Source organism: Berkeleyomyces rouxiae (assembly GCF_048999995.1).
Source record: "Berkeleyomyces rouxiae strain 22BRR77 chromosome Unknown BrBRR77_ptg000008l, whole genome shotgun sequence".
Classification (NCBI taxonomy): domain Eukaryota; kingdom Fungi; phylum Ascomycota; class Sordariomycetes; order Microascales; family Ceratocystidaceae; genus Berkeleyomyces; species Berkeleyomyces rouxiae.
Window position 1 is genome coordinate 14,247 of NW_027396498.1, and position 1,082,058 is coordinate 1,096,304.

A 1,082,058-nucleotide genomic window follows, 5' to 3' on the forward strand; every position below is an offset into this window, starting at 1 on the left:
TCCACTTTGCCAGTATGCTTGGCTTTCCCAGTTTAAATCGCCTGATTTCTTTAACTTGGTTATTAGAATCACAGGCCCGATCACCACCACACGTCCGACGTCACTGCACCTCAACCGCTTGTTCCCTGCAGAATCCAATTATACCAATAGCCAGATCTTGCTCGGACCATTCCCTAGGTCTGTTTTTATTTTCGTGGTGCAGTGTCGTCATGTCGTCAAATCAATTTCGGCGTCTCCACCCCGTGCATACCCCGGGTCATCCCACCACGTTCGCCTTCACAGCACATGAGTTACTTTTCGCCTCTACATTTCAACTATACTGATAGTTTTCTCTCATTCCGTTGATTTCCCGAGTCTAGTTTACTTTTCTTCTTGCAATGTCTCCGTCTTTCGAAATGGATTTTGGCATCACCACCACGTACACACCTCCGAACACCACCACACGTGTACCGTCACAGCTCAACTAACTCTTGTCCCCTCTGCAATCCAATTGGTTTTTCGTGTGTATTTCAGTTGGTTCATCCTCCGCGCCTGTTTTTATTTTCAACCTGCACACTCCCTGCTCCGCTAAACCAAACTTCGCATCTCAACGCCGCGCACACCTCCGAACATCACAACACGTTTGTCGTCACAGCTCAGCCGCCTCTTGTCCCCTCTGCAATTCAATTGTATTTCCGTCTGCACTTTAGTTTGTTCATCCTCGGAGCATAGACTTTCTTTCGTCGTGCATTCTCCCCGTCTTGTCAAGTCAATTTTCGTATCACCACCGCGTTCACTGCTTCGAACATCACGACACGTTTACCGTCACAGCACATCGACCACTTGTCGCCTAGAAAATCCAATTATACCGGCGTGTGTGTATCAAGCAGTTCATGCTCTGTGCCTAGCCTTTCTTTTGTAATTTCAATCCTGTGTTGATCGCAACTTGACTTCCGCATCACCACCCCGCTCACTACCCCGATCACCACAACATGTCTGCCTTCACTGCATCCCAACCACTTGTCACCTGCACAATCAAATTATACCGATATGCTCCCCCAAACTAGCTCATTCTCCGAGTATACTTTGCCCTCTTGCCTTATCACTCGTCATAATTGTCACTTGCCTTGATCTCACATCCGTTGCTCAAAGGAGATATTGAATTCCGGCCACCACCCAACTCTCGCCTGTGACACTTCACCAGCACCAATCTCAATCTCCAGCCTATACTCAATGTCCCTTTTGTATCTTGCGTCACATCTTGCTCTGTCTCTGTAACTATGTCTGCTCAAACTCGGTGTTGTGATCTACCAATTGTCTTGTGTGCACTCCCATTTATGTGATGTTCATTATGCCAGCCTTGTTCTCTTAACCCTACCCAATATTTGTCAATGTGCAATGGCTACCAACAAGCCAAGCAAAAAACGAAGTCAGCCAGTCTTCTAACTTTTCAAACAACCACCACACCTGCACCACACCTGCACCACGTCGTTCAAAAAGCTATAAATGCCTTAGTAATCAGTCCAGTGGTTTATCTTCACTTTGAAATACCTTTTATTCATTTTAATGCAGTTCTCGTGAGTGCATCGAGCTGTGAAGACAGCCAATTGCCTCGATCACTTCCAATACGAGTATGCTATTCTCTGATTCAGCGGATCCCTGTTACTTCCCCACTGTTTCCTGAGTTGCACAGCAGTTTTGTTCGTCGAATTCTTTTTTCAAACAACTTGGACTTTTTCTTGACCGACCACCCCGTCCCGAATACTTTGTCACATTTTGTCGCAGTTGAACTTTCTTTGAAATCTTCAAACAGCCACCACAACTGCAAATATACTTCAAAAAAATCATGGTCTGTAATGTTTTGTCTCTTCAAGCCTCAGCTTCACTCTAATTCTCTTGTTTTCTTTTTTAATGTAGATCTCACCAGTGCATCCCAGTGCAAAGACACTCAATAGTTGCGACAGCTTCCAGGCCATGTCCACTAAAGAAACCACTGTAGCCACTGTAAATCGCTGTCGTGCCAGTCACATACAACTGATTTGGATTTTTTTTGCCAGCTTCAAAATGCATGTCTCAACAGGCTCTCACGATGCAGCCATTTCTGAGTCGTGAAATTTAGCAACTGGACGTGTGTGAAGAGTAAAAGGCGATTGTGTTGCACATCTCTTGCTATCAAGTTTTCTTATTTTAGTAAACATATAATTAATGGCGAATGCAAATACATGAAATAGCAGATGTATGGTTGATTGCGTTGGTGTTGAACACCAAGTTGTTCAATCGTGATGTCGCAAAGTTAGTGTGTGCGTCAAGTAAATATGTGTGTGTAAGTGTAAGTGTGTCGTTGGGACTTGGACATCGTCAAGGGCACTTGCAAAAAAAAAAAAAGAATGCTGTACCAAGATATGGATGAATGGGATGAATTGTACATGGGTACATGTCAATTGCCAGGTCTGCTCAGCAACAGGACCAGGATACAAGATTTGTTTTTTTTCTGCAGGCAAATAGCCGAGCATAAACAAGCGGATCCAACCAATCAGAGCTAGGCAGTCTTTAGCAAAAGTTGGGTTTAAAAAAAAAAGAATATTTGAAGTACCTTTAGTATGTAGTAGTGGGGTAAAAGGTACATGAATTAAAAAAAAAAGATTAGTATGTGAAAAAGCAGTTTTGTGTCAAAACTGGGCCAGGGCGGGTATATATATAGTGCAGTTTTTCCTGTGCTGCTTCGTATCTCAAGACCGAGGTTGGGTAGTTGTAGTTGTGGTTGTGGTATGTAGATTTTCACGTCTATAACTACATACGTATTTTTTTTAGTTCATTTAGTCAGATGCCTAACGTCGCCGGCTCTTTTTTTGCCTGACCACGCAGCCCGGCTCATTATCTTAACCTTAACCATCCCACGACCAGAGCACATTTTGATAAGTCATCAGTTGTTGATGTATTGCGAGTGCAAACCCTTGAGTCCACCACGCTGAGGGTTGCCTCACAATTCCATCTCAGTTGTCTCCAACATGGTGACAAAACTTCAACCCACGTCTGACACGGGACAATGAATGCGCCATCATAATCTCCTTGTAAGTTTTCCCCTCCACTTCCATCGTGACATGACCATGGACATCACCTGTCATCAGCATGAAAGTATCAGCAGTTATCTTTTATGCTAGCAATGGAACTTTGCCTTCCGCAGCGGAAGACCTATGGGCTACCTCATATGGACTGAGGTCTGACCGCGAGGATTTGTACATAAAGAATGGCTCTTTTTCCATGCGAGTAATGAAAAAAAAAATGGCTCTTTCTCTCTATCTGGTGTATGTAGCTAAGGGCAATTCTCAGTTCAAAATCCCGAAACAGTCTCTCTTGTTTGCACATAACTGGCTGCAAATACGACTTAGTAAATCTCGATATTGGTGTGTCACGGTAGGCTTATTGATATGAAGATATATCTATTTGCATAAATAATTTGTAACTAGTTACTTGATAAATGATGTATGTGTGTTTGTAATGACAAATGGTGATACTATGGGCAGTTGAAAAGAAATAAAGGTGGGCAACACGATATGAGAATATGTTATCGTTGCTGGCTTCAGCCCAGTAGAGGTGTAGGCTCGTACTTGGCAGGTGTAATGTCGATTGAACCGTCCCAGCAGTACTCCTTGAAGCAGTTGACACAGTCCTGAGGCACTGTTGTCCCAGTGCGCGTGAAAGATCTAGATAGCGCAGCACATGCAAGACATGTGCCCCAAGAAGTACTGTTGCCCTGGGTACCAACATTGTAGCCGTTAAGAATGAGATTGTCGCGCTCCTCCAGCTCATAGGCCATGGTAAATGTACTGACATTAGACATGTGAGACATGGGAGCGTTAGGCAGATACACAATCAGCGGCGGCAGACCAGCCGTAAAGTTGCTTGCCTCACAACCAAAAAATGACGGACGCTGGTTGAGCTTGAGGTTCACAAATGTGTTGTCGTCTGGAACTGGGGGAAAGGGAATCTCGACTCTGAATCCATCAATAGTCCTCTCCCAAGTAGACCGGAGCGAAGTTCCGTTTGGCCAGTAGTACTCGGTGTCGCCGCCAGAGTCGATCGAGTAGATGACATCAACAGCACGAGACGGCTGTATCAAAGACCATAGTGGCAGCATCTGTCCATCCATGGCACCATCGACAAGATCGAGCTCAGTAGCTTTGGCAAGTTTGTTGGTCGACTCCTGGAAGTTGTAGAAAGGGTTCGGTTTGTACACGGCAACATCCTTCTTTGTGATATGAAGTTGGTTGGCCAAAGTTTGGAGCACCTTGTCTTCGGCGGGTGACAGGTTCATCTTGGGCAGCAACTTGTTTGCTGTAACGGCGTTGAATAAAGAAGAGGAAGCACCGACGACAAAACTGACCGAGTCGTAACCGCGAACGCACTTTTCACTCTCTGGCAGAATTCCACCATCAAAACTACTGCCCAGGTAGCGAATGGGGACAAAAGCCGATGGCGAGTCGTCCCACGAGCCAAACTCAAAAGGGCTGGTTTCGAAAACAGTTGAGTTAAGATTAACCTCAACGGTGTCCGGCTCGCGGCCAACTGCTACAATGATTGGCATGGGCATGTCGGCTTCGGTGAACGACGGCGTGTTGGCAATCGACGAGTAGGTGTACTGCTCACCGCCCCCTTCAACCATCTGATACATCAGAGCCCGTCCCCAGTAGTCTGCAAGCCCGACTTCAAAGCCGGCCTTGTACTTGTCATTAACCTCGGCCTTTAGTTTCGAAATGTAGCCAAATGATTGGAATGGCTTGCCGGTGCTCGGGGGGCCTTTGATGACATTGTTCTGCAACTGCCATACATTATGGTTGTTCTGCAGATCGTGGACGCCAGTGAAGTTGTTGAAAAACATGGACCCCGTCATCCACGAGCCACCTGACAAACTCGCCACGTACGTCATTGATTGCAACAGGCCGCCAATGCCACCGGCCTCGAGAGAGCCGGGTGTACGATCATCAGCAGCCTTGAGTATCCCAGCACTATGGAAGAATGAGCGGTAGCCACCACCAGAAATGGCTGCGGCGAGGCGGGGTTGGGCGTTTTCTTGAGACAAGTAGCTTTCGATATCGAAGTCATTGATTTTTACGCGTTTGACGAATTCTAAAAAGGCGGGTCCTGTCTTCTTGTCGCGGCGCTTCAGCCATTCGGTTTCTTCGTTCAAGATACCGTCCGAGGCATCGCGAATAGCGGGTCTTTCCGACGGGCAATCTTCTCTAACAGGGGCGTAGCCGCCAGAAGGAGAGTCTGGCAAAGCACGTCCGGAAATCTTGGTAGTCTGAGGAATAGCAAAAGAAACCACCGTGGTAGCGTGAAAAAGAGTCGACAGAAGTTTCATTTTGCACGAGTTTCGAGGCGATGCAGTTGTACTGGTATGCTGAGATGCTTGGGATGAAGTGCGGTCCTGGGATCGAGAGAAAAGTGAAGGCGGAGATTGCGGAGATCTAGAAGCAAAGAAGAGGTGCGAGTCTTTGTACAACGTGAGATCAAGTATCGAGAATGAAGTGAAGATGCAGAAAGAAATAAATGCAAAAGAATGAATGAATGAAAATGCAAAGAAAGAAAATGCTGAAAAACGAGCAAAAGGCAAAAGAACGAAGGTGAATGAACGAATGCAAGGTAGAGTGCCGAGAACAAGGCCATCATCACGAAAAACAAGCGGCGACGAGTGCGACTAAATACTTCTACGCGAAAGAAATCGAACGGAGATAGATTCCCGGAGAGCCGCCATGCCGCAAGTGCACAATTTCCCTCTGGCGGGACTCCATCGTTTTTTAATCCGGTTGTAGGGATCCAAAAAGTTATTAAAAGCTTTGAAACTCGGCGACAATGACAAGTCCTCCGTGGCCCCTTTTATTCAAATTCAATAACGACGTAGCTACGAACTAAAAAAAGTTGCTTTCAGATGAGATGTAACTAACTAACTAGTAGTTAAGTACATAGGTGCAGGGTCTTGAGCCTTTCACAATGCCAGGGACTGCGCAAACCAGAAAACCACGGACTACAATTAACTATATATCCGTGCATGTAGTTACTACTCGCATACATCTGATACTCTCCAAAGCCCGAGTCAGCATCTACGAATAGTTATGCCGTCGCGCGTATTCCGGTGATCGCTTACAAGTGATGTGTTTTTGCTTTGATACTTATTAGGCCAGTCTCATACTATTTCCCACTGCGTACTATTGAGTCGGAGGCGGGCACAATTCTTTTCCGTGGCACTTCAGACCTTGGTCCGACGCCAGGATAACTACCTCTATTCACTATAGACGCATGACATTGCATCAACTTTAAACAAAGATGCAGTAGTTCGTTTATATTCAAATGACTGCTAACTCGACCGTCGCCCATTAGATGATAAATACCTTTAACCATAGAGGACCTCGAAATCACATTGACACGAGGCTCCAAGTAAGTTCTACTGCCATCATGAAAAGGCATATTTGCCTACAGAAAAGTCCGACACGTCCCTATCTACAGTGAGAGCCGAAGCATCACTCTATACATACAAGCGCAATAGTCGTTTCACTTCCTAGTAGCAAGTTATCTTAGAGATAGTATTACTGTTGAATAGGAGGACTTACTGTTTTCCTTTCACAGAAGGTATGTTCTGGGGCATCACAAGTTCAAAGAAACAGAGGAATGAAGAAAACCAATTATCAGAGAAGAAGAGAACGATGCTCGGCTTATTTCCAAATCTAAACAGCTCGCCGTTTCAGTCCTCTATCGAAGAGCGATATCTAGATAAATCTCTAGTTCTGAAGAACAGAAAGTCGTGGGCGATTATACCGACTTCCTTCTCGATATCAATATGGCGATTTTTCTACTGTGCAGCAGAGGAGGTTTGCATTTCAATCATCCATGGGGCACCGAGCGTGTGCTTTAGGTGTGTTACATAGCACGATTGCGACACAGTCGTGATAGAGTAAACAAAAACAGAAAGGTTCAAGGGAAGATAACGCCAAACTATAAGAGGCAACTCAGAAATGTAGTCATCGATCATACTCTAACAAAGCCGATGTCAGGGTTGTCACATGTATTGGACTTTTGACTGCGTCAAGAAACATGAATTAAGTAGAACAGAACATGAGTTGATTTATTCTTCTATCTTCAATTTCTACCACGAAGAAGGCAGGAGCTCCTGTTCACTATATGCCCGCCATATTCACTGTGGTGATGACTATATCTGCCACGGGTGAAAGTATTGTTCTTTCGCGTGGCCTGAACTCGGAGTGCCGGAGCCTGGAGTTCGGAATTGACACTTAAGTTCGACGCCTGGAACATCCCCGCAACTCTATAGCGGTGACCCCCTTCCAGCAACATGTAGTACATCAACAGTATCCAGACCATCATTTCCCAACCATGATATAATTTAATAGTAAAAGCCTTCACGAGATAGTTAAAATGAAATGCGGTTGAGTATTTGTGACGGGAGAGCTGCAAGATCTCCTCCAATTCGAGTACTGTGTTGGCCTCTTCAATATCTTGATCGCAAGAAGTGTAACTACTGCGATTTTAACTAACTGTTTTTGGGAATTTCAGTATCGACCTCTTCGTTGTAAATTTCCCATGAACCTTGAGCGATAGTATCTGCGAGGGTTCTCTCATAAGCTGCTTCGCGAAAAGCATAATATCCTTTCCCAGTGCCTGGCCGCGTAGATTTAGGTAGTGCATACATAAATCTTCTCAATATCGTGTATCTCCCAAGTCCAGATCGCAAGAACCACTCTCAGTATTTGGGAGCAAGACTCCAATCGAGCTAAAATGAGTAAACAAGGTCGAAACTTTGAGGTCGCAGGCCCCCGAATACAAGATATGGTAATCTGGATAGTGACAGTCATAGGCAACATCACCAACAAATTATTTTTCAGCTCCAGACATACAATAGTTATACCATTCGAAAACACAGAATCATGGCCGAATAAAATGCCGATCTCTTCTCACACTCCACACACGGAATTGTCTTATCCATGTGGACTTTCTAGCGGTGGATGATAAATTCAACACAGGTATTATTCCAAATTTGTAGTGAGAACCCCCCTTTCTTTTCTCAGACCTGTCTGAGAAACAGTCTATTCGGCACATATAGTGCGTCTCTTTAACACAACTGTTGAGTTCATGAGTCTCATGGACCAATGCCCAGAGTGAATATTTGTAGTGCATGGCACAACAGTAGTTAATGCAATGCAATGTTCGGATTGATGAGAACAAAGAGTAGTGACTTGGTTATATGCCGCATCTTGGCTTTGTGCTGAACATTATGGCAATCGATCCAGTATCCACACCTGCGCAATTGACGCCCGTTGCAAAATTATTGAGACTGGTCTTGGCGCCCAAAGCATCATTTGCACCGTTCATAGTGGGTCATGTGTTTCGAGAATTGGTTCTCTAGCCTTGGAAACTCATGGGTTTGTAAAGCAATGTATGGACGGTTTCACGGCTGTGGCGTGGGAGTGAGTCTGAGCGAATACCATGAGGTTGAAATTGATGCCTGTATCGAGGGAGAGCTTCAAGAACCAAACCATAACTATGTATCAAAACCCTTGATTAAAGATATTCACAAGTCGAGGAGATCTAACAAGGTTAACTCCTTCTATAACTCTATATTCTAGGGTGTCCCTGCATCTCTGTGACAGATCTCAGAACCAGGGGTCATTATCAGCCACATATGTGGTCCATTTATGATCTGACCGCCGTTCTCAACGCCACGAGAATACCCGTGTGTAAAGGTACATGGGACAATGTACATTTGTGTGTAAATATGTACCCGGCGGTACTTAGTTACATGTGGCTAGCTATAGTATGCTGTCAAAGTGGGCAAATTACCAATGCGCCAAAAGCAAACATACCCGTTCTTCGTGGTCATAACTGCACTTGTTAGTTACTGGAAGTTCCTGCTACTCGGGGCTGTGACTACAGTGGTAACTTGTGCGAGCTTCATGCTGCACCAAAAAAACGATCGTCCTTAGACTTGATAACTGACGAGGCTTCTATCTCCCTCCAGGTATACCAGCCATTTTTGGTGCATTGTTAAAGTTCAGTCTCTGCATCTGATCCAAAGAGATGATAGAAAGAAGAGGGAAGAGAACGATGGCCAATTTTTCTCCAAGTCTAAGTGTATGTATTTACATACTGAAGAGACGAAATTATGTTGTGTATCTAAACGTCTAGCCTTTTTGATCCTTAAATGGAGCAGCTTCCAATTGGGCCTCCGGTTCGGAGACACAAGAACGTTCTGAATGATTATTCAGACTCCTAGTTAGAGAGAAATCCGGCGGTTTTCGTGCTGAATAGCAGAGGCGATTTGCAGTTGAATATCCATGGTGCACAGAATGAGCCCTTTGCATGACTTGCATAGTAGGAGTGTGTCGAATTTGTGATGGAGTAGTCGCATACAAAAAAGTCTCAGGGGAGGATGACGCCAAACTTTTGGAGTCAAGTCAGATGTAGTCAGACCCTAACATAGATGACGATGATAGAATGGAATAGAATGGAAGGGCTGTCATGTGCGGTACATTCATACACATCCCCGCTAGGGTTCTACCTCATCCGCAAGCCGTAACATGACCCCATTACTTTGGTTACACAGGCGCTTCTATACCTGATTCACCTGACATGAGCCTTGTGCTCTTTGCTGCTTGGACCATTTCTTTTTCGCCTGTTGCAGTGTTCGAGACATGTTTTATTGTTTCCTACCCCTGAGTTCTTGGCATCAGTCTCATCTTCAACTTGAGATGAATAACTATGTAACCATGTAGTTACATAACTAGCTACATGTGCATATGTATGGACAAACATGTGAAAATCCTGAATAACCGCCGACGGACATGTGTGATATGTGACCCCCACAACTGCCCTGCAGCTGAGATTCACGGCGTGACACGGGGGAATGTCTCGACTTGTTCGTTGTCAGCTTCCCCTTTGCGCCGACTTTCATGCAGTGCTCCCCCTTAGTCTTCCGGCCGCTAACGCGGCTTAATATTTGTTCTTTCCGTCTAATGTGTATTATTTCTCCGAAGAAAGGAATCCATGCACATTTGCACGAGTACGAGTAACTATACCCATACATAACCATGGTCTTGTGTTGAGAAACCCCTCGTTTCCTTGTCCTCGTTAGGCATACATTCCGCTCATGTTGACTTCTCGCTTGGCTGGCCAAGCCTGTCTATTGCCTCGCTTGCACAGATTGCATATGTGGGCAAGTAACTACACACACTTGCCACATGGATGTCCTTGCTTCTTAGTACGTCTCCTGTCTACGCGCGGTTTACGCGCATGCTGTAGGTGAGGACCAGTGCTAGGGCTGTATGATCCTACGTCTAGGTGGCTACGAGGATACGCTGTAGGGTTAGACTTTACCAACCCCAGAATTTCACAGACTCAACTTCCTGGTGCTTCTGGATCAAGACAACCTCCTGACTCTACAGCAGCCGGCAGTTCGAGAGCCGCAAAGGTCTAGCGAGCCCCAAAGTCACTGACTTTTGAGTTTTAAGCTATACGACTGTTTGGATACTTTACATCGACGTCAGTCCCATGGTCCCATGGCGTTTGGCAAACCCTCGACTAACCCTAACATGCTGGATGATGCCAAGACTTTCAGTACATGCTTTGACCCTTTAATATAACGTCTGCCCGGCCCGACCAACCCACTCACACAACTTGAAAAGTCTTGGCAGTACTAGTAGCAGCACTGGCTATGGCTCTGTAACTGGCTGCTCGTATGTGTTTATGTCCCAGTCCAGATGTCAACCTGCAACTAGGACCCTGGTCACGTCAAGCTGCACACAACAAGCGTTCCACCGGTTTGCGAATCTTCTTAGCCCCAAGTCCTCCTGTTTCAAGGCTAGCCCGTCCCAAACTACGGCGTGTGAACGGATGAACATAATCCACGAATCGACGTCTAAGAGCCATAGCGCAGCTTGGATCGACGAATTATAGAAGATCTATACACTAAGAATAATCGATGCTCAGGCACTTGGGGGCAAGAACAGACGAATGGAAAACCAAGTTTCTTGCCATGGTTACTTGCAGAGCGAACTACACTAGTGTAGGGGTGGTCCTTTTCAACAGGCGAGGGAATCGTTGTTGTAACATTTGGGGGCGAGCAGAAGTAAGGGTATCGGAAGCAAACCCCTTCTCACCTCCCCCTCCCCCCACAAACGTACAGACTATACATGGTTCTACTCACACTAAGGCTGGAACAACTGGCAAGCCTCCTAGCCTACGCACCAGGAGACACCTACTCAGACAATCTCGTATGGTCTGGGTCACTTCTTGTTTGGAAAGTGGTGCCGGGGAATGCGGAGTTCCAGACGAGAGCAGTCAGCTCGGCGAGCAAGTTTAACGGCCAGTCATGGCCACCACGCACTTCACAAATCCTATAAGAGAGCAGCCGATTCTCGTCCCATCATCAGTTTCCCTCTTGTTCCTCATCCAACCTTTCACTCACTGTCCTTGTTGATCACTCACTCTTTTCCTTCCTTTACTTCCCGAGCTCTGGTAGCCATTCGTTATTACACTTACTACAATCGTTGAACCGACATTCACTTAGTATTCTACATTCTTTATCTTTTACATCTATTCCAGACTTCTTTTTTTTCAATCTACAATCCCCTAATACATCTTCAAAATGCACTCCCGTGTCTTCGTCTCTATGCTGGCTGGTGCCATCGCCACCGTGGCTGCTGCTGATAGCTACGCTGCTGACAACGTCGCCGCCAGATCTGTCTCTGGAAGCTATGGCGCTGCCGCTACTGGCAACTGTCCCGCCATTGGCTCTGGTGGCAAGAAGAAGGCCACCAGCACCTACAACCCTGCCGGTAGCTACCCCACTGGTGGCGCCGCTGCCAGCACTCTTCGTACTAGCACCCGCCGTGCTTCTTCTTCCGCAGCTGCCCCTACTTCCAACACTGGTGTTGAGACCGAGGCTGCGGATGATGACGATGACAACACTGAGGACAAGGACGATGATGCCGAGACCACTGAGGACAAGGATGATGATGCCGAGGCCACTGACGATGAGGACGACTATGCCAACACCTCCTCCGGTGTTCCCACCAGCACTCGCAAGTCGGGCTCTTCCGCTACTAGCACCCGCAAGGCCGGCTCTACGGGAACCGGTAGTGCCGCCATTCCTTCTTCCACTGGCACCTCCCCTGTCAACGGTGGCTACGGATCAGGCTCAGGCGCTAGCTCTGGCACTATTGTCGGCTACGGTGCCGGAACCACCGGTGGTGGTTCGGGTGCTGGCACCACTGTCACCTCTTGCACTGAGCTGAGCTCTGCTGCTGCTGCTGGCGGTGTTATCCGCATCAGCGGTACCCTCAAGGGATGTGGCGTCGTGAAGCTGACTTCCGACACTTCCGTCATTGGTGTCGGTGCCGATTCTGGTATGGAAGATGGTGGTCTTCAAGTCAAGAACGTCAACAACGTCATCATCCAGAACCTGAACATGCACAACCCTCCCCAGGGCAAGGACATCATCGCTGTCGACAAGGCCAACCAGGTCTGGATCGACCACGTTGCCCTGACCTCTATGGGAACTGACACTGGTGACAAGGACTTCTACGATGGTCTGCTGGACATTACCCACGCTGCCGATCTGGTCACTGTGTCCTACAGTAGCTTCCAGAACCACTACAAGGCGTCGCTCATTGGCCACTCTGACAGCAACTCTGCCGAAGACACTGGTTTCCTCCACGTTACCTACCACAACAACTACTGGAACAACATTGGCTCGCGTTGCCCCTCTGTCCGTTTCGGTACTGCTCACATCTTCAACAACTGCTACGAGGATATCCACACTTCTGGTGTCAACTCCCGCATGGGTGCCCAGGTTCTGGTTGAGGCCAATGAGTTCATTAACGTCAAGAACGCCGTCATGACCAACCTGGACTCCGAGCAGCCCGGATTTGCCATTGACAAGGACAACGTCTACACCAACTCTCCCACCGACATTACCCAGACCTGCCAGTACACTCCCCCTTACCAGTACTCTGCTGCTGCTGGTGCGGGTATCTGCGCCAGTGTCAAGGCTGCCGCTGGCCCTTCTGCTTCTCTGTAAATAAAACGGGCGAGTTATGAGAGATAACTAGCGACTTACAAGGAAAGTTGATTCTTTGAGACTCCATGCATGCAACAGATAATTGCGACATGGAGCTTGGCGGTTTTATTAGTATATACTTTTTTTTTTCTCTTCTCTATTTTCTTTTTCCCCTGGAGGTTCTTCTAGGACTTTCATTTCACTTCTTAATAATACATGGGCAGATTGAATCACCACATTTGATACATTTTGATACTACGTGATGAGTGTGTAGCAAAACAAAACTGTTATTGTAGAAGACAACCATTCTAGCCTGACTTGGCTTCTATAACCGAACTTTGGTTTTAGTGCCTAAGTCATGTTGATGTATCTGTCGTATGTCGAGAATACCTCGCGAGTAGACAGGTAAAATAAAGACAATCAAATCAAACCATGTTTGTGTCTGTTCAAAAAAGAAGAAAAAAAACTTGCGTTAGACACAAACGCATAATAAGTGGTTGTACATTCTTGGCTATGTAGATCATCGATTCACACATCAACTCACATGTTGTTAAAGTTACACATAACCAACTAGTTATGCTTTGCTACCCTCGGAGGAACTGTCCCGCTTTAACCCTACATATTCAAGGTTGAAGCTCCAAAAAAGAAACAGTCCATGTAGTTGTGTACACTTGTATAGTGACAGACGCATTTTTTTGTCAGACTCCTGTGTTGCCGTCGGGTTCACCCCTCGCTAGTCCAAAAGAAGCTTATTCTGCGAGGGACTTAAGATTGCTTCCCTTGGCATGTCTTAGCTCCACAGCACCCATGCTTCCCCCTTCTAGAAAATGGCGCCTCATCTCATGTTCCTTGTTTTCCAGAATAGGACAAGTACCAGGGGTTGTCAAGCAACAGGCGATTTGCAGATTTCCTTGTCAAGTTGACTGAGAAGTGGATAGTTATAGATAGAATAAAGCTGACAGAGGATGATGGTTTGCTACTGTAACTAGTTATACATACTACATTGGCGTTAGGCGGGCCTACCATTTCGCTTGGCTGGTCTGTCTCATGTTTGTATGTACTTGTCCCAATACGTACCCAATACGTACATGTGAGCGAGACTTGCGATAGTGCACATCTAGTTCCGATGTAAATGTGTGCTAGTTGGCCCAACGTTGAGTTGGCCCTCGTGTTTCAGGAAAGAGGACAGGAGATATTTCGAAGTACGATACCATGATAGAGTGACTTGGTTAGCGAGATGCCGAGAAACAAAACATTTTGAAGGTTGGGATGGTGAAAGCCCAACCTTGAGAGGTACCTGACTGAAGAGGTGATTTTGCCCAAAGTTGGTGAACTTTGTAGTAGCTAGTTACAAGCATATAACTTGCTAACTAGAACTATCTATTGTATAGACACACATATGTAAAGTACATGGAATAGATTGACGGACATGAAGATGAAGACTTACACCGACTCGCACGACATGTGGATATATATTTGTAGCCCTGATGGAAATATATGGATATAGTTGGTTACAGATGTGTGTCTGCAGATATGGCATTCCATAATCCACAGCCGATTGCACCCAATACACAGATTCAAGTACATGAGGTGATTTGTTCTGTTACAAGTGATAGTTACTTGTATTTGCATCTAGTTAGTCCCTGTGCGGCCTTTGTCCCCAGAGTGTAGGAAAATGCCAAGCAAATCTGACAGGGGCTTGTGTTATATTCAAAAAGTACATAAGTCTATGCTAATAGCCCCACGAGACGGTGTAACTTCTTGGCGTTACAACTTGATACTTCCAAATTATCCCGCAACTCGGGTCCAGAAGCCAGCCACTCCTATATCTGCAGGCCAAACCAAGCCCACTCGTCTCTTTTAGATCTGGCTTGGATGCCAAATATTCAAGGTAAGAAAAAGGGGAAATCATCTTTGTCAAACACGCCAAGAGCCCAGAGGAAGGCCTGTGGCGCGCTCGCAGAACTGGAATTGCCCAAGCGAGGAAAGGCGAGATTCTCCGCTAAATAAGCACCTGCTTGACGAGTTCGGAATAGTTAATGATTTGTAGACAAGTGTTTTGAAGTCGGGGGCTTCGTAGTCCTGTCTGTTGGGATTCTTGTCATATAAGCTGCCTATTGTTCCTGGAGCGTAGGCAGGCCAGGAAAGCGAGCGGAAAAAAGATGTACTGGAAGGCCGATGTCTGATGTCTGAGCTCCAGACAGCGTGTGAACCGATGTCGATTGCATCAAGCTTAATCTTTTCTTGGCGCAGCAGTTTTTAGAAACATACCAAACATCCTGCCAGGCCAGCCACATTTTGAATTTGTATAGTTATGTGCACTTATACTAGCTACACATGGCATTTCTGCAGTATCAGTATCTCCATGACTACATGCGTATAGCTCTTATGTACTTGTACAAGTAATAAGGAAAGCGTTGCGGCACATGCTGTTCAAGCTTAGCAACGAGCTAGTGTGGCGTGTCTATGCGCACAAAGCGTCAGGTGGTCCCTAGTTTCCTCAAGCATTCTTTGACGAGCCATAATTACAAGCACCACCCGTACACATATGAAAATGGACCCCGTTCAATTTATAAGTTGACATCACCCACAATCGCTTTTGTACTTGTTGTATTTGAGGTACTTGTGTTATAAAGCAGGATATTTGCGTCTTCTGAAGACGTTTGAACTAGACAAGAAAGCGCTAACTAACCAACTACACACGTATCAAACATGGTGGCAATATGTAACTTGGTGGGTCGTCTGAATGAGTCTACTTGTGCGAATATCGGACGAAACTTGGCGAAATGAACCGTTCTATACAAGCAGGCATACCGGAGTTTACAAGTGCAGCATATACACGTACAATAGGGGAATAAGGGATGAAGAGGAGGAGCTCCTAGGAAGCCCAAAGAGAAGCCAAGAACCAACACAGACACCACACCTGAAGCCACAGGGGCTGCTGCTTGTCTCAAGTAAGAGCTTACTCTGGGAGGGAGGGCAAAGGCTGACGAGTTGGATGTCAAGCTTTCCACCCATAGGCTTAGCACATAGACGTACAGGCATAGACTTGACCACACACCCCCGCCCCCGCCTCCCGATCACGCCGTTGGATGTGTGGCTCGAAGGGTATAAAGCGGCAGCCGTTTCCTCTCTGAGAAACTACTATTCTTTCTCTTATCCTCATCGGCTCGACGTCGCGTTTTCACACCACTCTCATTTCACAATCTCTTTCTACCACTTTGGCTGGTCCGCTCTCTTCTCAGAATTTGACATTCTACCCACACTCTCTGACCCCATTATCATCACTCGTTATCCAACTGTGACCGCTTCTCTCTCACCTTTTGAGCCCCTCTTTCATTCTCAACTTTCAAAATGCACTTCACCAAGTCCTCCGTCTTCTCTGCCATCTCTATGGCCTCGGTCGTTTCGGCCCACACCACTCTGTTCAGCGCGTGGATCAACGATGTTGACCAGGGCGATGGCCGCAACGTGTACATCCGTTCGCCCCCCAACAACAACCCCGTTAAGGACCTGACCTCCCCTGACCTGGTTTGCAATGTCAACGGAGGCAAAGCTGGCACTGGTTTCGTCTCGGCTGCCGCTGGTGACAAGGTCACCTTCGAATGGTACCACGATAACCGTGGCGATGATATCCTGGCTGCCTCGCACAAGGGTCCCATTGTTACTTACATTGCCGAGTACACCGAGACCAACGGCGCTTCCGCCATCTGGTCCAAGATTGCTGAGGATGGCTACGATGGCAGCACCTGGGCCACTGACACTCTGATCAGCAACAAGGGCAAGTACGACTTCACTCTTCCCACCAGCCTGAAGGCCGGCAAGTACTTGATCCGCCAGGAGATCATCGCCCTGCACGAGGGTGATGCCTCCTACAAGGACAACAGCGCCCGTGGTGCCCAGTTCTACCCTACCTGTGCCCAGTTTGACATCAGCGGTACTGGCAGCGCTGTGCCTGACACCAACTTCGACTTCAACACTGGCTACACCTACAGTGATCCTGGTATCGTGTTCAACGTCTACGGCACTGTGACTAGCTACACCATTCCTGGACCCGAGATCTGGTCCGGTGCTGGTGGCTCGGGCTCTACCACCCCTACTACCCCTACCACTCCCAAGGAGGACACCTCGTCTTCCGCTGCTCCCTCTTCTGCTACCAGCGCCCCGGCCGTCAACACTCCGGCTGCCAACCCCCCCGCTGTTAACACTCCCGCCGCCAACCCCACTGGCTCCGCCACCTCTTCGGCTTCGCCCGCTGGCCCTACTAAGGCTCCTTCCACCTGCAGCTACCGCCGCCGTGCCCGTGCTGCTCGCCGTGCTGCCCTGGCCCGCGAGAACACCGCTGAGTACTAAGCGTGGACTTGACGCATTTACTTTTTCATTTCTTCTCTGAACCCCTATTCATAAACATTTCCTTCTGCAGTGGTAGAAACGCTGCTCTAGCAGTTCTCTAATACAAATCGTGACTAATGTGAGTGCGAGCACTATCTTTTAGGCTCATACCATCACATAGCGCCTCTGGAATATAAACTGTTTGACTTGACAATTGACTGTGCCCAAAGTGAACGAATCCTCATGAATTTAACTATATCAATGGCGTTTCCTTTTGTAGAACTTGAACGTTTATCAGAATTTGGCAACGTGCAAGGCTAACGATGCTCATGTATATGTTCCTAGGGGAAATATAATCCGGACGTTAAAGAGCCTCCATGACAGCAGACTGGAGCCCCTGAACAAGGTCATGTTAACCTGCATGTTGCAAAAGTGGCCATGTACCAATGCATAGTTAAACATCTAGTTGGCTATTTAAACTTTGGAATATGAAAACCAGTTTCAACGATGTCTTCCACCTCTATCTATATCCTCCACTCCACAACAACCTGTTCAGTTATAACTTGGGTTTGGTCAACCTGGAGTTTTCTTTCGCTTCGGATTCATCTGCACTTGCAAAATGAGGAACTATGGATTCCGAGTCAACAGCCATATAGGACCCAAAATAGTCACTATCGTCAATGTCCCGGACGTGAGTCATTGGAAACACCCTGTTCAGGCATACATATGTTCCAATGGTCACGATACATCCCAATGGCCAAGCCATATAGTAAAGATGAGACCACCCCTTGAGTTCAGCTTCGGGGTTCACTACCTTTCCATAAAACCCTGGAAGTAAGGCCGAGGTTCCAATGGCCCAGGCCGCTCCTGCACGCCAGTTGATGCCACCATTATACCAATATGTACTCGCTGGAGTCATATCATAAAGACTCGACAGTTTCAGACGCTGATTTCTAACTATGTAGTAGTCCGCAATCATGACACCGGTCAGAGACCCCAAGAATACACCGTACGCCCCCATAATCACAAGGAACTTGCTGGCCCCGTTCAAAAGTTTCCATGGTTGTATCGCGAATGCTGCCATAGCTGTAAGATACGCGCCCCGACGCAAGTTGAAATAACGTGGCAGAAGACCGGCTAGGTCCATACCATTAGATAGTGCGTTACCAGCAACTGCAATTCCAAACTGTGCTAGAATAAAGGCTATACTCACTATTGCGACACCGAATCGAATTGACAAGGAGTTGCCATAATGTTCCTGGGCAGCGTCGAGAAAACGGAAAGGCTCCCAGAGAAGTGTATCCTGGTGCTTGGGGAAGAGTTCAACAGCACATGAAGTGCAAATGATTCCAATCAATGCGACCACAATAGTATTGAGTGGCACGAAAACCAGCTGACTGATGATCTGGTCTTGTGGCTGACGGGCAAAGCGCGTGTAATCTGACTGGCTAAAGATATGTGCCGAGATACCACCAATGTTGGTGCATACACCAAACACAAGCATCCAAGCCAGCCGGGCACCCTCAGCTGGAACAATACCTACAACGCGGATGTCACGAACAAGTGGTCCTAAAGAGCCGGTCGTGTGGATAGACCATGCAACGAGGGATAGGATAACTGGAATCACTGTGAACCCGGCAATGGCGAAAGGGATCTTGTACCGCTCCGGTCTGATCCAGATCAATGGTAAGCACATGACTGAAAAGCTAACAAAGCCAATTAGGTCTGCTGCAGTCATGGTACCCCCAGCCAATGGAGCAGTCAGGCTGCCAAACGCCGGCCAAATGGCTGTTAGTAGGGTCCGTACACACTGGCCTCCCCAGTAGACCTGTGTTGCATACCACACAAAACTCAGCATGACACGCTGGGCCAGTGGCACGATTGCGCCGCGCATGCCCCACGGGGCCCGTTGTAAAATAGGAAATCCAATGTGCCATTTTGCTCCGGGCGCGCCTGTAAGCACACAGACGATGCCGACAATTACATGACCAATAACGACCGTGGCCATAGCCTGTTGTACGTTGAGGCCTAGGGCAATCAATGACGACCCCGTGATCCAGCCCCCGATGTTGAAGGAGCCGGTTACAGTCCATAGGCCAATGAAGTGCCATGGACCATATGTCCGTCGTGATACTGGCAATGGCCGAGTGTCTTCATTCATGGCTGAGGATGTGAGGAGGTCATTGTCAGATGGTATTTCGAGGTGTTTTAACGCACGTTTTGCGAGAGCGGTCAGAGGGTGTCGAGGTGGAAGTGATAGTCCAAGCTCGGGAGCTAGACTTAGAAGCGGCGTATGTTCATTGTTTGAAAGCCTTGTAGGCTCGGAAAGCCCAGCTATTGAGTAGGTTTGGAGTGTGTCGCGATAGTTTGGCATTGGTAATGCGTGTGATGAAGAAAGTTGCTTTTGTACAGCCACCGCCATACGGTCTCAAAATCCCGTTCAGCCATAGTATTTGTATAGCTCATGTTCCAGGAATAGCTTATCTACAGGTATCTACACATGTAACTAACACTAGAGATTGTGCGGCTTTGGGCTTATCGCGTGGGCATGCGAAAGGATCAGCTGAGCTGCAGTTGTGTAGAACAGATAGTGTGGGAGTGGGGGATCATGGTTCATTATTCCCTACTTACACACATGTAGATAGATAACGGCACAACCAATCTAGTGACGCAACAAGAGGAGCATTTTTTTTCGCCCACTCATCACTCTCTTGCATAAAAGTGCACATGGCATGTGGATGACGCAATGGAGTCTGGCTATGTCTCACAGCATCTGTTGTCTGACCATCTATAATCCTGATCTGGGTGTTACTTGCCTATTTAAAGCTGAGCAATTAGATGCACTATCTGTATCTCAAGCGAGCCCTAGGCTCTTGACTTTTGCCGTGCGGCGGGAAATCAATCGCCCTGGGGGTTGTCTAGTCCAGACTCAGAACTCAAAACTTGAGACTCGCCATCGAACCCTCAGGATGGGGTAAATCCGCCATTGTCCCGCTCTTGATCTCGTCTTGCCAAGTAGAACTAGCGAACTACACTTGCCCTGAACTGGTAGCATTGACAATGTCGCGTTACTAGGGTTGGTTGTGGATGTACTAGCCAGGGTTAATTGTACTATTGCTCAAGAATTTCAACCACAAGATATTTATATGGTGTTTCCTGCTGTTGAAATTAATAATCTGGGTTGTTATGTTGGTTCTTTCTTTTTGCTAACTAACTAACTAGTCAACTGCTTCTACTTTGAAACTCCCAAGACTCCCTGCATAGTCTTATTTACCCCCAAAGAACTCGTGGAACAAATAATCCCAACTACACTAGTTACTTTTTGCCGAACTCTACGGCGCACAGTCCGTATTGTGAAACCGCAGCTTATTACAAACACAGCTACCAGGCTCCAGGATGGCATTACTAGCACGATATTCACAGTCAGAATTTCGCACATCCGGAGCATTTGTATATCACAAATTTCACAAGTTAGCTGTTTCAACAGTCTAGCTTAGCCTCATCAGAAAAAGGGAGTCCTAATTTATATTATAGTAGGCAATATATACAAGAAAAGGTACGCCAATCTATCCACAGTGATCGGCCATGCGATACCCGGTTGACCAGGCACGTCTCTATTCCCACCGTGTCTCTCATACTACCTACTTAGACGCGGGCAGCACGGGCAGCAGCGGCAGCAGCGGCAGCACGGCGAGCGCGGCGGCGGCGAGCGCAAGTGGAGGGGGTCTTGGTGGAGCTAGAAGGAGAGGCCGAAGAAGTGCTGCTGGGCTTGGCGTAATCGTCGCCAGCAGGGGCAGAGCTAGGGGTGGGGTTATCGACAGCGGGGGTAGGAGTGGTGACGGAACCGGTGCCAGCAGGGGCGGTGGCAGGGCTGGTACCAGTAGGGTAGGGGGCGGAGCTAGTACCACTGCCGGCGGGAGCAGATGAGCCACCGGAGGAAGAAGAGCCGTCATCACCGTTGCAGTTACCATCGGTAGCCTGGCCGTTGAGGTTGATAGTGTGGTCGATGCAGCTGCCGGGCCAGGTGACAGGGCCAGGGGCCTCGTACGAAGTAGGGGCGGGGTAGTAAAGGTTGATCACAATACCGGGCTCGTTACCAGTGTAGACACCGGGGATCTTGGTGGTGGGCGCGGGAGTGCCAGAGCCAGAGCCAGAAACGGATAGCTGGGCGCAGCCAATGTAGAACTGAGCACCGCCAACGCTGCCAGCGCCGTGAAGAGCGATGTGCTCGGCACGGAACAGGTAGTCACCAGCAGGCATGGTGTCGGGCAGGGTGAAGGTGAAGTTCTTAGCACCACCGCCGTTGAAGGTAGCCCACTGCAGGCCCTCGGCGGTGATGGAGCTAGTGGTCAGCTCGTACACCTTGAACCAGTCACCGTCACCCTTGTAAGCGGCAGCAGTTGTGCCCTCGGGGGCCTTAGACATCCAAAGAGACAGAGGACCGGGGTGGCCCAGCTCGCTGTTGATAGTGAAGCCAAGCTCGTCACCGGGGGCCACGGTCTTAGTCTGGGTCTTGGCCATGATGGCGTCGTCAGAACCACCAGCGTTGCAGACCATGTCGGGGGAAGTGACATCAGTAATGGGCGAGTTGGCGTTGGTGGTCTGGCGCACAAATTCATAAGGCTGGCTGACCTCGCCGTTGACAATCAACGCCTCAAAGTTGTAGTGGGCCATGGCAGAAGGGAGGGAGGCAACAACGGCCATGAGGGTAGCGGTAGAGAAGTGCATCTTGGAAGATTGGTGCAAGGGGTATCCCTGAAGAAAATAGAGGAGTAGAATAGAGAGTCTCGCGAAGAAGAATAGAAAACGAAGTGAGCAACAAAGAGTGAGTGAATGTAATTACGGCTAGCGCAATGTAGTGAATGAGTGTAAGGACGCTGAAGGTCAAAAAAAGGAAAGAAAGAGGCAGGCTGGCTGCACGAAGAAAAGAGAGTATTGGATAGACGTGAGAATGAGAGACGAGACTGAAGAGTAAAGGAAAGATGTATTCGTTTAAGATACGAGAAAGTCTCGTTTATAAGGCCGTGGATGTGCTAGTGATCGGAAGCATCTTCATCTCAAGTTCGGCCCTATGCCCATGGAACACCCGCGGAGTTCCCCCTCTGTTCCAAGTTCATACACTCACGAGGGACAAGAAACAACAAGAGGAAAAACTCCGAGCAGGGCTAGCAGGCTCTGTGACGTCTCGCCTGCGCTGGCCAAGCCGGCCTGAAACACAAGCGAGAAAGTGGCCGGTAAGGATAAGCAGTGGACAAAACAAGATGTCGTCGACGAACTAACTAGTGTCTCAATAAAAGATTAGACGGATTCAGCGGTGCAGAAAGACTCGCATGTATATGCAAGTCGTCACGGGTCCTAGTTAAGTTGCCATACTTTCCAGAGAAGTAGTGCGAGTTACTTGCACACAAGCTTGGCGTTGAATTCATGAGACTCCTGGTCACTGACGGACCTTACGAGTGATGATGCAAATCAAAGTAAGTGAGTATAGATATAAACATTTGCACGGCCAGCTGTCCCCATTACTTGACCGTGAGACAAACTCACACCCAAGCCAGTAATTATGCCTGGAAAAGAATACAGACCAACTCAAAACCAAGCATACCGCTGATGTGTGCAAAGTTGCACTGACCCAGACTTAGGAGTATTCAGACCTTAAGACACAAGTAACTAGTCAGTCACAGGGGTTCTATTTCAGGTCCTTGTCTGAACTTCTGTTCGGATGCGAAGGCTTGGCACGCAGCACCAGCTTTGGAGTAGAAACACACCCAAGCTGCAGCCAAGAGCTTTGGGTCAGCCAAGCACGGTTTGGGATTGACAGCTGCGGAAGCTTTAGAATAACCCAGGCATCGAAGTTCAGAAGGCGGAGATTGACGGGCGAGCTGTGTTCTCGCCGTTACGTACGAGCTTGGGTTCTTTGTTGTAGCCGAGGCTCTTGACTGAACGGTGTTAGGCACAGACTTGTGTGTGGGTGCGTGTATGTTAACTAGTAGTATTTGCAGTTAATAAGTATAGTGTATTTAATTAGTTAGTTAGCAACAGCAATAACTACACGTTGTGTAGGTATGCAACTATCTACACTGACTGATTCCACTTGGCTCGGCCTTTCTTCTCCTCGCGTGCACTGTTCTCATAACAGGCAATCTGAATCCGCCAGAAGGGAAATCATTACATACTAACTAGCGCTTAACCTCACCGATTTCGCCGAATCATTGTTCATCCCCCCCTTACTTGCATCCGATTGCCTGCTGCCGCCCGGATAGCTCTTCCATTATACCCTGCATTACTGAAAAGTCCACCAGCCCTCGGCCAAGCAAAGAATACCTAACTGCTAACTATAGCAGTAGGTGGCCGTGTCTTCAGATGGACTTGCACAAGTGCTACATAGACGCAACGCCCCCACCGTTGGCGGCTCCTGGCAGTTCTCCAGCGGCTGCTCATCATTAGACTCCGCCGTTGAAACCCCCAAGCCCAGGCCTGGTTGTAGTTAGTAGGAGCAGCCACAGCTTCGTACAAGCCTGTATGCACAACTAGCTAACTAGTTCCTTATCCACGCTTGGCTCTCGCCTGGTTGGGTTTCGGGAATTTGGTGAGAGCCCCTGTGCTCGGCGGGCCACATGATCCTCAAATTAGGCGTATCGGCGTGCCAATATCAATCCAACAGGACACGAGCGGGTGGCTCATGCTAGTGTGTGAGGACATCAGTAACTTTCGTTTTATTGTCGCAGACGTAAAGTTCGGACGACCCTGCGCTTCAGGTTCCGACATTACATGAGTGCGCATGACCTGAACCCTAACCCTGCCTCGGTAATAATGGCACTTGATCTACACATTTGTTACAAAATTGATTCTGACGAACTAACCTGGCTTACGAATGCAAATCTACAGCCATAATCGCACAAGCTTCTGTTACATGATCACCGAGAGATATTTATAGAACGATAAACAAACAATTATATATTAGAGAGTTAGTGTAATGAGCCCGAACCGCTGTACCGTGGAAAACGGTCATTGTACGTGAAGCGTTATTCTATGTCCACTTGCAAGCGGGCAAAAGGGTCTTTCAACCACAGAGACAACGGGGTAAGCAAGATAAGAAATTAGACTAACAAGATACCTGCGAAATGAGCGACTGCTTTTGTGCACAAATGAAATGAAAAGAAAGAGGTTAAGGAGTAAGGCGCTCCGAATCATACCCTTGTTGCGAGTAGGGGGTTTCATGCTGGAGAGATAAAACATCTGTCTATTAGGCCGGTAAAGAACCCCCACCTGCATGTAAAGAAATTCTTCCTTACAGTAGAGCAGCAACCAGCAGGGGAAGAGCAACCGCAATGATGCTGGACTTGACAGTCACAGCACCGGCGGTGACAACAGTGCTGGGGCTGGATGTGGCCGCCCCAGTAGTAGCAACGGGGATGGGTTCGGTAGCAGAGGTCTCGACAGCAGAAGGGACAACGGGAGTCTCAACAGCAGGAGGGACAACGGGAGTCTCAACGGCGGGAGGGACAACGGGAGTCTCAACAGCAGGAGGGACAACGGGAGTCTCAACGGCGGGAGGGACAACGGGAGTCTCAACGGCGGGAGGGACAACGGGAGTCTCAACGGCGGGAGGGACAACGGGAGTCTCAACGGCGGGAGGGACAACGGGAGTCTCAACGGCGGGAGGGACAACGGGAGTCTCAACGGCGGGAGGGACAACGGGAGTCTCAACGGCGGGAGGGACAACGGGTGTCTCAACGGCGGGAGGGACAACGGGTGTCTCAACGGCGGGAGGGACAACGGGAGTCTCAACAGCAGGAGGGACAACGGGAGTCTCAACGGCGGGAGGGACAATGACGGGAGTGGTCTTCTTGGGGGGAACAACCACAGTGCTGAAGCTCTGAGGGGGAACAACGGTCGTGGGCTTCACAGTAGGCTTCACGTAAGTGGGGATGGTACCGTTGTGGGTGGGGACAATGATGGTGGTTGAAGCAACCGGGGGGATCTCAGGAGGGCAGACAGTGGTGCTGATAGGGATGTACTGAGTGCTCACACTGGTAGAATGAGCAGGGCAGTGCTTGACCTCAGGAGGGCAGCCAGTGACAGTGTAGACATGAGTGCTGTAGATAGTCGAGGTGACCAGGCTCTTGGGAGGCACGGGAACAGGGGCGGTGGTGGTTTCAACCTCAGTCACAGGGCAGATGGTGGTAGAGACGGGGACAACCTCTGTGGTCACAGTAGTCGAGTGGGCAGGGCAGTGCTTGACGTCAGGAGGGCAAGCAGTGATGGTGTAGACGTGTGTGCTGTAGATGGTAGAGGTGACGAGCTTGGTGGTCTGGGGCTTGGGGACCCAAGTGGTAGGCTTAGGAACCCAGGTAGACGGCTTGGGAGCCCAAGTAGTAGTAGGCTTAGGAGCCCAAGTAGTAGTAGGCTGAGGAACCCAGGTAGACGGCTTGGGAGCCCAGGTAGTGGTGGGCTTGGGGCCCCAGGAGGTCGGAGTCACGGTCTCGGTGACGGGGCAGACAGTAGTCGAAATGGGGATGGTAGTGGTCACGGTGACAGTGCTCTCAGCAGGGCAGTGCTTGACCTCGGGTCCACAAGAAGTGATAGTGTGGACAAGAGTGCTGCAGATAGTCGAGGTGGTGGTGTACACTGTAGTGTAGGGAGGCAGTTTGGTGGGCCACGAGCCAGAAGGCGAAGAGGCCGATGAGCTCGAAGGAAGGGGCAGGGGAGGGTATGTGCTGGCCGACAACGAAGAAGTGGTGGAGGCGGTCAGCGACGTCGGCGGGTAGTAAGTCAGCGAAGACGTAGGCACCGGAGCCGACGAGGTAACACAGCCGCAAGCAGAGCTGACAGCAGCAGCATCGTTGTTGCAGGCGGCAGCATAGGCCTCAGGAACTGCAGGGGTCGAGTTGTATGAACCCTTGAGGAAATTGGCACAGAGCCCGCCATTGCCTACAACAGTATCGTGGCAGGCGTTGGGAGTCTGGAGGTGGGAAATGCAGGGTTAATATTATGTTGCTTGGGATCAAAGTGACAAGGAATGACTTACACAATCAGCCATGACGTTGGCGGCACCAAGGGCCACGCCCAGAACAAGGTTGCGTAGGACAGCCATTATGTTAACAGAGATGGGTCCGTTTCACAAGAATAAAGATTAAATGCTGAGCTGGAAGTTCCAAAGCAAAGAGTAGGAAGAGCAAGAAACAGTGCAGAATTCAGGCGATTAGCGAGAGCGAAAGCGAGTGAAGCGAATGAGTGCAGAAGAGAGGTGGTGAGTAAAAAGACCAGGAGAGCTAGAAGAGGTCAGAGTCAGAGCCGTTATATAGGAAAAGTTTGCAGGTGACCCTCTACTCTATACGAACCTTTGCTCATGATGCATCCCACGACCTTTTGCCGTGTCCGGCCCTGCTCCCTCGTCTACCAGCCAAGATCTTGACTAAGGACGATGGCTGCATGCACTAATCGGCACTCGGTGTTTGCGGGATGGCAAGCAGTGAGCGGGTGTGTAAGAGGGGTGTGGGTGTAAGTATGGACATACATCTATAGGACAACGCCGGAAAGAGGTCATCAACAGTCCAATTGAATCATGGCACCTACACAACATGTCTTAGATTTTGAAAAGTCTGTAGTTAGTTTCAAGCTTATGGACAAGTATGTACACTGCCGAAATGAAGACTTCTTCAAGGGCTTCACAACAGTTGACGCAGGTACCTTGCCTTTCTGGTCCCTCCAGACCTGAGTGCGGCCTCAAGGGACAAGAGGGTTGAAAGCGGAAGCCCGTAAGCAGAGCTGGGCAGAGACACTGAGAGAGTTTGGCTGCCATGTCTCTTCTCTTGCTCCCTTTCTGGTCTCAGTGGCCCTTTGTTGGCACGGGTTGGTATTTCCTGGGCTGTGTGCGTCTGTGATGCAATCAATGATCAGTCGACTTCGATAGGTAGTGGTTGGTTAGACGTAGTTGGAAGTAGTAGTCAGTACTAACTTTGTATGCATGTCGATTGTACAAGCAGTCGATCCCACGAGACTTGGCTCACTACATCAGGCAGGCTTCAGATACGGTATCCTTCTTGATTCCTGCCTATCATGCTGTCACGTCCTGCTGGTTTTTACGAGCCTGTCTGCAGGTCTGCAGCTAGTTGCATGGGGCATGCAACCTTTCTGGAACTGGCAGCTTGGGCAGGGAAGAGAGCTCTTCGTATACTTTGACACTTGACAGGCCTATGTTCATGATTCTTCAAGTAACTAACTACTGGTAGTTAGCTATAATTGTATAGTTGGTCATGTAGAAGCAAAATCGACGTGTGCTGTTGTGAGGAGTATGTAGCTGCGCCTGATGCTGCCGGCGTCTGTTCTTCTCCCTACAGCGCATCTCTTGACGAAATCAGATTTGACTCCTGTGTTTGGTCATGGCCGAGATGGCCGAACTACAGAAAAATAAGGCACCGCATGAGGGACTTGTTCCTGGATCTTTGCGTAGCGCGCTGGCCAGACTATCCTAATAGTCTAATAAAAGTACTTAGACATCCAATTGCAGACTTACAGTCCATTGAGGCTTTCTATGGGACGAGTTTAGTACAAGAAAGCCATCTCTTAGTGGGCGTCTAGCTAGGAACACGATGAAGCTGGTTGAGCTGGTCGTTCAGCTTATCCCTTCCGGCAATCTCTAGGGAGCGGCCATTCTGCTCCGAGGCACGCCTAGCGTTCCCGCGATTCGAGTGTGTCTGTACAGGTACAAGCCAGGCACAAGAGTTATAGAGCTGGCGGGCTGTTTTCATGTACCTGTACTTGTACTTGTACTTGTAGTCCTAGGGCCTTTTGGCCGTAGACACCATCGGGGTTTTTTTTTCAGTGGCAAGGAAATTTTTTTAGCAACACCTTTAGCTCTGGGATTTAACAGCTTGTCTAATGGACCGGGTATCTTTTCTCGTGGCCGTCAATCCTATCTATCGCATACATACATGCATGTGATAGCTGTTGGCCTCCCCAAAAGCACGAGTTCCGGCTTGCAACCACGTCCATTTTGACTCATGTACAGCGGATGTGAAAATCCTACCGACTGAGCCGGAATTCTCGTACCGTTGATTTGCGGGCAGGGATTGGGTTCTCGAATACGGTAGGCGTCGAGCCGAGGTGAGACATTTACTTTTAGCGGCCGAGAAGAGTAAAGAGAAAATTGTAGAATTGATCTTGTAAGGTTGTCCGCAGATGGGTCGTATTATTTGGCGGCATCACTTGTTCCTAATTAGCTGTAGCTACTCGGAAGTCTAACTAGGAATACGGGATCTGACGTTGGTGATCGGAAGATTATGGCGTGTGAGTGGTTGGCTCGCAAGTCAGGTCAGACTTGTCTTGGATATGGGTAAGACCTAGAAGGCTTTGGTGAAAGTTCACGTTGCATCGAGGTCGAAGAAGATTTTATTGTAGACAGTCGAGCTATAGGGTTTAATGTGTGACTCGGGATACAGCATCTGTGGGCTGTGTGTATGAGTCTTTTGAGTCTTTTCTGTTTTTTTTTTCCGACTAGACAGTCTGATATCGTCAAGAATTTCTAAAAATATCATCAGCATTTGAGACAAGGATGGGCTTCAGTTGGAACACGGAGCCAAGCCAAGCCTTGGTTGCGGTTGTTAGCTGACTAACTCGATGTGTTGGCGGAAGAAGGACGGAAAAGTGCAGCAGTAGTAATGGCTGACATAAGCACGTTGCACACCGTACCCTAGTCTCTAGTCATGTTCAAGGGACGCTAACCCTATTAAATTGGAATCGAGCGCACTTACCCCACCTTCTCCAACAACCCCACGCTGATCAGTCCCCTTCTCTTCCTTCAGTCCGCGCTCGGTCGGCTGACTTTGTCAAAAGCACAAGTAGACAAATAAGTGATAGAAGTAGCCAGTCTGCAGCAGTACCAGGAGATGAGTTTTCTTGGTGTTTACTCTGGCGACTAGTGGGTGTAACTACCCAATATCTCGTTGGCATTCAGAAACAAGCTCGAAATGTGTAGAGGCCAACCAAGTAAGGGGGGCGGGTAGGGTTATGAGGGGAATTCTGTCCTCCAGCAATTGCGTGCCGTGTCTGTCCCTTGGTTACAAGTTACAAAGAACTAGCGAGTGAATCTAAGGAGTTCCGTCCTCGTAATGTGCATCTGCCTGTGGGTGAATGCACGTGAAGCCTTGTGAGACTGAGGCTGAGAATGAGTTCTCACTCCAACTCTCATACACTCTCATCTCACCAGCAAATGAGTGGGCGGGGTTCGTTGGTTTTTTTTCTTTCTTTTTTCTTTCTTTTCTTTTGACGTCCTTCTCCAGAGCCTTGATTCTGGCCGTGCTAACATCAGGCCCTCTTCTCATGGTTAACCAAGTGATCTCATAGCAAAACCCAAAACCTACTAGTCAAACCCGGCCTGGCGGCTCACGTGAAACCCCCCCAGCTCAGTCTGAGTAAAAAAACAAGACCACGCCAGACGAACGCGGTGTTCGAGGCCAGCCTCAGCCTTGCTTGCCATCTTCTCCTACATCGAATTTCCATGGCAGGCTTCCAGTTCATCGTCACCGATAATCGCGGCCAAACCCGCCGCGATGACCGCCGCACCATCCGTAGCCAGTGTATGAAGGGCAAGAATAAGAAGCACAAGCCCGATGACGTCTCTGCGGCTGCTGTGGCTGCCGCCGCCACCCACGACTCTCCCGCTGCCGCCACCGCCTCTACGGGTACCAGTCCCGGCCAGAACAAGCCCCAGACCCGGCTCAAGCCCAAGTCCAAGCCGCGAGCACGGGTCGGCCGCCGCCGCATCATGGCCGGTCGACGGTCTCCCATGCCGACGCTTCCGGTCGCTGCAAGTGACAGCGCCGGCTCCCCGACCAGCCAGCCACCTCGCCACAGCCCCTCGTCGTCGCTGACCTTCCATGTCTCGCCCGCACGCTCGCGCGGCTTTTCGCCCCGCGCCTTTTCGCCCCGCGCCTTTTCCCCGCGCCGGTCACCCTCGCGCGCGTTTCTCTCGCGCTTTTCTCTCGCGCGCAACTCTCTCTCGCGCTCGTCCCCGCTTCACAGCCTGCCAACCGCCGGCTCACCAACGGACACTGACTCGTCGGCTGGATCCGACACGGTGCTCACCATCCGTACGCGCACAGCCCTATCGCCCAGCAGCCCTACCAGCCTGACAGACCGCGAGTACACGGCTTATCGTGCGCATTCGCCGCAGCTTGAGGCTGCCGTAATAGCTGCCGTGTCGGCACAAGGTCCGCGGGGTGCCTTGGGACAAGACGTCCAACTGGCGCATTTTGCCGACATTCTCGATGCCGGAGGCCACGAGACGATCCACACCTGTAAGTCTCCCATGATTTGCATGTTCTATGGTCTCGGTCTCTGTTTACTCGCTACGTCGCATCTTCCGAGGCCACTGTCTAAATAATAATGCGTTCCTAGTCTTCTCTGTCGCCCACCAGATCGTCTACCCAGCTAGCATATTCGTCGACTTCTCCCCTAGCAACCACGTTTGGTTCAGCTGGCTGTTTGAAGACGCCGCATACCTTCACGCCACACTGGCCCTGATGATTGGTGTCCGCAATGTACTCAACGGCCGCCAACACGGCCGCAACGTCGTTGCACACGTGACCAAGTCACTGCGTGCTCTCCACGCCCGCATAGCCCACGACAGTGCTACGGGCGACAGCCTGTCAACCAGCAACTCGTCCGTGGCTGTGGTGTTGTCGCTGATCGTCGTGGCCGACATGTTGCAAGACGACCAGAGCGCAAAGTCGCACTTTGACGGGCTACGCCGCATGGTGAGCCTTCGAGGAGGTCTCGACGGCTTCCTGCAGAACGCCAAGATGCACATCAAGATTAGCCGGCAAGAAAAATCCCCCCATCCAGCAGATAGTGCCCCTTCACATGCTAACCATCCATCTATCGTCCAGCTTCGATCTCAACTTTGCCCTCGACCACGGCACCAAGTCCCAGTTCACCAGCAATCCAGTGTCCTTTGCTAGCATGACGCCCCGACCACTGCTTCCGAACTCGCCGCTCATATTCAACCCATCACCACTTTTCGCCACGGCTGACCGCCCACCGTCGGCTTCCATCGGCATCACTGACGGTCGACTAACCACAATCTTTGAAGACATGTTCTTGCTCTCAACACGCGTCAATCTCGTCCACGACTCACTGGCACCAAAGCTCACAGACAACGAGTTCCAGCAATATCTCAGCTCCGTACAGTATCGGCTTCTCCAGCTCGATGATCAGTCGCTTTGCACTCACGACGAGTGTCTGCGACTGTGTCTGCTTGCCGTGCTGGCCACAACCTACCCGCTGCCAAACACGCGCCTGCGTTACCCGTTTCTTGCGCGCTCCTTGCGCGTTACGCTTGACGCCATCCTCCCGCCAGCCGCGACACCCGAATCCATGGCTTCACAACTACAAGCTGACACGGATCGTCGGGAGCTCCTGCTCTGGGCATTACTGATTGGTGCACTGGCAGTCTTCGATGTTGACGGCCGAACCTGGATGCATTCGTTGTGGCGTAGCCTTGAGCCCCCGCACGACTGGGATCAGATGCGCTTTATTCTCGAGCGCTTTGTGTGGTTCCGCCCTTTGCATGATGATGTTGGTCGCAAATGCTTCCACAGTCTATGGGCTGCAGCTGATATGCTCGGTACCTTTAGCCTTCAGTACCAGTACTACGACGATATCCGACCTAGCATCGAGACAGATGGCTACGAAGTAGTCAACGAATAACCGGGGTTATGGGAATAACGGATGCCTCTCTAATCTAGAAATGGTATAGTGGAGGGGCTGTAGTGGGGTTTTTATTTGAAATCCATATTGTGGGGATCTTGCCATGGCGCATAAACCCTCACTGCAATTTGACGGACGGAGTAGGCCCTCTTTTGTCCTTCTCCTCCCCCACGCCGAAAGTCATAATGTCCAGCCCAGCTAGCCTCGCTTCTCTCCTCGGCCTTGCGCCGGTGCCGGGTGATCGACAAGAGCTGTTCACCTCCGTACTTCCTACTATTATATCAAGTATCGGCTCGGTGGCCGCTGTGCTCGCTAACGCACACCACGTCGCTTTAGCTGGCGGCACAAACACGTTTGGTGACGACCAGCTCAACGTTGATGTTGCTGCCGAAAAGGCCATTCGCTCGGCGTTGTCCAAGTGTCCATCTATTGTCACAGTCTCGAGCGAAGAAGACCCAATTGAGCGACCTCAGCCAGCTGCCTCCTCAACGGCAACACCCCAGACAGGCGAGCAATACACTATTGCCTTTGATCCTCTCGATGGCTCGTCCATAATTGCCCCCAACTGGACGGTAGGGGCTATCTTTGGCATTTGGGATGGTCCGACAGCCGTAGGCGCCGACCCTACGACAAAGCAGATTGCGGCTGTTCTTGGTGTGTTTGGCCCGCGGACCACAGCTTTGGTGGCTGTGCGCGTTCCAGGGATGGCACCGCTCTGCTTTGAGATTGGACTCACAGGTGTTGCGGCATCGTTATTGCCATCTCCTGCTCCCCCATGCATTGAACTGCTTCGGCCGGCGATTACGCTACTGGAGCCGCCGTTCAAGACGCGCTACTTCTCACCTGCCAATCTGCGATGCGCTGCCCAGCTTCCAACCTATGCAGCCCTAATTAATCACTACATTACTTCAAACTACACGCTGCGCTACATCGGTGGATTGGTCCCTGATGTGATACACATATTGGTCAAAGGCCACGGCGTCTACGTCAACCCCGTGATTCCGGGTGCCAAAGCAAAGCTGCGTGCTCTGTATGAACTTTTCCCCGTGGCATTGATTCTCGAGTGTGCGGGCGGTAAAGCTGTCAACCCGATGGATGGCCGGCGTATGCTGGAGACACCGGCAGCGACATGTGGCGATAAGGGCGCTTTCTTGTTTGGAACCGGAGAAGAGGTCGACTTTGCTGTGGGGCATCTGAAGGAATGATGGGCGAAGAAAAACAACTGCGATCTCAAGGAAATTGTGCATGTAGAAGTTTGAATGTTGGGACCAAGTAGTTAGTTGCTTGTATATTAGTGCGTTATCTGTGACTATCATTAGGTCTTGTACTAACGAGTCATATTAGTAGAGAAGGCAATCACTCATGTTAGAACGCATATTAGGGCTCTATACCCTAATGTACAATGACGTTGGCACGCTCTCATCATTGAAATATACACGCTTATCATGCCTCTAACACAGACTCTACATACCATTCCGTTATGACGTGAACCTTGTCACTTGAATGACGCGCGCAATTCTTCAGAGGATTTGAGACATTTAGTCCGCTCATCGCTTATTCACCGCAGCTACAAGCTTTCTTCTTCTTCAACCACCGCCCTCCTTTGTTGATGCTCTACTTTCGCAGCTTTCATTTCCCTCCGTTGCCATCCTCGTCGACCCCTCTGATGGCGTTACCGATAATCAATGGCTTCGCATGCAGATCATGCCGCCGCTACGGACCGGCAGCCTTCACAGCCGTCCACCGATAATGCATCGGTGAGATTGTTTGTGCCTAAAAACCGCGATCTTATCATGCCCAGGTTAGATATCCCCAATCCCTCTTCTATGTATGGGCCTGGTGTTAACTCTATCATACTAGCCGCTGGTGGTTCGCATCGTCAGCTTTTCCTATGATTGCCGGCACGATTGGCCCGGTAGCATCAGCCTTTTCGATTCTTGCATTATCACGGCCATGGCGGCAGCACCGGGTGCCCGGAACTTCCATTGCAACGGCTCAGTTTATTGCCGACCCCGTATGGCTGACAGCCATAAACGCCGTGCAATTGGCCATGGCCCTTATTTCTAACGCTTTTCTTCTGCTCAACATGGCGCGCCGCGTGCGCTTTGTAGTAGCCCAGCCTGTGACAATTTCCGGCTGGTTCATCTCATCATTTTGTCTCATTGGACTGAGTGCTACGGCTTCTGGTCCGTTGGTAACATCCGCGCCTGTTCCAGCATCTGAAATTATGTGGAGCCAAGCCTTTTACTATGGGGTGTTTGCCGCAATACTGTACTTTGTGGTGGCTGCGTTGATGTGCATTACGGTCCACGGCGCTACCATGAACCACTACCCCAAGGACTTTAACCTGACGGCCAGCCAGCGGACGCTAATGCTGCAGACAATTTTGATCCTTGTGTATCTACTGCTCGGTGCGCTCCTGTTCAGTCGGCTCGAAGGCTGGTCATATCTGGATGGTGTGTATTGGGCGACTGTAACACTATTCACCATTGGCTTTGGTGACATGGTAGTGACACAGACGGTAGCACGTGCATTGCTGATTCCTTACGCTCTGATCGGTATCATCAGTGTAGGTCTGGTCATCAGCAGTATCCGCAGCCTTGTACTAGAACGCGGCCAAAGCCGCATCGACTCACGCGTACTGGAAAAAAAGCGCCGAAAAATGCTACGGACACTCCGCCGCAATGGCCAGGGCGGGATTCTGATGCCCATTATGGATTCCGAGCTGGCGCTAGACGATCTGAGAGAAGACGAGCTATCATTCGCCCGCGGTTCGAATCACCCATCTTCCGTCACGGCTGCAGCTCCCATGTCTGAGCTCCAACGTCGCCATGCCGAGTTTGATCTCATGCGAACTATCCAACACCAAGCTTCTATCCGCCACAAGTGGATGGGCATGGCCACATCATTTTCGCTGTGGCTTGTGCTTTGGCTTGTTGGCGCCAAGATCTTCCAGGTCATCGAGAAGGACTCGCAAGATTGGACATACTTTGATGGCTTCTACTTTACTTTTGTGTCACTGACTACACTCGGATACGGCGACCGCACGCCCCACTCCAATGCTGGCAAAGCCTTTTTTGTTTTTTGGAGTTTGATGGCTCTACCAACTATGACTATTATGGTATCTAATGCGAGTGATACCGTTGTGCGCGTTGTGCGCGACGTAACTATTAGCGTGGGCAACATCACTATTCTGCCGGGCGAGCGAAGCTTCCAGGCCGAGTTCAAATGGTTTGTTAGTCGTGCCACATGCGGAGCAATATGGCCCAATGTCTACGAGCGCACGTATCTTGAAAGCCAACTACCAGATGATGGACCTATCGGCGGCTACACCGAATACAAACGGCCAATTCCACCCATCCAAGACCCACTACAAGACGCAGAAGACGTGATACGACAACAGGCCTCAGATGCTGTTGGAATTCCAGCGCACACACACTTGCGGCCGCGTGAAACCGTGGCCGCTAATATCCGTACTTCGTTTTCATCTCTGCGCCACCCGTCTGCGCCGCTGCCCCATGGACGAGACTTGCACTTTTTGCTTTCTGCGGAAATTGCCACCGTTGCTCAGCACGTGCAGTCCAAACGCGAAAGAAAATATTCATACGAGGAATGGACTTGGTACCTCAAACTAATGGGCGAAGACGAGACTAATCCACAAACGCACGCAATGGCACGACGCCGGGCGCCTGTGATAGGAGGTCCACCACAACCCTCTATTCCAAAATTCAAGCAGGGCACTCGGCCACACGATTCCTTGAAAGCCCGACGGCGACATAGGGTCCGGGGCAGGCATGATGAAAAAGAAGACGATCATCCAGAGGACTGGTCGGGCTGGAGCTGGGTTGGTATCAACAGCCCTCTGTTGTCCAACAAAAGCGAGAGCCAGTGGATCCTGGAAAACCTAGTTGAACGGTTGCGGCGGGAATTATACCAAGAGCTTTTGGCCAGGGAGGATAGGAGATCTGGCATGAATCCGTAACACTAAGAAAGGCTGAGAAGTTCCCATTGAGATATGTCAAGGTCAAGCAGGCATTTGCTCTCGTGTAGTTGTATGGCATGGTCTGTGTAACGTGTAGATGCGGTTTAGGAAGTTACGGAGCACTTGCAGTTAGTTATTTCCCCATACGCAGGCTCCTGATTATGTCAGCCAGGTCCACATATGACAGCATTACATGTGCCAGTGAAAGCTTGACGGACCTTTGCTATTCTCTTCTGCCCTGTAAAGTCGTCCTTCTCATTCAAGTTACGGTAGCCGACAGCTTATCCTTAACATGTTGGTTCATGCTCCGTAGTTGAGAACACTGAATCGCCTGGCCAGCTTACCCCCTCTCCGGACATCCCCCAACAAGATACCGAGTGGGTTTATTTATTCCCCCCCCCCCCCCCCCCCCACCCCCCACGTCACTTTCACCCTTTTCTCTGATTTCTGTAATCACCTCTATTTCACTTGCATTTCTTTGGCACCTTGGACGTCCCTCAAACAGCATGCCTACCCTTCATGTCTCCTTCGCCGCTCCCGCCAACCCCCCAGGCGTGACCCCGGCCCTGAGCATTGACCAGCTTTGGAACGCCATGTGCACCAAAGTGACATCGCCATCGCTATTTGTACCGGCCATAACCAAGTGTGTGATCCACTCGTCGGAGCCGGGCCTAGTTCGGCGGTCAATAACGCTTAAGACGCCCGATGGTGAAAAGCCTCTCGACGAAGACTGCCGCTTCTTTGAACGCACCAAAATTGTGTTTACACGCCCGGATGGATCGTCTGTGACAAACCTCTTGAGCCCCGGGCCAGATGGCCAGATCTACGTGGTATTTATTTTTGAACTGCTGGAGACAGCGGCTGAGGGTTCTGAAGAACTTGGAACGAAGCGGGCGATACACCAACAGGCAAGTCATAGAGAGATTGACAATCAGGCCCTGGCCCGAGAGAAAACAAGACCTGTAAACACGTCAAAATGATGGGGGAAACGCTCGAAAGCCGGCCAAAAAAAAAGAATAAAAAAAGGGGAACACGAAACTTCAAATACGAGCAGAGGAAATGAAAGATATATACTGACTCTCCTATTGTCCCATCTCTAGGTAGCCCAAAATGCAGTCGAGAAAAGCATCAAGACCGCGCGCGACCTGCTCATCCAAGGCAAGCTCGACACCTAAGATCCATGAAAACGCGGAGGCGGCAAAGCCAAGGGCAACAAACATGTTTTGTATGAAGAGAAAACGGGTGTTAAAATAGGACCCTGTGCGAGATGGGGGGGACAGAGGGGGAGGAAACAAGGGCCAGTAGCAACAATACGATTAGTTACTTCATACAGCATGAAAAGAATATTCGAGATCTGCGGCCTTTTTTTTTCATATGTTTGGATGCGAGACTCAAAAGACTGGTACGCCCATGTTGCTCAGGGCCCGACTACTAGTGATGCCACACCCATAAGACCGAGATCGTTTGTCCGCGCTGTCAAAGCCCTGGTGCATCGATCTGAATCTCGAATGGGGGCCAGGAAAATCGTGCCAGGCTGGCGTATGTATGTACATACATATGTATGAACACAACTTCTTCCTGTGTCATGGAGCTCTAAAAAAGGCATTGTGGTGTCTGCAGATCTCACTGCGAATGGACTAACACGTCATGGAAATGGCAACACCTTACATACATAATACATTATACACATGTAACTACATACACACACATATACATACGCATATGCCCATCATGCTCATGCATTTCTAAAAGAGCCGATGGTCCTCTCGGGATATGTGACACGGAAAGGCGGCGGCCTTGATGCCGGAGTCGAGCCGCTCTGATTGTTTCCGGGGACCACCCCTTTGGAGTTTGTACTAACCCATTAGATGAAATCTTCCGAGCTCCGTCACAATCAACCAAATACTCAAGTTTGTCGGCATAATTACACTTGTCCAGAAAGCGACCACTACTAATACGCGGGCCTTCTTAGGGTTAAGCACACCTGCACAGGGTTGGTAAAATATCCGTGTCCGTGTTTTATCTTTTTTCTCCCCGAGCTTGCCTGTCCCTTCATTCTGTAACTTAAAGACCCCCCAAGTAGGACATTTTGTTTTCTCCTTTGCCCTCCCCTGCTCATGGCACTAAGGCCTGTGCCAAGTGATGCTATAAAAAGATAACCTTTTGGACGGGAGAACGGACATACTGACCAGTTGAGAAAGTGATTGTCGGAAGAGTGTCTTGGAATCTGCCAAGTGCACAGAAGGTGGCAGACAAGAAGAGTGAGATGCAGCATTTAACCACATTTACTCGTAGTTGTGTAGTACACATGATACATGTTGTACTATGACCAGCAGGACTGACCGTCTTTCTTTTCTCCTCTCCGTGCTTGTCTTGAGTGGGCTCCCCTTCTCTTCTCCCCCGTTCCCAAGAAGACCCCGGTCTGCTTCATCCTGGCTGGTCTTATTTAGGTCTTTTTTTTTCTTCTTTTTTACAAAGTTCTTTTGTTGAGTGTCTGTTGTTGTTCCTGGCTCTGTGCATGTGTTTGAACAACAATAAGAATAGAAACACTTGCTGACTCCTACCACCACTATCTTGCCCTAAGCTTTCTTGCTGCCGCTTTCTTCATTCCTTTTCTTCCCCTCTCTCCATTGTGTTCTTATTCACGTTTCTCTCTCTTGCTATTAACTTAAATCTACACACAAATATCCGCTTCCACTTGAGCATCATGTCAGAGTTAAGAGCTCCTAAGCCACCGCTCCTCAAGCCGCGGTTCTACCTTCATGTCGACTTTGGCATTGACTGGGTGCAAAAGGAGGCTACACCATCAAGCTCCGGCCATGATGCCGACCACAGCCAGGCCTCCAAGTCCAGGGCCCATGGATTCTTTTCGTCACGTACCCGCAAAAACCGCAAGCCCGAATTCCTCCAACGCCGCACCCGCTCGCTGGACGAGATGTACCCCGATCTATCTACCCAGCCTGCGCTACTGGACCTCACAGCAACAGCCCCTCCTCCGCCCACCATCTTTCCGTACGCCGTGCTGCCGCTAACCCCCGGTGACTTGAATGCTCGTGATCCGTTAACGGGGTATTACGCCCCTGACGAGTCTGTAACATCGGCGGGGCTTGCTGGGGGGTACTCCGAACCGCCGACGATTCCACTATCGCAAGAACGGAGGCTACATCCTCACTACCAGACGACACAACAGCACCAGCAGCAACACCAGCGTACGCCCTGCACTGGGAACCAATACCGCTGCCAAGCTCACACCCGTCGCCAACATCAACAGCGCTCTTCATCTGCCTCAGGGTCTCCTCGCCATTTACCCAGCACTTCACAAGAACCCTCTTCACGCATCGATACCGTCTCCGATTTTACTCACCCATCCAATCTTGTCCCTGGGGGCCAGCCTCATGGTGCTCTCCATCTGCCCCCAGACCCGTTCCAGGAACTATTTCTCTCCCCCTTCTTCTCAACGTCGGCCTCTTCTTCTGCGCTCGAGTCGGCATCCAAAGATGGTCCACAATCGCCTCCCCACCTCTCAAAACAAAGGCCACCGCCGCGGGCAGATAAGAAGCTGCCTGAACCGCCACTGTCTGGCCATGGCCGCAATCACAACCACCACCACCATCACCATCACCAAAACCACCGCCATCTCAGCGCATTGATTTCACCACTCTCTGAGTATATGCCTAGTCCGATATCCGACCGTGGCACTGATTGCGAGTCAAACTTTGGGTCAACCTGCTCGTCGCCAGTCATTTCACCATTGGTCCAGTCCGCTATGCCGGTGCATAGCCGCGACAACTCCGGGTCGTTCCCAGCCAATGTCACAAGTGGCGCCACAGGTTACACACCATTTACGCCACATGGCCAACCTCACCTGCACATCCGTCCTATCAGGGCCAACACGTACCCTGAGGACCACAGCATCACCAAGGCCGCTGCTCTTGATGAGCAGCAGCAGCAGAGTCCGCTGGTGCCGGTAGCTTCCAATGCGGCCGAGATGATGGCGTTGAGCTCCGCCATGATGACGGTGGATAGCGGCTTCGAGGACCAGCGATGGAACTGGGCCTCGGGCCCTTGAGAGGGGGGATTGATTAGTGCGTGTTGTGGCTCGACACTGTGTGTTAGCACTGCGCCCATCGTCTCCTGAAATTCTCCCGTCTACAAGTAGTTCAAGCATGTATCTATGTACATACATACATACTGACTACCTTTTTGCTTCGCTTCTTTGCCTTACTTATACTTGCATCTAATTTTGACGATACCCATCTCGTAATAATTCTCCCCCTCTCTCTGGCTTGGTTCTCTGTATAGAGTGTCTTATTCTTGCCACGTAACCCTCCTTTGTTTCTTTTCCTGTTCTCTTTTGTTTCCACGGCTTTCATCGCTATGCTTGACATAGCCTTAGCTAGTACATATATCTCAACATCTTTAAGCAAACTTAACTAGAAATAATACCAAGTTGCCACCTCTCCACATGTGTTCACAGCGCCGTTGTGCCCCGTATCTTGTTTTCTCAGTTTGTCTCGCACTTTGTGCTGTGTATATTTTTAAGAATCATGAGCACGAGATGGTGGAATCATGAGCTGAAATGTTGTATGTAGTTAACTACATTGGAAGACCTGAATACCGATGTGAACTTCAGTGTGGAGAATACACAACACCACCTAGCCAATCAGAGCATCACATGGCAGCAAGACCCTTAACCAATAGGAAAACCGGGAGCACCACAAGCAAACCTCCCCTAAATGTTCGTTAAATCTTGGAACACACGTGACCTTATATTATGGGAGTTTGGTGACAGGGGGGCTGAACATCACGAAAAACGTCTAAGTCAAAATCAATTCAATTCCCAAAAGTTCAACTCAAGGCCAATTAAATTCAAAGAAAAACCACAAGTGAGCACTCAAGTTAGCTTTGGATCGAGTGTCGTGTAGCTGTATTGCCATGAGTGGTGACGTACAAAAAGGCCAAGTTAGGTCGCGATAACTTGGCAGGCCTTTTTTTATATGTGGGGAAATGGTCACGTGTGCTCCAAAATTCAACGGAGCAGTGCACTACGATCCAAAAGCACGCAACTGTATATCCTCAACCAGGCAGAGAGATGGATTCCTTTTTAGAGTCCAGGATCAAACAAACAGAGCTGGCGAAATGTATCACTAACCCTAACCATGCCTCAGAGGCCCAATCACAACCAACCCTGCCTTACCCCACCATCAACCCTCTAGTTGTCTCAGCTTACAGATAACTCCTCAGCAGGCTCACCGAGTGGCAAGTCACGATAATTTGTTCACGAGAGCAACTGCCTCTTCTGGTGATCTTGTATAAACTGCCCGTACCCCGCTCTTCCTAGTCACAAAAACTTTGTTTTCCCTCCACATGTTCTTTTCCCGCTTCAATCTGTGCATCACATTTCTCGTTTTCTGCTGATTATAGTCGCTTCGTTTTTTCCTTCCGTTCCATCCTCTAGCCTGGCATCTGGCCCATTTCCGAAGGATTTTTGGCCCACTTCTTCGGCTTGTCATGTCCAGGGACTATCAACTAGGGTTGCATAGGGTTGATCATTCATCTTCTTATGAATCAGAATCGCCCCTCCAAATGTCATCCAACGCGCCCATTTTCCCGCTTTGCTCAGGCTCCTGTTGGGTGACCTTATGTGCGTTGACTTGAGTCTCCTTTCTCCTCTGCAGCCCGCTCCGCACATATCGTTGCGCTTCCTTTAAGTCTAGCTCTCTATTTCCGTCGCTTTTACATTGCCCCCTCACCGTGGCCCCCTCCTCCCTTTGGAACCACCTCCAAGTTCGTCTCGTTTCTTGCAAATCCCGCACTGGATCTAAAACTTGGCGGGATTCTTGCTTTGCTCATACTTGTTCCCTTTCTCTTTTTGCCTTTAACTCTACCTGAATCTCGATTCCTCGCCGATACCTAATTTGGCTTCACACTGGGAAGCTTGGACTTCTCTGCCTGCGCCTCCTTCTTCTCGCATGCTAAATATCTTCTTCTCTCCCTCTCTTCCTTTTGGATTACCTTGCAACTACTACTATCCTTTGCCTTACTAACTCTGGAACTGTGAAATTGGTTGACCCTGTCACTAAACCCGTCACCGACCCTCCCGAATCCTATCAACGACTTTCTAGTCACCGCCGAGATAATCCTCACCATCTATCGTTTGTGAACCAGCCTTCATTCGCCACTTAGAACGCCCCGAACCGACTCAATAATGCCCGTGGGCAAAACTACAGATCGCAACATCCGCTCTGGATCTTCAGCTGCCGCCAACGTGTCTACAAAGGCCGAGAAATCAGTTTCATCTGCTACATCACCCATGGCATCTGCTAGCCACCGTAGCATCAACATGGCTACCGGTAGTTCCAGAGGTGGCAATGGGAACTCCCAGTCGGCCGACGGAGGTCAGACTGGAAACAACCGTGCCGATGGGCCTCGTAGTCCTCCTAGTATGTCTTGTCTACCCTCTCTTTTCTGCAAATGCTTGCGTTCCTTTTCTCCCGGGAAAAGAAAAACGAGCTTCTCAACGGTGTCGGGTTGATGGAACTTTTAAACCTGTTGCTAAACATTGAACTTACACAATCTCTTTACCTACAGATACTTCTCATGTTCCGTGCAAGTTCTTCCGCCAGGGTGCTTGTCAGGCGGGTAATGCCTGTCCCTTCAGCCACGACATTGGTGCTGCTGCCGAAAATGTTTGCAAGTACTTTGCCAAGGTAAGCTGTCCAGGGAAACCGATCAACTGTCGTCTACAACATCCTAGTTTTGTGTGGATTTACCGTTTCCTTTCGACCACCTCACTGCTACGACCATTGCAAATTGGTCCATGGCGAGCTGGGGAGGGGAGAGGGGCGGCTCTGATATTGTAGGATGGAGTTTGGAGGGCCAGGGTTCCATAAAATTCACATGCAAGCAGGCATTTACGCAGTCATTCACACATATCCAAACATACACACAATCCCGCAAATCTACATACACTAACCATATCCCCTTTCATCTTCCTTAGGGAAACTGCAAGTTCGGTCCCAAGTGCGCCAATATACATGTTCTGCCTGATGGCCGACGGGTCAATTACGGAAAACACGGGCTCACTCTTGGCAATCCCTCTCTAGCCATTGGACGCCAGCACCATAACCCGACTGCCTACAATCAGACCAACACGGTCAGTGCTCTGACCTTTAGTCTCAATGGCGAGTTCAGTTCCGATTTCAACTTCGAGGAGCACTCAGCAAGCCAGCAGGGCGGTGGAACTCCCGTTCAAAAAACCATCAACACTGACATCCCGGCTATCGATGTTCCCTACCCGACCGATGCCTTTGGCTCTCCCCGTGATGAGCCCAGCTCTGCCCGCTTCGGCCCCGGCCTATCGCCTATTGGAACTGGGTTCAATGTACTCGATGCACCTCTTCCGGCTTCGTTCGATTCCACCGGCGTGAGCAATGCCGCATTGTTTCCTTCGGGTCCCTGGCCAGCCTCAGTGCCTTCAAAGTTTGGAATGGAGTCTCCCCTTCCGAGTTATGCATCTCTCGACCCGCGCGGATCTGACGCTTTAAAGATGCTCCATACTAGTGCTTTTGGTGGTGGTGGTGACAAGTATCTCTCGACTTCGAATGTCATGCTTGGTGGCAGTCCGTCGACGAACCTGCTAGCTGTGGGCGAAGAACAATTTGGAAGACGCGCTATGCATTCTAGCCGTTTTTCCAAGCCCAAGGTCCTGAGCTCCAGTGTCCCGAAAGGACCTGCAACTGTTGACCGCGACTGGGATCCCGAGTTTGCTTTCCTGGAGGAGGACTACGTTCCGCAAAACCTGCAGGATCTTCTCACGCCTGCAGAAAAGGCACGCCGTGGATCTCTGCGTGCAGTTGATGCTGAGGAGCCTACTGGTCTTTCGGGAAGCTACAAGTACGGCAGCCCTATACTTAGTGCCAGTCCTAGTCGTTGGGGACCGTTGTTCCAGCGCCAAAAAGAAGAGGAGGAAGCAGCTGCAGCAGCCGCGGCGGCCCGCGTCAATAGGGTATCCGCATTCGGCGTCGTTGGTTCGCCTCTGCGCAACTCTAGTTTGGCCTCTGAAGTGCGGACATCAGCGCTTAGTGCTGGGCTGGCTTCGAGTCTGGGTGGCAAGCCCATTGGCGGAAGCTTTACCAACAGCTTTGGCGGTGGTGGTGATGGCTTCTCGATGCTCTCGCAACAGCTGAGACAAACGCGGCTAAACGACGATGCATCTAGATTATCTGGTTCACCTCTGGGTTCTAGCAGCTTGGCTGGTCTTCCTGCTCTTTCAGTCCTCTCGGGACCATCTACTATTTCTGGTCTTTCTGGCCTTGCTAGCTCTCCGGGACTGTCTGGCCTCAAGGAGCGTCACATCAACATCCCTACAACAACAGCACCGACCAGCCGACTTACCACGACGATTGACGAAGAAGATCCATCAATGCTGTTCGATATGGAAGAACATGAACACGAGAATGAATCCAACCACAAGGTCAAGACAAGCGGGCATTCCACAGCATCGGAAAGCAACGCTGAAGAGAAGAAGGCCCCTGCGGCGTCAAAGCCAGCGACAACGACTGCAGGATTTAGTTACTCGGCAGCTCTCAAGTCCAAGGCAGCCCCGGCTGTGCCCGTGGTTGTGAAGAAGTCTGCAGCCTCGAGCTCGTGAGGTGGACGATTTTGTTTTCTCTAACCCTCCAAGCTCGATGCATCACTCCAAAATGTTATTCTCACATGTTGTCCTTCTCCTCTGTTGTCGAAAATCTTGCCCCCGGACAGTCTTGTCGAATTCTAAACACCCCAACATCCACACCCCAAAACCAAAACCAAAACAGATCGACGGAAAAAAAAAGCCTTTTTTGCATTCACCTGTTATAAACTATCTACCTTTGTCATTTTACTTTCTCTTCCTTGTGAGGTTTCGCTTTATTATTATTTCGCTTAATTTATCTAGACTTTATGTGCGCGCCTACAGCCACTGACCCCATGACATCTGTCGATGGACTTTTGAAAATATCTGACGCGAGTGAAGCATTCAATTACAGTAATAACCGTATTACACCTCACTTCTCCAAAGTGCACTCCAATTATGTTTTCGTCCATCCCTAAAAATGGCATTCCCTAGTCTAGCGCCCTTACCACTTTAAAGCATCATTTTCAAAAAAAAAAAAAAACATCACGACTTACACATCGGATGCTTCATCGCGTCGCAACTGTTCATGTTTCTCCCAAACCTAAAGAACTTGACATCATTAAGGATTAGTTGAAAGCACAGTAACATCATTAGCGCTATAACTAGACCTCGGGAATCTCGAAAGTGCATCTGCCGCTGGGGAAATTTGCCCTCTCTATGTCGTCTTCAAAGGGCGGAACATCTCGCCAACTGGTACAACGTCTCGGACCTGCACCCCTCTACGCGGATCTCTGTTTCCGGCTCCGGCCATAACAATGACAGAATCAAACTAGACTGGATCAACTTTTTCCAACTCCACACAGAGGAATACCAAGTTGGTGACCATTGCCTTTTGCTCCTCGATGGCTTTGGGTCCCATCATACCGAAGAGTTTGTCGACAAGTGCGAAGAATATCCTAAGTTTTACTCCTTATTTTTATATAACTATATGATTATACAAAAGACTAACAATTCAAATATTGTTCCATTTATCTTTCCCTCTCACTTGACACACCTTCTCCAACCGCTTGATGTCGGCGTGTTTCAACCGTTGAAGCATGAATACTCAAAGCTCCTGCTCGCCGCACACCGCGACGGCTTCACCGATAGGGTGAAGGAGACCCTTCTTTCAAGCATCACGAAGGCGAGAAAGAAAGCACTTCGGTCCGAAGTCGTCAAATCGGCCTTCAGAAAATCAGGGATTGTTCCTCTAAATCCCTTGGTCGTTTTGTCAAAGCTCCCCACAAGATCACCATCTCCGGAAAGACCAAGCACGCCACCTTCGCAAGCTGCGCACGACAGCCCCCATTCACCTTTCACTACACCTCGGACGAAACGTCAATTTACGGTCTTATCCGACAAAATGAAGGATGAAATGAAAGATACAATTGTAACTCCTTTTTTCTTCGACATGTTTGCTCAGGTTGAAAAAGGGTCCGTCAATCCAGCCCTCTACGCCAAACGGGTTGAGCATGATTTCAAGAAGAGGGAAGCGACCAAAGTCCGGCGTAATCTTGACCATTTGGCTCATAACTACCATCTGAGGTCAGGAGATGCTCTAAATATCGAAGATGCGCGTAGCATGGTCAACAACCTCGAGCTGGAGGAAGCAGAGCGCGCGGCCAAGGCTCATGAGAGAGTCTTGAAGAGAGCGGAGAGACTGGCAAGTAGAGAGGCCAAGTTGCAACAAAGACAGGCTCGTTGGGAAGCTAGAGAGCAGGCGCAGAGCGTCCGAGAAGAATAAAATGTCTAAAGTTGTTTGTTGTTGATATATTGCCAAAAAACGGTGTCTTCATGTTTTTGTAGATGTTTTATGAAAGTGGTGCATTAAAGTGGTAAGGGCGCTAGACTAGGGAATACCATCCTTAGGGATGGACGAAAACATAATTGGAGTGCACTTTGGAGAAGTGAGGTGTAATACGGTTAGATGATATTCAAAGGATGGATTTGAGTTGGAGATCAATGCTATTAGCGCCTAGCTGTCCGCGGTCGTCAGACTTCTTCTTGGTCAGTGTCGACTCAGACAAGCTAGGCCTATTTGATTATTTTGAATAAGTATGAAAAGGGGATATTCTATAAAACAAAAAAGAGTAACAATGCAAGCCAAACACGCAAACAACTTGTGCAGACTACAAACAGAAACGACGCCAGAGTACTGATCAGAACAGGTACTTCTGGCCTAGGGCCAGCGCTGGTAGCCCGTACACCGTCTAGAACACCCAAGACACGTACTTTGAGTAGAACTTGGACATGCCAGTCGGCGGGTTGGCAGCCTCGTGAGCCTCCTGATTGGCCAGGAACTCCTCCTCCTCTTTGTCAATGATATCCTTGCCAGTGTAGAAGTCAACCTGGTCGTACGGGATGAACTTGCTCTTGGTGTAGTAGCGGTGGCCAAAGAAGCCGATGATGTAGATGGGAATGCCAATGTATCCGGTGATGAAGTTGACCTTGTCAAAACCGCCGATGAAAGCAGTGAAGTTCTTGGTGATGGCGACCAGAATGCACATGAACAGAGCAATGTATGAGCCCCACAGGCCAAAGGGCGCGACATACGGCATCTGGTCGTCGGTCAGGCTCTGAGCCCTGCGGCCCTTGATGAAGCAGATGTGGGTGATTAGGATGGAGATCCAGGTCAGCAGGCCGAAGATGGTGACTAGGTTGACGAGGTAGTTGAAGATCTTCTTGCTGTCGTCGCTGACGTTCATGAAGGCCAGGCAGGCAATGAAGGCACTGAGGCCCAGGGCGTAGATGGGCACGCCCGACTTGTCGGTGCGCTTGAAGATGGCGGGAGCGTTGCCGTCGGAGGCCAGAGCGTACAGGGTACGGGAGGCAATGTACAAGTCGGAGTTGGAGGCCGAGAAGACAAAGACCAGAATGCAGCCGTTGATGATGTCGGGTAGGATGTCGATGCCAGCCAGCTTGATAGCGACGACAAAGGGCGAGGCGGCGGCCGAGGACGACGACTTATTGGCAAAGGCCAGCTCGGGCGAGTTGTAGGGAACCAGGCAGCCAATCAGCAGAACCGACAGGACATAGAAGACGACGATACGCCAGAAGGTCAGGCGGATGGCGCGGGGGATGGTGCGGCGGGGGTTCTGGGCCTCACCGACCGTCACACCGACCAGCTCAGTGCCGAGGTAGGCGAAGACGGCGTTGATCATGGTCGACCAAAAGGCAACGAAGCGGCCGGTGTTGCCGGGAATGTCCTTGTAGGTGGCGAACGCACCGGGGTCCTTCCAGTAGCGGAAGCCCTTGCGGTCGTGGTCGGGGCCACCGCCCAGCACCAGGATCACCGACATCATGATCAGACTAAGGATGGTGATGACCTTGAAGGAGGACAGCCAGAACTCAAATTCACCGAAGAAGCGGATGCCAAAGTAGTTGATGCAGATGATGACGACCAGGAAGAGCGCAATGAAGACACCCGGGTTGATCTTGTCACGGTCAACCCAGTACTGGATGACGAGCGACGCGGCTGTTAGCTGATTGGGTGTAACGATGATGTACCTAGAAACGGCTTGGTTAGCGAGGTGCGCATAAGACTTGGCATGGCTGGTTGTGTGTGTGAAAATAAAGAAAATCGACACGCAAGAAAGCTTATTCAGCTGTCAATGCATAACCTTAATTTCTATTCCTTTTCCGGCAAGTAAGATCTCAACATGGGGTTGGGGCTTCCACATTTTGAAATTTCGAGTCGAGCTGCAGGAATTCAGACGAAGAGGGATGTCATCGGTATACTCACTTGAACCAGTAGCACCAACCAAGAGCAAAACCGAGAGAGGGGTGGCAGAAACGAGAGGCGTAACCAGTGAAACCGGCAGACATTGGCAGCCAAGCGGCCATTTCACCGAGGCCGCACATGACAGTGTAGACAAGCACACCCATCATGGTGTACGAAATGAAGATGGCACCAGGGCCGGCGGTGGCCAGCGAGCGGCCGGTACCGATAATCAGACCTGTGCCGACCGCACCACCAATGGCAATCATGGTAATGTGGCGGGCCTTGAGGCCACGCTCCAGCTTGGTGTCGTCGCTGGTCTCGATACCGCGGATGTTGGCGGCGGGCGCGCCCTTTTCGCCGCTAAAGGACGGGGCCTGCGCCGCGGAGGTGTGGATTTCACCCATTGCTGCGTGTGTGAATGTGTGTGTAGAGAGATGGCAAAAGTAGGAGGTCAAAAAGGAAACAATAAAAAACAATAGACTCCTTTGGCTCGCAGAAACCGGCAAATAGGGCTCTTCTCTTGTTTGATCGTAGTCAGCCCTGAACAAAGGAGGCAGAAGAGACAACCACAAGAAAGGGATGATGATGCAGAGACAGCAAGAGAAAAACGGATTGTTAGGGCCGGGGAGCGGGGATGTCTTTATACTCGGTCCTCGCTCCTCATGTTCCCTGGACCTCTTCGCTCTTGCTTGCCCGGATCTGTCTATCTCTGATTCCAAGGTCGCGCGCCAAGACCGCACACTAGGTCATGGACCAATCTAAGATTGACTCCCACGCCAGTGCAAGGCGGAGCCGTTGGCTCTGCACTTCGCCGTTAGGGCGATACAGATTTCCGCTGGCCTTCTCTGCTTCCTGGACGTGGCCCCTGCTTTGGCTTTGCTCCGATGACCTTGTTCTCCATTGGAAGGCGAAATCCTATCTGCACTTGTGTATTTTCACGGCCGGGACAGGTCACATTGCCTGCTGTGTGGCTTGTGTATTTTATGTTTTATTTTTCTCGTTTTGGGGGGCTTTTTGGAGATCTTTTCCGGTTTCTTGCTTCTGCTGCATGTCGGGCAAGATGCAAGTAGTACCAGGGCAAAAGCTTTTCTAGCCGCCGGTATCGTTGTATAGTGTCGTTACATGATAATAGCAAAGAGAGGGCAAGAGAGACAACATCGAAAGGCAAGATCGAGTTCCTATAGGCTTGTGTCGTTAGTCTATGCAGCTCTCAGCTTGTCTCCCTCCCCTCAGATCGCTCTGGCTGCCTGCCTCTCGACCATCTTCTCTAAGGTAATAAGCCCAAGTAACAAAATAAACGGCCTCCTAGATAGTGTCAGGACTCCCTTCCATGGACCTTCTTTTTGGGCGCTTGAATCAATGGGCTCACAAAGCTCCCACCTACTACAACTTACAGATAACTTGTAATAAAAAATAGCCCAGAGATAAGAGACTCCCATTGACGTGGATTTGCTGGCGTGTGCACTGATAGGCCAACCAGTGCTGCACACGAGCAACCAGTAAGGGCAAGGGTGTTGACAAGGGATGAGGGCGTATCCGTCTGGAAAAAAAAAGCACAAGTAATACGGTACATCCTAGTCGTACTAGCCTATCTTGTCTCTTTTTTTTGCCGTGCGTGCAGAGAAGAGCCGTGCTTTGTTTGCTGCAGTGCTGCGGGAGCGAAAAAGGGCAACAAGAATCGACCAATGCCGCTGTCTTGTCCTTGAATTGGGGGCATATATTTTTGTCGCCTTCAAAGCCGGCTAAGCGGACCTCTTGCGGGCGTTTTTGGACACAATAAGAACTTCTGGAAGGCCGGTAAATAGACACACAACAAGAGTGGCAACAATTGCAGCCACGCACAACTATACGACTGCAGTGCATACATGAATATCTGGATACAAAGATGGCAAGTACAAACATGTCTTGAGATATGCATCTACAGAGTATCTGTAGCTAGCTGATTTGATTTGATTTGATTTCGTCAACTGTAGCTGTACAGGCTGAATCAAGAGGTCACAGAGACTCCTGGTCGATTTTCCTTTTTGCCTTCCTCATTATTCATGCGTCTGCCAAGAAAACTCCACCCAAGGCCTCGAAGACTCGAGACGAGACTCGAGATCCTACTGCTCGCCTCAAGGAAGTAGCTGCCTTGGGCTTGTTAGAGTTTAGGTTAGTCCAGGTTCTTGTGGTACTTGCCATAATCATAATCCATCTTCAACCCCCCTCTCGCCCCCCCCCCCCCCCCCCCCCCCTTCCCCTCCCCTCCCCTCCTCCTCCTCCCCGCCCACTCTAGCCATTCTACCACTCTTGATCGGCGAAATTCAAGTCTGCCTCGGGCAAATACGTATCTTGTCTTGGCTTGGCTGTGACTGGATGTACGGGTGGGAAGAAGCACTTGTCCGAGTACAACTGCACTGGGAATACCACAGCATCCTATCTACTTCAATCATGCGAGACATGCATACAGACATGCTGGAAGGCACTACATTGTGCCCGGCGAAAAGAACAAGGTGCAAAAGTTCATCTTTCCAGCGCCTCGCTCTTGTCAACCTCGCTGTCGTTCAATCGTCAGCCATGACTTGGTGTTTCTGCATCTCAATGTACTCCATGCAACTAACTACACTAACTGTAACTAGCTAACTAAGCAGTGATGTACACTTGACTCGTTAGGGTTCGTGCTTCCCGGGCAGTCCCTGGATCCAACCTGGTCCTAGTCTTGCTGTCAAGGAAGCCCACAAAGAACGAGTTCCTATCAGTGACGGGCCTGCCAACCTTTTTTGCCTAGATGCCAACAAGCGTCCGAGTGCACATGTGTGCAGAATGCCGGCGGATGAGGGAGCAGCAATAGGGGTGCCAGTGAAGCAGGCTTATAGTCTAGCGTAGTGCAATTGGAAGGATGAAGATCCATCGACATCTCTGTTTCAACTCGTAGCTCGCTAACCATACACATATTGTGCGACAAGTAGATAGTTGTCCTCTTTAGCCTAAATCTCGCGTCACAATCAAGCAAGCTTCACACTACCTTCTCACTACAAGTCTGCTCGCACTTGTCAGTCCGCCCAGATCGGGCTCTCCCCGCCTTTTATATCTGATACACAGATCATCTCCACGCATGCTACCCCTTCCCGGCCTTTTCTTCATCTGCGCTGTATTCGCGGGGTCGTAAATTGCCTGCTTGGATGGATTTTGATGCAGCTGCCAAGACAAACGCAATGTACAATATCGTTGCTTTTCCAGCTCCTCTTGACCCCGGTGTTAGTCCTTTGAATCCCGCTGTGCTCATAGATACGTGTCTGTATACTCGCATATACATACTTGGATGCATAGCTGCTGATGGTAGGCGGCGGCTAAAAGGACTCTGCTTGTTTTATTTTTGCAGTGGTGAGTTGTCTTCAACTGTACATGTGCTGCCAGTACTGACATATCGCTACGAGCACTAAATATGTATTTATATACGTATATAACTACATCTAGAGAGGCCTCATACAATTTTCATGGTCTAGGTGGGCGAGAGCTTATAACCCTTAGGGTCTTGTGAGTCTTTTTCCATTCAGCACAATCCTTCACTTGCAATAGTCCCGGACCCCGAGCCTGGCTTCGAAACTAGACAGGCATTATGTTGCGACTAGCACCATCCTATCTGCACATAAAACGTCTATTGTTTTTGAAGACCAAGTTGTCGTGAGGGCAGAGGCTTTGACGACACATAAGCTGTTGTCAATATTTTGGATTTATCTCACCAAGCCTGAAATTAAAGCTCAATTATTGCTAGCTCGCCTGGCTGTCGCCCGAACCTTGATAACCCCGTGCTGAAGAGCGGATTCCTGCTTTCAACCGCCTTCGTCGGATTGAGGGCCATGGACCTGCTTTACTTGTTCAATGCCCTGCAGCTTTGTCCCTCCCTGACATTTAGAGATGCATAATTTACCGGCCAAGCGTTGGTCTCTTCTGGCCGTCCAGTTCCCTGTGCCCGTGCCGCCCAGAGTCGAGTTTCCCGCGGCATCACGAGCGATCCCCCACTCTGCTGTTATTTTCTCTCTCCAACACCGTGTGCCTCCGTTCTATTCTTTTTCTCGCTCACGTCAACATTCAGCACAGCTCAGCTTCCAATAATGCTGCGTTGCTTAACGAGTGGCCTGTGCTGGCCCTGTCGATAGATAAGAAGATCCAGTGGACCCTGCAATGACGTCTTTGGTGGGTGTGTTGTAACCAGGCTCAGGGTTGTGGAATAGTCACTTACTTTCTTTTCTTTTTGTTTGGTTGGTTGATCTCATTTTTTTGATGTTCTATTGTCACTAGCCACCTCAACAACGTGGTGGTTTGTTTGTCTACTGGTCCAGGCGCACCTTTTTTTTTCTTTCCTTTTTATTTACTTTTTTTTTTCTCTGCACTTCCAAACTGTTATCAGTGTCAAAACACTCTGCTGTTGTTCGTAGATCAACCTAACAATACAAGAGTTTCTTATTATTGTGGGCTTGTGATATCGCATCACATCGATGCCTTATCGTTGTGCTTCATACTGTGTGTCGTGGTCCTCTCTAATGACACGACGTCTCGAGTCCAAATGTGAGAATTCCAGTTACGCGTCATGTATCGTATGTGTTTGTACTACTTGTGCAAGCCCATATTCATCCTATTCCCTTTAGGGAACTGGCTAAACCCTGCCCGGCTTTCTTCTTTTTGGTTCTCCTGTGTCTTTAGTCTTCATTTGCCTTTACTTGGACGTTCCTTCGTCCTACTGCTTCTCTTCTTGGTCTAGCCCAACCTGCCAAGACCCAAAGGAACAGTCCAAGGAAGCCTCTACGGAATAAGACTGTCTCTCTATTTTGGCATGGCACCGGAGATTGCGCTTGCACCCCTGCTTTGTTTCCTGCTCTCTTTTCTCGATCCACAAAAGATAACAACCCACACAACGGCCGCTCGTTCTTTCGCCGCTGGTCGGCCTTCCTGGATTGCGTTTACTTGACTTTCTGGCCAATCCTTTGTCATGATGTAGTGCCACCGGGCGAGGCCTAGTCCTATGGAGGCGACACTCACTCAATAGGCACTGAGATACAATCATTTCTTCCATTTCCCACGGGGGACCTCCCGCGGTCCTGTATGAAAGTCGATCTCGCATAGTATAAAAACACGTGAAATAGGGTATGGATGCTGTAGGCGTGTAGTAGTAGATGCAGGTAGTCAAACAACAAGATCTCTGACCAACTACAAGGCACAATAACTTCTTTGTTTTCCATTGTTGTCCCCTCGATCTAACCTAATCCTCTTGATATCGGTAGGGTTTCTGGCAGTAAGGAGCCCAAAAGTGAGAGCAGAGAACTCCATGGGGCTTCCTGCCAATCAACCCCACACCCAGTCCACATCATCTTTACTGTTGAGCCATAGTCGTTTAGGTGTTATTCATCATCTTCCTGAGATTCGCCATGTCAGGATTGTTATTCTGGCTCTATGTCTTACCAGCACATGCATGTGTAACTACTACATGTCTACTTCCATTGTTCAGATGACAACTCGATACACCCCAACATCTGCCGTTACTATCTTTGGCCTCATATACAAGAACAAGTGCATCATCCCAGTTCAAACTACTGTACAGCTGTACCACCCCGCTCGCAATCTACAAGCACTTGTATCAAGAAGAACCCATATATAACACAGAATGGGGTCTAGTTAGCCATGTAGTTACATACATGGCCTTGCTCCTCTCCGCCAGATTCAGCACCCATATTCTTATCATCTTATCTCGCCCTCCACCATGCAAAAGAGGCGCCGCATGCACTGTCCATGACAACTTGCTGATGTTGCTGGCTCTTGCGTCCTTCTGTGCGTGTTCTTTGCTTCCTGTTTACCTGTTCTTGGATTCCCCAGATCCCCCAGTGTCCCGTACACCAATGGTCCATGCCTTGCATATAGGGCCCAAGCCACTGTTCCTCTTGCTTATTGCCTTTGCGCGACATCCTTCATTTGTTTCTTGTTCTTTTTTTCCATGTAGTTATACTTTCGTTGTTGTCTCCTTGCTCTCTTCACATCAGTGTACTCCCATCGCACCCTTTGACACGATCTTACTTACAACTCCTCTTCATTCCCTCTTCCTTCTCCTGCAGGTATGCAGCTGGGTATTACTGCTTTCCTCGTGCTTCGGAAACTCTTCCCCCGCTCCCCAGACTTTTTGTCATCATGTCAGGCATCCTAGTCCCCAGACTTTCGTCCTCATCAACCCCAATCACAGCTTTCGCCTTTCAGTGGATTCTCCTCCAAAAAGTCAAACCGTTAGTCATGATATTGGTCTCCAAGCAGATTCTCTCCACCTAGAAAAGTGGGCAGATGAATGAAAAAGAAGTCCGTTATCGGACCCGAAGTTGGGCTTTTATTTCCCCGGCTCAAGCCTATAAATTGGTTGGCGTCGGCATCGCTTAAGCCGTGATCGAAATGGATCGTATAGACGGTTGGTATAAAAGGCGACCGATTATACGGATGGTAATATATGTGTAACAGTAACTCCTTGAGGAAGAAAGTCAACATGCTGGACCAGTTGAACGTGAGGTAGGGTTGTAATCTATACATGCTAGGGTTAAGAAGACAGTATGCATGCATCACTTCACTTCACATCAATATTGAATCACGTGAAGGATAGTTCATAAGCTTCAACATCACCAAGGAAAAAGAGCAAACAATCAGACCAAGAAGGAGAAGTGAACTGAATCAACCAATATTGTACATAAGGCGAGAAGAGATAAGGAGAGCCCAAGGGTGGAGAGACACAACGATGATGTGTTGGGAAGAGAGTAGGATAAGGGCAGGGAGGAGTAGGAAAAAGCAAAACAAGAAACAAGGCCACTGCCGCACAGAGCGGGTCATAGAGGAAAGCACAAGAGAAGTCATTAGACAGAGCTGTGGTCGTTCAGCTAGTCCGGTGGTCGCTTGGATAGGGACTTGCGATGGCCTGGTCCGTTGGTTCGGCGCCGCGCGGGTCGCTCGTTTATTTGGCATCAGGGTGCTTCAGGATGTAGTCAACAGCCTTGTCCACTGAAGAAGGAAGCAATAGAGAGTCAGTATAGTTGAAGACACGAGACAAGTGCGGTTAGGACCATGCTTACCAGAGTGAATGCTGTCGGCCTCCTTGTCGGGGATCTCAATGCTGAACTCCTGTGTCTTGTTAGTCTACGTCATGACAGCACAAAGGCGAATTTTCTTTAGAGCTTACCTCCTCGATGGCCATGACAACCTCGACGGTATCTAAGCTGTCCAGGCCCAGATCATTGGCGAAGTGGGCGGTAGCCTTGATCTACACGAGAGAGCCCAGGCGGTCAGTATTATTGCTCTAGCATATTTGAAGCCTCAATTGAAGCTCCAGTGGACATCGCAAGCGACATTTCAACGTACATGCTCAGGGTTTGTGACCTAAAGGGAAGAATGAATGATTAGCAACAGCTTCTTTGTCTTTCCTTTTGAGAAAACAAAAAGTTGCTCACCTTGTCGAAGCCCTGCAGCAGCGACATGATACGACCCTCGACCTCCTCCTTTGCCAGACCAGCAGCAGCGGAGTAGCTGCGGATAGCCACAGGTGCGACACGGACGGCACGCACCACCGAGTGGGACGGGGCGGCTGCAAGAATGCGGGGAGACGCAACGGCGCGGGTGGCCGTAACGGCGCGAGCGGCAGCGACAATGGCGGAGCGGAACATGGTCGGCGTGGAGCAAGGCGGATGGTACTGGGATCAGCAGAGTACGAAGCAAGCGGGGGAGCCTAGATCTGGCGGTTAGATTGGTTCTTTGGGGCGGTGGGGAGGCCGCTGAGCCAGAGCCGGCTGGCTGAGGTAGAGCCGGCAGCCCCTCCTCTGTTGCTTGCTCTACCGAGCAGAAAGCTGGGCGTGGAGTGGCATCACATTCAGAGGTGGCGGGCCAGCCAAACAAGGCGGGACAATCCAACCAAAGAGAAACACTCACAGTTGGGCAGACAAAGATGGGCAATTGACGAGCGGGCAGCTTCACAGCAAGCAGGGGAACTTTGTGGGATGGAATCGAATCGAGCGATGCACTTTTTCTCGTCAAGCCGCCCGCCACAGCAATTGGGATTTTCAGAGCAACCCCATTGGGCGGCCTTGTCTACGGGTCACGTGATTGAAATTTGTCAGCGGGGAGGACAGCCAACCATGAAGGCGTTCCAAGACCCGAAAACAGACGATGACTGAGGAAGGCCATGAGGAGCAAAGTAAGTAGAACAGAGCGAACAATATCTAGCAGCTTCTTTTAAAGTGCTGGTGAGGTTTTGGACATACAATATCCGCATGTTTCTGGCTATGGTGTGTGAACGATTGACCTCAACTAGCCGCCATTTAGTGCAACGATAGTTACATAAACCCTAAAGGTTACCTACACAAGGCCATTCATTGCTTCACTTCACTTCATGGTTTTCCTGTGCCATTCACTCTCAATCTTTATTGCGAAACAAATGGGCAAAAAAGTTTTGTTAAGGGGTGAACTGTGTTCATATTTCTCTCTGTAGTACTAATCCAAATCATGTTTGAATCTTTGCTGGGGAAGTATTGACCAGAGAAGCACGACAAATAAGTGAGATTAGTGCAGTTGGAGTGCTCATTGATCTTGTCTTGTTCGCCTTGCCCTTCCGTTCCGTAGTGTGGACATGACAAAAATACTCTTTAGCGGTAGGGCGCATCGGCGCGGATGGCTGCCGCGAGCTCGGGCTCCCACTTGTCGCCGTTGGCCAGCAGCTTCTCCTTGTTGTACAGCAGCTCCTCGCGCGTCTCTGTGGCATATTCGGCATTGGGGCCTTCGACAATGGCATCGACGGGGCACGACTCCTGGCAGAATCCGCAGTAGATGCACTTGGTCATGTCGATATCGTAGCGCGTGGTACGGCGAGAGCCATCGGCACGCTCCTCGGCTTCAATCGTGATGGCCTGGGCTGGGCAAGCCGCCTCGCAAAGCTTGCAGGCAATGCAGCGCTCTTCGCCCGTGGGATAGCGCCGGAGGGCGTGCTCGCCGCGGAAACGGGGGGATATGGGACCCTTTTCAAACGGGTAGTAGATGGTGTACCTAGAGTAGCAAAACATGAGCCAACGGGTCCATACAAACGTGTAGACTAACACAAACTGCATTGAGATCACACTTACGGCGGCCGGAAGAACTGCTCCATCAGCAAATACATGCCGCGTGCCATCTCCGTTAGCAAGAAGAACTTGCCCGTCTTGTCCAGCGTTGATTCTGGGTCCTGGTCCCATGTTCTCTTGGGCTTGACACGGAATCGCGAGATGGGTGTGCCGACTGGCGTGGCATATGTCCGCGAGCCAATGGCAGGCCGCAGAATCGCAGCTCTGCTGAACGCGGCGGCCGGGAAGGCCGAGGCAGCCGACAAGCCTCGCATGGCGCCCACCGAGCGAACCAGCGGTTGGTTGGCGAACATTGTGAAGGGCTTCTAGCTGTTGTAGTTGATCGGAGTTTTGAGGTGGTTTGTTGCTACCTTGAGGAGCGGAGTGAAAAAAGACAACGGTAACACCCGCGTCAGATGTATAGCGGCCGTCAATGGAGAGCGAGGCTGTCGTGATGTTCGGGAGGAAGAGGGGCTTCTTGGAACGTGGCTGAACAGGTCGCGAGCGAATTTTGCAGGTCTGCTCGTGAAAACAAACAAAAGAAATTGAGGCCAATGGGCTTAAAAAGACCGAAACCAAACGTTTCACCACACGATTTTCGCAGGAAATGCGCAAGGTCGAAGAGTGGGAGCAGCTAAGCTGGTGATGGGTGTGAGATTGGACTCGTACCCCAGGCTTCGGCACGGGAGCTCCATGATACGCTAATCGCACAGCAGAAAGAATAGCATAAATCTGATTGGTTGAAGCGTGGTGGATAGTGGATCACGTGGAATGAGACACAGACCCTCTCTAACCCTAAATACATGGTGATGATTGTTGAAGCTTCAAGAAATGGTTGGCATGACATGTCGTTGCTAATGGTACAGGAGTCTTTATTTCATACGTGTTATCGTTATCCACCACATTAATCTTTTTGTCATTAAGAACCCATCCACCTCTTGCGCCTTGAATAAAAAGCCAATCATCATTATGGCCTGTGTAACCAAAGTATGGGTCTCAGTCAGATAGCAGCGTGTGTCCTGCTCCATCAAGACGATGGAGGGAGCTAAATGCCTTTACCATACAAACTCTATGAAGCCTCTATCATCTCAGATATATGGCTTCATATTGCTCTAGTGAGTGACATTCCATGATCGCCACCAAATTCCAACATTGGCCGCTACTACCAGATCGACCATGTCCTTACCGCCCTCGAGGATGATGAGCTTTCCCATCTTGGCGTGATCCCCATGACGGCCACCGCCAGCTTTTTCCTTGCCGAGCCAGTTTGGCACATCCCAGGCAGTTGTACCGTGGCCTTGACCCTCGTTCGGCGAGTTCCCAAATAGACTCATGCCTGGCAAATTGAAGCGCAGTTCGCTGACAGGGATTTCACGGAAGCGCTTCTTCTCTTCCTTTTCGGGACTGGAAAAGCCCGATGCCATCGAGTTGCGTGAGTGCGAGTGCGAGTGCGGGTGTGAGTGCGACGAGCGTGATCTTGATCGTGCCCTACTTTGTTGCACAGGAACAGAGTGGTAGCACACCAGACTTGCACCAGCTTTGCCAGTACGGAAAAAGCAGCGAGTTCCCCAGGGCGTTACAAAGGTGTAGCCTTCTTTTTTTAAACCTGGACCAGCGGCTAGGTTGATACTGGCATCTTCGTCACTACTGGTGCTACGGCTATGGCTACCACGACCGAACGCAGATGCGATGCCGCCATTGCCACCTTCGCTCTTTTTGCCTCGCGAGTGCTGCAGGAGCCTCTTGGTCCAACTCTTCTCGTATGCCATGTCAACGTCGCGTACGAGCATAGGTAAGCTGGTGTTCTCATCGCGTTGATGGAAGACTTGACCGGGTGTGTCGGCGAAGGCGACATAGCCCGGGTTTTCAAGAATAATGCGCACTGGTGGAATAGGGGCGGAGATGGTGGCAGCGGCGAAGCTCCTGCGACGCATTTCCTTGGTTGAAGCAGGCAAAGGCGCTGAAATGAGGTGTGCAACAGGCCAGGTCTGCGATGTGGAATGATGCCAACGCACAATACGCAGCGCCATATCGATGGGCTTTGGCAGGGTGACAGTGCCGGCAACATTGGTATTGATGGGTGGAAGTATTGAGTTGCGTGGTGAGGCAGACGGCGAGGGTGTGGGTCGTGGTGTCGGGTAGCCCGAGGAAGACAGGTGGACATGTGGCGATGACGGGCGGCCGCTGGACCGGGGTCGTGAGGCGGGCAGATTCAGGCGTGCAGAAGACATCAACGGTAGGCTTTCGGTTTGTGGTGGGCTCGGCAAGCGGGACATGTTGCTGTGTGATGCTGCGGCGTTGCTGGTGGTGCCCTTGCGTAGTGCACCGGCCTCCATGATTTCTCGCAGGTAGGGACTGACAGACGGGCGGACATCAGGCTCAGGGTCGGGCTTCTTTGTGGCGGGAGGGTGGTCTAGCGTAGATAGAGCCGAGAGGCGGCGAGTCTCGAGATCGGGCGGCACAGGTTTGCGTCTGATGCCTCCAACGATGGGAGGAGGGAGGGAGGATGGAGGAGCCGGGACGGATGCCGATGGCAGCGATTCGGGGACATGGCTGGCAGATTGCGAAGTATGGCGGAAGATGGGATGTTCCTGGAGTGGCGGTGGTGGCAGGAAGGTTGTCTTTACGGGAGAGTCCTTGAGATCTCGCGCGCTGACAGCGTTGCTCATGATCGACTCGGTGTCCGTTGGAGAGGCTGCAAACAGAGGCTCAGCCGGATCTAGCTGCTGCACGAAGTATAGCGAGTTCTCGACATCTGTGCGCGTGACGCTGTTTTGGCCGGGCTTAAGGTTTGACAGAATAATGTCTAATGCGGAGGAGATGGCGTGTTAGTGAGGCCGGAGCGGGCCACGGGAGACTGGGAAGGCTTACTATTGGACCCGGCGACACGAGCGATGTAGAGCACCAGAGGATATAGAGACTCTTTAGGTTCGGGATCCTGCTTGAGCGCTGTCTCGAGTAGGATGGGCGGGTTTTGGGCGGCCTCGTGGAAGGGCAGAATGGAACGGGTGACGATGGCGCCATTGACGACTTCGGCGCCGGGGAAAACCTTCATGCGGCGGTCGTCGGGGTCTGAGTGAGTCATGGTGGGGGAGACAGGCGTCGAGGGAGAAGGCGATGAGGAAGAACTGGAGGAAGGGAGCTGGACTTGACTGGCTTGACGATTGTCTAGGGCGGCGGTCTATATGCAGGCTGGAGCAGCTGGGGGCCTGATGAGGAATATCAGCGGCCACACTATAGGTAGGCACTTGGATATAGCATGAGAGAGCAGAGCAGCTGGGCTACCAAGCAATGCGGGCACAAAATAGCAAGCGTGAGCAGTGCTGGCTGTCTGTCTGTCGATCGAAGTGGCGCAGCGGGCGGGTGGCTTTTGGGGGGGCGAGACATGGTGAGAGAAAAAAGGAGAAAGAAAAGAAAGCAACAGAGGCAGAGAAACGGCCAAGACACAGCGAACAGGCACGTCGCGGTCACGGTCACAGCGCGCTCACGAAGCCAATTCAGTGGCTTGTTACCAGGCGATGTTTTGGAGACGCTGCTATGTAGGTATTTTCGGAGCGTCAAGCGAGTGCCAGGGCAACCAGCGGCCTTTGCATTCTTGGACGGACGGTACCCGTGTACAAGCATCACAGAACAGCACGAGTGAGTGCATGTGGGAGGATTGGGCATGGGCGAGCGAGGGGGCGGCAAGCATGGACAAGCAAGAAAGCGAGCGGGACATGGCCGTGACAAGCCGGCGTAAAGAAGCTTAATTTTATTTATTTAAACATGTGCCTAGTCACATACAATTTGTGCGTGGCTGCCGTCGTCTTTTCTTGCGTCTGAAATTTCACCCAAGCTCGCGTACCTGCATTATTAAACAAGTTACAGGTTACAGGTTCCAGAGTACAAGAAGGGAGAGACGAAATAAGCTGGCAAAATAGGCGCAGTACGGTGGTATGTGGCATGTGGCGCGGCACGGGACACAGTTCCAGTAGCGAGCGCAAGTTGCGCCTGGGACATTGTCAATCTGGGCCTGATGTCAGTTGCACGTGATAGTACGGTAGACTTCTTATCGATACCCGTTATCAGATCTCCGCCTCCGTTTTTCGGCTTTGGTGGGCCCAACGACCATGCTGGGCTCCACCTTGAACTTCGCTGCTAACGTCAACGCCAGAAGCGCCAAAACCAGGAAGCCAACACCAGGAGTCGGGACGCCGGCGACGAATTCTGATCTTGCTGCGAGTGCGATCGCTTCTTCTTTGATTTTGCCCTCTTTGCTCCAAAATGTCTGCCGCCGCTTCGGCTACTTCCACTGCCTCGGGCTCAGGCCCGGCCGCCGACCAGAAGAAGAAGCCCAGTGCTCTGCGTTCCGTGCTGGCTGGCGCAACAGCCGGCGCTGTTGAAATTTGTGCGCTTTTGATTCCCCGCCGCTTGTATATTTGCCTCTCTAACTGTCGCCATGTCTCTAGCCATCACATATCCCGCCGAGTGTATGTGACCCTTTCGATTCCGTGCCTCCTCCGACCTACAACTGACTTTCTCCATGTCTGGAAACAGTCGCCAAGACCCGCACACAGCTTAATCGCAGGCTCGCCGACGGCCAGAAGCTGCCATGGCCGCCGTTTGGCAAACAGTGGTACGCCGGCTGTACGACATTGATTATCGGCAACAGCGCCAAGGCCGGCATTCGTACGTGCTTTACCAATGTTTGTTCGGCCTAAGCGGGCTGCCGAATACAGGCTAACTCGTTGGAACTAGGATTTGTCGCCTTTGACCAGTTCAAGAGCCTGCTGGCGGACGAGAACGGCAAATTGAGCGGTCCGCGCACCGTGATTGCTGGCTTTGGTGCCGGTGTGACTGAGTCTCTACTGGCTGTGACACCGACTGAGAGTATCAAGACAACACTGTAGGTGTCTCTAATTCTCTCTTGTTGCCATTTGGATTCGCTAATATTCCTGGTAATTTGCCAGAATCGATGACCGCAAGCGCACAAAACCCCGCATGAGCGGCTTCCTCAGTGCCGTGCCCATAATCGCACGCGAACGCGGCGTTGCTGGCTTCTTTGCTGGCTTTGCACCTACCACAGCACGCCAGGCAGCCAACAGCGCAGTGCGTTTTACGGCCTACACATCTCTGAAGCAAATGGCCGAGTCGTACACCGCACCGGGCGAAAAGCTGGGCGCCGTGGGCACATTTGCAATGGGAGGACTGGCAGGACTGATTACAGTCTATGCCACACAACCACTGGACACAATCAAAACGCGGATGCAAAGTATCGAGGCGCGAAGTATGTACTCCAACTCGTTCCGCTGTGCTGCAATTATCTTCAAGCAAGAGGGCATCTTGACATTCTGGAGCGGAGCGGTACCCCGATTGGCTCGGTTGGTTATGAGCGGCGGTATTGTGTTTACCATGTACGAGAAGGCGATGGATCTGATGAACAAGGTAGACCCTGAGATGAAGTACTTGTAAACTAAAAGCCAAAAGCAAAAGCAAAAGCGCGAGTATATCGCTGGTGATTCTGATAGACAAAACAGGGGTTTTTGTTTTTTTGCTAGCAAGATTGATCAATGTTGTGGACTATGTTGTATTATACAGATGGTGATGTACAGGGTGAAAACGTGCTACTTTTGTAACTCTCCAGGCTTCACGACAACTTTTTTAGTTCTGCCCCCTTCGGCCTTATATGTAGCCTCCTACTGCAGCCTAAATGCGCCAGCCCAGCGCGTTACAAAGCGTGTAAACCAGCTTCGTGTTGGCACCTCGTCAATCTCACGAAGTAGGTCCGCATAGTATGTGGGCTGGCTGCGCGGCTCTAGTATCCGGCCAACCAACGGGTACCTCACACGATACCGGTCTTCCAGTAATGAATACAGAGCATTGACCTGCTTCATTTCAGTGGCCTCATCAATAACACCAGAAGACACGGCAGCTTCAAACCGCTTATCAATGCTGCGCTTCATGACGTCTTGGAATTGGCACTCAGGTCGCAACACGTCCTTGGGCCAGAGGCCAAGGGCGCGGCTGTAATGGCGCAGAGCACGCTGGGCAATATCGTTAGCATGAGTCCGAGGATCTGGTTGTATGTAGTTGGCAAAGGCTTACACTGGAGGTTGCGGCCATTGTGTGATTGATTGATGATTGGCTGGCAACACCACCGGAGTTTGTCTATTGTATCCACGGAAGGGCAGCCCTTGACGGAAAAAATGACAATGTGACTAAGAACTGACTAAGCACAACCACCACGTCATCATGTGACTAAAACAGGCAGCCAGCCTCGCCTCGTTCTCTCGGCCATGGGCGCCAAGCCGCCAGTCGCCTTCCCTGCTCTCAATATGTGAGCGACAAATAATTTGCCCCGTCTCCTTGGTGCTCTAGTCGCTTTTTACCCCTGCCACTCTACCTCCAAGGCCCTGCTTTGTCATCTGCCTCCAGGCCCAGGCAAGCCGGCCAAGATACACTCTTGAGACTGAATGTGTTTTGAGTTGTGTGGTACATGCTCTGGCTGCAGCCTTGCCTTTGAACACCGAACATCGTGAAGTCTGCCCCAAGAACGTTTTGCCTGCAATACGTCTTTGGGCTGTTTTGACCCACAGCCTCACCTCTGCCGCACAGGCATACACAGACGCCCATCTTCTTACCGCCTCCTATTCGTCTACAGCGCTTCGCAGTTCCTGACCTTCCAAAAACGACTCATTCCTTTGCCGCCATGGCGCCCCAACAATATCAGCCAGTGAGTCCATTTGCTAGCCTCTCTCGCCGTGCCTTCTCCTCTGCTATGATCGGATGTCACTAACCTGCGATGTACTCCTTTCCTCAGGTTCTCGCTCATGACGATGAATCCATGCGCAACTCCACCCGTAGCACGCGCCTCTCGCGCCGCTCCACCACAACCTCCTCATCACCACCTTCCTTTCACTCACGACCATCTTCGCCCGAGCGCAATCGCACAGTTGATCCCGATCTTGCCGACGCCTTTGGCAGCGATAGCGACAGCGATGGTGACAGTGCGGACGAGGCCGACGATCGCCAGCGCCTAGTGCGCCGCGCCCCGACCACCACGTCCATATCTGGTCCCAACGACAATGACTCGCCTACTACCGGACTGTCTCAGACTTCTATACCAGAAACACGCCTACCTTCTACTACCACAACCGCTACACATGCCACCACAACAGCTACCTCGGCCCAGCCCAGCGGACGAGTGTACGGCGGTGGCATGGCGTCAGATGGCGTGTTCTCGAATCTATCAGCAAAGCCCGATACGGGGGAGGAGAAGGAGGAGTTACCACCGGTGAGCACAGTTCTGTCCATGAACATGATGGATATTGGAAACAACACATTCTGGAACCCATGCTAACCCCGAGCTTCAGACCTACGAACAAGCAGCTGCTGACCAGGCCCCACCTTACTGGGAAACCACCATCATCGCTCCTGGATATGGTGGGGATAATGAAGTATACATTGACGGCATGCCTGTCGGTAACATTTTTGGCTTTCTCTGGAATGCCATGGTCTCATGGTCGTTCCAAATTGTTGGTTTCCTGTTGACCTATCTCCTCCACTCGACCCATGCTGCCAAAAATGGCTCCCGCGCCGGCCTCGGTGTCACGCTCATTCAGTACGGCTTCTCCATGAAGGCTGCTGCCATCCCACCCACTCCCGAGGACGGCAACAGCGGTAACTCGGAATTCCCCACACCGCCGGACCCGAACGCCCACGATTTCAACCCCAATGACATTAGCAGTAGCAGTAGTGGCTGGGGGGATCTCACGGGCACAGAGTGGTTTGCCTACATTCTTATGGTTGGTGGTTGGTTCATGCTGGTGCGCAGTGTAGTTGAGTTCCTACAAGCGCGCCGCCATGAAAGTCTAGTATTACAGAGCCCAGATCGCGGGTTGTCTGTTCCAGTGGTAGCGACCGGCGAGACACCGGATCGTGTTGTTTGAGGCCCTTGTGATGTCCTTTTTTGTGTTGTGTTTTGAGAGTTACTCCTCTTATATCATATTTCTTCAGCATTTAATATTTCCTTTGTTCCATGGCGCCAGCGTCTAATGCTGGTACAGGTTCTACCAACTAGTTGACCATCTATCTGTTTGCACCATGATGTCCCTCTAACCCTAGTCTAGTCGCTGACGTCGTTAGCCCCGCTTCTTTGTCGCCGCTCCATAAAGTGGGTCTATGACGGAGCTCGATATACAAGGACCAACTCCAAGCTCCAATCTGCCCTTCGTGCTGCCGTGTTAGCTTTGATGCAGTTATACACCCTTTTTTATTACAACTTCAACGTATCTGCACCATAGTACTATCTACACGGGTGCTATTCATCTTGACATTATCTGGGCGATGCAACTTTGGAGCTTGCTGGGAACCTGCTCCTGCTTACCGGCTCCTAAAGTCCACAACTTAGCTTTACTGTCCCCGACCCGCCTGTTCCATACAGCTTCATACCGCCAACACCAACTCAAAGACTTGACTATGGCGTGGCGCAGTTCAGGTCACTCCAACAGAGAGCTTATTGAAAACATGCGGCGAAATGGCTTGATCACCAATGATGAAGTCGCCAATGTTCTTCTACAGGTAACACCTACATTCTTCCTTTTTGTAGTTCATGCACGCAGGGCGTCCTCTGTAATGGCACTGCACTAATACTTCCCCTTGGAAGATTGACCGCGCCAACTATGCTCCTCGAGCACCCTACAACGACTCCCCACAGACGCTCTCGCATGGCGCCACCATTTCCGCGCCACATATGCATGCCATTGCGCTCCTACACCTCTTGCCCTTTGCAACGCCGACAGACACACGACCCGCCCCACGCGTGTTAGACATTGGCTCAGGCTCCGGCTACCTTACTCATGCGCTGGCGCTCCTTGCAGGTAGAGCGGGCCGAGTGACTGGTGTCGAGCATCTGGAAGTCTTGCGCGCGATAGGTGAATCCAACATGTGCAAGAGCGCAGAGGGTAGAGACATGGTGGAGAGCGGTAGAGTGGCTTTTGTATATGGTGATGGCCGCAGAGGCTGGCGCGAGGTTGATGCAGACGGCCGACAGGAACTTTGGGATGCGATTCACGTTGGTGCATGCGCAGAGACACTGCACGCCGAACTGATTGACCAGCTCCGCGCACCAGGCCGGTAAGCAAGAGTGGGCAAGACTAAACGGACCATGCTAACGACAAGCCATGTAGGCTTTTCATTCCTCTGAGCGATGGTGAGGGCGATGGTGCACAGAGTGTCTGGACTATAACCAAGAACGCCGACGGAAGCATCTGCAAGGAGCGGCTCTTTGGCGTCCGCTACGTCAAGCTTACCGATCCAGCAACGCAGACTGGACAGGAATAAGAGGAGGATGGACGGCAATATACAGGGACACAAAGCCCCGTGAGCCAACCAGGGAATTCCAAATACTAATACTTCTGTACGAGGGCCTTGGCAACGGCAGTGAGCATGGAAGGGCATAGAAAGAACTCCTAGGCTATAGCAGCTGGTCTTTTATGTACTTGTCCACTATGAGCTGGGCAGGAAAGTTTCAGCAAAAGGAAAGGGAAAAAAAACTCTGCGCAGTGTAATTTATGCATTACAAATTTCGTAGCTATCAAAACAAACAAAAGAAAAAAGTCAGCGTTGGTGCAACTTACACGGCCCCTGCGGCATTGCCGACGTTTGGTAATATACGTGCTATAATTGGCCAGAATTTTTATCTGACCCAGTTTTATATTAACGACAAGTTATGTTTTAGATGGAATTCGGTGCGACTTAGTCATTTGTAGGGTAGAAAATAGAGAAAGACATGGGTATTGCTTTGGGCGAGTGTAATTGCAGATGGGAGAGCAGGAAAGATGATATAAAGAGGACGACGGTGTCAGAAGCCGTCAATGAAGTTGCCAATGGTGTTAGGAGGTCTTTTCCTTGAAAGAATAGCTGCACAAACTTTCACATCCCACTCAAAACCTTTGCGTTCTTATATTTACCAACTTTACACTTGGCTATATTCACACTCACACCCACACTCACACTCACATTCACATTCACACTTACACATACACGTAAACTTACACTTACACCCTCATACCTTCACTCCAACCACACGCGCCTCAGTCTACTAGACAACTACAATGTCTTCCGAACAAACTCCCCTTTTGGGCTCGGCATCACCTCATGGGGACATTGAGAGCGGTTCCTATCCTGCTCCCCCCATGCTCACTCGCACTTCGTCCTCACTCATCGCGCCTTCAGAAACCAGTACTCTCAACTCGGGATCCTCATCTTCCTCTCAGAGCGATGTCCTACGTGACATCATCATCGGCTTCAGCGACGGCCTGACGGTCCCCTTTTCACTCACTGCTGGTTTATCGTCTCTGGGCAGCACTAAGCTAGTCATCATGGGCGGTCTGGCCGAGCTCTTCAGCGGCATGATTTCAATGGGCCTCGGCGCATACTTGGCGGCCAGCACCGAACGCGACCACTACGTTTCCGAGGAGCGCCGTGAGTACTGGGAGGTGCAGCATAAGCCGGGCGAGGAGCGCGAAGAGATCTTTGAAATCCTTGGCAGCTACGGCGTCGGCCGCGAGGCAGCCGCCCCCATGGTCGACGCGCTATGCCGTGACCACCACGCGTGGGTGCGCTTTATGATGGACTATGAGCTGAAGATGTCCCGACCCGATGCCAGCCGCGCGTGGCTATCCGGTCTGACGATGGGATTCAGCTATTTCGTCGGCGGCCTCATCCCCATGCTGCCCTATTTCTTCATGACCAAGGCACAGGACGCTCTCTGGCTGTCAGTGGCAATTACAGTTGTGGTTCTGCTGGTGTTTGGCTACGTCAAGAACATCATGACGATCAAGTCGGTCCGTGCTGGAATCGAGGGCGCGCTGCAGACTCTAGCAATTGGCATAGCAGCGGCCGGTGCCAGTTACATTATTGTGCGGTTCCTGGACTACAGCGGCGATGACACGGGGGTCAGCGCAACGGCCATGTGGTAGGCTTGGATTTATATGGGCAGGCATGGAGATTGATGCGATTATGGTGATGAAGGCTCAGATTCGGAGCTGTCAAAAGGCCACATGAACGGCGGCGTACGGCGTTTTTGTTTGTTCTGACATGGACTTGGATTAAGATACCTCTAATGTTTTACTTGGCAATGGAATGATCTCGACTCAGTTGAAAGTTGACGATGAAATGAACCCTGTATATAACCCTAGTGACCACTTTGAGTTTACACTTGACTCATTTTGGAAGCTCGGATTTATAGATCCTGATATACCATGATTTTGACCTCACGTGATGCATAATCGCTCCATGTCGTCCAAGCATCTCACGACGTTTTGTTGCCTTCAAGTCTTACCGTCTTTTGCGTCATTCCTTTGGGGATTCACACGCCCAGCATTCTACTCAAAATCAGTTTCAAAACCAATGTCCTTCTTGACTATTTCCTGTTCAGTCCTCCATCCTGTTTTTCTTTCGTTGTTTACAATTCATTCCACACACGCCGTTCGAACGCTTCAGAAGACCAAAAGTATCCATACACTACGCAACCAGACCTCTTCTCCACGAACTTTGTTGGGATTCTCTCATCCTGTCGCGACCAGCAAAGCTTCGCTGCAGATTGTATTCGCTGGGGTTAGCTGGAGTCGCGCTAGCCCATATTGTTTTCGGCGCCACGTAAGTTCATACTGACCAATGCGATGGCCTCGCGCGCATTGCGCTGCCACCACGCCCCCCCGGCTGCGCGCGCCCGATGGGCTCCCGGTGGGAGACACGGCCGCCGGTCGCGTGCAAACTGAGTCATCGCCGAGTGGCGCGGCCTGGGCGCGGCAAGTGTAGCTATAGCTGGTACACTAGCTACAGCTGCCTAGGCTGCAGCGGCGGGGATGCTAGGCAGAATGCCCCCTCTCTTGGATGTGTACTGACTTGACTTTCTTGTCGACCTTAGATCCATACAGATTCTTCTGGATCTGTCACAGCACCGGCTTGACACACGATTTTAGCGGCCAAGGCCGTGCCGAAGCATCGGCAACTTTTTTTACATCCACATATCCACGCATCAGCACATAAGTCACAGATTACCAATCGACTGCCAACCATGACGAAAACAGTCCCTCTTGGCCACCGCTTGCGCTACCCTATTACCGTCCGCAAGCTGCTTAAACGTGCCGGCGATGAGATTCATAAGCGCCAGGTTCTCTTCCAGTACACATACATTACTACCAAAGAGTCTGGCGACATTGTGCGTGATGCTGTCATAACAGAACACACGGCCTATGCCGAATGGGAGAGCCCTGTCGATGGCCGGCTGAAGCATTGGCGCATTCGCGAAGGTGCTGTGATCAACCGCGACCAGCCGGCCTTTGAGATTGAGGAACAGTGCGGCCACGAGGTACAGTTTGGTGGCCTATGCGCTATATGTGGCCGCGATCTCACTGAAATGGACTTTTCACAAGAACGCGCTGATACTGAGCGTGCCACCATCTCCATGATCCACGACCAGAATTCGCTCAAGGTCAGCGTTGATTTGGCCCAGCAGGAGGAGAAGCGCATGCAAGAGCGTCTTCTCCAACAGCGCAAGCTTGTTCTGGTTGTTGATCTGGACCAGACCATCATCCACGCCTGCATCGACCCAACCGTCGGTGAGTGGTACAACGACCCATCAAACCCAAATCACGCAAGTCTGCGCGATATTGGTTGTTTCCAGCTCGATGATACGGCTAGCTCGAAAAACCTTTCGGGATGCTGGTATTACATCAAGAAACGCCCAGGGCTTGATGGGTTTCTGGAGCGCATGTCCAAGCTCTTTGAGATGCATGTTTACACCATGGGCACGCGGCCATACGCAGTATCTGTAGCCGGGGTTGTAGATCCTGGTAAGAAGCTGTTTAGTAATCGTGTCATCAGTCGCGACGAAGCCGGCAGTGTGCAAAAGGAGTTGCAGCGTTTGTTTCCGCACAATACCGACATGGTAGTCATCATCGACGACAGATCTGATGTGTGGCCCAACGACCGTGAAAACCTCATTCGCGTTGTACCATTTGATTTTTTTAAGGGAATTGGCGACATCAACTCGAGCTTCCTTCCCGCGCGAACCGACATCTTACCCGGTACCAATGGAAGTGCCACTGCTGAAACTGCCGTTTCTTCTTCACCAACAACCCCTTCGACAGCCGCCACAACGTCTGCAGCTACGTCAGAACAAGAAAAAGAACTTACGAAGCAAATCCAGGACCGGCCACTTGCGCATATGCAAGAAGACCTGGAAAAAGTCGATACAAATTCCCAGTCGTCAACCCCCGATGCTGCTACTGTCACGGCGCCTAATCCCGATGTCAACTCTATTGGGACAAATAGCAACGAAGAATCCCGGCAACATGTCCTACGGGATGATGACGAGGAGCTTGTTTACATTGAGCGCCATCTTACTGCCGTACACGAGAAATTCTACAAAGCCTACGACGAACAACTACGCAGGAATAAGACGTATAGTGATAAGACCAACCTAGACGCTGTTCCCGATGTCGGCCAACTCCTTAAGACTGAGAAAAGCCAAGTCTTGTGTGGTACTTCTGTCGTGCTTTCGGGTCTGGTACATATGAACGTTAATGTGCATCAGACTGAGCTCGGGATGCAACTGCAGAGCTTCGGAGCTACTGTGCACACCAAGATATCTGATAAAGTCACCCACCTTGTTATCAATCCAACGCGGACGCGCACTCAAAAATTGCGACAAGCTTGCCGCATCCCACGCATTCAAATAGTCAGTCCCGATTGGCTGACGGCCTGTTTCAGTCGCTGGGAACACATAGACGAGTACCCGTATCTCATTAGCATCAACCCAGCCGACCGTGTGGCTCAGACTGATCCGAATGTCAGTGGCGGCGGAACCGAGGGCGATACTCGTATGACCGGTGTCGGGACGGGCGAAGGCGATGATGAGAATGATGTGTCGGGCATTAGTAGTGAAGGTGAAAGCGATGACAACGATGTGCCATCGGCGACTGAGCAGGAGGAGAAGCAGGCCCTGAATGACCTCAAAGGCTTTGATTGGGGCGCTGCTGATGACGAGCTGGAAGACTTTCTCAATTCCGACGACGACGAAGAAGATGATGCTGGTGGCGCGGAAGAACATACAAATGACCAAGACGGCACATCTCGGAAAAATGGCGATCAGAATTCCATCAATGGCACGTCATTACCTACAGAACCGCTGTCCCCGTCACTGAAACGCAAGGCTCATGACGACGCCCCCGAAAACAGCGCCTCACAACCCCGGTCTACTCCATCAGCTGCGCATACGGCATCAACGCCGGCTGTCGAACATCCAATGTTCAAGCGACTGCGACTTGGCGCGCCACGCAAGAGCAGCGCCCTGCGCAACGTGACGTCGTCTAATGTGCCTGGTGGAGAGGGTGCAGTAGGAGGGAGCGAGGGGGATAGCCCGCTGAGCGGAAGATCAGTATCAGTCGATCCAGCGGCAAGTATTACGACACAAGACTTGGAGGACGACTTGGATGCCGCTCTGGCTGCGGAGCTTGAAGCCGGACTCGCAGACGAGTTTCTGTAGGGGGGAGTTGAGGTTGCAAAAAGGGCAGTGGGTAATTAATCATCTTGGCTCAGCATAAAAGGCCAGGCTACTGGATGGTTGTGCGAGGGCGGCAGGCGGCTTGTACTTTGATAACCATGATAATATCACTACAGCAAACTATAAGATAACCCAACAAACAAACACTGATAAATGGCGAAAGCATGAGAATAGGGCAACTCCAAGGCGGAAGCTTGGTTTCTGCTATTTGAACAATGATCCAATTGCTACAAATGGACTTTGAGAGATATGGATAAGAAAAGACATTGGTAACTACCCGAATAGGCGGTGTCACATGGACTCCACTTTCCACGACATGCAAATCAGTTGCTTTACGGCCGGGTTTCGTGAAAGGATAACCTGGCAAGGCTGCGAAGGAAGACAGAGAGACCGACTGACTCGTAGCATCAAAGCGAGGACAAATGAGCAAGAAGGAGAGAGTCAGCCAGGCCGGACAGGTGATAAAGCTCGGGCCACAAGTTTATATTGTTTAATCCCACTTCCATGTCTTAGAGCGGAAACATGTTTTGTGCGACGTTGCGTATACATGTTTCTGTGCTTGCGCCACACTCTTCTGCGCAATTCTCCACGCCTTCATGACACGAAGAGTCGTGGAACAAGAAGGGGAGATGAACGGACGTACAGGAAAGGAACGTGGGCGCTAAGCAGGAATCCGGGTTGGGATTGGTGGGGTTCCGAAAGAGGGTAGGATGGTGTAGCTAAGCCGGAAGGATCAAATCGCGTCATTGTAGGGGAAGAGGGGAAGAGCGAAGCATGCTTCAAGGCCTAAGTGTGCGGCAGGGCATTCTAGTTACGAGTATCAGTAACTAGGTATCTTTGCATATAAAAAGAGAGTCAAATCTGGCGTCCATGACGTGCTTATCCAACCAGGGCGCGGATAACCTGCTTGTACTTCAGCAGGTGAGATGAACCAGCTACAGCGGAAAGGAATTAGAGAGAGCAAGAAAGAGATTGGCTAAGCGTAGGCTATGATGGTGAGATTCAGCACGCAAAACATCAACAAGTTGGCATAGATGACGAGATTGAGCCCCCAAAGGGCGGAATGGGAGAGAGCGGTGGGGCACACTTGGGAGGTGGTGGCTATTGTTGTTTTCATTTACGATTTACGTTGATGTGTTGTCACGATCATGGGCATCGTGCATGGTGAGGTGGGGGGCAGAGAGACACATCTACATCTCTGGCTTGGGCTTTGGAATTGGATCAAGTTGGCAGAGGCAGATCACATCATTTTCTACTGTGGAGCATAACAATCGATTATTAAGCAAAAACTAAGCAAACGGGCCCACGGGGAGACAGCGGTGGTAGCACTGGAGATGTGGAATAAGACAGGCTAAAGCGACGCTCGAAACGGCAGGCGAACTGTGCCGATATGAATCGTAATAGTTCTTGCGGATGGTGTGCTTTGGAAGGGGGGGGGGGGAAGGAAGGGGAAATAAATACACTTGCATGTAGTAATATGCACTTTTTTTTTACATATTTTATGTCTTGCTTCGACAGCACCTTTCACTTCCTTTGACTTGTCGTGCCTACAGATGTATTAACTATCGAATAGTTTGCCTGTTTTCCTAAACTCAAAACTCGGCTCCTCCTTGCCGGGCCCGACAGCCAGGACACACAATCACAACAGCAGCATATCCATACATAAATTAGACAATTAAAAAAAGTGGTGGTAGAGTAGCATGATTGCTTGTCTGTGCTAGTGGTTGCAAAGGTATAATAAAGGGCTTTACCAGCCCTAGGCCTCGCCACTACTCGCAGCTATCGATCTCTGCCTCGTCCGCTAGGACTGCACCGCAAACGCGCTCATACTCACGGCTCTCGTGAGCGCAGCCTCTGCCGCTCTAATTCAACATCCCACACAAGAAATATTCAACGTGTTCTTGAGTCCGCCGACCTGCTTTTGTCGTCGTTATCGCCATGTGGGACCCTTACGCCTCCACCACCCAAACATCACAATACGACCCGGCCCTTGCTGGCGCCGACCTCTACTCGTCACTGGGACCTTCAGAGTCTGGGGCTGCTGCTAGCAGTAGCAGTAGTACTAGTACTGGCGGAGTACCGGCGCTGGTGCCGCTGGAAGCACAAACACAGACACACGCATACCCACATCCACAAACACATACGCATACGCATACACATACACACGGCCAGGCTCTCCCGCCAATACATGACTACTCCGCCCGACACACGCCCGCCCGAAGCTATTCGCCCAGCCCCAATATGGCTGCCGGCACCGGCAGCAGCAGTAGAGGCAACGACAATAACCTAGACCCGGTCACCGGCGATCGGCTGACGGCCGAAGAGAAGCGCCTGCGCAATAACTCTGCGAGCGCACGCTTCCGCGTGAAGAAGAAAATGCAGGAGAAACAGCTGGTGCAGAACACGATTGAGTCGGCCGAGAAGCTGACACAGTTGCAGGGAAAGGCCCAGGAACTAGAACGCGAGAACAAGTGGCTGAAGAATCTAGTGCTCGAAAAGAGCAAGGTCGAAAGGCGGGAGTGAGTGAAACTGGCGGAGACGGGGTATAGGTGATTGATTACTGGAGAGTAACGGATGGCTTGTGGGTGATAGCGTCAGGCTCGGCGTGGGTTTGTCAAGCATTCTGATTTATTCCATCTCTGCATCGATTTGATTGTACCATGAATGTAATACTAGCACTAGTACAACACTGATTTGTTGACTATGAACTCGGGATAGGGTTGATGATATCTGGGGCAATGATACCTGCTTCAAGGAACAATCTCTATTATTAGTAGTTTTACACACACCACATGCTATCGTACACTCTTCTCAGGCCAACCGCGGCAACACCATCATATGCGCACTGTCTCGTGTTCGGCCTCATCATGGGCCGTATTCACAGCCGCTTCAATGAGTGTATACTGGCGCATGAGTGCCTTGCGGGCCTGGACATCAAACATGGGCAGGCCCAACACGGGCTCGGCAAAATTGTTTGTTGCGTCCTTGACTTCTGTCATCTGCACAGCAATCTCATCAACGGCTCGTAGGGTGGCTACACTGTAGGCCAGACCATCATCGCGCATGCGCTGCACCAGCTCAATGATTTCGGGGATGCTGCCGTGCAAGACCCACGAAACGCGCAGTAATTCATCGTACAACGGCGTTGAAGCTCCGAGCACATAGGCAGCGAGGCCGAGTTGTTTGAGCCGCGGAAGAATTGCTAGGGCTAGGGCCGATGGTTGGGCAAAGTCGTAGGCGAGGCGCTGTGCGGCCGTCAGGATATGTTGCGAGAATATGGGACCATGGACTTCGAGAGACGCAGTGGTATTGCTATCGGGAGATGTACTGGGAGGCGCGTTTGCCGACTGGCCAGGCGAGAGGCCAAGAGTTTGCACTTGAGGAAACACTTGGTCCTCAAGCACTGCCCAGACAGCCTGGTCGGTGGTACAGGCGTCTAGCAGGCCCTTGATGCGCTGGACCTCAGTCACTCGTTGGGCGTCCAAGTCGGCCAGGCGCTGCTTCTCAGCAGGCGTGAGCTCAATCTCCTGTACCTCATCTTCGCGTGTGCGGTGTTCCTCGAGGAAGCTGCCCTCGACGGCGCGGCGCAGCGACGGAGGGTACATCTGAAGGATTTCTTCGCGGCTCCATGGGTTACGGCGACGGCGCCGCGGTGATTTTTCAAACAGTGACGATACTTTGACCTGCTTGGCCGCGGCCAGAGAGTCGAATATTTCGCCGAACACGCGCTTCTCCGTTGGTGTAATGGTGGATATGGTGCGTTCGGGCTCGGGCAACATGTCTGCTAGGGTGGAGACAGGTTCGGCGTCGCTGTTGCTTTCGTTGCTGGCAACAGGAGCCTCGGCGCTAGAACCCGTGTGATTGTCACTCGGGGACAGGCCCTGGGCATTGTGCTTGGCGAGCTCCTCGGTGGGGTCATTCTGGCGGCTGGCCGAGCCGGTGAACGGTCTGGCCGGGACTAGCGTAGCCGGCTGCGATGCGAGTCGGTACACCTGTGTGGCTCGAAGTGACAGCCTGAGAAGTCTAGACATGATGGTAAGATAAAGGAGAATAGAAGTCGTTGGTTCGAGAGTAGCGACGACATTGACAGTCTACGCCGGTGAGGTCGGCCTGGCCTAGGTGGGTAGGGAAAAAAAATAGCGGCGGCTATCTTATCGTAGATGGGGTAGATAGGCGCGATAGACGCGAGTGCCACGAGTATACGCCACATCCACTTTACACGCGCCCATGTTAGTTGCTGAGACGCCACACTTAACGCGGTCGCTTCCCCCAGTTAGTTTAAATATACCAACGCGTACTAGCCAACCTCAACTTCATCAGCTTTCTTTGCTGACACGCTTTATCGTCCATTGTTTACACGACCTTTCTAGGAATTATAGGCTCCACCAGCACCTTTGTTCACGCTCTTGTTTAGAATACGCTACAATGCCACCCAAAGATGCGCCCATAAGCGCCTTTGAGCGCCGGCGCCTTGAAAACATGGCCGCCAACACCGCCATGCTCAAGGACATATCCATTACTGCCCAGAAGATTGCGCCTGCCAAGTCTAAACCCAAGCCGGTTGCCACCGCCACGCGCTCTAGCACCTTGCGCAAACGCACGCGGGCCGAAACCACATCCGATGCACCCCCCGATGTAGCCCCGGCGCCGAAGCGCGTTACGCGACAGAGCTCACGACTTGCAGGTCGCGGCGCGGACGACGGCGAAGCGCAGGCGGCGCTGGCAGCGCAGACCGAGGCCGATGCGCAGGCAGCGCGCGCCAAGCGACTGCGCGTCAACGGCGATCTGCAGCTGGATGCGCTGGTGGTTGACGGGCGCAAATGGAGCGGTAGTAGCGCCGTGGGACTGCGGGACTTGGTGCGGGGCGCGCAACCCGGCGTGCGTACCTTTACCGAGGCTGATGTGGCGGAGACAACAGATGATGGACTGCGGGAGCTGAGGAAGGAGTTGGGGCAGCTGCAGTTGTATGATACGTGGGCTCCGGGAGGTGGGTGTTACTCTTCGGGTGTTATCTCGTGCTACATTATTACATACTACATACATACCTCTCCGTATGACGTAAACCCTCGTGCTAACATCAATGCCGCGCAGATATCAAAATCACGCCTCAACGTATATATGCCCTTGGCTTCCATCCGACAGAAGACAAGCCCCTGGTATTTGCTGGCGATAAAGAGGGTGCCCTCGGCGTATTTGACGCCTCACAAGAACCTGTCAAAGTCGAGAATGGCGATGATGACGAGGAAGCCGAGGATGTCTACGAAAGTCCGAATATTCTTGCCTTCAAGACACACACGCGCACCATCTCGGCATTTTGCTTTTCTCCCTCTGACAGCAATGCAGTCTTTTCATCATCTTACGATAGCAGCATTCGCAAGCTAGACCTAGCAAAGGGGGTTTCAGTTGAGATCTACTCCCCAGCCACAACTGACATTGACATGCCTATCTCGGCGCTGGAAATTGTGTCGGACAGCCCTGCGGTGCTTCTGTTTTCCACACTGTCTGGGTCTGTATGTCGCGTTGACACGCGCACTCGCGGTGTAGTTGACGAATGGGTGCTCAGTGATCAAAAGATTGGCGGCTTCTCGGTGCATCCGTTGCAGCCTCACCTCCTAGCCACGGCTTCCCTGGACCGGACGATGAAGATCTGGGACTTGCGCAAGATGACGCGCAGCGAGGATGATGACGATGTCGAGGTGCCGGCATTACTCGGCTCGCATTCCTCGCGGCTTTCAGTGTCACACGCGGCGTGGAGTGCAGGCGGTCACGTGGCTACGTCGTCGTATGATGATACCATCAAGATCTACGACTTTGGGCAGGCGTGCGGCGGATGGGCGCCCGGGAAGGCACTGGATGCAGATGCGCTGGAGCCAACGCATGTCATTCGCCATAACAACCAGACCGGGCGGTGGGTGACCATTCTCAAGCCGCAGTGGCAGCGCACGCCGCGTGATGGAATTCAGAAGATGGTCATTGGTAACATGAACCGCTTTGTCGACGTGTTTGCTGCTGATGGCAGCCAGTTGGCACAGCTCGACGGCGATGGGATCTCAGCAGTGCCGGCTGTCGCTCAATTCCACACAACTATGAATTGGGTGGCCGGCGGAACGGCAAGCGGCAAGCTGTGTTTGTGGCAGGATAGCAGAGATTCAGAAAAGAAGGAGGAGGAAGCTGATGAAGAGACCAAGAAGGAGAGCGAGGACGAGGCGTAGCATAAGTCTCTGCCTGTTAGTGTAAGCCGTACTCGGACTAAGACGCTTTGACACGCCAGAATGTGGCGTTGTGTACATGCAGATCTGGTGGAGTAGGCTCACCACCACGAAATGTGGTGATACTGGCAGCAGGGAAGCATCCACAGCGTGCCAGAAGTGGGAGATGTGACACTGCTTGGGTAAAAACCACGACTTCTTTCTTTGCAACTATACAGAAACCTCCTTGTCATATCTACACCAATTCAAGTCAGACCGCTCTTGGTTATCTCGCCTCCAGCTTTAGTCTTCATTTCTCTTCTAGTGTTTTTTATAAAGCATAGGCTCATTCCATATAGGTACAGCTATGGGCTGTTGTATAGGTACTTGTATGGAAGCACATAACCTGAACAATAGAGGGCTCTCCCTCTGAGGCTTCGCCCGCCTTGACCAAAGCTTCTCTTGGTGGCTCAGACTCCCTCTTCTCTTCGGGCTGGCGTGCATCTATCCCGCTTGTATCCGCGGATTTGAGATTTGCAGCTCTAGCACAGCACAGCACAGCCCTCGCTGGCTGCATGGCCAGGCTGCATCTCTGGCTCTTCAGGGCGTTGTACACATGTCTGGTGGTCCGTGGTCCGCCGTTCTGGCCCGGACATCTGCCAGCTGCCCGCCAGCTGTCACTTCGGGCGGTCACATGCAACACCCTCCGCAGCCCACAGGGTCGAATGGTCTTCCTCCTCGCCAATAGTCCCGCTACCCCTGCCACCGACCTCCCCCCTGCCGCGTTTCTGGCCTCTTATTGGTCTGTCTGCTGTTGACTTGGCTGGCTGACTGCATCTTGTGTCTCTGCTATCAAAGTTGGCCGCCCGTTGCCTGTTTCTGTGCAGCCGCCAGCGGTCCAGCGTGATTGAGCAGTCCTTCTCTTATCGTCCACACTCTCACGAGGACTATCTTTCCTTCTTGCTGCGATTATTGCCTGTCACGCGTATTGTTTCTTTGTTACTCCAGGGCTTCCTCTCCCCAGTCCGCCCATTGGCTATTGATAGGGTCCCTCCATACCGGCTTCCCCTGGCACGACGTCACCGCCGCCTGGACTCCAGAAACAATCACGCCGCACAGTTGACTACTACAGGTCGGAATCCCATCTTTGCGTAGGCATTCCCACGAGCTAGTTCGTGTTGCTATTTTTACTCATTTCTGGTCTTAATATTTTTCTTGACTTCGCCTCGTCCGCTCTTGACGTGCCGATATCCTCTCCTCTCCTTTCTTTATTTCTTTTCTCTCTCAACCCACCGTTTCCTCGTCTACAAACAATGTCCTCCCCGCTGCCGCCATCCGACAAACCCCCCTCATTAAGCCCCCCTCCCTCCATTTCTCGCAAGAGCCTTCCCCGCAAACGACCCGACAGCATGGGCCCGTCTCCTATCCCCGAACTGCCCGAAAAGCTCAAGGAGGCCGACTCCTCGGATGAGGAGGATGTCGTCGCCGCCAACAAAGGCATGGTCAACATGAACCAGTCGCTGTTTGGCCTTCTTGCTGCTGCGGGATCCAACGTCGACTTCAACCAGCGCTTCCAAGACCACAGCAGCGACGACGACGATCACGCCGATGCCGATGCCGAGTCTGATAATGAGAACCATGGCCGTATTGCCCAGCGACGCTTGCCCAAGCCTGCTGCCCTCAAGCACCGCGCTGCCCTAGCCCGAGGCGAAAGCGATAGCCATGTATCCAAGTTGGCCTCTCACCGCCGCCGCATCAGTGAGAGTCGCCTGCTCAAGTCGTTCGCCAATCTGCCGCGCTTGAGAAAACTGAGCTCGTCCAAGTCTTCTTCAAAAGCCGGCGACGACAAAGGCTCTCGCTCCCATTCGCATTCGCACTCCCGCTCTCACTCTCGCTCCCACTCCCGCTCGTATTCATCCGTGCCAGCACCCCTTTCCAGCCCGTCCGACGAAGACAACTCCCCCGAAGCTGATGTCGATGCGAACGATGCTGCGCTTGCCCCTGTAATGAGCCGCATAATAGTTGGCCAAGCTGAAATGGCTGCGCGGCCAAGCTTTGACCTAGAAGGCATCATGAGAGATCAGATGGCCATGTCGCCGTCGTCGTCCGGAATTCTTAAACTCCCACCCACTGCTATCCAGGAGGGCACCACTTCAGCCGCTACATCGACTCTAGCGCAAAAGCTAAAGGCTATTTTCGAGTTTGACGAGCCGGAGGATGTTATCAGAGGTGGGTCAAGTTTACTGACGTCATATTGACCGAACATGCCTACATACTGACTTTGGTTTTTTTTTTTCTTTTTTTAGAATATCCGTGCTGGCTCTTACAAAGCGTTTTGCTTCAGGGCTTCATGTATATAACCTCGCGGCACATTTGCTTCTATGCCTATCTGCCCAAAAAGACAGTAAGCTCCCTACACCATCCCTGCCCCCCCACCGCCTAATTTCTCCGCTAACATGCCCTTGTAGGACAAAATCGTCAAGGCCGGCTTCCTCGGCAAGGCCGGTCGTCGCAGTCCGAAGTACAATCGCTATCACTTTCGTCTAAAGGGCGACCAGCTCACCTACCATGAAGCCTCCACCGATCTCTATTTCCAGACTGGCCAGATTGACCTGCGCTACGGCATGTCTGCCATGGTTGTTGACAAGGAGAAAGACGGCACCCACTTCAACCTGGTCACACATGAACGAACGTACCACTTCAAGGCAGACAGCCCAGCCAGTGCGCGAGACTGGGTACGGAGCCTGCAGCGCGTGATTTTCCGCTCCCATAACGATGGTGACAGCGTCAAGATATCGCTACCCATTGAAAATGTCATCGATGTTGAGGACACACAAATGCTGGACTTTGCCGAAACAATCAAGATCCGCGTGATTGACAATGACGATACATTTGCCATAGATGAGGTACGTGAAGCTAGTACAATACGCTGCCAGAACAAAATACTAGCTCCATTTCTCCTAGTTTCCACGCTAACATGTCTTGATTCTCCATTTAGTACTTCTTCTCCTTCTTCAGTAACAGCCAAGAAGCTATGGCCTTGCTCAAGCTGTTCTGCGAAAAGGCCCAGGGTAACAAGCACAAGGGCAAGATGCAAAAATCCTCTTTGTCGTCTCCCGCAGCCTTAGCTGGTGCCTCTGCCCCTATCTCGGGTTCTCATACTCCAGAGCACGATGGTCATCGAGCACATCCACCAACTGCTTTGAGCATCCGGGCGCCCAAGCTTCCCGAGGGTGTTAGAGCCACCCTCTCGCCCATGTCACCGCATGCTGCCCATAGTCCTAGCCCCCGAGCCAGTATCGACGGACACCGTCCCAGCTTCGATACTTTCTGTCCGTTTGGTCGCCGCAGTATGGATCACCAAAGTACAACGACTGTCGATGCGCCAGGTAGACGAAGTTTTAGTCAAACCCGACGCTCAGTTAGTGGACAGCGCGTTTCCGACAAGTCGCTGAGCTCTGGCATCTCGGCGTCAGGCTTCACCGACATGAAGGACTCGGTGGCCGAGTCTTGCGTGCAGTCGGTTTCAGTCGATGACTATAGCATGGCTATGATCTCATCTATGGAAGATCACTCGGCTGCTGGTAGCCAAATCTTGCATGGAGGCAGCGAAGTCTTCAGAGCACCCCAAACAACCAAGACCCCCACCTTGGAATCTGACCTACCTGAACAAAAGGATGGGCCAGCCTCAAGTACCCCGGGTCGCAAAGAAAGCCCAATCGCTGTCAACATTGATTCACGTAGCGCCCATAATGGGGAAGGAAGCGACGGTCAACCTCAAACTCTCCAAGGCATCGCCAAAATGGGCGCTCTACCTCTACAGCGAGCTGGAGCTTGGGCTGGCTATCTCAACCGCACAAGTCGTAAAATGAGCTCGTTGTTGGCCACCGAGTCCATGGGGTACGTTGAAAAGGTATCAGGCATGTGGAAGGGTGGTCGCAAGCACTACCATTCCGAGTCCTCAGCGGCGCGACGTGACAAGGATGACAATATAGCCTATGGTTTGCACGAGATTGATGGTGACAAGATTGGCACATCCAATGAACGTTTCCGCAGTCACTTTGGCTTACCCGAGACCGAGTCTCTCAAGGCCACGTACTTTTGTTACATTATGCGTGTGCTGCCCCTGTACGGAAAGATCTACCTCAGCGACCGCATGTTTTGCTTCCGCAGTCTGCTCCCAGGTACCCGCACCAAGCTTATTCTACCACTTAGAGATATTGAGACGGCCGACAAAGAAAAAGGCTTCCGCTTTGGTTACTCAGGCCTGGTTCTGGTGATCCGTGGCCATGAGGAGCTCTTCTTTGAATTCAGCCAGTCCGAGATCCGTGATGACTGTCACAACATGGTTGAGGGGTGCTTGGAAGCATCACGGCTACTCCGGTCATCGGGCTTCGCTAGTGATGACGATGATGAGGAAAAGGAGCTGGCACGCAATGCCTTTGCCGAGCACGATGCACTACAGTCGGAGCGGTTGCTCAAGGAAAAGCTCATGGAGACGACAGCAGCAACAGGTATGGCGGCAAATCTAACCGACTCGACGCCAGTGTTGTTTGACGAAACCAAGGCACCCATATCTATAGCGAACCTTAAGCCAGCGACCTCCCTGCGCATTACATGTCTAACAATTGGCTCGCGAGGCGATGTTCAGCCGTATATTGCACTTTGCAAAGGCCTGCTGGCTGAAGGTCATAAGCCCAAGATTGTCACACACGCTGAATTTGGCGACTGGGTGAAGAGCCACGGCATCGAGTTTGCGGCCATCTCTGGCGATCCGGCCGAGCTCATGCGGCTGTGTATCGACAATGGCATGTTCACATGGACGTTCCTGCGCGAGGCTACGAGTATGTTCCGCGGCTGGTTGGATGATCTTTTCCTGACAGCATGGAAGGGGTGTCAAGACTCCGACGTGCTGATTGAGTCGCCTAGTGCCATGGCCGGCATTCACATTGCCGAGGCGCTGGGAATCCCATACTTCCGGGCCTTTACTATGCCGTGGACGCGGACCCGGGCATACCCGCACGCATTTGCCGTGCCGGAGCACAAGATGGGTGGCGCCTACAACTATATGACATACGTCATGTTTGACAATCTCTTCTGGAAGGCCATTGCGCACCAGGTCAACCGCTGGCGCAATACTGTGCTCAAACTACCAAGCACAACGTTGGAAAAGCTGCAGCCCAACAAGGTGCCATTCTTGTACAATTTCTCGCCTAGCGTAGTGGCACCCCCGCTAGATTATAGCGATTGGATCCGTGTCTCGGGTTACTGGTTTCTGAATGAGGGCGCGGGCGAAAGTTGGCAGCCACCGGCTGATCTACAAGCTTTTATCGACAAGGCTCGTGCCGACAAAAAGAAGCTCGTATACGTGGGCTTTGGCAGTATCCTCGTCAACGACCCGGGAAAGATGACACAAGAGGTGATTGACGCTGTACTCAACGCTGATGTACGTTGCATCCTCTCCAAAGGCTGGTCGGAACGAAAGACCAGCACTCAGGCAAACAGCGGCAAGACGGCTGCTGTAACGCCTGAACCGGAAATCCCCAGCGAGATCTTTGTCATCAAGTCGGCGCCACATGATTGGCTCTTTGCGCAGATGGATGCTGCAGCTCATCACGGTGGCTCTGGCACGACGGGCGCTTCATTGCGCGCTGGCATCCCAACCATCATCCGGCCCTTTTTCGGAGACCAGTTCTTTTTCGGATCACGTGTGCAAGACATTGGAGTCGGCATCTGCCTGAAGAAATGGGGATCCAACTCGTTTGGACGTGCGCTGTGGACTGCCACACACAGCGAGCGCATGATCCGCAAGGCACGCAAGCTTGGCGAGAGCATTCGTGCTGAGAACGGTGTGGCGTCGGCTATTCAGAGTCTCTACCGCGATATGGAATATGCGCGTGGCCTCATTCAGAGCAAGACGGGTAAGAATGGTGTTGAGCCAACTGAGGAGGCCGAGGCCGAGGAGTGGACGTTTATCGGTGGGGACGAGCCGGACCCGGAGGTTGTGACACAACGCCTGTCAGAGATATAGAGAGATAGGGTCTGTTAGGGTTACTGTGACGAAAGCGTTCATAGCTTGCCCCCCTTGTTCTGGGAGCTAAGGAATGGATGTCGAGAGAGTTGAGGTGATTTAGATGTGTGGAGAACGACCGTCCTCCATCGAGTGGCAAGTCTGGTTGAAAGGAATAGAGACGACCGATAGCTACCATAATAGCAGCGAAACTGACAAGTTCAACTGTACAGTAGTGACGGTCGCCACGATAACTAGACCTCATTACGATACCTTCGTTTCACCTTGTGCCATGTCTGCAGACTTTTGGGCAGGCTACATCTCTGGCGCCGTGGGCATTGTGATTGGGAACCCACTGGACATCTTGAAGGTGCGGAGACAGACTGCAGGGAGGTCATCTGCACCAGAGCCTGTCTCTGGGTCCCTACCCAGCGGCGGGCCTGTGTCAACCCACCGACATGCCCTGCGCAATCTTGCAACCGGGACTGCTGCTCCTATCCTGGGCTACGGGGCGCTGAACGCCCTGCTCTTTGTGGCTTACAACCGCAGCGAAAGCGCACTCGCCAGCATGCACCCGTTTCTCGCGCGGCCTACCGATCCGCATTCCGCCGCGTCTTGGCCAAACCTGTACACAACCTGGATCGCCGGCGCCCTCGGCGGCCTCGCCACATGGTTCGTCAGCACGCCAACTGAACTCATCAAGTGCCGCGTGCAGCTCTCCCCGCTGTCGGCGCCGTCTACGAGCTTCGGCGTGCTGCGCGACGTCTTCCGCGTCGCAGGCCTGCGTGGGCTCTACGCCGGCGGCGGCGTGACGGCCCTGCGCGACGCGGTGGGCTACGGCTTCTATTTCTGGGCGTACGAGCTGGGCCAGCGGTGCATGGCGCGCAGCGCCGTGCTGTCCGCGCCTGACTCGCCGGCCGCCGCGGGCACGAGCGCTGCGCGCACGCTGCTCTGCGGCGGCGTCGCGGGCGTGGTCACATGGGCGAGCATCTTCCCGCTCGACGTGGTCAAGACGCGAGTGCAGGCGCATCCGGCGCTGTTTGCGGCGGCTGCTGCTGGTGGCGGCAGGGGGGAGACGGCGCGGTTGCTGGGCGGCGCGCGGCGGCGGGGGCGGCGGAATCCCGAGGTCGGCGCCGTGCGTGCGGCGAGGGAGGCGTATGCGCAGGGCGGCTGGCGGGCGTTTTTCCGCGGTCTGGGCGTGTGTAGCGTGCGTGCGTTTGTGGTGAATGCCGTGCAGTGGGCTGTGTACGAGTGGGTGATGGTGGAGTTGGGCGGGGGGCGGGCCGGGAGTCTGTGAGTGCCTGGTGGAGGACGTGCGTTGTGGACAGGCGTTGCTTTTGGTTGGGTATCTTGTTAGACGTATCAAACACTTGCTTCATGCTTGTTTCACGCGGGACTACACGAGCCCGTACTCACGTTACTGGAGGTTGTTTCGATTGGTCGGTGGTGAAAGTAGGCTGTGTTTCATGATAGTGTCGAAAGCATAATGTGGATGGTCTCATAATGTACGACAGCCGCAAGGCTTCTCACGTATGTTTCGTGTCGATTATAGTTGCACAGGGAATGTGGTGTTACGCCAAATGACTCGCTTGGGTAGTTGCACGATACGATACGCCGGATTTCTAGGATTTTGGTAATTGCTATTTTGTAGTTTGATATTCAACAAAGTCTCGTTTCAGTCATTTCACGTCTGGCCCAACAGGCAACTACCTGCCTTTCCATCCAGCCTACGTCATAAGCGCAATATCTCTCAGCTCCTCCTGGACCAGATCGCCGACCCTCATGGGCTTGTATTCCGGCAGCTCTGCCGCGCCGTCTTTGCACATTTCACGCGCTCTTGCGGCGCATTCGGGCAGTGGCGTGAGATCAACATCGCTGCCGAGGTGGTAGAAAAAAGTCGACGAGATGCGAATCAGCGGCCGGTTCGGGGCCTCTTGGCGCCGCCGCGCCACCGCCGCCTGCGTTGCCGGCGTCACAGCCACCTCGTGGAAGCCGGCCTGCACCAGGCCGCCAGTCAAATGCTCCATCTGCTTGCCAGCCTGCACGAGCAGGTGGTTGCCGGGCGGGATGGCAACGGCGATGCGGCGGCCCGAGTTGCGCGCCCAGATATTCAGCCCCGGGAAGCGCGAGCGGCCGTGGATCGTCAGGAAGTTGAGGTCCGTGTGGAAGCCGGCCAGCACCGTGTCGAGTGCCCCGTGCGCCGCCAGGTCCGACGCCGTCGGCGCCAGCAGGTGCGGGCCGTAGCGCGCGCGGCGCGTGAAGGCGTCCGGCGGCAGCCCGAGCCCGCGCGCAGCCATCTGCGCCACGCCCTCGACGGCCGTATGCATGGCCGCGCCCCAGCGCTGCATGGCCGGCTCCCAGCGGTCGGCCACGGCCGGGTGCTGCGGGCGCACGTTGGCGAGGTTCAGCACAGGGAAGGCGGTCGGCGCGTCGGGCGGCGGCGCATCGCCCATGCGCCAGAAGAAGCGGCACTTGGGGTCCGGATGGTGGCTGGCGACGTCTAGCGGACGCTCGGACGGCTGCAGGCGCGCGATGACGTCGAGGCAGGGGGCGTGCACGGCGCACTTGGGGCGCTCGGTGTGGGCGAGCGTGACGCCGACTTGGTATGCGAGGGCGGGGCGGGTGTCGCGCTCGAGCGCGGCGGGCGGCAGAGCGAAGTAGTCTTCCATGAGGTCGAGGAAGGCGGCGTTGTCGGCGCCCGAGACGCGCGAGTCGTGCACAATCAGCGCTCCGTAGGTTATCAGGGCCGAGGCGGCCTTGAGGCACTCGGCCTGGACGGCGGGCGAGTCTGGCGCGTGGGCGCGGAAGAGGTCAAGGTCGATTATGGGGAGGTCCATTGCGGCGGAGAGACGAGCGGGGAGAAGACTCTGGAACGAGGGCAGCAAAAAAATACAGAGAGTCAAATGGAACAAAAAAAAAACAGAATCTTGATACAGAATAAGACCGATGTTGTAGTTATCGGAAGCCGGCCCTTCTGCCTTTTATTAATCCATTTTATCATCTCCTCCCAGCCAACCAGACAGCGACGCATTTGCAACCGCCTTTACACAGACAAGGCAACTACCCTGTCGCCTTTTTTTTTCCCCTTGTTTTCTTTTTTTTTTTTTTTTCCACTTGCCATCCTTATCCTTCGCCCCTCGCCCCTCTTTCCTCTTTTGTAAAGCTCCTTCCACTGATCCAGCCCCATAGTTATTCCGGCTAGCGAGCACAAAGTCCGAAGATAACCGCATCAGAAACTCGGCTCCCGCTTGCCGGCCGGACTCCGGCGGGACCAGGCGGTGGGGCAGAACCGGGGCGCAGAAGGCGGACGGACGGGGAGGGAGAGGCCAGGACTCAGAGTCGGATAACTTGATTAACAGTCTGATCTGATCCTACATGCTTTGGACCTATGCCGGCCTTGTGACAAAGACCAAAGACGAACTACCAACAAGGCTTACATAATAGCTTACATAACACCCTCCGGATCTCTCCCCCCCCCCCCCCCCGCGGCTACTCAGCTGGCTTCTCCTTTTCCAGCAAGGCGTCTAGCTTGCCCATGGGCAGACTGAGAAACTTTTGCTTATTGCGCCAAATTATTTGATTCTCGGCAAAGCCCTCAGCCTCGGGACCGCGCGGGAGCGGCGGCGGATCCGTGATTTTCGTGACGAGGTAGGCGGCACTCGCCTCCGCAATGCCGTACATCAGCACGCCGACCAGCGGCACGCGCACCAGCGTCCAAAAGCCGACGCCAAAGCCAAAGAGCAGGCCCTCGCGCGCGCGGAACCACTTGCGCTTCTGGCGCGCGTCGAAGCGCACGCGCGCAAAGTACGGCTCGAGCAGCTCGCGCACTAGGCTGCGCGAGCCGTAGTAGGTCTGCAGGAAGACGACGGCCCAGGCGCGCGGGGCCACGAGGCCCAGCGCGCCCAGCGCAGCGGCCGGGCCGAGCCCGACGGCCTTGCGGAAGGTGTGGAAGCTGAGTGCCGGGAGCACGAAGCGGCCGACGACGGGCAGGAAGGTGGCGGCGTAGAGAGCGAGGCTGAGGAATGCCTTGCGGGCGTGGCGCGCGAGGGTCTGCGCCAGGGAGTCGGCGGTGCGCGTGCTGTGCGTGCGCGAGTCGCGGGTGGAATATTGCTTGAGGTTCGGGTAGTACATGGCGCGGAGATGGGCGGGGTCGTCGTTCTGGTGCATGCGGGCGTAGGTGGTGTCAACCCATCGCAGAGAGTCCATGAAGCTTTGGGGCTTAGGTTAGCATGCGTGCGGCATGTAGTGGGAGTATAGACCAGGTGGAAGCTCACAGATTGTCCAGCGTTGGGGTTATAAAGCGCATCAACGACATGACCAAAAACGGGACCTGCAGAACCGACTTCTGCACAAAGTCCAAGCCCTTGGTGACATCATCGTCCCAGCGCACCGTGTCCAACGAGACGACCCACGACGCAAACCACAGCATGATTCGAATAGCATATGACTAGGAGCGCAGCAATTTACGTTAGCGATCTCGGCCTCGGGCGCAGCAGCGGGGAGAAGACGTCATCGCACCGGGATCAAAACGGCAACATGGATGGCCACACCGACGGCCACGGCAATCGCGGCCTGCCTGTAATGCTGGTTGTTAAAGATGGCGGGGTTCTGCATGGCCCGATTGGCTGGGGAGGACGTTAGCAACGCAGCGGCTCCGGCACAGACGGCCCTCGACTCAGGCGCCAACAGCGCAGCACACACTCACCACCCACCAGCGCCACCTGGCCGCCTCGGATAAAGGCGTTGAGGTCAAAGTTGGACGTGTCGAACTTGGCCCTGATCTTGTCCGTGTCAAGGTGGCCGTGGCCGTCAGTCACGTCGAGCTGACGCCGCAGCTTGGCCTTGTCGAAGAGAGGATCGCTCGTCATGGCGGCTGTGAAACGATGCGGCAGGAAGTCTTGTGCGAATATATCTCAGAGCTGGAAACGCCAAGGCTGGCTTGGTGGTTCTCGAGACTCGCAGCGACAAAGGCAATTTTTGTCGTGGAAGAGCTTCCAGCAAGCTCCGCTTAAAACACACCGAGAGGCCCCGCTTTTCCAACCCAGCCAGCTCGTTCCTTTCCGCAGCGGCAGCGGCGGTATGACGCAAGCGGGCGGGAAGAGTGGAGCGCGCCACAAGCCAGAGACGAGGAATGGGCAGTCTCAGCCACAGCCTGCGCCACACATGTGCATGCAGTATCTGGACAGTATGCAGAGAACAGCAATGTCTCAGCGCAAGATTAACAAATAGGATTAATTATGACTATAAAACGGATGGCTGGTCACATAGAAGCCGGAGTGAGCCTAGATAAGAAAAAAAAACAGCAGGGAGAAAAGCGCAAGGCAAAAGAGGGTATAGCTATGTATGGAGCACGCCAGCATGATGGGCACGGGCGTGATGCAGGTGACATGGAGAAACAATGAGGGCGAGCCGAAAGGAGATAAAGTAAGACAAGCAAGAAAAAGAAAAGGGAATCTAAGGAGGAAGCCAAAACGTGCAGCAAAAAAAACAAGTCTCGTTCACAAGGGAAGAAGAACCAAGAAAAGACCCAAGGCAGCGCCCGCCTAAACAGCGACCGCCGAGCCTGGGCTCGGGCTGGGGTCGCCTTTTGGCACGCCACCAACCAAGACGGCACCACCATGCTCGGCCACGGACCCTTCGACGCCGGCACTGACAGACGGTGTTGCCGAGGACGTGGTGTAAATGCTGCCCTGGGCTTGAGACCCCGACCACGCCACTGTCGACGGGGCGCTTGCACTCTGGCTTGCGCTCGGACTTGCACCCGGCACCCTATACCGCTTCTTGAGCTGCTCAACCAGGGCCCCGACGGGATACTCGGCATCGAGTTCGTCGTGGCGCGTGCACGGCGGCAAGTGCAGCGGCAGCAGCCACTCCAGCAGCTCGGTGCCCATGACCTGTTGCCAGTTGCGCTTCCAGCCAAGATCCCAGGGATTCTCGCCGGGCTCGGTACGAAGAATAGCAAAGGTTCGCGGGGCAGGCAGCGCCTCCGCGCGGCCCTCGGCGCCGGGATAAAGATCGCGGGTGGCATCCAACGGGTACGTCTTGGTGAAGAAGCCGTGATGCGCGCTTGGCTGGCTTCCCGTCGCCGGAAACTGACTTGGGGACGGGATAGGATCCATCAAAACAGCAAGGTAAACGCTCATGCCCCGTTTCATCATGTCAATGTTAGTCTGATTCATGAGGATGTAGCGTATAGACGTGCAGGACATGAGGAAGCAAAAGATGCCAAAGAAGCCCGACACTACAATACACGCGACCGAAACCCCATCGGCGCTTTCGCCCAGCTGCATACGCAGAGCGAGGCCGTATGCATTGCACGCCAACACAACGGCACAAAAGGCAAAGCAGTAGATGGTGAACTGTGTGAAGAACTTGAACGCTGCAGCGGGCAGAGGCGTTAGCAACACAACTAGAGCGCGGGGCAGCCGGGAATTTCATGGAGCACTTACAGGTTTCCGAGACCACGCCGCCTACCCACGGACAAAAATGGTCCATCTTGTAGACACAGCGGCCGAGATCCGACGAGTGGTGCGCGCGGTCGGGCTTGCGCTGGCGACACTCGGAGCACCAGCGCGGGAGCCCGTCGCTCTCGCACACAAAGACCCTTCTCGTCGAGAACCATGCTTCGGCGTCGTTGGCGCGCTCAAGCTCCGTCACGCCGGCATCTCGAGGCGCGGTGCCCTGGCGCTGGCTGCGGGGCCGCATGCGCCGTGTCTTCTCTGACGTCACGGGCTCGGTGGCGTCGGTAAGAAGCGGGACAATCGCGGGGTTAGTCTTAACAATGTACAAAGTGCGCAGATAGCAGACGGCGGCCAGCAGGAAGAAGACGAAGAGCAGGGCGAGTAGCACGGCAGCGGGCGCATGCTTGTGGCGTTTGCGGATCAAGTAGTCGACTGTAGGGCGCGGGTTAGCATTGAGCACAAAGCCACGGACTTCTGAGTCGAGACACGCCGGGACAAGAGAGACACGGCACACGGGCGTCTCCGCTCCAGACTCACCGCAGTTGTGGACGGCCGCAGCGTAGATGCCAAAGCCCACCAGGCCAGCAATAACAAGCGGCACTATGCGCGTCAGCCACTTGACTTGGCATGGCGCGCCGGGCGAGCGAGAGTCACGATCAGGCTTCGTCTTCATGGTTGTGTAATCGGCATTCTGCAGCAGCTTGTATTCAGTCGATAGAATCATGAACCAGCCGGCCGAGGGGGGTCCGAGGGGGGCGGAGAGCAAATGGTAGCTGAGGGATGAGACACAGCCTTGTAGGGATTCCAGGAGGATGCGCCGGTCACGTCAAGGCTGAGGGCCAAAAACGAGGCTGCGTAGATGTCGTCGACGTCGTCGTAGTCAGCTGAGCCTGAGGGCTGCTCGGAGTCGTGGGTTGGTTGGTGATTAGTGATTAGCAATTAGTTCTTGATTACATAAGCAGCCGTCGCACACAAACCCGCCGACAGCCAGAACGGGGAAGGAGAAGGAGAAAGGCCAGGACAGCAGGAACGGCACAACAACAACAACAAAAAATCGGGAAAGAGGTCAGATGGAAAAGAAGGCAGGCACAAGATGGAAATAGAAAGAGAGCAGACCAACCTGCAGGATGAATCTGATTGGACCAGGGAAGCACGGCCGCGTGGGAAAGAAGGGAAGGAACAAAGGAGCGAGCAGGAAGGAAACAGAAAAAAAAAGGTTCTTGTCCAACCAAACACAGCAATCAAAACAAGCAAAAAAAAAAAAAAAAAAAAAAAAAAAGAGACCATGAGTCTCACTCGCGCGCGCATAAGAGACATCAAAAAGAAAGAGAAAAAAAAAAAAAAGAGCCTCTGCAACTGGTCATAGTTCGCCTGCAATGCAATGCCAAAATGCGACAGGGGGTCAAATCTTGCTGCATGCGCTTTGTCGCCGTCGCTCATTTCCCGTCATTTAAGCCCTGCTCGCTCCACTCCGCTCCGGTTGCATGACTAAGCACTGAGGTAAGCCGGGCGCGATCCGACCGTCTCTTTCTTTCTTCTTAGTCGTCTTACGGAGCTAGGCCGCTGCTTAATGTTCCTTGGTCTCCAAGACCACAAAGTCGACTCAACCGCCACGACCTCGCACAAAACAACTCTTGAATGCGTCGCAAAAATAGTAAATAAACACTGGCTTGGTAAAGTAATAGTCCCGAAAAAAAGGGAAAAGAAGAAATATATCCCGGTCTCTGCACTCCATGGTGACATGTTCCACATCACAACCTTCGCTCCCGCGAAAAAAAAAACAAGAAATTAAGAAAACAAAAACCAAAGAGAAAGCTAATACAGACGCCTTCTCTTCCCGTCTACTCCTCCTCCGCCTCCGCCCTCCCCCCGCTCCGCCCCCGGCCCAATCCCCTAGATCGACCCGAGCGCCTTCCGCGCTTCACACGCCTGCACCATCAGCGCCTCCTGCGACAACGGCGGCGGCCGCTGGCCCGCATGCCTCATGACGGGGCTGACGCCATGCGGCGCCGAGGCCAAGCCCGGCGGCGGCGGCGGTGGAGCCGGCGATGCTGCCGAGTCGAGCAGGCCGGCTGGCATGCCGCCGACGACAAGCATGCTGCCCTTGGAGACGGACACGGGCTCGTGGAGCAAAAAGGGCGCGCGTGGTTGCTGGCGCGGGCGCTGCGTTGATGCATTAAACATGGACGGGGATGAGCCCGCGGGACCCATTGTGGCGTGGACTTCGGGCGAGAGGAGCGGCGGTGGTCGGTTGAGCATTGCCAGCTTAACGCTGGGGAAGGGCGTCTGCGGCGATGATGCGGCGGTGACGACGGCTTTGACTGGTAGAGCACAGCTACGATTGAGCAGCCAGTCGCTTCCTTCTGCCAGAGACGTGCGGCGAGTCTCGCTGGGCTCCTCGGGCGTCTTGCCCTCGTGCACGTTGAACCACTCTTGATTTGCGCTGTGCCACTGCATATGCGATCTAGCACCGCCAACACCAACGCCGCCAACTCCACCCACAGGATGTGGCCGTTTCTTGTGGACACGGGAGCTGGCAGCCTCGGCCGCACGCTTGGACGCCTCCTCGTTCGCCTTGGCCTCAGCCGCAAGACTCTTTGGATTGCGAGCCACCACCTTCCACTTCTTGTTGACGGCAATCTCTCCGTTGGGCAGTCGTCGTATCCGGGAGCGTTGTGGCGCGCGCTTGCGGACTGTCGCACAAGCCGTCATTCCAATGTCCTTTTCGTTGCGCGGCTTTTCCTTGGACGAGGGATCGTTCTTGACCGCCTTCTTGGAGCCGCGCGGCCGACCGGGTTTGTTGTGTTTGCTCTGCACCGGTGTTGTGGGAACAATGTAGCTATCGCTGTGATCAACGAGATAAGGGTCACTGGTCGTCGTGGCTGGTGGTTCCGTCGTTTCGACTTCAACTTGCTCGGGTTCCGAAGATGCACTGGCGTCGTCGGACTTTTGGGCTTTGTCGGATAAGAGCTGGGCCTCGATTTCTTCAAAATCGGACAAATCAACATCACTGAGCGAGGACAGCGAATCGTTGTCTGACATGTCAACATCTGGGCTAATAGTGTCCGGTTTCTCCGCCTCGGATACGCGCACAGTCTTTGAGCCCACGAGACCCTCATCAGGCTTTGATGGCGCATCAGCACTTTTGCTAGGAGCTGTCCGAGACGACAACCGTGTCGAACCGCGACGGCGTTTTGATTCGGGCTCAGTTGATGCTGTCGTCGGCGGGTCTGAGTCTGTTGATGGCGAGTCCAAGTGTCGCCTAGACCGCCGTTTCGAAGATGAGCTCGGTTGGGCACGTGTTCGCTTGGGCGCTGGCTTAATTTCATCGTCGGTAGTTTCAACTCCCCGCTTGCGCTTTATTGCCGCCGAGGCTACCGGTTTCACTGGCGCAGCGACTTTGCGTCGGGGCCCGGACGAGGCCAAGGGTGCGTTGCTCTTGACAGCAACGCCCCTCACCAGCGTTGCCTTTCTGGCAGCAGCAGTGCCAAGGATGATTTTGCGCGACTTCTTGGCCAAGGCCCGTTTTGCATCTTCGGCTGCGGCGGTGGCTGCTGCCTTTTGATTCTTGGCCTCCTTTTGTTGCGGTGCCTCCTTTGATGTTAACCAGCCGCGGCAGTTTTCGGAGCCACAGAGACACTTTTGCATGTTTTTGCTGGAAAAGGGGTCGAACTTGTAGTCGTAAGTCAGCTCATCGCCTGTCATGATGGGGTCATCTCCGGCGAAGAGAGCCATGCGAGGCTGGCCATGAACTACCCACTTGACCATGCGGCAATTGGGCTTGCACGAGTGGTTGACAAAGCGGGCAATGCTACCCGTAGTAGCATCGAGAATCATGTTTTGGTCAAACGACATGAGATAGAAGCACTCGTTATCCTTGTACTTTTCCTCCATGCGGCGCTGGCATTCTTCCTCGGTAATGATCTCTCCGGTATACTCGACAATGATTTGGTTGGCATCGAAACACCGGTTGGCGCGTACGCCATAGCCACGATTCTCGGTTTTGATGACCTCAACGCCCATGGAATACTTGTTGCCCTGAGTCTTGCGCTCAGCCAGGTTCTGAAAGGCGCGATTCGTGCAGTGTTCCTTGCCAATGTTGCAGTTTTCCTCGTCACATTCATAGAGCATTATTCTGTTCTGACATGACTCGCCACAGGCATCGTCGGTTGTGCACACGCACTTGGACTGCCATTCTTCTCCGTGTGTGTTTTTCCAATAGTCTCGGGAGTCGCCAATAAAACGGTCTAGTACGTGACAAAATGAAGGGTTTAGCTAGGGGCCGGAGCAAAAGCAGAATGTGCAAAAACTTGGAGGGGCAGACTTACTCTTGGCCATCTTGCGCCAATCACCCGGTTTTGACTGGCCCGGTGGCAGAGGGTTAAAGACGTCGTATGGGAGCTTGAAATCGCGGCCTTTGAGCAGCAGCCGGAGACCATTGAAAATAGGCGATGGGAGAACACGATTGTCCTTGTCGGAGCTCTTTGGAGCAAGTTCTTTGTGGCGAGAAACCTCGCGACGTTCTTCGGCACTCAGCGACCGGGTGATGTCATTAACGGAAAACCGCTGGCCGGCATAAAGTCCGTGTTCCATGTAGCGCTTCACGGGCCGCTTCTTGGGCACGGGTGGGAGGCTTTCGACATCCTCTGTCCTGTCTTTTTCGCTGCGATCATCAGCAGGCGAGGCGTGCTTTTTTGTGCGAGTGGCTAGGCCGTGTTTGGAAGTAGTGCTGGTAGATGCGGACGAAGCTAATGTATCCGCAGGTGATACTGCTTTACAATTGGGTTGGGCTTGGGTAGCGGAGTTGGTGTTTTTGCCAGTGCGGCCGCTGGATCTGGCCGGCAAGACTACCATTTTTCCGTTGCTCCAGACGGTGTGTACGACGGGCCTGTTGTCAATGTGAGCGAATTCGTCGGTATCGCGTAGTCGGCGAAGCTCCCGCGACATCAGGCCATTGGCTTTTGGCGTGAGCTTGGTGGTGTTTGCCGCCGGGTTCTGTGGGAGGGGGTCCGAGATGACGGCTCGTCTATTCTGTAGAGCAGAGACAGGCTCACTCCGGCGGCGCCTTGCCATGGAAGCGCTAGAGACGGGCGGTGTAGACGACGGGGCGCATGTCGAGCGGTGAATGGAGACAGGCTTTTTCGTGGGGGCAGCAGAAGCGGCAGCTCCAGGGTGCTGATGTCGTGATTGTGATGAAGTCGCTACTCTAACTCCTCTCCTTGGTGGTGGGGGCAAAGATTCTGACGGCAATGGATCTTCGGCCTCTTCTAGGGCCTGCACACTGGATGAAGCGAGCGACGGATCTGGAGCCGATTCAAAGTCGGAGACGGAGGCTGTAGTAGACTCGCTGGTGGGTAGCTTGGCGGCGGCGCTTTTGCGGCGGATGCGGCCACTAACAACATCGCCCTTGGCGGCTCTCTTGCCATGGACATCGGTGCCACTGAGCTTGCACAGATTATATACGGCCGAGGCACGGGCGGCGCGACGCGGGCGGTCGATAACGGGGGCTGTGGCCGACAGGCGACTCTTGCGCGACTTGGTCGACGGGCCGAGGGACAGGCGGCCGGTCTTGGAGTGTAAGGAGGACGGCGAAAGGGGGGTGGTGGCAGCAGTGGTGTAGTCGGTCGAGGCGGTGTCGTGATGCATGTCTGTGTCACATTGTGACTCGTCAGGCCGAGCAGCCGAGTCACGAGCAGCGGGCGTCACGAGCGGCGACGAGGGCTCGGCGGCGAGCGCGATGGGCTCGCTCGGCGGCGTGATGGTAGCGATGGCGGCGGGCGGAGCGGATATGGGGGTCGTAGCAGTTGTGGCGGCAGGCGCGGACACGGGACCGGCGTCGCGTCGATTATTGTTGGGTGACGGCGGGCGTGTGTCCACGGCTGCGGCGGTGTCCAGGTCCAGGTCCAGGTGCATGTGGCTGTAGTGGCGGTCGAAATGGGGGTCTGTCAGGCTGGTGGGCGGTGTGGAGGGATGCAGGTCGCGGGCCTTGTCGGCGTCGATGCTAAACGGGTGCAGAGGCGGCTGGTCGTCGGCCAAGACGCTGGCGGGTGGCGATTCAATAGCAGTCGGGCCGGCAGCAGCAGAGGCGGCGGTTGCAAGAGGCGGCAGCGACATGGCGGACAAGGACGAAGACGCGGATGTGGATGTGGACGCGGTAGACTCTGAAAGGGGAGAAGAAGGCCGCGCCGTTCTGGTCAACAGGCGACGGACGTGCTCCATAATCAGCCGTCACGCGTCTAGGGGCGGAGTGAGAGAGAGCGTGTGTGTTGGGGCCTTTTATGCGAGCCAAAGGGAAAAAAAATTAAGAGGGCCCTCAGAGAAACGGGCAGAGGCCTCTGTAAGTATGCGGATACAACGGTATTTTTTTTCGTCTCTAGTGACATATAAAGGGGGGGAACGTCAGTGGAGGCACAGGCTGAGAAAGCCAAGGAACCGCGGCAGAGACTGGACGAAAGCAAGGCCAGCAAAGGACGGGCGGGCCGAGAGCAAGACCACAAGACGTAGCGCAGAGCGAGCGAGGGTGGGAGCGCAGCGTGGAGCGTGGAGCGTGGAGCGTGGAGCGTGGAGCATGGAACACAGAACCCAGAAATATGCAGCAGGGGGTGGACGGCCAGCAAAACAACCACGACAAGGCGACGCGGTGGGGAGAGGCGAGCAAGCAGCGCTGGAGGAGACCGAGATACGGAGGTGAAGAAAGGAAGAAGCCTTCGGGGAGAGGAGGGGGAGGGAGACGCGAAAAAAAAAAATCTAAATAGGGCACGGTGGGAGCGGTGACGGGGAAAAGAGAAAGAAAGAAAAAAAAAATGTAGATTTTGTTCTTTTTTTTTCCACGCCGTCACAACGGAACAAGCGAGGGAGATAGTAGTTGGCCAGGTGGGAAATTCCAAGAAATTTCGCAAAAGAACTGAATCGAAGAGACCGCTTTGTCAAGTGGGGGACCGCCTGGGAGTTCTGCCACCTGCCACGAGCAACCACAACTCCAAGATAACACCCTCTCTGCTCTCCCCTCTTCTTGACCGCCCTTCATTCTACAGACTCTCCTCTCCTGGACCTTCTTGCGTAGATAGACCCTTACCACCACCAGACCCTGACCCTGACCTGACGATGCTACACCATCTACAACTACACGACGACTGAAGTGCACACACTCCCTTGTCTCATCTTCACCTGGCCCCCGTGTCATGACAATATTCGCATTACCCATTTACTTCTACTTCACCTCGTCTTGCCTCGCCCCAATACATTCTTCTACCTAGGAAACTCAAGAGGGGGGTATTAACAGTATTCGAGAAATACAGAAAAAACAGGGACACAAGCACAAAGAGCAACAACAGTAACAAGGCCGAGGCATCCGCTCCGGCTCTTCACTTGGAAGAGACAGGCGCAACATGGCAGAAAATACTCGCCTACGAGGACTTTTCCGTAACCTGCTTGTCCTCCTTCTGCTCTGTCGCTGCCGTGGCCACGGCCGGAGCCTCGGCGTCGATTGCCGTCTCTGTTGTGGCAATGGCAACAGGGGTGGCATCGACATCTTGCTGCTGAGCAGCAGGAACAATGGCAGGCGCAGCCTCGGATGCTACAGCCTCAGCTTCCTCGGAACCCACAACACTCTTGTCAACTGCAGCCAACTTGACCGTGAATCCGTCTGTGACCGAAGGGCCCGAGCCGCCGTATTCCTTGGGCAGGTTGATACCCTTGACCTCGGCAGCCAGAGTAGCGCCCGATGACATTGGGTGGAACTTGCGCACAGTAGCAGGAGAGACAATGCGCTTGACAATGGAGAAGACAAAACCCTAGAACTGGAGTTAGATGGAGTCCGTAGTGCTCAGAAAAGTCGACAAAGACTCACCATGATGCTAGGAACATTGACAAAGTACTTGTGTGACAACAGCTCTGGGTAGGCCGTCGATAGAACCTTGATAGTCTCGGCTGTGGCCGCCTTGGTATCAGAGTCCATTCTGAGGAAGGAGACGCCCTTGTAGTCGTGAACCTGTATCATCTGGTAGGGGTCCTCGCCGCCGTCAGGGATGATTTCAGTAGCCTGGTCAATCTTGAGCTTGCGAAGACTGAGCTCCATAAAGGCCGAACGCCAGATGATGAACCTACACTATTGTTAGCACGATAGTTGACAGGACCGCCAAAGGTCTGAGATGGGTGCCTCACTCCTCAACGTTGCCAAATGTGGCCTTCTTGTCCTTGACAGCACCGTAAATGTTCCAAGCAATCACCTGCTCCTTGCCTTCGGGCGCCTCATGTACTGTCACATAGCCTAGGCTAGCAAACTTTTCTTCAAAAACCTTGGATTCCAGCTGGTGGATAGGATTGATCTCCCGACGCCACTTGAGAGCCTCAGTCAGCTGGGCTTCGGCCTTGTCCACATTTCCCTCGTTGGCACGCAAGAACTTCTGCAGCACAATCGTAGTAGGAACAGACTCCTTCTTGAGATCGATGCCCCACATCTCGGCGTACTGCGCCTGGGCAATAATGGAGGGCAGAGCCTTGGTCAGTTGCTCGAGAGGAGTGGCTAGCTTTTCGGCTTCGGGCTCAGAGGCAGGTTCGGCATCAGCAGCCCGAGTGGCAGTGGTGGTTTCGGTGGTGGCTGGTGTCTCGGTAGCAGCCACAGCTACAGGAGCCTCAACAGTAGGCTCGGGCTGGGCAGCAGCATCATTATCGGCAACGGCTTCAGGTTTGGTGGCGGTTTCAGACTCAACAGGACTAGGAGCCGTGACCTTGTTGTCCTGCTCGTGCTTTGGAGGGACAACTTCAGAGGGGGCCGTAACGGCGACAGCAGCAACGACAACGGGCTCAGGGTTATCGGTAGTTATGGCAGTAGCCACAGCAGGGTTAGAATCAGACTTGTTGGAATCAGCCTCTTCAGATTCAGGCTTCGTCTCGGCAGCAGTCCCTACGGCGGGCTTCTTGATAGTTTCGGTCTCCTTAGTGTCTTGGGTCTCCTTGATTTCCTTGGTCTCATGAGCACCGGCATCAGAGGCAGTCACAAAGGAAACTTCCTCGTCGACAACAGGGACAATGGGGTTGGTGTCGGTCGGAATGGCGGCCATCGTGACGGTGGAAAGAATCAAGACACTGGCGATTGATGTTGTTGTTGTTTTCCTTGGCGGAAAGCCGATAAGAGCTAAAAAAGGATGGAAGGCTACAAAAAATAGAGCGTAGCTAAAAAAAAAAAAACACACAAAGATGAAAGAGTCTCACGTTTCAATGTGTGGCGATCCGAGGCTAAAATTGATGATGAAAGCGACAGTCACAAAAAAGATCGCGAGATGGGGAGCAAAGAAGGAGAGAATTTTTTTCTTCTTCTTCAGCAGTAGAATCCAAAAGAACAGCTTCGAATTTTTCGAGCACGAATGGTGAGGCAGCAAGAATAGCAACGGCAAGCGTGGCAGGAAACAGGAAGGAGGAAAAGAAAAAGAGGAAGGCACACGTCAATCAAAAAGGAAGGAGACGAAGGGTATAAACAAGATGGAGGGGGAAGACAAGAACCACAAGTGGAAGGCTGTTACCAGGCAGGTGCCCTTTTAGCTAGCTAGTTGTCCAATTCAAAATACAACCATACAAGCAGCCATACAAGACAGCACCGACCTCAAACTCCAGCCGGGCGGGCAATCAGTCCATCGGCCAGCAAGGCCAGTCTGTCTCCTCCTCGTCTACTTGTACATACACACAAATATTCAAGCTCACCCCGACAAGAAACTCCCCACTTTCACCCAGTCCCCGGCATCTAGAACGGCAGGATGCAGGTACATGCCTACCTAGCTAGCAGCTACTTGTATCAACCTTCCTTCCTTCCCTTTCACGCTGCCCCCCCCCCTGGTTTAATTCCTGAAGCTAACAAAGCACAGCAAACCGCAACATTGCTGTGGCAACTGCACAACGAAAATCTAGCAACTGTAGTGAGTGTAGAACAGGCTCTCCTCATGTTATGTTACTTCCAGTGCAGCCACAAGGTACCCTGTACAAGCACAAACACGTACTTTATATGTGTACGCCAGGTCTCGTTGACTTTTGGCAATGGAAAAAAAAGCAAGCATTCTTAGGTAGTTAGCTAGTTGGGGGGTTAAGCTTCATAACCCTAGCCACTTGCACCTCGATGTCTGGCCTCTCCTAACCCTAGTCAATCTTGTTACCACCACCCTAGACCCTATTGAAATTGTGTTGTTTCAAGTTGACAAGGTCGGACGTTGTTCCGTGAGCGCAAGGGCAAGGGAGATATTAAATGATTTCTTTTATCTTCTCATAGCTAACTGCTCTTCTTTCAACAAGATCAAGTTGCAACAGGCGTGACTTGACCGCCGGCCCCTCCCCCCTGGACCCTAGATCTACCCGGACTCTCATCCCAGCGCATCTATCAGTATCTTCTTCACTATATCAAGTTCCTCCTGCATCACACTCTGGAGATTCCGCTCCTCGAAGCCGGCGTCCCCGAGCCTGTCCGGAAAGTAGCTCCAGAAATGGCCCCAGTAGTAGCAGCTATCCGTTCCATGTTCGGCGCAACAGCGCGTGTCGACGCCGGCATCTGTCACCGATGGCTGTTTTGAAGCTATACCTGCAGAGCTGCGAGTGTGCCTGCGAATTACCTGAATATACCACTAATCAGACAAATAGAAGAACATGTTAGATGGAATAGACTGCGGCGCACATACACACTTTCCGAGATACCACTCCGACGACCTGCTTGGAACCGACTCACCTCGATCAAGTCATCCGGCATCCGTGGCTTGACCACGAGCCCATACTGGTGTCGCCACTCGCTCGCATTCGGCGGCAGGTTGTACTCACGGAGCTGACTGGCGTCCAGGGCCACAATCTGCGCCATGTTTGTCTTCATAAACGGCGTGAATCCGGGGCACCGCAACGCCGCGTCGACCACGCGCTGGAGCAGTCTTGGTGTTAGCCGGCCGGGATAGCTGTGGGTCTGGATCCGGTCTTCAAGCGTATCGAGTAGCTGGAATGTCAGCCTGAACAGCTTGAATCGCTCGCCAATGGTGATGAGCCGGGTATAGCGCCATGGGTACTTGTGCAAGGTGCTGATGAGATATTCGAATGCCCGTTCGGGACAGTTGCGGGAGAAGGGCGACTAGTTGTGACAGGGTTTAGTAGTTGGTGAGTGAACTGAAGTGGCACGGAACAAAGGCTTCAACGCACACAGCACAACTCACCTTGAGTGGGTATTCAACATGGCGCACCACCATTGTCATCTCCTCCTCGCTGATGAACCCACGAAACTTGTGGCCTGGTAGCCCCATCAGACCTCTTGTCCTCTTCAGAGCCGGACGCTGGCCCTTCCATGCAATGCCACTCGCCGTTGGGAAAATCCTATGCATCAACTCCTCTTGCGACGATGGCGAGACCGTGACGGCGCGGTCCCCCATTTTGATAGGCTGGTTGGTCCTCTTGCCCTCTTCATAGCGCATACAAAGAGCAACCACATCGCTGTCGGATAAGAGCTCGATAAACACTTCCATCGTCTTGCCCGTGTTGCGACACATGATGATGTGGATGGGCTCAAAGCTATCAGGGGCGCGGTGGTGGCAGCCAAGAAAAAGGACAACTTGCTCACGAGACACGCTGAACGGTATCTTTGACGCCAATGGCAAGTTAGCCGCCGCTGCCTGGGCTGCATAAACGTTGGGACTGGCTTACATTTGTGAGCTTGACCACTGGTAGGTTCAGTGGCTCCGAGACTTCTGCAGATGCGATAGAGAACGGGAAGAATCTCGAGTGCAATGCCCTGTTGCCGGTCGGTCGTCCAAATTGCAGTAGTTCCAGCAGCAATGGCGATTGAGAAAGGGGTCTATGATTGAAGGCTGCAAGTGGGTGTAAAGGGGGAATCAAAGGTGAGAGATAACGGAAATGAGGGATCTAAAGTTTGGGTTAGTTGTGCTCTATGGCTCTGGGGGCCATTGTACCTACGAGGCCGAGCTCATATACTTTCTTAGACTCACAGGCAGCTAGAACTGCTACACCGACTCTACCTCTACACCCTCTCTCAGGCTGTCCGAAAGACTCATCTTCATTCCCGCTGTGATTCCGCGCCTCACACTCCCGAAACACAGAACCCTCGTCCCTGTCCAGACTCCCCGACGACGCAGACGAGACATTGCGGCGCGGCGAACTCTCCGACTCTGTTAGAAGCCGTGTCCAAGACGACGACGACGACGGGCTGGGCCGGCTCGCAAGGCCGCGGGGGACGGCATAGTCCTCTGGCGTGAACGACGTGACCGAGTCGAGATCCCACGGCACGTCCTGGTTCTCCTCTTCGCGCGCCTCGGCGATTGCATCCAGCAGTGGCGGTAGCAGCAACGAGCGGCTCATGTGCTGCACACATCGTTGTTCGTTAGCTCAGCTCATCGTCTCCCAGGACCCCATACTGACGCTTTTGTAGATGCTTGGATGCAGCGGCATCCTCGGCGCTGGGCTCGCTCCAACATCTAGCACGTGCAACGACGGACCGCTGTGGTTCTCACTGGCCTCCATCATATAGGTCATGGTTCATCAAGGCCATGGTGGTGTAGGGTGGGCATGCATTTCTATATGAATGCAACTAAGAGACTGCAGTAAACAAGCAACCTGGCAGAACACCAGCTTGGATGTAGCCGATGGGCTGTAGACAGCCACAGACTTTGCCTGGTATGTGGAATCGACATGACTCAGCAGTAGATTGATCAGATAAAACGCTGGCACGATTGCTCTGCATGCAGGATATAATGCCAATGTTGTCACGACTCAAAAAAAATCAGGTTTGTCTAGCAAGCAAAGCAAACAAGCGCGCGGGACGCTGGTACTTGTACATGTGTAGTAGGGAGGAGGTCGTTGTTCGCAGACCCTTAGTTATCTAGGGTTAACCAACAGCTTGTATCACCATCGCCTCTGTGCACTGTTACACGGGACTCCTTCACATCTACGCTTTGCTAAACTTGATCAGAAAGATTTTACCTTTTATGTAGTGTTGCCCTGAGTTTACGGTCCAACCAAAGCTTAAGTGTAACAAGCGTGAACAAGTATTCGAACCAGAATCCAAAGAGAAATGAAGATGAAATATGAAATATGAAACAAAAGAAATGGAAGAAAAAGAATATTGTCACCAACTCCAACCCCTACTCCCGCTCCATGCCTTCTGTTGGCTTACTGCTTCTCCAAGAGGAGGGTTTCCTTCTCAATGTACACTGGCGGGGGCGCAACGTTGTCCAGTAGACTGCTTGTCTCCTTGGCCCCGCTACTCTGATCAAGCTTAGGCTCGCCTGATGTAGGTGGCGTGACTAGGATGATGGAAGCAGGGGCAGAGCGTCTAGCCATGTACGATGAAATGTAACTGTCACAAGTATTAGCTATCTATAAAACGAAGAAGAAAAAAAACACAGGAAGGGGAACACATACTTAGCGGCTAGTCGCATGGTGAAAACAAAACCAACAGATGAGAAGAAGGCGTTGATGATGAACAGCGCAAACGGCGGACGGGGGTGAGGGTGAGGGTGGGGGTGGGGGTGGGGATGATGATGGTGGTGAGGCGGAGGGCCATGAGGAGGCGGAGGCGGGGGCGGCAGCTCATCGTTGTCTTCAGCCACAGTCTCGGGCTTGCCATGGTGCATTCCATGGCCGCGGAAGCCGCCAGGGTACATTCCAATACCCGGCTCACCGGGCGGGCCATGGTGCATGTGCGGGCTAGGGCTATCAACATCAAAAGCCTCGTATTCAGCATCGGGCGGGCCTCCGGCAGAAAAGGGGCTGAAGGCGCGGAAGAAGTCGGCCACACGGCAGCGCAGGTCGTCGCACGAGTTCGGCGGTGGCGGCGGCGGCGGGTGATGGTGGTGGTGGCCATGGTGATGGGGGTGGTGGTCAAACTCGGGGTGGTGGTGGTGGGGGTGGTGGCCATGGTCGTGGTCATCCTCATCATCATCCTCGGGCGGGGATGGCGGGCCATCGGATAGGAAGATTAGAGAGCCGCTCTTGGCGCCATCAAAGGCGAACTGGGCGTACATGGGGGGCTCGACGCGTTTGTTATCCAAGCGTGCCAGACGCAGCGTAAACACAGTAACGGGGTGGTTCTCGGGGCCCAAGACGGCACGAGCCGCCTCGATTTCGATCTCCGACGACTTCTTGGCGCAGGGCGTGGCATCGTCGTGATCGGCGGCCGAGTCAGCAGCCGAAGCCGAGCATAGGCCGTCGAGCATGGGCGCAATAGTCTTGCGGATTGGCGCCACGGCACCAACCTTTTCGTCGGCGAAGTTGACGACGATGCCCTGGTCGCCTACGTTCAACTGGGCGGCCCGGTAGTCGCCGCGCGAGCCGGCAATGCCGAGGTCGACGGCAGACAGACTAATCGGCCCGGTAATGCTGATGCGGTTCGTAGCGGCGTCTTCGGGAGTGCTGGTGGCGGCCGCATCGGGAATGAGCGTCAGGTCGATGCCAATGTGGTGCACGGCCGAGGGCAGCGCCACGGCAGCCTGGACGCCAAGCGCCGCGGCGGCAGCCAAGACGAGGGCCGGCGTCATGGCGAAGATGAAGAATGGCGGGTAGATGGGCTCGTGAAAGGAGTGTGTGGATTCCGGGAGATCAGAGGCCAGGCGGAGGGGTCTATGCAAATCAGAGCGAGAGAGAAAGAGCGGCAAGGCGGCAGTAGTAGAAAGAAGAGAAAGAAGAAGAAAGCAGGATGAGCAACATGAAGATAAAGCCCGAGTCTAATAAGTTGTCGCAGAGAATGACGATAAAATAGCGATAAAATAAAACCCTCGAACTAAGTCGGCCGGGAAAGAGGGACAAAGGGACAACGGGCAAGAGCCAAAAGGAGACTGTGCAAAAATAAGGATGACGACAGCGGCCGGGAGGGTAACTGCCCTCAATTCTTTCTGCAGGGGGAGCTATGTCCTATTCTACAGTTTTTTTTTTTTAGTTCTTTGAATCTCTAGCACTTGTTGATCTTCTTACGCAGCCCTGAGGGGAGCCCCGAGAAATGATGCTAGGGACGCAATTAACCGCGTTGGCGGGACTTCGTAATCGCCGTCTAGTTGGCAAAAAAACAGAGCCTTAGACAACAGGATTGGCATGTCTTGGAAAGAAGAAAAGGGAGTTCCACGTAACTACCCTACTAACTACGAGCTAGCACCAGGTTAATTACCAGGCAAAGCCGGGCAGGAACGCATCCCGCTCAGGCAACCCCGAGGGGAAGAGGGAAGGAGAGACAAACGGCCGAAAAGAGGCTATTTCCTTCTCAAACTCTCGAAAGAGAGAAAAAAAAAAAAGGTCAGTTTGGTCCGTAGACTAGACCAAAAAAAACATGCATTTCTCTCTTCAAACTCATCCAAGCCCCAAACATGATCAAACACAACGAGACAACATTTTTTTTTCCTTCTCTCTCTGTCTCTAAAATGTCACTCTCCCTAAACGAAAAACCCGCCATCCCTGTCCTCTTCTTCTTCGCTCTTCTAGGCCGCGTATGCATCTCGCTGTCAAAAACCCACATTTTATCAACATACACGTCCCGTTTAGGAAAGCTGACGACGACGACTTGACTTGGGCTATTGCCTCCCCCCGGTGGACTTCCTTCCCTGTCTAATGCTTGGTTCCTTCTCTCTGTTTCTCCGCGGCCCCCCTGTGGCGTTCCTCAAAATCGGTGTGGCGCTCGTGTCGGGCAACGTCTCCCTCGGTGTGGCTGACTCATCTTGCATATCTTCTTGTCTTGATTGAATGCTCAGACTCGCAAGCAGAGCTAGACAATAAAAAGAACCACGAGCGTCATCGCTGCGACTCCGCCCATGTGCAACCTCCCCTCGCTTATTCCTCTGGCCTCTCGCAACGAATCCCTGCGGCCGCTGCCACCGCTCTCGTTCGTCACCTTTATATCTGAGGACTGAGGACTGCGCCGCAGTGCAGGACACCTGGTCCCACGGTCTTGTTTTCAAAGACTCTTGCGCAGCTTATCCCAAGCACCTGGCCACCACACCGTAGTTTCCTACAACGACTTGACCGACAAGCAGTCAAAACCTAAATTGAAACGCTGTTCCCAGCGCCGGTGGCAACAACAACCCACGAACCTCGCCAAAACGCCCGAGAGACAAGTACAGTACTCATCACCCGCGTCAAACGACTACGACGCCGCGCTGCGTCGTACGTAACGTCCAATTCTATTCCGTCCGTGTATGGATGCTGTCTCCGCGAACTAGATCTAAAAAGTTCATGTTTGTTTCCCGGGGATATCGCAACGAGCGTCGACCCCGGCGAGGACCTGCCCAGAGGGCTTTGCCAGCGAAATCGTGCATCAGAACAGATCATGGCATCTTTGGCGCTCTGGCGATGCAATGGCCGCCCGTGTTCGGAAGTGGTTTACAGCCTGTGGCATGGTGAATTTTAGCCAATTATCACGGTAGGATCAACAACCACGAAAGATACGCTCAAGGCAGTGGTTCGTGACATGGATAAAGCAAAAGTCGATGCTCTCAAGCTGTGGCAAATGCTGGCTTGCTTTGCTGGCACATTGGATTCCCTCGTCTTCTCCCGATGTCTGTGGCTATGCTTGTCCTTCCTAGTTCGAGGGTCGAGAGCACCCCCGTTTCACCCCATGATCTCGTGCTCCCAGCTAGAACTGGCTATCATGGTCCCCGTGTCGCCAACGGGAGCCCCGAGCCGCCTGTGAAAATGGCCAACTGTGGTTGCTCGTAGCCCGTAAAGCAGACCTGGGTCGTTAACTGATGTGGTGCCTTGTGGGCCGGCCTCAAGTATACGCCGGCAATCTTAAGACTTCATGTCTGGTCTGGAGCGTCGCATTAAATTCTCTGTTCAATCAACCCTCGCGGCTCGTGATTGGTTAACAAGCGGCCTTGACCTTGTCTTTGCTTATGCTGATTCACCAACTCACAGTATCAATCTAATTATTGTCACCGTCAAACACGCTGTTAGGGTTTCCAAGGCTGACTAGCTATTAAACTACGATAATCCCTGAATCTCCATTTCACTAAGAGTAGAACAAAGCCATACACATGTTCCACTGCACGCTGTTTTCAAGCTAAACAAAAGACATGCCGTCGACCGCTCGATAAAAAGATCTTGACACAACCTCAGTGCATTAGTAGGCCGGCACAAAACGCGGCCCAAATTAACCAAATACTAATCTATTCTATACTAGAACGCCGTTTTCATTTTCCGTCCTTTACCCCCATGAAAGAAAGTCGACTAAATAGGCGATGTTTAGTGGTGGGGACGAGTGACAGTCAGCAGAGTAGTGGTGCCCACGGTGCCAGTGGGGAGCACACTGGAGGCAGTGGCATTGTGCAGGGGGAAGGCGGGAGTGCTGGTGAGGCAGGGCTCGGTGCCATTGACAAAGTGGCTGCCAGAGCGGCGGCGGAGGGCAGCACCAGTGGGGATGGTGTAGCCAGTTCCAACGAAGGCGCTGGCGGTGGTGGTGGTGCTAGCAGACTCCGTCGAGGTGGTGTTGGCGTAGGCAGTAGCAGCAACGGAAGAGCTGCAGTTGGTAGAAGAGGAGATGGTGGGAGCAGACGAAGTGCTGTAGAAGGTGGGGACAACCGTCTGAGACACCGAGGAAGTGGTCTCGTGCTTGTAGTGGTGGCCGTGGTTGGGGACACTGAGAGTCGAGTTCAGGGTCGAGCAGCCAGTGCTAGCAACGCCAGTACCAGAGACGGCAGTGCCGGTAGGGCCAGCAGTAACAGTGCCATTACCAGCAATGAGGCCCGAGGCAGAGGAGGCCACGATGGCCAGAGAGGAGAAAACGCCGACAGCCTTCATCTGTGGGAGGGTGGAGTGGTTAGTGGTGGTGGACGAGCAGAGGAAGAGGGAGGGAAGAGGGCCCAACACACCTTGAATTAAGAGATGGATATATTATTGTTGGATAGAAAAAAGGCGGCGATAACTGCTGACAGAGTAAAGAAAGAGTAGAAGAAACAGTTGGCTAGGGAGAAAGAAAGTCAAGATCACAAACTGGACGGAGCGGCGGACGTGTCCTTATTTATACCGGTTCGCTCTAGGCGGGCCGTGGCAGCTTGGGGTAGTTGCCGGCCACGGACGGTCAGCAACGCGGATGCGGCAACTGGCATCACAGCAGCTCTGCCACAAGTCGCAACTGCGCTGTTTGGCTGTGTGGGGCAATAGTGCAGGCAGTTGCTGATACTAGCGACGGAGCTACCCGGAGCTGCTGCGGGGCTCTTGCCATCCGCGAGCGAGCCGGGCCCCACCTAGACTTGTTCTCGTCGGGCTTTTCCTCAATAATCTCTGTACACACACGTCTAGCCTCTGTCTGCACGTGATGCTGCGAATACTTTGCTAAGCTCTAATCTCTTTCGCATAAAACTGGACTTTGATTGGGTCTGCAACTGCATGTTGCCAAACTCTGCTAATCTGTCATCTCCTTCACATAAAACTCGCCTTTGATTGGGTCTGCAACCTGATGCTGCCAGCACTAAAGCTCGTCTAGAGATAAGCAATGGCAGCTCTTCCACCGCGAGGCAAACTACAAAACGGATACCTGTGCTGTCCAGAAGGTCTCTGTCCGTAGCATGCCGCTAGACGCTTGGCCGATGTAAGCACAGAACCCACATAGCTGAGGATGCTTAGTCGACGTCAACCTCGGGCAGGACCATGTGGACCTTGTCCTGCTCGATATCTGCAGCCCAGAGTGCAGCCCCAACTAGTGTGGCCGCAATAAACACCGTTAGCAAGATAGCCAACAGCTGCGGGAGCTAAGCCGTAAGCTCCCGTTCGAAAGAGAACATGTCAGATCTTCTTCGGCGTGGCAAGGGGCTCTGCAGGCGCTGTTTATGGAGATGGACGCCAGTAGTTGCCACAGAGATACCCCTTCCAGCACGTCGATGATGAAATGTACGTACCGGTCGTTGTGTAGCGGAACATGATGGAAGCAAATGGAATTATGGATAGCAGGCTGTCCACCAGCGCGAACCTAATGCGTAGAGCCAGTCAGCGGCACTTTCTTTTGGCGTCAAAGCCCACAGTGTAGTTACTTACATGCCGTAAGACCCGCCGTTGAGTCTAATATAGGCGTTGGTGTACTCGTGGCGCCAGCCCTTAAGTTGAAAGTACTTTGATTAAGGTTGGTTAGCACAAAGGATAGCTACTTGTGTGGTCAAGTCAAGCCTTGTTGCCTATGCTGCTTGTAGACGATAGCTCGCGGCTCGTGACTCGGCGCTCGGGTCTGGAAGCTGAATTTGAGGCTCAAGCTAAGCTCCAAGCTGAGGCTCAAGCTGAAGTCAAGACTTGACAACTTACCCGATCGTGGCATTCTCCTCCGCCGGAACGTGCTGTATGGGAATACAAATGCATTGTTAGCCAAAGTATTTGCACAGGTGCCACTGCAAACCACGCAATATTGCTGGGCCATTCAACTAACCTTGCATGATGACCGAGAGGCCGGGGCCAGCAAGCGGGATCATGTTGAGGGGCAGATACACTAGTTTCCGGAACACTGCATCAAATCTAAACGCATTCAGCGGCCGTCTCCACACTGTTCCCATACGGCCGAGAACATTTCTGCCATCTGCCCGCACTGCCGGCCGAACTTCTCGGCCTACTTTGACCAGGTCGACATGGCCCTTGAGCACTAGTGTAGCATCAAACACGTCCACCAGCGACATGGGCAAGATATATGTCACGGCAATGCTCTGGATGATGGTGGCACTCAATGAAAGCGTCGAGATGGTGGCCGATATGATGGCGAGTGGGCCAGTGAGGAAAAAGGCCACCGCCATGGTCGGTACCCAGACCACCGTAAAGGTAAAGGCGAGCACTACACTGGAAACCAGAATAAGCGAAGGTAGGTTGCGCACAAACGGGCCCCAGAGCGTTTTGTGGCAGACAAAGTAGCCAATGCCCTAGTTGCGTGGTTTTGTGAGTAGCCCAAAAACGATAGACGCTGGCGCCGGAAGTCTGTAATACGCACCTTGAAAGGATACAGCCACGACCACGACTTTTGGCTCTGCTTAAGGGCGTAGACAGTCGAGTCGACATCATTTTTGCTAGAGTTGGATGTTAGTGGCACCGTGACATCTTAATCTTCGCCCTCTCCATCATGCTCACATAATCTCAGAGACGCGGGACGTCGCGGCGTTGACCATCCGTCTCCGGAATCCCGGGCGCTTCTCCAGACCTTCGTCACGCGTAGCCGGAGACACGGCAGCGCCTGAAGCATCAGCGGTACTCATTGTAATGGCAAAGAAATTCTGAATAATTCAAAATGGGATCGGGTAATACTCGTATGCTTCAAGAAACGTGAATCTCTATCGGCGAGATTAAAATGTCAAGACTTGATTGCTTTATGATTCTGGAGGTCCAGAAATGCCGGCGAGAGATGCAAGGGATCCGCTTTTTCTGCCAAACGAGGGAAGACGGAAAGCCCCACTTTCCTGCCGCATCCGTCCGCGGGAGCCTGTAAACACGCTTACGTAAGCACCGAATCCGGTGCAGGTGACGTGTGCAAAAATGACTTTACTCGACTTGACCACAAAGTCAAGTCAAGTCAAGTCAACTTCTCCGATTGCCCCCACTCGGAGTCGAACCGAGGACCTTGTCATTACGAGTGACACGCGCTACCACTGCGCTATAAGGGCTGCTTCAAGCTGCTTGTAGCATGTGGCAGCAGATGCGTATTAAGAGGAAAAGTTAGAACTTGGCGAATTTTTTTTTTTTTTTACCTAGAACACCATGGCTATCACAACAACACCCTAGAAGCCGTGTAACAAACAACTTCAAACGTCTCTAAGACTATGAAACTCAATATCATTCATCATACAACTATAGACTTTGAAAGCCGCCATCAGATTTTAATCTTGCAAAGCAGGTTCGCGCTCTACGGTATCTACATCGTTTATCTTTCTTTTTGTTTACGCCGCATCCTCCACAGGAACCACAACATTCGACTTCTTCTCTTCGGGAGCCACAGCAACATCAGCACCATCAGCTCCCTCGCCATCAGCAGCAGCAGCCGGGCGCTCGCCACGAGGTTTCTTCTGTTTCTTCTCCTTCTTCACTTTGACAGGCACAACAGGCTCGGGGTAGGCGGCCGCAGCAATCTCCTGCCACTTGGGATCCGCAGAGAACTCGGCGCGGATCGACTCGGTAAGCTTTGTCAAGCCCTCCTCGACGATGCGCTTGGCCAACTGGGGCGTCAAGGTGTCTTCAGCGTAGGCAGCAGCAAGATCGGCAAAGTTGGTAAAGACGGTCGGCTCAGTGGCGTCCTTGAGAGTGACAGTGACAGAGCCCACGCCGTTCTCAGACTGCAGCTGTGAGTAGGGGAAGATGACATGCTCAATAAAAGACAGCACGCCATTACCGGCAACCTCCCGCGGTGCGCAGACAGCCTTGGATATCTTCTTCTTGATAGACGCGGCGTCCTCTAGCAGATCGATCTTGCTCTTGGGGTCGGATGAGCTCATCTTGCCGCCCGAGAGACCTGGCACCATGGGGTTCATCAGGTGGCAGCGGTTCTTGAAACCCAGCTTGGGCATAGCGTCATGCGACAGGCCAAAGATCTTGCGCTGGTCGAGACCGCCAAACTCGGCATCAACGTTCAGGTACTCCTCATCCAGAAGCTGCATCAGGGGGTAGAGGCCATCGGCCATGCACGGCTCGCCCATGATCTTGACAATCTCACTCGACGCACGCAGAGCATCGTGCACGGAAACTTTTTTGCTCAGCCGCAGCAGGTCGCGCATGTAGTCGGGCTTGAGCTGGTACGAGCTGCCACGCACAAACTCGAGACGCGCAAGATCGACGCCCACGGCCGTCAGTAGCGAGCGGATCACGCGCTCGTAGTACTGCGCGCGGTTCTCCAGCACGCCCTCGGGCGCCTTGTCGGCATCCAGGAAGGCGTGCAGATCAGCCAGGAGAATCTTGACTGTGCAGCCGGCCTTGAGGAACTGGGCAACCTTGATGGCCGGCACCAGGTAGGCGGCATGCGGGCGACCGGTGGTGGCCGTGCCCCAGTAGATGCTAATGTCGCGCTCGGGCAGAATCTTCTTGATGATGTCACCGCTGATGACCTCCTGTAGGTTGGAGGTAATCAGGGCGTATTTCTCGTCGGCAGAGAGGGCGCGATTGGCCATGGTGGGCGATATGGCGGGCTGGGAGAAGGGCACGGTTTGGATGCGGAGCGGAGGCGGTGTCGAGGCTGAAGGCTGCGGTTTCGAACCAACAGTTGTGGACTCAATCAAGGCTGTCTGTGTTGGCGGCTTTTATTGCTGCTGAAAATATCTGAATCCTGTATGAGGCCGGTGGTTGCGAATGACTCAAGCCGCTTAATCAGTCAAGGCCAATGGCGGGGGAGGGGTCACAGTGCAGGTTACAGTGCTGGTCCCAGTGCTATGGAGCTAACCCTTGGATAACAGGCACTGTGTTTGTGCTAGGGTCTGTGCTATCGATAGCGCTAGCAAGCAAAGGACCCTAAGACCGCATCCAACCTAGGGTCTCCAGATCTTGGGCCGCCAAGCATCCAGTTCACGTAGACGACCGTCGACATCATAGTTGCCAAGTTATCGCCATCGATAAACTGATATTGCAATACTTGCACAATAATTGCCAACGTTACACTGGCACTCTGCCTGTTTTCAGCCCAGCTTGCCCGTGAAGATTGGTCGCTCGGTTCGACTCTCGTCTCCGAGCATTCGACTCTCGATGTTTGCATAGGGAGACACACTAGGATGAGGTCATGCAGATGTAGACTCCCCTCGGCCTTCTTTTCTGTCGGCCAGCCAGCCAGCCAGCCAATCCGAAGGCGCATTATACGTGAAACAAAGACAAATACTAGCCAGCCATGAGGTTTTAAGTCAAGCGAGCTCCAACCCACCATTCAACGCCCACTTAAATGGCCAAGGCCGGGGTCGTTATATGGCGTCTTCGTTTTGGCGAGCACGTCATCCCAAAGCTAAGCCGAGAGACCACATTTTTCATCCCTCTGTTCTGGATTTTCGGGGAGGCTTTGGCTCCAAAGCAACGCTGAATATCTCTGCACGCAACATACAGAAATACAGATTACACATCAAGAAAAGCCTACGGCGAGGGAATAGCCAACTACGCGATTGTCAAGCACAGGTACACTTTTGGCGGGATGCAATACAAAAAGTACAAGCCGCCCTTGCGGATGTGGGGGGAAGAAAACATGCCTGGACTGGCAATTGCGGCTTCTGGTCTGTGTCAGTGGGGGAGGGGCAGAAAATGGAAACTTGTCAAGAACCTTCCTAAACGGGAGGCAGGAACTCGAGAAAGCTTAGACCGTGAGGCAGCTGCTGTTCTAAGCTCCGGCCGGGCAGATGAGGCGATATTGGGGGACGAGAATCAAGGAGACAGAGAGCAGACAGCATGCAACTATGCGCGCCGGAGGAACAAGAAACTCTCAGAAACAAGGCGTCCACTTGAGAAAAAAGGCGTCCACAGGCGCTGCACCAGGCGACAAAACTCTCCGTGCCCTATCGGTCGTCCGCCGCCCGGAAGCTGCAGACTCCAAGTACAAAGGGAGGGGAAAAAAGAAAAAGCCGCCCGGAAACTACCTCAGTTTCGGCAGCTGTGTTTGGTGGGCAGATGCAGATATTTGCTGAGGCGAGGTAACTGATCAATTGGCGTAGCGTGCAGTTGCGACTTTGAACAACAAGTCTGGATATAACCATGCACAATGTACCCTATGTACTGAATAGTTAGTCCGAGCTATGAAGGCACGCCAAGTTGGCGAGGAAGCTACGGGTACGCAGGTACTTGTGCGTAGGGGGGCACATATTATTTGAACACTTCATCGGCGAACATCATCTCCAAGTGCCACCACCAACAACAAGCACAAAGACCGGCCGCGAGAGAGTCTGTTATTCATGGCGCTGGGCCTTCTGTGCTGGCATTGGTGCATTCTTGGCTGGGCTCTGCCATTTCTCCCTAGCCCTCGCTCTTGTGTCACTGGCGCCGTGGCCAGGGCCCTTGCTCGTGTCTAACGGACATCCGGTTGCATGGCAAAGCAGATGCGACCCAGAAATCCCTTTCTGAGCGGCCTCCATGGGCCCTGCCCGCTCGCTGGCTCGCCATCACGTCAACGTCCAGCCCATCGGCGGGCTTCCTTGCTCCTCCCTTGGCTCGACGCTAACTCTGTGTACATGCATATATAAAACTACAGGCCCTGAGGATGGCCTCGAGTCCGGTTCGTTCCTCGCTCCTCGTTCCTGCCACAGACTAAGCCTCGAGTCCCACGGGATTGAAATACCGAGTACCTCCTCGTCTTTTATTTTCCTTCCCACTTGCTCTTTCTCTTTCCTTGTTCTCTCTGTTCCCCTCACACTCCCAGCTCCACTCGTCATACTTCACATAATATCGCAATGGCTACTCCTGCCCCCCACGGTGGTGTCCTGAAGGACCTGTTTTCCCGCGATGCTCCCCGCCATGCTGAGCTCGCTGCCGAGGCCGAGACTCTGCCCGCGCTGGTCCTCACCGAGCGCCACCTCTGTGATCTGGAGCTGATCCTCAATGGTGGCTTCTCTCCTCTCGAAGGCAAGTTCAAAATGCCCCATTTTACATGTGTGCCCCCATTGGACGACGAAACTAACTCGGTCTATCTGCAGGTTTCATGACCGAGGCCGACTTCAACGGGTAAGTTCATGTCCGCTACAGCTCCCCCAATCGCTACCGCTCTCCCCTACACAACCACCGCTTCAATGCTAACCCCGCCGCCACCATAGCGTCGTCGCTGAGAACCGCCTTGCCAGCGGTGTCCTATTCTCCATGCCCATTACACTTGACGCTAGCAAAGCAACTATTGAGTCTCTGGGCCTCAAGGCCGGCTCCCGCGTCGTCCTGCGCGACTTCCGTGACGACGCCAACCTGGCGATTCTGACAATCGAAGACGTCTACAAGCCCGACAAGTGAGTCAGCTCCGCCCCATTTCCTCGACCGGTGCTCGGCTTCTTTACGCTGTGCCAGCGGTGTCGCAATCGCACATCTCGCGCAATACTTAGACTGAATCCTGCGATGGCATCATCAAGAGGCCAAATTCGGAAGTATCAAACTTGGGGGTTATCCAACCCTAGTGTGACCAATGCCTGATTACTAATGGACAAATAGGGTTAACGAGGCCATCAAGGTCTTTGGCAGCGACGACGACACTCACCCCGGTGTCAAGCATCTCTTTGACGTTGCTCAAGAGTTTTACATTGGTGGCAAGGTTGAGGCCGTTAACCGTCTTGCCCACTATGACTTCCTGGATCTGCGCTGTACGCATCGCCCCCATTCCTCCTCTGCCTGACTCGCTTGATGCTAACACCATTCCAGACACTCCTGCGGAACTACGCTCACACTTCGAGAAGCTTGGCTGGCAGCGTGTCGTCGCCTTCCAGACTCGCAATCCCATGCACCGTGCCCACCGTGAGTTGACGGTGCGTGCGGCCCGCTCACAGCAGGCCAACGTTCTGATCCACCCTGTCGTCGGCCTGACCAAGCCTGGCGACATTGACCACTTCACGCGTGTGCGTGTCTACAAGGCGTTACTGCCTCGCTACCCCAATGGCATGGCTACCCTTGCACTTCTTCCCCTGGCCATGCGTATGGGCGGCCCCCGTGAAGCCATCTGGCACGCCATCATCCGCAAGAACCACGGCTGTACCCATTTCATCGTCGGCCGCGACCACGCTGGTCCCGGTAAGAACAAGAACGGAAAGGACCACTATGGCCCATACGACGCCCAGGAGGCTGTCAAGCAGTATGCCGATGAGCTCGGCATTCAGATGGTCGAGTTCCAAGCCATGATCTACCTGCCCGACTCGGATGAGTACAAGCCTGTCGACCAGATTGCCGAGGGCACGCGCACAGCCAACATTTCGGGAACCGAACTGCGTCACCGTCTGCGTACAGGCAAGGAAATCCCCGAGTGGTTCTCGTACCCCGAGGTGGTCAAGGTTCTGCGCGAGGAGAACCCGCTGCCGTCGGCCAAGGGCTTTACTATCCTGCTTTCTGGCTACCAAAACTGTGGCAAAGACTCGATTGCGCGTGCGCTGCAGGTGACGTTGATGCAGGGAGGTGGCCGGCCGGTTTCCATGCTGCTAGGAGACACTGTGCGTCACGAACTGTCGGCCGAGCTGGGCTTCAGCCGGGAGGACCGCGACAAGAACATTTCGCGCATTGCGTTTGTGGCGTCGGAGCTGAGCCGGGCTGGCGCGGCCGTCATCGCCACGCCCATTGCGCCGTTTGATGAGGCGCGTGAGCAGGCGCGCGAGCAGGTCGAGAAGAACGGCGGTCTGTTTTTCCTAGTCCACGTAGCCACGCCGCTCGAGTACTGCGAAAAGACAGACCGCCGCGGCATCTACAAGCGCGCACGGGCTGGCGAGATCAAGGGTTTCACTGGCGTCGACGACCCGTACGAGGTTCCCAAGAATGCCGACCTGGTTGTCGACTGCTCCAAGCAGACGACGCGCGCTGCCGTGCACCAAATCATCCTGATGCTCGAGAGTCGCGGTCTTCTGGACAGAGTATAAGTGGCATGCCCGTGCTCCGCCTTGCCTTGTCCCTTTTTGTTCAAAAAGCAGCCAGAAGGGCAGTTTGTTTTGTTAGAAATTAATGCACCATGATACCAGTTTGTGAAACCAGTGCCTGGAGGCGGAGGCCTTTGTGAGAGTGTGTGTGTTTAGGACGCATATATGTCTGTGTTCAATTAGGAGGCGTGCCAGGCGAACTGGTAATAGTAGCACAGGACTTCAACGTATATGCCAACAAGAGGCTGTCGCTGTGGGATCTTTTTCTTCGCTGGCAGAGGGGTGTGTTGTCCTGTCTTGTGTCTAAGGCATGGGATGTGGAACGGGACGAGGGCAGGTTTGTCTCACTCGAAACATATCGGAGCGAATAACTGGAGTTGTGCACATGCACAGTGAAAGTTATGCACCGAGGTAATGCACAAAACAAAGACGCAGTCGTACCCGCTTTTCCATCCGTAACCCCAAGCCAGGGTTTTCATTGGTCAACACCGCATGTGCTCCTTGTGCGGTGTGCGACTTGGTTATAAGTCTGTTCATATAGCGATGTACATGTACATATGCGCGAACCAACCTCCTCTCACAGCACGTCTTGCAACAAGGGCCTGAAGGAGAGCCGTCCGTTGTGCATTTTTGGAAGCTTGACTTCATGTGCATGGAGCCGGACGAGTATATGTACATGGACTTGTACATATGCACAAGTACAGTCAGCATCCAGCCTGCCATACGCCGCCGGTGAGGCCGTGGGAAGGGTGAACAAGATGGGCAGACTCAGCGGCACGTGTTTATGCACATGTGCGGTTGTGTGCGTGTATGCAGTCAAGTTGATCGGCTGTGTAGAGTCGAGTACTGGTACAAGCATGCTGGATTCTAGGGAGTGGGAAAGGGATGAGCCATGAGGATGAGGATTTGGTTGGGCAGCGAGACACAGATAATTATAGCCAAGTATGCATCTGTATGACATTGCGTGTCTGTCGACGAACAGTTGGAAAAACGGACAACCGTAGGCCTGTGTGTAAGTACCAATGCCGTCATGGGGATTCTCTGCAAGCCCAAGAATGTGCATGTCGCCATGCTGACGAGCAAAAGCCTCCAGCCCGTAGCTGTAGTCACACGTCCGTCTCTATCAAAAGCACCTCCAGTCCCCAGTGTCCTTGTCCTTTGGCCGTCCTGTCGTTATGTAACACCACCACTCGCTCGCTTCCCCCCTGCGCGCAAAAAGAAGGATGGCCTGTTGAGCTGGCCACCCCGCCAAGATGCATTCCTTCAGCCCGTGGCACAAGTAGCCAAGTACCATTGATGTATCCAGCCGGAGAACCAATGCCGCAGAAGCTGCGAAGCAGTCATCTTCACTGCATATCGTTACGTGTTTTGCAAGACATTCTGAGTTGGGGCACAACAGCAACGTCTTGGATGTTGATGCTAGTTAGGGTTACCTGACCCTAAGGCTGACTGTCTTGCACATCAAGTTAGTGTCTTTGGGCAACTACTCAAACACCACGACAACTCCTGAGATGTTCTTGCCGTAGGCTGCGAGCGCACAAAAAGAAAATTGCGATAATGGCTTGAAGCCCTAATTTTCGACTGTGCATTTCAGACTCGATTTTTTACTATCACGACTCCAGCAAAAAATTGTCGCTGCATCACCACGAGACTGCCAGCGCTCCCACGACCGACTTGCCCAACACGCCGCTAAAAAGACCAAAAAAAGGACCCTGGCACGGACAAAATCGACACAAAGCCCATTTTTCTCACCCTTACCCTTGTTTTCTTTGCTTTGTTGGTTGTTCTTGTGCTAGTCCAGTCCAGTCCGCCAAATAGTGATTTGATTGAGGAATTAACTGTTGGTGATCCCTCTCCTCTCCTCGTTTTCTCTCGCTGTTCGATGGAATTGGGCTCTAACTCCATCACCGCTCTTCCGTCTTCTTCTGCCTCGCGACCTGGCGTGCTACACACGACGACACTGGCCATTTTTGTGCTATTTGTGCTGCACCGCGCACTGCAGCTTGCAGATGAACCATGCCACTGTAATTTCTCAGAGCATCTCTGCCACGCTACTCGATTGAGCCGATTCTTCTGACCTCCGGCAAACCATTGATCGTTCTGTTCATCTCTTGAGACACACAGAAACCGACTGGCACCACTCGCTCAGATCGGACTGACCAAATCCCAACCAGCCCGCTGCCACCCCACCCAGTACACAACTATACCTACAGCACACTCCAGCCCTGGCTTGACGTGTGATGGCGGTGCGGCCCTGCTGTGCTGTTCTTTGTACCCCGGCTTTCTTCTTGCTAGTCAGTCTATTGTCTAGGTCAGGCAGGCCCAAGCCCAAGCCAACGCCCAAGCCTCCCAGGTTCTGGTTGATCTGATCTGTTCCAATCCTGGTCCTTGCTTTCTCCTACTCTACCTACTTGTCCTTGACTTGCTTGTACTTGTACATTCTTGCTTGGCTTGCTTGTTTGTTTGCTGGCGGATCTGTGTTTCGCCTTTTCCCGTCATCTCCTTCCCTTTTCCTTCTTTTCTTTCTCTTTCTCCTCTTTTGACATTTCCATTTTTCTGCCTGGATTGCCCGCAGTCCATTGTGCGTGTTCATATCAGTTCCGAGCTCTTGAACCTTCTTGCGGCCTTCTTCTATGGCTTCCATTTTTATTCTGGATTTTACTCTTTCATTTTCTCTTATTTAATTCTGCACTTTTTTTTCTAGTCTTCGTTTTTTGCATCGCTCCTTGTTCAACACCTCTATTCTGATTTTCCTATCCCCGCCTTCACGCTGCTCAAATCTTGCTGTTCAACTCCGACCCTCTTACTCTTTTGCCTTCCAGCTGGGCCAAAATCTTCATAGGAGCTTCACTTGTCAATTATAGGAAAACTGCTATTTGCATCAAACAACTTGCCCTATTCTGCCGGTCATATACATTTTCCTCTCGCGTTTCCCTTGGCCGGCTTTGTTCCACTGTTGCCTGAGCTATTCAAGCTCCCCAGCCCCAGCCTTCGACTCACTCTCCCTTTCTCATCGACCTCGAGCTGAGCTAGGACTGCACCCCGTGGTAATCCCGTTGTAGTATAGCTTGGTGCTCCTTAGGTAGCGTCAGACATCGCGCAGTCCAAGCAACCGTCCTTTTTTAACACGGCCTGCATCTTGGAATCCAGAAGGAAAGAAGGGACATCTAAATTTCCTGCGACCGCCTTTTTGTCCCTTGATTCGACTAATCACTAAACTACGGCCTGTTTCAATTCGCATAGAAGACGCCCGAATTTTCGCCTTGTACTTTTTCTTTTCTCCATACCACTCTTCATGCGCATGGTTGTACTACCAGCAAACCAACCGTCATCATGTCATCTAAAAGTGAAGTAGCCGATGATACTGTCACTGCTGTTGATGCCAACACTGATATCACTGCCACGTCACCGAAACTCAAGACCGAAAAGCGAGAATCCTTACGAGACAAAGACAAGGAAAAGTCCAAACGATCCCGACCTGAGATGGAGCGGAGCAAGTCACACCGGGAACGCGATTCCAAGAAAGATCGCGATCGTGAACGGGACCGTCGCTCCCCCAAGTCTACCACCTCATCCTTCATATACCCTACTTCTAAACTTCGCCCTACCGATAGTGAAGCGAGCCGTTCTTCAGTCCGCCGCGCAAATAGTCATCACCAACACAGATCTAAAACCGAGGAAAAGTCAACAGTCAGCGAAATGAAATCCGACCTCAGCAGACTTTTGAGCTTTGTCGCCGGTGGTTCTGACCGCGGATCCATGGCAGATTCTAGTTTTAGCAAGAGCCACGGTAAAGAGGGCACTGGAAGCCGTGAGAACATGTCTACATCTCAAGTGCGCAAGAGCAGCAGCGGTGCCTCTGCTGCCATCAAAGCCAACGGCGACCCCCTGACACCTGATGCCACTGATTTGGGCTCCTCGGCTACACGTAAAAAACGTAGCAGCCATCACCGTTCCAAGTCAGTCGACTCTGTTACTGGCCATCGCTCCTCAACAAAGTCACACGGAGATGCCCGTCCGCCGAGCCCTCCCGAAACAGATGTGACGCCGCCTAAACCATCATCATCTTCCCTACGCCCTTCCCGAAGCCACCGCATTGCAAGCAGTGAGGCTGATACCATCACCGATGACCGTCCCAAGTCTCGTGTTTCAGAGTTGTCACGCGCCGAGTCTAAGCTGAGCCGTCGCAAGAGCTCCAGTTCATCCCGTCTATCCTCGCATTCGACCGCTGTTCCCAGAGGATCGAGTTCTAGAGACACATTGCGGGTCAAGGAATCCGACCGACTTTCCCGCACAGGGTCCAAGAGTAGTAAACTCAGCACTTCTCATAGCGTCAGCCGCCGCAGTGTCAGCGGCAGCAAGAAGAAGTCTGAACATGACGATCGTCATCACTCACGCCGTCACACTTCTTCACCCGAAAGCGCCAAAGAGTCGTCGCCAAAAACGCCCACCCAACCTGCAATTTTGAGCTTTGCCGAAAGCCCTACCGTCGAAGGTGAGAAGAGTTCCGCGTCCACAACAAAATCAAGATCATCAGCCCGATCGTCACCAGCCTTGTCAGATGTCAGCGCTCCGAATGCCTCGTCTCCCACCATCCGGAGCGCTGGCTTGACTGCTGCATCATCTCCTGTTCATCCCACACAATCATCATTACCATCAACCCCCCATAGCTTTTCCGCTCCCCCTCCTCCACCGCCACCCATGCTGAGAATCCAAGAAATCCCCCGAGTCGACTATTTGATGCAACACGGTGGTCTACCGCACACCATCTCCAAGCAGTTCCTTTCGGTACTGTCCCAGAACCGTGTGGCTCGGACAGCCAAGAACGTGCCAGTTTTGACTGGCGCCGAGACGTTCTTCACACCTTTTTTCAACCTCCTTGACCAATACAACGCCGTCCTCACCAAGAATGGCTCAGTTGCCGTGGCAACTGGCCATCGTTCTGTTGCACGTAGGCTACTAGACCGCTTGGAACACGTTTTTTCTCGTGACCTGCCGACAGAGGGATGCTCCTGCGTAGTGTGCGAGCGTTCCGATGTATCGCATCATGGATTGAACTGGGGTGAAGTGTTGGAGCAAGTCAGTGGCCGTGCAAGCCTGCCTTCCTGGCCCCCCTTTGACATGGGATCTCTCGGAATCAAGGCAGTGGGCAGCCACATTGACCCCGATGCGCCACCGCGGCCCTCGTCTCCCATAAATTTGGATCCGGATCTAAACGAGGAGTTCCGTGAACACTACCTCCGGCAGACGCAAAAGGTACGACAGTCTGTAGACCGGTGGATGACCAAGTGCGCGGACGCGCCGGCACCGCCGCCAACGGACGTTGATGATGAGACGCTCACGTTTGCTATTCTTACCAATCTGAGTGCCGAGGACAAGCCGTACTTCAATGCATTGCTCATAGGTTCTAAAGAGCTACAGCCTGCTCTTCGAGCACCCACTCCTTTCCGCAAGAACCGCACGGAATTCATTGTCAACACTGGAACTGCCCTGCAGCGACTGTACAACCTTGCTACCCCACCGCGTGATGCAGAGACGGCACTGTACCTGCTCAAGCATCCTGATACACATGATCTGTTGACAACCATTGCGGCCATCAACTTGTCAGAGTGGGAGATTCTGACCTCGGGCCGTTTTGACGGCTTCCTTTGGTCTGGAGCCGATGCTGGCGACATGTCTCCGGGGGGTCTTCCCACCAGTCCCGATCGGGCCGATGGTGTAAACTCACGCATGAGCTTTGGCGGATCCCATTCGGCCACTCCGCTACAGCGGCCATACTCGAGATCAGCCACAGCTACCCCTTCATCATTTGTTTCTAGTGGCACAACTGGTGCGGGCGGAAACAAACAGGCAATCTCAGTTGACGAGGAGGCAGAAATTGCAGCACTCAACGAGCTGGAGCTCGAGATCTTCAACGGCATGGAAGCTCTAGAGAACGCATTCGAGACGCTCCACCTACACGCGCAATCGGTGCGCAACGCGCTGCGGCAACGATCGGCGGGACTGACGCAGTCGCGTAAGCGGCCTGAAGTCCTGCTGGGCTCGGGCAACAGCCTCGCATCCAACTACGAGCGGCCAATGTGGGCGCAAGGCGCAGATGGCGAAGACAGCGACGATGACTGGGCGGACGACTGCGACATGATTGCACCGGACGACTCGGCGAGCAACGTGGCGAGCAACCGGCGGCACCAGCATAAGCGCCGACAGGAGCGGCGGACGCCTGCTCCGATTGAGGAAGAGGAAGAGGACTACTAGTGGGTGTGTCCAAGGCAGTTGAATGACTGCGTTGTTTGCCGCCCATTTGTGTAGTTGACGTAGTGCCGCCGGCCATCGGTGTCATTCCCCCCAGAACGACTTCCCATTTGATGATACCATTTGAAACTCTCCCCTTTTCTTTTGAGGATATTCCCCTTGCTTTTTTTTCTTTCTTGTTTGTCGTTTGTTGTTTCTTTTTACACATTTGACGAAGTCATGATTTGGTTTTGCAGTTTTTTTTCTTTTCTGTTTTAAATTGTCTAGCCAGTTAGCACTTCGCTACTCTAGCTATAGGAGGAGGAGGAGGATAAGGTCAAGTCCGGCGGGGAGAAAAAAGAAAATGGTCTTATTGTAGACGGGTGGAAACGAAGTTACTTTTCAGTAACTACGAACCTAGCTTTGACATAACTAATTGAGGTTGCTTTTTTCAAGGCTTCTTGTCTTGGGTGTCTGTTGGTTGGATGTTGCTTGCCATGATGCCGGCGTTCCGGGCATGCGTGAGCGATTATGGAGAGGGGAGGGGGCGTTGCTGAATCAGCAGGGGGCATTGGGGTTATTCGGGGCCACCAAGACATGTGTGTCTTGCTTGTTCAGGCACCAACTTGATACAATGGTTTTTAGCCTCACGCAATAAAAAAGAACCCCAGCAAGTATCTGACTCGCTTCTCCTTTTCTCGCTCACGACAGTCCCATCTCGGAGCTCGAGCGTGTGTAGTTGGACCTCGACCCGTACCCTAACCCTGGGGGATAAACCCAGTGGCGGCCCCCTATCCTGCTGGCGTGGCCAGCCCTCTCTCGCGGCCCCCCTTCTCAGCCCCTAAAAGCGGTTCCCTTTATCGTTATCTGCTGCTCCTTCCACTGCCCAACACCTACTGGCACCTAGAAGCATTACTACGAGCTCAACAAGTGAAGCAGGCAGACCAGCACGACCGGGCTGGGTATTCTTTTTTTCTTCTTTTTTCTCTCTACTTCCTTGTTATTTTTGTGTTTCAACTTCTTTGTTCTCCTTTCCACCAGCGCAGTTTTGATTCCTCGCTTCCGAGCCAGAAGCCTCGAACCCCGCACGCACATCCACATCCACCAGCCCAGCACGCCCGACCGAGAAGAGACACCCTGCGGCCTCGTCTCCCTCGCCCTCTTTTTTTTTTTTTCTTCTCCAATGGCCGCCTCGGACGAACATGAAGGCGCCTCCGTCCAGGAGCAGCTGGTCGAGGCCTGCCGCCGCAACAACACCGAGCTGCTCGAGGAGCTGCTTGAGACGATTGGCAGCGAGGCCGAGATCTCGCGCCTGCTGAATGACACCACCACCGTCATGGGCGACCACCTGTACCACGTGGCTGCGGCCCAGGGCCACTGTGCGTTTCTTCCTTTCCCCCCCCCTCTACCTACCTAATCCCGCCTCGCTAACTAAGCCCGCCCGCATAGACGACGTCATCGACATGCTCCTCGACCAGCCCAACTTCGAATGCGACCCGCTCAACCGCACGGGCGACACGCCGCTGCACGTCGCCATCCACTGGCTTAACAGCGAGCCGCCCGCCCAGCGGCCCTTTGGCGCCGAGCTGGTTAAGATGATGCTCGAGGCCGGCAGCAACTCGCGCCTGCGCAACGCCGCCGGCCTGACGGCCGTGCAGCTCGTCGACCCGGCCAACGCGCCGCTGCGCGACCTTATTCGCGAGCACGAGTACACCGAGCTGAACCAGGGCGATTTCGTCGCCGTCGACAACGACCCGTCGCCGCCGCCGGGCGCGGACAAGAGCGCGCGGAAAAACAAGACCGCCAAGGACGAGAGGCCGCGCGCGCCCCAGGATAATGACGCGGATGAGTTTAGTGGAAGCGATGAAGAGGAGCGGGCCGAGTGGGTGCGTAGAAAGGCTCAGCGGTAGGGCTGCCGGCGGCGGTGGGAGGGGGAAAGAGGGGCCGACTGTGTATCTACCACGCGGGAGATCTAGCTCCACAGTCTCTGTTTCTGTCATGTAAGCTGTTTTTTTAACGCATATTTTCCTTGTTGCACTCTGGACAAGCCACAGACAAAACAGGTCTCTCGGGGGCGGGGGCGGGGGCACGTAGAGCAGTTTGAAGCAATGAAGAACAGGGGACGAATAGACAGTGTAGAGACCGGGCCGGCGAGCAAAAGCCGGGAGAAAGAAAGGGCCTGACGACATGTACCTGATGCGAACTAACTGAACTGGTTTGGGCTGGGCGTGACTTGGCCGTCAGCCGGCTAGCGGGCAGGCGAGTTTGTAGAAGAAGAGGCAAGAAAAAAAGAAAAAAAAATATAGTCATATATGAAAGAAGAAAAAGGGAAAATAACAAAGTTAATAAACAATGTAAAATAACATAAAGCCAAAGATATATATCAACAAAGAGCACAAGAAAAAAGAAAGAAGAAATTCAAAACATCAGAAAAAAATAAACGCCCAAGAAAATAGAACAAGAAAAAGAAAAAAACAACCACAGAATGCAAACATAAAATAAGCTTCGCTGAGAGAGAGGGAGAGGACGGACGACAACAACAACAGCGCCAGAGAACAAGGCACCTGAAACGACCGAGAAGACCGGAGTGTCGTTGCGAGTGGGGTCGGGGTCGGCGGCCGGCAGCCGGCGGTGCGGTGGCAGCGCGGGCGGGAGGAGCCGAGGCAGAAACAGCCGTCATGGAGAGCAAGTGCTCGAGAGACGAGAACAACTGCCCGCGCAGGCCCAAAGCCACCCACGGCCCTTGCAGATCAGCCACAGCCTGGAAAGCCTAGCCACAGCCGCCTGCCATTTCTCCGCCCCCGAACCCCGATCTCCGATCCCCCATGTCTCCGGCCCGATCGCCCTACTCTCTTCCTCCTCCCCTGGATTCCATTCCGCCCTCTACCGGAAGCGCGCACGGCAGCGGCCCATGACTTCGCCCTGGCACACCAGCTCGGCACTAAACTCGGAGCCGTCCAGCGTGAGGTAAATGTCAAAGTACACGCGGTAAAACGTGCCCTGTGCTGTGTCCATGCGCTCAAAGTCCTTTTCGAGATTCTTGCGAGACAGGTCCGACGTGAGCGTGACCAGCTCCTTGATGCCTGTGGGGATAGAGAAAGAGACTGCGTTAGCTGGGGTCAAGCGGGGGATCAGAAGTCATAGAAATGCTTACGTGGGTCCTTGGTGTACTCGGGGCACACATCTTCGTCGCAGGCATACAAAACGTCCTCGTACATCAGCGTGGCGCCCGGTGCTACTTGGCGGAAGAACGACACCTTGACGGGCTCGCCAATCTTGACCTTTTGGCCCTTTTGCACAAAGATCTGCCGAGTAAACTTGCAGCGGTCCTTGCCATCCAGTGAAGGCACACGGTATGCCTCTGGGTGGTAGCCCTCCTTGAACGGCTGCAGCGTGGCCATTAGGTAGTGGCGACGCGCCACACGGTGGGTGATTACACGCTCGCTGAGACCGGCGGTCACGGCACCCTTGACAATGGCTGCCACCGAGTCCATCGGCCGCACCACTTTGCTCTGGAACTGTGGCGGCACGTGCAACTTGATTTGCTGGAACAGGTACTCCGACGCACCAAAACCACCAACAACAAGAATGTTCTGCAGCGGCCGGTTTTGCGCCTGGATGGCAATGATCTGGTTGCGCACTAGCTCGAGAATGCGGTTGACGACAGGCTCGAAGCACTGGAGGATTTCTTCGTTGGTAAAGGTCATGTAGCCCTCCTCGATGCCAGCCTCGGGGAACTCGGCCTCGATGCCCACATCCACAGCCCACTTCTGGCCGTTGTTGCGGAAGTCGGCCTTGATGCGGTTTTCAAAGTCCATGATGCACTTGGCGTACACACGACCGGCCGTCTTGCTGCCGTCGGGCAGCTTCATCTTGCGGATCTTGGTGCGCAGGATGTTGCTGAAGTTGCGGTTGAGTGCCGTCGAGCCGCACGAGTCTCCAGATCCAGCGGTACACTCGGCGACGGTGAAGGGGTTCTCGTCTTCGACTTCGTAGGCAATCAGATCGACCGTGCCACCACCACAATCGACAATCAGCACGGCATCGTTGACCTTGAGGTTGAGCAGACCGGCCTTGGAGCAGAAGAGCGCGGCAGCCTCGGGCTCAGACACAAGCGTCAGACGGTTGTCGTTTTCGTCGCGCAAGAAGCCAGCCTGGATGGCGGCAGCACGGGTGGCGGCCTTGCCGGCGTCATTCCAGATAGCTGGCACGGTCAGGTAGTACCGGATGTTGCGTTCCTCGCGGTTGAAAACCTCGCCCAGTGTCTTTTGCAGGGCAGCGCGCATGGCTTGACGCAGCTTGAACAGGTAATCGGCGGCCACGTCAATCTCGGACTTGCCAGGGGGCAGAGGGGGCAGGTTGATGGGGTCAATATAGGTGTTGCCACTCAGCATCAGCTGCAGCTTGAACCACTCGACCTTTTGCACGCCAGGCTTGGGATAGCCGGTGGGAGCCAGGGCATCGGCAATGTCGGGACCCCATCCAACGACCTTTTGGTACTGGTCGTAGTAGAGGACCGTGGGGATCTGGGCAGGTTAGCATGGGGGCCTGGAGCAGAGGTAAGGAGGATAGAACATGGGGATTGATCAACCTTTTGCTTTGTGTAAGATCCGGCTCCCGGCCATTCGGTAATGATGTCCTCCTTGGCCTCGTTGTTGGTGGCAAAGGCAAAGGCGACGCCGGAGAAGGTGGTGCCCTGGTAGGGAGAGAGCGGTGGCGGTTAGCATTAAAAGAAGGCAAAGTAGGGGGGCCAGCCGGCAAAGAGGACACGAGACTGGCGTCGTGTGGCCTCGCGGGCACTTGGGCAACGTACAAAATCAATGCCCACAATGAGCTGCGACTTAGTGCGGTTGTTTCCCTCGACCTCGGCGTGGCTGCCGACGGGCCGGTAGCCACCCATGGGCGGCGGGCCTCCCATGGGGGGCGGGCCGCCGGGCTGCTGCTGGTAGCCGGCAGCGGCGCCCGGGTATGCAGGCGGGCCGCCGGCACCCATGGGGTTCATGTTGGGCGGGTAGCCGGCAACAGGGGCGCCCGTGTTGATGGGGGCAGGGCCGCCCGTCATTTGCGAGGGCGGCAGGCGGGGGCCGGGGCCGCCGGGAAGCGGGCTGTTGCGGCCCATCTGGCCCTGCGGGGGCGGGCCGTTGCCGTACTGCGAGGGATAGCTCTGGCGCTGCATGATGGCGGCGGGATTGGGCGGCGGGCCGGCGAGGAGCACGTGGCCGTGGCCGTGGGCGGGCGGCGGAACGAGCGGATTGGGCGAGGGCGAGCGGCCGTCGTAGAGCAGCTGCTGGTGGTGCTGCTGGGACACGGGGATCTGGGGGAGCGAAAAGCGGCCTGAGGCCTGGGCTTGGGCGGCGGACGGAGGCGTCGACGTGGCCGGGAGCCCGTTGACCAGGGTGGGAGTTGGGTTGGAGCTGTGGACGGGCGACGAGGCGGCGGCGGCGGCGGCGGCACCGGGCAGGCTGAGGCTGAGGTTGGCCGGCGACGACGAATGGGGGAGCACGGGAGGCTGGGGGGCGGCCGACGACGGAACACCGGGAACTCCAGGCGGCGGAGGGGGGGCACCAAGAGAAAGGCCGGCGGGCGACGCTGACGGCGGGGCTTGCGACGAATTAGGCGTGGAAGAAGGCTGGAAGGTCGATGCAGATTTGCGTTTCCCAAAGCCAAACGTGGACTTGAACCGGAGACTCATGAGCAACGGAGGAGGAGGAGGAAGGGGAAGGGGAGGAGGAGAGAAGCAAAAAAAAGAATTAAAAAGAGAAAAATAGTCGCAAAATACACAGAAAATCGAGAGGGGAAGCCTGTGTTCTGTTGGGAGACAGAAAGGAGAGGGGGAATTAGGCTGCTAAGTGGGCAGGGCGGGCCGGGCGAGAGGGTGCGGGCGACGGTTACAGGCGGTCAGGGCGGGAGCTACAGGCGGCTAGGGCCTGAGCTGACGGGCCTGAGCTGGAGGTTACAGGCTCTAGGCTGGGGGCTACAAGCCCTGGGCTGGAGGTTACAGGCCCTAAACCACTAGCCAGACAGCCTACACCAACAGCCGCATGCCCTCTTTTTACAGTGTCTTACAGCGCCTTACAGCGCCCACGCCAATCTACAGCCTCTACACTGGGCTCCCTCCTACTCCCTTTGTTTTTCTTCTCTCTCTCTCAAACACTCCCAGTCGCACCTAAAACAACTCGAAACCGTGGCACAGAACAAAGAAATTTCTTAAAAATAACCACTTTCGCTTCCCAGAAAACCTCTCCGCCTCTCTCCGCCTCTCGCTGCCCGCCTCAACCCGCCCAGCCAGTCGGGCGAAGCTCTGATTTTACCGCCCGGCTATACAGCCCAGCCACGGAAAACCGAGCTTCGTATCCGTCATCTGCCAGCAGCTGACAGTCCAACCCTAGATCACAACCCTAATGCCCACCTCGCAACCCTTGTATTCAGTGTCATCAGCCATGTTACACACACTCAACTCAACCTTTTGACGTGAAAGGCCCCACGATCGTCGCCTGCCAACCAATTGTTCCCGTAAACATGCTTCTCCTCGTTTCTGCTATCTACTCTCCGCATCTTCTCCAGTCTTCCTTCTCCTTCTTCTCCCTCTCTCCGCACTTTCTGCCCAGCCTAGGTCCAATGAGCCCAATGAAATGAGGAGCCGCTTCCACCAGAGCTTCACCCAAAGGGTCTACATACACATCGGGAGCACACACGAATGTCATTTTCCATACAGCCGTACTTTGTACTTGACATATCCACATTGAGTGCCAAAGTTCCCCATAGAATCCCCATGACGATCACTAAACGTGATCCTTGGGCTTAGCACGACCAACTAGCAGCAGGATTTGTGGGGAGGCACAACAAGAGGCCAAAATGAAAGCCAGAAAGAGGCCGGAGGAAGACTGCCATATAAGCCTCAAGGAGACAAGTAGAGCATGGGGTGGATCCGCAGTCTACAAGTGTCCAAGTACACACGCCTTTAGTTTATGTCTCCCCACAAACCATGGCAGTAGAGTAGTCAACGGCTAGAAAAACAGACCCAGGCCCAGATATGGACATGTGCATGCATGTACCTACTGGTATAGCAGTCAACAGAGTGCCCGCAAATCCTGCAGAGCCCCATTACATCACTGCCCATCTGGAGCCCAAACACCGGCCCATCCGACTGACCCGACTGACGAGCCAGGAACATCATCATACGCGGTACGTATATACTTGTCCCTGTAAACAAATGGGAGCCAGAAGAGATACACACCATCTCTCCCCACGATGTGGACTTGCATATTCCCAGCCCCCATACCAGGCCCACGCCAAGCAAATAGCACACATACACAGTCAACCAAGTATACATGGCTACATAACAAGTATGTGTGTAGCTATGTCACTGTGTATGTGTGTGTGTGTGTGTGTATTTGCAGGTGTATGCTTTCACACACACACCACCATGTACCCAAACCCGCCAACGCCCCTCTAGTCACGGCCACCCTCGGGCCTTAGCGTCGTTCACATGTCCAACGCGCAGAGCCTCTCTTTTCTCATCTTCCCGGGGGGCTGTAGAACGTCTCGTTCTTCTTTCCTTCTTGGCTTTGCATTTGGCCGAGCGTTTCTGGGGTACCGGATGGGCACAGCACCAGCGACCAGGGCTGGCAAAGTCTGGGGATGCGAGAAGCAGCCCGGCGAGGGAACAAGGGAACAGCAGGCTTGATTGTCGCCTGAGGCCCTGGCACTTTTTGTAAAAGCACGTAGCTGTGTCTGTACCTACGCTTATACATGCATTTGTGGACAAAAGCGGCAATTCTGCACAAGCTGGATGATCTTATCTACACATGTAACTATGCTTACTTGTAGCAGAGCCGCAGGCGGCCACAGAGCTAGTGTCCCTGCGGTTGTGCCATTCCGGGACCTTTGGCAGCAGCAAGATCGGCCGTCAATCGCTCGTCTTGTTCTACGTCTCTTTTTACTTTTGGTTACTTGTGTCCAACATTACACGTGGTAACGTCATAACGGAAAAAAAAAAAAAAAAAAAAAAAACAGAAAAAAGCCCGGCCGGCCTTGCTTCTCCACAAAAACGCGTCCCGCTAAAATGCCACCCCGGAATCCCTGTCGCTTGGTCTTTTGTGGGGCCCGTGTCAATATCCCGGCGAGATACTCGGTGCCTTTTTTTGCAATGCCAAAACGACAAATAGCACAGGATAAAACGGCAAATGCATTGAGGTCGAATAGAAAAGCGGCATGAAATACATGCAGGCAAGTCCAGGGCAGGAGTGTGGAGAAGGAATGGCAACGTGACCACATCGTGATGGTAACGATGACGTTTTCCGAGGACGATGGTGTGTAGGGTTACACAGACACCGCTAGGGTTGACACATCGCCAGCCTCAAGGAGGCTGGATCAGTCATGAGACGACAACAGCCATCACATCATGGATCAAAGTGACGGGAATACTGGACACCGGCCAGGCTCTGCGTTCTTTTCTCTCCCCGAGCAACAGCGCGGCCGAACAAACAAACACGCCACAAGTCACCTTATCTCAGCCTCGGGCTCTCTTCTTTCTCGTTCCATTGCCGCAAATGGCCCCTGGAAAAGTGCCGCAGCAGAGCCATGTCTGCAATGGGCGGAAGGCGAGGGACTCGGGCGTGGATTCAACCTTGACCTCGACCTCGACCTCGACCTCGTCCTCGATCTCATCATCGAGAGCCGGCCTCAAATATGGCTGGAAGGCCTACGGCGGCTTCTCGGTTCTGCTTGGGCTGGGTATATTGAGTGTGGTAAGTTGGTTTCTTGGTATTTTTTCCTTCTTTTTTTGCCCATTTCTCTCCGCCCCTCATTCTTCCCTTCGCATGTGGCCCACCCAATTCCTCCCTCTCCTTTCTCCAGAAATAATGTGCAGATATCAAGCTCTCGTCTCCCCCAAGATTAAATCCATCTCAGGATTGCCCGCGGCCCGGCTCCATCTTTTTTTCAATTAGCCCGAAACCAAGTTGGGAAGCCGCGAGACAAGAATGGAAGCATGCAAGAATGGAAGAATGTACTTGCCCTCTTGATTGTGGGAAGTTGCCCGGCTGGTCTAGAGTGAGCCCCAGAAAAAAGTTGTCACTGGGACAGTCTGATAGAAACCGCCAAGTAGCTGCGTTTCTTGGTAGAGCAACTGCCTCAGTCTTCTTGCTGCCAGTGATATATGCAACTTGCACGAGAAACACGTAACTGCGGTATAGAGAAAAGTCGTAGACTGAGGCACCAAGGCATCCATTATAATTCTGCCAAAGAAAAATTTTCATTCACTTTTTCCAACACCAAAGTTTGTCTCCTCCTCCATCACCAACTATCACCAACTATTGCCATCGATGGATTCTGCCACCCAAAATCTGCTGCCTCAGGAATGCGAGCCATCCACGCAGATGCTACAGCTACAAAAATACACACAAACCCACTCGCAGGCAGAATGCGACCACGTTCACGCTTAGCTGCTATTTTTGCGCCCCCCCTTGTCCTCATTGTTCGCTCTCGCTGGCCATCTGCGTGCTTGTTTCCCCGCATAAACAACAATGACGCCAATTTTGTCATCTGCTCGCTCTGTCTTCGCCTTGGCCGCCATCGCTGCTGCCGCCTCCACCGACCGGCCGTCCTCCAGATTTTCGCTCCCGCATTTGGCTTCCTCGCTTGCTCGCCTCCTCCCATCTCCCCCTCGTTTTCGGGCGGCCTTGGGCTCTGGCTGATATATATGCCGCTCTTGTTGTCTGCCATGCTCCATAACAGAGGAAGAAACGCTCATGCCGCCGCCTTGACAGTGCCCTTCCTGCTCATTCCCCCAGAATGACCATGGCCGGGGCAGACACACAACCCACACTACAGCAGAAGAAAAAAAAGCCGCGCTGCATTGACTGGGTATTGCAAGTATCCCCCATCCCGAAATTGACACTTCCGCTACAACTTGCTACAAGTAACTATACAAGCATCCAAGTATCCAAGTATGTGTCTGGGTCTCCGGGTGTCTGGGTACCTCCTCCCATCATCATAATGGGCTTGCCGGACAAACCTGAATCTCCACATCCCCATTTCTCCAGTGCTGCACGGCTCACCAAGGGTCCTGCCCACGGGTCTTGCTTGTTCTTGTCGCTGACCTGGCCCTGGCCTTGCACCTTGGCAGGCCGTGTCACCGATCCCATAATAGCCCCGGCTTGGGATCCTTGTTTTCTCCAGTCAAGCTTTGTTGCAATCGGCCCTGTTTGCTGCTGGCTGGCGTCTAGCTCTGTTGTGGCTGTCTGTCTGCTGGTCGGTCTGTCGGCGAACAGGATGAAAGCTTCGGTTTCTGCATCTGCCTCTCTGTCTCTTTGGCGCACTAGTTAGATATACTCTGGCTCGGTCGTGTGCTCATAGAGCGCTGGTTGACTGTCAGCTTAGCTTCCAGCTCCTCCAACCGTCTCTCCCGACCGACCACACTAAGCCCCTGTAGTTATAGGGCTTGTTTTCTGCAAGAGAAGCAGAAGCAGAAGCACCACCAGAAGCAGAAGCACCACCAGAAGCAGAACAATATTTCCACCACACCCCTCCCCTGGCCATATCCCCTCACCCCTCCCCTGGCCATATCCCCTCACCCCCTCCTCTTGTTTTCCCATCTCGGAGCCGTCGTCGACTATTCTCGTTATACACCCACCGAGTTTGGGTGTGCGTGTCGTCCGACTCCTACTCAGGCGTTGGCTCGGCGGTTATATTGCTCGTCTATTATTATTCTTCTATTTTATTCTACAACTACACACACACGCACACTTTCCCTGGCGCCGGGCTTGTCATCAGTAGAAATCAGCTTTCCCATCAATCAGTCTTCAAAGTTGAAGCTAAGGACAAGCTACAAGTAAGCTACTCCGAATCCACACATACATATATTGCCACGAGTCTCGTCATTCTGTCTTTTCCATCATTCTTTCCTCCCTTCTTATTCCTGCGTGTTATCCTATCCCTCTTGTCCTCTGTTGCTTCTGTCATTCTTGTTGTTTGCTCGTCTACATTGTCAGTATCACGTGTAGCGCAGACTCTTTCCTAGCAATACTCAGCATCTTGACTTTTTCTTTTATACTATTGCTCTTTCCCATCTTTCTCTCTGCTTTGCTCTCCCTCTTATTTGGCCTTTTCTCCGCCAAATTTCTTACTAACAGCTCGCGCTCCACATCTGCTTGCTCCGCCCTACCTTCAGGTTCTTGTCTCGGCCGTCGTCAACTTGCACGCCAAGCTCCATCTAGCATCCGACGTCTTCTCCGCTCATATATTAGCCTGTCTGCCCCTCTTCAGGCCCCTGGCACTTTTATTTTCTTCCTCTTCTCCTTATAATTTCTACCACACCCCGAACGACCAGTCTGTGTCTTCTCCCGTTTGTCGGAATAGCAATCTTCACGCAGCAGCAGCAGCAGCTCATTATTTCCCCATCTATCCTCCTACTTCAACAAGATTGCACACCATGTCTCTGGAAGCCGCCACCACCAAGATTGTGGACCAGTTTGAGGTTTCGGACGAAAGTCTGAACAAGTCGGTCCTGGAGTTCCTGCAGCAGATGGGTGAGTTTTTTTTTTTTCTTTTCTTCAAATTTTTCCCAAATAACACAACTCTCCCACTTCCTGCTTCAGTCACCTCCCCCTCCAACCCTTACATAAAACAGTGGCTAATAAAAATATTCTCTCCCCACCATAGAGGATGGTCTCGCCTCCGACAACACCAGTCTTGCTCAGATCCCGACCTACGTAACTGGCATTCCCAATGGCTCTGAAAAGGTTTGTATATTACCACATTCCCCCACACGACAGAGTAAAAGGTACAAAAGTTAACAATACCTTGCTTTTGATATTTAGGGTCTCTACCTCGCCGTTGACCTCGGCGGTACCAACTTCCGCGTCTGCTCCATCCAGCTCAATGGTGACAGCACTTTCAACCTAAACTTCAACAAGGTCGCGATCCCCAAGGAGCTCATGGTCGCCAAAACCGCCCGCGAGCTTTTCTCCTTCCTGGCGAAACAGATCGACATCTTCCTCAAGGAGCACCACGCCGACCACTTCACAAGCAAGGACCGGACTCGCCGTGGCTTCTTTGGTGACTCGGAGCAAAAGGTTTTCCAGCTTGGTTTCACCTTCTCCTTCCCCGTACAGCAGCTTAGCGTCAACAGCGGCAAGCTCATCCGCTGGACCAAGGGCTTTGACATTCCTGATGCCATTGGCAAGGATGTATGCGCCCTGTTGCAAACCGAGATTGACCGTCTTGACCTTCCGGTCAATGTCGCTGCCTTGGTCAACGACACTGTTGGCACGCTTATGGCTCGCGCTTACACTTCAGTCGGCAAGGCCAAGTGCATTCTTGGTGGTATCTTTGGCACTGGCACCAACGGCGCTTACCTTGAGAAGCTCTCCAACATCAAGAAGCCTATTGCTGGCGAGTACAGCAAGGCCACGGGCGAGATGGTAGTCAACACTGAATGGGGCTCCTTTGACAACCAGCTGAATGTGCTTCCCAACACGCCGTGGGATCAAAGTCTGGACCAGATGTCGGTTAACCCCGGAATGCAGCTGTTTGAAAAGAGAGTCTCGGGTATGTTCTTGGGAGAGATTGTGCGTCTGGCCGTGGTTGACCTGCTCAAGGACCCCGAAGTGCACTTCTTCAAAGACACCAACAGCAGCTCCAACGACTGGAAGTCGACTACTTCGATTGGCGCTCAGTCAGGCTTCTTCACGCAGTGGGGCGTGGACAGTTCTATCATGAGTGTGGCGGCGGCTGACAACACGCCTGAGCTGTCGACTCTGCGCCAGTCCCTCGAGGGTAACCTGGAGGTGTACACACCGTCTCTCGAGGACGCACATGTGTTCAAAGCGATTGCTCATGCTGTGGGCCGCCGTGCGGCACGCCTTTCAGCGGTCGCCATTGCGGCCATTGCCATCAAGTCGGGCAAGCTGGATGACCCCAGCGAGGAGATTATCGACATTGGTGTCGACGGCAGTCTGGTTGAGCACTACCCGTTCTTCCGCGACATGATCTTTGAGGCGCTTCGCGGCATTGACAGCATTGGCCCCAAGGGTGCCGAGAAGATTCGCATTGGCATTGCCAAGGACGGTTCTGGTGTTGGAGCGGCGCTAATTGCGCTGGTTGCGGCCAAGGCCAACCGGAGAAACAGCCTGGCGGCGCCGGCTATTAGACGTGAGTTTCTCTGAGTGCCTTGACTACACACACCTGTGAACTGTACCTTTACTAACTTTTTCTTCTTGTTTCTTTTGCATAGTGACCAACGACTACCGTTCCAACCAGATCATCACTGCTGCTAGCGTGTTGGGCGTGGTAGCACTGGGCGGCTACTACCTATCCAAGTTCTGGAGAAGATGAGGTGGTTTCTCTTGCGAGCTGTAACTATACAACAAAGGGAAGCTACATGTAGGCATGGCTTCGTGTCATCCGGTACTCGGTTCATTGCGTGAGACGACATGAAAACGGCGTTTTCTTTGCGATTTTTCTTTTCCTTTGTCGTCTTGCTTGTACTATTTCTGATTTTTGGGGAAATTCTTTTTTTTTTTTGTTTCTGCTTGTAACAAGTCAACAGCGATGGTTCTTTTGTTCTTTCTTCATTTTTTTTTTTCATCTTATTACTGATCTGGAATTTCTTATATAAGTAGCTATGCATAAGTGGTTGTTATCTACAGGCTGTTGTTAGTTTCTTTTGTGGGAGGAGTTGAATAGTCATGTTGGGATCGCTTTATTAATGTGGTCTAAGGATTTGTATCTGTGAGTGAGTGCTCTAGTGTATAGGTTTAATCGTCTCGTCCTTCTACGCAATGGCTAGTAGTTGGCTCTAACTTCTTTCTGACGCTGCTAATAGGTTGGGACGGGATATGACCGATCGCGTTTCTTGCGGCCTCCAGTCGCCGGTTTGGTCTGGGGGCCGCTGCGCGAGCTGGCGGCCATGTCATCGGGCAAATCATTCCACGAAGTTGCGGGCGCGGTGTTTTGGAACGACTGGCCACGTGGGGGGCCCGGAGGAGGGGCCTGGAGCGACTTTGGCGGCGGGGGCGGGGGCGGGGGGACTGATGAGAGCGAAGTAGCCGATGAAGATGCAGCCGAGGACGGAAACGGCGTCAGCTGGGCAGCAGCTGCAACAACACTAACCGGGCGCGAAGCCTCGTCGGCGCCCGTCTCCGGCTCCACCGGGCGGCTGACGATCCAGGCCGTCGCCGGCTCCAGCTTGAGATAATATCCGTCGACGGGGGCCGGGGAGCGGGCGAAGCCGCGGCGCGCATACCAGGCCAGGGCGTCGTGGCTGGCGGTCCACACGTGCGCATCGACGACGCGCACCGCGTCGTGCAGCGCGGCAGCGCGCACGGCCGCGTCCAGCGCGGCGCTCATCAGACCCAGCCCATGGTACGGCGAGAGCAGGCACAGGGCCTGGAGGTAGAGCGCGGGGGCGGCGGGGCGGGGCTCGACGCGGCACACGAGGACGCCGACGACGGCGGGCTGGCGGGCGGGCGTTGCGGGGTCGGACCAGGTGATTAGGCGCGAGTGGCGCGCGGGGCCGGCGGGGCCGGCGGCCAGCGGCTTGTAGAAGGCGTCGCCGTAGTGCACGGCGAGCATCAGCGAGAGCACGCGGCGCACGGCGGGGATGTCGGCGGGCGTGATGGGGCGGAGCACGGCGTTGGGGTGGATCTGGACGGGCGCGGTGGCGGCGGCAGCGGCGGCTGTTGTTGTGGACGGGGGCGCGGCGTAGGTGCTGGGTGCGGGCGGCGGGGGGGCCGGAGGCGGCGGGGAGCAGGCGGGTGGTCGTGGCGCGGCGGGGGCGGCTGTGGAGGTGGGCGAGACGGCGGCTTTGAGCCACGAGGTGATGCTGGTCTGCGACATTGTTTGGGGGCGGAGGTAGTAGCAATGCTTGGAGGGGAGGACGGGGGACGGGGGACGGGGTGCTTTGTGTTGTTTGTTTCGAGGACGCGCAGCCAGGTGGTTTGCTCTGCAGTGGGTGCTGGAGATGCGGTAGCGTGAATGGTTGGTTTGTTTCAGGGGGTGGGCGGCGGTTCTTAGGCGGTCTAGATAGCGCAGAATAGTGGGAGTAGCCCCGGGAGACGTGGTCGCACGGATGCATATAGCACGTAGTCCATTGATGCTGAGCAGGCGGTGAGCGCGGCGGTGAGGCCAGCAGCAGGATTGGGCCGGCAGAACACAGCAGGCCTGGACACAAGGTACTTGGGTACTTCCGTCTCTCTGCCCCAGACAAAATGAAGCCCTGAAAACGCAGCTTCACAGGCCCTACTTCGCGATTTCGAGCTTCACCTTCTGCAACGCCCAGAACACCAGAAAGCCGGCGACAAGCACCTCGGCCGAGATCCGACGAATCTGCCGCCTCGGAGGGCGCAATTTCAGCTAAGCCCAGCTCCGGCATCTTTTGTTTACTGTGTGAATTTTCCCGTGTGCTGCCTTTTTTTTGTTGTAGTTTATTTTTTCTTGCCTGTGCTGTCTTAGTCAGCCGCTGCCGCGAATCAAATCTCCAGCATCTGACCGTTTTGCCCCTTCGCATCATCGCCGCATCGATCGTCTGTCTTTTTACCTTCACCAAATTTGCCTCAATCGCAGCCGCCGCTGCCCATCTCGCACTCTGCCGTCGTCTGCTCTCCACGCCTCAGCCACAATGCCCGGCCACGCGGCAATTCTGCATGCCGCAGAGAACGCGCCGGACCTCGATGTCCTCGTAAGTCCGCCCTGCCCGGCCTGGCCCGGCCGTCTGCCCCGGGACCACTGCTGACTCCAGATGCGCCTCGCCGCAGGCCACCGAGATCCTCGATGACGCGCTCTACAACATCCTGCACGACCTCGTCATGAAGACGCACCGCGACGAGAAAATGGCACGCGCCGTGACCGCCGCCATCCGCGTCGAGAAACAGGCCGCCGACGCCACCGACGGCTCGCTCGAGATGCACCCCGAAGTCCGCGCCGAGACCGACGCCGCCGTCTACGAAGAGGGCCGCGTGACGCTTAAGAGCAACCCGCTCAAGACCATCCGCGACGTCGTCTGCCCCAAGTGCCACCTGCCCCGGCTGCACCACCCGGTCGACGGCAAGGGCGCGCAGAAGCCGGACCCCAGCGTCATCTACTGCAAGCGCATGCCGTTCATCGACAAGCCCAACCACGACATCTACGGCCAGACGTGGGTGCCGCTGGGCCCGGGCCGCGGCAAGAAGAAGAAGGACATGGAGAAGCGCATCGACATCCCCGCCGACCAGAAGCCGGCCAACCTGCTGTCGTATCCGTCGGCCACGTGCAGCAAGTGCAAGCGCTGCATCCTCGTCACGCGCCTCAACAACCACATGGGCTCATGCATCGGCAACAGCGGCCGCGTGGCCGGCCGCGCTGCCGCCCAGAAAATCAGCAGCGCCACCGCCAGCGGCGCCAACAGCCAGCACGAGCCGACGCCGCCGCTGAGCCGCCGGGGCACGCCCGTGCCGCCGCCCGCGACTGCTGCGGGTGCCGCGGCCGGCGCGGCGGCTACCGAAGCCACGCGCAAGCGCGACTTGGCTGAGATGAACACGGCGGCGGACAAGGACTCGGACACCCACGCCGACTCGGACACGGTGCCTGACGCGGGGCCCAAGAAGAAGAAGATGAAGGTGACGGCTGTGCCGGCACCCAAGATCAAGATCAAAGCCAAGTCCATGACGCCAGTGCCCATCCCGACCACAGGCGCTGGGTCAACGTCGACGTCTCTCTCCGCCGCTGCTGCCGCGGCCGCGGCCGCCGGCAACGGCAACGGCACCAGCAAAAAGGACAAAGACCGCGACGAGAAGCCGCGCCGCACCGTCTCGGAGAGCCCCATCATGCCGCCCAAGGCGCTGTCGCCGTCCAAGGCGTCGACAGCCATGAGCATCAAGAAGCAAAAGACCAAGGCGGCGCCGTCGCCGCTCAAGAAAATGACAAAAGTCAAGCCGCCGGCCCCGCCGGCCGCTGGCGGCGCCGGCACGGGGGGCAAGAAGGCGCGCGTGATGGACAAGGCGGGCCTGGCATCGTCGCCGGCGCGGTGAGCCTGGACAGGTGGGGTTTTCGGTTTAGAGGGAGGGCAGTCTTTTACGGCGTTGGCTACATGCTTTGTTTTTTGTTCTTGGATTGTAGGTTCAGGCGTTTGGGGGTTTTTGATGATTGTGTATATTATAGGTCTGGCATGGTATAGTACCGGTGCTGGAGCGCCGCTAAATCAAGAGTGTATTTCCCCAGTCTCTCTCCTCTCCACCATGTCGGCTCTAGTACTCCTTCTCATCTCCGTCCTGGCTCCCCACACGCGCGCGGATGATCTTGACCTCTTCGACCGGCCGGTCGTCGGCGCCCGTCTTGACCAAGCCCATGCGGCGCACGACGGCCAAGCCGCTGCGCACGCGGCCAAAGATGGTATGCTTGCCGTCCAGCCACGGCGTCGGGGCCAGCGTGATGAAGAACTGCGAGCCGTTGGAGTCGGGCCCGGCATTGGCCATGCTGACGACGCCGGCGCCCGTGTGCTTGAGCGCCGGCGCAAGCTCGTCGGCAAACGTGCCGCCCCACATGCTGACGCCGCCGCGCCCCGTGCCCGTCGGGTCGCCCGTCTGCACCATGAAGTCGGCGATGATGCGGTGCACCACCACGCCGTCGTAGTAGCCGCGCTGCGCCAGCGTGCGGAAGTTCTCGCATGTCTTGGGCGCGTGGGCGGAGTAGAGCTCGATGACGATGGCGCCCTGGAGGAGCGCGGGAGAGAGTGTGTTAGCCGGGGCCGAGACGGGGGCCGGAGCGGCGCCGGAGCGGGGGGCATGGAGGGGGGCGCACCATCGAGGTATCGAGCGTCACGGTTGACGTCATGCTGGGCTGAGAGAGAGACTGAGAGTCTGGCGTGGCTGTGGGTGTTCTGATGTGGTGATGCTCGCTGGCAGCTGGAAGCGAGGCTGGAACGACGCAAGAGATGTCAGTTGTGGAGACGCCCAGAATGTCTAAAGTGCAACTATACAGCGGGCCATGCCTATCGCCATCTCGCCCCAGCCCGGTCTTGCTGGCCCGGCATTTTATACTCCACAAATTCCCCCGCAAAGCCAGCTGCCACAAGCTCGGCATTTCTCTTTCTTCACGTTCTGGCAGGCTCCCTCCCCCTCGTTTCGTCATTCTCTCGCCGCCATGCCTGCGCCCGCTGACGTCACCGAAATCGCCGACCTGCTCGTCCAGCTGGTGGGCGGCGCCTCGCTCTGCATCTTCATCGGCGCGCACTCGTCGCTTGCGCGGCCGCCCTCTGCCGCTCCGGCCAACCAGCGCCGGCGCCGCACAGCGTCCGCGGCGGCGTCGTCCTCATCCGACTCCGACTCGGCCTCCGACTCTGACGAATACGACCCCGCCCTGCAAGCCGGCCTCGACTCCAGCGACGCCATCCTGCTCCCGCTTGTCTCGGCCCTCGTGCTGTACGGCATGTACTGCCTCATCACGTACCTCGACAACCCCGACCTGCTCAGCCGCCTTGTGCGCGGGTACATTAGCATTCTGTCGCTGGTGTCCGTGGCGGGCAGCATGGCCCAGGCACTGCAGCTCGCCACGACTCTCGTGTTCCCACAGACCTGGCGCACGCTCAGCGGCGCCGTGTACACCGTCTGTCCGGCGCAGCGGGGCCACGCACTGCTGACTGCCAGCGGGCACGGGGCCGTCAAGCGCGGCGTGCTGGGCCCGTTGCCATGGGGCGTAGTGGACAGCGACCCGGCGTCCGGCGAGAGCGCCTTGTCGCGCGGTCTCTGGGCGGTGCGCGCGGCGATGCTGCAAAAGTGGCGCGTGCAGATTCGCGTGGGCCGCGGCGTCTTGGTGCGCGAGCAGGCGACGTTCCAGCTGCAACACCTGGCCGGGGTGGTGCTCGCGGTGGCGGTCGTGGCGGGATACCATTTTACGAATGCGACGGCGCTGGCGAATACGATTGCGGTCTGCTTGTGTCAAATGACGTTTAGCATCTTGTCGCCGACAACCTTTGTCACGGGCTCGCTTGTGCTGGTGGGCTTGTTTGTGTATGATATCGTCATGGTGTTTTATACGTGAGTGTCCGGATTCTATGTCTACGTCTCGGTCTGCAGTTCTCTTACTAACATGTTTGATCCAAAAAGCCCTCTCATGGTCACAGTCGCCACAAAGCTGGATGCGCCCATCAAGCTCGTGGCCAGCTCGGCAAGCCGCAAAAGCAGCATGCTCGGCCTAGGCGACATCGTGGTGCCCGGAATCGTGATTGCCATGGCTCTGCGCTTCGACCTCTGGAGACACTACGCCAACAAAATCAAGTACGACACAGTCGAGCTCAAGACCACAGCGCCGCCCGCTTTGAAGAGCGATGCTTCCCCAGGCGACTCCCAGACCGGCGTCGTCGTCGCTACACACCTGCGCATCATGGCCACCAAGGCGCGCTACATTAGCGTAGCGAACAAATGGGGCGACTGGCTCTGGACCCTCCGCCTCCCCGGGCGCAGCTCGCACCCCGGCGCCGCGCCACTGCCCGTCAGCCTCGCCGGCGCAAGCTTCTCCAAGACATACTTTGCTGCGGCCATGGCCGGCTACGTCGCCGGCCTGCTGGCCGCCATGGGCTGCATGCTGGTCTTCCGCCACGGCCAGCCGGCGCTGCTGTACCTCGTGCCGGCGGTGCTGACGGCCGTCTGGGGCACGGGCCTGGCGCGCGGCGAGATCGGGCTCATGCTGCGGTACACCGAGGACGGCAGCCTGGACACGCGTGAGGTTATCGCCGAGGTCGATGCGGAGGGGAAGCCGGTTGTGAGCGAGGCGGAGAAGGCGCGCGTGGAGAGGCGGCGGAGGCGCCGTGAGGAGCGGTTGAAGAGCTTTCGAGCGAGTCGCGATGTGGTTGTGCTCCGGGTTCAAGAGGTGGTGCGTAAGGAGCGGGCGAATTGATGACGTCACAGGAGTTGCACCGTGCACGAGACGCGGGAACTAGAGTGATGCAAATTTATAGCTGGGACATTCACGAAATCAAAACTAAACACTACAGACACACACAAAAGAAACATAGTTTAAAGAAAAAAAGATTGCTTGTATTAATTATTGAATTGAGACCTCACATTTGTCAGAGCGCCACAGCATGTATATAAAACAAGCCAGCCAGCCGGCAGCAACACGCGGCAACGCTCCTTGTCCCTTGCACCGCGTAAAGGTTCAAGGTCTCATAAGCAAGGGGCCCTCCGCATGGTTTACGTGTCTAGGGCCGGGCACTTTGGCACAAGCAGGGCCAGAAGCACGAGGCTGGGAAGACACTCCCCCATGCTTCAACGGGGTGTCCAACAGTCGGCGTTAAGATGGACGGCATTGCAAGCGAAAATTGCAATTTTGAAAAAGTAAAAAAGAGTAAAGAATAAAAAGGTTTAGCCAAAAAAGGGAGGCTGCAAGGAGAGAAAAATGAAGATTGAAGAAGGGAGGTGGTGAAAATGCCGGTCGGGAGCACGAAAGATGTACAAGACGGCTGTTGAAGAGAAGAAGAAAAAAAAGCCAAATGGCAAAAGGTTGAGAAGAAGAAAAAAACACCAAAGGTGTAGAATAAAGAAGAAGAAGAAAGTTTTAAAACTAGAGCGACACGGTTTCCCCGGACGTGGAAAGGTTATCAGAAACTGGATGAGGCTCTCTTCACCCTAAAGGCGGGCGGCACAAGAAGAGGGTAAAAAAAAGTTGAAGAAGAAAAAGAATAAAAAGAAAAAAGTAAGAATATCTCTGCAAAAGAGAAAATTAACGAGCCTAAAAAGGCTCGTGAAATAGAAATTAAAGTAAAGAAAAAAGATAATAAAATATAAGAGGCTTCTATGCACAATCAAGAAGTATGTACTGAGGATCAAGGACGCCCGCGGCGGCGAGGCGGCCTACATCAGCGGGATGGGTGGATAAGAAAAGGAAAATGATGATGTGGTGTAGCCAAAGGAAAGACGGAATACACCAAAGAAGCAGAATAGCGGGTGGGCGGGGGTCAGCGAGCAAGAGAAGAAAAAAGAGTTCACGAGCTTCCAGAGCCGTTCGCTATTCGCGCAGAATAGAGGCAGAAGAAAGAGAAAAAGAAGTAAGAAAAGAATAATATAAACGAGAGAATATCTGCAGCACGTGTGCGAGCGCCGCTGGGCAGCTAGGAAGCAGAGTTGAAGCGCAGGCAAAGCAGATGCAGAGCAGAAACCGGGAGAGCAGCAAAAGGGCGGGGAGGCCGTGGGCTTCTTATAGCACGAGCGAGATTCTCTGGGGGAGAGAGAGGGGGGAGAGAGAGGGGGGAGAGAGAGGGGGGAGAGAGAGGGGGGAGAGAGAGGGGGGAGAGAGAGAGAGGAGAGAGAGAGGGGAGAGAGGGGGCGTTGAGAGTGGAGCCGTTCTGGGGGGGTACAAGGCAGCAGAGAAGGCAGGCGTGGAGGAGCGTGGAGGGCAGCTACCAAGACGAGACGACAGGACAGAATTGCAGAATTGACATCCAGTGTCAGAGACTCTGGCACCACACAGACCAAGATCGCCAAACAAAACAAAACAAAAACACCCGAAGCCTGGCTCTGGCTCTGGCTGTTTGCGGCGCCGGAATGCTCGTCTCATCTGCATTCCATTCCTTTGGGGCCTTTTTGTTGTTTTGGCTCGCCCCGTTCCACTGCTGAGAGGTCAGCCCGGTGTTTAGCCGCGTGGGTGGCATGGGCGCGGATTCCAGCGCGGGAATTTCGCCGTCTTTGTGGTGGGAATAGTTGGATGTGTGCATAGTTGGCGATGGGGTGGTGGGCAGTGGTGGGGTGTCAGCAGATTCGGGGAGCATTGGACACGAGACTGTGTTTTTTTTTTCTTTTCTTTTTTTTTTCTTCTTGCCCTGTCGCTGCCGCCAACCCTCGTTTGATCGCGGCTTCACAACCGCCACGCGACCTCGGAACCTCCGCAGCCGCCTGGGGCCGTTTGTTCGTCTGTCGATGATGCGCCAGAAACGGAGAGATCAAACGCCCCGGCGACAAGTGAAGCTAGAAGGGGAGGGGGGGCCTGCTTCCATCCTTGGCTACATTAGGGTTACAACCACAGGGTTAGCTCGCCGCTTGCGTCATAGCGGCCCGGCTTAGGGTCATTTCCCGTCCAGGGTTAGCGCCCCCGTATGCGTCTTAGGCACGCTACACAACGTGGCCAATCAATGCGCTTTGTCTGCCTGACTCACCCACTTTTTTTTTTCTTTTCCCGCTAGTCCTAGCCCCGATTTCCGGCGCCCTGTGTCACCTCAACTTCCGCCCCCCGCGCCCCGCCTCCGCCCCACTCAGTCCGATTTGTGGCCCCGCCGTCGTCGCCACCGGCGCGGACTGTCTCTCTGCTTCATTTCGCCGCCTCTGGCTGTGGCCGGCCAGTCGGCGCGTGGCCCAGAGCGTGCGCGGTGGAAGTGCGAAAAGTATTTAAGCGGCGCGAGGCTCGCCATGGAGGGACTCGTCGTTTCTTTTCTTCTTTACCCGCTCCCCCCATCATCCCCGTCTGCTTACTCCTCGTCGTATTTCCACTCGTCCTCTGCCTGTCTCGTATCTCTAGTCTTGTCTTCTCTTCTTCCGTCTTCCTGTTTGCATCGCCTGTCTTGCTTTGCTCCTGCTGACAAAGCCAAATCCTGCTTCCTCATCCTCATCCTCATCCTCGCTTCACTTGATCGCAGTCTGGAAACTGTTTGACCAGCGCTCGCCCAGAAGCCGCTGCCACCGCCCTTGGCGCTTGATTCGGCCAGACCCCCCCGCCCCCACTTCTCGTCTCGTGTCCAGCCCATCCTCATCTCATTCCCACCCTTCCCTTTCTCTCGAGCACACCATGACTGTCCCCGTCTCCGCCAGCCAGCCCTCCAGCGCCCCAAAGACCACCCGCAAGGTTTCCGTCGTCCAGTGGGTCGTTGACACACGCAAACTCTGGACCTCCGCCGATCGCACAACCGATCTGCTCCATGTTGTGAGTCGCTCATCTCATCCCAACCCCGACCCAGCCCCGCCGCCTTTTGCGCTGCCTGCAGACGTGACGTTTTCATCTGACATTCTGACTCCTCCCACACAGGCCAAACACCCCCTCTCGCTCCTGTCTGACTCGGAGCGACAAAAGGCCCTCGGCTTCGTCTTCGTCCGTGATGCCAAACTAAGCCTGGTGTCCAGCCTACTAAAGCGCCTGCTAATCTCGCGCTATGCCGACGTTTGCTGGGCCGATGCCCAAGCCCAACCCGACCATCACAAGAAGCCCGTCTTCCGCTGTCCCACCACGGGCGCCGAGCCCGTGGCCTTCAACGTGAGCCACCAGGACGGGCTGGTAGTGCTGGCTGCCGTCTGCGGCTACCCCGCCGCCACCAGCCACGATCCGCATGCCGGCGCCGTCGAGGTCGGCGTCGATGTGGTCAGCACGCGCGAGCGCCACCACCGCGACATGGACGCGCTGGTCAAGCCGACGCGCGCCGCCGTCACCGCCGCCTGGAACGACCACGTCGACGTCTACACGGAAATCTTTTCGCCCGGGGAGCTGCACTACCTCAAGACCCTGCCCACGCCCGCCTACATCGCCCCCGCCGGCGAGGCCGAGGCCGCCTTCCGCCTGCGCTACTTTTACGCGCTGTGGTGCCTGCGCGAGGCCTACGTCAAGATGGACGGCCAGGCCCTGACGGCCCCGTGGATCAGCGCGCTCGAGTTCCGCAGCTTCCACCCGCCCGTCGCCGGCCAGGGCATCGTGGACGGCTTTGACATTTGCCTGCACGGTATCCCCGTGCACGATGCCCGTCTCGAGCTGCGCAGCCTCGGCTCCGACTACATGGTTGCCACGGCAATCCGTACGCCGGCCGCGACGCAGGCCGCCATGGACTTTGCGCTCGGCCCGTACGTCGAGATTGACCTCGAGGCCGAGCTGCGCGCCGTGACCGGGCCGGCGGTTTGAGGAACCCGGCGTCGTCAGAAGAGGCGGGGGCAAGGAGAGCCAAGCCTCGGAGCATCCGTGGCGAAGGCGACCGAGAACAAACATGTGCGTAAAGACACATCGGATGAAAATTGAAGGAGTTGAAATAGAGGCCGGTCCGGTGTGTATAGATTTTAATGACGTTATGACCCTTTCATTTCACCCCAAGTCTCCCTGTGGCGTCGACGCCTCTCGTAACACGTAGTACAATTTGAAAATGTGGCGCAGAGGCCCCCAGTAAACCAGCTTGGCTTAGATTGGCATCCATGGAGCATTGGAAGGGTTATTGCCTCTCTCTTTGTGTCTTTTCCTTCCCCCTTTGAACACCGACCTAAACCTATTGTTAGCTTCTTTTTTTTTTTTTCTTTCTTTTTTTCTTTTATTCTTTTCCTCTCGCTCCTTCCTTTCTCGACAACCCGTGACCCCGTGACCCCGTGACTGGCCCGTGTCTTTTCCGGCCGCCGAAAAACAATCCACAACAACTTCCAAACGTCCGCCCGCCCGCGCGTGTCTGTGATTCTCCGACGCTCTCCTCTTGTCTTCTCGCGCGCAATCGACCTCCCGACGACTCTTGTGCCCGGTCCCGACTCCCGCACGCCTCCGACTACCTCCCCTCCCCCGCCCGCCCGCACCCATGGCCGTCTCCTCGGTTCAAGACCGCACCGGCGAGTTCCGCCAGGTGCTCGCCCAGGCCCAGCGCCGCCAGACACACGGCAAAGCCGGCGCCCAACGCCAGTCGCTCCTCTCCGACGCCCAGAAGCGCGCGGCCGCCGACTCCTCGGCCGGCGCCAGCCCGCAGCAGCAAAAGACGGACTTTGCGCGCAAGGCCGCCACCATCGGCCGCGGCATTGCCGGCACCATGGCCAAGCTCGAGAAGCTGGCCCAGCTGGCCAAGCGCCGCACGCTGTTTGACGACCGGCCCGTCGAGGTCAACGAGCTGACGTTTGTCATCAAGCAGGACCTCTCGGCCCTCAACCGCGACATCTCGGCCCTGCAGGCCCTCAGCAAGGCGCAGCACCCGCGCGCCGGCGCCGCCGGCGCCGCCGACCAGGAGGGCGAGCACAACCGCAACGTGGCCATCCTGCTGCAGCAGCGGCTGACAGACGTCGGCGCCAACTTCCAGGGCGTGCTGGAGGCGCGCACCAAGAACATTGCCGCGAGCAAGTCGCGCACCGAGAACTTTATCAGCTCCGTGTCCGCCGCCGCGACCCACCAGCAGCAGCACCCGCAGCAGCCGCATGCGCCGGCCGCCGGCGTGTCGCCGCTGTACGCCACGCCCAGCCGCGCGTCGCCGGTGCCCGCGCTCGGCCGCGGTCTCGGCGTCGAGGCCGCCGACACCCTCTCGCTCAACCCCATGGTCAGCGACCAGCAGCTGCTCGTCATGGAAGAGGGCGCGTCGGCCGGCAGCAGCGCGTACCTGAACCAGCGGTCCGACGCCATCCTCAACATTGAGCAGACCATCAGCGAGCTGGGCGGCATCTTTGGGCAGCTGGCGCAGATGGTGCAGGAGCAGGGCAACATGATTGAGCGCATCGATGCCAACACCGAGGACATTGTGGACAATGTCGAGGGCGCCCAGCGCGAGCTGATCAAGTACTGGACACGTGTGTCGAGCAACCGCTGGCTGCTGGCCAAGATGTTTGGTAAGTTGCAAGCCACGTTCTTTGCTGCGTGGAACGCCTCTCTACATTTTCGGGCCCATATGGAACCCCTCGCTAACAAGCCTCTACAGGCGTCCTCATGATCTTCTTCCTGCTTTGGGTGCTGATTGCTGGCTAAAGCTTTGACACCACCTCTCTGTCTGTACACTAACCCTAAACCTCACACTCTACCTCTCCCTCGCCATCGCCCTCGCCCTGTCTCTATCTCTTCCTCATCCCCCCCGTCCCCTTTGTCCTTTCGATAGCGCTTTGTTGCATTCAGTCCGTTGCCTTCTGCTCTTCTTTTTCTGTCTCTTGGTGTTGCATGGGCGGCTTTTAACGGCACTTGGTCATTGTCATCTTCCTGTCTGTTCTTATTTCTTTCGTCGCGTCTTGTCTTATTGGGCTCTGTGTGCAGTCATAGGATTAATCTAGTTACACGTGCTCTTCTGGAAAGAGTTGTTGTTGTTGTTGTTTCGCCTTATAGATTCCCAACCCTAGACCTTTGTCCCATAATCTCAATCTCATCATACACTTCTAAGCCACCTGCAGCGTCTCGCTCTGAATAACCTGCTCGATCCACGGGAAGATGTACTTGTTGGCCTCCGGGTAGCCCATGTGGACGCGGCCGGGGATGAGCCGGGCTTCCTTGGGCGAGCCATACTCGAACAGCATTGTGGCGTCCTCGATGGGCACGAGGCCGTCCATGGTGCCCTGGGGCCGCGAGACGTACGTTAGAATCCGCGCTTACAATATACTCAAAGGCAGATACTCACATTGACAAGCAACAGACGCGTCGACTCCTGGTGGAGGATGCCGTGCTCGAGAAGCGAGTACTTTTTCTGGACGTTTGCCTTGTACTCGTCGACATCCTTGAAGCCATGCTTGCGCACCATGGCCGGAGCCAGCCTAAGCAGCCAGTTAGTCAGCCACACAGCACATCAAATGCACGTCAGCATGTGCGTTCCGCCACTTACGGGAAGGGGAATTCGTGACCGTCGGCGCGCTCCGCCCACTCCGGGTCGTAAAAGTAGTGGCACCCGGCGCCGTGGGCCACTGAGCCCAGCAGGCGGTCGCGGTGCGTGTGGGCGATGCGGATGGCGTAGTATCCGCCGGCGCTGCCGCCCCAGACCACCAGCCGGCTCATGTCGAAGCGGCCGTCCTTTTCCATCCACATGAGCAGACTGGTCCACAGGCGGTCGGGGCTGGTCGGGTCCTGGACGTCGGCCGGGCACTCGCCCGTGCCCGGCGTCTCGGCCACAATCACGGCCCAGCCACGCTCCAGCATCTTGTTGCTGCGGCCCGTGTTGTCGGGCCGGTACAGGTCGAGGCCCATCATCAGGATGACGGTGGGCACGGGCTGCGTGTCCGCGGCGGCCGGCGTGCGCACGTACACGGGGATCTCCTTGCGGTCGTTGGCGGCCGCCAGCACATGCGGCACCCTGACGTCCTCAAACGGCCGGTCCCACAGCGCGTTGGCCTTGAGGTACACGGCCTTTTGCTTCTGGAACACGGCAAACTTGTGCTCGCAGCTGGGCTCCGGGAAGCTCGTCAGGTGCGGCATGCGCGCGATGCGCAGCATGGCGCACGCGCGCAGGTACAGGTTGCTGGCAGCCTCGGGGTCCGTGGCGCGCAGGGCGTCGGCTTCGCGCTCGAGGCGCTCTGCGCCGGGGAGAAAGGCGCGCGTGTACTCGGGCGAGTAGCCGTCGTTGATGTTGTTCTGCGGGCTTTTTGGTTAGACTGGCACGTGTTGGCGCTGGCTTGGTGGCTGAGGGGGGAGGGGGGGGGGACTTGCATCAATCAAGTACTGGAAGACCGGCTCAAAGTCTTCGTATTTGCCTTCGTGGAAGGGGTAAACCGCTTTAAGGCACTGCAGGAGAAGGTTGTGTCAGGTTAGCAAAGCTATGGAAAGCCATCACATGGAATAGAAGGAGCGCAAGCAATTGGCCGACTTACCACTTCCTTCCACTTGGTCTCCCAGAGAGCCTTCATGCCCTCATGGTGAGGCATGGTGGCCTCGAAGGCTTCTTTGCCCATCAACCAGTTCTTCATTGTGGCAATGGATTTGGAGTATAGTCAACTTGTAAAGACGAGAGAAGTGTTGTTTGGTAGAGTCAAGCAGAGGAAACTTGTGATATTGAAGAGAGAGGAAATCCAGAGTCGAGACAAGCCGGAGGGACGAGACCATCTTTATAGACGGGAGCAAGACTGCTGGCCACAACGACGCAGACCGGCTTTGGACAGACTCGGCCTGAGTACACGAAGAAGCCTTGGGCCGCCTTTACACAGACAGCACCCCCCCCCCCCCCCAGTGCCCTCAAACCCGCACCCATGGCCGCATGTAGCCGCGAGAACGATCTAGACCACGGCGCCACATTGTACCCTCCGCCCGAGGACCGAGGCAGCGAGCACACGAGACTCGGAAATCCGATGGCTCAATGGGATCTGCATTGCAACAATCATCTATCGAGCACAGCCTCCAGCTGGACCATCATCATCATCACGGCTTATCTATCATGCAACTCACACCAGCAATAGCGCCGCCCAGCTCCGCCCACCCGCGGCCGCCCCCCTCGCTTTACGTGATTGATAGACCCTCTGCGTATGGGGGAGAGGAGATCTGGCGCTGGCCCCACGACATACAACTACAACGGGCCAAGGCGAATGCCAGCACAGCGCAAGCGGCCAGCGACGTCCCCTCACGACACCACGCGGATGATGCGCTGCTTAGCAAAGGCAGGTTGCTGCAGCCGAGAGCCGCCCTGCACGAGCATGACTCGATGTCTCTGTCGGCGGACGGGATTGGCCCTTGGCTGAACCAGGCGGCCTGGCTTGGACAGAACGCTGCAGCGCACGAGTCAGGTCACAGGCGTCAGCTGGCGTCCGGGCGTGTGATTGGGTCGGTAAGCCGGGCAGGAGGGGCGATGGAGAAGACACTTACTGTGACTGCAACGAGGCAATGCGCAAACGCGCAAAAGTCGAGTGGAGGTCGTCGAACATGGTCTGGGTGCTGGGCGTTGTGCTTTCTTTTGGGCGGCGGCCTGCGTGAGCGTCCAGGCTCGCGGCGGAGTGAAGTTGAAAGTGGATATCAAGCGGCGTGGAGAACAGTGGGAGAGGAAGCAAGCAGCAGAGGCAGAACATACACAAACACAGGTTTACAGCTTCCAGGAGCTGGACAGGCAGTCCCAGAAGCAAAGTCAGGCCGCGTCTGCCGTGGCCTCTTGCTCTTATATACACCCAACAAGTCACCGGCGGGAAGATGCCCCCGCGCCTCATGCAATTGGCCGTGGCTCGTTTGTTTGACCTTGGCCGCGCCCTGGTCCAATATATTTGCTGATGGCAGCCGTGCGCACCATTTGTCTTGTGTTGCTCCTGTGGGCTGCAGTCTTTGTGCTGTGGGCGCTCCCCTCCCCGGAGACGTGAAACACCCACTTGCGTTTCAAGGGATGCATGGCTGTCGTTATCTACAAGAACATGGACGCCACCGACGGCACATGCTGGTGGCTTATCGAGCTGGACTTGGTGAGACATGTTGGCCCGTGCCTGGTTCAAGGGATCGATCTCTGTGGCTTCAGCTGGCCATATATGTACAAGCAACGAGAGGCTTGTGTCTGTCTTATCGACGTGCATTGACGCCCGTTCAGGGCAGCGGGAAAGACAGATGGAGAATTCAAAGGCTAGTTATTGGTTGTAGTTACTGGGTTTATGTCTAGATAGTTACTTGCATAGGGAACCGTCGTCTTATATGTGCCAAGCTGTGATTTCAGCTGCGGAACTGTGTCTCTGCAGGCAGTGTCCGGTGGGAGAGGGGGGGGCCAACCCTGCCAGGACTGCCAAAACTATATCTGCGCCGGGTGAATGTGCTCAGGAGGACGCCAAAACTATATCTGCGTAGGGTGAATGTGCTGGGGTGTTTTGTTTTCAGGACTCGCTTCTTCGCTTAGTGGTAGCCCAGGGTATATACGGCAAAGTCCGGCGCTGAATACCGGGGCCCGCCTGTGCTGAGGACTGCTCGTGTTATAGCGTCACCAGCAGCAGAGCACAGGCCGAGTCCACTGCGCCCTTGTCTGCGGAGCTCTGGTGTGCCCGAACATCCGCCGCGTCCTACTGCGACTTGGTCTTGTCCTCGTAGTAATGGGCCATCTCCAGACCGGCTCTGCGGAAGCCACACTTGATGTAGAAGCCCTCGTTGGCCTCGCTGCAGTCCAGAATGCTCTTGTAGCAGCCAACCTTGGCAGCAATAAAGTCAAGAGCCTGGATAATGCGGAGGCCCAGCTTCTTGCCCTGCTGGTCCTTGGCAACCGCGATGTCTTCAATGTGGCCAACAAGGCCGAGATTGTGGATGCTGGCGACAGGAGAGAAGGAGTTAGCAGAGGCTCCAATTGAGAGATAGGCAGGCGTGGCCAGGCCCTCGCCCGGGTTCCGGTCGGAGGACGGAGACATGCTCCGGCCCGGTGCCAACGGCCAGAGGCCAACGGCAAGCAGCCAGAGGGCCCCGGTCATGCCCTCCTCGCGTCAACTTACAACTTGCGCTCAACAATCAGCGCGCCGGTGCCGACAATCTTGCCAGTGGCCGTGTCCTCGATCGCCAGCACATAGTAGCCATCCTGCTTGGTCATCCACTCGAAGCGCTCGTGAAAGGCCGCCTCGGTAATGTCGCCGACCGTGGTCAGCACGCGGAGGCAGTCCAGGAAGCCGGTCGCGTAGTCGGACGGCCGCAGCGCACGCGCAATGTAGCCCTCGGGCAGCTGGGCGGCCACCTCGGGGGAGATCAGATCGCGGGAGAAGAGCTCGGCGGAAGACATGGTGGCGGGCGGGTCCGGGGCGGCGGGGTAGGAGATGGGAAGAGGCAAGAGGGACAATGAAAAGAGAGTGGGCGAGCGGATAGCACGAAACAAAAGCGAGAGCAGGATGCAGAGAGGAGACCAGGCCAAAGTTATAAAAGACACGAAGCCCGACGGAGAGAAAACAAAGTACGTACCACTTCGTTCAAGCCACCACTGTCCAAACCCTAGCGGGGCCCAGGGTTGGAGAGCGATGCAAGGGAAGGAAGGAACCGGCCGTGGGAGCTGGCGACCCACCCGGCAAACGGCGTCGGCTTTGGCCGTGGGCGGCGCGGGAGAGGGAAGGAACTCCAGAAGGCCCTGGGCCCAGAGGGAAAGAACCTCCGCCTAAACCCAGGGACAACTGCGAGGGCAGAAACCCCCAACGCGGCTTTTCTTTCGGGGAATCACGAGATGAAAATTTCTTCCTCGTTTTCATCTCGCATCCATAGCCTCAAAATCCACGGCTCGACCCTCGCTTTCGCCTTCGACCGCGCCACATCCCTCGACGCAATTCATCAGCAACCCTTTCAGTCAGCTCCCCTCCCGCTTTTGCTAGTCCCAATCCGCACTCGCGAAGCACGCTGGCCTGCCACAAAGAATGTCTTTGTCCCGGTGTCTCAAGGGTTACGGACCCTAATCCCAACGCCATTGTCACATGTCAGCCCAACACCTCCGCCGCTCACCCACCACGGAGCGAGCGTCCCCAGCCTCGCCCGCGCTGACCCTGTCTTGTCGACGTGCATGTCTCGTCTCGCCCAGAACCACAAGGTCGTCCAAGTCTGGCGTCACTGGCACGCCCACACTCGCACTCATAGGACCTGCACGCTTGGTCCAATAAACCTGTCCGTCTCAAATTGCACATGCATCTATGCATGCATACACGCAATGCACGTCTGTCCTGCTTGCATGGCTGGGCCGGGTGGACCTCTCCTCTAGCACTAGCAAGTCCTTGGCCTTGGGCATACTTACTTGTACAATCTGACCATCTTGGTTGCCTTAACCGCCTCGGCTTGAGGCTTTCCTCATGTCGCCTTGCATCTAGTTATCCCTTGACTAGATTGCGGCTTTCTTTGCTTTCCTCCCATCTTCTTTCCCCGTCAACATCCATTTTCTGCGTTCCTGGCTTTGCCTCACCGACTTCTCGATTTTTCGCCAACTAACGAAACGATAACTTACCCTTGCTGCGGCTCCACTGTCAACCTCGTGGCTTTTTTTTTGTTTTTTGTTTTTTCCTTTCTTCTTTTTCCTCCTTCTCGCCAGAAACCCCTCGGCCTTTTGTACACAAACACCGGCCTACTACACCCTCCACCCCGACTGCAGGCCGCCTGACTTGCTACCTCAATCTCAGCATGTCTTCGGCCGTGGAAAAACGCTCCGATGCCTCGTCTTTGGGTGCCGTTCCCCACGGCCCCACCCTCCTCCCCGGCCCGTTGGCCTTTGCCGTGTCTGCCATGACCCAGACCACCGGCAGTTTGATACGTGCCAGCTCAAAAGTCACCACCTGGGGCATCGATGTAGCCCGCACTACCACCATCTCTAGCCTGGGTGTCGGCATGTCTGTCATCGAAACCGCCATGTACTTTGCCGGTCGGGATGTCCAGCAAATAGCAGGCCTTCCATTGTCCATGGGCCATGTCGAGCCTGTCGTCGAGGCGAGTCTGGATGCCCTGTACAGAGGAATGACTTGTTTGGTGTTTGTCGTCGCCGCAAGCTTTAGACTGTCTTCTACCGTGGTCGAGAATACCTCGCATAGTAGCCTTGTTTTCTTGACCGTGCTCAACCAGTTCTTCGGCTCAACAGACTCTTCCCGGGCCATGGCTGGCATCATTGCTCTCATCCGCCGGGAATTTCAAAACCCCGCGACTGGGATTCAGGGAGAGACTGTTGGTGTCAAGGACCTGTTGATATCCATGGCTGCTTTTGCATACCTCCAAAATGCCTGCCAACGCCTCACCGAAGAAGAGGATCACAAGAACGGAGTCGACGAGATTATCTGGGACGTTGTTGTCCTCGACGACGGTGTGCGGATTGACGTCCACGATGTTCACGACATCAGCTTGTACGGAACCCACCGCGGCAAATACGACCATAGCTCGAGACAATCGCGAGGCATGAACCCAAGCCTCGTCAATGTGCCATCCTCGCTGATCACCACCATGGACCATATTCCCATGGCCACCCAGAGTCACGTCGAAGATGCTGAAACTGCCCTACACAACCAGATTGCAGCCCAACTACCGGCAAATGCCAAGGTGCTTGTGTCTACAAATACCGTCACCACAAAGACCATCACGGTTGACGTCCCCATGAATACAGGCTCCAATCTGCACCTGACACCCCCTCCCGGTGCCGTCATTGTACACCAGCAGTCTATGCCCGGCCCTGGATCTCATATGCACCGTGTCGTGTACCGCATTCAACGAAATGAAACCAACAGCGCAACCACAGAAAATGTCAACAACGCTGCACTAGATGCAGAAACGACAGTGACTGATTTTGGAAGCATGGAGAACGAGTTCGAACCTATAATTCTGCCACAAACACCACCATCGCCGGTCCCCGTCTCTCCGCCCTTGGTGAGACCTATAATGGAAGTCCTTAGTCGCCCGTCAAGCGCTGTCGATACTGCATCCACTGTTACAGTCTCACCACCGCGAGCTATTGCTAGCCCCGTTGATTCCAGTCCTGGCTCGACTCCAATCAAGTTAGATACAGAAGAATCTTCATTTGCCTCGACCAAATCCCAACTTTCTGCGTCTTCTCCTATTAGTATTACCAGGTCTATCGAATCTTGCACTTCTCACCATCAACCAGAGCCCCCACAGACCCCACAACTAAAGCCCAAACACTCATCCAAGCCCTCCATCAAATCCTTTCCTCAAAAGTCGTTTCTCCGGCCTTCTCGCCGCTCTGAAGATTCTCTTAGAGAGCGTAGCAAGCAGCAAATCAGACGCACAAGCCCAGAGCCGTTCACACGGCCAACTACGAGCAGCAGCAACAAGCAAAAACCCCCCTCAACGTGGAAGTTCCCCGAAAAGCGTCACAGCTTTAGGAATGCTCTAAAAATTGGCGCCGGCTCGGGTCTTTCCTCTCTTTGGAGCCGGGATTCTCATCATCATCACGGCAAAACAAGCAACAAGAGCCTGAAGCAGTCAAAAATACCGGTTCTGAACAAGGATGCGCCTTTGGGTTCTTCTGCTCCGCATGAAAATGACGATGAACAACCTCAAAAACAAGTTTTGGGCAACAAGGAAAACGAGGAAAACGCGAGATCGGCTCCGGAAACTGCTACTGCAAATGTTGCTTCATCCTCCAGTCCCCCGGCGTCTCCCGAGCGTGGGAGTAACGCATGGCAGTCGTCATCTCTGCCGGATGGTCCTGCCCCGCCTGCTCCTAGAGACAACAGTGCGACACTGACTGTGCGCCCCCGACAAAATATCACCAGGATTTCACCACACAACAGAACCTATTCCACAATGCGTTCCCTGTCTCCCTCGCCCTCGCCGTCACGCTCACCGCTGGCTCTCAGGGCCCATCAAAAGTCCATATCTCTTGGTAGTCGCCATGGTCCATCAATGGCAGGCAACGTCAGTCCTATGCACAGACATCCGCAACTTTTCAACTCGAGTGTATACAGCCTAGATGCTACGAATGACTCGGAATCTTCGCTAGTATTTTCTTCGTTGTCCCCATATAATCAGCGCAGTGCATACAACACAGAGGCTCTCATATCTTTGCGTCGAACTGGCATGATTGATACCACATTCCCCCGGTTTCATATTCTCCGCAACATCACCCGGTACATCCTGTTCTCTTCAGCCTCGTATGGTTCTCACTTTCTTCGTTATCTTGGGCTCTCGACCGAAGAGAGGCCGCGTTTCGAGCCGGCGGCCCACAAGACACATCGTGACGTCCGTGCTTTTGCCCAACATACAAATATCCCGCCCGAGAGTGTCATTCTCGCGTCTTTTGTAGACGCTGAGGGAGGCTCAAACTCGGAGGGAAATGTTGGTACTGGCTCTGGCGTACCCTTGGTGCATTACATTGCGTTGGATCATGAGTCGAAAGCCGTTGTTCTGGCTTGTAGAGGCACGCTTGGATTTGAAGATGTTCTTACTGATCTAACGTGCGAGTACGACGAGATGCAGTGGCGCGGCCAGAAATTCCAGGTGCACAAGGGCATTCATGCTTCAGCACGCCGCCTGCTGTATGGTGAAGATGGTAAGGTCTTGGCGACTCTCAAGGCAACTCTAGATGAATTCCCCGAGTATGGCCTTGTTCTCACTGGCCATTCCCTGGGAGGATCAGTGACAGCTTTACTGGGAGTAATGTTGGCGGAGCCCAACCCGGACCCCCACAGCCTGGGCTTTGTAACGGCATCGATCACTAAACGAGGCGATGCACATGCTCATTTGAGGCCCCCAGCCGGACGGCCCATTCATGTGTATGCCTACGGAGCGCCGAGCACAATGTGTCGCAGGATGCAGAAAGCAACTCGAGGGCTGATCACGTCGGTAGTGCAGGGCAACGACATTGTTCCGTATCTGTCTTTGGGTGTGCTCCATGATTTCCAAGCGCTCTCAGCAGCCTTCAAGAGCGAGGGGAGCTCTGCCCGTGCAGCGCTCAGCAAATACGTGACCGACCAATTGCAGAATGAATTCCTGCAGCGATGGTATGGATCTCCAGCCACAAGTATCAGTGAGACGCAGGGGGCCTTGGTGACCAGCGGCGACCGTTCGCAGTGGGCCATTTCTCTCCTAAAGACGCTTCGGGCGTCGATGCAGAGCGACAAGCTCTTGCCGCCAGGCGAGGTGTTTGTCGTAGACTGCACGAGCGTGATGAGGAGGAATTTCATGGGTCAACAGACGGTCCAGGGGTTTCTGGGGCTGCCGGCCAAACGCATCGTCCTGCGCTATGTGCGCGATGTCCCGGCGCGATTCAAGGAAATGCGCTTCCGGCCGAGCATGCTGATGGACCACAGCCCGAGTCGCTATGAAGAAAGCTTGAACCGCCTCCGGGTTGGGGTCGAGCAGGTTTGGATGTAAGAGAAGGGTAGACCTTGATGATGACGACTCTCGTCTTGTGTTTGAGAAAAACGACTTGTGATGCCAGCACTATTTTAGCCACTCTATTCGATATACAAATGACCATTTTCCCCTCACTTGTTTAAAAGTCCTGAATGCCCGTCTCTCCACGCCGCCTTCGATCCGCGTCTGTTGCGCGGCCGTCATCGTCTCCATCAGACACAAACCCAGGCTCCTCGTCATCAAACCACGCATCCTCGGCGTCTTGCCGTGCCAAATCGTCCAGTGCCTCGTCGGCGTCCACCTGTGCATAGTCAAAGTCGGTGTCGTGGCCGTGGACGAAGCGCGTGCGGAGAAAGTCGTGCCAGAGGTGCAGTGCGCGGTCTTTGGGCAGAACGGAGGCGGAGGTGGAGGCGGAGATAGACTGCAGATCAATGTCGTTGTCCAGAGCCCATTGCTCTGCAGACCAGGCACGCTCGCTGGACGTGGGAATCAGGCTACCCCCCTCCGCGTCCTCGTCCTTGTCTGCGTTTGCGTCTGCTTCGCGCAGCGACGCCAGCTTTGCTTCAGAGCGCACAAGATGGCCCTCGAGAGCGCGCGCATAGCCCCGTTCTTTTCCGTAGGCCTCGCGCTCGGCGGCAGAAAGGTGTCTGCGCACGAGGATGTCGTAGAGAAGAGGGTCTGGCAGGCATCGGGGGGTGGGGGGGAGAACAGTCAGTTCAGTCTCTAGCGGGGGGGAGGGTTCCTCATGGAAGAATCGCTTAAACGCAGGGGAGAGACACACGACTGAACTCGTGCTCGGCGCTGGCCAAGTACTCGGCGTGCCGGACGAGGTACTCGCGCCGTCGGTTGTGCACTTGGATCTGGCGCGCTTGTGAGGCTGAGCGCAGCCGGGGGTGCGGCCGCGGCGGACTAGGCGCAGGCGGAGATGGCGCGGGTGGGCGTGGGGGCCCTCGTGTCCGTGTGGGCAGGGCGGTAGACATTGGATTTGTCGCGGTCGGGTTGTGTGGGTGGAGGCGGAAGGGGAGGTGGAAGATTGAAAAGTACGGGAATTGTTGGATTGGTGTGACGTCAAGTGGGATTGTGAGTTAGGGTTTGGAGCCGGAGTAGGGTTTACACATGTCAGTCTGCAGTCTCAAGTCTCAGTCCTGTAGGCCCTTTGCTCCCAGGCACACTGGACTCTAAGAGAATCTCTTTGGCTATCTTCCCAGGCACAGACTATGCCCGCTCCCCCCTTCCCGTTATCTATTGGCTAAACATGTGTGGATTCATGCACATAAATCGCCGCTTGCTGAATGCCCGAAGGAAGCTTGAAGGAGCTCGAGGCCGAGGATGACAGCTCTCTCGTGGGAAGGAGAGAACAGGGCAGTTGCCTGGTGCGGCGTGGGCAGCCGTTAGCTTGGACTGAACAACGGCAAGAGCGATGGCGAGCAAGGCAACTGTGTCCTCGAGTTGTGGAGGTGTCGAGTCCTCGAGTCTTTAGGGTTAGTTGACATCATCATCATCTAGTTGTTTTTCAAAATTCTTTTTTTTTTTCGCACTCACTTCACAAAGAGCATGTTTTCTTTTCTCTTTCTTTCTTTGTTTTCCTTTGTAGTCTTCCTAAAATAAAAAGCGGGAAGCAAACAATGGCCAAGGCCCACCCGCCCGCCTCGAATCCCAAGTTTATGCACTGATTAACTGGCTATCAAGACAATTAGAGTAGAGGGTCTGCGTGGGAACTGATTCTTGCCTCGCTGGGACTGTAGCGAGTTACATGGACAATACATAGTTGCAGCATATTCCTGCAGCTCGCATCCATCTATATCCCCATCCATTTATGTACGTGCAAGACAAGGCAAGGCCAAGCTGAAGCAAATCTGGCGACTGAGAAGCCGCCGTGCGGCTGCATTGCATTATCCAGACGAATATAGCACCAGGACAGAGAGTCTCGGTCCCGGCCTTACTCGCGTATACTTGTGCCCTGGGCCCCCTCTCGCATCGCTTGGTTCTTGTTTCCGCCCATTGTTCTTTTTTTTTTTTTTTTTTTTTTTCTTCTTGTTTCCCCGGACCCAGTACACGACCGGGCCGCTGCCTTTTCCACGCCACTGCTCTTTTTTTTTTTTTTGTTTCTCTTGCAGACATGGCCCGCCGTTTCCTCACGCGCTTTCGCAGCTGGACCTCGGCCACCTCGAGCAAGAGCACTGGCGACGGCGACGCCGGCGACGCTACCGCCGCCGAGCCCAGCCTCGATCCACCACAGCCCGGCGCCGGCGCCGACGCCGGCGCGCCAGTGGCCAGCAGCCAGGCCAGCCAGCAGAGCTCCGCGTCGGCCCGGTCCCGGCGCAACAGCCTGCGGCCGAACTGGGCCAGCCACCACCGGCCGCACGCCAGAGTGCAGGACCCGGCGCCGGCGCCCGCTGCCGGCCCGCTGCCGGCGCCTCGGCCAAAGTCCCAGCCGGCCGGAGACGGATGGGTCGTGGCGGCGGAGAGCGTATTCGGCGGCAGCGGCGGCAGCGGCGGCGGCGGCGGCGCGCAAACGACGGCGGAGGCCGTACCTGGTAATTAGCGCCCGGGGAGAGACGGAGACGGAGTTGGGACACAGCCCTATATCTTGAGTGTCTGCTTGTTCCCATGGACGCTGCTGCTGCTGACTCAGGAATGCATGACTAATCTAGGGCGACTCGTGAATGCCGGCCGGGCAGCCGAGACCGAGACCGAGTAAGTGCGGCGGGTGGCTGGAACTCGGTGTTCTCTGTTGGCAGTCTTTTTCTTTTTTTCTTTTTTCTTTTTTTCGTCCACGCGCTTCTCCCACGTCGACCCCCCCCCCAGTTTCTCTTCCTTCAGGTACCATCAAGTCAAGCCAGTCCCAAGAGTCCAGGCTCTCTGGCTTCTGCCCCAGGCAAGTCTGCCACGGTTTCTCTCTCTCTCTCTCCCTCAGCCAAATAATGCACCTCGCCCCCTCCTCGGCGTCCATGTCGCTGCTGGCCTCGCGGCTTCTCTGCTGCGACGTTTTGGGCCACTCAAACACACCAAGGTCGATTTATTTTTCCTTTTTTTTTCTCCCTGCCTGAACGTTGAGTTGTTGCGTGTGCTCTTTTCTTTTTTTTTTTTTTTTTTTGCTGCCCCAAATTTGCCGCCCCCCCTTCCCTTCCCTCCTAATTCATGCCTGACCCGCTAATAAAAATAATACCCTGGATAGACCCAGACCCCCCTACGACACGCCGCCTCCGCCTTCTCCGCCCACAGACTCTCACCCGCCGACGCAGCCCAACTGCAATCACGGCCCCACGCCGCCGTCACCGTCACCGCCGCCGCCGCCACAGCTACCGCCGCCCGACTCCGCCGCTTCTGCTCGTGCTGCCACCCCCGCCACCGCCACCGCCACCGCCATCGCTGCCTCACCACTGCCACCCGTCGGCTCCCCCGCGCCCGTCTCTGCTGCGTTGGAGACACCCGCTGTTGCATCTCTACCCCCGCCCCCGCTTGCGGCTCCGGCTCCGGCTCCGGCCCAGTCCACGACACCGCCCCAACAACCCGCATCTGCCTCCCCGCCCCCGCCGGCTCATCCTGCCCCGCCCGCCAGTCCCACCCGCCACGCGCCGCCCGCCTCGCCAAAGCCGCCCCGAACTGCTGCGGCACGCCAGAGCATCTTCCAGGGCCAGAGCTATCTGGCTTCCTCCAGCTCTGCACAACACGCCGCCGCCGCACAGGGCCGCTCGGAAGCTGACAACCACAGCCCCAATCTCAAGGCCGACCCTAAGCCCGCCTCCGCACCCGGCCCCCCGTGCCCTGCCGCCATGCCGCCTGCTCCTGACCCCGGTGTCCACAAGGTCTGGGTCAAAAAGACCGACTCCTCTGCCACCCAGGTCGTTGTCCACGAGGACGATCTCGTCGACAGCGTCCGCGATGTCATCCTGCGCAAGTTTGCCAACTCGCTCGGCCGCCACTTCGACTCGGCCGACATCATGCTCCGGCTGCACGAGCGCGCCCCCAACCAGGTGCGCACGCTCGGCCCCGAAGAGCTGCTGTGGGACGTCATCCAGGACGCCTACCCCAACGGGCAGCACGTCAACGAGGCGCTCGTCATCTCCGACGTCTCGCGGCGGCTGCCCAAAATGTCGCCGCGCTACGTCGAGCGGCCCAACGAAGACTCGGACGGCTACTTCCCCTCGGCCCACGGCGGGCCCATTGTGTCGCCGCGCAGTCTGTCCGTGCATGCCGCGTCGCCCAGCGGCTCGTCTTCGCGCCGCTGGAACAAGCAGCGCGACGAGCAGCGGATGCGGCGCCACATGCAGGCCGCCTCGCCCCCTGCGAATAAGATGGCCCCGGGGCCCGAGGCCGTCCCGCCCATGACGCCGTCGGGGCTGCCTCCAGGGCCACAGCTGACCGGCATTGCCGCCGCCGCCGCTGCCGCCGCCGCCACGGCCACGCCGAGCGTCTCTCGCTCGCGATCTTCCTTTTCCAAGTCGGCGGCCACCCCGCCGATTCCCATTTCTTCCAAGGTCGCCGGTGCCGCCATCCCCGCCTTGTCCTCGTCATCACCTGCGGCATCCTCCGTCTCTCTCTCCATCTCCGCCCCGGCCTCGGCGCCCATCCCCGGTGCCTGTGCCTCATTATCAACCCCAACCATCATTACCACCACAGCCCCTAATACTTCGGCCGGCACGTCGGCGCCCTCCAACCTGCCCGATTCCCCCGCAGCTGGCTCCTCTGGCGTGTCTTCTTCGGCTTCGGCTGGCCTGGCTTCCGGCGGCAAGGAGGCGCTGACGTTAAAAAAGTCCATCCTGAAGACGGGCCTCGAGAAGAAGACCGAGGCACTAGCTAATGACAGCACTGCGTCAGATGCCAGCAAACCAAACGATCGTGAGTGATGCAAAAGATTACAATACGATGCTTGAATGTCTATTAACCTGTGACTTGGAACTAGGCTCGGCCGACAGCAAAGCCATTGCCTCAAACTCGGCCTCTGGCGGCGCTGCTTCTTCGTCTTCTTCTCCCGCGGTCGTGGCCAAGCCGGGCCCAGTTCCCGGCCCGGCGGCACGCAAGCCAGGCCCCCGCCGCGACCGAGCAGACGCGCCCACACAGCAGTTCATCCCGCCCATCCGCGTGCTCATCGTCGAGGACAACCCCATCAACATGCGGCTGATCCACACGCTCATTGGCCGGCTCAAAGTGAGGCGCGAAAAGGCCACCAACGGCGCCGAGGCCGTCAAGAAGTGGCGCGAGGGCGGCTATCACCTGATTCTCATGGACCTTCAGCTGCCAATCATGAGCGGCCTCGAGGCCACGCAGGAGATCCGCCGGCTCGAGCGCGTCAACAAAATCACCAAGCACGGCATTGACTTTGGCGGCGGCGACCACAGCCACGACGAAGAGCCCCGCAAGCCCGGCGACATCCTCGAGAACCCCGAGATGCACAAGGGCCAGGTCATTATTGTCGCTCTGACGGCCAGCTCGCTGCCCAGCGACAGGCGGCGCGCGCTGGCCGCCGGGTGCAACGACTTTCTCACAAAGGTACGTCTCGCCAGACTTCCGGTATCCGCATGTTTCTGCTGCCCATGCTAACCTCCGTCTCCCCCGGGCCAGCCCGTCAACATGCCCTACCTCCAGCAAAAGATCACCGAGTGGGGCTGCATGCAGGCGCTCATCGACTTTGACAACTGGGCCAAGTGGAAGGAAATGGCCATTGTCGAGGAGGAGCGCGAGCGCGTCAATTCGGAAAAGGCCGCGTCGGCGCCGAAGCAGCGCAAGAAGAAGAAGGAGCTTGCGGCCGCGGCGGACTAAGCCGGGGATGGCTCCGGAGGAGCGGGGAGTCCGGAGGAAGAGAGAGTCCGGGGTCGGAGTAAAGCCTGGCCCTGCCCTCTTCCCCCGTCTCGCCTAAATCTTTTACGTACTTATGAACCTCGCTTATGTTGATTTGTCTCCGACTACACTGTCTCTATCAAATAGTTACCTGCCCGTCAAAGACTCTAGGTTACACCGCTTATGTAATCACCCGACAGCCCCCACTCCATCCACTTTCACGTGACCCGCTGACTAACACGCCCAACTCCATCCTTCTCGTGCCTTGCAAGTTTTTCATCTTCATTTCTATATCAACCCACCGGCCCAGCCCTCTTCTCTTCCTCTTTCTCTTCCTTTCTTTTTCCCTTTAGCTTTGCTCTAAAGCTCCGCTGTTCCCCAACAGCGCTGTTGTAGAGGCGCGAATCAACCACGCCATCGAGGCTGTAAACGCAAGCCCTCTCTCTGCCTTCTCCTTCCCCTCCCCTCTCTCTACTCCCGGCCGCCGGCGTTCGACATGTCCGTCAGGCTCTGTGCTCCCGGCCTGAAATCTACGGTCCGGGCTGGCCCGACTCTCCCCGTCAGCGCCGCAGCCAGAGGCTTCTCCACGACGTCCACCTGCGCCGGCCGCATCGACCCGGAGCTGCGGAAACGCGGCCTGCGGACCCTGGGCCGCCAGGACATGAAGCAGTTCCTGGACCGGCTGGACACGCGGTGGCGCGAGCGCCAGAACAAGGGCGGCGACTCGGCGACCGGCTTCTACCTCGGACCCCATGCCGACCAGCCGTTTCCGCTCAATCCGCAGTTCCGCAGCCAGCCGGTGCTGAGCGAGCCGGCGCGCGAGTGGATCTGGCGCCGCGTCGTGGAGAATGGCGAGGCGTTGAAGATTGTCTCGGCAGACATGGGCGTGGATATCAGAAGAGTGGCTGCTATTGTGCGGTTGAAGGAGGTTGAGAAACGGTGGCTGCAGAATGTAAGTTGTCCAACCACCAACAAGCCTTTGTCCTTCCCCAGCTTCAATGATGAGATGCAAAAAAATTCGATTAGTCTTTAAGACGTAACACATGGTTACAAAAGTCATTGCAGTTTCCTGAACGAAGCACCCCCCTCCCCCTCTGGATTGGCGACTGTTGCATGCAGCAGTTTTCGTTTTCTTTGATTCGCCATGCTAACACGACCCCTCCAAACCTCCAGGGCAAGAAACTCGCCACGCCCTACCGCGAAGCCATCATGTCCATGCTCCCGCAGACGCGCTACCTGATCCCGCGGGCCGGCGAGCCGCAAACCGAGCCGCACGAGCCGCACGAGCCCATCAACGAGATCCACACGCACGGCCACACGCTGCAGCAGCTCTTCTGGCCCGTCGCCGAGTCGCGCGCCTTTACGCGCTCCGACGCCGCGCGCGCCTTCAGCCCCATCATGCTGACGCCCGAGCGCCGCTCGCCGCACGCCGAGCTGATTGACGCCGAAAAGGCCATCGCGCGCCGCAAGCTCTCGCGCGCCGACGCCATGGCGTCCTGGCGCCACGAGACGGCCGCCAACGAGGCTGCGGACCACAAGCGCCTCGAGGCGCAGCTGGCGGCCGAGCGCGCCCGCGTGACTAGCGTGCATACGGACCGCTTCGAGTTCCGCTTCCAGGACTTTAACGCGGAGAATGTCGGCAAGCTAGGCCGCAAGCGCGATGCCGTTGGCCACAAGTACGGTGTGCCCAACTACGACCGCAAGAGAGGCACCGTCAAGATCCCGACCAGCGTGCCTTGAAAGAGAATGCAGCGCCTGGGCAGATGGTTTGGATCAAGGCCGTCGGGAGATGAGATGGGATGGACGGTGTGTTTTTTGCCGTGCTGAGATGACCCTAGTGTCTCGTTGTATTATTGTACCACCAACTACTTGTTTATTATTACGCATAACTAACTATTTGATGATTTACTACAAACGTCAAGTCGCAGCGTGACGGATGCAAGCAGCGAGGCAGTATTGCAGGAGGATTAACATTGTATCTTGTAGAACATATCATAATCTGCATTCTGTAGAGAGAGGTTCCTGGGGACGAAGGCGGCCGGCGAGACCACGAAGACAAGACCTGATCGTGAGAGGAGCTGGCATCAAGTCTTCAGTAAGATGGAGCATCAGTCGGCACGGCGTGGCTAGCCCTTGACTCCGTGTCCCGCAAATCTCGCGCGCCTCTCGCGGTTAATGGCCTTGTAGACGAGCACTGCAATGGCGTCGACAGTCCACAGGGCCAAGCCCACCATATCCATGTAGACCGACCAACGCAGGCGGACATAGTCCGGGCCGGGCCTGCGTGGCTCGGGGCCGAGATAGCTCTGGGCGAAGCGGGCCGTCAGCACCAGCCACAGAATCACAAGCACCGAGTCCCAGGCTACTTCGAGAGTGCTGCGGGGGACGTGGGGGATGAGATAGACCAGGGCGGTGAGACAGGACAGGCCGGCAACAACCTCGGCGAAAATCTGGGGAGGGGGATGGCCGTGTCAGCCGGTGAAGCAGGGGGGCGAGTTTCTGTCGGCCGGAGCCTACATAACGCACCTATTCAATGCCCGGAAGCGCCTTTTTGGCCGCCATTGCCGCGCTGATGTCGACAGCATATACGCCGGCCACGACAACAGCCGACGCAAACAGCATCAGGCGCAGAACCACAAACGACGTCGAGCCACAGCGCGTGATGGCCAGGCGGCAGATGCCCTGTCGCAACATGATTGGATGCAGCGATGGCGGCGAGCGACCGCGGCCGGGGGGGCAGGACTGCGTCTAGCCACAACGAGACCACAAGGGAACAAGGGCGGGTCGGAGGCCGTGGTGACACAGGCTGCAACCAGGCGAGGCGAGGCTAGAGCACAGCTGTCTGATGGCGGAGACACGTGGGCGGTGGAGTGACTAGGGCCCGGCGGCGAGTAAGCGGCGATAGAAGCTACAGACAAAGACGTAAGACGAGACTAGGACAGATGCGTCAGTGGGTGAGTGGCCGTGGAGATGGAGATGGACGCGGACACGCACATGGATAAGACAATGGACAATGGCAAAAAGATTGGAGTAGCAAGCAGCCAGTCATGCGTGGGTGGGAGCAGAAGAAGCCGAGGCCGGCGGATCCCAGCGACGGCAGCACTGGAGCTGCCCGCAGAAGCCCAAAACACACACGCACACACATACAGGCTCCGTGGCCCCAGGGCAGCTGCGTCATGGCGTCCTGCCTCGCGCCCAGCTTCGGTGTCCGGTGGGCGTCTGTTGTGGTCAGCTGTATGCGGCCCGGGACGCACGCTGATTGGCAGCGGCGGCTCGGTGAGCACGGTGTGTCTTGGGCTGCATGAGCGCAGGCTTCTTTTTTTCGTGGCCTTGGCCTTGGGCTCCGGCTCGTGCTGCTGCGCCTGTGGCGTGCCTCTCTAGCCTGGCCAACTCTGAGCAGACGACGAGTTCCATGCGCCATCACGGGGACTCAACCACTGTATGCCTTTTTGTAGCCCTACACACCCAGCTCTGTGTCCGCCCGAGAGACCTGCAATATCTCACAAACTAAGCCATGGCTCACGGAAAAAAAGTCTCAGATGAGGCCGGTCCCAAAGCAAGATTTTTCTTCCACACTGTCAACAGCCCACATGCAACCAACCTCGCCCCGTTCTGATTGAGGCCCTCTTGATGGGCGACGAGGGCGAGCGCTGGTGCATGAGGCCTGCCCGTGCTCTGGCTCGGCAGAACTGCCTGTGGACGCCGGGGGAGAGACTTGAGGCGCGCGAGTTGACTGCTGGGACTTGAGCCGGGAAAAGGGCACGATATCCTCCCCGGCGGCGAGATCACGACCCGCGTGTTACACAGCCAGTGGCACCTGGGCGATGTGCTCTCTAGGGTTAGGGTCACCCGCCGCAGACAAGAGGCAATAAACATCGTCCACGGACAGCGAGACGGCCCGGAACTGCGCTGTCGTTTCCTGGACGTCTGGCCGTCTGGAATGACAGATTCCTGGCGCAAAATATAAATATGGCGGGAGGAGAGGGGGCGGGCTGGGCGCAGGAGGCAGAGAGCGGCGCCGGCTGACGAGAAGAGATGGAGAGACCTGATGGGCAGGCAGGTGGCGGCAGCTGTCTACGGCTGCAAGGTCTTACCTGTGGGCGCTCTTTCGAAGCTTTGAGTGCCCCACCTTCGCTCTTCCCCTCCTCAACTGGGCAATTAGCAGTTCTGGAGTCAGTGTCAGCCAGTAGCCAGTGCGGGGCACTGTGTCCCCGGCCCAAAAAGTACTCGATGGCCGCGGCAAGCACAGACGCAGCTGCTTGTACCCAGTGCGCCGTGGACCCAGTGCGTCCCCTCCCCCACTAGTTGGTTAGTTTTGGCGGCTCCTCTTTCTGTTTGGCGCCTTGCCGGAAAAAGGCCAGGCCCCACTTTTGAGTCAATTGAGCACATCGTCATCTGTGGATAAAAAATAAAATAAAAAATAATTGTTTTCTTGTTCTACGTCACAATGTCAAACCAGAGAGAAGAGAGCCGAAACCCTGAGCGGATCGCAGCTTGAGAAAAAAAAAATAATACATGCGCACACAGAAGTACATACATGTGTACATATGTACCTAAAGATGACATGCTATAGTTGTTGGTTTGGCTTGTTTTTTTCTTTTTTTTCTGCGTTTGCTCACCTCCAAGCCAAGCTGCCAACAACAGCAACTGCCAGAAAATCTTCACTCTTGCACCTTCCGCCGGTAACACACACTCAAATTCTGAAAAACTATAAGAAGCCGTGGGCCCCCTCTTTCTCTCACCGAATAATTTCTCTGCTTCTGTTTCCTGCTGCTTCTCTTCTTTTCTTGGTCGTTCATCTTATCCACGGTTTCTGGCAAACTAGTCTGTCCCCTGCCATGCAATTACTTGTTGTCTGATCTTCGGCGTCACTGGTTTTTTTTTCTTTTTTCCTTCTTCTTTTCTCGTCTGTATACCAGCCAACTGCCCAAGGCCCACGCCTGTGCCTCGCCTTTCCGCTTCCCGCTGCATGCCGCCATCGCCTCGTGTCGCCCGTCGTCTGTGACGATTGCCTCGCTGCAAGGCCGACCAGCCAATCCATCGACCCACCAAACCTCCTCCCACCCGTCCGGACCATGTCCTGCGACCCGGCTTACTGGGATGATCTGGGCTCCGAAGAGCTCTCTTCAACCAGCCGATCTCGTGATGTTTACGCCCGCGGCACTGGCCCCAGGCCCGCGGCGCCCTTTGGCCAGTCCTTTGCTCCGCATTCGTACATGACCCAGCACTGCCAGAATACTCAGCCAGCTGCTCGTATTGACCGCCGGCACTCGCATGCCATTGGCTCTTACCAGCCCGCCCGCCACGGCCATGACCACACTGCCAGTGAAAAAGACGAACGAGACCCCAAAACTATGCGTCGACCCAAGGCACAGCGACGCCGCCGGTCGGAATACGACGAGGATGCCCATTTCTCCCAAGAGTCGCAGTCTGACGATTCTGCCGAGGACGACGAAGACTACGACTGCGACTCAAATAGCGATTCGGCGTCTGCGTACGGCGGTCGGCGACATACCACCGGTGGCCGTCATGGACGGTCATCACGGTCGCAAGAATTGACAGCAGGTAAGACGACGCAAAGTTTGACCATGTCTGTGATTTTTTTTTTTTTTTTTCTTTTTCTTTTTCTCCTTCAACACACCCCTGTTCTGTTTTTCATGTTTGCTTTTTCTTCTTTTTTTTCCCCATCATTTCACTTGCCCTCTGTCCAAAATAATCTCCTCAATGTCCCATGTCGTCATAATTCCGTTTCTTCCCCCTCACCACTGACAAGGAACGGACCCTTTCTTGCAACTTCGACCAAACTTAAACACAAGGGAAAAATATGCCCCAAGCAGGGTCTATGGCTGTAAACCCCGCGCTTTAGTGTGCCGCCAAGTGCTAAAGTTGGTGGGGAAATCCCAGGCCAAAAAAGAAAAATGACAAAAAAAGGACACCATACATCCTGAAACCACACCACCGCCAAAATCTAGGCGAGAGACAGTCTAGAAGGAAAGAAGACTGGAAAATCACCGTCTCTGTGCATACGACATGCCACATGACCTGCCAGTCGCCATCCTCTTGCCCCGACCCTGACCCCGACCCCGACTCCCCCGTCCGCCCCCGGCTCCGAACTCCTTTACCCCAGCCATTGTGACGTACCAGGACTCCATCTCCAAATTGCATCGCCCACTACATATTGCGAATTGCCCCGTTCCCATTCTCGGCCGCTCTTCTTCTACACTCATCTTGCTAACAGCCACGTCCTAGACGACCTCAACGCAACATACGATCCACACCGCTCGAACCCCATTGCCATTGCGCCTCCTCCCCGCAGGGAATCCTATCTAGAAGAACAAGCCCTCTCTGCGCGCGGTGACCGTCTTGGGTGAGTCTATTTCTACAGCTACAACTAGTTACACCAAATCGGGACGCAACCCAGACTGCGCGCTAACACTGCTCCTCGGATTCCTTTTGCCTTAGTGGCTATTTCCCACTGCATGAAGACCCAAGCCTTCGCATCCAACGCTCCCACCCTTTTCACTCTGCCAGTGCCAAGGCGCGCAAACAGTCCATTACGCTTGCCCAGTCCGCTGCAGCCCAGCACTCGGCAGCACTTGCATCTCGCCGGCCGTCTGTGTCTTCTCGACTCGACCCAGGGAGCTCTCTTTCTGCCTCCATATCACACACGAGGCCCGATTCCTACGCCTCCACGCCTAGCCAGCGCCACGACTACCTGTCTTCATCCACACGACACGCCGACCCTGTAGCCGGCTCAAGCCACTCAAGTACCAACCCGGCCATTCCGTGGAGAACGATTCACGGCTTCAATACATCGAAAGCCAGTCGAAAGCCCGGAATATCAAGCATGGCGAGTGTTAGCGGTCTCGATAAGCTTACTGGCCGTATGGCTACATCCAGCCATCGCAACTATGACGAAGTTGATCCTCTTGACCACGCATCGGAGCCGCGGCCTCGGACCCAGCCCCCAATGGCCAACCACAGACCCCCTCCACCACTGTCTCCGTCCCGTGAATCCCCAGAGCAACATTACGAAGAGGCCTTTTCCTCCCCACCCATTCCCGTGTCAATGGGAAAATACTACCCTTCAGTGTACGAAAAAAGCCAGCAAAGTCGCAGACAGTATGCTGAGAGTAGGGGTATGAACCCTGACGAGGTATCGTACTACTCGTCAGACGAACATGATGATGACCAGTCACTGCCGCCTGGCGACCCCATGAACCCATCATCTGAAAGGCAGTACCGCCATAGCCGATCAGCCTCGAAGAGCCAGAGCCAGCAGAGCTATGACAGGCACGCACACCACCAAAGAACTGGCTCATCGGTGGCGTACCAGGACCGGGGCTACCACACTCCGTCGCGGTCCATGGGGCCCGAATCGCCCAGACTGAACCCTCTCGGCAGTCCGGGCCCAGTGACTCCGATGGATCTTGAAGCCCATGCACTTGCAGCTGGAGGTCCCAACTCTTACTTTGACCGCAGTCTCGGCGGAGTGGTGAACCCAAAGTTGCCTCGCGATCCCAGAACAAGAGGCTAAAATGATGTTTTTTTTAAGCTCTTGCATTGGCTTTGTTGATGATTTATAAAGGCATTGTATTGTGTATAATTTCTGCCACCATTTCTGTTGTTGCCCGTGGGTAACACTTGAACTCGTACATTTGATCCATGAGCCATGTCAATGAAACGATTTTTTTACTTTTTTTTTTTTTACCCAGCCAACCTGTGTGACATGTGCGAGGACGAGTCAGTCTATGTAACATTTATTAACTAGTTAGAGGCAAGAAAAAAAAGAAAAGAATCACGACAAGAGCATAAATAGAAAGCCAACACATGATACACGCAGCAAAAGCAAATATACTTGCAACTCCAGAGCCTCCTCCCGACGCCTACGCCTGCGCCTCCTCTATCTAGGCCGGCTTGCAGTAGTTTGCCGGGAACGAGCCCCTGGCACCGCCAACCTCGCCCTCCCACCAGTCCTGGTCAGTGCCCGTCTTCTTGATAATCTTGATGCGGTCGCCGGCACGGAACGGCAGATCACCGGAGCCCTGGCCAGCAAAGTCGAACTGGGCCACGACATACTCGTCGGCCTTCTTGAGCACTGGCTTCTTGGGCGGCGGCGGCGGCGGCTTCTTCTTGGCGGCCAGCGCGGACGCAGCGCCGGGCGCCGAGGCGGTCTGCGGCATGCCGGGCCGCGTGCGGTGCGCCTGCGACGTCGACTGGTGGCCAAAGTGCTCGACGGACGCGGCGCGCGTCACGGGCGTGCGTATGGCGGCGGAGCCCAGGCGCGCGGCGGCCGTGAAGTCGGTCGGCGCCAGGGTGTGCGGGCCCTCTCTGAGCGACGACTGTGGCGGCGGCGGCGGCGGGGTCGAGCCCTGGCGCAGGAGCGCGGTGGTGGATGCGCGCGTGCCGAGCGCGGGGCGCGGCGGGGCGTCGTCGAGGTCGAGCGCGGCGAGGCGGCCGCGGCCGGTGGAGATGAAGCTGATGGCTTCGAATTGGCGCTGCACGGGCTTGAAGGACACGGTCCAGTCGGCAAGGATGTCGTCCATGGCGGGGGCGGGCGAGGGAAAGTCGTTGTCCTGGCAGTAGTTGTGCAGGGCTGTGTAGGACATGCCGAGCAGGCGGATCTGGGTCGACGCCAGGGACGACACGAGGGGGACGACGAGCTGCATGGTCGATGCGACGACCTTGGAGAGGGTGTCTTCGAGGTATTCGTCCATGATGGAGAGTTCCTACGCGGGGTCAGTACGGGGGCTTTCGGGGGCTTTCGGGGCAGCGGCGGCCGGCAGAGCAGTACGCACCTCTTTGGCGTGGTCCAGGTCCTGTTCGGCCCTGCTCAGGAGGACCTCTTCCTTGGGCGTGAGGGCGGTCGTCTTCTTCTGGATCTTGGTGACCTTGTCCTGGCACTTGTCAAACTCGACGCGCTTCGCCTCGCGCTTCTTGATGGTCTTGCGGAAGCCGGCAATCAGCTCGCGGGCGCGGGTGGCCGGGTTGATCACGCCGGCGTCAAACATGGAGACCTCGTTGACAATGTCGGCCTTGAGCTCGTGGTAGACAACCTCGAGCGCGGCGGCCTGGCTCATCTGCAGCTCGGGCGGCGGCTCGGGCAGGCGCGTGGTCGGCTCGGGCGACGGGTTGTCGTCGACGTACGGCCGGTACATGGCCAGCATCTCGGACGCGGTGTTGAGCGAGGCGATGCCCATGTGCACCCACGAGTCGCGCAGGCTGCGGGCGTCGTCGACGAGCCGCGCCAGCAGCCGGTCAATATCTTCGTATTCGCGGATGACGACCGAGGCGTGGCTGGTCTCGGCCTGCTCGCGGTTCATGAGCTTGCCGATCTGGCGGCGGGTGGCTTGCATTGTGGCGACGGGGCAGAGGGGCCGGCGGGCCGCGAGATTCGGGGGATGGTGGACGCACGACTTGAGGGTCGGTCAGGCAGAGGGTCGAGGCGGTTTAAAGCGGCAGAGTCGGGGGTGGGGAGAGGTCCCGACAGCTCCGAGGGAAGAGGGGGGCAGCAAGGCAAAAGGGGGGCAGCCGGGAAGACAGAGACAGCAGGAGGAGGGGCTTGGGGGGTCCAGGAACGGCAAAGCGAGGAGAGAAAGGCGACAGTCGGCGTAGAAGAAGAAGAGAAGAAGAAGACGGCGGAGTGGACTGAGTGAAACACAGCAATGTGGTCACTTTGGAGGGCCTGGGATTTATGCTTCGTTGGATCCAGTCCAGACAGGCATTGACTCTTAGTTCAAGGAGCCATTAGTTAAGCTGGCTGGCTGGCCCACGGCTTAAAAAAGAAACAAACCAAGCTGCCCCCCCTCTCCTCCTCTTTGCCGGAGCCAGCGAGCAGAGGCCACACTACACAGACACAGACAGAGACTTGGACCTGGACACAGCCTCACTGCAAATCAGGCCCGAGGAGCCAGGGAACAGATGGCATGCGAGCGGTGGAGGCGGCGTTTGTTTCAGTGGCAGGGCCTGGATCCATGGAACTAACACCAACTGTGAGTTCGCTGTTAGTTAGTGGGCTGCTCCCATTGTTCAGGTCTGTGCCGTGGATGCGTGGATCTGGCCCGAGCCAAGTGGCCTCTTTTCTTCTGCTTGCACATCGGCGAGTGGCTTTTCTCTGTCTCGATCTCTCTGTCTCTCTGTCTGTGGTTTCTCTCTCTCTCTCCCCGGCATGCCCTCAAGCAAGGAGTTGGCAACCGGCATTCAACAGAGAGAGTCCAGACTCGCTAGGGTCCACGGTCTAGGGTTGCCCCATACCCTATCCTCCACCACCTTTGAGCCTGACATTCTACACACCGTGGCCTGTTTCTGCGCTGCACGGCTGCCGGGCTTCTAGGGCCCATCATGGCCTGTGGCCTGCAGCGATCAATAAAGTGGACAATGCGCTGTTTCAAGTTCTCAACTTTTCTCCTCTCGGCTTTATATTATCCGTCTGATCTGATCGAGACGCCAGATCACGTGATCGGGCGTCAACGGCCAAAGTGGATCTAGCCCAAACACGCCTCTTCCCCCAAAACACGCGGCAAGAGCTCGCCGAACAAACACAAACGGCAACTGCCCTTTCACCCCCCCCCCCCCGCATTTGCATCGCGGATCTTTTTCTTTTTCTTCCTTTGCCTCCCCTTTCTTTTCGTCTTCCTCACTCTCTCCATCCACACCAACTGTTATCACCACCTCCTCGCATGTCTCAACCACCCGCTTCGCCGCCCCCGCCCTCGCCGCCGCCATGAACCGGACCCCTCGCCCCGCCGACCGCCCCGCCGACTCCAGCCCCGCCCGCCCCGTCTCGGCCCCCGTCATCGAGTTCCTGTGTCTCTTCTCGCACGATCTGAAGCGCAAGCAAAAGCGCTGGAAAGATGGCCGCCTCAAGTTCCACACCTTCAACAAGCGCGTCATGGTCTACGACGACCGCGGAAACTCCATTGGCGACATGCACTGGCAGGAGAGCTTCCCGTTCCAGGAGGGCGAGGAAATCAACCTCGACAGGGGAGGCGTTGTCGTCCAGGTTTGCGAGTGCAAGGGCCACCAGGAACAGGATCTCACCGAGCTCCTCTCCAGGAGACCCCGCCCCGCGCCTCCGCCGCCCGAGAATGCCGCTGCTACGCCGCTCCACAACAGACTCCCCCGCCGCACGCCGGCCACCGGCTTCAACCCCCCGCGCCCGGCCGCCCAGGCCCCGAACGCCGCGGCTTCCCCGAGTCTGCTGAGTCGCGCGAGAATCTCCTCCTTCCAGACTCCCTCGGGGGGGCCCATCGGACGTGCCGTCCTGCCCCGCTCACCCTTCGAGGAGCGACAAGCCCAGCTCCAAGATCTGTCGGCTGCTCCAGCAGAGTCTCCGGCTCCCAAGCGCCGTCGATACGAGCAAAGAGAACAAAAGTCCGCATATGCAACAAGCTTGTTTGGCGCGGCCCTCAACTTGTCGGCTACCTCCACGCCCCCCGCTTCGGTCCGCCAAAAGCCTATTCCCCGCTTGCACTCGGTTAATCCAAGCGCCCAAGTCTCTTCCTCTGTGACTTCTCTCAGGGCGTCATATCGGGATACAAGGCCCCGAAGCGACTCCAACAGAGCGTCGACGAGAGAACGATTGCCGGATTTCGTACAAACTCCGGCTCCAGCCCGTGAACCAATCTCTATCAACCGTGAAAATGACACCAGGGCTCGGGCTGAAAGTGTCTCGAGAGAGCCTCTTCTGTCTGTTGAGGCCTCTGTGGCTCCTCCTACGCCCAAGACAACGGTTCCAAAGTCTACACTGGCTCCAGCTCCGTCGCGTCCTCAAGCGAGATCAAGCTCAGAGACTTCATCCATCGAGATATTACACGTCGGACCAAGACAAGAGCCTCAGAAAAAGCCCAAAAGAAAACAACCCAAAGCCACCACCGGCGCCGCTCCCAAACGGACCCGCGACCCTTCTCCAGACATCACCCCAGCACGGCCCGAGAAAAGAGCCAAGGAAAGAGCGGATGCAACGCCGGAGGAATCCCAAGGCAAATCTACTACATTCAGCAAGTCGCGCAGCAATAATCGTGTGCCTCCGTCTGAAAGTGTACATACTCTGCTACCTCCGGCGTCTCAGCCCCGCGTTGAGCTTCGGTTGCAGTCGCGCAGGAAACGAAAGGGACTGATGATTTCTGCTGCGCCGGCTGTGGTCGTGGCGCCGCTTCGAAGTCCGAGTCTAATGGATCTTGCAGTTGATGAAGCTCTGATGTCAAAAGAAGTGAATGCGGTCACCAAAAAAGATGAACAAGCTCCGAAAAAACCGCCGGCAAGAAAGTCGACCGTTCCGCCATCTCCAAATATGCTGCCGTCGTCTGTGGCCGTGGCACCACTTCAAAGTCCGAGTCCGGTGGATCTTGCAGTTGACGAAGCTCCGATATTAGAAGAAGTGAATACGCCCACTCGCAAAGATAGACCAGTTCCGAAAAAGCCGCCGGCAAAAAAATCGGCTGTCCCTCCATCTATAGACAAGCCGCCGCCCCAGGTTCATATCATTCTCTCGTCATCTCCCGAATCCTCACCGTCAGCGCTTTCAGACCATACCCCCCACGATATACCCTTGGCTGCTGATTTACCTTCTCGCCCGGCTTCAGAATCATGCCCACAACCTCATAGACCACTTGCTTCTCCTGTCCCAGAACCTCAAAGACCACCTGCTTCCCCTGTTCCAGCCGCAGATGCACTGGAGATACCACAGTCACCACTCCCGCCTTCGGACCACTCCCATCCCTCGTCACCTACTTCGCCACTCTCACCGCCAACTGTTCTCCCACCAGACGCATTCAGCCGCCGTAACTACCCATCCAGCCTGCTCCGGTCCGAGTCGCCGGTGTCTGAAGGCCTTGATGAGGATGATGTCGTGGGCATCAGCGCGCAAATGCCAGTGCCTACGCATTCATCGCCAAATTCACCGAATCCAGATTGTACGGATGATCTGGATAGCCCTAGCTTGGACTTGGGCGTCAGTCTAGAACCTACATCGATACCTACGACTTCCGAAGCTGTACCGAAGACTGTGGAACTCCCTAAGACCAAGACTACCGAATCAAGTTTAGAGCCCTCTACTATAACCAAAACCAAGCCTACAGCAAAGCCCCCTATTATAACCAAAACCACCCCAGCAACCCGAACCGTATCCGAGATGGACGCCATAGCAGAGCCACAGCCACCTAGGCTCCCTGGCTTCAGAGTGCCCTCATTCCGCAACCCATCCAACACGACCACGCCAGCCTCCCGGCCCGCCATCGTCAGCGCAGCATCTCTGTCGCGCATGCCAGGCTTCTTGCGGCCCGAGGTTACATCGGCAGACCAATCCGACGTGCACCGTGATAATCTGGACAGAGGCCAGCATGGCAACGGGGATGGCCACCAGGCTGCGAAACACGTGCTTCCCCCCGTGCGACGGTTCCCTGGGTTTACTCGTGCCAGCGGCGATCCGTGGAGCCGAGAGGCGTATGATTTATTTGAGTGGAGCAAACCGTGTGCGTGAGAGGATGGCTCTTGGGGGGGGAACTTTGTTGTACAAGCCATAGATGCATGTGTTGGCTTGGTTGTAACCCTGGACCCTAACTCGGGCCTGTTGCTGTTGTCTCACATTTTCTCGGTCGGATTTAATACAAAGCATCCTTCTAGACAAATCAACCAGGCAGTGCATCTGGAGCTGTCGCTTTGTTTGTTGCTGACTCATTTCGGCGAGCTCTTTTGGGCAGTTGACAGTGCGAGAGACCTTTACCTTACGGTGCGCCCCTGCAAACCCGGGCAATCAGCCGCGAGTTTTGGCGGCAGCGCCCCCCGGACTGGACAGTGCCGGCACAGTGTACACAAGGAGCAGCCCCCCACTTTGCATGGCCCGCGGCTGGCCAATCAGCGGGCTCCGTGGCCTCTGCCGAGCCCAAAACGGCATAGCCTCGTATTTCTGGCAGACTTTGGCAGACTTCCCCCCGGGCCTGTCCTGCTTCTACAAGAGATGGGATGGGATACCATGGCATGGCTTGGCCTCTCTGGCGCGGCCGCTGTTGCGGCTGGGCGGCTTTATATTCGCAGGCCTCCCGCACTCTGGCCGGCTGAGGTGCTGCTCTCTTGGAATTCTTGGTCCGACTGATTGCCTTATATTTGCTCTGTTGGCCAGCCTTTGTTGAACCGTCTCGCCGTGATATCGCCATTGGTGTGATTCGCTATATACCGCCCTCGTTTATCCTCGAGGTGAGTCTCTGCCTATTTCATCCTGCACTGTGTGTATCGTCCTCCCGCTAATATCTTGCCCCATCAGTCTTTGACTCAGCTCGCCCTCCGCTCTCCCGCTTGACTTGCCGGCGCCCTCGTCTGGCCGTCCGTTGCTCTTCTGCCTGGTCTGGTCCGTTTTTCCGGCTTCAGTCCTCGCTCCCCGTCTCTCTGCTTCGCTCGCCCTGCTCTGTTAGAATGTCTGGATCTATGGATTTTCCCGTGCCCACCTCGGGAACCATTCAGATTGGCTTCCATGTCTTCCAGGCCTCGCTTGGCTCTCCGCTGGAGTTCCACCCGGCCCAGGGAACCGCTCTCCTCAGCGAGATGATTGATGCCTATGTGCCTGGAAATGGCTCCATTGGCGAAAAGACCAGCATTGTGTCTATTGATTTCTTCCTGCATGCCCAGGCCACTGGGGAACTTCTGAAGTTCTATGCCCTTCCCGCTGGAGCCCTCATGAATAGCCCCAGTCTGACTTCTACCCCGTCCTCGTCCTCCTCGGTCGTCTCTCCCGCGCAGCCCACTTGGAACTGGCCCTCATCCATGTCCAAGACAGCCACCGCCAGAATATCCAAGCCCTCGCCGCGTACTCTTGCTCGTAAATATAAGCCCCTCGCATCTGCGTCCGCCTTCCCCGCCTCGGCCCGCTCCACCACCACCGACCTGAGCCAGATCCCAGGCATGAAGATTCTGACCAAGGATGGCGTCGACGTCACCAACTCGGCGTCGCGCGGCAGCAAGACCCAAGAGCAGCGGGACCACGCCCACATGATGCGCCGAGTCGGCGCCTGCGATGCCTGCCGCCGGAAAAAGGTCCGCTGCGACCCCGCCCACCGCACTTCCCTTCCTGCGGCCAACGGAGCGGCGCCAGGCGCCCCGTCGCACGCGCGCAAGCCTTCGTCGCGCCAAAAGTCTGCTGCTGCTGCCGGGGCTGCCAGCCAGACACCCGTCCAGCCAAACTCGGAGCTGCAGCAGCCAGCTTGGTCACAGTTCCCGCCGCCAAAGTCCACAGACGCCGTTCCTCCTCTCGACCACTCTTCTGCCAACCCTAGCGAGGTGTTTTTCGACGGCAAGTACGAATGGTTTAACCCTATGGATTGGGATCCTGTCTTTATGCCCTCTGAGCTACACGCCAACTACGACTTGTTAGGGGAGAACACTCATTTCCCAACGCTTGGATTCTCTGCCGGTTCTGCTGGCTTGGAGTGTGTTCCTGAAACTTTGAGCGCCTCTGATGTCGTGGATATAAGCTCTGCTGCTATGACCACCATTGATTTTACCGAAGGCGAACAGCCGCGGGGCATTGTGTCACCGTTTCATCTCCATGCTCCGGATGATGCTGCTTCATCTGTTGCTGGTGTACCGGAATTGCATGCTGCTACCAACTACGCCGATTTCTCGCTGTACTCGCCATCAAACACTTCTTCGGCCGCAGACGAGCAGGCTCACTCCAGTGGCTCAGACTTGGCTTCGTGTGTAGAGTATGGTGGTATAAACATGCCATTGTCACACACCGACTCTTCAGAACAGGCCTTGTTCGTTAGTCATAGCCAGACAGTTCCCTGGACTAGTGTCTTAAACGAAGATTCTGTGGTGCACTCAGCACCTAGGATACTCTGCCAAACCAGCGCTGACACAAGTTTTGTTACGGGTCTGCTTTGCTCTAATGACAATAGCGATAGTGTTATTGAAAGTAGCGTGAGACCGTCACTTCCTGTGCGACATCTACCGCCACTTGAAAGGCCACTCGAATTACTTGATTCTGTGGGATTATCTGATTCTGTGGGATTACTTGATTCTGTGGCCTGTCGGAGTAGGCATAGTAGACGCTCTGCACGTACTGCACGCGATGGCGTGGTTGACGCCGGACTTCAATCCAGCTCTACTCGGCCTCACATCCCGCATGTCGACATTGCTCACACGGCTCCCAATGCGACTAGCACTGCTCTTGCAACTACACACAAACACCTGCCTGCGTCTCTGGACTGCACATACATCAAACACACAAAGACTTCTTGCCAAGATTTCCATCACCCCACACAGAGCTGTAACCCAGACATGCAGCCCGAGTCATACTTGTTGGTCTTCATCGCTGCGCGTCAGCTTCCAGCTCTGGTGGCTATGGCCCGCTTGCTTGAATCCGCGATGGCGTTGTGTGTCGCAGCCTGTATGGCAATTCTGCGTCGTCTCTGCAGCCTGGTGGTCCTTGTAGTTGGGCATATTTTGCGCAGCGCCGCTTTGGCAAAGGACGGTATAGCGCAAGAGACTAAGTCGCGGCTCCTCGTGGTTCGCTCGAGATGTTTTGAAACGAGAAGAATGAAGAGTCCACTCGAGTCGATATGTCGAAGCTCGTGGCCTGCGAGGATAGTCAACTGAGTCGGGCCCTCGGCTGCAGCTCTGCGGATTCTTCCTTACTAGCTCTCCGAATTTCTTTCTTGTCGGGTCTATGAACTTTTGCTTTGGTTTTGTTTCCCTCGTTCTTTCGAGCTTCGTTCTCCTTGTGTAACCCCCCACACACTTGCGGCATTTCCGTGGTGATGGTCCCCAGTGCGCTTCTTTTTTTTTAGAGCCGACTTGTTTTCTTTTTAACGTCATTTCATTTGTCTTTTTTTTTCTTACGTCACAGCTGAATAAAGTTTCTGGTTTCTCGAGTTGACCCTCGTAGCATCTCCGTTTCCCGCCCGTGAACGAACAAAATCCATGTGTGAAGCAAAGCCTACGACAGCCCTACATTGTTGAGGCGTTGTTACACACGGGTTGAGCTGAAACTGTACAACAAGGGTTGGGCTGTTATTGCGGTACCTTTGCTTACTGCTGTGCTAATGCGGACGTCAAAGTACCGCTCTACTAGGGGCGATCCTGTGCTACACAACCCTCATCACGTGACCAGAATTGACAAAAATCTTCCGCGGTACTTCCAGAAGAAGAAGAAGAAAGACGGAGGTGAATTGAATCAAACTAGAACTTGATCTAGTTGACATTCTTGATTTTATTTTAATCCAGGCCCAGACATCGGAATCGTGTAGTCATCGCGATAGATTGAAGAAGAGCGAAGAAACTGTTTTTTTTTTTTTTCTGTTTTGGGGTGCCACAAAAAAAGCCTGTTTGCCTGTTTGCACCAGCCAGCGGGCGGTTTCCTTTGCCGTCTGAAAGTACCAGAAGTCACTCGGTATTCTACTTTGTGCCCCAAACCCAAGATGGCAGCTTCCACTTCATCTCATGATGAGATTGTAACAGAAGGAGGCTCGGCGGCGACAGAAGTTTCCCGCAATGAATCAAAACAATCCGCGGGCCAGCAAGAGAAACGGCAAGAGCGCCGCCAAACACAGCAGGAGCCGGCACAGCAACAAGTCCAAAATGGGCAACTGCCTTGTGCCTCTGCTGCCGGCCCCATCTCAGCTTCTTCGCCTTCTTCTCCTCCTCCTCCTCCTCATTCTTCTTCTTCTTCTTTTTCTCCATCTTCGTCTCCGTCGCCATCTTCGTCCCGCTCGCACCAAATAAAAACCCGCGCCCTCCTCGCGTATCCCGCGCGCATAATTCAAAAGGCCTCCCGCAAGGTCATTTCCGTCTTCAGCTCCGGCAAGCCCGACGCCGCATCCGCCCCGCAGAATTCTCCGCCGCCCGGCGACTCTGACGTTCAACCTGCAGAAACCATGGCCAGCACTGGAGGACTGACAAATGTCACCAACAGCCCAATGGCAGTGTCGCGACTGGCCAACGGCGTGCAGGCGCTGGGCCTCCAGGAAAACAGCCCGCCGCTTGCTGCTGACGTAAGCGACGCCAACGACATGGCGGCTGCTGCTGCTGCTGGAGGCGCCGCTTGCTCTGACGATGCGCTGGAGACGCAGTCGGCACGACTCTCGTTTGCGGGTAGCGCCCACTCGTTTGCTCCGCTGCGGCCTCTGGTGCCTCTCGGAGAAGCCGGCCGTCCCACGCGCACGCCCGAGGAAGATGCGGTGCATGAAGGCTTTACACAAGCAGCCCTGGAAATGGTAAGATCTCGACGTGGCCAACACTATTGCAACGCGAGGACCTGTGTCGGCTAACCACGGTATTTGCTGCCTCCCCTATTTGCTAGGCCCGGCTTGCTCTGCGCACCAATGAAACCCCGGTCGGCTGCGTGCTTGTTCACGACGGCAAGGTCATTGCCAAGGGCATGAATGCGACCAACGTGACGCGCAATGGAACTCGCCATGCTGAATTCATGGCAGTTTGCTCGCTCCTCGGCCAGCCCAGCCAACCTGGCGCCGATGTCTCGTTTGCTTCTGCTGCAAAGACTGCGCGTGCCTTTCACGAGACCAACCAGGCGCGCAAGGCGTCTGAAGCCGCAGCCGTGGCTGCAGCGATTCTTGCAGCCGACACCAACTACGATGCACGGTCAGTAACTAGCACGACGCCAAGCATCTCAAGCGTGTCGCCCAGTGTCGCCTCCTCCAGCGGCCAGACGGCCGCAGGAGCAACAGCCAGAGTCAAGGTTGAGCATGAGGGCGTTTCAGAGGACGTGGTCTCCAAGAGCTACCTGTACCCCTACGGGCAGAAGTGGTGGCCCGAGGCCAAGTTCAATCCCGACATTTTCCACGAGTGCACTCTCTATGTCACGGTCGAGCCGTGCGTCATGTGCGCGTCTTTTCTGCGGCAGCTGGGCATCCGCAAGGTGTTTTTTGGCGCGGTCAATGACAAGTTTGGCGGAACCGGGGGTGTTTTCAACATTCATAAGAACTGCCAGAAGCTCGATGCAGCCCAGCTAGCCCAGGGAACCGACGGCGGACCAGTTGGCCGAGGCTTTGACGTGGAGGGTGGATGGGGACGCGACGAAGCGGTAGCGCTGCTGCGGCGGTTTTATGTGCAGGAGAATGGACGCGGTAAGTGGGCGGCGAGATCCGTGGCCCCCTGTTTTTGCACGCCACCCGAGACTAACACTGCGTTTTCTATAGCACCGGTGCCGCGCAAGAAGGAAGGCAGAGCCGCGCGGCTCGCTACACTGGAGCAGGTCAATGGGATTACTGTGGGCGAGATGGATGCCGGTATGATATCGTCGCTTGACGAAAACGCGAGCGGCGGCGGTCCAATGATGACGATGACGTCTTCTGCATGATGAATGGGGAAGAAACGAGAGAAGAAAAGATTAATGACAGGCGCCTGATGATTGTAAGCAAGATGTGTAGTTGTTGTATTCTTGTGCTGTTGGCTGCAAGATGCGCAGTGATGGTGGGATGACGTCTGAAGAGATGACACGCCACATACGCCACCTGTGGCTGAAATACGTGTTATGGACAAAGTGAGGCAGGATTCAGCAGGACAAGATTCCAGGAAAGGGGGTGTGCATAAAATGGGAAAGGACCCTGGACGTGTGACCGATCCTTCACATGCGGCAGGCGCCTCGCTTGGGAGAGGAGAGAAAGAGGCAGGCACCAGACCAGATGGCAGCGAGCATGGAAGGAGGCAGCCAAAGCAGAAGGAGGGAGAGGGAGACAGGGAAGGGGCAGGCTGAGCGAGAGGCAGGAGCTACTTGGGGACAAGATACAAGATACTTCTGAGTCAAGCCCCGGTCTGAGTCTCTGTGATTCTCTCTGATTGGAGCTGGAGCTGGAGCCGGAAAAGTTTGACCAGTACAAAGAGACAGCGACGCAAGAATTGCCGCCCTCAGTTTCTCTTTCTTTCTTTTCCTGCACGCTCACCATCTTCTCTCTTCTACGCTCAGATGACCTACCACCAACGATCTCACCGGCCTCAGCGCCGAGACCACGACCGAGACCACGACCGAGACTACGAGCACGGCGGCTCGTCTCGCCGGCGCCACCACAGCCCCGAGCGACACGGCCGCCCGCTGCGCCGGTCGCACTCGACGCGCGCCCGGGCGCCGGACTACTACGACCAGGTGTATGCGTGGGACGACGGGCGGCGGCGCGAGGAGTACGGCGGCCAGGGGGGGCATGGGCGGGCGTACTTTGATGGGCGGGAGCACTTTGATGGCCCCGGGTACTTTGACGAGCGCGGCCCCGAGCACCACCGCGTGAGAGACGACGGGCGCTATGAGAGGCGGCCCGAGTACCACCACAGTCGGTCGTCGCGCCCCGAGTACCATCAGAGCCGGCCCCCGCGCCCCGAGTACCACCACGCGCGAACACAAAGCTACCACGACCACGACCGCGACCACCACTACCGCCACCAGAGCCGCGGCCGTCGCTCGCTCGACCACTCCCCCCCGCCAGAATACGAGTACGAGCACACAGCCCGGCACGCGGGCCCCGGCCCCGGCATCGGCACCGGCCCCGGCGCCACCAAGTCGCGCAACACCGAGATGTGGCAGGCGGCAGCCAAGACGGCGCTGCAGGCGGGCGCGCAGGCGGCGATGCGGCTGCGCAAGAACAAGGGCGAGTGGATGGGCGAGAAGGGCCTCCAGGTCGGGGCGGCGGCGGTGAGTGCCGGGCTGCGGGATGTGTTTTCGGCCAAGAGCGAGGAGGCGGCGAGGGCGCGCGGCGAGAGTGGGAGTGGGAGTGGGAGTGGGAGTGCGGAGAGGGGAGGACGGGGCGGGGGCACGGAGAGGGGAGGACCAGGCGGCGGTGAGGGCGGCGGCGGCGAGTCGGTGCGGTCGTCGCTTGTGCAGCTGCAGGAGGTTGCGATGAAGGCGTTCCACAAGGTGGCGAAGAGTCGGTAGGGGGACTGGCTGGATTAGACTAGTGGTTAGTTAGTCAGAAGGATGAATACACGGTCTATGACAAGAGCTTTGGTGTCTCAGGAGCAGAGACTAGCGTCCAAGCTTCCGAGCTCGTGCGGGAGGGGAGGAGACCAAGGGGGAGGGGAATAGGAGAGGGGGGTTTAGTGGCAGTGGGTTCACTGGCTTCAGTGGGCCTAGGGGTGCTGTAGCGGTGGCTCCAGTGGCTCCAGCGGGCAGCTCCAGCGGATTTAGTGGCTCCAGCAGGCCCAGGCCCCTCAAAGACCTGCGCTGACGGGCCCTCGTATTTCTCTCCTTCTATTTTTGCCATGACATGAGCCTCGCCTCTGGCCAAAGTGGTGAAACACTGACCAAAAAAAAAAGAAAAAAAAAAAAAAAAACACAGCCAGCTTCTCACTCCGTCTTGGGCTGTTATTTATTGTCGCTCGTTCAGGCTCCCGTTTTCACGTGGGAGCTGAGGTTATTCAATCGGACCCGCGTCTTATTTCAGGGTGTGTCTCTTTATTGATACCATCGCCGCCAGAGTCACCACCAGAATCATCATCACCAGAATCACCACCAGAATCATCATCACCAGAATCACTACCCCCCTCCCCCCCATTCTCTGTGAGTAGCCCCCCCCCCCCCTCTCCGCCCTCCCTGGCGCAAGCCTCACGTCCACCGCTGCTGACGACATCTCGCAGCCTCCTCTCCTGACGCCACCGGCCCGGCCTCCCTTACGACGACGCGACCGTGACGTGACCCCGTGTCTCAGCCCTTCCACCATGGCCTCCTCCTCGGGCGCCTTCCAGACCAACGTCCACCGCCAGAAAACCCGCAAGTGGGTTGAGGCCAAGGTTGCCAACTACGACGGCGACGACTGGGGCGACGATGGCGACGAGGACGGTGAAGACGAGGACGCCGGCCCGGGGGCTCCGCCTCCGCCGTTGCCGTTGCCGCGACAGGCCACGATGCCCGCGTTGCCGCGGCTGCAGCACCACCAGCAGCTGCACCAGCAGCGGCAGCAGCAGCAGGAGAAGCAGCAGGAGAAGCCCCCCTCTCCGCCCGCCAAAGCCATGACGGCCCCGCCGGATGCCGCCTCCCGCCTGTCTGCCGCCTCCCCGCACGACCGCCAAACAACAACACAAACACAAACACGCTCACCGCCAGACGACCGCCCGCCACAGCCCCAGAGCCGGCCTTTATATGCTGAGCCCGCCCTGCCCCCTCACCACCGCCAGCCCCGCTCCTCCTCGACAAGCCCGATACCCCACGCCTCCTCCACAAGCCCCATGCCCCACGCCGCCCGGCCGCCCCTGCGCTCCGCGTCGACGAGTCCCGCCGTGCCTCCATCTACCGATCCGCCGCACTCTTCGTCCCGACCGCCCTCGGCCAGCGCTTCTTCTCCGCCCGCCGCTCCTCCGCCCGGGCCTCCGCCCGCCGCCGCCTTGCCCCCGCGCTCCGTTTCCATCAACGCTCCCGTCAAGTCCCACGCCCTGCCCATACACCCCAACACCGCCGCCGCCGCCCAGGACGACCCCCGGTCCGCGCCCGAGCCGTCGCCGCTGCATCTGGCCGCTCCAGTGCCCTCCAAGCCCCTGTCCTCCATGGCCCTGCGAAGCGACCATTCCGGCCCGCTGGCCAGCTTCGAGGTCCACGCAAACCAAGGCCCGGCCCAGCAGCGCGGCAGCTCCACGAGCCCGCGGCTTCCCGACGTGGCGCGCATGTCCATGTTCACGGTCGACTTCAACAAGTCGTACACCAGCGATGCCGCATCAGCTCCGCCCATGCCCGCACTGCCTCCGTTGGCCGTCAACAAGGACGAAAGGCCCGCCCCAGCCGACTTGCCCCGGGACCCAGCAGCCGCGGACCGCAACTCCGACGCCTCCTCGTCCGTGGCTCCGCCGTCGCTTGCCCCGCCCCTCGGCCCGACTGCCGCCAACGCCTCTCCTGCCACTTCAAGCATCCTCACGGCTTCGCCCACTAAGGAAAGCGACCGTCTGCGCGAAGAAATCCTGCAGAGCCTTGGCCCCCCAAAACATAGAAACACTGCCTCGTCTGTGAGCGAGCAATCTTCGCTGCGCCAGAGCACCCGCGACAGCAAGTACCTGTCCAACATCTACGGCGAGTACTGGCCGGCAGCCGGCGAAGACGGCGGCGACTCTGGCACAGTGTCTGCGTCAATCGGACTCGGCATCAACAACGGCCCGCCCGACTCAATTGTCGTGGCGCCCCTGTCCAACAGAAAGTCGCAGCTGCTGGACATGATGATGAGCACAGAAAAGATTAGTGTTGCCCATGAAGCCAGCCACGTGCAGGCAGAGCAGACGCAGCGCGAGTCTGACAGCAATAAAGAAGTTGTCACTGACCAGCCAAACCTGGGTGGCCCGCGGCGCTTTTCGTGGGAGGCGCCCATGCCCGCCGCACAGCCGGCCGAGACTTCGGCGTCGGCGTCTCTGCCGAGAGACTCGAGTGCGCCCATGCCCGTGCCATTGGAAGGCTTTTCTGATGAAAAGGAAACCGACTTTGGCGTATCGAGTGCTCTGTCAGTACCGCCCTTGGCTACCCCTCGCGCATCGTCCGACTCTCTCCCGCAGGTTGTGTCCGACCAGCCTCGATCCGAAGGCGACCCGCGGAGCCTGAAAGAGGCTGTCACCAGCGACACCGGGACCACAGCTGCCGCTGAGACTGCGTCCAGGGACGCTTCGCTGCGGTCCGAGCCCGACGCGCCGTTGCCGGCGATACCAGAGTCTGCATCCCCCACAGAGGCTGTGACCACGCCGCCTACACAAACTGCCTCGGACGCCTTTGACTCGCTGCCGACAACGGCCGCGGCAGCTCTAGACTCGCCGCCGCCGCCGCCGCGTGTCGTCGAGCCGATAGCGCTAAAGGACATGGTCCACATGTCGTCCGTGTCCGACCGCATTGCGAGCATGAACGACGCCCGCAAGTACTACTTCGAGACCACCACGGGGCTGTCGTCGTGGCTGGCCACCATGCAGGCCGACTATCCCGAGTACAAGCTCGAGACGTCGACATTCAGCAAGTCGATTCTGCCCTACATTCCCGCCTCGCGCCCGCCCGGCCCGCAGGCTGACTTGTCCACGGCCACCAGCCCCATGCCGGCCACCACGTCCTTTGGCCACAGCCACAGCCACGCCGACTCGGCCACGCCCGCGGCACTGTCGCAGACGGCCAGCTCATCGTACTCGGCGACGGCAACGGGCGGCGGCGGCGGCGGCTCGGCCTCGGGGGTGCATCGGCCGACGCTTGGGCTCGGCGCCGGCGGCCTGGCGTCGTCGTTCCATCTGCCGACTACTACGAGCGACCTGAAGCACTCGGGTGCCAAGGGCAAGGAGCTCTTGCTGGCGGCTGGCAAGGCCGGCAAGGGCCTGCTGAGCAAGGGAAAGTCCAAGTTCCGTGGAACTGGGGAAAAGGTATTTCCATACTGAGGAGCGACGCTTGCACGTGTGTTTTTTGTGCTTTTTTCTTCTGGCCTGCTTGTTGTTGTTGTCTTTGGTTTTTTGTTTGGCTGTCTCACGGCCCAGTTTGTGCTTCAAAGTCGTGGTGTTTGGCTGTGTATAATCATGTCCATGTGTCTCTTCTTTCATCCTCAGTAATGCTCTCACATTCCATTCCAGAACAACATAATTAATGCAATAACGAACTACCGAATATACTCCTTGCTGACTAACTCGCTAGGACCATGATGGGTCTGTACACAAGGAGCCCGCAGACCCTAGTGCGGGAGCGGGACTAGGAGAGCCAGGGCCAGCCAGACTAGAGCTAGGGCCAGCACCTCGTCCAGGGCCAGCGCCTCGTCCAGACCCAGGCGGGCTCCAGCCAGCAAGACTAGCACAGGGGCCACGTTCACCTCGAGCCCTGCTGTCTGTCTCTTGGCCCGCGTCGCAGGCTCTCTGTCCAGTCCTCCCACTGCCTGCCACCGTGTCGCAGGCCACAGCCTCTCGAAACACGACCACGGCCACCACCCCCTCGCCGGCTCAAAGGGGACTTCAAAGGGCCCGTGCGCGTGGGCGATCGACGTCAGAATCAGGATGTAGTCTAGCTCCGAGGTCCCACTGCCTTGACCAGGGGGACCCCAGACGCAGCGAGGACGAGGAGGACGAGGACCAGGCCCAGGAAAAGGGGCCACGGCCGCCTGGGATGGTGGTCACGACAGTGGCCACCCGTGCTTCAGCCATCACAACACCAACAATAACATCATCACCATCCGCCTCGTCTACAGGAACGACTGGGCGACGACGACGACGACGAAAAAGAAAACGACAATCGCCCCCGGCTGCCGGTCCCCTCACTCTTGTCGGCCCAGGAGCCAGAGCCGCTGCTTCTGCCGTCTCTACTGCCTCTGCCTCTGCCTCGCCGCCCGAGCCTTTGACACGTGCGCCATCTCGTGCCGGCACTCGCCTTCCCGCCGCCGCCGCCGCCATCCCGCACCCGCCCTCGTCCTCTCCCCATGCGCCATCCCCGGCCATGGGTCGAATCGGAGCCAACACGCTGTCTAACCGCGTGCAGCCATCTGCATCGCCGCCGACCCTGCACAGCGTGCCGGCCGGATGGATCGAGGTTTCATCGCAGGTTGATCTGCCCGATATCCGACCCGTGGTGCGCCGGACCACGTCGTCCCGCTCCCGCGCCCGCACAGCCGACGCCGAAGACGCCCGCTTCGACAGGCCGCGCGGCCGCACCGGCGCCTCCCGGACGCGAACCGAGTCGCCGTCGCCCGCGCACATCCTGTCGCCCTGTCTGCCGCCCTCGACCCCCCCGCCCCGCCCAGTATCCCCCCAGGAGTCTCCGGTCCTGGGCGCACAGGCTCCCGCCATCATCCCCCGCCTCAGCAGAACACAGTCGCTAAACACTCCCCAACTGCACCGCTCCATCTCCAAGATCACCGCCAACGGCCGATCAGCCTCAAACCAGCGCTTCCGCGACACCCAACGGCCGCTCGACCCCGCTCTGCAAAAGAAGATTCAGCGCATCCGGATATTCGACGGCGATACCATCTCAGACGCTGGTGACCACCATTTACCGCCCGCACAACGGCCCGGAGCCTCAAAGCCAACGCCAGATCCCGCTGCCCAAGTGCCCAACCTCGACCCGACCCTGCAAAAGAAGATACAGCGTATTCGCATCTTTGACGGCGACACTATTGCTGATAGCGACCATGACGATACTCAACCCACACGTCAATCTGGCGCCTCCAACCCTGCGCCGAATCCACAGGCTTCAAATCCCGACCCGACCCTCCAAAAGAAGATGGACCGCATCCGGATATTCGACGGCGACACCATCACAGACCATGACGTCCAGCCTATACCAGACACCCACAAACCCGCCTCCCCTCCCCTTGCTTCAAATCCTGACCCGACCCTTGAAGAGAAGATACAGCGCATCCGCATATTTGACGGCGATACAATCGCCGATGACGACCTTGTCCGGCAACCATCTACAGCCCTAGCTCCAGCGCCCGTCCTTGCTTCAGACCCACGCCTGGAATCGGCCCCTTCCTCAGATCGAGGCCGCTCAAGGCGGCCAGGCGCGCGCATATCCATCCGCACCGATCTTGCCGCTTCGATGCAACAGTCTGTCTCTACCGCCCCCCCTCCTTTGCTGGACAACTCGGCTCTTCCACACCTAAAGTCCGCCGCCATGCAACACCTCTATCACGGCCAGTGGAATCTTCAAGAGTCCCATCTATCCGAGCCCTTGATATCCCAGGGCCGCAACAGATCCGTTAGCCCCGGCCCCCGCACCGACCGCCGTGTTTCGAGCCCCGTAAAGCAACAACCACCCATAGGGCCTGCCGTGATCCAACTCGGGAGTAGCGACACGGCCTCCTCGGATTCCGACGACGGCCACGACTACGACAAAGAGCTCGAAGCTAACTTTGCTACCAATAGTCGCGTGCCTGCAACCAGAGCACCAGTCTCTCCCGCCCCGCCGTATTTTGCTGATGGCGCTGGCCCGTCTTTGCAAAACCAGCATCGCCGCTCGATTTCTCGCATGGCACCGCCTCCGCTCGACACTCGCGTCAACATCAACGACTGGGATGCCAACGAAGCTAGTCCTGCCGGCCCGAGCCGCCCCTCGCCCTCCGCAGCGCCCAAGAGTCGCCGGTCCTCTCTGTTCCGTGGCCTAGGCATAAAGCTGCCTGGTCGAGACCACGACCACGACCACGGGGTCTCACCCAAAGGCTCTTCCGAAGAGCTGCGCCAAGCCCGCCGAAAGTCTAACTCCTTTTTCAAGCTGCGCAACTCCAGTCCCGCCGGCCTGACGCCGTCACCAAGCGCCCAGTCCTTCCCGCGCTCGGCTCTCTCGGCTGGCTCCAGCAACGCGCCCTTGTCGGCCACTCTGGGACGCGGCAACCTTGGCCGTCCGTTGTCGGCACACTCGCCGCTGAGTGCAGGCCACTCTGCGCCTCAATCGGCAAGCTCTCCGCTAGGAACCGATATGATGAGTTCAGATAGTATTCCGTCGTCGGCCAACAAGTCGCGCTTCTCTGGCATCGCCAACATCTTCCGCCAGTCGTTCTCTGGCCCTTCATCTGGCTCTGGCGCCAAAACGACCGTGTCTCATGGTAATCTCCGAGAGGCGTCTCGGTTGCAGGCCTCGGGTAATAAATCGGCCTTTGCGCCTGGCCATTCGTACCGGCGGAGTAATACCGGGCCCTTGCCCCGGCCGGCGTCTCAAGTCTTGTCGCCTTCAGACTGGGACACTGATGAATGGAATGGTCCCAAGTCTGCCGGCTTGGTTTCCCACTTTGGACAGCCTCACTCGGATCTTCAACCAGCAAACTCGCGATTACCCTCACGGCCAGACGATTCCCAGCTCCTCGGCGGCGTTGCTCTGCAGCACCAACGTCGCAACTCTCCATACCGCATGGCTCACGGCGACTGGTCTGAGCTCCTCAACAACCCGTCCAAGTCGTCGCTGCCCAGCAATCCGCCAGCCAGTGTCACCCGCAGCCACAACACACTGCACGCCTCGTCCAGCCTGACTGGAACTGCCGCGCGCCGCGCGGGCATCATTGAGCGCGAGCCGCGGTTCTTGCGAGCGCACAAATCGGCAAACAGTCTGGCTTCTGCCGCGTCGGCTGGCAATAGGTCGCCGCAGCTGATGCTTCAGGATCTCGCGCCCCAGCAGGGCCGTGCTGTCAGCAGCGGGTCTGACCGTCTGGGAAACGCGCAGCATGGTGTTGAGGGGAGTCCTCGATCGGTTCTCGGCCACACGGTCCCAATGCGCTCGTCGCCGCTTGTCGAGCCTCCTGCTTTGCCGGTGCTTACCAGCTCGCATCATACCGAGTCTCCGTCTACCGTGACGACGCCACACGCTGGCACCTGGGCGGGGCCGTCGATCCCCAGGTCTTATCCCCAACTGCCGTCTGGATATCAAGCTGCGGGCTTCCCGCCCTCGGGCACCATGGCCTCTCAGTCCAGTCAGCATTTTTCTCAGATACTACAACAGGAGCCACAGCAACAAGGGACACTTTCCAAATGGATAGGCACTACAAAGTCTTCGCAAATGCCGTCATCCAAGGGCCAAGCTGTGCAGCAAACACCGCCACAGCAGCAGCAGCAGCAGCAGCAACAACAGCAACATACAAAGGGCATTGCGAAGAGTTTCTTTGGCGTCTTCAAGAAAATGGCTTTCAAAAGCAGCGACTCGCCACCGTCGCAGCCGCAGCCTGATCAAAATACTTATAATACAGCCTTCCAACAACCCGCGTTTCCCCCGACCCAACAGCTCTATAACCCCGCACACTCCGAAACGCGCAGTCTGCCATCGCACATGAGCACTGCCACCCAGAGCTCGATTTCATCCCACTACACAAGCTACCAGTCGGTATCTCACGCTCACCCCACTTCTTATACCCAACCATACAGTCGCCCACTGCACGAAGGCTCGAGCCATCAACCAGTCTACGCCCAGCCACCCACTGTCCCCGGATACGCACCCGCGCACGCCAGCCAACCGCCCTTCGACCCGCCAGTCCTCCCCGGCGTCTCGCACCCGGTCTCCGCCGAGACGCCACCGCACCTGCACCACACCATGCCGCCCTACGCATCCCCGTCTGTAGCCTCCACGAGCGGAAGCTACTACGCCGAGCAACCCCGGGGCAGCGGCACATTCGACGAGCCACACCACCGGTTTGCCGGCACGCCGACGTCCCACACGCCCGTGGCTGGCACGCCGTCGAGCCTGTCGCGCGGCGACGCGCCGCGCTCCGTCGGCGTCAATTCGCCTCATTACCACACGCTCTACGCGAAAAATAGCCGCGCCACCCTCGACGAGGCGCAGTCTCATGCTGGCGCCGCGCGCTTCCAGCGCCAGGGCGCTGGCGGGTACGCACAGGATAAAGACGACGAGCCGACCATGTCGGCGACGGCGTACCCCGGCCAGGAATGGAATCCGTATGCGATGGCGTCGTTTGAGGATTCTGATTGAGGGCGGGTGTGGGTGCGCTAGCAAGGTTTTTGTTTTTGTTCTTCTTTTAGCGATGCCAGTATTTTTCTTTTGGATTTAGTAGAGGACATGTATAGAGTCAAGTTTATAGATTATCGGAGTGGTTTCGGTGAACTGATTTCTGTAATATGGTAATGTATGTTAGGAATGAGTTTGGAGAATAATCTCACAATAGGAAATATATTAAAGATGGAATGTGTAGAACAAACGTATATCAAGATAGGTATCTCTCAAAACGCAAACTTCAACTTGAGTTCTAAAGGAAATCAAGTTTCGTTAAGTCACTGTAAGGGGCCAAGTCGTAAAAGGACGTAGAAGGGCAGAAACAGATATTGTCATGAATAGCCATCCTGACACTGCTCATGCTAAGGGTTATGCATGAGACCTACCCCACTCTTCTTTTCCACAACGCCGAAGGTCGGCGACCTATGAAGATGCGCTTATGGCACAGGTTGGTCTGTGTAGATCGTGAGTTGATCAACGGATATGAGGTTGTCGTGGGATGTGCTGAGCACGGGTGCTCTGATAGACGTTGTTCTGCTGCTGCGGAGTTTTCTTGTTGCAATTGCCATTGCGTGCTTAGGTGGGGGTTGTTATCTGGTTCGATTGTTACGAACCTGTTACGTCTTGTTTACACGAGACTTATCTTTTGTTCATAGTTAGATGTTGATTGTTTCTAGCTTGGGAAGACAGAGTTTTGTCAGGAGCGCCGACAACATAAATATCGTCGTCTCCTGCCCTGAGTTGATCAGGTTTACTCTTGTTCTCCAAGCTTAACAATCACATGCACTTGCTTACCTTCTTCTTCTTCTTTATACCATTCTGTTCTTGCTTTCTTTGCAGTTCAACCTTTCTTCTTCTTTGAAGTGTGTGATTGTTCCTCCTCCTTCCTCTTTGTGCCGCTCTATTCTCAGAATAGCCATCTAAGTTGTGTGTTGCCTCTTCATCTCAACCGACCATACGTCTTAGCACTCTGTCTAACTGACGTCTTCCTCCACAGGCCCGACTGTCCACCTCAGGAACCTATCATTGTCCCGAGTCGTTGGCTGTACCCGGAACCCTAATCCTTTCTTCGGGCCCTATCCGTAATATTTTGTTAAGCTTCATTTGAAGACCCGACGCTATTACAACTTTGGCTCTCTTTGGCACTTTTTTCTCTCCTCATTTATTTTTCCCTCTCTATTACGTTTCAACTCGCAATGGCCCTCACTCGCGAAATGATCGAGCATCTCAATACGTTCCTCCTGTCGATTCCTGACCGAACTCCTGAGAACTGGCATCTCGGTGCCCTTCCTAGGGAGTTCAGTGCTGAGATCAAAATGGCTATTGTGGCGGCTTACATGTCTGGTCTGCGCACCGACGATGGTGCCCCGCCCATCCCCGTTGGCTCTGTTCCTGATGCGGCTCAGGTTTACTGGGCTGCGTTCCAGGCTGGCGCTGAAGCCCGCTTCAACTCCCTTGAGTCTCTTCCCCGAGTCAAACGGGAAGAGGATGCCGATCCGTTGAAAGAGGCCGACAAGCATCTTGATGTCGTGCCCTATGATGGCAATCAGCAAGGCTTCCAGGCGTTCCAGAGGCAACTTGCGGTCAAATTTGCTGCTGCACCCAAGCACCACCGCACGGAGCAGCGCAAGCTGATGACTGCCTTCTCCTACCTTAGAGATGGCGCTCTGGATTGGGCCATGCCTCGGATGGACCCGGCCACTGGACACATGAACTTTGAAACGTACGACGATTTTATGAAATCGTTAGCTGAGGCTTTCGATGACCCTGACTGGCGCATGACTGCGACCCAGCAGATCTTCGACTTAAAGCAGACAGGTACTTGTACTGCCTATCACTCTGCTTTTACAACGCTGTTGAAGAAACTCGGTTGGGCCGACGCTGATTTCACCATTGCACTATTTCAGCGAGGCCTCAAGCCCCACATACAGGACGCTCTGGCTTGGAACACCTATCCTGCCCCTAAGGGAACGCTTGATCAGTTCGCTAATTTCTGCAACACGCTGGACAATACGATCAACAACCGAACCCGGGGAAACAACGGGAAAATCCAACCGCCTCCTGGTGTGGTCCCCTTTCAGCAAGATTCTCGTTCGAGAAATGCTGGCGCCCAAAAAGCTGTCCCCAACACCAAGCCAGCTAAGGGTACCTCTGCAGGTCCCGATGCCAACGGTCTACCCTTCCGTAAGACTGCTGACGGCAAAATGGCAAAGGGTGTTTGTTGGAAGTGTGGCGCAAAGGACCACATGCTAAAGGCTTGCCCCAAAAACAACCTTGCTCTTCGCGCAGCTACTGTCCCTTCTCCCTCCACTTCTACCCGGGCTCCCTCGACGGCCCCTGCGCCTGATGCGTCAAAAAACTAGAAGGGCTACCGACCCATTCCCCTCTGGTCCTGGCTAGCCCTGACGCTGCTGATGAGGGTCTCTTGAGAATCAGCACTTGTTCTCTTGATAATGCTATCGATTATGGTAACTCTCCCCCTCTGGTTATTCCTGTGACAGTGAATAATTCCATTGAGGCCTACGCTATGGTGGATTCGGGATCAACAACTTGTTTTGTGGATTCTGAATTTATAGCAAGGCATCAGATTCCTACTGTTCTCAAGGCCAGAGCCGAGTCGCTCCATGTTGTTGATGGTAGTGAAACTGCTGCGGGTAAAGTGACCCACCAAGTTCCTTTGTCCCTCTCTTTTCCTAATTATTCAGAAACTTTGGTTTTTCAAATCACGAAGCTTGGGGGCTACCACATCATCCTGGGGAAATGCTGGCTCGACGCCCATAACCCGGAAATTTCTTGGCCTTCCAATACGCTCAAGATATCGGTTACTTCTACCGCCGATGGCAATGCTGTGGCAGCTTCTGATTCTTCTTCTTCTTCTTCTTCTGTTTCGACTGCTTCTACTGATTCTGGCGCTTCGTTTGATTTTTCTTATACAAAAAACGACAAAAATATTGCTTCTACCGCTGGCAGTCAGATTGAGGGATCTGCTCCTGCTTCAGCCACTTCACCCCTTCCTTCTTTTATTGCACAATCGTCAGCTGTGTCTTGTTCCTGTGTGACGGTGTCGTCTCAGGCTTTGCATCGCTTTGCCAAAGCTGAGAAACTACAGATTTATCGTGTCACCGCTCAGGAAGTCCTGGATTATCTCAATCAGGAGGACCTAACTCCGGAACAAGAGCATGCACGGCTCCTTGAACGCATCCCGAAGAAATACCATGACCTACTTCCTCTGTTCTCTCGAGAAGGTGCTGATCAACTACCACCTCACCGGGACATTGATCATGCGATTAACTTCGTTCCCGATGCGAAATACCCCAAGGCCCCGCTGTACGATATGACTCCACTCGAGTTGCAGGCTGTCAAAAAATATCTAGATGGCATGCTTGCTAAAGGCTTTATTTCCTCTTCCTCTTCGCCGCTGGCTTCCCCGATTCTTTTTGCTAGGAAGCCAGGCAGTTTACGATTCTGTGTTGATTTCCGAGCCGTCAATGATATCACCATCAAAGACGTAACTCCTCTGCCTCGGATCAATGAATCACTGCGCACGGCGGCTACGGGAAACATTTTTACAAAGCTGGATCTGAGAGCTGCGTACCACTTGATTCGCATCAAGAAAGGTGATGAATACAAGACAGCTTTCAGAACTCGATATGGCATTTTTGAGTACAATGTGATGCCGTTTGGGCTCACCAATGCTCCTGCCACGTGTCAGAAATATGTCAGCGAGGTCTTGTCGGAGTATTTGGACATATTCTGTGTCTGTTACTTGGATGATATCCTGGTGTTCTCTCTGAACCAAGAGGAACATGATGTTCATGTGCGCAAAGTCCTGCTAAAATTAGCGCAGGCCAGTCTGTTTGTCAAGGGTGAAAAATGCGAATTCGACAAGACTGAAACTACCTTTGTTGGCTTTGTTATTTCAGCCGATGCTCTGAAGATGGACCCCGCTAAAGTTGCGGCTGTCCGTGAGTGGGAGGCTCCCCGAACTGTTAAGGGAGTCCAGTCCTTTTTGGGTTTTGCCAATTTCTATAGGAGGTTCATCCGTGACTTCTCTAGAATCTGCACACCTCTCTTCGAGTTGACTAAAAAGACGCAATCTTTTGTCTGGTCCTCTGAATGTGAGGCAGCATTTCACACCCTGAAGGACCTTTTCTGCTCTGAACCTATCCTCAAGCACTTTGATTACCTGTTGGACACTGTTATTGAAACAGACGCGTCTGACCGTGTAATATCTGCCGTCATGTCTCAATACCACCCGACTGACAAGGGGCTTCTACTACACCCCGTGGCCTATTTCTCTCAAAAAATGAATCCTGCCCAGTGTAACTACGGCGTAGGTGACAAGGAGTTGTTAGCCATTGTGGAGTCTCTAAAGTCGTGGCGATTCATGGTTGAAAGTCTGGAAAAACCTGTTCTGGTATTGACGGACCATCGGAATTTAGCCGTTCTTAAGCAAATTCCGGCCATGAACAGACGGCAAGCGAGGTGGGCTATGGAACTGAGCGAGTACCGTTATGTCATCACTTATAGGCCTGGCTCCTTGAATTCTAGAGCTGATGCCCTGACCAGACGCTACGAAGACCTCGTTTCTTCTTCTTCTGAGGAGGATAAAGAGCTGTGTGCTCCTATTATTCCCCCTGAAAATTTTATTGGTACCATGTCTTTGGTAGACGAGGTAAAAATCGCGCTATCCACGGACAAGTGGGCTCTTGATGTTATTTCTGCTCTTCGAGGCCAGTCGACCAAACCTCCAGATGTGGACCTCAGTGTCTGCAGGCTTGACAATGACGGTCTTTTGTTTGTCAACGACCTTCTATATTTGCCGAACGAGGATCTACGAGTTCGTGCATTGAAGAATTGTCATGATATTATGCCTAGCGGACACCCTGGACAAAAGAACACTTTTGAACTTCTTGTTCGGGAATACTGGTGGCCCGGGATGCGTCGTGATGTCATCCGGTACATCCGAAATTGTGAGGTCTGCCAACGGATCAAGTCCGCGCGACATAGTCCCTACGGTCTACTGAAACCTCTGACCATTCCGCAAGCTCGGTGGACATCTGTGTCCCTTGATTTTATCACCGGCTTGCCGGTCTCCAATTCTTTTGACATGATTCTCGTTGTCATCGATAGGCTTAGCAAAATGGCTCACTTTATACCTTGCGATTCCTCGCTGGATGCTGCAGGTTTTGCTAAGCTCTATTTGTCAGCAGTGTATAGGCTCCACGGTCTGCCATTGGACATTGTGTCCGACAGGGGTAGTCTGTTTACGTCGGCTTTTTCCAAGGCTTTAGCCAAACTGTTGGGCATAAAGCAAAATCTGAGTACTGCGTTCCACCCTCAGACCGATGGTCAGACTGAGCGTGTGAACTCTATTTTGGAGCAATACCTGCGGGGTTACACCAACTATAGACAGGACAATTGGGCTGATCTTTTGCCCTTGGCGGAGTTCTCTTACAATGACTCCGAGTCCAGTTCTACTATGCTGACGCCCTTCTTTGCGAACCACGGGTTTCACCCCAGAAGTGGGCGTGAGTCGCTCCCAGTCTCTGTGGAAAAAGGCCCGTTGCGGAACTTTGTTAAAGAGCTTGACAACATTTGTCAGTTTTTAAAGACTGAAATTACGTGGAGCCGTGAGCGGATGACCGAGTACGCGAATCGACACAAATCTTCCGCCCCTCTCCTTCGAGAAGGGGACTTAGTGTGGCTTTTGAGTAGAAATATTCGAACTACTCGTCCTTCAAAGAAGTTGGACTTCAAGAAGCTTGGCCCATTTAAGATTCTACGGAAGGTGTCTTCGCATGCCTACGAGTTGGCACTCCCTGCCACTATGAAGGTTCATCCCGTCTTCCACGTTTGTCTGCTGGAACCATGTGCGTCGGATCCTCTTCCTGGCCAGAAAAACCCTCCTCCTCCTCCCGTCATAGTAGATGGCGAGGAAGAATTTGTGGTCAAGGAAATTATAGGCGTGTCTTCGCGTGGCCCTCTGCAATATCAAGTAGTTTGGGAGGGCTATGAACATGATGGACCCTCCTGGGAACCTCTGGACCATTTAGCCAATGCACCTGAGAAGGTTGCAGAATTCTACAAGAGGATGCCTAACGCCAGACGATCTTAGTACTGCTGTGGAAATCAGTCATAAAAAGGGGGGCTACTGTCATGAATAGCCATCCTGACACTGCTCATGCTAAGGGTTATGCATGAGACCTACCCCACTCTTCTTTTCCACAACGCCGAAGGTCGGCGACCTATGAAGATGCGCTTATGGCACAGGTTGGTCTGTGTAGATCGTGAGTTGATCAACGGATATGAGGTTGTCGTGGGATGTGCTGAGCACGGGTGCTCTGATAGACGTTGTTCTGCTGCTGCGGAGTTTTCTTGTTGCAATTGCCATTGCGTGCTTAGGTGGGGGTTGTTATCTGGTTCGATTGTTACGAACCTGTTACGTCTTGTTTACACGAGACTTATCTTTTGTTCATAGTTAGATGTTGATTGTTTCTAGCTTGGGAAGACAGAGTTTTGTCAGGAGCGCCGACAACATAAATATCGTCGTCTCCTGCCCTGAGTTGATCAGGTTTACTCTTGTTCTCCAAGCTTAACAATCACATGCACTTGCTTACCTTCTTCTTCTTCTTTATACCATTCTGTTCTTGCTTTCTTTGCAGTTCAACCTTTCTTCTTCTTTGAAGTGTGTGATTGTTCCTCCTCCTTCCTCTTTGTGCCGCTCTATTCTCAGAATAGCCATCTAAGTTGTGTGTTGCCTCTTCATCTCAACCGACCATACGTCTTAGCACTCTGTCTAACTGACGTCTTCCTCCACAGGCCCGACTGTCCACCTCAGGAACCTATCATTGTCCCGAGTCGTTGGCTGTACCCGGAACCCTAATCCTTTCTTCGGGCCCTATCCGTAATAGATATATTGCGATGGAGAGAAGAAGAAAGAACTAACTAAAACTAGGAGAGAGCAGCAGCTCTTTATACTGCCTGGGTAGAACAACTGAGGCCTACCTGATTGACCCAAACGTGGTGAGTCATCGGGCGTTCGGATCAAGGCCGGTTGGGCCACTTGTATTCGGACCGTCAGTAGTCGGGCCTTTGCGGACTCGGACCACCGACACTCGAACCACCGTTGCTCAAGCCACACCGGCTTCAACTCGGGCAATCAGGCAAAGCCTTGACCCGGGTCTCCCAGACCCTAACATCAGCCTCCTTCTCTTTCTTCCCATCCTCCCATGGCCGTGTAATGTAAGGCTTTACGGTCTAAAGGAGAACGCTTTTAGAACAGCAGAAATAAATTAAGAAACAGATAAAGAGAAAAGACTAATGTACAAGAAAACGGGCGGAAACAACACTATCTATATACGCGCGGTAGAGGTATGACGCGTACCCTTGACAACGACGGTGTGCACACGGGTTTGGCAGGCGGTGAGTAACGGCGGTGTGCAAGGCGGTGTGGACGGCGGTGTAAACGGCGGTGAGGGCGGAGCCTGAGCCTACCTCGATCCATAGATCGTTACAATCGCCTCCTCCTCCCTCTCCTCCGGGGGACTACTGGCAACTTCCAGGGGCACTCGTGGGTCTGCTCGTATTTCTCAAGGGCTGCTGTGTCTCGGACGTGTGACAAGGGTTCCCACGTTGGCTCTGCCCATCCAGTCCACTGGACGAGTACTTGGTGACGGTTGTTGGCGGTCTTGTGTTGCAGGATCTCATCCACCAAGTGTTCACCGGCGACTAGGTCTTCAGAGGCTTCTTCGGGTGCGATCGCCGGTGGTTCATGGTGTAACAGGACTTGGGAGGGCAGAGGGTCATCACGGGCACGGCGGACAAGGCTGACATGGAAGACAGGGTGAATACCGGTGGGCGTGTCGAGTTTTACGGCGTGTGTGCCAACGATTTGGATAACTCGGTACGGCAAGGCAAGCCAGTCGAGTGTCTTCGAGGGGCGGATGGTGCGCACGTTGCGCAGACGCAGGTAGACTCGGTCGCCGACTTTGAAAGCTTCCGCTGCCTGGCGTCCCCGGTTGGCATGTCGTTCCTGTGTTTCGAGGGCGAATGCCATGGAGGCCTGGGCGAACGCGGTTGCGTCGCGGTGCTTGGCGAGCCAGTTGTGGCCGGCAGTGGCGGGGGAAACGGTGGAGCCTGGTTCGTGGTCGGTAGTCATGTCAAGGGGGTCAATGTTTTTTTTTTTTTTTTTATTCATTACTCGCATGGAACCTGATAGGGTTATGGCGAGGTGCAGTAAATCTACACATAGCAAGGTACAATAAAACAACATCCAAACTCCAGCAAAAATCAACGACAAAGGAAATACGTCGTGGTCGACACAGTAATTTGTCCAAAGACACAAGCACCAACTCCTCCTCACTCCTCAACTTCCTCCACTCTCCTCCCACCACTACTTTCTCTTCTCCCCACACCTTCTACCCAGGCCTTCGTGCAAAAACCCGTCTTGCGAACAAACTTCAGCAGCACCTCGGTTCCGTTATTCGTATTGAAGAGCGTCGGGAGATCTAGCGACTTAGGACTCAATGCCATGGCCATCTCTTGACGCTCTGCAGAAAATGCGGCGCAGTGCAGCAGCACATGCTCAACGCTCTCGCTTTCATGTTCTTGACAACGGCGGCACCGGTCCGAGTCCGTCTTCTTGATGAGCAGCAGGTAGGGCAACAAGTTGCCTTTACCCACCTTCATCTGGAAGTACGCCGAGGTTAGCCATCTTGGTCCGGAAACCTTGGGCGCCTTAGCACGGAGAACTGGATCACCACCGATGGTACGCAGGTAGTGCGAGCCGTGGGAGGGACCAGCGGCGGTGTCTCGCTCAAAAGCCCAGAGAGTCTCCCACTTGTCCATGGTAAACCTCCTAACCCTAGCGAAGACACTGCCCAGTGAGCTGAACTTGCGTTCATCATCACTCTCGAGAGCCTGGCGTGCAACCGCGTCTGCAATCTCGTTTCCCGCTATGCCCATGTGCCCGGGACACCACATCACCGTGACTGGCGACGTGAATGTACCGAGGACGCGGCGGGCCTGCCACGCGAAGTGGCCGTGCTTGCGGAGCCGCGCAATGGCAGCTTGGCTGTCGACAAACACATAGCAGGGGCGAGCTTGCTTTGTTATTTTTTCTGTTTTGGCGAGGAGCGTGAGTGCCTCCACGATGGCGGCGCTCTCGCAGTCTGCAACCTCCACATCTTGCAGTCGATGACTGACTTTCGTTTTCATTTCACCGGTTTTGGTATCGACCACGCACGCTGCAAGCGAGCACCTGGAGCCTTCTTTGGAGCCGTCCGTATACACGGTGACGGCATCGTTCGGAAGTCTTGACAAGAACTGGGCATGCCTGACGGCAGCGTCCTCCTTGGGTCCAGGGTCGACGACGATGGAGATGCGGTCGGTCAGTGGCGGCTGCCAGGGACTATCCCACTCCTGTCGGCGACGTTCTCGTCTCCACATGCCTGCCACCAATGGCTTCAACTCGCGCATGATGCAGCCGAGTCGAGTCTTGACACTCATGTTATGCCCCAGGAGAGGCAGGTCTGAGTCATCGGGGGCAAGCTCGTCCTTGTCGGGTTGGGACGCAACACGGACGGGATGGTTGCGTTGGAGGCGGAGAGTGCGAGCGGCGTAGGCCATGCGTGCTTTGGCGAATCGAATAGAGGGGGGCGGGAGGCCGGCCTCGACTTCGACGGCGCGTGTTGGTGAACCGCGGAATGTACCTAGGATACGGGCGGCAGCTTGGCTTTGCAGTTTCTGGTATACCCTTTGCAGACTGAGCTGGGGTTTTGACGGGTCATACCAGAGAATTGATCCGTAATCAGCGACGGTACCCACACAGGAGATGTAGAGCTGACGGAGTGCCGCGATGGACAGTCCACGCGTGTTCGAAGCGAGCCGAAGCAAGCCGCGGAACGCGATCTCAGCCTTTTGGGTCCGTGCCTGGACGTGCTGTTTAAACGAAAGTCTGTTGTCGAAATGGAAACCTAGCCACTTGACCATCTTTTGGGGACGCACAGTGACATCACCTACTCGGACAGTTTGGGAGGCCCATTTTGCAGCATCGGTGTAGTGGATCAGCTCAGTTTTGCTCTCTTCAAACTCAATGCCGTAGTCGCGAGCCTTGGCCCGCAGCTCCGTCACGAGTTCTTCGAGAAGCGCCGCCGAACGCCTCGGGCTTTTGGACGCCACGGTTACGCTGAAGTCGTCTATATACGACAGCTGAAGTTGTGGTGTGTCGCCGGCCACCCGAGCCACTATATGCCGAGCATACAACAGGAAGAGTAGAGGACTGATGGGGGAACCTTGGGGGATGCCGATGTTAACCGGGGTCATCGGAAACGGCTGACCCTCGATGTGTAGGCCGACAGTACGGTCCTGGAGGAACGAAGCAACCCATTTTCGGAACACCAGGGGAAGACCGAGCTCACGTAAGCTGCGCATCAAGCAGGGCTTTGACACGTGGTCGAAAGCGCCCTTGACGTCAAGGAAGAGAGTGCTTGGAACGAGCTTCATCTCCTTGACCTTCTGCAGGTGGCTGACGTATACGAGAGCGGCGTCCATGGCTGAACGCTGTTTGCGGCCTCCGAGTTGAGTGTCGTCTAGAAGCGAGCTGTCATGGCAATTGGCGAGGTACCCTAAGCGGGTCGCAAAGACTTTCTCGAGCACTTTGCCTAGACAGTTGAGCAGTGAGATGATGCGGTAGGACTTTACGACTGAATAATCAGCCTTTCCGTCTTTCGCGAGCACAATCCCAGTAGCTTGCTTCCAGAGTGTGGGGTGTATTCCGAGGCGAGACAGGGCTTTGTAGACGGAGAGAAAGGGCGCGGGATGGGCCTCAAAGGCGATCTGGATGATCTTGGCGTTCATGCCGTCGGGCCCGGGGGCCTTCTTGGCGTTGGCGGACATGATTGCCTCCTTGATCTCGTGGTCTGTAAGGTCAGGCCAGGGGTGTTACGGGTCGTGGACCCGATGTTGGATCATCTTTGGGCTGATCCATGTTGACCCACTTTTTGTGTGATTTGAAGTTGGGTCCACTTTCGGGTTAGGGTTTGTGGACCCACTTTTAGTCGACCAGGGTGCGACCCACTTTTTGTGTCACAAGGGTCGGGACCCACTTTTATGTGCACGGATGTTGCTCCACTTTTATTGTACAGGGGTCATAGGGCTGGTTGCCCTGGTGGGGCGCACACAACTGGATTGTCGAACGCCTATAAAGCAGAGCCAGTTCCCCCATCTTTAGTTTAGATTTTCTTCTTCCTTTTCTTTCTTTTCTTCCCTATGTTAAAGATAATAAACAGCATTTGGTCATAACTATGAGATTCTCTCATACTTAGTGAAACCCGTCACATATTATCTTTAACATCTTCTTGAGTTTTCTCACGATCCCCTGGAGTTACGGGATCCGTTCAAGAAGTTTTATATACAGTTTTCATCCCTCTATTTGGATATGTTCCTATCCCTGTTCTACCTGTTTGTTTTTATCCTATTTGGGCAAGTGCAATCTTATGCCATGTTGAGCCCTAGGACCCCCAGTTTTCCGCCTTTCCTCCCCGCCACGTTGCCACCCCAGGTCGCCACCATGCCCCAGCAGACCGAAGTCAACCCGCAGCCTGATGTTACCACGTTCCAGTTGTTACAGTCAGTGCATCAGCTGTTATCGAGCCAACAATGTTCCCCCTCTCCCACACACAATATCTCATGGCCCCAGTGGGATGGTCAGCCCTCTTCGTTCAAGCGTTTCTTCAATCAACTGAAGCTTAGAGCCCGGATCAGCCATCGCCACCGCCTCACTCCCAGCGAAATATGTTTCGAAATCTTTATGAGTATTCCCCAAAGCCAGCAGCCACGTTTGGATCTTTGGCTCGATCAAGGGGAAGCTCACGACTGGGACTGGGAGAAGCTTTTAGAACACATCAACGACCAGTTCACCGACAAGCAAGCTGTGATGAAGGCAGGTCAGAAGTTGATGACCATGAGAATGGGAGAAGCGCAGACTTTCAACGCGTTTCTGCAAGACTACGAATATTCGCTGAGCGCCTGTGGAGGTTGGCATTGGCCCGACAGATGCAAGATCCTATTCATAGATGCGGCCCTCAACGACACATTACAGTACCACCTCACTCCGAAGAAGTTACCCGACGACGATTACAACAAGTGGGTGACGAAAGTACGGACTATAGCTGGAAGAGTTGAGTGCTTGCCGCAATACGAAGCAAGATATAGAGAAGGATCTAGCAGCACGTGGTATGTGCAACAGCCAGTCGACCAAGAGGAGTTCCCGATCCCTGAAGCCGCGGAAGAATCGACAGACGAAGAAGACACCGAAGACGGACCCGAAGTACAGGTCCGGAAAGTACAGTTTCAGCAGAAGTCAGAAGTAGCAGCGTTGATCTCCCAGTTGGAGACCGCTGCCAAGATTATAGAAAAGAAGAGCCAGCAGAAGTTTGCTGAACCCCCGAAGCCACGAGCGCCATGGAGAGCGCAATCTGATATCGAAAAGGCACGACTACGACAAGCCTGTTTCCGTTGTTTAGAGCAGGGCCATCGTTCGTTTAGGTGCCCGAAGTTTCGCCCAGCAGAATCGCCCGCAGAAGTACATGCAACGACAACCCCGGAGAACCACAGTATCGACAAGAAGGTTACCAGGAGAGAATCCCCCACGAAGGACCGGCATGAACCTATTTCGCCACGAAAGACAAAGATTACGGATGCCCCCAAACAAGCGATTTCCCAGATGCATTCGTCCCCGTTCCTGATCGAAGCTTTTATCGACAACTCCTTCTACTGTGACGCCTTGTTCGATAGCGGATGCCTAGTAACGTCAGCCTTCAACGAATCGTTGGTGAAAAAGAAAGGCTTGCAACGGATGCCGATAACGAAGCGTGAGCTACGGTTAGCCGAGAATGACGAAAAGAAGAGATGGATTTCGGAAATTGCCTTTTGTGAGCTCGACATCGACGGACGCAAAGAAACAGTCTATGGTTACGTTATCCCCAATCTAGCTTACGACATGATTTTGGGAAAGCCATGGATGGAGCGCAACGATGTCGTTTATTTGGCCAAGGAACGAGTTATTCGTCTAGGTTCCGGAGCTGACGCCCTTATGGTTCGAGAGAAAGGTTGGCTCGACGCGCATGTTCCAGGCGCAAAGGCAAACATGGTTATGGCCTCTGTTTTCGCCGCTGAGATTCGCCATAGCAAGAAAAAGAAGGAAGAGATCCAGGTTTTCGCCGCCACGATCCACGACATCAACAAGGCTCTTGAAGTTAAGCGTCGCATGACCCTAGGAGAGATTACTGTCATGAATAGCCATTCTTGCCATTGCCATTGCATAGGGTTATGCCTGGCACCTTACCCCGCTTCCGTTGTGTCACGCTAATGTTCCAAGGACGTATGATGATACGGTTATACCACTTGGTGGTCTGTGTAACCTTGAGGTGTCACTCCGGTTTATCTACTCGGGTGTGGCCGGCTTGCACACTATAGATCATCGCTATTAGGTAACTCGGTACTCTGCAGTTGATGCAGCTTATTCTGAGTTGACTGCTATTCTCGTTCCTTTTGTGTCAACAGCGTTTGAGCGTGGGGCCCACACCTGTTAGGCCGATATCGCTGTAACGCGACATATCGTTGCCTGGGTGTCTTGAGGGATTTTCAGTTCTGCTGCTGCCGTGTTGGTTTATCTCGTGAACTAACATCCGGTTTGATAGTAGCGTCTGGTAACGTTGAGTTACGTATGTCCCCACTTTCGGTTATCTGTGATTTGGTTCTAGCTTGGGAAGATCTCTGTTGTCAGAATCTGCAACGCCTTAAATAGCGTTGCCTTCTGCCCTGTGTGATCAGGTTAACTCTTGCTCCCCAAGCTTAACAATCACATACACCCCTTTTGCCATTCTTCTTTGTATACTAGTTTATAGTATCACTTCTTCGATAGTACCTTCTTCTTTAGTACTATATCTTTAATTATCACTTGTTTCTTGATAGCCTTCATTGCATCAGTACCTTCTGTCGTCTTCGTTACCTCAGTGTTCCTGTGATTGTTTATTCCCTTCCGTGTGTTATAAGATCAATTAGTTGAGTGTGCCTCTTTACCTCAAACCGACCATACGACCTAGAGAGTTCTATCCTCTCCTCCCGGCCGTATATCCGCGCAGGCCTGACTGTCCACCTCTGGAACCTATCATTGTCCTGAGTCGTTGGCTTTCTAGAACCCTAATGGTTTCCTTGGGCCCTATCCGTAATATTTTGTTAAGCTTCATTTAAAGACTCACACATTCTTCCAACTCTTTGTTATTCTTTAGCACACCTTATTCTTCTTTTCGTTCCGGCTCTCGACTACGGCCGATATCCCGTCTTCCTATGATCATACTAGCGCTGCTGTTGTTACACAACCTTCTTCGTCCGCTAGTCATAACTCGGCTCTTTCTGGTTCTTAGTTGATTCCATTTCTCAATCTACTTCTCTTCTTCTGTGGACAGTCAGTTGATGGCACTGTCTCTGTCCCAGCTCCTTTAATTTCGTTGAAGCACTTTGTTCCTCTAGGCTAATGTCGTCTCAAGCTTTGCGTTCCACTGCAAGCAATGAGAACCGGCGGGCTCACCGCACTACCGCTGAGCAGGTTCTCGATCCTGTTGATCAGGATGACCTACGGCTAGAACAAGTGCACAAGCGATATCCCGAATGCAGTTCGGACAGTTATTATGATTTGCGTCCGGTGTTCTTGCGGGATGGTGTACCTTCAACCACCTCTTGTCAAGACGCAGGTCATGCTGTTAATCTTGTCTCGACTGCCGAACATATCAATACTCTTCCGTCTGATGATGCACATCTAAATTTGCAACTTGTCAAGCAAAACCTGGATGGCATGCTCACACGTGGCTTCATTGCCCCTACTTCTTCAGTGTTGGCTTCTCCGATTCTTTGTCCTCGGGAACCAGGCAGTGTACGATCTTCTGTTGATTTACGGGCGGTCAACTACCTTATTTTATAAGCTGTTCATTTGGTCCCGCATCAACCAGTCGTTACAACTTGCCACATCTGAACGGGGGTTTCCAGAAAGCCATGTCTACCAGCTATGCACCTTTTGGCTTGCAGCAATGATGTTGCCAACTCCCAGATTACTTTGAGTTACAACATGGTACCTGAGTGTATAAAGTGTTGTTGTTGAGTTTACTCACACACCTGCCATTGTGCCAAAGCATGTTATTGAGTTCTTGTGGGATTTCTTGGACAGTTTATGTCTGTTTTTAGACCTCTGTGTCTGTATTTCTTGGCCTTTGTCTTGCCTAATTGTTTTGACTCCTGTTGGGTCTATTTATATGATATCAGCAGCTAGTGTCTGTTCTTTGCTGAGCTCGTTGGTTCTACGAACAGCTCGTGTCTGTTCTTTGGGTTGACACCTCTTAATGCCTCTTCCTTGTGACACCGTGTGTCCATCGGCGACTGCTTTTTTTGTGTCTCTTCTTTGACCACTATGGTGCTTGCGTTTGACCCCTGCTGGGTTATAATTGCCGACAGCTCGTGTCTGTCCGGGTATTGATAGTTTATATCTACTCGCTTTGCTGACAGCCCGTGTCTGTCTGGGTATTGACAGTTGCTGTCTACTCGCTTTGTTAACAGCTCGCTTCTGTCCCACTTCTTGACAGTTATGTCTAGTCTTCGTGCCACAGTTGTGTCTAATGCGTTAGGCCACTGTTCGGACTATTTTCTTTCGGCTGTTGTTGTGTCTACTTACGACCACTATACGTCTACTTCTTGTGACATGTTCTGTGTCCTCTACTTTGGACAGCTCTCTTGCCTGTTACTTTCTTCGACTCTGTTACGTCTACTTGCGACTACTCTATGTCTCCTTTCTGCGACCTCTTTGTGTCTTCACTTGGGCCTACTCTCTGCCTCTCTCTTTTGGACAATATCTTGTTGTTTTTCTTCTCGTTAAAAGAAACACGATGTCCCTCTTCGAAGTCCTGCCTATGGTGGTGCAGGCCAGTCTTGTATCTTGTGCTGAAATACTGCCAAGTTTGACAAGCTGACTTTACCAATTTCTTGTTTTCCCCTTTCACCAATACTCTTTACGGATCCTGCACGTCTTTGTTTCCATGCTGTCTGTTGTCATATACCAATTACCCGATCGATGATGAGTCCCCATTACACATGTTAGTCTATTCTCCCACAACCGGAATCGTGTTCGTTTACATCCATCGAACCATGTCCCAGGGGGTTCTTAGCTATTGTGGAGGCGATTATGTCGCGGCGATTGATGATTGTGCCAACTGAGTAGCCACTCTGGTGTACACTTGTTACCAGAACTTGGTAGTTCTCAGGGGACCTTCTGCATCTTGCAGGCAACAGATTTATGGGCTATGGAACTGAGCGATTGTTGTTTGTTATAACCTACAGGCCTGGCTCTTACTTCTATGACCAATGCCATAACTAGGGAGGACAACAAGGTTGAAAAACCTTTGCCTTTGCGGGTACTGAGCTGCGTTCTCAACTTATTCCCACTTAAGATCCTTGGTGCTGCCCCTCGGTTGATGAGGTTGCCTTTCGTTATTCCCATTCTTTTTTACCTTCCTCTTGTCTGTGGACACGAGGCCCTTACGAAGTTGTCGTTGCACTTCAAGGCCTTGTTTTATGTTGATCAGATGTACAAGCTTTCATGCTAGGGATTCCGTTGATCCCCTATACGTCACGATGTTGTTGGTGCATCGAGATCTACAATTCTTGCCTGCGGAGTCATGCTGTGTCTAGACCCGTATGGTTGGCTTATTCCTTCTGTTCCGATTCTGCAAAGCCCGGTGGACTTCCGTGTCCCTAGATGCCCGGCTTCCTTTTGCGAATTCTCCGACTTGATTCTAGTCTAGGATGTGGCGATCTTAGTACTGCTGTGGAAATCAGTCATTTAAAAGGAGCATACTGTCATGAATAGCCATTCTTGCCATTGCCATTGCATAGGGTTATGCCTGGCACCTTACCCCGCTTCCGTTGTGTCACGCTAATGTTCCAAGGACGTATGATGATACGGTTATACCACTTGGTGGTCTGTGTAACCTTGAGGTGTCACTCCGGTTTATCTACTCGGGTGTGGCCGGCTTGCACACTATAGATCATCGCTATTAGGTAACTCGGTACTCTGCAGTTGATGCAGCTTATTCTGAGTTGACTGCTATTCTCGTTCCTTTTGTGTCAACAGCGTTTGAGCGTGGGGCCCACACCTGTTAGGCCGATATCGCTGTAACGCGACATATCGTTGCCTGGGTGTCTTGAGGGATTTTCAGTTCTGCTGCTGCCGTGTTGGTTTATCTCGTGAACTAACATCCGGTTTGATAGTAGCGTCTGGTAACGTTGAGTTACGTATGTCCCCACTTTCGGTTATCTGTGATTTGGTTCTAGCTTGGGAAGATCTCTGTTGTCAGAATCTGCAACGCCTTAAATAGCGTTGCCTTCTGCCCTGTGTGATCAGGTTAACTCTTGCTCCCCAAGCTTAACAATCACATACACCCCTTTTGCCATTCTTCTTTGTATACTAGTTTATAGTATCACTTCTTCGATAGTACCTTCTTCTTTAGTACTATATCTTTAATTATCACTTGTTTCTTGATAGCCTTCATTGCATCAGTACCTTCTGTCGTCTTCGTTACCTCAGTGTTCCTGTGATTGTTTATTCCCTTCCGTGTGTTATAAGATCAATTAGTTGAGTGTGCCTCTTTACCTCAAACCGACCATACGACCTAGAGAGTTCTATCCTCTCCTCCCGGCCGTATATCCGCGCAGGCCTGACTGTCCACCTCTGGAACCTATCATTGTCCTGAGTCGTTGGCTTTCTAGAACCCTAATGGTTTCCTTGGGCCCTATCCGTAATAATTACCGAGCAGCTTCCCGAAGAACTGAAGCACCTCGGCCACGTGTTTTTAGACGATGAGAAACGAGATTTGCCGCCCAACCGCCCCGGTATCGACCACGCTATCAAGTTAACCAAGGACAACAACGGCAAAGAGAAAGAAGTCCCGTGGGGCCCGCTGTACGGTATGTCTCGAGATGAACTCTTGGTCCTGCGTAAAACACTTTCGGATCACTTGGACAAGAATTGGATCCGAGCCAGCAGTTCGCCCGGTGGTGCGCCAGTCCTGTTTGTACGAAAGCCCGGGGGTGGCCTACGATTCTGTGTCGACTACCGTGGTATCAACGCCATCACGGAGAAAGACCGCTACCCCCTGCCCCTCATTAGCGAGACGCTGCGTTCGTTAGCCAAGGCCCGTTACTTCACCAAGGTTGACGTCCGCGCTGCGTTTCACAAGATTCGTGTCAAAGAGGGCGATGAATGGAAGACGGCTTTCCGGACAAGATTTGGACTATACGAGTGGCTTGTTACGCCTTTTGGACTTACTGGAGCACCAGCGACCTTCCAAAGATACATCAACAGCACTCTGCGTGAACATTTGGACGATTTCTGTTCCGCCTACCTCGACGATGTGTTGATTTATACCGATGGTAGTCGCAAGGAGCACATGGAAAAGGTCGAGCTCGTGCTGAAGAAGTTGGGAGATGCGGGTCTGTGTTTGGACCTTAACAAGTGCGAGTTCGCAGTTACGGAAACGAAGTATTTGGGTTTCATCATTCAGGCCGGCCAAGGAGTCAAGGTTGACCCAGCGAAGGTTGCCGCTATACGAGAATGGGTTCCGCCGACCAACGTCAAAGGGGTCCGCAGTTTTATCGGATTCGCCAATTTTTATCGTCAGTTCATCGACTCGTTTAGCGAAGTGGCGGCCCCTTTGGTCAGTTTAACGAAGAAGGGTGTCCCGTGGAAATGGGGCCAAGCCGAAGAGAGCGCGTTCGAGACGCTCAAGAATTTGTTCATCACGGCACCAGTTTTAGCAATGTGGGACGAAGACCGAACGACGGTGGTGGAGTGCGACTGCTCTGGTTGGGCACTTGGAGGCACTCTATCCCAGGTTGATGATGACGGCAAGTTGCGTCCGGTTGCGTTTTTCTCCAAGAAGTTGAGTCCTGCCGAAGTTAACTACGAGATTCATGACAAGGAGCTTTTGGCAGTGGTTAAGTGCCTTGAGGAATGGCGAGGCGAACTTAAGAGTTTGGGAGCGCCTTTCAAGATTTTGTCCGACCACAAAAACCTACAGTATTTCATGACGACTCGCAAACTTTCGGAGCGCCAGGTTCGGTGGTCGCAGATGCTTTCGGAGTTCGATTTTAAGCTGGAGTTTCGGTCAGGCAGCAAGAGTGGAAAGCCCGACGCCCTCAGTCGACGACAGCAAGATGTTCCGCAAGGCGAAGATGACGACCGCCTGAAGTCTCGGATCATGAAGCTCATCAAGGACCAATGGATTCCCCACACAGCAACGGTGCCTGTGGCAGCTGGTGACATCGCAGAAAGCCCCGACAATGTCCCGGACGGATCACGACTGTTTGTGCAACCGCACCTCCAAGAGCTTTGGGACCAAGCGAAGGACCACGACTCGGATATGCAGGAAATGTACCAAGCTTTGGCAGCAGGCGAACGAAGTTTTCCCCCGTCGCTGACCAAGAAGATAACGATATCCATAGCCGAGTGCGAATTCGACCAACGTGGAGCACTGTTATATCGCCACAAGTTGTTTGTTCCAGAATGGGAACCCCTACGGACGGCACTGATTCAGAAGACGCACGACTCACACATCACAGGCCACCCCGGACGCGACGGCACGCTTGCCATTCTGTCCCGCGAGTTTTTCTGGCCAGGTATATCGCGAGATGTGAGACGTTTTTGTGCGAACTGCAATGTTTGTGGGCGGTCGAAAGTGTGGCGCGAGCGTAAGAAGGGATTACTGTTGCCGCTTCCGATCCCGCAGCGACCCCACTCGGAGCTGGGTATAGACTTCATGACTGAGCTCCCCGCGAAGAAATCGGGAGATCCCCGCTACCTGATGGTGATTGTTGACCGTCTAACGGGAGGTGTTGCCTTGGAAGCCATGAACACGATGAAGGCCGAACAATGTGCAGAGAGTTTTCTGCAGTGTTACTGGAAGCACCATGGTTTCCCGCGCGCGCTGGTCTCTGATCGAGGCACTAACTGGACGAGCGAGTTTTGGACTCATCTTTGCAAGCTTACTGGTATCGAACAACGGTTGTCGACAGGTTTCCACCCACAGACTGACGGCGCAACGGAACGGATGAATCAAGAAGTTTTGACATACTTGCGATCGTTCATCACCTATTCGCAGTATGATTGGCCAGACTTGCTCCCCTCGGCCATGTTGGCGATCAACAACCGGAATACCTCGATGGGAATGAGTCCGTTTTTCCTGACGCACGGTTATCACGTCAGCCCAATCGAGCAAGTTACAGCAGAAGAGTCCGTTCCGCGAAGGCTAGAACACCGAGACGCCGAGAAGTTCATTCAGAGACTCCACGAAGGCTGGGAGCTAGCACAGGCAGCCATGGCAGCGCGACAACAGGACATGGAAGATCAGGCCAACCGATCGAGAGGCCCCCAGGTTCGGTTCGAAGTCGGAGACACCGTGTGGCTAAAGCTCAAGAATATTTCGACGCCGCAGCTATCAAAGAAGCTTTCCTGGACGAACGCGATGTACAAAGTCAGGAAGATTGTCTCTCCCCACGTTGTTGAGTTGGACGTGCCGACAAATGTTCACCCGAGATTCCACGTCGATTTGCTCAAGCCCGCCAGCCAGAACCCGTTCCCGTCGCAAGAAACGGACGACACGCAGCCGCCGCCAATTGAAGAAAACGAATACGGCGAACCCGAGTACCTTGTTGAACGAATCCTGAGAAGCCGCCAGAGACGCGTTGGAAGAGGCTACCGCAGAGAAGTTCTTGTCAAATGGGCCGGATACGCAGAGCCAGATTGGAGACCGCGCGTTGATTTCGAGGACACCGAAGCGCTTGAGATGTTTTTTTTTTTTTTTTTTTTTTTATTCATTACTCGCATGGAACCTGACAGGGTTATGGCGAGGTGTATATTAATACTATACACGAATCAAGGTTTAACGGAATCTCAAACAAGCTAGCTACTATACATAATATACTCCAATCCCCTGGCAGGGAGGCAGTTACATCTAAGATCCCACAAATATAATCCCCAAGTTATGACAGAAAGGAAATACATGAATAGCTTTTGGTATGAATTTCCAACGAGCAGCACTAACCCCAAGTGCCCCAGTTAAGGTTGACTGCTCGTAGAAAATTGGCGTCACTGGTAGGAATCGAACCTACGACTTCTCGGTAGCCAACCGAAAAGCCTTGCCAGGTGCTATACCACTGCACCACAGCGACTCTTGAGATGTTTGAAGCCGAGTTTGGAACAGAAGACGATGTGGGCGTACCAGAAGCTGACGCCCGGACAGGCCCCCGCACACGGACGAGAGGAGGGGGGTAATGTTACGGGTCGTGGACCCGATGTTGGATCATCTTTGGGCTGATCCATGTTGACCCACTTTTTGTGTGATTTGAAGTTGGGTCCACTTTCGGGTTAGGGTTTGTGGACCCACTTTTAGTCGACCAGGGTGCGACCCACTTTTTGTGTCACAAGGGTCGGGACCCACTTTTATGTGCACGGATGTTGCTCCACTTTTATTGTACAGGGGTCATAGGGCTGGTTGCCCTGGTGGGGCGCACACAACTGGATTGTCGAACGCCTATAAAGCAGAGCCAGTTCCCCCATCTTTAGTTTAGATTTTCTTCTTCCTTTTCTTTCTTTTCTTCCCTATGTTAAAGATAATAAACAGCATTTGGTCATAACTATGAGATTCTCTCATACTTAGTGAAACCCGTCACAAGGGGTATATGCTTCGGTCGGTGTCGTTCGGGGGGGTGTCGTGATGGGGGTCGTGATGGGGGTCGTGTGTATCGGCAACGTCAGGTCGGGGGTCGACACCTGCGCTAGACGTAGCACCCAGTAGCGTCAGGAAAGCCTTTTCCTTCTCCTCGGGGGTATTGGCTAACCCGTCTGGCCCCTGGATGGGGGGGAAGTAACTCGCCGTAGCTGGCTTGGTGTATTTCCAGGCTGTGTAGACCTTTTCGTTGTCAGCGTCAGAAAGAAAGGTAGTCCAGTGAGTAGACTTAGCATCTTCGACAGCATGGGTGTACTTGTTGCGAATCGAATGAAACTCAACCAGCGACAGCCTGCCTCGTCTGTATCTTCTCTCTGCGCGCGATGCGGCCTGACGTTGTGATTGTAGCTCGGGCGTCCACCATGGCTTTGCGCGGGCACTGTGCCTCTTCACTGACATGCACCTCTGACAAGCAGATTGCAGGGCCTCGGAAAGCAGTCGCGCCATTGCGTCACCGTCTGCAGAAATCTCTGCCAGGGACAGCTGAAGCTCAAGGTCAGCCTGGCCAGCCAGCCATTCCTTGCGAAACAGCGACCAGTCGGCCGTCTTGGTGTTGAACGCCGGGTTACGTGTTAGGGTTTTGGGTGTGGTGGTGCTGACGTAATCAAAACTGATGGCCCGGTGATCGGAGCCCGTCTCCTGAAGATACCTCCAGTTCGTAAACAGGCCCGGTCGAGACCGCAGGGAAAATGCGAGGTCGATCACCGAGGTCGTGCTGCTGTTGACGTATGTGCCGCCGTTGCGTTCAACGTAGTCGTCGTCGACAATCAGGGTGTATTACGGATAGGGCCCGAAGAAAGGATTAGGGTTCCGGGTACAGCCAACGACTCGGGACAATGATAGGTTCCTGAGGTGGACAGTCGGGCCTGTGGAGGAAGACGTCAGTTAGACAGAGTGCTAAGACGTATGGTCGGTTGAGATGAAGAGGCAACACACAACTTAGATGGCTATTCTGAGAATAGAGCGGCACAAAGAGGAAGGAGGAGGAACAATCACACACTTCAAAGAAGAAGAAAGGTTGAACTGCAAAGAAAGCAAGAACAGAATGGTATAAAGAAGAAGAAGAAGGTAAGCAAGTGCATGTGATTGTTAAGCTTGGAGAACAAGAGTAAACCTGATCAACTCAGGGCAGGAGACGACGATATTTATGTTGTCGGCGCTCCTGACAAAACTCTGTCTTCCCAAGCTAGAAACAATCAACATCTAACTACGAACAAAAGATAAGTCTCGTGTAAACAAGACGTAACAGGTTCGTAACAATCGAACCAGATAACAACCCCCACCTAAGCACGCAATGGCAATTGCAACAAGAAAACTCTGCAGCAGCAGAACAACGTCTATCAGAGCACCCGTGCTCAGCACATCCCACGACAACCTCATATCCGTTGATCAACTCACGATCTACACAGACCAACCTGTGCCATAAGCGCATCTTCATAGGTCGCCGACCTTCGGCGTTGTGGAAAAGAAGAGTGGGGTAGGTCTCATGCATAACCCTTAGCATGAGCAGTGTCAGGATAGCTATTCATGACAGTAGCCCCCCTTTTTATGACTGATTTCCACAGCAGTACTAAGATCGTCTGGCGTTAGGCATCCTCTTGTAGAATTCTGCAACCTTCTCAGGTGCATTGGCTAAATGGTCCAGAGGTTCCCAGGAGGGTCCATCATGTTCATAGCCCTCCCAAACTACTTGATATTGCAGAGGGCCACGCGAAGACACGCCTATAATTTCCTTGACCACAAATTCTTCCTCGCCATCTACTATGACGGGAGGAGGAGGAGGGTTTTTCTGGCCAGGAAGAGGATCCGACGCACATGGTTCCAGCAGACAAACGTGGAAGACGGGATGAACCTTCATAGTGGCAGGGAGTGCCAACTCGTAGGCATGCGAAGACACCTTCCGTAGAATCTTAAATGGGCCAAGCTTCTTGAAGTCCAACTTCTTTGAAGGACGAGTAGTTCGAATATTTCTACTCAAAAGCCACACTAAGTCCCCTTCTCGAAGGAGAGGGGCGGAAGATTTGTGTCGATTCGCGTACTCGGTCATCCGCTCACGGCTCCACGTAATTTCAGTCTTTAAAAACTGACAAATGTTGTCAAGCTCTTTAACAAAGTTCCGCAACGGGCCTTTTTCCACAGAGACTGGGAGCGACTCACGCCCACTTCTGGGGTGAAACCCGTGGTTCGCAAAGAAGGGCGTCAGCATAGTAGAACTGGACTCGGAGTCATTGTAAGAGAACTCCGCCAAGGGCAAAAGATCAGCCCAATTGTCCTGTCTATAGTTGGTGTAACCCCGCAGGTATTGCTCCAAAATAGAGTTCACACGCTCAGTCTGACCATCGGTCTGAGGGTGGAACGCAGTACTCAGATTTTGCTTTATGCCCAACAGTTTGGCTAAAGCCTTGGAAAAAGCCGACGTAAACAGACTACCCCTGTCGGACACAATGTCCAATGGCAGACCGTGGAGCCTATACACTGCTGACAAATAGAGCTTAGCAAAACCTGCAGCATCCAGCGAGGAATCGCAAGGTATAAAGTGAGCCATTTTGCTAAGCCTATCGATGACAACGAGAATCATGTCAAAAGAATTGGAGACCGGCAAGCCGGTGATAAAATCAAGGGACACAGATGTCCACCGAGCTTGCGGAATGGTCAGAGGTTTCAGTAGACCGTAGGGACTATGTCGCGCGGACTTGATCCGTTGGCAGACCTCACAATTTCGGATGTACCGGATGACATCACGACGCATCCCGGGCCACCAGTATTCCCGAACAAGAAGTTCAAAAGTGTTCTTTTGTCCAGGGTGTCCGCTAGGCATAATATCATGACAATTCTTCAATGCACGAACTCGTAGATCCTCGTTCGGCAAATATAGAAGGTCGTTGACAAACAAAAGACCGTCATTGTCAAGCCTGCAGACACTGAGGTCCACATCTGGAGGTTTGGTCGACTGGCCTCGAAGAGCAGAAATAACATCAAGAGCCCACTTGTCCGTGGATAGCGCGATTTTTACCTCGTCTACCAAAGACATGGTACCAATAAAATTTTCAGGGGGAATAATAGGAGCACACAGCTCTTTATCCTCCTCAGAAGAAGAAGAAACGAGGTCTTCGTAGCGTCTGGTCAGGGCATCAGCTCTAGAATTCAAGGAGCCAGGCCTATAAGTGATGACATAACGGTACTCGCTCAGTTCCATAGCCCACCTCGCTTGCCGTCTGTTCATGGCCGGAATTTGCTTAAGAACGGCTAAATTCCGATGGTCCGTCAATACCAGAACAGGTTTTTCCAGACTTTCAACCATGAATCGCCACGACTTTAGAGACTCCACAATGGCTAACAACTCCTTGTCACCTACGCCGTAGTTACACTGGGCAGGATTCATTTTTTGAGAGAAATAGGCCACGGGGTGTAGTAGAAGCCCCTTGTCAGTCGGGTGGTATTGAGACATGACGGCAGATATTACACGGTCAGACGCGTCTGTTTCAATAACAGTGTCCAACAGGTAATCAAAGTGCTTGAGGATAGGTTCGGAGCAGAAAAGGTCCTTCAGGGTGTGAAATGCTGCCTCACATTCAGAGGACCAGACAAAAGATTGCGTCTTTTTAGTCAACTCGAAGAGAGGTGTGCAGATTCTAGAGAAGTCACGGATGAACCTCCTATAGAAATTGGCAAAACCCAAAAAGGACTGGACTCCCTTAACAGTTCGGGGAGCCTCCCACTCACGGACAGCCGCAACTTTAGCGGGGTCCATCTTCAGAGCATCGGCTGAAATAACAAAGCCAACAAAGGTAGTTTCAGTCTTGTCGAATTCGCATTTTTCACCCTTGACAAACAGACTGGCCTGCGCTAATTTTAGCAGGACTTTGCGCACATGAACATCATGTTCCTCTTGGTTCAGAGAGAACACCAGGATATCATCCAAGTAACAGACACAGAATATGTCCAAATACTCCGACAAGACCTCGCTGACATATTTCTGACACGTGGCAGGAGCATTGGTGAGCCCAAACGGCATCACATTGTACTCAAAAATGCCATATCGAGTTCTGAAAGCTGTCTTGTATTCATCACCTTTCTTGATGCGAATCAAGTGGTACGCAGCTCTCAGATCCAGCTTTGTAAAAATGTTTCCCGTAGCCGCCGTGCGCAGTGATTCATTGATCCGAGGCAGAGGAGTTACGTCTTTGATGGTGATATCATTGACGGCTCGGAAATCAACACAGAATCGTAAACTGCCTGGCTTCCTAGCAAAAAGAATCGGGGAAGCCAGCGGCGAAGAGGAAGAGGAAATAAAGCCTTTAGCAAGCATGCCATCTAGATATTTTTTGACAGCCTGCAACTCGAGTGGAGTCATATCGTACAGCGGGGCCTTGGGGTATTTCGCATCGGGAACGAAGTTAATCGCATGATCAATGTCCCGGTGAGGTGGTAGTTGATCAGCACCTTCTCGAGAGAACAGAGGAAGTAGGTCATGGTATTTCTTCGGGATGCGTTCAAGGAGCCGTGCATGCTCTTGTTCCGGAGTTAGGTCCTCCTGATTGAGATAATCCAGGACTTCCTGAGCGGTGACACGATAAATCTGTAGTTTCTCAGCTTTGGCAAAGCGATGCAAAGCCTGAGACGACACCGTCACACAGGAACAAGACACAGCTGACGATTGTGCAATAAAAGAAGGAAGGGGTGAAGTGGCTGAAGCAGGAGCAGATCCCTCAATCTGACTGCCAGCGGTAGAAGCAATATTTTTGTCGTTTTTTGTATAAGAAAAATCAAACGAAGCGCCAGAATCAGTAGAAGCAGTCGAAACAGAAGAAGAAGAAGAAGAAGAATCAGAAGCTGCCACAGCATTGCCATCGGCGGTAGAAGTAACCGATATCTTGAGCGTATTGGAAGGCCAAGAAATTTCCGGGTTATGGGCGTCGAGCCAGCATTTCCCCAGGATGATGTGGTAGCCCCCAAGCTTCGTGATTTGAAAAACCAAAGTTTCTGAATAATTAGGAAAAGAGAGGGACAAAGGAACTTGGTGGGTCACTTTACCCGCAGCAGTTTCACTACCATCAACAACATGGAGCGACTCGGCTCTGGCCTTGAGAACAGTAGGAATCTGATGCCTTGCTATAAATTCAGAATCCACAAAACAAGTTGTTGATCCCGAATCCACCATAGCGTAGGCCTCAATGGAATTATTCACTGTCACAGGAATAACCAGAGGGGGAGAGTTACCATAATCGATAGCATTATCAAGAGAACAAGTGCTGATTCTCAAGAGACCCTCATCAGCAGCGTCAGGGCTAGCCAGGACCAGAGGGGAATGGGTCGGTAGCCCTTCTAGTTTTTTGACGCATCAGGCGCAGGGGCCGTCGAGGGAGCCCGGGTAGAAGTGGAGGGAGAAGGGACAGTAACTGCGCGAAGAGCAAGGTTGTTTTTGGGGCAAGCCTTTAGCATGTGGTCCTTTGCGCCACACTTCCAACAAACACCCTTTGCCATTTTGCCGTCAGCAGTCTTACGGAAGGGTAGACCGTTGGCATCGGGACCTGCAGAGGTACCCTTAGCTGGCTTGGTGTTGGGGACAGCTTTTTGGGCGCCAGCATTTCTCGAACGAGAATCTTGCTGAAAGGGGACCACACCAGGAGGCGGTTGGATTTTCCCGTTGTTTCCCCGGGTTCGGTTGTTGATCGTATTGTCCAGCGTGTTGCAGAAATTAGCGAACTGATCAAGCGTTCCCTTAGGGGCAGGATAGGTGTTCCAAGCCAGAGCGTCCTGTATGTGGGGCTTGAGGCCTCGCTGAAATAGTGCAATGGTGAAATCAGCGTCGGCCCAACCGAGTTTCTTCAACAGCGTTGTAAAAGCAGAGTGATAGGCAGTACAAGTACCTGTCTGCTTTAAGTCGAAGATCTGCTGGGTCGCAGTCATGCGCCAGTCAGGGTCATCGAAAGCCTCAGCTAACGATTTCATAAAATCGTCGTACGTTTCAAAGTTCATGTGTCCAGTGGCCGGGTCCATCCGAGGCATGGCCCAATCCAGAGCGCCATCTCTAAGGTAGGAGAAGGCAGTCATCAGCTTGCGCTGCTCCGTGCGGTGGTGCTTGGGTGCAGCAGCAAATTTGACCGCAAGTTGCCTCTGGAACGCCTGGAAGCCTTGCTGATTGCCATCATAGGGCACGACATCAAGATGCTTGTCGGCCTCTTTTGTAACGATCTATGGATCGAGGTAGGCTCAGGCTCCGCCCTCACCGCCGTTTACACCGCCGTCCACACCGCCTTGCATACCGCCGTTACTCACCGCCTGCCAAACCCGTGTGCACACCGCCGTTGTCAAGGGTACGCGTCATGCCTCTACCGCGTGTATATAGATAGTGTTGTTTCCGCCCGTTTTCTTGTACATTAGTCTTTTCTCTTTATCTGTTTCTTAATTTATTTCTGCTGTTCTAAAAGCGTTCTCCTTTAGACCGTAAAGCCTTACAATAGAAACAGATCTTTCTTCGTCCTCTCGACCCCGTTCCCTGTCCTCGTTCCTCGACCTCGTTTCTTGTCCTCGTCCCTCGACTACGTTCCTTGAACCAGACCCTGTTCCCACCTTGTCCCCTCGTCCAACGCCAATTACCTCCGTTCCCAACGTTCCTGTGACCGTCACATGTCCTACCGCGTCCCCCCTCAAGACCCTGATTCTGACTCTGACGCTGCTTCTCAAAACTCTGTCTTCTTTGACCCCGCCTCGCCTCCCGCAACAATGTCCAACCCCACTGTCCCCGGCCCGAGCAACGCAGGCCCCTCCATGCAAGACTTGTTCCAAGCCCTCCAGACCATGCGTGAGGAAAATGAACGTGCGCAGCAACAACTGCGCGCAGACAACGAACGCGCACAGCTACAACTGCGCGAAGAGTTCTCCCGCGCGCAACAACAGCGGGACCAGGAGATCGCCAATCTCCAGGCCTTTGCCCGCGCTGCCACTGCCTCCCCTGCTCCCCCCGTTCTTGCTACTCCGTCCGTCCCCGTTGCCACAGCTGACGCCTTTGTCAAACGCCCCAAGCCCAAGATTCCCGACATTCCCCTGTTCAGCGGCAAGAGAGCCGAGTACCGCGTTTGGGCCATGTACGCCCGCCAAAAGATCGCGCGTGACGGTCCCTCCATCGGTGACGATGGGGATCAGTACACATATCTTTTTGCCCGTATGTCCACCGAAGCCCAGAACCTTGTTGCTGTTTACTTTGCCCGTGGCCTTGAGATGGGCTACACCGCTGCCACTTTCCTCGCATACCTGGACAGAATGTTCATCGACCCGTATGCTGCCGAGCGCGCCTCCACGCAACTCCAGAACCTCCGCCAGCGGGATAACGAGCCGTTCGCTCTTTTCCTGCCCAAGTTCGAGAAGTTGCTCGGCGAAGCTGGTACTGACTCCGACCGTGCCAGCATCTCTATCCTGCGCACCGCCCTCTGTCCAGAACTGCGTCGGGCCATGGCGAACCCGAGGACGGATTACACCTACGAGGATTACAAGTCCGAGTTGTTTACCGTCTCTTCCAAGCTGGAGGAATGCAACGTCCTCGAGCGTTCTTCCAGCAGGATAACCCCGTCCTTCCCTGCCAACCCTGCACCTGTCCGCCACCCCGACGCCATGGACTGGACCCCCACCATCACCACCACGGCCCTGAAGCCATTGACCGACGAGGAGCGCGAGCGCCTTCGCCGCAACCGCGCCTGCTTCCGCTGCCGGCAGACTGGCCATCTGCGCCAGAACTGCCCGCTAAACTTTGCTCCTACTACCACTGTCCCTGTCCGCTCCGCCAACCTTTACCAGCCTGCTATGCCGACCCCGGCTCTGCCTCTGCCTCTGCCCGCGCCTGCGCCCACGCCCGTGCCCCGCGACATGTCGGGAAATGGAGAGCTCTAGGCGAACGTCGCCGTCTAGAGCCCCAAGGAGAGAAGATCGCTCGGGAGGAAATGGGGGCTAGGGGTACTTATATAGATGTTGTTCTAAATAAAACTTGTTCTACCTCTGCCTTCGTCGACTCCGGTTGCCTGTGTCTTGCCACTGTCTCTCCGCGCACCGCTACCCGCGCCCACGCTGCCATCCTGCCCATCTGCCCTCGTCCAATTGCTCAAGTAGTTGATGACCGAAATCCACCCGTCATAGACCAAGTTGCTGTCTTCGATCTTGGTCTCGGAGGATTGGACGAGAAACTCTACGCCTACATCGTCCCCGGTCAGTCTGAAGACCTTATCCTCGGTCAAGGATGGATTGCCAAACACGATGCTTCCCTTCGCCCCGCGCAAAACGAAGTATTCATCCGCCTGCCCACGCCTCTTCGCCTGACTACAACCACCGCTGACCCCAACGTTCTCCCCGTCTCCGCCCGCGCCATCCGTGCCTTCCAGTTGAGAGCCCGACGCTCTCCCAATGTCCGCATTTTCTCCGCCACGCTCCATGACATTGAGAAAGCTCTCAAAGCCAAGATCTACACCGACCCCCGTGCCAACTGTCCCGAGTGGCTTCTTCCCGTCATCGACGCCTTCGATAGGAAGAAAGCTTCTGAGCTTCCCCCGAACCGCCCTGGAATTGATACAGAGATCCGCCTTAAACCAGGCTTGTCCCCGCCCTCGTGTCCTCTGTACTCAATGAGCCGAGAAGAACTGCTGCTCCTCCGGAAAACCCTCTACGACCTGCTGGACGCTGGCTTTATCCGAGCTAGTAGTGCTGAAGGCGGTGCCCCCGTCATCTTCGTGAAGAAACCTGGTGGTGGTCTTCGTTTTTGCGTAGACTACCGTGCCCTGAACAGCGTCACGGAGAAGGATGGTTACCCGTTACCACTGATCAACGACACCCTCCGTGATATTGCTGCTGCCAAGTACGTTTCCAAAGTTGACGTCATCTCTGCTTTCCATCGCCTCCGTCTTAAAGAAGGCAGTGAAGCCTACACGGCCTTCCGCACCCACCTCGGCGCGTATGAATGGCTGGTCACCCCTTTCGGTCTCACTGGTGCTCCTGCTGCGTTCCAACGTTTCATCAACCATGTTCTCTCCCGCTGGCTTGGAATATCCTGCTCCGCTTACCTCGATGATGTAGTGATTTACAGCTCTGACTCCCACGAACACCACCGTGACCTTGTCCGTCAGATCATCCGCGCTCTTGGAGATGCTGGCCTGCAACTTGATTGGGACAAAAGTGAATTCGAATCCCCGTCCATCAAGTACCTCGGCTTCATTGTTGAACCCGGCTCCGGCATCCGTGCAGACCCAGACAAAGTCAAAGCCATCCAGGAATGGGAGGCTCCCACGTCTGTCCGCGGAGTCCGTAGTTTTCTTGGGTTTGCCAACTTCTACCGCTGTTTTGTCCCCGAATACTCCACCGTCGCTGCTCCCCTGACTCTGCTGACCAAGAAGGACCAACCCTTCAAGTGGGAAGACGAACAACTCCGTTCGTTTGAAGCTTTGAAGAAGGCCCTTGTCTCTGCCCCGCTCCTTGCCACCTTTGACCCTGACCTCCCCACCATCGTTGAAGCCGATGCTTCCGGCTGGGCCCTGGGAGGTTCCCTCAGACAGCAAGGTGCTGATTCTCTTTGGCGTCCTGTTGCTTACTTCTCGCGAAAGCTCAGCCCAGCGGAAGTCAACTACCCTATCCACGATAAGGAAATGTTGGCCATCCACTCCTGCCTCCGCGCTTGGCGCTCCTACCTCGCTGGCATCCCGTTCGAAGTACACACCGACCACCAGAACCTTTTGTACTTCCAGAAGCAAAGAACCCTGTCAGAACGCCAACGCCGCTGGGCCCATGAATTGTCCGAGTTCGACTTTCGGTTAATTCATCGACCCGGCGTTACTCAAGTGACCTCCGATGCCCTTTCCCGCCGCGACCAAGACCTGCCCCAAGACCTCTCCGATGAACGCCTCCAGTCCCGTGTCCACCAAGTTCTGCGCCCTGACGGGCCCGACTTCGTCATTGCCGCCGCCGTTTGGGCTAAAGAGCCTGACAAAGACCCTGAAGGAACCCTGACCCTCGACCACGCTGCCCTAGATGCCCCTTTTGCTGACCCGGAACTCCAGACCCTCTGGCACTCGGCACTTACCCGTAACGAACGTTATTGGCAAGCGCGACAAGCTGTCCAAGAACAAGCCCGCTCGTTCCCCAACGAGTGGGGCCTTCCTTGGCAGATCAGCGAGTGTACCCTCGACTCCGCCACCCGTCTCCTCTGGCGTGACCGCCTGTGGATCCCGTACTACGAGCCCCTCCGCACTCGTATCATCCAGCAAGTCCATGACTCCACGCTTACCGGTCACCCTGGAGGATCAGCAACCCGTGATCTAGTCAGCCGCTCCTACGCTTGGCCTGGCCTCTCTGACGATGTCCGCCGCTTCGTTGGTAATTGCGACACTTGCGGTAAAAGCAAGATTTGGCGCGACCAGAAGCGTGGCCTCCTGAAGCCCCTGCCCGTCCCGGACCGTGCCTGGCAAGAACTCGCCATGGATTTCATCGTCGGTCTCCCTGAGTCCGAAGGCTGCACTACAATTTTGGGAATCACCGATCGGCTGTCGAAGAGTAAAATCTTGATACCGATGCAATCTTACACTGCCCCAGATGTTGCCAGAGCCTTTATAACCCATGTCTTTGCTCACCACGGCCTACCTCGCGCCATCACTTCCGACCGAGGCCCTCAGTTCACCGGTTTATTCTGGACAGAAGTCTGTCGCCAACTCTCCATCACCCGCCGCCTCTCCACCGCGTTTCACCCCGAGACCGACGGCGCCCAAGAGCGTTCCAACCAAGAGATCGAGACTTACCTTCGTGCCTTCACCGCTTTCCTGCAAGACGACTGGGCTGCACTTCTCCCCCAAGCCCAGGTCGCCCTGAACAATCGCACCGCTACTGCCACTGGCCTTTCCCCGTTTTTCTTTACCCACGGTTACAACATTGACCCCCTCGACTTGACTACCGACCACGAACCAGGCTCCACCGTCTCCCCCGCCACTGCCGGCCACAACTGGCTCGCCAAGCACCGCGACGCAACCGCGTTCGCCCAAGCCTCCATGGCTGTCGCCCTCGAAACACAGGAACGACATGCCAACCGGGGACGCCAGGCAGCGGAAGCTTTCAAAGTCGGCGACCGAGTCTACCTGCGTCTGCGCAACGTGCGCACCATCCGCCCCTCCAAGACACTCGACTGGCTTGCCTTGCCGTACCGCGTGATCCAAATCGTTGGCACACACGCCGTAAAACTCGACACGCCCACCGGTATCCACCCCGTCTTCCACGTGAGTCTTGTCCGCCGCGCCCGTGATGACCCTCTGCCTTCCCAAGTCCTAGCCAACCCGGAACCACCTGCAATCGCGCCCGAAGAAGCCTCCGGCGATTTAGTGGCTGGCGAGTATCTTGTCGACGAGATCCTACGACACAAGGTCGTCGACAAACGTCACAAAGTGCTCGTCCAGTGGACTGGATGGGCAGAGCCAACGTGGGAACCCTTGTCACACGTCAAAGACACAGCAGCCCTTGAGAGATACGAGCAGACCCACGAGTGCCCCTGGAAGTTGCCAGTAGTCCCCCGGAGGAGAGGGAGGAGGAGGCGATTGTAACGATCTATGGATCGAGGTAGGCTCAGGCTCCGCCCTCACCGCCGTTTACACCGCCGTCCACACCGCCTTGCATACCGCCGTTACTCACCGCCTGCCAAACCCGTGTGCACACCGCCGTTGTCAAGGGTACGCGTCATGCCTCTACCGCGTGTATATAGATAGTGTTGTTTCCGCCCGTTTTCTTGTACATTAGTCTTTTCTCTTTATCTGTTTCTTAATTTATTTCTGCTGTTCTAAAAGCGTTCTCCTTTAGACCGTAAAGCCTTACATCTTTCAACGGATCGGCATCCTCTTCCCGTTTGACTCGGGGAAGGGACTCAAGGGAGTTGAAGCGGGCTTCAGCGCCAGCCTGGAACGCAGCCCAGTAAACCTGAGCCGCATCAGGAACAGAGCCAACGGGGATGGGCGGGGCACCATCGTCGGTGCGCAGACCAGACATGTAAGCCGCCACAATAGCCATTTTGATCTCAGCACTGAACTCCCTAGGAAGGGCACCGAGATGCCAGTTCTCAGGAGTTCGGTCAGGAATCGACAGGAGGAACGTATTGAGATGCTCGATCATTTCGCGAGTGAGGGCCATTGCGAGTTGAAACGTAATAGAGAGGGAAAAATAAATGAGGAGAGAAAAAAGTGCCAAAGAGAGCCAAAGTTGTAATAGCGTCGGGTCTTCAAATGAAGCTTAACAAAATATTACGGATAGGGCCCGAAGAAAGGATTAGGGTTCCGGGTACAGCCAACGACTCGGGACAATGATAGGTTCCTGAGGTGGACAGTCGGGCCTGTGGAGGAAGACGTCAGTTAGACAGAGTGCTAAGACGTATGGTCGGTTGAGATGAAGAGGCAACACACAACTTAGATGGCTATTCTGAGAATAGAGCGGCACAAAGAGGAAGGAGGAGGAACAATCACACACTTCAAAGAAGAAGAAAGGTTGAACTGCAAAGAAAGCAAGAACAGAATGGTATAAAGAAGAAGAAGAAGGTAAGCAAGTGCATGTGATTGTTAAGCTTGGAGAACAAGAGTAAACCTGATCAACTCAGGGCAGGAGACGACGATATTTATGTTGTCGGCGCTCCTGACAAAACTCTGTCTTCCCAAGCTAGAAACAATCAACATCTAACTACGAACAAAAGATAAGTCTCGTGTAAACAAGACGTAACAGGTTCGTAACAATCGAACCAGATAACAACCCCCACCTAAGCACGCAATGGCAATTGCAACAAGAAAACTCTGCAGCAGCAGAACAACGTCTATCAGAGCACCCGTGCTCAGCACATCCCACGACAACCTCATATCCGTTGATCAACTCACGATCTACACAGACCAACCTGTGCCATAAGCGCATCTTCATAGGTCGCCGACCTTCGGCGTTGTGGAAAAGAAGAGTGGGGTAGGTCTCATGCATAACCCTTAGCATGAGCAGTGTCAGGATAGCTATTCATGACAGGGTGGCATTCTGCGACATCAGCCAGTTAGCAAAAGAGTCAGCTCGTGGTTCGTGGGGATGCTCTCGCTGGGAATTCCACCAATGGTGATGGAGATTGAAGTCGCCGAGAAGCAAAGTACTGGTGTCAATATTGCGCGATAAAAGATTGGTGCGCTCAATGGTATAGGGGCGGGGTTGGGTCTCGGGGACAGGCTGCACAGTCAGCTGGCGTTCGTTGTAGACATTGAGAAGCGAAAACGGCTCCGACGCAAGGATGCGCAGGGTCTGAATATCACTCTCAGCATCGCCAAACTCGAACAGCACAGAAAACGGCAGGCCTTGGCGGACGTAGGTCAGGACCCGCGGGCGCAAAGGCATGGCCTCGAGATTCCTAACATTAAACGGCACAACCAGGGTGAAGCCCGGCTGCGTCAATGTTCTTGTCATGAATAGCTATCCTGACACTGCTCATGCTAAGGGTTATGCATGAGACCTACCCCACTCTTCTTTTCCACAACGCCGAAGGTCGGCGACCTATGAAGATGCGCTTATGGCACAGGTTGGTCTGTGTAGATCGTGAGTTGATCAACGGATATGAGGTTGTCGTGGGATGTGCTGAGCACGGGTGCTCTGATAGACGTTGTTCTGCTGCTGCGGAGTTTTCTTGTTGCAATTGCCATTGCGTGCTTAGGTGGGGGTTGTTATCTGGTTCGATTGTTACGAACCTGTTACGTCTTGTTTACACGAGACTTATCTTTTGTTCGTAGTTAGATGTTGATTGTTTCTAGCTTGGGAAGACAGAGTTTTGTCAGGAGCGCCGACAACATAAATATCGTCGTCTCCTGCCCTGAGTTGATCAGGTTTACTCTTGTTCTCCAAGCTTAACAATCACATGCACTTGCTTACCTTCTTCTTCTTCTTTATACCCTTCTGTTCTTGCTTTCTTTGCAGTTCAACCTTTCTTCTTCTTTGAAGTGTGTGATTGTTCCTCCTCCTTCCTCTTTGTGCCGCTCTATTCTCAGAATAGCCATCTAAGTTGTGTGTTGCCTCTTCATCTCAACCGACCATACGTCTTAGCACTCTGTCTAACTGACGTCTTCCTCCACAGGCCCGACTGTCCACCTCAGGAACCTATCATTGTCCCGAGTCGTTGGCTGTACCCGGAACCCTAATCCTTTCTTCGGGCCCTATCCGTAATAGTTCTATACCCAGCTTTGAGTTTTATGGTATAAGGCTCCTGGATGCAGACAATGTCCGCCTTTCCGGTTGCAGCAGCCTCAAGTATTGTCTCATGAACAGCCTTCATTTTGTGCACGTTGTGCTGAAGGATGCGTAGACGTTGTCCGGCCGTAGGGCCCTCTTTCATAGGCGAGGGGGGCCGTCTGTCGTAGATTTGCGGTCAACGTAGGGCACTGCTGGGACAATAGCGCCGCCGACGTTGACGTTTTTGCCGACACACTTGTCGTAGTCAGCCTGGGTCAGGGCCTCGACGACCACCGAGCCAGCCTGCTTACCCTTGGCAGGGACCACAAGCCAGCGCAGCGAGTCGGAGATCTTGACGCCGTTGAAGTCCGCCATGTCCTTGGGCAGCTCCTTGAGACTGTCGAAACCGTCTTCAATCGGCACACCGTGGATGACAAAGCAGAGCTTTGACGACTTGTGTGTTCTGGAGCCGGGAGATGTGGCGCGCGTGAACTCGCAGGCGCCAAAGCAGGACAGCTCCTTGACCACGCGCTGCAGATTGGAGGTCATCAATCTGACGGCCTCACTGTCCACAGCGTGCAGCAAGATGTTGCCCGCCTTGGTGCGCTGGACCGCAGACACTGCAGTCTTGCCAAGAAGGCGGTTCACCGCGTCGCGCACGCGTCGCTGGGGCAGCGCGCTGGCTCTCGACTCGGGTGTGGTGACAATAACGACGGCCGTTTTCTCGCGAGGGGCAGTCGTGGTGGTCGTGGTGGTGGTCGTGTTGGGGGCGGGGGTCGTGGTTTTGTCGGCAGCCTTCTTCTGGGCGCGCTTGGCGACTACGGTCCACGTGTCGGGGGACTCAGTGGGCGCGTCGGCATCAGCCATAGCCGTGTCCGGGGCGGGAGGCGAGGCGGCGTCATCGGTAGTAGTAGTGGCGGTCGAGGTGGTGGTCGAGGTAGTGGTGTCGGGTGTGCTGGACTGGTCGCCAGCGGTGTCGATGACCATAGCATCAGCCTGGTCAGTGGCGGCGGTTGCGGCGGTTGCGGCGGTCGCAGCATTTTTTTTGGCCTTTTTGCCGCGGCGTTTGCGCTTATTGGCCTTAGGCGCAGGGGTGGCGTTTTTTTTGCTGGCACAGGGCTCACTGCCCAGGACAGAAGGCGCGGCTGGCACCTCAGGTGTCTGTGTCGCAGCCTCGCTGTACGCAGCCACGGCTGCAGCCTCGTGTGCTGGCTTGGGGCGGGCAGCCTTTGAGACTTCCATCTCAACCAGCGTTTTGTGGTCGTGGCGCGACATTACGACGAGCCCGCACTCGTTGCCAAACTGGCGCAGGATGCGCATCAGCTGGGCCTCGGAGGCTGACTCCTTGAGTCGTTCTAGAACAAGGAAGACCTCGTTCATGATGGCGGCGTTCTGCTCGTCGCGCCGGCGCTTGCGCTCCAACATGAGAGCAATCTCTCGGGCGCGCTTCGCCGGAATCGTCTGGTCGTTGTTGTTGTTGTTGGTGTTGTTGGTGTTGTTGGTGTCGTTCTCATCGCGCTGAGCCTGGCTGAACACGAACAGGTTCCCATCCAGTGCATTAGGCGTCGGCGTTGTCGCGTCCGAGTCGCGCGAGTCGGGTGTCGAGGGAATCTCAACAACCGGCGCATCTTCAACGCCTGCATCGACTTTCATCGATGAGGTGACGGGCGCATGCTGCGACGGTGAACGCAGCAGCTCGTCGTCGTCGGAACGCGGTTCCTGGCTCGCCATCTGGGCGAAACTCAGCCCCAGGCGCGTCGTGCGGCGCGTTTCATCGCGCGCGGTCGGTTTCTTGTCTATTTTGTTCGATACACTGCTCGAACTAGTCTTAGAATCAATTGAGCTGTTGCTCAGAGTCGTTTTGGTGAGTTTTTCTGTCGATTTGGCCATTTTTGCAAAAGTTTTTTTTTCGGGTTGGCATGTCGTTCCTGTGTTTCAAGGGCGAATGCCATGGAGGCCTGGGCGAACGCGGTTGCGTCGCGGTGCTTGGCGAGCCAGTTGTGGCCGGCAGTGGCGGGGGAAACGGTGGAGCCTGGTTCGTGGTCGGTAGTCATGTCAAGGGGGTCAATGTTGTAACCATGGGTGAAGAAAAAAGGGGAAAGGCCAGTGGCAGTAGCGGTGCGATTGTTCAGGGCGACCTGGGCTTGGGGGAGAAGTGCAGCCCAGTCGTCTTGCAGGAAAACAGTGAAGGCACGGAGGTAGGTCTCGATCTCCTGGTTGGAGCGCTCTTGGGCGCCGTCGGTCTCGGGATGGAACGCAGTGGAGAGGCGGCGGGTGATGGAGAGCTGGCGACAGACTTCTGTCCAGAATAAACCGGTGAACTGGGGACCTCGGTCGGACGTGATGGCGCGGGGTAGACCATGGTGGGCAAAGACGTGTGTGATGAAGGCTCTGGCTACGTCAGAGGCAGTATACGATTTCAGCGGTATCAAGATTTTACTCTTTGACAGCCGGTCTGTAATACCTAAGATAGTAGTGCAGCCTTCGGACTCAGGGAGACCGACGATGAAATCCATGGCGAGTTCTTGCCAGGCACGGTCCGGGACGGGCAGGGGCTTCAGGAGGCCACGCTTCTGGTCGCGCCAAATCTTGCTTTTACCGCAAGTGTCGCAATTACCAACGAAGCGGCGGACATCGTCAGAGAGGCCAGGCCAAGCGTAGGAGCGGCTGACTAGATCACGGGTTGCTGATCCTCCAGGGTGACCGGTGAGCGTGGAGTCGTGGACTTGCTGGATGATACGAGTGCGGAGGGGCTCGTAGTACGGGATCCACAGGCGGTCACGCCAGAGGAGACGGGTGGCGGAGTCGAGGGTACACTCGCTGATCTGCCAAGGAAGGCCCCACTCGTTGGGGAACGAGCGGGCTTGTTCTTGGACAGCTTGTCGCGCTTGCCAATAACGTTCGTTATGGGTAAGTGCCGAGTGCCAGAGGGTCTGGAGTTCCGGGTCAGCAAAAGGGGCATCTAGGGCAGCGTGGTCGAGGGTCAGGGTTCCTTCAGGGTCTTTGTCAGGCTCTTTAGCCCAAACGGCGGCGGCAATGACGAAGTCGGGCCCGTCAGGGCGCAGAACTTGGTGGACACGGGACTGGAGGCGTTCATCGGAGAGGTCTTGGGGCAGGTCTTGGTCGCGGCGGGAAAGGGCATCGGAGGTCACTTGAGTAACGCCGGGTCGATGAATTAACCGAAAGTCGAACTCGGACAATTCATGGGCCCAGCGGCGTTGGCGTTCTGACAGGGTTCTTTGCTTCTGGAAGTACAAAAGGTTCTGGTGGTCGGTGTGTACTTCGAACGGGATGCCAGCGAGGTAGGAGCGCCAAGCGCGGAGGCAGGAGTGGATGGCCAACATTTCCTTATCGTGGATAGGATAGTTGACTTCCGCTGGGCTGAGCTTTCGCGAGAAGTAAGCAACAGGACGCCAAAGAGAATCAGCACCTTGCTGTCTGAGGGAACCTCCCAGGGCCCAGCCGGAAGCATCGGCTTCAACGATGGTGGGGAGGTCAGGGTCAAAGGTGGCAAGGAGCGGGGCAGAGACAAGGGCCTTCTTCAAAGCTTCAAACGAACGGAGTTGTTCGTCTTCCCACTTGAAGGGTTGATCCTTCTTGGTCAGCAGAGTCAGGGGAGCAGCGACGGTGGAGTATTCGGGGACAAAACAGCGGTAGAAGTTGGCAAACCCAAGAAAACTACGGACTCCGCGGACAGACGTGGGAGCCTCCCATTCCTGGATAGCCTTGACTTTGTCTGGGTCTGCACGGATGCCGGAGCCGGGTTCAACGATGAAACCAAGGTACTTGATGGACGGGGACTCAAATTCACTTTTATCCCAGTCAAGCTGTAAGCCAGCATCTCCGAGAGCGCGGATGATCTGACAGACAAGGTTACGGTGTTCTTTGCGGGAGTCAGAGCTGTAGATCACTACATCGTCGAGGTAAGCAGAGCAGGAGATACCGAGCCAGCGGGAGAGCACATGATTTTTTTTTTTTTTTTTTTATTCATTACTCGCATGGAACCTGACAGGGTTATGGCGAGGTGTATATTAATACTATACACGAATCAAGGTTTAACGGAATCTCAAACAAGCTAGCTACTATACATAATATACTCCAATCCCCTGGCAGGGAGGCAGTTACATCTAAGATCCCACAAATATAATCCCCAAGTTATGGCAGAAAGGAAATACATGAATAGCTTTTGGTATGAATTTCCAACGAGCAGCACTAACCCCAAGTGCCCCAGTTAAGGTTGACTGCTCGTAGAAAATTGGCGTCACTGGTAGGAATCGAACCTACGACTTCTCGGTAGCCAACCGAAAAGCCTTGCCAGGTGCTATACCACTGCACCACAGCGACGAGCACATGATTGATAAAACGTTGGAAAGCAGCAGGAGCACCAGTGAGGCCGAAAGGGGTGACTAGCCATTCATACGCTCCGAGATGGGTGCGGAAGGCCGTGTAGGCTTCACTACCTTCTTTCAGGCGGAGACGGTGGAACGCGGAGATTACATCGACCTTGGAGACGTACTTGGCGGCAGCGATGTCACGGAGGGTGTCGTTGATCAGTGGTAACGGGTAACCATCCTTCTCTGTGACGCTGTTCAGGGCACGGTAGTCTACGCAAAAACGAAGACCACCACCAGGTTTCTTCACGAAGATGACAGGAGCACCTCCCTCAGCACTACTGGCTCGGATAAAGCCAGCGTCGAGCAAGTCGTAGAGAGTTTTCCGGAGCAGCAGCAGTTCTTCTCGGCTCATTGAGTACAGAGGGCACGAGGGCGGGGACAAGCCTGGTTTAAGGCGGATCTCTGTATCAATGCCAGGGCGGTTCGGGGGGAGCTCGGAAGCTTTCTTCCTGTCGAAAGCGTCGATGACAGGAAGGAGCCACTCGGGACAGTTGGCGCGGGGGTCGGTGTAAATTTTGGCCTTGAGGGCCTTCTCAATGTCGTGAAGAGTGGCGGAGAAGATGCGGACATTGTGAGAACGGCGGGCTCTGAGGTGAAAGGCGCGGACGGCGTGGGCAGTAACAGGGAGGACATCGGGATTGGCAGTACAGTTGGTAAGACGAAGGGGAGTGGGCAAGCGGATGAAGACTTCGTTCTGGGCAGGGCGGAGGGAAGCGTCGTGCTTGGCAATCCAGCCTTGACCCAGGATGAGGTCCTCAGTCTGACCAGGGACGATGTAAGCGTAGAGTTTCTCGTCCAATCCTCCGAGACCAAGGTCAAAAACGGCGACTTGATCGATGACGGGTGGGTTTTGGTCATTAACTACTTGAGCAATTGGACGAGGGCAGATGGGCAGGATAGTAGCGTGGGCGCGGGTGGCGGTGCGCGGAGAGACGGTGGCAAGACACAGGCAACCGGAGTCGACGAAGGCAGAGGTAGAACAAGTTTTATTGAGAACAACATCTATATAGGTACCTCTAGCCCCCATTTCCTCCCGAGCGATCTTCTCTCCTTGGGGCTCTAGACGGCGACGTTCGCCTAGAGCTCTCCATTTCCCGACATGTCGCGGGACGCGGGCGTGGGCACAGGCAGGGGCAGAGCTGGGGTCGGCGCAGCAAGCTGGGGAAGGTTGGTGGAGCGGACAGGGACGGTAGTAGTGGGGACAAAGTTCAGTGGACAGTTCTGGCGCAGATGGCCAGTCTGGCGGCAGCGGAAGCAGGCGCGGTTGCGGCGGAGGCGCTCGCGCTCCTCGTCGGTCAGGGGCTGAAGGGCCGTGGCAGTGACAGTGGGAGTCCAATCCATAGCATCGGGGTGACGAGCAGCAGCCGACGGGGGAACGGAGGAAACAAAAGGGCCAGCACGTCGCTGTGGTGCAGTGGTATAGCACCTGGCAAGGCTTTTCGGTTAGCTACCGAGAAGTCGTAGGTTCGATTCCTACCAGTGACGCCAATTTTCTACGAGCAGTCAACCTTGACTGGGGCACTTGGGGTTAGTGCTGCTCGTTGGAAATTCATACCAAAAGCTATTCATGTATTTCCTTTCTGTCATAACTTGGGGATTATATTTGTGGGATCTTAGATGTAACTGCCTCCCTGCCAGGGGTTTGGAGTATATTATGTGTAGTAGCTAGCTTGTTTGAGATTCCGTTAAACCTTGATTCGTGTATAGTATTAATATACACCTCGCCATAACCCTGTCAGGTTCCATGCGAGTAATTGTTAAGGTGTGATTACGCTAAGCTGGATCTTCACAGAAAGGGACACAGAAGGACAAAGATCTCGAATTGAAGAACAAAACCTAAACTCTCTAAATGGTGTAGAAACAATGCGACTATTTATCCTGTTGGAAAGGGAGGCAACCGACGATCGGCGGCGACGACAACTAGTTCCTCTAGGAAGTGCCGTTAGTCTTGGTTCTGGTCTGGCATTAGTTTTGCCGTACCAGCGCCGGACTAGTCCTTAGAGGATACGCCGTTAGTGTTGGTGTCGGGCTTCCGTCGGTCCTTAAGGGTGCAACCCCAACATCAGCCTCTCTTCCTCCTTTTGCGCGTCGTTTTGGTTCCTTTTTGGCTGAGCCATAGTTTGTAGGCGTCGGTATCGACCAGAAGGTCGACTGGTTCCCAGCCAGGTCTGACGTAGCCTTTCCATTTGACTTTGACTTGCTTGACACCGTTAGAAGTGCGTTCGCCTAGGATCTTTTCGACCTCCCAGTATTCTTCACCATTGATGACTTCCATAGGTGCTGGTCGATCGTCGTGAGTCTTTTGGGAAGGGAAAGCGTCGTTGGCAGCTGAGCGAAGGCGATCGGCATGGTAGACGTCGTGAGCAGTTGTACCCGGTACTTCAAGACGATAAGTGTGAGGGGTAACTTGTTCCAACACTTTGCAGTATTGGTATTTTGCTCTAAGTTTCCTGCCGAGGCCTGAGCCTTGTTGTTCAGGGCGTAGGGTGAGCCAAACGTATGAGCCTGTAGGAAAATCTGGTGCAGGACGTCGGTGTTCATTCTCGCGTTGCTCCATCTCCGCTCGTGACAGAGAAAGGTTGGCGTGGGCCCATTTCTGGGCGTCTCTCAGGCGTTGGATGACCCTCTCAGCCTGTCCGAGTGGACCGTTATTGTCGGGTTCGACAGGCAATGGTGGTGCGGCGAAGACTCGTGGGTGGTAGCCGTGAGACAAGAAGAAAGGTGAAACATTAGTGGCAGAAGATGGGGTGGCATTGATGCTGAACTCGACCATGGGCAGTAGATTGAGCCAGGCGGGGCCTTCAGCGCTGAGTTTGGCAAGTTTGACTTTGATCTCAGCGTTCATCCTCTCTGCAGCTCCATTGGTAGCCGGATGGTAAGCTGTTGTGGTTAGCCTTTCGATCTCTAGGCGTTTGCAGAGGTGTCGCCAAGCTGCGTTGACAAATTCGCGGTCGGACAAAATAGATTTTGGCATGCCGTGGTGTCGGTAAAAGTGGTGGAAGAACATATCTGCAACAGATTCCATGTCGAGGGCGTCGGCGGGAATAAGAATGACGCCCTTGGATAGACGGTCTATAACAGTTAGGACGTGGGTGTAGGTGATGCCGCCTTTCTGTGCTGGTTCCAAAGGTCCGATAAAGTCGATGGCAATCTCGGCCCAAGGCTGGTCGGGAATTGGCAAGGCTTTGAGGGTGGTGTCCTTGTTGTCGCGACGAATGTTAGAACTACCACAAATTTGACAGTTGCGGCAGAAACGGCGGATATCTTCGACGTAGCGGGGCCAGAAAAACTCTCTAGACAGCTCGACTTGCATGACGTTCTTTCCGGGGTGCAGCATCATGGGCGAGTCATGAATGTTCTGTAGGATGGCGGTTCTCAATGGCTCGTTAGTAGGTACCCATAGTTTATTCCGGAATCGAATAGCGGATTTGGCGTCCAAAGAGCAGTCGGAAATGTTGACTCTCAACTTGTGTCTGATTGTTTCGGGCCACTGTGACAGTCCATCTGTCAACGCTTTATGAATAATGGCGTATTTATCATCGGCAGCACAGGCATCAGACCAGAGTTCCCGTAAGGCAGGCGGAAGTTCGGGGGTAGAAGGGGCTTCTGGCGTGTTGGTGGTTTGTGTCGAGAAAACTTTCAGGCCGTTACCGTCGTGGTGCAAGATAGTGGCTAGTCGGTCGTTGTAGCGCGCGTCATTCGTGTTGTCTGGGGTGTCGCGGCGAGAGAGAGCATCTGTGACGGGTTGTCTAAGTACGGAGAAAACTCATAGTTAGGTCCAATGCTGTTTATTATCTTTAACATAGGGAAGAAAAGAAAGAAAAGGAAGAAGAAAATCTAAACTAAAGATGGGGGAACTGGCTCTGCTTTATAGGCATTCAGGAATCCAGTTGTGTGGGCCCCACCAGGGCAACCAGCCCTATGACCCCTGTACAATAAAAGTGGGGCATCATCCCTGTACACAAAAGTGTGTCCCGACCCACTTGACACAAAAAGTGGGTCGCACCCTGGTCGACTAAAAGTGGGTCCACAAACCCTAACCCGAAAGTGGACCCAACTTCAAATCACACAAAAAGTGGGTCAACATGGATCAGCCCAAAGATGATCCAACATCGGGTGTTACGGGTTGAGAACCCGTGGTTGGATCAGACAGAGCTGATCCAGTGCTTTCGAATGCAGGTCGTTTCACCGAATTTGGACAAGGTTTCGGATGAACTTCGGCAACTCTTCGGAGGCTTCGGAGAGCTCGGACCGGGTCGGACTTGAGGTCCGTGGGTAGGATTCGCCTAATCCGGCAGGATGCAAAAAGGTCCGAAGTGTTCCGAGGGAAACTGAGGGATTCCGACGGGATCGGAGTTAACCTCGAGTTATCGCCGAAAACTCGGACATAAGGAGCTCACGGAGGGATATTGAGCCGATCGGGAACTTGCATTTGTAAGCACAAAAATGTCTATATAGTAGACCCAAATCCGCTGTTTAGTTTAGTCTTTCTTCTACCTTTTTCTCTCCATCAAAAGATAATAAACAGCATTCTGGTCATAACTGCAAGACTCTCTTGTACTTAGTGAACCGCTCACATATTATCTTTTGATCCTTTATTGTTTCTTAGAAGTTTGTGAGGAAACTTCATTGCCCCCTATTGTTTCTTAGAAGTTTGTGAGGAAACTTCATTGCCCCCTATTGTTTCTTAGAAGTTTGTGAGGAAACTTCATCACCCCCTATTGTTTCTTAGAAGTTTGTGAGGAAACTTCATCACCCTCCTACCGTGCCATACTTGACGAATGAAGTACGGCATCACATCAAGCCCCCGCAGTACAAGCCCCGTACAGCCACCCTCGCCCTCATTCTGGTCCGCATCCGAAGACAACGCGTCCCCTATACGCCGTCGAGCCAGAATGAGTAACGACAAGATGGAAGATGTTCTGGCTGGACTTGCGCTTGACCAGCCTGGCCCCTCCCGGCAACAAGCCGAGGCGCCCCCACAGCAGAGTTCAGACACCCCAGGATTGGAGGTGTTCACCCCGGAGCAACTAAGAGTGATCCAGATGTTGCTACGAAGCCAAGTCCTGTTACAGGCAACCGCCCCCCCGGCACCTGCACCTGCCCCGGTAGCCCCTACCCCGGCGCCAGTACGTACCCCGGGCCCCTTCGCCCCGATGATCGACCATCGGTACAACGCAAAATGGCCGGAGTGGGACGGAAAGACAGCGTCGTTCCCGCGATTCTTCAAACAGTTGAAGGCCCGAGCTCAGATCGAATCACAAGTCGTTGGCTCCTCCCAGGCAATTTGCCTAAGTGTTTTCATGGCCATTCCCACAGAGCAACAGGCCAGAGTTGAACAGTGGTTCACTGACGGAGCCACTCATGGTTGGGATTGGGACGCCTACCTTGGCCATATCCATGACCAATTCGAAGACAAGGAGGCTATTCAGAAGGCGGGTCAAAAGCTTTTGACCATGCAGATGGGAAACCATCAGAGTTTTATATCGTTCTTGCAGGATTTCGAGCATCAAGTTGGCCTTTGTGGAGGTTTAGATTGGCCAGACCGTGTGAAGATCATGTACCTGAATTCCGCTATCAACCAAACGTTACAGGTACACCTCACGGCAAAAAACCTCCCCAACGATGATTACCCGCGTTGGGTTGAGAAGGTGAAGACGGTGGCTGGCCGAGTGGAAGCGTTGCCAGGATACCGGTCGAAGGACACGTCCAAGACCTCGACGTGGTACGCGAAAACTAGAGGTGGAGCAAGGTTCGCCGAAGTGGTGACCCCAAGTGTCGCAAATCAGCAGACGCGAATCGACAACGACGGAGACACCATGATGACAGGTGTCAACGCCCTCCAAGGCCGCGCCTCGAACAACTATGGACAACGCCCCCGAAAGTCCCGCGCCCCTTGGAGAACCCCGGCGGAGATAGAAACCGCTAGATCCAGCAACGCTTGTTTCCGCTGTCTTGCCAAGGGCCACCGATCCTTCGAATGCCCCAAGTTTGCCCCGGCCCGTGCGCCCGCAAGAGTGAACCGCACGACAATCCAACAAGCCCCCGAATCGATGGATGATGTGGCCGATGACCTTTCCGACGACGAGGAAAAAGAGTAGACTCTGGGAAAAGTCGCCCCCAGGGTCATAAGAAGAAGAGCCCCAACAATTGCGATGTTCCGCTCGATGTATTTAAAGATTTACACTCCACTCCGTTCCTAATTGAAGCATTTATTAACAATTCCTTTTACTGTGATGCTTTATTTGACAGTGGATGCCTTGTAACATCGGCGTTCAACGAGACTTTGGTGAGAAAGAAAGGGCTCCAGCGCATCCCGATAAGAAGACGGGAACTCAAGTTAGCCGAAAACGACGAAAAAAAAAGATGGATCTCAGAGATGGCGTTCTGCGATCTAGATATTGACGGCCGGACAGAAAGAATTTTCGGGTACGTCATCCCGAACCTAGCATACGACATGATTTTGGGAAAACCCTGGATGGAAAGGAATGACGTTGTCTACCTGGCGAAAGAACGAGTCATACGCCTCGGAAGCGAAGAAGATGCCCAAGTTGTGAGAGAAAAAGGATGGCTCGACGCCCATATAACAACCACAAAAGCGAGCATGGTGATGGCATCCGTCTTTGCTGCAGAAATCCGGCGCAGCAAGAAAAAGAATGAAGACATAGAGGTTTTTGCTGCCACCATCGAAGACATCAACAAGGCATTGCAAGTAAAACCTCGTGTTACCCTACAAGAGATCGACAAACGACTGCCTAGCGAACTCAAACACTTGGCAGAAGTGTTTTTAGACGACGAAAAGGACGACCAACCCCCGAACCGCCCCGGAATAGACCACGCTATCAACCTGACGAAAGACAAACAAGGGCGAGAGAACGAAGTCCCGTGGGGTCCCTTGTACAGCATGTCCCGCGACGAGCTGTTAGTCTTACGGAAAACCCTCTCGGACCATCTGGACAGGAATTGGATTCGAGCCAGCAGCTCTCCCGGCGGCGCGCCTGTTCTTTTCGCACGTAAGCCTGGAGGAGGGTTGCGCTTTTGCGTTGACTACCGCGGCATTAACGCCATTACTGAAAAAGACCGATACCCGCTTCCTTTGATCAGTGAGACACTACGAGCGTTGTCTAAGGCGAAGTACTTCACAAAGGTCGATGTTCGTGCCGCTTTCCACAAGATTCGCATAAAAGAGGGAGATGAATGGAAAACGGCCTTCCGCACACGTTTTGGACTTTTTGAATGGCTGGTGACGCCTTTTGGACTCACCGGAGCCCCTGCAACCTTTCAACGGTATATCAATTCAACCCTGCAAGAATATTTGGACGACTTCTGCTCCGCGTATATTGACGACGTCCTGATTTACACCGACGGCACCTACGCAGACCACATGGAAAAAGTTAACCTCGTCATCAAGAAATTGGGAAATGCAGGTCTCCGTTTAGACATCGACAAGTGCGAATTCGCAGTTTTTGAAACAAAGTACCTAGGTTTCATCATCCAAGCAGGCAAAGGTGTCAAAGTCGACCCAGCAAAGGTCGCTGCCATACGAGAATGGACACCACCCACCAATGTCAAGGGCGTTCGAAGTTTTATAGGATTCGCAAATTTTTACCGCCAGTTTATCGATTCCTTCAGCGACGTGGCGGCTCCACTAGTCAGGCTAACGAAGAAAGGCACCGCATGGACCTGGGGCCCAGTCGAAGAACGAGCTTTCGAGACGCTGAAGAACCTTTTTATTACCGCCCCGGTTCTGGCGATGTGGGACGAAGACAGGAAGACGATCGTGGAATGCGACTGTTCTGGATGGGCCCTGGGAGGAACTCTATCCCAAGTGGACGACGAAGGCGAACTGCGCCCAGTAGCATTCTTTTCCAAGAAGCTGTCCCCTGCCGAGGTCAACTATGAGATTCACGACAAAGAGCTCCTGGCAGTTGTGAAGTGCTTGGAAGAGTGGAGGGGCGAATTGAAGAGTCTTGGCGCCCCCTTCAAAATATTGACCGACCACAAGAACCTGCAATACTTTATGACGACACGGAAACTTTCAGAGCGGCAGGTTCGGTGGTCCCAGAAGCTTTCAGAATACGACTTCCAGCTTGAGTTCCGATCAGGAAGCAAAAGTGGTAAACCCGACGCCCTGAGCAGACGAGAACAAGACATTCCTCAAGGCGAAGACGACGACAGGTTAAAATCTCGGATCATGAGACTTGTCAAGGACCATTGGGTGTCACCAGATGCAGCAGTAATGATGACCCCGGCCCACGTTACCCAACCCGCGGACCGGATCCCTAACGGTGCGCAGCTTTTCGCGCAACTCCACCTGCAGGAACTATGGGATACAGCTAAGACGAAGGATTCGGATATTGCACTCATGTACCAAGCGTTGGCCAGTGGCGAACGAAGTTTTCCTCCTACCATCTCGAGAAAAGTCACGATCTCTATAGCGGAATGCGAGTTCGACGAGCGCGGCGCTCTAGTATATCGGCACAAACTGTTCGTGCCTGACTGGGAACCATTGCGAACTGCGCTGATCCAGAAAACACACGACTCACATGTCACAGGACACCCAGGTCGAGACGGCACGCTTGCGATTCTGTCCCGGGAATTCTTTTGGCCTGGCATTTCAAGAGAGGTGCGCCAATTCTGCGCCAATTGTGACGTGTGTGGACGATCCAAAGTATGGCGAGAAAGAAAGAAGGGACTCTTACGACCACTGCCTATCCCTGAACGACCACACTCGGAACTCGGTATCGATTTTATGACGGAACTACCTGCACGAAAGACTGGCGACCCACGATACTTGATGGTCATTGTGGACCGACTTACTGGAGCTGTCAGCTTGGAGGCCATGACAACTATGGCAGCCGAAAAGTGTGCAGAGCGGTTCGTACACTGCCACTGGAAACACCACGGCTTCCCTCACGCCTTAACATCAGACCGTGGAAGCAATTGGACGAGCGAATTTTGGACCAAGTTGTGCGAACTGACAGGGATCGAACAGAGACTGTCAACTGCCTTCCACCCAGAAACCGACGGAGCGACAGAAAGGATGAACCAGGAAGTGTTGGCCTACCTACGAGCATTCATTACTTATTCACAATACGACTGGCCCGACCTGCTACCATCCGCTATGTTAGCAATCAACAACCGAAACACTTCGACAGGAATGAGCCCCTTTTTCCTCACGCACGGCTACCATGTCAGTCCAATTCAGCAGGTCATCGCCGATCAGGCTCTTCACGGAGTTTTGGAGGCCACAGATGCGGAGAAGTTCGTTCAAAAGCTACGCGAAGGTTGGGAACTGGCACAAGCAGCAATGGCCACCCGTCAACAGGAAATGGAAGACCAGGCAAACAGATCACGTGGTGCCCAGGAACGCTTCGAAGTGGGTGACCTTGTATGGTTAAAACTCAAAAATATCAGCACTCCGCAACTGTTGAAGAAGCTTGCTTGGGCCAATGCCAAGTACCGCGTCACGAAAGTGGTTTCTCCCCATGTGGTCGAGCTTGATGTACCAACAAACATCCATCCCCGCTTCCATGTCGACCTCCTTAAACGAGCACCGAACAACCCGTTGCCCTCCCAAGAAACAGACGATGCCCAGCCTCCACACATTGAAGAGAACGACTACGGCGAGCCTGAATTTTTAGTCGAACAAATCCTGAGAAGTCGACGAAGACGCATTGGAAGGGGATTTCGAAGAGAACTACTCGTTAAATGGGTTGGATACGCAGAGCCCGATTGGAGACCACGAGCCGATTTTGAGGAGACTGAAGCACTGGACGCCTTTGAAGCGAAGTTTGGAGACGACGATGACGTTGGTGAACCAGAAGCCGGTGCGAGGACAGGGCCGCCCACACAGAGGAGAAGAGGGGGGTAATGTTACGGGTTGAGAACCCGTGGTTGGATCAGACAGAGCTGATCCAGTGCTTTCGAATGCAGGTCGTTTCACCGAATTTGGACAAGGTTTCGGATGAACTTCGGCAACTCTTCGGAGGCTTCGGAGAGCTCGGACCGGGTCGGACTTGAGGTCCGTGGGTAGGATTCGCCTAATCCGGCAGGATGCAAAAAGGTCCGAAGTGTTCCGAGGGAAACTGAGGGATTCCGACGGGATCGGAGTTAACCTCGAGTTATCGCCGAAAACTCGGACATAAGGAGCTCACGGAGGGATATTGAGCCGATCGGGAACTTGCATTTGTAAGCACAAAAATGTCTATATAGTAGACCCAAATCCGCTGTTTAGTTTAGTCTTTCTTCTACCTTTTTCTCTCCATCAAAAGATAATAAACAGCATTCTGGTCATAACTGCAAGACTCTCTTGTACTTAGTGAACCGCTCACATCGGGTCCACGACCCGTAACATTACCCCCCTCCTCTCATCCGTGTGCGGGGGCCTGTCATAGCGCCAGTCTGTGGCTCTCCAACGTCATCCTCATCTCCAAACTCGGCTTCGAAAGTCTCCAGTGCTTCCGTCTCCTCAAAGTCGGCTCGCGGTCTCCAGTCTGGCTCTGCATACCCTGCCCATTTGACAAGTACCTCTCTGCGGTAGCCTCTTCCTACGCGTCTCCGGCGGCTTCTCAAGATTCGCTCGACCAAGTATTCAGGCTCTCCATATTCGTTCTCTTCGAGCGCGGGGGGTTGCGTGTCGTCGGTCTTTTGGGAGGGGAGTGGATTCCCGGCTGCTCTCTTGATCAGGTCGACATGGAACTTCGGGTAGATATTCGTAGGCACATCAAGCTCGACAACGTGGGGAGATACGACTTTCGTCACTCGGTATTTGGCGTTGACCCACGACATTTTCTTGGAAATCTGGGGTGTCGAAATGTTCTTTAGCTTGAGCCACACTAGGTCGCCTACTTCGAAACGTTCTTGGCTGCTGCGTGACTTGTTGGCCTGATTCTCCATTTCTTGCTGTCGTGACGCCATGGCGGCTTGTGCCAACTCCCAGCCTTCACGGAATCTCTCAACGAATCTCTCGGCGTCTTGCTGTTCCAGTGTCTTCGGCGACTCTTCCGGTTGGACTTGCTCGATCGTGTCCACATGGTAGCCGTGGGTGAGGAAAAACGGGCTCACCCCCATGGACGTATTGCGGTTGTTGATGGCTAACATTGCGGCAGGCAACAGTTCCGGCCAGTCGTACTGGGAATAGGTAACGAACGCTCTCATGTACGCCAACACTTCCTGGTTCATCCGTTCCGTGGCTCCGTCTGTCTGGGGATGGAATCCCGTGGATAGTCTTCTCTCGATGCTGGTTAAACGACATAGGCTGCTCCAAAATTCGCTCGTCCAGTTGGTTCCTCTGTCTGACGTGAGGGCGTGTGGGAAGCCGTGATACTTCCAGTGACATTGCAAGAATCTCTCGGCGCAATGTGTCGCGGTCATTGTTGTCATCGCTTCAAGGGTCACAGCTCCTGTCAATCTGTCGACAATCACCATCAGGTATCTCGGGTCGCCGGGCTTCCGTGCCGGCAGTTCAGTCATGAAATCGATTCCCAGCTCTGAATGTGGTCTTTCCGGTATCGGCAGTGGTCGTAGTAGTCCTTTCTTCCGTTCTCGCCAAACTTTGGATCTTCCGCACACGTCGCAGTTCGCACAGAAGCGACGTACATCTCTCGAAATACCGGGCCAGAAGAAGTCGCGTGATAGAATGGCAAGCGTGCCGTCTCGTCCCGGGTGGCCAGTAACGTGTGAATCATGTGTACTCTGAATCAACGCTGTCCGTAGGGGCTCCCAGTCTGGTATAAAAAGCTTCTGTCGATATACAAGGGCGCCTCGGTTGTCGAATTCACATTCGGCTATGGATATAGCCACCTTCTTGGTCAGTGTCGGGGGAAAACTTCTCTCTGCGGTCGCTAGAGCCTTGTACATTTCGTGGAAATCGCTGTCCTTCGTCTTTGCTTCGTCCCACAGGCGCTGTAAATCTTGCTGCGAAAATATCTGGTCTCCGTGGGGGACAATGTCGGTTCTCTGAACGATCTCCGCCGGGGACAGAGCTACTGTCGTTGCTTCGGGAAGCCAGTGATCCTTGACTAGCTTCATGATTCGAGATTTGAGTCGCTCATCATCCTCGCCCTGGGGGGTGTCCTGCTCTCGTCGACTCAACGCATCGGGCTTTCCGTTCTTGACTCCTGCTCGAAACTCCAGTTGGAAATCATACTCTGAAAGTGTCTGTGACCACCGAACCTGTCTCTCCGATAGCTTGCGCGTTGTCATGAAATATTGAAGATTCCTGTGGTCGGTAAGAATCTTAAACGGGGCTCCAAGACTCTTTAGTTCGCCTCTCCATTCTTCAAGACACTTTATGACAGCCAACAACTCTTTATCATGGATCTCGTAGTTGACTTCGGCGGGGCTCAGCTTCTTTGAGAAAAATGCAACGGGGCGGAGGCTTCCAGTCTCGTCGACCTGCGACAGCGTACCTCCCAGTGCCCATCCTGAGCAGTCGCACTCTACTATTGTAGGCCGTTCTTCATCCCACATTGCTAGCACGGGGGCTCTCATGAAGTCGTTCTTCAGCTTCTCAAAGGCTTGATTTTCTGTCTTGCTCCACTTCCACGGCTCTTCTTTCTTCGTAAGTCGAACTAGCGGCGCTGCAACTTCGCTGAATAACGGGATAAATTGGCGGTAAAAATTCGCAAAGCCAAGAAAACTGCGGACGCTTTTCACATTCGTCGGAGGCTGCCACTCGCGGATTGCAGCCACTTTAGCGGGATCAACTTTTATCCCCTCTCCGGCCTGGATGATAAAGCCCAGGTACTTCGTCTCGGTCACTGCAAACTCGCACTTGTTCAGGTCTAAACGTAGACCAGCATCGCCCAATCTCTCCAACACAAGGTTCACTTTTCTCATGTGGTCCTTGTGACTTCCGTCGGTGTAAATTAGTACATCGTCAAGGTACGCGGAACAAAAGTCGTCCAAATAGTCGCGGAGCGTGCTGTTGATGTATCGTTGAAACGTGGCGGGTGCTCCGGATAGTCCAAAGGGCGTAACTAGCCACTCGTATAGGCCGAACCTGGTCCGGAAAGCGGTTTTCCATTCGTCGCCTTCTGTGATTCGTATCTTGTGAAACGCGGCGCGGACATCGACCTTGGTAAAATAGCGTGCCTTGGCTAGCGCTCTCAGAGTTTCACTGATTAGCGGCAGCGGGTAACGATCTTTCTCGGTTATGTCGTTCAGTGCTCGATAGTCCACGCAGAATCGCAGACCGCCTCCGGGTTTCCGAACAAACAGGACAGGGGCGCCTCCGGGGGAGCTGCTAGCGCGAATCCATCCCTTGTCTAAGTGGTCTGCGAGCGTCTTGCGCAGAACCAATAATTCATCTCTCGACATGTTGTACAGGGGGCCCCATGGGACCTCTTTGTCTCGTCCTTGTTCGTCTTTCTTCATCTTTATAGCGTGGTCGATGCCTGGTCGGTTGGGCGGTAAATCTCCTTCGCCATCGTCTAGGAAGATCGGTGCTAAATGCTTGAGTTCCTGCGGGAGTCTCTCGGAAATCTGTTCTCTTGTGAGGCGGGCTTTCACTTCGAGGGCCTTGTTGATGTCTTGAATGGAGGCCGAAAACACTTGTAGCTTCTGTTTGCTCTTCCTTCCTCGTCGAATCTCTGCGGCAAAAACTGCTGCCATCACCATGCTTGCTTTGGGGGCGCCAGCGTGCGCTTCACGCCAGCCTTTCTCTCGGACAATAAGTCGGTCTCCTTGATCCTTGAAGGTAATCATTCGCTCTTTCGCGGAGTACACGACGTCGTTCTTCTCCATCCAGGGCTTTCCCAGGATCATGTCGTAGGCTAAATTCGGTATCACGTAACCGTAGACTCTCTCTTTGCGACCGTCGATATCAATGTCGCACACTGCAATTTCTGAAATCCATCTCTTCTTCGTGTCGTTTTCTGCAAGTAGTAGCTCTCTTCTCTTCACGGGGATACGCTGGAGACCCCGTCGCTTGACTAAACCTTCGTCAAATGCTGATGTTACCAAGCATCCAGTGTCGAGCAGTGCGTCACAATAAAAGAAGTTGTTGACGAAAGTCTCGATCAAAAACGGTGTGGAATGCATGTGGTTGACTGCATCAGCATGGACGATGTTGGTGCCGGTTCTCTTCTTGCGTCTTCTCTTCTTTAAACTCAGGGGCCGAAATTCGTCTGGGTCTACTCTTGTGTCCGCATCGTGTGGAACACTCTCGATAATCTCGTCCATCGGCTCTGAAACTTCTGGAATCATTGCATGGTTCATTCTCGCTGGTCGACGACTCGGGGCAAACTTCGGGCAGTCAAGAGACCGGTGGCCCGTGGCAAGGCAACGGAAACAGGCGTTGCCAGACTTTGCTTTCTCTTTTTCATCTGCAGATCTCCAAGGTGCACGGGGTTTGACGGGACGGGTGCGTTGGCATTCATTGCTCGGGAGCGGCGTGTGGAAGGCGTTGACACTCATTGTCACGTGTTCTTCATCATTGTCGGGGTGCGGTTGCTGGTCCACGACGCTCGGGGTTACAACTTTGGCGGACATTGTTTCTGCTTTCGTCTGGCTGTACCACGTCAAAGTCTTCGACGGGTCCTTGGAACTATATCCTGGTAGCGCTTCCACTCGTCCCGCTACTCTCTTTACTTTCTCAACCCATCTTGGGTAGTCGTCGTTGGGGAGGTTTTTGACTGTGAGGTATACCTGAAGTGTCGAGTTTATGGCGGAGTTCAGGTGTAAAATCTTAACGCGGTCGGGCCAGTCCAAACCTCCACATAAGCCAACTTGGTGCTCGAAATCTTGTAGGAAAGACACAAAACTCTGGTGACTTCCCATCTGTATAGCGCAGAGCTTCTGGCCTGCCTTCTGGATCGCGTCCTTGTCTTCAAACTGGTCGTTGATGTGCTGAAGAAAACTCTTCCAATCCCAATTGTGTATGGCGCCATCGGTGAACCATTGTTCTACTCTCGCTTGTTGCTCAGCGTGAATACTCATGAAAATGCTGAGACAAATTGCTTGGGAAGACCCGATGACGTGAGCTGCGATTTGCGCGCGGACCTTCAACTGTTTAAAATATCTGGGGAAGGACAAAAGCTTTCCATCCCACTCTGGCCACGGTGCGTTGTAGCGGTGGTTAATCATCGGTTGTGAAGGTGGTAGGGCAAGTGCAGGCGCGGGAGGAGCCGGGGCTTGTAGTTTCGCGTGGTTCTGTAGTATCATCTGGACTATTGCGAGTTGCTGAGGCGTAAATACCTCTAATCCTGGGGTATTGGTGGGCTGCTCCTGTTGGGAGTCGCGGGGTAGCCCGGACAGAACATCTTCTGACTTGTCGTTCATCGTTAAAGTATGCTATCTCACGGCCTGAATGCGAGTCTTAGCTTCTTTCGTCACGTGCGGAACGTGGTATTCTTCGCTTAAGAACCTTGACACTTATGCAAGGTCGGCGGACTTCGTGTGGTGGGGGGACGGGAAGCTTCCTCACAGGCTTCTAAGAGAACATAAGGGGTAATGAAGCTTCCTCACAAGCTTCTAAGACAACAAGGGGTCATGAAGCTTCCTAACAAGCTTCTAAGATAACAAGGGGTAGTGAAGCTTCCTCACAAGCTTCTAAGATAAAAAAAATGTGATGTTAAAGATAATATGTGACGGGTTGTCTAAGTACGGAGAAAACTCATAGTTAGGTCCAATGCTGTTTATTATCTTTAACATAGGGAAGAAAAGAAAGAAAAGGAAGAAGAAAATCTAAACTAAAGATGGGGGAACTGGCTCTGCTTTATAGGCATTCAGGAATCCAGTTGTGTGGGCCCCACCAGGGCAACCAGCCCTATGACCCCTGTACAATAAAAGTGGGGCATCATCCCTGTACACAAAAGTGTGTCCCGACCCACTTGACACAAAAAGTGGGTCGCACCCTGGTCGACTAAAAGTGGGTCCACAAACCCTAACCCGAAAGTGGACCCAACTTCAAATCACACAAAAAGTGGGTCAACATGGATCAGCCCAAAGATGATCCAACATCGGGTCCACGACCCGTAACAGCATCTGGGAGAGGGGAGAGTTTACCAGGACGGTGGACGATGGTGCAGTTGTATTCGCTCAAGGTCAGGTACCATCTAGCTTGGCGTTCGGACAAGTGCTGCAACTTGGTAAAATGCAGCAAGTTTTTATGATCTGAGACGATGGTAAACGTCTCCTTCAGGCCCTTGAGTTCGCCACGCCATTCCTTCAGGGCACAGACAACAGCCAACAGCTCTTTGTCGTGGATCGGGTAGTTGCATTCGGCGGCAGTCATTTTGCGGCTGAAATAAGCACAAGGCCTAGTTGATCTATCGGGCTGCGTCTGTAGAAGCGCTGCACCGAGACAGTAGCCAGACGCGTCTGTTTCAACAACAGTTGGCAGATCTGGATTGTGCGTGCAGAGGACAGGGGTCGAGGTGAATGCTTCTTTTAGAGCCTGGAAGGACTCTTCTTCCTTTTCGCCCCACTGGAAGGCCTGGTCTTTCTTTGTCAACTGTAGCAAGGGAGTCGCTAGAGTAGTGAAATTTCTGACAAAGGTGCGGTAGAAATTGCATAGACCGAGGAAGGCTCGAACGTCCCTGACCTTCTTGGGCGTTGGCCAGTCCGACACTGCAGAGACTTTGGTTGGGTCGGTTGAAATCTTGCCGGGCTCAAGGATGTATCCCAGGTACTTCACTTTCGATACCGCGAACTCACATTTATCAATGTCGATTGTCAGCTGGCCCTCCAGAACCTTTGCTAAAGCCAAGTTGACCTTCTCGTAGTGGTCCTCTAACGTGCCGTCGGTATAAATCAAGATGTCATCGACGTAGGCAGAGCACCACACATCCAAGTATGGGCGTAGCAGACTGTTCACAAAACTTTGGAACTCTGCAGGCGCGTTGGCCAGACCAAAAGGCATGACGTTCCACTCAAAAAGGCCTTGTCGCGTTCGAAAAGCGGTCTTCCACTCATCTCCCTCGGCGATTCTGATGTTATGAAACGCGGAAACAACGTCGAGTTTCGTAAACCACTTAGCTTTGGAAGCATTAGCTAGGGTCTCGCTGATGTTTGGGAGTGGGTACCGATTCTTTTTCATAGTCGCGTTTAGTGCACGATAATCTACACAGAAGCGGAGGCCGCCACCAGGCTTTTTCACGAATAGGATGGGAGCAGCAGCAGTGGACTGGCTGTGGCGAATGTAGCCTTTTTCCAGCAATGAAAGAAGCGTCTGGCGAAGAACCACGAGTTCTTCTCTGGTCATGCTATAAAGGGGGCCCCATGGAGCTTCTTCGTCGGGCACGGTCAACTCGATCCTATGATCCTGGCCAGGCCGGCGGGGAGGCATCTTTTTAGCAAATTGTGCGTCTGGATCAAACACCTTGACCTTGTCGTGCTCGATCCAAGCTGGGATCTTCTTTTTCCACTCTCTGGGGTTGGCTGGTACTCTATCTTTCTCCAAACGGGCCAAGGCTTTATTGATATCTTCGATTGAAGCTGCAAAAACCCGCAGCTTATCTCTCTTGGCGGCGCGGAAGAAGGTGCTCGCTCTGTTTATTCGTACCATGGTAGAGCGGAAGGTATGGTTTGTCGTCGCCTTTCCTCGAGCGACAATGCCGGATTTAAATCTAACTGTGTCGGCTTCACAGTCTATCCTTGCCCCTTGTTTCTTGAGCCATGGGTATCCGATCAGGATGTCTTCGGCTAATTTTGGTACTACCCACGCCACATGTTTTTCTATGTGGCCCGATATGTCAATTTTAAACACGGCTAGTCGGTCAACCGTGACGGTACTCTTTGAATTAAATGGTACCAGCGTTCTGGGACGCGAACTGAAAAGCGTATCAAGTTTCCATTTCTTTACAAGGTCACTGCTGATCATAGAGGGGGAAGCGCTACCGGTGTCAATCAATGCAATCACGGGACAAGTGTTGTTGATCACTGCATCTAATTGAATTGATGTGTTGGTAATAGATCTATTCAACTCTTCCCATTCCTTCACAGCAGCCTTGTCGTCTTTGAAAACCTGCTTGGGCCTCTGACCACGACTTGGGGCAGAGGCGATCAGTTTCCCGAGTCCTCCTCGGCGGTCTCGTAATATTCTTCGCCCTCTTCTTCGAGTACAGGAGGAGGGAGGTTCGTGGCTGCGCGAACACTCTGTTGTACCGGGGGGCGGGCACGCTCGAATGGGCAGTTAGGGGACATGTGGCCACCAGCGCCACAACGGAGGCACAGTCCTCTGGCTCTTTATTACGGATAGGGCCCGAAGAAAGGATTAGGGTTCCGGGTACAGCCAACGACTCGGGACAATGATAGGTTCCTGAGGTGGACAGTCGGGCCTGTGGAGGAAGACGTCAGTTAGACAGAGTGCTAAGACGTATGGTCGGTTGAGATGAAGAGGCAACACACAACTTAGATGGCTATTCTGAGAATAGAGCGGCACAAAGAGGAAGGAGGAGGAACAATCACACACTTCAAAGAAGAAGAAAGGTTGAACTGCAAAGAAAGCAAGAACAGAATGGTATAAAGAAGAAGAAGAAGGTAAGCAAGTGCATGTGATTGTTAAGCTTGGAGAACAAGAGTAAACCTGATCAACTCAGGGCAGGAGACGACGATATTTATGTTGTCGGCGCTCCTGACAAAACTCTGTCTTCCCAAGCTAGAAACAATCAACATCTAACTATGAACAAAAGATAAGTCTCGTGTAAACAAGACGTAACAGGTTCGTAACAATCGAACCAGATAACAACCCCCACCTAAGCACGCAATGGCAATTGCAACAAGAAAACTCCGCAGCAGCAGAACAACGTCTATCAGAGCACCCGTGCTCAGCACATCCCACGACAACCTCATATCCGTTGATCAACTCACGATCTACACAGACCAACCTGTGCCATAAGCGCATCTTCATAGGTCGCCGACCTTCGGCGTTGTGGAAAAGAAGAGTGGGGTAGGTCTCATGCATAACCCTTAGCATGAGCAGTGTCAGGATGGCTATTCATGACAGTAGCCCCCCTTTTTATGACTGATTTCCACAGCAGTACTAAGATCGTCTGGCGTTAGGCATCCTCTTGTAGAATTCTGCAACCTTCTCAGGTGCATTGGCTAAATGGTCCAGAGGTTCCCAGGAGGGTCCATCATGTTCATAGCCCTCCCAAACTACTTGATATTGCAGAGGGCCACGCGAAGACACGCCTATAATTTCCTTGACCACAAATTCTTCCTCGCCATCTACTATGACGGGAGGAGGAGGAGGGTTTTTCTGGCCAGGAAGAGGATCCGACGCACATGGTTCCAGCAGACAAACGTGGAAGACGGGATGAACCTTCATAGTGGCAGGGAGTGCCAACTCGTAGGCATGCGAAGACACCTTCCGTAGAATCTTAAATGGGCCAAGCTTCTTGAAGTCCAACTTCTTTGAAGGACGAGTAGTTCGAATATTTCTACTCAAAAGCCACACTAAGTCCCCTTCTCGAAGGAGAGGGGCGGAAGATTTGTGTCGATTCGCGTACTCGGTCATCCGCTCACGGCTCCACGTAATTTCTGTGACGGGTTTCACTAAGTATGAGAGAATCTCATAGTTATGACCAAATGCTGTTTATTATCTTTAACATAGGGAAGAAAAGAAAGAAAAGGAAGAAGAAAATCTAAACTAAAGATGGGGGAACTGGCTCTGCTTTATAGGCGTTCGACAATCCAGTTGTGTGCGCCCCACCAGGGCAACCAGCCCTATGACCCCTGTACAATAAAAGTGGAGCAACATCCGTGCACATAAAAGTGGGTCCCGACCCTTGTGACACAAAAAGTGGGTCGCACCCTGGTCGACTAAAAGTGGGTCCACAAACCCTAACCCGAAAGTGGACCCAACTTCAAATCACACAAAAAGTGGGTCAACATGGATCAGCCCAAAGATGATCCAACATCGGGTCCACGACCCGTAACATTACCCCCCTCCTCTCGTCCGTGTGCGGGGGCCTGTCCGGGCGTCAGCTTCTGGTACGCCCACATCGTCTTCTGTTCCAAACTCGGCTTCAAACATCTCAAGCGCTTCGGTGTCCTCGAAATCAACGCGCGGTCTCCAATCTGGCTCTGCGTATCCGGCCCATTTGACAAGAACTTCTCTGCGGTAGCCTCTTCCAACGCGTCTCTGGCGGCTTCTCAGGATTCGTTCAACAAGGTACTCGGGTTCGCCGTATTCGTTTTCTTCAATTGGCGGCGGTTGCGTGTCGTCCGTTTCTTGCGACGGGAACGGGTTCTGGCTGGCGGGCTTGAGCAAATCGACGTGGAATCTCGGGTGAACATTTGTCGGCACGTCCAACTCAACAACGTGGGGAGAGACAATCTTCCTGACTTTGTACATCGCGTTCGTCCAGGAAAGCTTCTTTGATAGCTGCGGCGTCGAAATATTCTTGAGCTTTAGCCACACGGTGTCTCCGACTTCGAACCGAACCTGGGGGCCTCTCGATCGGTTGGCCTGATCTTCCATGTCCTGTTGTCGCGCTGCCATGGCTGCCTGTGCTAGCTCCCAGCCTTCGTGGAGTCTCTGAATGAACTTCTCGGCGTCTCGGTGTTCTAGCCTTCGCGGAACGGACTCTTCTGCTGTAACTTGCTCGATTGGGCTGACGTGATAACCGTGCGTCAGGAAAAACGGACTCATTCCCATCGAGGTATTCCGGTTGTTGATCGCCAACATGGCCGAGGGGAGCAAGTCTGGCCAATCATACTGCGAATAGGTGATGAACGATCGCAAGTATGTCAAAACTTCTTGATTCATCCGTTCCGTTGCGCCGTCAGTCTGTGGGTGGAAACCTGTCGACAACCGTTGTTCGATACCAGTAAGCTTGCAAAGATGAGTCCAAAACTCGCTCGTCCAGTTAGTGCCTCGATCAGAGACCAGCGCGCGCGGGAAACCATGGTGCTTCCAGTAACACTGCAGAAAACTCTCTGCACATTGTTCGGCCTTCATCGTGTTCATGGCTTCCAAGGCAACACCTCCCGTTAGACGGTCAACAATCACCATCAGGTAGCGGGGATCTCCCGATTTCTTCGCGGGGAGCTCAGTCATGAAGTCTATACCCAGCTCCGAGTGGGGTCGCTGCGGGATCGGAAGCGGCAACAGTAATCCCTTCTTACGCTCGCGCCACACTTTCGACCGCCCACAAACATTGCAGTTCGCACAAAAACGTCTCACATCTCGCGATATACCTGGCCAGAAAAACTCGCGGGACAGAATGGCAAGCGTGCCGTCGCGTCCGGGGTGGCCTGTGATGTGTGAGTCGTGCGTCTTCTGAATCAGTGCCGTCCGTAGGGGTTCCCATTCTGGAACAAACAACTTGTGGCGATATAACAGTGCTCCACGTTGGTCGAATTCGCACTCGGCTATGGATATCGTTATCTTCTTGGTCAGCGACGGGGGAAAACTTCGTTCGCCTGCTGCCAAAGCTTGGTACATTTCCTGCATATCCGAGTCGTGGTCCTTCGCTTGGTCCCAAAGCTCTTGGAGGTGCGGTTGCACAAACAGTCGTGATCCGTCCGGGACATTGTCGGGGCTTTCTGCGATGTCACCAGCTGCCACAGGCACCGTTGCTGTGTGGGGAATCCATTGGTCCTTGATGAGCTTCATGATCCGAGACTTCAGGCGGTCGTCATCTTCGCCTTGCGGAACATCTTGCTGTCGTCGACTGAGGGCGTCGGGCTTTCCACTCTTGCTGCCTGACCGAAACTCCAGCTTAAAATCGAACTCCGAAAGCATCTGCGACCACCGAACCTGGCGCTCCGAAAGTTTGCGAGTCGTCATGAAATACTGTAGGTTCTTGTGGTCGGACAAAATCTTGAAAGGCGCTCCCAAACTCTTAAGTTCGCCTCGCCATTCCTCAAGGCACTTAACCACTGCCAAAAGCTCCTTGTCATGAATCTCGTAGTTAACTTCGGCAGGACTCAACTTCTTGGAGAAAAACGCAACCGGACGCAACTTGCCGTCATCATCAACCTGGGATAGAGTGCCTCCAAGTGCCCAACCAGAGCAGTCGCACTCCACCACCGTCGTTCGGTCTTCGTCCCACATTGCTAAAACTGGTGCCGTGATGAACAAATTCTTGAGCGTCTCGAACGCGCTCTCTTCGGCTTGGCCCCATTTCCACGGGACACCCTTCTTCGTTAAACTGACCAAAGGGGCCGCCACTTCGCTAAACGAGTCGATGAACTGACGATAAAAATTGGCGAATCCGATAAAACTGCGGACCCCTTTGACGTTGGTCGGCGGAACCCATTCTCGTATAGCGGCAACCTTCGCTGGGTCAACCTTGACTCCTTGGCCGGCCTGAATGATGAAACCCAAATACTTCGTTTCCGTAACTGCGAACTCGCACTTGTTAAGGTCCAAACACAGACCCGCATCTCCCAACTTCTTCAGCACGAGCTCGACCTTTTCCATGTGCTCCTTGCGACTACCATCGGTATAAATCAACACATCGTCGAGGTAGGCGGAACAGAAATCGTCCAAATGTTCACGCAGAGTGCTGTTGATGTATCTTTGGAAGGTCGCTGGTGCTCCAGTAAGTCCAAAAGGCGTAACAAGCCACTCGTATAGTCCAAATCTTGTCCGGAAAGCCGTCTTCCATTCATCGCCCTCTTTGACACGAATCTTGTGAAACGCAGCGCGGACGTCAACCTTGGTGAAGTAACGGGCCTTGGCTAACGAACGCAGCGTCTCGCTAATGAGGGGCAGGGGGTAGCGGTCTTTCTCCGTGATGGCGTTGATACCACGGTAGTCGACACAGAATCGTAGGCCACCCCCGGGCTTTCGTACAAACAGGACTGGCGCACCACCGGGCGAACTGCTGGCTCGGATCCAATTCTTGTCCAAGTGATCCGAAAGTGTTTTACGCAGGACCAAGAGTTCATCTCGAGACATACCGTACAGCGGGCCCCACGGGACTTCTTTCTCTTTGCCGTTGTTGTCCTTGGTTAACTTGATAGCGTGGTCGATACCGGGGCGGTTGGGCGGCAAATCTCGTTTCTCATCGTCTAAAAACACGTGGCCGAGGTGCTTCAGTTCTTCGGGAAGCTGCTCGGTAATCTCTCCTAGGGTCATGCGACGCTTAACTTCAAGAGCCTTGTTGATGTCGTGGATCGTGGCGGCGAAAACCTGGATCTCTTCCTTCTTTTTCTTGCTATGGCGAATCTCAGCGGCGAAAACAGAGGCCATAACCATGTTTGCCTTTGCGCCTGGAACATGCGCGTCGAGCCAACCTTTCTCTCGAACCATAAGGGCGTCAGCTCCGGAACCTAGACGAATAACTCGTTCCTTGGCCAAATAAACGACATCGTTGCGCTCCATCCATGGCTTTCCCAAAATCATGTCGTAAGCTAGATTGGGGATAACGTAACCATAGACTGTTTCTTTGCGTCCGTCGATGTCGAGCTCACAAAAGGCAATTTCCGAAATCCATCTCTTCTTTTCGTCATTCTCGGCTAACCGTAGCTCACGCTTCGTTATCGGCATCCGTTGCAAGCCTTTCTTTTTCACCAACGATTCGTTGAAGGCTGACGTTACTAGGCATCCGCTATCGAACAAGGCGTCACAGTAGAAGGAGTTGTCGATAAAAGCTTCGATCAGGAACGGGGACGAATGCATCTGGGAAATCGCTTGTTTGGGGGCATCCGTAATCTTTGTCTTTCGTGGCGAAATAGGTTCATGCCGGTCCTTCGTGGGGGATTCTCTCCTGGTAACCTTCTTGTCGATACTGTGGTTCTCCGGGGTTGTCGTTGCATGTACTTCTGCGGGCGATTCTGCTGGGCGAAACTTCGGGCACCTAAACGAACGATGGCCCTGCTCTAAACAACGGAAACAGGCTTGTCGTAGTCGTGCCTTTTCGATATCAGATTGCGCTCTCCATGGCGCTCGTGGCTTCGGGGGTTCAGCAAACTTCTGCTGGCTCTTCTTTTCTATAATCTTGGCAGCGGTCTCCAACTGGGAGATCAACGCTGCTACTTCTGACTTCTGCTGAAACTGTACTTTCCGGACCTGTACTTCGGGTCCGTCTTCGGTGTCTTCTTCGTCTGTCGATTCTTCCGCGGCTTCAGGGATCGGGAACTCCTCTTGGTCGACTGGCTGTTGCACATACCACGTGCTGCTAGATCCTTCTCTATATCTTGCTTCGTATTGCGGCAAGCACTCAACTCTTCCAGCTATAGTCCGTACTTTCGTCACCCACTTGTTGTAATCGTCGTCGGGTAACTTCTTCGGAGTGAGGTGGTACTGTAATGTGTCGTTGAGGGCCGCATCTATGAATAGGATCTTGCATCTGTCGGGCCAATGCCAACCTCCACAGGCGCTCAGCGAATATTCGTAGTCTTGCAGAAACGCGTTGAAAGTCTGCGCTTCTCCCATTCTCATGGTCATCAACTTCTGACCTGCCTTCATCACAGCTTGCTTGTCGGTGAACTGGTCGTTGATGTGTTCTAAAAGCTTCTCCCAGTCCCAGTCGTGAGCTTCCCCTTGATCGAGCCAAAGATCCAAACGTGGCTGCTGGCTTTGGGGAATACTCATAAAGATTTCGAAACATATTTCGCTGGGAGTGAGGCGGTGGCGATGGCTGATCCGGGCTCTAAGCTTCAGTTGATTGAAGAAACGCTTGAACGAAGAGGGCTGACCATCCCACTGGGGCCATGAGATATTGTGTGTGGGAGAGGGGGAACATTGTTGGCTCGATAACAGCTGATGCACTGACTGTAACAACTGGAACGTGGTAACATCAGGCTGCGGGTTGACTTCGGTCTGCTGGGGCATGGTGGCGACCTGGGGTGGCAACGTGGCGGGGAGGAAAGGCGGAAAACTGGGGGTCCTAGGGCTCAACATGGCATAAGATTGCACTTGCCCAAATAGGATAAAAACAAACAGGTAGAACAGGGATAGGAACATATCCAAATAGAGGGATGAAAACTGTATATAAAACTTCTTGAACGGATCCCGTAACTCCAGGGGATCGTGAGAAAACTCAAGAAGATGTTAAAGATAATATGTGACGGGTTTCACTAAGTATGAGAGAATCTCATAGTTATGACCAAATGCTGTTTATTATCTTTAACATAGGGAAGAAAAGAAAGAAAAGGAAGAAGAAAATCTAAACTAAAGATGGGGGAACTGGCTCTGCTTTATAGGCGTTCGACAATCCAGTTGTGTGCGCCCCACCAGGGCAACCAGCCCTATGACCCCTGTACAATAAAAGTGGAGCAACATCCGTGCACATAAAAGTGGGTCCCGACCCTTGTGACACAAAAAGTGGGTCGCACCCTGGTCGACTAAAAGTGGGTCCACAAACCCTAACCCGAAAGTGGACCCAACTTCAAATCACACAAAAAGTGGGTCAACATGGATCAGCCCAAAGATGATCCAACATCGGGTCCACGACCCGTAACAATTTCAGTCTTTAAAAACTGACAAATGTTGTCAAGCTCTTTAACAAAGTTCCGCAACGGGCCTTTTTCCACAGAGACTGGGAGCGACTCACGCCCACTTCTGGGGTGAAACCCGTGGTTCGCAAAGAAGGGCGTCAGCATAGTAGAACTGGACTCGGAGTCATTGTAAGAGAACTCCGCCAAGGGCAAAAGATCAGCCCAATTGTCCTGTCTATAGTTGGTGTAACCCCGCAGGTATTGCTCCAAAATAGAGTTCACACGCTCAGTCTGACCATCGGTCTGAGGGTGGAACGCAGTACTCAGATTTTGCTTTATGCCCAACAGTTTGGCTAAAGCCTTGGAAAAAGCCGACGTAAACAGACTACCCCTGTCGGACACAATGTCCAATGGCAGACCGTGGAGCCTATACACTGCTGACAAATAGAGCTTAGCAAAACCTGCAGCATCCAGCGAGGAATCGCAAGGTATAAAGTGAGCCATTTTGCTAAGCCTATCGATGACAACGAGAATCATGTCAAAAGAATTGGAGACCGGCAAGCCGGTGATAAAATCAAGGGACACAGATGTCCACCGAGCTTGCGGAATGGTCAGAGGTTTCAGTAGACCGTAGGGACTATGTCGCGCGGACTTGATCCGTTGGCAGACCTCACAATTTCGGATGTACCGGATGACATCACGACGCATCCCGGGCCACCAGTATTCCCGAACAAGAAGTTCAAAAGTGTTCTTTTGTCCAGGGTGTCCGCTAGGCATAATATCATGACAATTCTTCAATGCACGAACTCGTAGATCCTCGTTCGGCAAATATAGAAGGTCGTTGACAAACAAAAGACCGTCATTGTCAAGCCTGCAGACACTGAGGTCCACATCTGGAGGTTTGGTCGACTGGCCTCGAAGAGCAGAAATAACATCAAGAGCCCACTTGTCCGTGGATAGCGCGATTTTTACCTCGTCTACCAAAGACATGGTACCAATAAAATTTTCAGGGGGAATAATAGGAGCACACAGCTCTTTATCCTCCTCAGAAGAAGAAGAAACGAGGTCTTCGTAGCGTCTGGTCAGGGCATCAGCTCTAGAATTCAAGGAGCCAGGCCTATAAGTGATGACATAACGGTACTCGCTCAGTTCCATAGCCCACCTCGCTTGCCGTCTGTTCATGGCCGGAATTTGCTTAAGAACGGCTAAATTCCGATGGTCCGTCAATACCAGAACAGGTTTTTCCAGACTTTCAACCATGAATCGCCACGACTTTAGAGACTCCACAATGGCTAACAACTCCTTGTCACCTACGCCGTAGTTACACTGGGCAGGATTCATTTTTTGAGAGAAATAGGCCACGGGGTGTAGTAGAAGCCCCTTGTCAGTCGGGTGGTATTGAGACATGACGGCAGATATTACACGGTCAGACGCGTCTGTTTCAATAACAGTGTCCAACAGGTAATCAAAGTGCTTGAGGATAGGTTCAGAGCAGAAAAGGTCCTTCAGGGTGTGAAATGCTGCCTCACATTCAGAGGACCAGACAAAAGATTGCGTCTTTTTAGTCAACTCGAAGAGAGGTGTGCAGATTCTAGAGAAGTCACGGATGAACCTCCTATAGAAATTGGCAAAACCCAAAAAGGACTGGACTCCCTTAACAGTTCGGGGAGCCTCCCACTCACGGACAGCCGCAACTTTAGCGGGGTCCATCTTCAGAGCATCGGCTGAAATAACAAAGCCAACAAAGGTAGTTTCAGTCTTGTCGAATTCGCATTTTTCACCCTTGACAAACAGACTGGCCTGCGCTAATTTTAGCAGGACTTTGCGCACATGAACATCATGTTCCTCTTGGTTCAGAGAGAACACCAGGATATCATCCAAGTAACAGACACAGAATATGTCCAAATACTCCGACAAGACCTCGCTGACATATTTCTGACACGTGGCAGGAGCATTGGTGAGCCCAAACGGCATCACATTGTACTCAAAAATGCCATATCGAGTTCTGAAAGCTGTCTTGTATTCATCACCTTTCTTGATGCGAATCAAGTGGTACGCAGCTCTCAGATCCAGCTTTGTAAAAATGTTTCCCGTAGCCGCCGTGCGCAGTGATTCATTGATCCGAGGCAGAGGAGTTACGTCTTTGATGGTGATATCATTGACGGCTCGGAAATCAACACAGAATCGTAAACTGCCTGGCTTCCTAGCAAAAAGAATCGGGGAAGCCAGCGGCGAAGAGGAAGAGGAAATAAAGCCTTTAGCAAGCATGCCATCTAGATATTTTTTGACAGCCTGCAACTCGAGTGGAGTCATATCGTACAGCGGGGCCTTGGGGTATTTCGCATCGGGAACGAAGTTAATCGCATGATCAATGTCCCGGTGAGGTGGTAGTTGATCAGCACCTTCTCGAGAGAACAGAGGAAGTAGGTCATGGTATTTCTTCGGGATGCGTTCAAGGAGCCGTGCATGCTCTTGTTCCGGAGTTAGGTCCTCCTGATTGAGATAATCCAGGACTTCCTGAGCGGTGACACGATAAATCTGTAGTTTCTCAGCTTTGGCAAAGCGATGCAAAGCCTGAGACGACACCGTCACACAGGAACAAGACACAGCTGACGATTGTGCAATAAAAGAAGGAAGGGGTGAAGTGGCTGAAGCAGGAGCAGATCCCTCAATCTGACTGCCAGCGGTAGAAGCAATATTTTTGTCGTTTTTTGTATAAGAAAAATCAAACGAAGCGCCAGAATCAGTAGAAGCAGTCGAAACAGAAGAAGAAGAAGAAGAAGAATCAGAAGCTGCCACAGCATTGCCATCGGCGGTAGAAGTAACCGATATCTTGAGCGTATTGGAAGGCCAAGAAATTTCCGGGTTATGGGCGTCGAGCCAGCATTTCCCCAGGATGATGTGGTAGCCCCCAAGCTTCGTGATTTGAAAAACCAAAGTTTCTGAATAATTAGGAAAAGAGAGGGACAAAGGAACTTGGTGGGTCACTTTACCCGCAGCAGTTTCACTACCATCAACAACATGGAGCGACTCGGCTCTGGCCTTGAGAACAGTAGGAATCTGATGCCTTGCTATAAATTCAGAATCCACAAAACAAGTTGTTGATCCCGAATCCACCATAGCGTAGGCCTCAATGGAATTATTCACTGTCACAGGAATAACCAGAGGGGGAGAGTTACCATAATCGATAGCATTATCAAGAGAACAAGTGCTGATTCTCAAGAGACCCTCATCAGCAGCGTCAGGGCTAGCCAGGACCAGAGGGGAATGGGTCGGTAGCCCTTCTAGTTTTTTGACGCATCAGGCGCAGGGGCCGTCGAGGGAGCCCGGGTAGAAGTGGAGGGAGAAGGGACAGTAGCTGCGCGAAGAGCAAGGTTGTTTTTGGGGCAAGCCTTTAGCATGTGGTCCTTTGCGCCACACTTCCAACAAACACCCTTTGCCATTTTGCCGTCAGCAGTCTTACGGAAGGGTAGACCGTTGGCATCGGGACCTGCAGAGGTACCCTTAGCTGGCTTGGTGTTGGGGACAGCTTTTTGGGCGCCAGCATTTCTCGAACGAGAATCTTGCTGAAAGGGGACCACACCAGGAGGCGGTTGGATTTTCCCGTTGTTTCCCCGGGTTCGGTTGTTGATCGTATTGTCCAGCGTGTTGCAGAAATTAGCGAACTGATCAAGCGTTCCCTTAGGGGCAGGATAGGTGTTCCAAGCCAGAGCGTCCTGTATGTGGGGCTTGAGGCCTCGCTGAAATAGTGCAATGGTGAAATCAGCGTCGGCCCAACCGAGTTTCTTCAACAGCGTTGTAAAAGCAGAGTGATAGGCAGTACAAGTACCTGTCTGCTTTAAGTCGAAGATCTGCTGGGTCGCAGTCATGCGCCAGTCAGGGTCATCGAAAGCCTCAGCTAACGATTTCATAAAATCGTCGTACGTTTCAAAGTTCATGTGTCCAGTGGCCGGGTCCATCCGAGGCATGGCCCAATCCAGAGCGCCATCTCTAAGGTAGGAGAAGGCAGTCATCAGCTTGCGCTGCTCCGTGCGGTGGTGCTTGGGTGCAGCAGCAAATTTGACCGCAAGTTGCCTCTGGAACGCCTGGAAGCCTTGCTGATTGCCATCATAGGGCACGACATCAAGATGCTTGTCGGCCTCTTTCAACGGATCGGCATCCTCTTCCCGTTTGACTCGGGGAAGAGACTCAAGGGAGTTGAAGCGGGCTTCAGCGCCAGCCTGGAACGCAGCCCAGTAAACCTGAGCCGCATCAGGAACAGAGCCAACGGGGATGGGCGGGGCACCATCGTCGGTGCGCAGACCAGACATGTAAGCCGCCACAATAGCCATTTTGATCTCAGCACTGAACTCCCTAGGAAGGGCACCGAGATGCCAGTTCTCAGGAGTTCGGTCAGGAATCGACAGGAGGAACGTATTGAGATGCTCGATCATTTCGCGAGTGAGGGCCATTGCGAGTTGAAACGTAATAGAGAGGGAAAAATAAATGAGGAGAGAAAAAAGTGCCAAAGAGAGCCAAAGTTGTAATAGCGTCGGGTCTTCAAATGAAGCTTAACAAAATATTACGGATAGGGCCCGAAGAAAGGATTAGGGTTCCGGGTACAGCCAACGACTCGGGACAATGATAGGTTCCTGAGGTGGACAGTCGGGCCTGTGGAGGAAGACGTCAGTTAGACAGAGTGCTAAGACGTATGGTCGGTTGAGATGAAGAGGCAACACACAACTTAGATGGCTATTCTGAGAATAGAGCGGCACAAAGAGGAAGGAGGAGGAACAATCACACACTTCAAAGAAGAAGAAAGGTTGAACTGCAAAGAAAGCAAGAACAGAATGGTATAAAGAAGAAGAAGAAGGTAAGCAAGTGCATGTGATTGTTAAGCTTGGAGAACAAGAGTAAACCTGATCAACTCAGGGCAGGAGACGACGATATTTATGTTGTCGGCGCTCCTGACAAAACTCTGTCTTCCCAAGCTAGAAACAATCAACATCTAACTATGAACAAAAGATAAGTCTCGTGTAAACAAGACGTAACAGGTTCGTAACAATCGAACCAGATAACAACCCCCACCTAAGCACGCAATGGCAATTGCAACAAGAAAACTCCGCAGCAGCAGAACAACGTCTATCAGAGCACCCGTGCTCAGCACATCCCACGACAACCTCATATCCGTTGATCAACTCACGATCTACACAGACCAACCTGTGCCATAAGCGCATCTTCATAGGTCGCCGACCTTCGGCGTTGTGGAAAAGAAGAGTGGGGTAGGTCTCATGCATAACCCTTAGCATGAGCAGTGTCAGGATGGCTATTCATGACACTCTTCGTGACTGGAGTTCTTCCTTGGAGACCCACTTGGCACGACGGGGGGCACTGTTATGGGTGGGCGCCCAGTCCATGGCATCAGGGGAGTGTTGTGCCGGGACATTGCGGAACTGGGACGGCCGGGCAGGGTTCCTCGGAGGGTGGGCATGCCGACACTCGTCGAGTTTTTGCCAGGCATTAAGCACCTGTTGTGCGTATTGTTCGTAGGTTGGGGGGTCTGGGAAACCAGCCAGGGCAGACATCACTTGCCCGGGGAGGGTGCTGTTGGGGTTGCACCCTTAAGGACCGACGGAAGCCCGACACCAACACTAACGGCGTATCCTCGAAGGACTAGTCCGGCGCTGGTACGGCAAAACTAATGCCAGACCAGAACCAAGACTAACGGCACTTCCTAGAGGAACTAGTTGTCGTCGCCGCCGATCGTCGGTTGCCTCCCTTTCCAACAGGATAAATAGTCGCATTGTTTCTACACCATTTAGAGAGTTTAGTTTTGTTCTTCAATTCGAGATCTTTGTCCCTCTGTGTCCCTTTCTGTGAAGATCCAGCTTAGCGTAATCACACCTTAACATCATCTCGAATTCTCAAACCCCCCTTTCCCTTTTCCTTTTTTTTTTTTTTTTTTATTTTTCCTTAAGTCACTCTTATCTTTCCTTTTTTTTTTACTTTACCGCCGACCCGACGAGGGATCGAGATATATTTTTACTTTTCTTTTACTTTGCCATTTGAATATCCACAGCGGCCAAACCCTATGGCCCCAAACTATTTTGCACCCTCTGACGACGATTCTTCCTTCCACCACAGCTTCCGAGAAGACAGCATACTACCAGAAGTCCCCGGTGAGCCAGAGGTTTTCCACGAAGCAACAATGGCTCACAATAACGAAATGCAGGGACTCCCCAACTCCGCCCCCGCGACCCCAGTGGTTGTGCGAAACACCTCCTCCGACCTCCGCCCGGTCCGTTATGACCATACGCGGCCTGATCTCTACCCAACGTACCGGTCATACGTGGAGATGAAGTACCGCTACGACCACAGTCACTTCAACGGCGCAGGAGGGTTCATTCTGCACTGTTACGGTCTGTTAGCCGACAATGCCTTGCTCCAGGCACAGACCTACATTGCCCGCATGAGCCGCGATCCATCGTTGGAGAACGTGGATAAGTTCCTGGAATTCTTGGACAGCTGCTTCGAGGACACCTCAGCTTCCCGTCGTGCACTCTTGGAGCTGCACACCCTCAAATGCCGAGGTGCCTCTGCTCCGGAACATTTGGCTCGGGTCAGTCGGTTGATGCAGATCGCTGGCTGCTATAGACTGAGCCACGAAGAGCGCATAATGAATCTGAGGCGCACCCTCCCCGGGCAAGTGATGTCTGCCCTGGCTGGTTTCCCAGACCCCCCAACCTACGAACAATACGCACAACAGGTGCTTAATGCCTGGCAAAAACTCGACGAGTGTCGGCATGCCCACCCTCCGAGGAACCCTGCCCGGACGTCCCAGTTCCGCAATGTCCCGGCACAACACTCCCCTGATGCCATGGACTGGGCGCCCACCCATAACAGTGCCCCCCGTCGTGCCAAGTGGGTCTCCAAGGAAGAACTCCAGTCACGAAGAGCCAGAGGACTGTGCCTCCGTTGTGGCGCTGGTGGCCACATGTCCCCTAACTGCCCATTCGAGCGTGCCCGCCCCCCGGTACAACAGAGTGTTCGCGCAGCCACGAACCTCCCTCCTCCTGTACTCGAAGAAGAGGGCGAAGAATATTACGAGACCGCCGAGGAGGACTCGGGAAACTGATCGCCTCTGCCCCAAGTCGTGGTCAGAGGCCCAAGCAGGTTTTCAAAGACGACAAGGCTGCTGTGAAGGAATGGGAAGAGTTGAATAGATCTATTACCAACACATCAATTCAATTAGATGCAGTGATCAACAACACTTGTCCCGTGATTGCATTGATTGACACCGGTAGCGCTTCCCCCTCTATGATCAGCAGTGACCTTGTAAAGAAATGGAAACTTGATACGCTTTTCAGTTCGCGTCCCAGAACGCTGGTACCATTTAATTCAAAGAGTACCGTCACGGTTGACCGACTAGCCGTGTTTAAAATTGACATATCGGGCCACATAGAAAAACATGTGGCGTGGGTAGTACCAAAATTAGCCGAAGACATCCTGATCGGATACCCATGGCTCAAGAAACAAGGGGCAAGGATAGACTGTGAAGCCGACACAGTTAGATTTAAATCCGGCATTGTCGCTCGAGGAAAGGCGACGACAAACCATACCTTCCGCTCTACCATGGTACGAATAAACAGAGCGAGCACCTTCTTCCGCGCCGCCAAGAGAGATAAGCTGCGGGTTTTTGCAGCTTCAATCGAAGATATCAATAAAGCCTTGGCCCGTTTGGAGAAAGATAGAGTACCAGCCAACCCCAGAGAGTGGAAAAAGAAGATCCCAGCTTGGATCGAGCACGACAAGGTCAAGGTGTTTGATCCAGACGCACAATTTGCTAAAAAGATGCCTCCCCGCCGGCCTGGCCAGGATCATAGGATCGAGTTGACCGTGCCCGACGAAGAAGCTCCATGGGGCCCCCTTTATAGCATGACCAGAGAAGAACTCGTGGTTCTTCGCCAGACGCTTCTTTCATTGCTGGAAAAAGGCTACATTCGCCACAGCCAGTCCACTGCTGCTGCTCCCATCCTATTCGTGAAAAAGCCTGGTGGCGGCCTCCGCTTCTGTGTAGATTATCGTGCACTAAACGCGACTATGAAAAAGAATCGGTACCCACTCCCAAACATCAGCGAGACCCTAGCTAATGCTTCCAAAGCTAAGTGGTTTACGAAACTCGACGTTGTTTCCGCGTTTCATAACATCAGAATCGCCGAGGGAGATGAGTGGAAGACCGCTTTTCGAACGCGACAAGGCCTTTTTGAGTGGAACGTCATGCCTTTTGGTCTGGCCAACGCGCCTGCAGAGTTCCAAAGTTTTGTGAACAGTCTGCTACGCCCATACTTGGATGTGTGGTGCTCTGCCTACGTCGATGACATCTTGATTTATACCGACGGCACGTTAGAGGACCACTACGAGAAGGTCAACTTGGCTTTAGCAAAGGTTCTGGAGGGCCAACTGACAATCGACATTGATAAATGTGAGTTCGCGGTATCGAAAGTGAAGTACCTGGGATACATCCTTGAGCCCGGCAAGATTTCAACCGACCCAACCAAAGTCTCTGCAGTGTCGGACTGGCCAACGCCCAAGAAGGTCAGGGACGTTCGAGCCTTCCTCGGTCTATGCAATTTCTACCGCACCTTTGTCAGAAATTTCACTACTCTAGCGACTCCCTTGCTACAGTTGACAAAGAAAGACCAGGCCTTCCAGTGGGGCGAAAAGGAAGAAGAGTCCTTCCAGGCTCTAAAAGAAGCATTCACCTCGACCCCTGTCCTCTGCACGCACAATCCAGATCTGCCAACTGTTGTTGAGACAGACGCGTCTGGCTACTGTCTCGGTGCAGCGCTTCTACAGACGCAGCCCGATAGATCAACTAGGCCTTGTGCTTATTTCAGCCGCAAAATGACTGCCGCCGAATGCAACTACCCGATCCACGACAAAGAGCTGTTGGCTGTTGTCTGTGCCCTGAAGGAATGGCGTGGCGAACTCAAGGGCCTGAAGGAGACGTTTACCATCGTCTCAGATCATAAAAACTTGCTGCATTTTACCAAGTTGCAGCACTTGTCCGAACGCCAAGCTAGATGGTACCTGACCTTGAGCGAATACAACTGCACCATCGTCCACCGTCCTGGTAAACTCTCCCCTCTCCCAGATGCTCTCTCTCGCCGCGACACCCCAGACAACACGAATGACGCGCGCTACAACGACCGACTAGCCACTATCTTGCACCACGACGGTAACGGCCTGAAAGTTTTCTCGACACAAACCACCAACACGCCAGAAGCCCCTTCTACCCCCGAACTTCCGCCTGCCTTACGGGAACTCTGGTCTGATGCCTGTGCTGCCGATGATGAATACGCCATTATCCATAAAGCGTTGACAGATGGACTGTCACAGTGGCCCGAAACAATCAGACACAAGTTGAGAGTCAACATTTCCGACTGCTCTTTGGACGCCAAATCCGCTATTCGATTTCGGAATAAACTATGGGTACCTACTAACGAGCCATTGAGAACCGCCATCCTACAGAACATTCATGACTCGCCCATGATGCTGCACCCCGGAAAGAACGTCATGCAAGTCGAGCTGTCTAGAGAGTTTTTCTGGCCCCGCTACGTCGAAGATATCCGCCGTTTCTGCCGCAACTGTCAAATTTGTGGTAGTTCTAACATTCGTCGCGACAACAAGGACACCACCCTCAAAGCCTTGCCAATTCCCGACCAGCCTTGGGCCGAGATTGCCATCGACTTTATCGGACCTTTGGAACCAGCACAGAAAGGCGGCATCACCTACACCCACGTCCTAACTGTTATAGACCGTCTATCCAAGGGCGTCATCCTTATTCCCGCCGACGCCCTCGACATGGAATCTGTTGCAGATATGTTCTTCCACCACTTTTACCGACACCACGGCATGCCAAAATCTATTTTGTCTGACCGCGAATTTGTCAACGCAGCTTGGCGACACCTCTGCAAACGCCTAGAGATCGAAAGGCTAACCACAACAGCTTACCATCCGGCTACCAATGGAGCTGCAGAGAGGATGAACGCTGAGATCAAAGTCAAACTTGCCAAACTCAGCGCTGAAGGCCCCGCCTGGCTCAATCTACTGCCCATGGTCGAGTTCAGCATCAATGCCACCCCATCTTCTGCCACTAATGTTTCACCTTTCTTCTTGTCTCACGGCTACCACCCACGAGTCTTCGCCGCACCACCATTGCCTGTCGAACCCGACAATAACGGTCCACTCGGACAGGCTGAGAGGGTCATCCAACGCCTGAGAGACGCCCAGAAATGGGCCCACGCCAACCTTTCTCTGTCACGAGCGGAGATGGAGCAACGCGAGAATGAACACCGACGTCCTGCACCAGATTTTCCTACAGGCTCATACGTTTGGCTCACCCTACGCCCTGAACAACAAGGCTCAGGCCTCGGCAGGAAACTTAGAGCAAAATACCAATACTGCAAAGTGTTGGAACAAGTTACCCCTCACACTTATCGTCTTGAAGTACCGGGTACAACTGCTCACGACGTCTACCATGCCGATCGCCTTCGCTCAGCTGCCAACGACGCTTTCCCTTCCCAAAAGACTCACGACGATCGACCAGCACCTATGGAAGTCATCAATGGTGAAGAATACTGGGAGGTCGAAAAGATCCTAGGCGAACGCACTTCTAACGGTGTCAAGCAAGTCAAAGTCAAATGGAAAGGCTACGTCAGACCTGGCTGGGAACCAGTCGACCTTCTGGTCGATACCGACGCCTACAAACTATGGCTCAGCCAAAAAGGAACCAAAACGACGCGCAAAAGGAGGAAGAGAGGCTGATGTTGGGGTTGCACCCTTAAGGACCGACGGAAGCCCGACACCAACACTAACGGCGTATCCTCGAAGGACTAGTCCGGCGCTGGTACGGCAAAACTAATGCCAGACCAGAACCAAGACTAACGGCACTTCCTAGAGGAACTAGTTGTCGTCGCCGCCGATCGTCGGTTGCCTCCCTTTCCAACAGGATAAATAGTCGCATTGTTTCTACACCATTTAGAGAGTTTAGTTTTGTTCTTCAATTCGAGATCTTTGTCCCTCTGTGTCCCTTTCTGTGAAGATCCAGCTTAGCGTAATCACACCTTAACAGGTGCGCCTCAGATTCATTATGCGCTCTTCGTGGCTCAGTCTATAGCAGCCAGCGATCTGCATCAACCGACTGACCCGAGCCAAATGTTCCGGAGCAGAGGCTGTTAGGGTCTGGGAGACCCGGGTCAAGGCTTTGCCTGATTGCCCGAGTTGAAGCCGGTGTGGCTTGAGCAACGGTGGTTCGAGTGTCGGTGGTCCGAGTCCGCAAAGGCCCGACTACTGACGGTCCGAATACAAGTGGCCCAACCGGCCTTGATCCGAACGCCCGATGACTCACCACGTTTGGGTCAATCAGGTAGGCCTCAGTTGTTCTACCCAGGCAGTATAAAGAGCTGCTGCTCTCTCCTAGTTTTAGTTAGTTCTTTCTTCTTCTCTCCATCGCAATATATCTGTTTCTGCCCTTCTACGTCCTTTTACGACTTGGCCCCTTACACATTGACCCCCTTGACATGACTACCGACCACGAACCAGGCTCCACCGTTTCCCCCGCCACTGCCGGCCACAACTGGCTCGCCAAGCACCGCGACGCAACCGCGTTCGCCCAGGCCTCCATGGCATTCGCCCTCGAAACACAGGAACGACATGCCAACCGGGGACGCCAGGCAGCGGAAGCTTTCAAAGTCGGCGACCGAGTCTACCTGCGTCTGCGCAACGTGCGCACCATCCGCCCCTCGAAGACACTCGACTGGCTTGCCTTGCCGTACCGAGTTATCCAAATCGTTGGCACACACGCCGTAAAACTCGACACGCCCACCGGTATTCACCCTGTCTTCCATGTCAGCCTTGTCCGCCGTGCCCGTGATGACCCTCTGCCCTCCCAAGTCCTGTTACACCATGAACCACCGGCGATCGCACCCGAAGAAGCCTCTGAAGACCTAGTCGCCGGTGAACACTTGGTGGATGAGATCCTGCAACACAAGACCGCCAACAACCGTCACCAAGTACTCGTCCAGTGGACTGGATGGGCAGAGCCAACGTGGGAACCCTTGTCACACGTCCGAGACACAGCAGCCCTTGAGAAATACGAGCAGACCCACGAGTGCCCCTGGAAGTTGCCAGTAGTCCCCCGGAGGAGAGGGAGGAGGAGGCGATTGTAACGATCTATGGATCGAGGTAGGCTCAGGCTCCGCCCTCACCGCCGTTTACACCGCCGTCCACACCGCCTTGCACACCGCCGTTACTCACCGCCTGCCAAACCCGTTTGCACACCGCCGTTGTCAAGGGTACGCGTCATACCTCTACCGCGCGTATATAGATAGTGTTGTTTCCGCCCGTTTTCTTGTACATTAGTCTTTTCTCTTTATCTGTTTCTTAATTTATTTCTGCTGTTCTAAAAGCGTTCTCCTTTAGACCGTAAAGCCTTACAGGACAGCTCCAGTGCTGTAGCCTGAAGAGTCAGCTTCGACAGTTGTTGGCAGAGAGTGGTCGAAGAGGCGCAAGACGGGCGAAGCACAGAAGAGATCTTTGAGTGACGAGAAGGCAGCTTGGCATTCTGGAGACCAGACGAAGGGAACTAGGTGACCAGTCAGTGAAGTGAGAGGGACGGCTACTTCGGCAAAGTTCTTGATGAACGGGCGGTAAAAATTGGCAAATCCTAGGAAGCCACGGAGCTCTTTCTTGGAACTGGGTACGGGTGTTACGGGTCGTGGACCCGATGTTGGATCATCTTTGGGCTGATCCATGTTGACCCACTTTTTGTGTGATTTGAAGTTGGGTCCACTTTCGGGTTAGGGTTTGTGGACCCACTTTTAGTCGACCAGGGTGCGACCCACTTTTTGTGTCAAGTGGGTCGGGACACACTTTTGTGTACAGGGATGATGCCCCACTTTTCTTGGACAGGGGTCATAGGGCCGATTGCCCCGATGGGGCCCACACAACTGGATTCTTGAACGCCTATAAAGCATGGCCAGTTCCCCCATCTTTAGTTTAGATTTTCTTCTTCCTTTTCTTTCTTTTCTTCCCTATGTTAAAGATAATAAACAGCATTTGGTCATAACTATGAGATTTTCTCATAATTAGTGAAACCCGTCACAACGGGCCAGTCTTTCACTGCTTGCACCTTGGCAGGATCCATTGTTGCTTTTCCAGGCTTGATGATGTAGCCCAGGTACTTGACTTCTTGTACACCGAACTCGCACTTGTCGATGTCAACCGTCAGTCCGGCCTTCACGAGCTTGGCTAGGACGTGGTTAACTTGTTCCTTGTGCTCGTCGAGGGAGCCATCGGTGTACACTAGGATGTCATCAACGTAAGCAGAACAAAACAGGTCGAGGTACTCTTGCAATACGAAATTCAGGAAGCGTTGGAATTGGGCAGGAGCATTGGACAAACCAAACGGCATCACGTTCCATTCAAAGGAGCCCAGGCGCGTACGGAAAGCGGTCTTCCATTCGTGGCCTGGCTCGATACGGATATTATGGAACGCTGCAACGACGTCAAGCTTAGTGAACCACTTTGAACGGCTGATTTGGCGTAGTGTTTCCTTGAAGTTGGGTAACGGGTATCTATCCTTCTTCATCAGCTTGTTCAACAGACGGTAGTCCACGCAGAATCTAAGTCCACCGCCAGGTTTCTTGACGAACAGGATGGGGGCAGCAGCAGTGGAACTACTCATTCGAATGAACTTCTTGTTCAGTAGGTTCAGTAACGTTTGGCGCAGTACTATCAACTCATCGTGGGAAAGGCTGTACAGTGGTCCCCAGGGAGCTTCCGAGTCAGGGACAGTTAGATGAATCTCGTGGTTCATCCCGGGACGCAGCGGCGGGAGGCGGCGCGTGTAGAGTGCTTCTGGGTCAAAAGCAACAACATTCTGTGGGTCTATCCAACTGGGAACCTTTTCCTTCCAGTCATCTGTAACAGGCTCGTTCTCTCGGGCCAACTTTTCCAATGCTTTGTTGATATCCTGTATGCTCGCAGCAAAGACCTTCAAGTCCTGGTGCAAGATCTTGCTGACACGTGCAGCTTTCAATTCCGTAGGGGTGTCTAAGTTCCGAATGGTCGAAACAGAGCGAGGGACGGAGAAGTGGGGGAGCACCAAACGGTGCCGGTTGCAGTCTATTAGGGCGTTGTGGTGGCTCAGCCACGGGTATCCAATAAGAAGTTCGTCATCATAAATGTCGGGTACGACAAGGGCAAGGACTTCTTCCCGGAGGCCGCCGAGATCCAGCTCGAAGCGGGCAGCCTGAGTGGCCATGTGACGGGTTGTCTAAGTACGGAGAAAACTCATAGTTAGGTCCAATGCTGTTTATTATCTTTAACATAGGGAAGAAAAGAAAGAAAAGGAAGAAGAAAATCTAAACTAAAGATGGGGGAACTGGCTCTGCTTTATAGGCATTCAGGAATCCAGTTGTGTGGGCCCCACCAGGGCAACCAGCCCTATGACCCCTGTACAATAAAAGTGGGGCATCATCCCTGTACACAAAAGTGTGTCCCGACCCACTTGACACAAAAAGTGGGTCGCACCCTGGTCGACTAAAAGTGGGTCCACAAACCCTAACCCGAAAGTGGACCCAACTTCAAATCACACAAAAAGTGGGTCAACATGGATCAGCCCAAAGATGATCCAACATCGGGTCCACGACCCGTAACATTACCCCCCTCCTCTCATCCGTGTGCGGGGGCCTGTCATAGCGCCAGTCTGTGGCTCTCCAACGTCATCCTCATCTCCAAACTCGGCTTCGAAAGTCTCCAGTGCTTCCGTCTCCTCAAAGTCGGCTCGCGGTCTCCAGTCTGGCTCTGCATACCCTGCCCATTTGACAAGTACCTCTCTGCGGTAGCCTCTTCCTACGCGTCTCCGGCGGCTTCTCAAGATTCGCTCGACCAAGTATTCAGGCTCTCCATATTCGTTCTCTTCGAGCGCGGGGGGTTGCGTGTCGTCGGTCTTTTGGGAGGGGAGTGGATTCCCGGCTGCTCTCTTGATCAGGTCGACATGGAACTTCGGGTAGATATTCGTAGGCACATCAAGCTCGACAACGTGGGGAGATACGACTTTCGTCACTCGGTATTTGGCGTTGACCCACGACATTTTCTTGGAAATCTGGGGTGTCGAAATGTTCTTTAGCTTGAGCCACACTAGGTCGCCTACTTCGAAACGTTCTTGGCTGCTGCGTGACTTGTTGGCCTGATTCTCCATTTCTTGCTGTCGTGACGCCATGGCGGCTTGTGCCAACTCCCAGCCTTCACGGAATCTCTCAATGAATCTCTCGGCGTCTTGCTGTTCCAGTGTCTTCGGCGACTCTTCCGGTTGGACTTGCTCGATCGTGTCCACATGGTAGCCGTGGGTGAGGAAAAACGGGCTCACCCCCATGGACGTATTGCGGTTGTTGATGGCTAACATTGCGGCAGGCAACAGTTCCGGCCAGTCGTACTGGGAATAGGTAACGAACGCTCTCATGTACGCCAACACTTCCTGGTTCATCCGTTCCGTGGCTCCGTCTGTCTGGGGATGGAATCCCGTGGATAGTCTTCTCTCGATGCTGGTTAAACGACATAGGCTGCTCCAAAATTCGCTCGTCCAGTTGGTTCCTCTGTCTGACGTGAGGGCGTGTGGGAAGCCGTGATACTTCCAGTGACATTGCAAGAATCTCTCGGCGCAATGTGTCGCGGTCATTGTTGTCATCGCTTCAAGGGTCACAGCTCCTGTCAATCTGTCGACAATCACCATCAGGTATCTCGGGTCGCCGGGCTTCCGTGCCGGCAGTTCAGTCATGAAATCGATTCCCAGCTCTGAATGTGGTCTTTCCGGTATCGGCAGTGGTCGCAGTAGTCCTTTCTTCCGTTCTCGCCAAACTTTGGATCTTCCGCACACGTCGCAGTTCGCACAGAAGCGACGTACATCTCTCGAAATACCGGGCCAGAAGAAGTCGCGTGATAGAATGGCAAGCGTGCCGTCTCGTCCCGGGTGGCCAGTAACGTGTGAATCATGTGTACTCTGAATCAACGCTGTCCGTAGGGGCTCCCAGTCTGGTATAAAAAGCTTCTGTCGATATACAAGGGCGCCTCGGTTGTCGAATTCACATTCGGCTATGGATATAGCCACCTTCTTGGTCAGTGTCGGGGGAAAACTTCTCTCTGCGGTCGCTAGAGCCTTGTACATTTCGTGGAAATCGCTGTCCTTCGTCTTTGCTTCGTCCCACAGGCGCTGTAAATCTTGCTGCGAAAATATCTGGTCTCCGTGGGGGACAATGTCGGTTCTCTGAACGATCTCCGCCGGGGACAGAGCTACTGTCGTTGCTTCGGGAAGCCAGTGATCCTTGACTAGCTTCATGATTCGAGATTTGAGTCGCTCATCATCCTCGCCCTGGGGGGTGTCCTGCTCTCGTCGACTCAACGCATCGGGCTTTCCGTTCTTGACTCCTGCTCGAAACTCCAGTTGGAAATCATACTCTGAAAGTGTCTGTGACCACCGAACCTGTCTCTCCGATAGCTTGCGCGTTGTCATGAAATATTGAAGATTCCTGTGGTCGGTAAGAATCTTAAACGGGGCTCCAAGACTCTTTAGTTCGCCTCTCCATTCTTCAAGACACTTTATGACAGCCAACAACTCTTTATCATGGATCTCGTAGTTGACTTCGGCGGGGCTCAGCTTCTTTGAGAAAAATGCAACGGGGCGGAGGCTTCCAGTCTCGTCGACCTGCGACAGCGTACCTCCCAGTGCCCATCCTGAGCAGTCGCACTCTACTATTGTAGGCCGTTCTTCATCCCACATTGCTAGCACGGGGGCTCTCATGAAGTCGTTCTTCAGCTTCTCAAAGGCTTGATCTTCTGTCTTGCTCCACTTCCACGGCTCTTCTTTCTTCGTAAGTCGAACTAGCGGCGCTGCAACTTCGCTGAATAACGGGATAAATTGGCGGTAAAAATTCGCAAAGCCAAGAAAACTGCGGACGCTTTTCACATTCGTCGGAGGCTGCCACTCGCGGATTGCAGCCACTTTAGCGGGATCAACTTTTATCCCCTCTCCGGCCTGGATGATAAAGCCCAGGTACTTCGTCTCGGTCACTGCAAACTCGCACTTGTTCAGGTCTAAACGTAGACCAGCATCGCCCAATCTCTCCAACACAAGGTTCACTTTTCTCATGTGGTCCTTGTGACTTCCGTCGGTGTAAATTAGTACATCGTCAAGGTACGCGGAACAAAAGTCGTCCAAATAGTCGCGGAGCGTGCTGTTGATGTATCGTTGAAACGTGGCGGGTGCTCCGGATAGTCCAAAGGGCGTAACTAGCCACTCGTATAGGCCGAACCTGGTCCGGAAAGCGGTTTTCCATTCGTCGCCTTCTGTGATTCGTATCTTGTGAAACGCGGCGCGGACATCGACCTTGGTAAAATAGCGTGCCTTGGCTAGCGCTCTCAGAGTTTCACTGATTAGCGGCAGCGGGTAACGATCTTTCTCGGTTATGTCGTTCAGTGCTCGATAGTCCACGCAGAATCGCAGACCGCCTCCGGGTTTCCGAACAAACAGGACAGGGGCGCCTCCGGGGGAGCTGCTAGCGCGAATCCATCCCTTGTCTAAGTGGTCTGCGAGCGTCTTGCGCAGAACCAATAATTCATCTCTCGACATGTTGTACAGGGGGCCCCATGGGACCTCTTTGTCTCGTCCTTGTTCGTCTTTCTTCATCTTTATAGCGTGGTCGATGCCTGGTCGGTTGGGCGGTAAATCTCCTTCGCCATCGTCTAGGAAAATCGGTGCTAAATGCTTGAGTTCCTGCGGGAGTCTCTCGGAAATCTGTTCTCTTGTGAGGCGGGCTTTCACTTCGAGGGCCTTGTTGATGTCTTGAATGGAGGCCGAAAACACTTGTAGCTTCTGTTTGCTCTTCCTTCCTCGTCGAATCTCTGCGGCAAAAACTGCTGCCATCACCATGCTTGCTTTGGGGGCGCCAGCGTGCGCTTCACGCCAGCCTTTCTCTCGGACAATAAGTCGGTCTCCTTGATCCTTGAAGGTAATCATTCGCTCTTTCGCGGAGTACACGACGTCGTTCTTCTCCATCCAGGGCTTTCCCAGGATCATGTCGTAGGCTAAATTCGGTATCACGTAACCGTAGACTCTCTCTTTGCGACCGTCGATATCAATGTCGCACACTGCAATTTCTGAAATCCATCTCTTCTTCGTGTCGTTTTCTGCAAGTAGTAGCTCTCTTCTCTTCACGGGGATACGCTGGAGACCCCGTCGCTTGACTAAACCTTCGTCAAATGCTGATGTTACCAAGCATCCAGTGTCGAGCAGTGCGTCACAATAAAAGAAGTTGTTGACGAAAGTCTCGATCAAAAACGGTGTGGAATGCATGTGGTTGACTGCATCAGCATGGACGATGTTGGTGCCGGTTCTCTTCTTGCGTCTTCTCTTCTTTAAACTCAGGGGCCGAAATTCGTCTGGGTCTACTCTTGTGTCCGCATCGTGTGGAACACTCTCGATAATCTCGTCCATCGGCTCTGAAACTTCTGGAATCGTTGTATGGTTCACTCTCGCTGGTCGACGACTCGGGGCAAACTTCGGGCAGTCAAGAGACCGGTGGCCCGTGGCAAGGCAACGGAAACAGGCGTTGCCAGACTTTGCTTTCTCTTTTTCATCTGCAGATCTCCAAGGTGCACGGGGTTTGACGGGACGGGTGCGTTGGCATTCATTGCTCGGGAGCGGCGTGTGGAAGGCGTTGACACTCATTGTCACGTGTTCTTCATCATTGTCGGGGTGCGGTTGCTGGTCCACGACGCTCGGGGTTACAACTTTGGCGGACATTGTTTCTGCTTTCCTCTGGCTGTACCACGTCAAAGTCTTCGACGGGTCCTTGGAACTATATCCTGATAGCGCTTCCACTCGTCCCGCTACTCTCTTTACTTTCTCAACCCATCTTGGGTAGTCGTCGTTGGGGAGGTTTTTGACTGTGAGGTATACCTGAAGTGTCGAGTTTATGGCGGAGTTCAGGTGTAAAATCTTAACGCGGTCGGGCCAGTCCAAACCTCCACATAAGCCAACTTGGTTGTCATGAATAGCCATTCTTGCCATTGCCATTGCATAGGTGTTAAGGTGTGATTACGCTAAGCTGGATCTTCACAGAAAGGGACACAGAGGGACAAAGATCTCGAATTGAAGAACAAAACTAAACTCTCTAAATGGTGTAGAAACAATGCGACTATTTATCCTGTTGGAAAGGGAGGCAACCGACGATCGGCGGCGACGACAACTAGTTCCTCTAGGAAGTGCCGTTAGTCTTGGTTCTTATTACGGATAGGGCCCAAGGAAACCATTAGGGTTCTAGAAAGCCAACGACTCAGGACAATGATAGGTTCCAGAGGTGGACAGTCAGGCCTGCGCGGATATACGGCCGGGAGGAGAGGATAGAACTCTCTAGGTCGTATGGTCGGTTTGAGGTAAAGAGGCACACTCAACTAATTGATCTTATAACACACGGAAGGGAATAAACAATCACAGGAACACTGAGGTAACGAAGACGACAGAAGGTACTGATGCAATGAAGGCTATCAAGAAACAAGTGATAATTAAAGATATAGTACTAAAGAAGAAGGTACTATCGAAGAAGTGATACTATAAACTAGTATACAAAGAAGAATGGCAAAAGGGGTGTATGTGATTGTTAAGCTTGGGGAGCAAGAGTTAACCTGATCACACAGGGCAGAAGGCAACGCTATTTAAGGCGTTGCAGATTCTGACAACAGAGATCTTCCCAAGCTAGAACCAAATCACAGATAACCGAAAGTGGGGACATACGTAACTCAACGTTACCAGACGCTACTATCAAACCGGATGTTAGTTCACGAGATAAACCAACACGGCAGCAGCAGAACTGAAAATCCCTCAAGACACCCAGGCAACGATATGTCGCGTTACAGCGATATCGGCCTAACAGGTGTGGGCCCCACGCTCAAACGCTGTTGACACAAAAGGAACGAGAATAGCAGTCAACTCAGAATAAGCTGCATCAACTGCAGAGTACCGAGTTACCTAATAGCGATGATCTATAGTGTGCAAGCCGGCCACACCCGAGTAGATAAACCGGAGTGACACCTCAAGGTTACACAGACCACCAAGTGGTATAACCGTATCATCATACGTCCTTGGAACATTAGCGTGACACAACGGAAGCGGGGTAAGGTGCCAGGCATAACCCTATGCAATGGCAATGGCAAGAATGGCTATTCATGACAGTATGCTCCTTTTAAATGACTGATTTCCACAGCAGTACTAAGATCGCCACATCCTAGACTAGAATCAAGTCGGAGAATTCGCAAAAGGAAGCCGGGCATCTAGGGACACGGAAGTCCACCGGGCTTTGCAGAATCGGAACAGAAGGAATAAGCCAACCATACGGGTCTAGACACAGCATGACTCCGCAGGCAAGAATTGTAGATCTCGATGCACCAACAACATCGTGACGTATAGGGGATCAACGGAATCCCTAGCATGAAAGCTTGTACATCTGATCAACATAAAACAAGGCCTTGAAGTGCAACGACAACTTCGTAAGGGCCTCGTGTCCACAGACAAGAGGAAGGTAAAAAAGAATGGGAATAACGAAAGGCAACCTCATCAACCGAGGGGCAGCACCAAGGATCTTAAGTGGGAATAAGTTGAGAACGCAGCTCAGTACCCGCAAAGGCAAAGGTTTTTCAACCTTGTTGTCCTCCCTAGTTATGGCATTGGTCATAGAAGTAAGAGCCAGGCCTGTAGGTTATAACAAACAACAATCGCTCAGTTCCATAGCCCATAAATCTGTTGCCTGCAAGATGCAGAAGGTCCCCTGAGAACTACCAAGTTCTGGTAACAAGTGTACACCAGAGTGGCTACTCAGTTGGCACAATCATCAATCGCCGCGACATAATCGCCTCCACAATAGCTAAGAACCCCCTGGGACATGGTTCGATGGATGTAAACGAACACGATTCCGGTTGTGGGAGAATAGACTAACATGTGTAATGGGGACTCATCATCGATCGGGTAATTGGTATATGACAACAGACAGCATGGAAACAAAGACGTGCAGGATCCGTAAAGAGTATTGGTGAAAGGGGAAAACAAGAAATTGGTAATGTCAGCTTGTCAAACTTGGCAGTATTTCAGCACAAGATACAAGACTGGCCTGCACCACCATAGGCAGGACTTCGAAGAGGGACATCGTGTTTCTTTTAACGAGAAGAAAAACAACAAGATATTGTCCAAAAGAGAGAGGCAGAGAGTAGGCCCAAGTGAAGACACAAAGAGGTCGCAGAAAGGAGACATAGAGTAGTCGCAAGTAGACGTAACAGAGTCGAAGAAAGTAACAGGCAAGAGAGCTGTCCAAAGTAGAGGACACAGAACATGTCACAAGAAGTAGACGTATAGTGGTCGTAAGTAGACACAACAACAGCCGAAAGAAAATAGTCCGAACAGTGGCCTAACGCATTAGACACAACTGTGGCACGAAGACTAGACATAACTGTCAAGAAGTGGGACAGAAGCGAGCTGTTAACAAAGCGAGTAGACAGCAACTGTCAATACCCAGACAGACACGGGCTGTCAGCAAAGCGAGTAGATATAAACTATCAATACCCGGACAGACACGAGCTGTCGGCAATTATAACCCAGCAGGGGTCAAACGCAAGCACCATAGTGGTCAAAGAAGAGACACAAAAAAAGCAGTCGCCGATGGACACACGGTGTCACAAGGAAGAGGCATTAAGAGGTGTCAACCCAAAGAACAGACACGAGCTGTTCGTAGAACCAACGAGCTCAGCAAAGAACAGACACTAGCTGCTGATATCATATAAATAGACCCAACAGGAGTCAAAACAATTAGGCAAGACAAAGGCCAAGAAATACAGACACAGAGGTCTAAAAACAGACATAAACTGTCCAAGAAATCCCACAAGAACTCAATAACATGCTTTGGCACAATGGCAGGTGTGTGAGTAAACTCAACAACAACACTTTATACACTCAGGTACCATGTTGTAACTCAAAGTAATCTGGGAGTTGGCAACATCATTGCTGCAAGCCAAAAGGTGCATAGCTGGTAGACATGGCTTTCTGGAAACCCCCGTTCAGATGTGGCAAGTTGTAACGACTGGTTGATGCGGGACCAAATGAACAGCTTATAAAATAAGGTAGTTGACCGCCCGTAAATCAACAGAAGATCGTACACTGCCTGGTTCCCGAGGACAAAGAATCGGAGAAGCCAACACTGAAGAAGTAGGGGCAATGAAGCCACGTGTGAGCATGCCATCCAGGTTTTGCTTGACAAGTTGCAAATTTAGATGTGCATCATCAGACGGAAGAGTATTGATATGTTCGGCAGTCGAGACAAGATTAACAGCATGACCTGCGTCTTGACAAGAGGTGGTTGAAGGTACACCATCCCGCAAGAACACCGGACGCAAATCATAATAACTGTCCGAACTGCATTCGGGATATCGCTTGTGCACTTGTTCTAGCCGTAGGTCATCCTGATCAACAGGATCGAGAACCTGCTCAGCGGTAGTGCGGTGAGCCCGCCGGTTCTCATTGCTTGCAGTGGAACGCAAAGCTTGAGACGACATTAGCCTAGAGGAACAAAGTGCTTCAACGAAATTAAAGGAGCTGGGACAGAGACAGTGCCATCAACTGACTGTCCACAGAAGAAGAGAAGTAGATTGAGAAATGGAATCAACTAAGAACCAGAAAGAGCCGAGTTATGACTAGCGGACGAAGAAGGTTGTGTAACAACAGCAGCGCTAGTATGATCATAGGAAGACGGGATATCGGCCGTAGTCGAGAGCCGGAACGAAAAGAAGAATAAGGTGTGCTAAAGAATAACAAAGAGTTGGAAGAATGTGTGAGTCTTTAAATGAAGCTTAACAAAATATTACGGATAGGGCCCAAGGAAACCATTAGGGTTCTAGAAAGCCAACGACTCAGGACAATGATAGGTTCCAGAGGTGGACAGTCAGGCCTGCGCGGATATACGGCCGGGAGGAGAGGATAGAACTCTCTAGGTCGTATGGTCGGTTTGAGGTAAAGAGGCACACTCAACTAATTGATCTTATAACACACGGAAGGGAATAAACAATCACAGGAACACTGAGGTAACGAAGACGACAGAAGGTACTGATGCAATGAAGGCTATCAAGAAACAAGTGATAATTAAAGATATAGTACTAAAGAAGAAGGTACTATCGAAGAAGTGATACTATAAACTAGTATACAAAGAAGAATGGCAAAAGGGGTGTATGTGATTGTTAAGCTTGGGGAGCAAGAGTTAACCTGATCACACAGGGCAGAAGGCAACGCTATTTAAGGCGTTGCAGATTCTGACAACAGAGATCTTCCCAAGCTAGAACCAAATCACAGATAACCGAAAGTGGGGACATACGTAACTCAACGTTACCAGACGCTACTATCAAACCGGATGTTAGTTCACGAGATAAACCAACACGGCAGCAGCAGAACTGAAAATCCCTCAAGACACCCAGGCAACGATATGTCGCGTTACAGCGATATCGGCCTAACAGGTGTGGGCCCCACGCTCAAACGCTGTTGACACAAAAGGAACGAGAATAGCAGTCAACTCAGAATAAGCTGCATCAACTGCAGAGTACCGAGTTACCTAATAGCGATGATCTATAGTGTGCAAGCCGGCCACACCCGAGTAGATAAACCGGAGTGACACCTCAAGGTTACACAGACCACCAAGTGGTATAACCGTATCATCATACGTCCTTGGAACATTAGCGTGACACAACGGAAGCGGGGTAAGGTGCCAGGCATAACCCTATGCAATGGCAATGGCAAGAATGGCTATTCATGACAGTTCTGGTCTGGCATTAGTTTTGCCGTACCAGCGCCGGACTAGTCCTTCGAGGATACGCCGTTAGTGTTGGTGTCGGGCTTCCGTCGGTCCTTAAGGGTGCAACCCCAACATCAGCCTCTCTTCCTCCTTTTGCGCGTCGTTTTGGTTCCTTTTTGGCTGAGCCATAGTTTGTAGGCGTCGGTATCGACCAGAAGGTCGACTGGTTCCCAGCCAGGTCTGACGTAGCCTTTCCATTTGACTTTGACTTGCTTGACACCGTTAGAAGTGCGTTCGCCTAGGATCTTTTCGACCTCCCAGTATTCTTCACCATTGATGACTTCCATAGGTGCTGGTCGATCGTCGTGAGTCTTTTGGGAAGGGAAAGCGTCGTTGGCAGCTGAGCGAAGGCGATCGGCATGGTAGACGTCGTGAGCAGTTGTACCCGGTACTTCAAGACGATAAGTGTGAGGGGTAACTTGTTCCAACACTTTGCAGTATTGGTATTTTGCTCTAAGTTTCCTGCCGAGGCCTGAGCCTTGTTGTTCAGGGCGTAGGGTGAGCCAAACGTATGAGCCTGTAGGAAAATCTGGTGCAGGACGTCGGTGTTCATTCTCGCGTTGCTCCATCTCCGCTCGTGACAGAGAAAGGTTGGCGTGGGCCCATTTCTGGGCGTCTCTCAGGCGTTGGATGACCCTCTCAGCCTGTCCGAGTGGACCGTTATTGTCGGGTTCGACAGGCAATGGTGGTGCGGCGAAGACTCGTGGGTGGTAGCCGTGAGACAAGAAGAAAGGTGAAACATTAGTGGCAGAAGATGGGGTGGCATTGATGCTGAACTCGACCATGGGCAGTAGATTGAGCCAGGCGGGGCCTTCAGCGCTGAGTTTGGCAAGTTTGACTTTGATCTCAGCGTTCATCCTCTCTGCAGCTCCATTGGTAGCCGGATGGTAAGCTGTTGTGGTTAGCCTTTCGATCTCTAGGCGTTTGCAGAGGTGTCGCCAAGCTGCGTTGACAAATTCGCGGTCAGACAAAATAGATTTTGGCATGCCGTGGTGTCGGTAAAAGTGGTGGAAGAACATATCTGCAACAGATTCCATGTCGAGGGCGTCGGCGGGAATAAGGATGACGCCCTTGGATAGACGGTCTATAACAGTTAGGACGTGGGTGTAGGTGATGCCGCCTTTCTGTGCTGGTTCCAAAGGTCCGATAAAGTCGATGGCAATCTCGGCCCAAGGCTGGTCGGGAATTGGCAAGGCTTTGAGGGTGGTGTCCTTGTTGTCGCGACGAATGTTAGAACTACCACAAATTTGACAGTTGCGGCAGAAACGGCGGATATCTTCGACGTAGCGGGGCCAGAAAAACTCTCTAGACAGCTCGACTTGCATGACGTTCTTTCCGGGGTGCAGCATCATGGGCGAGTCATGAATGTTCTGTAGGATGGCGGTTCTCAATGGCTCGTTAGTAGGTACCCATAGTTTATTCCGAAATCGAATAGCGGATTTGGCGTCCAAAGAGCAGTCGGAAATGTTGACTCTCAACTTGTGTCTGATTGTTTCGGGCCACTGTGACAGTCCATCTGTCAACGCTTTATGGATAATGGCGTATTCATCATCGGCAGCACAGGCATCAGACCAGAGTTCCCGTAAGGCAGGCGGAAGTTCGGGGGTAGAAGGGGCTTCTGGCGTGTTGGTGGTTTGTGTCGAGAAAACTTTCAGGCCGTTACCGTCGTGGTGCAAGATAGTGGCTAGTCGGTCGTTGTAGCGCGCGTCATTCGTGTTGTCTGGGGTGTCGCGGCGAGAGAGAGCATCTGGGAGAGGGGAGAGTTTACCAGGACGGTGGACGATGGTGCAGTTGTATTCGCTCAAGGTCAGGTACCATCTAGCTTGGCGTTCGGACAAGTGCTGCAACTTGGTAAAATGCAGCAAGTTTTTATGATCTGAGACGATGGTAAACGTCTCCTTCAGGCCCTTGAGTTCGCCACGCCATTCCTTCAGGGCACAGACAACAGCCAACAGCTCTTTGTCGTGGATCGGGTAGTTGCATTCGGCGGCAGTCATTTTGCGGCTGAAATAAGCACAAGGCCTAGTTGATCTATCGGGCTGCGTCTGTAGAAGCGCTGCACCGAGACAGTAGCCAGACGCGTCTGTCTCAACAACAGTTGGCAGATCTGGATTGTGCGTGCAGAGGACAGGGGTCGAGGTGAATGCTTCTTTTAGAGCCTGGAAGGACTCTTCTTCCTTTTCGCCCCACTGGAAGGCCTGGTCTTTCTTTGTCAACTGTAGCAAGGGAGTCGCTAGAGTAGTGAAATTTCTGACAAAGGTGCGGTAGAAATTGCATAGACCGAGGAAGGCTCGAACGTCCCTGACCTTCTTGGGCGTTGGCCAGTCCGACACTGCAGAGACTTTGGTTGGGTCGGTTGAAATCTTGCCGGGCTCAAGGATGTATCCCAGGTACTTCACTTTCGATACCGCGAACTCACATTTATCAATGTCGATTGTCAGTTGGCCCTCCAGAACCTTTGCTAAAGCCAAGTTGACCTTCTCGTAGTGGTCCTCTAACGTGCCGTCGGTATAAATCAAGATGTCATCGACGTAGGCAGAGCACCACACATCCAAGTATGGGCGTAGCAGACTGTTCACAAAACTTTGGAACTCTGCAGGCGCGTTGGCCAGACCAAAAGGCATGACGTTCCACTCAAAAAGGCCTTGTCGCGTTCGAAAAGCGGTCTTCCACTCATCTCCCTCGGCGATTCTGATGTTATGAAACGCGGAAACAACGTCGAGTTTCGTAAACCACTTAGCTTTGGAAGCATTAGCTAGGGTCTCGCTGATGTTTGGGAGTGGGTACCGATTCTTTTTCATAGTCGCGTTTAGTGCACGATAATCTACACAGAAGCGGAGGCCGCCACCAGGCTTTTTCACGAATAGGATGGGAGCAGCAGCAGTGGACTGGCTGTGGCGAATGTAGCCTTTTTCCAGCAATGAAAGAAGCGTCTGGCGAAGAACCACGAGTTCTTCTCTGGTCATGCTATAAAGGGGGCCCCATGGAGCTTCTTCGTCGGGCACGGTCAACTCGATCCTATGATCCTGGCCAGGCCGGCGGGGAGGCATCTTTTTAGCAAATTGTGCGTCTGGATCAAACACCTTGACCTTGTCGTGCTCGATCCAAGCTGGGATCTTCTTTTTCCACTCTCTGGGGTTGGCTGGTACTCTATCTTTCTCCAAACGGGCCAAGGCTTTATTGATATCTTCGATTGAAGCTGCAAAAACCCGCAGCTTATCTCTCTTGGCGGCGCGGAAGAAGGTGCTCGCTCTGTTTATTCGTACCATGGTAGAGCGGAAGGTATGGTTTGTCGTCGCCTTTCCTCGAGCGACAATGCCGGATTTAAATCTAACTGTGTCGGCTTCACAGTCTATCCTTGCCCCTTGTTTCTTGAGCCATGGGTATCCGATCAGGATGTCTTCGGCTAATTTTGGTACTACCCACGCCACATGTTTTTCTATGTGGCCCGATATGTCAATTTTAAACACGGCTAGTCGGTCAACCGTGACGGTACTCTTTGAATTAAATGGTACCAGCGTTCTGGGACGCGAACTGAAAAGCGTATCAAGTTTCCATTTCTTTACAAGGTCACTGCTGATCATAGAGGGGGAAGCGCTACCGGTGTCAATCAATGCAATCACGGGACAAGTGTTGTTGATCACTGCATCTAATTGAATTGATGTGTTGGTAATAGATCTATTCAACTCTTCCCATTCCTTCACAGCAGCCTTGTCGTCTTTGAAAACCTGCTTGGGCCTCTGACCACGACTTGGGGCAGAGGCGATCAGTTTCCCGAGTCCTCCTCGGCGGTCTCGTAATATTCTTCGCCCTCTTCTTCGAGTACAGGAGGAGGGAGGTTCGTGGCTGCGCGAACACTCTGTTGTACCGGGGGGCGGGCACGCTCGAATGGGCAGTTAGGGGACATGTGGCCACCAGCGCCACAACGGAGGCACAGTCCTCTGGCTCTTCGTGACTGGAGTTCTTCCTTGGAGACCCACTTGGCACGACGGGGGGCACTGTTATGGGTGGGCGCCCAGTCCATGGCATCAGGGGAGTGTTGTGCCGGGACATTGCGGAACTGGGACGTCCGGGCAGGGTTCCTCGGAGGGTGGGCATGCCGACACTCGTCGAGTTTTTGCCAGGCATTAAGCACCTGTTGTGCGTATTGTTCGTAGGTTGGGGGGTCTGGGAAACCAGCCAGGGCAGACATCACTTGCCCGGGGAGGGTGCGCCTCAGATTCATTATGCGCTCTTCGTGGCTCAGTCTATAGCAGCCAGCGATCTGCATCAACCGACTGACCCGAGCCAAATGTTCCGGAGCAGAGGCACCTCGGCATTTGAGGGTGTGCAGCTCCAAGAGTGCACGACGGGAAGCTGAGGTGTCCTCGAAGCAGCTGTCCAAGAATTCCAGGAACTTATCCACGTTCTCCAACGATGGATCGCGGCTCATGCGGGCAATGTAGGTCTGTGCCTGGAGCAAGGCATTGTCGGCTAACAGACCGTAACAGTGCAGAATGAACCCTCCTGCGCCGTTGAAGTGACTGTGGTCGTAGCGGTACTTCATCTCCACGTATGACCGGTACGTTGGGTAGAGATCAGGCCGCGTATGGTCATAACGGACCGGGCGGAGGTCGGAGGAGGTGTTTCGCACAACCACTGGGGTCGCGGGGGCGGAGTTGGGGAGTCCCTGCATTTCGTTATTGTGAGCCATTGTTGCTTCGTGGAAAACCTCTGGCTCACCGGGGACTTCTGGTAGTATGCTGTCTTCTCGGAAGCTGTGGTGGAAGGAAGAATCGTCGTCAGAGGGTGCAAAATAGTTTGGGGCCATAGGGTTTGGCCGCTGTGGATATTCAAATGGCAAAGTAAAAGAAAAGTAAAAATATATCTCGATCCCTCGTCGGGTCGGCGGTAAAGTAAAAAAAAAGGAAAGATAAGAGTGACTTAAGGAAAAATAAAAAAAAAAAAAAAAAAAGGAAAAGGGAAAGGGGGGTTTGAGAATTCGAGATGATGTTAAGGTGTGATTACGCTAAGCTGGATCTTCACAGAAAGGGACACAGAGGGACAAAGATCTCGAATTGAAGAACAAAACTAAACTCTCTAAATGGTGTAGAAACAATGCGACTATTTATCCTGTTGGAAAGGGAGGCAACCGACGATCGGCGGCGACGACAACTAGTTCCTCTAGGAAGTGCCGTTAGTCTTGGTTCTGGTCTGGCATTAGTTTTGCCGTACCAGCGCCGGACTAGTCCTTCGAGGATACGCCGTTAGTGTTGGTGTCGGGCTTCCGTCGGTCCTTAAGGGTGCAACCCCAACAATAGGGTTATGCCTGGCACCTTACCCCGCTTCCATTTGTCACGCTAATGTTCCAAGGACGTATGATGATACGGTTATACCACTTGGTGGTCTGTGTAACCTTGAGGTGTCACTCCGGTTTATCTACTCGGGTGTGGCCGGCTTGCACACTTTAGATCATCGCTATTAGGTAACTCGATACTCTGCAGTTGATGCAGCTTATTCTGAGTTGACTGCTATTCTCGTTCCTTTTGTGTCAACAGCGTTTGAGCGTGGGGTCCACACCTGTTAGGCCGATATCGCTGTAACGCGACATATCGTTGCCTGGGTGTCTTGAGGGATTTTCAGTTCTGCTGCTGCCGTGTTGGTTTATCTCGTGAACTAACATCCGGTTCGATAGTAGCGTCTGGTAACGTTGAGTTACGTATGTCCCCACTTTCGGTTATCTGTGATTTGGTTCTAGCTTGGGAAGATCTTTGTTGTCAGAATCTACAACGCCTTAAATAGCGTTGCCTTCTACCCTGTATGATCAGGTTAGCTCTTGCTCCCCAAGCTTAACAATCACATACACCCCTTTTGCCATTCTTGTTTGTATACTAGTATTACGGATAGGGCCCGAAGAAAGGATTAGGGTTCCGGGTACAGCCAACGACTCGGGACAATGATAGGTTCCTGAGGTGGACAGTCGGGCCTGTGGAGGAAGACGTCAGTTAGACAGAGTGCTAAGACGTATGGTCGGTTGAGATGAAGAGGCAACACACAACTTAGATGGCTATTCTGAGAATAGAGCGGCACAAAGAGGAAGGAGGAGGAACAATCACACACTTCAAAGAAGAAGAAAGGTTGAACTGCAAAGAAAGCAAGAACAGAATGGTATAAAGAAGAAGAAGAAGGTAAGCAAGTGCATGTGATTGTTAAGCTTGGAGAACAAGAGTAAACCTGATCAACTCAGGGCAGGAGACGACGATATTTATGTTGTCGGCGCTCCTGACAAAACTCTGTCTTCCCAAGCTAGAAACAATCAACATCTAACTATGAACAAAAGATAAGTCTCGTGTAAACAAGACGTAACAGGTTCGTAACAATCGAACCAGATAACAACCCCCACCTAAGCACGCAATGGCAATTGCAACAAGAAAACTCCGCAGCAGCAGAACAACGTCTATCAGAGCACCCGTGCTCAGCACATCCCACGACAACCTCATATCCGTTGATCAACTCACGATCTACACAGACCAACCTGTGCCATAAGCGCATCTTCATAGGTCGCCGACCTTCGGCGTTGTGGAAAAGAAGAGTGGGGTAGGTCTCATGCATAACCCTTAGCATGAGCAGTGTCAGGATGGCTATTCATGACAGTAGCCCCCCTTTTTATGACTGATTTCCACAGCAGTACTAAGATCGTCTGGCGTTAGGCATCCTCTTGTAGAATTCTGCAACCTTCTCAGGTGCATTGGCTAAATGGTCCAGAGGTTCCCAGGAGGGTCCATCATGTTCATAGCCCTCCCAAACTACTTGATATTGCAGAGGGCCACGCGAAGACACGCCTATAATTTCCTTGACCACAAATTCTTCCTCGCCATCTACTATGACGGGAGGAGGAGGAGGGTTTTTCTGGCCAGGAAGAGGATCCGACGCACATGGTTCCAGCAGACAAACGTGGAAGACGGGATGAACCTTCATAGTGGCAGGGAGTGCCAACTCGTAGGCATGCGAAGACACCTTCCGTAGAATCTTAAATGGGCCAAGCTTCTTGAAGTCCAACTTCTTTGAAGGACGAGTAGTTCGAATATTTCTACTCAAAAGCCACACTAAGTCCCCTTCTCGAAGGAGAGGGGCGGAAGATTTGTGTCGATTCGCGTACTCGGTCATCCGCTCACGGCTCCACGTAATTTCAGTCTTTAAAAACTGACAAATGTTGTCAAGCTCTTTAACAAAGTTCCGCAACGGGCCTTTTTCCACAGAGACTGGGAGCGACTCACGCCCACTTCTGGGGTGAAACCCGTGGTTCGCAAAGAAGGGCGTCAGCATAGTAGAACTGGACTCGGAGTCATTGTAAGAGAACTCCGCCAAGGGCAAAAGATCAGCCCAATTGTCCTGTCTATAGTTGGTGTAACCCCGCAGGTATTGCTCCAAAATAGAGTTCACACGCTCAGTCTGACCATCGGTCTGAGGGTGGAACGCAGTACTCAGATTTTGCTTTATGCCCAACAGTTTGGCTAAAGCCTTGGAAAAAGCCGACGTAAACAGACTACCCCTGTCGGACACAATGTCCAATGGCAGACCGTGGAGCCTATACACTGCTGACAAATAGAGCTTAGCAAAACCTGCAGCATCCAGCGAGGAATCGCAAGGTATAAAGTGAGCCATTTTGCTAAGCCTATCGATGACAACGAGAATCATGTCAAAAGAATTGGAGACCGGCAAGCCGGTGATAAAATCAAGGGACACAGATGTCCACCGAGCTTGCGGAATGGTCAGAGGTTTCAGTAGACCGTAGGGACTATGTCGCGCGGACTTGATCCGTTGGCAGACCTCACAATTTCGGATGTACCGGATGACATCACGACGCATCCCGGGCCACCAGTATTCCCGAACAAGAAGTTCAAAAGTGTTCTTTTGTCCAGGGTGTCCGCTAGGCATAATATCATGACAATTCTTCAATGCACGAACTCGTAGATCCTCGTTCGGCAAATATAGAAGGTCGTTGACAAACAAAAGACCGTCATTGTCAAGCCTGCAGACACTGAGGTCCACATCTGGAGGTTTGGTCGACTGGCCTCGAAGAGCAGAAATAACATCAAGAGCCCACTTGTCCGTGGATAGCGCGATTTTTACCTCGTCTACCAAAGACATGGTACCAATAAAATTTTCAGGGGGAATAATAGGAGCACACAGCTCTTTATCCTCCTCAGAAGAAGAAGAAACGAGGTCTTCGTAGCGTCTGGTCAGGGCATCAGCTCTAGAATTCAAGGAGCCAGGCCTATAAGTGATGACATAACGGTACTCGCTCAGTTCCATAGCCCACCTCGCTTGCCGTCTGTTCATGGCCGGAATTTGCTTAAGAACGGCTAAATTCCGATGGTCCGTCAATACCAGAACAGGTTTTTCCAGACTTTCAACCATGAATCGCCACGACTTTAGAGACTCCACAATGGCTAACAACTCCTTGTCACCTACGCCGTAGTTACACTGGGCAGGATTCATTTTTTGAGAGAAATAGGCCACGGGGTGTAGTAGAAGCCCCTTGTCAGTCGGGTGGTATTGAGACATGACGGCAGATATTACACGGTCAGACGCGTCTGTTTCAATAACAGTGTCCAACAGGTAATCAAAGTGCTTGAGGATAGGTTCAGAGCAGAAAAGGTCCTTCAGGGTGTGAAATGCTGCCTCACATTCAGAGGACCAGACAAAAGATTGCGTCTTTTTAGTCAACTCGAAGAGAGGTGTGCAGATTCTAGAGAAGTCACGGATGAACCTCCTATAGAAATTGGCAAAACCCAAAAAGGACTGGACTCCCTTAACAGTTCGGGGAGCCTCCCACTCACGGACAGCCGCAACTTTAGCGGGGTCCATCTTCAGAGCATCGGCTGAAATAACAAAGCCAACAAAGGTAGTTTCAGTCTTGTCGAATTCGCATTTTTCACCCTTGACAAACAGACTGGCCTGCGCTAATTTTAGCAGGACTTTGCGCACATGAACATCATGTTCCTCTTGGTTCAGAGAGAACACCAGGATATCATCCAAGTAACAGACACAGAATATGTCCAAATACTCCGACAAGACCTCGCTGACATATTTCTGACACGTGGCAGGAGCATTGGTGAGCCCAAACGGCATCACATTGTACTCAAAAATGCCATATCGAGTTCTGAAAGCTGTCTTGTATTCATCACCTTTCTTGATGCGAATCAAGTGGTACGCAGCTCTCAGATCCAGCTTTGTAAAAATGTTTCCCGTAGCCGCCGTGCGCAGTGATTCATTGATCCGAGGCAGAGGAGTTACGTCTTTGATGGTGATATCATTGACGGCTCGGAAATCAACACAGAATCGTAAACTGCCTGGCTTCCTAGCAAAAAGAATCGGGGAAGCCAGCGGCGAAGAGGAAGAGGAAATAAAGCCTTTAGCAAGCATGCCATCTAGATATTTTTTGACAGCCTGCAACTCGAGTGGAGTCATATCGTACAGCGGGGCCTTGGGGTATTTCGCATCGGGAACGAAGTTAATCGCATGATCAATGTCCCGGTGAGGTGGTAGTTGATCAGCACCTTCTCGAGAGAACAGAGGAAGTAGGTCATGGTATTTCTTCGGGATGCGTTCAAGGAGCCGTGCATGCTCTTGTTCCGGAGTTAGGTCCTCCTGATTGAGATAATCCAGGACTTCCTGAGCGGTGACACGATAAATCTGTAGTTTCTCAGCTTTGGCAAAGCGATGCAAAGCCTGAGACGACACCGTCACACAGGAACAAGACACAGCTGACGATTGTGCAATAAAAGAAGGAAGGGGTGAAGTGGCTGAAGCAGGAGCAGATCCCTCAATCTGACTGCCAGCGGTAGAAGCAATATTTTTGTCGTTTTTTGTATAAGAAAAATCAAACGAAGCGCCAGAATCAGTAGAAGCAGTCGAAACAGAAGAAGAAGAAGAAGAAGAATCAGAAGCTGCCACAGCATTGCCATCGGCGGTAGAAGTAACCGATATCTTGAGCGTATTGGAAGGCCAAGAAATTTCCGGGTTATGGGCGTCGAGCCAGCATTTCCCCAGGATGATGTGGTAGCCCCCAAGCTTCGTGATTTGAAAAACCAAAGTTTCTGAATAATTAGGAAAAGAGAGGGACAAAGGAACTTGGTGGGTCACTTTACCCGCAGCAGTTTCACTACCATCAACAACATGGAGCGACTCGGCTCTGGCCTTGAGAACAGTAGGAATCTGATGCCTTGCTATAAATTCAGAATCCACAAAACAAGTTGTTGATCCCGAATCCACCATAGCGTAGGCCTCAATGGAATTATTCACTGTCACAGGAATAACCAGAGGGGGAGAGTTACCATAATCGATAGCATTATCAAGAGAACAAGTGCTGATTCTCAAGAGACCCTCATCAGCAGCGTCAGGGCTAGCCAGGACCAGAGGGGAATGGGTCGGTAGCCCTTCTAGTTTTTTGACGCATCAGGCGCAGGGGCCGTCGAGGGAGCCCGGGTAGAAGTGGAGGGAGAAGGGACAGTAGCTGCGCGAAGAGCAAGGTTGTTTTTGGGGCAAGCCTTTAGCATGTGGTCCTTTGCGCCACACTTCCAACAAACACCCTTTGCCATTTTGCCGTCAGCAGTCTTACGGAAGGGTAGACCGTTGGCATCGGGACCTGCAGAGGTACCCTTAGCTGGCTTGGTGTTGGGGACAGCTTTTTGGGCGCCAGCATTTCTCGAACGAGAATCTTGCTGAAAGGGGACCACACCAGGAGGCGGTTGGATTTTCCCGTTGTTTCCCCGGGTTCGGTTGTTGATCGTATTGTCCAGCGTGTTGCAGAAATTAGCGAACTGATCAAGCGTTCCCTTAGGGGCAGGATAGGTGTTCCAAGCCAGAGCGTCCTGTATGTGGGGCTTGAGGCCTCGCTGAAATAGTGCAATGGTGAAATCAGCGTCGGCCCAACCGAGTTTCTTCAACAGCGTTGTAAAAGCAGAGTGATAGGCAGTACAAGTACCTGTCTGCTTTAAGTCGAAGATCTGCTGGGTCGCAGTCATGCGCCAGTCAGGGTCATCGAAAGCCTCAGCTAACGATTTCATAAAATCGTCGTACGTTTCAAAGTTCATGTGTCCAGTGGCCGGGTCCATCCGAGGCATGGCCCAATCCAGAGCGCCATCTCTAAGGTAGGAGAAGGCAGTCATCAGCTTGCGCTGCTCCGTGCGGTGGTGCTTGGGTGCAGCAGCAAATTTGACCGCAAGTTGCCTCTGGAACGCCTGGAAGCCTTGCTGATTGCCATCATAGGGCACGACATCAAGATGCTTGTCGGCCTCTTTCAACGGATCGGCATCCTCTTCCCGTTTGACTCGGGGAAGAGACTCAAGGGAGTTGAAGCGGGCTTCAGCGCCAGCCTGGAACGCAGCCCAGTAAACCTGAGCCGCATCAGGAACAGAGCCAACGGGGATGGGCGGGGCACCATCGTCGGTGCGCAGACCAGACATGTAAGCCGCCACAATAGCCATTTTGATCTCAGCACTGAACTCCCTAGGAAGGGCACCGAGATGCCAGTTCTCAGGAGTTCGGTCAGGAATCGACAGGAGGAACGTATTGAGATGCTCGATCATTTCGCGAGTGAGGGCCATTGCGAGTTGAAACGTAATAGAGAGGGAAAAATAAATGAGGAGAGAAAAAAGTGCCAAAGAGAGCCAAAGTTGTAATAGCGTCGGGTCTTCAAATGAAGCTTAACAAAATATTACGGATAGGGCCCGAAGAAAGGATTAGGGTTCCGGGTACAGCCAACGACTCGGGACAATGATAGGTTCCTGAGGTGGACAGTCGGGCCTGTGGAGGAAGACGTCAGTTAGACAGAGTGCTAAGACGTATGGTCGGTTGAGATGAAGAGGCAACACACAACTTAGATGGCTATTCTGAGAATAGAGCGGCACAAAGAGGAAGGAGGAGGAACAATCACACACTTCAAAGAAGAAGAAAGGTTGAACTGCAAAGAAAGCAAGAACAGAATGGTATAAAGAAGAAGAAGAAGGTAAGCAAGTGCATGTGATTGTTAAGCTTGGAGAACAAGAGTAAACCTGATCAACTCAGGGCAGGAGACGACGATATTTATGTTGTCGGCGCTCCTGACAAAACTCTGTCTTCCCAAGCTAGAAACAATCAACATCTAACTATGAACAAAAGATAAGTCTCGTGTAAACAAGACGTAACTGTTACGGGTTGAGAACCCGTGGTTGGATCAGACAGAGCTGATCCAGTGCTTTCGAATGCAGGTCGTTTCACCGAATTTGGACAAGGTTTCGGATGAACTTCGGCAACTCTTCGGAGGCTTCGGAGAGCTCGGACCGGGTCGGACTTGAGGTCCGTGGGTAGGATTCGCCTAATCCGGCAGGATGCAAAAAAGGTCCGAAGTGTTCCGAGGGAAACTGAGGGATTCCGACGGGATCGGAGTTAACCTCGAGTTATCGCCGAAAACTCGGACATAAGGAGCTCACGGAGGGATATTGAGCCGATCGGGAACTTGCATTTGTAAGCACAAAAATGTCTATATAGTAGACCCAAATCCGCTGTTTAGTTTAGTCTTTCTTCTTCCTTTTTCTCTCCATCAAAAGATAATAAACAGCATTCTGGTCATAACTGCAAGACTCTCTTGTACTTAGTGAACCGCTCACATATTATCTTTTGATCCTTTATTGTTTCTTAGAAGTTTGTGAGGAAACTTCATTGCCCCCTATTGTTTCTTAGAAGTTTGTGAGGAAACTTCATTGCCCCCTATTGTTTCTTAGAAGTTTGTGAGGAAACTTCATCACCCCCTATTGTTTCTTAGAAGTTTGTGAGGAAACTTCATCACCCCCTATTGTTTCTTAGAAGTTTGTGAGGAAACTTCATCACCCCCTATTGTTTCTTAGAAGTTTGTGAGGAAACTTCATCACCCCCTATTGTTTCTTAGAAGTTTGTGAGGAAACTTCATCGCCCTCCTACCGCGCCATACTTGACGAATGAAGTACGGCATCACATCAAGCCCCCGCAGTACAAGCCCCGTACAGCCACCCTCGCCCTCATTCTGGTCCGCATCCGAAGACAACGCGTCCCCTATACGCCGTCGAGCCAGAATGAGTAACGACAAGATGGAAGATGTTCTGGCTGGACTTGCGCTTGACCAGCCTGGCCCCTCCCGGCAACAAGCCGAGGCGCCCCCACAGCAGAGTTCAGACACCCCAGGATTGGAGGTGTTCACTCCGGAGCAACTGAGAGTGATCCAGATGTTGCTACGAAGCCAAGTCCTGTTACAGGCAACCGCCCCCCCGGCACCTGCACCTGCCCCGGTAGCCCCTACCCCGGCGCCAGTACGTACCCCGGGCCCCTTCGCCCCGATGATCGACCATCGGTACAACGCAAAATGGCCGGAGTGGGACGGAAAGACAGCGTCGTTCCCGCGATTCTTCAAACAGTTGAAGGCCCGAGCTCAGATCGAATCACAAGTCGTTGGCTCCTCCCAGGCAATTTGCCTAAGTGTTTTCATGGCCATTCCCACAGAGCAACAGGCCAGAGTTGAACAGTGGTTCACTGACGGAGCCACTCATGGTTGGGATTGGGACGCCTACCTTGGCCATATCCATGACCAATTCGAAGACAAGGAGGCTATTCAGAAGGCGGGTCAAAAGCTTTTGACCATGCAGATGGGAAACCATCAGAGTTTTATATCGTTCTTGCAGGATTTCGAGCATCAAGTTGGCCTTTGTGGAGGTTTAGATTGGCCAGACCGTGTGAAGATCATGTACCTGAATTCCGCTATCAACCAAACGTTACAGGTACACCTCACGGCAAAAAACCTCCCCAACGATGATTACCCGCGTTGGGTTGAGAAGGTGAAGACGGTGGCTGGCCGAGTGGAAGCGTTGCCAGGATACCGGTCGAAGGACACGTCCAAGACCTCGACGTGGTACGCGAAAACTAGAGGTGGAGCAAGGTTCGCCGAAGTGGTGACCCCAAGTGTCGCAAATCAGCAGACGCGAATCGACAACGACGGAGACACCATGATGACAGGTGTCAACGCCCTCCAAGGCCGCGCCTCGAACAACTATGGACAACGCCCCCGAAAATCCCGCGCCCCTTGGAGAACCCCGGCGGAGATAGAAACCGCTAGATCCAGCAACGCTTGTTTCCGCTGTCTTGCCAAGGGCCACCGATCCTTCGAATGCCCCAAGTTTGCCCCGGCCCGTGCGCCCGCAAGAGTGAACCGCACGACAATCCAACAAGCCCCCGAATCGATGGATGATGTGGCCGATGACCTTTCCGACGACGAGGAAAAAGAGTAGACTCTGGGAAAAGTCGCCCCCAGGGTCATAAGAAGAAGAGCCCCAACAATTGCGATGTTCCGCTCGATGTATTTAAAGATTTACACTCCACTCCGTTCCTAATTGAAGCATTTATTAACAATTCCTTTTACTGTGATGCTTTATTTGACAGTGGATGCCTTGTAACATCGGCGTTCAACGAGACTTTGGTGAGAAAGAAAGGGCTCCAGCGCATCCCGATAAGAAGACGGGAACTCAAGTTAGCCGAAAACGACGAAAAAAAAAGATGGATCTCAGAGATGGCGTTCTGCGATCTAGATATTGACGGCCGGACAGAAAGAATTTTCGGGTACGTCATCCCGAACCTAGCATACGACATGATTTTGGGAAAACCCTGGATGGAAAGGAATGACGTTGTCTACCTGGCGAAAGAACGAGTCATACGCCTCGGAAGCGAAGAAGATGCCCAAGTTGTGAGAGAAAAAGGATGGCTCGACGCCCATATAACAACCACAAAAGCGAGCATGGTGATGGCATCCGTCTTTGCTGCAGAAATCCGGCGCAGCAAGAAAAAGAATGAAGACATAGAGGTTTTTGCTGCCACCATCGAAGACATCAACAAGGCATTGCAAGTAAAACCTCGTGTTACCCTACAAGAGATCGACAAACGACTGCCTAGCGAACTCAAACACTTGGCAGAAGTGTTTTTAGACGACGAAAAGGACGACCAACCCCCGAACCGCCCCGGAATAGACCACGCTATCAACCTGACGAAAGACAAACAAGGGCGAGAGAACGAAGTCCCGTGGGGTCCCTTGTACAGCATGTCCCGCGACGAGCTGTTAGTCTTACGGAAAACCCTCTCGGACCATCTGGACAGGAATTGGATTCGAGCCAGCAGCTCTCCCGGCGGCGCGCCTGTTCTTTTCGTACGTAAGCCTGGAGGAGGGTTGCGCTTTTGCGTTGACTACCGCGGCATTAACGCCATTACTGAAAAAGACCGATACCCGCTTCCTTTGATCAGTGAGACACTACGAGCGTTGTCTAAGGCGAAGTACTTCACAAAGGTCGATGTTCGTGCCGCTTTCCACAAGATTCGCATAAAAGAGGGAGATGAATGGAAAACGGCCTTCCGCACACGTTTTGGACTTTTTGAATGGCTGGTGACGCCTTTTGGACTCACCGGAGCCCCTGCAACCTTTCAACGGTATATCAATTCAACCCTGCAAGAATATTTGGACGACTTCTGCTCCGCGTATATTGACGACGTCCTGATTTACACCGACGGCACCTACGCAGACCACATGGAAAAAGTTAACCTCGTCATCAAGAAATTGGGAAATGCAGGTCTCCGTTTAGACATCGACAAGTGCGAATTCGCAGTTTTTGAAACAAAGTACCTAGGTTTCATCATCCAAGCAGGCAAAGGTGTCAAAGTCGACCCAGCAAAGGTCGCTGCCATACGAGAATGGACACCACCCACCAATGTCAAGGGCGTTCGAAGTTTTATAGGATTCGCAAATTTTTACCGCCAGTTTATCGATTCCTTCAGCGACGTGGCGGCTCCACTAGTCAGGCTAACGAAGAAAGGCACCGCATGGACCTGGGGCCCAGTCGAAGAACGAGCTTTCGAGACGCTGAAGAACCTTTTTATTACCGCCCCGGTTCTAGCGATGTGGGACGAAGACAGGAAGACGATCGTGGAATGCGACTGTTCTGGATGGGCCCTGGGAGGAACTCTATCCCAAGTGGACGACGAAGGCGAACTGCGCCCAGTAGCATTCTTTTCCAAGAAGCTGTCCCCTGCCGAGGTCAACTATGAGATTCACGACAAAGAGCTCCTGGCAGTTGTGAAGTGCTTGGAAGAGTGGAGGGGCGAATTGAAGAGTCTTGGCGCCCCCTTCAAAATATTGACCGACCACAAGAACCTGCAATACTTTATGACGACACGGAAACTTTCAGAGCGGCAGGTTCGGTGGTCCCAGAAGCTTTCAGAATACGACTTCCAGCTTGAGTTCCGATCAGGAAGCAAAAGTGGTAAACCCGACGCCCTGAGCAGACGAGAACAAGACATTCCTCAAGGCGAAGACGACGACAGGTTAAAATCTCGGATCATGAGACTTGTCAAGGACCATTGGGTGTCACCAGATGCAGCAGTAATGATGACCCCGGCCCACGTTACCCAACCCGCGGACCGGATCCCTAACGGTGCGCAGCTTTTCGCGCAACTCCACCTGCAGGAACTATGGGATACAGCTAAGACGAAGGATTCGGATATTGCACTCATGTACCAAGCGTTGGCCAGTGGCGAACGAAGTTTTCCTCCTACCATCTCGAGAAAAGTCACGATCTCTATAGCGGAATGCGAGTTCGACGAGCGCGGCGCTCTAGTATATCGGCACAAACTGTTCGTGCCTGACTGGGAACCATTGCGAACTGCGCTGATCCAGAAAACACACGACTCACATGTCACAGGACACCCAGGTCGAGACGGCACGCTTGCGATTCTGTCCCGGGAATTCTTTTGGCCTGGCATTTCAAGAGAGGTGCGCCAATTCTGCGCCAATTGTGACGTGTGTGGACGATCCAAAGTATGGCGAGAAAGAAAGAAGGGACTCTTACGACCACTGCCTATCCCTGAACGACCACACTCGGAACTCGGTATCGATTTTATGACGGAACTACCTGCACGAAAGACTGGCGACCCACGATACTTGATGGTCATTGTGGACCGACTTACTGGAGCTGTCAGCTTGGAGGCCATGACAACTATGGCAGCCGAAAAGTGTGCAGAGCGGTTCGTACACTGCCACTGGAAACACCACGGCTTCCCTCACGCCTTAACATCAGACCGTGGAAGCAATTGGACGAGCGAATTTTGGACCAAGTTGTGCGAACTGACAGGGATCGAACAGAGACTGTCAACTGTCTTCCACCCAGAAACCGACGGAGCGACAGAAAGGATGAACCAGGAAGTGTTGGCCTACCTACGAGCATTCATTACTTATTCACAATACGACTGGCCCGACCTGCTACCATCCGCTATGTTAGCAATCAACAACCGAAACACTTCGACAGGAATGAGCCCCTTTTTCCTCACGCACGGCTACCATGTCAGTCCAATTCAGCAGGTCATCGCCGATCAGGCTCTTCACGGAGTTTTGGAGGCCACAGATGCGGAGAAGTTCGTTCAAAAGCTACGCGAAGGTTGGGAACTGGCACAAGCAGCAATGGCCACCCGTCAACAGGAAATGGAAGACCAGGCAAACAGATCACGTGGTGCCCAGGAACGCTTCGAAGTGGGTGACCTTGTATGGTTAAAACTCAAAAATATCAGCACTCCGCAACTGTTGAAGAAGCTTGCTTGGGCCAATGCCAAGTACCGCGTCACGAAAGTGGTTTCTCCCCATGTGGTCGAGCTTGATGTACCAACAAACATCCATCCCCGCTTCCATGTCGACCTCCTTAAACGAGCACCGAACAACCCGTTGCCCTCCCAAGAAACAGACGATGCCCAGCCTCCACACATTGAAGAGAACGACTACGGCGAGCCTGAATTTTTAGTCGAACAAATCCTGAGAAGTCGACGAAGACGCATTGGAAGGGGATTTCGAAGAGAACTACTCGTTAAATGGGTTGGATACGCAGAGCCCGATTGGAGACCACGAGCCGATTTTGAGGAGACTGAAGCACTGGACGCCTTTGAAGCGAAGTTTGGAGACGACGATGACGTTGGTGAACCAGAAGCCGGTGCGAGGACAGGGCCGCCCACACAGAGGAGAAGAGGGGGGTAATGTTACGGGTTGAGAACCCGTGGTTGGATCAGACAGAGCTGATCCAGTGCTTTCGAATGCAGGTCGTTTCACCGAATTTGGACAAGGTTTCGGATGAACTTCGGCAACTCTTCGGAGGCTTCGGAGAGCTCGGACCGGGTCGGACTTGAGGTCCGTGGGTAGGATTCGCCTAATCCGGCAGGATGCAAAAAGGTCCGAAGTGTTCCGAGGGAAACTGAGGGATTCTGACGGGATCGGAGCTAACCTCGAGTTATCGCCGAAAACTCGGACATAAGGAGCTCACGGAGGGATATTGAGCCGATCGGGAACTTGCATTTGTAAGCACAAAAATGTCTATATAGTAGACCCAAATCCGCTGTTTAGTTTAGTCTTTCTTCTTCCTTTTTCTCTCCATCAAAAGATAATAAACAGCATTCTGGTCATAACTGCAAGACTCTCTTGTACTTAGTGAACCGCTCACACCCGTGCACATAAAAGTGGGTCCCGACCCCTGTGACACAAAAAGTGGGTCGCACCCTGGTCGACTAAAAGTGGGTCCACAAACCCTAACCCGAAAGTGGACCCAACTTCAAATCACACAAAAAGTGGGTCAACATGGATCAGCCCAAAGATGATCCAACGTCGGGTCCACGACCCGTAACACTCAGCCTTTTGGGTCCGTGCCTGGACGTGCTGTTTAAACGAAAGTCTGTTGTCGAAATGGAAACCTAGCCACTTGACCATCTTTTGGGGACGCACAGTGACATCACCTACTCGGACAGTTTGGGAGGCCCATTTTGCAGCATCGGTGTAGTGGATCAGCTCAGTTTTGCTCTCTTCAAACTCAATGCCGTAGTCGCGAGCCTTGGCCCGCAGCTCCGTCACGAGTTCTTCGAGAAGCGCCGCTGAACGCCTCGGGCTTTTGGACGCCACGGTTACGCTGAAGTCGTCTATATACGACAGCTGAAGTTGTGGTGTGTCGCCGGCCACCCGAGCCACTATATGCCGAGCATACAACAGGAAGAGTAGAGGACTGATGGGGGAACCTTGGGGGATGCCGATGTTAACCGGGGTCATCGGGAACGGCTGACCCTCGATGTGCAGGCCGACAGTACGGTCCTGGAGGAACGAAGCAACCCATTTTCGGAACACCAGGGGAAGACCGAGCTCACGTAAGCTGCGCATCAAGCAGGGCTTTGACACGTGGTCGAAAGCGCCCTTGACGTCAAGGAAGAGAGTGCTTGGAACGAGCTTCATCTCCTTGACCTTCTGCAGGTGGCTGACGTATACGAGAGCGGCGTCCATGGCTGAACGCTGTTTGCGGCCTCCCAGTTGAGTGTCGTCTAGAAGCGAGCTGTCATGGCAATTGGCGAGGTACCCTAAGCGGGTCGCAAAGACTTTCTCGAGCACTTTGCCTAGACAGTTGAGCAGTGAGATGATGCGGTAGGACTTTACGACTGAATAATCAGCCTTTCCGTCTTTCGCGAGCACAATCCCAGTAGCTTGCTTCCAGAGTGTGGGGTGTATTCCGAGGCGAGACAGGGCTTTGTAGACGGAGAGAAAGGGCGCGGGATGGGCCTCAAAGGCGATCTGGATGATCTTGGCGTTCATGCCGTCGGGCCCGGGGGCCTTCTTGGCGTTGGCGGACATGATTGCCTCCTTGATCTCGTGGTCTGTAAGGTCAGGCCAGGGGTATATGCTTCGGTCGGTGTCGTTCTTTTTTTTTTTTTTTTATTCATTACTCGCATGGAACCTGACAGGGTTATGGCGAGGTGTATATTAATACTATACACGAATCAAGGTTTAACGGAATCTCAAACAAGCTAGCTACTACACATAATATACTCCAAACCCCTGGCAGGGAGGCAGTTACATCTAAGATCCCACAAATATAATCCCCAAGTTATGACAGAAAGGAAATACATGAATAGCTTTTGGTATGAATTTCCAACGAGCAGCACTAACCCCAAGTGCCCCAGTCAAGGTTGACTGCTCGTAGAAAATTGGCGTCATGTTAGGGTCTGGGAGACCCGGGTCAAGGCTTTGCCTGATTGCCCGAGTTGAAGCCGATGTGGCTTGAGCAACGGTGGTTCGAGTGTCGGTGGTCCGAGTCCGCAAAGGCCCGACTACTGACGGTCCGAATACAAGTGGCCCAACCGGCCTTGATCCGAACGCCCGATGACTCACCACGTTTGGGTCAATCAGGTAGGCCTCAGTTGTTCTACCCAGGCAGTATAAAGAGCTGCTGCTCTCTCCTAGTTTTAGTTAGTTCTTTCTTCTTCTCTCCATCGCAATATATCTGTTTCTGCCCTTCTACGTCCTTTTACGACTTGGCCCCTTACATCATATTGCGATCTTCTTTTTCGCTACAGCCCTACAGTTCTACAGTTCTACAGTTCTTTACAGCCACAGGTACAGATACAGCTTTTACAGATTGCATTGCCCCTACAGTTCTCAACAGTCTTATCGTTTATTTTCCCCAAACCCGTTATCAATCTTCATCACACATTATTTTTTACTGTTACACAAACTCTCAACATGAGTGGCCGCACCACCGACGACATGCGGGCCGCTTACGCAAGCTCCCCTGTCCCCAGTGTCGACAGCACTGAGGACAAATATGCTCAACGGTTCGCCAAGCTGGAGAGCAAGTTTGCCAAGATGCTGGCTATGCTGGAGAACCAGAGCGAAGCCGCCCAGCAGGCAGCCGCCCAAACCCAAGCCTCCCAAGCAGCGCTTGCTACCGCCACCGCTGCTGCTGCCGCCGCCGCCTCAGCGGCTGGTAACGAGAATGGTCGCGCAAAACTGCGCTACAAGATTCCCTCGCTGAGTTCCACCGAGCCCGAGGAATTTGACGCCTGGTTCGACCAGGTCCTGGAAATATGGCACTGCGAGCGTGGCCATGTGGCCGACCGAGACTTCATCGTCTCGATCTATGCCCAGGCCGAGGGTTTGGCCCGCAGCCGCATGCGGTCAATCAAGACCCGACTAACAGACGACGGCCCCGTTTCCTGCGACCAGTTCCTTCAAGAGCTGCAGAGAGCGTTTGAGGACAAAGTTGCCGTAGATAAGGCACAAGACCAGCTCTCGCGGTTAAAGCAGAGAGGCAGAAGGATCGAGGTCCATCTGCAGGAGTTTGAGGACCTGCTGACCCGCGCCAAAGCTCTGGACGCGGCGGACTCACAGAAGATTAGGTGGCTGAAGGACAGCCTCGACACGCCCATTCGGGAATACGTGGCGAACTCGTTCCCTCCCCGGGTCTTCTCGGAGTACTTAGACCGGGTCGTGTTAGCTGCCGAGGAACTGCGGCAGCGTAAGCTCGATGCCGAGTCGACTTCTGGCCGCCGCTCCGGTTATTACCCGTCCGCCCCCGCTGCCCACCGCCATCCCGACGCCATGGACTGGGAACGAACCCGTCGCGTTGCCCCCCAGCCTACTCGTGCGCCTGCTGCCCGCCGCACTGCCCGCTGGGCGAGTGAAGAGGAACGAGAGAGACGTCGTCGCGCTGGCCTCTGCATCCGCTGTGGCGCCTCAGGTCACTTTGTACGGGAATGCCCCTACGATGTGCCTCCCAACCGGAACGCGCCTCCTGCCCGTGTCCGCGGTGTACACGTGCCCACGCCGCCGCAGCTAGACGATGACCTGGATGCCGATTTCGGTGTCGTACAGTTGCCCACTGCTCAGTCGGAAAACTGAGACCCTCCGGTGACAGTCGCCCCCGGAGGGGTAAGAACAAGAAGGGAACGTCCCCTTTGCTTGTGAGAGGCTCCTTATCTGTTGACGTTGTAATCAACGGCTCTCACAACTCAGTAGCTTTAGTCGATACCGGAAATACAGTCTCCTTGATCATATCCCAGGCCCTCGTGAAACGATTGAAACTGTAAGGCTTTACGGTCTAAAGGAGAACGCTTTTAGAACAGCAGAAATAAATTAAGAAACAGATAAAGAGAAAAGACTAATGTACAAGAAAACGGGCGGAAACAACACTATCTATATACACGCGGTAGAGGCATGACGCGTACCCTTGACAACGGCGGTGTGCACACGGGTTTGGCAGGCGGTGAGTAACGGCGGTATGCAAGGCGGTGTGGACGGCGGTGTAAACGGCGGTGAGGGCGGAGCCTGAGCCTACCTCGATCCATAGATCGTTACAATCGCCTCCTCCTCCCTCTCCTCCGGGGGACTACTGGCAACTTCCAGGGGCACTCGTGGGTCTGCTCGTATCTCTCAAGGGCTGCTGTGTCTTTGACGTGTGACAAGGGTTCCCACGTTGGCTCTGCCCATCCAGTCCACTGGACGAGCACTTTGTGACGTTTGTCGACGACCTTGTGTCGTAGGATCTCGTCGACAAGATACTCGCCAGCCACTAAATCGCCGGAGGCTTCTTCGGGCGCGATTGCAGGTGGTTCCGGGTTGGCTAGGACTTGGGAAGGCAGAGGGTCATCACGGGCGCGGCGGACAAGACTCACGTGGAAGACGGGGTGGATACCGGTGGGCGTGTCGAGTTTTACGGCGTGTGTGCCAACGATTTGGATCACGCGGTACGGCAAGGCAAGCCAGTCGAGTGTCTTGGAGGGGCGGATGGTGCGCACGTTGCGCAGACGCAGGTAGACTCGGTCGCCGACTTTGAAAGCTTCCGCTGCCTGGCGTCCCCGGTTGGCATGTCGTTCCTGTGTTTCGAGGGCGACAGCCATGGAGGCTTGGGCGAACGCGGTTGCGTCGCGGTGCTTGGCGAGCCAGTTGTGGCCGGCAGTGGCGGGGGAGACGGTGGAGCCTGGTTCGTGGTCGGTAGTCAAGTCGAGGGGGTCAATGTTGTAACCGTGGGTAAAGAAAAACGGGGAAAGGCCAGTGGCAGTAGCGGTGCGATTGTTCAGGGCGACCTGGGCTTGGGGGAGAAGTGCAGCCCAGTCGTCTTGCAGGAAAGCGGTGAAGGCACGAAGGTAAGTCTCGATCTCTTGGTTGGAACGCTCTTGGGCGCCGTCGGTCTCGGGGTGAAACGCGGTGGAGAGGCGGCGGGTGATGGAGAGTTGGCGACAGACTTCTGTCCAGAATAAACCGGTGAACTGAGGGCCTCGGTCGGAAGTGATGGCGCGAGGTAGGCCGTGGTGAGCAAAGACATGGGTTATAAAGGCTCTGGCAACATCTGGGGCAGTGTAAGATTGCATCGGTATCAAGATTTTACTCTTCGACAGCCGATCGGTGATTCCCAAAATTGTAGTGCAGCCTTCGGACTCAGGGAGACCGACGATGAAATCCATGGCGAGTTCTTGCCAGGCACGGTCCGGGACGGGCAGGGGCTTCAGGAGGCCACGCTTCTGGTCGCGCCAAATCTTGCTTTTACCGCAAGTGTCGCAATTACCAACGAAGCGGCGGACATCGTCAGAGAGGCCAGGCCAAGCGTAGGAGCGGCTGACTAGATCACGGGTTGCTGATCCTCCAGGGTGACCGGTAAGCGTGGAGTCATGGACTTGCTGGATGATACGAGTGCGGAGGGGCTCGTAGTACGGGATCCACAGGCGGTCACGCCAGAGGAGACGGGTGGCGGAGTCGAGGGTACACTCGCTGATCTGCCAAGGAAGGCCCCACTCGTTGGGGAACGAGCGGGCTTGTTCTTGGACAGCTTGTCGCGCTTGCCAATAACGTTCGTTACGGGTAAGTGCCGAGTGCCAGAGGGTCTGGAGTTCCGGGTCAGCAAAAGGGGCATCTAGGGCAGCGTGGTCGAGGGTCAGGGTTCCTTCAGGGTCTTTGTCAGGCTCTTTAGCCCAAACGGCGGCGGCAATGACGAAGTCGGGCCCGTCAGGGCGCAGAACTTGGTGGACACGGGACTGGAGGCGTTCATCGGAGAGGTCTTGGGGCAGGTCTTGGTCGCGGCGGGAAAGGGCATCGGAGGTCACTTGAGTAACGCCGGGTCGATGAATTAACCGAAAGTCGAACTCGGACAATTCATGGGCCCAGCGGCGTTGGCGTTCTGACAGGGTTCTTTGCTTCTGGAAGTACAAAAGGTTCTGGTGGTCGGTGTGTACTTCGAACGGGATGCCAGCGAGGTAGGAGCGCCAAGCGCGGAGGCAGGAGTGGATGGCCAACATTTCCTTATCGTGGATAGGGTAGTTGACTTCCGCTGGGCTGAGCTTTCGCGAGAAGTAAGCAACAGGACGCCAAAGAGAATCAGCACCTTGCTGTCTGAGGGAACCTCCCAGGGCCCAGCCGGAAGCATCGGCTTCAACGATGGTGGGGAGGTCAGGGTCAAAGGTGGCAAGGAGCGGGGCAGAGACAAGGGCCTTCTTCAAAGCTTCAAACGAACGGAGTTGTTCGTCTTCCCACTTGAAGGGTTGGTCCTTCTTGGTCAGCAGAGTCAGGGGAGCAGCGACGGTGGAGTATTCGGGGACAAAACAGCGGTAGAAGTTGGCAAACCCAAGAAAACTACGGACTCCGCGGACAGACGTGGGAGCCTCCCATTCCTGGATGGCTTTGACTTTGTCTGGGTCTGCACGGATGCCGGAGCCGGGTTCAACAATGAAGCCGAGGTACTTGATGGACGGGGATTCGAATTCACTTTTGTCCCAATCAAGTTGCAGGCCAGCATCTCCAAGAGCGCGGATGATCTGACGGACAAGGTCACGGTGGTGTTCGTGGGAGTCAGAGCTGTAAATCACTACATCATCGAGGTAAGCGGAGCAGGATATTCCAAGCCAGCGGGAGAGAACATGGTTGATGAAACGTTGGAACGCAGCAGGAGCACCAGTGAGACCGAAAGGGGTGACCAGCCATTCATACGCGCCGAGGTGGGTGCGGAAGGCCGTGTAGGCTTCACTGCCTTCTTTAAGACGGAGGCGATGGAAAGCAGAGATGACGTCAACTTTGGAAACGTACTTGGCAGCAGCAATATCACGGAGGGTGTCGTTGATCAGTGGTAACGGGTAACCATCCTTCTCCGTGACGCTGTTCAGGGCACGGTAGTCTACGCAAAAACGAAGACCACCACCAGGTTTCTTCACGAAGATGACGGGGGCACCGCCTTCAGCACTACTAGCTCGGATAAAGCCAGCGTCCAGCAGGTCGTAGAGGGTTTTCCGGAGGAGCAGCAGTTCTTCTCGGCTCATTGAGTACAGAGGACACGAGGGCGGGGACAAGCCTGGTTTAAGGCGGATCTCTGTATCAATTCCAGGGCGGTTCGGGGGAAGCTCAGAAGCTTTCTTCCTATCGAAGGCGTCGATGACGGGAAGAAGCCACTCGGGACAGTTGGCACGGGGGTCGGTGTAGATCTTGGCTTTGAGAGCTTTCTCAATGTCATGGAGCGTGGCGGAGAAAATGCGGACATTGGGAGAGCGTCGGGCTCTCAACTGGAAGGCACGGATGGCGCGGGCGGAGACGGGGAGAACGTTGGGGTCAGCGGTGGTTGTAGTCAGGCGAAGAGGCGTGGGCAGGCGGATGAATACTTCGTTTTGCGCGGGGCGAAGGGAAGCATCGTGTTTGGCAATCCATCCTTGACCGAGGATAAGGTCTTCAGACTGACCGGGGACGATGTAGGCGTAGAGTTTCTCGTCCAATCCTCCGAGACCAAGATCGAAGACAGCAACTTGGTCTATGACGGGTGGATTTCGGTCATCAACTACTTGAGCAATTGGACGAGGGCAGATGGGCAGGATGGCAGCGTGGGCGCGGGTAGCGGTGCGCGGAGAGACAGTGGCAAGACACAGGCAACCGGAGTCGACGAAGGCAGAGGTAGAACAAGTTTTATTTAGAACAACATCTATATAAGTACCCCTAGCCCCCATTTCCTCCCGAGCGATCTTCTCTCCTTGGGGCTCTAGACGGCGACGTTCGCCTAGAGCTCTCCATTTCCCGACATGTCGCGGGGCACGGGCGTGGGCGCAGGCGCGGGCAGAGGCAGAGGCAGAGCCGGGGTCGGCATAGCAGGCTGGTAAAGGTTGGCGGAGCGGACAGGGACAGTGGTAGTAGGAGCAAAGTTTAGCGGGCAGTTCTGGCGCAGATGGCCAGTCTGCCGGCAGCGGAAGCAGGCGCGGTTGCGGCGAAGGCGCTCGCGCTCCTCGTCGGTCAATGGCTTCAGGGCCGTGGTGGTGATGGTGGGGGTCCAGTCCATGGCGTCGGGGTGGCGGACAGGTGCAGGGTTGGCAGGGAAGGACGGGGTTATCCTGCTGGAAGAACGCTCGAGGACGTTGCATTCCTCCAGCTTGGAAGAGACGGTAAACAACTCGGACTTGTAATCCTCGTAGGTGTAATCCGTCCTCGGGTTCGCCATGGCCCGACGCAGTTCTGGACAGAGGGCGGTGCGCAGGATAGAGATGCTGGCACGGTCGGAGTCAGTACCAGCTTCGCCGAGCAACTTCTCGAACTTGGGCAGGAAAAGAGCGAACGGCTCGTTATCCCGCTGGCGGAGGTTCTGGAGTTGCGTGGAGGCGCGCTCGGCAGCATACGGGTCGATGAACATTCTGTCCAGGTATGCGAGGAAAGTGGCAGCGGTGTAGCCCATCTCAAGGCCACGGGCAAAGTAAACAGCAACAAGGTTCTGGGCTTCGGTGGACATACGGGCAAAAAGATATGTGTACTGATCCCCATCGTCACCGATGGAGGGACCGTCACGCGCGATCTTTTGGCGGGCGTACATGGCCCAAACGCGGTACTCGGCTCTCTTGCCGCTGAACAGGGGAATGTCGGGAATCTTGGGCTTGGGGCGTTTGACAAAGGCGTCAGCTGTGGCAACGGGGACGGACGGAGTAGCAAGAACGGGGGGAGCAGGGGAGGCAGTGGCAGCGCGGGCAAAGGCCTGGAGATTGGCGATCTCCTGGTCCCGCTGTTGTTGCGCGCGGGAGAACTCTTCGCGCAGTTGTAGCTGTGCGCGTTCGTTGTCTGCGCGCAGTTGTTGCTGCGCACGTTCATTTTCCTCACGCATGGTCTGGAGGGCTTGGAACAAGTCTTGCATGGAGGGGCCTGCGTTGCTCGGGCCGGGGACAGTGGGGTTGGACATTGTTGCGGGAGGCGAGGCGGGGTCAAAGAAGACAGAGTTTTGAGAAGCAGCGTCAGAGTCAGAATCAGGGTCTTGAGGGGGGACGCGGTAGGACATGTGACGGTCACAGGAACGTTGGGAACGGAGGTAATTGGCGTTGGACGAGGGGACAAGGTGGGAACAGGGTCTGGTTCAAGGAACGTAGTCGAGGGACGAGGACAAGAAACGAGGTCGAGGAACGAGGACAGGGAACGGGGTCGAGAGGACGAAGAAAGATCTGTTTCTATTGTAAGGCTTTACGGTCTAAAGGAGAACGCTTTTAGAACAGCAGAAATAAATTAAGAAACAGATAAAGAGAAAAGACTAATGTACAAGAAAACGGGCGGAAACAACACTATCTATATACACGCGGTAGAGGCATGACGCGTACCCTTGACAACGGCGGTGTGCACACGGGTTTGGCAGGCGGTGAGTAACGGCGGTATGCAAGGCGGTGTGGACGGCGGTGTAAACGGCGGTGAGGGCGGAGCCTGAGCCTACCTCGATCCATAGATCGTTACAGAAACTACCTTGTTCTGCGCTGCAAACTTCCCTTTCCCTAAAACCTTTTAATGACCAACCTTCTTCTGTGGCCACTCAGGCTGCCCGCTTCGAGCTGGATCTCGGCGGCCTCCGGGAAGAAGTCCTTGCCCTTGTCGTACCCGACATTTATGATGACGAACTTCTTATTGGATACCCGTGGCTGAGCCACCACAACGCCCTAATAGACTGCAACCGGCACCGTTTGGTGCTCCCCCACTTCTCCGTCCCTCGCTCTGTTTCGACCATTCGGAACTTGGACACCCCTACGGAATTGAAAGCTGCACGTGTCAGCAAGATCTTGCACCAGGACTTGAAGGTCTTTGCTGCGAGCATACAGGATATCAACAAAGCATTGGAAAAGTTGGCCCGAGAGAACGAGCCTGTTACAGATGACTGGAAGGAAAAGGTTCCCAGTTGGATAGACCCACAGAATGTTGTTGCTTTTGACCCAGAAGCACTCTACACGCGCCGCCTCCCGCCGCTGCGTCCCGGGATGAACCACGAGATTCATCTAACTGTCCCTGACTCGGAAGCTCCCTGGGGACCACTGTACAGCCTTTCCCACGATGAGTTGATAGTACTGCGCCAAACGTTACTGAACCTACTGAACAAGAAGTTCATTCGAATGAGTAGTTCCACTGCTGCTGCCCCCATCCTGTTCGTCAAGAAACCTGGCGGTGGACTTAGATTCTGCGTGGACTACCGTCTGTTGAACAAGCTGATGAAGAAGGATAGATACCCGTTACCCAACTTCAAGGAAACACTACGCCAAATCAGCCGTTCAAAGTGGTTCACTAAGCTTGACGTCGTTGCAGCGTTCCATAATATCCGTATCGAGCCAGGCCACGAATGGAAGACCGCTTTCCGTACGCGCCTGGGCTCCTTTGAATGGAACGTGATGCCGTTTGGTTTGTCCAATGCTCCTGCCCAATTCCAACGCTTCCTGAATTCCGTATTGCAAGAGTACCTCGACCTGTTTTGTTCTGCTTACGTTGATGACATCCTAGTGTACACCGATGGCTCCCTCGACGAGCACAAGGAACAAGTTAACCACGTCCTAGCCAAGCTCGTGAAGGCCGGACTGACGGTTGACATCGACAAGTGCGAGTTCGGTGTACAAGAAGTCAAGTACCTGGGCTACATCATCAAGCCTGGAAAAGCAACAATGGATCCTGCCAAGGTGCAAGCAGTGAAAGACTGGCCCGTACCCAGTTCCAAGAAAGAGCTCCGTGGCTTCCTAGGATTTGCCAATTTTTACCGCCCGTTCATCAAGAACTTTGCCGAAGTAGCCGTCCCTCTCACTTCACTGACTGGTCACCTAGTTCCCTTCGTCTGGTCTCCAGAATGCCAAGCTGCCTTCTCGTCACTCAAAGATCTCTTCTGTGCTTCGCCCGTCTTGCGCCTCTTCGACCACTCTCTGCCAACAACTGTCGAAGCTGACTCTTCAGGCTACAGCACTGGAGCTGTCCTATTGCAGCAGCATCCAGATGGCCTGTTTCCATGTGCCTACATCAGCCAGAAGCTGTCTCCTGCCGAGTCCAACTATGAGATCCATGACAAAGAAATGTTGGCAATTGTCCGAGCCCTGAAAGAGTGGAGAGGAGAGTTACGTGGCGCCCAGGGACCCATCCGAGTGTTAACAGACCACAAGAACTTGTTGCATTTTACCTCTGCGCAACAGTTAACAGAGAGGCAAGCTCGTTGGGCTAACCTGCTAAGCGAGTTTGACCTAACACTGGAACACCGTCCCGGGAAACTGTCCCCACTGCCCGATGCTCTCTCCCGTCTTCACATGCCTTCAGGTCCCGATGATCCCCGCCTACAAGCTCGCAACCAACAGCTCCTCCAGTGTTTGCCCGACGGTGCCCTGAAAGTCAGATCTGCTCGCGTTACACTGCCATCCCCGTTCCGTAAGGAAGCCCTCAGTACACTGTGGGAACAAGCATTGTCAGCCGACTCTGACTATGCGGCAGCATGCGCAGTGGTTGCCTCTCAGGCGCCCAAATGGCCAGACAGCTTGAAGACTAATTGGCGAGTGTCACTGTCCGAATGCTCATTGGACTCCGAAGGTCGACTGCGATACAGATCAAGATTGTGGGTACCCCAGTGGGAACCTCTGAGGACAGCCTTGCTACAAGAGATTCACGATTCCGTGACACTAGTCCACCCCGGCCAAAGAATCATGTGTCAGGAAGTTTCCAAGACTTACTTCTGGCCGCACTACACAGCGGATGTCAAACGGTTCTGCCGCAACTGCGAAATCTGCGGTAGCACGAACGTCATGCGCCAGCTCAAGCAAGGTCTCCTGAAGCCCCTTCCGGTACCTGACCGCATCTGGCGTGACATTGGCATAGATCTGATTGGCCCTCTCCCGCCGTGCAAGAAGGAAGGAAAAGTCTACAAGCACGTCATGACGGTGGTGGACCATCTGTCCAAGGGTGTCATCCTTATAGCCTGCCGCAGCCTGGATATCGAGTATCTTGCCAGCCGTTTCTTGGAAGTCTACTACCCTCGCCATGGTCTTCCTAACAGCATTGCTTCTGACCGCCAATTTGCCAACATGTTCTGGAAACGACTCTGTACCACCCTGAAGATCGATCGTCGTCTGTCCACCGCTTACCACCCACAGACCAACGGGGCCACTGAGAGGACAAATGCTGAGGTGAAGACAAAGATGGCCAAACTCCTACACGACCGCTCAGACTGGCTAGACTGCCTGCCAATTGTGGAGTTTGCCCTGAACGCAGCCCCAGCGGCTTCAACAGAGACGTCCCCGTTCACGTTGTCCCACGGCTATAGTCCTGACTTGGTTGAGCTGCAGCCCGACGCCATTGCCCCCCTAGCAGCCCCCGTTGCAGCCAACACGAGTCCCATAGCTCAAGCAACAAGAATCCTGAAGAGCTTGGCAGACCACACGGATTGGGCCAAAGCCTCTCTCAGCGCCGCCAAGTCTGCTATGGAGGAACAGTCGAACAGACACAGACAACCACATCGACGTTTCCAGCCCGGCGACTGGGTTTGGTTGGCAAAAAGCTCCCATACTGTGCAGCAAGAAGGCCCAGGCAAGCGACTCCGGCCAAGATACCAGAAGCTCCAGGTCTTAGAGGCTGTAGGCTCCCACAGCTACCGTCTTGACCTGAAGGGTGCCAGAGGACACGACGTGTTTCATGCCGACAGATTGAAATACCACCCGAACGACCCTTGGCCCTCACAAGACCCGCACGTATCGAGCCCCGGACCAGTCGAGATCGATGGCTTTGAGGAATACGAAGTCGAGAAGATCCTGGAACACCGGCCAGCCACGAGAGACGAACCAGCCCAGTACTTGGTGAAATGGGTTGGTTGGCGAGATCCCACTTGGGAACCTACAGAGGCGCTGGAAGAAACGGCTGCTTTAGAAGAATTCTTGCGAGCGCAGGAGACTGCCGACGTTGAGGTGTGAGTGCCGTGGCGAGAGGACTGCTTGAGTCCGAAGTTTGATTGAAGGAGCTGCGAGTTCCACGGTTGTTGCACAGGGTCTATTTCCCTTTCCTTTGACATTTTTTTTGTTTCTCCACTGTCTGTTCCACTCCTTGTTCGTTCTGTTGTCGTTTACCGATGATTAGTTGCTTGTTGTTTGCTATTCCCTTTGTTGTTTTCAGTTGGTGTCCACCTTCCTGTTGTTTTCTTTTTTTGTGTTACACGGCCATGGGAGGATGGGAAGAAAGAGAAGGAGGCTGATGTTAGGGTCTGGGAGACCCGGGTCAAGGCTTTGCCTGATTGCCCGAGTTGAAGCCGGTGTGGCTTGAGCAACGGTGGTTCGAGTGTCGGTGGTCCGAGTCCGCAAAGGCCCGACTACTGACGGTCCGAATACAAGTGGCCCAACCGGCCTTGATCCGAACGCCCGATGACTCACCACGTTTGGGTCAATCAGGTAGGCCTCAGTTGTTCTACCCAGGCAGTATAAAGAGCTGCTGCTCTCTCCTAGTTTTAGTTAGTTCTTTCTTCTTCTCTCCATCGCAATATATCTGTTTCTGCCCTTCTACGTCCTTTTACGACTTGGCCCCTTACACGTCACTGGTAGGAATCGAACCTACGACTTCTCGGTAGCTAACCGAAAAGCCTTGCCAGGTGCTATACCACTGCACCACAGCGACCGGTGTCGTTCGGGGGGGTGTCGTGGGGGGTGTCGTGATGGGGGTCGTGATGGGGGTCGTGATGGGGGTCGTGTGTATCCGCAACGTCAGGTCGGGGGTCGACACCTGCGCTAGACGTAGCACCCAGTAGCGTCAGGAAAGCCTTTTCCTTCTCCTCGGGGGTATTGGCTAACCCGTCTGGCCCCTGGATGGGGGGGAAGTAACTCGCCGTAGCTGGCTTGGTGTATTTCCAGGCTGTGTAGACCTTTTCGTTGTCAGCGTCAGAAAGAAAGGTAGTCCAGTGAGTAGACTTAGCATCTTCGACAGCATGGGTGTACTTGTTGCGAATCGAATGAAACTCAACCGATGCAGGTGTTGAAGATGCGCCGGTGGTTGAGATTCCCTCGACACCCGACTCGCGCGACTCGGACGCGACAACGCCGACGCCTAATGCACTGGATGGGAACCTGTTCGTGTTCAGCCAGGCTCAGCGCGATGAGAACGACACCAACAACACCAACAACACCAACAACAACAACAACGACCAGACGATTCCGGCGAAGCGCGCCCGAGAGATTGCTCTCATGTTGGAGCGCAAGCGCCGGCGCGACGAGCAGAACGCCGCCATCATGAACGAGGTCTTCCTTGTTCTAGAACGACTCAAGGAGTCAGCCTCCGAGGCCCAGCTGATGCGCATCCTGCGCCAGTTTGGCAACGAGTGCGGGCTCGTCGTAATGTCGCGCCACGACCACAAAACGCTGGTTGAGATGGAAGTCTCAAAGGCTGCCCGCCCCAAGCCAGCACACGAGGCTGCAGCCGTGGCTGCGTACAGCGAGGCTGCGACACAGACACCTGAGGTGCCAGCCGCGCCTTCTGTCCTGGGCAGTGAGCCCTGTGCCAGCAAAAAAAACGCCACCCCTGCGCCTAAGGCCAATAAGCGCAGACGCCGCGGCAAAAAGGCCAAAAAAAATGCTGCGACCGCCGCAACCGCCGCAACCGCCGCCACTGACCAGGCTGATGCTATGGTCATCGACACCGCTGGCGACCAGTCCAGCACACCCGACACTACTACCTCGACCACCACCTCGACCGCCACTACTACTACCGATGACGCCGCCGCGCCTCCCGCCCCGGACACGGCTATGGCTGATGCCGACGCGCCCACTGAGTCCCCCGACACGTGGACCGTAGTCGCCAAGCGCGCCCAGAAGAAGGCTGCCGACAAAACCACGACCCCCGCCCCCAACACGACCACCACCACGACCACCACGACTGCCCCTCGCGAGAAAACGGCCGTCGTTATTGTCACCACACCCGAGTCGAGAGCCAGCGCGCTGCCCCAGCGACGCGTGCGCGACGCGGTGAACCGCCTTCTTGGCAAGACTGCAGTGTCTGCGGTCCAGCGCACCAAGGCGGGCAACATCTTGCTGCACGCTGTGGACAGTGAGGCCGTCAGATTGATGACCTCCAATCTGCAGCGCGTGGTCAAGGAGCTGTCCTGCTTTGGCGCCTGCGAGTTCACGCGCGCCACATCTCCCGGCTCCAGAACACACAAGTCGTCAAAGCTCTGCTTTGTCATCCACGGTGTGCCGATTGAAGACGGTTTCGACAGTCTCAAGGAGCTGCCCAAGGACATGGCGGACTTCAACGGCGTCAAGATCTCCGACTCGCTGCGCTGGCTTGTGGTCCCTGCCAAGGGTAAGCAGGCTGGCTCGGTGGTCGTCGAGGCCCTGACCCAGGCTGACTACGACAAGTGTGTCGGCAAAAACGTCAACGTCGGCGGCGCTATTGTCCCAGCAGTGCCCTACGTTGACCGCAAATCTACGACAGACGGCCCCCCTCGCCTATGAAAGAGGGCCCTACGGCCGGACAACGTCTACGCATCCTTCAGCACAACGTGCACAAAATGAAGGCTGTTCATGAGACAATACTTGAGGCTGCTGCAACCGGAAAGGCGGACATTGTCTGCATCCAGGAGCCTTATACCATAAAACTCAAAGCTGGGTATAGAACATTGACGCAGCCGGGCTTCACCCTGGTTGTGCCGTTTAATGTTAGGAATCTCGAGGCCATGCCTTTGCGCCCGCGGGTCCTGACCTACGTCCGCCAAGGCCTGCCGTTTTCTGTGCTGTTCGAGTTTGGCGATGCTGAGAGTGATATTCAGACCCTGCGCATCCTTGCGTCGGAGCCGTTTTCGCTTCTCAATGTCTACAACGAACGCCAGCTGACTGTGCAGCCTGTCCCCGAGACCCAACCCCGCCCCTATACCATTGAGCGCACCAATCTTTTATCGCGCAATATTGACACCAGTACTTTGCTTCTCGGCGACTTCAATCTCCATCACCATTGGTGGAATTCCCAGCGAGAGCATCCCCACGAACCACGAGCTGACTCTCTTGCTAACTGGCTGATGTCGCAGAATGCCACCCTGATTGTCGACGACGACTACGTTGAACGCAACGGCGGCACATACGTCAACAGCAGCACGACCTCGGTGATCGACCTCGCATTTTCCCTGCGGTCTCGACCGGGCCTGTTTACGAACTGGAGGTATCTTCAGGAGACGGGTTCCGATCACCGGGCCATCAGTTTTGATTACGTCAGCACCACCACACCCAAAACCCTAACACGTAACCCGGCGTTCAACACCAAGACGGCCGACTGGTCGCTGTTTCGCAAGGAATGGCTGGCTGGCCAGGCTGACCTTGAGCTTCAGCTGTCCCTGGCAGAGATTTCTGCAGACGGTGACGCAATGGCGCGACTGCTTTCCGAGGCCCTGCAATCTGCTTGTCAGAGGTGCATGTCAGTGAAGAGGCACAGTGCCCGCGCAAAGCCATGGTGGACGCCCGAGCTACAATCACAACGTCAGGCCGCATCGCGCGCAGAGAGAAGATACAGACGAGGCAGGCTGTCGCTGGTTGAGTTTCATTCGACTCGCAACAAGTACACCCATGCTGTCGAAGATGCTAAGTCTACTCACTGGACTACCTTTCTTTCTGACGCTGACAACGAAAAGGTCTACACAGCCTGGAAATACACCAAGCCAGCTACGGCGAGTTACTTCCCCCCCATCCAGGGGCCAGACGGGTTAGCCAATACCCCCGAGGAGAAGGAAAAGGCTTTCCTGACGCTACTGGGTGCTACGTCTAGCGCAGGTGTCGACCCCCGACCTGACGTTGCGGATACACACGACCCCCATCACGACCCCCATCACGACCCCCATCACGACACCCCCCACGACACCCCCCCGAACGACACCGACCGAAGCATATACCCCTGGCCTGACCTTACAGACCACGAGATCAAGGAGGCAATCATGTCCGCCAACGCCAAGAAGGCCCCCGGGCCCGACGGCATGAACGCCAAGATCATCCAGATCGCCTTTGAGGCCCATCCCGCGCCCTTTCTCTCCGTCTACAAAGCCCTGTCTCGCCTCGGAATACACCCCACACTCTGGAAGCAAGCTACTGGGATTGTGCTCGCGAAAGACGGAAAGGCTGATTATTCAGTCGTAAAGTCCTACCGCATCATCTCACTGCTCAACTGTCTAGGCAAAGTGCTCGAGAAAGTCTTTGCGACCCGCTTAGGGTACCTCGCTAATTGCCATGACAGCTCGCTTCTAGACGACACTCAACTGGGAGGCCGCAAACAGCGTTCAGCCATGGACGCCGCTCTCGTATACGTCAGCCACCTGCAGAAGGTCAAGGAGATGAAGCTCGTTCCAAGCACTCTCTTCCTTGACGTCAAGGGCGCTTTCGACCACGTGTCAAAGCCCTGCTTGATGCGCAGCTTACGTGAGGTCGGTCTTCCCCTGGTGTTCCGAAAATGGGTCGCTTCGTTCCTCCAGGACCGTACTGTCGGCCTGCACATCGAGGGTCAGCCGTTTCCGATGACCCCGGTTAACATCGGCATCCCCCAAGGTTCCCCCATCAGTCCTCTACTCTTCCTGTTGTATGCTCGGCATATAGTGGCTCGGGTGGCCGGCGACACACCACAACTTCAGCTGTCGTATATAGACGACTTCAGCGTAACCGTGGCGTCCAAAAGCCCGAGGCGTTCAGCGGCGCTTCTCGAAGAACTCGTGACGGAGCTGCGGGCCAAGGCTCGCGACTACGGCATTGAGTTTGAAGAGAGCAAAACTGAGCTGATCCACTACACCGATGCTGCAAAATGGGCCTCCCAAACTGTCCGAGTAGGTGATGTCACTGTGCGTCCCCAAAAGATGGTCAAGTGGCTAGGTTTCCATTTCGACAACAGACTTTCGTTTAAACAGCACGTCCAGGCACGGACCCAAAAGGCTGAGTGTTACGGGTCGTGGACCCGACGTTGGATCATCTTTGGGCTGATCCATGTTGACCCACTTTTTGTGTGATTTGAAGTTGGGTCCACTTTCGGGTTAGGGTTTGTGGACCCACTTTTTGTGTCACAGGGGTCGGGACCCACTTTTATGTGCACGGGTGTTGCTCCACTTTTATTGTACAGGGGTCATAGGGCTGGTTGCCCTGGTGGGGCGCACACAACTGGATTGTCGAACGCCTATAAAGCAGAGCCAGTTTGTCATGAATAGCTATCCTGACACTGCTCATGCTAAGGGTTATGCATGAGACCTACCCCACTCTTCTTTTCCACAACGCCGAAGGTCGGCGACCTATGAAGATGCGCTTATGGCACAGGTTGGTCTGTGTAGATCGTGAGTTGATCAACGGATATGAGGTTGTCGTGGGATGTGCTGAGCACGGGTGCTCTGATAGACGTTGTTCTGCTGCTGCGGAGTTTTCTTGTTGCAATTGCCATTGCGTGCTTAGGTGGGGGTTGTTATCTGGTTCGATTGTTACGAACCTGTTACGTCTTGTTTACACGAGACTTATCTTTTGTTCGTAGTTAGATGTTGATTGTTTCTAGCTTGGGAAGACAGAGTTTTGTCAGGAGCGCCGACAACATAAATATCGTCGTCTCCTGCCCTGAGTTGATCAGGTTTACTCTTGTTCTCCAAGCTTAACAATCACATGCACTTGCTTACCTTCTTCTTCTTCTTTATACCATTCTGTTCTTGCTTTCTTTGCAGTTCAACCTTTCTTCTTCTTTGAAGTGTGTGATTGTTCCTCCTCCTTCCTCTTTGTGCCGCTCTATTCTCAGAATAGCCATCTAAGTTGTGTGTTGCCTCTTCATCTCAACCGACCATACGTCTTAGCACTCTGTCTAACTGACGTCTTCCTCCACAGGCCCGACTGTCCACCTCAGGAACCTATCATTGTCCCGAGTCGTTGGCTGTACCCGGAACCCTAATCCTTTCTTCGGGCCCTATCCGTAATATTTTGTTAAGCTTCATTTGAAGACCCGACGCTATTACAACTTTGGCTCTCTTTGGCACTTTTTTCTCTCCTCATTTATTTTTCCCTCTCTATTACGTTTCAACTCGCAATGGCCCTCACTCGCGAAATGATCGAGCATCTCAATACGTTCCTCCTGTCGATTCCTGACCGAACTCCTGAGAACTGGCATCTCGGTGCCCTTCCTAGGGAGTTCAGTGCTGAGATCAAAATGGCTATTGTGGCGGCTTACATGTCTGGTCTGCGCACCGACGATGGTGCCCCGCCCATCCCCGTTGGCTCTGTTCCTGATGCGGCTCAGGTTTACTGGGCTGCGTTCCAGGCTGGCGCTGAAGCCCGCTTCAACTCCCTTGAGTCTCTTCCCCGAGTCAAACGGGAAGAGGATGCCGATCCGTTGAAAGAGGCCGACAAGCATCTTGATGTCGTGCCCTATGATGGCAATCAGCAAGGCTTCCAGGCGTTCCAGAGGCAACTTGCGGTCAAATTTGCTGCTGCACCCAAGCACCACCGCACGGAGCAGCGCAAGCTGATGACTGCCTTCTCCTACCTTAGAGATGGCGCTCTGGATTGGGCCATGCCTCGGATGGACCCGGCCACTGGACACATGAACTTTGAAACGTACGACGATTTTATGAAATCGTTAGCTGAGGCTTTCGATGACCCTGACTGGCGCATGACTGCGACCCAGCAGATCTTCGACTTAAAGCAGACAGGTACTTGTACTGCCTATCACTCTGCTTTTACAACGCTGTTGAAGAAACTCGGTTGGGCCGACGCTGATTTCACCATTGCACTATTTCAGCGAGGCCTCAAGCCCCACATACAGGACGCTCTGGCTTGGAACACCTATCCTGCCCCTAAGGGAACGCTTGATCAGTTCGCTAATTTCTGCAACACGCTGGACAATACGATCAACAACCGAACCCGGGGAAACAACGGGAAAATCCAACCGCCTCCTGGTGTGGTCCCCTTTCAGCAAGATTCTCGTTCGAGAAATGCTGGCGCCCAAAAAGCTGTCCCCAACACCAAGCCAGCTAAGGGTACCTCTGCAGGTCCCGATGCCAACGGTCTACCCTTCCGTAAGACTGCTGACGGCAAAATGGCAAAGGGTGTTTGTTGGAAGTGTGGCGCAAAGGACCACATGCTAAAGGCTTGCCCCAAAAACAACCTTGCTCTTCGCGCAGCTACTGTCCCTTCTCCCTCCACTTCTACCCGGGCTCCCTCGACGGCCCCTGCGCCTGATGCGTCAAAAAACTAGAAGGGCTACCGACCCATTCCCCTCTGGTCCTGGCTAGCCCTGACGCTGCTGATGAGGGTCTCTTGAGAATCAGCACTTGTTCTCTTGATAATGCTATCGATTATGGTAACTCTCCCCCTCTGGTTATTCCTGTGACAGTGAATAATTCCATTGAGGCCTACGCTATGGTGGATTCGGGATCAACAACTTGTTTTGTGGATTCTGAATTTATAGCAAGGCATCAGATTCCTACTGTTCTCAAGGCCAGAGCCGAGTCGCTCCATGTTGTTGATGGTAGTGAAACTGCTGCGGGTAAAGTGACCCACCAAGTTCCTTTGTCCCTCTCTTTTCCTAATTATTCAGAAACTTTGGTTTTTCAAATCACGAAGCTTGGGGGCTACCACATCATCCTGGGGAAATGCTGGCTCGACGCCCATAACCCGGAAATTTCTTGGCCTTCCAATACGCTCAAGATATCGGTTACTTCTACCGCCGATGGCAATGCTGTGGCAGCTTCTGATTCTTCTTCTTCTTCTTCTTCTGTTTCGACTGCTTCTACTGATTCTGGCGCTTCGTTTGATTTTTCTTATACAAAAAACGACAAAAATATTGCTTCTACCGCTGGCAGTCAGATTGAGGGATCTGCTCCTGCTTCAGCCACTTCACCCCTTCCTTCTTTTATTGCACAATCGTCAGCTGTGTCTTGTTCCTGTGTGACGGTGTCGTCTCAGGCTTTGCATCGCTTTGCCAAAGCTGAGAAACTACAGATTTATCGTGTCACCGCTCAGGAAGTCCTGGATTATCTCAATCAGGAGGACCTAACTCCGGAACAAGAGCATGCACGGCTCCTTGAACGCATCCCGAAGAAATACCATGACCTACTTCCTCTGTTCTCTCGAGAAGGTGCTGATCAACTACCACCTCACCGGGACATTGATCATGCGATTAACTTCGTTCCCGATGCGAAATACCCCAAGGCCCCGCTGTACGATATGACTCCACTCGAGTTACAGGCTGTCAAAAAATATCTAGATGGCATGCTTGCTAAAGGCTTTATTTCCTCTTCCTCTTCGCCGCTGGCTTCCCCGATTCTTTTTGCTAGGAAGCCAGGCAGTTTACGATTCTGTGTTGATTTCCGAGCCGTCAATGATATCACCATCAAAGACGTAACTCCTCTGCCTCGGATCAATGAATCACTGCGCACGGCGGCTACGGGAAACATTTTTACAAAGCTGGATCTGAGAGCCGCGTACCACTTGATTCGCATCAAGAAAGGTGATGAATACAAGACAGCTTTCAGAACTCGATATGGCATTTTTGAGTACAATGTGATGCCGTTTGGGCTCACCAATGCTCCTGCCACGTGTCAGAAATATGTCAGCGAGGTCTTGTCGGAGTATTTGGACATATTCTGTGTCTGTTACTTGGATGATATCCTGGTGTTCTCTCTGAACCAAGAGGAACATGATGTTCATGTGCGCAAAGTCCTGCTAAAATTAGCGCAGGCCAGTCTGTTTGTCAAGGGTGAAAAATGCGAATTCGACAAGACTGAAACTACCTTTGTTGGCTTTGTTATTTCAGCCGATGCTCTGAAGATGGACCCCGCTAAAGTTGCGGCTGTCCGTGAGTGGGAGGCTCCCCGAACTGTTAAGGGAGTCCAGTCCTTTTTGGGTTTTGCCAATTTCTATAGGAGGTTCATCCGTGACTTCTCTAGAATCTGCACACCTCTCTTCGAGTTGACTAAAAAGACGCAATCTTTTGTCTGGTCCTCTGAATGTGAGGCAGCATTTCACACCCTGAAGGACCTTTTCTGCTCTGAACCTATCCTCAAGCACTTTGATTACCTGTTGGACACTGTTATTGAAACAGACGCGTCTGACCGTGTAATATCTGCCGTCATGTCTCAATACCACCCGACTGACAAGGGGCTTCTACTACACCCCGTGGCCTATTTCTCTCAAAAAATGAATCCTGCCCAGTGTAACTACGGCGTAGGTGACAAGGAGTTGTTAGCCATTGTGGAGTCTCTAAAGTCGTGGCGATTCATGGTTGAAAGTCTGGAAAAACCTGTTCTGGTATTGACGGACCATCGGAATTTAGCCGTTCTTAAGCAAATTCCGGCCATGAACAGACGGCAAGCGAGGTGGGCTATGGAACTGAGCGAGTACCGTTATGTCATCACTTATAGGCCTGGCTCCTTGAATTCTAGAGCTGATGCCCTGACCAGACGCTACGAAGACCTCGTTTCTTCTTCTTCTGAGGAGGATAAAGAGCTGTGTGCTCCTATTATTCCCCCTGAAAATTTTATTGGTACCATGTCTTTGGTAGACGAGGTAAAAATCGCGCTATCCACGGACAAGTGGGCTCTTGATGTTATTTCTGCTCTTCGAGGCCAGTCGACCAAACCTCCAGATGTGGACCTCAGTGTCTGCAGGCTTGACAATGACGGTCTTTTGTTTGTCAACGACCTTCTATATTTGCCGAACGAGGATCTACGAGTTCGTGCATTGAAGAATTGTCATGATATTATGCCTAGCGGACACCCTGGACAAAAGAACACTTTTGAACTTCTTGTTCGGGAATACTGGTGGCCCGGGATGCGTCGTGATGTCATCCGGTACATCCGAAATTGTGAGGTCTGCCAACGGATCAAGTCCGCGCGACATAGTCCCTACGGTCTACTGAAACCTCTGACCATTCCGCAAGCTCGGTGGACATCTGTGTCCCTTGATTTTATCACCGGCTTGCCGGTCTCCAATTCTTTTGACATGATTCTCGTTGTCGTCGATAGGCTTAGCAAAATGGCTCACTTTATACCTTGCGATTCCTCGCTGGATGCTGCAGGTTTTGCTAAGCTCTATTTGTCAGCAGTGTATAGGCTCCACGGTCTGCCATTGGACATTGTGTCCGACAGGGGTAGTCTGTTTACGTCGGCTTTTTCCAAGGCTTTAGCCAAACTGTTGGGCATAAAGCAAAATCTGAGTACTGCGTTCCACCCTCAGACCGATGGTCAGACTGAGCGTGTGAACTCTATTTTGGAGCAATACCTGCGGGGTTACACCAACTATAGACAGGACAATTGGGCTGATCTTTTGCCCTTGGCGGAGTTCTCTTACAATGACTCCGAGTCCAGTTCTACTATGCTGACGCCCTTCTTTGCGAACCACGGGTTTCACCCCAGAAGTGGGCGTGAGTCGCTCCCAGTCTCTGTGGAAAAAGGCCCGTTGCGGAACTTTGTTAAAGAGCTTGACAACATTTGTCAGTTTTTAAAGACTGAAATTACGTGGAGCCGTGAGCGGATGACCGAGTACGCGAATCGACACAAATCTTCCGCCCCTCTCCTTCGAGAAGGGGACTTAGTGTGGCTTTTGAGTAGAAATATTCGAACTACTCGTCCTTCAAAGAAGTTGGACTTCAAGAAGCTTGGCCCATTTAAGATTCTACGGAAGGTGTCTTCGCATGCCTACGAGTTGGCACTCCCTGCCACTATGAAGGTTCATCCCGTCTTCCACGTTTGTCTGCTGGAACCATGTGCGTCGGATCCTCTTCCTGGCCAGAAAAACCCTCCTCCTCCTCCCGTCATAGTAGATGGCGAGGAAGAATTTGTGGTCAAGGAAATTATAGGCGTGTCTTCGCGTGGCCCTCTGCAATATCAAGTAGTTTGGGAGGGCTATGAACATGATGGACCCTCCTGGGAACCTCTGGACCATTTAGCCAATTGTTGGGGTTGCACCCTTAAGGACCGACGGAAGCCCGACACCAACACTAACGGCGTATCCTCGAAGGACTAGTCCGGCGCTGGTACGGCAAAACTAATGCCAGACCAGAACCAAGACTAACGGCACTTCCTAGAGGAACTAGTTGTCGTCGCCGCCGATCGTCGGTTGCCTCCCTTTCCAACAGGATAAATAGTCGCATTGTTTCTACACCATTTAGAGAGTTTAGTTTTGTTCTTCAATTCGAGATCTTTGTCCCTCTGTGTCCCTTTCTGTGAAGATCCAGCTTAGCGTAATCACACCTTAACATCATCTCGAATTCTCAAACCCCCCTTTCCCTTTTCCTTTTTTTTTTTTTTTTATTTTTCCTTAAGTCACTCTTATCTTTCCTTTTTTTTTTACTTTACCGCCGACCCGACGAGGGATCGAGATATATTTTTACTTTTCTTTTACTTTGCCATTTGAATATCCACAGCGGCCAAACCCTATGGCCCCAAACTATTTTGCACCCTCTGACGACGATTCTTCCTTCCACCACAGCTTCCGAGAAGACAGCATACTACCAGAAGTCCCCGGTGAGCCAGAGGTTTTCCACGAAGCAACAATGGCTCACAATAACGAAATGCAGGGACTCCCCAACTCCGCCCCCGCGACCCCAGTGGTTGTGCGAAACACCTCCTCCGACCTCCGCCCGGTCCGTTATGACCATACGCGGCCTGATCTCTACCCAACGTACCGGTCATACGTGGAGATGAAGTACCGCTACGACCACAGTCACTTCAACGGCGCAGGAGGGTTCATTCTGCACTGTTACGGTCTGTTAGCCGACAATGCCTTGCTCCAGGCACAGACCTACATTGCCCGCATGAGCCGCGATCCATCGTTGGAGAACGTGGATAAGTTCCTGGAATTCTTGGACAGCTGCTTCGAGGACACCTCAGCTTCCCGTCGTGCACTCTTGGAGCTGCACACCCTCAAATGCCGAGGTGCCTCTGCTCCGGAACATTTGGCTCGGGTCAGTCGGTTGATGCAGATCGCTGGCTGCTATAGACTGAGCCACGAAGAGCGCATAATGAATCTGAGGCGCACCCTCCCCGGGCAAGTGATGTCTGCCCTGGCTGGTTTCCCAGACCCCCCAACCTACGAACAATACGCACAACAGGTGCTTAATGCCTGGCAAAAACTCGACGAGTGTCGGCATGCCCACCCTCCGAGGAACCCTGCCCGGACGTCCCAGTTCCGCAATGTCCCGGCACAACACTCCCCTGATGCCATGGACTGGGCGCCCACCCATAACAGTGCCCCCCGTCGTGCCAAGTGGGTCTCCAAGGAAGAACTCCAGTCACGAAGAGCCAGAGGACTGTGCCTCCGTTGTGGCGCTGGTGGCCACATGTCCCCTAACTGCCCATTCGAGCGTGCCCGCCCCCCGGTACAACAGAGTGTTCGCGCAGCCACGAACCTCCCTCCTCCTGTACTCGAAGAAGAGGGCGAAGAATATTACGAGACCGCCGAGGAGGACTCGGGAAACTGATCGCCTCTGCCCCAAGTCGTGGTCAGAGGCCCAAGCAGGTTTTCAAAGACGACAAGGCTGCTGTGAAGGAATGGGAAGAGTTGAATAGATCTATTACCAACACATCAATTCAATTAGATGCAGTGATCAACAACACTTGTCCCGTGATTGCATTGATTGACACCGGTAGCGCTTCCCCCTCTATGATCAGCAGTGACCTTGTAAAGAAATGGAAACTTGATACGCTTTTCAGTTCGCGTCCCAGAACGCTGGTACCATTTAATTCAAAGAGTACCGTCACGGTTGACCGACTAGCCGTGTTTAAAATTGACATATCGGGCCACATAGAAAAACATGTGGCGTGGGTAGTACCAAAATTAGCCGAAGACATCCTGATCGGATACCCATGGCTCAAGAAACAAGGGGCAAGGATAGACTGTGAAGCCGACACAGTTAGATTTAAATCCGGCATTGTCGCTCGAGGAAAGGCGACGACAAACCATACCTTCCGCTCTACCATGGTACGAATAAACAGAGCGAGCACCTTCTTCCGCGCCGCCAAGAGAGATAAGCTGCGGGTTTTTGCAGCTTCAATCGAAGATATCAATAAAGCCTTGGCCCGTTTGGAGAAAGATAGAGTACCAGCCAACCCCAGAGAGTGGAAAAAGAAGATCCCAGCTTGGATCGAGCACGACAAGGTCAAGGTGTTTGATCCAGACGCACAATTTGCTAAAAAGATGCCTCCCCGCCGGCCTGGCCAGGATCATAGGATCGAGTTGACCGTGCCCGACGAAGAAGCTCCATGGGGCCCCCTTTATAGCATGACCAGAGAAGAACTCGTGGTTCTTCGCCAGACGCTTCTTTCATTGCTGGAAAAAGGCTACATTCGCCACAGCCAGTCCACTGCTGCTGCTCCCATCCTATTCGTGAAAAAGCCTGGTGGCGGCCTCCGCTTCTGTGTAGATTATCGTGCACTAAACGCGACTATGAAAAAGAATCGGTACCCACTCCCAAACATCAGCGAGACCCTAGCTAATGCTTCCAAAGCTAAGTGGTTTACGAAACTCGACGTTGTTTCCGCGTTTCATAACATCAGAATCGCCGAGGGAGATGAGTGGAAGACCGCTTTTCGAACGCGACAAGGCCTTTTTGAGTGGAACGTCATGCCTTTTGGTCTGGCCAACGCGCCTGCAGAGTTCCAAAGTTTTGTGAACAGTCTGCTACGCCCATACTTGGATGTGTGGTGCTCTGCCTACGTCGATGACATCTTGATTTATACCGACGGCACGTTAGAGGACCACTACGAGAAGGTCAACTTGGCTTTAGCAAAGGTTCTGGAGGGCCAACTGACAATCGACATTGATAAATGTGAGTTCGCGGTATCGAAAGTGAAGTACCTGGGATACATCCTTGAGCCCGGCAAGATTTCAACCGACCCAACCAAAGTCTCTGCAGTGTCGGACTGGCCAACGCCCAAGAAGGTCAGGGACGTTCGAGCCTTCCTCGGTCTATGCAATTTCTACCGCACCTTTGTCAGAAATTTCACTACTCTAGCGACTCCCTTGCTACAGTTGACAAAGAAAGACCAGGCCTTCCAGTGGGGCGAAAAGGAAGAAGAGTCCTTCCAGGCTCTAAAAGAAGCATTCACCTCGACCCCTGTCCTCTGCACGCACAATCCAGATCTGCCAACTGTTGTTGAGACAGACGCGTCTGGCTACTGTCTCGGTGCAGCGCTTCTACAGACGCAGCCCGATAGATCAACTAGGCCTTGTGCTTATTTCAGCCGCAAAATGACTGCCGCCGAATGCAACTACCCGATCCACGACAAAGAGCTGTTGGCTGTTGTCTGTGCCCTGAAGGAATGGCGTGGCGAACTCAAGGGCCTGAAGGAGACGTTTACCATCGTCTCAGATCATAAAAACTTGCTGCATTTTACCAAGTTGCAGCACTTGTCCGAACGCCAAGCTAGATGGTACCTGACCTTGAGCGAATACAACTGCACCATCGTCCACCGTCCTGGTAAACTCTCCCCTCTCCCAGATGCTCTCTCTCGCCGCGACACCCCAGACAACACGAATGACGCGCGCTACAACGACCGACTAGCCACTATCTTGCACCACGACGGTAACGGCCTGAAAGTTTTCTCGACACAAACCACCAACACGCCAGAAGCCCCTTCTACCCCCGAACTTCCGCCTGCCTTACGGGAACTCTGGTCTGATGCCTGTGCTGCCGATGATGAATACGCCATTATCCATAAAGCGTTGACAGATGGACTGTCACAGTGGCCCGAAACAATCAGACACAAGTTGAGAGTCAACATTTCCGACTGCTCTTTGGACGCCAAATCCGCTATTCGATTTCGGAATAAACTATGGGTACCTACTAACGAGCCATTGAGAACCGCCATCCTACAGAACATTCATGACTCGCCCATGATGCTGCACCCCGGAAAGAACGTCATGCAAGTCGAGCTGTCTAGAGAGTTTTTCTGGCCCCGCTACGTCGAAGATATCCGCCGTTTCTGCCGCAACTGTCAAATTTGTGGTAGTTCTAACATTCGTCGCGACAACAAGGACACCACCCTCAAAGCCTTGCCAATTCCCGACCAGCCTTGGGCCGAGATTGCCATCGACTTTATCGGACCTTTGGAACCAGCACAGAAAGGCGGCATCACCTACACCCACGTCCTAACTGTTATAGACCGTCTATCCAAGGGCGTCATCCTTATTCCCGCCGACGCCCTCGACATGGAATCTGTTGCAGATATGTTCTTCCACCACTTTTACCGACACCACGGCATGCCAAAATCTATTTTGTCTGACCGCGAATTTGTCAACGCAGCTTGGCGACACCTCTGCAAACGCCTAGAGATCGAAAGGCTAACCACAACAGCTTACCATCCGGCTACCAATGGAGCTGCAGAGAGGATGAACGCTGAGATCAAAGTCAAACTTGCCAAACTCAGCGCTGAAGGCCCCGCCTGGCTCAATCTACTGCCCATGGTCGAGTTCAGCATCAATGCCACCCCATCTTCTGCCACTAATGTTTCACCTTTCTTCTTGTCTCACGGCTACCACCCACGAGTCTTCGCCGCACCACCATTGCCTGTCGAACCCGACAATAACGGTCCACTCGGACAGGCTGAGAGGGTCATCCAACGCCTGAGAGACGCCCAGAAATGGGCCCACGCCAACCTTTCTCTGTCACGAGCGGAGATGGAGCAACGCGAGAATGAACACCGACGTCCTGCACCAGATTTTCCTACAGGCTCATACGTTTGGCTCACCCTACGCCCTGAACAACAAGGCTCAGGCCTCGGCAGGAAACTTAGAGCAAAATACCAATACTGCAAAGTGTTGGAACAAGTTACCCCTCACACTTATCGTCTTGAAGTACCGGGTACAACTGCTCACGACGTCTACCATGCCGATCGCCTTCGCTCAGCTGCCAACGACGCTTTCCCTTCCCAAAAGACTCACGACGATCGACCAGCACCTATGGAAGTCATCAATGGTGAAGAATACTGGGAGGTCGAAAAGATCCTAGGCGAACGCACTTCTAACGGTGTCAAGCAAGTCAAAGTCAAATGGAAAGGCTACGTCAGACCTGGCTGGGAACCAGTCGACCTTCTGGTCGATACCGACGCCTACAAACTATGGCTCAGCCAAAAAGGAACCAAAACGACGCGCAAAAGGAGGAAGAGAGGCTGATGTTGGGGTTGCACCCTTAAGGACCGACGGAAGCCCGACACCAACACTAACGGCGTATCCTCGAAGGACTAGTCCGGCGCTGGTACGGCAAAACTAATGCCAGACCAGAACCAAGACTAACGGCACTTCCTAGAGGAACTAGTTGTCGTCGCCGCCGATCGTCGGTTGCCTCCCTTTCCAACAGGATAAATAGTCGCATTGTTTCTACACCATTTAGAGAGTTTAGTTTTGTTCTTCAATTCGAGATCTTTGTCCCTCTGTGTCCCTTTCTGTGAAGATCCAGCTTAGCGTAATCACACCTTAACACCAATGCACCTGAGAAGGTTGCAGAATTCTACAAGAGGATGCCTAACGCCAGACGATCTTAGTACTGCTGTGGAAATCAGTCATAAAAAGGGGGGCTACTGTCATGAATAGCTATCCTGACACTGCTCATGCTAAGGGTTATGCATGAGACCTACCCCACTCTTCTTTTCCACAACGCCGAAGGTCGGCGACCTATGAAGATGCGCTTATGGCACAGGTTGGTCTGTGTAGATCGTGAGTTGATCAACGGATATGAGGTTGTCGTGGGATGTGCTGAGCACGGGTGCTCTGATAGACGTTGTTCTGCTGCTGCGGAGTTTTCTTGTTGCAATTGCCATTGCGTGCTTAGGTGGGGGTTGTTATCTGGTTCGATTGTTACGAACCTGTTACGTCTTGTTTACACGAGACTTATCTTTTGTTCGTAGTTAGATGTTGATTGTTTCTAGCTTGGGAAGACAGAGTTTTGTCAGGAGCGCCGACAACATAAATATCGTCGTCTCCTGCCCTGAGTTGATCAGGTTTACTCTTGTTCTCCAAGCTTAACAATCACATGCACTTGCTTACCTTCTTCTTCTTCTTTATACCATTCTGTTCTTGCTTTCTTTGCAGTTCAACCTTTCTTCTTCTTTGAAGTGTGTGATTGTTCCTCCTCCTTCCTCTTTGTGCCGCTCTATTCTCAGAATAGCCATCTAAGTTGTGTGTTGCCTCTTCATCTCAACCGACCATACGTCTTAGCACTCTGTCTAACTGACGTCTTCCTCCACAGGCCCGACTGTCCACCTCAGGAACCTATCATTGTCCCGAGTCGTTGGCTGTACCCGGAACCCTAATCCTTTCTTCGGGCCCTATCCGTAATACTATACCATTGAGCGCACCAATCTTTTATCGCGCAATATTGACACCAGTACTTTGCTTCTCGGCGACTTCAATCTCCATCACCATTGGTGGAATTCCCAGCGAGAGCATCCCCACGAACCACGAGCTGACTCTCTTGCTAACTGGCTGATGTCGCAGAATGCCACCCTGATTGTCGACGACGACTACGTTGAACGCAACGGCGGCACATACGTCAACAGCAGCACGACCTCGGTGATCGACCTCGCATTTTCCCTGCGGTCTCGACCGGGCCTGTTTACGAACTGGAGGTATCTTCAGGAGACGGGTTCCGATCACCGGGCCATCAGTTTTGATTACGTCAGCACCACCACACCCAAAACCCTAACACGTAACCCGGCGTTCAACACCAAGACGGCCGACTGGTCGCTGTTTCGCAAGGAATGGCTGGCTGGCCAGGCTGACCTTGAGCTTCAGCTGTCCCTGGCAGAGATTTCTGCAGACGGTGACGCAATGGCGCGACTGCTTTCCGAGGCCCTGCAATCTGCTTGTCAGAGGTGCATGTCAGTGAAGAGGCACAGTGCCCGCGCAAAGCCATGGTGGACGCCCGAGCTACAATCACAACGTCAGGCCGCATCGCGCGCAGAGAGAAGATACAGACGAGGCAGGCTGTCGCTGGTTGAGTTTCATTCGACTCGCAACAAGTACACCCATGCTGTCGAAGATGCTAAGTCTACTCACTGGACTACCTTTCTTTCTGACGCTGACAACGAAAAGGTCTACACAGCCTGGAAATACACCAAGCCAGCTACGGCGAGTTACTTCCCCCCCATCCAGGGGCCAGACGGGTTAGCCAATACCCCCGAGGAGAAGGAAAAGGCTTTCCTGACGCTACTGGGTGCTACGTCTAGCGCAGGTGTCGACCCCCGACCTGACGTTGCGGATACACACGACCCCCATCACGACCCCCATCACGACCCCCATCACGACACCCCCCACGACACCCCCCCGAACGACACCGACCGAAGCATATACCCCTGGCCTGACCTTACAGACCACGAGATCAAGGAGGCAATCATGTCCGCCAACGCCAAGAAGGCCCCCGGGCCCGACGGCATGAACGCCAAGATCATCCAGATCGCCTTTGAGGCCCATCCCGCGCCCTTTCTCTCCGTCTACAAAGCCCTGTCTCGCCTCGGAATACACCCCACACTCTGGAAGCAAGCTACTGGGATTGTGCTCGCGAAAGACGGAAAGGCTGATTATTCAGTCGTAAAGTCCTACCGCATCATCTCACTGCTCAACTGTCTAGGCAAAGTGCTCGAGAAAGTCTTTGCGACCCGCTTAGGGTACCTCGCTAATTGCCATGACAGCTCGCTTCTAGACGACACTCAACTGGGAGGCCGCAAACAGCGTTCAGCCATGGACGCCGCTCTCGTATACGTCAGCCACCTGCAGAAGGTCAAGGAGATGAAGCTCGTTCCAAGCACTCTCTTCCTTGACGTCAAGGGCGCTTTCGACCACGTGTCAAAGCCCTGCTTGATGCGCAGCTTACGTGAGGTCGGTCTTCCCCTGGTGTTCCGAAAATGGGTCGCTTCGTTCCTCCAGGACCGTACTGTCGGCCTGCACATCGAGGGTCAGCCGTTTCCGATGACCCCGGTTAACATCGGCATCCCCCAAGGTTCCCCCATCAGTCCTCTACTCTTCCTGTTGTATGCTCGGCATATAGTGGCTCGGGTGGCCGGCGACACACCACAACTTCAGCTGTCGTATATAGACGACTTCAGCGTAACCGTGGCGTCCAAAAGCCCGAGGCGTTCAGCGGCGCTTCTCGAAGAACTCGTGACGGAGCTGCGGGCCAAGGCTCGCGACTACGGCATTGAGTTTGAAGAGAGCAAAACTGAGCTGATCCACTACACCGATGCTGCAAAATGGGCCTCCCAAACTGTCCGAGTAGGTGATGTCACTGTGCGTCCCCAAAAGATGGTCAAGTGGCTAGGTTTCCATTTCGACAACAGACTTTCGTTTAAACAGCACGTCCAGGCACGGACCCAAAAGGCTGAGTGTTACGGGTCGTGGACCCGACGTTGGATCATCTTTGGGCTGATCCATGTTGACCCACTTTTTGTGTGATTTGAAGTTGGGTCCACTTTCGGGTTAGGGTTTGTGGACCCACTTTTTGTGTCACAGGGGTCGGGACCCACTTTTATGTGCACGGGTGTTGCTCCACTTTTATTGTACAGGGGTCATAGGGCTGGTTGCCCTGGTGGGGCGCACACAACTGGATTGTCGAACGCCTATAAAGCAGAGCCAGTTTGTCATGAATAGCTATCCTGACACTGCTCATGCTAAGGGTTATGCATGAGACCTACCCCACTCTTCTTTTCCACAACGCCGAAGGTCGGCGACCTATGAAGATGCGCTTATGGCACAGGTTGGTCTGTGTAGATCGTGAGTTGATCAACGGATATGAGGTTGTCGTGGGATGTGCTGAGCACGGGTGCTCTGATAGACGTTGTTCTGCTGCTGCGGAGTTTTCTTGTTGCAATTGCCATTGCGTGCTTAGGTGGGGGTTGTTATCTGGTTCGATTGTTACGAACCTGTTACGTCTTGTTTACACGAGACTTATCTTTTGTTCGTAGTTAGATGTTGATTGTTTCTAGCTTGGGAAGACAGAGTTTTGTCAGGAGCGCCGACAACATAAATATCGTCGTCTCCTGCCCTGAGTTGATCAGGTTTACTCTTGTTCTCCAAGCTTAACAATCACATGCACTTGCTTACCTTCTTCTTCTTCTTTATACCATTCTGTTCTTGCTTTCTTTGCAGTTCAACCTTTCTTCTTCTTTGAAGTGTGTGATTGTTCCTCCTCCTTCCTCTTTGTGCCGCTCTATTCTCAGAATAGCCATCTAAGTTGTGTGTTGCCTCTTCATCTCAACCGACCATACGTCTTAGCACTCTGTCTAACTGACGTCTTCCTCCACAGGCCCGACTGTCCACCTCAGGAACCTATCATTGTCCCGAGTCGTTGGCTGTACCCGGAACCCTAATCCTTTCTTCGGGCCCTATCCGTAATATTTTGTTAAGCTTCATTTGAAGACCCGACGCTATTACAACTTTGGCTCTCTTTGGCACTTTTTTCTCTCCTCATTTATTTTTCCCTCTCTATTACGTTTCAACTCGCAATGGCCCTCACTCGCGAAATGATCGAGCATCTCAATACGTTCCTCCTGTCGATTCCTGACCGAACTCCTGAGAACTGGCATCTCGGTGCCCTTCCTAGGGAGTTCAGTGCTGAGATCAAAATGGCTATTGTGGCGGCTTACATGTCTGGTCTGCGCACCGACGATGGTGCCCCGCCCATCCCCGTTGGCTCTGTTCCTGATGCGGCTCAGGTTTACTGGGCTGCGTTCCAGGCTGGCGCTGAAGCCCGCTTCAACTCCCTTGAGTCTCTTCCCCGAGTCAAACGGGAAGAGGATGCCGATCCGTTGAAAGAGGCCGACAAGCATCTTGATGTCGTGCCCTATGATGGCAATCAGCAAGGCTTCCAGGCGTTCCAGAGGCAACTTGCGGTCAAATTTGCTGCTGCACCCAAGCACCACCGCACGGAGCAGCGCAAGCTGATGACTGCCTTCTCCTACCTTAGAGATGGCGCTCTGGATTGGGCCATGCCTCGGATGGACCCGGCCACTGGACACATGAACTTTGAAACGTACGACGATTTTATGAAATCGTTAGCTGAGGCTTTCGATGACCCTGACTGGCGCATGACTGCGACCCAGCAGATCTTCGACTTAAAGCAGACAGGTACTTGTACTGCCTATCACTCTGCTTTTACAACGCTGTTGAAGAAACTCGGTTGGGCCGACGCTGATTTCACCATTGCACTATTTCAGCGAGGCCTCAAGCCCCACATACAGGACGCTCTGGCTTGGAACACCTATCCTGCCCCTAAGGGAACGCTTGATCAGTTCGCTAATTTCTGCAACACGCTGGACAATACGATCAACAACCGAACCCGGGGAAACAACGGGAAAATCCAACCGCCTCCTGGTGTGGTCCCCTTTCAGCAAGATTCTCGTTCGAGAAATGCTGGCGCCCAAAAAGCTGTCCCCAACACCAAGCCAGCTAAGGGTACCTCTGCAGGTCCCGATGCCAACGGTCTACCCTTCCGTAAGACTGCTGACGGCAAAATGGCAAAGGGTGTTTGTTGGAAGTGTGGCGCAAAGGACCACATGCTAAAGGCTTGCCCCAAAAACAACCTTGCTCTTCGCGCAGCTACTGTCCCTTCTCCCTCCACGTCTACCCGGGCTCCCTCGACGGCCCCTGCGCCTGATGCGTCAAAAAACTAGAAGGGCTACCGACCCATTCCCCTCTGGTCCTGGCTAGCCCTGACGCTGCTGATGAGGGTCTCTTGAGAATCAGCACTTGTTCTCTTGATAATGCTATCGATTATGGTAACTCTCCCCCTCTGGTTATTCCTGTGACAGTGAATAATTCCATTGAGGCCTACGCTATGGTGGATTCGGGATCAACAACTTGTTTTGTGGATTCTGAATTTATAGCAAGGCATCAGATTCCTACTGTTCTCAAGGCCAGAGCCGAGTCGCTCCATGTTGTTGATGGTAGTGAAACTGCTGCGGGTAAAGTGACCCACCAAGTTCCTTTGTCCCTCTCTTTTCCTAATTATTCAGAAACTTTGGTTTTTCAAATCACGAAGCTTGGGGGCTACCACATCATCCTGGGGAAATGCTGGCTCGACGCCCATAACCCGGAAATTTCTTGGCCTTCCAATACGCTCAAGATATCGGTTACTTCTACCGCCGATGGCAATGCTGTGGCAGCTTCTGATTCTTCTTCTTCTTCTTCTTCTGTTTCGACTGCTTCTACTGATTCTGGCGCTTCGTTTGATTTTTCTTATACAAAAAACGACAAAAATATTGCTTCTACCGCTGGCAGTCAGATTGAGGGATCTGCTCCTGCTTCAGCCACTTCACCCCTTCCTTCTTTTATTGCACAATCGTCAGCTGTGTCTTGTTCCTGTGTGACGGTGTCGTCTCAGGCTTTGCATCGCTTTGCCAAAGCTGAGAAACTACAGATTTATCGTGTCACCGCTCAGGAAGTCCTGGATTATCTCAATCAGGAGGACCTAACTCCGGAACAAGAGCATGCACGGCTCCTTGAACGCATCCCGAAGAAATACCATGACCTACTTCCTCTGTTCTCTCGAGAAGGTGCTGATCAACTACCACCTCACCGGGACATTGATCATGCGATTAACTTCGTTCCCGATGCGAAATACCCCAAGGCCCCGCTGTACGATATGACTCCACTCGAGTTACAGGCTGTCAAAAAATATCTAGATGGCATGCTTGCTAAAGGCTTTATTTCCTCTTCCTCTTCGCCGCTGGCTTCCCCGATTCTTTTTGCTAGGAAGCCAGGCAGTTTACGATTCTGTGTTGATTTCCGAGCCGTCAATGATATCACCATCAAAGACGTAACTCCTCTGCCTCGGATCAATGAATCACTGCGCACGGCGGCTACGGGAAACATTTTTACAAAGCTGGATCTGAGAGCTGCGTACCACTTGATTCGCATCAAGAAAGGTGATGAATACAAGACAGCTTTCAGAACTCGATATGGCATTTTTGAGTACAATGTGATGCCGTTTGGGCTCACCAATGCTCCTGCCACGTGTCAGAAATATGTCAGCGAGGTCTTGTCGGAGTATTTGGACATATTCTGTGTCTGTTACTTGGATGATATCCTGGTGTTCTCTCTGAACCAAGAGGAACATGATGTTCATGTGCGCAAAGTCCTGCTAAAATTAGCGCAGGCCAGTCTGTTTGTCAAGGGTGAAAAATGCGAATTCGACAAGACTGAAACTACCTTTGTTGGCTTTGTTATTTCAGCCGATGCTCTGAAGATGGACCCCGCTAAAGTTGCGGCTGTCCGTGAGTGGGAGGCTCCCCGAACTGTTAAGGGAGTCCAGTCCTTTTTGGGTTTTGCCAATTTCTATAGGAGGTTCATCCGTGACTTCTCTAGAATCTGCACACCTCTCTTCGAGTTGACTAAAAAGACGCAATCTTTTGTCTGGTCCTCTGAATGTGAGGCAGCATTTCACACCCTGAAGGACCTTTTCTGCTCTGAACCTATCCTCAAGCACTTTGATTACCTGTTGGACACTGTTATTGAAACAGACGCGTCTGACCGTGTAATATCTGCCGTCATGTCTCAATACCACCCGACTGACAAGGGGCTTCTACTACACCCCGTGGCCTATTTCTCTCAAAAAATGAATCCTGCCCAGTGTAACTACGGCGTAGGTGACAAGGAGTTGTTAGCCATTGTGGAGTCTCTAAAGTCGTGGCGATTCATGGTTGAAAGTCTGGAAAAACCTGTTCTGGTATTGACGGACCATCGGAATTTAGCCGTTCTTAAGCAAATTCCGGCCATGAACAGACGGCAAGCGAGGTGGGCTATGGAACTGAGCGAGTACCGTTATGTCATCACTTATAGGCCTGGCTCCTTGAATTCTAGAGCTGATGCCCTGACCAGACGCTACGAAGACCTCGTTTCTTCTTCTTCTGAGGAGGATAAAGAGCTGTGTGCTCCTATTATTCCCCCTGAAAATTTTATTGGTACCATGTCTTTGGTAGACGAGGTAAAAATCGCGCTATCCACGGACAAGTGGGCTCTTGATGTTATTTCTGCTCTTCGAGGCCAGTCGACCAAACCTCCAGATGTGGACCTCAGTGTCTGCAGGCTTGACAATGACGGTCTTTTGTTTGTCAACGACCTTCTATATTTGCCGAACGAGGATCTACGAGTTCGTGCATTGAAGAATTGTCATGATATTATGCCTAGCGGACACCCTGGACAAAAGAACACTTTTGAACTTCTTGTTCGGGAATACTGGTGGCCCGGGATGCGTCGTGATGTCATCCGGTACATCCGAAATTGTGAGGTCTGCCAACGGATCAAGTCCGCGCGACATAGTCCCTACGGTCTACTGAAACCTCTGACCATTCCGCAAGCTCGGTGGACATCTGTGTCCCTTGATTTTATCACCGGCTTGCCGGTCTCCAATTCTTTTGACATGATTCTCGTTGTCGTCGATAGGCTTAGCAAAATGGCTCACTTTATACCTTGCGATTCCTCGCTGGATGCTGCAGGTTTTGCTAAGCTCTATTTGTCAGCAGTGTATAGGCTCCACGGTCTGCCATTGGACATTGTGTCCGACAGGGGTAGTCTGTTTACGTCGGCTTTTTCCAAGGCTTTAGCCAAACTGTTGGGCATAAAGCAAAATCTGAGTACTGCGTTCCACCCTCAGACCGATGGTCAGACTGAGCGTGTGAACTCTATTTTGGAGCAATACCTGCGGGGTTACACCAACTATAGACAGGACAATTGGGCTGATCTTTTGCCCTTGGCGGAGTTCTCTTACAATGACTCCGAGTCCAGTTCTACTATGCTGACGCCCTTCTTTGCGAACCACGGGTTTCACCCCAGAAGTGGGCGTGAGTCGCTCCCAGTCTCTGTGGAAAAAGGCCCGTTGCGGAACTTTGTTAAAGAGCTTGACAACATTTGTCAGTTTTTAAAGACTGAAATTACGTGGAGCCGTGAGCGGATGACCGAGTACGCGAATCGACACAAATCTTCCGCCCCTCTCCTTCGAGAAGGGGACTTAGTGTGGCTTTTGAGTAGAAATATTCGAACTACTCGTCCTTCAAAGAAGTTGGACTTCAAGAAGCTTGGCCCATTTAAGATTCTACGGAAGGTGTCTTCGCATGCCTACGAGTTGGCACTCCCTGCCACTATGAAGGTTCATCCCGTCTTCCACGTTTGTCTGCTGGAACCATGTGCGTCGGATCCTCTTCCTGGCCAGAAAAACCCTCCTCCTCCTCCCGTCATAGTAGATGGCGAGGAAGAATTTGTGGTCAAGGAAATTATAGGCGTGTCTTCGCGTGGCCCTCTGCAATATCAAGTAGTTTGGGAGGGCTATGAACATGATGGACCCTCCTGGGAACCTCTGGACCATTTAGCCAATGCACCTGAGAAGGTTGCAGAATTCTACAAGAGGATGCCTAACGCCAGACGATCTTAGTACTGCTGTGGAAATCAGTCATAAAAAGGGGGGCTACTGTCATGAATAGCTATCCTGACACTGCTCATGCTAAGGGTTATGCATGAGACCTACCCCACTCTTCTTTTCCACAACGCCGAAGGTCGGCGACCTATGAAGATGCGCTTATGGCACAGGTTGGTCTGTGTAGATCGTGAGTTGATCAACGGATATGAGGTTGTCGTGGGATGTGCTGAGCACGGGTGCTCTGATAGACGTTGTTCTGCTGCTGCGGAGTTTTCTTGTTGCAATTGCCATTGCGTGCTTAGGTGGGGGTTGTTATCTGGTTCGATTGTTACGAACCTGTTACGTCTTGTTTACACGAGACTTATCTTTTGTTCGTAGTTAGATGTTGATTGTTTCTAGCTTGGGAAGACAGAGTTTTGTCAGGAGCGCCGACAACATAAATATCGTCGTCTCCTGCCCTGAGTTGATCAGGTTTACTCTTGTTCTCCAAGCTTAACAATCACATGCACTTGCTTACCTTCTTCTTCTTCTTTATACCATTCTGTTCTTGCTTTCTTTGCAGTTCAACCTTTCTTCTTCTTTGAAGTGTGTGATTGTTCCTCCTCCTTCCTCTTTGTGCCGCTCTATTCTCAGAATAGCCATCTAAGTTGTGTGTTGCCTCTTCATCTCAACCGACCATACGTCTTAGCACTCTGTCTAACTGACGTCTTCCTCCACAGGCCCGACTGTCCACCTCAGGAACCTATCATTGTCCCGAGTCGTTGGCTGTACCCGGAACCCTAATCCTTTCTTCGGGCCCTATCCGTAATATTTTGTTAAGCTTCATTTGAAGACCCGACGCTATTACAACTTTGGCTCTCTTTGGCACTTTTTTCTCTCCTCATTTATTTTTCCCTCTCTATTACGTTTCAACTCGCAATGGCCCTCACTCGCGAAATGATCGAGCATCTCAATACGTTCCTCCTGTCGATTCCTGACCGAACTCCTGAGAACTGGCATCTCGGTGCCCTTCCTAGGGAGTTCAGTGCTGAGATCAAAATGGCTATTGTGGCGGCTTACATGTCTGGTCTGCGCACCGACGATGGTGCCCCGCCCATCCCCGTTGGCTCTGTTCCTGATGCGGCTCAGGTTTACTGGGCTGCGTTCCAGGCTGGCGCTGAAGCCCGCTTCAACTCCCTTGAGTCTCTTCCCCGAGTCAAACGGGAAGAGGATGCCGATCCGTTGAAAGAGGCCGACAAGCATCTTGATGTCGTGCCCTATGATGGCAATCAGCAAGGCTTCCAGGCGTTCCAGAGGCAACTTGCGGTCAAATTTGCTGCTGCACCCAAGCACCACCGCACGGAGCAGCGCAAGCTGATGACTGCCTTCTCCTACCTTAGAGATGGCGCTCTGGATTGGGCCATGCCTCGGATGGACCCGGCCACTGGACACATGAACTTTGAAACGTACGACGATTTTATGAAATCGTTAGCTGAGGCTTTCGATGACCCTGACTGGCGCATGACTGCGACCCAGCAGATCTTCGACTTAAAGCAGACAGGTACTTGTACTGCCTATCACTCTGCTTTTACAACGCTGTTGAAGAAACTCGGTTGGGCCGACGCTGATTTCACCATTGCACTATTTCAGCGAGGCCTCAAGCCCCACATACAGGACGCTCTGGCTTGGAACACCTATCCTGCCCCTAAGGGAACGCTTGATCAGTTCGCTAATTTCTGCAACACGCTGGACAATACGATCAACAACCGAACCCGGGGAAACAACGGGAAAATCCAACCGCCTCCTGGTGTGGTCCCCTTTCAGCAAGATTCTCGTTCGAGAAATGCTGGCGCCCAAAAAGCTGTCCCCAACACCAAGCCAGCTAAGGGTACCTCTGCAGGTCCCGATGCCAACGGTCTACCCTTCCGTAAGACTGCTGACGGCAAAATGGCAAAGGGTGTTTGTTGGAAGTGTGGCGCAAAGGACCACATGCTAAAGGCTTGCCCCAAAAACAACCTTGCTCTTCGCGCAGCTACTGTCCCTTCTCCCTCCACTTCTACCCGGGCTCCCTCGACGGCCCCTGCGCCTGATGCGTCAAAAAACTAGAAGGGCTACCGACCCATTCCCCTCTGGTCCTGGCTAGCCCTGACGCTGCTGATGAGGGTCTCTTGAGAATCAGCACTTGTTCTCTTGATAATGCTATCGATTATGGTAACTCTCCCCCTCTGGTTATTCCTGTGACAGTGAATAATTCCATTGAGGCCTACGCTATGGTGGATTCGGGATCAACAACTTGTTTTGTGGATTCTGAATTTATAGCAAGGCATCAGATTCCTACTGTTCTCAAGGCCAGAGCCGAGTCGCTCCATGTTGTTGATGGTAGTGAAACTGCTGCGGGTAAAGTGACCCACCAAGTTCCTTTGTCCCTCTCTTTTCCTAATTATTCAGAAACTTTGGTTTTTCAAATCACGAAGCTTGGGGGCTACCACATCATCCTGGGGAAATGCTGGCTCGACGCCCATAACCCGGAAATTTCTTGGCCTTCCAATACGCTCAAGATATCGGTTACTTCTACCGCCGATGGCAATGCTGTGGCAGCTTCTGATTCTTCTTCTTCTTCTTCTTCTGTTTCGACTGCTTCTACTGATTCTGGCGCTTCGTTTGATTTTTCTTATACAAAAAACGACAAAAATATTGCTTCTACCGCTGGCAGTCAGATTGAGGGATCTGCTCCTGCTTCAGCCACTTCACCCCTTCCTTCTTTTATTGCACAATCGTCAGCTGTGTCTTGTTCCTGTGTGACGGTGTCGTCTCAGGCTTTGCATCGCTTTGCCAAAGCTGAGAAACTACAGATTTATCGTGTCACCGCTCAGGAAGTCCTGGATTATCTCAATCAGGAGGACCTAACTCCGGAACAAGAGCATGCACGGCTCCTTGAACGCATCCCGAAGAAATACCATGACCTACTTCCTCTGTTCTCTCGAGAAGGTGCTGATCAACTACCACCTCACCGGGACATTGATCATGCGATTAACTTCGTTCCCGATGCGAAATACCCCAAGGCCCCGCTGTACGATATGACTCCACTCGAGTTACAGGCTGTCAAAAAATATCTAGATGGCATGCTTGCTAAAGGCTTTATTTCCTCTTCCTCTTCGCCGCTGGCTTCCCCGATTCTTTTTGCTAGGAAGCCAGGCAGTTTACGATTCTGTGTTGATTTCCGAGCCGTCAATGATATCACCATCAAAGACGTAACTCCTCTGCCTCGGATCAATGAATCACTGCGCACGGCGGCTACGGGAAACATTTTTACAAAGCTGGATCTGAGAGCCGCGTACCACTTGATTCGCATCAAGAAAGGTGATGAATACAAGACAGCTTTCAGAACTCGATATGGCATTTTTGAGTACAATGTGATGCCGTTTGGGCTCACCAATGCTCCTGCCACGTGTCAGAAATATGTCAGCGAGGTCTTGTCGGAGTATTTGGACATATTCTGTGTCTGTTACTTGGATGATATCCTGGTGTTCTCTCTGAACCAAGAGGAACATGATGTTCATGTGCGCAAAGTCCTGCTAAAATTAGCGCAGGCCAGTCTGTTTGTCAAGGGTGAAAAATGCGAATTCGACAAGACTGAAACTACCTTTGTTGGCTTTGTTATTTCAGCCGATGCTCTGAAGATGGACCCCGCTAAAGTTGCGGCTGTCCGTGAGTGGGAGGCTCCCCGAACTGTTAAGGGAGTCCAGTCCTTTTTGGGTTTTGCCAATTTCTATAGGAGGTTCATCCGTGACTTCTCTAGAATCTGCACACCTCTCTTCGAGTTGACTAAAAAGACGCAATCTTTTGTCTGGTCCTCTGAATGTGAGGCAGCATTTCACACCCTGAAGGACCTTTTCTGCTCTGAACCTATCCTCAAGCACTTTGATTACCTGTTGGACACTGTTATTGAAACAGACGCGTCTGACCGTGTAATATCTGCCGTCATGTCTCAATACCACCCGACTGACAAGGGGCTTCTACTACACCCCGTGGCCTATTTCTCTCAAAAAATGAATCCTGCCCAGTGTAACTACGGCGTAGGTGACAAGGAGTTGTTAGCCATTGTGGAGTCTCTAAAGTCGTGGCGATTCATGGTTGAAAGTCTGGAAAAACCTGTTCTGGTATTGACGGACCATCGGAATTTAGCCGTTCTTAAGCAAATTCCGGCCATGAACAGACGGCAAGCGAGGTGGGCTATGGAACTGAGCGAGTACCGTTATGTCATCACTTATAGGCCTGGCTCCTTGAATTCTAGAGCTGATGCCCTGACCAGACGCTACGAAGACCTCGTTTCTTCTTCTTCTGAGGAGGATAAAGAGCTGTGTGCTCCTATTATTCCCCCTGAAAATTTTATTGGTACCATGTCTTTGGTAGACGAGGTAAAAATCGCGCTATCCACGGACAAGTGGGCTCTTGATGTTATTTCTGCTCTTCGAGGCCAGTCGACCAAACCTCCAGATGTGGACCTCAGTGTCTGCAGGCTTGACAATGACGGTCTTTTGTTTGTCAACGACCTTCTATATTTGCCGAACGAGGATCTACGAGTTCGTGCATTGAAGAATTGTCATGATATTATGCCTAGCGGACACCCTGGACAAAAGAACACTTTTGAACTTCTTGTTCGGGAATACTGGTGGCCCGGGATGCGTCGTGATGTCATCCGGTACATCCGAAATTGTGAGGTCTGCCAACGGATCAAGTCCGCGCGACATAGTCCCTACGGTCTACTGAAACCTCTGACCATTCCGCAAGCTCGGTGGACATCTGTGTCCCTTGATTTTATCACCGGCTTGCCGGTCTCCAATTCTTTTGACATGATTCTCGTTGTCGTCGATAGGCTTAGCAAAATGGCTCACTTTATACCTTGCGATTCCTCGCTGGATGCTGCAGGTTTTGCTAAGCTCTATTTGTCAGCAGTGTATAGGCTCCACGGTCTGCCATTGGACATTGTGTCCGACAGGGGTAGTCTGTTTACGTCGGCTTTTTCCAAGGCTTTAGCCAAACTGTTGGGCATAAAGCAAAATCTGAGTACTGCGTTCCACCCTCAGACCGATGGTCAGACTGAGCGTGTGAACTCTATTTTGGAGCAATACCTGCGGGGTTACACCAACTATAGACAGGACAATTGGGCTGATCTTTTGCCCTTGGCGGAGTTCTCTTACAATGACTCCGAGTCCAGTTCTACTATGCTGACGCCCTTCTTTGCGAACCACGGGTTTCACCCCAGAAGTGGGCGTGAGTCGCTCCCAGTCTCTGTGGAAAAAGGCCCGTTGCGGAACTTTGTTAAAGAGCTTGACAACATTTGTCAGTTTTTAAAGACTGAAATTACGTGGAGCCGTGAGCGGATGACCGAGTACGCGAATCGACACAAATCTTCCGCCCCTCTCCTTCGAGAAGGGGACTTAGTGTGGCTTTTGAGTAGAAATATTCGAACTACTCGTCCTTCAAAGAAGTTGGACTTCAAGAAGCTTGGCCCATTTAAGATTCTACGGAAGGTGTCTTCGCATGCCTACGAGTTGGCACTCCCTGCCACTATGAAGGTTCATCCCGTCTTCCACGTTTGTCTGCTGGAACCATGTGCGTCGGATCCTCTTCCTGGCCAGAAAAACCCTCCTCCTCCTCCCGTCATAGTAGATGGCGAGGAAGAATTTGTGGTCAAGGAAATTATAGGCGTGTCTTCGCGTGGCCCTCTGCAATATCAAGTAGTTTGGGAGGGCTATGAACATGATGGACCCTCCTGGGAACCTCTGGACCATTTAGCCAATGCACCTGAGAAGGTTGCAGAATTCTACAAGAGGATGCCTAACGCCAGACGATCTTAGTACTGCTGTGGAAATCAGTCATAAAAAGGGGGGCTACTGTCATGAATAGCTATCCTGACACTGCTCATGCTAAGGGTTATGCATGAGACCTACCCCACTCTTCTTTTCCACAACGCCGAAGGTCGGCGACCTATGAAGATGCGCTTATGGCACAGGTTGGTCTGTGTAGATCGTGAGTTGATCAACGGATATGAGGTTGTCGTGGGATGTGCTGAGCACGGGTGCTCTGATAGACGTTGTTCTGCTGCTGCGGAGTTTTCTTGTTGCAATTGCCATTGCGTGCTTAGGTGGGGGTTGTTATCTGGTTCGATTGTTACGAACCTGTTACGTCTTGTTTACACGAGACTTATCTTTTGTTCGTAGTTAGATGTTGATTGTTTCTAGCTTGGGAAGACAGAGTTTTGTCAGGAGCGCCGACAACATAAATATCGTCGTCTCCTGCCCTGAGTTGATCAGGTTTACTCTTGTTCTCCAAGCTTAACAATCACATGCACTTGCTTACCTTCTTCTTCTTCTTTATACCATTCTGTTCTTGCTTTCTTTGCAGTTCAACCTTTCTTCTTCTTTGAAGTGTGTGATTGTTCCTCCTCCTTCCTCTTTGTGCCGCTCTATTCTCAGAATAGCCATCTAAGTTGTGTGTTGCCTCTTCATCTCAACCGACCATACGTCTTAGCACTCTGTCTAACTGACGTCTTCCTCCACAGGCCCGACTGTCCACCTCAGGAACCTATCATTGTCCCGAGTCGTTGGCTGTACCCGGAACCCTAATCCTTTCTTCGGGCCCTATCCGTAATATTTTGTTAAGCTTCATTTGAAGACCCGACGCTATTACAACTTTGGCTCTCTTTGGCACTTTTTTCTCTCCTCATTTATTTTTCCCTCTCTATTACGTTTCAACTCGCAATGGCCCTCACTCGCGAAATGATCGAGCATCTCAATACGTTCCTCCTGTCGATTCCTGACCGAACTCCTGAGAACTGGCATCTCGGTGCCCTTCCTAGGGAGTTCAGTGCTGAGATCAAAATGGCTATTGTGGCGGCTTACATGTCTGGTCTGCGCACCGACGATGGTGCCCCGCCCATCCCCGTTGGCTCTGTTCCTGATGCGGCTCAGGTTTACTGGGCTGCGTTCCAGGCTGGCGCTGAAGCCCGCTTCAACTCCCTTGAGTCTCTTCCCCGAGTCAAACGGGAAGAGGATGCCGATCCGTTGAAAGAGGCCGACAAGCATCTTGATGTCGTGCCCTATGATGGCAATCAGCAAGGCTTCCAGGCGTTCCAGAGGCAACTTGCGGTCAAATTTGCTGCTGCACCCAAGCACCACCGCACGGAGCAGCGCAAGCTGATGACTGCCTTCTCCTACCTTAGAGATGGCGCTCTGGATTGGGCCATGCCTCGGATGGACCCGGCCACTGGACACATGAACTTTGAAACGTACGACGATTTTATGAAATCGTTAGCTGAGGCTTTCGATGACCCTGACTGGCGCATGACTGCGACCCAGCAGATCTTCGACTTAAAGCAGACAGGTACTTGTACTGCCTATCACTCTGCTTTTACAACGCTGTTGAAGAAACTCGGTTGGGCCGACGCTGATTTCACCATTGCACTATTTCAGCGAGGCCTCAAGCCCCACATACAGGACGCTCTGGCTTGGAACACCTATCCTGCCCCTAAGGGAACGCTTGATCAGTTCGCTAATTTCTGCAACACGCTGGACAATACGATCAACAACCGAACCCGGGGAAACAACGGGAAAATCCAACCGCCTCCTGGTGTGGTCCCCTTTCAGCAAGATTCTCGTTCGAGAAATGCTGGCGCCCAAAAAGCTGTCCCCAACACCAAGCCAGCTAAGGGTACCTCTGCAGGTCCCGATGCCAACGGTCTACCCTTCCGTAAGACTGCTGACGGCAAAATGGCAAAGGGTGTTTGTTGGAAGTGTGGCGCAAAGGACCACATGCTAAAGGCTTGCCCCAAAAACAACCTTGCTCTTCGCGCAGCTACTGTCCCTTCTCCCTCCACTTCTACCCGGGCTCCCTCGACGGCCCCTGCGCCTGATGCGTCAAAAAACTAGAAGGGCTACCGACCCATTCCCCTCTGGTCCTGGCTAGCCCTGACGCTGCTGATGAGGGTCTCTTGAGAATCAGCACTTGTTCTCTTGATAATGCTATCGATTATGGTAACTCTCCCCCTCTGGTTATTCCTGTGACAGTGAATAATTCCATTGAGGCCTACGCTATGGTGGATTCGGGATCAACAACTTGTTTTGTGGATTCTGAATTTATAGCAAGGCATCAGATTCCTACTGTTCTCAAGGCCAGAGCCGAGTCGCTCCATGTTGTTGATGGTAGTGAAACTGCTGCGGGTAAAGTGACCCACCAAGTTCCTTTGTCCCTCTCTTTTCCTAATTATTCAGAAACTTTGGTTTTTCAAATCACGAAGCTTGGGGGCTACCACATCATCCTGGGGAAATGCTGGCTCGACGCCCATAACCCGGAAATTTCTTGGCCTTCCAATACGCTCAAGATATCGGTTACTTCTACCGCCGATGGCAATGCTGTGGCAGCTTCTGATTCTTCTTCTTCTTCTTCTTCTGTTTCGACTGCTTCTACTGATTCTGGCGCTTCGTTTGATTTTTCTTATACAAAAAACGACAAAAATATTGCTTCTACCGCTGGCAGTCAGATTGAGGGATCTGCTCCTGCTTCAGCCACTTCACCCCTTCCTTCTTTTATTGCACAATCGTCAGCTGTGTCTTGTTCCTGTGTGACGGTGTCGTCTCAGGCTTTGCATCGCTTTGCCAAAGCTGAGAAACTACAGATTTATCGTGTCACCGCTCAGGAAGTCCTGGATTATCTCAATCAGGAGGACCTAACTCCGGAACAAGAGCATGCACGGCTCCTTGAACGCATCCCGAAGAAATACCATGACCTACTTCCTCTGTTCTCTCGAGAAGGTGCTGATCAACTACCACCTCACCGGGACATTGATCATGCGATTAACTTCGTTCCCGATGCGAAATACCCCAAGGCCCCGCTGTACGATATGACTCCACTCGAGTTACAGGCTGTCAAAAAATATCTAGATGGCATGCTTGCTAAAGGCTTTATTTCCTCTTCCTCTTCGCCGCTGGCTTCCCCGATTCTTTTTGCTAGGAAGCCAGGCAGTTTACGATTCTGTGTTGATTTCCGAGCCGTCAATGATATCACCATCAAAGACGTAACTCCTCTGCCTCGGATCAATGAATCACTGCGCACGGCGGCTACGGGAAACATTTTTACAAAGCTGGATCTGAGAGCTGCGTACCACTTGATTCGCATCAAGAAAGGTGATGAATACAAGACAGCTTTCAGAACTCGATATGGCATTTTTGAGTACAATGTGATGCCGTTTGGGCTCACCAATGCTCCTGCCACGTGTCAGAAATATGTCAGCGAGGTCTTGTCGGAGTATTTGGACATATTCTGTGTCTGTTACTTGGATGATATCCTGGTGTTCTCTCTGAACCAAGAGGAACATGATGTTCATGTGCGCAAAGTCCTGCTAAAATTAGCGCAGGCCAGTCTGTTTGTCAAGGGTGAAAAATGCGAATTCGACAAGACTGAAACTACCTTTGTTGGCTTTGTTATTTCAGCCGATGCTCTGAAGATGGACCCCGCTAAAGTTGCGGCTGTCCGTGAGTGGGAGGCTCCCCGAACTGTTAAGGGAGTCCAGTCCTTTTTGGGTTTTGCCAATTTCTATAGGAGGTTCATCCGTGACTTCTCTAGAATCTGCACACCTCTCTTCGAGTTGACTAAAAAGACGCAATCTTTTGTCTGGTCCTCTGAATGTGAGGCAGCATTTCACACCCTGAAGGACCTTTTCTGCTCTGAACCTATCCTCAAGCACTTTGATTACCTGTTGGACACTGTTATTGAAACAGACGCGTCTGACCGTGTAATATCTGCCGTCATGTCTCAATACCACCCGACTGACAAGGGGCTTCTACTACACCCCGTGGCCTATTTCTCTCAAAAAATGAATCCTGCCCAGTGTAACTACGGCGTAGGTGACAAGGAGTTGTTAGCCATTGTGGAGTCTCTAAAGTCGTGGCGATTCATGGTTGAAAGTCTGGAAAAACCTGTTCTGGTATTGACGGACCATCGGAATTTAGCCGTTCTTAAGCAAATTCCGGCCATGAACAGACGGCAAGCGAGGTGGGCTATGGAACTGAGCGAGTACCGTTATGTCATCACTTATAGGCCTGGCTCCTTGAATTCTAGAGCTGATGCCCTGACCAGACGCTACGAAGACCTCGTTTCTTCTTCTTCTGAGGAGGATAAAGAGCTGTGTGCTCCTATTATTCCCCCTGAAAATTTTATTGGTACCATGTCTTTGGTAGACGAGGTAAAAATCGCGCTATCCACGGACAAGTGGGCTCTTGATGTTATTTCTGCTCTTCGAGGCCAGTCGACCAAACCTCCAGATGTGGACCTCAGTGTCTGCAGGCTTGACAATGACGGTCTTTTGTTTGTCAACGACCTTCTATATTTGCCGAACGAGGATCTACGAGTTCGTGCATTGAAGAATTGTCATGATATTATGCCTAGCGGACACCCTGGACAAAAGAACACTTTTGAACTTCTTGTTCGGGAATACTGGTGGCCCGGGATGCGTCGTGATGTCATCCGGTACATCCGAAATTGTGAGGTCTGCCAACGGATCAAGTCCGCGCGACATAGTCCCTACGGTCTACTGAAACCTCTGACCATTCCGCAAGCTCGGTGGACATCTGTGTCCCTTGATTTTATCACCGGCTTGCCGGTCTCCAATTCTTTTGACATGATTCTCGTTGTCGTCGATAGGCTTAGCAAAATGGCTCACTTTATACCTTGCGATTCCTCGCTGGATGCTGCAGGTTTTGCTAAGCTCTATTTGTCAGCAGTGTATAGGCTCCACGGTCTGCCATTGGACATTGTGTCCGACAGGGGTAGTCTGTTTACGTCGGCTTTTTCCAAGGCTTTAGCCAAACTGTTGGGCATAAAGCAAAATCTGAGTACTGCGTTCCACCCTCAGACCGATGGTCAGACTGAGCGTGTGAACTCTATTTTGGAGCAATACCTGCGGGGTTACACCAACTATAGACAGGACAATTGGGCTGATCTTTTGCCCTTGGCGGAGTTCTCTTACAATGACTCCGAGTCCAGTTCTACTATGCTGACGCCCTTCTTTGCGAACCACGGGTTTCACCCCAGAAGTGGGCGTGAGTCGCTCCCAGTCTCTGTGGAAAAAGGCCCGTTGCGGAACTTTGTTAAAGAGCTTGACAACATTTGTCAGTTTTTAAAGACTGAAATTACGTGGAGCCGTGAGCGGATGACCGAGTACGCGAATCGACACAAATCTTCCGCCCCTCTCCTTCGAGAAGGGGACTTAGTGTGGCTTTTGAGTAGAAATATTCGAACTACTCGTCCTTCAAAGAAGTTGGACTTCAAGAAGCTTGGCCCATTTAAGATTCTACGGAAGGTGTCTTCGCATGCCTACGAGTTGGCACTCCCTGCCACTATGAAGGTTCATCCCGTCTTCCACGTTTGTCTGCTGGAACCATGTGCGTCGGATCCTCTTCCTGGCCAGAAAAACCCTCCTCCTCCTCCCGTCATAGTAGATGGCGAGGAAGAATTTGTGGTCAAGGAAATTATAGGCGTGTCTTCGCGTGGCCCTCTGCAATATCAAGTAGTTTGGGAGGGCTATGAACATGATGGACCCTCCTGGGAACCTCTGGACCATTTAGCCAATGCACCTGAGAAGGTTGCAGAATTCTACAAGAGGATGCCTAACGCCAGACGATCTTAGTACTGCTGTGGAAATCAGTCATAAAAAGGGGGGCTACTGTCATGAATAGCTATCCTGACACTGCTCATGCTAAGGGTTATGCATGAGACCTACCCCACTCTTCTTTTCCACAACGCCGAAGGTCGGCGACCTATGAAGATGCGCTTATGGCACAGGTTGGTCTGTGTAGATCGTGAGTTGATCAACGGATATGAGGTTGTCGTGGGATGTGCTGAGCACGGGTGCTCTGATAGACGTTGTTCTGCTGCTGCGGAGTTTTCTTGTTGCAATTGCCATTGCGTGCTTAGGTGGGGGTTGTTATCTGGTTCGATTGTTACGAACCTGTTACGTCTTGTTTACACGAGACTTATCTTTTGTTCGTAGTTAGATGTTGATTGTTTCTAGCTTGGGAAGACAGAGTTTTGTCAGGAGCGCCGACAACATAAATATCGTCGTCTCCTGCCCTGAGTTGATCAGGTTTACTCTTGTTCTCCAAGCTTAACAATCACATGCACTTGCTTACCTTCTTCTTCTTCTTTATACCATTCTGTTCTTGCTTTCTTTGCAGTTCAACCTTTCTTCTTCTTTGAAGTGTGTGATTGTTCCTCCTCCTTCCTCTTTGTGCCGCTCTATTCTCAGAATAGCCATCTAAGTTGTGTGTTGCCTCTTCATCTCAACCGACCATACGTCTTAGCACTCTGTCTAACTGACGTCTTCCTCCACAGGCCCGACTGTCCACCTCAGGAACCTATCATTGTCCCGAGTCGTTGGCTGTACCCGGAACCCTAATCCTTTCTTCGGGCCCTATCCGTAATACAGTTCCCCCATCTTTAGTTTGGATTTTCTTCTTCCTTTTCTTTCTTTTCTTCCCTATGTTAAAGATAATAAACAGCATTGGACCTAACTATGAGTTTTCTCCGTACTTAGACAACCCGTCACAAGGTTTTAGGGAAAGGGAAGTTTGCAGCGCAGAACAAGGTAGTTTCAATCGTTTCACGAGGGCCTGGGATATGATCAAGGAGACTGTATTTCCGGTGTCGACTAAAGCTACTGAGTTGTGAGAGCCGTTGATTACAACGTCAACAGATAAGGAGCCTCTCACAAGCAAAGGGGACGTTCCCTTCTTGTTCTTACCCCTCCGGGGGCGACTGTCACCGGAGGGTCTCAGTTTTCCGACTGAGCAGTGGGCAACTGAACGACACCGAAATCGGCATCCAGGTCATCGTCTAGCTGCGGCGGCGTGGGCACGTGTACACCGCGGACACGGGCAGGAGGCGCGTTCCGGTTGGGAGGCACATCGTAGGGGCATTCCCGTACAAAGTGACCTGAGGCGCCACAGCGGATGCAGAGGCCAGCGCGACGACGTCTCTCTCGTTCCTCTTCACTCGCCCAGCGGGCAGTGCGGCGGGCAGCAGGCGCACGGGTAGGCTGGGGGGCAACGCGACGGGTTCGTTCCCAGTCCATGGCGTCGGGATGGCGGTGGGCAGCGGGGGCGGACGGGTAATAACCGGAGCGGCGGCCAGAAGTCGACTCGGCATCGAGCTTACGCTGCCGCAGTTCCTCGGCAGCTAACACGACCCGGTCTAAGTACTCCGAGAAGACCCGGGGAGGGAACGAGTTCGCCACGTATTCCCGAATGGGCGTGTCGAGGCTGTCCTTCAGCCACCTAATCTTCTGTGAGTCCGCCGCGTCCAGAGCTTTGGCGCGGGTCAGTAGGTCCTCAAACTCCTGCAGATGGACCTCGATCCTTCTGCCTCTCTGCTTTAACCGTGAGAGCTGGTCTTGTGCCTTATCTACGGCAACTTTGTCCTCAAACGCTCTCTGCAGCTCTTGAAGGAACTGGTCGCAGGAAACGGGGCCGTCGTCTGTTAGTCGGGTCTTGATTGACCGTGTAACGATCTATGGATCGAGGTAGGCTCAGGCTCCGCCCTCACCGCCGTTTACACCGCCGTCCACACCGCCTTGCACACCGCCGTTACTCACCGCCTGCCAAACCCGTGTGCACACCGTCGTTGTCAAGGGTACGCGTCATACCTCTACCGCGCGTATATAGATAGTGTTGTTTCCGCCCGTTTTCTTGTACATTAGTCTTTTCTCTTTATCTGTTTCTTAATTTATTTCTGCTGTTCTAAAAGCGTTCTCCTTTAGACCGTAAAGCCTTACAATAGAAACAGATCTACCCTTGTTTACACTGTCCTCGTTTCTTTTACCCTGTCTTCGTACCTTTTCCTCGTTACCACCCGCCACCTGTACATCGTTTCTCTCTGTTCCTCTTTTGTTCCACCGTCACATGCCCTACTGTGCACCTACCACCGACCCCGACTCTGACACCACTTCCAACAACACCGTCTTCTTCGACTCTGAGCCTCCTCCGACAGCCATGTCCGATCCTACTGTCCCTGTTCCAGCCCCGGCGGCCCCGTCGCTTCAAGATCTGCTGCAAGCCATCCAGCAGCTCAACGAGAAGCACGACCACGCGCAACAACAATTGCGCGACGAGTTCAACAGTGGCCAACAAAAACGAGATCAGGCCATCGCCGATCTCCAAGCTTTTGCCCGTGCTGCCACCGCTACTTCCGCTCCCGCCGTCGTCCCTGCGTCCCCTGTCCCCACTGCTGTCCCCGCTGCTCCCGTGCCCGTTGCAACTACGGAAAGAAACCTCGAACCGAGGAAGCGTGCCCTCCCGGATATCGCCTTGTTTTCCGGCCAACGCTCTGCCTACCGCGTCTGGGCCCTGAGTGCCCGCTCCAAGCTTGCACTGGACAGCGAGTCAATCGGTGACCACCGCAAGCAATACGCGTACCTTTTTGCGCGTATGACGGTAGAAGCCCAGAACCTCGTCGTGGCGTACTTCGAGCAGGGCTTGCTGAACGACACCGGGCCCCACCAGTTCCTGGAGTACTTGGACTCCATATTCATCGACCCCTTTGCTGCTGACCGTGCTCTCTTCCACCTGGACAACATGCGCCAGGGACCCTCTGAACCCTTCGCCTTGTTCCTGCCCCGCTTCGAAAAAGTCCTCCAGGACGCCAACATCATTGGCGACCGCAACCGCATTTCGAAGTTGCAAACCGCCATGGCGCCTGCCCTCAGACAAGCGATGGTCTATGTCAACGTCCCCGCGACGTACCCTGAATTTACCAACTGCATGCAAAACGTCGCTTCCAAGGCTGAGCAATTCCTACCTCGTCCCCGCCGCGGCCACTACTCCGCTTTCACTGATAACACGACCTACTCTCCGTACGCTGCCCACCCTGTTTCCCCTGCTCCTGCTGGCCCTTTTGTTTCCTCCGTTCCCCCGTCGGCTGCTGCTCGTCACCCCGATGCTATGGATTGGACTCCCACTGTCACTGCCACGGCCCTTCAGCCCCTGACCGACGAGGAGCGCGAGCGCCTCCGCCGCAACCGCGCCTGCTTCCGCTGCCGCCAGACTGGCCATCTGCGCCAGAACTGTCCACTGAACTTTGTCCCCACTACTACCGTCCCTGTCCGCTCCACCAACCTTCCCCAGCTTGCTGCGCCGACCCCAGCTCTGCCCCTGCCTGTGCCCACGCCCGCGTCCCGCGACATGTCGGGAAATGGAGAGCTCTAGGCGAACGTCGCCGTCTAGAGCCCCAAGGAGAGAAGATCGCTCGGGAGGAAATGGGGGCTAGAGGTACCTATATAGATGTTGTTCTCAATAAAACTTGTTCTACCTCTGCCTTCGTCGACTCCGGTTGCCTGTGTCTTGCCACCGTCTCTCCGCGCACCGCCACCCGCGCCCACGCTACTATCCTGCCCATCTGCCCTCGTCCAATTGCTCAAGTAGTTAATGACCAAAACCCACCCGTCATCGATCAAGTCGCCGTTTTTGACCTTGGTCTCGGAGGATTGGACGAGAAACTCTACGCTTACATCGTCCCTGGTCAGACTGAGGACCTCATCCTGGGTCAAGGCTGGATTGCCAAGCACGACGCTTCCCTCCGCCCTGCCCAGAACGAAGTCTTCATCCGCTTGCCCACTCCCCTTCGTCTTACCAACTGTACTGCCGTCGCTGTGGTGCAGTGGTATAGCACCTGGCAAGGCTTTTCAGTTAGCTACCGAGAAGTCGTAGGTTCGATTCCTACCAGTGACGCCAATTTTCTACGAGCAGTCAACCTTGACTGGGGCACTTGGGGTTAGTGCTGCTCGTTGGAAATTCATACCAAAAACTATTCATGTATTTCCTTTCTGTCATAACTTGGGGATTATATTTGTGGGATCTTAGATGTAACTGCCTCCCTGCCAGGGGTTTGGAGTATATTATGTGTAGTAGCTAGCTTGTTTGAGATTCCGTTAAACCTTGATTCGTGTATAGTATTAATATACACCTCGCCATAACCCTGTCAGGTTCCATGCGAGTAATGAATTAAAAAAAAAAAAAACTGTACTGCCAATCCCGATGTCCTCCCTGTTACTGCCCACGCCGTCCGCGCCTTTCACCTCAGAGCCCGCCGTTCTCACAATGTCCGCATCTTCTCCGCCACTCTTCACGACATTGAGAAGGCCCTCAAGGCCAAAATTTACACCGACCCCCGCGCCAACTGTCCCGAGTGGCTCCTTCCTGTCATCGACGCTTTCGACAGGAAGAAAGCTTCCGAGCTCCCCCCGAACCGCCCTGGCATTGATACAGAGATCCGCCTTAAACCAGGCTTGTCCCCGCCCTCGTGCCCTCTGTACTCAATGAGCCGAGAAGAACTGCTGTTGCTCCGGAAAACTCTCTACGACTTGCTCGACGCTGGCTTTATCCGAGCCAGTAGTGCTGAGGGAGGTGCTCCTGTCATCTTCGTGAAGAAACCTGGTGGTGGTCTTCGTTTTTGCGTAGACTACCGTGCCCTGAACAGCGTCACAGAGAAGGATGGTTACCCGTTACCACTGATCAACGACACCCTCCGTGACATCGCTGCCGCCAAGTACGTCTCCAAGGTCGATGTAATCTCCGCGTTCCACCGTCTCCGCCTGAAAGAAGGTAGTGAAGCCTACACGGCCTTCCGCACCCATCTCGGCGCGTATGAATGGCTAGTCACCCCTTTCGGCCTCACTGGTGCTCCTGCTGCTTTCCAACGTTTTATCAATCATGTGCTCTCCCGCTGGCTCGGTATCTCCTGCTCTGCTTACCTCGACGATGTAGTGATCTACAGCTCTGTGTTACGGGTCGTGGACCCGATGTTGGATCATCTTTGGGCTGATCCATGTTGACCCACTTTTTGTGTGATTTGAAGTTGGGTCCACTTTCGGGTTAGGGTTTGTGGACCCACTTTTAGTCGACCAGGGTGCGACCCACTTTTTGTGTCACATGGGTCGGGACCCACTTTTATGTTCAGGGGGTATGGACCCATTTTTATTGTACAGGGGTCATAGGGCTGGTTGCCCTGGTGGGGCGCACACAACTGGATTCTCAAACGCCTATAAAGCATGGCCAGTTCCCCCACCTTTAGTTTAGATTTTCTTCTTCCTTTTCTTTCTTTTCTTCCCTATGTTAAAGATAATAAACAGCATTTGGTCATAACTATGAGATTCTCTCATACTTAGTGAAACCCGTCACATATTATCTTTAACATCTTCTTGAGTTTTCTCACGATCCCCTGGAGTTACGGGATCCGTTCAAGAAGTTTTACACACAGTTTTCATCCCTCTATTTGGATATGTTCCTATCCCTGTTCTACCTGTTTGTTTTTATCCTATTTGGGCAAGTGCAATCTTATGCCATGTCGAGCCCTAGGACCCCCAGTTTTCCGCCTTTCCTCCCCGCCACGTTGCCACCCCAGGTCGCCACCATGCCCCAGCAGACCGAAGTCAACCCGCAGCCTGATGTCACTACGTTCCAGTTGTTACAGTCAGTCCATCAGCTGTTATCGAGCCAACAATGTTCCCCCTCTCCCGCACACAATATCTCATGGCCCCAGTGGGATGGTCAGCCCTCTTCGTTCAAGCGTTTCTTCAATCAACTGAAGCTTAGAGCCCGGATCAGCCATCGCCACCGCCTCACTCCCAGCGAAATATGTTTCGAAATCTTTATGAGTATTCCCCAAAGCCAGCAGCCACGTTTGGATCTTTGGCTCGATCAAGGGGAAGCTCACGACTGGGACTGGGAGAAGCTTTTAGAACACATCAACGACCAGTTCACCGACAAGCAAGCTGTGATGAAGGCAGGTCAGAAGTTGATGACCATGAGAATGGGAGAAGCGCAGACTTTCAACGCGTTTCTGCAAGACTACGAATATTCGCTGAGCGCCTGTGGAGGTTGGCATTGGCCCGACAGATGCAAGATCCTATTCATAGATGCGGCCCTCAACGACACATTACAGTACCACCTCACTCCGAAGAAGTTACCCGACGACGATTACAACAAGTGGGTGACGAAAGTACGAACTATAGCTGGAAGAGTCGAGTGCTTGCCGCAATACGAAGCAAGATATAGAGATGGATCTAGCAGCACGTGGTATATGCAACAGCCAGTCGACCAAGAGGAGTTCCCGATCCCTGAAGCCGCGGAAGAATCGACAGACGAAGAAGACACCGAAGACGGACCCGAAGTACAGGTCCGGAAAGTACAGTTCCAGCAGAAGTCAGAAGTAGCAGCGTTGATCTCCCAGTTGGAGACCGCTGCCAAGATTATAGAAAAGAAGAGCCAGCAGAAGTTTGCTGAACCCCCGAAGCCACGAGCGCCATGGAGAGCGCAATCTGATATCGAAAAGGCACGACTACGACAAGCCTGTTTCCGTTGTTTAGAGCAGGGCCATCGTTCGTTTAGGTGCCCGAAGTTTCGCCCAGCAGAATCGCCCGCAGAAGTACATGCAACGACAACACCGGAGAACCACGGTACGGACAAGAAGGGTACCAGGAGAGAGTCCGCCACGAAGGACCGGCATGAACCTATTTCGTCACGGAAGACAAAGATTACGGATGCCCCCAAACAAGCGATTTCCCAAATGCATTCGTCCCCGTTCCTGATCGAAGCCTTCATTGATAACTCCTTCTACTGTGACGCCTTATTCGATAGCGGGTGCCTAGTGACGTCAGCCTTCAACGAATCGTTGGTGAAAAAGAAAGGCTTGCAACGGATGCCGATAACGAAGCGTGAGCTACGGTTAGCCGAGAATGACGACAAGAAGAGATGGATTTCGGAAATTGCCTTTTGTGAGCTCGACATCGACGGACGCAAAGAAACAGTCTATGGTTACGTTATCCCCAATCTAGCTTACGACATGATTTTGGGAAAGCCATGGATGGAGCGCAACGATGTCGTTTATTTGGCCAAGGAACGAGTTATTCGTCTAGGTTCCGGAGCTGACGCCCTTATGGTTCGAGAGAAAGGTTGGCTCGACGCGCATGTTCCAGGCGCAAAGGCAAACATGGTTATGGCATCTGTTTTCGCCGCTGAGATTCGGCATAGCAAGAAGAAAAACGAAGAGATCCAGGTTTTCGCCGCCACGATTCACGACATCAACAAGGCTCTTGAAGTCAAGCGTCGCATGACCCTAGGAGAGATTACCGAGCAGCTTCCCGAAGAACTGAAGCACCTCGGCCACGTGTTCTTAGACGACGAGAAAAGAGACTTACCTCCCAACCGCCCCGGTATCGACCACGCTATCAAGTTAACCAAGGACAACAACGGCAAAGAGAAAGAAGTCCCGTGGGGCCCGCTGTACGGTATGTCTCGAGATGAACTCTTGGTCCTGCGTAAAACACTTTCGGATCACTTGGACAAGAATTGGATCCGAGCCAGCAGTTCGCCCGGTGGTGCGCCAGTCCTGTTTGTACGGAAGCCCGGGGGTGGCCTACGATTCTGCGTCGACTACCGTGGTATCAACGCCATCACGGAGAAAGACCGCTACCCCCTGCCCCTCATTAGCGAGACGCTGCGTTCGTTAGCCAAGGCCCGTTACTTCACCAAGGTTGACGTGCGCGCTGCGTTTCACAAGATTCGTGTTAAAGAGGGCGATGAATGGAAGACGGCTTTCCGGACAAGATTTGGCCTTTACGAGTGGCTTGTTACGCCTTTTGGACTTACTGGAGCACCGGCGACCTTCCAAAGATATATCAACAGCACCCTGCGCGAACATTTGGACGATTTCTGTTCCGCCTACCTCGACGATGTGTTGATTTATACCGATGGTAGTCGCAAGGAGCACATGGAAAAGGTCGAGCTCGTGCTGAAGAAGTTGGGAGATGCGGGTCTGTGTTTGGACCTTAACAAGTGCGAGTTCGCAGTTACGGAAACGAAGTATTTGGGTTTCATCATTCAGGCCGGCCAAGGAGTCAAGGTTGACCCAGCGAAGGTCGCGGCTATACGAGAGTGGGTTCCGCCAACCAACGTCAAAGGGGTCCGCAGTTTTATCGGATTCGCCAATTTTTATCGCCAGTTCATCGACTCGTTTAGCGAAGTGGCGGCCCCTTTGGTCAGTTTAACGAAGAAGGGTGTCCCGTGGAAGTGGGGCAAGACAGAAGATCAAGCCTTTGAGAAGCTGAAGAACGACTTCATGAGAGCCCCCGTGCTAGCAATGTGGGATGAAGACCGAACGACGGTGGTGGAGTGCGACTGCTCAGGTTGGGCACTTGGAGGCACTCTATCCCAGGTCGATGATGACGGCAAGTTACGCCCGGTTGCGTTTTTCTCAAAGAAGCTGAGCCCCGCCGAAGTCAACTACGAGATCCATGATAAAGAGTTGTTAGCTGTCATCAAGTGTCTTGAAGAATGGAGAGGTGAACTAAAGAGTCTTGGAGCCCCGTTTAAGATTCTTACCGACCACAGGAATCTTAAATATTTTATGACAACGCGCAAGCTATCGGAGAGACAGGTTCGGTGGTCACAGACCCTTTCAGAGTATGATTTCCAACTGGAGTTTCGAGCAGGAATAAAGAACGGTAAACCGGATGCACTGAGTCGACGAGAGCAGGACACCCCCCAGGGCGAGGATGATGAGCGACTCAAATCTCGAATCATGAAGCTAGTCAAGGATCACTGGCTTCCCGAAGCAACGGCAGTAGCTCTGTCCCCGGCGGAGATCGTTCAGAGAACCGACATTGTCCCCCACGGAGATCAGATATTTTCGCAGCAAGATTTACAGCGCCTGTGGGACGAAGCCAAGACGAAGGACAGCGATTTCCACGAGATGTACAAGGCCCTAGCGGCCGCAGAGAGAAGTTTTCCCCCGACACTGACCAATAAGGTAGCTATATCCATAGCCGAATGTGAATTCGACAACCGAGGCGCCCTTGTATATCGACAGAAGCTTTTTATACCAGACTGGGAGCCCCTACGGACAGCGTTGATTCAGAGTACACATGATTCACACGTTACTGGCCACCCGGGACGAGACGGCACGCTTGCCATTCTATCACGCGACTTCTTCTGGCCCGGTATTTCGAGAGATGTACGTCGCTTCTGTGCGAACTGCGACGTGTGCGGAAGATCCAAAGTTTGGCGAGAACGGAAGAAAGGACTACTGCGACCACTGCCGATACCGGAAAGACCACATTCAGAGCTGGGAATCGATTTCATGACTGAACTGCCGGCACGGAAGCCCGGCGACCCGAGATACCTGATGGTGATTGTCGACAGATTGACAGGAGCTGTGACCCTTGAAGCGATGACAACAATGACCGCGACACATTGCGCCGAGAGATTCTTGCAATGTCACTGGAAGTATCACGGCTTCCCACACGCCCTCACGTCAGACAGAGGAACCAACTGGACAAGCGAATTTTGGAGCAGCCTATGTCGTTTAACCAGCATCGAGAGAAGACTATCCACGGGATTCCATCCCCAGACAGACGGAGCCACGGAACGGATGAACCAGGAAGTGTTGGCGTACATGAGAGCGTTCGTTACCTATTCCCAGTACGACTGGCCGGAACTGTTGCCTGCCGCAATGTTAGCCATCAACAACCGCAATACGTCCATGGGGGTGAGCCCGTTTTTCCTCACCCACGGCTACCATGTGGACACGATCGAGCAAGTCCAACCGGAAGAGTCGCCGAAGACACTGGAACAGCAAGACGCCGAGAGATTCGTTGAGAGATTCCGTGAAGGCTGGGAGTTGGCACAAGCCGCCATGGCGTCACGACAGCAAGAAATGGAGAATCAGGCCAACAAGTCACGCAGCAGCCAAGAGCGTTTCGAAGTAGGCGACCTAGTGTGGCTCAAGCTATGTTAGGGTCTGGGAGACCCGGGTCAAGGCTTTGCCTGATTGTCCGAGTCGAAGCCGGTGTGGCTTGAGCAACGGTGGTTCGAGTGTCGGTGGTCCGAGTCCGCAAAGGCCCGACTACTGACGGTCCGAATACAAGTGGCCCAACCGGCCTTGATCCAAACGCCCGATGACTCACCACGTTTGGGTCAATCAGGTAGGCCTCAGTTGTTCTACCCAGGCAGTATAAAGAGCTGCTGCTCTCTCCTAGTTTTAGTTAGTTCTTTCTTCTTCTCTCCATCGCAATATATCTGTTTCTGCCCTTCTACGTCCTTTTACGACTTGGCCCCTTACATCATATTGCGATCTTCTTTTTCGCTACAGCCCTACAGTTCTACAGTTCTACAGTTCTTTACAGCCACAGGTACAGATACAGCTTTTACAGATTGCATTGCCCCTACAGTTCTCAACAGTCTTATCGTTTATTTTCCCCAAACCCGTTATCAATCTTCATCACACATTATTTTTTACTGTTACACAAACTCTCAACATGAGTGGCCGCACCACCGACGACATGCGGGCCGCTTACGCAAGCTCCCCTGTCCCCAGTGTCGACAGCACTGAGGACAAATATGCTCAACGGTTCGCCAAGCTGGAGAGCAAGTTTGCCAAGATGCTGGCTATGCTGGAGAACCAGAGCGAAGCCGCCCAGCAGGCAGCCGCCCAAACCCAAGCCTCCCAAGCAGCGCTTGCTACCGCCACCGCTGCTGCTGCCGCCGCCGCCTCAGCGGCTGGTAACGAGAATGGTCGCGCAAAACTGCGCTACAAGATTCCCTCGCTGAGTTCCACCGAGCCCGAGGAATTTGACGCCTGGTTCGACCAGGTCCTGGAAATATGGCACTGCGAGCGTGGCCATGTGGCCGACCGAGACTTCATCGTCTCGATCTATGCCCAGGCCGAGGGTTTGGCCCGCAGCCGCATGCGGTCAATCAAGACCCGACTAACAGACGACGGCCCCGTTTCCTGCGACCGGTTCCTTCAAGAGCTGCAGGGAGCGTTTGAGGACAAAGTTGCCGTAGATAAGGCACAAGACCAGCTCTCACGGTTAAAGCAGAGAGGCAGAAGGATCGAGGTCCATCTGCAGGAGTTTGAGGACCTACTGACCCGCGCCAAAGCTCTGGACGCGGCGGACTCACAGAAGATTAGGTGGCTGAAGGACAGCCTCGACACGCCCATTCGGGAATACGTGGCGAACTCGTTCCCTCCCCGGGTCTTCTCAGAGTACTTAGACCGGGTCGTGTTAGCTGCCGAGGAACTGCGGCAGCGTAAGCTCGATGCCGAGTCGACTTCTGGCCGCCGCTCCGGTTATTACCCGTCCGCCCCCGCTGCCCACCGCCATCCCGACGCCATGGACTGGGAACGAACCCGTCGCGTTGCCCCCCAGCCTACTCGTGCGCCTGCTGCCCGCCGCACTGCCCGCTGGGCGAGTGAAGAGGAACGAGAGAGACGTCGTCGCGCTGGCCTCTGCATCCGCTGTGGCGCCTCAGGTCACTTTGTACGGGAATGCCCCTACGATGTGCCTCCCAACCGGAACGCGCCTCCTGCCCGTGTCCGCGGTGTACACGTGCCCACGCCGCCGCAGCTAGACGATGACCTGGATGCCGATTTCGGTGTCGTACAGTTGCCCACTGCTCAGTCGGAAAACTGAGACCCTCCGGTGACAGTCGCCCCCGGAGGGGTAAGAACAAGAAGGGAACGTCCCCTTTGCTTGTGAGAGGCTCCTTATCTGTTGACGTTGTAATCAACGGCTCTCACAACTCAGTAGCTTTAGTCGACACCGGAAATACAGTCTCCTTGATCATATCCCAGGCCCTCGTGAAACGATTGAAACTACCTTGTTCTGCGCTGCAAACTTCCCTTTCCCTAAAACCTTGTGACGGGTTGTCTAAGTACGGAGAAAACTCATAGTTAGGTCCAATGCTGTTTATTATCTTTAACATAGGGAAGAAAAGAAAGAAAAGGAAGAAGAAAATCCAAACTAAAGATGGGGGAACTGGCTCTGCTTTATAGGCGTTCGACAATCCAGTTGTGTGCGCCCCACCAGGGCAACCAGCCCTATGACCCCTGTACAATAAAAGTGGAGCAACACCCGTGCACATAAAAGTGGGTCCCGACCCCTGTGACACAAAAAGTGGGTCGCACCCTGGTCGACTAAAAGTGGGTCCACAAACCCTAACCCGAAAGTGGACCCAACTTCAAATCACACAAAAAGTGGGTCAACATGGATCAGCCCAAAGATGATCCAACATCGGGTCCACGACCCGTAACATTACCCCCCTCCTCTCATCCGTGTGCGGGGGCCTGTCATAGCGCCAGTCTGTGGCTCTCCAACGTCATCCTCATCTCCAAACTCGGCTTCGAAAGTCTCCAGTGCTTCCGTCTCCTCAAAGTCGGCTCGCGGTCTCCAGTCTGGCTCTGCATACCCTGCCCATTTGACAAGTACCTCTCTGCGGTAGCCTCTTCCTACGCGTCTCCGGCGGCTTCTCAAGATTCGCTCGACCAAGTATTCAGGCTCTCCATATTCGTTCTCTTCGAGCGCGGGGGGTTGCGTGTCGTCGGTCTTTTGGGAGGGGAGTGGATTCCCGGCTGCTCTCTTGATCAGGTCGACATGGAACTTCGGGTAGATATTCGTAGGCACATCAAGCTCGACAACGTGGGGAGATACGACTTTCGTCACTCGGTATTTGGCGTTGACCCACGACATTTTCTTGGAAATCTGGGGTGTCGAAATGTTCTTTAGCTTGAGCCACACTAGGTCGCCTACTTCGAAACGTTCTTGGCTGCTGCGTGACTTGTTGGCCTGATTCTCCATTTCTTGCTGTCGTGACGCCATGGCGGCTTGTGCCAACTCCCAGCCTTCACGGAATCTCTCAATGAATCTCTCGGCGTCTTGCTGTTCCAGTGTCTTCGGCGACTCTTCCGGTTGGACTTGCTCGATCGTGTCCACATGGTAGCCGTGGGTGAGGAAAAACGGGCTCACCCCCATGGACGTATTGCGGTTGTTGATGGCTAACATTGCGGCAGGCAACAGTTCCGGCCAGTCGTACTGGGAATAGGTAACGAACGCTCTCATGTACGCCAACACTTCCTGGTTCATCCGTTCCGTGGCTCCGTCTGTCTGGGGATGGAATCCCGTGGATAGTCTTCTCTCGATGCTGGTTAAACGACATAGGCTGCTCCAAAATTCGCTCGTCCAGTTGGTTCCTCTGTCTGACGTGAGGGCGTGTGGGAAGCCGTGATACTTCCAGTGACATTGCAAGAATCTCTCGGCGCAATGTGTCGCGGTCATTGTTGTCATCGCTTCAAGGGTCACAGCTCCTGTCAATCTGTCGACAATCACCATCAGGTATCTCGGGTCGCCGGGCTTCCGTGCCGGCAGTTCAGTCATGAAATCGATTCCCAGCTCTGAATGTGGTCTTTCCGGTATCGGCAGTGGTCGCAGTAGTCCTTTCTTCCGTTCTCGCCAAACTTTGGATCTTCCGCACACGTCGCAGTTCGCACAGAAGCGACGTACATCTCTCGAAATACCGGGCCAGAAGAAGTCGCGTGATAGAATGGCAAGCGTGCCGTCTCGTCCCGGGTGGCCAGTAACGTGTGAATCATGTGTACTCTGAATCAACCCTGTCCGTAGGGGCTCCCAGTCTGGTATAAAAAGCTTCTGTCGATATACAAGGGCGCCTCGGTTGTCGAATTCACATTCGGCTATGGATATAGCCACCTTCTTGGTCAGTGTCGGGGGAAAACTTCTCTCTGCGGTCGCTAGAGCCTTGTACATTTCGTGGAAATCGCTGTCCTTCGTCTTTGCTTCGTCCCACAGGCGCTGTAAATCTTGCTGCGAAAATATCTGGTCTCCGTGGGGGACAATGTCGGTTCTCTGAACGATCTCCGCCGGGGACAGAGCTACTGTCGTTGCTTCGGGAAGCCAGTGATCCTTGACTAGCTTCATGATTCGAGATTTGAGTCGCTCATCATCCTCGCCCTGGGGGGTGTCCTGCTCTCGTCGACTCAACGCATCGGGCTTTCCGTTCTTGACTCCTGCTCGAAACTCCAGTTGGAAATCATACTCTGAAAGTGTCTGTGACCACCGAACCTGTCTCTCCGATAGCTTGCGCGTTGTCATGAAATATTGAAGATTCCTGTGGTCGGTAAGAATCTTAAACGGGGCTCCAAGACTCTTTAGTTCGCCTCTCCATTCTTCAAGACACTTTATGACAGCCAACAACTCTTTATCATGGATCTCGTAGTTGACTTCGGCGGGGCTCAGCTTCTTTGAGAAAAATGCAACGGGGCGGAGGCTTCCAGTCTCGTCGACCTGCGACAGCGTACCTCCCAGTGCCCATCCTGAGCAGTCGCACTCTACTATTGTAGGCCGTTCTTCATCCCACATTGCTAGCACGGGGGCTCTCATGAAGTCGTTCTTCAGCTTCTCAAAGGCTTGATCTTCTGTCTTGCTCCACTTCCACGGCTCTTCTTTCTTCGTAAGTCGAACTAGCGGCGCTGCAACTTCGCTGAATAACGGGATAAATTGGCGGTAAAAATTCGCAAAGCCAAGAAAACTGCGGACGCTTTTCACATTCGTCGGAGGCTGCCACTCGCGGATTGCAGCCACTTTAGCGGGATCAACTTTTATCCCCTCTCCGGCCTGGATGATAAAGCCCAGGTACTTCGTCTCGGTCACTGCAAACTCGCACTTGTTCAGGTCTAAACGTAGACCAGCATCGCCCAATCTCTCCAACACAAGGTTCACTTTTCTCATGTGGTCCTTGTGACTTCCGTCGGTGTAAATTAGTACATCGTCAAGGTACGCGGAACAAAAGTCGTCCAAATAGTCGCGGAGCGTGCTGTTGATGTATCGTTGAAACGTGGCGGGTGCTCCGGATAGTCCAAAGGGCGTAACTAGCCACTCGTATAGGCCGAACCTGGTCCGGAAAGCGGTTTTCCATTCGTCGCCTTCTGTGATTCGTATCTTGTGAAACGCGGCGCGGACATCGACCTTGGTAAAATAGCGTGCCTTGGCTAGCGCTCTCAGAGTTTCACTGATTAGCGGCAGCGGGTAACGATCTTTCTCGGTTATGTCGTTCAGTGCTCGATAGTCCACGCAGAATCGCAGACCGCCTCCGGGTTTCCGAACAAACAGGACAGGGGCGCCTCCGGGGGAGCTGCTAGCGCGAATCCATCCCTTTTTTTTTTTTTTTTTATTCATTACTCGCATGGAACCTGACAGGGTTATGGCGAGGTGTATATTAATACTATACACGAATCAAGGTTTAACGGAATCTCAAACAAGCTAGCTACTACACATAATATACTCCAATCCCCTGGCAGGGAGGCAGTTACATCTAAGATCCCACAAATATAATCCCCAAGTTATGACAGAAAGGAAATACATGAATCGCTTTTGGTATGAATTTCCAACGAGCAGCACTAACCCCAAGTGCCCCAGTTAAGGTTGACTGCTCGTAGAAAATTGGCGTCACTGGTAGGAATCGAACCTACGACTTCTCGGTAGCCAACCGAAAAGCCTTGCCAGGTGCTATACCACTGCACCACAGCGACGAATCCATCCCTTGTCTAAGTGGTCTGCGAGCGTCTTGCGCAGAACCAATAATTCATCTCTCGACATGTTGTACAGGGGGCCCCATGGGACCTCTTTGTCTCGTCCTTGTTCGTCTTTCTTCATCTTTATAGCGTGGTCGATGCCTGGTCGGTTGGGCGGTAAATCTCCTTCGCCATCGTCTAGGAAAATCGGTGCTAAATGCTTGAGTTCCTGCGGGAGTCTCTCGGAAATCTGTTCTCTTGTGAGGCGGGCTTTCACTTCGAGGGCCTTGTTGATGTCTTGAATGGAGGCCGAAAACACTTGTAGCTTCTGTTTGCTCTTCCTTCCTCGTCGAATCTCTGCGGCAAAAACTGCTGCCATCACCATGCTTGCTTTGGGGGCGCCAGCGTGCGCTTCACGCCAGCCTTTCTCTCGGACAATAAGTCGGTCTCCTTGATCCTTGAAGGTAATCATTCGCTCTTTCGCGGAGTACACGACGTCGTTCTTCTCCATCCAGGGCTTTCCCAGGATCATGTCGTAGGCTAAATTCGGTATCACGTAACCGTAGACTCTCTCTTTGCGACCGTCGATATCAATGTCGCACACTGCAATTTCTGAAATCCATCTCTTCTTCGTGTCGTTTTCTGCAAGTAGTAGCTCTCTTCTCTTCACGGGGATACGCTGGAGACCCCGTCGCTTGACTAAACCTTCGTCAAATGCTGATGTTACCAAGCATCCAGTGTCGAGCAGTGCGTCACAATAAAAGAAGTTGTTGACGAAAGTCTCGATCAAAAACGGTGTGGAATGCATGTGGTTGACTGCATCAGCATGGACGATGTTGGTGCCGGTTCTCTTCTTGCGTCTTCTCTTCTTTAAACTCAGGGGCCGAAATTCGTCTGGGTCTACTCTTGTGTCCGCATCGTGTGGAACACTCTCGATAATCTCGTCCATCGGCTCTGAAACTTCTGGAATCGTTGTATGGTTCACTCTCGCTGGTCGACGACTCGGGGCAAACTTCGGGCAGTCAAGAGACCGGTGGCCCGTGGCAAGGCAACGGAAACAGGCGTTGCCAGACTTTGCTTTCTCTTTTTCATCTGCAGATCTCCAAGGTGCACGGGGTTTGACGGGACGGGTGCGTTGGCATTCATTGCTCGGGAGCGGCGTGTGGAAGGCGTTGACACTCATTGTCACGTGTTCTTCATCATTGTCGGGGTGCGGTTGCTGGTCCACGACGCTCGGGGTTACAACTTTGGCGGACATTGTTTCTGCTTTCCTCTGGCTGTACCACGTCAAAGTCTTCGACGGGTCCTTGGAACTATATCCTGATAGCGCTTCCACTCGTCCCGCTACTCTCTTTACTTTCTCAACCCATCTTGGGTAGTCGTCGTTGGGGAGGTTTTTGACTGTGAGGTATACCTGAAGTGTCGAGTTTATGGCGGAGTTCAGGTGTAAAATCTTAACGCGGTCGGGCCAGTCCAAACCTCCACATAAGCCAACTTGGTTGTCATGAATAGCCATTCTTGCCATTGCCATTGCATAGGGTTATGCCTGGCACCTTACCCCGCTTCCATTTGTCACGCTAATGTTCCAAGGACGTATGATGATACGGTTATACCACTTGGTGGTCTGTGTAACCTTGAGGTGTCACTCCGGTTTATCTACTCGGGTGTGGCCGGCTTGCACACTTTAGATCATCGCTATTAGGTAACTCGATACTCTGCAGTTGATGCAGCTTATTCTGAGTTGACTGCTATTCTCGTTCCTTTTGTGTCAACAGCGTTTGAGCGTGGGGTCCACACCTGTTAGGCCGATATCGCTGTAACGCGACATATCGTTGCCTGGGTGTCTTGAGGGATTTTCAGTTCTGCTGCTGCCGTGTTGGTTTATCTCGTGAACTAACATCCGGTTCGATAGTAGCGTCTGGTAACGTTGAGTTACGTATGTCCCCACTTTCGGTTATCTGTGATTTGGTTCTAGCTTGGGAAGATCTTTGTTGTCAGAATCTACAACGCCTTAAATAGCGTTGCCTTCTACCCTGTATGATCAGGTTAGCTCTTGCTCCCCAAGCTTAACAATCACATACACCCCTTTTGCCATTCTTGTTTGTATACTAGTTATAGTATCACTTCTTCGATAGTACCTTCTTCTTTAGTACTATATCTTTAATCATCACTTGTTTCTTGATAGCCTTCATTGCATCAGTACCTTCTGTCGTCTTCGTTACCTCAGTGTTCCTGTGATTGTTTATTCCCTTCCGTGTGTTATAAGATCAATTAGTTGAGTGTGCCTCTTTACCTCAAACCGACCATACGACCTAGAGAGTTCTATCCTCTCCTCCCGGCCGTATATCCGCGCAGGCCTGACTGTCCACCTCTGGAACCTATCATTGTCCCGAGTCGTTGGCTTTCTAGAACCCTAATGGTTTCCTTGGGCCCTATCCGTAATATTGGTGCTCGAAATCTTGTAGGAAAGACACAAAACTCTGGTGACTTCCCATCTGTATAGCGCAGAGCTTCTGGCCTGCCTTCTGGATCGCGTCCTTGTCTTCAAACTGGTCGTTGATGTGCTGAAGAAAACTCTTCCAATCCCAATTGTGTATGGCGCCATCGGTGAACCATTGTTCTACTCTCGCTTGTTGCTCAGCGTGAATACTCATGAAAATGCTGAAACAAATTGCTTGGGAAGACCCGATGACGTGAGCTGCGATTTGCGCGCGGACCTTCAACTGTTTAAAATATCTGGGGAAGGACAAAAGCTTTCCATCCCACTCTGGCCACGGTGCGTTGTAGCGGTGGTTAATCATCGGTTGTGAAGGTGGTAGGGCAAGTGCAGGCGCGGGAGGAGCCGGGGCTTGTAGTTTCGCGTGGTTCTGTAGTATCATCTGGACTATTGCGAGTTGCTGAGGCGTAAATACTTCTAATCCTGGGGTATTGGTGGGCTGCTCCTGTTGGGAGTCGCGGGGTAGCCCGGACAGAACATCTTCTGTTTTGTCGTTCATCGTTAAAGTATGCTATCTCACGGCAGGCTTCTAAGAGAACATAAGGGGTAATGAAGCTTCCTCACAAGCTTCTAAGACAACAAGGGGTCATGAAGCTTCCTAACAAGCTTCTAAGACAACAAGGGGTAGTGAAGCTTCCTCACAAGCTTCTAAGACAACAAGGGGTAGTGAAGCTTCCTCACAAGCTTCTAAGATAAAAAAAATGTGATGTTAAAGATAATATGTGACGGGTTGTCTAAGTACGGAGAAAACTCATAGTTAGGTCCAATGCTGTTTATTATCTTTAACATAGGGAAGAAAAGAAAGAAAAGGAAGAAGAAAATCCAAACTAAAGATGGGGGAACTGGCTCTGCTTTATAGGCGTTCGACAATCCAGTTGTGTGCGCCCCACCAGGGCAACCAGCCCTATGACCCCTGTACAATAAAAGTGGAGCAACACCCGTTGTTACGGGTTGAGAACCCGTGGTTGGATCAGACAGAGCTGATCCAGTGCTTTCGAATGCAGGTCGTTTCACCGAATTTGGACAAGGTTTCGGATGAACTTCGGCAACTCTTCGGAGGCTTCGGAGAGCTCGGACCGGGTCGGACTTGAGGTCCGTGGGTAGGATTCGCCTAATCCGGCAGGATGCAAAAAGGTCCGAAGTGTTCCGAGGGAAACTGAGGGATTCTGACGGGATCGGAGCTAACCTCGAGTTATCGCCGAAAACTCGGACATAAGGAGCTCACGGAGGGATATTGAGCCGATCGGGAACTTGCATTTGTAAGCACAAAAATGTCTATATAGTAGACCCAAATCCGCTGTTTAGTTTAGTCTTTCTTCTTCCTTTTTCTCTCCATCAAAAGATAATAAACAGCATTCTGGTCATAACTGCAAGACTCTCTTGTACTTAGTGAACCGCTCACATATTATCTTTTGATCCTTTATTGTTTCTTAGAAGTTTGTGAGGAAACTTCATTGCCCCCTATTGTTTCTTAGAAGTTTGTGAGGAAACTTCATTGCCCCCTATTGTTTCTTAGAAGTTTGTGAGGAAACTTCATTGCCCCCTATTGTTTCTTAGAAGTTTGTGAGGAAACTTCATCACCCCCTATTGTTTCTTAGAAGTTTGTGAGGAAACTTCATCACCCTCCTACCGTGCCATACTTGACGAATGAAGTACGGCATCACATCAAGCCCCCGCAGTACAAGCCCCGTACAGCCACCCTCGCCCTCATTCTGGTCCGCATCCGAAGACAACGCGTCCCCTATACGCCGTCGAGCCAGAATGAGTAACGACAAGATGGAAGATGTTCTGGCTGGACTTGCGCTTGACCAGCCTGGCCCCTCCCGGCAACAAGCCGAGGCGCCCCCACAGCAGAGTTCAGACACCCCAGGATTGGAGGTGTTCACCCCGGAGCAACTAAGAGTGATCCAGATGTTGCTACGAAGCCAAGTCCTGTTACAGGCAACCGCCCCCCCGGCACCTGCACCTGCCCCGGTAGCCCCTACCCCGGCGCCAGTACGTACCCCGGGCCCCTTCGCCCCGATGATCGACCATCGGTACAACGCAAAATGGCCGGAGTGGGACGGAAAGACAGCGTCGTTCCCGCGATTCTTCAAACAGTTGAAGGCCCGAGCTCAGATCGAATCACAAGTCGTTGGCTCCTCCCAGGCAATTTGCCTAAGTGTTTTCATGGCCATTCCCACAGAGCAACAGGCCAGAGTTGAACAGTGGTTCACTGACGGAGCCACTCATGGTTGGGATTGGGACGCCTACCTTGGCCATATCCATGACCAATTCGAAGACAAGGAGGCTATTCAGAAGGCGGGTCAAAAGCTTTTGACCATGCAGATGGGAAACCATCAGAGTTTTATATCGTTCTTGCAGGATTTCGAGCATCAAGTTGGCCTTTGTGGAGGTTTAGATTGGCCAGACCGTGTGAAGATCATGTACCTGAATTCCGCTATCAACCAAACGTTACAGGTACACCTCACGGCAAAAAACCTCCCCAACGATGATTACCCGCGTTGGGTTGAGAAGGTGAAGACGGTGGCTGGCCGAGTGGAAGCGTTGCCAGGATACCGGTCGAAGGACACGTCCAAGACCTCGACGTGGTACGCGAAAACTAGAGGTGGAGCAAGGTTCGCCGAAGTGGTGACCCCAAGTGTCGCAAATCAGCAGACGCGAATCGACAACGACGGAGACACCATGATGACAGGTGTCAACGCCCTCCAAGGCCGCGCCTCGAACAACTATGGACAACGCCCCCGAAAATCCCGCGCCCCTTGGAGAACCCCGGCGGAGATAGAAACCGCTAGATCCAGCAACGCTTGTTTCCGCTGTCTTGCCAAGGGCCACCGATCCTTCGAATGCCCCAAGTTTGCCCCGGCCCGTGCGCCCGCAAGAGTGAACCGCACGACAATCCAACAAGCCCCCGAATCGATGGATGATGTGGCCGATGACCTTTCCGACGACGAGGAAAAAGAGTAGACTCTGGGAAAAGTCGCCCCCAGGGTCATAAGAAGAAGAGCCCCAACAATTGCGATGTTCCGCTCGATGTATTTAAAGATTTACACTCCACTCCGTTCCTAATTGAAGCATTTATTAACAATTCCTTTTACTGTGATGCTTTATTTGACAGTGGATGCCTTGTAACATCGGCGTTCAACGAGACTTTGGTGAGAAAGAAAGGGCTCCAGCGCATCCCGATAAGAAGACGGGAACTCAAGTTAGCCGAAAACGACGAAAAAAAAAGATGGATCTCAGAGATGGCGTTCTGCGATCTAGATATTGACGGCCGGACAGAAAGAATTTTCGGGTACGTCATCCCGAACCTAGCATACGACATGATTTTGGGAAAACCCTGGATGGAAAGGAATGACGTTGTCTACCTGGCGAAAGAACGAGTCATACGCCTCGGAAGCGAAGAAGATGCCCAAGTTGTGAGAGAAAAAGGATGGCTCGACGCCCATATAACAACCACAAAAGCGAGCATGGTGATGGCATCCGTCTTTGCTGCAGAAATCCGGCGCAGCAAGAAAAAGAATGAAGACATAGAGGTTTTTGCTGCCACCATCGAAGACATCAACAAGGCATTGCAAGTAAAACCTCGTGTTACCCTACAAGAGATCGACAAACGACTGCCTAGCGAACTCAAACACTTGGCAGAAGTGTTTTTAGACGACGAAAAGGACGACCAACCCCCGAACCGCCCCGGAATAGACCACGCTATCAACCTGACGAAAGACAAACAAGGGCGAGAGAACGAAGTCCCGTGGGGTCCCTTGTACAGCATGTCCCGCGACGAGCTGTTAGTCTTACGGAAAACCCTCTCGGACCATCTGGACAGGAATTGGATTCGAGCCAGCAGCTCTCCCGGCGGCGCGCCTGTTCTTTTCGTACGTAAGCCTGGAGGAGGGTTGCGCTTTTGCGTTGACTACCGCGGCATTAACGCCATTACTGAAAAAGACCGATACCCGCTTCCTTTGATCAGTGAGACACTACGAGCGTTGTCTAAGGCGAAGTACTTCACAAAGGTCGATGTTCGTGCCGCTTTCCACAAGATTCGCATAAAAGAGGGAGATGAATGGAAAACGGCCTTCCGCACACGTTTTGGACTTTTTGAATGGCTGGTGACGCCTTTTGGACTCACCGGAGCCCCTGCAACCTTTCAACGGTATATCAATTCAACCCTGCAAGAATATTTGGACGACTTCTGCTCCGCGTATATTGACGACGTCCTGATTTACACCGACGGCACCTACGCAGACCACATGGAAAAAGTTAACCTCGTCATCAAGAAATTGGGAAATGCAGGTCTCCGTTTAGACATCGACAAGTGCGAATTCGCAGTTTTTGAAACAAAGTACCTAGGTTTCATCATCCAAGCAGGCAAAGGTGTCAAAGTCGACCCAGCAAAGGTCGCTGCCATACGAGAATGGACGCCACCCACCAATGTCAAGGGCGTTCGAAGTTTTATAGGATTCGCAAATTTTTACCGCCAGTTTATCGATTCCTTCAGCGACGTGGCGGCTCCACTAGTCAGGCTAACGAAGAAAGGCACCGCATGGATATTACGGATAGGGCCCGAAGAAAGGATTAGGGTTCCGGGTACAGCCAACGACTCGGGACAATGATAGGTTTTTTTTTTTTTTTTTTATTCATTACTCGCATGGAACCTGATAGGGTTATGGCGAGGTGCAGTAAATCTACACATAGCAAGGTACAATAAAACAACATCCAAACTCCAGCAAAAATCAACGACAAAGGAAATACGTCGTGGTCGACACCGTAATTTGTCCAAAGACACAAGCACCAATTCCTCCTCACTCCTCAACTTCCTCCACTCTCCTCCCACCACTACTTTCTCTTCTTGTCATGAATAGCCATCCTGACACTGCTCATGCTAAGGGTTATGCATGAGACCTACCCCACTCTTCTTTTCCACAACGCCGAAGGTCGGCGACCTATGAAGATGCGCTTATGGCACAGGTTGGTCTGTGTAGATCGTGAGTTGATCAACGGATATGAGGTTGTCGTGGGATGTGCTGAGCACGGGTGCTCTGATAGACGTTGTTCTGCTGCTGCGGAGTTTTCTTGTTGCAATTGCCATTGCGTGCTTAGGTGGGGGTTGTTATCTGGTTCGATTGTTACGAACCTGTTACGTCTTGTTTACACGAGACTTATCTTTTGTTCATAGTTAGATGTTGATTGTTTCTAGCTTGGGAAGACAGAGTTTTGTCAGGAGCGCCGACAACATAAATATCGTCGTCTCCTGCCCTGAGTTGATCAGGTTTACTCTTGTTCTCCAAGCTTAACAATCACATGCACTTGCTTACCTTCTTCTTCTTCTTTATACCATTCTGTTCTTGCTTTCTTTGCAGTTCAACCTTTCTTCTTCTTTGAAGTGTGTGATTGTTCCTCCTCCTTCCTCTTTGTGCCGCTCTATTCTCAGAATAGCCATCTAAGTTGTGTGTTGCCTCTTCATCTCAACCGACCATACGTCTTAGCACTCTGTCTAACTGACGTCTTCCTCCACAGGCCCGACTGTCCACCTCAGGAACCTATCATTGTCCCGAGTCGTTGGCTGTACCCGGAACCCTAATCCTTTCTTCGGGCCCTATCCGTAATATTTTGTTAAGCTTCATTTGAAGACCCGACGCTATTACAACTTTGGCTCTCTTTGGCACTTTTTTCTCTCCTCATTTATTTTTCCCTCTCTATTACGTTTCAACTCGCAATGGCCCTCACTCGCGAAATGATCGAGCATCTCAATACGTTCCTCCTGTCGATTCCTGACCGAACTCCTGAGAACTGGCATCTCGGTGCCCTTCCTAGGGAGTTCAGTGCTGAGATCAAAATGGCTATTGTGGCGGCTTACATGTCTGGTCTGCGCACCGACGATGGTGCCCCGCCCATCCCCGTTGGCTCTGTTCCTGATGCGGCTCAGGTTTACTGGGCTGCGTTCCAGGCTGGCGCTGAAGCCCGCTTCAACTCCCTTGAGTCTCTTCCCCGAGTCAAACGGGAAGAGGATGCCGATCCGTTGAAAGAGGCCGACAAGCATCTTGATGTCGTGCCCTATGATGGCAATCAGCAAGGCTTCCAGGCGTTCCAGAGGCAACTTGCGGTCAAATTTGCTGCTGCACCCAAGCACCACCGCACGGAGCAGCGCAAGCTGATGACTGCCTTCTCCTACCTTAGAGATGGCGCTCTGGATTGGGCCATGCCTCGGATGGACCCGGCCACTGGACACATGAACTTTGAAACGTACGACGATTTTATGAAATCGTTAGCTGAGGCTTTCGATGACCCTGACTGGCGCATGACTGCGACCCAGCAGATCTTCGACTTAAAGCAGACAGGTACTTGTACTGCCTATCACTCTGCTTTTACAACGCTGTTGAAGAAACTCGGTTGGGCCGACGCTGATTTCACCATTGCACTATTTCAGCGAGGCCTCAAGCCCCACATACAGGACGCTCTGGCTTGGAACACCTATCCTGCCCCTAAGGGAACGCTTGATCAGTTCGCTAATTTCTGCAACACGCTGGACAATACGATCAACAACCGAACCCGGGGAAACAACGGGAAAATCCAACCGCCTCCTGGTGTGGTCCCCTTTCAGCAAGATTCTCGTTCGAGAAATGCTGGCGCCCAAAAAGCTGTCCCCAACACCAAGCCAGCTAAGGGTACCTCTGCAGGTCCCGATGCCAACGGTCTACCCTTCCGTAAGACTGCTGACGGCAAAATGGCAAAGGGTGTTTGTTGGAAGTGTGGCGCAAAGGACCACATGCTAAAGGCTTGCCCCAAAAACAACCTTGCTCTTCGCGCAGCTACTGTCCCTTCTCCCTCCACTTCTACCCGGGCTCCCTCGACGGCCCCTGCGCCTGATGCGTCAAAAAACTAGAAGGGCTACCGACCCATTCCCCTCTGGTCCTGGCTAGCCCTGACGCTGCTGATGAGGGTCTCTTGAGAATCAGCACTTGTTCTCTTGATAATGCTATCGATTATGGTAACTCTCCCCCTCTGGTTATTCCTGTGACAGTGAATAATTCCATTGAGGCCTACGCTATGGTGGATTCGGGATCAACAACTTGTTTTGTGGATTCTGAATTTATAGCAAGGCATCAGATTCCTACTGTTCTCAAGGCCAGAGCCGAGTCGCTCCATGTTGTTGATGGTAGTGAAACTGCTGCGGGTAAAGTGACCCACCAAGTTCCTTTGTCCCTCTCTTTTCCTAATTATTCAGAAACTTTGGTTTTTCAAATCACGAAGCTTGGGGGCTACCACATCATCCTGGGGAAATGCTGGCTCGACGCCCATAACCCGGAAATTTCTTGGCCTTCCAATACGCTCAAGATATCGGTTACTTCTACCGCCGATGGCAATGCTGTGGCAGCTTCTGATTCTTCTTCTTCTTCTTCTTCTGTTTCGACTGCTTCTACTGATTCTGGCGCTTCGTTTGATTTTTCTTATACAAAAAACGACAAAAATATTGCTTCTACCGCTGGCAGTCAGATTGAGGGATCTGCTCCTGCTTCAGCCACTTCACCCCTTCCTTCTTTTATTGCACAATCGTCAGCTGTGTCTTGTTCCTGTGTGACGGTGTCGTCTCAGGCTTTGCATCGCGTTGCCAAAGCTGAGAAACTACAGATTTATCGTGTCACCGCTCAGGAAGTCCTGGATTATCTCAATCAGGAGGACCTAACTCCGGAACAAGAGCATGCACGGCTCCTTGAACGCATCCCGAAGAAATACCATGACCTACTTCCTCTGTTCTCTCGAGAAGGTGCTGATCAACTACCACCTCACCGGGACATTGATCATGCGATTAACTTCGTTCCCGATGCGAAATACCCCAAGGCCCCGCTGTACGATATGACTCCACTCGAGTTGCAGGCTGTCAAAAAATATCTAGATGGCATGCTTGCTAAAGGCTTTATTTCCTCTTCCTCTTCGCCGCTGGCTTCCCCGATTCTTTTTGCTAGGAAGCCAGGCAGTTTACGATTCTGTGTTGATTTCCGAGCCGTCAATGATATCACCATCAAAGACGTAACTCCTCTGCCTCGGATCAATGAATCACTGCGCACGGCGGCTACGGGAAACATTTTTACAAAGCTGGATCTGAGAGCTGCGTACCACTTGATTCGCATCAAGAAAGGTGATGAATACAAGACAGCTTTCAGAACTCGATATGGCATTTTTGAGTACAATGTGATGCCGTTTGGGCTCACCAATGCTCCTGCCACGTGTCAGAAATATGTCAGCGAGGTCTTGTCGGAGTATTTGGACATATTCTGTGTCTGTTACTTGGATGATATCCTGGTGTTCTCTCTGAACCAAGAGGAACATGATGTTCATGTGCGCAAAGTCCTGCTAAAATTAGCGCAGGCCAGTCTGTTTGTCAAGGGTGAAAAATGCGAATTCGACAAGACTGAAACTACCTTTGTTGGCTTTGTTATTTCAGCCGATGCTCTGAAGATGGACCCCGCTAAAGTTGCGGCTGTCCGTGAGTGGGAGGCTCCCCGAACTGTTAAGGGAGTCCAGTCCTTTTTGGGTTTTGCCAATTTCTATAGGAGGTTCATCCGTGACTTCTCTAGAATCTGCACACCTCTCTTCGAGTTGACTAAAAAGACGCAATCTTTTGTCTGGTCCTCTGAATGTGAGGCAGCATTTCACACCCTGAAGGACCTTTTCTGCTCTGAACCTATCCTCAAGCACTTTGATTACCTGTTGGACACTGTTATTGAAACAGACGCGTCTGACCGTGTAATATCTGCCGTCATGTCTCAATACCACCCGACTGACAAGGGGCTTCTACTACACCCCGTGGCCTATTTCTCTCAAAAAATGAATCCTGCCCAGTGTAACTACGGCGTAGGTGACAAGGAGTTGTTAGCCATTGTGGAGTCTCTAAAGTCGTGGCGATTCATGGTTGAAAGTCTGGAAAAACCTGTTCTGGTATTGACGGACCATCGGAATTTAGCCGTTCTTAAGCAAATTCCGGCCATGAACAGACGGCAAGCGAGGTGGGCTATGGAACTGAGCGAGTACCGTTATGTCATCACTTATAGGCCTGGCTCCTTGAATTCTAGAGCTGATGCCCTGACCAGACGCTACGAAGACCTCGTTTCTTCTTCTTCTGAGGAGGATAAAGAGCTGTGTGCTCCTATTATTCCCCCTGAAAATTTTATTGGTACCATGTCTTTGGTAGACGAGGTAAAAATCGCGCTATCCACGGACAAGTGGGCTCTTGATGTTATTTCTGCTCTTCGAGGCCAGTCGACCAAACCTCCAGATGTGGACCTCAGTGTCTGCAGGCTTGACAATGACGGTCTTTTGTTTGTCAACGACCTTCTATATTTGCCGAACGAGGATCTACGAGTTCGTGCATTGAAGAATTGTCATGATATTATGCCTAGCGGACACCCTGGACAAAAGAACACTTTTGAACTTCTTGTTCGGGAATACTGGTGGCCCGGGATGCGTCGTGATGTCATCCGGTACATCCGAAATTGTGAGGTCTGCCAACGGATCAAGTCCGCGCGACATAGTCCCTACGGTCTACTGAAACCTCTGACCATTCCGCAAGCTCGGTGGACATCTGTGTCCCTTGATTTTATCACCGGCTTGCCGGTCTCCAATTCTTTTGACATGATTCTCGTTGTCATCGATAGGCTTAGCAAAATGGCTCACTTTATACCTTGCGATTCCTCGCTGGATGCTGCAGGTTTTGCTAAGCTCTATTTGTCAGCAGTGTATAGGCTCCACGGTCTGCCATTGGACATTGTGTCCGACAGGGGTAGTCTGTTTACGTCGGCTTTTTCCAAGGCTTTAGCCAAACTGTTGGGCATAAAGCAAAATCTGAGTACTGCGTTCCACCCTCAGACCGATGGTCAGACTGAGCGTGTGAACTCTATTTTGGAGCAATACCTGCGGGGTTACACCAACTATAGACAGGACAATTGGGCTGATCTTTTGCCCTTGGCGGAGTTCTCTTACAATGACTCCGAGTCCAGTTCTACTATGCTGACGCCCTTCTTTGCGAACCACGGGTTTCACCCCAGAAGTGGGCGTGAGTCGCTCCCAGTCTCTGTGGAAAAAGGCCCGTTGCGGAACTTTGTTAAAGAGCTTGACAACATTTGTCAGTTTTTAAAGACTGAAATTACGTGGAGCCGTGAGCGGATGACCGAGTACGCGAATCGACACAAATCTTCCGCCCCTCTCCTTCGAGAAGGGGACTTAGTGTGGCTTTTGAGTAGAAATATTCGAACTACTCGTCCTTCAAAGAAGTTGGACTTCAAGAAGCTTGGCCCATTTAAGATTCTACGGAAGGTGTCTTCGCATGCCTACGAGTTGGCACTCCCTGCCACTATGAAGGTTCATCCCGTCTTCCACGTTTGTCTGCTGGAACCATGTGCGTCGGATCCTCTTCCTGGCCAGAAAAACCCTCCTCCTCCTCCCGTCATAGTAGATGGCGAGGAAGAATTTGTGGTCAAGGAAATTATAGGCGTGTCTTCGCGTGGCCCTCTGCAATATCAAGTAGTTTGGGAGGGCTATGAACATGATGGACCCTCCTGGGAACCTCTGGACCATTTAGCCAATGCACCTGAGAAGGTTGCAGAATTCTACAAGAGGATGCCTAACGCCAGACGATCTTAGTACTGCTGTGGAAATCAGTCATAAAAAGGGGGGCTACTGTCATGAATAGCCATCCTGACACTGCTCATGCTAAGGGTTATGCATGAGACCTACCCCACTCTTCTTTTCCACAACGCCGAAGGTCGGCGACCTATGAAGATGCGCTTATGGCACAGGTTGGTCTGTGTAGATCGTGAGTTGATCAACGGATATGAGGTTGTCGTGGGATGTGCTGAGCACGGGTGCTCTGATAGACGTTGTTCTGCTGCTGCGGAGTTTTCTTGTTGCAATTGCCATTGCGTGCTTAGGTGGGGGTTGTTATCTGGTTCGATTGTTACGAACCTGTTACGTCTTGTTTACACGAGACTTATCTTTTGTTCATAGTTAGATGTTGATTGTTTCTAGCTTGGGAAGACAGAGTTTTGTCAGGAGCGCCGACAACATAAATATCGTCGTCTCCTGCCCTGAGTTGATCAGGTTTACTCTTGTTCTCCAAGCTTAACAATCACATGCACTTGCTTACCTTCTTCTTCTTCTTTATACCATTCTGTTCTTGCTTTCTTTGCAGTTCAACCTTTCTTCTTCTTTGAAGTGTGTGATTGTTCCTCCTCCTTCCTCTTTGTGCCGCTCTATTCTCAGAATAGCCATCTAAGTTGTGTGTTGCCTCTTCATCTCAACCGACCATACGTCTTAGCACTCTGTCTAACTGACGTCTTCCTCCACAGGCCCGACTGTCCACCTCAGGAACCTATCATTGTCCCGAGTCGTTGGCTGTACCCGGAACCCTAATCCTTTCTTCGGGCCCTATCCGTAATACTTCTCCCCACACCTTCTACCCAGGCCTTTGTGCAAAAACCCGTCTTGCGAACAAACTTCAGCAGCACCTCGGTTCCGTTATTCGTGTTGAAAAGCGTCGGAAGATCTAGCGACTTAGGACTCAATGCCATGGCCATCTCTTGACGCTCTGCAGAAAATGCGGCGCAGTGCAGCAGCACATGCTCAACGCTCTCGCTTTCATGTTCTTGACAACGGCGGCACCGGTCCGAGTCCGTCTTCTTGATAAGCAGCAGGTAGGGCAACAAGTTGCCTTTACCCACCTTCATCTGGAAGTACGCCGAGGTGAGCCATCTTGGTCCGGAAACCTTGGGCGCCTTAGCACGGAGAACTGGATCACCACCGATGGTACGCAGGTAGTGCGAGCCATGGGAGGGACCAGCGGCGGTGTCTCGCTCAAAAGCCCAGAGAGTCTCCCACTTGTCCATGGTAAACCTCCTAACCCTGGCGAAGACACTGCCCAGTGAGCTGAACTTGCGTTCATCATCACTCTCGAGAGCCTGGCGTGCAACCGCGTCTGCAATCTCGTTCCCCACTATGCCCATGTGCCCGGGACACCACATCACCGTGACTGGCGACGTGAATGTACCGAGGACGCGGCGGGCCTGCCACGCGAAGTGGCCGTGCTTGCGGAGCCGCGCAATGGCAGCTTGGCTGTCGACAAACACATAGCAGGGGCGAGCTTGCTTTGTTTTCTTTTCTGTTTTGGCGAGGAGCGTGAGTGCCTCCACGATGGCGGCGCTCTCGCAGTCTGCAACCTCCACATCTTGCAGTCGATGACTGACTTTCGTTTTGACTTCACCGGTTTTGGTATCGACCACGCACGCTGCAAGTGAGCACCTGGAGCCTTCTTTGGAGCCGTCCGTATACACGGTGACGGCATCGTTCGGAAGTCTTGACAAGAACTGGGCATGCCTGACGGCAGCGTCCTCCTTGGGTCCAGGGTCGACGACGATGGAGATGCGGTCGGTCAGTGGCGGCTGCCAGGGACTATCCCACTCCTGTCGGCGACGTTCTCGTCTCCACATGCCTGCCACCAATGGCTTCAACTCGCGCATGATGCAGCCGAGTCGAGTCTTGACACTCATGTTATGCCCCAGGAGAGGCAGGTCTGAGTCATCGGGGGCAAGCTCGTCCTTGTCGGGTTGGGACGCAACACGGACGGGATGGTTGCGTTGGAGGCGGAGAGTGCGAGCGGCGTAGGCCATGCGTGCTTTGGCGAATCGAATAGAGGGGGGCGGGAGGCCGGCCTCGACTTCGACAGCGCGTGTTGGTGAACCGCGGAATGTACCCAGGATACGGGCGGCAGCTTGGCTTTGCAGTTTCTGGTATACCCTTTGCAGACTGAGCTGGGGTTTTGACGGGTCATACCAGAGAATTGATCCGTAATCGGCGACGGTACCCACACAGGAGATGTAGAGCTGACGGAGTGCCGCGATGGACAGTCCACGCGTGTTCGAAGCGAGCCGAAGCAAGCCGCGGAACGCGATCTCAGCCTTTTGGGTCCGTGCCTGGACGTGCTGTTTAAACGAAAGTCTGTTGTCGAAATGGAAACCTAGCCACTTGACCATCTTTTGGGGACGCACAGTGACATCACCTACTCGGACAGTTTGGGAGGCCCACTTTGCAGCATCGGTGTAGTGGATGAGCTCAGTTTTGCTCTCTTCAAACTCAATGCCGTAGTCACGAGCCTTGGCCCGCAGCTCCGTCACGAGTTCTTCGAGAAGCGCCGCTGAACGCCTCGGGCTTTTGGACGCCACGGTTACGCTGAAGTCGTCTATATACGACAGCTGAAGTTGTGGTGTGTCGCCGGCCACCCGAGCCACTATATGCCGAGCATACAACAGGAAGAGTAGAGGACTGATGGGGGAACCTTGGGGGATGCCGATGTTAACCGGGGTCATCGGAAACGGCTGACCCTCGATGTGCAGGCCGACAGTACGGTCCTGGAGGAACGAAGCAACCCATTTTCGGAACACCAGGGGAAGACCGAGCTCACGTAAGCTGCGCATCAAGCAGGGCTTTGACACGTGGTCGAAAGCGCCCTTGACGTCAAGGAAGAGAGTGCTTGGAACGAGCTTCATCTCCTTGACCTTCTGCAGGTGGCTGACGTATACGAGAGCGGCGTCCATGGCTGAACGCTGTTTGCGGCCTCCCAGTTGAGTGTCGTCTAGAAGCGAGCTGTCATGGCAATTAGCGAGGTACCCTAAGCGGGTCGCAAAGACTTTCTCGAGCACTTTGCCTAGACAGTTGAGCAGTGAGATGATGCGGTAGGACTTTACGACTGAATAATCAGCCTTTCCGTCTTTCGCGAGCACAATCCCAGTAGCTTGCTTCCAGAGTGTGGGGTGTATTCCGAGGCGAGACAGGGCTTTGTAGACGGAGAGAAAGGGCGCGGGATGGGCCTCAAAGGCGATCTGGATGATCTTGGCGTTCATGCCGTCGGGCCCGGGGGCCTTCTTGGCGTTGGCGGACATGATTGCCTCCTTGATCTCGTGGTCTGTAAGGTCAGGCCAGGGGTATATGCTTCGGTCGGTGTCGTTCGGGGGGGTGTCGTGATGGGGGTCGTGATGGGGGTCGTGATGGGGGTCGTGTGTATCGGCAACGTCAGGTCGGGGGTCGACACCTGCGCTAGACGTAGCACCCAGTAGCGTCAGGAAAGCCTTTTCCTTCTCCTCGGGGGTATTGGCTAACCCGTCTGGCCCCTGGATGGGGGGGAAGTAACTCGCCGTAGCTGGCTTGGTGTATTTCCAGGCTGTGTAGACCTTTTCGTTGTCAGCGTCAGAAAGAAAGGTAGTCCAGTGAGTAGACTTAGCATCTTCGACAGCATGGGTGTACTTGTTGCGAATCGAATGAAACTCAACCAGCGACAGCCTGCCTCGTCTGTATCTTCTCTCTGCGCGCGATGCGGCCTGACGTTGTGATTGCAGCTCGGGCGTCCACCATGGCTTTGCGCGGGCACTGTGTCTCTTCACTGACATGCACCTCTGACAAGCAGATTGCAGGGCCTCGGAAAGCAGTCGCGCCATTGCGTCACCGTCTGCAGAAATCTCTGCCAGGGACAGCTGAAGCTCAAGGTCGGCCTGGCCAGCCAGCCATTCCTTGCGAAACAGCGACCAGTCGGCCGTCTTGGTGTTGAACGCCGGGTTACGTGTTAGGGTTTTGGGTGTGGTGGTGCTGACGTAATCAAAACTGATGGCCCGGTGATCGGAGCCCGTCTCCTGAAGATACCTCCAGTTCGTAAACAGGCCCGGTCGAGACCGCAGGGAAAATGCGAGGTCGATCACCGAGGTCGTGCTGCTGTTGACGTATGTGCCGCCGTTGCGTTCAACGTAGTCGTCGTCGACAATCAGGGTGGCATTCTGCGACATCAGCCAGTTAGCAAAAGAGTCAGCTCGTGGTTCGTGGGGATGCTCTCGCTGGGAATTCCACCAATGGTGATGGAGATTGAAGTCGCCGAGAAGCAAAGTACTGGTGTCAATATTGCGCGATAAAAGATTGGTGCGCTCAATGGTATAGGGGCGGGGTTGGGTCTCGGGGACAGGCTGCACAGTCAGCTGGCGTTCGTTGTAGACATTGAGAAGCGAAAAAGGCTCCGACGCAAGGATGCGCAGGGTCTGAATATCACTCTCAGTATCGCCAAACTCGAACAGCACAGAAAACGGCAGGCCTTGGCGGACGTAGGTCAAGACCCGCGGGCGCAAAGGCATAGCCTCAAGATTCCTAACATTAAACGGCACAACCAGGGTGAAGCCCGGCTGCGTCAATGTTCTATACCCAGCTTTGAGTTTTATGGTGTAAGGCTCCTGGATGCAGACAATGTCCGCCTTTCCGGTTGCAGCAGCCTCAAGTATTGTCTCATGAACAGCCTTCATTTTGTGCACGTTGTGCTGAAGGATGCGTAGACGTTGTCCGGCCGTAGGGCCCTCTTTCATAGGCGAGGGGGGCCGTCTGTCGTAGATTTGCGGTCAACGTAGGGCACTGCTGGGACAATAGCGCCGCCGACGTTGACGTTTTTGCCGACACACTTGTCGTAGTCAGCCTGGGTCAGGGCCTCGACGACCACCGAGCCAGCCTGCTTACCCTTGGCAGGGACCACAAGCCAGCGCAGCGAGTCGGAGATCTTGACGCCGTTGAAGTCCGCCATGTCCTTGGGCAGCTCCTTGAGACTGTCGAAACCGTCTTCAATCGGCACACCGTGGATGACAAAGCAGAGCTTTGACGACTTGTGGGTTCTGGAGCCGGGAGATGTGGCGCGCGTGAACTCGCAGGCGCCAAAGCAGGACAGCTCCTTGACCACGCGCTGCAGATTGGAGGTCATCAATCTGACGGCCTCACTGTCCACAGCGTGCAGCAAGATGTTGCCCGCCTTGGTGCGCTGGACCGCAGACACTGCAGTCTTGCCAAGAAGGCGGTTCACCGCGTCGCGCACGCGTCGCTGGGGCAGCGCGCTGGCTCTCGACTCGGGTGTGGTGACAATAACGACGGCCGTTTTCTCGCGAGGGGCAGTCGTGGTGGTCGTGGTGGTGGTCGTGTTGGGGGCGGGGGTCGTGGTTTTGTCGGCAGCCTTCTTCTGGGCGCGCTTGGCGACTACGGTCCACGTGTCGGGGGACTCAGTGGGCGCGTCGGCATCAGCCATAGCTGTGTCCGGGGCGGGAGGCGCGGCGGCGTCATCGGTAGTAGTAGTGGCGGTCGAGGTGGTGGTCGAGGTGGTGGTCGAGGTAGTGGTGTCGGGTGTGCTGGACTGGTCGCCAGCGGTGTCGATGACCATAGCATCAGCCTGGTCAGTGGCGGCGGTTGCGGCGGTTGCAGCATTTTTTTTGGCCTTTTTGCCGCGGCGTCTGCGCTTATTGGCCTTAGGCGCAGGGGTGGCGATTTTTTTGCAGGGGGGTTCTAAAACCGGCTCCCCAGTGGTTCTGGTACAGGGCTCACTGCCCAGGACAGAAGGCGCGGCTGGCACCTCAGGTGTCTGCGTCGCAGCCTCGCTGTACGCAGCCACGGCTGCAGCCTCGTGTGCCGGCTTGGGGCGGGCAGCCTTCGAGACTTCCATCTCAACCAGCGTTTTGTGGTCGTGGCGCGACATTACGACGAGCCCGCACTCGTTGCCAAACTGGCGCAGGATGCGCATCAGCTGGGCCTCAGAAGCTGACTCCTTGAGGCGTTCCAGGACGAGGAAGACCTCGTTCATGATGGCGGCGTTCTGCTCGTCGCGCCGGCGCTTGCGCTCCAACATGAGAGCAATCTCTCGGGCGCGCTTCGCCGGAATGGTCTGGTCGTTGTTGTTGTTGTTGGTGTTGTTGGTGTTGTTGGTGTCGTTCTCATCGCGCTGAGCCTGGCTGAACACGAACGGGTTCCCATCCAGTGCCTTAGGCGTCGGCGTTGTCGCGTCCGAGTCGCGCGAGTCGGGTGTCGAGGGAATCTCAACAACCGGCGCATCTTCAACGCCTGCATCGACTTTCATCGATGAGGTGACGGGCGCATGCTGCGACGGTGAACGCAGCAGCTCGTCTTCGTCGGAACGCGGTTCCTGGCTCGCCATCTGGGCGAAACTCAGCCCCAGGCGCGTCGTGCGGCGCGTTTCATCGCGCGCGGTCGGTTTCTTGTCTATTTTGTTCGATGCACTGCTCGAACTAGTCTTAGAATCAATTGAGCTGTTGCTCAGAGTCGTTTTGGTGAGTTTTTCTGTCGATTTGGCCATTTTTGCAAAAGTTTTTCCTTCCTCAATGATAGGTTCCTGAGGTGGACAGTCGGGCCTGTGGAGGAAGACGTCAGTTAGACAGAGTGTTAAGACGTATGGTCGGTTGAGATGAAGAGGCAACACACAACTTAGATGGCTATTCTGAGAATAGAGCGGCACAAAGAGGAAGGAGGAGGAACAATCACACACTTCAAAGAAGAAGAAAGGTTGAACTGCAAAGAAAGCAAGAACAGAATGGTATAAAGAAGAAGAAGAAGGTAAGCAAGTGCATGTGATTGTTAAGCTTGGAGAACAAGAGTAAACCTGATCAACTCAGGGCAGGAGACGACGATATTTATGTTGTCGGCGCTCCTGACAAAACTCTGTCTTCCCAAGCTAGAAACAATCAACATCTAACTACGAACAAAAGATAAGTCTCGTGTAAACAAGACGTAACAGGTTCGTAACAATCGAACCAGATAACAACCCCCACCTAAGCACGCAATGGCAATTGCAACAAGAAAACTCTGCAGCAGCAGAACAACGTCTATCAGAGCACCCGTGCTCAGCACATCCCACGACAACCTCATATCCGTTGATCAACTCACGATCTACACAGACCAACCTGTGCCATAAGCGCATCTTCATAGGTCGCCGACCTTCGGCGTTGTGGAAAAGAAGAGTGGGGTAGGTCTCATGCATAACCCTTAGCATGAGCAGTGTCAGGATAGCTATTCATGACAGTAGCCCCCCTTTTTATGACTGATTTCCACAGCAGTACTAAGATCGTCTGGCGTTAGGCATCCTCTTGTAGAATTCTGCAACCTTCTCAGGTGCATTGGCTAAATGGTCCAGAGGTTCCCAGGAGGGTCCATCATGTTCATAGCCCTCCCAAACTACTTGATATTGCAGAGGGCCACGCGAAGACACGCCTATAATTTCCTTGACCACAAATTCTTCCTCGCCATCTACTATGACGGGAGGAGGAGGAGGGTTTTTCTGGCCAGGAAGAGGATCCGACGCACATGGTTCCAGCAGACAAACGTGGAAGACGGGATGAACCTTCATAGTGGCAGGGAGTGCCAACTCGTAGGCATGCGAAGACACCTTCCGTAGAATCTTAAATGGGCCAAGCTTCTTGAAGTCCAACTTCTTTGAAGGACGAGTAGTTCGAATATTTCTACTCAAAAGCCACACTAAGTCCCCTTCTCGAAGGAGAGGGGCGGAAGATTTGTGTCGATTCGCGTACTCGGTCATCCGCTCACGGCTCCACGTAATTTCAGTCTTTAAAAACTGACAAATGTTGTCAAGCTCTTTAACAAAGTTCCGCAACGGGCCTTTTTCCACAGAGACTGGGAGCGACTCACGCCCACTTCTGGGGTGAAACCCGTGGTTCGCAAAGAAGGGCGTCAGCATAGTAGAACTGGACTCGGAGTCATTGTAAGAGAACTCCGCCAAGGGCAAAAGATCAGCCCAATTGTCCTGTCTATAGTTGGTGTAACCCCGCAGGTATTGCTCCAAAATAGAGTTCACACGCTCAGTCTGACCATCGGTCTGAGGGTGGAACTGTCATGAATAGCTATCCTGACACTGCTCATGCTAAGGGTTATGCATGAGACCTACCCCACTCTTCTTTTCCACAACGCCGAAGGTCGGCGACCTATGAAGATGCGCTTATGGCACAGGTTGGTCTGTGTAGATCGTGAGTTGATCAACGGATATGAGGTTGTCGTGGGATGTGCTGAGCACGGGTGCTCTGATAGACGTTGTTCTGCTGCTGCGGAGTTTTCTTGTTGCAATTGCCATTGCGTGCTTAGGTGGGGGTTGTTATCTGGTTCGATTGTTACGAACCTGTTACGTCTTGTTTACACGAGACTTATCTTTTGTTCGTAGTTAGATGTTGATTGTTTCTAGCTTGGGAAGACAGAGTTTTGTCAGGAGCGCCGACAACATAAATATCGTCGTCTCCTGCCCTGAGTTGATCAGGTTTACTCTTGTTCTCCAAGCTTAACAATCACATGCACTTGCTTACCTTCTTCTTCTTCTTTATACCATTCTGTTCTTGCTTTCTTTGCAGTTCAACCTTTCTTCTTCTTTGAAGTGTGTGATTGTTCCTCCTCCTTCCTCTTTGTGCCGCTCTATTCTCAGAATAGCCATCTAAGTTGTGTGTTGCCTCTTCATCTCAACCGACCATACGTCTTAGCACTCTGTCTAACTGACGTCTTCCTCCACAGGCCCGACTGTCCACCTCAGGAACCTATCATTGTCCCGAGTCGTTGGCTGTACCCGGAACCCTAATCCTTTCTTCGGGCCCTATCCGTAATATTTTGTTAAGCTTCATTTGAAGACCCGACGCTATTACAACTTTGGCTCTCTTTGGCACTTTTTTCTCTCCTCATTTATTTTTCCCTCTCTATTACGTTTCAACTCGCAATGGCCCTCACTCGCGAAATGATCGAGCATCTCAATACGTTCCTCCTGTCGATTCCTGACCGAACTCCTGAGAACTGGCATCTCGGTGCCCTTCCTAGGGAGTTCAGTGCTGAGATCAAAATGGCTATTGTGGCGGCTTACATGTCTGGTCTGCGCACCGACGATGGTGCCCCGCCCATCCCCGTTGGCTCTGTTCCTGATGCGGCTCAGGTTTACTGGGCTGCGTTCCAGGCTGGCGCTGAAGCCCGCTTCAACTCCCTTGAGTCTCTTCCCCGAGTCAAACGGGAAGAGGATGCCGATCCGTTGAAAGAGGCCGACAAGCATCTTGATGTCGTGCCCTATGATGGCAATCAGCAAGGCTTCCAGGCGTTCCAGAGGCAACTTGCGGTCAAATTTGCTGCTGCACCCAAGCACCACCGCACGGAGCAGCGCAAGCTGATGACTGCCTTCTCCTACCTTAGAGATGGCGCTCTGGATTGGGCCATGCCTCGGATGGACCCGGCCACTGGACACATGAACTTTGAAACGTACGACGATTTTATGAAATCGTTAGCTGAGGCTTTCGATGACCCTGACTGGCGCATGACTGCGACCCAGCAGATCTTCGACTTAAAGCAGACAGGTACTTTATTACGGATAGGGCCCAAGGAAACCATTAGGGTTCTAGAAAGCCAACGACTCAGGACAATGATAGGTTCCAGAGGTGGACAGTCAGGCCTGCGCGGATATACGGCCGGGAGGAGAGGATAGAACTCTCTAGGTCGTATGGTCGGTTTGAGGTAAAGAGGCACACTCAACTAATTGATCTTATAACACACGGAAGGGAATAAACAATCACAGGAACACTGAGGTAACGAAGACGACAGAAGGTACTGATGCAATGAAGGCTATCAAGAAACAAGTGATAATTAAAGATATAGTACTAAAGAAGAAGGTACTATCGAAGAAGTGATACTATAAACTAGTATACAAAGAAGAATGGCAAAAGGGGTGTATGTGATTGTTAAGCTTGGGGAGCAAGAGTTAACCTGATCACACAGGGCAGAAGGCAACGCTATTTAAGGCGTTGCAGATTCTGACAACAGAGATCTTCCCAAGCTAGAACCAAATCACAGATAACCGAAAGTGGGGACATACGTAACTCAACGTTACCAGACGCTACTATCAAACCGGATGTTAGTTCACGAGATAAACCAACACGGCAGCAGCAGAACTGAAAATCCCTCAAGACACCCAGGCAACGATATGTCGCGTTACAGCGATATCGGCCTAACAGGTGTGGGCCCCACGCTCAAACGCTGTTGACACAAAAGGAACGAGAATAGCAGTCAACTCAGAATAAGCTGCATCAACTGCAGAGTACCGAGTTACCTAATAGCGATGATCTATAGTGTGCAAGCCGGCCACACCCGAGTAGATAAACCGGAGTGACACCTCAAGGTTACACAGACCACCAAGTGGTATAACCGTATCATCATACGTCCTTGGAACATTAGCGTGACACAACGGAAGCGGGGTAAGGTGCCAGGCATAACCCTATGCAATGGCAATGGCAAGAATGGCTATTCATGACAGTATGCTCCTTTTAAATGACTGATTTCCACAGCAGTACTAAGATCGCCACATCCTAGACTAGAATCAAGTCGGAGAATTCGCAAAAGGAAGCCGGGCATCTAGGGACACGGAAGTCCACCGGGCTTTGCAGAATCGGAACAGAAGGAATAAGCCAACCATACGGGTCTAGACACAGCATGACTCCGCAGGCAAGAATTGTAGATCTCGATGCACCAACAACATCGTGACGTATAGGGGATCAACGGAATCCCTAGCATGAAAGCTTGTACATCTGATCAACATAAAACAAGGCCTTGAAGTGCAACGACAACTTCGTAAGGGCCTCGTGTCCACAGACAAGAGGAAGGTAAAAAAGAATGGGAATAACGAAAGGCAACCTCATCAACCGAGGGGCAGCACCAAGGATCTTAAGTGGGAATAAGTTGAGAACGCAGCTCAGTACCCGCAAAGGCAAAGGTTTTTCAACCTTGTTGTCCTCCCTAGTTATGGCATTGGTCATAGAAGTAAGAGCCAGGCCTGTAGGTTATAACAAACAACAATCGCTCAGTTCCATAGCCCATAAATCTGTTGCCTGCAAGATGCAGAAGGTCCCCTGAGAACTACCAAGTTCTGGTAACAAGTGTACACCAGAGTGGCTACTCAGTTGGCACAATCATCAATCGCCGCGACATAATCGCCTCCACAATAGCTAAGAACCCCCTGGGACATGGTTCGATGGATGTAAACGAACACGATTCCGGTTGTGGGAGAATAGACTAACATGTGTAATGGGGACTCATCATCGATCGGGTAATTGGTATATGACAACAGACAGCATGGAAACAAAGACGTGCAGGTCGCTGTGGTGCAGTGGTATAGCACCTGGCAAGGCTTTTCGGTTGGCTACCGAGAAGTCGTAGGTTCGATTCCTACCAGTGACGCCAATTTTCTACGAGCAGTCAACCTTAACTGGGGCACTTGGGGTTAGTGCTGCTCGTTGGAAATTCATACCAAAAGCTATTCATGTATTTCCTTTCTGTCATAACTTGGGGATTATATTTGTGGGATCTTAGATGTAACTGCCTCCCTGCCAGGGGATTGGAGTATATTATGTGTAGTAGCTAGCTTGTTTGAGATTCCGTTAAACCTTGATTCGTGTATAGTATTAATATACACCTCGCCATAACCCTGTCAGGTTCCATGCGAGTAATGAATAAAAAAAAAAAAAAAGACGTGCAGGATCCGTAAAGAGTATTGGTGAAAGGGGAAAACAAGAAATTGGTAAAGTCAGCTTGTCAAACTTGGCAGTATTTCAGCACAAGATACAAGACTGGCCTGCACCACCATAGGCAGGACTTCGAAGAGGGACATCGTGTTTCTTTTAACGAGAAGAAAAACAACAAGATATTGTCCAAAAGAGAGAGGCAGAGAGTAGGCCCAAGTGAAGACACAAAGAGGTCGCAGAAAGGAGACATAGAGTAGTCGCAAGTAGACGTAACAGAGTCGAAGAAAGTAACAGGCAAGAGAGCTGTCCAAAGTAGAGGACACAGAACATGTCACAAGAAGTAGACGTATAGTGGTCGTAAGTAGACACAACAACAGCCGAAAGAAAATAGTCCGAACAGTGGCCTAACGCATTAGACACAACTGTGGCACGAAGACTAGACATAACTGTCAAGAAGTGGGACAGAAGCGAGCTGTTAACAACGCGAGTAGACAGCAACTGTCAATACCCAGACAGACACGGGCTGTCAGCAAAGCGAGTAGATATAAACTATCAATACCCGGACAGACACGAGCTGTCGGCAATTATAACCCAGCAGGGGTCAAACGCAAGCACCATAGTGGTCAAAGAAGAGACACAAAAAAAGCAGTCGCCGATGGACACACGGTGTCACAAGGAAGAGGCATTAAGAGGTGTCAACCCAAAGAACAGACACGAGCTGTTCGTAGAACCAACGAGCTCAGCAAAGAACAGACACTAGCTGCTGATATCATATAAATAGACCCAACAGGAGTCAAAACAATTAGGCAAGACAAAGGCCAAGAAATACAGACACAGAGGTCTAAAAACAGACATAAACTGTCCAAGAAATCCCACAAGAACTCAATAACATGCTTTGGCACAATGGCAGGTGTGTGAGTAAACTCAACAACAACACTTTATACACTCAGGTACCATGTTGTAACTCAAAGTAATCTGGGAGTTGGCAACATCATTGCTGCAAGCCAAAAGGTGCATAGCTGGTAGACATGGCTTTCTGGAAACCCCCGTTCAGATGTGGCAAGTTGTAACGACTGGTTGATGCGGGACCAAATGAACAGCTTATAAAATAAGGTAGTTGACCGCCCGTAAATCAACAGAAGATCGTACACTGCCTGGTTCCCGAGGACAAAGAATCGGAGAAGCCAACACTGAAGAAGTAGGGGCAATGAAGCCACGTGTGAGCATGCCATCCAGGTTTTGCTTGACAAGTTGCAAATTTAGATGTGCATCATCAGACGGAAGAGTATTGATATGTTCGGCAGTCGAGACAAGATTAACAGCATGACCTGCGTCTTGACAAGAGGTGGTTGAAGGTACACCATCCCGCAAGAACACCGGACGCAAATCATAATAACTGTCCGAACTGCATTCGGGATATCGCTTGTGCACTTGTTCTAGCCGTAGGTCATCCTGATCAACAGGATCGAGAACCTGCTCAGCGGTAGTGCGGTGAGCCCGCCGGTTCTCATTGCTTGCAGTGGAACGCAAAGCTTGAGACGACATTAGCCTAGAGGAACAAAGTGCTTCAACGAAATTAAAGGAGCTGGGACAGAGACAGTGCCATCAACTGACTGTCCACAGAAGAAGAGAAGTAGATTGAGAAATGGAATCAACTAAGAACCAGAAAGAGCCGAGTTATGACTAGCGGACGAAGAAGGTTGTGTAACAACAGCAGCGCTAGTATGATCATAGGAAGACGGGATATCGGCCGTAGTCGAGAGCCGGAACGAAAAGAAGAATAAGGTGTGCTAAAGAATAACAAAGAGTTGGAAGAATGTGTGAGTCTTTAAATGAAGCTTAACAAAATATTACGGATAGGGCCCAAGGAAACCATTAGGGTTCTAGAAAGCCAACGACTCAGGACAATGATAGGTTCCAGAGGTGGACAGTCAGGCCTGCGCGGATATACGGCCGGGAGGAGAGGATAGAACTCTCTAGGTCGTATGGTCGGTTTGAGGTAAAGAGGCACACTCAACTAATTGATCTTATAACACACGGAAGGGAATAAACAATCACAGGAACACTGAGGTAACGAAGACGACAGAAGGTACTGATGCAATGAAGGCTATCAAGAAACAAGTGATAATTAAAGATATAGTACTAAAGAAGAAGGTACTATCGAAGAAGTGATACTATAAACTAGTATACAAAGAAGAATGGCAAAAGGGGTGTATGTGATTGTTAAGCTTGGGGAGCAAGAGTTAACCTGATCACACAGGGCAGAAGGCAACGCTATTTAAGGCGTTGCAGATTCTGACAACAGAGATCTTCCCAAGCTAGAACCAAATCACAGATAACCGAAAGTGGGGACATACGTAACTCAACGTTACCAGACGCTACTATCAAACCGGATGTTAGTTCACGAGATAAACCAACACGGCAGCAGCAGAACTGAAAATCCCTCAAGACACCCAGGCAACGATATGTCGCGTTACAGCGATATCGGCCTAACAGGTGTGGGCCCCACGCTCAAACGCTGTTGACACAAAAGGAACGAGAATAGCAGTCAACTCAGAATAAGCTGCATCAACTGCAGAGTACCGAGTTACCTAATAGCGATGATCTATAGTGTGCAAGCCGGCCACACCCGAGTAGATAAACCGGAGTGACACCTCAAGGTTACACAGACCACCAAGTGGTATAACCGTATCATCATACGTCCTTGGAACATTAGCGTGACACAACGGAAGCGGGGTAAGGTGCCAGGCATAACCCTATGCAATGGCAATGGCAAGAATGGCTATTCATGACATACTTGTACTGCCTATCACTCTGCTTTTACAACGCTGTTGAAGAAACTCGGTTGGGCCGACGCTGATTTCACCATTGCACTATTTCAGCGAGGCCTCAAGCCCCACATACAGGACGCTCTGGCTTGGAACACCTATCCTGCCCCTAAGGGAACGCTTGATCAGTTCGCTAATTTCTGCAACACGCTGGACAATACGATCAACAACCGAACCCGGGGAAACAACGGGAAAATCCAACCGCCTCCTGGTGTGGTCCCCTTTCAGCAAGATTCTCGTTCGAGAAATGCTGGCGCCCAAAAAGCTGTCCCCAACACCAAGCCAGCTAAGGGTACCTCTGCAGGTCCCGATGCCAACGGTCTACCCTTCCGTAAGACTGCTGACGGCAAAATGGCAAAGGGTGTTTGTTGGAAGTGTGGCGCAAAGGACCACATGCTAAAGGCTTGCCCCAAAAACAACCTTGCTCTTCGCGCAGTTACTGTCCCTTCTCCCTCCACTTCTACCCGGGCTCCCTCGACGGCCCCTGCGCCTGATGCGTCAAAAAACTAGAAGGGCTACCGACCCATTCCCCTCTGGTCCTGGCTAGCCCTGACGCTGCTGATGAGGGTCTCTTGAGAATCAGCACTTGTTCTCTTGATAATGCTATCGATTATGGTAACTCTCCCCCTCTGGTTATTCCTGTGACAGTGAATAATTCCATTGAGGCCTACGCTATGGTGGATTCGGGATCAACAACTTGTTTTGTGGATTCTGAATTTATAGCAAGGCATCAGATTCCTACTGTTCTCAAGGCCAGAGCCGAGTCGCTCCATGTTGTTGATGGTAGTGAAACTGCTGCGGGTAAAGTGACCCACCAAGTTCCTTTGTCCCTCTCTTTTCCTAATTATTCAGAAACTTTGGTTTTTCAAATCACGAAGCTTGGGGGCTACCACATCATCCTGGGGAAATGCTGGCTCGACGCCCATAACCCGGAAATTTCTTGGCCTTCCAATACGCTCAAGATATCGGTTACTTCTACCGCCGATGGCAATGCTGTGGCAGCTTCTGATTCTTCTTCTTCTTCTTCTTCTGTTTCGACTGCTTCTACTGATTCTGGCGCTTCGTTTGATTTTTCTTATACAAAAAACGACAAAAATATTGCTTCTACCGCTGGCAGTCAGATTGAGGGATCTGCTCCTGCTTCAGCCACTTCACCCCTTCCTTCTTTTATTGCACAATCGTCAGCTGTGTCTTGTTCCTGTGTGACGGTGTCGTCTCAGGCTTTGCATCGCTTTGCCAAAGCTGAGAAACTACAGATTTATCGTGTCACCGCTCAGGAAGTCCTGGATTATCTCAATCAGGAGGACCTAACTCCGGAACAAGAGCATGCACGGCTCCTTGAACGCATCCCGAAGAAATACCATGACCTACTTCCTCTGTTCTCTCGAGAAGGTGCTGATCAACTACCACCTCACCGGGACATTGATCATGCGATTAACTTCGTTCCCGATGCGAAATACCCCAAGGCCCCGCTGTACGATATGACTCCACTCGAGTTGCAGGCTGTCAAAAAATATCTAGATGGCATGCTTGCTAAAGGCTTTATTTCCTCTTCCTCTTCGCCGCTGGCTTCCCCGATTCTTTTTGCTAGGAAGCCAGGCAGTTTACGATTCTGTGTTGATTTCCGAGCCGTCAATGATATCACCATCAAAGACGTAACTCCTCTGCCTCGGATCAATGAATCACTGCGCACGGCGGCTACGGGAAACATTTTTACAAAGCTGGATCTGAGAGCCGCGTACCACTTGATTCGCATCAAGAAAGGTGATGAATACAAGACAGCTTTCAGAACTCGATATGGCATTTTTGAGTACAATGTGATGCCGTTTGGGCTCACCAATGCTCCTGCCACGTGTCAGAAATATGTCAGCGAGGTCTTGTCGGAGTATTTGGACATATTCTGTGTCTGTTACTTGGATGATATCCTGGTGTTCTCTCTGAACCAAGAGGAACATGATGTTCATGTGCGCAAAGTCCTGCTAAAATTAGCGCAGGCCAGTCTGTTTGTCAAGGGTGAAAAATGCGAATTCGACAAGACTGAAACTACCTTTGTTGGCTTTGTTATTTCAGCCGATGCTCTGAAGATGGACCCCGCTAAAGTTGCGGCTGTCCGTGAGTGGGAGGCTCCCCGAACTGTTAAGGGAGTCCAGTCCTTTTTGGGTTTTGCCAATTTCTATAGGAGGTTCATCCGTGACTTCTCTAGAATCTGCACACCTCTCTTCGAGTTGACTAAAAAGACGCAATCTTTTGTCTGGTCCTCTGAATGTGAGGCAGCATTTCACACCCTGAAGGACCTTTTCTGCTCTGAACCTATCCTCAAGCACTTTGATTACCTGTTGGACACTGTTATTGAAACAGACGCGTCTGACCGTGTAATATCTGCCGTCATGTCTCAATACCACCCGACTGACAAGGGGCTTCTACTACACCCCGTGGCCTATTTCTCTCAAAAAATGAATCCTGCCCAGTGTAACTACGGCGTAGGTGACAAGGAGTTGTTAGCCATTGTGGAGTCTCTAAAGTCGTGGCGATTCATGGTTGAAAGTCTGGAAAAACCTGTTCTGGTATTGACGGACCATCGGAATTTAGCCGTTCTTAAGCAAATTCCGGCCATGAACAGACGGCAAGCGAGGTGGGCTATGGAACTGAGCGAGTACCGTTATGTCATCACTTATAGGCCTGGCTCCTTGAATTCTAGAGCTGATGCCCTGACCAGACGCTACGAAGACCTCGTTTCTTCTTCTTCTGAGGAGGATAAAGAGCTGTGTGCTCCTATTATTCCCCCTGAAAATTTTATTGGTACCATGTCTTTGGTAGACGAGGTAAAAATCGCGCTATCCACGGACAAGTGGGCTCTTGATGTTATTTCTGCTCTTCGAGGCCAGTTGTCATGAATAGCCATTCTTGCCATTGCCATTGCATAGGGTTATGCCTGGCACCTTACCCCGCTTCCGTTGTGTCACGCTAATGTTCCAAGGACGTATGATGATACGGTTATACCACTTGGTGGTCTGTGTAACCTTGAGGTGTCACTCCGGTTTATCTACTCGGGTGTGGCCGGCTTGCACACTATAGATCATCGCTATTAGGTAACTCGGTACTCTGCAGTTGATGCAGCTTATTCTGAGTTGACTGCTATTCTCGTTCCTTTTGTGTCAACAGCGTTTGAGCGTGGGGCCCACACCTGTTAGGCCGATATCGCTGTAACGCGACATATCGTTGCCTGGGTGTCTTGAGGGATTTTCAGTTCTGCTGCTGCCGTGTTGGTTTATCTCGTGAACTAACATCCGGTTTGATAGTAGCGTCTGGTAACGTTGAGTTACGTATGTCCCCACTTTCGGTTATCTGTGATTTGGTTCTAGCTTGGGAAGATCTCTGTTGTCAGAATCTGCAACGCCTTAAATAGCGTTGCCTTCTGCCCTGTGTGATCAGGTTAACTCTTGCTCCCCAAGCTTAACAATCACATACACCCCTTTTGCCATTCTTCTTTGTATACTAGTTTATAGTATCACTTCTTCGATAGTACCTTCTTCTTTAGTACTATATCTTTAATTATCACTTGTTTCTTGATAGCCTTCATTGCATCAGTACCTTCTGTCGTCTTCGTTACCTCAGTGTTCCTGTGATTGTTTATTCCCTTCCGTGTGTTATAAGATCAATTAGTTGAGTGTGCCTCTTTACCTCAAACCGACCATACGACCTAGAGAGTTCTATCCTCTCCTCCCGGCCGTATATCCGCGCAGGCCTGACTGTCCACCTCTGGAACCTATCATTGTCCTGAGTCGTTGGCTTTCTAGAACCCTAATGGTTTCCTTGGGCCCTATCCGTAATATTTTGTTAAGCTTCATTTAAAGACTCACACATTCTTCCAACTCTTTGTTATTCTTTAGCACACCTTATTCTTCTTTTCGTTCCGGCTCTCGACTACGGCCGATATCCCGTCTTCCTATGATCATACTAGCGCTGCTGTTGTTACACAACCTTCTTCGTCCGCTAGTCATAACTCGGCTCTTTCTGGTTCTTAGTTGATTCCATTTCTCAATCTACTTCTCTTCTTCTGTGGACAGTCAGTTGATGGCACTGTCTCTGTCCCAGCTCCTTTAATTTCGTTGAAGCACTTTGTTCCTCTAGGCTAATGTCGTCTCAAGCTTTGCGTTCCACTGCAAGCAATGAGAACCGGCGGGCTCACCGCACTACCGCTGAGCAGGTTCTCGATCCTGTTGATCAGGATGACCTACGGCTAGAACAAGTGCACAAGCGATATCCCGAATGCAGTTCGGACAGTTATTATGATTTGCGTCCGGTGTTCTTGCGGGATGGTGTACCTTCAACCACCTCTTGTCAAGACGCAGGTCATGCTGTTAATCTTGTCTCGACTGCCGAACATATCAATACTCTTCCGTCTGATGATGCACATCTAAATTTGCAACTTGTCAAGCAAAACCTGGATGGCATGCTCACACGTGGCTTCATTGCCCCTACTTCTTCAGTGTTGGCTTCTCCGATTCTTTGTCCTCGGGAACCAGGCAGTGTACGATCTTCTGTTGATTTACGGGCGGTCAACTACCTTATTTTATAAGCTGTTCATTTGGTCCCGCATCAACCAGTCGTTACAACTTGCCACATCTGAACGGGGGTTTCCAGAAAGCCATGTCTACCAGCTATGCACCTTTTGGCTTGCAGCAATGATGTTGCCAACTCCCAGATTACTTTGAGTTACAACATGGTACCTGAGTGTATAAAGTGTTGTTGTTGAGTTTACTCACACACCTGCCATTGTGCCAAAGCATGTTATTGAGTTCTTGTGGGATTTCTTGGACAGTTTATGTCTGTTTTTAGACCTCTGTGTCTGTATTTCTTGGCCTTTGTCTTGCCTAATTGTTTTGACTCCTGTTGGGTCTATTTATATGATATCAGCAGCTAGTGTCTGTTCTTTGCTGAGCTCGTTGGTTCTACGAACAGCTCGTGTCTGTTCTTTGGGTTGACACCTCTTAATGCCTCTTCCTTGTGACACCGTGTGTCCATCGGCGACTGCTTTTTTTGTGTCTCTTCTTTGACCACTATGGTGCTTGCGTTTGACCCCTGCTGGGTTATAATTGCCGACAGCTCGTGTCTGTCCGGGTATTGATAGTTTATATCTACTCGCTTTGCTGACAGCCCGTGTCTGTCTGGGTATTGACAGTTGCTGTCTACTCGCTTTGTTAACAGCTCGCTTCTGTCCCACTTCTTGACAGTTATGTCTAGTCTTCGTGCCACAGTTGTGTCTAATGCGTTAGGCCACTGTTCGGACTATTTTCTTTCGGCTGTTGTTGTGTCTACTTACGACCACTATACGTCTACTTCTTGTGACATGTTCTGTGTCCTCTACTTTGGACAGCTCTCTTGCCTGTTACTTTCTTCGACTCTGTTACGTCTACTTGCGACTACTCTATGTCTCCTTTCTTCGACCTCTTTGTGTCTTCACTTGGGCCTACTCTCTGCCTCTCTCTTTTGGACAATATCTTGTTGTTTTTCTTCTCGTTAAAAGAAACACGATGTCCCTCTTCGAAGTCCTGCCTATGGTGGTGCAGGCCAGTCTTGTATCTTGTGCTGAAATACTGCCAAGTTTGACAAGCTGACTTTACCAATTTCTTGTTTTCCCCTTTCACCAATACTCTTTACGGATCCTGCACGTCTTTGTTTCCATGCTGTCTGTTGTCATATACCAATTACCCGATCGATGATGAGTCCCCATTACACATGTTAGTCTATTCTCCCACAACCGGAATCGTGTTCGTTTACATCCATCGAACCATGTCCCAGGGGGTTCTTAGCTATTGTGGAGGCGATTATGTCGCGGCGATTGATGATTGTGCCAACTGAGTAGCCACTCTGGTGTACACTTGTTACCAGAACTTGGTAGTTCTCAGGGGACCTTCTGCATCTTGCAGGCAACAGATTTATGGGCTATGGAACTGAGCGATTGTTGTTTGTTATAACCTACAGGCCTGGCTCTTACTTCTATGACCAATGCCATAACTAGGGAGGACAACAAGGTTGAAAAACCTTTGCCTTTGCGGGTACTGAGCTGCGTTCTCAACTTATTCCCACTTAAGATCCTTGGTGCTGCCCCTCGGTTGATGAGGTTGCCTTTCGTTATTCCCATTCTTTTTTACCTTCCTCTTGTCTGTGGACACGAGGCCCTTACGAAGTTGTCGTTGCACTTCAAGGCCTTGTTTTATGTTGATCAGATGTACAAGCTTTCATGCTAGGGATTCCGTTGATCCCCTATACGTCACGATGTTGTTGGTGCATCGAGATCTACAATTCTTGCCTGCGGAGTCATGCTGTGTCTAGACCCGTATGGTTGGCTTATTCCTTCTGTTCCGATTCTGCAAAGCCCGGTGGACTTCCGTGTCCCTAGATGCCCGGCTTCCTTTTGCGAATTCTCCGACTTGATTCTAGTCTAGGATGTGGCGATCTTAGTACTGCTGTGGAAATCAGTCATTTAAAAGGAGCATACTGTCATGAATAGCCATTCTTGCCATTGCCATTGCATAGGGTTATGCCTGGCACCTTACCCCGCTTCCGTTGTGTCACGCTAATGTTCCAAGGACGTATGATGATACGGTTATACCACTTGGTGGTCTGTGTAACCTTGAGGTGTCACTCCGGTTTATCTACTCGGGTGTGGCCGGCTTGCACACTATAGATCATCGCTATTAGGTAACTCGGTACTCTGCAGTTGATGCAGCTTATTCTGAGTTGACTGCTATTCTCGTTCCTTTTGTGTCAACAGCGTTTGAGCGTGGGGCCCACACCTGTTAGGCCGATATCGCTGTAACGCGACATATCGTTGCCTGGGTGTCTTGAGGGATTTTCAGTTCTGCTGCTGCCGTGTTGGTTTATCTCGTGAACTAACATCCGGTTTGATAGTAGCGTCTGGTAACGTTGAGTTACGTATGTCCCCACTTTCGGTTATCTGTGATTTGGTTCTAGCTTGGGAAGATCTCTGTTGTCAGAATCTGCAACGCCTTAAATAGCGTTGCCTTCTGCCCTGTGTGATCAGGTTAACTCTTGCTCCCCAAGCTTAACAATCACATACACCCCTTTTGCCATTCTTCTTTGTATACTAGTTTATAGTATCACTTCTTCGATAGTACCTTCTTCTTTAGTACTATATCTTTAATTATCACTTGTTTCTTGATAGCCTTCATTGCATCAGTACCTTCTGTCGTCTTCGTTACCTCAGTGTTCCTGTGATTGTTTATTCCCTTCCGTGTGTTATAAGATCAATTAGTTGAGTGTGCCTCTTTACCTCAAACCGACCATACGACCTAGAGAGTTCTATCCTCTCCTCCCGGCCGTATATCCGCGCAGGCCTGACTGTCCACCTCTGGAACCTATCATTGTCCTGAGTCGTTGGCTTTCTAGAACCCTAATGGTTTCCTTGGGCCCTATCCGTAATACCAGTCGACCAAACCTCCAGATGTGGACCTCAGTGTCTGCAGGCTTGACAATGACGGTCTTTTGTTTGTCAACGACCTTCTATATTTGCCGAACGAGGATCTACGAGTTCGTGCATTGAAGAATTGTCATGATATTATGCCTAGCGGACACCCTGGACAAAAGAACACTTTTGAACTTCTTGTTCGGGAATACTGGTGGCCCGGGATGCGTCGTGATGTCATCCGGTACATCCGAAATTGTGAGGTCTGCCAACGGATCAAGTCCGCGCGACATAGTCCCTACGGTCTACTGAAACCTCTGACCATTCCGCAAGCTCGGTGGACATCTGTGTCCCTTGATTTTATCACCGGCTTGCCGGTCTCCAATTCTTTTGACATGATTCTCGTTGTCGTCGATAGGCTTAGCAAAATGGCTCACTTTATACCTTGCGATTCCTCGCTGGATGCTGCAGGTTTTGCTAAGCTCTATTTGTCAGCAGTGTATAGGCTCCACGGTCTGCCATTGGACATTGTGTCCGACAGGGGTAGTCTGTTTACGTCGGCTTTTTCCAAGGCTTTAGCCAAACTGTTGGGCATAAAGCAAAATCTGAGTACTGCGTTCCTATTACGGATAGGGCCCGAAGAAAGGATTAGGGTTCCGGGTACAGCCAACGACTCGGGACAATGATAGGTTCCTGAGGTGGACAGTCGGGCCTGTGGAGGAAGACGTCAGTTAGACAGAGTGCTAAGACGTATGGTCGGTTGAGATGAAGAGGCAACACACAACTTAGATGGCTATTCTGAGAATAGAGCGGCACAAAGAGGAAGGAGGAGGGACAATCACACACTTCAAAGAAGAAGAAAGGTTGAACTGCAAAGAAAGCAAGAACAGAATGGTATAAAGAAGAAGAAGAAGGTAAGCAAGTGCATGTGATTGTTAAGCTTGGAGAACAAGAGTAAACCTGATCAACTCAGGGCAGGAGACGACGATATTTATGTTGTCGGCGCTCCTGACAAAACTCTGTCTTCCCAAGCTAGAAACAATCAACATCTAACTACGAACAAAAGATAAGTCTCGTGTAAACAAGACGTAACAGGTTCGTAACAATCGAACCAGATAACAACCCCCACCTAAGCACGCAATGGCAATTGCAACAAGAAAACTCTGCAGCAGCAGAACAACGTCTATCAGAGCACCCGTGCTCAGCACATCCCACGACAACCTCATATCCGTTGATCAACTCACGATCTAAGCACAAGGCCAACAGATATACACCTGCATCAAAAATGGCCAAATCGACAGAAAAACTCACCAAAACGACTCTGAGCAACAGCTCAATTGATTCTAAGACTAGTTCGAGCAGTGCATCGAACAAAATAGACAAGAAACCGACCGCGCGCGATGAAACGCGCCGCACGACGCGCCTGGGGCTGAGTTTTGCCCAGATGGCGAGCCAGGAACCGCGTTCCGACGACGACGAGCTGCTGCGTTCACCGTCGCAGCCTGCGCCCGTCACCTCATCGATGAAAGTCGATGCAGGTGTTGAAGATGCGCCGGTGGTTGAGATTCCCTCGACACCCGACTCGCGCGACTCGGACGCGACAACGCCGACGCCTAATGCACTGGATGGGAACCTGTTCGTGTTCAGCCAGGCTCAGCGCGATGAGAACGACACCAACAACACCAACAACACCAACAACAACAACAACGACCAGACGATTCCGGCGAAGCGCGCCCGAGAGATTGCTCTCATGTTGGAGCGCAAGCGCCGGCGCGACGAGCAGAACGCCGCCATCATGAACGAGGTCTTCCTTGTTCTAGAACGACTCAAGGAGTCAGCCTCCGAGGCCCAGCTGATGCGCATCCTGCGCCAGTTTGGCAACGAGTGCGGGCTCGTCGTAATGTCGCGCCACGACCACAAGACGCTGGTTGAGATGGAAGTCTCAAAGGCTGCCCGCCCCAAGCCAGCACACGAGGCTGAAGCCGTGGCTGCGTACAGCGAGGCTGCGACGCAGACACCTGAGGTGCCAGCCGCGCCTTCTGTCCTGGGCAGTGAGCCCTGTGCCAGCAAAAAAAACGCCACCCCTGCGCCTAAGGCCAATAAGCGCAGACGCCGCGGCAAAAAGGCCAAAAAAAATGCTGCGACCGCCGCAACCGCCGCAACCGCCGCCACTGACCAGGCTGATGCTATGGTCATCGACACCGCTGGCGACCAGTCCAGCACACCCGACACCACTACCTCGACCACCACCTCGACCGCCACTACTACTACCGATGACGCCGCCGCGCCTCCCGCCCCGGACACGGCTATGGCTGATGCCGACGCGCCCACTGAGTCCCCCGACACGTGGACCGTAGTCGCCAAGCGCGCCCAGAAGAAGGCTGCCGACAAAACCACGACCCCCGCCCCCAACACGACCACCACCACGACCACCACGACGTCGCTGTGGTGCAGTGGTATAGCACCTGGCAAGGCTTTTCGGTTGGCTACCGAGAAGTCGTAGGTTCGATTCCTACCAGTGACGCCAATTTTCTACGAGCAGTCAACCTTAACTGGGGCACTTGGGGTTAGTGCTGCTCGTTGGAAATTCATACCAAAAACTATTCATGTATTTCCTTTCTGTCATAACTTGGGGATTATATTTGTGGGATCTTAGATGTAACTGCCTCCCTGCCAGGGGATTGGAGTATATTATGTGTAGTAGCTAGCTTGTTTGAGATTCCGTTAAACCTTGATTCGTGTATAGTATTAATATACACCTCGCCATAACCCTGTCAGGTTCCATGCGAGTAATGAATAAAAAAAAAAAAAAAAAAGACCACCACGACTGCCCCTCGCGAGAAAACGGCCGTCGTTATTGTCACCACACCCGAGTCGAGAGCCAGCGCGCTGCCCCAGCGACGCGTGCGCGACGCGGTGAACCGCCTTCTTGGCAAGACTGCAGTGTCTGCGGTCCAGCGCACCAAGGCGGGCAACATCTTGCTGCACGCTGTGGACAGTGAGGCCGTCAGATTGATGACCTCCAATCTGCAGCGCGTGGTCAAGGAGCTGTCCTGCTTTGGCGCCTGCGAGTTCACGCGCGCCACATCTCCCGGCTCCAGAACCCACAAGTCGTCAAAGCTCTGCTTTGTCATCCACGGTGTGCCGATTGAAGACGGTTTCGACAGTCTCAAGGAGCTGCCCAAGGACATGGCGGACTTCAACGGCGTCAAGATCTCCGACTCGCTGCGCTGGCTTGTGGTCCCTGCCAAGGGTAAGCAGGCTGGCTCGGTGGTCGTCGAGGCCCTGACCCAGGCTGACTACGACAAGTGTGTCGGCAAAAACGTCAACGTCGGCGGCGCTATTGTCCCAGCAGTGCCCTACGTTGACCGCAAATCTACGACAGACGGCCCCCCTCGCCTATGAAAGAGGGCCCTACGGCCGGACAACGTCTACGCATCCTTCAGCACAACGTGCACAAAATGAAGGCTGTTCATGAGACAATACTTGAGGCTGCTGCAACCGGAAAGGCGGACATTGTCTGCATCCAGGAGCCTTATACCATAAAACTCAAAGCTGGGTATAGAACATTGACGCAGCCGGGCTTCACCCTGGTTGTGCCGTTTAATGTTAGGAATCTCGAGGCCATGCCTTTGCGCCCGCGGGTCCTGACCTACGTCCGCCAAGGCCTGCCGTTTTCTGTGCTGTTCGAGTTTGGCGATGCTGAGAGTGATATTCAGACCCTGCGCATCCTTGCGTCGGAGCCGTTTTCGCTTCTCAATGTCTACAACGAACGCCAGCTGACTGTGCAGCCTGTCCCCGAGACCCAACCCCGCCCCTATACCATTGAGCGCACCAATCTTTTATCGCGCAATATTGACACCAGTACTTTGCTTCTCGGCGACTTCAATCTCCATCACCATTGGTGGAATTCCCAGCGAGAGCATCCCCACGAACCACGAGCTGACTCTTTTGCTAACTGGCTGATGTCGCAGAATGCCACCCTGATTGTCGACGACGACTACGTTGAACGCAACGGCGGCACATACGTCAACAGCAGCACGACCTCGGTGATCGACCTCGCATTTTCCCTGCGGTCTCGACCGGGCCTGTTTACGAACTGGAGGTATCTTCAGGAGACGGGCTCCGATCACCGGGCCATCAGTTTTGATTACGTCAGCACCACCACACCCAAAACCCTAACACGTAACCCGGCGTTCAACACCAAGACGGCCGACTGGTCGCTGTTTCGCAAGGAATGGCTGGCTGGCCAGGCTGACCTTGAGCTTCAGCTGTCCCTGGCAGAGATTTCTGCAGACGGTGACGCAATGGCGCGACTGCTTTCCGAGGCCCTGCAATCTGCTTGTCAGAGGTGCATGTCAGTGAAGAGGCACAGTGCCCGCGCAAAGCCATGGTGGACGCCCGAGCTACAATCACAACGTCAGGCCGCATCGCGCGCAGAGAGAAGATACAGACGAGGCAGGCTGTCGCTGGTTGAGTTTCATTCGATTCGCAACAAGTACACCCATGCTGTCGAAGATGCTAAGTCTACTCACTGGACTACCTTTCTTTCTGACGCTGACAACGAAAAGGTCTACACAGCCTGGAAATACACCAAGCCAGCTACGGCGAGTTACTTCCCCCCCATCCAGGGGCCAGACGGGTTAGCCAATACCCCCGAGGAGAAGGAAAAGGCTTTCCTGACGCTACTGGGTGCTACGTCTAGCGCAGGTGTCGACCCCCGACCTGACATTGCGGATACACACGACCCCCATCACGACCCCCATCACGACACCCCCCACGACACCCCCCCGAACGACACCGACCGAAGCATATACCCCTGGCCTGACCTTACAGACCACGAGATCAAGGAGGCAATCATGTCCGCCAACGCCAAGAAGGCCCCCGGGCCCGACGGCATGAACGCCAAGATCATCCAGATCGCCTTTGAGGCCCATCCCGCGCCCTTTCTCTCCGTCTACAAAGCCCTGTCTCGCCTCGGAATACACCCCACACTCTGGAAGCAAGCTACTGGGATTGTGCTCGCGAAAGACGGAAAGGCTGATTATTCAGTCGTAAAGTCCTACCGCATCATCTCACTGCTCAACTGTCTAGGCAAAGTGCTCGAGAAAGTCTTTGCGACCCGCTTAGGGTACCTCGCTAATTGCCATGACAGCTCGCTTCTAGACGACACTCAACTGGGAGGCCGCAAACAGCGTTCAGCCATGGACGCCGCTCTCGTATACGTCAGCCACCTGCAGAAGGTCAAGGAGATGAAGCTCGTTCCAAGCACTCTCTTCCTTGACGTCAAGGGCGCTTTCGACCACGTGTCAAAGCCCTGCTTGATGCGCAGCTTACGTGAGCTCGGTCTTCCCCTGGTGTTCCGAAAATGGGTTGCTTCGTTCCTCCAGGACCGTACTGTCGGCCTGCACATCGAGGGTCAGCCGTTTCCGATGACCCCGGTTAACATCGGCATCCCCCAAGGTTCCCCCATCAGTCCTCTACTCTTCCTGTTGTATGCTCGGCATATAGTGGCTCGGGTGGCCGGCGACACACCACAACTTCAGCTGTCGTATATAGACGACTTCAGCGTAACCGTGGCGTCCAAAAGCCCGAGGCGTTCAGCGGCGCTTCTCGAAGAACTCGTGACGGAGCTGCGGGCCAAGGCTCGTGACTACGGCATTGAGTTTGAAGAGAGCAAAACTGAGCTCATCCACTACACCGATGCTGCAAAGTGGGCCTCCCAAACTGTCCGAGTAGGTGATGTCACTGTGCGTCCCCAAAAGATGGTCAAGTGGCTAGGTTTCCATTTCGACAACAGACTTTCGTTTAAACAGCACGTCCAGGCACGGACCCAAAAGGCTGAGATCGCGTTCCGCGGCTTGCTTCGGCTCGCTTCGAACACGCGTGGACTGTCCATCGCGGCACTCCGTCAGCTCTACATCTCCTGTGTGGGTACCGTCGCCGATTACGGATCAATTCTCTGGTATGACCCGTCAAAACCCCAGCTCAGTCTGCAAAGGGTATACCAGAAACTGCAAAGCCAAGCTGCCGCCCGTATCCTAGGTACATTCCGCGGTTCACCAACACGCGCCGTCGAAGTCGAGGCCGGCCTCCCGCCCCCCTCTATTCGATTCGCCAAAGCACGCATGGCCTACGCCGCTCGCACTCTCCGCCTCCAACGCAACCATCCCGTCCGTGTTGCGTCCCAACCCGACAAGGACGAGCTTGCCCCCGATGACTCAGACCTGCCTCTCCTGGGGCATAACATGAGTGTCAAGACTCGACTCGGCTGCATCATGCGCGAGTTGAAGCCATTGGTGGCAGGCATGTGGAGACGAGAACGTCGCCGACAGGAGTGGGATAGTCCCTGGCAGCCGCCACTGACCGACCGCATCTCCATCGTCGTCGACCCTGGACCCAAGGAGGACGCTGCCGTCAGGCATGCCCAGTTCTTGTCAAGACTTCCGAACGATGCCGTCACCGTGTATACGGACGGCTCCAAAGAAGGCTCCAGGTGCTCGCTTGCAGCGTGCGTGGTCGATACCAAAACCGGTGAAATCAAAACGAAAGTCAGTCATCGACTGCAAGATGTGGAGGTTGCAGACTGCGAGAGCGCCGCCATCGTGGAGGCACTCACGCTCCTCGCCAAAACAGAAAAAATAACAAAGCAAGCTCGCCCCTGCTATGTGTTTGTCGACAGCCAAGCTGCCATTGCGCGGCTCCGCAAGCACGGCCACTTCGCGTGGCAGGCCCGCCGCGTCCTAGGTACATTCACGTCGCCAGTCACGGTGATGTGGTGTCCCGGGCACATGGGCATAGTGGGGAACGAGATTGCAGACGCGGTTGCACGCCAGGCTCTCGAGAGTGATGATGAACGCAAGTTCAGCTCACTGGGCAGTGTCTTCGCCAGGGTTAGGAGGTTTACCATGGACAAGTGGGAGACTCTCTGGGCTTTTGAGCGAGACACCGCCGCTGGTCCCTCCCACGGCTCGCACTACCTGCGTACCATCGGTGGTGATCCAGTTCTCCGTGCTAAGGCGCCCAAGGTTTCCGGACCAAGATGGCTAACCTCGGCGTACTTCCAGATGAAGGTGGGTAAAGGCAACTTGTTGCCCTACCTGCTGCTCATCAAGAAGACGGACTCGGACCGGTGCCGCCGTTGTCAAGAACATGAAAGCGAGAGCGTTGAGCATGTGCTGCTGCACTGCGCCGCATTTTCTGCAGAGCGTCAAGAGATGGCCATGGCATTGAGTCCTAAGTCGCTAGATCTCCCGACGCTCTTCAATACGAATAACGGAACCGAGGTGCTGCTGAAGTTTGTTCGCAAGACGGGTTTTTGCACGAAGGCCTGGGTAGAAGGTGTGGGGAGAAGAGAAAGTAGTGGTGGGAGGAGAGTGGAGGAAGTTGAGGAGTGAGGAGGAGTTGGTGCTTGTGTCTTTGGACAAATTACTGTGTCGACCACGACGTATTTCCTTTGTCGTTGATTTTTGCTGGAGTTTGGATGTTGTTTTATTGTACCTTGCTATGTGTAGATTTACTGCACCTCGCCATAACCCTATCAGGTTCCATGCGAGTAATGAATAAAAAAAAAAAAAAAAAAAAACTCACGATCTACACAGACCAACCTGTGCCATAAGCGCATCTTCATAGGTCGCCGACCTTCGGCGTTGTGGAAAAGAAGAGTGGGGTAGGTCTCATGCATAACCCTTAGCATGAGCAGTGTCAGGATAGCTATTCATGACAATGGACCTGGGGCCCAGTCGAAGAACGAGCTTTCGAGACGCTGAAGAACCTTTTTATTACCGCCCCGGTTCTAGCGATGTGGGACGAAGACAGGAAGACGATCGTGGAATGCGACTGTTCTGGATGGGCCCTGGGAGGAACTCTATCCCAAGTGGACGACGAAGGCGAACTGCGCCCAGTAGCATTCTTTTCCAAGAAGCTGTCCCCTGCCGAGGTCAACTATGAGATTCACGACAAAGAGCTCCTGGCAGTTGTGAAGTGCTTGGAAGAGTGGAGGGGCGAATTGAAGAGTCTTGGCGCCCCCTTCAAAATATTGACCGACCACAAGAACCTGCAATACTTTATGACGACACGGAAACTTTCAGAGCGGCAGGTTCGGTGGTCCCAGAAGCTTTCAGAATACGACTTCCAGCTTGAGTTCCGATCAGGAAGCAAAAGTGGTAAACCCGACGCCCTTAGCAGACGAGAACAAGACATTCCTCAAGGCGAAGACGACGACAGGTTAAAATCTCGGATCATGAGACTTGTCAAGGACCATTGGGTGTCACCAGATGCAGCAGTAACTGTAACGATCTATGGATCGAGGTAGGCTCAGGCTCCGCCCTCACCGCCGTTTACACCGCCGTCCACACCGCCTTGCACACCGCCGTTACTCACCGCCTGCCAAACCCGTGTGCACACCGTCGTTGTCAAGGGTACGCGTCATACCTCTACCGCGCGTATATAGATAGTGTTGTTTCCGCCCGTTTTCTTGTACATTAGTCTTTTCTCTTTATCTGTTTCTTAATTTATTTCTGCTGTTCTAAAAGCGTTCTCCTTTAGACCGTAAAGCCTTACAATAGAAACAGATCTACCCTTGTTTACACTGTCCTCGTTTCTTTTACCCTGTCTTCGTACCTTTTCCTCGTTACCACCCGCCACCTGTACATCGTTTCTCTCTGTTCCTCTTTTGTTCCACCGTCACATGCCCTACTGTGCACCTACCACCGACCCCGACTCTGACACCACTTCCAACAACACCGTCTTCTTCGACTCTGAGCCTCCTCCGACAGCCATGTCCGATCCTACTGTCCCTGTTCCAGCCCCGGCGGCCCCGTCGCTTCAAGATCTGCTGCAAGCCATCCAGCAGCTCAACGAGAAGCACGACCACGCGCAACAACAATTGCGCGACGAGTTCAACAGTGGCCAACAAAAACGAGATCAGGCCATCGCCGATCTCCAAGCTTTTGCCCGTGCTGCCACCGCTACTTCCGCTCCCGCCGTCGTCCCTGCGTCCCCTGTCCCCACTGCTGTCCCCGCTGCTCCCGTGCCCGTTGCAACTACGGAAAGAAACCTCGAACCGAGGAAGCGTGCCCTCCCGGATATCGCCTTGTTTTCCGGCCAACGCTCTGCCTACCGCGTCTGGGCCCTGAGTGCCCGCTCCAAGCTTGCACTGGACAGCGAGTCAATCGGTGACCACCGCAAGCAATACGCGTACCTTTTTGCGCGTATGACGGTAGAAGCCCAGAACCTCGTCGTGGCGTACTTCGAGCAGGGCTTGCTGAACGACACCGGGCCCCACCAGTTCCTGGAGTACTTGGACTCCATATTCATCGACCCCTTTGCTGCTGACCGTGCTCTCTTCCACCTGGACAACATGCGCCAGGGACCCTCTGAACCCTTCGCCTTGTTCCTGCCCCGCTTCGAAAAAGTCCTCCAGGACGCCAACATCATTGGCGACCGCAACCGCATTTCGAAGTTGCAAACCGCCATGGCGCCTGCCCTCCGACAAGCGATGGTCTATGTCAACGTCCCCGCGACGTACCCTGAATTTACCAACTGCATGCAAAACGTCGCTTCCAAGGCTGAGCAATTCCTACCTCGTCCCCGCCGCGGCCACTACTCCGCTTTCACTGATAACACGACCTACTCTCCGTACGCTGCCCACCCTGTTTCCCCTGCTCCTGCTGGCCCTTTTGTTTCCTCCGTTCCCCCGTCGGCTGCTGCTCGTCACCCCGATGCTATGGATTGGACTCCCACTGTCACTGCCACGGCCCTTCAGCCCCTGACCGACGAGGAGCGCGAGCGCCTCCGCCGCAACCGCGCCTGCTTCCGCTGCCGCCAGACTGGCCATCTGCGCCAGAACTGTCCACTGAACTTTGTCCCCACTACTACCGTCCCTGTCCGCTCCACCAACCTTCCCCAGCTTGCTGCGCCGACCCCAGCTCTGCCCCTGCCTGTGCCCACGCCCGCGTCCCGCGACATGTCGGGAAATGGAGAGCTCTAGGCGAACGTCGCCGTCTAGAGCCCCAAGGAGAGAAGATCGCTCGGGAGGAAATGGGGGCTAGAGGTACCTATATAGATGTTGTTCTCAATAAAACTTGTTCTACCTCTGCCTTCGTCGACTCCGGTTGCCTGTGTCTTGCCACCGTCTCTCCGCGCACCGCCACCCGCGCCCACGCTACTATCCTGCCCATCTGCCCTCGTCCAATTTTTTTTTTTTTTTTTTTATTCATTACTCGCATGGAACCTGGCAGGGTTATGGCGAGGTGTATATTAATACTATACACGAATCAAGGTTTAACGGAATCTCAAACAAGCTAGCTACTATACATAATATACTCCAATCCCCTGGCAGGGAGGCAGTTACATCTAAGATCCCACAAATATAATCCCCAAGTTATGACAGAAAGGAAATACATGAATAGCTTTTGGTATGAATTTCCAACGAGCAGCACTAACCCCAAGTGCCCCAGTTAAGGTTGACTGCTCGTAGAAAATTGGCGTCACTGGTAGGAATCGAACCTACGACTTCTCGGTAGCCAACCGAAAAGCCTTGCCAGGTGCTATACCACTGCACCACAGCGACGAATCCATCCCTTGTCTAAGTGGTCTGCGAGCGTCTTGCGCAGAACCAATAATTCATCTCTCGACATGTTGTACAGGGGGCCCCATGGGACCTCTTTGTCTCGTCCTTGTTCGTCTTTCTTCATCTTTATAGCGTGGTCGATGCCTGGTCGGTTGGGCGGTAAATCTCCTTCGCCATCGTCTAGGAAAATCGGTGCTAAATGCTTGAGTTCCTGCGGGAGTCTCTCGGAAATCTGTTCTCTTGTGAGGCGGGCTTTCACTTCGAGGGCCTTGTTGATGTCTTGAATGGAGGCCGAAAACACTTGTAGCTTCTGTTTGCTCTTCCTTCCTCGTCGAATCTCTGCGGCAAAAACTGCTGCCATCACCATGCTTGCTTTGGGGGCGCCAGCGTGCGCTTCACGCCAGCCTTTCTCTCGGACAATAAGTCGGTCTCCTTGATCCTTGAAGGTAATCATTCGCTCTTTCGCGGAGTACACGACGTCGTTCTTCTCCATCCAGGGCTTTCCCAGGATCATGTCGTAGGCTAAATTCGGTATCACGTAACCGTAGACTCTCTCTTTGCGACCGTCGATATCAATGTCGCACACTGCAATTTCTGAAATCCATCTCTTCTTCGTGTCGTTTTCTGCAAGTAGTAGCTCTCTTCTCTTCACGGGGATACGCTGGAGACCCCGTCGCTTGACTAAACCTTCGTCAAATGCTGATGTTACCAAGCATCCAGTGTCGAGCAGTGCGTCACAATAAAAGAAGTTGTTGACGAAAGTCTCGATCAAAAACGGTGTGGAATGCATGTGGTTGACTGCATCAGCATGGACGATGTTGGTGCCGGTTCTCTTCTTGCGTCTTCTCTTCTTTAAACTCAGGGGCCGAAATTCGTCTGGGTCTACTCTTGTGTCCGCATCGTGTGGAACACTCTCGATAATCTCGTCCATCGGCTCTGAAACTTCTGGAATCGTTGTATGGTTCACTCTCGCTGGTCGACGACTCGGGGCAAACTTCGGGCAGTCAAGAGACCGGTGGCCCGTGGCAAGGCAACGGAAACAGGCGTTGCCAGACTTTGCTTTCTCTTTTTCATCTGCAGATCTCCAAGGTGCACGGGGTTTGACGGGACGGGTGCGTTGGCATTCATTGCTCGGGAGCGGCGTGTGGAAGGCGTTGACACTCATTGTCACGTGTTCTTCATCATTGTCGGGGTGCGGTTGCTGGTCCACGACGCTCGGGGTTACAACTTTGGCGGACATTGTTTCTGCTTTCCTCTGGCTGTACCACGTCAAAGTCTTCGACGGGTCCTTGGAACTATATCCTGATAGCGCTTCCACTCGTCCCGCTACTCTCTTTACTTTCTCAACCCATCTTGGGTAGTCGTCGTTGGGGAGGTTTTTGACTGTGAGGTATACCTGAAGTGTCGAGTTTATGGCGGAGTTCAGGTGTAAAATCTTAACGCGGTCGGGCCAGTCCAAACCTCCACATAAGCCAACTTGGTTGTCATGAATAGCCATTCTTGCCATTGCCATTGCATAGGGTTATGCCTGGCACCTTACCCCGCTTCCATTTGTCACGCTAATGTTCCAAGGACGTATGATGATACGGTTATTGTCATGAATAGCCATCCTGACACTGCTCATGCTAAGGGTTATGCATGAGACCTACCCCACTCTTCTTTTCCACAACGCCGAAGGTCGGCGACCTATGAAGATGCGCTTATGGCACAGGTTGGTCTGTGTAGATCGTGAGTTGATCAACGGATATGAGGTTGTCGTGGGATGTGCTGAGCACGGGTGCTCTGATAGACGTTGTTCTGCTGCTGCGGAGTTTTCTTGTTGCAATTGCCATTGCGTGCTTAGGTGGGGGTTGTTATCTGGTTCGATTGTTACGAACCTGTTACGTCTTGTTTACACGAGACTTATCTTTTGTTCATAGTTAGATGTTGATTGTTTCTAGCTTGGGAAGACAGAGTTTTGTCAGGAGCGCCGACAACATAAATATCGTCGTCTCCTGCCCTGAGTTGATCAGGTTTACTCTTGTTCTCCAAGCTTAACAATCACATGCACTTGCTTACCTTCTTCTTCTTCTTTATACCATTCTGTTCTTGCTTTCTTTGCAGTTCAACCTTTCTTCTTCTTTGAAGTGTGTGATTGTTCCTCCTCCTTCCTCTTTGTGCCGCTCTATTCTCAGAATAGCCATCTAAGTTGTGTGTTGCCTCTTCATCTCAACCGACCATACGTCTTAGCACTCTGTCTAACTGACGTCTTCCTCCACAGGCCCGACTGTCCACCTCAGGAACCTATCATTGTCCCGAGTCGTTGGCTGTACCCGGAACCCTAATCCTTTCTTCGGGCCCTATCCGTAATATTTTGTTAAGCTTCATTTGAAGACCCGACGCTATTACAACTTTGGCTCTCTTTGGCACTTTTTTCTCTCCTCATTTATTTTTCCCTCTCTATTACGTTTCAACTCGCAATGGCCCTCACTCGCGAAATGATCGAGCATCTCAATACGTTCCTCCTGTCGATTCCTGACCGAACTCCTGAGAACTGGCATCTCGGTGCCCTTCCTAGGGAGTTCAGTGCTGAGATCAAAATGGCTATTGTGGCGGCTTACATGTCTGGTCTGCGCACCGACGATGGTGCCCCGCCCATCCCCGTTGGCTCTGTTCCTGATGCGGCTCAGGTTTACTGGGCTGCGTTCCAGGCTGGCGCTGAAGCCCGCTTCAACTCCCTTGAGTCTCTTCCCCGAGTCAAACGGGAAGAGGATGCCGATCCGTTGAAAGAGGCCGACAAGCATCTTGATGTCGTGCCCTATGATGGCAATCAGCAAGGCTTCCAGGCGTTCCAGAGGCAACTTGCGGTCAAATTTGCTGCTGCACCCAAGCACCACCGCACGGAGCAGCGCAAGCTGATGACTGCCTTCTCCTACCTTAGAGATGGCGCTCTGGATTGGGCCATGCCTCGGATGGACCCGGCCACTGGACACATGAACTTTGAAACGTACGACGATTTTATGAAATCGTTAGCTGAGGCTTTCGATGACCCTGACTGGCGCATGACTGCGACCCAGCAGATCTTCGACTTAAAGCAGACAGGTACTTGTACTGCCTATCACTCTGCTTTTACAACGCTGTTGAAGAAACTCGGTTGGGCCGACGCTGATTTCACCATTGCACTATTTCAGCGAGGCCTCAAGCCCCACATACAGGACGCTCTGGCTTGGAACACCTATCCTGCCCCTAAGGGAACGCTTGATCAGTTCGCTAATTTCTGCAACACGCTGGACAATACGATCAACAACCGAACCCGGGGAAACAACGGGAAAATCCAACCGCCTCCTGGTGTGGTCCCCTTTCAGCAAGATTCTCGTTCGAGAAATGCTGGCGCCCAAAAAGCTGTCCCCAACACCAAGCCAGCTAAGGGTACCTCTGCAGGTCCCGATGCCAACGGTCTACCCTTCCGTAAGACTGCTGACGGCAAAATGGCAAAGGGTGTTTGTTGGAAGTGTGGCGCAAAGGACCACATGCTAAAGGCTTGCCCCAAAAACAACCTTGCTCTTCGCGCAGCTACTGTCCCTTCTCCCTCCACTTCTACCCGGGCTCCCTCGACGGCCCCTGCGCCTGATGCGTCAAAAAACTAGAAGGGCTACCGACCCATTCCCCTCTGGTCCTGGCTAGCCCTGACGCTGCTGATGAGGGTCTCTTGAGAATCAGCACTTGTTCTCTTGATAATGCTATCGATTATGGTAACTCTCCCCCTCTGGTTATTCCTGTGACAGTGAATAATTCTATTGAGGCCTACGCTATGGTGGATTCGGGATCAACAACTTGTTTTGTGGATTCTGAATTTATAGCAAGGCATCAGATTCCTACTGTTCTCAAGGCCAGAGCCGAGTCGCTCCATGTTGTTGATGGTAGTGAAACTGCTGCGGGTAAAGTGACCCACCAAGTTCCTTTGTCCCTCTCTTTTCCTAATTATTCAGAAACTTTGGTTTTTCAAATCACGAAGCTTGGGGGCTACCACATCATCCTGGGGAAATGCTGGCTCGACGCCCATAACCCGGAAATTTCTTGGCCTTCCAATACGCTCAAGATATCGGTTACTTCTACCGCCGATGGCAATGCTGTGGCAGCTTCTGATTCTTCTTCTTCTTCTTCTTCTGTTTCGACTGCTTCTACTGATTCTGGCGCTTCGTTTGATTTTTCTTATACAAAAAACGACAAAAATATTGCTTCTACCGCTGGCAGTCAGATTGAGGGATCTGCTCCTGCTTCAGCCACTTCACCCCTTCCTTCTTTTATTGCACAATCGTCAGCTGTGTCTTGTTCCTGTGTGACGGTGTCGTCTCAGGCTTTGCATCGCTTTGCCAAAGCTGAGAAACTACAGATTTATCGTGTCACCGCTCAGGAAGTCCTGGATTATCTCAATCAGGAGGACCTAACTCCGGAACAAGAGCATGCACGGCTCCTTGAACGCATCCCGAAGAAATACCATGACCTACTTCCTCTGTTCTCTCGAGAAGGTGCTGATCAACTACCACCTCACCGGGACATTGATCATGCGATTAACTTCGTTCCCGATGCGAAATACCCCAAGGCCCCGCTGTACGATATGACTCCACTCGAGTTGCAGGCTGTCAAAAAATATCTAGATGGCATGCTTGCTAAAGGCTTTATTTCCTCTTCCTCTTCGCCGCTGGCTTCCCCGATTCTTTTTGCTAGGAAGCCAGGCAGTTTACGATTCTGTGTTGATTTCCGAGCCGTCAATGATATCACCATCAAAGACGTAACTCCTCTGCCTCGGATCAATGAATCACTGCGCACGGCGGCTACGGGAAACATTTTTACAAAGCTGGATCTGAGAGCTGCGTACCACTTGATTCGCATCAAGAAAGGTGATGAATACAAGACAGCTTTCAGAACTCGATATGGCATTTTTGAGTACAATGTGATGCCGTTTGGGCTCACCAATGCTCCTGCCACGTGTCAGAAATATGTCAGCGAGGTCTTGTCGGAGTATTTGGACATATTCTGTGTCTGTTACTTGGATGATATCCTGGTGTTCTCTCTGAACCAAGAGGAACATGATGTTCATGTGCGCAAAGTCCTGCTAAAATTAGCGCAGGCCAGTCTGTTTGTCAAGGGTGAAAAATGCGAATTCGACAAGACTGAAACTACCTTTGTTGGCTTTGTTATTTCAGCCGATGCTCTGAAGATGGACCCCGCTAAAGTTGCGGCTGTCCGTGAGTGGGAGGCTCCCCGAACTGTTAAGGGAGTCCAGTCCTTTTTGGGTTTTGCCAATTTCTATAGGAGGTTCATCCGTGACTTCTCTAGAATCTGCACACCTCTCTTCGAGTTGACTAAAAAGACGCAATCTTTTGTCTGGTCCTCTGAATGTGAGGCAGCATTTCACACCCTGAAGGACCTTTTCTGCTCTGAACCTATCCTCAAGCACTTTGATTACCTGTTGGACACTGTTATTGAAACAGACGCGTCTGACCGTGTAATATCTGCCGTCATGTCTCAATACCACCCGACTGACAAGGGGCTTCTACTACACCCCGTGGCCTATTTCTCTCAAAAAATGAATCCTGCCCAGTGTAACTACGGCGTAGGTGACAAGGAGTTGTTAGCCATTGTGGAGTCTCTAAAGTCGTGGCGATTCATGGTTGAAAGTCTGGAAAAACCTGTTCTGGTATTGACGGACCATCGGAATTTAGCCGTTCTTAAGCAAATTCCGGCCATGAACAGACGGCAAGCGAGGTGGGCTATGGAACTGAGCGAGTACCGTTATGTCATCACTTATAGGCCTGGCTCCTTGAATTCTAGAGCTGATGCCCTGACCAGACGCTACGAAGACCTCGTTTCTTCTTCTTCTGAGGAGGATAAAGAGCTGTGTGCTCCTATTATTCCCCCTGAAAATTTTATTGGTACCATGTCTTTGGTAGACGAGGTAAAAATCGCGCTATCCACGGACAAGTGGGCTCTTGATGTTATTTCTGCTCTTCGAGGCCAGTCGACCAAACCTCCAGATGTGGACCTCAGTGTCTGCAGGCTTGACAATGACGGTCTTTTGTTTGTCAACGACCTTCTATATTTGCCGAACGAGGATCTACGAGTTCGTGCATTGAAGAATTGTCATGATATTATGCCTAGCGGACACCCTGGACAAAAGAACACTTTTGAACTTCTTGTTCGGGAATACTGGTGGCCCGGGATGCGTCGTGATGTCATCCGGTACATCCGAAATTGTGAGGTCTGCCAACGGATCAAGTCCGCGCGACATAGTCCCTACGGTCTACTGAAACCTCTGACCATTCCGCAAGCTCGGTGGACATCTGTGTCCCTTGATTTTATCACCGGCTTGCCGGTCTCCAATTCTTTTGACATGATTCTCGTTGTCATCGATAGGCTTAGCAAAATGGCTCACTTTATACCTTGCGATTCCTCGCTGGATGCTGCAGGTTTTGCTAAGCTCTATTTGTCAGCAGTGTATAGGCTCCACGGTCTGCCATTGGACATTGTGTCCGACAGGGGTAGTCTGTTTACGTCGGCTTTTTCCAAGGCTTTAGCCAAACTGTTGGGCATAAAGCAAAATCTGAGTACTGCGTTCCACCCTCAGACCGATGGTCAGACTGAGCGTGTGAACTCTATTTTGGAGCAATACCTGCGGGGTTACACCAACTATAGACAGGACAATTGGGCTGATCTTTTGCCCTTGGCGGAGTTCTCTTACAATGACTCCGAGTCCAGTTCTACTATGCTGACGCCCTTCTTTGCGAACCACGGGTTTCACCCCAGAAGTGGGCGTGAGTCGCTCCCAGTCTCTGTGGAAAAAGGCCCGTTGCGGAACTTTGTTAAAGAGCTTGACAACATTTGTCAGTTTTTAAAGACTGAAATTACGTGGAGCCGTGAGCGGATGACCGAGTACGCGAATCGACACAAATCTTCCGCCCCTCTCCTTCGAGAAGGGGACTTAGTGTGGCTTTTGAGTAGAAATATTCGAACTACTCGTCCTTCAAAGAAGTTGGACTTCAAGAAGCTTGGCCCATTTAAGATTCTACGGAAGGTGTCTTCGCATGCCTACGAGTTGGCACTCCCTGCCACTATGAAGGTTCATCCCGTCTTCCACGTTTGTCTGCTGGAACCATGTGCGTCGGATCCTCTTCCTGGCCAGAAAAACCCTCCTCCTCCTCCCGTCATAGTAGATGGCGAGGAAGAATTTGTGGTCAAGGAAATTATAGGCGTGTCTTCGCGTGGCCCTCTGCAATATCAAGTAGTTTGGGAGGGCTATGAACATGATGGACCCTCCTGGGAACCTCTGGACCATTTAGCCAATGCACCTGAGAAGGTTGCAGAATTCTACAAGAGGATGCCTAACGCCAGACGATCTTAGTACTGCTGTGGAAATCAGTCATAAAAAGGGGGGCTACTGTCATGAATAGCCATCCTGACACTGCTCATGCTAAGGGTTATGCATGAGACCTACCCCACTCTTCTTTTCCACAACGCCGAAGGTCGGCGACCTATGAAGATGCGCTTATGGCACAGGTTGGTCTGTGTATGTAAGGCTTTACGGTCTAAAGGAGAACGCTTTTAGAACAGCAGAAATAAATTAAGAAACAGATAAAGAGAAAAGACTAATGTACAAGAAAACGGGCGGAAACAACACTATCTATATACACGCGGTAGAGGCATGACGCGTACCCTTGACAACGGCGGTGTGCACACGGGTTTGGCAGGCGGTGAGTAACGGCGGTATGCAAGGCGGTGTGGACGGCGGTGTAAACGGCGGTGAGGGCGGAGCCTGAGCCTACCTCGATCCATAGATCGTTACAATCGCCTCCTCCTCCCTCTCCTCCGGGGGACTACTGGCAACTTCCAGGGGCACTCGTGGGTCTGCTCGTATCTCTCAAGGGCTGCTGTGTCTTTGACGTGTGACAAGGGTTCCCACGTTGGCTCTGCCCATCCAGTCCACTGGACGAGCACTTTGTGACGTTTGTCGACGACCTTGTGTCGTAGGATCTCGTCGACAAGATACTCGCCAGCCACTAAATCGCCGGAGGCTTCTTCGGGCGCGATTGCAGGTGGTTCCGGGTTGGCTAGGACTTGGGAAGGCAGAGGGTCATCACGGGCGCGGCGGACAAGACTCACGTGGAAGACGGGGTGGATACCGGTGGGCGTGTCGAGTTTTACGGCGTGTGTGCCAACGATTTGGATCACGCGGTACGGCAAGGCAAGCCAGTCGAGTGTCTTGGAGGGGCGGATGGTGCGCACGTTGCGCAGACGCAGGTAGACTCGGTCGCCGACTTTGAAAGCTTCCGCTGCCTGGCGTCCCCGGTTGGCATGTCGTTCCTGTGTTTCGAGGGCGACAGCCATGGAGGCTTGGGCGAACGCGGTTGCGTCGCGGTGCTTGGCGAGCCAGTTGTGGCCGGCAGTGGCGGGGGAGACGGTGGAGCCTGGTTCGTGGTCGGTAGTCAAGTCGAGGGGGTCAATGTTGTAACCGTGGGTAAAGAAAAACGGGGAAAGGCCAGTGGCAGTAGCGGTGCGATTGTTCAGGGCGACCTGGGCTTGGGGGAGAAGTGCAGCCCAGTCGTCTTGCAGGAAAGCGGTGAAGGCACGAAGGTAAGTCTCGATCTCTTGGTTGGAACGCTCTTGGGCGCCGTCGGTCTCGGGGTGAAACGCGGTGGAGAGGCGGCGGGTGATGGAGAGTTGGCGACAGACTTCTGTCCAGAATAAACCGGTGAACTGAGGGCCTCGGTCGGAAGTGATGGCGCGAGGTAGGCCGTGGTGAGCAAAGACATGGGTTATAAAGGCTCTGGCAACATCTGGGGCAGTGTAAGATTGCATCGGTATCAAGATTTTACTCTTCGACAGCCGATCGGTGATTCCCAAAATTGTAGTGCAGCCTTCGGACTCAGGGAGACCGACGATGAAATCCATGGCGAGTTCTTGCCAGGCACGGTCCGGGACGGGCAGGGGCTTCAGGAGGCCACGCTTCTGGTCGCGCCAAATCTTGCTTTTACCGCAAGTGTCGCAATTACCAACGAAGCGGCGGACATCGTCAGAGAGGCCAGGCCAAGCGTAGGAGCGGCTGACTAGATCACGGGTTGCTGATCCTCCAGGGTGACCGGTAAGCGTGGAGTCATGGACTTGCTGGATGATACGAGTGCGGAGGGGCTCGTAGTACGGGATCCACAGGCGGTCACGCCAGAGGAGACGGGTGGCGGAGTCGAGGGTACACTCGCTGATCTGCCAAGGAAGGCCCCACTCGTTGGGGAACGAGCGGGCTTGTTCTTGGACAGCTTGTCGCGCTTGCCAATAACGTTCGTTACGGGTAAGTGCCGAGTGCCAGAGGGTCTGGAGTTCCGGGTCAGCAAAAGGGGCATCTAGGGCAGCGTGGTCGAGGGTCAGGGTTCCTTCAGGGTCTTTGTCAGGCTCTTTAGCCCAAACGGCGGCGGCAATGACGAAGTCGGGCCCGTCAGGGCGCAGAACTTGGTGGACACGGGACTGGAGGCGTTCATCGGAGAGGTCTTGGGGCAGGTCTTGGTCGCGGCGGGAAAGGGCATCGGAGGTCACTTGAGTAACGCCGGGTCGATGAATTAACCGAAAGTCGAACTCGGACAATTCATGGGCCCAGCGGCGTTGGCGTTCTGACAGGGTTCTTTGCTTCTGGAAGTACAAAAGGTTCTGGTGGTCGGTGTGTACTTCGAACGGGATGCCAGCGAGGTAGGAGCGCCAAGCGCGGAGGCAGGAGTGGATGGCCAACATTTCCTTATCGTGGATAGGGTAGTTGACTTCCGCTGGGCTGAGCTTTCGCGAGAAGTAAGCAACAGGACGCCAAAGAGAATCAGCACCTTGCTGTCTGAGGGAACCTCCCAGGGCCCAGCCGGAAGCATCGGCTTCAACGATGGTGGGGAGGTCAGGGTCAAAGGTGGCAAGGAGCGGGGCAGAGACAAGGGCCTTCTTCAAAGCTTCAAACGAACGGAGTTGTTCGTCTTCCCACTTGAAGGGTTGGTCCTTCTTGGTCAGCAGAGTCAGGGGAGCAGCGACGGTGGAGTATTCGGGGACAAAACAGCGGTAGAAGTTGGCAAACCCAAGAAAACTACGGACTCCGCGGACAGACGTGGGAGCCTCCCATTCCTGGATGGCTTTGACTTTGTCTGGGTCTGCACGGATGCCGGAGCCGGGTTCAACAATGAAGCCGAGGTACTTGATGGACGGGGATTCGAATTCACTTTTGTCCCAATCAAGTTGCAGGCCAGCATCTCCAAGAGCGCGGATGATCTGACGGACAAGGTCACGGTGGTGTTCGTGGGAGTCAGAGCTGTAAATCACTACATCATCGAGGTAAGCGGAGCAGGATATTCCAAGCCAGCGGGAGAGAACATGGTTGATGAAACGTTGGAACGCAGCAGGAGCACCAGTGAGACCGAAAGGGGTGACCAGCCATTCATACGCGCCGAGGTGGGTGCGGAAGGCCGTGTAGGCTTCACTGCCTTCTTTAAGACGGAGGCGATGGAAAGCAGAGATGACGTCAACTTTGGAAACGTACTTGGCAGCAGCAATATCACGGAGGGTGTCGTTGATCAGTGGTAACGGGTAACCATCCTTCTCCGTGACGCTGTTCAGGGCACGGTAGTCTACGCAAAAACGAAGACCACCACCAGGTTTCTTCACGAAGATGACGGGGGCACCGCCTTCAGCACTACTAGCTCGGATAAAGCCAGCGTCCAGCAGGTCGTAGAGGGTTTTCCGGAGGAGCAGCAGTTCTTCTCGGCTCATTGAGTACAGAGGACACGAGGGCGGGGACAAGCCTGGTTTAAGGCGGATCTCTGTATCAATTCCAGGGCGGTTCGGGGGAAGCTCAGAAGCTTTCTTCCTATCGAAGGCGTCGATGACGGGAAGAAGCCACTCGGGACAGTTGGCACGGGGGTCGGTGTAGATCTTGGCTTTGAGAGCTTTCTCAATGTCATGGAGCGTGGCGGAGAAAATGCGGACATTGGGAGAGCGTCGGGCTCTCAACTGGAAGGCACGGATGGCGCGGGCGGAGACGGGGAGAACGTTGGGGTCAGCGGTGGTTGTAGTCAGGCGAAGAGGCGTGGGCAGGCGGATGAATACTTCGTTTTGCGCGGGGCGAAGGGAAGCATCGTGTTTGGCAATCCATCCTTGACCGAGGATAAGGTCTTCAGACTGACCGGGGACGATGTAGGCGTAGAGTTTCTCGTCCAATCCTCCGAGACCAAGATCGAAGACAGCAACTTGGTCTATGACGGGTGGATTTCGGTCATCAACTACTTGAGCAATTGGACGAGGGCAGATGGGCAGGATGGCAGCGTGGGCGCGGGTAGCGGTGCGCGGAGAGACAGTGGCAAGACACAGGCAACCGGAGTCGACGAAGGCAGAGGTAGAACAAGTTTTATTTAGAACAACATCTATATAAGTACCCCTAGCCCCCATTTCCTCCCGAGCGATCTTCTCTCCTTGGGGCTCTAGACGGCGACGTTCGCCTAGAGCTCTCCATTTCCCGACATGTCGCGGGGCACGGGCGTGGGCGCAGGCGCGGGCAGAGGCAGAGGCAGAGCCGGGGTCGGCATAGCAGGCTGGTAAAGGTTGGCGGAGCGGACAGGGACAGTGGTAGTAGGAGCAAAGTTTAGCGGGCAGTTCTGGCGCAGATGGCCAGTCTGCCGGCAGCGGAAGCAGGCGCGGTTGCGGCGAAGGCGCTCGCGCTCCTCGTCGGTCAATGGCTTCAGGGCCGTGGTGGTGATGGTGGGGGTCCAGTCCATGGCGTCGGGGTGGCGGACAGGTGCAGGGTTGGCAGGGAAGGACGGGGTTATCCTGCTGGAAGAACGCTCGAGGACGTTGCATTCCTCCAGCTTGGAAGAGACGGTAAACAACTCGGACTTGTAATCCTCGTAGGTGTAATCCGTCCTCGGGTTCGCCATGGCCCGACGCAGTTCTGGACAGAGGGCGGTGCGCAGGATAGAGATGCTGGCACGGTCGGAGTCAGTACCAGCTTCGCCGAGCAACTTCTCGAACTTGGGCAGGAAAAGAGCGAACGGCTCGTTATCCCGCTGGCGGAGGTTCTGGAGTTGCGTGGAGGCGCGCTCGGCAGCATACGGGTCGATGAACATTCTGTCCAGGTATGCGAGGAAAGTGGCAGCGGTGTAGCCCATCTCAAGGCCACGGGCAAAGTAAACAGCAACAAGGTTCTGGGCTTCGGTGGACATACGGGCAAAAAGATATGTGTACTGATCCCCATCGTCACCGATGGAGGGACCGTCACGCGCGATCTTTTGGCGGGCGTACATGGCCCAAACGCGGTACTCGGCTCTCTTGCCGCTGAACAGGGGAATGTCGGGAATCTTGGGCTTGGGGCGTTTGACAAAGGCGTCAGCTGTGGCAACGGGGACGGACGGAGTAGCAAGAACGGGGGGAGCAGGGGAGGCAGTGGCAGCGCGGGCAAAGGCCTGGAGATTGGCGATCTCCTGGTCCCGCTGTTGTTGCGCGCGGGAGAACTCTTCGCGCAGTTGTAGCTGTGCGCGTTCGTTGTCTGCGCGCAGTTGTTGCTGCGCACGTTCATTTTCCTCACGCATGGTCTGGAGGGCTTGGAACAAGTCTTGCATGGAGGGGCCTGCGTTGCTCGGGCCGGGGACAGTGGGGTTGGACATTGTTGCGGGAGGCGAGGCGGGGTCAAAGAAGACAGAGTTTTGAGAAGCAGCGTCAGAGTCAGAATCAGGGTCTTGAGGGGGGACGCGGTAGGACATGTGACGGTCACAGGAACGTTGGGAACGGAGGTAATTGGCGTTGGACGAGGGGACAAGGTGGGAACAGGGTCTGGTTCAAGGAACGTAGTCGAGGGACGAGGACAAGAAACGAGGTCGAGGAACGAGGACAGGGAACGGGGTCGAGAGGACGAAGAAAGATCTGTTTCTATTGTAAGGCTTTACGGTCTAAAGGAGAACGCTTTTAGAACAGCAGAAATAAATTAAGAAACAGATAAAGAGAAAAGACTAATGTACAAGAAAACGGGCGGAAACAACACTATCTATATACACGCGGTAGAGGCATGACGCGTACCCTTGACAACGGCGGTGTGCACACGGGTTTGGCAGGCGGTGAGTAACGGCGGTATGCAAGGCGGTGTGGACGGCGGTGTAAACGGCGGTGAGGGCGGAGCCTGAGCCTACCTCGATCCATAGATCGTTACAGTGTAGATCGTGAGTTGATCAACGGATATGAGGTTGTCGTGGGATGTGCTGAGCACGGGTGCTCTGATAGACGTTGTTCTGCTGCTGCGGAGTTTTCTTGTTGCAATTGCCATTGCGTGCTTAGGTGGGGGTTGTTATCTGGTTCGATTGTTACGAACCTGTTACGTCTTGTTTACACGAGACTTATCTTTTGTTCATAGTTAGATGTTGATTGTTTCTAGCTTGGGAAGACAGAGTTTTGTCAGGAGCGCCGACAACATAAATATCGTCGTCTCCTGCCCTGAGTTGATCAGGTTTACTCTTGTTCTCCAAGCTTAACAATCACATGCACTTGCTTACCTTCTTCTTCTTCTTTATACCATTCTGTTCTTGCTTTCTTTGCAGTTCAACCTTTCTTCTTCTTTGAAGTGTGTGATTGTTCCTCCTCCTTCCTCTTTGTGCCGCTCTATTCTCAGAATAGCCATCTAAGTTGTGTGTTGCCTCTTCATCTCAACCGACCATACGTCTTAGCACTCTGTCTAACTGACGTCTTCCTCCACAGGCCCGACTGTCCACCTCAGGAACCTATCATTGTCCCGAGTCGTTGGCTGTACCCGGAACCCTAATCCTTTCTTCGGGCCCTATCCGTAATAGTTATACCACTTGGTGGTCTGTGTAACCTTGAGGTGTCACTCCGGTTTATCTACTCGGGTGTGGCCGGCTTGCACACTTTAGATCATCGCTATTAGGTAACTCGATACTCTGCAGTTGATGCAGCTTATTCTGAGTTGACTGCTATTCTCGTTCCTTTTGTGTCAACAGCGTTTGAGCGTGGGGTCCACACCTGTTAGGCCGATATCGCTGTAACGCGACATATCGTTGCCTGGGTGTCTTGAGGGATTTTCAGTTCTGCTGCTGCCGTGTTGGTTTATCTCGTGAACTAACATCCGGTTCGATAGTAGCGTCTGGTAACGTTGAGTTACGTATGTCCCCACTTTCGGTTATCTGTGATTTGGTTCTAGCTTGGGAAGATCTTTGTTGTCAGAATCTACAACGCCTTAAATAGCGTTGCCTTCTACCCTGTATGATCAGGTTAGCTCTTGCTCCCCAAGCTTAACAATCACATACACCCCTTTTGCCATTCTTGTTTGTATACTAGTTATAGTATCACTTCTTCGATAGTACCTTCTTCTTTAGTACTATATCTTTAATCATCACTTGTTTCTTGATAGCCTTCATTGCATCAGTACCTTCTGTCGTCTTCGTTACCTCAGTGTTCCTGTGATTGTTTATTCCCTTCCGTGTGTTATAAGATCAATTAGTTGAGTGTGCCTCTTTACCTCAAACCGACCATACGACCTAGAGAGTTCTATCCTCTCCTCCCGGCCGTATATCCGCGCAGGCCTGACTGTCCACCTCTGGAACCTATCATTGTCCCGAGTCGTTGGCTTTCTAGAACCCTAATGGTTTCCTTGGGCCCTATCCGTAATATTGGTGCTCGAAATCTTGTAGGAAAGACACAAAACTCTGGTGACTTCCCATCTGTATAGCGCAGAGCTTCTGGCCTGCCTTCTGGATCGCGTCCTTGTCTTCAAACTGGTCGTTGATGTGCTGAAGAAAACTCTTCCAATCCCAATTGTGTATGGCGCCATCGGTGAACCATTGTTCTACTCTCGCTTGTTGCTCAGCGTGAATACTCATGAAAATGCTGAAACAAATTGCTTGGGAAGACCCGATGACGTGAGCTGCGATTTGCGCGCGGACCTTCAACTGTTTAAAATATCTGGGGAAGGACAAAAGCTTTCCATCCCACTCTGGCCACGGTGCGTTGTAGCGGTGGTTAATCATCGGTTGTGAAGGTGGTAGGGCAAGTGCAGGCGCGGGAGGAGCCGGGGCTTGTAGTTTCGCGTGGTTCTGTAGTATCATCTGGACTATTGCGAGTTGCTGAGGCGTAAATACTTCTAATCCTGGGGTATTGGTGGGCTGCTCCTGTTGGGAGTCGCGGGGTAGCCCGGACAGAACATCTTCTGTTTTGTCGTTCATCGTTAAAGTATGCTATCTCACGGCAGGCTTCTAAGAGAACATAAGGGGTAATGAAGCTTCCTCACAAGCTTCTAAGACAACAAGGGGTCATGAAGCTTCCTAACAAGCTTCTAAGACAACAAGGGGTAGTGAAGCTTCCTCACAAGCTTCTAAGACAACAAGGGGTAGTGAAGCTTCCTCACAAGCTTCTAAGATAAAAAAAATGTGATGTTAAAGATAATATGTGACGGGTTGTCTAAGTACGGAGAAAACTCATAGTTAGGTCCAATGCTGTTTATTATCTTTAACATAGGGAAGAAAAGAAAGAAAAGGAAGAAGAAAATCCAAACTAAAGATGGGGGAACTGGCTCTGCTTTATAGGCGTTCGACAATCCAGTTGTGTGCGCCCCACCAGGGCAACCAGCCCTATGACCCCTGTACAATAAAAGTGGAGCAACACCCGTTGTTACGGGTTGAGAACCCGTGGTTGGATCAGACAGAGCTGATCCAGTGCTTTCGAATGCAGGTCGTTTCACCGAATTTGGACAAGGTTTCGGATGAACTTCGGCAACTCTTCGGAGGCTTCGGAGAGCTCGGACCGGGTCGGACTTGAGGTCCGTGGGTAGGATTCGCCTAATCCGGCAGGATGCAAAAAGGTCCGAAGTGTTCCGAGGGAAACTGAGGGATTCTGACGGGATCGGAGCTAACCTCGAGTTATCGCCGAAAACTCGGACATAAGGAGCTCACGGAGGGATATTGAGCCGATCGGGAACTTGCATTTGTAAGCACAAAAATGTCTATATAGTAGACCCAAATCCGCTGTTTAGTTTAGTCTTTCTTCTTCCTTTTTCTCTCCATCAAAAGATAATAAACAGCATTCTGGTCATAACTGCAAGACTCTCTTGTACTTAGTGAACCGCTCACATATTATCTTTTGATCCTTTATTGTTTCTTAGAAGTTTGTGAGGAAACTTCATTGCCCCCTATTGTTTCTTAGAAGTTTGTGAGGAAACTTCATCACCCCCTATTGTTTCTTAGAAGTTTGTGAGGAAACTTCATCACCCTCCTACCGTGCCATACTTGACGAATGAAGTACGGCATCACATCAAGCCCCCGCAGTACAAGCCCCGTACAGCCACCCTCGCCCTCATTCTGGTCCGCATCCGAAGACAACGCGTCCCCTATACGCCGTCGAGCCAGAATGAGTAACGACAAGATGGAAGATGTTCTGGCTGGACTTGCGCTTGACCAGCCTGGCCCCTCCCGGCAACAAGCCGAGGCGCCCCCACAGCAGAGTTCAGACACCCCAGGATTGGAGGTGTTCACCCCGGAGCAACTAAGAGTGATCCAGATGTTGCTACGAAGCCAAGTCCTGTTACAGGCAACCGCCCCCCCGGCACCTGCACCTGCCCCGGTAGCCCCTACCCCGGCGCCAGTACGTACCCCGGGCCCCTTCGCCCCGATGATCGACCATCGGTACAACGCAAAATGGCCGGAGTGGGACGGAAAGACAGCGTCGTTCCCGCGATTCTTCAAACAGTTGAAGGCCCGAGCTCAGATCGAATCACAAGTCGTTGGCTCCTCCCAGGCAATTTGCCTAAGTGTTTTCATGGCCATTCCCACAGAGCAACAGGCCAGAGTTGAACAGTGGTTCACTGACGGAGCCACTCATGGTTGGGATTGGGACGCCTACCTTGGCCATATCCATGACCAATTCGAAGACAAGGAGGCTATTCAGAAGGCGGGTCAAAAGCTTTTGACCATGCAGATGGGAAACCATCAGAGTTTTATATCGTTCTTGCAGGATTTCGAGCATCAAGTTGGCCTTTGTGGAGGTTTAGATTGGCCAGACCGTGTGAAGATCATGTACCTGAATTCCGCTATCAACCAAACGTTACAGGTACACCTCACGGCAAAAAACCTCCCCAACGATGATTACCCGCGTTGGGTTGAGAAGGTGAAGACGGTGGCTGGCCGAGTGGAAGCGTTGCCAGGATACCGGTCGAAGGACACGTCCAAGACCTCGACGTGGTACGCGAAAACTAGAGGTGGAGCAAGGTTCGCCGAAGTGGTGACCCCAAGTGTCGCAAATCAGCAGACGCGAATCGACAACGACGGAGACACCATGATGACAGGTGTCAACGCCCTCCAAGGCCGCGCCTCGAACAACTATGGACAACGCCCCCGAAAATCCCGCGCCCCTTGGAGAACCCCGGCGGAGATAGAAACCGCTAGATCCAGCAACGCTTGTTTCCGCTGTCTTGCCAAGGGCCACCGATCCTTCGAATGCCCCAAGTTTGCCCCGGCCCGTGCGCCCGCAAGAGTGAACCGCACGACAATCCAACAAGCCCCCGAATCGATGGATGATGTGGCCGATGACCTTTCCGACGACGAGGAAAAAGAGTAGACTCTGGGAAAAGTCGCCCCCAGGGTCATAAGAAGAAGAGCCCCAACAATTGCGATGTTCCGCTCGATGTATTTAAAGATTTACACTCCACTCCGTTCCTAATTGAAGCATTTATTAACAATTCCTTTTACTGTGATGCTTTATTTGACAGTGGATGCCTTGTAACATCGGCGTTCAACGAGACTTTGGTGAGAAAGAAAGGGCTCCAGCGCATCCCGATAAGAAGACGGGAACTCAAGTTAGCCGAAAACGACGAAAAAAAAAGATGGATCTCAGAGATGGCGTTCTGCGATCTAGATATTGACGGCCGGACAGAAAGAATTTTCGGGTACGTCATCCCGAACCTAGCATACGACATGATTTTGGGAAAACCCTGGATGGAAAGGAATGACGTTGTCTACCTGGCGAAAGAACGAGTCATACGCCTCGGAAGCGAAGAAGATGCCCAAGTTGTGAGAGAAAAAGGATGGCTCGACGCCCATATAACAACCACAAAAGCGAGCATGGTGATGGCATCCGTCTTTGCTGCAGAAATCCGGCGCAGCAAGAAAAAGAATGAAGACATAGAGGTTTTTGCTGCCACCATCGAAGACATCAACAAGGCATTGCAAGTAAAACCTCGTGTTACCCTACAAGAGATCGACAAACGACTGCCTAGCGAACTCAAACACTTGGCAGAAGTGTTTTTAGACGACGAAAAGGACGACCAACCCCCGAACCGCCCCGGAATAGACCACGCTATCAACCTGACGAAAGACAAACAAGGGCGAGAGAACGAAGTCCCGTGGGGTCCCTTGTACAGCATGTCCCGCGACGAGCTGTTAGTCTTACGGAAAACCCTCTCGGACCATCTGGACAGGAATTGGATTCGAGCCAGCAGCTCTCCCGGCGGCGCGCCTGTTCTTTTCGTACGTAAGCCTGGAGGAGGGTTGCGCTTTTGCGTTGACTACCGCGGCATTAACGCCATTACTGAAAAAGACCGATACCCGCTTCCTTTGATCAGTGAGACACTACGAGCGTTGTCTAAGGCGAAGTACTTCACAAAGGTCGATGTTCGTGCCGCTTTCCACAAGATTCGCATAAAAGAGGGAGATGAATGGAAAACGGCCTTCCGCACACGTTTTGGACTTTTTGAATGGCTGGTGACGCCTTTTGGACTCACCGGAGCCCCTGCAACCTTTCAACGGTATATCAATTCAACCCTGCAAGAATATTTGGACGACTTCTGCTCCGCGTATATTGACGACGTCCTGATTTACACCGACGGCACCTACGCAGACCACATGGAAAAAGTTAACCTCGTCATCAAGAAATTGGGAAATGCAGGTCTCCGTTTAGACATCGACAAGTGCGAATTCGCAGTTTTTGAAACAAAGTACCTAGGTTTCATCATCCAAGCAGGCAAAGGTGTCAAAGTCGACCCAGCAAAGGTCGCTGCCATACGAGAATGGACGCCACCCACCAATGTCAAGGGCGTTCGAAGTTTTATAGGATTCGCAAATTTTTACCGCCAGTTTATCGATTCCTTCAGCGACGTGGCGGCTCCACTAGTCAGGCTAACGAAGAAAGGCACCGCATGGATATTACGGATAGGGCCCGAAGAAAGGATTAGGGTTCCGGGTACAGCCAACGACTCGGGACAATGATAGGTTTTTTTTTTTTTTTTTTATTCATTACTCGCATGGAACCTGATAGGGTTATGGCGAGGTGCAGTAAATCTACACATAGCAAGGTACAATAAAACAACATCCAAACTCCAGCAAAAATCAACGACAAAGGAAATACGTCGTGGTCGACACCGTAATTTGTCCAAAGACACAAGCACCAATTCCTCCTCACTCCTCAACTTCCTCCACTCTCCTCCCACCACTACTTTCTCTTCTTGTCATGAATAGCCATCCTGACACTGCTCATGCTAAGGGTTATGCATGAGACCTACCCCACTCTTCTTTTCCACAACGCCGAAGGTCGGCGACCTATGAAGATGCGCTTATGGCACAGGTTGGTCTGTGTAGATCGTGAGTTGATCAACGGATATGAGGTTGTCGTGGGATGTGCTGAGCACGGGTGCTCTGATAGACGTTGTTCTGCTGCTGCGGAGTTTTCTTGTTGCAATTGCCATTGCGTGCTTAGGTGGGGGTTGTTATCTGGTTCGATTGTTACGAACCTGTTACGTCTTGTTTACACGAGACTTATCTTTTGTTCATAGTTAGATGTTGATTGTTTCTAGCTTGGGAAGACAGAGTTTTGTCAGGAGCGCCGACAACATAAATATCGTCGTCTCCTGCCCTGAGTTGATCAGGTTTACTCTTGTTCTCCAAGCTTAACAATCACATGCACTTGCTTACCTTCTTCTTCTTCTTTATACCATTCTGTTCTTGCTTTCTTTGCAGTTCAACCTTTCTTCTTCTTTGAAGTGTGTGATTGTTCCTCCTCCTTCCTCTTTGTGCCGCTCTATTCTCAGAATAGCCATCTAAGTTGTGTGTTGCCTCTTCATCTCAACCGACCATACGTCTTAGCACTCTGTCTAACTGACGTCTTCCTCCACAGGCCCGACTGTCCACCTCAGGAACCTATCATTGTCCCGAGTCGTTGGCTGTACCCGGAACCCTAATCCTTTCTTCGGGCCCTATCCGTAATATTTTGTTAAGCTTCATTTGAAGACCCGACGCTATTACAACTTTGGCTCTCTTTGGCACTTTTTTCTCTCCTCATTTATTTTTCCCTCTCTATTACGTTTCAACTCGCAATGGCCCTCACTCGCGAAATGATCGAGCATCTCAATACGTTCCTCCTGTCGATTCCTGACCGAACTCCTGAGAACTGGCATCTCGGTGCCCTTCCTAGGGAGTTCAGTGCTGAGATCAAAATGGCTATTGTGGCGGCTTACATGTCTGGTCTGCGCACCGACGATGGTGCCCCGCCCATCCCCGTTGGCTCTGTTCCTGATGCGGCTCAGGTTTACTGGGCTGCGTTCCAGGCTGGCGCTGAAGCCCGCTTCAACTCCCTTGAGTCTCTTCCCCGAGTCAAACGGGAAGAGGATGCCGATCCGTTGAAAGAGGCCGACAAGCATCTTGATGTCGTGCCCTATGATGGCAATCAGCAAGGCTTCCAGGCGTTCCAGAGGCAACTTGCGGTCAAATTTGCTGCTGCACCCAAGCACCACCGCACGGAGCAGCGCAAGCTGATGACTGCCTTCTCCTACCTTAGAGATGGCGCTCTGGATTGGGCCATGCCTCGGATGGACCCGGCCACTGGACACATGAACTTTGAAACGTACGACGATTTTATGAAATCGTTAGCTGAGGCTTTCGATGACCCTGACTGGCGCATGACTGCGACCCAGCAGATCTTCGACTTAAAGCAGACAGGTACTTGTACTGCCTATCACTCTGCTTTTACAACGCTGTTGAAGAAACTCGGTTGGGCCGACGCTGATTTCACCATTGCACTATTTCAGCGAGGCCTCAAGCCCCACATACAGGACGCTCTGGCTTGGAACACCTATCCTGCCCCTAAGGGAACGCTTGATCAGTTCGCTAATTTCTGCAACACGCTGGACAATACGATCAACAACCGAACCCGGGGAAACAACGGGAAAATCCAACCGCCTCCTGGTGTGGTCCCCTTTCAGCAAGATTCTCGTTCGAGAAATGCTGGCGCCCAAAAAGCTGTCCCCAACACCAAGCCAGCTAAGGGTACCTCTGCAGGTCCCGATGCCAACGGTCTACCCTTCCGTAAGACTGCTGACGGCAAAATGGCAAAGGGTGTTTGTTGGAAGTGTGGCGCAAAGGACCACATGCTAAAGGCTTGCCCCAAAAACAACCTTGCTCTTCGCGCAGCTACTGTCCCTTCTCCCTCCACTTCTACCCGGGCTCCCTCGACGGCCCCTGCGCCTGATGCGTCAAAAAACTAGAAGGGCTACCGACCCATTCCCCTCTGGTCCTGGCTAGCCCTGACGCTGCTGATGAGGGTCTCTTGAGAATCAGCACTTGTTCTCTTGATAATGCTATCGATTATGGTAACTCTCCCCCTCTGGTTATTCCTGTGACAGTGAATAATTCCATTGAGGCCTACGCTATGGTGGATTCGGGATCAACAACTTGTTTTGTGGATTCTGAATTTATAGCAAGGCATCAGATTCCTACTGTTCTCAAGGCCAGAGCCGAGTCGCTCCATGTTGTTGATGGTAGTGAAACTGCTGCGGGTAAAGTGACCCACCAAGTTCCTTTGTCCCTCTCTTTTCCTAATTATTCAGAAACTTTGGTTTTTCAAATCACGAAGCTTGGGGGCTACCACATCATCCTGGGGAAATGCTGGCTCGACGCCCATAACCCGGAAATTTCTTGGCCTTCCAATACGCTCAAGATATCGGTTACTTCTACCGCCGATGGCAATGCTGTGGCAGCTTCTGATTCTTCTTCTTCTTCTTCTTCTGTTTCGACTGCTTCTACTGATTCTGGCGCTTCGTTTGATTTTTCTTATACAAAAAACGACAAAAATATTGCTTCTACCGCTGGCAGTCAGATTGAGGGATCTGCTCCTGCTTCAGCCACTTCACCCCTTCCTTCTTTTATTGCACAATCGTCAGCTGTGTCTTGTTCCTGTGTGACGGTGTCGTCTCAGGCTTTGCATCGCGTTGCCAAAGCTGAGAAACTACAGATTTATCGTGTCACCGCTCAGGAAGTCCTGGATTATCTCAATCAGGAGGACCTAACTCCGGAACAAGAGCATGCACGGCTCCTTGAACGCATCCCGAAGAAATACCATGACCTACTTCCTCTGTTCTCTCGAGAAGGTGCTGATCAACTACCACCTCACCGGGACATTGATCATGCGATTAACTTCGTTCCCGATGCGAAATACCCCAAGGCCCCGCTGTACGATATGACTCCACTCGAGTTGCAGGCTGTCAAAAAATATCTAGATGGCATGCTTGCTAAAGGCTTTATTTCCTCTTCCTCTTCGCCGCTGGCTTCCCCGATTCTTTTTGCTAGGAAGCCAGGCAGTTTACGATTCTGTGTTGATTTCCGAGCCGTCAATGATATCACCATCAAAGACGTAACTCCTCTGCCTCGGATCAATGAATCACTGCGCACGGCGGCTACGGGAAACATTTTTACAAAGCTGGATCTGAGAGCTGCGTACCACTTGATTCGCATCAAGAAAGGTGATGAATACAAGACAGCTTTCAGAACTCGATATGGCATTTTTGAGTACAATGTGATGCCGTTTGGGCTCACCAATGCTCCTGCCACGTGTCAGAAATATGTCAGCGAGGTCTTGTCGGAGTATTTGGACATATTCTGTGTCTGTTACTTGGATGATATCCTGGTGTTCTCTCTGAACCAAGAGGAACATGATGTTCATGTGCGCAAAGTCCTGCTAAAATTAGCGCAGGCCAGTCTGTTTGTCAAGGGTGAAAAATGCGAATTCGACAAGACTGAAACTACCTTTGTTGGCTTTGTTATTTCAGCCGATGCTCTGAAGATGGACCCCGCTAAAGTTGCGGCTGTCCGTGAGTGGGAGGCTCCCCGAACTGTTAAGGGAGTCCAGTCCTTTTTGGGTTTTGCCAATTTCTATAGGAGGTTCATCCGTGACTTCTCTAGAATCTGCACACCTCTCTTCGAGTTGACTAAAAAGACGCAATCTTTTGTCTGGTCCTCTGAATGTGAGGCAGCATTTCACACCCTGAAGGACCTTTTCTGCTCTGAACCTATCCTCAAGCACTTTGATTACCTGTTGGACACTGTTATTGAAACAGACGCGTCTGACCGTGTAATATCTGCCGTCATGTCTCAATACCACCCGACTGACAAGGGGCTTCTACTACACCCCGTGGCCTATTTCTCTCAAAAAATGAATCCTGCCCAGTGTAACTACGGCGTAGGTGACAAGGAGTTGTTAGCCATTGTGGAGTCTCTAAAGTCGTGGCGATTCATGGTTGAAAGTCTGGAAAAACCTGTTCTGGTATTGACGGACCATCGGAATTTAGCCGTTCTTAAGCAAATTCCGGCCATGAACAGACGGCAAGCGAGGTGGGCTATGGAACTGAGCGAGTACCGTTATGTCATCACTTATAGGCCTGGCTCCTTGAATTCTAGAGCTGATGCCCTGACCAGACGCTACGAAGACCTCGTTTCTTCTTCTTCTGAGGAGGATAAAGAGCTGTGTGCTCCTATTATTCCCCCTGAAAATTTTATTGGTACCATGTCTTTGGTAGACGAGGTAAAAATCGCGCTATCCACGGACAAGTGGGCTCTTGATGTTATTTCTGCTCTTCGAGGCCAGTCGACCAAACCTCCAGATGTGGACCTCAGTGTCTGCAGGCTTGACAATGACGGTCTTTTGTTTGTCAACGACCTTCTATATTTGCCGAACGAGGATCTACGAGTTCGTGCATTGAAGAATTGTCATGATATTATGCCTAGCGGACACCCTGGACAAAAGAACACTTTTGAACTTCTTGTTCGGGAATACTGGTGGCCCGGGATGCGTCGTGATGTCATCCGGTACATCCGAAATTGTGAGGTCTGCCAACGGATCAAGTCCGCGCGACATAGTCCCTACGGTCTACTGAAACCTCTGACCATTCCGCAAGCTCGGTGGACATCTGTGTCCCTTGATTTTATCACCGGCTTGCCGGTCTCCAATTCTTTTGACATGATTCTCGTTGTCATCGATAGGCTTAGCAAAATGGCTCACTTTATACCTTGCGATTCCTCGCTGGATGCTGCAGGTTTTGCTAAGCTCTATTTGTCAGCAGTGTATAGGCTCCACGGTCTGCCATTGGACATTGTGTCCGACAGGGGTAGTCTGTTTACGTCGGCTTTTTCCAAGGCTTTAGCCAAACTGTTGGGCATAAAGCAAAATCTGAGTACTGCGTTCCACCCTCAGACCGATGGTCAGACTGAGCGTGTGAACTCTATTTTGGAGCAATACCTGCGGGGTTACACCAACTATAGACAGGACAATTGGGCTGATCTTTTGCCCTTGGCGGAGTTCTCTTACAATGACTCCGAGTCCAGTTCTACTATGCTGACGCCCTTCTTTGCGAACCACGGGTTTCACCCCAGAAGTGGGCGTGAGTCGCTCCCAGTCTCTGTGGAAAAAGGCCCGTTGCGGAACTTTGTTAAAGAGCTTGACAACATTTGTCAGTTTTTAAAGACTGAAATTACGTGGAGCCGTGAGCGGATGACCGAGTACGCGAATCGACACAAATCTTCCGCCCCTCTCCTTCGAGAAGGGGACTTAGTGTGGCTTTTGAGTAGAAATATTCGAACTACTCGTCCTTCAAAGAAGTTGGACTTCAAGAAGCTTGGCCCATTTAAGATTCTACGGAAGGTGTCTTCGCATGCCTACGAGTTGGCACTCCCTGCCACTATGAAGGTTCATCCCGTCTTCCACGTTTGTCTGCTGGAACCATGTGCGTCGGATCCTCTTCCTGGCCAGAAAAACCCTCCTCCTCCTCCCGTCATAGTAGATGGCGAGGAAGAATTTGTGGTCAAGGAAATTATAGGCGTGTCTTCGCGTGGCCCTCTGCAATATCAAGTAGTTTGGGAGGGCTATGAACATGATGGACCCTCCTGGGAACCTCTGGACCATTTAGCCAATGCACCTGAGAAGGTTGCAGAATTCTACAAGAGGATGCCTAACGCCAGACGATCTTAGTACTGCTGTGGAAATCAGTCATAAAAAGGGGGGCTACTGTCATGAATAGCCATCCTGACACTGCTCATGCTAAGGGTTATGCATGAGACCTACCCCACTCTTCTTTTCCACAACGCCGAAGGTCGGCGACCTATGAAGATGCGCTTATGGCACAGGTTGGTCTGTGTAGATCGTGAGTTGATCAACGGATATGAGGTTGTCGTGGGATGTGCTGAGCACGGGTGCTCTGATAGACGTTGTTCTGCTGCTGCGGAGTTTTCTTGTTGCAATTGCCATTGCGTGCTTAGGTGGGGGTTGTTATCTGGTTCGATTGTTACGAACCTGTTACGTCTTGTTTACACGAGACTTATCTTTTGTTCATAGTTAGATGTTGATTGTTTCTAGCTTGGGAAGACAGAGTTTTGTCAGGAGCGCCGACAACATAAATATCGTCGTCTCCTGCCCTGAGTTGATCAGGTTTACTCTTGTTCTCCAAGCTTAACAATCACATGCACTTGCTTACCTTCTTCTTCTTCTTTATACCATTCTGTTCTTGCTTTCTTTGCAGTTCAACCTTTCTTCTTCTTTGAAGTGTGTGATTGTTCCTCCTCCTTCCTCTTTGTGCCGCTCTATTCTCAGAATAGCCATCTAAGTTGTGTGTTGCCTCTTCATCTCAACCGACCATACGTCTTAGCACTCTGTCTAACTGACGTCTTCCTCCACAGGCCCGACTGTCCACCTCAGGAACCTATCATTGTCCCGAGTCGTTGGCTGTACCCGGAACCCTAATCCTTTCTTCGGGCCCTATCCGTAATACTTCTCCCCACACCTTCTACCCAGGCCTTTGTGCAAAAACCCGTCTTGCGAACAAACTTCAGCAGCACCTCGGTTCCGTTATTCGTGTTGAAAAGCGTCGGAAGATCTAGCGACTTAGGACTCAATGCCATGGCCATCTCTTGACGCTCTGCAGAAAATGCGGCGCAGTGCAGCAGCACATGCTCAACGCTCTCGCTTTCATGTTCTTGACAACGGCGGCACCGGTCCGAGTCCGTCTTCTTGATAAGCAGCAGGTAGGGCAACAAGTTGCCTTTACCCACCTTCATCTGGAAGTACGCCGAGGTGAGCCATCTTGGTCCGGAAACCTTGGGCGCCTTAGCACGGAGAACTGGATCACCACCGATGGTACGCAGGTAGTGCGAGCCATGGGAGGGACCAGCGGCGGTGTCTCGCTCAAAAGCCCAGAGAGTCTCCCACTTGTCCATGGTAAACCTCCTAACCCTAGCGAAGACACTGCCCAGTGAGCTGAACTTGCGTTCATCATCACTCTCGAGAGCCTGGCGTGCAACCGCGTCTGCAATCTCGTTCCCCACTATGCCCATGTGCCCGGGACACCACATCACCGTGACTGGCGACGTGAATGTACCGAGGACGCGGCGGGCCTGCCACGCGAAGTGGCCGTGCTTGCGGAGCCGCGCAATGGCAGCTTGGCTGTCGACAAACACATAGCAGGGGCGAGCTTGCTTTGTTTTCTTTTCTGTTTTGGCGAGGAGCGTGAGTGCCTCCACGATGGCGGCGCTCTCGCAGTCTGCAACCTCCACATCTTGCAGTCGATGACTGACTTTCGTTTTGACTTCACCGGTTTTGGTATCGACCACGCACGCTGCAAGTGAGCACCTGGAGCCTTCTTTGGAGCCGTCCGTATACACGGTGACGGCATCGTTCGGAAGTCTTGACAAGAACTGGGCATGCCTGACGGCAGCGTCCTCCTTGGGTCCAGGGTCGACGACGATGGAGATGCGGTCGGTCAGTGGCGGCTGCCAGGGACTATCCCACTCCTGTCGGCGACGTTCTCGTCTCCACATGCCTGCCACCAATGGCTTCAACTCGCGCATGATGCAGCCGAGTCGAGTCTTGACACTCATGTTATGCCCCAGGAGAGGCAGGTCTGAGTCATCGGGGGCAAGCTCGTCCTTGTCGGGTTGGGACGCAACACGGACGGGATGGTTGCGTTGGAGGCGGAGAGTGCGAGCGGCGTAGGCCATGCGTGCTTTGGCGAATCGAATAGAGGGGGGCGGGAGGCCGGCCTCGACTTCGACAGCGCGTGTTGGTGAACCGCGGAATGTACCCAGGATACGGGCGGCAGCTTGGCTTTGCAGTTTCTGGTATACCCTTTGCAGACTGAGCTGGGGTTTTGACGGGTCATACCAGAGAATTGATCCGTAATCGGCGACGGTACCCACACAGGAGATGTAGAGCTGACGGAGTGCCGCGATGGACAGTCCACGCGTGTTCGAAGCGAGCCGAAGCAAGCCGCGGAACGCGATCTCAGCCTTTTGGGTCCGTGCCTGGACGTGCTGTTTAAACGAAAGTCTGTTGTCGAAATGGAAACCTAGCCACTTGACCATCTTTTGGGGACGCACAGTGACATCACCTACTCGGACAGTTTGGGAGGCCCACTTTGCAGCATCGGTGTAGTGGATGAGCTCAGTTTTGCTCTCTTCAAACTCAATGCCGTAGTCACGAGCCTTGGCCCGCAGCTCCGTCACGAGTTCTTCGAGAAGCGCCGCTGAACGCCTCGGGCTTTTGGACGCCACGGTTACGCTGAAGTCGTCTATATACGACAGCTGAAGTTGTGGTGTGTCGCCGGCCACCCGAGCCACTATATGCCGAGCATACAACAGGAAGAGTAGAGGACTGATGGGGGAACCTTGGGGGATGCCGATGTTAACCGGGGTCATCGGAAACGGCTGACCCTCGATGTGCAGGCCGACAGTACGGTCCTGGAGGAACGAAGCAACCCATTTTCGGAACACCAGGGGAAGACCGAGCTCACGTAAGCTGCGCATCAAGCAGGGCTTTGACACGTGGTCGAAAGCGCCCTTGACGTCAAGGAAGAGAGTGCTTGGAACGAGCTTCATCTCCTTGACCTTCTGCAGGTGGCTGACGTATACGAGAGCGGCGTCCATGGCTGAACGCTGTTTGCGGCCTCCCAGTTGAGTGTCGTCTAGAAGCGAGCTGTCATGGCAATTAGCGAGGTACCCTAAGCGGGTCGCAAAGACTTTCTCGAGCACTTTGCCTAGACAGTTGAGCAGTGAGATGATGCGGTAGGACTTTACGACTGAATAATCAGCCTTTCCGTCTTTCGCGAGCACAATCCCAGTAGCTTGCTTCCAGAGTGTGGGGTGTATTCCGAGGCGAGACAGGGCTTTGTAGACGGAGAGAAAGGGCGCGGGATGGGCCTCAAAGGCGATCTGGATGATCTTGGCGTTCATGCCGTCGGGCCCGGGGGCCTTCTTGGCGTTGGCGGACATGATTGCCTCCTTGATCTCGTGGTCTGTAAGGTCAGGCCAGGGGTATATGCTTCGGTCGGTGTCGTTCGGGGGGGTGTCGTGATGGGGGTCGTGATGGGGGTCGTGATGGGGGTCGTGTGTATCGGCAACGTCAGGTCGGGGGTCGACACCTGCGCTAGACGTAGCACCCAGTAGCGTCAGGAAAGCCTTTTCCTTCTCCTCGGGGGTATTGGCTAACCCGTCTGGCCCCTGGATGGGGGGGAAGTAACTCGCCGTAGCTGGCTTGGTGTATTTCCAGGCTGTGTAGACCTTTTCGTTGTCAGCGTCAGAAAGAAAGGTAGTCCAGTGAGTAGACTTAGCATCTTCGACAGCATGGGTGTACTTGTTGCGAATCGAATGAAACTCAACCAGCGACAGCCTGCCTCGTCTGTATCTTCTCTCTGCGCGCGATGCGGCCTGACGTTGTGATTGCAGCTCGGGCGTCCACCATGGCTTTGCGCGGGCACTGTGTCTCTTCACTGACATGCACCTCTGACAAGCAGATTGCAGGGCCTCGGAAAGCAGTCGCGCCATTGCGTCACCGTCTGCAGAAATCTCTGCCAGGGACAGCTGAAGCTCAAGGTCGGCCTGGCCAGCCAGCCATTCCTTGCGAAACAGCGACCAGTCGGCCGTCTTGGTGTTGAACGCCGGGTTACGTGTTAGGGTTTTGGGTGTGGTGGTGCTGACGTAATCAAAACTGATGGCCCGGTGATCGGAGCCCGTCTCCTGAAGATACCTCCAGTTCGTAAACAGGCCCGGTCGAGACCGCAGGGAAAATGCGAGGTCGATCACCGAGGTCGTGCTGCTGTTGACGTATGTGCCGCCGTTGCGTTCAACGTAGTCGTCGTCGACAATCAGGGTGGCATTCTGCGACATCAGCCAGTTAGCAAAAGAGTCAGCTCGTGGTTCGTGGGGATGCTCTCGCTGGGAATTCCACCAATGGTGATGGAGATTGAAGTCGCCGAGAAGCAAAGTACTGGTGTCAATATTGCGCGATAAAAGATTGGTGCGCTCAATGGTATAGGGGCGGGGTTGGGTCTCGGGGACAGGCTGCACAGTCAGCTGGCGTTCGTTGTAGACATTGAGAAGCGAAAAAGGCTCCGACGCAAGGATGCGCAGGGTCTGAATATCACTCTCAGTATCGCCAAACTCGAACAGCACAGAAAACGGCAGGCCTTGGCGGACGTAGGTCAAGACCCGCGGGCGCAAAGGCATAGCCTCAAGATTCCTAACATTAAACGGCACAACCAGGGTGAAGCCCGGCTGCGTCAATGTTCTATACCCAGCTTTGAGTTTTATGGTGTAAGGCTCCTGGATGCAGACAATGTCCGCCTTTCCGGTTGCAGCAGCCTCAAGTATTGTCTCATGAACAGCCTTCATTTTGTGCACGTTGTGCTGAAGGATGCGTAGACGTTGTCCGGCCGTAGGGCCCTCTTTCATAGGCGAGGGGGGCCGTCTGTCGTAGATTTGCGGTCAACGTAGGGCACTGCTGGGACAATAGCGCCGCCGACGTTGACGTTTTTGCCGACACACTTGTCGTAGTCAGCCTGGGTCAGGGCCTCGACGACCACCGAGCCAGCCTGCTTACCCTTGGCAGGGACCACAAGCCAGCGCAGCGAGTCGGAGATCTTGACGCCGTTGAAGTCCGCCATGTCCTTGGGCAGCTCCTTGAGACTGTCGAAACCGTCTTCAATCGGCACACCGTGGATGACAAAGCAGAGCTTTGACGACTTGTGGGTTCTGGAGCCGGGAGATGTGGCGCGCGTGAACTCGCAGGCGCCAAAGCAGGACAGCTCCTTGACCACGCGCTGCAGATTGGAGGTCATCAATCTGACGGCCTCACTGTCCACAGCGTGCAGCAAGATGTTGCCCGCCTTGGTGCGCTGGACCGCAGACACTGCAGTCTTGCCAAGAAGGCGGTTCACCGCGTCGCGCACGCGTCGCTGGGGCAGCGCGCTGGCTCTCGACTCGGGTGTGGTGACAATAACGACGGCCGTTTTCTCGCGAGGGGCAGTCGTGGTGGTCGTGGTGGTGGTCGTGTTGGGGGCGGGGGTCGTGGTTTTGTCGGCAGCCTTCTTCTGGGCGCGCTTGGCGACTACGGTCCACGTGTCGGGGGACTCAGTGGGCGCGTCGGCATCAGCCATAGCTGTGTCCGGGGCGGGAGGCGCGGCGGCGTCATCGGTAGTAGTAGTGGCGGTCGAGGTGGTGGTCGAGGTGGTGGTCTTTTTTTTTTTTTTTTATTCATTACTCGCATGGAACCTGACAGGGTTATGGCGAGGTGTATATTAATACTATACACGAATCAAGGTTTAACGGAATCTCAAACAAGCTAGCTACTACACATAATATACTCCAATCCCCTGGCAGGGAGGCAGTTACATCTAAGATCCCACAAATATAATCCCCAAGTTATGACAGAAAGGAAATACATGAATAGTTTTTGGTATGAATTTCCAACGAGCAGCACTAACCCCAAGTGCCCCAGTTAAGGTTGACTGCTCGTAGAAAATTGGCGTCACTGGTAGGAATCGAACCTACGACTTCTCGGTAGCCAACCGAAAAGCCTTGCCAGGTGCTATACCACTGCACCACAGCGACTAGAGGTGGTGGTCGAGGTAGTGGTGTCGGGTGTGCTGGACTGGTCGCCAGCGGTGTCGATGACCATAGCATCAGCCTGGTCAGTGGCGGCGGTTGCGGCGGTTGCAGCATTTTTTTTGGCCTTTTTGCCGCGGCGTCTGCGCTTATTGGCCTTAGGCGCAGGGGTGGCGATTTTTTTGCAGGGGGGTTCTAAAACCGGCTCCCCAGTGGTTCTGGTACAGGGCTCACTGCCCAGGACAGAAGGCGCGGCTGGCACCTCAGGTGTCTGCGTCGCAGCCTCGCTGTACGCAGCCACGGCTGCAGCCTCGTGTGCCGGCTTGGGGCGGGCAGCCTTCGAGACTTCCATCTCAACCAGCGTTTTGTGGTCGTGGCGCGACATTACGACGAGCCCGCACTCGTTGCCAAACTGGCGCAGGATGCGCATCAGCTGGGCCTCAGAAGCTGACTCCTTGAGGCGTTCCAGGACGAGGAAGACCTCGTTCATGATGGCGGCGTTCTGCTCGTCGCGCCGGCGCTTGCGCTCCAACATGAGAGCAATCTCTCGGGCGCGCTTCGCCGGAATGGTCTGGTCGTTGTTGTTGTTGTTGGTGTTGTTGGTGTTGTTGGTGTCGTTCTCATCGCGCTGAGCCTGGCTGAACACGAACGGGTTCCCATCCAGTGCCTTAGGCGTCGGCGTTGTCGCGTCCGAGTCGCGCGAGTCGGGTGTCGAGGGAATCTCAACAACCGGCGCATCTTCAACGCCTGCATCGACTTTCATCGATGAGGTGACGGGCGCATGCTGCGACGGTGAACGCAGCAGCTCGTCTTCGTCGGAACGCGGTTCCTGGCTCGCCATCTGGGCGAAACTCAGCCCCAGGCGCGTCGTGCGGCGCGTTTCATCGCGCGCGGTCGGTTTCTTGTCTATTTTGTTCGATGCACTGCTCGAACTAGTCTTAGAATCAATTGAGCTGTTGCTCAGAGTCGTTTTGGTGAGTTTTTCTGTCGATTTGGCCATTTTTGCAAAAGTTTTTCCTTCCTCAATGATAGGTTCCTGAGGTGGACAGTCGGGCCTGTGGAGGAAGACGTCAGTTAGACAGAGTGTTAAGACGTATGGTCGGTTGAGATGAAGAGGCAACACACAACTTAGATGGCTATTCTGAGAATAGAGCGGCACAAAGAGGAAGGAGGAGGAACAATCACACACTTCAAAGAAGAAGAAAGGTTGAACTGCAAAGAAAGCAAGAACAGAATGGTATAAAGAAGAAGAAGAAGGTAAGCAAGTGCATGTGATTGTTAAGCTTGGAGAACAAGAGTAAACCTGATCAACTCAGGGCAGGAGACGACGATATTTATGTTGTCGGCGCTCCTGACAAAACTCTGTCTTCCCAAGCTAGAAACAATCAACATCTAACTACGAACAAAAGATAAGTCTCGTGTAAACAAGACGTAACAGGTTCGTAACAATCGAACCAGATAACAACCCCCACCTAAGCACGCAATGGCAATTGCAACAAGAAAACTCTGCAGCAGCAGAACAACGTCTATCAGAGCACCCGTGCTCAGCACATCCCACGACAACCTCATATCCGTTGATCAACTCACGATCTACACAGACCAACCTGTGCCATAAGCGCATCTTCATAGGTCGCCGACCTTCGGCGTTGTGGAAAAGAAGAGTGGGGTAGGTCTCATGCATAACCCTTAGCATGAGCAGTGTCAGGATAGCTATTCATGACAGTAGCCCCCCTTTTTATGACTGATTTCCACAGCAGTACTAAGATCGTCTGGCGTTAGGCATCCTCTTGTAGAATTCTGCAACCTTCTCAGGTGCATTGGCTAAATGGTCCAGAGGTTCCCAGGAGGGTCCATCATGTTCATAGCCCTCCCAAACTACTTGATATTGCAGAGGGCCACGCGAAGACACGCCTATAATTTCCTTGACCACAAATTCTTCCTCGCCATCTACTATGACGGGAGGAGGAGGAGGGTTTTTCTGGCCAGGAAGAGGATCCGACGCACATGGTTCCAGCAGACAAACGTGGAAGACGGGATGAACCTTCATAGTGGCAGGGAGTGCCAACTCGTAGGCATGCGAAGACACCTTCCGTAGAATCTTAAATGGGCCAAGCTTCTTGAAGTCCAACTTCTTTGAAGGACGAGTAGTTCGAATATTTCTACTCAAAAGCCACACTAAGTCCCCTTCTCGAAGGAGAGGGGCGGAAGATTTGTGTCGATTCGCGTACTCGGTCATCCGCTCACGGCTCCACGTAATTTCAGTCTTTAAAAACTGACAAATGTTGTCAAGCTCTTTAACAAAGTTCCGCAACGGGCCTTTTTCCACAGAGACTGGGAGCGACTCACGCCCACTTCTGGGGTGAAACCCGTGGTTCGCAAAGAAGGGCGTCAGCATAGTAGAACTGGACTCGGAGTCATTGTAAGAGAACTCCGCCAAGGGCAAAAGATCAGCCCAATTGTCCTGTCTATAGTTGGTGTAACCCCGCAGGTATTGCTCCAAAATAGAGTTCACACGCTCAGTCTGACCATCGGTCTGAGGGTGGAACTGTCATGAATAGCTATCCTGACACTGCTCATGCTAAGGGTTATGCATGAGACCTACCCCACTCTTCTTTTCCACAACGCCGAAGGTCGGCGACCTATGAAGATGCGCTTATGGCACAGGTTGGTCTGTGTAGATCGTGAGTTGATCAACGGATATGAGGTTGTCGTGGGATGTGCTGAGCACGGGTGCTCTGATAGACGTTGTTCTGCTGCTGCGGAGTTTTCTTGTTGCAATTGCCATTGCGTGCTTAGGTGGGGGTTGTTATCTGGTTCGATTGTTACGAACCTGTTACGTCTTGTTTACACGAGACTTATCTTTTGTTCGTAGTTAGATGTTGATTGTTTCTAGCTTGGGAAGACAGAGTTTTGTCAGGAGCGCCGACAACATAAATATCGTCGTCTCCTGCCCTGAGTTGATCAGGTTTACTCTTGTTCTCCAAGCTTAACAATCACATGCACTTGCTTACCTTCTTCTTCTTCTTTATACCATTCTGTTCTTGCTTTCTTTGCAGTTCAACCTTTCTTCTTCTTTGAAGTGTGTGATTGTTCCTCCTCCTTCCTCTTTGTGCCGCTCTATTCTCAGAATAGCCATCTAAGTTGTGTGTTGCCTCTTCATCTCAACCGACCATACGTCTTAGCACTCTGTCTAACTGACGTCTTCCTCCACAGGCCCGACTGTCCACCTCAGGAACCTATCATTGTCCCGAGTCGTTGGCTGTACCCGGAACCCTAATCCTTTCTTCGGGCCCTATCCGTAATATTTTGTTAAGCTTCATTTGAAGACCCGACGCTATTACAACTTTGGCTCTCTTTGGCACTTTTTTCTCTCCTCATTTATTTTTCCCTCTCTATTACGTTTCAACTCGCAATGGCCCTCACTCGCGAAATGATCGAGCATCTCAATACGTTCCTCCTGTCGATTCCTGACCGAACTCCTGAGAACTGGCATCTCGGTGCCCTTCCTAGGGAGTTCAGTGCTGAGATCAAAATGGCTATTGTGGCGGCTTACATGTCTGGTCTGCGCACCGACGATGGTGCCCCGCCCATCCCCGTTGGCTCTGTTCCTGATGCGGCTCAGGTTTACTGGGCTGCGTTCCAGGCTGGCGCTGAAGCCCGCTTCAACTCCCTTGAGTCTCTTCCCCGAGTCAAACGGGAAGAGGATGCCGATCCGTTGAAAGAGGCCGACAAGCATCTTGATGTCGTGCCCTATGATGGCAATCAGCAAGGCTTCCAGGCGTTCCAGAGGCAACTTGCGGTCAAATTTGCTGCTGCACCCAAGCACCACCGCACGGAGCAGCGCAAGCTGATGACTGCCTTCTCCTACCTTAGAGATGGCGCTCTGGATTGGGCCATGCCTCGGATGGACCCGGCCACTGGACACATGAACTTTGAAACGTACGACGATTTTATGAAATCGTTAGCTGAGGCTTTCGATGACCCTGACTGGCGCATGACTGCGACCCAGCAGATCTTCGACTTAAAGCAGACAGGTACTTTATTACGGATAGGGCCCAAGGAAACCATTAGGGTTCTAGAAAGCCAACGACTCAGGACAATGATAGGTTCCAGAGGTGGACAGTCAGGCCTGCGCGGATATACGGCCGGGAGGAGAGGATAGAACTCTCTAGGTCGTATGGTCGGTTTGAGGTAAAGAGGCACACTCAACTAATTGATCTTATAACACACGGAAGGGAATAAACAATCACAGGAACACTGAGGTAACGAAGACGACAGAAGGTACTGATGCAATGAAGGCTATCAAGAAACAAGTGATAATTAAAGATATAGTACTAAAGAAGAAGGTACTATCGAAGAAGTGATACTATAAACTAGTATACAAAGAAGAATGGCAAAAGGGGTGTATGTGATTGTTAAGCTTGGGGAGCAAGAGTTAACCTGATCACACAGGGCAGAAGGCAACGCTATTTAAGGCGTTGCAGATTCTGACAACAGAGATCTTCCCAAGCTAGAACCAAATCACAGATAACCGAAAGTGGGGACATACGTAACTCAACGTTACCAGACGCTACTATCAAACCGGATGTTAGTTCACGAGATAAACCAACACGGCAGCAGCAGAACTGAAAATCCCTCAAGACACCCAGGCAACGATATGTCGCGTTACAGCGATATCGGCCTAACAGGTGTGGGCCCCACGCTCAAACGCTGTTGACACAAAAGGAACGAGAATAGCAGTCAACTCAGAATAAGCTGCATCAACTGCAGAGTACCGAGTTACCTAATAGCGATGATCTATAGTGTGCAAGCCGGCCACACCCGAGTAGATAAACCGGAGTGACACCTCAAGGTTACACAGACCACCAAGTGGTATAACCGTATCATCATACGTCCTTGGAACATTAGCGTGACACAACGGAAGCGGGGTAAGGTGCCAGGCATAACCCTATGCAATGGCAATGGCAAGAATGGCTATTCATGACAGTATGCTCCTTTTAAATGACTGATTTCCACAGCAGTACTAAGATCGCCACATCCTAGACTAGAATCAAGTCGGAGAATTCGCAAAAGGAAGCCGGGCATCTAGGGACACGGAAGTCCACCGGGCTTTGCAGAATCGGAACAGAAGGAATAAGCCAACCATACGGGTCTAGACACAGCATGACTCCGCAGGCAAGAATTGTAGATCTCGATGCACCAACAACATCGTGACGTATAGGGGATCAACGGAATCCCTAGCATGAAAGCTTGTACATCTGATCAACATAAAACAAGGCCTTGAAGTGCAACGACAACTTCGTAAGGGCCTCGTGTCCACAGACAAGAGGAAGGTAAAAAAGAATGGGAATAACGAAAGGCAACCTCATCAACCGAGGGGCAGCACCAAGGATCTTAAGTGGGAATAAGTTGAGAACGCAGCTCAGTACCCGCAAAGGCAAAGGTTTTTCAACCTTGTTGTCCTCCCTAGTTATGGCATTGGTCATAGAAGTAAGAGCCAGGCCTGTAGGTTATAACAAACAACAATCGCTCAGTTCCATAGCCCATAAATCTGTTGCCTGCAAGATGCAGAAGGTCCCCTGAGAACTACCAAGTTCTGGTAACAAGTGTACACCAGAGTGGCTACTCAGTTGGCACAATCATCAATCGCCGCGACATAATCGCCTCCACAATAGCTAAGAACCCCCTGGGACATGGTTCGATGGATGTAAACGAACACGATTCCGGTTGTGGGAGAATAGACTAACATGTGTAATGGGGACTCATCATCGATCGGGTAATTGGTATATGACAACAGACAGCATGGAAACAAAGACGTGCAGGATCCGTAAAGAGTATTGGTGAAAGGGGAAAACAAGAAATTGGTAAAGTCAGCTTGTCAAACTTGGCAGTATTTCAGCACAAGATACAAGACTGGCCTGCACCACCATAGGCAGGACTTCGAAGAGGGACATCGTGTTTCTTTTAACGAGAAGAAAAACAACAAGATATTGTCCAAAAGAGAGAGGCAGAGAGTAGGCCCAAGTGAAGACACAAAGAGGTCGCAGAAAGGAGACATAGAGTAGTCGCAAGTAGACGTAACAGAGTCGAAGAAAGTAACAGGCAAGAGAGCTGTCCAAAGTAGAGGACACAGAACATGTCACAAGAAGTAGACGTATAGTGGTCGTAAGTAGACACAACAACAGCCGAAAGAAAATAGTCCGAACAGTGGCCTAACGCATTAGACACAACTGTGGCACGAAGACTAGACATAACTGTCAAGAAGTGGGACAGAAGCGAGCTGTTAACAACGCGAGTAGACAGCAACTGTCAATACCCAGACAGACACGGGCTGTCAGCAAAGCGAGTAGATATAAACTATCAATACCCGGACAGACACGAGCTGTCGGCAATTATAACCCAGCAGGGGTCAAACGCAAGCACCATAGTGGTCAAAGAAGAGACACAAAAAAAGCAGTCGCCGATGGACACACGGTGTCACAAGGAAGAGGCATTAAGAGGTGTCAACCCAAAGAACAGACACGAGCTGTTCGTAGAACCAACGAGCTCAGCAAAGAACAGACACTAGCTGCTGATATCATATAAATAGACCCAACAGGAGTCAAAACAATTAGGCAAGACAAAGGCCAAGAAATACAGACACAGAGGTCTAAAAACAGACATAAACTGTCCAAGAAATCCCACAAGAACTCAATAACATGCTTTGGCACAATGGCAGGTGTGTGAGTAAACTCAACAACAACACTTTATACACTCAGGTACCATGTTGTAACTCAAAGTAATCTGGGAGTTGGCAACATCATTGCTGCAAGCCAAAAGGTGCATAGCTGGTAGACATGGCTTTCTGGAAACCCCCGTTCAGATGTGGCAAGTTGTAACGACTGGTTGATGCGGGACCAAATGAACAGCTTATAAAATAAGGTAGTTGACCGCCCGTAAATCAACAGAAGATCGTACACTGCCTGGTTCCCGAGGACAAAGAATCGGAGAAGCCAACACTGAAGAAGTAGGGGCAATGAAGCCACGTGTGAGCATGCCATCCAGGTTTTGCTTGACAAGTTGCAAATTTAGATGTGCATCATCAGACGGAAGAGTATTGATATGTTCGGCAGTCGAGACAAGATTAACAGCATGACCTGCGTCTTGACAAGAGGTGGTTGAAGGTACACCATCCCGCAAGAACACCGGACGCAAATCATAATAACTGTCCGAACTGCATTCGGGATATCGCTTGTGCACTTGTTCTAGCCGTAGGTCATCCTGATCAACAGGATCGAGAACCTGCTCAGCGGTAGTGCGGTGAGCCCGCCGGTTCTCATTGCTTGCAGTGGAACGCAAAGCTTGAGACGACATTAGCCTAGAGGAACAAAGTGCTTCAACGAAATTAAAGGAGCTGGGACAGAGACAGTGCCATCAACTGACTGTCCACAGAAGAAGAGAAGTAGATTGAGAAATGGAATCAACTAAGAACCAGAAAGAGCCGAGTTATGACTAGCGGACGAAGAAGGTTGTGTAACAACAGCAGCGCTAGTATGATCATAGGAAGACGGGATATCGGCCGTAGTCGAGAGCCGGAACGAAAAGAAGAATAAGGTGTGCTAAAGAATAACAAAGAGTTGGAAGAATGTGTGAGTCTTTAAATGAAGCTTAACAAAATATTACGGATAGGGCCCAAGGAAACCATTAGGGTTCTAGAAAGCCAACGACTCAGGACAATGATAGGTTCCAGAGGTGGACAGTCAGGCCTGCGCGGATATACGGCCGGGAGGAGAGGATAGAACTCTCTAGGTCGTATGGTCGGTTTGAGGTAAAGAGGCACACTCAACTAATTGATCTTATAACACACGGAAGGGAATAAACAATCACAGGAACACTGAGGTAACGAAGACGACAGAAGGTACTGATGCAATGAAGGCTATCAAGAAACAAGTGATAATTAAAGATATAGTACTAAAGAAGAAGGTACTATCGAAGAAGTGATACTATAAACTAGTATACAAAGAAGAATGGCAAAAGGGGTGTATGTGATTGTTAAGCTTGGGGAGCAAGAGTTAACCTGATCACACAGGGCAGAAGGCAACGCTATTTAAGGCGTTGCAGATTCTGACAACAGAGATCTTCCCAAGCTAGAACCAAATCACAGATAACCGAAAGTGGGGACATACGTAACTCAACGTTACCAGACGCTACTATCAAACCGGATGTTAGTTCACGAGATAAACCAACACGGCAGCAGCAGAACTGAAAATCCCTCAAGACACCCAGGCAACGATATGTCGCGTTACAGCGATATCGGCCTAACAGGTGTGGGCCCCACGCTCAAACGCTGTTGACACAAAAGGAACGAGAATAGCAGTCAACTCAGAATAAGCTGCATCAACTGCAGAGTACCGAGTTACCTAATAGCGATGATCTATAGTGTGCAAGCCGGCCACACCCGAGTAGATAAACCGGAGTGACACCTCAAGGTTACACAGACCACCAAGTGGTATAACCGTATCATCATACGTCCTTGGAACATTAGCGTGACACAACGGAAGCGGGGTAAGGTGCCAGGCATAACCCTATGCAATGGCAATGGCAAGAATGGCTATTCATGACATACTTGTACTGCCTATCACTCTGCTTTTACAACGCTGTTGAAGAAACTCGGTTGGGCCGACGCTGATTTCACCATTGCACTATTTCAGCGAGGCCTCAAGCCCCACATACAGGACGCTCTGGCTTGGAACACCTATCCTGCCCCTAAGGGAACGCTTGATCAGTTCGCTAATTTCTGCAACACGCTGGACAATACGATCAACAACCGAACCCGGGGAAACAACGGGAAAATCCAACCGCCTCCTGGTGTGGTCCCCTTTCAGCAAGATTCTCGTTCGAGAAATGCTGGCGCCCAAAAAGCTGTCCCCAACACCAAGCCAGCTAAGGGTACCTCTGCAGGTCCCGATGCCAACGGTCTACCCTTCCGTAAGACTGCTGACGGCAAAATGGCAAAGGGTGTTTGTTGGAAGTGTGGCGCAAAGGACCACATGCTAAAGGCTTGCCCCAAAAACAACCTTGCTCTTCGCGCAGTTACTGTCCCTTCTCCCTCCACTTCTACCCGGGCTCCCTCGACGGCCCCTGCGCCTGATGCGTCAAAAAACTAGAAGGGCTACCGACCCATTCCCCTCTGGTCCTGGCTAGCCCTGACGCTGCTGATGAGGGTCTCTTGAGAATCAGCACTTGTTCTCTTGATAATGCTATCGATTATGGTAACTCTCCCCCTCTGGTTATTCCTGTGACAGTGAATAATTCCATTGAGGCCTACGCTATGGTGGATTCGGGATCAACAACTTGTTTTGTGGATTCTGAATTTATAGCAAGGCATCAGATTCCTACTGTTCTCAAGGCCAGAGCCGAGTCGCTCCATGTTGTTGATGGTAGTGAAACTGCTGCGGGTAAAGTGACCCACCAAGTTCCTTTGTCCCTCTCTTTTCCTAATTATTCAGAAACTTTGGTTTTTCAAATCACGAAGCTTGGGGGCTACCACATCATCCTGGGGAAATGCTGGCTCGACGCCCATAACCCGGAAATTTCTTGGCCTTCCAATACGCTCAAGATATCGGTTACTTCTACCGCCGATGGCAATGCTGTGGCAGCTTCTGATTCTTCTTCTTCTTCTTCTTCTGTTTCGACTGCTTCTACTGATTCTGGCGCTTCGTTTGATTTTTCTTATACAAAAAACGACAAAAATATTGCTTCTACCGCTGGCAGTCAGATTGAGGGATCTGCTCCTGCTTCAGCCACTTCACCCCTTCCTTCTTTTATTGCACAATCGTCAGCTGTGTCTTGTTCCTGTGTGACGGTGTCGTCTCAGGCTTTTTTTTTTTTTTTTTTTTTATTCATTACTCGCATGGAACCTGACAGGGTTATGGCGAGGTGTATATTAATACTATACACGAATCAAGGTTTAACGGAATCTCAAACAAGCTAGCTACTACACATAATATACTCCAATCCCCTGGCAGGGAGGCAGTTACATCTAAGATCCCACAAATATAATCCCCAAGTTATGACAGAAAGGAAATACATGAATAGTTTTTGGTATGAATTTCCAACGAGCAGCACTAACCCCAAGTGCCCCAGTTAAGGTTGACTGCTCGTAGAAAATTGGCGTCACTGGTAGGAATCGAACCTACGACTTCTCGGTAGCCAACCGAAAAGCCTTGCCAGGTGCTATACCACTGCACCACAGCGACGTCTCAGGCTTTGCATCGCTTTGCCAAAGCTGAGAAACTACAGATTTATCGTGTCACCGCTCAGGAAGTCCTGGATTATCTCAATCAGGAGGACCTAACTCCGGAACAAGAGCATGCACGGCTCCTTGAACGCATCCCGAAGAAATACCATGACCTACTTCCTCTGTTCTCTCGAGAAGGTGCTGATCAACTACCACCTCACCGGGACATTGATCATGCGATTAACTTCGTTCCCGATGCGAAATACCCCAAGGCCCCGCTGTACGATATGACTCCACTCGAGTTGCAGGCTGTCAAAAAATATCTAGATGGCATGCTTGCTAAAGGCTTTATTTCCTCTTCCTCTTCGCCGCTGGCTTCCCCGATTCTTTTTGCTAGGAAGCCAGGCAGTTTACGATTCTGTGTTGATTTCCGAGCCGTCAATGATATCACCATCAAAGACGTAACTCCTCTGCCTCGGATCAATGAATCACTGCGCACGGCGGCTACGGGAAACATTTTTACAAAGCTGGATCTGAGAGCCGCGTACCACTTGATTCGCATCAAGAAAGGTGATGAATACAAGACAGCTTTCAGAACTCGATATGGCATTTTTGAGTACAATGTGATGCCGTTTGGGCTCACCAATGCTCCTGCCACGTGTCAGAAATATGTCAGCGAGGTCTTGTCGGAGTATTTGGACATATTCTGTGTCTGTTACTTGGATGATATCCTGGTGTTCTCTCTGAACCAAGAGGAACATGATGTTCATGTGCGCAAAGTCCTGCTAAAATTAGCGCAGGCCAGTCTGTTTGTCAAGGGTGAAAAATGCGAATTCGACAAGACTGAAACTACCTTTGTTGGCTTTGTTATTTCAGCCGATGCTCTGAAGATGGACCCCGCTAAAGTTGCGGCTGTCCGTGAGTGGGAGGCTCCCCGAACTGTTAAGGGAGTCCAGTCCTTTTTGGGTTTTGCCAATTTCTATAGGAGGTTCATCCGTGACTTCTCTAGAATCTGCACACCTCTCTTCGAGTTGACTAAAAAGACGCAATCTTTTGTCTGGTCCTCTGAATGTGAGGCAGCATTTCACACCCTGAAGGACCTTTTCTGCTCTGAACCTATCCTCAAGCACTTTGATTACCTGTTGGACACTGTTATTGAAACAGACGCGTCTGACCGTGTAATATCTGCCGTCATGTCTCAATACCACCCGACTGACAAGGGGCTTCTACTACACCCCGTGGCCTATTTCTCTCAAAAAATGAATCCTGCCCAGTGTAACTACGGCGTAGGTGACAAGGAGTTGTTAGCCATTGTGGAGTCTCTAAAGTCGTGGCGATTCATGGTTGAAAGTCTGGAAAAACCTGTTCTGGTATTGACGGACCATCGGAATTTAGCCGTTCTTAAGCAAATTCCGGCCATGAACAGACGGCAAGCGAGGTGGGCTATGGAACTGAGCGAGTACCGTTATGTCATCACTTATAGGCCTGGCTCCTTGAATTCTAGAGCTGATGCCCTGACCAGACGCTACGAAGACCTCGTTTCTTCTTCTTCTGAGGAGGATAAAGAGCTGTGTGCTCCTATTATTCCCCCTGAAAATTTTATTGGTACCATGTCTTTGGTAGACGAGGTAAAAATCGCGCTATCCACGGACAAGTGGGCTCTTGATGTTATTTCTGCTCTTCGAGGCCAGTCGACCAAACCTCCAGATGTGGACCTCAGTGTCTGCAGGCTTGACAATGACGGTCTTTTGTTTGTCAACGACCTTCTATATTTGCCGAACGAGGATCTACGAGTTCGTGCATTGAAGAATTGTCATGATATTATGCCTAGCGGACACCCTGGACAAAAGAACACTTTTGAACTTCTTGTTCGGGAATACTGGTGGCCCGGGATGCGTCGTGATGTCATCCGGTACATCCGAAATTGTGAGGTCTGCCAACGGATCAAGTCCGCGCGACATAGTCCCTACGGTCTACTGAAACCTCTGACCATTCCGCAAGCTCGGTGGACATCTGTGTCCCTTGATTTTATCACCGGCTTGCCGGTCTCCAATTCTTTTGACATGATTCTCGTTGTCGTCGATAGGCTTAGCAAAATGGCTCACTTTATACCTTGCGATTCCTCGCTGGATGCTGCAGGTTTTGCTAAGCTCTATTTGTCAGCAGTGTATAGGCTCCACGGTCTGCCATTGGACATTGTGTCCGACAGGGGTAGTCTGTTTACGTCGGCTTTTTCCAAGGCTTTAGCCAAACTGTTGGGCATAAAGCAAAATCTGAGTACTGCGTTCCTATTACGGATAGGGCCCGAAGAAAGGATTAGGGTTCCGGGTACAGCCAACGACTCGGGACAATGATAGGTTCCTGAGGTGGACAGTCGGGCCTGTGGAGGAAGACGTCAGTTAGACAGAGTGCTAAGACGTATGGTCGGTTGAGATGAAGAGGCAACACACAACTTAGATGGCTATTCTGAGAATAGAGCGGCACAAAGAGGAAGGAGGAGGGACAATCACACACTTCAAAGAAGAAGAAAGGTTGAACTGCAAAGAAAGCAAGAACAGAATGGTATAAAGAAGAAGAAGAAGGTAAGCAAGTGCATGTGATTGTTAAGCTTGGAGAACAAGAGTAAACCTGATCAACTCAGGGCAGGAGACGACGATATTTATGTTGTCGGCGCTCCTGACAAAACTCTGTCTTCCCAAGCTAGAAACAATCAACATCTAACTACGAACAAAAGATAAGTCTCGTGTAAACAAGACGTAACAGGTTCGTAACAATCGAACCAGATAACAACCCCCACCTAAGCACGCAATGGCAATTGCAACAAGAAAACTCTGCAGCAGCAGAACAACGTCTATCAGAGCACCCGTGCTCAGCACATCCCACGACAACCTCATATCCGTTGATCAACTCACGATCTAAGCACAAGGCCAACAGATATACACCTGCATCAAAAATGGCCAAATCGACAGAAAAACTCACCAAAACGACTCTGAGCAACAGCTCAATTGATTCTAAGACTAGTTCGAGCAGTGCATCGAACAAAATAGACAAGAAACCGACCGCGCGCGATGAAACGCGCCGCACGACGCGCCTGGGGCTGAGTTTTGCCCAGATGGCGAGCCAGGAACCGCGTTCCGACGACGACGAGCTGCTGCGTTCACCGTCGCAGCCTGCGCCCGTCACCTCATCGATGAAAGTCGATGCAGGTGTTGAAGATGCGCCGGTGGTTGAGATTCCCTCGACACCCGACTCGCGCGACTCGGACGCGACAACGCCGACGCCTAATGCACTGGATGGGAACCTGTTCGTGTTCAGCCAGGCTCAGCGCGATGAGAACGACACCAACAACACCAACAACACCAACAACAACAACAACGACCAGACGATTCCGGCGAAGCGCGCCCGAGAGATTGCTCTCATGTTGGAGCGCAAGCGCCGGCGCGACGAGCAGAACGCCGCCATCATGAACGAGGTCTTCCTTGTTCTAGAACGACTCAAGGAGTCAGCCTCCGAGGCCCAGCTGATGCGCATCCTGCGCCAGTTTGGCAACGAGTGCGGGCTCGTCGTAATGTCGCGCCACGACCACAAGACGCTGGTTGAGATGGAAGTCTCAAAGGCTGCCCGCCCCAAGCCAGCACACGAGGCTGAAGCCGTGGCTGCGTACAGCGAGGCTGCGACGCAGACACCTGAGGTGCCAGCCGCGCCTTCTGTCCTGGGCAGTGAGCCCTGTGCCAGCAAAAAAAACGCCACCCCTGCGCCTAAGGCCAATAAGCGCAGACGCCGCGGCAAAAAGGCCAAAAAAAATGCTGCGACCGCCGCAACCGCCGCAACCGCCGCCACTGACCAGGCTGATGCTATGGTCATCGACACCGCTGGCGACCAGTCCAGCACACCCGACACCACTACCTCGACCACCACCTCGACCGCCACTACTACTACCGATGACGCCGCCGCGCCTCCCGCCCCGGACACGGCTATGGCTGATGCCGACGCGCCCACTGAGTCCCCCGACACGTGGACCGTAGTCGCCAAGCGCGCCCAGAAGAAGGCTGCCGACAAAACCACGACCCCCGCCCCCAACACGACCACCACCACGACCACCACGACTGCCCCTCGCGAGAAAACGGCCGTCGTTATTGTCACCACACCCGAGTCGAGAGCCAGCGCGCTGCCCCAGCGACGCGTGCGCGACGCGGTGAACCGCCTTCTTGGCAAGACTGCAGTGTCTGCGGTCCAGCGCACCAAGGCGGGCAACATCTTGCTGCACGCTGTGGACAGTGAGGCCGTCAGATTGATGACCTCCAATCTGCAGCGCGTGGTCAAGGAGCTGTCCTGCTTTGGCGCCTGCGAGTTCACGCGCGCCACATCTCCCGGCTCCAGAACCCACAAGTCGTCAAAGCTCTGCTTTGTCATCCACGGTGTGCCGATTGAAGACGGTTTCGACAGTCTCAAGGAGCTGCCCAAGGACATGGCGGACTTCAACGGCGTCAAGATCTCCGACTCGCTGCGCTGGCTTGTGGTCCCTGCCAAGGGTAAGCAGGCTGGCTCGGTGGTCGTCGAGGCCCTGACCCAGGCTGACTACGACAAGTGTGTCGGCAAAAACGTCAACGTCGGCGGCGCTATTGTCCCAGCAGTGCCCTACGTTGACCGCAAATCTACGACAGACGGCCCCCCTCGCCTATGAAAGAGGGCCCTACGGCCGGACAACGTCTACGCATCCTTCAGCACAACGTGCACAAAATGAAGGCTGTTCATGAGACAATACTTGAGGCTGCTGCAACCGGAAAGGCGGACATTGTCTGCATCCAGGAGCCTTATACCATAAAACTCAAAGCTGGGTATAGAACATTGACGCAGCCGGGCTTCACCCTGGTTGTGCCGTTTAATGTTAGGAATCTCGAGGCCATGCCTTTGCGCCCGCGGGTCCTGACCTACGTCCGCCAAGGCCTGCCGTTTTCTGTGCTGTTCGAGTTTGGCGATGCTGAGAGTGATATTCAGACCCTGCGCATCCTTGCGTCGGAGCCGTTTTCGCTTCTCAATGTCTACAACGAACGCCAGCTGACTGTGCAGCCTGTCCCCGAGACCCAACCCCGCCCCTATACCATTGAGCGCACCAATCTTTTATCGCGCAATATTGACACCAGTACTTTGCTTCTCGGCGACTTCAATCTCCATCACCATTGGTGGAATTCCCAGCGAGAGCATCCCCACGAACCACGAGCTGACTCTTTTGCTAACTGGCTGATGTCGCAGAATGCCACCCTGATTGTCGACGACGACTACGTTGAACGCAACGGCGGCACATACGTCAACAGCAGCACGACCTCGGTGATCGACCTCGCATTTTCCCTGCGGTCTCGACCGGGCCTGTTTACGAACTGGAGGTATCTTCAGGAGACGGGCTCCGATCACCGGGCCATCAGTTTTGATTACGTCAGCACCACCACACCCAAAACCCTAACACGTAACCCGGCGTTCAACACCAAGACGGCCGACTGGTCGCTGTTTCGCAAGGAATGGCTGGCTGGCCAGGCTGACCTTGAGCTTCAGCTGTCCCTGGCAGAGATTTCTGCAGACGGTGACGCAATGGCGCGACTGCTTTCCGAGGCCCTGCAATCTGCTTGTCAGAGGTGCATGTCAGTGAAGAGGCACAGTGCCCGCGCAAAGCCATGGTGGACGCCCGAGCTACAATCACAACGTCAGGCCGCATCGCGCGCAGAGAGAAGATACAGACGAGGCAGGCTGTCGCTGGTTGAGTTTCATTCGATTCGCAACAAGTACACCCATGCTGTCGAAGATGCTAAGTCTACTCACTGGACTACCTTTCTTTCTGACGCTGACAACGAAAAGGTCTACACAGCCTGGAAATACACCAAGCCAGCTACGGCGAGTTACTTCCCCCCCATCCAGGGGCCAGACGGGTTAGCCAATACCCCCGAGGAGAAGGAAAAGGCTTTCCTGACGCTACTGGGTGCTACGTCTAGCGCAGGTGTCGACCCCCGACCTGACATTGCGGATACACACGACCCCCATCACGACCCCCATCACGACACCCCCCACGACACCCCCCCGAACGACACCGACCGAAGCATATACCCCTGGCCTGACCTTACAGACCACGAGATCAAGGAGGCAATCATGTCCGCCAACGCCAAGAAGGCCCCCGGGCCCGACGGCATGAACGCCAAGATCATCCAGATCGCCTTTGAGGCCCATCCCGCGCCCTTTCTCTCCGTCTACAAAGCCCTGTCTCGCCTCGGAATACACCCCACACTCTGGAAGCAAGCTACTGGGATTGTGCTCGCGAAAGACGGAAAGGCTGATTATTCAGTCGTAAAGTCCTACCGCATCATCTCACTGCTCAACTGTCTAGGCAAAGTGCTCGAGAAAGTCTTTGCGACCCGCTTAGGGTACCTCGCTAATTGCCATGACAGCTCGCTTCTAGACGACACTCAACTGGGAGGCCGCAAACAGCGTTCAGCCATGGACGCCGCTCTCGTATACGTCAGCCACCTGCAGAAGGTCAAGGAGATGAAGCTCGTTCCAAGCACTCTCTTCCTTGACGTCAAGGGCGCTTTCGACCACGTGTCAAAGCCCTGCTTGATGCGCAGCTTACGTGAGCTCGGTCTTCCCCTGGTGTTCCGAAAATGGGTTGCTTCGTTCCTCCAGGACCGTACTGTCGGCCTGCACATCGAGGGTCAGCCGTTTCCGATGACCCCGGTTAACATCGGCATCCCCCAAGGTTCCCCCATCAGTCCTCTACTCTTCCTGTTGTATGCTCGGCATATAGTGGCTCGGGTGGCCGGCGACACACCACAACTTCAGCTGTCGTATATAGACGACTTCAGCGTAACCGTGGCGTCCAAAAGCCCGAGGCGTTCAGCGGCGCTTCTCGAAGAACTCGTGACGGAGCTGCGGGCCAAGGCTCGTGACTACGGCATTGAGTTTGAAGAGAGCAAAACTGAGCTCATCCACTACACCGATGCTGCAAAGTGGGCCTCCCAAACTGTCCGAGTAGGTGATGTCACTGTGCGTCCCCAAAAGATGGTCAAGTGGCTAGGTTTCCATTTCGACAACAGACTTTCGTTTAAACAGCACGTCCAGGCACGGACCCAAAAGGCTGAGATCGCGTTCCGCGGCTTGCTTCGGCTCGCTTCGAACACGCGTGGACTGTCCATCGCGGCACTCCGTCAGCTCTACATCTCCTGTGTGGGTACCGTCGCCGATTACGGATCAATTCTCTGGTATGACCCGTCAAAACCCCAGCTCAGTCTGCAAAGGGTATACCAGAAACTGCAAAGCCAAGCTGCCGCCCGTATCCTAGGTACATTCCGCGGTTCACCAACACGCGCCGTCGAAGTCGAGGCCGGCCTCCCGCCCCCCTCTATTCGATTCGCCAAAGCACGCATGGCCTACGCCGCTCGCACTCTCCGCCTCCAACGCAACCATCCCGTCCGTGTTGCGTCCCAACCCGACAAGGACGAGCTTGCCCCCGATGACTCAGACCTGCCTCTCCTGGGGCATAACATGAGTGTCAAGACTCGACTCGGCTGCATCATGCGCGAGTTGAAGCCATTGGTGGCAGGCATGTGGAGACGAGAACGTCGCCGACAGGAGTGGGATAGTCCCTGGCAGCCGCCACTGACCGACCGCATCTCCATCGTCGTCGACCCTGGACCCAAGGAGGACGCTGCCGTCAGGCATGCCCAGTTCTTGTCAAGACTTCCGAACGATGCCGTCACCGTGTATACGGACGGCTCCAAAGAAGGCTCCAGGTGCTCGCTTGCAGCGTGCGTGGTCGATACCAAAACCGGTGAAATCAAAACGAAAGTCAGTCATCGACTGCAAGATGTGGAGGTTGCAGACTGCGAGAGCGCCGCCATCGTGGAGGCACTCACGCTCCTCGCCAAAACAGAAAAAATAACAAAGCAAGCTCGCCCCTGCTATGTGTTTGTCGACAGCCAAGCTGCCATTGCGCGGCTCCGCAAGCACGGCCACTTCGCGTGGCAGGCCCGCCGCGTCCTAGGTACATTCACGTCGCCAGTCACGGTGATGTGGTGTCCCGGGCACATGGGCATAGTGGGGAACGAGATTGCAGACGCGGTTGCACGCCAGGCTCTCGAGAGTGATGATGAACGCAAGTTCAGCTCACTGGGCAGTGTCTTCGCCAGGGTTAGGAGGTTTACCATGGACAAGTGGGAGACTCTCTGGGCTTTTGAGCGAGACACCGCCGCTGGTCCCTCCCACGGCTCGCACTACCTGCGTACCATCGGTGGTGATCCAGTTCTCCGTGCTAAGGCGCCCAAGGTTTCCGGACCAAGATGGCTAACCTCGGCGTACTTCCAGATGAAGGTGGGTAAAGGCAACTTGTTGCCCTACCTGCTGCTCATCAAGAAGACGGACTCGGACCGGTGCCGCCGTTGTCAAGAACATGAAAGCGAGAGCGTTGAGCATGTGCTGCTGCACTGCGCCGCATTTTCTGCAGAGCGTCAAGAGATGGCCATGGCATTGAGTCCTAAGTCGCTAGATCTCCCGACGCTCTTCAATACGAATAACGGAACCGAGGTGCTGCTGAAGTTTGTTCGCAAGACGGGTTTTTGCACGAAGGCCTGGGTAGAAGGTGTGGGGAGAAGAGAAAGTAGTGGTGGGAGGAGAGTGGAGGAAGTTGAGGAGTGAGGAGGAGTTGGTGCTTGTGTCTTTGGACAAATTACTGTGTCGACCACGACGTATTTCCTTTGTCGTTGATTTTTGCTGGAGTTTGGATGTTGTTTTATTGTACCTTGCTATGTGTAGATTTACTGCACCTCGCCATAACCCTATCAGGTTCCATGCGAGTAATGAATAAAAAAAAAAAAAAAAAAGACATTCCTCAAGGCGAAGACGACGACAGGTTAAAATCTCGGATCATGAGACTTGTCAAGGACCATTGGGTGTCACCAGATGCAGCAGTAACTGTAACGATCTATGGATCGAGGTAGGCTCAGGCTCCGCCCTCACCGCCGTTTACACCGCCGTCCACACCGCCTTGCACACCGCCGTTACTCACCGCCTGCCAAACCCGTGTGCACACCGTCGTTGTCAAGGGTACGCGTCATACCTCTACCGCGCGTATATAGATAGTGTTGTTTCCGCCCGTTTTCTTGTACATTAGTCTTTTCTCTTTATCTGTTTCTTAATTTATTTCTGCTGTTCTAAAAGCGTTCTCCTTTAGACCGTAAAGCCTTACAATAGAAACAGATCTACCCTTGTTTACACTGTCCTCGTTTCTTTTACCCTGTCTTCGTACCTTTTCCTCGTTACCACCCGCCACCTGTACATCGTTTCTCTCTGTTCCTCTTTTGTTCCACCGTCACATGCCCTACTGTGCACCTACCACCGACCCCGACTCTGACACCACTTCCAACAACACCGTCTTCTTCGACTCTGAGCCTCCTCCGACAGCCATGTCCGATCCTACTGTCCCTGTTCCAGCCCCGGCGGCCCCGTCGCTTCAAGATCTGCTGCAAGCCATCCAGCAGCTCAACGAGAAGCACGACCACGCGCAACAACAATTGCGCGACGAGTTCAACAGTGGCCAACAAAAACGAGATCAGGCCATCGCCGATCTCCAAGCTTTTGCCCGTGCTGCCACCGCTACTTCCGCTCCCGCCGTCGTCCCTGCGTCCCCTGTCCCCACTGCTGTCCCCGCTGCTCCCGTGCCCGTTGCAACTACGGAAAGAAACCTCGAACCGAGGAAGCGTGCCCTCCCGGATATCGCCTTGTTTTCCGGCCAACGCTCTGCCTACCGCGTCTGGGCCCTGAGTGCCCGCTCCAAGCTTGCACTGGACAGCGAGTCAATCGGTGACCACCGCAAGCAATACGCGTACCTTTTTGCGCGTATGACGGTAGAAGCCCAGAACCTCGTCGTGGCGTACTTCGAGCAGGGCTTGCTGAACGACACCGGGCCCCACCAGTTCCTGGAGTACTTGGACTCCATATTCATCGACCCCTTTGCTGCTGACCGTGCTCTCTTCCACCTGGACAACATGCGCCAGGGACCCTCTGAACCCTTCGCCTTGTTCCTGCCCCGCTTCGAAAAAGTCCTCCAGGACGCCAACATCATTGGCGACCGCAACCGCATTTCGAAGTTGCAAACCGCCATGGCGCCTGCCCTCCGACAAGCGATGGTCTATGTCAACGTCCCCGCGACGTACCCTGAATTTACCAACTGCATGCAAAACGTCGCTTCCAAGGCTGAGCAATTCCTACCTCGTCCCCGCCGCGGCCACTACTCCGCTTTCACTGATAACACGACCTACTCTCCGTACGCTGCCCACCCTGTTTCCCCTGCTCCTGCTGGCCCTTTTGTTTCCTCCGTTCCCCCGTCGGCTGCTGCTCGTCACCCCGATGCTATGGATTGGACTCCCACTGTCACTGCCACGGCCCTTCAGCCCCTGACCGACGAGGAGCGCGAGCGCCTCCGCCGCAACCGCGCCTGCTTCCGCTGCCGCCAGACTGGCCATCTGCGCCAGAACTGTCCACTGAACTTTGTCCCCACTACTACCGTCCCTGTCCGCTCCACCAACCTTCCCCAGCTTGCTGCGCCGACCCCAGCTCTGCCCCTGCCTGTGCCCACGCCCGCGTCCCGCGACATGTCGGGAAATGGAGAGCTCTAGGCGAACGTCGCCGTCTAGAGCCCCAAGGAGAGAAGATCGCTCGGGAGGAAATGGGGGCTAGAGGTACCTATATAGATGTTGTTCTCAATAAAACTTGTTCTACCTCTGCCTTCGTCGACTCCGGTTGCCTGTGTCTTGCCACCGTCTCTCCGCGCACCGCCACCCGCGCCCACGCTACTATCCTGCCCATCTGCCCTCGTCCAATTTTTTTTTTTTTTTTTTTATTCATTACTCGCATGGAACCTGGCAGGGTTATGGCGAGGTGTATATTAATACTATACACGAATCAAGGTTTAACGGAATCTCAAACAAGCTAGCTACTATACATAATATACTCCAATCCCCTGGCAGGGAGGCAGTTACATCTAAGATCCCACAAATATAATCCCCAAGTTATGACAGAAAGGAAATACATGAATAGCTTTTGGTATGAATTTCCAACGAGCAGCACTAACCCCAAGTGCCCCAGTTAAGGTTGACTGCTCGTAGAAAATTGGCGTCACTGGTAGGAATCGAACCTACGACTTCTCGGTAGCCAACCGAAAAGCCTTGCCAGGTGCTATACCACTGCACCACAGCGACGAATCCATCCCTTGTCTAAGTGGTCTGCGAGCGTCTTGCGCAGAACCAATAATTCATCTCTCGACATGTTGTACAGGGGGCCCCATGGGACCTCTTTGTCTCGTCCTTGTTCGTCTTTCTTCATCTTTATAGCGTGGTCGATGCCTGGTCGGTTGGGCGGTAAATCTCCTTCGCCATCGTCTAGGAAAATCGGTGCTAAATGCTTGAGTTCCTGCGGGAGTCTCTCGGAAATCTGTTCTCTTGTGAGGCGGGCTTTCACTTCGAGGGCCTTGTTGATGTCTTGAATGGAGGCCGAAAACACTTGTAGCTTCTGTTTGCTCTTCCTTCCTCGTCGAATCTCTGCGGCAAAAACTGCTGCCATCACCATGCTTGCTTTGGGGGCGCCAGCGTGCGCTTCACGCCAGCCTTTCTCTCGGACAATAAGTCGGTCTCCTTGATCCTTGAAGGTAATCATTCGCTCTTTCGCGGAGTACACGACGTCGTTCTTCTCCATCCAGGGCTTTCCCAGGATCATGTCGTAGGCTAAATTCGGTATCACGTAACCGTAGACTCTCTCTTTGCGACCGTCGATATCAATGTCGCACACTGCAATTTCTGAAATCCATCTCTTCTTCGTGTCGTTTTCTGCAAGTAGTAGCTCTCTTCTCTTCACGGGGATACGCTGGAGACCCCGTCGCTTGACTAAACCTTCGTCAAATGCTGATGTTACCAAGCATCCAGTGTCGAGCAGTGCGTCACAATAAAAGAAGTTGTTGACGAAAGTCTCGATCAAAAACGGTGTGGAATGCATGTGGTTGACTGCATCAGCATGGACGATGTTGGTGCCGGTTCTCTTCTTGCGTCTTCTCTTCTTTAAACTCAGGGGCCGAAATTCGTCTGGGTCTACTCTTGTGTCCGCATCGTGTGGAACACTCTCGATAATCTCGTCCATCGGCTCTGAAACTTCTGGAATCGTTGTATGGTTCACTCTCGCTGGTCGACGACTCGGGGCAAACTTCGGGCAGTCAAGAGACCGGTGGCCCGTGGCAAGGCAACGGAAACAGGCGTTGCCAGACTTTGCTTTCTCTTTTTCATCTGCAGATCTCCAAGGTGCACGGGGTTTGACGGGACGGGTGCGTTGGCATTCATTGCTCGGGAGCGGCGTGTGGAAGGCGTTGACACTCATTGTCACGTGTTCTTCATCATTGTCGGGGTGCGGTTGCTGGTCCACGACGCTCGGGGTTACAACTTTGGCGGACATTGTTTCTGCTTTCCTCTGGCTGTACCACGTCAAAGTCTTCGACGGGTCCTTGGAACTATATCCTGATAGCGCTTCCACTCGTCCCGCTACTCTCTTTACTTTCTCAACCCATCTTGGGTAGTCGTCGTTGGGGAGGTTTTTGACTGTGAGGTATACCTGAAGTGTCGAGTTTATGGCGGAGTTCAGGTGTAAAATCTTAACGCGGTCGGGCCAGTCCAAACCTCCACATAAGCCAACTTGGTTGTCATGAATAGCCATTCTTGCCATTGCCATTGCATAGGGTTATGCCTGGCACCTTACCCCGCTTCCATTTGTCACGCTAATGTTCCAAGGACGTATGATGATACGGTTATTGTCATGAATAGCCATCCTGACACTGCTCATGCTAAGGGTTATGCATGAGACCTACCCCACTCTTCTTTTCCACAACGCCGAAGGTCGGCGACCTATGAAGATGCGCTTATGGCACAGGTTGGTCTGTGTAGATCGTGAGTTGATCAACGGATATGAGGTTGTCGTGGGATGTGCTGAGCACGGGTGCTCTGATAGACGTTGTTCTGCTGCTGCGGAGTTTTCTTGTTGCAATTGCCATTGCGTGCTTAGGTGGGGGTTGTTATCTGGTTCGATTGTTACGAACCTGTTACGTCTTGTTTACACGAGACTTATCTTTTGTTCATAGTTAGATGTTGATTGTTTCTAGCTTGGGAAGACAGAGTTTTGTCAGGAGCGCCGACAACATAAATATCGTCGTCTCCTGCCCTGAGTTGATCAGGTTTACTCTTGTTCTCCAAGCTTAACAATCACATGCACTTGCTTACCTTCTTCTTCTTCTTTATACCATTCTGTTCTTGCTTTCTTTGCAGTTCAACCTTTCTTCTTCTTTGAAGTGTGTGATTGTTCCTCCTCCTTCCTCTTTGTGCCGCTCTATTCTCAGAATAGCCATCTAAGTTGTGTGTTGCCTCTTCATCTCAACCGACCATACGTCTTAGCACTCTGTCTAACTGACGTCTTCCTCCACAGGCCCGACTGTCCACCTCAGGAACCTATCATTGTCCCGAGTCGTTGGCTGTACCCGGAACCCTAATCCTTTCTTCGGGCCCTATCCGTAATATTTTGTTAAGCTTCATTTGAAGACCCGACGCTATTACAACTTTGGCTCTCTTTGGCACTTTTTTCTCTCCTCATTTATTTTTCCCTCTCTATTACGTTTCAACTCGCAATGGCCCTCACTCGCGAAATGATCGAGCATCTCAATACGTTCCTCCTGTCGATTCCTGACCGAACTCCTGAGAACTGGCATCTCGGTGCCCTTCCTAGGGAGTTCAGTGCTGAGATCAAAATGGCTATTGTGGCGGCTTACATGTCTGGTCTGCGCACCGACGATGGTGCCCCGCCCATCCCCGTTGGCTCTGTTCCTGATGCGGCTCAGGTTTACTGGGCTGCGTTCCAGGCTGGCGCTGAAGCCCGCTTCAACTCCCTTGAGTCTCTTCCCCGAGTCAAACGGGAAGAGGATGCCGATCCGTTGAAAGAGGCCGACAAGCATCTTGATGTCGTGCCCTATGATGGCAATCAGCAAGGCTTCCAGGCGTTCCAGAGGCAACTTGCGGTCAAATTTGCTGCTGCACCCAAGCACCACCGCACGGAGCAGCGCAAGCTGATGACTGCCTTCTCCTACCTTAGAGATGGCGCTCTGGATTGGGCCATGCCTCGGATGGACCCGGCCACTGGACACATGAACTTTGAAACGTACGACGATTTTATGAAATCGTTAGCTGAGGCTTTCGATGACCCTGACTGGCGCATGACTGCGACCCAGCAGATCTTCGACTTAAAGCAGACAGGTACTTGTACTGCCTATCACTCTGCTTTTACAACGCTGTTGAAGAAACTCGGTTGGGCCGACGCTGATTTCACCATTGCACTATTTCAGCGAGGCCTCAAGCCCCACATACAGGACGCTCTGGCTTGGAACACCTATCCTGCCCCTAAGGGAACGCTTGATCAGTTCGCTAATTTCTGCAACACGCTGGACAATACGATCAACAACCGAACCCGGGGAAACAACGGGAAAATCCAACCGCCTCCTGGTGTGGTCCCCTTTCAGCAAGATTCTCGTTCGAGAAATGCTGGCGCCCAAAAAGCTGTCCCCAACACCAAGCCAGCTAAGGGTACCTCTGCAGGTCCCGATGCCAACGGTCTACCCTTCCGTAAGACTGCTGACGGCAAAATGGCAAAGGGTGTTTGTTGGAAGTGTGGCGCAAAGGACCACATGCTAAAGGCTTGCCCCAAAAACAACCTTGCTCTTCGCGCAGCTACTGTCCCTTCTCCCTCCACTTCTACCCGGGCTCCCTCGACGGCCCCTGCGCCTGATGCGTCAAAAAACTAGAAGGGCTACCGACCCATTCCCCTCTGGTCCTGGCTAGCCCTGACGCTGCTGATGAGGGTCTCTTGAGAATCAGCACTTGTTCTCTTGATAATGCTATCGATTATGGTAACTCTCCCCCTCTGGTTATTCCTGTGACAGTGAATAATTCTATTGAGGCCTACGCTATGGTGGATTCGGGATCAACAACTTGTTTTGTGGATTCTGAATTTATAGCAAGGCATCAGATTCCTACTGTTCTCAAGGCCAGAGCCGAGTCGCTCCATGTTGTTGATGGTAGTGAAACTGCTGCGGGTAAAGTGACCCACCAAGTTCCTTTGTCCCTCTCTTTTCCTAATTATTCAGAAACTTTGGTTTTTCAAATCACGAAGCTTGGGGGCTACCACATCATCCTGGGGAAATGCTGGCTCGACGCCCATAACCCGGAAATTTCTTGGCCTTCCAATACGCTCAAGATATCGGTTACTTCTACCGCCGATGGCAATGCTGTGGCAGCTTCTGATTCTTCTTCTTCTTCTTCTTCTGTTTCGACTGCTTCTACTGATTCTGGCGCTTCGTTTGATTTTTCTTATACAAAAAACGACAAAAATATTGCTTCTACCGCTGGCAGTCAGATTGAGGGATCTGCTCCTGCTTCAGCCACTTCACCCCTTCCTTCTTTTATTGCACAATCGTCAGCTGTGTCTTGTTCCTGTGTGACGGTGTCGTCTCAGGCTTTGCATCGCTTTGCCAAAGCTGAGAAACTACAGATTTATCGTGTCACCGCTCAGGAAGTCCTGGATTATCTCAATCAGGAGGACCTAACTCCGGAACAAGAGCATGCACGGCTCCTTGAACGCATCCCGAAGAAATACCATGACCTACTTCCTCTGTTCTCTCGAGAAGGTGCTGATCAACTACCACCTCACCGGGACATTGATCATGCGATTAACTTCGTTCCCGATGCGAAATACCCCAAGGCCCCGCTGTACGATATGACTCCACTCGAGTTGCAGGCTGTCAAAAAATATCTAGATGGCATGCTTGCTAAAGGCTTTATTTCCTCTTCCTCTTCGCCGCTGGCTTCCCCGATTCTTTTTGCTAGGAAGCCAGGCAGTTTACGATTCTGTGTTGATTTCCGAGCCGTCAATGATATCACCATCAAAGACGTAACTCCTCTGCCTCGGATCAATGAATCACTGCGCACGGCGGCTACGGGAAACATTTTTACAAAGCTGGATCTGAGAGCTGCGTACCACTTGATTCGCATCAAGAAAGGTGATGAATACAAGACAGCTTTCAGAACTCGATATGGCATTTTTGAGTACAATGTGATGCCGTTTGGGCTCACCAATGCTCCTGCCACGTGTCAGAAATATGTCAGCGAGGTCTTGTCGGAGTATTTGGACATATTCTGTGTCTGTTACTTGGATGATATCCTGGTGTTCTCTCTGAACCAAGAGGAACATGATGTTCATGTGCGCAAAGTCCTGCTAAAATTAGCGCAGGCCAGTCTGTTTGTCAAGGGTGAAAAATGCGAATTCGACAAGACTGAAACTACCTTTGTTGGCTTTGTTATTTCAGCCGATGCTCTGAAGATGGACCCCGCTAAAGTTGCGGCTGTCCGTGAGTGGGAGGCTCCCCGAACTGTTAAGGGAGTCCAGTCCTTTTTGGGTTTTGCCAATTTCTATAGGAGGTTCATCCGTGACTTCTCTAGAATCTGCACACCTCTCTTCGAGTTGACTAAAAAGACGCAATCTTTTGTCTGGTCCTCTGAATGTGAGGCAGCATTTCACACCCTGAAGGACCTTTTCTGCTCTGAACCTATCCTCAAGCACTTTGATTACCTGTTGGACACTGTTATTGAAACAGACGCGTCTGACCGTGTAATATCTGCCGTCATGTCTCAATACCACCCGACTGACAAGGGGCTTCTACTACACCCCGTGGCCTATTTCTCTCAAAAAATGAATCCTGCCCAGTGTAACTACGGCGTAGGTGACAAGGAGTTGTTAGCCATTGTGGAGTCTCTAAAGTCGTGGCGATTCATGGTTGAAAGTCTGGAAAAACCTGTTCTGGTATTGACGGACCATCGGAATTTAGCCGTTCTTAAGCAAATTCCGGCCATGAACAGACGGCAAGCGAGGTGGGCTATGGAACTGAGCGAGTACCGTTATGTCATCACTTATAGGCCTGGCTCCTTGAATTCTAGAGCTGATGCCCTGACCAGACGCTACGAAGACCTCGTTTCTTCTTCTTCTGAGGAGGATAAAGAGCTGTGTGCTCCTATTATTCCCCCTGAAAATTTTATTGGTACCATGTCTTTGGTAGACGAGGTAAAAATCGCGCTATCCACGGACAAGTGGGCTCTTGATGTTATTTCTGCTCTTCGAGGCCAGTCGACCAAACCTCCAGATGTGGACCTCAGTGTCTGCAGGCTTGACAATGACGGTCTTTTGTTTGTCAACGACCTTCTATATTTGCCGAACGAGGATCTACGAGTTCGTGCATTGAAGAATTGTCATGATATTATGCCTAGCGGACACCCTGGACAAAAGAACACTTTTGAACTTCTTGTTCGGGAATACTGGTGGCCCGGGATGCGTCGTGATGTCATCCGGTACATCCGAAATTGTGAGGTCTGCCAACGGATCAAGTCCGCGCGACATAGTCCCTACGGTCTACTGAAACCTCTGACCATTCCGCAAGCTCGGTGGACATCTGTGTCCCTTGATTTTATCACCGGCTTGCCGGTCTCCAATTCTTTTGACATGATTCTCGTTGTCATCGATAGGCTTAGCAAAATGGCTCACTTTATACCTTGCGATTCCTCGCTGGATGCTGCAGGTTTTGCTAAGCTCTATTTGTCAGCAGTGTATAGGCTCCACGGTCTGCCATTGGACATTGTGTCCGACAGGGGTAGTCTGTTTACGTCGGCTTTTTCCAAGGCTTTAGCCAAACTGTTGGGCATAAAGCAAAATCTGAGTACTGCGTTCCACCCTCAGACCGATGGTCAGACTGAGCGTGTGAACTCTATTTTGGAGCAATACCTGCGGGGTTACACCAACTATAGACAGGACAATTGGGCTGATCTTTTGCCCTTGGCGGAGTTCTCTTACAATGACTCCGAGTCCAGTTCTACTATGCTGACGCCCTTCTTTGCGAACCACGGGTTTCACCCCAGAAGTGGGCGTGAGTCGCTCCCAGTCTCTGTGGAAAAAGGCCCGTTGCGGAACTTTGTTAAAGAGCTTGACAACATTTGTCAGTTTTTAAAGACTGAAATTACGTGGAGCCGTGAGCGGATGACCGAGTACGCGAATCGACACAAATCTTCCGCCCCTCTCCTTCGAGAAGGGGACTTAGTGTGGCTTTTGAGTAGAAATATTCGAACTACTCGTCCTTCAAAGAAGTTGGACTTCAAGAAGCTTGGCCCATTTAAGATTCTACGGAAGGTGTCTTCGCATGCCTACGAGTTGGCACTCCCTGCCACTATGAAGGTTCATCCCGTCTTCCACGTTTGTCTGCTGGAACCATGTGCGTCGGATCCTCTTCCTGGCCAGAAAAACCCTCCTCCTCCTCCCGTCATAGTAGATGGCGAGGAAGAATTTGTGGTCAAGGAAATTATAGGCGTGTCTTCGCGTGGCCCTCTGCAATATCAAGTAGTTTGGGAGGGCTATGAACATGATGGACCCTCCTGGGAACCTCTGGACCATTTAGCCAATGCACCTGAGAAGGTTGCAGAATTCTACAAGAGGATGCCTAACGCCAGACGATCTTAGTACTGCTGTGGAAATCAGTCATAAAAAGGGGGGCTACTGTCATGAATAGCCATCCTGACACTGCTCATGCTAAGGGTTATGCATGAGACCTACCCCACTCTTCTTTTCCACAACGCCGAAGGTCGGCGACCTATGAAGATGCGCTTATGGCACAGGTTGGTCTGTGTAGATCGTGAGTTGATCAACGGATATGAGGTTGTCGTGGGATGTGCTGAGCACGGGTGCTCTGATAGACGTTGTTCTGCTGCTGCGGAGTTTTCTTGTTGCAATTGCCATTGCGTGCTTAGGTGGGGGTTGTTATCTGGTTCGATTGTTACGAACCTGTTACGTCTTGTTTACACGAGACTTATCTTTTGTTCATAGTTAGATGTTGATTGTTTCTAGCTTGGGAAGACAGAGTTTTGTCAGGAGCGCCGACAACATAAATATCGTCGTCTCCTGCCCTGAGTTGATCAGGTTTACTCTTGTTCTCCAAGCTTAACAATCACATGCACTTGCTTACCTTCTTCTTCTTCTTTATACCATTCTGTTCTTGCTTTCTTTGCAGTTCAACCTTTCTTCTTCTTTGAAGTGTGTGATTGTTCCTCCTCCTTCCTCTTTGTGCCGCTCTATTCTCAGAATAGCCATCTAAGTTGTGTGTTGCCTCTTCATCTCAACCGACCATACGTCTTAGCACTCTGTCTAACTGACGTCTTCCTCCACAGGCCCGACTGTCCACCTCAGGAACCTATCATTGTCCCGAGTCGTTGGCTGTACCCGGAACCCTAATCCTTTCTTCGGGCCCTATCCGTAATAGTTATACCACTTGGTGGTCTGTGTAACCTTGAGGTGTCACTCCGGTTTATCTACTCGGGTGTGGCCGGCTTGCACACTTTAGATCATCGCTATTAGGTAACTCGATACTCTGCAGTTGATGCAGCTTATTCTGAGTTGACTGCTATTCTCGTTCCTTTTGTGTCAACAGCGTTTGAGCGTGGGGTCCACACCTGTTAGGCCGATATCGCTGTAACGCGACATATCGTTGCCTGGGTGTCTTGAGGGATTTTCAGTTCTGCTGCTGCCGTGTTGGTTTATCTCGTGAACTAACATCCGGTTCGATAGTAGCGTCTGGTAACGTTGAGTTACGTATGTCCCCACTTTCGGTTATCTGTGATTTGGTTCTAGCTTGGGAAGATCTTTGTTGTCAGAATCTACAACGCCTTAAATAGCGTTGCCTTCTACCCTGTATGATCAGGTTAGCTCTTGCTCCCCAAGCTTAACAATCACATACACCCCTTTTGCCATTCTTGTTTGTATACTAGTTATAGTATCACTTCTTCGATAGTACCTTCTTCTTTAGTACTATATCTTTAATCATCACTTGTTTCTTGATAGCCTTCATTGCATCAGTACCTTCTGTCGTCTTCGTTACCTCAGTGTTCCTGTGATTGTTTATTCCCTTCCGTGTGTTATAAGATCAATTAGTTGAGTGTGCCTCTTTACCTCAAACCGACCATACGACCTAGAGAGTTCTATCCTCTCCTCCCGGCCGTATATCCGCGCAGGCCTGACTGTCCACCTCTGGAACCTATCATTGTCCCGAGTCGTTGGCTTTCTAGAACCCTAATGGTTTCCTTGGGCCCTATCCGTAATATTGGTGCTCGAAATCTTGTAGGAAAGACACAAAACTCTGGTGACTTCCCATCTGTATAGCGCAGAGCTTCTGGCCTGCCTTCTGGATCGCGTCCTTGTCTTCAAACTGGTCGTTGATGTGCTGAAGAAAACTCTTCCAATCCCAATTGTGTATGGCGCCATCGGTGAACCATTGTTCTACTCTCGCTTGTTGCTCAGCGTGAATACTCATGAAAATGCTGAAACAAATTGCTTGGGAAGACCCGATGACGTGAGCTGCGATTTGCGCGCGGACCTTCAACTGTTTAAAATATCTGGGGAAGGACAAAAGCTTTCCATCCCACTCTGGCCACGGTGCGTTGTAGCGGTGGTTAATCATCGGTTGTGAAGGTGGTAGGGCAAGTGCAGGCGCGGGAGGAGCCGGGGCTTGTAGTTTCGCGTGGTTCTGTAGTATCATCTGGACTATTGCGAGTTGCTGAGGCGTAAATACTTCTAATCCTGGGGTATTGGTGGGCTGCTCCTGTTGGGAGTCGCGGGGTAGCCCGGACAGAACATCTTCTGTTTTGTCGTTCATCGTTAAAGTATGCTATCTCACGGCAGGCTTCTAAGAGAACATAAGGGGTAATGAAGCTTCCTCACAAGCTTCTAAGACAACAAGGGGTCATGAAGCTTCCTAACAAGCTTCTAAGACAACAAGGGGTAGTGAAGCTTCCTCACAAGCTTCTAAGACAACAAGGGGTAGTGAAGCTTCCTCACAAGCTTCTAAGATAAAAAAAATGTGATGTTAAAGATAATATGTGACGGGTTGTCTAAGTACGGAGAAAACTCATAGTTAGGTCCAATGCTGTTTATTATCTTTAACATAGGGAAGAAAAGAAAGAAAAGGAAGAAGAAAATCCAAACTAAAGATGGGGGAACTGGCTCTGCTTTATAGGCGTTCGACAATCCAGTTGTGTGCGCCCCACCAGGGCAACCAGCCCTATGACCCCTGTACAATAAAAGTGGAGCAACACCCGTTGTTACGGGTTGAGAACCCGTGGTTGGATCAGACAGAGCTGATCCAGTGCTTTCGAATGCAGGTCGTTTCACCGAATTTGGACAAGGTTTCGGATGAACTTCGGCAACTCTTCGGAGGCTTCGGAGAGCTCGGACCGGGTCGGACTTGAGGTCCGTGGGTAGGATTCGCCTAATCCGGCAGGATGCAAAAAGGTCCGAAGTGTTCCGAGGGAAACTGAGGGATTCTGACGGGATCGGAGCTAACCTCGAGTTATCGCCGAAAACTCGGACATAAGGAGCTCACGGAGGGATATTGAGCCGATCGGGAACTTGCATTTGTAAGCACAAAAATGTCTATATAGTAGACCCAAATCCGCTGTTTAGTTTAGTCTTTCTTCTTCCTTTTTCTCTCCATCAAAAGATAATAAACAGCATTCTGGTCATAACTGCAAGACTCTCTTGTACTTAGTGAACCGCTCACATATTATCTTTTGATCCTTTATTGTTTCTTAGAAGTTTGTGAGGAAACTTCATTGCCCCCTATTGTTTCTTAGAAGTTTGTGAGGAAACTTCATCACCCCCTATTGTTTCTTAGAAGTTTGTGAGGAAACTTCATCACCCTCCTACCGTGCCATACTTGACGAATGAAGTACGGCATCACATCAAGCCCCCGCAGTACAAGCCCCGTACAGCCACCCTCGCCCTCATTCTGGTCCGCATCCGAAGACAACGCGTCCCCTATACGCCGTCGAGCCAGAATGAGTAACGACAAGATGGAAGATGTTCTGGCTGGACTTGCGCTTGACCAGCCTGGCCCCTCCCGGCAACAAGCCGAGGCGCCCCCACAGCAGAGTTCAGACACCCCAGGATTGGAGGTGTTCACTCCGGAGCAACTGAGAGTGATCCAGATGTTGCTACGAAGCCAAGTCCTGTTACAGGCAACCGCCCCCCCGGCACCTGCACCTGCCCCGGTAGCCCCTACCCCGGCGCCAGTACGTACCCCGGGCCCCTTCGCCCCGATGATCGACCATCGGTACAACGCAAAATGGCCGGAGTGGGACGGAAAGACAGCGTCGTTCCCGCGATTCTTCAAACAGTTGAAGGCCCGAGCTCAGATCGAATCACAAGTCGTTGGCTCCTCCCAGGCAATTTGCCTAAGTGTTTTCATGGCCATTCCCACAGAGCAACAGGCCAGAGTTGAACAGTGGTTCACTGACGGAGCCACTCATGGTTGGGATTGGGACGCCTACCTTGGCCATATCCATGACCAATTCGAAGACAAGGAGGCTATTCAGAAGGCGGGTCAAAAGCTTTTGACCATGCAGATGGGAAACCATCAGAGTTTTATATCGTTCTTGCAGGATTTCGAGCATCAAGTTGGCCTTTGTGGAGGTTTAGATTGGCCAGACCGTGTGAAGATCATGTACCTGAATTCCGCTATCAACCAAACGTTACAGGTACACCTCACGGCAAAAAACCTCCCCAACGATGATTACCCGCGTTGGGTTGAGAAGGTGAAGACGGTGGCTGGCCGAGTGGAAGCGTTGCCAGGATACCGGTCGAAGGACACGTCCAAGACCTCGACGTGGTACGCGAAAACTAGAGGTGGAGCAAGGTTCGCCGAAGTGGTGACCCCAAGTGTCGCAAATCAGCAGACGCGAATCGACAACGACGGAGACACCATGATGACAGGTGTCAACGCCCTCCAAGGCCGCGCCTCGAACAACTATGGACAACGCCCCCGAAAGTCCCGCGCCCCTTGGAGAACCCCGGCGGAGATAGAAACCGCTAGATCCAGCAACGCTTGTTTCCGCTGTCTTGCCAAGGGCCACCGATCCTTCGAATGCCCCAAGTTTGCCCCGGCCCGTGCGCCCGCAAGAGTGAACCGCACGACAATCCAACAAGCCCCCGAATCGATGGATGATGTGGCCGATGACCTTTCCGACGACGAGGAAAAAGAGTAGACTCTGGGAAAAGTCGCCCCCAGGGTCATAAGAAGAAGAGCCCCAACAATTGCGATGTTCCGCTCGATGTATTTAAAGATTTACACTCCACTCCGTTCCTAATTGAAGCATTTATTAACAATTCCTTTTACTGTGATGCTTTATTTGACAGTGGATGCCTTGTAACATCGGCGTTCAACGAGACTTTGGTGAGAAAGAAAGGGCTCCAGCGCATCCCGATAAGAAGACGGGAACTCAAGTTAGCCGAAAACGACGAAAAAAAAAGATGGATCTCAGAGATGGCGTTCTGCGATCTAGATATTGACGGCCGGACAGAAAGAATTTTCGGGTACGTCATCCCGAACCTAGCATACGACATGATTTTGGGAAAACCCTGGATGGAAAGGAATGACGTTGTCTACCTGGCGAAAGAACGAGTCATACGCCTCGGAAGCGAAGAAGATGCCCAAGTTGTGAGAGAAAAAGGATGGCTCGACGCCCATATAACAACCACAAAAGCGAGCATGGTGATGGCATCCGTCTTTGCTGCAGAAATCCGGCGCAGCAAGAAAAAGAATGAAGACATAGAGGTTTTTGCTGCCACCATCGAAGACATCAACAAGGCATTGCAAGTAAAACCTCGTGTTACCCTACAAGAGATCGACAAACGACTGCCTAGCGAACTCAAACACTTGGCAGAAGTGTTTTTAGACGACGAAAAGGACGACCAACCCCCGAACCGCCCCGGAATAGACCACGCTATCAACCTGACGAAAGACAAACAAGGGCGAGAGAACGAAGTCCCGTGGGGTCCCTTGTACAGCATGTCCCGCGACGAGCTGTTAAGGTGTGATTACGCTAAGCTGGATCTTCACAGAAAGGGACACAGAGGGACAAAGATCTCGAATTGAAGAATCAAAACTAAACTCTCTAAATGGTGTAGAAACAATGCGACTATTTATCCTGTTGGAAAGGGAGGCAACCGACGATCGGCGGCGACGACAACTAGTTCCTCTAGGAAGTGCCGTTAGTCTTGGTTCTGGTCTGGCATTAGTTTTGCCGTACCAGCGCCGGACTAGTCCTTCGAGGATACGCCGTTAGTGTTGGTGTCGGGCTTCCGTCGGTCCTTAAGGGTGCAACCCCAACATCAGCCTCTCTTCCTCCTTTTGCGCGTCGTTTTGGTTCCTTTTTGGCTGAGCCATAGTTTGTAGGCGTCGGTATCGACCAGAAGGTCGACTGGTTCCCAGCCAGGTCTGACGTAGCCTTTCCATTTGACTTTGACTTGCTTGACACCGTTAGAAGTGCGTTCGCCTAGGATCTTTTCGACCTCCCAGTATTCTTCACCATTGATGACTTCCATAGGTGCTGGTCGATCGTCGTGAGTCTTTTGGGAAGGGAAAGCGTCGTTGGCAGCTGAGCGAAGGCGATCGGCATGGTAGACGTCGTGAGCAGTTGTACCCGGTACTTCAAGACGATAAGTGTGAGGGGTAACTTGTTCCAACACTTTGCAGTATTGGTATTTTGCTCTAAGTTTCCTGCCGAGGCCTGAGCCTTGTTGTTCAGGGCGTAGGGTGAGCCAAACGTATGAGCCTGTAGGAAAATCTGGTGCAGGACGTCGGTGTTCATTCTCGCGTTGCTCCATCTCCGCTCGTGACAGAGAAAGGTTGGCGTGGGCCCATTTCTGGGCGTCTCTCAGGCGTTGGATGACCCTCTCAGCCTGTCCGAGTGGACCGTTATTGTCGGGTTCGACAGGCAATGGTGGTGCGGCGAAGACTCGTGGGTGGTAGCCGTGAGACAAGAAGAAAGGTGAAACATTAGTGGCAGAAGATGGGGTGGCATTGATGCTGAACTCGACCATGGGCAGTAGATTGAGCCAGGCGGGGCCTTCAGCGCTGAGTTTGGCAAGTTTGACTTTGATCTCAGCGTTCATCCTCTCTGCAGCTCCATTGGTAGCCGGATGGTAAGCTGTTGTGGTTAGCCTTTCGATCTCTAGGCGTTTGCAGAGGTGTCGCCAAGCTGCGTTGACAAATTCGCGGTCAGACAAAATAGATTTTGGCATGCCGTGGTGTCGGTAAAAGTGGTGGAAGAACATATCTGCAACAGATTCCATGTCGAGGGCGTCGGCGGGAATAAGGATGACGCCCTTGGATAGACGGTCTATAACAGTTAGGACGTGGGTGTAGGTGATGCCGCCTTTCTGTGCTGGTTCCAAAGGTCCGATAAAGTCGATGGCAATCTCGGCCCAAGGCTGGTCGGGAATTGGCAAGGCTTTGAGGGTGGTGTCCTTGTTGTCGCGACGAATGTTAGAACTACCACAAATTTGACAGTTGCGGCAGAAACGGCGGATATCTTCGACGTAGCGGGGCCAGAAAAACTCTCTAGACAGCTCGACTTGCATGACGTTCTTTCCGGGGTGCAGCATCATGGGCGAGTCATGAATGTTCTGTAGGATGGCGGTTCTCAATGGCTCGTTAGTAGGTACCCATAGTTTATTCCGAAATCGAATAGCGGATTTGGCGTCCAAAGAGCAGTCGGAAATGTTGACTCTCAACTTGTGTCTGATTGTTTCGGGCCACTGTGACAGTCCATCTGTCAACGCTTTATGGATAATGGCGTATTCATCATCGGCAGCACAGGCATCAGACCAGAGTTCCCGTAAGGCAGGCGGAAGTTCGGGGGTAGAAGGGGCTTCTGGCGTGTTGGTGGTTTGTGTCGAGAAAACTTTCAGGCCGTTACCGTCGTGGTGCAAGATAGTGGCTAGTCGGTCGTTGTAGCGCGCGTCATTCGTGTTGTCTGGGGTGTCGCGGCGAGAGAGAGCATCTGGGAGAGGGGAGAGTTTACCAGGACGGTGGACGATGGTGCAGTTGTATTCGCTCAAGGTCAGGTACCATCTAGCTTGGCGTTCGGACAAGTGCTGCAACTTGGTAAAATGCAGCAAGTTTTTATGATCTGAGACGATGGTAAACGTCTCCTTCAGGCCCTTGAGTTCGCCACGCCATTCCTTCAGGGCACAGACAACAGCCAACAGCTCTTTGTCGTGGATCGGGTAGTTGCATTCGGCGGCAGTCATTTTGCGGCTGAAATAAGCACAAGGCCTAGTTGATCTATCGGGCTGCGTCTGTAGAAGCGCTGCACCGAGACAGTAGCCAGACGCGTCTGTCTCAACAACAGTTGGCAGATCTGGATTGTGCGTGCAGAGGACAGGGGTCGAGGTGAATGCTTCTTTTAGAGCCTGGAAGGACTCTTCTTCCTTTTCGCCCCACTGGAAGGCCTGGTCTTTCTTTGTCAACTGTAGCAAGGGAGTCGCTAGAGTAGTGAAATTTCTGACAAAGGTGCGGTAGAAATTGCATAGACCGAGGAAGGCTCGAACGTCCCTGACCTTCTTGGGCGTTGGCCAGTCCGACACTGCAGAGACTTTGGTTGGGTCGGTTGAAATCTTGCCGGGCTCAAGGATGTATCCCAGGTACTTCACTTTCGATACCGCGAACTCACATTTATCAATGTCGATTGTCAGTTGGCCCTCCAGAACCTTTGCTAAAGCCAAGTTGACCTTCTCGTAGTGGTCCTCTAACGTGCCGTCGGTATAAATCAAGATGTCATCGACGTAGGCAGAGCACCACACATCCAAGTATGGGCGTAGCAGACTGTTCACAAAACTTTGGAACTCTGCAGGCGCGTTGGCCAGACCAAAAGGCATGACGTTCCACTCAAAAAGGCCTTGTCGCGTTCGAAAAGCGGTCTTCCACTCATCTCCCTCGGCGATTCTGATGTTATGAAACGCGGAAACAACGTCGAGTTTCGTAAACCACTTAGCTTTGGAAGCATTAGCTAGGGTCTCGCTGATGTTTGGGAGTGGGTACCGATTCTTTTTCATAGTCGCGTTTAGTGCACGATAATCTACACAGAAGCGGAGGCCGCCACCAGGCTTTTTCACGAATAGGATGGGAGCAGCAGCAGTGGACTGGCTGTGGCGAATGTAGCCTTTTTCCAGCAATGAAAGAAGCGTCTGGCGAAGAACCACGAGTTCTTCTCTGGTCATGCTATAAAGGGGGCCCCATGGAGCTTCTTCGTCGGGCACGGTCAACTCGATCCTATGATCCTGGCCAGGCCGGCGGGGAGGCATCTTTTTAGCAAATTGTGCGTCTGGATCAAACACCTTGACCTTGTCGTGCTCGATCCAAGCTGGGATCTTCTTTTTCCACTCTCTGGGGTTGGCTGGTACTCTATCTTTCTCCAAACGGGCCAAGGCTTTATTGATATCTTCGATTGAAGCTGCAAAAACCCGCAGCTTATCTCTCTTGGCGGCGCGGAAGAAGGTGCTCGCTCTGTTTATTCGTACCATGGTAGAGCGGAAGGTATGGTTTGTCGTCGCCTTTCCTCGAGCGACAATGCCGGATTTAAATCTAACTGTGTCGGCTTCACAGTCTATCCTTGCCCCTTGTTTCTTGAGCCATGGGTATCCGATCAGGATGTCTTCGGCTAATTTTGGTACTACCCACGCCACATGTTTTTCTATGTGGCCCGATATGTCAATTTTAAACACGGCTAGTCGGTCAACCGTGACGGTACTCTTTGAATTAAATGGTACCAGCGTTCTGGGACGCGAACTGAAAAGCGTATCAAGTTTCCATTTCTTTACAAGGTCACTGCTGATCATAGAGGGGGAAGCGCTACCGGTGTCAATCAATGCAATCACGGGACAAGTGTTGTTGATCACTGCATCTAATTGAATTGATGTGTTGGTAATAGATCTATTCAACTCTTCCCATTCCTTCACAGCAGCCTTGTCGTCTTTGAAAACCTGCTTGGGCCTCTGACCACGACTTGGGGCAGAGGCGATCAGTTTCCCGAGTCCTCCTCGGCGGTCTCGTAATATTCTTCGCCCTCTTCTTCGAGTACAGGAGGAGGGAGGTTCGTGGCTGCGCGAACACTCTGTTGTACCGGGGGGCGGGCACGCTCGAATGGGCAGTTAGGGGACATGTGGCCACCAGCGCCACAACGGAGGCACAGTCCTCTGGCTCTTCGTGACTGGAGTTCTTCCTTGGAGACCCACTTGGCACGACGGGGGGCACTGTTATGGGTGGGCGCCCAGTCCATGGCATCAGGGGAGTGTTGTGCCGGGACATTGCGGAACTGGGACGTCCGGGCAGGGTTCCTCGGAGGGTGGGCATGCCGACACTCGTCGAGTTTTTGCCAGGCATTAAGCACCTGTTGTGCGTATTGTTCGTAGGTTGGGGGGTCTGGGAAACCAGCCAGGGCAGACATCACTTGCCCGGGGAGGGTGCGCCTCAGATTCATTATGCGCTCTTCGTGGCTCAGTCTATAGCAGCCAGCGATCTGCATCAACCGACTGACCCGAGCCAAATGTTCCGGAGCAGAGGCACCTCGGCATTTGAGGGTGTGCAGCTCCAAGAGTGCACGACGGGAAGCTGAGGTGTCCTCGAAGCAGCTGTCCAAGAATTCCAGGAACTTATCCACGTTCTCCAACGATGGATCGCGGCTCATGCGGGCAATGTAGGTCTGTGCCTGGAGCAAGGCATTGTCGGCTAACAGACCGTAACAGTGCAGAATGAACCCTCCTGCGCCGTTGAAGTGACTGTGGTCGTAGCGGTACTTCATCTCCACGTATGACCGGTACGTTGGGTAGAGATCAGGCCGCGTATGGTCATAACGGACCGGGCGGAGGTCGGAGGAGGTGTTTCGCACAACCACTGGGGTCGCGGGGGCGGAGTTGGGGAGTCCCTGCATTTCGTTATTGTGAGCCATTGTTGCTTCGTGGAAAACCTCTGGCTCACCGGGGACTTCTGGTAGTATGCTGTCTTCTCGGAAGCTGTGGTGGAAGGAAGAATCGTCGTCAGAGGGTGTTAGGGTCTGGGAGACCCGGGTCAAGGCTTTGCCTGATTGCCCGAGTTGAAGCCGGTGTGGCTTGAGCAACGGTGGTTCGAGTGTCGGTGGTCCGAGTCCGCAAAGGCCCGACTACTGACGGTCCGAATACAAGTGGCCCAACCGGCCTTGATCCGAACGCCCGATGACTCACCACGTTTGGGTCAATCAGGTAGGCCTCAGTTGTTCTACCCAGGCAGTATAAAGAGCTGCTGCTCTCTCCTAGTTTTAGTTAGTTCTTTCTTCTTCTCTCCATCGCAATATATCTGTTTCTGCCCTTCTACGTCCTTTTACGACTTGGCCCCTTACATCATATTGCGATCTTCTTTTTCGCTACAGCCCTACAGTTCTACAGTTCTACAGTTCTTTACAGCCACAGGTACAGATACAGCTTTTACAGATTGCATTGCCCCTACAGTTCTCAACAGTCTTATCGTTTATTTTCCCCAAACCCGTTATCAATCTTCATCACACATTATTTTTTACTGTTACACAAACTCTCAACATGAGTGGCCGCACCACCGACGACATGCGGGCCGCTTACGCAAGCTCCCCTGTCCCCAGTGTCGACAGCACTGAGGACAAATATGCTCAACGGTTCGCCAAGCTGGAGAGCAAGTTTGCCAAGATGCTGGCTATGCTGGAGAACCAGAGCGAAGCCGCCCAGCAGGCAGCCGCCCAAACCCAAGCCTCCCAAGCAGCGCTTGCTACCGCCACCGCTGCTGCTGCCGCCGCCGCCTCAGCGGCTGGTAACGAGAATGGTCGCGCAAAACTGCGCTACAAGATTCCCTCGCTGAGTTCCACCGAGCCCGAGGAATTTGACGCCTGGTTCGACCAGGTCCTGGAAATATGGCACTGCGAGCGTGGCCATGTGGCCGACCGAGACTTCATCGTCTCGATCTATGCCCAGGCCGAGGGTTTGGCCCGCAGCCGCATGCGGTCAATCAAGACCCGACTAACAGACGACGGCCCCGTTTCCTGCGACCGGTTCCTTCAAGAGCTGCAGGGAGCGTTTGAGGACAAAGTTGCCGTAGATAAGGCACAAGACCAGCTCTCGCGGTTAAAGCAGAGAGGCAGAAGGATCGAGGTCCATCTGCAGGAGTTTGAGGACCTGCTGACCCGCGCCAAAGCTCTGGACGCGGCGGACTCACAGAAGATTAGGTGGCTGAAGGACAGCCTCGACACGCCCATTCGGGAATACGTGGCGAACTCGTTCCCTCCCCGGGTCTTCTCGGAGTACTTAGACCGGGTCGTGTTAGCTGCCGAGGAACTGCGGCAGCGTAAGCTCGATGCCGAGTCGACTTCTGGCCGCCGCTCCGGTTATTACCCGTCCGCCCCCGCTGCCCACCGCCATCCCGACGCCATGGACTGGGAACGAACCCGTCGCGTTGCCCCCCAGCCTACTCGTGCGCCTGCTGCCCGCCGCACTGCCCGCTGGGCGAGTGAAGAGGAACGAGAGAGACGTCGTCGCGCTGGCCTCTGCATCCGCTGTGGCGCCTCAGGTCACTTTGTACGGGAATGCCCCTACGATGTGCCTCCCAACCGGAACGCGCCTCCTGCCCGTGTCCGCGGTGTACACGTGCCCACGCCGCCGCAGCTAGACGATGACCTGGATGCCGATTTCGGTGTCGTACAGTTGCCCACTGCTCAGTCGGAAAACTGAGACCCTCCGGTGACAGTCGCCCCCGGAGGGGTAAGAACAAGAAGGGAACGTCCCCTTTGCTTGTGAGAGGCTCCTTATCTGTTGACGTTGTAATCAACGGCTCTCACAACTCAGTAGCTTTAGTCGATACCGGAAATACAGTCTCCTTGATCATATCCCAGGCCCTCGTGAAACGATTGAAACTACCTTGTTCTGCGCTGCAAACTTCCCTTTCCCTAAAACCTTTTAATGACCAACCTTCTTCTGTGGCCACTCAGGCTGCCCGCTTCGAGCTGGATCTCGGCGGCCTCCGGGAAGAAGTCCTTGCCCTTGTCGTACCCGACATTTATGATGACGAACTTCTTATTGGATACCCGTGGCTGAGCCACCACAACGCCCTAATAGACTGCAACCGGCACCGTTTGGTGCTCCCCCACTTCTCCGTCCCTCGCTCTGTTTCGACCATTCGGAACTTGGACACCCCTACGGAATTGAAAGCTGCACGTGTCAGCAAGATCTTGCACCAGGACTTGAAGGTCTTTGCTGCGAGCATACAGGATATCAACAAAGCATTGGAAAAGTTGGCCCGAGAGAACGAGCCTGTTACAGATGACTGGAAGGAAAAGGTTCCCAGTTGGATAGACCCACAGAATGTTGTTGCTTTTGACCCAGAAGCACTCTACACGCGCCGCCTCCCGCCGCTGCGTCCCGGGATGAACCACGAGATTCATCTAACTGTCCCTGACTCGGAAGCTCCCTGGGGACCACTGTACAGCCTTTCCCACGATGAGTTGATAGTACTGCGCCAAACGTTACTGAACCTACTGAACAAGAAGTTCATTCGAATGAGTAGTTCCACTGCTGCTGCCCCCATCCTGTTCGTCAAGAAACCTGGCGGTGGACTTAGATTCTGCGTGGACTACCGTCTGTTGAACAAGCTGATGAAGAAGGATAGATACCCGTTACCCAACTTCAAGGAAACACTACGCCAAATCAGCCGTTCAAAGTGGTTCACTAAGCTTGACGTCGTTGCAGCGTTCCATAATATCCGTATCGAGCCAGGCCACGAATGGAAGACCGCTTTCCGTACGCGCCTGGGCTCCTTTGAATGGAACGTGATGCCGTTTGGTTTGTCCAATGCTCCTGCCCAATTCCAACGCTTCCTGAATTCCGTATTGCAAGAGTACCTCGACCTGTTTTGTTCTGCTTACGTTGATGACATCCTAGTGTACACCGATGGCTCCCTCGACGAGCACAAGGAACAAGTTAACCACGTCCTAGCCAAGCTCGTGAAGGCCGGACTGACGGTTGACATCGACAAGTGCGAGTTCGGTGTACAAGAAGTCAAGTACCTGGGCTACATCATCAAGCCTGGAAAAGCAACAATGGATCCTGCCAAGGTGCAAGCAGTGAAAGACTGGCCCGTACCCAGTTCCAAGAAAGAGCTCCGTGGCTTCCTAGGATTTGCCAATTTTTACCGCCCGTTCATCAAGAACTTTGCCGAAGTAGCCGTCCCTCTCACTTCACTGACTGGTCACCTAGTTCCCTTCGTCTGGTCTCCAGAATGCCAAGCTGCCTTCTCGTCACTCAAAGATCTCTTCTGTGCTTCGCCCGTCTTGCGCCTCTTCGACCACTCTCTGCCAACAACTGTCGAAGCTGACTCTTCAGGCTACAGCACTGGAGCTGTCCTATTGCAGCAGCATCCAGATGGCCTGTTTCCATGTGCCTACATCAGCCAGAAGCTGTCTCCTGCCGAGTCCAACTATGAGATCCATGACAAAGAAATGTTGGCAATTGTCCGAGCCCTGAAAGAGTGGAGAGGAGAGTTACGTGGCGCCCAGGGACCCATCCGAGTGTTAACAGACCACAAGAACTTGTTGCATTTTACCTCTGCGCAACAGTTAACAGAGAGGCAAGCTCGTTGGGCTAACCTGCTAAGCGAGTTTGACCTAACACTGGAACACCGTCCCGGGAAACTGTCCCCACTGCCCGATGCTCTCTCCCGTCTTCACATGCCTTCAGGTCCCGATGATCCCCGCCTACAAGCTCGCAACCAACAGCTCCTCCAGTGTTTGCCCGACGGTGCCCTGAAAGTCAGATCTGCTCGCGTTACACTGCCATCCCCGTTCCGTAAGGAAGCCCTCAGTACACTGTGGGAACAAGCATTGTCAGCCGACTCTGACTATGCGGCAGCATGCGCAGTGGTTGCCTCTCAGGCGCCCAAATGGCCAGACAGCTTGAAGACTAATTGGCGAGTGTCACTGTCCGAATGCTCATTGGACTCCGAAGGTCGACTGCGATACAGATCAAGATTGTGGGTACCCCAGTGGGAACCTCTGAGGACAGCCTTGCTACAAGAGATTCACGATTCCGTGACACTAGTCCACCCCGGCCAAAGAATCATGTGTCAGGAAGTTTCCAAGACTTACTTCTGGCCGCACTACACAGCGGATGTCAAACGGTTCTGCCGCAACTGCGAAATCTGCGGTAGCACGAACGTCATGCGCCAGCTCAAGCAAGGTCTCCTGAAGCCCCTTCCGGTACCTGACCGCATCTGGCGTGACATTGGCATAGATCTGATTGGCCCTCTCCCGCCGTGCAAGAAGGAAGGAAAAGTCTACAAGCACGTCATGACGGTGGTGGACCATCTGTCCAAGGGTGTCATCCTTATAGCCTGCCGCAGCCTGGATATCGAGTATCTTGCCAGCCGTTTCTTGGAAGTCTACTACCCTCGCCATGGTCTTCCTAACAGCATTGCTTCTGACCGCCAATTTGCCAACATGTTCTGGAAACGACTCTGTACCACCCTGAAGATCGATCGTCGTCTGTCCACCGCTTACCACCCACAGACCAACGGGGCCACTGAGAGGACAAATGCTGAGGTGAAGACAAAGATGGCCAAACTCCTACACGACCGCTCAGACTGGCTAGACTGCCTGCCAATTGTGGAGTTTGCCCTGAACGCAGCCCCAGCGGCTTCAACAGAGACGTCCCCGTTCACGTTGTCCCACGGCTATAGTCCTGACTTGGTTGAGCTGCAGCCCGACGCCATTGCCCCCCTAGCAGCCCCCGTTGCAGCCAACACGAGTCCCATAGCTCAAGCAACAAGAATCCTGAAGAGCTTGGCAGACCACACGGATTGGGCCAAAGCCTCTCTCAGCGCCGCCAAGTCTGCTATGGAGGAACAGTCGAACAGACACAGACAACCACATCGACGTTTCCAGCCCGGCGACTGGGTTTGGTTGGCAAAAAGCTCCCATACTGTGCAGCAAGAAGGCCCAGGCAAGCGACTCCGGCCAAGATACCAGAAGCTCCAGGTCTTAGAGGCTGTAGGCTCCCACAGCTACCGTCTTGACCTGAAGGGTGCCAGAGGACACGACGTGTTTCATGCCGACAGATTGAAATACCACCCGAACGACCCTTGGCCCTCACAAGACCCGCACGTATCGAGCCCCGGACCAGTCGAGATCGATGGCTTTGAGGAATACGAAGTCGAGAAGATCCTGGAACACCGGCCAGCCACGAGAGACGAACCAGCCCAGTACTTGGTGAAATGGGTTGGTTGGCGAGATCCCACTTGGGAACCTACAGAGGCGCTGGAAGAAACGGCTGCTTTAGAAGAATTCTTGCGAGCGCAGGAGACTGCCGACGTTGAGGTGTGAGTGCCGTGGCGAGAGGACTGCTTGAGTCCGAAGTTTGATTGAAGGAGCTGCGAGTTCCACGGTTGTTGCACAGGGTCTATTTCCCTTTCCTTTGACATTTTTTTTGTTTCTCCACTGTCTGTTCCACTCCTTGTTCGTTCTGTTGTCGTTTACCGATGATTAGTTGCTTGTTGTTTGCTATTCCCTTTGTTGTTTTCAGTTGGTGTCCACCTTCCTGTTGTTTTCTTTTTTTGTGTTACACGGCCATGGGAGGATGGGAAGAAAGAGAAGGAGGCTGATGTTAGGGTCTGGGAGACCCGGGTCAAGGCTTTGCCTGATTGCCCGAGTTGAAGCCGGTGTGGCTTGAGCAACGGTGGTTCGAGTGTCGGTGGTCCGAGTCCGCAAAGGCCCGACTACTGACGGTCCGAATACAAGTGGCCCAACCGGCCTTGATCCGAACGCCCGATGACTCACCACGTTTGGGTCAATCAGGTAGGCCTCAGTTGTTCTACCCAGGCAGTATAAAGAGCTGCTGCTCTCTCCTAGTTTTAGTTAGTTCTTTCTTCTTCTCTCCATCGCAATATATCTGTTTCTGCCCTTCTACGTCCTTTTACGACTTGGCCCCTTACATAGGGTCTGGGAGACCCGGGTCAAGGCTTTGCCTGATTGCCCGAGTTGAAGCCGATGTGGCTTGAGCAACGGTGGTTCGAGTGTCGGTGGTCCGAGTCCGCAAAGGCCCGACTACTGACGGTCCGAATACAAGTGGCCCAACCGGCCTTGATCCGAACGCCCGATGACTCACCACGTTTGGGTCAATCAGGTAGGCCTCAGTTGTTCTACCCAGGCAGTATAAAGAGCTGCTGCTCTCTCCTAGTTTTAGTTAGTTCTTTCTTCTTCTCTCCATCGCAATATATCTGTTTCTGCCCTTCTACGTCCTTTTACGACTTGGCCCCTTACATAGGGTCTGGGAGACCCGGGTCAAGGCTTTGCCTGATTGCCCGAGTTGAAGCCGATGTGGCTTGAGCAACGGTGGTTCGAGTGTCGGTGGTCCGAGTCCGCAAAGGCCCGACTACTGACGGTCCGAATACAAGTGGCCCAACCGGCCTTGATCCGAACGCCCGATGACTCACCACGTTTGGGTCAATCAGGTAGGCCTCAGTTGTTCTACCCAGGCAGTATAAAGAGCTGCTGCTCTCTCCTAGTTTTAGTTAGTTCTTTCTTCTTCTCTCCATCGCAATATATCTGTTTCTGCCCTTCTACGTCCTTTTACGACTTGGCCCCTTACATCATATTGCGATCTTCTTTTTCGCTACAGCCCTACAGTTCTACAGTTCTACAGTTCTTTTTTTTTTTTTTTATTCATTACTCGCATGGAACCTGACAGGGTTATGGCGAGGTGTATATTAATACTATACACGAATCAAGGTTTAACGGAATCTCAAACAAGCTAGCTACTACACATAATATACTCCAATCCCCTGGCAGGGAGGCAGTTACATCTAAGATCCCACAAATATAATCCCCAAGTTATGACAGAAAGGAAATACATGAATAGCTTTTGGTATGAATTTCCAACGAGCAGCACTAACCCCAAGTGCCCCAGTTAAGGTTGACTGCTCGTAGAAAATTGGCGTCACTGGTAGGAATCGAACCTACGACTTCTCGGTAGCCAACCGAAAAGCCTTGCCAGGTGCTATACCACTGCACCACAGCGACTTTCTACAGTTCTTTACAGCCACAGGTACAGATACAGCTTTTACAGATTGCATTGCCCCTACAGTTCTCAACAGTCTTATCGTTTATTTTCCCCAAACCCGTTATCAATCTTCATCACACATTATTTTTTACTGTTACACAAACTCTCAACATGAGTGGCCGCACCACCGACGACATGCGGGCCGCTTACGCAAGCTCCCCTGTCCCCAGTGTCGACAGCACTGAGGACAAATATGCTCAACGGTTCGCCAAGCTGGAGAGCAAGTTTGCCAAGATGCTGGCTATGCTGGAGAACCAGAGCGAAGCCGCCCAGCAGGCAGCCGCCCAAACCCAAGCCTCCCAAGCAGCGCTTGCTACCGCCACCGCTGCTGCTGCCGCCGCCGCCTCAGCGGCTGGTAACGAGAATGGTCGCGCAAAACTGCGCTACAAGATTCCCTCGCTGAGTTCCACCGAGCCCGAGGAATTTGACGCCTGGTTCGACCAGGTCCTGGAAATATGGCACTGCGAGCGTGGCCATGTGGCCGACCGAGACTTCATCGTCTCGATCTATGCCCAGGCCGAGGGTTTGGCCCGCAGCCGCATGCGGTCAATCAAGACCCGACTAACAGACGACGGCCCCGTTTCCTGCGACCGGTTCCTTCAAGAGCTGCAGGGAGCGTTTGAGGACAAAGTTGCCGTAGATAAGGCACAAGACCAGCTCTCGCGGTTAAAGCAGAGAGGCAGAAGGATCGAGGTCCATCTGCAGGAGTTTGAGGACCTGCTGACCCGCGCCAAAGCTCTGGACGCGGCGGACTCACAGAAGATTAGGTGGCTGAAGGACAGCCTCGACACGCCCATTCGGGAATACGTGGCGAACTCGTTCCCTCCCCGGGTCTTCTCGGAGTACTTAGACCGGGTCGTGTTAGCTGCCGAGGAACTGCGGCAGCGTAAGCTCGATGCCGAGTCGACTTCTGGCCGCCGCTCCGGTTATTACCCGTCCGCCCCCGCTGCCCACCGCCATCCCGACGCCATGGACTGGGAACGAACCCGTCGCGTTGCCCCCCAGCCTACTCGTGCGCCTGCTGCCCGCCGCACTGCCCGCTGGGCGAGTGAAGAGGAACGAGAGAGACGTCGTCGCGCTGGCCTCTGCATCCGCTGTGGCGCCTCAGGTCACTTTGTACGGGAATGCCCCTACGATGTGCCTCCCAACCGGAACGCGCCTCCTGCCCGTGTCCGCGGTGTACACGTGCCCACGCCGCCGCAGCTAGACGATGACCTGGATGCCGATTTCGGTGTCGTTCAGTTGCCCACTGCTCAGTCGGAAAACTGAGACCCTCCGGTGACAGTCGCCCCCGGAGGGGTAAGAACAAGAAGGGAACGTCCCCTTTGCTTGTGAGAGGCTCCTTATCTGTTGACGTTGTAATCAACGGCTCTCACAACTCAGTAGCTTTAGTCGACACCGGAAATACAGTCTCCTTGATCATATCCCAGGCCCTCGTGAAACGATTGAAACTACCTTGTTCTGCGCTGCAAACTTCCCTTTCCCTAAAACCTTGTGACGGGTTGTCTAAGTACGGAGAAAACTCATAGTTAGGTCCAATGCTGTTTATTATCTTTAACATAGGGAAGAAAAGAAAGAAAAGGAAGAAGAAAATCCAAACTAAAGATGGGGGAACTGTATTACGGATAGGGCCCGAAGAAAGGATTAGGGTTCCGGGTACAGCCAACGACTCGGGACAATGATAGGTTCCTGAGGTGGACAGTCGGGCCTGTGGAGGAAGACGTCAGTTAGACAGAGTGCTAAGACGTATGGTCGGTTGAGATGAAGAGGCAACACACAACTTAGATGGCTATTCTGAGAATAGAGCGGCACAAAGAGGAAGGAGGAGGAACAATCACACACTTCAAAGAAGAAGAAAGGTTGAACTGCAAAGAAAGCAAGAACAGAATGGTATAAAGAAGAAGAAGAAGGTAAGCAAGTGCATGTGATTGTTAAGCTTGGAGAACAAGAGTAAACCTGATCAACTCAGGGCAGGAGACGACGATATTTATGTTGTCGGCGCTCCTGACAAAACTCTGTCTTCCCAAGCTAGAAACAATCAACATCTAACTACGAACAAAAGATAAGTCTCGTGTAAACAAGACGTAACAGGTTCGTAACAATCGAACCAGATAACAACCCCCACCTAAGCACGCAATGGCAATTGCAACAAGAAAACTCCCGGTCGCTGTGGTGCAGTGGTATAGCACCTGGCAAGGCTTTTCGGTTGGCTACCGAGAAGTCGTAGGTTCGATTCCTACCAGTGACGCCAATTTTCTACGAGCAGTCAACCTTAACTGGGGCACTTGGGGTTAGTGCTGCTCGTTGGAAATTCATACCAAAAGCTATTCATGTATTTCCTTTCTGTCATAACTTGGGGATTATATTTGTGGGATCTTAGATGTAACTGCCTCCCTGCCAGGGGATTGGAGTATATTATGTGTAGTAGCTAGCTTGTTTGAGATTCCGTTAAACCTTGATTCGTGTATAGTATTAATATACACCTCGCCATAACCCTGTCAGGTTCCATGCGAGTAATGAATAAAAAAAAAAAAAAAAAAGAAAACTCCGCAGCAGCAGAACAACGTCTATCAGAGCACCCGTGCTCAGCACATCCCACGACAACCTCATATCCGTTGATCAACTCACGATCTACACAGACCAACCTGTGCCATAAGCGCATCTTCATAGGTCGCCGACCTTCGGCGTTGTGGAAAAGAAGAGTGGGGTAGGTCTCATGCATAACCCTTAGCATGAGCAGTGTCAGGATAGCTATTCATGACAGTAGCCCCCCTTTTTATGACTGATTTCCACAGCAGTACTAAGATCGTCTGGCGTTAGGCATCCTCTTGTAGAATTCTGCAACCTTCTCAGGTGCATTGGCTAAATGGTCCAGAGGTTCCCAGGAGGGTCCATCATGTTCATAGTCCTCCCAAACTACTTGATATTGCAGAGGGCCACGCGAAGACACGCCTATAATTTCCTTGACCACAAATTCTTCCTCGCCATCTACTATGACGGGAGGAGGAGGAGGGTTTTTCTGGCCAGGAAGAGGATCCGACGCACATGGTTCCAGCAGACAAACGTGGAAGACGGGATGAACCTTCATAGTGGCAGGGAGTGCCAACTCGTAGGCATGCGAAGACACCTTCCGTAGAATCTTAAATGGGCCAAGCTTCTTGAAGTCCAACTTCTTTGAAGGACGAGTAGTTCGAATATTTCTACTCAAAAGCCACACTAAGTCCCCTTCTCGAAGGAGAGGGGCGGAAGATTTGTGTCGATTCGCGTACTCGGTCATCCGCTCACGGCTCCACGTAATTTCAGTTTTTAAAAACTGACAAATGTTGTCAAGCTCTTTAACAAAGTTCCGCAACGGGCCTTTTTCCACAGAGACTGGGAGCGACTCACGCCCACTTCTGGGGTGAAACCCGTGGTTCGCAAAGAAGGGCGTCAGCATAGTAGAACTGGACTCGGAGTCATTGTAAGAGAACTCCGCCAAGGGCAAAAGATCAGCCCAATTGTCCTGTCTATAGTTGGTGTAACCCCGCAGGTATTGCTCCAAAATAGAGTTCACACGCTCAGTCTGACCATCGGTCTGAGGGTGGAACGCAGTACTCAGATTTTGCTTTATGCCCAACAGTTTGGCTAAAGCCTTGGAAAAAGCCGACGTAAACAGACTACCCCTGTCGGACACAATGTCCAATGGCAGACCGTGGAGCCTATACACTGCTGACAAATAGAGCTTAGCAAAACCTGCAGCATCCAGCGAGGAATCGCAAGGTATAAAGTGAGCCATTTTGCTAAGCCTATCGACGACAACGAGAATCATGTCAAAAGAATTGGAGACCGGCAAGCCGGTGATAAAATCAAGGGACACAGATGTCCACCGAGCTTGCGGAATGGTCAGAGGTTTCAGTAGACCGTAGGGACTATGTCGCGCGGACTTGATCCGTTGGCAGACCTCACAATTTCGGATGTACCGGATGACATCACGACGCATCCCGGGCCACCAGTATTCCCGAACAAGAAGTTCAAAAGTGTTCTTTTGTCCAGGGTGTCCGCTAGGCATAATATCATGACAATTCTTCAATGCACGAACTCGTAGATCCTCGTTCGGCAAATATAGAAGGTCGTTGACAAACAAAAGACCGTCATTGTCAAGCCTGCAGACACTGAGGTCCACATCTGGAGGTTTGGTCGACTGGCCTCGAAGAGCAGAAATAACATCAAGAGCCCACTTGTCCGTGGATAGCGCGATTTTTACCTCGTCTACCAAAGACATGGTACCAATAAAATTTTCAGGGGGAATAATAGGAGCACACAGCTCTTTATCCTCCTCAGAAGAAGAAGAAACGAGGTCTTCGTAGCGTCTGGTCAGGGCATCAGCTCTAGAATTCAAGGAGCCAGGCCTATAAGTGATGACATAACGGTACTCGCTCAGTTCCATAGCCCACCTCGCTTGCCGTCTGTTCATGGCCGGAATTTGCTTAAGAACGGCTAAATTCCGATGGTCCGTCAATACCAGAACAGGTTTTTCCAGACTTTCAACCATGAATCGCCACGACTTTAGAGACTCCACAATGGCTAACAACTCCTTGTCACCTACGCCGTAGTTACACTGGGCAGGATTCATTTTTTGAGAGAAATAGGCCACGGGGTGTAGTAGAAGCCCCTTGTCAGTCGGGTGGTATTGAGACATGACGGCAGATATTACACGGTCAGACGCGTCTGTTTCAATAACAGTGTCCAACAGGTAATCAAAGTGCTTGAGGATAGGTTCAGAGCAGAAAAGGTCCTTCAGGGTGTGAAATGCTGCCTCACATTCAGAGGACCAGACAAAAGATTGCGTCTTTTTAGTCAACTCGAAGAGAGGTGTGCAGATTCTAGAGAAGTCACGGATGAACCTCCTATAGAAATTGGCAAAACCCAAAAAGGACTGGACTCCCTTAACAGTTCGGGGAGCCTCCCACTCACGGACAGCCGCAACTTTAGCGGGGTCCATCTTCAGAGCATCGGCTGAAATAACAAAGCCAACAAAGGTAGTTTCAGTCTTGTCGAATTCGCATTTTTCACCCTTGACAAACAGACTGGCCTGCGCTAATTTTAGCAGGACTTTGCGCACATGAACATCATGTTCCTCTTGGTTCAGAGAGAACACCAGGATATCATCCAAGTAACAGACACAGAATATGTCCAAATACTCCGACAAGACCTCGCTGACATATTTCTGACACGTGGCAGGAGCATTGGTGAGCCCAAACGGCATCACATTGTACTCAAAAATGCCATATCGAGTTCTGAAAGCTGTCTTGTATTCATCACCTTTCTTGATGCGAATCAAGTGGTACGCAGCTCTCAGATCCAGCTTTGTAAAAATGTTTCCCGTAGCCGCCGTGCGCAGTGATTCATTGATCCGAGGCAGAGGAGTTACGTCTTTGATGGTGATATCATTGACGGCTCGGAAATCAACACAGAATCGTAAACTGCCTGGCTTCCTAGCAAAAAGAATCGGGGAAGCCAGCGGCGAAGAGGAAGAGGAAATAAAGCCTTTAGCAAGCATGCCATCTAGATATTTTTTGACAGCCTGCAACTCGAGTGGAGTCATATCGTACAGCGGGGCCTTGGGGTATTTCGCATCGGGAACGAAGTTAATCGCATGATCAATGTCCCGGTGAGGTGGTAGTTGATCAGCACCTTCTCGAGAGAACAGAGGAAGTAGGTCATGGTATTTCTTCGGGATGCGTTCAAGGAGCCGTGCATGCTCTTGTTCCGGAGTTAGGTCCTCCTGATTGAGATAATCCAGGACTTCCTGAGCGGTGACACGATAAATCTGTAGTTTCTCAGCTTTGGCAAAGCGATGCAAAGCCTGAGACGACACCGTCACACAGGAACAAGACACAGCTGACGATTGTGCAATAAAAGAAGGAAGGGGTGAAGTGGCTGAAGCAGGAGCAGATCCCTCAATCTGACTGCCAGCGGTAGAAGCAATATTTTTGTCGTTTTTTGTATAAGAAAAATCAAACGAAGCGCCAGAATCAGTAGAAGCAGTCGAAACAGAAGAAGAAGAAGAAGAAGAATCAGAAGCTGCCACAGCATTGCCATCGGCGGTAGAAGTAACCGATATCTTGAGCGTATTGGAAGGCCAAGAAATTTCCGGGTTATGGGCGTCGAGCCAGCATTTCCCCAGGATGATGTGGTAGCCCCCAAGCTTCGTGATTTGAAAAACCAAAGTTTCTGAATAATTAGGAAAAGAGAGGGACAAAGGAACTTGGTGGGTCACTTTACCCGCAGCAGTTTCACTACCATCAACAACATGGAGCGACTCGGCTCTGGCCTTGAGAACAGTAGGAATCTGATGCCTTGCTATAAATTCAGAATCCACAAAACAAGTTGTTGATCCCGAATCCACCATAGCGTAGGCCTCAATGGAATTATTCACTGTCACAGGAATAACCAGAGGGGGAGAGTTACCATAATCGATAGCATTATCAAGAGAACAAGTGCTGATTCTCAAGAGACCCTCATCAGCAGCGTCAGGGCTAGCCAGGACCAGAGGGGAATGGGTCGGTAGCCCTTCTAGTTTTTTGACGCATCAGGCGCAGGGGCCGTCGAGGGAGCCCGGGTAGAAGTGGAGGGAGAAGGGACAGTAGCTGCGCGAAGAGCAAGGTTGTTTTTGGGGCAAGCCTTTAGCATGTGGTCCTTTGCGCCACACTTCCAACAAACACCCTTTGCCATTTTGCCGTCAGCAGTCTTACGGAAGGGTAGACCGTTGGCATCGGGACCTGCAGAGGTACCCTTAGCTGGCTTGGTGTTGGGGACAGCTTTTTGGGCGCCAGCATTTCTCGAACGAGAATCTTGCTGAAAGGGGACCACACCAGGAGGCGGTTGGATTTTCCCGTTGTTTCCCCGGGTTCGGTTGTTGATCGTATTGTCCAGCGTGTTGCAGAAATTAGCGAACTGATCAAGCGTTCCCTTAGGGGCAGGATAGGTGTTCCAAGCCAGAGCGTCCTGTATGTGGGGCTTGAGGCCTCGCTGAAATAGTGCAATGGTGAAATCAGCGTCGGCCCAACCGAGTTTCTTCAACAGCGTTGTAAAAGCAGAGTGATAGGCAGTACAAGTACCTGTCTGCTTTAAGTCGAAGATCTGCTGGGTCGCAGTCATGCGCCAGTCAGGGTCATCGAAAGCCTCAGCTAACGATTTCATAAAATCGTCGTACGTTTCAAAGTTCATGTGTCCAGTGGCCGGGTCCATCCGAGGCATGGCCCAATCCAGAGCGCCATCTCTAAGGTAGGAGAAGGCAGTCATCAGCTTGCGCTGCTCCGTGCGGTGGTGCTTGGGTGCAGCAGCAAATTTGACCGCAAGTTGCCTCTGGAACGCCTGGAAGCCTTGCTGATTGCCATCATAGGGCACGACATCAAGATGCTTGTCGGCCTCTTTCAACGGATCGGCATCCTCTTCCCGTTTGACTCGGGGAAGAGACTCAAGGGAGTTGAAGCGGGCTTCAGCGCCAGCCTGGAACGCAGCCCAGTAAACCTGAGCCGCATCAGGAACAGAGCCAACGGGGATGGGCGGGGCACCATCGTCGGTGCGCAGACCAGACATGTAAGCCGCCACAATAGCCATTTTTTTTTTTTTTTTTTATTCATTACTCGCATGGAACCTGACAGGGTTATGGCGAGGTGTATATTAATACTATACACGAATCAAGGTTTAACGGAATCTCAAACAAGCTAGCTACTATACATAATATACTCCAATCCCCTGGCAGGGAGGCAGTTACATCTAAGATCCCACAAATATAATCCCCAAGTTATGACAGAAAGGAAATACATGAATAGCTTTTGGTATGAATTTCCAACGAGCAGCACTAACCCCAAGTGCCCCAGTTAAGGTTGACTGCTCGTAGAAAATTGGCGTCACTGGTAGGAATCGAACCTACGACTTCTCGGTAGCCAACCGAAAAGCCTTGCCAGGTGCTATACCACTGCACCACAGCGACAATAGCCATTTTGATCTCAGCACTGAATTCCCTAGGAAGGGCACCGAGATGCCAGTTCTCAGGAGTTCGGTCAGGAATCGACAGGAGGAACGTATTGAGATGCTCGATCATTTCGCGAGTGAGGGCCATTGCGAGTTGAAACGTAATAGAGAGGAAGAATAAATGAGGGGAGAAAAAAGTGCCAAAGAAAGCCAAAGTTATAATAGCGTCGGGTCTTCAAATGAAGCTTAACAAAATATTACGGATAGGGCCCGAAGAAAGGATTAGGGGAGGAAGGAAAAACTTTTGCAAAAATGGCCAAATCGACAGAAAAACTCACCAAAACGACTCTGAGCAACAGCTCAATTGATTCTAAGACTAGTTCGAGCAGTGCATCGAACAAAATAGACAAGAAACCGACCGCGCGCGATGAAACGCGCCGCACGACGCGCCTGGGGCTGAGTTTCGCCCAGATGGCGAGCCAGGAACCGCGTTCCGACGAAGACGAGCTGCTGCGTTCACCGTCGCAGCATGCGCCCGTCACCTCATCGATGAAAGTCGATGCAGGCGTTGAAGATGCGCCGGTTGTTGAGATTCCCTCGACACCCGACTCGCGCGACTCGGACGCGACAACGCCGACGCCTAAGGCACTGGATGGGAACCCGTTCGTGTTCAGCCAGGCTCAGCGCGATGAGAACGACACCAACAACACCAACAACACCAACAACAACAACAACGACCAGACCATTCCGGCGAAGCGCGCCCGAGAGATTGCTCTCATGTTGGAGCGCAAGCGCCGGCGCGACGAGCAGAACGCCGCCATCATGAACGAGGTCTTCCTCGTCCTGGAACGCCTCAAGGAGTCAGCTTCTGAGGCCCAGCTGATGCGCATCCTGCGCCAGTTTGGCAACGAGTGCGGGCTCGTCGTAATGTCGCGCCACGACCACAAAACGCTGGTTGAGATGGAAGTCTCGAAGGCTGCCCGCCCCAAGCCGGCACACGAGGCTGCAGCCGTGGCTGCGTACAGCGAGGCTGCGACGCAGACACCTGAGGTGCCAGCCGCGCCTTCTGTCCTGGGCAGTGAGCCCTGTACCAGAACCACTGGGGAGCCGGTTTTAGAACCCCCCTGCAAAAAAATCGCCACCCCTGCGCCTAAGGCCAATAAGCGCAGACGCCGCGGCAAAAAGGCCAAAAAAAATGCTGCAACCGCCGCAACCGCCGCCACTGACCAGGCTGATGCTATGGTCATCGACACCGCTGGCGACCAGTCCAGCACACCCGACACCACTACCTCGACCACCACCTCGACCACCACCTCGACCGCCACTACTACTACCGATGACGCCGCCGCGCCTCCCGCCCCGGACACAGCTATGGCTGATGCCGACGCGCCCACTGAGTCCCCCGACACGTGGACCGTAGTCGCCAAGCGCGCCCAGAAGAAGGCTGCCGACAAAACCACGACCCCCGCCCCCAACACGACCACCACCACGACCACCACGACTGCCCCTCGCGAGAAAACGGCCGTCGTTATTGTCACCACACCCGAGTCGAGAGCCAGCGCGCTGCCCCAGCGACGCGTGCGCGACGCGGTGAACCGCCTTCTTGGCAAGACTGCAGTGTCTGCGGTCCAGCGCACCAAGGCGGGCAACATCTTGCTGCACGCTGTGGACAGTGAGGCCGTCAAATTGATGACCTCCAATCTGCAGCGCGTGGTCAAGGAGCTGTCCTGCTTTGGCGCCTGCGAGTTCACGCGCGCCACATCTCCCGGCTCCAGAACACACAAGTCGTCAAAGCTCTGCTTTGTCATCCACGGTGTGCCGATTGAAGACGGTTTCGACAGTCTCAAGGAGCTGCCCAAGGACATGGCGGACTTCAACGGCGTCAAGATCTCCGACTCGCTGCGCTGGCTTGTGGTCCCTGCCAAGGGTAAGCAGGCTGGCTCGGTGGTCGTCGAGGCCCTGACCCAGGCTGACTACGACAAGTGTGTTGGCAAAAACGTCAACGTCGGCGGCGCTATTGTCCCAGCAGTGCCCTACGTTGACCGCAAATCTACGACAGACGGCCCCCCTCGCCTATGAAAGAGGGCCCTACGGCCGGACAACGTCTACGCATCCTTCAGCACAACGTGCACAAAATGAAGGCTGTTCATGAGACAATACTTGAGGCTGCTGCAACCGGAAAGGCGGACATTGTCTGCATCCAGGAGCCTTACACCATAAAACTCAAAGCTGGGTATAGAACATTGACGCAGCCGGGCTTCACCCTGGTTGTGCCGTTTAATGTTAGGAATCTTGAGGCTATGCCTTTGCGCCCGCGGGTCTTGACCTACGTCCGCCAAGGCCTGCCGTTTTCTGTGCTGTTCGAGTTTGGCGATACTGAGAGTGATATTCAGACCCTGCGCATCCTTGCGTCGGAGCCTTTTTCGCTTCTCAATGTCTACAACGAACGCCAGCTGACTGTGCAGCCTGTCCCCGAGACCCAACCCCGCCCCTATACCATTGAGCGCACCAATCTTTTATCGCGCAATATTGACACCAGTACTTTGCTTCTCGGCGACTTCAATCTCCATCACCATTGGTGGAATTCCCAGCGAGAGCATCCCCACGAACCACGAGCTGACTCTTTTGCTAACTGGCTGATGTCGCAGAATGCCACCCTGATTGTCGACGACGACTACGTTGAACGCAACGGCGGCACATACGTCAACAGCAGCACGACCTCGGTGATCGACCTCGCATTTTCCCTGCGGTCTCGACCGGGCCTGTTTACGAACTGGAGGTATCTTCAGGAGACGGGCTCCGATCACCGGGCCATCAGTTTTGATTACGTCAGCACCACCACACCCAAAACCCTAACACGTAACCCGGCGTTCAACACCAAGACGGCCGACTGGTCGCTGTTTCGCAAGGAATGGCTGGCTGGCCAGGCCGACCTTGAGCTTCAGCTGTCCCTGGCAGAGATTTCTGCAGACGGTGACGCAATGGCGCGACTGCTTTCCGAGGCCCTGCAATCTGCTTGTCAGAGGTGCATGTCAGTGAAGAGACACAGTGCCCGCGCAAAGCCATGGTGGACGCCCGAGCTGCAATCACAACGTCAGGCCGCATCGCGCGCAGAGAGAAGATACAGACGAGGCAGGCTGTCGCTGGTTGAGTTTCATTCGATTCGCAACAAGTACACCCATGCTGTCGAAGATGCTAAGTCTACTCACTGGACTACCTTTCTTTCTGACGCTGACAACGAAAAGGTCTACACAGCCTGGAAATACACCAAGCCAGCTACGGCGAGTTACTTCCCCCCCATCCAGGGGCCAGACGGGTTAGCCAATACCCCCGAGGAGAAGGAAAAGGCTTTCCTGACGCTACTGGGTGCTACGTCTAGCGCAGGTGTCGACCCCCGACCTGACGTTGCCGATACACACGACCCCCATCACGACCCCCATCACGACCCCCATCACGACACCCCCCCGAACGACACCGACCGAAGCATATACCCCTGGCCTGACCTTACAGACCACGAGATCAAGGAGGCAATCATGTCCGCCAACGCCAAGAAGGCCCCCGGGCCCGACGGCATGAACGCCAAGATCATCCAGATCGCCTTTGAGGCCCATCCCGCGCCCTTTCTCTCCGTCTACAAAGCCCTGTCTCGCCTCGGAATACACCCCACACTCTGGAAGCAAGCTACTGGGATTGTGCTCGCGAAAGACGGAAAGGCTGATTATTCAGTCGTAAAGTCCTACCGCATCATCTCACTGCTCAACTGTCTAGGCAAAGTGCTCGAGAAAGTCTTTGCGACCCGCTTAGGGTACCTCGCTAATTGCCATGACAGCTCGCTTCTAGACGACACTCAACTCGGAGGCCGCAAACAGCGTTCAGCCATGGACGCCGCTCTCGTATACGTCAGCCACCTGCAGAAGGTCAAGGAGATGAAGCTCGTTCCAAGCACTCTCTTCCTTGACGTCAAGGGCGCTTTCGACCACGTGTCAAAGCCCTGCTTGATGCGCAGCTTACGTGAGCTCGGTCTTCCCCTGGTGTTCCGAAAATGGGTTGCTTCGTTCCTCCAGGACCGTACTGTCGGCCTGCACATCGAGGGTCAGCCGTTTCCGATGACCCCGGTTAACATCGGCATCCCCCAAGGTTCCCCCATCAGTCCTCTACTCTTCCTGTTGTATGCTCGGCATATAGTGGCTCGGGTGGCCGGCGACACACCACAACTTCAGCTGTCGTATATAGACGACTTCAGCGTAACCGTGGCGTCCAAAAGCCCGAGGCGTTCGGCGGCGCTTCTCGAAAAACTCGTGACGGAGCTGCGGGCCAAGGCTCGCGACTACGGCATTGAGTTTGAAGAGAGCAAAACTGAGCTGATCCACTACACCGATGCTGCAAAGTGGGCCTCCCAAACTGTCCGAGTAGGTGATGTCACTGTGCGTCCCCAAAAGATGGTCAAGTGGCTAGGTTTCCATTTCGACAACAGACTTTCGTTTAAACAGCACGTCCAGGCACGGACCCAAAAGGCTGAGATCGCGTTCCGCGGCTTGCTTCGGCTCGCTTCGAACACGCGTGGACTGTCCATCGCGGCACTCCGTCAGCTCTACATCTCCTGTGTGGGTACCGTCGCCGATTACGGATCAATTCTCTGGTATGACCCGTCAAAACCCCAGCTCAGTCTGCAAAGGGTATACCAGAAACTGCAAAGCCAAGCTGCCGCCCGTATCCTGGGTACATTCCGCGGTTCACCAACACGCGCTGTCGAAGTCGAGGCCGGCCTCCCGCCCCCCTCTATTCGATTCGCCAAAGCACGCATGGCCTACGCCGCTCGCACTCTCCGCCTCCAACGCAACCATCCCGTCCGTGTTGCGTCCCAACCCGACAAGGACGAGCTTGCCCCCGATGACTCAGACCTGCCTCTCCTGGGGCATAACATGAGTGTCAAGACTCGACTCGGCTGCATCATGCGCGAGTTGAAGCCATTGGTGGCAGGCATGTGGAGACGAGAACGTCGCCGACAGGAGTGGGATAGTCCCTGGCAGCCGCCACTGACCGACCGCATCTCCATCGTCGTCGACCCTGGACCCAAGGAGGACGCTGCCGTCAGGCATGCCCAGTTCTTGTCAAGACTTCCGAACGATGCCGTCACCGTGTATACGGACGGCTCCAAAGAAGGCTCCAGGTGCTCACTTGCAGCGTGCGTGGTCGATACCAAAACCGGTGAAGTCAAAACGAAAGTCAGTCATCGACTGCAAGATGTGGAGGTTGCAGACTGCGAGAGCGCCGCCATCGTGGAGGCACTCACGCTCCTCGCCAAAACAGAAAAGAAAACAAAGCAAGCTCGCCCCTGCTATGTGTTTGTCGACAGCCAAGCTGCCATTGCGCGGCTCCGCAAGCACGGCCACTTCGCGTGGCAGGCCCGCCGCGTCCTCGGTACATTCACGTCGCCAGTCACGGTGATGTGGTGTCCCGGGCACATGGGCATAGTGGGGAACGAGATTGCAGACGCGGTTGCACGCCAGGCTCTCGAGAGTGATGATGAACGCAAGTTCAGCTCACTGGGCAGTGTCTTCGCTAGGGTTAGGAGGTTTACCATGGACAAGTGGGAGACTCTCTGGGCTTTTGAGCGAGACACCGCCGCTGGTCCCTCCCATGGCTCGCACTACCTGCGTACCATCGGTGGTGATCCAGTTCTCCGTGCTAAGGCGCCCAAGGTTTCCGGACCAAGATGGCTCACCTCGGCGTACTTCCAGATGAAGGTGGGTAAAGGCAACTTGTTGCCCTACCTGCTGCTTATCAAGAAGACGGACTCGGACCGGTGCCGCCGTTGTCAAGAACATGAAAGCGAGAGCGTTGAGCATGTGCTGCTGCACTGCGCCGCATTTTCTGCAGAGCGTCAAGAGATGGCCATGGCATTGAGTCCTAAGTCGCTAGATCTTCCGACGCTTTTCAACACGAATAACGGAACCGAGGTGCTGCTGAAGTTTGTTCGCAAGACGGGTTTTTGCACAAAGGCCTGGGTAGAAGGTGTGGGGAGAAGAGAAAGTAGTGGTGGGAGGAGAGTGGAGGAAGTTGAGGAGTGAGGAGGAATTGGTGCTTGTGTCTTTGGACAAATTACGGTGTCGACCACGACGTATTTCCTTTGTCGTTGATTTTTGCTGGAGTTTGGATGTTGTTTTATTGTACCTTGCTATGTGTAGATTTACTGCACCTCGCCATAACCCTATCAGGTTCCATGCGAGTAATGAATAAAAAAAAAAAAAAAAAAAAAAGGATTAGGGTTCCGGGTACAGCCAACGACTCGGGACAATGATAGGTTCCTGAGGTGGACAGTCGGGCCTGTGGAGGAAGACGTCAGTTAGACAGAGTGCTAAGACGTATGGTCGGTTGAGATGAAGAGGCAACACACAACTTAGATGGCTATTCTGAGAATAGAGCGGCACAAAGAGGAAGGAGGAGGGACAATCACACACTTCAAAGAAGAAGAAAGGTTGAACTGCAAAGAAAGCAAGAACAGAATGGTATAAAGAAGAAGAAGAAGGTAAGCAAGTGCATGTGATTGTTAAGCTTGGAGAACAAGAGTAAACCTGATCAACTCAGGGCAGGAGACGACGATATTTATGTTGTCGGCGCTCCTGACAAAACTCTGTCTTCCCAAGCTAGAAACAATCAACATCTAACTACGAACAAAAGATAAGTCTCGTGTAAACAAGACGTAACAGGTTCGTAACAATCGAACCAGATAACAACCCCCACCTAAGCACGCAATGGCAATTGCAACAAGAAAACTCTGCAGCAGCAGAACAACGTCTATCAGAGCACCCGTGCTCAGCACATCCCACGACAACCTCATATCCGTTGATCAACTCACGATCTACACAGACCAACCTGTGCCATAAGCGCATCTTCATAGGTCGCCGACCTTCGGCGTTGTGGAAAAGAAGAGTGGGGTAGGTCTCATGCATAACCCTTAGCATGAGCAGTGTCAGGATAGCTATTCATGACAATGGACCTGGGGCCCAGTCGAAGAACGAGCTTTCGAGACGCTGAAGAACCTTTTTATTACCGCCCCGGTTCTAGCGATGTGGGACGAAGACAGGAAGACGATCGTGGAATGCGACTGTTCTGGATGGGCCCTGGGAGGAACTCTATCCCAAGTGGACGACGAAGGCGAACTGCGCCCAGTAGCATTCTTTTCCAAGAAGCTGTCCCCTGCCGAGGTCAACTATGAGATTCACGACAAAGAGCTCCTGGCAGTTGTGAAGTGCTTGGAAGAGTGGAGGGGCGAATTGAAGAGTCTTGGCGCCCCCTTCAAAATATTGACCGACCACAAGAACCTGCAATACTTTATGACGACACGGAAACTTTCAGAGCGGCAGGTTCGGTGGTCCCAGAAGCTTTCAGAATACGACTTCCAGCTTGAGTTCCGATCAGGAAGCAAAAGTGGTAAACCCGACGCCCTTAGCAGACGAGAACAAGACATTCCTCAAGGCGAAGACGACGACAGGTTAAAATCTCGGATCATGAGACTTGTCAAGGACCATTGGGTGTCACCAGATGCAGCAGTAACTGTAACGATCTATGGATCGAGGTAGGCTCAGGCTCCGCCCTCACCGCCGTTTACACCGCCGTCCACACCGCCTTGCACACCGCCGTTACTCACCGCCTGCCAAACCCGTGTGCACACCGTCGTTGTCAAGGGTACGCGTCATACCTCTACCGCGCGTATATAGATAGTGTTGTTTCCGCCCGTTTTCTTGTACATTAGTCTTTTCTCTTTATCTGTTTCTTAATTTATTTCTGCTGTTCTAAAAGCGTTCTCCTTTAGACCGTAAAGCCTTACAATAGAAACAGATCTACCCTTGTTTACACTGTCCTCGTTTCTTTTACCCTGTCTTCGTACCTTTTCCTCGTTACCACCCGCCACCTGTACATCGTTTCTCTCTGTTCCTCTTTTGTTCCACCGTCACATGCCCTACTGTGCACCTACCACCGACCCCGACTCTGACACCACTTCCAACAACACCGTCTTCTTCGACTCTGAGCCTCCTCCGACAGCCATGTCCGATCCTACTGTCCCTGTTCCAGCCCCGGCGGCCCCGTCGCTTCAAGATCTGCTGCAAGCCATCCAGCAGCTCAACGAGAAGCACGACCACGCGCAACAACAATTGCGCGACGAGTTCAACAGTGGCCAACAAAAACGAGATCAGGCCATCGCCGATCTCCAAGCTTTTGCCCGTGCTGCCACCGCTACTTCCGCTCCCGCCGTCGTCCCTGCGTCCCCTGTCCCCACTGCTGTCCCCGCTGCTCCCGTGCCCGTTGCAACTACGGAAAGAAACCTCGAACCGAGGAAGCGTGCCCTCCCGGATATCGCCTTGTTTTCCGGCCAACGCTCTGCCTACCGCGTCTGGGCCCTGAGTGCCCGCTCCAAGCTTGCACTGGACAGCGAGTCAATCGGTGACCACCGCAAGCAATACGCGTACCTTTTTGCGCGTATGACGGTAGAAGCCCAGAACCTCGTCGTGGCGTACTTCGAGCAGGGCTTGCTGAACGACACCGGGCCCCACCAGTTCCTGGAGTACTTGGACTCCATATTCATCGACCCCTTTGCTGCTGACCGTGCTCTCTTCCACCTGGACAACATGCGCCAGGGACCCTCTGAACCCTTCGCCTTGTTCCTGCCCCGCTTCGAAAAAGTCCTCCAGGACGCCAACATCATTGGCGACCGCAACCGCATTTCGAAGTTGCAAACCGCCATGGCGCCTGCCCTCCGACAAGCGATGGTCTATGTCAACGTCCCCGCGACGTACCCTGAATTTACCAACTGCATGCAAAACGTCGCTTCCAAGGCTGAGCAATTCCTACCTCGTCCCCGCCGCGGCCACTACTCCGCTTTCACTGATAACACGACCTACTCTCCGTACGCTGCCCACCCTGTTTCCCCTGCTCCTGCTGGCCCTTTTGTTTCCTCCGTTCCCCCGTCGGCTGCTGCTCGTCACCCCGATGCTATGGATTGGACTCCCACTGTCACTGCCACGGCCCTTCAGCCCCTGACCGACGAGGAGCGCGAGCGCCTCCGCCGCAACCGCGCCTGCTTCCGCTGCCGCCAGACTGGCCATCTGCGCCAGAACTGTCCACTGAACTTTGTCCCCACTACTACCGTCCCTGTCCGCTCCACCAACCTTCCCCAGCTTGCTGCGCCGACCCCAGCTCTGCCCCTGCCTGTGCCCACGCCCGCGTCCCGCGACATGTCGGGAAATGGAGAGCTCTAGGCGAACGTCGCCGTCTAGAGCCCCAAGGAGAGAAGATCGCTCGGGAGGAAATGGGGGCTAGAGGTACCTATATAGATGTTGTTCTCAATAAAACTTGTTCTACCTCTGCCTTCGTCGACTCCGGTTGCCTGTGTCTTGCCACCGTCTCTCCGCGCACCGCCACCCGCGCCCACGCTACTATCCTGCCCATCTGCCCTCGTCCAATTTTTTTTTTTTTTTTTTTATTCATTACTCGCATGGAACCTGGCAGGGTTATGGCGAGGTGTATATTAATACTATACACGAATCAAGGTTTAACGGAATCTCAAACAAGCTAGCTACTATACATAATATACTCCAATCCCCTGGCAGGGAGGCAGTTACATCTAAGATCCCACAAATATAATCCCCAAGTTATGACAGAAAGGAAATACATGAATAGCTTTTGGTATGAATTTCCAACGAGCAGCACTAACCCCAAGTGCCCCAGTTAAGGTTGACTGCTCGTAGAAAATTGGCGTCACTGGTAGGAATCGAACCTACGACTTCTCGGTAGCCAACCGAAAAGCCTTGCCAGGTGCTATACCACTGCACCACAGCGACAACCCTCGTCCAATTGCTCAAGTAGTTAATGACCAAAACCCACCCGTCATCGATCAAGTCGCCGTTTTTGACCTTGGTCTCGGAGGATTGGACGAGAAACTCTACGCTTACATCGTCCCTGGTCAGACTGAGGACCTCATCCTGGGTCAAGGCTGGATTGCCAAGCACGACGCTTCCCTCCGCCCTGCCCAGAACGAAGTCTTCATCCGCTTGCCCACTCCCCTTCGTCTTACCAACTGTACTGCCAATCCCGATGTCCTCCCTGTTACTGCCCACGCCGTCCGCGCCTTTCACCTCAGAGCCCGCCGTTCTCACAATGTCCGCATCTTCTCCGCCACTCTTCACGACATTGAGAAGGCCCTCAAGGCCAAAATTTACACCGACCCCCGCGCCAACTGTCCCGAGTGGCTCCTTCCTGTCATCGACGCTTTCGACAGGAAGAAAGCTTCCGAGCTCCCCCCGAACCGCCCTGGCATTGATACAGAGATCCGCCTTAAACCAGGCTTGTCCCCGCCCTCGTGCCCTCTGTACTCAATGAGCCGAGAAGAACTGCTGCTGCTCCGGAAAACTCTCTACGACTTGCTCGACGCTGGCTTTATCCGAGCCAGTAGTGCTGAGGGAGGTGCTCCTGTCATCTTCGTGAAGAAACCTGGTGGTGGTCTTCGTTTTTGCGTAGACTACCGTGCCCTGAACAGCGTCACAGAGAAGGATGGTTACCCGTTACCACTGATCAACGACACCCTCCATCTAAATCAGGAAAAAAACTTTTGCAAAAATGGCCAAATCGACAGAAAAACTCACCAAAACGACTCTGAGCAACAGCTCAATTGATTCTAAGACTAGTTCGAGCAGTGCATCGAACAAAATAGACAAGAAACCGACCGCGCGCGATGAAACGCGCCGCACGACGCGCCTGGGGCTGAGTTTCGCCCAGATGGCGAGCCAGGAACCGCGTTCCGACGACGACGAGCTGCTGCGTTCACCGTCGCAGCATGCGCCCGTCACCTCATCGATGAAAGTCGATGCAGGTGTTGAAGATGCGCCGGTGGTTGAGATTCCCTCGACACCCGACTCGCGCGACTCGGACGCGACAACGCCGACGCCTAATGCACTGGATGGGAACCTGTTCGTGTTCAGCCAGGCTCAGCGCGATGAGAACGACACCAACAACACCAACAACACCAACAACAACAACAACGACCAGACGATTCCGGCGAAGCGCGCCCGAGAGATTGCTCTCATGTTGGAGCGCAAGCGCCGGCGCGACGAGCAGAACGCCGCCATCATGAACGAGGTCTTCCTTGTTCTAGAACGACTCAAGGAGTCAGCCTCCGAGGCCCAGCTGATGCGCATCCTGCGCCAGTTTGGCAACGAGTGCGGGCTCGTCGTAATGTCGCGCCACGACCACAAGACGCTGGTTGAGATGGAAGTCTCAAAGGCTGCCCGCCCCAAGCCAGCACACGAGGCTGAAGCCGTGGCTGCGTACAGCGAGGCTGCGACGCAGACACCTGAGGTGCCAGCCGCGCCTTCTGTCCTGGGCAGTGAGCCCTGTGCCAGCAAAAAAAACGCCACCCCTGCGCCTAAGGCCAATAAGCGCAGACGCCGCGGCAAAAAGGCCAAAAAAAATGCTGCGACCGCCGCAACCGCCGCAACCGCCGCCACTGACCAGGCTGATGCTATGGTCATCGACACCGCTGGCGACCAGTCCAGCACACCCGACACCACTACCTCGACCACCACCTCGACCGCCACTACTACTACCGATGACGCCGCCGCGCCTCCCGCCCCGGACACGGCTATGGCTGATGCCGACGCGCCCACTGAGTCCCCCGACACGTGGACCGTAGTCGCCAAGCGCGCCCAGAAGAAGGCTGCCGACAAAACCACGACCCCCGCCCCCAACACGACCACCACCACGACCACCACGACTGCCCCTCGCGAGAAAACGGCCGTCGTTATTGTCACCACACCCGAGTCGAGAGCCAGCGCGCTGCCCCAGCGACGCGTGCGCGACGCGGTGAACCGCCTTCTTGGCAAGACTGCAGTGTCTGCGGTCCAGCGCACCAAGGCGGGCAACATCTTGCTGCACGCTGTGGACAGTGAGGCCGTCAGATTGATGACCTCCAATCTGCAGCGCGTGGTCAAGGAGCTGTCCTGCTTTGGCGCCTGCGAGTTCACGCGCGCCACATCTCCCGGCTCCAGAACCCACAAGTCGTCAAAGCTCTGCTTTGTCATCCACGGTGTGCCGATTGAAGACGGTTTCGACAGTCTCAAGGAGCTGCCCAAGGACATGGCGGACTTCAACGGCGTCAAGATCTCCGACTCGCTGCGCTGGCTTGTGGTCCCTGCCAAGGGTAAGCAGGCTGGCTCGGTGGTCGTCGAGGCCCTGACCCAGGCTGACTACGACAAGTGTGTCGGCAAAAACGTCAACGTTGGCGGCGCTATTGTCCCAGCAGTGCCCTACGTTGACCGCAAATCTACGACAGACGGCCCCCCTCGCCTATGAAAGAGGGCCCTACGGCCGGACAACGTCTACGCATCCTTCAGCACAACGTGCACAAAATGAAGGCTGTTCATGAGACAATACTTGAGGCTGCTGCAACCGGAAAGGCGGACATTGTCTGCATCCAGGAGCCTTATACCATAAAACTCAAAGCTGGGTATAGAACATTGACGCAGCCGGGCTTCACCCTGGTTGTGCCGTTTAATGTTAGGAATCTCGAGGCCATGCCTTTGCGCCCGCGGGTCCTGACCTACGTCCGCCAAGGCCTGCCGTTTTCTGTGCTGTTCGAGTTTGGCGATGCTGAGAGTGATATTCAGACCCTGCGCATCCTTGCGTCGGAGCCGTTTTCGCTTCTCAATGTCTACAACGAACGCCAGCTGACTGTGCAGCCTGTCCCCGAGACCCAACCCCGCCCCTATACCATTGAGCGCACCAATCTTTTATCGCGCAATATTGACACCAGTACTTTGCTTCTCGGCGACTTCAATCTCCATCACCATTGGTGGAATTCCCAGCGAGAGCATCCCCACGAACCACGAGCTGACTCTTTTGCTAACTGGCTGATGTCGCAGAATGCCACCCTGATTGTCGACGACGACTACGTTGAACGCAACGGCGGCACATACGTCAACAGCAGCACGACCTCGGTGATCGACCTCGCATTTTCCCTGCGGTCTCGACCGGGCCTGTTTACGAACTGGAGGTATCTTCAGGAGACGGGCTCCGATCACCGGGCCATCAGTTTTGATTACGTCAGCACCACCACACCCAAAACCCTAACACGTAACCCGGCGTTCAACACCAAGACGGCCGACTGGTCGCTGTTTCGCAAGGAATGGCTGGCTGGCCAGGCTGACCTTGAGCTTCAGCTGTCCCTGGCAGAGATTTCTGCAGACGGTGACGCAATGGCGCGACTGCTTTCCGAGGCCCTGCAATCTGCTTGTCAGAGGTGCATGTCAGTGAAGAGGCACAGTGCCCGCGCAAAGCCATGGTGGACGCCCGAGCTACAATCACAACGTCAGGCCGCATCGCGCGCAGAGAGAAGATACAGACGAGGCAGGCTGTCGCTGGTTGAGTTTCATTCGATTCGCAACAAGTACACCCATGCTGTCGAAGATGCTAAGTCTACTCACTGGACTACCTTTCTTTCTGACGCTGACAACGAAAAGGTCTACACAGCCTGGAAATACACCAAGCCAGCTACGGCGAGTTACTTCCCCCCCATCCAGGGGCCAGACGGGTTAGCCAATACCCCCGAGGAGAAGGAAAAGGCTTTCCTGACGCTACTGGGTGCTACGTCTAGCGCAGGTGTCGACCCCCGACCTGACATTGCGGATACACACGACCCCCATCACGACCCCCATCACGACACCCCCCACGACACCCCCCCGAACGACACCGACCGAAGCATATACCCCTGGCCTGACCTTACAGACCACGAGATCAAGGAGGCAATCATGTCCGCCAACGCCAAGAAGGCCCCCGGGCCCGACGGCATGAACGCCAAGATCATCCAGATCGCCTTTGAGGCCCATCCCGCGCCCTTTCTCTCCGTCTACAAAGCCCTGTCTCGCCTCGGAATACACCCCACACTCTGGAAGCAAGCTACTGGGATTGTGCTCGCGAAAGACGGAAAGGCTGATTATTCAGTCGTAAAGTCCTACCGCATCATCTCACTGCTCAACTGTCTAGGCAAAGTGCTCGAGAAAGTCTTTGCGACCCGCTTAGGGTACCTCGCTAATTGCCATGACAGCTCGCTTCTAGACGACACTCAACTGGGAGGCCGCAAACAGCGTTCAGCCATGGACGCCGCTCTCGTATACGTCAGCCACCTGCAGAAGGTCAAGGAGATGAAGCTCGTTCCAAGCACTCTCTTCCTTGACGTCAAGGGCGCTTTCGACCACGTGTCAAAGCCCTGCTTGATGCGCAGCTTACGTGAGCTCGGTCTTCCCCTGGTGTTCCGAAAATGGGTTGCTTCGTTCCTCCAGGACCGTACTGTCGGCCTGCACATCGAGGGTCAGCCGTTTCCGATGACCCCGGTTAACATCGGCATCCCCCAAGGTTCCCCCATCAGTCCTCTACTCTTCCTGTTGTATGCTCGGCATATAGTGGCTCGGGTGGCCGGCGACACACCACAACTTCAGCTGTCGTATATAGACGACTTCAGCGTAACCGTGGCGTCCAAAAGCCCGAGGCGTTCAGCGGCGCTTCTCGAAGAACTCGTGACGGAGCTGCGGGCCAAGGCTCGTGACTACGGCATTGAGTTTGAAGAGAGCAAAACTGAGCTCATCCACTACACCGATGCTGCAAAGTGGGCCTCCCAAACTGTCCGAGTAGGTGATGTCACTGTGCGTCCCCAAAAGATGGTCAAGTGGCTAGGTTTCCATTTCGACAACAGACTTTCGTTTAAACAGCACGTCCAGGCACGGACCCAAAAGGCTGAGATCGCGTTCCGCGGCTTGCTTCGGCTCGCTTCGAACACGCGTGGACTGTCCATCGCGGCACTCCGTCAGCTCTACATCTCCTGTGTGGGTACCGTCGCCGATTACGGATCAATTCTCTGGTATGACCCGTCAAAACCCCAGCTCAGTCTGCAAAGGGTATACCAGAAACTGCAAAGCCAAGCTGCCGCCCGTATCCTAGGTACATTCCGCGGTTCACCAACACGCGCCGTCGAAGTCGAGGCCGGCCTCCCGCCCCCCTCTATTCGATTCGCCAAAGCACGCATGGCCTACGCCGCTCGCACTCTCCGCCTCCAACGCAACCATCCCGTCCGTGTTGCGTCCCAACCCGACAAGGACGAGCTTGCCCCCGATGACTCAGACCTGCCTCTCCTGGGGCATAACATGAGTGTCAAGACTCGACTCGGCTGCATCATGCGCGAGTTGAAGCCATTGGTGGCAGGCATGTGGAGACGAGAACGTCGCCGACAGGAGTGGGATAGTCCCTGGCAGCCGCCACTGACCGACCGCATCTCCATCGTCGTCGACCCTGGACCCAAGGAGGACGCTGCCGTCAGGCATGCCCAGTTCTTGTCAAGACTTCCGAACGATGCCGTCACCGTGTATACGGACGGCTCCAAAGAAGGCTCCAGGTGCTCGCTTGCAGCGTGCGTGGTCGATACCAAAACCGGTGAAATCAAAACGAAAGTCAGTCATCGACTGCAAGATGTGGAGGTTGCAGACTGCGAGAGCGCCGCCATCGTGGAGGCACTCACGCTCCTCGCCAAAACAGAAAAAATAACAAAGCAAGCTCGCCCCTGCTATGTGTTTGTCGACAGCCAAGCTGCCATTGCGCGGCTCCGCAAGCACGGCCACTTCGCGTGGCAGGCCCGCCGCGTCCTAGGTACATTCACGTCGCCAGTCACGGTGATGTGGTGTCCCGGGCACATGGGCATAGTGGGGAACGAGATTGCAGACGCGGTTGCACGCCAGGCTCTCGAGAGTGATGATGAACGCAAGTTCAGCTCACTGGGCAGTGTCTTCGCCAGGGTTAGGAGGTTTACCATGGACAAGTGGGAGACTCTCTGGGCTTTTGAGCGAGACACCGCCGCTGGTCCCTCCCATGGCTCGCACTACCTGCGTACCATCGGTGGTGATCCAGTTCTCCGTGCTAAGGCGCCCAAGGTTTCCGGACCAAGATGGCTAACCTCGGCGTACTTCCAGATGAAGGTGGGTAAAGGCAACTTGTTGCCCTACCTGCTGCTCATCAAGAAGACGGACTCGGACCGGTGCCGCCGTTGTCAAGAACATGAAAGCGAGAGCGTTGAGCATGTGCTGCTGCACTGCGCCGCATTTTCTGCAGAGCGTCAAGAGATGGCCATGGCATTGAGTCCTAAGTCGCTAGATCTCCCGACGCTCTTCAATACGAATAACGGAACCGAGGTGCTGCTGAAGTTTGTTCGCAAGACGGGTTTTTGCACGAAGGCCTGGGTAGAAGGTGTGGGGAGAAGAGAAAGTAGTGGTGGGAGGAGAGTGGAGGAAGTTGAGGAGTGAGGAGGAGTTGGTGCTTGTGTCTTTGGACAAATTACTGTGTCGACCACGACGTATTTCCTTTGTCGTTGATTTTTGCTGGAGTTTGGATGTTGTTTTATTGTACCTTGCTATGTGTAGATTTACTGCACCTCGCCATAACCCTATCAGGTTCCATGCGAGTAATGAATAAAAAAAAAAAAAAAAAGAACAACTCCGTTCGTTTGAAGCTTTGAAGAAGGCCCTTGTCTCTGCCCCGCTCCTTGCCACCTTCGACCCTGACCTCCCCACCATCGTTGAAGCCGATGCTTCCGGCTGGGCCCTGGGAGGTTCCCTCAGACAGCAAGGTGCTGATTCTCTTTGGCGTCCTGTTGCTTACTTCTCGCGAAAGCTCAGCCCAGCGGAAGTCAACTATCCTATCCACGATAAGGAAATGTTGGCCATCCACTCCTGCCTCCGCGCTTGGCGCTCCTACCTCGCTGGCATCCCGTTCGAAGTACACACCGACCACCAGAACCTTTTGTACTTCCAGAAGCAAAGAACCCTGTCAGAACGCCAACGCCGCTGGGCCCATGAATTGTCCGAGTTCGACTTTCGGTTAATTCATCGACCCGGCGTTACTCAAGTGACCTCCGATGCCCTTTCCCGCCGCGACCAAGACCTGCCCCAAGACCTCTCCGATGAACGCCTCCAGTCCCGTGTCCACCAAGTTCTGCGCCCTGACGGGCCCGACTTCGTCATTGCCGCCGCCGTTTGGGCTAAAGAGCCTGACAAAGACCCTGAAGGAACCCTGACCCTCGACCACGCTGCCCTAGATGCCCCTTTTGCTGACCCGGAACTCCAGACCCTCTGGCACTCGGCACTTACCCATAACGAACGTTATTGGCAAGCGCGACAAGCTGTCCAAGAACAAGCCCGCTCGTTCCCCAACGAGTGGGGCCTTCCTTGGCAGATCAGCGAGTGTACTCTCGACTCCGCCACCCGTCTCCTCTGGCGTGACCGCCTGTGGATCCCGTACTACGAGCCCCTCCGCACTCGTATCATCCAGCAAGTCCACGACTCCACGCTCACCGGTCACCCTGGAGGATCAGCAACCCGTGATCTAGTCAGCCGCTCCTACGCTTGGCCTGGCCTCTCTGACGATGTCCGCCGCTTCGTTGGTAATTGCGACACTTGCGGTAAAAGCAAGATTTGGCGCGACCAGAAGCGTGGCCTCCTGAAGCCCCTGCCCGTCCCGGACCGTGCCTGGCAAGAACTCGCCATGGATTTCATCGTCGGTCTCCCTGAGTCCGAAGGCTGCACTACTATCTTAGGTATTACAGACCGGCTGTCAAAGAGTAAAATCTTGATACCGCTGAAATCGTATACTGCCTCTGACGTAGCCAGAGCCTTCATCACACACGTCTTTGCCCACCATGGTCTACCCCGCGCCATCACGTCCGACCGAGGTCCCCAGTTCACCGGTTTATTCTGGACAGAAGTCTGTCGCCAGCTCTCCATCACCCGCCGCCTCTCCACTGCGTTCCATCCCGAGACCGACGGCGCCCAAGAGCGCTCCAACCAGGAGATCGAGACCTACCTCCGTGCCTTCACTGTTTTCCTGCAAGACGACTGGGCTGCACTTCTCCCCCAAGCCCAGGTCGCCCTGAACAATCGCACCGCTACTGCCACTGGCCTTTCCCCTTTTTTCTTCACCCATGGTTACAACATTGACCCCCTTGACATGACTACCGACCACGAACCAGGCTCCACCGTTTCCCCCGCCACTGCCGGCCACAACTGGCTCGCCAAGCACCGCGACGCAACCGCGTTCGCCCAGGCCTCCATGGCATTCGCCCTTGAAACACAGGAACGACATGCCAACCGGGGACGCCAGGCAGCGGAAGCTTTCAATGTCGGCGACCGAGTCTACCTGCGTCTGCGCAACGTGCGCACCATCCGCCCCTCGAAGACACTCGACTGGCTTGCCTTGCCCTACCGCGTTATCCAAGTCGTCGGTACGCACGCTGTCAAACTAGACACGCCCACCGGTATCCACCCCGTCTTCCACGTGAGTCTTGTCCGCCGCGCCCGTGATGACCCTCTGCCTTCCCAAGTCTTAGCCAACCCGGAACCACCTGCAATCGCGCCCGAAGAAGCCTCCGGCGATTTAGTGGCTGGCGAGTACCTTGTCGACGAGATCCTACAACACAAGGTCGTCGACAAACGTCACAAAGTGCTCGTCCAGTGGACTGGATGGGCAGAGCCAACATGGGAACCCTTGTCACACGTCCTAGACACAGCAGCGCTCGAGAGATACGAGCAGACCCACGAGTGCCCCTGGAAGTTGCCAGCAGTCCCCCGGAGGAGAGGGAGGAGGAGGCGATTGTAACGATCTATGGATCGAGGTAGGCTCAGGCTCCGCCCTCACCGCCGTTTACACCGCCGTCCACACCGCCTTGCACACCGCCGTTACTCACCGCCTGCCAAACCCGTGTGCACACCGTCGTTGTCAAGGGTACGCGTCATACCTCTACCGCGCGTATATAGATAGTGTTGTTTCCGCCCGTTTTCTTGTACATTAGTCTTTTCTCTTTATCTGTTTCTTAATTTATTTCTGCTGTTCTAAAAGCGTTCTCCTTTAGACCGTAAAGCCTTACAGTAACGATGACCCCGGCCCACGTTACCCAACCCGCGGACCGGATCCCTAACGGTGCGCAGCTTTTCGCGCAACTCCACCTGCAGGAACTATGGGATACAGCTAAGACGAAGGATTCGGATATTGCACTCATGTACCAAGCGTTGGCCAGTGGCGAACGAAGTTTTCCTCCTACCATCTCGAGAAAAGTCACGATCTCTATAGCGGAATGCGAGTTCGACGAGCGCGGCGCTCTAGTATATCGGCACAAACTGTTCGTGCCTGACTGGGAACCATTGCGAACTGCGCTGATCCAGAAAACACACGACTCACATGTCACAGGACACCCAGGTCGAGACGGCACGCTTGCGATTCTGTCCCGGGAATTCTTTTGGCCTGGCATTTCAAGAGAGGTGCGCCAATTCTGCGCCAATTGTGACGTGTGTGGACGATCCAAAGTATGGCGAGAAAGAAAGAAGGGACTCTTACGACCACTGCCTATCCCTGAACGACCACACTCGGAACTCGGTATCGATTTTATGACGGAACTACCTGCACGAAAGACTGGCGACCCACGATACTTGATGGTCATTGTGGACCGACTTACTGGAGCTGTCAGCTTGGAGGCCATGACAACTATGGCAGCCGAAAAGTGTGCAGAGCGGTTCGTACACTGCCACTGGAAACACCACGGCTTCCCTCACGCCTTAACATCAGACCGTGGAAGCAATTGGACGAGCGAATTTTGGACCAAGTTGTGCGAACTGACAGGGATCGAACAGAGACTGTCAACTGTCTTCCACCCAGAAACCGACGGAGCGACAGAAAGGATGAACCAGGAAGTGTTGGCCTACCTACGAGCATTCATTACTTATTCACAATACGACTGGCCCGACCTGCTACCATCCGCTATGTTAGCAATCAACAACCGAAACACTTCGACAGGAATGAGCCCCTTTTTCCTCACGCACGGCTACCATGTCAGTCCAATTCAGCAGGTCATCGCCGATCAGGCTCTTCACGGAGTTTTGGAGGCCACAGATGCGGAGAAGTTCGTTCAAAAGCTACGCGAAGGTTGGGAACTGGCACAAGCAGCAATGGCCACCCGTCAACAGGAAATGGAAGACCAGGCAAACAGATCACGTGGTGCCCAGGAACGCTTCGAAGTGGGTGACCTTGTATGGTTAAAACTCAAAAATATCAGCACTCCGCAACTGTTGAAGAAGCTTGCTTGGGCCAATGCCAAGTACCGCGTCACGAAAGTGGTTTCTCCCCATGTGGTCGAGCTTGATGTACCAACAAACATCCATCCCCGCTTCCATGTCGACCTCCTTAAACGAGCACCGAACAACCCGTTGCCCTCCCAAGAAACAGACGATGCCCAGCCTCCACACATTGAAGAGAACGACTACGGCGAGCCTGAATTTTTAGTCGAACAAATCCTGAGAAGTCGACGAAGACGCATTGGAAGGGGATTTCGAAGAGAACTACTCGTTAAATGGGTTGGATACGCAGAGCCCGATTGGAGACCACGAGCCGATTTTGAGGAGACTGAAGCACTGGACGCCTTTGAAGCGAAGTTTGGAGACGACGATGACGTTGGTGAACCAGAAGCCGGTGCGAGGACAGGGCCGCCCACACAGAGGAGAAGAGGGGGGTAATGTTACGGGTTGAGAACCCGTGGTTGGATCAGACAGAGCTGATCCAGTGCTTTCGAATGCAGGTCGTTTCACCGAATTTGGACAAGGTTTCGGATGAACTTCGGCAACTCTTCGGAGGCTTCGGAGAGCTCGGACCGGGTCGGACTTGAGGTCCGTGGGTAGGATTCGCCTAATCCGGCAGGATGCAAAAAGGTCCGAAGTGTTCCGAGGGAAACTGAGGGATTCTGACGGGATCGGAGCTAACCTCGAGTTATCGCCGAAAACTCGGACATAAGGAGCTCACGGAGGGATATTGAGCCGATCGGGAACTTGCATTTGTAAGCACAAAAATGTCTATATAGTAGACCCAAATCCGCTGTTTAGTTTAGTCTTTCTTCTTCCTTTTTCTCTCCATCAAAAGATAATAAACAGCATTCTGGTCATAACTGCAAGACTCTCTTGTACTTAGTGAACCGCTCACACCCGTGCACATAAAAGTGGGTCCCGACCCCTGTGACACAAAAAGTGGGTCGCACCCTGGTCGACTAAAAGTGGGTCCACAAACCCTAACCCGAAAGTGGACCCAACTTCAAATCACACAAAAAGTGGGTCAACATGGATCAGCCCAAAGATGATCCAACGTCGGGTCCACGACCCGTAACACTCAGCCTTTTGGGTCCGTGCCTGGACGTGCTGTTTAAACGAAAGTCTGTTGTCGAAATGGAAACCTAGCCACTTGACCATCTTTTGGGGACGCACAGTGACATCACCTACTCGGACAGTTTGGGAGGCCCATTTTGCAGCATCGGTGTAGTGGATCAGCTCAGTTTTGCTCTCTTCAAACTCAATGCCGTAGTCGCGAGCCTTGGCCCGCAGCTCCGTCACGAGTTCTTCGAGAAGCGCCGCTGAACGCCTCGGGCTTTTGGACGCCACGGTTACGCTGAAGTCGTCTATATACGACAGCTGAAGTTGTGGTGTGTCGCCGGCCACCCGAGCCACTATATGCCGAGCATACAACAGGAAGAGTAGAGGACTGATGGGGGAACCTTGGGGGATGCCGATGTTAACCGGGGTCATCGGAAACGGCTGACCCTCGATGTGCAGGCCGACAGTACGGTCCTGGAGGAACGAAGCGACCCATTTTCGGAACACCAGGGGAAGACCGACCTCACGTAAGCTGCGCATCAAGCAGGGCTTTGACACGTGGTCGAAAGCGCCCTTGACGTCAAGGAAGAGAGTGCTTGGAACGAGCTTCATCTCCTTGACCTTCTGCAGGTGGCTGACGTATACGAGAGCGGCGTCCATGGCTGAACGCTGTTTGCGGCCTCCCAGTTGAGTGTCGTCTAGAAGCGAGCTGTCATGGCAATTAGCGAGGTACCCTAAGCGGGTCGCAAAGACTTTCTCGAGCACTTTGCCTAGACAGTTGAGCAGTGAGATGATGCGGTAGGACTTTACGACTGAATAATCAGCCTTTCCGTCTTTCGCGAGCACAATCCCAGTAGCTTGCTTCCAGAGTGTGGGGTGTATTCCGAGGCGAGACAGGGCTTTGTAGACGGAGAGAAAGGGCGCGGGATGGGCCTCAAAGGCGATCTGGATGATTATTACGGATAGGGCCCGAAGAAAGGATTAGGGTTCCGGGTACAGCCAACGACTCGGGACAATGATAGGTTCCTGAGGTGGACAGTCGGGCCTGTGGAGGAAGACGTCAGTTAGACAGAGTGCTAAGACGTATGGTCGGTTGAGATGAAGAGGCAACACACAACTTAGATGGCTATTCTGAGAATAGAGCGGTACAAAGAGGAAGGAGGAGGAACAATCACACACTTCAAAGAAGAAGAAAGGTTGAACTGCAAAGAAAGCAAGAACAGAATGGTATAAAGAAGAAGAAGAAGGTAAGCAAGTGCATGTGATTGTTAAGCTTGGAGAACAAGAGTAAACCTGATCAACTCAGGGCAGGAGACGACGATATTTATGTTGTCGGCGCTCCTGACAAAACTCTGTCTTCCCAAGCTAGAAACAATCAACATCTAACTACGAACAAAAGATAAGTCTCGTGTAAACAAGACGTAACAGGTTCGTAACAATCGAACCAGATAACAACCCCCACCTAAGCACGCAATGGCAATTGCAACAAGAAAACTCCGCAGCAGCAGAACAACGTCTATCAGAGCACCCGTGCTCAGCACATCCCACGACAACCTCATATCCGTTGATCAACTCACGATCTACACAGACCAACCTGTGCCATAAGCGCATCTTCATAGGTCGCCGACCTTCGGCGTTGTGGAAAAGAAGAGTGGGGTAGGTCTCATGCATAACCCTTAGCATGAGCAGTGTCAGGATAGCTATTCATGACAGTAGCCCCCCTTTTTATGACTGATTTCCACAGCAGTACTAAGATCGTCTGGCGTTAGGCATCCTCTTGTAGAATTCTGCAACCTTCTCAGGTGCATTGGCTAAATGGTCCAGAGGTTCCCAGGAGGGTCCATCATGTTCATAGCCCTCCCAAACTACTTGATATTGCAGAGGGCCACGCGAAGACACGCCTATAATTTCCTTGACCACAAATTCTTCCTCGCCATCTACTATGACGGGAGGAGGAGGAGGGTTTTTCTGGCCAGGAAGAGGATCCGACGCACATGGTTCCAGCAGACAAACGTGGAAGACGGGATGAACCTTCATAGTGGCAGGGAGTGCCAACTCGTAGGCATGCGAAGACACCTTCCGTAGAATCTTAAATGGGCCAAGCTTCTTGAAGTCCAACTTCTTTGAAGGACGAGTAGTTCGAATATTTCTACTCAAAAGCCACACTAAGTCCCCTTCTCGAAGGAGAGGGGCGGAAGATTTGTGTCGATTCGCGTACTCGGTCATCCGCTCACGGCTCCACGTAATTTCAGTTTTTAAAAACTGACAAATGTTGTCAAGCTCTTTAACAAAGTTCCGCAACGGGCCTTTTTCCACAGAGACTGGGAGCGACTCACGCCCACTTCTGGGGTGAAACCCGTGGTTCGCAAAGAAGGGCGTCAGCATAGTAGAACTGGACTCGGAGTCATTGTAAGAGAACTCCGCCAAGGGCAAAAGATCAGCCCAATTGTCCTGTCTATAGTTGGTGTAACCCCGCAGGTATTGCTCCAAAATAGAGTTCACACGCTCAGTCTGACCATCGGTCTGAGGGTGGAACGCAGTACTCAGATTTTGCTTTATGCCCAACAGTTTGGCTAAAGCCTTGGAAAAAGCCGACGTAAACAGACTACCCCTGTCGGACACAATGTCCAATGGCAGACCGTGGAGCCTATACACTGCTGACAAATAGAGCTTAGCAAAACCTGCAGCATCCAGCGAGGAATCGCAAGGTATAAAGTGAGCCATTTTGCTAAGCCTATCGACGACAACGAGAATCATGTCAAAAGAATTGGAGACCGGCAAGCCGGTGATAAAATCAAGGGACACAGATGTCCACCGAGCTTGCGGAATGGTCAGAGGTTTCAGTAGACCGTAGGGACTATGTCGCGCGGACTTGATCCGTTGGCAGACCTCACAATTTCGGATGTACCGGATGACATCACGACGCATCCCGGGCCACCAGTATTCCCGAACAAGAAGTTCAAAAGTGTTCTTTTGTCCAGGGTGTCCGCTAGGCATAATATCATGACAATTCTTCAATGCACGAACTCGTAGATCCTCGTTCGGCAAATATAGAAGGTCGTTGACAAACAAAAGACCGTCATTGTCAAGCCTGCAGACACTGAGGTCCACATCTGGAGGTTTGGTCGACTGGCCTCGAAGAGCAGAAATAACATCAAGAGCCCACTTGTCCGTGGATAGCGCGATTTTTACCTCGTCTACCAAAGACATGGTACCAATAAAATTTTCAGGGGGAATAATAGGAGCACACAGCTCTTTATCCTCCTCAGAAGAAGAAGAAACGAGGTCTTCGTAGCGTCTGGTCAGGGCATCAGCTCTAGAATTCAAGGAGCCAGGCCTATAAGTGATGACATAACGGTACTCGCTCAGTTCCATAGCCCACCTCGCTTGCCGTCTGTTCATGGCCGGAATTTGCTTAAGAACGGCTAAATTCCGATGGTCCGTCAATACCAGAACAGGTTTTTCCAGACTTTCAACCATGAATCGCCACGACTTTAGAGACTCCACAATGGCTAACAACTCCTTGTCACCTACGCCGTAGTTACACTGGGCAGGATTCATTTTTTGAGAGAAATAGGCCACGGGGTGTAGTAGAAGCCCCTTGTCAGTCGGGTGGTATTGAGACATGACGGCAGATATTACACGGTCAGACGCGTCTGTTTCAATAACAGTGTCCAACAGGTAATCAAAGTGCTTGAGGATAGGTTCAGAGCAGAAAAGGTCCTTCAGGGTGTGAAATGCTGCCTCACATTCAGAGGACCAGACAAAAGATTGCGTCTTTTTAGTCAACTCGAAGAGAGGTGTGCAGATTCTAGAGAAGTCACGGATGAACCTCCTATAGAAATTGGCAAAACCCAAAAAGGACTGGACTCCCTTAACAGTTCGGGGAGCCTCCCACTCACGGACAGCCGCAACTTTAGCGGGGTCCATCTTCAGAGCATCGGCTGAAATAACAAAGCCAACAAAGGTAGTTTCAGTCTTGTCGAATTCGCATTTTTCACCCTTGACAAACAGACTGGCCTGCGCTAATTTTAGCAGGACTTTGCGCACATGAACATCATGTTCCTCTTGGTTCAGAGAGAACACCAGGATATCATCCAAGTAACAGACACAGAATATGTCCAAATACTCCGACAAGACCTCGCTGACATATTTCTGACACGTGGCAGGAGCATTGGTGAGCCCAAACGGCATCACATTGTACTCAAAAATGCCATATCGAGTTCTGAAAGCTGTCTTGTATTCATCACCTTTCTTGATGCGAATCAAGTGGTACGCGGCTCTCAGATCCAGCTTTGTAAAAATGTTTCCCGTAGCCGCCGTGCGCAGTGATTCATTGATCCGAGGCAGAGGAGTTACGTCTTTGATGGTGATATCATTGACGGCTCGGAAATCAACACAGAATCGTAAACTGCCTGGCTTCCTAGCAAAAAGAATCGGGGAAGCCAGCGGCGAAGAGGAAGAGGAAATAAAGCCTTTAGCAAGCATGCCATCTAGATATTTTTTGACAGCCTGCAACTCGAGTGGAGTCATATCGTACAGCGGGGCCTTGGGGTATTTCGCATCGGGAACGAAGTTAATCGCATGATCAATGTCCCGGTGAGGTGGTAGTTGATCAGCACCTTCTCGAGAGAACAGAGGAAGTAGGTCATGGTATTTCTTCGGGATGCGTTCAAGGAGCCGTGCATGCTCTTGTTCCGGAGTTAGGTCCTCCTGATTGAGATAATCCAGGACTTCCTGAGCGGTGACACGATAAATCTGTAGTTTCTCAGCTTTGGCAAAGCGATGCAAAGCCTGAGACGACACCGTCACACAGGAACAAGACACAGCTGACGATTGTGCAATAAAAGAAGGAAGGGGTGAAGTGGCTGAAGCAGGAGCAGATCCCTCAATCTGACTGCCAGCGGTAGAAGCAATATTTTTGTCGTTTTTTGTATAAGAAAAATCAAACGAAGCGCCAGAATCAGTAGAAGCAGTCGAAACAGAAGAAGAAGAAGAAGAAGAATCAGAAGCTGCCACAGCATTGCCATCGGCGGTAGAAGTAACCGATATCTTGAGCGTATTGGAAGGCCAAGAAATTTCCGGGTTATGGGCGTCGAGCCAGCATTTCCCCAGGATGATGTGGTAGCCCCCAAGCTTCGTGATTTGAAAAACCAAAGTTTCTGAATAATTAGGAAAAGAGAGGGACAAAGGAACTTGGTGGGTCACTTTACCCGCAGCAGTTTCACTACCATCAACAACATGGAGCGACTCGGCTCTGGCCTTGAGAACAGTAGGAATCTGATGCCTTGCTATAAATTCAGAATCCACAAAACAAGTTGTTGATCCCGAATCCACCATAGCGTAGGCCTCAATGGAATTATTCACTGTCACAGGAATAACCAGAGGGGGAGAGTTACCATAATCGATAGCATTATCAAGAGAACAAGTGCTGATTCTCAAGAGACCCTCATCAGCAGCGTCAGGGCTAGCCAGGACCAGAGGGGAATGGGTCGGTAGCCCTTCTAGTTTTTTGACGCATCAGGCGCAGGGGCCGTCGAGGGAGCCCGGGTAGAAGTGGAGGGAGAAGGGACAGTAGCTGCGCGAAGAGCAAGGTTGTTTTTGGGGCAAGCCTTTAGCATGTGGTCCTTTACGCCACACTTCCAACAAACACCCTTTGCCATTTTGCCGTCAGCAGTCTTACGGAAGGGTAGACCGTTGGCATCGGGACCTGCAGAGGTACCCTTAGCTGGCTTGGTGTTGGGGACAGCTTTTTGGGCGCCAGCATTTCTCGAACGAGAATCTTGCTGAAAGGGGACCACACCAGGAGGCGGTTGGATTTTCCCGTTGTTTCCCCGGGTTCGGTTGTTGATCGTATTGTCCAGCGTGTTGCAGAAATTAGCGAACTGATCAAGCGTTCCCTTAGGGGCAGGATAGGTGTTCCAAGCCAGAGCGTCCTGTATGTGGGGCTTGAGGCCTCGCTGAAATAGTGCAATGGTGAAATCAGCGTCGGCCCAACCGAGTTTCTTCAACAGCGTTGTAAAAGCAGAGTGATAGGCAGTACAAGTACCTGTCTGCTTTAAGTCGAAGATCTGCTGGGTCGCAGTCATGCGCCAGTCAGGGTCATCGAAAGCCTCAGCTAACGATTTCATAAAATCGTCGTACGTTTCAAAGTTCATGTGTCCAGTGGCCGGGTCCATCCGAGGCATGGCCCAATCCAGAGCGCCATCTCTAAGGTAGGAGAAGGCAGTCATCAGCTTGCGCTGCTCCGTGCGGTGGTGCTTGGGTGCAGCAGCAAATTTGACCGCAAGTTGCCTCTGGAACGCCTGGAAGCCTTGCTGATTGCCATCATAGGGCACGACATCAAGATGCTTGTCGGCCTCTTTCAACGGATCGGCATCCTCTTCCCGTTTGACTCGGGGAAGAGACTCAAGGGAGTTGAAGCGGGCTTCAGCGCCAGCCTGGAACGCAGCCCAGTAAACCTGAGCCGCATCAGGAACAGAGCCAACGGGGATGGGCGGGGCACCATCGTCGGTGCGCAGACCAGACATGTAAGCCGCCACAATAGCCATTTTGATCTCAGCACTGAATTCCCTAGGAAGGGCACCGAGATGCCAGTTCTCAGGAGTTCGGTCAGGAATCGACAGGAGGAACGTATTGAGATGCTCGATCATTTCGCGAGTGAGGGCCATTGCGAGTTGAAACGTAATAGAGAGGAAGAATAAATGAGGGGAGAAAAAAGTGCCAAAGAAAGCCAAAGTTATAATAGCGTCGGGTCTTCAAATGAAGCTTAACAAAATATTACGGATAGGGCCCGAAGAAAGGATTAGGGTTCCGGGTACAGCCAACGACTCGGGACAATGATAGGTTCCTGAGGTGGACAGTCGGGCCTGTGGAGGAAGACGTCAGTTAGACAGAGTGCTAAGACGTATGGTCGGTTGAGATGAAGAGGCAACACACAACTTAGATGGCTATTCTGAGAATAGAGCGGCACAAAGAGGAAGGAGGAGGGACAATCACACACTTCAAAGAAGAAGAAAGGTTGAACTGCAAAGAAAGCAAGAACAGAATGGTATAAAGAAGAAGAAGAAGGTAAGCAAGTGCATGTGATTGTTAAGCTTGGAGAACAAGAGTAAACCTGATCAACTCAGGGCAGGAGACGACGATATTTATGTTGTCGGCGCTCCTGACAAAACTCTGTCTTCCCAAGCTAGAAACAATCAACATCTAACTACGAACAAAAGATAAGTCTCGTGTAAACAAGACGTAACAGGTTCGTAACAATCGAACCAGATAACAACCCCCACCTAAGCACGCAATGGCAATTGCAACAAGAAAACTCTGCAGCAGCAGAACAACGTCTATCAGAGCACCCGTGCTCAGCACATCCCACGACAACCTCATATCCGTTGATCAACTCACGATCTACACAGACCAACCTGTGCCATAAGCGCATCTTCATAGGTCGCCGACCTTCGGCGTTGTGGAAAAGAAGAGTGGGGTAGGTCTCATGCATAACCCTTAGCATGAGCAGTGTCAGGATAGCTATTCATGACAATGGACCTGGGGCCCAGTCGAAGAACGAGCTTTCGAGACGCTGAAGAACCTTTTTATTACCGCCCCGGTTCTAGCGATGTGGGACGAAGACAGGAAGACGATCGTGGAATGCGACTGTTCTGGATGGGCCCTGGGAGGAACTCTATCCCAAGTGGACGACGAAGGCGAACTGCGCCCAGTAGCATTCTTTTCCAAGAAGCTGTCCCCTGCCGAGGTCAACTATGAGATTCACGACAAAGAGCTCCTGGCAGTTGTGAAGTGCTTGGAAGAGTGGAGGGGCGAATTGAAGAGTCTTGGCGCCCCCTTCAAAATATTGACCGACCACAAGAACCTGCAATACTTTATGACGACACGGAAACTTTCAGAGCGGCAGGTTCGGTGGTCCCAGAAGCTTTCAGAATACGACTTCCAGCTTGAGTTCCGATCAGGAAGCAAAAGTGGTAAACCCGACGCCCTTAGCAGACGAGAACAAGACATTCCTCAAGGCGAAGACGACGACAGGTTAAAATCTCGGATCATGAGACTTGTCAAGGACCATTGGGTGTCACCAGATGCAGCAGTAACTGTAACGATCTATGGATCGAGGTAGGCTCAGGCTCCGCCCTCACCGCCGTTTACACCGCCGTCCACACCGCCTTGCACACCGCCGTTACTCACCGCCTGCCAAACCCGTGTGCACACCGTCGTTGTCAAGGGTACGCGTCATACCTCTACCGCGCGTATATAGATAGTGTTGTTTCCGCCCGTTTTCTTGTACATTAGTCTTTTCTCTTTATCTGTTTCTTAATTTATTTCTGCTGTTCTAAAAGCGTTCTCCTTTAGACCGTAAAGCCTTACAATAGAAACAGATCTACCCTTGTTTACACTGTCCTCGTTTCTTTTACCCTGTCTTCGTACCTTTTCCTCGTTACCACCCGCCACCTGTACATCGTTTCTCTCTGTTCCTCTTTTGTTCCACCGTCACATGCCCTACTGTGCACCTACCACCGACCCCGACTCTGACACCACTTCCAACAACACCGTCTTCTTCGACTCTGAGCCTCCTCCGACAGCCATGTCCGATCCTACTGTCCCTGTTCCAGCCCCGGCGGCCCCGTCGCTTCAAGATCTGCTGCAAGCCATCCAGCAGCTCAACGAGAAGCACGACCACGCGCAACAACAATTGCGCGACGAGTTCAACAGTGGCCAACAAAAACGAGATCAGGCCATCGCCGATCTCCAAGCTTTTGCCCGTGCTGCCACCGCTACTTCCGCTCCCGCCGTCGTCCCTGCGTCCCCTGTCCCCACTGCTGTCCCCGCTGCTCCCGTGCCCGTTGCAACTACGGAAAGAAACCTCGAACCGAGGAAGCGTGCCCTCCCGGATATCGCCTTGTTTTCCGGCCAACGCTCTGCCTACCGCGTCTGGGCCCTGAGTGCCCGCTCCAAGCTTGCACTGGACAGCGAGTCAATCGGTGACCACCGCAAGCAATACGCGTACCTTTTTGCGCGTATGACGGTAGAAGCCCAGAACCTCGTCGTGGCGTACTTCGAGCAGGGCTTGCTGAACGACACCGGGCCCCACCAGTTCCTGGAGTACTTGGACTCCATATTCATCGACCCCTTTGCTGCTGACCGTGCTCTCTTCCACCTGGACAACATGCGCCAGGGACCCTCTGAACCCTTCGCCTTGTTCCTGCCCCGCTTCGAAAAAGTCCTCCAGGACGCCAACATCATTGGCGACCGCAACCGCATTTCGAAGTTGCAAACCGCCATGGCGCCTGCCCTCCGACAAGCGATGGTCTATGTCAACGTCCCCGCGACGTACCCTGAATTTACCAACTGCATGCAAAACGTCGCTTCCAAGGCTGAGCAATTCCTACCTCGTCCCCGCCGCGGCCACTACTCCGCTTTCACTGATAACACGACCTACTCTCCGTACGCTGCCCACCCTGTTTCCCCTGCTCCTGCTGGCCCTTTTTTTTTTTTTTTATTCATTACTCGCATGGAACCTGACAGGGTTATGGCGAGGTGTATATTAATACTATACACGAATCAAGGTTTAACGGAATCTCAAACAAGCTAGCTACTACACATAATATACTCCAAACCCCTGGCAGGGAGGCAGTTACATCTAAGATCCCACAAATATAATCCCCAAGTTATGACAGAAAGGAAATACATGAATAGCTTTTGGTATGAATTTCCAACGAGCAGCACTAACCCCAAGTGCCCCAGTCAAGGTTGACTGCTCGTAGAAAATTGGCGTCACTGGTAGGAATCGAACCTACGACTTCTCGGTAGCTAACCGAAAAGCCTTGCCAGGTGCTATACCACTGCACCACAGCGACCGCTGGCCCTTTTGTTTCCTCCGTTCCCCCGTCGGCTGCTGCTCGTCACCCCGATGCTATGGATTGGACTCCCACTGTCACTGCCACGGCCCTTCAGCCCCTGACCGACGAGGAGCGCGAGCGCCTCCGCCGCAACCGCGCCTGCTTCCGCTGCCGCCAGACTGGCCATCTGCGCCAGAACTGTCCACTGAACTTTGTCCCCACTACTACCGTCCCTGTCCGCTCCACCAACCTTCCCCAGCTTGCTGCGCCGACCCCAGCTCTGCCCCTGCCTGTGCCCACGCCCGCGTCCCGCGACATGTCGGGAAATGGAGAGCTCTAGGCGAACGTCGCCGTCTAGAGCCCCAAGGAGAGAAGATCGCTCGGGAGGAAATGGGGGCTAGAGGTACCTATATAGATGTTGTTCTCAATAAAACTTGTTCTACCTCTGCCTTCGTCGACTCCGGTTGCCTGTGTCTTGCCACCGTCTCTCCGCGCACCGCCACCCGCGCCCACGCTACTATCCTGCCCATCTGCCCTCGTCCAATTGCTCAAGTAGTTAATGACCAAAACCCACCCGTCATCGATCAAGTCGCCGTTTTTGACCTTGGTCTCGGAGGATTGGACGAGAAACTCTACGCTTACATCGTCCCTGGTCAGACTGAGGACCTCATCCTGGGTCAAGGCTGGATTGCCAAGCACGACGCTTCCCTCCGCCCTGCCCAGAACGAAGTCTTCATCCGCTTGCCCACTCCCCTTCGTCTTACCAACTGTACTGCCGTCGCTGTGGTGCAGTGGTATAGCACCTGGCAAGGCTTTTCAGTTAGCTACCGAGAAGTCGTAGGTTCGATTCCTACCAGTGACGCCAATTTTCTACGAGCAGTCAACCTTGACTGGGGCACTTGGGGTTAGTGCTGCTCGTTGGAAATTCATACCAAAAACTATTCATGTATTTCCTTTCTGTCATAACTTGGGGATTATATTTGTGGGATCTTAGATGTAACTGCCTCCCTGCCAGGGGTTTGGAGTATATTATGTGTAGTAGCTAGCTTGTTTGAGATTCCGTTAAACCTTGATTCGTGTATAGTATTAATATACACCTCGCCATAACCCTGTCAGGTTCCATGCGAGTAATGAATTAAAAAAAAAAAAAACTGTACTGCCAATCCCGATGTCCTCCCTGTTACTGCCCACGCCGTCCGCGCCTTTCACCTCAGAGCCCGCCGTTCTCACAATGTCCGCATCTTCTCCGCCACTCTTCACGACATTGAGAAGGCCCTCAAGGCCAAAATTTACACCGACCCCCGCGCCAACTGTCCCGAGTGGCTCCTTCCTGTCATCGACGCTTTCGACAGGAAGAAAGCTTCCGAGCTCCCCCCGAACCGCCCTGGCATTGATACAGAGATCCGCCTTAAACCAGGCTTGTCCCCGCCCTCGTGCCCTCTGTACTCAATGAGCCGAGAAGAACTGCTGCTGCTCCGGAAAACTCTCTACGACTTGCTCGACGCTGGCTTTATCCGAGCCAGTAGTGCTGAGGGAGGTGCTCCTGTCATCTTCGTGAAGAAACCTGGTGGTGGTCTTCGTTTTTGCGTAGACTACCGTGCCCTGAACAGCGTCACAGAGAAGGATGGTTACCCGTTACCACTGATCAACGACACCCTCCGTGACATCGCTGCCGCCAAGTACGTCTCCAAGGTCGATGTAATCTCCGCGTTCCACCGTCTCCGCCTGAAAGAAGGTAGTGAAGCCTACACGGCCTTCCGCACCCATCTCGGCGCATATGAATGGCTAGTCACCCCTTTCGGCCTCACTGGTGCTCCTGCTGCTTTCCAACGTTTTATCAATCATGTGCTCTCCCGCTGGCTCGGTATCTCCTGCTCTGCTTACCTCGACGATGTAGTGATCTACAGCTCTGTGTTACGGGTCGTGGACCCGATGTTGGATCATCTTTGGGCTGATCCATGTTGACCCACTTTTTGTGTGATTTGAAGTTGGGTCCACTTTCGGGTTAGGGTTTGTGGACCCACTTTTAGTCGACCAGGGTGCGACCCACTTTTTGTGTCACATGGGTCGGGACCCACTTTTATGTTCAGGGGGTATGGACCCATTTTTATTGTACAGGGGTCATAGGGCTGGTTGCCCTGGTGGGGCGCACACAACTGGATTCTCAAACGCCTATAAAGCATGGCCAGTTCCCCCACCTTTAGTTTAGATTTTCTTCTTCCTTTTCTTTCTTTTCTTCCCTATGTTAAAGATAATAAACAGCATTTGGTCATAACTATGAGATTCTCTCATACTTAGTGAAACCCGTCACATATTATCTTTAACATCTTCTTGAGTTTTCTCACGATCCCCTGGAGTTACGGGATCCGTTCAAGAAGTTTTACACACAGTTTTCATCCCTCTATTTGGATATGTTCCTATCCCTGTTCTACCTGTTTGTTTTTATCCTATTTGGGCAAGTGCAATCTTATGCCATGTCGAGCCCTAGGACCCCCAGTTTTCCGCCTTTCCTCCCCGCCACGTTGCCACCCCAGGTCGCCACCATGCCCCAGCAGACCGAAGTCAACCCGCAGCCTGATGTCACTACGTTCCAGTTGTTACAGTCAGTCCATCAGCTGTTATCGAGCCAACAATGTTCCCCCTCTCCCGCACACAATATCTCATGGCCCCAGTGGGATGGTCAGCCCTCTTCGTTCAAGCGTTTCTTCAATCAACTGAAGCTTAGAGCCCGGATCAGCCATCGCCACCGCCTCACTCCCAGCGAAATATGTTTCGAAATCTTTATGAGTATTCCCCAAAGCCAGCAGCCACGTTTGGATCTTTGGCTCGATCAAGGGGAAGCTCACGACTGGGACTGGGAGAAGCTTTTAGAACACATCAACGACCAGTTCACCGACAAGCAAGCTGTGATGAAGGCAGGTCAGAAGTTGATGACCATGAGAATGGGAGAAGCGCAGACTTTCAACGCGTTTCTGCAAGACTACGAATATTCGCTGAGCGCCTGTGGAGGTTGGCATTGGCCCGACAGATGCAAGATCCTATTCATAGATGCGGCCCTCAACGACACATTACAGTACCACCTCACTCCGAAGAAGTTACCCGACGACGATTACAACAAGTGGGTGACGAAAGTACGAACTATAGCTGGAAGAGTCGAGTGCTTGCCGCAATACGAAGCAAGATATAGAGATGGATCTAGCAGCACGTGGTATATGCAACAGCCAGTCGACCAAGAGGAGTTCCCGATCCCTGAAGCCGCGGAAGAATCGACAGACGAAGAAGACACCGAAGACGGACCCGAAGTACAGGTCCGGAAAGTACAGTTCCAGCAGAAGTCAGAAGTAGCAGCGTTGATCTCCCAGTTGGAGACCGCTGCCAAGATTATAGAAAAGAAGAGCCAGCAGAAGTTTGCTGAACCCCCGAAGCCACGAGCGCCATGGAGAGCGCAATCTGATATCGAAAAGGCACGACTACGACAAGCCTGTTTCCGTTGTTTAGAGCAGGGCCATCGTTCGTTTAGGTGCCCGAAGTTTCGCCCAGCAGAATCGCCCGCAGAAGTACATGCAACGACAACACCGGAGAACCACGGTACGGACAAGAAGGGTACCAGGAGAGAGTCCGCCACGAAGGACCGGCATGAACCTATTTCGTCACGGAAGACAAAGATTACGGATGCCCCCAAACAAGCGATTTCCCAAATGCATTCGTCCCCGTTCCTGATCGAAGCCTTCATTGATAACTCCTTCTACTGTGACGCCTTATTCGATAGCGGGTGCCTAGTGACGTCAGCCTTCAACGAATCGTTGGTGAAAAAGAAAGGCTTGCAACGGATGCCGATAACGAAGCGTGAGCTACGGTTAGCCGAGAATGACGACAAGAAGAGATGGATTTCGGAAATTGCCTTTTGTGAGCTCGACATCGACGGACGCAAAGAAACAGTCTATGGTTACGTTATCCCCAATCTAGCTTACGACATGATTTTGGGAAAGCCATGGATGGAGCGCAACGATGTCGTTTATTTGGCCAAGGAACGAGTTATTCGTCTAGGTTCCGGAGCTGACGCCCTTATGGTTCGAGAGAAAGGTTGGCTCGACGCGCATGTTCCAGGCGCAAAGGCAAACATGGTTATGGCATCTGTTTTCGCCGCTGAGATTCGGCATAGCAAGAAGAAAAACGAAGAGATCCAGGTTTTCGCCGCCACGATTCACGACATCAACAAGGCTCTTGAAGTCAAGCGTCGCATGACCCTAGGAGAGATTACCGAGCAGCTTCCCGAAGAACTGAAGCACCTCGGCCACGTGTTCTTAGACGACGAGAAAAGAGACTTACCTCCCAACCGCCCCGGTATCGACCACGCTATCAAGTTAACCAAGGACAACAACGGCAAAGAGAAAGAAGTCCCGTGGGGCCCGCTGTACGGTATGTCTCGAGATGAACTCTTGGTCCTGCGTAAAACACTTTCGGATCACTTGGACAAGAATTGGATCCGAGCCAGCAGTTCGCCCGGTGGTGCGCCAGTCCTGTTTGTACGGAAGCCCGGGGGTGGCCTACGATTCTGCGTCGACTACCGTGGTATCAACGCCATCACGGAGAAAGACCGCTACCCCCTGCCCCTCATTAGCGAGACGCTGCGTTCGTTAGCCAAGGCCCGTTACTTCACCAAGGTTGACGTGCGCGCTGCGTTTCACAAGATTCGTGTTAAAGAGGGCGATGAATGGAAGACGGCTTTCCGGACAAGATTTGGCCTTTACGAGTGGCTTGTTACGCCTTTTGGACTTACTGGAGCACCGGCGACCTTCCAAAGATATATCAACAGCACCCTGCGCGAACATTTGGACGATTTCTGTTCCGCCTACCTCGACGATGTGTTGATTTATACCGATGGTAGTCGCAAGGAGCACATGGAAAAGGTCGAGCTCGTGCTGAAGAAGTTGGGAGATGCGGGTCTGTGTTTGGACCTTAACAAGTGCGAGTTCGCAGTTACGGAAACGAAGTATTTGGGTTTCATCATTCAGGCCGGCCAAGGAGTCAAGGTTGACCCAGCGAAGGTCGCGGCTATACGAGAGTGGGTTCCGCCAACCAACGTCAAAGGGGTCCGCAGTTTTATCGGATTCGCCAATTTTTATCGCCAGTTCATCGACTCGTTTAGCGAAGTGGCGGCCCCTTTGGTCAGTTTAACGAAGAAGGGTGTCCCGTGGAAGTGGGGCAAGACAGAAGATCAAGCCTTTGAGAAGCTGAAGAACGACTTCATGAGAGCCCCCGTGCTAGCAATGTGGGATGAAGACCGAACGACGGTGGTGGAGTGCGACTGCTCAGGTTGGGCACTTGGAGGCACTCTATCCCAGGTCGATGATGACGGCAAGTTACGCCCGGTTGCGTTTTTCTCAAAGAAGCTGAGCCCCGCCGAAGTCAACTACGAGATCCATGATAAAGAGTTGTTAGCTGTCATCAAGTGTCTTGAAGAATGGAGAGGTGAACTAAAGAGTCTTGGAGCCCCGTTTAAGATTCTTACCGACCACAGGAATCTTAAATATTTTATGACAACGCGCAAGCTATCGGAGAGACAGGTTCGGTGGTCACAGACCCTTTCAGAGTATGATTTCCAACTGGAGTTTCGAGCAGGAATAAAGAACGGTAAACCGGATGCACTGAGTCGACGAGAGCAGGACACCCCCCAGGGCGAGGATGATGAGCGACTCAAATCTCGAATCATGAAGCTAGTCAAGGATCACTGGCTTCCCGAAGCAACGGCAGTAGCTCTGTCCCCGGCGGAGATCGTTCAGAGAACCGACATTGTCCCCCACGGAGATCAGATATTTTCGCAGCAAGATTTACAGCGCCTGTGGGACGAAGCCAAGACGAAGGACAGCGATTTCCACGAGATGTACAAGGCCCTAGCGGCCGCAGAGAGAAGTTTTCCCCCGACACTGACCAATAAGGTAGCTATATCCATAGCCGAATGTGAATTCGACAACCGAGGCGCCCTTGTATATCGACAGAAGCTTTTTATACCAGACTGGGAGCCCCTACGGACAGCGTTTTTTTTTTTTTTTTTTTATTCATTACTCGCATGGAACCTGATAGGGTTATGGCGAGGTGCAGTAAATCTACACATAGCAAGGTACAATAAAACAAAATCCAAACTCCAACAAAACTCAACGACAAAGGAAATACGTCGTGTTCGACACAGTAATTTGTCCAAAGACACAAGCACCAACTCCTCCTCACTCCTCAACTTCCTCCACTCTCCTCCCACCACTACTTTCTCTTGTCCCCACACCTTCTACCCAGGCCTTCGTGCAAAAACCCGTCTTGCGAACAAACTTCAGCAGCACCTCGGTTCCGTTATTCGTATTGAAGAGCGTCGGGAGATCTAGCGACTTAGGACTCAATGCCATGGCCATCTCTTGACGCTCTGCAGAAAATGCGGCGCAGTGCAGCAGCACATGCTCAACGCTCTCGCTTTCATGTTCTTGACAACGGCGGCACCGGTCCGAGTCCGTCTTCTTGATGAGCAGCAGGTAGGGCAACAAGTTGCCTTTACCCACCTTCATCTGGAAGTACGCCGAGGTTAGCCATCTTGGTCCGGAAACCTTGGGCGCCTTAGCACGGAGAACTGGATCACCACCGATGGTACGCAGGTAGTGCGAGCCATGGGAGGGACCAGCGGCGGTGTCTCGCTCAAAAGCCCAGAGAGTCTCCCACTTGTCCATGGTAAACCTCCTAACCCTAGCGAAGACACTGCCCAGTGAGCTGAACTTACGTTCATCATCACTCTCGAGAGCCTGGCGTGCAACCGCGTCTGCAATCTCGTTCCCCACTATGCCCATGTGCCCGGGACACCACATCACCGTGACTGGCGACGTGAATGTACCGAGGACGCGGCGGGCCTGCCACGCGAAGTGGCCGTGCTTGCGGAGCCGCGCAATGGCAGCTTGGCTGTCGACAAACACATAGCAGGGGCGAGCTTGCTTTGTTATTTTTTCTGTTTTGGCGAGGAGCGTGAGTGCCTCCACGATGGCGGCGCTCTCGCAGTCTGCAACCTCCACATCTTGCAGTCGGTGACTGACTTTCGTTTTGATTTCACCGGTTTTGGTATCGACCACGCACGCTGCAAGCGAGCACCTGGAGCCTTCTTTGGAGCCGTCCGTATACACGGTGACGGCATCGTTCGGAAGTCTTGACAAGAACTGGGCATGCCTGACGGCAGCGTCCTCCTTGGGTCCAGGGTCGACGACGATGGAGATGCGGTCGGTCAGTGGCGGCTGCCAGGGACTATCCCACTCCTGTCGGCGACGTTCTCGTCTCCACATGCCTGCCACCAATGGCTTCAACTCGCGCATGATGCAGCCGAGTCGAGTCTTGACACTCATGTTATGCCCCAGGAGAGGCAGGTCTGAGTCATCGGGGGCAAGCTCGTCCTTGTCGGGTTGGGACGCAACACGGACGGGATGGTTGCGTTGGAGGCGGAGAGTGCGAGCGGCGTAGGCCATGCGTGCTTTGGCGAATCGAATAGAGGGGGGCGGGAGGCCGGCCTCGACTTCGACGGCGCGTGTTGGTGAACCGCGGAATGTACCTAGGATACGGGCGGCAGCTTGGCTTTGCAGTTTCTGGTATACCCTTTGCAGACTGAGCTGGGGTTTTGACGGGTCATACCAGAGAATTGATCCGTAATCGGCGACGGTACCCACACAGGAGATGTAGAGCTGACGGAGTGCCGCGATGGACAGTCCACGCGTGTTCGAAGCCAGCCGAAGCAAGCCGCGGAACGCGATCTCAGCCTTTTGGGTCCGTGCCTGGACGTGCTGTTTAAACGAAAGTCTGTTGTCGAAATGGAAACCTAGCCACTTGACCATCTTTTGGGGACGCACAGTGACATCACCTACTCGGACAGTTTGGGAGGCCCATTTTGCAGCATCGGTGTAGTGGATCAGCTCAGTTTTGCTCTCTTCAAACTCAATGCCGTAGTCGCGAGCCTTGGCCCGCAGCTCCGTCACGAGTTCTTCGAGAAGCGCCGCCGAACGCCTCGGGCTTTTGGACGCCACGGTTACGCTGAAGTCGTCTATATACGACAGCTGAAGTTGTGGTGTGTCGCCGGCCACCCGAGCCACTATATGCCGAGCATACAACAGGAAGAGTAGAGGACTGATGGGGGAACCTTGGGGGATGCCGATGTTAACCGGGGTCATCGGGAACGGCTGACCCTCGATGTGCAGGCCGACAGTACGGTCCTGGAGGAACGAAGCAACCCATTTTCGGAACACCAGGGGAAGACCGAGCTCACGTAAGCTGCGCATCAAGCAGGGCTTTGACACGTGGTCGAAAGCGCCCTTGACGTCAAGGAAGAGAGTGCTTGGAACGAGCTTCATCTCCTTGACCTTCTGCAGGTGGCTGACGTATACGAGAGCGGCGTCCATGGCTGAACGCTGTTTGCGGCCTCCCAGTTGAGTGTCGTCTAGAAGCGAGCTGTCATGGCAATTAGCGAGGTACCCTAAGCGGATCGCAAAGACTTTCTCGAGCACTTTGCCTAGACAGTTGAGCAGTGAGATGATGCGGTAGGACTTTACGACTGAATAATCAGCCTTTCCGTCTTTCGCGAGCACAACCCCAGTAGCTTGCTTCCAGAGTGTGGGGTGTATTCCGAGGCGAGACAGGGCTTTGTAGACGGAGAGAAAGGGCGCGGGATGGGCCTCAAAGGCGATCTGGATGATCTTGGCGTTCATGCCGTCGGGCCCGGGGGCCTTCTTGGCGTTGGCGGACATGATTGCCTCCTTGATCTCGTGGTCTGTAAGGTCAGGCCAGGGGTATATGCTTCGGTCGGTGTCGTTCGGGGGGGTGTCGTGATGGGGGTCGTGATGGGGGTCGTGTGTATCGGCAACGTCAGGTCGGGGGTCGACACCTGCGCTAGACGTAGCACCCAGTAGCGTCAGGAAAGCCTTTTCCTTCTCCTCGGGGGTATTGGCTAACCCGTCTGGCCCCTGGATGGGGGGGAAGTAACTCGCCGTGGCTGGCTTGGTGTATTTCCAGGCTGTGTAGACCTTTTCGTTGTCAGCGTCAGAAAGAAAGGTAGTCCAGTGAGTAGACTTAGCATCTTCGACAGCATGGGTGTACTTGTTGCGAATCGAATGAAACTCAACCAGCGACAGCCTGCCTCGTCTGTATCTTCTCTCTGCGCGCGATGCGGCCTGGCGTTGTGATTGTAGCTCGGGCGTCCACCATGGCTTTGCGCGGGCACTGTGCCTCTTCACTGACATGCACCTCTGACAAGCAGATTGCAGGGCCTCGGAAAGCAGTCGCGCCATTGCGTCACCGTCTGCAGAAATCTCTGCCAGGGACAGCTGAAGCTCAAGGTCGGCCTGGCCAGCCAGCCATTCCTTGCGAAACAGCGACCAGTCGGCCGTCTTGGTGTTGAACGCCGGGTTACGTGTTAGGGTTTTGGGTGTGGTGGTGCTGACGTAATCAAAACTGATGGCCCGGTGATCGGAGCCCGTCTCCTGAAGATACCTCCAGTTCGTAAACAGGCCCGGTCGAGACCGCAGGGAAAATGCGAGGTCGATCACCGAGGTCGTGCTGCTGTTGACGTATGTGCCGCCGTTGCGTTCAACGTAGTCGTCGTCGACAATCAGGGTGGCATTCTGCGACATCAGCCAGTTAGCAAAAGAGTCAGCTCGTGGTTCGTGGGGATGCTCTCGCTGGGAATTCCACCAATGGTGATGGAGATTGAAGTCGCCGAGAAGCAAAGTACTGGTGTCAATATTGCGCGATAAAAGATTGGTGCGCTCAATGGTATAGGGCCGGGGTTGGGTCTCGGGGACAGGCTGCACAGTCAGCTGGCGTTCGTTGTAGACATTGAGAAGCGAAAACGGCTCCGACGCAAGGATGCGCAGGGTCTGAATATCACTCTCAGCATCGCCAAACTCGAACAGCACAGAAAACGGCAGGCCTTGGCGGACGTAGGTCAAGACCCGCGGGCGCAAAGGCATGGCCTCGAGATTCCTAACATTAAACGGCACAACCAGGGTGAAGCCCGGCTGCGTCAATGTTCTATACCCAGCTTTGAGTTTTATGGTATAAGGCTCCTGGATGCAGACAATGTCCGCCTTTCCGGTTGCAGCAGCCTCAAGTATTGTCTCATGAACAGCCTTCATTTTGTGCACGTTGTGCTGAAGGATGCGTAGACGTTGTCCGGCCGTAGGGCCCTCTTTCATAGGCGAGGGGGGCCGTCTGTCGTAGATTTGCGGTCAACGTAGGTATTACGGATAGGGCCCGAAGAAAGGATTAGGGTTCCGGGTACAGCCAACGACTCGGGACAATGATAGGTTCCTGAGGTGGACAGTCGGGCCTGTGGAGGAAGACGTCAGTTAGACAGAGTGCTAAGACGTATGGTCGGTTGAGATGAAGAGGCAACACACAACTTAGATGGCTATTCTGAGAATAGAGCGGCACAAAGAGGAAGGAGGAGGAACAATCACACACTTCAAAGAAGAAGAAAGGTTGAACTGCAAAGAAAGCAAGAACAGAATGGTATAAAGAAGAAGAAGAAGGTAAGCAAGTGCATGTGATTGTTAAGCTTGGAGAACAAGAGTAAACCTGATCAACTCAGGGCAGGAGACGACGATATTTATGTTGTCGGCGCTCCTGACAAAACTCTGTCTTCCCAAGCTAGAAACAATCAACATCTAACTACGAACAAAAAATAAGTCTCGTGTAAACAAGACGTAACAGGTTCGTAACAATCGAACCAGATAACAACCCCCACCTAAGCACGCAATGGCAATTGCAACAAGAAAACTCCGCAGCAGCAGAACAACGTCTATCAGAGCACCCGTGCTCAGCACATCCCACGACAACCTCATATCCGTTGATCAACTCACGATCTACACAGACCAACCTGTGCCATAAGCGCATCTTCATAGGTCGCCGACCTTCGGCGTTGTGGAAAAGAAGAGTGGGGTAGGTCTCATGCATAACCCTTAGCATGAGCAGTGTCAGGATAGCTATTCATGACAGTAGCCCCCCTTTTTATGACTGATTTCCACAGCAGTACTAAGATCGTCTGGCGTTAGGCATCCTCTTGTAGAATTCTGCAACCTTCTCAGGTGCATTGGCTAAATGGTCCAGAGGTTCCCAGGAGGGTCCATCATGTTCATAGCCCTCCCAAACTACTTGATATTGCAGAGGGCCACGCGAAGACACGCCTATAATTTCCTTGACCACAAATTCTTCCTCGCCATCTACTATGACGGGAGGAGGAGGAGGGTTTTTCTGGCCAGGAAGAGGATCCGACGCACATGGTTCCAGCAGACAAACGTGGAAGACGGGATGAACCTTCATAGTGGCAGGGAGTGCCAACTCGTAGGCATGCGAAGACACCTTCCGTAGAATCTTAAATGGGCCAAGCTTCTTGAAGTCCAACTTCTTTGAAGGACGAGTAGTTCGAATATTTCTACTCAAAAGCCACACTAAGTCCCCTTCTCGAAGGAGAGGGGCGGAAGATTTGTGTCGATTCGCGTACTCGGTCATCCGCTCACGGCTCCACGTAATTTCAGTCTTTAAAAACTGACAAATGTTGTCAAGCTCTTTAACAAAGTTCCGCAACGGGCCTTTTTCCACAGAGACTGGGAGCGACTCACGCCCACTTCTGGGGTGAAACCCGTGGTTCGCAAAGAAGGGCGTCAGCATAGTAGAACTGGACTCGGAGTCATTGTAAGAGAACTCCGCCAAGGGCAAAAGATCAGCCCAATTGTCCTGTCTATAGTTGGTGTAACCCCGCAGGTATTGCTCCAAAATAGAGTTCACACGCTCAGTCTGACCATCGGTCTGAGGGTGGAACGCAGTACTCAGATTTTGCTTTATGCCCAACAGTTTGGCTAAAGCCTTGGAAAAAGCCGACGTAAACAGACTACCCCTGTCGGACACAATGTCCAATGGCAGACCGTGGAGCCTATACACTGCTGACAAATAGAGCTTAGCAAAACCTGCAGCATCCAGCGAGGAATCGCAAGGTATAAAGTGAGCCATTTTGCTAAGCCTATCGACGACAACGAGAATCATGTCAAAAGAATTGGAGACCGGCAAGCCGGTGATAAAATCAAGGGACACAGATGTCCACCGAGCTTGCGGAATGGTCAGAGGTTTCAGTAGACCGTAGGGACTATGTCGCGCGGACTTGATCCGTTGGCAGACCTCACAATTTCGGATGTACCGGATGACATCACGACGCATCCCGGGCCACCAGTATTCCCGAACAAGAAGTTCAAAAGTGTTCTTTTGTCCAGGGTGTCCGCTAGGCATAATATCATGACAATTCTTCAATGCACGAACTCGTAGATCCTCGTTCGGCAAATATAGAAGGTCGTTGACAAACAAAAGACCGTCATTGTCAAGCCTGCAGACACTGAGGTCCACATCTGGAGGTTTGGTCGACTGGCCTCGAAGAGCAGAAATAACATCAAGAGCCCACTTGTCCGTGGATAGCGCGATTTTTACCTCGTCTACCAAAGACATGGTACCAATAAAATTTTCAGGGGGAATAATAGGAGCACACAGCTCTTTATCCTCCTCAGAAGAAGAAGAAACGAGGTCTTCGTAGCGTCTGGTCAGGGCATCAGCTCTAGAATTCAAGGAGCCAGGCCTATAAGTGATGACATAACGGTACTCGCTCAGTTCCATAGCCCACCTCGCTTGCCGTCTGTTCATGGCCGGAATTTGCTTAAGAACGGCTAAATTCCGATGGTCCGTCAATACCAGAACAGGTTTTTCCAGACTTTCAACCATGAATCGCCACGACTTTAGAGACTCCACAATGGCTAACAACTCCTTGTCACCTACGCCGTAGTTACACTGGGCAGGATTCATTTTTTGAGAGAAATAGGCCACGGGGTGTAGTAGAAGCCCCTTGTCAGTCGGGTGGTATTGAGACATGACGGCAGATATTACACGGTCAGACGCGTCTGTTTCAATAACAGTGTCCAACAGGTAATCAAAGTGCTTGAGGATAGGTTCAGAGCAGAAAAGGTCCTTCAGGGTGTGAAATGCTGCCTCACATTCAGAGGACCAGACAAAAGATTGCGTCTTTTTAGTCAACTCGAAGAGAGGTGTGCAGATTCTAGAGAAGTCACGGATGAACCTCCTATAGAAATTGGCAAAACCCAAAAAGGACTGGACTCCCTTAACAGTTCGGGGAGCCTCCCACTCACGGACAGCCGCAACTTTAGCGGGGTCCATCTTCAGAGCATCGGCTGAAATAACAAAGCCAACAAAGGTAGTTTCAGTCTTGTCGAATTCGCATTTTTCACCCTTGACAAACAGACTGGCCTGCGCTAATTTTAGCAGGACTTTGCGCACATGAACATCATGTTCCTCTTGGTTCAGAGAGAACACCAGGATATCATCCAAGTAACAGACACAGAATATGTCCAAATACTCCGACAAGACCTCGCTGACATATTTCTGACACGTGGCAGGAGCATTGGTGAGCCCAAACGGCATCACATTGTACTCAAAAATGCCATATCGAGTTCTGAAAGCTGTCTTGTATTCATCACCTTTCTTGATGCGAATCAAGTGGTACGCAGCTCTCAGATCCAGCTTTGTAAAAATGTTTCCCGTAGCCGCCGTGCGCAGTGATTCATTGATCCGAGGCAGAGGAGTTACGTCTTTGATGGTGATATCATTGACGGCTCGGAAATCAACACAGAATCGTAAACTGCCTGGCTTCCTAGCAAAAAGAATCGGGGAAGCCAGCGGCGAAGAGGAAGAGGAAATAAAGCCTTTAGCAAGCATGCCATCTAGATATTTTTTGACAGCCTGCAACTCGAGTGGAGTCATATCGTACAGCGGGGCCTTGGGGTATTTCGCATCGGGAACGAAGTTAATCGCATGATCAATGTCCCGGTGAGGTGGTAGTTGATCAGCACCTTCTCGAGAGAACAGAGGAAGTAGGTCATGGTATTTCTTCGGGATGCGTTCAAGGAGCCGTGCATGCTCTTGTTCCGGAGTTAGGTCCTCCTGATTGAGATAATCCAGGACTTCCTGAGCGGTGACACGATAAATCTGTAGTTTCTCAGCTTTGGCAAAGCGATGCAAAGCCTGAGACGACACCGTCACACAGGAACAAGACACAGCTGACGATTGTGCAATAAAAGAAGGAAGGGGTGAAGTGGCTGAAGCAGGAGCAGATCCCTCAATCTGACTGCCAGCGGTAGAAGCAATATTTTTGTCGTTTTTTGTATAAGAAAAATCAAACGAAGCGCCAGAATCAGTAGAAGCAGTCGAAACAGAAGAAGAAGAAGAAGAAGAATCAGAAGCTGCCACAGCATTGCCATCGGCGGTAGAAGTAACCGATATCTTGAGCGTATTGGAAGGCCAAGAAATTTCCGGGTTATGGGCGTCGAGCCAGCATTTCCCCAGGATGATGTGGTAGCCCCCAAGCTTCGTGATTTGAAAAACCAAAGTTTCTGAATAATTAGGAAAAGAGAGGGACAAAGGAACTTGGTGGGTCACTTTACCCGCAGCAGTTTCACTACCATCAACAACATGGAGCGACTCGGCTCTGGCCTTGAGAACAGTAGGAATCTGATGCCTTGCTATAAATTCAGAATCCACAAAACAAGTTGTTGATCCCGAATCCACCATAGCGTAGGCCTCAATGGAATTATTCACTGTCACAGGAATAACCAGAGGGGGAGAGTTACCATAATCGATAGCATTATCAAGAGAACAAGTGCTGATTCTCAAGAGACCCTCATCAGCAGCGTCAGGGCTAGCCAGGACCAGAGGGGAATGGGTCGGTAGCCCTTCTAGTTTTTTGACGCATCAGGCGCAGGGGCCGTCGAGGGAGCCCGGGTAGAAGTGGAGGGAGAAGGGACAGTAGCTGCGCGAAGAGCAAGGTTGTTTTTGGGGCAAGCCTTTAGCATGTGGTCCTTTGCGCCACACTTCCAACAAACACCCTTTGCCATTTTGCCGTCAGCAGTCTTACGGAAGGGTAGACCGTTGGCATCGGGACCTGCAGAGGTACCCTTAGCTGGCTTGGTGTTGGGGACAGCTTTTTGGGCGCCAGCATTTCTCGAACGAGAATCTTGCTGAAAGGGGACCACACCAGGAGGCGGTTGGATTTTCCCGTTGTTTCCCCGGGTTCGGTTGTTGATCGTATTGTCCAGCGTGTTGCAGAAATTAGCGAACTGATCAAGCGTTCCCTTAGGGGCAGGATAGGTGTTCCAAGCCAGAGCGTCCTGTATGTGGGGCTTGAGGCCTCGCTGAAATAGTGCAATGGTGAAATCAGCGTCGGCCCAACCGAGTTTCTTCAACAGCGTTGTAAAAGCAGAGTGATAGGCAGTACAAGTACCTGTCTGCTTTAAGTCGAAGATCTGCTGGGTCGCAGTCATGCGCCAGTCAGGGTCATCGAAAGCCTCAGCTAACGATTTCATAAAATCGTCGTACGTTTCAAAGTTCATGTGTCCAGTGGCCGGGTCCATCCGAGGCATGGCCCAATCCAGAGCGCCATCTCTAAGGTAGGAGAAGGCAGTCATCAGCTTGCGCTGCTCCGTGCGGTGGTGCTTGGGTGCAGCAGCAAATTTGACCGCAAGTTGCCTCTGGAACGCCTGGAAGCCTTGCTGATTGCCATCATAGGGCACGACATCAAGATGCTTGTCGGCCTCTTTCAACGGATCGGCATCCTCTTCCCGTTTGACTCGGGGAAGAGACTCAAGGGAGTTGAAGCGGGCTTCAGCGCCAGCCTGGAACGCAGCCCAGTAAACCTGAGCCGCATCAGGAACAGAGCCAACGGGGATGGGCGGGGCACCATCGTCGGTGCGCAGACCAGACATGTAAGCCGCCACAATAGCCATTTTGATCTCAGCACTGAACTCCCTAGGAAGGGCACCGAGATGCCAGTTCTCAGGAGTTCGGTCAGGAATCGACAGGAGGAACGTATTGAGATGCTCGATCATTTCGCGAGTGAGGGCCATTGCGAGTTGAAACGTAATAGAGAGGGAAAAATAAATGAGGAGAGAAAAAAGTGCCAAAGAGAGCCAAAGTTGTAATAGCGTCGGGTCTTCAAATGAAGCTTAACAAAATATTACGGATAGGGCCCGAAGAAAGGATTAGGGTTCCGGGTACAGCCAACGACTCGGGACAATGATAGGTTCCTGAGGTGGACAGTCGGGCCTGTGGAGGAAGACGTCAGTTAGACAGAGTGCTAAGACGTATGGTCGGTTGAGATGAAGAGGCAACACACAACTTAGATGGCTATTCTGAGAATAGAGCGGCACAAAGAGGAAGGAGGAGGAACAATCACACACTTCAAAGAAGAAGAAATGTTACGGGTCGTGGACCCGATGTTGGATCATCTTTGGGCTGATCCATGTTGACCCACTTTTTGTGTGATTTGAAGTTGGGTCCACTTTCGGGTTAGGGTTTGTGGACCCACTTTTAGTCGACCAGGGTGCGACCCACTTTTTGTGTCACAAGGGTCGGGACCCACTTTTATGTGCACGGATGTTGCTCCACTTTTATTGTACAGGGGTCATAGGGCTGGTTGCCCTGGTGGGGCGCACACAACTGGATTGTCGAACGCCTATAAAGCAGAGCCAGTTCCCCCATCTTTAGTTTAGATTTTCTTCTTCCTTTTCTTTCTTTTCTTCCCTATGTTAAAGATAATAAACAGCATTTGGTCATAACTATGAGATTCTCTCATACTTAGTGAAACCCGTCACATATTATCTTTAACATCTTCTTGAGTTTTCTCACGATCCCCTGGAGTTACGGGATCCGTTCAAGAAGTTTTATATACAGTTTTCATCCCTCTATTTGGATATGTTCCTATCCCTGTTCTACCTGTTTGTTTTTATCCTATTTGGGCAAGTGCAATCTTATGCCATGTTGAGCCCTAGGACCCCCAGTTTTCCGCCTTTCCTCCCCGCCACGTTGCCACCCCAGGTCGCCACCATGCCCCAGCAGACCGAAGTCAACCCGCAGCCTGATGTTACCACGTTCCAGTTGTTACAGTCAGTGCATCAGCTGTTATCGAGCCAACAATGTTCCCCCTCTCCCACACACAATATCTCATGGCCCCAGTGGGATGGTCAGCCCTCTTCGTTCAAGCGTTTCTTCAATCAACTGAAGCTTAGAGCCCGGATCAGCCATCGCCACCGCCTCACTCCCAGCGAAATATGTTTCGAAATCTTTATGAGTATTCCCCAAAGCCAGCAGCCACGTTTGGATCTTTGGCTCGATCAAGGGGAAGCTCACGACTGGGACTGGGAGAAGCTTTTAGAACACATCAACGACCAGTTCACCGACAAGCAAGCTGTGATGAAGGCAGGTCAGAAGTTGATGACCATGAGAATGGGAGAAGCGCAGACTTTCAACGCGTTTCTGCAAGACTACGAATATTCGCTGAGCGCCTGTGGAGGTTGGCATTGGCCCGACAGATGCAAGATCCTATTCATAGATGCGGCCCTCAACGACACATTACAGTACCACCTCACTCCGAAGAAGTTACCCGACGACGATTACAACAAGTGGGTGACGAAAGTACGGACTATAGCTGGAAGAGTTGAGTGCTTGCCGCAATACGAAGCAAGATATAGAGAAGGATCTAGCAGCACGTGGTATGTGCAACAGCCAGTCGACCAAGAGGAGTTCCCGATCCCTGAAGCCGCGGAAGAATCGACAGACGAAGAAGACACCGAAGACGGACCCGAAGTACAGGTCCGGAAAGTACAGTTTCAGCAGAAGTCAGAAGTAGCAGCGTTGATCTCCCAGTTGGAGACCGCTGCCAAGATTATAGAAAAGAAGAGCCAGCAGAAGTTTGCTGAACCCCCGAAGCCACGAGCGCCATGGAGAGCGCAATCTGATATCGAAAAGGCACGACTACGACAAGCCTGTTTCCGTTGTTTAGAGCAGGGCCATCGTTCGTTTAGGTGCCCGAAGTTTCGCCCAGCAGAATCGCCCGCAGAAGTACATGCAACGACAACCCCGGAGAACCACAGTATCGACAAGAAGGTTACCAGGAGAGAATCCCCCACGAAGGACCGGCATGAACCTATTTCGCCACGAAAGACAAAGATTACGGATGCCCCCAAACAAGCGATTTCCCAGATGCATTCGTCCCCGTTCCTGATCGAAGCTTTTATCGACAACTCCTTCTACTGTGACGCCTTGTTCGATAGCGGATGCCTAGTAACGTCAGCCTTCAACGAATCGTTGGTGAAAAAGAAAGGCTTGCAACGGATGCCGATAACGAAGCGTGAGCTACGGTTAGCCGAGAATGACGAAAAGAAGAGATGGATTTCGGAAATTGCCTTTTGTGAGCTCGACATCGACGGACGCAAAGAAACAGTCTATGGTTACGTTATCCCCAATCTAGCTTACGACATGATTTTGGGAAAGCCATGGATGGAGCGCAACGATGTCGTTTATTTGGCCAAGGAACGAGTTATTCGTCTAGGTTCCGGAGCTGACGCCCTTATGGTTCGAGAGAAAGGTTGGCTCGACGCGCATGTTCCAGGCGCAAAGGCAAACATGGTTATGGCCTCTGTTTTCGCCGCTGAGATTCGCCATAGCAAGAAAAAGAAGGAAGAGATCCAGGTTTTCGCCGCCACGATCCACGACATCAACAAGGCTCTTGAAGTTAAGCGTCGCATGACCCTAGGAGAGATTACCGAGCAGCTTCCCGAAGAACTGAAGCACCTCGGCCACGTGTTTTTAGACGATGAGAAACGAGATTTGCCGCCCAACCGCCCCGGTATCGACCACGCTATCAAGTTAACCAAGGACAACAACGGCAAAGAGAAAGAAGTCCCGTGGGGCCCGCTGTACGGTATGTCTCGAGATGAACTCTTGGTCCTGCGTAAAACACTTTCGGATCACTTGGACAAGAATTGGATCCGAGCCAGCAGTTCGCCCGGTGGTGCGCCAGTCCTGTTTGTACGAAAGCCCGGGGGTGGCCTACGATTCTGTGTCGACTACCGTGGTATCAACGCCATCACGGAGAAAGACCGCTACCCCCTGCCCCTCATTAGCGAGACGCTGCGTTCGTTAGCCAAGGCCCGTTACTTCACCAAGGTTGACGTCCGCGCTGCGTTTCACAAGATTCGTGTCAAAGAGGGCGATGAATGGAAGACGGCTTTCCGGACAAGATTTGGACTATACGAGTGGCTTGTTACGCCTTTTGGACTTACTGGAGCACCAGCGACCTTCCAAAGATACATCAACAGCACTCTGCGTGAACATTTGGACGATTTCTGTTCCGCCTACCTCGACGATGTGTTGATTTATACCGATGGTAGTCGCAAGGAGCACATGGAAAAGGTCGAGCTCGTGCTGAAGAAGTTGGGAGATGCGGGTCTGTGTTTGGACCTTAACAAGTGCGAGTTCGCAGTTACGGAAACGAAGTATTTGGGTTTCATCATTCAGGCCGGCCAAGGAGTCAAGGTTGACCCAGCGAAGGTTGCCGCTATACGAGAATGGGTTCCGCCGACCAACGTCAAAGGGGTCCGCAGTTTTATCGGATTCGCCAATTTTTATCGTCAGTTCATCGACTCGTTTAGCGAAGTGGCGGCCCCTTTGGTCAGTTTAACGAAGAAGGGTGTCCCGTGGAAATGGGGCCAAGCCGAAGAGAGCGCGTTCGAGACGCTCAAGAATTTGTTCATCACGGCACCAGTTTTAGCAATGTGGGACGAAGACCGAACGACGGTGGTGGAGTGCGACTGCTCTGGTTGGGCACTTGGAGGCACTCTATCCCAGGTTGATGATGACGGCAAGTTGCGTCCGGTTGCGTTTTTCTCCAAGAAGTTGAGTCCTGCCGAAGTTAACTACGAGATTCATGACAAGGAGCTTTTGGCAGTGGTTAAGTGCCTTGAGGAATGGCGAGGCGAACTTAAGAGTTTGGGAGCGCCTTTCAAGATTTTGTCCGACCACAAGAACCTACAGTATTTCATGACGACTCGCAAACTTTCGGAGCGCCAGGTTCGGTGGTCGCAGATGCTTTCGGAGTTCGATTTTAAGCTGGAGTTTCGGTCAGGCAGCAAGAGTGGAAAGCCCGACGCCCTCAGTCGACGACAGCAAGATGTTCCGCAAGGCGAAGATGACGACCGCCTGAAGTCTCGGATCATGAAGCTCATCAAGGACCAATGGATTCCCCACACAGCAACGGTGCCTGTGGCAGCTGGTGACATCGCAGAAAGCCCCGACAATGTCCCGGACGGATCACGACTGTTTGTGCAACCGCACCTCCAAGAGCTTTGGGACCAAGCGAAGGACCACGACTCGGATATGCAGGAAATGTACCAAGCTTTGGCAGCAGGCGAACGAAGTTTTCCCCCGTCGCTGACCAAGAAGATAACGATATCCATAGCCGAGTGCGAATTCGACCAACGTGGAGCACTGTTATATCGCCACAAGTTGTTTGTTCCAGAATGGGAACCCCTACGGACGGCACTGATTCAGAAGACGCACGACTCACACATCACAGGCCACCCCGGACGCGACGGCACGCTTGCCATTCTGTCCCGCGAGTTTTTCTGGCCAGGTATATCGCGAGATGTGAGACGTTTTTGTGCGAACTGCAATGTTTGTGGGCGGTCGAAAGTGTGGCGCGAGCGTAAGAAGGGATTACTGTTGCCGCTTCCGATCCCGCAGCGACCCCACTCGGAGCTGGGTATAGACTTCATGACTGAGCTCCCCGCGAAGAAATCGGGAGATCCCCGCTACCTGATGGTGATTGTTGACCGTCTAACGGGAGGTGTTGCCTTGGAAGCCATGAACACGATGAAGGCCGAACAATGTGCAGAGAGTTTTCTGCAGTGTTACTGGAAGCACCATGGTTTCCCGCGCGCGCTGGTCTCTGATCGAGGCACTAACTGGACGAGCGAGTTTTGGACTCATCTTTGCAAGCTTACTGGTATCGAACAACGGTTGTCGACAGGTTTCCACCCACAGACTGACGGCGCAACGGAACGGATGAATCAAGAAGTTTTGACATACTTGCGATCGTTCATCACCTATTCGCAGTATGATTGGCCAGACTTGCTCCCCTCGGCCATGTTGGCGATCAACAACCGGAATACCTCGATGGGAATGAGTCCGTTTTTCCTGACGCACGGTTATCACGTCAGCCCAATCGAGCAAGTTACAGCAGAAGAGTCCGTTCCGCGAAGGCTAGAACACCGAGACGCCGAGAAGTTCATTCAGAGACTCCACGAAGGCTGGGAGCTAGCACAGGCAGCCATGGCAGCGCGACAACAGGACATGGAAGATCAGGCCAACCGATCGAGAGGCCCCCAGGTTCGGTTCGAAGTCGGAGACACCGTGTGGCTAAAGCTCAAGAATATTTCGACGCCGCAGCTATCAAAGAAGCTTTCCTGGACGAACGCGATGTACAAAGTCAGGAAGATTGTCTCTCCCCACGTTGTTGAGTTGGACGTGCCGACAAATGTTCACCCGAGATTCCACGTCGATTTGCTCAAGCCCGCCAGCCAGAACCCGTTCCCGTCGCAAGAAACGGACGACACGCAACCGCCGCCAATTGAAGAAAACGAATACGGCGAACCCGAGTACCTTGTTGAACGAATCCTGAGAAGCCGCCAGAGACGCGTTGGAAGAGGCTACCGCAGAGAAGTTCTTGTCAAATGGGCCGGATACGCAGAGCCAGATTGGAGACCGCGCGTTGATTTCGAGGACACCGAAGCGCTTGAGATGTTTGAAGCCGAGTTTGGAACAGAAGACGATGTGGGCGTACCAGAAGCTGACGCCCGGACAGGCCCCCGCACACGGACGAGAGGAGGGGGGTAATGTTACGGGTCGTGGACCCGATGTTGGATCATCTTTGGGCTGATCCATGTTGACCCACTTTTTGTGTGATTTGAAGTTGGGTCCACTTTCGGGTTAGGGTTTGTGGACCCACTTTTAGTCGACCAGGGTGCGACCCACTTTTTGTGTCACAAGGGTCGGGACCCACTTTTATGTGCACGGATGTTGCTCCACTTTTATTGTACAGGGGTCATAGGGCTGGTTGCCCTGGTGGGGCGCACACAACTGGATTGTCGAACGCCTATAAAGCAGAGCCAGTTCCCCCATCTTTAGTTTAGATTTTCTTCTTCCTTTTCTTTCTTTTCTTCCCTATGTTAAAGATAATAAACAGCATTTGGTCATAACTATGAGATTCTCTCATACTTAGTGAAACCCGTCACAAGAAAGGTTGAACTGCAAAGAAAGCAAGAACAGAATGGTATAAAGAAGAAGAAGAAGGTAAGCAAGTGCATGTGATTGTTAAGCTTGGAGAACAAGAGTAAACCTGATCAACTCAGGGCAGGAGACGACGATATTTATGTTGTCGGCGCTCCTGACAAAACTCTGTCTTCCCAAGCTAGAAACAATCAACATCTAACTACGAACAAAAAATAAGTCTCGTGTAAACAAGACGTAACAGGTTCGTAACAATCGAACCAGATAACAACCCCCACCTAAGCACGCAATGGCAATTGCAACAAGAAAACTCCGCAGCAGCAGAACAACGTCTATCAGAGCACCCGTGCTCAGCACATCCCACGACAACCTCATATCCGTTGATCAACTCACGATCTACACAGACCAACCTGTGCCATAAGCGCATCTTCATAGGTCGCCGACCTTCGGCGTTGTGGAAAAGAAGAGTGGGGTAGGTCTCATGCATAACCCTTAGCATGAGCAGTGTCAGGATAGCTATTCATGACAGTAGGGCACTGCTGGGACAATAGCGCCGCCGACGTTGACGTTTTTGCCGACACACTTGTCGTAGTCAGCCTGGGTCAGGGCCTCGACGACCACCGAGCCAGCCTGCTTACCCTTGGCAGGGACCACAAGCCAGCGCAGCGAGTCGGAGATCTTGACGCCGTTGAAGTCCGCCATGTCCTTGGGCAGCTCCTTGAGACTGTCGAAACCGTCTTCAATCGGCACACCGTGGATGACAAAGCAGAGCTTTGACGACTTGTGTGTTCTGGAGCCGGGAGATGTGGCGCGCGTGAACTCGCAGGCGCCAAAGCAGGACAGCTCCTTGACCACGCGCTGCAGATTGGAGGTCATCAATTTGACGGCCTCACTGTCCACAGCGTGCAGCAAGATGTTGCCCGCCTTGGTGCGCTGGACCGCAGACACTGCAGTCTTGCCAAGAAGGCGGTTCACCGCGTCGCGCACGCGTCGCTGGGGCAGCGCGCTGGCTCTCGACTCGGGTGTGGTGACAATAACGACGGCCGTTTTCTCGCGAGGGGCAGTCGTGGTGGTCGTGGTGGTGGTCGTGTTGGGGGCGGGGGTCGTGGTTTTGTTGGCAGCCTTCTTCTGGGCGCGCTTGGCGACTACGGTCCACGTGTCGGGGGACTCAGTGGGCGCGTCGGCATCAGCCATAGCCGTGTCCGGGGCGGGAGGCGAGACGGCGTCATCGGTAGTAGTAGTGGCGGTCGAGGTGGTGGTCGAGGTAGTGGTGTCGGGTGTGCTGGACTGGTCGCCAGCGGTGTCGATGACCATAGCATCAGCCTGGTCAGTGGCGGCGGTTGTGGCGGTTGCGGCGGTCGCAGCATTTTTTTTGGCCTTTTTGCCGCGGCGTCTGCGCTTATTGGCCTTAGGCGCAGGGGTGGCGTTTTTTTTGCTGGCACAGGGCTCACTGCCCAGGACAGAAGGCGCGGCTGGCACCTCAGGTGTCTGTGTCGCAGCCTCGCTGTACGCAGCCACGGCTGCAGCCTCGTGTGCTGGCTTGGGGCGGGCAGCCTTTGAGACTTCCATCTCAACCAGCGTTTTGTGGTCGTGGCGCGACATTACGACGAGCCCGCACTCGTTGCCAAACTGGCGCAGGATGCGCATCAGCTGGGCCTCGGAGGCTGACTCCTTGAGTCGTTCTAGAACAAGGAAGACCTCGTTCATGATGGCGGCGTTCTGCTCGTCGCGCCGGCGCTTGCGCTCCAACATGAGAGCAATCTCTCGGGCGCGCTTCGCCGGAATGGTCTGGTCGTTGTTGTTGTTGTTGGTGTTGTTGGTGTTGTTGGTGTCGTTCTCATCGCGCTGAGCCTGGCTGAACACGAACAGGTTCCCATCCAGTGCATTAGGCGTCGGCGTTGTCGCGTCCGAGTCGCGCGAGTCGGGTGTCGAGGGAATCTCAACCACCGGCGCATCTTCAACACCTGCATCGACTTTCATCGATGAGGTGACGGGCGCATGCTGCGACGGTGAACGCAGCAGCTCGTCGTCGTCGGAACGCGGTTCCTGGCTCGCCATCTGGGCAAAACTCAGCCCCAGGCGCGTCGTGCGGCGCGTTTCATCGCGCGCGGTCGGTTTCTTGTCTATTTTGTTCGATGCACTGCTCGAACTCGTCTTGGAATCAATAGAGCTGTTGCTCAGAGTCGTTTTGGTGAGTTTTTCTGTCGATTTGGCCATTTTTGCAAAAGTTTTTTTTGGAAAGGCTGATTATTCCACGGACAGCGTTGATTCAGAGTACACATGATTCACACGTTACTGGCCACCCGGGACGAGACGGCACGCTTGCCATTCTATCACGCGACTTCTTCTGGCCCGGTATTTCGAGAGATGTACGTCGCTTCTGTGCGAACTGCGACGTGTGCGGAAGATCCAAAGTTTGGCGAGAACGGAAGAAAGGACTACTGCGACCACTGCCGATACCGGAAAGACCACATTCAGAGCTGGGAATCGATTTCATGACTGAACTGCCGGCACGGAAGCCCGGCGACCCGAGATACCTGATGGTGATTGTCGACAGATTGACAGGAGCTGTGACCCTTGAAGCGATGACAACAATGACCGCGACACATTGCGCCGAGAGATTCTTGCAATGTCACTGGAAGTATCACGGCTTCCCACACGCCCTCACGTCAGACAGAGGAACCAACTGGACGAGCGAATTTTGGAGCAGCCTATGTCGTTTAACCAGCATCGAGAGAAGACTATCCACGGGATTCCATCCCCAGACAGACGGAGCCACGGAACGGATGAACCAGGAAGTGTTGGCGTACATGAGAGCGTTCGTTACCTATTCCCAGTACGACTGGCCGGAACTGTTGCCTGCCGCAATGTTAGCCATCAACAACCGCAATACGTCCATGGGGGTGAGCCCGTTTTTCCTCACCCACGGCTACCATGTGGACACGATCGAGCAAGTCCAACCGGAAGAGTCGCCGAAGACACTGGAACAGCAAGACGCCGAGAGATTCGTTGAGAGATTCCGTGAAGGCTGGGAGTTGGCACAAGCCGCCATGGCGTCACGACAGCAAGAAATGGAGAATCAGGCCAACAAGTCACGCAGCAGCCAAGAGCGTTTCGAAGTAGGCGACCTAGTGTGGCTCAAGCTATGTTAGGGTCTGGGAGACCCGGGTCAAGGCTTTGCCTGATTGTCCGAGTCGAAGCCGGTGTGGCTTGAGCAACGGTGGTTCGAGTGTCGGTGGTCCGAGTCCGCAAAGGCCCGACTACTGACGGTCCGAATACAAGTGGCCCAACCGGCCTTGATCCAAACGCCCGATGACTCACCACGTTTGGGTCAATCAGGTAGGCCTCAGTTGTTCTACCCAGGCAGTATAAAGAGCTGCTGCTCTCTCCTAGTTTTAGTTAGTTCTTTCTTCTTCTCTCCATCGCAATATATCTGTTTCTGCCCTTCTACGTCCTTTTACGACTTGGCCCCTTACATCATATTGCGATCTTCTTTTTCGCTACAGCCCTACAGTTCTACAGTTCTACAGTTCTTTACAGCCACAGGTACAGATACAGCTTTTACAGATTGCATTGCCCCTACAGTTCTCAACAGTCTTATCGTTTATTTTCCCCAAACCCGTTATCAATCTTCATCACACATTATTTTTTACTGTTACACAAACTCTCAACATGAGTGGCCGCACCACCGACGACATGCGGGCCGCTTACGCAAGCTCCCCTGTCCCCAGTGTCGACAGCACTGAGGACAAATATGCTCAACGGTTCGCCAAGCTGGAGAGCAAGTTTGCCAAGATGCTGGCTATGCTGGAGAACCAGAGCGAAGCCGCCCAGCAGGCAGCCGCCCAAACCCAAGCCTCCCAAGCAGCGCTTGCTACCGCCACCGCTGCTGCTGCCGCCGCCGCCTCAGCGGCTGGTAACGAGAATGGTCGCGCAAAACTGCGCTACAAGATTCCCTCGCTGAGTTCCACCGAGCCCGAGGAATTTGACGCCTGGTTCGACCAGGTCCTGGAAATATGGCACTGCGAGCGTGGCCATGTGGCCGACCGAGACTTCATCGTCTCGATCTATGCCCAGGCCGAGGGTTTGGCCCGCAGCCGCATGCGGTCAATCAAGACCCGACTAACAGACGACGGCCCCGTTTCCTGCGACCGGTTCCTTCAAGAGCTGCAGGGAGCGTTTGAGGACAAAGTTGCCGTAGATAAGGCACAAGACCAGCTCTCGCGGTTAAAGCAGAGAGGCAGAAGGATCGAGGTCCATCTGCAGGAGTTTGAGGACCTGCTGACCCGCGCCAAAGCTCTGGACGCGGCGGACTCACAGAAGATTAGGTGGCTGAATATTACGGATAGGGCCCGAAGAAAGGATTAGGGTTCCGGGTACAGCCAACGACTCGGGACAATGATAGGTTCCTGAGGTGGACAGTCGGGCCTGTGGAGGAAGACGTCAGTTAGACAGAGTGCTAAGACGTATGGTCGGTTGAGATGAAGAGGCAACACACAACTTAGATGGCTATTCTGAGAATAGAGCGGCACAAAGAGGAAGGAGGAGGAACAATCACACACTTCAAAGAAGAAGAAAGGTTGAACTGCAAAGAAAGCAAGAACAGAATGGTATAAAGAAGAAGAAGAAGGTAAGCAAGTGCATGTGATTGTTAAGCTTGGAGAACAAGAGTAAACCTGATCAACTCAGGGCAGGAGACGACGATATTTATGTTGTCGGCGCTCCTGACAAAACTCTGTCTTCCCAAGCTAGAAACAATCAACATCTAACTATGAACAAAAGATAAGTCTCGTGTAAACAAGACGTAACAGGTTCGTAACAATCGAACCAGATAACAACCCCCACCTAAGCACGCAATGGCAATTGCAACAAGAAAACTCCGCAGCAGCAGAACAACGTCTATCAGAGCACCCGTGCTCAGCACATCCCACGACAACCTCATATCCGTTGATCAACTCACGATCTACACAGACCAACCTGTGCCATAAGCGCATCTTCATAGGTCGCCGACCTTCGGCGTTGTGGAAAAGAAGAGTGGGGTAGGTCTCATGCATAACCCTTAGCATGAGCAGTGTCAGGATGGCTATTCATGACACTGAAGGACAGCCTCGACACGCCCATTCGGGAATACGTGGCGAACTCGTTCCCTCCCCGGGTCTTCTCAGAGTACTTAGACCGGGTCGTGTTAGCTGCCGAGGAACTGCGGCAGCGTAAGCTCGATGCCGAGTCGACTTCTGGCCGCCGCTCCGGTTATTACCCGTCCGCCCCCGCTGCCCACCGCCATCCCGACGCCATGGACTGGGAACGAACCCGTCGCGTTGCCCCCCAGCCTACTCGTGCGCCTGCTGCCCGCCGCACTGCCCGCTGGGCGAGTGAAGAGGAACGAGAGAGACGTCGTCGCGCTGGCCTCTGCATCCGCTGTGGCGCCTCAGGTCACTTTGTACGGGAATGCCCCTACGATGTGCCTCCCAACCGGAACGCGCCTCCTGCCCGTGTCCGCGGTGTACACGTGCCCACGCCGCCGCAGCTAGACGATGACCTGGATGCCGATTTCGGTGTCGTACAGTTGCCCACTGCTCAGTCGGAAAACTGAGACCCTCCGGTGACAGTCGCCCCCGGAGGGGTAAGAACAAGAAGGGAACGTCCCCTTTGCTTGTGAGAGGCTCCTTATCTGTTGACGTTGTAATCAACGGCTCTCACAACTCAGTAGCTTTAGTCGATACCGGAAATACAGTCTCCTTGATCATATCCCAGGCCCTCGTGAAACGATTGAAACTACCTTGTTCTGCGCTGCAAACTTCCCTTTCCCTAAAACCTTTTAATGACCAACCTTCTTCTGTGGCCACTCAGGCTGCCCGCTTCGAGCTGGATCTCGGCGGCCTCCGGGAAGAAGTCCTTGCCCTTGTCGTACCCGACATTTATGATGACGAACTTCTTATTGGATACCCGTGGCTGAGCCACCACAACGCCCTAATAGACTGCAACCGGCACCGTTTGGTGCTCCCCCACTTCTCCGTCCCTCGCTCTGTTTCGACCATTCGGAACTTGGACACCCCTACGGAATTGAAAGCTGCACGTGTCAGCAAGATCTTGCACCAGGACTTGAAGGTCTTTGCTGCGAGCATACAGGATATCAACAAAGCATTGGAAAAGTTGGCCCGAGAGAACGAGCCTGTTACAGATGACTGGAAGGAAAAGGTTCCCAGTTGGATAGACCCACAGAATGTTGTTGCTTTTGACCCAGAAGCACTCTACACGCGCCGCCTCCCGCCGCTGCGTCCCGGGATGAACCACGAGATTCATCTAACTGTCCCTGACTCGGAAGCTCCCTGGGGACCACTGTACAGCCTTTCCCACGATGAGTTGATAGTACTGCGCCAAACGTTACTGAACCTACTGAACAAGAAGTTCATTCGAATGAGTAGTTCCACTGCTGCTGCCCCCATCCTGTTCGTCAAGAAACCTGGCGATGGACTTAGATTCTGCGTGGACTACCGTCTGTTGAACAAGCTGATGTCGCTGTGGTGCAGTGGTATAGCACCTGGCAAGGCTTTTCGGTTAGCTACCGAGAAGTCGTAGGTTCGATTCCTACCAGTGACGCCAATTTTCTACGAGCAGTCAACCTTGACTGGGGCACTTGGGGTTAGTGCTGCTCGTTGGAAATTCATACCAAAAGCTATTCATGTATTTCCTTTCTGTCATAACTTGGGGATTATATTTGTGGGATCTTAGATGTAACTGCCTCCCTGCCAGGGGTTTGGAGTATATTATGTGTAGTAGCTAGCTTGTTTGAGATTCCGTTAAACCTTGATTCGTGTATAGTATTAATATACACCTCGCCATAACCCTGTCAGGTTCCATGCGAGTAATGAATAAAAAAAAAAAAAAAAAAAAAGTCAGGACTATAGCCGTGGGACAACGTGAACGGGGACGTCTCTGTTGAAGCCGCTGGGGCTGCGTTCAGGGCAAACTCCACAATTGGCAGGCAGTCTAGCCAGTCTGAGCGGTCGTGTAGGAGTTTGGCCATCTTTGTCTTCACCTCAGCATTTGTCCTCTCAGTGGCCCCGTTGGTCTGTGGGTGGTAAGCGGTGGACAGACGACGATCGATCTTGAGGGTGGTACAGAGTCGTTTCCAGAACATGTTGGCAAATTGGCGGTCAGAAGCAATGCTGTTAGGAAGACCATGGCGAGGGTAGTAGACTTCCAAGAAACGGCTGGCAAGATACTCGATATCCAGGCTGCGGCAGGCTATAAGGATGACACCCTTGGACAGATGGTCCACCACCGTCATGACGTGCTTGTAGACTTTTCCTTCCTTCTTGCACGGCGGGAGAGGGCCAATCAGATCTATGCCAATGTCACGCCAGATGCGGTCAGGTACCGGAAGGGGCTTCAGGAGACCTTGCTTGAGCTGGCGCATGACGTTCGTGCTACCGCAGATTTCGCAGTTGCGGCAGAACCGTTTGACATCCGCTGTGTAGTGCGGCCAGAAGTAAGTCTTGGAAACTTCCTGACACATGATTCTTTGGCCGGGGTGGACTAGTGTCACGGAATCGTGAATCTCTTGTAGCAAGGCTGTCCTCAGAGGTTCCCACTGGGGTACCCACAATCTTGATCTGTATCGCAGTCGACCTTCGGAGTCCAATGAGCATTCGGACAGTGACACTCGCCAATTAGTCTTCAAGCTGTCTGGCCATTTGGGCGCCTGAGAGGCAACCACTGCGCATGCTGCCGCATAGTCAGAGTCGGCTGACAATGCTTGTTCCCACAGTGTACTGAGGGCTTCCTTACGGAACGGGGATGGCAGTGTAACGCGAGCAGATCTGACTTTCAGGGCACCGTCGGGCAAACACTGGAGGAGCTGTTGGTTGCGAGCTTGTAGGCGGGGATCATCGGGACCTGAAGGCATGTGAAGACGGGAGAGAGCATCGGGCAGTGGGGACAGTTTCCCGGGACGGTGTTCCAGTGTTAGGTCAAACTCGCTTAGCAGGTTAGCCCAACGAGCTTGCCTCTCTGTTAACTGTTGCGCAGAGGTAAAATGCAACAAGTTCTTGTGGTCTGTTAACACTCGGATGGGTCCCTGGGCGCCACGTAACTCTCCTCTCCACTCTTTCAGGGCTCGGACAATTGCCAACATTTCTTTGTCATGGATCTCATAGTTGGACTCGGCAGGAGACAGCTTCTGGCTGATGTAGGCACATGGAAACAGGCCATCTGGATGCTGCTGCAATAGGACAGCTCCAGTGCTGTAGCCTGAAGAGTCAGCTTCGACAGTTGTTGGCAGAGAGTGGTCGAAGAGGCGCAAGACGGGCGAAGCACAGAAGAGATCTTTGAGTGACGAGAAGGCAGCTTGGCATTCTGGAGACCAGACGAAGGGAACTAGGTGACCAGTCAGTGAAGTGAGAGGGACGGCTACTTCGGCAAAGTTCTTGATGAACGGGCGGTAAAAATTGGCAAATCCTAGGAAGCCACGGAGCTCTTTCTTGGAACTGGGTACGGGCCAGTCTTTCACTGCTTGCACCTTGGCAGGATCCATTGTTGCTTTTCCAGGCTTGATGATGTAGCCCAGGTACTTGACTTCTTGTACACCGAACTCGCACTTGTCGATGTCAACCGTCAGTCCGGCCTTCACGAGCTTGGCTAGGACGTGGTTAACTTGTTCCTTGTGCTCGTCGAGGGAGCCATCGGTGTACACTAGGATGTCATCAACGTAAGCAGAACAAAACAGGTCGAGGTACTCTTGCAATACGGAATTCAGGAAGCGTTGGAATTGGGCAGGAGCATTGGACAAACCAAACGGCATCACGTTCCATTCAAAGGAGCCCAGGCGCGTACGGAAAGCGGTCTTCCATTCGTGGCCTGGCTCGATACGGATATTATGGAACGCTGCAACGACGTCAAGCTTAGTGAACCACTTTGAACGGCTGATTTGGCGTAGTGTTTCCTTGAAGTTGGGTAACGGGTATCTATCCTTCTTCATCAGCTTGTTCAACAGACGGTAGTCCACGCAGAATCTAAGTCCACCGCCAGGTTTCTTGACGAACAGGATGGGGGCAGCAGCAGTGGAACTACTCATTCGAATGAACTTCTTGTTCAGTAGGTTCAGTAACGTTTGGCGCAGTACTATCAACTCATCGTGGGAAAGGCTGTACAGTGGTCCCCAGGGAGCTTCCGAGTCAGGGACAGTTAGATGAATCTCGTGGTTCATCCCGGGACGCAGCGGCGGGAGGCGGCGCGTGTAGAGTGCTTCTGGGTCAAAAGCAACAACATTCTGTGGGTCTATCCAACTGGGAACCTTTTCCTTCCAGTCATCTGTAACAGGCTCGTTCTCTCGGGCCAACTTTTCCAATGCTTTGTTGATATCCTGTATGCTCGCAGCAAAGACCTTCAAGTCCTGGTGCAAGATCTTGCTGACACGTGCAGCTTTCAATTCCGTAGGGGTGTCCAAGTTCCGAATGGTCGAAACAGAGCGAGGGACGGAGAAGTGGGGGAGCACCAAACGGTGCCGGTTGCAGTCTATTAGGGCGTTGTGGTGGCTCAGCCACGGGTATCCAATAAGAAGTTCGTCATCATAAATGTCGGGTACGACAAGGGCAAGGACTTCTTCCCGGAGGCCGCCGAGATCCAGCTCGAAGCGGGCAGCCTGAGTGGCCACAGAAGAAGGTTGGTCATTAAAAGGTTTTAGGGAAAGGGAAGTTTGCAGCGCAGAACAAGGTAGTTTCAATCGTTTCACGAGGGCCTGGGATATGATCAAGGAGACTGTATTTCCGGTATCGACTAAAGCTACTGAGTTGTGAGAGCCGTTGATTACAACGTCAACAGATAAGGAGCCTCTCACAAGCAAAGGGGACGTTCCCTTCTTGTTCTTACCCCTCCGGGGGCGACTGTCACCGGAGGGTCTCAGTTTTCCGACTGAGCAGTGGGCAACTGTACGACACCGAAATCGGCATCCAGGTCATCGTCTAGCTGCGGCGGCGTGGGCACGTGTACACCGCGGACACGGGCAGGAGGCGCGTTCCGGTTGGGAGGCACATCGTAGGGGCATTCCCGTACAAAGTGACCTGAGGCGCCACAGCGGATGCAGAGGCCAGCGCGACGACGTCTCTCTCGTTCCTCTTCACTCGCCCAGCGGGCAGTGCGGCGGGCAGCAGGCGCACGAGTAGGCTGGGGGGCAACGCGACGGGTTCGTTCCCAGTCCATGGCGTCGGGATGGCGGTGGGCAGCGGGGGCGGACGGGTAATAACCGGAGCGGCGGCCAGAAGTCGACTCGGCATCGAGCTTACGCTGCCGCAGTTCCTCGGCAGCTAACACGACCCGGTCTAAGTACTCTGAGAAGACCCGGGGAGGGAACGAGTTCGCCACGTATTCCCGAATGGGCGTGTCGAGGCTGTCCTTCAGTGTCATGAATAGCCATCCTGACACTGCTCATGCTAAGGGTTATGCATGAGACCTACCCCACTCTTCTTTTCCACAACGCCGAAGGTCGGCGACCTATGAAGATGCGCTTATGGCACAGGTTGGTCTGTGTAGATCGTGAGTTGATCAACGGATATGAGGTTGTCGTGGGATGTGCTGAGCACGGGTGCTCTGATAGACGTTGTTCTGCTGCTGCGGAGTTTTCTTGTTGCAATTGCCATTGCGTGCTTAGGTGGGGGTTGTTATCTGGTTCGATTGTTACGAACCTGTTACGTCTTGTTTACACGAGACTTATCTTTTGTTCATAGTTAGATGTTGATTGTTTCTAGCTTGGGAAGACAGAGTTTTGTCAGGAGCGCCGACAACATAAATATCGTCGTCTCCTGCCCTGAGTTGATCAGGTTTACTCTTGTTCTCCAAGCTTAACAATCACATGCACTTGCTTACCTTCTTCTTCTTCTTTATACCATTCTGTTCTTGCTTTCTTTGCAGTTCAACCTTTCTTCTTCTTTGAAGTGTGTGATTGTTCCTCCTCCTTCCTCTTTGTGCCGCTCTATTCTCAGAATAGCCATCTAAGTTGTGTGTTGCCTCTTCATCTCAACCGACCATACGTCTTAGCACTCTGTCTAACTGACGTCTTCCTCCACAGGCCCGACTGTCCACCTCAGGAACCTATCATTGTCCCGAGTCGTTGGCTGTACCCGGAACCCTAATCCTTTCTTCGGGCCCTATCCGTAATATTCAGCCACCTAATCTTCTGTGAGTCCGCCGCGTCCAGAGCTTTGGCGCGGGTCAGCAGGTCCTCAAACTCCTGCAGATGGACCTCGATCCTTCTGCCTCTCTGCTTTAACCGCGAGAGCTGGTCTTGTGCCTTATCTACGGCAACTTTGTCCTCAAACGCTCCCTGCAGCTCTTGAAGGAACCGGTCGCAGGAAACGGGGCCGTCGTCTGTTAGTCGGGTCTTGATTGACCGCATGCGGCTGCGGGCCAAACCCTCGGCCTGGGCATAGATCGAGACGATGAAGTCTCGGTCGGCCACATGGCCACGCTCGCAGTGCCATATTTCCAGGACCTGGTCGAACCAGGCGTCAAATTCCTCGGGCTCGGTGGAACTCAGCGAGGGAATCTTGTAGCGCAGTTTTGCGCGACCATTCTCGTTACCAGCCGCTGAGGCGGCGGCGGCAGCAGCAGCGGTGGCGGTAGCAAGCGCTGCTTGGGAGGCTTGGGTTTGGGCGGCTGCCTGCTGGGCGGCTTCGCTCTGGTTCTCCAGCATAGCCAGCATCTTGGCAAACTTGCTCTCCAGCTTGGCGAACCGTTGAGCATATTTGTCCTCAGTGCTGTCGACACTGGGGACAGGGGAGCTTGCGTAAGCGGCCCGCATGTCGTCGGTGGTGCGGCCACTCATGTTGAGAGTTTGTGTAACAGTAAAAAATAATGTGTGATGAAGATTGATAACGGGTTTGGGGAAAATAAACGATAAGACTGTTGAGAACTGTAGGGGCAATGCAATCTGTAAAAGCTGTATCTGTACCTGTGGCTGTAAAGAACTGTAGAACTGTAGAACTGTAGGGCTGTAGCGAAAAAGAAGATCGCAATATGATGTAAGGGGCCAAGTCGTAAAAGGACGTAGAAGGGCAGAAACAGATATATTGCGATGGAGAGAAGAAGAAAGAACTAACTAAAACTAGGAGAGAGCAGCAGCTCTTTATACTGCCTGGGTAGAACAACTGAGGCCTACCTGATTGACCCAAACGTGGTGAGTCATCGGGCGTTCGGATCAAGGCCGGTTGGGCCACTTGTATTCGGACCGTCAGTAGTCGGGCCTTTGCGGACTCGGACCACCGACACTCGAACCACCGTTGCTCAAGCCACATCGGCTTCAACTCGGGCAATCAGGCAAAGCCTTGACCCGGGTCTCCCAGACCCTAACAGTGGGGACAAAGTTCAGTGGACAGTTCTGGCGCAGATGGCCAGTCTGGCGGCAGCGGAAGCAGGCGCGGTTGCGGCGGAGGCGCTCGCGCTCCTCGTCGGTCAGGGGCTGAAGGGCCGTGGCAGTGACAGTGGGAGTCCAATCCATAGCATCGGGGTGACGAGCAGCAGCCGACGGGGGAACGGAGGAAACAAAAGGGCCAGCAGGAGCAGGGGAAACAGGGTGGGCAGCGTACGGAGAGTAGGTCGTGTTATCAGTGAAAGCGGAGTAGTGGCCGCGGCGGGGACGAGGTAGGAATTGCTCAGCCTTGGAAGCGACGTTTTGCATGCAGTTGGTAAATTCAGGGTACGTCGCGGGGACGTTGACATAGACCATCGCTTGTCGGAGGGCAGGCGCCATGGCGGTTTGCAACTTCGAAATGCGGTTGCGGTCGCCAATGATGTTGGCGTCCTGGAGGACTTTTTCGAAGCGGGGCAGGAACAAGGCGAAGGGTTCAGAGGGTCCCTGGCGCATGTTGTCCAGGTGGAAGAGAGCACGGTCAGCAGCAAAGGGGTCGATGAATATGGAGTCCAAGTACTCCAGGAACTGGTGGGGCCCGGTGTCGTTCAGCAAGCCCTGCTCGAAGTACGCCACGACGAGGTTCTGGGCTTCTACCGTCATACGCGCAAAAAGGTACGCGTATTGCTTGCGGTGGTCACCGATTGACTCGCTGTCCAGTGCAAGCTTGGAGCGGGCACTCAGGGCCCAGACGCGGTAGGCAGAGCGTTGGCCGGAAAACAAGGCGATATCCGGGAGGGCACGCTTCCTCGGTTCGAGGTTTCTTTCCGTAGTTGCAACGGGCACGGGAGCAGCGGGGACAGCAGTGGGGACAGGGGACGCAGGGACGACGGCGGGAGCGGAAGTAGCGGTGGCAGCACGGGCAAAAGCTTGGAGATCGGCGATGGCCTGATCTCGTTTTTGTTGGCCACTGTTGAACTCGTCGCGCAATTGTTGTTGCGCGTGGTCGTGCTTCTCGTTGAGCTGCTGGATGGCTTGCAGCAGATCTTGAAGCGACGGGGCCGCCGGGGCTGGAACAGGGACAGTAGGATCGGACATGGCTGTCGGAGGAGGCTCAGAGTCGAAGAAGACGGTGTTGTTGGAAGTGGTGTCAGAGTCGGGGTCGGTGGTAGGTGCACAGTAGGGCATGTGACGGTGGAACAAAAGAGGAACAGAGAGAAACGATGTACAGGTGGCGGGTGGTAACGAGGAAAAGGTACGAAGACAGGGTAAAAGAAACGAGGACAGTGTAAACAAGGGTAGATCTGTTTCTATTGTAAGGCTTTACGGTCTAAAGGAGAACGCTTTTAGAACAGCAGAAATAAATTAAGAAACAGATAAAGAGAAAAGACTAATGTACAAGAAAACGGGCGGAAACAACACTATCTATATACGCGCGGTAGAGGTATGACGCGTACCCTTGACAACGACGGTGTGCACACGGGTTTGGCAGGCGGTGAGTAACGGCGGTGTGCAAGGCGGTGTGGACGGCGGTGTAAACGGCGGTGAGGGCGGAGCCTGAGCCTACCTCGATCCATAGATCGTTACACGGTCAATCAAGACCCGACTAACAGACGACGGCCCCGTTTCCTGCGACCAGTTCCTTCAAGAGCTGCAGAGAGCGTTTGAGGACAAAGTTGCCGTAGATAAGGCACAAGACCAGCTCTCACGGTTAAAGCAGAGAGGCAGAAGGATCGAGGTCCATCTGCAGGAGTTTGAGGACCTACTGACCCGCGCCAAAGCTCTGGACGCGGCGGACTCACAGAAGATTAGGTGGCTGAAGGACAGCCTCGACACGCCCATTCGGGAATACGTGGCGAACTCGTTCCCTCCCCGGGTCTTCTCAGAGTACTTAGACCGGGTCGTGTTAGCTGCCGAGGAACTGCGGCAGCGTAAGCTCGATGCCGAGTCGACTTCTGGCCGCCGCTCCGGTTATTACCCGTCCGCCCCCGCTGCCCACCGCCATCCCGACGCCATGGACTGGGAACGAACCCGTCGCGTTGCCCCCCAGCCTACCCGTGCGCCTGCTGCCCGCCGCACTGCCCGCTGGGCGAGTGAAGAGGAACGAGAGAGACGTCGTCGCGCTGGCCTCTGCATCCGCTGTGGCGCCTCAGGTCACTTTGTACGGGAATGCCCCTACGATGTGCCTCCCAACCGGAACGCGCCTCCTGCCCGTGTCCGCGGTGTACACGTGCCCACGCCGCCGCAGCTAGACGATGACCTGGATGCCGATTTCGGTGTCGTACAGTTGCCCACTGCTCAGTCGGAAAACTGAGACCCTCCGGTGACAGTCGCCCCCGGAGGGGTAAGAACAAGAAGGGAACGTCCCCTTTGCTTGTGAGAGGCTCCTTATCTGTTGACGTTGTAATCAACGGCTCTCACAACTCAGTAGCTTTAGTCGACACCGGAAATACAGTCTCCTTGATCATATCCCAGGCCCTCGTGAAACGATTGAAACTACCTTGTTCTGCGCTGCAAACTTCCCTTTCCCTAAAACCTTGTGACGGGTTGTCTAAGTACGGAGAAAACTCATAGTTAGGTCCAATGCTGTTTATTATCTTTAACATAGGGAAGAAAAGAAAGAAAAGGAAGAAGAAAATCCAAACTAAAGATGGGGGAACTGGCTCTGCTTTATAGGCGTTCGACAATCCAGTTGTGTGCGCCCCACCAGGGCAACCAGCCCTATGACCCCTGTACAATAAAAGTGGAGCAACACCCGTGCACATAAAAGTGGGTCCCGACCCCTGTGACACAAAAAGTGGGTCGCACCCTGGTCGACTAAAAGTGGGTCCACAAACCCTAACCCGAAAGTGGACCCAACTTCAAATCACACAAAAAGTGGGTCAACATGGATCAGCCCAAAGATGATCCAACGTCGGGTCCACGACCCGTAACATTCGTCATCATAAATGTCGGGTACGACAAGGGCAAGGACTTCTTCCCGGAGGCCGCCGAGATCCAGCTCGAAGCGGGCAGCCTGAGTGGCCATGTGACGGGTTGTCTAAGTACGGAGAAAACTCATAGTTAGGTCCAATGCTGTTTATTATCTTTAACATAGGGAAGAAAAGAAAGAAAATGTCATGAATAGCTATCCTGACACTGCTCATGCTAAGGGTTATGCATGAGACCTACCCCACTCTTCTTTTCCACAACGCCGAAGGTCGGCGACCTATGAAGATGCGCTTATGGCACAGGTTGGTCTGTGTAGATCGTGAGTTGATCAACGGATATGAGGTTGTCGTGGGATGTGCTGAGCACGGGTGCTCTGATAGACGTTGTTCTGCTGCTGCGGAGTTTTCTTGTTGCAATTGCCATTGCGTGCTTAGGTGGGGGTTGTTATCTGGTTCGATTGTTACGAACCTGTTACGTCTTGTTTACACGAGACTTATCTTTTGTTCGTAGTTAGATGTTGATTGTTTCTAGCTTGGGAAGACAGAGTTTTGTCAGGAGCGCCGACAACATAAATATCGTCGTCTCCTGCCCTGAGTTGATCAGGTTTACTCTTGTTCTCCAAGCTTAACAATCACATGCACTTGCTTACCTTCTTCTTCTTCTTTATACCATTCTGTTCTTGCTTTCTTTGCAGTTCAACCTTTCTTCTTCTTTGAAGTGTGTGATTGTTCCTCCTCCTTCCTCTTTGTGCCGCTCTATTCTCAGAATAGCCATCTAAGTTGTGTGTTGCCTCTTCATCTCAACCGACCATACGTCTTAGCACTCTGTCTAACTGACGTCTTCCTCCACAGGCCCGACTGTCCACCTCAGGAACCTATCATTGTCCCGAGTCGTTGGCTGTACCCGGAACCCTAATCCTTTCTTCGGGCCCTATCCGTAATATTTTGTTAAGCTTCATTTGAAGACCCGACGCTATTACAACTTTGGCTCTCTTTGGCACTTTTTTCTCTCCTCATTTATTTTTCCCTCTCTATTACGTTTCAACTCGCAATGGCCCTCACTCGCGAAATGATCGAGCATCTCAATACGTTCCTCCTGTCGATTCCTGACCGAACTCCTGAGAACTGGCATCTCGGTGCCCTTCCTAGGGAGTTCAGTGCTGAGATCAAAATGGCTATTGTGGCGGCTTACATGTCTGGTCTGCGCACCGACGATGGTGCCCCGCCCATCCCCGTTGGCTCTGTTCCTGATGCGGCTCAGGTTTACTGGGCTGCGTTCCAGGCTGGCGCTGAAGCCCGCTTCAACTCCCTTGAGTCTCTTCCCCGAGTCAAACGGGAAGAGGATGCCGATCCGTTGAAAGAGGCCGACAAGCATCTTGATGTCGTGCCCTATGATGGCAATCAGCAAGGCTTCCAGGCGTTCCAGAGGCAACTTGCGGTCAAATTTGCTGCTGCACCCAAGCACCACCGCACGGAGCAGCGCAAGCTGATGACTGCCTTCTCCTACCTTAGAGATGGCGCTCTGGATTGGGCCATGCCTCGGATGGACCCGGCCACTGGACACATGAACTTTGAAACGTACGACGATTTTATGAAATCGTTAGCTGAGGCTTTCGATGACCCTGACTGGCGCATGACTGCGACCCAGCAGATCTTCGACTTAAAGCAGACAGGTACTTGTACTGCCTATCACTCTGCTTTTACAACGCTGTTGAAGAAACTCGGTTGGGCCGACGCTGATTTCACCATTGCACTATTTCAGCGAGGCCTCAAGCCCCACATACAGGACGCTCTGGCTTGGAACACCTATCCTGCCCCTAAGGGAACGCTTGATCAGTTCGCTAATTTCTGCAACACGCTGGACAATACGATCAACAACCGAACCCGGGGAAACAACGGGAAAATCCAACCGCCTCCTGGTGTGGTCCCCTTTCAGCAAGATTCTCGTTCGAGAAATGCTGGCGCCCAAAAAGCTGTCCCCAACACCAAGCCAGCTAAGGGTACCTCTGCAGGTCCCGATGCCAACGGTCTACCCTTCCGTAAGACTGCTGACGGCAAAATGGCAAAGGGTGTTTGTTGGAAGTGTGGCGCAAAGGACCACATGCTAAAGGCTTGCCCCAAAAACAACCTTGCTCTTCGCGCAGCTACTGTGTCATGAATAGCCATCCTGACACTGCTCATGCTAAGGGTTATGCATGAGACCTACCCCACTCTTCTTTTCCACAACGCCGAAGGTCGGCGACCTATGAAGATGCGCTTATGGCACAGGTTGGTCTGTGTAGATCGTGAGTTGATCAACGGATATGAGGTTGTCGTGGGATGTGCTGAGCACGGGTGCTCTGATAGACGTTGTTCTGCTGCTGCGGAGTTTTCTTGTTGCAATTGCCATTGCGTGCTTAGGTGGGGGTTGTTATCTGGTTCGATTGTTACGAACCTGTTACGTCTTGTTTACACGAGACTTATCTTTTGTTCATAGTTAGATGTTGATTGTTTCTAGCTTGGGAAGACAGAGTTTTGTCAGGAGCGCCGACAACATAAATATCGTCGTCTCCTGCCCTGAGTTGATCAGGTTTACTCTTGTTCTCCAAGCTTAACAATCACATGCACTTGCTTACCTTCTTCTTCTTCTTTATACCATTCTGTTCTTGCTTTCTTTGCAGTTCAACCTTTCTTCTTCTTTGAAGTGTGTGATTGTTCCTCCTCCTTCCTCTTTGTGCCGCTCTATTCTCAGAATAGCCATCTAAGTTGTGTGTTGCCTCTTCATCTCAACCGACCATACGTCTTAGCACTCTGTCTAACTGACGTCTTCCTCCACAGGCCCGACTGTCCACCTCAGGAACCTATCATTGTCCCGAGTCGTTGGCTGTACCCGGAACCCTAATCCTTTCTTCGGGCCCTATCCGTAATATACTGTCCCTTCTCCCTCCACTTCTACCCGGGCTCCCTCGACGGCCCCTGCGCCTGATGCGTCAAAAAACTAGAAGGGCTACCGACCCATTCCCCTCTGGTCCTGGCTAGCCCTGACGCTGCTGATGAGGGTCTCTTGAGAATCAGCACTTGTTCTCTTGATAATGCTATCGATTATGGTAACTCTCCCCCTCTGGTTATTCCTGTGACAGTGAATAATTCCATTGAGGCCTACGCTATGGTGGATTCGGGATCAACAACTTGTTTTGTGGATTCTGAATTTATAGCAAGGCATCAGATTCCTACTGTTCTCAAGGCCAGAGCCGAGTCGCTCCATGTTGTTGATGGTAGTGAAACTGCTGCGGGTAAAGTGACCCACCAAGTTCCTTTGTCCCTCTCTTTTCCTAATTATTCAGAAACTTTGGTTTTTCAAATCACGAAGCTTGGGGGCTACCACATCATCCTGGGGAAATGCTGGCTCGACGCCCATAACCCGGAAATTTCTTGGCCTTCCAATACGCTCAAGATATCGGTTACTTCTACCGCCGATGGCAATGCTGTGGCAGCTTCTGATTCTTCTTCTTCTTCTTCTTCTGTTTCGACTGCTTCTACTGATTCTGGCGCTTCGTTTGATTTTTCTTATACAAAAAACGACAAAAATATTGCTTCTACCGCTGGCAGTCAGATTGAGGGATCTGCTCCTGCTTCAGCCACTTCACCCCTTCCTTCTTTTATTGCACAATCGTCAGCTGTGTCTTGTTCCTGTGTGACGGTGTCGTCTCAGGCTTTGCATCGCTTTGCCAAAGCTGAGAAACTACAGATTTATCGTGTCACCGCTCAGGAAGTCCTGGATTATCTCAATCAGGAGGACCTAACTCCGGAACAAGAGCATGCACGGCTCCTTGAACGCATCCCGAAGAAATACCATGACCTACTTCCTCTGTTCTCTCGAGAAGGTGCTGATCAACTACCACCTCACCGGGACATTGATCATGCGATTAACTTCGTTCCCGATGCGAAATACTCCAAGGCCCCGCTGTACGATATGACTCCACTCGAGTTGCAGGCTGTCAAAAAATATCTAGATGGCATGCTTGCTAAAGGCTTTATTTCCTCTTCCTCTTCGCCGCTGGCTTCCCCGATTCTTTTTGCTAGGAAGCCAGGCAGTTTACGATTCTGTGTTGATTTCCGAGCCGTCAATGATATCACCATCAAAGACGTAACTCCTCTGCCTCGGATCAATGAATCACTGCGCACGGCGGCTACGGGAAACATTTTTACAAAGCTGGATCTGAGAGCTGCGTACCACTTGATTCGCATCAAGAAAGGTGATGAATACAAGACAGCTTTCAGAACTCGATATGGCATTTTTGAGTACAATGTGATGCCGTTTGGGCTCACCAATGCTCCTGCCACGTGTCAGAAATATGTCAGCGAGGTCTTGTCGGAGTATTTGGACATATTCTGTGTCTGTTACTTGGATGATATCCTGGTGTTCTCTCTGAACCAAGAGGAACATGATGTTCATGTGCGCAAAGTCCTGCTAAAATTAGCGCAGGCCAGTCTGTTTGTCAAGGGTGAAAAATGCGAATTCGACAAGACTGAAACTACCTTTGTTGGCTTTGTTATTTCAGCCGATGCTCTGAAGATGGACCCCGCTAAAGTTGCGGCTGTCCGTGAGTGGGAGGCTCCCCGAACTGTTAAGGGAGTCCAGTCCTTTTTGGGTTTTGCCAATTTCTATAGGAGGTTCATCCGTGACTTCTCTAGAATCTGCACACCTCTCTTCGAGTTGACTAAAAAGACGCAATCTTTTGTCTGGTCCTCTGAATGTGAGGCAGCATTTCACACCCTGAAGGACCTTTTCTGCTCTGAACCTATCCTCAAGCACTTTGATTACCTGTTGGACACTGTTATTGAAACAGACGCGTCTGACCGTGTAATATCTGCCGTCATGTCTCAATACCACCCGACTGACAAGGGGCTTCTACTACACCCCGTGGCCTATTTCTCTCAAAAAATGAATCCTGCCCAGTGTAACTACGGCGTAGGTGACAAGGAGTTGTTAGCCATTGTGGAGTCTCTAAAGTCGTGGCGATTCATGGTTGAAAGTCTGGAAAAACCTGTTCTGGTATTGACGGACCATCGGAATTTAGCCGTTCTTAAGCAAATTCCGGCCATGAACAGACGGCAAGCGAGGTGGGCTATGGAACTGAGCGAGTACCGTTATGTCATCACTTATAGGCCTGGCTCCTTGAATTCTAGAGCTGATGCCCTGACCAGACGCTACGAAGACCTCGTTTCTTCTTCTTCTGAGGAGGATAAAGAGCTGTGTGCTCCTATTATTCCCCCTGAAAATTTTATTGGTACCATGTCTTTGGTAGACGAGGTAAAAATCGCGCTATCCACGGACAAGTGGGCTCTTGATGTTATTTCTGCTCTTCGAGGCCAGTCGACCAAACCTCCAGATGTGGACCTCAGTGTCTGCAGGCTTGACAATGACGGTCTTTTGTTTGTCAACGACCTTCTATATTTGCCGAACGAGGATCTACGAGTTCGTGCATTGAAGAATTGTCATGATATTATGCCTAGCGGACACCCTGGACAAAAGAACACTTTTGAACTTCTTGTTCGGGAATACTGGTGGCCCGGGATGCGTCGTGATGTCATCCGGTACATCCGAAATTGTGAGGTCTGCCAACGGATCAAGTCCGCGCGACATAGTCCCTACGGTCTACTGAAACCTCTGACCATTCCGCAAGCTCGGTGGACATCTGTGTCCCTTGATTTTATCACCGGCTTGCCGGTCTCCAATTCTTTTGACATGATTCTCGTTGTCGTCGATAGGCTTAGCAAAATGGCTCACTTTATACCTTGCGATTCCTCGCTGGATGCTGCAGGTTTTGCTAAGCTCTATTTGTCAGCAGTGTATAGGCTCCACGGTCTGCCATTGGACATTGTGTCCGACAGGGGTAGTCTGTTTACGTCGGCTTTTTCCAAGGCTTTAGCCAAACTGTTGGGCATAAAGCAAAATCTGAGTACTGCGTTCCACCCTCAGACCGATGGTCAGACTGAGCGTGTGAACTCTATTTTGGAGCAATACCTGCGGGGTTACACCAACTATAGACAGGACAATTGGGCTGATCTTTTGCCCTTGGCGGAGTTCTCTTACAATGACTCCGAGTCCAGTTCTACTATGCTGACGCCCTTCTTTGCGAACCACGGGTTTCACCCCAGAAGTGGGCGTGAGTCGCTCCCAGTCTCTGTGGAAAAAGGCCCGTTGCGGAACTTTGTTAAAGAGCTTGACAACATTTGTCAGTTTTTAAAGACTGAAATTACGTGGAGCCGTGAGCGGATGACCGAGTACGCGAATCGACACAAATCTTCCGCCCCTCTCCTTCGAGAAGGGGACTTAGTGTGGCTTTTGAGTAGAAATATTCGAACTACTCGTCCTTCAAAGAAGTTGGACTTCAAGAAGCTTGGCCCATTTAAGATTCTACGGAAGGTGTCTTCGCATGCCTACGAGTTGGCACTCCCTGCCACTATGAAGGTTCATCCCGTCTTCCACGTTTGTCTGCTGGAACCATGTGCGTCGGATCCTCTTCCTGGCCAGAAGAACCCTCCTCCTCCTCCCGTCATAGTAGATGGCGAGGAAGAATTTGTGGTCAAGGAAATTATAGGCGTGTCTTCGCGTGGCCCTCTGCAATATCAAGTAGTTTGGGAGGGCTATGAACATGATGGACCCTCCTGGGAACCTCTGGACCATTTAGCCAATGCACCTGAGAAGGTTGCAGAATTCTACAAGAGGATGCCTAACGCCAGACGATCTTAGTACTGCTGTGGAAATCAGTCATAAAAAGGGGGGCTACTGTCATGAATAGCTATCCTGACACTGCTCATGCTAAGGGTTATGCATGAGACCTACCCCACTCTTCTTTTCCACAACGCCGAAGGTCGGCGACCTATGAAGATGCGCTTATGGCACAGGTTGGTCTGTGTAGATCGTGAGTTGATCAACGGATATGAGGTTGTCGTGGGATGTGCTGAGCACGGGTGCTCTGATAGACGTTGTTCTGCTGCTGCGGAGTTTTCTTGTTGCAATTGCCATTGCGTGCTTAGGTGGGGGTTGTTATCTGGTTCGATTGTTACGAACCTGTTACGTCTTGTTTACACGAGACTTATCTTTTGTTCGTAGTTAGATGTTGATTGTTTCTAGCTTGGGAAGACAGAGTTTTGTCAGGAGCGCCGACAACATAAATATCGTCGTCTCCTGCCCTGAGTTGATCAGGTTTACTCTTGTTCTCCAAGCTTAACAATCACATGCACTTGCTTACCTTCTTCTTCTTCTTTATACCATTCTGTTCTTGCTTTCTTTGCAGTTCAACCTTTCTTCTTCTTTGAAGTGTGTGATTGTTCCTCCTCCTTCCTCTTTGTGCCGCTCTATTCTCAGAATAGCCATCTAAGTTGTGTGTTGCCTCTTCATCTCAACCGACCATACGTCTTAGCACTCTGTCTAACTGACGTCTTCCTCCACAGGCCCGACTGTCCACCTCAGGAACCTATCATTGTCCCGAGTCGTTGGCTGTACCCGGAACCCTAATCCTTTCTTCGGGCCCTATCCGTAATAGAAAAGGAAGAAGAAAATCTAAACTAAAGATGGGGGAACTGGCTCTGCTTTATAGGCATTCAGGAATCCAGTTGTGTGGGCCCCACCAGGGCAACCAGCCCTATGACCCCTGTACAATAAAAGTGGGGCATCATCCCTGTACACAAAAGTGTGTCCCGACCCACTTGACACAAAAAGTGGGTCGCACCCTGGTCGACTAAAAGTGGGTCCACAAACCCTAACCCGAAAGTGGACCCAACTTCAAATCACACAAAAAGTGGGTCAACATGGATCAGCCCAAAGATGATCCAACATCGGGTCCACGACCCGTAACATTACCCCCCTCCTCTCATCCGTGTGCGGGGGCCTGTCATAGCGCCAGTCTGTGGCTCTCCAACGTCATCCTCATCTCCAAACTCGGCTTCGAAAGTCTCCAGTGCTTCCGTCTCCTCAAAGTCGGCTCGCGGTCTCCAGTCTGGCTCTGCATACCCTGCCCATTTGACAAGTACCTCTCTGCGGTAGCCTCTTCCTACGCGTCTCCGGCGGCTTCTCAAGATTCGCTCGACCAAGTGTAACGATCTATGGATCGAGGTAGGCTCAGGCTCCGCCCTCACCGCCGTTTACACCGCCGTCCACACCGCCTTGCACACCGCCGTTACTCACCGCCTGCCAAACCCGTGTGCACACCGTCGTTGTCAAGGGTACGCGTCATACCTCTACCGCGCGTATATAGATAGTGTTGTTTCCGCCCGTTTTCTTGTACATTAGTCTTTTCTCTTTATCTGTTTCTTAATTTATTTCTGCTGTTCTAAAAGCGTTCTCCTTTAGACCGTAAAGCCTTACACCAAGTATTCAGGCTCTCCATATTCGTTCTCTTCGAGCGCGGGGGGTTGCGTGTCGTCGGTCTTTTGGGAGGGGAGTGGATTCCCGGCTGCTCTCTTGATCAGGTCGACATGGAACTTCGGGTAGATATTCGTAGGCACATCAAGCTCGACAACGTGGGGAGATACGACTTTCGTCACTCGGTATTTGGCGTTGACCCACGACATTTTCTTGGAAATCTGGGGTGTCGAAATGTTCTTTAGCTTGAGCCACACTAGGTCGCCTACTTCGAAACGCTCTTGGCTGCTGCGTGACTTGTTGGCCTGATTCTCCATTTCTTGCTGTCGTGACGCCATGGCGGCTTGTGCCAACTCCCAGCCTTCACGGAATCTCTCAACGAATCTCTCGGCGTCTTGCTGTTCCAGTGTCTTCGGCGACTCTTCCGGTTGGACTTGCTCGATCGTGTTCACATGGTAGCCGTGGGTGAGGAAAAACGGGCTCACCCCCATGGACGTATTGCGGTTGTTGATGGCTAACATTGCGGCAGGCAACAGTTCCGGCCAGTCGTACTGGGAATAGGTAACGAACGCTCTCATGTACGCCAACACTTCCTGGTTCATCCGTTCCGTGGCTCCGTCTGTCTGGGGATGGAATCCCGTGGATAGTCTTCTCTCGATGCTGGTTAAACGACATAGGCTGCTCCAAAATTCGCTCGTCCAGTTGGTTCCTCTGTCTGACGTAAGGGCGTGTGGGAAGCCGTGATACTTCCAGTGACATTGCAAGAATCTCTCGGCGCAATGTGTCGCGGTCATTGTTGTCATCGCTTCAAGGGTCACAGCTCCTGTCAACCTGTCGACAATCACCATCAGGTATCTCGGGTCGCCGGGCTTCCGTGCCGGCAGTTCAGTCATGAAATCGATTCCCAGCTCTGAATGTGGTCTTTCCGGTATCGGCAGTGGTCGCAGTAGTCCTTTCTTCCGTTCTCGCCAAACTTTGGATCTTCCGCACACGTCGCAGTTCGCACAGAAGCGACGTACATCTCTCGAAATACCGGGCCAGAAGAAGTCGCGTGATAGAATGGCAAGCGTGCCGTCTCGTCCCGGGTGGCCAGTAACGTGTGAATCATGTGTACTCTGAATCAACGCTGTCCGTAGGGGCTCCCAGTCTGGTATAAAAAGCTTCTGTCGATATACAAGGGCGCCTCGGTTGTCGAATTCACATTCGGCTATGGATATAGCCACCTTCTTGGTCAGTGTCGGGGGAAAACTTCTCTCTGCGGTCGCTAGAGCCTTGTACATTTCGTGGAAATCGCTGTCCTTCGTCTTTGCTTCGTCCCACAGGCGCTGTAAATCTTGCTGCGAAAATATCTGGTCTCCGTGGGGGACAATGTCGGTTCTCTGAACGATCTCCGCCGGGGACAGAGCTACTGTCGTTGCTTCGGGAAGCCAGTGATCCTTGACTAGCTTCATGATTCGAGATTTGAGTCGCTCATCATCCTCGCCCTGGGGGGTGTCCTGCTCTCGTCGACTCAACGCATCGGGCTTTCCGTTCTTGACTCCTGCTCGAAACTCCAGTTGGAAATCATACTCTGAAAGTGTCTGTGACCACCGAACCTGTCTCTCCGATAGCTTGCGCGTTGTCATGAAATATTGAAGATTCCTGTGGTCGGTAAGAATCTTAAACGGGGCTCCAAGACTCTTTAGTTCGCCTCTCCATTCTTCAAGACACTTTATGACAGCCAACAACTCTTTATCATGGATCTCGTAGTTGACTTCGGCGGGGCTCAGCTTCTTTGAGAAAAATGCAACGGGGCGGAGGCTTCCAGTCTCGTCGACCTGCGACAGCGTACCTCCCAGTGCCCATCCTGAGCAGTCGCACTCTACTATTGTAGGCCGTTCTTCATCCCACATTGCTAGCACGGGGGCTCTCATGAAGTCGTTCTTCAGCTTCTCAAAGGCTTGATCTTCTGTCTTGCTCCACTTCCACGGCTCTTCTTTCTTCGTAAGTCGAACTAGCGGCGCTGCAACTTCGCTGAATAACGGGATAAATTGGCGGTAAAAATTCGCAAAGCCAAGAAAACTGCGGACGCTTTTCACATTCGTCGGAGGCTGCCACTCGCGGATTGCAGCCACTTTAGCGGGATCAACTTTTATCCCCTCTCCGGCCTGGATGATAAAGCCCAGGTACTTCGTCTCGGTCACTGCAAACTCGCACTTGTTCAGGTCTAAACGTAGACCAGCATCGCCCAATCTCTCCAACACAAGGTTCACTTTTCTCATGTGGTCCTTGTGACTTCCGTCGGTGTAAATTAGTACATCGTCAAGGTACGCGGAACAAAAGTCGTCCAAATAGTCGCGGAGCGTGCTGTTGATGTATCGTTGAAACGTGGCGGGTGCTCCGGATAGTCCAAAGGGCGTAACTAGCCACTCGTATAGGCCGAACCTGGTCCGGAAAGCGGTTTTCCATTCGTCGCCTTCTGTGATTCGTATCTTGTGAAACGCGGCGCGGACATCGACCTTGGTAAAATAGCGTGCCTTGGCTAGCGCTCTCAGAGTTTCACTGATTAGCGGCAGCGGGTAACGATCTTTCTCGGTTATGTCGTTCAGTGCTCGATAGTCCACGCAGAATCGCAGACCGCCTCCGGGTTTCCGAACAAACAGGACAGGGGCGCCTCCGGGGGAGCTGCTAGCGCGAATCCATCCCTTGTCTAAGTGGTCTGCGAGCGTCTTGCGCAGAACCAATAATTCATCTCTCGACATGTTGTACAGGGGGCCCCATGGGACCTCTTTGTCTCGTCCTTGTTCGTCTTTCTTCATCTTTATAGCGTGGTCGATGCCTGGTCGGTTGGGCGGTAAATCTCCTTCGCCATCGTCTAGGAAAATCGGTGCTAAATGCTTGAGTTCCTGCGGGAGTCTCTCGGAAATCTGTTCTCTTGTGAGGCGGGCTTTCACTTCGAGGGCCTTGTTGATGTCTTGAATGGAGGCCGAAAACACTTGTAGCTTCTGTTTGCTCTTCCTTCCTCGTCGAATCTCTGCGGCAAAAACTGCTGCCATCACCATGCTTGCTTTGGGGGCGCCAGCGTGCGCTTCACGCCAGCCTTTCTCTCGGACAATAAGTCGGTCTCCTTGATCCTTGAAGGTAATCATTCGCTCTTTCGCGGAGTACACGACGTCGTTCTTCTCCATCCAGGGCTTTCCCAGGATCATGTCGTAGGCTAAATTCGGTATCACGTAACCGTAGACTCTCTCTTTGCGACCGTCGATATCAATGTCGCACACTGCAATTTCTGAAATCCATCTCTTCTTCGTGTCGTTTTCTGCAAGTAGTAGCTCTCTTCTCTTCACGGGGATACGCTGGAGACCCCGTCGCTTGACTAAACCTTCGTCAAATGCTGATGTTACCAAGCATCCAGTGTCGAGCAGTGCGTCACAATAAAAGAAGTTGTTGACGAAAGTCTCGATCAAAAACGGTGTGGAATGCATGTGGTTGACTGCATCAGCATGGACGATGTTGGTGCCGGTTCTCTTCTTGCGTCTTCTCTTCTTTAAACTCAGGGGCCGAAATTCGTCTGGGTCTACTCTTGTGTCCGCATCGTGTGGAACACTCTCGATAATCTCGTCCATCGGCTCTGAAACTTCTGGAATCGTTGTATGGTTCACTCTCGCTGGTCGACGACTCGGGGCAAACTTCGGGCAGTCAAGAGACCGGTGGCCCGTGGCAAGGCAACGGAAACAGGCGTTGCCAGACTTTGCTTTCTCTTTTTCATCTGCAGATCTCCAAGGTGCACGGGGTTTGACGGGACGGGTGCGTTGGCATTCATTGCTCGGGAGCGGCGTGTGGAAGGCGTTGACACTCATTGTCACGTGTTCTTCATCATTGTCGGGGTGCGGTTGCTGGTCCACGACGCTCGGGGTTACAACTTTGGCGGACATTGTTTCTGCTTTCGTCTGGCTGTACCACGTCAAAGTCTTCGACGGGTCCTTGGAACTATATCCTGGTAGCGCTTCCACTCGTCCCGCTACTCTCTTTACTTTCTCAACCCATCTTGGGTAGTCGTCGTTGGGGAGGTTTTTGACTGTGAGGTATACCTGAAGTGTCGAGTTTATGGCGGAGTTCAGGTGTAAAATCTTAACGCGGTCGGGCCAGTCCAAACCTCCACATAAGCCAACTTGGTGCTCGAAATCTTGTAGGAAAGACACAAAACTCTGGTGACTTCCCATCTGTATAGCGCAGAGCTTCTGGCCTGCCTTCTGGATCGCGTCCTTGTCTTCAAACTGGTCGTTGATGTGCTGAAGAAAACTCTTCCAATCCCAATTGTGTATGGCGCCATCGGTGAACCATTGTTCTACTCTCGCTTGTTGCTCAGCGTGAATACTCATGAAAATGCTGAGACAAATTGCTTGGGAAGACCCGATGACGTGAGCTGCGATTTGCGCGCGGACCTTCAACTGTTTAAAATATCTGGGGAAGGACAAAAGCTTTCCATCCCACTCTGGCCACGGTGCGTTGTAGCGGTGGTTAATCATCGGTTGTGAAGGTGGTAGGGCAAGTGCAGGCGCGGGAGGAGCCGGGGCTTGTAGTTTCGCGTGGTTCTGTAGTATCATCTGGACTATTGCGAGTTGCTGAGGCGTAAATACCTCTAATCCTGGGGTATTGGTGGGCTGCTCCTGTTGGGAGTCGCGGGGTAGCCCGGACAGAACATCTTCTGACTTGTCGTTCATCGTTAAAGTATGCTATCTCACGGCCTGAATGCGAGTCTTAGCTTCTTTCGTCACGTGCGGAACGTGGTATTCTTCGCTTAAGAACCTTGACACTTATGCAAGGTCGGCGGACTTCGGGTGGTGGGGGGACGGGAAGCTTCCTCACAGGCTTCTAAGAGAACATAAGGGGTAATGAAGCTTCCTCACAAGCTTCTAAGACAACAAGGGGTCATGAAGCTTCCTAACAAGCTTCTAAGATAACAAGGGGTAGTGAAGCTTCCTCACAAGCTTCTAAGATAAAAAAAATGTGATGTTAAAGATAATATGTGACGGGTTGTCTAAGTACGGAGAAAACTCATAGTTAGGTCCAATGCTGTTTATTATCTTTAACATAGGGAAGAAAAGAAAGAAAAGGAAGAAGAAAATCCAAACTAAAGATGGGGGAACTGGCTCTGCTTTATAGGCGTTCGACAATCCAGTTGTGTGCGCCCCACCAGGGCAACCAGCCCTATGACCCCTGTACAATAAAAGTGGAGCAACACCCGTGCACATAAAAGTGGGTCCCGACCCCTGTGACACAAAAAGTGGGTCGCACCCTGGTCGACTAAAAGTGGGTCCACAAACCCTAACCCGAAAGTGGACCCAACTTCAAATCACACAAAAAGTGGGTCAACATGGATCAGCCCAAAGATGATCCAACGTCGGGTCCACGACCCGTAACAAACCTTTTAATGACCAACCTTCTTCTGTGGCCTGTTACGGGTCGTGGACCCGATGTTGGATCATCTTTGGGCTGATCCATGTTGACCCACTTTTTGTGTGATTTGAAGTTGGGTCCACTTTCGGGTTAGGGTTTGTCGACCCACTTTTATTCGACCAGGGGTCGGGACCCACTTTTATGTGCACGGATGTTGCCCCACTTTTATTGTACAGGGGTCATAGGGCTGGTTGCCCTGGTGGGGCCCACACAACTGGATTCCTGAATGCCTATAAAGCAGAGCCAGTTCCCCCATCTTTAGTTTGGATTTTCTTCTTCCTTTTCTTTCTTTTCTTCCCTATGTTAAAGATAATAAACAGCATTGGACCTAACTATGAGTTTTCTCCGTACTTAGACAACCCGTCACATATTATCTTTAACATCACATTTTTTTTATCTTAGAAGCTTGTGAGGAAGCTTCACTACCCCTTGTTATCTTAGAAGCTTGTTAGGAAGCTTCATGACCCCTTGTTGTCTTAGAAGCTTGTGAGGAAGCTTCCCGTCCCCCCACCACCCGAAGTCCGCCGACCTTGCATAAGTGTCAAGGTTCTTAAGCGAAGAATACCACGTTCCGCACGTGACGAAAGAAGCTAAGACTCGCATTCAGGCCGTGAGATAGCATACTTTAACGATGAACGACAAGTCAGAAGATGTTCTGTCCGGGCTACCCCGCGACTCCCAACAGGAGCAGCCCACCAATGCCCCAGGATTAGAGGTATTTACGCCTCAGCAACTCGCAATAGTCCAGATGATACTACAGAACCACGCGAAACTACAAGCCCCGGCTCCTCCCGCGCCTGCACTTGCCCTACCACCTTCACAACCGATGATTAACCACCGCTACAACGCACCGTGGCCAGAGTGGGATGGAAAGCTTTTGTCCTTCCCCAGATATTTTAAACAGTTGAAGGTCCGCGCGCAAATCGCAGCTCACGTCATCGGGTCTTCCCAAGCAATTTGTCTCAGCATTTTCATGAGTATTCACGCTGAGCAACAAGCGAGAGTAGAACAATGGTTCACCGATGGCGCCATACACAATTGGGATTGGAAGAGTTTTCTTCAGCACATCAACGACCAGTTTGAAGACAAGGACGCGATCCAGAAGGCAGGCCAGAAGCTCTGCGCTATACAGATGGGAAGTCACCAGAGTTTTGTGTCTTTCCTACAAGATTTCGAGCACCAAGTTGGCTTATGTGGAGGTTTGGACTGGCCCGACCGCGTTAAGATTTTACACCTGAACTCCGCCATAAACTCGACACTTCAGGTATACCTCACAGTCAAAAACCTCCCCAACGACGACTACCCAAGATGGGTTGAGAAAGTAAAGAGAGTAGCGGGACGAGTGGAAGCGCTACCAGGATATAGTTCCAAGGACCCGTCGAAGACTTTGACGTGGTACAGCCAGACGAAAGCAGAAACAATGTCCGCCAAAGTTGTAACCCCGAGCGTCGTGGACCAGCAACCGCACCCCGACAATGATGAAGAACACGTGACAATGAGTGTCAACGCCTTCCACACGCCGCTCCCGAGCAATGAATGCCAACGCACCCGTCCCGTCAAACCCCGTGCACCTTGGAGATCTGCAGATGAAAAAGAGAAAGCAAAGTCTGGCAACGCCTGTTTCCGTTGCCTTGCCACGGGCCACCGGTCTCTTGACTGCCCGAAGTTTGCCCCGAGTCGTCGACCAGCGAGAGTGAACCATACAACGATTCCAGAAGTTTCAGAGCCGATGGACGAGATTATCGAGAGTGTTCCACACGATGCGGACACAAGAGTAGACCCAGACGAATTTCGGCCCCTGAGTTTAAAGAAGAGAAGACGCAAGAAGAGAACCGGCACCAACATCGTCCATGCTGATGCAGTCAACCACATGCATTCCACACCGTTTTTGATCGAGACTTTCGTCAACAACTTCTTTTATTGTGACGCACTGCTCGACACTGGATGCTTGGTAACATCAGCATTTGACGAAGGTTTAGTCAAGCGACGGGGTCTCCAGCGTATCCCCGTGAAGAGAAGAGAGCTACTACTTGCAGAAAACGACACGAAGAAGAGATGGATTTCAGAAATTGCAGTGTGCGACATTGATATCGACGGTCGCAAAGAGAGAGTCTACGGTTACGTGATACCGAATTTAGCCTACGACATGATCCTGGGAAAGCCCTGGATGGAGAAGAACGACGTCGTGTACTCCGCGAAAGAGCGAATGATTACCTTCAAGGATCAAGGAGACCGACTTATTGTCCGAGAGAAAGGCTGGCGTGAAGCGCACGCTGGCGCCCCCAAAGCAAGCATGGTGATGGCAGCAGTTTTTGCCGCAGAGATTCGACGAGGAAGGAAGAGCAAACAGAAGCTACAAGTGTTTTCGGCCTCCATTCAAGACATCAACAAGGCCCTCGAAGTGAAAGCCCGCCTCACAAGAGAACAGATTTCCGAGAGACTCCCGCAGGAACTCAAGCATTTAGCACCGATTTTCCTAGACGATGGCGAAGGAGATTTACCGCCCAACCGACCAGGCATCGACCACGCTATAAAGATGAAGAAAGACGAACAAGGACGAGACAAAGAGGTCCCATGGGGCCCCCTGTACAACATGTCGAGAGATGAATTATTGGTTCTGCGCAAGACGCTCGCAGACCACTTAGACAAGGGATGGATTCGCGCTAGCAGCTCCCCCGGAGGCGCCCCTGTCCTGTTTGTTCGGAAACCCGGAGGCGGTCTGCGATTCTGCGTGGACTATCGAGCACTGAACGACATAACCGAGAAAGATCGTTACCCGCTGCCGCTAATCAGTGAAACTCTGAGAGCGCTAGCCAAGGCACGCTATTTTACCAAGGTCGATGTCCGCGCCGCGTTTCACAAGATACGAATCACAGAAGGCGACGAATGGAAAACCGCTTTCCGGACCAGGTTCGGCCTATACGAGTGGCTAGTTACGCCCTTTGGACTATCCGGAGCACCCGCCACGTTTCAACGATACATCAACAGCACGCTCCGCGACTATTTGGACGACTTTTGTTCCGCGTACCTTGACGATGTACTAATTTACACCGACGGAAGTCACAAGGACCACATGAGAAAAGTGAACCTTGTGTTGGAGAGATTGGGCGATGCTGGTCTACGTTTAGACCTGTCATGAATAGCTATCCTGACACTGCTCATGCTAAGGGTTATGCATGAGACCTACCCCACTCTTCTTTTCCACAACGCCGAAGGTCGGCGACTGTCATGAATAGCTATCCTGACACTGCTCATGCTAAGGGTTATGCATGAGACCTACCCCACTCTTCTTTTCCACAACGCCGAAGGTCGGCGACCTATGAAGATGCGCTTATGGCACAGGTTGGTCTGTGTAGATCGTGAGTTGATCAACGGATATGAGGTTGTCGTGGGATGTGCTGAGCACGGGTGCTCTGATAGACGTTGTTCTGCTGCTGCGGAGTTTTCTTGTTGCAATTGCCATTGCGTGCTTAGGTGGGGGTTGTTATCTGGTTCGATTGTTACGAACCTGTTACGTCTTGTTTACACGAGACTTATCTTTTGTTCGTAGTTAGATGTTGATTGTTTCTAGCTTGGGAAGACAGAGTTTTGTCAGGAGCGCCGACAACATAAATATCGTCGTCTCCTGCCCTGAGTTGATCAGGTTTACTCTTGTTCTCCAAGCTTAACAATCACATGCACTTGCTTACCTTCTTCTTCTTCTTTATACCATTCTGTTCTTGCTTTCTTTGCAGTTCAACCTTTCTTCTTCTTTGAAGTGTGTGATTGTTCCTCCTCCTTCCTCTTTGTGCCGCTCTATTCTCAGAATAGCCATCTAAGTTGTGTGTTGCCTCTTCATCTCAACCGACCATACGTCTTAGCACTCTGTCTAACTGACGTCTTCCTCCACAGGCCCGACTGTCCACCTCAGGAACCTATCATTGTCCCGAGTCGTTGGCTGTACCCGGAACCCTAATCCTTTCTTCGGGCCCTATCCGTAATATTTTGTTAAGCTTCATTTGAAGACCCGACGCTATTACAACTTTGGCTCTCTTTGGCACTTTTTTCTCTCCTCATTTATTTTTCCCTCTCTATTACGTTTCAACTCGCAATGGCCCTCACTCGCGAAATGATCGAGCATCTCAATACGTTCCTCCTGTCGATTCCTGACCGAACTCCTGAGAACTGGCATCTCGGTGCCCTTCCTAGGGAGTTCAGTGCTGAGATCAAAATGGCTATTGTGGCGGCTTACATGTCTGGTCTGCGCACCGACGATGGTGCCCCGCCCATCCCCGTTGGCTCTGTTCCTGATGCGGCTCAGGTTTACTGGGCTGCGTTCCAGGCTGGCGCTGAAGCCCGCTTCAACTCCCTTGAGTCTCTTCCCCGAGTCAAACGGGAAGAGGATGCCGATCCGTTGAAAGAGGCCGACAAGCATCTTGATGTCGTGCCCTATGATGGCAATCAGCAAGGCTTCCAGGCGTTCCAGAGGCAACTTGCGGTCAAATTTGCTGCTGCACCCAAGCACCACCGCACGGAGCAGCGCAAGCTGATGACTGCCTTCTCCTACCTTAGAGATGGCGCTCTGGATTGGGCCATGCCTCGGATGGACCCGGCCACTGGACACATGAACTTTGAAACGTACGACGATTTTATGAAATCGTTAGCTGAGGCTTTCGATGACCCTGACTGGCGCATGACTGCGACCCAGCAGATCTTCGACTTAAAGCAGACAGGTACTTGTACTGCCTATCACTCTGCTTTTACAACGCTGTTGAAGAAACTCGGTTGGGCCGACGCTGATTTCACCATTGCACTATTTCAGCGAGGCCTCAAGCCCCACATACAGGACGCTCTGGCTTGGAACACCTATCCTGCCCCTAAGGGAACGCTTGATCAGTTCGCTAATTTCTGCAACACGCTGGACAATACGATCAACAACCGAACCCGGGGAAACAACGGGAAAATCCAACCGCCTCCTGGTGTGGTCCCCTTTCAGCAAGATTCTCGTTCGAGAAATGCTGGCGCCCAAAAAGCTGTCCCCAACACCAAGCCAGCTAAGGGTACCTCTGCAGGTCCCGATGCCAACGGTCTACCCTTCCGTAAGACTGCTGACGGCAAAATGGCAAAGGGTGTTTGTTGGAAGTGTGGCGCAAAGGACCACATGCTAAAGGCTTGCCCCAAAAACAACCTTGCTCTTCGCGCAGCTACTGTCCCTTCTCCCTCCACGTCTACCCGGGCTCCCTCGACGGCCCCTGCGCCTGATGCGTCAAAAAACTAGAAGGGCTACCGACCCATTCCCCTCTGGTCCTGGCTAGCCCTGACGCTGCTGATGAGGGTCTCTTGAGAATCAGCACTTGTTCTCTTGATAATGCTATTGTCATGAATAGCCATCCTGACACTGCTCATGCTAAGGGTTATGCATGAGACCTACCCCACTCTTCTTTTCCACAACGCCGAAGGTCGGCGACCTATGAAGATGCGCTTATGGCACAGGTTGGTCTGTGTAGATCGTGAGTTGATCAACGGATATGAGGTTGTCGTGGGATGTGCTGAGCACGGGTGCTCTGATAGACGTTGTTCTGCTGCTGCGGAGTTTTCTTGTTGCAATTGCCATTGCGTGCTTAGGTGGGGGTTGTTATCTGGTTCGATTGTTACGAACCTGTTACGTCTTGTTTACACGAGACTTATCTTTTGTTCATAGTTAGATGTTGATTGTTTCTAGCTTGGGAAGACAGAGTTTTGTCAGGAGCGCCGACAACATAAATATCGTCGTCTCCTGCCCTGAGTTGATCAGGTTTACTCTTGTTCTCCAAGCTTAACAATCACATGCACTTGCTTACCTTCTTCTTCTTCTTTATACCATTCTGTTCTTGCTTTCTTTGCAGTTCAACCTTTCTTCTTCTTTGAAGTGTGTGATTGTTCCTCCTCCTTCCTCTTTGTGCCGCTCTATTCTCAGAATAGCCATCTAAGTTGTGTGTTGCCTCTTCATCTCAACCGACCATACGTCTTAGCACTCTGTCTAACTGACGTCTTCCTCCACAGGCCCGACTGTCCACCTCAGGAACCTATCATTGTCCCGAGTCGTTGGCTGTACCCGGAACCCTAATCCTTTCTTCGGGCCCTATCCGTAATATTTTGTTAAGCTTCATTTGAAGACCCGACGCTATTACAACTTTGGCTCTCTTTGGCACTTTTTTCTCTCCTCATTTATTTTTCCCTCTCTATTACGTTTCAACTCGCAATGGCCCTCACTCGCGAAATGATCGAGCATCTCAATACGTTCCTCCTGTCGATTCCTGACCGAACTCCTGAGAACTGGCATCTCGGTGCCCTTCCTAGGGAGTTCAGTGCTGAGATCAAAATGGCTATTGTGGCGGCTTACATGTCTGGTCTGCGCACCGACGATGGTGCCCCGCCCATCCCCGTTGGCTCTGTTCCTGATGCGGCTCAGGTTTACTGGGCTGCGTTCCAGGCTGGCGCTGAAGCCCGCTTCAACTCCCTTGAGTCTCTTCCCCGAGTCAAACGGGAAGAGGATGCCGATCCGTTGAAAGAGGCCGACAAGCATCTTGATGTCGTGCCCTATGATGGCAATCAGCAAGGCTTCCAGGCGTTCCAGAGGCAACTTGCGGTCAAATTTGCTGCTGCACCCAAGCACCACCGCACGGAGCAGCGCAAGCTGATGACTGCCTTCTCCTACCTTAGAGATGGCGCTCTGGATTGGGCCATGCCTCGGATGGACCCGGCCACTGGACACATGAACTTTGAAACGTACGACGATTTTATGAAATCGTTAGCTGAGGCTTTCGATGACCCTGACTGGCGCATGACTGCGACCCAGCAGATCTTCGACTTAAAGCAGACAGGTACTTGTACTGCCTATCACTCTGCTTTTACAACGCTGTTGAAGAAACTCGGTTGGGCCGACGCTGATTTCACCATTGCACTATTTCAGCGAGGCCTCAAGCCCCACATACAGGACGCTCTGGCTTGGAACACCTATCCTGCCCCTAAGGGAACGCTTGATCAGTTCGCTAATTTCTGCAACACGCTGGACAATACGATCAACAACCGAACCCGGGGAAACAACGGGAAAATCCAACCGCCTCCTGGTGTGGTCCCCTTTCAGCAAGATTCTCGTTCGAGAAATGCTGGCGCCCAAAAAGCTGTCCCCAACACCAAGCCAGCTAAGGGTACCTCTGCAGGTCCCGATGCCAACGGTCTACCCTTCCGTAAGACTGCTGACGGCAAAATGGCAAAGGGTGTTTGTTGGAAGTGTGGCGCAAAGGACCACATGCTAAAGGCTTGCCCCAAAAACAACCTTGCTCTTCGCGCAGCTACTGTCCCTTCTCCCTCCACTTCTACCCGGGCTCCCTCGACGGCCCCTGCGCCTGATGCGTCAAAAAACTAGAAGGGCTACCGACCCATTCCCCTCTGGTCCTGGCTAGCCCTGACGCTGCTGATGAGGGTCTCTTGAGAATCAGCACTTGTTCTCTTGATAATGCTATCGATTATGGTAACTCTCCCCCTCTGGTTATTCCTGTGACAGTGAATAATTCCATTGAGGCCTACGCTATGGTGGATTCGGGATCAACAACTTGTTTTGTGGATTCTGAATTTATAGCAAGGCATCAGATTCCTACTGTTCTCAAGGCCAGAGCCGAGTCGCTCCATGTTGTTGATGGTAGTGAAACTGCTGCGGGTAAAGTGACCCACCAAGTTCCTTTGTCCCTCTCTTTTCCTAATTATTCAGAAACTTTGGTTTTTCAAATCACGAAGCTTGGGGGCTACCACATCATCCTGGGGAAATGCTGGCTCGACGCCCATAACCCGGAAATTTCTTGGCCTTCCAATACGCTCAAGATATCGGTTACTTCTACCGCCGATGGCAATGCTGTGGCAGCTTCTGATTCTTCTTCTTCTTCTTCTTCTGTTTCGACTGCTTCTACTGATTCTGGCGCTTCGTTTGATTTTTCTTATACAAAAAACGACAAAAATATTGCTTCTACCGCTGGCAGTCAGATTGAGGGATCTGCTCCTGCTTCAGCCACTTCACCCCTTCCTTCTTTTATTGCACAATCGTCAGCTGTGTCTTGTTCCTGTGTGACGGTGTCGTCTCAGGCTTTGCATCGCTTTGCCAAAGCTGAGAAACTACAGATTTATCGTGTCACCGCTCAGGAAGTCCTGGATTATCTCAATCAGGAGGACCTAACTCCGGAACAAGAGCATGCACGGCTCCTTGAACGCATCCCGAAGAAATACCATGACCTACTTCCTCTGTTCTCTCGAGAAGGTGCTGATCAACTACCACCTCACCGGGACATTGATCATGCGATTAACTTCGTTCCCGATGCGAAATACCCCAAGGCCCCGCTGTACGATATGACTCCACTCGAGTTGCAGGCTGTCAAAAAATATCTAGATGGCATGCTTGCTAAAGGCTTTATTTCCTCTTCCTCTTCGCCGCTGGCTTCCCCGATTCTTTTTGCTAGGAAGCCAGGCAGTTTACGATTCTGTGTTGATTTCCGAGCCGTCAATGATATCACCATCAAAGACGTAACTCCTCTGCCTCGGATCAATGAATCACTGCGCACGGCGGCTACGGGAAACATTTTTACAAAGCTGGATCTGAGAGCTGCGTACCACTTGATTCGCATCAAGAAAGGTGATGAATACAAGACAGCTTTCAGAACTCGATATGGCATTTTTGAGTACAATGTGATGCCGTTTGGGCTCACCAATGCTCCTGCCACGTGTCAGAAATATGTCAGCGAGGTCTTGTCGGAGTATTTGGACATATTCTGTGTCTGTTACTTGGATGATATCCTGGTGTTCTCTCTGAACCAAGAGGAACATGATGTTCATGTGCGCAAAGTCCTGCTAAAATTAGCGCAGGCCAGTCTGTTTGTCAAGGGTGAAAAATGCGAATTCGACAAGACTGAAACTACCTTTGTTGGCTTTGTTATTTCAGCCGATGCTCTGAAGATGGACCCCGCTAAAGTTGCGGCTGTCCGTGAGTGGGAGGCTCCCCGAACTGTTAAGGGAGTCCAGTCCTTTTTGGGTTTTGCCAATTTCTATAGGAGGTTCATCCGTGACTTCTCTAGAATCTGCACACCTCTCTTCGAGTTGACTAAAAAGACGCAATCTTTTGTCTGGTCCTCTGAATGTGAGGCAGCATTTCACACCCTGAAGGACCTTTTCTGCTCTGAACCTATCCTCAAGCACTTTGATTACCTGTTGGACACTGTTATTGAAACAGACGCGTCTGACCGTGTAATATCTGCCGTCATGTCTCAATACCACCCGACTGACAAGGGGCTTCTACTACACCCCGTGGCCTATTTCTCTCAAAAAATGAATCCTGCCCAGTGTAACTACGGCGTAGGTGACAAGGAGTTGTTAGCCATTGTGGAGTCTCTAAAGTCGTGGCGATTCATGGTTGAAAGTCTGGAAAAACCTGTTCTGGTATTGACGGACCATCGGAATTTAGCCGTTCTTAAGCAAATTCCGGCCATGAACAGACGGCAAGCGAGGTGGGCTATGGAACTGAGCGAGTACCGTTATGTCATCACTTATAGGCCTGGCTCCTTGAATTCTAGAGCTGATGCCCTGACCAGACGCTACGAAGACCTCGTTTCTTCTTCTTCTGAGGAGGATAAAGAGCTGTGTGCTCCTATTATTCCCCCTGAAAATTTTATTGGTACCATGTCTTTGGTAGACGAGGTAAAAATCGCGCTATCCACGGACAAGTGGGCTCTTGATGTTATTTCTGCTCTTCGAGGCCAGTCGACCAAACCTCCAGATGTGGACCTCAGTGTCTGCAGGCTTGACAATGACGGTCTTTTGTTTGTCAACGACCTTCTATATTTGCCGAACGAGGATCTACGAGTTCGTGCATTGAAGAATTGTCATGATATTATGCCTAGCGGACACCCTGGACAAAAGAACACTTTTGAACTTCTTGTTCGGGAATACTGGTGGCCCGGGATGCGTCGTGATGTCATCCGGTACATCCGAAATTGTGAGGTCTGCCAACGGATCAAGTCCGCGCGACATAGTCCCTACGGTCTACTGAAACCTCTGACCATTCCGCAAGCTCGGTGGACATCTGTGTCCCTTGATTTTATCACCGGCTTGCCGGTCTCCAATTCTTTTGACATGATTCTCGTTGTCGTCGATAGGCTTAGCAAAATGGCTCACTTTATACCTTGCGATTCCTCGCTGGATGCTGCAGGTTTTGCTAAGCTCTATTTGTCAGCAGTGTATAGGCTCCACGGTCTGCCATTGGACATTGTGTCCGACAGGGGTAGTCTGTTTACGTCGGCTTTTTCCAAGGCTTTAGCCAAACTGTTGGGCATAAAGCAAAATCTGAGTACTGCGTTCCACCCTCAGACCGATGGTCAGACTGAGCGTGTGAACTCTATTTTGGAGCAATACCTGCGGGGTTACACCAACTATAGACAGGACAATTGGGCTGATCTTTTGCCCTTGGCGGAGTTCTCTTACAATGACTCCGAGTCCAGTTCTACTATGCTGACGCCCTTCTTTGCGAACCACGGGTTTCACCCCAGAAGTGGGCGTGAGTCGCTCCCAGTCTCTGTGGAAAAAGGCCCGTTGCGGAACTTTGTTAAAGAGCTTGACAACATTTGTCAGTTTTTAAAGACTGAAATTACGTGGAGCCGTGAGCGGATGACCGAGTACGCGAATCGACACAAATCTTCCGCCCCTCTCCTTCGAGAAGGGGACTTAGTGTGGCTTTTGAGTAGAAATATTCGAACTACTCGTCCTTCAAAGAAGTTGGACTTCAAGAAGCTTGGCCCATTTAAGATTCTACGGAAGGTGTCTTCGCATGCCTACGAGTTGGCACTCCCTGCCACTATGAAGGTTCATCCCGTCTTCCACGTTTGTCTGCTGGAACCATGTGCGTCGGATCCTCTTCCTGGCCAGAAAAACCCTCCTCCTCCTCCCGTCATAGTAGATGGCGAGGAAGAATTTGTGGTCAAGGAAATTATAGGCGTGTCTTCGCGTGGCCCTCTGCAATATCAAGTAGTTTGGGAGGGCTATGAACATGATGGACCCTCCTGGGAACCTCTGGACCATTTAGCCAATGCACCTGAGAAGGTTGCAGAATTCTACAAGAGGATGCCTAACGCCAGACGATCTTAGTACTGCTGTGGAAATCAGTCATAAAAAGGGGGGCTACTGTCATGAATAGCCATCCTGACACTGCTCATGCTAAGGGTTATGCATGAGACCTACCCCACTCTTCTTTTCCACAACGCCGAAGGTCGGCGACCTATGAAGATGCGCTTATGGCACAGGTTGGTCTGTGTAGATCGTGAGTTGATCAACGGATATGAGGTTGTCGTGGGATGTGCTGAGCACGGGTGCTCTGATAGACGTTGTTCTGCTGCTGCGGAGTTTTCTTGTTGCAATTGCCATTGCGTGCTTAGGTGGGGGTTGTTATCTGGTTCGATTGTTACGAACCTGTTACGTCTTGTTTACACGAGACTTATCTTTTGTTCATAGTTAGATGTTGATTGTTTCTAGCTTGGGAAGACAGAGTTTTGTCAGGAGCGCCGACAACATAAATATCGTCGTCTCCTGCCCTGAGTTGATCAGGTTTACTCTTGTTCTCCAAGCTTAACAATCACATGCACTTGCTTACCTTCTTCTTCTTCTTTATACCATTCTGTTCTTGCTTTCTTTGCAGTTCAACCTTTCTTCTTCTTTGAAGTGTGTGATTGTTCCTCCTCCTTCCTCTTTGTGCCGCTCTATTCTCAGAATAGCCATCTAAGTTGTGTGTTGCCTCTTCATCTCAACCGACCATACGTCTTAGCACTCTGTCTAACTGACGTCTTCCTCCACAGGCCCGACTGTCCACCTCAGGAACCTATCATTGTCCCGAGTCGTTGGCTGTACCCGGAACCCTAATCCTTTCTTCGGGCCCTATCCGTAATATGCTGCCCCCATCCTGTTCGTCAAGAAACCTGGCGGTGGACTTAGATTCTGCGTGGACTACCGTCTGTTGAACAAGCTGATGAAGAAGGATAGATACCCGTTACCCAACTTCAAGGAAACACTACGCCAAATCAGCCGTTCAAAGTGGTTCACTAAGCTTGACGTCGTTGCAGCGTTCCATAATATCCGTATCGAGCCAGGCCACGAATGGAAGACCGCTTTCCGTACGCGCCTGGGCTCCTTTGAATGGAACGTGATGCCGTTTGGTTTGTCCAATGCTCCTGCCCAATTCCAACGCTTCCTGAATTCCGTATTGCAAGAGTACCTCGACCTGTTTTGTTCTGCTTACGTTGATGACATCCTAGTGTACACCGATGGCTCCCTCGACGAGCACAAGGAACAAGTTAACCACGTCCTAGCCAAGCTCGTGAAGGCCGGACTGACGGTTGACATCGACAAGTGCGAGTTCGGTGTACAAGAAGTCAAGTACCTGGGCTACATCATCAAGCCTGGAAAAGCAACAATGGATCCTGCCAAGGTGCAAGCAGTGAAAGACTGGCCCGTTGTGACGGGTTTCACTAATTATGAGAAAATCTCATAGTTATGACCAAATGCTGTTTATTATCTTTAACATAGGGAAGAAAAGAAAGAAAAGGAAGAAGAAAATCTAAACTAAAGATGGGGGAACTGGCCATGCTTTATAGGCGTTCAAGAATCCAGTTGTGTGGGCCCCATCGGGGCAATCGGCCCTATGACCCCTGTCCAAGAAAAGTGGGGCATCATCCCTGTACACAAAAGTGTGTCCCGACCCACTTGACACAAAAAGTGGGTCGCACCCTGGTCGACTAAAAGTGGGTCCACAAACCCTAACCCGAAAGTGGACCCAACTTCAAATCACACAAAAAGTGGGTCAACATGGATCAGCCCAAAGATGATCCAACATCGGGTCCACGACCCGTAACACCCGTACCCAGTTCCAAGAAAGAGCTCCGTGGCTTCCTAGGATTTGCCAATTTTTACCGCCCGTTCATCAAGAACTTTGCCGAAGTAGCCGTCCCTCTCACTTCACTGACTGGTCACCTAGTTCCCTTCGTCTGGTCTCCAGAATGCCAAGCTGCCTTCTCGTCACTCAAAGATCTCTTCTGTGCTTCGCCCGTCTTGCGCCTCTTCGACCACTCTCTGCCAACAACTGTCGAAGCTGACTCTTCAGGCTACAGCACTGGAGCTGTCCTGTAAGGCTTTACGGTCTAAAGGAGAACGCTTTTAGAACAGCAGAAATAAATTAAGAAACAGATAAAGAGAAAAGACTAATGTACAAGAAAACGGGCGGAAACAACACTATCTATATACGCGCGGTAGAGGTATGACGCGTACCCTTGACAACGACGGTGTGCACACGGGTTTGGCAGGCGGTGAGTAACGGCGGTGTGCAAGGCGGTGTGGACGGCGGTGTAAACAGCGGTGAGGGCGGAGCCTGAGCCTACCTCGATCCATAGATCGTTACAATCGCCTCCTCCTCCCTCTCCTCCGGGGGACTGCTGGCAACTTCCAGGGGCACTCGTGGGTCTGCTCGTATCTCTCGAGCGCTGCTGTGTCTAGGACGTGTGACAAGGGTTCCCATGTTGGCTCTGCCCATCCAGTCCACTGGACGAGCACTTTGTGACGTTTGTCGACGACCTTGTGTTGTAGGATCTCGTCGACAAGGTACTCGCCAGCCACTAAATCGCCGGAGGCTTCTTCGGGCGCGATTGCAGGTGGTTCCGGGTTGGCTAAGACTTGGGAAGGCAGAGGGTCATCACGGGCGCGGCGGACAAGACTCACGTGGAAGACGGGGTGGATACCGGTGGGCGTGTCTAGTTTGACAGCGTGCGTACCGACGACTTGGATAACGCGGTAGGGCAAGGCAAGCCAGTCGAGTGTCTTCGAGGGGCGGATGGTGCGCACGTTGCGCAGACGCAGGTAGACTCGGTCGCCGACTTTGAAAGCTTCCGCTGCCTGGCGTCCCCGGTTGGCATGTCGTTCCTGTGTTTCAAGGGCGAATGCCATGGAGGCCTGGGCGAACGCGGTTGCGTCGCGGTGCTTGGCGAGCCAGTTGTGGCCGGCAGTGGCGGGGGAAACGGTGGAGCCTGGTTCGTGGTCGGTAGTCATGTCAAGGGGGTCAATGTTGTAACCATGGGTGAAGAAAAAAGGGGAAAGGCCAGTGGCAGTAGCGGTGCGATTGTTCAGGGCGACCTGGGCTTGGGGGAGAAGTGCAGCCCAGTCGTCTTGCAGGAAAACAGTGAAGGCACGGAGGTAGGTCTCGATCTCCTGGTTGGAGCGCTCTTGGGCGCCGTCGGTCTCGGGATGGAACGCAGTGGAGAGGCGGCGGGTGATGGAGAGCTGGCGACAGACTTCTGTCCAGAATAAACCGGTGAACTGGGGACCTCGGTCGGACGTGATGGCGCGGGGTAGACCATGGTGGGCAAAGACGTGTGTGATGAAGGCTCTGGCTACGTCAGAGGCAGTATACGATTTCAGCGGTATCAAGATTTTACTCTTTGACAGCCGGTCTGTAATACCTAAGATAGTAGTGCAGCCTTCGGACTCAGGGAGACCGACGATGAAATCCATGGCGAGTTCTTGCCAGGCACGGTCTGGGACGGGCAGGGGCTTCAGGAGGCCACGCTTCTGGTCGCGCCAAATCTTGCTTTTACCGCAAGTGTCGCAATTACCAACGAAGCGGCGGACATCGTCAGAGAGGCCAGGCCAAGCGTAGGAGCGGCTGACTAGATCACGGGTTGCTGATCCTCCAGGGTGACCGGTGAGCGTGGAGTCGTGGACTTGCTGGATGATACGAGTGCGGAGGGGCTCGTAGTACGGGATCCACAGGCGGTCACGCCAGAGGAGACGGGTGGCGGAGTCGAGGGTACACTCGCTGATCTGCCAAGGAAGGCCCCACTCGTTGGGGAACGAGCGGGCTTGTTCTTGGACAGCTTGTCGCGCTTGCCAATAACGTTCGTTATGGGTAAGTGCCGAGTGCCAGAGGGTCTGGAGTTCCGGGTCAGCAAAAGGGGCATCTAGGGCAGCGTGGTCGAGGGTCAGGGTTCCTTCGGGGTCTTTGTCAGGCTCTTTAGCCCAAACAGCGGCGGCAATGACGAAGTCGGGCCCGTCAGGGCGGAGAACTTGGTGGACACGGGACTGGAGGCGTTCATCGGAGAGGTCTTGGGGCAGGTCTTGGTCGCGGCGGGAAAGGGCATCGGAGGTCACTTGAGTAACGCCGGGTCGATGAATTAACCGAAAGTCGAACTCGGACAATTCATGGGCCCAGCGGCGTTGGCGTTCTGACAGGGTTCTTTGCTTCTGGAAGTACAAAAGGTTCTGGTGGTCGGTGTGTACTTCGAACGGGATGCCAGCGAGGTAGGAGCGCCAAGCGCGGAGGCAGGAGTGGATGGCCAACATTTCCTTATCGTGGATAGGATAGTTGACTTCCGCTGGGCTGAGCTTTCGCGAGAAGTAAGCAACAGGACGCCAAAGAGAATCAGCACCTTGCTGTCTGAGGGAACCTCCCAGGGCCCAGCCGGAAGCATCGGCTTCAACGATGGTGGGGAGGTCAGGGTCAAAGGTGGCAAGGAGCGGGGCAGAGACAAGGGCCTTCTTCAAAGCTTCAAACGAACGGAGTTGTTCGTCTTCCCACTTGAAGGGTTGATCCTTCTTGGTCAGCAGAGTCAGGGGAGCAGCGACGGTGGAGTATTCGGGGACAAAACAGCGGTAGAAGTTGGCAAACCCAAGAAAACTACGGACTCCGCGGACAGACGTGGGAGCCTCCCATTCCTGGATAGCCTTGGCTTTGTCAGGGTCTGCACGGATGCCGGAGCCGGGTTCAACAATGAAGCCGAGGTACTTGATGGACGGGGATTCGAATTCACTTTTGTCCCAATCAAGTTGCAGGCCAGCATCGCCAAGAGCGCGGATGATCTGACGGACAAGGTCACGGTGGTGTTCGCGGGAGTCAGAGCTGTAAATCACTACATCATCGAGGTAAGCAGAGCAGGATATTCCAAGCTAGCGGGAGAGAACATGGTTGATGAAACGTTGGAACGCAGCAGGAGCACCAGTGAGGCCGAAAGGGGTGACCAGCCATTCATACGCGCCGAGGTGGGTGCGGAAGGCCGTGTAGGCTTCACTGCCTTCTTTAAGACGGAGGCGATGGAAAGCAGAGATGACGTCAACTTTGGAAACGTACTTGGCAACAGCAATATCACGGAGGGTGTCGTTGATCAGTGGTAACGGGTAACCATCCTTCTCCGTGACGCTGTTCAGGGCACGGTAGTCTACGCAAAAACGAAGACCACCACCAGGTTTCTTCACGAAGATGACGGGGGCACCGCCTTCAGCACTACTAGCTCGGATAAAGCCAGCGTCCAGCAGGTCGTAGAGGGTTTTCCGGAGGAGCAGCAGTTCTTCTCGGCTCATTGAGTACAGAGGACACGAGGGCGGGGACAAGCCTGGTTTAAGGCGGATCTCTGTATCAATGCCAGGGCGGTTCGGGGGAAGCTCAGAAGCTTTCTTCCTATCGAAGGCGTCGATGACGGGAAGAAGCCACTCGGGACAGTTGGCACGGGGGTCGGTGTAGATCTTGGCTTTGAGAGCTTTCTCAATGTCATGGAGCGTGGCGGAGAAAATGCGGACATTGGGAGAGCGTCGGGCTCTCAACTGGAAGGCACGGATGGCGCGGGCGGAGACGGGGAGTGTAACGATCTATGGATCGAGGTAGGCTCAGGCTCCGCCCTCACCGCCGTTTACACCGCCGTCCACACCGCCTGCCAAACCCGTGTGCATACCGCCTTTGTCAAGGGTACGCGTCATACCTCTGCCGCGTGTATATAGATAGTGTTGTTTCCGCCTGTTTTCCTGTACATTAGTCTTTTCTCCTTATCTGTTTCTTAATTTATTTCTGCTGTTCTAAAAGTGTTCTCCTTTAGACCGTAAAGCCTTACACTTGGCCCCCTGGTGGCCGCGCCCGCTTATTTGCAGCGCTGACATGGGCATTGTTGTGTTGTTCATCGTGAGACAGGAATATAGAGTTATAATTATGGCTTGAAGTCATCAGGGCTGTTGCTATGTTGCTTGTATTGTTAGCAGTTGTTAGGATATCATCACTGTAGCCATCAAAGCTAAAGGTCTTCGTGCGGGGAAGGGTACAAGATGAGAAGGCTGACCACGTCGTATGTACGATTGCATAACTAACTTGCGAAAGGCACATTGGGTACATGTGGCTCCTTGAACAAATGGGGATGTATATACGTACCTTTCGTAGCCGATTATGCCCCTATTCGAGATCCGAGTCGGCATTGCTCGAGAACACGTTTGCTGCTCTCAGTACAGTGGAGTGTTGCACTTTGGGTCTCTTGTTCTCGAACACGGGGGTCCGGACTTCCTCAGGTGTCCGTCGCTTCTCTCTGTTCGAGGGACAGCCATTCTTCAGGTGGCCAATCTGACCGCAGCTGTAGCACCGTGGGCCCTCAGCAGTGTCAGACTTCCAAGCCTTTCGAGTGTCTGTCCGCTCCTGAACTTTGTCGTGGGCTCTCCTTGGCCCACAGTCAGCTCAGGGTGTACGCCACTTCCTCGACTGTGCCCATCTTATGGTCCTCCACCTTCATGAATTCCCGTTGGAGCCAGTTGGGGAAGCGGTTCAGAAAACAGTATACCTCATAGTTCCCGGTCGGTGCATACGTCGGGCCCAGCAACGAGACGTAGTTTTGATAGGCCGTGTGGAAAGTCAGGGGGTCCTCGTCCTCTTTGGGGGTCAATGCCTTTAGCGCGTCGATGGTTTCCTTGATTCTCTGCCGAGGACTGGCATGTTCTTTCCTCAGAAAGGACGCGAGCTGTTTGAAAGTGGGGTTCACGAGCCCCTTGGCCTTGCTGTGACCACGCCAGCTGTTCTGCAGGGTAGTGTGCATTGGGGCCACGGCCCAGACGACGTAGAACCGGTCTGGCTGGTCTGGCGCCATGGCCGCGTTGACTTCCTGGATGCCTACCAGCCAGTGCTCTACTTCGCCGATGGCTGCGTCCAATTTGAGCTTCTGAACGCTGTAGGCAGGCGCCTTGGGAATTTTGTGCTTCCAGGCGGCTTCTTGGCTGTCTCGGAAGGTCTTTGCCATCTGGTCTAGTGCTTCTTTTTGGCGTTGGTCAGCTCTCTCCAGAGCCTTCTGTTGCCGTTGTTCAGCCTTTTCAGTTTGCTCGGCGACCTGGGCGAATAGTGTCTGTGCCCAAATGGCGAACGAGCCCGAAGGTTCCTCTCCGGGAGCAATGGTGGGAAGCATGCGCGCTTCAGGCGCACCGGGACTTGCCATCTCACTCACGGGTTATTGAGTTGACTGGTCTGCCTCGCCGTCAGTCGTGGCAGAGTTGATTGCATTGCCCGCCGTGTTAGGGCGTCCCTCTCGGGTCGTAGAGTCAGTTGAGGGTCCCGACTCTAGGAGGGGTGAAGGAAGGCAAAAAGATAACCAAAATATATACTCCAAGGTCAAACGGGTAGAAATTGAAGAGTGTAATATGGTAGGACAGAATAGAATGAGTTCAGAGTATATAATTCAAGAGACACGGTAGAGTATGGCATAAGTGTAAGAATAAGTATATCTAAAGGAGAGGGGGTCGTCGCAACTGAGAATCCAATACAAGGACAAGGCGACAAGCCACTTCAGAAGAAAATTCAGAGTGAGCTGAAGTATCGAATGTGATTGAAAGGTTGAAGAACAGAAAGAACTATCTAATGGTAAGGGAAAGATCACAAGGATAATATGTGACGAGTTCACTAAGGTTCACTCAGTACAAGGGAGTCTTGTGGTTATGGCTAAGTTGAAAGGCGCAACGAGCGCAAAGCCTGACGACATGTACGTTCTATACCCAGCTTTCAGTTTTATGGTTTAAGGCTCCTGGATGCAGGCAATGTCCGCCTTTCCGGTCGTAGCAGCCTCGAGTATTGTCTTGTGAACAACCTTCATTTTGTGCACGTTTTACTGAAGGATGCGTAGATGTTGGCCGGCCGTAGGGCCCTCTTTCATAGACGAGGGGGGCCGTCTGTCGTGGATTTGCGGTCGACGTAGGGCACTGCTGGGACAATAGCGCCGCCGACTTTGACGTTTTTGCCGACACACTTGTCGTAGTCAGCCTGAGTCAGGGCCTCGACGACCACCGAGCCAGCCTGCTTACCCTTGGCAAAGACCACAAGCCAGCGCAGCGAGTCAAAGATCTTGACGCCGTTGAAGTCCGCCATGTCCTTGGGCAGCTCCTTGAGACTGTCGAAACCGTCTTCAATCGGCACACCGTGGATGACAAAGCAGAGCTTTGACGACTTGTGTGTTCTGGAGCCGGGAGATGTGGCGCGCGTGAACTCGCAGGCGCCAAAGCAGGACAGCTCCTTGACCACGCGCTGCAGATTGGAGGTCATCAATTTGACGGCCTCACTGTCCACAGCGTGCAGCAAGATGTTGCCCGCCTTGGTGCGCTGGACCGCAGACACTGCAGTCTTGCCAAGAAGGCGGTTCACCGCGTCGCGCACGCGTCGCTGGGGCAGCGCGCTGGCTCTCGACTCGGGTGTGGTGACAATGACGACGACCGTTTTCTCGCGAGGGGCAGTCGTGGTGGTCGTGGTGGTGGTCGTGTTGGGGGCGGGGGTCGTGGTTTTGTCGGCAGCCTTCTTCGGCGCGCGCTTGGCGACTACGGTCCACGTGTCGGGGGACTCAGTGGGCACGTCGGCATCAGCCATAGCCGTGTCCGGGGCGGGAGGCGAGGCGGCGTCATCGGTAGTAGTAGTGGCGGTCGAGGTGGTGGTCGAGGTAATGATGTCGTGTGTGCTGGACTGGTCGCCAGCGGTGTCGATGACCATAGCATCAGCCTGGTCAGTGGCGGCGGTTGCGGCGGTTGCGGCGGTCGCAGCATTTTTTTTGGCCTTTTTGCCGCGGCGTCTGCGCTTATTGGCCTTAGGCGCAGGGGTGGCGTTTTTTTTGCTGGCACAGGGCTCACTGCCCAGGACAGAAGGCGCGGCTGGCACCTCAGGTGTCTGCGTCGCAGCCTCGCTGTACGCAGCCACGGCTGCAGCCTCGTGTGCTGGCTTGGGGCGGGCAGCCTTCGAGACTTCCATCTCAACCAGCGTCTTGTGGTCGTGGCGCGACATTACGACGAGCCCGCACTCGTTGCCAAACTGGCGCAGGATGCGCATCAGCTGGGCCTCGGAAGCTGACTCCTTGAGGCGTTCCAGGACAAGGAAGACCACGTTCATGATGGCGGCGTTCTGCTCGTCGCGGCGGCGCTTGCGCTCCATCATGAGAGCAATCTCACGGGCGCGCTTCGCCGGAATCGTCTGGGCAGTTATTTCTCCGTCTTCGCCTTCATCGTGTTGGTTGTTGGTGTTGTCGTTGTCGTCGCGCTGAGCCTGGCTGAACACGAACGGGTTCCCATCCAGTGCCTTGGGCGTCGGCGTTGTCGCGTCCGAGTCGCACGAGTCGGGTGTCGAGGGAATCTCGACAACCGGCGCATCTTCAACACCTGCATCGACTTTCATCGATAAGGTGACGGGCGCATGCTGCGACGGTGAACGCAGCAGCTCGTCATCGTCGGAACGCGGTTCTTGGCTCGCCATCTGGGCGAAACTCAGCCCCAGGCGCGTCGTGCGGCGCGTTTCATCGCGCGCGGTCGGTTTCTTGTCGATTTTGTTCGATGCACTGCTCGAATTCGTCTTTGAATCAATTGAGCTGTTGCTCAGAGTCGTTTTGGTAGGGTTTTCGGTCGATTTGGCCATGTTTTTGTCGTGTTTTGTCGAGTATTATTCCAAGCGTGATGCCCAGAGCCAAATCCAGGACCCCGTAATAATGTAATCTATTTGTTCTTCTATCGATGTTGAGGTCACAATCTGGTGCCTCGTAAATCATCCGTGTTTGTTTATAGGTTTCTCTCATTTTTAGCCGTCTTTTGGCAACGGGAATACGGTGAATACCTTTCTTTGGTACCAATGGCTCGTTGAAGGCTAAATTAACGGAGCACGGGAAGAGCAGATCTATCTTCCTCGCGCTTGGTCAATCTCTCCCTGCCATCTCAAGGGAGCACGTGGCTTTGTAAGTTGACCGGGCACTTGGCAGGCCATCGGGGCGTTTATTCTGGATATTAAGGTGCCGTCTTTACCAAACACGCGGAGGGAGCACGGATTCTTTCTCAGACCCGACTACGACTTTGGTCAGAGGCAACTAGTTTAACACCAACTCCGGTGCGGCTTCATCAACGTCTTGGTCGTTATCCAGAAGTAGCGGTTCGTTTCGTACACTTTGGCCTGGCTAGCAATGACTGTTTGCCTTGCTGGGTGGCTGCCAGTTGGACAGGACAGGCTGGAAGTTTATGAGCGCTAGTTCCACAACGGAGGCAGTTCCCATTAGCGTTTTGATGTCGGATCACGTCCTTGGAAACCCACTCCGCACATGGCGCCCATTTGCAGTTGGCAAGATTCGTTGCAGATGAGAGATTCTCATATTGTGCGGCCAGTCATCGTATTCTGCGACTTGCATTATAGGTGGGACACTTGAAAGACGTGGCCATCGTCGCTCTTCTCCTTCTCGAACGCCCATCTTCCTTCATGATGGACTCAGAACGTGGGATACAAGTACGAGTTAGAGTGGTTGTACCTTCCCTGTTGTTGTTAGAAGATGGTGGTTGTAGATCTTGTAGGTGTAGCAACGAAGCTCTTGCCGAAGCCAGTCATCTGGGCGTCTCGGGAATTCATGTCATTGGAAGTTGTGTCCGAGTCAGAATCATTCAGACGATGAGCCCATACGAAGGTGGCAAAAACGGGCAATCCAACAATATAATCAGCAATGGGCCGTAGCGTATGTCCGACTGGCTCACCCCGGCCTATGCTATATCATAGACCTGCAGCCCAACAAGTCTACCAGGAAGAAAAGGACATGAGTCCTCGACATCCCCAAGCACGCATGCATCGATAAGACAGCAATAGTGTAGCGGTGTCGGTGTGACGTTGTGTATGTAGCTAGCGAGGGCAAGTCCTGGTCCTGTCTCGATCCATAGATCGGTAGACCATTCGACCAGCCAAGGCGGACGTAACAGCATTGCATTTGTAGCATTGTTAGCAGTACGCCTTTGCCAGTCTGGTCTGATATGACGTCGGTAGGATTTGGGTTGCGTCGATTTGCAGTTTGCCCAGTGTTAAATATCAAGATTGTGCAAGGAGAAACTCGCATGTTGCATGTCCGTTCGTCCAGATATCTGATCAGAACGGCCATTGGAGGCCTGTCTTCTGCGAAGTTCGCCGCAGGTACCTTGTTCACATCGACAGGACGGATCTCGTCTCTGATAAGCTACCGGAACATGGCACTGAAATCTGGCATATTCAATGATTCCCCTATTCTGTTGGTTGATGGCCTGCGTGGAGGTAGTGAAAGTTCGATCGGTTTTGTTGAAGCGAGGTGAACGTCAAAGTACCAATATTCTAGCTTCTGTAATACCAAGACGAATTCCTATTTCACTGAGTTATGAGTTAGCCAGTGATTCATCAAGTTGTTATTTGCTGCTTTGGCCTTTCCATTTATGTTTCTCTTCCTGTGACAGCACAGAGCTATTGTTTTAGTGGCAATGTTGTGCGTTGTGACTTACACCTATGGTTCAATGCAATGGAGATTGATGGCCTGTGCCAAACAAGTCCCACTGTGCTCTTCTCATTGCAATACAATCATCATTTAACAGTGGAGTGGGTGTCCATGTTTCTGACGGGGTACTTCAAAGTCAAAGAACGGTACCAGCGAAGGGTCATAATTTGTTGGTATAATATGGAATAAAGCAAAGAGGGATGCCTGTGTACACGAATGAGCACAGCAAGCGTACGACAGTGTAGATGACATAGTAGGTCCGCTATTTGGATATGAGTTCGCTAGAAGAACTCCCGTGGAGGAAAAGGCAGGGCTAATCCTTGGCTGATTCTCGCCTTGTCTTGTAGTCTAGCCTTTAGCTAGCCACGCCTCTAGGAATAATCTGCGTAAGCATGTTCAGCTTGATCTGATGTAGCCACGAGTGGTCAATAACGGCTGAGTGCATCCGCTTAGAAAAGCGGTCGTTATCTTCAATAGAGGAACGATGCCTGCAGTCCATCATGGTTGATTGGTACCGTAGCCTGGCAGCAAATGGCAAGGTTCGCGCAAGTGCTGTTGACCTCGGGAACCAGCTGCTTCGTATTTATTAGCTGCTCGGGGAGCCTTTGAGGACAGCTAGAGCAAGCGATGGGACACAAAGTCAAGTGCCGGCGAACGACACTCAGGTAGTAAAGTCGCGTCGCGCATGTCTCTACAAAGCGTGCAATCCGCCTCGTGGGTTGCAAGGGAAAGATAATCCAACGCAGTCAACTATCAGGTATGGGCGCGTCGTGTGCAACCGGTTTGGTGGCAGCTTAGCACTGCAACCATTTTAGAGAGATTCGAGAAATAGATGGACGGGCAATAAATCGTATCTTAGAGGCAGAATCTGTTTCCAGCGTTGACGTTAGTCATCTATCATATGAAGTCCCAGCTTCTGCAGCTACTCACCAAATGCTTAATTGCGTGGGCGGCAAATTGTTCTCTCGGGCGACAGAATGCAGATAAGATCAAGCAAGGAACTCAAGTGGCCGATAACGATGCAGCAGCGCAAAAACAACGACGATGTTGCATCAGGTTCAGCATCTCTCAAGCAGCGACTAGAAATCATGGCGATAATGAGGAGGTGTTTTGGGCGCGAAATGTGTCACCTACAAGAAAGACCAAAACAGTGGGCCGCCACAGTATTGCATAAACGGATAAGTGAATGCTGATATCGGGGGCATTTGCATGCTTGCAGGCGACTCGATATAAGGTTAATGTGTGCCTTTTATAACGAGGGTCATTCACTAATCACATGTATGCATTTAAAGGGACATTAGCTTGTACCCTACGACAGAATAGGTACCCTTGTCTTGGGTAGACCTAACCTCTAATTTCAACGCTGTTATCTCTGTCAATCGCCCTATAATTCTTTTTTCTTTGTGATTGATTTTCGCAAAGCACGTTCACTCGACGGACTCGCTCCTCCTTGAATTTCTACGACGTTGCCTTGGCGCCTCTAGCAGGCGTTGACTTTGATATATCCAGCCAGCCAGCAATCATCCCACTGCTACAGCTTCGGCTCGGGTGTATACTTGGATGCCTTTAACAATTGGCACAATCCCTTCCCTATGTGACGCGTCTTATTTACTCTTTCTCTCTTCGAGATTTGTGCCACAGCTCACGGCCATGGCTTTCAGTTCTGGCTTGATACTTGGACTTCGGCTGGCTCTATTGGGTCTTGATCGTTGCTGTTACACCAACATTGTCTAGTTGTGTGCAACAAATAACTCGGCCGACAGAATCCTGAAGATAACAATGTCGCTTTGTGCTCGCCCATGTAACAAGCAAATTTCTACAGTGTTGAATGAGTTCTTGTTTCGGGCCAAGACTCACAGTCTAGTTCTTCGACTAACACTGGAGTAGCAATCAGCCACCCACGAACCGCTGCCCCCAACTACCCAGCTATGTATTGCGAGAACTCGTACTCTCTTGCAGACTTGGAAACATTTTCACTTGCAACCTACACCCGCTAACACATTCTTACATACGCTCGTGTATTCCTCTCTATCTTCTACCTCGTTGCTTTCGCACTCGTTGTCTCCTCGCTCCCCTTCTGTAAAAGTTGTCTCCTGTCGACCAGTCTAGCTAATTCCTAAGCCGTTGTTTTCTTCGGTAGCTACCGAATCTATGTAGAGACCCAAGAACTGGCCTCATGTGGCTGAGTGGTGAGAGGGCTGGGCTTTGGCGATTGATAGTCCCTATTCCGCATGGTGGCCCGCCGCCATAAAGACCACCAAAACTCATATGAAGATGATGGAAGCACATAGGTTCCAGCTCCTCAGCCAAAAATGGCACGAGCAGCTGGTCCTCTCCCCCCGCTGCGCCGGCTCCATCATGGCCGTAGCCATCTCAGTCAGGCGAGCGAACCCGCACGACTGCCTATGGTGCTTGACAAGGCGGGCAGGGGGACTAAAGTCGGCATGATTCAGGGCCTGGCTGGATCGGTTCGCGAGTCATCGCCTGTCGGTCGCGGAGCGTTTTCTCCCCAAGCGTCGGATCGAATCCCGGGGCAGGTCGCAGGGCTAGAACCGGTGCGCCAGGGCGTCCCTACGGAATAAAAGAGACCAGAAGGGGGGGCAGGGAGGACTTAGGATAGGGCAAACAGCATGATCAAAAACGTGAGGAGGCAACGAGGTGGAATAGGGCTTGGAGAGCCCCCGAGCGTATGTAAGATACAAGTGAAATGTGCTTGTGAAGCTGGAAGATAGAGACGAGAGAGACTGAGTTCAACCAAGTGAAAGACAGTAAAGTGAGCCTCTATTTATACCCACCCATGGCATCGCAAAGCCATCCAAGCTGCAACGGCCTGAGAAATAACTACCTCAACCTCGTAGTAGAAATACCATGCTTTGGATGTAACAAAACGTCGCGAGCGTCAAGGCCTAGCCTTGCCCACCCACTTCATCTCTAGCAGCGTAATGGGCTGGTTCTATCTCCCAGACAGTGCAAGTGCAGCCGATTGGCTGTTCGCTTGGTCCAGCCCGCTGTCCCGCTGTGGACTTTGGGTGTTCTCAAGATAGCAGGTATATCCCCAGGCTGTCCAACATCACCAGTGTTGGATTCGCAGCCTGTGTTTTTCGAGGGTATCGTTCGCTAGAGAGAATATCGCCCAAACACCATGCTGAACACGCGGGGTTGGTTGCGGGGTAGTCGTCAAGGTCGTATTGTGTGTTGTCCCGCTGTCGTCAACATTTGATATCCTGGTCATTATAGCTGCAGTTTTTGGGGGCCCATCACCGTTTCCACACAAATTTCTTTGTGTAGTTTTGGGCAGCCAGTGCCGAAATAACTGCTAATGTCGGAAAAAGAAAAGCCTCCCCAAGTATCACTTTGCTTCACAGATCATGGTCATACAGTATCATGACTCCTATGTTTTAAAAAAGAATTAAGTAGGCTTCAAATAAAACAATCTAAAACAAGTAAAGTTACACCAGGCTATAGAAAGGAATCTAGAAAATCTCTTGTACAAAAAAGCCTTGAAAAGAACAACTTTTGTTGACTCAAAATTCAGGCAGCGAGCGGCCTTAGTTGGCCTGGGCCTCCTCCAGCTTCTGGGCACCGTACTTCTTTAGACGGATAGCGTTGATGTTGATGAAGCCCGAGGTGTCGACGGGGCTGAAGTCGACCAGGCTGTCCATGGAGGACTCCTCCTCGGAGTACAGCTTCTCGGTTTCCGAAGAGCGGCCCAGGATGTAGGCGTTACCCTTGTAGCAGCGGAGACGGACCTCGCCGTTCTAGATTTGTCGTTAGCATGTGTTACTAGTTCGCGTTTGTAGAAAGGGGCATGCCTGTCGCTACTTACCACACGCTTCTGGGAGAAGATCAGGGAGTTCTCAACAAACTCACGCTCGGGCGAGAAGTACAGACCGTTGTACAGAATCTCAGACCAGGCGTGGGTGACAAACTGGTCACGCAGAGAGCGGACCTTGCCGTCCATGACGAGACCCTCAATGTCTAGGTGGGCCTGGCGAAGGATGGTCATGGCGGGGGAGTCGTAGCAGCCACGGGACTTGATGCCGACGTAGCGGTTCTCGACAATGTCGATACGACCAATACCGTGCTTCTTGCCAATGGCGTTCAGCTCCAGGAAGAGGTCGAGGCTGTCAGTAATGGTCTTGTCACCAGCAACCAGCTTAACGGGGAGGCCCTTCTCGAAGAAGATCTGGATGTCCTCGGGGGTGTTGGGGGCAGTGAGGGGGTCGTCAGTGCTATGGTCGATTTCGTTAGTAAATCGGTATCCACACAAGCAGCAGTTTTGTTTTCCCAACATACCGGGTCCACATGTCGACGGGGGGAGGCTGCGAGGGGTCCTCAAGCTGGCCGCTCTCGTAGCTGCAGTGTGCCAGGTTGTCGTCCATGGAGTAGGGCTTAGCCTTGGTAGAAGTGACGGGGATGCCGGTGGAAGCGGCGTAGTCGAGGAGATCAGCACGGCCCTGGAAGCGCTGGAAGAATTCGGGCATTCTCCAGGGAGCAATGATCTTGATCTTGGGGTCAATGGTCAGGAAGGCCAGCTCGAAGCGGACCTGGTCGTTACCCTTGCCAGTGCAACCGTGGGAGACAAAGTCGCAGCCCTCGTCGGCGGCAACCTTCATCTGGGCACGGGCAATGACAGGGCGGGCCAAGCTGGTGCCCAGCAGGTATCGGCCCTCGTACTGGGCATTGCACTGGACAGCGCGGAAGCAAAGCTCGTCGACGAATTCGCGGCGCAGGTCAGTAATGATCATCTTGGAGGCGCCCAGGAGGGCGGCCTTCTGGCGGACCTGGTCCCAGTCCTCCTCCTGCAAGTTCGAATTTCTGGTCAGCATTGCTCATTCGAGGGGCGGGAGCACTTGGGGCAAAGAAAGAAAGACTCGACTCACCTGGCCGACATTGGCAAGGAAGCACACAACCTCGTAGCCCTCCTCGAGCAGCCACTTGAGGATGCACGAGGTGTCAAGACCACCGGAGTACGCCAGGCAAACCTTTCCCTTGGGAGCCATTGTGAAGTGTGAGAGAAAGATTACGGGTGAATTGAAAACGATTGATAGTAGAATATCCCAAAAGACACTGTTGGGAAAGCTAAGTGGAAAGGAAGATGAAGATGGAGAATATGATGATGTAGAGAAGAAAAAGCAAGAGGAAAGAAGTCTACGGGCCGCTCCTATTATATGTATGGCAATTGCCTTTTCTCCCTGGCCATGGTTCACGCTTCAGAGCGAGCGCTCTTCGTCTTCCGCTGTAATGCAACTATACTATGCAATTGCCCTCTGGACTCAAGCCGTACCTGCCTAGCACACCAACGATGACTGGTGTGTATGACTGTGACTTGTGAGTCGAATGTCCCGATTGGGCTAGTGGCGGGGTAGCTAGGATTGTCAGACCCGCGAGCAGCCAATGAATGAGCTTGGGCACCGATATTGGCTCTTTCGCCCTTGGTGTGTATCTGTTTATCTTATCGGAGAGCTGCTGGCAATCGGAGATAGAATTTTTGTCGCTGGGCAATGACTCTTACGAGCAGGTGTTGATGTGTCACAGAATCTCGAGATGACTAAGTCGAGATAATTCCAACTACAGCGCCAATTGACGTAACTCTACTCTGCCCTCCTCTTTTCTCCCCACCCAACCACACCCATCACCCATTAAATTAAGCTCGCAGCTCCAATGTCTCAGTCGCCGCCGCTGATATCTGTCGGCCCTGCCAACTTGGCTAGCTAACTAGTAGCTTGATGGATGCCCTTGCCCTGTGCACACTCGCTTCGGTACATGGCATGGCAAGGGGGGCAAATGGGCTTCTCCAGCCTTCGGGGCGACGGCCACAGGATTCGCAGCAATCCCTTTTGCAGCGTCTGCGAACTAGCGGTGACCAATCGAACGCCGCCGTTGGGCCGCCGCCGGCGCTGTCGTCCAATTTTGCTTTCATAGCCCGTTGCCCGTTGTCAACCTCTGGCTCCCCCCGGGCCCAAGCTACAGACAATGGCCGCGTGTAACAATGGCCATGGCAGGGCGGAGCAGGGAGCAGCCGATCGTCTAGCTGTTTTGGTCACTTGAATCCAGGCACGAACAGTGCTGGCTGTCAAACTGACAACACGAACACCTAAGGCCCGATATCGCGGTAACCCTTGTATCTAGATAACCCTAGTTAAACACACACATCGCCTCCTTGGTTTCCACATTCCAACTTCAGGTCACTACACTACAAATGCACCGGAGGTATTCCGGCATGTCTGCCATTGTATAGAACACAGAGAAATCCCCCCTTGTTGAAACTGGTCTGTTCTAGGAGTGTCAACTCCTTACAGACCACACAATGTGCTAGGAGTTGAGCCACCGTCATGTGAGCAAGACTGGCGAGGATGTCAGGAGAGCGTTGTGAATGTATTGATATTGAGCTGGTACAAATCACAAGGAACACGATGGAAAGCAAAAGAATCACCGGTCAACTAGTAGTTTTCACATATCTGCAAGGAGAATATGAGGCAGGTCTGAAAAAACCTTGGACATGGCGTCGTTGAGAATCACATGTCTATCTGGTTCGTGCAGTTAACTCATGCCATCCGCAGTGAAATATCTCGAGCCCAGAGCCCTGAGAACTTCTCCTCACAAGAAACATGCGGCAAAGTTCAATTACCACCAGAGCAGTCTTTGATACACAGAAAATCAACATTTTATACAATTATGCATCATAGACAACGCAGTCCATATCACCAGACGCCAAGTCTATTACTAAGAAAATAAGAATAAAAGAGAACAGAGGTAAGAAACAACTCGAGCGGCATTGCTTCTACGACAGTCACGGCTTGAGGGAATCCCTCTGCATGACCTTGGAAATGGCCGTCTGAATGACCTGTCCCGCCGCCTCAAGCTCTTTCTTATCGAGCCCGATGGTGACGCAGACCTTGAGAGCGGGTTGCACGTCCCAAGTAAACGTCTTGGCCTCGATGTGAGTCCAGCCCGGCATACGGCGGAGGCGCGTCACGAGAACGCCGTTGGCAAGGCACTATATTGCGGTTAGTTGGATGATTGGCCATGGCGATACTCTGGCGCGTTTGGACATACCTCTTCGACAACTTCTTGGAGCAAATACTCCTGGTCCTCCTCGGAAAAATGGCGGTTCTCGACAATCTTGGGGTTGATGGTTATCAGGATAACAGGGTTCTCAATATCGCTCGTGCACACGACGTAGTCATTGCGTGCCTCGATTTGGCTGCGGATTGTCTTGATGTTGCTGCGGCATTCTTTGATGAGGTCTGGGTTGGTCTTGATTTCCATGATGCTTTCGCTCGCCGTCACCGCAAGCATAGCAGGAAGTGCAGCAGAAAACGTATACGAGGCGGCTGTGATGCGCTGATGGTCAACAACCGTCTTTGTACCGGCACAGAAGCCACCGCCGGCACAAAGGGGACCAGCGAGGGAGCCAATAATCATGTCCACCTGGGTGGGATCAACGTTCTGAGCTTCGGTGAGACCACGACCAGTCTTTCCTAAGACACCGAAAGACCATGTCTCGTCAAGGATGATGCGGAACTTGTACTTCAACTTCAATTCGATCTGGAGCGAAAACGGCCGGCGGTCAGTAACGGAGCTTCTGCAAACACGTGATCATTTAGCGAGAGAGCTTACCAGCTTGGGGAGAAATGCGCAGTCGCCCGTCGTCTCAAACAGACCCTCGGTGACGATAAAACGACGAGTAGGCTTGCGTCTGGCTTGTTCCTTAACAACCTGCTTCATGACCTTTTCGAGATCGTCCATGTCACCGTGCTTGAACCAGCGAATATTTGAGCGGGAAATCTGGAGGCCACGACGGATCGAGTAGTTGACGGCGCTGTCAGCGACAATAATGTCGCCGCGCTTGCAGAAAGCCGGGATGACACTGGAGATGGTTGAGAAGGCCTGGGCGTAGAGAATGGAGGCTTCGGTGCCAATGTAGGCGGCAATGTCGGCCTCGGTCTTGACGTGGACGTCCTGGGTGCCGTAGAACTGAGGCGGACCGCAGGGACCAACGCCATACGAGCGCAGGACTTGGATGGCCTTTTCCTTGATCGTCTCGTTCGCGTTGAGGTTGTAGAAGTTGTATGATCCGAGGTTGGTGACGGGCTTGCCGCTGGTGAGCTTCGATTTGGGGCCGCTGGGTCTGGAGTGCAAACACGTTAGTACTCGGGTCTCGCGTCGGGCGTCGGGGCGCATGGGGGCTTGACAAACCCAGCAATCACGGGCGCCGTCTCGGCGACACGCCTGTCCAGGTCCGACTGGGCGGCAACCAGAGGCTCGGGCGTCCAGTCGTCGACGAGCTCGTCGATCTCGGCATCGGTGAGCTTGACGTGATTCTTTTGCTGCGTCGAGTAAGACGAGGCCATCATGTAGCGAATAACAAACACGACGAGCACCAATTCCAGCGCAGACCGGACCGGGTCATCTTGGTAGCTGGACTTGATGTAGCGGATGAGGACAGCCGAGCCGGGAATCTTTTGAAAGACAAGCGAGGCCTTGGCCCGCACCGTTTCGAGGAGAGCTTGCACCTCGCTGATTTCCATGGTTACGGACTCGAGGGCTGGCGTTTCGGAGCAGAAGCAAAGACGAGGCGCGTGGTGAGTCCCCGAAAAAAAAAAAGATGTGTTGTTGTCCAGAGAAAACAAGCACCCAGCACGATCCACAGTAGCAGAAGCTAGCAAAAAAAAAGAAAATAAAAAAAGGAGGTCAAGTTACAGGCCAAGAGAAAAACAAGCGAGGAAACGCCAGATTTGGCCAAAAAGGGACGGCGAAAATAAACAGACACACTGGCAGATCGGCAAGCTTCACGTTTGCTGGCAAATAATTCGCCCAGAAGCAAATGAAATGCCACTTTTTAGCGTGTCATTGTGGTCGAGATGGCCATGAGAAAGTCTCCAGAGCTCCGGCTTACGTAACAATGCCCGTGATGATTTTCATCGGCTGTCAGTCACGTGTAACACGCACTATCTGGTCTGAACGCCACTTTATGAAATATCCCATCGCATCCAAATCAGCACTGACCGTTTTACATGTGATTGGTGGCCAACTGTACTTGCATTGGTTACATGGAAAACTAACTACTGGTCAATGTATTCATCACCATCCGTCTAGACAATCCTCATGACTGCCGGGCCTGGACCCAGAAACTCTCCAGCTTGACGCGAGATAAAAAGTCAAATGCTTCCTTATCCGTGTCGCAGATCTTACTTGACCATTTCTTGAACGCTCTGTTCTTCGACTCTCCCTCAAAGAGAAGGGTAATGGTGTTGGTGGCCATGGCGCTCGCATCGCTAGCCATCCAGTCGCGGGTATTGTTGGGATTGGCGGACACGGCCGACGGCGGCGCACTCTGCGTCCAGTCGATGCGGCTCATCATGAGCTTCTTGTACTTGTTGGTGCTGTACTGGCCGCCCTCGACAATGACCAAGTTTGTGCGCGGGTGCACGAGGCAGATGCCCGTGAGCGCCAGCTGCTCGGCATTTTTCCAGATTTTGAAGCGGTGCTGCCCGCTGGCCAGGTTGCCAATCTTGAACACCAGCATGTGCACGCCCTTGGAAAGGTCCTTTTCCTGGTTGGCCACCAGTTTCTCGTGGCGCTGCTCCTTGGTAAGCTGTCTTTCTGCATTTGTGTTGACGTGTATCGAGTGGCGCTCGGAAATTTGCCGGTTGACACGCTCCTCGACTGCTGTCGGATCTTGGACAGCTTCCTCTCCCAAAACGCGCATGAGATTGGACTTTTTGACTTTAGGTTCCGGGGCTGGCATCAAGCCAAGACGAATCTTGGCCTGGTTCTCCTTGAGGTCTGCCATGCGCTTCTGTCGTCGCAGCTTCTTCTGTTCTTTGCGAGTCATGAACATTGGTTTCGCTTGGGGTATTAGACCGTCCTGGGGGGGCTCCAGGGGTACAGGATGTTGTATTAGGTCGGTTACGATTGAGTTTTCGCCGTCAAGTCGTAAACAGCTGATGTCGTCAAGGTCGGCATACGTCTTGCCCTCTACAAGATATCCTTGGTCAAACCACTCGACGGCCGGGGGTTCCTCCACCACAAAGCTCTTGTCGCTGGGCACCTCGTCTAGTCCGGCTTTGCGCGCCTGTTCTGCAACGCGCTTCTTGATTTGTTCGAGGGCCGCTTGTCGTCTGATCGCATTTGCTTGTTCTACACATGCAGTTGTTAGTGGTTAGGCTCGGGGCAAGGAAACATGGAGAACGGCGCATGTTACGTACGAATGTATTTGCCCTTTGGGTTGAACTCGAGCTTCCTGGGCTCCCGCGCTCGCACGCCTTGCTGCTCGGGCGGCGTAGGGTCTAGATATTTGTTGGGCATGGGCTTTCCCGAATTGGCAGACTTGACGGGCGTAGGCTTTGAATTCAGATCCTCAAGCGCTGGGTGCAGGCTGACGGAGAGACCGCCCTTGCTGTTCCCGACAGCAGCAGCAACGCGCGCCTTGAGCGCCGCCATGCGCTCAGCAGTCGTCGACATGGTTTGTGGTTGGTAGTTGGTGGCTTGCCAAGTTAACGGCGTGTTGGATTGTCGCACTGGTATTTCCAGGTATACAATGTCGAGAGATGCGAGAAATGCAGTCGGGCTACTCGTGGTATTGCGCTAGGCGTCGGAAAGTGATGGTTTGCGGGAGACGAGAAGAAAAGAAAGTGATGACCAAAGATCGTAGCTTGACCTTTCGGCGTCAAGGCTCTGGATCTCTCAATCCAAAAAGAAGAAATCCAGCCCATGCCCATCACTAGCTTAACCTTATCGGCTTTTCAACCGAAGATCAGCCGGGCCTATCGCTACCGAGATCCCCACCTAAATTTTCTCTTATCCAGAAGTACATGTCGTAGAGACGGATTTTTGCAAAAGAAAATTAATTCAAGTGGAAGAGCATCCATCATTTTGGAGGTCCAAAACAGCACAAGAAAGCACAAGACATTGACAAAATGGGCGGCACATTTGCTAAGCGCACTATCACGAAGACTCGGAGAAAGACCAGGTAGGTGATTTCGAGCATCGCTTCCACTCAATGTTACATACTAAACGGCGCCGACCCTCGTTTTTAGAGATCTGGACCAGATCAAGGCCGACTTGCTTTCTCCCAAGCATCTTGAACAGTTCAAATCGCTCAAGGCGTCCGAAGACCTGCCCGGCCTGGGCCGTCATTACTGCCTTGAGTGCGCAAAATGGTTCGAGACCGAGTTTAGCTTGATTGCTCATCGCAAAGGCAAGCCTCACAAGAGAAGGTTTGTGAACGCCACCGGTGTTTTCTTTTGAAGACTGCGAGACTCTAACTAATTCAATCCTTTTCACAAACAGAGTCAAAGCCCTAGGCGAAGAGGCTTACAGTCAACGGGAAGCCGAGGCTGCTGTTGGCCTGCGAACCGACAACAAAGGATCAGAAGTCAAGTCATCAGGCAATGATGATGTTGAAATGAACAGCTGATTCTTTTTTTTTTCTCTCTTTCAAGCTCGCTCCTCACTGTCTGTCCCGGCCCGATGTGAAGACCAGGCAGCAAGCCACACGCCTAATTGCAATCCGTGTGTTGGGCAGGAATGTTGAGTATACCGTTGATAAACCCCAGACATTTAGGCATGATGGAGATTAGCCCATGTCTGATGTTTGTCGCTGGCTTTTTCAACGTAGACCTCTCGCCCGCGGGGCTTGAAGTCCCCGTCCTCGCGTGGTTCCTCTGGACGAGGTGGTCGTTGTGCCTCTGGCGGAACCTCTTGTATAGCCGCCCCTTGCGCTTGCAGTCCCGCGAGTGGTCCCACGGGCGCCCCTGGTTGTTTTGGCGGGGCCGCCTCGGCCGGGGTCTTGTGACTTTGGGGGTTCGGGGGTTGCAAGTCTCGATGCTTTGGAAGATGTGGGATGGTGTGCAAAATCACCATTGGGGGACCTGTGGGGGAAAAGAACGGAGAGTTAGCGGGTATATTGTGTTTATGGGGTTGTCGGGGACGGGTGGTAATAAAACAGGACGCCCGCCAAGTTGACATGAAATCTTTTGCAACGTACATGAAGGTGACGTCGTCGTCTGGCTCTGGGGTTTTCCGTTTGGCAACACGCGGCGTGTCTGTGGAGATGTGAGCAATGGCAGTTTCGAGACAGGCGACAAGTGGCCGGGCAAAGCCTACCAGGAAAAGGCAGCGAGTCTAGGTTTCTCGGCTTGGTGAAGGACTCGGGGATAGGGCCTTCGGGGAAATCCACACAAAAGGCATTCATGTTGAGGCCGTACATGAAGCTTGCAAACGACTCGCTGAAGCGCGCAAGACTCTCGTGCATGATCTGGAAGTGCATGAGGTTTGCCTCGAGATCGGCCATGGCGTCTGAGAAGTCGGCAAAGTGCGGCTCGAACACGTTGAGCGGGAAGGACGCGCCGTGGAGGGATCCGGCGCGCGCAGAGTCGCGGAACGAGGATCGCGAGGACGGGCGCAGCGGCGTGGTGGGGTGGGGGGTGCGGGATCGCGAGTTGGAGCGCTTGTGGGCGTCGTGGTCGGCCATGGCGGGGGGCGGAGGTGTGGGTGTGGCGGGGCGGTCAGTTGGTCGGGTGGTCGGATGGTCGGGCTGTGTGGCTGGACGTGATCGTCGGTGGGGGCAGAGCTGGTTTTGATTTTTGGTGTTTTGGTGTTTCTGTTTGTTTGCTTCATCCCCAGCAATCCCACCAATCAGAAGCCGCTGCCGCCCCCCCACATGCCTCATCCTTTTCTGTGCACCACGCTAAAACAAGCTTGTCGATAGTTGACTCTGACCTAACGGAATAGGCTTTTTTTTTGCATTATTGCCGTTGCTGGAGTTTGCCTATACCCGCCTTCCAGGCTGCCCTGATCTGCTGCCCCGAATGCTTCTTGCTGCCTTATGAGTCAAAGTGCCGTCCATCTGCTCAGGCCCAGCGCCAGTCTTGTAGTCTCGTCCCCGTTCTGGTCGTCCCCCCCGCCACCGGCTTTAATCCACGTCCCGCAGCGCGCTCTCGGTCACCTGGCCGGGTCCTTCGGAATTCAAGCTCGTCCTGCCACCATTGCGCTGCCAAGCCTCTGTGGTGCAGGAAGAAGTATACATACACCAGGTCTCAGCACTGCAGCCAGGCCGCTCCTTTGCCCTCGCCCAAGCTCCACGGCCCACAGTCGCTCGCTCTCGTCTCGACCGCGCCCGGCGTTAACCTCATCGCCAGATACCCCCAGGCCCCGACGCCACTGCCACGCCCAGGCTCGTACACATTGCACCTCGCCCCAATCCCAGTCTCAATCCCAATCGCTCTTCCGCCGCCTGCGCCCATCTCCATCCCCATTCCCCTCTCCTTCTGCTTCTCGCCCTCATTCTCTCTCCCCCTTCTCGCTCCCACAGATTTCCCCGCTGCGGCTCCACTCTTCCATCGCCCCTTCAGCCCTCAGCGCCCTCGCCGCTGCGTTCCTCGCCTCTGCCGTTGCCGCCGTCTGCCTCCTGTATCCGTCGAGCGCTTCTCGGAATCCCGCCCCCCGTCGCTCAGACCCCACAGCCTCCGCCGCCATGGCTTCCTCTACCATCCCCTCCGGCCATGTCGGCAACCTGACGCCAGACCAGGAGGAAAAGCTCAAGGACATGTGGACTGCCTTGTACAAAATCTTTGGTGTAACCTCCGCCACCGCCAATGGCTCAGCAGCCGCGAAGCCAGACGCGCCGCCCGCCACGCCCAAGAACGGCGACAAGGAAAAGCCCAAGAAAAAGTCCATGTTCAGTCGCAAGCACAAGGAGTCGCCCGACGATGCCGCTGCTGCCCCGCCCGATCCCGACGACAAGCACGGCCAGACCAAGCTTTTCCAGGAGACTCTCCAGAAAGAAGCTCCCGAGGCCCTCCGCAACGCCCTGTGGTCCATGGTCAAGCATGACGACCCCGATACGCTGCTGCTCCGCTTCCTCCGCGCCCGCAAGTGGGACGTTGAAAAGGCCCTCATAATGCTGATTTCCGCCGTCAGCTGGAGAAATACCGAGATGAAGCTGGACACCGACATCATGGTTAAGGGCGAAGCCGGTGCGCTTGAGGACTCTCTGAGCGGAACGGGCGAGACCAAAGTCGACGGCGTCGGTCTGATGGACCAGATCCGCATGGGCAAGGCCTTTTTCCATGGATGTGACAAGGAGTCCAGGCCGCTGTGCTTTGTGCGCGTTCGTTTCCATCATCAAGGGGAGCAATCAGATGCTTCACAGGAGCGCAACACTGTTCTCCTGATTGAGACGGCGCGACTGATGCTCCAGCCTCCGGTAGAAACTGCCGTAAGTCCATTCTTTCTATTGGAAAATCGACACCGCTAACTATAGATGAAGACCATTGTATTTGACATGACCGGCTTCTCCATTTCCAACATGGTAAGGCGCCCCAAGTCCAAGTCCTTCAGAATAAACGCAAAGCCTCTAACATGGTCCCGCAGGACTACACCCCTGTCAAGTTCATGATCAAGTGCTTCGAAGCCAATTACCCCGAGTGCCTCGGCGTTGTTCTAGTCTACAAGGCCCCGTGGATTTTCCAAGGTAAGCAAGCCGCCACTTGAACCCGCCCAGTTTCGCAAGAGCACGCTGTTTCTAACCCACCCACGCGTAGGTTTCTGGAAAATCATCAAAGGCTGGCTGGATCCCGTCGTCGCCAACAAGATCAGGTTTGTCAACAACGTCAAGGATCTCGGCGAGTACATTGCCGAGGACCGGATACCCCAGGAGCTTGACGGTGTTGAGGACTGGTCTTACAAGTACGTTGAGCCTGTTGCTGGCGAAAACAACCTCATGAAGGACACAGCGACCCGCGACAAGATCCAGGCCGAGCGCGACCAGTACTACACGCAGTTCGAGCAGTCTACCATCCAGTGGACCCAGGGCAACTCGGACGCCTCAGCCCAGAGAAACAGCCTGAAAGCCAAGCTGCGCCAAAACTACTGGACTCTGGATCCCTACATCAGAGCCCGCAGTCTATACGACCGCACTGGCGTTTTGGGCCCCGGTGGAAAGGTCACATACTACCCCGCAGATTCTACGCCAGCCGTCACCGCTACTGCGTCCGCGGCAGCTCCAGCCCCTGGCTCCAAGTAGGAAGATGGCCAGGTGAGCGTGGGCTTCAAAGAGTTGGCGGGAGATGGAGAACAGGTCGTTGCAGCGTCTCTGCTGTCCGGGTTTTGGCGTTAGTGTCTGGCGTTTTGTATGCTTTGGTGAAACGAGCGGCTGTCTTCGTGTCAGGCTACATATTAACTGGTCAAATAACTCCATGATTCAAGAAATGCGGCAGGGCATTTTACTAGTTCGTGTCTTGAACGCTACAATAATTGATCCGAGATATTCATTGAACGTGCATGACGTCTTGACTTGATTAATCCTTCTTGGGCCGGGGCGCTCTACATCTTGGCCTTGACCTCTTCGTACAGAGTCTTGAGCTTTTCCATGTCAGTGGACTGGGCGGGCCAGCCAACACCGAGGCCTTCTTCGGCCGACGGCTTCGGGATCTAGAGTCACCATTAACATGACGTTCAAGACAAGCAAAAATGGCCCAAATCGGCCACGGGGGGGTTTTTTTTCTTACCATGTGGAAGTGGACGTGATGGACTTCCTGGTGCGCAATAGTACCGTTGTTCTGCAGGATGTTGTAGTCGGTGGCGCCGGTCGCAGCAACAAGCTTCTTGAGGACCGGCTAGTCGTCCAACCAGAGGGAGTTAGTATCCATGCGTGCGGAGCAGGCTGTACAGAGTGATCTCACCAGAACCTCCGACAGCTGGTCGTCGGGGATATCAGCCAGCTTTGCGCCGTGGTGCTTAGGAATCACCAGCTACAGAAGGAAGGGCACGTGTCAGTTGAATCCATTCCATACGTATCCCAAGATACACGCGCGCTGTACTCACGGCGTGGCCACGGCTCGTCGGCATGATGTCCAGGAAGGCCAGAGTCTTGTCGCTCTCAAAGAGCTTGAAGCACGGGATCTCGCCTAAAGCTCGGTCGGGCACGTGGAGCGGGTGGTTAGACGGCGCATTGCATTGACATCGACAGACTCGCATCTCTCTCTCTCTCCTCTTCTCACCCCGCCAAACGGCTTGTGCTTGCTGGGCTTACCCTTGATAATCTTGCAGAAGATGCAGGCCGACATTTTGTGTGTATCTGGTGGCTGGGAGTAGAGAGCACGGAGCTTGCGGTGTGTTGTTTTATGAGATTGGGCGTCTTAAATTTTATAGAACGCAGCTTTGGGATCTTACACCAGCTTCTGGAGCGTGTTGGGGAAGGTGGGGTTCGTCATTTTCAGGTGAGAAGAGCTAGGGTTAAAGTTTAACGTGGAGACGAAGAAAAAGAAAAAGCTTGACATGGCCTTGACTCAATAACAACGGGTTCAATGATTCCTTTGACTTGGAAGTACTGAAAGTCTCTATAAATCGCCAACACCAAATCTCGCTGGATATTACCAAAACACTCGCCCTTTTTTGACAACACGTGAAAACTTCCAGCACCATCTTTGATGCCAACAAAAGCATTGGCTGAGCAGCACAATCGCAGCACGCTCTCTTCCGGCTCTTTGCGCTTGAAAGCAGCGGTTGTGCTACTGATTATGGATCCGATGCTGGAAATAGCTCCTTGTCGTATGCTGAGTATCTCCGAGTAGACTGTGCAGATGCCTTCTAGTTCGTGTAGTACAAGCAACTAGTTAGCTAACTGATTGTTGTGTAACTTCTGCTTGAAGCTCATCAAGGAACCTCTATCATTTCTTCTGGGTTACATGAGACGCCTTTCCTTGTATTTGTCATTGATGCTTTTGACGAGTGTGACAATATCTCGCCCAGTGTTATTAGCTGTGATATTGCAGCTTTCTTGGAGCGTGAGCTTTACAAAAAGGATTACCTGTAGTACTTTGAAGTTGGTCTGGGAGGGTCATTATCACGAGATTTGAGAATACAGAGTTTATGAGACGTGCTATTCAGGGAACCTCATACAAACGTCGTGGTGACGCCTCCTTCGCCGTGCATGCCCGCTGCCCCGTCTTCCATGAAGCTTCTAACCTATCGGCATAACTTCGTTGGCCGGCTATTTTCCATTAGGCGGCGTTCCATTCTCGCCGGGTCGCCCGTCGTATTGCTTAGAGACCCCCACCCCCTTTTCCATACCTCGTTGCAGTCACCTGCGATACAGAGTGTAGCATCCATGTACTTCTCACTCTTGAATTTCCACCAGACGTATTTCACCTCTCCACCGGTTTACTCCGCTGTCTGTCCGATAAACCGTTCCCCATTCCTCTTGGTTATTGGTCCGTTTTCGCCTACGACGTAGAAGTCTGATAGGCCTGTGATGCGTGCGTGCGCTCACTTCTTGTCTACCTCGCACGTCTTCGCCCCAAACGCTTCCTTGACGCAGTCCGGCTTCTCGGCTAACGCCGCACCCTTGGTCGTGTAGAAAGCCCGGCCCGAGTTCACTTTCTTGACTTGGATCTCTGTGGGCTTGCCGCCAAGGACCCTGGCGATCTCGTTGCTGGCGTCCGCTGGTCCTCGGACAAAAACTCGTACTTTTTTTCTCTGCCTCCGTTGTCGGTGTCTTTGCCTGTTTTCGATTGTTTCGTGAATCTTTAATCTTTTCACCTCAAGAACCCTCCGTGACTTGACTGTATTTAACGTCTACGCAAATCACTAAGATCAAACGACGCCGGACTAATTACCAAAAGACAGAGCAACAAAGCTCAGAGGACGGCAAGTAAATCAGCCAAACATCACAAAGGGTGATGCGCCAGGGCTTGAGCGACGCAGTGCGTCGGAAGCCTGACTGGGCTCGGGGTTGGTGGCAGTTGTGGCGGCGTGAAACGGCAGGCGTAGTTCGTTTTTCTGTTCCACCTCGCACCGGGTGTTGGCCCTGGTGCGGAGGAGAGCCATTGAAATAAACGCGTCGACGAAGTCTTTGCAGGGGCCCAGCAGCTTCTGTAACTTTGACATTACAGGGGCCGACCTCTGCTCCATGCGACCGGCTGCAGAAAATACCAGGGGGTGGAAGTTGGGCCCGTAGGCGCTCGGGTATTTGCGCATCTTGTCCTGATGCGCATCTGCGAGCCTGGTGTGGAGGTCGCGGCCTCTGGCGTCCGCTGCGATGACCGTGACGTCGTAGGTCGACGTGACTCCGTCGATCTCTACCGCGATGTCGGGCCGAATGTGGGCTCTCCCCATGAGCGAGGGCTCGTAGCTCGCGTTGACGCCCTGGCTTTTCAGCGAGTTGCATAGCACTTTGCTGATCTTGTCGTGACGGCGGATGAAACCTTTGTTCATGAGTGAGCAGAATTGCTCGTGGTTGGTGAATAGAGGCTTACCGCAGGCGGCACAAGGGGAGAGGGCCAGCTCGGGCACGTTCAGATTGTTCTCAACGCAAGGAACAGGCTGGCGGCGTTGAAGAAGACCTGAGGGGGTGCTGGTGGGGCTGGCGGAGGAGGGGAGGGTAGTGGTGGTGGGGGGGGGTGCCCGAGGCGGGTGGGGGCAATTGTCGGCGTCGGTGGGGTGGGCCTGGGTCTGGTTCCAGGGACATGGCGCGTGCCGCAGAAGTGACGAATCGAGCAGCGGGGTGCTTGAAGCTAAATGATCCCTGGTGCTGTTGGTGGTCGTATGGGACCAGGAATCTGCCTTTGAGGCCAAACGTGACCTCCCTGTCGGATAGGACGAGGGCGAAGGAGGTCGGGGCCGCGGTGAGCCACTTGGAGGCGTAGAAACCGGCGTTGTCCTTAAGGAGGTTGGCACCGGTAGAGCCAAGGGCGGGCAAGTGGGCTTCGAGGTCGGCTTTGGCGACTGCTCGGGCTACTTCTTTTTGCGTGGTGTGCTGCGCAGGCGGGCTGTTGAAAAGGTGCGCCTGGGCAGGGAAGATTTGGCGTAAGATTTCCTCGCAGCCTGTGCGAGCCACTTCAAACGACGGACGAGCGAGCTTCTCCATGGAGGGGAGACCCAATCCGCCGAGGCTGATGGGTAGCTCTTTGATGAGCTCGTCTGTCGACAGACGGGTGCTGTCGCTACGCAGGTAGCGGAGGAAATCAAGGATGGCCGAGTCGGCCAGACCGAAGGTGGGCGTGACGCCATTGGGGTCGAGGGTGCGGAGGAGGTGGCGAATCCGGTGGGCTGTGGAGCCGCGCAACAGGAGGAGGGCCGCTTGTCGAGACTGTTTGGTGAGCAAGTCCAGGACTTTGCCCACTTCGCAGACCTTCTCCCACAGGAATTGCCGGCGAGCAGCAATGGGACCAACGAGGGATCCCAGGCAGGAGAACCCAGAAGCTTGGATGTCAGCGACTGAGCGGGTAAGACATTTACCCGGGTTGAGCTCGATCGGCGAGCCAGCTGCGTCAAGGGTATCTTGAACAACAGCTATAGCGTCAGCGTTGTTGCTAAAGACATAGATGTCATCCAGATAGGCGATGACCAGTGGGGGCGGGCCGGAGCGGTGGTTGCGGACCAGTGCAGCTCTGATGCTGTCAACTGTGTCGCTGATTGCCAGGGAGAAAAGGTAGGGGCCCAGAGGGTCGCCTTGGCGGACGCCCTCCGAGGAAATTAGCGCAGTCTTGTCCCCTAGGATGAGCGCTGCGGGCTCGTTGTAGGCCCAGCGGGCAGCACGGAACATATTAGGACAGTGTCGTTCGGTGGCTTGGGCAACTGCCAGTCTCGAGACGCTGTTGAAGGCGTTTTTGAAATCCAGAGACGTGACATGGGTGTAACCGGTGGAACCAGCGGCGACCTTGTTAAGAAGGAAAACTGCAGGCTCGACGCCCAGAGGGGAACCAACCCCAAGCTGGAAAGGGAGGAGGGAGTGCGCCGTGAACTCTTTGCGCAAGATAGCTTTCATAGCTACTCTGTAGATAATATCCCCCACGGCCACAGGACGAATACCGTTGTCGTTTTTAACAAAGGGCGACAAGGTACTGGCAGTGAGGACTGCGCGCAGGGGGGCCTGTCCTCTTCTGATGGAACTGGCGAGGGAGGCCAAAAGTTTGACACAAGGCTCGCGCTTGACGAGCTCTGTCAGTATGGGGACAGAGTAGCCTGAAAGGCCGGTGGAGCATTCGCGCCCGAATTCACTGACGGCTTGAGTGATTTCCTCGTTCGAGATCGAGCCGCGGACTCTCGGGTGTGCCTGGGGGAGCGGTGCGGGGGGGCCTTGATGACGATTTTGATGTTCGCTGTGTTTGCAGCGGCATTGACTGCTTCGGCTGCAGCGTGTCTCGCCGCGATCGCCTCCGCATCCGCAACCTCTGCCCCGATCCCCAGATGCAGTTTGCCTGTGGCTAGTTCTTGCCCTTGCTTGATCAAAGCCCATCCTGAGCCGGCGTAACCTTTGGAGTCCTTGGACCCATCTGAGTACGCCCACAGGATTGGTGAGATCGCGACTTGACTTGACTATATTTAACGTCTACCGGAATCATTAAGATCAAACGACGCCGGATTGGTTACCGGACGGAAATTTAACAATGAGATCGCGATTTGATTTTTGATTTTATTCTTTTACGTCTACCTACTGTTATTTCGCAGCTAATGAGATCGCGAGGAATATGTTCACCCTTTATAAGTCAAAGTTGCAACTCCATCTCTCATGGAGTGGGACCTTCTATCGAACTCACCTCTTGCCTTTTACCAGATGTGACCGTAGTGTGGCCCAAATTACTCCATTAGACCAATCTTTGGAAATCTCTTCGTCTGAGCACTCAGATTCGAATTTCTTTTTGGTCATGTCGACCTTTTTTTTTTTTTTCTTTTTTACTTTTACGGATTAATCGAGGGCCGAGGCGGTGGCCGCGGAGGGGACGTCGCTAGGTCTAGTTTTGCTCGGATAGACTCACCCGAGTGGTAGCCGGGCCCGTATCCCGTCTCGCCGGACCCTGTCCGGGGCTGGCCAGCTGCCGGTGTCCACCGAGGGCAAACCGCGTTGCTCACGCCTTGGCGCGGCTACGCTGCTATCCCTGTCGTATGCCGAGTATCTGAGTAGACAAGAATATCGCCGTGTTTTATTCGGAATCACTAGACATTGGCTTGTGCAGTAACGGCGTGTCATATGCTCCTCATCCAACTCTAGTAGGTAGACTTCAAGTAACCAATAGTCTAAAGGGTTTCTTCTTTGCTTCGATATCATTGTCTGTCGTCAGACTTTAATGGCAGACGCTAGATTGTGCAGTTGTCTTCGATTTCATGTGATACAGATACTCGTTGTGTAACTTTTGCTTGAAGCCAGAGCCCAAGTCCGCCAGTAAATGGAGAGGACCATTTACTCATGCACTGAAATGCGTCTCTCACAGTTGATCTTGGTATTCTCCTTACCGCAGACGGAGCATCATTCAACCCCCGCGGAGAAAGACAGAACGCAGTTTACCAGACTACCAGGGACCCATATGGGGGCTCTGAATGATATCAGAAGCTGTGCCAGTGACTCAGCTCGCCAAAAAGGCACTCGGACTTGGAACGGGGCATTCACATTGCGGTCAATGTTGACGACGAGATTGTGGTGGAGGGGACAAGGGAACAGTTCGAGAAGCGCATCAAGGAACCACCAGCCAATACTTCGCCTGGGTCTCTTACAACAGGATCCTTCCTAGTGCTTGTGAAATACCCCTCGATAATTTTGAGCACCCAAATTCGATTTGTCTTCTGGTGACTGCGTTTCCTTTCTTTCTTTTTTTACTTTGCTACACCACCTTGTGCCTCAGATTTCATGCTTCAAGACCTTTGAGAGACCCCAAGGAAGAATTCAAGAAAAGCGTAGAGACTATCCTTCATTAAAATCCAATCAGTCTGGCTACCAAATAATAGCATGAAGAACTATTGATTCGATGTTCTCTTTTTTTCCGTGTCGCACAAAACCGACCCGCCCCGCTGGAGTTTTACTGGCTATACTCACTTCAGCCTTGATGATATGAGAACATCAGTTAGTCAGACCGTATTGAACCACAAACTATAACACAGATATACTTGCACTTATACGACCGTCACTCCAGTCTCATCGGCTTTTAGGCTCAACTACATTCTTTTGATACTGCGTCTCTACCACCACTCCACGGGAAGCTCGGCCCTCTCTCTCTCTCTTAAACACATAGATCTCACATCCTCTTCAATATGCCCGGCTACAAATCTACTCCTCTCTACGGCGGAGCCATCGTCGCAGATCTTCCCGCAGGCTACGTCGACGTCAGGTACGCAAGCCAGGCCGAAACAAACCCCTCCTCCCCCGCTCCGACAGCTAACCCTACGCCCACCCCAGCACCATCCGCTCGGTGCCCGACCACCAAGAAGTCTTCCTTGACAGCGACGGCTTCACCAGCATCGTCATCGAGCTCAACGAGCGCATCGGCGCGCCCGTCAGTAGCGCACAGGGAGATGCCGATGCGCTGACGCAGCATCTGATGGACCTTGTGGGCGAGGAGAGCAAAGACTGCGTGCGGGTGTGGAGCAGCGCACCCGCGACGTTTAGTAAAGTCGATTCGTAAGCCATCTCCGACCTTCTGCTTCTACTCCTGCCCCCGACTTCGCCTCCCAAAGACAACTCCCCGCTGACTCCCCCGTCCCCACACCAGCAAATACCCCGCCTACACCCTCATCGCCACAGACGCCTCGCCCGCGCGCCCAGGCAACCGCAAGCCACCGGTGTTCACGGCGCTCATCATGACCATGGTCCGCGTCGAGGACAAGGACACCGACATTCTCATCACCGCCAACGTGCCGCACATCAAGGGCGAGTATGACGAGGCAGGGGTTGATCTGGACGCAGGCAAGCAGGGCCCTCTGATTACGCGAGCGCTCGAGTACGCTGAGCAGATCCAAAGGTCGTTTGATATCAGGGACTATAGTCTCTTTGGCTCGGACTAAATGATGCTAGAAGTACCCGGTGTAAACCACGTGGTGAGAAGCTTCTTGACTACTAAATATTATCCGTATTAAGAGCAATGCAAGTACTATGACTACCAATATATGAAATCCCGAAACCCGCGCAATGCAAAAAAACAAGTCAAACATAGCAACTCGCTGCCAATAAACCTACTTGTCATGTCAAGCTTTGTGTCACTCACCACCGCCGCCCACCTACTTTTGCAGCGTCAAGCCAGTCAACTGCGCAACCAAGAGATCGTCCACATTTTCCTCATCAGAGTCAGAGTCAAGACACACAGTCTCGACGACGACGGGTTCCGAAGTCGCCGGCGCCTTGTTCTTGTTGTGCTCGGCCCAAAGCTCGCCAATCATCTTCATAACGTCCTTTTGCTTTAGGCTCGGATTCTCCGCCTTGATGGTCTTCATGTGGCGCTTCATGAAGCTCTGGTACTCGGACGGCTTGGCAGATGCCACTCGCGGAGTCGGCCGGGTCTGCACCAGGACAGACTTGCATTTGCCGCAGCGCTGGCGCTCCGGGTTGATGCTCTTCGAGTGGCGCTGGTACTCCAGTCCGCAGGAAGAGCACTCCCAGGCGTACTTGAAGTCAATGTCGTAAGTGTGGCGGGTGGTGACCTCGATGCCGCGGTGGCCAAAGACGTTGGAGACCTGGGTGGCCCAGACCTTGAACTCGCGACCGTGTGGATTTGTCCGCAGGTTGTTGATCATGAAGTTGGCCAGATGGCAGTACTCGTGGGCAATGACATTCAACAAACGGTCCTCGTTGTCGATGACCTTGGTCGCAAGCTCAATCGACGCAAAGTGTTTGTGTTCAACGACATCGGCATCGCCATGCTTCTTGGTCGTGAGCGTCTTCCGGGACCAGTTTGCTCTGCCGGCGGTAGTATTTAGTTTGTTAGACCATACAATCTCTACACCGCCTGTAGACTTGGTCATCTCGACAATTTTCCCCTTGGTGATGGCAGTGTCGAGCTCTTGGAGGAAATTCGTGGCCTTTTCATGCTTTGTAGCTTCAAAGGTTTTCTTGGCCTCGCGAGCGCTAGGTGCTTTGCCTTGCTTCTTGGCAGAAGACGCAGATCTTTGCTTTCTAAGTGTCCTTGACGGCACAAACCCGGTGATGTCTGAGTCGTAGCCATCTTCAAGGTCGCCAGGAAGATCATCGACCAGTATAGAATCATCCACAACCTTTCTCAATGAGCCGGAGTCAGCTTTTGGCTTCGTCGTAGACTTTGAAGAGGCAACTGTCTTTTTGGGAGTGATTTGTTTCTGGAAAAGATTTGAAGTGTGCGAGTGGGTTGTATCGGCGTCGATATCGTCAAGGTCGATTTCCCTATACGCATAATAGATCAGCAGTCTATCCAGGGCAAGCCCAGTTTCCGACAAGAAGCGCATGTACTTACGACGAGTCGAAGCCAGTAAAGGTTTCATTCAGGGATGATGTCTCCAGCTCCTGAGCGAGTTCTTCCACTACAGTGTCCTCCTCTCGCTCATAGCCAACCTGTCGTTGGGGCTCTCTCCAATTCATGCGGAGCGTTGTATCTGCATCCATATCTTCTCTCATTTTGAGGGACTTGGGAACTAGAACTGGCACAATATCGTCCAGGCCCGAGCCATCACTGCCACCAAAGTCAGACTCCTCGTCATCATCGCTGGCATTGCCGTAGGACAAGAAGCTAGCCATGGAACGGCCACGAGACGCAGGCTTTATTCCTAACTTGCGTGTGCGCATCTTTCGCGAGGGAGACGCTCCAGCATCGTGAGGCCCGAGAGACTTTTTGTCCAGATCAATCCAGCCAAGCTCAGGCTTCCCGCCGTCAATCTTGCCGAGCAGTCGGTTTTCGAGGGTGTTGCTATCGGCGAAACGGCGGATCTTGACGGTGCTTCCGGGAGCCTTTTTTGGTGAGAGAAGCGGCTTGACGGGGCTTTGCAATCTAGCAGGCGTGGAGGAGAGCTTTGTGGCAGTATCCTGCGAGAGTTTGGCGGCAGTCTGGGGCATACTTGCTGATGGCTGACCTGGGGAGCGAGGTCTTGATGAGCTCCTGGTTCGGGCTGTCGAGGAGAGCTGGTTGAGGGACGCCATGGCGAAGAGAGACGCTGGAAGTCGGGGTCAATGGTCTGTCAGCCAGCAAGGAGGGCAGCGTTTTCTGTCTGTGTGTCGTCGGGTCGCTGAAAGAAAATCTATCGTAGGATCACAGGTACAGAGCCAGAGGCTGGCGGGCGGGCGAGCTTCAAGGGTCTAATGTAAAGGCGGGGTAGCACTTGGAGGGCAGTTCAAGGCGAAGAGGGCGATGTTATGCGGCGGCTGGATGTCTCATTCCAGGGATGTCCGTGTGGTATATGGCAGTGATCAATAGGAAAGGCTGAGCTGGAGTAGGTGCTGCATCTTGGGCTGGAAACAGGTACCAGCAACAGTGTTTTTTCTTTCTTTTCTTTTCTTTTGGGCTGCGTGGCTGTTGGTGGGGCAACCGTGGCCGTCAGCCAGCACAGTGCAAGCTGTGGTGAAGTGTGTATGGGACAGTGCTAACAGCACGTTAAGACCCTAGGATGTCACATGTCTTGGTGAACCCTAACCAATACACAAGTTACAGCAGTCCAAGAGACGCAGCGGATGTTAGCGTAAAGCTAATGGCATGAGACTAAGGGCCATCGCTAGTTGGGCTCTATTCTAGTCACTAGTACTTGCCGAAGCGCGGCCTCTGAAGCCATCTGCCACGCCGGCATGTTGTACGTAAGGACAGGGCCGGGCCAGCCCTGGTTCCCGTTCGGGGTCAGCTTGAAGCTTGGGGCGGATTTGCTAGCCCCTGTGGGAGTGTTGGGCCAAACTCACTAGAGCACGAGCACCCAGTGGGCCAGGTGGTTTTTGAGCTCTACTTGTCACAAAAAAGCAGCGAGAAGACCGGGATAGAGGCTCCTTCGGGGCTCGGTCCATTCATTCATTCATTCAGCCTTGGGCATTCAGGCGGCGACGGCCAGAGGACTGACTAGCGGCGCTGGTACGGGCTTGGACTATCTTGGAAGCAGATCGGCAGGCCTTTCTTTTTTGTCTTCTTTTCTTCTTCGTATCAATGTCACTGGTTGAAGTGGCAAAGTTTGGCTCGTGTGAGATGGTGTTTGGGAGCACTCGAAATATGATGTGGGTGCGTGGGTGTCAGCCACGTCGTACTCGGCATGGACGCAGCTACAACTATGCAGATATTAAGCCCTACAGGCACAATGAACCAAAATAACATCAGCAGATCAAGGGGGACGGAGGGGGGACCACTATCGGTTGGAACTAGTGGAACTTGAGAGATCTGTCTGACACAAAGGCTGTCGTGTCGAGTCGGTCCAGGACGGTGGACAGAGGGAAAAGTACAGAGCCATGTATATGTATGTAGATATGCATGTACAAGTGTACATGAGTACATGGCTGGTGAGCGCCATATTAGTGCTGGGATAACACGGAGGATCTTTGCCACCTCATCTTGGCGGAGCTAATCAAGTCTGACGAGAAGGACGACGACGACGACATTAAGTGACAAGACATGCATGACCCTTACCTTTTGTTCATTGCATGGGAAGGACAGAGGACAGAGGACAGAGACCAGACTAGAAGCGCAGGCTTGTACAGCACGTCTGGGATCTCTTACCGCCAACATCCGGGAATGCGAAGGAAGAGACACTTGGACACTTATTCACCGACACTTGGACGGAGGTTCCTCGAGGTGCAGTCGACATGACTATGTGCATGTATAGTTACATAGTTACATACATCGGTAGTTTTGCACTTGTGTGGTCGGTAGTGGTACATGGAATTGTGGCGTGCCTCGGCGGTGGTGGATGTACCGGTACACGTGTTGTCCCGTGCCAGCGCTGGATTGGTCATCAGAGCCGCACTGCGCCGGCGATTCTCGCGATGCGGAAGGCTTTAATATAGCAGTTGATGCGTCCCTGTGTCCCTGCGTTTTCTTCTTTTTTTTTCTTCAAGCCGTGCCATACTGCCATGTGCAATAGCCGAGGGCGTGACAATTCTCCATGAAAACTTCACCAAGAACACATTGGCCAGCGAGGAACGGAAGACGGAAGGCTGGGGGCACGGTGGAATGTGCGCCTCTGTCCTCGTGTGTACTTGGACTTGGACTTGGGCAACTTTGTCCTCCAGGCCATGGCTATCACATCATCCACCCATGTACATGTACAACACACAACGAGCGAGGGCCAGACTCCTCGCTAGAGCATTTCTAGTGGGAGGTAGGGATGGGAGACAGGACACATGAAACAGGGTGAGAAAACAAGGCAAACCCTAAGTGTATCACGACCAAGACGCAAGGCCGCAGAGAGGCAAAGACGAGACGAGACGAGGCGAGACGGGGCATGGCATGGAATTGGCAGACAACAGACGAAAGATGCATGTTTCCCCTAGCTAGCTGGATTATTGGTACCAATGTGCTCGAGTGGCGTGCTTCTAAGTAGAGCAGAGCAGAGCAGCCAATCTCCAAGCTCCGGCGCCTAGCTGCGGACCAAGATGGGCCGGCTTGCCCAATACAATGTCTGCTGGATCCTGGGCCTGAGTGTCAAGTTCCGTGCGTGCCGTGAGCTCCCCCTTCTCCCCCCTCTCCAGGCAAATATGACATTGGGACAAGGCCCATTGATGGCATTGCATTAGTGCAAGGTACGAGACGCTTGATATTAAACTCTGGAGGACGGGAACGATGGTAACAATACAGGCTCAAGCAGGAGAAGAGAAGCAGCAGCATTGACATGGTGATCAGGATGCAGAAGAGACAACTCCGAGCCGGTTCGAAACAAGAGAGGGAAAACAAAAAGAGAAAAAAAAATAAAAAGAAATACGACCTCATCAGGGCTGAGGAGATGACAAAGGGGGCTGAGGCGGCACATGTCGGCCATGAGAGACCCAGAGACCAAGAGCCACGAGCCACGAGAGATGAGGTATGAGAGACCAAGAAGACGTCTGGATTGTTTGGATTTGGGGCGGCTCTTCCACAGCATCCGGTGAATTTTTTTTTTTCAGGTTAGGTAGGGCCTCTCGTGATTAAGAGAGCTGAAGGTAAAGGCCGGCCGGGAACAAGATTACATTTCTGAGAGCTGCCCTAGGGACGAAGAAGGAAAAAGAAAAAGAAAAAAAAAAGAGTTGTAAAAGAACTGTAAAAGGATGGCGGATTGCCAGGATTTCATTGACAAAATAGGAGTGCATATTGTGATAATTGCAATGGCTTAAAAGACCGACCGGCCGTTGATTGGCCGATCAAACTGCGACCTGCATACGTAACATCCTTCCAGGCTGCCCCTCTCGAGCCTGAGAACACTGGGCTTGATTGGCGATAGTTGGCTCTAGAGACTCTTTTTGATAGTCAGTTGGTACATACGTCGCAGTTCTTGACCCATCCAGTTCTCCATCGTTCAGTCAGTCTTGGCCTGTCCAGCCTGTCTCCAGTGTCCGCAGAAGCTCTGGCCTGGTCCGCTACCCCTGAGCTGGACACTGTGTGCAGCACTGTCCCCCCACCCGAGGCCAGGCCCGTCCCACAGTTCGCGTCGAGGACTTCCGCACCGTGTCAGAAGCCGGCTCTCCCCTGATCCCAGCATATTCCCTCCGTAATCCGCCAGGGGCACTGAGAAGGAGAGGTACAGGTACAAGCTAACCCGTGCAAATGTGGGTGTCTACGTGTGTACCCTTACAAAAACCGCCTGCGCGGGCTTGGGTCTGGCTTGCAGCGTGGCTTGGAAGCAAGCATTTAGATTCTCAAGAGTGGAAACCCGCACCACCACGAGATTGCAGGCGTGGAATATCAACAATACCAGACACAGGCAAATACAGCCTCCCTCCACATCACCACCAGACTGCCGTGGCATAGCCAGAGCTTCACCTCCAGAATAAACAAGATCCAGACTTCCCTCCTGCCAACTGCCTCTGCTGCCCTCCCCCTTTCTGGTACACAAAGACAGAGCCCCCCCGCTGTAGCGTCTTGTTTTATACCGTCAACCTCCCCCCCAGCGCCCCCACAGGCCCAATAAACCCATAAATCAAACCCAAATAGTGGCTGCCTCCCCTTCCCCTTCCCCCTCGCCTTCTCCTTCGCCTTCAGCCCATCCATCTCTTTTCTCTTCTTCCTTTCCACCTCCCTAGATCTTGTGCCTTTTGTTTTTTCTTTTCTTTTCTTTTTTCTCTTCTCTTCTCTTCCTCTACGTCTCCCTTCTGCTCTCTGGCTAACCTAGGAATTCTGGCGTTGGCATCCCTTTCTTCCTTCTCCCCTTTGCCTGTTTGTCAACACGCCTCCAGGCCATCTTTCCATCTCCCCCCCCTTCTTCGCCTCGACGCCTCGTCTCCCGGATCTCTTCTTATTCCAACCTCTCCGTCATAATCAACTTCCTACAATTTCGCCGTTTTTTTTTCTTCTTTTCTTACTCGCTCGTTCAACTTCGTCGCCGCGGACAACAAAAACCCGCAGCAACCAGGCGCTCCTTCTGTTGTTGCATCCAGCGTTTCCGCCGTATTTTCCGCTGCGTCTCATTTTTTTACCCCTTCAAATTTCAGACCACCGTGTCTCCTCCGCTCGCTCCTGTGATTATTCCATCAGCATCGACACCGAATCAGCACTGCCTGGATATTCTGCACTCGACTCGCCAGTCGTCCAATATCCCCTACCGCAAATCGCGTTTCTGGACCATCTGCCACGTCTTTCCCATGTCTGAATAAAAGGTACGCTCTGCCCACCCACGAACTTCTCTCCTAACCCAGTGCTGACAGCCTCCCGCGCACAGCACAACTTCACATAGTTAGCACATAATGTCAGGATACCCCGGCGGTGGCAACGGCCATCAGGGCTATGACGACGGGTACGCCGGCCAAGGCCACGCCCAAGGTCAGCCCCAAGGCGGCCAGGACCAGTACTATCAGGACGATCAGTACTACGACAATGGTTACAACCAAAACAACCAAGCAGGAAACGATGGATACTACGACAACTCGTAAGCCGCTCCCCAAAACAATACACAGACTCTCTCTAACAAACAACAGCGGGTACTACAATGCCGAACCCAACAACGCCTACCATCAGGACGGCGGGTACTATGAAAACAACGATCAATACCAAGACAACTACTACCAGAATGGCCAGGGCGGCCAGGCCTACGACCAAGGATACGACCAGCCTGGTTATGAGAACCGCGGTGGTCGTCCCCACGGCTCCGAGGATGACTCCGAGACCTTCAGCGATTTTACCATGAGATCTGACATGGCTCGTGCCACCGACATGGACTACTACGGCCGTGGCGACGAGCGCTACGATGGTTACGACCAGGGCCAGGGTGGCCGTGGCTTCCGCCCTCCCTCTTCCCAGGTCTCCTACGGCGGCAACCGCTCGTCCGGAGCCTCCACCCCCAACTTCGGAGTCGACTACGGCAACGTACTGCCTGCTGGCCAGCGCTCTCGCGAGCCCTACCCCGCCTGGACCTCCGAAGCCCAGATTCCTCTTTCCAAGGAAGAAATCGAAGACATCTTTGTCGATCTCACCGCCAAGTTTGGCTTCCAGCGCGACAGCATGCGCAACATGTACGATCACCTCATGGTCCAGCTCGACTCGCGTGCCTCCCGCATGACGCCGAATCAGGCCCTGCTGTCTCTGCACGCCGACTACATTGGTGGTGACAACGCCAACTACCGCAAGTGGTACTTTGCCGCCCACCTCGACCTCGACGACTCAGTGGGCTTTGCCAATTCCAAGGGCAAGGGCTTGAAAAAGCGCAACAAGAAAAAGAAAAAGGGCGGTGACGGCGACCAGACCGAGGCTGAACAGCTTGAAGACCTCGAGGGCGACGACAGTCTCGAGGCCGCCGAGTTCCGTTGGAAGACTCGCATGAACCGCATGTCACAGCACGACAGATGTCGTCAAATTGCCCTCTACCTTCTCTGCTGGGGTGAAGCCAACCAGGTTCGTTTCATGCCTGAATGCTTGTGCTTCATCTTCAAGTGCTGCGATGACTACCTCAACTCACCAGCTGGCCAAAATCAAACGGAGCCGGCTGAAGAGCTGAGCTACCTGAACAAGTGCATCTCGCCTCTGTACCAATACTGCCGTGACCAGGGATACGAAATTCTCGATGGCAAGTACGTCCGTCGTGAGCGCGACCACAAGCAAATCATTGGTTATGATGACTGCAACCAGCTGTTCTGGTATCCCGAAGGTATCCAGCGTATTGTTCTCGAGGACAAGTCGCGTCTTGTTGATGTCCCTCCAGCAGAACGTTACATGAAGCTGGGCGAGGTTTCTTGGAAAAAGTCCTTCTTCAAGACCTACAAGGAAACCCGCTCTTGGTTCCACATGGTTGTCAACTTCAACCGTATCTGGGTCATCCACATCACCATGTTCTGGTTCTACACCGCCTTCAACGCCCCCAGTGTCATCTTGGGAGATGAGTACGAGCAGCAAGTGAACAACCAGCCCGAAACTGGAAAGTTGTTTTCCATTGTCGGTCTTGGTGGTGCCATGGCTTCCTTTATTCAGATTCTTGCTACTCTTTGTGAGTGGTCTTACGTTCCTCGCCGTTGGGCTGGTGCCCAGCATCTGACCAAGCGTCTATTGTTCCTGATCTTTGTCTTCGTGCTGAACCTGGCTCCTTTCGTCTTCATCTTTATGGTTGCGAGTGACTCGACTTCTAAGACTGTTGTCAAGGCTGTTGGTATTGCTCACTTCGTTCTGGCCCTTCACACTTTTGCCTTCTTCGCCGTCATGCCCCTGGGTGGTTTGTTCGGTTCCTACCTGACCAAGAACTCGCGCCGCTATGTTGCTTCCCAGACCTTCACTGCCAGTTGGCCCCGGCTCAAGGGAAACGATCTCGCCATGTCCTATGGTCTGTGGATGGCTACCTTCGGTGCCAAGTTTGCAGAGTCGTACCTGTACCTGACTCTGTCCTTCCGTGATCCCATTCGTTATCTTTCCATCATGAAGGTTGAGTGCCAGGGTGACAAGATGTTTGGCGATGTCCTCTGCAAACACCAGCCCGCCATCACCCTTGGTCTGATGACTGTTACCGATCTTATTTTCTTCTTCCTTGATACTTACCTGTTCTACGTCCTGGTCAACACTGTGTTCTCCATTGCGCGGTCTTTTTACCTTGGTTCGTCCATTTGGACTCCTTGGAGAAACATTTACTCTCGTCTCCCTAAGCGTATTTATTCTAAAGTCCTCGCTACTACCGACATGGAAATCAAGTACAAGCCCAAGGTTCTTATTTCTCAGATTTGGAACGCCATCGTCATCAGCATGTACCGTGAGCATCTTCTAGCCATTGACCACGTTCAAAAGCTTCTTTACCACCAGGTCCCTTCAGAACAGGAGGGCAAGCGTACCCTTCGTGCTCCCACCTTTTTCGTTTCGCAGGAGGACCACTCGTTCAAGACTGAATACTTCCCTAGCCACAGTGAGGCTGAGCGTCGTATTTCCTTTTTTGCACAGTCTTTGTCCACCCCGATTCCCGAGCCCCTGCCTGTCGACAACATGCCGACATTCACTGTCTTCATCCCCCACTACTCTGAGAAAATTCTTCTTTCGCTCCGTGAAATCATTCGTGAGGATGAGCCGTACTCTCGCGTCACTATGCTTGAGTACTTGAAGCAGCTTCACCCCCACGAATGGGATTGCTTCGTCAAGGACACCAAAATCCTGGCTGATGAAACATCCATCATGGACTCCAACAACGAGAAGAGTGAAAAGGATACTGCCAAAAGCAAGATTGATGATCTTCCCTTTTACTTCCTTGGTTTCAAGAGCTCCGCTCCTGAATACACTCTCCGTACCCGCATTTGGGCCTCTCTTCGCTCTCAGACTCTTTATCGTACTATTTCCGGTTTCATGAACTACAGCCGTGCCATCAAGCTTCTGTACCGTGTCGAAAACCCCGAGGTCGTTCAAATGTTTGGTGGTAATTCTGACAAACTTGAGCGGGAACTGGAACGCATGGCTCGCCGCAAATTCAAGCTTGTTGTGTCCATGCAGCGTTATGCCAAGTTCAAGAAGGAGGAAATGGAGAACGCTGAATTCCTTCTGCGTGCCTACCCTGACCTCCAGATCGCCTATTTGGATGAAGAGCCCCCGGTCAACGAAGGTGAAGAGCCCCGTCTGTACTCTGCCCTTATTGATGGTCACTGTGAAGTTATGGAGAATGGCATGCGTCGGCCCAAGTTCCGTGTTCAGCTTTCAGGCAACCCCATTCTTGGTGATGGAAAGTCCGACAACCAGAACCACGCTGTCATTTTCTACCGTGGTGAATACATGCAGCTTATCGATGCCAACCAGGACAACTACCTCGAGGAGTGCTTGAAGATCCGCTCCGTCTTGGCCGAGTTTGAAGAAATGAAGCTGGAGAACACTTCCCCTTACACTCCTGGTGTCAAGAACGACGTCACTGCTCCTGTTGCCATCCTTGGTGCCCGCGAGTATATTTTCTCTGAAAATATCGGTATCATGGGTGATGTTGCCGCTGGAAAGGAACAGACCTTTGGTACTCTCTCTGCTCGTACTCTTGCCCAGATTGGTGGTAAGCTGCATTACGGACATCCTGATTTCCTCAACGGTATCTTCATGTGCACTCGTGGTGGTGTGTCCAAGGCTCAGAAGGGTCTACACCTGAACGAGGATATCTACGCTGGTATGAACGCCATGTTGCGTGGTGGTCGCATCAAGCACTGTGAATACTACCAGTGTGGTAAGGGTCGTGACTTGGGTTTTGGTTCGATTCTTAATTTCACGACCAAGATTGGTACTGGTATGGGTGAACAGATGCTTTCCCGCGAGTACTACTACCTTGGCACGCAGCTTCCCCTCGATCGTTTCCTGTCCTTCTTCTACGCCCATCCTGGTTTCCACTTGAACAACATGTTCATCATGCTGTCAGTCCAGCTATTCATGATCGTCATTCTCAACCTGGGTGCCCTTCGCCACGAGACGATTGCCTGCGACTACAACCGCAACGTTCCCATCACTGATGCTCTGTACCCCACTGGTTGCGCCAACACAGATGCTGTTGCTGACTGGGTCTACCGTTCCATTATTTCCATCGTCTTCGTGTTCTTCCTGTCCTTCGTGCCCCTGGCCACCCAGGAACTGATTGAGCGTGGAGCCTGGCGCTGCTGCCTTCGTCTGCTCAAGCAATTCTGCTCTCTTTCTCCCCTATTCGAGGTGTTTACTTGCCAGATCTACGCCAACTCTGTTCAGCAGAACTTGTCATTTGGTGGTGCCCGCTACATTGGTACCGGTCGTGGTTTTGCCACTGCGCGTATTCCGTTCGGTGTCTTGTACTCTCGTTTCGCCGGTCCTTCAATCTACTTTGGTGCTCGTCTGGTGCTCATGCTCCTCTTTGCTACCTCCACTGTATGGACTCCCGCCCTGGTGTACTTTTGGCTCTCGCTCCTTGCCCTTTGCATTTCACCCTTTCTGTACAACCCTCACCAGTTTGCCTGGAACGATTTCTTCATCGACTACCGTGACTACCTCCGCTGGCTATCCCGTGGTAACACTCGTTCGCACGCTTCATCCTGGATTTCATTCTGCCGTCTGTCTCGTACCCGTATTACTGGTTACAAGCGCAAGGTTCTGGGTGATCCCTCATCTAAGATGTCGGCTGATGTGCCCCGTGCTGCGATTGGAAACCTGTTCTTTGGTGAAATCTTTGCCCCGCTGGTCCTCGTGGCGCTGACGGTTGTCCCCTACCTGTACATCAACGCCCAGACGGGTGTGTCTGAGACTGCCTCTGATACCGATGGTCCTACTAACTCGGTTATTCGTCTTGGTATTGTGGCCTTCCTACCCATCGTCGTGAACATGGGCGCTTTGTTCATGATGTTCTTTATGGCTTGCTTCATGGGACCTCTTCTGAGCATGTGCTGTAAGAAGTTTGGATCGGTGCTCGCTGGTATCGCTCACGGTATTTCCGTCATTATTCTGATCGTTACCTTTGAGGCCATGTTCCTTCTTGAGGATTTCAACTGGGCGCGTACTGTGAGTGGCATGATTGCGGCTATGGCTGTTCAGCGTTTCTTTATCAAGTTGATCATTTCCCTGGCCTTGACTCGAGAAATGAAGACTGATCAGTCTAACATTGCCTTCTGGTCTGGTAAGTGGTATTCCATGGGCTGGCACTCATTCTCACAGCCCGCTCGTGAATTCCTCTGCAAAATTACGGAGCTCACCATGTTTGGCGCCGATTTCTTCCTGGGTCACTTTATCTTGATCTTCATGTTCCCCTTCCTCTTGGTTCCCAAGATGGACACAATCCACAGCACCATGCTCTTCTGGATGCGTCCTTCTCGTCAAATGCGTCCGCCTATCTACTCGCTGAAGCAGTCCAAACTCCGTCGTCGCCGTGTCACGCGCTACGCTACGCTGTACTTCACTATGCTTGTTGTCATTGTGGCTGTGATTATTGGACCTGTCGTTGTCGGCAAGATGGATCTGATTGACACCAACTCGCTGCCTTCGATGCTTCGGACCAACCGCCTCCTGCAGCACAACAAGCAGGACAATGACAACACGCGCGGCAAGCTGATTACGGGTGTTCGCAACCCTACCTACACTGGACTGGGTCTCAGTACCGTCACGGACCAGGCTGCGACGTCGGAGCCCACTGAGACGTCTGGCGCCAAGATCAAGATCAAGCTATTCAAGTAAGGTCTGTTGTTTTCTCGGACTGTGACTCTAAGCCCCGATAATGCCCAGTTAGATAGACTACGCGGCTTATTTACGCCTGTTACGTGTTTTGCTTCATTACATTTTTTTTTCTTTCTTTCTTCTCTTTCCTCAATAGCTTTTGTTGGTTGTCTTGTCTATTTCTGTTTTTATATGAGTTGTGTTCCGGTTCATATCAATCTATTCTTTCGGTTCTGTGCTGCTCTTCTTTTACACGCCATGCCTTCCAAAGTCCTATGGGTACGATTCTGCGCGAGCAGCTAGTTAGTCTTATTCCCTACAACAAAGAATTGCTTCCTTTTTTTTATAAAAAGAAATGTGCTGTGAAGACTTTTTTTTCACATGTAGTCTTGGTTGAGTAGCGTAGTATGAAAGGGTTCTGAGGGTTAGTGGGGACTCGAAGCCTTGTGTAAATCCTTGAAGATTTATGGAATTATCTTTATGACTTGAACATATTTGATGATCTAGCGAGTAAAGCAAGCCAACAATATATCTCCATTTCTCCTTTGTCCGGGGGGCCACCATCCAGACTTGTGCCTCCCCCCCCCCACTTTCCTTACTCAGCCTTGCCGAGCTTGCTCCGAGCTGTGATTTGCCGGTCCTGAAAACAGGGACTTGTATGCATGCATGTATGTATGTGGATGAGTGTGCAGGGAGAGCTGCTTGCCATGTAGCGCGTGTCTGGGTAGGCTAGGGTGGGCTGGGGTGGAGTAGGTGAGGATCGCGGGTCCGGGCAGAGACATGAGGGCCCGAAGTAGAATTTGGCCGAGGAATGGCAAAAGGAGGGTTGTATATGTGTGTGTGTGGATGCATGTATTGAGCTGGCAATGCAAAGGTGAAAAAACGCTAAAAGATTTGGATGTAGGTACTTTATTGTGCTTGTGTGGGCGTCCACTTTCGGCGGTAGGGGCGGAGGGTGGTTCACGGTCGGACTAATGGGCCGAGAGGTTTGAGAGAAAAGGCTGTCCCGTGCCGAGAGGACCGAAGGGCCAGGCAGGGGGAAAAGAAGGAGAAGATAGGGTGCAGCAGTATAGTTGGTAGTAGTTATAACTAGTTAGTGAGTAGCTAGCAGTTGGTAGTTGGCAGCTGTAGTAGTACACACTATAACTCCAGGTTTAGTTCCTTTCTCGACTTCTCTTCCTGTGCGACAATGTCGGCCGATGCAGCTCGTATTTCCGAAACCAACGGCTCCAGCTACCAAGGCTCCAGAGGCCACCAGCCAATCAGAAGCAGGGAATTTGAGCAAGTGGGACTTAACAGGCGGGATCTTATTGGGAAGCTATAATTTTTTGCTGTTTTTTTTTTCCATAACTAGCTACTCGCCAGCTTGTGATCGAAGCTGGGTGTTAAGACCCCGAATAAAGCGCGACAAAATCCACAGACACCCCCTTGGCAAGAGGCGAGGGAGTCAAGCAGAGGCTTGCCATGTCCGAGCAGGAGCATGTCAATATCCGAGGATCGGCGCTACTATTTGTGTGTGTGTGGAAAAATGTAGACGCTGCCTCGGCGAGCGGCAGAGTCTGTGGCTGGGGCTGCCACGGGATGATTCAAGGCAGAGGATGAGATGAGGGGGGATTTGTGTAGCTCTTATTCTCACGCTCACTTACTCATGCTGACTTTGGCTCAGACTCACTCATTTAATTTCTCTCTCTGGGCGCTGATCGCCAACCCACGCACCGCTATTGGCTGGAACCGGACCGCGCCTTCCATCTGCCCCCGGGTTGCTGCTCTTTTTTCTGTTTTTTTTTTTCTTTTTTCTTTTCTTTTTTTTTTCTTTTTTACATCACCCTTCCTTCCCGCAGTCACGGTCACGGTCGGGTAGTCGAGGTTGTCTGGGGCCCCACTTTGAATACTACTGAACAAAGGAAGGCAGGCAGCAGAAGATGTGGCAGGATTTGTACACAGCAGTAGTTACCTGTGATATAGCAGCAACTACATGGTAACTCTACATAGCTACATAGCTACATAGTTACATGGAACGCACATATGTATGTATGTACATACATTCATACCTGGATGTACATATGCACCATCCCGCCCACGTCAAATCAACCTGTCTTCATCCCATTGGTGTGTGTTGGTTGACATGTGAACGTGAACACCTTCAGACAGACTGCGCTGGCCCGCGCCTCCCAGGGACGTCCATGGAAGAAACCCGGACACGAGTGCCACTCACTGGTGTCTTTTTTTTCTCTGTCTGTGTGCTTGGAGTATTGGCAGTCTTCTTATTGGCGGAGGCCACGACTGTGGAGAATCTCCGTTGCTTCCTGTTTATAATAGTGCACGCACCAATAGTAGGAGGAACAGAAAAAAAGACACCCTGAATACGATGCTCGGTGCGCCTGGGAACCATAACTTTTGCTGGTTCCCCCCGTCGCCAGCGAGAATATCTCCATGGCCTGGCCTGGTATGCAGCTTCCCAGACGCGCCTGTCTGGCTGTCTTTGTTTTTCTTTTTTCTTTTTGGGAGCTTCATGTCTCTCTCTGTTTCTCAAGTGAAGCCGATCGCAAGCAGTGTGCCAGCACTTGGACACATGCCAGTGCATCAATTTGGCACCGCGCTAGCGCCGCATCTTGTCCCCCTTCAAAAATTTTCCCACTCCATTTTTTTCCCCATCGGCTGTTTGCCCCTCCTTCCCTTAAATAGGTCGGTCGGGTCGTGCCCTGGCCTGGCCTGGCCTGGGCAACAATGGTTGTATGTGAGTGAATGGACAACTACCAATTGGTACTTTTACAGGTACAGGTACAGGTACAGGTACAGCTACGTAGATAGGAATGCTTAGACAGGTAGGTAGGTAGGTAGGTAGGTACCTTTGGGGTACGGGCCAGACTGAGGAAAGAGGCAAGGAAGCACCTGGAAACGCCCCACAGATGCGTTTGAGCAAGCATAATACCAGCTCCATGATTGGCCCGGCCGCCCGGCCTTCAGGACCTATTGCGTCTTTCGTCATAGCCGAGTTGCTCCGCTAAAGGAAATCGTAACGCCGAATAGGGAACTTGCCTTCTTTTTTTATGTGCGTGTGCGTGTTTGTGTGTTGAGATTACAGTTGCCAGTGATAGCCCTTTCCTTACTTCTCTCCTCTGGCTGGCTACAAGTACTTGTATATACCCGAAACATCTCGCCCATTACTTGTCTTTTTTTTCTTTTTTGCCTCCTCTCCTCTCTTCTTTTCTTCTTTTCTGTTCCATCTTCATCTTCACACTCCCCAGAATCTACCTTTTGCCATCAGATTTGGGATCCGCCGTGTGTTGCATGCATCTCCATTCTCTGCTGGACTGAGTAGATACGATACACCTGTTGTCACCCATTCGACATCAGTGAGAGAAGACCTCTTGGAAGCTTCTTATCCTTCCGCTTCATTTTCCTACTCCTAATATCACATTCACAATGCTGGCCACCCGCCAGATTCTGGGCATGGCCCGGAACCGCACCATGTTCGGTGCTGTTTCCGGTGTCCGCCGCCTGGCCACCGTCACCGACTCTCCTCTCGACAGAAAGGTTCGTAAAAGCCAGATCTTATTCACTACTACCACCGATAGTTGCTGACAATTTCTTCTCCGCTACAGGTCAGACAAAACAACCTCGAGGAGGGCAACTTCATCAACTACAAGAAGATGTCCGAGAACCTGGCTGTCGTCCGCTCTCGCCTCAACCGCCCCCTGACCTACGCCGAGAAGATCCTGTACTCCCATCTGGATGACCCACACGGCCAGGACATTGAGCGTGGTGTCAGCTACCTGAAGCTGCGCCCCGATCGTGTCGCCTGCCAGGATGCCACCGCTCAGATGGCCATTCTTCAGTTCATGTCGGCCGGCATGCCCTCGGTTGCCAACCCCACCACCGTCCACTGCGACCATCTGATCCAGGCCCAGGTTGGTGGCTCCAAGGATCTGGCCCGCGCCAAGGACATCAACAAGGAGGTCTACGACTTCCTTGCCTCCGCCTGCGCCAAGTTCAACATTGGTTTCTGGAAGCCCGGCTCTGGTATTATCCACCAGATTCTGCTTGAGAACTACGCCTTCCCCGGTGGTCTGCTGATCGGCACTGACTCCCACACCCCCAACGGTGGTGGCCTGGGTATGTGCGCCATTGGTGTCGGTGGTGCTGATGCCGTCGACGTCATGGCCAACCTTCCCTGGGAGCTCAAGGCCCCCAAGGTCATCGGTGTCAAGCTGACTGGCCACCTGAACGGCTGGGCTTCGCCCAAGGGTAAGAAAATCTCAACACACCCCAACGACACCACCGCAACATGTTACTGACAAAACATCTAGATATTATCCTTAAGGTCGCTGGTATCCTGACTGTCAAGGGTGGTACTGGTGCCATTGTTGAGTATCACGGCCCTGGTCTGGAGAGCATCTCCGCCACTGGTCTGGGTACCATTGCCAACATGGGTGCCGAGATTGGTGCCACCACCTCCGTCTTCCCCTTCTCTGACCGAATGTACGACTACCTTGCTGCTACCAAGCGTAAGGAGATTGGTGACTTTGCTCGCGTCTATTCTAAGGAGCTGCGCCCCGATGAGGGCTGCGAGTACGACCAGCTCATTGAGATTAACCTGAGCGAGCTGGAGCCTCACATCAACGGTCCCTACACTCCTGATCTGGCCACTCCCATCTCCAAGTTCAGCCAGGCCGCCAAGGACAACAACTGGCCCGCTGAGATGAAGGTCGGTCTGATTGGTTCTTGCACCAACTCCTCGTACGAGGACATGGACCGTGCCGCCTCCATTGCTCGTGATGCCATGGACCACGGTCTCAAGTCCAAGTCTCTCTTCACCGTCACTCCCGGTTCCGAGCAGGTCCGCGCCACCATTGAGCGTGACGGCCAGCTGAAGACCTTTGAGGAGTTTGGTGGTGTTGTCCTGGCCAACGCCTGCGGTCCCTGCATTGGTCAGTGGGATCGTCGTGACGTCAAGAAGGGTGAGGCCAACTCCATTGTCTCATCCTACAACCGTAACTTCACCGGCCGTAACGACTCCAACCCCGCCACCCGCTCTTTCGTCACCTCCCCCGACCTGGTCGTCGCTCTGTCCATTGCCGGCACTCTCCACTTCAACCCCCTGACCGACAAGCTCAAGGACAAGGATGGCAACGAATTCATGCTCAAGGCTCCCACTGGCCAGGCCCTGCCTTCGCGCGGCTATGACCCCGGTGAGAACACTTACCAGGCTCCCCCCGCCAACCGTGACGTCGTCAACGTCACCGTTGCCCCCACTTCCGACCGTCTCCAGATTCTGTCTCCCTTCAAGGCTTGGGACGGCAAGGACGCCCTTGACATTCCCATTCTGATCAAGTGCAAGGGCAAGACCACCACCGACCACATCTCCATGGCCGGTCCCTGGTTGAAGTACCGTGGCCACCTGGACAACATCTCCAACAACATGCTGATTGGTGCCATCAACGAGGCCAACGAGGAGGCCAACAACATCAAGAACTTCACCACTGGTGAGTTTGGCGGTGTCCCCGATGTCGCCCGTGACTACAAGGCCAAGGGAATCAAGTGGGTTGTCATTGGTGACTGGAACTACGGTGAGGGCTCGTCCCGTGAGCACGCCGCTCTGGAGCCCCGTCACCTGGGTGGTCTTGCCATCATCACGCGCTCCTTTGCCCGTATCCACGAGACCAACCTGAAGAAGCAGGGTATGCTGCCCCTGACCTTCTCGGACCCTGCCGACTACGAAAAGATTAAGCCCTACGACAAGGTTGATATTATGTGCACCGAGCTGGCCGTTGGCAAGCCCATGACCATGCGCGTGCACCCCGAGTCTGGCGCGCCCGCTTTTGACATTAAGCTGTCCCACACCTTCAACGAGCCCCAGATTGAGTGGTTCAAGAACGGTTCGGCCCTGAACACCATGGCCATCAAGAACCGTGCTTAAGTGTCTAAGCTCTGATCTGACGTTGTTCTCCTCGGCCCCATGGAGTTGGTCATAGCTCTTTGGTGGCAGCACCGAATCTACTTTTTTTTTTCCCACCCCCTCTATCATATCCATTGTCTTCCCTCAACTCCCCGTGCTACAACCCAGCCGGGGGAAGCGAGGCGTGTCTTTGTTTCTTTGGCGGACTCTTCTGGCCTTGGTGGCCAAATTTCCGAAAATTGTCATGTTTCCACGGCTGTTATAGGCGCGGCCTTGCATTAGTGGTTGTTTTCATGCTTGGGTTTGCGAGTTATTGTGTTCAACGGCTGCAACGACAACGTTGTTTTTTTTCTTTCTTCTTAGCTACTTTGTTTCAAGTACTGTAAAAAATAAAAACAGTTCAAAACTAAAGCTGGAGTGTTGTTTGTATTGAAGTAGTGAAGGAAGCGTCGCAGTGAATGTCGGCGGTATTTGGCGGGTCATTGGTGTCACGTGATGATGAGTAATCAGCAATCAGTTGATACATGTGTATAGTTGGTGCCTCCTGGAGGGCGAGCTCAACGACGATCTGTAGCTGTCACCGTCGCCAGCCAGTCAGCCAACCGAGAGCCACAAATAGCGAATATTAGCATTGGCGTTGGCTTTTTTTTTTTTTTTCTTTTTGATCTGTTTGTTTTTTGTGGTTTCTTGCCATTTCTTAAGGGGGGTTGCGATTTGCCAGCTGTCCTGTCCTTGGTTTTTTTTTTATTTTATTTTTTATTTTGGCGAGATCAGTAAGTGGCAGGTTACGACCTCCGATAACTACATAACAACTAGTTGTAACTATTGTATGTGTGCACTTGGGTACGGCTGTTCTAACATGGATCATGTGTACTGAATAGAATAGGAGCCTCACCTTTGCCTCTCTCCCTCCCACATTGAGTGCTCTACCGACGAAACGGCCCTTTCTTTTTTGCGCAGATATATATATATATATATATGCATTTTTTTTGTCTTTTTCTTGGGCACCAGAGCATCTTTCGAAACGTCCAGTCTCCAGGGGCTGGTGGTCTGGGTCTAAGTGAAGCCGGAACACGCACAAGCCGAGCGGGCCGACACGGCAACGACCGAGAGCACGAAGCGGAATAGGAGGTTTGTTTGTTGGGTGTTGGAGGAATTTATCCAAAGCCACGGACATCCGACTATCAAGAAACAGAAGGAAAAAAAAAAAAAAGGACTTGGTGTTCTCGTCGAAGCTAGCTATGCCCCCGTCCACGCAGCGAATCAACACGGCGCGCGCGCGCTCGTACATCAGCCGGCTGCCACTGTTCACGCGCTGCGCTACGGCTATCCTGATTCTGCTGTGGCTGGTGTCGGTGGTCAGCGCGTTTGACGTGCTGGACTGGGGATGTCTGAAGCCTGCGGAATTCAACCTTGCTCAGTGTATGTAGTGGTGGTTCCTGGATCTTGCTGCGTGCGTGCGACCTTGCTTTGCTAACGAGATTCCCGATAGCATACCGACTCAATACCTACCCGATCGTGCACCTCAGTGTCATCCACCTCGTCGGCAACGTCTTTGCGCTGACGCCTCTGATGGAGCGCTTTGAGCTTGAATACGGCACGCTGACCACGCTTGCCATGTTTGCCGGGCGTATGTTGAAACCGAGATCCACTCCACGCCAGACTACACTTGCTGGCCCAGTTGCTGACCCTGTCTTCATGTAGCCCTGGCGACACTCCCCGCCTTCATGTACCTGTTCATCGAGAGACTTATTCTGCGGGGCACGACTCCCGTCGCCGGCGCCAGGTTAGTAGTATCCACGGCGACCGACATGTCTAGCGAGGCCGAATACTAACTGCGTATGGGAGCTAGTGTCTGGGTGTTCCTCTTGATTGCCATGGAGGCTGTCAAGACAGCCAAGACTAACCCGCACTTTATGCTGGGCCCGTACAAGATCCCCACGTGGACGACGCCCATCGGCGGTCTCGTAGTCGTTGCCGCGCTGGTCCCGAGCAGCAGCTTTTTGGGGCATGTGTGCGGCATTGTGGTTGGGTACATTTGTAAGTATTCAAACACCAAACACCCCCTTTTTTTTCCCTTTCTACCAGCATGCGATGCCAGTACTAACCACACACGGAACCACAGGCGGAATGGGCTACATCAAATACCTCGCACCGCCGGAGCGCATCCTCCGCTGGGTCGAGGGCAAGCTCAACCTGCTCGCCATCCTGCCGCACTACGTGAGCATAGACCAGAAGACGTACGGCCGCTTTGGCGTGCTGCCTACCACTGGCCAGCCGCTGGCCACCACCAACAATCCGCCGGCTGCGTTCCTGGCGGCCAACGGGCCCGGCCAGAGACTGGGAGCTTGAGTGCCGTGCATGTGCGTGTTCTTTATAGAAGGGCTGGGTTGTATTTGTGTGGGCGTGCTTGTTGGAACCAGGGGGGAGGGGGTTGTGCTCTGGGCTGTGGAGCCCATGGCAGGGCGATGCGATGGGAATTGGGTCATATGAAGCTTTAAAACGACGGACAAAAGTAGTCTGTAGTCAATGTATTGAAGTATCGCGACGTGCTCGTGCCGCTCTACTGGGGTTATCACTATATCGGGGTTATCGGACTATGGGTTAATTGAGCTAGGCCCCGCTTAAATGCATCGCTGGCTGGAGCTCCCCCATTTGAAATGAATCTAACAAGATAGCTTGGGGGGTTTTTTTTTTTTTGCTTTTGCTAAACTCCCAGCGCGCGCTGCTTGAAGAATTGCGCCGGAGTGAGTGATTGACGACTGGAATCGGCTTCCATCCTACGTACGGGGATTTCTTCTTTTTTCTTTTGGCGATCTTGCCCGCTTCCTTTCCAGCCAACACAATCAATCAACCGCCGCCGCCGTTTAAACCATGTCACGCCTCATATGTGAGTTTGCCTCTGCCTCCATCCGCCGTCCCGCGTCCCGGCGATCGGCCCCGCCCTCCCGACGGACGTTCAGCTAACGCCGGCGCCGGCGCGTGCCGTTCTCCTCCCCCGGCCTAAGCCTCGGCCTTCCAGATCCGCAACGACCCCCGGCTGCTCAAAGCCCCGCCGTACCTCTCGCTGGGCTGCGTGGCCGTCGGCGTGGCGTGGCTGCTGCTGCTCCCGCTCGACGACTACTCGCGGCGCACGTACATTTCTGAAAACGCCCTGCTGCCCGGCCAGGTCCACACGTACTTTAGCGGCAGCGATCAGCACGTGTTCCGCGCCTACAAGTCCGAGGTTGTGGCGCTGGCCGGCAAGGACAACTATGCGTAAGCGACGTGGCCTCTCCCCCTCTCCTGCTCCCTCCCCGGGGGGCTCTTGTCTGCGAGACGCAAATCAGCTAACGCCTCTCCTCGCGCGTGCGCCAGTGTCAACGACGGCCTCGAACAGATTGCCCTCGACATTGGCCTGAAGACGGCCCGCCAGAACTTCTCCTACGCCTCGGCCGGCGAGACATACTCGGGCGAAAACCTGTACGCCATCCTGCAGGCGCCGCGCGGCGACGCCACCGAGGCCATCGTGCTGGTGGCCTCGTGGCGCAACGACGAGGGCGAGCTCAACCGCCATGGCGTGCCGCTGGCGCTGACGCTGGCGCGCTACTTCAAGCGCTGGTCGCTGTGGTCCAAGGACATCATCCTGCTCTTCCCGCCCGAGCCGACCATGGGCAGCCAGGCGTGGGCCGACGCGTACCACGACGCCCACGATGCCGCCAACGCCGGTCCGCTGCCCATCAAGTCGGGCCTGCTGCAGGGCGCCATTGCCATTGACTATGCGCAGGAAGACCGCTTCGAGTCGGTGCACATTGCCTACGACGGCATCAACGGCCAGCTGCCCAACCTCGATCTGATCAACAGCATTGTCAGCATTTCCGGCGCCCAGCTGGGCTTCCAGTCCAACATCCAGCAGATGTGGGACCACGCCGACACCTACGACGAGCGCCTCAAGACCATGTTCCGCGGCATGCTGAACCAAGGCCTAGGCCATGCCACCGGCCCCCACAGCGCCTTTATCCCCTACCACGTCGACGCCGTCACGCTGCGGCCCTACGGCGCCGGCTGGCAGGACGAGATGGCCATGGGCCGCCTGATTGAGGCGTCGTTCCGCAGCCTCAACAACCTGCTCGAACACCTGCACCAGAGCTTCTTCTTCTACCTGCTCATGAACCGCGGCCGCTTCGTCAGCATCGGCACCTATTTGCCGAGTGCAATGATCCTGGCCGCCAACTTCACCATCATGGCCATTGCAGGCTGGGTTCAGAGCGGCCAGGCCAAGGGCGCTTCACCTGTGGCTGTCGGCGCTGAAAAGACAGACAGAGATGAGGCTGGGGAGCTTCAACCAGGCGGCTCGGCGTCCTCGCCGTCTGCAGTCTTGGCCCTATCCAGCGCCCCTTCGCTGGTCGAGCGAGAAGTTTCGCTTCCCCTGACCGTCGTCCTTTCCATCCAGGCTCTCGGTCTTGTGCCTTTCTATGTTTTCAACCACGCTCCCGCGAATGTAAGTAACCCATGACGAATGAAGCCCCACGACTCAGTGTTTCGAACAACCCGCTAACACCAGCCTCCCCCCACAGTTTCTCTACGGAGTCTTTGTAGCCTTTGCCGGCATCAACTGCATCCTGCCGTTCGTCATCTCCCGCGCCATTGCATCCTACAAGCCGACACTGCAGCAGCTCCAAATCACAAAGTCCTTCTCGCTGCTCGGCCTGGGCATGTTCCTCTCGGCGCTGGCCACGCTCAACTTCTCGCTCGCCTTCCTGATTGGCCTGTTCTCCGCGCCCTTTTCCCTGGCCCGCCCGCTCGGCACTGCCCCGTCGCGCATGCTCCCCGCCGCCGCCGCCCTCTCGCTGCTCGGCCCGCACTCGCTGCTCTTTGCCGGCAGTGCGCTGGCGGGCGTCGATATGGGTTATCTGCTCAGGCAGGCGGCGTTTGGGTGGAATGTCTGGGGCATGTACACGAGCGTCGTGGTGTGGTGCGTTTGGTGGCCCGCGTGGCTGGTTGCTCTGGTCGTAGTGCTAGCGAGCCCGGTGGCCAGGGCCGGGGGTGTCGAGAGGAAGTAGGCTGCGGTGGGATTGGATATGTAGACGGCTGCCGAGGTTTGGAATGGCCGCTGTGCCAGGGGGGAAAGACTTGGATTCGTGTAGTTGAAGATATTGACATTGCAAACACGGTTATTTGATATGACATGCACTGGGTAGGTAGGCATCGGCATGATTTGTAGAATGTGTACAGACTCATGGCTTGTTCGGAAATTAATCGTACATGTGTGTATTGCATGTTTGTGTACTTGTATTGAAGTCACCGACATCTAGCCGGCCTTTGGTCTCTGTCATCTTTCATTGTTCTCATGGCATCAAGACTCTTTCTCTCTCTCTCTCTCTCTCTGAGACCCCGCTTCCCACTCATGCCACCCACAAGTCACCGCCCGACTTCTCGATCCAGTTGCCCAGCTCATTGACGTTCTGGTCCCACTCAATCAGGCGATCGCGCATCTCGCCGACCTGCTTCTTGTCGAGGACCTTAGGCTGGACCCAAGTGATGTGGGCAATCTCGTCGACCTGGTCAATGGTGCCGCGCAGGAGCCCGAGGCTGAGGGCCTTCATGATCAGGTGCTCGATTTCGTCTTGGTGGACCTTTGTGGCGGCGGAAATGTCCTTGAAGCTCATGGTGCGGTCGTGGGGCGGGCGGCGGAAGACAGCCTCGGTCAGCGAGGCGAGGTAGATTTTCTGGCGCAGATGGGCCGAGTATTCGTTGAGCAGGTTGTTGGACTCGATGTGGTTGGAGAGGCGGTCGTAGGCCGTCAGGTCGCCCTTGTTAAAGGCAAAGACGAGGTCGCGCAGCCATTCGTTCTCGCTGCCCAGCAGCGCGTCCAGGATGGGGTGCAGAAGCAGTTCGCCAAAGTTGTAGATGCTTTCGGAAACGAGCGCAGACACGCTCAGGTGGTAGGCGCGGATGTGGCGCTCCTTAGGCGAGAGGGTGGAAAGGTCTATGCAGGCGAGGTAGAGGAGGGCGTTTCTGTAGTAGGCGGCAAAGTCGTTTTTGCGCTGCAGAGAATGGTTAGCTTGTGGAGGAAGAGGGGGCATCCCGGGGGAGCTCGGCCGGGCCGCTGCTGGGAGTAGTGTGGTACCTGATAGTAGTTGGCATTGGCATCGTAAAACGTAGCGTGCACAAAGGGCTCGACTGAGTCTAGGCAGTCGAGTAGTTTCTGGCAGCTGTCGAGATCCTTGCGGGCACCCTCGGCGTCGGGGATGTTAAGCTTGACGCGGGCGACGGCTGTTACGGCATAGACCATGGCATCTCTGGTGTCAGCCGTGTCGACTCTCTTGGCGACGGCCTGGAGGAAAGCAAGACGCTCCTTGTTGTCTGGGGGGAGAGTGTTAGCAAGCTGATGGGTGCGTCGGGCCCGGGGGCGGCCCGGAGGCGAGGGGGGGCATGTCCGGCGCGGGGCGGGCTATGCCACGACGTACTGGCGCACTCGGTCGAGGCGTTCAGAGCCAGCTGCACGAGCTTGAGCTGGTTGATCTTGTCGGCAAAAGTCAGGACAAACACATTGTAGAAGTCGAGGCGGCGCGGGGCGCTGGCGGGGTCCTTGAAGAAGGCGTGGAGCTTCTCGGTGAGCTGGTGCCACAGCTTGCGTTCCCAGAGATCCTCAAACTCGAGGATGTCGGCCTGCAGATTCTCAGGCGCAGAGTCCCGCTGCTCGGAGAGGAAGTCCTGGATCTTCTCGGTCTGCGACATGGTGGTGTGTGGTTGTGCGGGATCGGGATCGGGGGCGGAGGACAGAGTGGCGGTTCTGGTTGGTTGGTTGGGCGGGATATGACGCAATTGCGGGAGAGTAGCCGGCAGGTGGAGCAGGGAAAAGGCGCTGGAGAAAACGGAGAACGGACGGCCGGATTCCGGGGGTGATGGTGATGGGTTGGCGACTTCAGAAGTGACGACGTTGTTTAGCTCAGAGCTTCAGAGCTAACGCGGCTGAAGAGCAGCCTGGAGTACAAGGGTATAGAAGGGTATAAGGGTCTGCAAGGGTCTTCAAGGGTACGGAGGTACAAGGTACAACGACTGCTTCGTTCCGGGGCCCCACACTAGGTCCAGTCTGCCCCACTATTCCGTTGGCTTTTACCACAAGTCAGCCGACCCACGTGATTTCTGATTGGTCCTTTCCTCAACGGCAATTTGGTGAGAGGAGGCACTTATAATAGCACCGGAGCCATTGAACCACGAGAGATTCCATCACGAAGCCCGAAACGCCTCCCGCCCGCAACCTCCCGGCCCCCTCTGCAACCCTAACCTCCACAGCTGCTGGCTGGTACGCCTGATTCCCCGACGCCGCCAATTGGGCCCCCATCCGCCTTCCTTCGTCCCCCGAGACCTCATTCCGCAACCCGCCCAAACATGTCCAGTTTCCAGGCTGCCGTGCGGTCCTCTCGGGCTGCTAGCCGCGAGGTGCTCGGCCTCGGCCGCCGCTCCATCTCCGACATTGCCATTACCCGTACCGGGAAGCCCATTCTCCGCACGCCCGGCGGCCGGTGAGTTGTCCTGCCGAAAGCGACGGCCGGCCGTGCCCCGAGGAAATCGCCGCTAACTCTGCCGTCAATACAGCTCCTCGCTTGGTGGTAAGACGCATTGGGCCTCGAATTACAGAAGATAGCCCCGATTTAACAGTCTTTTGTGTCCAGGAAACACGGCAACCGTGTTCGGTGCTACTGGCAGACTCGGAAGATACATTGTCAACAGACTAGGTGCGCATCCTTTGCTGCGAAATCCAATATAAACCTAATGTGGCTGAGGAAATACTGACGGCGCCCATTGCGGGGTGCGATAGCACGCCAAGGATGCACCGTCATCGTGCCGTTCCGGGAGGAAATGGCCAAGCGCCACCTCAAGGTCTCCGGAGACCTGGGCCGCGTGGTTTTCATGGTACGTGGCCGACAGCAACCGACTGGTAGCCGGAATCTAACCCCCGGCGGCATCTCTAGGAATACGACCTGCGCAACACGCAGTCAATCGAGGAGAGTGTGCGCCATTCCGACATAGTCTTCAACCTTGTCGGCCGCGACTTCCCTACCAAGTGCGTCTGATTTGATTCTCCCCGAGGCCGACGCGAGGGGCAGTATTAACCGTGTAGATAGGAACTTCACGCTGGAAGACGTTCATGTCGAGGGTACCGAGCGCATTGCCGAGGCGGTGGCCAAGTACGACGTCGACCGCTTTATCCACGTGTCCTCGTACAACGCCGACCCCAAGTCCGAGTGCGAGTTCTTTGAAACCAAGGGCCGTGGCGAGAAAGTCGCCCGGGAAATCTACCCCGAGACGACGCTCGTGCGCCCGGCGCCGACCTTTGGCTTCGAGGACAACCTGCTCATCAAGCTGGCTACCATCACCAATCTCTTCACGTGCAACAACATGAAGGAGCGCTTCTGGCCCGTCCACGTCATTGACGTCGGCCGTGCGCTCGAGGTCATGGCCTTTGACGACTCGACGGCCGGCCAGACGTACGAGCTCTACGGCCCCAAAAACTACTCGACCGCCGAGATTGCAGCCATGGTTGACCGCGAGATCTTCAAGAAGCGTAGACACGTCAACGTGTCTCCCAAGATCCTCAAGCCTCTGGCCGATATCCTGCACAAGCTGGTCTACTGGCAGACCACCTCGGCCCAGGAGTTTGATCGCGAGCTGTACGACCAGGTCATTGACCCCGCGGCTAAGACTCTGAAGGATCTCGGCATCGAGCCCAGCGACATTAGTGAATTCACCTACCACTACCTGGTAAGCTGGCCCTTTCTCCGCGTCCAGCGCAGTCAGTTCGTCCATATGATACTAACAACCCCCATAGCAAGGATTCCGCAGCTCCGCCTACTACGACCTGCCCCCCGCCACAGAAAAGGAAAAGCGCGAAGACCGCAAATACCTGCACGTCATCGACAACCAGTAAACAGTGCCGAGACCGAAGCAGCCGTGGATGGACAAGCAAGACTGGCCAGTTTCTCAAAGTACAGTGGTCCTCGGTTGAATTTTTTTGTCGCAGTTGGACAAAGCCCGAGACCGTATTGTTCTCTTGCATAAATGTTGAATTTTTTTTATATGTATTTCCGAATGTGTGGAATGGTCATTGTTGAGTAAATCAAGAATTGCATGAAAGTAAATGTATGAAGATGAATGTATGAATTCAGGCTTTCTCACCTCCACTCTGATTGGGAAAAAAAATCTCACGTCACACTAAGAAAAAGATTACTCATCCACCACTTCCACAACCCGCGCCTTTGATACTTGTACTACATGCACAACAACTACCGCACACCATCTCTCAACTCTTAAAGATATACAAACTATAAAACAATGAGTCACTCAGACAGCGACGACGAGCCCATGTAAGTGGAAAACACACAGCGCCCCCCTCGCCCCCGTCCATCAATGTTAACCATATGCCGAACCCGCCCCCCCCGGCCCCAATCCCACAGCACCCTCTCGTCCCACGCGCTTGCCGCGCTGGCCGAGTTCAACGCCGAAAAGGACGCGCGCGAGGAGCAGTTTGCCAAGCTGCAGGCCGCAGCAGAGCAGGACGCGGCTGGACGGGACGCGGCTGCTGCCGCCACGGCCCCGCTCACCATGGACGTGTTTGGCGAAGACTGGAACGAGTCGCAGTTCTGGTACGCCGACGCAACGGCGCGCGCGCTGGCGCAGCAGCTCTTGGACGGGGCGACGGCGGCGACGCGGATTGCCGTGGTGTCGGCGCCGAGCGTGTTTGTAGCACTCAAGAACCTGGTGCGCGAGACGGCGGCGCTGGCGGCAGCGCCGCCGCAGATTATCCTGCTCGAGCATGACAACCGGTTTGCGGTGTTTCCCGAGTTCTATTTTTACGACTTCCAGGAGCCGTTTAAGCTGCCGGCGCAGCTCAAGGGCTCGGTCGATCGGGTTATTTGCGACCCGCCGTTTCTCAGTGAGGATTGCCAGACAAAGGGTGAGTTGGTGTACATGGGGTGTTTCATTTTCTTTTCTCTTGCCGTGACGTGGCTGACACTGTTTCTCTCTGTGTGTATAGCGGCAATGACTGTCCGGTGGCTGTGCAAGCCCGACCCGGAGCCGAAAAAGCTGATTCTCTGCACCGGCGAGCGCATGGAGTCGCTGGCTCTCAAACTCTACCGGTCGTTTGGCCTGCAGACGACCACGTTTGAGCCCAAGCATGCCCGGGGCCTGAGCAACGAGTTCTACTGCTATGCCAGCTTTGAGTGCGATGAATGGAAATGGAGATGAGGCATGACAAGATACAAAAGGAGACGAGAAAATAGAACAAGGGCAAAAAGAATAAACGCTATGATGAATCACCCAATAATGACACGGAATTGGCGCCCTCCAGCTTGCGGCTCCCCCCCGGGGGGGAATAGCTAACTATATTCCAGTAGTACTCTCTCTCGCAATATATACAACAGCGTCTAATTCATATGCTTCACAATATAAAACAGGAGATATGCCTGTGAGCTCAAGACCTCTGACAGCGTCGCCATCTGGACCTTGTGGTCGTTGAACTTGAACCACTGGTCGCCTACGCGGCAGTACACGAGGTAATGGCCCGTCTCGATATCGCCAATGTGCACAATCACGCTCATCAGGTCGTACGTGCATGCCCGGTTGTACTGCCGATTGGAGCGCGCTTCGCTGCTCCGGCCGAGTGTCGTGTACGGGAGCATGTTGAGCTCGAGGGAGAAGTCGACGGGCGTGTCGATTTTCAAGGCGCGCTCGTTGCGGCCCTGCTTGAACTCGAATCGCTAGAGCGTGGTGTCAGGAGGGGTGGGTTTCGGGGGGTGGCTAGCGCGCACAGAAGGTCCCTCTCTTTCTCTCTCTGTGTGTGTGTGCGGGTGGATGTGTCTCTTACCTTGAGCTGGATAGTCAGCGTGTTGGGCAGACGCTTCACGCTCGTCTGTCGTCGTGCATTTTGCATGGTCTTGCAGTTCTGGCAACGGTACTCGCACTTGTCGTCGCTGATATACTCGGCGTCCAAGCATTCTTGTAGCGTCACCGACTTGCGGTCGCCCTTTTTGCTGCGCACCGACGACGATTCTAGGCCGAGATTCAGGTCGAGGAAACACTGGAAGGCGTCGGTTGACTGGTTGCACTTGAGGCACGTGGTGGTGCTCTGCATCTTGCCGTAAAAGACCTGGTGGATGATGCACATGCAGTTTCCGTCCTTGGCAGACGCCTCGTTCTCGGGCGCGTCCATCTCGCTGTTGCGCTCGTGTAGCTCTTCTGCCAGGAACTGGAAGAACTCGTGGGCGTCCTGCTCGCGCGTGGTCACCAGGTTTTCAAAGGCCTTTTTCTCGGAGATCCAGAAGCCCGAGAGGATGTTGGCCGGCGTGTAGCCGTTGGTGTTTTCGACCCCGTAAAACTCCTGGAAGACATCATCCATGGCACAGCTCAGGCAGTGGCTGACGGAGCAGCCGGCATGTCGATCCGAGAGATAGTAGTTGCGTAGAATGGGGTTGTGCAGGAAACTCTGTAGGACGACGTTCTGGTAGCACGTGGCGCCGGCGTTGTAGAGGCCGCGCAGGCCAATTGCTTTGCACGACACGGCCGTTGTGTTGGTGGAGATGAAGCGCATCTCGTCTCGGGCGTCTTCGGCCGGCATCTCGTCGAGTCTTCTCTTGCGGCCTGGATTTGAAAGCAGCAAAGTAAGCGGGCTATCCGGCCGTCTAAGTGAAGCAGTCGCATTATGCGATTCAGAGACAAAGGGACTTACGGGTGAATGAGCCGGTGCCTTTTTTTAACAGGCGGAGTTCTTCAAGAGTTGGGTCGTAGACAAGATCGTCACACATGTGGCAATATAGCACGCCGCTCCGGGAGTCCACATCTACGAGCGGCATTGGGTGCCGAGTTAGCAGGCGCATTCTGCAGACGCGCTTCTGGCCAATGCTAGTCTTCCAGTGGTAGAAGAGCGCGAGGGCATCGTGTCAAGACTCACAGAAGCGGTGGGCTTTCTTGGTGCCATGTTGTGATATGCCGTCCTCGGTGACAATGTCGGGACATTGTAAACAGAGATAGTTGGAGGTTATCGTGGTGACCACCTGGCCCGAGCCACTGCGCGCGGTTTGTGAGACAGTGCGCGAGGAATCGTCAAAGATGCGCCGCAGAATAGTCTTGTAGTTGTTGATGCAGGTGTTGATGTTTTCTTGGGACTGTGTGAGGAGCATCTGCGTGTGTTCTAGCGGGCAACATGGCGCATTAGCCAAGGGCAACTTTTCAAGCTCCTTTGTCTTGTTCTCCTTCTACCGTTGTTTCTTTAGCGCCTGGAAAATACTCTACTCACCACAGCCGTACATGGGCGTCCCCTTGACGGGCGGATTCACGCGCGCCGTCTGTTTTGCGCCCGATTGGCTGCCGGAAGCTCGCGACATGGTTGGACAGCCTGGATGCGGATAGATGCCAGAAGGCCGTGCGGATTATTCGCGAGCAGAGACAGCAGCGGGCAGGAGCTGAGGCTGGAGCTGGAGCGCTCTGGCGATGTTGTATTCCGCAATGCGATTAAGGGGGAGACGGAGTGCGGCGGCGGATTACCAAGCGGGCGTCGAGAGGGCAGCCGAGAAGTTGTCGTGAGCGGCAATCGGGATCGGGCAATCGAGCGGCGGCAAAAGACTCCAACTTAGGCCTGCGGAAGCTTCGATAACTCGGTGCGATGCGATTGTCGAGATCGGACGAGACAAGACGCCTTTTGTTGCTTTGTGGTTGTTGCGTAGTGGTATATTAAGTAAGCGATTTTTCAGCTGCGCCCATGAACCAAAAAATTCTAAGGCGCCGTATGGGAGTCTCACGCGCGGGAAACTCGACCGAGGAAACTGGAGCTGGAGCTGGAGACTGGGAACGAGAAGCTTAGACACGCCGGGCCGCAAAAAGTGCAAATCAACATTCACAAGGCAAATTTCCCGTCTGCGTTTCTGCTGTCGCCGATTGACGTCTAGCAATTTTAAGACGGCCAACCCTAGACAGACCCTAGACAGTCCCGAGAACAGTGGGTCCTTCCCCATTCGGCCTAATTTCTTGTGTCACCATCCGCTCCTTCCATTCACAAGCACGCACGAACGCACGGAATCACGGGCCGTCCGTCCTTTCTCGCTCATTTCTCTCTCTCCACTGCTACCGGCTACCAGAAATGCCCCTGCGCCATAATCTTCGAGCAGGATTCTGCGCTGCCTCTGCTACTATTTCTCCCACCAAAATGGCCCATCCCGCCCTGCCTGCCCTGCCGGACTTTGACCGGCTCTCGGAACGATGCATCCGTATCAACGGCGGGAACCCCGGCAAGTTCACGCTCCAGGGTACCAACACCTACCTCCTTGGCACTGGCCGCGAGCGCATTCTGGTCGATACAGGCCAGGGCTTGGCGCAGTGGCGCGAGACCCTTGAAAGGGTGCTGCATGCCGAAAACGCCACGGTCAGGGACGTCCTGATTACACACTGGCACCGGGACCACACCGGCGGCACCAGAGACCTTGTCCGGCTCTGTCCGCGCGCGACAATCTTCAAGAGCGCGCCGGGTGAAAACGAGACTAACATGACCGATGGGCACGAATTCCGCGTCAACGGCGCAACGCTGCGCGCCTACCACACTCCAGGCCACACAACTGACCACATGTGCTTCCTGCTGCTGGAAGAAGACGCAATGCTAACGGGTGACAACGTGCTTGGTCACGGTACTTCTGTCTTTGAGGACCTGTCCGTCTACCTGAATAGCCTGCATCGCATGCGCGCCCTTTTCACCGGCCGTGCGTATCCGGGCCACGGCGCAGTCGTTGAGAACGGGCCTGCGTTGATTGCTGAGTACATTGAGCACCGGGCCAAGAGAGAGCGCGAGGTCGTCCAGAAGCTTCAGTCTCAGAACAAAACGGACAACGCCTGGTCGGCAATGGACTTGGTGCAAGCCATTTACACAACAACCCCTGCCAATCTCCAGCAAGCCGCCTGTGGAAACGTGCAGCAGATCCTAACCAAGCTTGAAAGAGAGAACAAAATAGCAGTGTCTTCTGGCAAGGAAACTGATTCTGCTTGGACATGGATCAGCCAAGATGAGAACTATGGGAAACAGCTTTGAGTATCTAGGCCTGTGTAGTTATGTACATGTGTAACTATGTACCTGGAGTTCTTGGAATCATGGTGTAACTGTGCCACGTCCCACTTATTCAAAGTGACGTCCATAAATAATGGTGCTCACCACACAGAAACATCAACCATTGACAATCGTCACTTTCAAAAAAACATATTTACAAAAACATCAAGACACAGGTTTTGATGGCCTATCGAAAACAAACATAGCTACACATCCTCTTCTTTTTCTTCTTCTTCTTCTTGAATCTCATCTTCTTGCTCTCGAGCTTCGCAACTCACCTGCCTTTGCCGCAAATTAGCCGCTCTACTTTTCATTCTCCGTACTCTCTTCTGCGCCCTCGCTTGCGCCTTTGCCACGCGCTCTGCTTCATCTTGCTCGAGATTGTCGGTCACATGGCGGGCTTCCACGCGATCCATTGAACCCCCTAGCTGAAGGTTAAAACTACGAGCCAAATGGTTGTAATTACGTTGACTTCTGGTTTCCTCTTCCATGCTGTGATCACCTTCAACCTGCGTTGCGTGTAAGTTGTCCCGAATTGCCACTTTTTGAAGTATAGCAATGTCTTCCAATACATCCCGAGGTGTATCAGTCCCTTTCATAGCCTTGTTTATTCTATCACACAACCGCTTAACCCGATGATAGGTACGGGGCGTACCTGGAGGTGAAGGGGAGCTTTCATCTGCATCTTGCACAGGTGGCGTGCTCGGCCTTTCTGGAGTTGGAGGCGGCGCAGGGAGCTTCGACAGGACGATCGTACGATCCAGAGGAACAATTCCTGCTTTTTTAAAGGTAGATTTGACGACTTCCGACCGAAGTGCTTTCTTTCTGACTTGCGCGACGTTGGAAAGAAAGCTCTCTTTCATTCCGTCATTGAAGCCGTCGCGGTGGGCGGCGAGAAGATGCTTTGAATATTCAAGCTTCAGCCATTGAAAAATGCTGGCGTCAAGCGGTTGCACAAGGTGTGTCGTATTGGAGGGAAAGACGAATGGATGGATATCTAAATTATTAGTCTTTTATATAGCAAGATGTAGTTATCAACATAACAAGTAAAAACTCACGGTATTCTTCACACTTGTCCATAAACTCTTTTGTGTGATGAGACCCGAAGCCATCCAGGAGCAAAAGGCAATGCTTGCCAATGCGGTATTTCTCAGTTTGGCGATGGAAAAGGTCGATCCAGTCCAACTGGATTCTGTCGGTGTTCCAGCGGGTGCTCGAAACAGAAACCTGCATAGGGGGACGCACGTCGGAGACATCGCGCCAGTTCGCGAGATGTTCTGCACCTTTGAATACTACGTACAGAGGGCAAGTTTCCCCAGCGGCAGACGCACTTTCGATGAGAGTAGCAGTATCTCGAGTCTCAAAGGTTGTTCTCTTGGCCAGTTTCGGCTCCGTCGTGGCCACCATTTGGCCATCTTCCACGTGCAGCTGAAACACCATCTCGTTGACGTTCCAAATATCTGCGTCTACGATACCATACTTTGAAATAGTTTCTTCAAGACGAAGGAACCACGCGTTGACGACATCAGCGTTTTCTGCTTTTCTTTTTCGTGCATCCAGAGTCTTTTGGTGCAGGACCGTGTACTCTTTGCGAGCGAGAAACCGAGTGACCCAGTTCTTACCGACGACCAGGGGGTCTTGGTCGACTGAATGACACCGCGCTCTCAGAATCCCATTGGCAAAGGACACAATGGCTTCTTTGGACAGAGGATAGTTGGAGCCATAGTATCGATTAATGTAATCAACAAGAGCAGCCTCTTCGCCGTCCGAGAACAGCCGGTACGCCGGTTTCTTTCCTTTTGCTGGACGGACGCCAATAAGACGCCTCCTAAGGAGGTCTTTCTGGACCCCAAATTGACGCGCCGCTTGTGCAATGGAGATTTTGGGGTTTTTTTCTTTGAAAGCCATCGCGCGGCTTAGCAGGGCCTCCGTTTCTGCCGAGATTTTACCCATTTTTGCGAGCGGTTACGATGTGATGGAAGATATGACGTGTAAGTAGGTGGCGATGACTTTTGAAAGTGTCAGCTTTTTGTGATTAAAAGTTTTGTGTAGGGAGCACCACTTAGAACAAATGGGGCGTGGCACCGTGTGTCTGGTGTAACCCTACTGAACCCTAAACGCATTCTACACTATCCAACAAAATTTGACAATCTCAGTCTAGCATCTAGCGAACACCACTTGAATTCGAAAACTTTTCTTTTTCTCTCTCCTATACTCTCCTTCCAACCCACCCACCCACCCACCCACCAGAAGACCGCCTCAAAATGCCAGACACCATGACCACCAATGACGCTTTCTCTGCGTACTACCTACAGCGCACCACCAGCGAGCTCGCTGAAGATCTTGACCGCGTGCGTGCCGCCGAGGACTTCAAGGCCGATTCCATTCCTCTTCTCGTGCATGCGCTCCAGCAGGGCGCTGCGACGTTTACCGGCGCCGAGCAGCAGCGTGTTGCTGGTGCCGCCGAGGAAGAGGGCAGCAAGCAGTAAGAGAGACCTGGCAGCTTGTCTACCAGAAGCCTCAAGCAAACATTCACAGAGTTTGTTTGGATCTGTCTTTTCTTCCTACATGGCTCAAGAGCAAACACGGCCCTCTGTTTGTTTCATGAGGCGCACTTGACAGGCCATCAGACACATGTTCATCCCATGCTATCCAACACCCAGAGAGCATCTTTGCTAGATTCGATACCCCTTCAATACCAGTTGAGCGTCTTCATAATACACACAGGTTGGAAAAGTTTGCAAGCAAGGCAATTCATGAGACATGAGTAGTTATCCATAACCCATGGCGTGATTTGATATACATACATAAGACTTGGGTCGTAAAACACTACACAAGAACAAGAAATCGATCAAAACATGTCTCTCCCAAAATGTACAGTTTAGTGGAGAGTCAAGATACCGAGGCCCAGGAATGAAATCCATGACCAGGTACTAATACGATGGTAAGCCGAAATATACTCATCACAAAAGATTAATCACAAAAAGAAAAGGGTACCAACACGACACAATGCAAGCAAAGCAAGCTTGTGCGACAATGGCAAGTACTTCAACGACGCATATCCAGGCTGGTACGAACCGCGTCCATACTGGGACGCACCGAAGAACTCGAGCTTCTTCTACGTCTGGCCCGCTGCTCATTTGGGTCGGCGGGATTCATGCCGGTGGTCTTGGCAAACAGGTTGAGCACGTCTGTCAGCGACACCACGCCAGCCAGGCGGCCTGACACGGCATGGCTGTGACTGCCGGCATTGGACAGCAAAAAGGACACGTGGTTTGGCGATGACGAATAATGAGTGGCGGGGCCGGATGGAACCAAGACCGGGCTTGAGGACGTGGCCGCCACTGGCGTCTTTTGCGGGAGCAGAGGTGTCGTCGGATTTGAGTTGGCAGGCGAGGCAGCCTCGACCACCCACATGCGGTGTGATTGGGTGGCGACAAGCTTGGCCAGCGTGTGTGACACAGTTGAATATTTTGTGACGTAGAACACGGGAAACGAGTCTCGGCCCTGGTCCACGCCACGGGCGTTCAAGATGACCGAGATAAAGTTAAGGCAGGTGTTTTGCAACAGATGGGCACTAGAAGAAGTCGTCAAGTGGCGGACATCAACAGTCGAGATGTTCCCGACTACTTTTTGCGCCGAGTCGACAATAGCAACGCTAGTTAGACCCTCGTTGAACATGAGCATGAGGGCCTCGGTGAGAGGGCTGTCTTGGCTATAGTACGGGGGTGGTTAGAATGGACGGCGCCTAGAGAGAGAAGCAAGATTGGATCACTACTGTACCTAACCGACAAGACAGTCTTGGCGGCGATTCCGACATCTTGTATGCTTGACGAGTACATGTTATCAATGGCAGGGAAATTGATGCCCTCTTTCCAGAAAAACGCAACAATCTTTAGCTGATCCAGGATGCCAACAACATGGCCATTGTCGTCAGTCACCAGCAGGCGGTGGATTCCGCTTCCCAGAACTTCAATGGCCTTGTCGAGCTTCTCGTTATGCGGCAATGCCACCAGGCTTTCTTTGCGGCATACCGGCTGGATGTCGCGCAGAGACAGGGCCTGTCCCTTGTGTGCCTTGGTGGCAATTTCAGCATATGTAGAGCGAGTTTCATCGTCGGGTTTCGCGATGCCCACAATCACAAGCAGGTATGCATTTAGATCATTATAGTCAAAGGTTGAGGTGGCAGACTCGGAGGTCTCGGTTTCGCGGATCAGAACGGCATTGGTGGGCGAGGTTTTCAAGAGAGCCTGTCTAGGGTTAGCCATCGGAAGAAGCTCGATTGTCCGCCGTATGGAGTAAGGGGGGTCCAGGCCAGGAGAGACATACATTAGTTGCGTCCTGCACGCTAGTATCCATAGTCACCCATTTCACGTCATCCGCGACAACAAGCTCGCCGATGCTAACGTCTCGCCAGTCTCTGTCCGCAAAGCGCGGGTCCAGTTTGCGGTTGCGCTGGATGGCATGGCTCTGGGTGCTAACCAGGTCCTGCAGAGCAGCCTGCGTAAAGGACGGATGTCTCGCTGAGCGCGGCGACGAGGGCATGCTGTGCAGGTTCTCGGCGAGAGCTTGGCGATGGTTGGCTAGCACGGGGATGTTGACGGCGGGAGGAGAGCCGACGGCCAGACCAGCGGATGGGCCTCCGCCGGACGCGGCATTGATGCGGAGGCTGGCGGCGGAGGTTTGGCGCGATGGAATGCTGCGTGGGGCCGCGGAAGCGGAGGCGGAGGCGGAGGCGGAGGAAGAAGAAGTCGGGATGGCAGCAGTTCCAGAGCTAGCAGAGCTGTTGTTGGGACTGGGGCTTTTCGCCGGGATGGCGGCGGAGGCGTCCATGTCAGTGGTTTTGGGGGTTGGTGGAGTTTTGGAAGAGAAGGGGAATGGATGTCGAAGGCGAAATGATGGATGGAAACGGATGAGATGGGCGATGCTTTAAGCAAAGACAGACACGCAAGTAAATGATGGGGTTGATAAAAGAGAGAATTAACGGAATGTCTTGAACTACTGATGCTGCCTGTTGTGCACATGAAAGCTACAGGTACATGGTACATATTGATATTATGGTATTCTAGCGATTGTCAATGTCAATCTTCATCTGGGCAGTGAGACCCCCGCGATAACCCTAAGTCTGCACAGGAGCTGGGGGAGGGGAGGTGGCAAGATCAAGAAGCGAGTGTCGAGAGGCCTGAAGTTGGTGATGGTGATCTACGATTCTAGGGTTAGCAGGGTTAACTGCAGACCCCAATGCAAGAACATCTCAAAGATTATGCACAAAGGCTGTGCCAGACCTGCCAGCTGGCATTTTGCTTGGCAATCTCCACCGACTGCCAAGCGTCTTTTTCGGCCGCATAACGAGAGTGAGTGAAGCGAAGTTTGTGACGGCTCAAGTGTTTTTTTCTTCCCCTCTGTGATGGCCTGAGTTGAGTCGCATGGATCTTCTGACCGCCTTGCAAGAAAGAGTTTTGTGCCTTTGGTTTTTTAGTACAGGGTACCTCCCACATCCCCTGGCTCTTGCACAATGACGTGTAGACAGTACCCCGCTGATAAGATAAGCGATGTCACGGCAAGAAATTTACAGGCAAAACGGAGCGAGCCTGGAAAGGCTGCCAGCACGTGTAAAGCCTTCGAGTGATTGGCTCCAGCGCCTATTCACATGTGCCGGTCTGCCTGGCTAGAAGTACCGGTACAGCGGCTGTGGTGCGCAGAGTGGTGCGGCTGCATGTATCTGTACTTGGGCTCTGTTGCCGCCTGGGCTCTTCTTTTGCCTTGTTTCCCGCCCGCCCTGATAAAAAAAAAAGAAAAGCCCTGATGCGCAACCCCACTCTTAAATTTCCAGCAAATATTGTCCCCCCAGTCAGACTATTCTATTCCTTGGCCTCCTCCTCCAAACAAGTTCCAAGCCAACTCGCTCCCAAATAAAAAAGAAGAAAAAAAATTGTCACCAGGCGTCTGGGTGATTTCTGCCTTTTGTCTTCTTTTTTTCTTTTGCTTGCGGCCTTTTTGCATCCCGCTCTTCTTCTTTCTCGTCCACGACGGCCCGAACAGAAGATTCCGGCATCCGTCTCCATACTAATTCTCTCCTCTTCTTCCTCACCGGCACCCTGAGAGCCCTCCTGTGATAGTGATATCTCCCGAGCCGAACACCACAGCGTTCCGCCCGCCACTTTCGTTCCGGCCTCCGCCCCCCAGCGATAACTGCCCGCATCCCATATCTCACCGAACCCCTCTCCCCCCCCTCATATCCAACATGTCGGTCCTCCCAGCTGAGGTCGCCACCGAGCTGGGCCAGCTGCTGCAGGCTCTCCAGTCGGCCGACAACTCGGTGCGCTCCCAGGCCGAGGAGCATCTCCAGTCCAACTGGACGTCAAAGCGGCCCGAGGTCCTGCTCATGGGCCTGGCCGAGCAGATCCAGATGTCTCCGGACATGACGGTAAGCCCCGCCACCGACAACCCACAGACGCCCGCATGTGCCCAACTAACCTTGGCCTCCCCCTCCGTCTCAGACCCGTTCGTTCGGCGCCGTTATCTTCCGCCGTATCGCCTCCAAGACTCGCAAGAACGCCGAAGGTGACAGCGTTGATATGTTCTACTCTCTGGCTGCCGACCAGGCCGCTGCTGTCCGCGCCAAGATCCTGGAGAGCCTGGCCAGCGAGACCCAGCGCCCCGTGCGCAACAAGATCAGCGATGCCGTCGCTGAGATTGCTCGCCAATACACCGACAACGGTACGCCCTTGTGCATTCTCTTCCGTGCTCCGTGGCTGGGCAGACATCTCGCCGACTCCCGTACTAACAACTCCCCCAGACGATTCGTGGCCCGAGCTGCTGAACGCCCTGTTCCAGCTGTCCATGGCCCCCGAGGCCGAGAAGCGCGAGACCGCTTTCCGTGTCTTCGCCACCACTCCCGCCATCATCGAGAAGCAGCACGAAGAGGCCATCGCCGGTGTCTTCAGCAAGGGCTTCAAGGACGATGCCGTCTCTGTAAGCACGCCCCCAGTCCTTCTATGAATTGTTTCTACTAACACAGACAACCACCTTCAGGTTCGCCTGGCTGCTGTTGACGCCTTCGCTTCCTTCTTTTCCGGTCTGGGCCGCAAGGCTCAAGCCAAGTTCTTCGGTCTTATTCCTGATATCCTGAACATTCTGCCGCCCATCAAGGACTCCAAGGAGTCCGACGACCTCTCCAAGGCCCTGCTCTCGCTTATTGAGCTGGCTGAGCGCTCTCCCAAGATGTTCAAGCCTCTTTTCCACAACGTCGTTGTTTTCTGCATTTCTGTTGTCCAGGACAAGGAGCTCGAGTCCAACTGCCGCCAGAACGCACTGGAGCTTCTCGCTACCTTTGCCGACTATGCTCCTTCCATGTGCCGCAAGGACTCCTCATACACCAACGACATGATCACCCAGTGCCTGAGCCTCATGACCGACCTGGGCGAGGATGACGACGACGCTGCAGAGTGGCTCGAGAGCGAGGACCTCGACCAAGACGAGAGCGACCAGAACCACGTTGCTGGCGAGCAGACCATGGACCGTCTGGCCAACAAGCTTGGTGGCGAGACCATCCTCGCTCCCACTTTCAACTGGTTGCCGCGCATGATGACCTCTCTGGCCTGGAGAGACCGCCACGCTGCTCTGATGGCCATCTCTGCTATTTCCGAGGGCTGCCGTGAGCTCATGATTGGCGAGCTGAGCCAGGTTCTTGACCTCGTCATTCCTGCTCTGTCCGATGCCCACCCCCGTGTCCGCTGGGCCGGCTGCAACGCTCTCGGCCAGATGAGCACCGACTTTGCCCCCAAGATGCAGACCGACTACTATGACCGCGTCCTCAAGGCTATTATCCCTGTTCTGGACTCCCCTGAGCCGCGTGTCAAGTCGCACGCTGCTGCCGCCCTGGTCAACTTCTGCGAGGAGGCCGAAAAGGACATCCTCGAGCCTTACCTGGACGATCTTCTGTCCCGCCTTTTCAACCTCCTCCAGGACAAGCGCTTTGTCCAGGAGCAGGCCCTCTCCACCATTGCCACCATTGCTGATGCTGCCGAAGCTACCTTTGGCAAGTACTACGACAACCTCATGCCCATCCTGCTCAATGTTCTCCGTGGCAACAACGAAAAGGAGCTCCGTCTTTTGCGCGCCAAGGCCATGGAGTGCGCCACTCTGATTGCTCTGGCTGTCGGCAAGGACCGCCTGGGTGCTGATGCCCAGACTCTGGTTGAGCTTCTCCGCACCATCAACAACAGCATTGAGGATGACGACGACCCACAGGAGCAGTACCTCATGCACTGCTGGGGCCGCATGTGCCGTGTTCTTGATACCGACTTCCTTCCCCTTCTTCCCACCGTCATTCCCCCTCTTCTGGAGCTTGCTAGCGCCAAGGCTGACATCACCCTTATCGAGGATGAGGAGCACATTGAGCAGATGCAGAACGAGGAGGGATGGGAGCTGGTCCCTGTCAAGGGCAAGATGATTGGTATTCGCACCAGCATCATGGAGGACAAGCGCATGGCTATCGAGCTTCTGGTTGTCTACGCCCAGGTCCTGGAGCAGCACTTTGTCCAGTTTGTGCCCAAGATCATGGAGAATATTGCTCTTCCTGGTCTAGCCTTTTTCTTCCACGACCCCGTCCGCTTTGTGTCGTCCAAGCTGGTTCCCGCTCTGCTCAACTGCTACAAGAAGGCCTACGGCCCTACCTCCCCCGAGATGGCTGGCCTGTGGACGCCCACTCTGGACAAGCTTCTGGATGTGCTGACCGCCGAGCCTGCCATTGACACGCTCGCTGAGATGTACCAGGGCTTTTACGAGTCGGTTGAGGTCGTTGGCCCCAACTGCATGAGCACTGCCCACATGGAAAAGTTCATTGAGAGCGCTACTTCTGCTCTGGATGACTACAAGGACCGTGTCAAGCAGCGCCTCGAGGACAAGGAAGACGGCACTGGCGAGGTCGACGATGATGAGTCCGATGAGCTGCTGATGGCTGTTGAGGATGACCAGACTCTGCTATCTGACATGAACAAGGCCTTCCATGCCATCTTCAAGAACCACGGCACCGCCTTCCTGCCCGCCTGGGAGCGCCTGATGGAGCTGTACACTGTTTTCCTTCGTTCCGAGGACCCTACCCAGCGCCAGTGGGCTCTGTGCATCTTTGATGATGTTCTCGAGTACTGCGGTGACCAGAGCATCCGCTACGCCAGCATCGTGTCTGAGCCGCTGATTGCCGGCTGCCAGGACGCTTCTCCTGCCATCCGCCAGGCTGCCGCCTACGGCATTGGTGTCATTGCCCAGCGTGGCGGACCTTCCTGGCTGCAGTTCCTCTCTACTACCCTTCCTGTTCTCCTCCAGATTGGCCAGTTCCCCGAGGCCCGGTCCGAGGACAACGTCTATGCCACCGAGAACGCCTGCGCTGCCATTGCCAAGATTCTCCACTTCAGCCCCACGGCTGTTGGCGATGCCCAGGCTGTTGTGGACCAGTGGGTTCTCACCATGCCCGTCGTTAACGACGACGAGGCTGCCCCCTACGCCTACTCCTTCCTTGCTGAGCTGATGGACAAGTAAGTAACATGCCGTCCTTTTTTTTTTCTACGATTCTCAGACTCAATATACTAACATATCTCCCTCAACAGGAACAACTCTGCCGTTACCTCGCGCGCCGACCAGGTCTTTGTCTGGGTTGCCCAGGCCCTGGAGGCCGATATGCTGCAGGGCCAGAGCCTTTCGCGCGTTGTTGCGTCCACCAAGACTCTGTGCACCGCCGCCGGTCTGAACCCTGCCCCTCTGATGGCGCAGTTCACAGCCGAGGCCCAGACGCGCATCATGGCTCACTTTGGCTAAGCCGTTGAACGTTTGGAACTGTGACAGAGTGGAGGGGAAAGGCAAAATGATATAAAAATAATGGATAGGATGTACGGGCTTGGTTGGGTGTAAATGGGGAAAGGCAACGAATGAATGAAATGATCACTAACCTGGCTTACAAGATAGAAGGGAAAGCTGGAGCCAATGAGACCAATTACGACGTGAAGAGGTGGAAAGAGATGGAGTGAGAAAAAAAAGCGGCCGAAATGGGCGCTACATTCGGGGGGGGGGGGGGGGGGGGGAGGGTTTCGTTTATTTAAGGACAAAGTGTCAATACCAAGGATTTATGTTTTTTCTTTGCTTTTGCTGGCCAAACATGGACAAGCACACAATAGCGGAGACCCCGAAGAGATACTCGTCGGATCGACGGAGAGAGTAGCCGGTGTGCCTTGTGTAGACATTGATTTAGATGCGTCTTTCCGGAGAATCCCCAGCGAGGACATGTCGATATAGCTACGCGAGTTCGTGCTCTGCCTCGGTCAACCAGAGCACACCGCGGCAAAAGCTGAAACGTTGGCAAACTCACAGCCAGTATCAACGTAAGGAACAAGAAAAGGCAGTTCCACGTTGGTCCAGGACCAGGCATGAACCCCCCGAATTCATCTGTAGTTTGTCCCTGTCGTTGGTCTGGAGGCTCTTGTGTAACACCGGGGGGGGGGGGGGGGTTCCAAAAGTTGTCGGAACTTGCCGGCACGATTCTTGGGAATGGGATCAAAAATATCGCTGTGCTTCTGCCGGGGCAGGTTCCATCGGGAGAAGTGTCTCGTAGTTATAGACGGGGAGCTTCGTCGGTGGGAAGAAAGAGTCCATCATACCCCCCCGCCTCCGTGATACGATGCATTCGTCTTCACTCCCCCCCTCGGACTACGCTCTACCGCGTATACCGCGTCACTGTTCAGATGTTGGCCAAGCATCTACTATATCCAAAACATGCGGGACAACAAGCTCCTTCGTTGGTAGCCAGGTGCCCGCCGCCAGGCATATTTATTCTCCACGCTCACGCCAGCCTGGTTCTGGCGGCCCCAGTCGCCAATGCCTTTTTTTCTTTTCGTGATACTTGCTCCACGATCCAGTAGATCGATCGCTTTTATTTGAAGCCTGGTGCACCTGGACTTCGGCCTTGGATACCACATTCTAAACAACTGTGAGGCCCCAAACCTCGCAACCGTTCACTGCAGTCGGCGCCCTCTACCTTCAAGCTGAGTCGTCACACGACCAAATTTGCCCATAAAAGCCCGACTCGATTTATCCGGCACCGGCTCGGAAATACAGTTGACTGAGCCTTTTGGCCCAGTTCAGACGCGTGCAGCGGCTCGAGCTTGTTTAATGCATGTGTGTACTACAAGCGAGCTGTGGCCAGTTGCTTCAGGCTATCCAATTCATTTCTCTATCTCTCCCCCCCTAATATGGGCTGTAGGCCCAGGCCACTGACCGGCCAGAGAGCCCATGGTATTTCCGGGGAACCACCGAGCGGCAGAGCAAGCAAGAGTCATCGGTCTACCGGCTTGAGAAGTGCCAAGTTTTCAAGGCCTCCAGAGAGACCACGCGGCCTGCGAAACAACCGCTCTAGTCGCCCTCTCAAACCGCCGACGTGGGAGAATACTTACAAGCGTATGTGTGAGAGAGACACGGGAATTAGAGCCGGCCATCGGCCATCGTCTTTGGCAGATGCCAGATCCTGACGGGCACTGTTTGTGTGACCTTTCGGTAGACGGGACATTAGCCCATGTATGTACACACATTCTCAGATCAGCCGCCAGACTAGACTGTCTGCTAACAACAAGCATTCAAGCCACTCTCGCTGTGCTCCAGAAGCCAGTCCTGTCCAGCCCGATCACCACATGCTTCTAGGCTTTGGTAGACCACTGACAACCGCGCTCGCCAACCCCTTTTGGCTGGCATGTGTCGTGCATGTATGGATGCACATGTTAATCAACCCTCGTGCCATTGCTTTTTTGCTTTTTTTGGCGAGTTGTGCCAAGGGAGAGAAGGAGATGCCAAGGGGGGGGAAGACTCCATCTCCAGAAAGTTAAGCGGCACGCCATGGGATCAGATGGCCAATGCAACAGCAGCAGAAGTAGCAAAATAGATTCAATGGAGCAGGAGGGCCCGGTGAACTAACTCTTTGTGTTTGCGGATGCACATTTAGGAGTATTTTTTTTCAATAACTCTAGCCATGCAGCCAGACCTCCCTCCATCCCATCAAGGAAGATGGTTATTCGTCAATAAAAAAAATTTAAAAAAGATAATAAGGGACCAAAACACAAAGGTCCGGGCCAGAACAACAGACGAGGCGAGAATCCTTTTTCTCCCGTTCCTCTTGTGTTATTGTTTGTTTTTGTTTTTTTTTTTACTGTATCTTCTTCCTGTTCTTCTATAGCAGCGGGATCAGAGGCAGAGGAGGTTGGTTTGTTCGGGTGCCCCTGAATTTGCCGGCGGGGCCCTGGCCACGGTGTTTTTTTTTCCAACCCTCATGTTGTTCTCCTTTGGCATGGCGGCCGTGGATTGGTTCCGTTCCTGAATAAAGGATTATTATATGCAAGCATAACACACTTATACATAGACAGGATGCTTAGACTCGCTAGACGATATCTGCAGCCCACTCTCCACTCACAGAGTCCCTCCCTCCCCCAAGATCTTGTCTGCAATGCTCTGTAACCCAGACATTCAGGGCCAGCCGCACAGAGTAGCACGCAGTGCAACGCTACCGACGGGAGAGAAGTCCGGAAGACGACGTGCAGAAAAGAAAAGGGAAAAGAAAAAAAAACAGACTCTGTTCATGCAGGTCTCGAATGTCGTGTACTTATATGGCCACAGAGGTGGGCTACATACTGGCTGGCTGGCCCAGCTCCGTCGTCCCCCGGCCCAGACGAGACGGACCTGCTCTCAGCCATCCGCACGCAACGCCCAAGAAGAAAACAATTGCACAGATGAAGACCAGCGTGGCAAGTGAGTCTACCATTTAATTTGGTTGCATGGAAGAAGAAGACCCACGAGCCAAAAAAAAAAAAAAAAAAAAGAAAAACAAAGACTGACATGCGCAGAGACCATCGGCCTGTCCTTGACACGTTTCTAGAAACAAGTGAAATCTGCACAGGCGAACAGCCCCAGAGGTTGCTTGTGTAAATCGGGCTATAGAAATGACTTGGCTCTGAAGTCACGAACAACGCTTCCCCGGGGGGGATGGACGCCGCCCAAAAAAAAAAAAAATAGCATAACCCATGACAAATGGAGTTTCTTTTTTTACCAAGGGGAGGATGGACCCATGATGCCGAACAAGAATTTAAACGAAAAAGAAAGCCAAAGCCCTACGACTCTACTTGGACGTCAAAAAAAGGTCCATAATCCCAGTTTCCCTTTCAGGCAAGTCGCCAGAAATGGAAGTCTACCTAAACGGGTAAATCCCAAAGAGGGCAAAAAAGACGTATAAGTCTTTTTCTTTCTTTTTCGGGAAACCAGCGACTCGAGAACTCGAGGACTCAACATATCCCGAAAAGGGCAATAACTCTGCTACATGTAACAGGCCTATAGATAACTAGTTCACCAACCATACAAAATAGAAAGAGAAAAAAAACCAAGGCAAAACCGGAAGGCCGGGTGTCTGGTAGCCAGACCAGCAAGGGCACAGCACTCTTACAAGTAGACATCAAGGTATGGATAATGAGGTGCTCGGAGCGGACAACAGGGCAACATGTGCGTCTCGATTGCTCGCTACTGCAGAGCCAAATAACAGCCCACCCACCTATCCATCCATCGTCTGGAATATCTCTGCGCTACAGGCTCTCCATGCACAAGCCTACGCCAGAAAGAAGAAGAAAAAAAAAGAGCCTCCCTTCCATCGAGCGTATCAAATTGAGCAGCCTCTTGCTTAGTCGAGACGACGAGGAGCAGGCATACCCGTACGAAGCGGTTGGCACTTGTATACGTGTAGTCCAAGTGGTGTGAGACATTTGAAACCAGGTGTATGTACATACATAGTACACATCTAATTCCCCCCTCTCCTCCCCAAAAAAAAGAAAAAAGACCTCGGATGTTTTCTTCCATCTTATTCTTCTCATTTTGCAGTCACCAGACCTCCCATGTTTGTTGTTCGTTTGCGATGATCCCGTATATACGGCAGATTGGTTTGGTCCTGCTTGGGGAGGAGGAGGAGGGGGCCAGGAGGAGAGGAGGACGGCGGAAGTAGCGGGGAAAGCCACATAGCCACACCACAGGGAGGGAAGGAGAACTGGAGGCTCAGCGATTGGCCAAGTTCTTCCTGCCCCCGCCCGCCCTCATCCTCTCCCATTGTGTGCGCGAGAGAAGAAAGAAAACAAAAATACAGAAAAAGAACAGGCCAACCATGTGGACAAGCCAGAAAGGGAAGTTTTCCCAATGAGGTACTTTTCAACAGCTGCTGTGCTATGCTGGAATATACATACATACATACATGTGACATGTGTATTTGTATACGTAATTTTCTCCCCAAGTTCATGATGCCTCACTGACTGGTCACTGCCCATCATCACAAGAGCCAAAGCGTAGCCAGGGGGAGGAGGAGAGGGGGCTTTGAATGACGATTATACGTAGTCTATTGCGCTCTGCCCGCGCAAAGGGCAAAACTAAGGCGGAAGTTGACCACTTTTTTTTTTTGGCCCCATGAAATTGTATCCATGGCGTCTATATCAAGTCTGCACTTTGACTTCCTTTCGACATGGGGTGGTTTGCAAGAAGAATCAGAAAAGAAAAACAACAAAAAAAGTAAAGTAAATATAAACATGGCAACCAGTGACCTAGTGATCGAACAGATGTATCTACATACATACATACCAAGTCTGTTCTTAGAAAAAAGAAGAGAAAAAGAGAAAGAAAAAAAGCCAAAAAAAAAAAAAAGGTCTGGCATGCCAATCATTGGTCGTCAGCAGCATCGTTCTTTTCTTTTTTTTTTTTCTTCCCTCTCTTTTTTTGTTTCATTTTACTTTGTACCCAACATCTCCTCACCCATATACATTGATGTGGTTATTGTATTATATGACTGTCTGTCCTCCTAGGCATGCCCCACGCTATCGAGGCTGTCAGCTTACATGAAAAGGTAAAAAAAAAAAAAAAAAAAAAAAAAAAAAAGAGTAACGTAGTACTGGTTCCTTACATTACTTTCCAAGCTCCCACCCACTACACTGCCTTAATATCTAGACAATGCTTTGCGTTATAGTTGCAGGGCTCTTCACTAACAACAACAACACCACCATAACAAGCCAAGAAAAATCAAGGATCCTTGTCTTCCTTCCCATCCCGGCCCCCCCCTTTTTTTCATTGCTTTTCGGGTTCAACTTGGGTTAGCTGCATGTTTCAGCCGGGTCGGCGCTGAGAGAGACAAAAAGCTAAGCTTTTGTCCACGGGCTGCGGCCTTTGTTTGGATTTACGATGGCGGTGTGTTGTGTTAGGGATCGGGGTCAGAGGATGTTCATCATCATCCCAACTTAACGTATGAACATGCGAAAAGGCATCTCTTTTTTTTTTTTTTTTTTTTTTTTTGGTAGTCACAAAAGCGAAGAACACTCAAGTTTTGTTTTTTTTCTTATTTTTCTTTTTAGACGGACGGAAACGGAAACAAAAAGAAAACGGCATTGTAGTAGACAAGATAATGTTGTAGCTTCGAGAAAGAGAGAAAAAAGAAACACACGACGGCAAGCTAAGTAGAACAAGGAGATACATGCTCATAGGTGACAAAGATAAAGAAAGGACCAGTCCGTTCCGAATCCGTCCGAGACAATACAACGCAAGAAGCAGAGACAAATGATGACCCCCAAGAAAAAAAAAAAAGAAACGACGTTTACCTCTAGGTGCACAGATGACAGAAACAAGAAAAAAAGACAAGGCATAGGAAAAAGAGAGAGAAACAGGATGAAAAAAGCAATAGTGCCATCAGCATCAGGACGCGGACGGCCATGCGGGTGAACATGTGCCGTATTTGACAGTTTATAGGACCCGAAAACAAAAAGGAAAAAGGAAAAATCAAAAACCAGACAAGACACATGACATGGAAAATTCGTCAGCTCATCTCCCTCCGAGCCTTGCGAGCGAGTGGAGGGGCTCTTCAGCAAGAGAAGTAGTTGTTTTGGGTGTCTAGAAGTACCAGAAAGAGGCGGCAAAGACGAGGGCGGTGAAAGCCGTCGTCAGAGTGTACTCGAGCTCGAACCAGGCAGCCTGGCCACCAAAGGCAATCTTCTTGCTCTCGGGAGTCGGGTGGGCAACGCCGGTCTTGGGGTCGCGCTCCAGAAGCTGCTCGCGGGGAGGCATGGCAGGGGGGTCGATGGCGTACGAGATGGGAGTCCACAGCGAGTTGATGGTGAACAGGATAGTGATCGGGGGCCAGAAGACGTGGGTTAGCAGGCACTTGAGCTCGGCCTTGGTGGTGGTCTCGATGGCGAAGCAACGGAAGGTGGTCGAGGTGGCACCGACAAGAGAGAAATAGACAAAGACCAGGTGGAAAATGGCCATGTAGTTGATCAGGATAGCCCAGAGACGCACAAACATGTTTTTGCGAGTGCTGCGGTCACGCTCGTTAAGCGCCGAGCCGAGCGAGCCAGTAGGCTTGAAGGCCTGGGTTTGGCCACCCAGCCAGGTGGGAAGGACGAAGGAGCGAATGATGCACAGGGCAATGTACGGGGCCATCCAGAGCTGGTAACGCGAGCCACGCTGGCCGGTGTGGTAGCCGGCAGGGGCAAACATGGCGAACTCGCACAGACGGTTGGTCATGACAGCAGCAAAGGCGCCGCGCATCAGCCATCTCAGCTGCTCATCAGTGGCGTAGGCGACTAGAGGCTTCTGCATGATGAGAATGATGGGGACAGCGAAGATCGAGATGGACAGAATGATGGTGTACAGGGACAGCATGGCGTATAGGAAACCAGAGAAACGCTGAGAAAACTTCATCTTCTCGACGGCAGGACCCCACAGGCAGAAGTTGAGCTTGAAGGACGTGTCGACAGTTCCAATGGCCCAACGCGTACGCTGCTTCAGGTGACCACCAAAGTCCTCGGGAACGGTACCAAACTGAAGCGGCTCGTGGATGAAGGCAGTCTTCCAGCCCTTGCCCAGCATCATGGTCGAAGTAGCGACATCCTCAGCGAGCGAGCCCAGGGGGAAGTTGCCAATGTCGTCCAGGGCCTCTCTGCGCACAATGTAGCCGGAACCAGTGCACCACGCGACATCCATGGCATCCTTGACAGGCTCAATGACGTGGACAAAGAAGTCGAGAGACTGGGCCAGAGGGTCAGAGGGAGGAGTGTTGTAGAATAGCTGGGGAGGGCAAGCCAGGGCCATCTTGGGGTCACGGAGCAGGTGAGGCAGGATAGCGCGCAGCCACATGGGCTCGGGAATCATGTCGGCGTCCAGGGCAGCCATGAAGGGGGCAGCGCCACCGGGGAGAAGGTGCATTTGCTCAAGACCGTAGTTCAGGTTGCCGGCCTTGAAGTGGTGGGGCTGGCCGGGGATCTTGATACGGGCCATGTAGTACAGGTTGGGGTAGGTCAGAGCGAGGGCCTGGGCGCCGGCCTGGAGAGACTCGGCCTTGGCGTCGTCCAGGATGACAACACGGAAGCGGTCACGGGGGTAGTCCTGTTCGCAAGCACCACGGACAGTGTCCAGGACAACGTCGTCGTCTTCACCGCAGCAAGTAATAAACACATCGACAAAGGGAACCTCCTCGCCCTCGAGACGCAGCATAGGCCGGTTACGCTTCTTGAAGGACCACATGGTCCAGATGTTGTGGGCAAGCGAGGGAATGGCAACACAGCACTCGACAGCCACAAATACCCAGGCCTGGGCGTAAACGGTGTCGAACGTCTTTTGCGCGTCCACCACGCAGTAGATACGGTAGGTCAGGTAGGCAATGTAGGTGATGATGCTCAGCACAATGAGAAGCGGCGTGAACTTGAAAATGAAGCGGCGGATACCCTTGTTGATCTCGGCATCGTCGCGCTTGTGGAGCTGCACGATGTTGTAGTTTCCGCTCCAATCGGAGGACTGGCCGGCCTCGGCGTTCTTGCCGGGGAGCAGGCCGGCGAGGGACAGTTGGCTGGGAGGCTGCTACAAAAATAAGATGAACCAAGATTCTTCAACGCTTTTGTTCTGGCGGGCTTAACTTACCATGGTGGAGCCCCATTCGCCCTTGGCGGCAAGGAGGGCCTCGCGGGGAGTGGCACGACCACTGGCCAGCGTCGGCGTCCCCGGGCGGGAGTGGTAGGGCGTGTCCATTGTCGAAGACTGCACGCTGTAGCGCAGCGTTGTGCTAGACCCGGGCGGCGCCCACAGCGGCGTCCACGAGGGCGATGCGCCCGACTGGCCGTCGGCATTGTGCGGCATGACCTGGCCGTAGGGGCTCATCAGCTCGCCCGAGCTGCTCATCTGCGAGCCGCCGACGTGGGCGGGCGCGGCAATCTGCGGCACGGGCGAGTTGCCCTGCGGCGTGGGCTGCTGCGGAGACATCTGCTGGGGCTGCTGCTGGCCATTCTGGGCCGAGAAGGGCCGGGAGTAGCCGGCAATCGGGCGCCCGTACACCTGGTTCTCCTCGTAGTAGGCCTGTTGGGGCGGCGAGTGCTGGAACTCGTCTATTTCGTATGCCTGCTGCTGGTCATAGTGTTGCTGGTTTTGACCGTTGTTACCGAGCATCTTGGCGGCCAGGTGGTGCGCGCTGGCTCTTCAAAAGACGCTGGGTAGGTGGGAGGGGAGACAGAGGGTTCACTCTGGAGAGTGAGGCGGGCGGAGCGTCTGATGCTGCGGCCGATGGAGACGGGGAGAATTAGAAATCAAAGCGCTGGCGGGCCAAGGGAGCAATAGGGACCTCTCCTCGGCGGAGGTCGTGTATTTTGTGGGTGAGCGAGTGTGGGTAGGACAAAGGTCCGAAGATTCAAGATAAAGCGAGAGACGGCGTGCGTGGTGACCAGAGTAAGAATTCCTAGGGCAGCTCACGCATATTAAGATGTACAAGTACAAATAAACACAAGAGGAGGGTCGCGGGAGAGCGTGAGTGCGGGCTTGGAGGCCAAAGAACACACTACAGGATTAGAGGAGAAGCAAATAGTAAATAAAACAGGAGGTTGACCGAGGCCAGTAGCGAATGAATGGTGGTGAAGAACGAAGGAAAAAAAGAACAGAAAAGAAAGAAAGAAAGAAGGAGGAGGTTCAAGAAGAAGAGGGAAAAGGAGGAAGCGGGCAGAAAATGCAGGTGGTGAGTAAGGCTGGACGGGACTCGCAAAACAACAGCAACTGCCACAGATAATAAAGCCTCGCTCGTCGATGAGCCAGTGCAATTACCCAAAGCGAAAAAATAGCATGTAAAAAGAAGGGCAGTTGCAATGAACGATAGAGCCGCTCGGTCTGAATCCGCGGACCACCCAGGCCACCAAGTCCTCTCGCAGCCAGCACGAAAATATCGATAAAATAGCTGCGCGACGCTGTCAACCCTACAGGATGAGTCCATATTTTGGCATGTTTTTTTTGTTCTTTATTGTCCCCTTTAATCAGCCTTGATCACGCTGCTTCAAAAAAAGAAACATTAGTGGGCTGCTAGCATAGCCGGCAAGAGCTGCACAGCGCAAGAGCCACTGCTTCACTTGCACTTGCACTTGCCCTCTGCACTATTTACTGTCGGCAATCCACTTGCACTCCATGGGCAAGTACCAGGAACGAACAGGCCCCACTTGTTTCTTCCTTCCTTCTGCCCTTTTTCTTTCTCTTTTTTTTTTTTTTTTTTTTTTTTTTCCCTCTTCTTTCATGTGTTGAGCTGCCAATGGTAAGGGGTCGAATACGACAACGCTGGTGCAATCAATAAAATCCGTAGGATTTACCGTCTCCAGGGACGCCATTCTTGTGCAGTGGAAAAAAAGAAGAAAAAAAAAGCTCGCAATCTTATTCGATAAAACCAAAAAAATAAATAAAACAGAGAAAGATAGTCGCCAGAAGGATGGTCGACTTACGGGCCTTTCCTTCCTCTGTAAAGCATGAGGAAGATAGGGAAGGGGCAATCTTGTGTGCCTCCATCTCCCTGGGGTCCTTTCCTTCTTCCTCTCGCATTCTCTAGTGGTGTTCTTTCCCTCTTGGTAGCCGCTGCCTTGGAAGTGACAGCCCACGACGAACAGAACAGCCAATGAATGCAATAGCAATAGGAGTCTGCAGGTAGCTACCCGCTCCAGATTCCAGTGGCAGCTTAGGGCGGTCGCCAGAATGGGCACTTGCCCACTATCCTTTTGCCACGCCGCAGTTCCTTCCTCACTCGCCCTCCCCCCAAACCCTAGTCTCCGGCTACCGCTCGGCGAACATCGACCGCAGCGCCGTGGGAGGCTGCGCTTTCCTTGTCTTAACCACCCTGCCCCCACGTTATCATGCGCCTCACTCGGATGGTCTCTGTGACCTGTGTCTTGTCCAACTCGAGCTTGTGGACGCGATGACGCAGTAGCTTCTCTTGACTTTGAATCCCAATACATCTGAGCGAGTCTCTGCAAAACGACGCGGCGAGAGCGCATGTATATCTACGCTTTGTGTGTCAAGACTGGCACCTACGGCGTGGCCTCTGGTCTCCGGCCAAACCAGTCGAGATGTGTGGCTTTAGCGTCTCCCTCTTGAGTCGCCCCTGACGTGGCCCCTGTCGCAGAAAGAAAGGCTTTGATAGTTTGGATGTCAGTCCGTCTTGGCCTTTTATGGGAGCACAGGCATTCGGTACACAGACACAGACACAGACACGAATGTATTTGCTCATGGACAAAAGACCTTCATGTTCAAGCAGCTATGTATAACCAACTAGTTGGTTACTCGTAATAGTGACCGCAACTCAGTGGGAGCATACATGCAAGCCCAAGCAAGCACGTAAATAGTTATGCAACTACTAACTACGTGTATTTGTAGCAGCAACCAAACGCTATCCGAGCTTTTTCCCTTTTTATTGCAAGTAACACTTGGGGGCCTACGGGCCGTCCGCGGTTATGCTAATTCAGGCTAGAGGTGCCCAAGATTCCTAAGCAAACGTGATGGGAGACGCATGTACATACATGTGTATGGATCTTGGACTTGTGTGTGTATGCTTTCACTGCTTGTATACACCCTATTGTATTGCACGCAGAGACAGACACCGACACAGAGGGCGCGTGGCACATGGAAACGTGTGCCTCGTAACACGGCTTCTACAAGTAGTTACAAAGCCTGTGCAAGTGTTCCACATGGTTCAGATGGCACACGAGTCCATACAAACCCATGGTCTGGCAACCAAGTAGCAAGTAGTCCATGTCATCATGTATGTATGTACATGGCCTTGAGCCTCCTCCTCCCCCTTTGCAATCGGGGCGAGGGGTCAACTTCAAGTACAATCAACCAGGCTTTCAAACACTAGCGATGGCGTTTTAGAATACCTAGCTGCCAGATAACCGCAGCCGGACACCTGGAAGATCGTGGATTCAACCCCGAACCATATTCCAATCGAGCAAACATGGCCGCTTCGCTTCAACCCAATCGAATCGACGTGGTACCCTGCTCAAAGCCAAGTGCAGCCGGCACATTTTGCGGCTGCTTTATGTTGGCTATTGCTTGTCCCTGCAGAACAAGATACATGTGTACATACAACGTGCTAGCGTCACTTAACCAATTAACTAGTTGACCAAGTTAGTCCATTCTTGGACATGCGTGTAGCAAGGCAAGGGTTAAGCCCCGGCTGGCCTGGCCTGGCCTGGCCCAGGAGGAGACCGGCCTTGGCCTATACGGCTTTGCGTTTTGTTTGCCCTTGTCATGCTGAAGGCTAAATTGGGCCGGACTTGCACCAAGGCACTAGGCACTAGGGGAGCAGATAAAGTCCCTCGATGGCGACTTTGAATCCTTGGTGGTCCTCTATGGATTCTCGATAAGGCCTGTATTGGCTCAAGCTTAACCATGCAAGCAAGCCAGGCATGGGAGGGGTTGGGGGAGGAGGAGCTTGAACAAGTGTGCTTGTGGGTATTGGTACCTCTACCGAGCATCGAAAGATACGAGGTTTCTAGGTTTCTAGTGTCGGGAGCCCTATGCCATTCATTCATTCATTCACCACACAACAGGAGCGAGCAGTGAGGCTGCGCCGCACCAGCCACAGGCGCAATACCCACGAGATCGTTGTCGTCCTACGGAAACAGGGCAGTCAAGCAAGAGACAGGAAAAGAGAATGGAAGAAGGGGAAAAAAAAAAAGAAACCCAGTTGTTCTGTCACGAAATCCTTGGGTTGCATGTTCCGCAGCCGATCTGACACCTCTCGGACTTCGGAGGGAAGGCACAGAACACGGCAACTTCCCTGGAACTTTGCGCTAAACCCTTAACAACCCTAACAAAGTGGCCCACCCCGGTCCGACCTGGGAGAGCGTGTTTTGGTGGTTCAATTGTCCACGGCTTCTAGACCCAGAAGAACAATTCATGGTATTTGTGTCAAACAAGGCCAAACTACACGTCACCGCGGGCCAAAATAGACATGCATGCGCTTGTGTCGTGGTACGCGTGCTTGTATGTGTGTCTCTGTCTGTGGCCATGCAGTGCGAGGCCGATATCGATATCACAGTACGGCAACATCAGCCGCACGCCACGCAACACCAACACACCTGGACGACGCCAAAAGAGCAGCACAGCAGCAGATTGCTTGCCGTGTGTTTGGGCGCTCGAATGCAAGGCATACCGCAGGTAATCTTGCTGCGGTAAACACCAAGGTGGTGTACATATAGATATGGCCGTCCGTTGGAAGATGCTGGGTTTTGCTTGTGGGCCGGGAATACGTACACACTTGTACCTCTACGTGGGCTGTCTCGTAATCATCCATGTGATACTTGTACATAGGTCCGTGAATAACTACTTGATGATGTGTTGCATTTGAAGCAGCCGGAAGTCAGGCCAGGCCAGGCTACCCGTTGATCATCTACAGAAGGGGCGGTAGGGGGATGACGGGCGGGGTAACTGGGGGCTATCTCAGAGCTTCGTATCAGTCCTGGCTGGTAGTGAAGGCAATGGGGGCTGAAGTTAGCGGGAGAAAGATATCACAAACGTTGCTAGACACAGGTTGGCGCCCCCCTCTCCTGCCGCTGTCGTTCCTCGATGGTGGACCATATGGACTCACACTCCTCACCCTGGCGCAGATAAGACGAGCGAGCTGCGAGGGTCATGGCAACATTAGCCTGAGCGGTAGATAACCACAAGCTTTTTGCAGTGATGTAACTAACTACGACATTCGCCAAAGGACGAGTTGCTGGATTCAAAGACAAGACGACCCAGAGACTTCAGCTCCGGCTCCAGCACTAGTTTGTTCAGCTCTTGTGTCCGTGGCGCTCTACGCCGTCCCAAAGGGCGCAGAAAGACCAGGCCGGAGTCTTGGGAACATCCTTCTCTGGTTGTGCTGGCTGGCTGGCTGGCTGGAGGCGAACCACGAGAAGGGAGAGAATGGAAACCCGGCCCCCCCTCCCCATCCATGGAAAGAAAAAAAAGAAGAAGAAATGAGATAACAATAAATGCGATAAATGGACACACAAGTCAGGGCATATAATATAAAGATGCATTTTATCGACTCCCCTTGCAGATTATACATGACTTGTGTGTCCAGATCTCCACCGTTGACAGAGCCAAGACGAGGCTCTAGCTCTGCAAAATACGGACAGCAAGGTTTGAGAAAGAATTGGGACGATATAACTGGGACGAAGACAGGCACGGCCATGGGGATGTTGGTCGGAAGCGCGAGGACGTCTTCACCTTGGAGAGATGAGATCGTCGTGCCAAAATAGCCAGCCGGCAGAGCTCCCGCCACGGGGCCTTTGGCAGCGGTTGGCAAAAGCACAGTCGATGGAGTGTTTTTTTTTTTTTTTTTTTTTTTCTTTTTCTTGTTCTACAGGCTCGACGCCATCTTGGTTGTTATGCCTTGCGCCGGCGGACCTATACTCGTCTTGCATTCTCTATTTCTTTTTGTATATATTTTCTGTGAAGCTTGGAGCAGGGAGAGACAGTGCCAGCGTCACCCACACCGTCAACAACAGAACAATATGGGCACAGGCCTTGAGAAAAACCTGAGAAAATAAGACTGTATATTATCAGCCGAATAAAAGGAACATGGACCGCCTGATGTGGCTCTTTTCCAGTATAAAAATAAAAATAGCAATGGCGCCGACCACGGGCAAAGGGACTTTGGCGCCGACAGGCCCAATTTATTGATTTATTGGTGCGCAAAGAAATTACACGAGCAATGAAGGGCCTGTATCAAGCATTAGCAAGCATTTGCATGGGTGGCTGAGAGCGAGGGATGCCAGTAGGTATAATGCCGGCAGTGCTAGAGCGCCTGTACCTGGAGGGGAGGGGAGACGGGGGAGGCGGAGGGGGCCACGGCGGGGCCTGTAGGGCTCTGGGGCCGCGGGGCCACAGGGCGTGCGGGCGCTGAACTTCGCTGGGCTACAGGGCTGTCCAGTGGCCTCAGGCGCCTGGGCTGTCTCGTGAGCGGCGGGTGGTGGTGATGCTGGGGGGCCAGGGGGCCCTGAGCCGGCTGGCCCTGGAGAACATGTGCACACGTCCAAGCATGAATCACGGACGCTGCCCTGCAGGATCTCGCTCGCTGGCAAGTCAAGCCAAGTTCTACAGTCGCTAGAGCCACTAACTGCAGACAGGCTAACATCCAACTAGCCACTGACTGTGGTGGTGGGGGGAGTGGCCGAAAATAACAAATAGAAGGACCGGCCGGTCGATGGCTGGCTGTTGCCCAAAAGTCGTATACGTGCAACTGCAACTGCCCTTGGTCGACGCTGCTGTTCCTGCTCTAAATTCCACCGCGCAGCTGGCAATTTGGACTCGTGAGTGTGTGTGTTTTTTTTCTTTTCTGCCTCCTTCTCTTTTGTCGCCCATCGGCCCATAATTCCCCTGTTCTCTGCCTCTGCGCAGGCTCTTTTTTTGTATTTTCTTTTCTTTTTCTTTTTTTCTTGCGCCGCTCCTGCTCTTTCCAACCGCTGCTCCCTTCTGCTCCTCTCTGCTGGCAACTGCCTTTCTGTTTGACGGCGCGCACCTCCTCCCCTAACGAGCACTCACCGCTTTTGACCAGTGCCTGCCTTCTGTCTCTCTGGCTCGCCCATCGTCTCGGACGTCCTCAAGTAGCCCACTGTCTAATTATCTTCCCGCTACATATATTTTTTCTTCCGCTGCGGCTTTCTTCTTGCACCAACTCTGAACAGTCTTGCGGCGTCCTTTCGTTAAAACCCTATTCATTCTTTCCCCCCTCGTCAACCTCTGTGCCACGCCTTTATTGACTCTTCGTGCAGTCCTCTGAACGCCGCCTTTGCACGACACCCTCCCCCCTTTGTGTCTCTGTCTCTGGCCTCTCTGTGCGCCTCCAGCTACGCTCGCTCTCCACATCAACACCCACACACTCGTTCGGCCATGCTCAGTCTGCGGTGGATTGTCAACGGCGGCATGGTGGGCCTGCCCATCGGAGTCACGCTCGCTGTCTTGTTCGCCATCCAGCCCTGGGATCCCAGCGAGGGCTCTGGCGGCACCGGCGGCTCTGGCGGCGGCAGCAACGGCACGCCGTGGTCCGGAACCGACAACAAGGTCATTACTAGCACGTACTGCCAGGACTCGTACGGTATCACGCCGCCGTCCGAGGGTCTGCAGTACACACGTGAGTTTCCCTCTCTGCCGTGGCCAGTATGGCATAAAACAATGGCCATTGTATCGTGACTGCGTACCTAACCTGTGGCTTCCTCTTCGTCTTGTAGTCAATCCCAACCAGTGGGGTCTGACCGACACCACCGTCGGCGGCCTTTGCATGAACGTAAGTTGATCTTGCGACCTTCTGTGGCTCTCTGCCAGAAGTCGCTTCTCCTCCCTGCCCCGGCCCCTGGCCTCCATCTTCACATGCTAACCGTCTCTCCCGCAGGTCACGGCCAATAACAACGGCACTTATGCTACCAACACCACCGCTCCCAAGTGGTCCATCACCTGGGAGTACGAGCAGGGTCCCGCGACTCAGCCCGTCCACGCCTTCCCCAACGCCAAGATTGACAACGTCCTCCCTGATCTGCTCTCTGACATCACCGCTATGAACCTCGGCTTTCACTGGACCTACGGCCCCGGCAACGAGTCTGCCACCAGCACCGACGTCGACGCCCTGACTGCCAACTCGCTCAACGCCAACGTCGCACTGGATATGTTCATTGACTCCGACCGCACCCAGGCCCAGAACTCGAGCCTGGCCGCCTACGAAGTCATGGTGTGGTTCGCGGCTATCGGCGCCGCTACCCAGCCCATTGGTCTTAGCGCCGGAGCCGTTGCCACCGAGACTATTGGTGGCGTTACCTTGTAAGTCAAGAAGTCAAGTCCCGTGTGTTTGCGCCATCCACCACCGGCAATTCGCTAACCACACCCCTTCCCCACCCAGCTCCCTGTACACTGGCACCAACTCCCATGACCAAAACGTCCTCAGTTGGGTCCCCGCGGACCCCGTCGAGAACATGGATGCCGACCTGCTGCCCCTTGTCACCAAGACTCTGTCCATGACCGGCGACGGCTTCCCCAAGAGCACCGACTACCTGGGCTATCTCTCTATCGGATCCGAAGCCTACTACTCGAATGGCTTTGTCACCTTCACCGTGTCTGAACTGTCTATTGACATCAGACTGAAGTAGGCTGTGCTTTACAAACATGGCTAAAGATATGCCTTGCTTTCTTCCTCCTTTTTTTTTCCCCCCTCTTCCTTATATCTTCTTCCTCTCACCCTCGCTCTCTAATACGACCCACCGCTCTGTTTAAACCTCCGTCCCCTCCCTCCTAGATTTGATAATCTCTTGCACGATCCACGAACGATTCGAATCTTGCGTTTCTTTTGCTTTGTGTACTGTTTGCTCGTCCATGAAATGGCTGTTATTAGACTTGGCCTGCTTCGTTTGTTTTTGTTTTTCTCCTTTTCTAACCCTCCCCCAACACCTCTCTCCATTTCTCTGTTTGTCGGCTGCTTGTGTGTGTGTGTTTTTTGTTCTTCTCTCTTGCTGTTATCTACATTAACGGAGTCTTTCGTTTACTTACTGTCTCAATATGACTCTTGATGTTTTTCTTTTTTTGTCGTTCATGTTATTCCCTCGTGTTCATTTGTGGTTATCTTGTTGTTCGTATCCAGGGTTATGTACAAGAACTTTCATTGTTAGGGTTAATTACAAAACATACAGTATAAATAACAGTGCGAGACAAACAAACACTGTGCTTTGACAGCTGGCACGCACTGCTCCACAGCTGCCCGGACTTGGCAGCTAAGTCTATGTCAACGACATGCCTTCAAGTATGAAATGTAAGGGGACAAAGCAAAAGTCTATTGCTGAGACATATCAAACTAGTAGTCTCGTAAGGCTCTTGGTGTAGGCCGCTGAGTTGAGGCTTTGAAGATGAAAAAAAACAAAAGCAAGGGACCAAGACCCCCCCCCAAGAAAAAGGAAAAAGAAAAGAAAAACATGGTGGAAAGTAGGCTAGATGTGCGAGCATGTATCACGGGGGTGAGCGATGCAGGGAGAGGGCGAAGAGATAGTATGCGAAAGGAGCAAAGGGAGAGGGGGGGGGCGCGGAAGAGGGGGTCAGAAGGACGCTGGAAAAAAAAAACAAAAAGAGAATTGGTAACTGATTACAACTAGTTACGCGGGTTGAATGGGATATCAACTAGTTAACTAGGCCATCCAGACTTGTGCTGATAGGAGGGGGCCGTGGATTGTTGGATGGTGTCAGGACAGTGGACACGAGGGGGAGATAGGGATGGCGGTGTTCTGTATTGGCCTGTCAGACGAGATAGGGAGGACAAGGCTGGCGGCGCGGGTACATGGCAAGTGCAGGAGGGGTCTAGGAGTGTTGTTGTTGTTTTTCGTGGGATGCTTTCATGCGTATCAAGGTGTCACGTCACGTCACGTCACGTTGTTACAGATGGATAAAGATGAGATCAAGGGATGAAATCACACAGTACATAAAGATGAGCAGGAAAAAGACAAAGAAAACAAGTCAAAAGGTGTTTCTCGGAGTGTGAGAAGCAAGATGCATACGTGTATTGTATTTGCATAGAGGAGAAACAAGGCTCACTTATATACATGGCCATGAGATCAACAAGGAGAGAGAGAGGTGGGTGGTAGATGGGAGGGCAATGGGTATTCGTACCATGGGAAAAAAGAAAAGAAAAAAGACTTACATCCATCCATGTGCAGACGCTGGCAAAATGTGACGGTCAGAAAAAAAAACACAAGACAACGACACAAAAAGACCCAAAAAAAGGAATCAAGACAGGACAATGCTCTCAGGACCTCGGAGCAGACAGATGGACAAGGTGGCCTACTCTAGGCATATGGAATATGTGTAGTTGTGTGTGGATGCACGGCCGACAAAGCCTGGCCCTACAACACAAGACTACACCAACAAACCCAAGACAGCGAATCGCTACGTGCGTGGCCGTGGATAACGATGTTGGTCGCCGTCATCAAGCAAGAAACAAAACAGGCTGACAAGCAACCGAAGAACGAAGAAAAAAAACAAAGACTGTAGAGAGAGAGAGAGTGTGTGTGCATGTGCTTTGGAGGGCATATAAGCCCTGTTGCTAGAGGCGTCCGGGCAGGTGTGAGCAGGCAAGCCATGCATCCAGCGGGTTGTGCAACGAGCGCGGGGCGTCCCAGTGTCATAGAGGACAACGCGATTTCCAAAAACCAAACAAGAAAGACAAAAAAAGAAAGTATCAGAGACATCCACTAGGTCTCGCGACGTTAAAACCGTGGTAAGAGAGGACGCACAGAAAAAAAAAAGGCTTCGTGGCATGTGATGGCGCTCGGTGGCTGTCTCTGCTACTTCTGCACCGAGCCGAGCCATGTAGTACAGTACAAACAGGAACCGCAATTACACGGGTTGCTTGTTTGGACAGCATCGACTGCACCCCTGAAAAGGGAAATGGGCTGGTATACCAATGATTTTTTTTAAAAAAAAAAAGTCGGCTAGATGTCGATGGGATGCTTAGGTCATGTCCTTGCAACTTGGACTGGCGCGGGCCGAACATGCTGAACCGGCTCGGGTATCCGAGAGAGAAGCAGGGCCACTGAGGGGGGGCGGTGTTTATTGGGAAGCTGAGGTCGTCCGCAAGATGTCCTGGCCAACAAACTTTGCCAGAAAGGGGTCGAGCTCAATGGTCCGGAAGCGTCCGGCCCATTGCGAGCACCAGGCCTCGTCGGTCCAGGCATGCGACATGGTGCCGGACCACGAGACGACCTCGACGGCCCACCCGCGCTTGAGCGCACGCTCGACAGCCATCAGGAAGCCGTCGGAAAACTGGGCCGCATTGGCATCGCCGGTGGCGAGGACCATGACGCCGGGCTCGGCCTCGTCGAGCACGCTTTGCGCCATTTTCAGGTGCAGGAGCTCGTCGACGCATTGCTCGCGGCCGCCAAGAGTTACCTTGGGGTTGCTGCCAGAGACAGTCTTTGATGGGTCGGGCACTGTCCGATTGAGAATGTGGACGTTGTATCCGGCTTTCTTGGCGTCGAGGGCGTAGCTCGGCCAGTGGCTGGGCTTGCTTGTAGATCCGGCGAGATCACGTCGTGAAATCTTGCGGCCGCGACAGAGAACCTTGTTGAAAGCGGAGAAATTGAAGGTGGGTTGAGTGGGAAATGGCTGGTTCCTAGACATACCCATTTCAGCCTTGCATGCGTCATAGCATCCGATGATGATGTTGGACATGTCAACGAATACATGGAGAGGGCGGTTGGCTGAAGGCACCGATGAAGCCCAAGCAATGTCTTTCTTTTTCAGAGAGTGTAGATACGGTCTCCATTGTGATGATTTGGGCAAAGAGCCTGATGTAGGGGCGACAATGTGAGTATCTGCTCCTGGTTGTCGAACGGGCGAGCGACTTGGATAAGTCTGGGTCAGAGACACGCCCGACGAACTTTCAGCGGGAGGGGCCTTTTTCTTCTCTTTCTTAGGAGGAGAGGTAGCAGCTGGAGGCCGAAGAATTGTATACTGGGGAATAGCGGACTTTTTTGCAGACGAGGAGGATGAGGTGGTGGCCGAGAGAGCAGGAGAGGCGAGTGAGTGAGTCGCAGTTTGAGCGTTGTCTTGCAGCGTGCCGGGATGCGAGGGCGGTGGGGTCGGAGCTGGCGTGTCGGGCAGCCGATTCAGGTAATTGACTATAGCATTGCCGAAACTGCCATGTCTCTCCTGGAAAAAGTCGTAGTGGATGGTCGATGACGTACGGCTTTTGATACGTTGAGTGGCGCCGTGGCTAGGGGGTGGAGAAGATTTGAACGATTGGCGAGGGTCGTCAGCCAGAGCCAGACCATGATTCGCGATTCTGGACTCAGAAAAAGACGAGCGCACCGAGTTGTCAAGAAATACTCTTTGTTGTTCGTATCTTGGAGAGGCACGGTGGCCTGGGGGGATGTCTTTATATTGAGAGCGTTGCGTGCGGCGATGTTGAGCGCGTTGGCGTTCGCGGGCTTCTTGTCTCTCGGTATCTCGTTGACAGATGCTCTCTTGCAGAAAGTGTCGAACGGTACTGAAGTCGCCCAGGTTTGGGGTGGTGGTCGCTGGAGCCGGCGATACAGGTGGCGTCATTTGAGCAAGGCCGAAGGGAAGAAGTGGGTGGCCCGATGTCATTTCCAGGTGAAGGCGACTGATGCTGTAGGTACAATGTGGAGGCTGAGAGTGGGAAAAGAAGCGCAGGCTTGAAACTGAATGGACAATAATATATAAAAGCAACTGGACTGGGGGCGAGAAAAAAAAGGAAGAATAAAGCAGAGTAAAAGGTCGTCGAGGATAGATTTGGTAGCAAAAAAAAAAGGCGAACAAGTCGAGAGAAGAGGACAAAGGACTGGTTAAATCTTGGAGCGAAAACTGGCGAATAAATAAAACCAAGGCACAGCCAGCGTTGGACTGGTGAATGAGACTTGGGAGAACAGACAGCAAGTGTGAAACCCTCTTGGGCTAGTCAAGTCATGCGGTGGCGATGGGCTAGCTATCTAGGCCAGGCAAAACAGGGCACCAAAGCGGGAGTAGACAAGTTCGGCGCTGACAGGGGGGACTAGATTACTCAAATGCAGATTTAGGTGCGCTCGCAGCAAAACACGACAGCAGCCAGCAGAACTAGAGCAGCAGGCGATGCGATGACAGCGAAGATCAGGTGCAAGCTGGCAAGCTGATGCTTGGAATATCAACGGAAGCCGGTGGTGAACGAAGCAGGCACACGAAGCAGGGCTAGCTGCAATGTATGTATGTGCAAGTATGTATGTATGTACAGGTATTGAGGTAGTGTGGTTATCGGAAGGAATGCGGAGTCGGGTATCGGTATAGCCAATAGAGGCCTGCCAGCGCACAGCAGGACAGTGGCCGAAGACGAACAGCGAAGGCAGAAAATACGCAGGGTGCAGACAGAATGCACAGAGACTGAACGGACCCAGACACAGGCACAGGCACAGAGAGACGGTGAGGAGGTCGGCGGCGGTGATGGTGTAGTGGCTCCGGGGGAAGAGGGTCTAAGGAACGGCGGGTTCGAGGAGCGCGGGCCTTTTCTGTTGTGTTTTTTTTTGTATGGACGTGAACCGAACGAGATTGAGAAGAAGAAAACGATGATGAGATCTTGAGGCGTAGGCTGGGTGGCCGGCAGACAGCGCAGGGATGGCAGAAGTAGCAGAGCAACAACAAAAAATAAAAAAGGCGGTTGGTTTACTTGTCAAAGTCCGTCAGTCTTGCAGCATGGACAAGAGGGGAGGGGATCATCGCAAAACAACTTACAACAGGCAAAGACGAGGAAGAAAAAAAGACTGCCAAATAGTGAGGTCCTGGAACAGCACAAGATTGAGATATCAAGGAAGAAGAGTTTGAAAGCAGACGCGAAAATTTTGCCGCTGCAGATGGGGGAGACTTTGGGAAAGAACCAGAGCAGAAGCCTGAAGCCCAGGATAGAGACAACAGGAGCAAGAAGGCAAGTTGGGCTAGGACGATATGATGTCATTGGCTCCCTTCACCAAGTCGAAAAGACAGTTAGTAGTTGCCCTCAGCTACAGCCAGCGGCAAGTGCCCAAAATGCCACAGCGAAGCAGGATGCGCCAAACGGGGTGGACAAAGACACATAACCGCACAGATGCTAAGAGTTGACAAAGGAAAGATAAAAAGCCTCGCGTGGCACTACATACATGATACATGAAGCTTGAGACCCGGCGTTGGTGAAACTGCCATTCTTGTTTTTTCCCACGGCACGGCCACTTGCCGCCGTTGGCTTCTCAGCCCAGCTTAGCGGTGTCTGCCTGTCTCAAACCTTATTGCGGACCCAGAGAAACAGAGAAAGCCTCGCCGCCTTGGGAAGGCGCCTGGCCACACCGACTGCGCACCTGCCCGAGTTCCTGGCCGTCCAAGCACGGCAGCTGTGGCGGCCGTCGAGAACGCAGTAATTGCCGGACTGGCTTGGGCTGCCGGACTGGCTGACTAAGCAGCCTGTCTCTGCCGTGTACCACCCACATCAACCAGCTATTTGCATATGTAACTATGTAACTATGTAGATATCCCCACTATATGCATAGAAGAAGGGGCCAGGCGGAGAGCAAAGTCTTGTCACTCGCTCGGCGGATCGGTTCTCCTGGCACGTTACTTTTTCTGTCCCGGCTGCGACTGAATCTGATCGTGCTTATCCAAATAAAGGCACCCAGGAATCAGCCTGAAGCCCCCAAAGCGGGCATCCCATCCTGCTTCTGCGGGCTTGGATGTGGCGCCTATGCTGTCGGCCGATGCACGGCGCATGTAAGTTGGCAGTATGTGCTGGCCTTTGCAATGCGCTGTCTCAGGCTTGCGGACAGCTCAGTTCTCATGTAGTTAGGACGTCCATACGTGCAGGGAATACGGCTGCCATCGTAGGGGGAAGAAACCCGGAAAAAGCAGCAATGGCGGCTGCCAGCCATTCAGGTTCGTCAAGTGAAATTCTCGACCGCCACCTGCACCTTGCATGTATGTATATACATACATGCATACATGCCTGCTTGATTTGCACTGGGATGACAAACCCAAAAACTGGCTCATCATGGCCGATGGTGCGCGTCCGAGTTCCAGAAGCGGGGGCCGGCCCCCGCAGACGGCCTTCACTCGACCTAGCAGGCCGGTGAGAAGCGCAGAGCAGCCCATGCTACTACATATAGACTTTGCACACGGGACTCTAGGCTCTGCTGTTTTCAATGTATGTACATACATCATGGCACCAATGCAAGGGACTCACGGACCAACTCGGGCCTCGGGCCTTTGACCTCTGGTGCCCCCCCCCCCCCCCTCTTCCCCCTTCCCCGCCCCTCCGCATCCTGTCACCGGTCGCTTTCCCAGCCCAACAACAATGCGATGGGATGTGCAGATGCTTGGACGATCAACCTGACAACCCCACAAAGATCTGATAGCCATCGGTCTGAGACGGAAGTGAACAGTCGTTGGCAAGGCGCCAACGCCCCAATTGGCCCTTAAACTCCCGCCGTTGCTCAATCTTTCCCGTTTCGCTAGCCCCCATCTCACCGGTCTTTCCAGCCATCTCAGCCACCATGTATGCATACATGCATACATATGCATGTATGTATGTACATACATACAACATGTATCTCATGCGCTACATGCATACTACCGGTCTACGTGAGCCCATGCACACTTATGTGAATATGCCCATCACATCACATCACATCACGTATGTACATGGGCTCCGAGTTCACAGACATCCAAGTACACACACACATACAGACATGCATAGCTACATATGTATGTACATACATACACAACTAGTCATATATCTTGCTTGCCATATCTGCCAACACATACATGCATTGCATCAAACATCCAGCTTTGTAAACGAACTACGCCGGCCTGACATGACAACAAGACTTTTACTAAATCAGCCACTGGGCCATTCTACTGCGCGCCGTCCATCTTGTCTCCCTGTCTCAGGCTTCTTGGCCGTCTTTGGCTTTGTCTGTCTGTCTTGCTTTCTTTCTCTAACTCTTGCTCCATGTGGTTTGCCTCCGTCACCAGTTCAAGCCCGTGAGGCCTGCTGACTCAGCTGCGCCCCGCCTCCCCTTCCCCCAGACATGGCAGCCCCACATCGGTAAGGCCTAGTTCACAGTCCGAGCTTTTTTTATCCGTGGTCCGTGGCCACTGTCATCCGGTGTTCAAAGTTTCGTCTGGGTTAAAAAAAAAAAAAAAAAAAACTCGATGTCAATTAACAAAAACAAAAAAAAAGAAAAAAGAAAAACGGCAAATAACCAACAACCAAAACAAGGAATGGCAGTGTATATGTAACAAAGTATTTTCAACATATGGACTTCCGCTCCTCAACCCCACCCTTTTTCCCAAAGACACAAAGTGGCTCTCGCCTCTTACATCACGACCTGAGGAATCACATGTTAGCGAGACTGCCGAGCAAAAGGGTTGATGTATTAGAGACCAAGCTATACTTACACAGTCACCGTCTGATTTACCCTGGGGAATACCCATTTCTTCAAAGGTAGCAGGCCCCTTTGGTGGAGGGGCAGTCGCAGCTTTCGCTGGCTTCAAAGAAGCTGCTGATGTCGATGTTGGCATAGAGTGAGCCTGTGAAGGGGGCTGTGAGAGGGGAGGACGGCCCTGGGGTTGACCCATAGGCGAGACAGGCCCTTGCTGAGGCGGCGGTCTGTTTTGAGATGGAGGCGCACTGCCGACACGGCCAGGATGATCGACAAAGTTTCCGGGGCCGCCTCCGGGTCTAGGACCCGCTCCACGGCCACCTTGGCTCGGCCCATTAAGCCCGGGCTTGGGACCACCTGCCAAACGCGGGTCATAACCACCGCCATTGTGGTTTGGCGACAGGCCAGACTGCGGTCGTTGGTTAAAATTGCCCTGTTGAGGGGGACCCTGTAGGACTGGGCCCTGCGGGCCTGGACCCTGATAGTTGGACATAGGCCTGCCCTGCATATTTCCAGGACCCATCCCAGGCCCATTGTAGTTGTGTGACGGGGGCTGTGCACTCATTGGACGCTGAATGTTATGGTTCATCCCCATGGCTGGTCCAGTGCTCTGGCGGAAGCTTCCATGCTGCTGGGGAGCCAAGTTGTTATTACCCATTCCCATGTTCATAGGAGGGCCGTTATTAGCCCAAGGTCCGCCGCGACCCATCTGGTTCGGAGGGGGGGCCTGGGAAGACGGACGAATGCCAAAGGCGCTCGAGGGCCGATCCGCAACAGGACCACGTCCATTCGGGCTGAAATGAGGGTTTACATTGGGAAGTTGCATGTCATCCTCAGGATAGGGAACTGCACCAGGGCTGCCGCCTGGGCCCTGGGGGCTCTGGCCCTGAAGGTTAACCGTAAATGCTGGAGGGCGAGAGTCTTGAATCGAGAGTTTTGATGCATCAGGCATGGTAATGTTGTCTTGCTGAGGATTACCCGATGTAATCTTTGGAGAAACGCCAGGAGAAGCGTGCTGTGAGAGCTGCCCAGGGGCCAAATTATCTTCAGAGACTGCAGGCATAGAACTGGCAACCTGCTTGAAACGCTCAGGTCTCTTGCCACGCATGGAACCATGCTGCGACTTGATACGGCCCAGAGCAACTGTCTCGTGATCCTTCTTGGTCAGAGTCTTTTGTTGATTAAGAGACTCTAAACGGCCTATAGCATCCTTGTTGCCATTTTCAGCGGCCAGCTCGTACCACTTGCGAGCCTCTCTCACGTCCTTGGGTACATGAATACCAATCTCGCTGTAGTAGCCCACGGCAAATTGACCAGTAGACAGTTTGGCATTGGCAGCCTCGAGAGCAAACTTGTAAGCAAGCTTCTCGTTCTTGGCAAAGAACCCTTCGTATCCAAACAAGAACCAACGAGAAACACCTAGACAGGCCTCGGGCATGTTTTGCTTAGCAGCCAGAGCATAGTAGTGGATCGAAAGTGACGGGTTGAAGTCACACCCCATCTGGCACAGCTCGTAGGCTTGTCCCATCTTCAGCTGGGCCTTGGCAAAGCCTAGGAAAGCGGCGCGCTCAATGTACCACTTGGCCCTGGCATAATCAATAGGGAGAAGACTTTCCGGGAGGTTGATGTCAGGGAGCTCTCTAGCAATGAGCATACCCAAAATGTATGCACCCTGAGGAGCGTCTTCATCAGCAGTATCAGCAGCCTGGTTTACCAAATCAATACCGCGCTGATAGTTCATTACTTGGCCATGCTGGCCTAGTAGAGACATCATTCCCATTCTGTATGCTGATGCGGAATCGCCACCAGAAAGACCTCTTTGGTAATGTTCAATTGCCTTGGCCATGTCAGCCGAGGCAGAAGTTTCATAGAACATGCCCATTCTGTATTCGGAGCGAACAAATCCCAGCTCAGCAGAAGACCGATAACCGTTGAAGGCTTCGCGTTTGTCCAGTCGCATCCCAAACTTGCCAAACTCTAGCCATTTTGCACGGATGAACAGGGCCTCGGGGTGGCCCTGATCAGCCAGATAATTGATAATGTTGACTGAGGCAATGCGGAGTTCGTGTTCGGTTCTTGGAGTCGATGAGCGTACAGGATCAAGAGGTTCTCTCTTGGCAGCTTCACTCGACATGTCTGCCCAGGCCAGGACACTTTTGGACCAGTCAATCTGACGCTGGACGTCCTGTGAGTTGAGAACAACATCCTTTTGGTTCCATAGAGAGCTTTCCAGATCATCATCACTCAATGGCACGTTATCGCCCTTGACCTTTGGGAAAGGGGAGAAGTTGGGCATGTTGTCAAATCCAGAGGATGTAGGATGTGTCGGTTCATGTGTGGATTTCTGTGCAGGGCTAGAGAAGCCAGGGCTTGTCATAGACTGGAAAGGGGTGTTGGAGCCAGTGCCAGAGACTGGAGGAGAGGTCGGTGCCGATATACTGCTGGCTTCTAGCTCCATGCGTTGCAGATCGTTCTGCATGTTTTGGGGGACTTCAGGCATAATACTATAATGTTAAAGGGCGGTGTCAGTGATGTATCGTTCATTATGGGACATAGGGCAAGCATGTGATTAGATAAGGCATGACTTTTTTGTTGAAAGGGAAAGGGCTAGCAGAACAAAGCCGAAGCTACATACCGTTGAGGAGAAGGGGCCACGACTTCTGGAGGCATATAAAAGTCATCAAAGCCACCGGGAACAAACGTGGCGCCTAACGAAGGGCCGCCCGTATTGTTGTTTGAGTCGTCTAGAGCAGTGTAACCAATAGCGAGTTCCATTGTCAGTCAAAGACGTTGTGTGGCTTGAAGTTGAAGAAAAGCGACGTTGTATATCGACCATGGGCGGCTGCACTGCGGCTTATATGTGGGATGGTAGTGTTGCGTATAAAAAAAGGTTGTGACCCTGACTTCAGGGACAACCTCCTAAATGGCACATGTTGGCCCTTAGGGCGGTACCTGCATGTCCATAGTGTCGAAAGTTCTGTGTGTTTGGCCAACGAACAGGTGCTGAGGCTGTACTTGTGCTTGTGCTATTTGACACAGCCATGCGGCACAAAAGGCTCAAGGGTGTGGCTACACCAAGCTCTCAATGGAGGGAAACTTACAGCCTTGCTGGTTGTTGTAGTGTGACATGGTGGCACGATATAACTGGAGCCAAAGGCTGCTCGATAGCTGGAATGAAGAAGGGCTCGGAAAGTGTTGGTTTGTTGTGTGATATATACAAGACTCGAGTATATATGGCGCAAAACGGATTGGAGCGCAAAGATGCCGAAGTTGAGCGGGGGATCGCCGGAGATGGTTGGCAGACGGGTTGGCGAACTCAAGAGTCTATGTGGTAGACAGACACCTAAAGGCTAAGAAAGCGGAGCGTAGAAAGCAAAAATATGTATCAAGTTGGTTTGCGGGCCTCGATGGGGGTGCAACGGACGGAGGTTCGGATTCGGCTTTGGGGTTGGGATATAGCGACGAGCTGAGGGGTTGAGAAGTCGACAGTGGGGAACGCGAGCGGAAATTGGCAACGGGACACAGGCAGAATGAGAAAACGGCGGTGGCTATTGTGTAGCAGCTGTGATACTGAGTTTTTGAGCAAAGCAACCGGAGTCGGCACCGTTCGGGTTTGGCGGTGGCCAAGGTGAGGTGAGGAGGAGAGGCAGAAGATCAGAAGTCAGAGCTCCTTGGCTGGGCTGTTATTCTTGTTGGCTGTCAGGTACATAACCCGAAGACAATCAAAGCGGGGTGGGGTGCTGAAGGGACAAGGGTATATGGTAGGTATGAGGGAGGGCTGAATCCAATTGGCGGCAGGAGTAGAGCGAGGGACAAAAAAAGAACAGAATAAATGGGTATGTACAAGTGGCCGCTAGAGGGGGACAAAAGCGCGGATGAAACAGAAAGATTGAAGACGGCAGCTATGTGATGATGAATATGAAGAAAAAAAGAAGAAGAGAATCTGGCAGCAACGGCGAGCTGAAAAAAAAAAAAAAAAAAAAGACGAAAAAAGGGGAGCCTTGGCTTTCGGGCGTCGACTTTTGTAATTTTCTGCCAGGGGCTGTGGAAGAAGGCGCGGAACCAAAGAGGTAGCAAGGCAGAGAGCAGTTGCTATGCTAGTTGATTTGCGAGATTGTCAACATGTGGCGCGTGACGTACGACTCGGCTGTCACTTGATCCGCCGCTACGGCAAAAGCAGAAGGAGACTCTTGAGCAGCTGCAAAGTTTATGTCACGGCGCGAAGAAAAAGATCGTGCCTTCCTTGTATGGTCGCTCCCATGGGCCGGGAAGCAACTGCTCGAGTTTACTAGCACAGTCCGGCAGTTACCTGTCTCTCTTGCACTTCCATACTCTTAGACCCTTAGACTCTCTCATTGTCATCCCTTCATCTCAATCACCACGGGGTTACCTCTCTGTAGCACTGGCTTTTTCCCGCCTAAGCCACCTTTGCTGCATTTCATTTTATCTATCCACCAACTACTGCTAATACGTAGCTGATAGACTAGAAGAAACTTCTTGGTCGACCCAGCCCGCTTTATGCCCCGCTACAACGAAGCCGTTGTTACAGAGCAAATCCGGCTGACGCGTTACATTCTGGGTCCCCTGGATCCTGCTTGTGATACACGCCGAGCCCACAGCCCTCTTTGGTTTCACTTCACATGAGATGCTGCTGTATGTCTGATATGCGATAGGGTTGGATATATGGCCTCAACTGGCTAGTATCATGGCGGAGGAGCGGAGCAGCTGGGCACCGGAGTATTTATTGGCTTGGCTCCTAGTAATGATACACAAAACCAGACAACATACACAGTTGTTTTGCAGATATCGCCCCAACTCCGCTCTTTGGTACTTGTGGTTGGTGATATACTTGTGACGCCTGCAAGAAAAATTACCGTGTAAGCCGTATTCCACTTCACTTTGACTGTCTGGTTTGCAGTCTTCAAAGCGATTTTCAGGGATCCGACCAACCCTAATTTACAACTGTGTCACCAATAACCCTAATTATACGCCTAGATAATTTCCTGGACAGCAACATCCACCAAGGACCGATGGTGTAGTTGGTTATCACGTTTGTCTAACACTCACTTCTGATTGGATGGACACAAAAGGTCGGCGGTTCAAGTCCGCCTCGGTTCAAATTTTTGCATGATTCCCCCGCGCAACCTCGAAGTCAAATAATCATACAGCCTAACTCCATCTGCCAAGGTTTTCACGGGTTTTGTAGGACGTAAAAAAAAAGGCAAGTCAAGGTGTTTTTTTTGTGTCAATGCCGTTTAAAAGCAGGAGCAGGGAAGCAAGCGTAGGCACAAAATAGTGCATCAAGAACATGTTTCTAAACACGTATAAATATCGGTGATATAGCCGCTGAGTTATCCGTGCTCTCCCAGTTGCTTGGACGGAGAGTTGGAGAGTGAACGGAAACAGAAAATGGTGCCAGGAAGAATGAAGGATCAATGTTCTCTGTGTGCCTAACTACAACTACATAATCATGATATTCAGATCAGTACTTTGAGCTCTCGGGACTTGGGCTTGTTCCTTCTGTTCCTTTGAAGGAATTCAATGGTCCTCCTGGACGTTCGTCGTACTTGAATACCCGAGCTTGTACTCGTATAAGCAGTAACTAACTAGTAACTATATGTTGTATAAGTAGACTGAGCGCATAAAGTACCGGAGGCCGGACCATGCCACCCATCATAAAACAAGGTGTGTGGAGTTTTGGGCGGTATTCCCTACTTGCGAGACCAGCAAGGAGAGTTGGTAGAGGCGTGGAGGTGTGAAGGGGGCTGACTTTCTACTTCCCCTTCCCGAATCCTGCCCCCAAATCAGGCATTGTTTGAGGGAGACGTCCCATCTTGACATGGCTAGTAAAAGGACACGGCTTTGAGCTAGACTGGGGTAGTTGGTGGTAGAGTAAAGCCTCTTCGTGAGAGAGCTCGACTGATCCGAGGACGTATATAAGATGGGTGAATGTTCCGGTTATTGGGGCCAGTTCCCATGCTCTTTATCCTCACAAGACATTACTCTTGAGTCAACAACTACACACCTTCTTTTCCCCTAGATACACTCTTTATCTCTTCACACTCACTTACACTATCTCCATCTTTCTCTCTCTCGTACACACACATACACAGACACGATGCTTGGTTCTACCGTCATTGCTACCCTGGCTGGTGTCAGCTCCGTTGCTGGCCTGGCCATCCGTCAAGACACTCCTGTGTGGATGACTCTGCCCGAAACTCCTGCCCTGCCGTCGCCCGTTAGCGACCAACTCTACGACGTCAACGGCATCAAGATGTGGGTGCAAAAGTACAACGAGAAGGCTGGTGTCACTCCTCTGGTCATGGACCACGGTGGTCTGGGTTACTCCGCCTACTTTGGCAGCGTCATCCAGCGTCTCGTTGATGCTGGCCACTACATCATTGCTGTTGATCGTCGTGGCCATGGTCGGTCGACTTTCAACTCAGACGACACCTTCACCTACGTGCAAATGGCCCAGGATATCCATGATGTTTTGGTTCAGCTCAAGGTTGACAAGTACAGCGTTGTTGGCTGGTCCGACGGTGGAATCACCACGCTCCAGGCCCTGATCGACCCTACCACTGCTAAGCCCATCGAAAAGGCCTTTGTCTTTGGCGCTAGCACTGCGCCCAGCCAGACCAACAGTTCCTTCTCTGGTACCGAGATCTACTCCACATTTGTGAGTCGTTGCCGCAGCGAGTATAAAACTTTGCACGCAGACGTCGACTTTAACCTCTTCGGCGGCAAGGTCGCTACTATGGAGGAAGAACTGCCTCAGTTCACTGCCGATGAGCTCAAGTCCATCGATGGCTCTAAGCTGCTGATTGTTGGTGCCGACCAGGAGGAGGCCGTCAACCACGGTGTTCCCGATATCATCAAGGCAGCCATTCCTGGCAGCAACACCAAGATGCTGACCGGTGTCAGTCACTTTGCTCCTCTGCAGGACCCCAAGCAGTTCACTGACGCCGTCATTGAGTGGTTCTACTAAAGGAAAACGACCTGAGAGTCCAGGGGCTTTCCGACAAGTACCGTGTGCCATGGCACTAGCCATAGCACTAGTGGGCTTCGTGACCAAAAGTGCCGGTCAGGGCTAGGTCTAGACTGCTTACAAATGAATATGTAGACAAGAAGTTAAGATGGTATGAATAAAATCCTCTCTCGTTTCTGCTCAGCAACAATAGGCCCAAGCAACCAACTGTAATTTACGTGCCGAGAAGCTCTGTCTGCGAGAGCCGAGGGGAAGGGGAGAACAAGGAAACCCTCCGACATCATGGGCTCGGGGTTAACAAGAGTTCCAAAACCAAGACTTGAGTGTTTGGATTTATAAACTCCACACCTTGCTGGGATAGTACAGGCACCGAACCAGTGGAAACCGCCATGCAAGACAAACATGTAACCGATCCTTGATTCGCTCCTTTTTGAGTTTGGCCTCCTTTTCTTTCGTTCTCTAGGTGTGGATGTCCGTCATAAGCCTGATACATTCTTGGCCGGCGGAAAAAAGACAAGCTCATGGGGTTTTGCTTTGGCATCATGAATGGTGAGCCTCCGATCTACCTTGATGTATGACAGGGGAGGTGTGTAGGTTAAAAATGCAGCCTGGCTTTTAGCGTGGCTGGACAGTAACGGAGAAAAAAAAAAAAAACGACTTGGGGTTTGGCATTATGTAACGAACGGATTATTTTTTAGATGAATTTCATGATAGAAGCAACAAGAAGCAAAATGGAACCAAAAAATCCCAAAAAAAGGGGGCGGACGTTGAGTTGAAAGTCTTTATCAACCTGTCTACTCGCGAGGTATTCTCGGCATACGATAGGGGACTATTTCTAGTATTAGAAAAATTACATAACAGCAGTGAAAACTAAAAATCTAGAAACCATGCATAGAGAAACCCCACAATCTAAAGTATAATGACAGGAGGTCTCCCACCTGCCCAGCGCAGAGGCTGTCCTTCGTCCGTGTGGCACTAAATAAGACCCAGAGTCCTGGCCTCACCGCCAAAGGCGGCGGACGGAGCGAGGTTAAGATCGGACCAACAACGGACTAAACAGAGTTTCTATTTTTAGAAATGGAACAACAGGGGTATGGAGACCACGAATCAATAAAAAACTGCGTAATCTGGGAATCGAACCCAGGGCTAATCGAAATCATTGCTTGATGGCAACGATTAATGTTACCACTACACCAATTACGCGATTGCAGATGTGATGATGGAGGTTTATTACATATAATGGACTATATAGTAAAGTGCAAAAAGGGGGCGCCGCATCCAAAAACTTCCCTCCTACAACTCCAGGAAAAGGAGGTAACCCTAAGCAACCCTCGAACTCACCACACAAACGAAGACAACAACGACGGCGACATCGACGCGAAGATGTCTAGCCAACAGAGGCAGGCTTTCGAGAAGCAAAGCCGTATGCTTGAAAGTCGACGAAAAGTCGTCGAGGATCTTATACTCCCGCTGCTAGAGGCATTCGAAGCCAAATGCGCGGAGTACAAGGACGAACTGAACGCGTCCGCGATTGACACAACACTGAACACCATCGAGACCATGACCGCCACACTCATGGTCACCCTTCTCAACGGTTCGCCCCCCGCTGACGCCACCACCACCCGGACTGAGACGACAAATGACACCAACAAGACGAAGGCCGGATCTACCCAGGCTCAGAAGACGAAGCCGACCGACCAGCTGGCCCCCCCGACGCGCTAAGAGGCGCCCGAACCGAAGGCAACGTATGTAGGAGTTGCCGGCAACGCAGTAGCCCAACCCGCTACTACAAAGGCTGCCCAGCAAGGTGGCCAACCCTCCAACGAGCCCAAGCAGTCGGGTGAGTGGAAGGCCGTCTCTAGTAAGAGACAGAAGAAGAGAAAGAGAGCTGCCGCTAAAAGCTCCGAAACCCCTAGTCCTGAGAAACGCATCACTAAGCCGGAAGCGCGCTAGGATGACCGAATCTTCGTCCGCTTGGTTAGCGGATCCGACAAACGTGAAGCAGATAGCTTCATTGTGACGAACTAGCTGCGCGCACTGAGTGACAGCATCAAAGGGGCGCTACTTGGCGCCTATCACATTAGGACTGGCTTTGCCCTAAAGCCGCGCAACGCGGAGGGCCGCACTGCACTCCTGGAGCAGTCAGAAGCCATCAAGGAATGGTTCGGTCCCGGCACTACTATCGACAAGGCGTCCGTGTGTGACGCCTACATAGTTGGGCCTGTAAACAGATACATCAGCCTGGGCAGTGCTGGTAGCGCTGAAGTCACACCCGACATGATTGCGGAGTGCTTCGAGGCGGCCACCAAAGCCACCCCCGAACACGTCAGCCCGAGTTACAAGGGCAACGAAGCGACCTTCGTGGTCAAAATCCCAGCCGAGGGTACAAAGGTCCCCAGACAAATTAGGATGGGATCCAGACTTATTCTCACCCGCCTTCTGCTCGAGAGGCCTAAGGCGCAGAAGCAGTGCACTAAGTGCTTTGCTTGGCACAATGAGAAGCTCTGCGCGAGAGCCCAGCGGTGCAGACACTGCAGCTCTAGCGAACACGCAAGCGATGAACACCCCACCTGCTGCACCGTGCCACACAAATGCGTGTCTAAGTGCATAATTTGCCGAGGCCCACACCCGGCAGACGACCCGGAATGCCCTCTCCGAAACAGAAACCTTAGCGCGCAGGAGAAGCGAGAAACCCGCACAGCGCAGCAGGAGAAGTACGTGGGAGTCCGCAATGAAAAGTGCGGGAAAATCCCCAGATCTCAGGGAATCACAGAGCCAGAAACCTTAAGAGACCCACCAGCCGCGAGACAGGAGACTAGTGTGGCGGTAGAGGACTTGACTTCCCAGGAGCCTTCGGCCGCCCAGCCCCACCTCCCAGCCCCGGAGGCCCCAGACGTGGAGACACAGGGTTCGGAGCAGGACACGCCCAGAACGCGCGCCTCAAGAGAGCCCAGCAGTGCCCCCAAGCCAATCCGCACTAGCAAGCGGACCGCCAATCGACCCAAGCCCAGTGATAACTAATGTATAGTACAAACACACAAGGAATCAACGGGCTGAAAATATTTCAGTTCAATGCTCATCGTGGTTACAACAACCACATTGCCGCCATTCAGACGGCAATAGCAGTAAAAGCGGACATAGTTTGCGTCCAAGAACCATACATTGGGAGAGATTTAGCAGAAGCGAAGACGGTTTACGTTGGATACTACCGCACCTATGCACCATGCGCGAAGTGGGTAGAGCGTCCAAGAACGATGACGTACGTCCGAAAGGACCTAGTCTCAGAGCAAGTCACGACAGCCGACAACATGGGACATCGTGACATGGTGATTGTGCGCCTGAGCCAAGGGACCATGATTGCCAACATATACAACCCAAACCTGGGAGACGATCAACGCTGGATAGCCGCCGCTAAAACACAGGAAATCGTGCAGGGGCAGAAAGCAATACTGTGCGGAGACTGGAACACACACTCACCCATGTGGGATAGTGAATCCAACGAGTCCTCCGACAGTGACAAACTGGTAGATTGGGTTGAGGAGTCGGGGGTCGTCCTCTTGAACGTCCCGGACATCGCAACCTGTCATGCCAACCCAGCATCCCCCTCGGTGATAGACTTGTCATTCGCCACGGTGGAGCCTAACACAGGACACCTCTGCACTACGGAAGTACGTAGTGATCTCGACTGCGGGAGCGACTATGAGGTGTTGATCACGACGGTTACTGGAGCCCCCGCTTAAAGATCTGGCCGCACGGCGAGGTATAAGATGACTAGATGGATAAAGAAAGGTTTCTGAAGCTGTGCGCAGAAGAAGCCGCTGGCCTCTCAATACATCAAATGACAACTCCAGAGGAGATCGACCTAGGAGCCAGGAGGATCGGAGAAGCTATGACCCGGGCTCTGGACAGGTCCACCCCCAAGACTGTTGGCAAGGGGACTGGAAAACGATGGTGGAACAGTGACTGTGACTCTGCAGTCCGAGAGTTACACCGAGCGAAAGTTGCGTGGCTGGCACACCGGGGAAACGATGTGTTCGAGCCGTACAAGGCCAAGCATAAGATTTTCCACGCAGAAGTGCGCAAGGCCAAGAAGGAAATGTGGAAGCGGAACATCGAGACCATCCAGGAACCGGGTGACGTCTTCAAGGCACTGAGATGGACGCGGGCTGCGGCCACGTACAGCATGCTTCCTCTGGCTGCAGGGAGCGGAACGGCGTTCACGACAACCGAAAAGGCGCTGCTCCTCCTAGACACTCATACACAAGCCGAAGAGTTAGAAGAGGGGGCAACCGGGAACTTGGGCGACCGACGGGATGGGGCGGCACGAGAACTTGGTGAAGTGACCGAAGAGGAAGTCCGCACCGCGCTCTTCCGACCGGGCAACACAGCGCCAGGTACAGACGGCATCCCTAACAACGCCTGGAAGACCGCATGGAAAGTTCTGGGTCCACACTCAACGGCACTGTTCCGAGACTGTCTGGAGGTTGGTTGGCATCCGAAGTCCTTCAAGACAGCCTGTCTGGTAGTCATCCCGAAACCAGGGCGAGACAAATCGCTCCCAAGAAGCTACAGACTCATCTCACTCCTCTCGACGTTGGGAAAGGGTCTGGAAAGACTGGTGGCACGTCGCCTGGCGGTCCAAGCAGTTGAACTCAAGATCATCCCCCGCACCTACGCTAGCGCAGTGCCACGGCGCGCGGCTGCGGACCTGACACTAGCTCTGGCGGACAAGATAAAAGGGAGGTCAAGGTACAAAGAGACAACCACTTTCGCCACATACGACATCAAGGGTGCGTTTGACGCCGTGAAGCGAAGACAAATGGTCCGCTGGCTCAGGCAGCAAGGTTGGCCAACGAAGCTGATCAGGTGGGTCGAATCTTTCCTGACCGGGCGAGAGGTCTCCCTGTCCATAGAAGGAAGGGAAGCGGTCACTAGGAAAGTAGGAGGCAGTCTGCCTCAAGGCTCCCCGGTGTCCCCCATCCTCTACATGCTATATATGGCGGACTTGCACAGCACGTGTATGGGACTTGGATACGCAGATGACGGCCTGCTCGTGGTATCGTCAAGAAAGTCAAAGACAAACAATCTCTCCATCACCGAACTTCTGTCCAAGGTCGATAGGTGGTGCAGAGAAAACGAACTCGAGCTAGACTGGGACAAGACGGGACTGCTACACTGCCGGCCTGGTGGCTGCTCAGCCAAGAACACCGTCGAGCTTCCGAATGGCAACATCCTGAAGCCGTCAAAGTCCTTGAGATGACTTGGCGTGTGGTGGGACTCTGCTTTCAACTTCGCGGAGCACGCCAAACAGGTCACGGCCAAGGCCAAGAGAACTACCAACGCCCTCCGCGCACTTGCTGGAGTGTACCATGGCACCCCGGTGAAGAGCCTGCTACATGTGGTGAAGAGCTGTGTGCTCCCGCAACTGACATATGCGTCATCCACGTGGTCTCCCTTCATGCATAAAACCAGAGGGACTCAGAGATTGGAACTGGCACTGAGAGCTGCCCTTAGAGCTGCCCTGCCGGTCTATTGCACGACGCCCATCAAGCTACTGCACATCTTTTCCGCGGTGCCGACCATGGAGATGCTGCTCAGAGACTATGAGAGGGCTGCTGCCATCCGCGCGTCTACGGTAGACAACTACCACCCTTTGTACATCACAGAGCTAGGTGGTCACATAGACGATTACAAGAAGATGCTTCCGAACCCTATACACGAGTCCGAGAGACTTCTTCCAGAAGAGAAGGGCCCACCGGAGCCCCTGCCCCCGCAGCTGGACAAAGAGGAGGCTGCTGAGCAGCACCAAAGAGAAGTCGCCGAGTTGGGCCTAAACACTGTATGGGCCTACTCGGATGGCTCGCGCAACGAGAACGGCAGAATAGGAGCAGGCTGGGCGATCTTCTGCGGAGGCACCAAGCTTTGCGAAGGGTTTGGGTCCTGTGGTACCCTGCGAGAAGTTGCGGATGCCGAGGCTGTCGCTGCCGTCAACGCGGTCCGAGCAGCTGACGAAAATGCTCCTCCGGAGGCGGGTAGCCTGTACCTGTGCCTCGATAACCTGGGCGTAGCGCAACGCATCGCCTGCAGATCCAAAAAGAATGGCACATCCCAAGGAGAGGTTGATGAGATCCGCCGTTTGCTTCACGACTGGAAGGGAGGCACCGAGCACTTGTCACTGGATGCAGTTGTTGGCGCTGTTAGATGGGTCCCGGGCCACACCAACGTCCCCGGAAACGAGCTCGTCGACGGGCTGGCAAAGAGAGGATGTGAGAGCGAGATCCTGCTTGTCAGGCCTGGCGGCATGTCCCTTGCGTCAGCACGCAGATGGAAAAAGTTGCAGCTGAACGCCGAGTTCAAGGCGTGGACCGAGAGTTGCGAGCCTAGAAGCCACATTGGGGCTCGCTTCGAGTCGACAAACGCCTACAAGGTTGACTGGCTTAAGGGCCAACTCAGATCCACCATCGCTCGCATCCTGACTGCCCGAGCGGGCCATGGCGACTTCGCGGAGTACCATGGCCGGTTCGACCACACAGAGGCCGAGAAGAACTGCCCGCTTTGCCAGCAGCCCAAGGAACCCTTCCACCCTTGGCCCTGTGTAAGCAACAAGCGACAACTGCGGAAGAACTTCGTCAAAAAGCTACTCCGCAAAAACAGCTCATGCAAGTATCTTGCAAAGAGATTGGGGGTGAAATGGCGCCATTACAGAGCGCACGCACCGAGAGAGGCGATCCCATCAACGGGCGTAACAATTTCAGAGGATGAACGAGCGAGGGGGAGCGGGGAGCGGGGGGAGGTGATGAGAGTGGTTTTGTTTTTTTCTGTGTTTCGTGTTCTTTTATTTTCTTTGCTATTCCTTTTTTTTTCTTTTTTTTTTCTTTTTTTTTACTTGTTTTCTTTTGCTCATAGCGGAGTGTGGACCACTGGTTCTTCGGGGCTTGGAGATGGCGCGCCATCCCGAACACACAGAAACGATGGGCGTGTCGAGCGGAGGACTTTAAACTTCCGTCCGGTAACCTATCCGTCGTCGTTTAATCTTAGTGAATTTGGTAGACATTAAATATAGTCAAGTCAAGTCAAGGGGCGCCGTATCATTCTAAATGGGCATCTGCAACTCTGGTAATGAACTGGTCCAATGTCATGTGGTTTTGGTGATTTTTCGTAGTTCGATGTAGAATACACTCCAGCTGAGTCGTCTACAGGGAGTGGTTCCCCGAGGTCCAATGAATTCTCACAGAATGTGTCATAGTGATATACAGTCGAGTAATTCGTGATCAAGCCACTATCGCTATATCGAGGTGAGAGGGTGGTACAGAGGTTCTTGATCTACCCACAACGCCACAAAGAAACCTAACTATTTGGAGTCAGTCATTTGACACTTCGTTTCAAGACTAACAAGTTAACAATTAATTATGTATGAGATTATATGCCAAGATATGCAAATGCCATGCCGAAATCTCACAAAACTATGCCCATAACTACTACCCGCTCAAAACCACCAGACTCTTTACTACCTCCGTTTTTCATGTTCTTGCTTCAGACCTTCATTTTCCAGATGCTCTGGCCGGGTTGTCTTAGCTTTTTCGCCTTGACTGTTCTGGCCGCAAGCACAAACATGCTCCCGATAATGGTACACCCGCCGGCAAAGGCTTGGGCTCCATGATACTTACCGTCCATGGCCTGGATCAGTAAGCCTTCAATAGGCGGACCGGCCAGCACGGCAAAACTCACAATGGTGAATGTCATGCCGATACGAGTGCCCTGCTTGGACAGGTCTGTGGTCAAAGTACTCAAGCCTGCGGGGAATAGGCTTTGCACGCCGGCAGCGAATATACCATAGAAGATGGACCAGACGTAGAGGCTAGTGGTGGTTGACACCGCCATCCAGAGGACCATCAAGAGCCCCGAGATAAAGGCAAAGGGGATGTAGAGATTAAGGAGTCCCACAGACTCGGTGGTGTAATTGGGGATGATACGGCCGAGGATACCAACACCGTTCATGACCATCAGCAGATCCAGCGAGCTTTCATACGAAAGCGGAGGGGTGATGTTAGAGCGACTGAACGAGGACAGGTAGTAAAAGGCAAAGTACAGGCCGAGGAAGCACTACTTGCAAGTTAGTAAAAGAACAACGGTCAGATGGGACCCGCTGACGGTCCTGACAACACTTACAAAAAAGTTTCCCACGGCATAGTACGTGTACTCTAGTTCCTTAAAGGCAGCCCACTCAATAATCTGGCCGGACCTACGGGGCGGGATGCGAGGCTTCACTAAGCAAAAGGCAAAGATAAGCGAGACAAACTGAACGAATCCCATGGTCCGTAGGGTCCAGGCCATGCCGTGTTCGGGTAGCATAGCGCGCGCAATGCCGGGGAAGATGAGGCCGCCGGTGGCTGTTCCACAGGCCGCGATGCCGATGGCCAGCACGCGATGAGAACTAAAGTAAGTACTCACTGTAGTCACGGTCGGGCAAAAGAGGCAGCCGTTGCCGAGGCCGAAGCAGATGCCCTGCGAGAGAAAGATTTGCCAGTATTGCGTGGAAACAGAAGCCGTGAAGATGGCTATCATTTGAAGAACCAGCCCAAGAACCATCAGGATGCGGGTGTACCCGGCATCGGCAGCCCGGCCAGCAAAGGTACCTATGAAGAAGAGAAGAAAGATTTGCAGAGATCCAATCCATGAGATGACGAATCGGGATTTACCAAGGCTGGCGGTGTAGTATGTTTGGAAGATGCCAAAAGACACAATAACACCCCTGGAGTAGCAGGTTAGCATGTAGCTTAATGTACCGGCCGGACAGAGTTAAACTCACCAGGTGTTCATGACGATGAGATGTGCGCCGAGGACTGCCGCGTGTTAGCATCTGGAGTGGGATGTAAATATAAGCACGACAAACTCACCAACAAGCCATGCCCGCAGACCGCCGTCCGGGGGTGGGCCGGGATCCACAATGGTCTTTTGTGAAACAACGCGGCTCAGCACCCGTTCTATGACGGTGCCTCCGCCGTCAGCGGGAGTCTGTGCGCCGGTGTACTTGCAGCTAGTCGAGACGAGGCCGTCGGTCCCGTCCTCATAGATCTCCTTGTCGTGGTGCGAGCGAGTGGCAGCAGTCTTTTCAACATCGTCGCAGCTAGATTCGATGTCAGCGTGCTGTCCCGTGGTGGGCCGTGAGTTGATGTCGTAGTGATGTGTCATTGGTGGTTGGGTAGGCTCGTAAGCCATGGGAAGATTCAATTCAAGTCTCTTGGACGAGTTGGGTAGAGAGATATCAGCACCCAGTTGTTGTCAGCGGGAGTGTAAGTCGGCGCGGCAACCGATATTTAAATGAAAAGCAGAGCCTCCCGTAGCACTGACAAGAGAAGGCCGGCTGCAAAACTTGAAAAGGAACGGGCAAGGAAGAAAAAGAATGAGAAGCACTAGTCTTGATCAAGTAAAGAAAAAGCCGGGCTGCGTTTGGGTATGAGTTAGTGCTAGTGCGCAGAGTTCGTGCTTTATAGGGCGGCGGGCTTGGAGTGACCACTGCACTGGCACTTCCGCGTCGGGCCAGGCGTGTGACAAATTAAAGCCCGAGTTTGAGCTCGCCCTGGTGCTTCCCACTCTGCCTGTGATACCAGGAAGACCCTTTTTTCTTCTTTTTTTGAGGGGGTCCTTTTAGCCGGGATCGGGATGTGCAAGTTGGCCTCGACTCCAGACCAGACGGCCAGATAATTGGCCGGGACGGAGGGGGCGTTCTGCCGACGAGATGGCCTCAACGCTGATGTTGCGCAGCATGCACGCAGGCACTATCATTATCACATCGACTGGGGCGGGCATGGGTTCGATCGACGCCCTTTGCTTGATTGTGGGCATAGAATGTCCGGCTTATATCCGCGAGACCGGCGCTAGCCGGCCTCGGGCCAGCATGACACATGCTGTATGACTAACAAGCGCCAAGGCATTGGTCGTGGGAGAAGGGCGTGCTTGTACATACATGGTACTAGGCTTGGGCCTGGGCCTGAGCTCGGGCTTGGACTTGGGCTTGTGTGTGGCAGCAGAGGCCCGGCTGGTCTCGGTGGTGTGCGGGCTGGGCTTGGCCTGGCCGGGATGCAGTTTGCAGGTTGCAGCGTGCAGCTGGCAGTCAGCGTCTCTCCCGTCTTGGATTCGTCATGGGGGAAGATGTTGTTGTCTACACATGTATGCATTCACTCTGGCAGTACCAACCCGCTTGTCATGTGTACATATGCAAGCGCAAAAACCCCCTGTCAAAAGTGTCAAAGTCACTCGTGTAAATCCCAGCACAAGAACAGCAAAGAACAACTTGTTTTGGCCTGTCGGCGTTGTTCTAGAAAAAGGGAAAGCGGATCTGGCTGAACGTCAAGGGGAACAGAAAGAAACATACAGTGGCATAACTACAAGAGTTGACTAACCAGTAGTTAGCTACATAGTTACTTGATATCTGTGCTTATCCCTCACCTCTCCCCCTCCTGCAAGGGAGCCATCCAGTCGTCTTTTCCGCCGCGGCAAACAACTTTTTTTTTTCTTTTTTCGCGTTTCTGGGTCAAGTGGCCCGTGATAACCACGTTACTCGTAGATAAACCGTGCATATGTCTGCCCATGCTAGCTAGTACCTCCAACCCCGATACCGCAGCATCCTGGCTTCGCAGGGTCTGCGCGGGAAGCTGGCCTGCTTACGGGTATTGAGTCAATCAATTTTATAGCTGGTCAACTAGTTGCGCACACTCTACTTTTTCTGCACCGCTAGCTCTGTGGACAAAACAGAGCAATGACCTGGCCTTCCGCCCATACCACGACTGCTATGCATCTGCCGCCACTTAAGTGTTCGCGGTCGGGCGCTCCTGGACAGTGGAGTCTAGCGCTTAATCAGCCGAGCGGATGGGCGGATAAACTCCGTATGAGTCAAACAAGACGTGCTGTGTGGTGTTGGAGATGGGATGGCGTCTATTGGAATGCTTCCGCCATGTCCGGCAGCTTGCTTGGGTATGACCTCGCACGCCCCAGCCCACATCCCGAACCATGGGCAAAGATCACACGCCTGGGAAGGCGTGATCGCGGAACCCAGTCAGAAGCTTAGCGGGCATCACGAAGGAACAAGGGCGGCGAACGAATACACATACGCATACACATACCGATCTTCTATGGCGCCGTTATTAAGCTAAGCCATTAGGGTTGCCTGCCCATGGACGGACATCCCGCTAGCCTCGAGAACATGGAACAAGTGCAACTCACCCTAGCGTAAACCATGGCTCGTCGTGGTGTGGCATCAATCATTAGAGTCATACTTTGGTGATTCAAGGGACAGGACAAAGAGTCATGATTGGGGAACCCATTTTCCAACACGATCCTCCTTTATCCTGGTGTGTAAACGTCAACCATTCTGACTCTAGCCCAGCGCCACACCATTTCAAACCGCAACCAAGAAGCCCACTGACTGGTGCGCTGCCAGAGGATGAAAGAGCTTTGTTCTCGAGGTCCACCGAAGCCAACATCTATGCATATTGTCAGAGTCTCAATCCCTTTCCGCATTGAACAGAGCGGCTGTATATTTTTGTACCTGAAGGTGGGTTGAACTAGGGAAGCTTGATCTTCCTCTCATGTACTCAACATTTAATGGCTCGGCTTATTATAGTGCTATATTACACATCTTAGAGAATCCCAACTGTCAAAGTATGTGCAAGTGAACGGCCTCCCGGTACGAGAGAATTCTCCGGGATGTTTGAAAAAAAATGAATACTAAAGGCCCTTTAATGACCACCCTTGAGCCACATGGTTAATCCATGGGAAAAGAAATCCGATGATGTCTTCATGCTACACTGATAGTCATGTACGAATATCTAAGCTGCGTAACCTTGGGCCATAGTCCTGGTTCTCCTCATATATCGCGGAACTCACTGGCGTACAGCCACAATCCGAGTTCGACCTTGTCGGGACCGGCGACTCTGCTCAATTTCTCTCCTCTCCTTTTCGAGCCTGGCAGCCCACAGGGACGCACCAGCAGCACTGGTAATGAGAAAGAAAAAGGACAAGACAGGAATCAGCTGCAGAATCATGGCCATAGTCCCAAAACCCGTGTACTCCCACAGCCGTCTCCGCAGCTCCATCTTTTTCTGTTTATTATTCACGCCCCGCAGCTTGAACCAGCGGTAGTGGGATAGCTTGCCCAGACGTGATCCTGTGATGATGATAAACATCGGGACGCCAACGACCGGAATTAAATTGAGCGGGAGGAAAAATATGAGTTCGAAGATTTGCTTGAAGCTGAATGGTGAGAATATCGCTCGTGTCGTCGGCTTCCCCAGCATCTTGAAGGCATCCGGGGCTTCGAGGTTGAGCTCACGGTGGGGAGCAATCATATCCTGGAGTGAGCTTTCGATGAAAATAGCCTGGTTTGGGTTGTTAGCACAGGATTGGGGAAAACAGGCACGGTTAGAAGTAGTAGTACTCACATCCCAGACATCAACAAGGCATTCGTCAACGAAGAACCCTTCAAAGAGAGCCTAAAGAAGTCGTTAGCATGAATCTTCCATGTACTCCAAATACCGTCGCCAAGTCGCGCCTTACCTGGATTATCACCAGTCCTTCGCCTAGAACCAGAAACGTTGCGCCAGCCCACGCAGCCCAGCCCTGGAAAATGGCCAAGAAGGCCACCTGCGGCAAGAATGCAAAAGCGAACAAGACAAAATAAACCGCAAACGACAAGAGCGTTAGCGGTAGCAAGCGACTGAGGGCAATCGGCCATAGCTCGCGATGTGTGACAAAGTATCCGATGCCGCGAAAGGGATACGACGCCGCGACGGCGCTTCTCTTGAAGCACGACTCCCGCCGGATCACGGGAGCGAGCAGAGATTCGAGCTCCGAGGCCTGCGAGGGATTTGCGGCTGCCATGTTGCGCGGGGGCGGATGGATGGTCCGGAGAAGAAAACTGGGAAAGACGCGGAAGACACGCAGCTGTACAGGGAAATCAGGCGGTGAGGCGATTCACGTGGGCGATATTGCGCCCCTCGCGGCAAGTCTTTTCTATAGTACCAATGTTGATATAGCCTATAGCTGCAGACTCTCAAAACCACAGTGTCGGAGATGGAGAATCTGGTCTGTGCATTTCAAAGGCTTTGCTCAATTGCGCGTAGAACAAAGCAGCTCTGTTTCTGGTGAAGCTGGCTGGGGGATTGTGCAACTCTGTTGTGCATGAATCGAAGGGAGGCCATTTGCCACGTCCAGTTGTTTTTCTTCCCTTTGGTATTTGGGGGTAATTGAGATGGAGAAGCCGTGTGACGTCACTGACACGTGACTTTAGGAACTGGGTTTATTAACCCTTTTGCTGGGGATTGCGTTGCTAGCGTCGCGAGGACGTGGGCAAAGGCTAGAAGGAAAGAACCCCTTTGCCGTTTTTCAACTGGACATGAACACTTTCAGGGCACTTGCCTTCTTTTTTTGTGTTACAAATAACTAGTTGACTAACTAGCTATTTGTTGTGTAACTTGTGTTTGAAACTCACATGAGCAACATGGAGAAAAAAGTCTTCCACCAGTGTTGAACATCGTGGAAAAAATCCATCATTAGTCTCCCACTTGGTTTATTTTGGTTCTTAAGTTGATACTTTCGTCAATGAGATAGACAGAACTTGCTTTCCGTCATGGTTATTATGGGTCCTCAGCGGCATGCATCGCCGCCGAGGTAGGGAGATATTGAATGGAAGAAAGAAGGAAGAGGAAAGAAAGAAAAAGATAGAACCTAATAGATTATCGATAACTTTACCAGTTCTACAACATGAGCTCCAGTAATAGTTTAGCCAGACTACATGGGCAGGCCAACAACAGACCAGATTACATCTATGGACTACACCAGGGCTGTTCCAGGTGTAAAAGGTAATCTGGCAGATTTCTCGTTTTTTAGGTAGTTTATGAATAAAAGAGTAATCAACCCAATCATTGCTATAAATCATCTTCCTCCTCATCATTTTCCACTTTCAGTAGCTCTTCTTTTCTCGAGCTTTCTTCAACTGGCTGTGAAAAAACACCCCCATTCCATTCTTGTCATACATGTACTGGCATATCTTTATTTCAACCACCATCGAGTCTTCCTTCAGGGTTCTACTTCTGGCAACGCTGACGGTTGCTGGAAGTCTCCTTCCAGGCGGCATTGCTCTTAAGAATTAGGCGGTTTCCTAGCTTAACAGCCCATGATTCCTTTCGCAGCTCAGCGTGTTGGACATGACGCCATGCCTTGGCCACAGTGCGGAAAGCCTGCTTATCAGAACCAAGCTGGTGGCGCCATTTGTCATCCGCCCAGATCCGGCACATGGTCTGGATGGCCCAGCGATCATGGCCACGGACAGCCTCCTCGGGGCGCGAGACAGGGTTGCTGTAGCGGTCAAGTAGCTGTTGCTTGGGGCGCTCTGCGGCTTTGTGACACGCAGCGACACGCGCAGCTACACGGGGGCTTCTGCGTAAAGCTTTGGGGAAATCACGACTGGGTGCAGGAGGGGCAGGAGCAGCTCTTCCACGATCGGCTATAATGACAGTAACAGGTGTAACAGCAACCTGAGTGGCAGCATCAGAGGTTTGAGTGGCAGCATCAGAAGTGGCCGGCTGCTCGGTAATATCAACGTTTTCCGGAACAAAGAGGAAATCTTCGCTGGCAGCAGCAATCTCCCAGAAAGAATCGGGAGTCCACTCGCGTCTAACCATGTTTCTACAGGAGACGCAAAGTTAATAGCCGCGGAAACAAGATGGCATTCAAGAACAGTTAGCTGACTTACGCGGAAGTGTCTGTGTGTAAACTTAAAATAGGATAGGGAAGAAGCGCTCTTCTCTTTCTTGCGAAAGCAAAGTGTAATTGAAAAGTGAACAGCCTATATCGTTGAGCATTATTTACGGTCCCAGCAGTCTGGCGACGCCGATTGTAACTCACTGCAAGGGTATACCTACCAAGTAGGTGAAATAGCGATAACGATGATGTTTGTGTAGAATAATTAAGGAAGAAAGATTCTTGGCCAATACGGCGCAGAAGTCTATGCCTTATACATCTCACCAACAGACGACCGCCGCCCAAGCCAGATTCGGTTACGGAGCAGGAAGTTTAGATACGCCAGTGTGAGTACCGGCTGGTGGCGTATCGGGATATGTGCGTAGTGGTAGAGGGCAAGCGCTGGAGGAGAAGAAGAAGAAGAAACGACGATAACGTCATAATAGGATGACGCTAGACGCTATAAAAACACAAAATAAATCAAAAGGTGAGAGATGGGTAGGTTCCTTTGTTTTGCTACCGCGAGTGCTTATCCCAGTCGCGGTGCTTGTTGACGCTTCCGTCCTGTGTACCGCGTCCTCGCCAGTTGCTTGGGACGGCGCTACGGGTAGTTCCGTAGCCTGCCATGTGAAAAGTGACGACTACATGAACGTTTAGATGAATGATCCGGCTCTGGCCAACGGCGGCAGAACTGTTGCTGCCGCCGCACTGTGAGTTCTTGGACCCTCTTCATGCATGACTGCCGCGGCAATCTCACCCAGCTCTCGGGTTCTTGTTCTAGCCCATCCACAGCAGTCTAATAGCCGATTATGTCGGTTCCAAGGGGGGTTTTTTTTTCATCTTGCTGACATCCAGACTATCCCGTTTATGTCAACGGCACTTGTGTCTTGTGTGGGGTCTGTTTAATTCGTCTGCCTTGCCTGATGACCTAATCCGAGCTCAGAAGCTGTTCTAGTCCCTGAAGCTCTTCCGTCACTTTATCTCCCTCTTCTTCGTCGGCCATGCCCTCAATACTACCCTAATTCTCGCCCTCGAGATTTCCCCAAGCCGCCCCCTCAAACCCTCGCCGTTCGTCTCGGAGCACAACACAACTGAAGTCCAAAGTGGGGCTTTTGTGTCTCCGGTTTTGTGCTTTTCGGCCAAGCCGTCCGTCCACTCTTCCCCCTGAAACAGCGGATATAGTGACAGCCAATCTGTCGTAGTATGTAGGGCAGAGAGTGGAGACAAACAAGGGGAAACAAAAGAATGCTACGACTCCAAGGAAATAGTGTACAGCACCGGAGAAAAACAGGACACCAAAGTCACTATAGGGGCTCAAGACACAGGCGTGGCCGCCCGAAAAACAAAAAACCCTTTTATCGTTCAACCTCGCTACCTACCAACACAACATCCGCCACTAGTCATCAACTAGCCGCCGCCACGTTCATGAGTCTAACACATTCGCGTCAAGCGCGCGTAATTCTGCTGCTAGCGTGCATAATATAGTTGAGGATAGGCGTGGTCTGTTTGTGACAAATTCCGGGCTTGCTGCTGACCCTGGCGGTATTGGTTCCAGGTGCCGTTTCTTTGGTTGAAGCATCTACTTGGCTAGATAGTCGGGGAAGTATGAATATGGTTCATTTTTTATTTTATTTATTTATTACTTTTTATAGTCGCGCAGGGAGCTATCACGTGCATGGCAACCCTAGGGGCAAGGCCCGGGGAAGGTGCTCGTGAGTCACAACCTCATCCTGGTGGGGACATGCGGACTTCTATGAAAACTAAGGCCTACACCCGCGATGCGCAGGGTGCAATGATATAGCTACACGAGAGAGTGGAGGCTACTACTTTAGGGAGATGGTGACTGGGGCCTTTCGGCCAGGCCTGTCACAGGCAGAGATTCATTGGGGTGAAAGTGGACGGGTACGGCGTACCGCGTCAGGAAATTTGATGCCCCTAAGAAGCGAGCAAAGAGTATGGCGCCTTTGGGGGTGCCCAGGAGGACGTGGATACTGCCAAGGCGGAGTTTGGGCTCGGCGATTTCCGCCTGCCTCCGGGCGGGTCTGCACAGCAGGAAGTGCGTGGGAGATTTGGCAGAGCCACAGGCGCATGTCCTCCCTTCCGGAGGATGCCCGAGCTTTTCATGGTAGTAGGCGAAGTCCCCGTGGGCTGTCCGGCATTGCAGGAGGTAGCTCAGGTAGAATCGGGGTAGATGGAGTTCAGGTGGGGCTTTTACGTACCATGGGATCTGCAGTTCCAGGTATGTTCCTGGGATGTTGCCGTGCCAGTAGGCGGTGACGCTCTTCAGGTGTTGTGACCGGGCCCACGATGCGAGGGCCGCCAGGCTGGACACAGATTCATGATGCTCGGGAGGAGGGGTGGATGCGGCTGCTTTGGCCGCCCGATCTGCAGCTTCGTTGCCGGGGATGTCGGTGTGTCCGGGGATCCACTGTACCATGACCTTCCCGGGGCCAGGTGACATGGAGTTGCGGGTGCGTAGTGGCCACCGGTCGGCGGTGGCGCGGAAATCGAGGATGATGTCTTGCGACGTCAGAGTGGGTTGGCCGACCAAGAGCCGGTAAGCAGCTTCCTGGTTGTCGAGCATGACGATGACGTTTTCGGTGAAGGTGGCGGCAGGGGATTGGAGTGCAGCTTTGAGGCCTGCGAGTGCCCCGATCAATTCGGCGTCGTAGACCTCCATCATTTTACCCAGATGGGTGGAGACCGTTGGGAGTTCCAAGCCTGCGATGTAGAGGGCCGCAGCGGCTCCTGTGGAACCATCTTGTAGCTTGGACCCGTCTGAGAAAACCTGCAGGTCGCAGTAAGGGATTCGGGCGATGCGCGACTTGGCGGCACGGATGCGCCGGGCATCCTTGGGTTCTGGCGGTTTTGGTGGTGGGTAGGCCAGCGGCAAGATGCGTGTGGCGGGGGGCGCTCGGGGCAGTTCTCTGTGTCGTAGCGTCAGGCGCGTGGATGTGCGTGCTCTAGCTAATCGCGCCAGAGGGTGGAGTTCGTCGAGGCTTGCAATGCGCACGGCGGCCTGACGGCGGCAGCGGTCCAACATGACGCGTGCGGGGAGGATGCCTGCTTCTCTGAACAGGGCCGCGTGAGGAGTGGTGCAGTACGCAGGGATAATGGCTCTGGCTGTGCGTGCGACGGCCTTCGTGACCATGTCGACGAGTTGCTGTTGGCGGGCGGGGCCCACTCTACCTTTGGCCAGAAACTTCTGGGGGCCATGGAACCAGACGGAGGCACCATATAGCAAGACGGGGAAAATAGCAGCGCACGCCACCAGGCGCAGCAGGTTAGCCGGGACGCCGCGGATGATGTTGGCCAGCGATCGGGCATGGGCCGCAGCCCGTGTGGCTTTCGCTGTCATATGCTTGACATGGGCGTGGAAACCGAGTTTGGTATCCAGGTGGATACCTAGCCATCGGGTTTCCTTGTTGGGCTGAATAGTGGTTCCGTCGATAACTACTGTCGGCCCCCGTCCCGAGGACCGATGGAAGTGTTGTAGTTCAGTTTTGCCTTGAGAGAAGCTGAGGCCGTTCTGGGCTCCCCATGCAATGGCCTGGTTAGCCAGCTGGGCGGCTTGTGCAGCAGCTTCAGCGAGGGTGGGAGCGCGCCCTAGCATGGCGGCGTCGTCTACATAACCGAAGAGCATCTTACTGTCATGCATGGGAGCAATGAATAGAAGGAAAAGAATGGGAGATACAGGCGATCCCTGTGGAAGGCCGTGCTCTAGCTGTGTGGTAGGGGCAATGAAGGAATCCACGCGCACGTGAGCTGATCTATTTGACGCGAAGGATCGTGCCCATCGACAGACCCAAACAGGGAAGCCGTAGTCGAGGAGCCGGCAGGCCAGACGTCCTGGGAGCACGCTGTCGTACGCGGCTTCGATGTCAAGGGTAACCAGGGAGGACACCTCCCCGTTTTGGAGGCCGTGTTCGATGCGGTGCACCAGGCTTTCCACAAGGTCCGTGGCGGAGCGCCCCGGGAGACCTCCACAGAGCTGGGAGGAGGTCAGGCGATGGATGAGAGCCGAGTTAGAGAGACGTCGGGCGACGAGGCGCTCAATACCTTTACCAATGGTCGGGAGTAGGGAGATGGGTCTCCAGTTCGCAGGCGAGGTGAGATCTTCTTTGTGTGGTTTTGGGATGGGGACCACTTGCGCTTCACGGAATGGGGTGGGGTGGTAGCCTGTAGCGAGGCAGAGGTCAAAAAGTTTCATCAGCCAAGCGCGCCATTCAGGCGCCTGCCAGACGGAGCGGAGCGTCACCGCATTTAAACCATCTGCGCCAGGCGCAGAGTTGTGGACGTCTATGAGGCATTTGTGAACTTCCCGCTCAGACGCGGCAGGCGGGAAATCAATTATGCGTAGGGAGACGGAGCTATAGTCATCGAAGTGGAGGTCGCCAGTGGAGGCTGGTCGTAAAAGTTTAGTGCGTAGGAAGATGTCGGCTCGTTCGGCAGGCGTGCAGTAGGCGTGTCCTTCGTGTACAAGGGGAGGCGGGGCAAACCGGGAGTTCTTTTTGTAGTAGCCCATGACTTTGTGGGCGGCTTCCGGGGTTTTGACCTCGTCCATATGTCTCCGCCTGAATGCTCTCGCCGCGCGGGAGGTTGCGCTCCTGAGGGCCTTTGCCAGGGCTAGGTATTCCGGGCTCCAAATGCCGGACCGTCGTCTCTCATTGTTGCGCTCGCTTCTGGCTGTGGCGCACTCCTGATTCCAGTATGGCTTACGCGGGGCGCCGGGGGACACGCGTTTTGGGGGGCAAATCTCGACCAAGGTATCATGTAGTGTCGCAATTCCCGTTCGCACCGCGGTGTCCAGTTGCCCGGGCGAAGCGGAAAGCGGGGGTGGAGGGATGCGGTTGAGTCTCTTGACAAAGTCGATGGCCATGTGTGGGGCCATGTCTGGGATGAAACGGCTCCTGGGTGGCTCGAGCCGCTCAGCAAGGTTGACAGTGGTGACTACCGTTGAGTGATCGGATCCAGAGTGAAGGTCGTGTTCTACGTGGGAATAGACGCCCGGCATGTCGGACCAGACCAGGTCGATCATGTTGCCCCGCCTTTGAGTGGGCGAATTCGCGGGCATGCACAGGTTGAGCGCGTTGTCGTCCACCCATTCCTCAAAGGTGCCGATGCCGGATGACGGTGGGCATCGTTGATTCCATCTTTGTGAGACTAGGTTGAAGTCGCCTGCGATTATGGAGTTGTGGCGGATCTCCATGGTCAAGAGGGGATCTAGACTGGCGTGGATGCCCTGGCCTGGCTGTCTGTACACATTGGTGATATGGATTTGGGGGTTTGTGTTGAGACGAAGACATATCATGTCGGTGGTGGCTGTGGTGTTTAGCTGTTCCGCATTGAGGCCAGACGCCTTTCGCACGTAGGTGAGGCACCTTGGGCGGAATATTGAGGAAATGGGGGAGATGGGAGCGAAGAGGTCGTACCCTTGGCAGCTCTTGGACAGGCGTCGGTGGCCTCGGGTGTTGGACCATGGTTCTTGAACGAGGACAATGTCTGCTCCATGCTCGGCCGCGAAGTGAAGGATTGTGTCATGGCATGGGCCTGATTTCTGCACATTGGCCTGGAAGATTTTTAGCTGGGGCGGCCGGTTACGGCCGCGTTGGTATTCTCTGGGGCGCCGCGAGGGCGGAGGGCTCCCGTGGGGGACTTTCACAAGCGCCTGGAAGGCGCAGTGCCTCCCATGTCGCAATCGTCCAGACTGCTGCCGACGATGACGCAGTCGGTCGTGCGGTCCGCGGAAGAGCCGCTGGGTCTTTGGGCGAAGCCTCTGGTTTCCCCGGCAGCTACGCTCGAGGAAGGCTCAGAGGGAGAGGGGGCCGGAATAAAACCGGGGATGGGGGCCGAGGCGTTGGCGATGACGGCTGCAAGCTCGTCCTGCTTCTCGTTGGAGGCGGATTTCTTGTTGGACCTGCGGTTAGCCCGTCGGACACGTCGGCGTTCCTCCGCAGACGGGGAAAAGACACCGCCGCGAACGATGACGGGGCGCAGGGGGCATTTCTCGTAGTCAGTTGAGTGTTCCAGAGACAAACAGTTAACACAGCGGGTGGGAGATACACAATCTCCCGCGTGGGCGTGAAGGCCGCACGAGTTGCACATCGGCACGCGTCTGCAGTACCTGGTCGGGTGGGCGTAGTCGTGGCAGATGTCGCACCTGTTGACGCTGCAGCGAAGCTGCTGCGCACGGCTCGGGGCGGAGTTGAGGATGTGGAAGCAGCGAACCGCTTCCGGGAACGAGATCACGGCGGTAATGGTGGAGTCCACCTCGGGGTCGTAGTGCTTAGACCACAGCACTTGGGTGGGCTGGACGCCGGTTTCGTCCTTGGCAATGCGGGCGACAGCCGTTTCGGTAGTGGCGGTGATGCAGCCCGTCTCAGGGCAAAACACCTCTTTGGGGATTCTGGATACGATGTATCCGTGGGAGGGCGGAACGACGCGGAGTTCCGCGGACAGAGCGCTCATGATGGCGTCCCTGTTCTTCGCAAGCTTGATCAGGGGTCCGTTGTCAGCCGCCACGACGGGGTCGATGGCGAAACCCACTTTCATGGGGTGGACCCTCAGGACTGTGTCCTTGATCGAGGGAATGTTGTTGAGCACCCGGGTGACGTCAGTCGGGGCGGCATGGTTGAGCGGGGAGCCTTCACTAGGGTAAAGGCGAATGCGGGTGTTGGTGGGAGTGTTGCGGGGGACATATACATGGGTGTCCTGGAGGGGGCGTCGTTGAGCGGGGGAGTTGCCGGCTGGGGCACTGGCGGTGTAGGCAGCGGGGCGGCCGCCGTTCGGGATTTTGGGAGGGAGGGGGAGGCCCGTTTTCAGGGCGTCACTGAAGGATCGAGGCTGGGGCCCGCGCTTCTCAGGCTGGTCCTTCGGGGGGGAGCGATTCTGAGCGGCTCGACCTCCTTTGGGGTCGAACTTGTTGTCAAAAGTGCCATCGGTGATGGCGCGGTGCGCGTCGAGAAGCTGTCGAACAAGCGAGTTGCGGGCGGCATGGTCCGTGATGGACGGGAGGGCTGACTGCATGAAGGCATGGGCGTCAACAAAAAAACGAGCCACTTGGGTAGCTGTCTCCGCTCGCACTTTGACAGCTTCAGCTATCTCAGCGTCGAGGGAGAGGAATTGGGAGAAGGTAGGTGTAGGCATGGTAAGTGTAAGAAGGTTGTGAATATGGTTCACGTTACTGCAAGTTTCGACAGTGTTGTGAGACGTGAAGGATTATGTCCTTAGGGTTGCTCTAGGGTTATGGATAAAAGATAAATACTCTCAAGTCCAGCTCCAACATCAAGAAACATTGGCTGAGTGGCGCAATGGTAGCGCGTTGTCTTCCGGTTGATTCTCCAGCTTGGCAAAGGCTCAGGGTTCGAGTCCCTGCTTGGTCGAATCAACTCTCCCATGCGTGAACATCTTGTTTCACGATCTGGGTTTTCTTTTTTTTCTTTCTTCCACGTCCGCCACCCGGCCTGCTTTCGCTCGGGGTCGCGGTCTGAGGCGTGCGCAGATGATCTGCGCAAGTTGGATCCGACCGCAACCAGAGCGGCCGCGACCAAGGCCCTAGCCCGACGGCCCACCCTCCCCGTCGAGCCTACCACCGCCCGCCCCTCCACCTCCCAGTGCGGGGGCTCCCCCGGGCCTCTCGGCTTAGCGCGCGCGCTGCCACTCTCGTCTGTTTGCTCGTTCTCCCTTTCTCTCTCTACTTCCTGTCTTTCCTTTGTTACTTTTCTTTTGTCATGTTCTATCTTTCTTTTGGGTTTGGTCGTCTACAGGGTAAAGGCCGAGGCTTGGGGTCTTGTTTGGGGCCTTACAAGCGAAGGACAGCCATTGCGCTGGGCGGTCGGGGGACCCTCCGCCATTATACTTCGAGCAGTGGGGATTTTCTGTATGCATGATTCTGGGTTTTTGGTTCTTTCGTTTCTGTATGTATTTTTTGGTACTAGTTTTAGTCCCTTGTCGTATGTCGAGAATACCTTGCGAGTAGACAGGTAAAATAAAGACAATCAAATCAAATCAAAATCAAGCCCGGTGTCGCGGGGCCGATGGTCCATGGTGCGCAGGCTATGCGCCTGTTATTGGACGATTTCTACACCCGGAGGTCAGGGTAACACAAAGCCATGAAGCTCATATGGCTCCTTCAGAATATCATCCCAAGCACATATGCAAAATACAAATAGTTGTACAACACAAGAATCATGCTCTAAAGCGAATACTCGTAATGAAAGACTCGGTACCCTTTTACTAACTAGCAGAAAATAGGTTCTTGTTGTTGTCTATCTTGAAGCTATCTACTGTCGGATCATATCCGGTTGATGGGGTGTCGTCTCCCCGAGCCCCTCGGGTCTACTTCGTCGGCTCCATTAGCCAACATCCTTGTCTCTCGTACCATTTTCAAGAGACACTCTACCCATGAGCTGTTGTATCTCTCTTGTAGGCCGGCCATTGCACTTTTGGATACAAGAACTGTCCCTCTCAGCTTGATCGGGGCACTCATGAGATGACCAGGCGAGCTCTGGCAGCCTGGCAGCGGCAGCGGCAGCAGGGCCGGCTGGGGGGATCCTCCGTCTCAGGCTACCTTGGTGACCGTAGTCTCTAAACCCGGAAGAAACCGTAGCCCCTAGTTCGAAATCTGCGCAAAAATGCTAGTTATACCGTTCTGTACAGAAATTTCCTGACTTGACTTGACTATATGTAATGTCTACCAAATTCACTAAGATCAAACGACGACGGATAGGTTACCGGACGGAAGTTTAAAGTCCTCCGCTCGACACGCCCATCGTTTCTGTGTGTTCGGGATGGCGCGCCATCTCCAAGCCCCGAAGAACCAGTGGTCCACACTCCGCTATGAGCAAAAGAAAACAAGTAAAAAAAAAGAAAAAAAAAAGAAAAAAAAAGGAATAGCAAAGAAAATAAAAGAACACGAAACACAGAAAAAAACAAAACCACTCTCATCACCTCCCCCCGCTCCCCGCTCCCCCTCGCTCGTTCATCCTCTGAAATTGTTGCGCCCGTTGATGGGATCGCCTCTCTCGGTGCGTGCGCTCTGTAATGGCGCCATTTCACCTCCAATCTCTTTGCAAGATACTTGCATGAGCTGTTTTTGCGGAGTAGCTTTTTGACGAAGTTCTTCCGCAGTTGTCGCTTGTTGCTTACACAGGGCCAAGGGTGGAAGGGTTCCTTGGGCTGCTGGCAAAGCGGGCAGTTCTTCTCGGCCTCTGTGTGGTCGAACCGGCCATGGTACTCCGCGAAGTCGCCATGGCCCGCTCGGGCAGTCAGGATGCGAGCGATGGTGGATCTGAGTTGGCCCTTAAGCCAGTCAACCTTGTAGGCGTTTGTCGACTCGAAGCGAGCCCCAATGTGGCTTCTAGGCTCGCAACTCTCGGTCCACGCCTTGAACTCGGCGTTCAGCTGCAACTTTTTCCATCTGCGTGCTGACGCAAGGGACATGCCGCCAGGCCTGACAAGCAGGATCTCGCTCTCACATCCTCTCTTTGCCAGCCCGTCGACGAGCTCGTTTCCGGGGACGTTGGTGTGGCCCGGGACCCATCTAACAGCGCCAACAGCTGCATCCAGTGACAAGTGCTCGGTGCCTCCCTTCCAGTCGTGAAGCAAACGGCGGATCTCATCAACCTCTCCTTGGGATGTGCCATTCTTTTTGGATCTGCAGGCGATGCGTTGCGCTACGCCCAGGTTATCGAGGCACAGGTACAGGCTACCCGCCTCCGGAGGAGCATTTTCGACAGCTGCTCGGACCGCGTTGACGGCAGCGACAGCCTCGGCATCCGCAACTTCTCGCAGGGTACCACAGGACCCAAACCCTTCGCAAAGCTTGGTGCCTCCGCAGAAGATCGCCCAGCCTGCTCCTATTCTGCCGTTCTCGTTGCGCGAGCCATCTGAGTAGGCCCATACAGTGTTTGGGCCCGACTCGGCGACTTCTCTTTGGTGCTGCTCAGCAGCCTCCTCTTTGTCCAGCTGCGGGGGCAGGGGCTCCGGTGGGCCCTTCTCTTCTGGAAGAAGTTTCTCGGACTCGTGTATAGGGTTCGGAAGCATCTTCTTGTACTCGTCTATGTGACCACCTAGCTCTGTGATGTACAGAGGGTGGTAGTTGTCTACCGTAGACGCGCGGATGGCAGCAGCCCTCTCATAGTCTCTGAGCAGCATCTCCATGGTCGGCACCGCGGAAAAGATGTGCAGTAGCTTGATGGGCGTCGTGCAATAGACCGGCAGGGCAGCTCTAAGGGCAGCTCTCAGTGCCAGTTCCAACCTCTGAGTCCCTTGCCCGGGTGAAGCAAAAGATTGACTTGACTTGACTTGACTATGTTTAACGTCTACCGTAATCACCAAGATCAAACGACGCCGGGTTGGTTACCGGATGGAAATTTAACGTCCTCCGTTTGACACGCCGCATCGTTGATGTGTGTGGCGGCGATGAGGGGCCGACGCTCGCGGGGAGGGTGTCGTGAGAAGGGGGCGAGTCCCCGGCGAGGAAAACCCCAAAGGTGGGAGAAAGCAGGCTCGGGCTCCGCAGCTCGTTCTCCTATTGAAGGGACGAGAATGGCAGCAACATTGGGATCGTGTTGCTGTTCTCGTGAGACCTCAGCAAAGGCTCGAGCGGGGGTGCCCGCGCAAGGGTTGTAGGGGGGCATGTGTGGCGGAAAAGTTCCGCGGGTTTCATCATACTTATATCATTTTTTCTGTCAGCCAACCATCAAATAAGTCACGATGCCAGAGTGGTTAATGGGTGAGACTTGAATACTTCGTTCAAGCCATCTCATGGCTTCGGCCGCGTAGGTTCGAACCCTACTCGTGACGATACTTTTTTTTTGACCTTTCCGCAGTTGAGGTGCGGGTAAGGCAGCTTGATCCTTTTTTTCGGGTGAGTAGACAGGTAAATAAAGAATCAATCAATCAATCAACCTTTTTTTCGGGTTTTTTTTTGCAGAGTGCATGTGCAACGTGTGTTCTTTTTTTTTCGGTGGAAGCGATCTGGGTTCCAGGCCACTCCGATGTCGTGGGCAACGAGCTCGCCGACAGACAAGCCAGGTGGGGTGCAGACATAATCACCACAAGGACTGGCATGTCACTCTCCTGGGCACGCAGTGAATTCCGCGCCCGGGTCACTACCGCATTTCGCGCCTGGTGGGAGGCAGAGGGTCGCAACTCCAGACCTCACCTGCGCCGCCCGGTGCAGGCCCCGAAGAAGGCTTGGACAAGTCTCCTTGACGAGACCGATCGCAACCTCGCCCGCGCGGTGCTGACAGCTTTGTCAGGACACGGCGACTTTGCGGCCTATCACCGCCGTTTCGAGCACGAGGACGCCGTGCCCTCCTGTCCCCTCTGCGGAGCCGACACGAGCCCGGAGCACATCTGGGTTTGCCACCACAACCCACAGCGGGTGTCCAGCAGCTTCTTTCAGAAGTTGATCGGTACCAAGCGCGGAGCCTGCTGGCTGGCCGCCAAAGCAGCCAAAGCCCCCACGGCCCTGTTGGCTCACCGCCGCATGAGGCCGGACACGCGGGCGCAAGACGCGGCCCCTCCCGCACTCCCTCTGCCACCTGGAGACGGCGTACCCTCGGGGTCTCCCCCTTAGCGCGTTTGCGCTGCCATCACCTCCTTTTTCCTACTTGTTTCTCTCTTTATTTGTACTTCCCTTTGTTGTTTCCTTTGTTTTTGTTTTTATGTTTGGTCTGCATCAGCGGCGAGGCCAGGACTCTGGGCCAGGTTTGGGGCCACACAAGCAAAGGACAGCCTCTGGGCTGGGCGGGTGGACACACTTTAGTCATTACACTTTGTGCGGGGGGTTTCTGTATGCATGGTTTGGATTTTAGGTTTCTGTTTCTGTATGTAATTTCTGGTACTACTTGTAGTCCCCTGTCGTATGCCGAGAATACCTCGCGAGTAGACAGGTAAATAAAGAATCAATCAATCAATCAATCTTTTTTTTTCGGGAGAACGAGACAGGAAAAAAGTTTTCTTCTTTGTCAGATGGGCGCCGAGAGGGCCTACACGCCCGTAGGAATGTCCCTTTCCTGGGCCCGCAGCCATTTCCGCGCCCGCGTCACCACCGAGTTTCGCACCTGGTGGTCGAATGAAGGTTGTGCCAACAGACCCCATTGTTAAGGATGAATCACAAGTACTGGATCTTCGCAGGATGGGATGCAATGTACAAAGATCTCGAATTGAAGAGCAAGAACAAAACTAACTCAAGATACAAAGAACAGTCTAACTACTTATAATACAAAAAGACAATCAGCCAACTTTTCGAAGGAACCAAATATTGAGTAGGCAAGCGAAAAAAGAATGTCACCATCATCTTCTTCCCCCGTCTCTCATAAGCCTTTACTCAGGATTTCATCAGACCAATAATAAGTTGCCACTACTGCTATTTTCTCGATGTCTCTAATAGTTCTTAAAAAGTGGTTCTTCTTTGCTTCAATTAGTTATAACTTCTAACCCTAACACAATCTTCTATCATCTTCTTTTACCACTTACACCATCCCATCACCATCCCGTCACCATCCCGTCCCGTCTTTATCAAGGAACCTACGCCCCGCCCCGGCTACAAGCCCAATACTGTTATATTTATCTTTCGTTTTTACCCCACCGTTTACCGCCTCATCAACCCGCACCATGGCCTCCATCCACACTAAAACAGACGAACCGTCAATTCCCGGCATCACGGCCGAGGAACTCGCTCAGTTCCCGTCGGAAGTGGTCACGCATCTGACCGAAACAAAATGCAAATCACCTCCACACGTGACAGCCGCCGTGCGCCGCACGCTGAACCCGCAGGGAGGCTACACCGACGCCCAGAAGGTGTTGGACTACCAAGTAATGTCTGAATTCTCGGTCGACGTATACCAGGTCATCGTGAACAAGTGACGTCAAGAAACAAAAATCCAGGAACAGGAAGCCACCCGACGTCTGGGAACAGGCATGGACCAGTTACAGGCACAGTTGAACAATCACGATGCCAGTGGCCCTGGAGTCTTCAGCGGGAAAGCCAAGAACAATGAGGACGTGCAGACGAAGTATCGGATCTAGAGAGACCAACTCCAGCTCAAGTTTCAAAATGAGACGTCTATCTGCAACTCGGAGTCCAAAAAAAACTCCGCTTTGCCATGCGTGTCCTGGGCGAAGACGCCGCCATCCTAACGGTCCGAGCCCGCGAGGCCATGATCAAGCACCCGTCAGACCGAAAATCATGGGTCCACACCACACTAGACGCCCTCATCTAGTACCTAGATGACGTCTACGACCGCGGCAACGACCTGATCAGGGCCGCAAGAGAAATAGCCGCCCTGTCCATGGCTACCACGCCAGACTTCCACCAGTGTGTGGCGAAATTCGAGACTCTTGCCGAAGCCCTAAGCTGGGACAACGAGACCAAGGTGATGAAGTTGCGCGCCAAGCTCAGCAACCGCATACTCGACGCGTCCACGAGTATCACGCCCCGACCCGACGTCGACGACTACCGGGTGTGGTCCAAAGCATGGTCGGACATCGCAAACAACTTTCACGACCAGGAAATCCAAAAGCTGGCCAGCTCGACACCCGACCCACAGCCCCGCGGCTAGCAGCCCTGCAACACGTCCCCCCGAAACCACTTCTACCGTCAGCCCCCGACCACGGACCTGCAAGGCGAATAGTTGCCGCCCGGAGACGCCATGGAGTTCTGTGCGACCAGTTCTCCCAGCCATGCTTCGCGCTAGGCAGGCAAGCTCCCCCCGCCGCGACCCAGAACGTACGGGCAGGAACCCGTCCCATCCGACTCAGAAAACTAAAAGCTCCGCTGCGAAGTCGAGCAGTGGGGCTCGACACTCTTTGGTTATTTATTCCATTAATAACTGTAATAAATCTGCTCTCACTGTCAAACTCTCCGTACTACCGTCCCGTAGAGAAACAATAGCCTGGAGTGGCAGCGGCTGTGACGCATTAGCAATGATGGACATAATGAAAGCACACGCCTGGGGGTTAGACATAAAACGCCTCCACCGACCCTGACCTCTAGTCTACGCCGACAGGGTCACTGCTTCAACCGTAGAATACTACACCACGACCAAGATCGCCATCGGCGATTACTCCGACACGTTAACGTTTTTTTCTGCACACGTTATCAGAATTACATCCCATCATCCTCAGCCTGCCTTGGTTCCGCCAAGCAGATCCCATCGTCGACTGGCCCACGCTCTCGATAAAGATACCCGCCCAACACCACGAGCGCGGCGAATGGAACTCACTCAATCCAATCGACAAGACGGATGTAGCCCTCACGTCGTCCGCGGGGTTCCACACACTTGCAGAAATGCAAAGCGCCGAAGTTTGTGTAACCTCGCTGGGAAAACTCCGTATACTGGCACAACGATTCACGCCAGAAGAAGAGACCGCGCTCAAACAAGCCTCCAACCCCGAACGCACCACCGTCACCGACCACACCGCAACACCCGCCTCCATCACTGTAAACAAAGTATCCCAAGAAGACATCAACATCGCCTTGACCTCGAATACTTCCGGACAACGAAACAACCTAACGACCGACAAGCCAGATGGCACACCGAACTGGCGGAATACAATCTCAAGATCATATACCAACCTAGCCACAAAGCAACCCTTCCAGACGTCCTGTCGCGAATTCCTAGTGTCAAACCCGCGAACGAAGAAGACGACCGCTTGTCCGACCGTTACAGGTGCTTATTACCCCGTACGCCACCAGATTACCATACCGAGGTACACCGCCACCGCAGGTACATAAATACTGGTAACTTCGGAGAACACTCGTCACATAAATAGCCCCGATAGCCTCACACTGCTGTCCAGAATTGGTCTTAGCTCTTCATAGAAGATTCTCGTTCTTACTTATCAAGTCACCTAATATAACTTCTAACCCTGATCAAGAAGCCACTAGCCAGTATTTCTCCGGGATTTGAGAAAGAGCATTTCTTTGTGCTCGTCATTGATGCTCTTGGTGTGTGTGGAAATAATAAGGATATGAGGCTAATCATTGATCTTTTCTCCTCCTGCGTAGGGAGCACAGGCCCAAACATAAAGGTGAAGTGCCTCATCAGCAGTCGACCCGAGCTACCGATTCGCTTTGGCTTCAACGCTATCAAGGAGACAATAAGGTGTGGTCTTTGTCTGTTTGTGTAACCCAAGTTTGTCCCACTTGATCTTGCGTCTGAAGCTGGGATGAAGTCAGTCAAAGTACATCGTCGCTCCGTTTCAGTTTGGTTGCCAAAGTTAGCTTGTTGATCATAAGTGTCCCATATATACATACACTTCTCATTAGCTCAACTTGAGGAAAAATAAAGCCTGATTCGTTGTTAACACTGTCCTGAATAGGGAATATCTTGCTGGTTCGTAGCCGGCAGGAGCCGACTTGCCAACTCGCCAGACAAGTCTGTAAATATCATGCATCGTTAAATATATTGCTTGTTTGGGCTTCTCACTAACGAATAATGGCCTCGGATATTAAAAGAGACAGTGACGTGGCGTGCAAGTATGGAGAATCGGTCTTGTGAAGGTTGCTTCAGGTCTGGATGGAGATACGGGGGAAGGGTGTGCTAGAGATTCAATGCTTGATATTTGGTACTTGCCATGATACAGAAAAGTGAATTGTAGATTTTCGGTAGTTTGAGTTTTGCTGAGGCGGCATTGACGGGTAGTTTCATGAGTATCTGGAGTGCATGCAGTTCGCCTACTTCTTTGAGACACTAATAGTCGTGCCGTTCAAGTCCGGTCGCCGGTATTGCGTCAGTAATATCCTTGTAATAAAAGTGAGTCCCCTTTCACTTCTTACATCACATGGCATGATAGAACAACTTTTGGCGGTACACCACCTCCGCAGTCCAACACACCATTGTATCATGAGTGACAAAGCCCCGGGAGTATCATTACTCAAACACCACACTTCCCTTTCTGGCAAGGCTGTACAATGGTACACAATCTCACCATGTGGGATGACATCGGACTTTCTAGAACAAAAGTTGTTCTTCTATGCACTTGGTGAGACAAGGCGTTGTCAAGAAAACGTGTCTCCGACACTTGATACACAGCTTAGCCTCTCCGCAAATAGATATTTCTGCATCAGATACCACCTGTCATGCTTCAACTCCGCATTGTGGCGGTGTCGTTTTTCTTCAAAGCTGTCAATCACTTGAAACTGATCTCCCAGCTGCTCCGATACTTCATCCCATGCTACAAAGACAGAATACACAAGCGGTGTTTCATGGTGGAGTTTGAAGTGCTACCACGGTGACGTCAATCTTGATGTAAACAATGGGTCGTTATTCCGCCAAGGAACAAGTCATGGAGAGCCAGTGCCTCGTAGATTCTGGTAAAGCCCAAGGAACCAAGTTTCGTACTTTGAAACTGAGATGCCCCTTCTACTAATTGAACATCAAACAGGAGGATGTGCAAAGAAAAAAACCTTATACTTTAATAGCACCTTCTCTCAAGTCTTCGATGCACATCACTGCCGCCCTAGCCGGATCGCATGTGAACCGTGGTACCTGGCTGTAGCATAGCACGGGCGTCAATACTGTTTCACACGAAATCTAAAAATAAACACTTGATACAGTAGTCGTTTCAAGACAACGTGGGCCTTCAGCAGCCCCTGAGAAATCACTGGGCATTGTGGAAACGGTAAACATGCAAATCACACTTCACAAGGTTGGGTCAGGAAATCAGCGCGGCAATTAGGTATTGTATCTAAGACTAAGGCCTCTAGAATGCGTCCAAAGAGTAAACACAGCCTGAAAATTCAGAACGAAAGAATGCAACGCTATAAGCAGAAACAAATAAAGATAGAACGAGAAAAAGGGGTATGAAGCAACGCACACTAGGATGGTTGTTCTAACGAAGAGAAAGCGCAACACCGAATCCACCTACTGGTCCTGAGAATCTCGGATTCAGCCAGGCCACAAGCTAGCCGACAACTTACTGGCTGTTCAGCTTCTTGACACCCTGCTGCATAGCATTCAGAAGGCCCCAGTCGTTGCTGTCCTCAGCCAGCGACCAGGCCATGACACCACTCAGACCCTTGGCCTTGATGATCTCGTCGAACTTGCGGGCGACGAGAGCGGGGGTGTCCCAGGTCCAGAAGCGGCTGGTCTCGGTGTCAACGTACCACTGGCCACCGTTCTCGGTGTCCTCTTTGCCGTTCTTGATGGCCTCCTCGAAGGACTGGCCCAGGGTCTTGGTAGGGGCGGCGGTGCTGGTGTCGCACTCTCCGAAAGCGCTCTGGCAGTCAGTGCCGCAGTGGTCAGCGGTGCTACCGCAGAAACCCCACTTGGAGCAGCACTTGTCGGTGGCGTGGCCGGCGCAGGTGAAGCCGGTGGAACCACCGCAGCTGGCGTCAGGGGAGGTGACCAGGTTGGAGGTGTCGACGACAACAGGGAAGGAAGAAGCCTCAAAGGTCATGGCACCAGAGTTGTTGGCGTCGGTGCCGTCGTCGTTCTCGGCCTTGACCAGAGGGCAGCCAATGGGCGAGGTGCAGGCGGCAGCATCCTCCAGGGTGAAGTACTTGGCGTAGAAGGCGATACCCAGGTTCAACTTGGGGGCACTGAAACCGCGCTCAAGGTAGGCGTCAATGGCAGCCAGAGAGCCCTTGATGTCGGTGTGGTGCTTGGAGGCGGTGTCACGGCGGTTGATCAGATCGTAGGTCATGACGTTGACGTAGTCGACAATCTCGTTGATTTCAGGGACCTTCTCGGGAGTGTAGGCCAACATGTCGCGCTCCAAGCCGGGCACAGCGATGGAGAGCTCCTTGTTTCCAATGGCCTTCTTGACCTCAGCCAGCAGCAGAGGGTAGGAGTCGATCTCAGAATCGTCGTTGGGGACCTGCTTGTAGTCGGCACCGTTGCCGACGGGGTACTCCCAGTCCATGTCGACACCGTCGTAGCCCAGTCTCTCGACCTCGGCGGCAATGTTCTTGGCGTACAGGGCACGCGACTCGGCAGACTTGGCACCGATGCGGAAGCCGGCGTTGTCACCCCAGCCACCGATGGCCATGCTGACCTTGGTGCCCTCGTCGAAGAGCTCGCGGACCTTGCTCAGCTCCATGAAGGGGGTGTACTCGCCAACAGGTTCGCTGGTAAACAGGGAAGAATTGGCAAAGGCGGTGATGACGTGGGTGATGCCAGCAGTCATGGTCTTGTTAGGCAGGACAGTGGTGTGGTACCTGGAGGAGCAGGTGGTTAGCACGACAATCTTCTAGAACGTGGCTCGGCAGTTGCAACTTACTGGTCAAAGTACAGGATATAGCGGGCCGCGGCACGAATGGGGTCGGCAACGGTGGGCTCGGTACCAGTGGTAGACTCAGTCGAGCGGGTAGTGCAGGGAGGGGCGGCCATGGAGGCAGAGACCCAAATGGCCAGCGCCGAAGCGACAGCGGAAATGCGAACCATCTTGAATGTAAAGAGTGACAAAAGGTAGGGAATGAAGAGTGGTGAGAAGTATTAGAAGTAGTGAACAATGATGTACCAGCACAAAAGACGAGTGGTAAATGCACAGCAAAACTATCTAATGTGAATGAATGACTGTCCAAGTGTGAGAGGAGCACTGAGGATGAGGAGGAAAGAGAAGAAGGGCAGACGATCCAGAAGCGAAACTCGGTCGTCTTATATGCAGATGGAGAGCCTCCCATCCGTCTACACAAAAGCCATGAAACCCAGACTCTGCCGACTCCTGCTCTCGGCACTCAGTCGAAATCCGACTAAAAGGCAACAAGTCGACGGATTATTCCCCCTTTGGTCCAACGTGCCCAAACAAAAAGCTGGGGCACGGAATACCAAGTCCCGAGGATGCTTCGCCAAAACCGCCCTCACTTGTGTGGTCAGATGCTGGAGTGCCAAGGATCTACTTTCCTATGCGTCCTTCATACCCTGCCCTCCCCCCAGGAGAATAAATCCAATTCATTAACCAAATTAAACTCTCGACAGCGTTCTCAGTCTGCTGGCTCCTCACTTGGACCTCCCGGGCTTTCCAGGCTCGTCCACAGTCCACATTGTCTATAGTTAAATCGGAAGCCAGCTTGGTTCCCCTTGGCCCACCGGAGCTTTGACCTCAAACAACTTTGACCCTCTACCCTCCAGGTAAATGGGGGGCTATGCTCTCGTTGGCATTGACAGTGCCTGCCAGCTTCTTGACTTGTGACGCTTGACGCTTGTCATTGCCATGCGTGCCTGTGTGTTTCTTTGGCCCAAAGCGCGATGCCCTGGGGGCGTCGGTGTCTATACTCCATTATTGCAGCAGCTCTTCTCGAGTTCCAGTATTGCAGTATTCCCAGTCACATATTGCACATCAATATCTCACCATGGCAGCATGTACCCTGTACATCGTACCTTCCTCGCATGCCTCCCAGAACTGGGCTCTTGCCCTTCTTTTTCTTCACGCTAGCCCCTCGCGCCTTCCACAACATTCTTTTTTCATCCCAACAACGAGGGCGCTCTTTCCTCCCAGGCTCCAGGCCCTTTCAACGACATCTGGTCCACAGGGTGGCGCGCAAGCAGCCCTGTTGGGCCCATGAGCTGATTATGATCGGCTTTCTCTATGCCACCCCTTTGCGCGTGTCCTCCGCAACGCTTCTTGCGGCCTAGGGCAAAAAAGAAATAACAAAAAACCCCTGTATCAACGATCTGAATCCTATCGCATCTGAAGATTGGCCACTGGAATTCTAGCGTAGTTCCATGGTGCCAGGTGTCTTACCAAAGGGACTTTTTGTTTTAGAGGCAGTGGTACCCGGATTTAAAGGCGGGATTGCCCCCAGTGGGTGGAGTTCCACTCAACAGCTCCATGGTGATTCTTGGCTGAGAAAGAAGAAGGCAGCATCCTGATGTGGTGTGGGCTCACATACATGCCTCACGGTATTAGCCGGGTTGTCTGGATAGTTTGTATGCGCATCTGGGCATGATGTAACCACTCGACACGCCTCCCCCTCCCCCTTCCCCTGCCCCTCATCCATCTCCCCGTCTCCTGATTTACACTCGCATTTCTCGAGTCCAGTCTTCTTTTTTTTGTTCTCACAATGCACGCGTCCTCGACTAGATCTTGTTCTCTTGAAATTTGGCCTTAGCCGCAACCCAGGAACAATGGGCGGTTTACCGCGCTTTCATGCACGCCTGCTTATTTGTCGTACAAGTAGTCGCCAATAACACATAACTACGCCTGTATGTATGCACCTGTGCACAAGCATATGCGTATAGTAACCTACTAATGTATTTGCCAGGTACGCACATTCATAGACTCGGGCTCCGGCTCCTGTCCTGGAAAGCTCGGCACTAGTCAAAATCAGCGAACAGGGCGCATGGTCCACAACCCACACGCCCCAAATCCGCACCTCTGCCTCCTACAATCTGAATCTGCCGCAGGACCATAAGCGTTCATCTGCGGATGCTACAACAAATGCAAGATACATGCAGGATGCAACCAACTCCCCTGCATGTCGGTAGCCGTAGCAAAAAGAAAGAGAAAAAAAAAAGTACCATGTGCACATGTATCTGCGTAGGGTTGCGTTGATGTGCATATGTTGGATACACCCACCACACATCATCTCACTTCTCACTTTACACTTTACACTTCTTCCCACGATAACTATCTGTAAAATAATTATCTGCCAGCGCCATTGTGGCCCGTGCAAAAGAGGAAAAGCCCCCAGTCCCCACTCCCCCCAAAGAAAAAAATGCACAACTCGGCTTTCATCGAGCTCATCCTCATCAAAGACCCCACGGAGCCCCATGCACCCGAAACGCCCACTTATTTACTTTCTTTCATTGTCAAAGCACCTGAAGTCCACCACCACAAGCGGCGCTTAAAAAAAAGACTGGGAAAAAAAGAAAGCTCCAGCTAGAAAGCACAAGTCCTGGGCTAACCCTACGCCTGATGCAATTGCTTGGTGTCACATTCTTGATTTCTAATCTTGCAGTGCCTTGCCCAACATGGTAAGATTCGTAGAGCGTTTAACTGACTAGGCGAGATCTTGATTGCCGATGGCTCACATCGATCATGTTCTATTCATAAACAAGCGCACATGTGCAGCTGTGGATAGGTATCTTCTAGTGGCTCTCAGTCGACGTGGTCCAAAAGTTCCGGCATAGCTCTGTCGTATTCCGAGTCGCATTGCCTCGACGGGTCGCCAAACTCTCTTCTTGTCCGACCGGCCACCGAAGCCTGTGATGGCTGTTGTAACCACTGCCTTGACTGTTCCCTCGCAGCCACCGCTAGTCTGTTAATGCTGCCGGGCTCTTCCCTCCCCCCAAGCCATCTGCCCACCTTGGCTGCCTACTCGCTAATTGCCACCCATGGATCACTGCAAAGGCATTGCCATGTTCTCAAGAGCGTCTCCCCTTTCTCGTAGAGAATGTTTTGCCAGTCCACTTCCTACTTGCTGGCGGCATTGGAGCATTACAAGCAGATAACGGCTCAGCCATTGAAAATATCGGAGGGTTTTATTCCCCAAGCCGTGCAAACTTTATGCGTGCTTTTTATTTTCCTTCTTTTTTTGGCGGTAATTCCACTCTACCAGTCAGCTGTATAAACCAACTTGCTATGATGACGCAAGCTACTGATGCTGGCCCGCTGTTTACCCAAGAACAGGTTGTTCCTCCGGCATGCAAAAGAAGCATGAAATTAGCTTAAGATTAACCTTTGTCTCTGGACTAGGAGCCCCCTTCCCCCCTTGAGCTTGTTTTCATGATCGGTGTAGAGTAGTTGATCGCCATCCATGTTGGCCCAGGTATGAAGGAGCATGTGTATCTCATGTTTTTCACCAAGGAGGGTCACTTCTATTGTTACGTGTAAGATTGGGTGGGAAGCCTGTCATTGTTGCAGCCTGGCAATTTTGTCTCCCCACCGGTGTGTTTACCAACATGCCCATCATCCTATCCCGTCGCTACGTTCCCCAGCACATGGTATCCTAGGACATCCATGCCTCGAGTTTTGTTACCAGACGTGGTGAACACAATGAAAAGGGTTGAGACCCTAAGTAGAGCCCTCCCAAACCCTCGTCCCCAAACCCAACAGACCCTAGTAATGCACGAAAAACAAATTTCCTCTCCATGATTGGTCGCCTTCGTCTCCTGCCGCCCCACAATTTCCAACCTACAGCCAGACCAACACTTCCGGAGCTCAATCCCTCCCGCCTTGCAAACTAGACCGGACCGGAGAAGACACCGCCCTGTTTGCTCCGCCCCGAATCAATCTCCGCGCGCCCCCTCCGACCGCCGTGCTCTGAACCTGGGTAGTCCCCACAAAAAAAAAAAAACCACCCACGCCGCGGTCCTCCTATCCGCAGCCGAACAACCCGCGGCTCATTGCCCCGATTGCCCACATCAGCTTACGCCCTTTCGAATACCACCGAGAACAATGGCTGGCCAAGACATGCCGCCCGTCGGCGGCTACTCCGCCGTGCAGTATAAGGTACGTGGGGCCATTGATGGGCTGCCCCCCCCCCCTTGGTGGGAACGACTGCGTCCGTTGTCGTACTGTCAAGGGCGGTTGAGCAAAATAAGGAAGAATAAGAACATGCGCAATGGTTGCAATCCGGTGCTAACATCGTCGGCGATTGGCGCTTTAGCGAAACCTCCCCGCGCGCGGATTCCGCCCCGGCGTTTTGCTGCTCGGCACCACCGCCATCGTGGCGTACGGGTGGTACAGACTGATCCACGGCATCCGCGAAGCCAAGTACGTCGTAGCATCAAACCACCAATCTCCGGACCCGGAACCCCTCCCGCCTCCACAGTACAACACACCTTGTGCCTTGTGCTCCCGCCCACCTCCCTTCCCTTAGTACACACACACACACACACATTTGCCCGCTAACACTGAACCCCAGCGAACTCGCCCGCGAGAAAATGTGGGCGCGCATGTACATCATGCCCGCGCTGCAGGCCGAGGAAGACCGCGACCTCGTCCGCCGCTGGTACGCCGACCAGGCGCGCGAACAGGCGCTGCTCGGCACCACGACTAAGCCCTACAACACCGACCGCTTCGTGCGGCCCAACATTGCTCTGACGCCGTCGCGCGCGCTGGATCCCCGCGCCCTGTAGAGACGAATGACGACAAGAAAGGCCCAGGGTCGAACCTTATAATACATGGCATTTGCTTGGTTATGCCTATGGACACAGACGGTGGGTGGTGGTGGTGGGTAGGGAGGTCCAGAGTGTTAGAGAAAAAAGCCCCCCCCCCAAAAAAAAAGGATCATGGTTCTCTGTCTCCTTGTTCGCTCTGCTCACCACAACGACAGCCGCAATGGTACTCCCATCCACTATAAAGAACAGACACTGCTTAGCAGAAGCAATCAATAAACAGAAACAACGATTTACTATCACTGGAACCATCATCTCATTAACATGAATAAATATACTGGACAGATGGTATAACTAACTACATAGAAACAAACGCAAACCTCGTCAATGTCATGCGTCTCTTTGATATAAACATCCTCACACATAACCTCGTACCCGCTACACTGGTATGGCCTGCACAATCTTGAAGCCCTCGGCCACTAGCTTTGTAATATCCTCGTTCTTATGTTGCAACAGTCCCAGGGCAAATGCGACGTCATTCCACTGCCTTTCCGTTTCGCAGCGCGCGAGGCGGGCCGCCAGCTTCTCCGACAGCTGTTTCGAGTGCTTGTCCTTTTCGACAAAGCCGAGGAGGAAGCGGATGATGCGGCGGAAGCTCTCCTCGGCCAGGTTCGGCTCGGCGCTGAGCAGCGAAAACATGTCGACAAAATGGTTGTACACGGCGTTGTCCTTGGTGCTGAGCTCGGTGAAGAACATGCGCGCCAGGTCGGCAATGCGCCGGTCTTCGTCTTCAAGGCACTTGGCCATTTCGCCCAGCTGACCCTTAACCTTGACTTGGCCGGCCAGAATAAGAAACGTCAGAGTCATCAGGCACGTGCGCTTGACACTGTCGTCGTTGTCGGCGAGACGGCGGTACAGGAAGTCGGTGTTCTCATCAATCAGGTGGTTGAAGCACACTGCCATGTCGCCCAGCGCGATGACCGCGTTGGACCGGACGGTGGCATTGGAAGACCGCTCCATGATGGTGATTAGAAGAGGGAGATTGGCCTCGCAATATTCTGAACTGACACACATCAGCTTAGCCAGACACAGTGTGGCTGCTTCCTGGAGACCCTTGTCGGTGTACTTGGTCGATGCTGCGCAAATTTCAGAGACCATCGGGCCAAAGAGAGCCAACAAGCTTTGGGGGCCATACAACAACTCGCGTTCTCTGATATGGGCCATAGCCTCCGTAAAGTCATCTTCTGTAGTGCCTCCAATGAGGTCGAGTTCATCAGCAGGCGTGTCTTTATCTTTTACGACGGCTGATGCAGCCTTTTCGGCAGACTGCTTCTCCCTTTCCTGCTTGCGTCGTTTAAAGTCCTGCTCACAAAGCTCAAGATGTACGATTTGTTTGATAGCCACGTGCCCCACAATGAATAGAAGCTGCGATAGACCAACGGCGGCATCTCGGCTTTTAAACTGGCTCAAAGGTTGGCCCTGGCTTTGTCTTTGAGTCTGGGTACTGTCCACATCCATCATTTGGGTCTGGGTATCGTTACTGGATGTTGGCCTTGAATTGGGACTGCTGAATACTGCTTTGGTCTTTCGCCGAATGATGGCCGAGCACAGAGTGTCCGGATGTCTAGCCAGGGCGTATATGGCGTTAATGGCCTGCTCAGCAACACCATACCACTCCTTGCTATCGGTCGCAATCTCTGTAATAGCTGCTAGGCGAGCCAGGACAGCGTGGTCGTTCATAAGACGAGAAAAGGTTACAGGCTTACCACCCGGACCTTCTTTGCTGCGACCAGTTGGGTTGATGTGGCGGAGAGCAATGCAGGTATACTTGGAAAGAAGCATGTCTGAGCGGCCATGAGTACCAAGACCAGTACGCAGCATCGTTTCCATTTCACCTACGGCAATCTCAGGGGCCGCAGTAGCCATCATACCGAGTACGATGATAGAGCCGCGTCTGTGGGCGCGAGAAATTTCCCTCTTCTGTACACCGTAGACTTGCCACAACTTCGTGATGACAGCCTCGGGAATTAGACCGCCCTTCATCATGGTACTCAACAGCTGCTCAAGTGAGGTCAGCTCTGCAGGAGTGGCACCAAATGTTAAGCTGATCATGTTGCGCGCAACATAATTTGCAGCGTCATTGGGACTGAAAGAGTCGGGCGCCTCGAAGAAAAGTCGCCGATAGCACTCAATGAGATGGGTTTGCACACCCTTACCCTCATCGCTGTTGCCTTTGGTCCAGATGAGGCGCAGCATGCGACGGATACCGACCTTGTTCTGTTCAATGTCGTAGGCATCGCCAATTTCAAAGTAATCCATAGCTTCGATAACTTCACTCTTGTTGCGAGAGCCTAGAAGCTGGCAGACTCTCTCGGTAGACTCGTGGAGAACATCAATGAACTTGAGAGCTTCGGAATAGTATCGTTTGGTAAGAGTCAACTTTTCAATAGCTTCAGATGTGGCAGCGGCAGTTTGTGATTTTCTAACAGCGGCAACCTTTTGCTCGTCAGACATTTCATTAAAATCCTTGGGTGTATCGCCATCCATGAGTTGCGAGTTGCCTTCCATCTCCGGCACATCGTCGGGAGCTTGTAGGGAGTCAAGTTCTTCATTGACCTTGTCTAGGCGTTCCTGCCACTCTTTCCGGGACAGGCGTGCACCATGCATGACTGTGAAGGGATGGGTTTTTATGAGAGTTCCCATCAGCTTGATGGCATTGCGACGCACGTGGCTGCTCTTGTCTTCAAGACTACGGCACGCCAGCTCAGCGACCCTCTGTCGTCTCTTGGGAAACTTTTGCTCTAGATCGCACAATCGAGTGTACACTTGAATTGCACGGCAACGACAGTAAGGGTTGATATCGAGGAATCGCTCTTCCAAAACATCAAAGAAGGCATTGAGTTGAGTTTTGTAGTTCTCGCCTCTTTCCTCCAGACGACTGAGATAAGCAATCATGTTACCACAGACCTCAATAAGCGCGCAACGGAGTGTGTAGGACTCGCTGTCAAGCTGCTTGGCTAGCATGGTGACCTGCTTGATGACGATTCTAGGAGTGAGTTCTGAGAGGCGAACAATAAAGGTTGAAACGGACTTGGGCCCGCGTGTGTCGTTGGTGTTGAACTCTTTATTGCTGAGTTCTCGCAGGATCTCTTCGGCTAGTTGGGGATAGTCGTAGGTCTCGGCAAGGATATGTAGGAACTCGGCCATGGGTTCAGATAGATGCTCGAAGTATGTAAGGTTCTGAACGATGGAGATTTGCGCGGCTAAGAAGAATCAGGTTAGAGACTTGACCAAGAAGGCGCATGCAGTTGTTTTGTTTGCAGCTCACCGTACGCATGGCCATGATGCTTCACTGCGATGCATAGCACCTTGAATGCGTGCATTTTGATCGTAGTGTGTTTCACTCTTTGCTCGCTTTCGAGAATAGTCGAAACAGGGCGTGTCATCAATCCAATAAAAGTATCACGCTCGGGTGTAGTCAGGAAGATCTTGGACAGCTTCAGCCTAAGGACCTTGCACATGATTTCCAGGGCGGACTGTAGTTGTGTTTCCGAGTTCCAGCTGCCATCTTTTTCCTTTGAAGCAGCAGTCTTCTTGCCCTTGCCGCGGCCCAGCCGTACGGGAGCCGAGGAGGACTTTTCTGCCGCCTTGGTCTCGACCGCGGCAATGGCCCATTGCAATAGGAAACCGTACATTTCCAGCATCGCTTTGTAATGTTGCATGATGTCCTGCTCTTCTTGGCTCTCGATATCAACGTGGATCGCATCAGCCTGGGCTGATAGGCCAGACATGACGACATCGAATATTCTGCCGAGGGTGTTGGCTGTAAGGGAGCCAGAGCATCTGTTACACGGTGACATTCGTGGTTAGCACGGATAGCTACATTGGGGTTTCCGCAGCGCACGTACTTGAGCATAAACTGCAGCGAGTCAAAGTATAGCGTCCTGGCCAGGGCATCGGGACTCTCGGCCACAGCGTCCACGATCTGGTCCAGCACGGCGGTCACATGGTCGTCGGTAATCGAGTCGGGGTCGTTTTCGCAGTCCAGAAGCTGGCCGTCGGCCTCGTTCGTCGGCACAGAAAACGGATCGCTCATGTAATACTTAAGCGCATCATTGATATCGAAGTTGGCCGACTCCATGGTGGCAACGGATAGTCAGCGGCGGCCGAGAAGCGTGGATGAGGGAATCAAGGCGGGGTAGTTCTGGCTGGGGCCCTCTCTTTCGGTGCGCGGAGGGCAGGAGCAGGGCTGTCTGTGGCGGCAGGAGCGCAGAGTCTGCGGATGGCCAAGTGCAGAGTCTAGCGCGGCAGTTGCGGTTTTCGGGGCGGGGTTGGCCTTGTTTTTCAGGCGGTTCAGGCCAAAGTCGCGATACTTGCGAAAGTCAACAAAAGGGACAAAGAAAGCGGCAGGTTGTGAGGCACTAGTTGTGGCCATGCCCAGAATAGTAGTTTGTTGTTTATTTGGACAGCAGCATTTGTTTTCTTTGAGGTGGGGCCGCCAGCTGCCTGGGGGTCGGCTGACACCTGCCCACGGCTTTGTTTTTCTGCTTGCCACTCAAATCATCTCTCACTCTGGTGCCGTTCTGTTGTTCCAAGCTGAACGGAACGCGCTGAAAGATTCATGCAGCAGCAAATTAACCAAGTGAAGCTGTCACATTGTCAAAAGAGGGATCAACACAACAACAATAACAACACACCGTATGTTTTTTGGCCTTTTGCATTAATTTCATTCTTCCACATATAAACCTCCGCCTTTCTACATTCCTGTCTCCATTTGCACCATCATCTGCATACCAGCTAGCAAACTCAATCTTGCTGCCGTATTGCCTGAATCCTTGTCGCAACCGAAGCCGTCTGCACCAATCATCGCATCACTTACTTCCGATCTTGGCACCACCGTCCTTTCATCTATCGCCCATTGATTCTTCGATTTGCTTCTTCGCACGTGGCTGCTGACACCCCGAATATCCAAAGTCCTCTCCAACTGTCCAGCATGGAAAACTCACAGACCTCTTATGCCAATGACACTCATACTTCTCAACAAGCCCAGGCCTTTTCCATGGTAGATCCTTCTGTATATGCACAAGAACAACACCAACAAGAACGGGCAGCGCCGCACAACTACGCACAACCTCGAAATTCCGCCGTAGAAGACCCAGAACCCGAAGATGAAGAACAGTTGAGTTCAGGCGAGGAGGAGGAAGAGGAAGAGCCTGTCGATCCTGCCATTGCCAAAGACATGGAACAACTACAAAAGCAGATACCAGGCTTCAAGGACCATTACCGCTTGATCAAGCGCATTGGCGAAGGTATGTACCAGTCCTTGCCATTGGTCCATCGGAGATCTAAAGTGACCAAGTACTAACCCAATCTTGCTGCAAAGGTACATTCTCTACTGTTTACAAAGCCGAAGACCTCTTGTACGAAAACTATGACAACTCCTGGGACCTGGAGCGAGACGACCAGAAATGGGACGCACTACCGGTAAAAGGCGCCCGAAGCACTCGCTCTCAAGTTAAACGCCGCCCAAAGTTCGTAGCCATCAAAAAGATCTACGTCACGAGCAGCCCCCAACGTATTCTAAACGAACTTGAGCTCCTCCACGATCTGAGAGGGTGCGAGGCAGTTTGTCCTCTCATCACGGCCTTTCGATACACAGACCAAGTCTTGGCTGTACTTCCATACTTCCGCCACACCGACTTCCGCGAATACTTTCGCCGTATGACCATGAAAGAAACCTCCATCTACTTGCGCCTACTTTTCGTAGCCCTCGAAAACGTTCACGAGCATCATATTCTCCACCGCGACATCAAACCCACAAACTTCCTCTACAACCCCCATACTCAACATGGTGTTCTGGTCGACTTTGGTCTTGCCGAGCGCGAAGGTGTTGATGGCAAGCCATGCATATGCCATGAACGACCCGAGCGACGCCGTGAGCGGATTGAGTCCAGCCTAGCTGCAAACTCCGGACGCACCCAGCTCGGCTACCCAGAACACGACACGCGGCCATCGCGCCGAGCAAACCGTGCTGGCACTCGTGGTTTTCGTGCGCCTGAAGTGCTGTTCAAGTGCACTGAGCAAACCACAAAGCTCGACATTTGGTCTGCCGGAGTCATCCTTTTAACAATTATGAGCAAGCGCTTCCCATTCTTCAACAGCTCTGATGACGTGGACGCCCTGATTGAAATATCCACCATCTTTGGCACCCGTGAGATGAAGAAAGCCGGTCTTCTCCACGGCTGCGTACTGGAAACCACACTCCCCACGATTGGCACTAATGGGTTCACTCTGGAGAAAATCATTTTGTGGTCTACCTGCCGCACAGAGGGCGGCGCTGATGGCAAGGGCGAGCCTCTAAACGAAGAAGAACTTCTTGCCGTTGACTTTCTCAAGCGGTGTATGACGCTGGATCCCGCAAAAAGAATCTCGGCCAAAGAGGCCCTGCAGCACGAGTTTTTGTGCTTGGGTCTGCCGCGAACAGAGCCTGATGAGGAACTGAACATCGCTCAGCCACCGTCTGAGAATGATCCATTTGATGGCTAGTAATTTTTTTTTTTTTTGGCTTGGAATAATCTGTGTACATGGGTTGAATCGGCGGACAAAAGCATATTATATCTCACTATAGTACCCTACTAGTCTCGGTATACTCACAGCATATCTGAACAATAATAATGTAGAAATCTTGTAGAACAATTGTGAGATTTTCTTCTTGTGTCCTCATGTGTCTCTGTACACACGTACAAAAGAAAAAGGATATAAAGGTACCGTGAAGCGTTGATGAGGTTGCAGTAGTTAGGGTTACTTCCACACGTCATTAGCTCATAGGTTGTCACACCTACATGTCACCAAGGTTACACAAAGAAACCCCGAAATACAGAAACCACAGCCACCTTTCAACGACGATTCTGTCTCTATGTTCTAGTAGACCTTGTTTTATTTCTTTTTTTTCCCCTTCTATCCTCATAGTTGACTGTCGATAGTACGGCGGTTCAAGCTCCTAGAATCGTCTCATCGGATGTGGGAATTCACATGTCAGCCCATCTACGCATGTATACGATACGCTTCTACACAAGCAAAACAAAAGAAAAACACGTCCTGTGACGTATGGCCGCTGTTTTCTACCGAACCTCCTCATCATGCCTTTTTTTCTTCTTTTTTGAAGCGGCCTGGATGTAGTTGTCGTGGCTCATTCACTGTCCGGCAATATGTTTTCATGTACAATTCATTCATGATCTCTTCCCTGGCCCCCCCCCCCCCCCAAAAAAAAAGCACCAAGATATCCTTTCTTTCCCTCCGTTTTCCCTTGCCATGATTTCCCTTTGTGAAACTGGAGACTTTTTGGGAGTGTTTTCTTTTTCTTTTTAGTTGTGTTCAGTTTTTTGTTATTTTGGGTGGGTTGTTGTTATTGTTGTGTAGAAAGGAGAAAAGAACAATATGCCGTCAAACGTAGGGTATTTACGCAACAAGCTCAACAACACCGCCGGCGGCAGTGATCTTCTGCTCAGCCAGCTTGCTCACCCATCTCGCCCGCACAACCAGGGGGATCTCGGGGATGCGGCCCTTGCCCAGAACCTTGGAGTAGCCCAGGGGGAGCAGGTCCAGCACGGGAGCGGTGTCCTTCTTGGCGCCGGAGACGTAAGCCTCACGGGTCTCGGTGGGAACCAGCGACCACAGCTAAGAGATGAGTCAGCTTCATAGTTCACTAGATTGTAGCCATTATGGAAACGGCCTTTTGAAGAACAGACGGAGGGGCAGTGCGCCCGGGGAGTATCGTGTGGTCGATACCGTCGGAGGGGAGAAGATGTACCTTGTCAATGTTGATCACGGGCTTCCAGAAGTGGTTCTGCTGCTTGTGGAAGTAGCGCATACCAACCTTACCGAAGTAACCGGGATGGTACTTATCCATGTTGGTACGGTGGCTGTTATTGAAGTCAGTATGTTGTCATGTTTTTCAATAAGAGTATAGCTCGAAGCAACTTACTGGTGCTGACCACCAGCCAGACCACGACCACCGGGATGTTTCTATTTCATGCAGTTAGTATTGATGAAACTGGCGTATATCTCGGTTCATCGATTTCGTCCAAGTCGCTTTCGTTCCTTCGAGTAATGGGCTTCGAGATTGGTTGTTCGATCGATGTATCCGAGGTTTGGGGGGGATTTAGAGGGTTGCTCATACGCGGTGCTTGCCGACACGACCGTTACCGGCCGAAACGTGACCACGGCTGTAGTAAGAAAGTCAGTTTTACTGTTCGATTGCTCATAACGTAATGTGTCTGGTTGTGCAGACTGGGTGTGTCGTCGATAATGATTTAAGTATCTGACGAAATCGAAAACAATAGCGCCCCTCCTTTCTATGCTGCGCGAACATGTCGAAAAGAGCGGCTTATTGCGTCGTCGTCGTTGAGATATTATCGGTTTCGATGGGAGTGTAGGAGGTGATCGGGAGCCAGAAAAAAAACGTACTGCTTCCGTGTCTTGGTAAATCTGGTAGGCATGGTGATAAGGTCGTCCCTGGTTGAACAACTGGAGATGCTTGCAAGGGAAATTGAGAGCAGAGAGATTTCAGTTTCGTCCAACTAAGAAGTGATTTTTGCTGGCTTGGCTAGAAAGCACAGAGTGGAGTGCCGAACTTTTTGTGGGGCTCCCACGAGATTTTTAGTGAGCCCTAAATTCGTAAATTCCGGTGCCCACATGAGCCTCTTCGAAAAAAGCCAAAATTCAAAAACGCCACAAAAGGGAAAATTGAAGCCACTGATATCCATGCACGTGACCCCGCGTTTGTGGCTTGTCCTCACTTGCCTATTTTGGTTGCTAAATATTACCAGTCGCGTAGCTAGGAACGCTTCAAGATTTACGATTTACGACTAGTTACCTTATCCATCCCACTTATCTAGATTGGTGCCACTGAAATCGGGCTTCTGTTTTGCCAGTATAATGTCTCTTCCCGAAGAAACGTCGGTCCAGGCGGAAAAGTCCGCCAAGTACCACCACCCATACACGCCTTATGATGTTCAACTCGATTTCATGAAGGCCGTTTATGGCGTTCTCGAGAAAGGAGATGGACAAATTGGCATCATAGAAAGCCCTACCGGCACAGGAAAGTCGCTGTCTCTCATATGTTCGGCCATGACATGGCTGAGAAATCACAAGTCATCACAGTTTGACCGATCCATCAACGACGTGAAGGAGCAATATCTGGACGAGCCTGAGTGGGTGATTGACCAAATGTTGTCGCAGAAGCGAAGGGAGCTCGCGCACAAGTGGGAGGAACGGGAAGATATGCTTGAGAAGATTCGACAAAAGGAAAAAGCCATGGAACAACGGACGAATAAACGCCGGCGAATGGAGGAAGCTCGATCTATGGGGGACGAGACAGATGACACCGAGGACCGATTCATGCTTGACAGTGTCAACGATGGTGGCCGAGATGACGATGATATGCTTTCTGGCCTCAGTAAAGACACCCGAAACTTGCTATCAAGTCTGGGGCTCGGTGGCCCGAGTAAGAAGGAAGACGAAGATGATGTGATCGAAGAGCCCTTGAAGGTAGGAAAGGACCTGTAGTGAGCTTATCATCGCTACACAATCTACATGCTAACCAAGGCAGATTTATTATGCGTCAAGAACCCACTCTCAACTGAGCCAGTTTATCGCCGAACTCCGGCGACCCGAGTTTCCGTCGAGTCTACCATCTTCTTTGCAATCGAGAAAACAGGACAAAAAGACACCAGGAGAGCCGGTGAAAGCTATTCCTCTATCATCCCGCAAGAACCTCTGCATTAATCCGACAGTATCTCGCTTGTCCTCGGTACAAGCTATCAACGACCGCTGTGCCGAACTGCAGCAGGGAAAGTCTGGTGGTAAATGCGGGTATATGCCCGGAGCAGAGCTTCTTTCTCAGACGCACCAATTCCGCGACACTGCACTGGCAACACTTCCTGACATCGAGGACCTGCATCGACTCGGGAAATCGCTTTCGGTGTGTCCCTACTATGCATCCCGAGCTGCGATTGCGGGTGCCGAGATTATAACCCTGCCTTATCCGCTTCTCTTGCAAAAGAGCGCTCGGGAAACCTTGGGCATAAAACTCGAGGGAAATGTGGTTATCATCGACGAGGCACACAACATTATGGATGCCATTTCCAGCGTGCATACAGCCTCGATCAAGCTCAGCGAACTCCAAAGATGCCGCCAGATGCTCGGCGTCTATGTCAAGAAATTCGGCAAGCGGCTCAAGCCAGAAAACCGAGTGCAGGTTGGACGGGTTGGACGAGTCATGGAATGTCTTATATCGTGGCTTATCCAGGCACAGAATGAAAAGGTACTTGTCAATTATGCGAAACACGGCCCGATACATGCTGACTCTGCAGTTCTAGGCCGAACATGCCATTGTCAGTGCCACCGAGCTTCTGAGTCGAAAGGGTGCAGACCAAATCAACTTGTTCAAGTTGGTTGAGTATGTGCAAGAGTCCAAGTTGGCGTACAAAATCGAAGGCTATCTCTCCCACGTGGAAGCCGAGCAAGCCAAGCAACAGGGAAAACCACCGTCGTCGATCTCGAGCAAACCTGTTTTGCAGACCCTTGTGTCGTTTTTGCTTGCGTTGACAAATCTCAGTTTTGAGGGGCGCATTTTCTCGCAGAAGCTTGAGCCTAAAACAGAAGGCCGGGATATGCAACTATCATACCTTTTGCTGTCGCCAACACAGTCTTTTTCAAGCATCGCCTCCAGCGCACGGGCTATAATTCTTGCGGGAGGAACCATGTCACCGTTTAATGACTATGTTTCTCATCTTTTCCCCCAGCTGGCGGCCAACAAGATTACTACGTTGAGTTGTGGACACGTGATCCCTCCATCAAACCTCTGTGTCTGGACATTGGGAAAGGGACGGAATGGGCCCTTCGAGTTCAGCTTCCAGCGGCGCAGCGACAAGGAGATGATTACGCAGCTTGGGATGTCTCTGGTGAACATGTGCAACGTAGTACCTGATGGTGTGGTTGTGTTTTTCCCTAGTTATGGCTATCTTGACGATGTGGCTAGGGTGTGGAGAGGAAATGGCAAGGATGGCGACAGCATTTGGGCGCGTCTTGAAAGCCGCAAAGCGATATTCTGCGAGTCCAAAGAAGCCTCGAGTGACGAAATACTGCAGACGTACACCGAGGCGATTATGGGGCCCAACAAGGCGAAGGGCGGCAGAGGGGCTATGCTGCTTGGCGTTGTAGGCGGCAAAATGAGCGAAGGCATCAACTTTTCGGACCAGCTGGGCCGGTGTGTCGTGGTTGTCGGGCTGCCGTTTCCAAACATCAACTCGCCAGACTGGAAGGCCAAGATGGAATACATTGAGACGACTGCGGTTGAGCGACTGACTCGGGCCAACGGGGAGGGCGAGTCGGTAGGTGCAACAGCAGCACCGATGGCACACGAACAAGCGGTGGCCATGGGCAAGAAAGAGGCACGTGAGTTTTATGAAAATGCGTGTATGCGGGCAGTCAACCAGAGCATTGGGCGTGCCATTCGCCACCGGAATGATTACGCAGCAATCATCCTAGCTGATAGACGTTATAGCACGCCGCGCATCCAAGATAAGCTTCCGGGCTGGATCCGCGGAGGCATGGTGGCCGAGAGCCACGAGAAGGGCCTGCCGGAACTCATGGGCGCCCTGGGCAGCTTTTTCCGCGCAAAGACGAGCATGTGAATGCTCAAGTAAAAGCCTTGTGGGTGGTGCGAAAGGGCGGCGGGGTGCAACTAGCAGATGAGAAACATTGGTGACGTCAGGGACAGTGTGGTGGGTGGGCTGGGTGTACAGGCCAAATATAGAGTTATTCAGGTGGTCGCATGTCATAAGACGCACATTCCAGCGCTGCAGGGAGCCGTAGGCCGGTAGCGTGGTGGTGGAAGAGACGAAAGACACGGCCCTGGAAGGTGTAATAGTAGCGATATAGAGGCCCGTCAGTCTGGCACGCGACTGGGCAGACGTGGGGTTTTGGGACCTGTGCTGTGCTGTGCTTTGCGCATTGTCTTCCAAGGAGGGCTTAGACTCAGCTCAGTAACTAAGACATAAGACACAGGCTAAGGATAGCTAAGGAACACGGCCAATCCCAGCAAGCAGCCCCACAGCCAAAAGGTTAAGTTAAAATGGACGTTTGGGAAGCTGTGATTGCTGCTGTGGTGGTGGTGGTGGTGACGATGCGAGGCTCCAGATGATGCTTGCACAAGTCCATGTGTGCGTGTCTGTATTACAGCGGGAGGCCACTGGCAGCCAGAGCCCATGGCACGGGGCCCAGGCCTGCGAGGGCCCTGAGAAGCCCTGGAGCCGGGGCCCTGGAGCCTCCGGCAGCATTCTGCCAGGGCCCTTGAAGGTTCTCCAGGCCTCTTTAGGCCTTGCTGTCCTTTCCCCGCATTCACGGTGCGGTTCGTGCGCCTTCCATTGAAGGTCTTGGAGAATCTGCAGCATGCATACAGACTGGGGCTGGGCCCCTAGAGGAAAGCCCGGTCAGTACCACCACAAGAAGCAGGGAGCAGGGAGCCAGGACACGGATGTGATGTACACTTTTCGTCTCTGCGGCTGTTGTCTTCTTGCACCAGCCCAGCCCAGCCAGTCATCTCCCCCACAAGCCAAGCCGCCTTGTTGTTGTTCTTGTAGCCATACCTGAGCACATCCCGGAAGCCCAAGGTTACAGCGCTGCGGCGAGACACACTTCCACGTTTCCCTGACTCGCCCTACCTGCCCGCCGCCGTCTGTATCCGGCTGACTTGTTATTTCTCCTCGTTTCCCTCGCGGGTCCAAGACTGACAGTCCCCAGCCCACAGCCCACAGCCCACAGCCCACACGCCTTATCTGCCTGTCTCCAGCTGGAACTGGAGCCGACTGACCGATCCGCGAGGCCACGAATTGTGTGGCTGCGCTCGAGTGGGCCGTTTTGTGTGCAGCTTGCATCCCCCTTTTTCTCTCTCATCAGCCGGGCAAAGGTTGTGCGAGGCATATGCTTTGGTGTCTTTGTCTACTCAGTTTGGTTGTCGAGACCTGCCTTGGTCCAGGGCTTAATTAAGACAGTTAAGACAGTCAGTACATGGTAGGCTTAAATGGCGCCGCTCAAAATTGCCTTGCCTTGACGTTGACATCACATGCCCACATTCAAGTGCTCTTGTCTTGCTTCGCGGCTAACTAATACATTGCTGGGGATAGTTCTGGAAAGGCCTGCCGCTCCAAGTGGCACACCGAGTCTGCTTAGACTAGACCTAGGACATCCTGCATCTCCTCACCTGTATATGTACATGTATATATATATAAACGCCCCCTCTGGATACGCCGGCCCGTTCTCATTCTCACTCCCTACCACTTTCTTATCCAACATTACTACACCATGAAGCCAATCCCGTCCCCCCCTCTAGAGCCAGATGTCCGCGAGGACATGGAAAAGCTCTTCCAGAGCCTTGTCCAAGATGCACACACCAAGTACATCCAGACGGCGGAAAAGGGCAAGCCCATGTCGTTCCTAGACACCTCGGTCCGGTCCATTGATGATCTTGTGGTGGCTATCGACCAGCAAAACAACAAGTTTCAGAGCTTCCGCGAGCAGAAGCGCGGCATCGTCGATGTGCTGACCACTATTTTGCAGCCCGTCGACCAGCTTGGACAGGTCTTTGGTGGGCTCGCCGAGCAGGCGTTTGCGCCATCACTGGCCATCTTCACAGCTACTCGGCTTATTATGGGTGCTGCTGAGGGTGTTTCCCAAACCTACGATGCCATTGTTGACATGTTCCAGCGCCTGCAGAGCTTCACTACCCGCCTGCACTTTTACGCCCGGGAGATAATGTCCCCTCAACTGCGCACAAAGTGTGTCGAGATCATGGCTGTGTTGTTCGAAGTCATGCTTGCGGCATTGACAGAGATAAAACGCGGCCGTGTTAACTCGTACTTTCGCCGCCTGGCAGGAAAGGACAGTCCAGTACAGGCCATCATTGATAGACTTGATACTGTCGTGGAAGATGAGGCTGGTCTGGTCATGGCCGAAACCCTGGCAGAAATCAAGAGAACCATTGCCGTGCAGCACCAAATCGAAATGGAGTTGAAGAAGCTTAACAACGACTCCCGAGAACGATCTATGCTAAGCAATCGCGTCAAAGTCAAAGATATTCTGCATCCCTCTGTCTACTCGGAAGACCGCTTCCGCTACCTCGACAAATCCCGAACCCCCGGCACTGGTGACTGGCTGGTCCAGGACTCGTCGTTCCAGTCATGGTTCAATGGCGAGAATCAGTTTCTATGGCTCTCGGGCAATCCAGGTAAGCCATACCCTCTTGATCACCGCATCTGACAACAGAAATCCTTCCGTCACATGTCTCTGCGATCTTCAAATATCAACCATATCCAATTATAGGCACCGGAAAATCGTATCTCGCAGTTCGAGTTATCTCCTGGATCAGCGAGCAAATCTCCAAGTCAGAGCAAGCGTCACTAGACTCGTTTGCGTACTTTTTCTTCCGCGACAACAGGCCGGAAACTCGATCTGTCCACCAGGCCATCCGTGATCTTGCGCATCAGCTCGCCGAAGACGACGATCTTTACTCAAAGACACTGCTCCACAACCTGCAGAGTGAAGACGAAATAAAAACTATCCCGAGTGCTTTCAATCAGCTGTTGCGAGCACCAATTTCCACCGATACCAGAAGACGCACCGTATATCTCATTCTTGATGGTATTGACGAAGCAGAGTCTTCAGAGTTGAAGCTCTTGTTTGAAGTGCTTCGAGACATTGGATCCATCCACCAAGGTTCCGTCAGTCAGTCGGTCTCGTTGCAAGTCTTGATAACTGGCCGCCCTACCCTGCAAGATAGGGTAATGTCGCTGAAAGAGATGAACAACATTAGCCTCAGTCAGATTATCATCACCACTGAGCGGGCTAGCAAAGACGTCAAAATCTTCATCGCAGAAGAGGTTAAACGCTTGCGCATCCTTAAACGCACTGATGAAACCACAAAGCAAAAGATCATCAGCCTTTTGAGTGACAAAGTTGGCGGATTGTTCATCCTTGCACAGTTCATGCTGTCTGACATCAACAACAGCACACACATGTCCTCAATTTTCGAAAGCGTGCAACAATATCCGCCAAGGGCCGAGGATATGCTCCGGCAGACAATCGCGCGGCTTCAGGCCTCTTTAAATGCCGAGCAAATTCACGACCTCAATGAAATTCTGATCTGGGTCACGTCTGCACAGGAGACCCTGAAGCTCAGTGAAATCATGGCTACTTTTGAGTTGCGCTTTGGGGCACCGCCCCTTAACTTGGAGGAAACGCTACGCGGCCCATACTCGTGCTTTTTTGCACTAATACGCGAGGATGGTCTGACTACAGCAGAACTTGTCAAGCAACTCGAAGGGACTAACCCGACCAAGTTCTCCCCTTCTCTTCCAGACGCCGAAGAATCTGCTACTGACGACAAGAATACCTCTCGTAGTTTCGACTATATTGCGCAACCGAACTTTCAGTTCGACTCCAATATCCGAAAAACAGACGTGACCTTCTTCCATGCCTCCATCACCGAGTTCTTCCGCACTGGATGCGTGCCTGCACCTACCACTGACGGAAAGCCTGGTATTGGCTTTAACTCGTCCCAAGCCAGTCTCCATATCCTAAAGACCTGCTTGCAGGTTCTCACGGCCCCCAGAACCGTAGCAGTGTCTGGGAAGCAGAAGCAAATGATTCTTGGGGGTAACCTTTGGCGCTATGCTTCGTGGTACTGGCAAGAACATCTTGTGGCAGTCGACAAGAGTCAGATCAGCGCGCTTGACAAGCAAGAAATTGGTCGTTGTCTCATCAAGTTACTCACTCAGCGGCGATTTGTCCTGGGCTGGACACAGGAGGAGGAAAGTCTCAAACTATTCACAGATGCCAACATGGTGTGTCTGTCTGAATGGATGTCGGATCCCGATGTCACGAGCGGCTTCACTCCCGAGGCTCGAGAGTGGACCCAACAGGCTCTTCAAAAGCCAGGTGGTCTGGTGGAAAAAATTGGACGGCTGTATGCCTCAGCCTGGCTGGACCAGACCTTTGACAAGTACGTCCCGACAATCTTGTGTCTAAAAATTGTACACAGCGTGTCATACATTCAAGAGGGTCAGTCATGGACAAACTCGGACATCAACTGGTCCCATATCCCACCCCAAGACCGTGTCCAAAAGGCTCTAAACTGGGCCAAGAACATTGAACAGACGGGTCACTGGTATCGGCGAGTAGGCAGTACATACTTGAACTTTAAGCTGACAAGTCTAGCGCTGCCTCTCTACGAAAAGTCCCTAGCCATTGATGGCAACATGGTAGAGACTTTCGGCCGAATAGCATACTGCCACTTTGTAGACAAGGAGTATGACAAGGCGCTCCGGCGCAGTTTAGCATGCGAGGCGCTGGAAGACGACTTGAACAGCAAGATCTCTTCTACAATCCGTTCCCAAGATACAGACTACCGAGCATGGCGGCGATACTCGAACCAACTACAGATCGCCGATTGCTACCGTCATCTCAATCGCATCGACGAGGCCCTCAAATACTACAAAAAGGCCATCAACAACTCGTACGACCGGAGCCGCTTTGAGCCCGAGGCTGCATATCTAGCTGCGCTCAGCAAAAACAACAAGCATGCCGATATCATGGCTCTGATAAAGTGGATGAACCGACACCCGGGACTGGACAAGATTGCGACGTGGTCACGGCTCCAGGACTTTTTGGTGGCGCAGGCAGCCCTGGGGACGTTTGCCGAATGGACAATTCCGCGTGCTGCTTGTATCTCGGGTGATGTGTCGTTCATGGTAGACGCTTTGCACAAAGCCGTGCGGCTGGCTATTAAGCAGCAGGACCCAGCCAAGGAGCTTTACTTGAGACTGGCCCTCGGTATGTTGCGCTACTACTCCCGCGAGTACGAAAAGGCCATCAGCATCCATATTGACATTCTAAGCATTGGCAGCCATTTACGTGGCAGTCTCCTGGTCCGCAGAATGCATCTCATGTCGCTGCGCAGCCTGGCCTTGGTGTACAAGCAAATGGCCGTGTCTGGGTCAACTAGACCTGAAAGCCTCCAGGCGGGTAAATGGACACACGAGCTGGATGAGCTGCAGATTCATCTACGGCGGCACCAACACAAAGACATGCCGCAGCGTCTGGTGGGACTCGATGTCAATGACGCCATGCTATATCGAGGGCTGCTGTACCGACTTGCAGGTCAAACAGCCGAGGCTAAGCGGTTGATTTCCGGGATTATTGACGAGAGCCTTGCTATTCTGGAAGACGATGAGCCGGCAAACGATCCATATGCGTTAGACAACATTGCTAGGGCTCTGGTGGCAATTGGCGACACGGAGAATGCACAGGCGCTGTACCAGAGCATGCGGAAGCCTGTCAGTGAGAGTCTACAGATGACCATTGTCACCGACAGCATGAATAGCATGAGCATGGCCACAGCCACTAGTGCAGCTACAGTTATCAATACGGCAATGTCGACGGTTGTTACGAGATCTACAAACTCGGTCAGCACCGACTCTCTTGTGCAGCCGCTGCTTTCGTACTCGCGTCTCACTCCACGTGTGTGTGCCCAGTGCCTCAACACGATTGGCCGGGAGCCTGACCTGGCCGTGTGCACACACTGCCTCGACATGTACTGCATCGACTGTCTCGAGAACATCATCAAGCCCAGCAATCGCCTGCGCGCGCTGGACAAGGTCATGGGCCGCGGATCCAAGAAGCTGCGGCTGGAGCTGACGGGCGGCGATATTGGCCACGCCCACGCCAATGGCCAGATGAGCCTGCAGGCAGCGCGTGTGATTGCCTGCCGGTCGAGCCACGAGTGGTTCCTTGTGCCGGCCATGACGATGAAGCTGCGGCGCGGCGAGATTATGCTGGCGGATGGGCGTGTCGAGGGCCTAGAGCACTGGAAGACGGGCCTACGCCAGAGGTATCTGACACCTGAGATTGTCGAAGAGGACTCGGGGAGTGACACGGAGGAGGGGGGGACGGAGGATGTGATTCCGCTGTTGTAGAGGCGGCTCTGTGCTTTTCTTCGTTGTTTGACTTTAATATCCTTTGCCGTCATGTCTAAGCTATATATTTAGCATACGTACATATGTATGTATAGTTACAGGTAACCATCCATGTGTACTAAGTGTGTGTCCCTCCAATCCTAGATGTAGCTATGTCTGTGTATTCTTGTGCTACGGGGGCCTTGTACAGCAGCACTTCACTCCCTGCTTGTACCACATTCCGAGCTTCATCTTGGTGCATCCTCCCTGGTCCTGGCCTTCGTTTTGTTTCATCTCTCGTCGGTGGCCTGTTTCTTCCTAGTTTGCCATGGTCTCTGCCACCCAGTACGTCTACGCGATGAAGCCTTTTTTTACTCTTTACACAACATGTTTAGTCTCGTCTTTGGGCGAAGATCAAACCTGAGGAAGGGGTTTTTTTTGGGAGGGGTGTGCCCTTGTCGGTATTTTTCAGCAGGGTTGTGGCGATCTCTTCTGAGCCCTTTGTCAAGGGGAGGAGAGGGGGGGGGGGCAGAGGGAGATGTAGAGAGAAGGGGAGGGGACCTTGTTTGTGTCATTCAAGGCATGTTGTGCAGCGAACGAGAAGACCGGGGCCAGGGCTAAAGGTGCCACAGGTACAACGACAGCGACATTACGAGTGTGCACGTCGTTAAGAGTGTTCTTCCATAGTGCTACTTACAGATCACAAAGGGCGAGGAGGAGAGAGGGGGCAGAAGCCCAAACACTGAGCAGAAAAAGAAGACACCACCCACCAGCAGACCCGACCCGATATCCAAGCTCCCTTTGTTCGTGTTTGGGCGCCGAGGCCAAGCCGCGGGCCGAGCGGCGCTTCTTTGTTTCTCTTGTCCTGCTTTGGTGGCAGTCACGTGTTGGACGGTCCGGCCAGCAGCACACGCCCGAAATGCATGCTACGCCGGGCGGGCTCTTCTTCCCGTCATGGGCCGCCCGTTTCCACCGAGAGCCTGCATGTCAGAGAAGCTGCCGCCCGCCCGCTACTCCACAAGAACACCGCCGATCGGCGGCCAACGCCCGCGGCTGTTCTGGCCTTTTGCTGAGAGCGGGTGGCAAAGTGCCGTGCTTCTACTCCCCCGTGCGTCTAGGTGCTTGGGACCGTCCAACCTGTGCCTGAGGCCCCTGGTTCTCGTCATTTTTTTCCTCATGTCTCGCTTTCTTTCTCTGCTGGCCCGTCATACGCTCTATAATATTACCGGATGACTCGCTTCTCTCTCGACCTGTCCAGGGCACATCTACAAGTCTCAGCAAGCTGTCAATATTACGGCGGCCAGGGTTAGCAAGGGTTGTGCGAGGGAGGTCAGATGCCGTTGATCAGGCGCGGTCTTGTGAAGCAGTTGCCTCTGTTGGTGGCCGTCACTTCCATATGTCCCTTCCTCCCTGGTGCGCTCGGCAAGGCAGGAAGGGGCAGGAAGAGGGCAGGATTACGGGACAGGGTTTGTATTGTACTCTTGTACTTTTGGTAACTACAAATAAATGTAGTTAACTATGTACATACATACATGTAGTTGCCCACGCAACATCGAAATGTCGTCATCGGGGACAGAGGAAGGAAGAGGGGAGGCTTGCCAGGAGGAAATTCTCACAACGACAAAAAAGAGAAAAAAAAATGTGGTGCGCTTCCTCGTCTTTTTGCTGTACCTGTTCCCCTCCCCCCTCATCTCCATTGCTTTGCCCTGCTTTCCCTTATATACTGTAGGAAAAAAAAAAAAAAAAAAAAGAGCTTGGTCTCTGGTCTCTGGTCCAGGCCAAGGCCTATGCCCAGCCCCCCTCTTCTCCGCTCGTTCCTTCCGTTTTGCATGGGAGCTTGCCCACCTTCCTCAGCCTGCAGCCAAGCCCTTGCTTCTTTGTGAGGAAAATCAGCCCAAGTACCTATGTACATACATACTTGTGTGTGCAACATAATAACTAGTAGTTGCCAGTTGATGAAGTGACACCCACACCGAGACCAACGACACCTGCCTGTTCTGGACGGATAGAAAGACGGACATGTGGATGCGGCTAACCCTAATACGGCTGAAATCTCACCTCATGGGAGACTAGACGTACACATGGTGGCAACAATCGACTTTTGACACGCAGTAAGAAAAAAGGTGGACGAGCCAAGAGCTAAGAGCCTGGGGAGAGGAGAGGGGAGGGGGCTTGTTCTGTTTTCTGGGGGGAGAGGGGCAAAAGAGGACACTGGCCTTGGGGGTGAGTTGTGCCTGGTTCCTGGCAGAAATACCAACCAAGGAAGCGAGACACGACAGGATAATCAAGACAGCAGAAAAGCCAGAGATGAAAAGGCGCGGAAAGATATAAAAAGCGAGCGGACTGCCAGGGCTCTGATATCTCTCGGACAAGCCAGATTATCGCGCGGGTGGATGTGACAAGCACGTTGATTGGTTGACATGGCATGGGAACATAAAAGTACCGCGGAGGCTGTATCTTGCAGACCCCCGCTTGCATATGGCCTTGGGGGGGCGCTAGAATTTTCGCCGTCTGTTGCTTCCGGCTCTTGACGTGGCTGGTGCATCTATAACGGAAAAGCCCCCCACCCCCCCAGGCCAACCGCCCCAAGACCAGAGCCCCATGCCCCATGGAGCGTGGCCAGAGCCGGACGCAGCGCCAGACGTCAATGAAGCGGGGATAGAAACAGAGGCAAAAGAGGAGCCTGGCAATAGTGCAGCACATCCATCCGTCGGACTTTGGTGGCCCATTTTCTCCTTTTGCAGCAAGCGCCTGCGACCTTATGCATCGCTCTGCGTCTGGACTGTTCACCGGTCTTCGGTATTGGGGTTAAGCCGGATCTACAGGCCATCGCTCTTGGGCTTGACGTATTAGGTTCTAGCCACCCGCAATGGGCGTAGTAGAGGCGCGCAAGTACAAGCACGCAGCAATGCAATACCGCAATATACCGGCGTGTTGGACTTAAGCTTGCTGCCCTGCATGTAGTATCATGCACGTATACATACATATGTACATGGACGCACATGTGAAGGCGAGGTGATGTGATGTCGACGACCATGTACGTATAAAAGTACAAGTACAAATACGTACATGACGTTGAACTCGAGTCCAAGTCCCGCTTGGCAGAAAAAAACACACTACACGCTTCATTCCCGCCTCCAAGACATGGAAGCACAAAAGAAGAATCTGATGTTTCTGTTCTACCAAGCGAATGCAAGCTCTCACACTTCGGCAACACTAAAGTAGAGCAAACTAGCAAATACACAGACATGTACTGGTACATGAGTCAAAAACCCTTGGTTTCTTTTGCTGCCGTGGTCATGCTGCCTTTGTTAGGGTTAACAGCGGGCATGTAGCCTGTTTTCAGAGGCCAGCAAGGGGCCGTGGATGCATGTACCTGAGTACCTGAGTGCACATGTATCCAGGCGTGTGTACCCTCGTACCGGCCTTGGTTTGGAGCTTGTGCGATGTACACAGGTACAAATGTACATGTAAAAAGACCCACGGTTTACAGCTTGGCTGCTGTTCCCTTGCGTGGTTGTACCTTTGGTACCTTGGGTACCTTTTCTCTGTCTGTGCAGAGACACCTTGTTGGCTTATGACGTATAGGTACAGGTACAAGTACAGGTACAAACAGGCACAAGTACATATAGACACGGGCACCAGCAACTACTTCGTGGGCAAACTGACTAGCCCACTAGCTTGATATCAAAACGAGTTACTGCCGTTCAAGGTCCGCACAAAAATCCAAATGCCAAAAAAAATACAGAGCCTCTGGCCAAATAATATATAACTAGCCATGTCCTCTGAGAAAAGCTTTTCTCCTTCGTCTCTAGAAGATCCCATCGCCAACATTCGCTACCGTTCCGACGCCTCGTCGCCTTTTTCGATAATTTTTTTTTCAACTCCCCGCCGGGAAACCAGACAAGACTGCGGCCCCTGCCCCAAACTTGCAAACTCGTCCCTGTACTTCTGTGGTTACAATACTACCAACTATCCATCCTTCTGAATCCTGGTAAGTCAAAACCCACAGGCCCGCCCTTGATTGTCGATTCCCTCCCTCAGTGCCCTCGCTGCTTGCCCGCTGCTTGCTTGCTTGCTTGATTGTCCACCTCAAGTTCACCCTGTTTGTTGGCTCGACCCCCCCCCCCCCCCCCCCCCGAAATCCTCTTCGTCCTTCGTCTTTGTTGCTGCTCCTCTCTGCGTCAAACCCTGTTCCGCCAATCAACCGCTGCTTGGGCGTTGAGGACATACAAACCCTGATCTGCGGCTTAAGACCTTGACATTTAGGTGAACGTGAGAACAGAGGCTGCGGCTGCGGCTGTATAGTTTAGTGCTACAGTCTCGATGATCATCTCTCTGTACGTTGCCTCTGGTCCTGGACCCGGGCCTGGCGGTCCTGTCCCTGTTCAACTGCCTTGCCAATGCCAATGACCCCTAATCCCAGACTGCGCGGATCAAAAAGTCACACCCATACGAGAAATGACGGCTCCTCGCTTGCTTGTATTTTGCTCCAGGCCATGTGGGCATAGTTGACTTGGGGCCTTGATATCGCCTATACCACCGAGACTAGGACGGCCAAGCCAAACGGTAGAACAAAAAAACACAGCATCGCCTTGCCCTGGTATGCGCAGCCAGTTTCTTCTGCCTCTGCGCCGTCCCCGTCTGTGTGCAAGTGTGCAGTCAGTGTGGGTGGATGGGGCATGCAGGAAATGGTCGCTCGCTCAGCTGAATCTTGTTCTGTGAATGGCCAGATGCACCGTAATTTTTACGTCTATGGCTGGGTGGAGATGTGAAAGGTGCTGCGCTGCGCTGTTTGGTGCGCCCTTTATTGCCCGCTTGCTGTCCTACCAAGACCCATCCAAGTACTTCTTCCCTCTGTTTCCCCCTCTTCCTGATCCCCTGCATACACCATCTTCAGCATGGAGATGGATGGGCGCTCGCTGCGTGATATAGCTGTTTTACTTCCTTCACACATAGACAGACCAGACAGACAGACAGACAAACAGACAGACGGACAGACACAGGTACAACTCCGAGTAGGCCCAATCCCTAAAGGATCTACACCCTGCAAGCAGATTGTGCCCTGATTGTATATCCTATCTGGCCCCTGCCTCCATCCATTCCTCCAGCTCTTGTTCCGCCGCCTCATTGACCGAGTTTATCTGTCGCAAGGCAACCGAGTTGGGGCCTGAATTGATCGTTGCAGTTGATCTCCTGACCCTGTTATCTCTGTTTTCCCGCCAGACTTTGTCAGCGTGAGATGTGTGTGTCGGTCTACCAGTGACATCGCTTCGGCTACCCACCAGAAAAAAAGAAGCTGCTCACCCACCGCCTGGACTCGAGCTTGAATCTTCTAAGCACGTTAGTTCTGTCCTTTTCCGCTGCCGCGTCTTTGCTCCTACATCTACAGTCTTTGGATGTGAACTTGCACCAGCAAAGCACGTACGCCTGCACGCACATGACATGCCTGTCTCCCTCGAAACGCCATAAAGCTCGTCTATGAACCTGTCTTGAGCCACCATTTCCCCCCTTCATTTATACGGCTTCGCCTGTCTGCTGGTGAAGGTATCCAGGTGCTCTTAGGTCTTGACTCCATGGTGTTGAGCTTCAGCGTTTTCTGTGCTCTGTGTGTATGTCGGTCCACTCACTCGCCCCTCCTCCGCCTCAAAAAAAAAGCCCGTCTCGCCATCTGAAAGTCCGAGCGCTTCGCAACTATCCTGAACCCTGCCCTCATTTGCGTTCTTGTTTTCACGTCCGTCCTATTCCTGTGGCTTCGGCTTCTCTCCTCCCAAACTGCTTGTTTTTTTGCCGCATCTACACTGCACATGTCGTCGTGACAACATAGTTTGACTTTGCTCATTGCCTGATTCCGCATTCGACCAGACCACGCCTTAGTTTTCTTCTTTTTTTCTTCTTTTTCATTCTTAGCCTGGCTTTCTTATTCTTCCTGTCTGGCTTTCTTCTGGATGTCTCTCGGTCTAGAATTCCTCCATCCTTTGCTTCCTTTTTATTTCTTAAAAAATATCCCATCTGCTCACCGATTTTTGTTTCTCCCTTGGACTTGCCTTTCCTACCTCTCCCACCACTCTTCCTAGTTGTCGGCCGCTCACTATTTCCTGAGACGTCGTTTTGACGTGTTCTCTGTCCTGGTTCTCATGCTCATTGGGAGCCTCTTGACTTCTTCCAGTTGAACTCGCACTGACCACCATTTCCTTCAACAGATCTTTTGTTCTTCTCCCTCTATCAACGAGCCAGCTTGCTCCTTCTTCCATTTCTTTTCTCTTCTTTTCCCATTCTCCCGTTTTTCTTCCCTTCTAGCACCCCTTCAACCCCAGCTTTCGTTTTCACTGACCCTGTATTCGAATTCTTCCGTGCAAGTAGTATTCACTTGCCTCTAAGAACTAGTTATCTAGTTATATAACTACTTGGATGCTCTGCACGTCGCCGCAGAATCCACAAACTTGTGCCAACACCCATCTGGATTCTTATTTCGGTCGTTATTCTTTATTGTCAACTTCTCCTGCGAGGACACCCCCCCGCACAAACGAACGACACAGACTACCTTTTGTGACAGCCTACGCAACAAAGAGGCCTTAGCCGAAAAACCTCAGCAACAACGCCATTCCACCACGTTAGTCAGGAGCCTATCAAACTATAACTATATACTACTTGTACGCCTACTTGTACGCCTACACCTGCACCTAAATCTACGCTCACACCAACCAGCCATCCTTAATCGCCGTCATTGCTGAAGACGCAGAAATCACACCGAAACAAACCTCCGCCGTTCTCAAACCAACTTTCTTTGCCGTTTCTGATTCTTTTCACCGCGGATCTCCGTCCCGGGACTCTTATTCTCGCCTCGATTCTGAATTCTTTTTTTGCTATTCCAACTACACATGCTTCTATTCCAGACTGCTATTTGCCTCGCTCGCTTTTGGTTACTCAGCCCTGAATTCTAGAGACAGATAAACAGTCAGGCTAACCCTCTATGGTTTGCTCTGTACAAGTACTTGTAGTTGTGCCTTGACTTTGAGACACAACACACAGACACAGAACAGACTATACTGCACTGGAACCCTGCATCTGCTGCTCTTGCACCTGGACCTTGCTTTACACCTGCTTCTGCTAGCAACCTCGACTTGTGCCCTGCGCCTCGACGACACACGAAACAATCATTTGTGTACGATTGCCTATTTTTTTTTCCCTCTTTCTTTCTCTCTTCCTCATTTCTTCTCGCCCAACACGCTAAACCGAGACAAATAATATAGGAAACCAAGCGCAAACAAATAATTTGGCCTGTTCTGATTATCGTCATTAGGTTGCTTTTTTTTCTTCTTCCTCATCACCTTTCTTTTATCATTTTTTATCTTGTGTAAGCTTAGCTCTTGCTCCAAAACTTTCGCACACCCCGCGTGTCTTGATCCAACCCACCCATTATTACGTGGATCCAATTCTACCGCACCAGTTTGCTTTATTTCCATTCTCCTTTACAAAGCCTTACTTGGTCAACAGAGACAACGAAACACTGCTTCGCCACCCACTGGGACACTTAATAGCCCGGCTCGACGTACAAGTATTTACTTTTACTTGTATTTTCTTCAAGATCTAGAAGAAACAAACTCGGCACAACTCTTCTCGTCCCTGATTAGTTTTGTCCAAGTTCTCCACTTGTTCCTGCGTCTTGGTCTTCAATTTGATCTCGATAACCCCACCCGCCCGCACATTTCAAACATCGCCCAAATCGTATCGTCTTGAGAGGCCCTCATTTGGTCAATCAGATGTCGCTAGCCATGTCCCACAATAATAAAATCCCCGCCATGTATGCGGACTCCCAACAGCAGCCTTTCAACCACAACCACCAACAACAACACAATCCTCAGACTTCCAGCCAGAACCTGCCCATGAGACCACTCACTCCCATGACTTCCGAAGCCGCTACGACCCTGAGCATGATTAACAGCGGCAGCCGAGGCTTGCCCCAGAACTCCGGCAAAGAGAGCCCAGTCAAGGCTTCTGGGTCCGCTCCCACTTCAACACCCAAGTCGCAGGAAAATGACGCCAAGTCTCCCGGGGGCACGAGTTCATCGGATCACGAAGATGAAGGCCCTAAGCGCAAGAGAAGCAAGAAGCGCCCACACAAGTTCTATTGCACCGACTACCCGCCTTGCACTCTATCCTTCACCCGGAGCGAGCATTTGTCCCGCCACATAAGGTACGCCACCACCTCCTACCATCTGCTGTCTTCTTCCGAAGCTTGATTGCTAATCTTACCTCCTCTCGAATAGACGCCACACTGGAGAACGTCCCTTCACTTGCCATTGCAACCGGTCCTTCACTCGCCTAGACAACCTCCGTCAACATGCGCAAACCGTCCATGCCAATGAACCTATTCCGGCGGACTCACTGGCCGCACAGGGTGGACGTGGACACCGACAATCTATGGCGAGGAAGCGTGTCTCCATTTCACAACATCCCGTTCATGCCGTTCCCGCTGGGATGGCCTCGGCACATTCGAGGTCCATGTCAACCCCTGTCGACTATGGACACCCTCAATACACAAACACTTTCAACACGGCTCCTAGTTCCGGACCTGTTGGTTCTGTTCTTGCTGCACCCGCTGAGCTATATCAACAGCGTCCGCCAAACGGGCCTCATGGGCAGCCGATGACTAGCCCGTGGGGCTCTCAGCCCCAATCTCAGCCCCCGCATCATCCATCTCAGGCACAGCATCCCGTACAGCTACACCAAAGGCAACAACAGCAACCACCGCAGCAACCTCAGCCGCATCCGCATCCGTCGCATGGCTACGGTATCCCTTCAGGACAGCACCACCCCCAGCACCAAGAGCGCATCCTGGCCCCCATGTTGCAGGGTAATGGTCACAGCCATGGCCATAACCGTTCCAGAAGTTTGATGACCCCTGCCGAGATCTCACGTCCCGGCCCGTCTCACATGCGCGACAACTTGGACCGTTTGCGCCGGCCATCGCAGGCCCCGAACCTGGCACCTCCCCCGACAATCACTCAGAGCCAGGCACCCCCGCCGTCCTTTGCCCCCCCTGTACCTCGTCATCGTGGCCATGCCCGTGGCCAATCGCACGGTGCTCTTTCTTTGGCCCCTGGTCCTGGCTCGGCTCTGAGCAACACAGGCCTGCCAGCCCGTTCGCTTACCTCCGCACGGGAGTGGCGTCTTGCGAACCAGCCGCAGTTCAATCTGCAGGAAGAACTGGCCCGTGTTCGCATTGCCAACAATGCCGGCGGCGTCACGGGAAACAACGCCAACACTAATGTCGCAAACAACGGCACAAACTCTCAGTCACCAGTCACTCCTACCGAGGACTACTACCACCAGGCGCACTCACCTGTCGCCTCGCCGACATTCTCCCCTCACCGCAACTACGCACGAGACAGAGCCAGCGTTTCGAGCTTTGACTTTGGCTCTAGCCTTCACCCTCGGGAGCGACCTGGTCAAGGCTCTGCGCCACACGGAACCTTCCCACCGCGGACCGGCCCACCCGCACCTTTCCTAGGCTCGCTTGCTCCGTTTGCTCGTGGCGGCGGCGGTGGCCATTCGCGCTCACAGTCATGGAATGCGGTGGTGCCGGAGAGGGACGAGGGCCCTATCACGCTTCCCCGGCTCATGTACGACGAGCGCGAAGTGCGTCGAAACCCGCTTGTCAACCCCGTGGAGCCCGATGTCCGTATGTGAGCATTTGTCGCGGAGCTCACAGTTAATCTGATGGTGGTGTCTATGGCGTTTGAGGGGTTGTTGGTGTTTTCTTCCTTTCCTTTTTTGTTCTTCTTTTCTTGGGACAGTCTTTTATTGGTTCTGTTTTTTTTTGTTTTTTATTTTCTCTTTGGCTTTGCAGAACAAAAAGCAAGGCTTCCTAGAGCTGAATTGACTGAACTGGCTTTGGAACTTGAAGCTGGTGATACGCCGGTTCTCATGCTCCCACAGCTGGAACATGCCCTCTCCGCCCTCCCCTTTTTCGATTCAAACATTTGTCTTTATTTTGTTTTTTTTTTGCTTCTGCGACGATTTTATGAGAACTATGATCACGAAACCACCCATGATTTCCATCAATCTACTTTATTTACACCTCTCACTCCTATTCAATCACTCTTACTTGTCTTGTCCAACTCTACTCTACTGTTCGTTCTCACTGTTGGGGGGGGGGGGGGGGGGGGGGGGGCGTTTCATTCAAATCAATGATAGAATCTGGAGGCTCGCTTTTGCTGAATGTTTCCCCGTTCTTTACTTTTTGTTTTCTCTCTTTTGGGGGTTTCTTCTTGTTTTTCCTTGCTGGAGGTAGCTTTCGTGCTTCCCTTGCCATGTATTCCTGTTGGAAATTACCGCTCATGTTCTTTTTGCCTTTCTTAGTGGTCGTTGTTTTGTTCTTTTCCCCTCTTTTTTTTGGCTGTTTCTACCACATGTCCAACAGAGCCTGCTTTCATGTTATATTTCCACGCTGGTTCTTTTTGTTGTTTCTCTGTCTATTCTTCCTTGTTTTTCTGGTTTATTTCGTTGTGCGGCTTGTTGCTTCTATGCCACGGCCACCCCTTCTTTTCAAGTCCTGTCTATAGACAGGATTTCCTTTTCCTTGTCTGTGAATCTGAGCAAGGGAGAGGGGGTAGTTATGTTTTTCTTCTTCTTCCCTTCCTTTCTTAGCTTTATACAATGGTGGTCTTTCCGTTTTTTTTTTCTCTTTTTTCTTTTTCCACCTGCCCTTCGGTGTGGTCTTGAGCCTCTTCTTTCTTAGCCTCTTGGTTATATATCAAGGTTTCCCCTTCTTAGGGGGGAGGGGGAGAAGACGGGATGGGATGGGATGGGAGTTATTGGTAGTCAACCTCTCAATATATATTTGTCAATCGTCATTTTCATCGGTTCGTGTTTGTGTCACTGTAGCCCGTAGAACAGGGTGTTGATGTATCTGTAGTGGTACCTTTTCATTGCCTAGAGGGTATGAGCCCTTGTTTTCTCAATCGCCCTTTCTAGGTGCAGAAAAGGAGAGAGAAAGAGAGAGATAGAGACAAGAGGCAAGGAATATCTCAGCCACTATTCATTGTTATACATGTTGTAGTTATAGTTACACCGGCCGCTTTTCCTCTTCTCGACCGAGTCGGATGGCAATAGACCCATGACACAAGCATGTGATCCGATTCCATCGCTACTACAGAACGACGTCATATCTGATATAACTAACTACTGCTATGTACAAACACACAGGAAAAAAAAAACACATGTGGAGACATGAGTATATTCAAGCGAATTGCGACTAGCATTACTGGAGCACTCGAGATAAACCTCAAGCTTGTGGCGAGGGGCCGCTGAGAGGGGGGGATGGGGGCTCGCATGGATGCGCTTAACAAGGCGGAATAGGGGAAAGAAGCTCGCAGGTGTCTGTCATCTGATTATCCTCGACTTTCGGCGACAGGTTTACGATTTCAGGAGAATTGTCTGGCTCGGCTCTTGTGAGGGTCGGCGTGCGTGGTATAGCTGCAATTGAATTGGGGGACGAGTCTAGCGAGCTTGTGCTCGTGGTGGAGGCATCGTCGAGCGTTGCAGAAGGCTGAGTGGAAGATTCGGGATACCAGCCATCAAAGCATCTGCGGAATTCAGGAGCCAGAGGCCACATGCCTTGCTTGGCTAAAATGCGGTGCCAGACCGGGTGGCGGTAGTCAATTTGGCGAGCTGTGGCAGGGTCGTTGGGATCAGGGCGGACTTTGATGGTGGTGATAGTAGGCGGTTTGAGTGTCCTTTGGGTGCTAAACAAGTGACAGATGTAGTTGGGGAGCGCGTCAAAAGTCTCGTTGCAGCGACATGTCCTGGCTTGTTGCTCTGCTAGCGAAGACCAGCCATCCAGTCGGCTAGACTTAAGCGCGGCTTGGATGTGCGCGAAGAGGGCAGCGAGATCATGGATGGTTTCGCCGTATGGGTACTGGAGACCACTGCAGCATTTCATGGTGTTTGAGAATTGGCGGGCAAACTCATGAGCGTGGACCGGGTCAAAGACATGTTCCAGCAGGCCTTGCCGATTGTTGAAGTGAAGGCCACACGCGTCGCAGGGAAAGGTCGTGTCGAAGTGGTTCTCGCCATCGACGGGGGAGTAGCACAAATGCTCGACCATGTCAAAATAGTCGTAGACGGAGTCGTGGCAGACGGAGCACTGCAGATATCCTAGGGAGAGAATGACGGATGTGATCTCGCAGGCTGTAGGCACAGCGGAACAGGAGGAAGAGATCATTGTGATGAGGGGTGCGAACGGATAATAGATACTAGTGGTTTAGGTGGTCCAAGTGGCAGGACAAAGATTTAACGATACAGACAGAGGGGCTGTGTAGAGATAAAATGGAGACGAAGGACAGAGAGGAGGGCCGGTAGAGCAGAATAAGGATGGATGGAGGATAGAGTCTAGAGTAGAAGCACAGGAGAAGAACCAGGAGAAGAGCAGCAAAAGAGGCTCCCCCCGCAGGAAATACAGGCTTCGTGGTCACAAGAATGCTTTTGGTTATTGCCTTGTAAGACGCCCAACGGCCATAGCGGGCGGCGGGCAACTACCGGAAGGGCTAGCTCTGTATTCAATGAGTCATTAAGCGGTAGACAAGAGGCGGCGGCCGCGATTCTTTTTCGGGCGCGTTTCTTCTTCGTCATGCTTCGACCGGCCACCACATTCCCATCCGATTCCCGCCGCCACCAACCGTTCAATCGTCGCCATCAGACACGACACACCGACCACACCAGCTGCAGTCCTCGCTGCACAGACTCCAGTCCAGTCCGCCAGCCGGGCGCTTAGACGGAATATACTCCATGTCGTAGCCGCTGCTGTCGGATTCCGTGTCGCTGAAGTAGTCCGACTCGTCTGAGTCGTCCGAGTCATCGAAGCCCTAGTTCGGAGAGAGTTGTCAGTAAGTTTCTGTGTCGCGGCCTGCAAGGAAGTTGGCGTTCACTGACCTGGATGAAAGACGGGAGCGACGTTTTGACAGGTTTGACGGTGATGGTCCCGGTGGCTTGAGCAATGCCTCGCTTCTTTTTTCCACGCTTCTTCTTTCTGGGAGGCTGGGTGGTCACGTTCAGGCTGATACTTGGGACCTGTGGGCCTGGCTTCATTTCCGTGCGGCTGAGAGCACAAGTGAAGCGGCGATGCAGTGCCAGGTTCTGCCCTGCGGCGAAAACCCGCCCACAGGGGCATACTATCAGGAAGAAAAACAACGTTAGTCAAGGCCATGGCAGAGGGGTGTGTATCTCGGGGGCCTGCTCACCATTAATATTCAGGTGCGTGTTGTCATTCTGCAAGTGATTGCTGATCTGAGTCTCATTTGCAAAGGGTTTTCCACATGTGCACTCCAGCATTTTTCCTACGGCAGTAGACTTGTTATGCATGATAGACGTGGCAATGTGGGCCGCGAAGTTGGTTACTGTTCTGGATATCACACCACAGCACGAGACTCCCTGGTGTACATCTGCCGCGAGTCGGTGAGTATCCCACCCACCCGGTGTCTGGAACTTTTTGCCGCAGCAAAGCAGTCGACTGCGGTCCGAAGGTGACGTGTGTACCTTTGCTAGCTGGAGGTGTTTATTATGCGCCCCCTTCGAAGCAAATGTTCGTCCGCATGTACAGTCGACCCCCGAAGCTCTGTTTATATTATGCACCTTGGCGTACTCCAGGTGCTCCTGCATATGTGCGACCGCCTTGAAAACCTTGCCACAGGAGCATCTGACGGGCTGGTGAATCTTGGCTGATTTTAAATGAGCCTCCATGTGGTCGACGTGTGCAAATTCTTTGCCACAGGTGCATGTGACGGCCTGATGGATGCTGGACGTCTCGATATGGTCATCCATGTCATCAACCGTGGGGAACATCTCACCACAAGAACACTTGACAGTCCAATGGATTCTAGCTGTCCGTTGGTGAGCCTCCATATGGTCAACATGGGCAAACTCTTCACCACAGGAGCACACAACCATTTGGTGAATCTTGGCTGATTTTAGATGAGCCTCCATGTGGTCGACGTGCGCAAATTCTTTGCCACAAGTGCATGTGACGGCCTGATGGATGCTAGATGTTTCAATGTGGTCATCCATATCGTCAACCGTGGGGAACATTTCACCACAGGAACACTCGACAGTCCAGTGGATTCTAGCCGCCCTTCGGTGAGCCTCCATATGGTCAACGTGGGCAAACTCTTTACCACAGGAGCACTCAACCATTTGGTGAATCTTGGCTGATTTTAGATGAGCCTCCATGTGGTCGACGTGGGCAAACTCTTTGCCACAGGAGCACACAATCATCTGGTGAATCCTGGCTGTCTGCAGATGGGTCTCCATGTGGTCGAAGTGAGCAAACTTTTTACCACATGTGCAATAGACTGTCATGTTGGTGGTGGTGGGTGGCCTTGTGAAAAAACGAATTAAAGAAAAGGGGGAGGGGAGGGGGAGAGGGAGAGACAGTTTGATGGGATAGCAGTCTGAAAGAGCTCACACTATAAGAGCATGTTAGAAGCGGTGAGAAACATCTGGAAGCCCAAGTTGTTTACAGACTGGGTGTGTTGTTTGGAAACAAACACTTTGTCGATAGGTCGAAAGAAGCCTTCGCGTAAAGCCAGACAATACACACACACACACACACACGTCTACAAAAGAGGAAGAAAAAAAAAGGAAGGAAATTTGACAAGGGTTTTTTTTTCCTCAGTTAGTCAGAGGGTTAACGATAGAGATAATTTCTTTTTCCTTTTTTTTTTTAATTGTTTGGGCTTTGCTGGGGCAACATGGAACTAACTGGCAGCGGTCTGATTTTTTTTTTTGGAGTGTAGTCTGAGTCTGCGAATTTGGCTCATGGATTAGTTTCTGTGGTGCAAACGAAAAAAAAAAAAAAAAAAAAAAACGACCATCTATAAGTCGTTGTTCACAGACGTTGAGGCTTGGGAGTCTGCATGGGGAGGCGGATGTGGATGTGTATTGCTTACATAAGTCGCGACCGATTGGGTGGTAATGTATCTGTCTGTGTAGCCGTGTGCAACATCAACATTGCGGCTGCGGGAGTGGTTGGTGTGTAAGAAGCAGAGGAGGACTCGGGGATTTAGGGCGCAGCTTTTCTTGGAGTGTTTGGTCTTAATTTTTTTTTTTCTTCGTTTTCTTTTTTGGTGTTGGGATGTGATGCCAACCTAGCCAAGACACACTAGGCGGGATCAAAGAACGTAAACGAAAAAAAAGACAGCTAGACGCCTAGAAATGCGGTTGGCTCCCTGACGTGAAGCTTTGGTATTCCAGAGCAGTTAGTTATTTGTATTTGTTTGCTTGTTTTGTGTAACTGACTGATTAACCTTGTTCGTTTTCTTTTTTTTTTTTTTTTTCTTTATGAAGAGTGATAGTTGTCGTGATGGTTGTATTAGGGTTCACAGTGTCCATAGGGTTAGACAGCCCAGGATCATGGGGTTGGGTGAGCACTTCTTTGGAATTGTGCATGAAAAACTCCGCCTGAAGGCAATTAAACTTCATCAGACGCATTGTTTTTGGGGCTTCTTGATTTGCAGTTGACATTCATGGAGTGCAAATATCACGCATAGACCAGGCTGGTGGGTTTGTTTTTTATTATTTCTTGCTCTGGCTTGTGTTGCTATAAATAACATCCGAGTATTGGGGGATGACGAGACACTCGCGAGGTCGCCGGTCTGAATCGCGGAAGAACAAAGTAGCAGATTTGATACAAGCAGAGTGGGATCGGGGGGGGGGGGGGGGGGGGGCTGTTCTCTGTTCGGGAGGAAGGCGAACTTGGTTTTCTGTATGCTTAAAATACGACTGGAAGACTGCGTGGGTGAGATTAAACGATGGAGAGGAGCATGGCTGGGGTTATTGGGATCCGGTGACTGATGAAGCTCCTTATTTGCACGTGGAAGATATCAGAGGCAGTGAAACAAAGTGGTTTATGCAGGGAGGGGGGAGGGGGGGCCAAGAATCAATATCATGAACACGGGCTTAGGGGGCCGCCGGTATTCTACTGAACTTTTTTTTTTTTCCTCCAAAAACCTGTTTGTGTGGGCAGCACGGCAGACAGGATGTGAAGACTAGTATCTCAAGGTCGCTCTGAGCATTGACCTGGTATCATGTTGGAAGCAGATCGTGCATTGATCGCCTAGACTGAGTCCTTGCCGAAAGCCCCGCGGCCTAATGGCAGGGGTCCGGGGAATCGAAAACAAAAAAAGGAGGCATATGATATGGGGCGACTTTGTGATACGCGACCACGAGACGATTCAGATGAGGTTATTTTTAGCTAGGGCCTCGTCGGCAGTGCACCTTGAGATCCGGCGCGGGTTTAATTTGCATGTGGCAGAGGAGCGGGAGCGGAATATCGGGACACTGGACTTCACCGTGGCCGGGGCATATAAAGAGAACAGGTACGGCCGCTCTTGGGGATCTTCTGGCTTGTTCTCTTCGTCACTACCAACCACTCACACAGTCTTTTTCTTGCCTCATAGCAGACGCTTGTCTGATTCATTCTTTTCTCTGGTTCTTGTTTATTCTTCATCCATCTTTAGCATTCCCAGGCTCATTTCCTTGCAGACATTGATTGTCAGCGCTCCATCGTTTCTCAGCATCCAGTATTCATCCATACACACACTCTCTCACTCTAACACACACTCGCCATTCTCCACTCACTTGACCAGACACCGTCTTACTTGATATTCATAGCACTATGTCTGCCATCCTTCTTTCCGCTCTTCTCGCTGCCAGCAGCGTGCAGCTGGCCTCTGCCCAAACCAACATCAAGGTTGATCCTGCTACCAACTACGGCTCTTGGGAGGGCTGGGGCACGTCTCTGGCCTGGTGGGCTGCCGTCTTTGGCGACCGCGATGACCTGGCTGACATCTTCTTCACCCTGAAGGACACTAAGCTCAACGACCAGACCCTGCCCGGTCTTGGCTTCAACATTGCGCGGTACAACGCTGGTGCCTGCACCAAGAACAAGGTCAACAACCAGGGCATCAACATCACCTCGTCCATGATCCCCAGCCGTGCCATGGAGGGCTTCTGGCTCAACGACGAGTCGAGCGACATTGACTCTGCCAGCTGGGACTGGGAGGCCGACAAGAACCAGCGTCTCATGCTGACCAAGGCCATTGAGCGCGGCGTCACCAAGACCGAGCTCTTCAGCAACTCGCCCATGTGGTGGATGCTGGAGAACCTCAACCCCGCTGGCGGCAACGACGGCGGCAGCAACCTGGCCGCCGAGTACTTTGACAAGCACTCCGACTACCTGGCCGCCGTGGCACAAAAGGCCGCGCGTGACTGGAAGGTCGTCTTTACCGCCATCGAGCCCTTCAACGAGCCCATGGCCAACTGGTGGAAGGGCCCGACGGGCACCCAGGAGGGCTGCCACATTGACCGGGCCTCGCAGGCGACCATTCTCGGCCACCTGACGGAGAACATGAAGAAGCGCGGCCTGACCAACACCTTTATCGCGGCGTCGGACGAGAACCACTTCCAGGAGACGGTCGACACGTGGAAGGCGCTTGGCGCGACGGCCCAGGGCCAGGTGACGCGCATCAACGCGCACGGCTACCAGCCCGACCAGGACGACGCGCGCAGGGAGCTCTACAAGATTGCCTCGGACGCTAAAAAGGACTTGTGGACGTCGGAGCACGGCGAAAACGACGGCACTGGCGCCAAGATGGTCTCGAGCATCCTGCGCGACTTGCGCATGATGCACCCCAAGGGCTGGGTCTACTGGCAGGTGCTCGACGGCGGTGGCTGGGGCCTGATTGACGCTGACAACGAGGCCAAGACCATCAAGTCCGCCATTGGCAAGTACTACGGCCTGGCCCAGTTCTCGCGCCACATCCGCCCCGGCATGACCATGCTCGAGACGGGCAGCGACAGCGTTGTCGCGGCCTACGACGGCACGAACAAGAAGCTGGCCATTGTCGTGGCCAACTTTGGCGACAAGACTGACTTTGCCTTTGACCTGTCGGCGTTCAAGGAGGTCCCTGCCGATGGAACTGCCGTCGGCATGTGGGAGACTATCCTGACTGAAACTGGCACTAGATACGCCTTCAACAACCTCATGACTGTCAAGGGCGGCGCATTCACCAGCAGTCTGGAGAAGAACAGTGTGCAGACGTACGAGATCCAGGGCATTACTATGTAAACACCGGGCAAACCACGGGTTCTTGGGTATATATGATTGGAAACGAAGCTGCGTACATATTGGCATCATTGTGGCATTTGGTAGTTTTGCTCTGAGCACATTACGATCGCTACTATTAACATTCTCTGCTGTTTATAAATTTGACTTGACCACTTTTTTTCTACTACAACATGAAGATGTATGACTTTGAACGTGATGAAGTGTGCGATGGAGCATCAGAAAAGAAAAAAAAAAGTAGTTGATTTGCATGAAAATAAGTTGATGCAGAAAATGCGTCCTTTTGACAACTTGCAGCCAGGGACATCGAGAGTTGCTTCACGTAGTACAAGGGTCTGTGCACGTCGTACAAAGCGCCGCACTTTGTCGACTGTGGCGCAAGCTATGGCGCCACACCCGCACGGACCAATCACGGCCGGCTTAGACTGGACTAGCCAGCTGTGACCTGACGCAAGCTGCATCAGCCTTGCCGTTCTTGCTGGAAGAGACGTGCCGCCGATGCCTTCATCTTCAGCCTTTTGTTTGTGTTGCTTCTCATCTTGATTCTCACGCTTGTTTATTTTTTCTTCTTCTCTTTTCTTCTTTCTAGATTTCCGCTCCTCAACCGCGCGAATTGCCTTGCCGCTTCTCAATTGCCCACGTCCACCACCAAAATCGGCACCCGAACCAGCCTCCACAACCACTGCCGCCGCCGGCCATTCCTTCGTGTATACGCACACAGTCCGATCCGGCCCGCCCCGCACCGAAACCTGCACACCCGCCCAGCATGCCTTCACCGCCGGCCGTCGACCCCGAGATCGTCGCCGCCATCGACAAGATCAAGGCGGCCTCGTCGCTCGCCCAGGCCAACAAGGCCGTGTCGCTGGCCAAGCTCGCGCTGCACAAGCACAAGCTACTGACGCCGCCGAGCGCCGTGCTCAGCCGCCGGGCTGACGGGTCCTCGGGCGAGAGCGAGGCCGACTATGCGGCCCGCGCGGCCGTGACGGGCGCCATCCGCGAGATCTACGAGCTGGGCGCGCTGGTGGCCATCCGCGGCAAGAACATCAAGGAGTTTGCCATTTACGTGTTCCAGGCCAAAATGTGCTACGAGGCCCTGCCGCGCTGGATCCTGGCCGACGAGGCTACCCAGCAACGCCGCATCATTGGCCTGTACCTGCTGCTGCTGCTGAGCAACTCAGACTATGCTACGTTTAGCTGCGAGATGGAGCCGCTGCTCAATGCGCCCGTGCCTAAGAAGCTGGTTGATGGCCGCGAGGTCGAGACTATTACGAGCGCCCAGCTGGCCCAGCTGCTCAGCGATGACCCGTTCCTGGGCTATCCCATCCAGCTGGAAAGATGGCTGACCGAGGGCCGCTATGATATGATGTGGAAGGCACTGCAAAGCAAGCACGTGCCCGGCGAGGAATACGCCGTGTTCACCGAGGTAAGTGTGGCCGTCACATGACTAGACCTGCCCCCCCCCCCCCCCCCCCCCCCCATGGGCCTGCGTGGTTCTAACAGCCCCTCTCTCTCTTCCCTGCAGATTCTATCGGAGCTCATCCGCTCCGAGATTGCCACTTCCAGCGAGTCCGCCTACACCAGCATGTCGATTCTGTCCGCCAAGTCGCTGCTGTTCATGGAGTCCGAAGGCGCCGTGATCCAGTTTGCACGCCGGCGCAACTGGGCCATCCGCGACGGCCTTATTGTCTTTCCCAAGCTTAGCGACGCTGCTGATGCTGCTGTTGCGGCTGACACCGCCGCGGCCGACTCCGATAGCGACGGCGAGACGGCCGACGAGGTCCTGCCGCATGCCTTTGTGGGCAGAGAGCTGATTGCCAATATGCAAGGCTACGGGCGGGGGCTGGAGAGCATTGTGTAAAGTCGGTGGGAGGAGCTGGAGGAGAAGGAGGGGGGGGGCAGTATCGTCGGCTCAGGAGCCGCGGAAGCAGTGCAGACGGCAGCGTCGAGATACAAGTTACGAGTTTGCTAGCAACATGATCAGCTTTGTTTCTATTTTTCCCTCAAGACAACTGCGTTACAGAACAGAGACTGCGAATTAGGGTTGAGAGGACGCCCCGAGAACCATCCAAACAGACATATTCGGGCTTGCGTCATGACCCCCGCGGCCGGTGAAGCTTGACACCGTGTCACAGAGTGGGGCCAAAGACGACGCCACATCTTATCTTTTCCCAACGCCACACTAGCAGTGTAAACGCCTCAGTCTGAAGCTGCTGCTCGGCATTACTTTCCCTGTTTGCCAGCATTGTTCCTGGCACTTGCCGTTTACGCAACGACGTGAGATAATGCGAGGGATCCGTTGGGTGGGACGATTCCCTCGCTCTTTCCTCTTTGGGCCGCTGCGGTTCCAAGGCCATTTGTCGGCCGCAAGCCCACGACTTGTTATAAATAGGCAGTTGCCTCGCCGTGGAAGAGGACTCGGGGAGGAGAAATGTGACCGCACTGTGCTGCTCTTTCCTTCTGGAATTCTTTTTTTTTCTTTATTAGGCGCTTTTTTTTCTTGTGTATTTATGAATCTCCCGCCCCCCATGGCCACTCTGTTCTACAACGCTCGTGTGTTCCAGTCTTCGGGCCTGGTCAAGCCCGACCACCACTTTGAGAGCGCCATTGCGTTTGACTCGGTGTCCGGCCGCATTCTGCATGTCGGCGCCGAATCGGACCCGGAGATGCTCGCCCTCGGCGGCCCGGACAAGAGCGGCTTTGCCGAGGCCGTCGACCTGCAGGGGAGAGTGGTGCTGCCGGGCTTCATCGACGGGCACATGCACCTGCTGACGCTGGGGCAGAGCATGACGAAGCTGTCGCTGGCCAAGTGCGAGAACCTGGCGGACATTGTGGCGACGCTCAAGACGTACGCGGCGGCGCACCCGGAGGTACCGCGCATCCTCGCGGGCCACTGGATGCACCACATGACGGGCGACCAGGCGACGGCCGCGGCGCTCGCCGACGTTGACCCGCGGCCCATCTTCATCGAGTCCAAGGACCTGCACTTTCAGTGGTGCAATGCCGCGGCGCTGGCCGAGATGGGCGTCGCCGACATGCCGGACCCGACGGGCGGGCGCATCGCGCGCGACGCCGCCGGCGCGCCTGCCGGCCTGATGAGCGAGAACGCCGTCATGACCATTGTCTGGCCGCACCTGGCGCGCGTTGCCTCCATGGACGCCAAGGTCACCGCGCTGGCCGCCGCGCTCGACGCCTACTGCGCCGCCGGCTACACCGGCATGGTCGAGATGGCCATGGACGAAGGCGGCTGGGCCGCCGTGCTCGAGCTGCGCCGCCGCCGCGCCGGCCCCCTGCCCGTCCGCCTCGCCGCATACTGGTGCCTGATGCCGCAGCCGACTGAGGCCAGCACGCTGGCGGAGATTGACCGCGCGGCCGCGCTGCGCGCTGAGTGCACCGCCACCGGCGCCACCGACTGCCGCGTCGTCGGCATCAAGTTCATCTGCGACGGCGTCATCGACGCCTGCACCGCCGCGCTGCAGCAGCCGTACGCCTCGGGCGCGCCGGCCGGCGAGCCCATCTGGTCTGCAGCCATGCTGCGCCCGGCCGTCGCGCACGCCACGCGCCTCGGCCTGCAGGTCGCGCTGCACGCCATCGGCGACCAGACGGTGCACGTGGCGGTGGAGGCGATTGCGGCGCACGCGCCGGCGCGCCTGCGCCCGCGCATCGAGCACCTGGAGCTGACGGCGCCGGCCGACGTCGCGCGGCTCGCTGCGCTCGGCATCACGGCCAGCATCCACCCGGTGCACGCCGACCCGGCCATTCTACGCCAGTGGCCGCGGCTGCTAGGCGCTGAGCGCTGCGCGCGCGCGTTTGCGTACGCTGAGTTTGCCGACGCTGGCGCGGTCCTGGCTATTGGCAGCGATGCGCCGTCGGCCCCCCTGGAGCCGCTGCCCAACTTGTTCACGGCCACCACGCGTAGGTCCGCCCGCGAGCCCGAGTGCGCCGAGACGGTGAACCCGCACTTTGCGCTGGAGCTGGCGCAGGCTGTCACGGCGGCGACGGCGGGCACGGCGTACAGTGTGTTTGATGAGAACGAGGTGGGCGCGCTGCGCAAGGGTATGCGGGCAGATATCGTGGTGATTGATATGCAGTGGAATGCGGAGAAACTGCTGCAGGCAAAGGTGATGAAGACGTATTCCGGCGGCGTGAAGACGTTTGACGCCGAGGCTTGAGACACGGGCGAGCGGGATTAAACGGCCTAGTTCAAAAGCGAATAACTAGTTATAGACAAACATACACTCCCCTACACAAAACGAGGACTATCCTCGAGAATTCATTTTCGTACCAATATCCATTTTCTTTTCAATGCCTCTAGCAAAAAGAAACAAAACGAACAAAGACATAAACCGCAAATACAAACAGACAAAAACGAATGGCATCCAGATATAAAAAAAGGGGGGGTGACAATGGCAAACATGAACAACAGGACAAACGATAAAAGCCTGGATGCGTGTGCGCGTGCTAGTATCACATGGGAATACAGCCCAGTTACTTTCCGCTCTCCATCCCTCTCAAAACCAATACAACAAGCACAGGCCAACTCCCCGCTACCACAGACACACAAACTCGCTCCATGGCCTTTACGCAAACAGCTTCAGGCCACTGCCGTGCTTTCCAATCTCGCACACTTCGCATACCCGGCACACCTGGCCCTTGAACTTGGGCTGGTACTTGGAGCCGTCGAAAGCGCACTCCTCGAATGCTGAGCCACTGTAGATGGGCGTGTGGGAGGCCGCGCAGATCTCAAACTCGGCAAACTGGTCAAAGTCGATTTCGACAGCGTCGTTGGGGTTACGCTCGCACTGCGCCTTAGTCTTCTTGGCCTGTTTGGAAGGGTTATTAGTTAGCATGTTGTTAGGATAGGCAAGACACGATATATACACTTACGTTGTCAACAATCTTGCCGGATCCGCCGTTAGCAATAATGCGGCTGGCAAAACTCAGTGCTGAGTTGTAGTTCTTCGCTCTGACCGCCTGCTGCATCGCCGCACCCAGCACAAGTTGTCTGTGCGGTACCTCGATCTTGGGGATAGTGAAGTAGGCCGACAGCTCTAGACTGCGCTTCAGCAGCGCAGGGTTCTCGGCAATAGCAGCAGGAGTACCCAGGGCACGGCGAGCCAGCTCAATGCTCATGGCGACGGCGTATTCGCTAGCAGACGTCACAAGCTTCTTGGCCTCGGCAACTTCGGCTTCACTTGACACAGCGTTGATCAGGATGGCATGGAGGATGCCCTTGAAAACGGTGATGCCGTCTTCCAGCTTGTTGGCCTTCATGGCGTCGTATCCGGATTGCAAATCGTGGGTAGCAAGGTGCTCAAGATCGCGCGGCACAATGGGCAGGACAGACCGCGAGTCGGTCTCATCCAGCGTTCTGCGGACATAGTTGGGCAGAGGGGGGAGACCAGTTGACGCAGGCAGGTAGGTCTTGGAGGCAGAAAACACTTCCAGGAAGCGGGGCTTGATGGGTGCAAAGTTGACGGCTCCAACCTGGCGGTTCAGCAGCTGCATGGCCGTCTCAAAGGAGCCGCCAGCAACATGATCCACCGCCAGGGGCGAATTCCGAGCCCACAGCTCGGCCTCGCTCAGGCCAGAGCCACCAGCATCGGCGCTCTCAATGTTGACAAAATCGCCCTCAATCTCAGGAACAGAATCGTCACCCATGTCCCAGCCTGCAGCATCGTCGTCGTCTTCAAGGGCAGCGGAAGCACCGGCGGCAGCCTTGTTGGCTGCTGCATCCTCATCATCCACATCCATCAAGTCTTCGGAAGCCTGGTTATCCTCAAGCGACAGGCCCTCAACCTGGCCTAGTAGCGCCTTCTCAAACACAGACTGCGACGATGCCTTGGTAGGCCAGTTGGCAGCATGGGTAGGGACGATGGCCTTGGGAACAGACAAGGGGCCTCCAAGAGTAGGCACGTTGATTTCCTCCTCAGTCAGGCCAGTAGCCTCCAAGATAGCCTGGCACTCCTCCTCGAGGCCATGTGCCTTGGCGGTGATGTAGGCAAGGGGATACAAGTCAATCTCCTTGAACATCTGGATGCGGTCCTCTACATCGCCCAGGTACATGGCGTTTTGGAAGCGCGAGGTAAAGTCGCCACGGTGCTCGGCAATCTTGGCCATGCGAGCAAGCTTGTTGTGGTCGCCGGTGGATAAGTACAGGAACGATAGCTTGTCGAAGCTCTTCTGCTTCTGGTAGCACATTTCGACGATTTGGTGGTTACCGTGGGATAGAGCCTCGGCACCTAGTCTCTGCCACAGCTGAGGCTTGTCCAGCTCACGAGCCATCTCCAAGCCAACATCCAGGTTGCCACACTCAATGGCTAGCTCAAAGCGAGTGGCAGGATCCTGTACAAACTGCAGGGCAATCTCGGGGTAGCCCTTCTTCTGCAAGTAGGCAATGATGGACTGGCCAACAAGAGAAGAGTTCTGGATGATGTGAAGCATTTCCTCGTAATTCCGCTTGACCAGGGCGAGCTTGAAACGGTACTCGGTGGGGTCAATGGGGAGCAGGCGCGGCTTGGCGCTGCGGTCAAGACAGTACAGGTTGCGGCCCTGGACGCGTACCAGGTAGACAGTCTGGTCCAGGGTGCGGACAATTCCGTTATCGCCGTTCAGAAGAGTGTACTTGACGTGGTTGAGGGTTGAGTACAGCAGGACGCCGGTGTCATCCCAGCAGGCACTCTTGATGCGGATGGTCTCATGAAGGCCACTAAGGTGCTCTAGCGACTTGGAAAGGATGGTGATGTTGTGCTTGCTCAGCAGAGCAACGTAGCGATTGTCGTTGGACCAGACCACGTACTTGACACCGTTGACGGCATGTTCAGCAGTAACCTTTTTCTGCTGAATGTCGTACATGTAGACGGCAGTCGGGGCGATGATGAGCAGGTTTCCGGTGCCGCCAAAGTAGATGTCGGTGGTGCCTGCAGGAGGCTTGAAGGAACGAGTTACGTTGTTGCTCAAGTCCTTGATATCGATGGTCTGGGCAGCAGTGTCAAGCACGGCAAAGCGGTTGCGGGCAACAAAGATGGCCGAGTTACCCGAGCCACGCTTGGAGTCGGGCGATTCAAGGGCGCCGGAGCCTTCGCGGGGCAGGTTGATAAGCTCGTATGAGTTGCCATCGGCAGGGGAGGTGACCAAGATGGAGCGCTCAGCAGGATTGTATGACATGGTGCGAGGAGGAATCCAGGCGGAGCCGAGCTTTTTGAGGACGGTGAGCGTAGGACCCTCGATATTCTTCTTGAAATCATACGACTTGACGTGCTTGTCCTTGGTAATGTAGAATAGCGAGTTCTGGTGGATGGCACTGGCGGGGCGCTCACGCTCCAGCTTGAAGACCATGACACCGTTGTCGTGGCCAACTGCAAACAGGTTGATTTCGGGGTGGGCGGCAATAACCCACATGCGCTCGTTCTCTCGCTTGAAGGATTGCACGGCAGTGCGCTTGTTGAGATCCCAGACACGAATGGTCTTGTCCTCGCCAACCGACAGGATCAGATCTTGGTGGGGATGGAACAGGCAGGCCGAGGCATTCTGGAAATGGCCGCGGCAGGTGTCGACCTCCCAGGCCTTGGTCTCGCTCATGCGCCACAGCTTGACAAGGCGGTCGTCACCAGCAGAGACAATTAGAGGCATGGTGGGGTGGAAAGCGACCCAGTTGACACCACGGTCGTGGCCCTCGAGCACAAACTTGACGACGGCATCGGTATTGCCGAACATGTCAGCCTGTTCCTGGTTGCGTCGAGCCATTTGGTCTTCAAATGAGAGCGAGGATGTCGGGGCCGAGTGCTTCTTGCGCAGGCCGGAAATGTCCCACACACGGACAGACTGGTCGAGGGAGGCAGAGACAACAAGGTCTTCTTTGGGGTGGAACTGGGCGCACATGACGTAGTGGTTGTGGCCGGTCATGGTGCAGACTGGAGGGGAGAGAGAGACAGTGTTAGCAGCTGGCCAGGGACCTCAAGCAGGGACAGCTCCGGGAAGAGCTGGCGAACTCACTCAAAGACCGGTTTTGCCAGTTCCATATGCGGATGGTCTGGTCATCGGAGCATGACACAATCCACGGCAGCTCGCGGTGGAAGAAGACGGTGCGGATGTAGTCGAGATGGCCGTTGAGGGTGAACAAACACCGCCGGGACTGGTACGACCAGACCTTGATCTTGTAGTCATCGCCACCGCTGACGAACAGCGGCTGTGTAGGATGGAAGTCGACAGCTCGGACGGGGCCATCGTGCTCTTCGAAGCGGTCAATCAATGTGCCCATGCGGTAGTCCCAGAGCTGGATGGTGGAGGAGTGGAGAGACACGAGGATCCATGGCCTGTGGGAGCAGGGGGGTCAGTGTTAGTATGCGAGATGGTGGTTCGGGGGACGTGGCCGTCAGATGTCTGGCAGGCTGCGAGCTGCCCGGCAAGGACAGCAAGGCAGGCGGGCGGGCGGGGGCCAGCAGCTCGGAGGGTCACAGAGAAATATCAGGCAAGGGGCAGAGCTCACCGCTTGGGATGGAAGGCGATGCCCTTAGCCCGCGAGGACTTTGACTCGAACTGCAGAGCACCAAGGACGTGTTAGCATTGGGGCTTCGGAGATGCGACGCAGGGCCGGCGGCCCGGCGAGACGGAGCGAGCGGGCGAGCGTTCGGGCCGGGGCGGGCAGAGGGAGGGGGAGGATAAAGCCCATCGAGGGCCAGACAGGGCAAGGCTCGCGTACCTTTGTCAACATGGACGAGGTGGTGGACATGATGAAAGCGCCAGCGCCGCTCGAGATGTGTGGTGGCTGTAGAAAAAGAAAAAAAGGAGACGAACAAACGAGGCCGCACACGTCCGAGAGAGCAGACGCCAGAGGAGGGGCAAGTAAAAGCGCAAAAGAAACAAGAATTAAAGCTGTGCCGGTGCTGGTCGGGTCGTCAATTCAATTGCACTCAATGGCTGGCCGGCGATGGGGAGATGGGAGGGAGGGAATGGGGCCGGAGAAGAGAACAGCGAGTTGTGGTGATGATGAGATGGACAGTTGGACGAGAGCTTCAGGGGGGTTGCCTGCTAGCCGGGTTGGGATTTAGGGCCGCCACAGAGAGGCTGACCGCCTGGAGCAGCAAAAAATGGAGCTCGATAGGGTGGGCGTGTAGGGGCGAGCTGCCACGTTGAGGAAAGCTACAGGGCAAGCTTTGATGGAAACAGGAGCACTAGCAGACACATACAATAGAAACTCTCTCTCTTACAATCTCTCTATTCCACTCTCTATTCCACTCTCTATTCCACTCTCTCTACCCAAGCTCCACCCACCGAGAGCTCAAGCCCCAACCCCAAATCCTCTCTCTCTGTGTCTCTCCCTCTCTCTCTCTGAGGCCAAGTCGCAACAAACTGATGCGTGTCCCTTTTGGTCTGTACACCTTCCAAGTGGGGCTCTGAAGCTGCCCTGCAGCTTGGAGTCTGCCCCACTTAAATAGTGGACAAGGTGGCCGCGGAAGACCCCGATAACTAGCCGTACAGGGTTAGGGTCTGGTGATACAACCTCTTCTTAAGCTAGTTAACTACCTACAACCAAGTAGTACAATGTAGTTATGTACACTTCATGATATCAATACACCTCTCCTCCCTGCCTCACAGCTCGTCCTTCCCTGTCGCTGCTGCAGGATCTTCCTCCCACGTCCTGCTCTTGGTGTTCTTCTGTCCCGCCTCTTCCGCCTTCTCTGCACCCACATCCCCCTCCACCACCACTCCGCGTCTCTTCCGGTCCACCGCCGCAATCTCATCGTCGTACTGCGTCCACTCGGGCACCTGTCTGCGCGCACGCTCGAGCTTTGGCTCCTTTGTCTGCGGGTTATTGCACAGATCAATGGTGCGTGCATCCTTGAGACTCTCGTCACTGCACCACGTCTCGCACCAGAGCCACTCCTGCGACAGGCTGTGGATGGGCAGCTGGAACTGCATGTGGTTGGGCAGGTCCTGGTCGAGGTTCGACAGCGAGTTGGGGTCGGCGCTGAGCGAGTGGTACGTCTGTCGCAGCCGGTCGCCGGCTGCCAGGCGCCGAAACTGCTTCAGGTCGACCACGTAGAGCGCTGAGATGTGGTACGGCCGCCCGCGCAGGTAGTTGGCCCAGTAGCCCTGCTTCCAGAACCGGAAGCCCTCCATTTCTACGCGCGAGTCGCACATGGGCGTGAAGCCGTACGGCGCGCCCTCAAGGTCGACGTTGACCAAGTCAATCATGTCGGTGCGAACCACCTGGTCCGCGTCGACAAAGATGACCTTGTCCAGCGACAGCGGGAACAACACATCCAAAAAGAGAATCTTGTAGCCCCAAATCTCGCGCTGCTTTTCCTTTTGCCCGCGCAGCCAGTGCGGCCACTTGTACGCCACCATTTCGTACTTGAATCCGTACTCAGCCGCCAGCGACGGGATGAAATCCTTAAACGACGGCGACAGGAACTGCTCAATGAACCAAAATTTGACCGTGTGGTTAGTGTTCTTCATCACACTGACCATCATAATGTTGAGCATCCGCTCGTACAAATGCCCGCTAGCAACGGAAAAGATGTTGATTTCAGCCTGTTTTTCCTGCTGCTGAGCCAACGCGTCCTTCTTCTTGTTGCCAAAGAGGCCCAGGCCTGATGCTAGCTTCTTGCCTTTAGTAAAAAGAGAGCTGTCTTCATCTCCCCCTTCCAAAACATCGACTGATTCCATGCCAGGCTTACGAACAAGCCGGGGAAACAGCGTCTTGCCCTGGAAGCTCATGACGCAGACTTCAGTGCCCTCGTCGCCTGCAGCAGGCCGGAAGCCTTTAGCCCCGACGCTCTCAATCTTGAAAATCTCCGAGCTGCGGCCTGGGAGAAGCTGGATGTTGTAGAAACCCGGGTTTGCCTTGAACTGGAAGTAGCCAATGTTGGCCATGATAATGGTGTCCTCCTGATGGGGATTCTTTTCCGTAGCTAGCACTAATTGTGCGCCGCGCGGAGGTGTCGTAGCGCCGTCACGTGAATGGCCTTCAATCAAAATGCTTTGAAGCTCGTAGACCGCTTCAACATTGCCCTTTGCGTTGCTGAGCTTGATGTTGTCGGGATCGTGGACCGAGGCTTTGGGTGCGACAAGCCAGAGGGGAGGCACATCCAGCTTAGCATTGAGCAGTGCTTCCGAGGGGAGCCCCTTGAACAGGCCATGAAGCTTCTCAACCTTGCCAGTCTCGGCATCAAACGTTGGCTGTGAGCCCAAAACATGACGCCAGAAACGCTTCAACGGAAGCTCGGTCATTTTGTCTTGGGGGTTCAGGAAAACCTTGATGTACACTCCATCCAGCTCTGAAAGAACCTTGAGGATACCAGCCCAGCGTTGTCCCTGCTCACTGACCGGGTTCAGGAGAACAACAATATGCACGTTGGACTCGGTAGCATCTCCAACCTCAAAGGATGCGTAGCTCTTGTCCCAATCGCTCCACAAGCTGGTACGAATCGTAGAAGCGGATTCAAAAACGCCTTGCGGAAGATCGCTGATTGTAGATAGTGCCGTCAAAGAGGTTAGTTTCGCCACCTCGAGAGGCTGGCTGACAATATCGCCCAACTCAAGGTCATCCATAGCTGCGTATACGGGGAGAATTCGGACGCGGCGTTCGTTGAGAAGGAATTGCTCAAAGTCTTCCCGGGTAAATGCGTCTTCGGGTGCAATGGGACCAATGACACGACCATTGAGAATGATTACATTGGTTCCAGCCTGGATGTTGGTTGCCGATAGGAAGGAATCAAGAGCAATATCAAAGGCCTCGTCGGGAGTCTGTCCGTCCGTCTGGAGGTGACTTCTTAGCTCACTGATATTATCCGCGTCAGGGTCGTTGGTGATCAGGGCCTCGTTGACTAGAGAAGCACCAAAGGTCTGTACGGGGTTGTGAATAATATCGAGGCGAACACCCTCGTTGGCCTCGGCAAATGCGAATGCACTCAAAAGCAGTTCAAGGCCAGCATCGCTTGTCAAGTCAGCCACGAGGGACATGGCAGCCCAGTTTTCCTTGGTACCCCCCGCCACCGGCTCGATAGCAGCAATCTTGCCGAATAGGTCCGTGTGCTCAGAGTACAGCTTACTCACGTCTAGGATACGAGGGTCCTTTTCGCCAGAGGGGTTGATGTACTTGTTACGTCGGGTGGGAGCGCCCTTCAAAAAGAACTCCAGGGGAACATCGTCGTCAGTCAACTCCTTTTCATGTACAGCCTTCTGAATCATGTGCAGATCCATCTGAATGCGTTGGCTCATGGACTGCATCCATTTATCGGTACGAGGTAGCATGACACCATTGATCAAGAAAGGGGGAACTGTTGAAGATGCCTCCATGCGTTTGATCCAGCTGCGCGTCTTCGTGATCTGGCTGGCTGAAAGGGGGCCGGCAATAATTTCCGCAGCAGTAGTGGCAGCTTCGTCTTCATCATCACCGGTTGCCTTTGCCACAACTGTAGCAAAGACTCCGGCTTGAATACCCTGGGTTCCTGGCAAACCAGCCTCGCCAACGTACTCCATCATGATGCCAAACCCATACTTGCGGTACAGATGGTAAAGAATCTTGCTGATATCAGTGGCAGTATCTGATGGCAATAAAGGAACGATGCCAAATCTGATGGGCAGTCCGCGCTGGGAAAAGCCCCAGAGCTGTCCAGCAAGCGAGACATCGTCAGGGTTGGTAAAGTCAATGGGGACGATCAGGTTGAAGACATTTCTAGCAATAGGAGGAATCTGGCCAAAGTTCTGCTTCAACAATGCCTTAACACTCCGGTCATATTGCTCGTACAGCTCGTCATTTTCTAGATCGTTCATCCAGATAATGACCTTGTTGTCTTCCAAATCATCTCTCCAGTCATATCTGACACCATCTTCGCTAATCTTGGAGCTGGTGATGGCGTTGTGGCCCAGCAAAGCGTTAGCTTGTTTAGCATTCAACCCCAAGCTTCTCACGCCCTGGATCAGCTTGCGCTCGCGTCTCAGCGTCTCCAATAGATTGAACGGCTCGATTTGACGCTCAATCTGCTGCACGCCGTTAACCCACATCATGTTGCGACCAGCAGGTGTGTTTTTGTCCCTCATCCGGCTCTTGGAAAACAGCTCCTTGGAAACTTCATGACCAGCTAACTTGGTGGAGTATTTGGGGAAGTCTTGCGAGACCTTGACCAGCGTATCAAACGGGTTCGGGCTCTGCATAATGTACGAGGCAGTGCTAAGGCCAAGGTTGAGCACCTCGGCTTTGCTGAGCGGCTTGAGATCAGCTACTTCTTCTTCGGTGTCGAGAATGACCCGAGAATCGTCGGCTTCCTTGGTTGCTGAGTCATCGCTTGTTTCGCGGTCGTCAATGACGATGTAATCTGTGCGCTTCAGTGAAAGCTCGACTCCATATCCATTGACTGGCAACGGCTCCAGAGCGTCTTCTTTAGTAGTCCGACGATGGCGCAGGCGATAGGAGATATCGCCCTTCCGGGCAGCAGCCATCATGGCCTTGTGGAGGGGGCGGAACGATGGCTCCGTAACATCAGCATATAGTACAGCCGGAGGACCGGCACCGATGACTCGGTCGAATGGTAGCGTTGCAGCCTGCAAACCGCCCATCACAGCTCCCCTGTCCTTAGCTTGGATATCGTCGGCAGAACAGTATCGCTGGCCGTCAACCAGAGCCCAGGCGTCGCAGGCCTCGTCGGATGCATGTGTGCCAAGCCGAGGCTCAACGCCGGTGGCATAGTATTGGTAGTGAGCCTCCACGCGCGGAGCAGCCGTGCGCATAGACAGAGCAAACTTGAAAGTTGAAAGCACATCAGCCCTGGTGATGTGGCCGTCGTCGGTCAAAAGCCTCAAGAAGGCGTCGTACAGCGCCTTGTCGGATGACAGGCCGTCGAAGTAGCCGTTTGCGACTTTGTCGAGGATTGGATAATACGCGGTGGCGTTTTCTCCCGCGGCAGTCTCACTACACGGCAGAGGCACGGTTGGGTCAGTATGATTTGTTTAGAGGTCAAGCCCGGCAGACAAAGCTTACATCAGTTCTAGAAGATACGGCGGCGATGGAAAGGCTGCTTGCATGGAGATGTCAACGGCCGGCACTGCAGAAGCGGGCACTGCCGCTATGAGTGCGGCAACCACGCCAAGCTGCCACATGTTTGCTCTCGGTCGAGACGGTCAAGGCTTTGTGCGGCGGCAGGGTCTCTCGAGGCTTGTCGGTTTCCTATAGCGATAGTTATGCGGAGAGAGAGGGATGAAGACATGCGCCAAGGCGAGCAGCGTGAGAGAAGAGACTCTGATTACTCTGCGGACGTAATAAAAGCTCAACGATATCAAATCGCTCTTTGCTCATCCATCACATGTAGATGCTATCAGGATTGATGGCTCGAGAAGAAATGGAGCTTCCTCCAGCATCGGAAGCGAACCCAGAGCCAAAGCTTCCGTCTGCTAGAGCTTCTAAAAGCGGCGAATGAGAATTGTGGACACGTTCATTGAGCAGGGGTCCAACTAATAACTAACTACCAGCAATGGTCTGTAACAGTAGGGTTGATAGATAGGGTTAGATGGAGACCATCATTCAATGCCAGCAGCTAGTACTCAAACCATCAAATCGGATCAATTGAAAAAAGAAAATCAAAACGCCTTGTGCCAATATCCTGGCAGCACAATATCACGGAAGAAAGATAACTGCATGCTAATTCTCACACGCAAGACTCCCAACTTTCCCTCGCCCCCACCCCCAACTGCTTTTCCATCAACAGACTCACCATGCATGTTGTTTATGCCTGCGCGGGAGCAGAGGCCCCTAGCTTTTGTGCTTCCTGCAGATTGACTTGACACCACTTTCCGATGATGCTGGCTGTCAGATTGACGGCCTGATCAGTTTGTTCTTGGATTTCTGCCTCGCGAGAGGCGCGCTCCTGCTCTTCCTTCTCTTTCAACGCATTGTCGCGGCATTTGCGCTTCCGCTCGCGCTCAGCAAGCCATTCCTCACGCCCAGCTAGATAGCGCGCTGAATGGCCGAGTGCAACGGCCTGGCGGGACTTTCCGGCGTGTGGCCGTGCTAGCGGCGGTGCAGCAAAAAACAGGATGTGGCCCTTTTCGTCGGTGTGGAAGTTTTCTGAGAGCGACTTTGGTATTTTTTCGTTGGATTCGTCCGTCAGCGTGTACACTTCGAAGCGCGAGGCTGGCATGTGGTTTTGTGGTGGCATAGGCGGCGGGTGTGCGACTACGGGAGCGGGCGCCATGGACATCGGAGCCGGGCGGGGCTGCATGGGGAGCTGCTGTGGTGGTTGTGGCTGTGCCTGAGGAGCCATTCGCGGGGGAAATTGCTGCGGCACAAACTGCGCCTGGTACCCGGGGTTCGCGTGTGGGGGCATAATGGGCCGGCTGGGATGCTGGCCGCTCGGCGCTCCTTGATATGCGGCTGGAGGCATGGACATGGGAACAGGCACAGGAACCGGACGCGACATGGTGGACATCTGCGGAGGCATCTGGTGCTGAACGGGAGCCTGGAAATGCGAATGGGGCTGCATCAACGGCGGGGGTTGCTGATGCGGCGGCCGTTGTACGGCCATGGGGTGTGGGTGAGGTTGCGCAAGGGGATGTGGGTGACCGTGATACTGCATTGGCGGCTGACCGGGAGCAACCATGAAGGGTGGCTGGCTAGGGGGAGCAGAATTGGACGCAGCCATTTGTACTGGCACTGGTGCGGGACTGGAATGGTAGCCGTGGGGTGGGATCGGCGGCTGCGCGTGCTGGGCAGGAGGAATGCGCTGAGGGCTGGGCTGTTGCAGAGGGGCCGATATCGAGGCTTCTAATGGCGGAGGAGGCGAGTCCTAGAGACAAAAAAATACGCAAAAATGTTAATCAGGCTCGTGGATGGGCGTAAAATGGCGGGAAATCACAATGAATGGCTAAAGGGAGAAGGGCAAGGCACTATGACGCGCAAGCCAGAAAAAAAACAAAGCGCGAAATTGAGGGTGTCGGCTTGAAAAGAAAGGTGCCAGGAAGGGCAGGCACGCGAGAAAAAAGTGACAAGGGGGTTGGTGTGTTTAGGGTTGTGTGGGTTAGGGTTCGCTAGAGGAACGGCCAGACCGCTGTGATGGGTAGACATGGTGAAAGTAACTTACATTTGAGGCCCGCGGCCGTTTGTGTACGCCGCCTACAATTGGTGGCGCCTGCGGATTGCCCCAGTTGGGCTTGGGTAGAGGATCGCTCTCCTGGGCATCTGAGCGCAGAAGGTGTGTGATGGGGCTGATGATCTTGACCATGGGCGCCTTGGGCGCCGGATACAGGTCCATTTCGTAGTCCTTGTCACGGACTTCATCGGGGAGACATGAAGCCCACGTTTTGATTTTCTTGAAGCTGCACTTTTCCTCGTTGTAGCGGCTCTCGCAGACGTAAATCATCTTGTCGGCTCCGAGACCGCGTGGGCGGCCCTTGTTATAGCGGCCAATAAACATGACAAAACATGAGTCAGTGATCTCCTCGATGCGATGGACACGAAACTGGCCTGTCTTGACCACCTCCCGCGGGTAAAACATCTTGTCGTAGCGGTGTACTGTCTGTTCGGGTCGGTAGTACCAGCAGACATTGACCCATGTTTGTTTGGCGTTGTCCATCCACATTCGAAAGATTTGCGCCACAATGGGCTTGGTCGAATCGTTTGGATTGTGAATATGCACCCAGTCACCAATCCTCCATGTTGCGGCATTGTGGATGGCCTCGGTCAGAGGTAGGCGGCCAGAGTCGTCGCGGAATGAGTTGTCGGGCTTTGATGTTTGTTCGTTGGCAAGTTCCGACACCCTAGAGAGCAGCTTGATCGCAGCCTGGTAAATTTCGCTGTCTTGCTGGTTGTAGTTGATGGCATTGGTGAACATTGTTGTCAGATCGCGCAAGACATCCTGTACAGCGCGGTACTTCTTGCGCTTGGCCTTGCGCTTGATCTGCTCTAGGCAGATTGGTTGGGTGGTGACCTGGTAATAGTGTGCGTTGGCGGCTCTGTCTGGAAGCTTTTCAAATGGTTCAATGAGAAGCTCCCCATCACTGTCCTCGGTGTTGCGGATGCCCTTGATTATCGCATTAATGCGTGCTTCAGTAGGCGTGAGGACTCTCGGAGGGCGACCGCGACGTCTCCCAGTCTCGCCATTTGGTTTGCGCCGCTTGACGCGCGCTTCATCGGTCGACTCTTCCTCTTCTTCCTCCTCGTCTTCTTCTTCCTCTTCCTCGCCGCCGCTAGACTCATCGGCCGAGGGAAGATCACCCAAATCTGGCAGCTTGGCGTCTTCACCACTGATGATTCTACGTTCGGCCATGTTGTTTAGTTCGGATACAAAGAGCTCACGAAGACGCACTGCGGCGCCGAAAATGCCGGCAGATGGGCGGTTGAAGACTTGCGCGTTGTGGCAAATCTGAGCAACGTCACGGACAAATTCGGAAAATGCAGTGTATTGTTTTCGAAGTATTTTGCTCTGGGAGAAGCAGTACTGTTAGTATGCATGGGACTGGTACACAGGGCCTAGCGCATGGCGGATTAATTGATTGCATGTCACATACTCTAATTGTGCTAAAAGCAACGGGGGTGGATATAACCTCAAAGTACGAGGGTAGCAGGCGCTTGTTGGGAATGCGCTGGAAGCCAATGGCCAGCTCTTCGTCTTCGCCTCTGTTCACGCAGTGTCAGAAATCAAGGTACAAGAAGGAGAAAACACAAGCAGGGTGATCGCATGGGGCCACTCACTCTTCCTTGTATTCGCAGAGAAAGGTCGAAGTGTCATGGATGACGTCCAGCAGGTTGCGCTGCGCAAGCTTTTGACTTTGCGCGGCATCAAGGTCCATCGCATCAGCCTCGCCATCAGCATCAGCATCGCCGTCTCGATTGTCACCGCGATTGTCCGCACTCGTATCCGGCCTGCGCTCGTTCTGAGATAGCGCTTGCGACGGCGCATCGGGTGTTTTTTTGGCGTCTACCATGGCGACATCACGATTGGTTGGGTCTGACGTCGAAGTCGCGTTGTCCGCCAACCCTGGATTGGAGGTCATTGGTCGCGGGGGAGCTGTACACAGGGTGGAGCGACGGGCCTAGTGGGGAGAGGATGCGATGGCAGCGGGTTGGTGCCTCGCGGTAAATACGACAGCAGGGCAGTATTAAAGGCTGGTCTGGGTGGATAACGGAGGGAAAGTAAGGGAAGGGCCAATTGAGATCGAGGGACGCTTGATTGGGTGGATGGACGGGAAGCTCTGAAGCTTGTTTTTGCGCGGGTTGCGACCAAGACGCTGAGATTGGCGAGTTCCGGGCAGAATGCACCGTGTGGTGATAGTTGCATAAACAAGAAGATGACAAAAGAAGTGATTTTCCAGCATAAGAGGGAAAAAATTAGTAGCGCAAGACTGTAGAAACAGGCAGGCGATCTCAACAAGGAAGCTGCAGCGCTGGAATCGTCAGAAGCGAAGGAACGACCAGCCAACCACGGTGCAGCGCAGCACGAGCAAGCACAGAAGGCGGAAGGCACAGAACACCCAAGCGCCCGCCAGCCAACCACACGCATCTGTCGAGACGTCAAGTCCCCTGTCGGACCCACTCCCGGGAGGCCGCCAACTGCCAAATGGAACAGGCGGAAATGCGAGCCTGGTCGTGCTGGTACCTGCATGACTAAGCGGGTTCTCAGCACCACGTGACTCCGCGTCGCCCTCGCGACTTGACCATCTCTGCTCGCAATGTTTGTCAGCGCGGTCTAGACGGTCGCGGGAGGCTCGGCAGGCGCGAATAGGCAGCCAACCCGTTTCCAAATAGAGAAAGAGCCGCCGCCAGAGCAAACAAGCGACCGAAGAAATTTCTGTGCCTGCTGGGCATCTCTTACACAACTCTGATTCTTTTCCTCTTCCTTTTCCACTCGCCGAACTTTGCTCAATTTTCCCTTTTGGCGCGACGCTCCGTCTCCTTTTTGACGATTATGTAAGTACCCTCTTATCCAGCTTGACACGGGCATCCACACTGACCCGCCTCCAGGACCGCCTCCGCCCCTGGCACGCCGATTGCCGGCAGCGGTACTCCGACTGCCGTCTCTAAATCAACTCCTCGGCCTGGTCGCTGGCAGCCTGCCCAGGGCGCCCGCGATAAGCTCTTCAGGCCTTTCAGATGTCCTGGAACAGCATCACCGTCGCCCGCGACAGACCGGCCCTCCCGCAAAAAGCGCAAGGTTGACTACAGTGGTACAGATACTGCCGAGGATGGCAGCGTGGCTTGGTCCAACTCCGATCGTCTGGGACTAGCAACCCGTGAAGCCAACAAGTACGGCGTCTTCAAGGCCAAGGACAAAGACCAAGTGTTTAGAAAACGCTTCAATGTCCCTCTTATCAACAAAGACTCGGTCAACTTTACCTCTAATCGTCCACCCCCCACACTGGGCCTTCGGCAAGGCGCCAATTTTATTGCGAAGCCGCTTCATGACCCCAGTGGCGAATTTGCCATTGTCCTCTATGACCCTACTATCGACCAGAAGCCCAAGGATATAGAGGAAGCCAAAGCAGCAGAAAAGACACCTGGTACTCAAGAAGAGACTCCCACTGAGGAATTGGATGCACCACTGGTACACAAAAGCCTCGCGGAGATTTTGGGCATCAAGAAAAAGGTCGAGGGCGACCACCCTCGTGTCCCGGTTGTCATCGATCCTCGTCTCTCCAAAGTTTTACGTCCTCATCAGGTGGAGGGTGTCAAGTTCATGTACCGTTGTGTCACTGGCATGATTGATGAAAAGGCCAATGGCTGTATTATGGCTGATGAAATGGGTTTGGGAAAAACCCTCCAGTGCATCACCCTTCTGTGGACACTTCTAAAGCAGTCCCCCGACGCTGGAAAGCCCACTATCCAAAAAGCCATTGTTGCCTGCCCTTCCAGTTTAGTGCGCAATTGGGCCAATGAATTGGTCAAATGGCTGGGTGCAGATGCCATCACGCCCTTTGCCATCGATGGAAAGGCCTCCAAAGAAGAACTTACTCGTCAACTAAGGCAATGGGCCATATCCTCTGGAAGAGCCGTGACTCGACCGGTTATTATTGTATCGTACGAGACGCTGCGTTTGAACGTCGAGGAGTTGAAGCACACCAAAATTGGACTGATGCTCTGTGACGAGGGTCATCGTTTGAAAAATGGCGATAGTCAAACGTTCAGTGCCCTCAACAGCCTGAATGTGACCCGGCGTGTCATCCTGTCGGGAACGCCTATTCAGAACGATCTCTCCGAGTACTTTTCGCTTATCAGCTTCGCCAACCCCGACTTACTAGGCACGCGCATAGAGTTTCGCAGACGTTTTGAACTTTCCATTCTGCGGGGCCGTGATGCAGATGCAACGGAGCTAGAGCGCCAAAAGGGCGACGAGTGCTTGGCCGAGCTTCTTGGCATCGTCAACAAGTTCATCATTCGCCGTACCAACGATATTCTATCCAAATACCTTCCCGTCAAGTACGAACATGTTGTATTCTGCAACCTGGCACCCTTTCAACTTGACTTGTACAACTACTTCATCACCAGTCCTGACATTCAAGCACTTCTACGTGGTAAAGGCTCTCAGCCCCTCAAAGCTATCAACATTTTGAAAAAGCTTTGCAATCATCCTGACCTACTCAACATCAGCGAGGATCTTCCCGGCTCCGAGAGTACATGGCCGGATGATTACGTGCCCAAGGATGCACGTGGAAGAGACCGTGAAGTCAAACCATGGTACTCTGGAAAAATGCAAGTCTTGGACCGCATGCTGGCACGCATCCGCGCGGATACCAACGACAAGATTGTGCTCATCAGCAATTACACGCAAACACTGGACTTGTTCGAGCGCCTTTGCCGTAATCGCCAATACGGCTGTCTGCGTCTGGATGGAACAATGAACATTAGCAAGCGTCAGAAACTAGTCGACCGCTTCAACGATCCAGAGGGCCCCGAGTTTGTCTTCCTCCTGAGTTCCAAGGCTGGAGGCTGCGGTATCAATCTTATCGGCGCCAACCGCCTCGTCCTCTTCGATCCCGACTGGAACCCAGCGTCCGACCAGCAAGCCCTCGCGCGTGTGTGGCGTGACGGGCAGAAAAAGGACTGCTTCGTGTACCGCTTCATCGCCACCGGCACCATCGAGGAGAAAATCTTCCAGCGCCAGAGCCACAAGCAGAGTTTGTCGTCGTGCGTCGTCGACAGCGCCGAAGACGTCGAGCGCCACTTTTCGCTCGACAGTCTGCGCGAGCTGTTCCAGTACCGCCCTGGCACGCGCTCCGACACCCACGACACGTTCAAGTGCAAGCGCTGCAAGCCCGACGGCCGCCAGTTTGTCAAGGCGCCTGCAATGCTCTACGGTGACACGAGCACGTGGAATCATTTCATCAAAGACGGGCTGTCCAAGATACAGGATCTGCTGCTGCGGCAGGAGAGTGATGAGAACGATGTGTCGGCGTGCTTCCAGTACATTTCTCATTGATCGCACATGAAGATGACGTGACTTCTTTTAGACGGGGCATAGGTGTTTCTGGGGAACTTGTTTTTTTTTTTTTCATAGCCTGTTTGCTTTGGTCTTGTACGATTTTGTTTTCATTGTCTGCCGCTTTTTTTCATGTACACACCATAATGTTACCACGAGATTCTGCGCAACCAACATACATGATGCCCTAGTTAAGACATAAACCCCTAAACCCAATATTTGGGTCGGGTTACACTTGGCTGACCGGCACGTGATTAGTTCAAGTGGGGCCATCAGCTCGAGACCCGCCTCTTCTTTTTTTTTTGTTTCCACTCCTACTTTGTCCTCGCGTGTCAAAAATTTTCCCACCCCCAGCTTCACTTTCTGCCACACAATAACCGACAAAACACCGCGCGCTTTCCCGAATATCAGCCAGAGAAGACGCGACTTATACACATTGTCCCGGTCCAAACCCACTTACACGGCCCGGACATTTGGACATTGGGCTTGCGTCCCGGCATCGTTGCGCTTGTGTTGTTTCTGGTCTTTTTTTCTGTTTTGTTGTTGGTGTTGTTGACGTCCGTCCTTCGACTCTCTCCCCCCTCCCCCTCCCCCTTTCCCTTTTTACTCCTTCCACATCTTTGTGCTTCGCGGCCATGGCTGATGAGCCCGTCCCCATGTCCGTCACGCCGACGACCGTCGCCGATGCTGTCGCCCAGGCGCAGGCGCAAGCACAAGCGCAAGCACAGGCACAGCAGGCCCATGCCGTAGCTGCTGCTGTGGCTGCCGCTGCTGCCGCCAGCGGTGTTGCGTCGCCTGAGATGGCTGCCCTCAAGGCTGATCAGCTAGGGCCGGCAGCACAGCAAATCAGTCACATGAGCGAACAACATGAGCAGGATGCCGTGGCTGCTGCTGCCCACGTCTACGCTACAAATGGCCTGCAGGTGCTCCAGGCCGCCACGGACGCACAGGCACAGCTGCTACAGGCCGAGCACGAGGCCCAACAGCAGCAGCAGGCTCAGCAGCAGGCTCAGCAGCAGGCACAACAGGCGCATTCCCAACCACAACAGCAGTCGCACGTGCAACAACAAGCTACTCAGCACCAGCACCAGCAAAACGATGCCACGGCGCAGTTCCCTAGTCCGCTTGTCAAGCAGCCAGGCGACGGAGCTACTGCGTATCAGGCCTCTCTTGGAAATATGCAAGCCGATCTGCCAAGCGACCAGGGTCTGTCTCCTGCCTCGATCGCCGCTGCATACCAGGTCGCGTCCGCCGCCGCCGCTGCGACCAACTCGTCAATGGCAGCATCGACGCCCGCACCCGTACCGGTGATGCAGATGTCATCAGGAGTGGGCACGGCAGTGCCGGCCACCTCGTCGCCCCCGACGCCGCAGATGGTCGTCTCACAGAGTGTCAACGGCCGCGTGCTACGAGAGCCCGGAATCAACCCCAAGCTGACGCGACTGTCGCGTGCCTGCGATCACTGTTCTGAGCGCAAAGTCAAGTGCGAGCAGCAGCGCCCGTGCCGCCCGTGTCTGGAGATTGGACTGGAGTGCACCAACTCGCGCGAGCGCAAGCGCCGCGGCCCGCCCAACAAGAGCGTACAGCGCATAATAGCGCGTGCGCAGGCGCAAGCGCAGGAGTCCGCCATGGCTGCACCGTCGCTGTCGCTACTCAGTTTAGGCGCACAGCCAAACATGCTGCTGCAACAGCAGCAGCACATCAACAACGGACTGGTGCCCGGGGCGCCGAAGCTCGATATCGAGATGATTGCGCCTATGGACACGCTCAAGGCTCTGGTTGATGACTTCTTCACATATGTGCATCCGCTGTGCCCGTTCCCCCACGAGCCGAGCTTCCATGCGTTGCTAGCGAACCACGAAGAGCGCTCGAATCCCGAGTTTCTGGCCCTACTCGCCAGCATGATTGCAGTCCTAGTAGCGTCGTTCCCGCGCAATGCCCGGGCGCAGCTCAAGGGCCAGCAGGACGTGACTCGTGCCACAACCTTTATCGAGAAATGCATCAGTTTAGCGCTCATGGCGCGCGGGCCCATGTGGCACAGCAAGTTGCCCAAGACCACCTACGATGCGGCCACTAGTTACTTCTTGAGCATAGCCTCGGCGTACACGTTTAGACTGGCTATGCACAAGGAACTACTAGTTGAGAGTCTGTCGATTCTCGAGGGTCTCAGCGACTACAAGACGCCGAATGGCGCGCCTCAATACGGCACAGATGCCTGCGCGCCGGATGGTATGTCGTTCAACCATATTAACGACCAGATCGGCAAGCGTCTATTCTGGTGTGCGTTCTTGGGAGTCAGGTAAGCGCTCATCTCTCCTCCCTTTCATTGTTCTTTCGGTCCACTAACAGTTTGTTGCAGATCCATGCGCCAAATCGGAATGTCGCTTAAAATATCAGATATTCCGCCACCAACGCCCAACAACCCTTATCCCGATCTTCCTGAAAACACAGAAGACAAAAGCATTCTGGCCGACTCGATTGATCAAGAAATGGAGCCTGTCACCATGATGACGGGTTTCCGTATTGCCACGGACATTTACATGACCATGAATCCGATAGTGGCTGTCGAGCACTGCTACGGCATGGCCACCCTGGGCTGGGCTGCTCAAAAAGAAATGATTAAGAGTGCGCTGTCTGCAGTCAAGGACATTGTTCTTCGCTTGCCTCTTGAGCTCCAGGTTGGACATACTATTCAGGGTGCCGAGATCCCGTCCGGCGATCCGCTGATGCAGTTTCTTTCCGCAACAGGGTCAGAAACCACACACGGCGAGGCCATACAGATTCTGAAGACAAACCCGGCGCGCCGTCGCCAGCTACAGTTTGAGATCCAGAAAGCCCATATCTACGTATCGGAGCTAGCTACACGATCATATTTTGTGGAAATGTACTTTACCCGGCGCCAGATTCACATTGGTGAGGTCAAGGTCATAGAGGAGAGTGAAGAAAAAGTCGAGGAAAATGAAGTCTTGGCGGCCATGGTGCAAGAGCGACGGCAAATTGTCATAGATTTGAAAAACTTGCTGGCGTCCATTCACCAGCTTCACCTGGAGCCTAACGGCGGCTCGCTGATGAACAAAATTCGCCAGGTGGCAGCGACACTGGCGCAGAATGCCGAGTCTGCGACTGACCGCGAGTCACTGCATCAGCTTGTCCAAGTGCTCATGCGGGTAGAAAACACCATTAGCGAGGATGAAGAGTCGGAGCTGCGCACATGGGGCGAGCTGCGCCAATACAGAGTGCAATTCCTAAGCCATGATGGATTCGGCGGGAACTATTGATTTGAGAAGAAGGAAAGTGTAGGAGACGAAAGAAGGGGAGTCAGAGCAAGATTGCGTTTGTTGGGCTTTCCGGGACTGAGCTCTTGGCATATCTTTGCCATGATGTTAATTGCTGTAGAATAGTTAACTAATCACATTTCATATTTCAAATTCTGCGTTCGACTCGGTGAGTTAGGTGATAAGCACCAGCCAATCTGGCCGTTGCACTGCTTGGACACGATGTCGTCAGAAGCTCAGCAGCAAGTAATAAATAGCAGAGTCGTATGTCTGTCTGCATGTCAAATTTGAGCAAGGTCATTGGAAGACGGAGCTCCCCGTTGGGCCAGAATCAAGCATCGTCGGCCTTTCTTTTTTTTCTCTCGCAAAATCTTATATGGCTGCTCCGACATGGGTGGCAATCTCTACTGGTTACCATGTCAAAGTATGGTAACATCCAGCTTCTCAACAGGCGGTACAGGCGTGTACATGCTAACAAAGCCAGCTTGGTACATGGCGGAGAACATGAGGGCTGCTGCTCGCTGGCGGTAAGCAGCAACATAGACACATACACACATACTTGCAATGCATTGATTCACACACAAAGCCTTGTTAGCTGCGGTACTACTCGCTCGATGGTGCAGTGCTCGCCGCGCCTGGCGGCCCGAGCCTCACAAAGAAACGGGCCTTTTTTTTTCCTGGTAAAAAGAAACAAGGTGAGTTTCATGGGCTGAGTCCATCCATCAAGCTGCTTCACAACTCAGTGAGTGGTGTAATTAATTGTAGAAAACAAGAGAAGAGAAGAGAAAAGAAGAGACAAGCATTGAAGCGGGGAGAGATAAAAAGCCAGAGGGAGGGGGGCTGGAAACAAGGCGCTATTGTTTAGGATTTCGGGCCGTTCTAGCGGCTTCGGCTTTGTTGTCTTATCGTAGTGGTGTTTTGTCTGATTTCGAGGGCCGTTGTGTGTGCCGAGAACAAAGACCATGCAAGCAAGAATTCACCGGGGAAACAAAAGCGAAGCAAAGGAGATTTCCAGGATTCTAGGGTCTAGATCTCCACGAAAGAGCCTCATGCATTTAGCCGGCGTAAGACTTGCCCTATGCCTCTGGCCGGTCTTTCCCGGACAGACAGCAGTCTGCAGTCGGCCCTGACGGATGACATGTCCGGACTGTTTTGTTTGGTGGTGTGGTGGCTGTGGCTGTGGCTGCCAGGCCATGGAAGGAGCAACATGACTGTAGCCGCAATTGCCGGTTGAAGGGTGCTTGCAGCAGAGTGCACAGCAGGACACACAGCAGGACAACGTGGAAGAGTGGCAGGTGCGCAGCGCCGGTGCCCATTCTGTCTGCTCTTTCTGCGAGGCAGATGTGGGTCCGTGAGAGCCATGCAGCCCACTGGCAGAAGTCCAGACCCTTGCCTTATTGAGGGCGATAACCCTTATGTGAGCTGGGGTATAGCTTATGGCCCGAATGGGTAGGCCCGCATAGGCGACCCCGCTATTTAGAGCGGCTCCCCGCGAAATCACAGGCGCGCGAGCTCGAGTACCAGTGCAAGGTAGTAGCAGCTGAGCGAGGTAATAGTGAGCAGCAGGCAGTTAGCAAGCATGTAGTTTATGACGGTATCGGGGGAGCTGACAGGAAAGAGCGGCCTGACCGGCAGAGCGGCTGAATTTTGCCAATTCAAATGTGCGGTGCGTGTGGCGTTTATCATTATCTGCTCTTGTGTGTGTTTCCCCGCTTTACCGAGCCAGGCTGACGTGATTGGCGGTCTGGGGAATCCCCATGGCCAACAGCGACCTCCAAGCACCAGTTATTATCGTGACATTTTTTTTTTTTGGCTGTGGCTGTTGGGTTGTTTTAGTCAAGCCCACAAGTACATACAAGCCCACCAAACATAGGCACTTCACTTGCAGACATACATAATTATTCATCCGTGGGCCATGGGCCATAGGCTACACTCTGCATAGGCCCTGCTATACCGATACGTACATACATACACACATATATGTATGTATGCACATGTATATCTGCAATCCACATAACTAACCAGCTAGCAACCACACTACCCTCCTTGCTTGGGCTTACTACATCGTCATAAGCCTGCGCTTGTCGTGCCCCCGTCGTCTCTTGTTCCTCGCATCAAATTTTCGCCACTGCACCGCTACAGCCAATCCGCGAATCCTCATTCGGCCCACGATCTCGCGCTCTGCTGTGCTGATCTTCCGCCGGGTTTCCACGCCTATTCTGCTGTCTGCTGTTTAATTGGTGTCCGTTTTATCGTCGTTGCTGCGTGCAGTGCAGACTTTGGCCTCAAAATTTAGCCTTCCTCTTCCTCATCCTCCTTTGTTCTGCTGGCTTGGCTTTGCTCCCCACTTGACCGGGCCTTCTTTAACCTAGACCATCTCTTGATCCACCCCCAGATTTTGGCTCTGGCACAGCTCGACCGACACTTGTTCTATATCTCACTGGGCCAGCGCTGCTATCGTATCCTTGGTCTCTGTTGCTGTGAATCAGGCCGATTTGCCGTGGTGTTCTAGTTGTTCATATCTGCTTCCAGCTGCTTCCATCTACAGGCTCTCTTTTCTTTTTATTCTCGTCTTCTTACTGCTCTTCCATTCAACTCCAAAAAAAAAAAATACATCACACGTCCCTCTACTCCCTTTTCCTCCAGCTCCTTAATCTGCTGCCATGATCGACTCCGACTCTACCAGAATCCCTCCTCCGCTGGACCTGGCCGCTGCCACTGAGCTCGACCACCAGGCCACCGAAAACGATGCTGCCACACCCGGAATCGACTCTGCCACCTACAACAACCCCATCAGTCCGTCGTTGGAGGCACAGGACTCCTACTTCACCCGCAACGACGGCTTTGTCAACCACAGCCAGACTGTCAACGACCCCGAAAACACGGGTGCTGCCCAGAATGGCGTGATTGACTCTGAAAGCCACCCGCTTTCCCAAACCCAGAGAAATCGCCGCCGGCGAGAATCGCTATCGACCATTAGAGCCGCGAACCCGTCACTTTCGCTTAGCGGAAACATCATCTCTGCCACTTTCAATATCCCCCACTCCCTCAAGTACCACAGCAAGGGTGACGGTGACTGGGTAGGCTTCCCCTTCCTCTTGTTCATCAACCATGTGGCCTGCCGTGCCCCAATACCAGAACATTAAGCTAACTCTATATCTTTATCCTGTAGGAGCTAGCCCCGCGTAACGGCCAATCTGCGCTGTTCGACTCTCTCTCCTATCTTTCCTCAGAGCACACTCCCTGGAACCACAACGTTGTCGCTTGGACCGGTGAAATCGAGCCTGTCGAAGCCAACGACCAAGGCTCTTCCGGGGCCCAGACTACTGCGCCTTACAGTGCCCTCTCAGCCCCCATCCCAGTGGATGTTGACTCTAGGCCAAATGATACACCCGCTTCAGACGGTCTCTTCATCTCCAAAGCTGCTCAAGAGCGCCTTGAGTACAAGCTCTCGCATAGCCGCACTATTAAGACCGTTCCTGTGTGGCTTGTCGACGAGGAAGATGAGAACGATGCAGGAATCCGCCTCAAGGACCAGTCGCGTTGGAGGCGCTATGCTCAGGACGAGCTCTACACTCTGTTCCACTACAAGCAACATGAGCCCACTAATGGCCACCGGGAGCGCCTTCACTGGATCGACTACTGCCACATGAATCAGCGCTTTGCCACCAAGATTCTGGAAATTTACAAGCCTGGCGATGTCGTCATTATCCACGACTACTACCTCATGCTGCTCCCTAGCATTCTGCGTCAGCGCATGCCCAGCATGTACATTTCCTTTTACCTCCACTGCCCATTCCCCAGCAGCGAGTTTATGCGCTGCCTTCCTCGTCGCAAGGAAATCCTTGAAGGCGTGCTCGGTGCCAACCTTGTCGGCATGCAGGCCTACAGTTTCTGCCGCCACTTTACTAGCAGCTGCACCCGTATTTTGCACTACCCCAGCAAGAATGACACCATTGAGGCCTTTGGCACCTGTGTTCAAGTTGGCGTGTTCCCCATCGGCATTGACGTGGCCAAGGTCGAAAACTATGCCTGGAACGACGAGGTTGAGCAGCGCTACACGGCCCTCAAGACTTTGTATGCTGGCAAGAAGCTGATTGTCGGTCGTGATCGCTTGGATACCGTGCGTGGTGTGGCTCAGAAGCTGCAGGCCTTTGAGCGCTTCCTTGAGCTTTATCCTGAATGGCATGAGCGGGTTGTTCTGATCCAGGTGACATCGCCCACCAGCATAGAAAGCGATGATCCCGAAAACCGCACTGCCACTCGTGTCAATGAGCTGGTTATGAAAATCAACGGCACCTACGGCAACCTGAGTTATTCCCCCGTGCAGCACTACCCGCAATACCTCAACCCTGCAGAGTACTTTGCGCTACTGCGCGCTGCTGACATTGGTCTGATTACCTCGGTCAGAGATGGCATGAACACCACCAGTCTGGAGTATGTCGTTTGCCAGCGTGATGGCTGCGGCCCGCTGATCATCTCAGAGTTCAGTGGAACCGCTGGCAGTCTGCGCGATGCAGTTCACATTAACCCTTGGGATCTGACGGGCGTCGCTGTGGAAATCAACAACGCCCTGACCATGTCTGAAGAGAAGCGCAAGTCTATGCAGCAGAGCCTGTACAACCACGTTGCCACCCGCAATGTCCAGAGCTGGAGCGACGCGCTGCTACGGAGACTGGTGCATGTCCTGGCCACTTCCAAGACCACAGTGTCTACCCCGCTGCTGGATCGTGTGTCTTTGCTCCGCCAGTACTCTTCTGCTGAGAAACGCCTGTTCATGTTTGACTACGATGGTACTCTTACCCCCATTGTGCGTGAGCCCAGCATGGCCGTGCCGTCAGACCGCATTATCAAGGCGCTGCAGCTGCTTTCTGAGGACCCCAACAACTTGGTTTGGATCATCTCGGGTCGTGACCAGGAGTTCCTTCAGCAGCATCTTGGCCACATTACCCAGCTGGGCTTCAGTGCTGAGCACGGCAGTTTCATGCGCCACCCCGGTAACGAGGAGTGGGAGAATCTGGCCGAGAAGTATGACATGGGCTGGCAAAAGGAGGTTGATGTGATTTTTCAGAAGTACACGGATATGCTGCCTGGTAAGTTTTTTGACTTTTTGACTTTTTGACTTGCTGTGTCCCATCACTTCCAAATTACCTTCACTAACTCTTGTTGCTCCAGGTTGCCATATTGAGCGTAAGCGCTGTGCCTTGACCTGGCACTACCGCCAGGCGCACGACCAAGAGAAGGCGCTTGCCATGTCTCGCGAGTGCCAGAAGGAGCTTGAGCAGGAAGTCGGGCAGAGCTGGGACGTAGAGGTGATGCCTGGCAAGGCCAACCTGGAGGTGCGGCCGACATTTATCAACAAGGGCGAGATTGTCAAGCGCCTCGTCAAGTCGTACACGGGCTCGGACGCCAGCGGCAAGCTCGAATTTGCGCTGTGTGTGGGCGATGACTTTACCGACGAGGACATGTTCCGGTCGCTCAACGCCTGCTCGGACCGCGAGATGCCCAGCAACCACGTGTTCACCGTCACGGTCGGCGCCAGCTCCAAGATGACGCTGGCGGGCTGGCATCTGCTCGAGCCCGAAGACGTGATTGACTGCGCGGCCCTGCTGTCAACGGCCGGCAAGCACGGGGCGGACCTGGCTACGATTGGAGATGTGAACATGGCGGTTGTCAGCGAAGTGGAGGGCCATGTGCCAGATGTGTGCAAGTAGATGGGAAGGGGGAGAGAAAGAAAGGGCCGAGAGAAAAAAGGAGGAAAGACAGGGCGGGGATGGAATTTTTTAAGATGTCATTGGGTAGAAAGAAGGGTTAACAAGGATGAAGTTACCACAGACAAGGCAAGGGAGTGAGTGTGAATGTGTTTTTTTTTTTTCCTTTTTTTTTGTCTACTCGCGATCAAGGTGCGGCGGCGACGGCAGGCCGGAGGGGCAGACGGGACAACAAAAAAAAAAAAAGAATGAAAAAGTGAATGAAAAAGAGACAGAAAAAAAAGTAATGCAAGTGCTGGCTGCAGGGTTCGAACCTGCGCATCGTAGAGATAATGGTGATCTAAGCGTGTGTACACTTAAAACCATCGCCTTAACCACTCGGCCAAGCCAGCTGTGACATTCGGGGCCGAAGTAGGTCGGCCTTGCTCGGGTGGAGGATCTTGCTAAACAGACTTTAAGTAGGGTAGTTTTGCAGGTAGACGTTAAATATAGTCAAGTCAAGGGTAGTTTTGCAAACCAAAAACACCAGGTAACCAACCCTGGAACCCCGCAGGCTCGCCCCCGGGCTGCGCTGGACAGAGAGTCCTCCTGGCTACAATGCCCGACCCTAAAAAGTCACAGGAGATGCTTGAAGTCTATGCGCACCTGCAATCGCTGACCGCCCGGGAGTAGTTTGGAAGATGACATCATCCGACTGCTTCCGTCCGGAATATGCCGTCGTATTGCTGCGAAATAACAGTAGGTAGACGTAAAAGAATAAAATCAAATCAAAATCAAATCAAGTAGGGTAGTTTGTTGGAGGGCCGGGGGGTTTTTTTTTAATAAAAAAAACCAGAGACAAGTATCCAAAGTCATGGAGGAACTAGAGTTGGCTAGCGAGTATATTTACCCGGTACGTGGTATAGGTGGATGGACAGGCTACATAGTTTACTTGGACCTTCCTGATTGATACCCAGCTATGCGGAGGAAGAGAGAGAAAAGAAAAAAGAAAAGGAGGTTGAAATTGGGTTTCAATGTGCCAAGATAGCCGGAGGGAGGGATTGTGGATAAGACACGACGTTGTGATATTGGAGTAGCAAGCAAGTCGTCATCCAGCCTTCAGCAGGGCAGCGAGTCAGTTGAGATTGGCAGAGGGATGGAGGTGCTTCTTTTGGCAGGGCAGGGAGAAGAGACGAAAGCAAAGGACTCCCCTCTTCGGTGTAAAAAGAAAAGAGTGTTTTTTTTAAAGTTGTTTTCTCCTGGACGGGTGGCTGGCTCGGCTCGGTCTGCAGTCATTGGGACAGATGACATTTTCTCGGTCTCGTGTGGGCATTTGTTTTTTTTCTTTCAGGTTCGGTTGGGTAGCAAGAGGGCGTTGAGGCTTGGGCCAAGCAAGCACAAGATGCCAAAAATATCCAAGCGTCGGTCTGGGCGGGAGCTGCAGGTGGAGGTGGAGGGACTGGATTCCAGCAGACGGAAAAAAAAAAGAAAAAAAAAACTTCAAGTGAGGCCAGTCTGGCCCGGTGTCTGGACGCTGGTCTCGGCTTACTTTCAGACAAGGCTCGCTGGCCCGGCCAGTGGCGAGGCAGACGAGACGAGGGCGCGGGCGATCTGGGCCCCAGGGCTGATGGAGTTTGACAAGCAAGTTGGTGGTAGTACCAGGACTGGGCAGCGCTGTAGATCGGTGAATGCACAGATTCTAGAGCGAGCCGAGTACAGGGCGTGCAGCGAGGAACAGAGCAGACGAGTGGACAGGTCAAGTGTGCACCGGAACCTGCAGAACTACATGACAGTCTTGTGGTTTGTGTTTATGGGCCAATCACCAGGCGTGGACATGTGTATATACATATGTATGTATGTACATACCGACCAGCTGTCTGTAGTGTGTACTGTGTGTACTATCTGCACTATCTGCACTGTCTGTACTGATCCGTGGTTCTCATCTCTCGCGAAGCTGAAGTGTAGAGCAGAGTCGAGGCGGGAGACAGGGAAGATCTGGCCACAGACGTATGTGTGTATGTATGTATGCACATACCTGTACCTGTATCTGTACCTCTGGTGGTGGCCCTGATGAGCTGGCGGTGCTCGTCCCAGGGGCGACCGGGGGTAGAGGGGGAGGGGGGTCCTGATAAGACCGGTGGACTCACGCCGGCAAAACGAGGCTGCATCCAAGGCTGGAGCGGAAGCTGGAAGCCATGCGTCGGGGGGTTGTTTTTTCAGACCGGCTCGCGTAGACCACAGGTTTGGACATGCAGGAAGAGAGGAGCGAGGCACGCGGCGGCGGACGAGGCCAGAGGCGTGGGGCGCAAAGCAGGGTTTTTTTTTTTGAGACAGATGCGGCAATGCAGATCGCAGCCAGTGGGACGAGGACGAGTGCAGAGGAGGCAGAGCAGAGCAGAGCAGTGCTGTGTGCTGCTGGCTGTCGCCCACCAACATCCATCCAGGCTCTGTCGCCTATTCCGGTGCGGGTGTCGTCGTGTGTCGTTGGCAAAGGCGGGCTCTCATTGGCTAGAATTCGCGGCTTACACACTAGCGGTAAACAGAGCCGACGAGGGCAGGGGCGACGGGAGCGAGGACAGCAGATGTTGACAACGATTCACAACGGACATTCACAACCTGGATATTCACATGTCCACATGCTCACATGTTCACCCCCCCCTTCCTGGGCACGGCCACAGGGGAACAGAGGAAAGAGAGACCAAAGACCAATGGAACTATGGCTCAGCGGGCCGCGGGCAGCGGGCAGTGCGTCATATCGCTGACGGCTTGTGTTTTTTTTTTGTTTTTTTTTTTCTCTTCTCAGCCCAGTTTAGGCTAGCCGCCCGCAACTTTGACAATTGGCCAGAATCAATTTTTCTTCGGGCCTGGAGTGCGTCAAAATGGAAATGTGTGCCATACTCTGGGTTATGCTTGGGTTGTACCGGGGTTATACTGGGTCTCCACTGAGTTACAGGCTTCAGTTAGCGATGCACCCACAGAAATACCGCTGGGCTCCTCCTCTCTCCCCCGCCCCTGATTGGCCCGTTGGCCTGTTAGTTCTGGTCTGTCTGGCCATTCACTTCAACCCGTTGCTTGCATTGCATTCGTTTCGTTTCTTTTCGTTTTGATTTGCCTTTTCCTTCTTCTTGTCTCCATTGCCATAACTAATTGCACAACTCCATGTTTATATAAAGCGCTTGGAACCACCAGGCTCTCGTTCATGTATCTTGTCTCCGTCTCTTATTTCCACGCCCTCTCGCTCGCCCTCAGCTTCCATCAGTCTCCATCTTGGCCCGGCTTTGACATCATCACTGGGCCTGTCGTTGTACTGACATCATCGCCTTGTGTTTTCTCTCTCTCTCTCTCTCTCTCTCTCTCTGGCTTCTCTCGCTTCTGCTTTCGACTGACATCATCGCCGTCCACCGTACGATAAATACCTGCCTCGTCCTCTCTCTCGCTCTCTCTCTCTCTTTCGCTCTCTGTCTTGCTCATTACCACCAGCAATCAACGCTCACCGCCGTCTCTCACTCTATCCCTCACTCTATCTCTCACTCTCTCTCTCTCCTCCCTCCACCATGGACTACAACTCCTACTCCTACCCTACCGCCGGGATCCCCCGCCCTGCTCCTTCCATCATTTCTTATTCTACCAGCTCCACCTCGTCCCGCAGCACCTCGTCGTCTACGTCCTCCTACGAGCCCCGGCTGAACCTGCGTCCCATCCAGAGCCAGCGGACCAGCATCCGTCTGCTCCGCATCTTTTCCGGAATCGATCCCATTCTGCCGCCCATGCGCAACGGTCTGACCGCCCGCACCCGGACCGTTCTCGGCGGCATGGACGGCCGGAACCACCACGGCCACTCCCACCATGGCTCGGACGACGACTACAGCTCCAGCCAGCACAGCCATTCTCGCTCCAGCTCCCAGTACTACGACAGCTCGGACGAATCCGACTCGGACGACAACATGGAGCCCGCCGGCCCTCCCCAGCCCGGCGCTGGCCCCGCTGGCGGCCCCGGCGGTCCGCCCTCCGCTGCGCCCGGAAAGGACGGCGATAAGCCGGCCGAGGGCCCGCCCCGCCCGCCCTCTCCGGCCACTCTCCTCAAGCAGACCCAGGCCCAGGCAAAGGCCCAGGCCGCGGCTCAGGTCAAGGCCAAGGCCCAGGACCCCAAGGTCAACCGCTACGCGCCGTTTGTGCCCCGCGTGTGGCGTCCCGGCACTCCGGCGAGCAATGCTTGATTTGGTTACAACAAAAACACCAACAACCACCACCACGTCCGTGACGACAGGGTGAAACAGTTTGTCTATGTCTGTGTATGTGTGTGTGTTTTTTTTTCCTTGTAGCCGACTGGCTGCTGGCTTCATGTCCCCCCTCCATGTTTTCTCTTTTCTTTTTCTTTTTTTTTGTTTTATTCTTTTTTGCATTGTTTGTTGCTGAAATGGATCAGGACAATGGGACATGGTTCTGACCAATCACCAATCCTTTTTTTTTTGTTCTTTTACCAACTAACTAGCTACCTCTATTGCTTCTTCTCTTCTTTTTTTGCTATCTCCCTCTATAGCTTCTTTTCTTCCTCTTTGTCTTTGCCAGCTACCTTTGTTTTTTTTCTTTGTCCCTCAGCAAACGGCCGCGCTGGATCACAACTACAGCCAACATACACACCTTTTTTCTTTTTTTCCCCCTTTTTTCACCAGTCTCCCTTCAAGTCTGTTGCACTTGAATGAAACGGTCCTCCAAGATTGACTCTGTTGATGGAATCTTTCTTTTTTTTTTGCTCTTCTTTTGCTCTTTTTTTCCTCGGTCGATTGGCTTTGACTCAATCCCCTGGTGATGAATGATGATGAATAACGCATCGCTAGTATCTAGTTGGACTATCTAACTGGCGGTTCATAATGATATAAAATTTCAACATGTAATTAACCCTGGTACTACTCTCTATGGAACCCTATCCGTGCTGTGTAATTAACCCTAGTTCTACTCTCACTGTGTAACCCTAGCCGTATCATGTCAAATCTTCAAATTTCTAACAGTGCCAAAGCCGGCCCAGCCTGGCTCCCCGGACAGGCACAGAACTACGCCTGTCGCCAGCCGCCAGCCGTTTACCACATTGAACTGCGACGCTGCGATGTCTCATTTAAAGGAGAGAGAAAAGGCCCGCTGTGCATAAAATGTGTGCACATACGTACAGCAGCGCATCTGTCACAATGGTTGCATGCAACCTCAGCACCAGATCACCACACGCTGCTGTTTTCTTCTCCCCCCTCCCGCGCCTCGGTTCCACCACGGCACCTTGTGTCCGCTAGATTGCGCAATCCGCCGAAATCGCCGCCGACCCTGGAAGAGAAGGCTTCCTTTCTGTGCCCCTGTGCCTCTGTGCCTCTGTGGGGCCTGTGTCTGCGACTTGTCGTAGGAGACTAAGCTTGAAGCGACCAGCGTCCGACCTTGGTGCTCTGATCTGATAAGCCAGCAGGATTTCGGCGGGATGGTTTCGGCAGGCTGGGTGGCCGAGTGGCCGTGGAGTGGATTATTCTTACGTGTAGATTGGGGAAGTGGATGAGTTTGCGCAGGTGTCCTTGTCGTTGCTGTTGGGCTTGTAGCTGTACCCGTGGACCCTCTGGATGCTTGTAGTTGGTTGTCGTTGCTTATATGACGTGTACCACTTGCCAGTCTGTGTCAATGTCCGCAGGTGCCACACTCACTCACACTTGAGAAGAGACCAAGCACAACTCGCAGACAACAATCGCAGCCGAGAGAGTCACACGAGTGACCAGCCAGGCCGAGGCAGAGGCACAGGCACAGGCACAATGGATGTTTGTTGCTGTTGCTCACGTCACACTTCCAACGCAGACAGCCCTGCTCTTCTGTGGTAACGCTGGAGTTGTCTATTGTGCTTTGGGTATGGCTTGGGCAATCCCTAGATCCTGATAAACAATATGTGTAGTTAGTTGTTCAGCTGTGTCGTATGTATCCTATTGGATGTATGTACCGGTACAAGTGCCCAGGGCTGTGTGTACTTTCTTTCTTTCCCACCAGGCAGGCACGCCGTCTCACCTTCCTGTCAAAGAAAAAAAAGGAGACAAGAAACTTGCCGTAGTTGACTATTGTTGGTGTGCCACGAGACGACAAGTGACTACAGTTACCCGCTTTACCGCTTCACACCGCCCGCCAGTGCAAACACTCTAGACATCCCGTTTGCATGTGTAATGCAACTGCTTCTTTCTCTCCTGGCCGCTTTGTACAAGTACAGCCATAATCTCGTCACTGGGTGCAAACCGGCCGTCGGTTTTTCAACGGCGCCCAGGGCCAGACTCGGTGGCTGAGAATCACCGCTCCAATGTTGTCCACATTCACATCAAGGATAACGGATCATGGCCCGTGGAAATCCATCCCCTGATCGATGCTATCCACTTTTCCCTTTTGGGGAGGGGAGGAGACTAGCATGGACGTTATGCAGCTGCACAATAGCTAACTCACCAACTAGCTGGCACTTCCATTGATAATGGTTACAGCGCAGCACGCCCGCTAAGTAGCCGTTGCTGGGCTTATCAGGTACAGGCACAGGCACCTATGTACATATGTATGTACAGGTACAACAGGCCACTGCCGGCTCACACACAAGAGCAAGAACCCTCCAGGCCAGGGTTCGCACCCAACAGGAAAGACCCCTTTCCGCCTTCTCTTCTCCTTCTCTTGTCCTTCCCTTCTCGGTACCTACTTCATTAGTCGTGCTCCTGTCGCTCGCTTTTCTTTCCTTTCTCTGCCTCCTGCCTTCTTTTTTCTCTTCTCTTTTCTTCCACGCCCATCCAGCATTTGTCTTCTTTTTTTTCTTCTCTCCTTTTCTTCTTCTTCTTCCCTTCAGCTCTCCCAGCTTCAGTCTTCGTGTCGACGTCGTCCTTTTTCCGTCTTCATTTTTTTTTCCTTCTTCCTCTTCTTATACCCCCTCCTTTCTTTTCTTTTAATACCCCCACCACAAAAATGGCTGCTCGTCCCCAGAACATTGGCATCAAGGCCATCGAGATCTACTTCCCCAGCCAGGTAAGCAAGAGAAACACGACCGAGACACTCTCTCCTTCCTCCCTTGACTAACTCTCTCTTTCTCCTCAGTACGTCGAGCAGAGCGAGCTGGAAAAGTTCGACAATGTCAGCGCCGGAAAGTACACCATTGGCCTTGGCCAGAAGAGCATGAGCTTTTGCGACGATCGCGAGGGTACGTTGGCCACGAAAATATTTCCCTTGAATTACATGTGCCCCGCCATTCCAAGAACCCCCCCCCTCAAGAACACGGCGGCTATTCCTATGAAACAAAAAAAAACCTGGCCCTCCCCTGTCGGTCCCATGCCTGCCTGTGTCAAAACGCTAACCCCCAGTGCTCTCTCTAGATATCTACTCCATGGCCTTGACCGTCGTCTCCAGCCTGATCAAGAAGAACAACATCGATGTCAACACCATTGGCCGCATGGAGGTCGGAACCGAGACCCTCCTGGACAAGTCCAAGTCCGTCAAGACCATCCTGATGCAGCTGTTTGGCGAGAACTCGGACATTGAGGGTGTCGACACGGTCAATGCCTGCTACGGTGGCACCAACGCCTTCTTCAACTCCCTCAACTGGGTTGAGTCGTCTGCCTGGGACGGCCGTGATGCCATTGTCGTTGCTGGCGACATTGCCCTGTACGCCAAGGGCAACGCCCGTCCTACTGGTGGTGCTGGCATTGTTGCCATGCTTGTTGGCCCCAACGCCCCCATTGTCGCCGAGCCCGGTCTGCGTGGCACCCACATGGAGCACGCCTACGACTTCTACAAGCCCGACCTGACCAGCGAGTACCCCTACGTCGACGGCCACTTCTCTCTGACCTGCTACACCAAGGCTCTGGACGCTGCGTACCGCTCCTACTGCAAGCGTGAGGCCAAGCAGGCCACCGCTGCCGCCGCTGCCGTGAAGCCCAAGCTGGACCGCTTCGACTACATGTCCTTCCACGCCCCCACCTGCAAGCTGGTGCAAAAGTCGTACGCCCGTCTGCTCTACCACGAATACTTGGCTGATCCTGAGAGCCCCGTCTTTGCCGACGTCGCCCCTGAGCTGCGCGAGATGGACTACACCAAGTCTCTTACCGACAAGGCCATCGAAAAGACCTTCATGGCTCTGACCAAGAAGGCTTTCCAGGAAAAGGTCAACCCCGCCATCCAGGTCGCCACTCTGTGCGGCAACATGTACTGCGGCTCCGTTTGGGGTGGTCTGGCCAGTCTTATCTCCCACGTCGAGCCTGCCAATCTCGCCGGTAAGCGCGTTGCTCTTTTCAGCTACGGCTCTGGTCTGGCTGCTTCGTTCATGTCTTTCCGCATTGTCGGTGACGTTGCTCCCCTGGCCAAGACTCTGGACCTCCCCAACCGCCTGGCTAGCCGCCGTGCTGTCTCGCCCGAGACCTTTGAGGCTGTAAGTTATTATCCAAGTCTCTACTGTAAGAATACCAATCTAACCAAAAGGAAAAATTCAGATGTGCGAGCTGCGCCACAAGGCCCACCTCCAGAAAAACTTCACCCCCGCAGGAGACGAGTCGACCATTGTCCCTGGCACCTACTACCTTGAGCACGTCGACGACATGTTCAAGCGCTCCTACAAGGTCAAGGCTTAAAACCCTGGGTTCCACCAAGAAAAAAAAAAAAGAACAAACTCAACAATCTTTTCTGTTCTCTTTTAGCAACACACTTGCTTTATTAGACTAGGGCGCGAATGCTTGAGGATGAAGAAACTTGCTTCCCTTTCTTGCATCGACAAGACGAGCCTCTTGCTATTTATATGCCTACTAACTTTTCTCCATCTTCTACTCCCCATTTCATGCTGGTTTTATGATGCATACCCATGTCATATCATGATGCTACGTCTTTTATTCTCTATTTTTTTCACATTGACTCTTTTTTTTATAATTTTTTTTTTTAATTTGACTTGGCGTTGCTCATGTTCTCCTAGTGTCTAGTGATGGAAGTGTGGAACTGGACTGACTACTACTGCATACAAGTATGTCTATGTGCGTGTGACTTGGTTGTGAAATGCGGTGTCTGAGACCATGATGCAAGTTGCATGCGTCGAGGCAAGACAAGTTGACGTCAGAGCAAGAAGAGAAAAAATCCGGGTTAATGGAAACAGAACGGACCAAACGGATGGATACTTGACACATTGCACGCCCAGCAGACCCGCCCCACGCTCACGAACTCTCGGGCTTGTACTTCCACTCCGAGTTGCGGTGGATCAGATAGTCCTTGCTCTTGATGCTCTTGACCAGTCCAACCAGCCCGCCAATCGGCCGCTGCGACATGAGCGAGCGTCCACGAGCCGCGCTAGCCTCGTCGCCAGCCGGCACATTGACCTTGACCTTGTCGTAGACAGACGGCAGATGCGTAGCATGGTACTTGTTCCGCAGCTCGTCGTACCACTCGCGGCCGTAAATGTCCCAAAACTCGCGCTCGTCGTAGTACGTGTGCGCATAGAACCACTTGTGTCCGCCGTCCTGGCGCAGGCGGCGCTCGAGCTCGCGGTTCTTGGCGACAAATTCCGCGCGGTCCGACGGGCCCCAGCCCCACAAGCCGATGTTGAGCAGTTCGTTGGCGGCGTCGTCGGCGGCGGCGTGCGGGTGGAAGGTGGGCGGGGGCGCGCGGCGCAGCGGGCACAGCCACAGCGGCCAGATGTCAAAGGTGGCGGCGGTGTAGTCGATGAAGTCGGCGGCGCGGGCGTACGGCAGGCCCATGTCCTGCACGACGAAGCGGGCCGACTCGCCGCTGCCGTGCAGCGCGCGGTACAACATGCGCGTGTGCATAAAGTCGTCGAGGAACCAGCGCGTTAAGCGGTTGAACGGGACGACTTTGAAGTAGTCAAAGGCGGCGGCGCCGACCCAGAAGCCGCCGCGGTCGTAGCGGAAGAGGTATTCGGCGAGCGGGATGTAGTCGACGGCTGTCGGGGCGGTGCTGCTGCTGCTGCGCGTGCGGTCCGCCACGTGCAGGTAGAACCACGGGTCGCGCGCGTGGCTAAACGTCTGCACCGGCTGCTCGGCCGGCTTCGTGTCCGTCAGCTCGCCGGTGATGACGACGCCGTGGTCCTTGGAAAACAGGATGCCGTCGACGTAGTCGTTGGCCTTGTTGGCCGTCTGCGCGCGCACGAGCGCAATGGCCTCGGCGACGGAGCTGGCGCGGTGGTACGTCGTCTTGACGTAGCGCTTGGCCTCGATGAGCTGCAGGGTGATGAGGGTGGTGATGCCGAGCGAGCCGACGGCGCCAGCGGCGCCGCGGAACAGGTCGGCGTGCTGGGCGCGCGACGCCTCGACGACCTCGCCGTTGGCCAGGACCATCTCGACCTGGTCGACCGTCTCGTCAAAGTAGCCGTGCTTGAACGACGAGCTCTCGCCCGCCGTGCCCGCGTACCCGCCGCCCGCCGTGATGCCCGGGAACTCCATGACCACGGGCGGCACCAGCCCGTGCTGCAGCGTGGCCTCGACCAGCCGGTCCATCGGCACGTTGGGCTCGACGAGCGCCGTGCGCGCCGCGCGGTTGACGCTGAGCACGCGGTCCAGCGCGCTAATGTCCACGCTGCGCTGGCCCGCCTTGCGCGCCGGCCGCGTGCTGTTGGTCGAGCCGTGGAAGATGCGGTACGGCTCTTTGGTGTCAAACAGCTGCCGCACCGTGGCGGCGATGCTGCCGACGACTTTCTTGTGGCGTTCCATTTGGGCCGCGCGCGACGGACGAGCGTGTCTTTTTTTGGTGGTGGTGGTGGTGGTGCTGTTTTTTTTCTTTCTTTTCGAGCCCAGGCCGTGGGTTGTTGGCTGGTGGCGTCGGCGGAAATGCGGTGAGGGCCTTTTTGGGCCTCTGGAAAGTTGGCAGGCGGCAGAAAATTTCTGGGTCCAGACCGACGTGGGGTCGGTGGCAGCGAACTGCGGAAACTACTGCGAACGCAGACGGCCTGCAGGCAGTTGCAGAAAAGGGAACATTACACAAAAAAAATTAAGATTCGACAGAAGTTCATGGATTATGAGTAGCTGACTAGTTAATTATTGCTGTAATATATTCGACATTTCACGATGCCAGAGTAAGCCGATGAACCCGAAGCGTCTAAAGATGCGCGGCTACAGGGCCAGGGTTTCCATTTCCATCCACGGCCTCGTCTGCCACCTCCGCATCCGCATCCTTGTCGCGCTGGCCGGAACGGGACACTCGCGCAGCCCACGCGCGCACATCGGCGTCGTCAAAGGGGCTCAACGCCTCAAACTCCAGCGGTGCCTCCTCCAGCGTCTTGGCCTTGATTGCCGTAGCGCGCGACTGGAGCGCGGCGGGCTGCTCGACGGCATCGCGGATAAAGCCGGTCCAGGCATCGAAGCAGCGGCGCGCGCCGCGGCCCGGCAGCACCATGGCGAAGCAGTGCGGCATGCCCTCGAACTCGTCGTAGACGACGCAGACGCCCTGGCGGTGCAGCTTCTGCGCCGTGTGCTTGATGCCGCTGGCCAGCACCTCCCAGCCCGCGCAAATGTAGACGGGCGGCGCGCCAGCCCAGCCGTCGGCCACCACGGGGCTGGTCAGCGGGTGGTCCAGCAGGCCGTCGAGGCAGTAGACGTGGCTGCGGCCGGCGGTCGCGCCGTTGTTCCACGCGGTGCAGGGCGGCGCGCTGTGCCACGCTGCAAACGTGCTCGGCAGGTAGTCAAAGTCGGCGAAGCGCCCGACATCGGGCAGGCTGAGCCCAATGTCGCACCACGGCGAGTTGACGGCCACGGCGGCCGGCAGCGGGACGGCCCGCGCGCGGCCGTGCCATGTGATGGGCGTCTGGCGCCTGTGCAGCTCGAGAAGCGTGCGCATGAGCACGAGAGCAAGGTTGCCGCCGGCACTAGGGACGGCGCGAGCCCGTGGTGTTAGATAGGCTGTGCAGCGGATGGAGGGCCTTGTGGGGTAGGACGGCCTTACCTGTCGCCGGCAAACACTATGTGCTCTGGTTTCACGGCCTCGTGGAATGCGCCTGGGGGTGGGTATAGTAGTGTGAGATACGAGACCAGGGCGTCTAGCAGCGCCGACGGGAATGGGTTCTGGGGCGCCAGGCGGTAGCGCACCGAGTAGACGCGGCCGCCGGTGTCCTTGGCAATCTTCTTGCACGTGTCGCGGTGCGTGGCGGGGTCCATGAGATAGTACGCGCCGCCGTGGAAATACAGGACGGTCGCAGGGCGCGAGCAGTCCTCCTGCATGGCGTCAAACATTTCCCTGTCCGAGACATCCGGCGGTGGCTCCGTGTCGTCGACGCCGGCCCTGTAGCCCGTCCACTCGCCCTCGACGGCCGCGAGCTCCAGCGGGAGCCGGCCGTCGCGCGTCGCGCGGCGCAGCATGGCGTCGAAGCCGGCGGCGTCCGGGCTGAGCTCGCGCACAAGCGCGAGCAGCACGTCGCGCGCGCTCGGCTCAGGCGGCACCGGCGCCGTGTACGTGCTGATCCAGATGCGGCCGCGGATAGGCCCCACGGCCATGTCCAGCGCCTGCGACTCGCTGATGGACTTGGCCGGGCTGGGGTTGGCAAAGGTGCGCAGCGCAGTCAGGATCAACAGGTTCGTGTACTCGTGGTACGCCGACAGCTCGTCCATCCCCGTGAAGTGCAGGATGGTCGTGCGCAGCGCGCCTGGCAGAAACGGCAGCGCCTCCTTAGCCGTGTTGTAGAAGGCTTGCAGCGAGGTGAAGGACATTGCGTGGGGAGAGGGGTGTGGGAGTATTAGCCACACTGGATGGAGGAGCAACCGAGACTCGTCCGTGAGACGGCTTGAGTAAATAAGCTTGTTTGGCCCGAGGTTGTCAGCCAGGGAGTATGGAGTCCCATGTAACGCACTGTGGACCCCTGGAGCTAAGCTTAGAGCAGCGCTGAAACACAGACGCTGAAGCCGGCGATATCAGCGGTGCAGATATTTCGAAGATGGACACGGAAGACGACGGGAATAATTCAGTGTATATTAGACAAGAGATATAGAGACACGTGGAAACAGTAGTAGCAGAGCAAGAGAAAAAACAACAATCGCTTATGAAAAGTAAAAAAGACTGCCAAAAAATATTATAGCATAAAGACGGACAGGAAGCCCCATCTACTTGGACACCCCTCGCCGCGAAATTCAAGTCCAGCCATCACCAAGCTGCTCCTACGCGCCCTCGGCAGCCAATTGCCACGCGGGGATCTTGGCCTTGCCGCCGCTCGCAGCGTTGCCAAAGGGCGACGGCCGGGCCGCCGCCGCCGGTGCCGCACCCGTCTCAGGCGCCGCGACAGCAGCCACAGGCGGCGATGACGGCGCCGAGGCAGTGGAGCCCGGCGCGGGAGCAGCAGCAGGTGCCGCAGTCACGGGCGCCGGCGCAGCCGTCACGCGGGTGATGAGCGTCTTGAGGCTGAGCAGCTCGGCATTGATTTCGCGCAGGCGCGCGTCCGTGGCCGTCTTCTGCTCGTCGACGAGGTTCGGGATCTTGTTAGTCAGCACGCGCACCTCCTCGCGCAGATCGCGCATCTTGTCGTGGCGGTCGCGCGACGACGTCTTCATCTCGGTAATCACCGAGTCCAGCTCGGCCAGCGCCGCGTCCAGCTTCTCGGTGCGCTCCTGCTCAGCCGCCTTGAGCTTGTCCGTGTCGGCCGCCAGCTGCTCGACCAGCGCAAAGGCCCGGTCAAACTGCGAGTCGATGTGCGCCTTGTCGTCTTCGAGCTGCGACGGCGTCGGCGGTGCTATGAGCGGGTACACATAGCGCTACGGAAAAGAAGATGCACTTGTTAGCCCGGAGGGAGAAATGTCTTGTTCGGCGCGGTCGCCACGGCTCGACGTACCTTGCCCAGCGCGTACAGCCCGTAGCTGACGCCGCCCATCACGGTGGCCATGACGAACCAGTCCCGCCAGTCTCGGGCGGGCACGGCCGGCGGCGGCGGCTGTTGTTGCGGCGGGTAGCTCTGGTACGGTGCATACTGGCTGTGGCGCGGCGGAGCGGCGTATGCTTGTGGCGTGGGTGCCGGTGCTGGAGCAGCAGACGGCGGACTTGAGGCGGGATAGGCGGCGACGGCGCTGGCTCGTGCGAGCGCGGCGTCAATCTCTTCTTGGGTGAGGTTCTTTTGGCGCAGAAAGGCCGTCCGGCTCTCGATGGACGACTGGGCGACGCTGGGCTCTTGGAGGAATTGGGCCTGCAGCATCGGCGTGCCGTGGTTAGACGCGAACGGGGACTGGAGAGGGAAAGGGCCGGATCTCAACTTACGGCTGAAGCCACCAAGTCTTCTCGGATAGCCATTGGCAGAGTGGTCAGATTCAGGGGGCGAGGCTAGAAGGGAAGGCTGGGTGGAGAGAAGGAGAATGGAAGACAGGATCGAGCGCACTGCAAATGTCGAGAGCGGCGTGGAGAAATTGCAAATCGCCAGGGCAGAGACAAAGAGCTGTGGCCAGGTCCTTCACGCCCGGCGGGTAGCCGAGACCGAGGCAACTTTTGAGCTGGCGTCGCATCACATTCGCTGCGCGACGAGCCTGGCAGGTGGCGCAACACTCCTCTCAGCTGCCGTCAGCTGCACATCTCTCTTTCCACCCACGTGCGTAACCCTACTGCTCTACCACCCCAGCTACAAGGGTTCTCCCATCGCGCATGTTTGTTTACATACCCCGGTGCCACTTAATTGAGCTTCAGTGCCCCTTGCGCATCCCAAACACGGCCACCTCACTGACGATTTTTTTTTTCTTTTCTCTGCCTCAACCGCTGTTCTGATTCCCTTGCCTTAGCACATTTTTTGATACCCCTCCCGTTTTTTGTCTTTTTTTTTTTGCCGCCCTCGGCCCCGTTTTTTGCCAAAGCCTCCCCCCCCCGCGCGCCACACTTCCGTTCGTGTGAGGCGCATCATTTGCAGCCCGCACCTTCTCCGCTGCCGCCTCCGACTCTCCTCTTTGACTCCGTCCTTGACCCCTCCGTCCCCGCCATGTCTCAGGACACCGGGCTCTGGAGCGTCCGGCGCCCGCGCGAAGTGAGTTTCTTTGTCCTCTAGCCGTCCCGCCTCCGCCTGCGCCGCCTCATGCTAACCGCCTTCTCGCCGTCCTCCTAGACGCTCGGCAGCGCCAACCACAACTCGAACCTCCCGCAGCCCGCGACGGCCGGCCTCAAGCGCAGCAGCATGGCGCCCGGCATGAGCTTTGGCAGCCACGGCCGCTCGGGCTCGGGCTCGGGCGGCTCGCGCCAGTCGCTGGCCATGTCGCGGCCGGGCCAAGGCGGCGGCATGTTCTCGCGCCCGTCCATGGGCCCCGGCAGCCACGCCGCCGACGCCGGCTTGTCCTCGGTCAAGCGGACCTCGACCTTCCAGAACAAGCCGTTTGCGACGCCGTCCATGGGCACCGCGCTCGGCTCCACGCCCAGTGCCGCCATGTCTGAGGCCGACCGCCGCAGCAGCATCTACCGCTCACGCTCCTCGGCCCCCGGCCATGCGCCACACCAGAGCTTCTTCCAAGCTGCGCCGCAGGTCGCGGGCGTGCCGCGCGATCCGCGCCCGCTAAAGGACCGCTCGTATCAGGGCCGCATCGGCCAGGAACTCATCGACTACATGGTGCAGTACAACTTTGAACAGGAGATGAAGCATGTGCTCTCGCAGAACATTATGAAATCGCCCACGCAAAAAGACTTCAACTACATGTTCCAGTGGCTCTATCATCGCATAGACCCTAGCCACAAGTTCCAGAAGAATATCGACCAGGAAGTGCCGCCCATTCTCAAGCAGCTGCGCTACCCCTACGAAAAGTCCATCACCAAGAGCCAAATTGCTGCCGTCGGCGGCCAGAACTGGAGCACGTTCCTGGGCCTGCTGCATTGGATGATGCAGCTGGCGCAGATGCTGGACGGCTACAGCAGCCATCGCTACGACGACGCCTGCCTCGAGGCCGGCATTGACGTCAGTGGTGACCATGTCATCTTCAATTTTTTGAGTCAGGCCTACCGCGACTGGCTGGCCATGGACGAGGACGTTGGTGACGACGATGCCGAGCGGTTACTAGCTCCCCACGTCGAGAACATGGCGCTGGCCTTCAAGGCGTCCAACTCGCAGTATACGTCGGAGCTCGAGGCGCTCGAGGCAGAGAATGCGCGTCTGCAAAACGAGATTGAGGACTTGGAGAAGAAGACACCAGACCCCGCTATGCTCGACAACAACTTCAAAATCATGGAGGAGGACAAGGCCAAGTTTGAAGAGTACAACGCCATGGCCATGCAGCGCACGGAAAAGTACGAAGCCCGCATAGGCATCCTGCAGGAGGAGCTGGACACGGTTGTGCAGGAGCTCAAGGACGCCGAAGACGAGCGCCGCGGGCTCCAGCGCGTCGTCGACGACCAGGGCATCAGCATGCAAGACATTGACCGCATGACGGCCGAGCGCGAGCGGCTGCAAAAGGGCATCGAGTCCTCGTCGGTGCGGCTTGATGAGGTCAAGAAAAAGGTGGCCGACAAGGAAGCCGATGCCAGCCGGCGGCTCGACGAGCTCGAGCGCATGGTCGACAAGTACAACACGCTGGCCTACCAGATTGGGCTGATCCCGTCGTCGGCCATCAACGCCGAGGGCCACAACTACGAGCTGCAGGTGGTTGTCAACGACGCCGACTTCACGTCGACCAACCTGCTGATGAAGGGCTCGGCCAGCTCGGCCAGCGACCGGCTGCTCGCCGACGCCACCACGGGCTACCAGCCGGCGCACATCCTCAACCTGGACCTGCGCGGCAAGGTCAAGAACAACTTTGCCCAGCTGCGCAAGAACATCTCGGACCGCCGGTCGACAGCCATGGACGCCATGATGAAGGACCACGAGCTGCTCGACGGCATCAAGGAGGCCATTGAGGACAAGCGCAACGAGGTCGAGGCGCTCGAGCACCGCGTGCGCGCTGCTGAGGAGGAGTACGAGAAGACGCGCGAGGTCACGACCGCCCAGAAGATGGGCTCCGACGCGCAGATTGAGAAGATGGAAAAGGAGCTGGCCAAGATGCGCGCCGGCCTGTCCGAGTCGGTGCAGCTGATGGAGCAGCGCGACATGAACACGAACATTGAGTAGGTTGGCCCACCGGGGGGGAGGCCCCCCTTTTTGTTTTCCTCTGGGACATGTGCTAACTACGCTTCTAGATACGAGCAGCTCGTTGTTAGGGCCAACGCGCTGCGCGAGGAACTCCACACCGAGATCGACCGCATGCTCAACGACGTCATCAAGTTCAAGATCCACGTGCAGAAGAACCTCGATGACTACGAGGGCTTTGTGGCTGACGAGCTGGAGAAGGAACTTGGCAGCGACGAGATGCTCGAGGGCGACCAGATGTGAACGGGGGGTTTTTTTTTTCTTTTACTTTTCCTCTTTTACTCTCTCCCCTTCTTCTTCTTCTTCTTCTTCTCCATTCCTTGTTTCTCTCCCATTTATTTTCTGCCCCATGAATTCTCTCGCCCTCCATTTGCATCTTGCTCCTAACGACGTCCATGATTTTGCTTTGCCATTATCTCACCTGCTTTTCTTTGTCCTTTTTTGTTTTATTCCCTTGTGTCCTGAAATCCAAGGCACCAAGAAAATAGAGTCGGTATCACTTGATTTTGCCACTGGGAAACATTTCCCGCTGACGCGCGTTTTCTTCTCTCGGTGGACCACCTCAACCTGCGATTCTCTTTTTACCTTTGAACACACGCACTTTTTTTTTTCTGCCTCGCTTTGCTCCTCTTTGAGCTCTCACATAATCTGTCACAAATTTGCTGCAAAAAAAAAAGAAGAAGGAAAATGGGCCGTCCTCTCGCCTCCGCCGCCCTGGACACCGACAAGAACGCCGCTCGGCCCTCGGACGCTGCGTCCACGGCCTCTGCCGCTTCCGGCTCCGCTGCCGCTTCGTCGTCGTCGTCGACTCAGCCGCATGTCCGTGGCTACGGTGCCGGCGCAGATACCGGCGCTGGCGTCACGCGGCCTAAAACGCAAGAGGAGCTGGAGGCTGATGCTCGCTACGACGAGCTGATGGAGGAGGAATATGCGAAGCGCGACGGCGGCGCTTGAGTGTATGTACATGCTGCCTTGAGAGCAGAGAGGGGGGAGGGCTACAGGGGGGTCTTTTCTAGGTTGGCTTGGCTGTGAATAATGAATACAATGACCGACGCTCTATACAAACAGACTCGTGATGTATGTAAAAAATGTAAACAGTACATGTGCTGCCGTCTCTATCATTATCCCTGCCGCAACCGGGCCAATGCCGCTGTGACTCCATTCGAGAGCGCCGGATCCAGGTCCTTGGGCTGGTTGGTGCTTTGCTGCGACTCTTCTCCGGCGCTAGAAGGTGCAGGTTTCGCCGCTGCTGCCACTGATGCAACCGGGACCGCCTTGTCCAGCACCGCCGTCCTTGCCGCAGGCGCTGCGGACTCTGCTCCGGCGCCCGAGGCACTCTGGCCAGCCGGGCCACTGCGGCCCGGGACGCTGAGCAGGTCCAACTTTGAAGCTTTGCGCGGATGAAAGGGCTCGTTGACGGCGTCGATCCAGCGCTTGACCTTGACATCACCCCATCCGCTGATCATGCTGAGGTTCTCGGGGGCGGCGTTGACGCCGCCGCGCAGGCTGCCAAAATTGGTGATGAGCGACAGGGCCTCGGTGCGGTTGAGCCCGGGCACGGCGGTGACGAAGCCGAGCACGCGCTCAATGTAGTTGCCGCCCTGCTGGCCGCGGATGGCGGCAAAGTTGCTGTGCTCCATCTGCTTGTACGTCTCGAGGTAGTGCGCGGCCTCCTGCACCGACCAGCAGCAGATGAGCGTGACGTTGTTGACCATGGACGTCTTGGAGAGCTCGCGCAGCGCGTCGTGGTGGTCCGATATGTCGACGAGCGTGAGCACCACGCGCAGCTCGTATTTGCCCTGCAGGTCCTGCATGCGCCTGTAGATGTACTCGGGGTGCAGCCGGTGGTACTTGAGGCTACGCGCGGGAGAAGAGTTAGCGTTAGCACGATCCCGCACACCTCGCCATCTCTAGCCCACGAACCTGAGAAACAGCGCGCACGTCGTCACGCCCAGCACGTAGTCGGCCACAATGTCGCCATACTCCCACGCGCACTTTTTGAAGTGCGTCAGCACCGGGTTACCCTTTTGCCGCATCGACACGACAATCGCCGAGCCCGAGCTGGGCTTGGCCAGCGCCTGTGGCTTTGGCTGCACAATCCTGCCGGGCGCCGCCGCCGCCACCGCCACCGCCGTGTCTGTGCCCGCCGCTGCCCCCCCGGACGCAGAGGGTGTCCGCGTCTCCGGCGTGGCAGGCTTGCCAGCGAGTCGCTGAGGCACGGGCTGTTGGATCTTTGCCGCGCCTGCTAGCTGCTGGATTCTCTCTGGCCCCGGCTGTGCCCGGACTTTGGCGGCCGCTGTGGGCTTCGGGCCCGGTGCTGGAGCGGGCTTCGGCTTGGGTGTCTGGCTCTCGACCGTCTCGAGAGCCTGCATCAGCAGGTCATCCGGAAGATCGTCGAAATCGTCGTCCATGATTTCGGCAAGTCGCTTGTGGGTGGTTTTGCTGCTGAGAGTCGTGCGCTTGGAGATGTAACAAGAAGCTGAAATTCAGTGACGTTATGTGGAATTTGGGGAGGTCCATGGGCGCTCCGTTTGCGCTAATATTCGCACTGTTTATATGCTGTGAATTTGGCACAGATGCACAGTGTGCACTCTTTGGCTGATGTAACCCTTATAACCCTGGATTGCATCAACGACAACTTGATTGAACACTATTTGTCTCGATGCTGAGTATTTCACTAGTTGGATAAATACCAATAGATGATGTGTAATACCGAATCATGTACGTCATGGCCTTGGCTTCTTTCAAGAGACACATGTCATCTGGTGAGTGAGTAACACTTACCTGAATCTCAACAAGCCTCAATCTTGGTCTAGATGAGACACACTCCCGGCTCTCTACTCTCCAGATGCAGAAACCAGTGTAACAAGTGCATCATGTGACAGTGGCAGTCCTCAAGATGAGTCTCATCTATCGCAAGGATAGTTGTGTAAAGAGAAACAGGGCCGGTACACCTCGAGTTGAGTCCTTTGAGTTTCACGCACGTCGTACAACGAAGCCAGACGACCACGCACAACAAAAGAACATCCGACAGCAAAGCAGGCATTCTTCGAGTCTAGGACAAGGAGACACCAGGAGTCTGCGCGGAGCCGTCGGGTATCGGCCGTCCACAGGCGCAGCCCAGTATCAGTGTTCTATCCCTCCGGCTCTAGCTGACTGCCCGCCATCCCGCAAGCTGCTAGTGAAGACGGCTTCATTGCCAAACTAACTGCTCCTTTTTAGCTTGGATCCTCACAGTCCCTGTGCACATGTGAAATCAAAGCAGCGTCACATGGCAGCAGATCAGCTAGAGACAGGCACGTATCACAGCTTGTCCCTCCAGGCAATCCATGCCTGGCCAACCTGTGCATTGGTACCCATCACGCCTTTGCGTCTCTTTCCCAGGCCGATGACACGGTGGCGCTATGTTATATTCATCCTTTTTTTTCACGTGTAGCACAGATGTTTGCGCTCAGTGGCGCCCGCCAGATGTGCAGATATCACAAGCGCCACCAGAGAACACAACATCTACACATGTAGTGCAGGTCTCATGTATACAAGTACTTGCGTACATGCATTACATTATCAGTACTTGTAGATTCTTCTGTGTGGCACAGTGGTATCACCAACGCCTCCATGGTTCTTAGACACCCGGAAGGGGAAAAAAGAAAATCAAAAATAGGGTTTGTATCGTCCAGTCTCTTTCTGTGTGTAAAAGGACGTGCTTTCAGGCTTCCGAGGTCGAGTCTCGCAAAGCCCAGCGCCAGCCCTCTGCTGCCTTCAACGGACAATTCATCCGTGAACTCCGTTGCACGTGCCTATAGCTGCAGTCTTCTGTCGGCTTAAGAGGCGGAGCATGAGCCCCCACGTCGGCATACATGTGCCGGCTAGCAGTTGCGTTTATACGCTGCGCAGGCTCTCTCTCTGCCCATGATGTCACAGCCTCTCTGGCCCGGCCAAAAAAAGAACATGCAACGCTGTTTTACCCTTATCAAACGCGCCTGTCTTACTCACGGGGGAGAGGGGAGGGGTTGCATATGCCGAGGACACACAGGAAAGCAAGACTTGGGGCCTGCCACCCACCTCGCTGCTCGGCATAAATATGCAGCCACCTTTTATGCAACACACGGCCAAAAAGAAAAGGCGCTGTTTCTGGCGGTCATGGGAACTTGGGGCCCATCTGCGTGTCATCTACAGACCCGCGGGGGTTGATTGGCCGTGTCTCACATGTTGTTTGTAAAGCCTTTTCTCCTCTTGTCTCCATCTCATGACGCGGGCGCGACGCCTCCTGGTGGCTTGCTTGCTGGATAGCCTGGAGCATGCTTTTTTATACAGGTCTGTCCAGGCCTGTGCCAGCGGTCATTGTTCCAGTCAGTTGTGCAACGAGGATCTTGTCGGTTCCCAGAGAACCAAAGCACGGCAGCCAAGATGCGCCGCCGATGTTCCACCATTCCCAAGACAAATGTTTCGACGCATAAAGGAATGAGAAGCACAAGGGGAGAAGGCAGAGGAGGAAGCTATTCGAGCGAGTTCCATTCCAAGCATTGCTGTATCCGATGTTTCATTCACTCTAATTTTTCCTTCTTCTTCTGCTTCTACTTCTTCTCATGTTCTTCCTAGACGCCACGAGAAAAAAACGAAAAAAAAAACAAGAAAAAAAACAGCCGTGTAAATTAACAGCAAAGCCACCCTGGTCCAGCCTCGCTGCTAACTCCTTCCGCAAGACTAAGTATCGAGAAGGAATCGTCAACTAGTTAAGGGAAGGAAAAAAAACAAGTATAGCCATGATATCACTGAGGCGCAGACCTCTTTTTTTGGACTGCCAGCCAGCTTCTTTTTTCAGCTCCGTCAAGCGATAGCAACAATGACAAAGGGCAAAAAGATGGAGGAGCACACGCTCTCTTTCTCTCCGTCTCGCTGTTCTGTCTTGAAGGAGAAGCCCTCCCCCAGGGCCCAGCGACAGGAGAAGGGTTCCCTGTTCCTTGTGAGTTTAATCGGACAGGAAGAGGCCTGAGCTTCTGTTATCAACTTGGGCCATGATGCGCCTCACAATCTGACACACTTCCATGTGGGCTTTTACGGATTCTTGGCTCGGTCGGCACATTATCTGCGCCTTTTATTAACTATTGCCCAGAAGCCATGCGCTTCTTTGCTGCTGCATCCGGCGCCTTGGTGGCGGGCAACATCCATCGCCGGTTTCCGAGTCCAAGACTCGAGGCGGTCTGGCTGTGGCCATGAGATGTGCATATGTGTTTGGTGCTCTAGGTGTGGTAATTTTCTGGGTGCAATACACGCACGCTGGGTCTGTATGGGGAGGGACCACACACACAGAGACAGGAAACCCTCCCCCTCCCCCTCCCCCCTTTGATTGTTTCTCGGCACACACTCTCACCACCTCGCCAACAACGGGCCCTTGGTCTTGGTACTGCCTGGATTTTCCGGACTTACAAGTATGAGACAACCGGCCTGGGCGTGGATTTCCCAAGCAGCAAAGAGGAGTGCAACAGTCGGCTATCTCGCCTCATTACGCTTATACTATGGGCGACCTTTCGTGACAACAAGCCCGATAAACAGGAAGAAAAAATGCCTCCGACAGGGAAGACGAGGTGTAACAGGACCGCCAGGACGCAGGCCCGAAAGAAACGCCTGGCTGCAGTGGGCCAGAAGCCAAGCGCGCTCCGCCCAAAGACGAGAGCCACCAACCATCGCGGGGATAGCACGGGTTGGATGGATTGGCAGCACCGCTAAGATTATCAGGAACATTCTGACATCTTGTCAGATTTTGTTTCCTATTGTGCTTTTTTTTGTTGTATTCTCGGGGCAAATCAGGCTCCAGGTCTGGCTGTTGTGTCTGGGCCAGGGCTTGACGACAAAAGTGAGTGTCTGTCTTCTCCATGGACTGGGCCAGGGGGAGAGAAGAACGAATCTCGACACTTTGATAAGACGAGACCCTGCGCCGTGTTAGGGTTGGCTGGCGGTAAGAACTCAATTTGCCAAAACTGCCGGCTAGGTCAGTACCGGTTAGCACGACCTGTAGAGTCGCAGTGGTGTCGAGAGCCGCGGGTGTAATGCTAATATTGCCGGGTGCTGACTCCGACTCTGGGCCTAGCCGCGATGGGATTGGTGGAGGCCGCTGTTGGTGAGGTGCAGCAAGCAAAAAGCAATCACCGGGCAGCGCTTGCGTGGCTACAGCTGGAAGCCTGGTGTCGGAGCTAGACTTTCTTTGCTGTGGTCGTGATGATCGGTGAAACAGGATTTGGGGGGGGCCGAAAGAAAGCCTGGCCAAGAGGTTGACTCTGGTATACTTGCAGGCACAAGTACGACGATGCATGTGATGTGATGCAGGACGAAAGGGGCGCGCGCCTCTGTTACATGCCCCCATAATGCCCTTATATTGTGTCGCTTACGGGATATCTTGGCCGGCATACAAGAGCCCCAAGCAAGCAGAACTGGTGCTGACCAACCAGACCACCACCACGGCCAGCCAGTCAGCCAAGTCTAGCCAAGCCAAGCCAGCGTCATTGGGTGCCGTGCAATTTGCTTTGTTGTCCCTGGCTAGCAGCCAAACAAGAACAGGATCTGGCCCCTCTCTACTAAGGCCCCCCTTTAGGTTTCCTGCGACTCTCCTTTATATGCAAAGACCTGCGGGGGCGCTTTTGTTTTATTTTTTTTCTTCCTTCTCTTCTTGTGTTGTTGTCCCTGCATTGGCTCTGTTCTTGGTTACTGGGGGATTTCTTTTATGTTGGCAGAATAGGCCTTGGATGCTTGCTTGGCTTCCGGGTTACATGTCACGTTCGTATTTGAAAAAGTGAAGAGTTTGAGAGAAGGATGTGATGGAGGGGGCAGCTTGTCTATGGGATTTTTTTTTTGTTTGATGGGCCGTTCTGCTTCCGGGACTGGACTGACGGGTTTGACTAACTAGGGCGGCCACTAGTCAGAGTCCTACATTTTGTATGTGTGTGTTTCTTTTTTTTTTTTCTTCTTTTTTTTATACCTGATATCGCTTCCCCTCCCCCTGTAGCTTGGGGGGGAAGGATCCTGATAAATAGGTGACAAGTGAGTGGACTTGGTTTACGAGACTTGACCTTCTCTAAATAAAGACACGAACGAGGCGGAGGGTCGTTGGGCAGGGAACCGCGATGGATGCCATGCAACCAAAGGCTGTGCGTTAATGGTGGGCAAGAGTATAAGTCCTACGAGTCTGGATGGTGGGTTGCTTGACTTGTGTGGGAGAAAGAAAGAGAAAAAAAAAAAAGAGAATGTCCGAGCTGGTCCAAACAGTAGCGGTGTTGTAGGGCAAGGTTGACAGGCCCAAAAAAGCATACTTCTTGGGCCTATCCCAAGTCACCAGTCCCAGAGTCCCAGATGGAGATGGGGTTTCCAGGGCAGATGAGACGATCTGCTTGTAAAGGCTGGTCTGGGTTTCGCATCGCTTGTATTTAGACTTTGCGTTCCAGGAGGTTCTGTATGTATTTCCAGACGAGTAGTTGACCATGTGTTAACTAGTGACATGTATGAACTTTCTTTTGCCTCCTAGCAGCAGTGTTTCACTGGCACTCACATTTTTTTTTCTTTCCCTTCTCGCTCGACCTTGCAGCAAAGCCAACCTCGCCGTCTAACCTCGTCAAATATATTTGCAGCTTCGAAACACAGAACAACAAAAAAAGAGCAGCTAATGCATCTCTGAGTGTATGTGTGTTTGTTTTGCGGCACATCCACAACCCTCCACACTTGCATGCATAGTATTAGAAAGAAAAAAAAAAAAAGGACCTGCCAGGGGAAGGTTTCTTTTTGCCACGCTCAAAAAATCTGTAACCCTTGGCAGAGCCGAGCCAAGAGAAACAGGTGAAGATGGGAGACAAAAGACCATAAGATAGACAGGTAGATCATCACGTCGCAAAATGACATGTTAGACACACGCCGTATTCCCAGTGTTTGCCTTTCTTTTTTTTTTTTTTTTTTTTTTTTTTCCTTTTGCGTTTCTTCTTCTTCTTCTCTTCTTTCCCGATGGTCGCCGGAAGGGGCATTCTTGTCCGCGAGAATTCCCGCCGTCTTGTTGTTGCGCGTGGCATCTGCATTGGTGTCGTCTTTGTGCGTGTCCTTGATGCGCGTTTTCCTCGCAACCCAAGTACGTCACTGATTAGTGTCCTCTTGCTTTTTTTTTTTTTTTCTCTCTCTCTCTCTCTCTCTTTTTTACTCCTCGGTCGCCTCGTGCTTTCGGGCAAATCCCGTCCTCCGTGCTCCATCCTCCCCCATCCTGAGTTCTCTCTCATTCTCTGTCTTTGAAATTCCGCCCCCCATAGTTTTCTCTCGCTTAGAGCGTTTGTCCTTCTTCCTTCTCAGAGGCCCCCACCAACACGATGGCTTGGCCCTTTTTTAGTAACATCTTCTTCTATTTTGTCATAGGCTGTGCCTGATAGTTGTGTGCTATGTTGGTAGTGCTGCTGCGTACTCGGGCTGCCGTACAATGACTGGCCGGCATGCTGTGCTTAGACTTCATCAACTACTAGTCTTTTTCGTGCCTCCGATGTTGTTTTTGTGTAGCTCTGGTCACCTGTTCATGGCATTGCGCGTGCCATGTTTACGCCCAGAGCGAAGCCAAGACGGTGATAAAATACTTTGTGGAAACAAGCCCGGTCCCTTGCTAGTGGCAGTAGTCTGGTCAACATGGCAGGTTTGGCCGCCGTGCATGCCTGCCATCCTCATATTATCTGCCCACTATCGCCGTCCGTCAACTTGTGGAGTACCACATCTCCCGTGTTGTAGCCGAGATATTGGCAGGTGGCTATCGCTAGGGTCCTGCTAGGGCGGATTGATAGGAGACCAAGACACACACAAGAGTGCATGAGAGGGAAACATGGGCAAGACCATTAATTGCATGATAGTGACTAGTTGCTGGCTTCCTTGCCACTACTTTATGGCTTGCTATGGTAGCCCTCGTAAATTGGTCCCTCTTCTAGGAAGTTGTTGAAGGAAGGGAAATTAGCGTTGCCGAATAGAGACTAGGGGTAGGGCCATGCCCCTTGCTACGAACGACTAGGGTTTATTCGTGTTTTTGGATAAGCAGCATCTGCGTTCTTTTGAGGAGTCTAGCTAGGACAGACTGAGGATTGGGCATTGTCTATTACTCGGTGAGATGTACTAACTAACTGATATGGATTCTTGTTGTCTTGTGGTACAAGCTCATGAAGCGAGGTGATGAATACTAATAGAAGTGAGGTTGATATCATCAAAAAGCAGTTACCCAATGGGGAGAGAGAGCGTGGTACAAACAGCGCCTGCCATTTTTTTCTTTTCTCTTTCCTTTTTTATTTCTCGCCTTAAAGCTTGCGGAAAAGGGTAGCTGCAAAGTATCGCATCGCAGTTACGCCGTCCGACTATCGAGTCTACAGGGAAAAAAAAAAGGGAAGAGTGCAAACAGCCATGTGGGAAAGCATGCACGAAAACGGCAGGTGTGGACTTTGCCGTCTGATACTCGGCGAGTCGTACCTGCCTGTTTTTGGGTGCTGCAAAGAATAGAAGCCTCTGAGAGCGCCCCCAAAGCCGAAAGCCCAGAGCCTCTGTTCTGTGGCTTGCAAGCCTCCGCCTGTTTCTGCTTTGGACGGCCATGCCTCAGGGACACACACAAGGCACTTGCTCATGCCAGCCAGCATCTTTGGCTGCTCGCGTTCTAGGGATACTCCTCCTCGTCTTGGTCGCAACCCCTGTTGCCTCTGTTTCTTCTCTTTTATTTCTTTTTACCGTACGGAAGGGGAGCCCCTGGTATACCAGCAATCCTTCCTGTCCCAGGCGGGGTCCTATTAGCTTCTTTTTGGATGCTTTCTTGCTAACGAGTTTTCCTTCTGTACAGGGTGAAGCAGGTACCATGCTATTTAGTGCCTGGTGGTCGTACCTAGATCACACGCCCCTTTGTGCACCCCCTTGGAGTCCGTTGTTCTGGCCATCTTGGGCCAAGGGCACTACTGCATCCGTATTCCCTCTGGGTCTTTTCCTGGTTTGAAGTCAAAGTGGACGTGTATTGTATGTGCAATGGTCCCTATACGGAGAGGGAAGGGGGGGGGTCTTGTTTTTGCTCGTCCTCTATTTTCGAACGGTGCTTGACACTTGCACCCCCTCGGCCGCAGTTCAACCTCTGTCCTGGATATAAACTTGCCGTCCTTCGCTGTTTCTGACCCGGCTGTTCTTCTCTTGCCTTTTCTCTCTAGACCTCTTGTCAATCGCTACTGGTTTCTCAATTCGCTTTCTTTTCTTGTCTGCATCTTCTTCATCACGTTTCTTTTCTTCACAAGACACTCGTTTTTCTTCTTCTCACCCCCTTTTCTCTTTTCCCAAACCACCACAATGCTTTCCAAGTTCACCTCTCTGGCCCTGATGGCCTCCACCGTGTTTGCTCAGACCTCGACTCTTTGCGACCCCACCAAGAAGAGTATGCTTCCGAACGTCCGCACTTCCGCCCCTCGGCGGTCCGTCTTCCTAGCACCCGCTAACCTAGCTCTCTACAGCCTGCCCTGCCGACCCCGCCATCGCCGGCACCCACACCATCGATTTCACCAAGGACAAGGTCGATGACCTGTTCCACATTGCCGATGGCACCGACGTGACCTACGACGACAAGCTTGGTGCTATCTTCGACATCACCTCCGAGACTCAGGCCCCTACCATCTCCTCCAAGGGTTACATTTTCTTCGGCCGTGTCGAGGTCACCATGCGCGTGGCCCCTGGCACTGGTATTGTCACCTCTGCCGTGCTTCAGTCTGACGACCTCGATGAGATCGACTGGGAGTGGCTGGGTGGCAAGCCCGACGAAGTCCAGACCAACTTCTTCTCCAAGGGGTAAGTGAAACTGCCGTTTGAACTGCCGGCCGCGTAGAACACTGCTAACAGCCATCAAGTAACACCTCCACCTACGATCGTGGTGGCATCACTCCCATGACCGATGCCGTCGGCACCTTCCACACCTACACCATCGACTGGACCGCCGAGCGTGTCGAGTGGATCCTTGACGGCGAGACCATCCGCACCCTGACATACGCCGAGTCCGACTCCACCAAGGGCTACCCCCAGACTCCCATGCAAATCAAGCTCGGCACCTGGGTCGGCGGTTCCTCCACTGCTAGCGAGGGCACCGTTGAGTGGGCCGGCGGCAAGTCGGACTTCAGCAACGACAACTCGTACAAGGCCTACTACCAGAAGATTGTCATCCAGGACTACATGGGCGGCAACAAGACTGCCGGCTCTTACATCTACACCGACAAGACCGGCGCCTGGCAGTCGATTGAGGTGTCTGAGGACAAGGTCGACTCCTCGTCCTCGTCCACCGCCAGCTCCACCAAAACCAAGACCGCCAGCGGCTCCGCCACCACCTTCAGCACCTCCGCCACTGGCACCACCTCTGCCTCCAGAGCCGTCGGCACCGGCTCTAGCACCGGATCCAGCACCGGCTCCGGCTCCCGCAACGGCTCCGCCTCGACCACTGGCAGCTCTGGCAGCTCGAACTCTTCGTCTTCTGCCTCTGCCTCTTCCACCTCTACCACCGTTACTGGCTCTGCGTCCAAGATGCTGGGCTCCACCTCGCTCTTTGCCGCTGGTGTGGCTCTGTTCATGGCTATTTCTCTGTAAATACGCGTCCGTGGAAGCAGAGACATCCTAGTGAATGTTGATCATGCCCCGATAAACATAAACACACGTACATATGCCGGCGCACAGAGTGGTTGCTATTTTGTTTTCCCCCCTTCTCTTTTTTTCATTTCATGTCATGGACGGACTGCCATATATTCGTTTTATTTCTTTTTTCCGATATCCTCGTAATAGTTGATTTCTTTTCTCTTGCACCTATTTGTATCCCAGCGGCTCTTTGTGCTCTCATGGATGTGTGTATTTGGTGAGATTTGTTGGTTATGATGACTATGGTGTAGTACATAGCTGCTCTGAATGGTGAGTAGGTGAAGTACATCGTAGAGAGTCAGTAGAATGGACTTAGCTACTCAATATACCTCTTTGTATGCAACAAGATAACTATCACTTTTGAGTTTTATTTTTATTGTATTGTCATCGGCCTTTTATTCATCGTCAAGTTGATACTTTCAAAAATCAAGGACTATCTAGTAACTACAGCTGGAGGTACATAACCACACCTTCAAAGGATAGTTTTGGAATGAATGTTACACAAGTTCCCGATTTCACTCTCCCCGTAAAAAAGAACCCAGTTTACAGGTACTTGTGCACATGTGCAGCTAGGATAGGAAAGACGGGAAGCATCTCATGGTCTTGAGCGTCTTTTGCATGTATAAAACAGGCGTTGAAGGTTGGCGGGTGTTATGGAATATCTTGTGGAAGTTCAACTATTTTGTTGTAACTAATTACAGGAAGTGAGGAGTACACTAGGCCCTTCGAATCTTCAACTGAAAATCACTCGTCTACCGGTAAAATGTGCGAACTTGAGTCTCTTGGAAAGAAAGGACCATCTGCTCCTGGCTATGTATCTTGCTGTAGGAGCGCACGCTGCATAACTGGTCTCATAAACTCGAAATTCCCAAATCTCATGATGGTGACCCTCCCAGTCCGAGTGCCAACTACCACAGTAAATCCATGGACTGATATGCAGTCACCACGAAATGAAGCAGGGATCCATAAAATTGGAATGTTGTCCCACAAGATCCAGCACCTGTCTGAACTGATGCTCAGGCCATTGAACAGCTCAACAAGGGGCCGAGGAATTGTTTTGTTGGTTGACGATCGGCTAGAAACCGCGATAGAGTCGCGATCAGTAATGAGGAAGGTCCCAGAAGAGTCGAACTTGAGAGTTTCAGTGTGACATTTCAGCTCTTGAATACAAGTGCCGTCATTGGTGCGCCAGAGTCGGATCGTGTTATCATGTGAGCCGGAGGCGACGAGGCTGTCATCAGGTGAAAAGACCACTATGTAAATTGATTCAGTGTGACCCTGCAACTCTTGAACACAGGTGCCATCATCAGTTCGCCAGAGCCGGATCGTTCTATCATGTGAGCCTGAGGCGACGAGTTTCCCATCAGATGAAAAGGTAACTGAATATACTCTTCCAGTATGGCCATGCGGCTCTTGAACACGAGTCCCATCATCGGTTCGCCAGAGCCGGATCGTTCTATCATGTGAGCCCGAGGCAACGAGTCTACCGTCCGGGGAAAAGACAACTGGTTTTACTGATTCGGTGTGGCCCTGAAACTGCTGAACACATGTGCCATCATCGGTTCGCCAAAGCCGGACCATTGTATCATATGAGCTCGAGGCAACGAGGCTGCCATCAGGTGAAAATACCACTGTTTCTACTGAGCTTGTGTGTCATTTCAGCTCGTGAGCACAGGTGCCATCACTGGTTTTCCAGAAGCGGGCCGTGTAATCACCTGAACCCGAGGCGACAAGTGTACCATCAGGTGAAAAGGCCACTGAATTTACTGAGCTTGCGTGTCCTTTCAGTTCCTGAAAACATGTGTCATCATCGATTCGCCAAAGCCGGATCGTTGTATCCCACGAGCCTGAGGCAACGAGTCTACCGTCCGGTGAAAAGGCCACTGAGTTTACTCTTTTAGTATGGCCCTGTAACTGTTGCACACAGGTGCCGTCGTCGGTTCGCCATAGCCGGACCATTGTATCCCACGAGCCTGAGGCGACGAGGCTGCCATCAGGTGAGAAGACGACTGAATGTACTGATCCAGTATGGCCTTCTAAGATCTGTTCACATTGATCCCAGTCATTATTTGTTTGTGGCTTTACCGATATCCACCTGGCAATCTTCTGTTCAAAGATTCGACGAACTAGACTTTTTTTTGGACTGAAGGCAAGGACCGAAGAATATATCTGGAGAGGCGTATCGGTAATTGTTGCCATATTGGCTCGTACTAGACGTAACGCGTCTTGTAAAAAGGCTCGCAGATCGTGGCTTTCTTGTGCCTATAGATTGTTAGTTTATTAGTTTTCTCCGGTCTTTGATCAGCACTCACTTTGAGAATTGCTTGCAGAGTCCTTAGCATTTTGAGGGTTTCTGAGGCTCTTCCCATTAGACTCATTGCTTCCAGCCAATGGAGAAAATGCTCCCGGAAAAACTGAAGAACATCGCTGATATTATCTAGAAGTATTTCACCGTTTTGCATGTGGCCGACCCAGTAAAGACAGGCATATTGTAGTTCGGAAGGAAGATGATTTTGTATGGTGTCGCTCTCAATGTCGGCGCGCTTCGTCCCTGGCATTATGAGTTGACAAATGTCTTGTGTCAAATTCTCCTTCATGATACGAAGACAATTTTGACCCAAGATTCTGTGTGTTTCTTTTTCATCCACCCAAAATGGGCTTTTCCCACGCTTGTCTGGATCGACTAGAAAGTCGCGGAAGGATAGATGGAGCAGTCTCACTGGTAGTTGATCCGAGGATGGAACACCGAGTACTGAGTATAATAAATCAAGCTGGGTTTTAATTGCGTTTTTTGATATGCCAAGAAGCCGTGCCAATGCATCAGTTGAGAGGGGACTTGCAGCTACAACAATAACACTAACTATCTGGCGAAATCTTTCAGTCACTGCCTTCTGTTCTCTATCTGACAGACCCTCAGTAAGACTGTTCAAGACAGGCAAGTAAGTCGTGTTTAGCCGTGACACTTGACTCTCTGTATTTAGACGCAATATTTCATCAAGTCGTTTCCTCGGATCGTCGCATCTTCGATCTTCGAGGAACCGGCAGGTTGTAGCTGCAAAAATAAAAAGTGGGATGGCCATTTCCACAAGAGCCTTAATGTTGTCTTCGCCAGGCCAGTGAGAAGGCAATTGAGTGAGAAGGCAATTGTCTGTCGAAGGCCACGGAACCGTTGTACCGGTCTTTGATTATCTGAAGCTTGTATTTCAAGAAGGCAGTAATATCGCGCTTAATAACGCTGGCTGCTATATCATGGAGAATGAAATCCTGAAATGTTCCTTTGACAGTGTTGAAGCTGAGGCGGATGGGTAGCTCAGGTCGACTGGTGATGAACCATTTAAACTTCATGTTTGGATTGGTAATTTTCGCGCAGGATGAGAAAAGGTTAATGATGAGCTCTATGTCTTGATCGTTGTCACACTCGTCAAGAGCATCAATGACAAACACAAGGAATTTCTCTTTATGAGACCCAGGAGAAACTTTGGCTAGTGGTTCTTTGATCAGTTTCTCGAACTGATCTTTTGGCGCCTCTCTCACAATACCCTTGTCGCCATCGATCACCATGCGAATGCTCTCTGCAAAGTCCGGGAACTTCTCGCTGACTTGAGTGGCGAGCGTCGTGACGAATCTCGATAAGCCCCCACGATCAGCCTCTCCCCTCTTGAAGAAGAAGCTTGCACCAAGCTGGCGAGACTCAAAAAATTGCTGACAGATAGTACGCGAGATGGTAGATTTTCCCGTGCCGGCCATGCCATTCAACCAATAGAGAGACTTGGAAGAAGGGTCACTGGCCCATGTTTTGATGTCGTTCAGAAGCTCTACTCGGGTTCCTGGCAGGCAGACTGCATTATTTCTTTCGTCGTGGGAGTCGAACGATGCTCCGTTTGCGATAGTGAGGGTCTTCAGAATCATTTCAAGGTGGAGTTTGTGAAGGAGATTACTGAACCAAAGATTTGTTAGGGTCGGCCTGAGAAAAGCGGAAGGGGAGCCTTACGTCTGATGGACTTGAAGAATATCAGAGATGGTGCCGTTATATCCTCGAATGTTTTGGACAAGTCCATGGACCTCTTCACGCCGAAATGGCCATTTCAATGCCCGAGGATCTAGTTTTCTCCGTTTGGCCGTATGCTTGGGATCAGGATTTTCGTCTGGTTGCTTGGGCTTAAGCTTTTGCTCTAGTTCCTTAAGCTTTGTGTGACTCTGTTTGAGAACATCATCCAAACTCTTGGACAGTTTGAGCTCTTGTCCCTCTGGCTTGTCTAACAAGACTCGAACTTGGTTGGCGACTTTTTCTAAGCCTGCGACTTCCTCCTTTAGTTCATTAATTTCAGTGCTGGAGTTTTTGACAGCTTTGCCGTAATCTAAGCAAAGCGAGCCAAGTTTGGTAGTTAACTCCACGACTGAAAAGACAGTAATAGCAGCACTAAGAACTTTCATAATGGAAATGACAGGGGGGGGGGGGATATCGGTTTCTTGTTGAAGGTAGTAATAGTAGGTTAATGATGTGTTTCGCGGGAATGCAACGATGAAGGCGGGCTTCTGTCAAAAATCAAGTTTTCATTGGTTTTCCTTGCATGGGAAATAAAAGCTGAATTGAGAGGGATTTCGAGAGCAGTCATCAAAATCAGGCCCATCTCATTGTATGCGGGCGAAGTGCATGCTGCCTAACAGCTACGTGATTTGCCTTGCATACAACCATGACGGAGAGCGAAGCCCTGTATTTATCTCATTGGTGAAAATACCAACAAAAGAAACAAAGATTGATAATGTTTTTTTCCACGATGTTCAACACTCGTGTGAGATTTTTCTTGTTGTTGTCCATGTGAGTTTCAAATACAAGTTACACAACAAATATTTATAGTACAAGAAAGAAAAGGCAAGTGCGCAATCCAGCAACTGACATTCAAGTCTAGCGACAGAAAATGGTATCAAAGCCGAGTAGGAAATATTGAGACCATTGGTTCCTCAGCATCTACCTACTGGAAATGGGTAAGAAGCACATAGGATATTGCTATCACACAAAGCAATTTTTGATGATTTTCACTGTCACGCAAGTTGAAGTGAAATAGGACCAGGAAGTTTCTCCAAAGGAGAGGAAACCGAGCCGGGACTTTATAACCCACCGCCATGTTGAAATGAAAGGCATAGCAGCAGCAGAAATATGTCTTTGATTTACTCGTGAGGGAAATAATTAATATCAAAGCCTCTCTACTCTTCCAAACCCCCTCCATGAGACTGTCTTATGGCTCATGACAACACGACGCGAGTTTTTCACGTGTCAAAGTATCGTCTTGGGACTAGTTGAAATAAAGATTAAGTTGCGCAATTCAAATAACTATGCCAATACCTCCTCTTCAGGTCTCGTGCAAGTATCTAGGTGTGGCAACCTTTGCAATACGAGTGCTGCTAGTATAATTGCTTCAAAAGAAAAAAAACCCAAGTATTGTTACATGCATAGTGGGACTGGGCTTGAACACTTCTCTCAAGAATTCAAATTCAGCTGCCGTTCATGGCGGCTACTTGTGACATTTACTGCTGGGGTCTCCTACCAATGAGATTCAGACCTGTCAGTTGTGACAAGGTTGTATGCGGCTTCCATTAGGTGCGAATTGGCGCCCATTTGCCAGATTAAATGTCACCAACGAACAGTGTGCCTCTTGTCAACTCCAAATATTCACTCATATTACCGACAATATCTCGATAAACACAACATCGCCAGTTCGAAAGAGAGAAATATCTACCCTATTTTGCTACAATGGAGGCAATCGGCGCCGCTGCCAACGTGATTGCCGTCGTCGATTTGTCCGTCAAGGTTGGACTGCTTTGCTTCCAGTATGGCAAGGACGTCAAGAATTCTGCCACTGATATCAATCAGCTACGCGAAGAAGTCACCAATCTACAGACGGTCGCTGAACAAGTTCAGGCGCTGCTGAAAAAGCCGAACGCAGAGAAGCTCACGCAGTCCAAGAGTCTAGATGATGTCCTGCAAAAGAGTTGCGCCCAACTCAAGGAGCTGAGCCAGAGACTTGACCCTAAAGGAGTCCGCAAAGCAATGAGAAAGTTTGGCCTTCGTGCACTCAAATGGCCGCTGCAGCGTGACGAAGTTAAGGGACTGGTTGAGGGGCTTCGTCGATACAACGAGATAATCACACAGATTCTCCAAGTGCATCAGACGTAAGAAATCCTTGAGCCCCGTGTTGCGCACATATTAACAGACTCTTGATATTCTAGTGAAGTTCTACACGATGTTAGCGAGACCGTAAAGCAAACTAATCAGCACTTACTCAACATGCATGAAACAGCAGTGCTCAGTACGCTTCCCACAGCTGCTGGGGCGTCCTACAACTCCCATGATGAGCAACACAACGCAACCTGCCTGCCTAATACCCGAGTTGATCTCTTGCAAGAGATTAAAGAGTGGGCGAGCGATCCTTCCTCCAAGGCCCTCTTTTGGCTTAACGGCATGGCTGGCACTGGAAAATCTACCATCTCACGTACCATCTGTGGGCAATTTTCCGAGTCCCATCAGCTTGGCGCAAGCTTCTTCTTCAAGAGGGGAGAGGTCGACCGTGGAGGCTTGTCAAGATTCGTGACAACCCTCGCGGCCCAACTCGCAGACAGGCAACCCGATGTCACGGAACACATCAAAACTGCTCTTGTTGGCAATCCACACATTTCCGAAAAGGCGACGCGAGAGCAGTTTGACAAGCTTATCAAGGAGCCACTTATGAAGACATGTGCTACTTCTCAGAGAACATGCCCTCTTGTGTTCGTGGTTGACGCTCTTGATGAGTGCGACCGAGATGAAGACATCAAGCTTGTGATTGATTTATTTTCTGATACCAACGACATGGCCTTGTCAAAGTTAAAGCTCAAGTGTCTCATGACCAGCAGGCCCGACTTGCCTATTCGCCTGGGTTTCAACGCTGTGAAGGGTAAATTCCAGGACTTGATTCTCCATGAAATGCCACCCAGCATTATTGAGCGCGATATTGCCACTTTCCTTCGACATGAGCTTGACAGGATTAAGACTGAATACAACACGTCTGTACCCGCCGTCCGCCGGTTGCCTTCCGACTGGCCTGGCAACGCGAATATTCAAGCCCTTGTGAAGATGGCTATCCCGCTCTTCATCTTCGCATCTACGACTTGTCGATTTCTCGACGACCGGCGGTGTGGCGATCCCGATATGCAGCTGAAAGAAATACTAGATTTCCAAACCGAAAGCCAGGCATCGCAACTGGACGCAACCTATCTGCCCATTTTAAACAAGCTGACCAAGGACCTACCTGCAAGGCGACAGAAAGACGTCATCGCGAAATTCCAGGCGATTGTTGGGTCTATTGTCATCCTGGCGAGCCCACTGTCAAAGGCAGCACTTGCAAAGCTCCTCGACCTTCCCACACAGATAATTAACTACCAACTTGACACATTGCATTCCGTTCTAAGCATCTCAGAGTCGACCGAAATCCCAGTGAGACTTCTTCATCTTTCATTCCGCGACTTTCTAGTCGATCCTGAAAAAGACGGGAACAGCCCTTTTTGGGTGAACGAGAAGGAAACACACGGGAGAATGGCTGCCAACTGCCTGCGTGTCATGGGGAGATGTTTGCGTACGGATATTTGTAACCTCGTTCAGCCTGGGGTGAAACGCTTGTCGATTGATCCACAAGTCATACAACACCATATTCCTCCCGAGGTGCAATATGCCTGTCTTTATTGGGTCTACCATGTGCAGGAGGGAAAAGTGATCAATAATGATAACGGGAAGATTCTCGGATTTCTGCGAAAGCATTTACTCAACTGGCTCGAAGCTTTGAGTCTCGTGGGAAGAAGTTCGGAAAGCCTCAAGATCATAAAGTCTTTAGAGGGAACTGTCAGGGTAAGTCCTCACTAGAGAGTACGAGGGATCAACAATCTAACAACTCCCAGACGACAGGACGTCGAGAATTGAGCGACTTTGTACAAGACGCCCTACGACTAGTGCAAGCAAATCTAGCCACGATAGACGACGTACCACTTCAGATCTACACTTCAGTCATTGTTTTCACCCCAAAGAATAGTCCAGTTCGGCAGGCGTTTCAAGCGGGTATTCCAAAATGGATAACTCTACTACCAGAGCCAGAAGACAACTGGGACCAGTGTCAGCAGATTTTGGAAGGCCATAGAAGCAAGATTAAATCGCTTGCCCTCTCCCTGGAGGGTGCACTGGCGGCTACCTCTTCAGATGACAAAACAATTCGAATTTGGAAGTTTGATGACGGAACTTGCGTGCAGGAGCTGAGAGGTCATAGGGCTGCCGTAGACTCGGTTTCCTTTTCTCCTGATGGCTTACTTGTGGTCTCGGCCTCGCAGGACAATACTGCACAGTTATGGAGCGTTCAAGATGGATCCTGTGTGCAGGAGCTCAGGGGCCATGGAAAGTGGGTAGTCGCGGCGATCTTCTCGCCCGATGGCACGCTAGTAGCTACGGCTTCGCACGATCATACTGCCCGACTCTGGAATACTGACGATGGGACTTGTGTACACGAGCTCAAGGGGCACAAAAGTCCAATCTTGTCGATAATCTTTTCACCCGATGGAACTCTCGCGGCTACCTCGTCTAACGATAAAACTGTTCGGATCTGGAAGGTCAAAGATGGCTCCTGCATGCATGAGCTGAAGGGTCACAAAGGAGTTGTAAAGTCGGTGGCGTTTTCACCTGATGGAACACTTTTAGGTTCATCCTCGACCGATGAAGTAATTCGACTTTGGAAGATCGAGGATGGCATCTGCGTACAAGAGCTCAAGACCATTGGGAAGTCCATGTCTCCAGTGTGCTTTTCACCCGATGGCAAACTCGTGGCATCGGGCTTGAATGATGGCTCTGTCTGGATCTGGAGGACTGGCGATGGCACTTGCCTTCATAAGCTTAAGGGCCATGAGAGTATGGCAAGGTCAGTGGTGTTCTCTCACGATGGCACCATTTTAGCATCATGTTCAAATGACGGAACAGTCCGGCTCTGGCGCAGTGATGATGGGGCTTGTTTGCAGGAGCTCAAGGGCCATAAAGCCCCAGTGACGTCAGTGGTGTTTTCCCCCGATGACACTATTTTGGCGTCAAGCTCCAATGATGACACAGTCCGAATATGGAAGACTGACCGAAATGCCCAAGTGCAAGAGACGAAAGGCCATCGAGATGAAGTTGATCATGTAACATTTTCACCCGACGGTACGCTCTTGGCTTCGGCTTCAACTGAGGGTACTGTCATGCTCTGGAAAACCAATGATGGCACATGCGTGAGAAAGCTTCAGGGCTGTGAGAGCTGGCTTGGATCATTGGTATTTTCACCCGATGGTAAACTTGTTGCCTTTTCCTCAGACGAGGGCTATGTCATGATATGGAAAAGTGACGATGGCGCCTGTTTACCGCAGTTGCGGGGCAATAACAACTGGGTAGGATCTATGGACTTTTCACCGAATAGCACACTTTTGGCTACTGTTTCTGGGGATCATGTAGTCCAACTCTGGAAGATCGAAGACGGTACTTGTATCCATGAGCTCAAGGGCCATGAAGGCTTCATCAATTCAATAGTCTTCTCACCTGACGGCATGTTTTTAGCCTCTGTGTCGAATGACAAAACAGCCAGGCTGTGGAATACTGGAGACGGCACATGTCTGAATGTGCTTGAAGGCCATACTAACGAGGTAATGTCGGTGGTATTCTCGCCTGATGGCACACTCATGGCTTCAGGCTCAAGGGATAATACAGCCAGGCTGTGGAAATGTGCCGACGGTAGCTGTGTGCAGGAGCTCAAGGGTCAGATTGGCTCGGTAGGTTCAATGGTGTTTTCCCTTGATGGTGCACTTTTGGCTACAGTCTCCATCACTTCTGGAATATGGCTCTGGCGCACTGGTGACGGTGCCTGTATACAACAATTTCAAGACATATCGACATCAGAAATCAAGCTTGACTCTACTGGATCTTTCCTTCTCACTGATCGTGGGTCTATTGCCATTCAGGATTTCGTCAGCTCTGAGCAAAAGGGCATACAGCCATATTCTAAAAACCTCGATGGTGTAGGAATCAGTGAGGACGGTTGCTGGCTTTGGTGGAAGGGCATGCCAATCCTTTGGCTACCTGCACCGTTCCGCGGTAACTGCTCCAAGATCTGTGATCTTAGTGTTGCTCTTGGTTGTAGCTCTGGACGAGTGGTCATTATGAGATTTGGAGATCTCAAGTTTTTGAAATAGGTTGTTAATTATACATATAACTAGCAACTCTGCAGTTAATGTCTAGCATTTAGACTCACTGAAGTCATCACCCCAAATTATCCTTGTAGCTTTTTTCCAGAAGACAAGAAAACTGCCAAAAGGCTAGAATATTCAAAGAATAAGCACTGTAACTCCTTAGAGGTTCAGCTCCCACATACTTTTCTTGTGGCCGCCGCCCCTCTATCTGTTAAGTTTGAGTTGAGTTTGTGCTACATCACCACTTTCAGAGTAACACCAACCAGACCCACCTTTCCGATGCTCCCGCTTCCAGTAAAACTGGGTCCCTGTGTGCCCCAGCCAATCAGCGTCGACTCGCCTCCAGTGCCGTCATCTAGGCTTTTCGCCGCAGCACATGCTTTTGTGTGACATTTAGAGCAACGACAACGTCTCTCTATTCAGAACTTCATTTATTACCAGCTTGGACACAACCCACGCCGACTCTCTACTCTGTTTCCCCGAACAAACCCACCACCATGCAGGGCTTCAACATGGGGCGGTACATCCCCCCAGACGCCGAGGGCATCTCCACCGGCAACCGGCTCCACGGCAAGCATCCTCTCGGCGCACGCGGCCGCAAAGCCGCCGCCGGCGCCATCATCGTGCGCTTCGAGATGCCCTTCAACGTGTGGTGCGCCAGCTGCCCGCAGGAAACATTAATCGGCCAGGGCGTGCGATTCAACGCCGAGAAGCGCCAGGTCGGTGCCTACTACAGCACGCCCATCTGGGCGTTTCGCATGCGCCATACTACCTGTGGTGGTGCACTTGAGATCCGCACAGACCCGCAAAACACCGCCTACGTTGTTAGCGCGGGGGGCCGCCGGCAGGACCGCGGTGATCTCGCTGACGGCCCGGGCCCACGCGACCCGCTGGGCTTCGTGCATGAGCCTGACGACAGCGCCGACGCCGGCGCCGACGCCACCACTGCCACATTGTCGCCCGCCGACCGTGAGAAAATGCGGCAGACGGCCTTTGGCCGGCTGGAGAAGACGATTATGGACCGCGCGGAGATGGCGCGCACGACCGAGCGCATCGACGCGCTGCAAGACGCAGCAGCCCACGCATGGCAAGACCCGTACACGCGCAACCAGCAGCTGCGCAGCACGTTTCGCGCGCAGCGCAAGGAGCACGAGCGCGAGGCAGCGGCAGCACAGGACCTCAAGGACCGACTCGGCCTAGCCGACGGCGTCGAGCTGCTGGCTGAAGCGCGCGAGGACGGGCTACGCGCGAGCCTGGTGCAGTTTGGCAGCGACGCGGCGGTGCTGCAGCGCAGCGCTGAGCGCTGCGCGTTGGCCAAGCCGCTGTTCCGTGCAAGGCCCGAGGAGCCGGCCCAAGCGCAAACGCGGAGGCGTGGGGTCCTGAAATCGGAGAAGCTGGCGGCAGCGCAGAAGAGCGCGTTTGCATCGGAGGTGCTGGGGAATACGCGGATTGCGCAGGATCCGTTTTTAGCAGAGCGGTCGGAAGAGGGGAGGGGTCCCGGGCTTCTTGCTGGGATCAAGCGAAAACGTGCGCCAGATCCACATGGCGAATCTCCCAAGCCCGCAAGAGCAGACGAAGCGCCAGAGTCGCAGCAGGCAGCAAGGCCAAAGACAACCAAGGCAGTCCTGGTAAACTACGACTCTTCAGGGTCAGAATGAAGACTGCTAGGGGTAGCGGTGAAGAAGTATAGGATTCACAGCTACAGTACACATTTTACGCTTTATGAGAAACGAACGCGATGAAGCAACCGAGTAGGAAAAGGGTGGGAAATGGCTCGGAAATCAAATATGCATTACAAGGGCTACATTAGGCGCTCATGCCTGGGAATCGTAACAGAATAGAGATGATCATAACAACGGGACCGGCCCGGTCTGGCCTGGCACTTTGACCGGGCTTTACAGGTCCATCTGGCCTGCGGCAGCGGGCTCTTCGTCATCGTCATCGTCGTTGAACGACACCACAGACGAGAGATCGGAATCGTCGTCAGAGGCGTCGCCAGTCTCGTCAGCCGCCTCCTTGGTCGCAAACTTGGCAACGTATTCTGCAGAGGACAAGCACATTAGCGGGTGTAGCAGGATCGAGGACCAGCAAACATTTCGTACCTTTGACTTTTTCATCGTACGCCTTGGGCTCACGCAGCAGCAGCGCAGCAGCCTCGCCATTGAGCGGATCGGTCGGGTTGGGATAGCGCAGCAGCTGCGGCAGGAAGCTCTCGAAGATGTTGACCATGTCGAACATGGGTGACCAGGTCTGGTTGATGACGTCAAGGCATACGGAGCCGGAGATCTCGTCAATGTTGGGGTGGAATATACGGTTCACAAAGCCAATGCTAGGCGACTTGTAAGGGTAGTTCTCGGGCAATTCGACGTGGATCTTCCAGAGGCCGCCTTCGAACGGGGCTGTGGCGGCGGGGGTGCGTGCGGTTAGCGGGGGCGGGAAAGCCAGCGGGGCAGTCGGAGGGGGCACTCACTCTCGGCGGGGCCCTTGAAGCGGACATAGAACTCGCTCCTGTGCGCTGATATTAGCTTCAGAGGCCGGCGGTCAGCGGGCATCGTGTTAGTCCTCACACTAGAAGCTATTAGTAAGATACCCCAATTCACGTGCTCCCCCAGTGGCTATGACGTACTGCTATCGTTCACCAGCGTCACTTCATAGTCGCTCATCATGCTGTATTTGATACGTGTGAGTACGGTAGTCAGTCATCGCTGCACATCGCATGCAGATATCGGGGGATGGAGATATTCGTACAGCCTATCGACTGATGTTAGCAAAGGCCCAAGTCTGCAGATAGGCACAAAGAAGCGGAGGAGATGGGCTCGATTTACTTCATGACCTGCGACGAAATGACATGTTAGCACCAGGGCACCAGCACCAGACAAAATAAGCACGTGCAGAAAGACTCACATCGGTTTCGATTCTGCGGCGAGGGCTGCTCATTGTAGCGGCGGGCGAGGATGGACAAACTGACGATGTTGCGTGTGTGGGGCAGGTTGGCGATGGTTTGGGCGCGAAGAAGGTGATGCGGACTCAGGAAATAAAAAAAGATAAAAAAGAGAAACTAAAGGATTGGCAGAAAAAGAAAGAATCTCCTAGAGGTAGCGTCAAAGATAAATAATCGGCAACGAGCTAAAGAAAAAAAAAACGCTGTTCTGAATGCGTACAGCAGCCTGAAAGAGAGTGGTGAGAATCTTTGGAAGAGAACACACCCGCTACTAATAGAAATGGAAACGGAACTGCGTCACAGACAACCCTAACCTGTCCAAACCCTTGCATTGCAATGACGTTTCCCCCCCACTGCCCCACCTTAGTCATGCTCTCCCGCCCTCCCGCCAGCTCTGGCAACTCATACCATGCGTCGAGATTCGCACTGGCCTAGCATCGGACCGAGGATCCTCTTCCTCCCCCCGTCCTGACCCCAACCCTAGAGTCTCCAACTCCAGCGCCCGAGGCACAGTAGAATTGAGCACAGAACACCGCCGAAAAGGAGGGAAGAAAAAACATGTCAGTCTCAAAAGTACGGGGTAAATCCCATCATGATCCAAGGATACATATAAACACAGGAGTCATCCAGACGGCGTGCTGGGCAAAACCTGCCCTTGGTTTTTTCTTTTTCTTTCTTTCCTGGATCGCTTGAGTAGTGCTCGGTCTGAGATTGTACAAGACTTTTCAGTCTTTTTTTTTCTTTTTCTTGATTTTATTCCGGGTTTTTATTCGCTTTTTTTCCTCGTTAAGCTCTTGGCTTACCACCTTGCACCCTCTTTGCATCTTTCTGTGCTCGTTTATTGTATAAGTCTCTACTTTGGGCAGTGGTCCTCGTCCCTGCGCAGAACGAGGCACGCTACTTGCACATCACAGCACAGCCCCGGCGGAACTATCCACCCCGGCAGACCAGCAACGCTCCTCCGTGTTGTGTTACCTTGCCTCACATTTCTTTCTTCTCCCTTGTTCTTGTATCTTGTACTTATATATAAGTCATGCCTGCCCTAGCTCCCATGGCCTCGAGGCCGTCCATGCTAACCCGTCTGTGTACGGGCCAGTCCAGGCGGTTTCTCTCTTCTTTATCCCCCACCTCTCCCCGCCGTCTCTCTACCCCCTCCGGCCACCAGTCCGCCTCTTCTTCTTTGGCCAACCCAATCGCTCTCCCCCGCCACAATGCACAGATGCAGGTGCGCCACAGCTCTCACTCGCCCATGGGCGACCCGTCGCTCATGACGCGCAAAAAAGTCACACTCACCACCCTCGCAAGCATGTACCGCAAGGGCGAGCCCATCGCCGTGCTGACCGCACATGACTTCCCCAGCGCTCACGTCGCTGATGCAGCAGGCATGGACATCATTCTCGTCGGCGACAGCCTGGCTATGGTGGCCCTGGGCATGCCTGACACGAGCGAAATTACGCTTGACGACATGATTCTGCACTGCAAGTCGGTTGCGCGTGCCACATCGGCGGCGTTTATCGTGAGTCAAATCCTCTCCACATTGCACTAACCCAATGGCCTCGACTGACAACTAACCGTCCCATATCTTTCTTAGGTGGGCGACCTACCCATGGGCAGTTACGAAATATCGCCAGAGCAAGCCCTGGCCTCTGCCATCCGCCTTGTAAAAGAAGGCCACGTGCAGGCAGTTAAGCTTGAAGGTGGCGCCGAGATGGCACCGACCATTTCCAAAATCACGCGCGCCGGCATCCCCGTGCTCGGCCACATTGGCCTGACGCCGCAGCGCCAAAACGCACTGGGCGGCTTTCGCGTGCAGGGCAAGACCGTTGCGGGCGCCCAGCACGTGCTCCAAGATGCGCTTGCCGTACAGGAGGCCGGCGCCTTTGGCATGGTCGTCGAGGCTGTGCCCGCCGAGGTTGCGGCTCTCATCACGCAGAAGCTCAGTGTGCCAACCATTGGCATTGGCGCAGGCAATGGCTGCTCTGGCCAGGTGCTTGTCCAGGTCGACATGACAGGCCATTTCCCACCAGGCCGATTCTTGCCCAAGTTTGTCAAACAGTATGGTAATGTTTGGGCCGAAAGTCTCAAGGCTATTGAGACATACAAGACCGAGGTCAAGAGTCGCGCATATCCCGCGGCAGAGCATACATATCCCATTTCCAAGGAAGTTCTCGAAGCCTTTGAGGCGACAACATCAGCGGAAGGCGGAAACCACGGAAAGAGCTGAGATGAGAACCTCAACGACAAGGCTTTCAATGCCTCTCTTTGTTTGTTATTGTATATAGTCGCAGCATAGTCGGAGTGAAGCGTCTGTTTTTTTTTTGGATTTCCCTTTTTCTCGATACTAGTTTTGTATACGAGCTCAAGTGATGTAGCACGTGTAGCAGTAGTTGACCTAACATAGATCCGTAAATGGTGCCGCCAATGTTGTCATGCTCTTTGTGTTTTAGCACAAGCATCACGACTATTAGCCAAAGGCAGGCGTCACTGAGTACGTCACAACCAGCTGGTCTTGGCCGTTTTTAAAACACTACGAGTCTTTAGCACACCACGAACTCTCTCGCAGATTCAGCCCGCAACGGATATGGCTAGACTTACCCTGTGAAGGTTTCCGACAATCTCGTCAAGCGACGGCGCAAATGCGCTATTAATATAGAGAAACAGACTGTCGCTCTGTTTCACTATCAACCGAGGATTGACACGTCAGTCTTGCGTTTCCGCTTTCTGCCCCCAACGCCTTCTCGCGCCCATTCACTCACCCTTGAGCATCCGCCGCAGAAACATCACCACCGCCTCAAAGTTCTGCGTCGCGCTAATCTTGCACACTTCGTGCCGCGGCGCTGGTGCTGCCCCGACCGGCTTGAACCGCACCACCACCTTATCCTGTGGAAAGCGCCCGGCGGCCTGCAGCGCCTCTGTGGCGTCGGGCGGCAGCTGAGTCAACAGCGTCGATGTCGTCATTGACAGCGGAATGCCTTCCCCTGCATCATCGTCTGATGTCGACGCAGAGACCGATGCCGGAGGCGATGTGGCCGCCGCTATCGCTGTGCCGGCGGCTGTTGAGCCCGAGGAATGATTGCTGGGCGCCATGTTTGCCCTGCCCCGCTTTGTTTGGGCGTTGTCGTTTGGTGGATAGAGTCGGGATCGCCGTGGGGTTCAAGAGAAGGGCAGATTATGAGCTAGAAGGGTCGTGGTGTAAGATCAAGGTCGACGAGATGAACAAACACTGAGAACACAAGGCTGTATTTCATGTACTTGAGCTCAGTGAAAGACACAGTGCGAAACATTCTTTACACACCGTTAAAAATCACTGTGCCTTTTTTCACAAAATCCAGCCCAAAGCCAACAGTGTGAGCAAAGTCTCCGTACACCGTTACACAAGGATTGTCACCACAAGCAATTACCACATGACATCATGAGCTGTCAAAGCCATCACGTCATGTCATTGTTTGCAAAGAGAAAGACAAGAAAGTTTATGCAAATTAAAATTCAAGGAGAATCCAGCGACTCTCATTACAGGGGGCAATTTTTTGGTGTAAAAAAGACGTAGCTATAGGGAGAGGAAAACAAATGAGAGAGTTTTGGAGTTGCCGCTCTACTTTTGCAGCGCGCAACAAGGCTGACGTAGAAGAGGAATAAAGAAAATCTCCCAGCCCAAGGCACGCCAATAAAAACAAAGAAAATAAGAGTGATACACAATGAATAAGATGCCATGGACGCCTCCGACGATGCAAGATAACAAATAGGGACATGATTGGACACATCAAATGAGGAACAGGAAAGAAAAAGGAAAAGAACAAAATTCCTTGCCATGACGTCGCCAAAACACAAGATTCGGTCACGATTAGTGACAAATAATAGACCAGTCAAGGAAGCCAGGTCGTCTGCAATGATTTTGTAATTGCTGTAGACAGCATCTTGTCATAAAGAGCGCTTGGTCATTGGCGAATGGTACAGCTTAGCAAATCGCTCATCTTTATTATCGTGACACATCGCGAGGAGGCTCCTTGAGAGGCAGTAGCGACCGATATCGTTCGAGTCTGGCCGACCGCTGTGAGGGTAGAAAGCCAAACGATCTGTGTGTAATTGCAGAAACATCTTGGGGGCTTGGAGAAGCTACAGGATTCGAAGCTTGTATTACAGGCTGCTTCAACAGCTGCAGGGCAGTAGTCGGTTGTTTCATCTCAAGAGATGGGTGAAAGGCAGAAAAGAGATTCGCACATAGTGTTGGCTTTGGACAACATTTCTCTTTTACAGAATTTTGGAATGAAACTCGAGATTTTTGCTTCTCGTCAGTTGCATTTGATTTCGTGTAGCCAGTAAGCCGATCTGGCGCTGTTCTTCGGCGGACAGGAGGGATAAAATGACGTAGTACTCGCGCTGACTCAGTTTGGCCATTATATGTTTGCACACGATTTAAAAATGAAACATTGCGCCTGACAGGTTGGAGCCTATCTTTGTTCTAAAAGACATTGCTCGGATCCTGCGGCACTGCCACTTCAGACTGGAGTTTGCGGCCCAGATTACCCAGAAGCTTATCAAGTTCAGCCCAGTTTCTCGAATCCTCGGCAAAGTTGCGGTGCTTCTCCGACAAGATGTGTTCATCAAAGTCACGAAACTTGCTTTGACAGTTCTCGCAGAAGCCGGGCTTCAGCTCGCGTTTCTCTCGCTCAGGGACTTGGACTTTTTGAAGGCCAGACTTGCGCTCTTTTGAGCCAGCTTCTTCGGTAACGGCTTCCGTCACCCCACGACTGGCAGAACGTCCCGAGGTTGCCTCATGGCTAGGTTCTGTGTGCACGCGGCGTGAACTGCCTTCCGTGTGAGACGTAGAAGGCCCCGAGATTTTAAGGACTTTTCTCTGAAGCCCAAGCATTTCTCTGCTGGTACCAGCTTTAGCACCAAGGGTGCCCGAGGTTGAGGAAATAAGTTGAGATCTAATTGCTGACGTCACTGTGGCATTTTGGATACCCGAGGCTACTGGCTCGCCAGCAACAAGTTTCCCGCCTGGGGCTTTGCCCGTAAAGGGGTTCTCAACCAGCTTCCCGGCAACAGAGAGCTTGTCCCAGGATCCTTGACGTGACATGGACGTCACACGGCTAAACTGCTCGGGGTTTCCTAGACTATCAGCGGCCTCGTCGCGATTACGCTTTCCAGTTACCGTTTGAGGGGACTGGTCTCGGGCGGGACGAAGTCTAGGAGCAGACGTAGCATTGGCAGCAACAGCCGCTGCCCTTTGAGCGCGGGCCTCTCTCTCCTTTTCTTTGGCACGGGTGGCCCGAGCCTCGCGGTGTGCCTCAACATCCTCGACAAAGGGACAGCGGCCATTGGCAACACTGCGGAACTGCGGCCATTCACCATCACGCTTGTCTATCACTGAGGGATATTCACGGGCCATAATGGGTTTGCAGCGCTCCTGCATATCGTGGACATAGATAAAGGGGCCTCTCAAGATATGCATCTCGTTGCTACCCTTTTCCATGTCATAGGCACGGGCCATACGCTCTGATTCAATCATTTGATCGATAGTAGTACCACCATGTGTACTTTGCCGGGCACCTCCAGCACTACCGTTTACATCAACATCGAGCAAGTTTATCAAGATACGGTGCAGTTTTTCCACATTATAAACTTTCTTTCCCATTTCCTGAGCACGTATGAGTACATCGGTGGAACGGGCAGGCTTTGAGTGCTTCGATGGCAGGTCGGCAAATAAGCGGCGGCGCACATCCTGTTGTTGGCGTTCGAGTAGAGATGGGTTGATGGTCTGTGGCTGTTCGTCCGTTTCAGTGGTTTCTTGTGTGGGTGAGACATATGCTGGGATAATGCGGCTTGTTACAACGTGGGTAACATCGTTGGAGAAGAACTTGACCTCGCGCTACAGGACGGACGCAGGTGTTAGTAAGGCATGGGAGCACGTGTACAGGCAGTGGTTTGAGAAATTCACTTACAGCACCAAGTTTCACAATACCTCGTACAAGTCGTTCTTTGAGATCACTAGGAACACTTTCGAAGAAAAACACCATCTTAGGGAACCGAGCACGGTTCTGACGCTGCCATATCAGAATTGTTTCTTTTTCCTTTTCGCTGTACCGTTGCTGGACAGGCTGTGCTTCGTGAGACGGCTTTTCTCGCCTACTTGGAGCTACCTGGGTGGAGGCTCTGGGGTTGCGAACAACTCGTTGTGAAGGTGCATCGAGGATCTGTTTCTTTGACGGCGGTTGTTGGCCGTAGACATCTTCCCGCTGGCCATTGGCGAGGGAGCGTTTTTGTTTCATCATGGTCAGGCTACGCAGAGGGGAATTAGCCGCATTGGGATTATCGATGAGGGGAGTTCGTCGAGAGGCCATGCTGAAAGGGAGCTGGGTGAAGAGGCCCATATACAAGACAGCAGCAAGCCCGTGATCTCTCGAGGTAAGACTGTTGCTTTTTGTTTGTTATCGGCGATTTTGTGTATCGGATGCTCGTGGTTTGTGGTTGCTATGCCAAACACAGAGAGGAACGTGTTTTGGTGTATATCGAAGGTCGAAAAACGGACGGTCTCCTTTCGGTCTTTTCGGTGCTTATCTAATATGGTGGGCGTGATGAGACTGATGGAGTAACAAAGGGCAACGTGGGACGCGCCAGGACGTGGAGACAAAGAGCAAACGATTTCTATGAGGACATGACCATGGGCAATCGTAACGAAGGAAAGAAGGACAAAATGTACAAGAAAAAAAGGTAAAAGAAGGGGTAAAAATAAAAAAGCGCACACAAGAAGCAGAATCAGACGGTGATGCTGTCAAGGGCAAAGGTCGAGGAGATGTGCACGTGAGAGCGCTTCTGTGGTGGCGGACAGACGGGCACTCGATCACTGGCTAAAGACACAGGCAGGCTTATCCAGACGCAAACATGGACCAAGATGTCAGCGGCGGCGCGGGCAAAGCAAGGCAGTCGGCAATGGCTTTGGCTTCGGGTCTGGTGTTGGCGTGGTGATTCTTCCAGGCGCAGGCACTCCAAAAGCTGAGAGAGGCAACACAGCACAAGAAAGATGTGGAAGAGAAAAAGAAAGCAGGCAAGAGTCTCGGCGGGAGAAAAAGCTGGCCAAGAAGCGGCAGGCCGAGTGGGTTTTGGCTTGAGCAACTACCTTGCTTGCTGGTGTGTCTGTGTTTAGAAGGAGGCGCGCCTGAGTCGGCCAATCACAACTGCCAGGGCCATAGTGATTCAAAAAAAAACAGAGAAAAACACGCATAAGCCTGAACTGGCCACACTGTCTCCACACTGTGATTGTCTGCTAGGGCGGGGACGGATGGACGCGTCCTCGCCTCGGCTACGCCAAGTTTACAGTGCCTCGATGCATACGCACTGTTCAGGGCTCCTGCTTGCACAAGCAAAAAAGCAATGGTACAAGTATACTTTCACAATGTACCCACCTGCCAGTGGACCAAAAAGCCCACAGCATAATTTCCAGTGGCAGCACAGGCAAGGATGGCGCTGTAGAAGGGCTGCATTTATAACATTTATAGTGCATACGGGATAGGCAAACGAGATTCTATAATATCAAAGGAGCACTCCAGGCCGCTGGTGTTGTGACGACGGACTGCTACAAAAACAACACATGCGAGATGTCAACAACAATAAAGCAGACACAGACCACGCACAATGCTACATCGCCATAATAACAGCCCCAAGGGCCCAAGGGCCCTAGGGTCCAGCCAGCCCACCCCTTGGGGCACAGGGCACCCTCTCAGGGCAAGCCCAGGCATGCTTTCTTTGTTGTGGTTGAACAACGCGTTGTTGTGAACCTCTGTTGTCGTCGCTATGCAGCAGCCAGCTGGTTGAAGCGACAACAGTCTCCATGAGTGAGTCTCTGATACAATACCACAAGATCTCCATGTAGAGGTCCCAGTAACCACATAAACATTGACCATGTCCGTACAAAAGCACATGAGCACATGCCACACTGATACTTGACACCCGTTGGCAGCCAGGTAACGTTGGCCTGGTTTCTGCCTTTTTTAACACATGTCCTGTCTTTGCCTGCATCTTTCTTCAGAGGAGAAATACTATGCGTTTGTTGCTGCCGGCGTCCTTTTCTCTTGTTCCCAACAATGGTGCTCTCATGGTCCTGACTCCAAGGGTTGGGCTAGGGTTATATCCAACAGCCCAACCCCAGCCCGCAGGCCTACTCGCAACTCTAACTCTAAATTCTTGTCTCTGTTCGCTATCTTGCCCTGCATTCTCCCGCGTGTTCTCTTGTGTCTGTCGAACCCCTGATATGTCTCTGTTGCTGTTTCGTCTGGCTGGCTGGCATTTTCGTGTACTTGAATAGTTATGCACGTACTTAACAGCTCCCCTGTATGCATGTGTTGTATTTAACTCAGAAGGGAGGCCTTGACCCCAAAAAAACACGCCAGCCCAGTCACACACATACGGATGACGCCCTTCCGCTTATAGAAGGCGCAAGGCTGGCTATTTTGGGTAGTTAACTATTGCCCTATGGGCCAGAATCACGACAAACGGATGGCACAGGCTTAGACAGGCACATACGTGAGTGCCTGCTGTTCTTTTTACCCACACCACTGAAAAGACCTTGATCGTCTGACTGCAGTAGTTACCGGGAAACTCAGCGGGGACCCCTCTTCTTTTGCCCTTTTTCGTGGCTTGCCCTGCCTTTCTTTTCCCTTCTTATTTTTTTTTCCTTCGCAAACTCTCACTGTCGTCCCTGGCTCTTCGTGCCAGTGCCGGTGCCGTCATCAGCCACTGGCCTCCAGATTCTTCCTCATCTTGGTGCTGCATCGCCCTGTTACCAACCGCCAGAAATGTCTCTGGTATCCCGTTCGGCCCGGCTCCTGCCGGCCCGTCGCTTCTCCACCAGCCTCAGGGCCCTGAGAGGATCGCTTGTTGTTTGCCCCCAGTCCCTGAAATCTGTGCAGAAGAGAAATCTTGCTACCGGCACCTCTGCTGGTGTGCGTCCGATTAGCCAGGAATGGCCGGCTGGGGGTCTTTACGGCCAGCCTGTGTCCAAGACACATTCGCACATGGTGAGCTCCGGCGAGTGTGAGTCAATCTAATTCCCAATTGTGGCTCTTGATCCCATCTAACCCTTGCTGTAGTAACGCCTGGAATTTCCGCTGCCGAGTACAAGAACCGTCGGGCCACTTTGATGAAGCAACTGCCCATTGGTTCTGTCGTGATTTTGGCCGCTTCCGACGTTAAGTATCGTTCGGGTGCTGTCTTCCATGCCTTTCGCCAAGAGTCAAACTTTCTGTACTTGACGGGATTTTCAGAGCCAGACTCTTTGTGTATACTAGAAAAGACTGGTCCGGGATTAGATGATTACTCGTACAAACTCTTTGTGCTCTCAAAGAACCGTGGCGAAGAACAATGGATGGGCCCACGTACTGGTGTCCAGGGAGCAATTGATGTCTTCCAGGCTCACGAGGCCTATGATGTTCAAATTTCCGGCTCTATTGTGCAGTCAATCGTGGACTCAGCCAACACGGTGTATACAGACATGGAACATCGTATTTCCCCGAGCGTATCATACAGAAGAATCTATGATGCTGTAAAGGGACCGACCTCCAAGCACCGCCTTAACACACGCCCTCTTCGCCACCTTGTTAACCAGTTGCGCATCACAAAGAGTCCTGCTGAGATAGCAAACATGGCAAAGGCTGGAAATCTTTCTGGCAAAGTGCTTAATCAGGCCATGTCAACCTTTTGGAGAAGCGAGCGGGAGCTCCACGCCTATCTTGATTATACTTTCATCATGTCTGGCCTGGATGGACCTGCTTATATTCCCGTGGTTGCTGGTGGTGAGAGGGGCAGCATTATTCACTACGTTCAAAACAACCAGCTCATGGACAACCGAGACCTTGTGGTTGTGGATGCTGGAGGCGAATACGGCACCTACATTACTGATATTACCCGGACATGGCCCAACGCAGGTATTTTCACTAAGCCTGAATACCAATTGTACGGGGCCGTGCTCAAGGTGCAAGAACAATGCATTAGCTTCTGTCGCGAATCTGCTTCTCTTTCGTTGGACGAAATTCATGGCATTGCTGTTGAGAGTCTCAAAGAGGAGTTGGCACCGCTGGGATTCAGCACGTCAGACGAAGATATGAAGACTTTGCTCCCACACCATGTTAGTCATTACATTGGTCTGGATGTTCACGACTGCCCTGGATATTCACGCGGCGTCAAGCTTAAGGAGGGATTCTGCGTGACTATGGAGCCTGGAATTTATGTTCCTGATGAGCGTAAATGGCCAGAATCGTTCCGGGGTCTGGGCGTTCGGATCGAGGACAGCATTGCCGTGGGCAAGACGGAGCCTTATGTGTTGACTTCCTCTGCCGTCAAGCAGGTGGACGAAATTGAGGCTCTGCGTACTTCCAAGTAAGCAACCAGAAGCATGAAATGATCAGACACTTGGGGTGCCATTGGCTCCAAGTTTCAATGTATGTATGTTTAGACATGTTTGTATCTATATGAAAAGATAAAAAAAAAGAGTTGTAACGATGCTATAAGTGAGTGAGTCATGGCAATTCATGACATGTGCCGGGTGAGTGTTACAAATACAGGTATGGCCAGGACAATGTAGTTACATCTGATAAAAACAGCAAGCCGGTAGTAAGACAGTGAGTATGCCATTGGTCATTGAAAAGAAAAGAGGGGGGGAAAGCATCATGAGAGGTTGAAGAAAAAGAAAAAAAAAGACTGGATATCAACGTGAAAAGAAAAAAAGGAAAAAGGCGAAGAAGGAAATAAGCACAGAAGTGAAAGGAACAAAAAACAACATGATAGGAGCGGAGGGCTAAAAGAAAGAAAAAAGCAAGCAGATGAAGAAGAAGAAGAAAAGGAGAATGTGCGAGACAGAGGGAGAAAGAGAGAGAGAGTCATTAAATGTGAGAATGAAGAAAAAGAAGCAAGACGTCAACAACATGTAATAACTCCCCGTCCCACCCCTTTCCCAAAAAAAAAACACCATCCGGAGATGTATAATGGAGTTGAAAGAACGAAAAAAAGAAAAAAGACCGTTTGGTAGAGTGGGTAGAGTACCTTGGAGCTCATACATCCACTCCGCCCGCTCCTCCCTTCTCTCTAGCTTTGCTGTTCCACAGTTCTTCCCATCTTCTTCCACAAGCCGCATAATAATGACCGTGACAGTCTATTCCCGACTGATGGAACCGCAATGCTATCTCTCTCTTTTTTTTTTTTTGCTGCGTCAACCAGCGCCCTCGGCTATACAGCCTTGAAACCAAACCACCCGCTTAGCAGAAGCCGCGTGGATCGAATAGCGCGCGACTGTAGTTGGGCATCAAGAAGGGCTGGCGGGCCGTGGCGTTGAGAAGCTGCTCAAAGGCCTGTAGACGGCGCGAGAGGTCTTGGTGCTCCTTCATGATGGCCTTGTTGCGGCGCTCGAGGTTGTGGATGTAGTCGGTGGCCTTTGTGAGAACGGTGCCCTGTTGAAAGGGGCGGGAAGGGGAAGAGGTTAGTTATCTTTGTTCTTCTTGGGCTGCAGGCAGTGGCACGACTTACCTTGCTGACTTTCTGTGGGCGTGGAGCCCCATCGTCTTCTTCCTCGTCGGCAAGCCCACGCAGGGCCGGGATGGCATCGCGGAGCTCAGCAATCTTATCCTTGAGATTTGTGCGGTACTTGCGCTCAATATCATTGTGGGCTGTTCTATCGTTTGTTTTTGGCAGGTCGCAGGAGTGATCGACTGATGTGGTAGGTAGAGGGGCATCGGCAGCGGCAGCAGCAACAGGAGGGGCCTTGGCCTCGGCTGAGGGCGCAACCGAAGAAGTGGTTTTAGTGGTGACAGTTGTGGCAGTGGTGGTGTAGGAAGCATTGGCCATGGATACACTGGCAGTTGCCGGGCTTTCTTTTGGTTCGGTCTTGGGAGTGGACTGTTGTAGGCCTGAGTCTGATTGAGTCTGGGTCTGGGGACTTGACTCTGCAAGTATTTGCGGCTCAGCTGGCGGCAAGTTCTGTACCTGGAGGGGTTGTGGTTTTTGTTGTCGCTGTTGGTACTGTCGTTGGGCATTTTGTTGGGAAGCCTGCTGCTTGGCCTGCTGTTTTTCTTGTGGTTGTTGTTGCTGATGGTGGTCTCGTGACATGGTAGCATCCAGATTGGGGGTCTGGGTTAGGCTCGAAAAACTGGACGTGTTGAAGGCTTGTTCAAAGAGCGATGCGGTTTCGGGATTTAGCATGGTAGCCCCCATACCACCGGCAAAAAGCGAGGTGCTATAGTTTCCAAAGGGAAATGCATTGTATGGGACGTTGCGATTGCTGTTGAGAGCAATGCCCAGTAGTCGCCGCTGTTCGGCCTCATTGATCATGGGATTGGCCAAGTCCATATTGGTGGGAATTGGTGGCGGGTTGAGGCCCGCATCCAGCGGGGAGGGCTCCATTCTGATGGGAGGGTTACCCAAAGTCGGCTTCTCCCAACTGAGAGGCGTGGAATAGAGGTTTTCGCGGGGAGGAAGCAGTGTGGAGCTGGGTGGCATGGTGTCTATTTTAGAGAGCTGTTCGCCAAGATTCATGGAGTCTAGGATGTCATCATCCTCGGATAGGGTGTTGTTCTCCAGGGCGGCTTCATCGATGATGAAGTCGTCCGGCTTGAGTATGGTGTTGACGGGATTAGTGTACAAGCCGGCGCCAAGGCCGGGGGTAGTGGTTGCGAGTGGGTTGAAAGGAGGGATGGGTCTCCTGGAGGATTTAGAGTGTTAGCGGCATGGGTGGGATCGGAGGAGAGTAGACTCAGAGGGGAAGAACAAAGAATATAAGGACCAAGGGCAAGCAACGGGAATGATACGTACGGCTGAAACTGGGCGGGCATATTCCTACGCGCAAAGTTGATCTCGAAGCTCTCATCAACCTTGTTGATCTCGTCGTCGTCATCGTAGTGAATCCAGTAGTCGAGTGAGTCTAGAGCGGGTTCTTTGGGAGTGGTTTTCGGGCGTTTTCTGTCATGGCCGTGGTGGTCGCGCCGGCGCGGAGGCGGCATTTGCTGCTGTGACTGTTGTGGTAGTTGTTGTTGTTGGGGCACTTGTGACTGGTGGGCTTGAGCTTGAGCTTGTGACGGGCGCTCGGCAAGAGTGGACTGAGGCCCTGAGGCAAAGCCGGCCGGGCCAAAGGGCATCTGCATGGCAGCAGCCGAGGCGGCGGCTTCTGCGGGAGAGAGGCCCGGCTGCTGCGGAGATTGCAACGGCTGCGATTGGTGCTGAGCCAGTTGCGTGAACAATGCCTGCGGCTGGCTATCGCCGCCAAAGCCTGTGGCCGCGGCCTGCCAGAGTGCCACTTCATGTGCGTGTCGGGCGGTGGCGGCTGAGGATGACTCACCATTCTCATTGACGCCGAAGAAAGCGTTGAAATTCATGCCGCCAAGAAAGAAGGACAGGAAAGAAAAAAAAACGAGGTGCAAAAGCTAGCGCGACACAATGAATCGTGGCAGCCGATAAAGATGGACGAACAAAGAACAAAAAAAGGAGAGGAAGAAAATTGAGAGAAGAGGAAAACCAAATATAGAAGAGAAAAATAAGCTGCAATAAAAAGAAGGAAGAAAATTGAGGATGGGGAAAAAGAGGGCAACTTCCTTACGAAGTTGCTAAAAAGGCAAAAAAGACCCAACTAGGAAACGGCAAAGGGAGCAACAAGAACTGGTAATGGTCGCAGTTGCAGTCGCAGTTCCAGTTCCAGTTGCAGTTGCCATTGCGTTTGTCCTCACAACTAGTTATTGCAGTTGCACCTTGCTGGACCAGCTAGCTAACTAGCGAGTTCAGCCACAGAACTAGCTGGCAGCTGCCGTTTCTGAACAGCGCTGGGGGGGGTGCTTGGGCTTGGCCCTCTGGGGCCCCGAAACAAAAAGGAAGGGGAAAAAAAGTTGGCAGCATGCAACTATGGGGGAGCAGACGACGGGCAATGCCGCCGTTTCATGGACCTCGCTCGTCGCCTTTTCTTGGCTATGCAGAAACAGGATTTGCGGTCGTGGTGGTACAACAGCGCGCGAGGACCAAGCTGACGGGTCTAAAGAAAGCTAACAGCCAGCCAGCAAGTTCAGTGAGCGTGAAGATAGAGATAAATCACACATAACCACACACACATTCATACATACATGTACGACTATGTAATGCACATGATGTACACAGACGGACGTGCTGCACTGGTGCGTGAAGCTCACCTGCTGCTCAGCTGGGCTTCTCCAATCTCCAATCTTTAAGCCATGCAACAAACTAGTTACAAGCATGTACAATACAAGTGCAGCGACAAGATGCGCCTACCGAGGCCCCCATCGGCCCGCATGCATGCATGCATTCATGGATATGCAGTTAACAGAGCGTGACTGCTCCTGCTCTGTGCCCTTGCCTCCACTCGCAGGCAAGACCGGCTACTTGCACACCACCAACTGCTGCTACAACGACAGCCAATACCGCATACGTGCATTCGCAGGTAAGCGCAGCCAGACCCACCCCTACACCACCACCATCACAAGGCCACCTGAGTCGTGAGTCTGACAGCGCTGCGCTCACTGGACGAAGGAAAGCCGCCGCTGCGTTTTTACGGCGGCGCAGGGACGCTGGAGCGAGTCAGGGTATCTGTTTGATCTTTGTTCTTGACTGCTCTTTGGCTCGTGTCAAACAATCCCGCCCCAAGCAGAGACGGGGCCCTTGTGTCATACATACACTCTCTCTTTCTCACCTTTATGCCACCCTTCTGCCGCATCTGCCTCTGTCTCTTGTCTTCCTGGGCTTCGTCCTCCTTGTCCTCTTCGTCCTCTTCACACGCCCGCCGCTCGTGCATACCCGTGGCACCGGGGGCCCTAGAGCCACAAAATGGCCTGATTTTCGTCGTCCTGTTGCTTGCTGCACTTTGCTTGGCTTGGAACCCCAAACCCCCTCAAACCCTGTCTTCCCTTCTAGACCCCCAGACCGGGTGCCAGAAAGGGTAAAAGAAACAGGGGAAGAGAAAAAGTCCACGCTAGAAATCGTATGATGTGCAAGGCTGAATAGTACAGACTTTGCTCTCAACCACAAACCTGCTTCCGCCTTCCGCTGCTCTGCCATGATTGGTCGGCACGCTCTGCTCTTCAGCCTCGCTTGACCCCTGTGCCCCCACATGCTTTGCGTGCCTCTTTTTTCTTTTTTTTTTTTTCCTTTTGCCAAGCTGATGTTTCCTTCTGTTCTTTCATTCTTCCATTCTTCCATCCATTGTTCCTTCCGCTCTTCTGGGCTTCTGCCGTTTTAGCTCTGCCCTCCTCCCCACGACATCCCTCGAGTTTCCTTCCCCACCACCTGCATTTGCTTTGCATTGTCTCAAGGCCCCATCTCCCCATATGATGCCCTCACTCCAACTGTAACCTCCTTTTTTTGTGTTCCCTTGTACCGTTTTCCTATTTAGTCTTGATTCTTCCATAATCAACCATCACCGTGATAAGCCTGTCTTGGCTTACATCTTCCTCGACCAATCCATAACTGGTTACCTAACTATAGTTAACTACCTGCATCCATACATAGTTCTGTGTTATCAAATCCACCCCCAACTACCAAACTAAATCCTGCCTGCCCAGCCATTCCTGCCAAAGGTTACACCATTGCCCGGCCTGGCATCTTGTCGATCTTTGCTCCCACCTTTCTGTCTTCTTCACATGTGCACCGACATACCAGAGCCTCTTTTCATATGCAAGTAAGCAACTAACTGACTCGATACTGCCGCAACTGGACAACAAAGCAAGACTACAAAAGGGCCAATAAACGGACGGGCCAAAATGAAAACAAAAAAAAGTCTTGGCTATCACCGCTCCCAATCCAAAAAAGAACAAGAAGATAAAACAGAAAAAGCATCACCACGCCTCTTCCATCACCGTCTCCATCTCGCTTGCTCCAATCTTTGTCACTGTACATGCTTTTCTTTGTAGCGCTCCGTCAGCAACACTATGGCCACCTACTTGCATCCCATCCTTCTTTTCCCCCTTCCCACCCTCGGCTACTCGCCCAAGACTGCTGGATGGTGGGCTCCATAGCCACAGCGCACTCTTGAACATCGAGATATCTCCGACCATATTCTCCAGCATCCAAATCCCCGCACCAACGCCCTCGCCCAATGCAACAAGTGCCAGATTGCGCACCGCCGATGGTTGTAGCCCGTAGGAGCCGAGAGCCAGCGTAGTGACGGGGCACACGGCAAACGGCCATAAAGAAAGAATGTAGTTGGAGTTACGTGATATGGCCGACTTGTGCAGCGTGGAGACTGAAAGCGCCGCCGTCTCTAAAGATTGAAGAATTTCTGATGTTTTCTGGGTAACGTTGCCAAGTCGTTGCGCGTGTTCGTAGTGTTCTCGTGCTAGAAATGCTGTAATCCCGACAAGATGTTCTATTCCCTATGCAAACCGTTAGACGTTTCTGTTTCACCAGCTTCGCTCACGCCGCCGGTTAATCTGGGGTTGTTCAAAGATTCTCGTATAGACTGATTCCCATGCAGACGGCGCTCTGTCAACACTAGCCATCCGTCATTGAAACACTGAAAACCTGCATTGTATGCAAGACATAAGCTTACCTGCTGTAAGGATTCCTGTCGCCGTTCAATTTGTTCCATGCGTTGGCCCGAAATTTCCTATCACAAATAATTAGCCCTTTGTTTAGTTTGAAAACAAAGTCGTTCTCAAAGCTAGCCAATACTCAAGCATGTCACATACAATTTGGTGTGCGAGCTGTTGGGTAGAATGCACAGATGAGGCTAGAGCTACCTGCAGATTTTCCAGCTTCTCGTCAACCCGCGAAGACATGAGGGAAACCGCCGCCTGGCCCTGCTCCGCAAGTTCCTTGGTTTGCAAGCGAGCTTTCTCGCTCAATGAGTTAATGAGCCGGTCGAGAACCGCGGCCTTACTCAAAGTGCCGGCTAGCATGTCAGAAGACGCCTGCATTGGCAATGTCAGCTCATATTCATTACCTGAGGTAGGATAATGTTGGTATCGATATGTTGTGCTACCTTGATGCTCTCTGATATCCGAGTGCTAACAGCTGTTTCAATATTTTGGAGCTGCTCCCAAAGTCGGTTGAATTGCGACTCCATCTTCTCCATTTCTTCGAGTCTTACGTCTAGCATGCGCACACGGCCCGCCACTGTGCTTTCAAGGCCAGACGTGAGGTCGGACAACACACGAACTAGGCGCTTATGTACAGCCAAGCCATGCACTAAACTTGGTCAGCAGTCAGGTCTCAATGACACCAACCTAATTACCACCACATACCTTTTTCCTTCTCTGCTCTTGCTGCTTCACAAAACCGCAGAGCCTTGTGGCGGTAGCTCACCCACGTATTCCAGGCCGAGTCTGACGTGGAAAGTCCGCTCAAACACGCCCCAATTTCCTCGCTTGTCAAAACCATCTTTGGTACACCCTTGGTGTTGGCACCAGTCGCCTTCGCAGCTTCTGATGCCTTGGCCAGCTCCTTCTCTCGGAAGCGAGCGCAAGACTCTGGAATAACGAAGCTGCCACGCTCGAGGTCGCATATGGCCAGACTGGCCGCATAAGAGTCGACAAAGTCCCGGATCTGTGGGCCTGTATCAGTCAGCACCGTGGCCTCGTCCTTTCCGCCGAGAATATGGCAATCTTCTATGAGAAAGAGGGCAGCTGTGCGGTGACACAATGGCTGGGACTCCAACATGGCGAGCTCTGCCAGGGCGGCATTGAGTACTTGGGGTGTCGCATCTACTGCATCGTGTTGAAACGGGTTGTGTCGGTCTGTGGCTCGGTTAGCTGGTGGTGGCACGTGTAGCGGTGCCCATTTCTCACTGTCAAGGTTGAGCTGGCGCTGGCCCTCAGCCCCCCATGTCCACGGTTTGGCACCGGCAAGCTGCAGTGTTGCCAGCACAAGCAACAGGCAGCATGATTGGTGATGGCGGAAGCTTCTCATGATGATGCGCGCAAACGATGAAGCTACACACGCACAAGCTGGCACAAAAAGAAGAAAGGTCGGTTAGTGTAGCCAGTTGGTGAGGATTCTAACTACGGTAAAACTCCCAAGTGGCTGCAGAAATAGCAAGTCCTGGCTACCAAATAATTCTCAAAGAGGGGTAGCTCGGTATCACAGGAAGGCGCGAAAACCTTTTACATTCGCCCTTTCCTCGGCGTGGCGGTGGCTAGACCAGCCGACAAACCAAAGTTCTTGCCATTTGAGACTATGGCTTCATCTTGGCTATGGATTTCTTGAAACTTGATCAAATAGTTATTACAGAAATAAATAAAAAACAAAAATGCTTCGCAAAGTGATATCATGAGAATAGCTAACAAAGAAAACAAAAGCCTGAGCCAAAAAGAGACAAAAACGGCTCCAGGCAACAACCGAAAGAGACAACTACAAAAACCTTGCTGACACCATTATCCCAGCGACGCCTGTCAAGCTGCTGGTACTCCAGTACTCCCGATGGTACCGCCATAATGAACTATAGACTAACTTGTTTGTTCAAGTCCCCCAATGAATCGGCATTGTAGAGAAAGTCAAGCCGCAGATCCACCTGCTTCTGGCCGTGCTTTTTTATGAGCCTGTTGTATTTCTTGTAACCCTCCTCGAAATCATGTAGTCCCAGGAGATCACCGTCAAGGTTGGGCTTACTAAGGCGCATGTACAGCCTGAGGTCATTGTCGTCGGCATGTGTCCATATCCCTGGTTTATCAGACGGGATGCCTTTGCCCGCCTGTATGCTCTCCAGGACAGTCAGTGTGATCAATCCAGTATTCAAGGTTGTAACGAAGAGGGCTTCTTTGACAGAGGAACCATCATATCCTTGTTTGGTATAGAGTTCATAGAATCCCTGGAGAGGATTATATTCCTCTTGTTGTCCCGGAGGCGGCCGGGACGGCGTTGGGACAGCCGAGCTAGGAGTAGGTTGAAAGACAGAAGCCACTGGCCTTCTCGGCACTGAACTGCTTGGATGATGCAAGGTCTGGCCATGTTTATGCCGATATCTGTTCCGTCGTGCCGGCTTCTGGCGTTCATTTAATGACCTATCAGGCAAAGCCGGTCGTTGGGGTGCCGAGCTAGTAGGTCCTTGAGAGGAAAAAGTGGCCGGTAGAATTCTCCGGGGTTGTCTTGGTGGTAAAGCAGAAGATTGCTGAACATATTGTGTCTGTATAGCTTGGATCTTTGCAGCAGGTGTCTGTATTGCTCGTGCTCGCTCAAGTGGTGCTCGTGGAATTGGTTCTTGTTGTGGTACCGTGAATACACTGGCTGGAGGGCGAGCCGTCATTGGTGCGGTGTTTTGATTTGCCGGGAGTGTTGTAGCCTCTGCCGGCTCAGACCTACCAACGATTGGTGAGTGGAAATCAAATTCTGAGAAAATCTGGTCGTGCGGCGATACGTCGATATTAAAGTCCTGGGTCTCTGGCTCGGCGATAGTCTTGTGCTTTTTTGCAACAGGTACAACATTCCTGCTGTCTGATTCGAACACTGCCATGTCAGGAGAAGAACTCCGTTGATTGGTGGGTCTTGGTCGCTTGTGTTGTCGCGAGACTGGTCGAGCTTTGGGAGAGCTGGGTATGGTTCCAGATCGGCAGAATAGGCCAGAAGTCGAAATGTTGGCTACAGTCGGCTCAGTTGGATTCTTGCCCGTTTTGGTATCCTGTTGTGAATTGGTATTTTCTTTGGCTCCAGAGTCTTTGGGTAGCTCTGGAAGGGCATCTTCATGTTGAGCTTCTTCCTTCATTTCGTCTCTTTCCTCGTCCTCGTCAGGTTCCTCTTCGTAATTCTCATCCTCTTCGTCATACTCTTCGCCCTCGTCAATATATACTCCATCCTTGCTGTCTTCTTTGTTCTCTTTTTCTTCAACGTCATCTTGATCTTCTGTAGATGCTTCTTCCGATTGTAGTAGATACCGAATGCAATGGGGCATACTCGAGTTCCAGTACGATTTGAGCTGAGTCACTATATCCTCGGCATCGCCATCGACCCAATCGATAGCCAAATGCTCGGCAACAGTGAGCCAGTCAACCTCTCTAGGAGGCAATCGTTGCTTCATGACAGCCCTGAAGACATCCGGGAAATTAACTTCCTGTCCATCAATTTTGTAGTCAAGTGCAATGGGGCAAGATGGGTCAGTCTTCATGTGGGAATCAAGCAACTGAGCTTCAGTATCGATCTCAGACATTGACTTGGGCGCAGTCCATTGGGAATCACCAATATACTTTTGTGGGTCTGGTGATCTGCTGTTTTCCCTAGAAGACTGGCGTTCATCTTCAACATCATTGTCACTTTCATGTATCTCAGGGGCAGAGGAAGAATTATCAACAGTAGGACCGACTTCCGGGACCAATGGGGGCCGTGGTGAGGGAGAAGGAGGTTGTGATTCCGTTGCGCTCTGTGAATCTAGAAACCACTCTTCCATATCGACCTTCTTCTGGCGAACAAGCTCTGCGAAGTGTCTTTTGGAAGATTCCCATGAATGTCTTTTTGACTTTGACTGCAAAAAAGTGTTAATTTATGAAGGCTGAAGATCAGGAGGTTAGACATGAGAGACGTACCTTTTCTGCGTGCTTTTTGTAAGCTTCAATATCTTGCCAGTGTCCGCCATTCTTGACATGCTCCATGACCGCCTCTTCTAGTCTTGCCTCCTCTCTAATAGTCCAAAGCTTGCTCTTGGATTGGCTAGACAAGGTTCGAACTTTTTGTGCAAGTATTGATGGTGACTCGTTGCTGTGTATATTAGGAATGCCTTCACCATCCTCTACTAGCTTCGAAAGCTGTGTGGCTCTTTGTACCTCGGGTGTATACACAGAAGGCTGACTTATTGAGTCCTCGGCCTCTGGCAAAGATGTAAACTTCTTTTTTGAAAGAGGCCGTGGAGAGGCCAGTCCCGGCGCATGATACTCTAGGGATTTTGAAGGTTCACGATGTATTGAGGCTGGAGCTTGGGGTATAGATGTGACTACCGGCTTCTTAGAAGCCTGTGTTTGGCCATGTTGTGCTAGGTTTGTCGTGGTTGAAACTGGGGCCGTTGATTGGGGGCGAGGCGGTACGATTCTAGAGGTATTAGTCGCAGAACCACTAGCAACATGTGGTGATGTTGTAAGAATTGTCTTTTTCTCTGGGTTTGATGCAACTTTCTGTGGTGATTGATGAAATTGTGACCGTGGATATTTCCGCGACACATTTCCCTCTCGTTCCAATATTGGCTTGAGCTTCTTTCGAAAGCGTTCACGCCAAGCAGACCAAGGATGGTGTGGAAACTAAAGAGTCAGTGAAAATATCCAACACCGATTTTGTATATGAGCAACTGTAAGTACCTCTTTTTCAATCTCCATGTAGATTTGGCTTCCAGAGATGTTTTGACGCCCTCTCAGTCGGTCCAGCAGAATTTTGTCGTCTTCATCGGTGAAAGGGATACGGCCTTTTTTCTTTGGGGCTATAGGCTTAGGCGGGCGCATATTTTGAATCATGTACTTTTCTTCATGTTGCAAGGCGCCAGAACTCACACTATCAAGGATATATTTGTAGGAGTGCGCTCGCCAGGGAACGTCTGGTCGCGCGTCATCAACTATAGTCATGGCTGGAGAGCCCTCCACTTTGACTATTATGCCTGCATTGCCCTGATAAGTGGCGGTCAGTGAGTTGATTCAGCATGCTATCAAGGATTCCAAGATATTGTACCTCTATTGTTTTAAGAATATTTTTACGGTTTGGCACTCTTTGGGTGACGTAGAACGTATGGCCACTGAAAATACCATTTGGGTGTTCCGAAAAGGAGGCCATGGCGGCGCAAGGTTTCCTGGTGAGCGCAAAAGCGTCGGTTGTGGTGATGAGGACGAGATTCACGCTGTTCCGGAACAAGCGCAAGCACAAGTAGTTTAGCCAACCAGCACCGCGTATACACGCGAAAAGTAGCCTAAGATCCGGTGTCTTCCAGGTGGGTGATTGCGCGTAGAAGGTCGACTGAGTTTGACGTGGCTTTGAAGCAAAAGTAACACGGAATACACGGCGGGAAAAGGGAGTCCGGAAGGTTTTTATATTCTTTCTGTCGTGGGCGACATTCGACAAGAGAAAAGTGGCCCAGCAAGCGTGTCACGGCAGCTGCCGATAGAAAAGAGCGGGGACAATGAGGTCTGCGGCAGAAGATCGTCAGATGTGAGGAAGGAGGTCTTGTTTGTGGACGCACTGGCGAGCTAGACCCCACTGTTTTTCCATTTGGCCCCCTTTGGTTTGGGCTCTTGCTCTACGCGCTGAAATGTGAGGCCTTGGCTCGCGCTGTCACGTGATGACTTCTAAGCGTGCATGTGGGGGCTTTTGGGTAACCCTACTCAACCCTTCTCTAAGCCACAGTTTATTACGCAGCCTTCTGGGTGTTTCTCCACCAAGATCTATCGAACTCGAGGACGACATGCGCAGCAATGACGCAATATTTTTGTTGCAGAAGAGACACAGCCCTGATCTTATAAGCTCCGTTTTCCCCTTCTTTTGCTTCCATTCCCTTTGGCACTGACGCTCTCCATCTTCATCAGCTTCTGACCTTGTCAGCAAGCAAAATCCTATATTCCGCTCCTTGCGATGCATGTTCTCAAGAGCTTACTGATTGCTATCCTGGTGATATCCGCCGGGGTTTTTATCATATTTTTTGGGCGACTACCTGCCTTGAGGTGTGTGCAACAAGCGCTCTGAATTTCAAGTTTGGTACTGACCGTGATACTTTTTAGAAACACGCCAATAGGCTCCTTAAACCGGCTGCTCGTGGTTAGGATACCTCGGGCAATCCTTAAACTAGACAATGCCGTGACTGGTGGCCGCCTGAGTACAGGACTCGCTCGGTTTGGGAACTATCTCGTGAATGACAGACATCCGACTATCTTGGTGAGAACACATAGTTCATACGTCTATATTTATGCTTTGGTTTGCGCTGCTTGCGGCTAACGCTATATAGATATTCTTTTCCATACTGTTACTCGTGTCAGAGTACATGTATTTGCCAGCAGCATGGGCTGATATGGGTATGACGAACCGTTTTCTTGGGCCTATGGCTTCTATACTGCCGTATATCTTTCTGTACTTGGCTGCCTTTACAGATCCCGGCTATATCACCGCCGAGAACCACGTCTACCATATGGGGCAGTACCCATATGATTACTCTGCTTTTCATCCAGGGAAGTTCTGCCCTACATGTCGTTTGTTAAAACCGGCGCGGTCAAAACACTGCAATGTGTGCAAAAAGTGTGTGGCCAAGATGGATCATCATTGCATATTCATCAACAAGTGCGTCGGCCAGAAGAACCATCGTTACTTTGTGATGCTGTTGTTCACTACAGGCTTACTCGCCAGCTATGGTGGCATGCTTGGCTTCTCAATACTCAAAGACAAGATCTTGCTCAGGTATCCCCTTTGGTCGCCCTGGAAGCCGGCGGGCATGTCATGGAGAGATTACTTTTTGGTTTGGAGTTGGGGACTTGAACGCAACACACGCGTGGGTGCGGTTTCACTTTTGGCGCTTCTCTGCTCACCCATGGTTTGGGCATTTCTGTTCTATACCATGTTCTTGATTTACTGTGGAAGTACAACCAACGAGTCCCTGAAGTGGGGTGACTGGCGAGCAGAAATCAAAGACGGCTTTGCTTTCCGGCGGTCTATGTCTCTGACAAGAGAAAAATACCTCTCTGTTGAGCCAGCCATCACACGGTGGCCCACAGATACGGAACAGATTCTAGTACGCACGGCAGACGGCACCCTGCCTGGCTCGCAATACCCGGGTACGGGAGAGTGGGAACGGGTGCACAGTCTTCGGGAAGTCGACAACTTATACGACCTAGGATTTGCCGACAACCTGCGAGACGTCTTTTTTCACAATTATCAGTTTCGCGACATGGACCGGGAACGTGAGTTGCGAGAGAGAAAAAATGGGTTGCCCCCCTTCAACAACAACAACCAAAGCCACAGGCAGAAGAGGCGAGCCAAAGCAGCAGCACTGTGAATTTGAGAAACCGCTTGATGCCGGGCAAAAGCTCGGCGGCTAAGGAGTAAGTATGTGATTGAAGGAAGAGACCGAAGTGGGGGCCTAGATGCATCTCTCAGGGACATGTGTAACAAAATGTGCATAACTACAAGATAGAAATGGGGCGAATATAACAGGATAGTTACATGTAACCGACCAGCCTCGATCAAACTGGGCACACGCCAATGGCTGGACATGTGGTGCAAGTACAGGCGCAGGCATGCTCCCCGTCACAGCTAACACGCGGACGTCTAGCTTGTTTGTCTCTTTATGCATGTTTCTGAGTCCTTGTCGCACCTTCAAGAGTAGTAGTCGTCAAGTTACAGAAAGATTGTGTCACAGCGATAAAGTTTGGATGAAAGCTCGACCTCTTTTCAGTGAACAGAAGCCCGGACCAACCGCACCGGCTCAAAGGCGCTGAAAGAACGCGCGCGCCATACTGTGACCTTCTTTTTAGTGCGGGAGCACACTAAGGAATTCCATCTCGATCAAGGATACTTTAACAACAGACAAAAAGAAAAGGACCCTTTGCAGGAGAAATTTGTTAGTGAGGTATCAGAATCGCGAAACAACTCCAACTTTTCGTCCAATGTTCCCAAGACAATGAGAGCAGAACTGTTGCCCCTTTTGGCCCGCCAAAACTGCGGAAATGGGAAAATGGGATTACAAGAAGGTTGTCGCGCAGATAAGCGCTCGATTCTGAAGCAAAGCGAGGAGCGGACGGCGGGTCGGGAGTGGAGGTCCGTATGAAGACCCTGGGTAACCCTTTCTAGGCTTCAAGTAAGTGACTGGACCCTAAGGAACCGTTGTATATTTCCCAGCTTTGATCTCATTTTTGGATCAACGTTAAATTAGGTAATGATTGATGAAACTCAATAAACAAGGAATGTCAAAGCCATGTCGTTGGGTTTGTGGCCCCTGAGAAAAATAAACAACCGACCGGGTGGTCTGAGCGGCATGGAATACATATATTTTATGGTGCACATATAATTCAAGTGAGCAATTCCTCGTTTAGTCGGAGGTAATATCAAGAAGGGGGGCAAACCTGGTTTCATATATTAGCGCCAAGGGTGGGGGGCACAGGCATAGGGGACTGGCACAGCGAGAGGCTGGACGTGAGTGAACATTGGGGATGGAATAGAAAAGGCAAAGAAGAATGCTAGAAGAACATAGACAAGAAAGAGGAAATGAGGGGGGAGGGGAGCCAGGCGCAGTTGGTGAGCAATGTGGAAAAGATGGGCGCCAGGAAGAGTCCTCCACATGTATGCCGATCGAAGCATGTGAAGAAAAAAGCAAGCAAGGTAAATGGAAAACCTGTCGAAGGCCAGACAAGCAGATCAACCAGCTGTCACGAGTGATCAGGGAGGACGTCACAGGGCTTATTGAACAAAACCTTGAAAAAAACAAAACACAACAAGCCTTTCTGAGGAGCCGATCGTCTCTGGAAACTGGCTTGTCAAAGTCTGGAATCTGTCGCTGTCTGACTGGCTGTTCTGAACTACAAGCAAGATCTCTCGACGTAATGCGTTTTAGCTGTAGGGAAACCAGCGCGTTCATCTGTACTCTGGGTCTGCATGGCTCGCTTTACACGACTGTGCTTGGCTTGGGCTAGAACGAGCTGTTAGTTGTGTTGTCTTGTTACGAAGGGGTCCTTGGCTTTTTAAGGTTTAGGGTTGAACTACAGGCACGTTCACATTGTGTCAGAATGTTTGATGGTGCAAGCGATGGTTGGATTTATCGAATTTATGCTTTTTGCAGGGTGACGGGCGTTCTTTGTTGTCCCTTATAGTGAGGCCATTGCCCACCTCTTCTCTTCTGCTCAATGTGACCAAGACGCCAATTTTGTTTCTGATGGAGTGCCAGTCCTCTCAACACCACACTTTGCATCTCTCGAGAATGGAGGGTTGGAACCCAAAAATTAACGTGTAATAAATCAGGGAAAGAACCACCTGATATCATCTCATGTTAGCTCTGGCTGCCGGGAAACTACCTTACTTCGTGTCTTATTCATTTGGCAATTACCCGCCCTGGCCTGTAATTTGGCCAGGTTTCGGAACCGGTGAAGGGGCTTAAGCCAAGCCAAGCCAGAGTCCAAAAAGAGAGTCCAAGCCATCGAAGCCCAAGCCAAAGCCACTGTCAAAGGCCTAAGCCAAGAGAACGGCCACAGCTGCTCCACATGCGACCAAGAAAGCGCAGGACTCTGGGGCATGCATTTAGAAGGTGCCCAGGAGCCAGACTGCAAGTAAGCTGCACCTGAATCTGACTTGAGTCTAAAGAAGAACATGGCAACAACCTTGCTGCAAGGCCCCTGCAGCGAGGAACGACCGGCAACTGCTGAAAAAAACAGGGGTTCGAGAAGGAGAGCGAAGCAAAGGTCCTGCCTATTGCGTGTGGTTGCGGTGGGTCTGGACTCACTGACATTGGATGGAAGGAGCAACTACTGCGTTGGACTAGCAGCACTAGTTTCACGAGATCCCTCTGAGCGTGTTGAGGGCTGAGATGCTGAGTATAATAGAGAGCCATGTAAAAGAGCCTACCATTTTAAGTCCGCAACGACAAGCATCAGCTCCCACCAACGATGGCCGACTAACCAGGGGCGTGGTAGGCAGGCTCGTTTCGAAAGCGGGTGGAGGAGAGGGCACAACGCAAGGGTCGTTTGCCCCTCCGCTCACTTTCACTCCCACTCCCACTAGCTTGCGGACGGCCGTAATAAGACGAAGTCCGTGGTCACCCTTGCTTGCTGAGGCGAGCGAGCTGTGGGTGGATGGTGTATTTAAGACCAAGTTGCGTCCGCCGTTGGACGCTACGTCGTAATTTCTCCCTCTCCTCGTCTTCTTGAGACTTAGTCTTTTGCTCACCCACTCTCAAAGCACGATTGATGTGCTAGTCATTCTTTTGTATCCCTCCTTTTTATTTGCTGATTTGCTGTTTTCTCGTTAGCCTGGAGCTTTCTTTCGTTTAGCACTGCGTGCATTCACTCCCCTTATTTCCCCCCACCTCAGCAACTTACATCCTCACCACCCTCACGCGCATCCCCCCATCCATCTTGCTGTCTAGTAATCACCACTGTCGCTTCTTCCAAGATCTTCACCATGAAGGGCTTCACCACCATTGTCGCTTCGGCATCCCTAGTTGCCGCCCAGGGCTACATCACCGGCTGCTCCATTGGCAACCAGAACTTCAAGTTCAGCAACATCTCCGCCGATAGCTCCTACTCCAACACCAATGAGCGCATCTCGCGTTACACAACTGGCAGCGCCGGTGTCAAGGATGTGACCAGCATCGACATGCAGTGCGGTGCTTCCAACGGCAAGGCTGCCAAGGGCGCTCCCGAGAACGCCAAGGTCAAGGCCGGCGAGTCCGTCGAGATGCACTGGTCCAAGTGGTCCAACCTTAGCAAGGGTCCCACTGTGACCTACATGGCCAAGTGCCCCGAGAGCGGCTGCCAGAACTACAGCCCTGGCACTAACGCCGTTTGGTTCAAGGTCCAGGAAGCTGGCCCTACCTCCTCTGGCCAGTGGCCTTCTGTAAGTAGACGACATCAGCCATGGTATTACCAAGTAGGCCGCTAATAGACCCTTGAACAGACCTCTCTGGGTACCTCCGGTTCCGCGGACACCTACACCATTCCCGAGTGCCTGGCCTCCGGTTACTACCTGGTCCGCCACGAGGTGATTTCCCTGGGCGGCTCTGCCAACACCCAGTTCTACGTTGGCTGCCACCAGCTGGAGGTCAGCAGCTCCGGCACCACCGTGCCCACTGACCTGGTTGCTTTCCCCGGTGCCTACAAGAGCAGCGACGCTGGCATCAAGTTCGACACCAGCAAGTCTTCTGCCTCGAGCTACACTGTTCCCGGCCCCTCGGTCTTCACCTGCGGCGGCTCGTCTGGCGGCAGCAGCAGCGCCCCCGCTGCCGGCCCCTCCAGCGGCCCCGAGTCCTCTGGCGCTGTCTCCAGCGCTGACGCTGTTGGCACTGGTCCCAGCTACGGTGCTCCTACTGACGCTACTCCCTCGAGCGCTGCTCCCACCGGTGGTGTCCCCTCTGGTATCCTGCCCCCCTCTGGTGCTCCTGCCGGCACTGGCAGCGTCGGTGCCAACGGCTCTGTTGTCCCTACCGGCTCTAGCCCCCAGACTGCCGCCTCCGCTTCTACCTCGACCCCCACTGATGCTACCCCCGCTCCCGGCGGCAGCTACGGCGCTGAGGATGTCAACTCTGTCGTCTACGGCGCTGGCAACACCACTGCCCCCGCTGTTGGTACTGCCACCTCTAGCTCTTCCCCTGTGACCACCTCCGGCCCCGAGAGTAGCGAGGAGGACTGCCCCGTTGAGAACGACACTGTTCCCACCACTCCCAGCTCTTCTGTCATCCCCGTTGCCGGAACCAACAGCACCAACCCTGCTGGCAGCAAGACCACCTCTGGCTCTTCCCCCCTGACCACTGGCACTGACTCCGAGTACGAGGACGGTGATGATGAGTGCCCCGCTGAGGAGGACGACACTCCTGATGCTACCACCTCTGCCTCTTCTCCTGCCTCTACCTCTGGCGCTGAGTCTGAGTACGAGGACGGTGACGATGAGTGCCCTGCTGATGAGGACGACGAGACCACCGGCTCTTCGCCCACCACCGGCTCTGCCGCTACCTCTTCCTCTGGCTCGAGTGGCAGCTCTTCCACTGGCACTACCTCCAGCTCTGGTTCCGGCTCTGGCTCTGGTTCCGGCTCTGGTTCCGGCTCTGGCTCGGGCTCTTACTCCTCCTCGGACACTGAGACCACTGGTTCTGACTCTACCTCTGCCTCTAGCACTGGTTCTGGCTCTGACTCCTACGGCTCTGGCTCTGGTTCCGGCTCTGGCTCTGGCTCGGGCTCCACCTCCACCTCTAGCAGTAACACCGGCTCTGACTCCTACGGCTCTGGTTCCGGCTCTGCCACCACACCCTCTACCCCCAACGGCAGCTCCACCTCCGCCGCTTCCCCCGAGTCCAACTCCTCTACCACCCCCACCACCACCACCGACGACGACGAGGATGAGTGCCCCGCCGATGAGGAGGAGGAGCCCACTACTACCGAGGACGACGAGTGCCCCGCTGAGGAGGAGGAGACCAGCTCCGCCTCTGCCACCGATGAGGAGGACGACGAGTGCCCCGCCGAGGAGGACGATGAGACCACCGCTTCTTCGCCCACCATTCCCCTGGCTGGTACCAACAGCACCCTCCCTGCCGGCAGTAAGACCACCTCCGGTTCTTCTCCTCTGACCACCGGCACCGACTCCGAGTACGAGAACGGCGATGAGGAGTGCCCCGTCGACACCGATGACTCTACCACTGCCACTCCCACCACTCCCGCCTCGCCTGCCTCTACCTCTGGCTCGGCCGCCACCGGCTCGTCCACCTCTGTTTCTTCTCCCGGCTCCACCGAGGAGGAGGAGTGCCCTGTTGAGTACGAGCGCGACCTGTCCTACGTCGAGAACCTGCCTCGCCGTCACTGGGACCGCCGCTCGTGGTAAATGCGCCTGAGTGCGTAGCCATCTTCATGGTTCTGGGCTCTTGATTGAGTGCCTGTTTTATATTTTTATTGCTTACCGTCCCAGAACCTGGAGGATTTGGTGACAAATTGAGTGTGAACGCGTCGTGACCTGCTCTATGCCTGTCGAGGGCCTCCGCAATGAGAGAGAGTGTGGGTTCGTCAGCTCAGCGCTCAGCTTGTGTATTTCTTCTTCTCTTCGTTGGTACTATTTTTAACTAGACAATATTTTTTCAACATTTCTTTTTCTTTGTACTGAAGCGGCATATGAATATCAAGGGCGATTCATAACTCAAGCTATTTTCAGGTAGGATGCCGAGAGTTTTACGTGAATATTGATGTGTGTATGTATGTATGCTTTGATTCATAAATCGTAGTTATTTCCGTGTCGTATCATCGATTATAAGCACATTATTCGGCCTCAGTAATATCTGTATTGCGAGGAGTGTGCCACATTGAGTTGATATCATGACTTTAGGAGTGCGCTTTGTTGGTCGAACAAGACTTGGATAAGACTATCATATAGTGTTGTCCCTCGGTTGATATTAATGACTGTCGTAATCGGGGCAGTCATTTTTCATTACATTTCTCGTTCAAGGATTGTTCTCTTTGGTGGTTTACAGAATAGTGCCGAAGCTTGGAGAAGAAAGGGACGCGTGAGTAAAACAATACTTGGTAGCTGGTTGAGGAGTCTCTGAAACTTACCCAAAAGTCTGCTTAATGCTGCGCACGTAGTAGTCCCGCCAGTTGCGCTTGGTAACGTCTTCCTCGCCGGTAGGAACGCCGGTCCACTTGACGTTCATGACAGTGACGTGATCGACATTGTTCTGATCGAAGGAAATCTCGAGGCGCGAAAAGTGGTCGGCGGGCCACTGCTTTAAACGCCAGGTTTGCACAATTCTCTTGGGCTCTTCAAGCTCAAGGTACTGGCCAGAAACGTTGCCATCAAAGATCTCGAACTTTCCACCCTGCTTGGCGCCCTCAAAGACCTTGGGATGGCCGCGCGTGAAGGCACTGATTCTGGCGACATCAGTGAAGGTCTTGTATAGCTCCTCGGCAGTGGTACGGAACTCTTCTGTGTCAGTCACCGTCGTGGTGTTGACGGGAGCATTCTTCTTTGTTGGCTCAGAGTTGGCAGCAGCGGAAGAAGTAGAAGGCTTGGTGGCACTGGGGTTAACGTAGACCTTGGCGGGAGTGAAGCCCTTGGAAGGATCAGCGCCAGCAGCATGTTGGACAACTCCACGGTGGCGTTCGATCATCGGTGTGGACATGTTTTTGCAGAGTTGGATGAGCTGGGGTGCCAGCTTGGACCGAACAAAGTTCTTGACGGGCAGTTTAGCCTTGTCTTCATTTTGAAGCTCGACCTTGATCTGGTTATGAAAAACAGGAATCTCAGCACAAAGTACAACTACGGGGCGATGAAAGTCATTTGATGCTCACCTCATATACATGTGAATCGTCATTGGCGTTGTCGAACTGGGAAATGGTTAGGGTACCAGTCACTTCCTCGTCATCGGGGGTAGAACCTGGGCAAGAGAGTTGAATGGGTTAGTATTCACATGGTACTTTACAAATTTAGAACAACAAAAATTACGGTAGAGGCATCGAAATTGAAGGTGATGTAGGGAATGGTCATGGTGATGAAGATAGAAATAGTAGATAGTGGTAGACTGTGGCTGACGCCAAAGCAAGTACAAAGGAAAAACTGAAAACAAGCGCGACGGGAGCAAGGCTAGCATACCGGAGTATTCCACCGTAAGATCCAATTCGACAGTAGCATAAACTTGTCCCTTCCGATTATAGACGCTGAAGTCTCCAGTTGCGTCTACGAGATGTGTGACGCGAGCCGACAATTCTCCTTCGGTCGCTTTCACTGTCTCGATGTTCTCCTTGAGCCATCCCGTGACCCATTCTTTAGTCACATTTGAGAAGACATAGTGATAGTTGCCGGGATTATAGTTCGCCATCTTGAAGCCAGCCTGGCTTTTTTCCTTGGATGTTTGATTCGAAGTTGAGCTCGAGTCTTGGGTTGATCTACGTGGTCTTTTGACTTGTTAGCTCGGGGCACCATTAACGCAAGTATTGAGTATCAAGAGAAAAGGGATAAGTTCGTAATCAGAATCGGTACTAGACCGCAGCAATGGTAGTCATCAATGAAGGGAGTACAAATCACTCTATGACTGGTGCCAGCTGGTGGTTCATCATGAACAGGGACAAAGAAAGAGACGCATTGGAGACTTACCAAAGATATGAATGCCGTGAGATGAGGCAAGCTGGAATGCTTATTGTTAGCTTCACACACAGTTAAGATGCAAGTTTCGTTGCAATCTCTTCAAGAATCTCAATGCAAAAAAAAGGTTGATGAGAAAGAAGAAACAAGACTTGGGAAACAACGAGGTCTGCAAATTTATATGTGGGGAGTCTCAATCTTAATGTGGGGAGACAGAATGCTCTAGAAACAAAGAGTCCTTATTAGTGTGTTTTCCTGTGTTGAAGTGAGTGAAGTCGAGGAGATGTGGCGGGACTCACAATTGTGGCGAGGACCCACAAAATACAAAGTTATACTCTCGTTCGTTGCAACACCGGCATGTCAAAACGTGGCAGAAAAGAAGGGGCTGAAAGTACGCTGAAATCATGGGTCTTTGGGGAATGGCCACTTAAAAAAGCTTTTTCTAAATCGAGACGAGAGAGAAAACCTTTGCACAGAATGGCTTCTACAGTAACTAGTGCAACTGTGAACTTTGATGTTTGGGACTTTGCTGACAGGGGTCGCGACATGTAGTTTGTGGGTCTACGCCACACCTAGCTTTCCCTTGTCCAAAGAAAAAGATCCTTTCCAGACCGGCCAGTAAAGCCCGGTTCCCAAATGTTGCTGCTGTTATCTTATCGCTAAATGGAGCGGCATTGCTGACAAACACATAGTTTGTGTAACATCGTAGGAATCAATGCTACACTAACGCTCAACTTCAAGCAGATCCAAGCCATTTGACTCAACTAGCATGTCTCATGTTAAAACTGGCTCATAAATCCCATATTCTCAAATCTCATGATAATCACTCGGCCAGATTTACAGCCTATTGCCACGGTAGATCCACAAACCATTGAATATCGGGGGCGAAATGGAATAGGCAAAAAAAAGATACGAGCGCCCTGCCATAGAATCCAACAGTTGCCTATGTGAATCTCAATACCATGATCAAACCTTTTGGACGAGTCCGAGGCGGCTTTTCCATTATAGGGGATGAGGTCATGAATAGCGATGGACGCGTAGTCAGTTCGTAGGTATGGCTCCGAGGTGTCAAACTCAAGGCGTGACATCCATGTATAATAAAGTTCTCGTAGAGAACTACCGTCATAGGTTCTCCAAAGTCGGACCGAACGATCGCTTGAACCTGATGCCAAGAGTGAACCGTCAGGTGAAAAGGCTACCGCGCTAACGGCACTGTTGTGGCCCTTGAGTTCATGCATACAGACTCCGTCACTCACTCTCCAGAGTCGGACCGTATGATCATCTGAAACCGAAGCCACGAGTGTCCCATCGGGTGAAAAGGCCACTGAGTTCACACTGCCCTCATGTCCTTTGAGTTCGCTTATGCAGAAGCCATCTTTGCTTCTCCAGAGCCTAACCGTATTATCGTATGAGGCCGAGGCCACAAGGTTTCCATCAGGTGAAAACGCGGCTGCGTTCGCAGTTTTTGCATGTCCTTTGAGCTCCTGGACACACATTCCGTTATCAGTCTTCCATAGTCGGACTGTTGGTTCAGTTGATATCGAGGCTATCAATGTGCCATCAGATGAAAAAGTAACTGACTTCACACCGCCGTTATGACCCTTGACCTTGACTACACAAGTGCCGTCTTCGGTTTTCCATAGCCGAGCTGTGCCATCATTTGAGCCTGAGGCAATAAGAGTACTGTCAGGTGAGAAGGTCACACAGTTTATCCTATTTTCATGGCCTCTGAGTTCGTGGAGACAAGTGCCATCGTCACTCTTCCAGAGACGAGCCGTACCATCATATGAGGCAGATGCGATAAGTGTGCCATTAGGTGAAAGGACAACAGAGCTCACCTGATCCTGATGACCTTTCAACCCTTGAACAAAGGCGCTAACATCACTGGACCAGACCCGGACTGTTGAATCAATTGAGGCGGAGGCTACGCATGTTCCGTCGGGTGAAAAGGCCACCGAGACCGCCGGAAATTCATGGCCTTTAAGCTCTTGTACACAGGCACCGTTGCCACTGTTCCAAAGGCATACAGTTCTGTCTAGTGAGGCCGAAGCCACAAGCGTACCATCAGGCGAAAAAGCCACCGAGTTCACTCGTTTCTTATGGCCCCTGAGCTCGTGCGCACATATCCCATCCTCCATTCTCCAGAGTCGAATTGTACGATCCTGTGATACAGAGGCCACAAGACTTCCGTCTGGTGAAAAGACTGCCGAACTCACCTTGTCTTGGTGTCCTTTCAGATGATATACGCAGGTAGCATCCTCGACACTCCAGACATAAACTGTATGATCCAGTGACGTAGATGCTATATGTAAGCCATCAGGTGAAAATACCGCCGACGTTAGCAACAGCTCATGGTCTACGAGCTGCCGTAAACAAGTTCCGGTTTCAGTTTTCCAAAGGCGGATTACATGATCCATTGAGCAAGATGCCACGAGCGTTCCATCGGGTGAAAAGACAACTGAGTAAACCACGCTGTCATGGCCACTAAGCTGTCGAAGAAAAGATCCGTCGTGACTTTTCCAGAGTCGGACTGTATGATCACCTGATCCTGAGACGATAAGCATACCATCAGGGGAAAAGTCAACCGAGTTCACACCACCCTCGTGGCCTTTGAGCTCATTGAGACAACTGCCGTCGTCGGTCCCCCAGAGAATGATTGTTTGGTCGTCTGATGCGGAAGCCAAAAGTGTGCTATCGGGGGAAAAGACGATTGATTGCACGCGGTCCTGGTGACACATTACCTCGCTCACATAAGTTCCATCATCACTTCTCCAAAGTTGGATACTGTTGTCATCGGACAGTGACGCAATAAGTTCCCCATTGGGAGAGAAAACTACAAAGGTCAATGGTCCACCAGGACCCTCGAGGATTTGTTGGCATTGGTCCCATTCATCTTCTAGTTCTGGTGGAAGGGTTATCCATTTTGGAATATGTCCTTGGAAAGCCCGCCGGACTGGGCTATTTTTAGGAGTAAGAGCAAGTATGGAAGAGTAGATTTGAAGTGGTGCGATGTCTATCATTTGTAGATTGGATAGTGTGAGCCGCAAAGCATCTCTTAAAAAGTCACGCAGATCTCGGCTTCCTTCTGGCTGTGAAATGTTAGTTCATCGGCCTCGATTTCACGCTTTGATTAGAACTTACAGTGAGCATTAGTAGCAAGCCCCTGATAATCTTCACGCTTTCTGAACTTCTCCCCAAAAGACTCAAGACTTCTAGCCAGTGAAGAAAGTGGGCTTTCAAGAATCCGAAAATCTTGCTGCTGTCATCGACTACCACTTCTCCTTGCTGTACATGATTTACCCAGTAGAGACAGGAATACTGTAACTCTGCAGGAATATTATCCTGTATGACCTGGGCCTCAACTTTGGCACGATCATAAACCGGATGCACGAGTTGGCAAATATCTGTACGTAGGTGGTTATTCATGATGCGCAGGCAGTTCGAAGTCATCTTCTTATGAGTTTCTTTCTCGTCGATCCAAAAGGGGCTTTTGTCTTGCTTCTGGGGATCGAGCAAGAAGTCACGAAATGAAAGATGGAGAAGTCTAACTGGCGAATGGATGGATTGTGGGACACTGAGAACTGAGTGCAACAGGTCTAGCTGCTCCTCGATTGTTTCTGTGGGAACGTCGATAAGTTCTCCTAAAGCAAGCTTGGAAAGCGGAGTTGCAAGAATAACAATAGGACCAGCAATATTTTGAAATCTCTTAATCATCTTGTTCCGACGTTGAGTAGACAAGCCGTTAATTAGCCTATTCAAGACGGGCAGGTAAGTTGCATCTAGCTGAGATGTTTCGGCACCTGTTTGGAACTTGAGAATCTCTTTGAGTAGTGTATTTGGATTGCCGCAGTTTCGATCCCCAATGAACCGACACGTTGTAGCGGCAAAGATGAAGAGAGGAACAGCCATTTTAACAAGCGTTTGGAGATTCTCTGTTCCAGGCCAGCTGGGAGGTAGTTGTCGACTGGTAGCTACGGTTTCGTTGTAATCCATCCGGATTTTGGAGATCTCGTGATCTAAAAAGGCGGCAATATCATGCTCTATGACATGAGGCGCTATGTCTTGGAGAATCAAATCCTGGAAAGTACCCTTTACGGTACTAAATCCAAGGCGAATAGGCAGCTCGGGCCGGCTTGTGATAAGACACTTCAATCTCAGTTTGAAGTTCGGGTCCTTGGCACAAGAAGAAAAGAGGTTGATGATGGCCCTCACATCATTATCTTTGTCACACTCGTCAAGAGCGTCAATGACAAAGACAAGTGAGAATACTTTCTGAGAGTCAAAGGGGATCTTACTCAGCGGTTGTTTTATCAACTTGTCAAATTGCTCTATCGTAGATTTTCCGTGAATACCTGGGTCATCATCGATTGCGGTCTTGATGTGCTCTGAAACACTAGGATGCATATGCACAAGCTGAGCAGCAAGTGTTGTAACGAATCTGGATAGCCCTCCACGATCGGCCTCTCCTCTTTTGAAAAAGAAGCTTGCGCCAAGCTGATCAGATTTCAAGAGGCGTTGGCAAATAGTACGAGATATGGTAGACTTTCCTGTGCCGGCCATGCCATTTAGCCAAAAAAGGGATTTGGTAGATGAATCACTTGCCCAGTTCTGGATCTCTTGAAGAAGTTCGACACGAGTGTCTGGCAGACAGGTTGGATTATGTTGTTCCTCATAAGAGTTGAACGATGCCCCAGTTGCCATAGGGAGGGTACTTAGAACGTTTTTATGATCAAGAACAATTAGATTCTTCTTGGCTTGACCAACTTCTTCGCCAAGGTGTGTGACACTCTGATCCACCTGTGCAACATCTAGCTTCGTCTGTGCCGTTGTTCGATCGATTCGCTCAACTTCTTTGCCGGCTTGTTGAATGGTTTGATCTAGTTGGTCGATCGCTTGATTGGTATGTTCAGTTGTTCGCTGGACTCCCTTCACATCCTGATGGACTTCGTGGAGAATTTCACTAGTAGAAACCACTGTTAGATCTTGTCGAAGAGAGGTAGAGCGGGGGTCTTACGTCTGATGTACTTGAAGGATATGAGAGATTGACTCGTTGTGACGTTGAAGTTGATCGATGAGCGCCTCTACTTCGCCGCGTTGGAAAGGCCACTTGAGTGCACGAAGGCCCAGTCTTTTCATTGTCTTGCGGGTGATGTTTGGCTCGAGTTTCTCACTCAGCTCCAAGAGCAAAGACCGACTGCCTTCCAGGACATCATCTAGACTCTTGGATTTCTTCAGATTTTCTCCATTTGGCTTCTCCAGAAATTCCAAGACCTTCTCGGTGACTCCCTGGAGATTTGCAACTTCCTGCCGGAGCTGCCTAATCTTGAAGGGTGCGTTTTTGACGTCCTTGCCATACTGAAAGCAAAGAACTCCGACTTGGGCGGATAATTCGACAACTGAAACAACATTGGCAGCAGCACCGATTAGTTCCATCGTGGCCAAATAGGATTGGTTGTAGTTTGTCGTGAAAAAGCATGTGTCGAGCAAATTCTCAGAGGCCGCATCTCAAAATGAGGGGTGAACGACAATCTGTCTGACTGTTGGTTGGTGAAATTCGACTTGGCCTGACCCAACCGCCACGCCAGGAGCCTTGCATGTAACCATGGTGCAGAGCTACAGTATTACTCTGTATTCTTCTGACAGTCGACCCCAGCAGTGGAATAGCTCGAACACTGACAGCAACTGGTCATGAAAATCCACATACTTCCAACATGGCTACTTAGGTAATTAGAGCTGAAGACATAGCTGGTTGTGTAGTCGCTTTTTTGTTACACCAATGTTGCTAGTGTTAGTGTTGTAAGTCCGTACTTTTGGTAGTTACTTATATCCCAGGTGTACCTAGACCAACCGAGAACAATGGGCCAAACCCTAGGGTTATAACAACAGCCGAGGGTTGGAAGGTACATGACGATATGGAGGTCTCGGTTTGGTGCATACAGGCCCAAAACGCATATTCGATGGTTATGAGTTATGTAAATACCGCGGAGCACTATCACACCCAGACCGTGGCCTCGCATGCAGCACGCCAGTCGGGCCCTTCTGGCTTCTGGTCTTGTACCAAGTATCAGGGAAAAACAGCCCTGTCCTCTCTAAGCGCCCAATACCCCTGACGGTCCACAATGCTGAGCCAGCCCAGCCAATAGCAGCGAGGGACTAATTCACGGTGCTCTAAAAATAGAACGGCGCACTTTGACTCTGGCGGAAAGCCCATCATGAGACCGCATGGCATCACGGCGGGTGTTGTCACCAGATAGAGAATCCAGTCTTGGTCTCAATGGACAGCGGGGGTTGTAGCTTTCCTAGGGTGCTACACAGACACGACCAGCTTTCCCTTGTATATACTCTCATGTGTGCAAGCTACCATGTACACCAGTTCTGGGGGCGGGGGGCTGGAGACCAGGAAGACGTGCCTACAAGCCGAGTATACCATTTGCATGTGGTAGTTTTCTCCCGTACATGTTCCCGGCACTCTGTGATGCCAAGAGAATGTTGATAACCCCGCTAGTACTCCTGCTGAAGCCGATTTCTCAATGGCCCCCTAAACGTTGGGTAGTACTTCTGGATGAGCTTCCGAGGCGCGAGAAGGGGGAAGGGAGAGGGCCTGAGCAAATCTCAAAGAGGTAGCGAGGAAGCGTTCTTTGCATTCCTTCCCCCATGCTCTTTTTTGCATAGGATAGTTGTAGTAAGCCACATCATAGTCTTCGCACTACGCCAAGATTTACTGTGCTTGTTTCTTTCTCGGTGTCGCCCTGCCCTCTTGTTTTTTTTCTTCTCTTCTTGCTATAACCTTTCTCAGAGGTTAGAGATAAGCTGTTGAGCGTCTTCTGTCCATCAACTCCAGCTGTGTGTGAGATCCAAGCTCGCTTACCACAGTCCCAGAGAAGCAGCTCGGAATCGAAGACAGACAGACCACACGCTTCTTGCAGTTCTCTCAATTGGGAATATCAACTTCGCCCATTGCTTGGTTTTGCGCCGTGGCTGATTTCCTCTGTCGCAAGAAATTTTGCTCGTTCTCTTGTCATTCTTCCCCTCACTTTTGGGTTACATCACATTGCTTCTCGCCTGGTCGCTGTTCTCTTCGTCTCCAGAGCATCGTCAAACAGGAGCCGACGTCATTCTTATTCTCAGCGCATCGTGTGTTTTCAAGCTCAAGCCATGGATATGCACGAATCTTCTCGCCTGAGGCTGATGTTAGATCCTCTTCAAACCGCGGCGCCTGCTTCTGCTGCTTTGCACTTGCAGTCTATTCCTCTCTCGGCGGCTACAATAACCCCCAGCGGCTACACTCAGTCCCCAGCTAGTGCTATCCAGCCGTATAATCCACAAGAATGGGGAGCACCGGCCGTGCGGGCTGCTGAACGGCTACCTTCAGGACTGGGCCACGCCCGAAGCCCAGATGGTAAGCATATGGATTTCTCCACGGGCGATCCCTTATCTTTGTATGAGCTAACAGAAACCTGGTCCTCCAGGCACTGCCCCTCCTCCTCCTCCTTATAGTCCGTCGTATGTCTCCCAGCCACGTCCAATCAGCATGAGTTTTGAGCCGTCAACAGCAAATACCTCTGCAACGCGCGTACCACTCTCGCGACTCGGCTCTACCGATGGCCCGCAGAGCTTTCCTCCGCCGCCGGCTGCGGAAAGCCGGAGATCTTCCCGGGAACGCCGGTTTGGCCTTTCAAGTTTTACCCGGCGCCGCGATACAGAACAGGCACAGGGGCGAATTCAAATAACGCCTGGAGGCTCCATGGAAAACGCAGCCAATGTTAGAGGTCTTTCAGTTTATGTACCGTCAAATGAATCTTTTGGCCTTCTTCCCTCCCCCGGACCTCCATCATCTAGACGAGCCGCTTCTGCCAGCGCCATAGAAACGCCGGGGTGGACCGATCGAGCATCGGGCTTACCACAAGAGGGGCAATGGAGGGTCGACATTCCCATCCCCCCACCGCCTCCTGGACCTCCCCCGTCACAAGCTAGATCACAGAGTGCGCAATCATATGGAAGAGACCGTCCGATCATGTCTCCGCCAACTCGAAGGCCTCCCCCCTCAGGTGTTTCTGCCCTAGGACCGGTACCTCCAACGCCCGCAAACTGGACAGATGAGACACCGGTTTCAAGCTCATCACCACCACCGCCAGTGCCTCGGCAGATCACACAGACACAAGACACGGAGTCACTTTCATCATGTAGCCAGTCGCAGACCAACTCTAGTTCGACTATTACAAACAGTGAACAGGTAGAAGAGTCTCAAGCTTACAATATCTCACAGAGCCAGTCAGCCCAAGGCGACAAAACTATTGCACAAAGACGTAGTGAAAGCCGCGTACGCTCAAACCAGTCTTCTCTTGAGTATAATGGACAGCCCGCCGAAATCACCATCCCTTCAACAACGACTCTCTCAAGATCTGGCGCTACTCGAATAACTCCACGCAGCGGGAAATTTAACGAAACGCCAACGTCTCGCACTGGGGAGTTTCCTGAAAGTAGCAAGTCGTTGAGGGTCAATACCTCCACGCCTCACTCTGGGGCGTCAAAAAACCAGACTGACAGCTTAGTGGCTCAGACTCCGCCTAGCAGATCTAGAGCTTCGAGTGCAATACGAAATGCCGGCAGTTCAGGAGAAGCATCTCAGTCTGCATTATTGGCCGCGAAACAAAAGGCAATCACCCAAACAGCCGACCAGTTCAGCCATGATACTATTGAGAGATACAAGGCTTTTGCTACTAGAGAAGCGGCCGTTGCGTCAGACGCAGAACGGGTACGGCTCTTTGCAGATTTCATTGTTGCCGAGTCCAGGATCCGCCGAGAGCGTTATTCCAATGCCATCAGCATCATGGGATCGGAGATTTTCGACCTCACCCGTGATCTGTTTCGTCCTATGGCCAGCCGGAGGTCATCCAGCGTATCCCAGAGTGATTGGACTCCACAATCCTCTGTTTCTTTGCTACCGTCTGCAACGACAGCCAATACAAACTTTGGAGATGGCGCTGACCTTTCAAGCTCAGCACCCAACTCTGCGTCCATGACATCCTCTCTGCCCCCTTCGCCCGGACCCATGGGTAACAACTTGCAATGGTCAGCACATGGTTTCATGCCTTCATTGTCTCCTATTCTTAGTCTCAGCATTGCAGATGATTGTGATTCTCGTGGCCGTCCTGTGAGCAGATGGTGGGAAGCTGGCTCTGAGGGGCGAGTGGAAGGGGGGCTTCTGCGATCCAAAAGGGAATCCAAATACATGGGTGTGCCCAAGGAAGCCCGCGAGGCTCTTCAGTGGGAAGATGAGCCCCAGAGCAGTGACTGGCACCAGCCAAGCAGCTCTGAGACCCATGATGTACAGCTTCCGGGAAAGAAGGATGACAACTTGACGCCGCATAGCAACCGGTTTTCAATTGGATCACAGCCAACTTCGTCCCAGCCCAACACTCCCAACGCTGCGCTAGTCGATGTGTCTCGCCTCGTCACCATGCCTCCGCCGTATCCTCGTCACCACCCTGCAGTTAATAATAACCACCCCGACTTGACCGACATCCGAAACGAGGTGAGAGTGCTTAGCAACATGGCGGAAATTTCAAGCATCAAGGAGGAGTTTGAAAAGAAAAACACCAAACTCAAAGCCACCCTAGTGCAGGAGCAAGTCACAGCACGACGGAAACTTGTTCAGAATCTGCAGGCTATGGTTGACTCGGGCGAGCTTTCATACATGGACGCCAGTACCATAGAGAAAGATAACCAAGAGCAGCAGAAGAGAGCAAAAATCAAAGAGCTGGATGAGAAAAGCTTTGAGGGGTTCCAGAGGGAGGTAGTGTTACCCTTGAACGAAATGCTCACGGCCCGCATTACCAAAGCTACGGAGCTACTCAATAGCTTGGCGATCGGATTGTTTAACCACTCAGACAACGCCGCAGATCTCCCACAGGAAGAAGGCGATGATCAGCCAGAGCTGCTTGAGAAGTTATCATTGTTGAAGTGGATTTTTGAAACCAGGGAGAGCCTGTACAAGGCCATCTTCGATCTCCTGTCCGCCCGTAATGACAGGTACCTGGCCGTTGCCCTGATCCCGCATCAACTGTCTGGTAATGAAGACAAGATTCGCCACACCAAGGCATATTTTGGCGATGATGCTACCAAACGCAAGAGTGTCTTTGCAGTCGAGATACGCAACCGCACTCTAGAGTTCCAGAACGTTGTCGAGCAGACCGTCATGCGTGGCTGCCAAGTCCAACTGAACGCCTTTTGGGACATCGCACCGCCACTGAGCGGTGTATTAGACAAGGTGCCGTCATCGCTGGAGGGCTTCCGCATACAGATTCCCGGGGCAGAGTATGACGAGAACCCAGCGTACTACGACCACCCACTGCAGTATCTGTTCAGCCTGTTGTTGCACGCAGAGAAGAGCACGTACCAGTTTATCGAGTCGCAGACCAACATGCTCTGTTTGCTGCACGAGATCAAAGAAGCCAGTGCCCACGCGCAAGCCAAGGTCATCGAGACGGAAATCCCAGACGGCGGCGGCAAGCCCTCTGCCGATGAGCGCGCGCGCAGGGCGCAGGAGCTGCTGAAGCGCGAGACCAACGCCCTGAGCATGGACTTGAAGGAAAAGGTTCGCACGGTGCAGGACCAGTGGAAGAGCGGCTTTGGCGAGGTTGTCGAGGGCGTCAAAGAGAGAGTCGGCGAGTATCTGCTGCGGACTGGCGGGTGGGATGAGCAGCTGGAAGAAGGAGGCCTAGCGGTGGGTGTCTTATAAGCTGGACTGGAAAAACGTGATGTCTTTGTCCTTGTAGTTTGGTTCCTTTATTTTCTTTGGCAATATAAGACATTATTTACGCAAGTAAAAAAAAAAAAAAGCATCAGCGGTAATGTATTCATCTATGGTGAGATGTATTGTGTGTAACCCGAAAAGAAAAAGAAAAAATAATGTACAGAGTATATGTAGTTATACACGCCAGCCAACGCCAGCCCTGCAGGACACGGCCTCTGCCTCCCGTTGCTCCTTCTCCTCCTCCTCTCGCCCGACGTTCTCACTTAAACTCCTTGGGCAGATCCATTCCGACCTTGCGCGCCGTCAGACGCACGCGCTCCTCGGTGTCCATCATCATACCAGGGTTGTACCGCTCAATCAGCGTGACGTACTCGCGCTGGGCACGCAGATACGAGATGAGTTGGCTGGCCTGGGCCTCTGTGGCGGCCGTGGCCGGGCTGCTGGGTGAGGCGCTGGCGAGGCGCGAGCGGATCAGCTCGTGGACCGGCGTGCGCGGCGACGAGAGCAGCGGCCGCGGCGGGAGCTCGCGCAGAAGCGAGCGGTAGATAGCACGAGTACGGGCGGCAGAAATCATTGCCGAGGTGTTTGGTGGCTAAGAGCCTAGCGGGGGAGGGCTGTGTGCGTGTTGGCGAGGTTGTCGTGAGTCTAAGTCTCGGCAGAAGCTGTGATGTCGATTAGCTCCGGCGTAGTTTTCGATGTGTCAGATGCGGAGTCTCAATGCGTAATTGCAAAGAAAAGTTTGACAGCGGCCCTGGGCAGCCGGTCGAGTAAAGAAAAATGAAGGGACTGTGGTGTGGTTGACTGATTGGCCAACTGCACAGCTATGAAGCTCTACTCCTTGCTATGTGAAATCGTCTTGCAAGGCTGTGGTTTTCTTGCGGATTTGGCGGGGCACAAAAATAGGGTCTGGGTTCGCTAAAATGCAGCCCTGACCGTCTACATGGCAACCTCTTCTTTCGACAACACTCCTGACTACCAACGACACACATTCACGTCTTGGCTTCACGTATGTTTTGCAGATGCCCCGACTCGCACCACAGGTTTGATATAAAGGACAATAATAGTACACAACCAACAGTAATAATACAACTCTGTCCTGGGCCAGCTCGCCGCCACGCAAAGCACCAAGCGCCCGCCGAGCAGAACACCATGTTGCACACAGAGGCCACACAAAGACCCGCCAGGCAACAGTCTATTTGATCTTCTTCTGCTTGAGCTTGATGGTCTGGTCGTTGATGTAGACACCCTTTCCCTTGTACGGCTCCGGCGGGCGCCACTTGCGGATCTTGCCGGCAAACGACATGATGAGCTCGCGGTCGATGCCCTCAATCAGCACGCGCGTCAGCGACGGCGTCGTCACCGTCACGCCCTGAGGAATGCCCATTTCAATTGGATGCGTGTATCCCAGCTTCATGCAAAGAAACTTCTGCCCCGGAAACTCGGCCTTGTGCGGCCGGTGCTCGACGACGGCTCGGTATCCGATACCCGTCAGTCGCAGGACGGCCGTGTGGCCTTCGGAGACGCCCATGATGTTGCGCTGGAGATAGGACCAAGTGGTGCCTATGTACAGGTCAGTAAAAGCTCATATATAAAAAACGCAAAGGCAGAAAGCCCTCGGGCTTCTCCCATGCCGTCCCCTGTAGAGCCAACAGTTCACCAGCAAGCAAGGAAAGACTCACCCCACATCTCCCGCTGCTTCCGCTCCTTATCATCCGCCACGCTGACCATCGCCTGCCTCCTCTCGGGGTCCTGTGCAATATGTAGGAAGCTCGGGATCTGCATGTCCAGCGAGCCTAACGGCCCGGTGACTGTGACGGTGCGGCGCACCAGCGGCTTGTACGACGTCGGGATCTTGCTCGCCACCGCCTCGCCGACCATGATCTCCACGCCCGGCGGGATCGTCAGCGCCGTGCGGCCCAGCTTGGACTGGGCTGCTGCGGTCGTCGAGAAGGGCGCAGCGGCGCGGCCGGCAAAGAGCGCCGGCGCGGCTGCCCGCATGCGTAGCGGAGAGAGCATGATCTATGCTGTGTTTTCGGTATCGTCGTCGTCGTCGTCCAGGTCGGTCTAGGGAGTAAGTCGGCCGGCGTCTCGCTTGTCGTCGGTCGGCTCCGGGTGTCTTCGCTTTGCCCGCAGAAACTTGGGGTTGGCGACGCTCTGTACCCCCCCTGCGGAACGAAAAAAAAAAATCTAGAAAAGGCCAGAGAAACAATCACACCCAAAGGAAGAGGGGGGAAACTGTAAAAAAAAAAGAAAGGAAAAGGAGGCCTTCTAATTAATCCGTCGTCATTGGTCCAGACGCCTGGATTATCTCGAAATTGCAAAGAGAGCTTCGTAGCTTTTGCTTTTCCTCACCACTACACGCAAATTTGGCCCCGCTAAAAACCCATCGAAGGAAAAAGTTCCAGCCTTGAGGCTCCAGTGGGGCCCCATACATTCACGGGAAGCCGTGAAGCTCAGAGTCTCACGGGCACCAACAAACGTATGACTAAGCACGGAAGGTAACACAGGACTAGTCCACTACCAAAACCACCAGCAACACCTTTGTAGAGAAACCTGACAGCAATAACATACCAACTACTGCTCTCATGCCGACAATGCATATCTTCCTCGCCTAATTACTCCATAATTCAAAGGAGTCAGTCTACTTGCTCCTTTGGTCTCTATGCCCGTCACCCAACGATCCGTTTCCACGAACCATCTTAGCCATGATGGTGCACCAATAAACATGTCAGAGTAACTAACCAACTGCTTCAGCAGCAGTTATTCATCTACATCATTCAGCCATGGCATGTTGGAAGATGAATCTCAACCGAGGTTTCCTTTGACCGCCCACAGATACCAGTACCGTGCAAGTTGCCTCCCAGACACCAGAGTCAAGCATCTGGGAGAAAGTCTGTGATGATGATGACTGCGTAGCTACATGGAAAAAAAGAAATCAAGCTGTTCCTATCTCTTCCCACTTTCCTCACTGGTAGCATGCTTCCTTTATCCAGGAAATAAATTTCCCATTTGGACACTCATATCAGAGCCTTCACCTTTTCAGGACAACAAACTTGGACACCAACGAAGTTATGTCCCAAAGACCCCCCGTGATCTTGCAAGTTTATCGCTTCTCACTGCTCAGTCCACACACGTTTCAAGCTCTAGATTCCATGTCGTGCGGTGGTAATGAGCCCCTAGTACAAGCCCAGCTCTGTATCAATTATTAAAAGAAGAATGATCATGAAAGAGGGTATGTAAGACGAGCAGCAACATCTACAACAAGCAGGGTCTTCTCGACGAATAAGGAAAGAAGAACAATAAAGCAGGCCAATCACATAGAAAGCATGGCCAAGTCCAATAACGCGAGACACACACTACATATCAAGCACAAGGACGTATACATATACCGGGAACGCCCTCCTTTTTTTCGTCATTTACAACCCCGAGGTAGAGACTGAGAAAACACCGGAGAACGCAAATGTCGCAACACGTGGAAGAAAAGGACAAGAGATGGAAAGGAGAAAAAAAAAAGGATTATGGTATGAGCAAAAGACAAGTGACAGGAGAGCAGTAGTAGAGGGGTAGCAAGTAGAAGCAGGAAAAGAAGTAGGTCATCCAAAGACTAGAAAAGGAAAAGGCAACTCGACACTCGGTAGTAACAATGTGGGCAGCGCAGTTAATTTAAACCTCCTCGTCAAGGGGGGCCTCCTCCTCGTACTCCTCCTCCTCTTCGTCAATACCAGCATCCTGGTACTGCTGGTACTCGGAGACGAGATCGTTCATGTTGGACTCAGCCTCAGTGAACTCCATCTCGTCCATACCCTCACCAGTGTACCAATGCAAGAAAGCCTTGCGACGGAACATGGCAGTGAACTGCTCGCCAATGCGCTTGAACAGCTCCTGGATGGCGGTCGAGTTACCGACAAAGGTCGACGACATCTTGAGGCCACGGGGAGGAATTGAGCACAGGGCGGTCTGGACGTTGTTGGGGATCCACTCGACGAAGTACGACGAGTTCTTGTTCTGAACGTTGCGCATCTGGTCCTCAACCTCCTTCATGGCAACCTTGCCACGGCTGTTGTGTAGAAAAGAGACGGGTTAGCAATGTGTGTTCGGGATAAGCGGATTGGTAGGGCAGTACGTACAAGATGGCAGAGCAAGTCAGGTAGCGGCCGTTGCGGAAATCAGAGGCAGCCATCATGTTCTTGGGGTCGAACATCTGCTGGGTGAGCTCAGGAACACTGACAGCGCGGAAGGAGTGAGCACCGCGGCTGGTCAGGGGAGCGAAGCCGACCATGAAGAAGTGCAGACGGGGGAAGGGAACCATGTTGACAGCCAGCTTACGCAGGTCAGAGTTCAGCTGACCGGGGAAACGCAGGCAGGTGGTGACACCCGACATGACGGCGGAGACTAGGTGGTTCAGGTCACCGTACGAGGGGTTGGACAGCTTCAGGGTGCGCATGCAGATGTCGTACAGAGCTTCGTTGTCAATGCAGAAAGTCTCGTCAGAGTTCTCGACGAGCTGGTGGACGGACAGGGTGGCGTTGTAAGGCTCGACAACGGTATCGGAGACCTTGGGGGAAGGGACAACGGAGAAGGTGGCCATCATGCGGTCAGGGAACTCCTCGCGGATCTTGGAAATCAGCAGAGTACCCATACCAGCACCAGTACCACCACCCAGGGAGTGGGTGATCTGGAAACCCTGAAGGCTGTCGCAGCCCTCGGCCTCGCGGCGGACGACATCAAGAACCTGGTCAACCAGCTCAGCACCCTCGGTGTAGTGACCCTTGGCCCAGTTGTTTCCGGCACCAGACTGGCCGAAGATGAAGTTGTCGGGGCGGAACAGCTCGCCGAAGGGGCCAGCACGAACAGCGTCCATGGTACCGGGCTCCAGATCAACAAGGACAGCACGGGGAACATACTTGTTACCGGAGGCCTAAATAAATGGTGGAGTTAGCAAGATGCAGGCGATTTAACGCGCGCAAGGCTTGTTCTAGTGTGTACTGATAGTCGAGCAAAGCCGCACATTCGCACGACAGCAGCAGTCGAGAGTTGGAGTAGCGTACCTCGTTGAAGTAGACGTTCATGCGCTCCAGCTGGAGGTCAGAGGTACCGTTGTACCTGTCAAGAAAATAGAGTCAGTACAGGGTAGATCAGATGGGGTGGCCAATGATGTTCAGGGGTAGCAAGGTGAGCTGGGCAGCAATGCCAGGTCGCTCTGCTTTGGGCGATTGAGCCAGCCCGGCCAAGGGGGGAGAAAGATTAAATACGTACACTCCATTGCTGTCAAGGCCGTGCTCGCCGGAGATGGTTTGCCTATTCACGGGGCATTAGCGTTCTGCGGGAGTCGAAGGCTTTGAACCAGCCATTGTTGTGGTCGTCTTTGCTGGGCTCAATTGAGTCAGCCAGGCAGAAGACTCAGACAACGGCTAGACAGAGGCCACGCACCAAAAGGCGGCACCAATCTGGTTACCCTGTTATCGTGAAAGAAGAGCGTTAGCTGGATTCAGGCTAAGCTGGCCCCCGCAGGGCAGCACAAAAACCATCACGACAGCGACGTGGCGTCATGCTGGTGAAGGACAGGAAGGCTACTTACGCACTGGCCGGTCTGAAGGTGGACCTGTTGGCAGCAAAAAGAAAAAAACAAAGTTAGTTATCACAAGACGCAAATCAGCGGCATTGAGGGTGGCGATGGCGGCGGTGTTGGTGATAGCCTCGGTGGCGGAGATGGATGTAGTGCATTGGGCCGCCAATGGCAGCAGCAGAGACGGTCGCGGGGTATCGACGCTCGAGGATAGCTCTGGGGTCTCGGCCGGCCACACAGGCCAAAGCCGCGGCTCGCTGGCCCACGTCGAAATCGGGACAAGAGCCCGGCGGCCAATTGGCCTTGTCAACGAGGCCCCGAGACTGCGGCACGGCGGAAAGGGGGCGATGAAGGGTGGCGGCAGAAAAAACAGGGTCGGTCGGGGCGGTGGTGATGGTGATGGTGATGGTGGCCTTGGGTTCAAAGCAGACTTACGATCTCGCGCATGGTGGACTGATTAGCTGACTTAGTGTGGGAGTTGGGCCTAGAGAGCAGAAGCAGAAGAAGCAACAGGCAAGTCAGGGAAAATAAAAAGAGACCCGGAGGAGATGAAGAGAAAGGAAAGGAGAAAAAGGGCGTGGAGAGCTTTCAAGAGCGAAGAAGGACAACCAGCCAAAAGGAAGAGGAAGGCCAAGGGGAAGGGAAGGGAAGGGGTAAAAAAAGAATTAATCAATTAAAAACACAAGACAGGCCAGGTCCGGCCAGGGGATGGGCACTGTGAGAAATTGCCCAGTACACAATTACAATTGTGCAAGAGTTACAGGCATAGTTAGTTATCGCCTACTTCTACTGCTGCGAAAATCCAGTAGCGGCCGCCTTGGTGCTGCATTCATTTCCAGCACAGAGAAACGGCCCGCCCAGCCAATCACCGCCGGTCCCAGCCCAAGCCAGCTCAAACCAGCGGTCACTCCCAGCGCTTCACCGCCAGTAGACGTTGTACCACATGTTTCTGCCCCTTCAGCACTGGAGCTCTGTAGCTCCAACATGCTCTGCTCTGAAGCTAGCGTCAGCTGGCCCCGCGTAGCAACCCCCCAGGCCCCTTTGACTGCCCCATTCCCCTCCATTTCAGCGGCCCCTCCCCTGTATCTGCGCCCTCCTGTCCCCTCCCCAGGCCCTTTTTTCCTGTCAACGTGGCCAGCACACTGGCTCCACTTTTGATTTTCACACAACTCAACCCCGTGAAAAAGGGGAGCAAATCACACCCGGCACATCACATATTTCCACATCCGCGCTGTTGTCGTTGTCTCTGGCTTTGCTGCTATGCTTTGGTTTTTGCTGTTGTACGTGTGCATGTACTTGGCATCGCCAGCATAATACATTGTATTCGTATTATAGCGCCGTCCCTCCACAACAATGCCAGAAAGAAAGCTTCCCATTAGCCACCCAGCCACCAGCCCACCGCAGCATTGGTACCCACTGAACCGTCGACTGGAGCTGTAATTGGCAGATCATATCCTGACCATCTCAACTGCTAGGTAGGTCGTTGTTGTGGAGCCCTCTCCCTCGCCTCCGTCCTATCAGAAAAGCCCGTCACAAGTGCCCGATTTCCAAGGGCCGCAAGCCCATTCATTTCATCTGCCATAACGGCTACACTGCTGCTCTACACTGTTGCTCGGTATCAGGGTTATCAATCGTACGGTAATGGTCCATGTGTTATTCTCGGTCACAGGACCCTGTCCCCACGCAATATTCCAAAATATCCACCTGAATTCTTTTTTACGTGTCCAGTCATGATAACGTGACTGAGAATCATCCCCAGGCCATCAAGGGAGGTTCTTTCCCTGAACCATCAATTGATGTTGGGCCATCAGGTCAGACCGGTTTGTTTATTTTACCAGTGCCTCTCCCTCTCACTGGGCAACTGTAAGCCGCGACACGAAAAGGAGAAAATAAAACAAAACACAGACACTGGCACTAACCAGGGCTTTGATCGGCTATTGCTCGGCTAAACACATCACGACGACTTGGGATGAAATGCAACACCATGGTTTCTCGATAGGGTCTAGGGTTATAGTGATCTTCATGACCCTCTAGCTTGTTCAAGCTGGGCCTAGCTTGCGCTTAACCTGCTTAGCTTGTCCAAAATCCAAATTACACACTGTCGTCAAAAAGGAGGTTGCAGCTCCCTCACCCCAACGAACCTCTAGCCGAACCGAGGGAGCTTGCTACTTGTATAAGGGGGAGGCTTGAGCACCAGACACAGATACTGGCCGTTTCTAACAATGGCATATTCACAAGTCAAGAGACACATAACTAACTACCTTTCTATACAAGTTCAAGGGATCAATTGGTGCCCAAAATTAGGGTTGGCCATGTTTTGCATCTCCAGCTAGTTAGTCCACCCCCACATCAATATCAATGGGCCTGTACCACACCAGCCGAATCGGCCTGCGACGTAATACGCTTCTTGTACATTTGCACATCGCCATCAAACTTCTCCACCGTGCCATGGTCACACACCCACAGCGAAGTGCATACTGTCTGGAGCATCGTAACATCGTGAGACACCATAAGCACACCACCCTCAAAGTTCTGCAGCGCTTCTGACAGCGCATCCATCGCCTCGATATCCAGGTGATTGGACGGCTCGTCAAGTACCAGAATGTGCGGGTTTGTCAGCGCCAGACAAGCAAATGCTACACGCGACTTTTGACCACCAGATAGCACCTCCATCTTCTGCAGGCCCGTGGTGCCCGTGATACCAAACGCGCCTAGTTGGCGCCGGTATTCCTCATCTGTACGGCCGTGGTACATCTTGGCCATGAAGGAGACGGCGCTCATGTTCAAGTCTAGCGCATCCACGTGGTGCTGCGCAAAGTAGCCCACGCGCAACCGCGGGTTTTGTGAAATAAGACCGCTGGTAGGCGTCAGCTTGCCAATAAGCAGCTTAAGCACTGTTGTCTTACCCGCACCGTTGGGTCCGACAATACCAATTCGAGAATCCAGCTGTACGTCCAGATCGACGTTGCGAAGCAGCATCTTATCGGGTGAGTAGCCAAACGTAACATCGGTCATCTGGATGATTGGAGGCGTCATCTTTTCTACCTCGGGGAATTTGAACTTGACACTATACTCGGCCTCCGGTGGCTCCAGGACCGGCATTCTCTCCAATTTCTTGATACGCGACTGCGCCTCCGAGGACTTGGCTGCGTTGTACCGGAACTTGTCAATGAAGGCTTGGAGATGGGCCCGCTCACCCATTTGCTTCTCGTATTCCTTCTTGGCCTGCTTCTTGCGCTCCTCGCGGGTTGCATAGAAGCTTTCAAAGTTGGCGCTCCGGTAGTAGTCAAGTCTCTCCGAGTGCTGGTGGATAATGTCGGTAGCCACTTCGTTGAGGAAGGCTCTGTCGTGAGACACGACCAGAAGCGTACTGGGATAGCCCTGGAGGTAATTTGATAAGAAGGTGATGGATGGCACATCCAACATGTTCGACGGCTCGTCAAGAAGTAGCAGATCAGGCTCGCAGAAAAGCGCTCTAGCAAGAGCCAGACGCATACGCCAACCACCAGAGAATGTCTTTGTCGCGAACTGTTGTCTCTCGGCAGAGAAACCGAGACCAGCCAAGATGCTGGCTGCACGGGACTCGGCCTTGTCTGATTCCATTTCGGCAAGCTTTCCTTGCACATCTCCCAGGCGGGTATCAAGAACTTCGCGCTCATGGTCGAGCTTAGCGGCGTCAGCAGAAGTATCGGCCATTCCGGCACGCTTGGATTCGAGGTCAGTCAGTTTTTCAGTGAGTTCCTATAAGTAGAGGCAGATGTTAGCACTTTGAAATAATATAATGATGAAACCCCAAACACAGGTTCGGGTTTACTTACACTCTGCTCCTTAAGCAGCATCTTGCGCCAAACATCGGCATCTAGCACAGCTTGGATGGCCGGTGTGTCATCTCCAGTGAGCTCTTGCTCGACGTGAAGAATCGAAATGTGTGTAGGAATGGGCAGTTCACGGCGAGACAGTGCTCTCAGCAGCGTGGATTTACCCACACCGTTGTTACCAACCAGACCATAACGGTGGCCATAAGCCAGAGTAAAGTTGGTGTCGGTAAGAATACGCTGGCCACCAATAGACACGTCAATGCTGTCAATCTTGATGTCCTTGGTCTTGTTGCCGCCCGTGCCACCAATCTGCAGCGGGTTGACAGCCATGTAGAACTCTTCGTACGACTGGGCCGATTCGGTCTGGTTCAGTAGACGCGAGGCCTCGTACTCAACCGTCTTGAACTCCTTCTTCTGCTGCTTGGCGGCAATCTTGCGTTCGGCCTTCTCCAGCTTCTTCTTGTCGACCTTGGACTCAACCTTGCGGGCATTGGCAGACTCCAGGTCAACTGCACCCGTGGACACAGCCAGCGTCGACGACATGTTGCGCTGTGCGCCGACCTGGAAGGCCTGGTCCAGACGCTTGACAGCTGCCGACGAACCACGATCTTCGGAGCCATAGATTTCGTTGTACTTACCCACCCACTTGCTCACCAGGGCACGGATCTTCTCTTCCTGGGCCTTGTTGGGTGTTCCGGCAGCCGAGAGCAGCAGTTCTGTGATAGTCTCGGCAGCTTCATCAATGGGCGCCACGGCATTGTTCTCTTCATCGGCGACCGACGTGGAGGCATGGGTCAGGTAGCCGGCCGAGTACTCGGAGAGAACCGGGTCAATATTGGGGATGATGCTTCTGATTTCGGCGTCCATCTTAGGCTAATGGTAAGAAAGCCAAGAATGATGTGATATACAAAGGACCAGTGTGATCAAGCTTTGCCGTTGTGAGGAAGTTGTTCTATACAGCCAGTTAGATCGAGCATTGTACAATGGTGGCGCTTATTTTAGCTTACAGTTCAGCTTAGTCAAGCATACAAGTTTCTTTCTTCCTTTAATCCGCAGGTCTTCCAATGCTTTTTTTCTGGATGGCTCGTCAATTATATCCTGAGCTATGCTGCAGTGGAGACTTGATGTCGACATGATGCAAGTAGAAGAATCTTACCTGGTGGGGTCACATGAGAGGGGTACACACGGAACCCTAGTATTCTTGAAGTTAGGGTTGTTTTCAGGGGTTCTATGCCATGCCTTGTACGACATCAGCATTTTCTGGGGACGGATTCGGTTGCACATGGTACATTTGCGCATATTGGCGTGGATGGCATAGGCCAACAGCATCCACAATATGCAGTACTCCTTGTCCCGAGAGAAAAGGCGCACTCTAACACGTGTCCTAGAGCTATTGTGAATATGCGTCACAATAAAAATACAGAGTGCCGCTTTGTGATGTGTATGGTGGTGCCCTGCATAAGGTGTCAACTTCAGCTAGGGGGAACCAAAGACGGTCTTAGTAAGGGTCTAAAGGCTAGTTCAGAGCTTGGGGCCTGTTGTTTTTTTTTCTAATTTGACAAAAGAGCAAACAAGCGAGTAAACAAACAAGGCTTCCATCGAGTCGTGCATAGCTTAACATCCAAGTCCCAACAATAGGCTCAGCAGTCTGTTCGTATGAGAAGTCTGGCAGTCGGCTACAATGACATGTTTCTCCTAACCAGCGTCAAGGCATTGGGTGGACCTGCAGCATATAAAATTTACAAAATCTGAAAAAGAAACGACACGTGAGACCTATAATCCCATTCCCCGCCCAAAGCATGGGTTAAGCACCAGGGCAACACAGACAGAAAGACATGATGAAAGCCTGAAAAGGAGCATCAAACAGCAGAAGCCTTGTTGTGGACCTGGCTATCTCGTATCAAGCAAAACTCGGGGCTGCAAGGAGACATTGGGCAATCTCAAGATGGTTCTCTTCCATGCTGCCTTGGTACACAAAAGACCAAAGCACATGCTGGCAGTGACGCTGGGCTATACGTAGTACGTCCATATCATAATTGCTTCTTCAAATTCGAGGCCCAAAAAAAGGAGAACAAACATCGAGAGAAACACATCGACTCCTAACTAGAGAAAGACATTATCTGCTTCTGGAACAACAAGAACCAGAAACTAAACCAACAAGCGAAGGCGGTCTCTGAGTAACCAAAAGCATTGGGCTTAGAACCCTAAAAAGTCTTGAGTAGGGCTTGTTGCCAACAAGGTCTCATCACCAGAAAAACGGTTCCGCAACTTCAGGTGTGTGTTTTGAGGCACATATATGCGGGATGCATGAAACATTCAGATGCAGGAAAAGGCTACCCACAGGTACACTTCAACGCCAAAACTAACATGCGTAGACGTTGATTTTCTCGACAAAAGGAAAGCCAACTCGACCAAGGTGATATGTAGGGGCCAAATAAGGGTTAGTATTGCTAGAGCCCCACAACAAGACCCTTTAATCACAGCGAAAACCCGCTAAAACGTACAGGGCTTACACCGCTAGAATCGAGGTCGAGGCCAAGAGCCCGGAGACTCTGGCAAGCTGAAGCGGGGGTTGTCCGGTTTTGCTGGGTAAATAAGTACATTTGTACATATATATGTACATGGATGGCGAGTCATGGTTATGTAAACAAACTAAGAACATTAAATCAGAGCTTCAGCTGATGTGTATGGCCGACGACTCCCTCTTTAGGCCTGGTACAAGGATGGCCTTGCAAGAACGCTTCCCTAGACCCGAGCATTAGTCTGAGGAGCAAATATGTATGTACAAACGCCATGTGTAGTGTTTGTATTTGCCTGCCGTGCTGGCGTAATCGTTGAGTTCTTGTGCATATTACCCACATTGTTAGTGCACATCAAGGTAGAATGGCACTGTTGGCTTGTGTGCTACACATGATTGGTGACAGTCTTAACCAAGACATTGTCCTCCTGCACAGCTCCTACACCTATACGCCACGATACATAGATCTGTGTGGATACATAGCTACATATGCCTGTGTTTGGTCTTGTCCTTGTAGAATAGAATCGCTCCGGCAACGGAGATGTCACCTTGTTGTTCTCTTGTTCTCCTTGGCAACTTCCAGAAGACTTGGGAAGGGGGAGGGGGGAGGCTCAAACAAACCTAAAGTTGAGTGGCACTACTAGTGTCTTCAGCTGGCTACGACAGTATACAAGATGTCCTTTTGGAAACAACAATGGGGACATTTTTCAAACGGCGGAGCCGTGGTGGCGCTGGCGATCTCTTACTTGGGTGCTAGCATCTAGTCAAGCCCGTAAAGACTGGCTCAGGGTCTTGAAGTGGATAGGAGGGAGTTTACGATTTAAAGAGCGTGCAGGTCGCGTCGAGGGTGAGATGGGATGGTTTGAAAGGAGAATGGACTAGGACGGGGTTAAGCAACCGAGCGACATGAGGCGAAGTGCTTACAGGAAGATCGTGGATATTGTTCTACCCAGCCTTGAATATGGAGCTTGAAACCTGGCTTGTTGCTGGGGACAGATGGGGCAACCAAGCTGTCAAGATTCTGGTATCAGGGCCAAAGCTCTTCCATAGCAACGCAACGGGGAGCCGATTGACTGGGAGGCAGACAGGTTGCATGTGGCGACGTCAATAAAGTATGCAGCCGTGGTTTGCGAACACATCCTCCTAGTACAACGCATATGTGAACAATAGGTTCTCGGGTATGTAGTTAACTGCAAGCATATGCAAATGTATGTATGTACATCAACCAACTACCAGTTGGTTAACTATGCACAATCGCATGTCCTTGTTTGTGTAAGCGGTGAGCCTTAGGGCTGATTGTACACTCAGGAGCAACCACCCAGTCGGATTTCTTCATCGGTGATAGCAGTGGTGATGTTTGATGGGATGTAACAATGTATTGTATAACTAATGACCTATTATCATGTATAGTTAGCTATCTATACGGACGGCCGATAAGCTTATAATAATGAAGCTGATATAAGGGGCAGACATGTCCCATCGCTGTGGAGTCTCTTATTGTTTTGTCAACCCGATGGACCATGAGAATATTTGTGCAGGAATATGAGCCAGGTCTAGCTACAAGTGCACAATGACAGACAAGAGACACAAAGGAACGAACAGGCACACAAAAGATAAGGCGAAAGTGCAAGTAAGATGAAGGTCTGTGTTGCTGACGATCTTTACGCACAGGACAGCTCCTCATCACACAATGCTATTAGCACTGTCACCACATAACCAGACCGTGAAATACAGTGCGAGAGAGCCCAGCCGTCAACTCAACTTACACATCACGACAGATTTACGACCTCGAGATGTATAATCTGCAATAGAGACAACAGAGGCAAAAAAGGCGCGATGACCACGGAGAATAACAACAGGTGAGTGAGTGCTAGGACTCGAGACCCGAAAACTTGGAAAATGCCTGCATACAAGACGTCTACAACGTCAAAGCAAAGCCGTCTAATCTCGAGATATCAGATTCACAGCCGCACATCCACAACAAGCCAAGGCCTGGCCTGGTTGTTACTGTGGCAGCTCACAAGGCAGGAGAGCACTTCAGACAGGAGAGATGAGCAAATCAGTCTAAGGCAAAGCTGCCGTCTGACAGGCCGTTGCGGACTAGGCGAGACGAGGCCTTTGGCTTGAGGGGCATGTCGTTAGTTACACAGACAACTAGGAGTAAGGCTTTCAATTAGGGAAGGGGGAAGCCACACTAAAGACAAAATCTGCGAAATGATTGCCAAATCATATATTGGACAAGAAGATCACGACGTCCCTGTCACCTTTGCTGTCGGCGTGCACGACATAGCTGTGACAAGGCAACGACGAGGCTGGATCAAGGACACTTGGATGTTACAGGGCTAAGGGCCATAATGAATCGCAAGGTTTTACTAGGGCTATCGCGGCAACAAGGCTAGGAACTTTGAAGAAGCTCAGGAGAAAGGAGGGCGCAGGCTGTCGTCATCTGGATGGGGAAAAAAGACCGAAGCCGAGAGTTTTCTTGGTGAATATAAATTTCAGCTTGGGGGCTCCTCAAAGCGAACGTTCTGGAGGGGCTTCTAGAGCTCCTCAGTTTGATTCTTGCCGTCCCGAGATTTTTTGTCGGGTATCAAGAGGAGAGTTCATGAGTGGCAAACATAAATTGAACGCGTATGTTAGATGAAGCCAGGCGCGAAATAGAAGTCAAATAAAGTCCAAAACAAAAAACCTTTTTTCTATAAAAAGCAACACCTCGCTCAGCCAATCATAATCAAGTTTCGTCATTTAAGCAATTGCCATCGAGGGCGGTTATGCAGGTACGGCTTCCAAAGTTAAGGAAAGAATATAAAAGTGGAACAGGGAATCAGGAACAGAAGCACAAGAAAAATACGAGATAAAACAGGAAAAACAAACCTGACTGGCCAATTGGAAGCTGTAGTTGTTGGCACCCAATGTCAAACACAAATGCTTATGCGGCTAAAGTTGATGTAGGAAAGGGATAAAAAAACTGCATGTAGCACAAGTACAGGTACGGACACAACAGAAAGACTGACACAAGCGCGAAGAAGACCAAAGGAAAGAGCGAATAAACGCATTGGATGAGACGCATCCAAAAGAGTTGCTGCCATTGTGGCGAGCAGAGGTCACGTGCCGATGGTTCGCATGTACGAAATTCATTCTCGGACTGGTACGATTGTGAGGATCACGGAGACATATCAAATACTTGATACTTGTTAGAATACAAGCAGCTGGCCGGATATTACAACGGGACGTATTCCACGCCGTCAAATTGTATGGGTCGAGGGTAGCGTCAGCGATGTATGTACACATCTAGTTATGTATGTACATACATACATACACATGTACCTCTACATTTGTGCAAGCATGGCTCGAGGGACTTAACGCTGGCTGTACTAAGCTTGTGCGTTGGTTTGGACGTTGTTCTAACTCAGCCCAGACAACAAGGCTCGTTCTTGAAAAGAGTCTCGTGTTTCTGATGCATTCATATTTTGTACCGCCGTTGTTTTGCTGCAAATGCAACCTGCAACGCACATCGAACCTTGCAGCATAATTACCGGTGCGGGTACCTTGCGTGGGTGTTTTATTTGCGTTCTTCTTAATAGCGTGTAATTTTTTCCCAGTGCTCTGTGGCCTGTCTCCATGCCCGTGGTGTATGGTGGCTCTGCCTGTCGTGTTCACAAGGTCGTCCGTCCCATATGCCCTGCTTCATCTGTTGTTGCTTCCCTCGTTCTCCCCTGTGGGCTTGTGCTCTTTGGACCGTACCATATTGCAATCTCAACCGGGGCAGAGGGCCCAGGCGTTTTACTCCTTTGGACTTGAGGAGCCTGCTGGCAGGGCCATGGGGCACGAAGAGGGTTAGGGGGGCGCAGAAAAGCCAGGCTATTCTCTTGTTATCGAGAAAAAGCGAAAGTGAAAGTGGACATGGCTGTTACAGCCGGGAGCAATGAAATATGGGGGAGGACAGGGCTATCATGTAACGGGGAGGACAAGGCCGGACAGGTACCACAATAACAAACAACAACAGAGCTTGTGGGCTCCTAGGTAGTTGTTTGCTTGGCTGGTGCCGGGGGGTGATCTCTCTGCACACAATGCATGTGTATGTGTGCCTGTAGGCCTGACTGTACCTGTACGTATACTTGCACTTGTATCCCGTCGACCCAGATAGGAGAAGAGCAAGCATTGGTATATGTTGACAGGCTGCGCTGCTTGTGTCGTGGAGCTGCTGTTCTAATCTTTTCCTCTTCTCTTCTCTTGTCTCTGCCATCCCCATTCCCACTTCGGGGTTCTCGATCCAGCAACGCGCTCTTACTGGCTTGTCAGTTCAGAAGGAACCACGACAGTAAAAGAACGACCGAGAGCATCGACCAGAATATCAGAGGAAGCGACATCTTGGGCATTTTCCTCGCGGCTCCAGGACGACTAGCACCGCGAGACGTGAGTGTGGTTAGCTGGTCTGCTTAGTCATTCGCGACCAAGGAAGACAGCTGCCATTTCCTGTTTGGTGTCGGATACTGCAACCAGCGCAGTTACCATAGGACGCACCTTCCTTTTCAGCACCTGCGTAGCTGGACTGCACGGCTTGTTAGCTCTGCCGACCGATTTATTTTTTTAGTGTAGGCATGGTATCAAGTGTCTGTCTCTCGTACTGCTTGAATTCTGCCCAATTCGCCGCCGTCTTTTTCCCATCGTCGATCGCGTTCGCAGCTTCGACGATAATGCCCTCGACCGAGCCGGCGTCTTGCTCCTTCCACGTTTACGAATAACGGCACGCTTTAGACTTCTTTCGCGATCTTTCCTGTTTCGGTTCTTTCCCGGTTTCTTCGCCAGTCGGTTGCTTTTCTCCTCTTTAGACGTGAAAACTTTTTTTTTCCTGATTCTTGTCTCGTTGTGTTTTTCCTGGGCTGCAATTCATCTTTTTCCTCATTTTTTTTTATCGCCGTATTGTTTTGTTTTCCCGCGGCGGCCAAAACAAGCATCATCGATTCCTCATTTTTTCCATCGCCACATCAACGAGCCGCCGAGAATCCGCACAACCGCCATCCTCTCCAACTTTAGGGTTTCAGCTTCCCTGTTGCTCGCCGTTCGCCGCTCGTTGCCCGCTGGATGCCAACATTTCCATTTCTGGGTGTCTGGCATTGTTGGTTGACGCCGTTTTTGCTGGTTGGGGTCTCAGCTTAACGTGAAGCTTGCCGAGCGAGAAAAAAACATTGCATTATCCCGGCAAAACAACAACCACCAAAAAGTAAACAACAACCGCCCCGAAACGAAGGCCTTGTAGTGTCCAATGCGATAACAAGAGATCCACACTTCAACTACGAATCTTTTTTTTTTTTTCCATCTTGCCCTGACGTGCTGTCATCTCGCCAATTCCATTTCCTGGTCTAGAAACACACCACGCAGTCTTCTGAGTTGATCGGCTATCGTGTCTTGCCCTTGCCCGCTCGTCAGAGACAGAGATCGTCCAGATCTCTGCAGCTGCTGCTGGCACAGCTTGCACTTGCCTACGTGACAACCCGCTGTTCTCAGAGCCGTCATCCCTTGGGCGCCGTCAACACGCACTCAGTAGTGTACACACACCACTCGAAATCCCATAGCTAATCGACGGACGAAGCTCTCCACACAATGCAAGCCATTCCAAGCGTAAGTCTCCAAAACAATCCCGCTTTCCACTGCCAGCCCAAGTCCTACGTCCGAGCCAAAGCACGTCTACCTCTCAAAATGCCCACCCTCTAGCCTGAGCCGGGCTCTGTTCCCTGTCTGCCCCTCCCTTTAGTCTGTTGCAAAGTGCTCTAATTTCGCTGGCGTGCTCTACTGTTCTTCTTGTTGTTCCTGGCTAGAAAATCACTGTACCTGTGACATGACGACACAGGGACAAATGAGGGACCGACTAGGGTGTGGTGCCAGAGAAAAAATAGCATGGGAACGAGTGTCTCTAGTTCAAACTCGAGACATTCAACTTTGTTTATGTCTAGTTACCACGAACAGACCAAGAAAAAAGCGAAGAAAAAGCACAGTCCCATCCCACAAGCGGGCTCCCGTGAAATATCCTCACAAGTCTTAATCCCGACGGTTGTCCAAGATTTTGCTGTCTGAATCTTGAACTTGCTCACGTTGGGACTTTTCTCTGTACACTGCATATCAAATCTTGCTAGACCGCTTTTCACCAGTCTGTTTTGCCTGATTTTACAACCATAGCACAGGCATCTTCTCCGATTATTTCGTTCAACTGACGTCTTTTTCTCACACTCCAGCTTGTCGGCACTAGTTGTGCTGTCGCTGCGGCCAGCTCAGGCCTGGTATTTGGTCAAGCCATCCCCGAACAGGATCGCGCCCACACATCGTACATCAATCGTCCTGCCTCAGTAATAGGCTGGCCTCGATCATCAACGCCAGGCTTGCGCCCCACCAGGCCCTTTTCCCAGGACTGCGAGCCGGCCCATTCGAGATTTTCTCGCCTATTCGTACCCGAAGAAGACCCACAATCGTTTTCTACGTCACGACCTTTCGTCCAAGAACATTATCGTCCAGGAAGCACGTCGCCCATTCCAGGGAACTTGAGCCACCACCGCGCCTCATCTCAAAGTCTGAAGCACTCGTCGTCCACCCGTCAGATCCAACACCAGTCCTCGACCATATCCTCAGCCACCATTGCAACGTCTACTCCCAAAACAACTCGACCCGTTTCTCGGCGCTATACACTCAGCAAACAATTGTCCTTCCGTCGAAACTTGCAGCATCAGCCGCCCCAAGAACAACAGGAAAAACCACTGCCAACTTCTCGTTCCCACACCCCTGGTATCGACGAAGATTGCTCTACCTCCGTTTCTTCACACGGGTCGTGGATCCGCAGACTGTCTCGTAGACCTGTCTCTCAACACGGCAGCCCCAGATCGAGTTCAGCCCTCGATACCAGTTACACTAGCAGTGTGACCCAGAGCCCAACGCCGAGCGCTAAATGCGGTTCAACCCGCCAATCTGCGTCTACAACAATTACACCGACTGGTTCGCCTCGATCACGGAACAAACTTGTGAAACGATCACCCTCTATCACCAAGGACTCGGAAGCCCCTAGTTCACGTCGACGGGCTCTTTCCCAGCTGTCAACCTTTCGGCGTCCTGCTACTAGTCACCAAAGATCGGCTACGCTGCAGAGCCTCACTAGTCCAGTTCTTGCAGAAAATCCTACGTTTGTATTGGACCAGAGTCACGCAACCAAGGCGACGGCCCTTCCCCCGCTCTCTAGGTTTCGCCCTCGGGTGCAAAAGCGGTGGTCCTCTTTTTTCCACGCACACATCGTCATGGTCAATCTGAGAAGCGGGTCCAACCGATTTGCCGAGAGCAAGAGCATCCCCGGTCGTCGTTTGACCGCCGTGACCCGTAGAATGTATGTTGGTGAGAGTGCAGCGAATTCACCGGCCTGTCTCTTGAAGTCTGATCAACTGGATTCTCGATCTATGGAGGCTTCTCCATTTTCCTTTCCGAATCCCGAGGTTTCTATTACTACACTTGAACGACTAGAGCCCGAAGACAAGCGTGAACACCCGGAGCAAGTACAAACACCTCCCCGGCCATCAACCAGCTCCAAAGTTCCGCGCAGATCACTTTCCATGACTTTGTCTTCAACTGGCAATTGGATTTCAAAGACTGGCAGCTTGCGTCGTTTTAAGCGCAGCCACGATGTGATACCAGCTGACTCTGTTGATGGGGATGCAATCGATTCCGAGGGATTTATTGGCCAAAGAAATTCTCATTATGCGGCTGTCAATACCCCACTGGACACTATTGAGGCTTCTGTTCTGTACGACAACACAGTTGTAGAACACGATCAAGCCGCGCCCCCGGAGGACGACATGGTACTGCACTACCAAGAAAATATTACAAGCGACAGGACAAACGAACAAGACTCTACTATGCATGGCTCTACATTTTCATGTAGTACACGTCTTTCCGGACGTCAACGCAATATCTCATTGCCCCTTCCATCCACAGCGGCCGTAGCATCTATAGAGGAACACGCAAAACTGGGGAATATTTCACAGTCACCAAATCCCTCCGTCGCAGAAACATCACAACCACCAGGAAGCCGTCTCACGGCCTCTCGTGCGTCGAGTGGGCAGTCGCAGGACACTTCATCGGGACGTGCTCGGTCTTCAACTATTGGGAGTTCCGACATGGACGGCGGCGACTCCGCATCCCGCGCCGACGACACTGATTTTCGCAGTGATGTTGCTTTCGATTCCCTTCGAACGCAGAGCTCTATGCCGAACCGCACTGTTGAGACACCCCTCGAGTCCGTTTTTAATGATTCACCGCCCGGCACTACTCTTGGCTTCAGACAAAAACGCCCTTCGATATTACCGGATCCTGCTTGGGACGCACCGAGCTTTTTGCGTAACAAAGACGAGGAAAATCTTCCGACACCTGTTGGTATCAAGCCACGACTTGAAGTTGTAACTGACGAATATAATCCAAGATTATCGATGACGGACGACTTTGATGATGACTGGGGCGACTTTGATACTTCTTTGGCCCATGGTCTGTCTCCGCCATCTGTGCAAGGATCCATGAACATGAACAGCCTTCCACCTAGCATGCGACAGGCTCTTGCAGGTCTCGGCAGAAACATGAACACTTTGGAAAGGACCATGGATGAACAGATTGATAGAATACCGGAACGACCACTCAGTAACTTGTTCGATTGGACTGAATCCTCTATCCATATTGACGGGGACGTTGATGATTCTCGTCCAAGGACAGTCCACGGCAAACAGGACATGGACTCCAGAGGCGGGCGACCTTCTAACAGACGAGCCCCTCTGCCAGCCCACATACGGAGCCAAAGCGTGCCGGTGGTTAATGAGTGCGGGGACAATGCTGAGCATGCAGCCAACCCTAAGTTCGGTACCTGGGGACTTGGAAGCAAAACTGCGAGTGAAGATTGGGGAGAGGACTTTGAGTTTGGCGACGAACCTACTGCGATCGATGCCAACACGGGAGACTCTGAACTCCGCAGCAGTTTTTTGATGCTGGTGCCACCCTCGATCCAAGCCAGCCAACCTAGCCTCCGCGCCCACTCTGGACAAATTCGAGAGCTTTCACTACTTGTTAACGACCTCAAGAGATTATGCCGGCATGGCAAAGAACTCAACTTGACCACAGGGACCCATCATGAGTTATGGGAGGAAGCCGAGGGCATTATAGCCCTGGCATCGCCTGATGAGGACGAGCTAGAGAGCGGGGTTGAGGCATCACAGTTGCCATCGGACTCCGCATCTGAGCTTAGCAATCGATTTTTTGATGATAGCCTCGATGAACGTGAAATCTCTCATCTTCAAGATCTCGATTGTTTCGACGGTGCTTCTCGCGAGAACGTTCTGGCGGCTCATTCCTTTGCCCGGCGTCCATCGGTCTTGTCACCAGACGATGATATCTTTGGTAGAAGCTCTAGTGTTTCTTCATCTTCACCTCGAGTTGTGTCTATATCGTCTGACTGGCCACTTTGTGGCGATGAAACTGTTATATCAGAATTTCCGCAAACTCCTACCTCGACCCAACCGCGCCCACCACCAAAACACATCAACGGAGCTGTCCGGTCGGTGGCAGCAGCAGTGCACCACAGCACCCTGTCCAACAATGGCCGTGGCAACGATGGCAAGTTCCATTTTGACACCACTAGCCTTAAGACGCTGGTCAAGCAAGCGGGCGACCTGCGCGATAGACTGGCCAATGTTCTGCACCAGCATGACCCCTTTGCCCAGAGTCCCGTGCGCAAGCCTGCTGTCCGCGCAAGCCCTGCTTTCACACAGGTCTTCAACGATCCGGCTACTAGCCCCAGCCGACTGCACAACCGCCCGCGCGCCCCGTCGACACTGAGCATCACGTCTACCGTGCCCCCGGACCCTACCCCGCCGTCGCCAGTCGTACGGGCGATGGGGCGGCGCATGCAATTGATGTCGCTCCAGTAGCAGTTTTATGGCTGTCACGCGTAAACGATGGTTACGATTCTGCGCCATCTTGGTCTCTGTTATTTGTTGTTTCTGGTTTTCATATGCGCGCGGGCCACGTCCGATATCTAACGGTGCATCCTTCTCTGGCCCCCTGTTTCTGTTCTTGTTCTTGATTTCTCTTCGTTCTCTTTTTTCTTTTCTGTGCCATATAGACTAGTCCATCTTCCACAAGCCCATCCATTATTCTTCTTGCTCTTTGTTCATCTTGTCTCTGATTGCCGTTGGTCTTTTGTGCTGTATTTCTTGCGTCTATGCCATCTGTTGGATTGCTATCCGGCCTTCCACCCCCGGCTCTCTGTTCTACCCTCTCGGATCTGTGTATGTTGTTTGCGCGCATGTTGTCTTTGTCAGTGTTTTTCTTTTTATCATTTCTCTCACTCCTTCTCCCTCCCGCCCCCGCCCCCCCCCAAAATACGTATGTACTTTTTTTTCTCTCTCTGCGCGGAATGGAGTCGGCTCTATTCATCGTTATTTATTTCCTCCTCCCATTACTTTTTTTTATTCTTTCTCGTGGTTCTCTGCTTGTCTGCCGGCACGTGTGCTCTGTTTATCTTACTGCGTCTCTCTGTCTCTTTTGCCTTTTTCTCTTCCCCCATACATATGTACGTACATGCAATACATACACCCGGCGCAACTCTCATGGGGGTGGTTTTCTTTTCACATTCAAAAAAAAGAACCAAAAACGACTTCTGTGAGACGTCGGTAACCTGTTTCTTCTGTTCTAAATTAAATCTCTACGTGTCTCACTGTGTGTCGGGGCTGTTTATTTTTTTCAGGATTGATATATATTTTTTCTTCGTAGATTGAGATTCAAGAAGCCGATGTAAAGACAAGAAACAAAAGGAAAATTGACTGTAGATCATCTCAACTGTGTTATCAGGCATGGCAGCGTGTGTAAATGCAGCCGTTCAACCCCCCCCCCCCCTCCCGAACAAAAAGAAAAATGAGTGACAGAGATGGGGAATCAGAGGCAAAACACCAACAAGCAAGAAGAGGAAAGAAAAAGAAACACACGCATCCAGCGCAAGTGCTTCTCTATCATTTTGGTGTACTTTGGAAACAAAACGCCGTTGGGATATCCATGAACAAACAACATACAGGCAAGGCTAGATAAATAAGAAGGGGAGGGGAATACGAAAGGGAAAAGAACAAAAGAAAAGAACGTGAATGACGTCAATGAGAAAGGCTGACGAGGGGACGGAAGGAAAAGAGAGAGAGACAGAGATGGAAAGAAAAGGAGCTTTACTGGCTGACTTCGCAAGCAGCAGCTAGCGCGGCGGCCCAGTCGACTGCCTGCGCGTCGCGGACGAGATGGCGGTTAGCGAGGGACAGGAAAAGTGCCTCGCCTAGCGCAGCGTCCCAATCGACCGGATGTGCAGCGCGGACTAGACGGCGGTTTGCGCGGGAGAGCGAGAGTGCCTCGTCTAGGGCTGCGCGCCATTCAGCCGGGGTTGCGTTGACGCGGACACAGCGGGTGTCTGGAGCACTGGTTGGGGTGGCGGCGGAAAGCCAGTTCACTGTGGAGGTCTGTGCCTGAGGGACTGAGGACCACATGGCTGTGTTCTGGATACGGGGTAGGGACGTGGTGGGCGCGGGCTTGGAGATGCGCATGGGAGCAGGGGTTTGGATGTCGAGAGACGCGGACCACTCGGGCGGTTGGGCGAGGCCGTAGGTTGGGGCCGGGGGAGAGCCAGTGTTGGTCCAGAGCCGCGGGCCGTTGGCGATGGTGTGCTTCTTCGGGGACCAGAGGGAGGTCGAGGTAAGACGCATCTCGTTGTCGACGGGCTTGGGAACCTTTGCTCGAGGGGCCGGGGGTTGTTGGGAGATGGTGGCAATGCTCTTTTCCCAAGACTCGGCGGCCTGCTTGAGTCCAAAGGTCTTCGGGGCCTTGGTGGAAGGAGGAGACCACATCATGTGAGCGGGGGCGGCGGCTTTGGGGAGAGCCCAAAGGGCGGAAGACGTGATAGTTAGTTCTTCGCCTAGTCTAGGGATTTGAACGCGGGCAAGAGGAGAGATCAGAGTAGTCGCGGCTACATGGGCCTTCCAGGTAGCAGGAATCTGCTTGAGTCCAAACTTCTTGGGGGATACAGGAGCTCTGAGTGACCATAGGAGGGTGACCTTGGGAGTAGCCTGTTGAGGGACCCATAGAGACGACGACTCAATGCGCATCGCATCTTCAAGAGGTCTTAAAATTTGGGCACGGGGTGCAATAGGAATTGAGGTAATAGCAGAGACATGTTTATCCCATGAGTTGGACAGCTGCTTGAGACCAAATGATTTCGGGGTGGAAATAAAAGGCAGTGACCACATCAAATGGGCCTTGGGAGCAGCATCTTTGGGAGCCCACAGAGTAGATGACTGAATTTGCATCTCAGCGTTAGGCTGTCTGGCGGTAGCAACACGGGAAGCTTGGGGGATTTCGGAAACGGCAGTCAAATGCTTGGCCCACTTGCTGGAAACCTGCTTAAGACCAAACGATTTGAGAACCGTGACAGTAGGGGGAGACCACAAAAGCTGGCGCTCAACAGAGCTTTTCTTAGGAGCCCACAGAGTGGAAGACTTAATCTGCATTTCTTCGTCAAGTTGCTTTGGGATGCTCGCGCGGACGGTACCGGGAATCTCGGCAGTAGAAGTTATATGTTTGTTCCACGAGCCGGAATTCTGCTTCAGACCGAAAGCTTTCCTCGCGGGAGTCGAATTGGAAGATGACCACAGCATATGACGCGGTGTCAGAGCCTGAGCCGGAGTCCACAACAGAGACTTCAGCTCTGAAGGAATCGGGGCTTGCTGCCACAAGTCCACGCTGTTAATTTGCAGCTCCTGGTCGTCGGTCTTCATAACGCGGGGCTTTGGCGATATTTCCAAATCCTCGACGTCAGCTTTGTACATGTCCCAAACGGTAGGAGTTTGGGCAAGGCCAACGGCTACCTTTTGGTCGTCTGCCATACTCTCCCATAGCAAGCTAGTGGTCTCTGGGCCAGCTAGAGAAGGCTTCGCCGGCACTGAGGGCAAGGCTGGCTTGGGCACGTCGGGGAAGTTAGCCTGCTCTAGGGCAATGGCAAACGAGTCTCGGTCTTGCAGAACAAACTCGGGTCTTTCATCTTCAAACTCGGCATATCCCTGTGCATATACTTCGATCTCCTCGTCTGAGTCGCCGTAATGAGAGTCATCATCACTGGGTGTTTCAAACACAAAACCACCATCGCCTATGAAAATACCACGGTCGTTCTCTGACTGGGGCAGTGTCTGCTCAAAGAATAAGGGCTCGTTTAAGGGCATGGTGGGCAATAGACTGCTGTGTCTAGGGAGCTGGCTCTGGTTAGACTTGAGCATAGTGGCAATTTCTTGGAGCATAGATTCGTCAAAGTTTTCGCCAGTGGTTTCAGTCTCATTGCCGGGGTGTTCGTAATCTTCATCCTCATATTCCGCATCGCTGTCATCATACACAGAGTCAGTCCCATCATCAGATTCTTCATTCTCGTAATCGTCAAAGTACGAGCCGCTGAAGTAGCCACCGTTGCCATCCATGTTGGGCACAGCACCTGCGAGGAAGGCGCCGTAGTCTCCAGCACCCATAGCGCCAGGCATAGTCATGAACATGTTGTTGGCGGTAATTTGGACATTAGCCGAGTCAGAGGTCTCACCCCAAGGGAACTGGAAGATACCAAGAGTCTCACGCTTGTTAGGCAAAGGCTTGGGCTCTTCTAGAATATCAGGGAGAACAGTAATGCGACGGCTGCGGCGTGGAGGACGGAGAGTCAGAGGTCTGTCTTTCTTCTCCGTTTGGTAAAGAGCTTCGTCGGAAGCTTCAACCTGGGGGGTCCACAAGAAAGAGGGACCAGGGCTGACTTGAGCAGCAGGACTCCAGAGCTGAGTGCTTTCGATGATAGGCAACGGGTCGGATAATACGCGGGGCTTGGGACGAACATCATTGGCAACGAGACCGTCAAAAATGTCACCGCGCACAATGGGGGCGTGGGTAGGTTGCCACAGGTTGCTCCATCCATCAGGGGACAATGGGCGAGCAGCGGAGGCAGTCCAAAGACGGCAAACAAACTGCATCATCAAGCGAGGAGAGGGAACAATGGAGCGAGTGACCGGGCGGGGAATATTCAAGAACTTGGAGTCATGGTGGACAGAGGGAGCCTGGATGACCAACATCTCAGACTCCGTCGCCTCGTCATCACTATCGGGAGGAGTGGGGCTACCCAGCTGCGACATGGAGATATTGATGAACCCACGGCTATCCATTTGAAGCTCAGGATGGATGGCATTTTGGTGGCGGAGAAAGCGGGAGTTGCGTGCGGCAGAAAGCTGTGCGGGAGAGAGAGCCTTGATGGCGTTTTCCATCTCAATCATGCTGGCATGGTTACGAGCAGGGGATGTGCGCAAGGTCGAGCTAGAGTCTCGCACTCCGTTATGAAGTTGAAGCCAATGGCTTTCCTGTGCTCCGATTTCCTTTTCTAAATCATTCAGGAGTGCACGTCGGTCCACATTGTCGACTGGGTTAGTGTCGCCTTGTTCAATGCGAAGCAGCTGAGCTTGGATTTCCTTCAGAGCGTGGTCAGGCGACTCAAGAGGTGATGGCTCGGCAGCGCGTAGAATAGTGTTTTGTTTAAGAACATCTGCGCCCACTAGAATCGGAGCAGGCGGTACCTTTTTACGAGAAAGGCTGTTGCTCTTGCGATGCGTAAAAGTCGGGCAGTCCTTTCCAAGTTGTTGATGGAAGCGAGTTTCAAGAATCACAGGAACCTCTTCTTCTAGCATTACCGGGACGTTTTGCCCTTCTTGCTGTGGTGAACCATTATCAGCGAGAGTTACAGTGAACCAATCATCGCGGAGGCTGTTCGACTGATCGGGAGTAACGGCAGAGTCTCCATAAACAGTGCTATCGTCATCACGGTGATCATTAAGCTCAGACATACGATGCACTACGTTCAAAGCGGGGAGAACCGGAGATGAACGCCGACGGGCATCTTCAATTGTGTTGCGAGAAGTGGATGAGCGAGTGAATCTATCATCGTTGAATTCCATAGCCGGTACGGGAGGAATGGCCATATCTTTGATCGGGCAAAACATGCCGGCGGTGCTTGCTGAAATGATGGAATCAGTGGGAGAAAGAGAAGGCATCATTGAAGTAGGAGCCGTCGGAGCGCGATTGCTTCCGTTGCTACTGCGAGTTTTTGATTCTGATGTGTAAAAGAGATCCATCTTTTCTTTGAAATTCATACTGCGCGTGTTGTTCGGTAGAGGCCGATTCTTGTCACCAGGTATGTTTCTCTTGGAGTTTGAGATAACAAGACCGGGAGGGACCTGTGGAAGAGGCGGTAGTTGAGAGGGGCTGGCGGGAATCTGGTGAAGAAGCTGTGATCGTCTTGTAGAGTCTGGCGAACGCAGGCGTGACATATCGAGAGGAAGTTCGGCAGGGAAAATAGGGCGATCCTCACCGCCGTTCCTTGGGATAGGGCGAGGACGGTGAACGATTGGCACCTCCTGGGCAGCTACTCCTCCGACTTGTAAATTGCCTTGGCCTGAAGGGGCCTGACTTTCTAACAAGACTTCGTCCATACTATAATTCACTGGTGGCAGACGCTTCATGAGCTTATTCGATGCGTCCAGCATGATGTTTTCTACAACAGCTGGGTTATCATACTGGAAATCTTGGACTAGCATCACAGTGGGCTGATCTATAGGAACTTCTATGTTCCGTGCCTGTTGAGTGACAGTAGGCCGGCTCTGGTGGCCCTTGGAAGGGTGACTAGGTAGTCCAGATGGCACGCCGGTCATCAAAGATTCGGAATTGTCCGCTCTGGGAGGTCTCGGTGGAGGATTTTTCGTAGTTGCGGGCATCTGGGCGTTCATTTGCGACTGCATGTTACTATCTGTGCGGGGAGATCGACGTCTCATCACATCATTGCTGGCAGGAGAAAGTTGCGATCCAGTGCTGTGAACGTTCTGACTATCGCCGAGGCGACGTGGACTCGGGGCGGGCTCCAAGTCCTCTCTTAACACTGGCAAAGCTCGGGCGCGGTCGTCTAGTGAGGGTCTGGAGCGTTGAAGTCCTGAAGCATCGCCACTAGAACTAGAATTGCCAGTGACTCCACGTTTTTGACGCCGCAGTGCCTCAGCCTGAGCAGCCGCCTTCAAGTCAATGGTAGCAATCTTGTCAAGAGGATTCTCGCCAAAGTCATTGAGTTGCATGACAGGCTCAGAAATGACAATTTTTCCTTTGGATATGTTTCGACTCAGAGCAGCTCTTTTGGGGACGCTCATGGGTGTTGCCACGTTGGTCTGGCCACTATAGTAGCTTCCGGATGCCCCTTCAATGCGATATTGGTACTGGGCAGAGTTTGAAGCGCCAAGATTTTGCATTTCAAATGATGTGCCATTCTGGCGACCCTTGAGATCTTCATAATGCGATGGGGGGTATGTGCTCGTAGCAGAAGAGCCTACACTACCCTGAGAAGCAAGAGTACGATGTCCGGTAGTAGGAGGGCCGCGGGGAGAGGGGGCCTCGGGGTACTTGGACTCTTTCTCCATGACAAAGGAGTTTGGCAATAAGGCAAGGCCGAAGTTGGCGACAATAGCTAGTAGTACGGTAAGACCTGTCGCAGGAAGCGCCACGCGCAGAAAAAGTGAAGTTCCCTTTCTACCAGAAAGGAGTGCTACACTAGTGCCAGTCCAAATAAAGAAACCAATAGCAAAGGCAATAAAGCTCTTTCGGCTTCTTCTCTCGTTGCTCTTCTTGTCGGGATTCTTGCGGGCAGAAGACATGATGAAGCGAACAAGAGCATATATAGCAATCACGGCATCAATTCCAACCAGGACCAGGGGGAGAGGACCAGGAACCGTAGACTCGGCTGTGCACTGAGGAATCAAGTCGGGTCTGACGAATCCAGCAAGCACAAGGCCCAGTCCAATGCGTAGGAGTAAAAACAATTGACGCATGACAGATCCCATCATGGATGATTCCTGAGCGGTGGGATTAGGGACATTGGTCACTGTCCAGAGCATAAATTGGATGGCGGCTACTCGTGCTATTTGATCGATGATATTCTCGAATGTGATGACTGGTTGACAAAATTTATTTGGCGCCAAGAACGCCATGAACTGAATTTGGGACCATGCTCCTCCAGCAATGGTCATGGTCGTGAGGGCCAGCCTCGGGCCATCGTTCCAAATGCGAGTGGTGTGGTTTTTGGTGAAAATTGGCACAAGGCCAATGGCAGACTGCAGGAGAATGCCACTAAGGAACGGGTCGATTTGGTTAGCATTTGGTCGGTCAAAGGAGGCGCGGGGAGACAAACAGAGAAAAAGCAGCCGGGATGGCTGCTCCCACGGCTTCGCCTGCGGCTTGGGCTGCAGCTTGGGCCGCGGCCTGTGTTGCTGCTGCGATGGCAGCGGGATCGGACATGTTGAAGACTTTTAAGCGGCCCCAGGCCGGTAGTGACTAATGTACAGGTATTTTGTGTTGTGTCGGTGTATATATACAAAGGACAGAGTCGACAAGCTGCCCTTTATTCGCGGATGGGTCTCTCTGCCGTTGACGCCAATTTCAAGGTGGTGATGTGTGCGTAGACGTATGTGGAGATGTCAAATCGGATCGGAGAGTCTTGCCGCAGAGAGCCCAAGTAAAGAATTAAAATGAATACGTGATGGTAGGAAGTCGTAAGAAGCGAAGAAAAGTCGTTGATGAAGAGTTTTGGGTTGAAAACATGAAAATGATAAGCGCATGAAGGCTACCAGAGACGATACATGATGATGCGGCGGGAAAATGCGAGCGTGGGCGTAAGAACGGCGGAAAGAGAAGAAACGAACAGATGTCAAGTATAAAAAAGCAACCAGAAATTAAAATAAAGCCCCGAACTTTTTTGGCGGCGCAAAATGAACAAAAAGCAGTATAAAGAAAAAAATGAGAAACAAATGAAGCAAAGAAAAGAAGATCGAGAGTGCGAGTCAGAAGTTTAACCCATGAAAAAGTGTATTGGGGAAAGAACAAACGGGAAGCTCAGTGTCACAGACCGTGGCCAGCCAATCAAAGTCCTTAGAGCAAGTCAAAAATGGGTATATGCACGAAACAACGTACAGAAGAATAGGAAGGTGCCGGAGAATTTTGCGAGAGTCCACCCGTATGTATATTGTATTGTATCTACGTTGGGCAATTGCTTCTTATCCTGACTGTGACATTCTGCCGCCGAATAACCACGCGTACCTGCCGCTTCTCTCTGTTTCAATGTCTACACCTCTATATCGTCTTGTCCCAGTTTGCGTGCGTATGCTTAACGCCATCTGACTCGGTGTCGGGAGCCGACCGGCCGTTGTGCCGCTGGTTCTGTAGTCATACAATCTCTTGTTAACTAACTATAACTACATACTAAGTGTTTTCTTCTGGGAGGCAGATCTCATACCCTTGCCGCATGCCAAACTACCGGCTACCACTCTCGCCTCTACCACTTATTTACTTGCTCATCACACTCACCGCGCCGCTCTTTCAACCCGCCAGTAAAAAGCAAATCTCCGTCCCTTCAAGTCCGACCTTCAGTCTCTCGGCATCAACATACCGCCCTTCTATATCCGCAACTCAAAGCACATCTTAATCTCCATCATCACTAGACACTTAGCGTCTCACAACTCTCAAGGCGCATATCCGTCTCTGTCTTTTTTCCTTCATAATACATGGAATCTTGGTTCGGCCCAGCCAATATTTCTCGTAGGATTCTGTATCTGAAACCGCAGACGTCACAGCTTAATCAGATGAAGGTCAAGGGGTTGAGCGTAGACATCCTAGGTAACATAGGAGAGTCCCACAACCAGCGCAGTTTAGAAAGCGCCTAGTTAATACCCTTTACAAGTAGCATAACTTTGTGCACAATGGAAGGATCAATAGCACACGCCGGAGCCGACTAAGACGGAGCTGAATTTCGCCCCGAAACTAATACACCAGCAGTCGCCTTGAAGCTTAAACTCATCAAGCTGCTTGCCAAGCTGTAAACAAGGCTCGCTATTTCCAATGCATCTGACTTGGAGCACCTCAGTTTCTACTGGCTTAAAACTATTTTATGCCCATCTTGACCTGTCTTTCTCTGCAAGGGAGGCGTGACTTCGATAGAAAAAAAGAAAGACAAATCCAGGAACGGAAGGAAGCCCCCCACTTAGTCACCCTTGTGAATGCAGGAACACCTAAACAGGGAAAAAAGCACAATATCAAGCCACACTTCTAGAACAGCTCTTGGAATGTGGCGTCGTCAACGTGGCGTTTACACGGGCAAGCGTTATCCTGTCCGTTTCAATGCTTCATTCTGTTGGCCGATCTATCTTGCGATTTCCAGAAATAAAACGGCGCTGCAACGCTACTTGTTGCACACTAACACCAGTACACGCTGCCCCCCATTTTCCTTGCACATGAACCAGCTCTTCTCGCCCAACCATGCTCTCGATTTTCTGTGTTTTTCACTAGTTCCAGCCCTAGAGACCATGGCGTTAAGCTTCAAGCTTTGGCCGTGTATAGCAGATCTCTACTAAGTTTGTATATCCAATTTAAATATAGCCCGTGCAGACTCCATACAGTTCTTATTGATTAGCCCACCTCGGCCTCCGACAACTGTCAAGCTTAAGTCCGTAAGCCAGTCTTGCTCTCATTTTCCCTTCATGGGCCATCTGCTCGAGAACACATGATAGATGTGAATCTTGTTCCTTTTGTGGCTAGATCACAGTGCCTATCAAACTCTACGCTAAAACATAAATTTTGTACACATAAACACCCGTTGCGGTCTGAATATCAGCTGTTTCATGATGTTTTTGTGTCTGGGCTAACTAGAGAAAAATATCTTTAGGGTTGTAGCCACAAACTCACGGCGTTTGAACTTTCTCAAAACACTGTGAACTGTATACTACACAGCATCAAGCATACAGCGCGAGGTACACGAGGACAAGGATACTCATACAAGTGTATCATCAACTCTCTACTATGCATTCCAAGTATACTCTAACTACTAAAGCAATGAGTTATGTTTACCAGCGCTCCCACACAAACGATGGTAGGACTGTGCGCATGATTATCCAGTGACCGCGCGCACTAGAATCACGGTACTGCTCGAGTTGACTTGTATCATTGCGTGTAACCAAGCCCGTCTCACCTACAGCTTTAAAGTCGTCATCGTGGACTTCGAAGCGCGGCTGCAGTGTCAGCTTCCGGGTGCTTGTACCGAGGAAGTCAGCATCGGTGGCTGCCCGGAACTCGATCGGCTCCGCCGACTTGCGACAGAAAATGACCATGTTAGAGAAGTCCTGGTTCATCTCTTTGATCTGTTCCTCAGTCAAACGCTCGATTTCGCGGAAGATGCGACACGAAGGGAAGATGGAGTGAATGGTGCTGACGACAGCTTTGGATGGAGGCAGAAGGAAGTCGCCGGCGTAGTTCTATAATGAGGGTTAGCCGTTTTATTAGTAGGTTGGAACGTGTGGGCTTTGAGGTCTCAACTTACAATAGCAATCACACCGTCAGGCTTGAGTAGGTCTTTAAGGCCTTGCAGAAACTCGAGGGTGAACAAGGGGACAGGCTCGGCGCCACCAGTGAAGACATCGTGGACAATGTACTCGAAGCTCTCGGGATCACTCTTGGCTAGGGCTGCGGTGTAGCTGACGGCGTCATCAATGACCGGCACATGGTTGGTATCGAGGCCAAAGTGCTCGACAGCAAACTCGTGGACAGCCGGGTCAATCTCGACGATAGTGGTATTGATACCGTGTGCAATGAAGGCACCGGGGGTGGTGCCAATACCAAGTCCACTGAGGAAGGGGGCCATGGTTAGTACTAGAAGAATCCATCATGAATATCAGACAGTTGAACTTACATAACGAGTGCCTTTGCAGAAATATCTACGATGGGCTTTTTTGTGAGGACCAAACGAACAGCCTCAAGCATCACAAAGACTGAGTAAACTGGCTCAGCCACCTTTCCACTCTTAAACTTGACCCACAAGCCACCCAAGAGACTGTGATCGCAGCGCATGACCCGGAAACCGCGCTCCATACTTTCCAGCACCGAGACATATCCCGTGACCGATTCTTTACGAGCAATAAGCTTCCAGGCGTCTTTTTCCAAAGACGCTTGCAACAGCACTGTGGCAGCAGCGGTTGGCAGATGGGTGTTAAGAATAGCAGCATGGGCCACAGCAGGAAGACCAAGCAGGAGCAGCTTCGAGGGTGCATAGAGCGCGTAGATAGCAGCAATGGCTAGCTGTATACCAACTCGTGAAGCTAGAACCGAAGAGCCAAGCATCATGGGAATTTTCGCGGAAGACACGCTCTCAACCGTCTTGAAGAACAACAGGCTAGCCAGGCCGGGCAGAGAGTCTCCAATCCAACCCGGAAGGAAGCGTACGGTTGCGCCCTCAAGAGTCGATGCTACTTCAGCCGCTGAAACAACAATCAGCGGGAGTAATGTTGCGGCTTCCACGACTGTAGGACCCCATTCGACCGTCATTAAGTCGCTCATGTTGCCTAGGACAAACTGCAGCGCCGGAATCCAGATGGCAATCACGGGCAGCAACTTGTCAAGGTCCGTTCGTGCGATGCGCACTAAGAACAAGCTGCTAGCCCAGCCGATGAAGCAACCGGTGGCCGTCAGCTTGGAATGGTGGACGGCGGCGGGGATACCACCAAAGGTGGGCGAGAGCGCCAACTGAGACACGGTGGATGACACACCCAGCATGAATAGTAGAAAGGCCGACTTGACGGTGGGTGCAATGCGGGCCAGCATGTCCTGCAGGGGCGAGTGGGATTCAGCCTTGTGCTTGAGGTCACGCAGTTCTTTTTCGAAGCGAGCAGGTGTCATAGCATCGCTGGTCTGAGACGCCGGAGCTGACGTGTTCCGCGGCTTGGCCATGGCGGAAGTGGGAAGGGATCGAAAAGAGGTGAGAGGGAGATAACAGTGCGAGAAGAGAGAGAAACAGGTTACAAAGTGAATGCTAAGTATAAAACGAAATGATGCACAAACAGTTGCAGAAAGAATGTAGATTACACGCCCAGCGCGTAGTGACGTAGCAAAAGTGCAAATATGAAGACGCAGAAGAACAATGAGGGCGTCAAAACAGCAACTCACGTTCGGCGAGCCAGATGAATAATGCAACTACCACAAGCAGATGGAAAAGTTTGGACGAACTTGCTTGGGATACGGCAAGAACAAGAGGCAGAGTTTATTGGCAATGTGGAAGCTGCTCGGTGCTCTTTGCTTGGTCTATAGTCTACGTGGAACCTGAAACAAAAGGGGAAGGCATCGCTTCCCGAATCCAGCTTCCTTCCATCTAGAGCTTTGGCCTTGGCGGCACCTTTCTGTGGGCCGATCCACTCTGAACATCTATCACGGAAGATAACCCTAGGGTGTGTCTATTAACCCTAAAGACGGCTCCAGCCTCTAGGTGTGGACCCCGCAACCGGAGCTTAGGGATGGCGAAATCCACGCTCTACCTACAACGGGCCGTGAAGAAATGAAAGCCTTGTGGAGATGTTGGTCAGCGTAAAACATTCATCTGGAATTTTCAGCTGGAAGCTGCCTCGAGCGTACACATCCGCGAGTCTCACAAGTAGGTATCTTGTACTGCGTACTGCCCCTCCTCGTTCTACACATGTTGTTTGCTGTTTCTACGACCGCCGGCGGCCCTTCCCCTCAATTCGCACATCCCCAAAGCTTGGTCCATGAGGCGGCTGGTTTCTGTGACTCCTACGCATCTCCGTTGGGATGCATTTAAATAACTCCTCTGCTTCTGTTCCTACTTCTGCCTTGTCTTCTCGAAAGTCACAATCTCCTCGCAAGCAACACAGCTTCCTTGTGTCGTTCTTAGCTGCGATTTCCGTGTTGGCGATCTCCATTGTTATTGCTTCCCGAGCTTTTGCTATATCTCCCGTCTCGCCATTCGCCGTGTCACACGCTCTAATTCCATCTTTTCTCTCAGTACGACTACAATTCCACTCTTCGTCATATCTTTCTAGACAGTCTTTTGCCGCTACAATGGCCTACGAAAAAGAACTTCAGATTGCCCAGTTGGCTGTGCAACGGGCTTCCATTCTCACCAAGCGTGTCTTCCATGAGAAGGCCAAGGGCTCCGTCGACAAGAACGACAAGTCGCCCGTTACTATTGGTGACTTTGGCGCCCAGGCACTGATTATTGCGGCGCTGAAGCACCACTTCCCTACTGACGAGATTGTTGCCGAGGAGGAGTCCGCTATGCTGCGCGAGAAGCCTGAGCTGCGCAACCAGATTTGGGAGCTAGTTAAGAGCACAACGTTGGAGGATGCGGCCAGCGAGCAGCTGCTGGGCGGAGCCGTGCCTTCGGAGGACGCTATGCTGGAGCTGATCGACGGTGGTCGCAGCAAGGGCGGGGCGTCGGGTCGCATCTGGACCATTGATCCAATTGACGGCACTAAGGGCTTCCTACGTGGCGGCCAATACGCCGTCTGCCTAGGCCTTCTTGTTAACGGCCAGGTGACGGTCGGCGTGCTAGGATGCCCCAACCTGCCAATGGATGACGCGGCGCCGCTGACGGCCGACATGAGCTCGCAGCAGACCGATTCGACGGCGCATGGCGTGCTGTTCTCGGCGATCCGGGGCGAGGGCGCTACGTCAAGGCCGCTGACTGCCGGCACGCTGAGCTCTGTCGGCAAGTCTATCACTATGCGGCCGCTGGAGTCTATGGCCAAAGCAACCTTTTGCGAGTCAGTCGAGGCTGGCCATTCGTCGCACGGCGACCAGGCGCAGATTGCGCAGCTGCTCGGCATCACGAACCCGTCGGTGCGCATGGACTCGCAGGCTAAGTACGGCTCCATTGCACGCGGTGCCGGCGACATTTATCTGCGGCTGCCGGTTAGCCAGTCGTACAGAGAAAAGATCTGGGATCATGCGGCAGGTGACTTGATTGTGCGTGAGGCCGGTGGTACTGTCACCGACATCTACGGAAAGCAGCTGGACTTTGGTTGGGGCCGCACGCTGGAGGGCAACAAGGGCGTTGTTGCAGCGCCGACACCGGTGCACAGCGTTGTGCTGAAGGCAGTGCAGTCCGTGTTGAAGATTTAGAGTATCTGAAGGGAATTATAGTAAATAAGAATTGTGGTCAACTGGTATTCAAGACCGTATCTGTACATGTAGATAGCATGAGCCGGGAGAGAACGCCACACCCCGGCCGTTCTCTGTGGCGTCGCGGGCCAGTTAAAGTGGGTCTGTGGCTTGGGCCTTTATCCTACCTGCCTGAAAGCAGACAACGAGCGGCTTTCTCTTGAGGCGAACTAGTCAAAACGTCAGATTGTGAGACGCGCGATAGACGCTCGAAAGACGCTCTATAGACGAGTGAGGCTGTGCCCATAGAAGCATTCGACCTGTCTGCCCAGCTTTGTTGAGCTGTTGAATCCGGCTTGGTCGCAATATCTCGGCCTCCCCCGACCCCTCCCCTACGTCCTCTTCCGTGACCCCGGCTCATGAGACACCACCATGTTCGCCAACGCGCTCAAATCAATTTCGGCCACCAATATCACCGGCAACTACAGCATTGCATCGACGCCCAGCTCGGCCGCCGGCGCATGGAAGATTTACGACTGCAAGAAGAAGTCGACGGGCAAGCCCTACAGCGTCTTTGTCTTTGATCGCAAGAGTCTGGATGCGGCGGCCAGCAGCGGGCTTGGCGGCGGTGGCCGGTCCGGCGGCTCGGGCTCGGCAGCTTTCAAGCGTGCAGCCGATGAGGTGGTGGAACGGTTGCGCAAGGAGGCGTCTAGTTTAGCGCGCCTGCGGCACCCCAACATCCTGGAGCTGGTTGAGCCAGTCGAGGACACACGTGGAGGCGGCCTGCAGTTCGTGACGGAGCCGGTGGTAGCGTCGCTTTCGAGTCTGCTGCAGGAAAAGGATGAGCTGGAGCGGCGCGGCTCAACGGCAGCGCGGACAAGCCGCTATACAACCGAGGACACGGACGGCGGCAAGAAGCGCAAGGAGCTTGAACTGGACGACCTAGAAATTCAAAAGGGACTGCTGCAGATCAGTAAGGCGCTAGAATTCTTGCATGAGAATGCCGGCTTGGTGCACGGAAACCTGACGCCGGACGCGGTAGTGGTGAACGCCAAGGTAGGCTGCTCCACGGCTCCCATATCTACACTCCCGATTCCTGCTAACTTCCTCCCCTTTCACAGTCCGATTGGAAGATTAGTGGCCTAGCTTTCTGCTCGCCCGCCGAAAACTCCTCGAAGCCAACATCCTTCCAGTCAATCAGCCTCTCCGAAGTACTTAACCTCGACCCGCGCCTCCCCCGCGTCGTACAGCTCGACCTGGACTACACATCTCCCGACTTTGTCATGGACAACAACGTCACTGCCGCCGCTGACATGTTCTCTCTGGGCATTCTCTGCGTCACGCTCTACAACTCGCCACATGCATCGCCGCTTGAGGCCCACGGAAGTCTCTCGTCGTACAAGCGACTGTTCGCCTCGTCGAGCTCTATCCCGACGGTATCCAATAACTTCCTCTCGTCCAAGCCCGTGCCCAAGGAACTGGCGTCAATGGTGCTGCCGCGGCTGATTACACGCCGCCCGGCGCAGCGCATGACAGCACGCGAGTTCCAGGCAAGCGAATACTTTGACAACGTGCTAGTCTCGACCATCCGCTTCCTCGACTCTTTCCCCGCCAAAACGCCACCGGAGAAGGCCTCATTTATGCGTGGCCTCAACAAGGTCTTGCCTTCGTTCCCCAAGTCCGTTATGGAGCGCAAGATCCTGCCCGCGCTGTTGGACGAGACCAAGGACCGCGAGCTACTGTCGCTCATCCTACACAATGTTTTCAAAATTGTTGGGCTTTTGCCGGCTGGCATTGCGCGCCGTGTCTTTGCCGACCGGGTGCGGCCCGCGCTGAAACAAGTGTTTTTGGCTGGGACAAAGCCGGGCGGCGAAAAAGACCCGTTGCGTGATGCTGGGCTGATGATGGTACTGGAACACATGCCGGTCATCTCAGCCAACTGCAACGGCAAAGAGTTCAAGGATGGTGAGTCTTCCATTTTCTTCTACTTATATCTAGTTAAACACTTACTAACACCATCACCAGATATCCTCCCCGTCTATATGCTTGCTATCGAGTCGCCCACGCCCACACTCATCGATATGTCTCTGCGTACTCTCGGTGCCATTCTGCCCGTCCTCGACTTCAGCACCATCAAGAATGAGCTCTTCCCCGTCGTCGCAACCATGTTCAGCCGTACCAGCAGTCTCGCCATCAAAGTTCGCGGCTTACAGGCCTTTGTCGTGCTTTGCGGCGGCTCGAACGACCTATCCAGCCACTCGGACGATGGGCTCGATGGCTTCAACGTAAAGAAGAAGTCGGCTAGCTCTTCGGCTCTGGATAAATATACCATGCAGGAGAAAATTATCCCCCTCGTCAAGGCTATCAAAACAAAGGAGCCGGCCGTCATGGTTGCTTCACTCAAGCTGCTGCAGGTTATTGGCGAGGTAGCCGACGGCGAGTTCGTAGCCATGGAGATTCTGCCCATCCTGTGGTCCATGAGTCTCGGCCCACTACTCAACCTTAAGCAGTTCCAGGCCTTTATGGACTTGATCAAACTCCTCTCTCGCCGCGTCGAAGACGAGCAAATCCGCAAGCTCCAGGAACTTTCTGGCACTATTGATTCAGCTACCGCCAAGCCCGGTGACGACTTCATGTCCTTTGGCGGCGTTACTGGCACGCAGTTCGACGCTTCGCCCAGCACAGAAGACGACTTCGAGCGCCTCGTCAAGGGCGGCAACGCTGGCTCCGCGACGGCTTCCGCTACCGCCTCCGGCTGGGACGACAGCCCATCACTTCCCATGCGCCCGCCTTTACATACACAGACACCTACTATCACTGCTACCAGCGCATCGCAAGCCACGCCGCCACCGACTTTCTCATGGTCCACTCCGCCGCCATCCCAACCTGCCGCCAAACCACCCACGCAGACGGCAGACCTCTCGCGCTTCGGCGCCCTGTCGCCATCCACCACTCAGTTCTCGCAGCCGCTGCAGCCAGCCGGCACGGGCAGCGGCGTTGGCATGGGCGGTTCATCCTCCTTTGGTGGGTCATCGGCGCCCTCGCCGTCTGGCATCGACTGGTCTGCCGCAGCGAAGCCTGCGCCTGCACCCGCGTCGTCTACATCTGCGTGGGGCACGCCAAGCATCCAGCCGAGCGGGTTCGGCGGCGCGTCAATGAATTCGCTCGCGTCGCTCGGCCAGCAGCAGCGGAACAACACGCCTGCATGGCCGGCTGCTGCACCCGTACAGAGCTCTAGCGCGTTCTCCATGACGCCTGCAAAGTCGCCGTCGGCGTTCAGTCTGCCGCCGCCACCTGTGTCGTCGTCTGGGGGCTTTGGCGCTGCTGCGCCGGCGCAGAACCCGTGGGGTGGCATGGGCGGGGGCATGGCTCAACAACAGCAACAGAAGCCCGCTGGGAGCTTGGATAAATACCAAAGTCTACTATAGCGGCCGCCGGATGTTGAGGCGGGGGAGGGAGTATTTTTTGTTGCATCTTTTTCGTTATATCCACGCTGGTTAGTGGCCCCTTTCTGGTTGGCGGGCGTGTTGTCTGCATCTTTTTTTGTTTTATTTTTCTTTTTGTGTGTTGTTTCTGCTTCTTTTTGTACAGCAATCTGCATCATAGAGTTTATTCGCGTACCATAGAGCGTATCGTATTATCACATGCCCGTAACTACACCAGGGCCGTCCCAAGAAACCAAACAACCTCCATGCCTGAACGCCATGTCCTCCAAAAAAACAAAAAGAAAAAAAAATATCATGCTCTAAGCCCACGCTATTCTAAATTGAATCCCGGCGGCGCACCCTCAATCTCCAGCACGAAATCCACATCCCCCAAGTCCATCGACATCCCCAGACCCGGAGCCGGCGCCGGCGCCAACGCACACGCACCTCCGGCTTTCTTCTCTGAGCCAGCAGCAGAGCCCAGCGCGCCGACGCGCGTCTTCTTGCGCATCGGCTCATCCGCAGCAGCCTTTGTGGGCCGTTCGTTACACAGCTTTTCGCCGCCCTTCATCCGGTCCAGCTTGGTGCGCAGGCCGCTGCCCCAGCCATACGAAGCGCCGCTGTTGGGCGTCGACTTGGCGCCCGACATGATGCTCTCTGCACGCTTGCGCTTGGCGCTCGAGAGGACAATGTCTTCAGCGCGCCGGCCCTTGCTGATGTCAGCGATCGTCAGGGAAGCCGTGGATGTCGGCGTGGATGCAGATGTTGAGCCTGACGCGGGGGTGGATGAGCCAGACCGGCTGTCGGAGCTCGGGGCGCCCTTGCCCCGCGTGCCAGGCACTTTGCCCGCGAGTTTGGCCATGTACTCGTGGGCAACGCCGCCGCTACTCCGGCCAGCAAGCTTACGCGCCAAATCGCGCTCTTTTTCTTTAGCGATGAGAGCGCGGCGCAGGTTGTCTTCTTTCTCCTGCTTCTCGGCCATGCTGAGGTGCTTGCCGTCCATCATGTCGGCGGTAGTGCAGGAGCGGCTCATGAAAAACTTGGACTGCGATTCATGGTCGGAATGGCCTCTGCCGCGATTCAGCTCGTTTGGTGCGCCCGAGCGCTTGCCCCAGCCGGAGCCGCCGGAGCCATATTTCTTTTTAGCGACGGCTCCCATGCCGTTCCAGTCGTTACCACTGCGGCCAAATCCAGATCCCGTCATCTCGACACGGCCTTGCTTGACCTTTTGTAGAGCCTGGTTGCTGTGGTACTCACAGTATTCAGTGCGCTTCGAGTTGACCCAAGCGCCACAGGGATGGCCGTCTTTCTTGACCGATTTGCAGTAGCCCAAGTCGCGTGCTGTACCAATTTCCAAGATCGTATCGGCATCCGAGTTGATGACCAGACTCCAGCGACCTGTGTCCTGTTTGCCGGGCGGTGGCGGCATGATGTTGGGGTTGAGGATGGCTACAACAGTGCCCTCGGTAAGCTTCCAGAAACGCTCGAAGCCACCACCGAACAAGAACAGTTCAACATCATGGTTAAGATCCACCAGCGTCATGACCATGTACTTGCTCTCCTGTTTCTTGTTTGGTTGCGCTGTATTCGGCTTGTGGCTTCGTGGATCCGACTTGCGCGCCAATATAGCAAATACCACAATGTTCTGTTCAATGTCCGGCAGCTCAAAATTGGGCCCCCGGACAACCTTGGTCAAGTCCGTGATAGAAAAAACCTTGGAGTCTTGTAAATGGCGGGCGACTACTTGATGCGGCAATATACGTTTGGTCAGATGGAACGACGAGTATGACTCGAACGAGGCTTCTGACTTTGTTTCCTCCTTGGGCTTGGTGATGCCGAGAATCTCTTCTCGAGTGTATTGACGAGGGCCCTCGGGCTCCTTGGGCAGCTCGACGGCGTTGGCTTTGAACTTTTGCATCTCTTGCTGTGTCATTCCAAATGTACCAGACCGCACTTTCTGAATGCGCTCTTGCCGCTCACGCTTTTCAGTCTCTTCGGCTTTGGCGAGTGCTAATCGCTCATTGAAGCTAAGAGGGCGATCTTCGACAGGAGGTAAGCCTGGCTGCTTCTTCTGTTGCACGGAGTTCCGCGCAGTCCGTAGATAGGAACTGTTAGAGGCACCCGTTCCAGTACTGGAAAATGAGTCGTTCGGTTTGGGTTTGCCTGGTTTGTCCAGCCTGACGTCCTCTCCACGGAGACCCTTGGACAAAATCTTTCTAAGAGGTGATGTAGCCTCGACGAGTTTGTGAACACGCTGGACTGGCGACAGTGGGACTTCGATTTCTCGTTCGACAGGTGCACTCTCGACTATGCAGGCTGCGGGTGGGCGGATAGAAGGTTTGAAGCTGATCGGATTGGGCACCCGACTCGGTGATTGCCGCGCATAGGCAAGTCTTGCGGGTGACTTTCCGATACTAGCAGGAGACTTTGGCAAGTTGGCGAACATGGTCGGTGAGTCGAGGAGGCCTTTTGACTTGGCGCCTGCTGTTGATGCCGGCGAGGCTTGTGAGGACGGTCGAGATTGTGAAGCATGCAACTTTTTGTCCTTTTCCTTTTGCAACTTCTTGAGCTTCAGTCTGGCCTCTATGGCCTGAAGCTTGAGTTGTAGTGTCTCTTCGTCTTCTTCGTTGTCGTCATCGTCTGCCGCCCCAATAGCCTGTTCAAACGGCTCTGGTGTGCGCATAGCCTGGGCTCTCCTTAACGGCGAAGGTGACGATGGCGACATCTGGAGCTGGCGCTGCTGCTCGGCGGTCATGGCCTTATATTTCTCTCGTCCGCGGGGCGTCAGCAGAAGCGCATCTCGCGGCGATCGTGGAGGCCACTGAGGCTCGTCCCTCTGGGCTACATGTGCATAACATGAACAGTCAGTTTTCTGGACGACTACTGTGATGTTGGAGAGAGGACACTTACAGGGAATCATCTTGTTGGTCGGGTCCATGGAGACAGAGACGCCGTTGGGCAGAAGGCAAACTTCCGAGGATGTGCTTGGATTGTGTGTCACTGCACACTAACGACTCGCTCTGGGGGGAGTGTGACTTTTGTGTCGAGAAGCCACAAAGAAGCTGTTTTCAAGGCGCAAGTGGCTGAAAGAAACCTCGACAAAGCCAAAATACGGCAGCCAAAGTGTCGTGATGGGCGTAAAGGAAGGATGACTTGTTGAATTGAAGTCTTTTGAGTTTTTTTTCCAGCTGTGGAAGAGGCGCAACGTTTTGCGCTTGGTCGCTAGTTTTGGCAGTTGCCCGCAATATGCATGTTCCTGCGTTTTGTGTACTTGCGCTGTCTCTCATTAAGACCCCTTGCCTCCCGGTGTTTTGGTTCCAGATACAGATAGCAGTTGCCGTTGCTGGCGCCGTTGCTATTGCCACTCCAGTCGCGATGCACAAAAAGGGATAAAGTGGGTGACTGCCTCGCTTGGCACCGGCTTGCGTTGATTGGCTGGAACGCGTTGCGACGCGATGCAAAGCGCGTCAGAAGTAGTTCCACTTTTATTTGCTTGTAAGCCCATCTGTTCCAAGGCATCATCAACGCCGGTTTCTGTATGAAAGCAAATGACTCCTACTTTGACAGCGTCTTTTTTCCACACCAAGTCAGAGCCTCTGGAAACCCTATACATAGTCTCAATGGCACGGACAACGCGCTCAACAAAGACTTCAGCGGCCGCCGCTGCCAAATCTGACGGAACCGGTGCCAAAGCCTCCTCCAAAGTCTATACTCTCCCGCCTGCTGAGAACCCACGCCGCATCTTTATTCTCCCGCGCAAAGCAACGCCTGACGCCCGCATAGTAACCCTCCGGAACCCGCGCTCGGGGAGCCCCACCCGTTATTATGCCTGCCCAGAAACTGGTTTATACGAGTTCACACAAGTTTCTTCTCCAGACCCTCGCAGCTGGCTAGCCGAAACCCCAGCGTCACTTGTCGCGGAGGAGAACAAAGAGCCTGAAGCCGCTCCTTCAGGCCAGCTCACAACTATCAGCGATGCCGATCTGTTTGTTGCTACTACTATTGACCCTGTCTTCCACCTCATCTCTGCTCTCTACAAACAGACGTCCAAAGACGAGAAGCGCCGATACCTCTCGGCTGACGACCAACTAGACGAGATTCCCAGCGACTCCTCCCACCTCTGGAACATCTTGAAATGGCCAGGCATGCGCAAGATATTCGAGGAGCGCCTCGCTGCCATTTGCGAAACTGCAGACCTTGTCGGTGAGCGGATGTACTGTCTGGATGACGCCAAGCTCTTTGATTTAGTGCTGAGTAAGGCTAAACGGCTTGCCAAGAATGGCCTTCCCGCCAGCATGGAGGACAAGTTTGTTACAAAGATTCTCGAGGCGCCCATGGTCTTCAAGGCGGCCCCTCCCGGCGCTGTTCTTGGCACTGACGGCGATGAGACCGCTGTCAGCTCGGATCTAGGCTCTGAAGTTGTGGATTCCAAGGAATCCGCTGAGGCGAAACCTGCTTCTCCTTCAACAGACAGTTTTTCGGGTGGTGTGTTCGTTGAGAGCAAAATTCCACAAGACATGCTTGAGCTCCAGCGGTTGTCTGTCGCATTCAAATTCATATGCGCCAACTACATTCCCGCATCCATTGAGGCGTCGCTTAAGAAACTTCTTAACGAGAAGGTAGACTTCAAACCGCTAGAGGAGTATCTGAAGTCACTTACCAAATCACGCGCCGACGCTGTTGCTTCGCGGTCGAGCGACATGTCGCGAAAGCATCCTCTGGACGATGCCGAAGACCGCCTATTAGAGAAGAAGCGCAAGACAGAAGAAGAGGCCAAGAAGAAGAAACTAGTCAGCAGAGGAGTGCGCGATCTGCAAAAGGTCAACACAACGGGCATGAAAAAGCTCAGCCACTTTTTCAAGAAGGCCTAATCATGGCGTGAATGTCTCTTTGTGTGCTTTTCCACGGTGTCGGCGTTGGACATGGGGTTACGAATTAATCATGTGTCTTTATTGCTTGATTTTTTGGTAGGGGCATAATGTGTGCTTGTACATTTACGCGGTAGACCAGCATATACACCTTGGATGTCATTCGGCGTTGTCTTGTTTGTTTTGTTCATTACTCGTTAATTGAATCCATTCATTTGGAATGCCAGTTTTTTACCGGGAACTCCCGCTGCCGCGTGCTCTAGAGCTAGATGTTCCTCTGGGTATTCCTCTGCCGATTCCCGACTGTCCTCTTGCGCCAATGGCTGATCCTCGAGTCTGGTATCCGAAGCCAGAAGATGAAGAGGCAGCGCTAGAGCTCGCTCCTCTCGTGGTCCCTCTCGCCGTGGCTCTGGTGGTCCCTCTTGTTACACCGCGTGTCGTAGTCCCCCGCACAGTGCCTCCCCGGGCGCCTATACGACTCCTAGTCCCACGGACAGAGCCTCGGGGTGCGCTGGAGGTTGCGGCGCGCGAACGCTCCTCGTCTTCGGCCTTTTGGCGCAAGGCTTCTCGTCTGCGCTCTTCTTCCATGATGCGACGCTGCTCGGCTTGTTGTTTGAGAATCGCCTCTGCTTCAATATCGGCAAGATCTTGGGTTGCGCCCTTCCATGACGGGTCGAGAATCAGACGCTGATTATGCTCTGTTTGTGACAGGATGCGAGTCCAGGTATCGAGTAGGGTTGACGAGTTGTTCACTGTCCCGCCCACAACCTAAAGACAGCGGAAAAACAAGGGATTAGCGGCCGGCTAGCGCGTTGGAATGCAGTCAAAGACAAAGACAACTTACATTCATGTTGCTCCGCACTTTTTCTAGCGTCGCAATGGTGCTCTCAATGACGGAATTTATTTGTTTTATGCCCTCGAGCTCTGATCGCAGAGCAGCGTCACGGTCGTAGCCGGGATTCTGGTTGCCATGCTGGCCGGTCGCTGGCGTCTTGGGCGTTTTGGGGGTTCTGGGGGTCTTGGGCCTCTCGGGCACTGCCGCTGGTGACGTCCAGATGTGGTCCCGCGAACCGTCAATTGGATCTGACATGTCGGGGCCGAAACGATGTGCGCAGGGTGTAAAGCAAGAGGATGCAACGGCCTTTCGAGGTGGTCTTTTGGGCGCAGGCGAAGCGAGATGGCTCGGGGATTTCGGACGGCCAGACTTATTCGCAGCAGAAATAGCAACAGTGTGACGAGAGTGAGCCGCTGGACGTAGAACTCGCAGAGAACAAAGAGCGACGCAAGGGTTCTCAAGGGAAGCGTGGCAAGAGCCGAAGACAGGCCAGCTTTAGTGATCCAACTGCAGGGGCCAAGGGTAGCACAGACGGCGTGGGGTTCTTTTGGGCGCAGCAGTCAATTGAGGGGCTCGCAGACTGGCTCAAAGACAGGTCCGCTTGACAAGGCTCTGCTCGGTGATGTCTTACAGGACTCTCGCTCTCAGCCTTGCTCATGCACGATCGCACAAAGAAGCTCAGCGATAAGGTGCCAGGGTTCAGGCATGATGGACGGTTTGGAGCTAGATTGCAGATACTTCTGGCCAAGCGACCTCAAGCACTATAACGCAGGTAGCTCTGTCAGGCCGCTGCGTGATTGGCCAGCGCGTCGCATGGCAACGCAGGTGTGGGGCGCTGTTCACCCGTCTTTTACCCCCGCGCTCTTTCATTGGCCCAGGCCCTCTTAACGCGTGAAGAGTGGGGCACCACCGCGACAGGGGCCTTTGGAATTGAGTGCCAACCTCCCCAATATTTATGCATGCCTGAGATACAGTAAACAAGAGGGGCCTGAGAGGCGGTGCTGATTGGCTAGCGTCACCAGCGGCCGTTATTCCTTTCATCGCTCTCCGGCTCTTTGAGGCTCTCCAAGCTGGCACATCCTCGCTCTGGCCTGCTCTTTAACCCTTTGCATTTCTCACATAACCAGGACGTGCACCCACCGACCAGTGCCCCCGTTGTTTCTCCCTTTTTCCTACCCTAATCACCATCGCGGGTTTGCCTCCTGTCTCCGTCACCCATCTCCACCACGCATCGCAGTATCACCATCGCCAACCGCTTCCGCCTCCCTGCATGCCGCCTGGAATCCTGGTTACTACAGATATCGTCTTTGTCTGCCTCCCTCCCTCGTTCTTCTGTGACTGCGAGCCCGGCCCATAGCGACTTTGTGTTGTGTTCTTTGCTGCCAGAGACAACCTGCTTGCTTGCAATAAGATTGCCGTGACTGCGCTTGCTGCCTCTGCCTGTCACTCCGCTTCACTTGGCTCTCTTCTTTCTCTAGATCACTTTCACATCGCTGCTGAGAACGGCGAAGCATCCTACTGTTTGTCTGTTTCTAGTTCATCACCGGCAGCCTCTTGACGCAAACGTCTAGTTCCGAGGCTAGTGTATCTCGTCCGCTCGCTACCACCAGCTTGAACACCCAAGCCTCTGCTGTCTTGACAACACAAACCACCGCACAAACTCTCTGTCCACCATCAGTCTTTCATCATGGCGTCCAGACCCCCCGTCAATGGCGCCCGTGCCACTACTCCGTCCTTCTCTCAGTCCGAAATGGTTGTTCGCACACCTCCTACGCCGCGATTTGGGGGCTACGAAGATCGGTGGGAGCCGTATTCCCCACGCAAGTCTGCTCGTATTGCTGAAAGAAAGGTCCACAGAACGCCATCGCCACCGCCTTTCACCCGTTCCAAGGCAGACCTCTCTTCCCACAAGCACTCGTCATCCAAGATCGCTCCTATTCCCTTTCCCTCTCTGGCCTCCCCGAGAAAGAGAATATCACATGGACAGCGAACACCCCGCAAGACTTCTTCTGGTGCGAGTCTCACCTTGGATCCTGCCTGTTTCTCATCTTCGTCCAAATCTAAGCAAGCTTCGTCAAGTTCCACCTCTGCGCACTTCGGCTCTGCTGGTATGCCTACGCCTGCGAAGACACCTCGCAGGATAGCTCCCCGGTCTCACAATGTGGATTCTGTTTCCCGCAACCTGTTCTCTACATCTACTACTACGACTGCTGGCTTGGGATCGCCGGAGTTGACACCACGCCGTCGTAGAGTGAAAAAGTACACTGGCAGTTCCCTTGACAAGATCATTGCTGATGAGCCGGAAGAAGAGCCTGCCATTGACATCTTCACCGATATTCAGGATCGTCCTTTCGTTGTCAACAACACCGAGGAAGACCCGTTTCTTCGCAAAGCGCCTCACGCCATGGCTCCGCCCGAACCCAGGCGTCGCAGCCAGAGAAAGAATGTGCTAGTCGCTGGAGAGGGAAAAATCACCGTTGATGACGCTATCAAGCGGGGCGACGGAATCATCTTTACCTTCCGTGGTAAGAAGTTTCTGCGCAAGCTTGCCCCCGAGACCGACGGAAAAGATGGCATCCGCACTCGTACCGGCTTGAAGCCACGGCTCTTATTCCCTCCCAAAAAGTCTCAGTCCGCGCCTCCTCAAACCATCGAGGATGAGGAAGCTGATACAGATGTCGAGGACCACATCAAGAACGAGATCATCATTGCCGAAGACGAAGAAGAGCATGTGTCTATCTCAGCGCTCCAAGTCCCGGCTACGCCAACCAAGCCCATTGCGGCGGGCGGTGCCAAGACTCCAAAGAGTGCTGGATTCAACCTCATGACGCCACCAGAGTCTGATCGCATAACTCGTTCGTCGGGCAGATTCTTTGATGCTATGCCCATAAAGCAATCTAGCGCCGTCTTCCAAGAGTGGCGTACCAAAGGTGCCAAGCGGCGCCGGGCCGACGACTCTGATTCAGAGCCGGCGATGAAGCGTGCTAGAGCTTAAACACCAGTGCCACTTGATTCCACTTTTTCATGAATTTGTGTTTTTTATCCTTCCATTGTAGCGATACCTTGGTTCTGATCGTCATTCCATATTTCTTCTTCACTTTGTGACTTGTGACTTCGTCCTTGTTCACTTTACACGTTCTTTTTTTCTCTTTTTTTTCTCTTTACATCACACTCTTTTCACCAAACTTACTTTTGTTGCCAGTTCTTCAGCGACTCGGCCTATTTTCTTCCACTTTTCTTTCTACATTCAACTTCTTCAATCTTTCACAGTTATTTTTTTTTCCTTCAAATGGGTGCGGAAGAGGAATGCCAAATTCAGTGTATCCCCGTACCCGTGAATCTTTTTCTCACACAACACTTTCGTTTTCTTTTCTTTACTATTCTTCTTGAACCTCTTTCATCACAATCTGGTTACTTTTTCTTTTCTTAAAGTTACTTACATTCTTTTTTTTCACCTTTTCCATTCTCTTCTCTTTCTATTTTTTTTTTCTTTCTTCATTTATTTCAACTTCACTTCATGACGCTCATCACGGTAGAATGGTGGATGGGTCACAAAAACATACCCTTCAGAAATGGTGTTTGGCCTGCCATAGGGGAGACCATTGGTGGATGTTGCTCGCCATGCTCAGCCCTTTCAATCTCCTGCTTTTTTACGCCCAATGGAATGGCAATGTTGCTTTGGAAGTCCGAGTCATTTTACCTTGCTTGGAATATCATCGTTTCCCGGTATTATTGAATATCACATGGCGATAGCTATCCTCACTCTTGCTTTTCACAGTTTTGCTCTTCTGTTGGTTATTTCTTTTACAACAAACTCGCTTACTTCAGCCCGCGAGACACTTACCCAAGTGCCGTTCAACACGGGCTCGCTAGCGCAGACGACGACAAAAACGATATCCCACTGAGTTCATTTTCTTTCATTTTCAGACGGCTGTTTTCCTTTTGGCGTTTCTTGTCTTGACCTTTGGCTTTCATGTTATCTCTTTGTATTCCCCTCTTCGATATGTACATGCTTTTTTGTATCCCTTTTAGTTACATCTTCTTTTTATGTCTTGGGCGAAGGAGTACACGGACGAAATATTCGGACTAGGAGCTGGTTTTATATTTGCGCCTGCGCTGCTTTTTGTGTCGTTCTTTTTTTGGTCTCCTTGTTTTGGCGGGTTTGCTGAAGTGACTTGGGCGACTGAGGCTCTTCTTGACAATGAATAAACTTCTGGCTGAACGAATTGTTGTACACTCACGTGATTTTCCATGAACTGGACTGCCCAGTGAATTTGACGCAGAGGCGCCTTCCTGCGTAGTTGCCAAATGTCCGCTCATCGTGGTCTCTGCTTACTCGAATAGGCAATCGTCGGAGCCAAAGTCCATATTAATCCATCCAGTCTAGACCACTGCCCCTCCAAAAAGAGCTTGAGCCTTATTCGTTGCAATTTCTGCCCCTCCTTGCGTTTGTCGTGCTCAACCTTGGGCAACTGCCATTTGCGCGGCTTCTTTTCCTTTTACTTCCAGTTGCATTTGACCACACAACTACCTTTTCAAGCATCGCATTGCCTACGATTCTTTTCACTTCTTCTGACTCATCGGCTAATTGAAAATCACACCCGGCTAATCCAGTTCTTTGCGTCTCTAGCCTCCCTTGGCACCATCGGCTCCTCGACCACTTCGCCGTCGCATCCAACTTTACCCTCGCCCAACCAGCCATGCATATCCTTGTGACCAACGATGATGGCCCGCCATCGCCTCACTCTTCGCCCTATGTGCACACGCTGGTGCGCCAGCTCAAAGCCGCCGGGCACACCGTCTCCGTGATTCTGCCGCACGCCCAGCGCTCGTGGATCGGCAAAGCCCACATCATCGGCCAGACCGTCAAACCCATGTACTACCGGCCGGGCAGCGCCTCGCACGGCAACGGGCCCGATGCGCAGGGCTCAGTGCACAAGCTGCCGCAGGCGGCGCCGGTCGAGGAGGAGTGGGTGCTGGTCGACGGCACGCCGGCATCGTGCGTGCAGATTGGCGTGCACCACATGTTCAAGCACAAGGCTCCCATCGACCTGGTCCTTAGCGGGCCCAACTTTGGCCGTAATAGCACCGCCGTGTTCGCTCTGAGCAGCGGCACCATGGGCGCCGCGCTAGAGGCGGCCGTCTGTGGGTTCAAAGCGATTGCGCTCAGCTACGCCTTTTTTACGCGCAACCACGACCCGGAAATCATCGAGGCTGCAACCCGCCACTCGCTGCGCGTCGTCGAGGCGGTTTGCAAACAGTGGCCCACCGACAAGTCGGTAGATCTATACAGCATAAATGTGCCGCTGGTGGCCGAGGTTGAGGGCAACCAGACGCTGTGGACGGATATGTTACAGAACTACTGGAGCGACGGCAGCTGCTTTGAAGAGGTTGATGGGGGCGCTGAGGACAACGATGCCGATATCCAGGAGGAGGAGATCCGTCAGGGCTCGACTCAGGCTGAGTCCGAGGGTGCCGTCCGCGGGCACAACCACAAGCACTTCAAGTGGGCGCCCAAGTTTGGCGGTGTGTACAAGAGCGTTGAGAAGTCGGCGCCTGGCAACGACGGCTGGGCTGTGCAGGAGAAGAAGACCAGGTAAGTCTGCTTATCCACCCACCTAGCGCTTTGCAGACCACAATATTACACGCAAGGTATCAATCTGCTAACCTCCTTCTATCAGTGTTACGCCTCTCAAGGCCAACTTTTTCCAGGCCGCTCACCATCTTCACGGCACGGAGCTGAAGGTGTAAGTTCCCGACTCCAGCAGTAGCATGCATCCATTGTTGTTTTTTTCTTTACTGTTTTTCCCTTCGTGTCTTTGTTCTGAAGGGTCTCTGCTGCCCCCGTCTTCAATTCGCGCCTCTGGAATCCCCCGCTTTCGAGCCAGGTCATCTGGGGAAGTTGGTGATGTATGGACTCTGGGAGACGATACTGCAAACTTTCTTTTAATAGCTATGGGAAAGATACTTGGGGGGTATTCCAGGGCATGTGACCTATGCCTGTACATGATGCTATGATATATTTATTTAACAACGAGTTGTTTCCATGATGTATTTGTCTTTGGATTTTTTTATCGCTTTGTATGCCGTCATTCTCACGTCGGCATCAGTTTATTTTTGGACCCTATACTCACTTACAGTCTACTTTCTTACTTCTAGCGGTCCCTCTACCACTTGCGTGTCCACCAATTCACCAAGCACGTCTGAATCTGGACTCTTCGCTGCTGTCAAGTACGACGACCCGTATGTACAGCCCATCATTGTATCTGCCTTGGAAAAACTCTTCCCGGGTACTTTCACGATGCTCTCGCCGGAAGTCAAGGACGACAACGCCATCTCTCTAGCTTCTTACATCCCCGAGGACTCATCCAAGGTCCTGCAGATCATGGCATATGAGGCTCTCGACTTTGAACATGCTGCACAGAACCCTGGCGCAGCATTGATCAACAGCTACATGATTCGCAAAGCTCTTATCCGCAAACACTACCTCTCGTTGGCTGTGCAACACTGGGTCGCCAAGCACCCAGAATCCATACTCAAGAAGGCTGTCAAGCCCAGCGACGCCTTCGAAGTTGACTACGCCGAGTTCCTAGATGACTCTCTCATCGAGGCCTTTGACTTGCGCCAGAGCATGGATGATAACGAAGAAAAGGAGCCCCAGGACCGGGAGTGGTGGATCCTCAAGCCCGGAATGAGCGATCGCGGCCAGGGCATACGCCTGTTCAGTACGATGCAAGAGCTCCAAGACATCTTTGACGAGTGGGAGGCCGAGCGCCCCGACTCCGATGACGAAGGTGAAGAGGGCGATGTCCACAGCTCCGACGGCAACACCACCCTTGCCCAGAAAGACACAGAAGACCGCTCCACCGTCGCCGGAGACTACATCACTACCTCACACCTCCGCCACTTTGTCGCGCAACAGTACATTCACCCACCGCTGCTTCCAGCCGGCGACAACCGCAAATTCCACATCCGCACATATGTCATGTGCACCGGCCGCATGTCGGTCTACGTCTACGACGACATGCTCGCACTATCCGCCGGCCAAGCCTATGCCGCGCCGTGGGCCGACGCCAACCTCGACGCGCACCTGACCAACACATGCCGACAGGACTCGCTGCCCGCCGGCGCGACGCCCGTCGTCCAGCGGCTCAGCGCCCTTGCCTTCCCGCCAGGCACGACGAGCTACGCGGCGCTGCGGGCCCAGATTGGCGAGATTATCGGCGACGTGTTTGAGGGCGCCGCACGCGCCATGGGCATGCACTTTTCGCCGCTCGTCAACGCGTTCGAGGTGTTTGGCGTCGACTTTTTGATCGGCGCCGACGGCACGCCGTTCCTGCTCGAGGTCAACTCGTTCCCCGACTTTCGCCAGACGGGTGACGGGCTGAGTGCGGTTGTCGAGGGCTTCTGGACCGAGACTCTGCGTACAGCCGTCGGCGGGTTCTTTGGGCTGCGGGCGGTCGAGGGCGCCGACGACAGGCCGCAGCTGCAGCTGGTTCGCAAGGTTGAGCTAGGGCTGTAGATGGGGTGGGAGCAGCGATTGGAGACACGAGTTCTGGACAACGCAGGTGTGGCAGTGTAGGAAGGAGGAAGAAGGACGGTGAGGGGGCGATCAGAGCGTAGCGTCGCCTTCTCCTGAATCCACGTAAGAGAGGCTACAGAAACCGCGTCAACTGCGCTCTTGACGGGCGCCAACGTCGTCAAAAAGGCCTAAGCATGTTGATGTTTAGCTTAGCGGCAAAAGTTCTTAATCCAACGTCGTGCTTGGCAGACACAACTTTCAGGTTTTTCCTCATGTCCGTCGGCTATATCACAGAGTTTATATTTTACATGATCATCCAAACTAACTACAAGCTCGGTATCTCTTTGTCTTCATTGGGTCTTTTGCTGCTTAAACGGTGACAGCGTAGCCTCTGACACAGACTTGGCCCGATAGTTGAGGGAAGCTCAGCCACAATGATGCAAGCTTGTATTGCTACATAACACAGCTTGATATACGTTCTAGTTGTTGGCACTCACGATAACTAGTCATGTAGTTAGTTATTTATGAGTTAACTAACCAAGTTCCGTTGTAGTAGGGTTGATAACCCTAAATACGATCTTGGCGGATGCAGCCGACTTCCGCGATGGCTTGTATGTAACACAAAATGCCGACCAAACACATGTGTAGTTACATAGTTACCTCGTCCTAAATTGCGGGCTAAGCTCCGCAAAGGGGCTAGAAAAGGAGACACTCTGGCTGCGAGTAATACATATGCAGCATGAGTCGAGAGTCACATGCTGTGCATACTTAGTTGTATAAGCCTATGCCTGTACACTTCACTTCATGTACGTGTGCACAGCCCCAGTGGCGGGAGGGATAGAGAAAAATACCGGGCGGGAAGCATAGGCGGGAAGAGACAAGCAAGCATCAGAGGCGTCAATTGAAAGAGGGGAAAGACAGCTCAGAGCGATAGGTAATATGTGTCTATGTGTGAATGCGGGTCAGATGGTTGTTGGAGTTGTTTGCCATGTGCATAATTGCTAGGCGTGGGATGTGGTGTTGTCGGTCAGATGCTGGGTTGCTTTGTAGTTAGAGGCATATACATAGTTACATCTATGTGTATACATATGTACTGTCTGTACAGTACAACAGACTTTCCCACAATAGGAAGCATATGCGACGCCATGCACCACAAGCAAGCGTTAAAGCGGCAAGGAATTGCACATCGAACTTTTATATCTTGCCCATTATATACACCATCTCCGCCTTGCCAATCCCCCAAATGGCGGAGGAATCATCGCAATGCATTCTTGTACCAAGACATATTGGTTAGTTTTAGCCTGAGATGGGATGGGACAGCACAGCCTCATTCAGTAGGGTCAAGTGGTTGGGCCGTTGGGCTGGCCCTCTTGGTCTGACTAATGCGAGGACGGGTAAGGCAAGTAACGGCTTGGTATACAAGTGGACGAGGAGACTTACCATGGCCTTGTTATGCGTACGAGGCTAATTTGCTAGGGATTGGTGTGGTCAAGGTGTTTTTCTTTTGCCTGCGTCAGAAAGAAAAGCTTCGAGCATGAAGCGAGGCGATATTGCGGCACTGACATGAAGTCTAAAGCTAATTTGTATGCATGTGTCTTGGGACGGACAGAACATACATGGATGGACGTGGACATGGACGTCGACGTGTATCCTCATCCTTGGCTTTGGGTCGGTGGATACATGCATGTTGCGGGAGCGGGAGGGATCAACGAGCTGCAACAGGCAAAATGGAAATGGCCAAAGGCCGATGGCAGCCGCACGAGAAGAGCACTTCAAGATGGTAGGTGTCCAAGATTAAAGGAGCCCCGGGCCAAGAGCCACGGCTTGTCTCTGTGTTTGTGTGATGAGGGTGAATCAGACCAGTTCCAGCGCCAAACCCGCAGTAGCCAAGGAGGGAGGCAAGGCGGAGTGGCCATCTTACTTGAGGGCGAAGTCGAAGGCGATGAATGATGCAGGCATTGTTTTGTCGGCTTGGGTAAACACACTACTGCCGCTTGTGGTGAGCTTTTTTCCCCATGAATCTCGATCTGGGAGCCAACGGCAAAAGCATTCCTTGTCGCTTCCGTGGTGGTTAGTTACAGATGAGATGGACAGGAGGTACATATGTACATACATAATTTCTTGCACACATTTTGGGCCCAGCACCTTGTCCCTCTGAGGCTGTGCAGATGTGGGACCTTCTATCTTCACGCTATCCGGATCTTATCGGTGCTCCGGCCAATCAAGCGGCTCGCTCAAAGATCGGGAAAGATGCCTGAGATGGGAAAGGACCACCCGAAAAGGGAAATTGCCCTAGTCCATTTTACCGGGGTTTATTGTCGTCTTGGCGCTTACAGGCTCAAGACCGCCGAGCCGTCTCAGCAGCCGCCACAGTCGCCAGCGGATTTTGGCGGGCCACCATCATGAAAAAGCAGGCTCGCCGGCAGTACGGCAGTATTTACGAGCATACACTTTGCTGGTGGCAGCCTGGTGTGCAATGATATGAAATGGCCGTGTGGCTGCCGGGTTTTGTGTGGCCAGGGGGGGCTATGGTGTTTCTCCCGCCGTGTGTACAGCGTTGCTAGGACACGCTGTTGCACGAGATGATACAATACAGATGACAAGCTTGGCTTTGGGAGATGAACGGCTGGTGGGTGGAAAAGGAAAAGGAGATGGCAGGATGTGAAGACAGGGGACTGCTGCTCTCGCTCTCTTGTGGATGAGAGCGAGTGGCAGGGTGGCAGGTCCGAACAACAAAACATTGCATCAACCGACAAGGCCCTTGTTGGTAGGAACAACTACACAGTCCGATATTAAGGCACTTGAGCGCCCAGATCCATTCACAGCTGAATGCTGTCGTCTGGGGGAGCGACACCTGCCGCCCAAGGCAAATTCAGAACAAGGCGAGCAATGTGTGAGGTGCAATATCGCGTCCCTCGCATAACAGCAGGCCCTCCCACTCACAGCATGTCAAATTCCTCGCGACAGACATCTTTCTTGTTCTCTCCTCCGGCCAGCAAGTTCCCACGTGTCTTGGGAGGAAGAACAAGCATAGCGCAAGAGCCAGCAAAAGTCCAGTGAAAGGGGGACGGGAAGGGGGCCACAAAGTTGGGAGCTCTGGCCAAGTGTATACACCTGGAGGTAGCACACATGCAACTGTGCCGATGCCGCCATCGCCATACGCATGTTGCAGGAGAAACCAGCCAGCACTGACTTAAAACCACGGCCTAAGCACCTGCTCTGGCGCCTGTGATAGTTGCAGCGATCCGGAGAAAGATCAACTGCATGTTTAAAAGCGAAAGTGGAAATAAACATTTCCCACAACGTGGCAAGAGGCGAATCCAACGTTGCAGCTCTTAACCCTACATGCACAATGTAACCCTTATTACTACCAACTACACACACATGTCCTTGACGAGCGGGATGACACACATGGGGCACGCAACTGTCACGCAACTCGATCCGCAGAACGTGGGGCTTCAGCCTGCTAGACACGATTGATGATGACGACGGTCGGTGGCTTCCGCAGACGGCCGGTCACATGCTTCGGTTGAAAGTTCGCCCTGGCCTTTTGTTGTAGATTGGAGAGAACACCAGACAACAATGGACGTTTGCGGGCTCGAGGCGCAGACTCGGAGAGGCCTCTTTGTGTATCTGCCCTAGGCTATGGACAACCCAAGTAGTCTAGTTAATTTGTTACATACAAAGACTAACTAGTGTGCAGTCTAGGAGGAGCAGGCTCAGGCTCAACGGCAACACACCAGTATCCAGAGACGGATGTGCTTGGGCGTTAGAATGAACAGTGAGGCAACCTTGGACTGATCTAGAAGAAAGGTTTGGAAAGCCTTGACGGCCTCGAGGAGCCACAAGAGACTAAAGGTGAAACAACGGCCTAGGAGAAGGCAAGGCCAGGGTGGCCAGGGTCGTAAGCTCGTGGGAAAGAGGGGCGCTGTATTCTAAGCGCTACGACCCTATAGGCCCTGAATCTACATCCCTATGTATGGATATCCATCCCAACCCATCCACCCATCGGGTCCAGAGCCAGACTCTGTGCTGGATGTAGTGTACAGATACATTTCAAAAGACATGGAGCCCCATCATGCCAGGCCACAATGACAGGAGTCAATGCATGCTTGAGATGCTTCAGCACGTTGACAAGAACGGGCTACGGACAATACTCGTCACGCTGCTATGTATGCATGCAGCAAGGTATGTAATACGTCCTGAGTGCAATTGAAGAGTGCGCCAAGAGCAGCCGAAAGCGCCAGAGGAGCTGCACAGCCACCCTGCAGAAACGCGAATGCAAAGGCACAAACGTCAAGCTAGATGGACGTTCAGGCTTTCGGACACCCGCCCAGAGAGTGCTTGTATCATGTCTGTCTGTCGAGGCGCTCTCTTCGCTGGTTGGTGCATCGAGAAGCACATAAAGTCCGGCACGTAAAACAGAAGGACCAGCCTGGTGCGGATATAACTTGGTAACTACACCAGTAACTACTGGCAGTTGCTCGCATGTTGTAGATACTTGGACTTCCTTCCATGATCGTAGAGCCTGCTGCTGCTGCCGGGGCAGTTTCCTCGTGGTGTGGGAACACAATGAGGCGGCCCAATATCTGCCTGGCAACTCACCTGCGTAGTCGTAAATAAAGACGGCATTCGCGGAAAAATTGTCATGGCCCTCACCATCACCAACTCTGGCTGTTCTGCAGCATTTCATTCTACGTATACTTACAATAGTCATCCGTCTTCCATTTCCCACACGCCGCAGGCTTTCTCTCCTACAATTTTGTCCGTGCCCTTAGCCCGGGATCACCTCACACCAGGTCGCCTCCCACGCACGTTGAAGGCTAAAGGCTGAAGGCTCCGCTGTCTGCTCGAGTCTTGCCATGCACAAGTCACTAGCTGGCATTGCCTACAACCCAGCTCCAGGAGGCGCCTGCGAGCAGATCCTCGACAGCACCAACACCGCCAGTGAGTACTGGCCCTCAGCTCTAAGGATACTGCGACTTACACGTCTAGGGAGGAATCACATCATAGCGCCCTTCGCTTACAGAAAGGGAGACCGCCTAGACCAGCGCCTGTGCCAGAATCAACCTCTCGACGCCATAGACCCGTTCCTTGTCGCGTCATTTCTCAGGCCAAGAAGCCAAGTCAGTCAAATCTCGTCAACAACAAGCAATACACCCACCCACAGTATCATCACATCACTCGTGTCTGCGTTTTTGGCACAGAGTACTGCGCTCACGTAAGTCTCGCATCTGTGTCCCTCTCAATAGCCCTCAGGACGCGCCTGGTGTCTGTATGCATGTATTTTCATACACACATTCATCTACACATGCATGAAAGTCACTATGCTGCCATGCCCTCGCTTGTGTGTCGTGCCATAAGCTTTGCTTGCTGCCAAAGTGTCATCGCCAAACCTACAAGTCCAGCCAGCCAGTGCCTTCTCCCTGGGATCTTCATGTTCTGATCCCTTGACACAACTCTGTTGGACTGTGCTATTTGCTGGCATTGAGATTGAATGTCTTTATGATTACAGTTCCAAGCAGTTGGCCACTGATTACTTGGACACCCCCTGTGGTGTTGCGGATTGCAAATAACTAGTTATACTAACATAGTATTACCTGCACTATATAGTTAGCCTTCCTTTCCAATTCTAGGAGCTTAATTTTCTTTTATCGATTTGTTTTCCTTTTCCCGACTTTTTTTTCTTTTCCTGCTTTTTTGTTCTTTTTTCTCCCCCGTTTGTCCCACAAGGGCCATGGTCTCTTTTATTCCTGCATGCTCTCGTTCTCATCACTTCTCGTCTCCCCTTCTCGCCAGGTCCTGCTATTCTTGCTCGCCACCACGTCTTCTATAGATCACCAGTTCACGTGCCACCTTGCGGCCTCTGAGTGAGAGCTATAACCACAATGAGCAACCAAAATCCCAATACCGCGTCGGAGCCAGAGGCTTCGTCTGCACGGGACAGAGCGTAAGTTTAATCCACCATTGTTCTTCCACCACTTGCCCTTACACGAGTTCAATTGTCATGGAGTGGTTGTCAAGATGACGAACCCTCTCCTTTTTCTGGTTTTTTTTTTTTTTTTTTCACAAATGGTCCTTTGCATGTTGCCTCTTGACATCCGCAGCTGGAGTCAAAGCCTCGCTCCGATTTGCCTCCTGCGGCCTCCAGCAATCCATCGGTTAGACAGTCTACGTCGGCTGCCTGATGGCGCGACTTAAATAGCGAACGGCCCTCATTACATCTTCGCTTCATGTTCTGGACTGCTTCACACTACCGATTGCTACCTTCTTCAGTCTTCTAACAATGTCGTTGCGCAGTCCAACCATCACAATTGACACCGCCGTCAATACAGCCGCCCCCGTGGCCGAACACGGCCAAGATGCTACAACAAGCCCTACCACCCAACCTACCGACACACGTCCCGAAGAGACCCACGAGGGTAGAGGGAGCCCACCTACCAGTCCTAACAATCCCGCAAGTCCCAACACCGCACGCTCGTTCCTTGCCGTGCCCAACAACCTCAGATCGCGCCAGGGGTCAATTGACTCTGGCGACGCCTCTTCACATGGAGGTGCCACGCTAGCCCCCTCCGGCGCGTCGTTCTCTTTAAACACCAAACAATCGCCCGGTGCTCTATCCAATGATGCTATTATGAACGACCAGGATGCGCTGAAACCAGATGCTGGCAAGGAAGTTGACTTCCGTGTTGAAGACAACAAGTTTGCTTTTCCTCCTGGCGAACTAAACAAGATGTTCGACCCAAAGTCATTGCCTGCTTTTTACGCCCTCGGGGGTCTTTCTGGCATTGCCAAAGGTCTCCGTGTCGATCCCAAGTCTGGTCTTAACCCCGACGAAGTTCACTTGGATGGCAGCGTTTCGTTCGAGGATGCCACTGCACACAAACTTGTTCCTAGCCAGAGAGCCGCTGTCCAAGTGCCCGATGAGGCTGAAGAGAGAGTCTTTGCTACAAACCACGACGGCACTTTTGTCGACCGTAAAGGTGTCTTTGGAGACAACCATCTACCTGAGAAGAAGGGCAAGAGCTTGCTTCAAATCATGTGGATCACTTACAACGACAAAATCCTAATTCTGCTCACCGCCGCCGCCATTGTTTCACTGGCCATTGGTCTTTACGAGACCTTTGGTCAAGATCACGAGCCAGGGGAGCCTGGAATCGAATGGGTCGAGGGTGTTGCCATTATCGCCGCTATTGCTATTGTTGTTATCGTCGGATCTCTCAACGATTATCAGAAGGAACGCCAGTTTGCTAAGCTCAACCGCAAGAAGAGTGACCGGTTGGTCAAGGTTGTCCGTGGTGGTCGCATGCAAGAAATCTCGGTTTATGATGTTTTGGTTGGTGACGTTGTTCACTTGGAGCCTGGTGACATGGTGCCTGTCGACGGTATTCTCATCGAAGGCTTCAATGTCAAGTGCGACGAGTCTCAAGCTACTGGTGAATCCGATATCATCAAGAAAACGTCTGGCTACCAAGTTTTTGAGGCTATTGAGAACAACTCCAGCCTCAAGAAGATGGACCCTTTCATCCAGTCAGGTGCTCGGATCATGGAAGGTGTTGGCACTTTCCTTTGCACGTCTACCGGTATTCACTCATCCTACGGCCGTACCCTCATGTCGCTTGATGAAGACATTGAAATGACGCCCCTTCAGAGCAAGCTTAACGTCATCGCAACTTATATCGCCAAGATTGGTGGTGCCGCTGGTCTCCTCCTGTTCACTACCCTCTTCATTAAGTTTCTGGCCAATCTCCCCAACTCTGACAAGACTCCCTCGGAAAAGGGCGAACAGTTTCTAGACATTTTTATCGTCGTCGTTACCATCATCGTCGTTGCTGTCCCTGAAGGTCTTCCTCTGGCTGTTACTTTGGCACTAGCTTTTGCAACCACTCGCATGTTGAAGGACAACAACCTTGTTCGTCACCTCAAGGCTTGTGAAGTCATGGGCAATGCCACCGCCATTTGCTCTGACAAGACTGGTACTCTCACGCAAAACAAGATGCAGGTTGTCTCCGCCTCTGTCGGCACTACCAGTCGTTTTGGCAAGGATGGTGAGTCTGAGATTTTGCCTCAAGATTTTGCTGCCAATCTCAGTGCCCCGGTAAAGAAGCTTCTGGTCGACTCCATCGCCATCAACTCGACTGCCTTTGAGGGTGAGGTTGAGGGAAAGCCCGGTTTTATTGGTTCCAAGACTGAAACTGCACTGCTGATCCTTGGCCGTGATTTCTTGGGTATGGGCTCTGTGGCCCAGGAACGCGATAATGTCAAGGTCCTTCAGATCATTCCCTTTGACTCTGGCCGCAAATGTATGGGTGTTGTTCTTCAGACACCCTCCGGTGGCGCCCGTCTTCTCATCAAGGGTGCTTCTGAAATTGTTCTGGGCCAGTGCACTGAGGTTCTCGCCAACCCGTCATCCGACATGTCTGTTAAGGCCCTCACCCCCGCTATCAATGGAGAAATTCTCGGCCTCATCGATTCGTACGCCAATCGCTCCCTTCGCACTATCGGTATCGCTTACCGTGACTTCCCTACCTGGCCTGCCGAGGGCCTTCGCCGCAATGATGATGACAACGAAGTCCGCTTTGAGGAACTCTTCCAACAGATGACCTTCCTTGCTGTTGTCGGTATCCAGGACCCCCTTCGCCCCGGTGTTCCTGAGGCTGTCGCTCTGTGCCAAAAGGCCGGTGTTACCGTTCGCATGGTGACTGGTGACAACAAGATCACTGCTGCCGCTATCGCCCGGGAATGTGGTATCCTTCATGAAGGTGGTCTTGTTCTAGAGGGACCTGAATTCCGCAACATGTCAAAGGAAAAGCAATACCAGATTATTCCCAGTCTATGTGTCCTGGCTCGTTCTAGTCCCGAGGATAAGCGTATCCTAGTCAAGCGTCTCAAGGAGAAGGGTGAGATCGTCGCTGTTACTGGCGACGGCACCAACGATGCCCCTGCTCTGAAGACTGCAGATGTTGGTTTCTCCATGGGTATCGCCGGTACTGAGGTTGCCAAGGAGGCGTCTGCCATTATTCTGATGGACGACAACTTCACCTCGATCATCAATGCGCTAAAGTGGGGAAGAGCTGTCAACGATGCTGTCAAACGTTTCCTGCAGTTCCAGCTCACGGTCAACGTTACTGCTGTTCTCCTGACCTTCATTTCTGCTGTGGCCAGTGATGAAGAAGCCTCAGTTCTTACCGCTGTGCAGCTGCTCTGGGTGAACCTGATCATGGATACTCTTGCTGCCTTGGCTCTTGCCACTGATCCTCCTCATGACTCGATTCTTGATCGCAAGCCGGAGCCTCGTGATGCTTTCATCATCTCACTTACTATGTGGAAGATGATCATCGGTCAGGCGGTATACCAGCTCACTGTTACCCTGGTTCTCTACTTTGCCCGCAATGACGTTTTGCCTTCGATCACTCCCAAGTACACCCACGATGAGGTTTCTACTCTTGTCTTCAACACATTCGTCTGGATGCAGATTTTCAACCAATGGAAGTAAGTACATTGTAAACACCCAATTCTCTTGATTGTTCAATAACTAACCATCATCTCTATAGCAATCGTCGTCTCGATAATGGCTTCAACATTCTGGAAGGTGTCACTAAGAACCCTCTTTTCCTTGTTATCAACCTGACTATGTGTGGTCTTCAGGTACTCATCGTGTTTGTCGCTGGTCCTGTCTTTCAGATTAGTGATGCTCGTCCTGGGAACGGCAAGGATCCCCAGGGTGGTGCTCTTTGGGGTATTGCCATCGGTCTCGGGTTCCTGTCGATCCCCTTCGGCATGCTTATTCGCATGATTCCTGATGCGTGGTTCGCCGCTCTGATCCCTGAGTTTATCAAGAACCGGGCTTCTCGTGCCCCTGGCCTCATGGTTTCTGACGAGGAAACGTTCCAGCAGTTCCCGCCCGAGTATCAGGATGTGCGCGATGAACTCGAGTTTATCAAGAAGGTCAAGGGAGGCCGTTTGACGAACCTCAAGTTCGCTATTGCCCATCCCCGCCAACGTTTCGCACAATCACGCAACTCTTCGCGCTCCCGCATGTCTACAGCGACGACATCTCAGCAAAAAGTGGCTACTCCGCAGATCACAGGCGGCAAGGACGAACCGCTGCCCGATACCACTCCGTCTACGCCTGACACGCGTAGTCGCATGCGGGCTAGAACTAACTCGACTCTCGGCGCGCCCAGTGTCATGGCCGGTATTGTTGCGGCGGGTGTAGCAACGTCATGGAATGCAGGAGATCGGAAAGCAGGAGATGGTGCAGACGAGAATGAGGGACCTCAGTGATGCTGATGATTCCTTTCTGTAGTCTTGTGCTTGTATTTCATCGCTTGAGCTATAGCTTTGTTTTTGTTGATCTGGTCATGCTTTTTTCCTCTTTTATTTTTTGCCTTTTCATGCTTTCTTTTTCTTGGAGGACGCTGTTGTCCTCGCATATCTCTTGCCGGGTTCTTTTTCTTCTCCTGGTAACCACCCATTACGTCGATCGCTTTCTTTTACTATACCCTGAACAGTTAAACAAACACCGTTTTATCTAAACACTATCTGGATGTGGCGGCGCTCTCGTGCATTTTCTTGTCCCTTTTTTTCTGTTTCCCCTGCTTCATTTCCTGGTTTTTCTTTTTTATTTCGACGGTATTTATTCCTCTCTATTCGCTTTCTGTTTTCTTCTTTTGCCCTGGAATTGGTAATGAGGTATTCTTAGGCGCTCAGTTTGCTGTCGTCAACATCAAGCAATATGTGCGAACCTGCGGTTTTCTTTTGCGTGGTGTGGCGAGGCTGATTTATAGATTATTATTGGTGAAACTATTTCCGAAGCTTATTCTTTTTTTTTCCGAATATTGGTGAACTTTCGCTCTCTTTGTGTGCGTATTAGTGAGTTCTAGGCCATTTTTTTTGCTTGAAAGGAGTGGCAGTTGGTTTTCTTCGGTTGTATCAGATGCCGATTCTACCAAAAGAGGTAAATGTGGACGGTCCTTTTTTGGTATTTGTGATCAACGCGAATCAAGATATGCCAGTATACATGTATGACGAGAACGGAAGGGGAGTGCTCTTTTTTTTTCACAGCCAGTTGAAGAAACCGAGAGAACAAAAGGACGAAACGAAGCGGAAAATGGTGGTGAGGGAGATGGGCCTACAGAACTGGTGGTACTTTGCCACTCTGAGTATTAGTCCAAGTGCACGCTAGCATCAGAATTACACGCGCTTGACGCGAATGTGCTAGACTCATAAACGTGGCGGCGGCTAGTAGATGACTAGTGGCGGATATTGTGTTTGTAGTTAGCGAGGTTGAGCGATGGAAGGGTTTTTTTTGTTTTTTTTTTTCGGGCGGCCACTACTGTGTCTTGAGCCTCTATAGCGGCTTTGGTGTCCTGTTTTTCTCCGGTGCTGTACACTATTTCCTTGGAGTCGTAGCATTCTTTTGTTTCCCCTTGTTTGTCTCCACTCTCTGCCCTACATACTACGACAGATTGGCTGTCACTATATCCGCTGTTTCAGGGGGAAGAGTGGACGGACGGCTTGGCCGAAAAGCACAAAACCGGAGACACAAAAGCCCCACTTTGGACTTCAGTTGTGTTGTGCTCCGAGACGAACGGCGAGGGTTTGAGGGGGCGGCTTGGGGAAATCTCGAGGGCGAGAATTAGGGTAGTATTGAGGGCATGGCCGACGAAGAAGAGGGAGATAAAGTGACGGAAGAGCTTCAGGGACTAGAACAGCTTCTGAGCTCGGATTAGGTCATCAGGCAAGGCAGACGAATTAAACAGACCCCACACAAGACACAAGTGCCGTTGACATAAACGGGATAGTCTGGATGTCAGCAAGATGAAAAAAAAAACCCCCTTGGAACCGACATAATCGGCTATTAGACTGCTGTGGATGGGCTAGAACAAGAACCCGAGAGCTGGGTGAGATTGCCGCGGCAGTCATGCATGAAGAGGGTCCAAGAACGCACAGTGCGGCGGCAGCAACAGTTCTGCCGCCGTTGGCCAGAGCCGGATCATTCATCTAAACGTTCATGTAGTCGTCACTTTTCACATGGCAGGCTACGGGACTACCCGTAGCGCCGTCCCAAGCAACTGGCGAGGACGCGGTACACAGGACGGAAGCGTCAACAAGCACCGCGACTGGGATAAGCACTCGCGGTAGCAAAACAAAGAAACCTACTCATCTCTCACATTTTGATTTATTTTGTGTTTTTATAGCGTCTAGCGTCATCCTATTATGACGTTATCGTCGTTTCTTCTTCTTCTTCTCCTCCAGCGCTTGCCCTCTACCACTACGCACATATCCCGATACGCCACAAGCCGGTACCCACACTGGCGTATCTAAACTTCCTGCTCCGGAACCGAATCTGGCTTGGGCGGCGGTAGTTTGTTGGTGAGATGTATAAGGCATAGACTTCCGCGCCGTATTGGCGAAGAATCTTTCTTCCTTAATTATCCTACACAAACATCATCGTTATCGCTATTTCACCTACTTGGTAGGTATACCCTTGCAGTGAGTTACAATCGGTGTCGCCAGACTGCTGGGACTGTTAACTAATGCTGAACAATATAGGCTGTTCACCTTTCCATTACACTTTGCTTTCGCAAGAAAGAGAAGAGCGCTTCTTCCCTATCCTATTTTAAGTTTACACTCAGACACTCCCGCGTAAGTCAGCCAACTGTTCTTGAATGCCATCTTGTTTCCGCGGTTATTAACTTTGTGTCTCCTGTAGAAACATGGTTAGACGTGAGCGGACTCCCGATTCTTTCTGGGAGCTTGATGCTGCCAGTGAAGATTTCACCCTTGCTCCGGAAAACGTTGATATTACCGAGCAGCCAGCCACTTCTGATACTGCCACTCAAACATCTGATGCTGCCACTCAAACATCTGATGCCGCCACTCAAACTTCTGATGCTGCCACTCAAGTTGCTGTTACACCTGTTACTGTCATTGTAGCCGATCGTGGAAGAGCTCCTCCTGCCCCTCTTGCAGCTAGTCGTGATTTCCCCAAAGCTTTACGCAGAAGCCCCCGTGTAGCTGCGCGTGCCGCTGCGCGTCACAAAGCCGCAGAGAGCCCCAAGCAACAGCTACTTGACCGCTACAGCAACCCTGTCTCGCGCCCCGAGGAGGCTGTCCGTGGTCAGGATCGCTGGGCCACCCAGACCATGCACCGGATCTGGGCGGATGACAAATGGCGCCGCCAGCTTGGCTCTGATAAGCAGGCCTTCCGCACTGTGGCCAAGGCATGGCGCCATGTCCAACAAGCTGAGCTGCGAAAGGAATCATGGGTTGTTAAGCTAGGAAACCGCCTAATTCTTAAGAGTAATGCCGCCCGGGAGGAGACTTCTGGCGGCGCTGACGATTGCCAGAAGTAAAACCCCAAAGCAAGACTCGATGTTGGTTGATGATATTGGGCATGATGCTGTCGTCGAAGTTCATGGGATCAAACTTTTTTTCTCGTTGGATAGAGCCTTGTTATTGCTAGTTAGGGGAGTTCGGTCTGCCCGAGAGCCAGTCGAGTATAGGGATAACAATAGTTGATTCAAATGTATTTTAGTTTTCAGTTTTGGCGAAGATGAGAATCAAGGCCTTTGTAATCCTTGTTTGTCGAATTTTCGTCAACTAAAGATGATTATGTTGAGTATATGTGGTCAAGGTAAGTGGAGCTGACAAATTCATAAAGTTTCTTGGCCTTGCTTAACGATTATCTTCGTAGTGACAATGTGGCAAGTTAGTTACAACCGCATAGTTGGCTAACTATTCACAGATGTTGTGACAATCTTGGTGTTGCACACCGACAGCTGGCATCCAAATCCTGCCAGCTGTAGATTACACCCAACGCCTGCCAGCCAACCAGAACATGTCGCAATTCACAGTACCCACGAGGGCTTCAATGAGTGCCCAACGCCCACGCCAAAGCGAACCACGCCCGCTCGTCTGCGCGCACACGTCCGATTCTGTGTGCTGCCCGCCATCTCTGCATCATGGCCCACCGCGCGATCGAGAATGAGGAGTTTGAGGGCTTCCCCGACCTGCCCGAAAAGGTCTCCAGAAGCGGTCTGAGCGAGCGTCGCGGCGACGATGTCCAGCGGCCCGCGGCACCGGGCCAGGACGACCAGGCCGACGACGCGGAGAGCAGCGACAGCAGCGACGACGATGATAGCAGCGACGTCAGCGGCGACGTGGACGGCGACGGCGATGTGTTCCCTATGGAAGAGGTGCTGGACGACTTTATTCGCCAGCAGGAGCTTGGCGATGACGATGACGATGATGACGATGACGAGGACGGCGACGAGAATAAAGACTGTAGGTTGCATTAATCCGCCCCATAGCGTGGGTTGGAATGCATGCATGCGTGTGTGGACTGCGGACCGCCAGGACTAACCATCTGCCATAAGCTTCCAACAGCAAGTCCCCCGCGCCCACCGCCGACGAGAGCCAGGCCATCCGCCGCCTGCTGCACCAGCTCGGCTCCGAGCGCTTCATCAAGCACATGGTCACCAGCGGCCTCCGCGACCCAGAATTCATTATCGAGGCATTGGGCGTCAAACTGCCGTACTTTCTGTCGGAATTCCAGGGCGATGCATACATCAGCGCCATTACGCATCTCCTTGGCGCCGCCATGAACCGCGAGCTGTCACGTCGTGTCAAGCTCGACGAGCACAACACCGTGGACGATGCTGCTGACCTGATTGCCAAGTCGCGCAACATTATTGTGGTCACTGGCGCCGGCATCTCCACGTCGCTCGGCATCCCCGACTTCCGCTCCAAGGACACCGGTCTCTACTCGCAGCTGCAGGCCCGCGGCTACTGGGACCCAACCGACGTGTTCGACATTGACGTGTTTCGCGAAGACCCGTCGCTCTTCTATTCTGTCGCCAAGGACATTCTGCCCTCAACGAAGCGCTTCACACCCACACATGCCTTCATTGCCGACCTGGACCGTCGCGGAAAGCTGCTGACCAACTACACCCAAAACATTGACAACATTGAATCGGCTGCGGGCATCTCGGCTGGGCGCCTGGTCCAGTGCCACGGCTCGTTCAAGACGGCCACCTGCTTCACCTGCGGCTACCGCGTGCCGGGCGAAGAAGTGTTTCCAGAAATCAAGGCGGGCGACATCCCCGCGTGTCCACGCTGCGCCGAGATTGACGCAGGCAACAAGCGCAAGCGTGCAGCAAACGGCAGCGCAAAGGGCGGCAATGGACAGAATAAGCGGCGCACAGGCAGCGGCCGGTCGTCAAAGTCGTGTGACGACGACGACGAAAGCGACGATGAAAGCGGCCCAAATCTCGCCATCATGAAGCCCGACATCACATTTTTTGGCGAGGCGCTGCCCGATGCCTTCCACGATCGGTTGACGCAAAACGATCGCGACAAAGTCGACTTGCTGATTGTCATTGGCACGTCGCTCAAGGTGCGGCCCGTGTCGGAAATTAGTGCCGTGCTGCCGCCCGACGTTCCGCAAATCTACATTAACCGCGATCCTATCAGCCACGTTAACTTTGACATTCTGCTACTCGGCGACTGCGATGTGGTGGTGGCCGAGCTGGTGCGCCGCATGGAGTGGGACTTTTCGCATGAGATGATCCCCGACGATCAGCAGATCACGGTACATGTAGACCCAGACGAGTCGCATTGCCACCGCTTCAAGGCAGCGCGGTCGTTGCCGGTGCGTGAAGAGAAGCCCGAGGCTGATGTGCCGGCGATAGCGGCGGTAGCGGCCCAGGGAGGGGGCACGTGAAGAGACAGGATGGGACGACGCAGGAGGCTTCTGCAGCCGGTGGATATATCTTGGGTTTATTTATTATTGTGTTTCTTTTGTTGGTTCCCCTTTTGTCTTCTTCTTCTTTTGGTTTCGCGCTGGTTGTACATATTGTTTCATGGTATATTTTAATGTGCGTTCATCTTGTCAAGAGGTGGGATGGAGAGGTTTACAGGCCGTGGATCAGCAATGGCCGGCTACCCTCACGCTCACGGCTAAGATTGCCATGTCAGTGCAGCCATATTCGGCATCTTGTCTCGTCTAGCGATGTTGGATAATACTACACCCTCTCCTGGTCCATGCTTCAAGTATACATGGACTGACTACCGCCATGCCACCACCTGTCAGAAGCTGGAAGACAGCTGCTGAAACTCCCCCTGTGCCATGTAGCGCCACGCGTTTCTTTATCCGGTCGCTTTACCCAGATGTCACATTTCTCCAGGCTTCCCGTGCCGCGGCATTCCGAGGCGAGGCCATGCAGAGAGAAAAGGGCGGTAGGGTACGTTCGGTGTAACAGCCGAAGCCTGCAATGACAAGCATACGAGCACAACGGACGCCACGTGTTGGATCACATGACGCCAGCGGCGTTGTCATTTGTCTTGAATGTGGGCTGTTCTGGGCTAGCGGGCCGCTTCATCCCGAGCCGGGCGTGTCTGAGTCCTGCCGGAGTTCGGGATTGGCCCGGTTGGGGTTCGTTGGGTTGTCTTGGGTTGTGCAAGTGATTGTCTGTACGCTGTCATAATAAGAGAACTGCCACACAGAATGCGCCTGATGAACACCATCACGTACAAGAATCTACGAGTTGCATGTTGCATTGTGCTGTCTCCTCGTTCCCTATGCTGTCCCTCTATGCCCCCCCCCCCATGTTGTCTCTCTGTGGCCTCCCCACTTGGCTACCCTTCGCTTCCCTGTCCACCCCACGCAACCCCCACGCTCTTGTCCCCCCCTTCCCCGCGTTGCACGTCTTCTCTTTGCAACAATCCGGGGTTTATTGCCTCCCTGTTGTTCTCTCCCCCTCCCTCCTTGTGCATTTCCGTTGCCTCTTTGATCCGGCTCGTGAGACACGTCTCGGTAAACAGCCCTTGAGCTTCTCCAACTTTCAGCAGACTTGCTCTGTTATGCAGGCGGTGAAGCTTGCCACGCCAGGACCCAGCTAGCCAGCCAGTCCGAACGATCCAGTTGTCTCCATCTCCACGCTTCCGGGTCTGCATGTGGGCAGCTGGCTGCTGCATAGCTTTCTTGGGAGCCCCGTTGTCTCCAAGACTCGGCAAACGTCCCGTGACTCGTGGGTCTGGGGTGATGTAACAGTGTCTTGTCATTTTATTATCCCTTTTTACCACCGTACTGTCTTGACCAGACACCGCATGGGGAAGGTCCGTGCATGAGAACCGGGGCGTCACGAGACCTTGGGACCAAGGAACAAAGAAGAAGATCTTCTGCCAGAGAGCTCCAGGCTCGTATGCTATCGGAGTTCGTGGGTGCTGGGTGCCTGGTGTATGTGTGGTCCTGAGAGCTGTCTATTTAAGAGCGCAGGATACTTAAAAAGTACATAAATGGCTAGGGCCCCTCGAGTCGTCCGACGATTCTCTACCAGTTCTTGCCTGCACTAGCAAACACACACACATCCACCCACATCCACACTCACATTACATCATGGCCTCCGCATTCCATCTCTCTGCTGCCTCCCCCCACAACTCTAGCTCTGCCACTGAAGATCCTTCCTTTGACTTTTCCGACACCGCGTCGAGCATCAGCACCAGTCCCAGCACCGTCGACCAGACTGCCTCTTCTCCCCGCCCTCTCACCAAGGGCATCTACGTGCCAACCGTATGCTTCTTCGACCCCGTCACTGAGGACCTAGACCTAGCCACGCTTGCTCAGCATGTTACCTATCTCGCTAAAGCCGGTGTGGCCGGCATCGCCGTGCAGGGCTCCAACGGCGAAGCAGTGCACCTGACCGCTTCCGAGCGCCGTCAAGTTACCCGCGCCGTGCGGTCCGCCCTAGCTGGAGCTGGATTCCCAACCATGCCCGTGATTGCCGGCTGCGGCACCCAGAGCACCCGCGAGACCATCAAGCTGTGCCGTGACGCCGCCTCGGCGGGCGCCGATTACGCCCTGGTCTTGCCCCCCGCGTACTACCGCGGCCTGCACGCCGCTTCTACGCTGCGCGACTACTTTGTTGCAGTGGCCGACGCCTCGCCGTTGCCACTCATCATCTACAACTACCCGGCTGGTGCGGGCGGTGTGGACCTCGACAGCGATGCTATCATCGACCTGGCCCAACACCCCAATATTGTGGGCGTCAAGCTGACGTGCGGCAACACGGGCAAGATGGCACGCATCGTGGCGGCGACACAGACATTGAAGAAAACCGACAGAGCAAAGGATGACGCCGAGTCTTTGGCGCCACTCTTAGCTGCTGCCTCTCCGTCTTCCTCCGCCACACCTGACTTCCTTGTGCTCGCCGGCTCTGCCGACTTCACCGTGCAATCACTCGCCGTAGGTGCCCACGGGATCCTCGGCGGCCTGGCCAACATCTCGCCCAAGGCGTGTATTCGCACACAGCAATTGTACGATGCCGGAGACTACGCTGGCGCGTGCGCTATGCAGGCCGTCGTGGCCAGAGGCGACTGGACGGCCATCAAGACAGGCGTCGTCGGCGTCAAGACTGGCCTCCAGGCATGGTCTGGCTACGGTGGGTTTGCACGTAGTCCATTGCCGCGGCCTCTCGACGCGCAGGTGGCGGAGATTAAGAGCGGGTTTGAGGAGTTGGTGATGTTGGAACGGTCATTGTAGAGGGAATCATATGCATGAGTTAGGGTCTGCACTTAGGGATAACAGCACGGGACTTTAGAAGACATGTAGATTTGAAATTTAGACATTCAAAAGAAAGCTCACAGAAAGACAAAAAGACGGTAGCTAATGGACAGTGACTCTAAAATGTACTGCGTAATCAAGGAAAAGAGCCCAGTGCCAATCGAAATCATCACTTGTCGACAACGATTGATGGTGGTGACACTCTCCTTCAGTGTGTCTGGTGGCGAGGGATACTCGGCAGGGTTTTATCTCTAGAACCAAGTTTAGATAAAAGAAACCTGAGACAGTATGACTGCAGATTCGGGTATTGGTGAGCGTGTAAATATAGAAATGTAGAAGAGGTTTACGGGGTTCGCAGGATAGCTTGAAGTGGAATTCAGTGCGTGAGGGGAATGATAGTTATCGAGAAGTAACCAACTGGTTAGTTACACAAACCCCGAGAAACCTTCAACTCTTGGTAAGCATTTGTTCACTAGTAAAATATGTGGATATGAGTCTCCCGAAAGGAAGAACAGCCTGCCGTTGGCTATTTATCTTGCTGTAGACGTTTATAGTGCATAGCGGATCTCATAAACTCGAGATTCCCAAATCTCATGATGGTGAGTCTCCCAGATTTACCGGCAAGTACCACAGTATATCCATCGGTAAATAAACGACCGCGGAATAAAAGAGGGATCCATAAAATTGGAATGTTTGTCCACAACATCCAGCAACTGTCTGAACTGATGCTGAAGCCAATGAAGCGCTCAAAAAGAGGCTGAGAAGTTGTTTCGTTGATTGACGACCAGTTGGAAACATCGATATATTTACAATCAGGGATAAGAAACGCCCCGGAAGAGTCAATTTTAGGAGAACCAGTGAAGTAGTTCAGCTCTTGGACACAGTTGCCATCATCAGTTCGCCAGAGCTGGATCGCATTATCATGCGAGCTCGACGCCGCGAGCCTGCCATCAGGTGAAAAGGCCACTGAGTTTACTGGGCTTATATGTCCTTTCAACTTTTGAACACAAGCGCCATCATCAATTCGCCAGAGCCGGATCGTGTGGTCATGTGAGCTCGACGCCATCAGCCTGCCATCAGGTGAAAAGACGACTGCGGTTACTGAGCCTGTATGCCCTGACAGCTCTTGGACACAGCTGTCATTATCAGTTCGCCAGAGCCGGATCGCGTTACCATGTGAGCCCGAGGCCACGAGCCTGCCATCAGGTGAAACGACCAGTGAATTTACTGATCCAGTGTGGCCTTCTAAAATCTGTTCACAGTGGTCCCAGTCACCGTTTGTTTCTGGTTTCAACAATATCCACTTTGGGATCTTGTTCTCAAAGATTCTTCGAACCAGACTATTGTGCGGACTGAAGGCAAGGACCGAAGAATAAATCTGCAGAGATGTGTCGATAATTATTGCCATATTGGCTCGTACCATCCTTAACGCGTCTTTCAAAAGGGCTTGCAGACCATGGCTTTCTTCTGCCTATAGATTGTTAGTTTATTAATCATCTCTGGTCTCTAATCAGCACTCACTTTAAGAATCGTTTGCAGAGTCCTTAGCATTTTAAGGCTTTCTGGGGCTCTTCCCATTAGACTCATTGCTTCCAGCCAATGAAGGAAATCCTCCTGGAAGAAGCGAACAAAATAGGCGTTCTTGTCAAGAGGGATTCCACTATTTTCCATATGGCTTACCCAGTAAAGACAGGCATATTGTAGTTCAGAGGGGAGATGTTGTTGTATGGTGTCGCTCTCAATGCCGGCGCACTCCGTCCCTGGCAGTATGAGTTGACAAATGTCTTGAGTCAAACGCTCGTTCATAATACGCAAACAGCTTTCAGCCAAACTCCTGTGGATTTCCTTTTCATCCACCCAAAATGAGCTTTTCCCACGCTTGTATGGACTGACAAGAAAGTCGCGGAAGGATAGATGGAGCAGTCTCACTGGTATTTGATCTGAGGATGGAACACTAAGCACTGAATACAATAAATCGAGTTGGCTATTGATTACGTCTTTCGAGATTGCGAGGAGCTGTGCCAGTGCATTAGTTGAGAGTGGGCTTGCAGCTACAACAATAGCACCAACGATCTGGCGAAATCTTTCAGTCACTGCCTTCTGTTCTCTATCTGACAGACCCTCAGTAAGACTGTTCAAGATTGGCAAGTAAGTCGTGTCTAGCCGCGACATTTGGCTCTCCGTATTCAGGCGCAAGATTTCATCAAGACGTCTCCCCGGGTCGCCGCATTTCCGTTCGCTGAGGAGCCGACAAGTTGTGGCTGCAAAGATAAAAAGCGGGATGGCCATACCCACAAGAGTCTGAATTTTGTCTTTTCCAGGCCAGTTGGAAGATAATTGTCTGTCGGAGGGCATAGAACCGTTGTATTCTGTTTTGAATCTGTGAAGCTCATGCTCCAAGAAAGCGCCAATATCACGCTCAATGATCGTGGGGGGTATCTCATGGAGAATAAAATCCACAAATGTCCCTTTTACAGCACTGAAGCCAAGACGAATGGGTATCTCAGGTCGACTGGTGATGAGCCACTTAAACTTCATGTTTGTGTTCGTAATCTTAGCGCAGGAGGAGAAAAGGTTAATAATGACCCTCATATCATCATCATTGTCACACTCGTCGAGAGCGTCAATTACAAACACAAGAAAAGCCTCCTTATCGGATCCAGGCGAAGTATTGGCCAGTGGCTCTTTGATGAGCTTTTCGAACTGCTCTCTCGGTCCCTTTCTCACAATACCCTTGTCATTATCAATCGCCGTGTGAATGCTTTGTGCGAAGTCCGGGTACTTCTCGGTGAGCTGGGTTGCAAGGGTCATGACGAATCTCGACGAATTTCCGCGGTCTCCCTCGCCTCTTTTGAAGAAGAAGCTTGCACCAAGCTGGTGAGACTCAGAAAATTGCCGGCAGATAGTACGCGAGATGGTAGATTTTCCCGTGCCGGCCATGCCATTCAACCAATAGAGAGACTTAGAAGAAGGGTCACTGGCCCATGTTTTGATCTCGTTCAGAAGCTCTACTCGGGTTCCTAGCAGGCAGACGGCATTATGTCTTTCGTCGTGGGAGTCGAACGATGCTCCGTTTGCGGTGGCGAGGGTCTTCAGAATCATTTCGAGGTGAAGTTGGTGAAGGAGATTACTGAACCAAAGACTTGTTAGAGTAGGCCTGGGAAAAGCGGAAGGGGAGCCTTACGTCTGATGGACTTGAAGAATATCAGAGATGGTGCCGTTATATCCTCGAATGTTTTAGACAAGTCCATGGACCTCTTCACGCCGAAATGGCCATTTCAATGCCCGAGGATCTAGTTTTCTCCGTTTGGCCGTATGCTTGGGATCAGGATTTTCGTCTGGTTGCTCGGGCTTAAGCTTTTGCTCTAGTTCCTTAAGCTTTGTGTGACTCTGTTTGAGAACATCATCCAAACTCTTGGACAGTTTGAGCTCTTGTCCCTCTGGTTGATCTAACAAGACTCAAACTTGGTTGGCGACTTTTTCTAAGCCAGCGACTTGCTCCTTCAGTTCATTGATTTCGGTGGCGGAGTTTTTGACAGCTTTGCCGTAATCTAAGCAAAGCGAGCCAAGTTTGGCAGTCAACTCAACAACTGTGATGACAGAGGCAGCAGCACCAAGCACCTCCATTATAGAAATGGTAGGGGAGAAGGGGGTATCGGTTTCTCGTTGGGGGTGACAATGGCAGGTTGAGGATGTGCTTCACGGAAATGAAATGATGAAGGTAAGGTGTTACCAAAAATCAAGATTTCGTTGATTCTTTCTGGAGGGGAAATAAAACCTGAATCGAGAGGGATTTCGAGAGCGTCATCAAGAACAGCTATCGAGAATCAGGCTCATCTCACTCTATTCGGGCGAAGTGCATGCTGCCCAACAGCCATGTGATTGGCCTCGCATACAATCATGGCGAAAGGCGAGGCTCTGCGTCTGATTGGTAGAAATGCTAGTTTCTGAAATAGCCCAGATGGAGTAGGATAATGACGGATTTTTCAATATCTCCATTATTCAAGAAGGGGTTTGTTCTGTTTGTCCACGCTAGCTTCAAGCAGAAGTTACACAACTAGTTGATTATGTATTTGTGGCACAAGGTACAAAGTAACTAACTGCACAATACCATTCAAGTCTAGTGACAGAAAATGATATTGAGGCAAAGTAAGGAATATTACAACTATTGTTTCCTCAACATCTACCTACTGGCATTGACCTGTTGATTGACTGATTGATTCTGATTTAATTGTCTTTATTTTGCCTGTCTACTTGCGAGGTATTCTCGACATACGACAGGGCTGCATCAACCTGTCTGCACGCTACGGGAAGCTGTAGGCTTGTCAGAGAAACAAAAAAGTGTCATCAGGAGATCATTAACCCTAACAGCCCTACGTCGGCTGTCGTGATGATCAGGCTGGACTCTCTTGTGCTCCGCTTTCGGGTTTGTTTCTTGTTTATCAGTTTTATGTCGTCAGTCGCAGGTCTCAGAATATTCGTTCCTTAGGGCGCGGGGATGCCCACAGCAAGTTCATTCCATTCAATCCTGAGTGAGCTAAGATGAAGATATGGAAAATGTCAAAGCGTGCAAACTACCACTGCGCCAAAAAGACGAACGCTCAATTGGACTTGCTTACTTAGTAGGGCTTCTATCTTCCATTATGTACGCTGGGCTCTCATGATCACTGTGCTGTACGCTAACTGGGTAACTTGGCCTCTTTGTAGTGATCCTAACAGCGATAGTTTGACAGAAAACATTGAACGCTAATGAAAAAAAACCACACCCCTGACATGAACCCTGACCCCTTTGAGAATGGGGCATAATTTGAGGAATATCTTGATGCACAATTACAAGCATTCACATTTGAACACACATGATCAACTATAATTATCAGGACTTGTTTCAGGTTTTAATGCAATCATCAATATTAATACAAGTAGTTATCTACACCAAAAAAATCTAAACAAGGAACTCTATCATCAAAACCAACAATGTACAGCAGAAGCGCGCAAGTGCTTAGGACGATTGCCGAAGCTGGGTGTTGCGTGCAATGATTAGGTTGACAAGCTGCTTGCCAGGGAAGTCCATGGCCAGAACTCCGGTGCGAGCATTCATTGTCTCGTTTAGATAGTTGCCGAGACGATCGTTGACGCCCTTCTTGTGAACAAAGGTGCCATCAGCAGCACCGGATGGGGTGTTGCCGATGCTGATACTGGCGTCAATGATATGAAGCTTGTTTTCTTGTTCTTTCTTGACTGAGTCGAGGGAAGTCTTGAGGACAATCCATTTGGCGCCCATTCCGATGTAGTCACTGTTGGCAATCTTCCACTCCGTCACCTCCATGGCAGGAGACTTCCAGGGCATACCAAAGCGAGCAGGATTTCTGGTTTTAAAACCTTGCAGAATCATCACCTTGCCGCGAATATCGCACATTTTGGGAGCCAAGGAATCAGCACTGGGAGGAACGTAAAGATGAGAGCGGGACCGTTTACCAAGCTCGGTGTCGGAGTCCAGATATTGAGAAATAGCGTCCTCAAAGACCCAGTCATCGACGTCAGCCCAGGGATCCTTTTCAATGCGCAACATCAAACCTTCGGTAGGGTAGCTGTCAAGGAAATCATAGGCAGTAGAAAGGACCATATCCAGACCGTAGGTAGTGTTGCTCTTGGCGTGGAAGATATCAATGCGGTTTTGTTCCAGATGGGCAGTAACGTCAATGTATCTGACACCAGCCTCAAGTTGAGTTGCTAGCTTGGTGTTTTGGCACTGAAGCACAACATGGTTTCTGATGACATCAGTCATAGAGTTGTGGGTGCCGGGGATAGAAAGAGACGACACTTCAACGTTGTCAGGGATATCAGACATCCAGCTGGGGTTGTGGGCTTGGTCAAGATCGAAACTGAAGCCAGAGCAGACGTCTCTCAGGCACTCAATGTGGCTGATAGCTGCCGAGGCGGCAGTCGTGAGAAGAGTTAGATGCATGATGAGATGAATACAAGAGAGAAAATAGAAAGAAAAGAAAGTCAAGAAAAAGAGAGTCAGGAGAAGAGAAAGAACAAGGGAAGAGGAGATCACTGAAGGTGGGTGATGATCCAAGAAGAACCTATTTTTCCCGGAAGTAGGGTGACATGGTGCGGTATATGTGGATTTTGACAATTGGTTTCCTGGACGTTATTTGTTCTAACGTCAACTTACAATACGAATTCGAAATAAAATGGCTGATGGTGATGAGCGGCACAGCAAAACAATATTTTCTTTCCATCCTACATCTTGGCTCTGGCACCTAGGATTATTTTAACCAGGAATCGGTGCCGCCAAGTAAGGTTGAAAGTATTAATAGCATTACGTGCATCCAAAAACGCTGTTGGATCTGCAATGGTGTTGACGTTTGACCAATTCCACCGGCTTAAAGCATAACATATAGGCGCAGCTCGCAATTGATCGAGTACACACACTAGCATATATTCTGCTCGAAAAGATGCCAAGACGGATGTTTCAGAAGCTGTATTGGACTAGGAGCCCAAGCCGGGCCACGTCGCGTGCTTGGAGCTTGCACGCACACACAGAGATGCTGGAGCTATGGTGTAAGTAGGAGCTTTTCACCTACACGCAGCACACGTGTAGACACTTGCAAGAGCCGCAGGCCATATGGAGACCAGCACCAATGCCTTGTAAGGTGAGCCAGAATAAACTACAAAGGTTGCTATTTATGTAACCATGTGTGGCCAAAATCGCTGCCCTGGAAGTTCTTTTGGGTGCAGTTGTAGTACATTGGTACATTGGTACATCGGTACATGCCCTTGGCACAATGGCCCACCCAAAGTTACACAAGGTCAGGGGCTTGACGCGCTGTTAATTTCGATTAGACATGATGGTAAAACGCCGTCTCCAAATGCTGATTGGCCATGACAAGATTTATAGTGCCATGACCCCGTTCCTGTCTTCTAGAAGCAGGGCAGGATCGGAAAAAATTCTACGCTGAAGCCAAGGACGGCGTGGCAAAGGCTTTGTAGGCGGTATATCCAGTCGCGTACAAGCATAGTTATATGTACTCGATTGTCTCTGGCCGCGCCAATGCTTTGTGGCAGGCAGAGTCCCCATCAACCGCGCCAAATTTAAACACATGAAAGAACCTGTCGGTATTTGATAGGAGGAATTGCTGTTGTCATTTGACGAAAGTAGATTCCCAAACGTCGCAAGTTCAAAGAGATGGTTGAATGTACAGGTTCACTTAGTTGCCTAGAAAAAAGAACGATGATGGATGGCCCTTCCAGTCCAGGTCTACGTACAGCTGAGAAGAAAGTATTCCTTACAGCTAAGCCCAAAGGTCAAGTCCTTTGGACCAGTCGAGGGGGCCATGCGAACATGAGCTTGACAGTTATATAGGCAATGCCGGCGTTGTCACCTGCCTTATATAAACAAACACTCAATTAATTATACACATAGTCTATATACAGATCTGAGAATCCAGCCATAAATGTTCTAATGTGATGTTACCTTTGTAAGTCAAACTAATAAGGTTAACTTCCAAGCAATCCACATAGCATGATGCAGGCCGATGCCGCCAGTCTCACACACCACGAGCATTGTCAATACATTAGTCGTATATTCATAAACTCGAAACACAGCAAGAAAATAAGATGACAACTTGAGACCAGGCAGATAAAAGCAAGATTGGTGCGAGATGGGCGGGAGTATAAAAAATGAAAAAGCAAAAAAAAAAGAAGCAGATCAAGACACGAACAACAAAAGGGGAGAGGTAAACTAGAAACAAAACAACAAAAAAACAAAGGGGAAAAGCAAACTCTAACACGCTGAGTCTATCGGGGACGGAGGGGACATCGGGAGAGGGGTAGATACTACGTGGGCCATGGGGAATATAATGCAGGGGATGAGAAAAAATAGGGGTGTAGTCGCTGGTGGTCTGTTCTGGTGGTTCAACATCAGCCCAGAATTTTTCCTTTTTTTTTTTTCTTTTTTTCGAGTCTTTGATGTGTCAGAGGCAGCGCATCAAGCTTAGAGAAGCTCATTTAGTCGTTTTTTTGCCCCTCTTAGAAAGCGACTTGAGCCAGTACCGGAGGCTCTTCTTCTTGGGAGCTTCCGATCCACGGCCAGAAGCAATAGAGGCGGGAGCCTGAGAAACGGTTGTTAGACAGGTGGCTGAAAGGTGCGCAGCGCGAGAACCGGGTAGACTTACAGGGATGGACTTGGTGCCAGTGGTTTTGGCAGCGGGAAGGGTGACCGAGGGGACCGAGGCGGCGGGAGCAGAGGCAGGAGTCGAGGCCTTGGGAGGAGTGAGGCCAACAGCTGGAACAGCTACAGTGGCCAGGGCAGGGACAGCAGCCGGGGTTGGAGTAGGAGCTGAAGCAGAGCCAGCAGCCTCAACAGAGGCGGCAACCGGGGTGATGGGCTCAGCAGCAGAAACAGTGGTAGAAGGAGCTGCAACAGCAGCAGGAACGGCAAAGTCGACAGTAGCAACCGAGTCATCCGCAGCAACGCTAGTCTTGACGGCGACAGGGGCTTCCGCAGGAGCAAGTTCAGATGCGACTTCGGCAGCGGATGCTTCGACAGGGGCAGCCACAGCCTTCGGCATAGGCTGTACATCGACAACGACCTCTTCCGGCTTCTCGATGACCTGCTCCGGGGTTGCGTCAACAACAGGCTTGGAAAGATCGACAAGGGCAGGACTGGGAGTAGATTCGACGCTGGCTTGGTCCTCCTTGGGCTCGCGGGCTGCAGCTTTGACAGGGATCTCAGGGATCTCGACCTGGGGAGAAGCAGGGGCAGAGTCGGGGACAATGGCGGCTTCGGCTATGGGCTCAGCGGCCAGCTTGACCTCGGTCTCGGCAGCTACTTGTGTTTCAGAGCCAACAGATTTGATGGCAGCCGGCTCAATATCCAGCTCGACAGGAGCGACCTTGGGCTTAACTTCTGGCACAACCGCCTTGACTGTCTTGGCCACTTCAACGACCTGTACAGCCGGCTCGCTGTAGGGCAGCGACGCTTTTGTCTCAGGCAGAACACTAGCCGACTGGGTCATCTCAGGCGACGAGTTAACAACTACGGGCCGTGTAGCCTCTGAGCCCCGGGGAGCCATCTTTGGCCGCTCGCGCACCTCGGGCTCATCGTCAAGGTCGTCCGAGACGGCAGCCGACTCGTAGCTCACAGCATACGAGTACGACTGGGCGGTCTGAAGCTCGTGTTGGGTGACCGCGAACGGAACGGCAGCATGGGTGGGAGGCGTCGGCACGGGCATGCGGTGCATATCGGCCGGGGTCTCGGGCAGCGGCGCAGGAGCAGCGGGTACAGAGGAAGCCTCGACGGTTTCTTCAGCAGGCTGCTGACGAACGGGCTCCTCAGCCGACACAGGCGCAGGCATAGGGGTGGGGGCAACAGACTCCTCGGTGACGCTGGCTGGCACATCTGGCACAAGCGGCGCAGCACTGGAGCTGGCCACGGGTGCCGACTGGGCGCGGATAAAGTGCTGCTTTGGGCGCTCGGGCAGAGTGAACGGCTCAGATGCAACATCACGCTTAGTGGTGGCATCGGCCTCAGAGTGCTGTAGCTCGGGCTCGGGCTCGGGTGTAGTCGGCGCGGTCTCGACTTCGGCGCTTTCGTTGGCGAGCTCGCGGTGAGACTCGACCATGGCCGGGGCGGCGGCGACACTGCCATTGGGGTTGGTGCCCATTGGGTTAGTCCCCATGGGATTGGAGCCAAAGGGATTGGTACCCATCGGATTGGTGCCCAGCGGGTTTGAGCCATAGGGGTTGGTGCCGTTGACCGAGACGCCATTCTGGTAGGGCCCGGCATCCTGGACCTCCTCATCCTCGTCTTCATCGTCGTCGAGCAGGTTGTTTGGCTCATGATCAGGGTGCTCAAGCAGCAAGTGCGGCTCGGTCTCCATGTCCTCTTCATCGTCGAGCTCTTCCTCATCCACCTCGGTAATCTCATCGACGTAGTTCTCCAGCTCGTCATCCTCGGTCCAGAACGCATCGGCATCTTCTTGCTCAGCATCATACTCTCGCAAATCACCGACACTGCTGGTACTGCGGTTCAGAGACATCATCACACTCTGGGCTGGCTCCTTGCGCTCCGGCGTGCGGCCGCAGGAAACCAGTACACTCAGACCACAGCCTATGTGGAGCTCGAGGCGGCCGATAAAAGCAACCTCGGGTATCTCCAAGCCATCCATGTGCGGAAGACGCCAGTTGGTGTACATGCGGCCGTGCGAGTAGGGCATGTAGACGGAGCGATAGACAGTCGCATAGGCGTTGCACAGGAAGCACGAAGCCTTGCTAGCACACACAGCACGCGGCGGCAGCAGGTAGCTATTCTCGGGCATGTTGAGGAAGTAGATGATTTGCATCTCGGCGTGGATGCGGCCGGTCAGCGACGTGTGCATGACCTCTTGAAAGCCCTCGCCGGCACGCCGGGCCTTGCTGCTATTGTTCAGGATGCTCAAAATGGTATGAATCGAGGCTGGTGAGGCGCTAGGGGACAGCCTCCGAATCCTGGGATCGCGCAAGAGCACGGATGAGGCCGGCGAGCCGGGCATCGGCAGCGGAGTCTGCGCAAAGGCCGCGGGCGGCAGGATCACGGGCACGATGCGGGCGCGGCGCGCAATGGGGTACTTTTTGGCGGTGCGGTAGAGCGTGCGGGCAATACGCACGTAGTAGGCCGTCTTGGACACCACGGGGAGAATGCTATTGACAGCGCTTTGCACAATGATCTTCCCGTTTTCCCTCATGTTGTCCATCAGGAAGCCCAATGCCGGCACATTCTCGTTCAGTGCGTGTAGGCCGCGCACCATGCCCGCCAAGAGCCGCATGTCGTTGGGGTTGTTGCGACAGTGGGCCATCTGGGCGAGCACGGCGTGGCCGTAATGGACGAATTTGATCTCGTCCGGCGACCCGACCCCTATGTGCTCATGTTTGCTCTGGTAGTAACCAACAACCTTCGAGAGCTTGGTGTCGAGCGGCATGCGCGTCTTGTTGTGGCGGCACGGCGCCAGGCCCATTCGCGCGAGGATTTTGGCCTTGCAAGCTTCCACCACGGCTTCGAGGATGCGATCCTCAAGTCCATCATTGTTATCTGTTGCTCGGGAGAGGCTTGTTAGTATGGCGAAGCAGGGACATTACAGCACAGGAGACACTTACAGCTTCGCACTTCGGACATGATGGACAGCACCTGCGCCAGGGCATTGTGCGACTGCTCATGCTCTTCAAGGCCATCTTCTGGCGACGCACGGTTCACGGCCAGGAGCACAACCAGCCGGCGGCTCTTCGGGTCCTCGGTCACAGTCACGGCCGTCGTGTAGTGCGACTCGTCCTTGAGCTTGGACGCCACGGCCAGCGCATGGGCCAGCTCGACTTCCTTTTGGGGCGGCAGATGGTACCACTCCGCCGGCGGCAGGCGGCAGGAGCTTTCTTCAATGGGATCGTGGATGATGGGGGCTTCAGGGATGTCGTAGATCTGGCGAGCCAACGCGACGTTGGCGGCTATTTCCAGCGCGTGTTCTGACCGAATCATGGCCGGACTGTAGGCGGAGGGCCAGGAAAGGGTGGGCTGTGTGGGCGAGGCCATCGATGGTATGTGGCGGTGACAGAAGACCGGAGAGAGAAGCTCGGCGAGTTCCGGGCAGCGGGCGAACGGTCTCAAAACAGGCACTCGACCGAATCGGGGCGTTTTTTATAACAATAAAAAAGGGAGCCAACTCGCGAAGCTCGGGAAGAAGCTGAGAAGAAGCTTCGGAAGAAAGAAAAAAACCAAGGCCAGTTTGTCGCAAAAACGCGGTCAGAAAAAAAATAATAAATCAAGCCAAATTCTTTTAAGAGGCGGTCAAGCTCGGACGTTCCTGAACACGAAAAAGAAACAACAAAGAGAAGAGGGAAAAAGAAATACAGGAATTAATAGTCTCTCAAAAGATATATCACGACGATGAGGGCCGTTGATCAAAGCAAAGCAGACGAAGCAAAGAGGAAGAGAAGCGCAGGCGTACTGTGTGGTCGGCGCGTCGGCTGAAGGTTCTTTATATATGAACAAGCAGCACTGTTTTTTTTTTCTTTTTGCTTTTTTTACATGTACGTGTGAAGCAGCGGGCCATGGGCCATGCAGGCCGACCTTGTCCACCCCAGGCAGGGCAGGTCTTTTTTGTCTGGGGGGAGGCAAGGCCATTATGGCAGAGGAAGGTTGGAAGCATTGGGCAGGAGTTTTTTTTCTTTTTACTGGCCGCTTCTCTCTCCAACCCAACCTCACCCGCACACTCGCTCGTCTCCAGATTCCCGTTTTTGTTGACTGCTTTTCTTGCTGTCGGCTTGGCTGACACATGCCTCTGCTGTCTACTATCCATCCCCCTTCTCGCCTTCGCTTGTCCTCGTCCTGACCTGACCTGTGCCCTCATCCTCATCTCCATCATCCTTGAGGCTGGCTAGGCCCTGGCTCTGTGGTTTGTGCACAAGGATGCGCCGTTATTGCTCTCGTTCTGTCCCTTGTTCTGCTTCCCTTTTCCCCCGTTTTGTTTCCTTGTCATGCTTGCTCTGGTCTTCAGCCCTTCTCTTTTACTGGCCTCTCTTCAATTGTCTTAATTACCAGTGGCCCCGGCCACGCTTCCCATTTAGCGGTCAGCGCTGCCCACCATGTGCCGAGACAGCCCGCCATCGAACCTAACGCAATGTGCAGCCTGAAGCCCGTCGTCCCATTGTAAAGCATGCGGGTGCTTCAGCTGCCCCGAGGACACACACAGCCTGATGAGAGCCTCCCTGCTGATATTTGGTTGACTCGCCAGTGCAGCAAGAACAAGTACAACTACATCCACACACAGATACGACGTACCAGAAGATGGGTACCTATACTTGTGCCTAGTTGTCTGTACCTCTGCTGCATGTGCATCTCTCTATGCATGTTCCGACAGCACATCCCGCCAGCCCGTCAATGTGCTGGCAGCGCCGCCCAGCCAATCTGCGCCGTCCTTTGTACTTTTCTGCTGGCAATTGTGCCCAAGTGATCGCCAATTTTGGCTAGCTAAACGGGGGACGCGGAGAGAAGGGAACCAGGCACATTTGCAGGGCTTGGGAGAGGCTGTATGGGTCCTGGCTTTAACCCTAGTCTAGGTACTCCCCATTATCGGATCTCTCAGTCCTGGAAGTGGAACTACGCAAACAATGAATAGCCTCTCGTCCTTCGTCCTGCACCAACAATCAAGGGAAGCCGACAATGGGCCTTTGTCTTTGTCCACATGTCAGATACATGTGCTGGTTGATTACTACACGAATAAGCAAGTGCTTGCTCTTAAGCGCCCAAATGCCCCCTTGTTGAACGAACACCCTTGACACACACGCACAACACATCCAGTAAGAAAAGAAGGACAACCTGTAATAGTCCAAGTACTTTTAATTGGGCTCTGATGCGTGTTTGGCTGCCATGCAATGCAAGCACTTGCTTGTCCGTTGTGTTAGGGAATGTGGTACCGACGATGACATGACGTCTATGAAAGTTTTGTGGCGTATTTTACGACGTATTCTTTGGTCTAGAAAAGACCGTGATTGGGTTGTTTTCTTCTACTCTCCAAATCATAGTAATGGTTCGGTCTTTTGTTCAAAGAGCCACCCAGTCGCAGAAAAAGAAAAGAAACACAACCCATAGTTCGCCTCTCCCGCCCGCTTTGTCAGAACCACAGGAATCCTGTGCAAACCCGCCCCGTCGCTCTTTTCTAGCTGCATGAATGCCCTGTCGCCAACTCACAGTGCATGCAAGGCCACATCAGGTATAAAACTTGAAGCCAAAAAAAGAAGCCAACAGAACCTCGAGACCAACCAGTAGTTAACTAGCAGGTACATACATACTTGGTATCTTCGCCATACAGACACCCAAATAAGATAATCCGCATAACCACCAATGTATGCAGACGAACATGCATATACGTCTATGCCTCAGTCTGCGTGTGCACACATCCGTCTACATACCTCTATATGGAACGAGTACTTGGGTACAAGTATATAATAGCTATCCCAACTTGCCCACCAACTTCACCTTGCATCTCCATGTTGGCGCCCTGGCATTCCGGCCTGGCCATGGAAGACAACCCACGATCGTCTGATCAACAGAAATGCGAAAAAGACAGTCAAAGCGCACACTTGAAAGGAAGAGGAGCAAAGTCAAAGTCAAAGAGAGAGAGGGAGAGAAAAAAAAAAAAAAAAAAGGCACCCAAGACAGGCACCCCGTCTCGGTATCAGTGACAGTGCCTGGACGGATCCCGTCCTGGTCCAAAAAAAACGACACATGGCATTTCGGAGTAGATGTGCGGGGCAAAGCGCCTAAGGCTTGGTTCCTGTTTTCTTTTGCCAAGCTGGGCAACAGCAAATGCAGCCGAACCCGTGGCCTTGCATCGGTACTCTCGCTCTGAACCTCGAGTCATGTGTACTCGACCTCCTTCGAGGACTCGAGACCTGACGGCATGGGAGTAGTTGCCTTTTGTAGAATTTTGATTCACTAGGGTTATATGCACCATCTCGTTAAGGGTCTGGTTGTTGTTACACAGAAGCACAAGATATCAACCCTCCGGCTGATCTCAGACAGACAATCGCGTCACAACGAGTAGGAGTACCTATCGAAAGCGACAAGAACAAGGGTAAACAAAGGAGGGCTCCAGGAACAAGTGTGTGTACCAATAAAGGAAATTCCGGTCAAATACCAGTTATTGTCGTGATCTACGCTCGCACAACGCCTTTATCTCGGCCAGGCCGGACTCAGTACCGAAAGCCCCCATCCGAAGGCCTTGGTCACGAACCATTCGTAGAAAGGAAATAGAAGAGTAACTAAGCGTATCCGTACGACTCCAAGCTGCAGCGGCTGTGCTGTTTCTGTTGTTCACACACTTATTTTTGCCTTTTCTGCTTTGTCTCCGGAGGAAGAGAGAGTGTGTGACTAAGGAAAAAAAGAAGCAAAAGAACAATCTTGGATCTCGTGTCGCTCGCGCCTGACATCTTCGAGCTACAATCACGCGATCATGCGATCCACATTGTGTGTTCTGCGCTGTGGTTGTCCATGTCCACGTCGTTTGCCCCCTTTCACCTCCCCCACTCTCCCCTATCCTCTATCAGCGCCACCACTGTATACATGTGCTATCACACTCCGTCGAGCCAATATATTGCGATGTTGAGATATTGCGGCTTGAGACGGGCTGGCAGAGGCAAGTGTGCAACTCGTGTACGCCCTCAGCTGCCACAGCCTATGGGCAAAATCCGGAAAGGGCTACCAACACGCAGCCCGCCACATGAGCATCGCCCACTCAGATTGAAATTGGTGGTTATGGCTGTAGGGAGGCCCGAATCGCAGAACCTGGCCCCAGGCGTAGGTTTATCGCTTGCCCTATGCAATGTTCGCATCTTGCGGTCTCAGTGCGGAAACGAGTAAAGCCTGCCACAGACGTGTACAAGCTGAGGCCACGTTTGGCGCATACAACCGTTTCTGGTTCTCTTTAGCTCTCCTGTCGTCACGGGACACTGTGTCACGCTCATGCTCCGCGATCCATCAGCTGTTCAGACCCGTGTAATCAGCCGCCATCTCTCCTTTTTTTTCTCTTCCTTTGCATTGCCTTCTTGGTGCGTTATGTTCTCCCAACTGACATTTCCACATAGCTGCCAGCTGGCTGCCCCGTTTCTGCCTCCTGCCATGTACCATAACTGTCGGTAGTATCCTCTGGGGTAGCAATTTAACGGCTAGAAACATAGGAGAGCCCAGAAACATGGATGGGCTACGACTTCAAGCTGAGTCGTTTCCCTATCTGGCTATGGCTGTCTGCATGAGTCTCTCGCTGTTCTCCCCTGGCGATCTCGTAGTCCCGCATGTCTGCAGCTATCAGCCCAGATGCAACTGCCCGGCAAAACAAATGGAAAAGACTCAGGAGAGTAAGCATGTGCAATGGGGGAAGGGATTGACAGAAAGAAAGGGAAAAACAGCGTACAGCCACTGCTTGTGTTGGGGAGGGGCGCAGGTGATGTCGGGGGAGTGGCCGTGGGCCGTATGCATATGCACAAGCACCTGCCCACATGCGTGTCGAGGGCGGCGGCTTAGCGCTGACAGACGTCGCTGCTGTGCGGCGAAGCTGGGGGAGGTCTTGGCAGCTGTGGCAGCTATGATAGCGATGCAGGCTATAGTGCGGTGATGGCGGTGGTGGCGTCCGGTCGGCTGATCGTGGAGCTGAAGAGTTGGAGAGTTGAAGAGAAGCCGAACAGCTGGTTCGGGCCGGTGAGCTGACCGATGAGCTGTATGGCTACAAGTACTTGTACAGACATGGCTAGACATTCACACAGCTGGATATCAACTGATAGCGCTGTCCGCAAGTATCGGGCTACACAACCTCGAGCCCGGGTTCCTTGGGTCGAGCGGACAAAGAGAGTGTCTTGCACTAGTGACCAAGACAGCAAACTTTCTTTTCCTTTTCTTTGTGCTGGGAGGCTCACGGAAGGCCAAAACATGCAAGATTCTAGCCAATAATCCACCCCAGACACGTAAGACTGACTGTTTCACGGGCGAGTTTTCTTTTTGCTTCTTTTTTCTTATTTCACAAGTGGCATTCCTTTCTCTCTTGCTTTTCTTCTAGTATAAGCCTATACATTTTTGCTTTGTTCTCGATTATTCACTCCCCACGAGTATTAATATATAGCAGCGAGGAAGCAAGAAGCAGAAGACAATAGCCCGCAGCTTTTGTGTCACCATCATGTTGTCTTCTTGTGCCCTAAAAGAGAATGACAAGAGCTCCTCCTCCCCCCCCCCCCCCCATCCGAAAAGGATAAAAAAAAAAAAAAAGAAAAGAAAAGAAAAGGAACAGGAACAGGAGAACAAACGCTTCGCCATGCCAACCAAGACAGAACAACTCGATGACATAACGGACACTAAAGAATAAGGAGACAATCAAAATCCCGAGGGCTAGGAAAAGAGTAAAAGAAAAAAGACACAAGAGAAAGACACATGGAGGAGGGGGCCATGGCTAAGCACAAAGCGTAGGCAGGCAAAACAACCAGATTATCTTGTTGATCATGCAGCAGCGCCAAGTCCCAGGCACTGCATGCTGCTGCGTTTCTTGTTAGACTGTGTTGCATGTTTTTTTTTTTTTAAACGTCAGGCTTGTCTGTGAATACGAACAAGGTATCTTTCAGGCCTGTTCTTTTGCCTCTGTTCTTATGCGGCGTGCTTAGACAGCTGCAATTACACATACACACATTATATAAATACCTGTATTTGTGGGCTAGGGGCCCGTATTTGACTGGTTGGGCTTGGGGGCCGTTGGCATAGTCCGAGATTGGGCAAAGTAATATTTAGAGGACGTGAGATGTTGTCAGAAATTGTGAGGAACATGATTAATACGAGAAACAGGATAGTGACGTAGGGTTACCGGGTGGTAGGGTTGCATGGACTAGGCCAGCGCTGTTAGGGTTTTGCGGCTTTTAGTCGGTCAGGATTTTGGGCTGTTGGTTGTTTTCTCGGTGTTCCCAAGTGCCGCGAGACTTTTTGTTTTGGACCTGCGGGTTTTTTTTTCTTTTTGTTTATGAGGAGAGAGGTAAGCAGCTTAGCCTCCAATGAGCAAAAGAAAAATCAGAAAGGAACACCAAGTGGTTGTCGGAAAAGTACCACAAGTCCTACTGGACTCTGGCCCCTTTACAATTACGAGTACTTTGATGCTCGTGATTGCGTTGTATGAACGATCAAGTACAACCTGTGGGTTGTTTCTGGACCCTGGTGATTGGGAATGAACACAAAGCAGCAAAAGTCCCTCCTGGCGGTGGTTTTTTCTTCATGAGTTGAATGGTTGCTCTACTTGTGCCTGACAAGCATGTACATATGTACATATGTATGTACACAGATACATGTCAAAGTAAAAGTACAGATAGACGCTCTGGATACAGCGAGGTTGGGGCTTTTGTAGTGCAAGCGCAGATGCATATGATGATCGTCATGAGACTTTGCCGCGTCGGGCTGGCAAGGCCTTGCCTGCTGTGGCTAGCCCCAGATTCAAATATAAGCTAGGCGAACAAGACAGCTAGTTGACCAGTCTGGTCAGATAGAAGGAACAGGGTCCATCAGGCAGAAAGCAGAGGGCCAGAGACGATGGCGGATGGGGGTGGCGGTTAACAAGGAAGCGGGGGAGAAACAGAGACCAAACCGGCTCTCCTTTGGCAGCGACTAAGGCCCAGTACAGCCAAGTGCTGACTGACGACGCGCCCAGGAGCCGAAGAGGTGAACGGCATTCTTTTGCTTCTCTTGGTGTTCTTGGGATTGTCTGACTCTCAAACAGCGAGACGTGGTTCCTTGGAACGAAACAAGAACTCGCGGCTGACGCACGAGGAGAAGGAAGAAGGAGGACGAGGAAAGGAGAGGATAGGACAAGATAAGACAGGAGAGGAGACAGGATGTGTTTGGATGACTGCGCCGTATGGTAAAGCAGCAAAAAAAAAAAGAGAGATAGAGAGTCAGAGACAGAGAAAAGCCAGGGGAATGAACCCAAACAAGCCCGTCTGGACTTCGCACAAGTAGGCTTTGGCTCTAAAGTCCACGGCCCTTAACGCCGTGATTTGGCGATTCTGGATGGCAGAGTAGCAGCCGGCTCGATGCATCTGATGATTTTGCCTGTGCTTTGTGCGTGTGCTGCGGCATCATCTGCAACAGGTCCAAACGCAAACCTTATTTCTCTTCAACGAAGCGGGTTTTGGAGAGGGGCCTTAGTCAATGCTTCATTTTTGTCTGGCCCATCGCAAGTTATCCGTCTGCTTCTTGGTCGCCCGAGCGTCAAGGGGAGCGAGAGCTTTGATGTCATATTACGAATAATTAATCTCTTTTCTTTTCTTTTTTTTTTTCGCCATTACTTTCGCCTTTCTTTTCTCTGCTACTTGTTTCACGGCAAATTCTCTAGCGATGGCTGTTCCTTCTTGTCGGCAGCCAGGAACGAGATAAAGGGAACGTCGTCTGCAGAGCTGCGCCTAAAAGACGTCATGTTCCGCCAGGGCCAACGCGATATGTAGTCATATGTGTAGGTATTCAATGTATGTTATATTGGCCCGGCAATAAGCCTGAGCCGACTAGTCGGACGGCCTTGAGGCCCGTGTGGTAGTTTGTCTGCAAGACCAACCAGTCCATTGGCGATAGAGCGCAGAACTAGTCGCTTTGGCGACGATCGCTAGAGGGAGAGGGCTGACGGCGATGTGTACGGGTGTGCGCGTGGGCACACATGCGTGGAAGATAGGAGAATATATCGGTCAGAACATCCTCATTATACTTTTATACATTCAAGAGCTTGAGCAGGGGGAAAGGCCCCGAGGGCTGGCAAGCCAAAACGATCTAGAACAACGTCGGAGACAAGACAGATCTGAATTTCAGATCTTGCAGCGATGAAGAGGGAGGAAAAGGAGGAGGTGAAGAAGAACCAAGAAGACAAAAGCTTGGCGCTTGGACTTGGCTGCCAGAGACAGAGAGGGCACACCGGGATGGGCGGACAGGACGATCACAACAGGCGTTTCCTCAGTTTCTTTTTTTCCTTTTCCTTTCTGTGTGTCCTGTGATTTTTGGAACAAGGATCAGTAAGCGTGCAAGTCTGCAGACAAAAGTGCAGTGAAAGACTGACAGAAAAGAAAATGTAAAAAAAAAAGCATGCATTTTTCTTTGTCTCCGACCCCTGGCTCGTCTCGCTTCTTCTTCTTTCTCTGGATGCCCCAAACAAGGCTGTAACGGAACAACACCACAACTAGCAAGTCAGTCTTGGGGGCGAAACCTGATGACAATTGACAGGCTCTTTTGTCGTCTTTGTTCCCATGCTCGTAAACAGGCGAACGAAAGAAAAAAAAGCGTGGCTCGCTCAGACTCGAGTGTCGATATGCAAGGACTTGAATGCCGAGGATGGGGGTGGTGATGACGATAGTGCAAAGTTTGGCCCTGTTTCTGCTTGCGTGGTTCCTGATCCGATGTTGGCCGCCATCGTGCGCCGTGCTCTATTCTTAGATGGGTACACGCGTAGAAACAGACAAGTGTGAGTGGTGATGTTTGATACCAGGCTCTGTTCATGTTCTTTTTGGTGGTTGGTTTTGGTCTTCCACACGTTCCAGCGCACGCACTCAACGCACATGTCTTGTGTTGTCTCTCATTCTGCCTGTTCCACATGTATGTGTACAGATCATACATATATCCATACATTACATGCAATATTGGAACAAAGGTGCCCCGATATGGCCATGCGGGATTCGTCAAATACGAACAGAGCGAGCTATCTTTGTAGTAAATGGTAAAAGGCAACAGACGAAAAGGGCCGGTAGACGTTGGAAAGGAAGCAGAAGGAGCCATGCCATAGCCCAAGTAGAAGGTCAGCACCTAAGCCTTGCATGCCCGCTGCAACATCTGAAACACCAGAAGGCTTCTGGCAAGGCGGTCTGTGCGGCGGTGCTGGAAGCCGGGTGCGAGGGCACCCGGGCCTGTTGTATGTGATCGCGGGCCTGGGCTTGACGTGGAGAGAGAGAGGCTGCAGGAGAAAGGGTAGAAAGGTGTCTAGCAAGACAGGAAATTAACCTTGATTGCAGCATATCACACACATGGCCCACCACGGATCTTCGCCGCCGCCGCTCTTCTCCTCTCCCCCTCCCCTACCGGTCCTGCCCCTCGCCATCCACATGCAATTTCGGGCCTTCACACCACCTGTTGTTGGGTTATCTCAAGCAACCACCACGAGGCTCGGTCGACTTTTGCCACGTTGGGCCAAGACATCCGCATAATCCAGCAAGGCGTTGACAACGGCGCCCAGCCTTCAACGCCTTTGGCCTGGTGCGTTTTTTCCCGCACAACATCAGATCACCTAGAACACTGCCGCCCGGCAGGCCATTGGATAAGTCATGCTTGGGGGTCGGGCGGTGACTCGGGGAAGGGAGGCAAGGTAAGTCAAGGGGAGGGCATGTTTCCGAGCTAGCCATTCATCTGTATGACGGACGGCCTTCTGGCTAGCCTATACATTCTAACGCTTATAACCGACCTTCAGAGTCAGGGAGACCAGGCCTGGGCAAGATAAGATGGATAAGAATACAGTGCAACGCCTAAATATAGGCCATCTGGCCCTTGGTGTTAAACCCTAATGCAAAATGGGCCCAGATGTTGCTAGGCAAGATCATCATCACAACGCAGCCTACATCTACTTCCCGGGATCAGTCACTTTTTTTTTAGTTAGTGTTACAATTAACGGACAGGCAAGCCGGGCAGCAAAGAGAATGAAGAGAGTCATGGTTGCACTAGGGTGCAGGATGGAAGACAATCAAAGTTTAATAGGTTGCTGGCTGTGGTCTGACAATAGGGGCCGAGGGAGAGGGAGGGGAGGGGAGGCGAGGCGGTCCAAGATATAGGGATATAGGGATGTGCTAAATATATCCTGGCTTGATACAGTAGCAACTGCGCCGTACAGACAAGGTTATTGGGCTGTTGGGAAGAGTAGAAAACCAAGCGGACGGACGGGGGTTACTGGCGTTGTGTAAGTGGGTGACTTTGATGGGGGGTTTTTTTTTTTTTTTTTTAAATATTTTTTTTTTCTATAATTCTTTTATTCACTTTCTCTATTCGACCACTCGTTTCAGCTGGACAACTGCGCTTTGCACACCAATTTGCCCAGGAACAGCTTGACTGCATGCCTGTCAGCACTGTCCATCCAGCTGACAAGCTGTGACAAGCTGTGACTGCTGAACTTTGGCCTCATGATGGTGCTTTGTCCGAGGAGCATATGGCTGCTGACACAATTGGAGCTTGCTTTTTTTTGTTTTTCTTTTTTTCTCTCCTCCTCACCTACGCCTTTACCTTGTGCCGACTACCGAGTTGTAAAGCAGTCGGTTGTATTCTATCAGCCAAGTTGAGTAAACGATGGTCGATCATAATCAGACTCCCTTGTGTAGTCTTCCATATACCTGATATTCGGGGCCAGAGGAGCAGGAGGGGAGAGGGAGGCCAGAGAAGATGGGGGGGTTTTTTTCACTCTTTTTTTTTAGGGAGTCGTTAGCCTGTATATCCTGGTTCAATGACAAAGAATAACCAAGACACAACACGAAATACTCATGCACAAAAAAGAAAACCATAAAAAAAACACCACTGCCCAATAAACAGATCACCTTCAACTTCGCCGTCCTGCTTGTCGTCCTCCCGTCGCCCTTCAATCTGGTTGGTTCTACGGCAAAGCCCATTGCAGCCACAACCCAAAAAAAACCAAACAAAAAAGAAATCCATGCCGGCTTGCCTGCGATCTCGTTTTCTGTCTTCCTGTCTCTGTTTTGGCTTCCTCCTTTCGACTGGGCTTCCCTGTCATACACGCCCCGTTGACTTACACCACGCCCCCATCCGCCTCTTTCTTTGCCTTGGCCCCATCTCCTCCTCACCCCTCCCCCCTCCCCTCCCCTAGGCTCATTTTGCTAAGGAACCTCTCACTTGCACAGAATCCAAGCTCTCTAAATCAAGACGATGATGTATTCTTAGCAAGAGGTTGTGCGGTACGCCGCTTCTCTTTATAAGTCTCTGGACCGCCGTCCCTATGATCTGCTGGGAACCTCCCTCTCTTCTCTTTTCCTCACCACCCTTCAACTTCATCCAAGTTTGTTGGATAGTTTTTCATTCATTCTTTCGTTCTTTTTTCATTCACATTATTTGCATCAGCATAAGTGCTCATCATTCGTTCATTTGTTCTCATTATTACTGTCACTTAAATAACCAAAAAAAAATCAACTCCTGTGCATATACCCCCAACATACACCAAGAAACCTTCTTCTGATAACAGCCAACCGTATACCTCCGATCTCAAACTCTATTCGCACAAACACACATACACATCCATACACACACATCCATCATGCTCTCATCATCACTTTTCGCCGCTATTGTCGGCTTGATCTCCGTTGCCGACGCCGCCCTGGTCCCCGTGACCGGCCGTACCTCCGGCATCGACCCTTCAACCAACGCCGTGCCCATGCGCCGCAACATCAACGACCTGTACTATGAGAGCGGCCCCGAATTGTGAGTTCTGTGTTGCCCATGCTCTCACACCAACCACCTGCTGACCATTGCTCTCTCCACACCAACAGCCATCTGTACGTTCAGGCCATGGCTGCTCTGCAGGCCAAGGACTCCCGCGACCCAGAGTCGTGGTTCCAGATAATGGGCATCCACGGATCCCCGCCGATCCCATGGAACGAGGAGCCCCAGTCCACTACCGGCATCACCGGCTACTGCCCCCACAGTGTAAGCATCTCTCCCCGCCCTGCCCTCCGTTGCTATTCCAGATCTCGTTGCTGACTGTCTCATCTTCCCCATGCTACAGGAGGAGCTCTTTGCTACCTGGCACAGACCCTACACTATTCTTTACGAGGTAAGTCAAACTGATCCGCTCTTCACTCCCGTGCCTCGGCTGTGCCACTCCGGTGTCCCCGCCATGTCTATCTTTAATATCCGGCTTGTCTCAGCCACCGAGATCGGATTCTCTTCCCTGTGCGCATCCGACCAGTCACTAACATGCCACTCCCCGTTATAGCAAGCCCTAGGAAAGGCTGCCCAGGAAATCGCCAACACCTACCCCGTGTCTATGCGCTCCGAGTACCAGCAGGCCGCTGACCGCCTGCGCTCACCCTACTGGGACTGGGCTGCCGACTTCAACGTGCCCCCCGTCTCCACTCTGCCGGAGCTGACTATCCCCAAGCCCAACATCAACGGCAGTTCTCTTGTCAACGCCACCATCGCCAACCCTCTGTACTCCTTCAAGTTCCCCACCGAGGCCATGAACGGCGAGTTTGGCGGCTGGACCCCCTCCAGCGACCACACCCGCCGCTGCCCCGACTCCAATGGCGTCAGCCAGCCCAACAAAGGCAGTGAGCTTCTGTCCAGCCGCGGCCTCAAGGAGTCGGTCTATAACACCTTCACCCGCTCCAACAGCTTCCTGTCTGCCATGTCTCAGCGTGGCCGCGGTGCCAGTTTTGAGTCTCCCCACGGCACCATCCACGTCTACGCTGCCTGCGGCGAGCAGTTACTGAGTGTTGCCGAGTCCGGCTTCGACCCCCTGTTCATGCTGCACCACACCAACGTCGACCGCCTGATTGCTATGTGGCAGGTCATGTACCCCAGTGAGGACATGTTTAGATACACCTACGACTCCTACGGTACCGCCACCATCGCCAAAGGCACCGTCGTTGGCAACATGACCGAGCTCGGCCCCTTCCGTGGCTCCGACTCGAGCTTCCTGACCTCTATTGACGTCAGAAACGTTTGGGACTTTGGCTACACCTACGACGGCATCTTCCCTTGGAGCCGCAGCGCCGATGACATGACCCGTGACGTCACCGTCATTGTCAACAACCTTTACGCCCCCGTCGGCTCCATTGCTACCAGCCGCAAGGGCCGCAGACACTCGCAGAAGCGCTCTGCCACCACCGAGTTCTACGCTGAGATCAGCGCTGTCGTCGACAAGTTCCCCAGACCCTGCACCATGCAGCTGTTCATCAAGGACAAGCTGGCTGGTACCTTCCCCATGCTGGCCCGCCCGGTCACTGGTACCGTCTACGGCGAGATTGCTCTGCAGAAGGGCATCGAGGAGGCTGGCCTGAGCGGCGGCGACGACGAGATGCTCAAGTCCATCCAGGAGAACATGGTCATCAAGTTCGAGATGCCCGATGGCTCTGCCGTTCCCTACGGCTCTATTGGCGAGTACTCGATTGACATTGAGAAGGTCTCGGTCGTCAAGCCCACTGTTCCCGAGGAGCTGCCTTCGTTCGGCCTGTCCGAGCTGTTCGAGGCCATCCCCAAGCTCATCAACGTCGACATCGACATCGACCTCGACGACTCTCCCAGCTTCAAGCTCAACATTACTGGCCTTGGCCTGTCCATTAACATCGACACTGACGATGACGATGACGAGGACAAGAACTAAAACTAAAAAGCATTTTCTGATCAGCATTAGCGTTGAGAGGTTCTGCTTGTGTTTTTTGTTTTCTTTTCGTTTTGTTCATTTTTCTGCTGTCGTTAGCCTGCATTATTGGTCCGCCTGCCTAGCCAGCCTACGGCCGCCTCCAAACCTTTTTTCCTTATTTTTCCACCTTTCTCCCTCCCGGCGCCGTCCATAGCTTGCGCTGCTTTTTTTCTTTGTATCTTCTTTGTCTGTATGATATTTACCCAACATATAATGCAAAGTCATTATGTTTTTTACTACTTGAACAAGTAAACATAAGTCGTGACACTAAACGTTAACATGATGCGAGAGAGTAAGGACGGCGATCACTGTGGATGGCGACGAGCATTTGCACCAAGGCTTTTGAGTGACGTCATATCTAATCATTTGCATACTTGCTTTAGGCAACTTTTAGTTAACTAACTACTACATAATAACTAGTTACTATTTCTTCAGTTTCGTTTTAGTATTTGTAGCTTACCTCGAAAACAGCCTCCACTCGGACCATGAGTCTCAAATTCCGGCTACACATTGAGCCGGTGGACTCGTCGTGACCCTTAATTACACAATGCCGGCTTGGCTGGTGGGGAATGCCGTTTACCGAATTGACCTGGGTTCGGGTTGTCAAAAAAGCCGGAATTGCCGTTCTAAATTTAGACGTTTCAACTGCTGGTCAAGGCTAGTCAGTGCCCCTGGCGTTTCTTTTTTTTTTTTCTTCTTTTGTTCATCCGTAAATACTCGTCTGGTCCTTGCCATCTAGATGTCGTGTGTTATCGTGATTTACATTTGACATCCCGCAAGGGTAGAGTTGCAGTGAGTATGCAATACAAACGATCTCGAACACATGTACATATGTATAGTTGGATAAATATACAAGGACGTGGTATGCTTTGACTGGCGGCTCGTACTCAAAAGTTCAGTCTAGTGTCCTTGACAACACTGCACAATCGACAATTTGCCGTTGACAAGTTGAACGACCTGAAGCTACGACCTGGCCCAAGGGACATCCCATGCCGCCGGCGGCTGATACATGACCGTTGGAAATATGGACATGTGTTTTCATATGACAAGTTCATATTAAGGCATGTTGGCGAGTTGCTTGTATATGCTTGCACAAGAGCATATGATAGGAATTGAGAGGATATGTACGTACAGACCTCCAGGGTCACTCTCAGAAGATCGTGCCCAAAGAAAAAGACCCGCCCGACGTCGGGCAGAGAGGAAGTGAAACTTATCAAGAGCTGGCAACTAGGTCACGCCGCAATCGTTGACTGCATACATACGTACGTCTATGCCCGTGCGATGTTAGCTACATGCTACGTACTAAGTACTACGTACTAAGTGCTGTATTCTGTAGACTTGACTATACCTGCATGGACATACTTGAATAGTACTCGTACGGTGCGGACATAACGCCCCCTGCAAACCCGTTGGCCGTTAACGCAATGAATGAATGAATGCGCTGGTCTAGGCAAAGAGAAGATGGGGCGGCAGTTGATCTAATATTCCGTGGCTTGTTTGTGTGTTCCATTGGAGCGGCCGGACCTGTTCTCCACACAAAGAGACCCCCGCGTTCTTGTGATTCAAGCGCAGTGAATGGCTCGTGCGTGCCCAAAGACGACCACCGTGGTGGATATCATTCTTTATTTGAGGATGACTTTCGACGTGGCAGGGTACAAAATGCATATATACTGCACGGCTCTGCGCCACCACGTCTTCAACACAACCTTGCATGCCCCCTCCCTCCCCCCTCATGAAAAATCTGAAATTGTCAAAGTCCAGCGCCCCCTCTCTCCAAAATGGGTTGAAAAAAATGGCAAAGACAATGCGACATTAGAGAGGGGTCACAAAGTATGTAAAATAAATGCGTGGAAGTATGCATAGGCAGTAGACGGTGTTTCGTCCTTGGCGCGGGACAAGACATTGGCGACAGAAAGACGCAAACGGTGCTGCTCATTTAAACACCGGTTGCTACACCACAACTCTCTTGGACATAATTACTTCGACTGGAACCTATCTCAAAGTTCCAAAGTGTTTGTTTGCTCCTCTGGTCGATATCTATAACCAGTTCTCCATATTTGAATTGTCCGTTTTGGGCAGGTCGGCAGGAGGGGAAAGCCTGTCGATTTGGTCTGGAGAACAGCCTGGCCAGCCTATCGACTTACACTCATCAATAGGGCCCCTGGTGCGGCTCTGGACATGACGGGTCACGATCCAATTGTGGGATTGCAAGTGGTGCTATATAAGTCAAGCAGAACAGGGACCCGCTTTACTTGCCCAGGGCTATGGGCGGGACAGACAAGCAAACCGGGCGAAGCATAGCCGAAGCACAAAAAGATTGGTGCAACATGTATGTATGTGTCGTTCTTCGTGGACTAAATATACACAAGCAAAAACGTGTTTGTCAGATCAGGCCAGTTGGATCGTAACATTTGTTTAGCCAGATGTACAACGAACTAATAAGTTAGTTACAGGACAAAACTTGCGTGAAGAATCCGAGGGAAGCAAGGCCAGAGTTTCCATTGAGTAATAGGTCCATGTAGGCGATAATTGGACAGTACTTTGTGGATACCTGCACCCTGACGTTGTCATGCCTGGAATAGTGGGTGAAATGGCGGCTTGTGAAAGTAGCGGTAAAGTATCGCTTCAAGTGTGGGGCCCGGATCACTGTCTTAAAGAACAGGGAGCCTGGTTCTAGTGGATATGTTGATCAATCGGCAGAGATATGGCAACAAACAGCCGTGTGGTTGGACCTCTTGGTTCCACCAAAGAAGTTGCCATTAGTTGATTTTATCTGTACTGAGCTGTCAGATAGATAAGAACGTTGGTATAGGCGGAATAGGGCAGGGCGCCCTGACTTGGTGCTGGGCCATTTCTTTTTGTCGGAATGCTTAGAGTTTGTTTTTCTGAGAGATGGTGATTTGTTCAATCGCTGGCTCACGGACAGCGGTTATTTCTATGTTGAACGGAAGTATTGACATCAGGCCCAAACATGAGACGAAGTGTGAAGGTAAATAACAAGCCAACTAGACGGGAGCTTTGATGTGGAGACATAGATAGGCCAGGATGGGAATATTCCAAGTCGTCAGATGAATGAGACCGAGATTAGGGCATAGACTCTCCAGGAGGCCAAATGTTTGTGCAAAGCGAGCAGTTAACCAGATCATGACAAAAGCTTGCAGGCAAGACGCCATGATGTCGGTGGAGAAGGAGGCTCTCTTGATCAGGGCGCCATCGTATCATGGTAGGAATTCCGAGTAACAGTAGGAGTACCAGGAAGAGCGGGACCAGGTCGGGTCTCTAAATTGGTCGTATATCCGGACATGTTAATACGGCTTCGGGTGGTGATGCACGAGGAGGGCCAGAGTTGACAGATGTGAATGATGAGTAAGCAGACACATTTGTATGATCAGGAACGAAGCATCGAGGGAATAAGCAACTCAAATGTCTTTCAAGGGAGTGTGAGCTACGATGGGGGTCAATGTTGAAAATTGGAGTGAACTGGATGTAAGTGTGATGCATCTTCGGATGGACGGAGATGCCCATATGCGTGGGTGAGTGTATTGTTTTGTTTTTACGTGCAACTATCTACATGTGTATTTCAGAATAACTATATGTGTGTGGTGTGTACATACCTTCTTCCTACGGCTTATCGCTCATTATCATCGACGCACACAGTATTTTTCGTTTTTTCTTCTTTCCGGATGTGATCTTGCGAGTTCAGCTTTGTGACGGAAACCGCGAGAAACGTCATCTGGTGGGCATATTGGATAAAATCTGGAGAGAAACTACTAAAGTCTCACTACGGGTGGTATAAATCTTACTAGATTGCCTCTAGGACCACTCGAGAAACACTACAGCGTAGCCCAAAATCTCTATAGTCTCACTTCAATCCCACGTTCGCCCTGCACAACCAACCCACCTGTCTTGTTCCCTCGAATGAAACGCCGTCTTTTGTCGATTAACCATCCTCCCATTTATTAATCAATCCACGGCCCTTGCTTGCTTGTCCCTCGCAAGCTTGTGCATTGCATCCTTGTCCTGCCTGCATGACGGCGTTTTACTGATAAGGAAAAACAACCAAGCTGCGCGATAATCTTGTGAGCCAACCAGCTTATCTCATATTTTGCTTTGCTAACCACCAAACATGTCCATCTAGGCACTGCGCCCGCTGCCCGCCGTACATAATATTTCTTTTCTCTTTCCCCCCATCGCTGGGATCCTCAATATTGCGCGCTGGTGGCACATCTGCGTCCGATTTTTCCTCAATTTTTTTGCATTTTTCCTCTTCGATTTTTTGAGCGGGCGCAAAAACGCAACATTCGTGGTCTTGTCCTTGTCATTCAGACGCCGCCGTGGATTGTTTCAGTCTGTATCTTCGGCCTTTCAGTACCATCGCTTCGACATCCTACAGGCTTGGGGTCCAAGAATCTCGCCGGACGTCGGAATCATTACCAGCCTACAATTCTGCACGTCGTCGTGGCCTATGACCTGTGCTTGACTTGTGTATTCGGCAGTCCTTTCTTTGTCTAGGACATCTCCGGACCTGGTAAGCTTCGTCCCCCACCATGTACCTGTGTATTTGTTTACTTGTAGAGCTGGGACTCTCACGACGCTTTGGTGAATTCTTGGCCGTGTTTAAAAGAGAAGATCTAGCCATACTGACTGCTAAACCGCGGTAAAGACAGGCTCGGTCGCAATACGCACCCTTTGCTATATGCCTGTACTCTCTGTTCTTTAGTCCGGCCCTGGCACTAGCTTTTATTTTCGCTACGCCTATCCTCGCGGTGTTTCTCATCTAGGCTTCTAATCCTCTTTCGCCTTCAACTTCGCTATTTCCACTTGTGGGGCCTGCCCTGACTTCTCCTCTTCTTCCTCGCTGTCTCCTTTTGTCCTTCTTTTCTTCTGCTCGCCCGGTCTATTGATTCTTGGGCTTCCCTTATTGATCTGTGCTCATTGTTTGGCTCAGGTCAGCTAACGTGCTGGGCGGGACCTCTAACCTTGTTCCCTATCAATCTCTCTTGCTCTCTTCTTCTCATACTTGTACTTGTACATATCATTTTGCCTGATCTGCTCACTTCGTCGGCCGGCGCTGGTACACTTTAACTAGACGCGGACCAGGGTCTATCTATATCGCCGTGGCACGTCACTTTCTGAAGCCACTTTTACGCACATACATAGCTGGGCAGACAAATGTGTACGCCTGCACCTCCTAGTACACTTGTACACCTTGTCCACCCACTCGCAACTGCGGCCGTTGTTGTACCCCATCTCTTTGTTCCTTCTGCAGAAACTATCATTCCGCTGTGCCTTGCTGCCAATCAATACCGACAAGCCCTGGCAGTTCAAGTCCGATTCTGTTTCCTTGGTGTCCAAAGGTTACTCGGCCACTTTTGAGGCCGTCCGAGCCAGCCTAGAGCTTATATTCACCTGTCACATACACATATCCGCATATACACGCCCACGGGGGTGTTTAGTTAACTCCCCTCTCACCCTTGATCTGGTCCTCTTCCTGTCAGAAGCAATAATGTCAAACTCGGGCTCTGTCTGGAGAACGGCTCCTATCCCCATTGCCCCAAAACCACCAGGCTACAACCCCCAGAGTAGTAACAACGCCGCCACCACTGCCGCCACCACTGCCGCCACCGCTACCGCTGCGACCCCATCTTCATCGTCTTCTGCAGGAGCTGCAGCGTTAGACGTCACATCCAATACCAGCTCATCACTTCCCGGAACCCGATGCCAAGTAGGACTTAGCACCATTGATCTATGTATGGGTAGCATGCCTGGTCGCCATTTTCTAGAAACTCGCCATTACACACCCGCCCCAACTTCCTTGTTATCTTCATCTCTCGCCAACAAAGATAAGCCCAGGCTGTCTCCACCTCCACCACCTTGCTCAGCCTGCCGACAGTCCAGGTCTCAGTGTACTCTGCTGAGCGACGACGAAGATTCTGGCTGCGTATCTTGCAAGATTAATGGGGGTGAGTGCTCATTAGCCTTATCAGGCCCGCAGTTTCGAAAGAGAAAGATGGTCAAAACGCAGGATTCTGCTGTTGGGAACATCTCTGGTAAAAGAAGGTAAGCATAAACTCCGCATCAACTCTTTATAACCGCCATTTGTTTTGAAGTTTCCTTGATACCTATTCCCCATGAAGCTAGTCAGTTACTCCCGCCATTATTTTATGTCTTGCCCTCCTTCTTCCCTTCCCCTTCTCAACTGCCGATGTCTGTGTGATTGCATATGCACAGTTTGTTTGTTTCAACCTTTTCTTGCTGCTATTGACTCCGTCATATGTCTTCAACTCGATGTGTGAGGTCGATCATCCCCCATATTCTATAACGCACAATCGGGCCCTATTTTCTGGCCCTCCTAAGAAACCTGCATACAACATTTTACCACAAGCGGGATATCAAAATGCAAGTGGATTCTCTTTGGAGTTGGCAAGAGACTTTTGAGGCTCAGTCTTAATCCTGTGCAAAGCATAGTAGATGGTCTTTCTTGACCTTGGGCCTTTATCATACTTCGCAGTCTTGATATCCCCCGTTCTCCGCAAAAAGCTGCTCTCGGCCCATCTTTCTCCTCTTGTTCTCTTTTTTTTTCGCTTGGCTTCTTACCAGGCATCTTTGGGATCAGTCCGACCCTCAGGATCCCTTTGCTAACTATTCTGCCTCGTTGCTTCCCGGTCGTTAGTTCTCCTAGTAGTAGGCGAAGACACCCCCAGAAAAACAGTATCAGTTTGTCTTCTACGGCAGGAAGCTCCTCGTTTCTAGAAGATATGGCCAACATCGGGGGACCAACCCAGCTTAAGCGCACGCTCGGTATGCAGGAAGACCGCTACAGCCAGTACATTGGACCGACGACCGATTTTGAACCATCTCTCATCAATCTTTCGCCCTTTAATCCCGACGACGAAAGCCTTCTTGCGCGTGGTACCCTCCGAAAAGTCAGTGACTCGGATACCTTCTTGATGCTTCCAGACAGCGCGACCCCGGGCCATGAGCACGAAACCGAAGACTGCGACGCTATTGAACGCATAGTAGCTCCATATGGGCCTGACCTGGTGGCCCTATTTTTCGATGTGGTGCATCCTGGATTCCCTATTCTCCAAAAAACGGTCTTTATGGAAAGTTATGAGCGGTCATATCGCGAATTTACACCGCCGCTACTAGCGGCCGTATATTTGCTTGCCATGAACTGGTGGGGCCAATCGGATAAACTTTCCCAGGTGCCACGGCCAGACATTAATGCCCTAGAGAAGCTCATGCGCTCGACACTAGCTGATGCCATGTTCAGACCCAAGCTATCAGTGATCCAAGCTGGCCTGCTGCTGTCCCAACGCCCAGAAGGCGATCAGTGGGCACCAACGGCACAGTTGGTAGCTGTATCTCAGGAGCTGGGTTTGCACCTAGACTGTTCAGGCTGGAAAATTCCGCCTTGGGAAAAGGGTCTCCGCAAACGCCTTGCCTGGGGGCTCTACATGCAAGACAAGTGGGGAGCCCTGGTGCATGGCCGACCATCTCATATATTTTTATCAAATTGGGCAGTTCAACAGCTCTACGACCATGATTTCCCGGACGTCGAATGGGACGAGGAAGATGTGGAGGAAAGAGTGCGAATAGAGCAGGGTCGTGTACTCTTTGCCAACATGGTGCAACTGACGCAGATCCTGTCGCAGATCCTAGACACCTTCTATACATTGCATGCCATGCAAGTATCACCAGCTATGGCAATGCAAGAAACACAAGCAATATTAGCGCAGGCCAAGCCGATTCAACTTAAGCTCAAGGAATGGTATGCCACGCTTCCGCGGACTATTCGTATGGACTCGACTTACTACTCAAACTCATCCACGCCCGGGCGCTTTTCGAGTATCGGCTATCTTCACTTGGCATATTTTGCGACGGAAATCACCCTCCACCGGCGAATTATTCGGTCTTTTGCGTCGAATCCCGAGGCCACCGATCCATATGTATCGCAGATCTGCCGTAGTGCTGCTAAAGCTAGACTTATTTCTGCGATGGACTTTGTCAACCGCCTTATGCCACAACACCTACGGTCATTTTGGTACTTTGCATCAAAAACAAACTTTGCGCTCATTGGGACTTTTGGATCGTTGCTTTGGGCGACAGCGACCGCACAAGAAGAGGCCGACTGGTACCGGCGGCGACTAGGCGAATACCGATGGACACTATCAGTCAGTTCCAAACCAGGCGAGGGCAAAGGCCTGACGCAGTTTGCCATGGGAATGCTGGACATTTCGACGGGCTTGTTGAAGAAGCTGCCAGAAAAGCCGCCCATGAGCCGATCGGGGAGTGTTGTAGAGATGCCGACGTCCAGCTTCACAGCGCCGGTAGGATTTGCAGCAGTCTCAAGCAGTAGCTTTGCGCAGCATGGCGGACTGAGTGATATGATGGATAACGGAGATGCGAGTGGGGCTGTGAGCCCACGCAGCATGACGGATGACAGCAGTGACGACGAGATGGACTATGATGGGTATCAAGCGACAGGTCATATGGAGTCGATTGAAGAGTGAGAGATGCAAAGAGGTATGAGAGGAAGGCAAGCAGAAGCAGAAGCAGCGGGAGCCGGGTCAAGTGACCTAAGGATTCCTGTCTGATTCAGAGGTTGCAAACACAGGACGTTGGGGTTTAGTGTAACCCTTAGTCTAGGTGCATAGCAACAGTGGTCTTGATTGGGATGGATGCACCGAGACTTGAAATTCCTCTTCCCCTGGGGCACACATTTTATGTATTCTTTGGACTGTTTGTCGGTGGCTGTGGGTGAAAGGATGGACTTGGGCGGCCATATACGGCGGAATCTTGTTGCACGATGTTTTGTTTATGATTGTATGTCTGGGTTGGGTGAGCTGGCTCTATCATGATGGGGATGGGTTTTGGTCTTGATGATTCTTGGGATGAAGCGACGTCACATATACAATTTGTTTTTGGAGCCCGACTTGGGACTGCTATCCGAAGAGTCTATTTATATGTTCTACAAGTCTCGCACACGAGGACCCGACCAGCTGGAGACCAACAGCGTCCACAACGTGGGCACCGCATCGCATCGCGTCGCATCGCATGGCCGAAGCAAGGGAAACATGATGATATCAAAGCAAGACAAAAAGAAGGCAGATGGAAACCAAATCGAAGACAAGCACAGCGCGGCAACAGCAGCAACAACACGGCTGGCGCGCAGTGGCAGAGACACTGAGCGAGCAAAAAAGAAAAAAAGGGAACAGAGGAGACGGGGAGAGGAGGCTGTTCCGGGACCGCGACGAGATAGGGCCTGGTACGACGCGGTCGCGTTGCAAGGGCGGGCGAAGAGGCGGAAAAAAAGGGAAAAAAAGGCAAACAGGTACCGCATACAATGTGTATCCCGCGGGAGAGGGTTTTTGCCATGAACTCCCAGGAATGCGGCCTTGGCACCAAAGCGTGGTGTTTTATACCTGTTCTGAGCGATCCTCTTCAAGAGGGACTGTGGCAGCTCCCTTGCGCAGTGGGCAGACGAAGGATTCGTTGAGATGGGATGCTTGCGGGTTAAGAGCTGCACAGGGCCGAAGAGGAAAAGGAGGAGTGATCACAAGAAGAAAGAAGAGGGACGAGTTGGGGCTAGTGGTTGTTGGTTTGGGTATAGCGGGGGAGAAGAGAGGCGGGGGATGAGGACGAAGATGAGGAAGACCTGGGTTTGTCTGGCCGGTGTGGAATGCTGGTATGTCCAGTCAGGGAATGGTGTCTAAGACCAAAAGGCAAGACACTGGAGCAGAGAAAAGAACGAAAAAAAAAAACAACCCCGAGACCCAGACTAACCCATTCAACTCTGCCACTCCAAGCTGATGGCAGACATGCTTTCAGTTCAGGAGCAATAGAGGCCTGTTAGTTTTCTCCGATTTTGCCCGTCACACTCCTCCCGCTGCGGCTTATGCATGAGAAAGCGGTAGTAATTTTCATATGCCCTGAGAGAGGCCCGGCTAGTTAGGACGCACACGGCTTTTGCAAAACGGAAAAAAATAGTGAGCAGGATGAGTCTCTAGGCTTGTCCAGCCAGGCACCACGGCCTTTTTGCCATTGTCGCCAACTCTGTCACTAACACTGACTGCTGCTAGTGTCCCGTGCAGCCACCTTTGTGTCTTGAACAAACGTTGCACACAGAGAACAAGGTCGCTGATCTCTGTCTCTGTCCAGGGACCCCTCGTGCCCTTAAAGGCCCCCTTGCGCCATGTCATGATGGCACCTGCATTGCAGAAAGAATGTCGCAGGTCGGCAGACACAGCACCCGCGGCACGGCGAGCCTCTAACCACCTGGCCGCAGAAGAGTGCAAAAGTATCAATGGGCTGTACACACGTCGCAGAAAAGCACGTGAAACAAACAAACACCTTTCCCTTCTCCCCGCCTCGTGACTCACACCAGAATTGTGTTGTGTGTGTGGTAGCCGCGCAAGCAAAGGCCGTTTGCGATGCATCACGCAAAACCCAAAAGAAAAAGACAGACTAGACCAGCAGGCGACACTAGGTCTCTCTACTTCGGCCCAGCTTTGTGCCTGCGAAAGGATTGGGGCAGCAAGGTCTCTCTGTAGGAGCTGAGCGATGTGTACATCAAGACGGAAACATACGCTCGTCTGGATAAGCAGGGCCAGGCTCGAACAGAGAGAGAGAGGGCCCGTCGCTTCAGCTCCTTCTGCACAGTCTCTCCCTGGTTTGGGTGTCTTGGGCCATGGAAAGAATTAGGAAAAAGAATAGAAAGACAAGCCAGCCAGCCAGAAACAACCCAGGGATACGTCAGACACTCGCACGCGCACACAAGCACGAACCTACTCACGCATCAGGGCCTGTGACCACAGGAATGTAGCGGGCACCTCCAGAAGAATCCAGACTAGTTTGCCTGCTCTTCTTTTTGCGGCTCGTCTTTGGATGAATCAGGATAGAGTCCCTTGTCTTCCTTTGCTTGCTGCATCTCTTGGCAGCTGGTCCACTGGCTTGGCTCCAGACCGTGGCATCTTTGTGTGTGTATATGCAGGGAGGTCTTGCTATCTCAAGTCTAGATGAACACCAGCGTTCTCAGATATATAACATGGCCATGGCTCGTCCCGAAAATCAGCTTCTTGTTGAGTTATGCTCCTCATCTTGATGCTCACTGCTTTGACCTCACACACTCTCGCGTCTTTCCTTTTTCTTTTCCTTTCTTCTCACTCTTTTATATCTGTATCTTCCCTTTTAGCACTTCAACATCATGTACTCTTCTCTTGCTCTCCTGGCCTCTTTTGGCTTCCTTTCCCGTTCTGCTCTAGCTGTGCCCGTCCCGTCAGAAGCCTCTTCTACCGACGCTAAGAACTGGACCATGCTCTTCTACGACAACTTCAGCGGCACGGGTTCTGCTCTTGATACCGACAAGTGGGTAATTTCCACCGGCACTAAGTATCCCGGTGGTCCTGCAAACTGGGGCAACGGTGAAGTGCAAGAGTACACTTCATCTGCTACAAATCTATACATCAGCTCGTCCAGCAGCAGCGGTGATTTCGGCGCCCAGTCCACCAGTTCTGGCAGCTCCGAGCAAAGCTTTCTCAACATTGTGCCGCAACGCGGCAGCTCCTCAAGCTCTAGCTCCGCCTCAACCGAAAGCAGCTCCAGCGGCTCGTGGACGTCGGCGCGCATCGAGACTAGTCCGTCGTTTAGCTTCGTGTGCCCGCAGGGCGGCCAGCTGCGCATGGAAGCCCGCTTTAAGCTTGGCGACGCTGCTGAATCAGCCCAACAGGGCATCTGGCCTGCCTTCTGGGCCCTCGGCACCTCGTTCCGCGGCAACTACAAAAACTGGCCTGCTGTCAGCGAGATTGACATCTTTGAGGCTGTCAACGGCGACACCACCAGCCTACACACCGTGCACTGCGGCATCAACCCGGGTGGCCCGTGCAACGAGCCCAATGGCCTGTCCAAGCACATTGACGGCGGCGCCCCGGCCGGCGAGTGGATCACTGCTAGTGTTACCATCGACCGATCCAACGCCGACGGCAACTGGCAAAATGAGAGTCTCAAGTGGCGCATGAACGGTGCCGTTGTCAACACCCTACTGGGCAGCGATGTCGGCGATAAGGATGCCTGGACAACGCTCGCCCACAACGACCACTTCTTGCTGCTCAATGTGGCCGTTGGCGGCTCGCTTCCCAACGCTTTGGCTGCATCTTCTACACCCAAGTCTACCACTGAGGGTGGTCTGGGCTCAGGCATGCAAGTCTCGCATGTGCTGGTGAAGAGCACCCAGTGGTAGATTGGTGAAGACTAAACAAAAAAAGAAAACTATGGCGGTTGGAAGCGATACCAGTGGGTGACTTTGTAATTTCTTTTTGCTTTTGATAATACCTTTTGAGTTTTGCTTTGTTTTATATTTAATGTCTATTTATTTCCCATTGATCTAAATGTGTAATGGTCATCTTGAGAAAATTTCTCTGTAAAGAGACGGCGTGGGTGCATGTCTAATACCAGTGTAACATAAAATATTGTGATTTTACGCAGTGTGTGTAAGTGATCATCACGGAAAGCCTCCCTAAGGCGGGATATCTTCTTTTATAGACTGCGGGTGAACTTTATAACTCAAAAAGAGTTATAAGAATGATGACGATGAAGAGGGCCTTATTAGCTTACCAACTCATGAGGGATACTCTACATACCACAGGGGCCTATGTCTGGTACCAGTGCACATAACTACAGTAGCTGAACATGGAACACTTTCATTCTTCTATCTCTTTGAAGTTGTGACGTTCCGAAACCCACTTTCGCCAAGGACAACAGCAAGTGGGTTATCTCCATTGGTTAGAAGCAATGAGTCTAATGGGAAGATCCCCTGAAAGCCTCAAAATGCTGAGGACTCTGCAAACTATTAAAGTGTGCTGGCCAGAGACCAGAGATGATCAATGAACTAACAATCTGTAGACAGAAGAAAGCCATGATCTGCAAGCTATTTTGGAAGACGCGTTAAGGATGGTACGAGCCAATATGGCAACAATTATTGATACACCTCTCCAGATTTATTCTGCGGTCCTTGCCTTCAGTCCGAAAAATAGTCTAGTTCAACGAGTCTTTGAGAATAAGATTTCAAGGTGGATATTGGTAAAGCCACAAACAAATGGTGACTGGGATCACTGTGGACAGATTTTAAAAGGTCACAAAAAAGAAGTAGAGTCAGTGGCAGTTTCACCAGATGGCAGGCTTGTTGCCTCGGGCTCATGGAACCACGCCATTCGGCTCTGACAAACTGACGATGGCACTTGTGTTCGAGTGTTCAAGGGGTATCACAGCAACCTCAAATTTGACTCCCTTGAGGCCTTTCTTATCACTGATAACAGTGTGATAGCTGTTTCTGACGACTCGTCAATCAACCACACAGCCATCCTACCCCTTGTTGAGCGCTTCAATGGGTCCAGTATTAGTTCAGATGGGTGTTGGATCTTGTGGGAAAATATTCCAGTCTTGTGGATCCTTGTTTCATTTTGTGGTGGCCGTTTATCAGTCCACGGATCTACTGTGGTAATCTGCCCTCCGTCTGGGAGAGTCACTGTCATGAGATTTGAGAAGCCAGAGTTTACAAGGCCAGATATGTAGTATCTGCTTATGTCGCAAGTTACATTGTGAGGGGAAGATTGCCAACAGTATTTGGTAGGAGGACTTGCTGTTGTTCTTTGGTAGAGATGGGTTCTTGAACGTCACAAGTTCAAAGATGTAGTTGGACCAAACTTGATAATTTCACACTCAGGTAGTTAACCTGTGTTACACACAGCATCATCTTGATTATGTAAGTCATAGTGTACTCCCTAAACCCTTAACTCTTTCACAACCACCCGCAGTTTAGCCGAGTGACCAATCCCGCACAGGCGGAGAACGAAGAACGCCCTAACCAATGAGCCAATAGTATCACCTAAGCCAACGGCTTGATTCCTTTACTCAACGGCCATCGGGAGTTCCATCACGAAGCTGAATTAAAGTTCTTGATATTGCCACTTGCGTCTTGCTGCATCTAACGAAAGATACAGAGCGCGCGAAATCAATTGTGCGTTATTTCCTACCTAAGATTACTGCTAGAGAGGCCGTGATCTCTACCGGGTTGAGGGAGTTATATGAGAAATACTTGAACTAACATCTATGAAGCAGCCTTAACACCCGCTTTTTTATCCCACGAGAAGACCGCCGCCCTCCTGCCTGACGTCCCGAATAAGTCCGATCTGCTTATATACTCCATCTGCCAACCAAAGCCGCCAAACATGTCGCTCAGCCTGCTCCGCAGCCGTGCAGCCCAGCGCTGCCTGCGCCCCGCCAGCACCACGACTGCATTCACTTCTATCTCCGCCTCGGCAGCTCGCCGTAGCTTTGCAGTCTCGGCTGCCCGGGCCGGCGGTGGCAACGACAATGATTTCGATCCGCCGACCGGATGGCTGTGGGGTGTCAAGCCGGGCGAGAAGGCGGAGAAGGAAGGGTGGGAAGGCCCGGTGATGTACGTGTTCCTGCCGTCGTTTGTGATTTTCGCTATTGCGCTGGCATTCAAGCCGGACACTTCGTAAGTACACCCTCTACTTGGTTCTCTTTTGTGGTAGACCAAGTGTGCTAATATCTGGTCTCTAGGCTGGATACCTGGGCGCTTGAGGAGGCCCGGAGAAGATTAGAGAAGGAGGGTATCCTGCCCGACCCCTTCCCTGAGAAGAAGAACTAAATAAGCTTGGCCTTTGTGTGTGGCGGAGATAAAGAGATGTCAGGCGACATGAGGGCATGAGTTGGGTTAGACCCCGACTCTGAGACAGTCGATAAAGACTTTCCTTCTGCGAGTGGCCTGGCTACCCCCTTATCTCTGTATACATGCTCTATGCTTTGTGTTATGTTCGAGAGTCTCCTTTGCCTTGGGCTTTTGCTCCGGCCGCGATGAACATATTGTTACACCTCCATTTGGCCGGGGTCGATATCCCGGATCCTTTTTCTTGTCTTGATTTTATTGTTTTTTTATTGTTTTTTTTCTTTGTTCTTCGTTCAAATTTTCATTGCTTGACGCGTTTGCTCTCGCCGTGTTCGCCGCTGTTCACTCGAAGCAAGCCGCGAAAACAGCAAGCATCCACTACATCACCCAACAACCAGTCAACAAAACAGTTACATTCTCATATCCTCAGATCTCCGATACTGCGTTACAAGGCGCAGGTAGTAACGCGCGGACAAGGCGGAGACGAGAGATGAGAGTCCGCTCCAGCCGGATAAGACGAATAGAGAGAAGAGTTAGAGCCAGAGTGTGGCTATACGGAAAGAGGGAGAGGGGGGAAGAAAGACAACAAGGAAAGCAGACTATGCTGAGTTTGATGTTCATATTACCATACCGCTCTTCTTCGTGTTCTGTGTTTGTGCGCTTAGTGCCCGCCCCAGTGACAGTGACGTTATGGCGGTATGTTACGTATCATGTGCCATATTCAGGCATGTAAACCCACTGCGACTTGCTATTCAGATCATAACTTTTTTTCTATTTTCTCGGCCTGTCTAAATAATGGTCTCCATCGCTTTATGTATGCTAAGATGATGATGCTCTACATGAAAACTATTCCTTGCCTGCTTCTCCCGGTTCACCTGCCACCTTGACTATCTATTTGGACACATACGACCAAGCGTGGCTCTCCTCGCCAGTCTGGATGCCCTCGATCCAGTCCTTCATGCGCTGCGCAATCGGGCCGGATTCTTCGTCAGCCTTGAGACCGCACTGGATCATATTGCCACGCCATGAGATGTTGCGCACAGGGCTGACAATGGCCGCGGTGCCGCTGCCAAAAGCCTCGAGCAGACGGCCCTCCTTGTCAGCCTCGTACAGTTCCTTGATAGAGAACTTGCGCTCAACCACCTTCCAGCCCTCGGGCACCAGGCGTTCGCGGGCCAGGGCCAGCACAGAGTCGCGCGTGACACCCTCGAGAATGGTGCCGTCTAGCGGGGCAGTCAGCAGCTCATTGACGCCAGTCTCCTTGTTCTTGATGGCAGCGAAGAAGTTCATGGTGCCAACCTCGGTCACATACTCTTCCTCACCAAATAGCCACAGGTTTTGCTGGAAGCCACGGCTGGCAGCCTGGATCTGGGGCACGATGCAGGGCGCGTAGTTGGCACCAAGCTTCTTGTCACCGACACCACCGGGCCACGCGCGCACGGCGTAGTCGGTCGCTTCAAGCGACACGGCCTTGAAACCAGTTGGGTAGTAGGGGCCGACGGGCGAGGCAATCAAGAACAGCATAGCCGAACCAGGCGCACCCACGCCCAGCGTCTTTTGCGTGCCAATCATGGTCGGGCGCAAGTACAGCGAGTAACCCTTCTGCTCGGGGATGAAGCGCGACTCGACCTGGACGAACTTGGAAATCAGATCAATGCCAGCCTGAGGGTCAAAGGTGGGGAGCGCAATACGCGCAGTCGACTTGTTGAAACGCTCCATGTTCTTGTCCGGGCGGAAAAGGCGGACAGTGCCATTGGCGTCCTTGTAGGCCTTCATGCCCTCGAAGCACTCAAAGGCGTAGTGGAAGACACAGGTGGCGGGGTCGAGCGAGAGATTCTGGTAGGGCTGGATCTTTGGCGTGCCCCAGCCGGCCTCCTTGGTCCATTCAACAACAAGCATGTGATCTACGAGCATGGGTGGCAACATACGTTAGGAATTGGCTCTAACAGAGGGCTTCTTTTACACCAATGGCTACAGGGAAGAAGGTCAACTACACACCAGTAAAGGTCCGACCAAAGACCAGGTTCTTAGGATCCTTAAGCGCCGACGGCTTGGTCGTCTTTTCAATCGTCAGCTTGGATACATCCAGAGGAGCACCAGTCTGGGCTGAGCTGTATAGCCGCTGCCACTGCGAAGCCAGGCCCGGCGAGACTCTGGCGGCACGGGCAGCCGCGGATGGGGGAGCGGTCGAGGCCGCGCGGGCCAGCGCGGCAAGACTTGAAGCAGTACGGCGCATAATGTTTCTCTTGGTCGAAGATCTTGAGGGGAGGGCGAGGAAGTACGAGACAAGAGTTTTCAAAAAAGAATACAGGCGGACACCAGCAAATAAAAGAGACAAGAAAGAAGGAGTCGTACGACTTGGCAAGCAAAGCACAATCAAGTTTTGGTTTGGAACGACTCACACCGATTGGGGCCCAGGTAGAGAATAAAAGTGGGGCCTTATCTAGTTCAAGTCATTGCATGGCCCACAAGACTCGCAGGCTAGACGGCGCCGGAGACATTTGTTCGAGGCTTTGAATTTTCCCAGCAGTGTCTCTCGAGCTCAATGCGAGTGAGACACGGCTGGGCCCGGCTCTCAAAACCGGCGCGAGCGGCGGCGGCTCCGCCCATGACCAAAAAAACGAAGCCAGATCCCGATATCGGCCGGATGACTCAGCAGCTCGATGTTAAACAAAAGATCAAAAAAACGATAACTAAGTATTGCGTAATCTGGGAATCGAACCCAGGGCTAATCGAAATCATTGCTTGATGGCAACGATTAATGTTACCACTACACCAATTACGCGGTGGTTGTTGTTGATTTGGGTGGCGTTATTTAGGGTTAGAGGGTTTGTCATGAAGAAAAATAGTTGAAGAGGGCGAGATAGGAATGACCAGCTGCGATGGCGTTTGGCGTGGTGTGTTTTTGTTTTTGTATTTCTGTTTTGTCTTTGGGTGCTTTCTTTCGTGTATTACTTGTTTCTTTTTCTTTCTTTTTTTCCTGTTCTTTTCCTTTTTCATTATCACAGTCTTCATGTATCCCCCCTGATGTATCCTGCGCCAGGAGGTGCTTATCACCACAGGGAAATCCCGAGTCGGCGTCTACAGTTTCTTCCGAGCTGGGAGACTACGGTCACCAAGGCAGTCTGAATCGGAGGATCCCGGCAGCCGGTTATGCCGCTGCCAGGTTGCCAGGACCTGCCTGGTCATCTTATGAGTGTTTGACGAACACTCCGATTGATGTAAAATAGATGAAATGAAATGAAATGAAAAATCATGAAGAAAAATCGGGGATTTTGTTGATGTGAAGTGATAGACGCCGGACCCTCGAAAGACACAGGAGATGCTTGAAGTCTTTGCGAACCTGCAATTGCTGACCGCCCGGGAGTTGTTCGGAAGATGACATCATCCGACTGCTTCCGTCCGGAATATGCCGTCGTATTGCTGCGAAATAACAGTAGGTAGACGTAAAAGAATAAAATCAAATCAAATCAAATGTGAAGTGATAGTCGTAGATACCAATAACTGTCACAACATGAAACATCATTATGAGGGTACACTAGGTGAAAGCAAACCAAAATTAAGCGGCTTTGAATTTCATCCGATCTTCTGTTGATTTCATTGTCAGTGACTTCCCTCTTCGGCTAACTAGCTCAAAGTGCAAATGTAGTTGGTCAGGTTACACAATAACCACACCTTGTCTAATTCAATGACCTTAACTACCTCAGTCCTAGCGTCCCGCATACGCCATGATAACACAATAAAACAAACTTCGCCCAGTCACTGTTCGCGCCTTTGTACACTCGAATGTCTACATATTAGTAAATGCTCCATTCGAGAACTCATTCAGCAAGTCTCGAGTGACTGGGCAGCTCTTCATGTGCGCCTTGCCGTTCAAACCAACGACCTTTTTCGGCGCACCAGCCGCCCCCTTTGGTGCACAGTTCTCCTTTCCAAACATATTCAGCGTTGTTTGCACAGGGCGCGGCCCGCGCGGCTGCCGCTCGCCCTGCAGAGTCTGGGGGACCACCGTGTTCTTCTTCGGCTTGTCGTGTTGAGACTGAGCGGCCTGGGAGGGACCAGCGCGGCGACGCGGCGAGAACATGGATGCGTCGAACTGCGATGGGGCAGCATCAAACATGTGGTCGGCGAGAGCCGAGTCGGGCAGCGTGTAGGACCAGCCGCGGGAATCCATAAGGCGCACGAAGCGGTGGATCATCTCGTCAGCGCCAGCGCCGATGATGGTGTCGCGGCTGCCGATGACGATGAGCTTGGTCTTTGAGCGGGTAATGGCAACGTTGATACGACGCCAGTCACGCAAAAGGTCTCCGATATTGTGCATCTCGTTGCTGCGCACAAGCGAAAGCACAACGACTTCCTTGTCGCGCCCTTGGAACCGGTCGGCCGTGTACATTTCGACGTTGCGGCGGTGGCCGAGGCCCTTGCCAAGGAGGGATAGTTGCGAACGGTAGTGTGTCATGACACCAATATCGGCTTGGCTGACGCCAATGGAGAGGAGGGCTTCGACTACTTGGACGGCAATTCGTACCTCGCCTTCGTTGATAATGCGGTTGCCCGTACGGGTCTCGCGGGCCTCGGCGCCGAGCGCATCTGTGTTGAGGAAAATAGCCCGGTTCTCGGGGTCGACGACATGCCGTAGCCAGCAGCCTGGATCTAAGGCGCTCGGGCAGGGGTACGCATGCACAGCCCCGGCGCCCCCATCCGCATCGTAGTGATGTTGCGATAGGGCATCCATGTTCTCGACATGCAATTTAACTGTCTTGAGCGCCTCGGTGCCACACTTGAGCCGGCCTTTGTAAATCAGTTCGTTGCTGAGTGTCATGATGTCTTCGCACATGCGGTACTGGTGCTCGAGATTTACCACAGAGTTTGGGTGGTGCTCGGATAGCAGTTTGAACATGCTAACATCCAGTCCACCAAGTCGTGCCTGTTCATTCTGAACTACGGGAGGTAATTGGTAGTGGTCACCAACCAAGACAAAGGTCCTGGCCATACGAATAGGCCCAAGACACACAGGTAGTGTGATTTGTGATGCCTCATCCACAATACAGTAATCGAAGATACGCTCCGAGAATAGCGGGTGATGGATGCCGAGGCAGGTGGTGGCTACAATCGGCGAGTGCAGCCACACGCGTTCTATAGAGGCAAAGTCGGGCTGCTTGTCGCACGCCAGACTAGCAAACTCTGCTACCTGCGGGTGAACCTTGCTCTTACTGCCGATACGCAGAATTGGGATGGCGTCATCGCGCAACTTCATGAGAATATTGTCGACAGCTGAGTGCGTGTACGACGTCAGCAGCACGGTTTTATTCTGCGCCACAAGCGCACGAATGATATGCGCAATGGTCGTCGTCTTTCCCGTACCTGGCATACCAAGCACCAGTGCATAGTCCTGCGCGCTCATGACCTTTTCAATGGCCGCGCGCTGGTCAACATTGAGCGTGTCCATTTTGGCGACGTGGTACTGCGTTGGCTCGGGGCTAAACATAGGCGGCTTCAGATCAACAATCAGCTGGCGCAGTTTGATGGACCCGTAGAGCATGTCGTCCATAATAGCCACTAGGTTGTTCCTCACACGGCCCATGCCGTTACCAAATTCATCCTTGTCGATCCGGTAGCGCACTGGCTGCTGCATGGTTATTCCCGTGTCCGCTTGTGTATAAAGGTCTTGAATCCGGACGCCCTCGGGGATCACCTCATTCATACCAGCAAAGACTTGGTTGTGCACCGCATCAAACCCATCCTGCCGGACTCGCTGGTTATGCAGACGTCGGTCGACCTTGAGCCTTATGGCATCCTTGCGTATATCCTCAATAAAGCCAATAGCGAGAGCAAAGTGGCCCTCCTCATCCGACACAACTACCGGGTCGTAGATATTCAAAGAGGAGTCAATAAAAGATGAGCCACTATTTCTATTGCGTTTGACGAATGTGTAGCTGAACTTGGCAAATGTCCGCTCGGGTGACTCATACATGTCCTGGATAATGCAATCCGAGAATCCACGGTTAACGGCTTCACGCTCTGCACTCGTCATGGCCCAGATTTCACGCTTGGCATGTTCGCCATGCTTCTCTTCGTATGTCAAGAGGTCGTCCCACTTCTTGAAGAAAGTCTGGTGTATCGGTGTCAGGTTGCCTGCAATCCTGGTAAAGTCATCAGGAAAGTTGCTGCTCTCGGCTGTACCGTCTTCAGCCAACCGGTGGAATATAGCGCACTCTGTTTTGGCGTAACAGGTGCGGCACCTATTTGTGCTGCTTGTCATGGGTGGCAGAGGCCGCTTGCGTAGCCACTCTGACAGTTCGTTTCTCTTCATGATCATGTGTACCAGCTCGTTACGAATTGCCGGGATGGCTTTGGTACTACCGCTTTCGCTGTAGTAAAGGATTCCAGTGTCGATATCAATGTCGTAACGGTCACTGAGCAGAATAGTGTACAGTGTGGTCTGGGCTCGGTGGCTAATACTCTCATTTTTGCCTGTCTTGACTTCGAACGGCACCGTCAGGGTTCGCATCCCGTCGTTATCGTGAATCGTAACCTGTACAGTGGCGTCAATGTTGCCCTTTAGCCCGTACATTGGTGACCAGACGTGCTCCTCAATGTCCAATAACTTGGAGATGCACATATTGCTGGGTTTGTTGCCATGCATGCCGAGGACCTTAGCACTGGCCTGCGTAATTGGTACTTGTTAGTTTCTAGAGAACCAAGACAATCTAGTATATGGCCGAAAAATAGGCTCACCTTTGGAACTGGGGAAATGAAGTTGTCGGCCCAGCTGCGCATTGATGCCATCTTACCACGGATCTCCTCCATAGCGGTATGCGGTTCAATCTTGATTGCGAACAGCTCCTCTATATGAGTACCGACAGTCTCCTCGATTACACCCTTGAGAAACTCTGGCGAGAAGTCCATTTTCATGAGCGCCGTCTGGAAGATCTCGTGCAGAATTGTGCCGTAAACCAGTGGTTTGCCTAGCGCACCAGTGGCACGTACGCGATCCTGTAACACGGCCTTACGCATGCAAGTAAAGGAATCGGCCAGTGTGGTGATGGACACTAGGTGGTCGGGCTCGAGTATAAAATAGTTCTGCTCCATGTCCACCACGCATTTGCCATCAATGAACTGGCCTGTGGCATATGCCCATAGCCCAGGGGTCAATTCGGGCTCGGTCCAAATATCACGCAGGAAAACAGTAAGCAGCTTTTGAGACCCCTCGGGCTGCAGAGTGACGATCTAACAACAACAAATGTCAGTCAAAATTAAGACGGGGGAAGGGAATATCGGTTACATGCCTTTTGCATCTGCATATCATGCTCAGATTCTTCAACTTGGACAATTTTCATTCTGCGCACAACACGCGGTTTGGTTTTGGAAGGCGTCTATTCAGAAGACAGGAAAAGAAATTCGTGAAACTCATTAATATACTGTACACGTGAAGAGAAAGGGATGACCAGCCATGACCTTTTCTAACCAAAATAAGACGAGGTCTATGAGTTGTGATAGTGGTGATTGTTCCGCTGGTACCCGCCAGTCGGCCCACTGCCATTCCGGCCACTACTCTCACGACTGACCGGATTGCCCCGGGTGTGGCCATGACTATGACTAGGGGTCTGGTTGGAGTTGGAGACGTGACCATGGCCATGGCCGGAATACCCGCGCACAACCCCAGGACTGTGGCCATAGCTGGCGCCATTGTAGTAGGTGTTTGTAGTACGTACAGGTGGAGTGTCATGGGATAAGCCTTGAACAGGCACAGCTGTTTGGGAAGCAGTGGCAAACTCTGCGTCAAGATCGATGCCTGACAGATCGTCCAAGCCATCGAAATCTTCCTCGGCTTCAAAATTGTTGTCTAGTGGTTGTAGTTCACGAGGTTGTGGCGGTTGTGGCGCCTGTGGTGCATTTCCTGGTTCTGGCGCCTGTGTACTCTCATATAAAAGGTTAAGCTCGGCGTCATCAAAGTCTTCTGCTCCGTACTCATCCCCAGCTTCAATTTCTTGTTTATCCGTCGTGTTTTCCATCGTTTGTTGTGTCTTTTCGTATTGTTGCGCTTGTGCTGTTGGATGGTTCTGTTCGGAGGCCTGCTCCTGTTGTATTGCGGGGGCTTGTTGTGAAACTGTGCGGCTTACAGAGGTACAAGCAGTTGTCAACCCTGTGTCCTCAGTAAGACTGAGCAAGGTTTCATCGTCCAAGTCATCGTCAAACATGTCTTCATCGAGATCATCAAACTCGTCTGTTTGTAGCGCTGGCATAGAAGTAGCTGTCGTCAACTTCGGTGGTGCAGCTACAGGGGCTGTTTTGAAAAAGTTCGCAGTAGCGCTGTCACTAGCACTACGGCTCAAAACATCACGGTTGTGTTTGGACAAGGGATTCGTAGCGTCTAGCCTTTTCGCCGGCACTACCGAGTCCTTGAACAAAGCAGGGTTACACGCATTACTCAAGAATACATCGACCAGCGAGTTGACATCCTTGCCGTCCCGGGCGCCGTCCTTCTTCAACAAGCTTGCACGCGCATTTTTTTCCGCAACACGCCGTCGCTTGGCCCCAGTGGCCATGGCAACAGACCGCCGGAGGCAGTGGTCGCCAGCAACAGTCCTTCCAGCAGCGTTTATACCGAGGTTGGGGCCAGATGATATCGACGACCCACCCGATTGCGAGGTGTTGGAGGGATTTTTGTTTGGTTGAGGAGATGATGATGCGAGTAGTTGTGCCATTGGCTCAGATATGGTTGTCCCATCTGTGGAGCTGTCTTCGGTGTGTAGGGCATATCGGTCCCAGAGTTCGAGTGTCGGGTCGGCGCGAGCCTTCGATGCGGCAGCAAGGCGGCGGAATGTCGAAGACTCACCGTCTTTCTTACTGATATATGGAGACTGAGTAGGCGACGAGCTGGCAGCTCTTTTCCGATTGCGCATTGGGGTGTCTTTGGAAGCACTGCGCTCGATAGCGGCGAGATCGGTGTTCCACGATAGGCGATCGTTTGGGGACGGCTCCTCTTCAATGTCGATGAGATGGCGCCGGTGGCTGCTCCATTTTGCTGGCGTTTCATGGACTTGGTTCGTGGGCAGTGTTGGCTCGGATGAGTCGTCGCCGTCAGATCGGTTACCCAAGGGATTGGTGCTGGCGGATTCGGAATCATTGCTGGCGGCAGCTTTCTGTGGTTTGAACTTGAGTTGGTCTAGCTTACTGCGCGTGACATCTGAGATGGTGATGGAAGCCTGGGGGCCATGTTGCGGGTTAGGGGTGCTCCGAGAGCGTTGCCAGGTGCCTCTCGCCTAGAGCAAAAGTTAGCACGGAAACTAGGTAGTCTGCAGGAGAGCAACAGAGACTCACGCGGAGAGAAAGGTTATCTGATGCCGAGCGGTTCATATGAGACGGCATCTTGGTGTCGCTGACTGTGACGAGAGAACAGTCGGACTTGTATGAGTCGAGACAGCATCAACAAGATGATCAATGGGGGAGCAGTTCACAGAGTAATAACAGCGGATATACTGAAGGGATTGACAAAAAGGGAGCACTCAATGGAGCGACAAGGATGGCAAGAGATACAGCGACGGGGGTGACAAATCATTAGGGTCTGTTGGGCGGGTAAAACAGGACTTGATCATGATGTCAAAGACAAAAAAATCAACAAAAATATTTGTTCAGCAAAAATATTGACGATTCCCTCCATGGGAAAGCTCTCAGTGCGCGATCCTGGCAGTGCTGCATTAACGCGACGCGGCAGTGATTGCGCCTTTGCAGCGTTAAGTGCTACATTATGCATGTACAATGTACAAGTGACAAGTCACAAGTGCCTAGCAACGGATGCAGTGTGAGCCACATTTGGAGAATCTGTGGCGTCATGACGCTGGCATGTGGCGCCGGACAGAGCTACTCCACATTTTGCCAGAGACGGCGACAAAGCTGGTTCAACTAGCAACGGCAGCAATGGCCCGACAACATCGTAAACTGTCATAGATCAAGAATTGGCGACATCGAAAAGCCCGATACGGCTTTACATTTTGACTCCACGACTCGTCCAAGTATCATTTGAAACTACCCCTCTAACCATCACGCCACAATCCCCCCCACCAGCACCCATGCCCGACTTTACCCACTGGGCCGATCTTCCGCCGGCCCCGGAAAACTCCATGGTTACGCCCGAGCGCATCCGCCAGGCCCTCGGCGATAGCGCCTCGCCGCCACTTCTTGCGCGATTGATCGGCTTCAGCGACGAGCGCAAGATCAATGCCGTACGCTACTCGGTGCAGCGCTCTCAGGACGCACTGATCGACCGTACGCTGACTGACGACGAGCTGAACGCTCTCGCACGGTATGCCTCGCAGGAGGGAGATACTCAGATCAACGATCATGCTATTGTCGCCGGTGCCGCGCTGGGTATGACTCTCTGGGGCCGGAAGACGATGCGCTTCCCGCTGTGGCGTGCGCCCGACATGGCCATGTTCCAGACCTTTCCCAGTGCCACCCAACCGTGGCTGCGAGGCCGCAATGCGCGACGGGCTTGGCACTTTGCACGTTTTGCCACGTACTACATTGGTAGTAGTGTGACTGTGGGCTCGTTCTTGGGCTTCATGTCGACGCGCGCCGCGTTGACGAACAAGGCTGTTGACCCACGGCTGCGCAACTTCCTGGGCGAAACCATCCTCGACCCGCAAAACCAGGAGATTCTGCTCATGCTTCAAAAAGAGCGCAATGTCGAACCCATCCATTTTCGCCGCCAGGATGACCCGTGGGTAATTCGTGCGCGCGAGATCCGTCGTAATCGCTTCTACGAAGAGGCCAGCAAGAACATGAAGCCTGAGCAGCGCGAAGCTCTGGAGCAGCGCCGGCGGCGTGCTGAGGAGGCCGAGGATGAGTGGCGTCAGCGGGTTATCGATACTAAAAACCAGCGCAATTCGCCTGTGAACTCGCCGGACTCCGTCTGGGCCCAGCGCCGCGGCGGTTTGGCCCCAAGTGCCAAGGGGTCAGTTCCGCCTTCTTCTCAGAACGACGAAGACCCGTTTGCACTTGACGAGGATGACGATGAAGACATGTCGCCGGTGCCAGCTCATATCCGCAAACAAGAACAGGCAGAGCACCAGAAACGCCAGCAGCAGGAGTGGCAGCAGTCTAGCCAGCAGCAGGATGAAGGACAGGGCCAGATGTCAGCCTGGGATAGACTAAGAGAGAGGGCATCTCAAGACTCTGCACCTCCAGCATCAGGTGCATGGGGTCCCAGTATGACGACGCCGACAGACAGCGGGGCGTGGAGTGCGTCTGCAGAAAGCGGCCACGAACAGTCCCAGAAAGAGTTTGACTCGTTACAATCTGAGAGACGGCATGGTCAACAGACGGACAGCAAGTGGCGGTAGACCGAGAACACGAGGATCGAGGGCAGAACAGAGCCATATAATTGGGATATCATCAATAAGTACAATGTATATTCAGAAAAAAAGAAAAAGAATGAACATGCCCTCACACGGAACGCCAGCCGGCTCGCAACACAACAAAAAATGAACAGCCCAGATATGAACAATAGAAACACAGGCACCACCATCTAAAAGTCAGTAACAAACCTCACAGACCCAGCCGAGAAGAAAAAAATGTGCTGGGCTGCTACGTCATTCATCCTACGGCACCACACGCCACAGCCACGCGAGACTGGGCACATTACCCAGCACCCACAGGCTGTCTTAAAAGCCCGGAACGTCTAGGCCAATGCCCTTCGCCTTGGCCAGCCTGACCACATGCATACCGGCCACCAAGTCCATGGTACCCATGCCAACACTCTTGTAAATGACGTTGCCTTTGTACAGCCAGCGGGTCATAGTCTCGTCCTTTGCCAACTTTGCTGCGGCGCGTAACTTGCTGCGGCTGCGGCGGCGGAACATGCTTGAGAATGATGTTGGAGGCGCGAGGCTGGATGGTAAAAGACTGTTACCTGTGTTGCTTGTCGAGGTTGTGGTGGGCGTCAACTTGCCCGATGTGCTTGTGGCGGTTGTGGTGGGGGTGAGTCTGCATGTGGTATCGTGATAGGACACAACGTCGTCGTCGTCGTCCTTGTCGAGCGCACGTTTCTCGGAGTCTTCAAGCTTGCGAAGCATCACAAGCTCGCCAAGTCTACAGGGCAAAGAGGACGAATGTTAGCGGGCTACCCATGCTGGGGCATCCGTTTTTGGTTTCTGAGAGGACTCACTCAACTAGCCGTGACGGGTCGATGTTGGCATGAATAATCTCGCCCGCCTCAGTCTTGACACCCTTGATGGTGTCGACAACAATGACGCCACCTTCTTGGGCATGTTTGTGGTAATGCGATGCGCACTTCTTATCGCCGCCACCCATGTTAACAGCTTGCAGCACCAGATCCTCAGGCAGCTCGCGCATGTGCGGCTGGTAACTCCCAACGGCCACAATCAAGCGGCCCTTTTTGCGACCATCATGTGACGCCAGGACCGAGCCGTCAAACAGGTCTTTGGTCGACGGGGTGCAGCAGTAGATGACGTCAGCTGCTCGTACATTGTCTCGCACGACGCGGTCGAATTGGCCGTAACCGGGTGTTAACAGGTCGATCTTTGTGTCGATCCAGCCCTCGCGGGCCTTGATTTCGGTGGAAATGGACGAAAGCTTCTGCAGAATCTCGCGCGCACTGTCGGAGAAGGCCTTGTTGATCAGGTGGATGCGCTTGATTTCAGCACCGCGCATCATTAGCGACAGGCGAATGTGCCAGTAGGCCTGGATGCCGGCGCCAAAGACGGTTAGCGTCTTGACCTTCTTGCGGCGGTGAAGTAGGCACATGGAGGCCAGGGCGGTGCGAAAGCCGGTCAACGTGCCGCAGTGCAAGAAGCCAAGGGGTTCGCCGGTAGAAGAGAAGAGCGTGAGGGCGCCGGTGGGCCGGATGGTTTTTGGTTGTGCTGAGGACGGTCGCTGGGCGGCGGAGGGCGGGGGGGCATCTTCTCTGGGCGATGAAAGAGTGACGACTGTGGTGGGGGAGGGGGTGACAGTGTTAGCGGGGAAGTCTGTACCGACTAGCTGCGTGACTGTGTGACTACGGCGTCTCACCCTTCACGCCCATTCCCTGTGGGCCACTCGACGGCATGTACAAAGTGGTGGCGTCAGACTTGGGCGCATATGTCGAGGTCCGGTGCGGAGTCTGGAAGACGGCATCCTCGCCGATACCGGTATCGGTCGAGTATTGGTAGAGAGCATTGGCAAAATCCTCGCGGAAGACATCTAGCTCGGCGGGAGTCAGGCTTTCTAGAATGTCGCGGACCTGAGCATCGGTGAGCACTATCATTGTCTGGCGTTGGGAAGGGGAGGGCCGGTTATTGGGTGGGAGCAAGACAATACATCTAAGACGACGGCGAGGGGCAATAGGAGGGTAAAGACGGGGAAGAAAAAGAAGAGGAAAAAAAATCAGACAGAAAATCTAGGGACAAGGGAAAAGAACAAATATAAGCGGCACAGAGGAAGCCGAGTCAGTGGAAGATTTCCTCCGCCAAAGGACGAGGAGAACTCGAGCCCTCGTTCATGGTCGGCAATCTAGACAGGGAACCGCGCCGCTATATATTTGGCTGATTATAGACAGGGTCTGCTTGGCTTGCCCAAGAACAAGCTTAGGTATCTACAACACAACAACCGGTAATTTCATAGACTAGGCGCGGACTAGAGGAACAGACCAAAAAAAGAACATGCGCAAGATTGCATACACATGGGAGATGAGGAGAAGAAAAAGAGGAAGAGGAACCAGGAAGTGCCCGCCAGCATCAGTGGCATTAAACTTTTGCTTAGAGCTCCTATCTCTAAGACTCTCTCCCACTAAAACACATACTCTCTCTATCTCTCTATCTCCCGCCGAGTCTCTATCCACCGTTCTGTCACGTCTCAAAAACCCTCCGTCTACATGCGATTTTCGGACTTACAGATTGGGGGCTTACTCATGGCCAATCTTACGTGGAACGTGTTCAGTGCAAGTGTGTTGGAGGGATGCACATATATGTATGTACATACATACATACAAAGGCAATCTTAACTCTGCCCTGGTCTTTGTCTTTCCAACTTATCTCTATTTTCTCCTTCTTCCATGCTCATTCTTCTTTTGCTTATTCTTTTTCTCTTCCAAAACTTCATGACACTCGCTTCGATCCACAGAACAAACTGTCACGCAGGGGGGATCCTCGTCGAGGTCAGTGTTTAGGGTTAGTAGTCGTTAATATCCAATGTCCGTGCTAGGAATATTGCCAGCGGAGCGCGTTGAAAGCGGAATACCCGACTTGGCCTTGTATCTAAGCTGCAGACGTTAAATATAGCCAGGTTGCGGCTCTCTAAATGTCGAATACGTGCCACCCGAGGTTTGAAGCGGCGCCATACTCGCGATCAAATCTGCCTACGGCACGTGTAAATGAAAATGAGCATGTATTGCAGTGTCTACACATGCCAGCATCGTCCACTTCTTTTCAGCTGTTGTGTAAAGTGGAGGATTGATTCACCACTTGGCTTTTTCAATGCGCTTCTACGACGCTTGTTCCGTGCCAGTGGGATCGGCGATGCGATGACACTCACAACATTATTGCAAATGCTATAACTACATATGTGCATGCAAGTATATGTGTTGACTACGTGAGCACAGATGAAAGTAAATGCCAAAATGCTCACCACAGCGTCCTAGCAACCCTATTTTTATCGCGTCGAGAACGGGGGACCAAAATAATACCGGCATTTTTGTTCACAGTTTTGCTAAGAGGATCTGACCCTGGATGGTTCAACCACGACAATGGAGCCGGTAGAGGGCAGAATAGAAGGGTAGCCCTGAAAGGTGCCTTGTATAATGTCGATAAAGGGCACTGTGTTTCAGTGACAGGTCACTGAATACCTCTAAACCTCCAGTGCAGTTTGTATAGGGCCCCCAAGGGCACTCTGTATTTAGACACTACCACACTTGCGTGGCCTGTGCTCTTCTCTCTGCTCCCAAAAAAGATCGCCAAATTCTCAACATCACTGTCCCCCCCCATAAAAAAGATACCCAGCAAAAATCATCCCACAGCTGTGCTGGACGCACCTATTTTTCTTTTTTCTATTTCCCCAGCTTCTGATTCTTCTTCCTTTGTTCCTGCTTCCTTTTTTCGACACGCAAACCCACGACGACTACGACAACGCTTTCTCCCCTTCACACAAAGAAACACGTTCCGTTTCACCAACACCCAACAAACTCCTTCTCTTTCACGCACGATCGCGACGAAACACAAAACACCAGAAACTAAATCTTTTTTTCCATCAACATCACGAGCTACGCCCCGATTCAATCTTTCTCATTTCGTCTCTGCTACCTTTGACGCTGCTGTTTGCCTATCCGCCACGCAAAGCATCACTCTGAAATATCCACGTCTCACGTCATCTCCACCCCAAAAAGGTCCCTGGCAACCTGTCCTTTTGAAACACTCCCAGCAGCGACGGCACCTCGCGCCGACGACGAAACAAAACACCGCGAACTCCCGCAAACTCTATCAACACCGCTTGCCTCATTCACAGCATCCCCTCAGCCGCGCAAATCACTGCCAAAATGACTCTCAAAGACGAGCTTATGACCCGGAATTTCAGTGAGTCTCTGTACACAGCCCTCTCGGCGCTCCGAGGATGACTTCCCTGCTAACAACATGGTTTGCGCTTTCATAGGCATCTACGGACAATGGTAAGCAGCAGAATGAACTGCCCCTTGGATCCAATGGCCCAACTGCCGAATTACGGCGTCATGCACCCCGGTCCGTGGTACCAATAGCGCCGTAGCTTGTTTATCGCCGGCCAGCCACCGTAAACATGATCAAGTCTTTGTACACTCCATGTCTATATATTCGTCCAGTACTAACCATACTTTCGTTCTCAGGTTTGGAATCTTGTCCATGATCATCTGCTTTGCTGTGGGTCTGGCCAACATCTTCACCTTTAAGCCTGTGATCATTATCTTCTGCGCGTTTGCCATGTAAGAGCCCCCACAAGCTTCCTTTCCTCGTTCTCTTACTCAGAGCCCCGCTAACCATTTCATCTTCTCCAACAGCGCGTCCTCCTTCGTCATCCTCTTCATTGAGGTCCCCTTACTGCTCCGAATCTGCCCCACCTCCTCCAAGTTTGATAGCTACATCCGCATGATTTCCACTAACTGGATGCGCGCTGCTGCCTATGGCATCATGGGTCTTCTGCAGTGGGTTTCTATTGTTGGTGGTGCCGGAAGTCTTGTTGCTGCCGCTGTTTTCCTGACCATCACTGCTCTGTGCTACGTCCTGGCCGCCGTCAAGAATCAGGACTTTGTTGGCAGCAAGACCCTTGGTGGTGCTGGCGTTGCTCAAATGATTGTGTAGGGAACGCATCAAATAGAAGGAGGAAGAAGAGGAGACCATCTCTGCGTCTCTGCCTATCTACCTTGGGCACCACCACGTACAATGTGCTCACGCATCCATATACCATATACAAGTACACGCTCAATTGCTGTATCTTGTTCTATCTATTACTGAAAATGCACCAGAAGCTAGCGCCTTATTTTCTTTTGATTCTTTTGATTCTTTCCTTTTGCCGCTAGACTGTTCAAGTCTGGTGACCATGTTGACTGACGTTGATTGTGGAGGGCTGGGGCGGGTTACGTAACGATTGGTAGGGTTTAAATATGGCTAGGGTTATCGATGACCTAGGGTCTACGAGTACGTCTTATCGTGTAGTTGGGCAGAAATGGACGAAGATTTAGACTTTGAAAAAGCCTCGGCTTCGGATCATGCGATGTCACTCTGGACCTGGAAGACAGGAAATCTAGTTGCTTTTGCTCTTTCTCCTGGTCTATTTGTTGTTGTTGCGCCCTTTTTTGACTGTGTCTTACATTTCCTTTTGTCCCTTTATTGGTGACCTTTTCTTACAAGGGCCTTGAGCCTAGACTTACATAACATCAACCGGTATTAGTGGTTAGTCGCAGGCCAGCAATTGGAGACGAGCAAGATGGCGGCGCTCTGACGCTTCTGACTTGCACTTCTGACTCGGATCAAAGTTCTGGTGAATTGTAAAGAGATTGTGGGAAAATTGGCTGCTGAGGAGCCTCACTATGCGCATAGTAGCTGTGTTGCACTTGTGTTTGTTTGACATGAACATGAACATCACACACCTCACGTCTTGATCTCTGCCAAACATACTATTTCAAGCTTGGCACAAGCTCTAGGCGCCTCTACAGAAACTATTTTGCAGAAGTGGACCCCGTGGCGGATATCCTGCACCGTGTGACTTTCGGGGCGGCTGCCTTGGTGGTTCCTGGTACTTGGAGACTACCTGTCTGTGAGCAAGTAAAGGCTCAGAGGTTTCGGGTACTGCGAGTACTGCGTTGGTTCCTGATACATTGCCTTCCTCCCAAGGCGTTATTGCTCTGGCTGGGCTAGACCAATATGAGCTGGCTTGTCCTTGAAGCTGGTTTCGTCTAAATTCCGTGATGTTGGCTAACAGCTAATATGTACAATGTACATACATACATACATACATACATAAAGGTATACTCGCAGACTTTGGGCCCTTGGCCATGCAATACATAAAGGAAACGACTTCCAGTAGTTTTGCAATGCTTATTCTTACCTTCTCTTTAATCTCTCTGACTTGCTTTCTTTCGACACCGTCAAAACAATCTTCCCGTTTTGCTTGTATGTATACAAGCACTTACAAGTTAGTACACCCCAACCCGAGCACCCCCGGAAGCATCAACACCAGAAGAACGGCAGACCGGCAGACCGGCAGACCGTCGGCTTGTAGATTGTGTCCCCTGGCTTTGCTGGAAAACATCAGGCTCAGTGGGTGCTGTAAACACCACCTGCTATGCTCGCTTTTCACTTTCTCCCGTGTCGACTGGCCGGCCTGCTTGATGGCTACAAGCGACAAGCGCCACAGCATTCGCCACAGCCTCCGCCACAGCCGCTGCCAAACGAACCATCCGGCCAATCACAGCTCCGTATATCTCACGAGCGGTCTCTTTGGTCTGGCTTCTCTCACCCCTCTTCCTGCTCCCTCTCCCCTCTGTCCCATAATTTTTTGTCTCAATCCTCATTCCATGCCATCGCCTCTGTTCTCGCTCTGGAGCTGCTTATCGCCTGCACGCTGATTGGCTCGGCATCCTACTGCTTTGTTGTGCTTGTATGGCCCCTCGTTCAACCACCTCTCCTCCCCTCTGCCAAACTGCCAGAGGCTCTGATAACCTGACAAGCGTCGGATTACTCACTATACGACATGTATCGTTATTTTTAACACTAGCCTATCCCCACCACTGTTGGAGAGGCTTGGACTTGCACCATCGACGTGTTCTCACCGCCTTGTTTGGCCACTCTGTCTATCACTATGCCACTGCCACTTCTTGCACATGCGCCACTATTATGACGAGCGTTTTTCTGCTCTAGTACAATCCGGCCATCACTTGCTCGCTTTTGTCTGGCCTAGCCTGCTTCAAGGGCTCTTTTAGTGCTTTCGTACTGATTTTGCGTCAATAGAAGAATCTTTATAAGCCCTGCGTCTCGTCTCGGCTATCTCCTATCTGTTGTCCACCCCGTCGGACTTGTATAACCGCCGTGTTCTCGCCTTTTTTTTTCTCTCTTCTTCTTTTTCATGTTTCTGTCTAGCTAAGGCTTTCCGCCCCTCGCTTGTTCCTCCCTTCACATACGTCCTATCCCCGACGTTATGCCACCAGCCGCTACCATGAGCGCCCCAGTCGTCCCTCCTCGTCCGTCGAGATCGCCCATGAAAGAGGCTCCCAAGGTGCCTCCGCGCCCAAGCCGCAGTAAGGTCCGCGACCTGTCGCCCGATGATCGCTTCGCTCCCTCGCCTCTCAACGACGGCTTCGCCAAGAGCCCCAAGGCAACTCGCTTTAGCCCTAACAATGAGGTCGCTGAGTTTATACATGATCCTGCTCTTGATGTCGATACTCTAGCCCCCTCTCGCCCGGTCATGGCACGCATGCCTTCCGAGATTGGCGATGAGGGCTTAGAGTATGGTATGGCCGAGAAGATTGAAGAGGACCACATGCGTCAAAAGCCTTCGCCGACTGCCGAAACCCGGACTGTTGGTGATCTTGAACTTCAGGCCCCCCGTCCGTCGCTGCCTACCAAGGTTGATGCTGTCACCAGCACCACTTCAGAGTTTGCTGCTTCTTTGGGCCTCAACAAGTCTGCTGGCAGCGATGTTGCTACCATTGGAAGTCTGCGCAAGAAGGCTAGTACCTCTGCTCTGTCTAATGATGGGATGCCTCTGCCGGAGGACGAGCATGGAATTCCCGAGATTGGCCGCCGCGTTCCCATGATTCCCAATGCTGGTGACGTCCAGGCCCCCGAAAGCAAAGAAAGCTCAGCTGCCCAGTCCCGCGCCCAAAGTACTCGTGGCCTCCCCCCTGGCAGCTATGGCCTTCACAGCCATGGTGTCTTTGCCAAAGACAAGCTTGAGACCGAGTACTACGAGAAGCGACCTGATATCCTGCAAAAGGAACAAAGAGCTGCTTCTTATTACCCTCACCAGAGTGAATATGCTCGCTCCAGTGCTGATCTGAACAAGATTGTGCGCCAAACCAGTACTGATGATGCCGGTAAGCAAACATAAGATCTGGGCCAAGAAGGGTTCTGAACTGCCTTGTCTTGAACACTGTTAGCTAATGATACCATCTTATAATTTCAGGCCCTAGCTGTGGTCCCACTGAGGACATTGCTCACGAAGTTCATGAAGAGTTTGTTTCTCATGCCTCGCCCGAACACTCCCGCGCCCAGTCTCCCGAAACTACTCGTAACCACCGCATTTCCATGGTCGGCAGCGATGGTGTTCATGTTGATCGCATCACACTTGACCACAGCACTGAGGCTGAAGCTATGCCTATTCTGGCCTCTGATCAGATCGTCAAAGAACCCACGAGCCACCATAATTCCACCCCTGCCATCGAAGTCGAGCATCACTCAAGAAGTGATGAATTGAAATCGCAAGTTAGTCTTGAAAGTTCGTCTAGTACTCCTTTTTCTGCTGGCTCGATTCCCGAAATTCACGAGGAGAAGGTTTACGAACCTCTGTTCAGTGATAATGCCTCAGAAGTCAAGAAGAGCTCGCCTGGTTCTGATTCTGTCCACGCCCATCGCCAGAAGTTCCCCAGCAAGGATATTTGGGAGGATGCCCCCAGCAGTGCCTATTACACAGCCGAGGTCAATACTCCTGTAGAAAAGGAAGGCGAGGAACTTGCCCAGACTGAAAAGGTTGAAGGCGATAAGGAGAACGAGGATGAAGTTGAATATGAAGAGCCTCCTCAGCCTGTCAAGACCGAGGCTAGCTCTGTCAAATCCAAGGAACCCCCGAACCCTGCTCTGGCTTTTGCCAAACTCCAGGAAAAGCTCGCCGAAGACGAGGCCAAGAGCCGCGAGTCTACTCCTATTCACAGCCAGACCTTTTTGCCTCGTGGCGTTGGTATGCAGCCCAAATCTCCCGGGTTCGCAGCTATGACGCCTGACCATTTTCGGCCCACTTCAACCTCTCGGTTTCCTAGCCGGGACATCTGGGAGGATACGCCTGATAGTCACATGATGAGTACTACTGTTGATAGCGACCAGGAAGCAGCTCTACAGGAGGCAGAAGAGATCGAGTCTCCTGTCGTAGACTCAAAGACGGATCTCCCTGTCATGCCCGCGCGTCCTAATGGCTCGAAGCCCCCGGCTGTTGATCGCTCAAAGCCCAAGCCGCCGGTTGCGGATAAGCCTAAACCTGCGATTTCTGAAAAGCCGAAGCCTGTTATTCCGGCGCGCCCTAACGTGGCCCGTCCGGTTGGAGGAAAGATTGCTGCGCTCCAGTCTGGCTTCATGTCGGATCTGAACCGCCGTCTGCAAATTGGCCCTCAGGCGCCCAAGAAAGAGGAGCCGTCTGCTATTGCTGCTGAGGAAGCCCCGGCTGTTGAAAAGGTTCCCCTGACGGATGCGCGCAAGGGACGCGCTCGTGGCCCTCAGCGTCGTGCACCTGCCAAGGCTGCTGTACCAGCCATCAAGGAGGAAGAGGCTCAGGTCACGTTCTCGATTTCGAGGCCCCAGCTGTTCTGGAGTATTGGAGGCAGTGGCAAGATTGAATTCGAGGGCACGGTTAACCCTGTCGCTGAGGCCGCAAAGCCGGTTGTTGCGGCTGCGGCTGCGGCTGCGGCTGAGTCTGTGGTCGCCCCGGTTGTTGCTCCTTCAGAAGTGGCAAAGGAAGTGACTGATGGGTCAGTTGCGGAGGTAGATGCGGTTGAGGAGACCCCTGCCAAGACGGCTACGGAAGCTGATGCTACGGTTGTCGAGGACGCCCCGGCGCCGTCGGACGCGGACATTGTCGAGGCAGAGCCCAAGATGGTAGATGTCAAGGCTCCGGTCCAGGCTGAGGCTGAAGTTGAGGTTGAGGTTGAGGGTTCGGCGGAAGCTGAGAAGAGCGAGAAGGCCGACAAGACTGAGCCGGTGACTGTATAGATTAAATCATTAGTTGTTTTTCTAGCGGGAGATTTAGGATAGGGTTTCAATGAATAATGCGAGAAAGGAATTGTCGTGTGGATGGATTTTTGTTCTTTGATTACTATGGATTACTGAGTATCGGTATAGTGTGGGGAAGGGAAGCAGCACATTTTTAGTTTTGGCATGTGATGAGAAGAGTTGAAACAAAAGACTAGGAAACCAGGAATTACACCACATACATACACACATACACTAATGTTACAGAATAGAAAGCAAGAAAGAGAAAAGCCAGTCAACTACCCATAAAAATTCATCGTTTTACAAATCGTTGCGGTCACATCTCAGCTATGAAGGAGTGCACGTGACGGAACGGCGCACTCGGCCGCGGCTGCGGTTGGCGGCGAACGGGCTAGCGAGGTAGCAGAGGGAGGGATGGTGTTTGGGGTTGCCGAGTTTGGAGTGGCGGATTGGATTGGAGAAGGGCACGTGGGAGCATGTGAAGACATGAGGTTGACGAGCGAAGAGAGAACAGGGGAGCAGGACAGACTACTTAGAGGGAGAGGCGGAAGGGCGGGGGTTGTTTTTGAAGACGACGATGAATTTACCATGTAGATTATTGTCTTTTGCTGCATAGAATAGTTGCAACATTTACGCGCACTTGGAAGTCAAATGACAAGATTGCAGTAAAGGCTTTCGCCTCGGTCTCTGTGAGAACTCTCAATGGACTCAGGCAATGTTAAAAAAGCGACGTCCTTAGGGTTATAAAGGGTTACCAACCTCGCACAAAAAAAGCCGAGGCAACGCGGGAAGCTAAAAGCAGTTCGACGCGAAGCTTGCTTATTATTGCTGTTTGGCTGATCACCAAAAGAAGAAGAGGCAAGAAAGACCTGAGCAGTTATAAAGAGCGCATACTCTGGAATTTGGGGGTCTCTTTTTTTTTTTCATCCTCTTTCCATTCACATCTTCCGTTCTTCCTTTGTCGCTTTCTTTTTTCAAATTGGATTAACTACATAGCTAGCTAGCTAACTGCAACTATAACTTACCGAGTTCTAATTACATCATCGAGTCGAGCTTTTTAGCTTCATAATCGGTTGTTGTATTTCCCGCAAAACGCACACACACACACACACTCATAAACACACATACAGACACAATGGGTGGTGAGTCCTGGCTTTTGGTCTACGCCTTTGTTGTCGTCCTAGCCTGCTAACTCATCCCTTTGCGCTCACAGCCGTTGAGAGATTAACACAGATTTCCGGCCAGATTGTTGGCAAGCAGTCACCCGGCGGTGTCGAGAAGCTTCTGCAAAAGAACCCCGACGATGTATGCACGACCACTGCACTAGATTCAAACCTAAATTCCCGGTATATCAATGCTAACTACATCATTCGCTCATAGATTGTGGTGACAGCTGCCTGCCGGACCGCCTTCACCAGGGGCGGCAAGGGCGGCTTCAAGGACACAGCCGCCGCCGATCTTGTAGCCGGCGTCCTCTCGTCGCTGATCAAGCGGTCGGGCATCAACCCAGCGCTGGTCGAAGACATTTGCGTCGGAACGGTGCTGGCGCCTGGCGGCGGCGCCACCGAGATGCGAGCGGCGGCGCTGGTGGCCGGCTTCCCCGACACTACGGCTGTGCGCACGCTGAACCGCCAGTGCTCGTCGGGCCTGCAGTCGTGCGTCGACGTGGCCAACCAGATCCGAGCTGGCATGATTGACGTGGGCGTGGGCGCCGGTGTCGAGAGCATGAGCTCGCAGTACGGCCCTGGTGCCGTCACTGAGTTCAGCCCCCTGCTCGAAGGCCACAAGCAGTCGGCCGACTGCCGCGTGCCCATGGGCAAGCTGTCCGAAGATATGGCGCAGCAGCTGGGCATCACGCGCGCCAAGCAGGACGCCTTTGCCGCCGCGTCATACCAAAAGGCGGTGGCGGCGCAGGAGGCCGGCCTGTTCAAGGACGAGATTGCCCCGCTCAAGGTCAAGTTCGAGGACCCCAAGACGGACGAGACGCGCGAGATTGTCGTCGACCGCGACGACGGCGTGCGCTCGGGCGTGACGGCCGAGAGCCTGGGCAAGATCCGCGCGTCGTTCAGCAAGGACGGCTCGATCCATGCCGGCAACGCGTCGCAGATCTCGGATGGCGCCGCGGCCGTGCTGCTCATGAAGCGCTCGACGGCCGAGCGCCTCGGCCAGACCATTATTGGCAAGTACGTGGCGGCCAGCATTGTCGGCGTGGCGCCGCTGCTGATGGGCCAGGGACCGTGGAAGGCGATTCCTAAGGCGCTGGACCTGGCGGGCATTGGCCGCGACGACGTCGACATTTACGAAATCAACGAGGCCTTTGCCTCGCAGTGCCTGTGGTGCGCCGAGCAGCTCGGCATCCCGCAGGAAAAGATCAATCCCAAGGGCGGCGCCATTGCCTTTGGCCATCCCCTGGGCTGCACGGGCGCGCGTCAGGTCTCGACGCTGCTGTATGAGCTGAAGCGCACGCAGAAGAAGATTGGCGTCACGTCCATGTGCATTGGCACGGGCATGGGAATGGCGGCCGTGTGGGTGGCCGAGTAGGTAGGGCTGAAGACGTGTGATGTGGCTCCATGTATGATTTAATTTTATTCTTTTTTTTAATGAGTGTGGCTTTTGGCATGTGATTGTGGAACCCAATGGCGGGGAGATGCGTGGGATTCCCAACAAAAGTTGAGGACAGGACTTTGTTCCTGTAAAGCATAAATACAGGTGGCTATTAAGAGACTGGCTATGAGCTTCTAGTATCCGCTGAGCATCATAGCCAGAGCTCCTGTGATGTGAAGTTGGCCTGGAGCTGTGCACACTCGTATCTCAGCTTCGGCGAGCTTCAGCGAGCTGGACACCGGCCTCCTCACACTTGTGCCCTTGGGTGCTGTACGTGGTGCAAACAATCTCTCCCTTTTCTGTCGCCGTCTTTGGGCACTAGACACAGCACTCTTGCTCTCAACAAAAATCTGCGTGTGTTGTTGCGTTATGTATCCCAGAATTTGGCATGTGAAGATGCTTGGTACACATATTTGTGAAGTGACTTGTACACATGTAATAATAGCCTCTTATTATTGCTCTCGTTCTGTGTATGGCGCGTGTTTATGGTGTACTTGCGTTTTTCTCTCTCGTTTTTTTTTCTTCTTCTCTTGACTATTTATGGACTCATCAAGCTCTATCTTTTTTCCTCTTCATCTACGCTTCTTCTTGTCCTCCTCTCGTCCGCGTCCTGCCATAAACCCTAACCCCGCCGGTCTTACCTCGACCTGCCTGTGTTCTCTCCTCTTGGCGCTGAGCCTTTTTTTTCTTCCCCTTTTTCTCACTCTCCAATCACACGATCTCCGTCATGAATGGCCTCCGCCTTGTTGATTTGGTCGACTTCGACCAGACCAGCCTCTATAGTATGCCCGGTTCTCCCCCGCTGTATCCGTCTTCGCAAACTGACTGCCTTCGTGTCTTGTTTAGTCTCGGCTGGTTCCATCATGTTCAACCCGCTCTTCTGGAAGTAAGTATTTCCATCCATGTTTTCACTCTATAAATAGATGTCCCACCACTAACATCCTCCACAGCATCGTCGCCCGAAGAGGTGCGTCTTTCTACGCCTCATGACGTAGCCCTCCACTGATCTCCGAAACAAACAAACAAACCCTAACCTCTTCTGCGCAGAATACCGCACCAAGTTCCTTACCCGGCTCTTTGGCGGCAACGCCCAGACTGCATGCTACTTCCTAGCCGGCACCATTTTCTCGCTAGGCATTGTGCGTGACCTTTTATACAAGGCAGCCATTGAAACGCAGCCGTCACACGTCGCGCTGGCCGCTCCGCAAGTCCGCGCTGCCGGCTACGCGCTCTTTGCCGCCGGCAACTTGCTAGTCGTTTCGTCGACCTGGGCCCTCGGCATCACCGGCACGTTCCTGGGCGACTACTTTGGCATTCTCATGGACCACATGGTCACTGGCTTCCCCTTCAACATCACCGACGCCCCCATGTACTACGGCTCGACCATGAGCTTCCTTGGCACGGCGCTGGTGCTGGGAAAGCCGGCTGGCATTTTGATGTCGGCCTGGGTTCTGTTTGTATATCTGGTCGCCCTGCGTTTCGAGAACCCTTTTACTGCGGGCATCTACGCGAAGCGCGACCGCGAGCGCAAGCAGGCCAGCACCAAGGCTCAGTGAGCGGGATGCTTGTAGATGGCGTTATAGCTGAGAAGACGACCAGTAATCTGGCGGCATCATGTACATACGCATGTGGCTGTGACAAGGACAGAAAAGGCTCCTTGACCTTGTTGGTGTATACACCACGTGTAGAAGACCCCCCTTTGCCCGCAGTTTGCATAGAAGGCAATCTGCTGGAAAAAAAGATGTAAAAATACAACACTATTCTTATAACCAGGTCGCAAAACATGTACACCTCCTGTTCAACCATTCTGACGCCCTAGCTTGTGATCAAACAACTGAAAAAGAAATTCGCACTCTAGGCCCCTCTAAAAAACGCCTCTCGCCCCCTCTCTGCCCTCGCTAAGCAAACATACCCGCCGGATCATCATCCTCCTCTTCGCTGTCCTCCACCTTGACCGGAGCCTTTTTCTTCGTAAAGTCCGTTCTGCACATTGGGCAGCTGCCCTTGCTCTGCAGCCACGGCGCCACACACTCCAGATCAAACCGGTGGCTCGCATGGCATGGCAGCTCGACTACGAGGCAGTACGCGTCGTCTAGGTGTGGTTCGGCGCAGATTGGGCACGAATCGTCAGCCTGGAGCTGCCCGCGCGGCACCCGGTCAAGCCCGTCAAGGAACTCTTGCGAGACACCACGCACCTCGCTTGGCGGGTCGGAGATGGAGCTCTCCAGCTCGGCAATCAGGCTGGCGAGCAGCGCGCTGTTGCTCCCGGTGCCGAGATCACTGCCGGTGCCAGCGCCGCCCGTGGTGCTAGCACCGGCCGGCGGCGCATTGCTGGCGAGCGTCGTTAGCTGTTCCTGCACTAGCCGGTACAGCGAGGCCAGGGCTACCGGCGTCGGCGTCGCGTGCGGGTTGTGGTGCGACTGCGCGCTAAAGGTGGCGTGTGCCGAGGTGCGGGTGCCAGATGTCGAGACTTGGTCGAGGAGCGCGTCGAACGAGGACATGTCGGGCCGGCGGCTGGGGCGCTTGGCCTGCGGCTTGATGCCGTGCTCGACTGCGGGGAGCTGAATGTTAGCGAGAAGAGAGAGAGGGAAGTCAGAGGCAAAGAGGGCGACTTACTTTCGTATTGTGAAGCCATGGCGAGAATGTGCGGGTTAGGTACAGGTTGGAATGGAAAGTAAAATAAGCCACGCCAGCTTCCTCGTCGCAATAAACGCCGGGCTCAAAGGCCAGAGGCTCCCCTCGCGTACGTGCTTCACGTTGCGCAAGCTTAGAGCTGCCTCTCAAGGCCCCGCTGCTTATCTTATCGCTTGTATCTTATCGCAGCTGGGCCCAGGGTTGGAAGCTTCCAGCAGGGTTTACTTTATAGCAGAGTAAATCATCACTCTCCTCTGGTCTCAGACTTGGTTTCCTCTGCCTGCAGGATTGCTTAGTTATTTGGGCGACATCTCTTCCCGGCAGGACTTGTCCGTTTTGTCATGATCTTGCTTTACATACTAGCCCCTTTGTTCATACTTTACTAGTTCAGTCCTTCTTCGCTCACCCTTTCTTGACCAATACACACTCCACACACATTTCTAACAATGTCGACCACCCTTGTTATCGGATCCACAGGCCTCGTCGGCAACGAAGCTCTCAAGGCCCTGATCGCATCCAGCGCTTTTCCCACCGTCCAGACCATCGGCCGCCGTGCGCCCAAGCAGACCTCCCCCAAGCTGCAGGCTACCGTACAGCCGGACACAACACAGTGGGCTAGCGCACTAAAGGCCCTGACGCCCGTCCCCGCCACGCTGATCTGCGGCCTGGGCACCACGCGTGCGCAGGCCGGTGGCATCGCCAACCAGTGGAAGATCGACCACGACCTGAACATCGAGCTGGCCCAGGCAGCCAAGGCCGCCGGCGTCAAGACGTATGTGTTCATCAGCAGCGCTAGCATTCGCTCGCTGGCCGGCCGCAACCTGCCCTACGGCAAGATGAAGATTGGCGTCGAGGACGCCATCATGGGCCTCGGCTTCGACAACGCTATCATTGTCCGACCTGGCGCCATCATGGGCACCCGCGAGCAGCCGCATGCTGGCCAGGGCATCATTACCGCGGCCATCAAGGGCTTGGGATACCTGAGCCAGGGCATAGCGGATAGCTTTGGCCAGGACTCTGATGTTATCGGCAAGGCCGCTGTCGCTGCTGCTAAGCTGGCCTCTGAGGGCAAGGCTCCGGCGAACCCATGGATCTTGGAGCAGGCAGACATTGTTCGCTTGGGCCGTACTGAGTGGAAGGAGTAGAAGGGAGAAGAGAATATGGTTTGGGTGTGGAGTGGATGTAATATATGTGGGGTTTTGTTTTTTTGCCAAGCTTTGATATCCAATCAACTAAGTTGCTTTTCGGGACCGTGTATGAGTTGGTGACATCATCGAGTAGTTGATTCGCTTCAGAGACGGCGCTTCAATATCTTTCACGTAGTTATTCAAAACAAACTAGCCCAAACTTGACAGAGAAATCAATGGCCAGAGTGAATTCACTACTGAGGCTCACTGGTTTGATTGTAGTGAAACGTAGGGCACCTCGTTCATAACTATACACCTAAAACCATCCTATAACTACCCGGAAGCATCGCATTTAAAAAGACATAACTAACCAACTGCTCATAAAAACCTCAAGACACCATTTTTGAAAAATCCATCTACAACAAACACACCTGCACATCTTCTTCTTTCTGGATATCTTTCCCTTGCTCTGTAGCTTTCCAACGCAGCTGCCTTTGCTGTAAATCAGTGTTCTCTTCGCTTTCTTCGGCGTCTTCTTATGCGCCTGTGCCACACACTCTGCTTCATCGTGGACGAGATTGTTGGCCGTAAAACGCGCATCATCGCGATTCAATGTGCCCCTGAACCTAGGACGATAATTACGAGCCAAATGACCATAACTACATTGCCTTTAGGTTGATTCTTCCTCGTCTTGATTATTTTCAGGCTCTTTGCCGTAGAGGGTTTTCTGAACTATCCCCTTTTCAAGTCGGGAAAGCTTTTCCAAGAAACACGGGGGTGCCTTCATCTCCTTCATGTCATACTTGATTTCACGGCACAATAACATGAATTGGCGAGTGGTACGGGGTGTACGGACAGGCGAATTGAGGCCTTCATCTGATTCTTGCGAATATGGCGTGCTCGGTCTTTCCACAGGCATATACTCGTCGGCGAGCTTCGGCAAAACGATATTGCGATCTAGAGGAGCAATCCCGGCTTTTTTGAAGGCAGATTTTATGATATTAGGTTGAAGTACTGTATCTCTAGCTTTTTCGAGGTTCGAAAGAAATGCCTTTTTCAGTTTGTAGGTGTAGTCATCGCAATCCGAGACGCGAGCAAGCCTTGAATACTCGTCCTTTAAGGGCTGAAAAATGCCAACGTCAAGCGGTTGAAGAGGACGTCTGGAGTACGAAGGAAAAAGGAACGGATGAATATCTGAGTTGTTAGTATTTTATATGGTATGATGTCACATTAAGAAAAGAAGTCAAACTTACGGTATTCTTCACACTTTTCTAAAAATTCTCTCGTGTAGTAATACCCGAAGCCATCCAGGAGCAAAAGGCGATATTTACCAACCCGGTGTTGATCGGTGTAATCATGGAAAAAGTCAATCCAGTCTAATTGGATCTGGTCGGTGTTATGGCCGTCAGTAGAAGTAGAAATCTCGGTAGAGGGATCCATGTCGGGGGTGTTGTAGCTTTCTTTTAGATATGGTGAACTTTTGAGTACCACAAACAGAGGACAAGTTTTTCCAATGGCAGACACACTTTCGATCACGGTAGCAGTTTCTCGACTCCCAGAAACAGTTCCTGTACCGGATCTTGGGTGCTTCTCGACCTCCGGTTCAGAATTTCTCTCGCGCAAATGAAATTGCGTTTCACTAGCATTCCAAATATCTTCTTCCGAGATCTTATACTGCGAAATAGTATCTTGAAGGCAAAGGAACCAGTAGTTGATGATATCTTCTTCTTCAACTTTTTTTATCCTTGCATCAATGACCTTTTGCGGTAGAGCTTTGCACCGTTTGCGAGTGAGAAATCCATCTATCCAGCGCGGCGCAACAACGGGGAGGTTTCGGTCGTCTGGAGAACTTCGCGCTTTCAAGATCGTGTTGGCAAAGGCCACGATGCCTTCCCTCGACACGGGGTCGTGGAAGTTGTCGTGTTGATGAATGTATTTCACTATAGCAGCCTCTTCAGATTCAGAGAACAGCCGAATCGTTGTACTCATTCCGTTTGGTGGGCCAATGCCAATGAGACGGCTCCTAAGGACGTGTTTCGAGACATCAAATTGACGTGCTACTTGTGCGATGGAGATGTTGGGATTCTTTTCTTTGAAAGATACCGCACGAGAGAGTATGGCCTCCATTTCCGGCGAAAGTTTACCCATTGTTGCGAGGGCTACAACTGGATGAAATATCCGATGAGTAAATATGTGGTAAAGCGTAAAATAAAATAAAGTCAGGTCGAGGCAAGTCTGGGTGGTGGGGTTTGGTTAAAGTGAGACTCCTGGAGTAGTTGGTAACTTTGGGTGTGCGCATCAACTACCAAGCCCAAATTTCTGCATAGGGCGGTGAGAACTGAGTTTTGTTCCACTTAGTTATAATAAGTGGGACGGACCTGGCACGATCACATGAAACTACCGATTTTTCATTTTCCTTGTGGTAAAATAAAATCTACGACTCATGATGTTTTTCTCCAAACAATCAGTGCAGAAAAGGATGAGGACACGAGAAAGCCAACCACCTAACAATATCCACGCGAAACATAGAGTCGTTACTGCCCACATAGCTTCAGGAAGTCCAGATTCCCGAATTTCATCATAATAAGTCCCTTGGACCTGGTGCCAATTGCTACCATGGATGCTCGGATCGTAGACTGTCCAGGGCGAAAAGGGACAGGGAGCCAGAGAATTGGAACGCCCTTGGACAAAATCCAGCACTTGTCCGAGCTTATGTCTATGTCGTCATTAACGCTTTCAGCCATTTTCTGAAAGCCTTTTGGTGAAGGCGAGGCAAGGTCGTCTAGTGTGAAGAATCCATGATCAGTGATGAGCTTTGATCCTGATTTGTCGAAGCAGACATGTGATTTCCTTTTATCTTGAAACTCCCACATCCAGACGCCGGTGTCGCGATTCCAGACACGGATTATAGAATCAAACGATAACGAAGCGACAAGTGTGGCGTTAGGTGAAATAGCCACTGAGAATATGCGTCTTGGATGACACTTCAGTACCTGAGCACAAGTTCCATTGTCAAGATTCCAGAGCCGCACTAAAGAATCAGTTGAAGCAGAAGCCAAGACAGAGCCGTCCCCCGAGAATGACATTGAGACTATGGAGCTCCCTTGACTGTATAGCTCCTGGAGACAAGTGCCATCGTCACACTTCCAGATCCGAACTTTATCGTTATATGATGCTGAAGCAAGCAGTGCACCATCAGGCGAAAAGGAGATCAAGGTCACTTGGAACTTGTGTCCCTTCAGCTCCTGCACACAGCTGCCATCCTCGGTCTTCCAAAGCCGGACTGTGTGGTCGAATGAGCCGGAAGCCACGAGTGTTTGATCGGGCGAAAATGCCACTGAGGACACATCGCTTGCATGGCCCTCCATCTTCCGTATGCACGAGCTATCGGAACTCTTCCATAGCCGGACCATAGAGTCTCGCGAGCCGAAAGCCACAAGTGTGCTGTCTGGTGAGAACGTTACCGACAATACTTCAGTTGAATGGGATTTCACGTTTTGTTCACGATAATCCTCTTCAACTTTCCAAAGCTGGATGTTATGATCTATGGAGCCCAAGGCCAACAATGTGCCACTGGGGGAAAAGGCCACCGAGGACACTGCTCTATTGTGACCCCGAAAGGTTTGCACACAGGCGCCGGTGTCACTTCTCCAGAAGCGGAACTCGCTGTCTTGTGAACCAGAAACGACCAGTAACCCATTCGGCGAAAACGCCACTGAATCTACTGATCCCCTGTGACCCTTCAGCTCATGCAAACAAGAGCCATCGTCTTGCTTCCAGAGTCTAATCTTGCCACTGCACGATGCCGAGGCTAAAGATGTGCCATCTGGTGAGAAGACCACTGAGGTAACTGCATGGGTATGGCCTTTTAGCTCCCGCACATGAGAGCCGTCGTGACTTTTCCACAATCGGATCGTATTATCACGCGAAGCAGAAGCCACAAGTGAGCCATCAGGCGAAAACACCACGCATAAGACGTCCCTTGTGTGGCCTATCAGCTCTCGGACACACGTGCCACTTCCAACATCCCATATGCGGACTGTGTGATCGCACGAAGCAGATGCAAGGAGGGTACCATTAGGCGAAAAGGCCACCCATGACACCTCTTTCGTGTGGCCCTTAAGCTCTTGTATGCATTCGCCATCATCGCTCGTCCAGAGTCGGACTATGTGATCATTCGAGGCGGAGGCTATCAATTTGTCATCAGGAGAAAAGACTGCCGATCTCACACCTTTACTGGGGAACTTGAGTTCGTGTATACATGTGCCATCCTGGACCTCCCATACTCTGACTGTACCATCGTTCGAAGCTGAGGCCAGCCGAGTGCTATCCAGCGAAAAGCTAACCGACGAAATGCTGGACTTGTGACCTTCCAGAATTTGTTGGCACTGGTCCCAATCATCTTCTGGCCGTGGTAGAGCTGTTATCCACTTGGGGATGTTCTCTTGGAAAGTCTGTCGAACGGGACTGCTCCTTGGGGCGAATATAATAACCGAGGAGTAGATTTGAAGTGGTGTGGCGTCTATGGCGAGTATATTGGTCCGGATCAGGCGTGAAGCGTCTTGTAAAAAGGCCTTAAGCTCCTGACACTCTACTGACTGCAAAAAGTTAGTATGGTCTTAACCTGACAGTTCGATAACTCCTTACACTGAGGATCGTTAGCAAAGTCTTGATCATTTCGAGGCTTTCTGAAGTACGCCCTATAAGACTCATAACTTCCAACCAATGGAGTAGATGATGCCGTAAAAAGTTGAAAACAACAGAGTGGTCATCGAGAATCGATTCTCCTTGCTGCAAATGCTTTACCCAATGAAGACACGCGTAGTGCACCTCGGGGGGAATTTGGCTTGATACAACGTCCACGTTAACATCGCAGCGTTTTGTTCCTGGACGTACGAGACTGCAAATGTCTGTACGCAAGTGCTTCTCCATGACACGAATACAATTTGAAGCCATCTTTTCGTGTGTTACTTTTGCATCAATCCAGAATGGGCTTTTGCCTTTTTTATCAGGATCGACTAAAAAGTCGCGGAAGGATAGATGCAAAAGTCTCACTGGCGAATTGCCCGAGGCTGGGACGCTCAGGACTGCATGCAGCGAGTCAAGCTGACCGTCAATATCTTCCCTTGAAATCCCAAGGAGTTCTCCAAGAGCAATTGTTGATAGAGGGCTTAGCAAAATGACGATTGGACCAACAATGGCTCGAAATCGCTCGATTACTTTGTTATTTCGTGAAGCTGATGGACTCTTTATCATCCTATTTAGCACTGGCAGATATGTTGTATCCAGTTGTGATTCTTGACTTTGTGCCTGAAACTCCAGAATCTCTTCTAGCTGCCTCTTTGGCGTACTGCCTGTTCGATCGTCAATGAACCGACAGGTTGTAGCTGCAAGAATGAAGAGCGGCACAGCCCGCGCGACAAGAGTTTGCATGTTCTCTTTTCCCGGCCAATCAGCAGGCAGCTGCCGGCTAGTAGACACAGACTCATTGTACTCTGACTTTATTCTGAGCAGCTCGTGTTCAAGGAAAGCAGCAATATCGTGTTCCACAACGCTTGGAGGTACCTCGTGCAGAACAAGATCTTTAAATGTACCCTTTGCAGCATTGAAGCCGAGGCGAATTGGTAGCTCTGGCCTGCTGGTTATAAGAAACTTGATTCTGGTATTGAAACTTGAGTCCTTTGGAGAAGAAGAAAGAATGTTGATAATGAGCTTGACATCATCATCCTTGTCGCACTCGTCAAGAGCGTCGATCACAAGTACAAGTGAGGATAAGTTCTTACAGTTGGGAAGGACCTTTCTCAGCGGTTGCATAATGAGCTTTTCAAATTGCTCTCGTGTTGCCTTGCCAGAAATGGCGGGGTCGGAATCAATGGCGACCTTGATGTGATTTATGGTATCCGGATACATCTTCGCGAGCTGGACTGCAAGAGTTGTGACAAATCTCGACAAGCCTCCGCGATCCACCTCGCCCCTTTTGAAAAAGAAGCTTCCGCCGAGCTGACCAGACTCTGCGAACCTCTGACATATAGTGCGAGAGATGGTCGACTTTCCGGTCCCTGCCATCCCATTCAGCCAGAATAAGGGCTTGGAAGACGGGTCATTCGCCCATGCTTCGATATCTTGTAGAAGTTCAACTCGAGTGTTTGGTAGACAAGTTGCATTGTGCTGCTCATCATGAGAGTCAAATGATGCCCCTTCTGCTATGGGAAGCTTTCCAAGTACTGTCTTTTCATCAATACTCGACAGCTTTTGATTGGTCTTGTCAACCTTGGCGTTGATATCGTTTATAACTTCGCTATAATGAAAGTCTGTTAGCCAATACTTGAATGGTATGGGATTTGATGAAGGGCTCACGTTTGATGGACCTGAAGAATCTGCGAGATTATCTGATTGTACCCCCGGAGTCCCTCGACGAGCCCCTCAACCTCGCCGCGCTGCAAGGGCCATTTTAGCGCTCGAAGACCGAGTCTTCTCATTGCCTTGCTGGTGGTTTTGGGTTTGAGTCTCTGATCCAGTTCTGTGAGCTGGGTGTGGCTCTGTTTCAGGACATCGTCAAGACGTTTGGAGTCTTTGAGCTTTTGTGCATTGGGACTTTCTAGCACCGTTTGGACCTGAGCAGTGATCTTTTGTAGGCTGACAACCTCTTTGCGAAGCCGAGCAATTTCAGTAGCGGCATTTTTGACATCCTTGCCGTACTGGAAGCAGAGAAGTCCAACCTTGGCTGATAAATCGATAACTGCAACAACGTTGGCGACGGCGCCAATTGCCTCCATTGTAACGTGTAATGAAGTCAAAGATAGCTCGCGATTCTTCAAAGTAGAGTTCTGCTTGGCCAACGGCTTGGTTGGTGTGGACGAAAATGAGGGGTAATCAAAGGACAGGCTCACTGTTGGTTGATTCAATACAACCTGGGCCCAACATGCACGTGATAAAACCTGCATGGAACCATGGCGCTGGAGAGAGCCCTGAAATTCAATTGGTGGGAAAACTCGGCGGCAATGAAGATCAAAAAGCACCAATCGCTGTGTATGGTGATGAGAACCTCGAGGTTTCTGAATTCGATAAACCATTGACCCTACCAAGTTCCGCTGATGCCCATCACGTCAACTCATTTGAGGTTGTCACACAATTTAAGTCTGTGTTACACAGACACAAATTTGCCAAATACATGGCCAGAGTAACCTGCTCATGTTCCAACGCAAACACCCAGTTTGTGATTGACTTGGCAAGGAATTTGCCATATATTCTTGTATCGCAGTATAAGAGACCCTCGGAATCATTAGTATCCAGTATTCCGTCTTTCGTGATCTTTCAAATGGCAGTAAGGTGAAGTTCAAACCCGAGAAAGCCACGATGGATACCTGGCCCTTCAATAACATCACAGTTCATATTGGGGCAGGTGAAAGGCTTGGTGAACTGTCACTAGTTCACTGTTTATCTCTATCCTCATTTTTTGTTTTGTCCGTCTTTTATGTTGGATTTAGGCCCTCGAATGCATGATCAATCACCTCATAAATATACCTATTCCCTACCCGAAAACGCAGGGCTGTCCAATCTCATGATGATTACTCGCCCAGAATCGCAGCCCACTGCCACAGTAGATCCATGAATCTTGAAACAACCGGGGCGGAACAAATGAGGTAGCCAAAGAATTGGAATACCTTGAGACAAAATCCAGGACATGCCTAGACTGACATCAAGTCCACTATTGAGCCCCTTAGGAAATGGCTGAATAGCCTTTGCCACAGGCCGGATGAGGTCATGTAAAGTGACAAAGCCATTATCCGTCATGAGATATGACCCGGAGTTATCAAATCGAAGGTATGATGTCTTGATATTTTGAAACACTTGAACGCATGTGCCACCGTCGGTCTTCCAAAGACGAACTGTACGGTCACTTGCAGCCGATGCTATAAATCGGCCGTCAGTTGAAGCAGCAACTAAGTATACTGAACTCCCATGGCCTTTGAATTCGTGCATACAAGTGCCATCGCTTGTCTTCCAGAGCCTGACGGTACAATCTTGCGAGGCGGAAACCAGAAGTGTACCATCGGTCGAAAAGGTCAGTGAGCCCACTGATCTCTTGTGGCCTTTAAGCTTGTGGATACAAGTGCCGTCCTCAGACCTCCAAAGCCGAACTATACGATCACTTGACCCTGAAGCTATAATCTTACCATCTGGGGAAAAGGCTATCGAGCTTACTGGCCCATTGTGCCCCTTTAGATTCTGCGTAGAGGTGCCATCATCACTGCGCCGGAGGTGGATGGCATAATCATACGAAGTTGAAGCTAAAAGTGTGCCATCTGGCGAAAAGATGACAGGGGCCATCTTGCCATCAAAGGTTTTGAGTTCCTGTAAGCAAGTGCCGTGGTCACTGTACCATAGGCGAATACAATCACGCGAAATCGAGACTAAACGTTTGCTATCAGATGAGAATTTGACCAATGATATCTCACTCTCATGGACCTTCACCTCTTGCAAACAGCTGCCATCGTCGCTTCTCCATAACCGGAGTGTACCATCCTGTGATCCTGAAGCCAGGAGTTTTCCACAGGGTGAAAAGGCCATCGACCTGACCGACTTCTTGTGGCCTTTTTGCACCTGGAAGCAGCCGCCATTTTCAGTCCTCCAAAGATGAATTGTAGAGTCGTTTGAAGCCGATGCGACAAGTCTACCGTCTGGAGAAAAGGCCACCGATCTTGACCCTCCATTATGGCCTTTAAGCTCTTCAACACAGGTGCCGTCCTGAGTTTGCCAGAGTCGAGCTGTGTGATCAAAAGAAGCCGAAGCTAAAAACTTCCCATCAGGTGAAAACACCACAGAGGATACTGCTTGTGTGTGCCCCTTCAACTCGTGCACACAAGCGCCAGTATCGCACTTCCAGAGTCGAATTATAGATTCATCTGAAGCTGAGGCAACCAGAGTGCTGTCTGGCGAAAAGGCCAGTGACATAACCATAGCTTCATGGCCCCTGAGCTCCTGCACACAGACGCCGTCATTTGTTCGCCAAAGGCGAGCCGTATTATCATACGAGCCTGAAGCCACAAGCTTCCCGTCGGGAGAAAAGCTTATCGAGTTTACTGGCTGGCTGTGACCTTTGAGCACCTGGCTGCATTTACCATTGTCACTCCTCCAAAGCCGGGCTGTAGAATCGGTTGAAGCCGAAGCTACAAGAGAACCATCAGGGGAAAAGTCTGCCGAGAAGATTGCCTTCGTATGGCCCTCAAGCTTATGCATACATCTGCCATCATCGACTTTCCAGATGCGAAGTGTATGATCAAATGAAGCGGACACCAATAATTTTCCATCCGGGGAAAACCCCACTGAAGATATTAGTCCAGTGTGACCTTCCAACTTTCGTACGCAAGCGCCATCATCAGTCTTCCAGAGTTGAACTATATATTCTCCCGAGACTGAGGCTACAAGTGTGCCATCAGGCGAAAATGCCACCATCTTGACTCTTGTCTCGTGGCCTTTAAGCTCATGGAGGCACGTGCCATCATCACTCTTCCAAATTCTAGCCGTACAATCAGATGAAGCAGAAGCCACGAGTTTGCCGTCGGGTGAAAAGACCACCGAGCGTACTTCATCTCCGTGGCCTTCCAAGACTTGTTGGTATTGGTCCCAGTGGTCTTCCGGTTCTGGTGGAAGAACTATCCACTTTGGTATTTGTCCCTGGAAAGTTTGCCGAATCACACTGCGCTTTGGGCTGAAGACAATGGCTGAAGAATAGAGCTGAAGAGGTGTAGTATCACTTACGGATAGGTTCGCTAGAATAAATCGCAAGGCGTCCTGTAAGAAGTCATGTAGATCGGTGTTTCCTTCTGGCTATGCAATGTTAGCTTAACTATCACGTTTACCCGATAGATAAGACTTACACCAATAACTAACAGCAAACTCTTGACCATCTTCAGGCTTTCTGGCGCCCTTCCCAAAAGACTCATGACTTCTAGCCAATGTAAAAAGTGCGTCCGTAAAATCTCGAAAACTTCTCTTTGATCATTAAGCTTCAGCTTCGACTCCTGAAGATGGTAGACCCAGTAGCAACTGGCATATTGCAATTCTGGCGCAATGCAGCTTTGTATGATTTGTGGCTTAATGGAAGAGCGTTTTACTCCTGGCTGAGAAAGATGACAAATGTCCATATGTAGACACTCATTCATGACACGCAGACAATTTGAAGCCATCTTCTTGTGTGTTTCCTTCTCATTCACCCAAAACAAGCTCGTGCCTTGTTTTTGGGGGTCAAGCAGAAAGTCTCTGAAGGAAAGATGGAGAAGTCTCACGGGCAATTGGGGTGATTCCGGGATATTGAGAACCGAGTGCAGCACGTCGAGCTGGTGATCGATTGTCTGTCTAGGAAGAGAGAGAAGCTTTGCGAGTGCCAACCTTGACAAGGGACTCGCCAGAATGACAATAGATCCAACAATTGCTCGAAACTTCTCAATCACATCGTTTTGCTGTTTCGAAGATAAGCGCTTGACTAAGTTGTTTAAAATGGGCAGGTAGGTTGCGTCCAACTGTGACGCCTGGTTTGTGGTTTGGGAATTGACAATCTCTTTTAACTGCATATCTGGATCGCCACACCTTCGGTCTTCGAGAAATCGACAGGTTGTGGAGGCGAAAATAAAAAGGGGGATGGCCATTTTTGCAAGAGTTTGTATTTTGTCTGTTCCAGGCCAATCGGAAGGCAAGTGTCGGTCAGTAGATACAGACTCGTTATACTCGGTCTTAATCCTGACAAGTTCACTTTGAAAGAAAGTGCTGAGATCGCGTTCAATAGCATGAGGCGGCATTTCATGGAGGATGAAATTCTGAAATGCACCCTTGACAGCATTGAACCCAAGACGAAGCGGTAATTCTGGCCGGCTAGTGATGAGGCACTTAAACCTGAATTTCGGTAACTCCACGCCCTTTGCATCAGAGAAGAGGCTGATGATGAGTTTTACATCTTCGTTTCGATCACATTCATCAAGGGCGTCAATGACGAATACAAGAGGGAGTATTTTTTCACTGCCAGCAAAAGTCTTTTCCAACGGTTTTTGGATTAACCTGATGAACTGGTCGCGTGTACTCTTTCCAGAAATGGCCGGAACATGACCAATGGCCGCCGTAATGTGCCTTGTGGTATCGGGATGCATCTGGGCGAGTTGTATTGCGAGACTGGTAACAAACCTAGACAAGTCTCCCCGATCCGCCTCGCCCCTTTTGAAAAAGAAGCTTCCGCCGAGCTGACCAGACTCTGCGAACCTCTGACATATAGTGCGAGAGATGGTCGACTTTCCGGTCCCTGCCATCCCATTCAGCCAGAATAAGGGCTTGGAAGACGGGTCATTCGCCCATGCTTCGATATCTTGTAGAAGTTCAACTCGAGTGTTTGGTAGACAAGTTGCATTGTGCTGCTCATCATGAGAGTCAAATGATGCCCCTTCTGCTATGGGAAGCTTTCCAAGTACTGTCTTTTCATCAATACTCGACAGCTTTTGATTGGTCTTGTCAACCTTGGCGTTGATATCGTTTATAACTTCGCTATAATGAAAGTCTGTTAGCCAATACTTGAATGGTATGGGATTTGATGAAGGGCTCACGTTTGATGGACCTGAAGAATCTGCGAGATTATCTGATTGTACCCCCGGAGTCCCTCGACGAGCCCCTCAACCTCGCCGCGCTGCAAGGGCCATTTTAGCGCTCGAAGACCGAGTCTTCTCATTGCCTTGCTGGTGGTTTTGGGTTTGAGTCTCTGATCCAGTTCTGTGAGCTGGGTGTGGCTCTGTTTCAGGACATCGTCAAGACGTTTGGAGTCTTTGAGCTTTTGTGCATTGGGACTTTCTAGCACCGTTTGGACCTGAGCAGTGATCTTTTGTAGGCTGACAACCTCTTTGCGAAGCCGAGCAATTTCAGTAGCGGCATTTTTGACATCCTTGCCGTACTGGAAGCAGAGAAGTCCAACCTTGGCTGATAAATCGATAACTGCAACAACGTTGGCGACGGCGCCAATTGCCTCCATTGTAACGTGTAATGAAGTCAAAGATAGCTGGCGATTCTTCAAAGTAGAGAGAGTTTTAGCCAAGGAATTGATTAATGGGAACAATAATGAGGGGTAATCAAAAGTCAGGCTCCGTGTTGGTTGGTGAAATTCAAGCTGGGCCCAACATGCACGTGATAAAACCTGCATGGAACCATGTCATAACGAGGAATCCTGTTTCCCAATTGGTGGAAAAAGTCCAATTGTTGAATTATTGCTAAATCTAGCCACTTTCCATAGTGAGAGATATCTCAGTACTTCTAAGTTAGAGAAGTCAGTCACCAGTCCTGGAGATCTCCGTTATTTCTCCTTCATGACATCGCATCAGTCTGTTACACGGTGGCTGCTAATGTTACACAAGTATTAGCTAGTCAATGCATCTGCAAATTCACGCCATATTGTCAATGCTCCAATTCAATCATTTCAATCTTTGTTTTAATAGTAGAACCTCTGTCCTATTTCCATTGAATTTCCGGGAAATATATATACACCATACAAATATCTACCATGTCCGGACTGACGATGCAAGCACTAATATGTTACAAGGATCTCCAACATGCTGATATTACGAGACACTGTAGACTTATTCCAACGTCACGCAATAGCTAGCTAATGAAAAGCTTCCACGATGTACTGGTCTAAGAGGCGTCACTAGAGGCCAATTCATATGTGATGAGTAAAACCCAGCTTCGTCCCGGGCGTCCCTTTTTCCACTTCAGTATTTTTTCCCTCGTTTCGTCGATAGCTTCTTGTGAGGGGCCCCAAACTAGGAGCTAGATGGTCAGCCTATCAACAGGGCCCAGACAGTGTGGTGTACCAGGTCCATCGGTATTGTTCTGTAGGCAGCTCTGGCTATCACGTTCATTTTATCTCTGAAAGTTTTCATGCGTTTCTCATCTGAGCTATCGCTTCGAGTGGCTGGCTACCAGGTCCGCCAGTTCTTGTGCATGTGGTTCTCTACCTTCAAGGCGCACGTTTTCGTCCCGGATTGGGTGTCTGAGATTGAAGTCGCCTACTATCATGGCTTTCCGGCTTGATATTCTTTCTGTCAGTTTTTCCACTGCCTGCCTTGGTTAACCTTGGCTTCCCAAAGTGCGGCTTCCGTGGGGCATTTGGCAACTGAGTGTCCGGTCTTCTTGCATCTAGTGCAAATCACTGTCTCTTCCCAACATTTTTTGCTGTCATGTTGGCGTCCACATTTCTCGCAAAGCCATGTTTGCCTGGGTTCACTGTAGAAGGCCTTTGTCTTTTGGCCCATAAAGTTCACCTGTTTGGGGCGGCCCTTCAGCTCCCTAGCCTTAAAGGCTGCTCTCACTGTGGCCTTCAGTCCCTCTCTCATGAGGCTGCACGCAGCCGGGGCCACGCCGAAAGCCTCCTGCACGTGGTGCTTGGCCTTTGCCTCGTCCATGGGTACAAGCACCATCTGTCGCGCGGTGCTCAGCTCGTACCACGAGGTCTGCTGGTCTCTCAGCGCGACCCATACCCATGGGTCATCGACTTCGGCTCTCACACCGGTTCCCATGGTCTTGGCCACTGCGGCTAGTTCCTCTGTTGTCGGCTCTGCTCTCTTGTCCGGGAGGATAGCAAAGCCTGTTGCCGTTTTGTTCGCCCGTATGAACTTTCTGCCCTTCGAGGCTGGCTTGTTCACCGCGCCCAGCACTGCCATGGGGTGCAGGTCGCGCAGTTGATGCTCCTGGTCCATTCTTAGGAAAACTCTGTAGTCTTGGTGGGCCTCCTGCTTTTTATTCTCCTGTGTCGTCTTTCTCTACTTCTGCTGTAGGGTTGTCTCCTGTTTTTGCCCGACTGCCTTGGCCGCAGCTCCGGCGTAGCTCATTTGGGAGACAGTGCCTCCGGACGCGTTGGACTTTGTGTCCTTCTCCTTTGTTGGACCGGGCACAGCCTTATCCGCAGCCTTGCGGTCCAGCTCTGCTGGCTTAGTCGCGTTAGGACCGTTGGCGCAGAAAATCACGACCCATTCCACCAATTTGGGGACGAATTGTTCGTCTATCTCCTTGGAGAGTTTCTCCAGCTCCTTGGCGTTTTTCTCAAAGAATTCGATAGTTTTCTTGTAGCTATCGATCATTCTCTCTATTGCTTGGGTTGCCTGCTTCGCGTCCCTAAAAGCGCGTTCAAAACACGCGCCGAGCTTTCCCTTGCCTGCCGTCAACTTCAATGACTGAAGATGGGTCCTGAAATTCGCTTTATGTGATCATTTAATCTGAAAATATCGCGTTTTGAAAATTTGAATCCTGACTTGACTATATTTAACGTCTACCTAGATCACCAAGATCAAAGGACGTCAGATTGGTTACCAAGCAAATATTTAATGTTCTCTGTTCGACACGCCACATAATTTCCGTGTGTTCGGAATGGCGCACCATCCCCAAGCCTCGAGGAGCCAGTGTGGCATGGAAAGCCCCGAATCGTTTAGCAGATGAAAACCTGTGGCAGATGAGCCTCCGTAGGCTAAAAGTCCATCCTTGCGCTTTTCGAGATGGCGGTGGTGAGGGGCCGAAGATCGTGGGGAGAGTGTCGTGGCAAGGGGGCAAGTCGGCGGCGAGAAAGTTCCGAAAAATTGGGAGAAAGCGGGCTCGGGGTTCGCAGCTCGTTGTCGTGTTGGTATCCTCGTTATTATTATTATTATTATTTTTTTATTATTACGTTTAACGTCTGTCTATGGGTCACGTGGGCCCGACCCTATTGGATCGTTAGACGTCGAGGCACCCTGGGGTCCTCGAAAATCCCTCCGCATGACAGCAGACGAGGCGGCAGAGTCAGAGGCGAAGCAGCTAAGCCTAGTGCTGCTGAACACCGTCAAGGGTTTCCTTGACGACTCACTAAGGAAGGACATGAGCGTGACCTACAAGCCAGGAAAAGTGCAGGAGGGCAAAGCCCAGAAGATCCAGGCATAAAAGCCAACGAAGGAAAAGAAAAATAAGGAACCTCGCCCCAACAGGAAACAGGACAGCCCGGCGAGGAAAAAGGGCTACAGCAAGGACGAAAACAAGGCCAAGAAACCCGTGAGCCAAGACCAAAGGCTCATGTACAAAGTCCCAAGCACCTCCTTTCTACGGGAGAAGACGGTTGAGCAGATCGCCGAGACCATCAACAAGCGCCTCCCCGCCGGACAAGGCGTAAAGGCCGTCCACGAAACCAGGACAGGCCTCGCCCTAGTCCCGGAAGGCAACAGGGAGACACTACTGGGCCAGCAGGACATACTGGCCGACATTATGGACGACGCGCTGCTCGAGAGCAACTCGGAATGGGTACGCGTCCGCATTAGGGGACCCCAAACTACCTTCAAAGGCCCGGACCAACCTTACCTCTTACAGAAATAGGCGACAACCCTAAGCAACCCTATGTTTTACTCGACTATCACAACACCTAACCACCCCAAGACGACACCCGAGACGTCAAGCGCGATGCGTCCAGAACCGGGAAAGAGGCCCCAGTCAGAGGAGCCCACCAGCAGGGGAAGACGCGTGACAAAAGCACGCACCGAGGACTGAGTAGGACTGCAGGACTTCAAGAACGACGCCTGTCTGGAACGTACAGTCCAGGACGCAGAGTGGAACGCACCGGAGCCGATGCGCGGTGTTTGGACAGCGAGCCACGACGAGGGTGAAGTCCAGATGGCGGACAACCCCAACGACGCGGAGAAGTCAGGCGCGGACGAACAGCAGGCGACAATGAGCGGCGCAGCTAGCCAAGTCCCGTCCGCGACCTCCAAGGCCACGCATACAAAAGCGCCAGCCAACATCGACCAGGGCACGAGATCAGTGGGCCCAGGACTGGAGAACAGTAGATGGGCTGACGGCCAAGGGGATAAATGGAGCGGAGAATCTGAGGACAGAGAGCCCAACCAGGAGCCCCGCCCGAAAAAAGGACAGGAAGGGAGCGATTACGAGATTCCTGACGAGATGGATGGCAGATGAACAGTCAGCCCGCAAGGAGGCGGAAGACGCCCAGCAAAGAAACGACGCTGCGTTAATGCGGTTCGCTGAATGTATGGATGGACAATTCCGCAGTCTGGCAGACATGCCACAAGAGTGCCAGGCCAAATGGGTAGGCATAAAGATGCTGGAGCATCTCAAGGATGTGCTGAACCAACTGCACGCCAAGGGTGTGAGAACAGTCGTGCCACAGGGCAGCGGATAAGCATTGGGGCACAGAATACAAAAGCCCGCCCCGGCGAAGCAATCGCCAGGCCGAACAGAGAAGACGCCCCGGTAGAGTCCCGGATCACAGGCTCTTTCAGTTCCCCCGGTGACCACGAAGCCATAGTCACAACAATACAGGGGCTGAACAAAGGAATGGGACAGGGCCCGAGACGTTTCAAGATGGAGACCACGGACAAGGAGGTCTTCCTCCGGGTGTGCACAAACGAAGCAAGAGAGTTTAATCTCAGCTTCGACATATCAGGACTCTCAGAAGCAGAAACTTGGGAATACCTTGACTATCTAGTGCAGCGAATACTAGATATCATCGCCTAAGCGCTAGAGGAGTCCACGAAGCAGTCCCAAGGAAAAGGAACGGGACACCGCTGGTGGAACGAAGCGTGCGCCGAAGCAGTCAGGCAGCACAACAGGGCCAGAAGGCACCTACGCCGGGCCAGAAACAGGGCCGAGGAACTGAAGCGGGAAGTCACGACCGCCCAGAGACAACTGAGGACGGAGATCCGAAGGGCCAGATCGGCATACTTCAAGGAGCTGGTAGCAGACCTCCATGACCCCAAACAATTCTTCCAGGCAGTCAGGTGGAGCTCAAAGCAATTAGCACTCACGAGCCCCCCCCCCCCCCTCTGGTAGATAACCAAGGATGACGCCTTGAGGAGCTTATACAGAAGATGAGGCTGCTGAGAGACACGCACGCCCCGAAGCTGCTGCCAGGAGACATCCCACCCCCGGAATACCAAGAAGACTCGCGGACGTGGGAAGACATCTCGATCGGGGAAGCCTGGCAAGCGATAAAGAAGCCAGCCAACACGGCCCCGGGAACAGACAGAATCCCAAACAGGGCCCTGAAGATGGCGTGGCCAGTACTAGGCGAAGCAGTCACGAAGCTCCTCAACGGCTGCCCAAGGGCGGGATACCACCCCACCGCCTTCAAAAAAGGAAAGTTCTGCGTGATCGCAAAGCCGGGTAACCGAGACAAATCGCACCCGCGGTCGTTCAGACTGATTGCACTGTTACCAACTCTGGCCAAGGCGCTGGAGAGGATAATAGCCAGGAGGCTAGCACACGAAGGGGTAGAACTGGGTATCATTCCTGCCAGATACTCGTGTGCGACACCCAAGAGAGCGGTGACAGACAGACCTGTTGCTGAGCGTGACGGACGAAGTGCAGAATGCGCTACAGAACGAAAGGGTGGCGACCATGGTAACCTTTGATATAAAGGGCGCCTTCGACTCGGTTAGGCTGAATCACATGGTCGCCTGATCACGCAGGGCTGGCCAACGCACACTTGCAGATGGGCCGGCTCTTTCCTAAGCGACAGAACAGCGACAATGTCACTGGATGGCTTCAACAGCCAGGATGAACCACTGGGCGGGAGTTTGCCCCAGGGATTCCCGATATCCCCCATCCTCTTCATGCTGCTCATATCGCCGCTGTACGCAAAGCTCGACGAGGCCAGAGGATACGCCGACGATGGCTGCCTGATAAAGATGGGTTGGAACCTCAAGGAAACGACCGAGGGAGCAGAGGAGGACCTACAAGTAGTCCAAGGCTGGTGCAAAGCGAACGAGCTGACACTAGACTGGGCCAAAACAAGGCTACTCCACATGACGAGGAAGAAGACCGGGGAGAACCCGGGAATTAACTTGCCGAATGGCGACTACCTGGAGGCAACAGACGCAGGGTCAGAGCTGATGCGCTACCTGTTTTCTAGTTATGTAGCTAGATCTCCGTCGCTGTTTCCCAATGTGTAAGGTTAAAGACGTAAAAGACAATCATCATCATCATCACAGAGCAGCTCTATGTAGAACTTAACCTCTAATACACTAAGCGACTATTTACCATATGACAAGTGACAAGAAGTTGGACGTAATCACGTCGTCTGCTATGAATGGACCACAGCATCAAGATTCCCATGCCGCGGGTCGTGCGTCTTAGCCTCAAAGGCGCTACCCCAAGGGTTATAGAAGTGAAGGAAGATGAGGGTTGTCTAACCCTTACTATCCCCTTATAAGACCAATTAGCAGCGCCAATCTCCAACAAGCCATGCGCAGTGGTCAACCACTGTCGTAACTCACCATGGTGTAGTTGGTTATCACGTTCGACTGTAACTTGAAAGAATTGCGATCGAAAGGTCACCGGATCGACTCCGGTTGGTGAGATCATGATTTTTTGCTTCTTTTTGCCCGTGACCCAAATCGCCTGCTGACTAATCACTGCTCTCAGGAAGGAATACAAGAGAAGCTGTGAAAAAGGCCATTGTTTTTTCTTTTCTTTTGCTTCAGCCCCAAGAAAAACGTGGTTGGCTCTTTTGCGATCGTGCATAGAAGGAAAGACCGGAAAGCTGCATGCCTTTGTTTTATCTCTTTTTTTCTTTTTCGGTCGTTACTATTAAAGCTCAGTTTCCCTCTTTCTGACCCTTTAGGCTGTTTCTTTTTCCTCTTCTCTTCATAGCTTTTGCTTTGCTTGGGACTTCGATATAGCTTCTTCTTGGCCCCTCTCCCCTCCCTTCCCCCCACTTTTCCATCTTTCCATTACAAACTTTACCCCCGCAATGGCTCCCCGTCCTAGCATCGTTGGCAATGACGCCGGCCCCGAGCCGCCGTACCCACTCAAGATGGAGGGCGAGGTCATTGCTGGCTTTGGCCGTGGATCCAAGGATGTGAGTGCTTTGTTGTCCTTGTTTTCTTTTTTTTGGGGAGGGGTCGTTGAACGCACATGGTCTACGGTGCTGTGTGTAACACAGACCAAAGTCGCACAGAGACATAACCCTTGGTTCCCTAACCCAAGGACCGAGTAGCTAACAACCAACACATACAGCTTGGCATTCCCACGGCTAACCTTCCCGTTGACTCGTCCGTTACGTCGTGGATCGAGGAGAAGACTTCGGGTGTGTACTTTGGCTGGGCATCCCTGCTGCTCCCAGCAGACCACCCGGACCGGCCTGCCGGAAGCGATGCAAAGACACCACTGGTGTTCCCGATGGTCATGTCGATCGGCTACAACCCGTTCTACGACAACAAGGAGCGCAGCGCCGAGGTGCACATTATGCACAAGTTCGGCGCCGACTTTTACGGCGTCCACATGCGCCTGCTGCTGCTGGGCTTTATCCGCCCGGAGCTCGACTACACTACTCGCGAGGCTCTGATCGAGGACATCAACTTTGACTGTCTCGTGGCCAAGAACAGTATGCGCCGGGCCACTTGGGCTCCGGCGCGCGACTGCGTAGTTCCGGCGGCGCAGGACGCTGAGGGACCGGTCGATGGAGCCCTGAATGTTGAGTGGCTAACGACCCCGGTGCTGGAGTAAGATGGCGTGAACGAGAAAGAAGCGCGTATGGACCTTTTCTAGGGGAAATATGGTGGTGTGCAGCATACATGCTGATGAAAGCATGTGGAAATTAATACAGAGAAAGAAAAAATCAAGCTTGTCTATGTATACAAACAATAGAGCCAACGAAAAGAACCCAAGGCATAAGAAAATAATGCAAGAGACAGACCAACGGGCGAGCGATGCCTGGTTGACGCTAGTCGGTGGTATATAGAAACAACGCAAGTAAGGCAAAAAGAACGAAAAAAGAAATCAAGAGACACAAGACCCGGGAGATGGGCTTGGACGGTACTTTTCGTTTTCTACACTGGCAGCGGCTGCTGGTTACGGTAGTAGCATGGCAAGAACTAAAAAGCGAGTTTCAATGTTAGTATCCACGAATGTTACTTCATGGGACAGATCACACGGAGAGGGGCTCACATTAATGACTATTAGCATGGGAATATCAAACATGTCGCGCTTGATCATCCAGCAATAAGTGCAGTCGACCTTGCCGTCCTTTTCGATTTTGGAGATGCCATGCTCACTGTCAATCTTGATGACGCGCTTGCTGAGCAGGCTGCGGCCGGCGGCAGCCGCGGCGGTCGATGAGTTTGAAGTGGGGGCCGTGGGGGCCGTGGGGACCGACGAGGGGGGAGCAGCGGGTATGGCCGGATTCGATGCCGTTGCTGAATCGTCGGCCTTGCGGTACTTGAGTAGGCGGCACGTACGGTTGACGTGACCTCTGCTGTCGCCAAAGGCAAGGTGAGCGTAGTCCTCGTAGAATTGCACAACGCTCTCGTCATCAAGCAACTCGGGGATGAAGACGGGTTGTGGCTGGCCGTCGGGAAGCACATGGTGCTGGATGGGCGTGGTGCTGGCCGAGCGGTTCGCAATTCCGATATTGACGTTTTCGTTGAGTGCCTTGCCGAGCAGCACCTCCTTGGTCCAGCCTGTCAAGGCCGTGAACTCCTTATTGACAGCAGCTACCTCGCCTGTGCGGCGGCACACAATCGTTGGCGCCGACGTGTGTTGCATGAAGTCCTCATACTCAAAGAGCGTGCGTTGAAGGCACTTCTCCATGAACACCAGATCCTCGCGGTTCAGCGACTTTGTGCACGACATGAAGGATGGGCGGATGCTAGACAGAGATTTAGCGATCTTAAGCGTCTTGTCAGCTGGGAAGCGGCTGCGCAGGAAGACAATCAGCCGGTGGAAGCCGTTGATGTACGGGTACGGCTCCTTGACTGTTTCGTAGATGGCAGATGGGTTGCGTCGCCGCTTGCCAAGCAACTGCGTAGTCTTAAGCAGCTTGGGCCGCTGGCGATTCAAGGTCGGCGCAGGCGCTGCGTTCAGCGATATCTGTGCGGGTGCCACGGCTGCTGCCAACGCTGACGGCTGGTAGCTAGAGCTTGGACCTGGCGTTGTGGTGGGCGAGCCGTCGAAACCGCCCAACGCCGCATTTTGTGGGCTCGCTGTATTTTCCGTGCTAGGGCTGGCGAGACTGTTAGAGCCAGCGCTAATGGCATAGGCATGCGGTAGTCCGTGCTGGAGGTTCCCTTGTGTGAAGGCAGCTGTGGCTGGATCAAGTGCCGAGAGGTCCAGAATGGAGCTATCGAAAACAGGAAACTGTGCGTTGACGCTATCAAATGGGTCATACGGCAGGGCTGCGCTACTAGTGGACGGTCCCGAAAGAGTGCTCGGTGGCGGTGGCTCTGTAGCGCTTCCATCCTCGGCTGACTTGCTCATGTGGCCCAGCATGCCGAACTCTAACGCCGGGTACTGGCTACCAAAGTTAAGGTGGTCTAGGTTGTCGATCTCAAAGCTATAGAAGGCTGGATTGCTTGGGTCGAAGAGCGCGTTGAAGTTGAGTGCGTCAGTGCCGCCAGCGCCAGCAAGTGTGTTCAGGCCAGCAATACTACTGGTGCGCGCAGCGGCAGCAGCTGCAGCAGTGCTCTGGAAAGTCGGCGATACAGGCGACGCGCGCACGTTGAAGTCATGCAGGGTGTCGGGGAGGCTCGCAATAGGTGTCTGTGACCCAGTCGAAAACACGGGGAAGCTGGATGTGGTGGAGGGGGCAAACAGGTCGCTGGTGGTGATTGGCGATGTGTTGGCCAGCGTGGTAGCTGCTGTGCTGGTACTGTTGTGGCGAGCTGGCGCACCGGCCGGAGCCGTAGCGGCAGTCGGCGACGTATTTGCGGCTGCCGTGTAGTTGGGGCCGAGAACAGGCCGAAGCGACTCGGGCGGTGCATCATGCAAATACTTAGCCTTCTTACGTACACCGTCCTGGCACGCATCGCCGAGGCCACGCTTGATGCATCGTTGGCATGGCCGCTCGTCGCCTGGTGAGGGTTAGCAGGGGCAGGTCAGGGTTAGCCGGGGGATCGGAGGACAGCATACCACAGGTGAGATGGGCTCGCTGGCAGGCGAAACAGGCGCGCCGGGCCTTCTTGCGGCGTGGACGTAGTGGATCCTTGGGATCGTACTTTTTCTTTTCCTCTGGAGCAGCGGCGGCACCAGATGCGGCCGGCGGCTTGTTGATGTTGGCCATCAGGGTCGGCTTGCCGTTAACCGGCAAAGGCTTGATGGGGATCGGAGCGGCGACAGTGGGGAGAGATGCGGGCTGCAGGAGGCGCTGTCTATTGCGGGTCTCAGCGTCAATCTGGGCCAGAGTATCACGCTGCTGGGGGGCGGCTTGAAGATCGGAGGACATGGATGGCGGTAGAGAGAGCGGATAGAGACACCGGGGCGTGTTTTTGTAAGGCGCAGCAGGCGTCAAGTAGCCCGAGCAGACGTGCAGCAGCAATAGAGGCAGAGGGACGGAAGTGAGGGAAGCCTGCCGGATAGGTAGCACTCATGCGACGGAGGGAGGCTCAGGCCGTATAGGCGGGGATGCGGGTCGGCTGGATACAAGGCTCTCCGGCACCTTCGGACAGTTCGGTGGCAATGTGTGGGTGTAAAAGAGACGCAAATAGGGTCTCTTGAGCTTTGTTACTTTGCTGCGCTCTCACGTAGCAATAGATCGGCGTCCGTTATGAGGCTGATGTTGCAGCGGCTCAAGCGTCTTATCGGAGACTCGGTCCGGAGCTGGGCGGCAAGGTCGGTCGTGTGTCGTTTGTGGGGCTTTTCTTTTGCGCTGATGGACAGAATCTTCGCCTGTCCTTTTTCTTCGGAACGCATCGAAAGGAGATCTGCGGATATCAATGGGCGTCGACGGTGAGTTGTAGAGACTTGAAGAAGAAAGGGCGGAGGAGGCGATCCGGCGCGGGAGACGAGGCTCGGGCAAAAGAAATGCAGAAAATAAAAGAGGAGAATGCTGCCAGCTGCACAATACAAAGCAAGCTCGCGTTATTTAAGCCAAAAAAAAATATCAAAGTGCAGACAAACGCAAGGCCGTGAGGTTGTTCAAAGACCAGAAACGAGGAATAGTTATATGAGAAGAAAAATTGTTAAATAAAAACTGGCACTCGAAACATCAAAAACGGGGGGGAGATGTTTTCTCTTTTTTTTTTTCAGTGAGGAAGCTGCTCAAGCAGGAAAGGAAAGTGGGCAGCATGTGCTCCCGGCTGAAGGAAGGGAAAAAAAAGATGGCCGAGGGAGGGAAGGAGGCAGTTGCCCTTTGCCTGTGTTCGGAGGAGGGCGTTCTTGCGACTATTCTACAGCGCCACACAGCCGTCGAGCCGGCAAAAACCTGAGACGCAGGGTCACGAGAAGGAGGGCGGGCGTCAGAACAAACACTTGGAATGACAACGGGATGATCAGGCACACAAAAGCCGATCAGAAACATGTGTGGTTAGGGAAAAAGAAAAAGACTGACACAGACACACAGCGCAAAAATCCAGCCCTTGGCAAGTGGAGATGGCCAGTCTAGCGCTGATACATTGAACAGGAAAGCACGCACGCAAAAGCAAGTGAGCGGCCATAAACAGCAGCTGCCACACATGTTCGTCCACTCCTGCCCGCTCTATGGTTTCGACGCCGTGATCTAGAAGCAGTTTAACGAGGCCGGCAGGGAAGGCACGGGACTCGAGCATCATGCTGAGAAGTCTTTATTCTCACACAATGGCGGCGTGCTGTGCCTCTTGTACCCGCCTCTCGGCATGGATGAATGAAGATACCTGTATAGCAGCACGTAACTATTGTATCGTGGATTTGCAGTGCCTGTTGCGTCTCTTCTTCTGGTCTTTTGCCTTGATTGACGGCTTCTTTTGTCCCCACTTCCAGCTTCTCCTCGCTCTCTTGTCAACGCATAAAATCCTCTGATAATCGCAAGCCCGGGCGCCTTATTGATTATCCGCTCTCCAAAACGCCAAGAACGAACAAGTGCTGCCAGGGCGTCCTTGCGTACCCCGGCCGTCGTCCAATGCTGCTTGGTGTTGTTTCGAGTCCTATATAAGTGCTAGACTTACACTTCTAAATAGCGTAACAGCGTCGGATCAGTCATCATCTCGCATCTCGCGTCTCTCTAAACCTATAGCATTGCTGCATTATGCCTCCGAAAAGGACTTTCTATATACCAGGCAAAACAACAGCAAGAAGGCACGCGAGTGACTGACGGGAGGGGAAAGGCCTGTCACGTCACATGAGGAAAGAGCATCTTCCCTGTTTTCCTCTTTTTCTCTGCTCCTTCTGTTATCCGCTGCTCCTGCCCTTAATGTGGTGGATGGATGGGTGGATCTTGGAGATAGGTGCCATGTTTTGCAGCTACTACCTTTCGGTTCTTTTTTAGCATAGATAGTTTCTAGCCTAGAGAAAAGAAATTAAGTAGCTGCCAACTCGGAAAAAACTCGAGTCCTAAAAGCGGGGCTCCATGTACTGGGTACCTACTTTCGATCCTCTCCCAGCACTGAGCCTCAAGTACCCTGTACCTCCCCGCCAAAGGAGTCCGTTACCCATCATCGGTCCACTTTATGGCAGAAGAACCACAGGTGATCCGGGCCGAAGGAGATGATGCGCTGTACTGGCTGCAGGAGCCCAGACGCTCGGCAGGGCTATGAGGCACAGAAAGCGGAGTTAGGGTTGGCGTATTGTTGGAGAAGCCGGGCGTGCCGGCCGTCCGTCTGCTGGTCCATCCAAAGCCGCCGAGCTTCTTCCCCGTCAGCCACACCACCACGCCGAGCCCAAATACTCGGTGTGCAGAACCCGCGCATCTATGCAGCCATGCGGCACAGAAAGCAACGCATATCAGCTGCCAGCCAACAGGGTTCTGTCGTCAAGTGACACCAGACCAGTTAAGATGCACTCTTATACATGTACATCTGATATTGCTACTTTACCTACATATGCACAGGGCTGGCACCTCCAAGTCGCCCTGATGCTAACTGTTAACTGCAAAGAGTCACTCAGAGTGTGTATGCGTATGCGAGCTGCAAGCCACCTCAGCGCAACAAGTCCAGGCCTACCAATGAATGCAACACTATATATAGAATATAGATAGAAAGTCCCAAGCACACGAGCTAGCCGCTGCTGGAATATGGGTATACAAGGGAGACATAAAAACAATATTTCTAGTTGGCACTTTTGAAGAACCGCCGGAGCCAGCCCGGGTCCGTGTCGGATTATGTAAAGAAAAAAAGAAACCCGAAATACCTCTCACAACCACCTCCATCAATCGCTAGTGGCGAATGTGCTCTTCCCCCGAATCCGCTTGCCGTACTTGAAAAATATATACGGGAAAGGCATCATTGCCACGGCCAGAAAGCCGAGCAGCGAGCCGGCCCACTGGAAGCCTAGCTTGTCAAACATCTGGTGACCAAAGAGCGGAAAGGCAGCTGAAGAGAAACACACGCATAGTTTGGTTAGCAGCTGCAACACAACAAAGACAGTTTGGGAAACATACCAGCAGCGCTACATCGCACAAATGAATTCGCTGCGAGGGCGCTGGCTGCGTACAGCGGGTAGGCGTCGACCTGAGACAAAACACGTTAGGGTCAAGAGCAGAGGAAGAGGACTGGTGGATGCGCTGAAGCTGACGTACCAAAAATGTAAATATACCCGAAAAGGCTAATAGAGTCCTGTAAGAAAAAAGGCATAGCGAATTAGCGCACGAAATACGGACAAGCGAACGGAGGTCCGGTGCGGTAAAATACGATGTCCGAAGCTCATATAAAACAGGATCCCGCTGCTCATACAGCTGTAGTCCACTTACCCAGAACCGAAGAACGCGCCTCCAATAATCGGCATGATCCAGTGCACACTTGAATACGACGACCACGCGAACCAGAACAGACCGATTGGTACCATCACTGCGCCAAGAATCACACACGGCAACCGAAACTCCGGCTCGCTGCGACCCGGGATACCCGTCTCACGCTCGGCTTGAGCCACCAGGCGAGCACGCATGCGCCGCCAGACGGGGTCCAGACAGCCAGCCAGGGCCATGCCGCCGAGGATACCAAGGAAGGGCAGGCCGTTCTGCCACAGATTGAAGCCGTGTGTGGCCGTGAACACCTGCGGGAATGCGCCAAAGAACAGGTACAGAATCCCCAGCAGCAATGCCGAGTACAGACACAGGTTGAGCAGCATGGGCTCCAGTGCCAACAGCTGGAACGGCCGGTACAGCGAAGTTAACAGCGTGCGTGCCAGCGACATATGCTGCCGCTCAGTGCTGGCGAGCCAGCGGGGATCGCCAGTCGACTGCCGGAGGCGTTGCGCCTTTTTGCGGAGCAGCACGGGGTCTATCGGGGATGTACATGTCAGCCATAATGCCCCAGTGAACTACCTCTCTGTATCTTGGACTCACGATATGTCTCGGGCACAAACAGCCCGATGAGCACCAAAAGCACGCCAGCCCAGATCAACAGCATATAATATGTCCAGCGCCAGGTCGTATTGTAGTTGATGAAGCCGCCAATCACCGGGCCAACAGCCGGCCCGAAAAACGGCGCCATCGAATACACCAACATGGGCCCTTGTAGCTTGTCCTTGGAAAACAAATCCCCGACCGTGCCGCCCGTCACCGCCAGAAACGCACTGCCCGAGAAGCCGTCGAAAAAGCGCGCCACCAGCATCGTCTGGATGTTGTGCGCCGCAGCCGACGGGGCAAGCCACACCGTGAACATGAACCAAGAACTAATGTAGATTGGCCTCCGTCCGTAGAACTCGGACAGCGGGCTGAGTAGCATCGGCCCGAAGCTGAGACCTAGCACAAATAGCGATAGCCCGAGCACGGCGACCTCGCGAGATACATCAAACTCGCGCATGTTCTGCTGGATCGTGCTAGTGTAGATTGACGAGGTTGCAGTCCTGTTTTCTTCCGAGTCAGTGCGTGTCCACTTCCATACAGATCTGGCCTTGTTGGTATATACTTACACGCAGAAACTCCCCGCGCTGCTAATCAACACAATCGCCCACTTGCGCGGCACCGGCAAGCTCCGCGGATTCTCTGGGTCCTCATCGCTGCCGTCCCAGACCACCTCGAACGCAGGGTCATAGTGTACTTGGCCCTCCTCTATATCCCCCGCTGCCGCTGTCTGATCTGCGTCGCACGAGCCATCGCTACACCGGCCGTACGGCAGGGTCCCCGAGTCCGTCACCGAGTGCGTATCGGTCAACGACGGTCGCTGCGGCAAAGCAGAAAGGGTACTCCCCCTGCTACCATCTTCGTTTTTCGCTTTGTCGGTCAAGTGTTGCCCCTGCTTATCCTGTGTTGCTTCAAGCTGCTTTTCGTCCGGCAACCTAACGGACATGTGGGTGACTGCCATTATGAAAGATATTGGAAAATATAAGTTATGGGTAAAGTTGTAAGTTCAAACGTCATTGAAAGGGCATATATGTTAACAAGCTGTTCATGAGGAGTAGAAAAAAAAAGTAAAGGCGCTTCAAGAACCCGAAGTCATCATCCGTTATATCTTGTTACCGATACACACAAGCCTGAAGAATCGAAGCAATAACGCCAGAAAAAAGGAGACAGAAAGAAAATGTCAGAAGTGTAAGAAAGAAAAATAACTTGGCCCGGGAAGGAGGATATAACTACATACATACATGTATCGACCGTTGCCTTCGAGTCCTCGAGTCCAAACCAGCCCACCTTTCACGAACGGCAACTACCCGAATCCCATTGCCTTCTACTTGGCTCGGACGGCTCGCGCTCCTGCACTTGTCACGGGACAAGCTCGCATTTGTTTGTTTTTGGTCGTAGTGCAGTGGAGGCAACTGCAAAACCACGAGGTTTTTTTAGGTTGGACTGGGCTAAAAGCGCACATGCTACGGCGTCTCGCGCTTTCCCAGTTCCGTGATTCCTTCCTGCTATTGTTCCTTGCTCTCGGGCCCATCGTCTAGGTCGTTCTAGATGGCGCTCATGACCTTTGTTATTCCCGGTTAACCGAAACCCTATACAGAGACCCTAGTCTCTGGTGGCAAAGACGACAAAAAAGGGGGACTTTTCTGGCGACCGCTTTTTCACGGCAAACACTGGAACAAGGCCAACGACAGAAAATTAGGCATGGCTGCGATGTGAATGACGTCATGGTGATGTTTGGCTGACTTGATGCCCTGCCTTGTTCTCAGAAAAGGCAGAGAACATCTATAATGCTGAATAATCCATAGACATAACTATTCTATCGGGGCCTACTGCACCTATTCTACAACCTGGACATAGCGCAACGTTATTGGCTGACAGTAACTAATCAAATTCATGTGAATTTCAATTCATCTACACATTCATCCTATTGCTATTATTCCACGGCAGCGTATTAGGCCACCTGGATAACGAGTGCAGTTAGCCGTGTAACTACTCCAAGACCCTTCTATCAGGAGAAATGTTCTTTCTAGCACAACCGCTTGGTATTCTTCTTTTGCCAAATGCCTATCTTGAAACAAGAGTTTGAACACCACGAAATGACGACAAGCCACCGCCAAAACTCGTAAAGGTTGTATGCCAAGACGTGGGACGATGGCTAAATGCCTTTCTATTCCGGCGAAAACGAGCATCTAGGCAACCGGTCGGCATGCATGATCTATCAGAATCTCGTTGGGTGCTGGTTAGCCCTTAATCTTCTGGTCTTTATGGAATCGCTAGTTAGCACTTCAAGTTGTACAAATACATCGCCCACACAAGCTTTCAGCGATCAAGAGATTTCATTGATAATCCGTATGCTAACTTCTAACGATGGTCAATGTGTATTATTCTATATAAACCGGCTTTCAACCTCGAAACATTTTAGCTATGTGCCTCTATATATAAGATGGAAATAAGGAAAGCGATATGCTCGACTGACGTGAAATGCGAACCTAATGAGGCATGTCCAAGAAAAGAAAGGCTGGCTAATGCTCAGGGACCCCAATCCTTTCGGGTCCTGTCTATGTATGTACTACCCTGCAGATCCACTTCCACTCTAGAAGCCGAAATCGCGGGCTCGGACTCTCGCCCCATCAGTACGTCTCTTCTAGTCCGGGATACGATGTCGGCAAATTCGAGCAGTCAAAGCTGCGGTCATACGCCTTGGCGGGCATCACGCCAGCATCCAGACCGGCCTGGTAGCTCCACTGCGGCGCCGACTCTGTCTTCCAGGTCCAGTACCACCAGCCCCAGCCGCGCTCGAAGCTGTGCATCTGCGCCTGGGCAAAGTCGCGCAGAAAGTCCTTGTACGCGCTGCTCCACTCGCTGGGGTCGGCATTGGCTCCGGCACAGCGGCATGACGAGTCCTTGGCCGGGCAGCTGGGCGTCAGTGTCGACGTCGAATCGACACCCGTGTCGTACGTGCCCTCCCACCGGTTGCCCCAGCCGACATTGGTCAGGTGGCGTGTGCAGTCGGTATCGGCCTGCGACCATTCGGCAAACATGGTCGGACCGAAGCCCGTGCTGGTGTCGCTGCTCTTTTCTGCCTGACTGGTCCATGTGTTGCAAGCATACTTGATTTTGTCGGCATGTGAAAAGACAATCAGGTTGGCGTCGAAAATGACATATTGATGCACATCGAGAACCAGTGAGTCGCCGTAGCCCGTCATCAAGCCCTTCCAGTTCTCAAGGCCCATGAAGCCATCGCCAAACACCATGGGCGCCTGTATGCCGTTGTCGCGCACTATTTTGAACGCAGACTCGGTCCAATTTACCACGGCCGAGACACTGAGTGACGTCATGCGCGGCTCATTAGCCAGTCCGTAGAATGCTATTAGATTCTTGTACCGGTCCTGGGCGAAAAACTTGGACAGTTTGTCATGGATATCAAGTGAGCGCTGGGCATTAGTGGCGCCGTTGGTACCGTTAAGCCAATTGATGGCGCCCTGTCTACCACTGTGGTTCCAGCCGTTTTGGCTGCCGGGCAGGGCGTGTATGTCGAGATTCACACGCAACCCATATTTGCGTGCCCATTCGATACCGCGCAACAGATAACGCCACGACGTGCGGTGGAGATAGGGTTCGTCATCGTATACCTCGACAGCCCAGTATGAGAATGGGATGCGCACATGGTCAAGGCCGGCATCGGCGATGGCCTTGAAGTCTGATTCGGTGATGAAGGTCGAATAGTGCTTTTCAAGAGTGCTTTTAGATGAGCCGCCAAGCCTGGAAGTAAGGGTGTACTCATCAATGATACCATTGGCAGAAGAGTATGAGAATAGAGACGGCGTGATAAAGGGCTCCAGTGAGAGCCAGCCGCCCAAATTCACGCCGCGTGCAGGCCGCTTAGTATAACTGCCCCATTCTTGATCGAGAGCAGGCACATTGCTGTTGGCTTGGGCCGAGTCGTCCCAGTCAGAGTAAAGCCCAATGATTGGAAGGTCGCCGACAGTGGCATTCGTGTATGTCATGTTGAAGTCGGTCGTGTCTAACCAGGACCACGGGTCCATGTCGGTATTTTTCTCAGCGGTCGGAACTTGATTGCGACCGCTAGAGTTGCTGTTCCCAGACGAGGATCTATTCGAGGAAGACGACGAAGAATTGTTGTTGTTATTGGATACCACAACCGCAACCACAATAATAATGATGAGAAGCACTACGCCTACAATGCCAATAATAACTACAGTGTCGTTAGTAACAGGCCATTCAGCCCCAAAAAACGTACATGCAAGTAATACATACTTAGTCGCTTTTTTGTAAACCACGCCCTATCAACGCATTTCCTCCCCGACGACTTTTTGTCTGCAGGGTACGGCTTTTCGTAAATCTTGCTGTAGGCCGGAGACGCACCACCGCGCATCAATTCCGAAGCATTGCCTTCCTCCATATAGGCACCGCTAACGACACGGCGCTTAACACCCGTCCCAGCCATATGCGCCGCTCCACTGAGTGCAACAGCACCCAAGAGTGGCTGTGCAGCCTGCCGTCGCCTCGACCTCGACCGGCTTCGTGGATGCTGGGCGTCGGACTGCTCGCCTGTCCTAGTAAGAGCCAAAGCTCGTGAAGGGAGGGCCTCTGAATCGTCACTGTCTTCTGGCGCCGCGGCTCGATGAGGAGCAGCGGAGGAGGGCCGACGCTTGGGACGTGGCGGATGGCGTGGTTCCCGGCGCTTCCGTTGCAAGCCGCGGGTTTCAGCAGCGGCCGTCGCAGCGGCGGCCTCATCTTCGGATTCAGTGTCGAGCTCAAGGGCGGCAGTAGGACGAGATGTGCTGCGTAGTCGTTCGCGGTCTCTGGCCGCGCGCTCTCGTGTGCGCTCTAGCTCTCGCTCGGAGCGCTCGCGGGTACGGGTTCGGTCTCGGGATTGCGGGGGACGGTCTCGTGCTTCTCGTGTATGATCTCGGGAATGTCGCGTGCGATCTCTAGACTCGGCTGTGTGTTCTCGTGTTTCTCTCCGCCGGTCCCTCGGTTCTCTAGTCCGCTCTCGCGGCTCTGTCGCTCGGTCTCTCGACTCCTCAGGTCGTGTCCGGCGACGCTCTGAATCGCCAGGCTCGCTTGGCCGTCTACGTCGCCGCTCGGGATCTCGTGTACGTTCGCGCTGCTCGTGAGCGTGCTGTCTCTCTTCACGCCGTTTCTGGCGCTCGCGGTCTCGCTCACTGTCGCTAGCGTCACGGTCGGTCGTTTCGCGGTCGGTCTCGCGGGTGCGACTGCGATATCGGCTGGTGTCTCTGCTGCTCCGGAGGGCCTTTCGCTCGCTATCGTTTCCCTGCTCCCGATTCCGCCTACGGTCTCGGCCTGCCATGGCGAAGGGCTGCAGGTAGGCAGGCTTGTAGGCCTGTCGGACAGGCCAAAAATGGACGAAAAAAGGGTGTAAATTAAGGATAAAACAAGAGCATCTCGCGGCTGGAATGCCGGGCCGGTTTGAACCAAATCACAAAAATCAAGGAGATAAAGAAGAAGAAAAGAAGCTAGAAAGAAGAATGCAGGCTCTTCGAGAGAAGGAACAATGGCACGTACAAAACGTTTGTTTGAGCAATTGCCTCTTCATGTGCTCTTTTGGCGCTTGTCTGGGTTCTCACGAGCGGCCCTGGAAAGGGTAGCTGCATTTAAACGCCAGGCTGTTTCCTCTTTTTGTTGGCACGGTAACAGTCATTTAGCACATGTCTTGGAAATTCTTGGTGATAGCGGTAGCTTACGTAGTTGCAAAGCCTTGATAAATGCATACTCCGCCGGTGTGTCCTTTGGGTGACGGACTCCGGGACGTGGAGAGCCTCTAAATATGCATAGCCCCGACAGGTGCATATACAGGATACTTGGACTTGGAGACGTGATGAACTCGGCACAAGACATGTGACGAGCCCGCTGCAAGCCGAAGCGCCTTTTACAGGTGTTGGTGATGTTGTGTTTCTTCTTTCCCTTGTTGCCTCTTGCTGCTCTAAAAGCGCAACACATTCGCCTTTTTTCTGGAATCTCTTTTGGTGTATCTACAGTATAAAGCGTTGGTTTCTCTAGCAGCGTTTACGTTTACGTCCAACTACGTCATCATGAAAGCCCCAAGCAGAATCGTCACTCGAGCAAGATGTGTCTCCAACTCCCTTTCGAGAGCTGTCCCAAGACCGCCCACGACATGGCAGCGCCCCTATTCATCGCACCCGCCCAACGCACGTCTCAACATCCCTATCGACTACAGTGCTACTCCGCTGCTGGCCCAGCATAGCCAGGCGGCCCTGCGCAACCCCGAGCTGCCGGAGGACGTGCGAAACGGCCCCACACAACGCATGAATCTCTTCCAGGCAATCAACGATGCGCTCTCGACAGCCCTCTCCGAGGATGAGCGTGTCATGATTTTCGGCGAGGACGTTGCCTTTGGCGGCGTCTTTCGCTGCACGACGAAGCTCGCCGACACATACGGCAGCCAGCGCGTATTCAACACGCCGCTATGCGAGCAGGGCATCATGGGCTTCGCCATTGGTGCAGCAGCCGAGGGCATGCGGCCGGTAGCGGAAATCCAGTTTGCGGATTACGTGTACCCGGCCTTTGACCAGCTGGTCAACGAGGCAGCCAAATACCGGTACCGTGATGGCGCATGCGGCCGGAACGTGGGGGGGCTGACAGTGCGTATGCCGTGTGGCGGCGTCGGCCACGGTGCACTGTATCACTCACAGTCCCCCGAAGCGCTCTTTACGCACATCCCCGGGTTGCGCGTAGTAATGCCGCGGTCGCCGCTCCAGGCCAAGGGCTTGCTTTTAAGCGCCATCCGGAGCAACGACCCGGTGGTGTTCCTGGAACCCAAGATCCTGTACCGCGCAGCTGTTGAGCAGGTGCCGGTGCGCTCATATGCGCTGCCGCTGTCAAAAGCCGAGATCCTCAGGGCAGGCAAAGACGTGACAGTGGTGTCGTACGGCCAGCCGCTATACAACTGTTGGGCGGCCATTGACAAGGTGGAAAAGGACCTTGGCATAACAGTCGAGTTGATTGATCTGCGCACAGTGTATCCGTGGGACAAAGAAACGGTCTTTGCTAGTGTGCGCAAGACGGGCCGCTGCATTGTCGTGCATGAATCGATGGTGAATTCCGGCGTCGGGGCCGAGGTGGCGGCTTCAATCCAGGAAGACGAGCAGACGTTTCTCAAGATGGAGGCGCCGGTCCAGCGCGTTGCTGGCTGGAGCGTGCATACCGGGCTGCTTTACGAGAAGTTCAACCTACCGGATGTTGCCCGTAAGTACAGTACACGTGGAAGCACGACTTTAGGAAAGACGAGAACCAGACACTAACACCTCGGCGCACAGGGATATACGACAGCATCAAGAAAGCGGTGACGGAGTACTGAAGCACATTCCAGGAGGAACTGGCTATCTTGGAGGAGGCGATCAAGGGTGCAAGCTTGGGCGTTGGGTTGTAAGTATCGCAGTGACTGATAGTAAAGTACTTAATTTTACATGTGTCCCGTACGTATTTTCAGGTACCCTGCTACTGCCTGCGCTGGGGCTGTGGGGCCCCAGTGCCCCGCCTTTCCTGGAGCTCCCAGGAGCCAAGCTGGGCTGGCTTGAATTCAAGGCTGAGACCTGCTGGCCTTGGGGAAAGCAACTTTCCTGGCTTCTCTGCCTCTGTGATATTGCCACTTTCTCCCGTCGCATAAAAATGTACTCGCAGCTTCAGACCGTGTCCGACTTTGTCGAGGGCGCTCCTCCCGGCGAGGTGAGTTCCGAATTCTTCCTGCTCGTTGCCGAGGATCGTGTCTACGTAGCCTTCCAGGGAAGGCTGTCGTCGGCCCTCTCCACCACGGCGGGCAGATATACGCACATACTGCTGCTTCGTTCTTCTCGCGCTGGATTCTTGCTGACTGTGTGCGCATAGCTTGCCGATGTTTTCGCAGGTTAGTTGCGCTTGTGCAGGTCCCGAAGCTCCCGCCAAAGTGCCTCCCCGCCCGACCATTCGCACGGGCGTCATAGCTCCCGCCAGCCGGGGACACCATTTGCTCACAGCTATTGGACAGACATCAAGGCCCTGACTCTCGACACGCCTGGTTTGGTGAACCAGCTTACTCCGGCTTTCCAGAAATACAACGAGGAGCAGTTCACTGCCGTCAAGCTCCCTGGCAGCAGCCAGCCGGTATGCTTGCCCCAAACACACTGGCATAAGGGCACGGTTGTGCGCCATGCGCTGTCGCTACTGTTGAGATACTGACTTGCGGGTGCTTAGGTCATCATCAGTCCGTACAACTCGCTGGGCGACGACTGCTACTATGACATTGAGAGCTCGGTCAGCTTCAACTTTGACCACGTCGACCAGGTGGCAAGCAACGCCAAAAGCTACGTGGCTGAGAGCGCCAACATTGACCTGATGTAAGAATAAAAGTCCCTGGGAGCCATTTGCGCGCAGAATGACTGGCTGGCCTTACTGACGCACACACAGCAACTCGACCACCAAGAGCCTCAAGGCCTACGTCAACGAGCACTTTCCCAGCGCCTGCTTCGGCGTGTTCCCGGCCGAGCAAGACACCAAGATTGCAATCGTCATTGTGTCGAGCAAATACAGCCCCAACAACTTCTGGTAAGTCTTGGTGCAAGGCGTACAGCACGCGGCGCTATTCTAACACTATCGCAGGAGTGGCCGCTGGAGATCGCAGTACCTCTTTGACCCAGCCACCAAGGCGCTCGACGGCTGGATCAAGGTTGACGTGCACTACTACGAAGACGGCAACGTGCGGCTGTTGACCAACAAGACGGTGTCGGGCAACAGCGTGGTGTCGGGCACGGGGGCCGGGCTGGCCAAGGAGATCTCGGGCGTCGAGAAGAAGTACCAGGAAGAACTCAACCGCGGGTTCACGGGTCTGAGCGAGGGCGCGTTCAAAGGCCTGCGCCGACAACTTCCGGTCACACGCCAGAAGATTGAGTGGGACAAAGTGACGAGCTACCGGCTAGGCCAAGACATTGGTGGCGGTCCGGCGAGGAGATGAGCTGTGGAAGAACGAGAACAAGAACGAGACCTAGACACTGATTATGCGCATTTCTGATTCCCTTCTGTAAAACTCTTTGTCTGTGAGAACAAGATCGCCACCACATGGTCGGCAAGCCCCGAAAGTCCTAATGGTGTCCGGGAAAAGAGATGGATTCAAGTCAACTGCCGTTGCGGACATCCCTGCTGTGATTAGCCTGCGCCTTTTCCGCCAATCAAATCAGGTAGTCAGGTCAAAGGGGGCTGTCTGATTGGCTGAGATAAGATTAGTCGATAAGATGGCGGACAAGCCCCGTGAGAACTAGCGGGCGACGGTTTTTTTTTGTTGAGAACAAGGACAAGATTAAGAACAAGAAGACGAAAACGAGGGCGAAGAAAAGGGGAACGTGTCAGGAAAGAAGAGCGTAAGACGCACCAAGAGACGATAAGAGACCCTTTTTTTACTATTCCATTTGCAATACTGGCGAGGTTCTCTTTGTTGGGTGCCTGTTTCGTCCTAGGTTTTTCTGACATGTGCTTTTGTTTGTTGAAAGCGAACCCTAACGTCACCAGGGAAATCCTACATGCGATTTTCCTTGTCTGGCCTTAGATAACTCCCTTTTTGTCCTTTTTGTTCCCTTCCTTTTTTTTTTTTTTTCCTTTATCTTGACTTTCTGTCACCATCACGGGCATTTGGCTTTCTCAGTCTCTCACCTCCAATTCGTTCTTCTTTCTTTCGGTTTCTTTCATTTCATACACCCATTTACAATCATTCAAAATGTCAGAGGTCCGCGAGCTTACCTACCAGGACGTTGCCGAGCACAACACCAAGAATGATATCTGGATGGTGATTGACAACAAGGTCTACGACTGCACCAAATTCATGGACGAGCACCCGTAAGTCTTCTGTGCTGAATTTCCCTCCCGCCTAGATTGTCCAGCCTGTGCAATATAATAGCCCTGTTCAATCTCTACTACCCAGCTTGCTAACCTCCCCTTTTCTAGTGGCGGCGAAGAGGTCCTTCTCGACGTTGCCGGCCAGGATGCCACCGAGGCCTTTGACGATGTGGGCCACAGCGACGAGGCCCGCGAGTCTCTGGACGTCATGCTGGTTGGCCAGCTCAAGCTCCAGGTAAGCAAGCCCGCTTCTTGGCGCCGGCGCCGGCAATGATTGCGCTCCCGAGACATACCTGCTAACATAGCTTTTGCAACAGCCCGGCGAAAAGGGCCCAAAGAAGTCGTCTGCCTCGACTTCTGGCTCTTCTAGCGAATCTGGTCTCGGCCTCGGCATGTACCTGGGCGTGCTGATTGTTGGCGCCATTGGCTACTTTGGCTACAACTATCTCGAGGCCCAGAAGCAGCAGGTTCAGGCTTAAGATATTAGAACGGAGCCAAGTCCCGGCTTCTCTTGAGCCGACAAAATCGAGCTTGAGCGAGCCGGTGATGCCTTCCTTGCTTCTCTTCTTTTGCGCTGCAGATTTGCTTTTGCACATAGACACATACTCTCGACCCTCTCTTACACGACAACACCCCCTCCCTCCCTCCTCTACCCCTTTGATTGTGCGACGCCAGGCAACGATACACTCAGGGGGAGCTCTTTCACCTTGATCTTTTCTTTATATTTTTTTCTTGCTTTTTTTTTTGCTCGTCTTCTCCAACAAGACGCATGACGGAATACCACGGCGATGGCGATGATGGAAACAACTGTTACAACGGAATTTTGGCCCTGGGAAGAAATCTAGAAAGGACAAAATGCCAGATGACCAATGAATGAAAACTCATTTGTTAAATCAAACGTAAATTGATCTGAAATTTGTGCAATTGAGACTTGGCTGTCATATTTGATCCAACTGTCTGTCGCTTCGTACTTCTTGACGTGTTCTCCGAAAGGAAGGTGCTAGTGGGTGCCATAGCCTTGTACCTGCAGCCTTGCAAGTGGGGGTCAGACGCCACACCTCCCTCATGGACTCTGCCACGCTGCACCTGCCAAAACAGAACAGCGCCACGACTGCTTACCTCAGCCCACGTGGCTGCGTTTGACTTTCTCGAGGTCAAAGCAGTTTGCGACAAATCTGCAGCGGCCCTCGAAGTTGCTTGGCCCCCGTTGAACTTGCAGTCTTCTCGCCATTAATTTTGCCCATCGTCCATTTGCGTAATACTCAGCGAGAAAACTACCTCAATCGCTTTGTGGCATTGGACTTTTCCGTAGGCTTCTACCTTCTTTATTGCGCCTTGTTCAATTGTAGTGCCTCACGTCTTGTCACCACCGACGCCGCTACTGCCGCCGCCGCCGCCAACGACGACGCTTTGCTAACGCCTCGAACGCTCTTTGGCCACCGCCAAACCTTGTCCCACACACAAACAGACTGAGCCGGTACTCTCGTTGACGTCTTCAGAATGCCCGCCTATGTCCCACGGCAGTCCAAGAGCGGTCTTGGCGCAAGCGCCATCGAGGCGGCTTCCAAAATGTCCAAGTCCTCGTCTCTCAAAAGCCTCAGCGCCGCTGCTGCTGCCCGCGCTGTCTCGCCCGCGCCCGCTGCTGCTGCCCGCGCCGATGCGGCCTCGACACCGACAAAGCGCAAGCGCGATGCGCCCGGCACCGTATACTCGCAGCCTGACATCACGGGTTTTGGCAACGACTTGATGACGCAGATGACGTTTGCCGTCGAGTTCCTCAAGGGAAAGGACAACAAGCTGCCGGTGCAGGACATCTTAGCTTACCTGTCGCTGACCCGCTTCAACGAAGAGCATCAAAAGGAACTGGTCGAGACCATGCGCCGCCACCCGCGCATCGAGTTCTTCCCTGACCCCAAGCTGTCGGAGCAGACATGGAAGAGCGGCACCTATGCCCACCGCCCGTTGATTCCCGGCGTGCGCGACAAGGTCTCGCTGCTGCAGTATCTACAGAAGCGTACGGATTCCCAGGGCGTGCAGGTGCGCGAGCTCAAAGACGGCTGGCCCGACTGCGAGCCAGCGCTAGCCGAGCTGGAAAAAGAACGCAAGATCCTTGTGTGCCGCACAAAAAAGGATAACGTGCCGCGTCAAGTTTTTCTCGACGACGCCTCGCTCTTCCACCACATTGATCCCGACTTCCAAAAGATGTGGCTGACCACCATCATCCCCAAGGTCGACGAGCTCCCGCGCAAGCTGCTCGCCGTCGGTCAACGGCCCACCAGCGATGACCCCTCGGCCATCAAGGCCGTCGCGCCCAAGGGAAAGGCGCAGAAAAAGCGCGCCGTGCGTAAGATTGGCAAGGCGACTAACGAACACATGGAGGCGCTGTTGCGCGAGAATGGCCGCCTTTTGCCAGGCATGTCAGCGAGTACCGGCGGTGCGGGCGGAGCCAACGGCAGGAAATAGGCATGGAAGAATGGGTAAGGAAGCATGATTTTTTTTTTCTTTTTAATTTTTCCCCTCTTTATATCTTCTTGGGGATATGTGGCGTTACTTGGAATTCTTTGACTTTTCTCCTATCTAGATATCAACTTGGTTCTTACACCACCACATCATATCACGGTCACCAGCACGCGCGCACTCAATGTTATTCATTGCGATTATGTATTTGATGCATTTAACACAGAATTAACTAAAAAAAAAAACAAAGCAATTGATAAAAAGGAACCCAGGAATGAAATATCCGCCCATAAATTTGTAGAAGTACATCGTCATCATTGCGCCATCGTAGCCAACAGAACACCGGCCGGTGTCCAAGTGAAAAGAAAAAAAACAAGCATATGCCACACATAACACGCGTTCTTTTTGGAGATTTATCTTTTTCAGGGTAAAAGGCCCATTTCTTCTGGGTCTATTAAGTATGCCAAGGAAGAGGATATGCTATAGGTAGAAAGAGGGGGAACAGAACTGGGGAAACAAGGCAGAGCAACATGATGCAAAGAGGATATGCAAAAGGGGGAGAGAATGAGGTAGCGAACGTGGGTATGTACGGCGATGAGCATGAGAAAGCTCGAGGCCATGAAGAAGTCTATAAAATGCAGTGATGGCGAATGGGGAGCGCCGGCCCAACAGAACAAAGAGAAAATGACATAATGCAGAAAAGAGGGCCGCTCATGTGAATGAAAGCATCAGCAACAGCAGATGCACAATTTTTTTCAAGTTGGGAGAACAAACATGTCGGGCAAGACCCGCCGTCGGGAGCAATGTCTCCTAAGACAGAGGCACCAAGCCGGCCTCAGCACCCTGAGAGCGTCTCATGGCCGCCGCGCTGGCGTTGAAGTACAGCTGGTTGGCGTAGGTGTCGGGCTCGGGGTAGACAAAGCCGACGTTGCTCTGGGCGTGGTGTGACGAGTGCGGCGACGAGCTGACGTTGACATGCTGGGGCGACTGCCAGCTGCCGACGCTGCTCATGTGAGGGCTGCCGACAGTGCTGCCGGGGGTGCTCTGGGGCTGCTGCTGGCCAGCGCCACCCTGAGTCTGGTCCAGGCTGGGCTCCAGCGTCGACGGCGGCGGGCCGTAGCTGGTGGGGTGCGAAGTGGGGCGCAACGGCGCGTAGACGCCGGGCTGCTGCGACAGGTCGCTGCGCATGTGCGGCGGCATGGTGCTGTACTGCTGGAAGTCGACGGCTGCGGGCGCGCGGTTCTCCATGTGCTGCATGGCGGGAGACATGGACATGGGGCGCTGGTTGGGAGAGGGAGTCGAGACGGGAGAGGCCGTCTGCGACATGGGGTCGATGTCCGACGAGCGGCCCATCTTCATGAGGTTGGGGCGCGAGGCGAGCGCGGCGGCGGTAGCAGCGGCAGCCTCCTCGATAGTGCCAACGTGGTGGTTCTGGTGGCGGGTCAGGGTGGTGCGGCGGGTGAAGGTCTTTTGGCAGTTGGCGTAGGGGCACTTGTACGGGCGGCGGCCCGAGTGGGTGCGGCGGTGGCGGGCCAACGAGCTGCTGTCACCAAAGGGCTTGCCGCAGCGCTCGCACATGTGAGGCTTCTCGCCAGTGTGCACGCGGGTGTGGACAGTGAGCGCAGAGCGCTGGATGAATTGCTTGCCGCAGCCGGGATAGTCGCAGGCGTGGGGACGGTGGCCCGAGTGAATGCGCTCTGTGAAATGAGTTAGTACGGCTATGTGAGCCAGAGGAGACAGTGGAGATTCTTACCGTGACGAGCGAGATCACTGCGGCGGGCAAAGCCCTTGCCACAGGTGCGGCAGGGGTGGGCCTTGACGGGGCCGGTCTGGACGGGCTGCTGCGACTGCTGCTGCTGGCCCGGTTGTTGCTGCTGCTGGGGGACCTGGGGCTGGTGCTGGGGCTGAGGGGCATGCTGCTGGTGAGGCTGCTGCATGTGGACACCGAGGCCCATATGGTGACCCTGGGGCACAGAGTGAGCCCAGCCGCCAAGGCCGTCGCTCTTGTAGTCGGTGTTGTACTGGGGAGGCATGGAGTGGGCCATGCCGGGAATGGGCAAGCCGGCCATGCTGGCGTCAGCGGGGCCCATGTGATGCATGCTGCCGGGAGAGCCGTAGCCGAGCGTCATCTCGCCGGGGCGCGGTGAGTAGCGCGAGTGCAGCGAGTGCATCGAGTGCACGGAGCCGTGGGGAGAGTCAGAGCGGTCAATGGGGTCCGGCAGTCTGCCGAGCGTCGACATCTGGTAGTCGGCAGTGGAAACGGGAATGTGGTGCTGAGCCATGGCGCGGGAAGACACCAGATTCGTAATTCCCATAACCTCGGGGCGGATAGGAGATTGCATTTGGGGAGGGGCGGAAGCCTGTGAAGAGAGAAAGGGAGACAAGGAAGAGACCTCTTGACGTGCTTCAAAAAAAATTCGCGAAAAAAACCGGGCGGGGAACTTGGACGAGAGCCGCAAGATTCAGGAAGAGAAGAAATGGAAGGAGCGCAAAAGTTGGCAGGGCAGGAGCGTGGAGAATGCAACTGAAGGTCGTTAGGAAAAGGCCAAAACAAGCAAGTGCTGTCTTTTTTCTTTCTTTTGCTTTTTCTGAATCGAGAAACTGCAAGTCGTTAGTACAGACTCGGCGGCACAAACAATGAGACAATGGGCAAGAGCCAGCGCACTTCCAGAACAAGGCGAGAACAACCACCAAAGACAGGCACGTACCTAAAAAGCTCGTAACTACTGTAAACCGAGGTCTGGTCCGGGCTTATAAGAACAAGAAAAATAAAAAATAAAAAATAAAAATAAGAAAGTTGTAATAAACGTTAAGGACTGAGAAAGAAGAAAGAAACTAATAAGAATCGTTGAAGTAGAAGAGGAAGAGGAAGAGGAGAGGTGCTCAAGACTAAAAGTGACAATGCAAAGGATGTTCGGGTTTCTTATATCAAAACACGAACAAGAGCCAATACAAGATGGAACAAGATAGATCAAGAACGAGGTGATCGAGAAGCAGGCACAAGAACGAGGAGGAGGAGCTTGGACTGGTTGATGAGCAGCAAGAACAAGAGAAGCCATGAAGCAGGAGACAGGCCAAGGTTTATATTCTAGAGACGACGTGCGATGTGGAATGGATGTGATTAAGTGATCGGGACAGCCAGACCAAGACGACAAGGGCCCCAGAAGCCAAGCAACAAGGACCGGGGAGGGGTGGCCCGTAGACAAGAGATAACGCGACCAGGTCCCAGGGTGCGTACACCCACAGGCCAGGGCCCCCCTGGCCCCAAGCAGCCAGACTCTCCAAAAAAAGAGACCTCTGGACTAGCGATCGCAACAATTCAACCATGTAACTGCGGCAAGTTCGCGGGCGAGGAGGTGTCTGAGAGGCCCGCGGAAACAGCAACAGCAGCAGCAGCGAAGGCTGTTCAGATTGAGAGACTCTCGATAAGATCACGAGAGTGTGGCCAACGAACACGATTACCAGACACCCCTCCTCACATAAGCCAGTAGATTTAATGGGAGAAAAAGACTCAGATAATGGAGAGAGAATAAAGAGAATAATAGCCTACAAAAAAGAGTATGCATATAAAAAACACCAGAGGGAAAATAGAATCCGGCTTCTACAACGCCCCTCGCTACACCCCCTGTACACACTGTGCTTGCTTTTTTGACTCTTTTTTCCCTTTTTTTTTCTCTGTTTTCTCTTTTCTCATCTTCCTTCTTTTTTTTGGACTTCCCTGTTGTTTTTTTTTTCTTTCCCAATATCATGCTGCTTCTATTAAGCTTCCACTTTGTATGGTATACGGTATACATCTAAAGCCATTCATCAATCTGTCCTCGATTGAGCCCCCCGTCAACAGGCCAAATGTCTACTCGCATTTCTCGTTTACACGCGACTAGATGGCCAGGTCCACAATGGTATGACGAAAGCCAGAACGGGGAGGAGGAGAAGTCGTCGTCTTGGTCCGCCGTGATGGAGAAACAAAGCTTGCGCCTGTTGGTCCGCCATCATGTAAACTGGTCCGAGATACGTGAAGCAGCAGGATCCATATAGACAGATTCGCGTGCAAACATGTAAGCCTCCTTGAGAGGCCAAGCGCGATGCTACGTGTAACGAACGCGGTCTCACGCTGAGCAGCATCTCACGCGCAGTGCTTTTCTTTTGATTACGCTCATATGCATTACAAAACACATTACATAGTCCCCCGCGGCCACTTTAACATCGGCACAGCACAGGCAGTCCGTCACCAACTAGCCTGGCTTGGTTGAGGCTCACGGTGGACCGGGCTGATACGGTAGGTATATGTGCTAGTCTGCTGCTTAGTGCTATGTACTTGCTACAATAAAAATCAGCCTATGTTGTGGTCGACAACAGCACGAATGCTGATATTAACGTAGGGCACGACATCAGATCTGATGTTGTGCGCAGTGTGTGTGGTGATTTATGTGACAATAGATAGGCTTGCTTCTATATTTGCTGCGCTCATTGCACGAATAATGTAAGCCTTCGTCTCTTGCTCTAGCCCCAATCCGCCCGCACACAGCAACGACTACATGCATGCCGCGGCCAACTCTAGCAAGTATCCCATATTCCAAGTAAAGCCTGGTTTCTATTTCCATTGCCGCAGGAAGAATAGCTAGTCCGCTGCCAGGCCTAGCGAGTGTCGTGGGCCTGGCATGGCTTTGGCCCTTGGTAGTCTTGCCCTGGTGCTCCTCCCCATGTCATCCACGCCACCCGCTCCAATCTCCCCCCATCATCGGAACTTTCCCTGAAAAGAAAAGACGCCTCAGAAGAATGCCTGCTTGCCAGACCTGGTAGACGGCAAAGGGCAGCATAGGGTAGTCTAAGCGGTTTGTAAAGGCCTCTGACGAGAGTTCCTGCGCATTGTTCGTTGATCTCTGGATCTGCTGGTGTTACAGCCCACAGCGGACAGATCTAAACCCATCTGAGAGCCGCCTTTTCAGCACCCTTATTAGTGGCTACAGCTTGTACAGGCCACCGCACGCGTGGCGGCTCATTTGATTCTCCTTGAAGCCAGCGGCGTTTTAGTCTCTTTTGCCCAGAGTTTCTCTTTCTAAAGAAGGGGCAAGGGAGCGGATGGGTGGACAAGGGGGGGCAAAGGAAGTCGGCAAATCAAAGGCACTGGAAACTAGGCTTTTGGAGCTGAAGCAGCCCGTGGCTGTTGGGCCAGACACTCGGCTCGCAGATTTGCATCGTGAGAAGCTTGGAGTTTGTCACAGACGACTTTGTCTTGGAGCTTGGAGTCTTGTCCCCGAGGGTTTCCGCTAACGGGACGCTGCAGCCTCAGAAGCGCCATAGAGTAAACTCCCGGATCATGTTAACCCTAGTGTTGTTGCTAACCCTAGTCCAGTAGCTGTCTCATTAAACGTGAAACAAAAAAGACACCTTTGTGCTCAGTGTTGACACAGTTAACTAGAGTCTAGTCAATACTGACAAAAGTTAAAATCCTCACGACCAGTAAAAAAGCAACTCTCACCGGAGCTATTTCTTTGGATCCATTGACATACCAACTTAGCGCACTTCATGCCAATCTGTTTCTGGCTCGCTGGACACTCATATACGCATATACAAGTTTTTATATAACCATCACATCAACAATCAAGCAGATCGAGACTCATGCCTGGAGCGGCTGGACCTGCCAAGATCTGACAGGGGGGCTTGGGAACAGTTTATTTTGGGACAGCCGACTATGGACGAGGCTTATTTTACTCTTGCTTCTTTTTTGGCATCTGTGCCGTTGCTCGCACGCCGAGACGCAGACTGGGTCTGCTGTGATTTCATTTGGGTGAAGATCCGTACATAGATGAATTGTAGTTTATAGTTACTTACATACGCGGATAGAAAGCTACCGGCTAGACCCTGCAAGCAGTTGCATGAAATGGCGAGCCAATCACCACTCGTATGTCATTATGTGTGCTTATTTTTCTGTAACTAAGGAAATAGACTTCAGTCATGATAGGACAGGTCGGATGACTCGGCTACCAAGTCTCTTCACTGTCGGTTGGGTAGACCTTGATTTCTTTCCCCTTCGTCGATAGGGATACTTGAATTTGTTTCAATCCGAAATCTATAAACTCGCTAGTATGCCCGGTCCTCTCTTTCCCCCTTGCTGCACTCACTTTGTTCACGTTCTACAAGCCCCACCTGGCCTTGTTCTCACAGCAATGCCATCATAGTAAGACATACACACATGTCTTGTTCCACAGGCCCTGGCAGCACTACAAGGCTTGAGCAGTGTGTACGAATAAAACGCCGAGAGCATGTGGGCGCTGTCAATCCGGAATCTGTGTATCTGCATCCTCGTTCATGGTTCCTCAAGGGCTCGGGGAAGCCTGCATGTAGTACTAGATGGAGGCAAACAATAGAGAACCAGTGCTGCCCAAACAGGATGAAATCCAACCACGCCATTAAGCCCGGGTTTTTTTTTTGCTCTTCTCTTCTCATCGGAGTCTCCCTTCGGCGGTTTCCCGGGATCATAACGACCTAAACAATGAGACAATCAGAAGTAGCATCTCCAGAACAAAGGACAAATCACGCACAGTGCATGGTCACAGTATACACACTATGTGTAACCACCGGCTTTTTTCCAAAACGGGAAGGTGTTGGCTCTGACGCCGCATTGTTGCATGGTGTAAGTGGGGCAGAGAAGCAGAGGTGCAGCTTCTAAAAGGCTTCTAGAAGTAACCTAGAAACGCGGTAGAAGGGCTGGGAGAAGAAACATGACAAGGGCTTGTCTTGTCTTTTCTTTTCTTTTTCTTCTCCCTGTCAACTTGTCAAAATTGTTTCTGGTGGCGCGCTAGGGACGTTTTGGGGAGGTTCTTTCGCTGTGTTTGGATGAGACCTGCCGTTATTTCGAAGTATTCACATCGGAATTCAAACAATATCGGTTACGATGTCTTTTTTTTTCATCTCGCCCTTTCGATTTCATCTTGCCCTTGAAGAATGCCTTTCCCCAGCCTCCAACGTGGATCAACGCAAGAGAAGATGTTTGTGCCTGCTCTCTGCACACCATTTAAAGCCTTGTTCTATTGTGGCCTGTGTATGTGTGGATTGGACGCGGAATGGTCGGTGCATGAGTTCTCCTGGTGACTTGCCCTCTCTTTTTTTTTTTCCTCCAGTTTTTGTTTTCTCGATGGCGAGATCGCGTCAAACGTTGTGGTAGCATTTAGAAGTGTCGAATTCTTTTCTTCGTGCATGCGCGATAAAAAACTCTGCTTCTCCTGCATATAGGGGCAAAAAGAAAACAGCAGGGCCTCGTTGATTTTTTTTTGTTCCGGAGGTCGACGTGTATGGGTAGACAAAAGTGTACTTGAACTTTGAAAAAGAGCTTCACCGTCTTTCAGGCTGATCTCCCCCCCAGAAAGCCGTTACATTCAACGAGATCGTGGCTTTCCTGAGCTACCGATGGGCGCAAGATGGCGGCGTGCCAGGGGGAGCTTGAGCTTGATATGCACGCAGTACAGAAGACATGTATGTATGGAAGCCGGGGTAGCAAGCAGCCAGGGCTTGGTGTGGATTCTTTCTCTGTCTTCCTTTGCAGATGGATTCATGTAGTGATCTGTATCTGCTTGTATACATCCATGTGTCCTTGTATGCACCCGTACCACACTCCCGCATGTACCTACAATCCATCCAAACAACGCCCGCTCTCCCGCTGCCGGACACGGACGAGAAGACAAAGAGCGGGAGCGTAGGTGCAGGTGCAGGCGTGTGCAAGGGGCAAAGACAAGTTCTAGTACAGAGCTTCCGGCCGTTGACACACGGATCTTCTGGTGCTGTAGAAAGCCTAGAGCACACCTCTGAGAATAGGCCAGTCCTTGACTTACAGCGCAGGCCTCCCCAAGAGACAGACTATGAGTGGACTATGTACATACATACATACACAGAGACAATATGTAGGTGCATATACAGACATGTGTCCAAGTAGAAACAGCCCGTTCTCGTTCCACTACTTCAGACTGCAGCCCAGCTTTGACAGCTTCAAGCGGCCCTGAGTGAACTGTGCGTTTAGGCCAACTAGCATGTCACGCCTAGGCAGAGCGCAGTATGGACTTATGTTCACATACTGTCATCATTGGCCGACACGCACATACACATCGAGAGAAAAAGGGCAAGAAGCAAAGCCGGCTGCACGGCAGAAAACGCTCGGGGGACAGACAACGTGGAGTTAACGTCGGAAGCAGCAAAAAAAAAACACAAATATCTTCGTACATGTGTAGATGCAGCCATCGTTGTAGTCGCCCATGACCGTGGCAGATAATCCTCGTCTGATACTACAAGTAAGCGGTGAGCCAGAGTAGCTGTTGCATTAGTCGGCTTTTTTTTTTCCTGCGATTTTTCCCCTGGAGGATGGATATACTGGCACAAGAGTATGTATGTACATACATACATGGAAGGGCTTCTTGGATCTGTTGTGCCGCATTCCTGGCAAAGGGCGTGCGCATAAAGCGAGCGGCGAAGACCGACTATGTAACTTGTAAATGGGGCCCTTGTAGCATTTGGATGGCTGACTAAGGCCCCGTGTTCCTTTTTTTTCTTTTCTTCCATGCGTTCTCCAGGGTCGTTTAACTGCACAAGTACATACAACAGACCTGTCATCTACCCTAATTACACAACGTCCCTCCTGACATGCGATGAATGCTACCAGGTCACTTGAGCCGATCTATCTTTTTGTGTCGTCTTTGGCATTGAAAACAAAGTGCCAATGAAATGCGCATTCTCTGTTCCTCCGACTAACGACGCGTTGAGTGTGAATGCATTTACTGCCACATACTAGTGTATATAGAAAATGTGTATCACCGTCTTGACGTTATAGAATCGCCGCTCAACTGGCTACCATTCTCTTTTTATGGCAAACAGTTATTAATATCATCCAATCTTGCTGGACCAACATGGCCCTCGCCTGATGCCAACCTGGGGAAAGTCGAATATCCACCTTACCGTGCGCTTTTGAGAGCCCAAGTGGCAAAGAATCGGGAGTGACAGGAATCTGGAGATCTTGGAAAGTGCTTGCGGTGGCCTATGAGGCACTACAAGGCACTATCTGGCCTCTGCAGCGCTTGATTCTCTTGTTCCCCAGAGCCTCCAAGAACATTACACAGTCCGAGGGAACAGATTCGGCAACGAGCTTGCGGGGAACAAAAGGAAAATGAGGATACATGCTGTAAAAAAACAAGACGGCTCGACAGCCGCGCTCTACACCAATGCCACTCGGCTGCCAGAGACGGTCGGGTCTGCGGGAAAGGAGAGAGGGTCACGCTCGCGCCCGTTTCTATGCTCTACCCTAAGCTATTGTGATAAGTGTGGCCAGAGTCAAAGGACTGGCAGCGGCAATCTGTTCGCTTGCACGCTTCTCTGCGGATCGGGCTAGACTGGTGTCGGAGACTAGCAACTCTACTTGTTGGGATATGACTGACACATCTGGCAAAGACTCCAGGAATCTAGCTCTACGTGCAGACTGCGTGGCGTGAAATTCTCTGTTTTTGCTCACGTTGAGACTGACTGATGAAGATAGTCATGTTGTTCATGTTGTTAGCTCACTAGCACTAGGCCACCGGATGATCCGGTCGCTGGTATTGAAACAGGCAACTTTGGAACTAGCACGCAACAGTCTTCTCTCTCTATTGCCCTCTCACTCTTACGCCTGTGAGGCTCGGCACCTTTTCTTTGCAATCTCGACTGCTCCGTGGTGTGTGCTTGCATTTACAGCTAGACCAGACGCTCATCTCCATTGCAGTGGGACGCATTACCTCATAGCACATGGGAACGTGCGCACTGGGTGTTGTCTTCTCTTTTCACTTTTTTCGAGAACGAGGCAAATAAACGGTTTGTTGGCTTCTCTGGATGAGCAAGATTTGGCGCGAGTGAGGGTGTGTGTGGGCAGAGGGAGCAGAGGAGACTTCGCTGGGGGTGGAGCGGCGTGGCCACCAGACGGTCCGGGCGGAGTCTTGCCCGAAGATAAGGCCGGATAGAGCTCATGCGTCTTTTTCGTCTTTGCGGCTTGTTGTCTCTGAATATGTTTCCCTCTTCGTGTTTATTTCCTTATTATTTCCCGTTTCCTTGGTTGCCCTGCTCGCCGCTGCCCTCCCTGTCTGCTTAACCGGCACTTGGCCTCCAAAATACCCGTAAGGCCAACTGTCACCTGAGACTCCTGGCCTGCCTAACATCCATATGCGCGTCTATGGGGGGTGGCGACAGCTGGTCTAGATTACCGTCGCGAGAGGTAGAGCAAGAGAGAGAAGGAAGAAAAATTGGGCCAGCGTCATAGTCGTGATGGGTATGTAGTACAATGATGAGGCCCCTCGGGATTTATGCAGTCGCCCAAGACAGCCAAATAGGCGAGTGGCCATAAACACAGACAGATCTGATGTACAGACAGACATAAACACGGACAAAGATATGCACAGAATCCCAGACACAGACACTCCAGACTGTACACAGACGCCAACTCCCCCGGCCCACAGGATGCTTACAGGCCTCTGCTCTGGTGGCCTGCCCTGGCCCAATCTGTATCTAGTGAAGATGGTTGCTTTAGCTTTCCCTCTGGCTCTGGCTGCTGGCCTAGCTCCCCATATCCCCTAGTCGTCCCTTGTGCTTCAAGTCTTTCCGCATCGCCCACCGGGTGTCTGTTGCGTACGCCAACTGCAGGTACCAAGCCCCTCCTCCTCAGTGCCCCAAGTCTTTGTCCTTGGTCTCTGGCCTATTCCCATTGTTTTTGTTTCTGACCAGGCTTTTTGTGGTTGGCGGGTTTGCCTTTGCTTTTTTGACTCTCAAGTTAGCGCCAGCTAGTAGCAACAGCAGCCCCAGGCTTCCCGAGAATGGGGACCGTCGAGCGGGACGGAGGGGGGAGGAGAAGACAGAGGCGTAGTGGAGGGCGAGCAGTCATGAAGCTTTGCCTTGGTTTCTTTTTTTCTCTGGAACTGGAGAACGAGTCTCATACAATTTTGCTGTGTAGCCTTGAATTTGGTGAATAATGATCAACTCTTGCTTCTTTTTTTCTTCATTTTCTTTTTTTCATTATTCTTTTCCTCTCATTTTCTTACGTCTCTCGTCGGACCTCCTCGGCGAAACTCGATAAGCCTATGAAAAGGCCGGGCACTTCTGTCCCTCTTCTCATTCGATTTCTTCTTCTTTACGTCAGCATTCCTTGTTGTCTCTTTGCCCTGTGTTATATACTGGCAATAAATATCCCGATAGCACTTATAGCACCAGTGCTATATGTTGGTATTTTTCTGACCTTTGTTGTTTACTAGCACCACAAGTCTGTACAACTACCACTCATACGGTGGGATTATTGCTCTATATTTTCTGTTTTCTCTGTCTCCAATAGCGCGGGTGCCGCTACAGCGTCCGAGCGGCCTTTTGCAACTTTTAGATACTACTTGTAGATCTAGACCAGAGAGCCAGAGAAACAGAATCCGAGGTCTCGTGGAAGGACAAGCGCGAAGAAGAAAATCACACGAAAGTCTGGCAGCCTGCAACTCCTCGTCTGTGCGTCTTTGCCTCTCTTCCTCTGTCCTTTCGAGCCCGCTAGATGGCTATCACTTGTTAGTAGAATCGCAGCCATTGCCGTTGCTGACACGGCATTGAAGTCTTGCCTAGACAGGCTAGAGGTGTGATATTTTGTTGTCCCTACGTCACTGGTTAGGCCATAAACAACAATGCTAGAGTAGCATCCAAAGATTAAAATAGCAACTTTGTTTAATGGCAGAAGAGATGCCAAGAGTGTGAAATAAACAAAAAGTCCCCCCAAATGAAACGGGAAAACAAGCTATAAATGTCACAGTTAATATGCCCCCATGGCGTAGTTAAATTGAGTTACTGTAGGGTTACATAGGGTTAACCACTAACAACATAACAAGACAGTCTCTCTTGCTTGGTGGAACTTGACAACATCGTTAGCCACATTACGCCCCTCCCTGTGTCTTTACGATATATACATGTATCTACACCTGTCGTGCATACTGTGATGCACCATAAGCCCGAAAGATATGCCGAGGCCAGCTTGCGAACCTGCCATAGCCTAATTCTCCGCGTGGTGTTTGTGGCCAGGGGATCTTCTCTCGTCCTTCTAGCTGCAGTTCTGTTTCTATTGTCACTGGCGCTATTGTTTCTGCTTCTGATACTGGGGAACTTGGAAACCCACTCACACAGGAAGTGTGGCTGTGCTGGAGGAGATTTGCTGGCCTCTGGCGATCTTGCAGAAGCAGTTTTTCTGGCCAGCCTCGCTGGAGTGGCAGTTGCAGTAGTGAACATGACCCATTGTGGCGCGTGTCGTGCATCTGCAATGTATTATCGGTATCGATATTGATCTTGGAGCGCCTGTTTCTGGGTCGCTAGACCGGCATTCTGTTACACTGTCCTGCCCGCACAGGCATGTTTGCAGGTGTTTGTTTGCGTGGCACTTACCGCCGGCCCACCTGGAGTCCTGCTGCGGAATCTGCATGTTGGTGTGTCTCTGGGCTGTTGGGAATCTACGTGAGGAAAGCCAAGGAGGAGCCAAGAACAAGACAGGTGAAGATAGGACTGGGTAGGGCAGGGCAGAGCAGGGCAGGGCAGAACAGGAGAGAAGCAGGCAGGGCAGAGTTACAGCCAAGCCACAGGCAGTAAGAGGAGAGTGGAGAGAGGAACCTCACCTGTTGTCGTGAGCCAATCGTGAGCCAGCCACACACAGTGCAGACAGGCCAAACAACACGTGGGCAGACATGAAGCCAGACTAGCCCACGAAACGAAACATGACGCATTCAACATGACATGACGGCATTATCGCCCTGCATAGCTCTAGCTGACTGGCTGACTGACCGCTGTTATCGTGTAGTTGCAGTCTGTATGGTCTTGGCAACACGACAAAGGTTCGACAGGGAAGCCAGAGGTAACATGACATGAATTTTAGCGTTATCAGGCATCCTGTATGCATACGACTCGCTGAAATCCCGTTGAGGACAGCAAAGGTAGCCCCAGAGACCCAGTTGGCAACTGGGCAAGTCTAACGTACCCCTTCTGCTGCCTCTCCTGCACGCCCCTCTTTCTCCATATCTTTTGGACTTTCTCGCTCTTTCTTCATCATCTCCGCCTCCTCATGGGCATATCCACACCACCTCCATTACCACATCCCGAACTGAATCAAATCAGCAGCTATGCATTGGCCGGGTAGGCCGTAGTCTCCTCTCCTCTTCGTTGTCCCACTCTTGTATATACAAGTACTTTTACAGGTAACTAGAAAGGATAAAGAATCAAGTTATCTGGGCGAATGCCAAGCCCGAGGTATAGTTGGAGAAAACAAGGGAGAATCAAACTAGGAAAAGAAACCATGGGGAAGCAAAAGCCAGCAAAGCCAGATGAGGGCGTGACCGTGGGCAAGTCCGTTGCTATTTTTACAGCCCTGAGAAGTGGAACACTGGCATAACACATGGGGGATTATGGATAATACCTGTGTGGAGTAAGGGCTAAGAAATCAAGATGAGTTTGATAGTGAATGAGAGAGAGGAAATTACATTGATATGGGACGGAGAACAAGAGAGCGTATGTTGTCCATCGCCAGAGTTGCCGCATCAAAGTCTGAGCGGACGTCAAATTTTACGGGCGCAACTTGGTTGCACACTGCCAAACAAAACCCTGGAATTTGGCGTTACATCGGCACTCAAGAGACACTAGATGGAAACCTTGGCTTTTGCTTAGCCTGCTTGGCCTGCAGTGCCTGATTTTTGACTGCCGTGGAGACACAATTATGTGCAAGCATATGTTCATACACACATAGGTCTATTGTGCACAATAAATAGTTGTGCTTTTTATGGGGGTATTTTTAGCCCAGGACTCGACTAGGACTCGACATAGTAGACTCGACACAAGACTTGGACCATGGGAACTCGAACATAAGTTCGCATACGAAGGATCTGGCAAGGGTGCAGCCCATGAATTAGTTACTGAGCAACTTCGGAAAGAACGAATTGGCAGGTTCCATTTTCCAAGAGAATAATGCAACTGCCCTTGTCCCGAGTTATGCAGCTGCGGAAAGCCAGGGACACCGTATTAAAAGCATAAAAGCAGCCGATTGGGCACCGTGCCAACGTCAAGTGCATAAAGGGCACCATGTAGTTAAAGAATAATAGTTAACAGAAGGAAAACAACAACGACGACGCCCAACGCCAGAGAGAATGGATCAGCATCACTCGCGAGCAAAAAACAAGGCACAGCAGGAAAACAACGCCACTGAGTTGCCAAGAGAGTCTTGAGAGAAGAAACACAACGTAACATCTTGACAGCGCCCTCAACACGCTCGAAAAGAAAAAAAAAAGAAGAGAACCAAAGAAGCAGGTCAAAAAGCCGCCACACGAGAGGACAAGGCGAACATGGCTGGCTCAGTCGAAATTAACCAGCCGCCTTGGGGGCATGGCCAAGATGGCATAACTCTGTGCAAGAACTCGAGATACACACAAAGGCTTGCCGGCACTGTGGACGAAATTGCATAAACATAATCAAAGAACTGTAATTATACATAAAACCCTCGACATCAGAAATCGCCAGACTCACCTCCCCCCTCCCCTCCCATTCGCCTCCTCCTCCTCTACTCTCCGAAAAAGAAAGAAACAAACTAGTGGTACATCTACATCTAGAAGCCCTACAGACCCGAACCAAACATGACTTGCCAAGACTCAAGTGCCCCACGCCAGGCAGTAAACCAGCCAATGGGAACCACCAGTCCAGGCAGAGATATCACGATTTTTGGGGGTAGGCGGAGGAGGAGGAGGAGGAGCAGGAGGAGGAGAAGAAGAAACAGAAATAGGGAAGGGGGGGAGGAGGAGGAGGAGGAAGAAGAAGGGCTTTGGCCACCTGCGTACCATGGCGTCTGGCTTCTCTTCTTCTTCTTTTTTCCACACGACGCCTTCATGACGCTGAGGCCAGCCATCCTCGAATCAGGAAATGGGCAAATCCTGGGCCAACAATCACAAAGAAAGAGAAGAAGAAAAAGCACAAAAAAAACCAAAGAAAAAAAAGCAAGCAATCAAGCAAGCAAGCAGGTTCGCAAAAAGTAACGAGGGACACGAAAAAAAAGACAAACCGCCAGGAAGAAGAGGCAATATGCGACCGCACCCCCTCCCTGCTGTTGGTGCGTAGACAGACTTGTTGCAAGCAAGCTGTCCGTTCCAGTTGGGTACTGAATAAAAAGAAAAGGACGATTAGCGGTGTCGAAGACGGCTGGCCAAGGGAACGTTGACGACTGGTCGAGATGTGGCTGGGCAAACAGAGAAGACCTACTTTCAGGTATCTTTGAGTCTAATGCCTGGCAATGGGAAAACATTCTATGAACTGGTAATAGTTTCAAAGTCCTACGTTTAAAACACAAACAGGCGGCTTCTTTCCAGAATCAGCCTTACTGTGGAGAACAAATGACAACACCAGCCTCCCCTCATCCCCATCCCCCCTTTCTAGTCCATGACGTTGGAGTCTGCAAACGGATCATTTTCATCTTCTTGAGCGCCCTTCTTACCCGCCAGAGCCGCCAGCGGCGTATTCTGTCCTTGTTGCTGGCGGGGCGGGCGGGGCGGTGCCGGTTTTGATGCGGCTGGTGGCCGGGGCGGGGGAGCTCTGGACCCGCGGCGGCTCGATGGAGCACTGCCTGATAGCGGAGAAGAGGGCGTAGCTGTGCTTGTGAGCGAGAGGCCAGCCATGTCGGGGGGTGCGGTTGATGAAGCCGCTGAAGAGGTGCCAGTGTCATTGCTGCGGAGTTGGGCCACTGTAGAAGAGTTAGTGGGATGCGGTTGGTAAGGTACTTTATACTAGAAGAGACATACTGCGGTACATGTGAGCCTGAGCAGCCAGGTCGTCCTCGGAGTCGCTGTCAGCGTTGATGGAACGGTCAAGCTGCTCAAAGGTGATCAAGGCATTAATCAGTTCGTCGTTGGCATGTAGAAGGCCACCAAGAAACTCTTCACTTTGAATGTTATGGATCTGTAAATGTCAGTATGGCCACTGGAAGAGAGAGGAGCTATTAATCTGCGGGAAACAACTTACATATCTCAGTACCTGTCGACGAAGCTTTTTGCATTCTTCAAAGCGGTCTTTGCAGGCCCGGTTCTCGGATATCCGTTCCGTTTCTCGGTTGACAACCTGCATCGCATTGAGCAAGTTGGTCGCAGCAAGACTTGAGTCGGCAATTGTCGCCTTGATGCGCGGGCGCTCTGTCTGCACGTTGATAGGAGTGCGCCACTTTTCCTTTCCCG

The 1,082,058-nt window shown here is 52.7% G+C and overlaps 334 protein-coding genes across 334 annotated transcripts in view; 185 read left to right on the forward strand and 149 right to left on the reverse strand.

Annotated features, from left to right (window-relative positions):
• Positions 1–3,559: 3,559 nt before the first annotated feature.
• On the reverse strand, positions 3,560–5,341 carry BROUX77_006126 (uncharacterized protein; the record flags this gene model as incomplete). The annotated part of the gene is made up of 1 exon (XM_073751077.1): positions 3,560–5,341. The coding sequence occupies one exon, from the start codon at positions 5,339–5,341 to the stop codon at positions 3,560–3,562; it is 1,782 nt and encodes a 593-aa protein (XP_073603195.1).
• A 6,291-nt stretch (positions 5,342–11,632) lies between these two features.
• Positions 11,633–13,066, forward strand: BROUX77_006127 (uncharacterized protein; the record flags this gene model as incomplete). The annotated part of the gene is made up of 1 exon (XM_073751078.1): positions 11,633–13,066. One exon carries the CDS (start codon positions 11,633–11,635, stop codon positions 13,064–13,066), a length of 1,434 nt encoding a protein of 477 aa, XP_073603196.1.
• A 3,333-nt stretch (positions 13,067–16,399) lies between these two features.
• BROUX77_006128 (uncharacterized protein) lies at positions 16,400–17,398 on the forward strand (the record flags this gene model as incomplete). Its single annotated transcript, XM_073751079.1, has 1 exon — positions 16,400–17,398. One exon carries the CDS (start codon positions 16,400–16,402, stop codon positions 17,396–17,398), a length of 999 nt encoding a protein of 332 aa, XP_073603197.1.
• A 535-nt stretch (positions 17,399–17,933) lies between these two features.
• Positions 17,934–19,751, reverse strand: BROUX77_006129 (uncharacterized protein; the record flags this gene model as incomplete). Its single annotated transcript, XM_073751080.1, has 1 exon — positions 17,934–19,751. The coding sequence occupies one exon, from the start codon at positions 19,749–19,751 to the stop codon at positions 17,934–17,936; it is 1,818 nt and encodes a 605-aa protein (XP_073603198.1).
• Positions 19,752–21,022: 1,271 nt separating this feature from the next.
• Positions 21,023–22,105, reverse strand: BROUX77_006130 (uncharacterized protein; the record flags this gene model as incomplete). Its single annotated transcript, XM_073751081.1, has 1 exon — positions 21,023–22,105. One exon carries the CDS (start codon positions 22,103–22,105, stop codon positions 21,023–21,025), a length of 1,083 nt encoding a protein of 360 aa, XP_073603199.1.
• A 2,560-nt stretch (positions 22,106–24,665) lies between these two features.
• On the reverse strand, positions 24,666–26,471 carry BROUX77_006131 (uncharacterized protein; the record flags this gene model as incomplete). The annotated part of the gene is made up of 2 exons (XM_073751082.1): positions 24,666–26,339; positions 26,406–26,471. The coding sequence occupies 2 exons, from the start codon at positions 26,469–26,471 to the stop codon at positions 24,666–24,668; spliced, it is 1,740 nt and encodes a 579-aa protein (XP_073603200.1).
• Positions 26,472–29,876: 3,405 nt separating this feature from the next.
• BROUX77_006132 (uncharacterized protein) lies at positions 29,877–32,086 on the forward strand (the record flags this gene model as incomplete). The annotated part of the gene is made up of 3 exons (XM_073751083.1): positions 29,877–30,675; positions 30,776–31,199; positions 31,267–32,086. The coding sequence occupies 3 exons, from the start codon at positions 29,877–29,879 to the stop codon at positions 32,084–32,086; spliced, it is 2,043 nt and encodes a 680-aa protein (XP_073603201.1).
• Positions 32,087–32,271: 185 nt separating this feature from the next.
• Positions 32,272–33,291, forward strand: BROUX77_006133 (uncharacterized protein; the record flags this gene model as incomplete). Its single annotated transcript, XM_073751084.1, has 1 exon — positions 32,272–33,291. The coding sequence occupies one exon, from the start codon at positions 32,272–32,274 to the stop codon at positions 33,289–33,291; it is 1,020 nt and encodes a 339-aa protein (XP_073603202.1).
• Positions 33,292–33,771: 480 nt separating this feature from the next.
• Positions 33,772–36,068, forward strand: BROUX77_006134 (uncharacterized protein; the record flags this gene model as incomplete). Its single annotated transcript, XM_073751085.1, has 2 exons — positions 33,772–33,887; positions 33,947–36,068. 2 exons carry the CDS (start codon positions 33,772–33,774, stop codon positions 36,066–36,068), a joined length of 2,238 nt encoding a protein of 745 aa, XP_073603203.1.
• Positions 36,069–36,574: 506 nt separating this feature from the next.
• Positions 36,575–37,243, forward strand: BROUX77_006135 (uncharacterized protein; the record flags this gene model as incomplete). The annotated part of the gene is made up of 2 exons (XM_073751086.1): positions 36,575–36,976; positions 37,169–37,243. 2 exons carry the CDS (start codon positions 36,575–36,577, stop codon positions 37,241–37,243), a joined length of 477 nt encoding a protein of 158 aa, XP_073603204.1.
• Positions 37,244–38,775: 1,532 nt separating this feature from the next.
• Positions 38,776–40,137, forward strand: BROUX77_006136 (uncharacterized protein; the record flags this gene model as incomplete). Its single annotated transcript, XM_073751088.1, has 1 exon — positions 38,776–40,137. The coding sequence occupies one exon, from the start codon at positions 38,776–38,778 to the stop codon at positions 40,135–40,137; it is 1,362 nt and encodes a 453-aa protein (XP_073603205.1).
• A 2,139-nt stretch (positions 40,138–42,276) lies between these two features.
• On the forward strand, positions 42,277–44,721 carry BROUX77_006137 (uncharacterized protein; the record flags this gene model as incomplete). Its single annotated transcript, XM_073751089.1, has 3 exons — positions 42,277–42,511; positions 42,660–42,778; positions 43,069–44,721. The coding sequence occupies 3 exons, from the start codon at positions 42,277–42,279 to the stop codon at positions 44,719–44,721; spliced, it is 2,007 nt and encodes a 668-aa protein (XP_073603206.1).
• Positions 44,722–46,934: 2,213 nt separating this feature from the next.
• Positions 46,935–48,849, reverse strand: BROUX77_006138 (uncharacterized protein; the record flags this gene model as incomplete). Its single annotated transcript, XM_073751090.1, has 2 exons — positions 46,935–48,231; positions 48,467–48,849. The coding sequence occupies 2 exons, from the start codon at positions 48,847–48,849 to the stop codon at positions 46,935–46,937; spliced, it is 1,680 nt and encodes a 559-aa protein (XP_073603207.1).
• A 6,557-nt stretch (positions 48,850–55,406) lies between these two features.
• On the reverse strand, positions 55,407–56,112 carry BROUX77_006139 (uncharacterized protein; the record flags this gene model as incomplete). The annotated part of the gene is made up of 5 exons (XM_073751091.1): positions 55,407–55,453; positions 55,525–55,573; positions 55,632–55,712; positions 55,811–55,828; positions 55,900–56,112. The coding sequence occupies 5 exons, from the start codon at positions 56,110–56,112 to the stop codon at positions 55,407–55,409; spliced, it is 408 nt and encodes a 135-aa protein (XP_073603208.1).
• A 975-nt stretch (positions 56,113–57,087) lies between these two features.
• On the reverse strand, positions 57,088–57,851 carry BROUX77_006140 (uncharacterized protein; the record flags this gene model as incomplete). The annotated part of the gene is made up of 2 exons (XM_073751092.1): positions 57,088–57,484; positions 57,562–57,851. 2 exons carry the CDS (start codon positions 57,849–57,851, stop codon positions 57,088–57,090), a joined length of 687 nt encoding a protein of 228 aa, XP_073603209.1.
• Positions 57,852–58,649: 798 nt separating this feature from the next.
• Positions 58,650–60,622, reverse strand: BROUX77_006141 (uncharacterized protein; the record flags this gene model as incomplete). Its single annotated transcript, XM_073751093.1, has 2 exons — positions 58,650–60,343; positions 60,409–60,622. 2 exons carry the CDS (start codon positions 60,620–60,622, stop codon positions 58,650–58,652), a joined length of 1,908 nt encoding a protein of 635 aa, XP_073603210.1.
• Positions 60,623–61,800: 1,178 nt separating this feature from the next.
• Positions 61,801–62,988, forward strand: BROUX77_006142 (uncharacterized protein; the record flags this gene model as incomplete). Its single annotated transcript, XM_073751094.1, has 5 exons — positions 61,801–61,924; positions 61,986–62,006; positions 62,074–62,205; positions 62,275–62,422; positions 62,487–62,988. The coding sequence occupies 5 exons, from the start codon at positions 61,801–61,803 to the stop codon at positions 62,986–62,988; spliced, it is 927 nt and encodes a 308-aa protein (XP_073603211.1).
• A 224-nt stretch (positions 62,989–63,212) lies between these two features.
• BROUX77_006143 (uncharacterized protein) lies at positions 63,213–63,639 on the reverse strand (the record flags this gene model as incomplete). The annotated part of the gene is made up of 2 exons (XM_073751095.1): positions 63,213–63,560; positions 63,622–63,639. 2 exons carry the CDS (start codon positions 63,637–63,639, stop codon positions 63,213–63,215), a joined length of 366 nt encoding a protein of 121 aa, XP_073603212.1.
• A 586-nt stretch (positions 63,640–64,225) lies between these two features.
• Positions 64,226–65,465, forward strand: BROUX77_006144 (uncharacterized protein; the record flags this gene model as incomplete). The annotated part of the gene is made up of 3 exons (XM_073751096.1): positions 64,226–64,249; positions 64,337–64,810; positions 64,890–65,465. 3 exons carry the CDS (start codon positions 64,226–64,228, stop codon positions 65,463–65,465), a joined length of 1,074 nt encoding a protein of 357 aa, XP_073603213.1.
• A 529-nt stretch (positions 65,466–65,994) lies between these two features.
• On the forward strand, positions 65,995–66,858 carry BROUX77_006145 (uncharacterized protein; the record flags this gene model as incomplete). Its single annotated transcript, XM_073751097.1, has 3 exons — positions 65,995–66,096; positions 66,182–66,651; positions 66,705–66,858. The coding sequence occupies 3 exons, from the start codon at positions 65,995–65,997 to the stop codon at positions 66,856–66,858; spliced, it is 726 nt and encodes a 241-aa protein (XP_073603214.1).
• A 773-nt stretch (positions 66,859–67,631) lies between these two features.
• On the forward strand, positions 67,632–68,498 carry BROUX77_006146 (uncharacterized protein; the record flags this gene model as incomplete). Its single annotated transcript, XM_073751099.1, has 1 exon — positions 67,632–68,498. One exon carries the CDS (start codon positions 67,632–67,634, stop codon positions 68,496–68,498), a length of 867 nt encoding a protein of 288 aa, XP_073603215.1.
• Positions 68,499–69,598: 1,100 nt separating this feature from the next.
• On the forward strand, positions 69,599–72,070 carry BROUX77_006147 (uncharacterized protein; the record flags this gene model as incomplete). The annotated part of the gene is made up of 1 exon (XM_073751100.1): positions 69,599–72,070. One exon carries the CDS (start codon positions 69,599–69,601, stop codon positions 72,068–72,070), a length of 2,472 nt encoding a protein of 823 aa, XP_073603216.1.
• Positions 72,071–74,026: 1,956 nt separating this feature from the next.
• On the forward strand, positions 74,027–74,611 carry BROUX77_006148 (uncharacterized protein; the record flags this gene model as incomplete). The annotated part of the gene is made up of 1 exon (XM_073751101.1): positions 74,027–74,611. The coding sequence occupies one exon, from the start codon at positions 74,027–74,029 to the stop codon at positions 74,609–74,611; it is 585 nt and encodes a 194-aa protein (XP_073603217.1).
• Positions 74,612–74,922: 311 nt separating this feature from the next.
• Positions 74,923–76,119, reverse strand: BROUX77_006149 (uncharacterized protein; the record flags this gene model as incomplete). The annotated part of the gene is made up of 1 exon (XM_073751102.1): positions 74,923–76,119. The coding sequence occupies one exon, from the start codon at positions 76,117–76,119 to the stop codon at positions 74,923–74,925; it is 1,197 nt and encodes a 398-aa protein (XP_073603218.1).
• A 394-nt stretch (positions 76,120–76,513) lies between these two features.
• On the forward strand, positions 76,514–78,300 carry BROUX77_006150 (uncharacterized protein; the record flags this gene model as incomplete). Its single annotated transcript, XM_073751103.1, has 2 exons — positions 76,514–77,075; positions 77,180–78,300. 2 exons carry the CDS (start codon positions 76,514–76,516, stop codon positions 78,298–78,300), a joined length of 1,683 nt encoding a protein of 560 aa, XP_073603219.1.
• A 1,289-nt stretch (positions 78,301–79,589) lies between these two features.
• Positions 79,590–84,307, forward strand: BROUX77_006151 (uncharacterized protein; the record flags this gene model as incomplete). Its single annotated transcript, XM_073751104.1, has 4 exons — positions 79,590–80,505; positions 80,583–80,680; positions 80,745–81,182; positions 81,275–84,307. 4 exons carry the CDS (start codon positions 79,590–79,592, stop codon positions 84,305–84,307), a joined length of 4,485 nt encoding a protein of 1,494 aa, XP_073603220.1.
• A 271-nt stretch (positions 84,308–84,578) lies between these two features.
• On the forward strand, positions 84,579–85,583 carry BROUX77_006152 (uncharacterized protein; the record flags this gene model as incomplete). Its single annotated transcript, XM_073751105.1, has 1 exon — positions 84,579–85,583. The coding sequence occupies one exon, from the start codon at positions 84,579–84,581 to the stop codon at positions 85,581–85,583; it is 1,005 nt and encodes a 334-aa protein (XP_073603221.1).
• A 430-nt stretch (positions 85,584–86,013) lies between these two features.
• Positions 86,014–87,123, reverse strand: BROUX77_006153 (uncharacterized protein; the record flags this gene model as incomplete). Its single annotated transcript, XM_073751106.1, has 1 exon — positions 86,014–87,123. One exon carries the CDS (start codon positions 87,121–87,123, stop codon positions 86,014–86,016), a length of 1,110 nt encoding a protein of 369 aa, XP_073603222.1.
• Positions 87,124–87,775: 652 nt separating this feature from the next.
• Positions 87,776–89,154, reverse strand: BROUX77_006154 (uncharacterized protein; the record flags this gene model as incomplete). The annotated part of the gene is made up of 4 exons (XM_073751107.1): positions 87,776–88,496; positions 88,561–88,733; positions 88,805–88,911; positions 88,992–89,154. 4 exons carry the CDS (start codon positions 89,152–89,154, stop codon positions 87,776–87,778), a joined length of 1,164 nt encoding a protein of 387 aa, XP_073603223.1.
• A 675-nt stretch (positions 89,155–89,829) lies between these two features.
• Positions 89,830–91,471, reverse strand: BROUX77_006155 (uncharacterized protein; the record flags this gene model as incomplete). Its single annotated transcript, XM_073751108.1, has 2 exons — positions 89,830–90,665; positions 90,736–91,471. The coding sequence occupies 2 exons, from the start codon at positions 91,469–91,471 to the stop codon at positions 89,830–89,832; spliced, it is 1,572 nt and encodes a 523-aa protein (XP_073603224.1).
• Positions 91,472–92,640: 1,169 nt separating this feature from the next.
• Positions 92,641–96,861, reverse strand: BROUX77_006156 (uncharacterized protein; the record flags this gene model as incomplete). The annotated part of the gene is made up of 2 exons (XM_073751110.1): positions 92,641–94,994; positions 95,076–96,861. The coding sequence occupies 2 exons, from the start codon at positions 96,859–96,861 to the stop codon at positions 92,641–92,643; spliced, it is 4,140 nt and encodes a 1,379-aa protein (XP_073603225.1).
• A 1,292-nt stretch (positions 96,862–98,153) lies between these two features.
• BROUX77_006157 (uncharacterized protein) lies at positions 98,154–99,809 on the reverse strand (the record flags this gene model as incomplete). Its single annotated transcript, XM_073751111.1, has 3 exons — positions 98,154–98,540; positions 98,597–98,849; positions 98,911–99,809. The coding sequence occupies 3 exons, from the start codon at positions 99,807–99,809 to the stop codon at positions 98,154–98,156; spliced, it is 1,539 nt and encodes a 512-aa protein (XP_073603226.1).
• Positions 99,810–101,096: 1,287 nt separating this feature from the next.
• On the reverse strand, positions 101,097–103,080 carry BROUX77_006158 (uncharacterized protein; the record flags this gene model as incomplete). Its single annotated transcript, XM_073751112.1, has 5 exons — positions 101,097–101,354; positions 101,456–101,842; positions 101,925–102,344; positions 102,409–102,627; positions 102,679–103,080. The coding sequence occupies 5 exons, from the start codon at positions 103,078–103,080 to the stop codon at positions 101,097–101,099; spliced, it is 1,686 nt and encodes a 561-aa protein (XP_073603227.1).
• Positions 103,081–103,890: 810 nt separating this feature from the next.
• On the reverse strand, positions 103,891–105,257 carry BROUX77_006159 (uncharacterized protein; the record flags this gene model as incomplete). Its single annotated transcript, XM_073751113.1, has 2 exons — positions 103,891–104,077; positions 104,143–105,257. 2 exons carry the CDS (start codon positions 105,255–105,257, stop codon positions 103,891–103,893), a joined length of 1,302 nt encoding a protein of 433 aa, XP_073603228.1.
• Positions 105,258–107,946: 2,689 nt separating this feature from the next.
• On the reverse strand, positions 107,947–108,501 carry BROUX77_006160 (uncharacterized protein; the record flags this gene model as incomplete). The annotated part of the gene is made up of 1 exon (XM_073751114.1): positions 107,947–108,501. The coding sequence occupies one exon, from the start codon at positions 108,499–108,501 to the stop codon at positions 107,947–107,949; it is 555 nt and encodes a 184-aa protein (XP_073603229.1).
• An 821-nt stretch (positions 108,502–109,322) lies between these two features.
• On the reverse strand, positions 109,323–110,927 carry BROUX77_006161 (uncharacterized protein; the record flags this gene model as incomplete). Its single annotated transcript, XM_073751115.1, has 7 exons — positions 109,323–109,399; positions 109,599–109,669; positions 109,735–109,808; positions 109,996–110,027; positions 110,117–110,597; positions 110,666–110,741; positions 110,803–110,927. 7 exons carry the CDS (start codon positions 110,925–110,927, stop codon positions 109,323–109,325), a joined length of 936 nt encoding a protein of 311 aa, XP_073603230.1.
• Positions 110,928–111,605: 678 nt separating this feature from the next.
• BROUX77_006162 (uncharacterized protein) lies at positions 111,606–112,826 on the reverse strand (the record flags this gene model as incomplete). The annotated part of the gene is made up of 1 exon (XM_073751116.1): positions 111,606–112,826. One exon carries the CDS (start codon positions 112,824–112,826, stop codon positions 111,606–111,608), a length of 1,221 nt encoding a protein of 406 aa, XP_073603231.1.
• A 2,247-nt stretch (positions 112,827–115,073) lies between these two features.
• On the forward strand, positions 115,074–117,221 carry BROUX77_006163 (uncharacterized protein; the record flags this gene model as incomplete). Its single annotated transcript, XM_073751117.1, has 5 exons — positions 115,074–115,245; positions 115,317–115,344; positions 115,434–115,616; positions 115,816–115,964; positions 116,023–117,221. The coding sequence occupies 5 exons, from the start codon at positions 115,074–115,076 to the stop codon at positions 117,219–117,221; spliced, it is 1,731 nt and encodes a 576-aa protein (XP_073603232.1).
• Positions 117,222–120,551: 3,330 nt separating this feature from the next.
• Positions 120,552–123,473, forward strand: BROUX77_006164 (uncharacterized protein; the record flags this gene model as incomplete). The annotated part of the gene is made up of 1 exon (XM_073751118.1): positions 120,552–123,473. One exon carries the CDS (start codon positions 120,552–120,554, stop codon positions 123,471–123,473), a length of 2,922 nt encoding a protein of 973 aa, XP_073603233.1.
• Positions 123,474–124,632: 1,159 nt separating this feature from the next.
• BROUX77_006165 (uncharacterized protein) lies at positions 124,633–125,359 on the forward strand (the record flags this gene model as incomplete). The annotated part of the gene is made up of 2 exons (XM_073751119.1): positions 124,633–124,828; positions 124,899–125,359. 2 exons carry the CDS (start codon positions 124,633–124,635, stop codon positions 125,357–125,359), a joined length of 657 nt encoding a protein of 218 aa, XP_073603234.1.
• A 973-nt stretch (positions 125,360–126,332) lies between these two features.
• BROUX77_006166 (uncharacterized protein) lies at positions 126,333–129,141 on the reverse strand (the record flags this gene model as incomplete). Its single annotated transcript, XM_073751121.1, has 4 exons — positions 126,333–126,532; positions 126,604–127,975; positions 128,041–128,145; positions 128,263–129,141. The coding sequence occupies 4 exons, from the start codon at positions 129,139–129,141 to the stop codon at positions 126,333–126,335; spliced, it is 2,556 nt and encodes an 851-aa protein (XP_073603235.1).
• A 5,742-nt stretch (positions 129,142–134,883) lies between these two features.
• On the forward strand, positions 134,884–136,787 carry BROUX77_006167 (uncharacterized protein; the record flags this gene model as incomplete). The annotated part of the gene is made up of 4 exons (XM_073751122.1): positions 134,884–134,980; positions 135,114–135,193; positions 135,272–136,604; positions 136,687–136,787. 4 exons carry the CDS (start codon positions 134,884–134,886, stop codon positions 136,785–136,787), a joined length of 1,611 nt encoding a protein of 536 aa, XP_073603236.1.
• A 483-nt stretch (positions 136,788–137,270) lies between these two features.
• On the reverse strand, positions 137,271–138,290 carry BROUX77_006168 (uncharacterized protein; the record flags this gene model as incomplete). The annotated part of the gene is made up of 1 exon (XM_073751123.1): positions 137,271–138,290. One exon carries the CDS (start codon positions 138,288–138,290, stop codon positions 137,271–137,273), a length of 1,020 nt encoding a protein of 339 aa, XP_073603237.1.
• Positions 138,291–139,071: 781 nt separating this feature from the next.
• On the forward strand, positions 139,072–140,458 carry BROUX77_006169 (uncharacterized protein; the record flags this gene model as incomplete). Its single annotated transcript, XM_073751124.1, has 2 exons — positions 139,072–139,131; positions 139,208–140,458. The coding sequence occupies 2 exons, from the start codon at positions 139,072–139,074 to the stop codon at positions 140,456–140,458; spliced, it is 1,311 nt and encodes a 436-aa protein (XP_073603238.1).
• A 216-nt stretch (positions 140,459–140,674) lies between these two features.
• BROUX77_006170 (uncharacterized protein) lies at positions 140,675–141,260 on the reverse strand (the record flags this gene model as incomplete). Its single annotated transcript, XM_073751125.1, has 2 exons — positions 140,675–141,139; positions 141,228–141,260. 2 exons carry the CDS (start codon positions 141,258–141,260, stop codon positions 140,675–140,677), a joined length of 498 nt encoding a protein of 165 aa, XP_073603239.1.
• A 309-nt stretch (positions 141,261–141,569) lies between these two features.
• Positions 141,570–143,321, forward strand: BROUX77_006171 (uncharacterized protein; the record flags this gene model as incomplete). The annotated part of the gene is made up of 2 exons (XM_073751126.1): positions 141,570–142,462; positions 142,532–143,321. 2 exons carry the CDS (start codon positions 141,570–141,572, stop codon positions 143,319–143,321), a joined length of 1,683 nt encoding a protein of 560 aa, XP_073603240.1.
• Positions 143,322–146,201: 2,880 nt separating this feature from the next.
• Positions 146,202–147,299, forward strand: BROUX77_006172 (uncharacterized protein; the record flags this gene model as incomplete). The annotated part of the gene is made up of 1 exon (XM_073751127.1): positions 146,202–147,299. One exon carries the CDS (start codon positions 146,202–146,204, stop codon positions 147,297–147,299), a length of 1,098 nt encoding a protein of 365 aa, XP_073603241.1.
• Positions 147,300–147,951: 652 nt separating this feature from the next.
• BROUX77_006173 (uncharacterized protein) lies at positions 147,952–149,096 on the forward strand (the record flags this gene model as incomplete). Its single annotated transcript, XM_073751128.1, has 2 exons — positions 147,952–148,960; positions 149,050–149,096. The coding sequence occupies 2 exons, from the start codon at positions 147,952–147,954 to the stop codon at positions 149,094–149,096; spliced, it is 1,056 nt and encodes a 351-aa protein (XP_073603242.1).
• Positions 149,097–149,494: 398 nt separating this feature from the next.
• On the reverse strand, positions 149,495–151,009 carry BROUX77_006174 (uncharacterized protein; the record flags this gene model as incomplete). Its single annotated transcript, XM_073751129.1, has 5 exons — positions 149,495–149,671; positions 149,734–149,866; positions 149,935–150,677; positions 150,753–150,827; positions 150,914–151,009. 5 exons carry the CDS (start codon positions 151,007–151,009, stop codon positions 149,495–149,497), a joined length of 1,224 nt encoding a protein of 407 aa, XP_073603243.1.
• A 647-nt stretch (positions 151,010–151,656) lies between these two features.
• Positions 151,657–151,957, reverse strand: BROUX77_006175 (uncharacterized protein; the record flags this gene model as incomplete). Its single annotated transcript, XM_073751130.1, has 2 exons — positions 151,657–151,801; positions 151,899–151,957. 2 exons carry the CDS (start codon positions 151,955–151,957, stop codon positions 151,657–151,659), a joined length of 204 nt encoding a protein of 67 aa, XP_073603244.1.
• Positions 151,958–153,061: 1,104 nt separating this feature from the next.
• Positions 153,062–153,762, reverse strand: BROUX77_006176 (uncharacterized protein; the record flags this gene model as incomplete). The annotated part of the gene is made up of 2 exons (XM_073751132.1): positions 153,062–153,302; positions 153,482–153,762. The coding sequence occupies 2 exons, from the start codon at positions 153,760–153,762 to the stop codon at positions 153,062–153,064; spliced, it is 522 nt and encodes a 173-aa protein (XP_073603245.1).
• A 1,370-nt stretch (positions 153,763–155,132) lies between these two features.
• On the forward strand, positions 155,133–158,828 carry BROUX77_006177 (uncharacterized protein; the record flags this gene model as incomplete). The annotated part of the gene is made up of 1 exon (XM_073751133.1): positions 155,133–158,828. The coding sequence occupies one exon, from the start codon at positions 155,133–155,135 to the stop codon at positions 158,826–158,828; it is 3,696 nt and encodes a 1,231-aa protein (XP_073603246.1).
• Positions 158,829–158,949: 121 nt separating this feature from the next.
• On the reverse strand, positions 158,950–159,790 carry BROUX77_006178 (uncharacterized protein; the record flags this gene model as incomplete). The annotated part of the gene is made up of 2 exons (XM_073751134.1): positions 158,950–159,488; positions 159,592–159,790. The coding sequence occupies 2 exons, from the start codon at positions 159,788–159,790 to the stop codon at positions 158,950–158,952; spliced, it is 738 nt and encodes a 245-aa protein (XP_073603247.1).
• Positions 159,791–160,929: 1,139 nt separating this feature from the next.
• On the forward strand, positions 160,930–164,573 carry BROUX77_006179 (uncharacterized protein; the record flags this gene model as incomplete). Its single annotated transcript, XM_073751135.1, has 5 exons — positions 160,930–161,347; positions 161,465–161,507; positions 161,989–163,652; positions 163,717–164,303; positions 164,376–164,573. 5 exons carry the CDS (start codon positions 160,930–160,932, stop codon positions 164,571–164,573), a joined length of 2,910 nt encoding a protein of 969 aa, XP_073603248.1.
• Positions 164,574–165,087: 514 nt separating this feature from the next.
• Positions 165,088–166,331, forward strand: BROUX77_006180 (uncharacterized protein; the record flags this gene model as incomplete). The annotated part of the gene is made up of 2 exons (XM_073751136.1): positions 165,088–165,543; positions 165,765–166,331. 2 exons carry the CDS (start codon positions 165,088–165,090, stop codon positions 166,329–166,331), a joined length of 1,023 nt encoding a protein of 340 aa, XP_073603249.1.
• A 386-nt stretch (positions 166,332–166,717) lies between these two features.
• BROUX77_006181 (uncharacterized protein) lies at positions 166,718–167,285 on the reverse strand (the record flags this gene model as incomplete). The annotated part of the gene is made up of 2 exons (XM_073751137.1): positions 166,718–167,041; positions 167,196–167,285. 2 exons carry the CDS (start codon positions 167,283–167,285, stop codon positions 166,718–166,720), a joined length of 414 nt encoding a protein of 137 aa, XP_073603250.1.
• A 2,381-nt stretch (positions 167,286–169,666) lies between these two features.
• Positions 169,667–172,128, forward strand: BROUX77_006182 (uncharacterized protein; the record flags this gene model as incomplete). The annotated part of the gene is made up of 3 exons (XM_073751138.1): positions 169,667–170,156; positions 170,841–170,958; positions 171,054–172,128. 3 exons carry the CDS (start codon positions 169,667–169,669, stop codon positions 172,126–172,128), a joined length of 1,683 nt encoding a protein of 560 aa, XP_073603251.1.
• Positions 172,129–172,498: 370 nt separating this feature from the next.
• BROUX77_006183 (uncharacterized protein) lies at positions 172,499–173,947 on the reverse strand (the record flags this gene model as incomplete). The annotated part of the gene is made up of 2 exons (XM_073751139.1): positions 172,499–173,320; positions 173,390–173,947. 2 exons carry the CDS (start codon positions 173,945–173,947, stop codon positions 172,499–172,501), a joined length of 1,380 nt encoding a protein of 459 aa, XP_073603252.1.
• A 1,367-nt stretch (positions 173,948–175,314) lies between these two features.
• BROUX77_006184 (uncharacterized protein) lies at positions 175,315–178,071 on the forward strand (the record flags this gene model as incomplete). Its single annotated transcript, XM_073751140.1, has 1 exon — positions 175,315–178,071. One exon carries the CDS (start codon positions 175,315–175,317, stop codon positions 178,069–178,071), a length of 2,757 nt encoding a protein of 918 aa, XP_073603253.1.
• Positions 178,072–179,000: 929 nt separating this feature from the next.
• Positions 179,001–180,439, forward strand: BROUX77_006185 (uncharacterized protein; the record flags this gene model as incomplete). Its single annotated transcript, XM_073751141.1, has 2 exons — positions 179,001–180,344; positions 180,416–180,439. 2 exons carry the CDS (start codon positions 179,001–179,003, stop codon positions 180,437–180,439), a joined length of 1,368 nt encoding a protein of 455 aa, XP_073603254.1.
• Positions 180,440–182,002: 1,563 nt separating this feature from the next.
• Positions 182,003–183,900, forward strand: BROUX77_006186 (uncharacterized protein; the record flags this gene model as incomplete). Its single annotated transcript, XM_073751143.1, has 3 exons — positions 182,003–182,797; positions 182,884–183,667; positions 183,740–183,900. The coding sequence occupies 3 exons, from the start codon at positions 182,003–182,005 to the stop codon at positions 183,898–183,900; spliced, it is 1,740 nt and encodes a 579-aa protein (XP_073603255.1).
• A 606-nt stretch (positions 183,901–184,506) lies between these two features.
• Positions 184,507–185,463, forward strand: BROUX77_006187 (uncharacterized protein; the record flags this gene model as incomplete). The annotated part of the gene is made up of 1 exon (XM_073751144.1): positions 184,507–185,463. The coding sequence occupies one exon, from the start codon at positions 184,507–184,509 to the stop codon at positions 185,461–185,463; it is 957 nt and encodes a 318-aa protein (XP_073603256.1).
• Positions 185,464–186,245: 782 nt separating this feature from the next.
• BROUX77_006188 (uncharacterized protein) lies at positions 186,246–188,912 on the forward strand (the record flags this gene model as incomplete). The annotated part of the gene is made up of 1 exon (XM_073751145.1): positions 186,246–188,912. The coding sequence occupies one exon, from the start codon at positions 186,246–186,248 to the stop codon at positions 188,910–188,912; it is 2,667 nt and encodes an 888-aa protein (XP_073603257.1).
• Positions 188,913–189,951: 1,039 nt separating this feature from the next.
• On the forward strand, positions 189,952–193,923 carry BROUX77_006189 (uncharacterized protein; the record flags this gene model as incomplete). Its single annotated transcript, XM_073751146.1, has 1 exon — positions 189,952–193,923. One exon carries the CDS (start codon positions 189,952–189,954, stop codon positions 193,921–193,923), a length of 3,972 nt encoding a protein of 1,323 aa, XP_073603258.1.
• Positions 193,924–195,140: 1,217 nt separating this feature from the next.
• BROUX77_006190 (uncharacterized protein) lies at positions 195,141–196,307 on the forward strand (the record flags this gene model as incomplete). Its single annotated transcript, XM_073751147.1, has 1 exon — positions 195,141–196,307. One exon carries the CDS (start codon positions 195,141–195,143, stop codon positions 196,305–196,307), a length of 1,167 nt encoding a protein of 388 aa, XP_073603259.1.
• Positions 196,308–196,471: 164 nt separating this feature from the next.
• Positions 196,472–200,062, forward strand: BROUX77_006191 (uncharacterized protein; the record flags this gene model as incomplete). Its single annotated transcript, XM_073751148.1, has 1 exon — positions 196,472–200,062. One exon carries the CDS (start codon positions 196,472–196,474, stop codon positions 200,060–200,062), a length of 3,591 nt encoding a protein of 1,196 aa, XP_073603260.1.
• Positions 200,063–201,457: 1,395 nt separating this feature from the next.
• Positions 201,458–202,105, reverse strand: BROUX77_006192 (uncharacterized protein; the record flags this gene model as incomplete). The annotated part of the gene is made up of 1 exon (XM_073751149.1): positions 201,458–202,105. One exon carries the CDS (start codon positions 202,103–202,105, stop codon positions 201,458–201,460), a length of 648 nt encoding a protein of 215 aa, XP_073603261.1.
• Positions 202,106–202,305: 200 nt separating this feature from the next.
• On the reverse strand, positions 202,306–204,843 carry BROUX77_006193 (uncharacterized protein; the record flags this gene model as incomplete). Its single annotated transcript, XM_073751150.1, has 1 exon — positions 202,306–204,843. The coding sequence occupies one exon, from the start codon at positions 204,841–204,843 to the stop codon at positions 202,306–202,308; it is 2,538 nt and encodes an 845-aa protein (XP_073603262.1).
• A 673-nt stretch (positions 204,844–205,516) lies between these two features.
• BROUX77_006194 (uncharacterized protein) lies at positions 205,517–207,316 on the forward strand (the record flags this gene model as incomplete). Its single annotated transcript, XM_073751151.1, has 1 exon — positions 205,517–207,316. One exon carries the CDS (start codon positions 205,517–205,519, stop codon positions 207,314–207,316), a length of 1,800 nt encoding a protein of 599 aa, XP_073603263.1.
• A 3,615-nt stretch (positions 207,317–210,931) lies between these two features.
• Positions 210,932–215,226, forward strand: BROUX77_006195 (uncharacterized protein; the record flags this gene model as incomplete). Its single annotated transcript, XM_073751152.1, has 3 exons — positions 210,932–210,973; positions 211,809–214,837; positions 215,148–215,226. The coding sequence occupies 3 exons, from the start codon at positions 210,932–210,934 to the stop codon at positions 215,224–215,226; spliced, it is 3,150 nt and encodes a 1,049-aa protein (XP_073603264.1).
• A 491-nt stretch (positions 215,227–215,717) lies between these two features.
• On the reverse strand, positions 215,718–220,938 carry BROUX77_006196 (uncharacterized protein; the record flags this gene model as incomplete). The annotated part of the gene is made up of 2 exons (XM_073751155.1): positions 215,718–216,495; positions 217,349–220,938. The coding sequence occupies 2 exons, from the start codon at positions 220,936–220,938 to the stop codon at positions 215,718–215,720; spliced, it is 4,368 nt and encodes a 1,455-aa protein (XP_073603265.1).
• Positions 220,939–221,102: 164 nt separating this feature from the next.
• Positions 221,103–222,105, reverse strand: BROUX77_006197 (uncharacterized protein; the record flags this gene model as incomplete). Its single annotated transcript, XM_073751156.1, has 2 exons — positions 221,103–221,959; positions 222,057–222,105. 2 exons carry the CDS (start codon positions 222,103–222,105, stop codon positions 221,103–221,105), a joined length of 906 nt encoding a protein of 301 aa, XP_073603266.1.
• A 302-nt stretch (positions 222,106–222,407) lies between these two features.
• On the forward strand, positions 222,408–223,664 carry BROUX77_006198 (uncharacterized protein; the record flags this gene model as incomplete). The annotated part of the gene is made up of 1 exon (XM_073751157.1): positions 222,408–223,664. One exon carries the CDS (start codon positions 222,408–222,410, stop codon positions 223,662–223,664), a length of 1,257 nt encoding a protein of 418 aa, XP_073603267.1.
• Positions 223,665–223,714: 50 nt separating this feature from the next.
• Positions 223,715–227,341, forward strand: BROUX77_006199 (uncharacterized protein; the record flags this gene model as incomplete). Its single annotated transcript, XM_073751158.1, has 1 exon — positions 223,715–227,341. The coding sequence occupies one exon, from the start codon at positions 223,715–223,717 to the stop codon at positions 227,339–227,341; it is 3,627 nt and encodes a 1,208-aa protein (XP_073603268.1).
• A 214-nt stretch (positions 227,342–227,555) lies between these two features.
• BROUX77_006200 (uncharacterized protein) lies at positions 227,556–227,921 on the reverse strand (the record flags this gene model as incomplete). The annotated part of the gene is made up of 1 exon (XM_073751159.1): positions 227,556–227,921. One exon carries the CDS (start codon positions 227,919–227,921, stop codon positions 227,556–227,558), a length of 366 nt encoding a protein of 121 aa, XP_073603269.1.
• An 858-nt stretch (positions 227,922–228,779) lies between these two features.
• On the reverse strand, positions 228,780–229,145 carry BROUX77_006201 (uncharacterized protein; the record flags this gene model as incomplete). The annotated part of the gene is made up of 1 exon (XM_073751160.1): positions 228,780–229,145. One exon carries the CDS (start codon positions 229,143–229,145, stop codon positions 228,780–228,782), a length of 366 nt encoding a protein of 121 aa, XP_073603270.1.
• A 984-nt stretch (positions 229,146–230,129) lies between these two features.
• On the reverse strand, positions 230,130–235,391 carry BROUX77_006202 (uncharacterized protein; the record flags this gene model as incomplete). Its single annotated transcript, XM_073751161.1, has 3 exons — positions 230,130–231,792; positions 231,939–233,880; positions 234,188–235,391. 3 exons carry the CDS (start codon positions 235,389–235,391, stop codon positions 230,130–230,132), a joined length of 4,809 nt encoding a protein of 1,602 aa, XP_073603271.1.
• Positions 235,392–235,441: 50 nt separating this feature from the next.
• BROUX77_006203 (uncharacterized protein) lies at positions 235,442–235,705 on the reverse strand (the record flags this gene model as incomplete). Its single annotated transcript, XM_073751162.1, has 1 exon — positions 235,442–235,705. The coding sequence occupies one exon, from the start codon at positions 235,703–235,705 to the stop codon at positions 235,442–235,444; it is 264 nt and encodes an 87-aa protein (XP_073603272.1).
• Positions 235,706–236,426: 721 nt separating this feature from the next.
• On the reverse strand, positions 236,427–238,796 carry BROUX77_006204 (uncharacterized protein; the record flags this gene model as incomplete). Its single annotated transcript, XM_073751163.1, has 2 exons — positions 236,427–238,113; positions 238,765–238,796. The coding sequence occupies 2 exons, from the start codon at positions 238,794–238,796 to the stop codon at positions 236,427–236,429; spliced, it is 1,719 nt and encodes a 572-aa protein (XP_073603273.1).
• A 349-nt stretch (positions 238,797–239,145) lies between these two features.
• BROUX77_006205 (uncharacterized protein) lies at positions 239,146–240,465 on the forward strand (the record flags this gene model as incomplete). The annotated part of the gene is made up of 1 exon (XM_073751164.1): positions 239,146–240,465. The coding sequence occupies one exon, from the start codon at positions 239,146–239,148 to the stop codon at positions 240,463–240,465; it is 1,320 nt and encodes a 439-aa protein (XP_073603274.1).
• A 503-nt stretch (positions 240,466–240,968) lies between these two features.
• Positions 240,969–244,238, forward strand: BROUX77_006206 (uncharacterized protein; the record flags this gene model as incomplete). Its single annotated transcript, XM_073751166.1, has 1 exon — positions 240,969–244,238. The coding sequence occupies one exon, from the start codon at positions 240,969–240,971 to the stop codon at positions 244,236–244,238; it is 3,270 nt and encodes a 1,089-aa protein (XP_073603275.1).
• A 482-nt stretch (positions 244,239–244,720) lies between these two features.
• On the reverse strand, positions 244,721–249,649 carry BROUX77_006207 (uncharacterized protein; the record flags this gene model as incomplete). The annotated part of the gene is made up of 3 exons (XM_073751167.1): positions 244,721–245,569; positions 245,966–247,292; positions 247,371–249,649. The coding sequence occupies 3 exons, from the start codon at positions 249,647–249,649 to the stop codon at positions 244,721–244,723; spliced, it is 4,455 nt and encodes a 1,484-aa protein (XP_073603276.1).
• A 658-nt stretch (positions 249,650–250,307) lies between these two features.
• On the reverse strand, positions 250,308–251,876 carry BROUX77_006208 (uncharacterized protein; the record flags this gene model as incomplete). Its single annotated transcript, XM_073751168.1, has 1 exon — positions 250,308–251,876. One exon carries the CDS (start codon positions 251,874–251,876, stop codon positions 250,308–250,310), a length of 1,569 nt encoding a protein of 522 aa, XP_073603277.1.
• Positions 251,877–254,252: 2,376 nt separating this feature from the next.
• On the reverse strand, positions 254,253–259,100 carry BROUX77_006209 (uncharacterized protein; the record flags this gene model as incomplete). Its single annotated transcript, XM_073751169.1, has 1 exon — positions 254,253–259,100. The coding sequence occupies one exon, from the start codon at positions 259,098–259,100 to the stop codon at positions 254,253–254,255; it is 4,848 nt and encodes a 1,615-aa protein (XP_073603278.1).
• Positions 259,101–259,687: 587 nt separating this feature from the next.
• On the reverse strand, positions 259,688–262,825 carry BROUX77_006210 (uncharacterized protein; the record flags this gene model as incomplete). Its single annotated transcript, XM_073751170.1, has 1 exon — positions 259,688–262,825. One exon carries the CDS (start codon positions 262,823–262,825, stop codon positions 259,688–259,690), a length of 3,138 nt encoding a protein of 1,045 aa, XP_073603279.1.
• A 164-nt stretch (positions 262,826–262,989) lies between these two features.
• On the reverse strand, positions 262,990–264,156 carry BROUX77_006211 (uncharacterized protein; the record flags this gene model as incomplete). The annotated part of the gene is made up of 1 exon (XM_073751171.1): positions 262,990–264,156. One exon carries the CDS (start codon positions 264,154–264,156, stop codon positions 262,990–262,992), a length of 1,167 nt encoding a protein of 388 aa, XP_073603280.1.
• A 1,619-nt stretch (positions 264,157–265,775) lies between these two features.
• BROUX77_006212 (uncharacterized protein) lies at positions 265,776–266,819 on the forward strand (the record flags this gene model as incomplete). Its single annotated transcript, XM_073751172.1, has 1 exon — positions 265,776–266,819. One exon carries the CDS (start codon positions 265,776–265,778, stop codon positions 266,817–266,819), a length of 1,044 nt encoding a protein of 347 aa, XP_073603281.1.
• Positions 266,820–267,316: 497 nt separating this feature from the next.
• On the forward strand, positions 267,317–270,511 carry BROUX77_006213 (uncharacterized protein; the record flags this gene model as incomplete). Its single annotated transcript, XM_073751173.1, has 1 exon — positions 267,317–270,511. One exon carries the CDS (start codon positions 267,317–267,319, stop codon positions 270,509–270,511), a length of 3,195 nt encoding a protein of 1,064 aa, XP_073603282.1.
• A 755-nt stretch (positions 270,512–271,266) lies between these two features.
• Positions 271,267–271,914, forward strand: BROUX77_006214 (uncharacterized protein; the record flags this gene model as incomplete). The annotated part of the gene is made up of 1 exon (XM_073751174.1): positions 271,267–271,914. One exon carries the CDS (start codon positions 271,267–271,269, stop codon positions 271,912–271,914), a length of 648 nt encoding a protein of 215 aa, XP_073603283.1.
• Positions 271,915–272,178: 264 nt separating this feature from the next.
• BROUX77_006215 (uncharacterized protein) lies at positions 272,179–272,499 on the reverse strand (the record flags this gene model as incomplete). Its single annotated transcript, XM_073751175.1, has 1 exon — positions 272,179–272,499. The coding sequence occupies one exon, from the start codon at positions 272,497–272,499 to the stop codon at positions 272,179–272,181; it is 321 nt and encodes a 106-aa protein (XP_073603284.1).
• Positions 272,500–272,813: 314 nt separating this feature from the next.
• Positions 272,814–274,010, reverse strand: BROUX77_006216 (uncharacterized protein; the record flags this gene model as incomplete). Its single annotated transcript, XM_073751177.1, has 1 exon — positions 272,814–274,010. The coding sequence occupies one exon, from the start codon at positions 274,008–274,010 to the stop codon at positions 272,814–272,816; it is 1,197 nt and encodes a 398-aa protein (XP_073603285.1).
• Positions 274,011–274,406: 396 nt separating this feature from the next.
• BROUX77_006217 (uncharacterized protein) lies at positions 274,407–278,546 on the reverse strand (the record flags this gene model as incomplete). The annotated part of the gene is made up of 1 exon (XM_073751178.1): positions 274,407–278,546. One exon carries the CDS (start codon positions 278,544–278,546, stop codon positions 274,407–274,409), a length of 4,140 nt encoding a protein of 1,379 aa, XP_073603286.1.
• Positions 278,547–283,700: 5,154 nt separating this feature from the next.
• Positions 283,701–286,895, reverse strand: BROUX77_006218 (uncharacterized protein; the record flags this gene model as incomplete). Its single annotated transcript, XM_073751179.1, has 1 exon — positions 283,701–286,895. One exon carries the CDS (start codon positions 286,893–286,895, stop codon positions 283,701–283,703), a length of 3,195 nt encoding a protein of 1,064 aa, XP_073603287.1.
• A 497-nt stretch (positions 286,896–287,392) lies between these two features.
• BROUX77_006219 (uncharacterized protein) lies at positions 287,393–288,436 on the reverse strand (the record flags this gene model as incomplete). The annotated part of the gene is made up of 1 exon (XM_073751180.1): positions 287,393–288,436. The coding sequence occupies one exon, from the start codon at positions 288,434–288,436 to the stop codon at positions 287,393–287,395; it is 1,044 nt and encodes a 347-aa protein (XP_073603288.1).
• A 1,859-nt stretch (positions 288,437–290,295) lies between these two features.
• Positions 290,296–293,886, reverse strand: BROUX77_006220 (uncharacterized protein; the record flags this gene model as incomplete). The annotated part of the gene is made up of 1 exon (XM_073751181.1): positions 290,296–293,886. One exon carries the CDS (start codon positions 293,884–293,886, stop codon positions 290,296–290,298), a length of 3,591 nt encoding a protein of 1,196 aa, XP_073603289.1.
• Positions 293,887–294,050: 164 nt separating this feature from the next.
• Positions 294,051–295,217, reverse strand: BROUX77_006221 (uncharacterized protein; the record flags this gene model as incomplete). The annotated part of the gene is made up of 1 exon (XM_073751182.1): positions 294,051–295,217. One exon carries the CDS (start codon positions 295,215–295,217, stop codon positions 294,051–294,053), a length of 1,167 nt encoding a protein of 388 aa, XP_073603290.1.
• Positions 295,218–296,585: 1,368 nt separating this feature from the next.
• On the forward strand, positions 296,586–297,905 carry BROUX77_006222 (uncharacterized protein; the record flags this gene model as incomplete). The annotated part of the gene is made up of 1 exon (XM_073751183.1): positions 296,586–297,905. One exon carries the CDS (start codon positions 296,586–296,588, stop codon positions 297,903–297,905), a length of 1,320 nt encoding a protein of 439 aa, XP_073603291.1.
• Positions 297,906–298,408: 503 nt separating this feature from the next.
• Positions 298,409–301,678, forward strand: BROUX77_006223 (uncharacterized protein; the record flags this gene model as incomplete). The annotated part of the gene is made up of 1 exon (XM_073751184.1): positions 298,409–301,678. One exon carries the CDS (start codon positions 298,409–298,411, stop codon positions 301,676–301,678), a length of 3,270 nt encoding a protein of 1,089 aa, XP_073603292.1.
• A 573-nt stretch (positions 301,679–302,251) lies between these two features.
• Positions 302,252–303,307, reverse strand: BROUX77_006224 (uncharacterized protein; the record flags this gene model as incomplete). Its single annotated transcript, XM_073751185.1, has 1 exon — positions 302,252–303,307. One exon carries the CDS (start codon positions 303,305–303,307, stop codon positions 302,252–302,254), a length of 1,056 nt encoding a protein of 351 aa, XP_073603293.1.
• Positions 303,308–304,195: 888 nt separating this feature from the next.
• Positions 304,196–305,353, forward strand: BROUX77_006225 (uncharacterized protein; the record flags this gene model as incomplete). Its single annotated transcript, XM_073751186.1, has 1 exon — positions 304,196–305,353. The coding sequence occupies one exon, from the start codon at positions 304,196–304,198 to the stop codon at positions 305,351–305,353; it is 1,158 nt and encodes a 385-aa protein (XP_073603294.1).
• Positions 305,354–305,805: 452 nt separating this feature from the next.
• Positions 305,806–309,432, reverse strand: BROUX77_006226 (uncharacterized protein; the record flags this gene model as incomplete). The annotated part of the gene is made up of 1 exon (XM_073751188.1): positions 305,806–309,432. The coding sequence occupies one exon, from the start codon at positions 309,430–309,432 to the stop codon at positions 305,806–305,808; it is 3,627 nt and encodes a 1,208-aa protein (XP_073603295.1).
• Positions 309,433–309,482: 50 nt separating this feature from the next.
• BROUX77_006227 (uncharacterized protein) lies at positions 309,483–310,739 on the reverse strand (the record flags this gene model as incomplete). Its single annotated transcript, XM_073751189.1, has 1 exon — positions 309,483–310,739. The coding sequence occupies one exon, from the start codon at positions 310,737–310,739 to the stop codon at positions 309,483–309,485; it is 1,257 nt and encodes a 418-aa protein (XP_073603296.1).
• Positions 310,740–311,041: 302 nt separating this feature from the next.
• On the forward strand, positions 311,042–317,169 carry BROUX77_006228 (uncharacterized protein; the record flags this gene model as incomplete). Its single annotated transcript, XM_073751190.1, has 4 exons — positions 311,042–311,068; positions 311,263–314,642; positions 315,268–315,347; positions 315,692–317,169. The coding sequence occupies 4 exons, from the start codon at positions 311,042–311,044 to the stop codon at positions 317,167–317,169; spliced, it is 4,965 nt and encodes a 1,654-aa protein (XP_073603297.1).
• A 56-nt stretch (positions 317,170–317,225) lies between these two features.
• On the forward strand, positions 317,226–319,691 carry BROUX77_006229 (uncharacterized protein; the record flags this gene model as incomplete). The annotated part of the gene is made up of 1 exon (XM_073751191.1): positions 317,226–319,691. The coding sequence occupies one exon, from the start codon at positions 317,226–317,228 to the stop codon at positions 319,689–319,691; it is 2,466 nt and encodes an 821-aa protein (XP_073603298.1).
• Positions 319,692–320,740: 1,049 nt separating this feature from the next.
• Positions 320,741–321,907, forward strand: BROUX77_006230 (uncharacterized protein; the record flags this gene model as incomplete). The annotated part of the gene is made up of 1 exon (XM_073751192.1): positions 320,741–321,907. One exon carries the CDS (start codon positions 320,741–320,743, stop codon positions 321,905–321,907), a length of 1,167 nt encoding a protein of 388 aa, XP_073603299.1.
• Positions 321,908–322,923: 1,016 nt separating this feature from the next.
• Positions 322,924–325,677, forward strand: BROUX77_006231 (uncharacterized protein; the record flags this gene model as incomplete). Its single annotated transcript, XM_073751193.1, has 1 exon — positions 322,924–325,677. One exon carries the CDS (start codon positions 322,924–322,926, stop codon positions 325,675–325,677), a length of 2,754 nt encoding a protein of 917 aa, XP_073603300.1.
• Positions 325,678–326,089: 412 nt separating this feature from the next.
• BROUX77_006232 (uncharacterized protein) lies at positions 326,090–327,133 on the forward strand (the record flags this gene model as incomplete). The annotated part of the gene is made up of 1 exon (XM_073751194.1): positions 326,090–327,133. One exon carries the CDS (start codon positions 326,090–326,092, stop codon positions 327,131–327,133), a length of 1,044 nt encoding a protein of 347 aa, XP_073603301.1.
• Positions 327,134–327,630: 497 nt separating this feature from the next.
• Positions 327,631–330,825, forward strand: BROUX77_006233 (uncharacterized protein; the record flags this gene model as incomplete). The annotated part of the gene is made up of 1 exon (XM_073751195.1): positions 327,631–330,825. One exon carries the CDS (start codon positions 327,631–327,633, stop codon positions 330,823–330,825), a length of 3,195 nt encoding a protein of 1,064 aa, XP_073603302.1.
• Positions 330,826–332,136: 1,311 nt separating this feature from the next.
• Positions 332,137–334,098, forward strand: BROUX77_006234 (uncharacterized protein; the record flags this gene model as incomplete). Its single annotated transcript, XM_073751196.1, has 1 exon — positions 332,137–334,098. One exon carries the CDS (start codon positions 332,137–332,139, stop codon positions 334,096–334,098), a length of 1,962 nt encoding a protein of 653 aa, XP_073603303.1.
• Positions 334,099–335,147: 1,049 nt separating this feature from the next.
• BROUX77_006235 (uncharacterized protein) lies at positions 335,148–336,314 on the forward strand (the record flags this gene model as incomplete). Its single annotated transcript, XM_073751197.1, has 1 exon — positions 335,148–336,314. The coding sequence occupies one exon, from the start codon at positions 335,148–335,150 to the stop codon at positions 336,312–336,314; it is 1,167 nt and encodes a 388-aa protein (XP_073603304.1).
• A 1,016-nt stretch (positions 336,315–337,330) lies between these two features.
• Positions 337,331–340,069, forward strand: BROUX77_006236 (uncharacterized protein; the record flags this gene model as incomplete). The annotated part of the gene is made up of 1 exon (XM_073751199.1): positions 337,331–340,069. The coding sequence occupies one exon, from the start codon at positions 337,331–337,333 to the stop codon at positions 340,067–340,069; it is 2,739 nt and encodes a 912-aa protein (XP_073603305.1).
• Positions 340,070–340,972: 903 nt separating this feature from the next.
• BROUX77_006237 (uncharacterized protein) lies at positions 340,973–342,139 on the forward strand (the record flags this gene model as incomplete). The annotated part of the gene is made up of 1 exon (XM_073751200.1): positions 340,973–342,139. One exon carries the CDS (start codon positions 340,973–340,975, stop codon positions 342,137–342,139), a length of 1,167 nt encoding a protein of 388 aa, XP_073603306.1.
• Positions 342,140–343,155: 1,016 nt separating this feature from the next.
• BROUX77_006238 (uncharacterized protein) lies at positions 343,156–345,894 on the forward strand (the record flags this gene model as incomplete). The annotated part of the gene is made up of 1 exon (XM_073751201.1): positions 343,156–345,894. The coding sequence occupies one exon, from the start codon at positions 343,156–343,158 to the stop codon at positions 345,892–345,894; it is 2,739 nt and encodes a 912-aa protein (XP_073603307.1).
• A 903-nt stretch (positions 345,895–346,797) lies between these two features.
• Positions 346,798–347,964, forward strand: BROUX77_006239 (uncharacterized protein; the record flags this gene model as incomplete). The annotated part of the gene is made up of 1 exon (XM_073751202.1): positions 346,798–347,964. The coding sequence occupies one exon, from the start codon at positions 346,798–346,800 to the stop codon at positions 347,962–347,964; it is 1,167 nt and encodes a 388-aa protein (XP_073603308.1).
• A 1,016-nt stretch (positions 347,965–348,980) lies between these two features.
• BROUX77_006240 (uncharacterized protein) lies at positions 348,981–351,719 on the forward strand (the record flags this gene model as incomplete). Its single annotated transcript, XM_073751203.1, has 1 exon — positions 348,981–351,719. The coding sequence occupies one exon, from the start codon at positions 348,981–348,983 to the stop codon at positions 351,717–351,719; it is 2,739 nt and encodes a 912-aa protein (XP_073603309.1).
• Positions 351,720–352,862: 1,143 nt separating this feature from the next.
• On the reverse strand, positions 352,863–353,730 carry BROUX77_006241 (uncharacterized protein; the record flags this gene model as incomplete). The annotated part of the gene is made up of 2 exons (XM_073751204.1): positions 352,863–353,563; positions 353,682–353,730. 2 exons carry the CDS (start codon positions 353,728–353,730, stop codon positions 352,863–352,865), a joined length of 750 nt encoding a protein of 249 aa, XP_073603310.1.
• A 258-nt stretch (positions 353,731–353,988) lies between these two features.
• On the forward strand, positions 353,989–355,290 carry BROUX77_006242 (uncharacterized protein; the record flags this gene model as incomplete). Its single annotated transcript, XM_073751205.1, has 1 exon — positions 353,989–355,290. The coding sequence occupies one exon, from the start codon at positions 353,989–353,991 to the stop codon at positions 355,288–355,290; it is 1,302 nt and encodes a 433-aa protein (XP_073603311.1).
• Positions 355,291–355,340: 50 nt separating this feature from the next.
• BROUX77_006243 (uncharacterized protein) lies at positions 355,341–356,915 on the forward strand (the record flags this gene model as incomplete). The annotated part of the gene is made up of 2 exons (XM_073751206.1): positions 355,341–355,741; positions 356,165–356,915. 2 exons carry the CDS (start codon positions 355,341–355,343, stop codon positions 356,913–356,915), a joined length of 1,152 nt encoding a protein of 383 aa, XP_073603312.1.
• A 578-nt stretch (positions 356,916–357,493) lies between these two features.
• Positions 357,494–361,876, forward strand: BROUX77_006244 (uncharacterized protein; the record flags this gene model as incomplete). Its single annotated transcript, XM_073751207.1, has 1 exon — positions 357,494–361,876. The coding sequence occupies one exon, from the start codon at positions 357,494–357,496 to the stop codon at positions 361,874–361,876; it is 4,383 nt and encodes a 1,460-aa protein (XP_073603313.1).
• Positions 361,877–362,396: 520 nt separating this feature from the next.
• Positions 362,397–363,554, forward strand: BROUX77_006245 (uncharacterized protein; the record flags this gene model as incomplete). Its single annotated transcript, XM_073751208.1, has 1 exon — positions 362,397–363,554. The coding sequence occupies one exon, from the start codon at positions 362,397–362,399 to the stop codon at positions 363,552–363,554; it is 1,158 nt and encodes a 385-aa protein (XP_073603314.1).
• A 621-nt stretch (positions 363,555–364,175) lies between these two features.
• BROUX77_006246 (uncharacterized protein) lies at positions 364,176–367,109 on the reverse strand (the record flags this gene model as incomplete). Its single annotated transcript, XM_073751210.1, has 1 exon — positions 364,176–367,109. The coding sequence occupies one exon, from the start codon at positions 367,107–367,109 to the stop codon at positions 364,176–364,178; it is 2,934 nt and encodes a 977-aa protein (XP_073603315.1).
• Positions 367,110–367,439: 330 nt separating this feature from the next.
• On the reverse strand, positions 367,440–368,702 carry BROUX77_006247 (uncharacterized protein; the record flags this gene model as incomplete). The annotated part of the gene is made up of 1 exon (XM_073751211.1): positions 367,440–368,702. The coding sequence occupies one exon, from the start codon at positions 368,700–368,702 to the stop codon at positions 367,440–367,442; it is 1,263 nt and encodes a 420-aa protein (XP_073603316.1).
• Positions 368,703–371,588: 2,886 nt separating this feature from the next.
• BROUX77_006248 (uncharacterized protein) lies at positions 371,589–372,908 on the forward strand (the record flags this gene model as incomplete). The annotated part of the gene is made up of 1 exon (XM_073751212.1): positions 371,589–372,908. One exon carries the CDS (start codon positions 371,589–371,591, stop codon positions 372,906–372,908), a length of 1,320 nt encoding a protein of 439 aa, XP_073603317.1.
• Positions 372,909–373,411: 503 nt separating this feature from the next.
• Positions 373,412–374,554, forward strand: BROUX77_006249 (uncharacterized protein; the record flags this gene model as incomplete). Its single annotated transcript, XM_073751213.1, has 1 exon — positions 373,412–374,554. The coding sequence occupies one exon, from the start codon at positions 373,412–373,414 to the stop codon at positions 374,552–374,554; it is 1,143 nt and encodes a 380-aa protein (XP_073603318.1).
• Positions 374,555–375,657: 1,103 nt separating this feature from the next.
• BROUX77_006250 (uncharacterized protein) lies at positions 375,658–376,824 on the forward strand (the record flags this gene model as incomplete). The annotated part of the gene is made up of 1 exon (XM_073751214.1): positions 375,658–376,824. The coding sequence occupies one exon, from the start codon at positions 375,658–375,660 to the stop codon at positions 376,822–376,824; it is 1,167 nt and encodes a 388-aa protein (XP_073603319.1).
• A 164-nt stretch (positions 376,825–376,988) lies between these two features.
• Positions 376,989–380,579, forward strand: BROUX77_006251 (uncharacterized protein; the record flags this gene model as incomplete). The annotated part of the gene is made up of 1 exon (XM_073751215.1): positions 376,989–380,579. One exon carries the CDS (start codon positions 376,989–376,991, stop codon positions 380,577–380,579), a length of 3,591 nt encoding a protein of 1,196 aa, XP_073603320.1.
• Positions 380,580–381,343: 764 nt separating this feature from the next.
• On the reverse strand, positions 381,344–385,267 carry BROUX77_006252 (uncharacterized protein; the record flags this gene model as incomplete). The annotated part of the gene is made up of 1 exon (XM_073751216.1): positions 381,344–385,267. The coding sequence occupies one exon, from the start codon at positions 385,265–385,267 to the stop codon at positions 381,344–381,346; it is 3,924 nt and encodes a 1,307-aa protein (XP_073603321.1).
• Positions 385,268–385,323: 56 nt separating this feature from the next.
• BROUX77_006253 (uncharacterized protein) lies at positions 385,324–387,090 on the reverse strand (the record flags this gene model as incomplete). Its single annotated transcript, XM_073751217.1, has 1 exon — positions 385,324–387,090. One exon carries the CDS (start codon positions 387,088–387,090, stop codon positions 385,324–385,326), a length of 1,767 nt encoding a protein of 588 aa, XP_073603322.1.
• Positions 387,091–389,502: 2,412 nt separating this feature from the next.
• On the forward strand, positions 389,503–390,252 carry BROUX77_006254 (uncharacterized protein; the record flags this gene model as incomplete). The annotated part of the gene is made up of 1 exon (XM_073751218.1): positions 389,503–390,252. One exon carries the CDS (start codon positions 389,503–389,505, stop codon positions 390,250–390,252), a length of 750 nt encoding a protein of 249 aa, XP_073603323.1.
• Positions 390,253–395,783: 5,531 nt separating this feature from the next.
• On the forward strand, positions 395,784–398,003 carry BROUX77_006255 (uncharacterized protein; the record flags this gene model as incomplete). The annotated part of the gene is made up of 1 exon (XM_073751219.1): positions 395,784–398,003. The coding sequence occupies one exon, from the start codon at positions 395,784–395,786 to the stop codon at positions 398,001–398,003; it is 2,220 nt and encodes a 739-aa protein (XP_073603324.1).
• Positions 398,004–403,823: 5,820 nt separating this feature from the next.
• On the forward strand, positions 403,824–405,943 carry BROUX77_006256 (uncharacterized protein; the record flags this gene model as incomplete). The annotated part of the gene is made up of 2 exons (XM_073751221.1): positions 403,824–405,037; positions 405,424–405,943. The coding sequence occupies 2 exons, from the start codon at positions 403,824–403,826 to the stop codon at positions 405,941–405,943; spliced, it is 1,734 nt and encodes a 577-aa protein (XP_073603325.1).
• Positions 405,944–405,999: 56 nt separating this feature from the next.
• On the forward strand, positions 406,000–410,852 carry BROUX77_006257 (uncharacterized protein; the record flags this gene model as incomplete). The annotated part of the gene is made up of 2 exons (XM_073751222.1): positions 406,000–409,879; positions 410,281–410,852. 2 exons carry the CDS (start codon positions 406,000–406,002, stop codon positions 410,850–410,852), a joined length of 4,452 nt encoding a protein of 1,483 aa, XP_073603326.1.
• Positions 410,853–411,227: 375 nt separating this feature from the next.
• BROUX77_006258 (uncharacterized protein) lies at positions 411,228–412,529 on the forward strand (the record flags this gene model as incomplete). The annotated part of the gene is made up of 1 exon (XM_073751223.1): positions 411,228–412,529. One exon carries the CDS (start codon positions 411,228–411,230, stop codon positions 412,527–412,529), a length of 1,302 nt encoding a protein of 433 aa, XP_073603327.1.
• Positions 412,530–413,088: 559 nt separating this feature from the next.
• On the reverse strand, positions 413,089–414,351 carry BROUX77_006259 (uncharacterized protein; the record flags this gene model as incomplete). The annotated part of the gene is made up of 1 exon (XM_073751224.1): positions 413,089–414,351. One exon carries the CDS (start codon positions 414,349–414,351, stop codon positions 413,089–413,091), a length of 1,263 nt encoding a protein of 420 aa, XP_073603328.1.
• A 1,219-nt stretch (positions 414,352–415,570) lies between these two features.
• On the forward strand, positions 415,571–416,737 carry BROUX77_006260 (uncharacterized protein; the record flags this gene model as incomplete). The annotated part of the gene is made up of 1 exon (XM_073751225.1): positions 415,571–416,737. The coding sequence occupies one exon, from the start codon at positions 415,571–415,573 to the stop codon at positions 416,735–416,737; it is 1,167 nt and encodes a 388-aa protein (XP_073603329.1).
• A 164-nt stretch (positions 416,738–416,901) lies between these two features.
• Positions 416,902–420,492, forward strand: BROUX77_006261 (uncharacterized protein; the record flags this gene model as incomplete). The annotated part of the gene is made up of 1 exon (XM_073751226.1): positions 416,902–420,492. The coding sequence occupies one exon, from the start codon at positions 416,902–416,904 to the stop codon at positions 420,490–420,492; it is 3,591 nt and encodes a 1,196-aa protein (XP_073603330.1).
• A 437-nt stretch (positions 420,493–420,929) lies between these two features.
• On the reverse strand, positions 420,930–424,556 carry BROUX77_006262 (uncharacterized protein; the record flags this gene model as incomplete). The annotated part of the gene is made up of 1 exon (XM_073751227.1): positions 420,930–424,556. One exon carries the CDS (start codon positions 424,554–424,556, stop codon positions 420,930–420,932), a length of 3,627 nt encoding a protein of 1,208 aa, XP_073603331.1.
• A 50-nt stretch (positions 424,557–424,606) lies between these two features.
• On the reverse strand, positions 424,607–425,863 carry BROUX77_006263 (uncharacterized protein; the record flags this gene model as incomplete). Its single annotated transcript, XM_073751228.1, has 1 exon — positions 424,607–425,863. One exon carries the CDS (start codon positions 425,861–425,863, stop codon positions 424,607–424,609), a length of 1,257 nt encoding a protein of 418 aa, XP_073603332.1.
• A 3,532-nt stretch (positions 425,864–429,395) lies between these two features.
• On the forward strand, positions 429,396–430,715 carry BROUX77_006264 (uncharacterized protein; the record flags this gene model as incomplete). Its single annotated transcript, XM_073751229.1, has 1 exon — positions 429,396–430,715. One exon carries the CDS (start codon positions 429,396–429,398, stop codon positions 430,713–430,715), a length of 1,320 nt encoding a protein of 439 aa, XP_073603333.1.
• Positions 430,716–431,218: 503 nt separating this feature from the next.
• On the forward strand, positions 431,219–432,361 carry BROUX77_006265 (uncharacterized protein; the record flags this gene model as incomplete). Its single annotated transcript, XM_073751230.1, has 1 exon — positions 431,219–432,361. One exon carries the CDS (start codon positions 431,219–431,221, stop codon positions 432,359–432,361), a length of 1,143 nt encoding a protein of 380 aa, XP_073603334.1.
• A 1,103-nt stretch (positions 432,362–433,464) lies between these two features.
• BROUX77_006266 (uncharacterized protein) lies at positions 433,465–434,631 on the forward strand (the record flags this gene model as incomplete). Its single annotated transcript, XM_073751232.1, has 1 exon — positions 433,465–434,631. The coding sequence occupies one exon, from the start codon at positions 433,465–433,467 to the stop codon at positions 434,629–434,631; it is 1,167 nt and encodes a 388-aa protein (XP_073603335.1).
• A 164-nt stretch (positions 434,632–434,795) lies between these two features.
• On the forward strand, positions 434,796–438,386 carry BROUX77_006267 (uncharacterized protein; the record flags this gene model as incomplete). Its single annotated transcript, XM_073751233.1, has 1 exon — positions 434,796–438,386. One exon carries the CDS (start codon positions 434,796–434,798, stop codon positions 438,384–438,386), a length of 3,591 nt encoding a protein of 1,196 aa, XP_073603336.1.
• Positions 438,387–439,150: 764 nt separating this feature from the next.
• BROUX77_006268 (uncharacterized protein) lies at positions 439,151–443,074 on the reverse strand (the record flags this gene model as incomplete). Its single annotated transcript, XM_073751234.1, has 1 exon — positions 439,151–443,074. The coding sequence occupies one exon, from the start codon at positions 443,072–443,074 to the stop codon at positions 439,151–439,153; it is 3,924 nt and encodes a 1,307-aa protein (XP_073603337.1).
• A 56-nt stretch (positions 443,075–443,130) lies between these two features.
• BROUX77_006269 (uncharacterized protein) lies at positions 443,131–443,838 on the reverse strand (the record flags this gene model as incomplete). Its single annotated transcript, XM_073751235.1, has 1 exon — positions 443,131–443,838. The coding sequence occupies one exon, from the start codon at positions 443,836–443,838 to the stop codon at positions 443,131–443,133; it is 708 nt and encodes a 235-aa protein (XP_073603338.1).
• Positions 443,839–444,269: 431 nt separating this feature from the next.
• BROUX77_006270 (uncharacterized protein) lies at positions 444,270–445,286 on the reverse strand (the record flags this gene model as incomplete). The annotated part of the gene is made up of 1 exon (XM_073751236.1): positions 444,270–445,286. One exon carries the CDS (start codon positions 445,284–445,286, stop codon positions 444,270–444,272), a length of 1,017 nt encoding a protein of 338 aa, XP_073603339.1.
• A 2,412-nt stretch (positions 445,287–447,698) lies between these two features.
• On the forward strand, positions 447,699–448,448 carry BROUX77_006271 (uncharacterized protein; the record flags this gene model as incomplete). The annotated part of the gene is made up of 1 exon (XM_073751237.1): positions 447,699–448,448. The coding sequence occupies one exon, from the start codon at positions 447,699–447,701 to the stop codon at positions 448,446–448,448; it is 750 nt and encodes a 249-aa protein (XP_073603340.1).
• Positions 448,449–454,837: 6,389 nt separating this feature from the next.
• Positions 454,838–456,859, forward strand: BROUX77_006272 (uncharacterized protein; the record flags this gene model as incomplete). Its single annotated transcript, XM_073751238.1, has 1 exon — positions 454,838–456,859. The coding sequence occupies one exon, from the start codon at positions 454,838–454,840 to the stop codon at positions 456,857–456,859; it is 2,022 nt and encodes a 673-aa protein (XP_073603341.1).
• Positions 456,860–457,458: 599 nt separating this feature from the next.
• On the forward strand, positions 457,459–459,189 carry BROUX77_006273 (uncharacterized protein; the record flags this gene model as incomplete). Its single annotated transcript, XM_073751239.1, has 1 exon — positions 457,459–459,189. One exon carries the CDS (start codon positions 457,459–457,461, stop codon positions 459,187–459,189), a length of 1,731 nt encoding a protein of 576 aa, XP_073603342.1.
• A 56-nt stretch (positions 459,190–459,245) lies between these two features.
• BROUX77_006274 (uncharacterized protein) lies at positions 459,246–463,181 on the forward strand (the record flags this gene model as incomplete). Its single annotated transcript, XM_073751240.1, has 1 exon — positions 459,246–463,181. The coding sequence occupies one exon, from the start codon at positions 459,246–459,248 to the stop codon at positions 463,179–463,181; it is 3,936 nt and encodes a 1,311-aa protein (XP_073603343.1).
• A 677-nt stretch (positions 463,182–463,858) lies between these two features.
• BROUX77_006275 (uncharacterized protein) lies at positions 463,859–465,160 on the forward strand (the record flags this gene model as incomplete). Its single annotated transcript, XM_073751241.1, has 1 exon — positions 463,859–465,160. One exon carries the CDS (start codon positions 463,859–463,861, stop codon positions 465,158–465,160), a length of 1,302 nt encoding a protein of 433 aa, XP_073603344.1.
• Positions 465,161–465,719: 559 nt separating this feature from the next.
• On the reverse strand, positions 465,720–466,982 carry BROUX77_006276 (uncharacterized protein; the record flags this gene model as incomplete). The annotated part of the gene is made up of 1 exon (XM_073751243.1): positions 465,720–466,982. One exon carries the CDS (start codon positions 466,980–466,982, stop codon positions 465,720–465,722), a length of 1,263 nt encoding a protein of 420 aa, XP_073603345.1.
• A 1,219-nt stretch (positions 466,983–468,201) lies between these two features.
• On the forward strand, positions 468,202–469,368 carry BROUX77_006277 (uncharacterized protein; the record flags this gene model as incomplete). The annotated part of the gene is made up of 1 exon (XM_073751244.1): positions 468,202–469,368. The coding sequence occupies one exon, from the start codon at positions 468,202–468,204 to the stop codon at positions 469,366–469,368; it is 1,167 nt and encodes a 388-aa protein (XP_073603346.1).
• Positions 469,369–469,532: 164 nt separating this feature from the next.
• Positions 469,533–473,123, forward strand: BROUX77_006278 (uncharacterized protein; the record flags this gene model as incomplete). The annotated part of the gene is made up of 1 exon (XM_073751245.1): positions 469,533–473,123. The coding sequence occupies one exon, from the start codon at positions 469,533–469,535 to the stop codon at positions 473,121–473,123; it is 3,591 nt and encodes a 1,196-aa protein (XP_073603347.1).
• Positions 473,124–476,374: 3,251 nt separating this feature from the next.
• On the forward strand, positions 476,375–477,694 carry BROUX77_006279 (uncharacterized protein; the record flags this gene model as incomplete). Its single annotated transcript, XM_073751246.1, has 1 exon — positions 476,375–477,694. One exon carries the CDS (start codon positions 476,375–476,377, stop codon positions 477,692–477,694), a length of 1,320 nt encoding a protein of 439 aa, XP_073603348.1.
• A 1,126-nt stretch (positions 477,695–478,820) lies between these two features.
• Positions 478,821–482,015, reverse strand: BROUX77_006280 (uncharacterized protein; the record flags this gene model as incomplete). The annotated part of the gene is made up of 1 exon (XM_073751247.1): positions 478,821–482,015. One exon carries the CDS (start codon positions 482,013–482,015, stop codon positions 478,821–478,823), a length of 3,195 nt encoding a protein of 1,064 aa, XP_073603349.1.
• Positions 482,016–482,512: 497 nt separating this feature from the next.
• Positions 482,513–483,439, reverse strand: BROUX77_006281 (uncharacterized protein; the record flags this gene model as incomplete). The annotated part of the gene is made up of 1 exon (XM_073751248.1): positions 482,513–483,439. One exon carries the CDS (start codon positions 483,437–483,439, stop codon positions 482,513–482,515), a length of 927 nt encoding a protein of 308 aa, XP_073603350.1.
• Positions 483,440–484,061: 622 nt separating this feature from the next.
• Positions 484,062–488,860, forward strand: BROUX77_006282 (uncharacterized protein; the record flags this gene model as incomplete). Its single annotated transcript, XM_073751249.1, has 2 exons — positions 484,062–485,183; positions 485,477–488,860. The coding sequence occupies 2 exons, from the start codon at positions 484,062–484,064 to the stop codon at positions 488,858–488,860; spliced, it is 4,506 nt and encodes a 1,501-aa protein (XP_073603351.1).
• A 1,846-nt stretch (positions 488,861–490,706) lies between these two features.
• BROUX77_006283 (uncharacterized protein) lies at positions 490,707–491,864 on the forward strand (the record flags this gene model as incomplete). Its single annotated transcript, XM_073751250.1, has 1 exon — positions 490,707–491,864. One exon carries the CDS (start codon positions 490,707–490,709, stop codon positions 491,862–491,864), a length of 1,158 nt encoding a protein of 385 aa, XP_073603352.1.
• Positions 491,865–493,395: 1,531 nt separating this feature from the next.
• BROUX77_006284 (uncharacterized protein) lies at positions 493,396–496,986 on the reverse strand (the record flags this gene model as incomplete). The annotated part of the gene is made up of 1 exon (XM_073751251.1): positions 493,396–496,986. The coding sequence occupies one exon, from the start codon at positions 496,984–496,986 to the stop codon at positions 493,396–493,398; it is 3,591 nt and encodes a 1,196-aa protein (XP_073603353.1).
• A 164-nt stretch (positions 496,987–497,150) lies between these two features.
• BROUX77_006285 (uncharacterized protein) lies at positions 497,151–498,197 on the reverse strand (the record flags this gene model as incomplete). The annotated part of the gene is made up of 1 exon (XM_073751252.1): positions 497,151–498,197. One exon carries the CDS (start codon positions 498,195–498,197, stop codon positions 497,151–497,153), a length of 1,047 nt encoding a protein of 348 aa, XP_073603354.1.
• Positions 498,198–498,441: 244 nt separating this feature from the next.
• BROUX77_006286 (uncharacterized protein) lies at positions 498,442–498,702 on the reverse strand (the record flags this gene model as incomplete). Its single annotated transcript, XM_073751254.1, has 1 exon — positions 498,442–498,702. One exon carries the CDS (start codon positions 498,700–498,702, stop codon positions 498,442–498,444), a length of 261 nt encoding a protein of 86 aa, XP_073603355.1.
• Positions 498,703–498,866: 164 nt separating this feature from the next.
• BROUX77_006287 (uncharacterized protein) lies at positions 498,867–500,633 on the forward strand (the record flags this gene model as incomplete). Its single annotated transcript, XM_073751255.1, has 1 exon — positions 498,867–500,633. The coding sequence occupies one exon, from the start codon at positions 498,867–498,869 to the stop codon at positions 500,631–500,633; it is 1,767 nt and encodes a 588-aa protein (XP_073603356.1).
• Positions 500,634–500,689: 56 nt separating this feature from the next.
• Positions 500,690–504,625, forward strand: BROUX77_006288 (uncharacterized protein; the record flags this gene model as incomplete). Its single annotated transcript, XM_073751256.1, has 1 exon — positions 500,690–504,625. The coding sequence occupies one exon, from the start codon at positions 500,690–500,692 to the stop codon at positions 504,623–504,625; it is 3,936 nt and encodes a 1,311-aa protein (XP_073603357.1).
• Positions 504,626–505,624: 999 nt separating this feature from the next.
• Positions 505,625–506,137, forward strand: BROUX77_006289 (uncharacterized protein; the record flags this gene model as incomplete). Its single annotated transcript, XM_073751257.1, has 1 exon — positions 505,625–506,137. The coding sequence occupies one exon, from the start codon at positions 505,625–505,627 to the stop codon at positions 506,135–506,137; it is 513 nt and encodes a 170-aa protein (XP_073603358.1).
• Positions 506,138–506,512: 375 nt separating this feature from the next.
• Positions 506,513–507,814, forward strand: BROUX77_006290 (uncharacterized protein; the record flags this gene model as incomplete). Its single annotated transcript, XM_073751258.1, has 1 exon — positions 506,513–507,814. One exon carries the CDS (start codon positions 506,513–506,515, stop codon positions 507,812–507,814), a length of 1,302 nt encoding a protein of 433 aa, XP_073603359.1.
• A 395-nt stretch (positions 507,815–508,209) lies between these two features.
• On the forward strand, positions 508,210–509,227 carry BROUX77_006291 (uncharacterized protein; the record flags this gene model as incomplete). Its single annotated transcript, XM_073751259.1, has 2 exons — positions 508,210–508,241; positions 508,324–509,227. 2 exons carry the CDS (start codon positions 508,210–508,212, stop codon positions 509,225–509,227), a joined length of 936 nt encoding a protein of 311 aa, XP_073603360.1.
• Positions 509,228–509,330: 103 nt separating this feature from the next.
• BROUX77_006292 (uncharacterized protein) lies at positions 509,331–510,902 on the forward strand (the record flags this gene model as incomplete). The annotated part of the gene is made up of 1 exon (XM_073751260.1): positions 509,331–510,902. The coding sequence occupies one exon, from the start codon at positions 509,331–509,333 to the stop codon at positions 510,900–510,902; it is 1,572 nt and encodes a 523-aa protein (XP_073603361.1).
• Positions 510,903–510,958: 56 nt separating this feature from the next.
• Positions 510,959–519,297, forward strand: BROUX77_006293 (uncharacterized protein; the record flags this gene model as incomplete). Its single annotated transcript, XM_073751261.1, has 4 exons — positions 510,959–514,838; positions 515,173–517,195; positions 517,504–519,104; positions 519,185–519,297. The coding sequence occupies 4 exons, from the start codon at positions 510,959–510,961 to the stop codon at positions 519,295–519,297; spliced, it is 7,617 nt and encodes a 2,538-aa protein (XP_073603362.1).
• A 424-nt stretch (positions 519,298–519,721) lies between these two features.
• BROUX77_006294 (uncharacterized protein) lies at positions 519,722–520,432 on the reverse strand (the record flags this gene model as incomplete). The annotated part of the gene is made up of 1 exon (XM_073751262.1): positions 519,722–520,432. The coding sequence occupies one exon, from the start codon at positions 520,430–520,432 to the stop codon at positions 519,722–519,724; it is 711 nt and encodes a 236-aa protein (XP_073603363.1).
• Positions 520,433–521,521: 1,089 nt separating this feature from the next.
• BROUX77_006295 (uncharacterized protein) lies at positions 521,522–525,112 on the reverse strand (the record flags this gene model as incomplete). Its single annotated transcript, XM_073751263.1, has 1 exon — positions 521,522–525,112. One exon carries the CDS (start codon positions 525,110–525,112, stop codon positions 521,522–521,524), a length of 3,591 nt encoding a protein of 1,196 aa, XP_073603364.1.
• Positions 525,113–525,276: 164 nt separating this feature from the next.
• BROUX77_006296 (uncharacterized protein) lies at positions 525,277–526,443 on the reverse strand (the record flags this gene model as incomplete). The annotated part of the gene is made up of 1 exon (XM_073751266.1): positions 525,277–526,443. One exon carries the CDS (start codon positions 526,441–526,443, stop codon positions 525,277–525,279), a length of 1,167 nt encoding a protein of 388 aa, XP_073603365.1.
• A 941-nt stretch (positions 526,444–527,384) lies between these two features.
• On the forward strand, positions 527,385–527,897 carry BROUX77_006297 (uncharacterized protein; the record flags this gene model as incomplete). The annotated part of the gene is made up of 1 exon (XM_073751267.1): positions 527,385–527,897. One exon carries the CDS (start codon positions 527,385–527,387, stop codon positions 527,895–527,897), a length of 513 nt encoding a protein of 170 aa, XP_073603366.1.
• Positions 527,898–528,272: 375 nt separating this feature from the next.
• On the forward strand, positions 528,273–529,957 carry BROUX77_006298 (uncharacterized protein; the record flags this gene model as incomplete). The annotated part of the gene is made up of 2 exons (XM_073751268.1): positions 528,273–529,238; positions 529,610–529,957. The coding sequence occupies 2 exons, from the start codon at positions 528,273–528,275 to the stop codon at positions 529,955–529,957; spliced, it is 1,314 nt and encodes a 437-aa protein (XP_073603367.1).
• A 2,203-nt stretch (positions 529,958–532,160) lies between these two features.
• Positions 532,161–535,722, forward strand: BROUX77_006299 (uncharacterized protein; the record flags this gene model as incomplete). The annotated part of the gene is made up of 3 exons (XM_073751269.1): positions 532,161–532,219; positions 532,379–535,556; positions 535,702–535,722. 3 exons carry the CDS (start codon positions 532,161–532,163, stop codon positions 535,720–535,722), a joined length of 3,258 nt encoding a protein of 1,085 aa, XP_073603368.1.
• A 119-nt stretch (positions 535,723–535,841) lies between these two features.
• BROUX77_006300 (uncharacterized protein) lies at positions 535,842–539,825 on the reverse strand (the record flags this gene model as incomplete). The annotated part of the gene is made up of 1 exon (XM_073751270.1): positions 535,842–539,825. The coding sequence occupies one exon, from the start codon at positions 539,823–539,825 to the stop codon at positions 535,842–535,844; it is 3,984 nt and encodes a 1,327-aa protein (XP_073603369.1).
• An 838-nt stretch (positions 539,826–540,663) lies between these two features.
• On the reverse strand, positions 540,664–544,254 carry BROUX77_006301 (uncharacterized protein; the record flags this gene model as incomplete). Its single annotated transcript, XM_073751271.1, has 1 exon — positions 540,664–544,254. The coding sequence occupies one exon, from the start codon at positions 544,252–544,254 to the stop codon at positions 540,664–540,666; it is 3,591 nt and encodes a 1,196-aa protein (XP_073603370.1).
• A 164-nt stretch (positions 544,255–544,418) lies between these two features.
• Positions 544,419–545,585, reverse strand: BROUX77_006302 (uncharacterized protein; the record flags this gene model as incomplete). The annotated part of the gene is made up of 1 exon (XM_073751272.1): positions 544,419–545,585. The coding sequence occupies one exon, from the start codon at positions 545,583–545,585 to the stop codon at positions 544,419–544,421; it is 1,167 nt and encodes a 388-aa protein (XP_073603371.1).
• Positions 545,586–546,564: 979 nt separating this feature from the next.
• On the forward strand, positions 546,565–551,412 carry BROUX77_006303 (uncharacterized protein; the record flags this gene model as incomplete). The annotated part of the gene is made up of 1 exon (XM_073751273.1): positions 546,565–551,412. The coding sequence occupies one exon, from the start codon at positions 546,565–546,567 to the stop codon at positions 551,410–551,412; it is 4,848 nt and encodes a 1,615-aa protein (XP_073603372.1).
• A 909-nt stretch (positions 551,413–552,321) lies between these two features.
• Positions 552,322–554,022, reverse strand: BROUX77_006304 (uncharacterized protein; the record flags this gene model as incomplete). Its single annotated transcript, XM_073751274.1, has 1 exon — positions 552,322–554,022. The coding sequence occupies one exon, from the start codon at positions 554,020–554,022 to the stop codon at positions 552,322–552,324; it is 1,701 nt and encodes a 566-aa protein (XP_073603373.1).
• A 650-nt stretch (positions 554,023–554,672) lies between these two features.
• On the forward strand, positions 554,673–554,957 carry BROUX77_006305 (uncharacterized protein; the record flags this gene model as incomplete). The annotated part of the gene is made up of 1 exon (XM_073751275.1): positions 554,673–554,957. One exon carries the CDS (start codon positions 554,673–554,675, stop codon positions 554,955–554,957), a length of 285 nt encoding a protein of 94 aa, XP_073603374.1.
• A 520-nt stretch (positions 554,958–555,477) lies between these two features.
• Positions 555,478–556,173, forward strand: BROUX77_006306 (uncharacterized protein; the record flags this gene model as incomplete). Its single annotated transcript, XM_073751277.1, has 1 exon — positions 555,478–556,173. The coding sequence occupies one exon, from the start codon at positions 555,478–555,480 to the stop codon at positions 556,171–556,173; it is 696 nt and encodes a 231-aa protein (XP_073603375.1).
• Positions 556,174–556,894: 721 nt separating this feature from the next.
• Positions 556,895–558,384, forward strand: BROUX77_006307 (uncharacterized protein; the record flags this gene model as incomplete). Its single annotated transcript, XM_073751278.1, has 2 exons — positions 556,895–557,362; positions 557,656–558,384. 2 exons carry the CDS (start codon positions 556,895–556,897, stop codon positions 558,382–558,384), a joined length of 1,197 nt encoding a protein of 398 aa, XP_073603376.1.
• A 29-nt stretch (positions 558,385–558,413) lies between these two features.
• BROUX77_006308 (uncharacterized protein) lies at positions 558,414–562,209 on the reverse strand (the record flags this gene model as incomplete). The annotated part of the gene is made up of 3 exons (XM_073751279.1): positions 558,414–558,433; positions 558,709–561,448; positions 561,742–562,209. The coding sequence occupies 3 exons, from the start codon at positions 562,207–562,209 to the stop codon at positions 558,414–558,416; spliced, it is 3,228 nt and encodes a 1,075-aa protein (XP_073603377.1).
• Positions 562,210–562,930: 721 nt separating this feature from the next.
• Positions 562,931–563,986, reverse strand: BROUX77_006309 (uncharacterized protein; the record flags this gene model as incomplete). Its single annotated transcript, XM_073751280.1, has 2 exons — positions 562,931–563,713; positions 563,960–563,986. The coding sequence occupies 2 exons, from the start codon at positions 563,984–563,986 to the stop codon at positions 562,931–562,933; spliced, it is 810 nt and encodes a 269-aa protein (XP_073603378.1).
• Positions 563,987–564,100: 114 nt separating this feature from the next.
• BROUX77_006310 (uncharacterized protein) lies at positions 564,101–565,336 on the reverse strand (the record flags this gene model as incomplete). The annotated part of the gene is made up of 1 exon (XM_073751281.1): positions 564,101–565,336. The coding sequence occupies one exon, from the start codon at positions 565,334–565,336 to the stop codon at positions 564,101–564,103; it is 1,236 nt and encodes a 411-aa protein (XP_073603379.1).
• Positions 565,337–565,594: 258 nt separating this feature from the next.
• BROUX77_006311 (uncharacterized protein) lies at positions 565,595–566,462 on the forward strand (the record flags this gene model as incomplete). Its single annotated transcript, XM_073751282.1, has 2 exons — positions 565,595–565,643; positions 565,762–566,462. 2 exons carry the CDS (start codon positions 565,595–565,597, stop codon positions 566,460–566,462), a joined length of 750 nt encoding a protein of 249 aa, XP_073603380.1.
• A 1,667-nt stretch (positions 566,463–568,129) lies between these two features.
• Positions 568,130–569,236, forward strand: BROUX77_006312 (uncharacterized protein; the record flags this gene model as incomplete). Its single annotated transcript, XM_073751283.1, has 1 exon — positions 568,130–569,236. One exon carries the CDS (start codon positions 568,130–568,132, stop codon positions 569,234–569,236), a length of 1,107 nt encoding a protein of 368 aa, XP_073603381.1.
• A 987-nt stretch (positions 569,237–570,223) lies between these two features.
• Positions 570,224–573,814, forward strand: BROUX77_006313 (uncharacterized protein; the record flags this gene model as incomplete). Its single annotated transcript, XM_073751284.1, has 1 exon — positions 570,224–573,814. One exon carries the CDS (start codon positions 570,224–570,226, stop codon positions 573,812–573,814), a length of 3,591 nt encoding a protein of 1,196 aa, XP_073603382.1.
• Positions 573,815–575,427: 1,613 nt separating this feature from the next.
• On the reverse strand, positions 575,428–579,936 carry BROUX77_006314 (uncharacterized protein; the record flags this gene model as incomplete). Its single annotated transcript, XM_073751285.1, has 1 exon — positions 575,428–579,936. One exon carries the CDS (start codon positions 579,934–579,936, stop codon positions 575,428–575,430), a length of 4,509 nt encoding a protein of 1,502 aa, XP_073603383.1.
• Positions 579,937–581,498: 1,562 nt separating this feature from the next.
• BROUX77_006315 (uncharacterized protein) lies at positions 581,499–584,006 on the forward strand (the record flags this gene model as incomplete). Its single annotated transcript, XM_073751286.1, has 1 exon — positions 581,499–584,006. One exon carries the CDS (start codon positions 581,499–581,501, stop codon positions 584,004–584,006), a length of 2,508 nt encoding a protein of 835 aa, XP_073603384.1.
• A 951-nt stretch (positions 584,007–584,957) lies between these two features.
• Positions 584,958–586,124, forward strand: BROUX77_006316 (uncharacterized protein; the record flags this gene model as incomplete). Its single annotated transcript, XM_073751288.1, has 1 exon — positions 584,958–586,124. One exon carries the CDS (start codon positions 584,958–584,960, stop codon positions 586,122–586,124), a length of 1,167 nt encoding a protein of 388 aa, XP_073603385.1.
• A 963-nt stretch (positions 586,125–587,087) lies between these two features.
• On the forward strand, positions 587,088–588,254 carry BROUX77_006317 (uncharacterized protein; the record flags this gene model as incomplete). Its single annotated transcript, XM_073751289.1, has 1 exon — positions 587,088–588,254. One exon carries the CDS (start codon positions 587,088–587,090, stop codon positions 588,252–588,254), a length of 1,167 nt encoding a protein of 388 aa, XP_073603386.1.
• Positions 588,255–588,418: 164 nt separating this feature from the next.
• On the forward strand, positions 588,419–592,009 carry BROUX77_006318 (uncharacterized protein; the record flags this gene model as incomplete). Its single annotated transcript, XM_073751290.1, has 1 exon — positions 588,419–592,009. The coding sequence occupies one exon, from the start codon at positions 588,419–588,421 to the stop codon at positions 592,007–592,009; it is 3,591 nt and encodes a 1,196-aa protein (XP_073603387.1).
• Positions 592,010–592,883: 874 nt separating this feature from the next.
• Positions 592,884–593,405, forward strand: BROUX77_006319 (uncharacterized protein; the record flags this gene model as incomplete). Its single annotated transcript, XM_073751291.1, has 1 exon — positions 592,884–593,405. The coding sequence occupies one exon, from the start codon at positions 592,884–592,886 to the stop codon at positions 593,403–593,405; it is 522 nt and encodes a 173-aa protein (XP_073603388.1).
• A 314-nt stretch (positions 593,406–593,719) lies between these two features.
• Positions 593,720–594,040, forward strand: BROUX77_006320 (uncharacterized protein; the record flags this gene model as incomplete). The annotated part of the gene is made up of 1 exon (XM_073751292.1): positions 593,720–594,040. One exon carries the CDS (start codon positions 593,720–593,722, stop codon positions 594,038–594,040), a length of 321 nt encoding a protein of 106 aa, XP_073603389.1.
• Positions 594,041–594,304: 264 nt separating this feature from the next.
• BROUX77_006321 (uncharacterized protein) lies at positions 594,305–598,135 on the reverse strand (the record flags this gene model as incomplete). The annotated part of the gene is made up of 4 exons (XM_073751293.1): positions 594,305–596,808; positions 596,875–597,496; positions 597,825–597,909; positions 598,092–598,135. The coding sequence occupies 4 exons, from the start codon at positions 598,133–598,135 to the stop codon at positions 594,305–594,307; spliced, it is 3,255 nt and encodes a 1,084-aa protein (XP_073603390.1).
• Positions 598,136–598,383: 248 nt separating this feature from the next.
• BROUX77_006322 (uncharacterized protein) lies at positions 598,384–599,106 on the reverse strand (the record flags this gene model as incomplete). Its single annotated transcript, XM_073751294.1, has 1 exon — positions 598,384–599,106. One exon carries the CDS (start codon positions 599,104–599,106, stop codon positions 598,384–598,386), a length of 723 nt encoding a protein of 240 aa, XP_073603391.1.
• Positions 599,107–599,843: 737 nt separating this feature from the next.
• Positions 599,844–601,583, reverse strand: BROUX77_006323 (uncharacterized protein; the record flags this gene model as incomplete). The annotated part of the gene is made up of 1 exon (XM_073751295.1): positions 599,844–601,583. The coding sequence occupies one exon, from the start codon at positions 601,581–601,583 to the stop codon at positions 599,844–599,846; it is 1,740 nt and encodes a 579-aa protein (XP_073603392.1).
• Positions 601,584–606,983: 5,400 nt separating this feature from the next.
• On the reverse strand, positions 606,984–608,438 carry BROUX77_006324 (uncharacterized protein; the record flags this gene model as incomplete). Its single annotated transcript, XM_073751296.1, has 4 exons — positions 606,984–607,193; positions 607,262–607,667; positions 607,732–608,237; positions 608,319–608,438. The coding sequence occupies 4 exons, from the start codon at positions 608,436–608,438 to the stop codon at positions 606,984–606,986; spliced, it is 1,242 nt and encodes a 413-aa protein (XP_073603393.1).
• Positions 608,439–610,228: 1,790 nt separating this feature from the next.
• Positions 610,229–611,969, reverse strand: BROUX77_006325 (uncharacterized protein; the record flags this gene model as incomplete). Its single annotated transcript, XM_073751297.1, has 4 exons — positions 610,229–610,435; positions 610,495–610,986; positions 611,059–611,569; positions 611,638–611,969. The coding sequence occupies 4 exons, from the start codon at positions 611,967–611,969 to the stop codon at positions 610,229–610,231; spliced, it is 1,542 nt and encodes a 513-aa protein (XP_073603394.1).
• A 575-nt stretch (positions 611,970–612,544) lies between these two features.
• On the reverse strand, positions 612,545–613,905 carry BROUX77_006326 (uncharacterized protein; the record flags this gene model as incomplete). The annotated part of the gene is made up of 2 exons (XM_073751299.1): positions 612,545–613,581; positions 613,650–613,905. The coding sequence occupies 2 exons, from the start codon at positions 613,903–613,905 to the stop codon at positions 612,545–612,547; spliced, it is 1,293 nt and encodes a 430-aa protein (XP_073603395.1).
• A 455-nt stretch (positions 613,906–614,360) lies between these two features.
• On the forward strand, positions 614,361–614,860 carry BROUX77_006327 (uncharacterized protein; the record flags this gene model as incomplete). The annotated part of the gene is made up of 3 exons (XM_073751300.1): positions 614,361–614,413; positions 614,481–614,660; positions 614,734–614,860. 3 exons carry the CDS (start codon positions 614,361–614,363, stop codon positions 614,858–614,860), a joined length of 360 nt encoding a protein of 119 aa, XP_073603396.1.
• A 192-nt stretch (positions 614,861–615,052) lies between these two features.
• On the reverse strand, positions 615,053–615,916 carry BROUX77_006328 (uncharacterized protein; the record flags this gene model as incomplete). The annotated part of the gene is made up of 3 exons (XM_073751301.1): positions 615,053–615,314; positions 615,431–615,488; positions 615,550–615,916. 3 exons carry the CDS (start codon positions 615,914–615,916, stop codon positions 615,053–615,055), a joined length of 687 nt encoding a protein of 228 aa, XP_073603397.1.
• A 1,002-nt stretch (positions 615,917–616,918) lies between these two features.
• On the forward strand, positions 616,919–618,469 carry BROUX77_006329 (uncharacterized protein; the record flags this gene model as incomplete). Its single annotated transcript, XM_073751302.1, has 4 exons — positions 616,919–617,662; positions 617,714–617,755; positions 617,818–617,917; positions 617,988–618,469. 4 exons carry the CDS (start codon positions 616,919–616,921, stop codon positions 618,467–618,469), a joined length of 1,368 nt encoding a protein of 455 aa, XP_073603398.1.
• A 299-nt stretch (positions 618,470–618,768) lies between these two features.
• Positions 618,769–619,511, reverse strand: BROUX77_006330 (uncharacterized protein; the record flags this gene model as incomplete). The annotated part of the gene is made up of 5 exons (XM_073751303.1): positions 618,769–618,876; positions 618,954–619,061; positions 619,128–619,196; positions 619,270–619,352; positions 619,478–619,511. The coding sequence occupies 5 exons, from the start codon at positions 619,509–619,511 to the stop codon at positions 618,769–618,771; spliced, it is 402 nt and encodes a 133-aa protein (XP_073603399.1).
• Positions 619,512–621,102: 1,591 nt separating this feature from the next.
• BROUX77_006331 (uncharacterized protein) lies at positions 621,103–624,094 on the reverse strand (the record flags this gene model as incomplete). The annotated part of the gene is made up of 3 exons (XM_073751304.1): positions 621,103–621,808; positions 621,912–623,546; positions 623,985–624,094. The coding sequence occupies 3 exons, from the start codon at positions 624,092–624,094 to the stop codon at positions 621,103–621,105; spliced, it is 2,451 nt and encodes an 816-aa protein (XP_073603400.1).
• A 1,376-nt stretch (positions 624,095–625,470) lies between these two features.
• BROUX77_006332 (uncharacterized protein) lies at positions 625,471–626,220 on the forward strand (the record flags this gene model as incomplete). Its single annotated transcript, XM_073751305.1, has 3 exons — positions 625,471–625,547; positions 625,616–625,837; positions 625,929–626,220. 3 exons carry the CDS (start codon positions 625,471–625,473, stop codon positions 626,218–626,220), a joined length of 591 nt encoding a protein of 196 aa, XP_073603401.1.
• Positions 626,221–626,433: 213 nt separating this feature from the next.
• Positions 626,434–628,318, reverse strand: BROUX77_006333 (uncharacterized protein; the record flags this gene model as incomplete). Its single annotated transcript, XM_073751306.1, has 2 exons — positions 626,434–627,568; positions 627,639–628,318. The coding sequence occupies 2 exons, from the start codon at positions 628,316–628,318 to the stop codon at positions 626,434–626,436; spliced, it is 1,815 nt and encodes a 604-aa protein (XP_073603402.1).
• A 4,704-nt stretch (positions 628,319–633,022) lies between these two features.
• On the forward strand, positions 633,023–638,900 carry BROUX77_006334 (uncharacterized protein; the record flags this gene model as incomplete). Its single annotated transcript, XM_073751307.1, has 2 exons — positions 633,023–633,204; positions 633,254–638,900. The coding sequence occupies 2 exons, from the start codon at positions 633,023–633,025 to the stop codon at positions 638,898–638,900; spliced, it is 5,829 nt and encodes a 1,942-aa protein (XP_073603403.1).
• Positions 638,901–642,305: 3,405 nt separating this feature from the next.
• Positions 642,306–644,799, forward strand: BROUX77_006335 (uncharacterized protein; the record flags this gene model as incomplete). The annotated part of the gene is made up of 3 exons (XM_073751308.1): positions 642,306–642,416; positions 642,485–643,127; positions 643,190–644,799. 3 exons carry the CDS (start codon positions 642,306–642,308, stop codon positions 644,797–644,799), a joined length of 2,364 nt encoding a protein of 787 aa, XP_073603404.1.
• Positions 644,800–646,019: 1,220 nt separating this feature from the next.
• BROUX77_006336 (uncharacterized protein) lies at positions 646,020–647,130 on the forward strand (the record flags this gene model as incomplete). The annotated part of the gene is made up of 5 exons (XM_073751310.1): positions 646,020–646,200; positions 646,271–646,408; positions 646,483–646,564; positions 646,631–646,818; positions 646,904–647,130. 5 exons carry the CDS (start codon positions 646,020–646,022, stop codon positions 647,128–647,130), a joined length of 816 nt encoding a protein of 271 aa, XP_073603405.1.
• Positions 647,131–647,652: 522 nt separating this feature from the next.
• Positions 647,653–649,820, forward strand: BROUX77_006337 (uncharacterized protein; the record flags this gene model as incomplete). The annotated part of the gene is made up of 4 exons (XM_073751311.1): positions 647,653–647,668; positions 647,787–648,036; positions 648,136–649,258; positions 649,335–649,820. 4 exons carry the CDS (start codon positions 647,653–647,655, stop codon positions 649,818–649,820), a joined length of 1,875 nt encoding a protein of 624 aa, XP_073603406.1.
• Positions 649,821–650,162: 342 nt separating this feature from the next.
• On the reverse strand, positions 650,163–651,498 carry BROUX77_006338 (uncharacterized protein; the record flags this gene model as incomplete). Its single annotated transcript, XM_073751312.1, has 3 exons — positions 650,163–650,804; positions 650,888–651,123; positions 651,228–651,498. The coding sequence occupies 3 exons, from the start codon at positions 651,496–651,498 to the stop codon at positions 650,163–650,165; spliced, it is 1,149 nt and encodes a 382-aa protein (XP_073603407.1).
• A 654-nt stretch (positions 651,499–652,152) lies between these two features.
• Positions 652,153–653,692, forward strand: BROUX77_006339 (uncharacterized protein; the record flags this gene model as incomplete). Its single annotated transcript, XM_073751313.1, has 7 exons — positions 652,153–652,286; positions 652,360–652,373; positions 652,437–652,499; positions 652,583–652,677; positions 652,737–652,828; positions 652,890–653,526; positions 653,594–653,692. 7 exons carry the CDS (start codon positions 652,153–652,155, stop codon positions 653,690–653,692), a joined length of 1,134 nt encoding a protein of 377 aa, XP_073603408.1.
• Positions 653,693–654,096: 404 nt separating this feature from the next.
• On the forward strand, positions 654,097–655,011 carry BROUX77_006340 (uncharacterized protein; the record flags this gene model as incomplete). Its single annotated transcript, XM_073751314.1, has 3 exons — positions 654,097–654,128; positions 654,219–654,718; positions 654,800–655,011. The coding sequence occupies 3 exons, from the start codon at positions 654,097–654,099 to the stop codon at positions 655,009–655,011; spliced, it is 744 nt and encodes a 247-aa protein (XP_073603409.1).
• A 179-nt stretch (positions 655,012–655,190) lies between these two features.
• On the reverse strand, positions 655,191–657,146 carry BROUX77_006341 (uncharacterized protein; the record flags this gene model as incomplete). The annotated part of the gene is made up of 5 exons (XM_073751315.1): positions 655,191–655,523; positions 655,631–656,403; positions 656,492–656,602; positions 656,714–656,953; positions 657,059–657,146. 5 exons carry the CDS (start codon positions 657,144–657,146, stop codon positions 655,191–655,193), a joined length of 1,545 nt encoding a protein of 514 aa, XP_073603410.1.
• Positions 657,147–657,964: 818 nt separating this feature from the next.
• Positions 657,965–658,837, forward strand: BROUX77_006342 (uncharacterized protein; the record flags this gene model as incomplete). The annotated part of the gene is made up of 1 exon (XM_073751316.1): positions 657,965–658,837. The coding sequence occupies one exon, from the start codon at positions 657,965–657,967 to the stop codon at positions 658,835–658,837; it is 873 nt and encodes a 290-aa protein (XP_073603411.1).
• Positions 658,838–659,857: 1,020 nt separating this feature from the next.
• On the reverse strand, positions 659,858–660,805 carry BROUX77_006343 (uncharacterized protein; the record flags this gene model as incomplete). Its single annotated transcript, XM_073751317.1, has 1 exon — positions 659,858–660,805. One exon carries the CDS (start codon positions 660,803–660,805, stop codon positions 659,858–659,860), a length of 948 nt encoding a protein of 315 aa, XP_073603412.1.
• A 311-nt stretch (positions 660,806–661,116) lies between these two features.
• BROUX77_006344 (uncharacterized protein) lies at positions 661,117–661,341 on the forward strand (the record flags this gene model as incomplete). Its single annotated transcript, XM_073751318.1, has 1 exon — positions 661,117–661,341. One exon carries the CDS (start codon positions 661,117–661,119, stop codon positions 661,339–661,341), a length of 225 nt encoding a protein of 74 aa, XP_073603413.1.
• Positions 661,342–661,900: 559 nt separating this feature from the next.
• On the reverse strand, positions 661,901–663,685 carry BROUX77_006345 (uncharacterized protein; the record flags this gene model as incomplete). The annotated part of the gene is made up of 3 exons (XM_073751319.1): positions 661,901–662,567; positions 662,636–663,102; positions 663,182–663,685. 3 exons carry the CDS (start codon positions 663,683–663,685, stop codon positions 661,901–661,903), a joined length of 1,638 nt encoding a protein of 545 aa, XP_073603414.1.
• A 1,411-nt stretch (positions 663,686–665,096) lies between these two features.
• Positions 665,097–668,668, forward strand: BROUX77_006346 (uncharacterized protein; the record flags this gene model as incomplete). The annotated part of the gene is made up of 5 exons (XM_073751321.1): positions 665,097–665,279; positions 665,353–665,572; positions 665,652–665,827; positions 665,888–668,388; positions 668,461–668,668. The coding sequence occupies 5 exons, from the start codon at positions 665,097–665,099 to the stop codon at positions 668,666–668,668; spliced, it is 3,288 nt and encodes a 1,095-aa protein (XP_073603415.1).
• Positions 668,669–674,794: 6,126 nt separating this feature from the next.
• Positions 674,795–677,341, reverse strand: BROUX77_006347 (uncharacterized protein; the record flags this gene model as incomplete). Its single annotated transcript, XM_073751322.1, has 2 exons — positions 674,795–676,759; positions 676,820–677,341. The coding sequence occupies 2 exons, from the start codon at positions 677,339–677,341 to the stop codon at positions 674,795–674,797; spliced, it is 2,487 nt and encodes an 828-aa protein (XP_073603416.1).
• A 6,738-nt stretch (positions 677,342–684,079) lies between these two features.
• BROUX77_006348 (uncharacterized protein) lies at positions 684,080–685,326 on the forward strand (the record flags this gene model as incomplete). The annotated part of the gene is made up of 4 exons (XM_073751323.1): positions 684,080–684,320; positions 684,418–684,473; positions 684,579–685,000; positions 685,080–685,326. 4 exons carry the CDS (start codon positions 684,080–684,082, stop codon positions 685,324–685,326), a joined length of 966 nt encoding a protein of 321 aa, XP_073603417.1.
• A 2,443-nt stretch (positions 685,327–687,769) lies between these two features.
• Positions 687,770–689,266, reverse strand: BROUX77_006349 (uncharacterized protein; the record flags this gene model as incomplete). The annotated part of the gene is made up of 1 exon (XM_073751324.1): positions 687,770–689,266. One exon carries the CDS (start codon positions 689,264–689,266, stop codon positions 687,770–687,772), a length of 1,497 nt encoding a protein of 498 aa, XP_073603418.1.
• A 3,782-nt stretch (positions 689,267–693,048) lies between these two features.
• Positions 693,049–696,243, reverse strand: BROUX77_006350 (uncharacterized protein; the record flags this gene model as incomplete). The annotated part of the gene is made up of 4 exons (XM_073751325.1): positions 693,049–693,060; positions 693,131–695,618; positions 695,750–695,858; positions 696,216–696,243. The coding sequence occupies 4 exons, from the start codon at positions 696,241–696,243 to the stop codon at positions 693,049–693,051; spliced, it is 2,637 nt and encodes an 878-aa protein (XP_073603419.1).
• Positions 696,244–699,232: 2,989 nt separating this feature from the next.
• BROUX77_006351 (uncharacterized protein) lies at positions 699,233–700,102 on the forward strand (the record flags this gene model as incomplete). Its single annotated transcript, XM_073751326.1, has 1 exon — positions 699,233–700,102. One exon carries the CDS (start codon positions 699,233–699,235, stop codon positions 700,100–700,102), a length of 870 nt encoding a protein of 289 aa, XP_073603420.1.
• Positions 700,103–701,485: 1,383 nt separating this feature from the next.
• On the forward strand, positions 701,486–701,824 carry BROUX77_006352 (uncharacterized protein; the record flags this gene model as incomplete). Its single annotated transcript, XM_073751327.1, has 1 exon — positions 701,486–701,824. The coding sequence occupies one exon, from the start codon at positions 701,486–701,488 to the stop codon at positions 701,822–701,824; it is 339 nt and encodes a 112-aa protein (XP_073603421.1).
• Positions 701,825–702,056: 232 nt separating this feature from the next.
• BROUX77_006353 (uncharacterized protein) lies at positions 702,057–703,123 on the forward strand (the record flags this gene model as incomplete). Its single annotated transcript, XM_073751328.1, has 2 exons — positions 702,057–702,079; positions 702,187–703,123. The coding sequence occupies 2 exons, from the start codon at positions 702,057–702,059 to the stop codon at positions 703,121–703,123; spliced, it is 960 nt and encodes a 319-aa protein (XP_073603422.1).
• Positions 703,124–703,356: 233 nt separating this feature from the next.
• On the forward strand, positions 703,357–703,842 carry BROUX77_006354 (uncharacterized protein; the record flags this gene model as incomplete). Its single annotated transcript, XM_073751329.1, has 1 exon — positions 703,357–703,842. The coding sequence occupies one exon, from the start codon at positions 703,357–703,359 to the stop codon at positions 703,840–703,842; it is 486 nt and encodes a 161-aa protein (XP_073603423.1).
• Positions 703,843–703,940: 98 nt separating this feature from the next.
• On the forward strand, positions 703,941–705,362 carry BROUX77_006355 (uncharacterized protein; the record flags this gene model as incomplete). Its single annotated transcript, XM_073751330.1, has 1 exon — positions 703,941–705,362. The coding sequence occupies one exon, from the start codon at positions 703,941–703,943 to the stop codon at positions 705,360–705,362; it is 1,422 nt and encodes a 473-aa protein (XP_073603424.1).
• A 198-nt stretch (positions 705,363–705,560) lies between these two features.
• BROUX77_006356 (uncharacterized protein) lies at positions 705,561–706,864 on the forward strand (the record flags this gene model as incomplete). Its single annotated transcript, XM_073751332.1, has 2 exons — positions 705,561–706,697; positions 706,757–706,864. The coding sequence occupies 2 exons, from the start codon at positions 705,561–705,563 to the stop codon at positions 706,862–706,864; spliced, it is 1,245 nt and encodes a 414-aa protein (XP_073603425.1).
• A 771-nt stretch (positions 706,865–707,635) lies between these two features.
• Positions 707,636–709,321, reverse strand: BROUX77_006357 (uncharacterized protein; the record flags this gene model as incomplete). Its single annotated transcript, XM_073751333.1, has 4 exons — positions 707,636–708,205; positions 708,272–708,854; positions 708,912–708,945; positions 709,000–709,321. The coding sequence occupies 4 exons, from the start codon at positions 709,319–709,321 to the stop codon at positions 707,636–707,638; spliced, it is 1,509 nt and encodes a 502-aa protein (XP_073603426.1).
• A 2,663-nt stretch (positions 709,322–711,984) lies between these two features.
• BROUX77_006358 (uncharacterized protein) lies at positions 711,985–712,981 on the reverse strand (the record flags this gene model as incomplete). Its single annotated transcript, XM_073751334.1, has 3 exons — positions 711,985–712,479; positions 712,543–712,593; positions 712,658–712,981. The coding sequence occupies 3 exons, from the start codon at positions 712,979–712,981 to the stop codon at positions 711,985–711,987; spliced, it is 870 nt and encodes a 289-aa protein (XP_073603427.1).
• Positions 712,982–714,186: 1,205 nt separating this feature from the next.
• BROUX77_006359 (uncharacterized protein) lies at positions 714,187–714,783 on the reverse strand (the record flags this gene model as incomplete). The annotated part of the gene is made up of 1 exon (XM_073751335.1): positions 714,187–714,783. The coding sequence occupies one exon, from the start codon at positions 714,781–714,783 to the stop codon at positions 714,187–714,189; it is 597 nt and encodes a 198-aa protein (XP_073603428.1).
• Positions 714,784–716,669: 1,886 nt separating this feature from the next.
• BROUX77_006360 (uncharacterized protein) lies at positions 716,670–720,152 on the reverse strand (the record flags this gene model as incomplete). The annotated part of the gene is made up of 1 exon (XM_073751336.1): positions 716,670–720,152. One exon carries the CDS (start codon positions 720,150–720,152, stop codon positions 716,670–716,672), a length of 3,483 nt encoding a protein of 1,160 aa, XP_073603429.1.
• A 347-nt stretch (positions 720,153–720,499) lies between these two features.
• On the reverse strand, positions 720,500–721,987 carry BROUX77_006361 (uncharacterized protein; the record flags this gene model as incomplete). The annotated part of the gene is made up of 1 exon (XM_073751337.1): positions 720,500–721,987. The coding sequence occupies one exon, from the start codon at positions 721,985–721,987 to the stop codon at positions 720,500–720,502; it is 1,488 nt and encodes a 495-aa protein (XP_073603430.1).
• Positions 721,988–723,821: 1,834 nt separating this feature from the next.
• BROUX77_006362 (uncharacterized protein) lies at positions 723,822–725,002 on the reverse strand (the record flags this gene model as incomplete). The annotated part of the gene is made up of 2 exons (XM_073751338.1): positions 723,822–723,929; positions 723,989–725,002. 2 exons carry the CDS (start codon positions 725,000–725,002, stop codon positions 723,822–723,824), a joined length of 1,122 nt encoding a protein of 373 aa, XP_073603431.1.
• A 910-nt stretch (positions 725,003–725,912) lies between these two features.
• On the forward strand, positions 725,913–726,425 carry BROUX77_006363 (uncharacterized protein; the record flags this gene model as incomplete). The annotated part of the gene is made up of 1 exon (XM_073751339.1): positions 725,913–726,425. One exon carries the CDS (start codon positions 725,913–725,915, stop codon positions 726,423–726,425), a length of 513 nt encoding a protein of 170 aa, XP_073603432.1.
• A 1,040-nt stretch (positions 726,426–727,465) lies between these two features.
• Positions 727,466–727,717, forward strand: BROUX77_006364 (uncharacterized protein; the record flags this gene model as incomplete). Its single annotated transcript, XM_073751340.1, has 1 exon — positions 727,466–727,717. One exon carries the CDS (start codon positions 727,466–727,468, stop codon positions 727,715–727,717), a length of 252 nt encoding a protein of 83 aa, XP_073603433.1.
• A 239-nt stretch (positions 727,718–727,956) lies between these two features.
• Positions 727,957–728,412, forward strand: BROUX77_006365 (uncharacterized protein; the record flags this gene model as incomplete). Its single annotated transcript, XM_073751341.1, has 2 exons — positions 727,957–727,992; positions 728,074–728,412. The coding sequence occupies 2 exons, from the start codon at positions 727,957–727,959 to the stop codon at positions 728,410–728,412; spliced, it is 375 nt and encodes a 124-aa protein (XP_073603434.1).
• A 3,358-nt stretch (positions 728,413–731,770) lies between these two features.
• Positions 731,771–733,239, reverse strand: BROUX77_006366 (uncharacterized protein; the record flags this gene model as incomplete). Its single annotated transcript, XM_073751343.1, has 2 exons — positions 731,771–733,013; positions 733,076–733,239. 2 exons carry the CDS (start codon positions 733,237–733,239, stop codon positions 731,771–731,773), a joined length of 1,407 nt encoding a protein of 468 aa, XP_073603435.1.
• A 3,955-nt stretch (positions 733,240–737,194) lies between these two features.
• BROUX77_006367 (uncharacterized protein) lies at positions 737,195–737,877 on the forward strand (the record flags this gene model as incomplete). Its single annotated transcript, XM_073751344.1, has 3 exons — positions 737,195–737,248; positions 737,406–737,512; positions 737,664–737,877. The coding sequence occupies 3 exons, from the start codon at positions 737,195–737,197 to the stop codon at positions 737,875–737,877; spliced, it is 375 nt and encodes a 124-aa protein (XP_073603436.1).
• Positions 737,878–738,294: 417 nt separating this feature from the next.
• On the reverse strand, positions 738,295–741,997 carry BROUX77_006368 (uncharacterized protein; the record flags this gene model as incomplete). The annotated part of the gene is made up of 3 exons (XM_073751345.1): positions 738,295–741,119; positions 741,185–741,699; positions 741,765–741,997. The coding sequence occupies 3 exons, from the start codon at positions 741,995–741,997 to the stop codon at positions 738,295–738,297; spliced, it is 3,573 nt and encodes a 1,190-aa protein (XP_073603437.1).
• An 852-nt stretch (positions 741,998–742,849) lies between these two features.
• Positions 742,850–744,402, forward strand: BROUX77_006369 (uncharacterized protein; the record flags this gene model as incomplete). Its single annotated transcript, XM_073751346.1, has 2 exons — positions 742,850–743,165; positions 743,240–744,402. The coding sequence occupies 2 exons, from the start codon at positions 742,850–742,852 to the stop codon at positions 744,400–744,402; spliced, it is 1,479 nt and encodes a 492-aa protein (XP_073603438.1).
• Positions 744,403–745,314: 912 nt separating this feature from the next.
• On the reverse strand, positions 745,315–746,354 carry BROUX77_006370 (uncharacterized protein; the record flags this gene model as incomplete). The annotated part of the gene is made up of 5 exons (XM_073751347.1): positions 745,315–745,533; positions 745,667–745,778; positions 745,841–745,881; positions 746,036–746,081; positions 746,323–746,354. 5 exons carry the CDS (start codon positions 746,352–746,354, stop codon positions 745,315–745,317), a joined length of 450 nt encoding a protein of 149 aa, XP_073603439.1.
• A 439-nt stretch (positions 746,355–746,793) lies between these two features.
• Positions 746,794–749,552, forward strand: BROUX77_006371 (uncharacterized protein; the record flags this gene model as incomplete). The annotated part of the gene is made up of 3 exons (XM_073751348.1): positions 746,794–747,405; positions 747,467–748,180; positions 748,236–749,552. The coding sequence occupies 3 exons, from the start codon at positions 746,794–746,796 to the stop codon at positions 749,550–749,552; spliced, it is 2,643 nt and encodes an 880-aa protein (XP_073603440.1).
• A 1,669-nt stretch (positions 749,553–751,221) lies between these two features.
• BROUX77_006372 (uncharacterized protein) lies at positions 751,222–755,888 on the forward strand (the record flags this gene model as incomplete). Its single annotated transcript, XM_073751349.1, has 2 exons — positions 751,222–752,143; positions 752,239–755,888. The coding sequence occupies 2 exons, from the start codon at positions 751,222–751,224 to the stop codon at positions 755,886–755,888; spliced, it is 4,572 nt and encodes a 1,523-aa protein (XP_073603441.1).
• Positions 755,889–763,642: 7,754 nt separating this feature from the next.
• On the forward strand, positions 763,643–765,560 carry BROUX77_006373 (uncharacterized protein; the record flags this gene model as incomplete). Its single annotated transcript, XM_073751350.1, has 2 exons — positions 763,643–764,064; positions 764,138–765,560. The coding sequence occupies 2 exons, from the start codon at positions 763,643–763,645 to the stop codon at positions 765,558–765,560; spliced, it is 1,845 nt and encodes a 614-aa protein (XP_073603442.1).
• A 1,654-nt stretch (positions 765,561–767,214) lies between these two features.
• Positions 767,215–768,096, reverse strand: BROUX77_006374 (uncharacterized protein; the record flags this gene model as incomplete). Its single annotated transcript, XM_073751351.1, has 1 exon — positions 767,215–768,096. One exon carries the CDS (start codon positions 768,094–768,096, stop codon positions 767,215–767,217), a length of 882 nt encoding a protein of 293 aa, XP_073603443.1.
• A 457-nt stretch (positions 768,097–768,553) lies between these two features.
• Positions 768,554–770,225, reverse strand: BROUX77_006375 (uncharacterized protein; the record flags this gene model as incomplete). Its single annotated transcript, XM_073751352.1, has 3 exons — positions 768,554–768,736; positions 768,804–769,042; positions 769,112–770,225. The coding sequence occupies 3 exons, from the start codon at positions 770,223–770,225 to the stop codon at positions 768,554–768,556; spliced, it is 1,536 nt and encodes a 511-aa protein (XP_073603444.1).
• A 2,317-nt stretch (positions 770,226–772,542) lies between these two features.
• Positions 772,543–773,994, forward strand: BROUX77_006376 (uncharacterized protein; the record flags this gene model as incomplete). The annotated part of the gene is made up of 1 exon (XM_073751354.1): positions 772,543–773,994. One exon carries the CDS (start codon positions 772,543–772,545, stop codon positions 773,992–773,994), a length of 1,452 nt encoding a protein of 483 aa, XP_073603445.1.
• A 763-nt stretch (positions 773,995–774,757) lies between these two features.
• Positions 774,758–775,849, forward strand: BROUX77_006377 (uncharacterized protein; the record flags this gene model as incomplete). The annotated part of the gene is made up of 2 exons (XM_073751355.1): positions 774,758–775,414; positions 775,514–775,849. The coding sequence occupies 2 exons, from the start codon at positions 774,758–774,760 to the stop codon at positions 775,847–775,849; spliced, it is 993 nt and encodes a 330-aa protein (XP_073603446.1).
• Positions 775,850–776,516: 667 nt separating this feature from the next.
• Positions 776,517–778,160, forward strand: BROUX77_006378 (uncharacterized protein; the record flags this gene model as incomplete). The annotated part of the gene is made up of 1 exon (XM_073751356.1): positions 776,517–778,160. One exon carries the CDS (start codon positions 776,517–776,519, stop codon positions 778,158–778,160), a length of 1,644 nt encoding a protein of 547 aa, XP_073603447.1.
• Positions 778,161–778,568: 408 nt separating this feature from the next.
• Positions 778,569–782,719, reverse strand: BROUX77_006379 (uncharacterized protein; the record flags this gene model as incomplete). Its single annotated transcript, XM_073751357.1, has 5 exons — positions 778,569–778,811; positions 778,876–781,901; positions 781,984–782,303; positions 782,477–782,526; positions 782,690–782,719. 5 exons carry the CDS (start codon positions 782,717–782,719, stop codon positions 778,569–778,571), a joined length of 3,669 nt encoding a protein of 1,222 aa, XP_073603448.1.
• An 860-nt stretch (positions 782,720–783,579) lies between these two features.
• Positions 783,580–788,091, reverse strand: BROUX77_006380 (uncharacterized protein; the record flags this gene model as incomplete). Its single annotated transcript, XM_073751358.1, has 2 exons — positions 783,580–787,903; positions 787,973–788,091. 2 exons carry the CDS (start codon positions 788,089–788,091, stop codon positions 783,580–783,582), a joined length of 4,443 nt encoding a protein of 1,480 aa, XP_073603449.1.
• A 623-nt stretch (positions 788,092–788,714) lies between these two features.
• On the reverse strand, positions 788,715–791,979 carry BROUX77_006381 (uncharacterized protein; the record flags this gene model as incomplete). Its single annotated transcript, XM_073751359.1, has 4 exons — positions 788,715–789,773; positions 790,068–791,408; positions 791,494–791,602; positions 791,678–791,979. The coding sequence occupies 4 exons, from the start codon at positions 791,977–791,979 to the stop codon at positions 788,715–788,717; spliced, it is 2,811 nt and encodes a 936-aa protein (XP_073603450.1).
• A 606-nt stretch (positions 791,980–792,585) lies between these two features.
• BROUX77_006382 (uncharacterized protein) lies at positions 792,586–795,398 on the forward strand (the record flags this gene model as incomplete). Its single annotated transcript, XM_073751360.1, has 2 exons — positions 792,586–792,611; positions 792,947–795,398. The coding sequence occupies 2 exons, from the start codon at positions 792,586–792,588 to the stop codon at positions 795,396–795,398; spliced, it is 2,478 nt and encodes an 825-aa protein (XP_073603451.1).
• Positions 795,399–796,033: 635 nt separating this feature from the next.
• BROUX77_006383 (uncharacterized protein) lies at positions 796,034–798,676 on the forward strand (the record flags this gene model as incomplete). Its single annotated transcript, XM_073751361.1, has 2 exons — positions 796,034–797,697; positions 797,758–798,676. 2 exons carry the CDS (start codon positions 796,034–796,036, stop codon positions 798,674–798,676), a joined length of 2,583 nt encoding a protein of 860 aa, XP_073603452.1.
• Positions 798,677–801,336: 2,660 nt separating this feature from the next.
• BROUX77_006384 (uncharacterized protein) lies at positions 801,337–804,387 on the forward strand (the record flags this gene model as incomplete). The annotated part of the gene is made up of 3 exons (XM_073751362.1): positions 801,337–801,753; positions 801,846–803,766; positions 803,849–804,387. 3 exons carry the CDS (start codon positions 801,337–801,339, stop codon positions 804,385–804,387), a joined length of 2,877 nt encoding a protein of 958 aa, XP_073603453.1.
• A 3,530-nt stretch (positions 804,388–807,917) lies between these two features.
• On the forward strand, positions 807,918–808,580 carry BROUX77_006385 (uncharacterized protein; the record flags this gene model as incomplete). Its single annotated transcript, XM_073751363.1, has 1 exon — positions 807,918–808,580. The coding sequence occupies one exon, from the start codon at positions 807,918–807,920 to the stop codon at positions 808,578–808,580; it is 663 nt and encodes a 220-aa protein (XP_073603454.1).
• Positions 808,581–811,317: 2,737 nt separating this feature from the next.
• BROUX77_006386 (uncharacterized protein) lies at positions 811,318–812,972 on the forward strand (the record flags this gene model as incomplete). The annotated part of the gene is made up of 4 exons (XM_073751365.1): positions 811,318–811,377; positions 811,447–811,549; positions 811,722–812,773; positions 812,835–812,972. The coding sequence occupies 4 exons, from the start codon at positions 811,318–811,320 to the stop codon at positions 812,970–812,972; spliced, it is 1,353 nt and encodes a 450-aa protein (XP_073603455.1).
• A 570-nt stretch (positions 812,973–813,542) lies between these two features.
• Positions 813,543–815,051, reverse strand: BROUX77_006387 (uncharacterized protein; the record flags this gene model as incomplete). Its single annotated transcript, XM_073751366.1, has 1 exon — positions 813,543–815,051. The coding sequence occupies one exon, from the start codon at positions 815,049–815,051 to the stop codon at positions 813,543–813,545; it is 1,509 nt and encodes a 502-aa protein (XP_073603456.1).
• A 385-nt stretch (positions 815,052–815,436) lies between these two features.
• Positions 815,437–817,040, reverse strand: BROUX77_006388 (uncharacterized protein; the record flags this gene model as incomplete). The annotated part of the gene is made up of 2 exons (XM_073751367.1): positions 815,437–816,202; positions 816,280–817,040. The coding sequence occupies 2 exons, from the start codon at positions 817,038–817,040 to the stop codon at positions 815,437–815,439; spliced, it is 1,527 nt and encodes a 508-aa protein (XP_073603457.1).
• A 444-nt stretch (positions 817,041–817,484) lies between these two features.
• BROUX77_006389 (uncharacterized protein) lies at positions 817,485–818,604 on the reverse strand (the record flags this gene model as incomplete). Its single annotated transcript, XM_073751368.1, has 3 exons — positions 817,485–818,075; positions 818,153–818,500; positions 818,572–818,604. The coding sequence occupies 3 exons, from the start codon at positions 818,602–818,604 to the stop codon at positions 817,485–817,487; spliced, it is 972 nt and encodes a 323-aa protein (XP_073603458.1).
• Positions 818,605–819,277: 673 nt separating this feature from the next.
• Positions 819,278–821,644, forward strand: BROUX77_006390 (uncharacterized protein; the record flags this gene model as incomplete). Its single annotated transcript, XM_073751369.1, has 3 exons — positions 819,278–819,322; positions 819,401–821,379; positions 821,452–821,644. The coding sequence occupies 3 exons, from the start codon at positions 819,278–819,280 to the stop codon at positions 821,642–821,644; spliced, it is 2,217 nt and encodes a 738-aa protein (XP_073603459.1).
• Positions 821,645–822,088: 444 nt separating this feature from the next.
• On the forward strand, positions 822,089–822,355 carry BROUX77_006391 (uncharacterized protein; the record flags this gene model as incomplete). Its single annotated transcript, XM_073751370.1, has 1 exon — positions 822,089–822,355. One exon carries the CDS (start codon positions 822,089–822,091, stop codon positions 822,353–822,355), a length of 267 nt encoding a protein of 88 aa, XP_073603460.1.
• A 167-nt stretch (positions 822,356–822,522) lies between these two features.
• BROUX77_006392 (uncharacterized protein) lies at positions 822,523–823,812 on the reverse strand (the record flags this gene model as incomplete). The annotated part of the gene is made up of 2 exons (XM_073751371.1): positions 822,523–823,258; positions 823,325–823,812. The coding sequence occupies 2 exons, from the start codon at positions 823,810–823,812 to the stop codon at positions 822,523–822,525; spliced, it is 1,224 nt and encodes a 407-aa protein (XP_073603461.1).
• A 7,909-nt stretch (positions 823,813–831,721) lies between these two features.
• BROUX77_006393 (uncharacterized protein) lies at positions 831,722–832,999 on the forward strand (the record flags this gene model as incomplete). The annotated part of the gene is made up of 3 exons (XM_073751372.1): positions 831,722–831,806; positions 831,883–832,213; positions 832,273–832,999. 3 exons carry the CDS (start codon positions 831,722–831,724, stop codon positions 832,997–832,999), a joined length of 1,143 nt encoding a protein of 380 aa, XP_073603462.1.
• Positions 833,000–834,697: 1,698 nt separating this feature from the next.
• On the reverse strand, positions 834,698–835,602 carry BROUX77_006394 (uncharacterized protein; the record flags this gene model as incomplete). Its single annotated transcript, XM_073751373.1, has 2 exons — positions 834,698–835,306; positions 835,357–835,602. The coding sequence occupies 2 exons, from the start codon at positions 835,600–835,602 to the stop codon at positions 834,698–834,700; spliced, it is 855 nt and encodes a 284-aa protein (XP_073603463.1).
• A 535-nt stretch (positions 835,603–836,137) lies between these two features.
• On the reverse strand, positions 836,138–837,478 carry BROUX77_006395 (uncharacterized protein; the record flags this gene model as incomplete). Its single annotated transcript, XM_073751374.1, has 2 exons — positions 836,138–836,981; positions 837,036–837,478. 2 exons carry the CDS (start codon positions 837,476–837,478, stop codon positions 836,138–836,140), a joined length of 1,287 nt encoding a protein of 428 aa, XP_073603464.1.
• Positions 837,479–838,796: 1,318 nt separating this feature from the next.
• Positions 838,797–843,274, forward strand: BROUX77_006396 (uncharacterized protein; the record flags this gene model as incomplete). The annotated part of the gene is made up of 3 exons (XM_073751377.1): positions 838,797–839,215; positions 839,273–840,923; positions 840,974–843,274. 3 exons carry the CDS (start codon positions 838,797–838,799, stop codon positions 843,272–843,274), a joined length of 4,371 nt encoding a protein of 1,456 aa, XP_073603465.1.
• Positions 843,275–843,768: 494 nt separating this feature from the next.
• Positions 843,769–844,929, forward strand: BROUX77_006397 (uncharacterized protein; the record flags this gene model as incomplete). The annotated part of the gene is made up of 1 exon (XM_073751378.1): positions 843,769–844,929. The coding sequence occupies one exon, from the start codon at positions 843,769–843,771 to the stop codon at positions 844,927–844,929; it is 1,161 nt and encodes a 386-aa protein (XP_073603466.1).
• Positions 844,930–845,166: 237 nt separating this feature from the next.
• On the reverse strand, positions 845,167–846,208 carry BROUX77_006398 (uncharacterized protein; the record flags this gene model as incomplete). Its single annotated transcript, XM_073751379.1, has 6 exons — positions 845,167–845,312; positions 845,374–845,670; positions 845,742–845,846; positions 845,898–845,938; positions 846,097–846,104; positions 846,176–846,208. The coding sequence occupies 6 exons, from the start codon at positions 846,206–846,208 to the stop codon at positions 845,167–845,169; spliced, it is 630 nt and encodes a 209-aa protein (XP_073603467.1).
• Positions 846,209–847,431: 1,223 nt separating this feature from the next.
• Positions 847,432–848,436, forward strand: BROUX77_006399 (uncharacterized protein; the record flags this gene model as incomplete). The annotated part of the gene is made up of 2 exons (XM_073751380.1): positions 847,432–847,728; positions 847,804–848,436. The coding sequence occupies 2 exons, from the start codon at positions 847,432–847,434 to the stop codon at positions 848,434–848,436; spliced, it is 930 nt and encodes a 309-aa protein (XP_073603468.1).
• Positions 848,437–848,676: 240 nt separating this feature from the next.
• On the reverse strand, positions 848,677–849,299 carry BROUX77_006400 (uncharacterized protein; the record flags this gene model as incomplete). The annotated part of the gene is made up of 3 exons (XM_073751381.1): positions 848,677–848,739; positions 848,808–848,890; positions 848,969–849,299. The coding sequence occupies 3 exons, from the start codon at positions 849,297–849,299 to the stop codon at positions 848,677–848,679; spliced, it is 477 nt and encodes a 158-aa protein (XP_073603469.1).
• Positions 849,300–850,671: 1,372 nt separating this feature from the next.
• Positions 850,672–852,556, reverse strand: BROUX77_006401 (uncharacterized protein; the record flags this gene model as incomplete). Its single annotated transcript, XM_073751382.1, has 2 exons — positions 850,672–852,084; positions 852,158–852,556. The coding sequence occupies 2 exons, from the start codon at positions 852,554–852,556 to the stop codon at positions 850,672–850,674; spliced, it is 1,812 nt and encodes a 603-aa protein (XP_073603470.1).
• Positions 852,557–855,007: 2,451 nt separating this feature from the next.
• On the forward strand, positions 855,008–856,590 carry BROUX77_006402 (uncharacterized protein; the record flags this gene model as incomplete). The annotated part of the gene is made up of 2 exons (XM_073751383.1): positions 855,008–855,245; positions 855,302–856,590. 2 exons carry the CDS (start codon positions 855,008–855,010, stop codon positions 856,588–856,590), a joined length of 1,527 nt encoding a protein of 508 aa, XP_073603471.1.
• An 871-nt stretch (positions 856,591–857,461) lies between these two features.
• On the reverse strand, positions 857,462–859,570 carry BROUX77_006403 (uncharacterized protein; the record flags this gene model as incomplete). The annotated part of the gene is made up of 3 exons (XM_073751384.1): positions 857,462–857,653; positions 857,730–858,900; positions 859,011–859,570. The coding sequence occupies 3 exons, from the start codon at positions 859,568–859,570 to the stop codon at positions 857,462–857,464; spliced, it is 1,923 nt and encodes a 640-aa protein (XP_073603472.1).
• Positions 859,571–862,030: 2,460 nt separating this feature from the next.
• Positions 862,031–864,101, reverse strand: BROUX77_006404 (uncharacterized protein; the record flags this gene model as incomplete). Its single annotated transcript, XM_073751385.1, has 5 exons — positions 862,031–862,567; positions 862,744–862,800; positions 862,883–863,104; positions 863,176–863,381; positions 863,438–864,101. The coding sequence occupies 5 exons, from the start codon at positions 864,099–864,101 to the stop codon at positions 862,031–862,033; spliced, it is 1,686 nt and encodes a 561-aa protein (XP_073603473.1).
• Positions 864,102–865,184: 1,083 nt separating this feature from the next.
• BROUX77_006405 (uncharacterized protein) lies at positions 865,185–867,932 on the reverse strand (the record flags this gene model as incomplete). The annotated part of the gene is made up of 5 exons (XM_073751386.1): positions 865,185–865,411; positions 865,491–866,643; positions 866,705–867,409; positions 867,467–867,769; positions 867,831–867,932. 5 exons carry the CDS (start codon positions 867,930–867,932, stop codon positions 865,185–865,187), a joined length of 2,490 nt encoding a protein of 829 aa, XP_073603474.1.
• Positions 867,933–868,724: 792 nt separating this feature from the next.
• BROUX77_006406 (uncharacterized protein) lies at positions 868,725–870,135 on the forward strand (the record flags this gene model as incomplete). The annotated part of the gene is made up of 3 exons (XM_073751388.1): positions 868,725–868,813; positions 868,871–869,024; positions 869,095–870,135. The coding sequence occupies 3 exons, from the start codon at positions 868,725–868,727 to the stop codon at positions 870,133–870,135; spliced, it is 1,284 nt and encodes a 427-aa protein (XP_073603475.1).
• Positions 870,136–873,248: 3,113 nt separating this feature from the next.
• BROUX77_006407 (uncharacterized protein) lies at positions 873,249–875,657 on the forward strand (the record flags this gene model as incomplete). Its single annotated transcript, XM_073751389.1, has 2 exons — positions 873,249–873,683; positions 873,744–875,657. 2 exons carry the CDS (start codon positions 873,249–873,251, stop codon positions 875,655–875,657), a joined length of 2,349 nt encoding a protein of 782 aa, XP_073603476.1.
• A 634-nt stretch (positions 875,658–876,291) lies between these two features.
• BROUX77_006408 (uncharacterized protein) lies at positions 876,292–883,337 on the reverse strand (the record flags this gene model as incomplete). Its single annotated transcript, XM_073751390.1, has 7 exons — positions 876,292–876,310; positions 876,380–877,044; positions 877,115–877,200; positions 877,416–877,708; positions 878,877–880,993; positions 881,046–882,864; positions 882,919–883,337. The coding sequence occupies 7 exons, from the start codon at positions 883,335–883,337 to the stop codon at positions 876,292–876,294; spliced, it is 5,418 nt and encodes a 1,805-aa protein (XP_073603477.1).
• A 1,722-nt stretch (positions 883,338–885,059) lies between these two features.
• On the forward strand, positions 885,060–888,645 carry BROUX77_006409 (uncharacterized protein; the record flags this gene model as incomplete). Its single annotated transcript, XM_073751391.1, has 2 exons — positions 885,060–885,303; positions 885,374–888,645. The coding sequence occupies 2 exons, from the start codon at positions 885,060–885,062 to the stop codon at positions 888,643–888,645; spliced, it is 3,516 nt and encodes a 1,171-aa protein (XP_073603478.1).
• A 274-nt stretch (positions 888,646–888,919) lies between these two features.
• Positions 888,920–889,234, reverse strand: BROUX77_006410 (uncharacterized protein; the record flags this gene model as incomplete). The annotated part of the gene is made up of 1 exon (XM_073751392.1): positions 888,920–889,234. One exon carries the CDS (start codon positions 889,232–889,234, stop codon positions 888,920–888,922), a length of 315 nt encoding a protein of 104 aa, XP_073603479.1.
• Positions 889,235–889,852: 618 nt separating this feature from the next.
• BROUX77_006411 (uncharacterized protein) lies at positions 889,853–890,676 on the reverse strand (the record flags this gene model as incomplete). The annotated part of the gene is made up of 2 exons (XM_073751393.1): positions 889,853–890,220; positions 890,340–890,676. 2 exons carry the CDS (start codon positions 890,674–890,676, stop codon positions 889,853–889,855), a joined length of 705 nt encoding a protein of 234 aa, XP_073603480.1.
• A 1,647-nt stretch (positions 890,677–892,323) lies between these two features.
• BROUX77_006412 (beta-1 tubulin) lies at positions 892,324–894,673 on the reverse strand (the record flags this gene model as incomplete). The annotated part of the gene is made up of 7 exons (XM_073751394.1): positions 892,324–892,717; positions 892,788–893,578; positions 893,709–893,763; positions 893,917–893,958; positions 894,091–894,116; positions 894,239–894,262; positions 894,662–894,673. The coding sequence occupies 7 exons, from the start codon at positions 894,671–894,673 to the stop codon at positions 892,324–892,326; spliced, it is 1,344 nt and encodes a 447-aa protein (XP_073603481.1).
• Positions 894,674–896,581: 1,908 nt separating this feature from the next.
• Positions 896,582–898,911, reverse strand: BROUX77_006413 (uncharacterized protein; the record flags this gene model as incomplete). Its single annotated transcript, XM_073751395.1, has 2 exons — positions 896,582–897,967; positions 898,045–898,911. The coding sequence occupies 2 exons, from the start codon at positions 898,909–898,911 to the stop codon at positions 896,582–896,584; spliced, it is 2,253 nt and encodes a 750-aa protein (XP_073603482.1).
• A 7,255-nt stretch (positions 898,912–906,166) lies between these two features.
• Positions 906,167–910,509, forward strand: BROUX77_006414 (uncharacterized protein; the record flags this gene model as incomplete). The annotated part of the gene is made up of 2 exons (XM_073751396.1): positions 906,167–906,184; positions 906,796–910,509. 2 exons carry the CDS (start codon positions 906,167–906,169, stop codon positions 910,507–910,509), a joined length of 3,732 nt encoding a protein of 1,243 aa, XP_073603483.1.
• A 1,284-nt stretch (positions 910,510–911,793) lies between these two features.
• Positions 911,794–917,965, reverse strand: BROUX77_006415 (uncharacterized protein; the record flags this gene model as incomplete). Its single annotated transcript, XM_073751397.1, has 2 exons — positions 911,794–917,797; positions 917,859–917,965. 2 exons carry the CDS (start codon positions 917,963–917,965, stop codon positions 911,794–911,796), a joined length of 6,111 nt encoding a protein of 2,036 aa, XP_073603484.1.
• Positions 917,966–920,562: 2,597 nt separating this feature from the next.
• On the reverse strand, positions 920,563–922,438 carry BROUX77_006416 (uncharacterized protein; the record flags this gene model as incomplete). The annotated part of the gene is made up of 3 exons (XM_073751399.1): positions 920,563–920,970; positions 921,036–921,339; positions 921,405–922,438. 3 exons carry the CDS (start codon positions 922,436–922,438, stop codon positions 920,563–920,565), a joined length of 1,746 nt encoding a protein of 581 aa, XP_073603485.1.
• Positions 922,439–923,560: 1,122 nt separating this feature from the next.
• BROUX77_006417 (uncharacterized protein) lies at positions 923,561–924,622 on the forward strand (the record flags this gene model as incomplete). Its single annotated transcript, XM_073751400.1, has 1 exon — positions 923,561–924,622. The coding sequence occupies one exon, from the start codon at positions 923,561–923,563 to the stop codon at positions 924,620–924,622; it is 1,062 nt and encodes a 353-aa protein (XP_073603486.1).
• A 411-nt stretch (positions 924,623–925,033) lies between these two features.
• BROUX77_006418 (uncharacterized protein) lies at positions 925,034–928,029 on the forward strand (the record flags this gene model as incomplete). The annotated part of the gene is made up of 3 exons (XM_073751401.1): positions 925,034–925,657; positions 925,723–926,566; positions 926,627–928,029. The coding sequence occupies 3 exons, from the start codon at positions 925,034–925,036 to the stop codon at positions 928,027–928,029; spliced, it is 2,871 nt and encodes a 956-aa protein (XP_073603487.1).
• Positions 928,030–928,357: 328 nt separating this feature from the next.
• BROUX77_006419 (uncharacterized protein) lies at positions 928,358–930,964 on the reverse strand (the record flags this gene model as incomplete). The annotated part of the gene is made up of 2 exons (XM_073751402.1): positions 928,358–930,867; positions 930,937–930,964. The coding sequence occupies 2 exons, from the start codon at positions 930,962–930,964 to the stop codon at positions 928,358–928,360; spliced, it is 2,538 nt and encodes an 845-aa protein (XP_073603488.1).
• Positions 930,965–931,646: 682 nt separating this feature from the next.
• Positions 931,647–932,897, forward strand: BROUX77_006420 (uncharacterized protein; the record flags this gene model as incomplete). Its single annotated transcript, XM_073751403.1, has 1 exon — positions 931,647–932,897. The coding sequence occupies one exon, from the start codon at positions 931,647–931,649 to the stop codon at positions 932,895–932,897; it is 1,251 nt and encodes a 416-aa protein (XP_073603489.1).
• A 228-nt stretch (positions 932,898–933,125) lies between these two features.
• On the reverse strand, positions 933,126–933,984 carry BROUX77_006421 (uncharacterized protein; the record flags this gene model as incomplete). Its single annotated transcript, XM_073751404.1, has 2 exons — positions 933,126–933,662; positions 933,739–933,984. 2 exons carry the CDS (start codon positions 933,982–933,984, stop codon positions 933,126–933,128), a joined length of 783 nt encoding a protein of 260 aa, XP_073603490.1.
• Positions 933,985–935,416: 1,432 nt separating this feature from the next.
• BROUX77_006422 (uncharacterized protein) lies at positions 935,417–936,724 on the forward strand (the record flags this gene model as incomplete). Its single annotated transcript, XM_073751405.1, has 1 exon — positions 935,417–936,724. One exon carries the CDS (start codon positions 935,417–935,419, stop codon positions 936,722–936,724), a length of 1,308 nt encoding a protein of 435 aa, XP_073603491.1.
• Positions 936,725–938,429: 1,705 nt separating this feature from the next.
• BROUX77_006423 (uncharacterized protein) lies at positions 938,430–941,251 on the forward strand (the record flags this gene model as incomplete). The annotated part of the gene is made up of 3 exons (XM_073751406.1): positions 938,430–939,325; positions 939,411–939,476; positions 939,889–941,251. The coding sequence occupies 3 exons, from the start codon at positions 938,430–938,432 to the stop codon at positions 941,249–941,251; spliced, it is 2,325 nt and encodes a 774-aa protein (XP_073603492.1).
• A 5,888-nt stretch (positions 941,252–947,139) lies between these two features.
• Positions 947,140–951,538, forward strand: BROUX77_006424 (uncharacterized protein; the record flags this gene model as incomplete). The annotated part of the gene is made up of 3 exons (XM_073751407.1): positions 947,140–947,201; positions 947,552–950,743; positions 950,806–951,538. 3 exons carry the CDS (start codon positions 947,140–947,142, stop codon positions 951,536–951,538), a joined length of 3,987 nt encoding a protein of 1,328 aa, XP_073603493.1.
• A 2,435-nt stretch (positions 951,539–953,973) lies between these two features.
• Positions 953,974–954,612, forward strand: BROUX77_006425 (uncharacterized protein; the record flags this gene model as incomplete). Its single annotated transcript, XM_073751408.1, has 1 exon — positions 953,974–954,612. The coding sequence occupies one exon, from the start codon at positions 953,974–953,976 to the stop codon at positions 954,610–954,612; it is 639 nt and encodes a 212-aa protein (XP_073603494.1).
• Positions 954,613–955,221: 609 nt separating this feature from the next.
• On the forward strand, positions 955,222–956,981 carry BROUX77_006426 (uncharacterized protein; the record flags this gene model as incomplete). The annotated part of the gene is made up of 2 exons (XM_073751410.1): positions 955,222–955,543; positions 955,636–956,981. 2 exons carry the CDS (start codon positions 955,222–955,224, stop codon positions 956,979–956,981), a joined length of 1,668 nt encoding a protein of 555 aa, XP_073603495.1.
• Positions 956,982–958,655: 1,674 nt separating this feature from the next.
• On the forward strand, positions 958,656–959,798 carry BROUX77_006427 (uncharacterized protein; the record flags this gene model as incomplete). The annotated part of the gene is made up of 1 exon (XM_073751411.1): positions 958,656–959,798. One exon carries the CDS (start codon positions 958,656–958,658, stop codon positions 959,796–959,798), a length of 1,143 nt encoding a protein of 380 aa, XP_073603496.1.
• A 5,020-nt stretch (positions 959,799–964,818) lies between these two features.
• On the reverse strand, positions 964,819–965,784 carry BROUX77_006428 (uncharacterized protein; the record flags this gene model as incomplete). Its single annotated transcript, XM_073751412.1, has 1 exon — positions 964,819–965,784. The coding sequence occupies one exon, from the start codon at positions 965,782–965,784 to the stop codon at positions 964,819–964,821; it is 966 nt and encodes a 321-aa protein (XP_073603497.1).
• A 2,044-nt stretch (positions 965,785–967,828) lies between these two features.
• Positions 967,829–971,385, reverse strand: BROUX77_006429 (uncharacterized protein; the record flags this gene model as incomplete). The annotated part of the gene is made up of 3 exons (XM_073751413.1): positions 967,829–967,936; positions 968,000–970,893; positions 970,959–971,385. 3 exons carry the CDS (start codon positions 971,383–971,385, stop codon positions 967,829–967,831), a joined length of 3,429 nt encoding a protein of 1,142 aa, XP_073603498.1.
• Positions 971,386–982,657: 11,272 nt separating this feature from the next.
• On the forward strand, positions 982,658–984,724 carry BROUX77_006430 (uncharacterized protein; the record flags this gene model as incomplete). The annotated part of the gene is made up of 4 exons (XM_073751414.1): positions 982,658–982,821; positions 982,890–983,046; positions 983,126–983,173; positions 983,336–984,724. The coding sequence occupies 4 exons, from the start codon at positions 982,658–982,660 to the stop codon at positions 984,722–984,724; spliced, it is 1,758 nt and encodes a 585-aa protein (XP_073603499.1).
• Positions 984,725–990,269: 5,545 nt separating this feature from the next.
• On the forward strand, positions 990,270–993,279 carry BROUX77_006431 (uncharacterized protein; the record flags this gene model as incomplete). Its single annotated transcript, XM_073751415.1, has 2 exons — positions 990,270–990,823; positions 991,437–993,279. 2 exons carry the CDS (start codon positions 990,270–990,272, stop codon positions 993,277–993,279), a joined length of 2,397 nt encoding a protein of 798 aa, XP_073603500.1.
• A 2,693-nt stretch (positions 993,280–995,972) lies between these two features.
• BROUX77_006432 (uncharacterized protein) lies at positions 995,973–997,004 on the forward strand (the record flags this gene model as incomplete). Its single annotated transcript, XM_073751416.1, has 1 exon — positions 995,973–997,004. The coding sequence occupies one exon, from the start codon at positions 995,973–995,975 to the stop codon at positions 997,002–997,004; it is 1,032 nt and encodes a 343-aa protein (XP_073603501.1).
• A 1,987-nt stretch (positions 997,005–998,991) lies between these two features.
• On the forward strand, positions 998,992–999,437 carry BROUX77_006433 (uncharacterized protein; the record flags this gene model as incomplete). Its single annotated transcript, XM_073751417.1, has 2 exons — positions 998,992–999,284; positions 999,350–999,437. 2 exons carry the CDS (start codon positions 998,992–998,994, stop codon positions 999,435–999,437), a joined length of 381 nt encoding a protein of 126 aa, XP_073603502.1.
• Positions 999,438–1,000,346: 909 nt separating this feature from the next.
• On the reverse strand, positions 1,000,347–1,001,691 carry BROUX77_006434 (uncharacterized protein; the record flags this gene model as incomplete). The annotated part of the gene is made up of 2 exons (XM_073751418.1): positions 1,000,347–1,001,359; positions 1,001,454–1,001,691. The coding sequence occupies 2 exons, from the start codon at positions 1,001,689–1,001,691 to the stop codon at positions 1,000,347–1,000,349; spliced, it is 1,251 nt and encodes a 416-aa protein (XP_073603503.1).
• Positions 1,001,692–1,003,245: 1,554 nt separating this feature from the next.
• BROUX77_006435 (uncharacterized protein) lies at positions 1,003,246–1,008,827 on the reverse strand (the record flags this gene model as incomplete). Its single annotated transcript, XM_073751419.1, has 5 exons — positions 1,003,246–1,006,122; positions 1,006,194–1,006,685; positions 1,006,745–1,006,831; positions 1,007,024–1,008,721; positions 1,008,780–1,008,827. The coding sequence occupies 5 exons, from the start codon at positions 1,008,825–1,008,827 to the stop codon at positions 1,003,246–1,003,248; spliced, it is 5,202 nt and encodes a 1,733-aa protein (XP_073603504.1).
• Positions 1,008,828–1,009,528: 701 nt separating this feature from the next.
• Positions 1,009,529–1,010,800, forward strand: BROUX77_006436 (uncharacterized protein; the record flags this gene model as incomplete). The annotated part of the gene is made up of 1 exon (XM_073751421.1): positions 1,009,529–1,010,800. The coding sequence occupies one exon, from the start codon at positions 1,009,529–1,009,531 to the stop codon at positions 1,010,798–1,010,800; it is 1,272 nt and encodes a 423-aa protein (XP_073603505.1).
• A 321-nt stretch (positions 1,010,801–1,011,121) lies between these two features.
• BROUX77_006437 (uncharacterized protein) lies at positions 1,011,122–1,012,722 on the reverse strand (the record flags this gene model as incomplete). The annotated part of the gene is made up of 3 exons (XM_073751422.1): positions 1,011,122–1,011,548; positions 1,011,625–1,012,405; positions 1,012,488–1,012,722. The coding sequence occupies 3 exons, from the start codon at positions 1,012,720–1,012,722 to the stop codon at positions 1,011,122–1,011,124; spliced, it is 1,443 nt and encodes a 480-aa protein (XP_073603506.1).
• Positions 1,012,723–1,014,984: 2,262 nt separating this feature from the next.
• Positions 1,014,985–1,015,777, forward strand: BROUX77_006438 (uncharacterized protein; the record flags this gene model as incomplete). Its single annotated transcript, XM_073751423.1, has 4 exons — positions 1,014,985–1,015,021; positions 1,015,098–1,015,113; positions 1,015,306–1,015,401; positions 1,015,477–1,015,777. 4 exons carry the CDS (start codon positions 1,014,985–1,014,987, stop codon positions 1,015,775–1,015,777), a joined length of 450 nt encoding a protein of 149 aa, XP_073603507.1.
• Positions 1,015,778–1,018,112: 2,335 nt separating this feature from the next.
• BROUX77_006439 (uncharacterized protein) lies at positions 1,018,113–1,020,892 on the forward strand (the record flags this gene model as incomplete). Its single annotated transcript, XM_073751424.1, has 2 exons — positions 1,018,113–1,019,010; positions 1,019,100–1,020,892. The coding sequence occupies 2 exons, from the start codon at positions 1,018,113–1,018,115 to the stop codon at positions 1,020,890–1,020,892; spliced, it is 2,691 nt and encodes an 896-aa protein (XP_073603508.1).
• Positions 1,020,893–1,022,027: 1,135 nt separating this feature from the next.
• Positions 1,022,028–1,023,433, forward strand: BROUX77_006440 (uncharacterized protein; the record flags this gene model as incomplete). The annotated part of the gene is made up of 3 exons (XM_073751425.1): positions 1,022,028–1,022,034; positions 1,022,106–1,022,197; positions 1,022,273–1,023,433. The coding sequence occupies 3 exons, from the start codon at positions 1,022,028–1,022,030 to the stop codon at positions 1,023,431–1,023,433; spliced, it is 1,260 nt and encodes a 419-aa protein (XP_073603509.1).
• Positions 1,023,434–1,024,223: 790 nt separating this feature from the next.
• On the forward strand, positions 1,024,224–1,025,052 carry BROUX77_006441 (uncharacterized protein; the record flags this gene model as incomplete). Its single annotated transcript, XM_073751426.1, has 4 exons — positions 1,024,224–1,024,278; positions 1,024,343–1,024,382; positions 1,024,447–1,024,463; positions 1,024,544–1,025,052. The coding sequence occupies 4 exons, from the start codon at positions 1,024,224–1,024,226 to the stop codon at positions 1,025,050–1,025,052; spliced, it is 621 nt and encodes a 206-aa protein (XP_073603510.1).
• A 342-nt stretch (positions 1,025,053–1,025,394) lies between these two features.
• Positions 1,025,395–1,026,131, reverse strand: BROUX77_006442 (uncharacterized protein; the record flags this gene model as incomplete). The annotated part of the gene is made up of 2 exons (XM_073751427.1): positions 1,025,395–1,026,047; positions 1,026,113–1,026,131. 2 exons carry the CDS (start codon positions 1,026,129–1,026,131, stop codon positions 1,025,395–1,025,397), a joined length of 672 nt encoding a protein of 223 aa, XP_073603511.1.
• Positions 1,026,132–1,026,576: 445 nt separating this feature from the next.
• BROUX77_006443 (uncharacterized protein) lies at positions 1,026,577–1,027,275 on the forward strand (the record flags this gene model as incomplete). The annotated part of the gene is made up of 1 exon (XM_073751428.1): positions 1,026,577–1,027,275. One exon carries the CDS (start codon positions 1,026,577–1,026,579, stop codon positions 1,027,273–1,027,275), a length of 699 nt encoding a protein of 232 aa, XP_073603512.1.
• A 1,212-nt stretch (positions 1,027,276–1,028,487) lies between these two features.
• On the reverse strand, positions 1,028,488–1,029,405 carry BROUX77_006444 (uncharacterized protein; the record flags this gene model as incomplete). Its single annotated transcript, XM_073751429.1, has 1 exon — positions 1,028,488–1,029,405. One exon carries the CDS (start codon positions 1,029,403–1,029,405, stop codon positions 1,028,488–1,028,490), a length of 918 nt encoding a protein of 305 aa, XP_073603513.1.
• A 386-nt stretch (positions 1,029,406–1,029,791) lies between these two features.
• BROUX77_006445 (uncharacterized protein) lies at positions 1,029,792–1,034,033 on the reverse strand (the record flags this gene model as incomplete). The annotated part of the gene is made up of 4 exons (XM_073751430.1): positions 1,029,792–1,031,422; positions 1,031,489–1,031,848; positions 1,032,609–1,033,555; positions 1,033,615–1,034,033. The coding sequence occupies 4 exons, from the start codon at positions 1,034,031–1,034,033 to the stop codon at positions 1,029,792–1,029,794; spliced, it is 3,357 nt and encodes a 1,118-aa protein (XP_073603514.1).
• A 4,811-nt stretch (positions 1,034,034–1,038,844) lies between these two features.
• Positions 1,038,845–1,039,267, reverse strand: BROUX77_006446 (uncharacterized protein; the record flags this gene model as incomplete). Its single annotated transcript, XM_073751432.1, has 1 exon — positions 1,038,845–1,039,267. The coding sequence occupies one exon, from the start codon at positions 1,039,265–1,039,267 to the stop codon at positions 1,038,845–1,038,847; it is 423 nt and encodes a 140-aa protein (XP_073603515.1).
• A 1,066-nt stretch (positions 1,039,268–1,040,333) lies between these two features.
• Positions 1,040,334–1,040,987, reverse strand: BROUX77_006447 (uncharacterized protein; the record flags this gene model as incomplete). The annotated part of the gene is made up of 1 exon (XM_073751433.1): positions 1,040,334–1,040,987. One exon carries the CDS (start codon positions 1,040,985–1,040,987, stop codon positions 1,040,334–1,040,336), a length of 654 nt encoding a protein of 217 aa, XP_073603516.1.
• A 63-nt stretch (positions 1,040,988–1,041,050) lies between these two features.
• On the reverse strand, positions 1,041,051–1,041,368 carry BROUX77_006448 (uncharacterized protein; the record flags this gene model as incomplete). Its single annotated transcript, XM_073751434.1, has 1 exon — positions 1,041,051–1,041,368. The coding sequence occupies one exon, from the start codon at positions 1,041,366–1,041,368 to the stop codon at positions 1,041,051–1,041,053; it is 318 nt and encodes a 105-aa protein (XP_073603517.1).
• Positions 1,041,369–1,042,326: 958 nt separating this feature from the next.
• BROUX77_006449 (uncharacterized protein) lies at positions 1,042,327–1,043,220 on the forward strand (the record flags this gene model as incomplete). The annotated part of the gene is made up of 2 exons (XM_073751435.1): positions 1,042,327–1,042,551; positions 1,042,807–1,043,220. The coding sequence occupies 2 exons, from the start codon at positions 1,042,327–1,042,329 to the stop codon at positions 1,043,218–1,043,220; spliced, it is 639 nt and encodes a 212-aa protein (XP_073603518.1).
• A 2,794-nt stretch (positions 1,043,221–1,046,014) lies between these two features.
• Positions 1,046,015–1,046,769, forward strand: BROUX77_006450 (uncharacterized protein; the record flags this gene model as incomplete). Its single annotated transcript, XM_073751436.1, has 2 exons — positions 1,046,015–1,046,122; positions 1,046,281–1,046,769. 2 exons carry the CDS (start codon positions 1,046,015–1,046,017, stop codon positions 1,046,767–1,046,769), a joined length of 597 nt encoding a protein of 198 aa, XP_073603519.1.
• Positions 1,046,770–1,047,092: 323 nt separating this feature from the next.
• Positions 1,047,093–1,049,482, reverse strand: BROUX77_006451 (uncharacterized protein; the record flags this gene model as incomplete). The annotated part of the gene is made up of 3 exons (XM_073751437.1): positions 1,047,093–1,047,137; positions 1,047,211–1,049,111; positions 1,049,170–1,049,482. The coding sequence occupies 3 exons, from the start codon at positions 1,049,480–1,049,482 to the stop codon at positions 1,047,093–1,047,095; spliced, it is 2,259 nt and encodes a 752-aa protein (XP_073603520.1).
• A 2,894-nt stretch (positions 1,049,483–1,052,376) lies between these two features.
• BROUX77_006452 (uncharacterized protein) lies at positions 1,052,377–1,054,472 on the reverse strand (the record flags this gene model as incomplete). The annotated part of the gene is made up of 6 exons (XM_073751438.1): positions 1,052,377–1,052,540; positions 1,052,609–1,052,678; positions 1,052,747–1,052,783; positions 1,052,918–1,053,446; positions 1,053,512–1,054,014; positions 1,054,081–1,054,472. 6 exons carry the CDS (start codon positions 1,054,470–1,054,472, stop codon positions 1,052,377–1,052,379), a joined length of 1,695 nt encoding a protein of 564 aa, XP_073603521.1.
• Positions 1,054,473–1,056,141: 1,669 nt separating this feature from the next.
• On the reverse strand, positions 1,056,142–1,058,846 carry BROUX77_006453 (uncharacterized protein; the record flags this gene model as incomplete). The annotated part of the gene is made up of 2 exons (XM_073751439.1): positions 1,056,142–1,057,727; positions 1,057,790–1,058,846. 2 exons carry the CDS (start codon positions 1,058,844–1,058,846, stop codon positions 1,056,142–1,056,144), a joined length of 2,643 nt encoding a protein of 880 aa, XP_073603522.1.
• A 742-nt stretch (positions 1,058,847–1,059,588) lies between these two features.
• On the forward strand, positions 1,059,589–1,060,874 carry BROUX77_006454 (uncharacterized protein; the record flags this gene model as incomplete). The annotated part of the gene is made up of 2 exons (XM_073751440.1): positions 1,059,589–1,060,762; positions 1,060,834–1,060,874. The coding sequence occupies 2 exons, from the start codon at positions 1,059,589–1,059,591 to the stop codon at positions 1,060,872–1,060,874; spliced, it is 1,215 nt and encodes a 404-aa protein (XP_073603523.1).
• A 311-nt stretch (positions 1,060,875–1,061,185) lies between these two features.
• BROUX77_006455 (uncharacterized protein) lies at positions 1,061,186–1,062,503 on the forward strand (the record flags this gene model as incomplete). Its single annotated transcript, XM_073751441.1, has 5 exons — positions 1,061,186–1,061,242; positions 1,061,549–1,061,656; positions 1,061,747–1,061,889; positions 1,061,960–1,062,097; positions 1,062,152–1,062,503. The coding sequence occupies 5 exons, from the start codon at positions 1,061,186–1,061,188 to the stop codon at positions 1,062,501–1,062,503; spliced, it is 798 nt and encodes a 265-aa protein (XP_073603524.1).
• A 756-nt stretch (positions 1,062,504–1,063,259) lies between these two features.
• Positions 1,063,260–1,063,857, forward strand: BROUX77_006456 (uncharacterized protein; the record flags this gene model as incomplete). Its single annotated transcript, XM_073751443.1, has 3 exons — positions 1,063,260–1,063,378; positions 1,063,487–1,063,613; positions 1,063,696–1,063,857. 3 exons carry the CDS (start codon positions 1,063,260–1,063,262, stop codon positions 1,063,855–1,063,857), a joined length of 408 nt encoding a protein of 135 aa, XP_073603525.1.
• A 1,021-nt stretch (positions 1,063,858–1,064,878) lies between these two features.
• BROUX77_006457 (uncharacterized protein) lies at positions 1,064,879–1,065,841 on the forward strand (the record flags this gene model as incomplete). Its single annotated transcript, XM_073751444.1, has 1 exon — positions 1,064,879–1,065,841. The coding sequence occupies one exon, from the start codon at positions 1,064,879–1,064,881 to the stop codon at positions 1,065,839–1,065,841; it is 963 nt and encodes a 320-aa protein (XP_073603526.1).
• An 804-nt stretch (positions 1,065,842–1,066,645) lies between these two features.
• Positions 1,066,646–1,068,177, reverse strand: BROUX77_006458 (uncharacterized protein; the record flags this gene model as incomplete). Its single annotated transcript, XM_073751445.1, has 2 exons — positions 1,066,646–1,067,532; positions 1,067,589–1,068,177. The coding sequence occupies 2 exons, from the start codon at positions 1,068,175–1,068,177 to the stop codon at positions 1,066,646–1,066,648; spliced, it is 1,476 nt and encodes a 491-aa protein (XP_073603527.1).
• A 13,086-nt stretch (positions 1,068,178–1,081,263) lies between these two features.
• The window catches only part of BROUX77_006459 (uncharacterized protein), a gene marked incomplete at both ends in the record, with an annotated part of 1,606 nt that continues 811 nt past the window's right edge, over positions 1,081,264–1,082,058 (reverse strand). The window contains 3 exons of the mRNA XM_073751446.1: positions 1,081,264–1,081,571; positions 1,081,630–1,081,786; positions 1,081,850–1,082,058. The exon at positions 1,081,850–1,082,058 is cut by the window's right edge and continues 292 nt beyond it. Coding sequence (XP_073603528.1) covers positions 1,081,264–1,081,571; positions 1,081,630–1,081,786; positions 1,081,850–1,082,058 — 674 coding nt within the window. The remainder of the gene's footprint in view (positions 1,081,572–1,081,629; positions 1,081,787–1,081,849) is intronic.